We start from the raw sequence: 1153433 nt of genomic DNA, 5'->3' as shown, positions 1-1153433 counted from the left end.
AAATGTGTAGTTTTGTTAACGGCATAAATAAATTCGAGTCCAAAGTTTACAGTGCCCAGACGTCCTATGATCCAAAATTTCTGAAAGACTGTGTTCTTTCCCAGTGTCATCTTAACAAAAAGTTCCCCTATCACATTTTCCTCGAACAAGTGAATTGAAAGAGAAAAAGCACACGCCATCGGACTTTGTCCTTACATGAACCTTATTAGAAAAGGGTTAATTAAAATCTTCGTGCATCTCGGGAGGAGGGGGGGGGGAAGATTCAAGATGTGGAGAAGTGTAGACAACGTATCAATCACGACTCGGATGATGGCATGATTTTAAATGCAGGTCCTTAGGAACTTCACTTACACCTATCCTGCAGTTGGATACCCATAACCTGGCCACTTATTATTTGATTTCATTTTTGTTTAGCGTCGCTTTTCTGACACTTTTGGCTAATCACGACGATGAGGATGAGTGATGATATGATGAAGCAACATTAAAAAATAACACCCGTGCCCAGGTTGGGATTCGAACCCTTAGTTATTATAAAGAAAGAAAAAGAGAAGGAGTGAAAAGATATATACAAACTGAAAGGTATAATTTAAAGCATATTATATATTAGAGATATGTAAATCGCATATTCTTTTCGCAAACATGCATACATTCTGACTATTCGGAACATCAGTTACTTTCAAATCGATTACCGAATAATTAAAATGCGAATTTTGTCGATGATGATGATGTCAACATTTTACATCTTAATTGGTGGTCACGACTGACGTTGGAATGAAACTGTCAAAGCCAACCGATTAATTACGTTTGCTAATTAATCCTTGCTATCATAGCCGAACGCGTTTTATTAGAAATAAATAACTGGATTAAATGAAGATGTGTGTCCCAACTTGAATCCATTGCGAAAAGTAGTTTTGTGTGTAACATACACGCAATTCATCTCATTTCCTTTGAACATGCAACCGGAGTCATAAAAGTTATATCTCCCCTTGGTAAGTCTGATGCCGCTATACACAGTAGCGTAAATGGAACAATGAGTAGGAAATAAAATGTACCGTTAAGCAACAGCTGCTTTCTGATGCTGGTGAACCTCTAGGAGCTGCGGTAAATGGAAGCTGCACTCAGCACCCGTTGAACGTAAGAAAAGACAGAAGAAACGACGAAGAAAAATCTCGCTTTAACTTTACGTATTGATGCAAGCAGTAACTGTACTCAGGTAGCAGATGGCCAACAGTTCCATTTTGCTATCTTTCTGTAACTGTTTTTCTTCCTTTTTTGGGGGAGGGTGTCTATATCGTACATAAATATGGTCATCTTTATTGCACAACGCGAAACCAACTTCGCATTCTGACGTCAGACACAAAAGCCTACGTTGATAGGTCTGTTAGGTTTGGTTCCCTTAGCATAAATACACAAAAAATGCATTATTTATGCTAAGATAACTAAACTAAATAATACTTTTGCAGTATATCGTAATAGTTAATGTCTTCTTGTAATTGGGGATTACCGGGTTCGATTCCTATTTGCGGGGATCGTGATTCATTTCGGATTCCACTTTTAATGTGGGTCCAGTATTAGCCTACTTGAGCTCTGCAATGCTGGTAAAAATCTTGTCGCGTACACCATGAAGCCTACATTTCAAGGATACGCTCCTCTGACTGGTTGTTTCATGTGCCTGTTAGTGGGCCCCACACGAGAAACTAAGGTGGTACTCTGGCTTGGTTCGGGAAACGGGAATTTGAGGCGTCTTTTATATTTCTAGTAAATCACGTTTCTAACTGTCATAGTCGCAGTTTCCTGTTTAGTGCTACCAGGACACACTGAAAACAGGTATTCTTAGTTCGGACCTACGATAAGACGAGACTACTTCATGACAATCACTATCATTCATATTGATCATCCAGTTAGCCAGTGTTATACAAGCATGCCATTTCAACTTACACACCCAGACGACCGACCCTAACCCTATGGAACGCGTTTATAGGACGCTGGTGCTTTCAATTAAGCAACAAAATTTGTTATTTTCTGATTTCACGAGTTGTTTTGACATGCTTAAAAATATCCAAAATTACTGAAATCATATTCTAAACAAGGTTTTATATAAAAATGGTGTTAAAATATTTCAATTAAAAATGGTTATCTGCACTGTTCGTTTAATTATAGGATGCAATCGTGAAGTGAAAATATTTCATGTGAAACAACGTAAATTCACTACAGCGTGAAAATTCAATGAAAAATAAACAAAAGAGAATTATGATGGAGAACGTAATTGCTTATGATTAAGAATTCCACTTTCACACGTGAGATAATAGTTTGATATTAAACACGCCGTTTTGCAATTAAATATGAACATCGCGCCAGTGTCGCATCGGAAATAAAAAGAAACACTAATTTAGAAACTGTTATTAGCCTCCCATAAGTCTTGCTTTTAACCTTCAACATGTTCTGCTTATTGCTCTTATGTAATAATACTGAATATACAAGTGTTTATTAATTGTAATAATGTTTATATATTAATTATATAAGACCCCTGTGCTTTCAGTCTAAGGAACAAAAATCTGATTTCTTTTCCCAGACTTCTGAAAAATTTTGAGTACAGACTTCGTGTATATTGTAATTGTATGCTTAAGGCTCCATAGCCCCTGCTCACAAAACTAAGAAAACATTCGTTTTCTTGGTATAGGCCTCCCCGATGACGAAGTGGTCGCGTCGTCGCCTTGTAAACAAGGGGTTCGATACCCGGTGGAGGCACTTATTGGTTCAGATCCCACTTTAAACTGTAGATCCAGTCCCGATTAGCCTTACTATGCATAAAGTGGAATTAAAACAACAATTCAAGTCTTGAAGAATACTTTGCAACCCTTCCGTAAAACGTCTAGGAAGGCTATAGCTATATGTCCCGCTATTTCGTTCTTTGGAAGAACAATGCATCCGAATGATACACCCATCCCACCGGCAAAATGTCGAAATTCTAACGGCATCCTTCGCGTATCAGACGGAAATAAATGCAAACAGAAAGAGCAGAGACGAATAAACTATATTCGCAACATCCTCGACAGTTACCGAAGATCATCTCGGAAAACATCTCAGGAGTATCGATTTTGGTGACGATAAGAAAGGCTCGCAACCGAAATCCTGAGAGACGCCGTCAAACAGGGAGAAGATTGCTGGCGAAAAAGGCTTTGTGTGAAAAAGAGCAGAGGGGCGGCCACAGTCACGCTACACGTTCCTCGAGCAAGCCAAGATCCGTATCCTGACCTAGGTCGGGGAGGCCATCAGTTCACGGTTGCAAAGGGCGAGAAAATAATTTTTGCTGACCACGAATGTTAACAAGTTGTTCTAGGAACGGAGTCTCGGCCTTTCAAATCTTCTTTCTTACGGTTCACGAATCACGTTTTCATGTTGTTAACGCCACAGCGTGCATGTCGAGGCCGCCAAAAAAATATAAGAAAATTAGCGAAATCTGAGCAAATCAAACTCGAAAGTTATTCCTTGCCACGGCAATGGAAATCTTCTTGAGCAGGTCACATCCACTTCGCTCTTCTGCCAGGTCTATTTTATTATTGACATTCCACCCTTTTTTCTCCCCATATTCAAACGCAAATGATCTTGTTAACACCTTTTACCGAAGGATTATCGCACCTAGTACATAGCTATATACAGGGTGGTTGACAGTTGGCATATACCAAGCAGGCAAAGACTGTCAACCTACTTTTGTACCACCCTGTTTATATATTTTTAATCGCAAGTGATGATTGGACGAAAATGATGAACATTCATGCTCGGGCCGGGACTAGAACCCGGGAAATTCGGAAGCGAGATGGAAAGTCGACCATTTAACGTAACGTGTCCGGCCACCGAGTCTGCTAGGAGTAGTGAAAAGTTCAAAATAAGATTATAATTCGCCTTGTGCTCAGACTAGCTAATCGGGACTGTACTTGCCCGAACAAGTGTAACGTGCCTCCACTCGGAATCAAACCTAAATATTATTCTGGTATATGCAATTTGAAATGTTTGTTGATACATCGAAGTGAAATAATGAGTTAGATAATTATAATTAGCAACATCGTGTTAAATCTCAGGATATGATGTGTATGTGCTAAGGCAACTAGAGGTGAAAAGAATTCGTTAATTTTACGGCTATTATGTTCCATAAAAGTTAAGGGATCTGGTATTTGTGCCTACCTAATTGCTTTCGCATGAACAAATCAAAATTTCCCAAGCGATTTGGAAGGGAAGGGGGTTCGAAGAATTGTGTAATCCTTCTGCCTCCATCTGTTAAAATGCCATTTATGATTATATACAACCCAGTAATTCAATGTTATGTATCACTTCATTGCGTTTTCTGACAATAAAATGAAGCAATACACTGGAAGGAGGTTTTTGAAAGATGGAAACATACAACCACAGGGAGTGGCGTGCCCAGGAATTTTGTTTCATCTTTAGTTGTTAGCCCTGCGGCCTACAATTTGCTGAACCTACCAGCCTCCCTTGGTCACTGGTCTGAAGAGAGAGGGAGAAGTGCCATGTTACAAAAACACAGAGTACTGCAGATTCTTTACTTTTCACTTCACGGCAGTTCACTTTTTTCCCAAGGTAGTCCTTGGATCATTAGTATGCATTGTTCCGAGTCTTTTTGTCTTCCTATATGGCCAGAATGCTGCATGGGAAACAAGCTTGCACTTTCCGCCTCCTTGAGACAGAGGGTTCTTTCAACCGCGGCCACGTAAAAGAACGCCGTCGTGCGGCGTGTCACCAACATGCCTCGGAGGAAAGCGGGTTCCACCTCCACCTCGCCTTTGTTCCTGAATCTTGATGCAGGGTACGTGCGTGCTAACTGGGTCGATGGGCGCAGCTTGTGGGCGAAGCGTTTGTGAAACCATTGTGGTATCGTGTGCGGTTGTTGGGGCTTGGTAGAGGAATGGAACGAAGCATTGCTCGCGACCATAAACCGAACCGACAGTGCGCACACTGAACCGAGAGCGACTATACAAAGTTAGGAAGTTTCTGCAACTACTAGAAACAATTATCAATTGCGTTTCTGTGCAATTTACGCACAACAAATTAGCCATCGACTGTTGATCTCGCCCTTGTTAGAGTCCTGGTCTAGGTATGAACATTCCACTGTGAGTGTCCTTCATCAATGGCACTTAATAATTATTCATCCTCACCGCAACCATCAACCATTTTGGCTGCTTTAAGAAAATTACAAAGTACGTAAAAAAAGATGCCGAGGTCCGCATGTTGGACTAAATGTGTATCCGTGAGTAGAAACAAATTTTAAGGAAAAATATTTTGAAAAAACATTGGTGAACTGGAGTAAACAAGATTTTTCTTAAACACACTTCTTAAAAGTGCTTTAGTGTCAGCTTTTGGGTATTTTTCACGTAATAACTAAAATTGTGCATATTTTTAAAATCATAGTAGGATGGTTGCTTCTGCATTAAATTACACACCAAACTATCACTCTTCTTCATGGTTGGGATTATTGTAGAGATGTAGTAGACCTATATTATATACAAAAACTAAACCAAACTCCGTGGTGCAACAGACTATTGAGAGCAAATGCCTGCCAAACAGCATTACTTTGGGTAATGCGTGGTCAGCGCATCGAACCCCATCACCAATGTTTTCTGGCTGTCGAGACCAGAGTCTGCTACCAGATTTCAAGTAGCTCTCCAATTGACCTCACGATGCTGGGTCGAACCTGGGAGCACACATCGAAGGCTAACAATTCATTTTGAAGAAACAAACGTGCTTATAGAGCTACACAATTTCAAGAATTCATAAACGCAAGCACTATCCATTCCTGAAATTCAGTCATATTTTCACATATAGAAGAAAATACAGTTATGTTTCAGGGTCATCATAATTTACTAGTAATTTATTTACTTGCTTGTATCGTCAGTATCCTCACTCTAAAGAAGAAATTTTAACGTGGTTTATCTTGTATTAATTGCTAGTTTTAAAACTTGTTAAAAACCTTGAACACGTATTTCTTGCGAAGCTAGGACGTTTGTTAGTGCAACGAAAAACTTAATGGGGCAATATTTGGCTGGAGAAGACTCCAAGCTCCTCTCCCTTACACAAACGAATTTCCTATGAGTTATTGATACTGATACTCAGATATCAACTCTTCGCAACATGCATTTTGGAAAACATCGCAAGCTAACTTGGCGACTTAGGGCCGGTTTTTCAATGTTCAGTTAAGGTTCATGTTAGCACGTAACTGGAAGTTAGTGAAAATTTCGGTTTTTCAATGTACAGTTAGCTCGTAACTGGAACTCTGGTGGCGATTATCTTTACTGGTGCTTCTTCTTGCAGTTACCAGCCTAACTGGAAGTTGCGAAGCAACATGGATGCCTCGTGCAGCTATCGAAGTTCCACACTCGCAACTTCAATGTCAGATTAAACAAGATATAATTCATAAAACTGTCAAATTGGTACAGAAAAAGACTTGTTTTGTTTGGCAGAGCTTACCAACGTCCATGCAAATATGGAAATTAAGCAGCGTAGTTGCTAGAATTCGCTTGGCAAGGTTGTGTTAGAGAATTTGTGGCCAGGATATCCGGTCTACTAGGCGTGATAATCTCTAATCGGTAATTTGGTGTAGCGGTTAGCGGCACCACCTTTGGGAGCGTGTTGTGTTTTGTAATACGAGTTCGAGTCCTGGTCACAGGTATTTTTTTTCTTGTCAATTATTTATTACGTGTGTTGCATTCAATTCACGCTTTATTGTTGAATGATCTTCTCGGATAAATATTACAGTAAGTTTTAAAATTATTTTTACTCGTACCTTCATATTTTTAGAAGTTTAGAAAGCATGCTTGCTATTAACATGTTGTTTTCTCGCTCAACAACATGCATAGACAGGTACAAAGCATGCAGTCAAATGTACAATATTTACATATTAATAATAATAATAATGTTTATATCAACAAACCGTTATTATTAATGTCTCGACTTTCGAGTTCTTCACGTTTCTTCTACAAGAAAGTATGTGCGCTTGCGCCTCATAACATTGGAATTGGCCTTTATTAGAAGAAAACCAAATTTGTAGTGCTGTTTTTCGTTAATATATTTCGTAAGCATACAAAATGGATGCGCTGCCATTGTTCATATCGTTTCACAATGCAATAACGTGCTTTCGAGCACGGCGTGCTTGTAGTTCTACATTTAAACGCCAGGCTGTGCGCCAGTCGACGCGGTTTGAAACTATACTAACAGATGGCGCGCAGATCGATTTCCTGTAATTTCCGTGCTTCAGAATTGCCAACACACTGTTGCGGAGAACGAACCATGGTTTAGTTAATTGGCAGTTACTTTCACATTGAAAAACCCGGTGCTGGTTAAGACTGGCTGTTATCTCCAACTGGCAGTTAGTTAACAGAAAGATTAACAGGACATTGAAAAACTGGCCCTTAAACCGTAGTCTTTCCTAAGAAGTCTGTGAATTGATGTTATCGCACGCGAGTGTTGCAAACCATATTTAATATTGTTCTCGAGAAAGCACGAGTCAAGCTGAAGCCACTCACATCAAGTTTCCCGATAAGAAAGGAAAATATTAATCAACAAGAAATCATTGTTTGCATCCTAGGAAACGTTGACGCATACATGGCGCTCTTTGTTTTGGAGAACCATCCTTCATTTCTTCATATTCAACCTTTCGGTGAGCAGGAAAATTATTAAAAATGAACGACGACATAGAGGACGACTCTGAACTGAACAAAGCCGCAGAAGACATGCTGAAATTAAGAAATATCATCAAGCAAAAAATGCAGCACCAGAAGGAGGTGAAGCAAAAGAAGAAGAGGATGAGGGAAGCTGCAAGGCGACAAGAACCCACGAGCCAGCACCCTCCGAAGGACCACCTGGACTTCATACTTCGCTCCGTATACGACCACACGAGGGCCTTCTTCCCGGAGATGTACGAGTTCGTGCTCAGCATCGACACGGTGAACCACGAGATGTACTGCGACATGAAGAAGAGGATGAGGGCCAGTGATCCGCGCCCGCCGCCGGCCCTCGGCCACCCCATCCGATTCGCCCCCATGCCCGAACAAAGACGGGACCCGTACAATATTAAGCTGGCAATTAAAACGCAACACATCTCGCAGACAATGTGCGGGTACTCTCGCAAACCTGATGGCTCGTATTACAGAGCGTAAGATCTCGAACTTTATCTTTGTTTCACCTCCAGTGCCCTAAATGCAAATATCAAAGACGATGACCGTAACTGATTGGGAATTAGCACAAAAACTCAAAGCAGTCGATTTTTAGCAAATCGTATAACAATGCATGATTCGTTACTAATTCAGTAATCTTTACGAACGACAGTTTTCATCGACCACAAAGTAATGACGAAAGTGCTCAATAACTGTGACCATGCGTATTTCTGAGGTAATAAAGATTTGTGTTTTGCCTCTGTATATCCAACATCCTTGTGCAACGTTACATATTAACTCAGAATACATAAAATCGACGTGCACTTCCATGTAAAGTTTGCGAAGTCTTTCAAATCTCTTCATGCACATGGACTTCAATAAACACTAGATCTGCCGGTTTAGACGAAATATGGACTACACAAACTAACTCCCACCGGGAATCTAACCCGGAACCATACAATTGGTGTACATGTGGGGAAGATGACGATATTTCCACAACAACATTTAAGAAGTATACGTTGTTATCGTCAGAAAACTTGGTCCGAAACCGGGAGTGCTCTCCTAACGTAGTCGAATTTCGGTTATTTAACTACCTTTATTGGTATACAAACCCAAACATGCTCTACAACAGGAATTTTCTTTCCCATTGGAAACTAAGCCGTCATCTCCAACCCCTGGCCATCCGGAAAAAAAAGAAGCCGCTGCTTCTTGAAACAGTGCTTAAATATACTACGGATGATTGAAAAATAAATAATACAAAGCCTACAAATTCCAGTAGGTATTTATTAGACAAATACAGACAGACTCACGTGAAAGGACACTTCATACATTACTTCTCAACATACGTAGTTTCTCCCCGGGTCAGGCATTTATCCCAACGCTACACGAGGTTCATGATGCCTGTCTCATAGAACTCTGGGTCCTGTTATCGGAGCCAAACCCTTGCTTCGTGCTTGACATCATCATCATCTGAGTGAAACTGCAGTCCTCTGAGATGCTTCCTCAAAGAAGCAAAGAGATGGTAATCGCTCGGAGCAAGCTCCGGGAAGTATGCTGGATGATGGAGCACATGCCACTCAAAACCAGTTAGGCCAGGACGTAAGGGTTGGGCTCCGACAACAGGACCCCCGAGTTCTATGCGACAGGCATCATGAAACTCGAGTAGAGCTGGGATAACTGCCTAAACCGGGAAGGGACTATGTTGAGAAGTACTAGTGTATGAAGTGTCCTTTCAAGTGAGTCCGTTTGTATTCGTCTAATACATACCTACTGGAATTTGTAGGCTTTGTATTTTTTTTCGATCATCCCTCGTACAATTTTGAAGTTCCTACGATGTACCTGTACCAGTCTAACTTGTGATTATAAATTCCAATTTATGCAAAGTATTAGGCCTATAATTGAAATTAACTTATATGAAATGTCTAAAATTCCGACTGACATTCACGACGTAACTCCTCCCCCTTTCCGAACCCCCATGGCCATCATCGCCTAATGAACTGTGAAAGAACATGCGTTGAAATATACAGGGAGGTTATTTCAGTCGTTCACCGCCAGCGTGTCAGCCGTTCGGCGGGCTCTTCATGCAACAGGTCCCGGCAAATTGCGTTCAGGAAGTCCGTAACAGAAACCGCTTGTTTTGTAATGTTTCCACTTTTCACAATTACAGTTACAATTACAATTGAAATAAGCACGTACCTTGTCGCAAGGATGCTGTGTGTGTGTGGAAAAGGTGTCCTCCCAAATACAAATATTTCTGGCACCTTATTTCTGACAGAAAATCTTAGATTAGACATCGTTACTTTATCGTCAGTTGTCAGAAAGGGAAGACAGCATCCCGGCGCATAAAGCAAACCGAAAGCGTAAAATGATATTTAAAAGTAATAATAATGATGATCACTAACCTCCTGTGTTATAAGAGATGTTGAAAATGGCCTCCTTTAACAGCAATACAACACGTTTCTTAGGTTCAAGAGATCCTGTCTATCGTAATTCCCTGACCACTTTTCTGCAAGAATTCGTTTTCACGTAATTATCGTACATAAAAACTCTCTGTTCAAGACTATATTTGTTTAACGACATAACTAATGAATGAATAACAATTAACACACAATAAAGCACTGGCCATGAGTAGCACATTACAATAACACAGTATAAGCAACACGTGTACTGATAAACGCAAACAGAAGTGAACATGAACGTACACTGACGTCTGGTAGCCGACAGTGTTGCTAACCATTTTTCGGCAATGTCCCTACAGACGTAGTCAAAATGTCCCTACAACTGACCAAATGTCCCTACGCCAAGTAAAGCGACTAAAAAAATTATCACCTCATGAGCATGCAAAACAAAAGATAAAATATACACATTTACTTACCAAATCTTTCTGCTCGGTGCTTCCACAATTAATGAAGGAGCGAATTTACATTTGCCTATCCTAACTTAACCTAACCGTACCTGGAAGCGGCCCCGGCGCCTACCCAGCGTCGAATAACATGGGTACCTGGGGGAAACCCTGGGGGGTAAAGGCGGTCAGGGGCGTGATGCTGATCACATCACCCCCACTCACGACCGGATCAAGAAAGTGTGGGGCGTTACCCTCACACCCCCTATACGCCTTCATGGCGTGGTGCTATGCACAGGGGAACACTTTACCTTTTTTGTACCTGAATGGTTCGTGGGGCTATCCGTCAATGGTTTGTTGGGCTACCCGTTTTTCGAGCCCAAATTTTAACTATGTTTGCCTTGCCTAACCTAACTTAACCTAACCTTACCGAGAATGCTCAGTGGGGCTATTCCTGAATGGTTTTGCGGTAATTGTGATTACGAACCGATAAAAAATATTTTTTTCGTAGCACTTTAACATCATCGAAGACGCCAGTTTAGTATCCTGTAATTTTATGATTGATGTAATGTTGCCAAATTTACCTGTAATCAAATCAGTTCTTCTACATCGTGATTGTCGCTGTCACATGTAAGCACGTTCTTTGGGCAATATACTGAAATGAATAAGTTTATTAATTAGCCCTCCTGCACACTCCACCTAACAATCTGTATAACATTAACAACTTTTTTACTGTTCTCTTCCGCTATTCTTACACAATCCATGCTCTCCAAGTATGAAATCAACAGTGTGGCAACGCTGTAGACAGCGTAACTAATTGTAATTTGTTCATATCAACAAATATGGCTACCATACTTGTATACGGAGAATCATTGCGAGAATTGAAATGCTTATTTTACAACTTCTACACGTTAATTAACATTTTTTCCCCCTCACCCCAACATGTTAACTTGAGATAAATCATCACGAATAATTATTTCGTGAGTATAAGACGTAGCATAGAAATTACAGAAGGGTCCGGTATTGTAAATTCTTGCCTTAATGAATAATAGGGGTGTGCGGGACAGAATTTTTTGGGTCGGGACGGGATCGGGACGGTAATTTTTTTAAATCCCGACATTCGGGACTGAAAAATTTGCAATTTCCCGACCAAGTCGGAAAATTTTCGGGACGGGAAATGTTCGAAATTTCCCGAAGCACTGGAAATCTCGAATTTTACAAGTCATTTTCACTTTAAGTGATTGTTTTTGCATTTCTAGAATAAAAACTTACAATTTTCGATAAGTTCCAGAAACTTACAAGGCAGAAAACGTCGAGAATTAACGACTTTTTAAAGTAAAGGATCCCGCACACACCTAATGAATAACGTTGAGTCGTTTACTGTTGATTATGTTATTTGAAGTCATACATGCTGCTGCTGTGCAGAGATAGATGTTGGTTGGTGATGCTGTATTTCCTGCAGTCTTTAACAATTCTGGTCCCATTTTATTTCCCTTTTTTGTTTTTGTATCACTTAACATTGAAAATATTCTTTCCGTTTCCGCTTTAGAATGTGGCAATGTTAGCACTATTTTCGCGAGAGTGGAAATGTTTTCAAAAAGGAACTTGCCTTGAAAGTTTTTGGCAACCGATAACATGTTCCAAAATTCTGATGGAGATTTGTTAGTTAGTTCTTTTTTCTCCTCTTCGCTAAAGTATCCAGATAAACTAATTCATAAAATGTCATTTACCAAGATTGAAAAAAGTACCTACGTTTTCCCTCATTTGGCAAAATCTGTCCCTACGTTCCTACGCGGGCGAAATTTAGTGAAAAGTCCCTATGCTTAGGGACATGTCCCTACGGTTGGCATCACTGCCGACACGTGCAGTATGAATCGCCCTCTCGCGGCTGACAACTCACCCAACCCCCGATAAGCTGCCGGCGCTGTCGCGACAACTGAGGATAAAGTAGCGATGTCTAATCTAAGATTTTCTGTCAGAAATAAGGTGCCAGAAATATTTGTATTTGGGAGGACACCTTTTCCACACACACACAGCATCCTTGCGACAAGGTACGTGCTTATTTCAATTGTAATTGTAACTGTAATTGTGAAAAGTGGAAACATTACAAAACAAGCGGTTTCTGTTACGGACTTCCTGTAATGCAATTTGCCGGGACCTGTTGCATGAAGAGTCCGCTGAACGGCCGTCACTCTGGCGGTGAACGACTGAAATAACCTCCCTGTATATGCCTTGCCCAGAATTTTAAACGAAGGACCTTCCCGCTTCGCTTCGTGACGACAGCCATTCGAGCACGAGGTTCTCCTCAAGAAACGTTTTTATTTATTAGTGCGGTACTTGAGAATCGCCATTATCATGAAATTAATCTCCAGATCATAAAACGTCATTGTATGCATAGCCGTTCCGTCGGACGCAAAGAGGATCAATCGGTCAAGGATTCCTCAGACTTCTCATGTATGCAAGCGGCGTCAACTAAACAATGCACCGTTGCTCTGTATTATACTTTCTAAATATTCCTTTATTCTTTGTTACGATCAATTAATTTAGAACCAGGCAATTCACTGGTCCATTTCATCTTGATATTGTCCAGCTAATTGAAAACTTGATCACAAAGAGATTCCGTCGTAACAACCAAGTACTGTTTCCAGATGAATATCTCCAAAATTCCCTGGGATACGTCACAAATTGCACCAGTTCCGATCCAGATTGCCTGCTCTGGTTTCTAATTGATATTTTTTAGAAACGTCTTATGTTTCCAAACAAAAATAATAAATCAGGTGAAAATATATACTCAAATACTTCCACCGCCATCCTGATAAGAAACCAAAATTATAATTTAATACAAATCATAATTTAAGGCCTCCCGGCAGCGTAGTGGTGCCGCTGTCGCCTTGAAACCAAAGGGTTCCGGGTTCGATTCCCGGTGGGGAGACACAACAGTTCGAATCCCACCTTAAACCGTAGGTCCAGTCCCAATTAACCTAACAGTGCATAAAGTGAACTTAAAAACAAACTCTGACAATCATGATTTATAGTCCACATAAATTTAAAGAGGCGTTACACTAGTAAAGAACGTGGACAATAAGGAAGAAAACATTTGCAATTAAACACATCCACTGTTCTATTAAACACAATGGTTACAAGATCGTGAATTGGCAACATAACAATATAATACATTTAGTGTATTTGGCGAAAATTGTATCGTGCGACAAACAAATGAAGATTGTACTGAAATATCCGCATATGCCAACATGCATCCTTCTTGGACCTTTCTATTTTGACATTTTCCCTCCAAATGTTCTTTTAATTAACAAATGAAACATTGTATTACATCTTCCCAGACTATTTTATTCTGTATCCAGTGCAGTAAAAGTTACTTTAAACTAGATAGGAACAAAAGGCGACATCACATACATTTTTCTAAACACTTGCACCCACTAGAAGGATTCAAGGAGAAGGGAAACCTCATTTTACTACAAACCTCACCCTTGTTTCTAAACAAGTAACGATGTAATTGTTCTGTAATTTGTTTGTTTAATTGTTCACTATAATTAGCACAGTGGCATATAAAATAATTCAATGTTCATTGGGGAGTTGGCACGCAAAGAAGAGGATATCTTGCTTGCAAGGTTAACAGCCAGAACGCAGAACACATCTGCGTGGTAAAAATAGAAGGCACAATGCTTTGTGGTGCGGTGATAACGAAAAGCAACAACTAGAAGTTTTGCATATGAATACGATGATTTGCCCGAATACTTACGCGCCTCCCAAAGAATTACTCAGCCCATTGTTCGAAAATTATCACTTCTGTTGGTCTACGAAGCTCTCGAGTTACATACGTCATTCATTATCAGCTCACGTCCGACAGAGCAGAAAATGCCCTGTCAACAACCAGGGTTAAGAATGAACCTTGTCAGCATCTTAACCTGCTCTGTCGAGAAGTTGGTTGCGCAAGGATGCGCGACAGGAGATAAAAGCTCTCGACCGACAAAAACTTTCATCTGCTACCAGTAGGTAGGCTCAGTTGTCACCGCAATTTAAAGCCTAAATTGTGTGGTTGTGGTTTCTGATTAGGATGGTAACAATAGGAGCCAGTGCCAGAGACACTCGGTCCCGATCGAGACTTTGGTAAACTATAATGTATAATATCTAAAACCAAAATTGTCATGCTATGCTACTTATTCAAACATATCATACATTTACATTATTGTTCTTTGGAAAGGTAGTAGCAACTGCGAACTTAGATGCACCAAACAGAAAAACTGTTTACTAAGAAAAGCAGTTTTAATTCATGGCCTCTATAGGCTGTGAAACATGTGCGTGAGACACTAATATGGTAGCTTCATGGTCATGTTATTTGCCTTCAAAAAGGGTTTTGCAACTCAAAGTACTAGATTTCAAAGTCTGAGTCCAGTTATTTTGGACAATGCCCCTCCGCCCAAACCACGTCACGCTAAGGATATTTTACGTGAACCTTCTTAGTATTTACGAATCCTCGTGTCTTTGTGTTAAGACATTATATTTAGGGCAATAATAGCACCCGCTAGTTACTAGCCCGACATAGGTAAAAAGGTTGGACACCCCTCTTTTAGTATGTTACACCCTAATTCATGAAAATATGATAAAGAACTCTTCACATTTTGTGTGTGTGGGTACAACAAAGTGTACCCCGCAAACAGATTACAGCACTCTCCGCGCTTCACACATGAATTTACACCCACGATGGGTTCATCCCTTTGAACCCACTGAACCACACCCAGTTTTCAGCAAAGACTGTCACATCATTTTTATCATCATTTATTGCTCGTATGTTAGACTATATCCATGCACCGTAAAGATAAAGGACATTCATGCTAAAATATCGCAATCCTACTCCAAGAAAAAATAACTTGAAGGTTGCATTGCTGCTGTCACGCAATAAGCCTTCGCTATCTTATCTGTGTTGATAGAGATACGCCATCTGGTATGTGTCAACACTGTCAGTAGAAACTGCAATTGTAATCCACAGCATACAGATATGTGCTCCCAAATCTTCATGTATTGATTGGATAAAACCAACCTCGTATTCTTGCAATAGGGAAAGGATTTGAGCTCAATATACACGGTTAAGCTGGCACTCATCGATTTCTTCTATGATAAGAATTGCTGCCGGATAGGTTCTCATTCTTGATAAATATAACGAAATGCAGTCATGTTTTGAAATCACAGTTCAAAAGTCATTTCTACAAAAAAACTTGCCTTTGCAAAATTATTATCATGTGAATATTGATAAAGATCCAATAAATTTTCAACGTTAAAACATTTAGTTCATGAAATACAAATGATTTAAAGTGTTGCTGCATATAAATGTCTACTACGAGATGAGATATAATGATTAATTGACGAGGAATTGGAAATAATACCTCATTTCAACGATATTTTGATGGCAAATCGTCTAGGTCATATTCGGAAAATCTGTATGGTCATTTAAAAAAAAAAATACGTCACTTTTCTGTCACTTTTGTCTAATTGCGACGATGAGGATGAGTGATGATCAGATGGAACTGATGAAGGAACACTCACGAACATTACCAATACAAAGATCGGGGCTCGAAACCGGAAACTGCAGCGGCAGAGAGATCAGTCAAACTGAGCATATATCATGCAGAAGACATCAAATATCGAATACATGACATTGGGAAAGTCTTGGGGGGTCGTGAAGGGAGAAATCACATACCGTATTGGTCTGTACGATTTTGAAGAATTGAAACCGAAAGTTTAACAAAAGCTTACACGTTCCTTACCAACATAAATGCAAATAAATTTTATGCAAACCTGAAGGAAATAAAAGTGAAGGAAAATCATTACCAGGAAGTGCAAGACAAAGTAAAGACAGAAATATATATCAACCAGAAATTGTGTTTACTTTCTAAATAAATTTAACAATCTATGCAAATTGATGAAGGGGTACTCAAGGAAATGCGCATGCCAAGACCAGGACTCGAACACGGAAACTTCGGTGGTGAGATCGTTCGAAATCTCAATGAAATCTCATTATATTTAACATGAAAACAAACAGAAAAGCAACAGCAATGTGCGTCAAATGATCACAAAGTACAACAGACAAGGAAATTAATTCCAACTTATTGAATCTGCTTATATAATAGCATACTGTAAGTTATTTTACGTTACATTCGGTGGTGTGCTCATGACTTTCGTAAAAGGAGGGGGGCCATAATCATTTTCTTTTTAACAGTCAGGATCTTTCCGATGACGTAGTGGTAACATCGTCGCCTTGTGATCAAGGGGTGCCGGGATCGATTCTCGATGGAGGCACACAGCAATGTGGTTCGGATCCCACTTTAAACTATAGGTCTAGTCCTGATTAGCCTTTCTGTGAATAAAGTGAACTTAAAACAACCATCCAATCTTTTAACAGTCTGTCCTATATATTGCCATCCTTTCCTGCGTTTGACTTTTTTTTTTATATGTTGGGTCAAAAGCGATGGGAGGACGCAAAGAAAGTACACACATTGCCCACTGTACACTCCGCAAGGCCCGCTTTACTACTACAAATAATCTCTCTTAAACATGCACAAACAAATGCAGTCTAGATTTGCGGAAAATGTTCACGATTCATTCTTGGCAATGTTTTCCTTCTTAATCTAAATGGAATGTTTTTCCTTATAAATTTTAAATAATAATTACGATCACATTACGGCGCTCTACAGACAGCGTTTGCATGGAAATTTTATGTATATTATTCCATTGCATGTTGACTGCTCGTGCAGCAATCCTTCAGCTCTTTACATTGCTATCAGGATTTACGGTTCGGCACCCACCTGACGTCATATTTATCAGAATTCAGAATAAAAGGGCAGCGAAACGAGGTCAATGGCCTACGAATGCCCTGGTCATTATGAAATGTCCTAACAACTTATGCCTAGCAATAAAAAACAAAACAAACACTTTATGCACAGTAAGGCTAATAGGGACTGGACTTACAGTTTGAAGTGGGATCCGAACCATTACGAGCCTCAAACGGGTATCAAACCCGGGACCCCTTCATTACAATGTGAGGACGCTAACACTGCGCCATCGGGGAGGCCTGAATTATCGTTAAGAATGAGGTTTTGGCCTATGTACGTATTTCTTCCTTCGTGGCGAAAGACCTGTTTGTTTTAGGTCCACTTTATGCTCAGATACGTATGATTAATTAAAAATGGGTCTATTAATTTGCAATGGCATCACAGCCACATGCAGAAATTGATTTCAGGTTCTTATGACGTCATTAACCCACGCTTACCAATGTCAACTTTGATTTGATTCAATTACTTCGCTTTTCTGCCACATTTAGCTAATCGCGAAGATGTGGATGAATTGGATGAAAGGACACACACAAGGACCAGGGTGTACTACGTGGAAGGGAGGATGACATTTGGGTATCTTCGAAAAAGTTCTCTCTTACACCCTAATGCCTACATTGAGAGGGTCCGGATGGGGACAAATTTCAGAGTTTCGGATCGCACGTCACCCCGATGATCGAGCGCGTTGAATGACGAACTCACGATTTCGTCACCGAAAGTTCCAGGTTCGATTGTCTGCACCGACATTGGTGTTCATCAATTTAATCTAATCATCATTCAACCTCGCCGTTGCGTTTAGCCATAAGTAACAGAGTGGGCTCCGAAGAAGAAAACCACACACAATTCGTGTGTGTAAGGGGGGAGAGGGGGGGTGATAAGGGCCAATGCTAGGGATGTTACCGAGACTACTCTGTAAAAATAATCGAGACGAGACAGACTTAGACGCTGTCGGTCTCGTTCGAGACTTTAGTATATTTGGAAAGTGTCCCTAAACTAAATATTGGCGACTTCTTCAGGCACGTTACCAAGAGCGAGATTAGATGAACAGAATTGAATGGGTCTTTAAGCAAGTGTGTTTCGGCCTCATGGCCTGTCACGGATATAGTGAATCACTGAGAAACAAAGGGGGAAAACAATGATCATGATTATACAATAAAGGTAATACAAAGATTACACAATGATAGAATAATGCATTCAATTGAATAATATTTAAACTGTGCACTAAAGGCACGTAATAAGTATTTTTAGTAGTATATTGTGGGGGGTAATAGCTATGCGTTACATGATGTATAAGTGTACGTGCAATTGTAATGTTGGTCAGTCAATGGTGCAGGTAGTTTGTTCCATTCTCTAATCCATGTAACAATGTTGTAGGTGGTTTTATGCATGGGTATTTTTAGATTGAATTTCTTGCGGATATCATGTTCGACCGATATTCTACCAGAACAGATCATATGGTATAAGTATTCTGGGGAGCAGTTTTTAACAATGTTGTGCATCAAGGCGAGTGTTATGTTAATTGTGGACCTATGCTGCGCAGTTGCATTAATTCTGGATAACATGAAATTGAATTCTTCGAGGGCTGGTAGCGTCGAAACATGGCGACAAAAGGAAAAATGCTTCCAGCAGGTTTGTGCGATCACATGTTGTTTACGCAGGTACTCTATACCTACGTAGATTTTGCCGAGACGGGACAGGTTTTTACAACTTGAGACGAGATCGAGACTCTGACAAGTCGCGTCTCCACATCATTCCTAGCCAATGCCTTTGCTGAGATTGCAATCAACGTTTCCTTTTGCAAAGCGGATAAGTGGGAAAGATACGGTGAAAAAATCCTGTTTGCACCGAAAGAATCCTTGGATTCTACCGTTTTCTCAACGTTCCGCGGATGTACCCCGTTTCACAGGAAACCTCACGACACCTTACACAGCCGCATCTCACGGCTTTTGCTTCCTCCTCTTGTGCAATATAGGGCATTTCTGAAATGCTTCCTCCCAGAATGTTACACGAGAAAGCACGCGTACAGGTGCATACATGTTGGCAAAGGAACGTATCTTGCAGGGAGGAAGAAGAAAAAAAAGACTTTCTACCATTTGAAACTTGCGCTGCGGCGTTTTGAAACTCCGATATAATCTTACCTCATGTGAGGGATAGAAACTAGGGCAACGATGGTAATCTCCGCTGCACGTTTCAACGTCAGTTCACACGCACCTATGCAGGCATACATCGCAACGATTTCTATAGACTCCGGCGATAGCTCGAGGAACGATTGATTTGCGGTTAGCATGCAACTCTTGTCTTCGCATCTTTAGAAATATTATCAGCTCAGAAAATACTCCACCAATCGTATAAGTAAACCTAAATCATTAATCGCGGGATGCGATTTGGCTCAAGGAGAAACTTGTATTCGGGGCAAACAGTGAACGATGTTGACTGATCATAGACACTGGATTTGTGGATGATTTTATTCTTTCAAGGTTTGTTGATAGTGTCTAGCGGTAGCTTCCGACAAAATAGCATTTCTATCTTTCTGGGCGAGTAGTTGCGGCTTCAAGGCAGGGTTGTTGAAGGTCCAGGAACCCATAAATTCTAATGGGTTCTATTGGATTCCGCTGGAGAACCTGTACCTTTTTTCTCGCACAATTTAAATTCTGTCAAAGTTGCGTATTGTTAGATTGAAAAAAGGTTCCTGGATCGTAATTAAATTGGTGCGGGGTAAAAGGTTCCTGGACCGAATTGAATGTCTTCCGGGAAAAAGGTTCCTGGACCGTATTTAAATTGATCGGGGAAAAAGTTTCCTGGACCGAATTGAAATACTTTACAGATAAAAAGGTTCCTTACGGTCCAGAACTCATTTACGCTTGCTGATTTTCTCTCCTGGACCGGAATTGTTAAAATTCCTGGACCTTTAACAACCCTGCTTCAAGGTGGAAGAATATTTTGTGTTCGTTAATTTGCGCCGCTTTGATGGCTCTTAAGCTAGCCGCGAACGATGAGGATGAATGATAATTTTACGAAATGGATGAAAAGTCATTCACAAGGACATCCATGTCGAGATTCGAACCTGGAATATTCGATGAAAAGATCGCGAGCGGACGTGCTCGGTCATCAATGAGACCAAATTCGTTTTAAGTCAATTTTATATCCGGATAGGCTAATCTGGACTGGACTAAATCACTGTGCGATGAGGCCCCGCTAGGGAACGAACCTGGGATATTACAAGGCAACAGTGTAATCTACTACACTCTAGGGGAGATCCTGTGGAGTCTAGTGGAAGAAGTAATGAACGTGGATTCAGAGATGCTTCTCGAATCTTGTAAACATTTTCAAATCTGAAATGGACTGATCGATTTGATCATCGAGAATTATAATGGGAGCGTTAGACCTCTAATGCTGCCTTCTCCATTTTTTATTTGCGACTAAAATGGCAATGAATTAGAAGAACAAACCTTATGGAGACGAACCCGTTACCCAACACACAGAAGAACACAAGGGCAACAAACAAGCCACAGAGCATTATGCTGGTTGTGGGTCCCCTACCTGGAATGAAGTTTGCTTTTCCCAAATCATGCAGACGAAACCGTATGACAAAACTGAAATACTCCCTCTCTCCCATAATTATTGTCCGGTACACTTTTGTTTGTTGTCCCATAATAATTGTCTGATATTCAAACTGTGACATTGGTGTATACAGAAGAAGAAAATGAAACACGGGAATGTGTAATACAACGTTATTACTCAAGGATCAGTACAAATTGGCCAATCAAGTATCCAAAAGAACCTAAATAAAAAGTTACCATTTTGGCATACCGGACAATAATTATGGGACAGAGGGAGTACCATAAAGTGGAGGTTACTTTCTAAGTACATACTAGCATTTCAGGTACTGTAAAAATAATTTCCCCACATAGGAAGAAAATGTGCAAACGGTAAATTTCACTCACTGTGCGTGTTTGTGTGTGAAAGCATAGACAAAACTAACTGCCACAAAAACTATTTCGTAATTGGGCACTAGGCAAAAATAAGTAGGTAATTTTCTCATGATTTTTTCTCAAAGATTTGCTATTGTTAAAAATGTGAATGGATGTAATTATTTTCTCGTAACTACTGAATAACCCTAAACAGGGCTTCTTGTATTAAAATACAGGGCACATAATGGACAAACCTTTACAAACAATATTAAATTTAACCATGACATTTGGCGATTCATAATTTTCGTTGCTGCTACATTTTCCCCTACCACTTTCGTTTCGTGCTTACATACGCACAAGCAACCCGTGTCCGGGACTAACCTACTCAGAAGATACGCATTGCAGCAACCGGCAATTGATCGTCCATGACGCTACCATTATAAACCCAGACGACAAAACATCACTGAGCAACCCTGGTCGTGTGTAGTCGAAGAAGAATACAAACCGCTGGCATTCCTAAAAGGGAGAACAATCAAAAAGTGCTAACGTATTACTTATAGGATGAAACAAAGTTCTCCTGGAATGAGACTGCTAGGTTATCTTACAATGACGCATGTCCCGATTGCAATTCCTGCTGGCATGAGTGACAAGTTATCTTATAACGATGCATGTCCCGATTCCAATCACCTGATGCAGGATACCTTATGGCATACTTCTGCAACACTAAGAATTGAGGAAACTCCCTGGAATTTCTTCTACAAAGACTGGTATTATTACATACATGTTTAAACATACATACAGTGCAATTGTGTCTTATGATCCTCATCGATAATTAATTTACTCGTTCCATTGTCACGGATGGAATACGCGAACTACATTTTTATATTAAAGTAACTATTCTACTGATAGTTAAACAACATTTTTCTTACAGTTTCTGTGCAATGAAATACGTTTTTTTTAAATATAACTACCCTCAAAATACTTTCTCTGATTTGTAGCTGTAAGTGAACAATTTTGTGTCACGGGTGGGACAGACGAAACACTGCCTCTTTCACTTAATAAGAAATTTATTTTTAATTTCTGTGAATTGTCAAATGATGAAAAATAAATTATTTAAGATAAAGAGAAAATGTAATTGACCTTTGAATGTTCTAGTGGAGTTGAGGGTGAAATGTGACAGTTAAAGGCGAAATTAATTGTTTTTTGGTGTCACGGGTGGGACACAATACAAAACAGAAGTAAATCAGAAAGTTAAAATAAACGAACAATATGTAAAATACCTTCTATCTTCTAACTGAATTATGTGTAATACTTGCATTTTTATGCAAATGACAATTTTGGATTGTTCCCTCACAAGATAGTATAAAGTTGGAGCATTGCATTTAATTGTAGAAATTGAGGTTCAGGGGCACTCATGATGATGTTTAAAAGAACTTCGCGGCACTGCCGAAATTCTGCTTAGAATTTTCCATTTTCTGGTGACAAATAGAACTATGAATATCAATTTCACATTGTCCTATGCGATAAAGAAAAATAAAATCTTTATTTCGCTTAAATTTGGCAAGAATTTCAGTAGGCAACACCGCTCCGAGAACGTGATACAGCGATCAGCGCATGATCGAATATTCCACAAATGAGGGAAATTTCCCGTATTTGCAGCAACACTGCTCGGAAAGCTTGACAGAAAACAAATTGCAAGGAAACATTACGGGAAAAAATAGATTCGTATAAGTGGAGGGTCCAAAAGCAAAACCAGTTCTCGTGCCACAAAAATGAAAGCAAAGTCACGGCTGTTCCACTTCCGAGGTTAAGTTACTTGAGGTTACGAAATCCTACAATTGGAGAGCCAAGAACCGCCGCTACACGCACTTGAGCTTACGCTCTGTTCCTTCGTTCTTGGGGAACCATTACGAGTGGATTTTGCAGCCTTTCATTACGTTTCCTCACGTAAAAAAATACGATAAGTGCTACGCGACTACATGATACACCGGTTATCAAAGTGGAGGGCATTGTTCTTACGCCACGGTTGCGTAAAGTGCTTTAACTTCGGGCGTGCAAATATTTAGACAGTCGTGACTCTCCAGAGTCGCGAATAACTATTATGCAGGGTGTGCATTCTCTCCTTTAGAAGTGTGCAGGTTGTGAGTTGTTAGCGCAAACACACATGGAAAGGGAAAGTCACGATTTGATAAAATACTGGAGGTTCATATCTATTCGCTTTTTAAACAAGCAAGATCTTTGATATATATATATAGAAATGGAACCTCGGAAGACCGAGTTCTAGTTCTATAATACGACAATAGAAAAGACTATCTATCTGCAGTTTGGGCATTATATTTTATATTGTACGTTCAAGTTAATATTGATGTTGTTATATAAGTAAAATACGCTCTAAATTCGTATTTGTATAATTTATATTACCTTTTTGCAAACAAACCAGGTAATGGTAAAAATCAAAAGAGAATAGACGATGCATTATTTTTTAGGTAGTTTCAGGAATTTCAGTAGCCTTCTTCAGTAAGTACATGACAACTGGTTGTCCTGCGGCGCGATTCACGAACTGTTAGTAGTCCGATATGTAGTCTAATATGTAGCCGCGTCAGGCTTGTGGTCAAATTTGTAGTCATTTCCTGAATTTGCGATTCTTGAAACTGTCTACAGCGGTCTACAGGCTACAGTCGACTACATATCGGGCTACAGTTGTAGACAGTTCTTGTAGGACCCTTTTTAACCCTCCTAGAGCGGGCTACAGCGAACTACATTCGTCATATTCTGTGTTTGTGTATGACATCCAACTTCAAAGAAGAAAATAGAGCTTCCAAAATGGCCCATAATCTGTGTTTTCACGTTTTCGAAAAGCACAAGGAAATGACAGTGGGCATTTGCGTGTACTTAAAACACATCTGAGAGATATCGGAAATCCTTTTTCTGTTTCGAAAATATCTTCATAGTAATTTGTCACTGAACAGGAGGTGCCGGATTGATCAAAATTGTGGAACCTCATTTTCCCAACAAAAGGATTGTTTCTCTCTCAACCTCCTGTAATCCAAGTTAGTAATAATAATAATTATCCATATCTTGCACTAATTTATATGAAAATACACTTCCACGAGCAGATTAAGTTTGGTAGGCATAATTTGTTAGCACCTCTTTGCAGGCATTCCTGCTCGTGCACAATACATTTCAAAACATAATTTATCTTGTAATTAATACTTTGTGCAACTTTTAACTGTGCTAATTAGTTTCTCCAAGTTTCTAACTTACTCCCACAATCATTTCCAGTTTTGTAAACACTTCCTAATACTCCTATAAAATTTGTGAAAAATCATGAAACATTCGTAACTGTTACCTAGGATTTCATGCGATTTAAAAACAGCAATTTCATCTTCTACAGACCATAAATAATAACGACTCATTTTGAATCTTATGCATCCCATAAGCCATGACAAAATCGTAATTATACGGAAGTCAAGCCCTAACAGTATGCAGTTTGGTTTTGTACAAACGTGCTTCCAGGCAGACGGATGAAAAGAAGCAGCACAAACTTAAGTGAAAAAAAAAATGTGCATAGGTTATTGATGGCTGTAACAGTACAAAAGTAAATAGTGGAAACATTTCTGAAAAGAAATGAAAACTCTTGATAGGCTACTTAAGGTTACTAAATCATACAAACGCATGCATCGAAAATGTTCACAGTACACACACCACTTATCACAGCAGCCTATATTTTTGCCAGTTATGTACAATCGTTGTGATGATGTTTTTATTATTGTTATTTATCCATGCCATTCCATTCGCCTTCTCAATTGCCAACGATGTGGTTAGCACATCGTGCTATGATGCTAGGGGTCCCGGGTTCGAATCCTGACCTGGGCATGGCTGTTTCTGAGTGTCCATCCATCAATTTCATCATATCATCCCTCATTCCCATCTTCGCAAATTAGCCAAAAGTGAAGCAAAATAAAGCAAATCAAATCAACCTAACCGTCTCAATTGTTAACATGGGCTTCAATGAAGTCCCATGAGAGCTATTTTTCTTCTTTGTGCAGTGCTCAAGATTTGTGTGAAATATAGTTTTACATAAATTTATTAAGCATTTACTTAATTTATAACTAAATTTCACAGCACAATAATTATGCATTTATTATGAAATAATTTTTATAATGATCATGCATTAATACAAATTGTTGAAACATATGTCATTTAAAAATTAGATGTGGATAAAAATTGTACTTTACAGCAGGTTTTATTTACACATTGTATACTTAGGACATAGTGTAGATAGAGCACGTTGTATACTTAGGGCATAGTGTAGATAGAGCACATATTATCTGCTAGAACAAAAGAGTACACTGTACTGACACAAACACATGTAAACATTTAGAGTTTGTTGTGACGATTATGTGTTCATTACCATGTGCAAACTATATATATATTTTTTATTTTTCTCAGGTTCCAAGTTCATTCTGGCTTCCCTGGGATCCAGACTCAGGAGCATTAATGCAAGGCACGGTATGGGATTTGTGCTTGGGAAGTGTATTGTACATAAACTTCTCAGTTCAAATCCTGTATCAGCCAGCATAAAACATCTTTCGATGCATATAAAATATTAGGGATATCACTATTATAAACAAGAAGCACTATATTTCCTCTATTGGCAACCCCTCAGCACATTCATGTTTAATTATGTAACACTACTTATCTTTTAACGGTTAAAAAATTGTGGTAGCAATTATTGTAAAACAACATAACTTTCAAAATAGTTAATACATGAGAGGAAATATTTTCCTGTAGTTTACGGTTATTACAAGCATAAGAAAACAGTTTTTCTTTCTGACGTTTCAGGAGAACACACGCTCCTTTCATCAGACATTTATTTTTGTTTTGACTAAAGATACAGTTATAACAATGGTTAGTAATTTTTTAAACAATGAGAGGAAATTGCATTAGAACATGATTTTTTAAAAATTAATTTGGTGCACCAAAGCATTCTAGTGTAAATAGGTAAAGAGTTTAGGGTAACAGTTCGTTATATCGGAGACACATTAAAATTGGATATTTTGTGTTTCGCATGGTTCGTACTTACCAATTGTGTATTGTGAAACATAGTTCAAGGTGCCATTATGCTTTTTACACAAAAACAAACACAATTTTTCAAAGAGAGTAGTTTTTATTATTCCTTTTTTCGCTTCCGTAACACACAATATGGTGGGCAGAGGTTGACTACTGTTGTAGGTATGCAGTGTTTCCAACCTTCTTTACCGAAAAATACCTACTATCATGTTCGTCACATGTGCAAATTGTATATTATTCATGGGTAGCTGACGGATAGCCCCACAAACCATTTCTGATAAGGTTAGGTTAGGTTAGGCAAGCTTAGTTAAAAAAAGGGGGGTTGGAAACTGATGGGGTTACATCATCAAACGTATGTAGGATCCAGTTCACGTAGCGAAAGCAATGGCACTTGTGCGTTGCTGAGATGTTTCTCTTGAAAAATACATGATTTCCCTTTCAAATAGATTCCAGGATGAAAGAAAATACCTCGACGAAGGTTGTAAGTAGTTTCTTCTGTAAAAATTAAGAAATGTGTCTCCGATATAACGAACTGTTATCGAGGTTAGCAAAGTTTGCTATGATGCCAGGAGTTAAGGCTTCAAATCCTACCCAGGACATGGATGTTATTGTGAGTGTCCTTTCGTCAATTTAAATATGTCATTCCTCATCCCCATCTTCATGATTAGCCAAAAGTAGCAGAAGACCAATGCAATAAATAAATCAATAAATAGGTTAAAAAAATATGTGAACAGAGCATTTTTATTTTAAATCTATAATCCCATATAGTTGGTTCTTTCATTATTGTGTGATTTTAGGTATGACTTGAGATGACCGGACCCCTCTCCGATTTTCTTCATATTTGACATACTCACTAATTGAGGCCTCCTAAACACGAATCTGAAGTTAAAATTTGTCGGTCACGTCTAGATATTGCGAACCATTGACGCTAGCCTCACGAACCATTGGCACGTGATTAGGTTAGTTTCGGTTAGGTTAGGCAAACATAGTTAAAATTTGGTGTCGTGGTAGTATCAGGATCTAGAAATTGGAAATAATTGCGAACCATTGGCACGTGGTTAGGTTAGGCAAACATAGTTAAAATTTGGTGTCGTGGTAGTATCAGGCATATATATATTTGTTTGTGAAACAAAAAAATTCTCGAAAATCGACAGTTTCCATTCCGAAAACTAACGCCTTATTTTAGCTTATTTTGCAATTTCTAGACGTTTCCGACAAATTTTAACTTCAGATTCGTGATTTGGAGGCCTCAATTAGTGAGTATGCCAAATGTGAAGAAAATCGGAGAGGGGTCCGGTCATCTCAAGTCGTTCAGTGATTTCTAATCCAAATTGTTACAAATGTCAACATTTCTTTTTTGTTATCAACAGGAATGCAAGGTATATTCTGGAGTGTATCAAATTGTGATGTGTGTAACTTTTAAGAATTTCTTGAAATTCTCATTGAATGAAATTTCTGTAAATTTGAGGTGTAAGCAAATGTGATGTAAGTGGTTGTCTTATACATAGATATTACATGAGCAGCTAACAGCAGCTTGGTGTTACATGCTAAAAACACCAAACCTACTAGCATATGCATCTGATAGCAAAAACAAACATCTGAAAAGGTTAGGGTGGTTATGTTTGATTTATTTCTGATCTCAGATGCAGGTGTGAGTAGGTTAGGTATGTCACGGTTTGGTGCTTTTACCATACTCCAAGTTGCTGTCACTAGCTGCTTATAGATAATGCAAATGTATGTTGTTGTTTTTTTGCCAGGTGGTGGCAGTAGTAGTCCATCTTCTTGGCAACAAACAATGAATAACTGTCTGCTGAGAATTCCATACAGTATAACATGGGATATGAAAATCGTCCTTAAAGAAAAAAGAAGTAACATGTAGGCCATCTTTTATGTTTCCGTAGTATGTGCATTCAGTCAGAAACGAAATTCATATGTACAAATGTAGCATGTAACATGACAATATTTTATTCATCAATTAAAAGTTTGGCCAAGTTCAAGGCATGAACAATTTTTGAGCACAAAAACATTCAAATGTTTGTTCTAATAATTAGTGACATTTGTAATCCGTGAACCTTGAACTTAATTTTCGCTAGTGATTCCAATTGTTCAGATTCTACTTTACTAGGTTTGATACTCAGTGGAGGTACATAGTGGCCCGATTAGCTGGGAATTTCTATTTACAACTGTTATCAATTGTACTCTACTGTTTTCTTGGAAATCTACTGAAACTGAATGGTTTTCTACCAAACACCTACAGTAGATCTAATGTACAGTAAAGAGAAAAAAATAATAGGCAAATAGTTCATATCTTTTAATTTTTTTCATTCCACATCATATGTTGCTTTAAAGAATGGAATTCTGTTGAAGTGAAGCACATATTGTCCTCCACTTTTTTTACATTTTCATTTAAATTTCACATTGTGTAGAACAGACCAAATAAAAACTGTTATGGACAACTCGCCTACCATTTCTTTAACATATTGGTTGTAAATATAAATTGTCATTCCTCATGATAAACGATTTGTTTTCATATCTGCTTGAAAATCTACACACAGTAGATGTTTCAAAACACCTGTTGATGTACTGAAAACAGTACAGAAGAGACACTAAAAGTGTAAATAATTTCTTTAGTATTATTTTTAATGTGTATGTCATGTGCTTAGCATAAGATGATGGCTGCTCAGCAGGGCTATTTGTGCATAAAGTTGAGTAAAGAGAAACAGTTCGTACGAAACTGGCAACGTTAATCTTAATGGGTTTGAACAGGTTAAGAAAACGTAGACGTTTCTGCTATGAACGACTAACTTAAGAAAATGTAATGCCAAACAACTAAAAATTTGACATTTGTAAAAAGAAGAAAATTGAGTTTTCACGAGATATTCAATGGGTGGATAATTTAATGGTTTCTTACTCCCTGCATTATAGATAATAATGGCAAAGCATGAAAAATCAGCTGCCTGATCCTGTGGCCGAGTGGTTAGCACATCGCGCTGCGATGCCAAGGGTCCCGGGTTCAAATCCCGGTCGGGCTTGGTTGTTTGTGAATGTCCATTCATCTATTTCATCACTCATCCCATCTTTGCAAATTAGCCAAGAGGCACAACACGCGAAGTAAAATAAACTGGTACTACTTTACTATACCGGAGACACCTATCAATGTTTTATTTCGCAATTTTTTACATTGCTAACGTACTATTCTGCATTGCGGAACATTTGTTTAGGTGAAATAATGAATTTCTAACGAAAATAATGTCTATTTCTTACAATAATGAGTACTTACTGTTGTTCCTTATTTCCCACAAACTTTCACGGGCAGCCCCAAAAATTCACGATAGCCTCACGAACCATCACGGGGACGAGGTATGCCTATTAGGTTAGGTTCCATTAGCACTCCTTTCGTTCAATTTAGCATATACGGAAAATACGAGAGCGTATTGTGCTCTCGTGCAGAAAGGAAATGGCGGCAGCAGCAATAGCGCGTCGGAAATAGATTTTCGTAGAAAACCACATGCTTTCGCATTAAAATGGATCAAAACTACATTCCCGAACATCAACAACGCTACAGAAAATGATTTGCGTAAGTACTTTCTCCTGTAAATTTGAAGAACTCCGTCTCCGGTATAGTAAAGTGTTACCAATAAACTAAATCAATCAATCATGAATTGCAACACATAAGAAAAATAGTATTCCTTAGTTCTGCCGCATATTGTTTCAACAGTGACATACAGTAGAAGGTAAGGTAAAACCATAGGTAAAACATAGCATCTGTTATTAAATTTCGTGTATTTACACACAATTGCTTTAATTCAAAGAGTATTTTCACTTTATACAAATTACTTTACGGTTACGCGTACATTACGATTACTTCTCAGTTTTAACAAACTAAACTAGTTTTCTATTCATTCTGCGTAAACAAACAACTCTCGGAATCTCGAAGTACGACATGCATCGATAATGTCAAGGAAATAGCACAACAATCGATAAAAATATCGATTATTTCCATAGATATTGCTTAGTTTCGCCAAGTTCACCACTTTCCTTGTAGCCGTGCGCTGTAGACAATTAAAGATGTAGTCGATTCTTAGTAGACGGTTTCGTGAATCGCACTTTACTACATCTTTTACTACTAAAAACGACTACTTCGTTGTAGACTCGATTTTGTAGTCATTTTCGTGAATCGCCCTGCAGGTTATGTATTTCAAGAGTTACGTTATCTTTTATACATTCATGCATTATAACTATCATGCTTGGTCAAGTTTCAGGATATGTGTGTGTGTGAGGGGGGGGGGTGTTTGTATAGATTAACATGGAGACAATGCACTTGGTGGGATGATGCCTATGCAAACAATCAATAACTGTGGGGATACTTTATTAAATATTTTCTTAAAAGGACAAGTTCCCAGGATCGAATACTGGTGTGGGCATGGGTGTTCATTGTTGGTATCATCAATTATATGAAATCACGACTGATCATCACCGCGATTAGGCAAAAGTGGAAGAAGAGCGACGTAAAATAAAATAAAAATATACAAAATACTTTGGACTCCAAGCAAATAGTGTAATAGAATTAATACGATCAAAATTTACCCTTAAGTTCATTCAAAATATTTGTCAGTAGCTTAACACCTGCCTCCTTTGCCAGAAAGTTGAGTGATGACATGATGAAATTGATGGACACTCACAAACATCAACGCCCAAGCCGGGATTCGAACACGGGACTCCTAGTGTCGTAGCGCGATGTACTAACAACCACTCCGCCACGGGGGGCGGCTCTTATTTTGCAGACTACGGCTGCCAATTTACATAGAGTTCGGATGCAGAAAAATTACGAATGCTACATGCGTATTGCATTGCAGTATCCTCTCTTGGAAATTCTCTTTCTTTTTTTCTTCATTCATCCATTCCCCCCCAAATATCGAGTCTGGAAACTTGAGACATGCAAGTGTGTGAGAAACTAGCACTTTCTTCTCTGATACTGCGGATAGTCTGCAGTGGAATACACGGCTTGATATAAAAAAAAAAAAAAAAAAAGAATACGAGGAAGACTGTATGTATCACGTCATCATCTTCTCCTCCCCTCTGCAAAATTTCAGGGCACGCGCCTGCAGGGTGCAGCACATAAAGGTTCCTTTCAGTACGTTATGCATAATTCAAGCCTCTGTGCAAAACTTTTTCTTCTTACGTTCTACAGATTTGCAAACTTCTGCACAGTGTCTTGTCCGGAGTACACACTTTTATTTGTTAGGTTTGTCTACATCTAGCACGGCGAATAGTAATGTATATGGTACAACGGACTTCTTGTTGACACGGCATGCACAACAGCACTGCCAGAAGCGTGAACGTCACAAAGCGTTGCAGTAAATTAGTAACGGAAATAATTAAAAACAAAGGCATTATGAAGAACGAATATCCTGTTCTGCCCCTCTTCTATACAGTAAAACTTTGGATGGGCGTTGGAATCCTGGGTCCGATATACATTTTTTGTATTTTTTTCTATGTTGGTTATTTTACGACGCTTGTCACCACGTGGGTTAATCGTAACGATGAGGATGGACCGATGAAATGGGTGATGGACCAATGAACATGATACAACCATGCTTGGCCAGGGTTCGAACGCAGTACCTCTGGCTTAGTAGCGTGACGCTGACAACTCTCTGCCAGGGAGGCCATATTCGTGCATCCCTAAAACATTCTCGATATACTCTATAATTGTAACTTAAAATATTAACTTAAATTCGAAAAATATCAGCTGCCATGTTTATTTACAGTTTAATGATATTTATGGTTTTATATGATTAGTATTTTGTATATTTTTCTACACAAAATGTTTGCTATTTTTGTTCATATAATTATTGAATTTTAAATCCAGAGAAATCCTGCTTTTACATTTCCTTTCATATATGAGCTTCACACCATCAGTACATATATTTTATTTCCTTTATTTTCCTATCCTAGAACCTAATAATCACCCTTAAGTGATTACGACATTAATGTACTTTCACCAAAAGTGTATCTTATATCTACAAAATCCTTATATAAATTATTTATTTAGAGTGATTTAAATCAAGCCACCCTGATTGGGCGTCTTCCAAAAGAGTGACCATTGCACTCCCCTTGGTATATTTTTGATCTACACAGAGTTCTAGGCTCCCTTTTTTAATGTCTTTCAAATGCATAATTCTCATTCCAAATGCGCATTTTTATTTATTTTCTTTGGGCGTTCTTGTCAAGCGCCATAGTAATAAGACGACCTCTGATCTCGTCTTTTCTTTAGGAACAGAACGTCAACAATTCAACAAAAGGGGCTGGTGTTGCAGTAGGAGAATAAGCAAATGAACCACAAACATGCATCTGTAGCTAGCCTTAAAGCTAGAACAGAAATTCGCCAAGGGAGAAATACATCGAAGTTCATTCAAGACTGCACAGAGAAGATGTTCTTGGGATTTCCCGTTGTCATCATCGTATTTATCTTACAGTTTCAACCAAATGGTACTCTTAGAACGTGCAGATAAAGGCATGCTCCGGAAGTAACCGTTAGGTTAGGGAAATACGTACGTTTACGGAGATTACCCAATTGAGGCTGAGATTTTCACTCTGATATTTCGGGGAACCACTGCCACTTCGGTAAAGTTACCCAATGCATAATCAATATTACAGTATATATACACACATCTCTTGTGTTGCTTACACAGGGTGATATAATAACGAAACATATTATAAAAAATATATTTAAAAAATAAGGACCATACACAAATTAAACTTGGAAGCCGATCAATACCAGGCTGCAACTTAGGCGTATTTGTGTGTTCTAAGAACCGCCTAGCGTATTGTTTTCTATTAACAAACAAAGATTAAAAGGCTGCATATTTAATCAATAGAACAACAATGAAACCTAAGAAAAAGTAATGAATATTAAAACGTAGGTTCTTAACATTATAACGTTGCAGATGCAAAGTTTCTTCAAGTTCAGGCAGGAGTTTAATTAAAGCGTTTAGCCTGCTAAGTGGACATGTGCGTAAAGTGGTCGGCTTTCGATCTCGCCACGTGAGGGTCCCTTCATCTATGTCGTCTAATCATCACTCATCGCCGCGGTTAACCACAAGCGACAGAAAAGCGACGTAAAACAACAAACTACGAGTATTATATTGCGTCACTTTTCCACACTGGCGTGCCCAAGGGAAGGGTGAGGTGGGGCGGTCATAACCTCTCTGGCACAGAATTCCTAATAAAAAATAACTCAAATGCTGGAAATGATTACAAAATACAGGACTGACTACTTAAACAAGATAACCCACTCCCTCATTCCTATTTTTAGTCAAGACGATGGATTTGTAATGACTCCCAGTTTGTTTATTTAATGTCCAAAACTTGAGTGACGTGTAAAATGTATGTCATGGATACTACTTCAACACATATCATCCTATTTATCAAATCGCGAAAGAAGCACTGTGTCGTCGTATAATATTGTGCCTAAAGAGCCAGCCACCCTAAACTGATAATTCAACACATTTAATGCCTCTTATGACTTCGTGCAAACAAATGACGACGCTCTTGACATCGTACAATGGATAGCAAGCAGTCCAGAAGCTGCGACTGCTGACGGCGATTCAAAACTATGTAGAAGTTTCCTTTCTTGGCACGAAATAATTTACTTGTATAATCAAGTGCCTCGGCAAAGAGATGATTCTAATGCCGGATCTCCTCGATGGTGTAGTGGTAACGTCTTCGTGGTGTAACTAAAGGGTCACGGGTTAGATACCCGAGGCATATAGTGGCTCGGATTTCACTTTAAATTGTAGATCCAGTCCAGATTACCCTATCTGTGCATAAAGAGTGCCAATTGTCCTAATGGCAACTAAATAGCGTGAAAAGCTGATAACATTTGATTGATTTGACCTTCTTTACTTTTATCTGGACAAACTGTTATGTGAAGTTGAATGGTCTCTTCTGTCTTTCTATTTGGTGAATAATGTGGTGGATGATAAATACGTATACTTACACAAAAATTGAACCTGGGACCCTTTACTTTGTAGAGCGTTACACTGTACACAATGCAACGCAGGCTGCGAAGAACTAATGGCGCAGGTGGCCTTGCTTTATTTACGTTAATTTTTTTTCGTTGCTTTTCTGCCAGTATTGGTGTATCGCTTTCACGATAAAATTGAAGGAGGGTTATTCGCAGAGAAAACCCATGCCAGCACCGGGCCTCGAACCGAGGAACTTCGACCACCGAGCAGGCAAAGTCAATTTGTTTAAAGTCCACTTTATGTTAATAGGTTAACTGGGCAAGTCGAACCACCGAAATGTACGCACCGAGTACGTTATCAACTGCTTGCAGTCATACAGGTCACTGGATGAGACTCTAGGATTTACGCAGAAGGCTTTGTTTACTTTTCATTCGATTTAAGTTAAATCTCCTTTGACCACACATACGTTAATAGGAACAAATCCTACAAAGTAACTTTTAAATACAAAGCGATGTGGCGCAGACCTGATTGACTATCAAGATTAAATATCACAAACCTTGCTTGCCCATTCCAAGTCCGCTAATCCAGCGAAGAAACCGACGCACTTTACCAGGTCTCCCCCTCAGAAGTAACGTTGGGGCACCTGAAGATTTGTTTACCACTCGCGTGACCTCTACTTCTGTCCTCGCATCTTTGGAAGCCGGCATCCACCCTCGGGCACCCACTAGAGGGGGCTTGTTCGCCTTGTCCCCAGCCGTGTTGTACAGGATCCACCACCGACGACAGGTGATTCAGTCTCCCCAAAGCAGTGAGGAAGTCGCTCGAAACATATCACGTCACGCTCCACATTAAATGTGTTTACTAACTTGTATCACTGCACGGCACTCCGAGAAAAAGCAGCTCCTTTTCACAACACACGAGCACAAGAACAACAAAACGTTCCGCACAACACAATACACGTTGCAGCACTGCTCCGACCGCCGCAACCACCTGTCGACTTTCGGAAAAAGCCACTCTCGGCGTTTGCGCTTGCGCGCATCAACTTTCTCACAAGATCTAACTTCACGGTCTGTATGTGTACCGTGCCGTGATCTAGCCTACCCCTCTCACACATATTTCCAAGCAGAGTGCCAACTCACGATAATTTTTCAGTCTCTTGTCATAATTTATCTTGTAGGCACACTGCTATTGGGACACTGGCAAAATTATTACAGTGTGCATGAAATTAGAAAAACCTTTATCCTAGATGATAAATTTGAAAGATCGGCTATCCGCTCAACAGAAATGATTGATAAGGCATTTTCAATGGTTCAGTGGCATAACATGTAATTTTTAACAACGTAATCGCATTAATGAAAATTAATTCCACTAAAAATTCGAAAATATAATCAACAGTAACACGTAAATTATCCCCGGTTAACGACATCGCCTTGTAATCAATGGGTCTCGGATTCGATTGCAGGCACACTTGGAACTCACTAACTGTAAGCCCAGTCACGATTAACCTGTCTAAGTATAAAGTGGACTTGACAGTACCATCAGGTATTATCAAATGCCATGAAAAGAAGTGCAAATCCATACCGAAATAAAATAAAAAACTAAACTGTGACAAGGCCTCTCTTTAGTGACAAATGTGTGCAAGAACAATTTTTGTTGAATGCCGCGTGGCCAGTACATCGAGTCCCGGCGCCGGAGTCTGCTACGATTTATTTTGCAAGTAACTCACCAATTGTTCTCACAATACTGGATAAATACCCATTTTTGTATGACCAGTATCGTTGAAAGAACTAGGGACCATGTGTGTCAAGAGGGGAAAGAGTCGAACTGGCCCCCGCTGGTAATTGAGTGTGTTCATTTCAATATTTTTTTCTTTAAAGAAAGCATATTATAATTATAAATATAATCGATAACACAAATGAAATTCAGTTCATTAGAAATGTATGACTAAAATTTCACTCTAACTTTCAACAACTTTTTGAACGAGGTATGTAAAAGTAAATAAGAAAAATGAATAACTTTGTATTTCAGTACATTAGCTGCATGATTTTTTTAAAGGAAAAAAAACAGTTGTGCTGGATATTCAGTGATCTGAAGTGTGTTGTGTAGAAGAGCCTCTCAATGACATAATAATAAAACTCGCAATATAATGCCGGTAATTAATATTATTGGTGTATAATAATCATTGCTTCATTTTTGTTATTATTTCTACTACTTCAATTTTATGTTACAGGCCTAATCAACTCCTATGCTTGGGGCCACTCGCATCAAAGCCAAAGCACTGGCTAAACTAGCCCTTTTTTTGGTCAAAAATATTAACGTGTTGTTTAACAAAGGAAACTAATCTGCGACATTTAAATTCACAGGGCGTGTTTACAGGTACAGCCGGCGATAACTGTAATAACAAACAAATGCGAATTTCAACAATTGGAAACGAAAAACACCAAAGAGAACAACGTCTACTATGCCCGAGTACAATCTGGCTAACTGCAAAGATAAGGGGGATGAATGGTGAGAAAACGAAATGGATGAAAGGATGAACACAAATGGACAGCACACACAGCACGAGGCCCACAGAGGATTATACTGGCGCCATAGCCTTGTTGGCTTGGAAAAGTGTATTTACCGGGGTGTACTACGCGGAAGTGAGGTTGACTTTCGAGTGCCTTTTTAAAAGGCCACTTCTTGCACCCCATGAACATAAGATATTCAAGTGTCAAAAACATTAGGAGCATTTGCATAGTAATATTCACTATAATATTGAATCATAGTTGTATCATATTGATTCATATCAATTCATAACAAATTTGAGGATTACAGATTTCCCCTTTAAATCGGCTGAGTAGATGTTTCATTACCAAAATGGTAAACTTACAGAAGGTAGTTATTTTATCATCTCACAGTCTTCTGGAGTAACGCCAAAGATTGCGAGACCATCCATAAAAAATAAGAAGACAACGAAACCTGTAGAAAGAGCTGAGCACAAGTAATGCAGTCTCCATATTTCTACGGAAAATATGGCAACACTCAAACAATTCATCATAATCACAGCCGCATAACTGAGGAAAAAAACATAAAAAATATAACCATAAACACCATTTTAATATGGAAACAGGACTTTACTTCCCGAGCGGTTGGCAACGTTGTTTGTAAGATCTGACTGACGCAGAGTTGCCTAACTTCATGAAAACGCATAATTACAGCCTCGGCTAACTTAAAAATGGATAAGGTCTATCTATGTTATAAACTATAGCTCCAACGAGCAACATTATCTCCAAGCTACAAGCAGTCTGCACCATTCCCGTGAAGGAACGCAAGCAGAGGGAGCTATATTCGGTCAAACTTGGCAACTGAAGTCACCTGGCAGGCTGCGAAGAGATGTCCGTCCACCTTTCCTGATACGTACACGTGAAAAGGGGGGGGGGGAAGCAGTGTTGCAAGTAAGGGAATATGAAACCGCGCAGGGGAATTCAACATTTCTGGTGGTGGTGTGCAACGGCACGCTGTGCAGATACCTTTGTTTCATAGTTGAGAATAAAAACTAATAATACCTCTTTATGGTCTTCTCTTAACGAAAGGAATATAGTTAAATGAGAACGAAGTACATGAATCAATACAACAGTTCTACAAATAGAAACAAATAGTAAAGCACAACGAAAAACAAACCTAACATAAACAGTACTGCTGAAGAGCGCAATCACAACATAAGAAAATGAAACAAAAAAACAAAACAAAGATATATATATTTTCAGAAAAATAGTCGTACTTGTTTACTTTTTCATCTTTTCTTCTCTTACGCTCTGTCGGTTTCAACGAGTATAGAAAGGACAGAACGGCAAAAAGGCTGAATTCGATTGTCCTTTGTTGATGTAAATAAATGTAAAAATTCACCTTATTACTTCTGCCAGCGGCCGGCGTCGATGCAGCTGCGTAAGCAGATCACGTGGTTTCTTCACCACCAAATAGTGTGTTGCATCAGGCCGACAGTAAATCACAACTTTGCAATAAATTTGCTTCAGACGATACATCACACTGGAACTTCTACCTACGGGAGGGAAATATATGTTCCCACTTTCCCAGCGAGCATGACAACACTGCCAGCGAGGAGAAAAACTGCATTTTTTTTAAAGCGCAGTCTGCAAACGAAGCTGGCCTGGTTCAAGCCCACAACGTGGAGGTTAACAAGATTTATGTAACAGGAATATTGGCAAGAGCAGACACGGTGTCTGCTTCCCATTCTTTTACATCGCCGAAGGAGTTGCCAATATCGGTTCATTGACGAATTAGCATATTTGCTGCGCCGTCTGCGATTCTTGGGAATCTCCGAAAAGATTATATCGCCAGCTGCAGACAATAGCCGCATTCCGTGCTCCTTGGTACCCCATCATTAACAAGTACAGGGGAGGAAGAGTAAGGGTAGGTGCTGACATTATACCGAGACAAGACGGCCTTTCAGTAAATTTTAGATGTTAGATGTGGGGCATTCCATGTGAAAATGCCCCTGAACCTCAATTTTTAAAATTAAATGCCATGCTCTAACTTTATCCTATCTTGTGAGTGAGGAATCTAAAATTATCATTTGCATAATAATGCAAGTATTACACATAATTAAGTTAGAAGGTATTGTTTTAGTTTATTTTAACTTTGATTTACTTCTGTTTTGTTTTGTGTCCCACCCGTGACAAAAAAAAAAAAAATCGCCTTTAACTGTTACATTTTCCCCTCAACTCCACTAGAATAGTCAAAGGTCAATTACCTTCTCTCTTTGTCTTAAATAATTAATTTTTCATCACTTGACAATTCACGGAAATTAAAATAAATTTCTCATTAAGTGAAGAGGCAGTGTTGCGTCTGCCCCACCCGTGACACAAAATTGCTCACTTAATTTATGCCACTTTCGCCCCCGCACTAAGCTAAACCTTATTACCAAGGGAAAGTAAACTGTCCTTACACCCCCCCCCCCCACACACACACAAATACAGTTTTGGAACCCAATCGCCGCCACTGTTAACTATCAGAATAGTTACTTTAATATAAAAAATGTAGTCAGCGTGTCCCACCCGTGGCAATTAATTCATCTATTTCATGTTAGTCCCCTTCATAATTGGTCGTATTGATAAAAAATTAGTACTTAGTCATTTCTCAACAATTTGGAGGACGTACTCCACTCGGTATGAGTAAAAACGTTGAGAACGTGCTCACAAAGTAAGCACCTACTTCTTCATCCACTACTTCCTCCAGTGATTAGAATATGCTTACATTTTGATATCAGTGGGGAAAGTGCATGCTCAGAAAATGAGCAGGCACACAATTTTATGAGTACTTGAGTAAGACTGTATAATGTCACCAGGTCATAAAAATGTTTACATGACTATGAGAAATCGCTGCGGGGGAGGGTAGTTAATTTGTACGAAATGTGAGCACATGCTCATTTCTATTAATACAACCTCATGTCACTAGTGTTATTTCTGTATACGTAAGTACACACTGTACCTTCCATTAATTTATTTTTCGAATGTAATTTGATCGATTGATTGCTTTGGTTTATTTTATTACTTCGCTTTCTGTCACTTTTGGCTATTCGCGACGGTGAGGATGAGTGATGAAGTTGATGACACACGCAAAGAATAACCGGATTCGAATCCCGCACCTCTGGCGTCGTAGCGTGTTGTGCTAACCACTATGCTACGAGGTCGGCTGAAAGCACATAAGATGACATGTGAAATATTGCTTTCTGAGTACTTTAAGCCACCAATTACAACAAACAGACACTTTGTAAACTACATTGCAGCCTCAACTATATCGATGGTAGTTCCTAACTCGACTAAATCCAATGGCCGTAGTTATTACTTGCACACAATTTGCAGGTCAATATGATCCGGATAGCGTGATGCACGCGAATTTCTCATTCTCTAATCGACGGTCCGGATGCAGCGAGCTGAAGTGAGCTTTCAGGAAGAGGCACTTCTTCGAGTTTCAAAGTAGTATCCTTGGAGGTTGCATGCTGCGATGAAGACCTGAGATCTTCAGCACGCACGGCCTCCGCTTCTATCGGCGCTTAGCTGCAAATAGCCTTGTATAAAAGTTTTGGGATATCTGAAGTGTGAGATGATATTGCAATACCAAAATAATTCATCAACGAAATTGCTTCATTAAAGAAACAATAGCAAGCAATGGCCTGGACGATGGTAGATGAATTTTCTTGGTATCACAATACCCTCTCACTCCAAATATCCCAAAAATTGAATGAAAAAGATGCCTTCGCCCCGCTCCATGCAGCACACAGACAGAGACACAAAATTGAACACTACAATCTCGAAACTGAGAATGAGACAGCACGAGATGTTGGGAAAATATAAAGTAAATCAAAAATTATCTACTGTGGGATTTATTCGAGCAAAGCAGATGGACATCTACCTGATTTCAATTACGTGTGCGCACTTATGGAGAATGTATCTCCAACCCTCTTCTTGCGAGAAATGTTCAATACAGGAAATTTCTTCTACTTCCACCGCAGTGTCCTTCACTCATTTCAATCGCTAAAAATACTCGACCTGTGCTCCCATCCTCTTTGGAACATGGTCGAGCTTGTTCCCGAAATGCCACGGAGGAAAGGAAGCTGAAAAAACGTCAGGAAATCAAATGCCACCTCCATCAGCAGGATTCGTGCTAAAGAGTGGCGTGCAATCGATGTCAAAAAAAAGTTGCAGACGCGCTGATTGCGGTCATACCTTGAACCCGTAACGGTGACTGCGAAGCAAGCCATATGATTTCCCGTTATACCTGTCCCCCTCGTGCGCCGTGGCTGCGTTTGATACAATGAAGCTGGTAACCTCAAAAGACGAAGGGGAAAATATAAATAACGTAAATGGGGATTATTGATAATTTATCTGGGATTTTCATCTTACTTTTCCATTTTTTTTATTTCCAACACTCGCCTTATCTTCAAAACACACATTTTAAAGATATTTTGGCGCGTAAAATCTTTACATTAGGATTTATATGTTCCCGATTTCTCATACTTTTTAACAAACTAAAATACTAAAACATTCAGTACTTATACATTTCTCTAATTCATATACAGACAAGATTACATTTTATGCATATGCCAATCCCAATAGATAAACTGCCTGCCTCGGCATCAGTGCTGACATAAACAAAATTCGCGTCTTTAGAACATAAACATTTATTAATATACCGCCAAAACCAAAATTTTCAATTCCTTTTTTACCTGATGGGAACAAAGCGTTATGCTACCAAGTACCCACCACACCACAGGGTTCGGAAACCTCCACAACAAGATTATGAGACGAAACAGAAAACTGCAGTGTTCTATCAATAGATTGATTGATTGATTTTCTTTACTTTACTTTTTGTGCCACTTATTGGCTAATTTGCGAAGATGAGGATGAGTGATGATATGATGAAACTGATAAATGGACACTCACAAACATCCATGCCCAGGCCAGAATTCGAACCCGGGACACCCTGACGTCGTAGCGCGATGTGTTTCTATCAATAGAATCCCGCCGATGGCGTAGTTGTAACGTCGTGGCCTTGTAATCAAAGGGTTCCGGGTTCGATACCCGGTAGAGGTACATGCCACAGGGCTTCGGATCCTACTTTAAACTGTAGGTCCAGTTCCGATTAGCCTTTCTGTGCATAAAGTGAACTTAAACAACAACAAATCGAATTCCGCAACAAGATTTAGTGACTTGGATTATTTTACTTCGCCTTTCTGCCACTTTTGACTAATTGCGAAGATGGTGATGAGTGATATGATAAAATTGATGAATGGACACTAACAAACAGCCATACCCAGGTCGGGATTCGACTCCGGGACCTCTGGCGTCGTAGCGCGATGTGCTAACAACTCCGCCAAGGAGACCGGCTTCCGCAACGAGAGAATGGGACAAAGAACAACAAATGTACATAGCAGGCACAACACATGGAGGGTAACCAAACTAAAGGAGAGGTCTGATTAATAGTGAGAAGGAAACAACTCAACCTTCAAGACACTTCTTGCTATCCTCGCAGGAAAAAAAAAATACCAAGAACAATGGTGTGTACCGCAAGCTGTCTTCCGATTAGCCAAGGTGAACGAACAAACGAACTTGGCAGATGATAGCAGAGTTAATCACAATTCCTGCCTTGAGTAAGACATCTAAAATGGGAACAAAGCAACAGTATGAAAAAAAATGTAGTCTAGTCCTCATTATAAGTAGTTAGTTACCAACCGATGCCTTGTAAACAAGGGGTTTTGGCTTCGATAGCCGGTAGAGGCACATAGTGGTTCGGATTAGCCTTTCTGTGCAGTAGGTGGACTTGAAAACAAACAAAAGGGACGGTGGTCCATAAGTTCTACTAGTTCCTCAAGTTAGTATTTTTTGGAAACTTAAGTTAATTTTACAAATTGTAATATTTCAGAAGTACAGTGTTTTCATTTAATGGACACTTTCTTGTACCGCGCCGCATATGCATTAAAAGTTACCCCATGAGGCAGGGTGCGAAATCATTGAAGATTGGTGGGGGGGAGGAAGATCTTAGTCTACACACACACAAAAAATATACATATATATTGTATATGTTTGTATATGTATATGTAAATTATATGATACATATTTATAATGTTATTAAATATCAAAGCAAATTACTAAATATTTAAAAAATACATTAGTATTAAATACACATAAAGGAATGAATTTGATATTTTTTTACATATCAGATAATGTATTTATAATTTCTTTACTAACTGATTAAAGATGTCAATAAATTACAATAATAGTTGAAATAGTTTTATTATGTATAAGTTTTGGTTTATTTCTGCTTTCTATTAATATAAATCAATTTAATATCATAGTTATATTTGTATTGCATTCTCGTTTCACTTTTACTGTGCATATTGTTGTTGGTGTAGATTTGTTAATGATTTTTTGAGAGAGAGGGGGGAGGGGAGAATCATTCAACACTCACAACCGCACTACTTTGTGTGTGATTTCGATATTAACCTTAGTAAAGTATACTTGAAATCAAAACTAATTGCGTATGTTTTGTTGTTATAACAAAAACTCCCCCCCCCGAAAATTTTTGGTTGGAGGGGGATTTTTGAGGCCAAGATTGTTGGTGGGGGAAAATCCCCCTGCTCCCCAAAGGATTTCGAACCCTGCCGTGACGGTTGAACTTTGTCTTTGTAAAATGTACACATGATCTTTCAACTGTACGTTCATATTTTGTCACGTGTTAAGTATTTCATTTTTAATTAGGTGTAAATATATACAGGGTGATTTTTTAAAACTCATGGTTTTCTTTGTTGTGTAAAATTTGTAAATGAAGTATTATTTCCATGCGGTTTGTGGCAAATGAATAAGGAAGGATGGGAGATTTATTGGAGTATGTTTACCGGTTTATATGCATCCCGGGTAAAATCGCCCACGCCTCAACAAAACAGCAAATATTCACCAGTGTACCTTTCGCGTCTATATGGCCTGGGGGTTTTGATGCAGTGCGGAGGTTTAAGTTTCCTCCTGTAGATAGCACCGTTGTCATTGTCAACAATAATCAGGACATTGAGCTGTTATATTGTTGTGCTGGAAAGTTGTGTGCTTTTGCGTAATTGTTGTGCTGAAAAGTTGCGTTATTGTGATCAGGACACACAGTAAGAGTGGTGTACTCCTTGCAGAAACGTGTGTTTATCGTGAAAAGTTTTTGGAAAACTGATTCTGTTGTTGCTACGCAAAGGGCATTTAGAAACAAATTTGCCTCACGTTCTGCCTTAGACAGGAACACAATATTATCGCTAGTGAAGAAATTGGAAGAAACAGGATCGCTTCTGAGTGAGACAGGGAATCATCGGACCCCGCGGGCAGGTGTTGTGGAAGATGTCAGTGCTCGACTCTTGAGGTCGTCCAAGAAATCTCTCCGTTCGTTTGTCACAAGAAACCGGCTATAGCTATTCAACATGTCAAAAGGCAGCGAAAACTGCGAAACTAAGGGCGTACAAAATTACAGCTGTTCAAGAATTGAATGATCCAGATAAAGTTAAACGTGTAGATTACTGTAATTGGTTTTTAATGTTTATTGTGCGTAATCCTGATATTCTGAAAATAACGTGGTTTACTGATGAAGCCTGGTTTCATCTCTCTGGGTATGTTAATTCTCAGAATACACGGATATGGGCAGCTCAAAATCCTCATAGTGTAATCGAAATTCCGTTGCACTCACAGAAAGTTGGGGTATGGTGCGCTGTCTCAGCATCACGTGTAGTGGGTCCAATCTTCTTCAATGAAACAGTGAACACAGAGCGGTACAGGGCAATATTCATGGAATTTGTTGAAAGTTTGGACGACATTGAACTCACACAGGGTTATTTTCAACAGGATGGTGCTACATGCCATACATCGCATGACAGTATGGCACTGATTGAAATTTCTTTGCGAATAGGGTTATTTCAAAGGGATTGTGGCCTCCGAGGTCTCCAGACTTAACTTCACTTCTTTCTGTGGGGCTTCCTAAAGGGGCGTGTGTACACAAACAACCCTACATCCCTGGAAATGTTGAAGCAGAATATTATCACTGAAATTGCGAACATTAGCGCAGAAACACTATGTCAGACAGACCTTAACATGGAACAGCGTGTTCGACTTTGTTTACAGGAAGGAGGTCGACACTTTCAGCACCTTGTTTAAAGGTGAGATGTTATGTCATACGAAGGTCAGTATTTATATTTTGAGCCTAACAATGAAAAAACAGGAATTTGGCATTGAAAACTGCTTTATTGTTTTTCGAAGTATTCTCCTTTATGGTCAATACACTTTTGCATTCGTTCGAACCATTTGTCAAAGCAGTTTTTCCAATCTTCTTGAGACACCTTCATAATATGGTTTTTGAACGCATCAACGGCGTCTTCCGCCGACGAAAATCGTTGTCCACGCAATTTATTCTTGACATTCGGGAACAAGAAGAAGTCATTGGGTGCCAAATCAGGACTGTACGGCGAATGACCCATCAATTCGATTTTTTGACTGTTCATAAAGTCGGTTGTTAGACGACATGTGTGACAGCTGGCATTGTCTTGATGAAGAATGATCCGACGGCGTTTGTTTGTTTTCCGTATTTGACCGAAGACCTCTGGCAAACAAATTGTTGTGAACCATTCAGAGTTGACCGTTCTACGTTCCTCTAAAGGCACAGTTGCCACATGACCAGTTTTCCCGAAAAAACAGGCGACCATTTGTTTCGATGTGCTTCGAGCGTGAACAACTTTTGTTGGGTTGGGTTCATCTTGAAACACCCATACAGTCGACTGCTGTTTACGTTCCGGCTCATATGCATATATCCATGATTCGTCACCTGTTACAATCTTATATACGTCTTTTGAAGCACAACGATTGTATTTATTGAGCATTTGTTTGCACCAATTGACGCGAGCGTCTTTTTGAGTTTTCGTCAAATTGTGTGGGATCCAACGAGAACATATCTTGCTCACAGCTAAATGATCATGTAATATTTTATATATGCTGGTGGAACTAATCCCTATGGTTGCCTCAATCTCACAGTATGTCACATGACGATCTTGCAGTATTATGTTTTGCACAGCATCAATGTTTTCTTGAACAACAACTGATTTTGGACGACCTTCGCGAATCTCGTCGGTGAGCGAATGGCGGCCACGATTAAATTCGTTATAACAGAGTTTCACAGTGGCAAAGGATGGGGCTTCATCGGCAAATGTGGAAGTAAGTTGATCGATGCACTCTTGTCTTGATAATCCACGTCGAAAATCGTAAAAAATCATCGCACGAAAATGTTCACGAGTTAATTCCATTTTATTGTTGTCGCGCAATCTCCAAGGCAACATAAACAACACAAATGAAGCTATTGACAAAACATTTGAAGTACGTTATGGTCAATAATGCCAGACGATTCCGTGCAAACGTCAAATCGCACCTAACTTCAATCAGTGTTGCCAAGGCTCAAAATATAAATAGTGACCCTCGTATGTCTGTGCCATAATTTTTATGTTTTATTTATGTTTGAGTGAATACAAAAAAAGAACTCATTTTCATTTTCATTAATTCAGTTTAGCAAAAATTCAATACTTCAATGTTATTGTAGGGTACACTGGTGAATATTTGCTGTTTTTGTTGAGGCGTGGGCGATATTTCCAGGGATGCATATAAACCGGTAAACATACTCCAATAAATCTCCCATCCTTCCTTATTCATTTGCCACAAACCGTATGGAAATAATACTTCATTTACAAATTTTACACAACAAAGAAAACCACGAGTTTTAAAAAAATCACCCTGTATAATATAGTTTTACGCTAATTTCGTTTCCAAATTCAATTCTCACAACCCCCTATAATGTTTATGTTATTAGGCAAAATATGCTTTACATTTTTATTGTTCTTTTGTATTTCGTAAAGAGGTTGGTGTACCTTTTGTGAGCCATTGCATTTTGTGGCAAAAACACTTTTCTTATTTGAATTAATATTAAAACGTAAATAAATTGCTGAAAGTATGTTCATCTTCAAGGAAATCAGAAAAGCTAGAGTAGAACACAATCTCGGAAAGGTAGAATCGCGACTAAATCGATCAAACTGGTTAATCTGTATTTAATTTATTGAATCCTTCAGATCTTACAGATCATCAATCATTAATTCATATCACGATGACACACGACTAGCAGAAGGTTACCATTACCATCGTCACAACTCTACATGTCTTGCGCAGGAAAGTTCGATTCTTGAACAGTTTACGTGAGAACTGAAATGTATGAGCCGTGCTTTACCGTATCCTCTGACCTTGAGATTCAAAACAGTACTCAGATAAATATTCTCACGCAAAAGAGGTTCACCTTCAAATTATCTCGAAGACAAAAGAGTGTTTTTTTTTGTTTGTTTTTTCACAATAGTAGTCCGTCGACTTCGAGGAACTATGGTAGCTTTTGGTCCTGCTTTGCCTAATACTTTGCATTATTGGAATGGCTTAGGTGTAAAGCTAGATAAGCTACGGTTTCCGATAATGGGGCTCTTAACATGGAGATAATCGAAGCAGCGAAGGGGAGAGAGGAGGTACTTTTATATAAGTATCGAAGTCTGAATAAAAAATATGAAAATGAAGAATTTAAACCTGTGGCGTGACACAATCGATGCATCATTAAAAAGGTAGATGCAACTTGAGGGATCTTAACAATTTTGTAAAGGTCCTTTTTTTATCACCAATATGCTTACAGGTCAAAAATATATATTTGTGAAACTCCAATTGAGAAAACTGAAGAATTGAATAAATAAATGCAATTTTTTGCAACTACATGAATTACTTTTCAACCGTTATATGGATACAGCATCCATCCGATCGTGAGCTAAAAAGAAACGTAACAATATTTCTAGAACGAATTATTCATTTATGAAAAGAAAACGTGAAATTTTCTCTCTCTCCTTTTGAGTGCTAATCGGGAAAGATGAAAAATAAATACGAGGACTCTTATCTCTACGTGCCAATTTATCGGAACTTCAAAAAGGTCAAAACCTGATTAGTTTAGTGCTGTCCATCCCCGTAAATCAAAAACTACTGCTACATAAGAAATCGATCATAATTTCTCTCTATCTCATGCTGTTTTATGAGAACATAAAATTTTATTTCCTAACAAAATTAACTGCATCAGAGTTCACTACGCTGATGAAGAAAATGACAAGAGTTGTAGAATAATTACAGACGACCTGAAAAGTACTAGCTTTAAAAAATAAAAAGTGCAATAAATTTGAAGCATTCACTAGACTTTTCCATTTACGTAACCGGAGACGCAAAAAATATGCCAGGCTTTTGCAAAAAGTCAGTGAAGAATGCTTGACAATTATTGAGTAACAAACACTCTGCTCATGAAACTGTTACATCTAAAATGTCTCTATTATAGTGAACCAATTGACACTAAAATATTTACCTATTTCTTATAATAGAAATGCTAATTTTAGCTGAAATTTCCAAGTTTTGTGTGATGTAATAAAAATAAATGCACCATAGAAGAAAATATCTAAGGGACCTTAATTTTTATTGTAATGAAATAAAAAATAAAAAAAATGTATTTATAGTGGTCATTATGACCTCATCTAACTAAGAAAGTTACACACAACGTACCTAACCAGTTAATTGAATTGATTTGAGTTTCAAATCCACGTTATACACTGTTAGGCTAATAGGGACTTGACCTACAGTTTAGTGTGGAACCCGAGCCATTATGTGCATCCACCGGGTATCGAACCCGGGACCCCTTGATTACAAGGCAACGACCTTACTACTACGCCATTGGGCAGGCCTACCTAACCAGTTAATACAGTCCAAGCTGCTTACGGTGAACAGTCCCCATACTCTCTTCCTGTCGGTACATAGCCCGTTTATTCCCTTCCTGTTTTTCCCCAGAGATTTCAGTTCATAATAAACAAACATTCATGTGCTCGCGGGTTCAAGATGTAACGGTACAGTGCATTTCTGAATTTCCACAATCGTGATGAACACTTTCATCGCTGGCATTTGGAAGGAGGCAGGGCTTGGCTTCTCGGATTGCGTGCTTTTGTTCCCGGAAGTTCGACAAGAATTCGTGACTCACTCCGGCCGCGGGGTTAATAGGTTATGACAAGAAGAGTCTGTTTGAAATCCACGACAACAAAGCAATTAAAGTTTGTTTCGAAATCGCCGTCCAAAATTAGATTGCAAATAGTGGATGAAAGACTGCATGGATGCGGTAAAATGCCAGACTGAAGCAATATTTGCACATGATCAATAATCATAAAACTCTCTTTAAGCTTGTCAATTTACAGTCACTGGCAATAACAATGGGAAAGCTAGATCCTGATATACTCGCTTCCCGCAAGGCGATGTGTGTGTTGCATAACTCTACGGCGATAAATAGATTTTAATAGTAAAGTTTCAATGGCAACGTCTACCACCGCCGTAGAGGTAGGCAACACACATAACGCCTTGCTTCAGAATCTAGGTGTACCATTTCTATTGCCGGTGAGTGAACTTGTCCAATATACAGGGTGTTTCTAAAGGTCGTTTACAACGCTTGGGAGGTGATTCCTCACACGAAAACAAGCAAAAAGTCTAAGTTCCATTTTTACGACTGAGGCTTCGTTTCCGAGATAGGAGCCTCGCAAAAGGTGACAAAGTGAACGTCACACCTGACTGGGACGAATACTATAACAGATAGAGAGGCGGTTCCAAGGGAATCATAAAGGAATCGTATGTGCTCAGTCCGGAAGTCACTATGAAAAGTTCACTGCACGCATGCGCAATGGAGTCCTCAAAGGAATTGGGGATTTCCAGCAAGAACAATGCATGGAAAAGGTATGTAACGCAGCAAGAAGGACCGTGACAATGAGAAATGCGTTAAAGACAACACATCCCGACCTCAAACATCAAAACATGAGCACCGAACACAAAATCCGAAAAGTTGAGCACGGTTGCATACCCCAGTTCCACGCGAGAAATGAACGAATCATGTCATGTGGCATACGAGAGACACATTACTCCACCAGCAGTAGGGAAAGAAAAACACAATATCAGATGATTGCGACAACGTGTATTTTTACACGCGACAACTACGTAATATCCTCCCCCCCACACACACACAACAAACAACAAATGCTACAATGTCTTACGCGTGTCACTGTACACCAACTGAAGATGTCACTTTCACCACACAAAGGGGGTGGGGAGCAATACCAAAAGTGTTCGCACGCGATCATTGTGACGTAAAAGAGACCAGTTTTGGAAGCGCTGCACACGCAAATCTGGCTCTCGTAGTCTACGTTTGACCTTTATGACTGCTGTTCCCGCGAGAGGAGCTCGAAGGGTTGGTTCTCTCCGGCAGTCGTTCCAGTCGTGTTGCAGGTGCTGGGATATGATCAGCAGTTCGGTCTAGGTTGTCATACGCATTGAAGAGTACTAGTATGTTGTATTGAAAGAAGTTGACGTGGTGGAGTGGGCAAGTCAAGTATCGCAACAATTGGTCTGTGGTGTTCGTACGGTGATACGGCCAATTTGTGCAGTGTGCCAGTGTTAAACAAAAACAATACTTTGCAGTTCCAGCTCCCTATTACACAGATGGCTGCGTATACCACCCAGCAGCTAGCAGACATGCATCTCATGTATGGGGAGGCACGTGGTAATAGCCGTGAGGCAAGGCGTCTTTATGGAAAACGCTTTCCACATAGACGTTTACCGTCTCACACCTTCTTTCAGGTAGTGGACAGTCGACTGCGTGAAACAGGGCCAGTGTTACCACCGCGGCAAGAAGTTGGAAGACCCCGAAGTGTACGCACACATCAGTTTGCAGAAGATGTGTTAACAGCGGTCGCAGAACATCCTGGCACCAGTACGCGAGTGCTCGCTCGGGCACGAAACACGTCTCATGTGAATGTTTGGCGAGTGTTGTCAGAGGAAGGAATGCACCCTTTTAAATTGCAGAAAGTACAAGAACTGTTACCTCGTGACTTTCGCCCTCGTATGGAGTTTTGCCAATGGTTATTGCATCATATGGACACAAACCCTCACTTCGGGGTAAACGTATTGTGGACAGATGAAGCCATTTTTACCAGGATGGATGTCTTCAATAGTAGAAACAGTCATGTATGGGACTTTGACAACCCACATGCACTTTTTGTGCACCAGCACAGGTTTTCAGTGAATGTGTGGTGCGGGATAGTACATGATCATTTAATTGGACCATACATTCTCCCTGTTCGCCTGAATGGTCGCACGTATCATGCATTTCTTAGTGAGGTTCTGTCTGAACTGTTGGTGACCGTACCTTTGGCACTGCGGCAAGAAATGTGGTACCAACACGATGGTGCACGAGCTCATTTCGATTGTGATGTACGACATTTCCTGCATGACGTGTTTCGAAATAGGTTCATTGGTAGGGATGAGCCTGTGCCTTGGCCACCGAGGTCGCCAGACCTCAACCCTCTCGATTTTTTCTTCTGGGGAGAAATGAAAACCCTCGTATATGACACACTTGTCACATCAGCTGAGGACCTCGTTGCTCGCATCAACGTCGCCGCCGCGACGGTAGCAGATACACCTGGCTTGTTTGCTCGTACTCGACAATCCTTGATTCGTCGCTGTCATCTCTGCGTAGAAGTAAATGGCAGACATTTTGAAAACCGTCTGTGATTATTGCCCTCGGCAAATCTCAGTGAGAACACTCTTGGCATTGCTCCCCACCCCCTTTGTGTGGTGAAAGTGACATCTTCAGTTGGTGTACAGTGACACGGACTGTCTGTGCGTAAGATATTGTAGCATTTGTTGTTTGTTGTGTATGTGTGTGGGGGGGATATTACGTAGTTGTCGCGTGTAAAAATACACGTTGTCGCAATCATCTGATATTGAGTTTTTCTTTCCCTCCTCCTGGTGGAGTAATGTGTCTCTCGTATGCCACATGACATGATTCGTTCATTCCTCGCGTGTAACTGGGGTATGCAACCGTGCTCAACTTTTCGGATTTTGTGTTCGGTGCTCATGTTTTGATGTTTGAGGTCGGGATGTGATGTCTTGAACTCATTTCTCATTGTCACGGTCCTTCTTGCTTCGTTACATACCCCTTCCATGTATTGGTCTTGCTGGAAATCCCCAATTCCTTTGAGGACTCCATTGCTCATGCGTGCAGTGAACTTTTCATAGTGACTTCCGGACTGAGCACATACGATTCCTTTATGATTCCCTTGGAACCGCCTCTCTATCTGTTATAGTATTCGTCCCAGTCAGGTGTGACGTTCACTTTGTCACCTTTTGCGAGGCTCCTATCTCGGAAACGAAGCCTCAGTCGTAAAAATGGAACTTAGACTTTTTGCTTGTTTTCGTGTGAGGAATCACCTCCCAAGTGTTGTAAACGACCTTTAGAAACACCCTGTATATATAGCCCCAATCCCACCACTCACTCACTGACATAAATGTTCTCCATGAAGGAAGCCCCGGACGCGAAAAACGCCCGATTACGACCCCCCATGAAATCGTCCCAAAAGGCCGAGAAAATTAAAAAATCTCTCAATCGGCCCTTCCTTAAGGGTGAAAATGCCCTTTTCTCACGTCCTTAGCAACCGTTGACACGGGCATTTCTTTTGCACACATTGTGTCTTTCAATTCTTAATTGTCCAGCTACATTATATTTCTCACAGATAAGTAACACACAGATGAATCAACTCCTGGTTTTGAAAAGGTGCCTGAAACAAGGGTGACATCTACATAATAAGGAGTTTCAGCCCAGATACAATTACGTATATATTGTTTTACTCAATGCGTAAATATCTGCATCGTGCTTGTTTCAACTAAATGTTTAGGGGGTATAATGACATGCAATTCCTTAGAGCTTGCCGTGCTTGTTGTTCACCATGGAAACGGACGTTGTTAGGGAACTTAAAGAAAGTTTATTTTCACCCCGAATGCTACTGTAAGGGAATTATGCTAGAGTTTTCGATTGATTGATTGATTGATTGATTTGGTGTTTTAGGTCCACTTTGTGCACAGTATTAGAGTTTTCGAATTTTAAAATGTAAGCATCAGAATTCATTGCAGAGGAGAGATAGAAATTTGCGAAGAATGAAGGAAAACATTTCTTTATTTCAATTATGTTTAAAAATGTAAAACTGACTACAGAAGTAAAATGTTACTTTTCCAATTTAGTGTCGCTATTGAATTCGTTTACATAAAACATCTAACTAACTATCCTGAAACTGTTATTACTTATCCAGCTTATTATTAAGAAAGAAACCAATAATATTTTGATTATTTGTACATATTACAGCGCATACACACATAAATTTACGTTCAAACTTTCCAAATAAGCGAACCACGTCGGCGAGCGCACGAGACGTGGCCACAGGCCACGTCGAAAGTGCGCGAGTATGAGGATATAAACGCCAATGCATTTCAACTATGCTCATAATTCTCAGTGTCCGAGCGGACAGACTGACCGACTCTCACAATCTCGACACCAAAGGTTCCGGGTTGCACACCGGTCCCAGTGATTCTTGATCAACTTCACTTATTGATTCTTCATCTTCGTCGCTGTGATTAGCCAACCAAAAGTGGCAGAAACGCGTCGCTAAATAAGAAAAATAGATACATTCACAAAGGGATCCAGTGTAACCATAATATGGTTAAAACGCTCTCGTCCTTGCTGCTAGCAGTCACGTGTTCGATTATCATAGTGATGTCCTACGTTTATGGCAAATAAGAAGCTACTTCAAAGCAACAGTTGCAGACTCAGGTTCAAAATTCTACATATTCTCTTGCTATAGGGAGATTTAATGCACAAAGATTAATCGTGGCAAGCAGAGTAAATTGGGTTCAATGCTTCGAGGAATGTATAGTAGATTTTTCAGGGGATATGGAGTTCAGGTTATGAAAATTGGGGAAATATGAAAATCGATTCATATGCTGCTGCAAATACCTAGATCAGGCTTATGTTATCAACTTCAGCATAAGTGTTCTCAATTTATCTAAGAAAAATTAAAGAAAAGTAAGTGTTCTAACCTACTACGTAGGTTGTGTGTACCGAAATCCATTACAGGAATGACCTGAAACTCTTGCCTGAAGCCGTGGCAAACTGAAATCAAAAAAGCATCACGCTTTCAATTATGCAGCAATATCCAGGACAACTGCATAAACCTTCAGATAGTAAACTTGGAACTCTCTGGAAGTTTACTTTCATGTTTTTAACTTCGAAGTCAATTCTTTTTTCGACAATGGTCTAACTTTAATTCCAATTGCCAATCGCACAAATATCACGTAGAATGCCGAAAACTTAATTTACATTATATCTATGTACGATCGCTTTACTAACTGATATACGAGGGTGATTCAAATGAAAACCTTAATTATTTATTATGAGGCAGATGAGGAAATACAGAAAAAATATACATACGCCATTTTTCGACGTAGTCCTCATGACGTGCAATGCACGTATTCCAGCGTTTCGGAAGTGCATGGATACCTCGTGAGAAGAATTATTTTGGTTGCGTATGTAGCCACTCGTGCAGTGCGGTTTTCACCTCTTCATCGATTCGGAAATGCTTGCCTCCCATCGTCTCTTTGAGCCGTCCGAACACATGAAAGTCACTGGGGTCGAGGTCTGGTGAGTAAGGTGGGTGTGCGAGACATTCAAATTTAATATCCTGAAGTGTCGCAACCGTTAAACGGGCAGTATGCGGTCGGGTATTGTCATGCAGTAACAATACACCTGAAGTCATAAGTCCTCGACGTTTACTCCTGATTGCAGGGCGAAGGTGATTTTGGAGCAGATCTGCATAAGAAGTACTGGTCACTGTTACTCCCTTTTCCATGTTATGTTCATGTTACCCCGTTTGCATCCCAAAAAAGACTGAGCATTACTTTTCCTGCTGATGGTTGGGTACGGGATTTTTTGGGTTTTGGCGACTAGCTATGGTGCCATTCTTTGCTCGATCTTTTTGTGTCAGGTTGGTGATAGTGTACCCAGGTTTCACTTTCAGTAACAATTATTTCCAGAAAACCATCACATTGGACCTGGAAACAACGCAAAAGTTCCTCACAGGCATCGGTGCGACGGTCTCTCAAATCAGCAGTCGACTGACGTGGTACCCATTATTGAATCGCAGCATATCATGGACAATATTGGGTGCTGAACCAACACTAATATCCAAAATTTCCTTCACAGTAATACGCCTGTTCTTCATCACAAGCTCTTCCACTGCGGCGATGTTTTCGTTTGTCAGTACGCGGTGTGTCTGGCCTGGGCCGGTCGCGGACCGTCCTCCACAGAAGTTACGCCGCTTTTAAACTTTCTACACCACTCGTACACTTGCTGCAGGGTCACACACGAATCACCGTACTGCGCTTTCATCCTGCGATGAATTTCACCACTCAAAAAAACGCATCACGGATCGCTGCTCTAATGCATGCGGTGCACGTCGACAATGGGGCGGCCGGCCATCTTTGCACTGACGCTGCTTCCTTCTTCAGTTGCAGCATCATGTTGCCACCTGTTGTCATTCTTTCAACCACAAGGATAACTCCTGCCAACTTACAAATCAATCGTACAACTTTTCGGAATTTTATTCCACTTTTAAGGTTTTCAATTGAATCACCCTCGTAATTCTAAACCGATGAAAGTTAGTCAGATATAAAAAAGAATGCAACAAATTTTCAATTTCAAAAAGCTTTCAGTACGAGGGGTGCTTGAAAAGTTTTGAGCCTGATCATGAAGGAGGGGAGAGAGTAAAACCTGGTGCGTATCATCATTAATCCATCATATGAATATGCCATAAACCACATGTTCATCGCTAGACTTTTCCTTGTTTTGCACGTAATTGAATATAGGCAACTACGTACAACCTGTTTATCCAGATGTTTAAAATTGCCTACAGAGCTGTGAGCCATGAAGATTTGCAGGCTACACTGAAGACAGATACATTTTCATCTGCGCTTGGTGGATGAAATTACACGTGGCATAAAGTAGCTTGAAGATGACTCTATGCGGGGGAAACTTCGCACGAGTCTAGTTCGCTACATGCGTCGTCTACTTCGTTGATTTGATGTCATGTAGTATACTTGGCGTCTGCACAGTTTGCACTATGTTCTGGAGCGATGTACAGTGTGGCGTATGGTCACGTGGTATGTGTTAACCAATCAAATTAACATTAAAGCAACAGACAGATATTTGTTGAATCTTTTTGCGTACAGCTTCTACTTGGTTGAACATAATTTTCTCGCACCAAACTGACACGGGATGTACCTGCACCATATATGCATTGTTGAGGCTTTGAAGATATCCCAGGAACGTGTTCACCACATCTTCAGGTTGTTTTTAGTTTATCAAAAGCGACAAAGAGTTAAACTGTCCACGCAAATTTTACATGTGTTTGGGGCCGATCCAGACTGAAGCACAATTGGTAAATGTGGATGAAACATGGGACCACCGCTTGGATCCCAAATGCAAAGAACAAACCAAGCAATAGAAACATCAGTGTTCATCCAAACCAAAAAAGGCGAAGGCGGTGGCATCGGCTGGAAAGATGATGGTATCCATTTTCTGGAATTCGAAAGGCGTTTGGTTGATCGACTTTCTGTAAAAGGGTATAATTGTAACGGAGTGAACTATGCCTCCTTTGGGACGATATAGGGACAAAATGAAAAAAAAATAAAGGCGAGGAATGCTGAGGAAAGTGATGTTGCTCCATAAGCCTCCAAAACACACCCACCTTCTCTCGGACTACTGTGTCTATCCCCTTTCCTAAAAACATAGCTGCTGGGACCCAATTTGCCACAGAGAAGACGTCATGGAAGCTGTGAAGCTCTATTTACGCGTACAGGAGGAAACGTTCTATTCAGAACAAAGAAAAGTCTACTGATGCGCATGTGGTTTATGGTATATTCATATGAAGAATTAATTATAATCTATACCAAATTTCATCTGCATTCCCACCCCTAATTCATTGGTCAAGCTTGAAACTTCTCAGTCAATCCTCGTATTCTGCTGCCAAATGATCATGCACACAACACATCCACCTTATGCTAACTGCCCTGTATAATCGTACTTGAGTTCGTATTCAACAATATCATCCACACCCAAATATGCAATGGAGGGATTTCAGCATTTTTACTGAACATCTTGTAAAAATTTCAGAAGTTCCATTGCATTCTGTTCAAAAGTTTTAGGCACACATATTAGGTGGCAAAATTAAAATAATAATAATAATAAAATCTACATGTTCAAAAGCAAAGCTGCATAACTAGTAAACTAGTTTAACAAAATCTTTCATTTCGCTGCCCAACTTAATACAAGTTGAAACTCGAAGGAACAAATACTACAAGATAAGAGAGAGACAGACGTATACATCGTTTACTTCTGAATATTGTCGTTTTACAGAAAGTAAAAAATCCGGTATCGGAAATCCAATGATAAGAAAAGCATCTTGTGAACAATATGATAGCAGCTTAAAGTAGTATCATCCTTAATAATGCAATGCAATAATGTAACTCATTCTCAAATAACACATATGTAATAACAATAACACAATGCACAAGATTCAGAACAATTCATTAATTTGGTGTGTGTACTTATATACATACAGACTTTCGTGGAGAGACAACTACTTGTGACGATTCAAAAACATATTTTTATTCACTATCACCTCGTCATATAACACGTCATAATGAACTAGTCAAGTTATCTTCGTGTAAATGAAGATTGATGCGCTTCGATGACAAAACGCACATAGCTGTAAACAAAAATGATCTAGAAATTCAGTCAGCACTTGCAGTAAATAATAGGTCATCTTTAGACGCTAATTGCATGAGAACATGAATCTAATTAGCACACACGTATTCATATTTTTATTATTTTACGTTGCTTTTATGCCACTTTCGGGTTATCGTAACGATAAGAATGAGTAATATTAGGGAGTGATGATGAAGGGGAATCACAAAGAACACCCACGCCAGACCGGGACTCGAACCCGGGAACTTTCGTGGCGAGATCACAAGTCCATCACTCAACGTGCTTGGCCACCGAGAGGGAGGCACGCACATAAAAACCTATGACCAGGCTCGGAGTCCTTAAAATTGATGTAAGTTTCATTTGTTAAACTTCAACTACTTCGCTCGAACAATGGGAAAAACTAAAAATTCTACACATAACAGAAAACAAGACATATACTTACGACAGGAACTTGGATAAAATACACCACATACCTGAAAAAGAAATATTCACATTATTATGAAATTCTAGACACAACAGTTATCATACGCACAGAAAATGATATACAAAATACAATCTACGTGCTAATAAGTTGAGAAATAATAATTTGTCCTTTACGCAACTATTACTCGCAGTGCCGAATATACAAACCTTTTGCCCCGCCGCAAAATATTACCGAAGCTCCCCTCTACCTACCTACCTTTACACACACACTCGGTCGTTATTGCGTCTAACTAGCATGCGAGAGAACCGGGTTCGATCCCCGGCGGGGGAGAACCGGGATTATTTCCACCTGTTCAAGCTGCCCCGGGGGCGTAGTGCTGATCACATCCCCCCACCTTCAGCCTTGATCAAGAAAGTGTGGGTCCCGAACTCCACACCCACTATACGTCTTCATGGTGTGGTGCAAAGCACAGGGGAGCACTTTACTTTTACACATATATAATATATGTGTGTGTAATTCTTGATCTCATGAAAGTCACATATAAGAGCCTAGATGGTGATTCAGAAGTCCCTTAACACCCCTATAAAAAGTAAAGGAGTTAGGCTGGATACAATTGGTATGATAGAAACAGGTTAGGCTTAGGGGAATCACATTCGTTTGTTCCAAGCGGACGTCCGTCATATTGAATTCAACTCGAACATTTTTAAATGTGAAGGGGGAGACGTGACACTGTTTCCTCACACCTGGAAAACGATTCATTTGGTACAATCATGCATTCGTAACTCTTTCCTGATTAAAGATAGGTTGAAGAATCCTTCACCACTGCATTTCTCGTGAAATTCTATTAATGACCTGATTTGATTCTAGTCTGACTACCACGCGGGTATCAGCTCAGTCCTAGTATTAAGTAAATAAATACTCTGAATGTTGTTTTCAAGACCAATGAGCTTAAAATACCCGCTGTTCCGGTAACGCCCGGTTTCCATTATCCCCTTAAATAAATTAATTTCCGAGAAATCTCGGTGGAAGGATTCCAGTCTAAATCAGAAAATTGCACACGATAGCCTCAACCAACCCACTCTTCCTTTTAACACCATTTCAATTTTGAAGCTCGAATCCGGCCATCATGCCCGTTGACAGTTTTGGGAAAGTGAATTTCATGAATTTCCAATGCTACGCACCGCGCCACGACTAATGAGTAAGTTCCCTTCGCATGGTCCACTCAGCCTGGCTATCAAGTATTCACAACCTCGAGCTTTTAGTCATCGCTCCTCTGGAACAACTCGAGTCTCACTTATTGCACACCGTATTTAGCTCCACCCCGCCCTTCGTCTGTCGGACGTAAGCGCGGATTGCTTTCGTTGTTAGGTTAGGCATGCTATGTTTAGGGCTCTTAGCATAAATACACGATGAATACACTAATTTTCCGAGTTGGACCAAAAAGGTATTATTTATGTTAACAGCCCTAAACCTAACATGCTTAAGCTAACAACGAAAACATTTATCCTGACGTCAGACAGACGGAGCTCAATACGATGTGCGATAAGTGAGGAAACCCCCCCCCCCCCAGAACTCTCGGACTGGTTAAGTAATGGCGGCTTTGTGTTGCGTGAAGAATGCACGTATACAGTCAGGATAATGTAGTCGTTGTTGTGGAATCATCAATAAACACCGTAAAATTTATACAATTTACATTCCTTTCTTGGCAGAAATGACCGATAGTTGAACAAAATCAGGAGCCAATGCACGGTAAGGTTGTTTTTGAGGATAGGGTGCAGCAGTAAGTTTCTCGACTCGGCTCCGTGATATACACTGATCTTGTTTTCCATTATTGGATAGAAATTCAACTTTCATGAAATTTCTTAGATGAGACCTGCGAGTTGTAGTTGGTAACAATTTTGGTAGGATGTGCGAGTGGTGCATCTGTCAGAAAGTTGATTGACTGATTGATTTGCTTCATTTTACTTCGCTTTTTATGCCACTTTTGGCTAATTTTCGAAGATGGAGATGAGTGATATTATGAAATTGATGAATTGACACTCACAAACATCCATGCCCAGGCTAGGACTCGAATCCTGGACCCCTGGCGTTGTAGCGCGATGTGCTAACCACTCCGCCACGGTGCATCTGTCAGAAGGCTTGGGCACAACACTAACAGGTGCCTGGCGATATGGAATGACTCAAGTCAATGGCGAAAATCCCTAACTGAAGAAGATAATGCAGTCCAGTCTTGCAGGACCGGTACAGGACCTTAGCATCAGTTTTGACAGGCCGCCACCAAGGGATGATCGTTTGCGAAGACATCCAAATGTCAACCTCCCTTCCACCTGGACTGCATTTTGTAGACTAGCGAGGCTCTGGCGTCTAGATTCACGGCCAATATAATAATGCGTGGGGTTCGTGTTGTGTGCTGCCATTGTATGTTTGTGATTGTCCTCTAATCCGTTTCATCATATCACCATTCATTCTCATTTTCGCGAATAGCCAAAAGTGGCAGAAAGGCCAAGTAAAATAAATCAAATTAATATAATTATCAGTTTTCCGAGAATAATAATAGTGGTATCAATCGGAATTTTGGGTGTTCAAAATGCTACGTGCCAATGACAATCTACACTTACCAAATTAATTTAATGATGTTGCCCTGAGGAAACTACAAGATTATATTAGTTTAAGTGGTTGAGAACTACTTGTCATCAACCGCAGACATAACTGAACTATTACGCCTTTTGATTATGCGATTATTAATGTTTAATTTCAATGGTACATAATGAATGAAGTTGAAAAAACTTAGGAAGGTATTTACGAGTAAACTTGTTGGGATCGGGGATTCGACTTTCAAAAAAAAAAAAAGAGTTAACCGGGTCGCCGTCTCACGAAGGTTGAGAACTACTGCTGTAGCTGACCCACAGTCAACTCAAAACAATTTGAATGAAACGTGAATTATAATTTTGCGAAAAATAATCCTTCTCAAAAAAAGGAGTCAGGTAAGAGAAAAATAACGTTTATATCGCTGCAGAAAATTATCACACAAGGAGGACATATGCCGAAATGTTGACTTCCTGTCGGATATCGGCTTTTAAAAAAGAACAGTTATAAATAAAACAAACACTCATGTCCAGCGGAGGACTTCCAAGAACGCCGAGGAAGCTTTCGACAGTAGGATTGCTCCTTGGACCTTTCGGATACAGCCATTGACGGTAAGCAATAAGTCATATGATTCCCGATTCCCGGATAGGGCTCAAGACCGGGACTTTTAGCAGTGAGGAGTAACCAAGTTGACCATACAACGTAGTAGGCCACCAAAGCCAAGCATTTGCTTGTCAGAACTTTCCACAAAATTCTACTGCATATACTTCGCTGGCTTCTTGATGATGATTCTATTTTCATCATTAATAAAAAAAGTGAACGATTGCCCTCCAACATTCTCACATCCAAAGACAAAATATAAGACACGAATAGATATAAACAGACGAATTTATAGGTGAAAGACCTTACTTTTCACAAAGACACATTTATAACCTAGAGGTTCTCTTTTCCCCTTTCCAGCACCTTCCCTGTATTAGCATTCCTGGCAACGCCTACTGTGCAACCAGACATAACACGCCCACGTTTGCTTGTTATGCAGTAGTCCCAAAAGCCATCGCACGTGGCAAAAGAAACAGCATTGTGTTCGTGACAAGCACCAGCACCTGTGAACTGCCTTGGAGCAAAAATGCAAATCAGTTTACCCTTCTTAACCGGGATGATAAATTCATTTTACTAACTTTTCAGTTATGTCAGCAGACCTACTTTTAATGAGACATTCAGGTTTAGTTCATTTGTAACTTGTGTGTCTGTCCTGCCAGTCAAAATTAAGCCACAAAGTTATAATCAATGACAGACGAAATATATATATATATTTTTTTCAACTCTAATTTTTGTGCATTCAGTTGTGTTTATATTTTTACACTTCTTTAGATTACTAGCGACGAGGCAAATGAACGATGATCACTGATAGAGATGAAAGAACCAACGCAATAGAAAAACCCATGATCTGGTCTGGACTTAAATCCTGAACCTTCGAAAGCTATCTATATTTGTGATTTGATCACTCATGGCGCTCGTCACCGAGGCAGCGTAGACATAGTTCAAACTTGATGCAATTCAATATTTTCTTCAATTCGAACAGTTACTTTCCATCTAATCGTCTCCGACATCAAATTATTGATTGATTATTTTATTTTACTTCGCTTTTCTGCCACTTTTGGCTAATCGCGAAATGAGGATGAATGGTAAAAAGTGAAATGGATCAAGGAACAATAAAAAAAACCACATGAACGACAAAACACAACGCCCACACAGGATTATACTGACTGCGAGTTCAGAAGCCACAGCTTCGTTAGTCTGCAAGATGCAGTCTGGGGTATACTACGTGGAAAAGAAGTTGCCATTTGCGTGTCTTTTCAAAAACCCTCATACGAGGGTCACTATTTATATTTTGAGCCTTGGCAACACTGATTGAAGTTAGGCGCGATTTCACGTTTGCACGGAATCTTCTGGCATTATTGACCATAACGTACTTCAAATGTTTTGTCAATAGCTTCATTTGTGTTGTTTATGTTGCCTTGGAGATTGCGCGACAACAATAAAATGGAATTAATTCGTGAACATTTTCGTGCGATGATTTTTTACGATTTTCGACGTGGATTATCAAGACAAGAGTGCATCGATCAACTTACTTCCACATTTGCCGATGAAGCCCCATCCTTTGCCACTGTGAAACGCTGGTATAACGAATTTAATCGTGGCCGCCATTCGCTCACCGACGAGATTCGCGAAGGTCGTCCAAAATCAGTTGTTGTTCAAGAAGACATTGATGCTGTGCAAAACATAATACTGCAAGATCGTCATGTGACATACTGTGAGATTGAGGCAACCATAGGGATTAGTTCCACCAGCATATATAAAATATTACATGATCATTTAGCTGTGAGAAAGATATGTTCTCGTTGGATCCCACACAATTTGACGAAAACTCAAAAAGACGCTCGCGTCAATTGGTGCAAACAAATGCTCAATAAATACAATCGTTGTGCTTCAAAAGACGTATATAAGATTGTAAGAGGTGACGAATCATGGATATATGCATATGAGCCGGAACGTAAACAGCAGTCGACTGTATGGGTGTTTCAAGATGAACCCAATCCAACAAAAGTTGTTCACGCTCGAAGCAAATCGAAACAAATGGTCGCCTGTTTTTTCGGGAAAACTGGTCATGTGGCAACTGTGCCTTTAGAGGAACGTAGAACGGTCAACTCTGAATGGTACACAACAATTTGTTTGCCAGAGGTCTTCGGTCAAATACGGAAAACAAACAAACGCCGTCGGATCATTCTTCATCAAGACAATGCCAGCTGTCACACATCTCGTCTAACAACCGACTTTATGAACAGTCAAAAAATAGAATTGATGGGTCATCCGCCGTACAGTCCTGATTTGGCACCCAATGACTTCTTCTTGTTCCCGAATGTCAAGAATAAATTGCGTGGACAACGATTTTGGTCGGCGGAAGACGCCGTTGATGTGTTCAAAAACCATATTATGGAGGTGTCTCAAGAAGATTGGAAAAACTGCTTTGACAAATGGTTCGAACGAATGCAAAAGTGTATTGACCATAAAGGAGAATACTTCGAAAAACAATAAAGCAGTTTTCAATGCCAAATTCCTGTTTTTTCATTGTTAGGCTCAAAATATAAATAGTGACTCTCGTATCGAATTAAATTTCAACGATATTTGTATGTTTGAGAAGAAAGTGAAAATCAGGATTCACATTCCAACTATCATCCCTGAGGTGAATAACGATACACACGATCTGTACTTGAACGTGGTTACAGCATGTACGGTCAACGAAGTTAGTAATACGTTGTGTTTCATACAGCGTATATTGATACACTTGTATTTTGAATTGTATCTTTTGCAAATATGCTGTATAAAGAAACAAACTGCCGAAGTACTAATTGAGGCGAGTGTACGAAGGGTCAGCACCACAGCCATACGGTCTAAGGCGCATGCATTGGACTTCGGATACGAGACGCGCGCTGGTTCGAGTCTTCTTGGGGAAGGGTCGCAAACTTTCTCCTGAGATTTCGGTCTGTGTATTGGACCGGTGACCACCCACCATAGTGAGGAAATTAGGATGCTACGAATTAGTAGCGTAACTCGGTTATGGAAAACCTTCAACAACGACTTGGGGTTCGTTGTGCTGCCGACACGTCACCCCCTAACTGGTTGGATGATCGTCGGCCGGTAGTCTGTAGGTAGGCACTGGATCTTCAGGGGCTGTTACGCCCCGATTTATAGGGACAATGCTATAATTTGCATGCAATAACTTGCGAGAAACGAAGACAAAAATTCGTTAAACCCCACGATCAGTGGCGAGCCAAGGGTGTTTGGTGGGTGTCATAACTCCCCCTTTTGGCCCAGTATTCCAAAAAACGTCAAAGGTAGGAAAAGATGGCAAAATGAGGGCTGTCTACCAAAAAAAAAAAAATGTACATAAACCCTCACTTTCGGAAATTCCACTGCCAACGATGGCTACAGAAAAAGAATTGTGAGGCACAAGGTGAGATCCAATCTTATATTAATTGTTTTCCTCGAAGGTCAAGGAAATTCAACGAGTCAATTCTAAATAAAGTTGACCACTATGTGGAGTCGTACAACGCACGGACAAACTATGCTTTGTCAAATGGGTAGCTTCAAGTTCATTGCCCTATAGGGGGTAGCCATATCGAAGCTTGTTATCACTGCTTTAGTCGTGACAATAAAATTGACCATAACGAGTTCAACAAAGGTTTGCCACAAGAGAAAAAGGGTTGTTTCGTATTTCTCTCCTCCTGCCAGTCCACGGCATTGTAAACTTTGTTAAACCAGCATCTGAATGCCTCTGCCTAAGATCCATCCTTTGAATTTACAAGTCAACAATAAATTATCGTAGAGTGGGATTTATAAGTATTACCAAGCAAATTGTCCATCAACATGTTTATTCTCTTTCTTTTACCTAATGAGAGAATTGAGAATTGAAACAGAACGCCAAAGATGATGCTGACAACCTCTGCATCAGCATAGTAAAAAAATATTCCTTAAAAACACGTAGCATGCAAGAGAAAAATTTATGAAAATTGTCATGGACAATTGTATGTTTATGTAGACTTAACACGGAATGAGAAGAGCGTGCCAAATACCATCCCTCGCGTGAACAATGACGATGATTAGATGAAATATATGAGAGGATAAACGAAAAGAAATGCCCATGCTTTTGCAGCAACTCGAGTTTAAGCCGAAGTAGTGGAAAATATGCCAGGGACGTCGCAGTAATTGTTTCGGGGCATTTCACCCTAGGTAATGAGCATTCAAGGAGCGTATCACAAATCCAACTGACGTAGCCAAAGAAATGGTCTACTGCCCCTTTTTAGTGTAGCACTAGTTCGCGAAGATCTCTCTTTTAGTTGATTCTTTATATCTACAAATTAGTTAATTTGTGGAGTTGAAGTCCTTCTGCAGTCACCGGTAAAAAAAAGGGGACACCTAAATCCTAAATCCTGAAGCTATCAAAGTGGCAAAGTTGAGTAGTGTAAAATACAATATTACTGGCGCGATAAAGTGTTGGGTTGATTTAAATTTGCAAAGGTCCTCCTGTTTGGGGGGAATGATTGTAGCTCATAACTCTCAATATTTTCCATTTTTTTTGTATGTATTTTTATTTAAATATTAATCTCTATGATTGCAGTTGTTGTGGCTCCAGCAAAATCAACTATTTCTTCTTTTTCATTAGTGACCATCAACTCAATGTAATCTATTCTGTTATGGCACAAAGGGAAAATATAATGTTGGTGATGGAGTGTAGATGATGGGCTCCATAAATTCAGAGTTAGATTTGAATGTTGCAATGATGCCAGTTTGTTTGTGAGTGCCTATGCCATTTGATTTGGTGATCATACCCTCGGCCACATTACAGTGAATATTCAGAGTCTCTATGGCTAAGAATTTAGGTATATTAATAGCAGTGTGTTTCATGGCTGGTTCAAGTTTTGTGTTGTTCTCAAAGCCTAACAGCTCTCCTATAGTACCCAGATCCACTGTCTCTGTAGCAGATACAATCTCTACTCTGTGAGTGACAGAATTTTGAGTTAACACTATACCTCTGGGTAACTGAGCATTTAGAGTAGATAGATTATATTGCCCTGGAGTGATGACAATTTTTTGATCCCCAACTGCAATTTTGTTGTTGTGGTGTGTAATATTAGGGATCAAGTACATGCCATAAAATGCTCTGAGAGCTATTGTTTTGGGATACACTATATCATCATGTAATCTAAGTTTCAATATTGAATTTTGGCTGGTGAGATGGAATACCCCCATGATGTTTCAGATACCACAGGGCTTCTTGAAAATTTTCAATTGATGGTTTATTTATTTGAGATAGATATTTAAGAATAGATAAATATAGATGTCCACAATTAATATTTTTGAAATTTTGAACACGGGCATTATTGTAATAAAGATTAGCTGATTTTAGATATTTTATTAAATTTTCAGGTGGAACACTTCCAAATGAATCAAATACAAATGCCTCATCTTTTAAATATTTAAGATAATAGATCCAGTGAGTGCCTTGATTTTTGTATTTATCCAAATTAATTATGCCACACTCTTTGTTGAGTGGTTGTTTTGGTAAAGAATCGGATATGTACACACCTCTAAAATTTTTGATGCCCAGTGGCTTGATTAAAGCTTCAATATCTTGGTTTGTAAGCGGCTCTTGTTTTTTTTTACACTTATTCATAGCTCTCTTAACACCTTTGCCTTGTTTCTCCATGGCCAGGTTATGGCGCTTTATTTCATCTAATTCTGCGTTATTCTTCTTGGCATCTATTACTGTTTTTGCTATGGCAGCTGATCCCCCAGCCAAGCTCCCAACAGCCCCCAAAGCTGCTAAGATGGCCGGGATAGTAAATATGTAGCCACCCACATGTGATTTTTTCCTGGATTGCTGTAATTTTTTTAATTGGGGGGTACTAAGTAATAATTTCATACCATGGCCCTTGGCAAGACAAGAATTTTTTTTCTTGCGCTGCTTTTTGGTTAAAAGACTATCAATAGTTTTAAGAGATTTAAGACCTGCATAAGGTATCTGATACATAACACCCTTGGCCTTCATCCTAGGTTTATTATATACATATTCACAGCCCCCACCCCAGTTTTTGTTTGGTGTTCATAGCTATGGTGGTTCCCAATGCTGCTATTCTCTCACTTAAAGAAGCATCTTTGCTTACATATCTACCAAATGCAGCCTCTTCTAATTTCTTGTCTGCAACATGTCTCTTGTCAAGATCAGAATGTGTGTTGTATGCTATGTCATGGTCTCTACAAGCAGCATCTAGGGGATTAACACCAGGATCCCCTCTGTTTAATCTATGGTCCAATTTTGTGCCTGGACCACAATACTGATAGCCTGGAATGTGTAGTTCAAATGGCAGCTTGTTTATGATGTCATTAACCAACCCCGACCCTCAGAGATATTCCAAAATTTAGGTGGTAGAGTATTAATAATTTTTATAAGATATCCAATCCCCTTAGTGTCATTCACTATAAAATTAGACAATTTGGTGCTTATCATGTCCATAATTCCAACTTTTTCATTGTAAAAATTGTGGTTGCCTGCATTTTCTTCACCAGCTATCACCAGCAACCTATCTACAAGTTTCCTGACATCATCAACCCACACAAATTCTTTAGGCAGGGTGTTGTATTGTTTGATTCCACTACCAGTCTTGATCTGTGTCCATATGGGCTTGATTAAGTTGTTGTATTTTGCTCCACTGCTAGACTTGACTCTTTTTTGTGTGGGATCATTGTTCTGGTATAGAGCACCTGATTTTATTAATATTTCTTTGTAATGCTCATAATCTTGATCTGTATAGCTGCCAGGCCTTTCCCTAGTCATCAGTTCCCACAATCCAGGTGCCAGGATACTTAACAAAAGCACCTCTTTCTCCAAGATGAGATTCTGAATATACAATCAGATCATCTCCCATAAATGTTACTCTGAAATTGCCAATTCTATGTATGATGCTACCATCACGCTCTGTGTCAGCATATAAGCCAAAGACCTCATCTTTGTTGTCTTTAGGTGTGCTTAAATATTTTTGAGCAAGAAGACCCAATTCAATAGGATCCTGAGTAGCTTCAATTCTTCGAGGAGGAACAGGACTAGGTGTATGAATACTAGAAAGTGGGGTGATTGGATAATCTAATATGTTCCTAGCAGCTACAGGTACAAGCTCTGTGATCAAATTTTGATTTTGCTCTGTAACAGTTTTGATATTTTTACCTAATTCACTAATAGCATCAATAATAGGCTGTTCTGTTTGCTTGTGTTGTTCATAGATTCCTCGGTTCTCTGATTTCCATCCCTTAAATCTTTTTACAAGATAGTCTCTTAATTTAAGATCATCAATGATTGGCCTTTTCATGGTTATTTATATATGTTTCAATGTCTAGAAAATTGTTGATTTTATTTCTGTATTTACCACTATTGGGTTTCCTTGTCATATCAATTGTGACAAACCCATAACTGTCCTGGTTCCAGCACCTACTGCAAAACTTAGAAAAATTATTGTAGCTCAAGTCCCCACCTACATATTCATCATGTATGTGTTTGAGGTTGGTATGATCTTGATGAAACACACATATAAAATTGCTGTTGTCTCGGATCAGCTGTTTGGGTATTTTTGAAAAAGTCTGTGCCAGGTAGAAGCAATCAATGTTTTTGTGCCGCCCCTGTGTAAAAAAATTTCTAACCTTGTTTTGATTATCCAGTATAATGTCATCAAACACAACAACAGAATTATCAAGACATTCATGGAGTGGCTTAACATCTGATTCAAAAGTGGCTATATCCAGTCCATCATATAGCTTCATCAGCTGCTGATATTTTAATTGTTCCAAGCTCTTAGAGAAGACATACAAGTGCCTGTTTTTCCAGTCTAACCAGTTGGGTGCCAATAAAAAATTATCAATCATTAGTGTAGTTTTACCACAAGCCGATGGCCCAACAATAAGACATCTAATATTATCAGGCAGCAGCATTCCATTTCTCTTAATCTGCTGTTCAGGCTCTGGCAGCCTCTTTATAACATCCCAGGTGTTCATAGTATCACTTTGTCTGCCTCGATCCAGCTGTGTTCTGGGAGACCTAGCCATTTGACAAGTATCTTGTTGCCTTTTCTGCGGATGATTTCTTCTATGAGATATGTGTCAGGCTGTTTAGTTTTGCTGAGTTCTTCTTCATAAAACCTGCCTTTGAGAATTTCTCCTCGGTGATCTTTTATTATATATGTGTATCGGGTCCCAGGTTTAACTTGAACCACTGTAAATAATTCAGTGCTCCAGTTTCTGGTAAAGCCTCTTTTGAATAAGTGCTTATATTTGCTGATTCTTCCTTAATCACCCACCTTGTATTTGGCTTTTCTTGTTGTTGGCTGGTATCTAGGATAATAAACAGTCCTGATCAATTTTTGCTCATCAGATGAAGTTACTTCAGAGGGTTTCATGTTGATTGTGGAATGGACAGAGTTGTTATATTTATGTAGAAGTTCTGGAAGAATATTAAGCCATTTATAATTACCTTGAAGTGTAAATTGTTTATACATATGATTTTTTAGGGTTTTGTTGAATATCTCTACAATTGAGGCCTTGAGATCACTGTAACTCGAGTAATGTTGTATTGACTGGCTTTTAATAAATTGTTGGAACACCGAATTATAGAATTCTTTGCCATTATCTGTTTGCAGATAGCGCGGTGATCTTCCACTCTGATTGATGATTGTCTTGAAGGCTTCTGTAACACATGCTCCAGTCTTGGATTTGAGTGGCACAGCCCAGGCATATTTTGAAAATGTATCTATGACAGTGAGTAGATACTTGTAGCCCTTGTTGATCTTGTCTAAGTTTTTCAGCTGTCCACTTGCCATCTCAACCAAGTCACACTGCCATAAATCATCTATGCCTTTTGTGACTACTGGCAGTCTCTTATAATTATGTCTGGCCATACTATGTCTGGACATAGTATGTAAACAAGAATATTGCAACTATGGGATGTTCAGCAGCTGATACTACAGGATTTTCTAAATACAGTTTGTCTCCTATTTGTATATTAAATTCAAGAGAGCCATCATCTTCAGCATAAGATGTTTCTAATGTATTGGGGTCTGTAAAATCTTCTAACTCTACACTGGTGATTTTTGCTTTGTTATCAGCATTTGTTATTGATAAGGTAGGGTAGTGGTGTGCCTGTGGTTGTAGCCAATATTTGATCTTGATTGGTCTAAGTGTGCCCCCAACAAAAAACTGGTAATAAAATTGTGCAGGGGACAGCATATATATTTTGCCACCTGGTGTAAATGGTGAATCATATTCTTTGTTGGGGATACTGTACAATTCAAGAATTACTGTATGTTTAGGATTCTCGATTATGCCAGTTATTTCTTTTTCTGCTGTAAGCAATCTACTTGTTACAGATTCAAGATGCTCATTGATAGTCCTAACAACATCATCATGGCCTGGCTTGATCTTTATGTCCACAACAAGTTTCTTGTATTGTTGCACAATCTCTTGAAGCTGGGTGGCAAAAACAGACAAAGCATTTGCTTGATTGGATTCCATGGTCCCTAGCTGTTGCTTGATATTAGCTACAATTTGCTGTAAATTTTCAACAACTGCCAATTTTGAATTTTGAGCAGTAAGATCATGGACCTGTATTCAGATATCTTCAAACAAAGCATGCAGTTCATTAATATGTTGATTAGTTGGTAGAGTGGCCACTGTCTGAGTAAGGTGTTTGATCTCTGTTTGGATATTCTTGATATCTTCTGATTTCAATATGCGATTCACAGCTCTCTTAATATTTTTAAGTTCCTGTGATGTAGGCAGAGTTGATACAGTATTCTGCAAAGATTCAAGTGCCAATTTCACATCATTTAATTCAGAAGCATCAACCACACCACGCATAGCATCTTGCAGAAGGGCTATATCTGCCTGAGTGGGTGTTGATTGTTGTAAAATTTCAAGCTTTGTTTGGATATCATCGATCAAGTGATGAAAATGAGATAGCTCAGATTCAGTGTTGAGGTTTTCAAGTTTTGTGATCTGTTGCTGGACACTGACAAGGGTGTCTACAATACCAGGCAGGCGGGATTCTAGAGATTCTTGTACATTTGTCAAATCACTTTGCACTGCTGCTATTGTACCCTCAAGATGAGTTATGGTACTTTGAATTTTTCCAAAATCTTCATATGTTTCAAGTTGCAGCTTAATGTTGGCAACACTCCGAGTTATAGCACTAAAAGCATCAGAAGATGGCAAGTTGTTCATAAAATTTTCAAGTGTCTCAATTTTTTCTTTAACCTCGGCTATCGCATTGTTCAGAGGGCCCAGATTAGGTATCTGTAGTGACTGAATCTGTTCCTTTAGAGTGGAAATCACTAGATCAAAATCATCTTGTGATTTTATGCTTTTGACAATTGTTTGGAGCTGTGCCTGGACATTATTAATCTGCTCTTCCAATTGTTGTTTCAATTGCTCAGAGTTGGTGGCCTGGGTCTTAAATTTGGCTTGAAGAGCTGTTACAGCTTCCTCTAAACTTTGAAAATTATCCAATGTGGCCAGGTCAGTATATTTTTGAAGCAACAATTTGAGTTCTGAGTCAATTTTAAGAAGAGGGTCCATGCATTGTGATTGTAAATTTGTAATTTCTAGTTGAAGACTGGCATTGAGTGTGGTTTGTAAAGCTTGTAAATCACTTCTTAATTTCTTGACTCTGACATCAAGCATCAGAATCTCATCACTGTGATCTTCATGTCATGTATGGCCAAATATATCATTAGGCATTTTGTTTTAGTGGTTCATTAGGCATTTTGTTTTAGTGGTTATTTATTATTGAATATCTAATTCTTAATTCTATAAAAAAAGGTATAAGCTTGTCATAGGATCCCGGGACCTCAATATATAAGCAGTCACCAGCAGAAACAGTATATACAGTGCCAGAAACCATGTTTGAGTGCTTAATTCTATAAATATTTCTCCCTATTGAAATCTTGACATTACCCTCGGGAGTTGTAATAAATTGTAATTGACCACCTACAGGTAATTGGTAATGATTTAAATTATTGTTAAATATGTACAATGTTTTACCTGTTTCATCATCAACATCTGTAAGTATGCTGTTCAGATGAATAATTAACAAGGCACTTAGTTTAGATATTATATCAGAAGAGGGTTGTGGTGTTGGCAGGTCCATAATAGCCTGTTTTTTTAACCCAAATAAGTTCATAGGCATGTTTATTTATTTCAAATCATGCTTTGTAATTGGGCATTGTTTGCCACTTTTCAAATCACAATGACCCCATGGTAGAGTATGTATGCCACATGACAAAATACATCTCTTATCATCATGTGGGTCCAGAGCCACTTTTCTTACTACATTTGTAGTCAACAAGTGATCCACACTCTGAATTCTGCATTCTGATGTTCTGATTGTGCTACATGATTTGAGGCAATTTTCATAATCTTCAAATTGGAGCTCTTTGTCAACAGTTACTCTGCCAATGCCCTTGGCCTTTTTGGCAACAACACCACTACATGTTTCAAAACTGTACATCTTGGCCCTTAACCCAGCAAATCCTACAATAACATCACCAAGTGTCTCATCTTTTAACTTTCCAGGCACCTTTTTGTTGTATGGTTGAATCTTTGTATGTTCACTGGTATCAAAATATTCAAGCAATTCAGGCTGTGTCATATCTTGATAAACATCTTCTGTCTGAATATCAAGAATAAAACTATCTGTGTCCATGTACATCAGTTTTACACGATCTTTATAAAAAGGCTTCAACACATCATAATACAATTTTAACATGTGTAATTTGGCCAATTCCAATATCACAGCCCCTACATAAATAGGCTTATCAAACTTAATCTTTGTTTTTTCATGTTGAAGAGTGCCATATTTTCATCATAAATTCTTCTATAATTGAAATTAGGCTTTGCTATCAATTTTTTACTCAGGCTGGGGTCAGTAATTATTTTAACATCAGTATGTTTTCTGACATTTTCTATGGTTTTGCCATACACTGAATTGACCATCAATTTAAACAAAGTTTTATCAAATTGGCTCATTGCAGATGTTCGAAGCTCTGTGTTTGTATCAATATATGGCTTCAACCATCTTGAGTGCCTGAACCTCAAAACTTTGCCAACTTTGGTCACTTGAACACCAGGATTCATTAGGAACTGGAGGTTTTTGTAATATATGACATGGCTCTAGAGTCATCATCAGTTTCTTCTGTTTAGAGCCAGGTGAGCACTCAACCTCAGGAATTGGGGGCAGATCAGAAAATATGTTGTGTAAATCATCAGGAATTGTCAGATCAACCTCTAGGAACAGGCCATAGTTACTGTCATCAAAATCCTGAAGATCTTTAATATTGAAATCTTCAACCCACTCAAGCCCTGCATATGGCAGTTTATCCATCATAGCATAACCATACACACTGTTGGCATCTACATACAGTATATAATTTGATGGCAGTGCTGGATCATAATCAGGAATATATTTGTTGTTAGCTCTGGCATATCTCTGAGAACATTGCACCATGCCTCCTCGTATACATTGCTCCATAAACAGATACATGTCTTGATCTTGGATCAGATCCAATTGCATTTTAGTGTTTAAAAACATTGCAGACCATGCTAGGCCTGGTGCACTGTAAAAATACATTGGATCCAGCTTATAATTTTGCATGGAAGATTTTCTGAATGCCTGAAGTATATCAGCTAAGAGAGTGGCATCAAGTTTTAAATATGCCTTGTGATAATCACCAAATGTCTGGCATTTTAAATTGTTCCACATCAACTTGGCATGGTGATAATCATCATCAGTGATTCCAGATCCTCTGAGTTTGCTGTAGAACTGTTGTTTTGGTGGCAGAGAACACTCATCAAATTTAGAAAAACCTGTAACATAATCATATGGATATACACCCTTCCGCCTAATTAATTTCAGGTCCTGATTTGGAAACAAAGCACATGTGATTTTAAATTGATCATCAGATAATTGACTGGCCAGTGTAGCCAGGCTAGCAGACAGAATTCTGTAACAATCAAGAAATCTTAAGCGACTGGGAACACCATTAACTTTAATTATTTTGCTAATAGCTATATATTTCTCATTATTTTCTGCTAAAATATTTAAATTCTGCTTGTCAAACCCCTCGTACCTGATCAAATTATGAAAATCATAATTGGATGCACCATGGCAAAATATGGGGACAAATTTTGGTCTCTGGATCTTAATATTACAGTTATTACACAGTGCCATTAAAAATTTACCATTTGTATGGGAATGGTGTTTCACCTTGATATTTGTATCTGAAAATTCACAATCACATACCGGGCATTTTTCTGCATTGTTGAAATCTTCAATCTGTTTCTCTGTTAAAGGCAACATGGGTTTTGATTTTAATAAGACATTAGATGCTATGTCATGGCACTTATTTTCTATTCTATGTGCAAATTCTTTGATGGCATCTGCTCCCATGTATAAATATTCTTTACTAACCACACCATCCTGTACAACAACATAATAAAAACTAGAAGGTTCATGTAACTGGTATGATGTAATTGAAGATTCATCAGGATCTGGATTGCAGAATGCAAGAGGTTTGAGGTTTGATTCAAAATCACAGACTATATATGCTGGGTGTTCCAACAAGGCTTCAAATTTTTTGAATTTGGCATTTTCACTTGGATTAGGCATTACCATATGAACAGGTTTATGGTTGCCACAGTATTTCAGATGCTCAAGTAACTTGTTTTTAGCAATTTCTGCATTCACTTCCCGAACCCCATTTATTATTTTTTGACCATCAAATACAGTCAAACATCTTCTGCACAACTTGAATATTGTATTGGATTTGCCTTGTTCTTTTCTGACTAAAGCTTCAAGACTGTGTATCAGAGTGTAATGATATGTGCCATCTCCTTCAATTAAGAGCAGATCAATCGGAACAGCAGAATCATCATCAAGTGTACTGATTCTGAGAGGTGCTATCAAGCAATTGCCACGGCCAGTAGAACAAATAAAAACATTAATAGATAATTGTTTACCATTGATATCCCTGGCCTTTTTTTCAAATTTATCAATATTCTGAACTGACATTGGATATTTTAAGCCCTCCATTGCTTCATCAAAATCATTTTCATGTTGTTTATAATAACTTATTCTTTCTGGATCCCTTAAAACTGGATACAAAGCAGCTAAAATACACCACAGAAAGCATTTCTCATTATTATTTTCTATGTTAACCACGGCTCTTTTGTTTTTAATATTGGCAGGTAATGGCAGATATGTAGATCCTTGTAATGGGCTGAATTCAGAAATATTAACATATAACTTGTGTGGAGATCCGCATAGGCTCCATCCTGATTCTTTTGCTGCAAATTCAGTGTGTTTAATATTCAAATGATCTATCAAACTGCTTATTATTTTGTCTGAATTTACATTTGAATATACAGCTACAGTTTCTGTTATGTGGGGCTGTGTAAATTTTGTGCCATTTGGTTTCTTATATTGTGTAAACAATTTGAGGGACAGCTTATAAGAGCCATTTTGTGCATTTAGAATTGCCTGCACATCAGGATTTATACTGTTCAAAAAATTCTTAATATCACATCTTGGCTCTGATACAAACCGGTGATCCCTAAGTTGGCCATTAAAACTGCTATGGATGGGTTCATAGCGTTGCTGCTTTGCCGGTCTAGCATTAACAGGTGTTTCATGCTTCCTTTTCAGACCAGATGTAGATGGTTGTGGGGGCAATGTTGATGACTGTGCAGAACAAGTACCCATATGTTTATATGTGAAATATTCCAGACTATATTTTCTATAGCATTTTGGACATATTTTTGTGGGTGTTCTATATTTGTCTGGATTACAAATCTTTTGATGCTTGGCCCAATTGGGGCTGGATATATTCTTATTGCATTGATTACAATGTTTTTGATTTGGCATTTTTGTTGTTGGTTTATTATATAAAATTTCTTGGGATTCAAATCAAAATTCTATGCTTAATAAAAAATATCAGTTGGGTTCAGCAGTGTGCTTTGTATACCTACTGTATATACTTAGTGTGTAAATATGTTTGACTTTGGTATTTTTGTTGTTGGTTTATTATATAAAATTTCTTGGGATTCAAATCAAAATTCTATGCTTAATAAAAAATATCAGTTGGGTTCAGTGCAGACAAAAAAACTGCATAGCTCTATGTCAATTAGTTCTTGAGATATTAATTATTTTGTATTTAGGAACCACTTTGGCCCATCTTTTGCCCCCCTGCCAAAAATTGGCTTTTACTGCACCAGTGTATACTGTCCCTATGATCTTACTTGGGTTATTCTACCAGACTGTATGCTTCAAGTCTCCTACAATCTGGTAGAGCCCGTTCAGATTCTGCCCCCCACTTGTGGGTTCCACTGCCGATCCAGCAATGGTAACAAACAGCACTGTGCTCTGGCTTATATAGATTTATAGAGCCAATAGAAATCTTGCTTACTTAAACCAATCAGAAAACACCACATCATCACATTATGTCATAACCAACTAATCAGAAAACAACACATGCCTAATAATTTATTGCATAATATTGCACAACATGATGCAATAGAAGTGGACCGGAAGTAAATATGTATGGATGTGGGTGGGTGTGGGTGGGTGTGGGTGGGTGAGCATCTTGGCTTAGTTTTAAGTGCTGTGTTCAAAATAAAAATATAATGGCTGGTAGCTGTATACAAGCCAGCAGAATGCCCTTCTTGTTGTATCCAAGCCGTATTATAATTTTTGTTTCTACATTCTGTCACTAGTTTTGATCCTAGGACAGTTATATTTATGGGGGTGACTCTGCATGGCCCCCAGAGCAACATACTGAAATTTTAAAAAAATCGATAATTTTATTTCTGAATTTTTCACTAGTTTTGATCCTAGGCCAGTTATATTTCTGGGGGTGACTCTGCATGCCCCCCAGAGCAACATACTCAAATTTTGAAAAAATCGATAATTTTTTTGAATTTTGATTATCTCTGGAACCATGAATGCTAGAGACATGGGGCTTGTTGCTTTAACATGGGCATGCAACTTTTTGATCTCTATAATTTTTCAAAAATCTCTTGCCGTTCTCTAGATCTTGAATAACTTGCCTATTTTTCAAGATAGGAGCATGGGGGTTGCATATTTGAAATCTAGAGGCTGTTTAGAAGTTTTGTTAAAAAATCGATAATTTTTTGAATTTGTGATTTTTTCAAAAACTATCAGTGCTGGAGACTTAAAATTTTGTAGGCATATTCTAGGCATGATTCTCTACATTTTTGTCTCTATAATTTTCCTGATATATGCAATATTTAAGCTGTAAATCTCTGATTTATGTCTGTTCTATAAATAGAATTTTCTGAAAAGTGCAATATTAACAAAATTGTTAATATTTTGAAATCTATGCATGCTCAGACACACTAGCAGTCAGGTATAGGCTTGTTAGGTCCCACTGAGCAACATACTGAAATTTTGGAAAAAAACAATAATTTTGATTATCCCTGGAACCATGAATGCTAGAGACATGGGGCTTGTTGCTTTAACATGGGCATGCCGAGATGCAACTTTTTGATCTCTATAATTTTTCAAAAATCTCTTGCCGTTCTCTAGATCTTGAATAACTTGCCTATTTTTCAAGATAAGAGCATGGGGGTTGCATATTTGAAATCTAGAGGCTGTTTAGAAGTTTTGTTAAAAAATCGATAATTTTTTGAATTTGTGATTTTTTTCAAAAACTATCAGTGCTGGAGACTTAAAATTTTGTAGGCATATTCTAGGCATGATTCTCTACATTTTTTGTCTCTATAATTTTCCTGATATATGCAATATTTAAGCTGTAAATGCCTAATTTTTATAAATAGAATTTTTTGAGAAGTGCAATATTAACAGAATTGTTAATATTTTGAAATCTATACATGCTAGGGCACTATAGCAGTCACTATACTTAAGATATCATAAGATATCATACAATATCAAGAGGGGCATATTTTTGACAAGCTTATGGACAAAAATCTGGCAGATGCAGCTTTTGTAAGTGTAGCCAAATCAATCTGAGGGGGGAAATTCCCGAAGGCATTTTTACAAAAATCTTGGATTAGACAGGGTGGCACACTTGAGCAAAAAGCTCATATGGGCATGTTGAGCTAGTTTTAAGTGTAGCCAAATCTGCCTGAGGGGGGCTCATACTTTATCGCGCCAGTAATATTGTATTTTACACTACTACTACGTTGGATCAAAATCTGTGCACATAACAGGCCAGTGAGATTTGTGCGCAATCCTGGATCTAAAGTGTGCGCAATTCTGTTGCGGCGAGTGGCTCGGATCCCACTTTCACTGTAGGCCCACTCTCGATTAGCCTTGCTGTGCATAAAGTGGACTTAAAACACCAACCCAACAACATACACAACGCCTTGCAGGAAGAGGGTTCAGAATCTAGTTGTCCCATTTCTATTGCTGCTGACTGTACCTTCCTCCGTTATGGATTCTATTAGAACTTCAGTCGATACAGAAGATATAAAAATGGCCAGCTATGTCAGAATTATTTGTTGTAAAAAAAAATATTGATAAGGAGATAACAACCGCACCCATTATTTCATCTTCTGATTTTTCAAGTTTGGTTGAATTGCATAAGCACTTTCTATACTTACACTCGTGAGTAATGGCGGGTAAACACGGCTAAAACCCGAGAAAAAACTATGAAACCGTAACCATGGCTCTGATAAACGCTAAGATAGAGGTTTGAACATAAATACTGACAAAACAAACACCAGACATAACTGACTTTTCTGAATGTTGTTCCATTCAGTCACCCAGCCTTGTCCTTCAGCTAGAATATACACGCGCACTTATCATTCCAAACAAATATCTAAAATTCTTCTTTTCCTTTTAGTACAGCCATCTCGGTGGCCCAGAGCGTTGAGCAATCGACACACCATCTTGCCATCGAAGGTTACAGGGTCCCCTACACCAGTCTCATCTGATCATCATTCATCCTCATCGTCGCGATGAGCTAAACCGCATTTGGTAGAACCTGTCCCCTTTCCCGCGCTAGGGAGCGCTCGACAGTTTCGGTGCCAATGAGAAACGAGGAAAAATTCGTCTGCTGGGCAGCGAGGAGCGAATGGAATGCAGAAGAGAGGCGCTTACGCAAACGATGTTGCCACCTTGCGGTCTAACTCCCACGTGTCTTTTGTTTGTGTCTTGAAAGAAGCTTGTTTTGTAAGCGTGGTGCTGATTAGTGTGGTGTGCTGATTTGTGTATTCTTGCGTTTTAAAATATCCAGGATGGATTTTTTCTGGTGATATTTGCTTGTGTCGTTTTTGTGTTTGGTGTCATTTTAGCTGGAACAATCAGGAAGGGGAAACCGCTGCAGTCGGACGCTAGAGAGTTGGTTGCACGTGTTTATGCTTTCATGAAGGAGGAATTCGAGGCGTGCCGAAACAATAAGAGCTTTCTGTCGGTAAGTCTTGTTGTGGATAGGGCAGCCAAAGCAACGGGTCTTAACAAAAAAACTATCCGACGAATTCTGAGAGAGAAGGAAGCGGCTGATGGTAGAAATTCTCCACTCAAGACGCCTGGAAAGAAGAGAAAATATGCAAAGAAAAGGAAATGTGATGTGGATGATTTTGATTGTGATTACATACGACGCGCAATATACAATATGTACAAAACTGATTGTATTCCCAGTGTAAGTGATATTTACAAACAAGTGAGGAGGGAAATAAATTTTGAAGGTGCTTTGTGGTCATTTAGAAATGTTCTTCGAAATATGGGTTTTGTATATAAAAAAAATGAAGGCGGCAGAACTTTCTTAACGGAAAGAAACGACATTGTGGTTCGAAGAAATCATTTTCTACGGACAATGAGACGTTTGCGAGCAGCCGGTCGACACATTGTTTACAAGGACGAAACGTGGGTGAATTCCGGCCATACCAAATCAAAGATATGGCTCGAGGGCGACAAACCACTCCCTGTAAACATGCCTTTAGGGAAGGGTCAAAGGGTCATCGTCGTTCACGCAGGGTCTTCGTTAGGCTTCGTCACAAATGCCTTACTCGTGTTTAGGTCCAGATCCACCAAAGATTACCACGAGGAAATGGACAGCGACAGGTATAAAAAGTGGTTCAAGGATCAGCTACTTCCCAACATTCCTCCAAACTCCGTTATAGTAATTGATAATGCCCCATATCATTCAAGAGAAATTAATCAAGCACCCACATCAAAATCGAGAAAGGGCGAACTTCAGTTATGGCTACAGGAACACAACATTTTTTATGACTCTGATATGACGAAACCACAACTTTATAAACTCGTGTGTGAAAACAAACCCAATTTCAAGCAATACGAAATCGACACGTTGGCACAAGTGAATGGCCATACAATAGTGCGATTGCCGCCATACCATTGTGATTTTAATGCAATAGAACTTATATGGTCACAAGTCAAAGGATACATTGCCAAACATAACACCCAATTTAAACTTTCGGCCATCGAATCGTTGTTAGAAACATCAGTAAATAAAATATCAAAGGAGAATTGGAGCAAAGCTTGCACACATGTTCAGGAAACAGAAGAATTTTATTTCAATAGAGACCAACTAATGGATGATATTATTGATAGATTTGTTATCGATCTAAACACGGACGAAGACGATGACGATAGCAACGATGAAGATGATGAAGAACGAAGATCCCATAGTGAGAACGAAGATCTCGGAGTGCAACCTCTCTGCTAAATTAAGGTAAGAAAATTCATTAATTTTGTTTCTTTTTCCATTCTTCGTTCTAATTATTCTTATTTGCATGTTGTGTATATTTGTGCATTTCCTCGTATGTTATTCGCAGCCGTGCATTTCCGCGTATTTAATTCGCAGCCGTGTATATTTGTGTATTTTCGCGTATTTTATTCACAACCGTGTACATTTGTACATTTCCGTGTATATTACTCGCTGCCTGGCTTCGTTTTTCCCCAGCACGGAGTTCACGCGGTCTGCAGCGGCAACACCGCGTGGTTTCTGCTAGAAAAGGAAGCGACCAGGAAGCGCGGGAAGAGGGACAGGTTCTACCAAACGCGGTATAAGCTAAACCTTTTCTACCAAGGAAAAGTAAACTGTCTTTGCCCCCCATCCCAATTTTGGAACCCAATCACCGCCACTGCTAATCAAGGTCCACGTTTGTTCGTATCAAGCCCACTTTATGCTCGGATAAGCTAATCGAGACTGGGCTTACGGTATAAAGTGAGATCTAAATCGCTATCTAATAAGTCTCCAACGAGTATGGAACCGCAGACCCCTTGATTACAAGACGACAGCGTTAATGCAACCACACGGGGGAAAGCTATCCAAAGCTATGGATTATATATCCAATATCCTGATTAGTTTCCATACAGAACGGATTTCCAAACTTACTCCATCAACGAAATTCACACACTTATCCTATGAATTTACCGACAGAAAACATGAAATGCAATGAAGGACTGAAAGATTTGCACGCGGAGTTAAATCTAGAACGGGGAAACGTTACTTGCCCTTCTATCCGGGAAATAACTGCAACGGATTACATTTTCCACCAACAAATGGTATCCTGTTGGGAAACTCACGCTGGAATGTGAGAAAAGCCGCGAATCTCACGAGGAAGCGGACGAAAGAAGAAACCTTGAATCACCGTTAATTCTCCAGAATTGGGCTTTATGTAATGAACCTAATTAATTCCGGTTTTCACGTAACATCACATAAAATTTTAATATTTCCTACCGGTCCACAATTATGATTATTATAATAAATCATGGTGAATATTTGATATAAAATAAACATGCACGTGACATAATTGCAACTCTTATGCAGGGTTTAGACAGAGGGGCCAGGGCAACCCGAAAACCTTCATGTGCCCAAATGTACATCTACTTACGTCACTAATTCATTTGCTGATGAGTCTTTGACAAATGTGTTTGGTGCTCGACTCCTGACGCTGCCACCGAAAATCAAAATCATAGCTGGAGATTTCTACCACGAAAACAAAATTCGGAACACCCTCCTCCCTCTTTTCTTGGGGTAAATTCAATCATTCTCATTGTCCACCTTTTCTTGTGATATTCTCACATAACCAGCAAGTAGGGTCCCGGGTTCGATACCCGGTGGAGGCACATAGTGGTTCGGATCCCACTATAAACTGTAGGTCCAGTCCCGATTACCCTTACTGTGCACAAGGTGGACTTAAAACACCAAGTCAAACCAAAAAGTACCCGATCCCTTATGGGTTTATATAAAAATTATATCAAGTTCGTTTTGTTGAGTACAATTATAATTGTATCCACAGAACGGTTAATACAACAGTATTTGGATATATTTTCATGTTTCAACATGACGGACTTTACACATACTTTCCCTCAAGTAAAGCTTTTGAGTTAACATTTCTAGTGATAGAAAACAAAATACGACAAAATGCTTCGCCCCTCGTGGGTACGTACTTACATGTTATTTACCACGGCTACAGATATCTTAATCTCAGGGGATAGGTTCTTTGTTTGAGAATTCCAAATAAGAAAGCGTTTTATAGCCAAGAGGATATAGTTAAATGCGGATCTATATTCTGAGAACTATACAAAATACAGAGAAAATATATATGTATAATCGAAAAGGCTTCTTCTCCTTTGGTTATCAAAAAGGCTTCTTCTTCTTTGATTATCGAAAAGGCTTCTTCTTCTTCTCTGACTGTCAACAAGGCTTCTTCTTCTTTGATTATTGTAAGGCTTCTTCTTCTTTTCTTATCAAAAAGGCTTCTTCTTCTTTCATTATCTAAAGGCTTCTTCTTCTTTTCTTCTTTGATTATGGAAAAGGCATCTTCTACTTTGATTATGGAAAAAGCTTCTTCTTCTTTTCTTCTTTGATTATGGAAAAAGCTTCTTCTTCTTTTATCTTTTGATTATGGAAAAAGCTTCTTCTTCTTTTATCTTTTGATTATAGAATAGGCTTCTTCTTCTTTTATTATTTCTTCTATATACAAGAAAATCTAGTAGCGTCGTCTCGCTTCCTTTTCTTTATGCCTTATATATGTTTTCTTTCCTTTCCCCGTGGGTCTTTCTCATTACTTCCCTGGCAATTCCCCAGCAACCAAGCTATACTTATATAAAGGAGTAGGGTCGGCTAAACTGACACTAGCGCCACCTCCTATGTAACGACCAAAAGGGGATAACCAGGATCGCTAATAACAAGCGCTGCCAATGGCCCAGTGCGACTAAAAAAGAAGCGCAACCGTAAATTGCTTCGGGGCGTCTAATTGACCACAGCGCCACCGGGGAACGGACAAATGCAAAAGCTGACGATGTTCTCCTCGTCAGAGAATTAAAAAGAAATTGAGATACATTTCTGAATTCATTTGCTCGCTTAATAAATTTCCTAAACGTTTCATATGCGGCTATATTCTTAATTCTTTTAACCCTTAATTGGCCGTTGTATCTTGTGGGATACACTGCATTCGATGCGTTCTTAAACGATCTCTGCGCTTGAGTTGAGCAAACGGGCAGTGTGGATCGTGAGATACGTGCGTTTTGACGATTCTACTCATGTGCCATCTGTTGGATGTTTGTAGAACTGCATGCACAGTTACATGGAGAGGACCATGGCATCTTGCAGTAGGAGCTCTAACAATGGGGTGGTAAGTTTATTTCTTGTTGGCCAATTTTTATTTTGTTTTGTAAGACGTGAGCATGAAATAAATGTGTATCGAAGTTATTAGAAAACTTCTAATATTTATAATACTTGAAATTGTTACCAAGTACGTTGTGAGCCAGTTCTTTATTTGTGTGTATCTACAGGGATACATTGCCCAAAAAAGGACAATTTCACCTTATCACATTCTATGCAAATACAGAAGGAAATACATGTAGAATGCATGTTCTCTTGAACATTCTGTGTACTCTACCATTGCTTTTGCTCAGTATAAATGTCGTATTTTATGTTGTTGTAATTTGTAGGGTTATTTTCTAATATACAAATGTTTTTTTTTACATATGAAGATATGTAGAAAGATAGTATCATTGTAAAAGAAATTGCATCGTGTCTCGTTCTTTTTTCTCGCTTTAGTTTCTCAATATTTTCTCTTTCTTTTTTACTAGAATATTATGACAGCACTTACGTTGACTCCACTTTGAACAACATGAATAGTTACATCATTTCTAAAATAATAATTTCCAATAGATTATGTGCATTTCAATGAAATGGAAAATGTTTTGTCTGCATTTTACATTTGTTTTCATACAACTGCCTCTTCTTTCACAGGATATCACAATACCACCATGGAAGTTTTATGGTCACCATGGAATACTTGTTCCTCCTGGAAATCCTAATGTGTCAGATATTGGATCCTCATCTAGCGACGAGGGTGATATTTCTTGCGATGACAGTGACATTGATCCAGATCATGCTCCACCACCAGAACTGTCATCTCTTGGTGAGGAACAAAGTTCCAGTGAGGATGAACTAACATCACTCCCACAAAGCAACAAAACTGACCAAATCGGAAGAGGGAAGAAGAAAGTAAAAGCATGGATTTGTGATAATTTCAGATAATGCCACATTTTATTTTAAAATTTGAAAATTGAAAACCAGTAAATGTATCATGTGAAGAGATACTTCAATTTTGACACAGGATGACTTTAGTGCATCTTGTATTTCTTTCAAGGATTAGAAATTACAATTATCCAACATAAATGCAAACAATAACATAATTTCTTATTTCAATTTCATTTCTTAGAAAAGAAGAAAATCATTATCTACGATGACTCAAGAATTTGTTTCCAGATTCAAGCCGTGTTTTCAGAGGTGTTCTGTACAATGCTATGAGCATATCTGTCAGATCCACGCCACCCATGTGGACAGAATAAACTGTGACTCTGGCTAGCTCTTGTATATCTAAGGATCGTCGTAATGTTGAAGTAAAAGGAAGAAAAAAGTTTGAAAACATTGAAAACTTTCAGGATGGACATAGCTAATGGTCTCATTCACTCACATACACAAAACGGGGAAGACCATCTCAAACAGACTTACCACAGAAATAAGTAAAGCATCCAGTAGCACCACGTCCACTTCAAGATATAAGATATGACAGTGTTGGGCATTGGTCAAAAATTACAGAGAAAGGTCTTTGCGTATTATGTGTGAATGGTTGACAGGTTCAAAAACAAGGAACTGCTTTTCAGCATTTCACCAAAAGTAGGTAGAAGATAAATAACAAGCATATGTCTGTAAAACGTTATGTAATTGGTGATTGTAGCACATTATTATAACACAAAAATACTTAATTTTACGTTTTTCTTCATTTCCTTAGTAAATATATTTTTGAAAATTCATTATACTAACAAGGAAATGTGGAACGATTATATTTCATATGGTACGATTCTAATCATTGTAGGAGCACTGTTTACCTATGTATAATCACATGTATGTCTCTAATGGGCAATGTATCTCACAGGACACATTATGTATCTCATTATGTAATACATAAATATGTAAAAATAACATATTTTTGTTATAATTATACTGAAAACATAGCATGTATCCTATTAATTAATTTTTTTCAGCACGTCATAAATGTTTGCCCGTTTAAGGGTTAAATTACTATATACATCATTCTATTTACTTCTATTATAGTATTTGAACTCTTCTTTTATATATTTCTCAATTTACTATAATATATATAATCCATCTTCTCCGCTCTAAGTTTTTTATAATCTCCTTCGCTCCTATTTATATAGCGTGCTGCCATCTCTTGTCGATTCCGAGAAACCATTCCTCCTTGCAACATTCATTGTGTCGTGTGAAACTGGCACGTGACAAAAATAACTATTTCACAAATCGTATGGAGCTTAGATAATGGATTCTAAAAAACTCCCAAAACTTTGGTGTTTGAAAATACCATGCATTACCGTAACAATTTTACCACAAATCCATTGGCCTGTGAATCAGCATCCAGCGCTTCAAGTGGTTGAGGGAAGGTTGGTCGAGTCTTGGGACTAGCTGGGGGATACGATCCTCATACTCAATCCCGGGAATCTCTGGAGCAAGGCCGCGCATAAAGGGAGAACACTGGGCGGAACGCAGCAGTACATGCTGCTGCAAAGGCTGGTAACTGCAGTCGCCCCCTCCACGCAATCCCGTTCCCTCTCGCGTGTTCACTGGTCGAGCCCTTTCGCGTCACTACTTGCGCAGAGGCTTGCTCTCGTTCGCTCGCTCCAGAGATTCCCGGGACACAGTATAGTAGCACTTTACAAGCGCATGTATGCCTCCTTCGTGGTGGAAGCTCGTGTAACGCGTTACAAAGCCAACGGTTCCGGGTTTGAACACCGCTCAAGGAATGGATGTATCACGGATTCTCATCATTTATATCACCAGTTGGTCATTCATCCTCATCATCAGAAGCAAATGAGAGTGAGAAGTAGTAATCAAAACTTAATGAATTACCCAGACTTCTCAATCCCATCCTTTGAAATCAGAAACGTTCCTGCGACGCTGTGCATGTATATTCACACTATTGTCTGTCCAAATGGGAGTGCATGGAGGGGGGTTGTTTTTAGACATCCGAAACGGCCCAGAACTGCTGCAATTCTTAATTTAGGTCCTTGATTCAGACACTTCTTTAGATGGATATCCACGGCGACTGACAGGCATAAATAATTCAGCCAGCCCGTTTGGGTTCTATTTTCGCGAGGGTCAACGGTCGCCAGTGCTCAACTCTCAATGGTTTGGAAACGCTTTCACGTCTGCCTTTTGTTCTGCAGTACGCGCCAAATCAACATCCGCTCCACAAAATGTGAACCAGCGGAGCAGCAAAAGTCTGCAGGCGTTATATCAATTTTAGTTATCACGCCTCTTTTCAAAAACTAGAGGTTAATCGCGACGATTAGAATGAATGGTGATTTGATAAAAATGAAACGATCATAATTACACTTCTATGCCTTGCCAAATCTTCGAACCGAGGACGTCTACTTCGCAGTGTGGAAGCTGGTTACAAACATCTTAAGAGGTCCCGGGTTCGAATTCCGACCTGGGCATAGGCGTTCTTAGTGAATGTTCTTTCATCAATTTCATATCAATTAACCACTACTCGATGGGGATCCTGAGAATGATATCCCCCAGCTAACAACATTTTCGCAAAGCATCCCTCAGATATCCCCCCCAGCTAGCCCCAAAGATCGACCAAATATCAACACGACTAGCAATTTTCACCTCAAGCGCTGCATTCATCATGATCTTCGCGACTAGCCACAAGTGGCAAAGCGAAGTGAAATGAACCAGATTGATCAAACAATCAATGAGATGTCGCCAACAGATTGGGCGTAAATTAGAGTATTAATAAATTAATGAAGGTATTCTCGCCTTCACGACAGCTTCAATACGTAAAGTGGTTAGAATATCTTAGCAACAAAGCTCATTGATCATGGTGTGTTTACCGAGAACGAGACTTATCCCACCAACCATTCATCTTATCAATATGCATTGACCACTCCTCGTCCGACAGAGGTCCCGGGTTCGAATCCAAGCCTGGGCATGGATGTTCTTTGCGAGTGCCTTCTTCATCAATTTCATCATGTCAGAAAAGCGAAGTAACAAAACAAATCCTACGGCATTTCTTCTTTTCCTTCTAATCTTTCTCGTTCCATCGGTATCTTCGAGTGCAGATAGATTAACGCCAGATTTCTTTAAGCTGGCCATACAGCTCACAAAAAGAAAACGAAAAAACCAATGGTAAGTACCTTGATTTGGGAGTGTGTTGTTAATTCAAAAGCATTGTCTTGGGAGGAATACTAATAAATGGTTTATTATAGTTACACTTTTATTTACATATTAACAATTGTCCCACGCGTGCATTATTGAAAATCCAATCAATTCTTTAATTTATCAAATGCACACCTATGGCACTTCCTACAACGTAGAACTAGCGAAACCACCTCTGCGTGGCTATAATCCCTGTACTTATTGATGTTCCGATACAGGCGAACTTCAACCTCTTGGCCTCTATTGAGTTTTCTAAGTCTTAGTATCAGCCCGCTAGGCAATATAATGCTTTCTCGGAATATATTCCTTAGCAAAAACTCTTCTAGGAAATGGGGAACTCTAACTCATTATTTCCATTTATTTAGACCAGCAGCAGTCTAAACCGAAGACTCAGCGAGTTGCTACTGTCCCGTTGAGTGAGTGATACCTCCTCCGTTTTGCTTTTTCGTTCTCATAGAAATCGGGTCTGATTTGGTCCCTTGGTCACCTGTAGCCGACGCTTTCATAGGAGCTGGGTTAGCAACGTATCTTTTTTTCGAACGAGAGCTCTCCAACTGAGTAACTTAGCATAGCGAAATCAAACATTCAGCTAACATAATCGAATAAGAACATACATACATATATACACACATAAAATATACGAAATCAATCCTTACATCTAATTCCAATGAAATACAAAATAATAATAATAAATAAAGATCAACCCCGACCTTTGCAAATATCAACAATGAAACAGCACATAAACTTATGTTTCAAGAAATATCCTTCAAATAATACGTAGTCGTATTAGTGAAATTCTTGCAAAGTTACGGAAAAAGCATCTGAAAAGATATAGTGACACTTGAAAAGTCGACACGAATAAAATTGATACTTCTTCACATAACCCACTATCGTTTAGTCTCTCTCGTAAATTAGAGCGTTAGTGTTCCTGATCAGCCTCTTTACTAGCTAGTTTTGGCATTGCAGATCTGTTACTTATTTCCTTTACCCCATACTGAAAGAGACGCAACTTATGAATCCAATTCGGACGAAAAATATAACAATAAAGTTGACGTTTGGAAGTAGTCGGAACGTTCTCGAATTTACTTAAAAGATTATGGCACATGTATGCCGATGGGCAATAAAGGGAAAATGTAATTCTTTTCAGTTCGATTTTTTTCCAAAATATTGGAAAAGGAAATGGAATTAAAATATTAGTCACAACCTGAAAGACAGCTGAAAAGCAACTTCTCCTCTGCAAGACAGCTGAAAAGCAACTACCTCGTCTGTAAAGATTGGTGGAAAAACAGAACCGGATGTCTGGATGTTAAAAAAGCATAAAGAACGGTGAACCACGGATGGTAGTCGTGGTTCCTTTATGTGGAAAAGGTCTTCCAAAATAAACGAGACTCCCACCACTGTTACGGTTTCCCATGTAGCCTATATTAAAAACCCAAAATCTACAAACAGGCTTGTGTAGAAGCACGGGCAAGATAAAACAAAATATTTTCTGTAAGTTCTGATATCTAAACACGCCTGATCCTGTCACAGTTTCTTTCTCTACAACCTAATAAAAATAATGGGACCAAAATGGGTTCATTGACGACAAAATTGACGATATACATTAACTACTGTGCATTTAAATGTGATTTTTTTAAATTTCTTTATTTATTTAGCGTCGACTTTCTGTCATTTTGGCTAATCGATACGATGAGAATGAATGATATGATGAAATTAATGAAGGGATACTCACAAAGAACACCCATGCCCAGGCCGGGATTTGAACCCGGGACCCCTGGCGTCGTAGCGTGCTGTGCTAACCTCTCCGCCACGGAGGTCACCGTATTTAAATGTATTTGGGGATTGAAATTCAGTTTCCATGAATATTTCACATCGTATACAATGTCCTACTGTGATGAACATTGAAATATTTGCGAAGGAAGGTATCTCTCCTTCTGGCATATTTTAAGTATACTCTGTCTTTATCACTTTAGAATTATCCTGTTATTTTTGCTGGAAGTGATCGAAAGAGCTACATTTTCAAGAATTAACATTCAATCATCTCTCTTGTACGGCCCTTCCCACTCTAGAGAAGCATTATTTTCTTATGATGCCAATGACTGCAACATGATATACCTTTTATGATACTTTAAGATCCCGTGGATCGCCTATCTCTTCACCCTTGGAGCGTATCGCTATTGCGTACCGTAAAAGCAGTTACATTTAAAAAATCATCTTCCGAGAACAACCCCTTGAATGTCTCATATGACGAAAAAAATTGAATTTTGGAGAAAATAAGCATCCAGGTTATTTTGCAATGTAACGCGGGATACAGACCGGTGATGACCGTCACACAGGTGTTACTAATTCTGCCACTAATTAAAAGTGAAACACTTCCTAAGGGAATGACGTAGCAGTCACTCTTTCCAAGAACCGATCACCCATGAAAAGAAACCGCATTGCATAGCCATTCCAATTTATTCAAGCCTTGAAATTGTTCTGCTTAGTCACGACTTTCGCAGAGTGAAAACGATCATTTTAGTAAGATTTCATTTCCGAATTCCCATCTTGGTTCCTCTCTTCTTTCGCACCATTTCAGATTGCTGACGGCAGGACTTCCTTTCCTTTCACTAACTTCAAGACCGCATGACCATGTTCGAGCTGTAACACCACGACCGTGTGTGTGCATATGTATTAGAAATTCTGGGTGACAACCAGGGGCGTAAATAACAACCCCGCAAACCCCGCCACGCGGGGGGGGGGGGCATGTGGATTGCATACGCTGTTGTCTACTTTCAATAGTTTCCTGAATCTGTAATCCACAGTACACATTACAAATAAATTTCATTTTTTGAGAATTTAAACTGTTGGTATCGAAGGCCAAAACTTTTGGAGAAAGACTCTGAGGACAAAAAAAAGTCGTGAACCCTTATTGAGTTATTTATATCCGTAAAGAAAATGTAGGTGAAAGCAGACGAAATGCATAGAGGAAGAATAAACTGCCGATCACCGAAAAGTTTTAAGGGTAGGTTTCGGCTATTTGATTATTTTCACCTGGTAAAATTAAAATGTAATTTTATGTTGCAACGTCGTCAAATGCACACTATCTTGAAAAACTTTTTGTTTGACTATTTTGAAAATAAATGCACGCAAAAGGCCACGGATTTTAAAATGCAAAATTATAAGAAAAAAGGTTCCAAAAATGTTTTCAAAAAGGTGCAAAAAAATGCTGATAAAATGCCTTTATTCAGGTCTCAACCAGTTACATTAATATTTTTTATTCAACACTGTAGCAAATAACATTATTTACGGAAACATTGTAAAATTTATACCAATTTATAGGTCTCGTTCTGCTCTACAAAATGAGACTATAGGATTTTATGTAGCTGCTCAAGAAGAGTGAAAGTCATTTATTTTTCTGTCCAATTTTTTAACAAAACCTGAAAGAAGGAAGAAAAAGGGTGCTCAAGCATCAAAGATAGGGTAAAATGGGAATAAATGTGCTGATCTCACGAAAATGAGTAAAAAGGTGAAACAAAGTGTGTTCATTTTACTTGATTTCATGTCCTAAAATACATATCTCAAACAAACGGCACCTTAAAATCCGTTCCCAAATGATTAATAAGAACTGTTTCTCTAATGACTAAACGTTTTCATTTGCTGGATGATTCGCTGTATTACAAATGTGTGTTTCTCATGATATATGAATAAAATAGAAATAGCCCGATTTATCACCACTTCCTTGCAACATTTGACAAATACTAACGAAGGTTATATTTGAGATGAATGGGCTATTTAAAAACAATGCACCTACATAAATGGTGTTTTAAGTCCACTTTATGCACAGAAAGGCTAATCGGAACTGGACCTACAGTTTAAAGTGGAATCCGAACCACTATGCCATGTGCTTCCACCAGGTATCGAATCCGGGACCCTTTGGTCACAAGGCCACGACGTTACCACTACGCCATTGAGGAGGCCCGCACCTACATATGAGCCTTTATCTAACTTCATTGTAACGAGGCTCTGGCGACTGGCCCCATGGCCAGTATAATTTTGCTTGTGTTGTCCTGTGTTTTGTCCTTATTTGTGCTGAGTGCTCCTTTACAGCCTCAGCTTTTAACGAAAGTCAGAAGATTTTAATATTTTATGATTTTAGTTCTGCAACGTTAGAGTTGTTATGTGTAACGATAAGGGGCTGGACCCCGTATAATGTGACGGGTGCAAAATAGCCTTAGTGCTGACGCAGCCAAAATTTTAAATTCAAATTTAAAAAAAAAATCTAACTTCATTGATTGATTGAATTAAAAGTTTTGAGTGCGTCGGCTTTACCTAACTTCACACACACAAAACAAGTTTTTAATTATGACTTTGTGTTCAGCAATAGATAAGAGTTAAAACCGTACATACCGTTTGAATAGGTTGGTGCGATATTTGGTCGCATGAGCATTACATGGTTCAACATGGAGACGAAGCAGCAGGGGGATGTAAATTATCCTAGATGGAAAAATGGCAACTCCGTGTCTGGTAGCTGCATGTGATTTAAAATTCACCAAAAATAGTTTAGCTTAGACCTCCTTTCTCCTAATTTATTTTGATCAGTGAAGGAATTACACGGGGGAAAATACGAAGTCTGTGATAGTCTTGTATAACGTGAACTTGAAGGAAATTAAAACTTCGTAAACCATTCCTTCAACAATACACTCATATCTGTGCGAGTTAATTTTTCACAAGCAAGTTCTTCACACGTACGGTTGATCCTCACCATACCCATATTGTACGCATTGCGCCAATATCCATGCAAACGCGAGTAATTCATGCCTAGGGTCGCACACTTAAGTGAATTGTTGCAATGCGCACTGCACAGAGAAGCATTCTAGTAAACACAAACAGCGGAGAAAAGCAGGAGCGGAAGGCGGAAAACTGGGTTAGTGCGGGTTGTTATGAAGAAAGCAAGTGTTGCCCAACGTCAACTTGCCATTGTTCGACGTGGGACAGGCGTGGAAAGTTTTTGAACATTTCTACTCTCGCTTATTACATTCTCCCCCTGTTATTAAAAACTAACGCTGTAAATCCACCAGTGTCCGTTTCCTATTCCCGAGAGTTCGGAAATGAGTTCCCAGTGGTTACTGGGATCCATCCCTTTGAAACTACCTATCATGAGCGATTTGGTGTGCTTCATATTTCTATTTTTCTGATTTTAAGTCGTTTTTCTGCTACTTTTAGATAAGATAATATTGATGAATGAATCTCACAAAAGAACGCCCATGCCGTAGGCGAGTGTTATCGTAGGATGATCGCTGAAAACAAAGCCAGAGGCGCGGTATGATGTATTTTGTACTGACATTTGTAGAGGATAGTCCACGAACTAGTCCACGAACATCAGCCTGCTAGTACTGGTGTCAGCCAAACCGCGAGTCATGACATAAACAAATATTCCACTCAACATAACCTCTTACTACTATAATTAATATTATTGGTAACGTTTTTTCTCCCCGAGGGATCTTTTCAATGCTATTAGTTATATCCTATATATATGCAGCCACACCGTACATATTCAGATTCCACTAGCACATTTCTTTCCTGATAGATAAGATACTCAAGGCGATAAACTGTGGAAACAATATCATAATAACAGAGAACAGACTCAATCACAATAAGTCGCTACACTTATCCACCCCCAAGTTATGCATTTATCACCATACCATATCACATACTTTGCATTAAAGAAAGAATTCATAAGTTTTGTAGTAAGGTGTTCTCAGTCCGGAGAGGAGGGTTTCGGTTCATAATCGTACAAAATATGTAACTTCTCGATAGAAAAATAATAGTTATTGATCGGCAACCGGCAATTGTCGCCACGCGGTTGCATACATACAGGATAATAACGCAAGTTTTCCTATGGTCAGTAGCACCGGAACGAGGCCTCAACGGGCAAGCGGCTACAAGGAAAAAATGCTCACTTTCATGAGTCCTCGCACGCTGTGAAGCCTGTCGATGCTATGTAAGGCGATTCCAAATGTGAATGTCTGCGCATTATCCTCCAACGGGGTGGGGACACACACACAAACGAATGTATGTATGTATGTTTGTAGACGCCCGCAAATATCTGTAACACATGTAGGCAAGTGACGGTTAACAGTTCCCCATCCAGATATGATTTATAACTATTCAAATCTTCAAGAAACAAGTGCATCGATTTGGTGTTTTAAATCCACTTTATGCACAGTACGGCTAATTGGGACTAGACCTACAGTTTTAAGTGGGATCCGAACCACTATTTGCCTCCACAGGGTATCGAACCCGGGACCCCTTTATTACAAGGCGACGACGCTACCACTGCGCCATCGGGGAGGCCTAAGAAACCAGTGTAAGACGATATTACACCCTCGACATCACTAATACTAACAATAAAGTTTCAATGAACATAGTGGAAGACAGCTAACCAAAGAGTAATGGGCAAGAACCCTTTCCTAAAAAAAAAAATATTGAAAAGTGTTCGAAGTCTGATCACGCCAAAGAAGGTATCGGGCTCGATTCCTGACCTGAGCAAGCGTGTTCCTTGTGACTGTGCCTTCATCAACATAGTGTGGAGGTAATCAACAAAAACCATCTGCACCCTACCAAGTGGTTTGATTGGTTACATTTCGACTGGCCAAGTAATTATGATTTTTTGACTTGCACTTACAAAATGTCAGTGTGTCGATGTCACTATCAAGATAATGTGTGTGGCAATCAAGTAACAGACAATTTCAACTGGCAAAGAAATCTTATCTTTGAAGCTTGTAAACTTCTCAATTGAATGTTTGCTCAGGTGTATAGATACATGCCCTTCACGTGAGACGTGCACTACACCTGAGGAAAGATATTCTTAGAAGACAGCAATTTCTTTCCTACTCCCACCTTAAACCACACGTTACGTTCTGATTAGCTATATATGTGATTAAAATTGTCTTTAAAATCAAAGGCTGATATATACATATTATTTATAACTCAAGATTTACTTTTTTTAATATTTAAATGCTAAAATCTTAAGTAAGGTGACGTCGTAAAACAGTCAAATATTTACAGCATGTTAGAAAATATCAATGTTACAGTAACTTTTTGTTTGCCGAGGCCTCGCTTCGACGCTACAAGCTTACGAAATATGACTTTCTCTATGCAGCCATGCGGTGCAGCTTCACGGTTACCACTGATATATTTTCTGCCGAAAATGACAAAAGTGGTCGACTCTCGATCTCGCCACTGAAGTTTCCGGGTTCGAATCCTAGCCTCGGCATAGGTGTGTGTGTATATAAATGTTATCTAATCACCAGTCATCCTCATCGTCGTGATTCGTCAAAGTGGAAAATAAGTGACGTAAAATAAGAATACAAACCGAAAAGAAATTTGTATGCTAAGGGCAGACTGTGTAGTCAACCAAGGAAATGACCGACTACTCTCTGTAGTGTGAATAGCTCTGGACACAATGCACACTGAAAGTTTGTCGCTGTTGTGGGGCGATACCCTGTATATGCATACGGACATCTATCGGTTTTGGAGGTGGTTGGATCTACTCATATGACTTGAATGCTGAAATTGGATTGAGACCTACCTTGATGGGATAACAGGCGACAGCTTGGAGAGACGTGCCTCCTTACACCTGGCGAGCTCAGCCCCGGCTCATCCAGGGAACCAGCCCCACGCCTGCAACAAAGAAAAACATTCATGTAATAAATTAAAACATTTACAATTGCACGGCTTTGGAATTTAAAATGTATCATTAAGATGACAGACGTGCAAATAATTGTTGAACACTCAATTTTCTATAAATTATTCAATTATACTCATTAATTATTAATTTGTAAAAATATAATTTCAACGGATGCTTACCTTAAACTAAACTCAATTGCGCAAGTACCCTCGCCGGGACATGGCCTACCAAGTATTTTCTCATTGGGTAACGCGTGGAGTCCCATCACGGCTGTTTTCAGGCTTTCGAAACCGGGGCTCGCGACTACTACTTCTCAAGTAGCTCCCAAAATGCTGAGTTAACAACGAAATTGTGTTGACCCTCACAGGGAATCTAAACCCCGAATAGTACCGCAACCATTTGGCAAGCGGGAGTCCATGCTTAACCTAAACACACTTAAAATATTTATTTCACTTTTGTTTGAGTTGGTGTTTTAAGTCCACTTTATGCACAGTAAGGCTAATCGGGACTGGACCTACGGTTTAAAGTGGGATCCGAACCACTGTGCCATGTGCCTCCACCGGGTATCGAACCCGGGACCCCTTGACAACAAGGCGACGACGCTAGCACTGCGCCATCGGGGAGGCCCTATTTCACTTTTGTAATATAAATTCAGACTTCATAGATTTTTATCATGATTATTATAATTTGTAACCCTTTTGGATAGAAGAAATGCTTACGATTACAGCTTTATTTGTAAATATTTGATACACAACTTCATATTCCACGATTATTATAAAAAAAAAAAAAATACTCTAAAAGCCCATCATTATGCGCTTAGAACTAACTGCTCTGCAATTTCTGCCATTTCCTATTTTAGAAATCATATATATTTTAATTTTATTCACAATACTACCACAATCTGTTGGATGGTAATGACATTTTATTATTAACGTAACATGTGTAATTTTACAACCTGAGTTTTAATACAACTGATATTGTAATTTTTAATAGATTTAATTAATGAACTAAACACCCAGCCATGAAATTAGGCAGGTGGCAGAAGTTCACGCTATTGCCACGTCGGAGCACAACCCCGTGTGTTCGGAGGTTTAAGAGAAAGAAAGATCTCGTTGTACAGCTGGTCTTAATAATTTATGTGATGCAAACTGACAGTATTTGCTCGAAAAGTCAGTGATGACACAAAAGTGCCCCGGAGAGGGGTCGGTCTGACGCTCGAACTAGGTAACGCAGCCCGGTTGATGATGCCACACAATGCGCGGGAACCAGCGACTTTTGTCCTGGTCTCGCTCGTCTTTTTTTTTTTTTTTTTGTCATATGTGGCACCATCGGAATTCTGTCCAGCCGCCTATTTTCATGGCCGTGCGTTTAGCTTTATTATTCCAATGTAATTTGTAATTTGTGTTCTTAGTATACTTTAGCTATTATTGTATATTTTATTGTGTAATTTTGAATTGTATGTTATTTTTCAATTGTATTAAACAGCTGTATAAGGCATGCATGCTATTTTTCGGCATATTTAAATAAATATAAATCTGATAGTATAATGTCTAGGTAAAGCCACACAGGAAAAGAAAAAATACGTTCAAGAACTCAAGATCACCTACATGGCATTCACTTTGTTTCCGGGAGTTTTGCACATATAGAGGAAATGTCCTTGCCTATAATGTCCACCCGTCCATCCTGCCATTATGGCGTTTTGACCTCTTAGGACTGCCAACGGCCTGTGAGAAAGGCACGAGTAACTGCACGCTATCTTGAAACAAGAAAAGGCGCAGGACACATTCACTTTGATCTAATAGTAGCATTGGTAAATATTTGTACACAGCGGTTAAAATCAACATTAACACAAAAACAGTGCTAACGTACAGACCTTGATTCTTATTCTAGTCAGACTCTGGACTTGTTCGTTAACCTCCGTGCGGTACCAAAGGGGTAAAGGTCATTCTGTGATGTAGTTTCAACGTATATATACACAACAATGTTAACATGCATTTCCGAGCTCATGTTTATGGTGCATTGTGTACACGTATTATACAGGCGAATTTTCCACGCATGTACAGTCACAAAAAGATGGGTTGTAACGATCCCATTGACTTTCAATGGTCCGTGACTGTACCAACCTTGGTCGTGGAGGTAAAATAGTTCGACTTATAGAAATGCCTATATTTTGTTTATCGTAATTGCAAAGGCAATTCACTAGTAGAAACCAACCATGAACCTAATAAAATTACGTTTTTTACCCTAAAGAATCATATATATGGCGTGAAACTTTCTGCGGTGATACCTTGTGTGTGTACAATGTATTTGACAATTTGCTCTATTAATACATACTTTAAGGCTTCAGACGAATTTGAATTTAAAATTTTGGGTGCGTCAGCACTTTGGCTATTTTGCACCCAACACGTTATACGGAGTCCAGCCCCTTACCGTAACAAATAACGTAACTGTAATGTCGCAAAACTAAAATCTTAAAATATTCTGACTTAGGTTAAAAGCTGAGGCTGTAAAGGGCTACTCAGCACACATAAGGACAAAAAAGAGGACAACACCAGTGGTGCCAACCGTAGGTACTTTCTTCAATGTTGGAATTTTGGAACATGTTATCGGTGGAAGCATCGAGCAGAAAGATTTGGTAAGAAAATGTGTATATTTTATCTTCTGTACTGCATGCTCTTGAGGTGGTGTTCTTTTAGTCGTTTTACTTGGCGTAGGGACATTTGGTCAGTAGTAGGGACATTTTGACTAAGTCTGTAGGGACATTGCCGAAAAGTGGTTGGCAACACTGGACAACACACACAATTATACTGGCCAAAGGGACAGTCGCCAGAGCCTTGTTAGTCTTCCAAAAGCAGTCCACGGTGTACTACATGGAAGTGAGGTTGACAATTGGGTGTACTACTTGGAAGGTCACCCCCTTTACACCCCAAGGCTTCAGACGAGACCGAGACGGGTGATTTATAAATCGAGACGAGAACGAGGCAGTACTCTCCTTCTGCGAGTACACGCACGTGCTTGTCCAATTCAATGAGCATTATTTCAATAAAGTATATTGGCCAATTGAAACTATATCACCTCCACAATAATTTCCAGGTTCTGTTTTAAGCTCATGCAGACAATCAGGACCGAACACACAGCTTAAAATGGGATCCGAATTACCTTGCAATGTGTATAACACAATTTGTAAATAAAATATAATGTTGTTAGTTTGAGTATAGGTAAATTGTTTCAGGTATTGAAACGAGACAGATTTGCATTTAGAGATCGAGACAAGAAAAGCAATAAGACAAGTTTGTTGAAATGGGTGAAAAGACGAGTCCGTTGTCACTCAGATCGGGAAACAAAAAATATTGCAAAACTCAAATGATGCTATATCTTAACTCTATTTTGATTGATTTATTTGCTTTATTTTACTTCGCTTTTTTGTGCCACTATTGGCTAATTTGCGAAGATGGTGATGAGTGATGATATGATGAAATTGATGAATGGACACTCACAAATATCCATGCCCAGGCCGAGATTCGAACCCGGGACCCCTGGCGACGTAGCGCGATGTGCTAACCACTCCGCCACGGGGGGCGGCATATCTTAACTCGATTAACTCGAGTTACATAACAGGAAAAAGCAGAAAAGGCTATATCTTGCAATAAAACAAAAGAATCACTACCAGTAGCAAAATTGAAGCTTGCTCCTCAAATATTTCACATTCAGTAAAGAAAAAGAACACTATTGTTTCCTATACTACACAAGATTTAACCCCAGGGTTAGTTTCATACTGCGTCACATATACGGAGGTGTATGCCTCTCAGCAGTGGTCCGATTAACGCAGATCCTATGTGGGTAAGCTATTGTTCCTTCGTCAGTGTCATCAATTCACCAGTCACCATACCATGGCAATTAACCAACAGAGAGGAAAAACGACTTAACCAAAAATTTAAATATAGTATACGTATACAAGCCTCCACGATGGCCTAGTGGCAACGCTGTTGCCTTGTAATCGAGAGGTTCTGAGTTCGATTTACAGTGGAGGCGCATAAGGCAGTGGTTCGGATCCCACATCCCGTAGTCTCGATTGGGCTATCTGACCATAAAGTGGATTTAAACAAGGAAATGTATATAAGCGAGGGGGTTATGCTGTTTCAAATATTTCCCCGAAATGCTAATGCTGATGATAAAAGATAAATAGCTTAATTTAAGTACTTTACATCGCAATTTGTATGCAAGGCAGGGGTCATAAAACAGTGGTCATAAATTATGGCCTCCATCAAAAACCCTACAATTATTCTTTCTCGACACGCCCTTGCATATACGAAGGTCTAACCTAGTTCAATGAGAACAAAAGTAGTAAAGATAGCACTTACGTTATCTAATGTTCAGAATATCTTCTTGGAACTGTTAATCGGCTGACTCAAGTCTGCTCTACAGAACACGTGGCCAAACAGTCATACGGTTCTTTACATGCATTGTACACATAAAATGTCTATAAACACATAACCATAACGCGCGAAGGTGACACGATTTCAATGCGCGTAATAATCTGACTTTCTCAATATAATGAAATAGCAACAGACGTTCGGTTGACAAAAACTGTTTTTTTACGATTCTGCAACGTCGATCTCCACGTTGCTCGAAGGCAGGCCTATAGGGAGTGAGATTATCGAGAATGTGAAATCGTTGTGGAGACTTATTCGACTTATTGGAACCAGTATGGTTTAGAATCTATAGTTTCTACCTACGTAAACTGAAAATCCACTTCTGTCGCCGATTAACATCATATAGAGTGGATATTCAACAACCCAAATAAAATCCAAGTATAATTTCAGATTTTCTAGGTGAATTATCCAAAAATTCAAGACAACAGATAATAATTGTTGTAATAGATATTAATTTGTACCAACATTTTTCACTAAAATTTACGAACAGTTCCTTGTACGTGTTAATAAGTACGTGTGTGTTATAATTTATGACACCCCCCCCCCCTTCTCAAATACCAAGTTGTCAAGTATCACAAGAGTAAATAAGCCGGCTAGGTGGGCGAGCGCGTTAAGTGGCCAACGTTCGGACATGCTACCACAGTATTAGTTACAGGGTTCGAGTCCCGGGCTGGCCATGGGCGTTATTTCATCAATTTCATCTAATCATACCTCATGCTCATCGTCGCGATTACCCATAAGTGACACGCAAGCGACGCTAAATATCACACGAGTAAATGACGATCGGCGTATCCTTCCCCCTTGGACATTTAAAAAAGACGATCCCTTCATTACCCCCCTTGACATCCACAAGTAAGCAGCCGACTCATTCATCTCTATCCATAGAGGATGTTCTCGCGCGACAATGGCAAGCTTACAAAACAAGAAGAGGACATCGGGACGAATAATCGTCGCGATTAACCAAAGAGATAGAAAAAAAAGACGTAGAATAAAATAATCAGAAAGACTGAATAAGGGCGACCATGTTTTCTCAGTAACGTTTTTGGTCGTTAAGTCTTCGTAAAATGTGCAATTTCCATTCTGCAATCTCGCGCATGAAACTACGCCACTTTTCTACCTCTTGTGTTTATCGCCACGGGAAAGATGAACGATCAAATTGTGATGGGACAAACGCCCAACTATGCCTGTCCCAACTATCTCTGGAGCAGCCGAACGAAAACAAGTCTCTGCGCAAGTAGTGACGCGAGACGGCTTCACCAATGAATACGTGCGAGGGAACGGTATTGCGTGGAAAGGGGGGGGGGACAACGACGGCAGTTCCAGCCTTCCCAGCAACGCTCTGCCCACTCGCTTTCCTCCCCTTCCCTGATGCTATGCGTGGCCTTGCTCCAGAGTTCGCCGGGATAGGGTATAGGGTTGAAAACTAGGAAACGTTGGACTCGTAGCGCATCATGATCATCACTCCGCCACGGGGGCAGAATCATGGCACTCAAACATTATTATACACTATCGAGACATCATTAAGAGAATATCTTCGTTTTGGTAACTAGCAAACTGGTAACTGAAGCGACGTACACATTACTCAATGAAGACGTTAAATAAAGTTCAACGCTCACAGTATACTATAAGGTCGTTGACGATAGTGAAGAAACAATTTATCCCTCACAACTTCGTTTTTGGTTCAACCCAGGGATGGACTCTTCAATTTCAATCAGCACCGTGTTTATTCCTGTCTCACGACGCTGGACATTATCTTCATCCAGACACACTCCAGAATTACGTCATCTGTTATGCTTCATTAATCCCATCTGGTTGCCGTGCTAGCACGCGACTTTAAAGTTCCAAGAGATCAGCTGTTTCAATAGATTTCTGAATGCTTTGCACATGTGTAACAACATGATTGTGCTTTTTAGGTCTTCTCACTCAGATTTCGAATTTGATATAAAAACAGAATAATTGCCTATTGCTTTTATTTTATTATTTTTATATTTCTTTGCTTGTCGATAGCTCCTGAGGCAATTGTGTAGGTGTTGCCATCATGTTAGAAATCAGGAGCAATTGTGTTTAATTTTATGATTAATGTCACAATTTATAAATGACGAATTGTTGTTTTAAGTCCACTTTATGCACAGATAGGCAAATAAGGACTGGACCTACAGTGGGAAGAAAAGTGGGATCCGAACCAATGTGCTTGCTTCCACCTGGCATCGAACCCGCGACCCCTACATTACAAGACGAGGACGTTATCACTACGCCATTGGGGAAACCCGATATATGTGACGAAAAGACAGTGCAAGACTGTTACAAAACGCAAAAAGGTTCAATTTAATTGCGCCAACTGATGTGGAGCCTTCTTCTCTTGATGACATAATACCACGGCGAAGCGGGCGACCGCCCGGGGCCTCGCGTCCTTTGGGGTTCATACGAAAAATGTAATATATAAAAGTGAGAAAATATGTGGAAAATGCTATTTTTTATGAGCAATAAAATAAAAACATTGATTTTTAAAAAAAAAATCTAGTTAAACGTTATAATTTAAATATGTCAAACAAACAGGCAAGCGGGCCCTAGGCATAATGTGGATCGAAAAAGTTTAAAATTATCGTATTTCTCATGTGAAACGTTTACTCAAAAAATCACGAGAACTTGCTTTAATAAGTTAACAATAAAGCACCTCCAACTGCCACGAAGAAGTGTGAAGCATTTAAATGCTTGTGTTGTTTCCTTCCTTCCCACAGCTGACCCGTGTCCAGGATGTTTGGGGGGGGGCTTATCCGAAAATGTGGAACAAAGGGTAGATCAATGGTTATAAAATAAAAATTATTCAGTTTTGCAGACTGCAGACTTCTGGAGCCTGCCTGTCTCCCCAAACAACCCATTCATGTACGCAAGGACGAAATCGAAATTCTTGCACAATCTGATAAATTGCCAATGTTATTTTCGTACGTTTTATATCTTCACATTATAATATTTCATAGTTCGTAGGAGGGCATAGTCCCCATGGCCCCTCCCCTGGGTACGGGTCTATCCTACAGCTTCAGATTTCAGCTCCCGGAAAACAAAGAAAGTCATTTTTAGGGTGAGTGAAATTATTGAATATCATTTTCGTCAGTAATTTATTATTATTATTTAAATATGAGAAATTGATGACGTATCCCTGAAGATTTTGTGTCGATTCGCATCGAGATTTCAAATTTAAAGACCGGATGGGGGCCACGCACTCTAATCTCGCCCAGGGCCTCACAATATGTCATTTTGCAGACTAGCGAGTGTCTGGCGTCTGGACTCGTAGCCAGTGAGGCTCGAGTTGTGTCGTCCCTATATCTTTAGGATTGTCCTTACAACGTCGGGAGTCCGGTTTCGAATCCCTGCCTGAACATGAGTGTTCTTTATGAGTGTCCCTTCATCAATTTCATCACTCATCCTCATTGTTGCGATTAGCCAAAAGTGGCAGAAGCAAATTCAATCAAATTCTTCTCACAAGGGAGGATATCTAAGTGTTCCCCTCCGATTTCCAGGAAACTTGGCAGGTGTATAGAGGCCCAAAGGAAGAAATATGAGGTTTTTTTTTATTTCGGCTAAAAAACTGTTTTAGGGTGCAAAACCCCCTCAAATGTCAAGATGAGGAGAAATTGAAGTGGGGATCTGACCCCTGTGTCCCCCTCCGATTTCCATGAAACTTGGCAGGTGTATAGAGGGGCCCAAAGTAAGAAATATGATTTTGTATAGAGAGGTCCAAAGTAAGAAATAAGATTTTTTTGTTTCGGCTAAAAAATTGTTTTAGGGAGTAAAAACCCCTTAAATATCAAGATGAGGTCAAATTAAAGTGGGGATCTGACCCCTGTGTCCCCCTCAGATTTCCATGAAACTCGGCAGGTGTATAGAGGGGCCCAAAGGAAGAAATACATGTTCTTTTGTTTCGGCTAAAAAAAAAGGGTTTAGGGGCCACCCCCCATTGTGTCAAGATGAGTACAAATTGAAGTGGGGATCTGACTCCTGTGTCCCCCTCCGATTTCCATGAAACTTGGCAGGTGCATAGAGGGGCCCAAAGGAAGAAATACGTGTTTTTTTGTTTCAGCTAAAAAACTGTTTGAGTGGGCAACCCCCCATCCTCAAATGTCAAGATGAGGACAAATTGAAGTAGGGATCTGACTCCTGTGTCCCCCTCCGATTTCCATTAAACTTGGCAGGTGTGTGTATAAACGGGCCCAAATGAAGAAATACGTGTTTTTTTTTGTTTCGGCTAAAAAAAAGGTTTTAGGGTGCAAACCCCCCCCCTCAAATGTCAAGATGAGGACAAATTGAAGTGGGGATCTGACCCTTGTCTCCCCTCTAATTTCCATGAAACTTGGCAGGTGTATAGAGAGGCCCAAAGGAAGAAATACGTGTTTTTTTGTTTCGGCTAAAAAAATATTTTAGGGGCAAAAACCCCTCTCAAATGTCAAGATGAGGACAAATTGAAGTGGGGATCTGACCCCGAAACCACGTAAATATGGCATAGGAAGAACACGCAGATATATTTGGAACACAAACAGCACAGAACTGTAAGATTGTCGGTACCAAACGGAAGTGCATTCGTGAAGGACAATGGCGGTTAAAGCTCTGTGTTAATAGTACTGGCAGATACACAAGTGGGACACTTGAGAGAGATATGAAGTGCATATCACTGGCAAACACAGCTCTGTGCTGTGTGTGTTCCAATTATATGTGCGTGTTCTTCCTATGCCATATTTATGTGGTTTCGGGGTCAGATCTCCACTTCAATTTGTTAGTGTTGCCCACGAGACGAGACTTTGGCCTGTCTCGTCTCGTGGAAATGCTGTCTCGTCTCGAAAATATTCGTTTGTCTCATGACACATGGTCAATCTCGTCTCGAATTTTTAAAAGCCTGTCCCGTCTCGTCCCGTGGACAACACTGCAATTTGTCCTCATCTTGACATTTGAGGGGGATTTTGCACCCTAAAACAGTTTTTTAGCCGAAACAAAAAAAAAATCATATTTCTTCCTTTGGGACCCTCTATACACCTGCCAAGTTTCATGGAAAGCGGAGGGGGACACAGGGGCAATCCCCACTTCAATTTGTCCTCATCTTGACATTTGAGGGAAGGTTTTGCACCCTAAAACACTTTTTTAGCCGAAACAAAAAAATAACATTTCTTCCTTTGGGCCCCTCTATACACCTGCCAAGTTTCATGGAAATCGGAGGGACACCTGTCAAGTTTCATGGAAATCGTTTGGGGACACATGGGTCAACCCCCACTTCAATTTCTCCTCATCTTGACATTTGAGGGGGGGGGTTTGCACACTAAAACAGTTTTTTAGGGCGAAACAAAAAAACTCACATTTCTTCCTTTGGGCCCCTCTATACACTTGCCAAGTTTCATGGAAATCGGGGGGGGGCACTTAGATACCCTCCCTTGTCAGTGAAAGTGTAAACTTTTCTAATAAGGTTTACAAAACATCAAAAAGAGTGCTGTATAAATGGCACAGTACTACTAAATTCGTTGACCGTACAAACAGGCTACGAGTACAATCACGAGCATTTCTGGGTTGTAACAATCACATTGACATTCAAATGGAAATGCTTTTTTCCCGTCTATTTCGAGTTTGGCACACCCACAGTGCTAATGATGCACCAAATAACGCTATGTTGAATAAATAAGCTCGAACATTTCAAAAATAATGTAAATTGCTAAACTTGATGGAAACGAATTAAGTGGCTGAAGTATGAAATCAGTTCAGACAGTTACACGTCAAATGTCATGCACCCAATAAGCTGACTGATTTAATGGAGGAGGGAGGGGATTACACATTTTGAGGAGCTCGAAGAGTGTTTAGGACCTTTATCGTCCTGACATTTTATTGTAACGCAGAGAGCAAGTATGGACAGACGCAGCTTCAATAATAATGTTACTTCACGACACAGGAAGAAGGGATGAAAAAACGAACCCACCGCCGCTCTCGTTTACGTCAAAACAGGCACCGGATATCCGTCGCTTCAAAAAAACGCCCAATTTCACGCCGATGCAGGAAAATATTGCTAATCCCTTCTACGTTAAGGATACAGTTTCATTCACTCTAGCTCGTGGGATGTGTTTCGTCGATGGCCTGTGGAGCATGAAAAGACGCCCTTATTTCACAATCATGCTTACTATTATACTATTGGGACAGTCCAGCCTAGCCAGCATAGAGAAATATAGAAAAATACATTCTGGTTAGGGGTATTCTACATTAAGATTATACAATTTCCTGAGATTTCCACATTTCTAAGGAACAAATTGATACACGCTTCTGCTCAATAATTTACTTTAACTCCTATCACAGTACATCTACATTACTATTCCACAATCAAGAAGTAATAGCCTAATGACCAAACATGGTTGCGTCGGGTGATTGGCCACACTTTGCCCGTGAACCGAATCCTGGTCTGGGCATGTGTGTTCTTTGTATATAAGTGTCCCTGCATCAATTTCATCCCATCATCCTCGTCATCGCGATTGGCTAAAAGTAGAACAGAAGCAACAGAAAAAAACGAAAATACCCACATGGCTACCTTGAAATTTGTAAATAAGAAAGACATATCATTCAACAGGTCTGACTTACATAACTTTTTGTTATATTTGTTTTGTTACTGCGTTTCAATGCGAGTCTAGAAAAGTATCTTGTTTCAATCTGTCACAGAAGAAAATTTGAGCCCGAGATGAATACATGCATGTATGCATAAATAAAATCAAAACCATGTAGCAGAAAAAGCACGTTGAGAACTAAGGTCTGCCAAACTGTTTTTCTTTGGGTGGTTCCATCATTGTTGTTCCCTGCCTTTCAGGGCTGGAGTGTGCTTGCTACCACTGATTTCAAGTTGTTCTCACGACACTGGGCCAACACAAACTCTTGAGGTCTCCATTGGGAATCGAACACAGGAACCCTTCTACCAAAGATGAGATGTGGGCACTATCAGGTATGCAGGAACACACTAATAACCATGCATAAATAAATCGATTCAACTTCTTTGCTTTCTAAGTCTGCACATTATATGTCGATTATTTTTTTCAAAATATCTTGTCATTAGAACTCAAGAGAAACTACAAATTGCAATACGTGAACCCTTTGCAGCCTGATGCCCTATTTTCCATGAGAAATTTGACTCTTGACTTCGCAATATCACACTCCTAGGCAGACCAAGAAATTTTTAAGGGTGGTTCAAATGTTGAAAAATCATTTTGAATGCAGTTTTGAAAAGAGTAAAAATTTGATTTCAACTCAAAAGAGCAAAATAATAGTACTGAACTGTCTTGTTTAGAAAACTAAAGTCTAAAGGGGGGGGAGGGGAAACCTATGTACTTTTCAGGACCTAATACACTACATATCCATCTTCTTCTTGGTTCTTATCTCCTACCAGACACATACGTTCAAAAAAGATGACATAGAAAAAATGGCAACCCATTTGCAATTACTCATAATTAGGGCTGGGATTTTTATGACCTATAAAATCACCGAAATATGCAAAATAAAATATGCTCTTATGACCTAAAATTGTACAAAATATGCACTATAATTTGAAAAATATGCCCTTATAACTGGACTGTTTCAAACATCAATATCTAAATGCTGAGATATTGTCACATACGTACTATTTTTAATTCACTTTATGGCCCTGAGTAAATGAGTACTTTCTGTAAATTTTCAAATAAAAATGAAAAAGATTTTGCTGCAGTCCAAAAAGAAAAACAACCATCGAGTGAACATGGGAGTAAGAACGAATCCACTTCGAAAATGACTGTATATTTCTTGAAAAAGCGAAAATATGTTGTATATGACCGAAAATCCATCAAAATATGTTCTATCAAGGAGAAATGGCCAAATATGCTAAAATATACCCTTAAAAAGCACCTTAATTTAATTAGTTTCTTCACAATATGAATTTCTGTATAGGGAACACATCACCTTACCAAAAAAAATATGGTAAGTCATGAAAATCCTAGCCCTACTCATAATTTAATGAATATGAAAAAAATCTTACCAACACTTTGCTCACATATACTTTTTAGATGATCTCTTTCTAGAACTTCCTTTTTACCTTTAAGGAAAGAAATCAATCTTCTAATCTGTTATTTAACAAATGACAAAGAATATCTACAGTTTGAAGCACAGAATTTTACTCCTTTTCTAATTCTAGGATATTAGAATGAAATATCCCCACAAGTGAATGCAAATGTAACAAGTAAGATTTGCTTTAACTTATTTCCATAAATCCGAATTAAAACTTTAGGTAGTTTGGATTTGGTAGAGAAATATGATTTTAATGCAACAACATCTGTAGCACTCTTTCAACAGAAGGGGAAAGTGACAGCCACCTTACTTTCCTCTGTGGCTCAACAGCCCTTGAAGGGCCAGGGCCTACCAGAGCAGCTTTTCATTGGGTGACACGTGGTCAGTGCATTGGATCCCATCGCCACTGTTTTCTGGTTTTCGGACAGCCACCTTACACTTTACCTCATATTAGTTTCTTCAATCCTTTAAAAACTGGATATTGCCGGTTAGCACACTGCACAATGCCAGCAGTTCCGGATTCGAATCCCTGCCTGGGCATGGGTATTCTTTGTGAATGCCCCTTCATCAAAATCATCCTATCATCGCTCATGCCCATCTTCGCGATTGACCAAAAGTGGCAAAAAAGCAAAGTAAAATAAACCAAATCAATCAATCGAAAAGGAACTGCACAGACTACATGCATCCCAGCAGTCTCAAAGGGCAAAGCAATGAGTTAGAATAATATTAATGAGAGTAATGACTCAGTCAGGAAAGTGATCGTGTTCAGTTCCCAGATGCTAGGTGAGCATTGCTCGATTACTTAATGCACCCCAAGTGATATACCTTAAATGATGATTGCTGTATGTGGAAGCATTCTCATGCAGCACATTTGCTATGGTCGATGCTATACTCTTTCCAAAAAAGGAGGACATTTACAGATTTCTAAAAAATCCACCCGGACGCCGGACAGACACTTAAAAAGGAGGACATGTCGGGATAAAAGAGGACATCTGGTCACCCTACTCCTATTACATCAAACTACGGAATTTTTTTCTGGTAGACACTTGCTACAGTTGTGTCATTCCAAAACACATTTCGTCTCTTACTTATATGTCATGTATTTACATAATTTCCTTAATTTTTACCCACGCAAAATAAACTATTTTTTTTAACAATATGTAAAATGAAGTGAAATGAAAAACAACGTTTGGTGTGAAAGAATTATGTTGGCACCATAAGCCGGAAATTTACATATCAATCACTCTTTCCCAATAAAATTTCCATGAACATAAGAAAAAATGTCCAACTCCCTCTGACGTTTAGAAACAAATCAACTAGAGATTGACATCAGCTTGAGAAGCTGGCTATTCGACCACTAGCCTCAACACAGAAAAAAATTCCAAATGAAAAGGGGAGAAGTAGAACTTGCCAGTGCAATGATTCTATGTTATATATTAATAATTATTTCTCCACAGTGAATTAACAAATAAACTCCAGCAGTAACGACTTCAGTAGTGACCTTTCTGCCGGACTGTTTTTGATATATAATTTTGGAAAATGTGTTTCATTGAAAATGAATGCAAACACGTTTCCTGATGCCAAAATATATATGTTTGAATGCCAAAAACTTAAATTCCAAGAATCGAATGGCCAATGATCTTTTTGTGTGCGGGTCCGTAAAGTGAGGTTAGTCCACAAAGACTGAAGAAAATGGCCAAGATCTGTCAAAGTATCCTCAAACCCAAAAGTGCTTCTCGAATCGACACAGTGACTGTGACCTATGTGGAACAATGCTTAATATGGTCTCATGCATTGTCGTGGGCCAAAGTGATGAACTTGGGTCTTACAACTGGAGAATTCCTTCAGGTTGAAATGGTTGTGTTTAAGAACACGAGAGACAGTTTCCACATTGAGTCAGTTGTGAAAACCTAAAACTGCTCCTATCCCCAGGACAAGCAGTGGAAAGAGAGGTCTGTGTGCTAGATGATTGTAGGAGGGGGAGAAAACTTATGGGAGTATTGTTGAACTTGTTCTCTTGGGAATATCAAACTTCTGATGGCGTAGAAAAACACATCATCGGGGACGGGACAGACTGAAGATCATGTTTGTTTGGATGTCAAAACTTCCATTTGATTAGCTTTAACTTCAAGTTGAAGTTGTCTGTCCACAAGGAATACACAAGAGTCTATACATAATTATTCATCTTATTTTCTTTTTACATCGTATTTAGCTTAATAATTAACTTTACAAACTTCAATTTGCAACATGGAGAGAAATTCCTACTCTTTTGTCCTATCTTTTGCTTTTTTCAGTAGCAGTACCCATTCTGACAATATTGAAACAAATCCATACCTGGTGCGAAACTGTCACTCTTTGCCTTAAGATAGACAAAGCTTTGAGTAAGAATAATTTTCCAGATTTCGAATTATTTGAACTTTCAAGGTAGCAATGACCATTGCTCAGACCCCCCCCCCCCCCACTTGAATATATAGGGGGTCCAAACGACACCCAAAGGGGTCAGTGGCAGGTCAGGTGTGTCCAGATCCCCTGCTAGTTAGTCCTATGCCTCCCAGGATGATTAACTGTCATGACTAGACCCCGGATTTTTATGTAATATCAAAGTACAAAATATGAACACAAATATTTAACAATAATTGAAAAAATATGTACTTAAATATGTATTATCAAAAGGATATGTAGCATTTTTCTTAGTATCAAAGAATATGTAATAATAATCGAGTATCCAAGCAATTTCAAGAATTCTGCTACATATTTATTTCATTTGAACAAATTCAACATAATTTTAAGGAGATAAGTTGTTCAAATTAAAATTTATAAACTCAAAAAAGCACAGCAAAGGGTTGTTTGCTTTATATCCGACCATTTTTGACAGGTACTCACCTTAAGAGATACCGCGCCGCAACCACCAATCATGTTCTATTGGACCTCCAGCATTGTGGACTATCGCCCGGCATCGCAGTTTCCATTGCAGCAAGCTCCGGCGCAGGACAGGCATGGGAATTCTGTCCCACTCCTCCCTGCAAGCTTTCCATAGACTATCCAGGATACGCGGGCGGCGATGTTGAAGACATTGTTTCAACAGTCCAAATGCGCAAAAATCCATTGGACTGGCATCTGGGCTTTTCACAGGAATGTCTTCAAACGAAATGACACAAATTCCTCTGCCATTTCCTGATAAAAACATAGTGATGTTCTGGCGGCATGACTCGAAGCCTTGTCCATATGGATCATCACCTGGTTCGCATCCATTCCATACAATTGTGGGATGTCTCTCCGATAAATAGGTGTCAGAATGGAGTCTTGGAAGTATCTGGCATTCACCTTCACGTTTTTGTTCACCTTGCATATCATCAACTTACCCTCATATCCAAATCCCGTGACAACCATAAAGCCACTTTGCTTGCAGCCCCTCTCCTGGTGGTTTTTGTGGGTGAATGTTCCGCAAGGAGAGCATGTTGTGTGTAACGGGCCACAATAGCTTTCGCAGTAGTCACCCCGAGTGATAACCCATTCTCCCGACACTGTTTCCAAATGCGTACGTATGAAAAGTTAGCATGGAAAAGGGCCATTACGTAACCCTCCCAATACTGGTTGATTTTCGGCACCATTTGATAACATTCACTACCAACACTCACGCACCTACAAGGTCAGACACAACACTGCTCCCGCCAACAGACCCATAGTGATATGCCAGGTGGCTGCACCAAATCGAAAATGGTCGGATATAAAGTGAACAACCTTCTGTACATATTTAAGAAACCAATTTTGTCAACTATTAGTTACATTTCACATCGCAAATTATTGTAGAATATGTAAATATGTAAGAGCTCTTTGTAACTTTCGAAACAAATTGTAAATAAAAAGCATCTCCAGAAAGAACAATGTAATGAAAAAACATAGCTACAGTACTTTGTTACTTTTTGTACAAGGGAAAATATTGTGTAACTCGCTACATACAGGACAGTAGGTTTCTTGTCCACCGATGCAAAGTTTCTAGGTGCTTTGCCTGAACCTAAAAGCAAAATGAAAATATGTAACCAGAAGGAGAAGGGGATTACTCAAACATCTTTCGATAAATAACAGTTCCCATACTTTATTTGGTCTTCACCCTGTTTTTCGACTTGGCAGCCAATTTTAGGTAACCATAAGCACTATGCATCTCATTGATTAGAAATTATGACATCACACAAGCTACAAATTTTCATCATCATGTTTCAGAGATCGAAAATATAGGAAAAAAGGATAAAGATAGGAAAAAATTACCAAAATATTTTTTTTATGTAAAGCAAATTAGCAAATATGTAAAATAAAACTTATGCAAAATCATTTCAGTTATATAATTTGTTGATATTTTCCTGTTCAAGGTATGTATCAAGAAAGGAATAGAATATGTAATTACATACAAATCCGGGCTCTATTCATGACCATGATGGATATCCTGTGTGTGTGTAATTATCCAGATATCTGTCAACTGTATATATTCCATCCAAAGAGTTGGATATCCATCGTATGTGTATTTAATAATATGTCACACAATGTATCCAGAAAAATGCCAGACTATATTGACATATGTCTGTTGTTTATCTGGACATAAATATTATTCAGATACTAATGAATTGTCATCTGGATTATGTGTATTGCCATTATCTTGTAAGCTCCTGCACAAGTATGCACTATTTTTGACAATGATGCCTCATACAAAATTTACCTCAAAAATTCCGAGAAGAAATGTAGCTGTACAAAATTTTGTAGATACCAACACTAGTGTGGTACTTTCAACCACTGTATAATTGTCTATGTATCACAAATATCAAATTCTACATGCTATTTCTGCCTGCAATGATTGTACAAGGTCCGGCAATATATATCTACCACTTTCAAAGGTTGGTATTCCCTATGGCCCCACAGTAGGGATAAAAACCCAGCATGCTAGATAAGAGCACGAGGGATGCCATTTCTGTAGTGGAGCGCTGGATCCCTGAACACCTGCTTTTGTGGTAGAGGCGTATTTTAAAAGTAATGTACGGTACATTGTATGGTAGCTCCACAGTACACACTGACTGCCTGTGATATATTAGAGACCCTGAAGAGAAGAATTAGGGAAGAAGTCCAGCCAATTCCACCTGCAATGACTGTTTCATTGATTTATTTTACTTCACTTCCTGTGCCACTTTTGGCTAATTTGCGAAGATAGGAATGAGTGTTGATATCATAAATGGACATTCACAAGCATCCATGCCCAGGCCAGGATTGGAACCCGGGACTCCTGGCATCATAGCGCGATGTGCAATGCTGGTGTCTGTAATGGATACATTTGTTTGTTGACTCCATGAGTGCACAACATGGAATGGTGGCTATCTACCTGATGTGATTTTCAAAAAATAAAGTGAACAGTGTTGTGTTATTGTTTTACAAATGGCATTATGATATCTATCAATTACCACCATCTTGCTTTATTAGCTGTATTGTGTAACTATGGGAAGTATATTAAATTGGTAAATATATATTGTGGAATGAAACAAGTGTACCATCATTAAAATCTCAATTTTCTAAAACCATTCACAGACACTCGGTCAGGAAGTCGGCAGTCACATTCCATTGCTGCGTAAGCAATGACGTCAGGGTAAGCAACATTTCTTCAAGCGCTGCCGGGTTTTGTGGTGCAATAGACTCATCAAAACACACAAAACCCGGAAGGATTCATCAGCAAAACTGAAGCAGAGCAACGACGCTAAAAAGCCCAGTAAATTTGGAAAAGAGGTCAGTTGATCGCAAAAGCTATCTGCGAGATGAAGAGTTCCAGGAGAAGTGAGTCAGTTGAGAACGCTGTGACGAGAATCGAAGGAGACCCGAGGGCAACCACTACTCTGCCATTTGTTTCACGGCAGCTAGCCTTTATCTTTGGGCTGATGCTGTTAGCCATCTCCTGCTCCGCACTACAAGGTAGACTCATCATCATCTTCATCACCACAAGTCCCGAAGGGAAACTGGTCGCAGCTCCCGGACAGTCAAAGTCCGCACAGCCATCCCTCACCGCGGCCAAGTTTTATCGCCAGCGGATCCGAACGTGCCATTGCCTAAGCACGAAATGAGAGATCGCTACACCACGAGAAGTCCAGCCACCAGCACCCAGCATTGCCACAGTAAACGGAAGAACTGTGGGCTTCACAGTCAACGGAGTAAGCATGAGTCTAAACCCTGATGTCTGCGCCAGATTGAGAGGTGAGTTGGTCGACGGATAACATCCCTCTGTTCCTTCTATGTCACAGCCTAGGGGTTGATAAGGGAGATTGTAGGGGGACCATAAAACATACCTAGCTCTACCATTTGGTCCCTAAGCGTTCACTAACTCAATACCGCATTTCAAGCTCAAGAAACCTGTGAACGCATCAATATATTGCTGGATCCTATATTTGCATTGCTATAATCAAAAGGGTAATTTTCAACACTTATAGCGAGGAAGACATTTACCATTTGAAATTTAGTATCCCAAAAATCAGGCAACAATTTCCAAAATTGGCATAGGGACACATTCTTTTTTTTCTCTATCTCAATCTCAGTGCAAGAATTTCTTGATCCTACACACCTCTAATGATTTGCAAAACTTGTAAAGTGTGTGATGACATTGGAGTTTAGAAACAAATGGTATACTTTTGTCAGGTGACAATTAATGTCGTTATGTAATTTTGCTTATTTGTAGCACAAAATGGATTGATTTATATAAAATAATTGTAAATTTTACAAAGACGCACATGCATGTCACCAGCATATAGTATGAATTTTTGTTACTCTATGCTGCATGACATGGAAATGCATCATGTTAGACAAATTATTATATTACAATGTAATATTGTTGTTATTATGCACATGTACAAATGTATTCCATGCATACATACATATTTATTATAAAATGCAGTATAATATGTTAAAATGGCTATATTGATGCATAGTTAGTTCAATGCTTTGGTCAGATTTTGATTTTGTTTGTTTTACTTTGCATTTCTGCCACTTTTGGCTAATCGCGAAGATGAGAATGAATGACGATGTGATGAAATTGATGAAGGGACACTCACAAACACCCATGTTTAGGCCGGGATTCGAATCCGGGACTACCAGCACCGTAACGTGCTGTGATAACCACTCTGCCACTGACGCTGGCAATACTTTGTTATATTATATTTATAGGTTTGCTTGTGAAAGTCCAATGGTAAATTTCGAAAGTTCCCATAGATTTACTTCACTTGTGGTAAAGAGCAAAACAAAGTTCAATGCAAAGTACTGGCTCTCCTGTACTTTCTAAACAACAGAATGCAGTGTTTCTTCTCTCTATTTGTTCAGGAAATAAAAATTCTAATGTTTCAGACTACCAAAAATAAAAATTACAAAACAATATCTTTGCTGTCAAACGATGCCCTGGTGCATGACAAAGGAACTAAAATGTTATTCGATTCAACAATGCTAAGAGAGACACACAAAAGAGAAACCAAGCTATTGTCTATTTTATTGTCCTCAGCAATGAAAGATTTAAAAGCCTGCTGCGCAGTGCCACTGATGGGCAAGCATTCAACCCCACATGACACACATGCGTCACTCGCAGCAAATGTGTTAAATATGATTAAAGCTTACATTACAACAGAGCGCAGCCTATCTGTCTGCACAACGTAGAGAACACTTAGTGTTATATTTGTAATTTCACTTCGAAGTGTAGTTTTTGGGGAGATATATAAATTTGCATATGTTACAAGCCAGTAAAATAAACTGAGGAGGATAAAAACATCCCTGGTAGGGATAAAAATAAGTTTCTTTGGCTGGGGATAAAATTCCTTGTGGGGGGGGGGGTAAATCCACAGCATCCTCGCCATTAATTCGCACACTGCCAGGGTGGGTAATCTCACATGAAAATTTTAGCAAATAATATCCAGTCATAAGATAAGCAACTCTGGAGTTCCCTCAGTCTTTCATTAATAGGCATTTGCAGGAAATGCAGTGAATATATATTTTTCCCCAAAAATCCTCTCCGTCCTTAGTGATGACTTGCAATTGATGAAGAGGCATTCCTAAAGAATGCCCATATCGAGACTCAACATATGAACTTCAGTGGAAGATTGAAAGTTGACCACTTATGATGCTTGGTCACCGAACTGGCATAGGTAGTTGAAAATGTGACATTTGCAAGGCTCTGTTTGAGACTTATTTTTCCTTATTAATCAATTCCATCTCTTCTTCCTTCAATTATCTAATGTTTTTATGGAAAGCCTGGGAGAGGCATTTAATCACCTCTAGACAGAACTACAAACCTGAAGTTGCTTGTTATGAACTGAAGCTAAAATAACAGTTACCATACTTGCTACTAAGGCAAGAATTTACAATACCGGACCCTTCTGTAATTTCTATGCTACAGCTTATACTCATGAAATAATTAGTCGCGAGGTGAGGTGGGTGAGGTGTAGAAATTGTTCATTAACGTGAAGAAGTTGTAAAATAAGCTTTTCTATTCTCGCATTGATTCTCCGTATACAAATATCAGAACCATATTTGTTGATATGAACAATTGAAGTTTGCAATTAGTTACGCTGTCTACAACGTTGCCACACTTGATTTCATACTTGGAGAGCATGGATCGTGTAAGAATGGCGGAAGAAAACAGTAAAAAAAGTTGTTGATTACAGGTAAGTCTGGCAACAATGCATCGATCGTAAAATTGCAGGATATGAAAATGGCATCTTCGATGAAGAACATTTGCTGTTAAGGTGCTACGAAAATAAGATTTTTTATCGGTTCGTTATCACAATTAGTGCAAAACCATTCACGGATAGCCCCACTGACCATTCTCAGTACGGTTAGGTTGGGATAAGTTAGGTTAGGCAAACATAGTTAAAATTTGGGGTCGTAAAACTATGCACGGGTAGCCCACAAACCATTGACGGAAAGCCCCACGAACCATTCACGGTTAGGTTAGGCAAGCACAGTTAAAATTTGGGGTCGTAGTAATGTCTGGAATGTATATTTCGTTTCTTAAGTATTGGAAACACAACATCTTCCGGTAAATAATGAGCAATTGTGCATGTCTGTTCCGATCACGGACCACTCAATTTAGCTTATTCGCAATTTCTACACGTGACCCCCAAATTTTAACTTCAAATTTATTATTTGGAGGCCTCAATTAGTGAGTATGCGAAATATTACAAAAATCTGGGAGGGGGTCCGGTATTGTAAATTCGCTCCGCTACTAAAACTATTCTGATAAAACAAAAGGGCAACATCGTCAAAATGATTACACCTTAGCTCCAACGTTCCGTTAGCACTCTAGGGTTACCGAGCCAAAATGAAGATTTACATGTAATACCATACTAATTATTTGTTGGCTCTCGTGCTTAAGCATGTTGATCCATTTAAATGTTTGGAACCTGTTAAAAAATATGTTCAACCTGTCAAAACAACTTAAAAATGGATTAGCCTCATACACAGAACGAGAGTTCTCAAAATGATCAAAGTGCAGGTGTGAATGAGTAATCGCAGTGTGCTGCTTATATTCTTTGTTTTTCATGATCTCACCTGTAATTATTTCTGCCCTGGTATTTTACTGCCTTTCATGGGCTTATACGATAATAACCGCTTCATTTACTTATTTAAATTTCAATATTTCTACATTATAAATAATAATATGGCAAATGGTTGAGACTTCGTTTTTACCTATGCTACAAATGCATGGTTCAGACTAAAGTACATTAGATGGGGGGAGCGTCTATTTTCTATTACATACTCTTTTTGTTTCCCCTTGAATCTTAGCTCTTTACGTTATCTATTAGGAACTTGTTACAGCATGTAGGAAACCGTAGGATCAAAAGCCCTTGCTTGAAACTGTATTTGTACGAACACAAAATAAAATTTACTCATACACTTACGTTGAAATGCATGTTACCATTAAAGCATGTTTCACACAGAATATTTCTAGTTAATAATAGACAGGATAGATATTAATTTCGCAACCGAAATTGCATAATGTATGGAAAGAAATGCTCAAAATATAAAAATAAACATACTACGAGCAGACACGAATAAAGGTTCCTTGTTTTCACTATCACAACAAAATTAGAGCACGCAATGTAAAATATTTACCTTGTCCCTTTCGTGATATCTGGATAAAAATACGAGATTATCTCAAGTTAACGTTTAAAGTGTTCCCAGTAGAAGATAACAGCAGCACTCAAATAGAAAACAATTTTCTCATCTTTTGCCCACTCCACTTCCCGTGCTAGATATCACAATTCACAAATGTACAGAGGTACAGGAATGTATTAATTCGCTCTGCTCAGCTGAGCCGGAAGTATAGTTCTGAGCGTATACACTTCCGGGTAATCTCAAAATAGTAACATAACAAATAAAGTACAAAAGTGTAATTTACTGTAGAGAAAGCACTTTATAATATATTTTAATTCATTACATATAAAAAATATAGGCAAAATTACAGATTACTATATACTTCTGATAGTTATATTGATTAACCCGGAAAACAAATTACTAACGTGTGCGCAAAGTGATGGAGAAGAAGTAAACAAGTGGTAGAATGCAAGAAAAGAAATTATAACATTTAAGAGTGTTAACGAAAATCTTTGTTTGTAGTCTGATTTTATGTGTGGGAATAGGTAAGGCTGAAAATGGAAAATTTATTTCCACAAGTGTGTAGAGCAAATGAGAGCGGTAGCAAGGCACAAGCTGAAGGATTAGAAAAAGATGACACTGCAGCAAATAAATTTCCTCACACCCAAGAGGATATACAAATATCCCAGCAAATGCCATATTACAGGGGTGAAAGCGAAGGAGCCTCGCCAGGAAGATCAGATTCGGATGGCTATGATGATGCAAATTCTAATCCTGCACCAGCTACGTTTGGCGACGTAGGTATGGATGGTTCGTCGTATGCTATTCCAAATGAGATCTCTGAAGAGAATGGTGCGAGAGAGGCCAAAAAAGATTCCACAATGGAAACTGAACTAGGTCTTCATAAATTAACGAATGCAGAGAAAGAGAAAGAGAAGAAAAGGGAACAAAAGAGCAGAAGGGAGTTAGAAGAGGAAGAGAGAGAGAAAATGCAGTACGTAACAATTTCTTGGATGTCTGTAATATGTTTTCATTTCAAGATACTAACTTCCAAAGTCTTTGTTAGAACCCTATGCGGTAAGATTTTACAATACCGGACACAGCTGTAATTTCTATCCTACTCTTATACTCACAAAATACGTAGTCCCGATGAAGTATCTGAGGTTAACATGTGGGGGTGACGTGTTGATATTGTTATTTGACGTGCAGAAGTTGTATAATAAACTTTTCAATTACCGCAATCGTTCTCCGTATACAAGAATGGAGACCATGTATGTTGAAATATTCCGGTAAATAATGAGCAATCGTGCATTGTCGTTTGGAATCACAGGCCACGCACACCATTCACGCATAGCCCCAAAAACCATTCATGGTAAGGATAGGTTAGGTTAGGCAAACATAGTTAAACTTTGGGGTTGTAAATTCGTTTCTTAGGTATGGAAAACACAAATCTTCCGGTAAAAAATGAGCAATCGTGCATTGTCGGTTGCAATCACGGACCCTCTTTTTTTTTTTTTTGAATTTCTACACGTGACCCCAAAATATTAACTGCAGATTCGTGATTAGGAGCCCAAAATCATTAAGTATGCAAAATATGAACGAAATCAGGGAAAGGTCCAGTATTGTAAAATTGCTCCATTTTCTCAATCTTTAAAGTTCTCTGTCCACCTAGATATGTCTCTGTTTATATCTATTTTTGGCCCAAGTTCCTTTTGTTTTATTGCAATTTCATCATGCTATGAATGCAATTTTTACATGCACGGATAGCCCCAAAAAAACATTCAATAACCATGAACCATGCATGGATAGTCCCAAAAACCATTTAATAACCCCACGAACCATGCACGGCAAGGTTAGGTTAGGTAAGGTAAGATAAGGCAAACATAGTTAAAATTGTTATTCACAGTTACAAAACTGCGTGGTTGGAAACACTGACTGGGGGTTATGTCATGAAGTAGACGGAACATTTGATTCACGTAGCGGAAGGTAATGGAGGCAACAGCTTTTGTGCTTTAGAGATAAATTAACGTCGAAAAATATATGATTTACCGGCCTAATAAATTGAATGAGGGGAGAAAACACTTCGACGACCTTCCTAAAGTCTACAGAAACTCAGTTCCGTAAGTACTTTCTTCTGTAAATTTGAAGAAATACGTTTCTGGGAGATCAGAATTTTACCATACATTCATTCCCACTAGTCTAAGGTACTTACTGTCACTTGTCAACGGAGAATACCTTGCCCATGGGAAGCGTGCATGCTTGTGTAAGGTACTTTTTAAGTTGTTACTTTTTTTTTAAAATCCAAACAGTGCTCATTACTTCAAGGAAGGTTCAAATTTCGTGTGACAGTGATAATTAGTCTTTCTGCTAGGAGAATTTTAAAAAAATCATAGAACAATCTGAACCATTAACCTATTTTTTAACCTTTAGTTTAGAACAAATGCATTTTTTAAAATTTCTACATTCTCCTTTCTTTACAATCTTCACTCTAACCTCCCCTTAATATGTGCATAGCTAGGAGATTTGAGACAGAGGAGGAATTAAGGTGCTCAGTCATTTCCCTGAAGTGAGGGGACATGGGGAGATGGTATGCCCTCAGAAGTCTTCACTGTTACAGAAGGTTCATTTTGTTTGTGGTCTCACTCACTATAGCTCCCCCATAGTGAGACCCAATACATAATGAGCCTGCTTCACTCTAACCCTCCCTGCCATGTGTGAATATGATGCATAGGACATGCAGTTCTGCCCAGGTTCTATGTTCACTGTGTTCAGTAATGTACTGTAAGTATCTCTGTAATAAGAAAAAAATTCTGTTGTATTGAATAGCCCCATCTCGTTTTGGAGCGAATTTACAATACCGGAAGTATATCTTGTTTGAAATTCGGCATACTCACTAATTTTGGCCTCGTAATCATAAATCTGCAGTTAAAATTTGGCGGTCACGTCTAGAAATTGCAAAATAAGCCGAAATAAGCAGGTTCGTGAACGGAGTAAACACCCTTGATTTATGAAGGAAACAAATATTTTTTGCAATGATTAGGGTTTAAAAACTATGTTCATGATGATCCTGAATTTTAACTATGTTTGCCTAACCTAACCTAACCTTACCGTGAATGGTTCATGGGCCAAACATTTTTTTCCTTTTTTACGCAAGATGCCATTTTCTCACATGCAAATCAATGGGTCTCACTTATTGCACAACACTTGAGCAACCTTTGCATGCCATTTGTTCATATCATCAAACATGGTTAACATGTTAGTGTATGGACAATCAGAGCGGTAATTTCTGCCTGTTATTTTGCAATTTGTAGATGTGACCGCCAAATTTTAACTGCAGATTCGTGATTACAAAAAAACAAGGCAGAAATTAGTGAGTATGCCAAATTTCAAACATTTGTTGAATCTTGGGAACTTGAACATAGCATAGTGTCCACTTGGTTGAAGACAATTTCTTTGCACCTGCACTACACCTATTGGCAAGAAGTGTAGCAAACTACATGGATGCCATCATTACCACAATGTAGTTATCAAAAGTTATTACGAGGGATATTAGTAAAATATGAACAAAACTATTTTGGATATTAGTAAAATACAGTGTATGAACAAAACTATTTTGGATATTAGTAAAATATGAACAAAACTATTTTGAAGAACATCATCATGGTCTGAAGTACACTACTCTTCTCTTTGACACTAGAAAATTTTATCATTCTTTACAATAAACTGGAGAACCATGTAAATGTAGGGAGGTGGTGGAATACTTTAGCCTTGTTTTCTTTTTGTGATAGCAAATTCCATCTTTTTTTTAATCCAATCATAAAGGAAGTAGAAATGTCCAACACAAGATAGAACAAAAAAAATCTTGAAAGTTTTTCCATTTGAAGCACTGTGTTGTTTCTGTTGATTTTGTGTGGTTTCTAGAGTAAGTATATATTAACTCGTATACGAGGGCCATTTTTTTTCAACCTCCGATGGACCATAAAAATAAGACCAGTGTAAGTAACAAAATGAATTTATTACCAAAAGTTATGTACATGCCTGATTACTTTTTGACATAATCGTCTTTATGATACAGGCATTTGTCATATCGTGGGACGAGCTTTCCGATCCCCTCTGCAAAGAATGTTGCCGCCAGTGATGTGAGATGGGCCTGAACGTTGTTTTTAAGCTCCTCATTGGTGTGGAAGCTTTGGCCTCATAGCCAGTTCTTCAATGCAGGGAAGAGATGAAAATCACTCGGCGTTAAGTCCTTCCCATTTAAACTGCTCCAGAAGGTGTTGGGTTACAGCTCCGAGTGATTTTCATCTCTTCCCTGCATTGAAGAACTGACTAGGAGGCCAAAGCTTCCACACCAATAAGGAGCTTCAAAACAACGTTCAGGCCCATCTCACATCACTGGCAGCAATGTTCTTCGCAGAGGAGATCAGAAAGCTCGTCCCACGATATGACAGATGCCTGTATCTTAACGACGAAAGGTAACCAGGTATGCACATAACTTTTGGTAATAAATTCATTTTGTTACTTACACTTGTCTTATGTTTATGATCCATCGGAGGTTTAAAAAAAATGGCCCTCGTATATATATATATATATATATATGTTTCTAAGTCAATGCAAGGAAAGTTTGAGCTCAATGTGCTGCTGCAGCTGTCAACATATTTTGTAAGGATACTTACTTTATGGAGTGAAGGCTTCTGCTCTTTAATGTCTTACTTTTATACTTCTCATATTGTCAATTTTATGAAAACATGAAATCTGGTAGCATAGTGCCAACTTTTGCCTTGTAATCAAACAGTCCCTACACTTTAAGTTGTAGATGCAGCCCTGATTCAGCCACTTGAATTTCAAACAAAATTAACTTTCATAAATAGCAAGTTTGGACATGGGTCTGTACATTCATTATCATTTTGTATACTTTTCAGAGTTCTCGTATCAAACTTCACTGAAGGACAATTGGATAGGTATGAAATGTACAGAAGATCTGCATTTCCAAAGGCTGCTATCAAGAGGGTGAGTATTGGACCTTTCTTTCTGCCAGAAGTGGCAGAAAAAGGAAGTGAAATATGAGTAAAGCAAATCAAATCAATCAATCAATAGTTGCAGTCAGACTTTTACATGCTAGATGATTTATTTAAGGTGTGTAGGAGGATGAGGCAAGCATTTCATTGTTTGGAAATGAGTGTGAATAAATGTTTGAAGTTTTGTAGAACATGTTTAAGTTGTTCTTGTGCGATGGGAGCAGTAACTTGAACATGGCTATGATCTAACACATTATGGCAGATTGTAATGCATGTATGTAGATGCTACCTTACATGCAACACTCACACTAGAGCATGAAAACACTCATGATTGCTGAATAGAAGTACAAAAACCTGCTTTTGGAAATATACTGTAAATAGTCGGAAGAATGCTGTGGATCTCTATAGAGAGAATGATTTAAACTTCTTTCCAATATATTTAGAACATCTTAATGATTCAAAGTATGTGTACATGATTATTAAGGTAAGGTAAAGTTCCCCATGCATATAGCACTGTGCCAGTAAGGTACATTTAGGGGATGTGGTGGTAGGGCCCCACACATTCTCGATCTCGGCCATTTTGAAGGTGGTGTGATAAACACCACACTGCAGCCACCTTTACCCCCCCCCCCCAGGTACCAATTGATTCCAAGTTGGGTGAGCCACTTCATGCGGGGACAAGGCTGGAAAAATCTGATTATTACATTATTTATTTTACTCTAGATGCATTTCATGCTTTTTCACTGACTAGTACCTGGGAAACTATTTGTTTTTTCAAAATTACTGCAAGGCAAAACATCACATGAACAATATTTCTAAGTGTGAACAACATTAGTGTGTTTAATATACATGTTTGCACATTACTATCAAAAGTCACTTACATTTTATTCCTCTTTAAATTTCAGCTAATGCAGACAATAACTGGATGCTCAGTTTCACAGAACGTTGTAATTGCAATGTCAGGAATTGCTAAAGTATTTGTAGGTGAAGTCGTTGAGGAAGGTGAGTGTCTGATTGATGTAATTTACAAGTTTTATTATGACATTTTATTTCCCTTTGTGCCTGTAGTTGCATGTGAAAGATCACGAGTGTAGTCTGTAACTATTTAGCTGGAAAATGGAGACTCCTTGTGTTCAGAATTATATGATTTGCAAGAATTCATTCTTGTTCCACAAGGAATTTGAGATATTCAACTGAAAAGGTATGTAAAAATTATGCTTTGGCTAGCAATTCAATATTTTTTTTTCACAGAAATGCAAATTTTAGCAGAAGCCTGTTACAAAATAACTACTTTTACTCTAAATAGAAGTGTGAAATTATGTTAAAAGAAACCTAATTTCTACGCCACAGTAATTTCCTAAGGTACTGTCACATCAAATAAGACAATAAAATCTACTTTCCTTTTGATATGACATTAAGACATGGTCATCATGAACCAGATTGTGTTAGTGAAACATCTTACATCCAGGGGATTAAACACTGTGGGACACTACCTTAGTTTTTATTTCACAGATATTTGTGAAAGCTACTGCTATCTTCTTAAGAGGTGTAAATGAAAAGGTGAACCTTGAAGCAAGAAAGGAAGAAAGAAAAGAAAGTACATTTGGAAATTTATAAAATGGGAGAAACGGGTAGTAAAATCATGTCTGCACAAACCCCAAAATGGTGTTTTTTTTGGGAGGGGGGGCAGGTAGATTATTCTAAAATACAAGGGATGTTCAACCTCAGGGGTACTTTTAGGTTCCATGTGAAAATAAAATAATAAAGAAATATATAAAACATCGTGATCACAATGATTTGGTGGTAAGTGACAAGTATTGTCTATCACTGTTAAGTGACATGCATGCTTCGAGTCAATTGATAGTCGGTTGTTAAAAAAAAGGATGAACAATAGTTTTATTGCATGTTTTAGACAGCATATTAAGGTGAAATTTCATGAAAAAGAAGGTGTGAAACCTACAAAGATTTACAGGAAACCCCAAGCAGAGTACAGTGATAGCCAATCACCCACAATAAACCATCTGAACAGTGCAAACCTTTTATAGATAGGCAGGGGCGCCGACTTGTCAAATTTATTGGGGGGGGGGCTCTGATCACTGAAATAAATGAATGAATGACTCACTCCCTCCCTTTTTTAAAAATAAAAATTACATCTTCGTATAGCAGTTTTTAAGCAGCTATTATATTCCTCATGCAAATCAAATGTAACATGAAAAACGTGTCTCTGCTCATTTGTTTTTTAGATAACAATTAACATTTTTATTTAAAAGTAGGGTATGCATTTACATTAAGAGGCCAACATAACAAGGCCTCCCCGATGGCGCAGTGGTAGCGTCGTCGCCTTGTAATCAAGGGGTCCTAGGTTGTATATCCAGTGGAGGCACATAGTGGTTCAGATTCCACTTTAAACTGTAGGTTTAGTCCCGATTAGCCTTACTGTGCATAAAGTGGACTTAAAAAACACCAACTCAAACCAAAGCCAACATAACAGTTTTATGCCGGGCTCAGTAGCCGAGCGTGTTGTGTGGTCGGCTCAACTCGCTTTGATCTGGAGGTCTCGGGTTCGAGTCCCGGCAAGGGCATGGGTTTTAATGTCCGCAACAGACTTGTAAAGTAAGGACATGTGACGGGTGCAAAGAACCTTAGTGTTGACAGTTTTATTTAATTATTTACATAAATGCTAACACAAATCACAGGCAAATAGTTTTACTTTTTTGTTCGTGCTACAATATTTTACTTTTTAAATTTAATTTTGCAATAATAAATGAACACATAGCACGCCGTGCTTTAGCAATAATGCCTTTGATCATAGCTGTTCCCGCTTTCGCAATACAGACTTTTCATAAGCTTTTATTGCATACTTTACTGCAAGTCAGTGTTAAATAAACTCAAAGACTGTAGAATTATTTTCCCCTTATTCTTTGGAGTAGAGGAAGAGATTTCGAGGATAACTAAATATCGTACATATCAATATTGCCTGAAAGTCGTGTTTACGACCTCAAATTGTTCAGAATTCACTAAACAACATACTGGTATAATTGTCATATCACCTTGTTATTTTGAAACTCTTTTTAGTAAAAATGTTAACAATACTCATAATTATATACTAGTATATAGTAATAAGTCATGTGTTTTGCTGTCTCCGTTCATAGCCCCCCCCCCAAAAGTTGATGGTTTAGCGGACTCAGCCCCCCAAATTTGATGGTCTAGAACATTTCAAATGTGTATTTAAAGTTAAGTTCATGTTGCACAATTCAGACTAAACTTTACAAGAGAAGCAAAATAATACATTAGATCCTTTTAAGCAAAATTATTTGAGGGGCTCTGCCCCCACATCATTAACATTGGGGGGGGGGGGGGGCTCGAGCCCCCCAAGCCCCATGGAGTCGGCACCTATGTACATAGGCTTACCTCATCTTTCAGTGACAAAATGATTGTGATTGCCAGTCCACAACCATCGTTTACATGAAGATTCAGTAACGTGAAGTGGTGAAGTACCTGAACCATTATAATAGTCTGATACCATGTTGTGAATTTGCAGAAAATACAAATCATGATCTAGCAAAAAAAAATCAGCCTGGTTTGACTGCCAGCAGCATCCTTCTTCTGCAAGACAACGCACAAGCCCATGCTGTCCACCAACCTAGAATTTGCTTCATTCCTCTTGTTCCTTTACTGTGCAGTCCGAACTTTTCTCCCAAGTGATTTTCACTTTTCTAGGCTCTTAAACAACTTCTTAGAAGACTAAAATTTCAGCAGGCTGTCTGATTCTGGCTCCAGAGTACGGACAAAAGTTTCTACATAGATGGCATGCTACTGGTGCTAATCAAATACTAGGACAAGTTCAGAAATGTACGACAGGATTACATCGAGAAATACATATGGTTTCCGCTGCAATAAATATGTTCTCTGTGTGCACCTGAAAGTCCTGGTTTCACTTAAGCGCCGTTTGTCACTTATGTATGAGGACATTTGATAATGTTTTTTCTTCTTCCTCAGCTCTAGATGTGATGGAGAGGTGGCAAGAGAGCGGTCCTCTTCAGCCAAAGCACCTTCGAGAGGCTGTGAGGAAGCTCCGTTTGCAAGGCAAGATACCTAACGGTCGAGCAAAGAAGGGTATGTTTCGTCTTTGACCACGAAACTACTTTATGGAGTCATTCATAGCTAGTGTTATCTCGGCATTGGTTATGTAGCTACATTTTTGTAAAGTGAAGTGCTACGGTGAGAGCAAATTGTGGAGACTTCTTGAAGTGAAAACCTCTCATAGTGTAAATGTCATTAGCAGCATGATAATACAAGCATGTTATTTGGACTGCATTCAATATTTATGTACAGCAATAATCTACTTTTGAAAAAATGAAATATATATTTTGTTCTATATCAAATTATACAGCTACTTACTTATTAGACCTAGTGGGCCTCCCTGATGGTGCAATGATAGCGTCGTCACCTTGTAATCAAAGGGTCGTGGGTTTGATACCCAGTGAGGGCACATAGTGGTTTCGGATCCCACTTTAAACTGTACGTTCAGTCCTGATTAGGCAATCAATTGTCAGACCTAGTGTACTCTACCATAACCCAAAATATGGCGCAACAGCCTGTGAAGGCCAGGGCCTACCTACTGACAGCCAGCCTCGTTCCCACCAGAGGCAGAACATCCAACCAGTTATGGGGTGACGTGTGGTCAGCACAATGGACCTCCAGTCATTGTCATAGGTTTCCGTGATTGGATTACACTACACATTCATAGCTCCCCAATTTCCTCACGACGGTGGGTGGCCACTGGTCCCATCCATACACAGGCCGAAATCTCAGGAGAAAAGTCGTTATGCTTCTCCCGGGAGTCTGGAACCTGCATGCATTCCGTAGCCAGAATCTATAACATGATGCCTTGGAACACATGGCCAGGGTGCAGGACTGTACTGTACCATGCAATATCAAATTAACATCCTTCAATCAGGAAAATATTATTTTCCTGTAGTTTACGGTTATTACAAGCATAAGAAAACAGTTTTTCGTTGTGACGTTTCAGGAGAACACACGCTCCCTTCATCAGACATTTATTTTCATTTTGACTGAAGATACAGTTATAACTAGGGAACGGAACTTTATGTGCTAAAGAACTCAGAAATATTTATTTTTTATGTGTCATAAATGTTGAAAATATGTGATAAAAACAGGAAAATATGTGACAAAAATAAAAACATTTGGTAACAAAAACAAACTATAACATGCATTTTAAACACCTGAAATCAGTTTCTAAATGATTACCTCTTAGTGAGCTATTTTTTGGAAGAGTTGCAGTGGATCACCATAGTTTGTTTCCAAATTCTCCATTGTAAATCTGTCACGATTATCTCTAAATAGCATCTTATATTGTGAGAAAGATCGCTCCACGTCACAAGAAACAATTCTTGCATATTTGAAGCACGAAATGTCACTAACGCTGAAGTTTTCCAAAGCTTCCTCTTCCTCTTCCTCTACTTCACTTTCCAAAACACGTGCAATTTGGCACAAAGTTTGAAAACCTTGTTTTTTCCCAAAAAATTCTGTACATTTAGACATTTGCACTCGTGCGTTAGATCCAGTGAATTCTTTCAGTTTCGTTTCTACTATACGCGGACGATTCAAGCTTCCGTATGGAATTGGAGAGAAAGGACAGGTTTCTTGAGATGTATGCCAATTCGACTTTTAAGGAGGGCTCCATCAACAGTTCTTGCAGAATTCTTCTTTGTCGAGATCATTTACAACAGATACAATTTTTTCAAAGTTCTGGGCATAACATCTGCATCCAACCAAGTGCCCCATCGCGTAACTACAGGTGTAGGGGGAAGGGGAACTTCAGGACATTTTTGTTTAAAAATGTCTATTCTTCTAGGCGACTTGATAAAAACTTTCTTCTCATTTGAAACCAGTTCATCGACATTGGGATAAAGAGCTCTTATCTTTTCACATATTCTATGCAACGCATGAGCCACACATGTAACGTGCACCATTTTGGGGTAGCTAACAGCAAGGCCTACTGCATGTAAGCTGCAGCATCTGTCAAGAGAAGAACATTGTCAAATTTTATGCCTTCCGGCCACAATAGCTGCATTGCTTCATTAAAAAGCCTTGCTATCGTTACGTGTAGCCAGCCCCAGCTACTTACAGCTATTTTCTCCCAATAAGATCGTAGGCGAGGTGCCAGAAGTCTGCCAGCGAGGGTGCTTAAAGACAAAACAAACCTAACACTCTCGATATGAAAGAGGTGCGGAGAATAAACATTTTTCCTTCGAGGATTTCGAGGTAGATGAAGTCAATGAGCGATTTTATGCATTTAAAATGAAAATTCGCAAAATATGTATTTACATACAGAAAACTGGAAAATATGTGTTTTTATGTAAAATAAAATTTGCTGTGTTGACATATAAGGCTATGATCAGAATTTTGGCAAAAATGAGGGTCTCTATCTTATCGCAGAAAAAATATTTATTTACCTGAAGTTCCTTTCCCTAGTTATAACAATGGTTAGCAATTTTTTAAACATAAAGAATCAGTTCTATAATGGATGTTGTCAATGTTACATTGTTGTAATATAGCAACTTAACTGTGAAAAGAAGCAGTCTGTTTTATTTTTATTTCAGATAAAAAAAATTTGATCACATTATTTTTTTATTTAAAATTATGAATCCCAAATATCATCAGGTAATTCAAATTCATCATTGTTTTCACAAAGTCTCTTGATGTTTTCTGTTACATTAAATTTTAAAGATGATGGCTTACTCCATTTGTGAAAAAGAAAACTCCATACTGGATCTATGTTACCATTTTCATTATTTAATTTATTCCAGTGTTCTTCTGCAGGAAAAATATGTTTATTATTGATGGGCATTGTCAGAAATGAGACATTATACCCCAAGCAAATGACAAGACACTGGCAATATACTGCTTCTACAATTTCTCATGACTATAATATTGTCTTGTTTGAATCCCAGCCTGGGAATGGGTGTTTTTTGTGAGTGTGCCTCCATCGATTTCAACATATCATGACTTGTTCTCATCTTTGCATTTAGCCAAAAGAGGCAGAAAAGAAAAGTAAAATTAAACAAATCAACAACTTAAGTTAATCTGACTTGTCAGAGTAAATTATGTATGCACATGTAAACAGTGTTTGTGGGCAGAGAATGAGATTTTAAAAATTCAATTTGACTGTTTAACACAAATTTTTTCAGGGTAAGATAGAAAATCAAACTGGGCACACCAAATATTGAAGCTGTAGTTGGTCTGTTAAACAAAACTAGTTTCTTCATGTGAAGAATTCATTTTGTTGTTTCGTGAGGTATGTTCATAGCCAGAGCCATAAATTTCTGAGGTTGGGCGAGAATAAGATAAAGTGCCCCTTGCAAAGAATTTGCCCTTTCTACTTGGGGTAAATATTATTATTTTAATAATCCTTTGCAATAATTACATGAAATTTGCCCTAAGTGGAATTCTCACTTGCTAAATTGTTCTGTGACAAGAAGTTAGAAATGAGAGTTTGACATTAATATTTTTTTCTTTTATCATTTAGAGTGCAAAATGTTACTGTGCAGTATATGTAGTACAATCAGTGGCGTATGCTGCGTTCAAAACCTGGGCTATCTCTTCATATCATAATGTTCAAATGGGAGGCTCTTTTTTTGTTCAATTTCTTGGATTTTAAGGTGATGTGATATTGCGATTAAAAATACATACATTACAATTTACTAATAATTATAAAAATATCACTGTTTCATTAATTTGGAAACAGTAAGGAAAACATTTCAAATATTTCGTGGTTATTCATAAAATATAGAGGCCCATATTGTGAAATATTTATGTAGGCCTACGTGCAAGAATAAAATATATGCGTATAATAAACTTCTTACCTTGAATATTTAATTTGAACAGGAACTCAATTCTTCTTTTGGCAACCCTGTGGTAAAAGGGATATTAGCACGGTGCACTATGAAGCCAGGCATCCCGGGTTCAAATCCCAGCATGGACATGGGTATTCTTTGTGAATGTCCCTTCATGAATTTCATCGTATCATCACTCATCCTCATTGTTGCGAGTAGCTAAAGTGGCAGAAAAGCAAGGCAAAATAACAAATCAAATCCATTCTTCTCTTTGTGAGGCCAGAGGCCTGCATATCTTCACAATTTGAAGCTTATCCTCACGCAAAAGCCGAGTAAATTGTTTCGTCAATAGTTTGTTAATTATGTCACTCATTTTCGTTCACTGCACGACGCAGCACAGTTCATACAAAACATATATACGTAATTCACTCACTCAATACACTTAAGAAAATCCACACAGTAAGAAATCTAATTTTCTTAACTTCCTTCAACGCGATTTCCACTCGCAAAATGCCCCTTGTCATCTCCGGCCAGTCAGTCTACCCCCGCCAGTCATAAACAAAGCAGCAGAGGGATTTAAAACATGTTAGAGGGAACAGTGTTGTTTTGGCCTAGAGGACAAATTCCCTACCACATGCCAGCCACTCTTTTCCTGTTCTTGTAATAATAGTTTTGTTTCAAAATTTCCCTTACCTGGGAAAAATCCCATGCTGGTTAGCGAATTGGCATCGCTGTAAGGCTTTACCTCCGTTATAAAATGAAGACTTCCCTGTCCACGCTTGGGTTTGGAAGCTACTACAAATACGTCCCCGATCACCTCCAGGTGCTGTTCGGGGAAGAATTTAACCGATGAAGCCTGGTGGTAGCTTTAAAGGAAAGGAGTCCATCCCCATGTACTATCATTTTCTCCCATGGTCATTATTTGAGAGTGAAGCAACAGTAACATTTGCTAGTTGATTATTTTTTTTGTATTTCATCTGGGATTCGGAGATAGCTTAGCTAGCCTAGAATATGCCTGAGTACAATTACAAGGGTTGGATAAAAAGTAATGGCAACACTGCTGTCCTGTGAAAGGGGTGAGTCGCAGCGCCACAAGCGTTTCGTGGCTGATAAAGGAATGTCAGACGAGGAAGTATGGTGAGTGGGAGCGATTGTATGTTATTCTGTCAAAAACAGCAGTGCTCTGAAGCAGAGGACGAGAGTGCAAGTGCCCTAACAATATGTTTAGGCAAGAAGAACAACGTCTCTTAGGCAGACGGTCAACGCAGCCTACTTCTGCACCTTCTTGCAACACCACCTTCGTCTCGCATTAAGAAGGAAGCGACGGCACTGTGTCCCATCATCCTGCTTGACAATGCAAGGTGTCACACTGTGAACAATGTGATGGCGCTCTTGCATAACTGGTAGTGGGAGGTACTGGAACATCCGCCGTATTCACCGGTATGAGACCGTGTGATTACGACCGTTTTGTCAAAATGAAGGAACCACTGGGCGGGAAGCACTACGACACGCGCGAAGCCATCATACGTGCTATAGGGCGGTCACTGCGGGACATCGGCAGAGATGGACGTGCTGACGGTGTACGATGCCTTCCATACGTGTGACAGAAGGTCGTAGAGATGAGGGGCGATTACTTTGAAGGAATGTAACACGTGGTCCTCTGCCAATACAGTCAAGTACCAATTATACCAGTGTTGCCATTACTTTTTATCCAACCCTTGTATTACTGCATAATGAGAATCAGTAGTACAGTAGGATGCATAAGTATTGATAGATTGATTTGCATTATTTTACTTCGCTTTTTGTGCCACTTTTGGCTAATTTGGGAAGATGGGGATGAGTGGTGATATGATGAAATTGATGAATGGACACTTACAAACATCCATGCCCAGGCCAGGATTTGAACCTGGGACCCCTGGTGTCGTAGTGTGATGTGCTAACTACTACACCACATAGGGTGGCAATGCATAAGTATTACCAAGCAAATTGTCCACCACCATGTTTCTTCTCTTTATTTCACCCTGCGAGAGCTTCGAGAATTGAAAGAAAACACCAAAGAAGCAGCTTCTTTCCTTGTAACATTAACATCTCATCTACCATATTGAGTTTTTTTTTACATTCTTTATGCCAATAGTATATACCACATTGCATTTAGTTCTATTCTGTGTTACAGCATTCCATTCTGTTTTGTTACGTTCTTATGTAACGTTGACTACTTACTACCATACGGACTTTCAATACGTTACATGTGCCATATTCCATTTTGTTCCTATGTAACATTACATACTACCATATTGTATTTGTTACATTCTTGTAATGGTATGATATACCACATTGCATTTTGTTATTATGTTCCTTGTAATGGTAATATGTACCATACTGCATATTACATTATGTTCCAATATGCTCATTCCGTTGTGTTCCTTTATAATGTTAATATCTACCAAAATGCATTTTGTTACTTCCTTGTAACATCAGTCCATATCATGTTGCCTTTTTTGTTACGTTACATGGGTACCAGCTGTTAAACAATACTTGTCCTCCTACAAATGGAACGTAACGTAACTTCGTTACGTTATGACTCCGTGGTTGCCCCTTGTTTGCCTCCAGATGCCCAGGTCTTTATTTTTTGTACTTTTCTTGGGGGTATTTGCCTTTTGTTGCTGTAGCACGATCATTATACGTCTTTACAACTGTAAAATGAACCCTGTACACAGATGATAGTTAGTGTATGGTTGTAAAGCATGTAGAAGAATAATTGTAATTTGTCCTCCAGATATACTGACCATCCATAATATTTATCACTCCTATCAAATACAAATGCCAATTTTACATAATTTGCTAACATGTTCTAGGAATGTGTACCCTTAACTGCACACAATTAGTCTCCTACATTTTGGCACTGCATGTACTACTTTTCCCTTATAGTTATCTACTAACCTCATCCTGGGATCAGATGTCATGAGAAGACGTCTGCGTTATTGAATTCTGTGGGTACATGTTTAACAGTGAAATTACATTAAACATATAATAGATGAGCTATTTGACATAATTAAAACATGGCAAATTTTCCTTTGCATACTAAAAAAAAAAAAAATTGTCACATTATTGGTTGTGGATTCATCCTGCAAGAAATTCCATCTAAGACATCCTCTTCTTTTGGGAGCAATGCTGAGGAGGAGGAGGCCAGAATAAGTAACTATTTTCTTCAGGGCATTGGTCCCTTGTCCATGTGGCACAGTCACTGTCTATACCTCTTTACAATTGCAAAAGAAATCTAGAAAAAATCCTGGATAGATGTCTGTATGGTACTTAGTGTATGGTTGTAAAGCATATAGAAGAATAATTATAACTTCTCCCCAGATAAACTGAACATCCATAAAAACGAGGGTCATCCGGAAAGTAACTTCCGTTTGGGTATAAAAGAAACACCAGGACATTGTGAGAATTTTTATTATATACAACTGAAAGAGACAACTCTAAGCTTCTAAGCTATTTTTCTACATAAGCACAGTTTTTGTTGAGACACTTATCATATCAGCGAACAAGGTTTACAATACCCATGTCAAAGAAATCTGCCGCCTGTGCATTCAGCCATGCAGTAATACTGTCCTTGAGCTCCTGGTCATTGTTGACGTGCTGTGCCCCTAGCCACTTCTTCATTTGTGGAAAGACATATGACAGTTCGGTACTCCTTGCCTCGTCGTGGATGTTCGTTCGTGCATCCTTGAAAGCACGACACCATTGCCGAACAGCACTGTCACTCATGTTGTTCTCATATATGGCACAAATCTTGCGATGAATTTCAGCTGCTTTCACCTTTTTAGCCTACAGATGCACAGACGGCAGATTTCTTTGACATGGATTTTGTAAACCTTGTTCACCGATATGATAAGTGTCTCAACAGAAACTGTGCTTATGTAGAAAAATAGCTTAGAGTTGTCTCTTTCAGTTGTATATACTCGTAATAAACACTCTCACAATGTCCTGGTGTTTCATTTGTACCCAAATGGAAGTTACTTTCCAAATGACCCTCGTAGTTATCACTCTTTATCAGATACAATTATAAAACAACTTACTGACTATAATTAACCCACCTCTCCCTCCAGCTTAGAATAACCACCAAATACGTGATTATGCCCTCCACACTGAATCTCAAAGGAATGCCCAGCATGGGTGTCCAATGAACATCTGAGATGCTTATTGAAAACACACACCCTGGACAAGCCCCAAGCCTCTTCCCGCTGCCCCACCCTACACGATATCAATACAATAGGTACAAAGGTTCCCAAAATTTAATACACCTCCATAACCACCGTATGATATAAAAATATTATGTAACATATATCGCCTCCCAGCATGCCACTACCACCCCCATTCCCGCCCGAAGCATTAGGTTACCCAGTTGTCCAATTGCTGGGAGAGAGTTACCAGATACCCTATTTTTCCCAGACATGTACTACATTTTTGCCTTGTGTGTACTGTCTGGAAGGAATTTGGAAAAGAAAGAAGAAAAAAACACAAACGTCCTACATTTTGAGCATCACATAATATGAATTAAGAAAATACATGTTTCAGTTAAAGAGTGATCATGCAAGTTACAAATATATGGACTGTACTCCCAAACTCAATAGTGACATTTATTTTGAACCAGAGATTGCAAAAACAAGTCTAATCAACAAAGTTTTGGGACCACATTCTGTTGATGTCACTGTTCAATGTTTTGCTTTCAATGATAGAAATCATCATACAAGGTGTTTCCCAGTATTATTCAATATTTTGATTGTAAAGTGGGGGGGAGGGGGTGTCATTGTGCGATATACTAACTAGTCTGCCATGGGGACAAAACAAATACATGCAATTTGTCATTAGTGTGGACATCCCCGGTATGGCATGTTATAGTGCAATTTTATCCTAAATGTTACTTTATGAAGTAAAAAGTTTTTTTCTTCTGAAACCAAGGTTAGTATATTAATTTGTTGCCACTAGCATAGGGGTCATTCACATCAAATCAACGCAAAACACTAAGATTTTGACACCCACCAACTCCCGATTTCGATGCAATTTGGTATACACCCTTCCTTTATCGCTGAAAGAAACCCCCTAAATTGTTTTTACTCTATCTCAAACGGTTTTCATTTTACAGCACTTTGAAATGTCGGTAAATCAGTGTTGTCTGTCACTATTGAGACCCTCGACACAAGATACCCTTGCTTATATTTTATTTCTTTTCTCCTTAACAAATCATCAGATCTCGCTTAAATTTTACACAAAGTTTAATGAAATAATGAGGATTTCAGAAAAAAATACATCAGCACTCAAAAATTTTTACAAATGTCTATAAAAAGACTAATAATGGATTTGTAGCCTAATTTTTGTGGTGGGAAAACTAGGTTATGAAAATCTGAATTTTCATCATGTGGGTATTATGGAACCAAAAACTTTTGATGTTGAAAATCAAAAAGTGCTCTTTCTCTACAAAAAATATTTTTTTGTTTTTTTTTATTCCTTCTAACGAAAATTTTACGTTTTTCGGAAATCGCCTAAAATTTCAGGGTCAATCCATACCAAATGGTCCAGTACTGGTCGCTCGACAATTTTTAAAATTTTTAATTTGTTTGTCGTCGTAACCCCTGTACAAGGGTAGTTCAAAACAGGCATTATTTTTCTAAAACTAGACTTCTTTTGAAAATGGCGACCATTTTTGTTTCACGACTTGCAACATTTTTGGCCTATGCAGACAGTTGCGATAATTATGATAACTCAGCTAAGAAAAATTATAGAAATCTGGGGTAAAAAAAACATTGTTTTCAGTACATTTCAGGCTACATTTTATGTTTCGTATCTTTTTTCACCTGATCTAATGCAAATGGCTGAAATTTACGGTCAAAACTGACTGATATTCAATTTTGAAGGGAAATCAATGTATAGGAAATTTTTTTTTAGTAGGTAAGCAACGAAATATCGGAGCTATATTTTTTTAGAGGAAATAAAATGAAAATGTAAAATGAAAACTGTTTGAGATAGAGTGAAAAAAAAATAGTGGGTTTCTTTCAACCATAAAGGAAGGGTGTATACCAAATTTCATCAAAATCGGAGTTGGTGGATGTCATGACCTCCTTGAAATGGTGTGGAATGACCCATAGACTAACTATAATTCAGCATACTAATAATAAGTTTGTAATAAAATTAGAATTTACTTGTTGAATAATTTGAAATGAGAAGCCCAAAGTTAGGGCTGATTCAACCCAACATCCTAAAGAGAGAAAGAAAAAATGCCTGGCTTGTCATTAGCATGGAGCATGCAATTTTAAATAATTATATAAAACGTTATTAGTGAAAATTAATTTTTTTCTGCCTATATAGCATCGAAATATTATATACCTAGTATCAAGAAGAATAAAAAAATTCACAACTTTCTATCTTCAAAAAAATATTTACCACAGTCGAAAGTATCCGACAATTGCAGAATCACCATATGGTCATTCTAATGAAAACAGAAATTACTGTATAAAAAGTGAGAATAGGTGTTGAAGTATTCCAACTTACAATAGTTACTAACCATTCATCCTGCTATTCTAGCATTTTTTCCACAATGCATCAGCGACTAAGATTGTTGTGTCATTTTTCTATTGATGTTGAAGACTCTAAATGTTGGTAAAACAGTGATTACACCTGACAGCAAATACCACACTTGAAACTCTAACTATGAAGAAAAATAACAGCGAAGTCAGTGGCTTGTTTACTGTTTGGCACTAAGGTCCGTTCAATTGATCAATTTGCCACCTTTGAATGAAAGGTCCATTCGTATGCATGCAGCCAACGTGATATTCACGTATTGTGAGGGGAAAGAAGTGGAGAGGGGAGGGAAGAAGCAGGTGAGCAGTGCTTGCCCACGTTAAAAATCTTCCTTCCCTGATGCAGTCCATCAGACAGCTTGCTCTGCGCCGACATTAATGAGCATTTCTACATTCTAATTTCTTCTTATAGGAGAAGTATTTATTTTACATGAGAGCGCTCAACTAAGCTTATATTACATTTCTTGGATCTGAAGTGAAAGAAAGTAATAATTCTTTTCCCACAATTGACGCATGTGCCCAGAAGACACCTCTGAAGTGAACAGACATTACATTAACATTAAGTTTTCACATTTTCTGTGTTGCAAATACAGTGCCTTTTCCAGTGGTCAGAAGTAGCGAGCTACTTGTAGCGTCGCTACTGTAGCTAGTTACAAAATTTGTAGCTGTAGCTGTAGAGACGCTACATTTTGAAAATTGTAGTTGTAGTGGTAGCGAAGCTACAAAATTCCTGTAGTTGTAGCGAAAATTTCGCTACAGCTACATTTTTCCTCAGCATTTTGAGGTGAATTTTGAATGTGGCAACAGCGTCAGAAAAAATCGGCAATAACCCTTAATTTTGCAGAAGGTTCATAAACACAGTCTATTACATGGAGGTACAGATTATATAGATTGTAGGTTATAGATATCTGCGTAACTTATTTAATTAGTAGCTGAATAATTCAGATATCCAGATAACTAACTGACATATGTGAATATATTCCTGCTAACAGCTACGTCTTTTTAGCTGCATCGCTATTTTGGGGAGAAACATGCCATGTTTGCTGCACCACTGGAAAAAAGTGCCTCGTTTGTGTCACCCCCGGAACAAACCCTGTGGATATTCATGGTGTAAGAGACACCAAAATGTCATTAATTCCTGTGTAAGACACAACTTGCAGTGCAAAAACGAGTGATGGATTTTCCACTGCACTGACAAGGGAATAGTGCCAGCAATAAATAACTCAGTACGGTAACAGCATTGATCATCGTCAGTATATAGGATCTAACCAGCAGAAAATTATTGTTACAGGAATGATAGAGTTTCTGGAATTACAATTATTTTCGCGATAGTATTTGTTCACAAATTTTAAAATTACAAAACGTTTAGAACAGTTAGGTTTACACGACAGTTTCCTCAATAATTTTATCATATTGCAAAAGTATGTACGAGTTATTGACTTTCCTACAGAAACGACAATTTTCTTTACTTAATACATATACATAGTTTTCAAATTTATATATTTCTCCTACTTTTGCGTCACTTTTCTGTAACTTTTGCTAATCATGACTTCATCATCATCATCCCTTGCCGTTTCCTGCCTCTGGCTGGGTCAGCATACAAGTCAAGCCTCTCCATTTTTTCCTGGTCTTCCACCACTTCTTTCTTTCCACGGTGTTCCAATCTTTTCCTCTTCTCTTAACACTCACCGCTATTTGCTCTTTCGAAAGACATCTTGGTCTCCCCCTTGACCTTATTCCCACTCTTTGTGCATGGTAAGCTCTTACTGGTAGTCTTTCTGCATCCATACTCTTCATGTGTCCGAACCACCTCATCTGTGCCTGATCCATCCTGTCCCGAAGCTTCACCAAACACACTTGTCTGTCGGATCTCCTCATTCCTTATTCTATCCCTTCTAGTCTTCCCCAATATACTCCTTAAAAATTTTATCTCCACTGCCTGCATCTTTGTTTTGTCTCTCTCTGTCATTGTCCAAGTCTCTGCTCCTTACGTAATTATTGGCACATAGTGTTTCATAGATACATCCCTCTTCCATATTAATTAATCTTCGAACGCTTTGATATAGTCCACCACCCATTTGTCCTCTTCTGTTTACCTCCTCATCTATTCTTCCACTTCTCTCAATCATGACAATGAGGATGAATGGTTTATTTAAATATTCTATTATCTATAGTCGCTATCTACCACTCTCGGCTAATTGTGAGAACGAGGAAGAATGATGAATGATGAGCAGTGTGGGGAATGGAGGAGCAGGAGGATCTCATCCTCCCAACTTGGCATCTTTCCTAGTTTTTGTTTTGAGTCAATTTTATGCATAGATAAGCTGATCGAGACTTTATCCGAACCACTATGTGCCTCCGCTGGGAATCGAACCTGAGGCCCTTTGGTAGTCAAAGGGCGTCAGGTACTTTTCATTCAAAATGCTGTCTTCATATCAGTCTATACAAAATGAAATATTTATTCTCAAGAAAAGTATGTTGATGTGAACATAAATACGTAATCCTACCAAATTTGATTTGTGTATAGTTGTAATCATTAATTTGGTTAACACCCTAATTGCAATATTCATATATCAAATTTGAATTGATATGCCACTTGCATAGGTATGGTATTCTCAAAAACTATAGCAAAAATAAGTAACTGAAGTAACACTGCTATCAAAATTATTGAATGATTGGAATCATGATAATAAATAACAGAATCTATTTTCCAGTATTAGGAGATTTTTTAATACCCATATGGTTGTTTTATGTAGAAGTAGCGCAAAAATAGCGAAGTAGCGAGTAGCGAACAGGAGTAGCGTAGCGAGCTACTTTTTGGTAAATGTAGCTGTAGCTGTAGCGAAGCTACATTTTGGAAGAGTAGCTGTAGCTGTAGCGAAGCTACTTTTAAAATGTAGCGTTCTGATCACTGGCCTTTTCACTGTCGAGTCTTTCGTGAAGCGGCGGCTAACGTGCCGTGCAGTAGGAAGACGTCTGCCGGCACTTAGACCCACAGCTGTACGCTGACCTTAGCACTAGACACGTCAGTGCTTCGGTATCCAGTTTACACATGTTTGTGAAGAGTTAAGATGTTAACAAGTATTTTAGATTGTTTTGTTTTATTTTATGTATTACTGGTGGTTTTCTGCAGTCTAATGATGCCATGCTATCCGTACAATTTGAAACTAAGCATCTTTATGTACAAGTCTTATGACATTACAAATTCTTGTAAGGAAGTTAAATACATTTTGCAGCAGAATTTCCAGATGTTCCTGTTTCACACAGAGACAGTGTTCGGATACTTGTGAACAAATTTAGGTAATCAGGGTAAAACAACGTGTGCTTAATGAGGAGAAACTAGACGATGTTGATGTATGATCAAAAATCCCTCCGGTGCCTTGCACAAGAAACAGACATTTTCATGACGTTTGCGTGGCAAGCTACCAAGCTTTTAAAACTGAAGCCATATGTTAGAAGAATTGAAAGAAAGTATCAGGAGAGAAATTGGCACAATTTCGGAAGAGGAACTGATATGTGTTAGTGAAAATTCCCTATATATGTGCCGTAAATGTGTGGATGCAGGAGGACATCATTCCCAACACCTCTTGTAATAAGGTACGTGCTCATTTTAATTGTAACTGTCCATGTAATTGTACAAGCTTATTTTATTACATAACTAGCGGTTCCATTCACACAGATATTGCATCCAGTTTGCCAGCAGATGAGTCTTCCGCGGCTAGACCGTGAAAGGCACTGTTGTTTACAGACCATTGGGTAGTCGTTTTGTACTTTTCTTCTGCAACAATCATGATGTTTGCAGGCCACTGCGAGTGTGAGGGCAACAAAACAGCTTTTACAGTGAGAGAAATATGGCAGGGGCACTGTCCTCCCACGAGTATGGGCTTTACGTCCCTGCAAGAATTCACTCATGACGTGAAGCAGCTGGGGAGAATAACATGCATAGGATGATGGGTTTCATCGTCCCAAATCCCAACCCCTTGCCGAAACTGCCCTGTCTTTCCAGAGAACTGTAAACAATGAACAGGGTTCCAACACACCTGGAAAAACCTGGAATCTCGGGGAATTTGAAGAAAAATAAAATCTCTGGGAAAATCATTAATTACCATCGAGTCCCAATGAAGCACATCTGAAGGACTAAAATATGCTTGTTCTTCTAATAATCCAACTTCATTAACTTGCTTTATATGAACTGTTTTGAAGATGTAGACTTTAGATGTGTGTTTATTGTACATCACAGATTAATTGATATTATAAATATTATAACAGGGTGTCTGTCAATCAAGAAAGTCAAGAAATTATGCTTTAGGTCAAGAACTTTTGCTATTTTTTTACAGTATAGTGAATTTACATTGTTATATACTTGTACTGTGATTTGATCAAATTGAATATTTTGAAATCTAAAATTGTATTTAGTTGGGGTTAAGATTGGTTCACTTTATTTCTTAAGAAATAATTTCTACATGCGTTAATAATTAAAGTAAGTCGCTTCTCTTAAAGTAGAGCTTCAGTTTTCATCGTAACCGGCCTTCGATCAGGAGATTTTTATTGAATAAAAATATGTATTTTCTTAATTTCCAATTATACATAAGTAGCGGGCGATTAAATAAATGTTAAGAATAAAGAAAAAAAGGTAAAAAAAAAAAGTCATGAAAAGTCAAGAATTTTTGATTTATTTTGGTAGACACCCTGTATCAACTTCTGTTTGTCGAAAATATTCTACATATACACATGCAGTCTTACCATATAAATATTTCAAAGCTCTGAATGAAATAACAGAATATACTTTTAAGATATTATATCCTATGGATATATTGTGTACACAAAGCATAAATGACCACCTTTGACTTGCACATAGGACCCAAGTCCCTGTGACCACTCAATTGCATTATGCCTGTATCAAGGGAGAAATCTTAAACTGCCTCCACAAGACCACCTTTGACTTGCACATAGGACCCAAGTCCCTGTGACCACTCAATTGCATTATGCCTGTATCAAGGGAGAAATCTTAAACTGCCTCCACAAGATAGTGGTTCAAAGTGGCAATACTGCATTATATTTTCTTGCAAATCATGTTTTGAAGTACAGACCAAAATTTCTAGTCCATAGATCTGAGGCCTGCACTGCCAGATGATCCATTTGAAGGGGAAATAAAGTTGAGCACATTTGTCTCAAGCCACTGCTGGGTTGTTTGAGCCCTATGAACTGGTGCACAATCCTGCTGAAAACTCGACTCCTGGCAGTAGAATAATATTGCTAATTTCCTACCACACCATGATTGAAGCAGAACCCAGACAGCACCAATCTCCCAGGGATATCCATTTCTGGTTAACCTTGGACGTCTATTGGATATTCAGAACTCGATATCTGAAACTCGACCAATTCTTGATATCTAATACACAGCCTAAATGTGTGTAGAACTGACTGTCAGAAACGTCCAATTCCGAATATCCAATACGTCGCCAGATCTCTTCCAACACTGGATATCCAAAACATATCCTGATCTTGTCCAAAATGGGATATAAAAACACATCCAATTCAGGATATCCAAAACATATCTACATCTTGTCCAAAATACATCCAATTCTGGATATCTAATACACGTCTAGAACTGATCCAGAACTTGTTATCCAACAATGAACATAAATAGGATGTGTTTCGAACATTAGAAAATTGTCATAGTATTCCCGTTGTATATACTTTCTCATACTTTATCTTGGAAGTAATCCAGAAATGTCCAAAACACATACATTTCTGGATATCATGTATGTGCACAAATGGATATCCAGAACTTTAGACCCAAATATCCAATGGATGTCTTTTGGATATTTGTGTGCTGTGTGGGCTGCAGTCGCTAGATGGCACTGGCAAAATGTATAAAAGAAACTAAAGTTTTCGTAACACAAATAATAGTATATTTGATTATAAATATCATAAAAATATTGTGAATTAACACGCTTCGAAAGATGTGTGAACATTAAGCTACAAGGATGAGAAGAAAATTTAAAGCAGTGAATAAAAGTGAATCTTCCATGAGCAACCCTTCTGATTCATGACTATATAATCAGAAGCTATAGCCTGTTCATTACCAGTGCGTAGTTACAGATCGGTTAGTTCATTGAACTATCCAACTTGACTAGTGCCTATTTTAAGTGCAAACAAGAAACTTAACAACAAACATTGGTGGTTGACTGTTGCATGCATCTTTTCATATCGAAATAACATCCAGATGAAATCCAAATGTACTGTGTAGTCCAAAAAATTGTACTTTTCGTGTCCATACAATATCCAAAGTATGTACAATGTCTAAATCAAAGCATAATGTACACATTCCGTCCCACTGGATGTCCAAATTGATCCAACATGTCCAAAACATCCATTTCTGGATATCTCTGGGATATCACGTATGCAGACAAATGGATATCCAGCAGATATCCAGTGGATATTTTTTGGACATTTGTGTGCTATGTGGGAATGTGGCCCCTACTAACTTCTTGTGACATACAACCTGTCATTTCTGCAAGTTGAAAGCTGCCTCCATGATAATTCTTATGTACCAATTTATGCTTAATGATCCAGTAGGCACTTTGCCTTTATTGCTTTCTGAAGCTAGAAAGTGGTCTGTAGGTTGTTTGTAAGCTTTCAGTTCTAGGTCACTTTGCAACATACGAGACATTGACATTTTGGAACCAGTCAGTTCACAGACCATCAGTGATGCTTCCGTATGTGGTTGTCCTTGACTGGGCCCGTCTTTCACTTTTCCAATGTCACTGAAATGCTGGAGACTACAATGCTTGAATCACTTGGGAGATATGAAGCTCCTAGTGAATCTTGAAAATTTCAGCTGACTTCCCTACATTACAGGCTGATGAACAGCCACGTGGTTTTTGTAACCACCTCATTCCATTATGAAAGCTTGCGATCCGCGCGAGAGACAAACGACAGACGATAGATTCGGGAGTTGAATGGCTTCGTCTACGCGGCTGGTCCAGGGATACGTGCCTCCAGGTTACGTTGCCGAACAATAGGATAGGTTAACCTAACCTACTCACCCACTTTGGGCTTGATTGAACCTATGAAACTACTCTGCTGTGCAACCTGGACGCACCCATCCCCGTGCAGCTCTACGCTGTCCTCCAGTGACCATTAACATGGAGGATGTCCCCAGTAGACCAGCATCCATTCCGAGGAATGATTGCTGGTTTATCATAGGGACTTTCAGCCTAGTTATTCCGGAGCGAGAGGTACGCTTCCCGGACTTACCCACCCAAATATGAATTGATAAATCAAGATGTTGGAAAGACACATTTAATATTCTGGGAAATATCACATTTAACTATATACAAGCACTGCACAAACTTATAGGTTTGTTCTTACATATGAAACCAACAAAATGGGTAACAAAAGCATTGTACTTGCATCTTCTGCTTCCACCTCATCACACATGGGCCTTGAAACACTTGTCACTCCAACTATAAATGGGGGATTTTTGTGGGTCTGCACTAAAAATATAGCGGTATCTTGAGACATATGGGTATTGGCTTGCAAATGAACTGTTTCAGGGAGCTATATCACAAAGGATGGGCCGAATAATCGTGGATGTCTTTGGATACAAAGCATCATGGTTTCCTGGAGGCTCATTGTCCTCACCATGTGGTTTTGAAAATTTCAGAATTTTCATGGATATTGGTTCCATGCACTTTATGACACTTCAAGTGCTGTAATTAGTCCATATTATACACTACAGGACTATTTCCAACCACTTGATAGATACTTCACATGTTGGAACACAAATGGCTACTCCATTGTCCTCTCTCCACTGGCCTACTCTGGCTCAAAACTTGGAGCGATGTTAACTGTACCAACTATCCACACAGAGTGAAATCAAGATGGCTTCCTCTCATGTTAAAAGCTATCTCAGACTCATTGTCTGGTAGCCACGCCCATGAGGCCATCTGATTGGTTCACAGCACCTTGGGTTACTTGCCTTCATCAAGTACCTTGAGAAGCCCAACAGATGGCAGTCTAGTCAGGGCTAGTTCCACTGACTCTCACCAGATGGCTCTGGTGCTGTGAGACCGATTGTCTTTTGTCCAAAAACATCTATTTTTTGATGTTTTTGTGGTTTGTTTGCACATATAATTGTGACTTGGAGTTATTTTCAGGGAAAGCAAGTTAATTTGTGCTTGCACAAATATTATCCTGAAAATATCTGTATTAATAAAAAATTTGCATGAAAAATAACATGTGCTCTCTGAATTCTACCTATCAGCAAAAGGTTGTTTTTATGATAACCAATGAATTTTGGTCTGGGGCTCATTAATTACTTAATATTTCGATGTTATATCATACTTTTACTAATTAGGCCTAATTTCTGTTAATCTTAACATATCTGGGAATGTCTATTCCTATTAATTTTACCTGAATTGAATTGGCCTTGTACTTTGGTTGGAGTGGAGTGCTGCCTGTATGTATTGGGGATGTATACCCAACCTTTGGTTGGTTATACATATCCCGGGCCTTCGGGAAAAGAAAAAGGATACGTGAAGCGGATCATTTTTCTTTACCCTTTACTACACTATACCCAAATACATACACAAAATATTTATATACACACTGAATCGTTACGACCACGCTGGTCCGAAAAGAACATATACATGAAAGAAAATAAATTTGCAATTATTCTTGCCCGTCACTTGGATATATGTTTGAGATATTGTTCTGTCCGATATATCGAACGATTTCCTAGACGGTATATACATGGTTAATATAACACACACTTAAACGTTTTCAATAAATGTTCATGTTATAATGTCTGCTTTTTGTCGCACTGAATACAGTTTTTGTACTCGACCTGAGCTGCATAGTAATTTTTAGATGTGTATCTACTTGTCTGCCCCTCACTCACTTGAGGGTGCAGTACCTTGAAGAAATGTTCACCATACACCTTTGTATGTTGTCCACGTTTGGTCGCCTCACAATTGTTCTTCAATATCTCCTTAGGTGGAGCACGCTGTCGCCTGGCTTTGCGCAGCATCCGTTGCCAGCAAATGTTTTTGTTGCTAGCTTGGTGGAACAATGCTTCGACCTGGCTCCCCATTGAGATTGTGTACAATCGGTAGAATGTACTCCTTGTGTGAAGTCTGTCGGATTGTCATGGTGGTTCGTTTCTGGATGTCAATGTTCGATTACGAACCCCTGACACACTCCCTGCTTCCCCATATTACTGGAACGCTGAAAAAATTGTCTCTAGTTCCTGGTATAATATGCTTGGGGGTCTGCTGCTGCCTATGACACCATGCACTTTTGTGTGTTTGCTCCGGGGTTTTGTGGTGACACTGAGGGGGAGTTGGAGTGATGTACTCACTGGCCCCACTTCACACGCAGGCTTTGACCTTACCCTTGTTGGTTTTGGGTTGTTCCTCATAAACAACCCTATATGTTTGGGGGTGCTCGCATATTTCTATTACCGCTAACCCTGGTTTGGTCGAACCCAGCCCATCGGTAGTGCAAATATCCAATGATTGCTAAACAATATTTTGCTTGATTGGTAGTGAGTGATCTAGCATAGATTTGCACTCATAGGGAAATAAATCTCTATATGATGGTTGGACTCACTTTTGTGTCCAACAAAGAAATGGCCCTGGTAGACAATAATGAAATTACCCTTTATCCCACAATGAAATTGCCTTGGCATATAATACTGAAATAATACTCTTGTATACAACAATGAAATGATACTTTTATACACAACAATGAAATAATCTTTTGTATACACCAATGAAATTGACTTTTATACTCAACAATGAAGTAGGCTATTACACTCAACAATGAAATAGGCTTTTGTATGCAACAATGAAATTGACTTTTGCATACAATGATAAAATAATCCCTTACACGATCTTGACATAAATTTTTCTACCCTATGTACAAATGGGTGAATGTCACAGACCAGACAGAACCTCATCCACAAAACCTCTGACCTTTAACATATATTAATACTAGTGTTCAAAAAAAAAATGTGTAGCTTTTTCTCCTCATCTTGTACCTGTTGTACACTCCTATCCGTGCGTCTTACCCTGGATGCGCTAGAGGGATACCAATACCTCTTATGCGACTAATACTATAGCGCAGGAGCCGTACCGTCGCGTACTTCTCTCCTAGGTCCTACTGATATCGGGTTTAGGAAGAAACGTAGAGCTGACGAGCAGACATCTACAGTTTCCATGGGGAAGTATCACAAGGGTACGAGGGTGGAGCCATTTGTGCGCAGTTACTCGTCTTACCAACAGACAAAGCAAGTCGTAGGGAAACGGCTGCACCCCGTCGGGATTGAGGTTGAGTCCTCGTTGAATTCAGAGGCCCCTTGGCTTGAATTAACTTCTTTGAGGTACTCTCGATGCTAACACCGGATGTAGTAGTCTGAGCTTCTCAATGTAATGACTATACACCTTATAGCTATACCGCGTTTGTTACAACCTGTCCCGGTTCCCGCGCTAGCTGGTCGCTCCCTTTTCTCCGTGCTGGGGAAAGTCAAAGCCAGGCAGCCAATTAAAATACGCAACGTCGCAACAGCGTCTACGTAAGCGCCTCTCTTCTGGCTTTCATTCGCTCCTCGCTGCCCAGCAGACGCTTTTTTCCTCGTTTCTCATTGGCACCGAAACTCTCGAGCGCTCCCTAGCGCGGGAAAGGGGACAGGTTCTACCAAACGCGGTATACACCTCCACAACTTCATGTTATTCACATGTTGGTTGGGTAGGCTCTTACCGCTAACACAATGAACAAGATTAAATATGTTATCTGTCACCTGATCACTACAAACTAATGGACCGAAGAAGGTGTGGAACAATTTGTGGGTCTGTCCCTCTAGAGCTTTGCTTTGGAGATGGGATTTAAGAAAAACTAAATCATACACTTTGATCACAGTCCTGTTTTGCTGTGATTCATTTACCTTATTGTTGGCTTTGTTTCGCCTTTCGGCCGTCCGGGATACAGCCATGAACAATTGCTGATCCCATTCGGTTTGTTCACCTGTCGGAATATGAAGGTGTTCCATAACGGAGTTCCTGAGTGAATTGTTTGGCCCTAACTGGGGACCATTGTCTACTATGATTCTTTGGGGAAGTGAAAAATGTACAAAATATGTATCAATGAGTTTCCTCACTATTAAATTCCATGCTCACTAACCGAGTAGGAATTGTTACACCCTGGCCACCATCACCCCCAGCGAGAATAGCACAGGCTAGTTTCCCGAGGGTTGGTCGTAGGGCAGAATGGCATTCATCTCACTCTGTTGAGATCCCATTTGTTTACCCTTGGGTGTGTGACCTGGTTTGGTGAACCATTTTACCTCATCGAGTGCATTGAGTATGGCATCCATACCTCGTGGGCTGAAGTGAACCAGGTCGGGTCTCATGTTTTGACCGTAACCCATGGTTTCTTCGAACAGCGACATGTTCATTTCTTGGCCCTTGTGCACAAATTTCGATGAGGAATCCAGAACCCTTACATTGCTATTATCATCAAGGGATAATATTTTTGCAATTAGTGAGTCATACATGGCCCAGAACCTGTGTCGGTTCTCATTGGCTAACCTGGGAACTGGTGGAGGAGTCAGAACAATGACCTTCTGAGCACCTTTCCTCTTTAGGGTGTAAATGGTATCCTGGAGGTTCCGGAACACCTGGTTGGTGTCCTTCCCTCGGAGCATATCATTTGTGGATACCATTAATAACACATTTTTATGAACACACTTTTCCCTTCTCAAAGCACTGAGCAACTGCGCTGAGGATTGTCCAGATATGCAAAGTCCGATGTGGTAATTACCATCACTGTCTCTTTGGACAGGATACCCGAATTTTCTTTGCGCAAGACGTGACAACATTGAATCACCCACTGCCTGATATTGATTTATCAGTGGAGTGTGCTTGCATGAATCTGAACATTGTGGGACAGGTTTAGGTTTGGCATCGCCCTTCCCCACGTCAGGACGTTGCCTACCTAGTTTCCCTGGTTGTGCACATTTGGATGCACCTCAGCGAGATGCTCGGAAGACCCGTGTGAGCTGGCGGAACTCTTACGCTGGGACGTTCCACCCTTTCTCCGGTCTACCTTGGTTCTGTTTGGGTACTCCTTAGGCCGGGAGCCCCTCGCAGATTTGCACATGTGAGCGTCCTCCTTTTTGGATGAACCGCTCGCTTCACCCTGACCACGACTCACATAGGTCCGGTTAATGCGAGTCGTGGTTTTCCCATAATTGGGTCGTGCTGGCCTTGCAACTTCCCTCTCAGGATATTGTGGCACTTGCACACTCTCATACCGAAGTATGGAGTTGGCCACCTCCTGAAGAGAGACGAAGGGAGCCAGGATTAACTGGTCCTTCAAGCTGCGCGGCAGCTGTTGCACAACGTGGGTGAAAACCTGGTTGTCGGCGATTTCTGGCAACGCAAGCCTAATCATTTTGACTTGTCGCCAGAAATATTTGTGCACTGATCTGTGCTGGGATGGGTTGTACCTTTCGTTGAGAGCCTTCGCAAGGGAAGAAGCTCTCCACCCATCCCCATGGAAATATGAGAGGAACTGCCTTTTGAAATCTGAGTAGGACTTGAACTTTCGTTCGTTCCTCTCGTACCACTGCCCTGCCTCGTCCCGTAGACAGAACGAGATTATTTGGAGGGCATCCGCCAAATCTACCTCCAGGAGAGTGAGATCTCTCTCAAACTCCTGCACAAAATCGGAGGCCAGCCTGTTCCCCTGCCCGTTAAAGGTTGGGAGCTGTTTGAGATCAGCAAACCTAACCCTAGGTTTGCTCTTGTTCCTCCTCCGGTTCTTCCTCTTCCTCTGGCTGCGGACTTCGGCGTCCGAGCTTTCGGAATTGGATTCCGGGGAGTTACCAAGTGGGTGGTACTTGTTAGGGGGAGACACATAGCCACTACTCTGGTCAGAGCTTTCGTAACCCTTAGGTCTTCGCTTGGTTTTGTGCAAGGCATGGTAGACAGACACATTCCGTGCAGGTGAGACGGGCATGGTGGCTGACGTAAGTGGAAGGGCGGACTGAGTTATTCGTCTCTCCATCCCTTCCAGGCAAGCAAGAATCCTCATCAGGCTTGCATCGTCAGACCTTTGTTCTACTGGCAGCTGCTCCTCACCAACCCTTTGTTGTGAGGAGGTGCGCTGCTCAGTGACTTGGCCCTCGGAAATGCATACATGCGAGCTGCGGCCTTCCGCCTGACAGTTCGGCATTTCCTTCCTCACTTGCTCGAGAACCCTGTTCTTGATCGTGACCATGCGGTCACTGCAAGTGAGCTCTCTGCATATGTTTTCTAGGGCATCTAACCTCCCTAGAATCTGAGCTGTGGTGGTCTGATTGTCACCGCCTTGCACTTCGCCAACGAGTTCCCTCAGTTCCGAAATTTGGCCTGACACATGTGTAAAATCCCTACCTAATCTTAACTCTAGGTCATTACATTGGATCTCTATCTGATTAATTCTATTGGTGTTGGTCGCTACTTGCTTGGTTAACAATTCTGAGGTCTTCGTGGTGGCATTGTGGATGGAGTCCAGTCTGGCCTGGAATTCCGTCCTTACGGCTTCAAGTTTCCTATTTACTTCGGCCGATGCCTTGGCAAATTCCCTACCCTGAGCATCAATTTTCTGACCCTGTGCTTCAAGTTTCTGACCCTGCGCATCAAGTTTCGCATCAAGTTTCTGACCCTGCGCATCAAGTTTCGCATCAAGTTTCTGACCCTGTGCCTCAAGTTTCTGACTAACATTTTCAGAGACTTTCGCTTGCTCCTGGAGCATTGCCACAATGAGGTCAAGTTGGGGGTTACTACTGGTACTTGCACTACCATTGGGTGGGAACCCACGACCTGCTGGCCGTTCCAGCGACCTTGATCTGGTATTCATATTTGGGGAGTGCCGATGCTGAGTCTCATAATCTTGCGATCCGCGCGAGAGACAAACGACAGACGATAGATTCGGGAGTTGAATGGCTTCGTCTACGCGGCTGGTCCAGGGATACGTGCCTCCAGGTTACGTTGCCGAACAATAGGATAGGTTAACCTAACCTACTCACCCACTTTGGGCTTGATTGAACCTATGAAACTACTCTGCTGTGCAACCTGGACGCACCCATCCCCGTGCAGCTCTACGCTGTCCTCCAGTGACCATTAACATGGAGGATGTCCCCAGTAGACCAGCATCCATTCCGAGGAATGATTGCTGGTTTATCATAGGGACTTTCAGCCTAGTTATTCCGGAGCGAGAGGTACGCTTCCCGGACTTACCCACCCAAATATGAATTGATAAATCAAGATGTTGGAAAGACACATTTAATATTCTGGGAAATATCACATTTAACTATATACAAGCACTGCACAAACTTATAGGTTTGTTCTTACATATGAAACCAACAAAATGGGTAACAAAAGCATTGTACTTACATCTTCTGCTTCCACCTCATCACACATGGGCCTTGAAACACTTGTCACTCCAACTATAAATGGGGGATTTTTGTGGGTCTGCACTAAAAATATAGCGGTATCTTGAGACATATGGGTATTGGCTTGCAAATGAACTGTTTCAGGGAGCTATATCACAAAGGATGGGCCGAATAATCGTGGATGTCTTTGGATACAAAGCATCATGGTTTCCTGGAGGCTCATTGTCCTCACCATGTGGTTTTGAAAATTTCAGAATTTTCATGGATATTGGTTCCATGCACTTTATGACACTTCAAGTGCTGTAATTAGTCCATATTATACACTACAGGACTATTTCCAACCACTTGATAGATACTTCACATGTTGGAACACAAATGGCTACTCCATTGTCCTCTCTCCACTGGCCTACTCTGGCTCAAAACTTGGAGCGATGTTAACTGTACCAACTATCCACACAGAGTGAAATCAAGATGGCTTCCTCTCATGTTAAAAGCTATCAAATGCCCGGTTCGCTCAACCATCTTTAAAACGTTCTTAACGAGTTGATAGTTAACGCATCACTAAAATCTTAGCAGCCTGTTAAACTTTTAATGTTCGCTCAAGCGATTTTATAGGCCCGTTAACTAACGACATGTTAGAGACGTTTTGCTTTGATGCCTTGCTATTCTCATACTTTGATACGAGAAATGCAACGTTTTCATTGGTTGCACCGTGGACAGTAGACTGTGCGTAAGCGAATTTGGGCTTTTTTGTATGAAATCCCAGGAACAAAAATAAATAAAGTAATGTGTAACACATAAATATATGTTTAAGAAATGAATGTTAGTTAGGTATTTACGTCCGCACACCGAAAATGTTATGTATTAGCATTAACAGTTACATTGTAATTTCGTAAGTTAGATTTAAATGAGTGTCTACCGACTGCCAATAAAAGATCATAAATATATAAATAAAAACTACTGTTCTAGGTTAGGGTAATCTGTTTGAAGTTTGATAAATTTAATTATATTTAATGGCATTGCAAAAGAGGCCTAAAGTTGGAAATGAACGTGTGTTTGCTATAATAATTTTCCTCAACAAAAGAGAACATTTCACGAAATGTACACCATGCATAACTTAACTTACTGTGCCATGGCAATTAAATAATATGTAAATATTGCAAGTCACTTCTATTGGCATTGATGTGAATGTGACATTGCAAACAAGAAATCTACTGTTTCCATATAATCACTGACAAAAAAAGAAGGCACGTAAAATGTTTACCAGTATGATTACCGTTCATGCATATGTACAAGGGACGTTTCTGAATGGTTGTGTTTGTTTCGTACAAATATTTTTCAAAGAAAAAAAAAATATATATAATACAATACGATATTTTATATTTGATTTATCATAAATGGTAAAAAGGACAAGTACACTGTTAGACAGTATCCTCACCACTTGTACGAACGTACCGTGCAAAGAATAATTTCCGAATGCGTGGTAGTGTGTTTTACAAACAGATATGCATACTTTTAGAATGTCCATGCATGAAACTACATTACCAGAAACAGCTTAGGATTAAGCTTTTTTCTTAATGAAACATACATGTGTAGTACGGTACTCTGTACAAGGAAAAATTTCCGAATGGATGGTAGTGTGTTTTTCAAACAAATATGTATACTCTTACAATTTCCATGCACGAAACGACAACACCTTTAAACTGCTTAGGACCTGAAGATTTTTTCCTTAATGAAACATACATGTGTAGCACGGTTCTCTACAATATGTTTGGTTATTCATTATGTGATGAAATTGTAGTCATTCAGAAAATGTACCTTGTACATGGAACGGTTGATTAATATATTTTACATTTGATTTATCATAACTGGTAAAAAAAAAGTGCACTGTTAGACAGTACCATTACCACTTGTACCTATGTACAAGGAAAACTTTCCGAATGGATGGTAGTGTGTTTTTCAAACAAATATGTATACTCTTACAATTTCCATGCACGAAACGACAACACCTTTAAACTGCTTAGGACCTGAAGATTTTTTCCTTAATGAAACATACATGTGTAGTACGGTTCTTTACAATATGTTTGGTTATTCATTATGTGATGAAATTGTAGTCATTCAGAAAATGTACCTTATACATGGAACGGTTGATTAATATGATATTTTACATTTAATTTATCATAACTCGTAAAAAATATAACAAGTGCACTCAGACAATATCATTACCACTTGTACGTATGTACAAGGATAATTTCCGAATGGATGGTAGTGTGTTTTATGTCACTGCACAATGTCAAAATGTTACAATGTCCATGCACGAAACTATATACCTGAAACTGCTTAGGACCTCAAGCTTTTTTTCTTAATGAAACAACATATGTAAGCTATATTACGTGATGAGATGGTAGTCGTTCGTAAATGTACCTCGTACATGTAACGGGTGATTATTTTTTTCAATTTTTAAGTGCTCTTTTAGTTTGTTATGAATACGATTTAATTTCCATTTGCACCGTTATATGTCAGCCCATTTTCAATATACTGCATAATAATTGTTTTGATTTTGTGATAATATTAAGACTCACGTTATATTAAACAACATGTTTTATTCTACAGTACTTACGTACAGCTACGAGCTAAATAAGTAAATAGGTTAGGCAGGTTTTCTTTATTTCTGTACTTGGTTAGGTTAGACAGGTCAGGTTTGGTGGTTTTAGCATCTCCAGTTTGCTACAGCTGTCCCTAGCCGCTTGTGATTCAGAATATAGAATGATGAACATTTGTGTCGAGCATTCTCGTCACTGCAAAATCATTTTTTTCCATTATGTTAATTGGAGTAGGTGGATAATAATTTGAAAAGTTCGATAGAACAATTCCCTACTACTTTGAAAGATTGCAGGCTACATTGTGTAATGTCACAAATTTATTTTACATTAAATGAGAGTACAGGACATGTATTGCCTATTTCTAGGACAGTTGCTTCATTTTAATTTTATCTCTTACGTTTTCTGACATTTTTCAGTTTAAATAACAACATAAAATTGGAATGGTAGTTATAAGCAGACATAAGCATAAACACAAGAAACCACGATTTTCTCCATTTTCTATGTGAACCACTGGAAAACGGCGTTGACGACGACACCGAATATTTTGGTGAATAACTTCACCTTATACAAATTGAAATATGTAAAAGGAGGTTACATTATTTTTTAAAGTCATGCGATATTTTGTGTTTATGGTTACAGTGCATTGAAGGTGGAAGCCCAATATGCATTTTAAAAACATCAAGTTCGTATAATTAACTATAAGCATATATTTTTGGCTCGACAGGCAAAATTAATAAAATTTGAATAATGTGTGATGATCACGATGCCATTATTGACAAAACTTTAAAAAGTACATTGATACAATATTTCTCATTTAACTTACATGTGATTTCTGATTTGCAGTACGAATTTATAATATGAAATACGAAATGGGAAAATTATTTTTGCCGTAGAAAGAAATCGAACTAGTATATGTTTTGCGATGGTATGCAAATAATGTGTTCAAATCGGTTTGGGATAACCTTTCAACACAACAGCTGGCATACGCAATATCGCCATCTTATTTCCGACACAACACAACGCGCTGTTAAGCACTTTAATGAAGCAAAAGAGTGCCTTTAGATTTAACGACGACATTAGAGGTCTGTTAGCCTTAACGAAGGTTGGAGAAATGCCTCAATGTGCTAATGTGGCGTTAACTTGATTTAACGCTTCTTTAAAATTTAACGCGTGTTGAGCGAACCGGCCATCACACTCATTGTCTGGTAGCCACGCCCATGAGGCCATCTGATTGGTTCACAGCACCTTGGGTTACTTGCCTTCATCAAGTACCTTGAGAAGCCCAACAGATGGCAGTCTAGTCAGGGCTAGTTCCACTGACTCTCACCAGATGGCTCTGGTGCTGAGAGACCGATTGTCTTTTGTCCAAAAACATCTATTTTTTGATGTTTTTGTGGTTTGTTTGCACATATAATTGTGACTTGGAGTTATTTTCAGGGAAAGCAAGTTAATTTGTGCTTGCACAAATATTATCCTGAAAATATCTGTATTAATAAAAAATTTGCATGAAAAATAACATGTGCTCTCTGAATTCTACCTATCAACAAAAGGTTGTTTTTATGATAACCAATGAATTTTGGTCTGGGGCTCATTAATTACTTAATATTTCGATGTTATATCATACTTTTACTAATTAGGCCTAATTTCTGTTAATCTTAACATATCTGGGAATGTCTATTCCTATTAATTTTACCTGAATTGAATTGGCCTTGTACTTTGGTTGGAGTGGAGTGCTGCCTGTATGTATTGGGGATGTATACCCAACCTTTGGTTGGTTATAAGCTAGACAATGTTCTATCACTTCTGTAGGTCAATTAGCAATGACTTTGAACACCATGTGATGAGCCACCTCCCAAAGTTTGTGACTGTGTTTGAAATTTATTTTGTTATTTTGTGTGCTGTAAAAAAGTGTGAAAATTCCTAAAAAAAAAACCTTAACTCCTTAATAAAGTGCATAAAGTAATCATTTTATTCTTTAATTTGTTTTGTTATTGGCTGATCCTGATAAAGTACTACACAAAATTTACTAATAAGCCTACTGTTTTGATATAAAATTGCAAGTGCTCCTTGAATGTTTGATGAATGGTTCATTCACCTCCTTAATTAATGTATATAACTGGGTGATTGATAGTTTTTCTTGTATGTACGCATTGCTTGCATGATAGAATTATTTTCCTGTAGTTTACGGTTATTACAAGCATAAGAAAACAGTTTTTTCTTTGTGACGTTTCAGGAGAACACACGCTCCTTTCATCAGACATTTATTTTCATTTTGACGTCAAAATGAAAATAAATGTCTGATGAAAGGAGCGTGTGTTCTCCTGAAACGTCACAAAGAAAAAACTGTTTTCTTATGCTTGTAATAACCGTAAACTACAGGAAAATAACTGGGTGATTGTAGTGGGTTTTGCCTTTGAAAAAGAACTACCTATTTAGACATTTACTTTGCAAAACCATGACATTAATTACATGTTCTTATTCATAAAATAAATAAGATGGCAGAATATTGCACTAAATTACAGATTGTTTATAAATATATCATTGATTTTATTACTGATAAAACAGATGCACCATAGGCTATTGTAAAATATATTTAGAATAGTAATGTACAGGGTATAGAGTACTACTCTGGAAATCTCAGGGAAAATGCAGTTAGAGTTTACGTGGGAACCCTGAATGAAAAGTTGCCTCAAGCAAGGACATTAACAGAAGAAAAAAATACCAATATTTTGAAAAAAAAATGTATTCCATAATCTTATTCACTTATGATTATGACATGCGAGTACAGCAATAAATAACTTTAAAAGAGGAAAAAATAAATTATCAGTTAACTGAAAAAATTCACTTTGATTTTTGTTATTTAGCATTACTTTTCTGCCACTTTTGGCTAATGGTGATGATACAATGAAATGTTTTGATTCGCATGTTACTAAAATTTCCTGAAAATGTGGTAGAGTCTGGAAACTCCCCTTTTGTATTTATTTCTTTCTATCAAGTTAAAAAATTCTACGGTTAACTGCTAGCATTCTACATTTCCATCTTTCATGATGTTTGTAATACTGTTCAATATTATTTAATAAAAACAAATATCGCAATTTATCACACTGGCTGTTAATTAAATCAGAAATTTGTCATTCCTTGTAGATGGAATATTGCTCCCTTCAATTTGGTTCACCATAAGCCACCACTGGGTACAAAATATGGAAGGTAGAAGAAAGAATCTCTCCATACCCTCCTTTAATCATCGATATTTACCCTGCTTCTATGAGGGCAGTGCCATTGGTTACCTGTTGACACAATTTGGCAAATTTTACTGCTCCCTCTTATGCTAAGCAATCACAGTTCTATGTAGTGGCATGCACAAGAGGGGGTGGGGGTGGTCATAACCCCTCCTTTGACCCAATATTGCTAAAAAAAAAAAAAAAGGTCAAAAGCAGGAAAAGGTGGCAAAATGAAGGCTACTATTAAAAAAAAAAGTACCGTTATATATAACTTAACCTCTTTCGAAAATCTTGAGTATTATATTTAGCAAGTGAAATTTACTGTAAAAATAAATTGAAAGTGAGTGGGAATTTGCAACAAAAATATTACCCTTTGAGCTATTTTAGATAAAGTGTCATGCTTTGTTACATATTTATGTAATATTTCAGCATTTAAAATTATATAAAAAAATTATAAACCTAGTTGGGATTCCGAGCAAGACAAGAAAACTGTTTTGTAGTATTGTAGTAAAAGTAGGTGAACAGACAAATTAGGATGGGCAAGAAATTTTAAACTTCTTGTGGGCAAATTACTGGGAGTTGTTGTATAAAAAGAGTCATGTTTTGAACAAACACTATCATTTAAAAATCCAAATTTTGGGTGATGTTTGGTACATAGTTATCCATAATAATATATTAACTAAATTTTAATACAATTATGATTTCATTTAAAAATAATTCTTTGCTCATCATTAATAAATACATTTGAAGTATTACATAGAAACTCACCCTCAATACTCACTTGCTTCAATACTCCTCCTATTGAAAAACTTCCGAGTGGGATTCTAAATGTGTTCAGGTAAAATATAATGACCTTAGATTTAGATATGTTCGTGTACACTAATTGCCCTTATGATCTGGTCTGGAAAACTGGAAAATGAAATCATAGACACCTTGTAATAATAATCCTCTGCATACCAATAAGCTATGCTGAGCTACTTCAATCTCAAAGATAGACATTTTTGAAGTTTCCACAAGTCTTTGGATATAGTGAAGGTTATGTAGAAATATCAGCAAAGAAATGCAGGCTCGACCAGAAGTCAAATCCAGGTGGGCATACCATGTCATTGCTCTGCCACTAACCCTGGTTTCACTGCTCCTCCACTCACTCATATCGGTTGTATAATACAGAATTCCCCGCATCAGGATATTTAACAATAACTGTAAACTATTAGACAGAACCTGCCCCCCCCCCCCCAAAAAAAAAAAAAACACTGTATAAAAGGAAATGCCTGACAATATTATTCCGATCATACTTCTAATCCCTAGGATTTCAATAATTTGCTCTGTCACAATTCCAATGTCTGTTAACACATTTTTGAATATTACAATATTGTGCATTTCTGTGAGAGAAGTGCATTAACTTCATTATTTCCAGGATTTGTTTTCCTTAACCTCCACAGGTCATTTATAATGTAGGCTCCTCAAAAAATGGCAATAAATGTTGCCTAATCTGAGTTTTAGCAACCATTTATTTGAATATGGAAATGATAGATAACATTTTATACATGAATTTGTTGGTCTTTGTTGAAGTCTTTGAACTCCATAATTCCACTTAATTTTCCACATTGTTATTATAAAAAAAAAAAAGGAACACATCCCCATTATCAAACTCTGTTTACATTATCATGCTGAATCCTTTTTATTTTCCTGTACTTCAAATTAAATACAAGTAATACACAATGAAACAACCTGGTAGTACCCACAGCAACCACATGCAAATAAAAAATTATACACGTACACTCTCTCGCACAAATACACGCATACACTTACATACATTCCACATGCACACACTTAATTCTGTGTGTCTGTGTAGTTACTCTCTATATTGCCACGTGAAACAGTTACACAATGTAAATTTCTTTGATCAAGTATGCATATCATAATATCACACAGGTACAAGACATTAGTTCAAATATTTGTTGTCCTACTATTATTATATAATGTATACACTTCTTTCAGCATAATCATGTCCTTTTAGAAAGTAAAACTAAAAAGGAGGATGCTGTTTTTACAAGAGATGACTATGGCATATATGTGTGTGTGTGTGTGTGTGTATTCATATATATACACAAACATTTGATTCTCATGAAGAATTGCAATTCCATATCTTTACATCACAATACCTAATGTTTTATTTATTCTTATATACTACTGTTACATAACAAAATTGTCAAGGAAAACATGGCTGACGATTAAGTGAAACTGTCGTACCTACCACATATTTTCTAAACTTCTGCTTCTTAAAATCTCAATTCTATGGTTGCATAAAACCTTTCCAAATACCACAGCAAATTATTTCAATACTGCATGTTGTAACAATATTGTCTTCATTTATAGTTTTAACCAGTTCACACTACATCTAAATCCCAAAGTACTATCACAGACCAGTCAACCTGGTAAGTCCTTGTAAATTTATCAAAAGGAAAAAAATGTGAATATATATATCAATATATATATATATAGACATAACAAGTTTTTTTTTTCTCTTTTTCTTTTGCATTGAAGAAAGTTGCTCAAAAGCACCTATTTGAAAAGCATCACATCATGCGTTATTGACTCCTACTCACCCTCTCATTAAAGATACAAAATTCATGCGCACACACTATAGAGTAAGCAATTGCATATCATAATTACAGTATAATAAAAAAAAACTGAATGCCAAGCACATAAACAAAAACTTATTCCACTATTACAGCACTACATAATGTGGCACACACATGTATATTACTTGAAATGAGCACATCAAAAATCACAGAATCTCTGTTCATATGAAGAGATGGGCACAAATAGCAGATCTTGGACAAAATTAATAATATAATAGTAAGATTGTATATAACAAAGTAGACTCCAAATTGGTACATATATATATATTGCCCACTGCTCTAGTTCATTAAGGAATCAATAATTCTGACATTGTATTCATAGCATCAGAGAAATGTTAACAATAATAAAACACTTCTGGTTGTTGTGGGTACTAATCCTTGCACACCAAACATTACTTGCAATGCATACAACCACACACTCCAAAATAACAAAGCTGACAATGCAATACTTGAACTTTTTTTTGTCATTAAAAAGTTTTTTTTATATATTTGTATATATATATAATAGTCTTAACTTGCATTGCTGTAGTGAAAGCCTAAAATAATGTTCCTTACGAGATAGCTTTTAAGTGCTCAATGAATACAATTCATCGCAGGCATTTTTTAAAATCCATATCATTCTGAGTGCAAAGAACATGGGTAATGCCTACATAAAACTTTTTCTTTACTATGAATATTTGATTAAAAATGCCAACTCTCCTATCTCATTACATTGAAAAAAAAAATAGCACTTGGCCTGAATCATACGTAACAGCTAAACATCAACTTACCATAACCCATTCATTACCCTTCCTTTGTTAGCTTTGTCTTTAAACAAAAATTCTATGGATGCTAGTGGTTAAATTAATAACTGGGGATCAAAATGCAAGTTCCACTAACTACAACAGGTCCATTACTGTAAATATTCAATCAATGCTTTGGTGTATTTTTTTTTCTCTTTTTTAAAATTAATATTTTGTATTGCTGGCTCTCTGCCTTTTACCGCAAGCAGGCACAGAAGCTATTCTCGATATTCAAGACTGCCCACTCCTAATAGGAAAAGAACTTAAATTGGAAAAAAAAAAGTATCTACCTATTCTTAGTCATACAATGCACTTTTTTTTGCCTATTATGAGCATTCATTGCCCGTTTTGTAATCTACCATGAACTCAGTAGATATCCTACTTTGGAGCGTTCAACAAAATAAGATTGAATTCCAAATGATAATGAGAATATACGTTACTCCTATCAAAATTGCATTAACTCTCTGCCTTAATCAAGCATCTAACATTTCCTTTCCTGCATTTTTTACTCTGAAACTCTGCAGGCTCCAGCTCAACACTCTCCCTTCTTTTGACAGCTAAACGACAGTCCCTTCCAAACTATAATTTTTCACTGAGCAAGGACAGAGAGAGATATAGATAGATAGATATATGTATAGAGAGAGATAGAGAAAGGGGAAAATATTCAATTATTCCAACACTACCCCTGGTAACCGTTCTTGACGTGGTTCAGTAAAACCTCTGGTTCCATCTGGACCCCGAGGTTGCCGCACCACCGTAAGCTTTGGGCCACATTCGTCTGTTGAGATGCTTCTCAATTTGCAGATCAATCTTTCTGGCCGTTGTGCATCACTGTAAAGAGAAAATTGTGTGAAATGTGCCTCTTGGAAATAGAACAACAAATACTCAGTGGAATTCTTGATAATAGTATATATTAAGTGACTGACAGTGATTGTTGCTGATGAAATGACATTTTTGGTACATTTACGGATACAGTACTCTGATTACTTCTAATTGTCAGATAGTTCACTTACATCAACAAAAACAACACCAATGTAGACCTCTACAGAAAAACAGTGTCAGAGGTTGTGCCAGCATAAGTACATATTTAACACAAAACGGGAGTATCACACGTTACAATCTGTTCAATACAAAAACACTTGAGAATTTACCACTCCCCCACACATGCTCACATGCATGACATTGCTTTTCAACACAAGCAAACTTTCACAGCATGTGTAGGATGTTGCAGAGATATTGCCAGGAAGAATTCACAGGGTTTAACCTTTCCTTGAAGGGTGCATATTAGGGTTGGGCTGATATGAAATTTTGGCCGATACCGATCCGATATAAAATTCCAAATGATTAGTCGGTAACGCGTCTGACTACCATGCTCAAGGTCCCGGGTTCGATCCCTGGCTGGTTCAAATCCGGGAACTTTTCTAATGTTGGAAGCGGCCCCGGCACCCACCCAGCATCGAATGACATGGGCACCTGGGGGGAAACCCTGGGGGTTAAAGGCGGTCAGGGGCGTGATGCTGATCACATCACCCCCACTCACGACCGGATCAAGAAAGTGTGGGGCGTTACCCTCACACCCCCTATACGCCTTCATGGCATGGTGCTAAGCACAGGGGAGCACTTTCCTTTTTACCTTGAAGAATCTGAATAATTAATTTACCTCCTTAATAAATTATTGTTTCCAGGTAACTGCAGTGTAAAAGAAGTTGCATACTTTGACATTTACTTTTTTATAAAAAGTATGGCATGGAGATTATCCATAAAAATATAACAAAATGGCAGAATTATGCACTAAATTATGAGGTATTTATAGATATATCGAGTCAGTAATATAATCGGTAATTTTATCAATTAACTGATACACCAATATGCCTATAAATTGGCCGATACCAATAAGAGTACTGATAAATCTGACCCATCCCTAGTGCATATATTTGCCAACAATCATTTTTTTCATATGCTTTTGCATTAAAGAGGGGCTAAGTTAGTTCAACAATAAACTGTATAATACACAAGTATTTTTCTTCCTGTTACATTGGGTCTGATGACGCAAATGAGAAGTTTGTGAAAAGTTATTTGTTGCAAAATAATCAATGTGCTATTTGTAAAAATATATATGTGTAATGAATAATAACGTAAATAGCATGAGTGTTTTCCGGAGGTATGTACACTCAATATTGTGGTCCCTGAATTTATTATTTACATAGTCTGGCATGTATTCTGTCCATGCAATTTGTTGAATGCTTGTAGCATCAAAACAAGACCTAAACGAAGAAACCATTACCAAGAAATGTGTTGCCTTGGTGTCCTCCATGAGCTCTGAAAGTTTATTAGTATTGTACACGTGGTACACTACAGAAATGTGTTTGTCTTCATCCCTTGAATGGAGTGCTTAAAATAACTTGTGAGCACGTTGTGTGTGTGTGTGTGTGTGGGTGGGTGGGTGGGTGGGTGGGGGGTTTGCAGAAACTTTTTAAGAAAGTAAACTGTCTTGGACAGGAATGTTTTATCTACAATTTCCGTTGATATTTATGCAACTTACGTTCAGCATTTCAGCTAAATAAAAAGTGAAAGAGGAGAGAGGAAACACTCACCGGACAAAGAAAAAAGAAAGAATTTTCTTTGTCCGGTGAGTGTTTCCTCTCTCCTCTTTCACTTTTTATATATATATATATAATATTTATAATATTAAATTTAAGGTGCGGAGTTACATTTGCCATTTCACATATTTAAGACTCGAAATACATCTACAAACACAAGTCACAAATGTTACGGGATATACTAATCTACAAAAAACTGTTAATTGTATAAGAATATCTAACTCAAATTTTAATTAATCAACTTCAATATATGTTATCTTGTAATAATCTTCCGTCTGTCAGATAGACTGTTCTGCAAAGGACACTAACAAAATAAACGGATTGAGAGAATTCTGTTCTATTTTCCACGCAACTTTCCTTTCCTTCCTAGATAAAAACAGAAGCTAAACTGCAAAAAACTTACCTCAGGGCATTTATAAATATGTATTAATTCAATGGTATTTTGATTAATAAAAGTTGCAATTTTTCACGTCTAAAAATTTACGCAGAATTCACACACAAATCCCGGATCCAATAATTCAACCATAATTCCCAGTGAGTAACCACCCTGAAGATACACCGTACAATGCACAGAAACATGTGGAAGTGAATTCTGAGGTGGGTAGTTTCAAACATTGAATACAGCACAAAGTATATTTTAGGTCCACAGTGAAGAGCACAAACAACAAAGAATTTCCTGTTTACGACATATAAATTATTCTTAATGTGTGATCACATATGACAGCTGAATGGAACAAAGAGGTCTTGCCTAAAATCTTGCCAATCACTGAATATCATTGAACTTGTGACGAGTACTGCATTAGAGAAAAATCAAACAACCTGAGCAGAAGGAGCATTCCTTGAGGTATGAATCGCATAAATATTTCCAATGATTTAATATAATCTTATATTACAGAGAGTGGGATTTGAACCTACGATGTTTCGTTCTTGACGAAAAAGAATGGTCTGACCATCTAACTAACTGCTCCATGAGATAGATTACTAACGACAAGCTCTGTAAAACATGTTGATCTTGGTGAAAACAACCATGTGCTGGAATTCAAAACAATTCTTTGCCACAGATAATGGAAGATGCACTTTACAGGATCATCCGGTATTGTGCAAGGTATAGTTCCTAAAATTTCACCTGAAATTATGAGAAATTTGATTCTTTGCATTCAAATGTGGAGGCAATTCTCTCCAGGTCGAGGAGAACCTGTTCAGCGTTTCAAACTGCACATACATTTCCCTATTTTCAATTTCAGAATAAAGATTCGTAAATATTTTTCAACATTCTTAATTCTACTGGTGATTTTTGTTTAGTTGTTTATTGTATTACTGGTTTAGTGTTTCTAACTTCATGAAATGTGAAAGAATTAAAAACATTTCACAAGAGCATTTTCATTTAGAAAGAAGATGCAAAGTTGGCTACTATATGTTGGTTAAGTGCTATATTGACAAATTTACAAACTCAGAACTGAATTTTTTCTGGGCAGATGAATAAGGTGGTGTGAAGAGTACATGCAAAACAGGACTTCAGTCACTTAGTTTATTATTTTTATTGTTTTGTTTATTTTACTGTACCTTTTGTGCCACTTTTGGCTAATTTGCGAAGATGGGGATGAGTGATGATATGATGAAATTGATGAATGAACACTCGCAAACATCCATGCCCAGGCCAGGATTCGAACCTGGGACCCCTGGCATAGTAGCGCAATGTGCTAACCACTCCGCCACAGGGGCCAGCACTTCAGTTACTTAAGAAATACCTATTTGCATTTATGTCAACAGATGTCTACTATCTATAGAAATACTTTTATCAATCCACAAATTACATGAGAAAATGCAACTTCAAGTTATTACAGTAGATTTTACGTACCTTACTTTGGTAACATTACATGCCGAAGACTTTCCAGTTCTGTAGTTTGTTACCAGCACGAATTCAACCTGGTCTCCTTGCTGCAAACTTACGCCATCCTTCACCTCCGACATGTGAAAGAATAGTTTCTTTCCTTCTACTTCAAAGGCCAGAAAACCAAACTGATCTGAAGGTGAGAAAAATGCACAAATGTCAAACAAAAGCCTCTATATTATAATGTCAAACAAAAGCCTCTATATTATAAGTACCATTCAGAATTTCATGTAAAATTATGATCGGAAACTTCATAGTAAGAAGTGCATGCAATATTGTGTTAAACCAGTAATATCAGCATTTTCATTAACATTTAATTGGTTTAAAAAGATATCACTTTCTAAAATACCAGAAATCATAATTGTACTGTATTTATTGAAGTACTTGGCACCACTGAATAAGTCATACACCTGTATTTTGAAGGAAGAAAACTAGAAAAAAATTACTGTCAAAATGCAACAGCATTTTCTGACGAAGTTTTCCATTGCGAATTGTTATATATGGGCATATATCTATCACGACCACCAATTCACTCAATAACACTTCTTTCACTCTTTTTATTAACTAGCATCAGATGAATCTGTATTTCTATATTTGTTATTTTACGTCAGATTTCTGCCATTTTTGGCTAACAATGAGAATGAGTGATGATTAGATGAAATTGATGAAAGGATCTCACAAAGTTGGATTCGAACCCAGGAATTCGGTGGTAAGTTAGGAAGTCCACCACTTAGCATGTTCAGCCACCAAATTAGCTAGTGTCAGATTGCATTTCAAAATAAAGGGGAAGGTGATTGACTCCTAAGATTTGCAATAAAAGATAAGAATTTATATTTGAACACACCACAAAGTCACTAACAAATATTAGTTTCTTTCTCATCACAGATTAACCTTAAATAACTGGCACACATGCATGTGCACGCACGCGCATGCACACACACACTGTTCATTACCTTTTACAGCATCCACAGTGGCCCTTCTCTTCTTTCGAACGGCTAGAATGTTGGCAGCTCGCCCCTCTACATCTACCTGGAACTGAACAGGATCTCCTGGTTGTAAAAGCTCTCTCTTGTTCTGCAAGCCTATTATTCCAAATTCATATTCTGCTCCGTCCTCATCTGCAATGAAAATTAAAATGCAAATGACCCATTTTTTGCTGTAAGTTCAAACCATGAGAAAGAATCAAGCTTAGATAAAAATGGTCAAAATTCAATCTTATTATGTGCAAAAAAGTGTGCAATATTGATATAATGAAGTGTGTCATAAATTTTTTTAAAAAAAAACCATGAGAAGGTAGTAGTTACACTTTAGAGACAAGTGGCAGACTATCCATGTTCAATAATATATCCTGTGGCATAACAGACCATGAGAACCAGCGCCTACCTGCTGACTGCCAGCCTCACTCCCAGCAACCAGTTATGTGTGGTCAGCATGACAAACCTCCAGTTGTTGTTGTTGGAGGTTTTATATGACCAGCTTACCCTACTCATTTAGAGCTCCCCAATTTCCCCCTGATTGTGGGTGGCCACTGGTCTCATACATAGGCTGAAATCTCAGGAAAAGTTGTTACACATCCCCAGGGAGACTTGAACCTGCATGCATCCCGTTGTCAGAGCCCAAAGCTTGCACCTTAGATCACATGGCCACAGTGTGGGACTCTATCCATTTCAAGGCATACTATTTTGAATCTTTTGATAAGTCGTTCATCATTTATGTCCAATGACATTCATCGGTCTAGTCATGAATGCAGGAAGGCTAAATGGTTCCAACTACAGAATTTCCATGTTTCCCAACAAATATTTTTCCCAGTCAAAAATGAAGTACAGTAATATATTTAGTTTGAGAGGAAATATAGTGCTGAACTATCGAACTGTCACAAAAAATTATATAAAATAAAATTTAAAAAAATAATAGTTTCTTCGGGCATAAGAGGTGGCCGCGGTGGCTCAGTCGGTAACGCGTCTGACTACCATGCTCAAGGTCCCGGGTTCGATCCCCGGCCGGTTCAAATCCGGGAACTTTTCTAACGTTGGAAGCGACCCTGGCGCCCGCCCAGCATCGAATGACATGGGTACCTGGGAGAAACCCTGGGGGGTAAAGGCAGTCAGGGGCATGATGCTGATCACATCACCTCCACTCATGACCGGATCAAGAAAGTGTGGGGCGTTACCCCCACACGCCTTAATGGCGTGGTGCTAAGCACAGGGGAGCACTTTATAAGAACGATATAAAGTTATCAACTGGAAAGTTGACAGTACATAGCTTAACCAAAGTTCCTAAAAGGTGGATATCTGGAGAAAGCAGAAGTTCATTTGGTAACTTAACTGGTTAAAGAGGGTCCTGCATTAAAACCCTGAATAAGCCACAATTTTCACCCAGCTTTTCAATCAGTAATGTAGCAATTAGTCAAGATCAAGATCAGTGTTACTCAATAACCAGCTTTCGAGATAAGATTTATAAATTAATCAGCTATTTGCTGCACCTTGACAGAAATTGAATAAATAAAATGCGTGGTAGACAGATACAAAAATTTAAACAATATAATAGCCTTTAATCTAGTTGCTTTCAGTTTGCATAACAAATAGATCAACATGGATTATTTTTAAACTAGACTGAAAATTGCACCAATTCTTGGATGCGATGAATTGTACACTGGTTGAGGCTTATTCGTCTCCCTGTGCAATGAAATTCATGAACTCCTCGGTTACTCTAAACATGTTAATTTGAAACACTCAACTAATATCTGGATGCCTTTATAACAATGGTAATACTGTGCCACCTTGTTGAGTTATAAATGGAAATTTAAACAAATAAATCTTACGACTGAGGTTCCCAAAAGCAAGATAAGCTGCAGCACCACCTGCCGACAATTTTGTCAAAGCTTACAAATACGCACTGCACATCGGCAATGCACAGTGTGAGAAAATCATTTACAATTTTTGTGCACCTTGATGATGTAGACTTACTGGGGGATGATGTGAATACAATTAAGAATAATGCTAAAATATTTTTCAAAACTGCTAAAGAGATAGGTTTGGAAGTTAACAAAGAGAAAACTAAATATATGTTTACAGGCCGAAACCAAGTGTTAGGTAATAATCAAAATCTAATTATTGATAACAACTCGTTTGAACCAGTTTCCAAATTCAAATACTTAGGAGTAATATTAACAAATGAAAATTATATTAAAGAGGAAATAAAAAGTAGGCTTAATTCAGGAAATGCATGTTACTTCTCTCTTCATAAACTTTTGTCTTCTCGTTTAATATCTAAGAAACTAAAAGTTAAAATGTACAAAACAGTAATTTTGCCTGTAGTATTATATGGATGTGAAACTTGGTCCCTTACATTGAAAGAGGAACATAAATTGAGAGTATTTGAAAATAAGATCCTTAGGAAAATCTTTGGACCTAAAAGGGATGAGGAGACAGGTGAGTGGAGAAGGTTACATAATTTAGAACTACATAATTTGTATTCATGTCCAGATATTATTAGAATAATTAAATCAAGAAGGCCATGTGGCACGAATGGGAGAGGAAAGAGGAGTTTACAGGATTCTTGTTGGGAAACCTGATGGTAAGAGACCTGTAGGAAGGCCAAGACGAAGATGGAGGGACAACGTTGAGATGGACCTAAGGGAAATCGGTAGGGATGGAAAAGAGTATATAGAACTTGCTCAAGATAGAGAAAGATGGAAGGCCTGTGTTGCTGCAGCCATGAACCTTCGGGTTTAAGAAGGCTAGGGAGTTAGTTAGTTAGTGCACCTGGAAACAAGTGAAGTTCCCACTGACATCTATAACCATCCGTTATATTATCAGATAAGGAAAGTATTAAGAACAATTCATCTTCTGCAACAGTAGTGGCAAGCATATTTCGTTTTTGACGAAAACACGAAATGTGAAATAACACATTGTAATGTTAATTTTTCATGTTTCTGAAAGGTGTGAGGTGCATTTTCCTACCCTGTTTTGTCACGAAATGATGCGAAATGAACTGCAAAATGAGAAATAGACACTTAAACAAGAAATTTACCATTTATATACCAACACAACACTTTCTGAAGTATCCTGTGAGTTATGCAATTCACGGAAAATTGATTAATTCTGCTGTAAATATTTGAGAAGCAAAAATGGACCCCTTTATACAGGAATATTCTGGTAATGATTTAATATGCTATTAGAAGGGATATATTTATTTTGTGTAATAGTGCAGTTTTTAAATCAAATTTTGGATTATATTCATGTTTTCAAAACCAAAATGTCATTTTATATACTGCTTTTTCACCGCTATAACAGTGAAATTTCATTTTATTTACCGCTTTTGAACTTGAAATTGACTCTTTTTATACTGAAATTTTGCTTTTTTATTTACCAAAAATATGTGCCTCTATGTATCAGCATTCTCAAGCAACAAAGCACCTACCTTCAGCATTAACCCGAACAAGACCAGCATAGTCATCCTGTTCAGGATTGACACTTCTCAGAGGTCTAACCACAGTGCCTTCAAGAACTTCTTCCGTTAAAGTTGGCAAATCTATTGTTCCTCTTGGCAGTGAACGAACGTTTTCAGCAGACATGCAACTCCCAGATGTACTCCTCGATGCAAGAATATATTCCACTTCCTGTCCTAGCTCAAGTGTGGTGGCATCACCATCATAATTACTAATGGGAAAGAAGGGAGTTAAAATTCATACATATCAGTGTTCATAATTAAAGGTTGTCAGTGAAATGAAATTCTTATGCTCAATAACATGATGGAAATTTTTAGATTTTCATCATGGATCCTTTTAATGCGAAAACAGATATGTAATCACAATACTTTCATGTAATCAGGCTCATGCAGGCCTATAACCTGGGTCTCCTGCCACTGATTTACTGTGCCAGCAGTGGTTTCACCTGATTTTCTGTTTTTGCTATTTTACCTGTTTGGAATTATGCCACCTATAACACTGGTAGAAACTAGGCATTGATGACATCATCAGTGTTTCAAAGGCAACAGATCCTGTTGTGGTAGCACTGGCAGAGACAATTCCACACAGGTAAAACAGTGACAGAAGGAAGTCAGGCAAAGCCAGGGCTGGCTCGGTAGCTCAGTTGGTACCAGCAGTAGCACTGTATGCCAGAGACCCAGGTTCAAGTCCTGGTCGAGCCTGAATTTTTCACTGCAATTTCTACTTAGTAAATCTCCTGTGTGTGCTAAATCATAAGGTAATACTTTTCTATTAAAAATTAGTGTAAAAAATTAACTTTTCGTCTTTGTATAACAACAGAAACAATAAGTGATATCTTACAGATCCGACATAAATTTACTTTCCTTGAAAAACCTCCTTAATTTGCATCTTTAGTATGAATTGATTGATTGAGTTGAGTTGGTGTTTTAAGTCCACTTTATGCAGTGGCTAATCGGGACTGGACCTACAGTTTATAAAGTGGGATCCGAACCACTAAGTGCCTCCAGCAGGTATCAAACCCGGGATCCCTTGATTACAAGGCAACGATGCTACCACCGTGCCATCGGGGAGGCCCTTTTAGTATGAATTATAGGGTGGCGCAAGAAATGATCCCCATTTTGTTCTTCGCTAAAAACTATATTATAAAGAAGCTTTCAATTAAACTTACATCACAAAAAAGGTTACACTTTGGAAAAATGTACTACTGCAATACATGCTCAATATGAACCACTGTTGTTGTTGGTAACCTCAGTCAAGCAAATAAAATGAGTAATATCACTTACATTTCTCTAGAAAATTAATCTTGTTATTCTTGTACATTTTATGCCTATCTGCCTACTTTGCTTTTCTGCCACTTTGGATAATTGTGAAGATGAGGATGAATGATGTTATTCATGTTTAGGGAATAAAAGACACGGTTGGGGAGGTACTAACTTTTTCCATGAAACTTCACTGAAGCAATGAGTTCTCAAGTGGATGGTGGCACAGACCACCAAAATTAATAGAACCTTTACAAGTAAATTTTCCAGAAAAAGTTAGTAACTCGCTTATGTCTAATTAGTAGAGGCTATACATATTTCGTTTTTGTCGAAAACCTAAAATGTGAATAATACATTGTAATGTTAATTTTTCATGTTTCTGAAAGATGAGAGGTGCATTTTCCTACCCTGTTTTGTCACGAAATGATGCAAAATGAACTGCAAAATATGAAATAGACTCAAACACAATATTTAGCATTTATTTTTGAAGTTTGAATTATCCTGGAAAATAGATTATTTTTGCATTAAATATCTGAGAAGCAAAAATGGACCCCTTTATAGAGGAATAAACATAATTCTCTGATAACTACATAATTGTTTATTTTTTGTAATAAGTGCAGTTTTTAAATCAAATTTAGGATTATATTCTCAATTTTGAAACTAAAATGTCATTTTAAATGCCACTTTTGATCTGATTTTTCACCACTATAACACCAAAATTTTATTTTATTTATCGCTTTTGAACTCAAAATTGACTCCATATTTGTACCAAAATTTTGCATTTTTATTTACCAAAACGATGTGCCTCTACTAATTAGTGATGATGGGATGAAAATCATGAGGGGTCACTCACAAAGAACACCCATGCCCAGGCTGGGCTTCGAAAACGGGACCATTGTCATCGTAGCATGATGTGCTAACCACTCTAGCATGGAGGCTGGCTAATAAGTCAATATGTGATGGAATTTGCAAGAGAACCACACAAAAAAAAGCCATAAGCAAGATTCACACTGAGGCCAATAAATCATTTTATTCTACATTAAGGTTCCAATTGATTCTCTTGAATATGGTGCAAAAACAAAGGTTTTATATGTCTATTCCATGAAAAGTTATATGCATTTAAAGATCACATTACAAATTCTGATGGTGACATATTGATGTCATTTCCTGAAAACCTGCAATGTGATTATTTTGGACTTTGTGACAAAATCAACGCAAGCAGTACTACATGCCTTTGTTAAGATTTATTTGTTTGCACAGATATACTAATCAGGACTGGACCTACATCAAAAGTGGCATCCAAACCACTATGTGTCTCCACAAAGTATTGAACCCAGGACCCTTTGATTATAAGGTTACCTGTATGCCATCAGGGAGGCCTCAAGTAATATTACATATTTCAGCAAATTTAGTTTCATTTCTTGTAACATCCAAGTTTTCCTCTGATTTGACTGGTCTACCATCAGTATTGGCAGATATAATCCGATATTTCAATAAATAGCCTGCCATTTAGTGCAAAATTCTGCCATTATGTTACTTTTTCAATGAATATAAATATGAAATTTGGTTTACTGCTGTGTATTCATCAACATATGCAATTCCTATTTCTAAGCCAAAATGCATTGCAGTCACCTGGTGGTATACATTAATTATGGATGTAAATAATCCACTTACATTTTTAATGTGAAAAAAAAAAAATTCACATCAGTCCAACCCTATTAATGCTACAAAAAAGATAGAATAATAAACACTGAAAATGGAATTACATTTAATTGTATGGCTAATTATTTTAAAAAGTTAAACTCACCTAAAATGAAAGAAAACTTCTCTGTCGTGGGTAATTGTCTCTATAAATCCAAAGCCATCCTTCAGAGCAGCTATAAACCCTTGACAAATTGGCTGACTGTTGGACCTTCCAATGCCATTCTTTACATGATTTTTATGTACAACCTGAATATCCACGGCCAGCAACTCTTTGGTTCGCTTGACTTGGCAAATATTGAATTCAACCTGCAAGGATATTGATAAAATATAACATCTACATAAGGTGAAGAAGAATGCAATGTTCATTGGACATTATCCATTGTCTAGTGCATTAAACTATACTTGTTCAAACACTACGTTTCAAGAGAGCACCTCATCTCTAGCCTTCAGGTGAAATTTCAGGTGAAGACCCAGTCTGTTGTGGGTTCGATTCCCACCACTGGCAAAAGTAATTTTGCCTGAAGATGAGAGAAGACGTGGTCTCTCGAAACGTAGTGTTTGAACAAGTATAGTTTAAAGCACTAGACAATGAATAATGTCCAATTAACATTGCATGCTAATGCAGAACCATTGTCATTAACATTCAGAGAATTATAAGGTGAAGAAGACAAGTATTTCACCTAAACAAACAAATAATAACATTGCTGAGGCAATGGCGATTTATGACTTTCAGAAATAATAGTTTGGAATTTAACCATTCATACCAGTCGATCCTTTCCTTGTGTTTGAAGATCTTGCATGGCCCAAAAACTACCCTGTGACAATTTTGAAGACAATTTGGAAAATATGCCAAACGTGTAATTTTCGTTAATTTTTAACAAATATAAAGAAAGTGTTAAACTGGATTTTGTGATTAAATTATAGCTATTTTCATAATGTGGTTATCTAATATGTGAAATTATGAATATTAAAACATAAAAACTCAGGCAGATTGACGTAGTATAGTCTCAAAGGAACACTCATGCACTTACATTTGTAAATACTGTATTATGAACTACTTCAAACTGTTACACTGTTTTAAGTATCCAGATCGGTGGAAATTGATAAAGTGTGTCAGTATTGATTCACAGTGGTTTCAGCTCAGCCCTAAATAACATCCACAGCAGTCATCAATTTCACACTACTGCCCTCTGCATATTGTTTAATCCTTTTTTTTGTGTACTGAAACACACTGCTTCATGTGGTGCATGCTTATTCCACAATATGATATAGAATAGAATAATATGCAATGCAAAACAGAAAGATGGCCTTACCTTATCCCCAACTCGAGGAATATTTTTAGAATCACAGTCTTTAGGGAAGAATATAACTGTTTTCTTTGTGCCATTAAGTTGGTATGTTATAATACCAGATTCAACAGTAGGTTTATCCCCACTTCCAGATGCCTAAAATTACAAACAGCAGTATCATAAATATAGAACAGTACAGCGTGATGAACAATTGAAAAAGTACCACAAACTGTGCTGAAAAATTGATAAAAGAGACGAGATGGGACATTCAGCCAATTACAGCATACTAATATGCTGTTTTTCTTGTATGTACGCATTGCTTGCATTGTAGAATTATATTTCTGTACTTTACGGTTATTACAAGCATAAGAAAACAGTTTTTTGTTTGTGACATTTCAGGAGAACGTCAGAGACATGTGAAAACAATGACGACTTTGAATTACCCAATGATATTTGGGATTCATAATTTTAAATAAAAAATAATGTCATCAAATTTTTTTTATCTGAAATAAAAATAAAACAGATTGCTTCTTTTCACAGTTAGGTTGCTCTATTACAACAATGTAACATTGACAACATCCATTACATAACGAATTCTTTTTGTTTCAAAAATTGCTAACCATTGTTATAACTGTAGTGGCCGCGGTGGCTCAGTCGGTAACGTGTCCGACTACCATGCTAAAGGTCCCGGGTTCGATCCCCGGCCGGTTCAAATCCGGGAACTTTTCTAACGGTGGAAGCGGCCCCGGTGCCCACCCAGCGTCGAATAACATGGGTACCTGGGGGAAACCCTGGGGGGTAAAGGTTGTCAGGGGCGTGATGCTGATCACATCACCCCCAACTACGACCGGATCAAGAAAGTGTGGGGCGTTACTCCCACACCCCCTATACGCCTTCATGGCGTGGTGCTATGCACAGGGGAACACTTTACCTTTCTTTTTTACCTTTATTGTTATAACTGTATCTTTAGTCAAAATGAAAAACTGTTTTCTTATGCTCATAATAACCGTAAACTACAGGAATATAATTCTAATATGCTGTTATGCCAATAATTAAGTATCGTTTCCACTCATTTTTTTCACAAGATACTTTTCCATGCATTTTCATATATTTTTCAGAACCATTCTGTAATATTATAACTTACACTTTACTTATTATAACAATTAATTTTAATTAACTAATATTTTAGCTTATATATCCAGATTTGATTTTATTTCTTTTAATTTCAAGAAAAGGTTCTGGAACGAATGTGCAAGGCAAGTGGTTAGGCAGTCATTTCTTCCCTGTGTTGCTGATTACTACATTATAACTGAATTCTTAACTCACTTGTGTTGTTTTGCTGGGGCTTCGAGGGGTCCAGTTATTCGTTGCTTCCTTTGTTACAACTCCACTAACATTTTCTTGTGTGATTGATTCAAACTGCACCGTGCCAGGAGGAAGGCGTTTGATTCTTATGGCACTTTGACGACTAGGAGTAGCTGCATCCTACAAAGAAATGGAATCTTGAAAATTTGAGCTGTTACACATCATGATACAAAAAAATTGGTTTATGGAATAAGATTTATTACATGCAATTGCCAGGTTCTGTGGCAAAGTGGTTTCCATGGCAAGCTACAAAGCCTGCACTCCATGTTCGAATCATGTTTTATACACTATTATCATATCTATCATTCTTAATTTTATCACCCCTCTCTGCAAGTAATGGCCGGATTAGCCAGGGTCTACTCTATGTGGTACACATGGCCAAATGTCTCAGAATGTTACTACAAGAAGAGTGTATTTCTGCCCCAATTGTGCATGTATACAATGTAAAAATATTACCTTCGCTATACTCAGTACAGTCATCAAATTACATCAAACTGGTTTCTAATTTGTCAGTCAGAATTGCCCTTTGAAGTATAATTACCTTTCAGCAAAGGTGACACTACACTTTCTTCATTAAAAATAAAAACACCACCAAGTTTAGGTAGTGACTTGATACCAAAGTATCAAATGTTACCTGTCATATTGGTTTGAATTTAATCATCATTAGTAACTGATACTTTTTCACGAGTGTGGGCACATTCACAGAGTTCTAATATCCTGGATATTATGCTAAGTGCCACAATTTGCATTTATTTTGTGCCAATTCAGCTTTGTGGTTAAGGGTTCAGTCAATAGTCCGACTTACTCATGTGCATTTATATATATTTTCACACCAGTGAGTTTATATAACATTGTTCTAATGTAATGCTTGTATTCCAATATGTATAACTATTCAGAACAATTCTCAAGGATTGGTATCAGATCAACCATCAGGGATTTGATGAAGTCAGCTTTCAATATCAACTGATATTAGCATAACAAGACTAGTAAAAATACGTAATAACTTTTATTTCTTCAATGGCTGAAATTCTTTAATCTGCTCGTTTTTAATGTACTGGAAGAACTAATAATACAATGAGATGAAATGTCAGTTACAAAAGATAAAATTGATTCTGCTACTCTATTCTTATCTTTGAACGTTCAATGAAAAGAGGGCACCTATTTTGTTTCAATACAGTAATTTTAATTTGTACACAACTGTACAACTGTTCTGTTCTGTTCTGTAAATCTTAGAACTTGTATGTGGGCTGTTCAAAAAGACCGGACTTTGCAACACAAACATTATTATCGCAATTACAACATTACACGTGCTCGTCCCCTTCAAAGTACTCCCTCATGCTTCCAATGCAGTGCTCCCATCGTTTCTGCCACTGTTCGAACGCAGCCTGGAACAAGTTTTTGGAGATACCTCTCATCTGTGTTGTCGCGTTCTGCTGAATTTCGTCTACACTTGCAAAATGATGTTCTTTCAAGCTTTTTCAATTAGGGAAAGAGAAAAGGTCTGTGGGGCAAGTTTGGAGAGTAAGGTGTGCAGGGCACAACAGTTATCACACGAGCAGTCAAAAAGTGGCCGACAAGCAGTGATGTGGGTGGAGCAACAACCAACTCTTGTTTTTCCACAGCTAGGCTTCTTTTCTGCAGACAGCATCCCTCAAAATTGTGTGACATGACCCAATCCTGATGTCGACTTCCTCAGCAACCTCTCCGACAGTCAAACGACGATTTGCACGAATAATGGACCGAACAGCATCTGTGTGTTCATAGTTTGTTGACGTCGAAGGTCGTCCTGATCTTGAAATCTTCCTCGTTCAATATTCTGCCATCTTTGAAACATTGAAACCAATGACACTGCAATCGGCTCATACAGCCCCTCCCAAAGGCTTGCTGAAGCATTTGCCAAGTTTCACTTAAAGATTTCCCCAGTTTAAAGCAAAATTTCACACAACATGCTGTTCTGCCAGGTCCTTCATCTTCACTGCTATGAAGCGAACGCAAGGAGAGATTACTGCACGTATATACTTCGGTGGCTCTAACCGAGCTATTGATGACCGTAGCATGATGCGGCAAGTGACAGTGTGTATCTGGAGGTTGCCGCTAGAGAATGCCACCTGCGGGAACTGGCTACGAACAATGGTTCACACGCTATGACAAAAGTCCGGTGTCCTTTTTAATAGACCCTCACATTTTATTCCTTTTTCATACATAACATTGTACCAATGTCAAAAACCCATGAATATGCCAATTTTGACTTTTTCACTCAGTGTAGTTTCCAACTACATTTTGTTGATAGATTCATTCGTTAATTTATATGATCTAATAAACAGCCATACTCATATCTTGTGGGTGTGCAAATTACTCACAATTACAGAATAAAAAGCATTCTTAAAAAATATTTTTTTAAAAATAAAAAAAAATACTAAACTTATTTTACTTTACTGGCCGCGGTGGCTCAGTCGGTAACGCGTCTGACTACCATGCTCAAGGTCCCGGGTTCGATCCCCGGCCGGTTCAAATTCGGGAACTTTTCTAACGATGGAAGCGGCCCCGGCGCCCACCCAGCGTCGAATAACATGGGTACCTGGGGGAAACCCTGGGGGGTAAAGGTGGTCAGGGGCGTGATGCTGATCACATCACCCCCACTCACGACCAGAACAAGAAAGTGTGGGGCGTTACCCCCACACCCCCTATAAGCCTTCATGGCGTTGTGCTAAGCACAGGGGAGCACTTTACCTTTTTTTTTATTATTTTACTTACGATTAGTGAGTATGTGCTATTTCCAAACAACATTTCAGGAATCAACTGTTCCCTTCATCAGGTTCTTTCTTGACTAACGAGATCGATTCATAGCCACGTCAAATTGAATTAAAAACAAGGAAAAAGGGCATAGGAATGACTATGGAAAAAGGCAATCCGGATCCCTCACGGGCGAAAGTGAATTGGCGTGCGTCTTAACTTTTCAAATCGAAATATTCTTTTAAGATTGACTTTTTATTTTTAACTCATGTGGTTTTACGAAAGGATGGTAGTGGGGATGGAAGTTGTAACAGGATTGGGCAAGTTTTTAGAATTCCTTTTCTACCATAGTCATTCCTATATCCTTCTTCCTTGTTTTTAATTCAATTTGACGTGGCTATGAAGTGATCTTGCTATTCAAGAAAGAACCTGATGAAGGGAACAGTTGATTCCTGAAACGTTGTTTGGAAATAGTACATACTAATCATAAGTAAAATAAGTTTAGTATTTTTTAAAAAATATTTTTTAAGAATGCTTATTAAACAGCCATAACTAGGAATACATTTTACCGATGACATTTATCCAAATAAAAAATCATGTTTTTCTGAGACCTTGAACATCAAAATGCTTTTATCACAAAAGTAAGACTTAGCACATTTGTGGTTTTGGCATTGGTGGAATGATGCGAATATCTACTTCAGTACCAGTGCAAAATTTGAGGATATTTATAATACGCAAACATGAATTTTTATAATATTTATATTCTAAATAATGTTGGAATTTTAAAAAATAGAACATAAAATATTTACACTTTCCTTTCACAAATTAAGGCTAATGTGCTGCGGAAGTTGAATTTTTACAAACCAACCTACATTTTAAAAAAAGGTGTTTTGTTCTTACCTGCACTACGGTGAACTCTACTTCATCATTTACACATATTTCACGATCAATATCCAAAACTTCATTGAAATGGAAGAACATTCGTGCATCTCGATCAACACAACGGATAAACCCATAATATCCATCTTTCAAGGCAGCCACCACACCTTGCTCCCGGCGCTCACCAGAAACTAGAAATGACTCATCAAGTAGTGCAATGTTTGTTGCTCGTTGTAGTTGATCCCTTCTATCTGTTGCTATCTTAAATTGAGCCCAATCACCATGCCTGCAACAAATACAATATGGATTTGTTTTTTCAGAAACATAAAGAACATTCTTAACAACAAATTACAAACTGTGATAAAAATGTTCATTCTCTGGTCAACTTAATGGGTCAATAATAGGATTTTTAAGGTGAAAGATTAGGACATACATGAGAATATCCTTATCCATTAAAATGATTATAGATTTCCTTGCAAATCTGAGTTGACCCAGAATTGTGAGGACAATTGGGGAGCTACTTGAAAGTAATAGTGGCAGACTCCAGTCTTGAAAAGCAGAAAATAGTAGTGATGCATCACCCAATGAAAAGCTGCTTGGCAGATATTCCAAAAGTTGTTGCACCACAGACTTTAGTAGGAGTTTTACTTACAACATATCCTCACCACCCCTAATTTTTTAAAGTTTTGCATTCTTATTTTGCTAAAACATACAGGGGGACTCTCAAAAAGAGAGAGTATAAATAAAAATAACGAACTGATGTGAATATTTTGGAACCAAATAAGATAACCAATATTCTACCTATGCAATTTAAAATGAACAACCTGAATAGTTCATTCACTTTTTTTTACTATATACGAGGTGTGGCTAGAAAAAAACCGGACTGTTGTTACAAAATATTTTATTGGTTATTTTGTACAATACGAACATTATCCCTTCAAAGTACTCCCCTGCACTATCGATACACCGCTCCATACAAATCTTCCATTGTTGGAAGCAGTGCTGGAAATATTTTCTGAAACCATGTTCATGACCTCAGTCGCTTTTGTTTTCACAGATTCTACGGTTGTAAATCTGGTTCCTTTCACTGCTGATTTGACCTTTGGGAATAAAAAAAGTCATACGGAGCAAGATCCGACGAATAGGATGGATGTTCTAACACTGGGATTCCACACTTCACCAAAAAAGCCTTGACTGACAATGCCTTGTGGACAGGAGCATTGTCCTGATGAAGAATCCATGATTTGCTTTTCCACAAATCAGGTCGTCATCTTCTAACTCGCTCAAGAAGGCTCGTCAGCACAGTAATGAAATAATGTTGGTTGACAGTTTGACCTTCGGGTACCCATTTCGAATCAATTCACCGACATTTGCAATGTTGGATTCAGTTTTTGACGTGCAAGGCTCTCTAGGACGCAAGTCGGCCGCGATCACTTCTCGTCCACCTTTAAACTTTTGAAACCACTGAAACACTTGTGTGCATGATAAACACTCATTTCCGTACACTTCTTTCAACAAACCATAAGTCTCTGTGGCGGATTTTCCGAGTTTCATAAGAAACTTCACATTGATACACAGTTCCACTTTCACACTTAACTTTTTTTCCGACAAGCACAGATGCATGGTTTACTTCATCCACAAGCTACAGTGGACTTCATCCACAAGCTACAGTGGAACTGAGCGCCGTGCACCCTGGGCAATCACACAGTCAATAGGCAGGATATCACGTTATACACTCATGCACAGCTTGACCTTAACGTGCTTGCCGTTTGTCGACAGCAACATCAATCCAGTTTCTTTCTAGCCACACCTCGTATAACTTAGGTTTTATCTTAGAAAAATAAACTTGTCTATTTTCACATTTAATTTACAGGAGTATATGAATTAAATATTTGTATTTAAAACGAGAAAAAAAATAACAGAATTATGCACTAAGTTACAAGTTAATTATACAGATTGATTGATTGAATTGCTTTATTTTACTTCGCTTGTTGTGCCACTTTTGGTTAATTTGCAAAGATGAGGATGAGTGATGTTATGATGAAATTGATGAATGGACGACACTCATAAACATCAAAGCCCAGGCCAGGATTCGAACCTGGGACCCCTGGCGTTGTAGCGCGTTGTGCTAATCACTCTGCCACGAGGGCCGGCTTAATTATACAGGATCCAGCAAATAGATCTACCGTTAACATATTTCCCATATTACACAACACAGCTATTGTAAAGCAAGATAGTTGTAATAGATGAAAAATAATGACATTTGTAAGACAATAACACAACACTGTTTAGTTCGTCTTCTTTTTTTAAACTGACATCAGGTATACAGCCACCATTCCATGTTGTACACTCATGAGTCGATGAACAAAATTATCCATTAAAGACACCAGCATTTCGGATGGAATTGCCTGGATGTCTGCACTAATTCTTCCCTTCAGGATCTCTAAGTTGGGGATACGTGATCTTGTGGTACCCTCTGAGAAAGGAACCGCAAGCAGTCAGATCGGGTGATCTTGCCGGCCACACTATGTCCCCAAAATGGTGAGACGATTCTGCCTGAGGGTACATTACGTAATATTACCATTGCTTCTTAAGTGGTATGTGCAGTTGCCTGTCTTGTTGCAAATAAACTGCCCACCTCCGTATTGTGCGCATTTCTGCTACTCTTCCATGTCTCCCAATGATAAAACTGCTGTCGAAATTTATGCTGCGCAGCTGCCATACAATGATTACTATCACAAAAGCACAGTGTTCAGGGTGTAAAGCTCCATTGCTACAGAAATGGTGGCATTCCTCATGCTCACTTTCACCCCTACTGCAGGGGTGCAAGGAATACCAACCAACATTTGAAAGTGGTAGATGTATATTGCCGAACCCTGTACAAATATCAAATTGGTAAGCTTACAGCAATTTAACAATAAAGTAATGTGCCTATACAGGAAAATACTGATAAAAGCTCCACTTGATCTGTTTCATACTTAGTAAACAGTATTTACTCACCTGAGAGTAAAGTCTCCCTTCTGATCTTTATCTCCAAATGGAATCTCAACTTCTGAATGGTCCGGAGCGCGATATCGAAGGCGTCCTGGCAAGGGATCATTCTGATGCCGTGCTTGCCCTCTCTCCAGTGGCTTCAGAACCTGGCCTTTAACCAAGTCTGTACCTACATCCTCGAACACAACACTGCCTGGTGTAAGTTTTGTGATGTTGCATGCTACTTCCTTGCCCTTGAATGAAAAGAACATATGGGGTTATTGCTAAATTCATTAAGATTTCTACAATAAATATTCACAAACAGGTTTGTAGTATACTACTTCAATCATTACAATGGGTTTTAAAGGTATTCAGAAGAAAAATCAAATAGTGTAGAGTGACCAGCCATGTGAGGTTGTGTTCTTGTATGTGAATCTTGGTGTAGCTTGAAAAAGTTCTGGGAAACCAGGACGAAACGTCGCAGATAAAATAAAAGCACTAAAAATAACTGTGTTAGATTATTTTGCATCTACAAAAAGTGGTTATGCCAACCTTTAAGAAGAACATAACATTAATAAGAGTATGGCACGACAAAAGAAGTTGTGTTCATATTGTGTTAGGGAAATTTCACACCGAAGCGATAGGCAACAAGAAACATAAGTTTCACACCAAAGCGAGAAGCTGCAAGTGACACTTGTTTCTTTGCTCAGTTCGCATGATGATACTGATATCAGTGCACTAATCAGTTTATTAGTTACCTGAAAAAACATAAGAAGAGGCATTAGAGAGGCATGTTGTCCATGAGAAAAGGGAGAAAAGGTACAAATTATGTGCACTGACCTCAAACTGTATACGCTAGACTTTCCAGCCTGGATAAAGCGAAGACCTAAACATTAGAGCAGTGGTTCTCAACCTTCGTGAAACCATTTCTGATATATTTTTTTTTTAAGTCAATGTCCTTAGCCCAAGCATTTTCCTTGTGAATACCTTTCCAGTACTTAAGATTTTATGCATGAATTAGCATGTACCCATGAAATTAAATATTGATAAATTCTGGCATAATCATAAAGAGTAATAATAGTTGGAATAGGTGTAGTATTGTTGACAAATATAAAAATATGGATGACAAAGCAGTATTGTCATCTGCTTGTAATTAAGTGATCCCAGGTTCGATAGCTGGTAGAGGCACACAGTGGTGTGAATCCCACTTTAAACTGTAGGTCCAGTATTGTGGACCGGCAGTTGAGAAACACTGCATTAGAGTACCTTACCATGTTGACTGATCTAATTTGGACTAATGTGCCTCCATATGGTGGTTGTTTCAAACAAAATCAGTCATATCCTAAAAAAAACACAGGCTCTTTACATGATGTTGAAGGCAAATTACAGTCCATAACTGGACCAACAAAACTTGATAAAGCTAAAAGAACTGTGTGTTTAAATCTTAAAACATTGTACATATCAATATTTTATTATATAAACAAATTAGAGCTTCAAACATCTTGTAAGGACTACGGTTGGGCTCTCCTCTAGAGTTAAAATACAGATTGTTAGGGTGAAGCATTCACTGCACATCCACGAACAACAAACTAAGACGACGCTGACCCAATGCACGGTATTGAGAAAATGGCCCAGTCCAAGCGACACACAAGCAACATGTGCAGCTTGTCGTGTCACTTCGGTTCGAAAGGTTAAATTGATTACTGAGTGTTCGCTTCCAAGGCAGCTTGTCACGTGTCACTTGTCCCTTCAGTGTGAAATCTACCTTAGTATTATCCTCTCTCTTTCACATCATGCAACTTCATCAGGAGGAACTTTAAAAACATTAAAAGATAAAATCAGATAAGGTTAAATACTAGAACTGAGCCAATACCAGTGGTATCAATATTGGTAAATATCAAAATTTAATCACCAACATCAGTAGTCCATGAGTCTTGCAAGTCTGCAAAAATAATGTGTGGCACTTTCGTGGAGTCTACATATCCTGGAAATTATGCAACATGCACCACTTCTTTTCTTGTGACCATAATGTGGGCACAAATTGATGTAATGTTGAAATAATTATCTAATGTGAAAGAGAGTAAATATTTGAAACCAAAACTCCCGTAGATGGCTTTGACATTCGAATGGAAAAATTAAGTCTTAAAATGTATATCTTTTGAAGTACTTTGAATTGTTATGTGCAAATTTCAAGTGTCAAGTCAGTGGGATCAACAAGCGAACATCTGCAGTGGAATCAGATCAGCCGAAGTAAAAGCAATCACAAGTTGCCCTTTCTCTTCCATGTCTGGCTGGCAACTCCACAGACCAGTACTAAGAGGCATGTGCCAACAGTTAACATCTCTACTTACGTACTTTGGCTTTGGAGTCATTCATCTCAGGAAGCAAAAAATAGTTTGCATGCAGGTATAAGTAACAATATAGTCTGTGTATTAATATATGACACACTCACATTTCGAGTCTGTATTATGAACTCCACATCATCTCCCAGCCTCAGTTCATCCTTCAATCCTTTTGTTTCAGAAAAGTGGAAGAAAATCTCCTTAACAACATCTGCTCTTTCAATGAAGCCAAAATTTTCTTTCATGGAACAAACAACGCCTTGATACTTCACAGGATGTGCAGGATTTTCTAGACGCACATGGCATGCACCAAGATTGCCACTTCTGAAAGAGGTGGGAAATTCAAATTAGGAGACTACATCTTAAGGATAAAATTCAAGTGGATACCAGCATGAAAAAATGTTATCGACATTTGGCAGATTAAAACTATAGAACAAGATACATTATAGTCCAGGAGCATATGTCAATATTTCTATAGTCCGTGGGTTTTTGAATGAAGGGAATATATGACTTCCGGTAATACATTGCTAGTGTGGTACACAATCATGTACTACCAGGTGTTTGGCCTGTAATTGTGGCAGTAGACCTGTGTGATGTCATAAATCCAAGATGGCTACTGCTTCATTCACTACCTAAGAAAATCCATCAGAACTCCTTTAATAGTGGTTTTGGAAAAATATTTATAGATACATATTTTGTGAAAAAGGAACAAAATTGATTCTTATAGTTTTTTCCATATCTCGGACTGTTATGGAGATATATCTAGTAAAACTATTTCGTGCCCTTTTCTGAAAGGATTCTATGCATATTTTACACTTTACTTGACATTCTGGCATGTAAAGGGGGAAAATAACTGCCTGTGATATTTTGTTGATGCCTACTATCGTGGCGTATTGCCTCTGTGACATCATACATCCAAGATGGCAGCCTCCGCAGACATTAACAAACAAAAACGACCATATCTCCTTAACTACTTTAGAAGTAATTGAAGTAATTTTGACCATTTGTAAGTTTGTTTGGTTTTCACACGGAGGAAGACATGTGTATGGAGGATGCTTTCATTTGGAGGCATGCAATCATGTATTCCAATGTGTTAGAAACCATACATGACGTCCGATATCCATGAACCTTGGAGGTTCTGCACATGAAATACTGTCAATATCCTGATTTAGAGTTTGATTATCAGATTTTTCCACAGGCATTTTCTGTTAATAATTAAGAAGTGAAAAATGTTATTATAATTTTTATAACTACAGTAATGTCCAAAAGTTAAAGCATAAACCCACGGACTAAGATATGAGAAAATGTTTTATTAATAAAGTGACAGAACTGCATAAAACATAGTGAAAATTAGTCAAAATGTTATATGGTATACAATAGAGTAGAATGCATGAAATTGACAATTGTTTTTCAGTGCAAAGACACACATGCAAAAAATAATAAAATAGAAGATACGTCCTTGACGAAAAAAGAGGCTTGTATGGGGTGAAGTTAACCCTAACAGCTATACAACTTTGCAACAACGCAGCATGCTATTTACAAGGTGGTTCAAGAATTCTACTGGCAGCTGGTTTTATTTCCCATGAAGAGGAGTGCGGAGCTCTGGAAACATCTTTGGTGGAGGATCGCGAGCTAACTCGTTTCCTTAAGACACTACAGGATTTGCGTCGGGGACCTTGGTACACGAGGTGAATTTATTCACCAGTCAGCCACCAATTTGGTTCGATGCGCACATGTATTATCAGTGATAATTTATCACCTTTTCATCCTTGAAGTTGAAGTCTGAGCCAACTGCGCCTCTGAAAAGTTACACATATTGTTTGAGTTCATCGTTTCTGTGCCTCTGGGCAGTAAGAGTACCTCCAGCAGAGACGTTCAGCTCTGTACGTCCATTGAGCATGATGTCTTCCCATACCAGTATTTCTTCTAAACAAAACTGATCAATTTCCACAATATTTCTTGGATTAAATCGTGATCGACCTTCTCTCCATATGAATGTGCGACGGGAACAATTTTGCACCACTGTAAGTGGTCCCTTCTGTGCACTGGATCAAGCAGGACACACATAGAGACCAGCTGTCCTGAGTCTCCGGTACACAGTTTGGTGAGAGAAACTCTTAACCCCTGAGGTGGCTGCAAGCTTTGAGGACAGTTGTCTTGCAGGCATCGTCTGGTTTAGTCATGCAGTTAAAGCGAGATATCGGCCCTGTTGTAGTGTTGCTACTCGTTGACAACCTTGTTCTGGCCTACCATGAACATCTACTGTGTCTTTGAACCGTCGTCAAAGCTTGGAAATGACTGTGGCAGAGTCAACACTGCCGTGACTTCAGTCCCTGTTTGACCTGCTTGCTGGCATGCGATGATTCTTCACTGACGTCTTTGTGCCATGTTCTTATTTTACATTGAACACTTTACCAAGAGATTGTCCTGCGATCACAATGAGCGTTCGATACAGAATAAGGCACTCTTGTTCTGATATGTTGTGTTTTGTTTACCTTTCAATCACGGGCCTATTTGACACTAGCAGTACTGTTGCCTATGCGCATAAGATGAGTTACACTAATTGATGATTATTTATGGTGATCGTGCAGGTCTCCCCCTTCCATTTTTCTACTTTTTGTACACTACCATATTATGATAAAGGAGTAATGACGTCGCCTGTGACTTCCTCATTCAACATTCTCTGGAGATCTAGGCAGTATCAATATGACAAGAATGATCTTCTTGTCATCCTCATTTTCTTATTTCCATCAACAGCCTATTGAGATGGGTAGATTTGGATGATCCTTTTCTGCTTTTATTTGACTCCAATACTTGGAAATAACTCCTCCTGAAAGTGTGAGGGGAACTTTAGTTGGAGCAAGACGTGAGCCTTGAACATTCCTTTTAGCGAACAGATACCATCGTAATTTGCCGAAATATTTGATTTAGGTGTCAATAAAAATCCTGTCATCACACTTGGGGTGTAAGAGACATCCAAAATGTCAACCTCTCTTCCACGAAGTACACCCTGAACTGCATTTTGCAGACTAACATTGCTCTGATGTCAAGGGCCTCCCCGATGGCACAGTGGTATCGTCGTCGTAATCAAGGGGTTCCGAGTTTCGTTACCTGGTGGAGGCACACACAGCGGTTCAGATCCTACTTTAAATTGTAGGTCCAGTCCCACTTAGCCTTATTGTGCATACAGTGGACTTAAATAAACCACCAACTCAATCAATGCTCTGGCGTCTGAACCCATGGGACTTGAGTTGTGTGCTGCCCATATGTGTTTGTTATTGTCCTTTCATCTATTTCATCTTATAATTCATTTTCATCTTTCAAATTAGCCAAAAGTAGCAGAAAGAAGAAGTAAAATAAATAAATCCATTATTTCATTGTCATCTTGTTCATTGAATCCAGGAGAACCAAGATTTGCAAGAGATTCAAGCACATCATCTTCTGCCCCATCAAATGTGTTCAACAACCACTTTCTTGCCTTCTTTGCAAGTACAAACACATACTGGGATACCATTAATAGATAGTATGAACGCTGCCGCCAAAGTGACCCTCACACCTTTACCATATTTTTCTACCATGTCTTGTCACGAAATGCAAAATGTACTGCTAAATGCGAAATAAACTCAAACACAAAATTTTGAGTTTATTTACTGGCGCAACAATTTCTGAAGTCTGAATTATCCTGAGAGTTATGCAAATCACGGAAAATTGATTAATTCTGCTGTAAATATTTGAGAACCAAAATGGATTCCCTTACAGAGGAATAAACTTCATTCTCTGATCAATACATAATTGTGCCAGGAAAAGTTTATCTTGTGTAATAAATATAGTTTCTAAATAAAATTTAGGGTTACATACAGCATTTTATATATCACTTTTGATCCTAAAATGTGCCCTTTGTACTAAAATCTTCATCTTTTATTCACCATAAACATGTGGTTCTAATGATTGCAAAATTGTAAATGTGTATTGAGGGAGGGTTTCTGTCTCAGGCTTTCCCAGTACACGGAATGCTTGGAATAGCTTAATCATTGTATCTTGCAAACGAGTATACATTTTAAACTATTTTTGCAGTTGTCAAATAAACTGTACTCCCATGCATTTTTCAGCTTGAACCTATTGAGGACTGTTGGCCCATAATGCTTACCAGCAACATGTGGGTGGCATTTAACATTTCATATCTCCAAAACTAATGAATATATTTGATCTCCTTCGAGAAAAGGTCTTCAACATTATTTTGATCTAGCTCCTATATCGGATGTATGAATGCAAATTCGCTTGAAATTTGCAAGTAATCGTGACCATCCACTCTTCGATGACATGTAACTCACATCACCAAATTTTGTGAAAGAAGTCCATAAAAAAGAATTTTACAAAAAAGCAAAAAGCTTAGCAAATCTGGTAATCATCAGCAAATTGTCACTAATCAAAAATGACAATCCTGTGTCATAGTACGAACATGTTATTACAATTCACGAATTTCATCTCCAAATCTTCAATAATAAGCTGCTAGCACTGTAAAAAAGAATACCATTGCAATAACAATAAATTTCCTGAAATTTCCATTTTCTTTTCCAAAAAAAACTTTAAGATCTTTTTAACAAAATGTGGGGCATGAGTGGAATGTCCTCAAAGAGTTGTCTCTCGATGTAATTACCTGCAAATTATAACTTGTTTGTGTTAATAGGTTCTATTCCGCCTCTTTATTACTGAAGGGAGGTGGATGAAACTTTACTGGAGTGTCACACGTGGTGATTACCTGTAAATTTCAAGTGCTATGCATCCATAGGGACAATGCCACAACCAAATTCCCTCTCTCCCAAGACTGATAACTGATTCTTTTCAGGAGCATTATAAAATATAATAATGTAAACAAATTACTTTTAAAGGTCCTGCCACCATCTACTTTAAAAGTATGTTTTGCAGATAGAGTTAGTAATCCATTTATGTTATTATTAGAATACTTATAGAAGTAATACCTCTACAAGCATCCATGTAAAATTCAGTTAAAAGAAACTAATGAAGGACTAAAATTAAACGGGCTAACTCAGTTGTTAGCATATGCAGATGATGTACTTACTACGGGATTATATAAATACAACAAAGAATGCTAAATAATTTTTAAAAGCAGCTCAAGATATAGGTTTTGAAGTAACAAAGAGAAAACTAAGTATATGCTTACAGGCCAACACAAAGTGTAATATAATAATCAAAATTTAATTACTGATCACAACTAGTTTGTAGGTCGTAAAGCTGTTGCTTTTCCTATCAAGAGCGAATGACTTCATACCTATTCAATGAGTCACCTCTGGCTATGTGGACCTCTTGTGTAAACAATAAGTTACCAACCCATGCCACCTCCCCCCTCTCCCTCCACTGTGTTTAACATCCCAATGCTTTCACTCTTTAACCACCTTATTTATTCTGTAATAGTAGAAAGCAAGATCAACATTACGTTATGGATTTGCAGTGCTCAGAAACTTATTTTCTATTATTTCAGGCCCACCAAATACCGCAGATAGGCATCCCATGTGACGGGAGGTGCATGCTTGAATTCCACCAGAATGGCACTGCTTTTGTTGGTATCACAGAACATTACATTTCAAAGTGAAAAATCGTGGGAAATGGCCACGTGGTTTTTGCTCATTCCTTCTTTACTTTTTCTAAAAAAAAATTCAAAATATGTACTTTTTCTGTGACTAATGTAACAATTAAACGAGGCATATTCATGACCCTCAAAATAGCAGTTAGCAGCACAAGATTTCTTCTATTAAGGCATTTACACACTCCATGTACATAACTATTTGGCCAGCAATACATTCTAATTATTATTTTCTTCTTCCTTATCTTTTCTTTCATCCAAAGTACCATAAACATCAGAACATTCTTTCATTTTGTGATGAGTTTATTTCAACCTCATTTCACATAAGTGTCACTATCTTGAATGAAATACTATTGCCATATTCAGAAACTGCAGGATTTAAGCTTTACAATGATATATAACATGATAGGGTTCCGTAAATATGAAAAATAAATACAAGTGTCACAAAAACTTGGAATGACCCTGTACGGTTTCATGTTGGCTGTTCGAATTAGTCCGTGCAGAATGCACACCACAGTTTTTGGGGACAAAAATTTTGGAAAAAATTGCACATTATACATGAGTAAATACAGTACTTAGGAGTAATACTAACAAATGAAAATGATATTAAAGAAGAAATAAAAAGCAGACTTAAATAAGGAAATGCATGTTACTTTTCTCTTCTCGTGTAATATCTAAGAAACTAAAAGTTAAAATATAAAGTAAAAGTAAAGTGCTCCCCTGTACTTTGCACCATGCCATGAAGGCATATAGGGGGTGTTGAAACTTGGTCCCTTACATTAAAAGAGTAACATAAATTAAGAGCATTTAAAAATAAAATCCTCAGAAAAATATTTGGAACTAAAGGGATGAGGAAACTTGTTACATAATTTAGAATTGCATAATTTGAATTCATGTCCAGATATTATTAGAATAATTAAATGAAGATGACTTAGATGGGCAGGCCATGTGGAATGAATGGGAGAGAAAAGAAGAATTTACAGGATTCTTGTTGGGAAACCTGATGGTAAGAGACTTGTAGGAAGGCCAAGACGAAGATGGAAGGTTAACGTTGAGATGGACATGAAGGAAATCTGTAAGGATGGAAAAGATTGGATTGAACTTGTCCAGGATAGGGACAGATGGAAGGCTTGTGTTGCTCCAGCCATAAATCTTCCGTTTTAAGAAGGCTAGAGAGTGAGTTAGTAAAATTCTACCTTCCATTCAACTATCTGTGCAACAATAGTTTTTCCTGTATGTACACATTGCTTGCATTGTAGAATTATTTTCTTGTAGTTTACAGTTATTATTGTGACGTTTCAGGAGTACATACGCTACCTTCATCAGACATTTATTTTTAATTTACTTTTACTGATTACGGATTTACAATTATGGATTATTTTTGTTTAAGAAATTGCTAAAGATTGTTATAACTGTATCTTTAGTCAAAATAAAAATAAATGTCTGATGAACGGAGCGTGTGTTCTCCTGAAACGTCACAACGAAAAACTGTTTTCTTATGCTTGTAATAACTGTAAACTACAAGAAAATATATCTGTGCAACGCCTTGACATATGGTTGACTGATATGAAACTCTTATTTATAATGACAAGAAGTTCATCTCTCTTTAATTTACACAAAATAATTTGAAAACAATCTACAAGTAAAAAATCTTGACACTATACAGTTTTTCACCTAAGTCAGTTTGCTACTGTGGCACAAATGATAATTGTGCAATGTCAATCATAAGAGCAATGAAAAATAGTGCAGTGTATTCAGAATTACCAATTTTTTGGTCATATTTATCTATATTTCTTTACTCCAAAGAATAATTAGTTTCCGTAACAACTTGGGAAGAAGGTGCAGTTATGGCATATCAATGTCTTATCGTCAGAAGAAAAAAGCACTGCTTATTTGGTAGTGAAATATGACAAATCTTGTTGAGTTGGAATTGCTTTAGGTGTCAATGTGGTAAACTATAGCCTCATATCCATATTACTATAGGTTAAATTTTAGCAGTGGACATGAAAAGATACTCTCATATGTACCTCTGGTTAGTAGCAATCTGGAAGCTGACTTTATCCCCGGACTGCAGAGTTACATTTCCTTCAATATCTTCTTTGCTATATGGAAGGAAGAAACATTCTCCTCGGTTCTCATAACTGATGCGACCCTGTAATTCAGGCTGCATTCCTTCATTCCTTAGTTCAGTTGTTACATTTCCTGTCACACGTTCCTCGCTCATAACCTGCAGACACACAATTGAAAAACACATGACAAGCATCACATAACACAAAGGAAGAAAACTGAAAATTAATGTCTTATCAGTACAGTGAAACAGCTCTTAACAATTTGATGTTCATTTGTTTGTGTTACATGAGATATAAAAGTGTAAGTGATGATAAACCTCCTGAATAAATGGACTTTCTTGCATTTTTAACTTGAATGGCAACATACATTAATCTCAGGAAGTTACAATGTCTGTCATTTGAATTCGTTGTGATGAGTTTGAATTTTTGTTTTAAGTCCACTTTATGCACAGAAAGGTTAATTGAGACTGGACCTACAGTTTAAAGTGGGATCCAAACCACTATGTGCCTCTACCAGGTATTGAACCAGGGATCCCTTGATTACAAGGTGGCGACGCTACACTACGCCATCGGGGAGGCATGTGTGATGAGAAATACAAAAATGCCACCAGACATCCAGAAAATATCTCTTATTTCATTTCCTTGTACAAAATAATAATAATAATTCTGTGGTGCTTGCAAAGAAAAAAATAATCGTTATGGGTGATTCACCAAGCGAGTTCAACTGAATTTCTGCAAATGATATACAGGGTGGTGCAAAAGTTACTTTACATTCTGAAAATTTCAAAATAGTTATATTTTCTGAAACATTATTTCACTTTTTTGTGAGTTCAAAATGTTTACTTCTGTGTTCACATGTAGGTGGAGTCTGTTTGAAACACTGTGATATGCACAAAGACACAGCTCGGTATTATTGTCCAAAAACTGGGAGGCATTCTCAATGCAATCCTTCAGATTTTCTAGTGCTTGCAGTTTCCTCCCACACACCAGACCCCACAGAAAAATCATTTGAATTGACCATTACGAAATATCAGGTGACTCGGCAGCTAATTGTATTGCAGACCCTCATGGGCATTTTGTCACAGCCAAACAGAAACACAGTTTGCACTTCTTGGTTTGTGTTGTTCTAGGCCACCCAAACTGAGGTGCAACCCTAAGAGATTCAAATTTGTCTCGCAGATTGTAAATAGCCATACCTGATGGTGGTTTAGAAATTAAAAGCTTTCTCCACACACACACACGTGACAACTAAAATGAACTGCTACGACCATCGTAAGTCTTTTGTTTCCTTACCAATCAGTGTGGCAGAAAAAACCAGCAAACTTCCATCATCAGTGATACCAGCCAATGGTACTAGTAAAATACTGGTGCCAAATTTTAAACGTTGCTTTCATGACATTAGTACACTTACATTTTTCTTAGTACAAAGTGACTTTTGCGGCACCCTGCACATTCTGATATTTCATGCAGAAATGGAAAGTAACAAATTAAAGGAACTATGTACAGTGTCTGTAAAAGCACCAACAGAAACATTTACTGTAGTACTTTGTAATATCGAACAACAGTTACGTGAAATTTTATGAGGAACATTCATATGGTATGATTGCAATGCAATACTTAATTTAAGGTCCCAGCCAATCTGGAACAATAGATACAGATTCTTACTAGTATGCTTGAACATTGTGACAAATATTCATATGTTTCATTGAAATTATACAGGGTGTTCGAAAAGTCTATCCCTGATTACAAACTATTTTACAAACTATTTCTCTTGTAGTCTACGGTTATTACAACATAAAAACCAGTTTTTCGTTGTGACATTTCAGGAGAACACACGTTCCCTTCATCACATTTATTTTTAGTTTGATTAAAGATACAGTTATAACAATGGTTAAAAAAAGAAAAAATAACCCATTGTTATAACTGTATTTTTAATCAAACAAAAAAAAATGTCTGATGAAGGGAGCATGTGTTCTCCTGAAACGTCACAACGAAAAACTGTTTTTATGCTTGTAATAACTGTAGACTACAAGAGAAATAGTTCTACAATGCAAGCAATGCGTACATACAAGAAAAATTCTGATACAAACTTTATTCATATCCGCTATATGTAAGGTAGAGATGTGAAACTGGTGCCAAAATATTGGACAACTAACCAAGTTTTTGGTTGATTCAGTAACGTGGCTGTGGTGTAGCAGTGTCAGTGCCCAGGAAACCGGAAATGTTCACGAATCAGGAAAAAGCTCACTGTGTCCTCTGGTATCAGGAGACCCGGTCACCAATAACAGTGCAGAGAAACAACGTATGTAAAGATGCCACCCGATGTCAAGAGCATTAAGTCGTGATATGGCAAGTTCAAGACCACAGGATCTGTTGCTGACTTACCGAGAAGTGGCCGACTATCAACCTCCGCTGAAAGGGTGGAAGCAGGGAGACAGTCTTTTGTGCGAAGTCCCAAGAAATCAGTGCGTAGGGCATCATGTGAATTACAGTTTCCAAAAAGTTCTCTTCATGATATATTACTCAAACGTTTATTGTTTGATGTTCGAAACAGTCCAGTTATAAGGGCATATTTTTCAAATTACAGGGCATATTTTGTAAAATTTTAGGTCATAAGAGCATATTTTATTTTGCATATTTTGGTGATTTTTAGGTTACAAAAATCCAAGCCCTAGTTATCACGTATTGAGGACGATAACGGCCACCTCAAATGTGTTGCTTTTTCTGACTAGGCTACCTTTCATGTCAGTGGTGTAGTGAACCGACATAACGGGCCCCTCATGAGATGCTAGAGTGTACCAGAGACAGGCCAAAGGTGAACATTTTACAATTGTTTCCGTTCCTCAGTTGCTTTAGTATCACACAGATTTTATTTTTCAACAAGATGGTGCACCGCCTCATTGGGGTCGGGCAGTTCATGCCTATCTTGATACAACTTTTCCTGGACGATGGATTCGGTCGCGATGGGCTGACAGCTTGGCCTGCATGCTCTCCTGACATAACCCCATTAGATTTTTCCTATGGGGTTATGTCAAGGACAATGTCTACATAATTGCTGTATCAGATCTTGCAACTCTGCAACAACAGATAACCACAGTCATTACATCGATCCCTCGATGGCTAATGTATGGACAGAAACTGAATATCGTCTAGATGTGCTACGTGCTACCAAGGGTGCTCACGTGGAGATTTATTGATGTGCTTCATGTTGCCCATTAAACTTGGTTAGTTTTCCAACATCTTGGCATCACTTTAACATCTCTACCTTACATATAGCAGATATGAATCAAGTTTGTAATCAGGGAAAAACTTTTCGGATACACTGTACATTGATTTACAAGAGTTCTGGTTTAAAATAGTTCCAATAATCATATCGGACTTATTAACACAAATTTAGTCTCTTGATCATTTCATGTACATGGAAAAAGCCTATAAACATGATTGAAGATTATCCAATGGACATTTAACATATATGAGCCGCAGCCTCATGAAGCGCGTGCATTTCTAACTTGCTGCGAAGGTGCATGTGTGTGTATATATATATATATATCCACAATCAGCCTCCATTCCAATCTATCATCAATTCTTCTCCTCCATCCTTTAATTTTCATTGTCCGCAAGTTTGCAGCGACGTCATCTATCCATCGAAGTCGTGGTCTGCCCTTTCTTCTTGCGTGGTGAAGCTTTTCTTTCAACATTCTTCTTGGCATCCTATCATCCCTCATTCTCTCCACATGCCCCAACCACTTTATTCTCTGGGCTTTGACAAATCTCACTATATCTTGGCCTTTTATTAAATCATCTAGCTCTGCATTATATCTTATTCTCCAGTCGTCATCTTCCCTCACAGGTCCATATATCTTTCTTAATATTCTTCTCTCAAATATTCTGAGGGCATTTTCATCTGAGAGTTTCAAAGTCCAATTATCTGATCCATAAGTGACAACTGGTCGTACCAGTGTCTTATAAATTTTAAGCTTTGTATTTCTTGCGATCAGTCTATTTCTAAACAACTGCATATTTGCAAAATATGCACGATTGCCTGCCTGTATTCTTTCCTTTATTACTTTACTCATATCATTATCACTATATACCATTGTCCCCAGATATTTAAAACAAGGAACTCCCTCAAACTTATTATCTCCAATTGTCAGATCTTGAGGTGCTCTTCTGATCTCTGAGTTAGACATTCTCATATACTTTGTCTTTTTTTTCATTTACATTGAGCCCTATTTTTATTGCTTCTCTTTCCATTTGCTCATAGATTTGCTTAAGTGTTCTTATTGTTCTAGAAATGATTGTAACATCATCTGCATATGCACATATTTGACTGGATTTTCCAAATATGGTTCCCTTTTGATCAACTACATTCATTACTTTGTGCAATGCTAGATTAAATAATACTGCCGAAAGGCCATCCCCTTGTTTCACTCCTGTATTGAATTTAAACTCTTCACTCAGTTTACTACAAACTTTCACTCGTGCCTTAGTACCACTCATAGTCATTCTTATTAGTCTTATTATTTTGTTGAGAATATTATACTCTTCAAGTACCTTAAACAGTTCATTTCGATTAACACTGTCGAAAGCCTGACTGAAGTCAACAAATAAAAAATGCAAATCCACATCATGTTCATAAAACTTTTCCATCATCTGTCTAATTATAAAAATCTGATCAGTAGTGCTTCTGCCAGGGCGAAATCCACATTGGTACTCTCCCAGTATATCTTCTGTGTAACATTTTATTCTCTCACTGATCAATCCTGACACGATCTTATAGACCACGTTAAGAAGGGTGATGCCTCTGTAATTTCCGCATATCAATTTATCACCTTTCTTATAAATTGGGCATATTATTCCAGATTTCCATTTATGTGGCATTGTTTCATTTTCCCATATCATTACAATCAATCTATGTATTGCTGCCAACAATGCGTTACCACCAAGTTTGACATTAAAGTCGCCCAATATGGTTACCATATCATACTTTTGGATCTTTCCACATGCTTGTTCCAGATTGTCATAGAACTCTTCTTTCTCATTCTCATCTTTCTCTTCTGTAGGCGCATGTGCATTTATAATTGTTATGTTTCTAAATCTAATATATACATTGTGCCTTCCAATAATTAGTGTTAAAAGGACGAAGAAAAAGAACTGAAAATTTACATCCAACTATGTTCATTACGAAGTATCATAAATGCCATCATGTGTGTAAAAATATCACAATATATTTTTTAAGCCAACAGAATCTGGCAAAGCTCCATTAGCACACCCAGAGTAACAGGTGACACAAAGTAAATTCAATATGGTGTAATAACAAAAAGTCACACTATGGATTGTATAAATGATGCTATTGTACCTGAAGTAAAGAGGTATCATATTTCAAATTAAAATGATAGACAAAGTACAACTGCATGTAATAATCGTTTCAGTTCTTTTAGTCTTCACACAAAATCACATGTAACTGCAAGATATACAATAATTTTGAAACATATTATATTAAATCCATCATAATAACTTGCCCCTAGAAGGTGGAGTATAAAATCAGTAATAACATGCAGAAACACAACATACTATACTTACATAAATTTAACATGCATATGTATTTTTATCAACTGTTATAGATATGAATATGTTTGATGGACATTAAAACATTGTCAATTAGAAATTAACGGGCTTTATAACTTTGAATTATCCAAATTTCTGCTTGTAAGAGACCCTAGCAAAAGAAGCTGTAAAGGTAATGTAATGTTTTTGAAATTTAAATGAAATCTTACCCATAATTTAAAATAGCAGCATTTGTCAAATCAGCCAATACCAAAAGCCTATGTAAAACAAGGCACAGATAAAACAGCAAGGTGAGATGAGAGTTAGCATTACAGAATCCAAGATCAGTTGAACAGGGGGACAAGTTATTTGATTTGACATTCTTTGCAAATTAGCAATAGTAATGGCCAACTTTGTTATGCAAATTTGTTGTCACTTTCATTTCCAGACTTTCAGTGTAATTTCAAGAAAATTACTCCGAAACAATGTAACTGCAATGATCAGAGAAATCTAAAACCACACTGCAGATAATGTGGCATGTAATTATAAACATTTAGAAAGCATTGTAAATCATGGTTCTCCAACACGTGAATAAAGAGAAATCCCCCCTCCCCCAGATGTTACCATTAAAAAAATAATCTGTTTTAAAAAAGATGTAAAGGCGTTGCAATTTTGGGCCTCTATACGCAAGTATTCTAATAAAATCTGCCACAATCAAAATAAGTTTCTAATGGAGTTTGTCCTGCCCAACCCTTTCTCTCTCCCATTTGAAACCAAAACCACTGAAAAAACACAAATTTTGTCAAGGTATTTCATCCCTTAAAATTGTGTCAAAGTCCCTACAAGTTTTGTGTTAGAAATAACTGTCATAAATAACTTCTATAGAGGAACCACAAGCAAAACAACCTGTGCAGACCCACGACCCCTGTGCACCGTACTCCTGCGAGGAGGGGAGGGGGAGAGTGGACCATGCTTCCTTATGGCCCAAGCTGAACAGAAGAAGGGAAAGCTGCACGGAGACTTTTCGTCCAAGGTTTTTTTCCTTGTGGTCGATCTATAGTGTAGAAAGGATTTGGAATATCTAGTTGAAAGCATAGGTTGTAAAGTCATTTCATCCTAACCATGATAATAATAAACAGTTTGTTGAGAAATTCAAGCAATGGTTCTTAAAAATAATACAGAAAGATCTACAAACTACAAAAAGAATAGACTGAATATACAAATATATACGTTTTAAGATGTAACAAAAAGGTTTCACTTACAATATTACTCACCACTTCTGGTGCAATTTTGCTTACAACACTTGCGATAGGCTTGCCATTTCTTTTATCATACGTCATTTCAAACTCAACTGGATCCCCAATTTTCAAATGTTCTTTCTTACCATTGAATTGACTGAAGTGGAAAAAAAGTCGAGCCTGTCTTTCACAACATTGAATAAAGCCATAAGAGTGCTGGAAAGAGAAGAGATTCACAAATGTATCACAGTACAACCACCACAAAATTGTACTACATTCTACTTTCAAAAACAAAGTAAACACAAAATAAAGAACAGGTGATGTTACAGCTGTTACACAAGGTTTCAAGTTAGATGCGATCAGCCTGTTGCAGTTATTTTGTTTAATATTTGTCCATTTAACAGTTTGTTTGGTTAGGAACAGGGTTCCCACACACCTGGAAATCTCAGGGAATTTGAAAAAAATACAAATCTCAGGGAAAATCTTGTAATTGATTAATGATTTCCAATGAAGCAAAACTGAGGGATTATAATATGCTCCTGTCTGTGGATAATCCAAGCTGTTGTAGCATTTCTCTTTCAGCAAGGAACTCATATCTATTTGTTTGTCTGTTTCTTGTTTTTAAATGTGATTCCAGGGCTGGTGACCAAGTGTATACCCTCATAAAGTTTGCACTTTTTAATTTAATTAACCGATTTCGATCTTTTACATGATGTAAAATATATTTCAAGATGTGGAAAACTCATAGTAAAGATAACCTGATGTCTAAAGTTAACCAGTATTCATCTGATTTCCCTTATTAGGGAGTAGTTTTAAGTTTTTCTTCCTTCTTTTTTACAAAAAGACATCTTGAACAATGCAAAACAGTTTTAAATTAATGCAAATTGGTTAGGAATTCTGACAACTTGATTCCGTTAACAAAGATTGATATTGGAATTGGTACCAAAGCTGCTTTGGAAGCTAAAGAGGTAAATGAAAAGGAGAAGCTTATTTTTTTTCACTAGCTGCAGAAGTTTTTTGCAACCAACAACAGAGGAGATTGTGGAACGTAGTACCCTTAAGTTCAGGTTGGTGAGAGCCGCTAGTTGTTTAGTTCTGAAGCAAATGACTCAGTTTCCAAAGCGATGTGCTCAGTGCATGGAAGACCTGATACAGGAACTTCTCAGGAGAAAGAGAATGAAGGCTGTAACTGGTGATAAAGTAATTTGCCAGTTTAAGACATTGTTGCACAATGTCAGTAGTGAAACTGAATTGAAAGAGAAGTTTTGTAACTTTTCAATCAAAACTGAAGCACTAGATTCTTTTTTACAGGTGTCATGAAGGGCAAGGATGACTTCCCTGAGTTATGGACACTGTTAAGTTGGTTTTGATTTTATCACATGGCAATGCATATGTGGAAAGTGGGTTTTCTGTAAATAAGCAGGTTTTAATAGAAAACTTGAAATAAGAGTCTGTTGTGGCTATTCGGCAAGTTTATGAGGCAGTGAAAGTGGTAGGAGGAGTGTCAAATGTAGAAGTAAGCAAAGATATGATCCAGAGTGTTACAGGTGCACGTATTAGATACGAAGAAGCATTGCAGAAGATGAGAAAGAAATGTGATCGATCACAAAGAAAACAAAAGGAAAGAAATGAAACGTAAAGCAAGTGAGATCCATGCTTTACAAGCCAAACAACAAAAGATGCAAGAAGAAGCAAAGGCTATTGCAGAACAATTAAAAAAACTTGAAGCTTGTGAGAAGTAAAGTTTCTTAATTTGCTGTATCAGACATTAAGTACATTTCTTGTTTTATATTTCAGTCTCGGTAACTTATTATACCTGTCTTAACTATTATTGTACGCATTACAGATTAATTGATATTGTATCCATTTATGAACATCTATGAAAAGTGTGAAAATATTTCAATTTTCTATATCAGATATGATAGAAATTGTTTCAGAGTTGTTTAAAGTTCTAGAAAACTGGTCATCTTTGTTCTTAATTACATGCAAAGAAGTGTAATTTTATTTTATTATTGAACTAGTTTTGTTATTTGCATCAGAAAACAACAGTAATAAAGAAGGTGAGGATGGTATGGCTATGAGGGGAAATGGAGGAGGCCATTGTAAAATTATAGTAGTCTTTTACTGTGCATTCAATACTCTGGAAAAAAATTGAGGATTCTGGAAAACTCAGGGAAATCTCAGGGAAAATGGATTTGGAGTTTGCATGGGAACCCTGTAGGAAACACTGCTCAGCATAGTCAATTTTAGGCCCACATAGGCTGATCAAAACTGGTCATACAGGGGTAATTTGAATAGGAATCTGAATTACTGAAATGTGCTACAACTGGGAATTGAACCCAGAGTGCTTTGATTACAGGCAACAAGTTTACCATTACACTATCTACGAAGCATTGGGCTTATTATTGAATATGAGTTTTGTATCTTGTTATAAATAACATTCTCCTGAATGAAAATCTGTACAAAAATCTGACATATGGTCAGTAATCACCACCTTTTTTTTATCCAGAAAAACAGCATTATATGTTGCTGGATGCCTGTAGGTATTCTCTGTATGGGTATATAACTTGCAGTCATATCGTTATAAATGACAAACTATGAAATTAATTATGTGTTTGAGTCACTATATAGAAAACAAAGTAATGAAGTTGCAAAACAAAAAACATATTACACCGACAACATAAATTACATGATAAATGTACTGAATTAGTTATATATTTTTTTTGAAGATCTAGATTATATTACTATTCTAAAAATACTAGATACACATTCAAGTAATTATTTTCACCCATTTTAACAGATTTATTTAAAAGAAGTTATCAGGGTTCCCACTCCTTTTCGCAAAACCAAATTCCTCAACTTTTTCCCTACATTTTGAAATAAAAAATCCATATCGTTCTACAGGGAGGTTATTTCAGTCGTTTACCACCACAGTGTCGGCTGTTCGGCGGACCCTTCATGCAACAGGTCCCGGCAAATTATCTTACAGGAAGTCCATAACAGAAACTGCTTGTTTTGTAATTTTTCCACTTTTCACAATTAGTTACAATTACAATTGAAATAAGCTCGTACCTTGTCGGAAGGATGCTGGAAAAGGTGGTCTCCCAAATACAAATATTTCTGGCACCTTATTTCTGATATCTAATCTTAGATTAGACATCACTACTTTATCCTCAGTTGTCGCGGGAGTGCCGGCAGCTTATCGGGGGTCGGGGGAGTTGTCATCTGCGAGAGGGCGCTTCATACTGCACCTGTCGGCAGTGATGCCAACCGTAGGGGCATGTCCCTATGCATAGGGACTTTTCCCTATATTTCGCCTGTGTAGGGACATAGGGACAGATTTTGCCAAATGAGGGAAAACGTAGGGACTTTTTTCAATCTTGGAAAATAACATTTTATTGTGCAAAGCTTACTCGCCAGTCAGTTGCACTTTCTTCGTGCTCGGTTTGGAATGAATAGATTAGTTTATCTGGATACTTTAGCGAGGAGGAGAAAAAAGAACTAACTAACAAATCTCCATCAGAATTTTGGAACATGTTATCGGTTACGAAGAACTTTCAAGGCAAGTTCTTTTTTGAAAACATTTCCACTCTCGCGAAAATAGTGCTAACATTGTCACATTCTAACGTGGAAACGGAAATAATATTTTCAATGTTAAGTGATACAAAAACAAAAAAGATAAATAAAATGGGATCAGAATTGTTAAAGACTGCAGGAAATACAGCATATATCACCAACCAACATCTATCTCTTCACAGCAGCAGCATGTATAACTTCAAATAACATAATCAACAGTAAACGACTCAACATTATTCATTAGGGGTGTGCGGGATCCCAAAAAGTCAGGACCGGGATCGGGAAAAAAATTCCCATCCCGACCCCGACTTTGGGAAATGACTTCCTGACTTTTCGGGATCCCGAGCAGTCAGGAAATACCGAATGGTCACTTTAAAGTCGTTAATTCTCAACGTTGTCTGCATTGTAAGTTTCTGGAACTTATCGGAAATTTGTAAGTCTTTATTCTAGAAATGCAAAAACGATCACTTAAAGTGAAAATGACGTGTAGATTCGAGATTTCCCGAGCTTCGGGAAATTTCGAATATTTCCCGTTCCGAAAATTTTCCGACTTGGTCGGGAAAATGCAAATTTTTTCGTCGGGATTTAAAAAAACTCCCATCCCGATCCAAAAAATTCTGTCCCGCACACCCCTATTATTCATTAAGGCAAGAATTTACAATACAGGACCATTCTGTAATTTCTATGCTACGTCTTATACTCACGAAATAATTAATCGTGATGATTTATCTCAAGCTAACATGTTGGAGTGAGGTGAAAAAATTGTTCATTAACGTGTAGAAGTTGTAAAATAAGCTTTTCAATTCTCGCAATGATTCTCCATATACAAGTATGGTAACCATATTTGTTGATATGAACAATTGACGTTCGGAATTAGTTACGCTGTCTACAGCATTGCCACACTGTTGATTTCATACTTGGAGAGCATGGATCGTGTAAGAATGGCTGAAGAGAACAGTAAAAAAGTTGTTAATGTTGTACAGATTGTTAGGTGGAGTGTGTAGGAGGATGGCCGTGGGCTAATTAATAAACTTATGGATTTCATTATATTGCCCAAAGCTGTTTACATGTGACAGCGACAATCACAATGTAGAAGAACATGTGGAGTGTGGACTGATTAGATTACAGGTAAGTTTGACAACAGTGCATCGGCCGTAAAATTGCAGGATACGAAAATGGCATCTTCGATGATAAACGTTTGCCGTTAAAGTGCTACGAAAATAAGATTTCTTTATCGGTTCGTAATCACAATTACCGAAAAACCATTCAGGACTAGCCCCACTGACCATTCTCGATAAGGTTTAGGTTAAGTTAGGTTAGGCAAGGCAAACATAGTTAAAATTTGGGCTCGAAAAAAACATGCAAGGGTAGCCCCACAAAACATTGACGGATAGCCCCACGAACCATTCAGGTAAGGTTAGGTTACATTAGGATAGGCAAACATAGTTAAAAATTGGGGTCGTAGTAATATCAGGAATGTATATTTAGTTTTTTAAGTATTGGAAACACAAAATCTTCTGCTAAATAATGAGCAATCGTGCCAATCACGGACCAGTCAATTTCACTTATTTTGCAATTTCTACACGTGACCTCCAAATTCTAACTTCAAATTCGTGATTACGAGGCCTCAATTAGTGAGTATGCGAAATATTACAAAAATCGGGGAGAGGTCCTGTATTGTAAATTCGCTCCTTCATTAATTGTGGAAGCACCGAGCAGAAAGATTTAGTAAGTAAATGTGTATATTTTATCTTGTCTTGCATGCTCATGAGGTGTTGTTTTTTTTAGTCACTTTACTTGCCGGAAAATGGTTAGCAACACTGTCGCCTACCAGACGTAGTGAGTCTACGCTCATTCATGTTCACTTCTGTTTGCGTTTATCAGTACGCGTGTTGTTTATACTGTGTTATTGAGTTTGTGTGCTAGTGCTTTATTGGTGTTGTCATTCATTCATTAGTTATTCCGCTAAACAAATATAGTCTTGAACAAAGAGTTTTTATGTACGATAATTACGTGAAAACGAATTCTTGCAGAAATGTCTAAACCAAGAGTAGATGTCAGAAATAAGGTGCCAGAAATATCTGTATTTGGGAGGACACCTTTTCCAACATCCTTGCGACAAGGTACGTGCTTATTTCAATTGTGATTTTAACTGTAATTGTGAAAAGTGGAAACATTACCAAACAAGCTGTTTCTGTTACGGACTTCCTGAACGCAATTTGCCGGGACCTGTTGCATGAAGAGGCTGCCGAACGGCCGACACTCTGGTGGTAAACGACTGAAATAACCTCCCTGTATATAACTATACCATACCAATAAATTTTACACTGTTACATTAATAATGTTCATTCAACATTAGTGACATGTTGCCACGGTGACTCAGTTGGTAAATGCTAAATGTCCCGGGTTCGATCCCCGGCCGGTTCAAATCCAGGAACTTTTCTAACGTTTGAAGCGGGCCCCGGCACCCACCCAGCATCGAATGAAATGCGTACCTGGGGGAAACCCTGGGAGGTAAAGGTGGTCAGGGGCATGATGCTGATCACATTACCCCCACTCACGACAGGATCAAGAAAGTGTGGGGCGTTACCCCCACACACACACCTATATGCCTTCATGGCATGGTACTAAGCACAGGGGAGTACTTTACCTTTTTTTTACAACATTAGTGAAATTAATATTAAAATATAAGAACACTTTTACATGAAAAAATCTCCTAGTAAGAAGGCTAGAAAAAGTGCTTTAGAAAAACACGGAAATGAACAAAATTCCAGACTTTTAAACTAATAAACTGATATTTGAGATAAGAACTAATGCATACTCACCAATAATTTCTCAATAATTCCAGTCTCCCTGATTCCTTGGTTTCCAAGGGATGAATCACTATATCCAGAGCCACTGGAGCTGCTATAGGAATTGCCATTACTGTTACTATTGGATGATATGGTATCTACGTTGAACATATTACTACTAGTATTATTACTGGTGCTGCTGTTGGTGTTACCGCTGGTTTCTGTTCCGGTGAAAGTACCAATTGGGAATCTACTACTTCTGGAGGAACTGGATGGTGAATATGAACCGTAGGTGGAAGGATAGTGGTTTGACTTCCCAGCATTGAACACATTATTTGATGAATCCTTTTGTTGAAAGAGATTGAGACTTGTTCCGTTTGGTGGGTTCCGAAAGCTTCCGATGTTCACTGAGGAAGTGGTTGGGATCAGAGACTTAAAGTCAAGTATTGCAGTGTCCGTGCTCATGAGTGACGGCTGGAAATTTCTCCACTGAGGATTAGCGGACATGATGTCGATTTTAAACTTAGATTTCTACGTAACGCTTAAAACAAGATTATCACAGAATGGATCTTTGTAAATTTATGATTGGAACATGAACTTACAAGTTGTTCAACATTATTTTCGTGTGCATATGTTTCAATGTAAGTTCATCAATGCGATTCTTATTTTCTTAATGATTTCAAATTTAGATTATTTACAAAGCAAATAGGTTTTCCATAGAAAGACTTAAGAACTCACGACGAACACAGAGATCTTAGATGAAATAAAGATGACAAAAATCCTCAGATGTCTTCAATGCGTGCTGGGTGCTGATTGTGTCTGATTTTGTAATTGATTGTTGCTTCAAGTTTCCTACACTAATTGTTACACAAGCTGAAAAGAAAGGAGAAAAGTATATTTTAAATGCATACAATTCATTATGCATGCATGTCATACACAAACACAACTCCATTTCAATTATTCATAATTTTGTGAAATTGACCTGTTAATTCCCACTTAAAACAAAGGGCAATGCACATTTTTTTAAAGAGATGACATCAGGCTTTGACCTTTAGGCGTTATTTAATGACTAATGTATCTAGTCTCGCCATAAATACTGTTACAACATAAATAATGAAGAACTGAGCAGTGATTAAATATATATTAATGTAACTCTACATGGCACTTATATGAAGTATTGACCACACTTAGCACCAATCAGTTTTCAAAATGGCCATCTTTGACACGCACACAGGCTCGAAGTCGCCCAGGCCCCTCATCTATTGCAGCATGCATGATGTCCACTGGAAAATCAGTCACTGCTGCTACCAAGGAATGCTTCAAACTGGTAATTGTGGGGTGCCTCTTCTTGCAGACAATGCTCTCAAGCACTGACAACAATTTGTAGTCCAATGGGTTGAGGTTGGGGCTGCTAGAAGGCCAGTGTGCAGGTGAAATGAAATCAGGCATGTCATGCTCGAGCCACTGTTGTGTTGATTATGCCTTGTGGGTTGGAGCAGAATCTTGCTGGAAACTCCACTGTTGGTTTGCAAACAATTTGGTGCTTATATCTTTGACAATGGGCTCCAGGACTTTGTTTGCATATGTTACTGCATTGTTTTAACCCACTTTTCACAAAAAAATGCAGCTGGGTGGCATCAGAATAACTCACCCCCAGCAAATCACTGAGGAGGGATGATGGCCCCTCTGAATTCTGGGAACTTTTTGACGGGCCTCCTACGAGCTAGTGGCATACATCAGATCATTTTGGCGGTTGAAGCTCTCTTCAATCGTGAAGATTTTCTCATCGGTGAAAAGAATGCTCTGATGTCCATTCTAGTTGTAACGCTGCAGGAGGCATCTGCATTTCACCACCCTCTGCTGCTTCAGTTGTACGTCAAGGTAATGTCCGGTAGATCGGCGATATGTTTTAAATCCAAGGTCCTCACGAAGTAGCCTGGACATAGATCTCTTCGATACGTTCATCTCACGAGCCATCACTGCCTGCTTCCGAACTGGATTTCGGCAAACACGTGCCGCCAGTGCCTTCTGGGGTTAACACAGTGCGAGGATGGCCTTGTCACGGACGATCCTTAACAAACCCGGTCTGGAAAATTTCACTGGCTGATTTCCCAACTTTGTGTAATGCTATCACAGTGACACGGTTTTCGTAATCTTCCCATTCCATGTTGACAGCTGCAGGTACGTGCTTGCTCTTTCACAGACACACTCACAATGACTCAGGGTGGAAGCCAGCACATAGGTGGCGCTCTATTGTTTACACTTGTTGGATGGTGTCAGACGTTTGTAACAGTATTTATGGCAAGACAAGGTATAGTATTCTCATCTTATTATCTCAACTCCATGGTAACGCAGCCCTTTATCTTTCTGAATATAAAAGTTTGTTGGGTTTTATAGTGAGTAGTAAATTTTACAGGTATCCTTGATGCTCCATACCCCTGCTAGAAAGTGGATAACTTTGCATGGTTTATGAACATATTTCTGAACATTCGTGTTGTTTATTAACATATTCTGTTGTTTTTAGCTTATGGAGATGTGTTATAGTGAAGAAATGAGTGCTCTCATGTCGTACTCTTTATTACATTGTTGCCAACTCATATGGTAAAGCCGGACCCTGTGGCCGAGTGGTTAGCACATCGCGCTGCGATGCCAAGGGTCCCGGGTTAGAATCACGCTTGGACCTGGTTGTTTGTGAATCTCCATTCATCAATTTCATCATTTCATCACTCATCCCCTTCTTCACAAATTAGCCAAGATGCACAAAATGCAAAGTAAAATAAACTAAATCAATCAATCCATATGGTAAATTGTGCATTGTCTATAAACTGTTATTAGCTTTCTGCATCATGGCTTAGAGAAGAACAGGAAGTGTATTAAAGCAAGTTGAATGAGTTATGTTTCACTTTATGTTATAAAAGGGATTATTATATCTGTGCCTGCAGGTGACAGTACTGATCTAACATCAGTTACATTGCTGCAGTGCAAATTCTGCTTGGTGGGTGATTCCGTTATCATTTGTGCAAGGGGATCTTGTACGTGAGCATGATTGCAATGCAGCATTATTTGTAATTTTAAATTTTTTAAAGCTCATAAAATTTCAACATTTCATTACCCCTTATTTTGACTTGATATGCATGCACACAATGTTATTTAATTAAAAAGCTCAAAGGAAAGTGCTCTGAGATGTGTGTGTCTAGTGCATCGTTCAGGTGAAACCTGCAAACCACATATAAGAAAAATGCATACTTTAAGGGATGTTATGTGTTTCTTATTGATTATTATTTTCCTTTATATATAATTGGTTATGTGGTTGTGTAGGAGTGCTATGTTTGGTGGCCTAAAGGTTCAACTGGACCTTTGGCAGCAATCTGGCTGATTTTTTTCAAATTTTCCTATCCACTTAAGAAACCGCTTTGCTATTCCAAAATCTTAAATATTACATCTGCTTAGAATTCCTTCTATACAATACTATTCATTGTTAGCCATTGTACAATGCAATAGATGTCGTCAGTTACTGGCTACATATTACTTGCAATTGTATATATGTAAATATATAATTACATGTATAGAGGGGGATTATATGGAACAACAATATGATATAGATAATATGAGAGTATATGTGTATATAAAGTAAGAGTATGAGACATAGGACAATTATAATATTAGTGATGATGAAATAATATAAATCTGGCAATATACATAAAACAGGAAATAAACAATACAATACATTCTAGAATATTAAATCATTTTGGGATGGATTTCAAATAGTTCTAGTTTGTAGAAAACTTTTATCATTTAACCAAAGTTGAAGTACACTTTTATTTTTTTTTTTAAGACACACACTGTGAGCAGCTTCTGGTAACATGTTTTATAAGTTAATTCCTAAATACTTGTAACTATTATGTGTGTTCAATAAGCATTTCTAAAAAAAAAAAAAAAATTGTTTACTTACATAATGTGAGTATACTCAATTTATAAAAGCGACATTTCGGGGGCCATACTTCCCCCTTTTTCAGGCTTTTTCTTGGCATGGAGTACTGATACATGCCAAGAAAAAGCCTGAAGAAGGGGGCAGTACGGCCCCCAAAACGTCGCTTTTATAAATTAAGTATACTCACATTACATACTCACATAGCCAAATGTGAGTAATTCGCACAAGTGCAAATATGACTATTATGTGTTTTACTTAATCTGGTTGATGGTGTGTCGAGCTTGTAACAGAATCTTGTCTTGTGTCTGTGCACAGTGTGTCTTGACTTATAATTATGTACATTTTATTTTGTATACACTGATCATTGACATGAATTTTCGTGTAGTTTGCTTTCACGATTACATAAGTTTATTAAACTCACTTTTTGAGTGCAAAGTATTCTGGGATATGAGTTTGTTTGTTTGTTATTTGTATGACCATTATTTTGGAGTCAAATATGACCATTATTTTGGAGTCAAATGCAAAAAACACTCAACAAACCAAGGATAAACATAATTGTATTTTTCTTTTTAAATTTGATATATACTCATGAAGGTTGAAATTGCAGTTCCTCAGACTGTGACAGCAGTTCCTATTTGATTGATTGATTGATATGTTGTTTTAAGTCCACTTTATGCACAGTAAGGCTAATCAGGACTGGACCTACAGTTTAAAGTGGGATCCGAACCACTTGTGCCTCCACCGGAATGTGCCTTCACGGAACATTTCTTAAGGTGTATTGACGTTTTCCTGATGAAAGTATTTGAAATTTTTCACATTACGAGTGCTTCTTTCTTGTAGTCTTTTCACTTGCCCAAGACACTTGCGCGTACACCTTCCTACATAATCGCACGTCTTGTTTTTTGTCAATTTTCATTCATTATGCAGTGTTTAAACCTTCGGAACCCAAGAAATACCCGTGAACAAAGCTCATCTGATCGCATTGTTTTACGAAGAAAATTGTAATGTTTCTTGGCACCATCCATGAATGGTTTTTGGGGCTTTCCATTCCAGAATCGGTGGGAAATTTAAACTAAAAAATTATTTCTGTTTAAAATTTTTGAGTCCAAATTTCACACCGATTCCAGGCTCCGCCCCTGGAGTAATTGACCTAGGGCTGTCCCTGTTAAAGGTATGTTAGAAATTGGCCGGTGTCACCTGCCCCCAAATGAGCCCCAAACTTTTAAATTTGAAGAAATCAGTTTCCAGGATACGGAAAACTTACTTGAATTTCACCACGCATCCACGACACATCATATTAGGCATATGCCCACAGCCCATTCCTTCTAACGAGTAGCTTACATTCACTGCCACATTTACGACATTCCTTTCCTTTCTTCACGATCCCCGGTTCAATTAAATTAAAAAATCCACTGGATCTTCCACATCCGGTACAAATTTCACCATGCATCCACGACACGTCAAATTTCTAACTTTCGTTGCAAACACAGACAGTTCGAAACACTGGATACCCAATGAATATGAACAAAACACAATCACGACATGTGATGATGTACGAAGGTGTACGCGCCAAAGGCTATTATCCGTCAGAGAATTAATTTTCAACAAGAACATGAATTTCCAGTATGAAACATTCCCACATCCCACAAAACACCTTCCAGATGTTAGACAAGGTAACACTTTACTATACCGGAGACGGATTTCTTCAAATTTACAGGAAAAGTACTTATGCAAATCATTTTCTGTAGCGTTGTTGATGTTCGGGAATGTAGTTTTGATCCATTTTACGGCGAAAGCATGTGGTTTTCTACGAAAATCTATTTCTGATGTGCTATTGCTGCTGCCGCCATTTGCTTTCTGCACGAGAGCATAATACGCTCTCGTATTGTCCGTATATGCTAAATTGAACAAAAGGAATGCTAATGGAACCTAACCTAACAGGCCTAACCTAACCTAGTAGGCATACCTCGTCCCCGTGATTGTTCGTGGGGCTATCGTGAATTTTTGGGCTAACATTAATGGTTTTTGGGGCTGCCCGTGGAAGGTTTGTGGGAAATAAGGAACAACAGTAAGTACTCGTTATTGTAAGAAATAGACATTATTTTCGTTTGAAATACATTATTTCACCTAAAGAAATGTTCCGCAATGCAGAATAGTACGTTAGCAATGTAAAGAATTGCAAAATAAATCATTGATAGGTGTCTCCAGTATAGTAAAGTAGTACCAATGCTACAGGAAGTTATTATCGTAAGTAGTTTCTTTTGTAAAAATGAAGAAACCTGTCTGATGTAAATTAGTACCGCAGATACATATAAACCAGATTGACATTCAGCACTGTAATTCTACCCTAAAAATGACACACATTAGTTCTCAAAAGCTTGGAAACTTTTCCAGAAAAGACCTGGTCGATAGCCTTAGAGAATTTATTCATCAGTGTTCTTGTCGTTTGACACAGAATCCACCCATTTTCTTATGTAACTACAACATTTCTTTCTATGCAGCCTCTGGGTCTAGAGGGAAGTTCACATAAAAAAATCTTACCAAATGTCTCAAGACATTTAAAAGTGTTACAATGTTACATGAGAACAACTTGGGTATCGGTGGGAATGAGTGAGAGTATCAGCATTGGTATTGCTTCAAAGTGGTATTGGCTCAGCCCTACTATTTATTTCATTGTTAACTAAATTTTGGTGTTTTATTATTTACATTGCTGGGGGATCTCATTCTTGTAGACTTAAATATTAAGTCTTTGGTGGTGTCACCAAAGTACAAAGTAGAATTACAACTTATTGCTGAAAGTTAAACCAAATCTAAATCAATTTTCTCTTTGATTGACAGAATTATGCATAGCTTCCAGATACTATATAAATTAAATCGATGTGAGAATGCATTATGTATATATGAATGTAAATGTGTGTGTGTGTAAACAAACTGGAGAGTAGCATTGTTCACAATTGTTTTGTTTTGTTTTTCAACATCTTTATTATTTTAGGTATGATAGTATACCATTCGATAAACGAAAAAGTGACCACACAATTCATAGTCCATACAACTTCATTTTAATTTGTGCCTTCATGGGGCATTAACCGAATTTCCGTATATATCCATCCAATGGGACACCATTGAGAAAACTCACTTGCGAATTCAAACTCTTGAAGAAATTAATTTTCTAATAATTCACACCAAATATATACAACATTCAGCGTCGCTTCATAATTTTGTTCTCCAAAATTTCTCGAAGTTGCACAAAAACATTGCAGTCTCTGTTGTACCGTTATGGAGCAAGACTACTAAATAGGCTTACAATGCATAATATGCACCATAATGGCATGAAAAATATATTCACATGGGCTGCGTGAATTACAGTATTAGTTATGGTCCGCCTTCTAACAAGCATAGTCCATTTTCCTACCAAAAATAATACAAAAGGAAACTTACCACGACACAGCACAGCACTGACGACATGCCGCCATGTTGAATGTCAGCACCAATCCAGCATCCAGCGTCTCGAACCCAGAAACCATGTAGTGATCACTTCGTTCCGATTGGTAAAGAATAATCCCACACTGACTCACACACAGTCACACAAGCGCACATAACACAACTCACATAAAGTCACACATACACACACGTTGAACAAAACCAAGGCATGAACAGGTAGTATGATGACGGAAGTTTTGCCTTGCCGTACGATGAACTTTACATATAGCCGGAGGCTTTCTCCGGAACGTTAAGAACACAGATTAAACATACAAATATTTGCAATAAGTTTGATACCTTGCTTTCATATATTCTTGTAATGAAAAGAATAAAATGCCACAATATAAACAAGTTGGAGCTCAGTTTGCGGTACGTAATATCCAGCCTTGTTGGTTGCCCCTGCTGTCGGGAAGATCCTGACTCCTGACCGTCGTGACTGCCGACATGGAGATCGAATCGAAAACATTTCAGATGTTCCTTCCTACAAAACAGTCTTTCAATCAGCGCGTACCAAGGGATAGCCAGAACGTGGTAAGGACCACCTCAGTGAATATGACCGAGATCAACAATGTGTGCAGCCGTCCTTTCAGTTTCAGACCGAGCCTCCCCTATGGCGCAGTAGTAGCTATGGTAGTACATCGTAGCCTTGTAATCAAGGGGTCCCCGGGTTCGATACCCGGTGGTACATAGTGGTTCGGATCACACTTTGAACTGTAGGTCCAGTACCGATTAGCCTTTCTGTGCATAAAGTGGACTTAAAACAATAACTCAACAATCAACAACAGTTTCAGACTGAGGCGGCAAGCGACACAAACGAGCCCTTAGTGATGCTAATGAATGCAACCTTCCGAAACGAAACGACACGACAAGCCGCACGTGGGAGTCAGATGGGGCACTTGACGCCTGAGATAGTGAAAGAGTAGTGATATTTTATTACAAATAATATTGTTTTCTGTGATTTACAAGCAGTAATTTACAGCAATTAACTGCTATGTCCAGCAAAATAGCGAGAGAACTTTTCACCAGAGACTGATTGATTTGGTTTATTTTACCACACAGACATTTTACTTCGCTTTTCTGCCACTTTTGGCTAATCGCGAAGAGAAGGTTGAGTAGTGTTGCTAACGAAACGACGGGACAGTCTTTTTGAAATTCGAGATGGGACATCTGTCGTCTATAAATGTTATCGCCTACTTCACTTAATAAGTGAAATGTGATATATTATCGTTGTGTTCAAAATCATCTTTATTTAACTGTAGCACAAAAATAGAAAAGGATATTCATTAATAAAAAAAAAAAAAAAGCTGAATGGGGCCTGATGTTTCAGAGCATGAAGCACTCATTGCTTGCACCCAGGGGTGCCCACAGGGGGATTTCATGACGCGCATGCGTGATGGAATTTTTTTTGGGGGGGGGCAAAATTTTATACCAATTATACTATATATCTTCACACAAAAATGGAGGGGATCGTTTCGTTTGATTGACTTGTTATTGATTTTTAGTTATGGTTTATGTACAGTTTCTCTACCTAAATGACTTGATTTGACTACTAAGCCAGAGATCAAGGGTTCGAATCTCGGCTTGGCCATAGGTGTTCTTTGTGTTTGTCCCTTCATCAATTTTATCGTATCATCTTCGCGAATAGCCAAAAGTGGCGGAAAAGCGGATTGGAACAACCTTAATTGCGAAGATGATACGATAAAATTTAATGAAGGGACAAACGAAAATAACATCTATGCCCAGGTCGGGGTTCGAACCCGGAACTCCTGGTGTCGTAGCGCACTGTGATAACCACTTCACCACGGTTGGTTGATTTGTAAGTCGATTTGGTGTTTTAAGTCCACTTTATGCATAGAAAGACTAATCGGAACTGAACCTACAGTTTAAAGTGGGATCCGAACCAATATGTGCCTCCATCGGGTACCGATCCGGGACCACTTGCACTCACCCACGGAGGTCGGCCGACAACAAAGCTGAGTGGAAATTCATAGGTATCGGTAAAGCAAACTGCATTTTTCCCCAGTGGTAATTTTCAATTGGATTTTTGAAACATCATCTTTGTATACGATTAACGTTTTTTCCAAATATTGCTAGATTTCCCTAATTTCTCCATCCCACGATCTCGTTACTAAAGGATCAAGCCTGGCGTGTGCATGACTGTTCCTATGTATCCACCCTTCACCTGTTTAATTTAATCAACGTTCATCGTCATGGCAGAAGGTAGGTAAAGTGATGGAAGAGCAACGCTTTAAAAAAAATCCCTCCCATTGCATCTGCAGGGCACTGTGAAATCAAGAGTCTAGAGTTCTCTGTTTACGATTGTCCCTCATTAGCTACTTATTGCGATTAAATCTATACAGCTAGAAAAAGTGATGGGAAGAGGCAAAAATTCAACATATTAGAGGAGATAAACCGGTAACAAAACACACTTTTTTGTAGTTTCTTCAACTGGGACGTTGTTAGGGGGGGCACTTGCCCCGCAAACGCCCACGTGGCCCCGGCAAATGTTTCTGTATTTTACTGGAAATTTAAATTTGATGGCAAATATTGCAAAATTGTTCTTCAGTAAATTTTGCTTACAGTTTAAAACACTGCTCCCAAATTTCCCGCGGCATGAACGCCAAAGCAAGACTTGTACTCATTTTTCTACTTCTTGCCTGTCGAAAACAGATGCAACGCAGGAGCTGCCGCTAATGATTTTATAGCCCGTCCCGTTAAGGGGATTCGGAGGTATTTTGAATATGTACTTTTCCTCCCTCCCAGGTCAAAATTCGGCCGATTGACTGGTAAGCGGTAACAGATGTCCCTCGGGATCGACGTTACTCCTTCCGGAGCTCTTTGGAAACAATTTTCATTCCTGTCTCAGATTACGGAGACAGTAATAGTGCGGTGCGTGTAATAGAAGTTGCAAGATAAAACTTCAGGGGGAGGGGGATTGCCGCTAATACATGGCTATATTGAAGAATAAGCCAACCCTCATTTATGGAAGATAACGAGGTATGTACTAAATTATTAACAATGATCTACACGCTTTAGATATATTTTTTCAAATTCTAAAGCGGCTTCTGTTATCATTGTATAATTACCCAAGGAAGATGGCAGAGTGGTTAGCACATCGCGCTACGACGTCAGGGGTCCTGCGTTCGAATCTTGGCCTGAGCATGGATGTTTGTGAGTGTTCATTCATCAATTTCATCATATCATCACTCATCCTCATCTTCGCAAATTAGCCAAAAGTGGCACAAAAAGCGAAGTAAAATAAAGCAAGTCAATCAATCATTACTCACAGAAGCGGAAATCTTCTTCCCATGGGGTAGTGTACTCAACTCGTGCAATTTCGAGAGAACGTTTTCTAATTCCATTTCTAGGTTGGTTATTTTTCGTTGCTTTTCTATCTCATGAGTTAATCGCGGCGGTGAGGATGAATGATGAACTGAAGAAATGGTAATGGGACATGCATAGTACACCCATGCCTGACCAGAGTTAGAGCCTGGGGCATCTGGTTTCATAACGTATTGCGCTTACACGTCGGAAGTTGAGTTTTTTAAAAACTGTAAACATGGGCTGAAGGAAAGTAGCATCGCTGGGTGCATAAAAAGCCACGTTCGGCTCACGCATAAAAATAAAATTAGCCAGTAACTGTGCGAAATCTGTTATATCCAGTGCCATCAAATATTTAGTTCTGAACTCACAAACAAGATTATTTTTTAAGAAATCATACCATAAACGTATGTAAAATTTGTTATCCAGCGTCTTATTCTTGAAGTTCACAACCAGTTGGAAAACAGACAGGGACCTCCCCGAAAGTAATGGGTAACACGATCACCTCGAAATTAAAGGTGCTAGGTTCGATTCTGGTATAAACTATATATATGAGATGTCCAGTTGAGGATTTATTAGAGTTATATTCCCATATTACAGATCCATCACCGCATTTGAAACCCTAGCATACAAGTGCCAGGGTGAAAGAAAGAAAGAGGAAGGGAAGTCTGTAGTTCCAATGTTTCAGTTATCTTGGCGCAAGAATACACCGCTCAAGGATAATGTCGGCATTTATGTTACATTATGAAAACAGAAATAACAGACAAGATAACATCAATTTATAGTAAAATTCTAATCTCAAAACCAACATGGTTATTAATATTGCGTAATGATTATTTTTTGTTACACGCACACGTGCGCTTGCGGTATTCCAGTAAACCACCCAAGCCCGTACCCCAGGGGGGGGGGCATGCCCCCCCTCCTCGAGCCATGAAAATTTTTAATTTTAACGTATAAAAACCTACAAAAATTACGTTGACGGTGTTTCAAATTTTGCATGAATTTCGATTTTGTTCTTGCGTAAATGAATAGGTTGTTTCTGGAGAGAGGCAGGCTCTAGAAGTTTGCAGTCTGCAATATTGGGATATTTTAGTTCTATAACCATTGATGGAAGGGTATCAGACGTTCCGATTTAGTCGGGACAGTCCATTCCTTTTAATCCATGTCCCGAACTTTCCGCCTCGGCTCGGACACTACCTGCTATAAGGGAAGAAAGACTCTTGCGCCACTACAGACATTGTACTGGTTGGTTATATAGGACTTTCTGTAGAATACTGTGTACATTATTAAAATTGTCTGAACTTTGTATGAGTCAAAACAGTTGTTTAACACTCGACAAATAGGAACCCCTTGTTTGTTGAATGGTTTCTTCTATTACAGTGTCACTAATGTTTCACTCCTAATTAGAATAGAGGGGAATTTTCTATACTCTTTACATTATGGAAAAAAGGTAACTCAATGATTGCAATACAAAAGCAAACACATAAGGGGCATTTAGCTCTCCATCTGCACCGCAAGGTCTGTGATCCCTTTTCGCCACCACTGAGTAGGAGCAGTGGCGAAGCGTGCTGTCTCTGGAAGGGTAGGCACAGGACAGAGCAGGGTTTGGGGGGAGGGGAAGATGTGATTTTTTTTAACAGTAGTATGTTAAAATATAGCCCCTAGAAAATAAAAGATAACATATTGCCTGAATCTCGTCTACTTAAGTCGGGATAGTGATTGTAAAGGATAATGTAGTGATTAACGCTCTCGCCTTATAATCAAGAAGTAGAAGGTTCGATTCCTCCTGGAGGCATTGGTTCAGATTCTACGTACTTTAATCTAGTCTCGATTAGATATCTGAGAATAAAGGCGATTCTGTCTCGAAGGTCAGAAAAAAGTGACAACGAGACTCGATGTTCTGACCACGCATCACCCAATGAAAAAACCGTTCTGTCAGGCCCTAGCCATCTTACATTTGTTAGATTAAAGCTGCTCGTAAAAATTATTTGCTACTTCAATAACAGTATTGTAAATGTTTCTCGCATTACAGAAATGGTTGGTTCACTTGATCGTCACTTAGCGTTTATTTCTTTTTAATGCTGACCTCCGCGGCAGATTGGTTATAACAGCGTGCTACGACAAGGGCCTCAGTTTGGAATTCCCACCTGGGCATAGGTGTTCTTCGTGAGTGTCCCTTCGTCAATGTCATCATATTATCGCTCATTCTCATGTTCCCAATTAGCCAAAAATGGCAGAAAGCCAAGTAAAATAAACTAAATCTATCAATCAATTATTTCTTTTTAACTTTTTTATGCATATAATTCTTCTTCAACAGGCGACTTTTTTTAAAAAAAATTATAATATGATTTAGAAAATGATGAAATGCTAAATGAGAACACGGACAGAGAAACACACAGTCATAAAATTTCAGTAACATGGATTTTCTCTATACGTTTGCATTGTACGTACTTTGCCCCATTTTAAAAGTAGCGCGTTTTCACCCCCCTTGAAATTAAAATAAAAGCAAGATGTCAAACACAGATAGCTCAACTCATGAAAGAAATTTCGTCTCAATATCCCTTTCCTCAAAGAAATAAAATACTTTCCCTCTCTGAATCGAGATTGGTGTGGGTCACATCCAGTAGCTAACACTTCGCGAAAATCGGTTCCTCAAAAGAGCTGAAAGAACCAAACTTAACACTGGTAACCAACTTGCATGCATTATTTGCAGTAAGAATTCTAATAATGCCTACTTTGATAGGTTAGGAGGCCAGGCTTAGAGGTGTTAGCAACACATTCTCGCTACATGTTAGCAGCTGGGTGTGCTCCGCTCCCGCCACAGCTCTGAATCTTCCATGGAAACACTGCTTCAACAAGCTCTGTACACTTCGCAACATCTTATTTGACCGCCCCGAAAGAATTCTAAGTCCCGAAATCATAAACTTAGCAACATTGCACTTCAGCTCCAGGTGAGAGTAGCCATCTTTGAGTAAGTCCTTCCACTGGTGAGATTAGCCATCTTTGAGTAAGTCCTTCCACTAGACGAAAAACGCTGCGGTGATAGGTTTTCAATTTAACAATTTCCATGAACTTAGAAACTATAAACCGCTATTATAATACGCAATCAAACTGAAATAATAAATTGGAAAAATAACCTTGAAGGATATTTACGATTCTGCTTGCTCGACTTGAAATTTGGGGGGTTTGAAACACTGAATAGAGTTTTTCTCCACCTGGAGGAAATTGCCATCACGTTTGTGCAGAAAGAAGCAAATTTGTGAGAAGTTTATGCGACATTTTATTTACAATACCTTGCATAATATCGAACAGTTCTCAAAAACATATATTTTGCACGACTTGTCGAGAAAATGTGCTTGAAACACAGGAAGGTGGGAGTCTTCATAAACGTCAACATGATTTTAAGGGTATAACGTCATTAAGTTAAGGTAGAGCAGTTGGTTAGGCGCTGTTATTCTTATTTTTCATTAAGCGTGAAAGGTCGCGGGTTCAAATCCCACCCTCTCCTCTTTCTTTTTTTTCTTCTTTTTTTTGTTTGCTGAACAGATACCGTTATTATTAGAATATTTAAAAAAAATGAATCCGATTCACACTTGAGGGACGTCCATTCTGCGCATATTTCCCCTTAGATGTTGGAGATTTCCTGGATTTAAAGTTAAAACTTTTCTTTTTTAGTTATTGTTCATATGTTGTGTTAACACACACATCATGATTAATTCACAAATCACATATATGTATTCAGGATGCAAAATGTAATGTTATTTAAGTTATGTATTGTTTGTTCTTCACTGACACCTAAAATATTGATTATTTGATTTCGATATACTAAAATATGATATACAGTTATGTTAAGTAGTGATGTAGTGCAGTACTGTAACGAAAGAGAGCGATTAATGAGTTCAAATTGCTAAGATTGGTAATTTTATGTCCGTTCCTTCGTAATGACTGTTGTCAATGCTAATTAATATAAATAAATTGTTATTGCGACGAAGGCCGATTCGATAAGAAACTACTAATAAGTATTTATATAGTGAGTGACAAACAAAAAATTCCAAACCTCATAATGATCGTTAATTCCTCACTGCTTTGTATCTAAAATGTTTGTCTTCTTTGAACAGAAAGTACGAGTATCAGATATAACAAACTTTCTCCACTAACTTTGCAATATTCGAAACCACCATTACAGACTTAGCTCTATGTAACTTGATTCTGCGCATTCCACGTAGCATGTGACTTCAACCTATCATCGAAATAACTTTCTCTTACTATTTCCTTTCCTCTCGTGAAATACAGAGACCAATGTCAACAGTGGATAAACTTTACACCCAACGATATACTCCTGAAAAAAATCCTGCCTAGGTGGAGAATCGAACCTACGACCTCCCTCGTAAGTAATCAAGCACGTTACCTCTTCTCCAGGTAGTTCTTCTCATGGCAATTTTCATGAGGAAACGAATTCAGATAAAATGGAGAAAAGCTGAAAGGGAAAATTATGAACATATCTATTTTCGTTTTGTCAAATTTTGTAAATTGTGTAAAAATTCCGTGTTTTGAGAAGTATTTTGTTGTTTGTTTAAAGTAGGAACAGGAGAGCGAAAATGAGTCATTTGAACCAGACCCCGTTTGACAAGAAACTTCAGCTTTTTTTCCAAAGACTGTATGAAAAGAGAGAGGAACGTATGAAATATAAAATATGTGTGAAATTAAAACAATGGAAACCTTGAAAGCTAATACTAACGAACTTCAAACTATGAAAAACATATTTTCATGGTGGAAAACTCCAAGTCATTTTCGAAATATGAACTTGATGTTTTTCTATATTATGAAGTAGAGATATGGGACGATACGATCCCTCAGCAAGAAAATTTTAAGTAAGCTATCTCCAACATTTTCAATGGTCATAATTACAAATTAGGGTCCGGAAGTTGATGAAAAATCAACTTTTTTTCTGGCCCTTAAAAACAATGCTAAACCTGATATCATGTCAGTTTCCCTTCAGTTACAGCCGGAAAACACTTTCTATTTTACATTTTTCGGCCTTTTTTGGCTTTTAATTTATTTGTCAGTATTTTTAACAGTTGTAGTTGCATTTTTTACTTATTTTTTTAGGTTTATTTTTCTCCTCCCCTGTTGTTTTGTGCACATTTTAAATGCATTCACTAGTAAAATTTACATATTTAGATTTCTTGATATGGTCCTTTTAGCAAATTCACCATGAATCGAAAATACGGTAAATGGAAAAGCATAATATTATTCTTAACTGAAATGTTTGGCAATGGATTAAAATACTTTGTGTGAAGATCTACTTTGAGCTTCTTTTTCTGGACATTATTATCGCTTTAATCTGTAGTTTTAAAGTAAAATTAGTCACAATATTAACTGCAATTACACTCTGGTATACGAGAAGCAGAACTGTATTTTCGGATGTTGGCCGACTACAGTATCATAGAAGGCCCACTCTGAAAGGAGATGAATTGGTTGATTTGGTGTTTTAAGTCAACTTTATGCATAGTAGGGCTAATCGGGACTGGACCTACAGTTTAAAGTGGGATCCGAACCGAGTGCATAAAATAACGTAAACCGTGTGGTGTAGGGGGATCGTTTGCTTATGGAATGGAAGGTCATGGCTTCAAACCTACTTCTTTGCAAAATCTTTTTCGGGAAGTAAACGGCTTTGGACGAGAATGCTTATCTACGTTTCTTGGATATTTCCGTTGATATTTATGCGATTTATGTCCACCATTTCCGGATGGAGAAAGTTGACATGTAAGTTCATAATATATGTTAACTTATAAAAGCTGAATGAAAGGAAAAGTATTTCCTAAAATCCTGCCAATCACAGAAAGATTAAAAACATTAGTAGAAGCATTACTTGAGGCATGCCCAGTGGCGACGATTATGGAGTGTGGAGGCGCAGATGACCCAGCACTATGCTAAACATTATCTACAAATGGAAAGAAACTGTCCTTGCCTTCCCCCTCCCCCACCTTGCCCCATCAGTTTTGAAACCCAATCGCCGCCACTGAGCATGCATCGCATAAATATTTACAGTAATATCATATAATATTATTTTACGTTATTAGAACACTTCGTACTCGGTAAATAAAAAGGAAAAAATAATAAGGAAAGGGTGGGATTTGAACCTACGATGTTTCGATCTTGACGAAAACAGTAAAAAAACGAAAGTGCTATCATCTAACCAACTACTCCAGGAGATTACTAACAGAAAGTTCAGTAAAGCACGTTAATCTCAGATGAAGCAACATTGTGCCGGAGTTTCGAACCATTTTTCGCCAAGAACCAAGGAAAAGACACACTTTGCAGAATCGTTTGGTGTTGTGCAAGGTATCTTTACTAAACATTTCGTATAAAATCATCATAAATTTGCCTTCTTGCATTCAAATGTGACCGCAATTCTTTCCAGGTGGATGAGAACCTGTTCAGTGTTTCACAATGCACGTACATTTTCCTATTTTCAAATTCAGAACGAAGAATCTTGAAATATTTTCAACATTCGTATTTCTACTTAACATTTTTTTGTCTACTCATATATTTTATTACTGCTTTCGGGTATCTTTACTTTATGGAATGTGAAAGAATGAAAAAAATCACGAGCGTTTTCATTCAGGAAGAAGAAATGTTGCAAAGTTGGCTACTCTTAGTTGGTTCTGAAGCGCTATGCTGCCAAATTTACGAATTCCGGACTTTAAAATTTTTCAGGGCGGTCAAACAAGATGTTGCGAAGTGTACGTCCACTGCCTGCTTCATCACGCGCTCGTACGCGATCGGCACTCTTCGGAAGTCAGGGGGAGAGGGTGAGAGAGAGAAAAGAGGCCGGCCTCTCAGGTTACATTACAGGCGAACGCACCTCTGAAATTATGCTTTCCCGCACGAATGACATAGGTTGTTATGGGACCAGCTGAGGCACTCTCGGGCGGGCCTCGCTGAATGCTCAGATACGGTTCCAGGCAGGGTTGCAAACTTGCGGTAATTATCGGAAGACCAAGAATTTCAGTTTTCTTTTATTAAGCGTCGTTTAATGAAATTTATAAGTAATAAAATAATCCGTTATAGACAAATATATTAGGGTAGGTCCGGCCTCCGGGCCTCATACGACGCTTCGCCACTGAGTAGGAGGATAAAAACTTCGTTTTCTTTCTACAACATCAGGGGTTTTCTGCAACTGATGTCCATTCTGCCACTCAATGGCTTAGGGTTAATTAATATTATGTAAATAGGAAAATCCTCTTTACAGCAGAATCGTTGCTAGATTTTTGGGGCAAAAAATTGCCTGAAGTACTTTTAACATATATTGTTATTTGTCCAAAACACTCAAGAAATTAAGTACATTATTATTTACGAAATTCTGTCAATCGGAATTTGTTTTACTTTAATTTTTCTTATTTACTACTTGTAATTGTCTTGAACATAAATACAGAGTGGTGTGACCGTACAACAGACAACTTTCACAGTGTGCAGAGGACATCAAGGCCAAAAATTTCGATCCTATGAGCCGTTGAAAAGGGCATTTTCTATCTCACATGTATGCAACCACATTTAATAGCTTCTTGGTTGCCACTGGCATTTATTTTTACGGTCGAATAAGATTCTAAAAGCGAAAATATACCATAGAAACAATATTATACCAGCAGACACACTGTCAAGGTGAAGTCACTTAGCCGTTCCCTTCAGATAACTTATTTACAGGGTTTGCACTGACTCCAAAGTCCTGGACAAGTGGAGGAGTCAGGAAAACAAGGCTAGGACTGAGGTCATTGGAAACAAATTATTTTTTTTAAAAAATAAAGCTTCCAAAACCTGGGAAAGCTAGGGGAATTAAATGACTTTTGCTTGTCAGAATTTGTAACCGGAAACATGTTTCGTTTTATCTTCCCAACAATCTTCTTTTTTGGGTAATATTGCTTATAAAATGGTTCTTTCATTTATTTTCAAAAATGTTCAACAAACGTGATTCATTTGATTAACTTACAAAGTTGAAGTTTAACTCTATTTTTTTAGCATGTTAAATCATTACACAGTTCTGTAAATTGGAAAAGTCAGGGACTTTGCAAGATGGGTGTGAACCCTCATCTATCAACCCCACACACATATGTTGCTTTTCGTAGGCTATTTGAATTGTTTGTATTATGCATACATGTAGTCTACCTGTATCATACAATTTTTCTTTTCACTCTCTGACAAACAAATGTCAGGGTCAACTGCAAATATTTGTCACGTGGTTGCATACATATAGGTTAGAAAATGCTGTTCAACATTTCGTAGCAAATGAGCAAATTTCACAAATCACCCTCTCCCCCCCCCCCACACACACATATATATACTGCTGGACAAAAAAAACCGGACACTTGCATTTTTTGTGATAACGCATACATTCTGATTCGAAGGCTAACTAAATTATTGGAAATATATTCAACAGAAAACAAACTTTGAGGATGTTCTACATACATTAATAAGTTAAATTAGAACAAAAACGAAAGTTACAGAAAACTACCAAACTGAGAGCGTAAGTAAGTAATTGCAATTCAGATGTCAAATATTAAAGTGTCCGGTTTTCTTTGTCCAGCAGTATATATATTGTATAATATGAGAGAACATTTATGAAAATTCGCCTATGGCTTAACCCCCCCTCAAAAAAAATTCTGGGTACAGGCCTGAAACCACCAATATTATTTATAATAGGGAGTGTTGTTTACGGAGGGCGATCAAGTATCAACCTTTCTTCCACATAGTATACCGTGGACTACATTGCTGCAGATTAATGAGGCTCCGGTATGTGGACCCACAGCCAGTGTAATCCTATGACGGGTTCTGTTTTGTCTCGTCAATGTTCCTTCGTGATTGTTCTTTCATGTTATCATCATTCGTCCTCAACGCCGCGATTAAGCCAGTTTTTGAGAACTAGATATTATCGTAGGAATAAAAGGGGAGGATAACAATGAAGCAAAAGCAGTAAATGTATCCACAATTTCCAAGTTCTTCCCTCCAATATGCTCAAATTTCTTCTTCTTATTATTATTATTTCCTTTGAAAAAAGCATTTTGCCTATCATCAATTTAATCTAATTACTATTCATCATATTCGTTGCGATTAACCGAATGCTCGGAAGGCAGTTTCATCTTGACGTCTCCCGCGGTTGTAAACACAAGAGAGTGGAAAGGAGCCCAGTTGACCTGGCTTCTGGCCCTGTATGCCGACGACAAAGAGAATGAGATGTATCCCATTCTCTTTGGCCGACAGTCCGTCCGTTCCTTTTCATCTTTCCTCAATTTGGTCACACCTTAAATGCAAGTGTGCGGGGCGGTACACCCTCAAATTTGTCTCTTGTCAGCTTGAACACAATAGAATCACGAATGTACTCTTTCCAGAAATAGTTTATGACGAAATCGGTAGAAACTTTGTTTCACAAATAAAATAAATATGCCGCTGTTCGGTGTCTGCCTGTCAGAGAATTTGGACTGGTAACCTAAGAAAGAAAAGAAAGTGGCAAATGCAAACCCGCATTAGCTGCCACTGTGACGGAGTGGTAGCACATTGCGCTACGACGCCAGGGTCCCGGGTTCGAATTCCGGTCTGAGCATGGGCGTTTGTTGAGTGTCCATTCATCAATTTCATCATATCACCACTCATCCTGATCTTCGTAATTAGCGAAGAGTGGCAGAAAAGCGAAGTAAAATCAATCAAATCAATCAAGCAAGGAAACCTCCATTACTGGCCTCGCCGATGGCGCAGTGGTATCGTCGCCGCTTGTAATCAAGAGTTCCCGGTTTCGGATCCCAGCAGAGGCACACAGTGGTTCGGATCTCACTTTAAACTGTAGGTCCAGTCCCGATGAACCTTCCTGTGCATAAAGTGGTCTTAAAACTCCAATTCAATCAAGCAAACCCCCAGTAAAATTAGCCACGATTATTGTTTTTCTTAGTACAATTTTAACCCCTTAGAGTGTATTATCCACTTTTACAATTCTACCGCCCCCGCCAGAAAAAAAACATCCTGTGTACGATGGTGAGTGGCATGCGTGTGTATATGAGAGTTGATTTTAATTTAACAACGTCTGTCTGTTTCTCATTCTCTCTATCTCACTCTCTCATATATAGGATATATATATACGTATATATATAATATACATATATCCCACATACAGACATACTGTTGGTTGTTGTTAAATTTCTTAATGGTTTGTTCGAGAAATTTCTGACATTTGCCCCCCCCCCCGCCCCCCAAACTGATGAACCGAGATATAGATCGACCACAAGGAAAAAAAACCTTGGGACGAAAAGTCCCCGCGCAGCTTTCCCTTCTTCCCTCCACCTCGGGCCATAAGGAAGCATGATCCACTCTCACCCTCTCCTACTCGCTGGGGTACGGTGTACAGGAGTCGCGGGTCTGCGCAGGTTGTTTTGCTCGTGGTTCCACTATACGACCCTGTTCTTCAATAATATTCATTTGTCTTCTTGAGTTCTGGGATGCATTTTTCATTCCAAATTATTTCATTATTCAATGCAGAGTACAACACATAGGAACAAGAATGCGCGCTCATCGCGGGTTCGAATACCGGCCTGGATTGTTCTTTGTGAGGTTCCTTCATCAATTTCATCATATCATCATCACTCATCCTGATTTTCGCGATAACCAAATGGGGCAGAAAAGGGAAGTAAAATAAACCAAACCAACAAAACAATATGAACGCGCGATCTCTAGCCCAAATGAATTCGTCCGCTGTTTAGTTTACGATTTTTTTTATTGGGGGCCAAGATATTATTATATTTAAATAAAACACTACTAAAACGAGAGCGAGAGGGAGCCTGAGCAAATATTTTTTATTTAATCACTATATATTCCATATTTGAAAAAAAAAAGAAAGCTTAACATTATTGTCTGTACATAATACGTTTCCATTTCATAAATAATAAAACTACATCCCATATTATACATACATATTGTATAACGTGTAAAACGTTGTAGCCTCAATACAGAGAACATAAGTACTGCAGATAATTTTCCCCTGAGTTCTTTAGAGGATTTACAAAGAAATCGAAGGGAAACCAATCCCCTATCTGTCCTATAGGAGATAGACTAGGGGACCTGAAAGCACGGGCTTTCAACCATTGAGGCAAGGGAGGTAGAGGCAGAAATCTTCCCTTTCCCTTCGGCCGGTCGTTTCTACCTGGAACTGGTGAGGCGGAGGAAGAGCAAGCTAGGCCAGATTTTCCCGCGCGGATCGCACCGAGGGACGAGAAGTGCGTGATAAAAAGTGTTGTATATGAACTGTGGCTTTAACAAGACAATAGATATTGTGATTTGAAAATAATTAGCGTGTGAGATTGATTGATCTATCTCTGCTAGACTAGCTACTCCTCAGTGCACGTCACTGATTGTCCTTGCTCCCCCGTTCAGTTTTGACAGCCTGCCTTCCTAGTTTTGGAACCCAATCGCCACCACTACCAGCTCTTATGCCTTTAAAAGAGGGGGGCGTGCTGTTCACATTAATACAAGGTTAATCAAGCAGAAAAACTGTTAAGAATAAGGTGAGTCTGAGCAGTTTTGTACATTTTATTTTAGCAAACATGAAAGTGAGTCTAAAGTACATAAAGTAAACATATATTGCTTAAATATGTCTGTATTATACTGTTCCGCATTTTTTTTTCTGATCAAAATAATTTGAGTAAATAAGAGGGGGCGGGGAGAAGGTTGTACCTTTTTGGGGGGGAGTACGTCATAGGTCTTGGGGGGATGGGCACCCCTGCTTGCACCTCCGGTCTTTATTGCACTGTAATACTGTATAAAATACTACAACGTTCGCTGAGCACACCAATCATTCTAAGTTCTTTAACTTCAATAAAATTAAGACTATAATAAATTTCTCAAAAATCACAATAAACTGATTTTTTATTACAATATATGTGGCCCTCAGGAACAGTGGAGCAGCTTAACCTATGTCACCTCCCATGGTTGCTAATTTTAACTCTGTCATAAATAGGGTTACCAGATCACTATAAGGAAAAAGTAGGACGAGCTGTCCCAAAATGTAGGACACAAAACATTCACAATAAATACTACACATTTAGCGGAACATGTTAGAAAATAATACAAAATATACACTTTTCAGCTTTTAAGAAATATGATTACTTAATGAATTCTTAAATGCAAGATTTCAAAACGTGTAATAATACATTTCTTATTAATTGATAAGTCCTCAGACGAGTCAATTTTTATCAAAATTTCAGGTTTAATCAAAATATATTTATGAGAGATAGAACAGTCACAGTCTGAAATTATACTGAACCCCAGTGTCAAACTTTTTTTAAAAAAATATTTCTCTCATGATTTTGTTGTACTGATTGTAATGAAAGTAACAGTTGGGATGAAAAGTTCGTAGGCTAACATAGTAAAAAATATTTTTTTGACAAAATTCGATTTTATTATTCAATATAGTTGCCTTCGAGGGCGATACAACGATTATAGCGGTCATACAATTTTTCGATGCCATTTTTATAGTACGATTTCTCTTTAGCCTCAAAATAGGCCTCAGTTTCGGCGATTACCTCTTCATCAGTGCTAAATTTCTTTCCAGCGAGCATTCTTTTAAGGTCTGCAAACAGGAAAAAGTCACTGGGGGCCAGATCTGGAGAATATGGTGGATTGGATGGGGAAGCAATTCGTAGTCTAATTCATATAATTTTGCCATCGTTTTCATTGATTTGTGACACGGTGCATTGTCGATTGTGAGCACGCGCGGCACCCATTTTGCACACAGCTTTCGCATGTTCAAATATTCATGCACAATATGTCCAACACGTTCCTTTGATATTTTTAAAGTCTCAGCTATCTCGATCAACTTCACTTTACGATCATTTAAAATTATTTTGTGGACTTTTTTGATGTTTTCGTCGGTAACAGCCTCTTTGGGGCGTCCAATGCGTGCATCGTCTTCGATGCTCATTTCGCCTCGTTTAAATTTAGCAAACCACTTCTCAACGGTTGATTTTCCTGGTGCAGAGTCCGAATAATGTTTATCAAGCCAAGCCTTGGCTTCAACAGTATTTTTTTTCGCCAAAAAGCAATGCTTTATTAACACACGAAATTCTGTTTTTATCCATTTTTTCACAATAACAAAAGCTGCTTCACTCACAATGCTATATCTCACGAACTAATTATCCGGCAGCTGTGAAATTTATACACGTATCTTTTGAAGGTTAGTACTAAGTAAAAATCACATGGATTTAATTCTAGTAACGCCATCTATGAGTCAGCCTACGAACTTTTCAGCCCAACTGTTACTGCCTTAGTATGACCTGGAATGGCAAACAAATATTCAGCAATTACCGTAACTTAAAATGGTTCCGGAAGTTTCATCTAGGGTAGTTTCTAGTTCAATAACTTGGCATCATCAGAATGTGGCCCCAAAACTTTGTTCATCAATTGCTTTCGTTTTTGTTCCAGCAGAAACCTTTACTTTCATTATTGAGTTTGGGAGTTCAGTCCATACACGTGTAACTTTCATGATTTCTGTTTGTTCAAGTGAAACACGCATTTTCCTAATAAATATTATGTGACGCTCAAAATGTAGGACATTTATGATATTTTTCAAATTCCTCCCAGACGCCGCACATAAGGCTAAAATGTAGGACATGTCCGGGAAAAACCGGACGTCTCGTAACCCTAGTCGGGCCTCCCCGATGGCACAGTGGTAGGGTCGTCGCCTTGGTATCAAGGAGTCCCGGGTTCGATACCGGGTGGAGGCACATAGTGGTTCGGATCCCACTTTAAACTGTAGGTCCAGTCCCGATTAGCTTTACTGTTAATAAAGTGGACTAAAAACACCAAATCAATCAATCAATTGTAACCCTAGTCATAAAATGCCACAATGTTTGATGTATTTCATTCCAACTTATCAAATTCATCAATAATTTTAAAAGAAACAAAAAACTTGTGTCTGGTGCAGGAGAAGAATGATCGATCACCCCCTGAAGCCTTTAATCCGCCCTTGCGGCAAGCTACTAAGATTGATAGTTGTAGTTCGCCTATTTTTTTTCATCGCCCTAGTGGCGCTGGGGTACACAGCCTTTCCACAGTGACTTTGCATGAAAAAATGAGTGAGGAGGCAGAGGTGGCGGGAATATTGTCTAGATCCTCTGTGAAGGGGCGGTCACCTCACGATTCCATTGACCACCCCTAGTAATATTATACTAGTCCTTCACCTGAAGTTCATTTAGTGCTTATCTTTCATCGCCCCTCCCACTTCCTTAGTCATCCTTACCTTTCTTCACCCCCTGTCCCTCCTATCTTTCGTCCCCCTCTAATTTTTCGTTGGCTCCTATCTTCCACCGCACCCATCCTTATCTTTAATTCACCCTGTCTCTCGTCATTCTTATCTTTGTTCCACCCTGTCTCTTGTCGCCTTCTATCTTCCGTCGTTCTTATCTTTGTTCGCCCCCTGTCTCTCGTCACCCCTATATTTCGTCATTATCTTTGTTCTCCCTCTACCATTCCTCGCCTCCTATCTTTCGTTGCCCCTATTTTAGTCACTCGCTCCACTCACCGTTAACCTTTCTGCTCCTCCATAACAGTAGTTCTTCGTAAAATACCACAACAGGCAGTGGGGTGCCCTCCCCATCCCCATTTATTCCGCTCTTGTGTGTTTCTTAATGCACACTATGTGTGTTACATTTTACTCCAACTGTGTAAATTAGTTATATCAATATATGAAAAAATAAAATATATCCTCAGTGAAAGTCGCCCATGACGACCCCTCAAGGGCCTTCTGGATATGTGTGTGCTGTATGGGCAGGTGAGTGGAGAAGGTTAGGTTAGGTAATTTAGAACTACATAATTTGTATTCATCTCCAGATATTATTAGAATGATTAAATCAAGAAGATTTAGGTGGGCAGGTCATGTGGCATGAATGGGAGAGGAAAGAAGAGTTTACAAGATTCTTGTTTGGAAACCTGATGGTAAGAGACCAGTATGAAGGCCAAGATGAAGATGGAGAGATAACGTCGAGATGGACCTAAAGGAAATTGGTAGGGATAGAAAAAGAGTGGATAGATCTCGCTCAGAATAGGAAATACAATCAAATGGAAGGCTTGTATTGCTGCACCCGTAAACCTTTGGGCTTAAGAAGGCCAGAGAGTGTTTTTTTAAAGTTAGTTTTCCAGGGTACTTTGTTACTAAAATATTTAAGCAAAAAGACAGTATACCTAATATGAATCAGCAAAAAACAGGAATGTTTTGAATTTTTTGAGGATATATTGTACTGACAATAAAAATTTAAGGATTTCAACCTATTTATAACGATTTCCTTCAAAATTCTCAAAACTAGAGCTAATTTACCATTTTCTTTGTCAGATTTGTATTCAGGTACTTTGGTTTTAGAGATTTTGGCTGTGACTAGTGTAATTTCTGACAACGTATGGGAGACCAGGGCAAAGTGATTCCTCCAAGACATATTAAACCATATTTTGCAAAAATATTGCAATACAATGAAGACTTTTACACGTTTTGGGTAAAAAAAAAACAAAAAAAAAGTGCTCCCCTGTGCTTTGCACCATGCCAAGAAGGTGTATAGGGGGTGTGGAGTTAGGGCAGCTTGAACAGGTGGAAAAAATCCCGGTTCTCCCATGCTGGCGATCGAATCTGGGTCTCTCACATGGTAGTCAGTTGTATGTTTTGGTGCATATCTTAATTATTATTTAGAATTGGTATGGAAATTTTAAATCGGAAATGTAACACAGAGTAAAGGCAAACATCCGATGATGCAAATGATAATTTTGCCCAATGTGTAATGATCGGGCGATATGATTCCCTGTTTCTTAATATGTTACAAGAATGTAAATGACTTGTCAAAAAGTAGAAAACTAAAAATGTTACTTTAGAAAAGAAAAATAAACATTTATAGATAGCACATTACACATTTAACTTCTTTGGACTTCCCGTGAATTTTCATGTATTACAGAGATCACAAATGAAGTCAATGGTATCATCCACTCCAGCACATTGTTTGAGCCTATTGTTTACATATCTGACACCAAGGGTGCAGAAACTGGGGGGGGGGGGCAAAATTCGTTCGGGGGCCCCCCTTACATAATGGGCCAAATCAAATTTATAACTTTCAACATTTAATTTGAAACAAAATATTATTTGTGTGATGAAAATTTCAGAAATTAATTAAGGATTCTTTGTGAAAACATATTAGGTCCTCAGATTTCAAATGATAATAATTTATTTTCTTTTATTTAAGATTAAACAAATTTCGCAGAATTCTCTTCTAATATGGGCACATCAACAATGTGGAGTATATCACTGATTGTTTATAGTGCCAGCATATATGTGTGCTTACTCTCAATATTTCTTCTTTCAAACACACAGTGAATTAAGGAAAATGCATATGTATGTTATGATTTAAACTTTAAAAGACATAGCAGCCTCTTCTTGTTGTGGCATTCCATCGAATATTGCCTACCAGGGCCGTATCAAGGTTTGTGGAGGCCCCTGGGCAAAATGTTTTGTGGGGCCCCCCATTTTTTTTATCATTTTTTACTAGGAGCTTTATTAGCTCAATATATTAACCACCAATTTTCAGCAGTTGAAATGGTAGACCTGATTTTAGAACCAGTAGTCATTCACAATCGAACATATCGCAGATAGGTTTGCAGGGAGAATAGCGCAATAAAATAAAGTTCTGTCTGCGAGTGATGAGGTGATTTGATCAATCACTGGAAGAAAACTTTCCACTCTGAAATTTTCACTAGGCGAGAGGTGGATTTGAGGTTCATTTTCATAGTCAAGAGGATTCAGTCGGACGTTTCTCACCCGATGACGTGTGTTCCTTATTGTACTCTTCTGTGCCACTTCTTCTGGCTATCTCCTCATATTCAGAAAACTAGTTCCTTTTTGATTCTATGAACTTCTTTAAAGATCTCAAAATGTCAATGGCAGACTGAAGAACTAACCTTGGATCCTGGAGTGTTTTGCTCGTGCATCAAATCTCTCTAAAATGTCATTCCAGAAGACTGCTAACAATGCGATTTCCAGGGACATCTGTCGTGAGAGCCAATTCGCTTCACTTCTTACAATACCCTTCTCTTCTTTGTCATTGCTTATTTCGACAAGAGCTTCCTTAAATTTTTTGTAACCTTGGACTATGGCTTTTGTGGCATCTGCCCACTTAAACTCTTGGGAACATAGTATTTCCCTTCTGCTTGTCTTAACTTATCCACCAATGTTTGATAACTGTGAGGTGATGTGAAGAACACATAAAGCCATTGTACAAAATCAAAGAAATGAACAGCTGCAGGACATGCATTGGCAGCTGCTTTCCCTACCAGATTCAAAGAGAGGGCACCACATGCTACTAACTCTGCTAGTTTATTTTTTAACTTGACGAGAGCTTGCATGCCTTTATACTTTCCACACATATTCGCAGCATTATCGTACGATTGGCCACGTATATCAATCTTATGATGGTTTAGAAACTCCAATAACGCATTAGCAATAGCAGACCCAGTGTGACCACAATTTGGTAAAAAGGTCAGAAACCTTTCTTTTGGAGATAACCCTTCCATATAAAATACAACTTCTTATGTAATTTTTCACAAGCATAGCCAGCTGGTTAAAATAATTTTTTTTTGGTGGAGGCCCTTCACAGCTTCCATTTGGTGGGGGGCCCCGGGGCAATTGCCCCTGTTGCCCATAGGTTATTCCGGCCCTGTTGCCTACCAAGATGCCTGGCTTGTGTCTCACCAATTTTAAGGACAATACAGCAACATGGACTTATTCTCTCCGCTCTTAAAGTTGTGAAGAAAGAGGGTAACGGAACAGCTACTAGACTGTGGAAATGTTTCCCACAAGGAAACACTTTTCTTTGCCTGCAAATTGCTATTGATGCTTTGGAAAATCTTAACCGGAGTCTGCAAGATAAGCAGCAAGGCATTGCATTGCAGTGGATGCTACAGTTATTGTTTCAAGAAAAAGAAGACGAGAATTTTCAGCACATCTTTGAGGGATTTGTTGAAGAACGTGATCTTGAGCCAATGTAATCTCCCAGAAAAAAACGATCACCAAAGTGATATACAAGTAATGTCAAGTGTTTCTTTCAGGATGACCATAAAGGATATTTTAGAATTCAATATTCCAAAATGTTGGGCACAGCAACAGCGAGGTTGAAAGGAGGTTCACTTGAAAGCAAACAGGAATAAAGACAAATTTCGATGTCTGGATGAGGAAACAAATGACACAATAATGACTGGTGGAGAGGATAGTGCACTTGCTTTTGGTGTTAACTGCTTCTTCTTACGAGGCTGGAAGTAGTTTCAGTGCTTTGCATCACCTTAAGAAATATTTGCAAATGCAAAGTTCAATGACCCAAAAGCATCATAATTTTGAGGGAACTGTGTCAAGCACATAAGGATATGCTGGATAATATTGACAACTAAAGAAATCATGAAATATTTCATTTAATTTTGTGATAGAAGTAAACTAAATAATGCATTTTTTAAAAAACACTAAAAATGCTTACTTACGTTTAGCGAGTAGTTCTATGTTGGTTGAGCAACGTTTCAGGGTTCCTACTTTTCCCTTCTTCAGGCTTCACTTGGCAATAGTATCCTACAGGGTGGGAAATAACCTTTTGCTAGGGGTCTGCAGGAAAAAGTAACAACAATTAAGAAATTATGGTAATACCAAATGTTTACTACGGCAATTGTGGTTACAAAAACAAAATTAAAAGTTAGTTCACGACAAAGCACCTTGCTTCAAGGCAAATGCTAAAACCAAGACCTTCTTCGGCGAAGTGGCATTGACTTCTTCAGCAGTTCTGAATGGCCGGGTGCATCACCGGACCTGAATGCAGCAGAGCACTTTGGGGCTATTCTGAAGGACGCAGTTGAGTCCTTGATAATAGTGGAACACGGACCGGACCGCTATTCCCGGCCAACACTCCTTGCACATCTGGAACAAGTCCTCCGTGACATGGAATGGAATACTGACTGTTTGCGAATCTTCTGAGCTCCTACCCTGATCGTCTTCGTGCTGTGAGAGAAGCAAACTGCGGACATACTAACTTTTAATTTTGTTTTTGTAACCACAATTGTCGTAGTAAACATTTGGTATTACCATCATTTCTTAATTGTTGTTACTTTTTACTGTGGACCCCTAGCAAAAGGTTATTTCCCACCACCTACATGCCGCGTCACTTATTTTAAAACAAGGATTAAGTTAAAAGGTACGTTTGGACATAAAAAATGATTTGTAAATCTTGTCTAAGCCTTGATAAAAACTTCCAATGCCGGTATCCCTCCCATTAAGCAACCCCGAAGAGACAATAAAATGTCTACTCCTAAACTGTTAAAACGTCTCGCTCTAGTCGTCCATAATGCATCTTCAGGGTTGCTTAATGGGAGGGATACCGACATTGGAAGTTTTTATCAAGGCTTAGACAAGATTTACAAATCATTTTTTATGTCCAAATGTACCTTTTAACTTAATCCTTGTTTTAAAATAAGTGACGCGGCATGTAGGATACTATTGCCAAGTGAAGCCTGAAGAATGGAAAAGTAGGAACCCCGAAACGTTGCTCAACCAACATAGAACTACTCGCTAAACGCAAGTCAGCATTTTTAGTGTTTTTTAAAGAATACATTATTTAGTTTACCGCAAGTGAGTAATACGCACACGTGCTATTATGTATGTATAAACAGTTGGCCAGCGTTGGGACCCTGTTTCTAAGGTGGCCCATATGTAACGGTTTTGTAATTCATTTTCTTAAAAAAAAAAAAGTACAAAATATCGATTTGGTACAAGTTTTTAATTAGTTAAATGTTAAGAGTGCATTTTTTATTTTCTTTACTCCCATTAAGATTTAGTAGTTCTTAGGAGTAATTTTTTTTTCAATTTCAGAAATTTCTCTCATTAGAGGTTTAAAAATTGCCCTAGAAGCTTTGGTTCACCTACCTTATGCCACTGTTTTATTTCATCAGGATTAGTATTTTATATATACCTTAAACATGTACTGCATTGCTGTGGCTGCAAGTTACAGTGTCATATATATATCTGATGCGAAACCAACATCGAAAAAGTACGAGTGCACCGTGATTCATGCAATTCATGATGAATTTCGGCATCATTGCCACCTCTTTATAACTATTTGGCCCTTACATTTCAAATGCATCGTTTACGTAAGTGCCACAATCCAGTTTCCATGCCTATAGGATGGTACAACTATCAGCACCATGATGAAAATTAGCAGATGTCGAAATGGCGCAAATTTGGGGGCTATCCCCCAGTTAAGAAAATTTTCAAAAAGCATCTCCAGCTAGGATAATTTGCGTACGCATCCTGTCACCTACAGCATTGTTTTCATGTTGATCCATACAAGCATCTACCCCAAATATCTCCAAACTCGATCAAACTTCCCCCAGATAGGAATTTCCACTTCAAGCACTGCAAATTAGCATTCTATCAAGTAAGTACTATATGCATAGATTGTTTCTAACTTATAGGATATGTTGCTAGTAGGCATAAAGAGAAAATACAGTATGGGGGAAAAGCATCTTTATTTACATTTGTTTTACATAACAGCAAAATAACAAAAATACCAAAAAATATAAAAGATATGTACAAAATATGTTTTTGTTTTCTCCAAGTACTCATGCAATGTAGTTAATTAAGTACCTATTTTAATGCAAACTTTGTACAGTTCTTATATTCAAAACTATGCACTATGCATAAAAGTAAAAAAAAAAATATGCAAGGAAAAATCAGTTATCAAATGAATTTATAAACTGGTATGAAATGGAATTATTACTCACGATATATCAAGCAATGTTTTCTTTTAAATATAAATAATTGAAAGTTTTTCCTTAAGTGCAGATAAACAACCTTATAAAGATTTCAACCAGAGAAATTATAAAATGGCTACGGGAGCTCTAGGAGCTCTGAATGTAAAAGAAGATCCCACCAGACTTCCAACATAAGCAGCAAAATTAGTTGCGCTACTGGGTAACTACTGGTGGTGCAAATAAAATTTTAGTAGTAATAACCCATTTTTAAGACTTCAGTTTGGATGCATAATCCCAACTGCACAGCATGGCTAAGGAATAATTTTCAAATTATTTATTAAAAGCACAAAAACTGTTGCCATTCAATATTAAACATGTGAATCTAGGAAAGGGTATTATCATATCAAACCTACAAGTCACTCACAAATCTAATCTTACTGAATTCTTCTTATTTTGCTTCAAATTATGCCAACATATATAAAATCCATCGGTTTTACTATTCAAAAATTATTTTAAAAAAAATTACATGTATGGTTTTATTCTCTTCAATTATATTCTGAATCAATCAATAATTCTGAAATGATTGTGCCTGAAGAAGTACCCATTAAAATAAATATGTCCAATTTATAATATACAATGCACCAATTCATTCAGAAAAAAAGTCACTTGCTCAATGATAAATTTAAAAGATGCTCAAATTCAAATTCAAATTTTCTTTATTAAAGGGCGAGGTTCAGCCTGTAGCTGTTCTCTCACCTTGAACTATCAATTAAAGCAAAAGATATATGATGAATTCAATACAAAACAAAGTTGAATGTCCTGAATTACTAGTGGATCATCTTATATAAATGATTAAAAGAGAATAATAATAAAAGGGGAACTCAACACAATTGATATTCGAATTGGAACAACTCTTTTGTGCACCCAGTTTGAAGATCTTCACATGAGAACCATTGTGTGTGTGTATATATATATATCAAAAATTCTACTGTAAGCTATTGTCTGTTACAATATTACTTATTTTATTTAATCTAGAATGTTGGGAGTACCATAACGTTATTCAGAACAGTTATAAATGTCAATGCGCTAGAATTCTCCTTAAAATATTTACAGTTACAATCAGAATATTCAAACTGCTGTAAATTAATACAACAACCAGTCTTATCACATAATTTTGGTCGCAGAAATCTGAAGATTCCGATTTTGTATTATTTCCTGGAAATTCATACTCCATGGAAGTGATGCATCAATATTTTTGCATACCTTACAGGATTCCCAGATACCGGATATGTCACACCATCAGTGGTTAAAATCAAGCCCATATTTTGTAATACTGATATCAACGATATCAATCAATACCAAAACACAGGTATTAGAATCAGTTCACCCTAGAGCAGTTGATGCCCCTCACCATGGCAGCCCATTGGGCTCAGTAATAATTGAATCACATTACAACAAATTATTCTCCTCCCTTGTTCGTGTAACTAAGATCATTTAGTGTGCTATAACCTGTCACTGAGCCAGGACTACTATCCAATATGTTTATCAATACAAACTAATAACAATATGAACACTTGTACCTAGAACAGCTCAGTTATAATAAATGTTGCAACATAAATATATATTACATTACTAACATATTAGACCAATCTACTCTCATTTTACAAGATTTCTATATGCAATGCTTAATTCATAATTGGGAAAAGAGAGATGCGGTAGTATATAAATACGGAGAAACTAGTACTCAATTATCAGCAAAACTGTTTTTTCTTCTGTTTTTACTTGTACTACAGTGCAGCAAGTTCCAACGAGGATGGTGGCAGTGTGCACTGAAATTGATAGAATGAAGATAAAAAAGAGTTTCGCAGATAAGTGAGTACTAGTTTCTCCGCATTTGCAATGCTTAAGTTTTATTTACAAAGTTCTAATTTATTTCTCTGATGAAAGTTTAGTGGAATAAAGTTGAAATATTTCAGTTAAAAATATTATTTGTTCATTTGAGTTTCAATTAGACCTAGTTATGGTATCAATCTCTAGTTTTAAAGGCCAATTTTACCAAAAAATTACAATACTGGCACACTTTACGGGATATCTGACCTGAAGAGCAGTATCATCCTGTTTGAAAGTAGCTGCTAAGATTTTTCATACGATTAATAACAAGAAAACATAAATTGCCTTATTATTCTCAAAATTGTTTTCTCTCACTACTGTAGACATAACTGACCTCAACATTAGGAAATTCACAAATGATCTTTTTTGGAATACAGAAAAAAATAGGTACCCTGTCAATAAATGTGACTGCATTTATTTGCAAATGTTTGTGACCGACAGACACAACCCCAACAATTGGTGTATAATAAAGTATGAACTACAGATAAAGCAGGACTCCCAACTGGAGTACATATTTGTATTTATTTTAAAACTCTTGAATGGTCCACAAATATGAAGGCAATCATTGACAGATGCTTGAAAAATTATATAAAAAGACAATAATGGATCAGACTTCTATATTTGAGCTAAATTATATTCGTAAAATTTTGCTGAAAATAGTGTCATATACAGCATGATTATTGACATGTAATTGACACAACTTCTATGACATTTTTACTACTAAACAAGTTTACTTTGCAAACTTGTGCCATTCCATTGTAGACTTTTTGTTTGGACAACTAGCATTCTACAGTGACAACACTAATTTTGATTAGCTACTGCTAACACAGCAATCCTTTTACAACACATGTACCACACATCATGTATATCAGTGCTCACATGTCTAGGATGACAATGCATACCAGAAATGTGTATCCTTTCATTCTTTACAAGAAATACACAGAAAGAAAGCATTTGATGTTTACAGTATTCTGCAGGCAATGCTAAAACCTTTGTTTTGGAGTTTATTGCAAGTAATGCTCAACACTTGTCTTCGTTCTTATACTTTATCATTTCTCCAGTAGCAACTGCTGGGGAGATCAAAATGTTTTGGTTCTTAACTTCATTTTATTTTAATAACGGTAAAGAGACAGAAAAAAGGAAGCTTAGAAAAATATTTTTACAATAATGATGCCAGTTCTTAGCAGAAAATAAAGAAACCTTGAATTTCAAATTATTTTTCAATCAAGATAAACAAAGAAAGTATATTTATAATATAAAATTGCTTGCATATTGTGTATATAGGTCTGATCAAAATGCAACATTATCCCTTAATGAATCATACTGATGTACATATTAGTTTTTAAAATAGATGTTAACAATAGTAATAAAAAATATTTGCCTGCTTGCTAAGCAATTTCCAAACAAATTTTTCAGGATTATTTTCCTCTGATAACTTGATTTGTTAAACTGAGCTAAATCTTAATAGACTGAAACAAAAATCAATAAAGAACCATACGGTATAATTTTTAACCTTTGGTTTACAAATTTCCACAGGCTGATAGATCAAAGATTTCTAATTCTCTTCATACTGTCTAATGCTGAATTCTGGTAGCATGGTCACCCAACAACATGATGTCACATATTGTTACAAAAAATTAAAAACACAGCCTACCTTGCACGTAAGTATTCACTTTTTGGTTACCTAGACGTTCATAATAAAAGCAGTAAATTAAATCTTTAAACTACTGCCTCAAACATACCATCTAATAATAAATCTACAAATTTATAACTGAGTTTTTATTGCCACCTATCCTGCATCCTTCAAAGACTGTTCAATTAAATATTGTTTTTAAAAAAATAGTTTATTGATTCAAATGTGAAAACACACCCTGTGTGGAAAAGTACACTGACTTACCTATATTAATTTAAGACAACTAATAAAACATAGAACATTGAGTTGGGTTCCATCTGACAGTTGACATCAATTCAATTCCTGCCTTTTTCTGAGTGGTGTTATGTTTTTATATCTTCTATCCCTTTTTCTAATCCTGACAACACAAATAAAATATCTCCGAAATGTTGATAGCCGTTTGCAGCCTTTTATTTTCATGTTCTTTTGGTTCAATTCCCGGTGGAGGCACATAGTGGTTCGAATCCCACTTTAAACTCTAGGTCCAGTCTCGATTAGCCTTACTGTGCATAAAGTGGCCAAATCAATCAATCAATCATGCTGTTTTGTTCTGTTCCTGATTTTAATGCAGGTAAGACTATACCAGTTTTTGTCAGAAATCCAACTGCATATACAAGGATGGTTCAGGGTTGAGCAATAATTCTTTCCTTTGGAAAAAACATAAGCATATGTTGCTATTGGTGAGGAGGCACCAGCATTTTTCTGGCATAGATAGTGTCTGAGCCAATCTAGGTCAAGTTCTGTAATTCTCTTGCCTCGCCATATCTAGATGCTCTTTCATATTAATTTTGATGGTCCCTGCCACCATCCACATGGGGACTTGTTTCACTGCTAGGCTGGTTTCCGGTTTATGTTGCTTCCTGTATGCCGCTAGAGGCACATGCAGCAGACGAACAGACTGGGCCAGCACCCCTAACGAAACACAGGGAAACAATGCAAACAAGAAAGTGGCTACCAGTGAAACAAGTTCTCGTGTTGATGCTGACATGAGACATTAAATTTAATAAAATCTTTTTTTAGTAAGTTGTATGGAAAAAAAAATAGTATAATTTGCTTCTTGTATGTTGGAGATGTTCCTAATCCTTCAGCAATTCATTCTATTCATTTCATATTCGTTAAAAATGTTTTGTTTCCCAAATCCCAAATGTCCACAACTAAAATACATAATTTGTGCCTTTTTAGAAATTTGAACAAACATTTTGAAATTTTTGCATCCTGAAGTTCTAGGAATCTGACTGTTGCTGAGGTAGCCATATTTTTACAAGATATACTATCATATACTTTTACTGTGCACAGCAAGCAAGAATATATAGCAGTTAACACGTTCGCTGCCAGGGTGGTTTAACCAATTCCTTCCTCCTGTGCGAAAGTGATTATTGAACCTAATTTTGCAAATTTGCCAATTTCACTTTTTTCCTGTAAAAAATAGAACAGGCAAAATACTTTTATGTGCACTCGACTCACCATGCCTTATGCGCATCACTGTTAAACTCGTGACTGACAGCATGCTAGGAAAACAAAGTGCAAGCCACATGTATTGGACATAATGATTAGTGTGCACCAGTTTCGGTCAATATGACCAACGTGGCAGAGAATGTGTTAAGATACAGAATGACTGCATTCATCCGTCATATTAATCCAGCATTATAAGGATAACTGGAGTGCATTTAGAAAAGTAGCAGAAATCGGTATACAAAGGCAAGGAAAACAGTAATTAGGAGGGGGTGGGGATTGGTGTGCTGACCATGCATCACCCAATGAGAAACCATTTGGTAGACTTTATTTCTTAAAATTCTGCAGTGGAGTCTTATGAAGAATGTCCAAATATTGGCATGTTACAGTTAACTTGATTAAAATAAGTGAGAAAGACTACATCTTGCAAAACTGGGCTCTACAAGAATCCCAAACTCAATGCTAAAACACATTTTAGGACCTATGCCTGACAGACGATGATGCATTGTCCATAGATCTATGACTGCTTCTTTCTGGTTCCTTAGACCAGAGCCTGGTATTTATAAAATTAGCTCCCCAAGTATTTTCACACACTAAAAATTTGTATTCTATTCAGAAAATTAACCCAGGACAGCTCACCAGGCTATCCAGAAAATTCTATAAAATTAAAACTATTGGTTTACACATTAAAATTGGTAAAAAGCTAAAAGCGGTATCAATTGGTCCCAGATGGGTCTGTGGAAATAAAACATCTGAAATGAATGAGGCAGCTGCTTATTGTGGAAAACGAGGTAGTGATGCTATTTGCAGGATAGGTGGCATCCCTGCTTGGCAGTGACAATTAACATAAGCCACTACTCCAAATCTGTAGCTTACTAACCTATATATGTTATTTACATATAACATTCATTTGGTATTTTAAATTGCATGAGAAGAGATCAGTCCTCAAGAACGCACTCTTTGTACTCATAGTACTATGCTAAGTACACATTTTGTATGATATGGTTCTAACAGGTAGAAAATATATTAGGCATAGTAATATACATACTACTATAAATCTCTTATATTTGACTACCTTAATATTAATTTGTGAGCAATTACATTACTTCAGATCACTATGCATTCGTATGGGAAGCTCTCGCCAGTTTGCTGTGGAGACATTTGTGTAGGGCAAGCTGTAACAAACAAGTGGATCACATGTAAATGAATTATACAGGGTGTCATTTTAATGGCGCCCACGGACCACGGAAACGTATAGAGGACATCAAAACAAACAACTTTTCTCAGTAACATTTTTCTCGTTGGTGCATCGTTTTGGCGCTACAGTCGTTCAAAAAAGCCTGTTTTGCTGCCTGGATGATGGCAACCACACACATCATTTGATTGCATTTGTGACGTCATATCCCATCGTAAAGCGATGCGTTCCAGGGTTGCCAGGCACACACATATTCTGTGAAAGATGACATAGCTACAATCAGCCACATTATGTACCGTAAAACAAAACGACAAAACACGTTCTGTAACCTAACAGGAAGTAAACAAACGATACGAAAAATGGTAGAAAGAAAATGGAATTCAAGTGGAAGTAGTCATATCGAATTTTGTCTTAGCTTACATATCAAATATTTGGAAATCTAGTTACCAAGTTGGTATCTACAATTTTGTCTATCCACTTCGTCCTTCTGATACTAGTTGTCTGACACACTGAACACAAAATATAAATGAAAGAACTCAATTCCAAAGGTAAGCAACACATACCATAATGTATATTCAGTGCATTATGAGGCAAGTGGTAAAATATGGTTGAAAAATGTGAAAATGGTTGAAAATACAGGGATATAAATAGTAGTAAAACAAACTCTCCGACGACTGTGTTTATCTACGCACCGGATACACATGTAATAGTTTGCAACTCTGAACAGGGCAGTATATTCGCTACTGATTCATCATTAGATTGTTACTGTGGTTGTACGTGTTTTAGTCGTAATGTAACAACGTGAACCTCAGATACTCCGTTATCACCACAAAAGTACCACAAGGCATCTGGACACAAACCTGTAGATATCAACCTTGCAACGAGATAAGCAAATATAATTGACATGCAGCTGGGCGTAAACAGCCAAATGTAAGTTGTAAGTACAATAAAATTTATTGTTGTTGATATTTGACATGTAGGCTGAGTTAAAATCCGATAATGACACCATTTTGAATACGTTTTTTTACCATTTCTCATATCGTTGGTTCACTTCCCCCTTCCCCTGAGATGACTGCTGATCTTCTGGCTGATAGGCTATCATGTTCGGTTTACTGGACGGGTTTCTCGCTTCGTTTTACAGCTAATAATGTGGTTGGTAGTTTGGAATTTTTCACAAAATTTGTGTGTTCCTTGCAACCCTACCGTGCGCTGTTTCGCCGCAGGAAATGACGTCACAGATACGATCAAATGTTGTGTTGGGTTGCCAGCATCCAGGCGGCAAAATGGTCTTTTTTGAACGGCTGTAGTGTCGAATTGACACACCAACGAGAAAAATGTTACTGAGAAAAGTTGTTTGTTTTGATGTCCTCTACACGAATCTATGGTCCGTGGGCGCCATTAAAATGACACCCTGTATAATGAGTATATCACAAGAGAAATGACATAACTTTTGCCAACAAGGACAACCAATAATTCACCCTGCTAATATAAAAAAGAGTGCTATTGAAGTTGAGAAGCTGAAAAAAAGAAACTAGGCCTGTATAAATATATATATTTAGAAACATATACAAAATAAATGCTTTACATGAATGCTGATTTTATTCAAGGATAAGTCACATGAAAACCTTATTATTTTCAGTTGTGCATGTAAGGTTGTAAAAGTTGCTTTGATGATCTATGCATATTTCTACAGAGTGGTCACTCTAGGTCCATGATAAAATGCAAGTATAATTCCTGGTTTTCAAAGAGAACTTTCCAAAAATTCAAGCAGATGTTTTCTCTATTTTACAGCCTCTCGCCACCTACACACAAAAGTATTCACAATGTAAAGGGTCTGTGTGATTCCAACCTATCCAAAAATTCTAATTCAATTCAATTAATCGGTATATGTATTTAAAATATTCAAATATAACATGTGAAGTTTACATTTGCCATTTCACATACTCAGACTCGAAATACATCTGCAAACACAAATCTCACATGCTACAGGAAATACAAATCTACAAAAAATTGTTAACTGTATAAGAATTTCAAACTCAAATTTACTTACTCAACTTCAAGATATATTATCTTGCAATAATCTTCCATGTCAGATAGACTATTCTGCAAAGGACACTAACAAGTATAAACAGATTGAGAGAATTCTGTTTATTTTTCTACGTGGCTTTAATTTTCTTCCCCGATAAAAATAAAAGCTAATCTGTAAAAAAACTTGCCTCGGGGCATTTATAAATTATATAAAATTCAATGAGATTTGGGCTAATAAAAGTTGCAAATTTTCACGTCTATGGAGAAAATAACTATTAATTAAGCTTCCCGAAGATAAATAAGGTAAAAATCATATTCCACCTTCACGCAGAACTCCTGGAGCCAATAATTCACGAAATTTCCGGTGGGTAGCCATCCTGTTCTAGCAGTAAGTGGATACCTCTGTGAAAACAGAGTTGGGTTGGCAGACTCTCATTACAGGAGGATAAAATTACAGTACATTTTGTTTAATCCATACATTGTGCAATTACCTCAGGCAAGTATTGTACATTAGAGGATAATACAAATAATCTTTAATATTGAAATATTTGTGGCTATGATGAAACAAGAAACAGCTTTTTTTCCTGTTGTTCTTCTGAATTCATCTAACTTACACAGAATTTGGCCAGTGAAATAAACAAACAAACAAAAAAAATAAACCAGAAGGGCTACTATATGCCAAACATGAGTGGAAATAAAATAGGAAATTATGTTGCAGGAGAAGAATATTTTGCATCCGTCACTCAACCAAATCCAATGTGCTCATATGGCTATAGTGCATATCTGAATGCCCTTCTTTGATTATTATACAAGTGAAAAAGTGGAAAGTCTTACAAAATATTTTTCTTTTAAAAAATAGTCTCTCACCATGCTGGCAACGACCACCATAATAGCCTGTTCCAACACATCTACATCTGTAGCCTGGTCCCAGCTGAGTCTGGCTGCAAGTTCCACCATTCAAGCAGGGATTACGTCTGCAAATGTCGCTCCGTCTGCCTGGAATTGAATGCCACTACTGACATTGTGCCACCAGAAATTTTGCTCTTGTTCATATTGAGAATAAAATTAAATACACAACACAACAAAAACCCCAATCACCGATATCATTCTTCTTCTGCTATGAAGAGACGTAGATATTGGGATCACTAGGGCCCAAATATCTAGGAACTAACAACTTTTAATATTGTGAACAGTGAAAGGCTTTAAAATTAAAAATATTTCATCCAAAAATTAATATGAAAGTCATGATATTAGCAGCTAATCAATTGATAATACAGGCATAATGGTGAGACTTTATAAAATATATATTTATACACAATTTACTGGTTATCACAATAATATTAAAAATTATTTTTCTTATGAAATATAAGAATTACAGTGTACTAAACTGGGGCATGACAAATACCCTTTCAATTATTGAGAGGGTCATTGTGTTTCAAACTCCAATTTCATACATATACATAGGGTATTAACTGAGGCAGGGATGTCCTCCCTGTCTACCCACTTCCAATGCCTTAATATCAGGCATGTCAACTAGGTGTCAAAATCCAATACTAAAACAGGAAATAAGAAAAATAGAAGCCAACCTCTGTGGCGGAGTGTTTAGTACAATGTGCTATGATGAACAAGGGTCCTAGGTTCAAATGTTGGCCTGGGCATGTGTGTTTCTTCATTAATTTCATCATATGATCACTCATCCTCACATTAACGATTAGCCAAAAGCAGCAGAAAAATTAAGTAAAATAAACGAAATAAAAAAAATATAAAATATTCCTAAACTACTGGCATAGTGGTGAACTTTCTTGAACTCCAGAAGAAAGGAAGTTTGTTGTCTATTAGAGAATATATGTACTGCAGTGCAGTAGAATTTGCTCATTGTGCACGCTGTGTCATTGTTTACATACAACAAAGCATAAATCTGAAGTTACAATTTTGAACTTCCTTGATGTATATTTGAAGTGTTTTTGGGATACACTATGTTAAAAAACTTATGAAAGTGTAATATAAAATTTCAATGTACTCTATTTAGACATATGTTCAAAGAATCTCCAAACTGTAAGTACAATATTATACTTTTATGGTGTGTAAAAATATACTATTCCTTCACTTTCTAAAAACAGGTGTACAATAAAATTTAATAAGAGTAAGATTTAAAATTACCACATGGTTAGTGATCTGAAAACAGGAAATTCTACCAGCATGTTCCTCCATGTACAAAATGCATTTTTGCAAAAAAAAAAAGGTTTGAGTTCATTTCGATTTTGAAGCTGCCTAGAGTATGTTTCTAATGAATATTTCTGGTTGCAGTTAAACAACATTAATTCAAAATCTTGTTACAACAAATAAATTTAAATATATTTGTGTCAAATGTATCTCAACACGTATCAGTATAATGTGTACAATTTGCTACATACCTTTAAGAGCTTTTCTGCACTCCTCTTTACTCGTGTACCTATATTCTGTTTCACATCCAATTCCACAGAGGCACTGTCTGTTGTGAATTCGACATCCTTGTCTCATTTGCTCAATCTCGCATCCCCACACTATGCTCACTGGGAAGAAAAATATGTTAAAGTTGAATGATTTGAGATATTTAACTTTCCAGACATTGCAATATTTCAACTGGCTTTGATATACAGGGTGGCTCAATAAGTCACTTAACACCCCCAGTACAAGGCCACTGCAGCGTGCAACATGGAAATGGTGATGACCAATCGTTATCAGGCCAAGGAAGAACCACATTGACACCACCCACACAGTCGGCGGCCATCTTGATGTCCGCCATCTTGAATTCAACTTCAGAATTTTAAATGGGAAGGGGGTCGTGCGACATATCAAAATGGGCTAGAATTTCACGAGAAATACAATGGTGAAGGTTTTTTCGACGTATCTTTAACCAGTAAAAAGTTATGACTGAATTCTTGTACCAATTTGCTCCTTTTCGAGGTGTTAGAAAAATGCCTTAAAATTTGTTTAGCGCTTCGGTAATGCATCGAGATCAAAGTGACGTCTATGGAGAGACGTTCGCATGCCATTGCACATTATTTTAATCGGATACATCCATGAAGAGCTGTGCATTATGAATGGTTGTCGCGAACAATTTACAGTGTGACGCTTCCATTGAATTAAAAGTCCTTCACAGTGACAAGGCTAATGTTTATGTTCATAAGGAAGTTCATAAACAGAATATTTGATGATTTTTATCTGATAACCCATTTTTGACAGATCAAAGCTGAATGGTTAGTGTTGGTAAGTTAATGGTGTGGCATGCTGTGTGGAACACGATTGGTTAGTCAATTTTCCATCAACGGAACCTTAAATGCTTAGGGCTACTTGGATTTGTTAAATAAACAGTTTTTTTCATCCTTGCTTATGGAAGAAGGTACTTTTTACAGAGTTTTTTCAATAGGGAAGAACACCAGAACACTTATGGGAACGTTATGAACCAGTTTTTGTCCAAAGTTAGTTATCAGATGACAAAGGTCACATATTCTGTTTATAAACTTCCTTATGAACATAAACATTAGCCTTGTCACTGTGAAGGACTTTTAATTCAATGGAAGCGTCACACTGTAAATTGTTCGCGACAACCATTCATAATGCACAGCTCTTCATGGATGTATCCGATTAAAATAATGTGCAATGGCATGCGAACGTCTCTCCATAGACGTCACTTTGATCTCAATGCATTACCGAAGCGCTAAACAAATTTTAAGGCATTTTTCTAACACCTCGAAAAGGAGCAAATTGGTACAAGAATTCAGTCATAACTTTTTACTGGTTAAATATACGTCGAAAAAACCTTCACCATTGCATTTCTCGTGAAATTCTAGCCCATTTTGATATGTCGCACGACCCCCTTCCCATTTAAAATTCTGAAGTTGAATTCAAGATGGCCGCCGACCATGTGGGTGGCGTCAATGTGGTTCCCCCTTGGCCAGATAACGATTGGTCATCGCCAATTTCAAATTCCATGCCGCAGTGGCCTTGTACTGAGGGTGTTAAGTGACTTATTGAGCCACCCTGTAGTTTACTCTACATTTTGAGATGGAAAATTCTATGACTTACGTACAATGTCCTTTTGCAAACTAATGTAACAACTACTGTATGATAAACTCTTATTCACTGCATGCACTACAATAGTATTTAATATTTCCACCTATTTTCCATTCTTATTTTAATCATCTAGGACATTTTCCAGCTCTGGAGGAACTTTGAACTTGATTGGATTGACTTACATTTCCTCTTACTGAATATGACTTACTTGATTTACAATTTCAGAAATATAAATTTGAACATATTCTGTAAACTTATTAATGTTTTTCAGTTTTCTTGGCAATACTTCACAGAATTTGGCTAATTCATCAATATTAAGGATTGTAATATTGTACTTAACTTTCACAATAAACTTAAATTGTGTTCCAATGTAGACATACAAATTGCCCAAATATTTTTGTTGTGCCATTACAACTATTAGTAACTACAGTATCGTAAACTTCAACTTGCAATAATTATTTTGATGATACCAAGGTAAACTTTATACAAGTAACTTTATCTGAGATTAAGAAACATGGCTGTGTGTTGTCAAGTAGGGTATCTTTACTTTCTGTAGAATAATATCATTTTAATTTTAACATCTGTATGCAATTTATTTCACAGATATGTGTAAACTTATGGCGAATAATTGGCCAAAGTTTTGATTGAGTTTTGTTTTCAAGTCAACTTTATGTACAGAAAGGCTAATCAGGACTGGACCTACAGTTTAACGTGCGATCCGAATCACTATGTGCCTCCATCAGGTATCAAACGCCTTGATTACAAGGTGACATTACCACTGCATCATCAGGAGGCCAATTTCTTCCGAATTAATCATGTGACACACACACATTGTAAACATAATTTAATTTCTATTCATGTGTTAACAGAGGCTTAGCGATTACTTCCTGTGTGTTTACTGGGGAATGATATTTCCCTTCTGTATACTCCTCTGTGCCAGTTCATTTGCTAGCAGTCATTCGTTTACTGTTGTACTGGACAGTGGCATAGCAGCCGCCCCTGCAATGAGGGAGGACCCCGAGCTGCATGGGCCCTGCTATGTTCTCTCTCTGTGATCCTGAAATTTTATATAATCCCAGAAATCCAGTAGTTACTGTCGCTTATTTAAAAAATGAATTTATGAAACAGAAATTTGGTTCCCAGTAACATATCATAAGACAACATCTGCGATAATAAGCAGTGGTGTGTTGTCTCAGCCAGAGGGGCCCTAGGCAACTTGACATTATGGGTCTCCTCCGAAATTCAGAATTAAGTTACTTGCTCATAGATGGCAATCGATAGGAACTTCTCTCATTTCATACCTTTATAGCTACATAGCTTTTGTAAATGTAGTATAGTGTAGTGTAGTACGGTTCTGAATCGAGTAGACAGATTCAGTTGTTCAACTGGTCGATGCCTTATTGTTACACAATACCTAAACAAACAAACTTCATAATTTATGATCTTTTTTTATTACCATTAATATTACGTGATATTTAAAATGCAACTTCCCAACAAATATGTTAAGGGGGCCCCCCAAGCCTCAGTATGACATTGAAATAAGACCTGAGATAAATTTCCCACATTGTCCACACCTATTACATTTTACTTCAAAGGGGCCCAAAAACTCAGGATGTTGAGCCCAGGGGCAATTTTCCCTTTGCCCTTAGGTCCAGTAGCCCCAATTTCACCATGCAGGGTATACAGCGTATGCAGTGGTCAAAGTGCTCCAATCCCTCCCATCGGCATTTCATTGATTGACAAATTTTGAGTGAATAAAGTCCAGTCGCTGCTTAATTTTCTATCTCTCAAGACTTGTGTCTGCCTCTATTTCTTAGCAGCAGATTGCAATTTACCCTTTGATATTAGGTCACCACTGACAAAGTAGTGGTCCAGTTCAACCCCCGTAACTGAAATGATAAGTTTGCTTGAGTATATAACTCACTATTAGTATTAGAAGCGTAATGTGAGCGTCTCTTACGTTGAATCTTGGCCTGGCATAGCCAGAGGATCGCTTTGCGTGCTGAAGGTGCATCCAAAAAAGGAGTGTTTACTATCCTTTAAACAATTTACCCAAACAGTATTTTTTTTAGATATATGTGTATTATATGTAACCTACATAAGAAAAACGTTTAGAACAAAAAATACAAAGGATCATGAACAAAATAGTTGGCTATGTGAAACCTCCACCCTCTTTAAAAAAGAATCCTGGCTGTGCCACCACGTTGAAGTAAGAGAAAACATTTTTCATTTCTTCATCCAGTTATTTATCAGAGATTCAGACAACCCTGATTTAGTTTCGACAAACTACTAAACTGATATATAGCCTAAGTCGATGACAAAAAATGGGAAGGAAGGGTTAAAGTTAATTCATTTTACAACTATTGTGTGTCCGTTCCACTCTGGCATCATCTTGATGTTTCTTCTTTCCACTGAGGGGGGGGGGGGGGGGCAAAATTTTACTTGCAGCGGGGCCCCAGAGAACTGCGCTACGCCACTGGTACTGGATATGGATTGTTGCTGCCATCTACTTCACGTGCCCATAAATCCTGTACAGTCACGTTTGGGGTTCCTAGCATTAAAATAACTTCCCTAAATATTCCAACATCCGATCACATAATATGTGGTGTCAAGCAAGAAACCCCCTTCGAGCCTTGCGTCCATTGGATCTGAATGTTTGATGTGACCGTAAACAAAGAACAGTTGCTAGCTATGAATCACAGAAGCACATGTAAGCTACTTTTCAAATTGCAATTTCTCTGGTGAAGCTTTTTGACTGTGCTAATTAGTTCCTCCAAGCTTCAAACTAACTTATACAATCCTTTCCAGTATTCTAAAACACTGCAAATTTTGCGAAAATTATTAAACATCCAGACCCATAGCAGAATTATCCTTGCAAAACCTTGAGGTCCCTCGAACACGTTTAATTCTTTCCAGAGGTGAAATTTACGGTATGATTTTACAATACCAGAAAATGCCATAATTTCGTTAATAATTCAAATACTCACTAATTATGGAGTCCTAATGACGTATCTGCAGTTAAGATTTGGTGCTCACGTGTAGAAATTGTAAAATAACTTTGTCAATTACCACGATGATTCTCGATACACAAACATAGCCTTACACCCCTCGAACGATGCAAGGGTAGCCCCACAAACCATGCACGGGTAGCCCCACAAACCATGCACGGTTACGCATGGGGTCGTAGTAATATCAGGAATATATATTTTGGGTAACAGTTCGTTATATCAAAGACACATTTAAATCGGATATTTTGTGTTTCGCATGGTTCGTACTTACCAATTGTGTATTGCGGCAAATAGTTTAAGGTGCCATTTTGCTTTTTACACGAAAACAAACACAATTTTTCACATACAATGTGATTTTCTTTAGGTAACGATTAGATAAGCCGGAGACACATTTCTTGAAATTTACAGGAGAAAAGATGAGAAAGTACTTACGGAATTGAGTTCTTGTGGACTTTCTGAAGCCAGGGAAATTGTTTTTTCGAATCGTGCAACTTATTAGGCCTGTAAGGTATTTTTCGTCATTCATGCATCTCCGTTGCATGATAGCTCGTGCCACCATTGCCGTCGACTACGTGAATCAAATGTTCGGTGCGTTCGGTTATGTAACCCCCTGTCAGTCAACCACGCGGTAGTTTGACAAGATGAGGTGTCGAGGTTGCATTGTGAAAATGTTCCCGGATATTAAAGGCCCACGAGATTTTTTTAATTGAACATGGAATCGTGAAGGAAGAATGAATGAATGAATTGTTATTTTAAGTCCACTTTTATGCACAGTAAGGCTAATCGGGACTGGACCTACAGTTTAAAGTGGGATCCGAACCACTTGTGCCTCCACCGGGTATCGAATCTCGTGAAGAAAGAAATGGAATGTCCTAAATGTTCTAGTATTTGTAAGCTACACATTGCACGGGATGGGAAGTGGCTCTATACGTGTACGAAAGTTTTTTTTTTTTTTTGTTTAAATTTATTTTTCTAAATTATCCTAACCTAACTGAACCTAACCTTCCGTGAATGGTTTGTGGAACAATTGTCGATTAAAAATGTTTAGTGAATAGCTTGTGCGGCATTTATAGCTTCATAGCATGCAATACATTTAAGTGTAGTGAAAGTTTTTTTTGTTTGTTTAAATTTATTTTTCTAAATTTTCCTAACCTAACCTTCCTTGTGGAACAATTGTCGATTAAAAACGTTTTGTGAATAGCTTGTGCGGCATTTATAGGTTCATAGGTTTGGAAACACTGCACATCAGCTGATGATACTGCATATCAGCTGACGACAGACAACGTGATTCAAGATTTGGCCGGCGAATTAGCAACGACAAATAAATAATTATAATGTTAAAAATAACGCTTTTTTCATGGTAAAAAAAGTGATCCCAACTTGAAAAATGTTCTGCTATGCATATGAGGTAAGTAGAAATTATTTTTATTTAAAAAAAAAATGAGTTAAATGTGTCTCCAGCTTATCTAACTGGTACCTTTCTTTATTCCTTTCTTCGCATCCGGAACACACAATATGGCAGGCACATCTTGACTCACGTTGTGGGTATGCAGTGTTTCAACCTTCTTCACAGAAAAATACGTACTATCGTGTTCGTCACTGGTGGAAATTACACATTATGCACGGGTAGCTGACAATAGCCCACGTAGCTGACAGATAGCCCCACAAACCATTGATGGATAGCTCCACGAACCATTATGCACGGTAGCTGACGGATAGCCCCACGAACCATTTCCATAAGGTTAGGTTAGGTTGGGTTAGGCAAGCATAGTAAAAAAAAAAAAAAGGAGTTTGAAACACTGACAGTGGGTTACGTCATCGAATGTGCGGAGCATGCAGTTCACGTACGGGAAGCATGTCACTTGTGCGTCGGTGGGATATTTCTCTTGAAAAATATATGATTTGCCGGTCCAATAGATTCCACGATGAAAGAAAATACCTCCACGAACGGTGGAAAGCTTGGAGAAACTCATTTCCATACGTAGTTTCTTCTGTAAAAATGAAGAAATGTTTCTCCGATATAACGAACTGTTACCATATTTCGTTCTTTTAAGTATTCGAAACACAAAATCTTGCGATAAACATTGTTTTCTTGAGAATTCGAGGGTGTCTGTTGCGATCACGGACCCACTTGTTTGGCAAGTTCTACATGTGAGCGCCAAATTTTAACTGCAGATTAGTGATTACGAGGCCTAAATTATTGTGTATGCGAAATATGAAAGAAATTGGGGAAGTTTCCAGTATAGTAAAATCGCTCCAAATTTACATTAGAGAAAAATCACTTGGAATCATATCAGAGAAAAATACATAAAATCACTAAATTTTCCAACATTGAAAATGTATCCCGAGTACTGTTTCTCCCCAATCATTAGTTCCAGGATGAAATTTTAAACTGTTATCTCGCATATTATACACTATAGTGTTGCCGAAAAAGAGCGCATCTCTTGCAGCACTGGGCATATTTTTGTTATGAAATTAATCACAATAGTCCTTACAAACGAACAGAAATATAACAATAACAAGCTCCTAGTTCACCTGTTGTCAAATATACTTAAATTATATCCATATATCCAGAATAAGAAACGAAGGCCCGGCCAGCTCCAGGTTATATATAGCAGTGAAAAATTACAATTTAAGCAACTGCTTATACTTACGCTGTTTAACAACTTACCCATTACAATAAATGTTATGCCGATAAAAAACAACCATCTGGAAGTTACAATTTCCATCTTGAAAATCTGGTAGGCTTTATTCAGAAGTGCCGATAGCAACGTGATTTATAGACAAGTTGCAGTACGCGCTTCTTTAAGAGCTCTATCGTAAACACTGCACTTTAAACGACAAAAGCTTGATGATCGTTCACTTGGCGTACCAAAATACACACGGAAACTGTCATTAACTTGAAAAACAGCAATTGATAATTCATACAAAGAACCACATGCCAATTCTTCAACCAATTAAATGAGATTGTTGTAGAGAGGACTTTACTCCACCAAACCGAGGGCAATGGCCGCAATTTACTTGGCTCACATCCAACTCAAAGTCGCTGTAGAATTAAATGTATCAAATTTATGAACCACTATTATCTTTCTGCTAAATGTGAAACGAACACAATTATTGAAATATTTTCAGCAGTAGCTATTTTCATTCATAGACATCCCACAACAGCCCCACCCCTTATGTTTACATGTGTGTTTTTCGACTGCAGCTGATCCATCTTTCGTTTCCATGGAGAAAGAAGCCTATGAAAAATTAGGCGTCCAGAATTCGTGACAAGAGATTTCTTATTCTGTGGAATGCGTGTTGGGTGCTAATGGTGTACACGTCGCACGAGAAACAAATATAAAATGGTCTGTGTGTGTGTGAGAGAGAGTATTTGTAGCATGTTCGTTTTATTTTGACGTATCAGCCGTGCGACAGTCATTCGACACAAATGTCTACTTGGAAGTTGCAACATACATCCTATTTCGCTGCCACCGCATGCGGCATTTCATGCGTGCGTCGCAGTCGCATGCTAAATGTAGCGCCTAATTACACCTTTAAAAAGAAAGAGTGGCATAGATTACATTATCTATGCACAGTCGTCCATAAATATATGTGTACCTATATTTTCTCTCACCATGCCAATTCACTTTACCATATTTGTATTTCGCGGCGAAATTTTGTACTTGTGGTGATTTGAATTGTGAACTATGTTGTGCATCATTATTAATGTGTCAGTGAATTTTTGTTTCAAAGCTAATAGGGACTGGATCTACAGTTTTAAGAGGGATCCGAACCACTATGGGACTCCACTGGGTATCGAACTCGGGGCCCCTTAACCTACAAGCTGATGTTACCACTTTTTGCGCCATAATGTGATGATGAACCAAAACGCATAAGGAAGTGCTCCACGATAATAAGTTTTAAGAAAATTTCCCTAATTTGGGAAAATTGCATTTTACCCACTTTAAGCACTGGTAGCAACAGATTTCTTCATTACCCATTACATCACTGGACACTGGAGGTCCTTTAGAGAGGGTGCATGGTGTTCAGTGGCGTGCGGTGCTAAATCAGGCAGGGGAACAGGTGACCTGCACTTGCCCCCTCCCCTCCCATACCTGTCGAAATATAATACAGTAAACTAAGTAAAATTCAACCCTTGTTGAAATGAACCAAATAAACATACGAAACATACAGTAGAGCGTCGATTATCCGAACGTCGGTCAACCGAACGACCGCTTAACCGAACTGTGTACTCGCTCGCACCTGTTACTCTCCCACCCTACCGTCCATCATCCCCCTCGCACCCCAAACCAAGTTTCCCACAGTAGTCGCCGCACTGAGCCACCGCTGGCGGAACATTGCTTCTAATGGGGCCTTCATAAGGCGCTGCTGACCGGCCAAGCCGCCAGTCGCTGTGTTTCAACAATCAGCACACTTCTGTCGGTTTGGCACTGGCTGTAGAAGTAGCGGCAGTATCAAAGCTGTTCACAGCAACAGCTGCGCCAGCTTAGAGTTGAGGCGTGCCGCTCCGCGCAGTTTGAAGGAAGAAGAGCTTCTCACGGTGCAAACATGTACAGTTCGATTATCCGAACAAACCAGTTTTCCGAACACCCATGTCCCCCAATTACTTCGGATAATCGACGCTCTACTGTATATTAAAAATTTTCAGAAGTGACATACATGAAGCACGTTAAAATTATGAAAATACCAATGTTAAAGCAAATATGATATAATGTAAACAAAACATTAAAAACAAAATTGTTGATGCGCAACAAAGGAAATATTAATAAAAGCATTTAATTTATGATTGATCAGAAAATAAATGTTTTGTCGAAACCGGTTTCATCTCTCCATTTGTAGATTAAATTGACATTTTTTTTTCTAGAGTTGAGCATTGTAATTCAAACGTCCTTAATGCAATAATGGCAATCAGATGGCCGAGTTTTTTCATGACGTCAGCTAGATTTGTAGAAATTGTGACAAAATCCGAACTGTTCCAAACTCCCTCTCGGGAACAAACAAGGACAAGAAAAATTTGCCACTGGAAGAGTATCCAGTTAATCATTTTACAGAGTTGTAGTAACTTGTTTGAAAATGCCTTGTGTACGATTTCGTTTTAGTTTCTAATTAGGTTAGGATAGGTGTATGTCTGCTGTCTTTTCTGTAAAGTTCAATGTACTAAAAGCTTTCGCCTTCAGTCGGTCGATCATACAACGTTCGCAACATTCGCTTTCTTGTCCTGCGCTGCGCTTGTCTTGCTGGTGGAACAGGTGGATGCGAGCTGTTCCCTCGGAAGCTATTTCGCAGCGTTTAGCCAAGGCATTTAGCAGACGCTTAGACTCTAGAAGATTTTTCCAGTTCGTAATTTTGTAATGAGATTAGGAAACTATAGACTTACTACATTCCAAACTATCACTACGACGCAATTAAGCTTTAGCACATAGCTAAAACTCGAAGGAAAACGAATTCGCTATGTATCTCGTAGGGAACAGCTTGAGAGTTCAGCTTCCGCGGTGGGAAGTGGCTCCATGAGGAACGTTTACCTTCGCGCGTGGTCGGAAATACTCGGCGTCAGAGCAGAGGGTGGGACGACGAGGGTAGGCAAGTAAACAAACTTCCAGTCAGGGTGTAGGTTTTTCTTCGCCGTGTTGATTTAGGAAGAAAGAAGTGTTCTTATTATGTTATTATAGATAATTTAAATAGCTAAAAAGGGCGATAAGTAGAAGGGAACAGCCTGTTCCATGGAGGGACCGCCACTGATGGTGTTCTTAATTACAATTTTCTGGAGAATATTTGTCAATCGAGCTTGGGGTTTTCCCATTCCTCCTCTGAATCAACATCTACTTACTTGCCACTTTCCCCATCGCAGTAAGCCTTGTCTACCAAAGAGAAAGTAAACTCAAGAAAGTAAACTGTCCCCCCCCCCCTATTTTGGCACCCAATTGCCGCTACTGCTGAACACCGTTGTTAATGTAATTGTGATTTATCTCCATTAATCACTGGGGCATTCCTTGTGTAAACTTTTGTTTTCCTGTAAAATTTCAATACAAGTCTTTCAGAATTCACCTGCAACACTTCAACATCTTTTCCTTATGTGTTATGCACAATTTATTACTTTCAATCACAGGGGGGTAAATTTGCCCTACAGTCATCGCCCATCTCGACTTTCCCAATTGCTTTGCATTTTGATTGGACATGAAAGGGTCTGTGCATTTTTTCTACCTGGATGCATACAGCACATGGAACATTTTGTGAGTATGAATATATGAGGACTTGAAAGAAGTGATCGATCTGAGATCCAGAAGTTCAATGCCTTAGAATTTTTTTTTAATTTTATTTATTATTATTATTTTTCACATGTAAATCATATCACTTTATACTCAATGTTGCACCTGAGCCGGCATTAAAATGCTAAATCAGCAAACACCAGCCAACTCCCCAGTGACGAGAGGTCGCCGGGACAGTCAGAAGTTAGTGGCCGAGCAAGTTGGAAGTGAGTGGCCTTCGTTTGTGCACCATGGAGTGGGCCTGTGCCCAACATAGATGCCCTCCGCGGGCCAGCACCGTGGGAACAACAACAGGTACAGTGATGACAACTGGTCCTTCTACCTTTTGATCTGGCTCTGGCGTGAACTTCCCCTAGTTACGTGAATCCTAAATAAATATTGGTAAGGGGATAAAGCATTTATTATTCCACCTCCTCACATGTAAAACCCTCTCGCAGCCAAGCAGTTTAAGCCAGTGGACGGTGAACACTAATATACAGAAAGCTATTTGATTAGGTAGCCAAGGTACAGACAGAATACTATACAGTCCAGTTGCGAGTGTTCGAGGATGGACAGACACACACACACACAAAAAAAACCTCCTAGGCAAGATGAGCGATAAAAATAGTTTTCAAAGTCTTGCCACAACTATTCAACACATCCAAGGTGACATATAAGACTAGTTCATGTAAATACAATTGAAAATTCATTGATTGATTGATTGATTTAGTTTATTTTACTTCGCGTTTTGTGCCTCTTGGCTAATTTGCGAATATGGGGATGAGTGATGAAATTGATGAATGGACATGCACAAACAACCAAGCCCGACTGGGATTCGAACCCGGGACCCTTGGCGTCGCAGCGCGATGTGCTAACCACTCGGCCACAGGGTTGGGCTATTGAAAATTCATGTTCATCCTAATCCTACTGTACATTATATAGAACAACGGGGTCTGTTAAGAAGAATTCACAAACTGCTATGACTTAAGACCATACCCTCTCTCTTATTTACATTTATTTTCATCCCAAATGCTCACAGTGCGCATTCAAGTATTTACTGACCTCTCCTGTTCTGCTAGCCATGTTGTCCGCAAATCTTATACATTTTATTCTTCATATTATTAGCCTCCCCTCCCTCCTATTGTGGAAAAAGTTATTTACCAATTCTTCTAAGTAGGTGTTGAATATTGTAGGTGATAGGCAGCATCCTTGTCCCCAATTTCACTTGTCACTTCTTCCCCTACTCTCAGTTTAACTCATTGTTTCCGGTACAGATTGGCGAGACCCCACTTTCCAATCATTTCATCTGTCCTTTCTTTAGGCATCTTTCACTATGTAACTTTTTAATAAGTTTTCTCTTTCTTTATGCATGAAATTTCCCTTCAAAATATCGGCAAAAGGGGATTCGGTGAAACAGGAATTCCCCTTTCGCCGAAAATGTATCTTAGGGGAAAAATCTGATATAGCCCATCTCTGGGGCATTCATCAAAACGGGAAGACGTGGAACAGATTAAGTGAAAATGAAGGGGTTGGGGGTGGACAACAATTCCAAGAACAAAACCTGTTTTCTACAAGTTTCAGGAATTCCAAATATTTTAAAATTCTAACTCAATAGTCTCAGCATTGACTCACTGTTGTATTTTTGTAAATCTTTAAATATTTTTTTAAAAATGAGTTACTGATTTTAGTTTCTGAACTTCCATTAATCCAACATGCCAGAAGTTTCGGATGGAGGGAGGTTGAAACCTACTCCCCCCCCCCCCTTTTACTACAGCCATGCTCTTATCTTAACAGCGATTGTTTTCATGAAGGACTTGATAACTCTTGGTCATGTTCAACCCACAATCTAATGGGGCAAAGTCCCCAACAGTACTCAACTCGCATAGCCCTTCCTCTACTTTCTGGGGAGCTTTTTGCTGATCCCCTTTGCTGTATTTAGAGGGGAGGATTTTTTATTTATTATGTGAATTAAATTGATTACAAAGTTAATCTATACAGATTTAACTTATTTCAGACTTTATAGAAACATTCTGTCCAAACCAGAAAGATATATTGCTTCAAGATGAAAATGAATTTGAAAACAAGAACACCCAAAACATCTATCAGTACATACAATCCCCACTGACATTCACCACGATATTATTCGTCACTTAAGAATTATTATTTTATGGTTCAAATCCTGATATCTGCATTACAATTTTTGGCAGAACCCGTGCATTAGAATGGTTCAACCATAAGCGGGGGAGAGGGGAGCACTTGCAAGGTGGATTTTTGGTACTCCCCACCTTTCCATCTTCCTACCCTGGTCCTCTTATTTTCCACCTTCATCATTAAAATCGTAAATACTCTATGTGATCAAAAGTATCCGCACACACCACGAAACGTGTGTTTATCATAGAGGGGGACACAGTACTGCCATCTACCGTGTGGAACACATAGTCAGCCAAGTCTGTAGTCTGCAGACAGTGTGAGACAGCAGTATGGGATGGTCTGAGGAACTCACAGACTTTCAACGTGGTCAGTTGGTTGGGTGCCACTTGTGTAGGAAGTCTGTGTGTGAGATTTCCACCCTCCTAAACATACCTCTGTCCACTGTTTCCTATGTAATAGTGAAGGGATGTGTACAACCCAAAAGCGTGCAGGCCAACCTCCCAAGTTGACCTCCAGAGACCATCGAGTGTTGAAGAGGGTCATATAGCATTATCGTCAATCATCCATCGCCACCATCACACAGCAATTCCGAACTGAATCAGGATTTACTACAAGCTCCATTACTGTTTGGCGCAAGGTGCGGCAACTTGGTTTCCATGGTTGAGCAGCTGCCCATAAGTCAAACATCACACAGACAAATGCCAAATGCCGTGTCTTGTGGTGCAAGGAGCGTCGAAACTGGACCATAGAACAGTGAAAAACCGTTGTGTGGAGTGATGAATCATAGTACACAATGTGGCGATCCGATGGTAGCGTGTGGGTGTGTCGAATGCCTGGTGAACGACATCTACCAGCCTGTATATTGCCCACAGTGAAATTGGGAGGTGGCGGGTTACAGTGTGGTCATGCTTCTCCTTGAGGGGGCTTGGCCCCCTTGTTGCTTTACATGGCAATGTCACTGCACAAGCTTACGTTGACATTTTAACAGCTTTCATGCTGCCTACCGTCGAAGACCAGTTCGAGGATGACCATTATGTCTTTCAGCATGACCGAGCACCCGTCCATACTGCAGGGCTTGTGGGGGAGTGGTTTGATGGCAACAACGTCCCAGCAATGGACTGGCCTGTGCAGAGTCCTGATTTGAATCCCATAGAACATCTCTGCGATGTTTTGGAATGCCGACTTAGTGCTAGAACACACCGATCCACATCAATACCTCTTCTCATTTTGGCGTTCTGCGAGGAATGGGCTGCCATTCTTCAAGAAACCTTCCAGCATCCGATTGAAAGTATGCCTGTGAGAGTGAACGTTGTCATCAAGGCTAATGGTGGACCAACACTGTATTGACTGCCAGTGTTCCCGATGGAAGGTTGCCCAAACTTGTACTTTATTTTCAGGTGAGTGTCCGGATACTTCTGATCACATAGAGTATATAACATGGTCCTCCTACAATAGCAAAAACTTTTTGCTGCCACCTTGGAGTCTTTGGGTGTTGGGTTGTCTGCTCATGATCTCCAGATTTGAATCCTGGCTTGGGTATGGATGTTCCTGTGTGAATGTCCCTTCACCAATTTAATCTTTCCACAATAGATCCTCATTATCATGATTTGTCAAAAGTGGAAGAAAAATAATGCAAACAAGAAAAATACAAAACACTAAAAGATATTTTATAATTTGACCTTTTTTGATTCCTTTCTAAGTTTACGAAAGAAGCGAGAAAGAATACTTTTACTAAGCATTTCAAACAATAGGTTAAACATGTCATATCAACAAGATCCTCAACCTTACATTTACCAGACTTGTATGGCATTGCGATGACACAGTATTCCGAGCCAAGCATGTGGCATTTTTGGATACCAATTTGGATCGTGCCAGTGTACAGCCTTAATGGTGTATGCTACGTTGAAAATTCAATCACTTCAGAATGAAACCCACCTACTTCCACCAACTTTCCCCTCTTTTAATTTTTCGCTATGTGCAATAATAACGAGAGTTAGCTATGGAACCAGACTTTTGAGTCACCCTGTATTTCTAATAAACAGGAAATTTAAACATCATATTCATGTACGTTAATTCAAACAATATTGTATTTGATTTCTGTTAAGACTTTTACTTTTGAATATTAGAAATTTCTCTTTCAAAATCTATCATCCATTACCTAACCTAACATACCCTACCCTAACCTAAATCTAAAATAACTCCGGATCCCATTGGCGTCCAATTTTTAAATTTTGTATACTTATTGAGTAATAGTGTATGTATGAAGTGTAATTTTTTGAAAAAAATTTAGACCCAGTTTTGAGAAAATGGCTACCAAAGTTTTCTTTACACCACCTTCAATTTTTTTTTACCCCGACTTAAATTTTCAAAATATCCGTTTGCAACACTGTAATTTCGAAAATAGCAAAGATATGGATCTGCAAAGTTGCATATTTTCCTACCTCAACTGGCCCTTTTAGTATGCCAAATTTCAAATTAATCAAAATATGTGAGGTTGAAAAGTGCCTCTTCACTGGTTGATTTCACATGGAATGCCCCAATATTTCTTTATTAGGGTTCAATACTTTCACGGGGTGCCTTATTGTTTGTCATTTTCTAACTCTTTCGTTTTTCTCGTTTAGTGCCCTCCTTCTCTGTTGTCCCTTTTCTAATAGCTCTGGCACACACACACAAACAAACAATTGTTTTGAGGATTTTTTGTGCTTAAATGAAACTGTAATGAAAGGAAGTAAATATAATTCATGCACAAGTGTCTATAAAAAAAAATGTACCATAAAAAAATCATCATGAATGCTGCCTCCCCCGCTCTATCATTTTCACAGCAGAGTATTTTTTTAAAAATCTCAAGTGCACCAACAAAACTTGTCCAAAATTAAATAATGAATTAAACAAACTCACCACAATATTGTGGCAAAGGAAAAAAACATTTTATGTTGATAGAAGTACACTGTATATAAGAGCAGCAGCAAAGGAATTATGTATATCAGTGTTTCCATCTGGATTTCTATCAATTACACCAGGTTTAGTAACTTCTTCAACCTTAATAAAACATTATTACCAATAACTGCATTCACTTGTTTTATTTGTTGGGCTTGTCTACACAAATGCCAATTTTTTGCCCATTTTGAAGAACTCTCTTCAATTTAGAAAAGATGCAATATGACCAACCTGGGACAGCCACCCCTGGACGATACCCTAATGTGTGATGCTAAGTACCCCTGTAGGCCTGACATATGCCAAAATATTTTCTTTCATCGATTATTCCTTCAGGGTATTATGGATTGCTTGAACCATAAAAATATTTTTAAAAGGCTTTTCTTTCTCCTTTCAGGACTATGAACAATGATGGGGTGTGGAAAATTTTGTGAGAAAGAGATAATTTGTTTACATCTCAATGCAAGGCTAAGTCTGATAACATAAGCAGTTGATGACCAAAATGTCAAGGAAGGTCACATGGTACAAAAAGTTATGTGAGGCATTGATCAGTAGAAAGTCACAGACCTCGACCTTTAGTACAAATTGACCTCTTTATCTTCAAAGGCTTCCGCATATGTGTTTATTCTGATGCACAAGAAAGTTCCACTGTTTTCATGCATTTGTAAGATTAACTTCTTACAAAAACTTCGTGTTTGCTTCTTGTTATTGTCTTGAGCTAACACAAAATTTTGAGTATCCACAATGATTACTTGTCTAATTAAGTCATAAATTTCTACCAGCAAACTAAATAAATTGTTTAAAAATAGTACATTAGTAAAGTTAATATAAAATAGAAACAAAGACTTGAACAGTTCAAAATGAAAGAAGTGTCACTACAGCTGCAGCTTCTCTGTCAGAAAAATAGCTTTGCATGTGGGCATCACCACTTATTGGGCAATGATGGGTTTAAGCCAGAGGCAAGGAATCTGGTCATAGGGAGATACGGCGATGACAATGCAAAACAATAAAAATATTGCTTTTTAAATATTTTAGAGAGGAAATAAATAAATAAGTCAGAATATTCGCATATTTGAGCGAAATTAGTCAAGTAGCACCATGAAACAGCTCGAAATGCGCAAGAGATTCGCTAAGTTTAGTGCATCGAAAGGAGAGCCCCATTCTAAGCCCTGTGCCCAACCGTCACACTATGTTTCCTGTTGAGTGCAATGGTGTCAGGCGGGTATGGTCATTGCAGCAGGTCTGTGAATCCAAGGTCCTTCGACTCTTCCCCCCCCCCCACTCTTGAAGGTCTAGTCATAAGATATATTTTTCATCCCCCTTGTTTACAAACACGATACTGTTTCTGTGACGTCACAAAATGAAACTTCTTAGAATGTCCAGCACTGTAAAGCATGCAATGCTCTCGTTTTTAAGTGAAAAACAAATATTGAAGAGGCGGCCCCCATGGCGGAGTGGTTAGCATATCGTGCTACGACGCCATGGGTTCTGGGTTCGAATCCTGGCCTGGGCATGGATGTTTGTGAGTGTTCACTCATCAATTTCATCACATGATCACTCATCCCCATCTTCGCAAATTAGACAAAAGTGGCACAAAAATTGAAGTAAAATAAAGCAAATCAAGCAATCAATCACATATTGAAAAGCATCGCAACGCAACTTACAAAGAATACATGAAAGTAATAGTGCATAGAGAAAAAATATAAGCAAGCAAAAGCATAAATTTCCCCACGGTTAGTGCTAGAAAGAACTGAAAAAAAAAGCAGTTCTGGATCCATTGTATTTCCGTGGGGAAATTGGGGAGCTATGAGTGAGTAGCGTAATCCAGTCTGGGAAATCTCCTATAACAGCTGAGTGTTTGACATGGTGACCCCACGTCACCCCATCACTGGTTGAAGAACTTCACACCTCTAAGTAGGATTGTGGGAGGGACACTGGCAGTCGGAAGATAGGCCAAGGCCCTTCCAGGGCTGTTGAGCCATGGATTATTTTTATTATTATTATTTCTCCTTTTAATTATTTTGGATCCTGCAGTTCAAATATCGATTTCGGGAACAAAAATTTCTTGCTTTACAAAACACAAAGTACTTCCTGTTGTCTTGTGTTTACTATGCTTACAAATGAAAAGACTGATCAAGATTTTTGTTCTCGAGGTCACAGACATACTCAGACAAAACCTTATTTCCTAACATATATTACTTTCACACCAGGGATGGCCAAAAATATCAGGATTCCGGAAAATTTAAAATCTCAATTAGGAAATTTTACAGGGTTTGTCCAATAAGTATCGGGACTGCAGTCATAAAAAGAAATTTATTGAAGATATATGTACAATGTGTTAATATTCTTCAAAATATGACCCTCATGCATCAATACACCACTGCCAGCACTTTTTCCACTCTTCATACGCCCCCTGGAAGTCAGCAACCACAAGGCTGTTCAGGCATCCCATCGAAGCAGCTTCGACTGCCTCAATCATCCCGAAACGATGTCCTTTCAGGCTTCTTTTGATCCGAGGGAACAAAAAGAAGTCGGGGGAGCCATATCTGGACTGTAGGGTATTGTGCACAATGTTTGGCCAGTGCCTCCCTCACAATTAGTGACATGTGACTGGGTGCATTGTCGTGATGCAGCAGCCAGGAATCGGCAATCTCCCGTTGGACCCTAATCATCATCAGTCACAATTGAATGGTGAGTGGATTTCAGTAAATTTAACTCCTGTGCTATCAAACGAACACTTAACCGGCGATCACTGTTCAGAAGTTCTTGCACTTCGGTCACATTTTCAGCATTTCGGTTCGATGTCAGATGTCCAGTGCGTTGTTCATCTACGACGTCTTCCCGGGCATCTTTGAATTTTTTATGCCACTCAAAAACATGTGTTCTGGACATGGTTTCATCCTTGTAAGCCTCATAGATCATATCAAAAGTCTCCGTAGCAGATTTGTTCAGTTTAACGCAAAATTTGATGGCACAATGCTGCTCGATGGTTTGCTGCATCTTCACTCTCGACGCGAGCACTAAACACTTTCACTTCAGGCGCGACCTACACACTCCAAAGGCTTGGAGGCAACTGAGCTGGGTCTGCTAGCTCACGTGACAGCCCGCAACACCGATCCCACCACAGAGACCACCCTCCACCCCTTCCCATTGGCCGGGCAAAATCAATCCCGATACTTATTGGACAAACTCTGTACTACCTGGAGTTCGGAGGCAATCCGAATTTTGGGGAGAGAGGTTTAACAATTTTTCCATTTGTTTGAGTAGAATTTATTAAGAAAGTTTTGTCTTCCTTATTTTATGATCATAAACTCCATAGGAAAAGAAAAATGGATTTTCCCATTTCTACTTCATGTCATGTACGAACACTGTTATCATCATTATCAATGTAGGAATCCCCCCCCTCACCCTGCCCCAGTTGAAAGATTGACCCTGACGTTTGGAAAGTCTTGCGATGACTACGTAAAAATGTCATGCTTTGCCACTGGTTTAAGCCTATTGGAAATCACCTATGTGAAAAATTTTCAATAAATGCTAATAAGTATTTCTGATTCATTGATTGAATTAAAATTTTTGGGTGATCAGCACTTTAGGCCATTTTGCACCCCTCAATGTATACAGGGAAATATCTCCTTACCTAAAATTCTTACTTAAAAAGGTTAAAACAAGGGATGTAAAAAGCCCCTTGGGGAAATTTAAAGGTGCAAAGTTGTAAAGGGACCTGCACAAGACAAACACAATACATTAAAAAGTAAGAATTTTATAAAAACTTCCTCACAGACATTTGAAGACCAGTTCTTCTCAAAAAGGTAAAAACAATGTTGCCATCATCCAACACGGATGGCAAACAGTTGGGCTAATAGGCATTTTTAAAACAATGTTTTTCTATAGCAGGGCTGAAGTCAGGATTCTTGAGGTGGGTATGCACAACTATTTTTTTCAGAGTGGACAATTACATTAGGTGTATATGCAACAGTGTGCATTAATTTGTAAACTTCAGGGTAGGCAAACTGCTGAATCAGTCTAGTCTAGTTCATAGTAGACAACAGCATTGAGAGAAAGAGAAAGGAAAAATAGGGTGAGTGAAGAAAAAATGCAAGAAATAGAATGAAGAAGAGAAAAGAAATTAAATTGGCCGAGATGGAAAAAGAGAGAGAAGGCAAGACAGTCAAAGAGAGAGAGAGGAGGAAAGATAGAGCAAGATATACAGAGATGGAAAAAAGACACAGGTAGAAGGGTTACTAGTGGCCATGACCACCTAAATTACGCCCACTTGAAAATATATTGCTTATCTATGAGCTGATCTGAAAGACAGTTTCTCGGAAATGCCATGGGACTACTTTTAACAGGAAAGGTAATTATCTACTGACTAATGCTGCAAACATTACACTACTTGTATGGATGTAATATGTATTTTTTTATTTAGTAGTAAGTCAAAACGTATGGAAATTGCAGTGAGGACAGAGGACATCCATACTGAAGAAATGTCCAGCCCTCCTTTCATGTTCTTGTTTATTGTATCTCCAAGGATACATCAAACTTGCTTTACTCACTGTGTGTTGGTTAACAAAGGGATGGGCTGTAGCCTCATCTTTGTTTATAAATATCACCATGACCATTGCATTGAAAATTGTAGGTTACCTCTGAGTGATTACTATGGTGTGAGGGAATGTATTGATTGAATTAAAATTTTTGGGTATATCGGCACTTTAGGCCATTTTGCACCATTCAATGTATGCGGGGAAATATCCCCTTATGCAAAATTCTTACTTAAAAATTTAAAAGAAGGGGTGTAAAAAGCCCCTTGGGAAAAATTAAAAGTGCAAGGTTGTAAACAGACCTGCCACAGGACAAACACAACACATTAAAAAGTAAGAATATACCAAAAGCTTTCTCACAGACAGTGAAAGAGTCTGGCTCTTTGCAAAAAGCTAAAAACATTTGATATAACTCGGTTGTCATCTCCCAACAGGGATGACAAACAGTTGGGAAGATTACGGGGTCTGCTGGAAAAGTTTCGGCGATCAATATGAAAAAAGACATGTGAAATTCTGGGAATGGCTTTATTGTTTTTCAAAGTATTCACCCTTAAGATCGATACACTTTTGCATATGCTCAAACCAATTTTGAAAGCATTTTTTCCACTCTGAAGCTGATACCTCAGAAACTGCTGTTCGGAATGTGTCAACAACTGCTTCAGGCAACACAAATCGCTCACCACGCATCTCATTTTTCATGTGTGGGAACAAAAAGAAGTCATTAGGTGATAAATCAGGTAAGTACGGACAATGAGTCATTAATTCGACATTTTTACTGGACAAAAAATCAACAGTTTGGTGTGCTGAGTGGGAACTGGCATTGTCGTGGTGAAGAATGATGCAATGATTTGGGTTTGTTTTACGCAATTCATTCAGCATTTACAGTCCTTCAATCTTCTAAAGCTATTGTTGCCACATGTCTGGTTTAACTGAAGAAACAAGCAATCATTTGCTTGGAAGCACTCCTCGATCGAACAACTTTTGTTGGTTTCGGCTCACTTTGAAACACCCAAACAGTGGATTGCTGTTTAGTTTCGGGTTCATATGAATAGCCCCAAGTTTTGTCCCATGTAACGATGTAGTACACCAAATTTGACTTGCCTCGGTTGAATTTTTTGAGCATTTCTCTACACCAATTTACACGAGCCTGTTTTTGAGCTTCGGTCAAGTTATGTGGGATCCAACGGCTTGAAGTTTCCGTACGTTCAGATGACCATGCAAAATCGTATCTATTGCTTTCATTTCAATGTTCAGGGATGTCTGAATCTCACGGTATGTCACATGTCGATCTCTCTCAATCATTTCATGCACAGCATCAACATTACTGGCAACAACAGATGTGGATGGATGACTAACATAAAATTCATCACTGAGAAATGTGCGACCATGCTGAAATTCGGAAAACCAATTGTACACAGTCCTATTGGATGGTGCTTCATCCCCAAAAGCCAAATGAAGTCACTTGATGCATTGTTTCGAAAGTGTTCACGAGAAATTTCCATTTCTCACACGAAACTGCTTCTTCAAACTGCTGTGAAATATAAACGAATAGGCTTAAACAAACAATCAAAGATAATTTAAATATAAAAAAGATCTATTCTTCCGATTTTTATAATAGCAGAACACTAGCGCCACTGTTGGTTGTAGCTTGCAGAAACTTTTCCAGCAACCCTCGTATAATGAAGGAGCAACCAAATGACTTGGACCCATCCGTATAAAACATGTTAAATTGTGTGAGTGAATCAAAAGTTATTGGGTGTATCAGTACTTTCAGCTACTTGCACCCGTATTATATTGGGAAAGGTCCCTTGTCTAAAATCCCTACTCACAATTAAAGAGGGTGTAAAACTAAATAATGCTGGTTAAAAGCACTGTCCCATCATCTCCCAATATTGACATGAGTTAGTAAGATTAAAATAAACTCTCTGCAAATGGAAGTTGATACATTCAAGGCAGTGGCATGTGGTGACAATTTTCGTTGAAGGAGTAGTTCCAGAAAAATGAAGAAAACCATGATTTATTGTTTCTGCATGTTACGTTAAACTGAAATAAAGAGTATTTACCTGATACTGTTTCCTTTAGTACTTCAGTTAGAACACTAAGTTGGCAATACTGTCAGTAATCTACAAGGCTTCTCACTTAAGCTGTAAATAGAACATCTGACGTGTCATGTTTGGATTAGTCCTAGACATGCAGGACCATTCTAATCTACATGTAGAAGTACTGTTAAAGGGGATATGCTAATAAACAGCAACAGCCAATCTTACTGACTGAAGCAAAAGAACAACTACCTCAATTCAAATAATGTATTTCACAAGCAATAAGTTTACAACAAAGGCCATCCTCATTAAAAAAAAAATCAGTTTGTCACATCTAAAGGATACAGTAAATTAAGTCTTTTCTCTACAAAAATATCACCGTAGAAGACATATTGGAAATGCATTTTCTCACATCACAAGGTGATTTCGTAAAATGCAAGTAGTAACAAAAGACACACAAATACATGTACGTTCACTTAAATGCTCCTTGTTAATATTGTATTTTTACAACAGAACCTGTGTTTTAAAAAAGTCCCTCATTAACATCTATGATGGCACAATATTCAGTATGCCTGTACATAGAACTGACACCAGTCTTTTTCATGTAGAAATAATCATGATATTGATGATTCCATAAATGATGTCCATTAAAAACTCAAGAGTAAATGCAGTGTTTCAAAAGTTGAAACAAGCGCCATTGTAAAAAAAATCCTCACAGTTGACTACAAACTGTACAATAAATGGAAATTGAATCAAGTACAGCTATGGTGAGCAAGTAACTGCTGTACAAGCTGAAATGACTTACACTATAAGTATGTAACTGACGTCATTATGAATTTATGAATAAATATTGTTATATATCATTACATCTAGTTCAGTTAAGACTAGTTTCAGTACATTCCATTGAAGGAATTCTCCCTGGAACCTTGACAATATTTTCATAAATAAGTTGCATACACTCTCATATGATTAAAATGGGTTCTCTTGAAGTATTGAATGTTTTCTCCTCAAACCATGCAGTCAACACTTCATCGTTCATCAACACACAAACACCACATTTCTGCAGAATGAACAATTACACCCCCCACCATTTTCAATGTGCATGATTTTAGAATGTGTGAGCATTTCTACAAACTCCACAACCAAGAGCAAATTCCTCTCCTGTTGGAGGATGCTTTACATGAAGCGGGCATTCTTCACCTTCCAGCTGTTTTGCTTTTGGACCTGGAAATATAAACAAAAAAGATGGAACAATCCATATTAGAATTACATATACAGGGCTAGCATAAATTAGGTTCCTGATTTGAAACACTTGCTCATGTTCAATGAAATCCACATATAAAATAATAATAATCGAAAATCATAGCAATGTAGAAAGGTTCATAACGTTTTGCTTCAGTACATAACAGATGCTAACACTACCAAATAGTAACACTATTATGATATGGTGCCAAAAATTATGTAGTTGCATCTTTAAATTCGTACAAATTCATTTTTTGTCACTCATTCGAATAGAAAGGTCCATATAAAGAAATGTTTTCCCTTTAAAATTCTTGATACAATCCCAGGCACCACTCTATGGGACCACTATGAATCTCCAAAATGTCACCCTTCAACTCACCCTACGCAAGGTAAAGGTAAAGTTTCCCCATGCATATAGCAACATGCCATGAAGGCACATTTAGGGGATGTGTTTTTATTTTTCTTTCTTGTGCTGATGTGTAACATTTTTTATGATTTGTTCTGCTTTGAAAATATTAACCTGTCACGAGGTTTGAGACATAAAAAACAAACCACAAAACAGTTTTTGAAGTTAAGAGACCTATCAAACAAGGTGTCATTGACTTGCTTTACCATTTGAAATTTTGACTGTACCCTCTTAGGTGGGGTGAAAATACCACCATTGAACTCATTCCATGCATTTTCGTGAAATGATGTTGATAGTTTGTGCAATTTATTACTCATTTCAAAATTATTACTGAGTTTTGAAGCTACAGTGGTGTCATCCTGTATAACTTTTAGACTTTGATTGCTTTGCAAAGTAACTGAAAAGAACAGAACCATTGCTTCACATAACAATAATTCTTTATGAGAACTTACAGTGAAGATGTCACTAGTTTTAGATTCAAGCTTCTTTACATATGTTCATAGATCACATTCCTCTCTATCTCTTCATTGTTTTAATGACAACATTTCAGCATTACTCATGAAGTGTTCATTATGGATAATTTCAAACTTGCTTGCCTCATTTGTAATTTTTCTTAGTATAAATGAGGCAAAGAAGATGAATGAACGCAAACTAAAAATATTGGAAGCAGGTGCTCATTTAATTTTTCTTTGGAATACCTGAATGCATTTCTGTGCAACACAATAGCCTGCAATGCTTGTGCTTATTGCACACTTTGCTTCTCTAAACTCCGAAAACCAATGAAGTTCCGATATAAAATTTACCGATACCGATAACCAGTGCTCGAAACATTTTCTTCAAAGCTAGGTGCCAGCTCTGAAAATCAGGCGCCAGGAAACCACCTACTAGCAATTGTGCATGCTATGTTTCAAGAGTTGTGCAATCCAAACTTTGAAAATATATATCATGAAAATCGTAAGAGATATTTACACCGGGTTTTCTGCACTAAGCTAATCCTGTAGGTTATCACTGGGTTCATAAATTTATGTTAGCATTTATCTAAATAAAAGCAATTACATTATTTTAAAAATCATTGTTAATTTTCTGAAAACATCTGGGAACTGATTTTCAACAATAAATACCAACTCAAACAATTTGTGGGATCATTTGTTGGTGTTTGACTGGTTGTAAAACAGTTGCTTTGTGAGGTACAGCAGAAGCAGGGCATTTTTATTGGAAAACCTCTTGCACATGACTGTAAGAATGAGTAGTAAAATACTCTTCAGCAATGCACACGCACTGCTCCAATGAATCCAATGAATACGCCATGCTGAATCAATTTAAAAAAAACAGGCACAGTAGCAGCGAAAGTGAGCCAGGGGCAGCCTAGGATTCTCTCAAAGAGTTCAATTTCGGCACAAAATCTTGATTTACGATTTTTCACGTAAATGTATAGCCAATACTTAGACACATGTTGCATGCAACTGTTGGCGATATTTCCACCTGCTAGTGTTGACATATATGGATATATGTCCCAAAAATGGCACTTTTCACTCAACCCATAAAATCGCCAGTCAAAAATTCATCAAATGTTTCACATGACCAATATTGGTCGCAAATGACAGACTGGCATGGCATCAGCCATCAAATGTCTAATTATGACCTTTCGATAATTTCTTCCATATTTTTCTTACTCAGAAGTTCATTTCTGGAAAAAAATAGAATGCTGCTTTCCATCAGTTATTAATTTATATAATTTTCTGTACGGAGTAAACTGATAATTTTAAACATTGAAAAATATCTCAATGGATGAGGCTTTAAAATGCAGAAAACCCGGTCTAAATATCTCTTACGGTTTTCATGATATACATTTCCAAAGTTTGGGTTGTGCAACTTTTGATGCACACTGTATAAGATGCTGAGCATCACGGTATTCAAAACATCGCTAAATTATTTGAGAAAGCAGGAAATGGGGTGTTGGGGGACAAAGGGCAAGAAATTGTTATGGACTTTATGGAATGTTCACAACATTGATAAAAAAAATCATTTGCTAACTTACGCTGTACTGCAATTTGAACTTATAATCATCAAAATTTTGTACATATTACAGCAAAAAAGACAGTCGCCAGGCTGAAATTTTTAGTAGCCATGGCGACCTGGCGACCGGAATTTTTCGAGCCCTGCCGATAACCAATATTCAACCAATATAAAATACAAAATGGTCCTTCAAGAACATGAATGGATTATTGACCTCCTTAATAAATGCATGTTTCGAGGTGACTGCAGTGCAAAAGAATTAGAAATTTCCTTTTTAAAAAGTAGGGCATCCATAGAAATTATAACAAAATGGCAGAAATTTTCACTAAATTATAAGATATTTATAGATATATATTAGATTGGTAAAATAATCGGTAATTTTACCGATACACCGATATGTCAATATCTGCCCATTAATCTGCAATCATTTGCAAAATTACAACTACTTCTATCTTACCTGCAGGGCAACGAGGTAGCTCATGACGTGGAATATTGGTTACCCTTTGGAAATCATCGTGACAAGCATTGCAGAAATGTGTTGTCCCAAAGCAGAAGAAAACAGCCACTGAGCAACAGTATCGGCACTTGTATTCCAGGAAGTCAGTCCCATGCTTTGGGCACATTTGCGCTCTGGAAACGTCACTGCAGGCTCCGCACACAAGCTCTGTTGGGTCATAGTCATCACCACCTCCAGCTTCCGCATCACATCGGGCTTCCCCACCATAGTAGGCCTGTTGAGGTGATAAAATATTTAAGTCAAATAAAAACAACTGTTCCTTGACTAAGTTACATAATGCTCATACAGGGTTCCCGATTAGCCTTACTGTGCATAAAGTGGACTTAAAACAGCAGCTCATACAGGGTGTCCGAAAAGTCACGCAACAGAGACACACAACTTACATTGGAAATTAACTTTGTTTATGTGGATATATTTGAAACATTAAACAAGAAAATCATTCTCTACATGAGTGTTTAGCATGTGGAAAAAAAACTAAGCTCTAAAAAAGTTCTTGTATGAAGTAAAAACAAGCATGGATAAAAGACAATTGTGGAATCTGTTGCAAAAATTTTTGATGTGTATTATGGTGTGTGTGTGTATTTATTGAATTGATAACAGAATTATAAATTTTTATGCATTACAGATGATTGTAAGGGGTTAATTACGGCATATTCATAAAAAAGTATGTTGTTTCGAAATTATGAGGTGTACTGGCAACATTGGTCACGTCAGAGGGCAGTACCATGTGTGCCTGACATCTGGCTATGTTATTCAATCAATACCCAGATGAAACAAGAGATTTGAAATTTATCATACAAAAAGATAGGTGGGGTAGTTTTTTGTGATAAATTTCAAATCTTTTCTTTCATCTGGGTATTGATTGAATAATATAGCCAGATATCAGGCAAACATGGTACTGCCCTCTGACATGACCAATGTTGCCAGTGTAAGTTTCTTTAAGAACCTTTTTTGAGCAGGCCTCATCTCCAGGAAGGTATCAACTTGGTGCAAGCCCTGGCACCTACCAACCTGTTGGATGAGATGAGTCAAGGCAAGGCAGTGGCGGCACCATGAGGCACGAGGGGGTGCTTGCATGCCCCTTAATTTTCTTCCTTCAGCACACCCTACGTTCAACTGAAAACACTAACCTTTAGAGTGTCATATTATGTCATGTAGTCATAGTGAGCACCGAATGTTAAGTACTGAAGTAAGACCATTATTATATTGTAGGAATGGGCCGATATGAAATTTTGGCCAATACTGATAAAGTACCGATATAAAATTTACCAATACCGATAACCGATCCGATATAAAATTAGAAATAGTCCTTGATGAACATGAAATGTTAATTGATCTCCTTAATAAATGTGTGTTTCGAGGTGACCACAGCTCAAAAGAAGTTGAATATTTAGACATTTACTTTTTTAGAAAGAAGGGCATGGAGATTATCCATAAAAATTACAACAAAATGGCAGAATTTTGCACTAAATTATGAGATATTTATCGATATATCGGATTGGTAAAATAAGCGGCAATTTTACCGATAAACTGATACACCGATATGCCTATATTGGCCGATACTGATAGAGTACCGATTAATCGGTCCCATCCCTATTATATTGTATGCAACAGCCTACAGCTTAATGTTAGTTTTTCCTCTTCCTTTTTTGCATTGTTGATAAACGGTTTATTTTCCACCTATTTGTTCTTCCTCACACTGGAGCACAAATTTTTGCTGCTTTCAAGGTATCACCAAGTCGTGCTCGAGAAATTATTTATTGTGAGTTGTAACGTGAAGGGTAGTTTTCTTGTTAATACGTTCTGTGTATTTGGTCCCAAGTAACATGTCTAGTAAACGTAGCATTTCAGGCTTCTTCAAAACCCGTTATGAAGAGGCCCAATGTTCACGAAGAAATTTTACAGTTTGTTGTTGGGGATAGTGTGGTAGAAGGGATATTAACAAAGATGAAATTCCTGTGCACTTTGAGTTTTGTCCTGAAGTGTATATATATATTTTGTACCTCCATGGGTTACATTGAAAAGGTTCAAAAATTGTGTTTTTAAAGACAAGGATAATTTCATTTTGTATTTCACTACGTAGTTCAATAAGACTGCAACATGTATCTGAATGTTTACCCTGTACGGCCACTTTCTTGGAGTATAAGACTTAATACATATCATGATGGATGTCCAGGGGGAGGGCAAGTGGGGAAGAGCCTCCCTAAAAATGAATGTCAATCTAAAGTTATTATATTTCACACATATAATTTAATTTCAGTCAGTAATTTATGTTAATCAGTGGCGGCGATTAGGGTGCAGTTGACACCCGCTTTTTGCTATTTTTGGCCCCGCACTATGCTAAATCTTATCTACCAAGGGAAAGTAAACTGTCCTTGCCCCCTCCCCCCACCACCATATTGGCACCTTGCTCCCCCAGTTTTGAAAGTTTGAATGCCTGTTTCATGTTTTCCTTATTTTCAGAATCGCACCCCCTACATTTCTTTCCGTACCCCCTCAGCACCCCTAGATGATTAATCTTGGCACCGCCGCTGCTGAGGCAAGGACTTTAGGAACGTTTTCCTGCTCTCCCGAAAATAGGCAATAGTTAGGCTGAAGAGTTCAATGAACCAACCGATCTCCAACTAGGCATGGTTCCAGTGTACATTTCATGTCTCTCATCACTTTTTATACAAAAGTTAGGTGTGTTCAAAGTCTCGGTTGCATGACGTTTTGGACGTTTGGACGTTTTGGATGGACCCATGGTCCATCAGCTCATTGAGGGCCAAGGCCTATCTACCGACTGCCAGTCTCACTCCCACCTGATCCTAGTCACTCACTCCCCCGGAGGTGGGAGATCATCCAAACAGTTACGGGGTGATGTGTGGTCAGAACAACGAAACCCCAGTCCTTGTTGTAGGTTTCCACGACCAGGTTACGCTACTCATTTCTAGCCCTAATTTCCTCACGATGGTGGGTAGTCACCGGTCCCATACACAGCCCGAAATCTCAGGAGAAAAGTTGTTACGCTTCCCCCAGGAGACTCGAACCTGCACACGTCTCATAGCTGGAGTCCAAAGCATAATGCCTTAGACCGCACAGCGTAACCTGCATTATCTGCTAATATTTCTTTCAAGTACTATATCCTTCTTTTCAACATATACAATGTAATAACATCCTCCACATACTAAAATTGTGAACCAACCATTCAGCACACTTGTTTCACAAGTTAAATTAAAGATGCAGCACAGAAGATTTCCAACAGATGTACATAGGCTAAAATTGGCATACAAATAAAGTTCCTTCTATCTATCGTTATCAAGATATTTAACCAGGTTATCAGTAGTTATAATTACAGATGGCATAATAATTAAACTAAATATGAAGCCTTCAATATTTATTTTTTGTCATGATGATAATAGCACTGTCTATTAAATAATAATACATGGGAATTGATAACATATTGGAATCAGAGTTGGTTCAAAAACTTATTGCTCAGTACTTTGGTGAAATGGTCTAAATTTCCTTCTTTGTCACATCACTATGCTAAGTCACTGTTGCCAAATTCTGAGACCAATCATTTCTTTCAGAAAAAAAAGTATCATTAATGCACTCTCTTCTCCACCAGAGAGAGATGAAATTCATTAAATGATTATATGACTGAAAATGTATGAATTGTTATTTTTTTTAAAAAAAAATCACCCTTATTGACAGATAAACTGAAACAATTTAGATGTTCAACATGAAAAGAGAATTTCTGGTCAACCAATGCACGAGAAAAGCTAAATTACAGTCAAACAGGAAGTCTAACAAGTTTGAACCGTTATTCTCTTTTGGTACACCATCTGACTGTCACATGAGAGACCTGGGATCGATGAGTGATCTCAATTTTTTAAGACTTGAGAAATTTTGCTCCACACCTCAAAAATTAAAAATGTATGTAATTGGGTTGATGCATAAGTTTGTAGAATTTTTCCACTGTGGCAAAATTTTTATTTGATACTCATTTGAGATGGACAATTAATTTTGGGTGCGTCAGCACTTAGGCTATTTTGTTTGCACCCATCACATTATACGGGGTCCAGCCCCTTACCTTAACTAAAATAGCATAATTGCAGTGTCGTGTTACTAAAATATTAAAATATTCTGACTCGTTAAAAGCTGAGGCTGTAAAGGGCACTCAGCACACACAAGGACAAAAAGCAGGACAACACACACAAAATTATACTGGCCGTAGTGCCAGTTTCCAGAGCCCCGTTCGTCTGCAAAATTCAGTCCAGGGTGTACTAAGTGGTAGTGAGGTTGACAATTGGGTGCACTATGTTGAAGGTCACCCCTTGAGATGGACAAATGACAGGAATTAATCAGTAATATAATATTTTCTGTCATTTAGTCTATGGGCCAACCAATTTACCTCTATGCCACAGTTATACGTGTGTGTAAGGATACCAAAAGAACAATGAGTGCCATTTCAAAGTGGTAGCTAATAGAAATGGCAGCCAATCCAAGATGGCAAATGTTGACATTTGAAAAATCGACTATATCTTTGAAACCAACAGTTCGATCTCAACGATCTTTTTTTCAAATGAAACCTTAATGTGCGTTCTATATTTAATGTTATCTTACGTTTTTCGATAGGAGCAAATGTTAAGTAATTAATCAAGGATTAGTAAAAATAATCATGTTTTTTACTATTAATTTTATGTTTATCATTAATTTATTAATAATCCAGGCATCCGAGAAGAAAATGTTCCAAACAAAAATTGAAGCTTAAATGCTAACCTTTAATTTGACATATTACACTTGTTGGTTTTCATCTTAGAATTCATATAAAATGAATGAATTATGCAGTGTGTGCAGTAAATTCTTCTAGCAGGATGTGTCCTTAGTCCTATTTAATTGCACGTTGGTATTGACTATTGAATAGTATATTATTGTTATATACATGCATTAACATTTAATAACAACAATAATAATTGACATGGCACAAATGTTTCGAGCTGCCTCCGCTGCCTTTGCTACTCTGTTAAACTCAGACAGAAGAATATGCCGGAAGTGTTTTTTTTTTCTGCTTCACACTTATTCTTATTTAGCCCAGAAATAACATTGCTTTCCTTCAAATCTGCATAATTCAATGCATATTCACAAGCACAACAGTGGCACTCCAATTGCTGAAATCTAAATAATAAGCAAACTTCTAACATCGCAGTGTTGCCATACCAAACACTAATGCTACGAACTTATGCATCAACCTAATATATGAAAACAAAAGTGTGATGAAAAAAATACCAAGAAGTTTCCCGGTGTTAATTCCAAGACTCACCTTTTTGCATTTGTAGCAAACATAATATGCATAGCGATCCATTGCAAAACTTGCAGGGTCATTATGGAATCTTCCACCAGGTGTCACTATTGCCTCTGCTTTGTGTAAGCCTTCATACTCTAATCTCATAAGAGCCTTCCTCCTCACGTCATCATACAAAGCTTTTATTGGAGCCAAATATTCAGTTAAAACAGCATGCTTCATCTCTGCCTGTAGGTGAAAGTTAAATATTTGATAAATTGAATGTCTGTAGATTGAATTCATATTTTTAAATTATACTGTGTTAGAAACTCAAGGAAAAAACGTAATGTACTTTTTACCAGCATAGTCTCTGGAAAGTGTTTTCACCTTGTTTTACTCCCCTATTCCTTCTATCATTATTTTTCCATGCAAGCATAATTTAAGTTATTTTCTTAAATAGTACACCCCAATACACAAACTGAAAGAAAAATATCAGCCAGGTTGCTATTGAAAATCACACTTGCATTTTGCCTGTATGTGCATTATTTATTGATTTGGTATATTTTACTTTGCTTTTCTGCCATTACATTACAGTTAAATATTTACAAACAACATGCAGTACTAGACCTTGATTTAGGTACGAGTACTAATTGTTGCTGGAAATTCATTGTAAACAGAAAAAAAATCATTCTTACACGTAAATTCTCTGTTTGAAATTAAGATAACAGTATTTTCCAATATTTTGTAAATAATAAATACTCTTTTGATGGGTCAGGTATCAATCAACAGTACTGCTCACTTTAGAAGTGAGGAGTACTGTTGATTTCTGTTGATCATCTTACCTTACATATGGGACATTGTGAGAATCCAAATGTTATCCTTGGACCTGCCCACTTCTTTGTTAAAACATTACGGCAGCAATGCAAGTGAAACACATGCCCACAATCAAGCTAAAGGAAAAGAAAGAAAAATTTGGATTAATACCATCAAACATAGTAAGATCAATTCATGACAGCATTTATTACTTTTTTTTTTTGTTGATAATTAAAGGTTTCACATTTCTGATAGTAGTTGAACTGTGAAAGGGAAGTGTTTGCTCAAATGATGACAATATTTTAAAATAATACTTTCACAACTTACACAAAATAAACAAGGTGAAAGTTTATTGTATTTACTTCATGTGCAGATCAACTAGTACAGGCTGGAACTTAAGTTGAAAGTGGGATCTGAACTGCTGATATATGCCTCTACAAGATTCACACCAGGAATCCACTGATTACAAGCTATAGCTTTAACATCGAACTATCGGAAAGCACATTAAACTAATTAACTTTCAAAAGAACCATACAGAATTCATCCTCTCCTCTGATCTTATCTGACTTAATTCCTCCATAAGGACTGTAACGGTCGGATTGACCATTACTGGTTTTGGTATATTGTAATAATTAATTGCTGGCCAGCTACAAGGTGTAGGGTTAAGTAAAATGCTTCCATGAGTGTACTTTTATGTTATTATTGCATGTAAGTGTATATTATTGGATTGTGCTTTGCTGGATGTTAGATTCCCCTGTTTTTTACCTCCCCGGTTGGGGGAGCTAGCTGTCTTACAAAAGACCGTTGGCAGTGGAATTTTCCAACGCTACGGGGTCCACGTCCACGGACGTTTACCCCGGCTATAAAAAGAGCCAGTGGGCTTTAGCAAAAAAACAGTGTTTCCCCATTGATCGACGAAAGAGGAACGTCTCCTCAAGTTTAGTCCACTTATGGTGGCTAAACTGGATATCATAATGTAGCATCTGGTTATGCCAGCCCCTGTTGCTGTCCCAAGTCCCCTTTTAGAAAAAGCTTTGATTATATGGATATTTCCGAATTTGATTAATTGATGCCCAAAAGAAAGAGAGAAGGCGTAAGAAAACGCATTTGTAACGGAATATCATTTAAGCTGAGGATAGGCCCACCGAGATAGTTTTGCTAACTCGGTGGTAAGGGAAGTGCCGATGGTTATGCCATAGGTGCGCAACTATATTATTAGAGATTTGGTAATTTTGATCTATGCAAGACACTCATGGAAACGCTCTGTAAAATATGTATATATATAACTACGTATAATAAACCAATATATCCTACGAGAATGTTATAATTTCAAGAACTACGGTACTGTCCATTTAACCTGTTGTATATTCACTTGCTGTATATTGCGTAAACGAACCAGGGACATACAAATATAAATTGTTATGTGAAACCCCCCCTTTTTGTAATCCCGGCGCAAATAAAATCTGCTCGCTTGGCACCCAGGGTGAGGTGAAAGGAGAGATTGAGGGATGAAAGTAGGAAGTAATCCAGAGGGCCGGATAGAAACGAGGGATAGGGGGGGCGACGACTTTCACATATAGGGGCTCTATTGTCCAGGATATATCTTGTTGTATAAAATGTCGTCAGGTCTATAGGTTTGAAAGATAGACGGACTGACGGACGGATAGATTTTTTAATTTTTTACAACGAAGATCGTACAGAAGTGAATGTTATTACGTAGTGGAAAAAGTAAAGTAGAAAAAATGGCAGTACAAATTGATAGAGATTTGCTTGGACAGCTATTGGGTAATCAGGATATAAGCGATAAATCTCAGGAGGAAATTATTAGGGAATTAAATAATCTTGCTTTATCTCGCACTGAACAGCAGAGTGCTAAGGAAGAGGAGAAAAAAGTTCAGAAAATTCTCGATAAGTCAAATTTACCGATTCCAGTCTTCACAGGGAGCGATGAGAAGATTTCGCCGCATGATTATTTGCAGGAGTTGCGGAATTATAAAGATGTCATGAGCATTTTGGAGAAGTCATTGTTTGACAAGATTCTTCCGTTTTCGCTAAGGAGGGCTGCAGGGGATTGGTTTAGATTTTCACGCCCGTTTGAAGATTTCAAGAGCTTTGAAAATGCTTTTTTAGAAGAATATTATTCTGTAGATTATAAGAATGAGATCGACCGTTTGATTCTGAATCGCTTCCAAATGAGCGAAGAATCTCTGGTTTTGTTTATTCGTCGAATGAGAAAACTGTTTTCTATGAGGCAAAAAGAGACAGAGGAATGTGAAGTAATAGAACATATTCTATCTCATGCACACCCTAGTTTCCGAAGGCATTTGTATGGGATGCAATTTCATACTTTGAAGGAATTGGAATCTGAAGCAGCCATTGTTCAGAGGAGGTTGTATTCAGAAAGGCTTTATTATTCACCGCTCGCCGGTGAGACGGAATTATCTTTTTCTGAAGTTTGTAACACTGAAGAGGACACCTCGCGAAGAACAGGAGGAAAACATTTGGCTTTGTCCGCGAGGACAAGCAAGGGGGGAACCGAGAGTGACCAGCTACCGTTATGCTCTCTCAATCCAGGTTTAGGAAAAAGGATCAAGGGCTGTGAAACAACCGCGTTTCTAAGAAGGGGCATTGGCGGTGATGCGACCGTAGGGCAAAAGAGACCCTCTTTTGATGCAACTTTTGGGCAAGCGGGGGCCAATAAAAATTCTGCAAAGATAATTTGTTGGGGCTGCCGTAGTGAGGGCCATAAACTTCAGAAATGTCAACAGGCCAATAAAAGGAACCAACCCGCTGGAAAGGGAGGTCAGCAGCGTCCCCAAATAAACCTTCTGTCACCCGCCGGGAGAAAACGCAGAAACAAAGGCCGTTTTTTGAATGGAGAAGGCTGTTTTCAGCAAGACCTCGAACCTCTCATTCAATGTAAGATTAACAACAAACGCTTTGTATTATTTGCAGATACGGGAGCTTCAGCTTCTACGCTTAGTTTGGAAACAGCCAAGTTGTTAGAGAGGGATGGAAATAAATTCATGAAGACGAGAAAATGGAACATTTCATTAGCTGTGGGCAGTGTTACATCAGTTGGCGAGATGTATGCTACTGTTTGTATTAATAACATGAAATTTAGGCATAAATTTATCATCCTTGAGAATTGTTTCCGTGACATAATCGTTGGAAGGGACTTTTTAAGGCAGAGTGGGATAATTTTGCACATTGAGGACAACGGTTGGTCGTTCAAAGATAGCGACGTGATTTACACGTTCTCGAAGCGTGCATGTAAACGAGAATTCGCTGTTACAGTTATGCAGAGAAATAACGTGGTACAGGAAAGGAATAACTCGTCAGATCACTCGCGCCTGGATGGATGCAACACACATGCACAAGAGAATAGCGGGAAGTCTACGAATGAGGATACGGGCCAATTAGTGGATTCCCAAGGACTCGAAGTTCAGAAGACTGCAAACGCTGGTGCATTATGCTCTCTGAAAATCTCGAAAGAGGTAAAGAGAAAAATGAGGAAGGGAATAAAAAGGGAATGCAAATTTCCTCGAAAAAATTCCATTTCTACGGACAAGAAGAACCATGCATTATCATTTTTGCCTTTTGCTTTAGAGGACAATGAAAATGATGAATTACTGGTTTCTGAGAGGCTACAAAAAACTTCATCGCTTGTTTCAGAGCAAATGAGAGACAGTTTGTTATCTCAAATAATGAAACAACTGAAGGGAAAGCATTTCTCTGGGAGTAGGAAGTATAAGGAGAAAGTTGCTAAGTTGGCCAATCAGTCGTTTTTGGATGAGGAGGGAGTTTTGTGCAGGAGGATAGACTGCAAGCAAGATCCTAAGGGAACAGCCAAGATATGGGTCCCGTTGAGTTTGAAATCTCAAATATTGACGTCACATCACGATTCTGAATTTGCAGGACACAATGGGAAGCAGAAAACTTTGTCGAAAATAAAGGAGAAATATTCGTGGCTTGGAATGACACGAGATATCGCTCGCTACGTCAGAAGTTGCGTTCCCTGTACTGTTTCCAGCGAAATGAAGAAAGAAGTGAGACCGAAATATAAGAAAACGAGCCCAGCCATACTTCAGGTGTTCCCGGAAGAAGAGAACAAGATCAAACGTAGGCCATGTAAATTTCGCATCGGAGACAAGGTGTGGCTGAAAGAGCACACTATATGTGGCAGATTGCGTGGCGTTAATGGTGAACTTGAAACGGAACACTCAGGTCCATGTTTAATGTCTGGAAGGATTAAAGAAGATACTTTCAGGGCAAAGAATGGGAATGATTGTCCGATTGTGGAAGGTGAACCAGGCCAATTGTCCTGCCATAAACCACCAGCTTTTGCTGCGAGGTGGAGGGACAGAAAACAGTCAAGGGGAGCCACGCAACAACTCCTAATGAGGGTTAGGAAGACTACTGTCGGGCCGCCTAGCCAGCAATCCCAGCTGTCATAATAGCCGACCGCGGATCTTCTTTTATTTGTTATTTTTTTATTTAGTTTTCATTTGTATATAACTTACCCCCATTTTCTTCATTTTCACAACACTGTTTATTTATTTGCGTGTCTCCAAGTTGTGAACAGAAAGACACATTGTGTATTTAGGTTCGAGAGTCGAACCAGGACTCGGTTGAGAGTCGAACCAGGACTCTGTTGAGAGTCGAACCAGGACTCGGTCGAGAGTCGAACCAGGACTCGGTCGAGAGTCGAACCAGGACTCGGTCAGGAGTCGAAGCCAAGGACTCGGTTGAGAGTCGAAGCCAAGGACTCGGTCGGGAGTCGAAGCAAGGACTCGGTCGGGAGTCGAAGCAAGGACTCGGTCGGGAGTCGAACCAGGGACTCAGTCGGGAGTCGAACCAGGAACCAGAGAAACCAACTTCAAGGAAGTTGCTGTCAGGAAGACTTCATCCTAGAGAGGATACTTCAGTGGCGGACTTCACAAGGAAGAGGAAGCGTGGTGAATCTGTGAACATTGTAGACAATGTGATAAAGTGAATGAACTAGTGACTATTTCATTTTTCAGATACTCTGAGGACAGTTGAATGTCTTTAGTGTGTGTTGTGTAATCGTGTTGGATGATTATGTACTTGTTTCGATTGTATTGTTTTTTCTTGTTCCTCTTGAAGGGGGGAACTATGTAACGGTCGGATTGACCATTACTGGTTTTGGTATATTGTAATAATTAATTGCTGGCCAGCTACAAGGTGTAGGGTTAAGTAATATGCTTCCATGAGTGTACTTTTATGTTATTATTGCATGTAAGTGTATATTATTGGATTGTGCTTTGCTGGATGTTAGATTCCCCTGTTTTTTACCTCCCCGGTTGGGGGAGCTAGCTGTCTTACAAAAGACCGTTGGCAGTGGAATTTTCCAACGCTACGGGGTCCACGTCCACGGACGTTTACCCCGGCTATAAAAAGAGCCAGTGGGCTTTAGCAAAAAAACAGTGTTTCCCCATTGATCGACGAAAGAGGAACGTCTCCTCAAGTTTAGTCCACTTATGGTGGCTAAACTGGATATCATAATGTAGCATCTGGTTATGCCAGCCCCTGTTGCTGTCCCAAGTCCCCTTTTAGAAAAAGCTTTGATTATATGGATATTTCCGAATTTGATTAATTGATGCCCAAAAGAAAGAGAGAAGGCGTAAGAAAACGCATTTGTAACGGAATATCATTTAAGCTGAGGATAGGCCCACCGAGATAGTTTTGCTAACTCGGTGGTAAGGGAAGTGCCAATGGTTATGCCATAGGTGCGCAACTATATTATTAGAGATTTGGTAATTTTGATCTATGCAAGACACTCATGGAAACGCTCTGTAAAATATGTATATATATAACTACGTATAATAAACCAATATATCCTACGAGAATGTTATAATTTCAAGAACTACGGTACTGTCCATTTAACCTGTTGTATATTCACTTGCTGTATATTGCGTAAACGAACCAGGGACATACAAATATAAATTGTTATGTGAAACCCCCCCTTTTTGTAATCCCGGCGCAAATAAAATCTGCTCGCTTGGCACCCAGGGTGAGGTGAAAGGAGAGATTGAGGGATGAAAGTAGGAAGTAATCCAGAGGGCCGGATAGAAACGAGGGATAGGGGGGGCGACGACTTTCACATATAGGGGCTCTATTGTCCAGGATATATCTTGTTGTATAAAATGTCGTCAGGTCTATAGGTTTGAAAGATAGACGGACTGACGGACGGATAGATTTTTTAATTTTTTACAACGAAGATCGTACAGAAGTGAATGTTATTACGTAGTGGAAAAAGTAAAGTAGAAAAAATGGCAGTACAAATTGATAGAGATTTGCTTGGACAGCTATTGGGTAATCAGGATATAAGCGATAAATCTCAGGAGGAAATTATTAGGGAATTAAATAATCTTGCTTTATCTCGCACTGAACAGCAGAGTGCTAAGGAAGAGGAGAAAAAAGTTCAGAAAATTCTCGATAAGTCAAATTTACCGATTCCAGTCTTCACAGGGAGCGATGAGAAGATTTCGCCGCATGATTATTTGCAGGAGTTGCGGAATTATAAAGATGTCATGAGCATTTTGGAGAAGTCATTGTTTGACAAGATTCTTCCGTTTTCGCTAAGGAGGGCTGCAGGGGATTGGTTTAGATTTTCACGCCCGTTTGAAGATTTCAAGAGCTTTGAAAATGCTTTTTTAGAAGAATATTATTCTGTAGATTATAAGAATGAGATCGACCGTTTGATTCTGAATCGCTTCCAAATGAGCGAAGAATCTCTGGTTTTGTTTATTCGTCGAATGAGAAAACTGTTTTCTATGAGGCAAAAAGAGACAGAGGAATGTGAAGTAATAGAACATATTCTATCTCATGCACACCCTAGTTTCCGAAGGCATTTGTATGGGATGCAATTTCATACTTTGAAGGAATTGGAATCTGAAGCAGCCATTGTTCAGAGGAGGTTGTATTCAGAAAGGCTTTATTATTCACCGCTCGCCGGTGAGACGGAATTATCTTTTTCTGAAGTTTGTAACACTGAAGAGGACACCTCGCGAAGAACAGGAGGAAAACATTTGGCTTTGTCCGCGAGGACAAGCAAGGGGGGAACCGAGAGTGACCAGCTACCGTTATGCTCTCTCAATCCAGGTTTAGGAAAAAGGATCAAGGGCTGTGAAACAACCGCGTTTCTAAGAAGGGGCATTGGCGGTGATGCGACCGTAGGGCAAAAGAGACCCTCTTTTGATGCAACTTTTGGGCAAGCGGGGGCCAATAAAAATTCTGCAAAGATAATTTGTTGGGGCTGCCGTAGTGAGGGCCATAAACTTCAGAAATGTCAACAGGCCAATAAAAGGAACCAACCCGCTGGAAAGGGAGGTCAGCAGCGTCCCCAAATAAACCTTCTGTCACCCGCCGGGAGAAAACGCAGAAACAAAGGCCGTTTTTTGAATGGAGAAGGCTGTTTTCAGCAAGACCTCGAACCTCTCATTCAATGTAAGATTAACAACAAACGCTTTGTATTATTTGCAGATACGGGAGCTTCAGCTTCTACGCTTAGTTTGGAAACAGCCAAGTTGTTAGAGAGGGATGGAAATAAATTCATGAAGACGAGAAAATGGAACATTTCATTAGCTGTGGGCAGTGTTACATCAGTTGGCGAGATGTATGCTACTGTTTGTATTAATAACATGAAATTTAGGCATAAATTTATCATCCTTGAGAATTGTTTCCGTGACATAATCGTTGGAAGGGACTTTTTAAGGCAGAGTGGGATAATTTTGCACATTGAGGACAACGGTTGGTCGTTCAAAGATAGCGACGTGATTTACACGTTCTCGAAGCGTGCATGTAAACGAGAATTCGCTGTTACAGTTATGCAGAGAAATAACGTGGTACAGGAAAGGAATAACTCGTCAGATCACTCGCGCCTGGATGGATGCAACACACATGCACAAGAGAATAGCGGGAAGTCTACGAATGAGGATACGGGCCAATTAGTGGATTCCCAAGGACTCGAAGTTCAGAAGACTGCAAACGCTGGTGCATTATGCTCTCTGAAAATCTCGAAAGAGGTAAAGAGAAAAATGAGGAAGGGAATAAAAAGGGAATGCAAATTTCCTCGAAAAAATTCCATTTCTACGGACAAGAAGAACCATGCATTATCATTTTTGCCTTTTGCTTTAGAGGACAATGAAAATGATGAATTACTGGTTTCTGAGAGGCTACAAAAAACTTCATCGCTTGTTTCAGAGCAAATGAGAGACAGTTTGTTATCTCAAATAATGAAACAACTGAAGGGAAAGCATTTCTCTGGGAGTAGGAAGTATAAGGAGAAAGTTGCTAAGTTGGCCAATCAGTCGTTTTTGGATGAGGAGGGAGTTTTGTGCAGGAGGATAGACTGCAAGCAAGATCCTAAGGGAACAGCCAAGATATGGGTCCCGTTGAGTTTGAAATCTCAAATATTGACGTCACATCACGATTCTGAATTTGCAGGACACAATGGGAAGCAGAAAACTTTGTCGAAAATAAAGGAGAAATATTCGTGGCTTGGAATGACACGAGATATCGCTCGCTACGTCAGAAGTTGCATTCCCTGTACTGTTTCCAGCGAAATGAAGAAAGAAGTGAGACCGAAATATAAGAAAACAAGCCCAGCCATACTTCAGGTGTTCCCGGAAGAAGAGAACAAGATCAAACGTAGGCCATGTAAATTTCGCATCGGAGACAAGGTGTGGCTGAAAGAGCACACTATATGTGGCAGATTGCGTGGCGTTAATGGTGAACTTGAAACGGAACACTCAGGTCCATGTTTAATGTCTGGAAGGATTAAAGAAGATACTTTCAGGGCAAAGAATGGGAATGATTGTCCGATTGTGGAAGGTGAACCAGGCCAGTTGTCCAGCCATAAACCACCAGCTTTTGCTGCGAGGTGGAGGGACAGAAAACAGTCAAGGGGAGCCACGCAACAACTCCTAATGAGGGTTAGGAAGACTACTGTCGGGCCGCCTAGCCAGCAATCCCAGCTGTCATAATAGCCGACCGCGGATCTTCTTTTATTTGTTATTTTTTTATTTAGTTTTCATTTGTATATAACTTACCCCCATTTTCTTCATTTTCACAACACTGTTTATTTATTTGCGTGTCTCCAAGTTGTGAACAGAAAGACACATTGTGTATTTAGGTTCGAGAGTCGAACCAGGACTCGGTTGAGAGTCGAACCAGGACTCGGTTGAGAGTCGAACCAGGACTCTGTTGAGAGTCGAACCAGGACTCGGTCGAGAGTCGAACCAGGACTCGGTCGAGAGTCGAACCAGGACTCGGTCAGGAGTCGAAGCCAAGGACTCGGTTGAGAGTCGAAGCCAAGGACTCGGTCGGGAGTCGAAGCAAGGACTCGGTCGGGAGTCGAAGCAAGGACTCGGTCGGGAGTCGAACCAGGGACTCAGTCGGGAGTCGAACCAGGAACCAGAGAAACCAACTTCAAGGAAGTTGCTGTCAGGAAGACTTCATCCTAGAGAGGATACTTCAGTGGCGGACTTCACAAGGAAGAGGAAGCGTGGTGAATCTGTGAACATTGTAGACAATGTGATAAAGTGAATGAACTAGTGACTATTTCATTTTTCAGATACTCTGAGGACAGTTGAATGTCTTTAGTGTGTGTTGTGTAATCGTGTTGGATGATTATGTACTTGTTTCGATTGTATTGTTTTTTCTTGTTCCTCTTGAAGGGGGGAACTATGTAACGGTCGGATTGACCATTACTGGTTTTGGTATATTGTAATAATTAATTGCTGGCCAGCTACAAGGTGTAGGGTTAAGTAAAATGCTTCCATGAGTGTACTTTTATGTTATTATTGCATGTAAGTGTATATTATTGGATTGTGCTTTGCTGGATGTTAGATTCCCCTGTTTTTTACCTCCCCGGTTGGGGGAGCTAGCTGTCTTACAAAAGACCGTTGGCAGTGGAATTTTCCAACGCTACGGGGTCCACGTCCACGGACGTTTACCCCGGCTATAAAAAGAGCCAGTGGGCTTTAGCAAAAAAACAGTGTTTCCCCATTGATCGACGAAAGAGGAACGTCTCCTCAAGTTTAGTCCACTTATGGTGGCTAAACTGGATATCATAATGTAGCATCTGGTTATGCCAGCCCCTGTTGCTGTCCCAAGTCCCCTTTTAGAAAAAGCTTTGATTATATGGATATTTCCGAATTTGATTAATTGATGCCCAAAAGAAAGAGAGAAGGCGTAAGAAAACGCATTTGTAACGGAATATCATTTAAGCTGAGGATAGGCCCACCGAGATAGTTTTGCTAACTCGGTGGTAAGGGAAGTGCCAATGGTTATGCCATAGGTGCGCAACTATATTATTAGAGATTTGGTAATTTTGATCTATGCAAGACACTCATGGAAACGCTCTGTAAAATATGTATATATATAACTACGTATAATAAACCAATATATCCTACGAGAATGTTATAATTTCAAGAACTACGGTACTGTCCATTTAACCAGTTGTATATTCACTTGCTGTATATTGCGTAAACGAACCAGGGACATACAAATATAAATTGTTATGTGAAACCCCCCCTTTTTGTAATCCCGGCGCAAATAAAATCTGCTCGCTTGGCACCCAGGGTGAGGTGAAAGGAGAGATTGAGGGATGAAAGTAGGAAGTAATCCAGAGGGCCGGATAGAAACGAGGGATAGGGGGGGCGACGACTTCCACAGGACAGAGGATGCAATTTTTTTCAGTTCTTTTCACCTATAATGGAGTCAATGATTTATCAACATACTTCCCCCCTCACTTCAAACCAAAAAATTGCAAGAATGGATAATTTTATATAAAAATTAAAATGCAGCCTTGCATCACCCTAGTCCACTTTATGCACAGAAAGGCTAATCGGGAATGGACCTACTATGTTCCTCGACCGGGTGTCAAACCCAGGACCACTTGATCATAAGGCAACGAAGCTACCACTGTGCCATCGGAAAGGCCCTAAACCCCTTTTAGAAAATGTTGGATAAATTACTAAATGATGTGATTATGGAGTGCCAAAGATCAAAGCAAAAAGTCTAAATTATAGAGGTAAGAACTGATTTTTCATTTCATAGTAAGGAGATATTACCATCAACTCACCATATCACAACGAAAAGAACACTTATAGGATAGAAATCTGGAGCTACAGATGGGCAAGAATAGAATTTGGCACCCTTTCACAAAATTTGGTAAAAGTTTCAGTCACAACATTTCCTTACCTGCACGGCTGGAGCACATGAAAGGGCTTCTGTGAAGCATATCATGCACATGTCATCTGCATCCTGCTTCAGGGTGGGATTGGCTGAACAGCCATGAAGGCAAGGCAAGCATGGAGACTCCCCTTGGATGCCTCCACACATGTGGCCACACTGGTGCAACTTACTGCATGCATTTCTGGCATGTTCCTGGAACGATAAAAATGAAGTTTTCAGTTTGAAGTCAAAAACCAAGTGCACGAGTGGAAGCCAGTCAAATTTTCTGACAACTGACCAATTTCATTACAACTTACGGATAATTAATATTTTATAAGTGTAACAAGATATTATTCAACATCTGCATAGCCAGTCACGGCACATATGATTATTGAACACAAAACTAATCTCTTTATGGACTAGATTTTCATTTTATACTTATAAGATCAAGAAAAGGAACATGGTTGAACAGCATAACAGAAAGAAGAAGAAAACAATGCTCTCAAACTTTATCAGCAGAATAATAGTTATTAGTAGGATGGAAAAATAATAAAAATAATGTCTTATATTTAATATAACTGAAAAAATATTTTATCTTCCTGGAAAGTCATCATAAATTCCACAAACTGCAAAAATGAAAAAAAAAAATACAAATCATGGTCACAAACTTATACTTGCAAACTTGCAATATTTGTATTCAATACCAATTACAACTTTACAAAAAGTACTGTGTGAGTACTGAAACATTGCCAATTCAAAAATATAGTGCTTGTTTATGTAACATATGTGATTTTATTATTTTCAATTATGCATACAACAGTGTGCACCGTTAAGAAGAGTTGAGACATATCACAAACACACAGAGAGAAGGAACATTATACGAGGTGCATCTAGAAAGAAAGGTTACAGCCCGTATAGACTGAAAGGTGATGTTTCAGTGTGTATGTTGGCAACACTGGCTTTGACCTTCATCCTTCCGCTTTCGTCTCGCAGCCGTTCTTCATTGTTACCTGGAGTTTAGTTCGAGTAACACGTACTGACTATGGCTGCGCCGGTTCAGAATCTTGCCAAATGTGAAGTGCACTCGATCATACGTTTTCTCCACGCAAAAGGTGAGTGCCCAGTGGATATCCACAAAGAAATTGTTCCCATGTATGGAAACATTATGAGTCGGCAACATGTAATGAAGTGGTGCTGTGAATTCGCTGCAGGCAGGGTCATGACTCTTGTTCATGTGTTCATGACAAACACAAGAGTGATAGGCCGTTTGTGATCACCGATGAACTTCTGCATCACATTTAGGAATCAATTTGTGCAAATCGGCACAGTAAGACAATTGCACGAAATCATTCCAGAAGCATCTAACGCTTCATGAAGCTGTGGCACTAGCATTAGGGTACAGGAAAATGTGTGCATGCTAGGTACCCAAAATGCTAACGGACGAACACAAAACAAATTGGATGCGCTTCGCACTCTACTTCCTCACACGCTATGCACAAGCAGGAGATGAGTTCCTCGGCCACATTGTGATGGGTGATGAAATGTGGGTATATCACCATATGCCTGAATCCAAACAACAATCACTGCAATGCCACCATACGCAGTCCCCAAAAACCAAGAATTGATTGATTTTAGTTTATTTTACTTCGCGTTTTGTGCCTCTTGGCTAATTTGCGAAGATGGGGATGAGTGATGAAATGATGAAATTGATGAATGGACATTCACAAACAACCAAGCCCGACCGGGATTCGAACCCGGGACCCTTGGCGTCGCAGCGCGATGTGCTAACCACTCGGCCACAGAGTCGGGCAAGAAATTCAAAATTGCAATTTCAGCAAAGAAAATCATGGCTTCTGTGTTCTGGGACAGAAAAGGCATTCTTCTGATTGACTTCATGCCTCCCGGCGGGCCATTCAGAACAAACACAGAGGAATGTTGAGAAGAGGTGTCTGCCTGCTTGATGACAATGCTCAGGCTCACACAGAGAATGTCTCAAAGGATTCAAGTGGGAAGTTTTGGACCATCTGTCATACACCTTGCACCCAGTGACTTCCACTTGTTTCTTCACCTTAAGAAACATTTTGCAGGTCAACACTTCCAGGACGATGAAGAGATCAAGAACGAAGTTGAAATGTGGTTCCAGCAGCAGGCAGCAGAATTCTATGACTGTGGAATACAGAAGCTAGTACCTAGACTTCACATGTGTTGGACAATGCCGGAAATTATGTGGAAATATAACTCATGTAACACTAAATAATTTATAGTGGACGTGTTGTCAAATACATTTTTTTAATGAATACTAGCCATTGTAACCTTTCTTTCCAGACACGACTCGTATTTGTGTAAATTTGCAATTTGCAAAATTAATTCTGCAGAAATGTGGACAACTGAAAAAACAAACAAACAAAAAACACATAATGCATGTGATAATCACAATATTAAAATAGCTGTTCTTGATTTAAAATAATCATTAATGCCATACAATTTTTGTGCAGAATTCATGAACATTTTACATACCTACCAGGATACTATTATATAAGCAAAGTTTCTTTCAAGTCCACTTTCTGGACATATAGTCTAATTGGGACTAAACCCAGTGCTTGAAGTGTAAATTGCTAGCATGCGGATGTTTGGTCAAACCTTGGGTCTAGCTTGGGGGATAATTGTTTAACATGGTGAAACTGAGACAGCTGGGTGGAGGCTTTGTAAACATTTTGCTAACTAGGTAATATCATCCCCTTGCATCCCCCTTAACTTTGAGCACTGACTGGACCTACAGTTTAAAGTGGAACCTTTAACATTATGTGCCTCTACTGGCAATCGAACCTCGGACCCCTCGATTACATGATGTTAACCACTACAGCATTGAGGAGGCCAATAGAAAAGTGTTAGGCAGTTACAGTCATAAAATCCAAAATGGTACTCTCCGACAATAAATTCCAACAATACATGCTCTCCTAGCTTGAAATATCAATATCAAAAAGAAACTATACGTACCTGACACTCTTGATCTGCACAAATATTCCCAATGGCCAGGAGACCAGAGTTCCCAGTTGTTCCACAGAACCGACACACCCCAGATGCAACTCCAGCTGGTTTACTGCGCTGACCTTCACGGAACTCCACCATAGCTTTCAGGGTGCAGGAATCTGCCAGTGCCATCACCCAGAAGAGCTTCGTTCGGCCACAGCCTTCGTGTAGGTCCACTTTAATTGCTTCTTCTTCTTCCTTGCAAACCTGAGAATAACACAGCAATTGATGATAAGGAAGTATTCTTATATATTTTAAGAGTCCTTGCTAACAGTCTGTTTCCACACCAAACATATTTCAAAGTGCAAGATGTACCTTTGGTTTATTGATTTCTCTTACCACTCCAGCCTGTCTGTCAATGCAAATGAAAAATTTGGAAAAAATCACCAAATGTAAACTTTCATAATTTGTGATGATTTGCAACAAGTTTCTACACATTCAAATCTTTATTAATCTTATGTTTCTGTGTATTTTGCAGGAAAGTAAAATTTAAGCCATAGAAATTCCATTTAATCCATTATTCAGATAAATTTGCAGTAGAGATGGATTGGTAGCAGTTAATAAAGCCATAATGGTATATCGGTAAAATTGCCAATAATTTTATTGATCAGGTATTTCCACAAATGGCATGCAATTAAATTCCAGTGTTCGTAAATTAAATTTCAAATGGACAGCTGTTTTTTCCATGCAAAATACATTAATTAAGGAGGTGAATGAATTATCCATGTCTACATTTTTTTTTATTTATTTGAAAAGTCCTGAATACAGAAAAATCCATTTTACATCAGGATATCAACCGGAAAAGAAATAAACAAAATAATAAAATTGACACACACACACACATATACATATATAACAAGAATAATAACAACTAGGGCAAAAATAATATTGTTTACTCTTCAGCTGCTTTATGCATGCCGTTCTGTAAGTCTGCTTTGATAAATGGAAGCCCGGAGTGTCTCTTAGAGAGTTGTAAGTGGTTTGTAGCTTGTAGAGAAGTGATCTTTGTTCTAAAGATAACCTAGAAGATTTAATGTAACAGAAGTTGTTGCATTTACTGTTGGGACGTGGGATTCTAATATTAAGAAGTGGCAAGAGTTCGCTGGTGAAAAGTTATCCATTAATGATTCTGAAGAGTAGTGTTAAATCTGAGAGTTGATGGCGAATAGAAAGGTCATGAATTTGTAGAGTGGACAGAATTTCTTGTTTGGAGAAGTTTGCAAGGGTTGGGCATCTGTGTGACTATTCTGACGAAAAAAACTTACTACTTTGTTTGTTTTCTTTAAATTGCTTTCACATGCCATTGACCAAATACAGGAGCCATATTTAAGAATAGGAGCAACACACATTGTAAAGTAGTTTTGAGGGCAGAAACGTGTGTTATGTTTGTAAATCTGTAAATTAGTCCAAGTGTTTTCATCGCTTTCGTAGTTATGTAGTCTATGTGATGGTTGAAAGTCAGTTTGCTATAAAAAAATGACACCAACATCCTTGTGCTGTCCTACGAACGGAATAACCTGGTTGCATAACTTGTAGGATGGTGCTGTGTTATTGGATTTTAGGGTAAACCTCATGACAACAGATTTTTCCGTGTTTAATTTCAGATTCCAGTCTTGACACCACCGTTCAATGTGTTTGAGATTGTCTTAGATATAGCATGTGTCCTGAAGTGAGGTAATGTTTCGAAATAATTTGCAGTCATCAGCATACAATAATACTGAACATTCGGAAGAAATATATTCGTGAATGTCATCCATGAAGAGAGAGAAACACAAGGGCCCCAGGCAACTTCCTTGGAGCACACTGGAAACTACAGGAAGCCACAACAAAGAGCAACCAGATATGATAAACTTTTGCTTTTCTATTGTGCAAGTAAGATGAAAGTAGTTTAAGAGCAGCTCCGTGAATATTGAATCTATTTGATAATTTGTGGATGAGTTGCATGTGAGAGATAGAGTCAAAGGCTTTTGAAAAGTCTAAGTATACGACATCCATGTCTTGCTTGGCATTCAGGCAATTGACCACTTTGGTAAGCAAGCAAGCAAGGTTTGTGTCGCAGGAAGCATGAGGGAGAAATCCGTGTTGAGTGGGAGAGAGGAACGGAGAAACATGTGCAAGGATACGATTAGAAATGATTTTTTCGGCTAGCAGTGCAAGTGCAGGAAGTAAGGAAATCGGGCGATAGGAAGTAACATGAGTTTTGTTTCAGTGTTTGAGGATAGGGACTATATTTGCTTGCTTCCATGTACGAGGAAACACACCTTCAGAAAAGCATTTATTAAAGATTGTGCTTATTGGTTTGGATAGAATATGGGCTAAATGTTTCAGAAATATCGCAGGAATATCATTAGTAGTAGTAGCTTTGGAACTTGGAACAGATTTTAATAATTCTTGGACTTCATTGTAATTAGTTGAGATTAGTTGGACCTGACTTCCGGTAGTGTGGTAGCAGCGTTCTTTATAAAGTTACTATGAAAGTACAAGTTATAAAAAGCGATGAACGCTCATCCTTTGTAGCAGACTTACCATTCCAGGTGACTTCAAGGGGAATACGGTCATGTTGCCGGCGTGAGTTAATTAGCGTGCAGAATGTTTTAGGATTTTTAGCAGCACTTTCTGTTACACTTTGAATATAATTATTATAGTCCCTTTGAATTAAGTATTTGCTATGCTTCCTTAAGTAAGTAAAAGTGTTCAGTGTATGAACGTTCGGAATTTGTTTCCACAGGATCCACGCATTATTTTTGTTCTTCAGCGTAAGCTTAGTCTCTTCCGTATACCACACTGGGAATCAGGATGTTTTTGTTTCCTTAGGAGCAAGTGGTCTTTAATTACAGCCTGCACACAGTCCATGAGGAAATCCACTGCTGCTTCCCCAGGGGAGGGGGTCCATCATTGTCCAAGGAACGAGGATGGTGAAAAGAGAAAGTTGCTCCCAGTTGACTCTTTTTCCAGTTGTAGACTGGTCTGGAGGACGGAGAGGGCATGGGGGGCTTTTCCAGGGATTTGGAATTTGGCATGCACGGGGTGTGGTCCGAAGCGATGAATTGCTCACCGGGAGTGGCCTTGACCTTTGTGTGCGAGGACAGCAACAGGTCGAGAGTTTCTGTGAGTCTTGTGAAAAAATCTACAAATTGTTGAAGTCCGATTGCCTTAATGTAATGGTCGAAAAACCACCTGTCATCATTGTCTGGGCAGAGGCCAGAGTTCGATGATGACCATTTTGTATGAACGTTAAAATCACTCGTAAGAATAATGTCCGTTTCCTTCATAGCATTTAGCACAGAGTCCAAGGAAAAAAGCCAAATATACCTTATTGGAAAGCCAGAAGTGTCTGTTTTTAGACAAAAGTATGACCGAGCGATTTTAACTGTCTGTTCTTTATTCAGACAAATGTTTGTAAAAGTATATTCTTTCTCGTATTTTTTATGTAAGTCAAATTCAATTGTGTGTAATGCCATGTAAACTGGTTGTAAATATATTAATTTTTTGTCACTGATGCTTGTTTGTGTGGAAATATGTCATATGTCAGTCATATATAATGTTGCTATAATTTGTGGAATAGTCACACAATTAATGCTTAATTACAATGTTGCAATCTTGGTAAGGGTGAGCCCACTGGCAATGTAATGCATATTTAAATTGTGGATATAGAATAAAAATCAAATTTCTGTACCTTATCTTTGCACATTGTGCGAATTGAAAAAAGTTGACAGACTAGTTTATATTGGCAACCAGCTCCAGCATTTTCCACCTCATTGTTAAGAATCTATTAAAAATAGATACTTGAGCTTTCCAATGAGGTTTATTTGACTTTTCTACTCCCATGGAGTACAATTTTATAAGCATGTTAACCAAGGGCTTAATATTTATTGACACGGACAGTAGTATCAAACACATTGGTAGATTCCTAATTTTTACTTATAGTTTTTTACTGCATCAAATTATTGCTAAAAAAGCAAGTGAAAATTTGAAGCTAAATCAGGAAGCAAATAAAACTGGAAAGTGTGTCCGTATTGAAAAAAACATGCAGAAAATAGATGTAGTTGCCCTAAAAAAAAAACCTACCTGTCTCTGGTGCATTCTTGTTCGCCGATGCAAATGAAGAAATCTATCACAGTCTGCACATAAATTTCCACACACGTTGCACTGAATTATTGCTGGAGTCTCGCCATCATCATGATTGCTACATGTTGGCTGAAAAGAGATATTAGATGAGCTCAGAAAACAAATATTTATGTTATACATAGCTTGTACAATGTAAAAGGAACATAGAAGTATCTTTAAAGCATGTTGTACCCCTTTACCCCCCTTCTTTATACTATGCTGAAGAAGACCACATACATTGTGCTTAAACAGAAGTGAAGGTTTATTTTATGTTATGCAGAAACATAATTCATCTCAGTTGCCCTTATCCTCAATAAATGACATCTATTCACATTATGTATTCCTATTTGCATAAAGAAATCTTGTATGTTGCATTTCTGCACCAGAATTCGAATTCTTTGTACGTATGCTGCTCAGAAAGAAAAGAATGTTTGAGCATACAGCTAGCGCAGATGTTTCGTTGCAGCCTGGCACTCATTCGCTGTGTTCAGTGTCATGTAGATAGTTGCCTGGTGCAGTTAGTGCTGCCAACCTATTCCTGTGGTGCATGTAACGAGCTCTAACAACGAACATGCCAATTGCAAAGCCTGCTGACTGAGTTGTGTGGCATGATTCCTTTCTGGTGAAAATTGTTAGACCCAGGAACATGCATCGGAGACTTGTTGCAATCTATGCTGAATGTGACAAATGTCCGGAAATGATGCATAATGTACAAGAATGAGCAAACAGATGTTCATAATGTTGAGCAATCAGGGCAATCCTCTGTCATCAAGTATGAACTGAAACAAAAGGTGGACATCATACAAGAGAATCCCAGCTTCGGACTTTACCTCTTTTCAAAGATAAAGGAAAACCCTGCTGTTAAATGCATTGCAGGTGATGAGAACCTACAAGATGCTGTCATGAACTGGCTGAATTGCCAGGTGGCCACATGGTACAAGGAGGGAATAGTTAAACTGGTATCGAGGTACGACAAGTGCCTCAATGTTGAAGACAAGGTATGTGGGAAAGCATGCATGTTCTGTATCTGGAACATTATCAAAAAATATCTTCCTACGGTGAAATGTTCTTTACTTTCCGAATGATTCTTTTATCCAATCAATTATCTATCTATCTAATCATGACATCTACTTACTCTAGGTGGAGTTGGCTGTCCATCAGCACACCCACTCCACTGTCCTGATGACAACCTCTCAACATGATCACGATCTAAAACACACAGGGATGCTAATGCCAGCCATAGAGTTGGTGTTCGGAGACAGTCAGTGGGATTTCTGTAGGTGTCATCCAATTTTGTAAGATTAAGGATGTTCTCTGCCACAGCTCCTTTGGTAACATTCGCCCATGCTTCTGACAACCTTCCCTGGAAATAAATATATTATTTATAACACTCATATTTGTCAGGTCCATGACATTAGCATTTTATTATTATATTCCTGCACTTCATGTATTTAAAATGAATATGAATAATTCAATGAATATTAAAATATAAATATCTTACTGCAATTACTGCAATAGTTACATTTTATTTACATGATCTGTCATTCTTCTATCTATAGCATTCACCAAAAAAAGGTAAAGTGTTCCCCTGTGCATAGCACCACGCCATGAAGGCGTATAGGGGGTGTGGGGGTAACGCCCCACACTTTCTTGATCCGGTCGTGTGTGGGGGTGATGTGATCAGCATCACGCCCCTGACCGCCTTTACCCCCCAGGGTTTCCCCCAGGTACCCATGTTATTCGACGCTGGGTGGGCGCCGGGGCCGCTTTCACCGTTAGAAAAGTTCCCGGATTTGAACCGGCCGGGGGTCGAACCCGGGACCTTGAGCATGGTAGTCAGACGCGTTACCGACTGAGCCACCGCGGCCACTAGCATTCACCAACCTCGTACAAATATGTAATATTATTAATAAGAACTATACCTGTAGTGGTTAAACTACTTCACTTTCTAGGCACATTGATGCACCCAAAATTCTTCATTTAAAACTCTTAAAATATTATTTGCATTATGACTATGCACACAATCTGCACAGGCTAAAGTTCACTTACTACATTTAAAAATTACAATTGAAATCTGATCCATATTTTCGACAAACAAGTTGTGTGTTTGTGTACAGGTATTAAATAAATAAATTTTAAGCTTCTAAAAAGCATATTACTTATATTATTATTATTCATGGATGTCTGCATGATATTTTACAGTAATTTTCCCCATAACTGTTCTTCACTATCCAAAATATGTTTGATTTGAATTCTGGATTTCTTGCAATGAATGGAATATCGCTGGCTGAATACTGTTTTATCGTATTTCCACTTTTTGTCATTATTGCGTTCCATACAAGTTAATGCATCATGTTCCGAGGCAACAGTCAAATGGCGTGAATTATCAACATTAATAAATGTTTGTGGAAATCTTGTAGTGCATTCAAAACCCATATACATCAAACTTTAATCAGATCTCCTGCGAGGTCAGAACATGCGACGAAATAGTATTCAGCCAGTGATATGTAAATCTTACCTAACATGCATTTTCCACGACCATGGCCTGTTCCTGTGTTATTATTTCAATTATCCATATCACAAAGGTATAAATATGATCACATCTTACTACCATGGCATCTTAGTGATTTGTTACTTCTTGCTCAAATTGTGACCCCCTTCCCATGCTGGGCTCTTTGTATTTCTTGCATTAAGTTTACGAAAATACACATCACAGTATACTACACCTTAAGAGTAAGATAGATGTGCAAACACTTCAATAGGCAAACAGCTAACAGATTCATGCTCATGACAACATGATACCTCCTCAGGCAAACTACTTACAACAGCCATATCCTTCAGCAGCTGGATGATCACTTCTGCCAGCTTGCGAGTCATGCATCCTCTGAGCCACCACCTGCTGCCGACATAGTCACGAGGATGGATCGATGTAGCAAGGGAGACTGTGGTCACTCCTTTGCCCGAAGCATCTTTTCCTTTCATTTTAACCTGCACTGTCAGAGCTTTTGCTATGCAACTCAGGAACACATCCAGAATTCCCACTCTGTAAGAAATGATTGCAGTCAGAAACTAACATATTCAATGTCAAAACATATATGGGGTTTTGAGATGCATTTGTACATGATAGTATTAGCAATAACAATAATTATCCTTAACAAGAAATTCAGTAAAAATTCACAAGGGAAGTTGTTACTTTTTCATTCTATTATCTGATTAGACTAGAAGAAAATTAACATTATTTTGGTTTAGTGCAATATAGATAGTGCAATACAGTGCCATACAATAAAAAAAGTGTTGCAGACATACCAAAATATTATACTAATGACCGTGGATACCGGGAATAAGTTTGGCTCCTACTTGGATTATAGCTCAGATGTTACATTAAACAATGTAAATAGTATTTATTTCCTGACTGACCACATATATAAAAGCTACAAAAAATTCTCACATAAAAACACATGATCTAATTTAATTATTTGAAAAAAATGTTGGTCTAAAATAGAAAAACAATTATGTCATACGTTAACCTAGACCAGCAGTACTGTTTGCTAATGTAAATGAACTTTGACTCACAGAATCAGTCCCTAATTTTCACCCTTCCTTGATTAAAAAAACATGATCATACACACAAATTATGTAAAAAGAAATATTGCTTGGGCTGACAATTAGTCTAAACAAAATTCATTGGGCACAATTCTTGAACTTATTTACTTTGCCCAATACCAACTTAAACAAAATGACACCCTGACAGTGTCAAATCTACAACATTAGCAAATGCTTCCATGAAACAAATACTTGGCCCTCCACAAATAAGTAGTATCACTTTACGATCACTAATACATACCTGTGAATATCAAATGGTGGTTCTGGCTCCACAGGGGCCTTGTTTGCTGCAGACACGATACTGAAATCAGCTGGTGGAAGTCTCTCTATGTTCAAAACATTTCCTAAAGTAGCCGGTGAGATTTCAGGCAACATTCGTCGCAGCAGAGATGTCACCTAGGGTAAAAATTAAAACTTATGCTATAAGGATTGATTATAATAATGTAATAGAATTACTTTTAGTGACTGACAGCTTTCGTAATATCCCAGTTGCTTTATAATCAAGTTAATGATATTTGTCAAAAAGATTGTTTCAATCTGTTAAAAAAATAATATAAGAAGTTTAAAGACATTCTATTTGTTTGATAATTTACAAACTTCAGAGTTACAAAACTTCAGATCAATAGTTCAAGCAGAATTTTTTTATCTGTTCTTTCTTAATTTGTTTAAAAAGGTTCATACATGTTATGATATCACTGATAAAAACTTCAGCCTGCTAATTGCCAACTGCCAACCTGCATTTAGAATTCATGGTGGTTGCGGTAAACGCGGTTTAAAATTACTTACGTGAAATTTAGAAGATTTCGTACTTCCGCGTTGCACAATTTAATGGTTCAATCCTATTAATTTCGAAGATCCACTGTCTTCATTCACAAAAGGGTACGGCGTTTGAAGCGGAGATGGTACCGCGTCACTACATTGTTTGTTCCCGGGCGGCGGTGGTTGCGATTTTTCCCGTTCGGCAGCACTGGCGCGCGCATCTTGGTTTGTGTCGTCTGCTTCCTGTTGTCCAGTGGCGTTGTCAGTTGGGGGTTGGGGGGCTGGGCATGGTTGCTCGGTAATGTGCCGTTCCTGTTCCCCGCGTGGCTGGAGGGGGGTCGAGTATGTGCATAGCATCTTTTCTTTTTCAGGTCGGGGATCTTTCTGAGGACAGGGTGCCAAGTTGGGTGTGCTTGCCCATTGTCCAGGTTTAGTGCTGGTTTCTGCTGGATGATGGCATGGGTTTCTTTGATGGTGTTTTCTATGACAGAGCCGGTTGGGTGAAGTATGGATATGGAGGAGATGGTGTGGTTAGTGGAGTGGAGGTGTTGGGAGAGGCCTGATTTAGGTGTGTCGTTTTTGGCATCTTTTACATGTTCGTTAATCCGTTCTTAGACGGTGCGGATGGTTCTGCCATGGCATGTGGTCTTGTAGACACCGGGGGATGCAAGTTTGGGTAGGTAGTATCTCTTGAAGTTGGGTAGTGCCCTTCCGATTTGGGATATGGGTTTGTGTGCTACTCGGATGTTGAAGGGTTTGAGGGCCTTGGCAAATTTTCCAGATGTGGTGGGGTGGTAGGGAAAGGCGATCCATTTGGGTTTAGGATTTTGGTTCGGGTTATCTCTGTTTCTTGGGTGTCTGAACTGAGCTTCTGTTTTTGAGCACCACATGGATAGTTGGCGCTCGGTGTAACCGTTGTTTAGGCCTATTTCCGTTACGCACGCTATTTCATCTTGCAGGTCATCTTCTGTGCAGCTGTGTGTGAATGCTCTCCTGTAAAAGTTCATCCATACTCCAGCTTTCTGTTTTGGTGGGTGGTTGGATTTTGCATGGATATACTGGGTGCCCGAACCTGGTTTCCTGTATACGGATGTGACGAACTTGTCTTGGAGTCGTCGGATGCTGAGGTCGAGAAAGTTGAGGTGGCCATTTTGTTCCCTTTCAACGGTGAAGTTTATGTTGGGATGTATGTTATTGAGGGCAGTTAGGAGATGGGTTAGGTCCTCTTCCTGTTTGTAAATGACTATGGTGTCATCGGCATATCTTTTGTATCTTATATGAGCAAACTCTGGTTGGGTGAGAATTGACTTCTCGGCCACATGCAGCACTATGTTGGATAGGGGTGCGGAAAGGGGGTTGACCATTGCTAGGCCCCCTGTCTGGTGGAAGAAACTGTCCTCGAACTGGAAATAGTTGTGGGTGATGCAGGCTTGTAGAAGGTTGCATATTTCATCAGTTACAAATGGGGGCGTGCTATTGCTGAGTAGCCATGTTCTGGTGGAGTCAAGTGCAAGGCTGATCGTGGACATGTACTCCTCCATTCCGATCAGCCTTGCACTTGACTCCACCAGAACATGGCTACTCAGCAATAGCACGCCCCCATTTGTAACTGATGAAATATGCAACCTTCTACAAGCCTGCATCACCCACAACTATTTCCAGTTCGAGGACAGTTTCTTCCACCAGACAGGGGGCCTAGCAATGGTCAACCCCCTTTCCGCACCCCTATCCAACATAGTGCTGCATGTGGCCGAGAAGTCAATTCTCACCCAACCAGAGTTTGCTCATATAAGATACAAAAGATATGCCGATGGCACCATAGTCATTTACAAACAGGAAGAGGACCTAACCCATCTCCTAACTGCCCTCAATAACATACATCCCAACATAAACTTCACCGTTGAAAGGGAACAAAATGGCCACCTCAACTTTCTCGACCTCAGCATCCGACGACTCCAAGACAAGTTCGTCACATCCGTATACAGGAAACCAGGTTCGGGCACCCAGTATATCCATGCAAAATCCAACCACCCACCAAAACAGAAAGCTGGAGTATGGATGAACTTTTACAGAAGAGCATTCACACACAGCTGCACAGAAGATGACCTGCAAGATGAAATAGCGTGCGTAACGGAAATAGGCCTAAACAACGGTTACACCGAGCGCCAACTATCCATGTGGTGCGCAAAAACAGAATCCCAGTTCAGACACCCAAGAAACAGAGATAACCCGAACCAAAATCCTAAACCCAAATGGATCACCTTCCCCTACCACCCCACCACATCTGGAAAATTTGCCAAGGCCCTCAAACCCTTCAACATCCGAGTAGCACACAAACCCATATCCCAAATCGGAAGGGCACTACCCAACTTCAAGAGATACTACCTACCCAAACTTGCATCCCCCGGTGTCTACAAGACCACATGCCAATGCCACAACACCTACATTGGCAGAACCATCCGCACCGTCTAAGAACGGATTAACGAACATGTAAAAGATGCCAAAAACGACACACCTAAATCAGGCCTCTCCCAACACCTCCACTCCACTAACCACACCATCTCCTCCATATCCATACTTCACCCAACCGGCTCTGTCATAGAAAACACCATCAAAGAAACCCATGCCATCATCCAGCAGAAACCAGCACTAAACCTGGACAATGGGCAAGCACACCCAACTTGGCACCCTGTCCTCAGAAAGATCCCCGACCTGAAAAAGAAAAGATGCTATGCACATACTCGACCCCCTCCAGCCACGTGGGGAACAGGAACGGCACATTACCGAGCAACCATGCCCAGCCCCCCAACCCCCAACTGACAACGCCACTGGACAACAGGAAGCAGACGACACAAACCAAGATGCGCGCGCCAGTGCTGCCGAACGGGAAAAATCGCAACCACCGCTGCCCGGGAACAAACAATGTAGTGACGCGGTATCATCTCCGCTTCAAACGCCGTACCCTTTTGTGAATGAAGACAGTGGATCTTCGAAATTAATAGGATTGAACTATTAAATTGTGCAACGCGGAAGTACGAAATCTTCTAAATTTCACGTAAGTAACTGCATTTAGAAGTTCAGAAGAGATGTGAAATCTACTAAGAATGCAATTATGGACATCAGCCTGGTGAAATAGAAGCAACGAAATCTGCTAAAGCTCTGACCACGAAAACAGTTAAGTCAAGGTTGGAGCTTTTCCTTGCCTCCTCCACACCCCTGGCCCTCCAGGGTTGCCACACTTCTTCTAAACTACTCAGCCAACACTTCGCACGTTGTACATATGCGGTTGATTTCGTCGGTTGAAATTGTTCCTTATTGGCAACACTGTAGCTGGGTGGTGTGACCTTGACTGGACTGTTTTCATGGTGATAGCTCTAGCAATGGTACAGTGAATATAATTAAGACAGAAGTTTCTTCAGCAAGTGATGAACAATCCACAGACATGAAGAAGCATATAGAGGGTCAGAGCAGGACCAGGGCTGAGGCTAAGCTGACAACACTGAATGGAAACAATCTAAAATATTTGTAATCTAAAGTGTAAAAAGAAAGTCTTAATCATTGAAAAACTAAGAAATAAAAATCTTCCGAAGGTTCAAATAAGGCCTTCACTTTATATTCCTACCTGGGAAAGGTTCATATAGCCTAGTGTTGAGTATCTTTCTTTACTCTATGCAAAGGAGCTAGGGCAAAATATGGTAATGTAGTAAAAGAAACATTACACATTTTTCTGTTTACTGATAATTACACGTGCCTTTGTCAAAGAATATATACAACTGTTATATAATGTTACATTAACTCCATTAACAAAAAGAAAATTTGTTACATGAATTATGATTAAGAAACACTTTTCCTCTTCCATACAGGAATAGTAAATGTCTAAAATCTATTTAATTTCATAATATGTTCTATGCACACATGGCTTAATTATTAACAAAAAACAAAATAGTCAATGAAGTCCTTTCAGACTTCAAAAAAAAAGTTCCAACGAGGATGGTGGCAGTGACCACCGAAATTAATATAACAAACTAAAAGCAGCTTTGCAGAAAACGCGAGTACTATTTCTCTGTAATTATTTACTACGAGTCTCTATCATTCCCATAATATGAACACTAATGAAATGTTCATTATGAGTTCCATATTCTAGTGACAGGAAAGACAGTACTTCTGACTCACTTCATAATAAAGTAAAGTAAAGTGTTCCCCTGTGCATAGCACCACGCCATGAAGGCGTATAGGGGGTGTAGGGGTAACGCCCCACACTTTCTTGATCCGGTCGTGAGTGGGGGTGATGTGATCAGCATCACGCCCCTGACCGCCTTTACCCCCCAGGGTTTCCCCCAGGTACCCATGTTATTCGACGCTGGGTGGGCGCCGGGGCCGCTTTCACCGTTAGAAAAGTTCCCGGATTTGAACCGGCCGGGGATCGAACCCGGGACCTTGAGCATGGTAGTCAGACGCGTTACCGACTGAGCCACCGCGGCCTTCATAATTGTATTTGTATTTTCGTGATTTTATTATCTGTTTCTTTTTCTTCTCCAATCATGATGATGAAATGACTGATGAAGGAGCGAGAACAAACATAAAAATAACACATGCATTCCTTACCCTGGATAACCACTCTCACACATCCTACACAACAATGTAGAATTTACCTAGTGCATGTGATATTTGTATTGTATTCTTTCATATTTTGCATTTCTTTTCTGCTACTTTTAACTAACTGTGACAATAAAGACAAATGTTGATTAGATGAAATAGGCAAATGGCACTCACAATGGAGCACAAACGCCCAGACTGCGAGTTGAACCTGGAACCTATGGTACTGAGAATGGGACAACTTGATGTGCTCAGTCACCAAGGAAGCAAGGCACATGTCCGAAACTAACCTGTCTTTGAACCCTGGCTGATCCTGTATGAAGCAAGCTCAGTAAATCACGGAGAAGTCCATACTGGTGCGAGAGATATGCTCTGCCTACACTGCTTCCACTTAATGCCAAAACCATGGAAAGCATCTCGAAGCAGTAGGTGTCTGCAGACTTTGGGAGTTCCTCCATCGGCATTGGACCAGAGCACAGGAGAGACTCCCATTCCTCTCGTACACGGCTTGCTTCTTTCCTAATAGCCTGAACAATGTGCACACAGACCTGGAAGTGAACAAGTAAGAAGATGATCATTCAAACTAAATCAGCTAGATAAAGTATCTGGTTGCAATCAGTTCACTTTGACAGTTTTACATTAAGTACATGAAGACATGTTTATGCAGAATACCTCCCATAAAAAAAAGTGGAATATATTTTCAAATTCTTCTCCATCCCCATCTCTCAAAACCTGTCAGCATTAGATGTCCACCAGCTTCCTTCCCTGTTGTTATTTTTGAGTTTGATTGCTTTATTTTACTTCGCTTTTTGTGCTACTATTGGCTAATTTGCGAAGATGGGGATGAGTGATGATATGAAATTGATGAATGGACACTCACAAACATCCATGCCCAGGCCAGGATTCGAACCTGGGACCCCTGGCATCATAGCACGATGTGCTAGCCACTCTGCTACGAAGGCCAACTATTTTTAAGTTAAAGTTTGGTTTTAAGTTCACTTTATGCACAGAAAAGCTAATCGAGACTGGGCATACAGTTTAAAGTGGAATCCAAAACACTGTGCAATGTGCATAAACTGGGAAGCATTCTTTATTCTTGAATGCCAAGCACTTCCCAAATGATGACACACTGAATACTGAGGTTCAGTTCAGGCTGAAGGCCTGCCCTGGGGAGTTCGACAAGAAGAGTACCAACAACCGCATCAAATGATGGGAGAAGTGTGTCTGTCTGGGTGGCAGTTGAAGAAGGCTTAATAACTTCTTTGAACATCCCTTATATCAGCTCACTTCGACTGATTCAGCACAAACTTATTTGCTTCTCTGCTTCTGAGCGAGGAGAAGGAACGTAAACACCAGAAAGTTACAATTTACTGTCTAATATTGCTCACAAGTGCATGATGCTCCAAAGTAATTATGTCCAATGGGCTAACCTGTTTCTGAAGATGCGTTAATTTGCTCCTGCTGAATAGGATTCCCACCATATGCTCCTTCAGGTCATTGCTGCACTCTGCCTTCCCATCTTCCTTCCCCTCTTCTGCAGCCTCAACTGGCAGCTCTCCAAGAATCAGTTTTCCAAACACCTGCAATGATAAACCAACAAATACAACTTAATAAAATATTTACTGAAATCAACAACACTGTTTGCTATCAACCTGCAGTTGAAGACTGCATTACCTCAAAAATAAAAAATAAGTTTCTCTGATATTCGATCCATTCTCCCTGTCTCTCTCTCTCTCTGTTTGTACACACATGTAAAGTACTGTTATAAAAAGTGAATGGATTTATACATAGTAAAAATGTGCTAAATATGTAAATACATATTTACTTATTTTCACCAAAATATGGAGTTAAATATGGACTTAAAATTGTGAAAAATTATATTTTTCTTTTCGTGTGACACTACACGAGCTACATAAAATACAGTGCACTAACACTGACATTAATTGTAAAACAACACAAAATTGTAAGTGTTTGAACATGAATTTCCTTCTGTTGTCTCGAGATAGATTTACATTGATTAAAAATGCTTTTAATCTCGCAAAAAGTAATGGGGGTATATTTCAAATTTGCAATATTTGCTCAAGTTAACTTTGCCAATATGTTTGTAACAACCATTCGTGATGCTTGAGCCCTCATTCTCTATTGTTAACAACAATTGTAAATAAACAGGAATTTCAAGCGTTTTTCAATAGCAAAAGTAAAGTTGGGAGGTGAAGAAAAGAAAAGAAATACATTAATTATTGTTCGGATGATAGAAAACTTGCAATTAACACAATTGTAGTGTATAAAAAAGGGTCGTACACTTTAGTTTGTTTAACATTGCTTCGGACTTAGTTATTCACAAGAAATCACCTAACTCTTTCGGTCACATGGGCACATGTAGTTATTGTGCAAATATGGAGTATATGTTGAGAAATGTTCTGAAATACGGAAAAAATATGTAAAAATAACTACAATATGTAAAATACGAACCAAACTTAATATATGTACAAATATGGAAAGAAATGAACTTTTTTCTACATAACATGATGCGCAAAGATAATACAAAATATAACTGACTTCAGCTTCATACATAAATATGTATTTACATATAACTCTGTTCCCTGGTTATAAGAAAATAAGAAAATATGTTATGAATTACCCACCTAACTAAAAAAAAAATTAAAGGAATATGTACAAAACAGTTTCCGAGCTGTCACAAGGAAATTACTGATCAAATATAAAGAAACCTTGGAAGAAGTATTGAGAATAACATTTAAAGAAAGCAATCCTCATGTTTAGATTAAACACAGGACACGAACACATCATAGAACTTTGCAGAGAATTAAAATTTTATGAAAGAGAGTAATGTAAGCTGTGTGAAAGCAAAAGTATTCAAGAATGGTTTGACAACAATGCATCAAATTAAAATGTGACCTAACACAAACTACAAACCATAGGGGACCACACCAGGAGGCAAGGCTTCAAGTAATTTTTCATCCAGGCTACGGAGACATTGGAAACTAACCATAATTATAATCATGCATATCATATGTTGTCAACAAGATACAGAAAAATTCCAGCATATGTAGAAAATACCAAATCCAAAAATACCTAAGAATATTTGAAACAGTATTTTACAGTGCTAATTTTCCTGAGAGGAAAGACTTTGGTACTCTTTGTCAGCTTACAATGGTGACACAAACAATATTGATGCAACATTAATCATACTAGTTTTGAAAAAAAAAGTGTGATGAGTATGCAAGTATTCATTTATCTATTCATTGTTTGGTGCAGTAAATGACATGAAGTAATGTGTAGATAAAATTTCACAAGTTTCTGTAATGTGGAAATATGGAACTTTATCTACACAATATTTATGTATCTAATTTTTTTTAGTGATGGGCCGATACCGATCAAGCTTTTGCAATACAATACAAAAGAAGTTGCATAATTAAACCTTTACTTTAAAAAAAAGTATGGAATGGAGATTATATGTTTATATTCATAAGAATTAGAACAAAATGGAACAATATTGCACAAAATTGTATGATATTTATAGATATATCAGATCGGTCAATATATTGGTAATTTTACTGATTACCCGATGCACCAATATGCCTATATTGAATGATACAGATAGAGTACGAAATCAGGCCCATCACTACTTTCTTTCATTAATACACAACACACTCACACACAAATATTACTTTCCATTTGCATCTATGAACAAAGGTGCCAGCATAGTGTTCCATTGTACCAAGTAGAAAAACTTTAAAATGCAGGGAATACCACTAGGGGAAAAAGCACTGGTGTTTCACTTCACAAATCTACTTACCTGAGATGTTATTAATCTGAAAACTTTAAGAGTTTCTGATTCACAGTTCCTCTGCTGGATTGTAAGGGCACTGTGCTGTCGCCCAAGTTTTAGGCTTTCTCCTTCAACTTCACCAAGCACCCTTATTTGCCGCAGACGAAGAGAATTGTCAGGCCCCTTAAGTTCAAGACGAACCACCATATGCCGAGGATCTACAAAATAAAAGTAAAACTATTCACGTTTCTGAATAATACACCTAATCTTGTGGATACTAATTATCCTCTTTTAGGAATGAACTTAAGTGCACTCAATGTAGAATTGATGTACCATATACCAACAGATTTATATTCTACACCTGAAAGAACTAAACTCATGTGCATGATTACCTGGAGTGGAAACTTTCAATGGAAAAACCTATTACCTTAGTAACGTAATTTACAACTCTACACTGGGAGAAATTAGGCACTGTCGATGTCATCAGTGTTTCAAAGGCAACAGATTGCATTATGGTATCACTGACAGGGACAATTGTACACAGTTAAAGCAGCAAAACTAAAAAATTAGGTAAAACAAGAGCTGGTTCAGCAGCTAAGTAGAACAATGGTACAGTATGCTAATGACCCAGGTTAAAACCCTGGTTGAACCTACATTTTTCATTGAAAATTCTACAGAAAAACATTGTTTTACACAAACTAAAAGCAAGTAGAACTATTTCGAAGAGTCTTAAAATTCCTTTCTTTTCCTTAAAAGGATCCATTGGCAATAGCAAAAAAAAAATTATGGAGGAGCAAAGCCTTCTTTGTCCTGATGTGACAATCGTCTTCATACTTTTTGCACAATGCTGCAAGTACTTACGTTACCAGTCATGCAAGGTGTTTGCAACCACACAACAAGGTTCCTGAAGCTTTAATTCAAAACAATTGCAGAAGATTATACGATCATTTTTACAAATGCCTTGCTTACTGCTTTCTAGAATGGCAAAGGAGAACTCTGAAACATAACTCTTTTCATTGTCCAAACAACTGTATGGAAACATGTCCGAGTTGTTGTAAAACTCCATTTGACAATTAACAGCTTAAAATGACACTAAAGAGATGTAAAGGTGTACCCAAATCTCACAAAAAAATAATCAAATGATTATTCTGAATTAACAAAAATGAGCCTGGTACATGCTTACACTGCCAATGTCAGTAATTTGATTTTATAGCATGCAATCAGCATTAAATTCCAAAAACAGTAACGAAAAGAGTTGTACAAAATAAACAAGAATGAGGTATGGGTGCAAGCAGAATGACTTCTTTCAAAGCTTCCTGAACTTCAATTGTGGAATGTGTTCCATACTGCATGTAAAGAGTACTGGATGTAGACATTATCACTTACGTACATGCAGAGGACAACATTAAAAACAGAATCTATGGAATTCAATTTACTATGGAGCAGTCTATACCTAATACAGGGCAGCTAACCCATCCAGTTGATCTGTTCTCCACTTCTACCTGACGAAGTTTGTACAATTCATCAGCATTTGGTCCAGACTGGAATGTTACACTTGATACTTTGTTCTGAAAAAAAGTGAGAAAAGAAAAACACTATAAATGTCAGGTATAAAGTATTTACAATTACTTGAATGTAATATATGTGGTATCTTACTTTGAGCCACTTTCTACTTCTTTAAGATAATTACAATAAAATGATGGCAGAGGTGAGAGAACACACAAAAAAGATTCAAGTTTTACCCAGGATTCAAACTGAATACAGTGGAACCTTGATTTTATGTTTTTCAGGGGATCACAGTGTAAAACCTTAAATGCAGGGAAATTTTATACAAGTTGTAGTATATGACTTTTTTGGGCATGAAGACTGAGTGTACAATGTGGGAAAATGTAATATCATGGAACATACAATGAAGGTTGCACTCATACTGTATCTCTGTCAAGAAGGTGTTTGGTGGTTTACAATTCAAGCTGCATGCGCTCCCTTGTTTCCCCACGACACTTTCGGAAATTCCAATAGTCTGATCATTATGTCTTCAGAGTCATGAATTGGGCAGTAGTATATGCATGTACAGATATAAACAATAGAGCTGAGCAGTTTTGAACTAATACCGATGCCGATACTCTTACCAATTCCCACCCATACCGATACTTGAAAATTGCAATAATTATTTTTTTTCAAAATATTTATCAATATTGATGTGTAAATATTCTTCTCCAATTATATGCATCAATTTACCAAGAAATTTGCTTTAGAATATTCAAGAATTTCATCAGAATATTAAAATAGATTTCATGTAATAGCAAAATATACCTTTCTGGGCAAAATTGGTGCAAATAAAAAGAAAGTTTGAATTTTGCATAATTTCCAGTATAATTAAACTCCGCAAAAGTGAGACGTGGCATTTTTTTGTGGACCCCATGATAGACCAATAGGCAGGAAAAGTATCGACTGGTATCGGTAGATGAATTCCAACCAATAGTTTCAGATACCAATACCACTGGTATCGGCTCAGCCCTAATAAATAAGGATAACATTATTGACTACTTAGTTTGTAAACAGCACATTTCTCGTTTGGATCATCAGATCCAAATTCTTGTGTCAAAATAAATAATACTTCAAGTTCTGTGTAAGGACAGGATCAAAGTGGTGAGATATTACAATGTTGTTAAATTCTTACATTGTAGCTGCAGTACTTTTGAAGAAAAATCATAAACTGAGTGAATAGTAATCTGGTAAAAAAAAACAACATACAATTCAGATTTATCTTAATATTTAACATAGCCACCACACATCAGTGTCCACATTTATTTTAGAATCTGGATAATATAAATATACTGAAATTTTCTTCCACTTGCATCTGTGTTATACTCAATTCAACCTCTTCCTGATGCAAACAAGAGTTTCCAAAGTTTCCTTAAAAGTTTATATCATCATTCTACGTATTTCTTTCCTTCTTATCTTACACCCAGTCTGAGAACAGGACTTTTGTTTGTGGAATACAGTATTCATTCTGAGCATAGCTTGCCAAAGTGAATACATGTTCTTATACAAGACCTCCTCTGCCCTCAAATGAAAACAACTTTTCAAATTTAATGTCTGAAAACTGCATTCAAGAATCAGCTTCATGATGTTAAGTATATGTTTTCTTCAAAGATACCACACAAGCATGCCAACATGTTATGTAACTGAAACCATTAATTAAATTTAAAAGTTACTTACAGCAAGGTCCCTACAGTTGTCGATATGTATATAAACCATTCTTGGATAAGACTGAGGCCCACACTGTATGGTTATAGTTTTTGTTTTGTTTCTGTAAATGAAAAAAAAAATGGTAACATAGCATAAGTTATGCAATTACAAGGATTTATGCATACGGCTCAGTAAAATATTAATGTACATTATATGTTACTTTGGAAGACAAAATGGTCGAGGCAGTAGAGCACCTGATTGGCATGCAGATGACTTGGGTTCAATTCTAGTAGAGGTGGTTGATCTAAGGTAGGAATTTTTCTGACCTCTTTCTGGCATAAACTGACTCTGGGTCCCAGTCAGCCTCTGCCAAATGAGCACTTGTGAATAACCCTGGGGATTAAATACAGCTGGAGCATGGTGCTGGAGAAAGATTCTAGTTGACAAACGTGGCAGAACATTAATGGACTGACGGAAAATGACACACATCAATAAAATATACAATACAGAAAGACAGCCATTAAACATGGAAAACAAACTAGCATGGCATACTCTTATTTAGTACAGAGTGCAATTAAAGCTCTATTAACACTAGAACAGGGTATATTCCTATAAGGAAAAATGAATAGGAATCAGTGTTGTACAGTTACATACTAGAAAACAAACACAGAACAACAGAAATCAAAAGGTTAATTAATGTGAGAGCATGATCATTCTTTTCTTTCAACCTTAGATCGGCTTACATCAACTTCTTTCCAAATTGGCCATATAAATAGTAGTGTCTTTCTTCCTAAGTGCAAAATTAATTCCGAACTGAAAGTTTCTTAGATGTTTACCTGTCTTCATCCCCTGATTCCCAAAAAGTTTCTGTTGAGCTGTCTGTGAGACTTCCAACCATTGCTTGCCGACTAGATGCTTTTATTTCAACACCTGGAGTAAGATCCTTCAAGGTCTCCACACAACTTGTTACCTTCAATAATAATAATAAAAAATCATTATTAATAAAAAATATTGTTATGTATAGAGATGTACAAATATAAATATTTTGCTGGATTTCGTAAACTGCCATTATAATATTTCTAAGTAAGAAAAAGGAAAAAAAGGTTCTTACATGTGGTTCTTGTCCAAAAATTTTAATATTTCAGTTCTGGAAACAACCAGAAAGTTGACATTTTGAGACAAGAACCACATGTTAGTATCTTTTTAATTTTCTTATTGTAGAATGGTGGTTACGCAAACATTCAAGGAAGTGTTGAATGTACTTATGTGACAATGTTTCCTCCAATTGGCTCTGTCAAACAAAAATGAACTGTGAAGAAAAGTTACATGGAAAAGGTAACAATTAAAGTAAAATTATCAGAAAATTTGCCAATGTACTGATACATCAATATACCTTTGCTGGCTCAATTCCTAAACTCACTTCTGTGGTGCAACAGCCATTTGAGGGGCAAGACCTGCCAAGCAGTTTTCATTGGTTGACGTGTGATCAGTACATTGAGTCCCATTGCCACGGTTTATGGATTTTCAGACTGTTTTCAAGTATGCTCAGTCAACACCAAAATTTTGGAGATTGTGGCTTGGACCACCTCCACCAAAGGCAAGAGTGCTTAATAATTCAGCTTGGCTCCTTTTCTATTATCTATTGGTGACCATTTGCTATAAAAATCGACTGTGCATAAACTTTTTACATTACTGCTACAAATCACTACAGGAAGATCTCATTATCAATGGCTACAATTGAATCCTTCCAGATGCAGAGGTACTTTACCTGAGAATATGTTGAGTGATGACTCTCATGCATGCTCACACTGATGTCATCCTGCTCTTCTTCTGAACGGGAAAGTATCTTGCTTATATTGCTGAACACATGGCTCCTGTTGGAATGAAAATAGTTAATTTTGGGGCCATTATAATCCCTCTAACTTCACGTGCTAGGCACTTACACACTTAGCCTAAAATCACAGCTAGAAACCCACTATAAAGCATCAATGTAAATTCGGCTTCAAAACTTCCAACAGATAATATACCAGGTGTATAAGCTTAAATCTGCTGTTTTGTAGTCAGAAAAACACATGGTTTATTTATAGAAAGCAACAAGAAATTTATTCCAAGTACTTGCCTTTGCAAGCTACACATTTTGCCCACCTCTCGGGCAATTTGTGGATACCACTCCAAAAAAAGTCCTTCTCTTTCGAGGCAAACCACTCATCAAGCCATTTTCGGACGTCTGCACACGTATCGAAGTGCTGCTCAGCGAGGGCGTGGTCCATCGACGAGAACAGATGGTAGTCGGAAGAGGCCAGGTCTGGTGAATAGGCGGGATGGAGTAGCACCTCCCAGTTGCGTGTCTCCAAGTAGTTTTGGACCAGACTTGACGTGTGCGATGGGGCGTTGTCGTGGACGAAAATCAGCTTGTCATGTCTTTGTTGATAATCCGGCCTTTTGTCACATAGAGCATGGTGCAATTTGATCAGTTGTTGGTGGTAGCGCTGGGCAGTGACAGTTTCACCAGGTTTCAACAGCTCAAAGTAGACGATACCCTGTTGATCCCACCAAACACACAGCATCATCTTCCGGCCGAAGCAATTTGGTCTCGAGGAAGATGTTGATGGTTGGCCGGGATCAACCCACGATTTCTTGCGTTTAGGATTCTCGAAATATATCCACTTTTCATCGCCAGTCACAATCCGATGCAGGAAAGACTTTCTTTTTTGTCTGGCAAGCAAGATTTCGCATGTGTTTTGGCATCTCTCCAGCTGCCGATCGGTCAATTCATGCCTCACCCATTTTCCAATCTTTTAAACCTTTCCCATAGCACGTAGACGCATGGAAATGGCTGCTTGAGTAACACCCAATTGCTCGGCAAGCATCTTTTGCATTTGGGTATCGTCCTCGTCCAAAAGAGCCTGCAATTGATGGTCTTCAACCTTCCTGGGCCGATTTTCACGCTTCATGTCGCTCAGGTCAAAATTGCAGTCTTTGAACCGACGAAACCACTCCCTGCATGTTGTTTCCGATACAGCACTGTCACCATAAGCCTCCACAAGCATTCGATGCGATTCGGCAGCCGATTTCTTCAAATGGAAGCAGAAAAGCAGAGCTTCCCACATATGCTCTTTTTCTGGCACAAAACTAGACATGCTTACCACAGGAACACTGTCTGTTGTTGTCTGCACGTGCTGACGATGTGCACTGATTCGTGTTGGCACATGTCCATCTCATACAAACACCAGGTATGGCGTGCCCATGGTAGCTTCATATGCTCACTAACGCCATCTATGAGCAAACAGCAGATTTAAGCTTATACACCTGGTATATATATATTAACTCCTGCGACGTTTCGGGATGCAACTGCTCCCTTCCTCAGGCTGCTCATGTTTAGGTTATGTATAAATCATAACCACATCGAACTCTCCATAGGTACAGCATATAGGATTGGTAAAAGGTGTGTGGTTAAAAAACAATAAAATCTAAAACCCATTACAGGTGCACGTCAGACTACCATGCTGTTTCCCAGATTAGAAACTGCTCCTTGGAATGTTAAAACTTTAAAACTGTGAATAGCTACGGTCCGCGTGTGCTGCAATACTCCAATGTTTCCTCGTAGAGCACAAGGTCGGGTGCTTCTTCTCTCTTTCTCCCCTATTTCCCCTCCATTTCCCCCCCTCCTCCTCCTCCATTCCAGTTCACGTCAAGTCCAGCGTGAATTCCTCTTCCATTTGAGCTTGGTGTGCTACTTCCGGGGTTATGTTAAATTCTATTTTTACGTATTCCTTCCCATCCCATTTCTTGAACATCTTCCCCCACATCACATCGATATTCCCATCATCCCTGTTTAATTTCTCTTCCCTTACATATATACGACCCTTCATATACATTCCTTCCTTCTTATAGGTTTTTCCTCTTCCCTAAGCACTTTCCATTTGGCGATTACATGGCCTTCGTCAAGGATATGTTTAGAGCCCCCCATCTTGGGAACCCCCTCCCTTATATCTATATATGCTCTCCCCACCAAACATTCATGCTTCTTCCTGTTTGGCCAACATATTCCTTGTTGCATTGGCAAAGTATTCCATACACACCCTTCACCCCCCCTTGTTTATTTCTTCCTCTTTTTTATCTTTCTTATACCCCGTGAAATGCTTTTCTAAAGTTTTTGGAGCTCGCTCCCACACCTTACGCCATACCCTCTTACAAGTCTTTCGATTTTCTTTGATATTCCGGGAAAGTACGGAATGCCTATACAGGGTGTTTCGTAAGTTCGTTTACAACGCTTGGGAGGTGATTGTATGAGTGAAAATAAGGTGGAAAGTTCATGTAACGAAATTCCGGAAACGGCTTTGTTGCCGAGTTATTGACGTTTGAAAACATGGGAAAATGATTTTCCGAAGTGAATAATGGCAAAATGGGTGGAGAGAAGTCGTCCGTGTTGGGTGGTCCACTAAGAAATTGGGTACGCTCTTGTCAAAAAATCACGCGGCAATGTTGTGCAATGTCGGTGCAAGGGATTCCCCAAAGGACGCGAACGAGGATGTTGACGGGAGTGGGGTGGGTGTGTGTTCTGCATGAGCTGATATCAACGAAAATTGGCATGTGTTGAATGGCACCAAAAAACAAAGAAAATTTCCTGAGCGAAGGGCATCATGACGTAACATTTCGTTACATGAACTTTCCACCTTATTTTCACTCGTACAATCACCTCCCAAGCGTTGTAAACGAACTTACGAAACACCCTGTATATTTAAATTCCCTATCTTCATCTTAAACTTCTTTTTCTTTTCCTTTTCAGTCTTTCTTCGGTTTATTCCCTTCCAAATCTTTCCCATATGCGACCTTAGCTTTACTTACATTCCCCTTTAACTCCTCCTCTCTGTATCATTCCTCTTTCCAATCCTCATTATCCATTCAATTTCTTTACGCAAATCAGCTTGGTTGTTACATAATCTGTGAGCCCGCAGGAAGAAGTTTTGAAATACGTTATTCTTTGTCCTGTTAGCATGGGCCGATTCTTTGTTGATATATAGATCTCCCAATAATGCCTTATGATGAACCCCTGTATGAATTTTTCCCCTCTAGTTGAATTGCCAGGTCTAAGAAACTAATCTTATGTTCATCCATCTCTTCTTTAGTAAATTTTATCCTTTCTTTTTCCCCTAGGGTTTCTACTTCCTCCCCCTCCCCAATAACAAGGATATCGTCTACGTATCTGCCGTAGAACTTAATTCCTTTGTTTATGAGGCTAAGTGATGTCTTTTCAATAAAGTGCATAAATATACTCGAGACAATTCCTGAGATTGGGTTCCACATTGCTAGTCCTTCTTTTTGAATGTATATCCTCCCATTTCCCCAAAAAATAGTTAAACCCCATTTTAACATTCCAAGGAGCAGTTTCTAATCAGGGAAACAGCATGGTAGTCTGACATGCACCTGTAATGGGTTTTAGATTTTTATTGTTTCTTAACCACACACCTTTTACCAATCCTATATGCTGTACTTATGGAGAGTTCGACGTGGTTATGATTTATACATAACCTAAACATGAGCAGCCTGAGGAGGCATCCCGAAACGTAGCAGGAGTTACCTAGATACTCGCAAAACGTAAGTTATTAATATATATATATATTAAATTTGTGAGTAATTCGCACAACTTTCATCATGAATTCAACAGATATAGAAGCCTTGGCAGATACTGAAATAATGTTTACCATCTTGTGGTGAAAGTATAGCTGAACCAATATTTTGTATCTACGTATCAGCAGACACGTGTTAGATTCAATTGTAACATTTGAATATCTGAAAAGACCAAACATCAGATTTGTAATCTCAGAAATCTCCAAAAGAATCAGCATCACTATTTGACAAAAATATTTAAAATAAGCATTTTGATTTATAAGGCCTATATTACCAGGTGGTTCAGCTTCGGAGAATGTTGTGAAGAAGCCAGCAGTGTACGCACAGCACCAAGGTCGACAGCCCAATCCTGACAGATTGAGAGAAAAGCCACCCAGCGAATCCAGTCATGCATGCATGAAGCAGAAGTAGACCATGTGTTTTGACGCTTACCCCATTAAGCTGAGAAGACAGACTGAATGTGCGATGGAACTACTAACCAGATATGTAGAGGTATGTAACGGTTGTGAACTCCAATTAAGTGCTTCGTTGAAAGGAAAATTTGTTATTGCATGTACTAGTTTGGAAAAGTGCCATTCAAAGAATCAAAGTAAGAATGCAAACTGCATCTCCTCTTGCCTTATCAATATGGTACATGCATTTTAAGTGCAACGTAGGTTTGTATTTGTGGTCAAGATTAAATTTACAACACATAAAGTACTTGAAAGAAACTTGTTTGCACATGCTAAATGTTCTAACATATTTTCGTCACGGTGTTGAAGATAATGAGAGCTACTATATATATGTATTTATTTTTATCATATTAGAATGGTTACCAAACTACACCAGTTAAAACTATTCTGAAGTCAAATGCTCTCAAAAAAGTTTCATATGCGTAACCAATTAATAATTGTTGATCTCATTTTTGTTACCAAACCACATGCAAAAAAACAAATGAGAAATATTTAACTACGTACAATGGTTGTTTTGGAAATGAAGGATATTTTAAATGTAACTATACATACATTTTAATTCAATGTTTGATCTGCTTATACAAATAATTTCGACGAGCAATATTAATTGCAGTATAGGGTTAAGGACACAACTTAATTCTGTTGCATATGTGTATGTGGAGTCTTTCGATGGGTAATTAAGACTGAACCTCATGGCAAGATTCAATTTTGTAAGACACGTTTCTTGTAGTAGTCTTTTTTTCATGGGACCCAAACCCCCATGCTTTCCAATGACCGAGGAACATCGTTACATTCTTTAACCTATTGAAGATGGCAGGGATTACTCCTGTCTCAGATAATTTAACAAGCCATTTCTTGAAAACAAGATATGATATTCCAGTTGTTGTTTCTCTTGGGGGGAGGGGGTAATTTAGATACATATGAAGGTATAAGATAGTCGAATTTCAATGCAATTTGAGTATTGGAAATATGTCAAAAGTTTGTTTCATTTTTGATTCATTGAGAATTGTAAAGCATAGGCCTTTCAGATGTATGGAATTGAGGTTTGTTTCATTTTGGACAAAACAGATCGAGATTTAAGAGGTGGTAAAATGTTGACATTTCATCTTGATACAGGCACAAATAGAAAAATAGAAGAAGAAGAAAAGAAATCCTTCTCAAATCTCTCATTACAGAAGTGAAGAGAAAATTTTTAAAGTGAAGCACTACTAAGTATAGTCAAAAGTTGTTCTATATTTGATTGAAAAATATATAATTAATATGTCTATACAATAGCATAGAAGTAGTGCTGTCATCTATTCATAAGTATTCATAACATGGTTACTTGAATTTACATGTCACAAAAGACCACTCTTTGAGGAACAATCACTTTTTTGCATTAAGAAAAAAATATCTGAAAACAGGTGTAAAACACTTGAAGCTTTCCCTCAAAATGCAATTTTTAAAACTTTCGTCAACCCTGTATGGCCCTTATTTAGTGCAGAGTATGCAAAATGGTGTTTGACAGTATGACATACATGTATATCTTATCCATGGTACTTAAAATAAAACAATATTTAAAAAGCCTACTGCTAAATGAAGGTACTTATCGGCACCTATAATGTTTTTTTATTAATATTGTGAAATCCAATTAATTACTTTGGCATATCGGATATATCATTCCATAACTATTCACTTATATATAAATACTGTATATAAAAACTGTAAATAACATACCTGTGCAGAAACATATGATCAGACTGCCTGAACCTGAGGCCCCAGCATCTGATAGCCATTTGCTGCAAAGCAGAGCCCATCGGCAACAGAAGCATGAGATCTGATATTGTCTGAAGCAGAGCGTGGAAAGTGGAAGGGAGAGGGTGCACAGCCTCACCAGCAATACTGATATCGCTTAAAGGATGTTCACAGACTCCTCGCAAGTCCTGAAACGAAATGAAATAAATATATACATTACACACTTGACAAGATTATCTTTGGTTTTATGAAAGACCCTTTGCAAATCAAATTGTCATTATATTTGTTCTCTACGTGCATTACATCTCCAAACCACGGATGTGCTAAATCGTACTTTCAGATGAACACATATTCAATGTCCTGGGGAAAAACTGGTTTTACATTTGGATAAATGTTGTCTTATGACTGTTTATTAGGTCCTGTAAGTTAGCATACAAATCTGTCAACAAAAAGTAGTCAGAAACTGCACGAAGTGGAAAAGTCAAAATTTGCACATTCATGGTTTTTGCATTGGTGCAACGATGTAGAACTTTGATTAAGAAAGATCTGGTTTACCTGTGATAAGTTTGATGAATCATACGCATGCCCACTCGCGCTGTCAAAAAATAAAAAAACCTTTCCAGATGACACTATGCTCACATATCACTGATAAGTTTTCACCTTTGCATCCCATTCCAGGGAATCAATCCTATTTGACACTGTTGAAAATAAGAACATGTTACGTGAAATATCTCCAATCAGGAAGCCTGTTGGAAGTAAGTCAAATATATTTTCAATCTGAAAGTTGACAATCAAAATGAAAATAATTTCTCACTTCTTTGGTTTTTGAATGGTTTTACTAAATTCATACACTTTTCCATGATTTTTCTCCTCTAAATAGATTTATCTGACCGTTTAGAGAACCTGACTTAAGTCATCACAGAGAGGGCAGAAGTACTTAACTGTACTTGCAAGAAGGGTTTAGCTTAAGATTGATACCTTCTTATGCAGGGCAAGACATGCTAACTTCCTACTTATTAACCAAAGATGGAATAACTACAATTTTACTGAAGGTCACGAAAACTTTGCATCAGCCAGAGATTGAAGCTGGATCCTTGGAATTATATATCCACATACATGCAATGGAATCTCAATTTCGCATTTTTCAGATGCCTCATGTTCTTTCAAGAGGATTTCAGGGAAAATGTAAATATCTAGAAATATAAATTCAGGGTTGCCATGTGCATTCTGTGTGCCATAAGCTATTTCTTGTAGCCTGTTCAATTTGAATTATTAGTTCAATAGAAAGGAGATGGCACTGGCACCCAAGGAATCGGTATATACCTGAAATGAACAAAAAAAATTAAGCAGAGCAATATCTAATCTATGGAAGCTGGGAGTATTGGCATAGTCAACACATTATAGGATATATTCCCTGTGTGTTGTTAGCTAATTCAATGCATTAATTAGTCATTCCTTTTACTTCCAATACAGAAAACATTAGTTTTGAACTGTTACCATTGTAAGGAAGAATTACAAGATCAAGATAGTAAAGAGAAATGGTTTCTAATGAAAAATTGTATGATGTTAACTGACATCCACTACAACTCATCTAGCTGCCATAAAACACACCAAAGTATATTGCTGGTAACAAATATACTTTTGTAGGAATCAAACTTCATATTCACACAAAGCATTAAGTATCTCTCACAAAGTTCCATGGAATACATTCAACTCTGACATAATGAAAAAATATACACTTACGTGTTCATCCTTTCTTTCAGTCTTATTTTCATCTTCAGTTTCAGAGTCTGGATCTCCTGTGCTTGGAGTGAGAGCAGCTACAAACCACCACAGAAGATCATGGAGAGATGTAGGCTGCGTGACACTTCTCAGCAGCCAGTTCAGAGCCTATGAGAGGGAAAAACAGTATGGATAAAGATAATATATTTCTGTATTTATAGCAGAAATGCCCACAATAGAGACCAAACATTTGAGATTGGTATACAAAATTTCAGTTTACAGTCTGAATGGAAAAAATCAAAGTGGAAGGAAACAGTGAACACTTACCACACAAAATGAGCAGTGTAGCTAGATGATGGGATGGAATGGAAAATGTCATATGTGGCTGGGATTGGAGGGGTGGGTATAAGTTGGGATGGCTACTGACCAGCTAGGTTGACATCAGAGGATATGGTAAGCAGGCTGCAAAATAAAGAAATTTTCATTTTGTGTGGTAAGTGTTTACTGCTTCCTTCAATTTTTTTCTTACTTATCCATCTGGATCTTTTCTCTCTTCTCCCTTTATTTAATCTTCTATTTCTTCCTTCTCTAATTATACTATTTTAATTCCAAATTTTAAATAAAACTGATATCATATTTTTTTCACTCTCCTTTTCTTAATGGTCTTCATAATTAATTATTACGAAACTGAACATAACCTATATTGGAAAAATTTTCCTGCGATGCCAGTAAAATATATATTCTATTGATTTTGGTGCTGTATGATAACGTTTCTTTGTAAGTAATTGGCAATTACAGAGAATTCTGATCAGAAATCCAGGTATGTGTTGTGACTTACACTTTCTATCATGATAATGATGTGTGGTATGGAGTACATGCCTTCTTGCAGTTCTCATAGTGTGATTAGTATCCAATGATTTGTGCAAAAACTATGAACAGTTAAATTTTTGTATGTTACCTGTGTAGCACCAGGCACAAAAGAAAATAATTAATTAATAATAAAAAAATGCAAGTAATTTACACTCTATGTCAATAAAACAAAATACTTTTAATTTAACAATAATTTTGCTTTTACTATTTTTTTAAAAAATGATTTTACAATAGTTGTTTCTCAGAACAAAACACGCATGGTATAAAATTATCACATGATGTTAAGTTACCTGCATAGCATACACTCGGCACGTGGCTTTTCTGAGGGCCTGCTTCATGGCAAGCTGCAGACTCTCCAGGTTGTGTTGCTGAAAGAGAAACCCGAGCACCGGTCGAGTGAGAATCTCGAAGCTTCCTTTCTGCTCAGGCTGTGCAGAGACTATGGCTGAGCTGTCTATGTTTGGCACAAGCTTCTGCAAAGCTGCTGAAGGGTAGCACAGCAAAGAAGACCCAGCCTCTGAAAAAAAAAAAAAAAAAAAAAAAAAAAAAAAAAAAAGTGGAAGTTATCATATTACTTTTTCCTTAATTTTTAAGTTTTGTTGATAAAATGATGGGTTACCACTCATTGTACCTAAGTAAATTCCCTCGAGTTTTCAAGGTTTTCTCAAATAAACTTGCATGGTTTAAGGTAAGGAACCCTAAGTCAACCTCACTTTCCCGCAGTACGCCCCAGTAACTGCTTGCTGCAGGCTAACAAGGTTCTGGCACCTGGATCAACAGCTGATAATCCTCTGTAGGACTGTGCGTTGTCCTGTGTTTGTCCTTGTGTGTGCTGAGTGCCCCTTTACAGCCTCAACTTTTAATAGGTAACAATATTTTAATCCTCAGAGATGGCATAGTTCTCATTCCTTTTACATAATGAATGAATGAAAGATTTTAAAAATTGAGTGAAGAAGTTTTTAACAGACTTGTTTTTATTTTTTCCTTGTTTGGTGACTGTCCTCAATTTTATTTTTGTTAAGGGGCTTTTCCCCATATCATGTGATAGTCAAAAATAGCCTCTATGCTGAAGCTGAAATGTCCATAATATTAAAATCAATCAATCAAATAAACTTGCATGAACTTTTTGCTGAGCAGACAGTAAACTATAATACAGTTTTCCGTTAGGCTACTTGTTTTTTATGACAATATTTGTCATGGCTGTAACATTTGTAAAGTGAATTAAGGCCGATTGTGCCGAAACTGCCCATAGATGGCATTTGAGTGTTAAATTTACCTTGAACCGAACATTAGTACAAAGATTTGACAATAGATGGCCTCAAGGCACTTTATGTGAAAATTAACACGAATGTTTGTATAAGTGATATAAATAAGATTGTATTGTGCATACATCAAAAAATAATATTTAAATTAGATTATGAACATTTAAAATATATCGCAATTAGTAACTTGCATTTTGGTATTGCAACAAAAGAAAAACTTTCGTCACCGCCGGAAGACGGTGCAATAAAAGTGAAGTGGTTCGAGGAACGGGTCATCGTACCCGTTACCTGTGCATAAGCGGTGGATGGGAAAGAGCAGGAATCGGAATCGGAAAAACTGTTCAGGACTCGGTCCGGGAGAGAGAAAAGAATCTTGGTGGATGTAAAAGGAATTGGACGAAGCATCAATGGAAATCGAAGATAATGGGAAGTGTTAAGTGAATCCATATGTCTTAAATTGTTCAGGAAGGACTGTTAGCCAAAAATCTCGATGAGTATGGATTCTCCATTGTGTCTGAATATGGATATTTTAAATTAAACATAACGGAAATTTCCCTGATGTCGTCTGGTCCGTAAGTACTGTTTTGATGTCATTCCTTGCATCACAGTTACAAGAATGGGAAGAATTGTGATCTACACCCAAAATTCTTTCTCAAATATAATAATGCTAGCATCCGTGTGTCACAAATGGCCATGATTCGTGTGCTTTCTTTGTTTTAAGATTTGGCAGAAACTTGGCGTCCGTGACAGCCATATTGGATAAAAGTAAAAAAGAACGTTGAGGAATTTTATTTTTAGTCGTTAAAGAATGTTAAAGGTCTCAAACGAATGTCTTTACGACAAACTTTGATGAATGATTCAGTTTTGGTTTTGTTTGGATAATACAATGCCAGTATTTGAAACCGATATAATATTTCGGTAGGAAAAATAATAATTTGTACTTGGCAATTGACATGTATGAAAAATACTTATTGTCTAATACAAGTTTGTTTATGTGCTAATGCAAATAAATAGTTGTAGTCAAAGCAGTATTTCTGACTCCAAATTGGCATTTTGTATCCAGGCATATTTGATGTAATTTAAATGGTATTATGTTAATAAGAATATTTCTTTCAGGATGGAAAGATTCATCTCGCTCTGGTCTCATAAGTCGATAACCTGAACTTCCATTTCAGCAAGGGTTTTATGTTAAATTTTACTGTTCTGGGTTGGGTGTTCGAAAAGCTAGCATATTCCCCCCCCCCCCTTTTTATTCTTTTTGTGGTTAAGCGGAACTGCTGAATTTTTTTTTAGTTTACAAATTTCATACATCAGTGTAGATTAATTGTCTTCTTTTTCTTTCTAAAGGCCTGTGGGAATGTAAGTTAAAGGTAAAATGCTAGGGTGAGATAATTTCATTTGCAGATTTGTTCATTCCAACCGGTTGATTCACACATGTGATATTTTGGAAGTTGATTTTTTTTTTTATCTGGGAACTTAAAGGGGTTTAATCTCACGAGCAATTACGATTCTGCGTATCCGTGCGTTGCTGGACGGGTGAGTCCAAAATGCGGTGGTTCTATGAATTATTTTTTTAGGAGTATATAGGTTTGGGAAACTTTGTAGTGCCCTGCATGAGGACAAATAGGAGCGGGAAAGTCTTGTCTACCTAGTCTCGTCACATTTTCATGAAGGATATAAATGAAGATCTAAGACCATGAGTAACTGATATGGAGGATCACCCATTGCAGACCGCATGCAGTGTGAATAATTTGCACTCCATGGCCCAGTGATCCATAATGCCAGCACAAATCTAGAGCTTGCTGTTTGGCTCCTAAATCCATACAAATATGTAGGGCTAGCAATTTTAATGTAAAATTAACAGTTCGGGTCTGGAAAAGTGATGCAAAAGTATATAGGACGTATAGTCTATGACCTATTTCAATTAACACTTGGGAACACAGATACAGTAATATTAAGCGAGACACTTTGAACACTGGAATACATTCTTTGATAAAGATTAAATAATAATAAGAGTGAAAAATACTGTTAAAATGCATTTATGCACAATGAATGTCTTAAAACAGCAAAACAAAGTCTTCATATCAAATCAATTTCACAATAAATGAATGTGTTTTAAGACATTAAATATTTATTCACTAGTCCCGATGCCTCTTCCTCTGCTTTCTCCTTTAAATGCACTTCAATTGAAAATGTCAGTTCCTAGGACATATTTTCCCAGCAAAGTTCATCGTTTTTTTGCTCTTCATTTCTCTAGCTCCTTTCTTCAAAATTGACTCTACTGTCAGATTAAAAATTATGGATGCTCAAGTTTGGACTCCAATTAAAATTTAATCAGTAGACCTACATAAAAACAAGTTGCATTAAAGATTTAGCTTTTTCAATTCTGCTTTAATCTATGTAACTAAATGTTCTTTCAAGTACACCTTCCATTTTTATCATCACGAGATCAAAAACAAAAAGTGCAATTTTTTTGGTGTTTTCCAAATGACAGCTTTTTTGAAATTCTATAAATAAAAAACGTATGGTCTGATCATGATGAAATTTAAATAAGGTGAAGGTAGCAAGGTTTTAAAAACACAATTCTTAATTTCCAGAATTTTTAAATCAGCCAGAAAAAAAGTTCATATCAATTTTGTGAAACAACTTTTTCTTAGTACTGGGTAGTCCTACTAATATGACTTTGATCTTGTTTTGAAGCTCTTTGCAGCTGTTTTTAAAACCCACTACCACTTTAAACTCACACTGCAAAAACGATTCTATACAGATTAATATTCAACAGTGTAGTGATGTACATTGAACATGTTGATAGCCATATTCCATGGTTCGACACACATTGCTGTTGAGTTGGGTACTAACAGTACGTGCAGTGTTGCCATGTTCAATGCACATCACTACTCCATTGAATATTAATCTGTATAAAATCGGTTTCACAATGTGTGTTGCATTGGAGTACAACTCGAGTATCCATAATCTTTAATCCGACAGTAGAGTGATCTCTTTGCTTTTTAGAGTGCATAGGAGTGGGAGAAATTGTAATTAAAAATACCTCATTCATTTCCAGCAGATTGATTTATTTTGTACTATTTACAAAATTTATCTTCCATTTGGTGATACTTTTCAAGTTTCTTAAATATTTTCCTGCAGAACCATGACAAATCTACTTGAATCTTCAGAGATATTGTCAATATTATAGAATCTAATACAAATTGAAACAAATATTTAACTTGATCATTCCATTCTTCACTATATTTTTCATGAGTAAAGTTCCGTAACACCAGCATTAATTACTTATGCATGAAAAGAACAGTCTCATTACACTGCACTACTGATATATGTATTAAGCATCAGCTAATAGCAAAAAGGGAACTCTCATTTCATAGCATGGACAGGTGAACCTGCGTGGGCTACAAAATTATGCTTTAACAGCAAAGCACGAGTTCCCAAATAAGCTAGATAAGTCAAATGTAGCAAACTGTAGCAAAGCTTTCCTCCTGTACTGGGTTCAAAATAACAATAATAAAAAAAAGTATATACATTTTCTTTTCATTCAGATATGGGCTATTTTTCTGTGCATTAATAGGAAGTTGAGTCTACTTAACACAATTATAGTGTCTGGCAAAGACCATTTTGTGGTTTGACAACAAGAACTCATATTGATTTAGAGAGTCTTTTCTTTGGCAGCTCAGTTGTTTATAGAACTGTTAATATTTTCCCTCTTACCGAAATGATTTCTTTGGCATTCTGAATCACTGTGAATGGGTTGAATACCTTTGTCATTATTTACTCACTTTTACTGCAGCAGTGCTGTCAGTTGCCATGGTCACAACAAACATAGAGTTGGCTACAATGACCCCTAGATGACAGAACACTCAGTGACGAGAACTGTTTTAGGACAAGCCTTATGACTTATAATAGGCAGATAGTGACTGTTAGTTAATAACATCACAATGATAGTCACTTGCACAATCCTGAGTATGGTTCCAACTGGAGAACCTCCAAATTTTAGTGTTGATGCAGGATATGTGATCAATTGCCAGATAGAAAGGAAACGGTAACAGAATCTAGTCTAGAAAGCCAGATGTCAGCTGTACTGAGATTCGCTGCATTGACCTCTTCATACACAATGAAAAGTTGCTTTCTGAATCTTGGCAGCCTTCAAAGAGCTATTGTGCAAATAGTTAGAGTAAAAATGGCATATTGGTAAACTTAATGAATTTACCAATTTGATCTTGCTAAAATTTAAACATACAATAAGTAAATGCATACAAACGTTGGTCTGAAAATATAATTTTAAAAAAAGTAATAGTCCCATTACACTGAAAGTCAGGCATATTTTTTCAATCATGACAGAACGTTACTCACATTAAATATTACTCTGGTGGTGCTAGAATTTTTAACAACTGTGGGCAGTGAAATTGTTGAAAAATGTCTACATGGGCTGCAGCCTAAAACATTTCCAACTTTACCCTGTTAAGATGGTTTACTGTTACTTAGATTCAATCCTCCATTATCATTTCACACATTACACCTTGTGTTTACTTTTCAATATTTGAACCTATTATTGCATAGATTAATCAAATTTAGTTTACAAAAATAAATAACAATTTTTTTCAATACAATGATTTGTTTCCATGTCTAGGTGCAAGTAAAGTGTGTCGGTTAGGACATTACATTGATTAAGAATGCATCAATTTGATGATTAAATACCATCACTTCCCTGAAAGACCTCACTCTAAAATTATATGCCCACTCTGTGTTTCCCTTCTGACGCAAAAGTAGACATACTGTGTTATTATGCCCACCATATACCAGTGATTTAGAAAGTAAGGAAAGTACCAATTTAGAGTTCAAAAGCATTGTAAAAATATACAAATTTTATCACTGCCTGAGAATGAATTGATTGATTGATTGATTTAGTTTATTTTACTTCGCGTTTTGTGCCTCTTGGCTAATTTGCGAAGATGGGGATGAGTGATGAAATGGATGAATGGACATTCACAAACAACCAAGCCCGACCGGGATTCGAACCCGGGACCCTTGGCATCGCAGCGCGATGTGCTAACCACTCGGCCACAGGGTCGGGCTGAGAATGAATAACATTTAACTGAAATTAGTCTAAGTATACAGAAATATTTTCTGAATATTTCTTGCCTCATATAGAACCTACACTTGTAGTAATATATAGCAATTTAGACTTACCATTAGTCTCTCCACTGCTGTTATTCCGTTTCCTCGTCATAATAACTCTTCCTTCTCCCTCTCGCTTGCTCCAATCTCTGGCCGTGGTGCCCATAGAGATAGAACGATGGAATGTACGACTCTTGCTGCCATCGCTCTCGTTATCACTCATTGTCCCATCTGACATGGGCTGCAATGCATGAACAAACAGTGAAGAGTGGAAGAATATAATCATTCACTCCTTACTATCTTTTGTGGTAACAAAACACACAATTGATTGGTCAATATTTCATTTAATATTGAAATTCTACAAACTTCTATCTTAAAAAATGCACTACTTGTAATTATGATCTGATGTGAATTACACAACCTCCACTAACTGCTGAAATTGAGAAAATGTAGATTGTACTTCCACAATGCATTTAGATCTCTTCATTCTTTTTCCCCTTAAATCATGGCAGATAAAAGGAACTAAAGCTTACCTGAGTGAAAAGGAAAAGGAATGAACACCAAGTCAATGTACGGGGTGACCAAAAAGTTCTGTACCACATGCCAAATGGTAAAATTGACTGTTTTGTTTTATTGTTGCAGCACCTTAAGTTGCTGCAGGAGGAAAGGGTGGAAATCATACTGTTGTGTTTACTTTAATGTTACACACACACACACACACAATGAATGGGACCCCACACTAGCTGGATTTGAATCCATTAGACTTTGCGTTCTTGGGGTATCTGAAAAGCTGAATGTACAGTGTGAAGGTTCATAAACTGGTCACCTCTGCATGCCATGCCATAGCCACAGACTATGTTACCCACATGGACTTGTGAGAAACTCAATGGACGACATATTGAACAAATACAGTGATTTGGTCTATGATGCAGACTTTTTAAAACCCTGTACGTAAAATTAAAATGTCACGAAACAATAAATGATGGCATTTGTATTATATTCTCTTTGTTTAAAATATAGATTGTTTAATCTACATCAGGTTAAGAGGAGTATGATATTAATGCACTATTATTATAAACTCATAAACTTAACCATTCAGGACCATGTAACCACCAAATGACAACCACAAACAGTTTCATAAATAACCAAGTTTTTCACGCATCAGTATTAAATAGGATTCAGAAGTTAATATCATTAAGTCAAGAAAAAGAAAACATTTCTAAATATGATGAATAAATTCTCTTGGGCTATCGACCAGTCAATTCTGGAACAGTTTCCAAGCTTTCGGAGCTAATGTCACTCTCATCTTCAATTCTACCCTGAAGATGAGTGTGACATAGCTCCGAAAGCTTGGAAACTGTTCCAGAATTGACTGGTCGATAGCCCCAGAGAAATTATTCATCATTCAATGCCAGGAAAGCTTCAAGACTTATTTTTAAATATGGTTTAGGCTAGAATCTCCACTTCTAGCAAAATACAAGGATGGAAATTGCACATGAAATGCAGCACAGTCAACCACAAGCATTTTAAACCTGGACACTATACTTTGTGAAGTGATTGGAAACTAATGTTCCCTAAGTTGGATGTGATCTTACAAGTAATAGTTTCTTACCCTGCCAGCAGAAGATGAAAGTTGTGAAGATCCATTTTCTGGAACAAGGTTACAGGCAACCTCCAGCATTCTTTTAAGTCCATGCTCTCCATTTTGACGCAAAGTTTCCTCCAGAATTTGCTCCTCGTTTATCATCTGCAACTGGGACTGGTGAACGCCCAAGGCCTCGAGGCACTGAAAGGGAACAGACGGGAAGGGATCCGAATCTGCAGGACTGTGTTCCGACACGCTTGGCATGGAAGAGTAAGGACTCCGCTTTGAAGAAAGCCCTTGGCCAGGTAAATTAGGACTGGCTGCACTTGCGAGATCAAGAAGGAACATGGCATTGTTCTTCATTATGATGTGCGTCTCGAGTTGAGCCACCGGCGACAGAAGTTTCGATGAAGATGCTGACCCTGATTTCTTTTTACTCTTCTTGCTTTTCTCCTTCGGAGCAGTCTGTTTCTTCTGCCGCATATACTTTTCTCTGCACTGGTCGCAAATTAAGTACCACGAACTCCCTCCAATTCCTCCATCCCCACAATTTCCGGCCCAACCTACGCAAAAATTGCCTCCGCTGTTGTAGCCTTTGCCACCTGCTCGGCCACCACAACCTGGATGTGACTGTCTCATGTGATAAGTGACGGGGTGTGGGTAAAAACTACCGCACAACTCGCACAAGGTCTCGTGTTCCATTCCACCCAGTGCAGCAGCATTGACTTCACCAAATAAGTTTGCCCGGGCCATCGGTTTCCACTCCTTCTTCTTTCTGCTTTTCTTGTCCTTCTCCCGATCTTTCTCTTTGTTCTTCTCAAATTTCTTTACCTTGGGAGGGAGGGTTGGGCTAGGGAGGATCACCTGCTGCATGATAGCTCGGAGGCAATTGGTCGTCAACTCTTCCCACAGGAAAACCAGAGATTTTAGAGCTGGTGGGAGAACAGCAACTGTGTGATATGATGTTTCTGGAAGCGAGGAAAGCTTGTTCTTCGATCCTCCAGGGCTTCCTCCGTCAGCTCCTGTGGACTCCTCTTTGATGGCATCTGAATGTTTCTTCGATTTGTTTCTGTTTGCATTTGCATTCGCTGCAGATTTTGTCAAAGTTTCTAATGTTGATGGTTGAATGTGTAGATACGTGCTGGTGCTCACTTCAACGGAATGCCTCTGCCTAGCTTTTTGTTCTTTCGTCAACGCATCGTGCTTATCAGCTTTGTCCGAAGGGTGCCTTGTGACCACAATTGCCCCTTGCTTTGGCAGACTAGGATGAAATTTGAGGAAAGATGCACATGCCATGGCATCGTGCACTATACCTTCGTGCCACAAAAATGCAGCAAATATGGCCCTCAGGCATTCTGCAACTGATGGACTAATTGCCTCCTTGGTTGGTTCCTTTCCCGTTCGATCTCTTAGGTTGAGACTTCGATCTCTCATCACAGGTGCCGGAGACATTGCCCGTTCTCTCTTGCTTCTCAACTGTTTGCTGGAACGGTCCTTTCTTGTTAGTTTTGGCGATAGTCTAATGTTTTCATCCTTATTACCACTTGCTCCTATACTGAAGTGACCTTTAATTGCCTCAGGACTTGTCTGGGTGCCAGTTTGGGTTACCATTTTCGGACTGCAGCTTAGGGGATCCTGTGAAGAAAGAAAAGACACACAAAATAATTACTCAATAAAAGTATGTAAATAACTACAACACTAGATACATTACTATAAATTGTGTTATCAAAGTAGACACAACACATGATTCCCTGATGAACCTTCAATGTTCTCTTCACCAGTTTTTCAGTTCATTTCCTTCCAAACTGAAAACTGAAATGTAATAAAAAGCAGAGAGAGAAGAAATACGATTGTGAAAAGAATGGAAGTAACAAAAGTTGCAGGGCAGAATATTGAGGGTTTAAGTCTACTTTATGCACAGATGGGCTAAATGGGACTAGACCTACATTATAAAGTGGGATCCGAACCACTACAGGGTGTCTACCAAAATAACAAATCCAATATTCTTGACTTTTTCTTGACCTTTCTTTCCTTTTTTTTTTTTTTTTTACTTTTTTAACATTTATTTAATCACCCCCTACTTAGGTATAGTTGGAAATTAAGAAAAAATATTTTTTTTTCAATGAAATGGTTAAGATGAAAACTGAAGATGCACTTTAACAAGAGATTTAGACTTGTTTTAATTATTAATGCATGTAAAAATTAATGCTACAGACTTCATCCTGGATGGGGAATGGCCACATTAATTTACTTAAAATTTTTAGAAAAATTCACACATACAACAATGTAATCCTTAAGGAACAAAGTAATCTTAACCACGACTGAATACAATATTAGATTTCCAGATACCAATTTTATCAAATTCCAGTACAGGTCTATAATAATATAAATTCAATATATTGTAAAAAAAACAGCAAAAATTCTTGACCACAAGCATAATTTCTTGACTTTTTGTTGACTTTCTTGACCTACCTGTTGATTTCTTGATATTCTTGATTGGTAGACAGCCTGCACTATGTGACTCCAATAGGTATCGAACCCAGGACTCCTTGCTTACAAGGGGATGGCATTAATGACATTACCAAGACATACTATCACCTCTGGTGCTAACCACTCATTCTCTTCCAGCTGTGGCGCAGTGGTAGCGTCATCGCCTTGTAATCAAGGAGTCCCGGTTTCGATACCTGGTGGAGGCCCATAGTATTTGGATCCCACTTTAAACTGTATGTCCAGTCCTGATTAGCCTTACTGTGCACAAAGTGGACTTAAAACACCAATTCAATCAATCAATCTTCCAGCTATGGTCCTCTTATATTTCTTATTTTTAATTCAACTTTTGATTACTTTGGAAGATTGTAGTGGATTGAAATAAAGTAGAGAAAACTAGCAGTTATCTCACACAAATAAAAATTTTCCCACACAAATAACTAAACCATTTAATATTTTTTATTGTAAATTTTATTTCAGTAATTTGGTCTGCTAAAAATATCATCCCCAAACATTACACAGAGAGCAGAAATAATAAAAATACTGATGTACCTTTTTGGGGGTTCCAGGAGTACTATGTGGACTTTCAGATCTCATTTGTAAACTGCTGCAGCTGGGGCTCTGTGAAAGGTCTCTTGTTGTGGCTGTGGTTGTCCCACTGGGACTCTGCGACAGATCACGTGTCAAGCTGCTCACAACAGCACTTGTGTCGCTCTGAGTTGATCCTCGACGCTGTGACGTTCCACTCTGGCTGTCCTGCATTCCACCTGACACTGAAGACAACATGCCAGCCAAACATAAACACAAACTTATCCCAAGTAAATCCAGCATAGAAATTTGATTAACACTTATGTACAATGTGATAATATGTATGGTTATTCATATTTTTCATTATTATTGTTGTTCCTCAGTAAGTAAATAAATAAACTGAATGCATAAACTAAGATGGGATGATATCAGTTAACAACATTTAATAAATTTTGCAATAATAGATTCTACGTATACTGGTTATCACAGCTAGATTCAAATCTAGTAAAATTCTGTCAGCAATCAATTCCACTAACCTCAGTCTATCAGTGGCATATTAAGGGCACAATGAAAGGGGGAGGTTATTGTACTTAATACCTACAAAAAACTATGAAAAAGTTTATTACAATATCATCATTCCTTGATTTGCAAATTCTTATTTCTAATGGAATGTACTTCTTTTATTAATGTCCTAGAGTACAAGTGTTACTGTGGAGTATAAAGACTGGGGAGAGGTAGTAATCAGTAGTTGTGAAAAAATAGCTATTATGAATTTAAATTGTAAATACACCACTGCAGTTTATTGATTTAATTGGTCATGTAATAACTAGTTAATGTGAGAAAACATTCAATTAAGGTTAGGTGGTGGTTCTGTTAGCTTAGTGATGTTGGATAAGGCTAATTTAAATCTGGATACTTGTTCCCCATTCTATATCAGATCAGGCGAATATCAGTTCTTCATGTGGAGACATTTCATATAAGTTAAAAACTCATATCAGTCCACCAAAATATTGTACAGGGTGTCTATAAAGTCATTTAACATTTCAATGATCTAATGACAAATCTTTTCTTTTTTCCAGGTGATCTGATAAAATGTACTCTATAGAAGAGAGAATAGCCATTGTATGTGGTCGGTTGTGTGGAAGGACGTATGAACAGGTGCAAGGAGATTTCACCCGGAAGTTCAGAAAACCGCCACCAACAAGACAAGCAATCAAGAACACTGTCAACAAATTGAAGAGAACCGGCAGCATGCATGATGAAGAGCGATCTGGGAGGCCATCTGTTTCACAGGAAACCATCGATAGCATTCAAGAAGCTGTTACACGCAGCCCACGTGCATAAACCAGAAGACTCAGCAGGCAGCTTGGCATTCCCAGGAGCTCTGCGTGGAAAACCCTACGCTTCACATTGAAAAAACGAGCCTATCATGTGCAAATTTTGCATAAGCTGGAGGCAGAGGACTACGCCGATTGAGCATCAATGTGTTATGATTTGTTAGAGGCTGTTCGATTTGAAGATTTAATGGACAACATTCTGTTCAGTGATGAAGCTACATTTCACACGTGTGGGTTCGTCAACAGACATAATTGTAGGATTTGGGCACAGGAACAGCTGAATGCGGTGTTTGAATGGGAAAGGAACTCACCCAAGCTTAATGTGTGGATGGGTATTACCAAAATGAAAGTGTATGGACCTTTCGTGTTTGGCGAGCGAACAATAACGGGAGACATCTACCTAGACATGCTGCAAAACTACCTGATGCCTCAGTTGATCCAGGATGGCATCGTAGATACGGTTCTTTTCGAACAAGATGACGCACCACCCCATTTTGTTCACAGTGTCCGGGACTTCCTAAATAACACTTTTCCCGGAAAGTGGATCAGATGTGTTAAAACATTGTCATTGTCTTCCAACATGAATGACAAGAAATAGGAAAGGTGAGAAGATTGTCGGAGAACATTAAAATCTGCACATTTGACAAGAATATGCCAAATTCTTAAAATAACATTCCATACACTCCAGATTGGACAGTCAAGCCCTTGTAGCAAATAACAATGGGTGAGACAGCTGTGTCCAATACTAATCCAAATTAAAATAACCTCTTACTGATGGGAGGGATGTTACGAGAGACTCTGACAAGTTCGACCTTCTCCAGCTGATGCACATGATGAAAAATGCATTCCACATGTGTCAGTTACGTGTGCAAGCTCAGATGGTGATAATGAACAATATCAAAGTTAACTGTGCAACATATCCCACCTACTGAAATTTGAAGAAACATGTGAAATCTTCCCTCAGATTCAAACTTGCAAACTGCCCTTTCTGTTCAGTGAGTACACTGTAAATAATGAAATTAGTAATTTTATATACTTTTTAATACTTATTTTACATTCAAAATTTCTTTCTTCTTATTCTCGAATTTCCTCACATTACATATTTGGTGTTTTTACAAATACAATTTGATGAAATTTTCTGTCGCATTCCAACATTTGGTGGAGGGGGGAAGGTGCTCGAAGGTACCTGATTTCCCCCTATGAAAATTTCTGGTGATGCCCATGATTAAAAGGTGAGAGTCCAAGAATTTGCTGAATCATCCCATCTTCATAACTTAAGTAAAATTTAAATCAATGAAGTTATATTATTTGAGAACATGGTTATTCTCATGACAAAACTATCAAAACATTCAACATTATGTTGAAGCACACAAAATGTAACACAAAACAAAGCTATTCACATGCCACTTCATGCAGAAAGCACTCATTTTATTAAAACTAAACATAATAGTAATGCACAAAAGTAACAACACTAGTCATATTGATTCACTAGGCATGAGAAGAGGTATAATAAATTTACAGTAGTACTTGTATGAGGTACAATTCAGTTAACATAAAATGCCCTCCTGAAATATCTACTTACAAAAACTTTCTGTTGAAATGAACTACAAAACATGTGATATCGTTACCAGTTATCAATACTGGTAACTTTTGTATTGGTACTTTATAGGTACCAGTTAAAATAGAATACTTGTCCATTCATACTGTACTGTTTTTGTACTTCAATTACCTAGGTAAATACTCCATGACTCATTTCATTCTCTTAAGAAGTTTGTAGAAGATGATACAAGATGTACATAGACTATTTGAACTCACTCTAGATCCAGGTAATTACCTAAACACCATCTCACAACTGTTTTATTCAAGCAAAACTAAGGATGCTAGTCACAGAAAACTGTATGTTATCATTGGCATTGTGAGATGGGTCTAATTAATTAGATAATAATGTTATATCAGTTCATTAAACCTTCCTGAGATTTTTCCATGGTTTTCCCCATTTTCTCTTAGTGAATGCTGGGATGAGACGAGGTTCATTTTATAAATAATGCACTTTTTCTTTCCCCCAGGCAATGTGTTTCTTTACAATCCTTCTATACAGCCCCCCTGCTTCTCAATAACTGCACCCCAATGTTTCGGAAGATTTGCTATTCCATTTTTGTTCAGTCCCCAAATGGCTTGGGTAACCCCTTTAGAAAGCTCTTCCTGGGAATACCAACAGTGTCCATTCATGTGGTCTTTCAACTTAAGAATAATACAGAGTTTGGTTGACTCACGTATGAACTGTATGGTGCCCGAGGTAATATTTCCCACTCGTACTTACTCAGCAAATCAGTTGCAATCCTTCCCCAGTGTGGGCATGCAATGTCTTGTATATTCAGCGGGCGATCCCTGGCAAGTCAGGTCCGCTTTTCTGGGAAATTTTCGTATACACTCATGATAATATGATCTCTCTCGATGATCTTCATCAAGAAAGTTCCATCATCTGCTTTTTTTTTTCTTTTTTCTTTTCTGTGTTTTTTTTTTGGGGGGGGAGGATGGCACATAAAGTTTTAATCTTGATCAACTGTCACAGTAGTCATTTGCACCTGCAGACATAATTTCTAACACCCCTCAATTCAAAGGGCCTCCCCGATGACGCAGTAGTAGCGTCATCACCTTGTAATCAAGGGGTCCTGGGTTTGATACCCGGTGGAGGCACAAGTGGTTCGGATCCCACGTTAAACTGTAGGTCCAGTCATGACTAGCCTTACTGTGCATAAAGTGGACTTAAAACAACAAATCAATCAACTCCTCAATTCAAAAAGATATACAGTACGGAAGTAACAAACACACATGCTGCTTTCTCAAGTCTTCAGCTGCGACTGGTGTAACTCTGTAGTGTTGCTACCTTGTGCATTATTTATGAAATGACCCTTGCATATTCAATGAAGGACATGGAGAATTATATTTCCATGTGACTTTTCTTTGTCCTCCCATCTTGTGATTAACCTAATGGTCCATATAGGCAACATTAATGTGCTTATCAGTAACTTTGCTGATAATTTCAATATAGAGCCTAGTTTCACTTTACAATTATGTTATTCGGTTATTGTCCTTTTTGAATTAAAAATATAAATTAATTCAACTGTTTTGTAAATAAATGTTGAATTTCATATCCTATATATAAAAAAATCAGGAGGTATTCAGATTCTATTGAACAGTTCATATTGGATCATTGCAATATTAGTATCAACAAATTTTATATCTGAACATTTCTACATTAATTAGTACACTGTGGGAAAAATAATATTACTCGTAAATTTTACTTTCACCCAGCATCAACTTCAAAATTTTATTTAATTTTTAGAAAGAATAAACATCACAAATATCTAATGGAAAAAAGGAAGATAAACTTATCTAAGGTGTCAAAAAAACTTTATATTAATGTATTTCTTCTACACAACTACATGTTAAGGAAGCAAAAACTTTATAATATAACTGGTTTATAACTGAATAATTTAACCTGTTTTTACTACTAAAGACATCATGCATATTATAGGAGAAAAAAGGCTAGTATAGAAAGAGAGGAAATAATTCATAATGAAAAAGAAGCATAGTGTGTCCTATTACTTTTCAATTTATTAACTTTGTTAATCAAATTAATGAATTTATTCTGAATTATTAGTAAAGCTATCTATTTTTTCTATGTTAGCATGTGCAAATTATAAATTAAAGTTTACAACAGGGAGGGGAAAGAGATAACAAGATTAACCTTCATAATATAACATAATGCTCAGGAATACTTTGGTCTAACTCTTCCTTCACATGCAAAAACTCACAATAAATGATTATATAAAATTTGGGATAAAGGTTGATTATATAAAATTTGGGATAAAAGTGAAAAAAGCAGGAAATGAAAAGTTATACCTTATGCAGTGGCGCAACTTCGGGGGGGGGGGGGGGGAGGAAGCCAATTCTAGGGAGGCAAACATTGATGACCAAAAGGACCTGCAGGGGGGCACAGAGCAGGATTGCACCCTTCGATTTCAAATTTTATGCAAATAAAAATACATTTCGTAAAATTTTCTTCCTCGCTTCTATCGCAAGGTCTGTTTTTCTCAGTTTCGTCAAGTTCAGAGTCATACCTATGGAAGCAGCGGGAGTCGGCCATGGGTGCTGAATGATCTAAATGAAATAAACTTTTGAAAGAGAGAATACTTTGGCACCCCGTGACATTTTTTGCACCCTATTAGGTGCAAATACGGAGGCAAACATTGACGGCCAAGGGTACCTGCAGGCGGGGCACAGAGGAGCAATTGCCCCATTTGATTTCAAATTTTATGCAAATAAAAATATGTTTCGTAAAGTTTTCTTGCTCACTTTGCTCGCAAAGCCTGCTTTTCTCAGTTTTGTTAAGTTCAGAGTCATAGCTATGGGGGCGGTGGGAGTCGGCCATGGATGCCGACTGATCTAAATGAATCAAGTTGTAAAAAAGAGAATGCCATGGCGACCAGTGAAATTATTTGTGCACTAATTAATCAATATTGTTTTCAATTGCAAACATTGGATCTAAAAATTTTCTTGCTCGCTTCGCTCGCAATTTTATTGTTTTCTATAATGTGATGTATTTCAATAATATGTGTTGTATACAGAGGTTGTTCGCTTTATATCCGACCATTGTCTGTTCAGTGCTACCACCTGGCATATCATGCTGGAAGTATGGGTCTGCAGGCGGGAGCAGTGTCGTGTCTGACCTTGTAGGTGCGCGAGTGTTGGTAGTGAATGTTATCAAATGGTACCGAAAATCAACCAGTATTGTGAGGGTTACGTAATGGCCCTTTTTCATGCTAAGTTCTCATACGTACACATTGTGAACCTGTATGAAAGGTACCGGAAGGTTCCAAATGGAAGAAAGTTGTCACAATGGATGAATCATATGTCCATCTCACTGCTGGTGGTCACATTCGGGTGATCACATACTGTGACATTGACGGCAAGGGGCGCAGCAACTTTGTTCGTCAGTTAGGGAAAGTTTCACTCGTGGCTTTATGGTTGTGACGGGATTCGGATATGAGGGTAAGTTGATGATACCCAAGGTGGACAAAAACGTGATGGTGAATGCCAGATACTTCCAAGACTCCATTCTGACACCTACCTATCGGAGAGACATCCCAAAATTGTATGGAATGGACGCGAACCAGGTGATGATCCATATGGACAAGGCTTCGAGTCATACTGCCAGAACATCACTACGTTTTTATCAGGAAATGGCAGTGGAATTAGGACTTCCTGTCATTTCATTTGAAGACATTCCTGTGAAAAGCCCAGATGCCAGTCCAATGGATTTTTGCGCATTTGGACTGTTGAAACGACGTCTTCAACATCGCTGCCCGCGCACCCTGGATGGTCTATGCAAAGATTGCAGGGAGGAGTGGGACAGAATTCCCATGCCTGTCCTGCGCTGGAGCTTGCTGCAATGGAAACTACGATGCCAGGCGATAGTCCACAATGCTGGGGGTCCAATAGAACATGATCGGTGGTGGCGGTGCGGTATCTCTTAAGGTGGGTACCCGTCAAACATGGTCGGATATAAAGCAAACGACCTTCTGTATATGTATTGAATACATATACAATTTAGTGTTAGCATGTTGGATATGTGTAAAACATATGCTGTTCATGAAAGTTATACATGTTACGTATATGTACAAAAAAAAATAATATATCTTCAGATTTATCAGCCATTCAAAACTACAGTTTGTGTGCTTGTTCTCCATTATTAGCTAATGTGAAATTGACGGTGTTGAAAAAATATTTCTAATCGTTTGACCAAACATATGCTATAGCACCGACTTCTACCCCCTTTCTGCATAATTTATGAGGATAATAATGTCTTTGATACTATTACTGCCACTAGTAATAATAATAATAATCCCATTATTATTATTGTTGTGTTGTTACGTTTATCCTGGTATTTGCCCCCCCCCCTCCCCCGACAAAAATTCGTAGTTGCGCCTCTGAACTTGTTCCCATCTAAAATGCTTTGAAATTGCTTTTGATTCTATATTTCATGAACTGAAGTGTACACAGATATACTCTTCAGTGCACAAAATAATCCGGAACAACTTAAATACACCTCTCCCTGAATGTCACACACAAAAAAAACAATGTGTTTAATAGAGTTATATTATCTACCAAACATCTGATAACTAAAATATTAAGATATTGTGGAAATTGTATTTTTGATATTACAAAAACATTTCAGAATATAGTTACACTAACTAGGTGTAAAAACACCCTAAAAGAAACTGGTGCTTCAGAAATTCTTTGAATTTACAATGCCCCAGTTGATTATGATGTAATGTCTATAGTTTTGGTCATTTTGGATTGCCACTAAAAGGAAAAGTTACAAGCAGTGCTTGAAGTGCAGGGAGGAGGGTATCCCCCAGCTAGCAACATTTTCGCAAAGCAGCCCCCCCCCCCTTCCCTCCCCAGCTAATCTCAAGGGTTCCTTCCAACATCCCTCCAGCTAACATTTTCCACTTCAAGCTCTGATTGTAGTAAGCATTGTAGGAGCAAGCTTTGGGAATGTGTACAGGAGGTAGTTCCAATTTCTGTTTACAATGGTAATATTTCTCTTAAAACTATGTTAGTGCAAACTTCCAAGGGGAAATTATTCCATCCCACTTTATATGATTTTGAAGCAATGGATGTAGCAACTCAGTTAATATTCTCAAAAACATTTTTCTCCAATAAATGTTCTCCTCTGCCAGAGAATACATGTTTATACTATCAGTAAAATATAAACAACAGCAATAGTTGTGTGCACAGCAGTACTGACTCCCAGAAGAAATACAAAGAATTAAAAAGTAAAAAAAACTCTGTGTTACAACATTCTTTGGAGGGCCAAGGTTTGCCAAGCAATTTTTCACTGGATGACATGTGGTCAGTGTATCAAGTCCCATCACCACTGCTTTCTGGCTTTCGACACATTATTGCTTTCAATTAGCTCCCCAACTGTTCTCAAAATGCTGGGGCAACACAGAAATTCTGGAGCTTCCATCTGGGATCGAATCTGGAACCACTCACATCAAAGGTAAAAGCTCTAACCATTTGGTTTGGTTTTTGAGTTGGTGTTTTATGCACAGTAAGGCTAATCGGGACTGGACCTACAGTTTAAAGTGGGATCCGAACCACTTGTGCCTTCACCGGGTATCGAACCCGGGACCCCTTGATTACAAGGCAATGACGCTACCACTGCGCCATGGGGGAGGCCCCCTAACCATTTGGTTATGTGGTAGTTCTAGTATCAACAATTAGGCAATATAAATCAAGAATTTGTGGTTTAAAACACAACATTAAATAATCTATCCAACACATTTTCATATGGCAATTTGCATGGACAAGCATGTACCAAGAATATTCTATTGTGAGACTAAAATGAATTCTGTGAATTCTTTCAAAGACTGACAAAGTCATATTGTAGGGATTTAATACATTGAAGTTAGAATTCCGGAATAGTATAGAGTTTTCCAATAAGAACGATATGATTTTACAATGATTTAAAATAAAAACTATTTCAGATACAACCAAACTTTTTATATTATTTTGAAGCATAGTTTATTACACTATGTTTTGAATAACACATCATTTAAGTGTCTACCTTGACTTCGTGCACACGAGTGAATTCAATGAACCCAATTTTCAATGACTTTGTGCAATAACAACTCAGGGGTCTAATGTCACGAATGCAGCATTCGATGTTCAATCTTAATGCATCAAGGGTTCATGGTCTGTTTGCATAGACTATAGATTTCAAATAATCCCACAAAAAGCAATTTAAAGCAGTTAAATCACAACTTCTTGGAAGCCAACTAACAGTTGCATTTCTTGAAATTATCCTTTCACCAAACTGTTCTTGCAATACGTCGATAGTGGCATTAGCAGTGTGACATGTTCAAATCTTGTTGGAACCACATGACCTCCAAATTAATTTCATCTGAATTTGGCCTAAAAAAAATCTGTTAACATCAATCAGTACCGCTCACCAGTCACTGTACTGCATCTCCTACCTAGATTTGGAAAAAGAATGGTCCGATGATGCCACCATGCCATAAACCACACCATACAGTGACCTTTTGGAGATGCAAGGGCTTCTCGTGAATCTCTTGTGGATTGTTTTCACACCAAAAACGACAATTTTGTTTGTTAACATATCCACTTAACCAGAAATGAGCTTCATCTGAGAAGATAATTTTTTGCCCAAAATTATGATCTGTTTCAAGTTCAATAGAATGTCTATTTTCATAAATCTTTTGGATAATAACCAAACGTTCTTGAAGCGTGTATTTAGCCATAATGAACTGTCACAGTATAAAACACAAATGACAACTAGTGACAGTTATAACATTTGAAGCATAGTTGCCAGTTCATTTCAAAATCATATCATTCTTATTTGAAAACACTTTATAAAACAAAAATAAACTAATTCAAAAACTTTTGATATTTTACGATTATCAAGATCACCTTGTGATAAATGTGAAATGTTTTTGTATGAATCTGTCCTGGAAAATGTTACTATTTCTTTCCTCACTCTTCTCACTGTTATATACATTCAATACACACATTACCTCTCATTGCTGTAACATCTAACTACTGCAAACACTACCAAACACTACAGAGTTACAGAGAAATGCAAGAAATGCAGAGAAATGAAAATGCATTGATGTTTCTCTACAATTCAGCAAGCAAACAAACAAAAAAAAAGAAACTCTTCACTGATCTACCATGTACTGCCAGTGTAACTAAACTACACAAACTGTCACAGAATGAGACTTGTTCTCCTGCTTGGCTCACCTAATGGAGACAGCCCAATGCTGCGGGGAGAACCGTAAGCAGGACTGCTGCTAGCACTATCGTGAAAACCTAGCACAGGTCTGCCACCTAGTGGAGAGGCATATTTCTAATGACCTCTCTTTGTTTTCAATTACTGTACAGGATGGAACTTGTACAAAAAAGCCATCCAAGACCATTAATAACTACCGAGTTATCTTGCAAATCAAATATTTAACTTCAAAAGAACTTATTAGGTAACATTGGAAATAACACTCACTGTAAACATGTGGATGTACAGAAGCGTATTTGTTTAAGTGCAAAATACCAATTCAGCAACAAAAACACACAACAGTACAAGCTGTCTAGTCATGTGTGAATAATTAGAATTTGTGATCATAACCACAGCCAGAAAAACACAAGCAAAAAAGTTTCACTGTTACAGATAAAAACAGACGTAAACATAAAGGTGAAATACCTGCTGTACACTGAGTACTGCTTGGGACGTTTAGGCAAAGTGTGCCTGTAGAGGTTTGCCTTGCAATAACAGTCCCAGGTGCACTTCCTCGTACAGCTAGTTGGCAAACGGTAACAATCTTACAGGAAGTGTTTAGATTAAGTGGGGGTGATCTTTTATTAGTCATTCACTATATATGAACAATAATTATTTAACCCCTTTAGCAGTATGTTTCTAGCATATCTTTTTTAAAATTCACACGTAAACTCTCTCATAAAAGCTGCCTATGTGTAACAAAACTAATATACAAAAGAAAAGGCTTCTTTTAATATGACATATTACTCATGGAAATTAGATTTTCACAAATCTAGAGAAATTCATGGAAAATCAAACAACCCGAGCATGAATCTCATGTTCCACAAACACCTGTTTACTTGATCTAAAGTTCAAATCACTAACCCTGAGACCTTCTGTAAACAAAACCACGTACATGCAGAAAGCATTGCAAACTCATAGAAGTAAAATAATCCACACGAAAATACAGTGTTGTTACAGGATTCATTACGTAAGGTAAAACAACGGCCAATTTGGAGTATGGGATACGCTGCCGCAAATGACGTCTCACTTTAAACCCAATGCTCTTTCTTTTGTACTTATTGCATCACCTTTATGGTTAACTCTTTGCACCAGTTATCATTTCCCATAAATTTGGATTCTTTCTTGCATGCGAATGGAATATATTTTACCTGCATTTTTTTAGACAAAATGATATAACATGGTAATGTATATTTCTAAGGTTTGATATAGATAGGAGTGTATTTGAAATTTATTTGTAGATTATGTAAATTGTATCTTATGTAAATAAAATATATAATGGGCATAAACAGCCATATGCAATGCTGTAAGTCCAATAAATATATTGATGATGATGATCAAAACAAGACAAAGAAAGTTCGTAAATTTATTGAGGTTGGAAACTTTGACAAGCATCCTAATAATGATTTTTGTTCCGCCAAATAGAGTGCACTTCGTAAAATAACTTGGTGACATGGCAAGGCAAGATAGGTGTGAGCATTTTGTAGGAATATGGATTGTAACTTTCAATGAGCTTAGAGATTTGTGTACATAATGATATTTTATAACATTGGTTATTTTTTAAAAATAATCATGAGAACAGAAAGAAAGTAGTGCCACTTTCAACATGGCGAGTTCTATGCGTGCGGGAAGGTCTCCGTGTTCAGTGATACATCGAATTGGTGAGACGGTTTGTTTACAGAAGGCCTCAGGGGTGGTGATTTACACTATAGTTAATTTTATTTCCACTAGCAAATCAAATTCATGTATGTGTCTTATCTTTAAAATTTTAATTTTTAAATAAATGTTCAAAGATTATGGAAAAGATAATTTGAAATTAAGTATGAGTTAATACCTATTGGTGTTGGCAATAACAGAAAGTGTCAGTTTGAATTATCATAGATATCAATCAACAACTTTCCAGAATCTGTATAACCTGCAACTTAAGCAGAATGGAAAATATTTCATTAATTCTGTGCCAAAATTTTGTGATGAAAATTGACTTCTTTCACAAATTATACTAATTTTAACATTGAAATTGTCACTTACATGAATCCAGATATATTTCAAGCAATACTATCATAAATGTACATGCTAAAGTTGTCATGTAATTTACTTAAATATTTTCTTTTTGCTAAAATGTTCGAGTGATATTAGTATCATGTAGTACTGGCATTTGTATCAGTTGAAAATGTATTGGCCCAGGCCTATATGGAAAACTCTATGGGAACTTTCAAACTGAAGTGAGAGAGAGGAGACAAGCAGCATGAGCCCCTTCAGCCTGAAAGAGTGTACTGTGCAACCAACAGACTGAGGCAACACAATGCACAAAGAGTTCAGTCCAAGTGACACAAAGCGACAACCGACATGGCTAACTTGTTGTGTCACTCTGGTACAAACGGATTGGTTACATTTATTTCCGAATGTTCGCTTCCAAGTAGCAAGTGACTTGTAATTTTTCACTTCAGTTTTGAAAGATCTTTGCTTCCAGTTGCAATATTACCTGAAATAGTCTAATGGTGGTCCACAATTTACATCTTGGGGTGGAATGGGTGCTGTGAGTGCATCTTATGATATGTTCAGAAAAGGGCCACCATTCGGAAATGTGAGACCTTATGTGAAATATGCCTAGAAGGCTCTTATATTTTGAAAAAGTGAAAATATAAACACTTTCCATATTTCATAAAATTCTACATTAAAACCAACATGATTATTAGTATTGAATAATTACTAACCCCCACTCCTCCCCCTTATCAACACACATAGGATTTCTCATGAACCATTGATGAAATTTGGTTTCATATACAGGACATTGAGATAAAACTTTTCTTAATAACTTTACCACGTCACACCTTGTTTTGGTGCTACTAGCCCTCGTAAAATATAACATTTATCCTCTGCACTACAAATTAATCGTTGTTACTGATTCTTTCTCCTATCAGATAACACACTAAAGATATTAGTAGTCTATGGAAATCCCTAGTTTATAGCCCTTTATATGGAATATGCAGATGTCAACCATCAACATGAATATTGATAGTGTAGCCATGGCATAAAAACTTGAATTATAGGATTGCCAAATTTTCCTTGAGGAGAAGGAAGAAGATTTAACAACTTCTTTTACATTAAAATTAAATTTATTGCAAAATAAAATTATAAGAAGCAGGATATCGAGCTATGTGACAAAAATGACATTATCACCACTACCAGACATGATTACTTGCTCCATCAGGCAAAGGGCAGCCATGTTATTGGTCAACAACGTGTATTGTTTTATGATGCTGAACGATATAATACTCAGAGTACATACCATCAGGAAATAAATACAGTGAAACCTCAATTTTATATTGTCCTGTTATATATTCAATCTTCACAGTCCTAATAGAGCACTTTGTTACATTTTCCCATATTTTACATTATCCTGGATTTTATTTTTTTCATCTCAGTGCCATGGAAAATGTCAAATCAAGGCTTCACTGTATTTCTCTCTTAAATTATGCCTCTTTCCTACAGTAAAATTAAATTCCTACTTAGTATCGTATCATGCCGAAGGCATGACTCAAATCCGGGACCCCGGGCGCCATAGTCCAATAGTCTAATCATTTCATAAAAAGGGCCCGAGTATGAAAGAAGCTGGAAAGAGCTTCTTTCAAGCAAACGCCACCTGCGATCTTCAGCGGATGTAAAAATCCGCTGATACGGATTCTTCCGGAATCGCAGGAAAGATAATGCAAACACAGCTTTACGCTGAAAGCACCGTTATTGAGAGACGCGTTCTCTCAACGGCCGAAGTTCGAATTTCGTTTAAATAGCTTGAGAGAATATTTCTCCCCGCAGTCGGTATCTGAAATCTATCGCGTGCACAGTTAGTGCCTCGGAATTATACAAGTTGTTGAACTAAGAAAGTTATGGCGTGAATAGTTGTAACCGAACGTTACAAAAGGAGTTACAGCGAGGAGTAGTACGCTTTCGGAAAGGAGTTTTATTTCAGGAGAGTTTCATCAACGAACCAGCGAGTCGATCGTCACTTCGAGATCTACAGGTAACGAACGTTCCTCTATCCTTGTCTTTCATTCTCTCACACCCCTGCCAGACCAGTCAATTGTAGTGTTTAAAGTTAATCGTGAGTGTAGTTCTTATTTCACGGGGCTAGCCCCCTTGCTTGGTTAAGTGTAGACGTAGCTTTTCAGTTATACCCCCTTCTTACGATACACCTCTCGCAGCCAAATAACTTCGAATATCAGGCTTCACATAGCCTATCTACGATCCCTTAATTTAAAACAATCGGGTGATTGTACGTGGTGGAGGTTTTGCGCGGCTTTTTTTTCATACATTTCCCCTCGCGAAATGCATGTCCAATTTTTTGTGGTTATTTTTGTCCCCTGAGCTTTAACACGTTCACTCCATTTATGAACTAACTTAACCGTCTATTATTTTTTCCGCTACCCTTTAACTTTCCATTTTTATTTACATTTTTGCATCTTTTTACCCCCCCCCCATGATTTTTTTATTGGCTTTCAACACGCGTTAATTTTGACGACAGGGTCCCCTAGCGAAGTGTCGCCACCTGTTCGAAGCCTGCTTTAAACGCGTAATAGCGACCGAACGCTCCCCGCTGTATCTCCTAGTCCTTTGGTTTGCGCCCCCAGCCCGTCCGTAATGGCTTTTTCCTGTTTTATGAACCCCCTTATGCTCGAAGGCCTCCAGTTCAATGGAACGGCCGGGGAGGTTGTCACGCGCTTTCTTGACCGCGTAGACAGCTTTGCAACGCTTAATGAATGGGATTCCGGAAAAAAGTTGCGAATGGTTTCTGCTTTTCTGGCAGGTTCAGCACTTCGTTGGTTCGAAGGCTGGAAAGCTGTACAGGCAGACGAAGCAGTGACCTACGATTATTTTAAGACCCAGTTGCTCGACGAGTTTACAGACTCGGCCGATAAATTGCAGCTGAAAGAGAAAATCAAATGTCGCCTCCACACGGACGTCGAATCTGTCACGGAGTATATTCGCGACAAGCTACAAATGTTGCACCGTCTCGATCCCAACATGCCCACGGCCAAAGTTATCAAACACTTCACCAGGGGCCTGCAACCGGAATTTATGCGCGAGACGTACAGGCGAGAATACACTTCCGTACCGGACTTTTTACGGGATTTAAAAGAAGTCGAGAAGCTTCAGTTCCTTATACGAAAACGTAAGGCTCAGGAGCTTTTGTCCGATGCGAATAAAGATTCCTTGCTGCGCCAGATGGGCGACCTTACCGCGCAGAGTCCCAGGAATCTCACATTTCAAGACACCGTGCCGCCGGCTCAGGATCTCCCACAGACCGGTGAAACTCCGGACCTTGGACAGAAAGTCGCAGCCCTTGAAGCTGCGCTTGACTCGCTCAATCATAAATATGAAGGGAACTCGAACCCGAGACCTCCGTCTAATGAGACCGGTCTCGCAAAACAGTTAAAGAACTTGTCTCGGAGGATCGATGCACTTTCCAGTGTTTCTCCCCGTCAGCAGCCGCCTGATGTAAGGAGGCGCGATGATTTTTATCGCGCCCCCAATAACTCCTGCGCCCAGTCCTCTAAAGTTTCTTTTTATAACCAAGACCAGTTTCGCCCACAGTTCAACGATTGTAACAGGTCTTCCCGACATGAACAAAGCCAGCAGTGGCCGGGCGAAAATTCACGTTTCCAGCCCCCACGTTTTCAATCCCCATCGCCGCGAGTGGAGCAAGGGGAACGCCGAGACGGAATTCCATGTTCTCGAGGTTCTTACCTCCATCGCACAGCCGATGCTTGCCAGGCCAGGGAAAATAATTTAAAACGGCCACTAGCGACCGGGGGAAGAGACGTGCCAACGCCCCCAGTTGTTAACTGTCTATCCGTTCAGATGTTCCCAAATGCAGAGTTGGTATCTATTAGCGTATTGCAGGCAGGTAAACCGTATAATTTCATTCTTGATACGGGTTCTATGATTTCGGTAATTGGTGCCAAGGACGTTCCAGCAAGTGCACCATGTTTTCAGATTCCCACTCTCATACAGGGTGTGACAAGCACACCCCTTGCGGTAAAGGAGATCGCGCTTTTAACGTTTTCCATAGATGGCTTTACATTCCGCCACCCCTTTCGCGTTCTTCCGACGTTTGAACAGGGTGCAATTCTGGGGGAACGACTTTTTAAGTAATCAGCGGGCTACTTTGGACTTCCGCACAAATCGTCTCACCCTATATCGTTTTGGATCTCCAGTAAAATCGACTCTTAGGGCCACTACCCACAGGGCATTCGACGTGTCTATCAAGCTCGCGCACATGATAAAGGCTAATCTCACTCCCGAATTTGTCGCGGCGAGGAAGATAATAGTGAAACCTCGCTCTCATCTTTGTATTCCCGTGCGCTTGGTGAATGGTATTGCCGATTCCGACACGTTATTGGAACCTGACGTGCCGTTTCAACAGAAATCTGGTTTATTAATACCCCGGGCTATTTTAAATGCCCAGACCAACCTTCTCTGGATTAGCAATCCATTGACGCACAAGATTACCATTCCCAAAGGCCAGCGTCTTGGTTCGGCTGACGCTTGGGAAATCCCGGTCGCCCCGGCCGACCCGAACGGGGACAGGGCGTGTGACACCGCCGGAATATTTCCCACCCCGGCTCAGGTGCATGTCACGACAGAAACTGAAGATGCAAGTTACGCATCTCCGGTTGACAAGCAGTTCGACATAAATCCTGACCTTACGCCCGTACAAAAACAACAATTGTTGCAGCTCTTGAATAACTATTCCCACGTTTTTTCTTGGTCCGAAACTGACGTGGGTCGAGCTACAAATTACGTACACCACATTCGCCTGAAAGACCATGTTGTTTTCCAGTCAAGGCCATACCCGGTGCCCATTCATTTGAGAAAAGAAATGAATGAGCCAATCGACTCCCTGTTACGGCAAGGGGTCATCCGGGAATCTACGTCCCCTTATAACTCGCCTGTGTTTCTCGTGCGCAAAAATAATGGGAAATACCGCATGGTGCAGGATCTTCGTGCACTGAACTCTAACACCATCTTTGATGCGATTGGTATGAACGATCTCAACGAGACTCTATATCAAATGGGCGGCAAACGTTTCTATTGTAATCTTGATTTGCACCAGTCGTATTTTCAGTTACCCCTGTCGGAAGACAGCAAGCCGTATACGGCATTCACAGTGCCAGGAAAAGGTCATTTTGAACTTAATGTTGCGGCAATGGGTGCAAGCACCAGTCCTGCAGGATTAACAAGATCGATTCACTTGGCTTGTGCACAAATGGATCCTTCCACGTTCGCCTCCTACATGGATGATCTGTACTGTTTTGCCGACGAGTTCTCGGTCTTATTGACCACCCTCGAACAACTGTTCAAGTGTTTAGAGGCGGCCGGTTTGAAACTTACCCCTTCTAAATGTTCCTTCGGTTATAGCCAGATCATCGCCCTCGGGAACCGAGTTGGCCGTTTCGGTTACTCTATCTCGGATAAGATTATCGACTCTATTACGCACTACATCCAGACCAAAACCGTGCGTCAGGTGCGTCGCTTTTTGGGTCTTACTTCCTACATCCGGCGGTATATTAAAAACTACTCGGACATTGCTGCACCGCTTCAGGCTTTGGTAGGAAAGAATAAGCGTTTTCAATGGGAAAAGGAACAACAAGACGCCTTTGAAGCATTAAAAAAGGCTCTTATTACGGCCCCCGTTCTCTTGCCGTATAAGCCTGACAAAGAAGTTCGGGTTTATACTGATGCATCGACTACCGCGATTTCCGGGATATTGATGCAACAAAACTCTGAAGGGGCGTGGCTCCCTTGTGCGTATTGCTCACGAAAATTGAAAGATCACGAGACTAGGCTCGGGATCATTGAACTTGAACTGCTGGCCATTCTTTATACATTAAAGAGCTTCAGGTTCTATCTTTTAGGACGCCATTTCTTTTTGTTTACCGATAACAAAAGTATAACGTATCTGCACACCGCTAAATCTCTCTCCCCTAAACTCTTACGTTGGTCGTTATCGATAGATGAATATTTTTTTACGGTTTCCCATTGCCGCGGTACTCAAAATCCGGTGGACCCCTTGTCCCGGGATACTGGTATCGAACCGACCGACGACGCGCCAGAACTGGAAGAGACCAAGGTTTTATTCATGCAGGATAAAACCATTGATATTGCCTGTCATCAGCGCGCGGATGAAACCCTCGGCAGTATCATTCGCATTTTGGAGGATCCACAGGGGGAGGGCAGCCGAGCCCCCGCCCCCCTCCAACGGCAGGCGTGTTACCATTCCATCGAAAATGGGTTGCTCTATCGGCTCCATCGAATGGCCTCGGGTGCACAGAAGCTTCTGTGCATACCGACCGCCATCCGTGACACGGTGATTGAATCTCTCCATTCATTGCCGACCGGAGGCGGCCACATGGGTTTTTCCAAAACTTACAATCGAGCCCTCAAAGAAATTTATTTTCCCTTTATGAAGAATTTCATACAGCAGAAAATCAGGGAATGCGCAGTGTGCCAAGCGAATAAGAAGCCGCCCGGTCATCCGGCCGGCGAGTTATTAACTTATCCGCCGCAAAAACCATTCCAATCCATCGCGATTGACTTCAGTGGCCCTTATCCCGCTTCAGGACCGCTCAGACATAAATACATACTCGCGGCGACTGACTTTTCAACCCGGTATATGGTCGCACGTTCGACTCCCGACGTGTCGGCTCAAACAGCGGCCGACTTTCTGTATGACGAGATTATACTCCGGTTTGGGACCCCAGAGACCATCCATACCGATAAAGGAAGTGCATTTACCTCTAAGCTTTTTCAGGAGTTGAATGAAAAGCTAGGAGTAAACCTCAAGTTCGCACCTACGGCGTGTCATAATTCCTTGGGTATTCAGGAGAAAGAACATTGCAGTTTGCAACAGATTCTCAAGAACTATGTAAATTCGTCCCACACTAATTGGGAAATGTATCTTGGCCCCACCCTCTTTTCTTATAATACGGCCCGCCAGCAGACTTTGCGTTATTCGGCGTTCTATCTTTTGCATGGTTTCAAACCCCGTACTCCCTGGACAAGGCACGTGCAGCGGCCGCAGAACATCTCCAAGCTCGCCACCACGCCGTTAAGCCAGCTTATGATCAACGACATTCTCAAATCTCGTTTAATAAGGGCGATGAAGTCCTTATTTTCGATGCCACCCAGCGCATCGGAACTTCTAGAAAATTTTCGGGACGTTTCACCGGGCCTGGTACTGTAATCGAATGCGTTCACCCTAATTCGTATCGGGTCCAATTCACGAATAAGCACGGTCAGGTGGTTATTGACGAGATCGGGATACAGCGTCTTAAACTGTATCATCCGCCCCATGAAGATTAGCGAACACCGGGGATAAGGGAAGGTTGCAACCCCCCTTTTGGCTACTTACCGGCGGTCACCTATAACTTTGCTATATATCAGTGGTCAATGACCAGCAACGATCAGACAGGTAATTTTTTTTTTCAATAATTTTAACTTCATACATAAATCGCTAATAAATAAATATCTCTCTTCTCTTATGCGAAAATGTTGTGAAAGGTGTTGTTTTTCGTCAATCACCGCAGCTGCACGTAGTGCAGACTGTACGTCACCCACACCAGAATAATGAAAGTCACGAATAAGTAAGATGTTAAATAACACTATGAGTGTTTCTATGTAGCGCACAGTGTAGTAGTCTCAACGATAAGTTAACAATTCAGTTAAAATGCGCTTATTAAATTATATACAAGTCCCCCCAGGGGCACCTTCTGTTTAACAGAGGGGAAAGGACGACGTATGCCGAAGGCTTTTGCATTATTTATCAGACTTACACGAAGTACATTCTTCACGAGTTTGGTGTGCGGATGGACGAAACTGGCGTTAAAAATACGTTCACATTTTACGCATATTATTTTTTTTACATTAGAGTGGAAGGATTTAATAGATTTTATACAAATAGTACTTTTGTCGCTTGCACGGGGAAATATACCTCACCGCACCTTCGTAATAATTGTGCTCAGAGTTCATTCCAGTTACATTAAAAATAGAGAGATAAATAACGACGAAAGAGATTTAAAGGTGCTGCGCCAATGAAGAGACAATGAATAAATAAATCAGTGCATGAAGCGAAGTCGGCTTCATTAAGTATTTAAGCGACGGATAGATTATTATTATTCCGATTAGTCAGAAGAATTGTGGCTTGCTCCCACACTTGAATAAGTATACAGTTACTGACAGCATAGACCTACAATATGGCGTTACTTGTATCATAAGAGTTTTAACTTTGTTTTTCTCAACGGTGTTTTAAAGAAATAATTCGTGAAGCACTTACTTATTACTATAGTTTTGGTACTTTTATCTTTATAACGATAATAGCGATTTGTTTGTTTTTATTTATAAGCTGCCTGCTTCATCGCTTCTCGCTCACGACCCGCTTTCACGCAGTCTCCTGCTGCAGCTCATGTTACTAGGGACCATATAATAAGCGAAAATAGCATCGATACTTATCACACTTAGGAAAACATAGGCTTTACCATAGTAAATGTGGCCATACATATTAGCGTACTATCCGAAGTCAGTACGCTCTCGGAGCTGGAAGTGCATCCTCAACACCATGCTCCGCGCTCCTATGTCAATGTGATCCACCCTCCCGCGAACGCTTGCGTGCAGGACGAGGTCCTGGATTTACCAGCGCCGTTTCACATTCCCCAAGCGGGGGAAAGACCTATTTCATTTATCGCCCATCTCTCGTATGATGACCTGTCCCTATTTTAAACCATCCTTTTTGATGGGCAGAGAGGCGGCCCACTTTTCAGCACCTGTTTATGTCTTAACTCAGGAAAAAGGGATGGCGTTTGTTTATCACAACAGGCATGGTGACCTGGAACTGCATTGAACGGCGTCTGAAATTCTGCTGAATTTTCTCGACCCCGTGTTGGTAATCAGGAGGCATCTCCATTCGAATCCACGCTGGGAGCGCCCGCCGTCCCAGCTCGCTCTCAAGAACGAAACATTTTTTGAAGTACATTCGTTTGTTCCCCGGCACATTTTCTCCGCGCACCTCCCGTGGCAGCAACCCCCCCCCCCCCCCACCTTCCGTCGTGCACCCCGCAGATATCACGCACTGGAAATCACACCGCTCGCCTTTTCGCGACGGCCGACCCTTTGCAGCCACGGAAAATATGAACTTTGGCCGGAGCAACAGACTACCGAACCAAGGTTGCCAGTGCAATGTATTTCCATTTTTTAAAGACAGTCTCGCTTGACTCAACGGTGATACATCCACACGTAACCCCCTTCGCCTCCCGCCCCCCCTCCCTTCGCACATCAGCAGGATAGGCGATTGCCGTTCTTTTGCTGAGCTGCTTCTCTCAGTAACTGACCTTTACTCCTCTTCCAATCAGCTCCTTGCATTACAATTCCGTGTTACCAGCCCCAACGCTCTGGTTTCCAATCCTCCGTCTTTCATCGCCTAAGAACAAGATTTCTCGAGACAAGTTGCGAATGAAACGTCGCCAGTAGCTTTCGGACTTCGAACCTCGCATACGCCTGGGAAAATCACGTTCCGCTGCGGAATTCAGAAAAGACAGGACTCAAATTACTTTGCCAGAGCCGTGAATTCTGCACGACGACCTGTATTCTGTACCCTCCTATGCCAAGTTCCATAATAATTGCTAGCCGCAAACAAGGACACAATTTTCTATCCGTTCACTTTCTTAGAACTTAGTTTTTTTTTTTAACGTAAATAAAAATTCATGGAAGCGAATATTCCACATTGGGTTTTTGAAATTTCGTCTCGTTGAATGGTGTTTTACTTCGAACATTACATTCTAACGTTTACGTCAGCCTATCGATGTAACCCCTTGACATTTTGAAAGCCGTTTATTCACTTGATAAGTGACACCTTTTTAAAAAGTCATTAATAAAAAAAGGGACTGGGTCCTACAGTGATCAGCCATCTTCCTTCCGAATTTTATTACGTTAATCCCAGGGAATTTGCGTTTGGGTTAATCTTTTCAGCGGCATTCAGAAAACGGTTACCTTCGCTAACCACGACGATAATATCTGCCTTTCGGCGGTACAGTTTCAATTATGTTTCAGTTATTTATAACTTCCACACTACACTCCCTTCTCGTGGCAAGCAGCCAATTATATTACTTATTTTAATTCTCGGCACATTTAATTTATTACCTGTAATTCATATATTCCACTTATGCTTTCAATTCAGCCACAATGAATTCTCGCGTTTTAGAACAACGTTAGAGAAATGTATTCCCTCATAGTTTTTTTTTTTAAGGGGCATCATCTTATGAACATTAATTACATTTTCCTTCGTTTATTGCGTACGCTCGCCTGTACTGGGACCTACAATCGGTTACATTCTCGAAATAAATCGTCGCTTGAACCGATACCTTTGCCTAATCGCAACGCATTTTATTACCATAGTATTCACGCTGTCGTGAAGGAACATATAGATACCTTATTGCCCTTCTGTTTTTGATACATTTTCGAACTCCCATTTTATTCGTATTTACGCCATTTTTGTTTTTTTAGTCAACTTATTACCCATTGTACACTAAAGTAATTACTTCACCCACTCCAATGCCGTCAACGTTGACTACAGAGGACGGGACATTTCATTTGTTGCAAGATCGTCACCACCCGCGGGAAGATAACGTCCTTTATCAATTTATTATTATTATTATTATTGTTCTAGCCCGGTCACATGTCCCCATCTTAATAAATAACCTTTGGGCTAGTGCTTGCTTTTACAATTGCTTATTTTTAAGAATAACTTTTAAACTTAACCCCCCTCCCCTTCATATACCTTGCGTTTTATTGCAATTTTTTTTTACATTTTCTAGATTTTCGCTTCACTCGCAATATTTTGGATTCCTTCAAGAAGTAACATTTCAGTTTGCACCCCTACCTTTTTTTTAAAGGATCTGGTCTGGTTTTCCTGTTCTTTTTCAGCTGCCCCTTACCCTACCTTTTCACACCATTCGTCTCAGCCCAGCAAGGACTGTTGCTGCAGTTTGAAGGAGAGATCACAACAGATGCATCCAGCATCCCCAGGAATCATCATGTTCCGGATCAGCATCTTCCAGAGGTTCATCCCCTCCAGGACAAAAGTGCACCCCCTCCCTACTGGAACTACCATTCTTGCGACGCGTGATCGCCAGACGTTTTTCGAGTCCAGCAGTGCACTCCACCCCCCAGACTTTTCATCTTTGTGATCAGCACCTTTCAGAAGTGCATCATCCCCCCTGGACTTTTCATCTTCGTGATCATCACGTTTCTGAGACGCAAGCACCAGTTATTCTTGCAACCCGCGATCACCAGAAGGGGTTCGTCTACAGCAGTGCGCCCCAACACCCAACGACTCATAATAATTAGTGATCAGCGCCTTGTAGAAGTCATCAGTGTTGATGGACAACTATCACCAGCACCCCCATCAGAATTTATCAGTTTGGAGAGCGGAGTTCCTCCGACCCCCCCCCCCCTCCGTCAGCTTTTATCATGGGGATGACCATTACTTACCAGATGACCAGCAACGCCCCAGTGCCCTCGTCACACTTCAGTGATTCACGTTGCAGCCGCTGTCCTTCCGCCATTCTAGGATCTTCAAGACGACGCCGAGTATTCACTAGTTGGCGCCAGTGCCCCATCTCCGCACCTCATCTCACCTCCAAGTGAGTCGTCCAGTGCTCACCCTTAACCCCCAGGAAAGCACCCAGTCTGCAGTCTACAGCGTCACCCCCTTCCTCCAGATGGCAAGGATTCTTCACACATGTTCGTGGGTTCGACACCGGTTCCAGGCTTGCCCAACATACATCGCGCGCATCGTGTTTTCGGGTCCAATCACCGAAAAATGTGAAAATGGACGCTCTACCAGTGCTGTTTTCGCGTGTCTGTTCCTCCTGGACTCACCCTGTACGCGAGCCAGAACTTTCTTCCAGGAATAGCCTTTCGGTGACGTTTTTCGGACTCATAGGATAAACTTGTTTCCAGTTTCCGGTATATCTCCTCTGTGCGTGTCTCGCGTCGCATATACAAATGCGTGTGTCCGCGTCGTTTCGTGTGCTCCGTGTGTTCCTGGTTCGACTCTCGTCGCCGAATCTTCAAGAACATTTCGCCGATCTCCGTTAGCAATGAACGCTCGCCATCAAGAATGCTACCTAAGTGTCTTTTTTTCTGTTTCCCTCTGGCCAACCAACATTTCGGCCAGGACTCGAAGTGTCACATTGGGAATCAGTTTTATTCAGACCGGCAGAAAGACTTAAATTATTTTCGACCTAAATTTCTGCCACTACTGTTGTTATTTTTTTTTTTCCTTTTCAAATTATGTGTATTAACTAAACACACAATAGTTTGGGGACGGAACGCCCCATGTATATATATATATATATATATATCATATCGCAATTTAGATGATTGTACTTGTGAACCCTTCAGGTTGATCCTGTTGTATATATTGCATGCCAATTTTTTTCTTGGGGCTTCTTCCCAAGTTTTTTTTACTAATTTCCAGGAAATGTTTAAACAGTTGCAAGTGTATAAACATATTCCGCGTTTCCTGAACTATGCGCAATGGAACTGACCTTGCCCAGGAAGCGAAGATACTTTATTCTTCCCTGTGCTACAGTGTTTGCGTGTGCTCCGTGTGTATAGTGATAAACACCGCTACGGTGACACCATGAGAAATGGCGACTCAGCATCAGCTGACCCCGCGTACTACGCGTGCCATCAATGTTGTTTATAATCCAGCATGTTTAGATATTTAAGTGCATGATTTTTGGCTGTGTGTAAAATTTATTTTTCCTTACACCCACCCTTGTATAATAGTAATTTCTTTTGGGTTGGTGTAAATAAATTGTCTTCTAGAATTGACTGGTATGGTCGGGCTCGCGTTACAAAAAATTAACTTCCCTGCGTGAACCTAATTTTTTGCCCCAGGCCGGTGTGTCGCATCATGCCGAAGGCATGACTCAAATCCGGGACCCCGGGCACCATAGTCCAATAGTCTAATCATTTCATAAAAAGGGCCCGAGTATGAAAGAAGCTGGAAAGAGCTTCTTTCAAGCAAACGCCACCTGCGATCTTCAGCGGATGTAAAAATCCGCTGATACGGATTCTTCCGGAATCGCAGGAAAGATAATGCAAACACAGCTTTACGCTGAAAGCACCGTTATTGAGAGACGCGTTCTCTCAACGGCCGAAGTTCGAATTTCGTTTAAATAGCTTGAGAGAATATTTCTCCCCGCAGTCGGTATCTGAAATCTATCGCGTGCACAGTTAGTGCCTCGGAATTATACAAGTTGTTGAACTAAGAAAGTTATGGCGTGAATAGTTGTTACCGAACGTTACAAAAGGAGTTACAGCGAGGAGTAGTACGCTTTCGGAAAGGAGTTTTATTTCAGGAGAGTTTCATCAACGAACCAGCGAGTCGATCGTCACTTCGAGATCTACAGGTAACGAACATTCCTCTATCCTTGTCTTTCATTCTCTCACACCCCTGCCAGACCAGTCAATTGTAGTGTTTAAAGTTAATCGTGAGTGTAGTTCTTATTTCACGGGGCTAGCCCCCTTGCTTGGTTAAGTGTAGACGTAGCTTTTCAGTTATACCCCCTTCTTACGATACACCTCTCGCAGCCAAATAACTTCGAATATCAGGCTTCACATAGCCTATCTACGATTCCTTAATTTAAAACAATCGGGTGTTTGTACGGTATAGCATGCACTTCCATACCACTAAAGGGGTTAAAGCCAATGTCAAGTAGAACGTATAATTTTCCGATTGTATTACATATTCTGTAACACTTTGAACTGAAGGGGTGAATAAAAATACACATGGGAACAAGCATAATTGAATATTCAAACAGCAAATTTCTTCAAACTCTGTATATGATAATAAATAAAACTTACACATACATGCATGTATAAATTAATGAAACTTTTCATGTCCTCTTAATTATCATCATGGGAAGACTTTTACAAATTAACAAAATACAAATGCCATTAACATGCATTTTCCAAGCATCTCACGATAATTTCTTAAAAAAAAAAAAAATTAATATATATCATTCATGATTTCATATTTATATTGGCATCTAAAAAGAAGGTTCATTGTCTTTATCAATATATCCTATTCTAATGGATAAATATGTTCATATATATTATTTATTGTTGTTAGATAAATTTAAGGAATACCTCACCAACAGTACTATGCTCCAGTAACTACATTAAGTTGTACAACAATCAAACTCTTCAATATCCATTTTAATATGGCGGCATGCAGATACTATTTTTAAACCTAAACCAAATTTTGTGAGTACAAAAATATGAAAAAGACAAAAAAAAAGCAGCAGATATAAATTCTGTATGAAAGCCTTGCTGGGACTTCCACTATGAATAGTCCCATTGGTGAGACATTAATGTTGATGCTTATTTAGCTTTAGTCTTCATAACACAATTAAGCCATCAACTTAATGTTGTTGCATCTTTGAAAAAACACAGTTCATATTCATACTTTGTGTTATCAGCTGTTGAAGTTCCTTAGATACCAATATCGGAGTGTTTCCACAATAGTTTCAGCATCCACTGTACTCATGGCAACAATTTTGTAGTTGTTTCATATCAAGTTTCAGCATTTCTTGATTAATTCTAATGACAAGAATGGACAACGAACTAATAGAAAAAGAAAGCGAATGGATATAAAGAAGTACTAATACCTTACCTAGATTAAAATCAGTTGTTAGAGCATGAAGGCTAGCTCTAATAGCTTGTAGGCTTTCTACATGTATTACACGTGTATTAACACTGTGACAGACAGTAAAAATTTAAGCAAGATACCTCAAGTTTAGATTTCTAAGAATTTCTGCTTTTATCTCACCTAATTTGTATTTGTTACTCCAGTATGCAATTACAATGTACACAAAGAAAAATGACTTCCAATTCTCGTATGTTGTTATTGGATAGGAGCTGATATGTACTAATGAGAAAACTATATACAAATAAGTAGTGAGAAAAGTCTAGGTGCAAGCAGTGCTAAAATACATATTTTTAACACTGCTTATCAATCATTTTAAGTTTCAAAACTGATCCAGAAAATTAGTATATATAAAAAGCTCAGCTCCCAGTGTTTCAGGTTTACACATAGAACTTGTATCAGAATAAAGTTTCTAAAAATCCAACAGCAAAGTAAAAGTTCAAGAATATGCTGGCATAACGTATGTGCACATAGCTTTAGACATATAATCTTCAAAGAACATTATGCACAGAGAATATATGTCTGGAACAGACTTGAAAAAGAAAGGGAAAAAATATGTTTTCTGGAGGAAAGAATGGGATGTCTTATAAATATCTGTTGTAAAACAACTATCTGTGGACCAAATTTCTACTTTCTTCTAGAACTAGTTCTTGTTTGCTCCCAGTTATACATGCCAGTATAATTTGTAGTCCTTTTTCATCCATTTTTCGTTTGTTGAAAAAGATATTTTCCTACAACAGTAAGCATTTTCATAAGGATGAACCTCCTATTTGAGATGGACAGCAATTTTTTTTTAATTGTTGACACAAGTACAATGATCCTGAAAGTATTTCAATAATACTAGTTACAACATAGTGGAACTTCTACTATATTATAGTAACATAGACTTTAAATTACTAACACACATAAAATTCTCCACTGCTTGAGAAAATTATAATTGAATTGTTGATCAATTTCAGTGATGTTCTTATCACCATTAAGATCAATACAATGTTATTTTATTTGAATCTTAAAGGTATATTGTAAATCACTGATTATATATATATATATATATATATATATATATGGAGGATTACTTCCCTTGTGGGAGCACTGAAACTTTGGATGCAAGATAGATGCTGTAAATAATACTAACCTGACTGATAGGTTTTTACACATTAGAAATTTGTAACTGTGTTTCTGCCTTCACATGTGTGAATAGAGTTTTAACTCCATCCTCCCCCCCCCCACATGGTATAGATATCATGCTCACACAAGAAGACTGAGATTTACCTGGTATAGGAACTGGACTTGAGCTCCTGCTATTCAGATGTGATGAACCTGGAGCTGCTTTTGGGCTAGAATCTCTGGATGTCCGACGAGGTGTACCTGGTGGGGTTACTCCATTCCCATTGGCCCTGCTTTCTCCAATCGCCTTCACCAGCTCTTTAACAGAAACTCCAACCAACTCTGGTGGGAGGTCCTTACTGAAAATATTTGCAATCAAATGTGTTATTTTCAAGTCATGTTGCTTCATTACTAGAATTAATATTCTAATTGCCATGCTTAATGGTGAATTTTTAAACTTTACGATGATATTAGGATTCTCTCCTTCCCATGTTGTAGTGCATCCTGGGAAAGAAAATAACATATTTATTTCTATTTGGTCTCCATCCATAATTTTCAGTGAAGAGTGCATGTCACTCCTAAATTCACAATACAAAAGTTAAAACAAAGATTTTACAAAGGAGAACAAGTGTCACTTATGAAAAAGATCGAGTCGAACATCATGGATTGCATTGCCATGGAACTAGACATTTATTGGTAACTCATGAAAAACAGAGGATAGAATACAACACTGTTGTATATATAGTGCTGAAGATTATTGAGTAAAATAGTTTGTTGACTAGCATGTTTGAGTCCAATCTAAGAATAAAATAGATTTAAAAAACATCCCAGCAACATTCTTGTTAAAAACCACACAAAACACATAAACAGCATGATATGAAACACTTAAAAAGTTTGTCCAAACTTACGACTATCTCGGAGTCATCATCAGGGCTGGTCGAGAGACGGCAAAGTCATCGGAACCTCAACCAGCCCTGAAAAACTCTGAGATGGAGTCGAAAGCTTGGACAAACTTTTACAGTGTTTCGTATCATGCTGTTTGTGTGTTTTGTGTGGTTCTTAACAAGCAATTGATGATGGAAATAAATTTATTCCCACTGAAGCACTTATATCACATTTGCTATATGCTTTCCACTTCTTCCAATTTAACTGGTGTACATTTGTTATGATTCTAAATACTGTAGAAACAAAGGCTAAGAGACAAAACTGCAGCAAGGAGGGATTATTTTACTTCACTGCACAAGGATATTCAAAATCAATGGTGGGAAAAAAAAGAAGCTGAATTGTGCATTCTATACCTCAGATTCGACATTAGGAGGGAAATGCTTGATGTGAGGGCCTTATGTGACCCTACAGATGTCACTAACTAATAAATAACAATGAAACTCTGAAACTAAACCCTTTACCCACATCCAAGGTGGTCTTATCTGTTTTCATTTTTAGGAGCCAATTCTCATAGATTAGTAGCCACGAAATGCAACTCCTATTGTAAGCATTATGATGATAACTACAACACTTCACGTGTGTGTATATGTAAGTGTTGACATTATAAAAATTGAAGGGAAGGGGTTGAAGTCCTATCAGGTTATGGAGGACAAAATTTGCTTGAACAAAAGGCAGCAAATTTTTAAGAGATCTGTACGAAAATTCTGTCACGTAAAATGCTTTCTTATTCTTACACGTAGTGATCTTCCTCCACCAGCAAGCAGGACCTAGAAATGGGTCAGAAACATCAACCGGGGAAGCTAATCACTTCAATTTTCTCCTAAGTAATAACAATTTGCTTCTTTAATCCCATTAAGGATTTTATATTTATCATTCAACATGTACACTTCTGTTCACATAAAGTGGCTTATTTCATAAGGTTGAAAAGTTGAAGTATGTGTCACTTTATCTAAACAGGAATCTACAAGTGGACTGGTGATATAGCTAGAGGAGGTGTCAAATACTGCCATAAGTAAACAATGACACTTCTGTAATTTCCAACCGAAATTACTATGGTACTTTCTACATTGAAAAATAAGTCAAATTGTTACCCAGGCATGTCCCATGTCAGAGCTTCCTATTTTCTATTCTCACATTTTTACTTTTGGAAGCTAACAGCATAGGAAGAATATTTCACAAGATGGAGGGGTGTCAAGAATCCTTTGTCTCAAATATACATACAGATTTACTTCCATTTCTCAAGGATCAAAGTACACATTACAAAAAGAATAATTTTCAAATAATGTACATTATTTTTATTATTGTTATTACATACAAATGTAAAAATCACATTATTTTTAGTTTCAAATCAAACAATGAATCATCTTTATACATACACAGGTGAAACTGCTAGAGATTTCTATGTTTGGGGTGAGAACGGAATTCAATGCCTCCCATGTTCATTTCAGACATATTTCCTTAGACAAGGACGAATATACAGAAAAATATTCTCTATTTATATATATGTCAACAATAATACTGATTTAATAAGCTGCTTTTAAGTATAGGTGTAACTCTTACAGAAATGTTAAATTTGCGAGCAAAGGGAGCAAGATGATTTTACAAAATGTATTTCTAAATCATTGATTTAATTGGAAATTTAGTACAATAACCCTACATATGAGATGGACAATTAGAAGTCTAAAAGTCTATCCACCTTCCCCTCCTCTTTTTGGCACTGCTGTTTCTCCTGAGTACATGCTGGCATTAATTATGCAGATAATACCCATTTCTACACCTCCTTCATTGTCTTTAAAATTTGAATTCAAAAACTCAAAGTGAATGGATGTCAGAGAAAACGTAAGGCACTTTAACAGTTCCTCTTATGAACTATAAGAGGCTGTATGGATGTAGTGTAAGGTCCCCCTTCCCCAATTGCAAAAATTAATGCGAAATTTCAAAATTTCCTAATCTACCTCTTCCAGCTAATCAATGTAAAAATATTTTAAACACAACGAGAAAAAGCTACAGGGCAAGATTCTATATAAAAAAATAACTTCATTAATCATGCATAACAGGTAAGGAAATACACTAAGAACATCAAAAAATACATAAATATACACACTTAAATATATTAATTTTCTAGACTAAAATAATATTCTAATCAAAAGAGAAAAGTACTATACTTACATCTACAAAATAATGAAAAAATAAAACTACAGTCTTCAAATTACCTTCTACACCAATTTTTAAAAATCTACCCTGGCTACATAAAATTACCAATGCATGCATTAACACTAAATTCAATCTAAAATTAAAAGGTCATGCACATGCAAATTGCTACACACATATATTTACAAGGAAAAGAAATACAAATAAAGAAGATATTATCTTATATCCAACAAAAACATGAATGAAAACTTGAGGTGGCAAAGTATATGGTACACAGGAAGCAGAAACTATATTCACTAGAATGCAATTTTTTTTTACTAGAGTAAGGATATAAATTTTCTGTTTTACCCCTTCATAATACAACAGAAATATGTACAGGAGGTAAAATTAAGTACACAGTACATAAAAGTAGATGGAGAAAAATATTCAATCATATAGACTATGGACTGAACTAGTTCTTAGTAAATATGTCAAAGAGAAAGGAAGTATGCATATGAGCTGCAATTGTTCCAAAATTTTTAATTTTCAACACACTTCACATATTCAAAGAGAATACAAGAATATATACAGGGTGTCATTTTAATGGCACCCACGGTCCACAGAAACGTATAGAGGACATCAAAACAAACAACTTTTCTCAGTCACAGTTTCCTTGTTAGTGTGTCGTTTCGGATCTATAGTTGTTCAATAAAGCCCATTTTGCTGCCTGAATGCTGGCAACCCAACACAACATTTTATTGCATTTGAGACGTCATTTCCTGTCATGAAGCGATGCGTGCCAGGGTTGCCAGGAACACACATTCTGTGACATAGCTACAACCAGCCACATTATGTACCGTAAACAAAGCGAGAAAATGCATTCTGTAACCCAACAGGAAGTAAACCAACGATACGAAAAATGATAGAAAAACAACGTATTCATAAGGAAGTGGTAATATACAATTTTGTCTCAGCCTACATATCAAATATTTGCAAATCTCGTTGACAAGTTGACATCTACAGTTTAATCTATCCACTTCATCCTTCTGAGACTGGTTGTCTGTGACACATTGAATAGTTGACAAAATAGAAATGAAAGAACTCAAAATTCCAAAGGTAAGTAACACATAGCATTATGCGGCAAGGGACAAAAATGGTTGAAAATAAAGTAATACAAGTAGTACTAAAACCAGCTCTCAGACGACTGTGTTTATCTACGCACCAGATACACATGTAATAGTTTGTAACTGTGAATATGGCAGTATATTTGCTGCTGATTCATGATTAGGTTGTTACTGTGGTTGTAAGTGTTTTATCCATAATGTAACACTGTGAACCTCGGATACCTCCAATATCTGCACCACAATAGCACAATGCATGTATCAGGACAAATGGATATACAAACCTGTAGATATCAACCTTGTAACGACATTTGCAAATATTTGATTGTAGCTGAGTGTAAACAGTCAGATGCAAACTGTAAGTCCAATAAAATTTGATCTTGATGATGATTATAATTGACATGTGGGCTAAGGGACAAAATACGATATTGCCACTTCATTTTGAATACAGTGTTTTTCTACCATTTTTCCCATTGTTGGTTCACTTCCCCTTTCCCCTGAAATGTGTGCTGGGCTTCTGGCTGGTAGGCCCTGTTACTCTGGATGTTCGGCCTACTGGACATGTTCCTATCTTCGTCTTACAGCTCATAATGTGGTTTGTAGTTTGTTATTTTACACAAAATTTGTGTTCCTTGCAACACTGACCTGCACTGTTTCGCTGCAGGAAATGACATCACAGATGCAATCAAATGTTGTGTTGGGTTGCCAGCATTCAGGCAGCAAAATGGGCTTCTTTTTCAATGACTGTAGCACTGAAACTACGCGCTAACAAGAAATATGTTACTGAGAAACGCTGTTTGTTTTGATGTCCTCTATACATTTCTGTGGTCTGTGGGTGCCAATGAAATGACGTCCCGATATACATTACAATTTCCTTTTACATCTACATTTCCTTTGAAATGACAGATGTCCTTCAAAATTTTTTAGGGGAGTAGGGAGGATTCATATCATGTTTGCTCTATACGAGAAATATTTTGAATCTCTTGTCTATAAAATAAATGTGACAGGATATCATAACTTCTAAACTTCTATATATTTTCATAACCTAACATTTCCCATTAATTTTACAATTAAAAATCAAAATTCAATTCCCAGTTTACTTCTTAAAAATGTTATTGATTGTAGTAAACTGTTGTGGAGGGATGTGTTTTTTCCCCTTTGGCATATTAATTCAGGTCAAAAATGAAAATGTAATACCATGCCCTATAACCCTCATTATTATTATTATTATTTTGTCTTCCTATTCAGACCTTGATTTTCATTTAGATCTTTGCATGGCCCCATATCACTAATGAAAAAATGTACATTGGGTGGTTGTACTCTTTTTTTTATTCACTTGATATTTAGACAAATAACACACATGTATAATTGTCTTACTCTGTATTTTACGTTGATTTTCAACTACGTTTGGCAAATTGCAACAGTGAAGGTAAATGATCATTAGATTAACTTAATGACCAGTTCTCCCCCTATATTAGAGGGGGGGATTTTATTATATTTTGTTTCTTATTTCTCTTGAGAGAGAGGAGGAAAGAGTGGAAGAGAGAGATGAGGGAGGGAGGGAGAGGATAAGATGAATTTACAAAGATACATCCATATTCCTGCCAAGATTCAAACCTGGAACCTTTGGTGGCAGTATTGTAAGTCAAAGGCTCAATCTGATTGGATACCCAGGCAACAAATAAATATACATGTGTGTCTCTTTGCCAAAACATAACTAATTAATTAATATGAAAATGGCTCCAATTGGATTACCAACGAACCAACATGCCATCATCACCATATACTAATCTACAGGGTGGTCCAAAAGTATGGAGACACCCGAATAAAAGTTGAATGACATACTCCTCCGCAAAACTAACACTGTAGGTTTGTAATAGAGGTGGGGGAAAATGTTATAGGGCATATGACTATGATGGCCACCATCTTGAATTCAGCTTCAATTTTTTAAATGGAAACCATAGCTTCAACAACTGACAAAGTTATTAACTTTTATTTGTTTACTTTATTGTTTCAGGTGACGTAACACAACATGGCTCTGATGTAGTAGAATGCAAGAACGCATTGAGATAGTGCTGACCTCAGGTGAGCGAAGCACGAAGGTGATTGCCGATGATTTCATATGGCGACACCCAGATATGGCCCCTATTCATCATGATACCATCAGTAAGGTGCTTGTCAAATTTTGGGAAACCGGGTCTGTTAATGATAAATCCAAATCAGGCAGGCCACGTATGTTTATGGATGAAGCAACATCCACAGCAGTGTTGACTGCATTCTACAGGAGCACTAGCCGTGTAGCCCAGGAAAGTAGGTGTTAGACACACATCCATTATGCAGATTTTGAGCGTGCATAAGTGGCACCCTTATGGTCGGCAAGGTGCTGTGGAGTGGCCACCCAATTCCACAGATATCACTCCACTAGATTTCTACCTGTAGGCACATGTCAATGTCATTGTGTGTTCAGTGAAAATTCGGGATGTGGAACATCTTAAGCAACGAATCATTGACGCATGTGCCAGAATTACCGCAGACACTTTAAGCAGGATTTTGTACAAATGGGGATCACGACTGGCTTTAACAGTTCATCGAAGTGGTCAGCACATTGAACACGTCATTTAAATGTGAGTGGTCTTGGGTTCATGACTAGTCATGTTTGAGGGTGACAACAACAAAGAAACGATAATAACTTTGTCATGGTTGGTGCTAGAGCAACAATAAGCATACCATTTAAAATTTTGAAGTTGAATTCAAGATGGCAGCAGTCATAGTCACATACTCTATAACATTCCCCCCACCCTTATTACAAACCTACAGTGTTACTTTTGCGGAACAGTATGTCATCCAACTTTCATTCAGGTGTCTCCATACTTTTTGACCAGCCTGTAGTATCAATTCATCAGTTACTTCAAAAGTAAAAAAATAAAGTTGTCATAAGAAAGGTCCATGTGTAACTTTAATCGAGATGGTTTAATTTTTTAAAAAACTTAGAAGCTTCTCCAACTATAGTAATTAGAAAAGTACATATAGGTAGGATAATACAACTGAGCCGATAGCAACACCGGTATCTAAAAGTATCAGTTGGAATTTAGTCGCTGATATATTTCTGGAGTCGGGGTGAATTGTGGGTCTACAAGTAACTTTTTAGTGGAATGCTAATTATCCTTGAAATTGAATTCTAGCAATCTGATTTCATATAATTGAATTTCTGATTGTCACAATATTCAAGTATCAGTACTGGTAGGAACTGGTAAGGGCAGTGGCGGTGATTGGGCCCCAAAACGGAAGAGGGGGGGGGGGGCAAAACAGTATATTTTCGTTTGTAGATAAGATTTAGCATAGTGCGGGGACAAAAGTGGAGAAATCGCCGCCACTGCGTAAGGGTATCAACATTGGTATGGGTATCGGCTCAGTCCTAGTAGAATCATGTTGCTTGATATATGCTCAGCTGCAACTTTCCCCCTCCCTCCATCTAACAAGTGACCTAATAAACAATGCAAAAATACTGCTAAGAAGCTCTTGTATTTAATTTACTCAGGTGCTGCTACCTGAATGAGCAAAGGAAGAAACTGATTTATCAAATGCCACAAATTCAACAATTCACACACTATTTAAGTTAACCCATCTGCTTACCATTTAAATATCTGCAACAAATCTCTAAATTTTGTATGCAGTTTACAATTTGCTTTGAATGCAAACTTTGTATAAAATGGATATGCAAAATGTATCATATATGATGGCTAATAAATAAGGACTAATTCTCAAATGTTGCCATGAAAAAGTTCCTATACACAAATAATTACAGATGCAGGATAATGTTGCCAGCAAGACATGTTTAAGCAGAGAGAAAGAATCATGTATCAAGGAGTCAAAGTTGTTTGAAGCCTCTGCAAGCATTCTATACTTCAGCTTTACCCCTATCTAAAATAAACCTTCATTTGAATTTTATTAATCAAAATAGGCCATTCGATGCTATATACTTATCCCAACAAGATACTAGTGCCACTAATGACACTTTCATAGAAGTCATTCTGGATTGAAGAAACTCCTCAAAGGTGTTTATGACAGATGCTTCATTGATGAACCTTTTCTCCACCAAATATTGCTCCAAATGCTTAAAAAAGTGGTAATGTTTTCTGCATTTGATGTTTTACTTTAGGATAACCAGATTAAAGTGGGTGGGGTATGACTCCACAACCTCTCCTTGAGCATGGCACTGCATAAACCTTACTGTGAGTGCCACTACATTTACAGTTAGTTAGGCAACCATTTCAATAGCTGGGCAAGCAAATGGGTTACGATATAACTGAAGACAAGATATCACTCTGACTTGGTGCTCAGTCGATCTTATCTGTCAAAAAGAAAGACTAATCCATTAATGATACGTGGACACCAATACTCTGTAGCTGCATATGCTGTGATTTAAGCTGTAGCATTGCAAAGCAAGAGTCATAGTAGCAGCTGCCCTCCACCAGTGTTAGTCCAATTAGTAGAAAAGTGTACAAAAGCACAGTGTGAGAGTGCACTCAGATCTGTGAAAGCAAAAGTAACTGGGTGTTAATTGACAGCGCTATGTTCTAGCATGTTATGCAGTCAATTGAAGATCATGTTACTATGAAAGAAAGTGGGCGATATTGATTTGCACAGTGGTCAAGAGTCCCAGTGTATTTTGGTTTCTTATACAGAGTATTAAACCTCCTTTTGTAAACTTTCATATTTTCACATTCTTAATGCAGAAGCAGCTAAAGAAGTTATAATATACCTCCTATTCACACAGGGTGCTCAAAAAGTCCGGCAACCCACTGAAGAATGTAATAAAAAAATTTACTCTCTCTTTCATTGTGCTGGAAGGTAAAAGAAACCGATTGCAAAAGAATGTTGCATAAGGATTTAAGATTATAAAACCATTCTAAAGAGGAACAGACAAACAAATTAAAACATCCAAACAAGCTAAACTGCATAATAGCATCAAGAAAATTGGAACCATATAGATGCACCACGAAATATAACAGAAGCCTCCCATCAAGAAATAAAAGGGTTCCAGATATTTATTGATGAACAATACAAATAATTTTTGTGTGCCTTTCATGTGTGAAAAAGAAAAGTTTCGTAAAACTTATTTTGTCCAGCTGAATATATACAGTGAAACCTTGATTTCATGTTTTTCAGGGGACCAAGCTGAAAAAACTTAAAGTATGGAAAAATGTAAAATCGAGGAAAATTTTATAACATTTTGCTATGCTGGGGCGATCAAGATTGAATGTACAGGGTGTTCCCTTCAAACCTCCCACATTTCAATTCATCATTGTTAGAAGGTTATGAAACATAATGGAATGCGAGTGGTACTAGATGAAAGAGAAACTCAAAGAATTTTGTTGCATGAAGCACTAAACATGAATACACCAATACACCTCTACACTGAACTCTAATACACCTCTATGTGTGCACCGTTTGTAGCACGAATAATATCCAATCTGAGAACTCCGGATTGTTTATTAACATATCCAGTTGCCAAAAACTTCGCACACCATGCCTTAATGGTTTTCCCATCAGGTGCTTCACCTCCATATTCTCTCCGGTAATTTATTTGCACTGTAAGGATTGATTTGATCTCTGCACACCAGAATACAGATTGTACGCGCTGCTGTGGAGTCGCCATTCTGCTTTATGTGATTGTGGCACTTCATAGTGAGAGAATGGTGAACTTCGAGGTCATGCAATAAAATTCTTTGAGTTTCTCTTTCGTCTAGTACCACTCACATTCCATTATGTTTCATAACCTTTTAGCAATGATGAATTGAAATGTGGGAGGTTTGCACGGAACATGCTGTATAATGTGGAAAAATGTAATATCCGGGAACGTAAAATCAGGGTTCCACTGTACATTTATTTTTAAAGGGGAATCTAAACATTGCAAAGGACAATGTTGTACTACACCATGGATTGAATTCAGAAATCACCTGCTGTTAGAGAAGATTGTTCTCAACATATCCATACAAAATTTTGAGTTGTTATTCAAAATTTATTACCGATACATAAATGTCTTTTCAAGTATAAACTTGTACACTCTGGGGTATGTTACATTAAATCTAAGGCAACATAGTTCAATGTTATCAATGGCTCAGGACATCACTGTGAGTAGCATTCAAATTCTGTATTACAACTGGTATTCAGTAGCATCTTTCATTGTTTACATCTCTGTGAAGATTGTATTGGTGGACATGCTCAACTGTTACTAAAATAAATTAGTCGTGTCCATGGGTTGCATTACTTTTTTTAACATCAGTTACAGCATTGAGGGGCTCCCACTCTCACTTTTGGTCTGAGTGGTGGTTCAAATACTAGTGGAAGTCTCAAAATTTTGGAAAGAATGTGTGGGGTCTACAGCCACACCTCTATGTGCCTTTGTGGCACAGTGCACTTTGTTTTATACTCAGTTGGTAACGCGTCTGACTACCATGCTAAAGGTCCCGGGTTCGATCCCCGGCCGGTTCAAATCCGGGAACTATTCTAATGATGGAAGCGGCCCCAGCGCCCACCCAGCGTCGAATAACATGGGTACCTGGGGGAAACCCTGGAGGGTAAAGGTGGTCAGGGGCGTGATGCTGATCACATCACCCCCCCCTCATGACCGGATCAAGGAAGTGTGGGGCGTTACCCCCACACCCCCTATACACCTTCATGGCGTGGTGCTAAGCACAGGGGAACACTTTTTTTCACTTTTCTAAAATTCTTATTGACTGAACCATTTGATTTGAAAAATTGTTGGTCCTAATTTGAATTCTTCTTGGGATATCTTCTGCCACGCTAAGCCAAAAAACATTAACTGCACTAACACGACTTTGAAAAAAATTAGAAAATTCATTTTTCCATTGTCTGCATCATTAAATAAAATTTAGGGATACATTTAACTGTTCATGATCCTAAATTTTATTTAACCCACGAGAATGTGCAAACTTGGGGATTTGACCGCAAATTTCTTTCTCTGCTTGCCTTTTTGCGCATCTGTGTTTGTTTGGCTCCTTCACCCCTCCCTCTCCTTCCTCAATGCTGAGCATGTGGGAGACGAGCTGGCCAGCCAACAATTTTAACAGTGGCCTTCTACCATTTAAAAAGCACAGTTCATTTCTTCTGCAATGATTTTGACCGCACGCACATTCTTGCACAAGCCAGTATGTGAAATATAGTTAAGGCAATTTGGCTTAGGAGGGCAGTGTATACATTATACTCTGAAAACTAGTAGTGGCCTAAATGTACACCCATGACTTCATAATTTGGTAATCTCAGAAGATATCAACTACTTTGAACACAAAGTAGACACATGGCCTCATAATTTTGTAAATCTCGGAAGATATCAACTTCTTTGAACTCAAGGTAGACTCATGGCTTCATAATTTGGTAAATCTTGAAAGATATCAACTACTTTGAACTAAAGTAAGGCACATGGCTTCATTATTTGGTAAATCTTGAAAGATATCAACTACTTTGAACTCAAGGTAGACACATGGCTTCATTATTTGGTAAATCTCGGAAGATATCAACTACTTTGAACACATAGTGACACATGGCTCGATATTTTGGTAAATCTTCGAAGATATCAACTACTTTGAACACAAGGTAGACACATGGCTTCATAATTTGGTAAATCTCGGAAGATATCAACTACTCTGAACTCAAGGTCGACACATGGCTTCATACAAGGGTCGTTCAAGGTTGACCGGGATTTTCGTACGTAAAAAATCGATGAATAGCCGGATCATGATGAAACGTGCGGGTGACGTAATGTATTCCTTCGCGAGTAACTAGCACCCGGCATGACGTATTTCGTGCATGCGCAGCAGTTGCAGCGAACATGGTGGCAAGCAGTGTGTCTGTGGCTGTGGAGCAGCGGTATGTAATCAAATTTCTCGTGAAGGAGAAAGTGAAACCAGCTGAGATTTTCAGACGATTGAAAGCACAGTATGGTGAACAAACGATGTCGCGGTCAAGAGTGTACGAATGGTGTGAGCAGTTTCGCGAAGGACGGGAGCTAGTGACAAATGAAGCGCATCGACACTATCGCCCGACTGCAGTCACACCAGTGAATATCGCACGTGTTGAGCAAATGATTCTTGAGAACCGGCGAGTAACAGTGTGGGATATTGCTGCCGAGGTGAATATCAGTGTCGGGAGTGTTAAGACAATCATTCACGACCACTTACGCTTCCGCAAAATCTGTGCAAGGTGGGTTCCCCGCCAGCTGACATTCGATCAGAAGTGGACATGCAGGACGGTCTGTGAACAGCTTCTGAATCGGTTTCGAGCAGAAGGTGATGAATTGTTGCAATCCATCATCACGTGTGATGAAACATGGTTGCACAATTCAACCGCAGAGACCAAAAGACGCAGCATGGAGTGGCGGCATAAAGGTTCCCCGCCCCCCAAGAAAAGCAAAACGCAGCCGTCCGCTGGAAAGATCATGGCAAGTGTCTTCTGGGACATGAAGGGCGTTATCCATGTGGATTTTCTGGACAAAGGGAGCACTTTTAATGTCCAGTATTACTCCACATTGTTGAGTGGTGCTGTACGAAAGTCCATTCGCAAGAAAAGACCTGGGATGTTGTCTGGAAATGTCATTCTTCTCCATGACAATGCCCGCCCTCACACGGCCAATGTGACAATAACAACTCTGGCCGACATGCGCTGGGAAGTTCTGCCCCTTCCCCCCCTAAGTCCGGATTTAGCCCCCAGTAATTATAATTTGTTTGCACCCCTTAAAGACCATCTGGGAGGGAAGAAATTCACGACAGACGAAGCACTGCGGAGCGATGTCCTCCAGTGACTACGACAACAACCAAGTTCTTTCTACGCCAAAGGAATTCGGGAGCTGCCAGAACGATGGCAAAGGTGCCTCACCGCGCACGGAGAATACTTTGAAAAACTGACATTGTTTGATGTTTCTTCTGCTACCTATTTCCTCTGCAGAAATAAAAGTTCCGGTCAACCTTGAACGATGCTTGTAATTTGGTAAATCTCGGAAGATATCAACTACATACTTTGAACTCAAGGTAGACACATGGCTTCATAATTTGGTAAATCTCGGAAGATATCAACTACTTTGAACACAAGATAGGCACATGGCTTCATTATTTGGTAAATCTCCGAAGATATCAACTACTTTGAACACAAGAAAGATAAGTGTTAAATATCTATATTAAGTTAAAACCTCATGCTATGGAAAAAGGTATTTTTTCTTGTGTTGTGTGTTTTTAGCACATTCCATCTGTGTGTGACAAACAGCCTACTTGTTTTTCAAGTTAAGTCTAATTTTGTCCTCAAAAAGCTGAGCACATACATACAAAAACTCCAAGGTTCCCTTCAGAAACTGATGCTGAACCAAGACTTACAGTGAGTATTAACCACTAGGTTATCAAGTGATTAGTTTTACAAATATCCACTAAGATGAATTATAAAATTATGTAACATCTTATTACAAGATAAATTTACAAAAAAAAAAAAAAAAAAAAAAAGGAACCATTCATATGGAATATCATTGCACAAATAAACATTTCTGGGGAATTTTGGAAAGCTAATCAAGATTGAAGTCCTCCACCATAGTCGTGTGGTCTAAGGTGTCATGCATTGGCTCCAGCTATAGGAAGTGTGCAGGTTCAAGTCTCCTGGGGGAGACGTAACAACTTTTCTCCTGAGATTTCGGCCTATGTATGGGACCAGTGGCCACCCACAATTGTGAGGAAATTGGGGAGCTACAAATGAGTAGTGTAACCCAGTCAACGGAAACCTTCAACAAAGACTGGAGGCTCGTCGTGCTGACCACACATCACACTATAACTGGTTGATGATCTCCTACCTTAGCAGGTGGAAGTGAGGCCGGCAGTCGGTAGGTAGGTAGGCCCTGGTCCTCAAGGGCTGTTGTGCCACGAGTTACTATATTATTATTATCAAGATTGAAAAGTATCACATCAAAAAAGGAAGATTGGAGTAAGGAAAGTAGGCAGGGTGTATTTCCAGAAGTTGAACCCTTCGAAACTGGAGACTCAATGCTCTCTAATAAAAATTAAATTCTGTAAAATAATGCTGCAGCAATTAATCTACAATCCACAACAAATTCCAAGCAAATTTTCTGGCAACTTTGTTTTAGAATTGCTTTCCCAATTTTTCCTCTGTTGTTCTTATTTAAAATATGCCACCACATGTTTTCATAGCTGCTGTAACATTCAATAATCACACAACAAGTCAAGAAAATATAGGAGGCTCTTTTTGCAAAGAATACGCTGAGAAATGAAAGCACTCAAAATGCACTGGGACAAATGAACACTATGCACAACAATAAGCATTCCAGAAGATGTGCCTAACATTTACATAATCAAATATTCAAAGTACCCAATGCTTTTGGCAAAGCTCAAGATGCTATCCATCAAACCTGACGACTCTCCTTTTTCACCAACTTCGTTGTGAGCAGTGTTTGTCGAATCCCTGTTAGAAGATAAAGGATGAAATACTGATAGTCATATGTTAAATCAGTGAATACAAAGAAATTTTCCACTTATCACAAACATCTTTGTACGACAATATTACACACATATCAATATATATATATATATATCAATAACATTTCAACCATTCACATAATTATATAATCACCCACAAAGAAAAACAGTACAAGTAAAACAAAGTTAGTTCAGTGCATCTATTAATAGTAAACTTCCTTGCAATGACCTATGTATCGATGCTTTCATATTAAAAATGTAAAATTATCTTTGAGACATATCCAAATTGTCAAAATCAGAAATTGTGATCTTATGTTTTTTTCTCTTTTTTTCAACTCTTGCTCCTCGTGAATTTCTAGTAGAAGAATTCAATGCAGGAAAGTAAGAAAGTAAGAAGTAAGTATCTTCAAAAATATATTTTCCTGTTAATAATGTACATTTTCTTCGCTAAAATTCACTCATAGCTTCAAGATGCAAATAGGACTGCACATCTGAAGTTACAAGAGTAATTTTTAAATATTTTAATCATTTTGTGTACTGGCTTGTAGCATATGTACATATCAGTGTTTCCACATCTGATAATGTTGATTATGAAATATTGCATTTATCAGGGATCTGGTGAGCTATATTACAATACACTAAACTTATCTGACCCTACATACCATCTTATCTTGTAAAGCTTCATTAAAAAAAATTGACGAAGACTATGAAACAATAGCATACAAAAATAGTAAACTGGGTGGATACTGTCAAGACAGAGCATGGGATGATAACAGAGGAGTAAGAAAACTGTTGTGAAAAAAAAAGGTCAAGAAGAATGGGAAGAAGACATACAATGTGCTATAATGTTCTGAACCCATATGCACATAACAAGAATTTGCTGTAGTTCTTATAAACCATCTGATAGTGTTTATCCAGGAAGAATAACAATGCAAATATCCTTGGCAAATTATAGCCACTATTTAGGAGTCAATAAAATTTAAGGTAACTGGGGAGGGTTAGGAATACAATCACCTGGTACAAATTTTCAGGTAAAACTTTCAGACAAAATTTTCATCTTCTTTGTGCTGTGGTGAGCGGGAAGAGAATAAACCAGGTAAATAATTTGTCAACATTTACTTCAAGTCCACAATTGGGACTATACAACATAAAGTGATGCCCAAGACCTGTATATATATTAAAATATGTGTATACAATGATTTCATCAATTGCAAAATCATGGAGAAAAAAAAAACCCACCAAGTATTACGTTGACATTTTTTTCTGCCATCATAAGGATATCAAAGTAATTCTGGAGAATTCCCACAGTCCATTTGGACTTAAACAAACACAGGGGCATAGGCAAAAGTTCTCTGCCTACCACATGAAGGCATGTGAAGTTTGTGAAGTAGTGGTGTGGTCACAACTATGCTCAACTGGTCTATTCTTTCATGAATAACGATCCTACTTCAGGAAGGTTATTTTTAGGGCTAAGCTGATAACACTTTGAACCAATACCAATGACGATATTTTTACAAATTCTCACTAATATACACACTGATGCTTGAATATTGTAACAATTAGAAATTGTTCAAAATATTAATTTACATTAGTATGTAAGTATTCCACTGCAATTATATGCATCAACTTATCAGAGCTGTGCTTTGAAATATTCAAGATTTACATCAATATTCTAAAATAGTAGTCATAAAATGATAAAATCCAGTATTTTCACACAAAAATAAATGGTGCAAAATATATGAAAACTTTGAATTTAGCATAATTTCAGATCACATAAAAATGTTGCGCAGCACTTTTGTGGACTCTGCTAAATAGACAAACTCTGGAAAAGTATCGGCTGGTATCCCACGCTGATACCATTGATATTGGCTGATACCGATACATCTGCACTGGTATCAGCTCACCCCTAGTTATTTTCCTCTTTTGCTACCTAGACACATTATTGTTATTGAAGTCTTGAAGCTCTCCTGGCAACGAATGATGAAAATATTCTCTTTGCCTATCAACCAGGTGAGTTGTGGAAAAGATTCCAATCTTTTTCATAACACACCTGGTTGATAGCTCAAGAGAATCTTTTCATTATTGTTATTGCATATGAACATGAACTTACACTCAATAGATTTTCATTATTGTTATTGCATATGAACGTGAACTTACACTCAATAGATGGTTCGCCGACCCCCCGTGGCTGAGTGGTTAGCACATCGTGCTACGATGCCAGGGGTCCCGAGTTCGAATCCCAGCCTGGCCATGGGTGTTTGTGAGTGTCCATTCATCAATTTCATCATATCATCACTCATCCCCCTATTTGCAATTTAGCCAAAAGTGGCACAAAAGTGAAGTAAAATAAAGCAAATCAATCAATCAATAGATGGTTCACTATTATTGTATGTCATGCAACATCATTTAATCATATTCCACCTGAAGTTCATGAAGGCAAGTCTTTCAATCCCGCGTTTGTTTGTTTAAAGTACTACAACATGCAAAAGCATAATACAATATAAATTTATCTTGCCTGGAAGGGGACCCTCTCCTATCTGACGTGTGCCTTGTTTCTTCTCCTTTCAGCCACTTCTGCAGTGCAGCAAACTTGCTTCCATCTTTATCCTTCTCCTTCTTATCATCCTTCGTCCTCTCCTTTGGCACTATTGTAGGCTTTGGAGCAATTTCAGGCTTCTCTGATGGAGGCTTCAGTCCTTCATGCGACTTTGGAGGTGGGGTGCCTGTAAATGCAAAACATTATTAACATCTTGTTATTTACAGACTAGATAAGTGCATCAACACTTCTTATAGGACCTGCACTCACCATAAGAACAAGAAGTGGTACATTTTCCAGCAGACGGAATTAAAACCCAGTCTCATCACAATGTGGGATTCAAATCCAACTGAAATTTTACCTTACCACTAGGAATTCAGCCCAGAACCCTTTCATTACAAGATGTACTGTATATATTTCTTATTATTTACCATAGTTTTCTACCACTTTTGGCTAATCACAACAATGAGGATGTATGGCGATTAGATGAAAATGATAAAGGGGCACTTCCAAAGTAACACCCAGGGCTGAAACCTAGAATCTTCAATAGTGAGATCATCAGTCAATTGCTCAACATGATAGGCCACTAAGGCAATTTGATAGATGACGACAATGACAATAATTTGCCAAGGCTACAAGGCTTACAAAGAAAACCAGAATACTTATATGTTAAAGAAAAATACACAAATAGTATCCTCTTGGCTATGACTGAAGAACACCTAGACTGGAAGTCCATAGTCATTTACATCTGCTGCGCACAGTGCTTGAAGTAGGGGATATCCAGCTAGGAAAATTTATTCAAAGTGGAATAAAACCTCTTGTTACAGTTTAATCAGATCAGTTATCACCACATCTTACAAGGATTCAGTGTAGGCGAATTGAGTCTCTTGCTTATTCCACAAGAAGAGAGGGTTATTCCTGAGAAAGGTATAGTATGTCTGGAAATAAAGTATACTGACAGTTAGCTACACTGAACATCGTTGGTATTGTGCGGGAAGCGAGGAAGTGCAGCTACAGTGTGATACATGTTCTTACAAAGCAGAGTTATAGCAAAAGGCGATTTGCAACTACCTTGGGTATTTGAGAGGAGGTGTTTGTGTCTATTGGTGAGCCAACTTAAGAGTTCAGTATGGGGCTTATGACGACAGCGTTGCCGCATGGGGCGCAGCAGAAGACTGTTCCTTTGCGTGTTGAGCGTCTGCTGTAGTACATGACAAAACAAAAGTTAATGGTGCACGCAGGCCCATTAGTGTTGCCCACGAGACGAGACTTTGGCCTGTCTCGTCTCCTGGAAATGCTGTGAAATGCTGTCTCGTCTCGAAAATATTCGTTTGTCAAAGGGACACATGATCAATCTCGTCTCGTCTCGTCTCGAATTTCTAAAAGCCTGTCCCGTCTCGTCCTGTGGGCAACACTAAGACCCATACTCAAGGGGGTGCATGGGAGCCATGCCCCCCCCCCCCCCGAAGATTACAAGAATCTTTGCTAATACGTATAATTTAATTTATAAATATATTATTTTCTAAACATAGAATTATACTGGTAAATGAGTATTAAAGGAAATTTTAAAATATCTCTAATTTGTGGAATACAGTTTACTTTATCCATAGCGCAGGAACAATGCCCCCCCCCCCCAGACCCCTTAATCGCCACCACTGTAAGCAATAAAAGTAAAACAAGAATGCAAGATAAATATACGAATGGAATATAAATTGATTATGTTAATAGAATGCAGAACTTAAACGTAATAAAAGCATTTCAACTACATTTTGCAATCTGGCATTTTAACCAGTTAGTTTGCTACTTTTCAACTTTTTAAATATTTGAAATATATAAAAGTAACAAATTAATTCCTTTATGCATAATGTTTAGTAATTTACTTATGTATGTAACATAATAAATACTGTATGTATATTATAATTAAGGCTCGGAAGTTGAGGAAAAATCCTTTTTTCCCCCTAGTGTCCGAAGACGAGGCCCAACATAATATATGTTCATTTTGGGTCATTGTAGGCCACAAAAAGGCGGGTTTTAATTGTCCTTTCTTGCCTTTTTCGGCGTTTTATGGCTTACTGATCCTTTTTTAGCCTTTTTTTTTTTTTTTTTTAGATATTAACGGCTTTTTTTTGCAACTTCAAGTTCTTTCGACTACGTTTTTACTGCCCATTCTCAATTCGAATAATCATCAGTTCATCACCTCTTAAACATCCTTTCTGTAGTAAAGAAATTAAAAAAGAGAGAAATAAATATATTTGAACCATCCCTGAAACGAGAGAAAAACATTTTTGGACGACTGAAGCAGGTACGGTACAAGATCCTTTAACCATATCGTGAGTGGAAGGTCTCGCTGTAAGTGGCAACTTTCTCTTGTTTTGAAGCTTTCAGCACGGTGTATACGACCAGACAGCACGTGCCTGCAAAGATCTCAATGTGCCGCGCAGAGGATGGGGATGGGGAGGTTAAAGCTGGAGTTATTAATTAATTTGGATCACATTTTTACGTCCTTTTTTCCGTTTTTAGGTCCTTCTTTTGATATTTTTAGGTCTTTTCTTTGACAATTTATAGGTCCTAACTTCCGAGCCCTAATTATAATAAACCAAATTTAAAAAATGTCTTCCACATTTTTTCAATTACCCCTCCCCCCCACTAAAAATCCTGTGTACGGGTTGGGTCCACGGTTACTGTATAATACAAGACACGGCCGTAGGCAGGAAAAATTTTCGGGGGGGTTCATTTATAATTGTTCCTATGGGCGTCGCCAGAAATTTGAATAATAGAAATAATAACAATAATTGTACAATAATTATTAAAATTTCATAATAATAAAACAATTTTATTCCGTACTAATACTAATAATAATAATAATTATATTATTGTTATATCCTTGAGGGGGCTTACTCAATCCAGCAAATGAGTGAATATCCAGCACAAGTTTCTTTTTTTTTTTTTAAGTTTCATACAGTGTGTACTGAAATGCACAATTATTATACTTCGTCATTAAACTTTAGATACCTTCAAGAGAAAAGCTTTAAAAGTTAGATGGAAATTTTAGTCATAAAGTTTTTGTTGTTTGACTTTAAAATTAAATTTTTGGAATTTTGAAAAGTGTGGAACCAGTTATTCTTTTTAAGAACTTAGCCTGGTGCATGGATTGTAACCTCAATCGCGAACGTAATGCGCTACAAAATTGGAGATCCTTGGTTTGAACTCCTGTCAAGGGGGATTTATTTTCGACTTTATCGGACGGGGAATTTAAAAGCTGGAAAGGGAATTTTGGGACAATCATAAGGGAATCTTCAGTCTATATTCCTTCCTGTTTCACTCAACTTTCAGAATTCCAAATGTATGAATATTCTAGCTCGATCGTTTCAACATTGTCTCCTTGTATTTTTGTGATGCTTCGAAAAAAAAAAAATGAAAATTTGTTACAGATTTTGGTTTCTGAACTTCCATTAATCCAACATGTAAGACGTTTCGGGGGGGGGGGGGTGAACCCTAGAAACCCCCCTCTAAATACGGCCATGATACAAGAGCGCAAATTCGACGACACATCAGTAAAACAAACAAACCTCCCTTTAATAAAAAGGAGAAAATAATAGGGAATAGCAAAATAATAATAATGATGTATGTACTTACAATGCTACTAAATTCTTATTCCAAAGGTGCAACGCCGTCCATTGGGTCACCACTGCCTGAGGAATCGTCACTGGCGGTCATCTCTTCATCCGAAGAATCCTCGTTTAGTTGTATAATTATGGGTTCGATGTCATCCTGAAGTTCATCTGCATCCCACATTTCACTTTCAATTCTTCTTACATGCTCCACACACTTTTTCCACAGTTCGCTTGTCACTTCATCGAAACCTTCACAAATCAGTCGCTCCATGTCTTTTATTTTAAATGTGCTGTTTCTTGAGCTCACGTAGTGTTTGACCTGGGCCCAAATAAGTTCTATGGGGTTCAACTCGCAGTGATAGGGGGGTAACAGAATAATTGTGTGGCCAAGATCTTTTGCCATTTCGTCTATTTTGTACATATCGTACTTGCACCGGTGAATATTTATGATGTCCATCAGATCTCTTTTAAGCATCTCATCTTCATAAGTGATGTTGTGCGCCTGCAGCCATTTTCGCATGTCATCCTTCCTCCATGATTTGGTGGGCAGCTGTTCTTTCTTACGGCTGTGGTACGATGCATTGTCCAGAACGATGACGGACCGTGGAGGGAGATTTGGAAATATCTGGTCCCGAATATACTTTTCGTATGTCTCGCCGTCCATTTCATCATGTTCGTCGGCGGTGTTTTTCCGGCACACAAAAACGAGTTTCGCATTTGGAACAAAACCGTGTTCATTACCAGCATGCACCAAAGCAAATCTCGCCCCCCGACCTGTAGGTGCTCTCAAACCACTGGAAAGGCCGCAAAGAAAGGCTTGTTGTGCAGTCTTTATTGTCTTGTCCCTTCACTCTTTTTGCCCAGTTGCACCAACATTAACCCACAACTCGTCCGTGTATACAATGTGCCTGTTTTCGGCCCTAAATTTTCTAATTTGACGCAGATATTTGTGACGCATAGACACAACATCTTCCCTTTCAATGAGCATTGCTTTGCTTCCCCTTTTTTCATACACAAAATCAAGTTCTTTCAACAAACGATGAAATGTTGTTCTCTTAAAATTTGGCAATGAAGGGTCAGCATTTACTGATCGCAGCACAGATTGAAGGGTTGGAGGACGATTTTTGAAAAAGAACTCGTGGACTTTCCGCCGCACAGCGCTTCGAACAAAGTCGTTGTATTTTACATACCTGCTGTTATTTGGCGTGTTTCTCCTCTGTCTCCTTTTGTTTGGTGTTGTAAGAATTCCTTGAACCGCTTCGCTGCGAATTTTGTAAACAGTTTTACATGAAATGCCAGTTGCTTCAGCGGTTTCACTCACAATCCAACTAACACTTTTGCCAGGATTTTTCTGCTTTAAATAATCAAAAATATTTACTACAATTTGTCTCTCTTTACTTTTAAGACACTGGCCACTTTTTCGCTTAATAACACTTCCACTTTCCATTTTGCTGTTGTAAGTACAATAATAATAGAGCTAATAATGAACTCCTTGAAGGACTACCCAAAACGAGAAAGCACGCACACAATAAACCTCTTGACCCCACGGACGGAAGTCTATTGAGGAACTTTTGCCTGGACATTCCCCCCTCCCCCTTCCCTCTTCCCAACAGGCCAACACGTGTTTGCAGCAAGTGGCAACATTCGGAGGGCTGTTATTTTTAGCTCCCCAAATCACGTAAACACAAGTAAAGAATACGTCTCTATTCGATGGTCTGACTTGTAAAAGAAGGTGTAGAATTTCAAAACCTTACAATCCCTCTGCTTACTGCATATTTATTTTTTACTCTTCGAACGTTAAGCATTTTCCTTTCTGACAGAAACACTGTTATTTGGGGGTGGTGGCAACAAAAGTAAAAGCCCATAAGGGCCCATACTGAACTCTTAACTTGGGCTCCACTATAGCATCATTTCTGCTCATACGGAAGTGGGCCACTAGTTACAACAAGGTGCACTTTGCTGGAGGCGACTTTGGAACTCATACTCTAAAGTTCACTACAAATGCAAATCCTGTCCAATGCATTAATAAAATTGTGATAATGTTTGCAAACATGCAGAGTTGAAAAATATGTGGTGTTGGACGGACATTTGGAACATGTATGCTGACTGTTCTGTTTACGTTCAAGGTTGTGTGTATAGTACCTGTTGTGTTGAAACATACAAGTGTTGATTTAGATGTTGTATTGATACAGGTAACATTTACATTATACCTACATTAAACTTACAAAAGTAAATAAATCAGTACAAGTTCTGAATTTTGGTATACTTTATTTCTGGCCATACTCTTCAGCAACCTTTCATTTTTTCTGGAAAGTTGGCTCCTTGATGGGGGGCCAGTGGCTGTCGGCCAGGTACAAGTAGGGCTTTCATTAAAAAAATCATTAGATGGAAGTGGCCAACGTAGTAATGTACATACTAAAAATAACATATTGTGGCTGGGTGCGTATTACTCACTATATAATATAAACAATACTAAAAATTGTATAAAATTATTTTAAAAAACTACTTACGTAAGTGAGTATGCAATTGTTGAAGAAAGACGTTTCAGGGTACAACTGCCCCCTTCATCAGGTTCATAATTCTTTCTAAGCACTAAAACATAATGCTGCGTTGTAAAGTGTAATATGAGGATTAGGTAGAGGGTTAAGTTAAAAACACTTAAAAACTGTCCCTGACATATTTCAATTAAAAAAAAATCACTATTAAAAAAAAACATTAAAGCCAAAAACATCTGTATCCATTAAGATCCCTTAGAAACGGGAACTCGTAAAGAAGGATAAAAACATGCACGATTGCACAACTGTGCCAGCTGTACAAGTAGTAGTGATACATGTATCACATGCAGCATTATGTTTTAATGCTTAGAAAGAATTGTGAACCTGATGAAGGGGGCAGTTGTACCCTGAAACGTCGTTCTTCAACAATTTCATACTCACTTACGTAAGTAGTTTTCTAAAATAATTTTATACTATTGTATACATACTAAAAATCTGAATTGACTGACACGGGTGGTAAGAATGAACCTCAATTAAATATTAGGTCTCCTCATGCACCCTCTTGATTTTTTTCCCTTTGCAATTGTGACAATGAAATGATATACTTACTCTTATGTTCTCGATGCTGTTCTGATCCTTGAGGAAGTGAACCAAACACAAATGGGTTGGTGCTCCCAAATGCTGCAGCTGACTGGGTTTCTTTGGTTGGTGCAGACATGCCAAATGTGAAGCCTGATCCATCGGATGCAAAAGGTTGTGAACTAGGAACCTGAGATGCTGAGAAATCAAAACCTTTCTTTGGTGATGTAAAGCTGTTTTCGATTATCTGCGGCCTCACATCATTTACACAGTCTAACAAGAGAGCAAGAATAAAAAAAAGAAAAACATGTCAGACATCCAATAACCAATAATAACAACTAACTAACTAACTAACTCCCTAGCCTTCTTAAACCCGAAGGTTCATGGCTGCAGCAACACAGGCCTTCCATCTTTCCCTATCTTGCAAGATCTATATACTCTTTTCCATCCCTACCGATTTCCCTTAGGTCCATCTCAACGTTGTCCCTCCATCTTCGTCTTGGCCTTCCTACAGGTCTCTTACCATCAGGTTTCCCAACAAGAATCCTGTAAACTCCTCTTTCCTCTCCCATTCGTGCCACATGGCCTGCCCACCTAAGTCTTCTTGATTTAATTATTCTAATAATATCTGGACATGAATACAAATTATGTAGTTCTAAATTATGTAACCTTCTCCACTCACCTGTCTCCTCATCCCTTTTAGGTCCAAAGATTTTCCTAAGGATCCTATTTTCAAATACTCTCAATTTATGTTCCTCTTTCAATGTAAGGGACCAAGTTTCACATCCATATAATACTACAGGCAAAATTACTGTTTTGTATATTTTAACTTTTAGTTTCTTAGATATTAAACGAGAAGACAAAAGTTTATGAAGAGAGAAGTAACATGCATTTCCTGAATTAAGCCTACTTTTTATTTCCTCTTTAATACAATTTTCATTTGTTAATATTACTCCTAAGTATTTGAATTTGGAAACAGGTTCAAACGAGTTGTTATCAATAATTAGATTTTGATTATTACCTAACACTTGGTATATGCCTCTAAGCATATATTTAGTTTTCTCTTTGTTAACTTCCAAACCTATCTCTTTAGCAGTTTTGAAAAATATTTTAGCATTATTCTTAATTGTATTCACATCATCCCCCAGTACGTCTACCAGTAATAACAAGGAGCTGCAAATTAACATGCACATTTCAAAAAGATATGAGAATTAGAAATTTACCCTGAAAACTTCAAAAATGCTAGTCAATGCATATTTGTTATTGTCACGGTCATGCTACACTTTCTACAAGCATTGATCTGAATTTCTGTTTGTTAACATTTTGTCAATCACTAAAGTTCTTCACAATTTTCCCTGTTACAATATTCATAACTACAAAATGAGATTTAACAAATGTAACAAACAACAAATATAGTATGTAGAAAGGCTCGACCAGGACTCGAACTCGGGCCTCTGGTATACTGTGCCATTGCTCTAACCACTGAACTACTGAGCCGGCCTGGCCTCACCTGATTTTTTTCGCTGTAGCTGTTTTACCTGCGTGGAATCGTCTCTGTTAGTGCTCGAGACCAGGGTTCGAGTCCTGGTCAAGCCTGCATTTTTCGCTGAAAATGTCTACGTAGTACATCTCCTGTGTGTGCATAATCTTCAATAACAAAAAAACACAGTGTCTTGAAGCTGCTGTATGCATCAATCAATGCCCTTCACGTAAAATCACATGGCATTAAATGTTCTAGTTAAAAAAGTAGAAGGTGACGATAAAAAGTGAACGCAATATGTCTGCATCATTTGGTATGTACAGAATGTGTGACATTTCATTCTTCATGTTTCAGCATCAAGAATAAAATGTTTGATTTTCTTCTTCACAGCTGAGAGTCCGCAAGTTCTGCTCATATGCCCCTTTATGTACTGCAGTTCCACTTTGACACATAATGAATCACTGAAAATTTTACATTAAAAAAAAAAGTTCCCTTGCACTAAAGGTATTGCTTACCTCTGTCTAAGTCACCTTCATGTTGCAAATATATTATATCAGTCCTGCTCACAGCTAGAGACCAGGCTTCTCCTTCCGTGTTGAAACAAAATTTCCTCATAGACTCTTTGTCCAGTTGAACCCACGTACCTTCTGAATTCACATTCTGTAATAATCAAATACAATGTTAAACTGCTGAAAATTGATAGACGGACAAACCGACATGCAAGTTTTTTTGGATTTGAACCCAGAAACCCTGGCATTGCAGTGCATAGCTAGCACTAGAGTAAATGTATATTACTTATTAGTACTGGATGTAGGTTTTCAGGTTAATGTTATCTATGAGTGCAGTGCAGTAGTGGACACAGCAGGTGTGAAATGTTCCATGGTGGGGTCCTTATTGCAGGATGTCTGTTTATTCGTACTGGCCAAGAATTCCAAGAAATATCTTCAAGAATGAAAGTTCGAACCTTAGTCTTTCTTCTTGATAATGTTCAAAATTATGGAGATTTTCATTTATGTATATAATCACATGAAAAACTATGCCTACCAAGTGACTTGTTTTTTAACAACACGGAGGAAATGTGGTAACATGAAGAGAAGTTCAGGCAAAATTTTACGTAAAAATATAAATTTTAAGGAAAATTTCAACACTACAGGGAAATTTTGAAGACATCAGTTTCATATATTACATTCAAGCTATTTCAAATGTAAAAAGCATTTTTCTTCCTTTCACTATGGAAGTTATTCTCAAAGAAAGCAGCCAGCTTCTGTTGTGGAGTAGCACAGGTGCTACAATACCAGGGGTCCTGGGTTCAAATTACAGCCTCGGCATGGGTGTTCCTTGTGAATGTCCCTTCATCAATTCCATCAAATCAACACTCATTCTCATCTTTGCGATTAGCCAAAAGTGACAGAATGGTAACGTAAAATAAACCAAAGCAAATCACAACTACAATTTAAATATGCAATAGATACAATCTACTATACCTCTGATTATCAAACTTTTAAAATGATCGTATAACCGAGCTAGTACTTATACCAAGAAATTTTCTTCCTGTCTGCTGGGTTCTGTCAGTGTTCACATGTTTCTATTATGACTTTTGTTACTACAGTGGAACCTTCATAACTTGAACGTCAACATCTGGAATTTCTTGATAAGTTGAATTTTTTGTAATCCCTTGAATTATCCATAACACTCAATACTAATTTTACCTCAATAACTGGAATAAAACCTTGAGAAGATGAATTTTTGTACAGTTTATGGGATGCCATTTGAGCTCAATAACTCGAAGGTAGACTATGGAAAACCTCTATGAGTCTAAATATTCTAAACACCTCTATAACTCGAAGTTTTAGTCGCATGGACCTGAATAAGTTGAAGTGTAGGGTGCATACGTACAATGTCAGGTCATCAAGAATTGTATCGGGTATGTTATAGGCACCTGTAGTGCCGACGTTCAGAAGGGTCAATAACTCGAACCTTGATACCTCGATTTTTTTTCTTTTTCCTCTCAAGTTTGAGTTTCAAGGTTCCACTGTATTACATTTATGTTTACAAAATAATGAAGAGACAGTGTGCATTAGTGTGTGGAAGCAAATAAGTTGATGTGTGTCACAATATGGAAGCAAGGGACCATTGGCCTATAAAGAAAAATTTGAGAATCACAGTTTTACATGAAGAAAACAAGAAAATAGTTTCACTTACGTCCTCTACAATGGTGACCTGGTTGCCTAGGACCAACATTCCCACCGGAGGAGCCTTGAGGCAAGATCTGCTGCGAATGTTGTGTCCTGATGCTCCACATTTTATAACCTGATACACTCCTGGACCTCCTGCAGGGGCATTCTTTTGTTTGCTGAAAAGTACAAATGCAGGTTTTTTAAAAATCATACTACATGAATGTTGTCAGCATTGTTTGACAAGTGCCACTGACATGCACCTGGAATCTGTTCCTGAAATTTTCCAATTGACATCTCCTTTTCTTCAGAAGCTGTACAAGACAATCCAAAGAAGGAAAATTAAATACTGTAGATAGCTGGAGTTGGGTTTGTTTTTCATTCAAGGAATCACAATCTTGTGGGAAAGGGAATTTTGGTATCTCATTCTCAATTTTAATTTTACACAAAAGTTCCTATTTGGAGACATCCTGTGGAGCCCATAATAAACTGAACTATAAATATGAAAATTTTTGTTTCTTGCAATTTTTTCAAAAATTTTCAAATGAGTAATATTTCTCTAAAGTAGTATTGTGCGATGTAAATGCAAGTAACTTGCAACTGCATAATACATTTTTATTAACCCTTTATATTATAAACTATGGGACAATTTCACTTAGACTTAATGTGATTAGATACACATTAGTGCTACATTTTAAAATGTTCACTACAGTTTAATATTGGGGTCCTTGAAAAGGTATTTCTTGAATAAATTACCTTGTTCTTTTTCTAATTGTATCTGTATTGAGATGGAGAATGAAGACTGCAGTTCCTGTGAAAGCCCTAGCAATTCCATCTAAAATAAAACAAACCTTAACTCTATACTACAAGTAGTTCTCATTCTACGATTTTCTAAAGAATATTTTGATGCATTTTCAAAGTCCATGCTCTAAAATTCATATTGACTAAAAACTAAAACCAGCTTTTGACAAACATGCATATTGCATTGTAATTCGAGTACGGAAAACATTCACATGTACATGAATGAACAAAAAGGACAAAACTGAAATATCATCTGTAGTTTCAGAGAAATTACATGTTAATTGCTGTTATTTAGTGCTGGTTATATTCGTAGTTTTACAACTTATAAGTTACGAATATTTTGAGGCAAAACTATGGTAGATAATACAGTATAATTGCAACAGAATTCTTACAATCTAACATTTATAATTACTACTTTGATCAACTTTAAATTGATAAGAAGTTAAAAACAAAATGTTTGGCAAATTTTCTTGAAGTCCATTTTTAGCTCAGACATACTAATTGAGAGTGGGACATGAATCGCTATGTGCCTTCACTGGGATTCAAATTTGGGACCTCTTGATTAAAATGTGATAGAGTAACCCTCTACACTATTGGGGGTACCTTTAAAGTTCGGGAATCAGTATCTGTATGAATGAACAAGGGTACTGTCATGAGTTACAGATCAAAATGGTATTGAGTCAACCCTAGTACTATTAATAATTCACTACCTGTTAAAAATTGCCAACTCTTCAATGAGATAATGAAAGGAGAACAGGAAAGAGTGAATTCAATTTACCTTTCTTTCTGCATGATCTCTGGCAATTTTCTCATGATAGTTTCCTTTATTATTTCGTCAAGAATGGATTTTGGTTCCTCAACTGGCAGCAAGAGTGTTTTACCCAAATGCTGATTGTATTGCAAGCACCATGCTTCACTGAAACCATTCGTGCAATACTGCCGAATTGTATCTTGACTTAGACGGAGCCACACACCATCATCATTATGGATCTGTGAATAAACATAGAAAAGATGTTCAACATTTTTTATATGCATGGTGTCTAAAAGAAAATTAGTCCAAAAAAGTTAGAACACACAACACACACACAAATGGAAATATGATTTCAGTTTCTTAACCCAATAATGCTTTGACATCACCATTCATTGGCACACAGAAACAGTGCTCAAAGTGGAACTTCCTAGCTGAGGGGACGTGTTAAACAAACTTTCTTGCTTGTATGATTCAACCAGTGACATGCACTGAGGAGTAGCTAGTCTAACAGAGATAGATCAATCAATCTCACATCTCGAATTATATTCAAATCACAATATTTATTGTCTTGTTAAAGCCACGGTTCATATGCAACACTTTCTTTTCCACGCGCTTCTCGTCCATCGGTGTGATCCGCGGGCAAAGCTGGCTGGATACCCTAGCTCGCTCTTCTTCCGCCTGACCAGTTTCCAGGTAGAAATGGCCCCCGAAGGAAAAAGGAAGATTTTTACCTCTACCTCCCTTGTCCCCTCGCCCCCGCTCCAATGGTTGAAAGCCCAGGCTTTCAGGTCCCCCAGTCTATCTCCTGTAGGACAGATAGGGGATTGGTTTCTCATAGATTTTTTGTAAATCTTCTAAAGAACTCAGGGTAAAATTTTCTGCAGTACTTATGTTCTCTGTATTTACACAACCTTTTACACGTTGTACAATATGTATGTATAATATGGAATGTAGTTTTATTATATATGAAATGGGAACGTGTTATGTGCAGACAATAATGTTATGCTTTCTTCCTTTTTTTTTTTAAATATGAAATATAGCTATAATGATTAAATTACAAATATGTGCTCAGGCTCTCTCTCACTCTCGTTTTAGTAGTGTTTTATTTAAATATACTACTCTTGGCCTCTAACAGTCATAAATACGGATGTATTTATTTGGGCATATTGTTGTTGGTTTGGTTTACTTTACTTTGCTTTTCTGCCACATTTGGTTATCGCGAAAATGAGGATGAGTGATGATATGATGAAATTGATGAAGGGACCTCATATGAACAATCTAGGCCAGGATTCGAACCCGTGATGAGTGCGCATTCTTGTCCTATGTGTTGTACTCTGCAGTGAATAATGAAATAATTTGGTTTGAAAAATGTATCTCAGAACTCAAAAAGCCAAATGAATATTATTAAAGAAACTACAAGAAAGTGTGTTTTGTTACCTGTTTTATTTCTGTGCATAAAGTGTACTTAAAATACCAAATCAACCAACCGTGGGGGAGTGGTTATCACAGTGCGCTATTACACCAGGAGTTCCGGGTTCGAACCCTGACCTGGGCATGGGTATTCTTTGTGTTTGTCACTTCATTAATTTTATCGTATCATCTTCGCAATTAACCAAATGTGACAAAAAAGAGCGACGCTAAGTAACAAAAATGAAATCAAATCTTCGATTGATTGCTTGATTTGGTTTGTTTTACTTCGCTTTTCCGCCACTTTTGGCTAATCGCGAAGATGATACGATAAAATTGATGAAGGGACACACACAAAGAATACCCATGGCCAAGCCGAGATTCGAACCCAGGTTCTCTGGCTTAGTAGTCAAATCAAATAGTTTTGTTTTTTTCCGAATGTGGGTGGGGGTTAAGTGTACTTTTTTTTAGTAATCATTCATCATTTTGCAATCTTTTCCTGTTATTCTATTTTTTAGGAATACTGGGCTCTAAAGGGGGGGAGGGGTGTGACCCACACCAACCTCCTCCCCTTGAGCATGCCACTGACTGCTACCCCAAGTGTCGACGTCACCGCACGTCACTGGATTCAACATGAAGACAATCAAGCAGGTGGGGGGATGCTTCAACAAATTATCCTAGCTGGAGGGATGTGTTGCATAAATTTTCTTAACTGGGGGATAGCATTCCCCCCCCCCCTTCTTCAAGCAGCACTACATAGAAAGAAAATTAAAGGTATTTCAATATTCAAATATACAGGCATGCCTTCTTAAACTGAACCTAAAGAATAGGACCAAGCCAGTGGCGAAGCGTGACATTTTTACGTAGTCATTGCAAGACTTGCCAAACGTCAGGGTCAATCTTTCAACTGTGGAGGGGGAGGGGGGATTTCTACATTGATAATGATGATAACAGTGTTCGTACAGACGTGTGAAGTAGAGATGGCCAAATTCATTTTCTTTTACATTGGATATGATCGTAAAATAAGGAAGACTAAACTTTCTTAAATTCTACCCGAAAAATGGAAAAATTGTTAAACGTCTCTCTCCGAAATCCGGGTAGTAAAATTTCCGAATCAAGATTTTAAATTTTCCGGAATCCTGATGTTGCTGACCATCCCTGGTGTGAAAGTAAGATATGTTAGGGAAAAGGTTCTGTCCAAGTAAGTATGTCTGTCACCTCGAGAACAAAAATCTTGATCAGTCTTGTCATTCATAAGCATAATATACACAAAACAACATTGAAGTACTTCGTGTTTTGTAAAGTAAGAACATTATTTTCAAAAAAAAAATATTTGAACCGCAGGATCAAAAGAAAGAAAAAAATTGAAAAGGAGAAATACTGTGAAGGAAATACAATGGATCCAGAACTGCTATTCCCCCCCACCCCCTGCTTTTTCTAGCACTAACCATGGGGAAATTTATGCTTTTGCTTACTTATGACGTCACTGAAAGCCTGCCGTGTTTGTAAACAAGGGGGCTGAAAAAAAGGCCTCAAGAGCAGGGGAAAAGTGGTCGAAGGACCTTGGATTCGCAGACCTGCTGCGATCAGTTGGCCAGCCTGACACCGTTGCACTCAACAGGAAACGTAGCGGGGCGGCTGGGCACGGGGGGTAGAACTGGGCTCTCCTTTCGATTCGCTAAACTTAGCGAATCTCTTGCGTATTTCTAGCTGTTTCATGGCGTCTAGTGACTAATTTCGCTCAAATATGCGAGTATTCTGACTTATTTTTTACTTCTTCTCTAAAATATTTAAAAAGCAATTTTTATTATTATTTTGCTTTGTCATCGCTGCATCTCCCGATGACCGGATGCTTCGCCTCTGGACCAGGGGCGCCGACTTGTCAAAATTATTGGGGGGTGGGGGGGGCTCTGATCACTGAAATAAATGAATGAATGACTCACTCCCTCCATTTTTTAAAAATAAAAATTACGTCTTCATATAGCAGTTTTTAAGCAGCTATTATATTCCTCATGCAAATGAAATGTAACATGAAAAACGTTTAGAAAATGTTTCAAAGTCTATGTCTTTTGTGTCTGCTCATTTGCTTTTTAGATAACAATTAACATTTTTATTGAAAAGTATGTATTTACATTAAGAGACCAACCTAACAGTTTTATGCCAACCTCGGTAGCCGAGCATGTTGGGTGGTCGACTCAACTTGCTTTGATCCAGAGGTCTAAGGTTCGAGTCCCGGCGAGGGCATGGGTGTGTTTTAATGTCTGCAACAGACATGTGATGGGTTGCAAATAACCCATAAAATAACGAATATTTAACAGTTTTATTTAATTATTTACATAAATGCTAACACAAATCGCAGGAAAATAGTTTTACTTTTTTGTTCTTGCTACAATATTTTACTTTTTAAATTTAATTTTGCAATAATAAAAAAATAGCATGTACACTGAGATATAAAGTGACATACACAACAAAAATATATGAACAGGATTTAAAAATAAAGCAAAAGTTGCTCGACGCAGTGGGTTATTTTACTATGAACTCATTAACGAGCGGTCTCAGGTCCAAATTATCAAGCATAGGTTGATGTATGTGGAGTACTGCTAAGCTGCTCAGTCTCTTCTGCCTCATTGTAGATCTCAAATATGTCTTTATTCGGCTAATAGCACTGAATGACCTTTAGGCTGTGGCTGTCGTCACTGGCACAGTGCGGAGGACCATCATGAATTTGGCTCCTGGAGGGTGCTGTCTTCCAAAAGGAACTTCCTTATGTCACGCATGGTAGTTAGAACCACTTTCTTCTGTTTGGCGATATCACCAAGCATGGACATGTGTAAAGAGAGCCTATCAGCATCCAAACCTTGGTGAAAGAATTCTCGCGTTTGCTGAAAGTTTGTTGTGCAACTGTTCACAGATGAGAAGCATTCTTTCTCTACGGCTGTTACTTTTTGTAGTCCTGTAGATTCATGTCCTTGTTTAACACATGATTTTGCTGTGTCACACACGTCAGTGTATATTGATTTATAATACTATTTTGGAGTGTAGAACTTGTGATGTTTGGCAGCATCAGGATTTTCAAGTTTCTTAGGGACGTGACGTTGCCGGGGCAATTCTGGCTCATCAACGAGGCTGGGTTTGCCCTCTGTGCATTTCTGCCAGAACTGCTCAAAACCCATTCGCTTTTCTTGAAAGATGTCAGTCAAGTATTTTAGTTTTGATTCCACTTCTGTAGCACTAATGCATGGAGACTGAATCTTACAGTTTACCTCTTCTATTGGACCCATCACATGGCAGTAGAAGGAGAGAAAGAAAAATGTCTTGAAGTGAGGCATTGTCTCCAGGTATCCAGCACATTTTAATGCTGCGTCAGTAGAATCTTCTTCAGAAAATTTCTCAAGAATATTGAGAAGGTTTTCATAGTTCCTTAAGATCTGTTGCATACTGGAGGCTCTCAATGTCCACCGACGAGGGCAAAGTGGTCGCAGTCTCATTCACATCAATAATATTCCTAAATATTTGCATTCTTTTAGGGGATTCCCAAACAGTCTTTAACAAGTCGTTGGCTAAATTCATTATGTCTCTGATTAATATATGTATAATAGTAAATAATAATTATATACTTAGTACATAGTAATAAGTCGTGTGTTTTGCTGTCTCCGGTCATAGCCCCCCCAAAGTTGATGGTTTAGCGGTCTCAGCCCCCCAAAATTGATGGTCTAGAACATTTGAAATGTGTATTTAAAGTTACGTTCATGTGGCACAATTCAGAGTAAACTTTACAAGAGAAGAAAAATAATACATTAAATCCTCTTAAGCAAAATTATTTGGGGGCTCTGCACCCACATCATTAACATTGGGGGGGGGGGGCTCGAGCCCCCGTACGCCCCATGGAGTCAGCGCCTATGCTCTGGACCAAGCATGGATGAAATGTTAACTTTTAAAAGTAAATAGCAGTGTTCAAGGCTGTATGAATGCATTATTCAAAACAGATCATACTAAGATGGAAGAATCTTCATCTTCAATATATTGCGTATGCAGGTTATCATGGATTTCTGTTGTAATATACAGTAATATATCCTTTCATGATCTCCCTATAACACTCGTGTTTTCTTTCTCTGTGTTTTAAATGCAGCCTTGGCCTAAACACTATCCCTGTACCCGAGAGGTGTCTGTGCACTTCAGTAAGTCTCATATTTCACAGCATTCTGCTGTTGTTGATAATATCACAATTACTTATTTCCCCTGCCTTTTTTTACATGTTGTGTATAAACCACAAACACAAAAAATAAAACAGAAGAGCAAATTTAGTATTTAACATTAGGCAATGCAATTTCTCATGTCATATTTTCATGTTATATTTCAAATTTCATAATAGTACGTAAACCGTTACCTCATCTACAAAAGCAATTGTTCCATTTACATGCACAATCCCAATCTGTTCACTCTGCAATGAAGGGTGTGCTCTGATTCGTAACCCTGCACTGTTTTTAGCGACAAATTTCCGCAATCTGCTTGGCTGGTGAGGAGCTTTCTTCACAACACTCTGAATGGGTGGTGTAACACCTTGAGGTGGTTCTCTGACTTCTACCTTGTACACCTGTAATAGAAGGGTTTCATTTCCACAAAAATACATGTAACAAGCATTAGATGATGTTACTAAAGAATGAACTTTTATATTTAAATGCATAATTTTGTTAATTTGCTTCTATTTGTTAATGTTCATATTAATTACACAATTGCTTCTATTTTTAAGTGTTTATTACTAGAGGATGCATTTGCTTTGGAAGAAAATAAAATGAGAATGTGAAAAGCTACATTTTTGAAATGTAAGTTAGAGGACAATACAGTGGAACCTTAATTTTGCATTTTCAGGCGACCAAGTTGAAAGAACTTAAAATGAGGGAAAATGTAAAATCGAGGAAAATTTTGTAGCATTTTCCTCTATTGGGACTGTGAAGATTGAATGTGTATTGCAGGAAAATGTAAACCAGGAACAAAAAATCAGGGTTGAACTGTAATTTGCTCTGAATCAGTAAGTACACAAATTTAATTGACAAAAAGCCAATACAATGTTACACAAAATAATTTACTTGTTTTAAAATGCATTAATGGCAATAAATACAAATTAGAGTAAGAATAAAGAATTCTATTTCTACTTGTCTCTTTCACATTATTCTAGTACCTTTTGAGTTAATTGTAAGGATGAGAATGAATGACACATGAACAAACACAATGACATTCATGTTCAAAATGAATGAACAAGTGTGTGAGGAAGGGAGTGTGAGAGAGGAAGAAAGAAGTTAAAACAAATTAAATCTAATAAAGTAACTGTTTCAATGACTTTTCAATTTTCCTTTTGTAGATCTTTTAAAAAAATATCCAGCTGTGGGATTGAAATTAAAAAAAACAAACAAAAAAAACATGCCACACAATATATGTTATTGTATTTATACATCATTGTTGACACAATATCATACATACCTCATCCATTTCGTAACCATCAATAGTAACGAGAACTGAATACCAGCCAACACTCCCAGGCGTCCAAGTAGCACTGTAAGTTCCATCACCATTGGGGCGCACCAGCATGTTTTCACTGGATCTCTTGATCGCAGGAGAAGTGTACCGCAGCTCTTCAAATGAGTAGTTCTCATAAGCCTATCAGAAAGTCAAGCCAGTTAAAACAATCATTCAAAAAAGCTCTTTCTGTACTAAACATTCTACAACAGAAACCCAAACAGAAATGAAACAATTTATGCATAAAGCTATGTCTTCAATGCTACTTCAAAACTCCTACATGAATAAACACAAAGTTGGGAACTGAATTCATTAACAGTTTTCCCTACTTTCAATGTACTTATTATGGATACTAATGGTGAACAAGCTGTAAATAATAATCTCCATTACATCTGATACACATTAAAAATGCTTTTGACACTGCAAATGTTTTCTATATCTTTTGCACTAACACATACATGTACAAGGCGAGGTGACAGAGTTCCTGCTGTGCAAGGGAAAATGAATGTATGGTCTTGTTATCGCCTAACCTTTGGTAGTAATCAGACCTTCATTGACAATGCCTTGTTCTCAGCCTGTTCTGCAAGTGAGAGGTTGTAATGCCACTTGGTTTAGTTTGAGTTGGTGTTTTAAATCCACTTTGTGTACAGTAAGGGTAATCAGGACTGGACCTACAGTTTAAAGTGGAATTCGAACCACTATGTGCCTCCACCAGGTAACGAACCCGGCATAGGCACAACTTGGCAGGGGGCAAGTTAGGGAACCTGAGGAGTAAAGTAATAAAGAGTAATATTTGTAATTTTGCAAACATCATCACAGTTATTTAGTAAATAATCCTGGAATGGAAAACTTTTCGAGTTTCTTCCCCCAAAGTTAAACCCCAGGTTTGATTCTACCCCTTCAAAGTTAGGCCCAAGTTTGATTCTACCCCCCTTAAAATTGGGCCCAAGTTTAATTCTGCCCCCTCAAAATTAGGCCCAGTTTGATTCTGCTCCTTCAAAATTAGGCCCAGTTTGATTCTTCCCCCTCAAAATGAGGTCCAGTTTAATTCTGCCCCCTCAAAATGAGTCCCACTTTCATACTGCCCACTCAAAATTAGGCCCAGTTTGATTCTGCTCACTCAAAATTAGGCCCACTTTGATTCTGCCCCCTCAAAATGAGGTCCAGTTTAATTATGCCCCCTCAAAATGAGTCCCACTTTCATTCTGCCCACTCAAAATTAGGCCCAGTTTGATTCTGCTCACTCAAAATGAGTCCCAGTTTGATTCTGCCCCTCAAAATGAGATCCAGTTCATTTGCCCCCTCAAAATGAGTCCCACTTTCATTCTGCCCCTCAAAATTAGTCCTACTTTGATTCTGCCCCCTCAAAGTTAGGTTCCAAGTTACGCCCATGGTCAACCCGGGACCCCTTGATTACAAGGCAAGGATGACAGCACTGCGCCTTTGGGGAGACCCTATAATAATGACACTTGGAAAATGTACAAAACTTTAGTTCAGGCCATAAAATATTTAATGAAGTGAAATATGATCCTCAATAACGTGCATCAGAATATGGTGGAGATACTTGGGAATGATGCACTCACATTCAACCTGATGGCAGTCATAGGAAACCAACACGGTGGTAGCCAAGTGTGCAGTGATCACTCCCAAAACTATTCAAATCAGTGACATGGTTCTGTACATTTGTTATTTACCAAAGATATGTAACGCCTCATACAGTGCTGTGACCAAGAACTTGGCCACAAAACGTATCTGCCTGATGGGTTCAATAAATGTTGATACTTGAAAGTGTGTATGGGCAGTGATGAGTGGGAGACTATTTACTCAGTTGGGCTCTAAACTGAAAAGGAGGTGCCAGACACATTATAATGGATGAGAACTGGTCCATCACTTTGAAACCAGAGTGCCAAGCCTAGAGTATCCTGTAAAAACACTAGGGATCTGCACATGCTAAGAAATTCAAGACTAGCATCCCAGAGGAAAGCTATGACATTGTCTTTCTGAAATGCTGAATGGTCACTATGACTGGAAATTACAATGCTGGTCTAATACAGTGCCTGTGCACAGTGGACCTAGCATGCACACCTGTGTCCATTTATGCTGGTAGTTAGTGGATGTTTAATTGTTCTTTTGTGATAATTCTTGAAGCTTTCCTGGCAGCGAATATTGAAGAGGTTTTCTCGGGCAATCAGCCAGGTGATTTCCGGAAAGGCTTCCGAGCTTTCGAGAGCTAACGTCACTCTCATCTTCAGGGAATGAAGTGCAGAGATAAGTCAGGGTGACGTTATATGTATTTGGTGTGGGAGGGGTCTGGTGTAGGTGGCGGGCCAATCAGGTGGCATTTCTCCGACGTCTGCGCTCCCAGTCGACTATCGCTAACCAGACTGGGTCCAGTTCGAGTCCCGTGTCCCTGTTGAGGTTGTCCTTTTCCCCGTGTATGGCTATTGCTTCTTTGATGAGACGGTCCCAGTAATTTGATGATTTATTGATGATCTCTGTGGTTGTGAAATCAATTCTATGGCCCTCCTGGATTGAATGTTCTGCTAACCCTGATTTTTCAGGATGAAAATTCCTTATGTAGCTGGCATGTAACATCAGGGTTAGCAGAACATTCAATCCAGGAGGGCCATAGAATTGATTTCACAACCACAGAGATCATCAATAAATCATCAAATTACTGGGACCGTCTCATCAAAGAAGCAATAGCCATACACGGGGAAAAGGACAACCTCAACAGGGACACGGGACTCGAACTGGACCCAGCCTGGTTAGCGATAGTCTACTGGGAGCGCGGACGTCGGAGAAATGCCACCTGATTGGCCCGCCACCTACACCAGACCCCTCCCACACCAAATACATATAACGTCACCCTGACTTATCTCTGCACTTCATTCCCTGAAGATGAAAGTGACGTTAGCTCTCGAAAGCTCGGAAGTCTTCCCGGAAATCACCTGGCTGATTGCCCGAGAAAACCTCTTCATTATTTTGTGTATGTTCAAAGTTATGCTTACTATTGTTACAAAGTGATAAAGTCGAATCTCTCTTAATACAAGTTAAAACAAGAACATCCATTAAACATAAGCTATTATTACATGTATTTAAAAATCAGCAAGTCAAAAACCAGTTGTGAAAGAATACGTCCTCGTGGAAAGCTGATTTGAATTGTACTTCTTCTATTTTTCATGTTTTACGTTGCTTTCTGAATCTTGAGTCTAATTGCAATGATGATTAGCTGGAATTAACTAAGGCACACACAAAGCAACACCCATACCACATCAAGACTTGAACTTGGGAACAATGGTGGAGAGATCATGAGTCCAGCGCGCAATGCACTTGTCTACAGATATAAAAACAAGGCTGATTTGTGAAAGATATTTGACACACTTTATAAGTCCTCTTTATGGAAGGGGTTTGCCTTATAGTTTTACTTGCAATTTGATTATTGAATCTGTACTTGCACCAGGGAACTAATTACAAACTAATTATATTATATTCATTACTTGTAAGTAAGGGGTCTTGGCTTTGATACGTAATGGAAACACATAGTAGTTTGGATCCCATTTGGCTGTAGGTCCAGTCCCAATTAGCCTATCTATGCATAAAGTTAACTGAAGACAAATACTTTAAAAAAACATAACCACTGGACCACTAGAGGTGTCCATATTTTTTTAAGGAAAGTACAAATACTTGGGCATATGTTATATATTTATTTGACCAGGTGCACTTGGTCAAACAAATACAGCATACAACATTGTATGCCTGTATGGATACATAGCTCTGCAACTACCTTTGAAATAATCACAGGTGACAGCAAAATTAATAAGCAAAAGGTAACATCTGCTTCAACACAAATTGATACCTTAAAACAACATATGATGTAGAATTAAAAAGAAAAAAAAGAACTAAACCATCGATGGACAGTTTCCCTGCAGTAACCTTCGCAGTCAATTGTACATAGTATAACGAGAAATGAAGTGCAATGTTGATCACACTATTTTTTTTATCTCTAGCAGCTGAAACTGATACATATGAAGCGTTATGTGTGCATTCATGATAATGTGCCAAGTCAAGTATAAAGTCTGAGTAGAATACACATTGACAAATTTAAAAATAAATAGTGGAGACTGACAGGAGTAAATCAATATTTTTCCCTTTTAAAAAGTTAATGCATGCTATTGGTGTCACTGACCCACCTTCATGATCGTGATAGCATAGTAACACATTTTGTCCTTGATGGTGACCTCGTAAGGTATCTCGATGGAAGGATGGGGATGACCACCAAAGGTCATTGCATCTGGCTGGCTCACCCGCCTCATCTTCCGACCTTGATCTTCTCCCACTTCTTTCTTATCAATTGGCACTGCTTTGACTTCAATCTGGGGGGAAAAACAATAATTGCAACATTTCTCTATGAACACAAACTTGATTACAGGATGACATAAAAATATGTGTGAGTTACATGCATATGACATGTGTTCAATCTCTGTAAAGTATAATTTTAAAAGAAGAGGGGTTACATAATGAGTTTCATTGATTCAGATATCATAATAGCCAACAGTAATCACTTGCACAATGAACAACCAAGGAGTAGTTCAGTGTCCAGACGAGAAATTCCGAAAAGTTAGTAATTATTTACAAGAGAAATAAAATAACAAATTTTAAACTTTGAATAAAATTGTGTTGTGTTGGTGATCTTTCTATTTCCACACATGGGGGAGAAGGAAGACACCTGTTTCCCCCTAAAAAATTGCAAGTTAATGGTACTTTTGTTAACCTCTCCAGAAGCAAAGTAATGAGCAAATTTTATGATTTCTCAAATTTAATAGTTCTGAATGATATTTTTATGGGATAGAGAAAACTTTTTATTAAGCTCCAAATTCGATTCTGCCCCCACCCCCTTCCAAAGTGAAATTAGAAGTTACGCTCATGTTTCCATCTTAAGAGAATCACACTTATTGATCACATCATTAGATGAAATAGTTTCGTTTCTTTCTCTACAGTCAAAGGTGACTGAGCTGAAACTCCATGCAGCATAGACTATTACATATATTCATATTTCTTGAATGTTATAATATCCTAGTTACATTACACCTACATAACTGTAATTTAAAAATACTTATTTCTTATTTTTGATGGCGAAGTATGAGGTAACATAGGCAAAGATTAAGAATGAGACATCTATGCAGAAACATTAACCAATATAAGTCGAGAGCATTTTGTGCTGAATGAGTGATAGCTGTGGTCCACTCTGTACTACTTTTGGAAAATGCCTCCGACTATACCGCGTTTGTTAGAACTTGTCCCGTTTCCCGCGCTATAACAATCGCTCGACAGTTTCGGAGCCAATGAGAAACGAAAAAAATGTCGTCTGCTGGGCAGCGATGAGCGAATGGAAGGCAGAAGAAAGGCGCTTACGTAGACGCTGTTTCCACATTGCGGCCTAACTCACGTGTTTTGTTTGTCTCTTGTTGAAGAAGCTTGTTTTATATGCGTGGTGCTGATTAGTGTGCGTTTTAAAATATCCACAATGGAATTTATTCTGGTGATATTTGCTTGTGTCCTTTTTGTGTTTAGTGTCATCTTAGTTGGAACATTCAGGAAGGGCAATTGTGTATATTTATGCATTTTCGCGTATTTTATTCACAGCCTGGCTTCGGCTTTCCCCAGCGGCAATGCTGCTTGGTTTCTGCTAGAAAAGCCAGCAATCAGCAAGCGCGGGAAGCTGTACAGGTTGTAACAAACGCTGTATAGATAATTTGTTTCATAATACTCTGTGCTACATACCAGACTGCAGAGGCTTGCAAAGAGATTCAATCAAGAGCAGAAGTGGTTTGAAAGACTGATATAAAATCAGATATGTGGGCATTACTTTACTTTCCTTCCTAAAGGAATACATTAATTTGTCATACAAAACAGACAAATGAGAAATTTCAACAAAATTCTACATACATAACAGGTGCCTAGTGGCATACACAGAAATATCGCAAGAGGAGATATATATATAGAAGAAAGAGAAAGATGTAAATTAAAACATAGAATGACAGACTGTTTTACAGGCTCGTAGCAATATGGGGGGGGGCATCCTTTATCAGCAGCCACCATATAAAGCCAAAAAAATTAGGTGACTACAATATGTCTACAATATTGATGTAGACAATGTGTCCCATAATTTTCCGGACTGATGTAGTGCATTTACAAGTACATATTGCTTAATTTGTAAAAAGGGCCCTTCTCCAATTACACTGATGTTCTCTCTCTTTCGCTGGTAAATTTGAACGTTGGGGAAGGATGGTAGAAAGTTACAGTAACACAAGTGACACCACTCTAGGTCACCATGTCGCAAACTACCACAAAAATCAAAGGGTTCAATGTTGCCGAGACCTGATTAGGGCCGCGGACAGGGATACCAATTTCCTGACAACCATCGTGACTGGTGACGAAACGTAGTGTTTCCAATATGGCCCGTTAACAAAGCGCCAGAGTTCGGTGTGGAAGAGCCAAGGGTACTCAAAACCCAAAGTTCGCCTGCAGAAGTCCCGTAGGTATCGAGACGATGCTCATCACGTTCTTCAACTTGACTGGCATCATAGAGAAATTGTTGCGCATGGACAAACGGTTCAAGGAAAGTTCTATAACTTGAGGTTTTGAAGCATCTGTGGGCACGAATTCGGCGGTTACACCCACAATACCGACAACAGGGCACGTGGTATCTTTTGACTGACAATGCACCAAGTCACCGCTCTGTGGTTGTCCATCAGTTTTGGGTCTCCAAGGGGATTGTTCTGCTTGATCATACCTCCCCTATTCTTCTGATCTGTCTCCTCCTGACTACTACTTTTTATCGAAACTGAAATTGATGCTGAAAGGGACCCAGTTTGATGCTGTTGCAGACATTCAAAGAGCTTTTACCGAGTATCTCAACACTATTCCCGTCATAGATTTCCATAAGTGTTTTGACAAGCTGTTTGAGCGTTGCATTCAGTGTATTGAAGTTCAAGGAATGTTTTTTGAATAATATACACTAAACTAAAAAAAGGACGAAGTGCCACGCTACACACAAAATAGCAAGAAATAGTAGGTTTTTTTTGGTATTGTTTCTTATTTACCTTAAGGTTCGGAACATGAACTAGGTCTCCGTATTGGTCCTTGGTAAGAACTGTAACAATTGCAGGCCACCCACATCGCATTTCATCTTTGCTATACAACACCTCGCATCTCTGTGGGTCGACGTAGGAATCTGGCTGCAGCCAGCGTGCAAGGCGACCGCCGCTTGTTCCAGGGGCACAGTGCACGAAGTCCTTAAGGAAGAGTCGCTCGTTGGAATGGCAGCTGCAAAGACACAAAGCACAATTTTTAGCAGTCACTCTCGCACTGATCAGAAAATTTGCACAACAAATTAATTATTCGTTCATCTGTTATTGCTTAGTCAGAAATAATTGTGTGGTTAAGGAAGAAGGCAGTCTCTTTTAATATGCCCGCCTGAATCAGGGTACGAAATCATTGGAAGGACAGGCAGTAGCGTAACTAACACGCTCTGCGTCCCCCCCCCCCGCAACTTACAGTTGTGCGCCCCTCTTCATAAGAAAACAACTTTCTTTTTTAAAATATTTATTCACGCCTACATTTATATTACGTATATACAAATATGAAAATACATGTATGTAGTTTGAATCAATGTAAAAACATTACGAAAGGTTAAGACAATAGACAAACTGTATAAAATTATACATATAAAAAAATACGCTGTTACTACAAAAATCTCGATATTGTTAAATTCCCATTACCAGGCCTCTGCGTTTCTTGATGGAAGCAAATTCTTGTGAGGAATTCTGCACTTTCACTGATGTTTGACATGTTTCTTTTGACTTCATTTCACACTACATTCCGAAAAGAAACCATTTCTGTAGCTATAGTAGAAGATACGTCTTCATATTTCTCCCAGAAATTAGCGGATTCCACCAAAAGAAACTTAACAACATACGGGAGCATCACAGTTTCACCGAACTACAGCGCCTTGCTGAAACGCGGGCAGTAAGTAGGGGCGGGGAGGGGTCAAAGTTGCGCATTTTCTATCCTTTGGCGACGTAATCAATGACTTGAACTACTCAGCTAATGAAGGTTTCCTTCTAATCTGGAAATTCAGTGATTAATATTTTCTGTTTGCTGTTGTACGGGCATAAAAATATAATATGTTTGGTTGAAAATAGATTTTAACGCCGGAAGGAAAAGTTTTGTGAATTATCGGCCATTCTTAGTTTATCATTCTTACTGAGCCTCCGAAGCTCGTGTGCACCCCCGCACCGTGGGGTTAAGGTACGCCACTGGGGACAGGAAGGACATCCCCCACCAACAATCTTGTCCTCAAAAATCCCCCCAATAAAAATTTCCAGGAGGGAGAGTTTTTGTTACGACAACAAAAGATAAGCAATTAGTTTTGACTATAATAATATAATTTACTATTATGGATAATATCGAAAATATACACAAAGTAGTGTTTTTTGAGTGTTGCATGCTCCCCCCTCTCTCTCTCGATTTTTCACAGCTCTACACTAATAACAATATACGCACAATAAGAAAGGTAAATCAAGAATGCGATACAAATATAACTATGAAATGTAATTTATTTATAATAATAGAAAGCAAAAACTAAACAAAACTTATACATACTAAAACTATTTTGTAATTTATGACATCTTAAACCAGTTAGTAAAGGAATTAGTTTGCTACTTTATACAAAAGTAACAAATTAATTCATTTATATGTATTTAAATGTCCCCCGCCCATGCGGACTCACCAGTTAGGAAATTTGGGAGCTACGAATGAGTAGTGTAACTTGGTCATGGGAAATTACAACTACGATTGGGGGTTCGTCGTGCTGACCACACGTCACCCGGTAACTGGTTGGATGATCTCCAACCTCGGTAGGTGGTAGTAATGAGGCCGGAAGTCGGTAAGTAGGGCCTGACCTTCACAAGCTGTTGCGTCACGGGCGTTATATGTATTTAATAATAATAATAATAATAATAATAATGTATTTTTAAATATTTAGCAATTTCTTTTATAGTTAATAACATGTAAATATGGGGTGTAAGTGGTGCTCCTTCCACGTAGTGCACCCAATAGTCAACCTCACTTCCACGTAGTACACCCTGGACTGCAGACTAACGAGGCTCTGGCGACTGGCCCCATGGCCAGTATAATTTTGTTTGTATTGTCCTGTTCTTTTGTCTTTATGTGTGCCGAGTGCCCCTTTACAGCCTCAGCTTTTAACAGAAGTCAGAACATTTTACATTTTTTAGTTATGCAACGTTAGAGTGTAACGATAAGGGGCTGGACCCCGTATAATGTGACGGGTGCAAAATAGCCTTAGTGCTGACGCACCCAAAATTTTAGATTCAAATTCAAATATGTAAATATATGTGAGGGTGGAGTAAGATCTTACACTCCCCACCAATCTTCAATGATTTCGCACCCTACCTTGAATGCCACTAAATATGCATGTCTCAGCTAAATGATAACTAATTTAGTATGTCTTGCTTGATGTTGGGGAGTGCATGGACCAGTGTGGGCGTCACCCCCGATCCCATCTGGCGCCATCATTGCTCTTTTTTGTGAAATGACCGATGCAGTGGAGAAAATCAAACTTTTATTAACAGTACACGCAAAATGTGACATTATTGTTTCGGTGGGGGGTTAGAGGAAGCGGGATTGTGGGGAAAGGGTTCATTACGCCCTGGAATATCGCATGAATAATAAATATTTGGGAGTAAAAGTAGGACTAATTACCAAACTGCTTCTGAGAGACCAAGTCCCTCTAACCGCATTAATGGGTTTAGGGCGGGAAAGGGGTCCTGACTCCGCAGACATAACAATTTAGAGGTTTTGAAATTTCTCAATTGACACGTACGGTACGTTACTAACTTGTGCATAAGAATACATCTTTAATCTGATTACAATAAAAGCATTAAAAAAATTCCTTTCCTTAAATGTGACATTTAATGGAGGTGGGTGGAAACAATTGTGTGAAGAATTTTGAATATCATCTGACGGAAAATGACCCGTCAGTAATGGTACAAGAATTCGAATATGGTAAAAGTTTTGCAGGAATCCATGCAATGTGTTTTTTTCTGGAGCTACACCTGGCACCCGGAAACAGTCCCCTTAAAAAAAAGTAAGAAACGTGTGATGTATTTGTCTTAGAATTGGAATGCTTGCACGAAAACGAACAACTCTTTTATTGTATACACCTAAGAAGTTAACTTTATCATTGCATTGTTGATCACACACACACACTACAGCGATCGCCAGCTGGTCCCAGTATTGCCAACCATGTACGAGCAATATACCTATAGACTCATGAAAAATGTTCCTGTAATTTCTATGCCTTTATGTGCCAAATAATACTTTGCATAGTCTTCAATCGCTCTGAAAAAACATATATTCACATAAAATGAGGCATATTTTCTGTGCCTATTGTGAGTGCTTGCACAATCTCACAAAAGTCACACATTCCTTGTATGGCCGGTGGAGGATTAACGATCTTCTCTCATAAGGAGAGGCAGGATGGACCTCCAACTAGATAGGTTGCTGAAGCCAGATGTACATTTTTGTATCCCCATCCATTTCATATTTTTTCTGGCGCTGATACTTGTTGGACGAGAGGTACTTTTTTGCTGCCAAGCACTCACCAACTATGCTCATTATAGATTTGGACGTTTCGGTATACTTACGGATTAAACACGGAAGGTTATTTCTGTGTCAATTGAAGATTTATTGCCAATTTCAGTTTCCTTCTCTGCCACCCGTAAATTCGACCCAGCACGAGAGTGAAATCTCGGAGGAATTATGAAAACAGAATGTATTAGTTTTAGGTACCATGTTGCTTCTTTTAGTTGGTTTACTCTGCATCAGTGATTCCCAACCGGGGTGCCGCGAGATATTTTAAGGATGAGAAAAAAAAGGAAAAACTAAAAAAAATATTATTAGGAAGTAGGCAAAATAAATATTAAGTCGAATTAATTACTCTCATGTTCAACATATGGTGACATCGATCGACGCTCTCGTTCTGAACTGAACTGTTGCTGTGTAATACCTTTCCTCTGATGTTTGTTCCTTACATTATATTTCAATAAATGAATAACATTATTACTGGAGTAGGTATTTATTTGACAATAAATTTAGCTTGCTCCTCATAACATATTCCAGTTCCATTTACGATAAAAATTGAAAAAAAATCTACCAAGGGTACCCAAAGTTTCTAATCTCATTCCTAACGGTTCCGCTAACGTAAAAAGGTTTGGAATCCCTGCTCTGCATGCTTGTCACACAGCACGAGTGACAAAAGTTGAATAGGGTTATGCGTTAAAAAGTAGTAATTATTATTATGCCATTTTCGAAGACCTTGGCTTAGTGTTTTTTGCCATTGGAGAAAAATTTGGTCCCACGGCAGTCAAAAATCCCTAAGCTTTGAAACATATTCTAATGATTGGCAACACTGGACGGTTCAGCGGCTGCAAGAGACAGATGTTTACATCAAGCACGCTACTCAGCTGCCATCTTTAGGCAATCGCAGCAAACTCCGTGGAGTAGAGCAAAGCGCCCTCCGTGTTCAACGGTTCAGTTACGTCGCGCATGTGGATTTGCAAAGTGCACGCTTCTGTCGATCGTGCGGCGACAGACGTCCGTGTCCGTTCTGGAGGATTCTGTGTGCATAAAACAAAAAGTGAACCGAGGATGAGTTGGAGGAAGAATGTCCGAAGTTCAGCGTCAACGCACGGCCGCGTGTGGCCAGTGTAGTGAGGTGACCATGGCGGGTGCCAGCGGTGTCTGGTAGCCATGGTGAAGCCGCAAGGATGGGTCCAGTGCTCGGGCTTGTTCTCATGATGGTGTCTGTCACGCTCGGCGCCCACGAACTAGCCCCCATCTGTACAGCTGACGGCTGCAACTGTTCGAAGATGTCTCGCTACTGGATGAAGGTTACTTGCTCGTGTGGATCTGGACAGGCAAGTTTCAGTGTGCGAATACATTGCCAAAAGCGAATAAAATATTTGTCTGCCTCTAACCATAAATACAGTTGGGTTCTTGTAGGTAGGATCGAAACAAATGGAGCTTGCAGCTATGACAATACCACAAAGATATATAAACTTAACTATCCGCTGTTTTCATTCGCCTATTTTTTACACATGTTTTACGGCTATTATTGGCATCAACTAAGCAGTAATTTGCCCACACACAGTGGTGTGCCCAGGATTTTCTAAAGGGAGGGGTTATGTATACTTTTTCTTGGTAGTCAGCCCTGATTTTGTCATATTTTCCTACTTTTGACGTTTTTTTATTAGGAATACTGGGCTAAAGTGGGGGTTATAACTCCCATCAAACCCCTTTGGCACGCCACTGCCCACACACCTCAACTTTTCACAAGTTTAATTTATTGTCACGTAGCCCCTAAAACGATCTTACACCCCCCACCGCCCCAGGAGTCCCGGGTTCGAATCCTGGACTGAGTACGCGTGTACTTTCTTAGTGTCCCTTCGTTATATCGCTCATCCATCAGCCAAACTGGTAGAAAAGCGACGCTAAATAGCAAAAGTAAAAAAATTCGCTCGCAAAATGGAAACTCGGGATAACCCCGTACCTATAATATGCCTATATTATTTCGTGACTGTTGGTATGTCTGTCTGTCTTCAAGATCATGCGTGTACCATCTCATTGGTCTGCGCAATCATAGGCGTCGTTACTTTTTTGTTATTGGAGAATGCTGTATACGTAATACATTTTTAGAGTATTGGGGGTAAGTCTCCTGGGTTCTCCCCCTGACGACGCCCGTGTACGTAACCAAGCAGTTGCCCCGACAAGTCCTTGGTTCGAATAGCAGTGTGTGGCTTGCTTTACGCTTATCCACTTGTATCAGCCGCACCGTTACAATTTCGAGGATAACTGGCGGTATAACTATACGTCAAATAATGCATCAAGTTATACTAGCCCGTGCTTGCAACAATTTTTCTCACATTGCCAAAATTTGGGATTTTTTAGGAAAAAATAACATGTTAAGCTTCATTTTCATTCTGCCCTCACTCAAGATTGCATTTGGTGGTCGCGTTTTTCAGCTGCGGACACTCGATCTGATCTGAGATGTTACCAGTGTGCGAAACACATTCAGTACTTTCTCCAATAATATTAGACATTTTATATGTTATATAGGCGTGCCACAAATATTATTGTGGACAGTTAGGAGGGGCCTGTGAAACCACGTCTGGTTGTAATCAGGTCACGTTGCAGAAATATCAAGTGCGTTTGTATGTAGCGTGTTCTGCTGCACTAACAATAACATGGCAGTTATTGGATGATACACCTGAAGGTACAAATCGAGTGTACCTTCATTCTTATACTTGCTACCACAAGAATACTCAAGAACTGCCAAAAGTATACTTAAATGCGTGCTTCTATCGCAATTGTATTAAATCCAAGGTACAACAATGTTTCAAGGACGTATAAGACAAGCGATTATTGTTGTCTGTGGCACTTGTCCGGCTAAGCTTGAGATGAAGCCTTGGAACACGAAGCTGTGAAGGCCAGGGAAAGTAGCAAACGTTATTGATGTCTTCGGTGGTTGGTTTACTCCGCGAGAATAAGCTGTTTACTGCCGTAGTACGGCGTTCCAACAGTGAGACGCCTTTATAATTTATATCACCTTTTGTTGCCCGCTAATCGGCATAACAGATGAGCCTCCGTTTACGTAAGAGAGAGTGAACGCCTTCCTTATTCTTCCCCTGCGTAAATACTCGTCCGTGAAAAGACAAACTGGAAACAAGTCTCAAAGCGCTGCATTGTGTGTGAATGTGGGTTGTTTACACAGCTTCTATACAAAAGCTTACATTAGACACTAGACTTCACGTTCTAGTACCATGCCATTCAAACGTAACACGCTTATCTTTAACGAAACAAAAAGAATGGAGAAACTGCATACGCAATGACAAACACTTGTGTACAGGACCTGTCTATATGCACATATGCTGTAGTGCATATCAGTGCTCGAAGTGAAAATGTTTAGAATCGAACAGCTGAGGGGTACCATCCCTCTCCACTTAAGAGCGCTGTTGCATATCCAATTTTGCCAGTTGTATTTGTATAGACGTGACTGAAGCTTGGCCCCTTACATTAAAGAGAATTATAAGAATATTCTGGCGTAGTGAAAGACAATGGTGTGTCCTGGAATTTCGTTGGGGGATAGAATTATCACAATTGGAATATGAAATCTGAAATAAGCTAGTTGCTTCATTCCTATGCAAATGTGTTTCTTCCAATGTACATACAAGTGTCACGTATAACTTACGTGATGTGCCGTAAATGTGTCTACAAGCAACAAATACGTTTCCATGTAGGCTTCGGCTTCAACTCGTCTATTATTCGTAGGTCCGTTCGTTCCCCCGGGGAAGAAAAATCATTCGTTTTTATCCAATTTTAAATTGTAGATTGAGTCCTTATTGTCCAATATTTACTTAAATTCTCATTCTTGTATCGCTATTGATGCGTTAACCACGACGTAAAAACAATATGAGTTGGGCTTATTTTTTTTCTGTCGTTTGACCTGCAACCCTTGAGGCATTGAGAAATGCTGCTCAATGTAAACATGTGAACTAGTTTATTCAGCAAGGGAGAAACGCGTTAACCTTCGTAATGGGGACTCTATACCGGCGTTGATGGAGGGGAGAGAGGAAGTGACAGTTTCAAAACAATGTCGCTTCAGGCCAAACGGTGTTCCAGTCACTTTCGTTCCAGCGAGGCAACGGTAACTGGAATCTTCCACGTAACTCGAATTGGGGTTTCTGATTTCGAGAAGAAGCAAACCACCTGGTCTTTCTGGACTCCCTTTGTAGCATGTTGAATAGGGGAGGGAGTGTCTGGCCTGGTGTAATCCGAATCACGAAACGACCGAGATAAAAATCAATTTCGTGTCAAGTCGACAGGAAGTTGCCAGAGAATACAGACGGGTACAAAAGTTTTGTCCTGACCCATTACACAGGTATGTATCTGAAGGGGCCATGAAGAGGAATTCCCCCTGTGGTCTCTAATTTTTAGTGCTGGGGGAGAAAACTGCATATCTAATTTGTACAATTTCCCGATGCTTCACGTGACTGGGAATTTTTCAAATTCCGAACTGGGGTTCAGTCATCCCCTTAGATAGGGTTATTAAACCTGACACTACTTCATCGAGAAGAGTCGTGAACGTTGAGTTCGCTCTCCCAGCTATGACAGGAATATTATTGGCAAACATATATTGTTTATGGGGTTTGTTTGTTGTTCGTACATTGTCATAAATACTTTGACGCTCAAGATAGCATTCAAGAACAAAACAAAGTTACTGAGGGCTAATATTTTATTATAAGTATAATTGTATATTCTTTCTCACGATTTAATTTATGTTTCTGTAACGATACTGCATACATTATATACAGTCATCTGCAATAAAAATGGGACACCTATATCCTGAAATATCCGCTGCCCTGCATGGAGTTGTGTGTGTTGCCTAATTCCGACGCGATTGCAGAACTTCCTATTGAAAGTTGCTACTGAAGTTGGCTTATCGCCGTAGAGTCAGGCAACACACAACGCATACTTTAGGATCTAGGTGTCCCATTTTTATTGCCGGCGACTGTACATCAATATCACATACTTAATCATTTTCACAAAAAAAAAAATGGCAGTAATACTGTTGAACTCCTCTTATAAAGGGTAAACGTATCCAAACGGAATGAAACACATGTCTCATGAAGTCTCGTTCTGTATAAGTTAATTATATTTATTTCTTTTACGAGAGAGAAAGATATGAACGTTTTGGTTCTTTTTAAATCACATACTCCAAGAGAACATGCTTAGTTTATATTCTAACGATATGCGGATCATATTTTAAATTTAAAATAAAGAGGTTTCACCTTGTTTTAAAGCTTTACTTGCTGCTAACGCTTCTCGCATCCTCATCACTGTCCCAGTTATTGTGGGAAAAAAGCAATGAGACGGCGAGTTTCCAAGGTCGCTTCCTTCGTTATTTAATTCAAATGGGATCTTTGTAGAAATAACACGAGTCTTTCCTTTCTTTGTCTTACTATTCTCGCTTTCATTTACTCCTATCTTCGCATTTTCATTATTATGCGTCTTTCTTTGTTCTTCTCGATTTATCACTAGAACTACTTTATGGACAAAGGCATAGCTGGTTGTGTCGGCGAGGGGAGGAGGGGGCAATGGTTCAGTTGAATACATCGTACCTTATTTGATGGCTGGAAAATTAGTTCACTCATGTTTTCAAGTTTCCTGCTTGTAACGTATATTCAGTCAGTCAGTAAGGCGTCTGATTGCCGTGCTGTAGACCCGGGTGCGATTCCCGTTGTGATTGATCTGTTTTCCCGTCTATGTCCATGCACAAGAGGGTCTTTCAAATCACCCAGTGGTCAAGATTGAGAACGAGTGGAGTCTACCTCCACATCCCTGCGTGCCTTCATGTAACAGTGCAATGGACAATATTGATTTTGTTTAAGGACCTGGCATATCTATATGCATTATTTTTCAACACTCTTCGTGAAAGAAATTGGTAATTCCCTTACGACAACATAATGAATGTTGGTATTAATACATCATACGAATAGCCTCATGCGCAAACACGCTAGTTCATCCATATATCTTTGGCTAGCCTCTTTCGTGCCCATAGGGGTAGGTGATGGATGTTTTCCGAAGCGGGACGTCGTCCAAGAACTCTTGCCAGGCACCCATCTATCACGAGATAAAGACAGTCACCCTTTAAATCTACGTAACAATCATTTTAGTTTCAGACATTACACACGTGTCTGTGCGGACAGCTCTTTTACCACCATTAAACGCAGCAGTTTGTAAAAATCTGATTTATTTCAAGTCCATTTTATGCACAAGCTGGTAAAGTGTACGTGCGCAAGTGAAATAGAGGAAGAAGGTTGCGTTGGAGAGGAACAGTATGAAATGAATGCGAACCTCACTTCACAGGGGGAAAAAAGAAAATATGTGTGTTCTGGGAAGAAATTAATGGAACTTCTTTAAAATATGAAGTATACATGAGGGTTTGAAAGTCCAGACGATCTCATTTTTGAAGTAAAGATACGTATAGCCTACCATTCAATATAACATTTTACATGCTAGATGTAATGTTTTCTTGTAAAAAAAAAAAAGTGACATGGATTTCAAGATATCGCCATTCATTAAGTAAGACCACAATTGAATATTTCTGCCTACTCCAGTGTGGGGAATCTCAAAGTAGACATTTTGGAGGCAAAAAATGCGTTGTCAGCAATTTTTCTCCGCAATGTGTGTTCATGTAGAAACAACCAAATTCTGGCTGATGAATTTTATCAATAGGGTTTGGGCTTCACATTTGTGCAATTGCTAATTCTCTGCCAGTCACATATAAAACAACAACAAAAAGAGCTTAATTTTTTGGATTCACATTTTCATTTCACTTGAAGACATCTCGATGCGATCCGACAATGATCACTTCCATATCTTTCCCTGTTTTTCGGGTCTCTGATTTTTCTCCTTTCCGTCAGTATTTTTGATACAAACTTCATATGTACTGGCAACACTGTACCAGATAGCACATGATGCGAGATGCATGAAAACTGAAACGATCTTTGCCTATTTTCCGCGGATGCTGTCAGATAAAACTAGTTTCAATCCTGGCCTCCCTCTTGAAATGTGAACGTTGGTTTTCATCCACGATGCAGAACCCACACGAACAGTATCCATTTTCTCCAGTTATACAAGAGTAAAAAAAAAAAAAAAAAAGTAAGGCAGAAGTGCCCTGCCCACTTGAGATGTTTTCCACATGCAGCTCAGCGTCTGTATCTTTATCTTGTTCGCCCGCTTCACGCCAGAGAGCCTCTTTCCTTTTCAATGGAAAGAAAGAGTTGATGCCGCCAACCTGGTGTGGTAGAGTTCCTCACTTGTTTTTCTCTGTGGCCATAAAGTAGCGAATAGCATGAGGGCTGCGATTCTTCCTTGGGGAAAAAAAACAACAAAAAACAATAGCCCCTCCCACTGGTATTTCTTATATTTGAAAATTTTCCAACGGAGGGAGGCAGCAATCAGAGGGGGGATTCCCCTCACCCCCTTCAAATGACACCCCGTATGTGACCACTAACAATACATAGATCTAGAAAGAGGAACTGTGTATTCAAGAGTCACACCCACGATTAGAAATATTGCCAACAAAAATTTAAAAGGGCATATCATATAACAGCAAACGAGTATTTGTGTTTTTCTTCTTTTTTTACGTCGCTTTTCTGCCACGATATAGTAACGATGGCAATAATTGTGAATGATGATTTGATGAAATGACATACACCTAAACTCAGACCTGGGATCGTCGATAGTGACAACGTGATGTAAGAAAACGGGGTAGAAAAGTTTTGTCAAGTACGTTTTAAATCCACTTTTATGTTCTGACAGGCTAATCGAATATAGACCAACAGTTTAAAGTGGGATCCGAGCCACTGTGTAATTTGCCTCCACCGGGAATCGAACCCGGAATACTTTGATTGCAAGACCGCCAAGTATTGGTAAAGAAAGGTAAAGGAAGTTGGAATTTATTTCACTCTGTCTTTTTTGGGCACAGAAACGAAACACCCAATATTCTAGGTCGAAAACCAAGAGAAAAGACGTCATTTCATAATAAAAATTAAGATATCTATAGATTGGGAAGAATTAGGTTTGTAGTTCCGACACCATCTAGCGAAAATAACTCGAGACTCGCTTTCTGCTTGTATCAGAACAGAACCAATATAAAAAAACTGCTTCGGCGCAATTAATTAAGAAACTTAAAATAACACAATCACTTTCGACATTACCGCGGCTGGAATTACAGCACAGGATACTTACTCTGAATCATTGGAAGGAAAAACAAGAAATCGAATCTCGGTAGCCAAATTGGCGCAATTGTATGGGCGCTGGCAAAGGAAGCGAAGATGAGGGAGGAGGGGTGTAAACGGGGCCAAGTAGTGCCTGGCTGGACTTGTCTGGGGGAGTTGCTGTCAGACAGGTTCCAGCAAGGTTGCCAGATCACCCACTTGCATGCTAACGGCGAGAAGATAATTCCGTCTGGCACATCTCATATCGAAAATGCACTGAAATGGGGTTATGGGGAACGACCGTTTCTTTTTGGACATCGTTTCCGCGAAAAATAGAACAATATAACTGATTCGCCACGTTTATCTATTCATAATTTCCTCGGTAATATATGGTTTTGTCCAGAATATATTATTTAAGGCTATCCGCTACTGAAACAAGTTTATCAGAATAATATCCTGTTGTTAGGGGTGTGCGGGATTTCGAAAAGTCGGGACCGGGATTGGGAAAAAAATTCCCGTCCCGATCCCGACTTCGGGAAATGAATTCCCGACTTTTTCGGGATACCGAGCAGTCGGGAAATACCGAATGGTCATTTTAAAAAGTCGTTAATTCTCGATGTTTTCTGCATTGTAAATGTTTGAAACTTATTGGAAATAGTTAGTTTTTGTACCAGAAATGCAAAAACAATCACTTCAAGTGAAAATGACGTGTAGAATTCGAGATTTCCAGAGCATCGGGAAATTTCGAACATTTCCCGTCCCAGTCGGGAAATTGCGAATTTTTCCCGTCCCGAATGTCGGGATTTAAAAAATGTCTCGTCCCGATCGCGTCCCGACCCAAAAAATTCTGTTCCGCACACCCCTACCTGTTGCCGTATAGACCTGATATACCGTTGTGATAACTACATACATTTTGACAATTCTATTTACGAGAGCGTATAAGGACGTTGATAAAATGCATTTTTAAAAGATTTCTTGTGTTAATGTATTAACATCCGGCTTATTTGCACAGCATACAGAATATACAAATACTAGTAAATCAACGATATCACATTACGTAACCCATGCAACGTAATTTTCGAGTGACATTAACTTTGTTTGAGAGGGGAGGGGGTCTCCCCTTCCTGGCGCCCATGACAACAAATGATGTACAGAGTAGTATATTGTGTTGATTTAACTTTTAAGCATAAGTTTGCCAAATAGAAAAATCAACATGGACGCCATTAGAAGTAAAGCAATATTCCAGAGGGGTTAAGTTTCAGAAGAGATATGGGGAAAATTGTATTTGTAATAACAGAAGGGTATGGTATATCTTGAGTGTGGATTCGTGCCAATATATGCAAACGCTGCAGCTACATTATTTAGTTAAGCTCAAACATGGCACCAGCATCTCATCGTGAACTGCTATATCATTCGATGGTGCATGTCCAGAGAGGCGGCCTCGCTCGATCTCCACACACACACACACACACACACAACTCTCTCAGAATCGTGAAAGGGAAATGAGCGGATGTCAGTGTTGCCATGCGAAGATAGAAAAGTGGGTCACACTGTCCTTCAGCAACAAAACAAGCTTTTTAGCATATCAATGCGTATAGACAGGCACGGAGCTTGATTCTTAGAAGTTCGTAAGAGAGTGGGGCAGTGTACATTGATCCTCATGAGTCTTATAATGTGGGAAGACAGCAAATTCGAAAAAAATAAAAACGAACAAAAATGGCACACACGTGCAGCTAAAGTGGTAGCAAGTGAACACAAAATAGCGGGGGGGGGGAGGGTATATGAATGAACACAAAGTCTACATAGCAAATTAATACAACATAGTACCTGGGAAAATAATCCAAAGCATTGCACATATACTGCAGCTTCCTAGGAGTCAAGACGGATCGTAGAATTTTTTTTCCAAGGGGCGGCAAGCAAAGCATTTCCTCAAAACGGTGCTGCCCCTCTCTCAAAACACGGTTTGAATTTGAAATTCTGCAGCTTCAAGGTCCAATCTTACTTGTTATTATCGGCTTCTTATAATAATTAATTAATGCAATGAACAGCATTAAAGTGAAATATTTAGGGGATGTGTCCGTCTTCTTTCCGAACAACTGTGGAACCTGTCCCTCCTCTTTCCGAACACTTGTGGAACCTATGTATAACAACGCTTCGAAATGGAAGAAAGGCGTTCAATAGCTATATCATTTCCCACATTAAAACATCTTACACATGGAAAAAATTAAACAATGAAAGAAAGGAAGGAACCGCTAACAGCAGAGAGAAACACGTAAAACTTTGTAGGGTGATATCTCGGAACACTTTGTGTCAACGCCAACGACCCAGTAACTCGTGCGATAATTCCTGTATAGAGGCTAACTCGGTGGCAGTGATAAGGCGACCCTTGACAGCGACAAACAAGGAGAAAGCAGCTCGTCGAGCGAAATGACAAAATCACTCTTCATTCGGAAGAATCCGTAACAAATTTATCAGCGCCAATTGAAAGTGATGACAGCGGGCATCGTTGCTCGCATCTCTCCGGAATACCAATAGACTTTCGTTCTTTCACAATGCTGTTACGCTCATTCATGGCCTAGGAGTGCATTCCAATTAAAAATGCAAAGTTTATTAACGGGTTTGAACAAGGCCTACATATGAAATACGGGGATACCCGGTGGAGGCACAAGTGGTTCGGATCCCACTTTAAACTGTAGGTCCAGTCCCGATTAGCCTTACTGTGCATAAAGTGGACTTAAAACACCAAATCAACCAACCAACCAACTATGGACCCTTTATTTCAACCACCACACGATCCAGCAGCCGGTCCCTGTGCCTTTTTCAAGTGGTATATATTGGCCTACACCCTTTCTGGTATCTGTCACAATATTATGTCGCTATGATGTATCTAATAACCGTTTTCAGGCCATTGGTGGCGCCAATGTCCATCCGTGGCCGCTATCGGAATTTCGAACTATCAGAGATAGATGAACAATCTGTAGGCAGTGGAGCTCTATCAAACACAGTATCAATATGCAATGTTCGTATGTCTGTCCATAGCAGTCAATAATGTGATCTGTAGATATCTCAGGAACAATGATCGATATATTGAATTAAAAGTGTTGGGTGCATCATTTTGCATCCTTCGATGTACACGGGGAATACCCCCTTATCTAAAATTCTTACTGAAAATGTTAAACCAAGGTGTGTAAAAAGCCCCTTGGAAAAGTTAAAAGTGCAAGGTTGAAATGGGATCTGCACAAGACAAACACAACACATTAAAAAGCAAGAATTTACTAAAAACTTCCTCACAGACAGTGGAAGAGACTAGGTCTTCGCAAAAAGCCTCAGGAACAATGACAATGTCCTATTAGGATCATGGATATCAGGACACGTGAAAAGTCTGTAAAAGTACAACGTACAAATAGTTAACAGTATCACCGATGGTGCTTTTGCGACCCACAGAAATGTTATTATATTGTATTGCTCATATGAAATACACTATTTTTATAATGACCATCACCTAACTGACACCCTAAATATATTAATTATAACGTGATATTCCGCTACCAAGATGTATTATATATTTATAAATATAAATGCTGTACTTTCACGCAACTATTGCATTCAAACAACGTAGAGAAATGTAAATAAGCATCCCACACTTCTTTGAGAAGGCTCTTCGCTCTCCACTAAATAAATATAAACCGAAAACATCAGAGTTTGTTCCGGGACCATTTTCGTGCATCACTCAGGCTTCTCTCCATTCAGTTGCGGGTCGAGCATTCATTCATCCGCTGTTGTGAAAGGGTAAGAGCAAACAAACAACTTTTTACTCATATCTACCTCCGCACCCTTCTGGTGTGTTGCCAATTAATGGATCGCATAAATAGAAACTGAGAACTTGTTTATGACCTGTTTTGTTTACAACTATGCCAGGAAAGCATTAAAGGAAACATGCCTAGAGGTGCATCCATCGAGCGTGGATGTTTACGGCGAAACATTGAGTATGTCTAATTTCTGCCAGCAACTCGTATAGCTGCGTGGCAAAGTTTAAACAGTCTTTCTTTTATTTATTTATTGGTCGAATGAATTTGATTTTACTTGCTCGGGATAGAAACAGAATGAGATGTTGCTGTGGCAAAGTCAGTTATACTTTAGATAGCCATAGACAGCGTGGTATTTCCAGTGAGGGGAAGTTCTACTGACTGTCTAGGGACAGCATGAGATAATGACTTTATGCCATATAACATTTCCCTCCCCATGGATACAATTTATCAAGCAGAGGGGGGACACAAGTATCCCCCTACAAATACCACCCTGGCTATACATACAATAATGACAACAAGACAGTGTTTCTAAGTTCAATCCCAAACGTTGTCAAATTTTTCCCTTCATAAACGACATGATGAACACAATTTTCCAAACCTTTTTTCTTCCTGAAGGCAATTTTATACGGAGTTCAATTTGTAAGATCTGAATATGAATTCAGAATCAAACCACTGAAACTAGGTTGGCGCTTTGAACATAGGCAGAATTTAGGGGGAGGGAAGAAGGTGCTTCCCATCACACACAAAATTATTTAAAAAATACTTATTTCTTCAGTAAATGGTAACCCAAGTAAAAAAAATATATATTTGCGGAGAAAAAATAGTACCCTTGCCCCTTTATATGATATTTAAAAAAGTTTACAATTCAAAAATGTCTCCACCAATAAAATTGGGAACGTATTAACTGAAAGCAAAGGGTTGAATGATGTCCATACTCCAGAACAGGAAAAGGACTAAAGAAAAATGGCAAGTGACGGCTACAGTAAACACAACCAGCGATTCTGCTTGATTTAGCATTCCACAACGCACGTAGATCCAGGTAATAACTTTGTGCAATTGGAAACTTCGAACTAGTTCTACCGGAAAAGCAGCGGGCGCTAAACCCCAAGCGAAGCGATTTGCAAGCACTTTGCGGAACATTGGCTCGTAATAAGTCGAGAACAGATGGACGAAAATGTCGGCTCAGCAGAACAATTTAACGCCCGCATCGTGCAGACTCCTATTACGCAAGCCGTTTCGCCTGAAGAGCTCCCGATCAGCCAAGTAGCTGCTGCTGACACGACCGACATCAATCGGCCCCATTTGCCTCTCTCCGAAATGCGTGCCACTAGAAGGTCAAATCTTATCTTCGTCGCCTGATAACCTCTCAGCAGTAGAAAACAAAGGAAAGGTTGGTCCGAGATAACCACGATGGTGTGTTACAAACTCACATTTAATTTGCTTTCCAGGCCTAGTTGCGTATACGCTTTATTTGCTCGATAATGAAAGTAGATCCTCAGTTGTACTCGCTGGATAGACACTGGTTCCTTCCGGGAATTGAAACCCGGACATCACTGATATAACCATGAGACAAACGTACATGTATCTTAAACTTATGAAACGTAGAGAGGGGACTTAGTAGATGAAGTTTCACTTCAATATTTCTCAAACATTTTCGCATCAAAGATTCACGCAGAATTTCCATGACCAGCTACGAATAAAAGAACGACAAGATATAAAATATTACAAAGCGGAATACCAAAAGCTTTTTCTTAGGATGTTCATTAGATTCTTACTGCATCTTCTTCATCCTATTCCCAACCTATTTTGTTAGCATTTTCTAAAATTTTCTAATATCAATACGTCTTTACTGTTTGGCATATAAGCAGCTCCAATTAGTTTACGTATGGGGTTATGGAATTTAATGTGTGTGTGTTCTTGTATTTAATATATATATATGTACTTACTCATTATTTTAGTTGAATGTGAAACATGGTCTCTGGGGGAGAATCGAAATATCGAATAGAAATATTTTTATTGAACACCGCAAATACTTACTCGTCAAATTCGCTTCTTTACATTACAATTGTCTTTAAAAGTGATGAGAAACTGAAACCTTAATTAGTCCGGGGGTTTACTGATATTACATACATTTGAATATAAACAGTTTCAGGGTGGTTTGTTTTTTAAATTTAAAAAAAATGCGTTACCATCATCTTTCAGGAGCGTCCTTGCTACTGAAGGATGATGGTAACGCAGTACACCTTCTAAATAAACCATGGATTCTTGATTAGCATACCCAATCCATCACCTTATTTTGTCATTCTCTAACTCAGCACGTCAAGTGCATTGTGAAATGACTATTTTCTGAAGCAAACAGAAGTTACAATTGTAGACAATGCTATTTATAGAATTATTGGGTCGTTAAAATTAACAATTTTACCGATATGTCGATAAAATACCCTTTTATTATCTCCTCCCTATTCCAAAATACCTTTGTGATATACTTTTTCGATGACATTTAGAATGTTAACGATCGAACTCTACGTTTTTTTTTTTTAAATTGAAAAACAATAAGATTAAATAATTGCGCTAGAAATCGAATAAAGGAGGGAAGTAATTTGGAGAGGACGGGAAGAAAACTACCACTTCAACGTGCGGAACATTCCAAAAGCACAAGTGAAAAAGACGATTCCTTCCACCTCCAACCGAATTCCTTTTACGGCACCTGTTCGGGTTGACTGTCCAGCTTCTCGACGTCCGGCTTTTGTGTCGGCAGCAGTGACCCTCAATCCTGCTTCACTCGCATGCAACGTCGAAAGAAGCAAGGTGCTTTCTTGTAGAATGATTCATAATGTATGAGGTTGCCTGCGATCCCCGGAGCCTGTTCCTCGAAAGAGATCCGTTTATCACTTCACAGCCCTCACCAACGTTGCCACGTCGTGCATCAACCCGAACTCCCACGATCAACGTTGTCATGTTTTCATTAATTCTTCACCAGAGGAAGCAATTGCTAATACATATAAATAATTTGTAATCTAGTGAATAGTCCAACGAGTTGTTTAGAAATCTGCTAAATGGTATAATGATCTGAAATCTTCAATGAACAGAGAAAGGCTTCATACCCTAAAGGAAGAACAGGGGTTCTCGCGTCATATCGTCACAATGGGCACCGACGAAATCCTCCTTTGGGGACTGTGTGACCAATTAGAACACAAAATACCGCCTCCTTTGCAGTTTTTTCATAACTACTTCGAGCTTGAGTTTCGTTTTTAAGTCCACTTTTATGCACAGATGAGCTAATTGGGACTGAACCTACAGATTAAAGTGGGATCCGAACCAGGTATCCACCGGGTATCGAATACAGGACCCCTTGATTACAAGGCGATGGCGTTGCCACTACGCCACCGGGGAGGCCCTATAACTACTTCGAGTCGCCTTACCATGGGTTTTTTGTACAGTCACGGATACTTCTGGGTTGTAATGGGATGATTACAACCCAGAAGTATGGACCAAGTGGACAGTATTTTCAGAAAATGGGGGGGGGGGGCGTGGTGGAGTGGTTAGCACATCGCGCGCGTTACGTCGCCACGCCAGGGATCCCGGGTTCGAATCTCGGCCTGGGCATGGATGTTTGTGAGTGCCAATTCATGAATTTCATCACTCATCCCATCTTCGCAAATTAGCCAAAAGTGGCACAAAAAGCGAAGTAAAATAAAGCAAATCAATCAATCAGAAGCGGGTTGACTGCTTCAGTGGTATTTGATTTTTACCCATCAAATATGTATTTAATATTGTTACGCTCGTTTATATTGTATTTTTTACTGCGTCGGAAACTGATCTATATCTGAAATAAGGTTTCATTGATCAAGCACATAACGCGTTTGTATCATCGGTGTTTTAATGTAGTGGTAAAGTACGTGTACTGTTATGGAAAAATATTATGCAGGTCGTTAATGTAAAATAAGCTCGCTCTTGAAAATTCGATTTTCCAGCTTGCTAGATCACATAGATTTAGAAACAATTTCATTTAGGGCAGGTGTCTAATGTACAGATTCATTTATTTATCACGGTTTGCTGACCATAGTACAAAAGGAGAGGTGTTGCATGAAATCGGTTTAAAGGCATGTTCTCATCCATGCTTCACTTCTTAGGTCATCAAGTTCCTAACGAAATCAATGCGTAAACAATGTTTTGTCAGTTCATGAAGGAAATTGAATGGGCGTTTTACAGTAACAGATTGCAGCAAGTAATTGAATGACGTCGCGAACCAGGAACGAACATGCAACAAACACGTGTACCCTCATGTCACATACCCGCACAAGTATAACCTTCAACTAAATCGCAACAGTGCATTTAATCACCCCCTTTCCCGCACGGCACACTCGGCAACCCACATGAAAAAAACGTATGCATGCAACAAGTATACGTATGGATATGTAGCAAGGACGGTGCCCAATCAGCGTAAATGTATCGGCTATTTCACAGAAAGATATGTGAAAAGATGTATGTGTACCAGTGGCGGCGATTGCGCTAAAACTGAGGGGGCGCGGACAGTTTACTTTCCCTTGTTAGATAAGGTTTAGGATAGTGCTAATCGCCGCCATTGATGTGTGCACTATATTAAAAATCATTCCTATGGCCCATGAAAATTCGTTTACTCAATTTCACCATTCTTCCACATCGTCGTGAGTAGGCTAATCTAAAATGTAGAAATTCTACCCAAGGTAGTTAACACACAATATAATAGAAAATAAGAAACGCACGACATGGACTTATTTTGTCGATGTCATGTGTTGCCATTGCCTGAGCGAACATCAAGTATAATTTCACAATCGATGCAATATCAGAAATCAAGAGTTGCGGTTGTCCTGAGGGGGTTTCGTATTCCGATCATTAGTTACGCACTTCGATAGACTTGGGAGGGGGGGGAGTTCATTCAATCTTCCTTTCTCCGGTACTTTTGGGACCTCTACAGTGTACGAATGGAATCAAGTTGAGGGAAAGGGTGTTGGCATAGAAACTCATTGTTTCACAGCACGATATATATTTGTAAGTTGAAAGAACTGCTTAACAAAAGTAAATTCAATTTGTTTCATTAAAAATAAGCAACAAATGTGTAATTTTTTGGGTGCATTTATAAAACAGCAGTAAGCTTACTAGTATTTATAGTTGTAGCACTACTATCGTTTTCGCAAATATTTGACAAGCATGTAGGACAATTAATGCGCCCCCGCTTCAAAATTAAGTTGTAATCCTGCAGATCAGTGGATAAAAATAGTAAGAAAGTAATGGTTCCAGAACACCTCTAAGGAATGGTTTCTGAAACGTGGAACTTGGGACTAAAACAGCATAAAAGGGGGAAATACCCTGGATTACGTCCTCCTGTTTCAAACAGCCCCTATACAATATTTTCCTCTTCCTGTCATTACTAAATATCCTAAAGGGATAAAATTCCGAGAACTGACAAACTGATGGTGGTGAAGAGAGGGGACTAATATAGGGGTCCATTGCCGCATCTTCTACCCCACTGGTGAAGTATTTTTCTTTTAAAAAAAGGGGGGAGAACGACAGCTGAATTCAATTTAGAAACTGAAGTATACAGCCAGCATCAGCTGAAGACGGGGGAAGTACCGTAGGAACCAATTTTGACAGCACGGGGCGGCGAAAATGTTACTTGAGGGAATTTTTGTCCTCTTTGGCCCGTGCCGGGGTTCAGCATGAACGAAGGCACTTTCTTCTTGCGCCAGATGAAGGAGGGGGGTGAGAGGCATAAATATTGTTGCGTTGTTTAAATATAGCTCCTCCCGTCTTTTTCGGTGTCTCCCGACAACTTAATTGTCCACAAAAACTTTGGAGTTGGCTGCCGTCCTATTAGAAGGCGTGCCATTGAGGTTCTCGAGCGATCCGCCACATACGCAGACGGCACCTTCCACCAAACTGGGTGGCTTCAACAATGACGAAATTATTGAAATAATGGACCAACTCTTCTCGAGATACAAAGAAGGTCTAGAAATTATTTTGAAGTTTATTATTTTAACTCGTTAACAATACCGAATATCAAGACGACAAAGGAAACAGTGCCTTTTATTGACACAGTGTCTCTCAAAAGTCCTAGGACAACGACATATTAAACTAGGCAACCAAATTTACACAAGGCGTTGGTGGGTTGCGTGTAGAGTTAGGCTCAATTTCAGGGTTGCCACAGGCACAATATATATTTATGAAATACGCGAAAGAAATAAAAACAAGAATTATTGTATAAAATTATAAAAAATATCACTATTATATCGCAAATGACAAAATTCTTTGTGAAAAAAAAAAAGGTTTTCTATTATTTCATCACTGAAGAATCTACAGAAAGTAAAAGAGGTGAGAGGAAACGGAAGGTGACAAAGGAGAGAAGAAAGAGAAAGCGAGAGGAGAAGGGGAAAAGTAGAGGAGAGAAGGAAGATAGGATAGACGAGGAGTGGAGGAGTAGTGAGAAGAAAGGGAAAAGATTCGAGGAGAGATAAGGAAAGAGAAGAGAGGAGGAAAACGAGGAGAGGAAAAATGGGGAGAAGACGAGAAGAGGGGAGAGAAGGGTAGAGTAAGAGAGAGAAGAAGAGTACAGTGGAGTCGGAAATCTAAGACAGGAGAGGAGATACGAGGAGTGGAGAAGAGTGGGATGGAGACAAGAGGCGAGAAAAGTAAGGAAGGCGATACGAGATAAAAGCAGAGGAGAAGGAAGGGAAAGAAGAAGGAGACGAGAAGAACAGAAAAGAACAGAAGGGACTGGAGACGAGAGGAGAGAATAGGTACTTGCAGAATATATCGTCTCGGCGTCAAGAATTGATGCATTGATCAAATTATCTACATGAAACATTCAATAACATTTTGAAATGTATTGGAGAAAGTATTAATTAGATCGGTGCGAAATGCCTTTTGGCTGAGTTCCGAGCAAGATAAAGTCTTCCACGTAAGATCTTTGATTTTACCTGAGATTATACCACTAAAAACATGAATATAATTTTAATATTTATAAGAATTATACAATTTTTCTCCACTTCGTTGAAATGGTGATTTTGTAATTTAATATTTGCCCTCCCCCCATCGTTAATTCCAAACTGAATAATTCCGTTTCACACGGCGTGGACAATGAAGACAATGGGATATGTCTAAAACTTACGAAAATTTTCTACCACCGGAGGGTTTTGAACCTACGACCATCATGTTGACAATCCTTAACGGTATCCACTACTCTACAAGCTTTCGCTCCTGAAAGCTGATAGAAGGAACTGACCAATGTGAAATGTAGATTCAACTCTCCTCCTGGATGTAATATGCAAAGAATACTTGTTTGTAACAAAGAAAACGAAGGTAGAACGAATCGGCGAAAACATTTAATGAAGAATTCTACATGATGAAAATTTTTCATTCGATATTTGCATTGAACTCGAGTGAGAAAGGCGTAAAATTAGTAGCCTAATTCCGTAGTGAAACGGAATGATTCAGTTTGGGATTAACGATGGGGGGAGGGCAAATATTAAATTACAAAATCACCATTTCAACGAAGTGGAGAAAAATTGTATAATTCTTATAAATATTAAAATTACATTCATGTTTTTAGTGGTATAATCTCAGGTAAAATCAAAGATCTTACGTGGAAGACTTTATCTTGCTCTGAACTCAGCCAAAATGCATTTCGCACCGATCTAATTAATACTTTCTCCAATACATTTCAAAATGTTATTGAATGTTTCATGTCGATAATTTGATCAATGCATAATTTCTTGACGCCGAGACGATATTGTCTGCAACTACCTCTTCTCTCCTCTCGTCTCCAGTCCCTTCTGTTCTTCTCTTCTCCTTCTTCTCTCCCTTCCTTCTCATCTGCCTTTATCTCACATCGCATTCCTTACTTTCTCGCCTCTTCCCCATTTCTCTGTTCTCTATTTTGTCCCCTTCCGTTTCCTCTCTCCTCTTTTCTTTGTGTAGACTCATCAGCAATGAAGTACTAGAAAATCGATTTTCTTTCTTTCAGAAAGTATTTCTCATTTGCAAAAAATGTAATACTGATTTTTTTTTTCTAGTTTTATACAATAACTGTTGGATTTCTTTTTTCGCGTATTTCATAAATATCTATTGTGCATGTGGCAACCCTGAAATTGAGCCTAACTCTCCTCCAACGCCTTGTGTAAATTGGGTTGCCTAGTTTAAAATGTCGTCCTAAGGCTTTTGAGCGACAATGTACAACAACCAGAACAAATGAAAGAACACACACGCTACTGCCCTTCGGTAGCAATATCGTGAGCTGGTCATTCACCGAGGCGACAGAATAGAATTTAAAATGAGATTGTGATGGCAAAGTCACAGTATGTTGGCTTGTCTGCTTTTCTCCATCTTAAATCTTAATCAAAGCAACATAATGTGTAAGATGAAGAGAAGAAACAAACTATACTTATTTAAGTGTAAAGCTGAAGTCCCTGGGGCAACAGCCGCAGTTTTCTAGCTTTCGAGAGAACTACTTTCAAGTAGTTATTCAAATGTCCTCACGGTGCTGAATCCACACCGAAATTTTGAAGCGTCCATCTAAGATCGAACTGGTTACCGCTCGCACGAAAGAAGAGAGCCCTGACCATTCGCTGAATTTTACTTATACGTATAAGCTTGTTATATTGGGTAATATATTTTGTATGTTGCGTGATCATTTTCATTAAGTTACATTAGCTTTGAATGCTAATGCTATGCGTGTCGATATCTGCGTTTCAACGTCGAATCGAAATTGAGTTTGTGTTGGTGACTGTAGTTTCCAGCATGTTGAAGAGAGTTGATTTCAGTTGTGAGTTTTTGTTTTGTTGCATCTTCTTCGTAGCTAAGGGGGGGGGGGGTGGGTGGGTGGGTGGGTGGGTGGGGGTGTGTGTGTGTGTGTGTGTGTGTGTGTGTGTGTGTGTGTGTGTGTGTGTGTGTGTGTGTGTGTGTGTGTGTGTGTGTGTGTGTGTGTGTGTGTGTGTGTGTGTGTGTGTGTGTGTGTGTGTGTGTGTGTGTGTGTGTGTGTGTGTGTGTGTGTGTGTGTGTGTGTGTGTGTGTGTGTGTGTGTGTGTGTGTGTGTGTGTGTGTGTGTGTGTGTGTGTGTGTGTGTGTGTGTGTGTGTGTGTGTGTGTGTGTGTGTGTGTGTGTGTGTGTGTGTGTGTGTGTGTGTGTGTGTGTGTGTGTGTGTGTGTGTGTGTGTGTGTGTGTGTGTGTGTGTGTGTGTGTGTGTGTGTGTGTGTGTGTGTGTGTGTGTGTGTGTGTGTGTGTGTGTGTGTGTGTGTGTGTGTGTGTGTGGTGCTTCTTATATTATTCTCATCTGCTAGATTGGATGTTTCTTTTTGGAATATAACTTCCAAAAATCTTACTTTTCTTTATGCATGTGGGCATTTTGAAAGTTTGCGGCTACTTTCGAGGTTTGCTGGATTTTATTTCCACGTTTTGAGGGGTTTATTCAATGGAGACCGATAATGATTTGTGTTGGGTGGTTTTTTTTTTCCCCTTGCGCACTATTTGATCGGTCAAGGGTGATGATGCAAGTACGGGTCTAGCATGCTGCCGTAAATTCCCTGCATTGTACCAGTGTGTAGGTTGTACAAAGAGACCACGTGGCGGAAATGTTCCCGGAGCCACTTCGCTATTTCTGTCCTGTGACAAGTAGACGCAGACATATAAACCAGCAAGGCGAAAGAAAGTAGGCAGTGACGTGTTTCGGACACTTCGCCAACCTTGCCAAAAAGAACAGTGCCCGGACAACGAAGGGCAGTACCCGAACTACTGTTCGCCGCGGGGAAAATCTATCTCCCGGCTCCATATGCTTCAGTCAGCCCGTGAGTCGAGGAATTCTCAAACAACTCACTACTCTCATCCTTAAAATCCTGGCTTAGTACGGTTAATTTATATGTGCACCGCGTCTCCCGGCATTTAGAACGCGTGAAACCCAAGAGAAGCACAGGTGGGCGTACTACGGCAGATTCCTTTGATCTTACTATGAGCGAGGTGTTATTACCCTGTACACCACTATTATTAGTGGGACATGCTTTGTATGGGTTCTTGATGCGCACTGGGATCAGTGTTTCCACTGTTGGCTAATCGCGACGATGAGGATGATAATAATAATAATAATAATAATACATTTTCTTTATTAAGCGGGCGAGGTTTAGCCAAGGGCTGCTCTGCCACCTAATCCTTGTCAATATGATAATACATATGAGATGATTATAAACTTATGGAGCAGTAAGCTAAACGTAAATAATAATAATAATAAAAAAAGAAAAAAATACATAGGAATTAGTTGCATACAAAAAAAGTGTAACTAGAAATACAAAAGACAATAGTAATAATAATACAATAATACAATTCCTTATAGTGAGTGACTTGATACCTTCAGTATGTGCCCCGACTCTGCCATTGTTCCATTAACAGCAGATCTTTTATTTTACCTTTGAAATATAATGGGTTGTTTACACTAGCGATATTTGCAGGCAAAGTCGTTGAAGGAACAGCGACGAAGGCATAATCGACATGCGCAGGCCAGGACTAGAAACAGAAACATTCGGTTGCGATATCGCTAGCCCTGTAAAAGTGAATCCATATTCACATAAAGGTCTGCTTCCTGAATTCCAATGTTTCTGCACATAAGTGCAACTTCCCTGGGACTTGAATCAGTTATTTCGGGCATTATTTCTGTTGTTAACGGTAATATTTCCTCCACTTATGGAATACGTAAATAATGACAGCACAAGAAATATCACGGGGACATGGATCTTATACAATGCTCTACAATGAAATAGTTTAGAAATTCTCCGATAATGTTGCAGGTGTCTACGGAACTGATTTTGCAGATGACTATGTGCTCTATAGTTCATAGCCACAAACTGAGAAATGTATTCTTTCTTTTCTTAGCCAGGTCAACTTATGCTAGAATCCATAGCATAGTGGTTACCATAACGTCGTGAAACCACGACTTTGGTCCTGAATCGTGATTTCATCGACTTGCCACCATCCTTAGTGCAATGTGTCTTTTTTGTGTGGGGGCTTCTTTTTTCTTCTGTGAATTGCCTCATATTTGGTTTGACCTCAGTATGGAGTTTTTGTTTTTCTATAATACATTTTTTCAAAATTATTGCCTGTTACTGTGTATTGCGGACTTTTGCAACTTCACTTTAGTGTTGAAACGTTACACTTATACAAACGAAGAGCAACGTAAAATAATAATACCGACATTACAGTATAATGTATGTAACATTTGGCTTGAGTCAATCAACGAAAGCTCGAAAACTATGTATGCGACTAACAAACAGACCGCAGCTATCATAAAGGTTCATTAAAAACACGCGGTTCCGCATTCGGCCACATACCTATTGCCGTTGTCATCGAAAAAATAATTCATGGAGGCTGCGGCATCTTCAGCCAAAAATAGAGGAAGGAAGGTAGCAAAAGACCCACCTCACGTGGTGATGAGTTGTTTAATGAAGCGAAGAAGAAAATACCCTTGGAAGAAGCCACGTGGAAATTGTGCCAACTACCCCTGTGCTCCCCTAAGTAAATGCAGTCACCCACGTTTATTACACAATGTTTTATGAGTAATACAGAGTGCTTTACATATATGTTTCACCCACTAATTTTCTGGAATATTTATCTAATTATAGAACAAAACTGAGCACGTTAAGACTTACTCAGCCTTGGGCGACCTTATTTTATCCTCATACAAATTGTTGAACAGTTTACTTGCTACGCCACACTACAGATATATGTAAGAAGTTTTCCTAGTGTTATAATTTTCCGAAGTTGATGGAACTAGCCAAGTTAACTTGTAGTTTGTTGCAAAACCGTATGATATTAAACAAGACTTTCATGGAAATAGTTTATAGGTATTAACTAGGGTTGAGCCGACTCCACTTTGAACCAAAACCGATGCCGATACTCGAAAATTGTAATAATTTAAAGATGTTCAAAATATTAATCAATATTAGTGTGTAAATATTTTACTCCAAATTGTATGCATCAATTTATCACGAATTTTGCTTTAAAATATTCAAGAATTACATCAGAATATTAAAATACATGTTATGTAATGACAGAATCCAGTTTTTTACAGCAAAATTGGTGCAAAATAAAAAGCAAAGTTCAAATTTTCCATAACTTCCAGGGTAATTAAACTCCGCTAAAGTGTCGTGCAACATTTTTGCGGACCCCACGAGAGACCAAAATGTCGGAGAAGTGTCGGTAAAAAAAATCCAACCGATACTTTCGGACCACTAGTATCGGCCGACAAGGACACATCGGCATTGTTATCGGCTCAGCCCTAGTATTAACAAATTAAGTTAGCGAATGTTGTTTTGTTTAATTTGTTATTTTTACAATTATTTGCGTCTCTGATGTACGTAATTTGTCTTTCCAGGTGTTGGAAGTGAAAAACAACAGCCTGCCAGGCCTGCTGATGGAGCTGGAAGTGGAAAACTGCAAGGAAGTGAGTCTCCAGGCAGCTGCCTTCACCAAGCTTCGCACCGTGCAGGCCGTCCGGATCCACGGCGTGGGCAGAGTCCTCATCCGGCGATACGCTTTCCGGAACCTCTCCGCATCTCACCTCTTCCTGGAAGTGAGCGAGGTCGGCAGCGTCGTGCTGGAGTCGCACTCCTTCGAAGGCTCCCTCACGCCGCTCACAGCCCTCCTGTCCCGCTGCTCCCACGTCATCGTCCAGGGGTCGGCGTTCTCGTGGCTCATCAAGTTCACCGCCCAGGACGTGGCCCACCTGGAGCTGCTAGAGCATTCCTTCTCTCTCAAGGCCGCGGCCGTCGGCCACCACGGTCCCGCGACCGTGATCCGCTTCCAGAACGTGCTCGTCCCCGTCATTCCCAGCTTCGCGTTCCCTTCGTCGGCGGCGGAGATAGACTTCGTCGACTCGGAGGTGCGGGACATCCACCACGACGCCTTCGCGGCCATCACGCTCTTTACCGTCGTCTTTCAGAACACGTCCGTGCAGACCGTGGACACTATGGCGTTCAGCGCCAGGACCCTCATCTACAACCTGGAGGTGAGGGACGGTCGCATACGGGTCCTCTCCTCGAACGCCATCCAGTCCGCGGTCTCCAACCTGACGCTCGAACATTCCACTTTCTCGGATGTCCGACCGGGAGCGGTCAACGTGACGGTCGCCGCCGTGATCATCCGAGGCAACGTCTTCGACAGGGTGCAACGCCGCGGGTTCGTCCTGCAGAAGTGGAACAAGATGTGCATCGAGAACAACACGTTTCTGCGACTGGACGCCAGTGCATTCACGAACATATTCAACCGGATGGTGGGCGTGGACCACGAATTTACCTTTACCCACAATGTGATAGTGGATTCCAGCTCCGGAGGACTCTCCTTCGGAGGCTTCGATTCCATAATGCCTCTAGTCGCCGAAAACCGCTTCGGCAGCAGCTGCCACTGTGGTCTCGAGGCTTGGCTGCGCGATCTCTGCTCCACGGTGGGCGAGGAAGAGCTGGTGACGGACGGGGTCCTCACTTCGCCGGCACCGGACGACTGGTGGACATATTTCTACAACAACAGCCTGTGCGTTGTGGACCAGGTGTTCGCGAGGTGCTTCAATGTGCAAGAAGGCTACATGAGCATGCGAAACTTTACCGAACAAGTGTGCGAAGCCGAGCAGGTAGTGTGCGAATCGAGTGAGGTGGTGCACGATACGGCCATAAGCAGTGGTGACTTCATCGGTGGTGAAAGTGGATTGGAAAGGGACAAGAAGATTCTCACCATGATATTCCTCGTCGTTGTGTGCAGCATGACAGTTATCTTTATGGTGTCCATAGTGATGTGGCTCAGGAGGAAAAAGGCTTGTTTCGTGGTGCGTGCGAGAGCCGAGAAAATCCTGAGTTGCTTCCCGCTGTTTTCCACAGGCGTCACGACCGCCGGATCGATTTCCAGACTCTCCCTGCACGAGTACGCGGAGATTCAGCAGCAGATGCAGCAGCAGCAGCAGCAGCAAACGGTAGTTCCCGGGCTGACAGAAATTTCCCAGAACGAAGAGGTCATGGACGACGAGGATATACCCTTGGAGGACAAGGCGACGCAGACGCTGCCGGACGAGCTCACTCAGGAGCTTCTTCAGTCGCTCCGGGAGAAACTGGAAGATCCAGACAACTACAGCGAGGCTAAAGACATGATAGAGCATCTGTACGACCTCATCAAGGTGGAGGAGAGGAACAGCTTAGAGAGACCATCGACGTCCGGATCCAACGCGGTTCAAGACACCGGGTACCAGCAACCGATCGACGTACGGACGCCGGCCGCGGACCAATCGGATGACAACCTTTACGACATCATCCAACCAGCATCTCCAAAACCCTCCAAGCGAGCGAACGGCGTCAAGAAGCAATCGGTGGCGTCTCCGGGAACCAGTCGTTCGACGAAAACGTTCAGCAGCACTGGCACTCGAGCTCCTTCCCCGGACAAACTGCTTCCGAGATCACCCACCACCAACTCTGCTCAGTACGCCGAAGTGAAGAAGGCGAAGACTGCAGCGCTCTGCGAGTACATGGAACCCAAAGACAGGCAAGTACACGTTTACACTGAACTGCCAGGCACCAACATTACGACCGCACCCACCCTTCGCTCTCAGACCCCGCTCACCTTTCTCAAGACGCTGGGTGAGAACCTTCTTTCCAAGAAGAACAAAAGAAGCGGATTGGCTGTGTGTGAATATACAGAACCTACAGATGCCCGTGTGCATGTATATACGGAACTGCCGACACGGTCTGCTCAGGGCTTCGCCAACAGACCCCTCCCAAGCAAACCTGACCAAGAAGCTGATCCTGGTGAGGGACCGTCTCACTAGCTATGCTAGTATATTGTGATAAGAGACTTGACTTCTTAATCGTGATACAAAAGAGACTGCCATAATAATAAGCGATATAGACTGATGGGACAAAATAATTTTTCTAAATATCTTTAACATGACGTTTATACATATATCTATATATACTTTGGGATGTAAATGTATTTAGGACATTCAATATAGCCTTTATAAATTTTAACAACTGCCCTATATTCATTTGTACACAGTATTTATAATGTACTTAATATTTTTAATACCCAATCATTCTCTACTTAAATATGAGATGGAAGAAACACGAAGTAAGTTGTTTACAGAAGATAGAAGAAACGTGGCCATAGATCTGGTTCAAACTGCCAACAAAATTATTACACATTTAAAAAGAGAGGGGAGGGGAAGGGTTTAACCTGACCATTACCACATATTTTTTGCTTGATATTACAAAATTATTAATCTTAGCTCCACAAAATTAAGACGTACAATCCCTGTAAGTCGGCTACTATATTCGCTAGACAAGTTTGTTATCGGAACTCTTCTCGGTCGCAAGTTTCGTTTTTGTATGGATAGACCTGATTAAACAGAGAAGAAACATTTGTGCATGATTGTATATTCCACTGTCAGTATTGGGAAGAGGCGCAATTCACCAATATAATATATTAGCTTAAAATATTCTTTCTACTCCTCCTGCCTCACATAATACACTGGCCAAGGTTATCGCCAAAACAATCTTCTTGGTAATGTCACGAAACATTTCCCCTACAGCTTAAGAAAAAAATGTGTACACTCAATAGTGCGGCATGTGGTTAAAAATACAGACCACAGCCGATTAGTACAGGTATCTCCTTAGCTTTTTCCCTTACGAAAACAATTTATAAATGTGAACGAATAAGCTGATCTCTTAAGAACGCCACACAAAGGATTTTATCTCTAGACTGGCTGCACAATTAATGCCTTTCATACGTGCCTGGCGAGCTGGGACAAAGATGCCTGATTTGTTGCCAAGAACATATCCTTGCGAAGCGCCGCAGAATGTGGGGGACATATTGATGTCACAAACAAGCTTGGTTATTTTGGGACACCCCTAGACAATATGAACTGTTCGCAAGAAGATTGTTCATGATAAAATTCGGATGCAAAGGTTTGTAGTTACAATTCTCGAGACATACACACAGGTTCGTTGCTTGTTTGATTTACCTAAGTACTGATTATATTCATTCTCGAACGTCAAGGTAAGAAAATATTGCAGCTGTACAAGCGAGCTTGTTGAGGACTTCATACGTGAAATTTTGTTTTTAGGCATAGTGTAACACATGCAGCAATCATTCTGAAGGATTCATTTGGTCCCAAAGGATTTTCAGTGATGTAAATCTATGGATATATATGCAGAAAAAATTCTAAAGCTGGATACATGAAACAACACTATGAGCCCGAAAGCGTTATCTGTCGCCTTGTAAACAAGGCGTCTCGGACTCAAATCCCAGTGGAGGCACAATGCATAGACGTTCCGATCCCACTTTTAACCGTAGAGTCCGATAAACCTATCAGCATAAAGTGGACTTCAAAGAAACTGTGCCACACTTTTGTCCAAAGTACGGTACTCGTACTCACATCGAGATTAACCACGAATGAGAATTGAGTTTTTCACGATTTATGTTCATATCATGTGTATTCACAATACACTTGTTTCAGCACCAATATCTTGATTTACATACACGTGTATGCACTTACACACACAGATCACACATAGGTTTTCTTAACACGGGATGAGAAAGGGTTGATGACCCTTTACTGTTTCATGTAAGTTTGCTATTACAGGTCTTCATAACCTTTAAGCATATGCCTATCAGTAAGGCAATCTCTAATGACTTTATTTTATAACAATGATGAGTGACAAAAGTACTTTGAATTTCAGCGTACCGTTTTGGTTAGAAAGTTATATTCTGTCATTCTTGTACATGCAAGGACCTTCTGTATTCCGAACGTATAGTCGGAATGTGTTTTATCTTCTAGGTGCAATTTTAGCACAAAACACACGCTTTCTCTCTCTCTCTCTCTCTCTCTCTCTCTCTCTCTCTCTCACACACACACACACACACACACACAGACATACATAAGAGAGCGTGGGCAGTCAAAATAAATAAATAATAATAAAAAAAAAACTTTGCTACTCGCATTATGTTTTCTAAACTGCCACACAGATATACAGGTCGGAAATAATAAGTACATGAGATGCTATATTAATATACAGTATATTAATTTATTCATAAGAACTACTGAAAATTGATAATTAGTGGTAATACACACACACCGAAGACTTGGGGAAGGGTTAGGCATATGTAGTCTAGTCCGGACTTTATCATAATCACTACAATACAAAAGGATGTAACAAACTCATCATATTCCTTTCGTATATTATTGTTTTTTTCCAAATATTAAATTATCATTTGCTAATTTTCTGAGGACTACAGAAATACAAAGGGTTCAGATTTTTTAAACAGAACTGGGGGAATTATATTTAACAGATACAATAAACTGTGCGACGAACTTTCTACAATCATCCCACAATTCTTCCAGCATTTCGTATCTCAAAAAATGATGCATGTTCGGCCAAACTTTCTTTTGCGCCTTATCAGTCAGGCAACCAAACTATCAACCAAGTATGGTAGGTTGCATATCTGTATGAATGTCTTCGAAAATAATGTGTGGGAGAAAAAAAGACAGAAAATATTCATGATTGGTTCTCTCCATATAAAAGCGTGAGCTATCTTATACTTTAGCATTAGAATTTTATTCACGAGTACCATTCAGTTAAAACCATTCAAACTTGAGCGATAAGAACACACAATTTATCCGCACCTACGCGACAGATCATTGGCAATATATTAATCAGATTCTTCCAAGCTTCCAGATTAAGTGAATCCACTTAGCCTTTCAGTGTTCTAGACTTTTGTAAGAGCTGTCCCGGATTCAGAGGGAATCAGATGTACGTGTTAACTCAGTATACCATACTGAAAACAATCAGGGATCTAGTAGCATACAAAGAGGTAGGAAGAATGAATGAGTTAAAATTTTTGGGTGCGTCGGCACTTAAGGCCATTCGGCACCCTTGAATATATTCGGGGAAATACCCCCTTACCTAAAATTCTGACTTAAGTGGTTAAAACAAGGGGTGTGAAAAGCCCCTTGGGAAAATTAAAAGTGCAAGCTTGTAAAAAGACCTGCACAAGACAAACATAACACATTAAAAAGTCAGAAAAAACTAAAAGCCTCCTTACAGACGGTGGAAGAGTCCAGCTCTTCGCAAGAAACTAAAAACATTTGATAAAATACTGTTGTCATCACCCAACAGGTATGACAAACACCCGGATAGGTTAAAAGAAGAGGTAGGAAGATCCAGATTATAAATCCAAACTGTGATGCCACATGGACTCAATTACCATAAAGCTTCCACCAGCTACAGCTAAACACTATAGACTTGCACAAAGAATCATGGTAATTATTATCTTTACAAAACCATTACTTTTAGAAATTGCATAAAGAATGCCCAGTCAAACTCACGGTTCTTATCACTGCAAGCATGTGCTTCAACGAGTTCGAGGGCAAGTACACAGCCACGTTACGAAACGCACTGGTTTAAAAATGGCCTCACTTGGACCTCAACCCTTCAACTTTCTCCATAAAAGGGAACTACTATTTTTTCCCCGGGCTACCAATGGGCACAGGTACTCGAGATTCGGTAATTTGATAAAGAAGGCTGGAAGGAACACGTGCGGAATGTACTGTCGATGATCCGTGTCCATCTCCAGGTCATTTCCCCCCTCTCCAGGATCTTCCAACGGCTGTTTCCAAGCACGTACACGCATCAAAAGTGTATTTATAACCACGCGGTTGACAATTCCGACTGGAAACGCTGCATGTGACCAAATGTGTCGCGCGATAGTGAAAAGCGGCTACGGGCAATTCGCTACAAACCAGTGCGTTCCGGATTTGAAGTCGTAACAGTGGTAAATATAGCATTCATATGGATACAGCAACGTACTGAACTTGCAATCAGGGTTGTATTTGAAGGGTGAACGGGAATTTCCACTCTGGTTGCTTTTTTCTTGGCAAGTCATGTAAAATACTGATGCTTCAAGAGTAGTTACTGGAAATCCCCACCCTCTGGAGAGTTTACAAATGCTACAATGCTTAAAATATAGCGTATTTCTCAAGTAGGTTCTAAATTAGCCGGCAAGAAGGTGTAGGGCATGGAAAATATTAAAGACAATGGAAAATGATACCTTTAGAAGCACGATAAGAGATAAAACAGCAAAGTGAAAGCCACAAAAAAGAGGGAAAATTCATTTTTCAAAAAAAGGTCTCAGAAAAGACAAAGGTTCCCTCTTAACACATTTTAGAGAGAGGTAAATACAGAAGACGAATAAAGGCAGGAAATTAGTTAGTTAAAAAGTGCTAAAAGAGGGGAAATTTGTAATTTGAAAAATGTGCCCATAGTGAAGCAGGCATTTTCTGTTACCTATCGTTTTCATTAATGTTTCTCAGTAAAATTACCCTGACCCAGATTTAGATTACAGATTTTTTATTTCGAACGATATCTCGTTTTAGGATATTCCAAGTTCTTCACCATGAGAGACAAGGCGACAAAACGCAATATTTCTGGAGAAAATATCGGTGCATTCTGCATTGTGATAGTAAAAGGGATACAAAAATTGATAAGTCGTAACACCTCTACTGGCTCTGGATATAACATTTATTACAATTTTCTTATGTACATTTACTCCACATTGGTTCCACAAATCGATTTTAAGTCGACATTACGCACACAAGCAATTAGGTCTTTATTTACAAATTTAAGTGCAATACATGGAGCGAATAATACATAATATACCCCTTCGATTAGAAATAATAATAACACTTTATGAATGGGAAAAATGATACACGTTTAAATTAACATATATAACTTTTTACAAGGTTATTCCTTATGCAATACAAATCTCTCCCCACAGTCGCCTCGGCGATCGAGGGGTCGACTCAGGAACTCGCCACCGTTGGTTCTGGGTTCGAGTCCTTGCATTGCAACGGACTTTCTTTAGAGCATGTCCCTTCGTGGATTTCATTAAATTATCATTTGAGATCATCGCTTGCGATAGTCTAAATAGATATAAAGCGACGTAAAATAAGAATATAAAGAAAATACAATACACATAACAAAAATCTTAAAATGACACAATTGTAATGTGACCATTTGGATCGAATACCGAAAGATTGGCGCGCTGCTCGCAGCCATCGTGTTCTTTCGTGCTCCATTCTTTCCTGTGTACTTCTCTCGTTGCATATTCTAAGCGCTTGCGACATTCAGTTCCCCGCTTTGTTTTGCTAAAAAGTTGAATCCATTAGTGGCCGTTATTGTCAAATGCCGGTTTCCATTCCCACAGTGGAACAGCCTCCGCAATAACCTTCTCAATGACGTCAGGTGACTCTTGGCTTATGCAGATGTTACTGGTCTCGTGAGACGAGATTACGTCCTGCAATGTGAAGTGTACACGTTGAAATGAAATAGAAACTTCTGTGCTGCAATTCACTCCCAAAACGGCACCTGAAAAGCTCCAAGGTTGAATTTTGATCAGAGCAAACAGAGACAATTGTCACCACGAAAAGTAAAAGTGACTCCCGCATTGCTAGTCGAAAGGGTGAAACCGCGTGAGCATTAAGGTTACGTGTTAATTTGGTTTATTTGTATACTTCGAACATTGCGTAACTGAATACTCAAAATATAACATTTTGTCTCGAATACTTTCGCCAGGGTGCCCGGAATTTGCAAGGAAAGGGAAATGTAACTCCTTCCTTACTCGTTGGGGTTCTTATTTGTCATCTTTCTGCACATCTAACAATGCCAAGGAATCCATATAGAAACGCATTTGTACTCTGTAGTTATTTAGCGTAGCTTTCAGGCCATTTTTGGTAAATCGGGATGATAAGGATGAGTGATGATTGCATGAAGGGAGACGCACACAACACCCATGCCCAGGCTGCAACTCGAACCCGGGAACTTCGGTGGCGAGATTGAAAGACGACCACTTAACATGCTCGGCTACCGAGCCGATTAACAATAGAAATGCAGATGATAGCAACAAGAGTTGACGAGCCAAATCAAATGTGATGTTTACATTTATATTTGAGATGATTTCTCTCTCAAAATTTTTTCTGTATCGAGGTAGATCAAAATAGTGACACCATAGAACAATGAATGTGTATTTCAATGTATCCACAGCCTGAAATCTGAAACTTGAAGACAACCGTAATGCAACTTATTAAAGTCATCTGGTGTATCGGATTGGAACTTGTCATGAAAATTATATCACTACTACTACTAACAATAATAACAATGCTGTATAGTTTGTATAAATTACCCGAGTCGTACGAAATTGCCTGACTATACGACCATACATCTATTTGGGGACGGGGCATAATCCAAATCAGTTACTCCCTGAGCATGCCAATGTCTTCAGTGTGTTTACTTTCTAAATCTTAGGAATTGAAACAACAGGTAGCATCTGTTTTCAAACATTAGCACAGTACAATATGAATTATCTCTGCTGTGCGCGGTCAACGATCAGTATAAAGTGGCGTGTTCACGTGTTTGGAAACATAGCAGCCAGGTGAACACAGACCAAGCCGACATGGCCCTTAGACCTTCCCACAGTATCTTACTTTTGTATGTATTGATCCAATATCCCTGCTCGCATCTCACGCGCAACACTTATGCGAGTTCCATATCTGATATCACAGCGGATGCTCCACCCAAACATCATTTTCGTTGTGCGCATGCTCACAGGAAACTAGTGCGCATCTTCTCCGTAGCAGAGTCTGTCTCCACGCATAGGATACGTTCATCAGCACCGTCACTGATGCATAACATGACTATAAAAATGCTAAGAGCGTCAAACCTAGCCTACTTACAATTACAGCGAGTTCTTAACTAGTAAATGTAATGCCTGTGTGGTTAGATCAGGTTTTGGGCCAGACGCATCGTCTGCAGGAGCACGTTAAATTTATTGTCAAATAAATACCTACTCCAGTACTAATGTTATTCATTTATTGAAAGATGATATATAAGGAACAAACATCAGAAAGGAATTACAGTTTACTTTCTCAGGAACGAGTGCGTCGATTAGTGTCACCATCTGTTGAGCATGAGAGTAATTAATTCGACTTAATATTTCTTTTGCCTACTTCTGAATATTATTTATTAGTTTTTCGTTTATTCATAAAATGTCTTTCGGTACCCCTAGGCCGATCTCGTGGTACCGGAATCACTAATATAGAGGGATCCCTCCGCAGCAAGCCCGATGGACTTGCTGACTAGCTTCGACGAGGAAACCACAGATGTTATGAACGTGAGCGTACTCTACCTGTATAACCTGTGTGTTACGTTACAACCAACACAAAAGGCACACGAAGAATAAGAAAGAAAAGAAACGTAAGAAAAGGAAACAGAGACACACGTGTGAATGGAAGTAAAAAGTTTTTCTCCGTCTCGATCTTAGCGGCTTACAAAAACCAAGCAGGTTCATTCACCGGTTTTGCAAAGCGACCTGCGATAAAACTGTGATGATGTTACATATGGCTCATCAGATCAGCTTCCCCTACCTCGGGACTAAAATAGACTATTCAGAGATCCACCTGTCCCGACAATTCTCCTTTCTTACAGTAGGAAACCTTTTCTCCGGTAAGTATGCTCCAGATACACCTAGTCCCATTACAAAGACAGCACAGAATGCATAACTGCTCTCAAAAAACAGAGCTCTCTTATTTATGCACTGGAGAAGTAGTCTGGCAACATAACTATTATTAGGACCTCTCTAATTAATCAATAGAGATTTTTATGGAGAGTTTCCAAGGGTCATAAAAAATGGAAACAGGTAAGCGAGGGAGGGGGGCTCAGTCTTGTTCTTCACAAAGAGGTAAGAGCCTCGCTGCTCACAGGATGTGTATTTTTATTCTCGGCGTTTTGCATCAAGACGCCTGACGTTCTCTTCACAGATTCAAGCAGGGGAGGAAGAAATTAGGCGGGAAATGAACCCACGCTTTCCACACTTTGCTACAAAACGCTCGTACGAAACCTTGATCTATTTCTACGGGAGGTATGTGCGTGTCAGAAATGGGAGGATTCGTATTCAGACGCACATGTTGCTCGCAGCATGTATGCTATTCAGGGAGGCGAACACAGGAGGCAGGTGAATGTGGATGTTAGCCATTTCAAGTGAATTTACAGGAGTTTGAATTTGAGAAGAACTAATAGTCGTCTGAATATAAATACTATGAATTTTAATTTTAGGCAAACTACACATTTCACATGTACAGGCTATGTATTATAAATGTGATTCCCTGCATAAAAAATTCTAGTGTCTCCACCTAATCCGCACTTTTCTTTTGCTGATGTCACCATTCTGTAACTTTAGCCTAACACTTTGTATTAGGTTCATTACGATATTTTCGGACACACGATATTCTTAAAATAAAAATTAAGGTTTTTTTTAGATATATATTTTTTTTAATATTTGAATCTGGAAAAGGTGTGTACCATATATACTCATTTTATACTTTTAACACTTACTTGCTTGCTTTCTTTTTTCATGAAGCCGAAAAACTATTTCATTTTCACATATGAAACAAACACTCGTAAATAATTCAAAAAAGCACACAATGCCTATGCTTGGTTTGTCAAAATATTGCTTTGAGTCCATTTTATGCTCAGATAGGGTAATTGAGACTGGACCTACAGTCTACAGTGTGATTTAAACTAGGGATGGCCAGATCCGAATCCTTGCGGATCCGAAATCCGGATCCGGTTGGTTCCGGATCCTAAAATTTTTCGGATCCGGATACAAAACTTTCGAATCCGGATCCGTTTTGCCATCCCACATGTGCTTCTTTGGGAAGTAAAAATGTGCTTATAACATATTGTTACCTGCTAATATACATATATATACATAGCGTGTGTGCGCCCGTGCGCGATTTGTAATTAATTAATACACTTACAAGGGAGGTCTAAGTCTCCCCCTCCAATTTCCATGAAACTTGGCAGGTTTCCCCCGAAACCACGTAAATATGGCATAGGAAGAAACAGGGGGCATAGGGCCTCTCTATACACCTGTCAAATTTCATGGGAATCTGAGGGGGACACAGGGGTCAGATAATCCCCACGTCAATTTGTCCTCATATTGACATCTGAGGCGGGTTTTGCCCCTAAAACAGTTTTTTAGCCGAAACAAAAAAACACGTATTTCTTCCTTTGGGCCCCTCTATACACCTGCGAAGTTTCATGAAAATCGGAGGGGCACACAAGGGTCAGATCCCCACTTCAATTTGTCCTCATCTTGACATTTGAGGGGAGGTTGCCCCCTAGAACAGATTTTTAGCCGAAATAAAAAAACACGTATTTCTTCATTTGGGCCCGTTTATACACACACCTGCCAAGTTTCGTGGAAATCGGAGGGGGACACAGGGGTCAGATCCCCACTTCAATTTGTCCTCATATTGACATTTGAGTGGGGGTTGCCCCTTAAAACAGTTTTTTAGCCGAAACAAAAAAACACGTATTTCTTCATTTGGGCCCGTTTATACACACACCTGCCAAGTATCATGGAAATCGGAAGGGGACACAGGGGTCAGATCCTCACTTCAATTTGTCCTCATCTTGACATTTGACGGTGTTTTGCCCCCTAAAACAGTTTTTTAGCTGAAACAAAAAAACACGTATTTCTTCAATTGGGCCCCACTATACACCTGCCAGTTTCATGGAAATCGGAGGGACACAGGGGTCAGATCCTCATTTCAATTTGTCCTCATCTTGACATTTGAGGGTGTTTTGCCCCCTAAAACCGTTTTTTAGCTGAAACAAAAAAACACGTATTTCTTCCTTTGGGCCCCACTATACGCCTGCCAAGTTTCATGGAAATCGGAGGGGACACATACGTCAAATGCCCACTTAAATTTGTCCTCATATTGACATTTGAGGGGAGGTTGCCCCCTAGAACAGATTTTTAGCTGAAACAAAAAACACGTATTTCTTCCTTTGGGCCCGTTTATACACACAACTGCCAAGTTTCATGGAAATCGGAGGGGGACACTTAGATAACCTCCCTTGTTAGTCTTACACTTTGTAATTATATAACACTGCATATATTATGTTGTTTCATTTTAATTTGTAAAACTGTAACTGTAGAACAATTGTATAATTTTTGTATAACATTTCTATCTTGTTATATGTGTTAAAGGTTTCATCCAGGAATGGAATGTCTCACATTTATGTGTGTTTTCATTTCCAATACATTCGAATGAATACATATTCGTTTCAATGACATTTACAAAATCACCTCTGACATTTTATGTTAAACAAGTAAGATTATTTTTGTGCACGAGTGTGTTAGCCGATGCGTAGCAAAGTATTTTAGGAACAACACTTGAAAAAATTCTTCTAGGACTAACTAATGAAAAATTTCTTTGTAATCGAAGATCATAATACCTTTTAAGGTGTGGTAATATTATAATGAGATTGAGATACCAAACTCTCGGATCCGGATTTTCGGACCCGGATCCGGATCTGGAATTTTCGGACCCGAATCCGGATCCGGATCCAGATCCGGTTCCGTTTGGCCATCCCTAATTTAAACCCCTCTCAGGTTAATGACGAGGATGAACAATGACTACATATGACACGACAAATCCATACCGAGGTCGGGAATCGAACTCAAACTACGGTTGCGAGACAGTTTCGTTCGTACGTGCAGCGGCAGCAAGCGGAAGCTCTCTTTCCGAAATTCATCAAATAGTGCTGCGCTGGCTAGAGAAAAACGAGCATTCCTTTTCCCAGGGTGGAAACAAAAAAACAAACTTCCAAGTCATTGCACACTTACAAAAAACACGATCATTTACAAATGTCTTATTGTTAATATTATATTGTGCTGGGGTCTGCCACTGTTCTTCACGGTCTGCACATTCTCACAATCAAAATCTCTTTCTGTAAAAAGTGTGGAACGAAGAAACAGCAACAAAAAGAGACTTGCGATAATTATATGCCAAAGGAGAGCGTGATTCCAGTCTCTCACACAAGCTTTCGAACCGTGACTAAAAAAACTATATGTTTGCACCGCTGTCCATTTGTATTCCGACTGCGCCCTTGTCTCTCACTGGACTTCTGAGGTGTATTTTACCACGGCACTTACACAACACCACGCAGGTAATTTTATTTCCAGAACGAACAATAGGAACTTCATGTGGGTTCCGAGGTGTTACCTGCTCCAACAGCACAACAATGTCCACTTGGAAGGTGACAGTCGTCATTACTGAGAGTTATCATTATTAACAATTTGAGCTAATGCAGGTGACGCTGTCCTGACTAGTTCTTGCAACCGGCGTAGGTACTTCCCACAGCATGTCAGCGGAAGGAAGGCTGCACACGATATTCCAAGATAATGAAGACCCTACCACCTTAGTACTGGACGGTGCTTTATTCTACTCCCAAGGAACTTGTCCCATAATCAGCATTCCACGTTTTATTTTACCTATTTGTTATAATAAGCAGTTTGTATACCGCCGTTGTGATTGACAATCTCTGTGCTGTGTTTATTATGGATGCAGAGTTTCTACTCTTCAATAACAAGAAGGATCCCTCCATACTGACGACTTTGTAATTAAGAAGAAAATCTCTCGAAGGAACACATATACTGTGACCAAACGTTATAGACAACCCACCGGAAACAACTGTTTATTGATTGATTGAATTGGTGTTTAAGTCCACTTTACGCACAGTAAGACTAATTGGGACTGGATCTACAGTTTAAAGTGGGATCCGAACCACTATGTGCCTCCAGCGGGTATCGAACCCGGGACCCCTTGGTCGGAAACAACTGTACCTGACCAAAGAGTTAAAATCATAAAATCATTCTCAGTCTTAATAGGCAGGCTCTCCATCGGAAATTCCATGCTTTTCGATCTCGCACCTTACACTTATTGTCAGCGTATGATCCATTTAATATAAATATGTTATAATATAAATAGATTACCTCTCATCTGATATCTTCTTCACGGATCATTTCCCCGTTAACCATTCCTTCCGGTGTGTCTTTTAGCAGGCAATTACTTCATAGCCAGTGTCCCAGCCAGTTCTTTTTTCTTTTATTTATAATTTCCAGCAAGCCTCTTCTTTCACTATCTCTTTCCAACACACTCTTATTTCTTACTTTGAATGTCCATTTCACATGTTCCATTCCACGCCATAGCCACCTTTAAAAACCTTGTAGTTGCTTTTCCTCCCTTCCTCGTCGCGTCCATTTTTCTGCGCCATACAGTACTAAACTCCATGCACACTGAACACTTCACTAGTCTTTTCCTTACTTATTTGTTCGAAGGTCCACAAAACACGCTTGTTCTTCTATTACAGGCTTTCTTTTCAAGTGTTATTCTCACTTTGACATCCTGGCTGCAGCTCATGTCACTGTGTATGATAAATACATCACATGTATCTGAAGCAGCCAACTTGTTCAATACTTTGGTTTCGAATATTTGCTAATTTTATTAACACAAAAATGTAAGTAGATTTTTAATAATTTTAAACTATTGCCATGTATTTTTTCACCATTTTTTTATTTCATCTACTGTAAAAGTTTCCACTATACAGTAATACTTAGGAAGACAAACACTTGGCTATTAAAAGCGATGCTTAAGTTGTCAAAAATAGGGAGAACTGTTGAAATTTAATGGACTTCAGGCGTGCCGGCGTGGGTTTGCCTGAACTACGAGTATCAAAAACGGGAAATACAAGTTCAATATATCTGATAAAGTCGCACTAAAGAAATATGCAGCCAATTTGAACGATTTAACTGTATGTAAGAGCGCATAAAGAATGCAAAAGCACTGGTTAACCCACAGGTAGGTATCTACGGAAATACACTGGTCAAATCACAATTACTTTCAGTATAAATGCTCAGGAAAGGAGCATACAATTTTCATGGCGTGATGCTTTTGAGAAACATGCTATCCATATACTGTTACTGAACTCAACAGAAAGAAAGAGCAACGAAAGGAAAACGGGCTGCGGCTTTCAGCGGTTGTATTCTTCTTTCATCAGTAGGCTATATTTAACTCAGTCTTAAACAAATCCAAGAAACTTTTCTCATTTCTCAACGTTTACAACACACGTCATTGCAAAATGCTTCCTTGCTACCTCAACTGCCACACGTAAATCTCTAAACGTATAAACACAACCCTAATGAAATAGTAACTGAGGATAACTTAAATCTTCCTGATTCTCACCTGATTCTGCTCCGTCCTCGTGCAAAGAAGAAAAATAGACGTTACACTAAGATATTAAAAGAATCCTTCGTAACAAATGAGTTTCCTCCGACGTCCCCAATATACTGCGTGTACTTCCAATGCAGGAAGATCACAATTGTTTTAATTCTAATTTTCAGGATTGAAAAATAAATAAATAAATAAATTCTGCCCTTCATTGAAAATGAAAAGTGAAACGTTTCACTTATCAATTCCGCACAGCGAAATATCATGAAATGGAAATTTGGTCTTGGATTCCATGTTAGATATTATGATGGCGGAAGATATTTGGCAATTATTTGTTATAGTCATGGCTTAAGCAGATATCTATTTTAATTCTTTTCCGCTTCTAACTTCCAGCTTCATACTTACAGATTCACACACACACAATTATAGGAAAGGTTTCGTTCTAATGTACTGACTTTTCTTCATAAGTATAATACGAGAGTAAATTCATGTACTGACTTCAATGCTTGAAAATGTTAATAAAATATCAAATATTTAGAGTTACTTTGAATATATTCAATTCTTCAAAGCGATGGATATTACAATTCAAAACTAAAACCAAATGCTGCCAAAGAAATTACTTTGACTCTTAAAATATGCACAGCTGTAGCTTCATTCCCTGTTCTGTTCCACAGGAGACTTGGTTCTTTACATTAAAATTAATATAATTAATGCTCGGGAGTTAAAATTATCAAGACAACCGTGGAAGGATAAATCTCTACACCAAATTTCATTAAATATACTACATCATTTCCTAATTTTATTATAATAGTCATCAACTCGAGAAACCAGCTTGCACTTGTGGAGGCCAGAGTGTGTTCCGTGCAGTGCGAGTTTCCGCTTGCATGCTGCACCTCAAGGCCAGTAAGCAGAAGAGTAACAGTGAGGGAGCGCACTGCACTATTACTCACAAATCAGATGATGTGAGGTTTCCCACTGCACGAACCTCCCTCCTTTCGGCCCACCTTACAACGCTACAGTCACGCTGCTCGCTCTGCACTCAACATATCAGAATGCTCTTTCACATATACGGCGGAATTACTGGGCCTGGTATAAGACATGACCTTAGAATGTCATTGTAAAGAAACGAGTCAGTGAAGGCTGTGGAGAAGGCACGGCGACGAGGAGAGGATACGGGTTAAAATATACATGAATTACAGGGTGAACCTAAAATAAATAGACAGTTTCAAAGTTTTACAGAAACAACAGTCTCAAAAAAATGGCTGAAATACTTACAGGGTTGGAAGAGTATGTCTTGAAGTTTACATAGCTAAGTTACAAATGTTCTAAGTGTAACCCTTTTCTAACGCGACAGATATCAATATGATAAGCCATTTCTCCCCAAACACGTCTCAGCATGTACATGTCAACACTGATAGCAGCTGTTGTGATGCGTTGTGGGTGGTTGTTTGCCATTCAACAATGCTGTACGACAGTAACAGAATTTTTGCAAATTCAAGCATACGTTGCTCGACTGACGCCAAGGGCGCTCACGTGATGCTGATGCCACGAAAACAAATTAAAAGTGAAGATCGTAAACTTGAAGACCTTCTCTACAAAACCGTACTAAATGCTTCCTGATAAATTTTTCGATTTATAAAGCGTTTAATCTATTTCTTTTAAGTTCAGCCTGTACATTGGTGACAACTTTAATTTCACTTCCCAAGGAAAGAATTAAATGGGAATTTCGTGCCTGCGGCGACAGAGCTGGTTGTGCGAATGTCAGGAAGTTTCCAAATTAGGCAAAGTCAGTTCCATTTAGTGTTCGGATACATACACAAAGTCGGCTATCTGGGTGGGGTTCTCCTTCATCTCCAATTTGCGCATGGAGGCTAACGAGCGTGGAAAGTGTTTCTAGTGGAAGCTTGGTCATAAACACGAACCCGTCCTGAGGGAAACACCTTGAATACTCATTACTACATCTCCTACCTTAAAAGATTTGTGTTCACAAAAATCGCATCACACCCTTCAATTACGAAACAAGATGGAGCAATCCTCTCTTCCTCGCGGTGCACTCTGAAAATTGCAGTCTAACGAGACTCTGGCGCCTGTAACCACAGTCGGGATAATTATAACATAGTGTTTCCTCTGTTGTATCATTTGCGTTCAGTTATTTTTCCAGAGTTCTCTTCCATCATGGACATAGAAATAAAAATGTCGTCAGATCCTTTTTTTATTCGTGATAAGCGCTTCCTCTCTGTAAGATTATATTTTATAAAGGCAAATGTTATTTTAATTCGCCAGAGCAATGAAACAGTTCGTTCAAAGTTCTTGTACAGTAAACGAATTTAGTGTTACGATGTAATTTATGCAGCACAATTTTGATGTACTAGTTTTAATGTTTTGTAAGGTAAATTAGAAAAGTTTGCACTTTCACTGACAATTAGTGAAGACTAATTACACGACGTAATAGAAAATTTTACTTGCAACCAATTGTGCAATGCCAGTCGAGCTGCACCTTGAACAAATATGCTGTACAAAGACGTTAATTGAGGAACTACTAAATAAGACGAGTGTACACTCACAATCACCATAGTTTCAATAACAACCTATCAATGAAGACAAATTCCACGACCGTACCGAATCTGTATCCCTATGCTTAGGATCTGGTTGTCATCATGAATGCATTCCTATCACAATTTATACATCTCACATACCTACATAGAAAACTACACGAGATATTTCACATCATACAAAATTTCCGTCGTCTACCATCCACACACCTCACATCTAGAATTTCAATTTCGTGTTAGTTTCACTGTAAAGTTGAATTCTTCTCTATTCTATTGCCTACAATGACAGTAGATTTTCAGTTTCTCCCAGATAAAAATTGTAAAATTTCCGACATATTTTTCTTCGGCCCTTTTATGTAATTCCAAACTTAATTAAAATGTGTATATTGTGCAATTCTTCACACAAACAGTAAATCGCCTCAAAAGTAAAACTTGGGTCTCGCAAGCAACACCGTTATCTGATCTTAAATAATAATAAAAAAGTGAGGAGATGTTTATCGTAAATTATTAACTTTTAAGAAAATGGAGAAAAATCCAGTCTTATTGAATCTTTATACCTTAATTGAAGCTTTCCAAAGTGCGTGGGTAACTTGACAGTAATGGAAAAATAATAACGCGTTAGGTCAAAGCGAAGCTTAAACGGCATATAACATATCTGTGAGAACAGAAAATACATAACACTGAGAAGAAATTTGGGAGTGATTAGTAAATACTCTGTTCGCGAGGGGAAAACGAACAAACGGATTGACAGTGTACTTTTACCATACACCCATGTCTTCCATAACCCTAAGAATGACTAATAAAGCTGAAGGATTTAGTCACTCTTATTAGTTATTTGTATGGTTATGGGAAAACATGGATGTATGGTAGACGAACAAAAATCCTCGACTTAGAGAGCGCACCGTTGCTCTGACGGGGAATGTACTAAAGACTACAACTTGTTCTCTAAACAAGGCTCGAAATACCGTAGGATGGTGCAATCCCTTGTTTAAAGAAACTGATTTATATCGCTGTGGGTGGCACCGAGCAATCTGTTGAAGTATCCGTACCCCCAGCGGAGAAACAGGAACTGTCTTGAGATAGGGGTGACCGAGATGATCAGCAGAGAATTTTTATGGAGCTCAACAGCGATGTTAATGAAAATATCAATTTACGATACAGTCAGTTTGAAATTACCTGTTTTCTACAATGCTCTTTGTTGTTTGATTTTGTCTTTGTTGCCTGTCGAGACCTCAGTAAGATTCAAGATGCATGCGATATGAAGAAAGGCACTGAAATCTTCATTATTACGTTTTGTCTTACAGATTATCTTTTCAGTAACAAAGGAACATTAAAATTTACTTTCGGAAAATAAGCCTTTTTTAAAAATACAAAATATTATCTGTATGAAAGTAATAGCCAAACAATATACTGCGTGCTATGAGTTATCGGCACTCGTTATATGTATTTATAATGTATGATATAACGCTGCTTTACTATCTCTTCAGGTAAATTGCGAGGATGAGAATGAATCGTAATCAGCCGGACTCGGAAGTTGATAACCTAAAAAATACTCAAAACTGACGTAAGTAGACCTAGTGCCACGGTTCTGAGCCCTCATTTGAGGCTCGAATCATCATTTGAGGCTTGTCGTAGCCTTTTATGATGTATATTTTGAGGACAGAGTTGGCAACACTGTGGGCCCACTGTAGCTTTTTATGAGGGGGTCTATTGCCCTCTGTTTACATCTGGCAACACTACCGTAGATTGACAGTGTTGTTAACCTACTGGGTTTTTCACTGTAAATTTTCATCAAAGGGCCTGAGGGGTCCATGTATTTTTTATGTCTGGCAACACTGTTGGGGGCACAGAGTTGGCAACACTGTGGGCTTTTACTGTAGCTTTTTATGAGGGGGACTTATTGTCCTCTTTTTATATTTGGCAACTCTATTGGATGTTTTTTTTTTGAGGCTTGGGTTTTGCCAACCCATCCAAAGAAAATTCCACTATATGATTTTTCACTGGCTAAGCTAACCTACAAATAGGAATTGGCAACACTGACGAGTCTCGAATTATCATTTGAGGCTCGAATCATTAGTTGAGCCTCGTTGGTGTTGCCTACCCACTCTACAAAAATTCTACTATATGATCTTTCACTGGCTAAGCTAACCTACAAATAGGAGTTGGCAGCACTGACTTATAAACCCATTGGGTCCTCTTGGCATGTTTTTTCATGATGTGTTGCTAGACTATTGAGCATCTTGGCGTATACAATGTATATATTTTGAGAGGGGGGTTATAGCTTTTTATGCTGTACGAATACTGGAAGCTTGACAGTGACAACCAACAGAGTAGGTAAACCTACATCCAGGAACTGGCAACACTAGTTTCTGACAGTGAATTTGAAATAAAATATTAAACAAAATACATGAGTAAGCACTGTGAGTACAAATAGTACCAGTGTTATGCCCCCAACTCCAACTGGACAACTGGGGAAAATAATTGTACAACAATTTGTACCTAATTGTACAATACTTGTACCTAATTGTACAACATATACACAGACATAAAAGAAAGAGCCTTCCCGTAACTTACTTCATGTACAATTTATATGATTTTACAACTGTGAAAAGAAAGCATATGTGTTCTGTATGCACATATTTATTCTTATTTTTCGAAGTTGAATGAAAGCACATGTTTTTACGTTCTCGTAATACTAACCTTGCTCCACTGATTTTAAATTGCTTCCATCCGCTTTTTTTTTCTGTGTTATTTCCGTATGCACGCAACATTCGCTTTCAATAGTATAATGAAACACAGAAGGAATGTTAGTATAGCAGGCTCCGAGTTTACAATTTATTAAATTAAACAATAATTTATGTAAGAATATACTTGTACTTACCGAACACAAAATAATAAAAGCACATGTGAATATTTGCGTGTGTTCATGTTATATGACGACTGAGTAAAAAAATAATATTGACTCCCCGAAAGAATAAAGTCCCTAGTTCGACATCAGATGCATGCAAATTTTATGTTTTGCTCTCCAAAATCTTGATTTTATGTTTGTGCTATTTGTCATACAGCAGAGGAGGAGGAGGGAGAGGGAGGGGAGGGGGTACTATCAGCGCCATCTATTAGCAAACAATAGAAATAAAAAGTAGGTCCAACTTTTTCAACACCCAAACATTTTGAATGTTTTCGCTTAGTAATACGATCTAGCTGAAGACGTTTAAAAGAGTACTCTTAGTCGACGAAGCTAATTGCTAGGGCCCTTATATTACTAAAATATTCTTTAATTTGCATATTTCTCATACCGCCATATGTTGTTCTAGTTGACTTCTTCCAAAAAAAATGCTAATTAGCGAGAGTTAATTAAGCAAGGAAAGTAAAAGAAGCAAAATAAAACAACATATGTGCCGGTGTGAAAATATGTAAAACATCGATTCAGAGGTGGATCGAATTAAAATTGGGGGAATATTTTGCATTTTTTCCCTATAATGTACAAAACATTTACCGTACATAATCTTTTCCATTTACAACAGTATAAAATAAGAGGAATGTGTGACAATATCCATATTAATTAGGAAGGTATGTTGTATGCTAGGTTAGCTAATTGTGTCTTTTACAGCTTCACTGTATAGAGGGAAGATGGAAAAAGAAAGCTCTACGGAAACTGACGCTCTTAACAATATTGTACGTCCGTGAAAATTATATATAAATAAGACTTAAGCGTATTATCTGCTTTCATGTCAGATTTTGCCAACCTGTGAGCTGTAGTGTTTAGGTGACAAGCGACCTGCTCAAATATGATACTGTTGACAATATTGTACGCCCGTGAAAATTATATATAAATAAGACTTAAGCGTATTATCTGCTTTCATGTCAGATTTTACCAACCTGTGAGCTGTAGTGTTTAGGTGACAAGCGACCTGCTCAAATATGATACTGTTGACAATATTGTACGCCCGTGAAAATTACATATAAATAAGACTTAAGCGTATTATCTGCTTTCATGTCAGATTTTGCCAACCTGTGAGCTGTAGTGTTTAGGTGACAAGCGACCTGCTCAAATATGATACTGTTGACAATATTGTACGCCCGTGAAAATTATATATAAATAAGACTTAAGCGTATTATCTGCTTTCATGTCAGATTTTGCCAACCTGTGAGCTGTAGTGTTTAGGTGACAAGCGACCTGCTCAAATATGATACTGTTGACAATATTGTACGCCCGTGAAAATTATATATAAATAAGACTTAAGCGTATTATCTGCTTTCATGTCAGATTTTACCAACCTGTGAGCTGTAGTGTTTAGGTGACAAGCGACCTGCTCAAATATGATACTGTTGACAATATTGTACGCCCGTGAAAATTACATATAAATAAGACTTAAGCGTATTATCTGCTTTCATGTCAGATTTTACCAACCTGTGAGCTGTAGTGTTTAGGTGACAAGCGACCTGCTCAAATATGCTACTGTTGACAATATTGTACGCCCGTGAAAATTATATATAAATAAGACTTAAGCGTATTATCTGCTTTCATGTCAGATTTTGCCAACCTGTGAGCTGTAGTGTTTAGGTGACAAGCGACCTGCTCAAATATGATACTGTTGACAATATTGTACGCCCGTGAAAATTACATATAAATAAGACTTAAGCGTATTATCTGCTTTCATGTCAGATTTTACCAACCTGTGAGCTGTAGTGTTTAGGTGACAAGCGACCTGCTCAAATATGATACTGTTGACAATATTGCACGTATATTGTATTGTATAGGAGACTAGAAGCATATAATTTGGCGAAAAAAAACAACCCAAATAAGGTCATAGAAAATAGTTTAAAAAAAAGTGAACAATTATATTTTGCATTGTACAGCATTGGATATTAAATAACATACCCCCAAAAAATCTCTGCATTATGCGTTCTGTAAAAAATTGCCCTACGTGCCAAACTGCTGTGTCAAGTAAAAATTTTCAAAGGCACTGTCGTACTTGTGTGCCGGGAAAGCGAATATGTGCGACCAAACTGTGCTCTAAGTGTGGAAAAAATATTACTATTGCCAACTTCAAGCGACACCAGCTTACTTGCAAGAGCACTGGAACATCTCTACCGCAACCTTCCAAGCGAAAGGTAGAAGTAACCTCCCTCGATGCATCGCCACCTGCAAACGCGTCAAGCTGGCGAAGAAAGCAGACCGATTTGCATTTGAGCATTTATTAGAAGACTTTAACGTAACATCAGACAGCTTCTGCGATGTGCGTAGTTTTCTGGAGAGCGAGCGAGCTAAGATAATATCCATCCTCAACGATGCATTGGCTACATACTCCACTAAATTCTATGCTGTGCTATGCTGCAAGTATAAGAAACCGTCTGATGAAATATATAAATTCTTCCATGCCACAAAAGCAAAAACACTGGATCAGGCAGATGTCACTGACCTCGACAGCATCTACGACAAGTTTGTCGAGGAGTTTGTGGCAAAGCACGAGGAGCATCAGGCTGAAGGCTCGGGCGGTTCGCTGTGTGGCGACCCCCACGAACTTCGTCTGAAACTTAACAAATTCCTGCCACTGGCAGGGTCTAGCTATATTGCCCTGCCACCCGAGGTTGAAGCAAGGAAAGCTGTTCTCAATATTCAGAACAAAGACACCAAATGCTTCCTCTGGTCGGTGCTGGCAGCATTACACCCTATACCTAGGGAAAACCACTCGTACCGTGTTAACCACTACACGCAGTATGAGTCGGAACTGGAGGATGCAATGGCCGGGATTGCCTACCCTGTAGAAGTCTCGCATATTCGCAAGTTTGAGGTTCGTGCTCGTGACTTGTTGGGCCTACAATTAGCCATCAATGTTTACGGTCTCACCGAGAACAAAAATGAGGTCCACCCCATCCGGGTGAGAAACGTGAGCAACAACAACGAGGTACGAGAAATCAACCTCCTGCTCATCAAGGACGAAACCCATCACCATTACACCCTTATCCGTTCCCTCTCTCGGCTTGTTTCGACCCAACGGAGCAGTGATAGTCACCACGTCGAGGTGTGTCGCAGGTGCTTGTCTACATTTCATAATCGAGAACAGCAGGATTACCGGCGCATCAGAGGACCCAACATTGCTGCTGAGAAGCTAGCTCGCCACATGCTCTACTGTGGTACCAACAAGCCTGCACGAACTATCCTGCCCGAACCTGGTGCAGTAGAGTGCTTTCGCATGCACAGTGCTATGGTGAAGCATCCTGCCTATATTGTAGCAGACTTCGAGGCCTTTCTTCAACCTCTGTCTAACTGCGAGCCCAACCCCGAAACATCCTCTACCATTTCTTTCCAAATCCACGAGGCCTCGAGTTACTCCTATGTTGTGGTGTGGCGAGACCAACATATTGCCTCCGAGCCCTATGTGTATCGCGGTCCCGACCCGGTCAAACACTTCCTGGTGAGAATGCAACAGGAAGGCATCAAGATAGGGAAGGTGCTGTTGGCCCCCAAGCCCATGCTGCCTCTGTCTCCGGAAGACAAGCATCAGCACGAAATGGCTCTAAATTGTCCTGTTTGCAACTCAGTCTTCAATGATGATAACAAAAAGGTCCACCACCATGACCATTATGGGACCGGAAGCTACATTGGCCCGTGGTGCAACAGGTGTAACTTGAGAGCCAGGGACCCGCGCTTCATACCGGTCTTTTTTCACAATGGCTCGGGATATGATTTCCATCACTTGGTCACACATCTAGGGTACGACAATGCGAGAATCAATGTCCTGGCACAGAACGAGGAGCGTTATATTAGCATCAGCAAGTGGGTGCCGATCCCCGACTCAAGCAGCAGCATCGAGCTTCGGTTCCTCGACTCTCTGAGGTTCCTCCAGGCAAGCCTCGATGCTCTTGCTGGGAAGCTCAGAGACGACCAACTAGCCATTACCACATCAAGTTTCCCGAACTTAGATGTCACACTCATCAGACGTAAAGGGGTCTACCGCTACGAATACGTCACAGACCCTTCCAAGTTCGAAGAAGAGTTGCTGCCTCCCCAGGATAAGTTCTACAGCCAGCTGAGAGGTTCAGGTATTACCGACGAGGAGTACAAGCATGCTCAGTCTATGTGGGTCGAGTTGGGTTGCCGAACTTTCGGTGATTACCACGATGCATACCTGAAGCTTGATGTGACGCTTCTTGCCGATGTGTTCCAGGCGTTTCGGGCGACTGCGATAAACATTTACAACCTGGACTCTGTATATTTTTACAGCCTTCCTGGACTGGTATGGTCGGCCATGCTCCTGCTGACTAAAGTTAAACTTTCACTTATTTCCGATATTGATATCATGCTTTTCATCGAGAGAGCTATCCGGGGCGGCATGGTCCAAGTGTCGCAACGCTTCGCACACGCCAACAATCACCACATGGCCACTGGTTACGACCCCTCCCAACCATCAAGCTACATCATGTACACTGATGTGAATAATCTTTACGGGCACTCCATGATGCAGCCACTCCCAACAGGACAGTTTGAGTGGGTTGATCCTTTATACCACGACATCGAAAAAGAATGCGACGAGTTTGGGTTTTTTGCCGAGGTGGACCTTGACTTCCCCGAGAAGCTGCAGGATACATTCTGTGACCTTTCGCCTGCTCCGGAATTCAAGTGTCCACCTGGCTCGGATCAACCGAAGCTCGTCATGGACTTGGAGCCCAAAAAGCGTTATGTGCTACACTACCGGAACCTCCAGTGGTTAATGCAGCAAGGGGTCTCGGTCAAAGCAGTTTACCACGTGCTCTTGTTCAGGCAGTCTCCATGGTTGAAGCCGTACATCGAACTGAACACCAACCATCGCACTGATGCCACTTCGGAACTTGATCGCGATTTTTTCAAATTAATGAACAATGCGGTATTTGGGAAGACCATGGAGAATGTGCGAAATCGCGTTGATGTGAGGTTGGTGACGAAGAAAACACAGTGTCGTCGACTTGTTGCAAGCCCGCTGTTCAGGTCTCGAACAATTTACAACGAACAGATGTCTCTGGTTCACATGAACCGGGGCGAGGTGCTACTCAACAAGTCCATCTATGTGGGAGCTGCAGTTTTGGATCTGAGCAAGTTGTGCATGTTCGAGACATATTACGGCATACTACGTGCACACTACAACCACAATATCTCGCTCCTCTACACAGACACAGACAGCTTGGTGTACCATGTTCGCACGGCCGATGCGTATGGTGATATAGCCAAAGTTCCAGCTCTTGTCAAGCTCTTCGACACATCGGGCTATCCCCAGCTAAACCGGTATGGAATTCTGCCCCGGAACAAAAAAATACCCGGCAAACTCAAGGACGAGAAAGACGGGGATGTGATTGTGGAGTTTGCTGGACTTCGTGCCAAAGCCTATGCGATCCGGGCTGAGGGTTCTGTAACAAAAAAGGCAAAGGGTGTAAGCAGGCAAGTGGTTCGGGAGCACCTCAAGTTTGAGGATTACCTCGAGTGCCTCAGAACAAAATCGCCCATTCTACAAAAAGAGCATCGTATCCAAAGCGTCGATCATGTGCTTACAACTAATATTGTCAGGAAAGTTGCTCTGGATGCACACGACGACAAGAGGTGTATTCTTGAATGTGGGGTCCATACACTTCCGTGGGGCCACTATCGCCTCCAAACTAGTAAGGCCTGCCCAGAGTGTAACAAAAAGTAATAGGCAATGCGAAAAAAAACAATTTTAATTTACTTCCACTTCCTCGATTACATGCATGCATGGCACAGCAAAATTAAACTTCTGGAAACTGCTAATTGCAATTTGTACTTATATATATAAAATTCCACATTTCTTATTGTGTGCTATTTTTTTTTTATTTATTTAAAACTGTTCAGTCACTCTTTCATTCTTGACGTCATACACAAATGTTTTCTCTGCAATAAGAATGACACTGCACAAAGTATCTGCAGGCAAGGCGTCGTGGAACTCGCATACAATCTTGATGTTGGTACGATCGTTAACAACCACTTGCTTTCTTTTCGTGGTGTTGATGACAAACATGGGTCTGCGAGCTTTGAATTCGCTGGGCGCGTAGTACACGTCCACGCTTCCCTCGGTCACGCGTTTGTAAGCCGTGTAAGCTTCGTAAAGTTTGAGGTAATCGTCTTTGGTCATGTCGAGGTTGTAATTCTCGCGCGGGAACACTTCGTTCCTACCGTTCTTCAGATAAACGTTCTTGATCTTGCAGTCGTCGAACTTGCTGGAATCTTTTTCCTGATTCTTGTCCCTCCCGGTCTGAAAAAGCACTACGACGAAATCTGGCATGTCGAACTGTATGTTGTTGAACTGTGTCGTCACGTCGAATTCCATGTGACTTCCCGACGCCATCTTCTGCACGCACTGGTAACCGTGAAAGTGAATCGGCACCTGCGGACTTTTCAAGATCTCCGCTTTGTACTTGAGGGCGTAGTTCGTTTCGTATTCCACCACCGGCATTCTCAATTCCATGCTCCGGATGACGCATTTCGCCGCTTCGGGTAAAGTGTTGGCTATCGGCGTGGTGCCGTCCGGACCCAAAGTAGCGTATCGCATCAGTGCGTCGTTGTCGTTGGCCGCTCTTCGAAACGTGATCCTCAGTCCTCCCTTCCACATGATCTCCTTGTAGTCCGAGAAGAAACCAGGCAGCAGACGCATGGGAAAGAGCACCGTGTGACTTCTCGTCGATATTTTGGTCCCGGCTTCGAATCCCCCGGCCTGGTAGTACGCTGCGTCCGTTTTGGATAATTTCAACGTTCCCACTGCCGTCGACGTGATGCCTGGATAATCTATTCTGTCGATGACGGTGTTGTGTTTCCTCACATCCACCTGCGAGAACAGGTGAGGCACGAAGTTGTCCACGAGTATCAAGTTTGCTGCTGCGGGAAACGCGTCTCCGCTTTCTTTCTTCACCACGTCGAATTGAAGGTAGAGGTCCGCTTTGTGAGGATGAATGAACCCGTCGCCTACGTCCACGTCGTATTCGATCTCCCTGTTCGCTTCGTTCAGATTGGCGAACGTGCGACGGTTGGGAGGGAAAGATTGCAATTCGTAACTTTCGATTTGCTCCATTTTACATGTATGGTTATTTATTATACGTTGATCTCCACGATGGCCGTCGTAGTGGCACCTGCGAAATCCACCACGTCTCCTTTCTCGTTCGTCACCACCAACTCTATGTCGTCTATGCGGTTGCGACATACTGGAAAATAGATCGGCGAAGAGGGCGTGTAGATGATCGGTTCCATGAACTCGGAACTTGGTTTGAAAGTGGCTATGATTCCCGTCTGCTTGTGACTTCCTAATAATCCGTCCGAAGATTTCGTGATCATACCTTCCGCCACGTTGCAGTGTACGTTCAGAGTCTCTATGGCCAAGAATTTAGGAATGTTGGTTGCTACGTGCTTGATGCCAGCTTCGAGTTTTGGGTGGTTGTTCTCGAAACCTAAAAGCTCTCCCATGGTGCCCAGGTCCACGGTCTCCGTCGCGGATAGGATTTCCACTCTGTGCGTGACCGAATTTTGAGAAAGGTATGTGCCTTTGGGTAATTGAGCTTGCAAAGTGGAAAGATTGTATTGTCCTGGCGTGACGACGATGTGTTCGCTTCCGACGCTAATTTTGTTGTTGTGCTGCGTGACGTTAGGTATGAGGTACATGCTGTAGAATGCACGCAGAGCCACGGATTTAGGATAGACGATGTCGTCGTGCAGCGTGAGTTTCAAGATTGAAGATTCGCTCGTGAGATGGAACACGCCCATCCTAGTGATGCTGTTTGAGGTTCCACAATGCTTTCTGGAAATCCTCGATCGTAGGGTTATTTATTTTAGAGAGAAACGCGAGCACGGAGAGGCAGAGATGACCGCAGTTCACGTCTCCGAAATTTTGAATGCGTTCGTCGTTGTAGTATATAGAGGTTTTGTTCGTTTTCAGATAATGAATTAAATTTGTAGGTGGAACACCTCCGAAAGAATCGAAAACGAATGCTTTATCATCATTTTTGTGGTAACATATCCAATGCGTGCCTGGATTTTCTTGACCGTCCAAGTTGACTACTCCGCATTCTCTTTTTTTTTACGCTTGAAGGTAACGAGTCGGACATGAAAACTCCTCTGAAGTGTTTGATTTGTAACGGTTCGATCAGAGATTCAATGTCTCGGTTGGTGAGTGCTGTTGTTTCTTTTTTTTAAACTTCTTCATCACGCCCTTTCCCCCTTTCTTCTCCATGGCCAGGTTGTGACGTTTCTGTTCTTCCAATTCTGCCTTGTTCTTCTTCGAGTCGATGACGGTTTTCGCGATGGCGGCACTTCCGCCAGCCAAACTTCCAACGGCCCCCAATGCTGCTAGGATGGTCGGGATGCTGAATATGAAACCTCCGATCTTTTGCTGTTTCCGCGAAAGCTGCAATCTTTTCAATTGAGGTGTGCTGAGAAGTAATTTCATTCCGTGTCCTTTGCTCAAGCAAGAACGTTTCTTCTCGCGTTGTTTCTTGGTGAGTAACCCATCGAGGGCACCTAGATTTTTAAGATTGGAGTATGATATCTGGTACACGACACCCTTGGGCTTCATGTTGATGCTCTATGTGTTATTTTCACGGTATGTTATTTATATATAAATGTTCTGAGATTTTTTCTTGTGTAGTTTTTTTACGGTATGTTATTTATATATTTTCAAGGCCTCGCAGTCGTTACACAAATTCTATTACGTGCTTCGTTTTCTTGCCAAGAAGTTCCTTTGTCCCCTTGTACACGATTCGAGTTTTGTTCTCGATTAAAATAGATAGCTTCTCGTCGGATAACATGTTAGCGTATCGATCTGGTAAAAATAGACTGTATTGTGCGTTGAGCAACAGGCGTACCTTGGGACCATGCTGGGTAGAAACGATTGAACCGGAAGTTATCGTGTAAGGTTTGTCGACTTCCAATTCCTGAATTTTTACATACTCGACTGACAAATTTAGCATTTGTTTTAATGCTTGGAGATCACTCATTTTTTCAGTCGTCATATCAAAAAAAAATTTCAGTGTTAGAGAGAAATTTAATTGTTTTTTTTTCACGATGTGTGTTATTTATATATACCGAAGATTATTTTTTTTCACGATGTGTGTTATTTATATATCAAGTTGTTTTTTTTTTGACACGTATATATATTATTATTTTTTTAACAGAGAAAGAAAGTCCGTGCTTCGGAAAACGCGATGATGTGCGTAATGATATCTTCCGTCTCCTGCTTAGACTTGCGCCAATCTACTGTGTACCGTCTTCTTCCCTGCCTCGCCTCGTGCAGTTCGTCCAACCTCTCGTTCAATTTTTCCCCTGCAGCCGAAAGCAGAATGTTGAGATCACCGCACCTCAGGCCGCCGATCTCCCGAAGATGGTCCTTGAGAACCATTTCACAAGGGATGCGAAATTCCGGCGTCGTTCTTGCTATGATTACAAGTTTCCCTACATCCTCACAATCTCCGTTTACTGCGTGTTTAAATATTTTACATAGTAGCTCGGGCGGCAAATCAGTTATACAAGACATGTTGTTATTATTATTATTTTTCACTCTATGTTATTTATATACCCCACCCCAATTTTTGTTTCGTGTTCATGGCGATGGTGGTACCCAGTGCGGCGACCCGTTCACCCAGCGATGCGTCTCTGCTCACGAACCTTTCGAAAGCTGCGTGCTCTAACTTTCTGTCTGCTTCGCGACGTGCATCCAGATCCGTCTGCGTGGTGTTGTAAGCGATGTCGTGATCTTTGCATGCGGCGTCCAACGGATTCACACCCTTGTCCCCTCTCTCCAATCTTTTCTCGAGTTTGGTACCCGGTCCGCAGTACTGGTAGCTAGGTAAATGCATCTCAAAAGGTAACTTGTTAATGATGTCGTTCACGAGTCCTTTTCCTTCGGCCACGTTCCACAATCTCGGAGGCAGCGTGTTGATGATTTTGATCAGGTAACCTATGCCCTTGTCGTCGTTCACGATGAAGTTGGAAAGTTTCGTGCTGATCATGTCTACGATGCCAACCTTCTCGTTGTAGAAATTACGGTTGCCTGCATTCTCTTCGCCGGCTATCACCAACAATCGGTCCAAGAGTTTCCTCACGTCGTCCACCCAAACGAATTCTTTGGGTAACGCGTTGTAGCGTTTGACGCCGCTGCCTGTTTTGACCTGGTTCCAAATCGGTTTGATGAGATTCCTGTACTTCTCGCCGCTGCTCGATTTCACCCTATTCTGCGAGGCGTCGTTGTTCTGGTACAAGGCATCCGTCATGATCAGAATTTCCTTGTAACTTTGGTAATCTTCGTCGGTGTAATCTTTCGGCTGCTTTTTGGCAACGAGTTCCCACAGTCCCACTGTACCCGGATACCTGGTCCAACTATCCTTCTCGCCTAAATTAACTTTAATGTCGTTGCCTTCGAAGGTCACCTTCGATTTCCCAATCTTCCACACCACACCACCGCCTTCGTTGGTTTCCATGCTGGGATACAATCCGAACACTTCATCCTTGTCGAATTTCCCCGTGCTCCGGTAGTCTCGTGCCAAAGGTCCCAACTCGATTTTATCCGAAGACGACGTGCTACCAATGGCTCGACGTCGTGCCGGTGCATCCTTCAGTTCGAACGGTGTCGAAGAAATGCTCGAAATGGGCGTGGGTACAGCGTAACTCTTAGCTGCGAGCGGTACGAGTTCGTTGATCAAATTTTTATTTTGTTCCGTGACACTTTTAATTTCTTTACCTAGACCGCTGATGGCATCGATCACAGGTTGATCCTGACGTTTCTTCTCTTCGTAGAATCCGCGATTCTCGGATTTCCAACCTTTGAAGCGTTTCGCGAGGTAATCGCGAAGCTTGAGATTTTCGTCTTCGATTTTTCGTTTCGTCATGACGTTATTTATAAACGTCGTTTCTCACAACGTTGCAACGTTTAGAAAGTCGTTGATTTTGTTTCTGTATTTTCCGTCGTTGGGTTTCCTCGTCATGTCGATCGTCGCGAATCCGAAATCGTCACCGTTCCAGCAAGTAGAGCAGCAGCCTTCCGAAAATTGATTGTAGTTCATGTCTCCGTCTACGTAGTCATCGTACGCATGCTTGAGGTTGGTGTGATCTTGACGAAACAAACATATGAAATTAGCGTTGTCGCGCACTAACTGTTTTGGAATTTTGGAAAACGTTTGAGCTAGGTAAAAACAATCCATTTCTTTGTGACGACCTTGCGTGAAAAAGTTGCGAATTTCATTTTGATTTTCCAGGATGGCGTCGTCGAACACAACGACTGAATTTTCACGACAATCGTCGAGTGGTTTTATTTCCGAGGCGAACGTTGCAATGTCCAGACCATCGTACAGTTTCATCAGTTGCTGGTATTTGGATTGCTCCAAACTTTTCGAGAACACGTACAGGTGCCTGTTCTTCCAATCTAACCAATTCGGTGCGAGGAGAAAATTGTCCACGAGCAGTGTCGTTTTCCCACACCCCGAAGGACCTACGATCAGACAGCGGATGCTGTCGGGAAGCAACTTGCCGTTCTTTTTTTTTCTCGTTTGACTTTCCGGATCCGGTAGACGCTTCACCACGTTCCACGTACTCACAAGATCACTTCGTTCGCGTCGATCCAACTTTTTTCCGGAAGTCCCAGCCATTTGACAAACAGTTTGTCACCTTTCCTACGCAATACTTTCTCGATGAGGTACGTGTCGGGGTGTTTTGTTTTAGAGAGTTCCTCTTCGTAAAATCTTCCTTTCAAAATCTCGCCGCTACTATCTTTTATTATATACGTGTGTCGGTTTCCAGGTAAAACTCGAACCACCGTAAAGAGTTCCGTGCTCCAATTTTTTGTGAATCCCTTCTCGAAGATGCGTTTGAATTTGCTGATCCTCACCTGGTCTCCAATTTTGTATTTAGCTTTTTTTTTGTCGTGGGAGTAGACCTAGTGGCCGGGTACTAAATCTTCTTTTGGGGCTCGTGGGGCTCGATCGCCTTAATGGATTTCTCTCGTAAGGCGCAGTGTTGCCAACTCCTTACCCGAAAAAATCACCAAGGATGTGGCGCTCGTCGTAGCCTTTTATGATGTATATTTTGAGGGCAGAGTTGGCAACACTGTGGGGGGCACTGTAGCCTTTTATGAGGGGGGGGTTTATTGCCCTCTGTTTACATCTGGCAACACTACCGTAGATTGACAGTGTTGTTAACCTACTGGGTTTTTTCACTGTAAATTTTTATCAAAGGACCTGAGGGGCCTATGTATTTTTTATGTCTGGCAACACTGTTGGGGGGCCTAGTGTTGGCAACACTGTGGGTTTTTACTGTAGTCTTTTATGAGGGGGGTCTATTGCCCCCTTTTTATATTTGGCAACTCTATTGGATGTTTTGTTTGAGGCTTGGGTTTTGCCAACCCATCCGAAGAAAATTCCACTATGTGATCTTTTACTGGCTAAGCTAACCTACAAATAGAAATTGGCAACACCGACGAGCCTCAAATGACAATTCAAGACTCGTCGGTGTTGCGTACCCACTCTACAAAAATTCTACTATATGATATTTTGAAGCCTTTCACGGTGTATGTTAACCTCACAATCAGTGTTGCCAACTCGGGGCGAGGCGTAGCCTTTTATGGTGTATGTTAACCCTACCAGCAGTTTCCAACTCGTCGTAGCTTTTCACGGTGTATAATTTTTACACACACGCGTGTATTGTGACGAATGCACTCTCTCATCCTTGAAGGATGAATGCACCTTATCGTAATTTTCCAACTGTGGGACCAAATGTTTATATATCGTGACTTTTGTAAACCTCTTTCGGGAACAATGTGTCGCACACACACACGTGCGCGCGCGTGCCTGTATTGTGACGCAAGCAAACAAAAAAAAATTTGCCTGTTATTACAAAAAAAACTTTGACCGTATTCTTAAATAACTAACAAGGACAATGAATCTTTTTGGCTTCCGCAAACAGATCAACATGGAGACTGCACCGCCAAATTTCAATAACCTCTTACCTTCCGTATTATCTAAACTCAATGGTTTACTGATTGTTCATCTCAACAGCATTTGGACGAAACTGAATGACGATGTGGGCAAGATGTTTTATGTTTTTAATAACAATTTACATTTCTACGAAATTCCGATCGACGGGAAACTTCAAATCACCGTGAATCCGGAAAACGCAGGCGAAATCAAAATTTCTACCGGCAAGAATATTTTTCGAATCAAGCACGACAAGATGCTTTCTAACATTATGTATGGTGTTTCTGCAGGAGATTATCTTTACATGGAACTTCTCGGAGATTACGACAAACTCATTCCTCTCTTTGTAGAATTACGAATCGTTTATCCTATTATAAATAACCGTTAACCAAAAATGCCTAACGACATTTTCGGCAACACCAAGCGTGTAGACCACGCAGAAGAGATTCTCATGTTGGACATTCGAGTTAAGAAGTTGAGGACCGATTTGATTGCTTTGCAGGAGACCTTAAACAAAAGTTTAGAGTCGGAAATCGCTACGCTCCAAACGCAATGTCTCGACCCCATTCTGAAAATCGATTCCGAACTGAAGACGCTGATAAAAAATTATGTCGACGTACCTTCTTACGACAACGTTCAAAATATACAGTTGAGCGTGGATTCGCTTCAAAATGATTTGGCCAAATTACAGCAATTTCAATCGAAAAATGAAGATTTGGAAAAATTGAAACTCGAAATCGAAGAACGAACTTCCGCAATAGAAAAGAATTTCTCTGAACTTGAAACCGTCGTGAACGATATAGACGCAGAACGCTTGCATGTCGTTGTTTCCAAATTACAAGAAGAATTCACCAGCACGTTGGAAGAAATTAAATCCAAGTTGCAGACTTTGGAAGATACAATGACGAACCTACCATCGTCGGACGAACTGCAGGTCATCGGTAAAAGCGTCGCGAACATAAAAATTCAATTGGAGGCGTATCAAGATTTCGAACACATTCAAACCACCATCGCCACGCTTCAGGCGTCCTTGGAATTGATCAACGAAGAAATTAAAAATATTCACGCTGAAGCGAGAGCGTTGACGAGCATTCAAGACACGTTAAGCACGGTTCAGCAGAAGATCGAATATTTAGAAAATTTGAACGTCGAAACGAATCTCGCTCATTTTCATCACGTACTCGACAACATACAGGGTGACTTGGAATCGTTACGGACGAGCGTGCCTTCGAGCGAAGATTTGGAAAAATTGAAAACGGCGGTGACGGCACTATCCGATTCGAACGACATCAAAAGTTCATTGAGCGATCTCGAGAGTAGGGTGGCCAATCTCCCCACCTCCAAAGAATTGCACGCTTTGAAAAGAAACATATCTCGAATGCTGAAACGACTAGAAACGGAAACGGCGAACGTGGAACAGATTCGAGACGAAATTAGTTCGCTGGTGTCGACGCTGCCCACTTCGCAGAGCGTCGCCGACCTTCACACGCAGTTTACAGAGATGCGAAGGATCGTGAACGATCTTACCGAGAAGAGCTCGAAATTGAATCAAGTCGAGAACCTTCAGAACATTGTCGTCAACATCAGAGATCAAGTTGGAGTGCTGGAATCCACGCAGGAATCGACGCTGGCCTCTTTCGGTGCCAAGTTGCAAGAACTCAACGAAAACTACAAGCAGTTGAACGTGGAAGTGAAAATCAAACCGTCGTTTTCTGCCGTAACGGATACCATAATCGAGCATTTGCTGCCCATCGAAAATAAACTCGGACAAGTTCACAGTAATCTGCTCGGCGTCGACACTAAATTCGCTAAACTGCATTCTCTGCAAGCCATCGAAATCAACAGCGTACCCAATCAACAGAGAATCTCCACGTTCGTCGAAGGTAACAAACTGTACATGTTGCATCCTTATCATCCGTACTACAAGTTTCTCCTCGATGGCACGATTCAGATAAACGAATTTTCGTACTGGTCTCACGGTAGAAAAGCTAGCGTTCCCACCATGACTTTGATATCGAATCGTGGTGTCCAGAAAGCAGGAAACATTCCTCTGGCGCGTTGGAACGAAACGCGCAACATATATGAAATACACGAAGACGAAGATCTTACCGTTTTCGACGTGAGTGCCGGCGATAAGCTGATCATTCAAAACACGAGCGAAGTGCCACCCTCTTTGAATCCCATCACGCTTGTGCTTCTCTTGAAACCTAATCTCTAAAAAAAATGTCTAGGCAAGCCATCGTCGAAGAATTGCATAAACCTGCACGCCGTAACTACGAACGTTTGGCTGTGGTAACCAAGGGCATCGACGACCTCTGGCAAAGCGACCTCGTGGAGATGAGTAGCGGCAATTTGAAAAACATACATAAATTGAACAAGGGCAACAAGTACCTCCTCACCGTCATAGACACATTTTCGAAATTCGCATGGGCTCTACCTTTGAAGGCGAAAACGGGAACATGCGTCACGGAAGCATTCAAATTAATTTTTCGCGAAAGCGGTGGCAGACGACCACGGTTTCTGAAAACGGACAACGGTAAAGAATTTTACAACGCCGTATTCCAAAAGTTTATTCAAAAACATGACATTCAACATTATTCGACCTTCAGTCACATCAAAGCCAGCATCGTGGAAAGATTCAATCGAACCTTGAAAACACACATGTGGAAACGATTCACGCTTCGGGGAAATTACAAATGGGTCGACATCCTGCCGGAACTCGTCGACACCTATAATGAAACGGTACACAGAACGATAGGCATGAAGCCAGTTGACGTTACCAAGTCCGACGAGCAGCGTTTAATTTCTACCGTTTACTGTCCAAAGTACACACCCAAGACAAAAAAAGCTAAATACAAAATTGGAGACCGGGTGAGGATCAGCAAATTCAAACGCACCTTCGAGAAGGGATTCACAAAAAATTGGAGCACGGAACTCTTTACGGTGGTTCGAGTTTTACCTGGAAACCGACACACGTATATAATAAAAGATAGTAGCGGCGAGATTTTGAAAGGAAGATTTTACGAAGAGGAACTCTCTAAAACAAAACACCCCGACACGTACCTCATCGAGAAAGTATTGCGTAGGAAAGGTGACAAACTGTTTGTCAAATGGCTGGGACTTCCGGAAAAAAGTTGGATCGACGCGAACGAAGTGATCTTGTGAGTACGTGGAACGTGGTGAAGCGTCTACCGGATCCGGAAAGTCAAACGAGAAAAAAAAAGAACGGCAAGTTGCTTCCCGACAGCATCCGCTGTCTGATCGTAGGTCCTTCGGGGTGTGGGAAAACGACACTGCTCGTGGACAATTTTCTCCTCGCACCGAATTGGTTAGATTGGAAGAACAGGCACCTGTACGTGTTCTCGAAAAGTTTGGAGCAATCCAAATACCAGCAACTGATGAAACTGTACGATGGTCTGGACATTGCAACGTTCGCCTCGGAAATAAAACCACTCGACGATTGTCGTGAAAATTCAGTCGTTGTGTTCGACGACGCCATCCTGGAAAATCAAAATGAAATTCGCAACTTTTTCACGCAAGGTCGTCACAAAGAAATGGATTGTTTTTACCTAGCTCAAACGTTTTCCAAAATTCCAAAACAGTTAGTGCGCGACAACGCTAATTTCATATGTTTGTTTCGTCAAGATCACACCAACCTCAAGCATGCGTACGATGACTACGTAGGCGGAGACATGAACTACAATCAATTTTCGGAAGGCTGCTGCTCTACTTGCTGGAACGGTGACGATTTCGGATTCGCGACGATCGACATGACGAGGAAACCCAACGACGGAAAATACAGAAACAAAATCAACGACTTTCTAAACGTTGCAACGTTGTGAGAAACGACGTTTATAAATAACGTCATGACGAAACGAAAAATCGAAGACGAAAATCTCAAGCTTCGCGATTACCTCGCGAAACGCTTCAAAGGTTGGAAATCCGAGAATCGCGGATTCTACGAAGAGAAGAAACGTCAGGATCAACCTGTGATCGATGCCATCAGCGGTCTAGGTAAAGAAATTAAAAGTGTCACGGAACAAAATAAAAATTTGATTAATGAACTCGTACCGCTCGCAGCTAAAAGTTACGCCGTACCCACGCCCATTTCGAGCATTCCTTCGACGCCGTTCGAACTGAAGGATGCACCGGCACGACGTCGAGCCATTGGTAGCACGTCGTCTTCGGATAAAATCGAGTTGGGACCTTTGGCACGAGACTACCTGAGCACGGGGAAATTCGACAAGGATGAAGTGTTCGGATTGTATCCCAGCATGGAAACCAGCGAAGGCGGCGGTGTGGTGTGGAAGATTGGGAAATCGAAGGTGACCTTCGAAGGCAACGACATTAAAGTCAATTTAGGCGACAAGGATAGTTGGAACAGGTATCCGGGTACGGTGGGACTGTGGGAACTCGTTGCCAAAAAGCAGCCGAAAGATTACACCGACGAAGATTACCAAAGTTACAAGGAAATTCTGATCATGACGGATGCCTTGTACCAGAACAACGACGCCTCGCAGAATAGGGTGAAATCGAGCAGCGGCGAGAAGTACAGGAATCTCATCAAACCGATTTGGAACCAGGTCAAAACAGGCAGCGGCGTCAAACGCTACAACACGTTACCCAAAGAATTCGTTTGGGTGGACGACGTGAGGAAACTCGTGGACCGATTGTTGGTGATAGCCGGCGAAGAGAATGCAGGCAATCGTAATTTCTACAACGAGAAGGTTGGCATCGTAGACATGATCAGCACGAAACTTTCCAACTTCATCGTGAACGACGACAAGGGCATAGGTTACCTGATCAAAATCATCAACACGCTGCCTCCAAAATTTTGGAACGTGGCCGAAGGAAAGGGACTCGTGAACGACATCATCAACAAGTTACCTTTCGAGATGCATTTACCTGGCTACCAGTACTGCAGACCGGGTACCAAACTCGAGAAAAGATTGGAGAGAGGAGACAAGGGTGTGAATCCGTTGGACGCAGCATGCAAAGATCACGACATCGCCTACAACACCATGCAGACGGATCTGGACGCACGTCACGATGCAGACAAAAAATTGGAACATGCAGCTTTCGAAAGGTTCGTGAGCAGAGACGCATCGCTGGGTGAACGGGTCGCCGCACTGGGTACCACCATCGCCATGAACACGAAACAAAAATTGGGGTGGGGTATATAAATAACATACCGTAAAAAACTACACAAGAAAAAATCTCAGAATATATATATAAATAACATACCGTGAAAATAACACATAGAGCATCAACATGAAGCCCAAGGGTGTCGTGTACCAGATACCATACTCCAATCTTAAAAATCTAGGTGCCCTCGATGGGTTACTCACCAAGAAACAACGCGAGAAGAAACGTTCTTGCTTGTCGAAAGGACACGGAATGAAATTGCTGCTCAGCACACCTCAATTGAAAAGATTGCAGCGTTCGCGGAAACAGCAAAAGATCGGAGGTTTCATATTCAGCATCCCGGCCATCCTAGCAGCATTGGGGGCCGTTGGAAGTTTGGCCGGTGGAAGTGCCGCCATCGCGAAAACCGTCATCGACTCGAAGAAGAACAAGGCCGAGTTGGAAGAACAGAAACGTCACAACCTGGCCATGGAGAAAAAAGGAGGAAAGGGCATGATGAAGAAGTTTAAAAAAAAGAAACAGAAGCACTCACCAACCGAGACATTGAATCTCTGATCGGACCGTTACAAATCAAACACTTCAGAGGAGTTTTCATGTCCGACTCGTTACCTTCAAGCGTTAAAAGAAGAGAATGCGGAGTAGTCAACTTGGACGGTCAAGAAAATCCAGGCACGCATTGGATATGTTACCACAAAAATGATGATAAAGCATTCGTTTTCGATTCTTTCGGAGGTGTTCCACCTACAAATTTAATTCATTATCTGAAAACGAACAAAACCTCTATATACTACAACGACGAACGCATTCAAAATTTCGGAGACGTGAACTGCGGTCATCTCTGCCTCTCCGTGCTCGCGTTTCTCTCTAAAATAAATAACCCTACGATCGAGGATTTCCAGAAAGCATTGTGGAACCTCAAACAGCATCACTAGGATGGGCGTGTTCCATCTCACGAGCGAATCTTCAATCTTGAAACTCACGCTGCACGACGACATCGTCTATCCTAAATCCGTGGCTCTGCGTGCATTCTACAGCATGTACCTCATACCTAACGTCACGCAGCACAACAACAAAATTAGCGTCGGAAGCGAACACATCGTCGTCACGCCAGGACAATACAATCTTTCCACTTTGCAAGCTCAATTACCCAAAGGCACATACCTTTCTCAAAATTCGGTCACGCACAGAGTGGAAATCTATCCGCGACGGAGACCGTGGACCTGGGCACCATGGGAGAACTTTTAGGTTTCGAGAACAACCACCCAAAACTCGAAGCTGGCATCAAGCACGTAGCAACCAACATTCCTAAATTCTTGGCCATAGAGACTCTGAACGTACACTGCAACGTGGCGGAAGGTATGATCACGAAATCTTCGGACGGATTATTAGGAAGTCACAAGCAGACGGGAATCATAGCCACTTTCAAACCAAGTTCCGAGTTCATGGAACCGATCATCTACACGCCCTCTTCGCCGATCTATTTTCCAGTATGTCGCAACCGCATAGACGACATAGAGTTGGTGGTGACGAACGAGAAACCGTCGCACGTTCGCCAATCTGAACGAAGCGAACAGAGAGATCGAATACGACGTGGACGTAGGCGACGGGTTCATTCATCCTCACAGAGCGGACCTCTACCTTCAATTCCACGTGGTGAAGAAGGAAAGCGGAGACGCGTTTCCCGCAGCAGCAAACTTGATACTCGTGGACAACTTCGTGCCTCACCTGTTCTCGCAGGTGGAGGTGAGGAAACACAACACCGTCATCGACAGAATAGATTATCCAGGCATCACGTCGACGGCAGTGGGAACCTTGAAATTATCCAAAACGGACGCAGCGTACTACCAGGCCGGGGGATTCGAAGCCGGAACCAAAATATCGACGAAAAGTCACACGGTGCTCTTTCCCATGCGTCTGCTGCCTGGTTTCTTCTCGGATTACAAGGAGATCATGTGGAAGGGAGGACTGAGGATCACGTTTCGAAGAGCGGCCAACGACAACGACGCACTGATGCGATACGCTACTTTGGGTCCGGATGGCACCACGCCGATAGCCAACACTTTACCTGAAGCGGCGAAATGTGTCATCCGGAGCATGGAATTGAGAATGCCGGTGGTGGAATACGAAACGAACTACGCCCTCAAGTACAAAGCGGAGATCTTGAAAAGTCCGCAGGTGCCGATTCACTTTCACGGTTACCAGTGCGTGCAGAAGATGGCGTCGGGAAGTCACATGGAATTCGACGTGACGACGCAGTTCAACAACATACAGTTCGACATGCCAGATTTTGTCGTAGTGCTCTTTCAGACCGGGAGGGACAAGAATCAGGAAAAAGATTCCAGCAAGTTCGACGACTGCAAGATCAAGAACGTTTATCTGAAGAACGGACGCAACGAAGTGTTCCCGCGCGAGAATTACAACCTCGACGTGACCAAAAACGATTACCTCAAACTTTACGAAGCGTTCTCGGCTTACAAACGCGTGACCGAGGGAAGCGTGGACATGTACTACACGCCCAGCGAGTTCAAAGCACGGAGACCCATGACCGTCATCAACACATCTAAGAGAAAGAAGGTTGTGGTCAACGATCGAACCAACATCAAGGTCGTCTGTGAGTTTCACGATGTCTTGCCCGAGGATACCCTATGCAGTGTCATCCTGATTGCAGAGAAGTCCTTCGCCTACGACGTGAAGAACGAGAGGGTCACAGAGCAGTTTTAACAAGTTTTTAACATCTTTTCTTGCACAATAAGAAATTTTCTGCACTAGCACAATCAGTTACAATAGCACAATACGAATTTCACTAGTTCAGATCAGTTACAAATGTCAATTTCATTAGTTATCAGTTACAATATTTTTTTTTGCACTATAGCACGAGACAATCAGAAAATTTGCACAAAAAAATTTGTTGTTGTTTTTACACGTGAAAATTAACAATAAAATTTCTTTTTTATCGTTTCAGATGCTGCCGAAACATCAAAAACACATACACACACACTAGAAAAAAAAAGCATGCAACTTTATTTGTAACACGCACATATTCTCCATCTTCATCAAGAAAATATTATAATAAACATAATTATTTTTATCTATATCTCACAATAAAACTCTATATCCAAAAATATCACAACATCAAATAACACTAGAGTCGTTAGTACACGTTGCATGCATTACGGAGGTCCTCTGTAGAGTTTCATGGAAGTTTGAGAAAAAAAATAAAACACGTGAAACTCTACAGAGGTGTGGTAATCTAGAACCGCAGCCGTTAGAAAACCTTTACTTCTTGGCTGGGCACCACGCAGCCTGGCGAGGTTATAGGGGCCAGGTATCCTAAAAAACAACAATTATTATTTTTTGCTTGTTTGCGTCACAATACATGCGCGCGCGTGTGTGTGTGGCACATCGTTCCCCCGAGAGAGAGGTTTACAAAGGTCACAATATACAAACATTGGCCCCCCCCCCCCGGGGACTTGGAAAATTACGATATGGTGCATTCGCTCACCACTGTTGCCAGCCATAAATCTCTCTCTCTCTCTCTTCATCTTACAGCAAACGTTGGCATCTCTATTTTTTAGTTGTAAGTAAATTGCCAACACACTCTAGTTAATAATGCTACATATTATACGCACACACGCACACACATACTATATTACCATCCACCCATCTCTCTCTCTTTTACGACAGTACATATTTGTTGCCGGCTCTCCTTGTTTAGTATATGTAGGTTGGCAAAAATTGCTTTATGCACTGTAAAGCAAACCTCAAGCAAAGTTGCCAGCTCCTTGCTTTAGGCTAGGTTAGACCAAGAAAAAAAAAAGCTGTAGGTGGGTGTTGGCAGCTGTCGGTTGTTTAACTCTTCCCTCTCTCTCTCCTCTCTCTTTTTTTGTAAAAAGCTATAACAAAAATACCAGTAGGTTGGCAACCTTGCTTTATGCACTGTAAGGCAAGCCTCAAGTAAGGTTGCCAGCTCCTTGCTTTAGGCTAGGTTAGACCAAGAAAAAAAAAGCTGTAGGTAGGTGTTGGCAGCTGTTGGTTGTTTAACTTTTCCCTCTCTCTCTCTCTCTCTCCTCTCTCTTTTTTGTAAAAGGCTATGGCAAAAGTACCAGTAGGTTGGCAACTTTGTTTTATGTACTGTAAAGCAAGCCTCAAGCAAGGTTGCCAGCTTCTTGCTTTATGCACTGTAAGGCAAGCCTCAAGCAAGGTTGCCAGCTCCTTGCTTTAGGCTAGGTTAGACCCCAAAAAAAAAACCTTGGTGATTTTTTCGAGTAAAATATTGGCAACACTGCAAGAAAATAGAGCTTATGCCTTACAAGAGCAAACCATTAAGGCGAGCCTCAAGCAAGATTGCCAGCTCCTTGCTTTAGGCTAGGTTAGACCCAAAAAAAAACCTTGGTGATTTTTTCGAGTAAGCAGCTGGCAACACTGCCAGAAAATGAGGCTCATGCCTTACGAGAGAAATCCATTAAGGCGAGCCTCACCGAGCCTCATTTTCGGTTTGTGAAACCGCCCACTACCACTACTCGTGGGTGTGTACTTTGGACAGTAAACTGTAGAAATTAAACGCTGCTCGTCAGATTTCGTAACGTCAGCTGGCTTCATGCCTATCGTTCTGTGTACCGTATCATTATAGGTGTCGACGAGTTCCGACAGGATGTCGACCCATTTGTAATTTCCCCGAAGCGTGAATCGTTTCCACATGTGTGTTTTCAAGGTTCGATTGAATCTTTGCACGATGCTGGCTTTGATGTGACTGAAGGTCGAATAATGTTGAATCTTGTGTTTTTGAATAAACTTTTGGAATACGGTGTTGTAAAATTCTTTACCGTTGTCTGTTTGCAGAAACCGTGGTTGTCTGCCGCCGCTTTCGCAAAAAATTAATTTGAATGCTTCCGTGACGCATGTTCCCGTTTTCGCCTTCAAAGGTAGAGCCCATGCGAATTTCGAAAACGTGTCTATGACGGTGAGGAGGTACTTGTTGCCCTTGTTCAATTTATGTACATTTTTCAAATTGCCACTGCTCATCTCCACGAGGTCACTTTGCCAGAGGTCGTCGATGCCCTTGGTTACCACAGCCAAACGTTCGTAGTTACGGCGTGCAGGTTTATGCAATTCTTCGACGATGGCTTGCCTAGACATTTTTTTAGAGATTACGTTTCAAAAAAAGCACAAGCGTGATGGGATTCAAAGAGGGTGGCACTTCGCTCGTGTTTTGAATGATCAGCTTATCGCCGGCACTCACGTCGAAAACGGTAAGATCTTCGTCTTCGTGTATTTCATATATGTTGCGCGTTTCGTTCCAACGTGCCAGAGGAATGTTTCCTGCTTTCTGGACACCACGATTCGATATTAAGGTCATGGTGGGAACGCTAGCTTTTCTGCCGTGAGACCAGTACGAAAATTCGTTTATCTGAATTGTGCCATCGAGGAGAAACTTGTAGTACGGATGATAAGGATGTAACATGTACAGTTTGTTACCTTCGACGAACGTGGAGATTCTCTGTTGATTGGGAACGCTGTTGATTTCGATGGCTTGCAAGGTGAACAATTTGGCGAATTTAGTGTCGACGCCGAGCAGATTACTGTGAACTTGTCCAAGTTTATTTTCGATGGGAAGCAAATGCTCGACTATGGTATCCGTTACGGCAGAAAACGACGGTTTGATTTTTATTTCCACGTTCAACTGCTTGTAGTTTTCGTTGAGTTCTTGCAACTTGGCACCGAAAAAGGCCAGCGTCGATTCCTGCGTGGATTCCAGCACTCCAACTTGATCTCTGATGTTGACGACAATGTTCTGAAGGTTCTCGACTTGATTCAATTTCGAGCTCTTCTCGGTAAGATCGTTCACGATCCTTCGCATCTCTGTAAACTGCGTGTGAAGGTCGGCGACGCTCTGCGAAGTGGGCAGCGTCGACACCAGCGAACTAATTTCGTCTCGAATCTGTTCCACGTTCGCCGTTTCCGTTTCCAGTCGTTTCAGCATTCGAGATATGTTTCTTTTCAAAGCGTGCAATTCTTTGGAGGTGGGGAGATTGGCCACCCTACTCTCGAGATCGCTCAATAAACTTTTGATGTCGTTCGAATCGGATAGTGCCGTCACCGCCGTTTTCAATTTTTCCAAATCTTCGCTCGAAGGCACGCTCGTCCGTAACGATTCCAAGTCACCCTGTATGTTGTCGAGTACGTGATGAAAATGAGCGAGATTCGTTTCGACGTTCAAATTTTCTAAATATTCGATCTTCTGCTGAACCGTGCTTAACGTGTCTTGAATGCTCGTCAACGCTCTCGCTTCAGCGTGAATATTTTTAATTTCTTCGTTGATCAATTCCAAGGACGCCTGAAGTGTAGCGATGGTGGTTTGAATGTGTTCGAAATCTCGATACGCCTCCAATTGAATTTTTATGTTCGCGACGCTTTTACCGATGACCTGCAGTTCGTCCGACGATGGTAGGTTCGTCATTGTATCTTCCAAAGTCTGCAACTTGGATTTAATTTCTTCCAACGTGCTGGTGAATTCTTCTTGTAATTTGGAAACAACGACATGTAAGCGTTCTGCATCTATATCGTTCACGACGGTTTGAAGTTCAGAGAAATTCTTTTCTATTGCGGAAGTTCGTTCTTCGATTTCGAGTTTCAATTTTTCCAAATCTTCATTTTTCGATTGAAATTGCTGTAATTTGGCCAAATCATTTTGAAGCGAATCCACGCTCAACTGTATATTTTGAACGTTGTCGTAAGAAGATACGTCGACATAATTTTTTATCAGCGTCTTCAGTTCGGAATCGATTTTCAGAATGGGGTCGAGACATTGCGTTTGGAGCGTAGCGATTTCCGACTCTAAACTTTTGTTTAAGGTCTCCTGCAAAGCAATCAAATCGGTCCTCAACTTCTTAACTCGAATGTCCAACATGAGAATCTCTTCTGCGTGGTCTACACGCTTGGTGTTGCCGAAAATGTCGTTAGGCATTTTTGGTTAACGGTTATTTATAATAGGATAAACGATTCGTAATTCTACAAAGAGAGGAATGAGTTTGTCGTAATCTCCGAGAAGTTCCATGTAAAGATAATCTCCTGCAGAAACATCGTACGTAATGTTAGAAAGCATCTTGTCGTGCTTGATTCGAAAAATATTCTTGCCGGTAGAAATTTTGATTTCGCCTGCGTTTTCCGGATTCACGGTGATTTGAAGTTTCCCGTCGATCGGAATTTCGTAGAAATGTAAATTGTTATTAAAAACATAAAACATCTTGCCCACATCGTCATTCAGTTTCGTCCAAATGCTGTTGAGATGAACAATCAGTAAACCATTGAGTTTAGATAACACGGAAGGTAAGAGGTTATTGAAATTTGGCGGTGCAGTCTCCATGTTGATCTGTTTGCGGAAGCCAAAAAGATTCATTGTCCTTGTTAGTTATTTAAGAATACGGTCAAAGTTTTTTTTTTGTAATGACAGGCAAAGTTTTTTTTTTTGTTTGCTTGCGTCACAATACAGGCGCGCGCGCGCGCGTGTGTGTGCGACATATTGTTCCCGAAAGAAGTTGACAAAAATCACGATATATAAACATTTGGTCCCACAGTTGGAAAATTACGATAAGGTGCATTCATCCTTCAAGGATGAGAGAGTGCATTCGTCACATTACACGCGCGCGTGCGCGTGTGTGTGTGTGGCACATCGTTCCCGAAAGAGGTTTACAAAAATCACGATATATAAACATTTGACCAGGACTTGGAAAATTACAATAAGATGCATTCATCCTTCAAAGGATGAGAGAGTGCATTATTTACTCATCACGCTGTGTCAGCGCAACGAATAAATGCGCGGAACGTGGTCCCCCTCATAAAAAGCTACAGTAAAAGCCCACAGTGTTGCCAACTCTGTGCCCCCAACAGTGTTGCCAGACATAAAAAATACATGGACCCCTCAGGCCCTTTGATGAAAATTTACAGTGAAAAACCCAGTAGGTTAACAACACTGTCAATCTACGGTAGTGTTGCCAGATGTAAACAGAGGGCAATAGACCCCCCTCATAAAAAGCTACAGTGGGCCCACAGTGTTGCCAACTCTGTCCTCAAAATATACATCATAAAAGGCTACGACAAGCCTCAAATGATGATTCGAGCCTCAAATGAGGGCTCAGAACCGGGGCACTAGGTCTACTGACGTATAAAATTACTTGTTAAAATGTACGCTTGAACATTGTAAATATTACGGTAACGTGTAACAGGGGAGTTCAGAAAATTGTATAATGTCTTATATTTTTCGGGATCTTCAAGACAATACTAAGCATAATATTAGTCCGTTTCCCTACCGCGAGGTAACATTATATTTTGGGGCTGTTTTTGACGTATTGGTAAATTTTCCATAAATTACACACGCATTTGTGACTGTATTTGAATAAATCCACAGAATCGGGTCTTTGATGGTTTAAACTACCACTAAGAGGATTGCATGTTATTGTATTTTTACTTACAGCTGCGAAACCTGTTTGAGGAAGCAAATGAGACTAATATGAACAAAATGGAGTTAAGTAACCTCAAAAATTAAATTTTAAAAATGAAAAAAATTACAAATACATAAAAAAAAGCCCCAAAATGGGATATTCCCTTGCGGTAAGGAAACGGACTAATATTATGCTTAGTATTTTCTTCAAGGTCCCGAAAAATATAATACTTTTCATCAACTTCTGAACTCCGCTGTTCCACGTTACCGTAATATTTACAATGTTCCACCATTAAGATTTAACACTGCCTGTTAATTTGAAAGAACAAAAAAATGGGACGCAATCTTTTTTTCTCCTGAGCCCAAGCGCATCCACGTTGTCACGTATTTGTGCTGTGACTGTGACACATGCACACACACATATTGATTCATTGATTGATTGATTTTGCTTCGTATTTCTGCCACTTTTGGCTAATCGCAAAAACGAGGATGAGTGATAATATGATGAAATTGATGAAAGGACACACAAATAACACCCATGCGTGTGATGACCACTCCGCGCAGACCCACAGATATATGCATAAAAGTAGATGATTATACATTGCATATTTGTGCACCACAAAAAATATATTTTAAAAAACTAAACAATTTTTAGGTTAACTATGTTAAGAGACTTAGACCCTTATTTCACCAGTCAACTTTTTAGTGTAGCAATCGCATATAATACACAAAAGAACAAAAACAACACATACATGCTCAAAACGGGACATGAAAACACAACATGAGCTAGATATTCAAGGAAAGAAACGCCACATCCAAGACATTCAAGCTTGCGTCTTCATCTCAAATTAGCCGCTACCAATAAACGTGCACTTCAACAGATTCCTTGGAAACAGTGTTAAATGCAATACGTGCCTCCTTAAAAAAACATATCTATTGAACATTTTCAAAACTTGAAACAGCACATGATCAAGCACGCAGGCAGCTGTAGCTACTATACATTCCTCCACCTAGCACATTGCAAACTAATAGAAAAAAAGAGACAGAAAAAAGAACTGCATCCTTTGCTTGGAGCATATTCCGCGTTCAGTACCATTTACATGGCTCCTGTGTTTAATATTCCTGTCGTGCAGCGTCTGCCGTCAGTACACACATGACCAATGCAACAGGTTTCTCCATCTATGTGACATCCTTAATGAGCCAGATTTTTTTTACTTCACTGATACAATGTCGTATGAAAGTACTTCCAGTCAACAACATCCTTCCAGCACAGAATATAAACATGTTGGTAGTTATTTCCAAAAGAGAGATTCGGGATAGACAAAAATTGGAGGAGTGGAAATTGTTATATATATATATATATATATATATATATATATATATATATATATATAAATACAAACACACATACCAAGCCGACATCCGTGGCGGAACGGTTAGCACAGCAGCGCGCTACGACGCGAGGGGTTGCGGGCTCGAATCCCGGCATGGGCATGGGTGTTATTTGCAAGTGTCCCTTCATCAATTTAATCACTCATCCTCATATTCGCGATTAGTCAAAAGTGGCAGAAAGGAAAAGTACAATAAAGCATATCAATCAATGAAACACACACACCAAGGCGAGCAACTTCGATTAATAACATTTGATTTGAAGCCCTGTTTCGATGCAAGTCACCCAAAAACCATGGTTGCCCCTAATACTGTCGGAAAATAAGACATTCGGATAGCTAAGGCGTTAAAAACGAGTTATCCTTTTTCCTATGGAAGATAAAATGATCTTTCATGATACTCCCACCATATCGCATAATTTCGTTTCCTCTTTCATGTGACAACAACATCCTAATACATGCAACAGACTGAAACAAAACGCGAGTTTGTCTCTGAATCATCCACATCGAAGCTTCATGTATGATTGACATTACAAACATCTCTGAAAAACAAACACCTTTCTTATAAATATCATTTTGCGCCATTATGCAGAAGTCGACTTTAATTACTGTAATTCTCTACTGTTTATGTTTGGAAAGAATAAATAATTTTGACTTGAACATTTACCTTCCTCTAGCTGTGTTTAAAACGAAACCATGTTTTTAAGAACACAATGACCCTGTTTATTTACTGATAAAAAAACGTTTGGCAAAGTTTGTATTGTGTTAACTTTATACTCAAATAAGCTCATAAGGTTCGAAACTACAGTTTGAAGTGGATAGGAAACCAGGGGCCTTTCCAGAATTTTTCAACTGGGGTTGAGGGTGGGGAGGTACAAGTTTGTTTCAGTTCTAAAAAAAAATACGGGGCGCTAAGGAAATTTGTGGGAGCGTTGAAATATCACTGATCCGAAACAATGTGATGTTTATCATCCCTTATTTGTGTCATTAGGCTAGTGCGAAAGAGTGGAAAGGAATGAAAAATGAAGGATTCATTCGTGACCTTTGTCAAGTGTCATTCCACTGCATTGACAGAATATATGTGAAATAACTTCAATCCAGATAGCCGGTCATGGGATATAAACACACGACCGCCCGTGCAGATTAGGCAAACTACAACCTATGACAACTTTGCACATGTGCATATATTTAAAATTCTGACAAGAGGGATTGAGAAAATTCCAATTCTACAATTTTCCATTTGTCTTCTTGAGAAGATAAACAACAGATCAACAAATCTTAAGGGTCTCGTCACCTACTGTTAACACACGAGGCGTGTCATTCGGAAATCCTCTCCCGTAACAGATACCACTATTCCGGCACATCTACACGGCGAAGTGAAATCCGTCAACATTTTCTCCCCCGTGGGAGTGGAGTGAAACCCGAGCATCTCTTGCTACCCTTGGCTTGTTTTCCAGAGGGGTTGACGGGAACTGGTGTCTGCGTCAAGTGGTTCGTCGGGGTTTCCGTCGGCAAGTGTTGATATCCTTTGCTCTGCATTCCACATCCTTCCTCCAGACACAGAAAAAAAAAGTGTACAGAAGCGAAGGTCGGAAAAATGTGCCGACATAAAGAAAGGATTTTTTGTAGTTGATGCAGACAGTCCGGAAATCTCCTTAAACACTTCGACTATGTTTCTTCTGTATCCTAAACCACACATTTTTGTTTGGAGGTAACTTCTTCTTGAACAAAACTGATATCTCAACAACAACAGTTTGGATAATTTCGCAATAATGCGCACTTTCTCAGTAGAAGAACTGGACATACAATTTTACTATTGGCTTATCCACACATCCTCCTAACGTTCCCTCCAAATTTTCTCAACACCACCCTAAATTTTTCACAAATGTCCAAATGTTGGTCATTTTGATTAAAAATGTACAGTTCCTAGCTGGGCCTTTGCCTCCGTGTTTTCCTGTCCCCAATTTTTTTTCTATCCAGTTCTCTATTTCTGTTTGTTTCACACCTTCCAGTTTATTGTCATACTATATGCCTCGGGCGTCTATCTGTTCTTACTGCTTCTATATTCCCTTTCAAGATGATTTTCTTCACCACTCGGCTCTAGGCGTGCGCACGGGGGGGGGGACAAATGTTCCCCCTAATCATGGACGTCCGCAGATTTTTTCTGCGGAGGGACAAGCAAGGTATTTTTCCAGGAGGCATATTGCCCCGATTATAGTGTTGCCCCCTCAGTAAACGCCTCTTGATTTTGAAATTACCGCTTCCTGCATCCCCATTATAATAATTAACGTGTGAAAATATACTTTTAGGTTGACATTTGATTTCAAAGAGGGAGATGTGGCCATTTACCCCCTTCCAGACGTCCATGCACCTATATTATTATATTTTCACCCAGAAATTTAGGATAGAGGAATCTTATTGCCGTTAGTAAACGATATTATACTCTTAAAGAAAAGGAAGTATTTTCAAGCCGATGAAAGTTCAAAGCAACTAGGGGAATGGGGGTGGAGTGGCGCAACCACAGGGGGGGGGATGTGAATTGCTCCCCCAACCTTGGACGGAAATTAATTTTAGGGGGCAAACATGGAAGTAAAGGAAAGCAAGACTAGCAGAATCTAAGAATAGCAGGACAAAAATATACTCAAGATGGAATTAGTTTTCACGTCTATCTTGCATTATTTATTCCAGACGGCCAAGAGCAATTGCTCCCTGGATTTCAAATTTTATACAAATAAAAATACATTTCGTAAAATGTTCTTGCTCGCTTCGCTTGCAATGCTTGCTTTTCTTGCAGTCTTGTCAAGTTCAGAGTCGCAGCTAGGGGTCGGCCGAAGTTGGCCCTGGACGCCGAACGGTCTAAATGAAAAAAAAATATGTAAAAGAGAATGCCATGGCTCTTCATGAAAATTTTTGCGCCATATTAAATAAATACTGTTTTCATTTTGCAAAATTTTGGATCTGATTTTTTTTTTTTTTTTTGATCGCTTCGCTCGCAATTTCTTTTCTGTACTGCATTGTAAATTACCACGGAGAGAAGTAAGAACTAAGTACTACTGCTAAACGCTCGGGTGAAGGTGTACATATACACACCCATCAATGCAATAAAACTAAAACAGCGAGATAAAATTTATTTCTTCTTTCCCAACTGAAGTTCCATCAATGCATTTGCCCCCTCCCCTCTTAATCACAGGGTCTGCGCACGCCTCTCCCCCATTCTATGCATATACCCTAGCCATCATAATCGGTTGATCGAAGAGCTTTTTATCTGGCAGTACGCAAAGGTACGCCGTAACGGCAACTTTTTTTCTAGGTGCGAATAAAAGTAACGATATTTCATTATGACGAAATAAATGTGTGTGTAACTACATAGATGCAAGATATTATACGAACATATAACGCTATATTTTGAGTAATTCTTACAATGAACAGGGTAACAATAATAAACCAATTTGAAGAGCAGTAGAACCTTTCTTCCCAGAAGGAAAAACCCTATATGTTACAAGATCTTCCTCCTTGTACAGCGTCTCCAAGAATGAATGGTGTGGTTTTATGAGGTCCCTGTGAAGTATGTATTATGTGAAATGGATTGAAAGTGCTTTTATTCAGTCACTCAAAAATATTACGAACAACATTAGCAAGGTTCAATATGCACAACATTAGCAGCACGACACACATCATAGCGATATTCCATTTCTGTCCACACTCTGGCAAAAACGTCTGGAGTAATGCTTGCAATTGTTTGCTTGATTCTCAAGATCATCAATTCTTTTATTGTAAACCTCATTTTTGACATAGCCAAAGGGAAGAAGTCTAATGGAGTAAGATCAGGACTTCTTGCGGACCAAGGGGTGGGTCCACCTCTCCCAATCCACCGTTGTGTAAATCGACGATTCAACTTTCTCGCATATGATTAGCAAAGTGGGGCGGTGTTCCATCTTATTGAAAGAGGATATGCAATTCGGCGTCTTCCATTTCCATTTGCTCGATTTGAGGAAACACGAAGTTCTGTTGCATGTCCATGTAATCAGTGCAGTTGATGTTAGTTTCAACAGAAAAACATGGGCCAAGAATGATAAATTTAACAACAATGACTATTATTACGACGACAACGACAGAAAATAAAAACAGACGAACGCAATCTGTTTGACTGACTGAATAAAATGAAAGCACTTTCAATCCATTACACATAATACATACTTCACAGAGACCTCATGAAACCCCACCATTCAGTCTCGGAGACCCTGCATAATTCAAAGAATTCTTTGTCGTACCATATTCTGTACTTGTTCCCACCCATCTTTATGGCCCCCAGGATCTAAATAGAGGTGGACGAAATAAGCTTTGCTACCAAAAAATCTTGGATAAACATGAAGTATCTCAGATTCTCGTTTGTTTGGTGCCATACCACCTTCGAATACGAAAATAAACGATGACAGCTGAACACAACTGAACCGATCGCTGATTCGTTGTTCTCCAGCCTCCAGTACAGAAGGCGTCCGGTATAAGTTTACGTTAAAACAATACACTGAATATAGTTTAAACATTCCACTCTTGCAGCCTCTCAGTAGACTACACTATAATCATTTGAATCGGTTAGTAATTTGGTCAGTTAAAAAAGGTGAAAGACCGCTGTGAGCATGATTAAATTACAAACTTCTCTTCTACATACTGAGTTGCACGCACCAACTATATAAACATCGGACATACGATTAGACAGTTCTCATCAGACCCTTCATACAAGGAAACACGGTGTTTTTGAATACGTTAACATATTCCCATGACGGAGTTCGCACGCAACCATTGGACAGGTGAACAGGTGGAAGTCTAGAGCCTGAATTGGTTAATTTCCATTCTTGGAGTAAAAGGGGCTCAATCTAAAGACATTGTTCCTCTTTATTCTTCAATGTGCCTTCAATTAATAACTAACGTCGAACATGTGTTACCCTGAAGAACACTATGAAAATATATAATTTAATGATATGACTATGACTGATTACTTTGAGATTTTCCTTGGAATGGAATCAAATTAATCTAACGTTAACGCTGAAAGAAAAGAGAAAGTTACACAATCTATGCGTTCGGGTGCCATATTGTAAAAATATTAGTTTCAACAAAATACGTATACATACACACATACAGGGTGATTCTAAAGGTATAGTACAAACGAAAACCACAGATACCTCCCATGAAATAGAGACGAAAGTTCCCCTTCCACTTTGCAGAGAGATGCCTACGTGAGGAGCTAGACAACGCCGAAAACGTGTGAAAATGAACTTCACACCTCTGTACAGCCAGTACCAGTGAAGATAGAAAGGCGGAACAAACGAAGTCAAAAGGAACACCAACGTCGCCCATCCGAAAAACACTAGGCGGCAGCTGCGCAACGCATGCGCATGGGGTTCCACAAAGGAAATAGGAGTGTCCCGCAAGACAAGTGAAGGGAAAGGGTCTTCTTCTTCTTCTTCTTGGTTATGTCCCTTATCACCTGAACTGGGGCGATCTTGGACAACGGTACTGAAGGGGAGGACAGACCATGTCTGGCAACCCGCACTAAGAGATCTGTTCGAGATCACTCTTCTGCTTATTCCAAGATCCGTTTCCATCCGCTCCCGGCGGACACACTCTGGAGATCTGCTTGCTTTTCAATGATCGCTCGACAGTAGACACAATAAGAGAGTTCTAAGCCCTCATTTGGGGCTCGAATCATCATGTGGGGCTTGTCGTAGCCTTATTTTGAGGGCAGAGTTGGCAACACTGTGGGCCCACTGTAGCCTTTTATGAGGGGGGTCTATTGCCCTCTGTTTACATCTGGCAACACTACCGTAGATTTTTTGACAGTGTTGTTAACCTACTGGGTTTTTCACTGTAAACTTTTATTAAAGGACCTGAGGGGCCCATGTATCTTTTATGTTTGGCAATACTGTTGGGGGCACAGAGTTGGCAACACTGTGGGTTTTTACTGTAGCCTTTTATGAGGGGGGGGGTCTATTGCCCTCTGTTTACATCTGGCAACACTACCGTAGATTTTTTGACAGTGTTGTTAACCTACTGGGTTTTTCACTGTAAATTTTTATCAAAGGACCTAAGAGGCCCATGTATCTTTTATGTCTGGCAATACTGTTGGGGGCCTAGTATTGGCGACCTGTGGGCTCTTACTGTAGCTTTTTATGAGGGGGACCTATTGTCCTCTTTTTATATTTGGCAACTCTATTGGATGTTTTTTGTTTGAGGCTTGGGTTTTGCCAACCCATCCGAAAAAAATTCCACTATATGATCTTTCACTGGCTAAGCTAACCTACAAATAGGAATTGGCAACACTGACGAGGCAATTATTATTATTTGAGGCTCAAATCATCATTTGAGGCTCGTCGGTGTTGCCTACCCACTCTACAAAAATTCTACTATATGATCTTTCACAGGCTAAGCTAACCTACAAATAGGAGTTGGCAGCACTGACTTATAAACCCATTGGGTCCTCTTGGCATGTTTTTTCATGATGTGTTGCTAGGCTATTGAGCATCTTGGCGTATACAATGTATATATTTTGAGAGGGGGGTTATGGCTTTTTATGCTGTACGAATACTGGAAGCTTGACAGTGACAACCAACAGAGTAGGTAAACCTACATCCAGGAACTGGCAACACTAGTTTCTGACAGTGAATTTGAAATAAAATATTAAACAAAATACATGAGTAAGCACTGTGATTACAAATAGTACCAGTGTTATGCCCCCAACTCCAACTGGACAACTGGGGAAAATAATTGTACAACAATTTGTACCTAATTGTACAATACTTGTACCTAATTGTACAACATATACACAGACATAAAAGAAAGAGCCTTCCCGTAACTTACTTCATGTACAATTTATATGATTTTACAACTGTGAAAAGAAAGCATATGTGTTCTGTATGCACATATTCATTCTTATTTTTCGAAGTTGAATGAAAGCTCATGTTTTTACGTTCTCGTAATACTAACCTTGCTCCACTGATTTTAAATTGCTTCCATCCGCTTTTTTTTTCTGTGTTATTTCCGTATGCACGCAATATTTGCTTTCAATAGTATAATGAAACACAGAAGGAATGTTAGTATAGCAGGCTCCGAGTTTACAATTTATTAAATTAAACAATAATTTATGTAAGAATATACTTGTACTTACCGAACACAAAATAATAAAAGCACATGTGAATGTTTGCGTGTGTTCATGTTATATGACGACTGAGTAAAAAAATAATGTTGACTCCCCCGAAAGATAAAGTTCCTAGTTCGACATCAGATGCATGCAAATTTTATGTTTTGCTCTCCAAAATCTTGATTTTATGTTTGTGCTATTTGTCATACAGCAGAGGAGAAGAGGGGAGAGAGAGAGAGGAGGTACTATCAGCGTCATCTATTAGCAATAGAAATAAAAATAAAAAGTAGGTCAAACTTTTTCAACACCCAAACATTTTAAACGTCTTAGTAATACGATCTAGCTGAAGACGTTTAAAAGAGTACTCTTAGTCGACGAAGCTAATTGCTAGGGCCCTTATATTACTAAAATATTCTTTAGTTTGCATATTTCTCATACCGCCATATGTTGTTCTAGTTGACTTCTTCCAAAAAAATGCTAATTAGCGAGAGTTAATTAAGCAAGGCAAGTAAAAGAAGCAAAATAGAACAACATATGTGCCGGCGTGAAAATATGTAAAAAATCGATTCAGAGGTGGATCGAATTAAAATTGGGGAATATTTTGCATTTTTCCCTATAATGTACAAAACATTTACCGTACATAATCTTTTCCATTTACAACAGTATAAAATAAGAGGAATGTGTGACAATATCCATATTAATTAGGAAAGTATGTTGTATGCTAGGTTAGCTAATTGTGTCTTATACAGCTTCACTGTATAGAGGGAAGATGGAAAAAGAGAGCTCTACGGAAAATGACGCTCTTAACAATATTGCACGTCCGTGAAAATTATATATAAATAAGACTTAAGCGTATTATCTGCTTTCATGTCAGATTTTGCCAACCTGTGAGCTGTAGTGTTTAGGTGACAAGCGACCTGCTCAAATATGATACTGTTGACAATATTGTACGTTCGTGAAAATTATATATTAATAAGACTTAAGCGTATTATCTGCTTTCATGTCAGATTCTGCCAACCTGTGAGCTGTAGTGTTTAGGTGACAAGCGACCTGCTCAAATATGATACTGTTGACAATATTGTACGTCCGTGAAAATTACATATAAATAAGACTTAAGCGTATTATCTGCTTTCATGTCAGATTTTGCCAACCTGTGAGCTGTAGTGTTTAGGTGACAAACGACCTGCTCAAATATGGTACTGTTGACAATATTGTACGCCCGTGAAAATTATATATAAATAAGACTTAAGCGTATTATCTGCTTTCATGTCAGATTTTGCCAACCTGTGAGCTGTAGTGTTTAGGTGACAAGCGACCTGCTCAAATATGATACTGTTGACAATATTGTACGCCCGTGAAAATTATATATAAATAAGACTTAAGCGTATTATCTGCTTTCATATCAGATTTTACCAACCTGTGAGCTGTAGTGTTTAGGTGGCAAGCGACCTGCTCAAATATGATACTGTTGACAATATTGTACGCCCGTGAAAATTATATATAAATAAGACTTAAGCGTATTATCTGCTTTCATGTCAGATTTTGCCAACCTGTGAGCTGTAGTGTTTAGGTGACAAACGACCTGCTCAAATATGATACTGTTGACAATATTGTACGTCCGTGAAAATTATATATAAATAAGACTTAAGCGTATTATCTGCTTTCATGTGAAATTTTACCAACCTGTGAGCTGTAGTGTTTAGGTGACAAGCGACCTGCTCAAATATGATACTGTTGACAATATTGTACGCCCGTGAAAATTATATATAAATAAGACTTAAGCGTATTATCTGCTTTCATGTCAGATTTTGCCAACCTGTGAGCTGTAGTGTTTAGGTAACAAGCGACCTGCTCAAATATGATACTGTTGACAATATTGTACGCCCGTGAAAATTATATATAAATAAGGCTTAAGCGTATTATCTGCTTTCATGTCAGATTTTGCCAACCTGTGAACTGTAGTGTTTAGGTGACAAGCGACCTGCTCAAATATGATACTGTTGACAATATTGTACGCCCGTGAAAATTATATATAAATAAAACTTAAGCGTATTATCTGCTTTCATGTCAGATTTTGCCAACCTGTGAGCTGTAGTGTTTAGGTGACAAGCGACCTGCTCAAATATGATACTGTTGACAATATTGTTCGTATATTGTATTGTATAGGAGACTAGAAACATATGATTTGGCGAAAAAAAAACCCAAGTAAGGTCATAAAGAATAGTTAAAAAAAAAAGTGAACAATTATATTTTGCATTGCACAGCATTGAATATTAAATAACATACCCCCAAAAAATCTCTGCATTATGCGTTCTGTAAAAAATTGCCCTACGTGCCAAACTGCTGTGTCAAGTAAACATTTTCAAAGGCACTGTCGTACTTGTGTGCCGGGAAAACAAATATGTGCGACCAAACTGTGCTCTAAGTGTGGAAAAAATATTTCTATTGCCAACTTCAAGTTTTTTTTTTTTGACACGTATATATATTATTATTTTTTTAACAGAGGAAGAAAGTCTGTGCTTCGGAAAACGCGATGATGTGCGTAATGATATCTTCCGTCTCCTGCTTAGACTTGCGCCAATCTACTGTGTACCGTCTTCTTCCCTGCCTCGCCTCGTGCAGTTCGTCCAACCTCTCGTTCAATTTTTCCCCTGCAGCCGAAAGCAGAATGTTGAGATCACCGCACCTCAGGCCGCCGATCTCCCGAAGAGGGTTCTTGAGAACCATTTCACAAGGGATGCGAAATTCCGGCGTCGTTCTTGCTATGATTACAAGTTTCCCTACATCCTCACAATCTCCGTTTACTGCGTGTTTAAATATTTTACATAGTAGCTCGGGCGGCAAATCAGTTATACGAGACATGTTGTTATTATTATTATTTTTCACTCTATGTTATTTATATACCCCACCCCAATTTTTGTTTCGTGTTCATGGCGATGGTGGTACCCAGTGCGGCGACCCGTTCACCCAGCGATGCGTCTCTGCTCACGAACCTTTCGAAAGTGAAAAATGAAATTCGCAACTTTTTCACGCAAGGTCGTCACAAAGGAATGGATTGCTTCTACCTAGCTCAAACGTTTTCCAAAATTCCAAAACAGTTAGTACGCGACAACGCTAATTTCATGTTTGTTTCGTCAAGATCACACCAACCTCAAGCACGCGTACGATGACTACGTAGGCGGAGACATGAACTACAATCAATTTTCGGAACGCTGCTGCTCTACTTGCTGGAACGGTGACGATTTCGGATTCGCGACGATCGACATGACGAGGAAAACCAACGACGGAAAATACAGAAACAAAATCAACGACTTTCTAAACGTTGCAACGTTGTGAGAAACGACGTATATAAATAAACGTTATGACGAAACGAAAAATCGAAGACGAAAATCTCAAGCTTCGCGATTACCTCGCGTGACCGAAGGAAGCGTGGACATGTACTACGCGCCCAGCGAATTCAAAGCACGGAGACCCAGGACCGTCATCAACACCACGAAAAGAAAGCAAGTGGTGGTCAACGATCGTACCAACATCAAGATTGTATGCGAGTTCCACGATGCCTTGCCTGCAGATACTCTGTGCAGTGTCATTCTTATTGCAGAGAAAACATTTGTGTATGACGTCAAGAATGAAAGAGTGACTGAACAGTTTTAAATAAATAAAAAAAAATAGCACACAATAAGAAATGTGGAATTTTATATATATAAGTACAAATTGCAATTAGCAGTTTCCAGAAGTTTAATTTTGCTGTGCCATGCATGCATGTAATCGAGGAAGTGGAAGTAAATTAAAATTGTTTTTTTTTCGCATTGCCTATTACTTTTTGTTGCACTCTGGGCAGGCCTTACTAGTTTGGAGGCGATAGTGGCCCCACGGAAGTGTATGGACCCCACATTCAAGAATACACCTCTTGTCGTCGTGTGCATCCAGAGCAACTTTCCTGACAATATTAGTTGTAAGCACATGATCGACGCTTTGGATACGATGCTCTTTTTGTAGAATGGGCGATTTTGTTCTGAGGCACTCGAGGTAATCCTCAAACTTGAGGTGCTCCCGAACCACTTGCCTGCTTACACCCTTTGCCTTTTTTGTTACAGAACCCTCAGCCCGGATCGCATAGGCTTTGGCACGAAGTCCAGCAAACTCCACAATCACATCCCCGTCTTTCTCGTCCTTGAGTTTGCCGGGTATTTTTTTGTTCCGGGGCAGAATTCCATACCGGTTTAGCTGGGGATAGCCCGATGTGTCGAAGAGCTTGACAAGAGCTGGAACTTTGGCTATATCACTATACGCATCGGCCGTGCGAACATGGTACACCAAGCTGTCTGTGTCTGTGTAGAGGAGCGAGATATTGTGGTTGTAGTGTGCACGTAGTATGCCGTAATATGTCTCGAACATGCACAACTTGCTCAGATCCAAAACTGCAGCTCCCACATAGATGGGCTTGTTGAGTAGCACCTCGCCCCGGTTCATGTGAACCAGAGACATCTGTTCGTTGTAAATTGTTCGAGACCTGAACAGCGGGCTTGCAACAAGTCGACGACACTGTGTTTTCTTCGTCACCAACCTCACATCAACGCGATTTCGCACATTCTCCATGGTCTTCCCAAATACCGCATTGTTCATTAATTTGAAAAAATCGCGATCAAGTTCCGAAGTGGCATCAGTGCGATGTTTCGTGTTCAGTTCGATGTACGGCTTCAACCATGGAGACTGCCTGAACAAGAGCACGCGGTAAACTGCTTTGACCGAGACCCCTTGCTGCATTAACCACTGGAGGTTCCGGTAGTGTAGCACATAACGCTTTTTGGGCTCCAAGTCCATGACGAGCTTCGGTTGATCCGAGCCAGGTGGACACTTGAATTCCGGAGCAGGCGAAAGGTCACAGAATGTATCCTGCAGCTTCTCGGGGAAGTCAAGGTCCACCTCGGCAAAAAACCCAAACTCGTCGCACTCTTTTTCGATGTCGTGGTATAAAGGATCAACCCACTCAAACTGTCCTGTTGGGAGTGGCTGCATCATGGAGTGCCCGTAAAGATTATTCACATCAGTGTACATGATGTAGCTTGATGGTTGGGAGGGGTCGTAACCAGTGGCCATGTGGTGATTGTTGGCGTGTGCGAAGCGTTGCGACACTTGGACCATGCCGCCTCGGATAGCTCTCTCGATGAAAAGCATGATATCAACATCGGAGATAAGTGAAAGTTTAACTTTAGTCAGCAGGAGCATGGCCGACCATGCCAGTCCAGGAAGGCTGTAAAAATATACAGGGTCCAGGTTGTAAATTTTTATCGCAGTCGCCCGAAACGCCTGGAACACATCGGCAAGAAGTGTCACATCAAGCTTCAGGTATGCATCGTGGTAATCACCGAAAGTTCGGCAACCCAACTCGACCCACATAGACTGAGCATGCTTGTACTCCTCGTCGGTAATACCTGAACCTCTCAGCTGGCTGTAGAACTTATCCTGGGGAGGCAGCAACTCTTCTTCGAACTTGGAAGGGTCTGTGACGTATTCGTAGGGGTAGACCCCTTTACGTCTGATGAGTGCGACATCTAAGTTCGGGAAACTTGATGTGGTAATGGCTAGTTGGTCGTCTCTGAGCTTCCCAGCAAGAGCATCGAGGCTTGCCTGGAGGAACCTCAGAGAGTCGAGGAACCGAAGCTCGATGCTGCTGCTTGAGTCGGGGATCGGCACCCACTTGCTGATGCTAATATAACGCTCCTCGTTCTGTGCCAGGACATTGATTCTCGCATTGTCGTACCCTAGATGTGTGACCAAGTGATGGAAATCATATCCCGAGCCATTGTGAAAAAAGACCGGTATGAAGCGCGGGTCCCTGGCTCTCAAGTTACACCTGTTGCACCACGGGCCAATGTAGCTTCCGGTCCCATAATGGTCATGGTGGTGGACCTTTTTGTTATCGTCATTGAAGACTGAGTTGCAAACAGGACAATTTAGAGCCATTTCGTGCTGATGCTTGTCTTCCGGAGACAGAGGCAGCATGGGCTTGGGGGCCAACAGCACCTTCCCTATCTTGATGCCTTCCTGTTGCATTCTCTCCAGGAAGTGTTTGACCGGGTCGGGACCGCGATACACATAGGGCTCGGAGGCAATATGTTGGTCTCGCCACACCACAACATAGGAGTAACTCGAGGCCTCGTGGATTTGGAAAGGAATAGTAGAGGATGTTTCGGGGTTGGGATGGCAGTTAGACAGAGGTTGAAGAAAGGCCTCGAAGTCTGCTACAATATAGGCAGGATGCTTCACCATAGCACTGTGCATGCGAAAACACTCTACTGCACCAGGTTCGGGCAGGATAGTTCGTGCAGGCTTGTTGGTACCACAGTAGAGCATGTGGCGAGCTAGCTTCTCAGCAGCAATGTTGGGTCCTCGAGAGTGTTTGAATTTATAATGGTTTTGGTTGTCGAAAGTGGACAGGCACCTGCGACACACCACGATGTGACCATTATGTCTATTTTTCTGATTTGAAACAAGTCTGGAAAGAGAGCGAATAAGCGTATAATGGTGGCAGGTGTTATTCTTGATAAGAAGAAGGTCAATTTGCTGTCCACTATCATCATCTACATCACTTACCCGAATAGGGTAGACGATGTTTGCCTCGGTGAGACCGTAAACATTGATGGCTAATTGCAGGCCCAACAAGTCACGAGCACGAACCTCAAACTTGCGAATATGCGAGACTTCTACAGGGTAGGCAATCCCGGCCATTGCATCCTCCAGTTCCGACTCATACTGCTTGTAGTGTGCAACACGGTACGAGTGGTTTTTCCAGTGAACAGGGTGCAATGCTGCCAGCACCGACCAGAGGAAGCATTTGGTGTCTTTGTTCTGAATATTGAGAACAGCTTTCCTTGCTTCAACCTCGGGTGGCAGGGCAATATAGCTAGACCCTGCCAGTGGCAGGAATTTGTTAAGTTTCAGACGAAGTTCGTGGGGGTCGCCACACAGCGAACCGCCCGAGCCTTCAGCCTGATGCTCCTCGTGCTTTGCCACAAGCTCCTCGACAAACTTGTCGTAGATGCTGTCGAGGTCAGTGACATCTGCCTGATGCAGTGTTTTTGCTTTTGTGGCATGGAAGAATTTATATATTTCATCAGACGGTTTCTTATACTTGCAGCATAGCACAGCATAGAATTTAGTGGAGTGTGTGGCCAATGCATCGTTGAGGATGGATATTATCTTAGCTCGCTCGCTCTCCAGAAAACTACGCACATCGCAGAAGCTGTCTGATGTTATGTCAAAGTCTTCTAATAAATGCTCAAACGCAAACCGGTCTGCTTTCTTTGCCAGCTTGACGCGTTTGGCAGGTGGCGATGCATCGAGGGAGGTTACTTCTACCTTTCGCTTGGAAGGTTGCGGTAGAGATGTTCCAGTGCTCTTGCAAGTAAGCTGGTGTCGCTTGAAGTTGGCAATAGAAATATTTTTTCCACACTTAGAGCACAGTTTGGTCGCACATATTTGTTTTCCCGGCACACAAGTACGACAGTGCCTTTGAAAATGTTTACTTGACACAGCAGTTTGGCACGTAGGGCAATTTTTTACAGAACGCATAATGCAGAGATTTTTTGGGGGTATGTTATTTAATATCCAATGCTGTGCAATGCAAAATATAATTGTTCACTTTTTTTTAACTATTCTTTATGACCTTACTTGGTTTTTTTTTTCGCCAAATTATATGTTTCTAGTCTCCTATACAATACAATATACGAACAATATTGTCAACAGTAATATTATCATATTTGAGCAGGTCGTTTGTCACCTAAACACTACAGCTCACAGGTTGGCAAAATCTGACATGAAAGCAGATAATACGCTTAAGTCTTATTTATATATAATTTTCACGGGCGTACAATATTGTCAACAGTATCATATTTGAGCAGGTCGCTTGTCACCTAAACACTACAGCTCACAGGTTGGTAAAATTTCACATGAAAGCAGATAATACGCTTAAGTCTTATTTATATATAATTTTCACGGGCGTACAATATTGTCAACAGTATCATATTTGAGCAGGTCGCTTGTCACCTAAACACTACAGCTCACAGGTTGGTAAAATCTGACATGAAAGCAGATAATACGCTTAAGTCTTATTTATATATAATTTTCACGGACGTACAATATTGTCAACAGTATCATATTTGAGCAGGTCGCTTGTCACCTAAACACTACAGCTCACAGGTTGGTAAAATCTGACATGAAAGCAGATAATACGCTTAAGTTTTATTTATATATAATTTTCACGGGCGTACAATATTGTCAACAGTATCATATTTGAGCAGGTCGCTTGTCACCTAAACACTACAGCTCACAGGTTGGCAAAATCTGATATGAAAGCAGATAATACGCTTAAGTCTTATTTATATATAATTTTCACGGGCGTACAATATTGTCAACAGTATCATATTTGAGCAGGTCGCTTGTCACCTAAACACTACAGCTTACAGGTTGGCAAAATCTGATATGAAAGCAGATAATACGCTTAAGTCTTATTTATATATAATTTTCACGGGCGTACAATATTGTCAACAGTATCATATTTGAGCAGGTCGCTTGTCACCTAAACACTACAGCTCACAGGTTGGTAAAATCTGACATGAAAGCAGATAATACGCTTAAGTCTTATTTATATGTAATTTTCACGGGCGTACAATATTGTCAACAGTATCATATTTGAGCAGGTCGCTTGTCACCTAAACACTACAGCTCACAGGTTGGTAAAATCTGACATGAAAGCAGATAATACGCTTAAGTCTTATTTATATATAATTTTCACGGGCGTACAATATTGTCAACAGTATCATATTTGAGCAGGTCGCTTGTCACCTAAACACTACAGCTCACAGGTTGGTAAAATTTCACATGAAAGCAGATAATACGCTTGTCTTATTTATATATAATTTTCACGGACGTACAATATTGTTAAGAGCACCAGTTTTTGTAGAGCTCTCTTTTTCCATCTTTCCTCTATACAGTGAAGCTGTAGAAGACACAATTAGCTAACCTAGCATACAACATACTTTCCTAATTAATATGGATATTGTCACACATTCCTCTTATTTTATACTGTTGTAAATGGAAAGGATTATGTACGGTAAATGTTTTGTACATTATAGGGAAAAAATGCAAAATATCCCCCAATTTTAATTCGATCCACCTCTGAATCGAATTTTTACATATTTTCACGCCGGCACATATGTTGTTCTATTTTGCTTCTTTTACTTTCCTTGCTTAATTAACTCTCGCTAATTAGCATTTTTTTGGAAGAAGTCAACTAGAACAACATATGGCGGTATGAGAAATATGCAAATTAAAGAATATTTTAGTAATATAAGGGCCCTAGCAATTAGCTTCGTCGACTAAGAGTACTCTTTTAAACGTCTTCAGCTAGATCGTATTACTAAGCGAGGACGTTTAAAATGTTTGGATGTTGAAAAAGTTTGACCTACTTTTTTATTTCTATTGTTTGCTAATAGATGACGCTGATAGTACCTCCTCTCTCTCTCTCCCCTCTTCTCCTCTGCTGTATGACAAATAGCACAAACATAAAATCAAGATTTTGGAGAGCAAAACATAAAATTTGCATGCATCTGATGTCGAACTAGGAACTTTATCTTTCGGGGAGTCAACATTATTTTTTTACTCAGTCGTCATATAACATGAACACACGCAAACATTCACATGTGCTTTTATTATTTTGTGTTCGGTAAGTACAAGTATATTCTTACATAAATTATTGTTTAATTTAATAAATTGTAAACTCGAAGCCTGCTATACTAACACTCCTTCTGTGTTTCATTATACTATTGAAAGCGAATGTTGCGTGCATACGGAAATAACACAGAAAAAAAAAGCGGATGGAAGCAATTTAAAATCAGTGGAGCAAGGTTAGTATTACGAGAACGTAAAAACATGTGCTTTCATTCATCTTCGAAAAATAAGAATGGATATGTGCATACAGAACACATATGCTTTCTTTTCACAGTTGTAAAATCATATAAATTGTACATGAAGTAAGTTACGGGAAGGCTCTTTCTTTTATGTCTGTGTATATGTTGTACAATTAGGTACAAGTATTGTACAATTAGGTACAAATTGTTGTACAATTATTTTCCCCAGTTGTCCAGTTGGAGTTGGGGGCATAACACTGGTACTATTTGTAATCACAGTGCTTACTCATGTATTTTGTTTAATATTTTATTTCAAATTCACTGTCAGAAACTAGTGTTGCCAGTTCCTGGATGTAGGTTTACCTACTCTGTTGGTTGTCACTGTCAAGCTTCCAGTATTCGTACAGCATAAAAAGCTATAACCCCCCCCTCAAAATATATACATTGTATACACCAAAATGCCCAATAGCCTAGCAACACATCATGAAAAACATGCCAAGAGGACCCAATGGGTTTATAAGTCAGTGCTGCCAACTCCTATTTGTAGGTTAGCTTAGCCTGTGAAAGATCATATAGTAGAATTTTTGTAGAGTGGGTAGGCAACACCGACGAGGCTCGAATCATCATTTGAGCCTCAAATAATAATAATTGCCTCGTCAGTGTTGCCAATTCCTATTTGTAGGTTAGCTTAGCCAGTGAAAGATCATATAGTGGAATTTTCTTCGGATGGGTTGGCAAAACCCAAGCCTCAAACAAAAAACATCCAATAGAGTTGCCAAATATAAAAAGAGGACAATAGGTCCCCCTCATAAAAAGCTACAGTAAGAGCCCACAGGTCGCCAACACTAGGCCCCCAACAGTATTGCCAGACATAAAAAATACATGGGCCTCTTAGGTCCTTTGATAAAAATTTACAGTGAAAAACCCAGTAGGTTTAACAACACTGTCAAAAAATCTACGGTAGTGTTGCCAGATGTAAACAGAGGGCAATAGACCCCCCTCATAAAAGGCTACAGTAAAAACCCACAGTGTTGCCAACTCTGTGCCCCCAACAGTATTGCCAAACATAAAAAATACATGAACCTCTCAGGTCCTTTAATAAAAATTTACAGTGAAAAACCCAGTAGGTTAACAACACTGTCAAAAAATCTACGGTAGTGTTGCCAGATGTAAACAGAGGGCAATAGACCCCCTCATAAAAGGCTACAGTAAGAGCCCCACAGTGTTGCCAACTCTGCCCTCAAAATAAGGCTACGACGAGCCCCACATGATGATTCGAGCCCCAAATGAGGGCTTAGAACTCTCTTATTGTGTCTACTCTCGACCTTGAGGGTGGGCAATGTTGATCAATAAATGCGTGTTTACAACCTGTTGTTGTGTTTACGGATGAATCCGTTTATAAACCACAGGACTGCAGGATTGGGGTTATATAGTAAGGTCGAAATGGAAAAAGGGAATGGTGTTCCTATTCTAGCCAGGCACTGATAAAGTGTGGTTCGTGCTTGCTCTCGTAACGGGCACTGGAAAAAGATATGATTGATAGTTTGGATATCGGTGCCGCAGCCGCACGTTGGATTGGGTGTGAGCTGCAATCTCGCCAGGTGTTGTCGAGTTTGTACATGGCCTGTGCGTAGGCGGATTGCAAGCGTTATTACTTCTCTGGGTAAGGTCAGTGAGCGGAACCAGGGGTTTCTGGTACCGATTTGTGCTACCCCTTTGTAGGTGGTGGTTTGGGCAAGTGCTTGAACAGACCAAGCATCCCAATTTGATTGGATTTTTTTCCGTACGCGTGGGAGTAGATCGGTGTATGGCAGTCGTAGTTGTGTAATTTGCTCTGCCTCTCGAGCCCTTTTCGCGTAGGCGTCTACTCGATCTTGGAGGACGTTAAGGTCGCTATGTCCTTTGATAAACGTAAACGTCACCCTGCGGCCCTGGGAACAGATTTTTGAGATTTGTTGTAATATTAAGAAAATGAAAACAGTCATTCGGAAAGACGCTGCTCCGTCAGAATAAGAGTGTGTGGGTATCCCTTGGTGTGGGCGTAGATCAGGGCGCGGAATATGGCATAACTTTCCGCCGAAAATATGGACGTGTCGGGTGGTAATCTATATTGATGTACGTCATCTGTCTCCACTGCATAGTAAGCGCAGCCCACTTCATTGCCGCTCTTAGATCCATCGGTGTAAATAAAATTTGCCGTGGGCCATCGTTCCCGATATGAATGATGGGGTCCTCTGTCGATATAATGTATTTCCGGGGGTGTGACTGGTGGGCCTGGCAGCTGATATAGCAAGGGTTGTGTGAATGTAAACGATTTGTGATAAGCCTCCCGGTCTATGTCATAGCAATGCAGGAAGTAAAATGAAGGATTGTCTACTGTGAGAACCTGAGCGGTTTCCCATTGTCGCTGTATTGCAAATGCCTTGTTAAAGGGGTGCTCGTGATTTTCCCATGGGTGGTAAGCGATTGACGGCGGTGCATGAGTGATACTTCGTGGCTTTCCAGATAGACGCTAATATTGGGGCTTGATTTCATTGTGCCGAGGCAAATTCGTAACGATTGACGTTGCAAGGTATCTAAGCGTTGTAGCTGCTTGATGTGAGCCCCGCCCTATGCGGCCGAAGGGAAAGGGTAGCGATCGACAACGGTAGGGACAAAAGAACCAATGAAACATGAAGTAACAATTGCACAGCGGGAAACAAACAAATGCAGCGCGTGGGGAGTCCCCAAACACAGTGGGGAGACACCGCAGCAAGAACAAAGCACGGTTCAACAAAAGAGAAAGAGGACCGGACGGGGAATGGTACCTGTCAAGGAGACAACAAATGCGGGACGAGGGATTCCCCGTAGCAGCACCGAGGGGATGTCACACAGAGGTCGTGCGCCAGCAGGACAAACACAGCAACTACGGGCACAGGAGGTTTATTGCCACGCAAAGGTGCAATTACAGATAGGAATAGTACGTAGTACGTAGTCGTACCCCGGACTGACGTTGTTACAAAAGTTGCTCAAATTGACGACCACCACATTCAATGCAGGGATTGCAGCGTCGCAGGAAATTCTGGCGAGCCCTATCAAAAATCCCTGGCATGGTACACACCTCGGCCGATGCTGCAAGTATCCGCGCTACCAATGTTTCCTTGTCAGGCACCGGGGTCTCGTAGACGAGTGTTTTCACATGGCCCCACAAGAAGAAATCCATTGGTGTGAGGTCAGGCGAACGGGCGGGCCAGGGGACGGGGCCCTCTCTGCCGATCCAGCGCTGTGGGTAGGTATGGTGCAAAAGGGTTCGCACTGTGCCATCAAAATGTGCAGGCGCTCCATCCAATTGAAACCACATACGATGTCGCACGTTGAGGGGTACATCTTCAACAGCTCTGGAAGGACTGATGCAAGAAAGGTGCGATAGAGGCGGCCATTTAAACGTGGTGGCAGCAGGTATGGACCGATAATCTGTTCATCGATGATACCTGCCCAGATATTCACTGCAAACTGGGTCTGATGGTGCACCTCGACTGCTGCATGTGGATTTTCATAATCCCACACATGGCTGTTTCGGCAATTGAAGATGCCCTCACGGGTGAATGTTGCCTCGTCCGTAAAAAGCACATGGCGCAAAAAACGGGGATCGTCGGTACAAAACTGCAACAGTCGTTGACAGAATTCCACACGTCGTGGGTAATCCCCAGCCTGCAACGCGTGGACTCGCTGTGGATGATAGAGATACAGCAGATCATCATGAAGGACACGCCACATTGTCGACTGTGATACTCCCACTGCACGTGCAATGCTACGGGTGCTAGTGGACGGTGTGTCGTCCACGCGAGCAAGTACGTCCTCCTCGACCGCCGCGGTGCGCACATGTCTTGGGTGACCGACATGATGGCCTGCACGTAACACACCCGATTCACCAAGGGTACGGTGCACGTTCGAAAACAACCTGCTGTCGGGTTGTCGCCTCTCCGGATACCGTCCGCGATAAAGGCGTGCAGCTGCTCGGCCATTGCCATATACAAGGCCGTAGACAAAATGCATGTCCCTCAGTTCTACAAATATGTAGCGTTCCATGGTACGGTGAGGATAGTGCCAATTATGGAATACTGTACTGCAGTGCACAGGTGGCACACACACACACACTGGTCACAACGGCTTCGAAACAACGTACTCAATTGTCGTACCTCAAGCACACCACCACCGCACCGGCTCTTTCACTGACACGCTCCCTGACGCTGCACTTCCAATCAGCCCACACGTCCGCACGGCGCTGTGGTACAATCAGCTGACGTTCCTGAGCCACCCGTGCCTTTGCTCTTCACTACCTGACCACTGCCGTCAGGTGGGGCCATGTACTCTGGGGCCTTGTCATCGTGGAACACATGTAGCGTCCTTCATTCTTGCCCCATTCACCCACAACACGTACTTCGTCCGTCTTGCTCGAGCCGACGGGGAGCACTACGTACGATCGTGTGGTGTTTGTGTACACCAATGTGGGGTAACCCAGCAGTTGAACAGACGTGCATACCCCCACGTAGCTTCATTACACGATTGTCCCACGCAGTTTATCTGTCCAGCCTTGCTCGGCCCGGTCTCACACCTACGCGGCAGTGTGCGGCTGCGGTGGTGTGAGGCCACGCTTGGTTTCGGAGCGGAAGGCTGCGGCCGAGGAGGGACTCGAGTTGTTCGGCTGGGGTTGCGCTCGGAAGCAAGCAGCCGCGTCAGGTCTGGGAACGGTGGACCTGGTGATCGGGATAGAAACATTCCGACCTCGTCCATTAGTGTCGTCCACCGTACGGAGTGGTGGGGTCCGTACGACACTCCAGCAGCCTTTCGCCCGCTCCCACCCAGCGATGTGCCTCCGGCTTCATTTCTAAGAGGCTGATTGGGCCCCATCACGACATTTGTTACAACGTCAGTACGGGGTACGTGGTCCTATCTGTACGTGCACCTTTCATTAGCAATAACCTCCTGTGCCCGTAGTTGCTGTGTTTGTCCTGCTAGCGCACGACCTCTGTGTGACATCCCCTCGGTGCTGCTACGGGGAATCCCTCGTCCCGCATTTGTTGTCTCCTTCGCAGGTACCATTCCCCGTCCAGTCCTCTTTCTCTTTTGTTGCACCGTGCTTTGTTCTTGCTGCGGTGTCTCCCCACTGTGTTTTGGGGACTCCCCTTGCGCTGCACCGCCAGCGCCGCCATTTCTGCCCCGAACCATGTACGCGTCTGTTGCCTGTCGAGTGTCACGGACCACTTTGCTTGCATTCTCGGTGTGTTTCTTCGTCCTACGTCGTCCTCCCGTGGTTCTGCAACCCCGCACTACTTTTCTCGACTGCACTACTTCACTCATGGTGTTTGTTTCCCGCTGTGCAATTGTTACTTCATGCTTCATTGCTTCTTTTGTCCCTACTGTTGTCGATCGCTACCCTTTCCCTTCACTTGTCTTGCGGGACACTCCTATTTCCTTTGTGGAACCCCATGCGCATGCGTTGCGCAGCTGCCGCCTAGTGTTTTTCGGATGGGCGACGTTGGCGTTCCTTTTGACTTCGTTTGTTCCGCCTTTCTATCTTCACTGGTACTGGCTGTACAGAGGTGTGAAGTTCATTTTCACACGTTTTCGGCGTTGTCTAGCTCCTCACGGAGGCATCTCTCGGCAAAGTGGAAGGGGAACTTTCGTCTCTATTTCATGGGAGGTATCTGTGGTTTTCGTTTGTACTATACCTTTAGAATCACCCTGTATATCCAGTCACCTCAAGCAAGAAATTCGCTGAGTTGCTCACGTTATACATTCACAAATTTACAAGTCAATACTACGATATACTATCAGTTTGTGTTCCCTTTTTGACTTTCTTTTTCAACAGAGAGATCTTACTGTTATGTCAGAAAGAACAACAGAGTGGTACGAGAACAAATGACACCATTATAGATATACAGTCAGAAGGGAGGGAATGGGTTACAGTTGTAAAAGCTTCTTGGGCCTGTTTTTACTGCAGTTTTCGAGTTTCAAATCGAGGACATGAAAAAAGAAGTCCTGCACCTCGGATGTTGTTTATAATTCTATTTCAAATGGTGATCATATTTATTTTAAAGACTAAATTTGATTTGTGGGGAAAAATGACATTGGATTACATTTTTGCAAGTCGCCGATTTTTTTTTTTCGTGTTGCAAATGTGTTTCGGTGAAGAATGAAACAAAACAAAAAAAAAACTGATTGCAAATACGCCTAATGAAAGACTTATAAAAAAAATACGACAGTAAGCACAGTCATGTTCGAAGTTTTACTGTTTCTCTGTCTTTGATACGAGGGTGAAGGTCTTTTACACATACTCTTTATGATTCATATACTGTGGTAGAAGCTATATCGACCAAAAATCATACAACACGGCGATCACTTGTTACCCATCACTGATTTGTTGGTAGTTACATCCTTGGAAGGTATGCAACGAGTCATATTTTCACTGCAATTTGGGTTGCCTCTTTATAAGGGTGCAGATCGAAGTTGTACCACAGATATATAACAGACAAAGGTAAAAGGCTGTGGATATATCTTTATCTGTGGTTGTACGGATAACGCTCAAAAGGTCGTTTCAAAGGTTTTATAAGCTACAGTTGAACGGTTAAGGTAAAGAAACTGTGAACGAAGGATTAGGGAAATACGATACTCTCTAGCATTCTTAAACCCGAACGTTTATGGCTGCAGCAGCACAAGCCTTCAATCTGTCCCTATCCTGGGCAAGATTAACCCAATCTTTTCCATCCTTACCATTTCCTTTAGGCTCATCTCAACGTTATCCCTCCATCTTCGTCTTGGCCTTCCTACAGGTTTCTTACCATCAGGATTAGAAAAACATAGCCAATTTAAGGGAACCGTTACTCATAAATTGTCAGTTTTGATCACTTTACCCTTCATCTCCCTGAGCTTGTTTATTATGTGCATGCAGTTACTTTTATTTCTTAAATCCCAGAGCCTGCTTCTAGAGCAATGAGAAAGCACAGAGAGAAGACAGATAAAAATTTATACTATGCAAATTTAGGGGCAGAGAACGCCTTTGGTTCCCTTAAGGTGCCAACATTTGTCAGTCCCGTCCTGATTCCGGTTGTGTAGATAACATGCTAACCGAACTACAAACAGCCTAATATCTAGCCATATCGGAAGCCACATTCTACTCAAGGACTGAAGGCCAGCATATCAGAATATTCCAAGATGCGTCGCTGTTATCGCTCTTATTCGTGGGAAATGAACCGCTACAAGTTCCCTGCAGCCTCATCTATTGGACCAGCCTTCCGCTCCGGAGGGGGAAAAAATAAAATAAAACAGGAAGTAATTTATCAGTGAATCACTTCCAACAGAATAACGCGCTCTCCAGACTTCGGTTCTATTATGCACTCAGAAAGGACCCTGCTCCTTCCTATAAGGAGACAGTCGAATGAGTCACACTGAGCGAACTGCGCAATTCGACTTCCACAAGATTAGCTGAAGAGTAGTTTTTGTTCCAATTTGCCTCACAAACAGTAACATTTCGTGTTTTACTGTGTGCAAATAAAATGTATATGAAACTGCTAAACTGTTCTATAGGCCAGTTCGCAAAATACATTAATTTTATTTATTTTTATTAAAATACGTTCTTTTTTTACTGAAGGAATGGATGCTCTGTGAAGAAAGACAATATCACAGGTAGAATTGATTTTGCAGTCAATAATGATAATCAGAAGAATCTAAAGTGACGTAACTTTCTCTTCACACCATGCATTCTATCCCTTCGCTATGTGGAATGAACTCGCCTGCTTCCGCGAAGGCTTCACTCTTCGTGTTCAGAAACAAACTGCAGAGAGGCGCTATAGAGATCTGTTTTACTACGCAGGAAGTACGAAGAGATTTCCAGTGTTCCAACTCGGATTGTACTGTGACTGATTGTTAAAGTTTGTTCAAATATCGAAATGAGCAATATCTCCTAAAAACGTAAGATTGAAAATTAAAATAGCTTCTCTCCAACTTGAATTGCGTGATTTGGAAGGCGATGTGTTCCTTCAAACTAGGCAAGAAAAGGGGCCAGAGTTTTTCAAATACTTTTCAAAGGAACGCTTTCCAAACCTTCGTAGTTTTGGGCAAAGAATGACATCGATGTTCGGCAGCACATACACGTGTGAAAGTGTTTTTTCTTCATCAAGAACCGCTACAGAAGCAGACTGGCAGATTCTTCACTGCTTCACCTTCTGAGACTTTCAAATACAGAAATTCAAATACAACTTTAATAAAAGAAGCAGATCGGGCTCAATTTTCACATTGAACACCTTATTTGTATGGTGTGTCTTTAATTTCTTTCAATTCATCAATAAGTATTGGGTTTTTGTGAAATAAATTGTAATTATACAATTTTGATTTGTAATTCTATTGTTTTATTGCCTCATTTTAGAAATTTAGGTCATGAGAAAGTACTACATTTTCAGTTCAGTACTTACAATTTTTATAATTTTTAATCCACCCCCCAAAATGCAGCCCACCTATCAACTGCTGGATATAATTTTGGCCCTCGGACCTTTTGAAGTTGGAAACCACTGGGCTAGACAATGGGAGTTCGATAATGTAAGAAAGACTTTAAAGTACTGTTTAAGAGGGAAAAGCTAGTTATATTTCACATGAGGTTAGCACAACGCGCTCTGAAATGAAGATACGTCTCTTGGTAGCCTCATATGTCATTAGTTTATTGTTCAACGTTAAAAGTGGTAGCAAGCAAAATGACAAAACGGTTCAACTTAATACTTAAGAAAAAGTACATACTGCAGACATTTTAGATTGTGTAATTCTAAGTGGCATCAGAGTATTCTAGAGTCATTGGAGGTGCATATCAATGTTTGACCAAGATAGTATTGTGAAAAACTATTTCGATATTGCTAACATTTACACACCGTTCTACCTCTTTTATGGTGCTCTTATTCGTAGCTTTGAGGATGAAAAGGATAACCCTTGGACCTCAAGAAGCTCCACTAAAACGTCTGGATATCATGAGAGTTCACAACACAAGATACCTGCTTCTGTATTGCAATTATTCATGTAAAATATTACAAGAAAGAACAAATCGTGACTAAAAATTGTCTAGGAATTTTTATCCCGATTAACGTTGTTTGCTTACGTGTCTGTTTTTACGATTACGCCTATGTGTAAAGGACACAAAGATGATGATCCGAATTGATAAATGAAGCCAAAAGAGAGTGCTTCACCTCAGAGGGCAAAAAGTTCGTTTGAAGTCTACCTGATGCTTCTGGACCTAAAGAGTGGGACCCGAACCAATGTGCCTATACAAGAAATCGAACGCGGGACCACTTGATAAAAATCCTACTGAGCGATGGGGGATCAAATAAGTTATGTGATACCTCCAGAAATATAAATTGAAGGATTTCCACAAAGTTCCGTCGGATAACAGGCGACAGACTATTAATGAAAAAATAAAAATACGCCGGTTGCGATCATAATGTGGATCCGAATACCACATATTAAAAATCGAGTTGTAATGAGGATGGTATCAAGACGAGAGACTTGGCAGAGTCTCGGTCTCGCCTTGAGCTTATCTCGTTCGAGGCCTCGTCTCTCGTTTTCGAAGGACAAGCCTAGGTCCCGTCTCGAGTCTCGGAATATGTACTATATGCAGCATATATTTCGTGTTACTGCCAACTTTCACAGCGTATAGAAGTCACTAAGGCAAACTACATTTCCTAATGGAGTTTTTCTGTTTGACGTTAGTGTTACCCACGAGACGAGACTTTGGACTCGTCTCGTGGAAATACTGTGAAATGCTGTCTCGTCTCGAAAATATTCGTTTGTTCTCGGGACACATGATCAATCTCGTCTCGTCTCGAATTTTTAAAAGCCTGTCCCGTCTCGTCCCGTGGGCAACACTATTTGACGCCTCTCTCGACGCTACGAAACCTCGAAAAATTGAATTTTATCCTGAATACATGCAACGATACAGCACTGGCAATTACTATAACAATCTTATGACTTATCTATACATAACCAGGTAAATATCCACTTGGTATATTTATGAAGATATCGCATAATAAAATGAATAATGCTTTCAAATATTATACCAAAGTCTGGACCAAGAGCGAGATTCTAGGCCACTAAGTCTCGGTTTCGTGCCGATTTAACAAGGTTGTCTCGGTTTCATCCCTAGGAAAATGACAAAAAAAAGTTAGAAAGTGCCGCAAAAATATCTAAACAAAAAAAACTAGGTTGCGGAATGGGCAAAGTAGTTATTCACAGCGGTCGACAGGATATCCGCATAGTGGGAGTCATGAGATTTTGGTGAATGCCTATTCATGTGACACGTTTGGTTTCGTATCCGTAAAGCATGTTTTCGGGATCTAGGTATCCCAGGAAGTTTATCAACAGAATTGAATTTTCAGTCAGGGAGGAAATGTAATTTTAACTCAAAATGACCATAAATTCAATCTTTAAACACAATTTCACGGGGTGCGAAAGGTCATTTTGGAGAATGTGGAAACTGTCACTGAGAAACCCACTGGCACTATGGAAATATATATTTATGTTGATGGAGTTCCAGTTTTCAGGTTCACTAATTAAGGTACCTTGACTTTTCTAAAACTGTATCTATTTCCACCAAGAAGACACGCGACCCCGCCGCCCACCACATCCACGTGCCAAGCTCTCTAAGGCAAGAACCAAGGTTTCGTCTACATCGCATTAGGTGCATACTGAGGAAGCCTTTCTCCTTGGGAGTATGTAAACGCGAACTACTGAGAGAAGGCAACAATGCCCACATTCTAAGGATAGGCCTCCTTTTCCTATACCGCACGCATATATTTATAACATGTACTGGCAACTTAAGTCCCTTTCGTGATTAAGGACTGGATAACTATCATAGCCAATGGGTCGATCTGGGGATTCCCCTTTCTCCTTGTTCCAGGTGACGAGGGCTGGAATCTGAAGGATCAAAGGCAGTCGCTTGCCACCCTGGCTCTTTGACTCTCCGTACTCCATGAAGCATGTTCAACAGAAACATGGATCAAGAGCAGGCGAACGAGCAGGAAACATTAGTCCCAACACAGAAATAAACAGACTGTTTTGTGTGTTTTAAACTTTCCGGACAAAGCTATGTGGCTATCTTCCAAAATACGTAATAGTTTCAACATAGTCGGCAGGATGGGGTGGCGAGAACAAAAACACGGTCGCTCTGCCAATTCTAAGTTGCTTATGAGAGATCTCTTAATGAAAGCGCCATTCTTCGGAATTCGCATCACAGTCGGCGTGTAGAATGATCAAGGCGGTTTCCAGACTCCAAACACCTATAAAATGGGTGAAGTACTACAGAGAGTGCCGGTGGACTTGAAATGGTGTAATACAACATCTAATTAGTGTGTGGTAGTCTCAATTTATGATTAGTTCAACAGGAGTGTTAACAAAACTCTCAAGTTGATCTTCAGCTACTTTAAATATACGGATTTGTGGGACGTATCTATGAAACATAAACCTCCAACAGACAAACCCGGAGATAAAAACATTATATTATTTTCAATCCTTAATATATACCAGAACCAGCTCAAGAATGTAAAGTACAAGGGGCGTTAAAAATAAACGAGATACAGTGACCTGCTTCTCATAGTCAGAATCTTCTGTATTCCTACTGTGCACAGCTTGGTAGGAGACAAGCGTATCACGACTGTACAAAAGTGCTACTTGGTCGTCCCTATAAGTTTTTCAGCTCCTCAATGGTCTGTGGCCGACTGGTCACTGAACACCTCGGTTTTTCTGGTGTCTTAAATACGAAGTAATCAGAAACAATTAAAACAGGTGACTTAACAGCGATCAATCATTTGACTTAACAGCGATCAATCATTTGACTTAACAGCGATCAATCATTAATTTTATAAAATCCCGTAACAGCAATTGCATGTGGCAATCCATTTAATCAAAGTTTTGACAAATGGTGTAATTTTGTTAAACAAAGGGCAGCGACTTACTGACTGTGCTGACAACACCAGGAGGGAAATTTGGCATGGTATGGATTTCTATAGATTCTAGCGATCAGGAAGTATTGGAAAATGTTTATTGCACTCGAATGCCCTCATGTCACGACACTCGCTTTACATTACTACTTTCCTACACTACGCCTGGGTAAAGAGAGCAAAGAAGCTCAGTGGGGATAGCGAACATGTGTGAAAGGGGGGAGCGTTACTAAATAGATAAATTAATAAATACATTTGAGAAAATTTAGGAATCACTCAGGTAACAGTGCAAGTATAGGGAAAGAGTTGAAATGAAATAGTGTTTGTGAACTCCCAAGCAGTGTGAAGGTGGAAGCAGACTAAAAGGAGGAAGGGTGTAGGGAAAGTACACGAATTTTTTTTCACTTGTATGGTATGTATAGCTGTAAAGGCTCACGTACTGGAAATAAATTCTATTCTATTCTACAAGAAATGAAACCCAGTTGAAACCAAGTTTGGCCATTTTCAACAGTCCCTGAGCCAATTCGGATTTCTTTTGATAACAGGCAGAACGCCAGAAATGAAGGTGGACACATTTACTGTCGCCCGATCAAAGAGAATAAAATAGATATCCTTCAGACTGCACAGAAATAAAATCAGCAGCCTTCCTCCATTGTTAAAACAGCTGTGCGATAGAACAGCAACTGTGTCCACAGTTAGTATCTGCCGGCTGTCGTAAATATGCCTCTTCAGTAAACAGGCTTGTTATGTTAACGGGCCTCCTCTTCGGAAGTTGGCGGATCACGCGAGAAGGCAGGCGACTCACCGCTACTGTCACCTGCTTTTGGGACTGTCTCCACAAATCCCCTTGTGATGCAAGTGTCCTGTCGACAGACAATGGAGACCGCACGATAACGATGACAGCTTTGTTTCCTGATAAAAGCACAACTCCATTGAAACATTCTAAGCAAGAGGGGAGGGAAAAGAAAGTGCAAGCAGCACGCGAGGATAAAGCGTATCTTCATGTACTCGAAATGAATGCCCGCACACGAACACGATATTACTTTATTTCGTGTTATCCTTTTATACAGACAGACAACTCTGTGTTGGAGCGCGTAAAGCGGTCGACTTTAGATCTCAGGTTCGAGTCCTGCTTTGTGTGTGTGCTCCCTCATCAATTTTATCCATGCATCACTCATCGTCTCAATTAGCCAAAACAGGCAGAAAAGCAACGTGAAATAGCAACAATACAAATACAAATTTAATAAGGCAGGGTCTCTCTTCCCTTCACGCTAAAAAATAAATAAATAAAAATAAAATTAAGGCTTTACATTCGTTTTGCCAACATTAGGTTTTCCGCATAGCTAATCGCCTTTGCTGCGACCCTTGGTAAGAAATAACGAATATCGATCTAGGAAGCCAGATACTAGATAACAGCGACAATGGGACTCGATGCGCTGACCACGTGTCCACTAACAAGAAGCAGCTTGGGATACAGTACGGAGTGGTAGTATATTCAATTGTATATATGCATATACATTATTCAGCGTTGATTTTTCTACCACTTTGGGTCAAATATGCACACACACACAATCTTCAGAACTATTGATGTTAATTGGAATGTCAAGATTACTTAAGAGAAAAATATTTTGGTTTCCTTTTTACATTACGTCGGATTTCAACCACTTTTAGCTAATCTGATGATTAGATGAATTTATGAATCAATACTCCCAAAGAGACAGTAATGTCCATGCCGCCACTTGATCATGACGTTTAAGGTTACTTTATGCCTAGATATGCAAACCGGAACTGGACCTACAGTTTAAAGTGGGATCCAAACCACAGTGCAATGTGTCTCAACCGGGGATCGAAACCAGGACCCCTTCATTACAATGCGACAGTGATATCACTAGGCCGTCGGGAAGATCCACGGCGAGATAGTGAGTCAATCACTAAATGCGCTTGAAAATCACAATCGCAAGAGGAAAATAAGATGTATTACCTAAATTAATTCTACTATAATTAAATTTCATCTTTACAAATATTATTATGACTAATTCAAGAGTTCCAAACAGATTACTACTTAGTCATAGGCATAAATGTTTCCCATACGTACTTGAAAGACGTAATCGTGCCTCTTATTACAAAAACGGCATATTAAAGAGACGGAACGGGCTTGCTAAAAAGATAACCGAAATTATAGGAGCATAAAAGGGTAATCACTATACCTCCGTTATCTTTATCAGCAACTGGAACTGTACCAGAGAATCCTCAGACTATTCTTCAGAATCTAGACTGAGCGTCTCCGCCTACAGAATTCAGTAACCCTGGACATCTGCCACACAGACAAAGAGGATTTCCAAACTTCACACCCTAGCATCATATCATCCCCTTTTTTCCTGGCTGCAAAATATCCATTCCTCACGATCCACTGGAATGTAATTACGAATCGTCAGAGATGAAAAAACAGATAAAAATCTTAGATCGGTAAGACGACCGCCAGGGAATTCGTGATGAGTAACGTGGAGATGAAAGCGTGCCACTCGGGTTCTCCTGCGAGATTTCTCTCTTGGAAACTTTCTTTACCGGGCTGGGAGCCAGCTTCCAATCTAATGAAAGTCCAGGAGTAATTGCAACAGTAAAATCTCTGACAGTAACGCCCTGTTCTTTTAAGGACCCTCACCCCGAGAGTCCTCCGCCAGACGTTTACTGACGCCACCTTTGTTTTCAGCTTTCAGACCCAGAGTATAATCACCGCCAACCTTGCACACTCATTGCTTTAACACCTTAATGAATAACCAACTTCGGCTAATCTAGAGTCTATCGAGATAAGCAAAAGGAAACTCACAATCAGGGTTCGGAAGTTGATATCCTAAAAAAAAAATATTTCAAAATGCTGCATAAAGTGACTAAAATTGTAAGAAATTACCTATAAATGTGTTAAAATGAAAGCTTGGATTGTTCTTTAAATGATGAAAATCTCACTTGAGATTTGAGGATCTCAACTATACTGAAGCTAAGGGTAAAAAAAAAGGTAAAGTGCTCCCCTGTGCATAGCACCACGCCATGAAGGCGTATAGGGGGTGTGGGCGCCCCTGACCGCCTTTACCCCCCAGTGTTTCCCCCCAGGCACCCATGTTATTCGACACTGGGTGGGCGCCGGGGCCGCTAAGGGGTAACAACAATTACGTGCTATGGTTCCTTTCTCTTTACAAATGCCTGCAATTCATATTCCTATCTCCATTGTTCAATGACAAACGCCAACAAGACACCTGCATTATATCTCCATTATTGTATTCAACCAAATTAAAAAAAGATGGCCAATTTGAAGAATTTTGGCAGAACACAATGATGTCGAGAAAAAAAATTCAGATTGAAAAACCTAAAAAAATGATGAAAGTGCAATGGAGATCTGCAAAAATACTGAAAAATGACCAATAAGAACAATATTTTCTGATTCCAAGCGAAGGGAAGCGAACAACTATTAGGCTGAGCATCGTTTTCAAGAACCCCCCAAAATACTTTTCCTCAACCTTCAATCCCTACTAATACGAACGACCCTGTTCCTATTTTCTACGTCAACGTAAAAACTATGTGAAGGACGTGGACGTTCGTAAGGGAGGAAGGGTGGGGGGGGGGGGGCACGGCACGACCTAAAAAAATGATTGTCAACGTAAAATTATATATTTCACACATATCACTTCATTTTAGTCACAGTAATTTATGCCAATTAAGAACATAGTAGCTTCAAAATTAAGAATAATTTTCTGAAGGGGGCAACAGTATTATCAGGGGAAATATGTCTCGTTTCCACCTTGCTTCCCCTCCCTGAAAACAATCCTGCGGACGTGAAGCATATTACAAATGAAGTCCTCCGACCTCTTTCTGTGCCTTGCAAGCGATAGAATACGGCAAATTTTCTGACTTTTCCAGGTTTCCCAGAAACATAGAAATGTGAGTTTCTCCTTGTTACTACATGGTTCCGCACGAAGGAGAATTTATAAACTAGTTTTCGTGCTTCAACCACTTCCAAAGTTAATTACTAATAGTACTTCGTATCGTGGCAAATCGAGTAATCATGAGATAATTTGTGTAGTAATTCGCGTGATCAATAGGCAACTGGAGTAGCCTAATTATAAAACACTCGAACGTGGCGGTGTACGTTCATTTTCAGTTATTATTTCCTGTGAAATAATTAATCATTGGAATGTGATTTCAAATGCTCATTCCTTAAAATATCGTGTATTCAGCTTGCTAAATGGGTGAATTTTCCATAACTACGAACCAAGGGTTTCGGGTTCGAATCCCGCTCGGGCTTGGTTGTATGTGAATGTCCATTCATCAATTTCATCACTCATCCCCATCTTCGCAAATTAGCCAAGAGGAACAAAACGCGAAGTAAAATAAACTAAATCAATCAATCGATAACTACCACCAGCTGAAAGCTCGTGAAGAGTCAAGTATACCTTGTTTGATTGATTGATTTGGTTTGTTTTGTTTAACCGGGAAGGTGGGGATGAGTGATGATATGATGTAATTGATGAGAGGACACTGACAAAGAAAATCTACGAGGTGTGGCAATAAAGTTTCCGGATTGATTTTCTTATTCATTTCAGGTCACGTCGATAACAATGATCTGGGTAGGATACTGACCAGTGGACTATCCTCTGCCTGCACACAAACTTTTACGCACGTGCGTGGAGCAGTCTGGATGTAGCCTTTGTTAGAAGCGAACCGTGCATCTGAGCTCCGTCGGAATCATGTTAAGTTCGAAAGTGGAACAACGTGTTAATGTCACAAAACTTGGGAAATCTGCCACGGAAACTTGCAATTAGTTCAATGAAATTTGTGGGGATCAGTGTTTATTTTGCACACGAGTTTTCGAGTAGTTTAAGAAGTTTAAAGAGGGTAGAGAAAGCGTCAGGGACGATCTACGATCAGGCCGCCCTTGCTCTTCGAAAACTCAAGTCAGTATCGAGGAAGTCGCTAAAATTGGTCGTTGATTGGGTGCCTGAAGGCCAGACTGTCAGTCAGTTGTATTATAAAAATATTTTGGGAACCTTTAGCGAACGGATGCGAAGAAGGAGACCAGACACGTGGGAGAATGGCTTATGGAATCCTCATCAGTACAACGTGCCAATTCACAACGCGCCATCTGTGAAGAAGATTTTGATAAAACACAATATTCCAGTGTTGGAATATCAACCGTACTCGCCAGACCTAGCCCCTTGCACTTTTATCTCTTCCCAAAAGTCAAATCTACACTAAAAGAAATCCCGGTTCGAGTCTGTGGACGTGGTGAAAGCCAAAGCGACGCAACTCTTGAACAGCATATCAGAAAATGACCTGCTTCTAACAGTGGAAGATCCGCGTGAAGCGAAGTAGGGATCGAGGAGGGGACTACATTGAAGGGTACAACATTTCGATTGCCTTATTTTTTTTCAATAAAAGAGTTACAGCATGAGCCCGAAAGCTTTTTTTGCCACACCTTGTATGCCCAGGCCGGGATTCGAACCCGGGACTCCTGGTGTCGTGTCCTCTTATCTAGAACGGTAGTGCGATGTGATAACCACTCCGCCACCTGGACCGCTTAAGTATATTGCTTTGTAAAGTTTCTCCCAACTTAATATATATCTTATTCAAGGGGCTTCGATTTCGATAACCGGCAGAGGCACATTGCACAGTGGTTGGGATTCCATTTTAAACTTTAGGTTCAGTCCCGATTAGAGCATAAAATGGACTCAAACTTGGACAATTTCAACACTGCATATTTCTTAACTCTTTCAAAATTGTATCATTTCCCCTGCACAAAGTGGATGTTTCCCCCGACAATTCCCACGATTCATTCCAGCTAAATTTTCTTCGGAATGAAGGGAAAATAGAAGTTTATTTTGAAACTTGAAAAGCTTAAAAATACCCGTGCGTGTAGCAGAGACCCCCCTAATCTTCATGTGGTTGACAACACACTGACACACGCCACGTGGTCCAATGACAACGTGAAGGCAGGAATGTCTTTGTAGAAAGCGGGATAAGAAGGAAACACAAACATCCGGAACAATGCATAACACGACGAGAGATTGCGCTCTATCGCTCCTGCTTCACGGGAGATAGGAGGAAAACGAGGGAGCTATCGCCTATCTAGAACGGTCATTAGGAGGCGATGTTGCAATGTTTTCCGTCTGAAGAAACTTTTCTGAGCACGTTTGGTGTACAATTCTCTCATGTTCCTTAATGTCTCTGGATATAATCACGGTGCTAGTCGGCGAACCTGGTTTAGAATTTGCTTCGGAGAAGAATGCGCGGTATCCTCCTGCGCATGCGTTCTTACGACGATTGATTGATTAATTTGGTGTTTTAAGTTCACTTTATGCACAGTGAGGCTAATTGGGACTGGACTTACAGTTTAAAATGGGATCTGGACCACTATGTGCCTCCACTGGGTATCGAGTCCGGGACCCCTTGGTTACAAGGCGACGACGCTACCACTGTGCCATCGGGGAGGCCCCGTTCTTACGACGAAAAGCATTGAGTAGGAGAAGTCTGCTACGCAACGTCAGATTGTAGATTCACTTCGGAGTTGCACATAAGATACGGGCAGATCGCATACTGCTTTTAAGACGCTCAGTTACTGTTGCGTGGTGTGATTGATTGATTTTACTTCGCTTTTCTGTCACTTCTTGCTAATCGCGAAGATGAGGATGAATATTATTATATAATTGATGAAAGGACAATCACAAACACACTTGGAGAGGATACAACACAAACCCCACAGAACAGAGGATTAGTCTGCAAAATACAGTCCGGAGTGTATTACGTGGAAGAGAAATTGGCATTTGGATCTCTTAAGAAAGAATCACCCTGTTCGTTTATGGTGAATAATGCAGTAAAATGCACATTCGCTACCTTTTAATGTATGTTTCGGAAGTGCGTGTGGGCCTCTAGTGAATATAGAGTGTTCAAGCATGAAACGTGACACGCACCTCCACTGGTCCTCTATAGAGCTTGTGACTGGTCACAGATGGGTAACACCAAATCGGATTTCTTGATTAGGCAGCTTACAGGGTAACAGATGACCAGGCCGACTGGCCTCGGATTTATACCTTTCTTTGCTTGAAAAGAAAGGTTGTGGAAATTTCCTCCAATAAGATCGCATCTATCATCTTCTTGTACAAACCTGAAATGGGCAACCATTCCAAGATTAACCAACGTTTTCTTAGTAGCTATTGCAAGAACCTTCGTCCGAAGGTATAGGTTTATGAGGAATAGGCAATGGCTAGTACCAAAATCCAGCCGACGGTACAGGTAGTTCCCCTACAGGCTTGACCTGTGAATCACAGGCTGTGATACAAGCCTTGCGACAACCGGAATCAAGGCCACCCGCAGGATTCTTTCTCAAAGGAGGGGGGGGGAGCAGGGGGGTGATGCTTTTCCCCCCAATTAAGAAAATTCTCATAAATCATCCCCAGTACTAGGATAATTTGCATAGGCACTTAATCTGCTGTCTTTCACGGCACTCCTCGTCAAGTGCCCAACATTTATATCATGTAATTTTGGCTTTTACAACTTCTACACAGAATAAATAAACTTGGAATTGACATAACTTTCCAATTATTTTTCAAATGCCGAGAGTAGTTACAAAATAATTAATTTTGGTATCTAAAACGATAGCAAATTTCTTCTCGATTGTTTGGTTTTTGTGCATGGCACAGATTAATGTATGCGTAGATGTTACAATGTTAGTTTACAATTTGAGCACGACCAGATTCGACTGGGCCGACACAAACGTCGATTCATATGAGACTGACGACCATGACTATTGGGGGAAAGGTCTGAATCGCAAGAAAACAAAGAGAGCGGCTTCATAACGAGATTTCGACACACGTCCCCGACAAGGAATTCAATACAAGCCAGCGGACTTCTCCACACCGAGCGACAAAAAAGAAGCCCGAAAGAACGTCATCATTACTGCTTTATTAACCGTGCATTTTCAATGAGACTTTCGACAACCGCGAGGAAAAACTGGAACGGACTCGAGGCGAAAAGCAAGTAAGAACATCTGATCTTTGCGATAGTTCCATTAACAGGCAGTCACAACTTTTTCCCCCCTCTCGCATACTTCATTCGTGCGTATGTACCGCCCAGCCAGCAAAAACATGCAAGGTGCGTGTACTTCATTTCTCGCCGAGGAGGGCAGGTGCGTATGCTTGAGCGGAATAAAATTCCCAAAAGAACTGGTGGCTTCTTCCTATGTGCCTCTTCCGAGGCTACAAAAGGCCGTCCTGCGATAGGAAAGAGCGAATCGAGTCTCTTTCCAGGATGTGCGTGCACGGAGTTTCATATGCGATTCTGAAGACAATGAAAGGTTGCCAACTATGATAGTGATACTATCACTATCGAAATCTTACAATATGTCCCAAAATTAACCGCATGTAATTTATATGCACACATTAATCGAGTTTTTATTATTAATAATATACAGGGTGTGCAGGTGTTATAATACACACAAACTACAGCTACGTATAGAGGACACCAAAACTAACACATTTTCTTAATATGATTTTTCTCGGTTCAGGCGCCAAGAGCACTTGGGAAAACCGCATTTCCTATCCTGTATGTATGCAGCCATACAACACATATTCACAGTTGCCACTAACATCTATTTCTTCTGCCAAAACACGACAAAAGGCACTGCTGTCGTATTGTGTGAAGAAGTGGAAATCCATCTTGTAAATAACATTCCGTTTCGCCTAATAGCTTATCAGCACAACTAATCTGACACCTAGGGCCTCCTCGATGGCGCAGTTGTAGCGTCGTCGCCTTGTAATCAAGGGGTCCCGGGTTCGATACCCGGAGGTGGTACATAGTGGTTCAGATACCACTTTAAACTGTAGGTCCAGTCCCGATTAGCCTTACTGTGCATAAAGTGGACTTCAAACACCAAATCAATCAATAATCTGACACCTGTCCGCCAGTTTATGTGAAACGGGAATCCCAAGGTTATTGATTAACCAGGGTTTTTAAAACTTTTAGCTGCCGTGGCTCCCCTCCGCGGCGGAAATCTGCTCGCGCCTCCCCTCAATGCGATGGGAGCATACAGGATACACACACAATCTTTTCATGTGTTTATTTACTGTTGGTATATATATATACAAGTAATGAAAATATAATATGTGTGATTAATACAAGTGGTGTACAATTTTTTAATGTTTATAAGCTGGTGTCATTTCATTCAGCAATGCGATCGATATTCATGATACAGAAATGATAAGTACAGATAGTAAAAAAAACTGGATAATAGATGTTAAAGTTCACTGTACGAAAGCAATCACCAATGTTTTCATCTTAAATCTTTCTCTTACAACGCAAAAACTTCCTTTTGAAGAGTGACACCTTGTATGAACATTCAGTACATTCTGTTTGTGAAAAATACCTGAAAGGTATGCCAATTTCTTTACAAAGGCAGTATTAATAGATTTTCAGCATTGGCATGGTTGTGACGGGAAATGACATTACCGATGGACAACCAACGTGAGTACAGTGATACAGAAGAATAAATTGGATTTTTTTATTAACACATTTTAAACTTTCGGAAGAAAGAATATTTTTTCAGAATTTTGGCGCCTCCCCAGGTAGGTGCGCCTCACAGTTTGAATACCAGTGGATTTAACTATTGAGTAATATGACTGAACGTAACCTAACCTATATACACATCATCTTTCATTTTCTGTTCATATTAAGCAAATTTGTTGTTCTTATTACAAAATGCTAAACTGATTTGATATTTATTATTTAGCGTCGCTTTTTCAGCCACTTTTTGGCTAATCGCGACCATGAAGATGAGTGATGATATGATGACATTGATGAAGGGACGGACACTCACAAAGAACACCCACGCCCAGGCCGAGATTCAAACCTGGAACCCCTGGTGTCGTAGCGCGCTGTGATAACCATTCCTCCACAGAAATCGGTTCCAAATTTGTTTATGTTTACATTGATCATCATGTAAAACAGAGACCGTCTCATACAAGTTTCCCTAATTTGAAGTGTTTTCCTTTCAGCTAAAATTAGGCGAAATGGGGAATAGAAGAAACAGAAATTCCCGTCTCGCCTAAAATCGCAATTGGGTCATCATAAATTAATATTATCGTGTACTAATAAGCCATTAGGCGGAGACGGAAATAGATTGGAAACTGTCTGCTGAAAAGAGGACAACTCGACCTCAGCTGCCGGTCTATTCTTGCAACATTGACATTGTCGATTTGGCCGGAAAGGGGGTTGTGTGTCTGGCCACAAGATCAGGAAATTGATAACTTCCGATATGCAACAGTAAATTTCATCACTAACAAACAGTTGGCAACACTCATTTTTTCACTACCTGGAGAGGACAATCGCTCTGAGAGTTTAGTGGCAAAAAAGGAGCCTTTTCTGGCAGCAGGTGCAACAAGATAATTGAAGGCCCTCTCGGGTTAACATTCTAAACGACGAATCTCTCTCCAAGGCAGGTAAATTGAGGAAAAACAGAAAACAAACATTTCAATAGAAATACCAAGTTTGGCGCATAATGGGTAAAACAATATGGAATGTGTCTATCACCGCAATTACCCCCTTCGCATTACAACAAAGAACTAATAGGAGAATGAGCTACGTGCGTGAAAATGACAAAGCAGGTGTGAACAACTGGTTCCTCTTGTTTTAAGCGGGAAAAAAAGATTGAATTTTATTCTGAAACGCTCCACACGCAATACATGATGTTATCGCCTCTTCACGGCTGCTGTTCTTTATAAAAACTGTACACGGCTTCTTCAATTATGCAAATGAAAGCAAAAACAATGGAATTTCATATCGAACAAGCTTACCGAATGGATAACGAACGCAGTGCTGGGCTACATAAGTATAGGGTAGGGTTTCGGTAACCCCAGGATATTAAACTACGTTATTATTATTATTGTTTTGCCTGGGTACAGTTAAACTATAAAACATTTCTTTCTAATGTGCGCACTAATTTTATCATCCATGGGTATATTATTTGCACATTCAATTTTATGTGACAATTATACTTTTATTTTTACAAGATACGACCTAACAACAATTTTTTTTTTTTGGAAATAGTATATCATGCATCGCATTGTTGAAGACTAACGAGGCTTTGGCGTATGGACTCACAGGGTCTTGTGTTGTGTTTCTGTCCATGTGTGTTTGTGACTGTCCTTTTATCAAGTTCATGTTACCACCATTCATTATGATCTTCCAAAAGTGGCAGAAATGCATCGTTAAATAAATTAAATCAATCAATAAATTTTGTAAATATCATAGTATACGTATTGCAGGACTACATGGAATATATCGCAAGCAACAGATGTATAATTACTTTACCTGACTCTTAAGGTACGAAATAAAAACTATTCTGTAGAGGAAATCATGAGAATTTGGTCCAGTGACTTTTGGATGTAAATTACTTAGTTTCTTACATATTTTTCTGTTATTTGAGTCGGAAACCAACTTCTACGCTAATTCTAAAAATTAAAGAAAATTTTTGAAGCTTCGTAATTCAATTAAGATTTATGGTAGCTCTATCAAACGAAATCCATAATTTACGAAATTTTATGCTCTTTCATTTTGGTTATCTTCACTTTTTGCGTACAATGCACCGTTTTCGAGATATTATTTTTTTTTTACTTTTCAAGGTGAATTTTTGGCGCAATTTTTTTTTTTTTTTCAAGATGGTGTCGAACCCACAGGTCATAGAGTGGTAGATACTTGAAATTCGGATTCCTCACATTTTTTGTTATTATAGGGGCAGTTGGTTTCATTTCTGTTGCAAACGTTAGTTTGACACACTTCGTCAGTTTATAGATCCCACCAAGAGTAATGTCCGGGTACACTTGACTCCAGTTGTTGCGATAACCACTTTGTCTCGGTGGGACGATATCATTGTTAAATTCTAATATAGTAATAATAAATATGACTGATTCTTGAAATTGTTGTCATAGGCCATTAACACACTTTCAGCAACATTACAATACCAGAATACAATGGAGATTAGCTGAGGTAGGTTATGATGTGACAGGGTGTGGTGCATCTTTGTTTTGCAGCGAAGCTATTCTGCCACTTTTGGCTAATCGCGATGATAAGGATAAGTGAAGATTGGATGAAATTGATGAAAAGACACCCATACTCACGCCGGGTTACGAGCCCGGAAACTTCGGTGCCAGTATGGTGCCTCTAAATCGAACTGTTTACGTAAAAAAGATGGAGCATTGTAGATCAGAAGGGCTGGAGCACAACGTAACGTAAGGCATTCATTGTCACAGCCCGTCTTTGGAATTTTGAAGACGTCTAACAATTCTTTTGTCTGAGGACCATCTTGGCACAACCCTGCCGTTACGAAAGAACTACACATCTCCAGCTGACACATTGCCTCTCTTTTATTTATTTCCTTTCTCTTCAATTTCTTTCACTTCTCGACGTGAACGGATTGTTTTCTTGGAGCAACGCTGAGGAAAAGTATCGTGTTGGTGACCTGCCTCATATCTTTCCGTCTCTAACAATACATGCAAAGGGTTCTATTGTCTTTTTGCCTTGTTTGTCAGTCAATCTTTCTCTAACTAACTCCTTGATGTAATCAAGTCCGAATCTTTAATGCCACAGCACCAGCGTTGTATCCGTCACTCTAGTCTCTTAGCAAACAAAATGTAGTTCTTCTGATCCTGGTCAGTTTCTCTTCAGTTTTATCCCCCCAGCTTTGCCTAGGCATTTTACGAGTACTTTTACTTTTAGGCTCCCCCTTCTTCCCCATGAGAATACGGGTCTAAAATAAATGAGAAAATCAGTTATGCAATACCTATATATTATTGAGTTCTTTTGTCTCAATTCACCCACTACTCATCCAGTTTTTCTTATAGGATCACCATATTTTTTGTTACTTCATTATAACTTCCAGTGGAATTTACTCTGTGGCACAGAGTAAGGGATAGTGCAGGGAGAGGTTACTTTCTTTTCAGCATCCTCTAATTTCTTCTTGATTGATTCATTTTGTTGTTTTAAGTCCACTTTATGCACAGAATGGCTAATCGGGACTGGGCCTACATTTTAAAGTGAGATCCGAACCACTGTGCCATGTGCCTCCACCGGGTATCGAACCCGGGACCCCTTGATTACAAGGCAATGACGTTACCGCTACGCCATCGTGAAGGCACGCTAGTTTCTTCTTATTGGTGGAAGTAATCTAAAAGAATACTCAATACTGAGCACGTTTCAGTGAGAAATTCATATAACTATGAAGTATCATTTGTGTAAATGGAAATATATTTCTGCTTCTTGTAGGCATTCTATGTATCTTTTGTGCGCAGTAGCAGTAACTAAGCTACTTTTACAACTAACTTATTCTAGATTATGCACACCACGTAGAACGTTTGCGTGAATGAACTACACGTGCACTATTCCTCACTGTTGCAATCTTCTATTGATTTATTTATTTATTTTACTTCGCCTTTCTGATGATATGATGAAATTGATGAAGACGCGACCTTCTAAAATTAACAGTTCTTTTATTATTGTTGACAATTCACGCCACCTGACTACCACATACGTCGCTTCGGAATACGATAAGCTCATCAACTCATCTCCGACGAAAAGTGGAGATACGACAAAACTGCATTCAACCGGTGATTTGTCCCCATCTGTGCTACCACTAACACTAATTTTCATTAAATTATAGGCTTAATATGTTTAAATCTGAAAATATATAGGGGAACAGTACAAGTAAACCGTTATACTTGAAAACAAATACTTGAAGCAAAACATTTACTCGCAATGAAGGCATGTATGAAGATTAACATATTATTTCCACTTTTTAGCGAAGCATAATTTTGTTCATTATTTTGAAAACTCACAAAAAATAACTTAATTTCTTTACTCATTAACTGAAAAAGTAACTCGGTTACTAAACTTACTTTAAAGTTTCAATTACTCGAAAAAGTAACTGTGCGGTAAAAGTTACTCGTTATTTCCCAACACTGTCCAATTGTTTCAGTTTCGTTTTCACTACGTCCAAGAAGTCCACCACCATGAGAACTGACCGGACAAGGTAGAACTGTAGAATTGCACCTGCCCTGCCCTCGGGCGCCCCGTTCCACCTGTTCTGCATTCTCCTATGCTCTTTTCAGTAGGTAACCTGTTCGCAGGTTCAAAAGACGACGGAGAACAGGCGATTTGCAGCTTCACCGCGTAATTCCAGCTTTGCAGTTAGTTTCTTGCAGTCACAACGTCTGGCAAAAGACTTAATTCTAAGGTGTTCATTTACAATTAACGATCTTGCAGTTGCTTTACGTAGACATAAATGGAACGGTATCTCAGCGAGTCGATTCGAGTCCTCGTTTAGCCTATATTTTTCTCTGGGTTTCTACGATAGTGCTTTTACTTCGTGGGTTAAAGAGATCAAGCCATGAAAGAAGAAATGTTGCCTTGTAATAAAGTTGTCCCGGGTTCGAGTCTTGGTAGAGGCACGCAGCGGTTCGGATCCCACTTTTCCGACTAGCTAATCTGAGAAGAAGTGGGCTTAGGCAGTGTGGTATTTAAGAAATTTCCAGTGGAGGGAAATTCTACTCACTGTCTAGGGACAGCATGAGGTAATGACTTTATGCCATCTAACATTTCCCCGATAGATAACATTTATCAAGCAGAGATGGGGACACAAGTACCCAGAGGGGGGAAATCCCCCTTACAAATACCACCCTGGGCTTAGGTGTTGTAACGAATTATCACAAGATAAAAATCAGCATAGGGGAACGTTTGCGATGAGCAGGCATAGACACTGAGGATGAAGACGTTGTTCACATCTGCACTTTAAAAACTCATTCTTAGGGCGGGTAAATCTACGTGCCTCGTTTTGCACTGCCTATGGGGAAAGATGGGGCAAAAATATATTTGTTCAATATTGGTATATTCATATTATTAGTTTCAATAATTTTGGTATGTATGTACTGGTTGAATACATGGATATGGGCGGAAAATGTGGGTGTCTGTGTATATTTAGTAGTCTTCTCATATGGTTAAACATTAAGTACTCCGTCTTGCGCATGTTGTCCTACGTGAAGGTGAGGAGAACAAATGAAGAGTATGGGAGGAAGGATTCTACCGTTCACAGACCAGAGAAATTAAATTTGTGTAAAATCTTGACAATCTTGCAATGTGTTGACTTGATTGGTTTGTTTTATTTTAATTCTATTTTCTGCCACTTGTGGCTAATCGCGAAGATGAGGATGAATGGAGATAAGATGATATGGAAGAAGGGACAAACAGACATGGACAACACAACATATACTGGCTGCAGGTCCAGGCGCCAGAGCCTCGGTGGTCTGCAACACTGCAGTTACCGGGGTGTACAACGTGGAGGCGAGGCTGACAATTGGGTGCCTTCAGCGAACGTCACTTCTTACACCCCAATCTTTTATGGAAAAAAAAGTGTCCCAAGATAAATGCTTCCTGTACCTCAACTACAAGGCAAATTCAAAGCTGAAAATATGGCTAATTTATCTTTAGAACTACACCATTTTTTTTATTGTTTTAAAGATAATCATTAACACAATGAGAAAGAATTGGAACATCGCCGTGGGTCATAAATAAGCACGTTTTTCTGTACCCCAAGACATACAAAAGTCGAATAGCATACCCTTCGGCACAAGCAAAGCTAGAATTATATCGTGAAACAACACCAGGTATTTCATTTGGGCGTCTTGTTCTTTTAATTCCCTGCCTTGAATCACGCGATAGAAGCAGCTACTGAAGCAGTCTTCTCCACTTGGTACACATTACTTCAGTGGACAAGAACAACATTTCCTTTCAGGGAGTTCAAGGCCAGAATGGGTGCTGGAAGGACAAGGAGTACCTTCTAATGGTTCTTCATTGGCCAGAGAGGCAGGAGGAAGGGAAGTTATAAAACACACAGTGGGATTACGCTGTGCGCCTAATAGGAGCATTGCTGAGTGGAGGTTTATATATGTGTACTGGCGCCAAGAGGTTACCTGGAAATGTCCCCTCGTACGTGTGTGGAACATTGATCAGGACACAGCCATAGCCAATTGCCAGACATAAATTTTCAAGTGGATTTCCAGCACAGTTAGATTTCAAGAATTGTTTCCACCACACCTTATATAGTTAGTTGTATATTATGCATTGAATTATGAAGTTCAATCCAGTATTTCTCATAAAAATTTACTCGTTATATGCCGGTACATGCAGTGAATTTTCTTAGTATTCTTCAAGATAACCTTACACCTTAACACGCATGAGATGTACTACGTAAGTTCGACCAAGAGTCAAACCCGGACCTCTGCATAAAGTGCCATTGCCCTATCAACTAAGCTACTGAGTCAACCCCGGTTTCGTCTGTTATACTTGTGTGACATTCTCTGTCAGTGACACCGAAACGGGATCTGTTATCATTGAAACAATGATGTCGACGGTGACTCCCAGAATGGAGCTGGTGTTATCTTATATTTCATCAGGCGAAACCAGGGCTGCTCGGTGGCTCAGCTGCTATAGCAATGACACGGTATGCCCGAGACCCGATGGAGTCCTGATCAGGCCTACATTCTTCGAGATGTTGTTTTGATCCTTTGTAATCTGTATGAAAGTAGAAAATCTCGAACGTGTACAGTCGTTGCTTTTTAAAGTTGTTCTAGATTTGTTATAAAATATTTAGAGAAATATTTGAACCTAAAAGGGATGAGATACAGCTGAGTGGAGAAGGTTACATAATTTATAACTTGTATTCATTTCCAGATATTATTAGAATAATTAAATATATAAGACTTAGATGGGCACGCCATGTTGCACGAATGGGAGAGGAAAGAAGAGTTTACAGGATTCTTGTTGGGAAACGTGATGGTAAGAGACCTGTAGGAAGGCCAAGACGGAGATGGAGGGGTAAAGTTGAGACGGACCTAATGGAAATCGGTAAGGATGGAAAGATTAGATTGATCTTGTCCAGGATAGGGACAAATGGAAGGCTTGTGTTGCTGCAGCCATAAACCTTGGTGTTTAAGAAGGCTAGAGAGTTAGTTAGTTAGTTAGTTCTAGATTTGTTCAAGTGCAATATAGGCCTACACGTATTATTCTTTATTGATCGATTTTACTTTTCTGGTTTATTCTTAGCGGTCTTGCTGATCCAACAGGTCGCCAGGTGGCAGGGTTCCCAAAGAATGAATTCTGCTTGGAGGTTTCGGGGTTGTTGATCACAGATTATGATGAGCTGTCATGTTGATTTTCTTGTTTCATACAAAAGTCATCTATCATTGTACAGTCACGGACACTTCTGGGTTGTACAGATTCCATTGAAAGTTTATGGTTCCATTACAATCCAGAAGTGTCCGTGACTGTACGAACCAGTTTTGTTCTTGCCAATCAACAAATGGGCGAATGTTAGGTTGGTATATTGACGGAACTCTATACATGTCTCGTAATAATAATACATACTTAATACCCGTACATAATAACTCGTGGCGCAACAGTCCTTGAGAGCCAGGGCATACCTACCAACTCCCGGCCTCACTCCCATACGCCTCAGCAGAGGTGGGCGATCGTCCAACCCGTTACGGGGTGACGTTTGGTCAGCACGGCGAACACTTAGTGGTTGATGAATGAAGTGGTTTCTATGACCGGGTTATGCTACTCCAATTTCCTCACGACAGTGGGTGGCCCCCGGTCTCATACATTGGCCGAAATCTCAGAAGAAAAGTTGTTACGCATCGCTCCAGGAGACTCGAGCCAGTGTGCGTCCCATAGCCCAAGCCCAGAACCTGACTCTGCAGACCGCATAACTAACCCCTTTCCAATGTTGGTCAACAGAAAATGAAATTTACCATGAAGGGCAAAAGACAGAGCAATAAAAATTATAGCTATTGTACCACACTAACGGTTGAGTTTATACGCGTGTCGAGTTTCGAAGTTCTCACTAACGTTTTCGCGTTTGTCCTCGTTCGACGCTACGAACGCCCGCATAAAACGGAATTTTATTTTCTATGTATGCAGCGATGCAGGTTTGCAGTTACCACTTATGAACCAATTTTGTAATTAGTATAAGCAAAATATATATATATATATATATATATATATATATATATATATATATATATATATATATATATATATCATCTATAAATAATAAGTAGGGCTCGGATAGTTATGCACTAAAAAAACGCAAAATATGCATGCAAATATGCACTAAAAAAGTGTAAAATATTCACTTTAAAAACCAGTTTAATTTATAAATGCTATTACAAACTATGAAAGATTACATGCCAGGCAATGAATGTGCATTATTCTGAATGCTCATTCGTTACACAGATTTTTTTTCAATTGATATGGTTCTGCGTTAAATGAAACACAATACATTACAGATCAAGATCATGATTGAATTTGATAACAACTTGATCTCAAATTTTCGAACTTGAAACTCCTTCTGTTTTCAGCTAGAATAGTCTTATATTCAGAAAACACACGTTCCACTTCGCAAGATACAAGTGGACTGTATTCTAGGGCAACAAAGTCAGACACGTCAAGTTCCAGATCATCCACACGTTGTCCATTTGTATGCAGAATTTTGCAAACTTTCACCATCGTTGCAAACCCACTGTTCGTTTTCAATACTGCATCCAATTTCTGTACATACACAGAATCTTCAATCTGGGCGAGAGCCTTTAACGTATTCTATAATTTTGATGCTTGTTTGAAGTTGTTGAAAGAAGAAAGACAGAGAAAAGATAAAGAAAGAAAAGAGAAGAGAAGCGAGGAGAAGAAAAATAAATAAAGTACAGGCCTATGCTCGGTGTTGGTTGTGGATACAAAAATATGTACATCATCAACTTATTTTCATACAAATATGCATTTGCATATACAATATGCAAAATGCATAATTATTCGAGACCTAATAATCAGGTACACATATTCGCTTGGTATGTCTGGTTAAGTTGAATCGTAAACTAATGTTCGTTTTAAGGAAATTACTAATTTTACTGATATCTCCAGACGTGAAAAGGTAAAATTATATTATTTTTACTCTTCGCGGTAGGGTGTCTGCCACGCAGGCGACCCGGGTTCGATTCCCGGGATGGGTGATCTAAGGTAGGATTTTTTCCGGGCTTGTCCCTTCATAAAATGGTTCCGGTGCTTACCCAGCCTCAAATCAATGGGTACCTGGGAGCAATCCGGGGGGAGGGGGGTAAAGGCGGCCGGAACGTGGTGCTGATCACATCACCTCCAAAATGGCCTAGATCGAGAATGTGTGGGGCCCATTCGTAACTGCATAAATTTTCAATAATAACAAATCAGGAAACCCCCATACAACGGCTTCTTCATATTTTCGGATGCACAACAGTCGTCTGATCTGCAATGGAAGGGCGTTTTGTTGTGAAGGACACCGACCTGGTAAAGTATTAAAAATGGCCACTGCGTAATTTATTTTTGAGTCATGTAGCCGAAACGCGAGGAAGTGATTCAGCGACCGCAACCTCAACTGACATTCCTTCTTCGTTTTCCTCTCTGCAACACACGGCCGAGCCAAAAAGCAGGTTCAGCATCTGCAACGTCAAAGAAAAAAAGAGAGACTAATCCCAACGTCGCACAGCCCAAATAAAAAAATATAAAGAAAGAAAAGTGACCTTGCAGAAACAGACTCGTATATGCACGCCTACTCGCCACTCAACTGTTCATCAACCCTGATTACTTTTGATGCGGGAAAAGTTCCACTAAACGTGTGAAGATATTTTCTTCTCCTATATAATCTATACCAATGTTTCTCAACCGCCGTGCCGCAGTATCAATTATACTGGGAGGCGAGAGGTTCTGCTGAAAGTGGTTTACATAAGCTTAATCTCATATTTGAGTTGTAAGTTTTTGCTTTTTAAGTCCACTTTGTGCACAAATAGACTAATCAAGACTGGGCATACAGTTTAAATTGGGATCCGCGCCACTATGTGATTTCACCGGTTATCGGAATCCAGGATCACTTGATTGGGAGGAGAGACGTTACCGCTTCGCCATTCACATTTCTATATTTACCAACAAGCCTAGACATAATCGAACTTTATAATTATTCTACAATTTATTGATCAGTATTTAATTTTACGGGTACAAGTTAATTCAAGTTCAAGTATAAAATTTTTAAAACGGGAAAGGTATTTACGAGGAAAATTCTTGAGATCGGGGCATCGACTTCTAAAATAAAATTTAAAAAAAAAAGGATTTACCGGTCCGCGGTCTTAGGAAGGTTGAGGACCACTGATCTATGCACTTTGGATTACTTCATTTTCAATTTCATGTTCAAACCGTCCATGTTACGTTCACGGACAGATCAGGAATGTCCCCATGCTTGTATCCTTCCGGTGGCGTCAAGGCCCACTCAGACGCCAAAATGAACTGTTACAGTCCTTGGAAAGCTTTATTTCCACCATTCCTATTTACCGAAATCGGTTCTTAATGAGTTCTACGCTTAATTGTTGTAAAAAAAAAATCCTCAATTGCAGCAAAACACAGATTAACAGAGTTCCTACGTATTTTGTCAAAACATGTTCCCTGACATTTCCAAACTCCAGACAATTTTTCAAAAAAATTTGCAGACCACTATGCATCTTTTTAACTTATTTTAACTCTGTTTACAAAATATTTACATCGTATGATCCCTTATTCATTTGGTTTACAAATATGTGAAAAATCAATATTTAATATACTTAGATATATCCATCCCACCTTCTGAATATTTTTATGAAACTTCACTTTTTCAGAACTCGCACGTCAGTGAAAAAGCTGTTGACCTCTCAAAATAAGCAACAGTCATATATACACGTATCTCCAATGAAATAAGAAATCTGAAAATAATCCCATTCCATATGAACTACAGGGATGTTAAAAAAAATACGTTGGAGAAGTGCTGCTTTAGAAAGTTTACCAAACCGGGGTTGGAGGGCATACAGCCTACTTCAATGCGAGTATGGGATAGCATACCAGAATGGGATTGCATAAATGACGTACTCCTTCGAGACGATCTTCACAAAAGGAATGCTTCAATGATGTTTGCAACTACATGTCAAAAGCTTACTCGAAGTTCTAGAAAAGGGAAATGAAGCATCCACACAGTTTGAAGGCCTCAAGGAGAACTTCCACTTTTTCTTGAGTTGCGTGACTAGCACTCGCATCGTCATAATTTAATCGCCTTCGCATTAACACTTCAAACCACGCCCACTCTTCAATGTGCGAAGCTTTACTAACTTGGGATTTAGTCTAGGTGCTAGAAGAGTTCTGTTGGAATTTTGAGAGCCAGAAATTTTGTTTGTTTATATGATTTCTACTACATGTAGGCATTCAAAAAAAAAAAATGGTCACATGATCTGACTTGTCATTTTCTAGAAATTTCCATTTTGAATATTGGATTTTTTTCTTTTAATTTTTTGTTGAATAATATGGGGAAGTAGTATGTCATTTTATAGGTCTTCAAGCACGCTGAACTTAAAAAAAATACATACTATGCTCTAGAAGTAAGAATATATGGAATGTGGCCTTTAGATTTTGAAGGAGGGAGGGACATTAAGACTGAAGAAATGCAATGTTTCCCCGTGCTTTATTTTTCTTTTCGATCCAACATTTAAACATAAATTGTTTCTTTTGAATTTGAAAACTGTACAGCGGTTGATGTTTCAAAATCTGCAAGGACATACCATACCATAGCTCGTAGGCACTTCTGGCATGTACAGGGTGGACCAAAATCAGTATGTTTTAAATGTTGTTTTATGAGGATTGTAGGTACGGTCTTATCTACATAATCATAATTAAGGGACCCAGTGTTGGGCTGTTTTCCAGTACATTCATCTATATATGGCACTGGAAGTAGGCACGCTTTGTGTGTAAGAGCATGTTTGAAAACGGGGGACAACATTTCGAAAGAGTTAACATTTTATTGCTTGGTTGTATTGTTGGAACTGCACTTCGTCACTAGTTTATCTAGATGAGGCAAGTATCTTTGCAATTCATTGTTCTGCACATTGAACCATCGTCCAATTCAATTATGCATCCTTGTCCCTTAACTGGCTTATTGTAATGTTGCTCTAATGTTTGACATAAGGCAATACTGCATAATAAATTGTTGGAATATACGGTGAAATGACGAGTCTTTAAGTCTTCATGTGTCATAGGGTGCTCCTCTTTGAGTTTCAAACAATAATTGTAATATGAAGTACACCAATGTGCATAATTCTATCATAACACCATTAAGCCTTGTTTCCATGATAACCAAAAACTCAATATGCTCACCAAGGCAGAATTTATTTTATTTTAAAACATAAATTAAACGTTACGTTTCAATCTTCTAGCAAGGTCTCCTTCAGACTCTTTATTTTAAAACATAAATTAAACGTTACGTTTCAATCTTCTAGCAAGGTCTCCTTCAGACTCTGTACCAAATACAAATGCTTTAGTACAGAGTCTGAAGGAGACCTTGCTAGAAGGTTGAAACGTAGCGTTTAATTTATGTTTTAAAATAAAATAAATTCTGCCTTGGTTAGCATATTGAGTTTTTGATAATTCTATCAATTGTAAGGAAAAGTGGTAAGCACTTTTTATACTGCATACACGGAAGTCCCGATTATTGTCTGTTTGCTCAAGGGAGGTCTCAAAGAAGCGGTGCTAATACAGACAGAAAAGGTCCTAAGGACAAAATGCTCGACATTATGACGGAATTCCCTAAAATCTATTGTGCTACTGACAAGAATATGGACAATATTTTGTTTCACACAATAAATTATTTTCTTCGTGCATTGAGAAAGAACTACACACGTGAATAATTGAAAATATCCCTGAAGACTTTGATCCTGAAAATTATCTAAAAAATTTCTGCTGAAGTATTTCTATGAGTCCATAATTTCCGAATTGTTCTAACTGCCTGAGCATAATGATGTCCATTTACAGCTCCTTAAGCTGAACGTGGGCCCATGGTTCAATTTTCTACAAGAATTCCATATCTTCCGCTGGTTTCGAGATACACTCCGATTCATGAGGTTACTACTTTTCGCAAATGAAATATCCTAGGCCAAGAGAGATATTCTAAGACTTTTCCGGGTGAAGAAGCTGAAATTCCTTAACTATACGATATACTCCTTCATCACGCCATAATAAACCCTCTTGATTCAACTGACACAGAACATCTTGCAAGTTGACCATGGTTGAATATACTCTATGTGATCAAAAGTATCCGGACACACCGCGAAACGTGTGTTTTTAATAGAGGGCGACACAGTACTTCCATCTACCGTGTGAAACACATAGTCAGCTAACCCAGTAGTCTGCAGACAGTGTGAGACAGCAGTATGGGATGGTCTGAGGAACTCACAGACTTTCGACGTGGTCAACTGGTTGGGTGCCACTTGTGTAGGAAGTCTGTGTGTGAGATTTCCACCCTCCTAAACATCCCTCTGTCCACTGTTTCCGATGTTATAGTGAAGGGATGTGTACAACCCAAAAGCGTGCAGGCCAACCTCCTATGTTGACCTCCAGAGACCATCGAGTGTTGAAGAGGGTCGTACAGCATTATCGTCAATCATCCATTGCTACCATTACACAGGAATTCCGAACTGCATCAGGATCTACTCCAAGCACCATTACTGTTTGGTGCAAGGTGCGGCAACTTGGTTTTCATGGCCGAGCAGCTGCCCATAAGTCAAACATCACACAGACAAATGCCAAATGCCGCCTCGTGTGGTGCAAGGAGCGTCCAAACTGGACCATAGAACAGTGGAAAACCGTTGTGTGGAGTGATGAATCACAGTACACAGTGTGCCGATCCGATGGTAGGGTGTGTGTGGGGCGAATGCCTGGTGAACGACATCTACCAGCCTGTATAGTGCCGACAGTGAAATTCGGAGGTGGCGGGGTTACAGTGTGGTCATGTTTCTACTGGAGGGGGCTTTGCCCCCTTGTTGCTTTACATGGCAATGTCACGGCACAAGCTTACGTTGACATTTTAACAGCTTTCATGCTGCCTACCGTCGAAGACTAATTCGGGGATGACCATTGTGTTTTCCAACACGACCGAGCACCCGTCCATACTGCAGGGCTTGTGGGGGAGTGGTTTGATGACAACAACGTCCCACTAATGGACTGGCCTGCGCAGAGTCCTCATTTGTATCCCATAGAACATCTCTCGGATGTTTTGGAATGCCGACTTTGTGCTAGACCACACCAATCCACATTAATACCTCTTCTGATTTTGGCGCTCTACGAGGAACGGGCTGCCATTCCTCAGGAAACCTTCCGGCACCTGACTGAAAGTATGCCTGTGAGAGTGAACGCTGTCATCAAGGCTAAGGGCGGGCCAACACTGTATTGACTGCCAGTGTTCCTGATGAAGGTTTGCCCAAACTTGTACGTTATTTTCAGGTGGGTATCCGGATACTTCTGATCACATAGAGTATATAATCATATTGTGTTGCTGTGTATGGAAGGATTGGAGTAAATCCAGTGATTGTCGATACGGATGATTAAACAATGCACTGATAAGGGAATGTCTTGATGGTATGTCTACTGCTTCAGGGAAGTCAAGTTGAGACACATTAAAAGAATTAGGAAATCGCGAGAAAAACCACACGTGTTCAAAATCCCTTTCTGGCTTTCTAAATGTCAGACGTTGTATCTAAATCACTATTTGACATAAAATTACTAGAAATCATGCATCTCCTCTTTACTTTAGACCAGTGAAGCAATTGCTAAGCTTCCATTTCTTTGTTTGACTAGGTGATGTAACATCAATACCAAATGTATCAACATAGTTTTCTGGACTATCAATTTCTTCCATTATAGAATGTGGCTCGTAATTTTGAACCTCACGATCTTGGAAAAGAACGAGTACTGTGCCGTGTGTTTTAAATGATTACATACCACACATACGTTGACATGGATTTTGATTCACTTGGCGTTGGAGTGAAGACCTGTCTGTTTTCTTTGAAGTAATTTGTAGAGGATACTGATCTAAAGATTTAGTTACTCGTTTGGATACAAGGTCACGGGATAGAAAAGTCTTGTATGTCTATAATTACACCATCATTTAGCACACCACTTCATTCTTTGAGTTTCTATCATCCAGAGTCTGTCCTATACAACTGTTCTCGTCCTTTCGATTTACGTTATCAAACAAACATAAGCTTCATGAAAGTCTTTTCTCTTTTACTTCGATAGAAATTGCACTAGTTCAACCATTTTCATTATTAATTCTTCGCAAGGCAGAAATTATTCCGCAAAATGGAAAATAAAAATGAATTAATACAGTGTTCTTAAACGTATGTACAAACGATAAAAACAAATAACAGCATTTTAAATTTTTGCCCTTAATTTCTACAAAACTCATACTTATCTCTCCAAATACGATTTGCATGTCATTATTGCATTCTGGGTGTCAAAAACATATAAAATGACATATTACATTGCCATATTATGCGATAATATTTTTTTTTTTAAAAAAAATAGAAAGATTCAAGATGACCGCAATTTCTGCAAAATGACCATGGGTTAGATCATGTGACCAATTTTTTCTAACCAACTAACCATAGTAGAGAAAGTCTGAACAATCAAAACTTCTGGCTCTCAATCTTCCAACAGAACCTTCCCAACTGCTACATTATTTGAGAAAGTGATAAAATATGCAATATTTAGCTCAAACTTCAAGGAGGGGGATTATTCAAATGGGAACATATACATCAGAAATATTTATTAACATGAAACAAGGATGCTTTAAAACTAGTGGAAATTATTTTAATACTCTTTGTAAAGTAAACCGCTCGCCTGCACACTATACCGTGCAATGATCGTACATTGGGGATGAATGAATGTGATTATCCCTGGTACTCACTGAAGATGCTGGGTGAGCCCTATAGCTCATTATGCTAACAATCATACCACTACTGGGAAAAGATTTCCTATCTTAATCATCCGACCCGGTTACATCATTTGCTATCGGAACAATTCGTATCTGCAAAGGGTATAAGAAGGAAAAGCAAAAATACGGCAGCGGCAGCTGCTGTATCATATAACACCAGACTGGGGTTAAAGGTGAAGCGATAAGGTGGGTCACAAGATAGACTAACCAGAAGAGAAACTTGGCAATATTTCTTTCCCCTCTGTCCCATTGTACTCGTCCTATAGCCCAGTAAATGTAGGAATAAATGTCGGGAATAATTCCGAAAACCTGAATTTTGGTCAGTTGTCAGACCATTATTAGGAGTGCAGAATCCCAAAAATCCTCGCCCCTCCCCGCGGTGCTTCCCAACCAGCGCCCATCAGCAGACCTTCAGTTCCTGACCTATATATCAGCCATGCGCAGATAATCTTCTATTAGTTTTGATCCCATTACAAAATACACTCTGTTCGATTTTTCGATAATGTCAGTGGTTTTGAAGCAATTTTTAAAAAATAATCTTAAAAATGTAGCTTTTTAAAGTTTTTACCTTGTAACTTTTGAATGAGATGTTAGTGAGTGATAGGAAAATGTCTGGAATAAATGAACTAGTTAAATTCATAAGCTTTACAAAGTTGCACGTTTTAATGTATTTTAATGGAAGGTGCCATCATAAAATGTAACTCCAAATGGAGGATCTCCGGAGGCCCCGGGTTCGAATCCCGGTCTGGGCGTTTGTGAGTGTCCCTTCATCAATTTCATCGTATCATCCATCACTCATTCTCAACTTCGCGATTAGAAAAAAATGGCAGAAATGTGAACAAAAATAAACCAAAGCAATCAATCGATCGTTGATTTTATCTTACAACACCTTATTTACGCAACCCTTCCATTTTCTGTTATTATAATTTAAATGAATTATTAAGTCACGTTATATTAACTGTTAAGTCGTATGGATGAACAAGCACGGTTGTCCTATGTGTGTTTTCATGTTACAATACTATTATTACAAGAGTCAAATGAAAACCTTAAAAGTCCAACACAAATTGTACAGCAGACTACAATATGTACAACTCAAATTGACATGAGGTATCAACTGTTATTTACAAAACGACCTCAAGGCTGCAACACTAACTAAGTGAGCTTCAAAACGCCATCTTTGTAATTTTAAAGATGGCGCATTCTATACACACTTGCATCAGTCAAGAGGAGTGGTTTCTGGCCTTCTGTCAGCCTAAAACTTACAGAAATTTATCGGTAAATGAAAATTTAATATATCTGTGCATGCTTACCACACCAGCAAGTTTTGGAGGAGAAAATTCAACAATGAACTCAGTTCTCAGGCACATGATAGGCCTTCGCAGTGGCTCAAAGATTTGTTCTTCTTAAGGTATATAGGCACTAACTCGAAGGTTGAAAATATATGTAGATCAGCAAAAGGTCTGCGCTACAATGCAGCAAACTTGTGCAACCCTACATACAGAAATCTACTAGATAAGAAACAAAAACAAATTAAGGTTTGCATTTGACTCCCCCTTGTAAATAAGCGTTCGGTTTATATATATATATATATATATATATATATATATATATATATATATATATTATAGTGACAGGTCGAGTGGCATTAATTGTTGTCCAGGGTCCATTTTATATTCTCCATGCTTGATATCTGGAGCTCCTGTTTTTTCCGAATGGTTAGCGCTCTCGTCTTTGGTGGACGCGGTCCCGGGTTCGATCCTAAAGCTAAAAATATTCTGTGTTGAGCAAGCATCGAAATATGGTGAAAGTACGGATGTATCATTGTGTGTGTACCATCATCAACTTAATTTATTTAGGATTCATACTCATCGTCCCGACTAACCCAAGAGGAAGCAAAGCGAGGTAAGTAACAGAAATATAATGAAAGAAGTGGAAGAGAGAGAGAGAGAGAGAGAGAGAGAGAGAGAGAGAGAGAGAGAATAAAAAGAGAGAGTCCGTCACCACCGAAGAAAAACAAACCTGAAAATATTTTATTCTAAATCCCCAAACCAACACATCTTGATTTTTGTTGTTCCAATTGTCTTATGCTTTAACATGGGTTTCTCTCAACCGAAGCACCTTGGGCATGTTTATTGTCTACTACGAGGGAAGCGTGAGTTACGCGTGTAAGTACTACCAAAAACACGCTTTATCAGCTGCAAAAGTGACGTTAACTGCCTGTTCCCATGTAAAGTGGGGGAAAGACGATAGTAAGTGCATGCGACTTGCTTCCTTGCAGGTGCACTGCGCCCAGAGACACAGCTCTGTTGAATTACACCTCAAAATTAATTATATCCTTTTCTATCCAGTTGCAGCTGCCTGCGGCAAATCACATTTTAACACCGCATTTGCAACCTTCCCCCGCTTGCATTGGGAGGAAAGCAACACGCAAGGAGCCGATTTCGAATCAGCAGTTTTGTTGCCACCCAAGTCAGGGTGGCAACGGAACGTAACCCAAGCATGGATGTGTCATTGTGTTTGTCTCATCATCATTTTCATCAGTTCATTCATCCTTATCCTCGCGATTAACCTAGAGGAGCAGAAAAGGGCTTAAAATTTTATAAAAAATAGAAAACAGTTCTGCTTGCAAAATGGGTTTCTGTGGAAGTTCATTTTAGTTGTTAGTGATCCCAAGTTTGACTTCAGCACCGTGATAACAGCAGACATTTTACCTGCATACCCCTCTCCCCGTTAAAAAAAGAGGCGACGTGAGAGTGGTGTGACACTACGAAAACCTGTGAGGCTATAAGACATGTAGGGTCTCTGGAGGTAACGTCTAAATTCAATATTCCATCCACTTTTACATTATCTCCCATGTCATTGAATTTTACATATGTAATTTTTATATACATTCTCACACTATAATAAATGTGGAATCCCACTCCCACTTAGCATTTCTCATTCAGTGGTATCATCCTGCAGTATCATGTACATAATTTGCTGTTCATGTTTCATCAAGTTAAAAATACTCACCTCCACAGTTTAGCGCAAAAATTGGAATACATTTCTTACCTGAAAAGAAAAAAATGAAGCGAATATTACTTATAGTCACTTTAAAACTTCTACATCTTTACGTCAACCCTCTTAAATCATTATTCCTCCCAAAACTATTATATATTAATTGCATAATTAAAGCGCGAGCACATGAATCCTGCGTGATCACGACGAAAAAACACTATGATACAGAGTTGCTCTCAAACTTTATATTACTTAAAGTCAATTATTATTCTACACGACACTATACTTATGGACTTCGGGCACGAGCAATTATACGTGGTTTATTTTTTAATTAGGGGCCGATTTGCGCTCACTCTGGCAACACTGCGTGCTTGGCGTTTTGCGCATGTGCGTTAGTTACCGACATGCCTTGCACGTAAACAGACGCCATTTACACGTTGTGAAACGCTTGGTGTGGTTGTGGTGGACAATGGAAGTGGTGCAAGTGATTGAAAATCCCGCCGAGTGTGAGATACGATTAGTGATTAGGTTGTTGACCGCGAAAAATGTACGGTACCAAAGTGAAGGTGACGAACTGTTGAGCCATATCGTCACTCGTGACGAGTTATTTGTGTCCCTCTACACCCCCGAAACAAATCAACAATCCAAGGAATGGCGCCACACACCATCCCCACAAAGGTGAAGTTCAAGCAAGCGACCTCCACCAAGAAATTCATGTTCATCGTCTTCTGGGACAAGTTCGGGATGCTCCTGATAGAGTTTTTGCCGAATGGACAAACAGTTAATGCAGCCGTGTACCTCAACACTCAAGAAACTTTGCCGAGCAATACAATAATAAAGGGGGAACCCCCGAATGTTACCAAACCTCCACCCGTATGCATTCGAGGGCATACGCTTTGTCCCAGTGCCTCTGTGAATAAACTGGGACGTCTTTTGCTCGAATTACGGTTCCCCCGTTATTGTTTTGCTCTACCACTTTATTAAATTTCCCATTACAATATTTGAAAGTATACAAGAAAATAACATTACTACATACATGAAATTATTACATAAAATAGTGTATGGACACAGTATTACAGTACACAATTATTTCTTCGTGAGATGGAGATTCTGTATGAAAGTGTTTGCAGTTTATTGTAGTTTGGTATGGCTGTAAGTACCGGATTCTGTGGTACCAGAATCTAAGAAATTGAGGATTTGTATGGCTCGAGTGCTCTATTTAATATAATTGGTTTTTAAAGGTATGATTAGGCTCCTGGACCAGCCACCGAGAGAGGGTGAGTTGATGGTTGAAGACCATTTTAGTTTGTATTGTTTCGTCGTTTGCTCCACCCCAGAGGCTAGGTGTTCCGCCCTCGGTGTCCCGTCCCGTTTCCTTTAGGGGGAAGTGGACAAGGTATAGAGCACTCGAGTTCCATCACTATAGTGGAGTATTGCAATTTGTAGTGAGAAAGAAAAAAAAAAGCCGAGCAATACAGAATAAACGACGAGGAATGCTGTCTTCCGGTATCATGTTGCTGCATTCTGCCACACAGTAGCTCATTGACTCATTTGGCTGGGAGCGGATGGACAACACTCCGTACAATCCGGATCTCGCCCCTAGCGATTATCTCCTTTTCCTTCACTTGAAGACTTTCCTCGCTGGGAAGCGATTCAACAGCGCCAATGAAGCCAAACAGACCGTGACGGTTTGGCTGTCTGACCTGGCGGCTGATTTCTTTGATGAGGGTGTACAAAAGCTCATCTGCCGCTATGACAAGTGTCTCAACAACTATGGGAACTACGTTGAGAAGTAGCTGAATGTACAAATGAACAGCCACAGAGAACATTAAATTTCATCCTTTGCATGTTTTCGTTTTATTTCAAAACGCCCCCTAATTAAAAAATAAACCTCGTATTTCATTAGAGAGTCGTGAATATGGCATGTATAAAGATAGAAGTTTGTTAGATACAGGATTATCTAAAGATGACTGTGTAAGGATTACAACTGATTTGAGAATAATTTGGGTTCTATCAAGAAACTGAATTGGCATTTATGTGTAGTTTGTCACTAAATATGTTGCACCTGGCAAAATTGCCAACTTGAAAAGAAAACGGGAACATACCTAAAGCAGTATGAAGGGAAACATAAAACATCTCTTAAAACACGCACACTTGTGTGAATGCATGTATAAAGCATTTTACAAAAGTAGTATAACATTTTAGTTATTTCATGAGGATTTGTGACAGCTATAGATCAATTTCGACAACAAGAAAAAAACAATACTGAGTATAAATAACTGTAAAATATATGAAACGCAATACTCAACCCTCGATTGTATTTCAATCAAGCACACCTAGTTTCACACCACATTAATCGATAAACTCTGATATAGGTTGAACTTCCTTTAGACCATAATAATGCTTGAAGTTTATTCATTCATTTCTAGGACAAAAAACAAATTATTTCGCTTTGACTGCATGACCATCGTTTACAATAGGAATTGTAGCTTTCCAAGTTATGTTTCAGCCACAGAAGATACGCAGACCGAACTGGAATATCGTCTAGATACTTTAAAAAGTTAGGTTTGAAATCATTTATAAACTAAGTAATTCTTTTGGTATAACGTTTCATTTTTGAACGCCTAATTCTTTTGATATATAACGTTTTAGTTCTACTAGATACCTATCATCTGGACACCTTGTAATTCATTTCTAGGGGAGTAAGAACTAACAATATTTAAATAAATTCGATGTTTACTCGCATTAGCACATACATCTTCAACAAAATACACCAGTTGTGACATTGCAAGACACGCACGTACTAATAGAATATCTGGACGTCTTCCTAAAGATGTCTCGCGCAATCTCCAAATCGAACATGAAATCTTGCAGACAAGCTACAGATGATGCACATGTGTTTATAACTCACACGCATATGCCGTGTCACATCTTTGCCACTAGTCGATTAAGATACATTACATATCCCAGTTAGACTTTTGCTTTGTAAACAGTTTTTCGGTTTAACCGTGGTAACTCTTAGGTGGAGCTGACGCGTGTCAAAATACTGAAATTTGCTTTAGAGGACTGGATCATCTACCGAACTCCATAGATAAAAGAAAAACATAAATAGTTTTGTCTCATATATAGTGGCATATCCAAAGGTGGGGGCATTTTTTTGGACCAGCTTATGTCTGAGAGTGTTTGGTGGATACATTAAAAGACTTTAGAATACAGCACTGTTTGAAAAAAAAATTGGGGTGGGGGGCATCAACTCCCTTAATAATCACATCAACCCCACTGTCGACAATACAAAATATCGTCGTCGTTTGAGAACCAGAGGAACGTAATTCCAATTTATCAAAGTTATAGGAGAGAAGAAATAATATCTTCTTAGGAATATGTCTGATACTTAAAAAGAGTCAGTAACCTGGAAATATGTGACTCAACCTTACTGCTAAGGATTAGAAGTGGATATATGCCGATCCCACACCAAATAGAGCTCTTCAGAGGAGAATCGCTGAACAAAATCGAACACAGCATTTTTGGGGTTACGTTCCTCTGGTTCTCACACGACGATATGTTGGTATCCTTTAGTTGGTATCTAATGACACCCTCATTAGAACAATGGATTGTTAACTATGTGGCAATAACTCAAAGGTGTGAGCAGACTGAACAAATACGTTTATTTTCTGGCACAATATAAAATAGTCCCTCCCTCATGGGGTAGTGGTGACGTCGTCGCCCTTTAATCAAGGTATCCCGGGTTCGATGCCCGGTGGAGGCAAATTGCACAGGGTACGGATTCCACTTTAAACTGTAGATCCAGTAGTGATTAGTCTATCTGTGCATAAAGTGGACTTAAAACCCAACTCAAACAAACAAGCACAACACAAATTGGACAAAATGCTTCATATACGAAAAATTGTAAAGACATGTTCATACAGGTTTCCTCCAAGGGTTGGGGAAGGTAGGAATGAAACGCTCAATAGTGTTTTTACAATATCAATTTTGTGCACTAAATCAGTAAGATACATTAATAAAAACCTTGAACAAGAAATATATTTCTGAAATACTGAGCTGCATTCATTTTAATCCTCGTTATGCATTAGTATTTGCAGAAAACTGTTAAAAAAAACAACAGAAAACAACAGATTTGAAAATGCGTTGCGACCGGGCGTCTTCTTACACACAGGTGTTCAATTATAGTAGAAATCTTGAACTGCTACCTTGTGTTCTGACGTCATACGAGGAATGCCTACGACGTTAGGTTAGGCCTGTTAGGTTAGGTTCCATTGGCATAAATACAATGAAAAATTATTATTTAGGCTAAGAGAACTAAACATAGCTAGCCTAACCTAACAACGTAGGCATTTATCCTAAAATTAAAAAAGTCTTCTTCCGTGGCGGCAGACCACAAGGTTGCTCAAGTGTTGTGGGATAAGTGAGACCCTCATGGATGTGCTCTGTTCACCCTTTACATCACTCATGGCGCCCTCCAAAATTAATCCCCCTCCGTAAATCCTCTATTCACCCCCTTCATACGCCCTCTCGGAAACACGTATCTGTATGCAAATTACCTTGAATCATCTCTCGCCATCAAGTTGCAGACTTTTAACGCGTTCGCTCAGCTGATGAAATGCAATGATGAATACAGACGCAAAACTCATCTATCTCTAAATCATTACACTTCTAGTAGGATTGAAATTATAATATCCGACAGACCTGAATCGTTACGTTGCGCACTGAATACCCGTACCAGAGTCCTATTAATCTGCTGCCAGCATGCAGCAATGAACAAGTTTTGCAAGTCACAGCCACTACATGGTCAACAAAAATCCAACTACCAATGAAGTCAGTAATCATTGTTATGCTTACACCGTACGCTTCGATGTTAAATATTTTTTCCTCTAGCCTGCAAATGACCGTTCCAGTCCTATTATGGCAGTCCAAGGATGCCTGGGTATCTGAAGGTTCAATCTAATTGATCCCACTGCCAGAGCGTATCGCGTTCTTCAATTGCAGGCACATTCCTCTTGCCAATGACCAGGTTCGGGTACATCCCTCCCTCCCTCAACATCTGACCAGTAATAAGGCAAATTCCTTCGTGCTGTAACTCTATGCTTCATTGAAGGCAAATGGTTATAATAAGAAACCTGCACGTATATTAAGGACGCATAAAAACACTTCCAGTAAAGATGGAAACGTCCCTCATCAAGAAGTTCTCTGCTCCTTCGGAGACTCGTACAGGAGAAGGAAAAAATCCTGTCGGTTTTCATCTCACGGAAGAAATCAGAAAGCTGAAATTTCGATTACATAGAAAATGGACATTCCTGCTTAATGTGTTAATAGTTTAACAAGAACTGCATACTTTCAAAATGGAACTAAGTATGTAAAGGTTTTTTTTTTTCATGATCTCATTTACTTCGCTAAGTTGAGAAAATATTTGCAAAAGTCCAATAAAAATGTTCGCTGCGGATACTGAACCCTGTTGTTTCCGAAATTAACTTTTTTCCGCTTTAAATTCCTCTCGTCTAATTATATTTCTTCTGCCTTTAGTAACAGGTTCGGGTCCTGGTTATGTCTGTCAGTTTGATAAATTTTAGGGAATAACATATGACTAGCACAGCAGATAAAAAGGGTACAGCTACATCGCCGAAAAAAGGTCTCTGATCTTTGAGGAACAAATCATTAGTTCGGATTGCTTATGTAAGGCTATGTTACATAAGCATAACGGATACACGAGATTTTGAGATTGATTCACTACACTAGTGATGTACCTCCTAAGAATTACAAACGTGACCCGTCATTAATTAAAGTCGTATATTGCCTACGAACGTAATATGATAAAATATATTTTATATAAAGAGTTATTATATATATGGTATTCCTCCCTCCGGATACTGAACTCCTATCTCATTTCCAATTCTTATCCCTGGAGGAATGCTTTGTAAACAAAAACAACAGCCTGCTTTGCATCACAGAACTTTGCACCAGCACAGGGAACAGAACCCGGTATCCCTTAATTACAAAGCCATAGCCTCAGCCACTGTAGTCACGATAAAGCGAAATCTCAATTGTGTAAAAGTTCATAAAAATTTCAAGAAGTCACAAGAATGGAAATTATGTGATTGTATTCTGAAAGTTCCCATTGTTATGTGATTTCGGTCCATTTCTCTCTATTTCGGTCTCTATCCGGTTTCTTTTGCGACAAGCGAAAACAGCACGTGCTGATTGCTGATTCGTGTCTTTTTATCGGGGTCTCGTCCGCGGGCACTCACTTAGTGACTCATGTTCATTCATTCTCCCCTCCCCCTTTCCCCAACAACTCCCCAATTACAGACCCTGCAGGGTTGAGGGAGGTCGGGACAATGCTTTTATTATTGAATTCCCCTTGGAGTGTTTTACTTCCCCCCATTCGGCTTCGTCCCAAGTACTACCTTCAACAAAACTACAGTTGTATGTTGTATTCCTCTGCTCCAACACATGACAAAAAAATAACCTCCAACAAAACATTACAGATCGCCCACTTTCAATTGCCATGTATTCGTTATCGATTACTTCTTTTTGTATCTTGTTGTTATACGTCACGTTTATATGTCAATTGCGACGATGAGAACTGATGGTGATCTGGCGAAAGATATGACAAACTCAGGAACACTCAAACCTACCCCAACCATCACTTTTGTAGGGGCAGTGAACCCACCAGATCCATATATATTGTGATGTAGTTGCTGATGAGGATGAGTCAATAACCATTCCTACACATGATTAAGATGAAAATACTGTTCCTGTACATTAGAAATGAACCGAATAACTGGTTGAGTGGCAAAGACATAGCAGCAGTATTGCTAAATTTATAGATTGACTATTATTACTTATCAGTACCGATACATGTTGCAAATTATGTTCCTTGGAAAGCCAACATTTAGGAGCGTGCTTGAGAGGTTTCAGCCATGAGTCTGCATTTATTGCTTTGGAAAAGGTCACAAAATGGGGAAAATTCCGATATTTGAAATGTGGTTTCAAATATTAGAAATTATTAACCATCTGACGTAACTTGACCGAACGGCTATATTATACATGTTTGTTGCTAGTACGGAAGGAGAAGGGGGAGCTCATGATGTTACCGGGCCTCCACACATGTAAATGCTGGTCTGATGTTTGGTGATCATTCCCGTGATATATGATGATTCATTCATGGATGAAACTTAAATTTCTGCTCGTTATTAAACTTGAAGCCAGTATTCCAATGCATCACTTTATTCATTTGTGAACTAATTTACAACCTATTTAAGTTTTCTTTATGAGATATGTTGTAACATATTCAACTAAATAATATTTATAGCTATAAATAATAATAATAATAATCCGAGGTATAAACGAAACTTTTTTGTATTTTATTTAATTATGATTAAACAGCATACAAACTTAAAACAAGAGCTAATTTGTGCTAATATTTGATTGAAAAGATACACTCTTTCCAAAATGAAAGACAAAAAATACGGGGAGAAATGAGGAAGCGTTTATACAGTGTGTCCAGAAATAAAATCGACAAGAATTTCTTGAGAGAAGTTGTTTTTTACTTATGTAAGTGACATGCATCATTAGACAGCAATTTTTTCACCATTGGCTATGGACCGAATAATTTCCACTGCGCGCTTTCTAAAGGTTTGTATGCATTAAACAAGCCAGTTTAACGTGCATATGGCGTAATTAAGAGGGAGGCTATCAAACCAAAAATAATATAATTACTTACCGACTTAAAAATTCTTATTTGAGCACGTACTAACAAGGTAAAACTGGAACGCAATCGTGAACCGCAGCGTGTCTGGAATCAAGATACACACTAACTGGCACCAACAATAGTAAAGCTTAGCCGCTGTTACGTGAAATCGAAAATACTCCACTGAGTACTACTACAATGCATTTTAGTTCTTGAACTTCAATACAAACTCGCTGGAAATGTGTAATGGGTAATTTTGATAAGACATACATTCCTCCATTTGTGATTGGTTAATTTTTTAAAAATATAAATCACCGTCAGATACATCGGATAAGGACGCCATTACAACAAGTGTTAAACTAAACTATATGAAGAACACCTTGGAAGCTACAAGGAGGGGGGGATTACCTTCAGAGGACATACACAAATTTTACCAAGAAAAGTTTGTACACATGATACTGCAAAAAAGGGGCACACAAAGTACACGATGGAAAAAAAAGAAGCACCACAGATGGACACAATTTCCAACGAAAAATACAACATACAGTTTTGCATTCCACCCCTACAGTACATATAATAATACACAAGATGATATAGGTACTCTTAAGGATTACATTCTAAGCACACTTTATGCTGTCATTGCATTCATCTCTATGTAGAGATCTTAATAAGACGGGAAGAGTCTGTCATTATTTCTCCCCTTCTGGCTGATTGAAACTCCCCTCTTGTTCTTTGAAGTCGGTGCCTCCTCCATTCTTTATATTCCATCCCTAACATCTCGGTTTCAACTAGTATCTACATCCTCTGCCCACTATCATTGTTGTTCTAATTCTTATATTTCTTTCTTACTTCCGCTACTAAATTTAGCAACAAGCTTCATGATAAGTTTTAGAGTAGTGATGTCAAATCTCTTTATTTTGAAATGGACATGGTAGAGGGAGAAACTTATGAATTCCAATTATTCGCAACTTTGAAACCTCGAATCTGTACATGTAAAGTTTTAATTAACGCGCTCGCCTACTTGAGGTAGCTCCACAAAACGTGCCTTATTTAATCAGTGATCCTTCTGTAATTCGTGTCATGAGTACAGTTTCTACAATTCTGTTTTCATTGAAGAGCCCTAAGAAGTATAATTTACGTTATAAAAAATTGAAGCGACAAGTGTAAAAACGCTCCTTTACTTAATTGAGAAACAGAAGTTTGCAAATGGACACAATAGTAATTAATCGGTAATGCAAAATAATCATATATATATCTAAAGCATATGTCTTCAAAGCCGCTTGTGCAAAACAAATGACCGAAGTTGTATCTCTTGTTGTTTATTGTAACTGTTATTACTCGTATCAATAGGCAGAAGCATATTCTAGCCCTTTAGATGTACTTCATTGGGACTCATTGAACAATTAGATGATTTTCCCTGAGAATTTTACTTTTCTCAAATTCTCTGAGATTTCCAGGTTTCCCAGGTGTTCATTTTATTTTTTTTATTTTTTTTTTGCGCCCGCCTTCCTCCCGCACAAAATGGTGCCGCGTATGGCTTCTGTGCTTCTTTTAACTATACCTAGATATGCCAGACCGTCATTTCCTCAATTTGTTTATTATTGTCCTAATGGATATTTTAGTTTTATTTTATTATACATGGATGAATCCTGACAAGGGAATTGCTGGTAACATTCACAACAGCTATTAACCTTGTCAGTTAACTTTAGATAATATAGATATACATACATACACACACACACACACACACATTCATACACATACATGAATATAATGCACGTGGAAACCCTGATACTGCACCTCTGTGAATACGACGAGCTTCTCATAACGATGGATGAACGTTGTGTCTGCCTCTAAGAGGTATTTTACACCCAAGTGACACGTGGAAAAAATCCAATTAACAAGCAGCAGAAACGTCCGTCATGGCCTCCACATAAAAAAAGGTAAAGGTGCGAAAGTCTGTGGGAAAGGTGGTGAGGAGAAGGTAATGCTGACTGTTTTTCAGAACTGCCGTGGGATCACCCTAAGAGTTTATCTTCGGTAGAGTCAGACGGCCGTCAACTTGGAAAATTATTTGAGTCTTTGTAAAAATTTGACAGATTTTGCTTTGTTTTATACAAACTTATAAAGAAAGTAACACGTTTAATAATTCAGTGAATGTTAATTGTTGCAGATACAGCAATACAAGTCCGGGGAGCCGGCATGTAAGACATGTGCCGTCGCTCACTCCAATTCGACCCCGTTCTTCAGACCTTGCAATCTCTGATCCCCCCACCTTTGGTCACTGTGAAGGACCAAGTGCATAAGTATGTCGCACCATTTTCACAGGACGTACATCAACTGAGACGGCGAATTACTAATGTTATTTATCTGGTTACACTTGACATGCTCAACCATGTGTGGCAGGAACTGAAATATCGCGTGGACATATACTGCGCGTCACGAACGGCGCCCACATGGATAACTTTGTGAAGAAATTACAAATAACAAATGGCAAAAAACTTTCAGATTCTGTACAAACTGTCACTAAGCACATACTGAATTTTTGAAAACGTCACTTTCTTTATAATTACCCTGTAGTTTTATTATTTTTATCGCGTTGATTATGTTGAATGTGATTGATTGATTTGTTGTTTTAAGTCCACTTTATGCACAGAAAGGCTAATTGGGGCTGGACCTACAGTTAAAATCGTGATCCGAAACCACTTATGCCTCCACCGGGTATCAAACCCGGGACCCCTTGATTACAAGGCGACAACGTAACCAGACGCCATCGGAGAGGCCAGGCTGAATGTGGAATCATGTAAGAGATGAAGGAACAAATGCAATGAACAACCCACGGCTTATACAGGACTCGAAAACAGAATCTGGAGGAAAAAAAAAAAAAAAAAAAATCTGGAAATTACAGTGCTTCTTTTCTTTGTTATTCCCTGTCTCCTACCCTCGTACTAAACCTTACTAAGAAAAGCGAAAAACCATGTCGCTCAACGATGGCACGAAGGGTAAAGTTTTTCCCCCCAGAGAAAAAAAGACCAAGGAAATACTGAACCCCTCTGAATCGATACTAGGGGATAGTTAGGGGAGAAAAGGCTGGAGCAAGGAAGCAAACAGCACGAATCTACCCCACCAGCTGGTTGATTGCACACGCATACTATCAAGCCAGCAATGTCATCCCCTGAGACGCCTTCTTTGGGCGACTAACATAAAACCGCATAAGTTAATTCTAAACTAATATTCGGGGTCTGTGCTACCTTGAGCCTGCATACGATGGGGATTTCTATGGTGGGGTCGACACAGGGGAAAAAAATAAGAAAAAGGAGATTTCTGCTTGTAAATATTTCAAACGCGAATGACCATCAGATATGTCAGAATAGTCCACTTTTCCAGTCTTTCTGAAGTTCCATAATTTCTTAAATGCTCCAATCAACAACACTACACTACAATAAACATTGTTGATATTTGTTGTGTGCATTTCTTTCAGTGAAGTGACTACGGAGGGGGTTTGTTAAAAGTCATAGCCCTCTGTTTGATCTATCTTTCGTGAAAGATAATAACGTGGAATGTAACAAAAGGTTGCAAAATATGGGACTGGCAGCTAATAAAAAGAGACCCCTCTTAACGGTCCTATACTGCCTTACGATCCTGGCTACTTTACATTCGTACGCCATATAATAGTTATGCCATAAAATACCTAAGATGATATTTACAAAAACACAATCTTCCTTTCTTACGTGCTAACCTCACCATTAACTATAAATTTTATGCAGGAGCCATTCCATCATACACAACAGGTGGCGTACGATTTTCTGCTAGAATTAATCTTGTCCATTAAGTGGATTCCTAAGGAATGATACGATGCAATTTTCTGACTATATTCATCTCCTTTTAGACACGGTTTTCCATGAAAACCTTACATGCTTTTTTTATATAATTTAAAATTCACAAGGCTCGCATTGGTGTCGAAATTCAGGTTATTATCTTGTTAGATACATTGTAGCAATATTATATCTTATTATAACCACCATAATATTAGTACTGAACTATGGAGATCGTCCAATTTACGCCATTATTTCCCTGCATTCGTTTTCGTAGACAATTAACACACAAAAAAAAAAAACGCTGGAAATATTTCACTACAGGAACAAGTATCAGGCTATATATCACTACCTTACTGCGATGTATCGCTTGCATAATGCGAATTAATAAAGCAATATTTCGATAGATGTTCGCGATTCCAAAAAAAAACAAAAAAACATTGTATTCAAGCACCAGCTCCATATATTAATCTTTAATCATGTTAGAATGAGAAATATAGGGAAGAAAGAGGGGAAATTCAGATAAGGCACAGCACAGGATATTATTTCTTTGACAGGTTTCGGTCGGGAGGTCGTCACAGCCCTACAAACCCACTAGGTTTCACAGGAAAGAGTTTCTCACGTAAATTCCTAAAGGCAGCACACATCTCACACAGTACTTATTCTACATGTATGCTATAAACTTCCTACCCACAGGTTTTCTGATCATTTCAATATATTTTTTTGTTACATTTGGTGGGGTTCTGGTTTATACGTATATCAATCAATCAAGTAGCGGTACATCAGTTAAAGCTCGAGCATGACGCAAGACCGTTTTTCACAGTTTCTCATTGCCTTGATACCACGCCTTCCCGTCGAGAATTTCTTACAAACAGATTCTTGGTGACTTTCCTCATCAGTGTGGCAAAACACCCAAGGAGAGGATCTCTACCACCATTAGATAAACATTTTTACATGTTATGCCGCTATTTTTACCCTCTTGAACAAGTACCGTTGGATATTTGGCTTGCTTCCGAAGATTTGATACAAAGATGAAGACTCACTCCATAGATCCGGATTCCAGGCTGGCAAACCACCGCACTACATCTCACCAAGACCCCTCCGCGTGGGGAAGAGAGCCAATTATTACAGACACAAAGGTAGGGGGACGCAGACAGAGAAGGGAGGGTTCTCAGCATGCACGGGGGAAACCTCGAGAGTTTTGTAGGACGTTAAGTGGTTGGATCCTGCTTCCAGATACACTGCCAAGTAGCTGCGACTCCGCCCGCGCGAAGGAAATACATAGCGCGGTACATTATGTGGTTTCATGACCTGAGGAGTAACATGAGTTAGTGTCCGAAATTTGGCAAAAGGATTGCAAGTGGCTACTTTTATCTTGATCTTTCTCCATTGCTTTAATGCCGAGACAACCTACACGTCTTGTATGCTGTTGTGCCAAATGCATAAATACCTTCTGATGTAAAGAGGGGGTTGGCGTGGACATCAATATCGTCGAGAATTATTTTCATCTCGCGTATTTACGAAGCAAACATCCTTGTAATCACGGTAATGAACGGATGCTGGCGAATGAATAAATGAATGAAGAATGATTCACAGCGTTGCGTTGGTTTGAATTTCATATTCCCTTGAGGGGATAACCAAAACAAATGAAACAGGAATTGTCAAAAGAGGGTCTCCGTTTTGACCTCCCTCGTCTAGTGACGTTAGCGTGGAATGCCTTCGTTGTTAGGTTAGGTTAGGTCTCTTAGGATAAATGGACTGCTATTTCGGGGCTTAGCCAAAAGGTGTTATTTATGCTAAGAGAACAAAACCTAAAACGAGAACATTTATCGTGACATCACTACACGAGGGAGCTCAAAACGGGGTGCGACTAGTGAGACCCATCAAATGAGGTTTGGGCTTCGAATTCCGTTCTCACCCATAGCACCCAACTCAAAAGCCTTCTTGGTCTAGCGTCGTATTTAAGTCTTCTGACGCCAGGCTAAATGCTTTCGTTGTTAGGCTAAATTTAGTGTATTTATGCTAAGAAATTTAAGCCTAACCTAACCACGAAAGCATTCAGAGCTTATGTCAGAAGACGAAATACGACGCTTCACGGTTGACCAAGAAGGCTTTTGAGTTGGGTGCGACGAGTCATATCCTTATATTTCGACTTCAACAGTTTCCTTCGCATTCTCTTCCCACTGGTTTTTGATACGTAGTCAAACTTATTTCATGGGTGTCATCTGTGCACATGTGGTGCATACGACGTATGTATCCGCTTCAAGAGTCAAGAAATATAACGCAAGCTTAGCCTGTCTCTCCTCCACACTGTTGAGAGTGGACAGCATCAGAGAAGGAAAATTTTAACGTGATACTTCTGCCTTCCTTTCCCTTCCACAAACAAGAATTTAGCCTGGCGTGTATGCGAAATCGGAGCACTTAAGGTTTCGATCTGCTTCTACATGGATCGTTCAAAACGTTCTGTTGTTGTTGAGACTTGAGACTATTGTACTACTATTTCACTTAAGCATGTGAATAGCAGTACTGGAGGCTAATTCAAATTAAGATTCTAAAATGCAGATATTATGGTTCCAATCTTAGAAGATACAAAATTGGATGCTTCCTTCCCGATCGCAGATTACTTTCAACATTACAGCAAAAAGTTAGAAGGATAATTGGCTCTCTTATATCAAAAGTCCATTAATATGGAGCTACATTTCGATGTCGACATACTATTCAGGAGCACCAAGAAATAATCCAGATCGCTCTGCTGAAGCATTGTGAGAGCACGTTTTCAGAATTGTAAAAGGCTCTTTTTTATTATCCATATTTCGTTAGTTTGTATGTTCTATATAATATGTAGCAATATCAATGAGCAAATGTAGTCAGCTATTAAATACGTGTAATGTTATCTATCAACCATTCATTTAAATAGGCTTTTATAAATTTTGTTTGCAACGGAAAATCGTCACACATTATGCCCTTTACGAAAATCCAGGATACGCCCATATTATTTAGAATACAAGAAAAACTATACATGGAAGTTGATATGCATTAAACGTTTCAGTAAATTTCCTCTGAGAGGAACTGCCTTGTCGTTTCAATTTTCTATTGTGTGTGCGGTGAGATATTTGAAAAAATGTCCAGATGGAGGAAGGAGGTGTTCCAGTGGTTTCTTGTCGTACGAGCGCCTTTTCTCCATAGATCAGAATAAAAATTATTAATAATTCGTGCCAATGAATATATAATTATAAACACACACCACACTATATTTCAGTGGGACTGATGATGAACTTTGTACAATTTACTTGAGTCCAAATAACAAGTTTATTCATGAAGACTAACGAACGTGTCTGGGCTCTGCCAAAAATTCTAAGACTTTAACAAGTGTAATATTATTACTAGAGCCCGGATTTATAAGCGAAATGCATATTCTTTTCCAGACTTCTAATGGTAAGGAGAAAGGTTATACTTCGTATTACATACCTTGATGAGCTATTTAACTAAGGTTAAAGTGCTTATAAATGCTTATTTCTGCAGGAAACTGTTATGCTTGCTTATTTTATGATTTTGGTTTAAAATAGCAAACATAAAAACCATTCACAACCACCTCCGAAGATCAGAAGCCTACTACGCAACCCCAAGGAAGAGTTAGGACTCAAAACACCGGGAGTCTACCGTATTACCTGCAAATTCGGGAAAGCATACATTGGGCAAACGGGTAGGACAATAGAACAGCGCTGTAAAGAACATCAAAGCTCCATCAAGTATTTCCACCCTGAAAAGTCTGGACCAGCAGAACATTCGATCAACGAGGGACATAGACCAGATTTCAGCAACACAAAAATCAAACTACTGGGACCGTATTATCAAGGAAGCAATAGCCATTCATGAAGAAAAAGACAATCTTAATTGCGACACGGGGCTGGAACTGGACCCAGCCTGGTTAGCGTTAGTTAACCAGAAACGCGCACGTAGCAGACACGCCACTCGATTGGTCCGCCAACTTCACCGGGATCCCCACTCCGCACCGGGTTGACGCTCAGAACTGCACTTCTACCCTGAAGATGAGAGTGATGTTAAAAGCTTGGAATCATTTCCACAACTCACCTGGTCGATAGCCCGAGAGAATCTGTTCAAGTAGGATGTCTACCAACACGAAAGATCTGGTAGTGGAATCTGAAGGATACCGGCAAAGATGGTAAAGGGGGACTGATTTTGGGCAAGGTAGGGACAGAATGCAAGTCTTAGGTTACTGCGGCAATAAATCTCCTGGTTACTATTTCAGTTCAGAAAATGTGCTCACCCTGGGATATAGACTGTTTACCTATGGTTGCATTAATTGATTTGCTTTAATTCACTTCGCTTTTTGTGTCATTTTTGGCTAATTTGCGAAGATGGGGATGAGTGATAATATGATGAATGGACACTCACAAACATTCAGGCCAGGATTCGAACCCGAGACCTCTGGCATCGTAGAGCGATGTGGTAATCACTCCGCCACGGGGGCTGCTTACCGATGGTGGATATGGATATTGCATGATATGCAGGGAAACCAAAACCAGTCCTCGCAATCATAAAAGGTAAAGCGGCGAGAGAGAGAGAACACTAAAGCAAATGAGACTCGGAGGCACCGAAAAAAAAAAGGCAGCTATGTCCGAACAAAGGCTTCTTCACGCCAACATCTTAGAGAGGGCGGAGTGCTAACATGCAACACCTGCTCATTCGCACAGCGTTAAACGACTCTAATCCCTCTAGAACCTCCCATGGCCGCATTTAGCCGAAGGGCTTCAAACCTTCCGAAATACTTCATGTACATAATAATGAACGTTGAACGTTATTTTGGAAGACAAAGAAGCGTGGAGTTTACACATGAATTAACATGTAATACATACGGACTACATTTTTAAAAAAAATGTATGATCGATTCCTAGATGTAACATTTATAACTTTCAGCTGGGAGCAAAGGAAGTTTAATAGGCAAATAATGGATGATTGTTTCGATTGATTGACTGAGTCCGTTTATAAGTTCACTTTATGCACAGCAAGGCTAATCAGGACTGGACCTACAGTTTAAATTGGGATCCGAACCACTATGTGCCTCCACCGGGTATCGAACCCGGGACCCCTTGATTACAAGGTTACGACGCAACCACTCATTTTTTATTTTTTTTTTATCGAAATCTGGATATTCAACCCCTCTAAATTGTTAGCTATGATTGCATTACGTGATCATGGGTGTCTGATGATTGTACTTTTGATAAAATGATTGAGTTTCCGAGAATTTTGTATTCTGAGATGAACGAAACTATAAGAAGGATGGTCGTGAAAATAAACCTGAAGGTTCAGGCGTGCCAGAAGGTAAGTTAGGACTTTGTATCAACTTGATTGCACGGAAACAATATTTTATGTTCACGTTAATTCACACGAATTTATTTTATTGTCGTCGACGTCTTCTTCTTCTTCCTCTTGCAGGTCTGGGTAACCAAAGCCCGTTCTGCGAGTACAAAAATTGACCATTCCATCGGTGATATGGTCTTCCAAAATATTATTTTTCGTTTTGGCCTTCCATAATTGTTTCGACCTTACATGTATTTGGGATTTCTTCACTTTTAATTTTGTATCGTAAGGTTATTTCACTTGAAGATCGCAAAAATCTCATTTGTGAACAATTTATTTTAGTTTTATGTTGAAGAGTCCAACATTCGCTACCATACAGAAGAGCCGGTTTTGAAATTATGTTTTCCAAACATTATTTTCAAACTTCCATTTAATCTATTATACTTTATTTCTATCAACATCTTTCTGAGAGTATTGCCATAAATTGAATGAAGCACGTGTGTACATATGAAAGTATTGTTGCTATGGTGAAAGAAAATGTACAGCACGATATATTTGTACACGGCTGCAGAGTCCTATGCAGAGAGGCAAATACGGATGAACGAACTCCGCCGTCTCGTCCATTTTCTCAGGCAAAGAACACCGAAGTCGGCAGAGTGTAACAAACGGACTGTACACGCACATGAAATGTTTTTTTCCGTGTATGGGACGGACGTGGAAACCGCATGGGAGCCCAGGAATACAAAGCTGTAGAAAAGGACCATTTACTTGGGAAGGAAGTAAACCGATTACAGTTTCCGTACGAAAATGAAAAAAAAAAATTGCTGGGGTCATAAATATTCTCGGGATTTTTTGTGAACTGTACAAAATTCAATGGAAAAAAATTGTACAGCTCTCTTAAGCAGAGGAAAAACAATAACATTTTCCACCACTCGCCCATATACTTACAGTAATGATCCCCGAACCCGGGCCGTGAGAGCATTTACACGGTAACGTGGTAATTTAAAAATAAATGCAATTGTTATTGCTTTGGACAGTTGATGGACGCATGTTTAAAAATGGTAATTTGCATAAAATATTGTCCCATGTATAGCACGGTGTTACGAAAACGCAGAAAAGACTTGTAACAAAAAAATCATTTTCTATCGCGATTGAAGAGGGGAAAATCAGCGTATCTTTCTAATCGTCTTTATTCGTCTTCTGAAGGCATGTCTTCATCTAGAAAATGCCAAGCTCAATTGTTATTTAGTTCATTAAGATTTTCGTAATGGCAGTTCCACCATGCAAAGTATATACAGCCATTAGATACTAATGTACTACCAACTTAAATGTCAACAGTGAAATGAGATTTGTAAGAAATGTACAGTACATATTATTCAATATTTTTGGTCACTAAATTTTATGATTATGGGAGAAGTGCATGAATATTCGCCATGTTTATGAACTGATGTTGTTAGAAAAAACGGCAAATCTTCTTAGGTCTTCATTTAAAAGTGACCTGGTAACAGTTTACATGCCGGCATGTTAGAGTACAGAAGTCCTTACATTTTCTCACACACTGAGGAAAACAACGACTATCAGGGTAAACTTTGAACTCTTGTTTATCGCATGGTGAGTCAACAGTAGTGGTACTTATGCTACGGACAGTGCGAGAAAGTACGAGCTCCCCTCCAGCAGATTTGCTACACTTAAAACTTGCTCAACATGCCCATATGAGCTTTTTGCTCAAGTGTGAAGCTCTTATAATTCAAGATTTTTGTAAAAAATGCCCTCGGGAATTTTTCAGAAAGTACGAGCTCTTCAGATTGATTTGTACATACTTACAAAAGTTGCATCAGCCAGATTTTTGTTCATAAATTTGTCAATTTTTGACCACACCAGAAATTAAGCTTATAGTATGTTTTTTCTGTCAAAATCCCAGGAATCTTGAATTGATATCTATTGGGTTCTGAGACCGAGTGGAGTGTGGTGCATTGCCTTGTAATCAAAAGGTTCGGGTTTGAGTCCTCATAAAATCTGATGGCAAAATGTTAATATTGTTGTTTTGTAAACAAGGGGCTTTGGGTTCGAGTCCTGATAGATGTGGCATTCCATACGTGAGATTTTGCTCTGTTGATAGCTCCCAGATCTTAAATTTGGTAAAAAATTCTCTATTCTCTATTAAGAATCACCAGAGTTTTGTTATCTGGGTAACAACAATACGGCCGAAACATGCCTGATCAATACAATAGAATGGAGGTCAAGTAAACATTGCATGTTTTTTCCAATCTTTTGATCAGGCATGTTTCGGCCAACAATAAATTATTGCATGCCCGGGAGTTGTATGCCAACAGATATAATCTATACTGCGTCTTTTCAGAGAGTTATTTATTATTAAAGAGTAATTGCCTTCTTTCTGTATGCCTGAGTGATTATATCTGTTGATATTACCTGTATTGTGCCTTTTCCGAGGGAAATTACATGTCATTTGTCATGGAACTCAAAGAGAAATTCTTATCTATACTATATACTCTTTCAGGGACCATCCATCATATTGAGGAATTGCCTTCTCGGATATTGTCATGCAAAGGGTTGATCTTGTCGCAACAGAATAATTGCAATGGCAAATGTGCTGTGTTAGTAGGTAAAAGCTTTTCTGCTTGTAAGCTATAAAATGGGTAGGTAATATATTTTCTGACGGTAAAGTATTGTTTTATATCCAAAGGGTTTCTGTGTTTAAATCATGTTTCTAGTTCGAGTTGCTGTTTTAAGTCCATTTTATGCACAGTAAGGCTAATCGGGACTGGCCCTACAGTTTTAAAGTGGGATCCAAACTACTTGTGCCTCCACCGGGTATCGAACCCGGGACCTCTTGATTACAAGGCAATGACGCTACCACTGCGCCATGGGGGAAGCCCTGAATCGTGCTTCTAGAACTGCTCTGTGACTCTCTCATTTCTCACATCATAAATATATGATTTTTCACCTATGAGAATGACACTGCATATGGTGTCTTCAGGTAATGCCTCGTGGAATTCACAGATAATTTTAATGTTTGTTCTGTCATTAACCACAACTTGTTTCCTTTTTGAAGTGTTAATTACAAACATGGGTCTCTGTGTCTTGAATTCATATGGTGAGTAATACAGGTCAGTACTGCCTGTAGTGACGCGCTTGAAGGAAGAAAAAGCCTCATATAATTTGAGAAAATCATCCTTGGACATGTCTAAATTATAATTTTCCCTAGGAAATACCTCATTTCTGCCATTTTTAAGATATATATTTTTGATGTTGCAGTTATCAAATCTACTTGAATTTTTTTCCTGATTATTGTGTCTTCCAGTCTGAAACAATACCACTACAAAATCGGGCATGTCAAATTGAATGCTGGAGAATGAATTTGTAGCATCAAATTCATAATATGTGCCAGATGCGGGCTTCTGTACGCATTGATATGTGTAAAATTGAAGAGGAACCTGTGGATTTTTTATTATATCAGCTTTGTATTTAAGAGCGTAACTGGCCTCATATTCAACAACAGGGATTCTTAACTCCATAGTCTGAATAATGCATTTGCCCTCATCAGGTAAGGTATTAGGCAGAGCTTCCCCTGTAGGGTTTAATGTACTGTACCTCATCAAAGCATTATTATCATTGGCAGCTCTTCTAAATGTAATTCTTAAACCACCCTTCCACATAATATCTTTGTAATCCGAGAAGAATCCTGGCAACAGGCGCATGGGGAACAGCACTGTGTGGCTCTTGGTTAATATTTTATCACCAGCCTCAAATCCACCGATTCTGTAGTAAGAAGCCTCGGTTTTGGATAATTTTAGAGTGGCCAAAGCCGTGGAGGTAATGCCGGGATAATCTATTCTGTTTATAACAACGCCATGCTTTCTGATCTCAATTTCAGAGAACAGATGCGGCACAAAATTATCTACCAATCTTATATTTGAATTTGCCGGATAATCTGTTCCATCGAGCTTCACAACATCAAATTTGATGTATAGATCTGCTCTGTGAGGGTGTATAAATCCGTCCCCTACATCAAGATCAACCTCAATCTCTGTGTTGGGTTGATTTAAATTTGCAAATGTCCTCCTGTTTGGAGGGAATGATTGTAGCTCATAACTCTCAATATTTTCCATTGTATGTATTTTTATTTAAATGTTAATCTCTATGATTGCAGTTGTTGTGGCTCCAGCAAAATCAACTAATTCTTCTTTTTCATTAGTGACCATCAATTCAATGTAATCTATTCTATTATGGCACACAGGAAAATATAATGTTGGGGATGGATTGTAGATGATGGGCTCCATGAATTCGGAATTAGGTTTGAATGTTGCAATGATGCCGGTTTGTTTGTGAGTGCCTATGCCATTTGATTTGGTGATCATACCCTCCGCCACATTACAGTGAATATTCAGAGTCTCTATGGCTAAGAATTTGGGTATATTCATAGCAGTGTGTTTGATGGCCGCTTCAAGTTTTGTGTTGTTCTCAAAGCCTAACAGCTCTCCTATAGTACCCAGATCCACTGTTTCTGTAGCAGATACAATCTCTACTCTGTGAGTGACAGAATTTTGACTTAACACTACACCTCTGGGTAATTGAGCATTTAGAGTGGACAGATTATATTGCCCTGGAGTGATGACAATTTTTTGATCCCCAACTGCAATTGTGTTGTTGTGGTGTGTAATATTAGGTATCAGGTACATGCCGTAAAATGCTCTGAGAGCTATTGTTTTGGGATACACTATGTCATCATGCAATTTGAGTTTCAATATTGAATTTTGGCTGGTGAGATGGAATACCCCCATGATGTTTCAGATACCACAAGGCTTTTTGAAAATTTTCAATTGATGGTTTATTTATTTGAGACATATATCTGAGAACAGATAAACACAAATGTCCGCAATTAACATCTTTGAAATTTTGAACACGGGCATTATTGTAATAAAGATTAGCCGATTTTAGATATTTTATTAAATTTTCAGGTGGAACACCTCCAAATGAATCAAACACAAATGCCTCATCGTTTAAATATTTAAGATAACAGATCCAGTGAGTGCCCTGATTTTTGTACTCATCCAAATTAACAATGCCACACTCTTTGTTGAGTGGTTGCTCTGGTAAAGAATCAGACATGTACACACCTCTAAAATTTTTGATGCCCAGTGGCTTGATCAAAGCTTCAATATCTTGGTTTGTAAGCGGCTCTTGTTTTTTTTAAACTTACTCATGGCTCTCTTAACACCTTTGCCCTTTTTCTCCATTGCCAGGTTATGGCGCCTCTGCTCATCTAATTCTGCCCTATTTTTCTTGGCATCTATTACTGTTTTTGCTATGGCAGCTGATCCCCCAGCCAAGCTCCCAACAGCCCCGAGAGCAGCTAAGATGGCAGGGATAGTAAATATGAAACCCCCCACATGTGATTTTTTTCTTGATTGCTGTAATTTTTTTAATTGGGGGGTACTAAGCAACAATTTCATACCATGGCCCTTTGCAAGACAAGAGCTTTTTTTCTTGCGCTGCTTTTTGGTCAAAAGACTGTCAATAGTTTTAAGAGATTTGAGACCTGCATAAGGTATTTGATACATAACACCCTTGGCCTTCATTGTAGGTTTATTATATACATATTCACAACCCCCACCCCAGTTTTTGTTTGGTGCTCATAGCTATGGTGGTCCCCAATGCTGCTATTTTTTCACTCAAAGAAGCATCTTTGCTTACAAATCTACCAAATGCAGCCTCTTCTAATTTCTTGTCTGCAACATGTCTCTTGTCAAGATCAGAATGTGTGTTGTATGCTATGTCATGGTCTCTACAAGCAGCATCTAGGGGATTTACACCAGGATCCCCTCTGTTTAATCTATGATCCAATTTTGTACCGGGACCACAATACTGATAGCCTGGAATGTGTAGTTCAAATGGCAGCTTGTTTATAATGTCATTCACCAGCCCCCGACCCTCAGAAATATTCCAAAATTTAGGTGGTAGAGTATTAATAATTTTTATGAGATATCCAATCCCTTTAGGGTCATTCACTATAAAATTAGACAATTTTGTGCTTATCATGTCCATAATTCCAACTTTTTCATTGTAAAAATTGTGGTTCCCAGCATTTTCCTCCCCAGCTATCACCAATAACCTATCCACAAGTTTCCTGACATCATCAACCCACACAAATTCTTTGGGCAGGGTGTTGTATTGTTTGATTCCACTACCTGTCTTGATTTGTGACCATATGGGCTTGATTAAATTATTGTATTTTGCTCCACTGCTCGACTTGACTCTTTTTTGTGTGGGATCATTGTTCTGGTATAGAGCATCTGATTTTATTAATATTTCTTTGTAATCCTCATAATCTTGCTCTGTATAGCTGCCAGGCCTTTTCCTAGTTATCAGTTCCCACAACCCAGGTGTGCCGGTGTACTTAACAAAAGCACCTTTTTCTCCGAGACGAGATTCTGAATAAACAATAATATCATCCCCCATAAATGTTACCCTGAAATTGCCAATTCTATGAATGATGCTCCCATCAAGCTCTGTGTCAGCATATAAACCAAACACCTCATCTTTGTTGTCTTTAGGTGTGGTTAAATATTTTTGAGCAAGAAGACCCAATTCAATAGGATCCTGAGTAGCTTCAATTCTTCTAGGAGCAACAGGACTAGGTGTATGAATACTGGAAAGTGGGGTGAATGGATAATCTAATATGTTCCTTGCAGCTACAGGTACGAGCTCTGTGATCAAATCTTGATTTTGCTCTGTAACAGTTTTGATATTCTTACCTAAATTATTAATAGCATCAATGACAGGCTGTTCTGTTTGTTTGTGTTTTTCATAAATTCCACGGTTCTCTGATTTCCATCCCTTAAATCTTTTTACAAGATAATCTCTTAATTTAAGATCGTCAATGATTGGCCTTTTCATGGTTATTTATATACGTCTCAACGTCTAGAAAATCGTTGATTTTACTTCTGTATTTGCCGCTACTGGGTTTTCTTGTCATATCAATTGTGACAAACCCATAACTGTCCTGGTTCCAGCACTTGCTGCAAAATTTAGAAAAATCATTGTAGCTCAAGTCCCCACCTACATATTCATCATGTATGTGTTTGAGGTTGGTATGATCTTGATGAAACACACATATAAAATTGCTGTTGTCTCGGATCAGCTGCTTCGGTATTTTTGAAAAAGTCTGTGCCAGGTAGAAGCAATCAATGTTTTTGTGCCGCCCCTGTGTAAAGAAATTTCTAACCTTGTTTTGATTATCCAGTATAATGTCATCAAACACAACAACAGAATTATCGAGACATTCATGAAGTGGCTTAACATCTGATTCAAAAGTGGCTATATCCAATCCATCATATAGCTTCATCAGCTGCTGATATTTTAATTGTTCCAAGCTCTTAGAAAAGACATACAAGTGCCTGTTTTTCCAGTCTAACCAGTTGGGGGCCAATAAAAAATTATCAACCATTAGTGTAGTTTTACCACAAGCAGATGGCCCAACAATAAGACACCTAATATTATCAGGCAGCAAGTTGCCATTTCTCTTATTCTGTTGTTCAGGTTCTGGCAGCCTCTTTATAACATCCCAGGTGCTCATATTATCACTTTGTCTGCATCGATCCAGCTGTTTTCCGGATGACCCAGCCATTTGACAAATAACTTGTTGCCTTTTCTGCGGATGATTTTTTCTATGAGATATGTGTCAGGCTGTTTAGTTTTGCTGAGCTCTTGTTCATAGAACCTGCCTTTGAGAATTTCTCCTCGATGATCTTTTATTATATATGTGTTAAGGGTCCCGGGTTTAACTTGAACTACTGTAAATAATTCGGTGCTCCAGTTTCTTGTAAAGCCTCTTTTGAATAAGTGCTTATATTTGCTGATTCTTACTTGATCACCCACCCTGTATTTGGCCTTTCTTGTTGTTGTCTGGTATCTAGGATAATAAACAGTCCTGATCAATTTTTGCTCATCAGATGAAGTTACTTCAGAGGGTTTCATGTTGATTGTGGAATGGACCGAGTTGTTATATTTATGTAGAAGTTCTGGAAGAATATTAAGCCATTTATAATTACCTTGCAGTGTAAATTGTTTATACATAAGATTTTTTAAGGTTCTGTTGAATCTCTCTACAATTGAGGCTTTGAGATCACTGTAACTCGAGTAATGTTTTATTGCCTGGCTTTTAATAAATTGTTGAAACACTGAATTATAAAATTCTTTGCCATTATCTGTTTGCAAATAGCGCGGGGATCTTCCTGAATGATTGATGATTGTCCTGAGGGCTTCTGTAACACATTTTCCAGTCTTGGATTTGAGTGGCAGAGCCCAGGCAAATTTTGAAAATGTATCTATTACAGTGAGTAGATACTTGTAACCCTTGTTGATTTTGTCTAAGTTTTTCAACTGTCCACTTGACAACTCAATCAAGTCGCTCTGCCATAAATCATCTATGCCTTTTGTGACTACTGGGAGTCTCTTAAAATTATGTCTGGCCTGTCTGTGTAATTCATCAACTACTAGACATAATATGTAAACAAGAATATTGCAACTATGGGGTGTTCAGCAGCTGAGACTGCAGGATTTTCTAAATATAATTTGTCCCCTATTTGTATTTTAAATTCCAGAGAGCCATCATCTTCAGCATAGGCTGTTTCTAATGTATTGGGATCTGTAAAATCCTCTAACTCTACACTGGTGATTTTCACTTTGTTCTCAGCATTTGTTATTGATAAGGTGGGGTAGTGGTGTGCCTGTGGCTGATGCCAATATTTGATCTTGATTGGTCTCAATGTGCCCCCAACAAAAAACTGATAATAAAATTGTGCAGGGGACAGCATATATATTTTGCCACCTGGTGTAAATGGTGAATCATATTCTTTGTTGGGGATGCTGTACAATTCAAGAATTACTGAATGTTTTGGATTCTCGATTATGCCTGTTATTTCCTTTTCTGCTGTAAGCAATCTGCTTGTTACAGATTCAAGATGCTCATTGATGGTCCTAACAACATCATCATGACCTGGCTTGATTTTTATGTCTACAATAAGTTTCTTGTATTGTTGCACAATATCTTGTAGCTGGGTGGCAAAAACAGACAGAGCATTTGCTTGATTGGATTCCATGGTCCCTAGCTGTTGCTTGATATTAGCTACAATTTGTTGCAAATTTTCAACAACTGCCAATTTTGAATTTTGAGCAGTAAGATCATGGACCTGTCTTCTGATATCCTCAAACAGGGCATGCAGTTCATTAATATGTTGATTGGTTGGTAGAGTGGCCACTGTCTGAGTGAGTTGTTTGATCTCTGCTTGGATATTCTTGATATCTTCTGATTTCAGTATCCTATTCACTGCCCTCTTAATATTTTTAAGTTCCTGTGATGTAGGAAGATTTGATACTGTATTTTGCAAAGATTCAAGTGCCAATTTTACATTGTTTAATTCAGATGCATCAGCCACATTTTGCATAGCATTTTGGAGCAGGGCTATATCTGCCTGGGAGGGTGTTGATTGTTGTAAAATTTCAAGCTTTGTTTGGATATCATCGATCAAGTGATGAAAATGTGATAGTTCAGATTCAGTGTTGAGGTTTTCAAGCTTTGTGATTTGTTGCTGGACACTGACAAGAGTATCTACAATCCCAGGCAGGCGAGTTTCTTGTAGATTTGCCAAATCACTTTGCACTGCTGCTATTGTACCTTCAAGATGGGTTATGGTACTTTGAATTTTTCCAAAATCTTCATATGTTTCAAGTTGCAGCTTGATGTTGGCTACACTCCGAGTTATTGCATTCAAAGCATCAGAAGATGGCAAATTGTTCATAAAATTTTCAAGTGTCTCAATTTTTTCTTTAACCTCGGCTATGGCATTGTGTAGAGGATCCAGGTTAGGTATCTGGAGTGACTGAATCTGTTCTTTCAGAGTGGAAATCACTAGATCAAAATCTTCTTCTGATTTTATGCTCTTGACAATTGTTTGGAGCTGTGCCTGGACATTATTTATTTGCTCTTCCAATTGCTGTTTCAATTGCTCAGAGTTGTTAGCCTGGGTCTTAAATTTGGCTTGAAGAGCTGCTACAGCTTCTTCTAAGCTTTGAAAATTATCCAATGTTGCCAAATCAGTATATTTCTGAAGCAATAATTTGAGTTCGGAATCAATTTTAAGAAGAGGGTCCATGCATTGTGATTGCAAATTTGTAATTTCTAATTGAAGACTGGCATTGAGTGTGGTTTGTAAAGCTTGTAAATCACTTCTTAATTTCTTGACTCTGACATCAAGCATAAGAATCTCATCACTGTGATCTTCATGTCTTGTATGGCCAAATATATCATTAGGCATTTTCTTTTAGTGGTTATTTATTATTGAGTATCTGATTCTTAATTCTATAAAAAAGGGTATAAGCTTGTCATAGGATCCAGGGACCTCAATATATAAGCAGTCACCAGCAGAAACAGTATATACAGTGCCAGAAACCATGTTTGAGTGCTTAATTCTATAAATATTTCTCCCTACTGAAATCTTGACTTCACCCTCAGGGGTTGTAATAAATTGCAATTGCCCACCTACAGGTAATTGGTAATGATTTAAATTATTGTTAAATATGTACAATGTTTTACCTGTTTCATCATCAACATCTGTAAGTATGCTGTTCAGATGAATAATTAACAAGCCACTCAGTTTAGACAGCATATCAGGAGAGGGTTGTGGTGTGGGCAGGTCCATAATAGCCTGTTTTTTGAACCCAAATAAGTTCATAGGCATGTTTATTTATTTCAAATCATGCTCTGTAATTGGGCATTTTTTTCCATTTTTCAAATCACAATGCCCCCAAGGTAAAGTATGCATGCCGCATGATAAAATGCATCTCTTGTCATCATGTGGGTCCAGAGCCACTTTTGTTACAATATTTGAAGTCAATAAGTGATTCTCACTCTGAATTCTATTTTCTGATGTTCTAATTGAATTCTGTGATTTGATGCAATTTTTATAATCTTCAAATACAAGCTCTTTTTCCACAGTAACTCTGCCAATGCCCTTGGCCTTTTTGACAACAGCACTACATGTTTTAAAACTGTACATCTTGGCACTTAACCCAGCAAATTCCACAATAACATCGCCAAGTGTCTCATCTTTTAACTTGCCAGGCACCTTTTTGTTGTGGGGTTGAATCTTTGTATGTTCACTGGTATCAAAGTATTGAAACAATTCAGGCTGTGACATATCTTGATAAACATCTTCTGTTTGAATATCAAGAATAAAACTATCCGTGTCCATGTACAATAATTTTACACGATCACCATAAAAAGGTTTCAACACATCATAATACAATATTAACATATGTAATTTGGACGATTCCAATATCGCAGCCCCTTCATAAATAGGTTTATCAAATTTGATCTTTGTTTTCATCATGTTGAAGAGTGCCATGTGCTCATCATAAATTCTTCTGTAATTGAAGTTGGGCTTTGCAACCAATTTTTTGCTCCGGCTGGGGTCAGTAATTATTTTAACATCGGTATGTTTTCTGACATTTTCAATTGTTTTGCCATACACTGAATTCACCATCAATTTAAACAAGCCCTTATCAAATTGGCTTTTTGCAGATGTTCGAAGCTCTGTATTTGTGTCAATATATGGTTTCAGCCATTCTGAGTGCCTGAACCTCAAAACTTTGCCAACTTTGGTCACTTGAACACCATGTTTCATCAGGAACTGGAGGTTTTTGTAATATATGACATAACCCTGTTTCGGCTCCAGGGTCATCATGAGCTTCTTCTGTTTAGAACCAGGTGAACACTGAACCTCGGGAATTGGGGGCAGATCAGAAAATTTATTGTGCAAATCATCAGGAATTATCAGATCAGTTTCTAAGAAGAGGCCATGTTCACTGTCATCAAAATTCTGAAGATCCTCAATATTGAAATCTTCAACCCACTCAAGCTCTGCATATGGCAGTTTTTGCATCATGGCGTGACCATAGAGGCTGTTGGCATCTACATACACTATATAATTTGATGGCCGTGCTGGATCATAATCAGGCATATGCTTGTTATTTGCTCTGGCATATCTCTGGGAACATTGCACCATCCCCCCTCTTATACATTCCTCCATAAACAGATACTTTTCTTGATCGTGGATCAGATCCAATGGCTTTTTGGTGTTGAAAAACGTTGCAGCCCATGCTAGACCAGGGGCACTGTAAAAATACACTGGGTCCAGTCCATAATTTTGCATAGAAGATTTTCTGAATGCTTGCAATATATCAACTGAGAGAGTAACATCAAGTTTCAAATAAGCCATGTGATAATCACCAAATGTCCTGCATTTAAAACTGTTCCACATCAATTTGGCATGGTGATAATCTTCATCAGTAATTCCAGATCCTCTGATTTTGCTATAAAATGCTTCTTGTGGTGGCAGGGAACACTCATCAAATTTAGAAAAACCTGTAACATAGTCATATGGATATACACCCTTCCGCCTAATTAATTTCAGGTCCAGATTTGGAAACTTGGCACGTGTGATTTTGAATTGATCATCAGATAATTGAGTGGCCAGTGTATCCAGGCTAGCAGATAAAAATCTGTAAGAATCAAGAAATCTTATGTGAATAGGAACACCATCAACTTTAATTATCTTGCTAATAGATATATATTTCTCATCATTTTCAGCTAAAATATTTAAATTCTGCTTCTCAAACCCCTCGTACCTGATCAGATGATGGAAATCATAATTGGATGCTCCGTGGCAAAATATGGGGATAAATCTTGGTCTCTTGATCTTAATATTACAGCTATTACACAGGGCCTGTTTATATCGACCATCTGTATGAGAATGGTGATGAACCTTGATATTTGTATCTGAAAATTCACAATCACATACCGGGCATTTTTCTGCATTGTTGAAATCCTCAATCTGTTCCTCTGTTAAAGGCAACATAGGCTTTGATATTAATAAGATGTTAGATGCTATGTCACGGCACTCATTTTCTATTCTATGTGCAAATTCTTTGATGGCATTTGGTCCCTTGTATGAATATTCTTTAATAACAACACCATCCCGTATAACCACATAACAAAAGCTGGAAGGTTCATGTAGCTGGTATGGTGTACTTGAAGATTCTTCTGGATCTGGGCTACAGAATGCAAGAGATTTGAGATTTGATTCAGAATCCCAGACAATATATGCTGGGTGTTCCAACAAGGCTTCATACTTTTTGAATTCTGCTTTTTCACTTGGATTGGGCATCACCATATGAACAGGTTTATGGTTGCCACAGTATTTTAGATGCTCAATTAACTTATTTTTTGCAATTTCTGCATTTTTTTCAGGAACCCCATTTACCATTTTTTGACCATCAAATACAGTTAAACATCTTCTGCACAACTTGAATATTCTATGAGTTTTGTCTAGTTGTGTTCTCACTAAAGCTTCAAGATTATGTATCAGAGTGTAATGATATGTGCCATCCCCTTCAATTAAGAGCAAATCAATCGGAATTGCAGCTTCATCATCAAGTGTACTGATTCTGAGAGGTGCTATCGGGCAATTGCCAGTGGAACAAATAAATACATTAATAGATAATTGTTTGCCATTGATGTGCTTGGCCTTTTTTTCAAATTTATCAATATTCTGAACTGACATTGGATATTCCAAACCCTCCATTACATCGTCAAAAAGATGTTCATGTTGTTTGTAATAAGTTATTCTCTCTGGATTCCTTGAAACTGGATACAAAGCAGCTAATATACACCACAAAAAGCATTTCTGGTCGGCGTTTTTTATATTGACCACGGCTCTTTTGTTTTTGATATTGGCAGGCAATGGCACATAAGTGGATCCTTGTAATGGAGTGAATTCAGAAATATTAACATAGAGCTTGTGTGATGAACCGCATAGGCTCCATCCTGACTCTTTTGCCGCAAATTCAGAGTGTTTGATATTTAATTGATCCATCAAATTGCCTATTATTGTATCTGAATTTGAATTTGAATATACAGGTACAGTTTCTGTTAAGTGGGGATGTGTAAATTTTGTGCCATTTGGTTTCTTATATTGTACAAACAATTTGAGGGAGAGCTTATAAGAGCCATTTTGTGCATTTAGAATTGCCTGCAGATTAGAATTTATACTGTTCAAGAAATTCTCAATGCCACATCTTGGCTCTGATACAAACTTGTGATCCCTTAATTGGCCGTTAAAACTGCTATGGATAGGTTCATGGCGTGGCTGTTTTGCTACTCTGGCATTAAGAGGTGCTTCGTGCCTTCTTTTCAGACCAGAAGTAGATGGTTGAGCAGAGCAAGTATCTTTATGTTTATATGTGAAATATTCCATGTTATATTTTCTATTGCATTTGTGGCAAGTTATTGTGGGAGTTCTGTATTTATCTGGGTTACAAATTTTTTGATGCTTGGCCCAATTAGAGCTGGATATATTCTTATTGCATTGATTACAATATTTTTGATTCGGCATTTTTGTTGTTGTTTATTATATACAATTTCCTGGGCTTCAATTTAAAACTTTATGCTGGATAAAAATATCAGTTGGGTTCAGCTGTGTGATTTGTATGTGTATATGTGTGTATGTGTGTATACACTTAATATTTTTGGTTTTGGTATTTATATAAAATTTCCTGGGATTCAAATCTAATCTCTATGGATTAATATTATTAATATTAATCTTATGACAGGTTGTAAAGCCAATAGCCCACAAGTGGAAAATCATTCACACTGACCCAGCGCAAATGCCTGCACAAACATGCATATCTTGAATAGCAATAACCTTGTTATGTATAACAGGCTGGGACAAATATAAGCTTGACTCTAAATATGAGTGGATTACAACAAATATCAGATTTTATAATGTTCAATTAAACCAAACAGGCCTGTAAGTATGAGAAGCACTGTATCAACACATCTGTTCCCCTCAGTCACTCTCACATAACTGACTGATGCAATAATCGGGAATTTCTGTAAATACTGGCGCTGAGGAAAAAAATCAATACTACCGTCTCGGGAATTCCACACACTGACACAGAGGAGAAACACGCAAACACGAAGCAATTCTAGAGGTAGGCTCTGCATATTGCATTGTTTTAATATTAGATAAGCAAATTGAATAGTATCCAATTAAACTTAAACCTGAAGTAAATATGTATGTGTATAAGCTTAATTTCTGGTGTGGCCAAAAATTGACAAGTTTATGAACAAAAATCTGGCTGATGCAACTTTTGTAAGTATGCACAAATTAATCTGAAGAGCTCGTACTTTCTGAAAAATTCCCGAGGGCATTTTTTACAAAAATCTTGAATTATAAGAGCTTCACACTTGAGCAAAAAGCTCATATGGGCATGTTGAGCAAGTTTTAAGTGTAGCAAATCTGCTGGAGGGGAGCTCGTACTTTCTCGCACTGTCCGTAGCATAAGTACCACTACTGTCAACGTTATGATATGAGACAAAGCGAGAGCTAGACGAGATTCACATGGAACTATTTAAAGCGAACATCATTTGTACAAGCAGTAATCAAAATGCATCCGACACAAATATGATAATTGGTTTTACTGCAACAACATATTCAAGTGCATAAACTGCTAATGATGCACTAAAAGTGCATGTATTGAGGAAAGTGGTTCTAAAATCCATTTAAATCTTCACAAGTTCTTAACTCTATCCGCGCAAATGATAGAACCAACGAATAAACGAAATACAGAAGTCAAATTCTAGCGTTCGGTGTTAATAGCCCCATCTAGTTCGCTGCACTTTTCGACTCCCTCTCTGCACTCACGCGTCTAGTTGATTATACGGTGCAACACCGAACGCATCTACTTCGTTGATTTGGTGTCAAGTAGTGCATTTGGTGTCTGTGCACCGTTTACACTACGTTCTGGAGAGGCGTAGTGTGTGGTCACGTGGTGCGTGCTAACTAATCAAATTAACATTTGAAACAGCAGCCAGGCATTTGTTGAATCTTCTGAACTTGAACACCGCTTGGTTGAACGTCACGTCCATGTACCAGACTGACACCCGGATACACCTGCACTGCACCTAGTGTCAAAAAGTGCAGCGAAATACACGGGGCCAATGATATTATGTCCATAGGTTGACCACCTTATCATAGCTGATAAAAACGTATCTTCAAGTTCCCAAAATCTCTCAAACTATAGATATACTGTTAATAGAGTACTTGGTACACATGAGAAAGTTAGCTTATGGGCTGAGTATTATCCTTCCTCCCTGTGAGACTTGTGACTCATCGGTCGGAAGTCACATACACAGTAATGTAGAATGTCTATATGGATCCGACTGTCTACCATAGTGAACACTGAATTAGGGATATTTAATAGATATTATAATTATGGAACAATATTTGGATCCATAAAGACATAAGAAACCTTATCTGTCGATAAACGTCTTTCATGCAGACTGCAGGTGCATGCTATTTTAATGTAGATCCGCGTCCTGAGCTATAAGGCATGTGTCTGACGTCACTCGACATGTGCAAGTCCTCATTTTACCTCAGGCCATAAAACAAATGGTCATTCCGAAATATATTGCCCGTTCATCAGAATTAACAGCAGGAACCGATATTACAGGACAGATGCACAATACCACAATTTGGGGCCATTACTACCCATGCCTTTGTGGAAACTGACGAGGGAAAAGAAATGACAATTTACGGGAATACAGGTTAACTGTAAGAGCTGGGGACTGTAATTGAATCTTTCCCACTGCAGACTGCGAGGATTTACGATTTCTAATGTCAGTGAAACAAAATAACATAAAACAAGGAATTGTCAAGCTCGAGCTACACAACGGCACCATGTGCATCGTCGCGTTATATTCCATTGGTAGAAAATAGCATATTTCGAATCTCTTCCTTCCCTCCCTTTCCCCCTTTCTCTCACACACACAGAGATTTACATAAGAGAAGCGATAGAGACACAACACTCTGTCAGCAATATTTACTTACGAAAAATGGATTAAGTGTGAACGCGATAACCTATTCGCGTGTGTGCCCTAGCTCACCACAGAACAGGCTGCCGACCATGGGGATTGGGGGGGGGCAAGGCACTATCTGCACCCCAAAATTATATATAATTTTTATTATATATGAAATATATTTACATACATAAAACATTGTTTGTGTCAACCTTGACCCCCCAAAATTTATTTGAACATGTCGCCTTTGCTGTCCCCACAGCCTACACGAGATATTTTCCGATAAATCAAATGAGTATTAAATAGATTTTACAGCCTCTAACAGCAGTGTTCGAACTGAAGGGAGAAGCAACGGAATCCAAATTTTGGAAACAAGGCCCCCCTCATACACATAGGTATGCAAGTTCTATAATGGTTATTTTCTAACTATTCATCACTAATTTTTATTATTTACACCACGTAAAATTCAAGACAGCGACAACTCGACGGCTGAATTCTGTTTGGTCGTATGTCCATCTGCACTAACTCTCAAGAAGAGCCTACTGAAGTTAGATTTATATGGATTTTGAATACACTACATGATTTACGCAAACATTTTATCAGGGGCGGCGCCAGAATTTTTCGACCGGGTGGGCAGAAGCTGTATATTGATAAATTAGGGTGGGCAGTACAAACGTAAGACATTGTGAGTTTGACTAACATGTATTCCGCCCCTCTCTCTGTCCTTCACTCTCTTTCACTTGAGATCTCCCTCTTACCTTGTGTAGAAAGCGATTTGAAAGCAAAGGAATTCATCAAACATATCGTATCCAGTAATTCGTATCTTTTTCACCGATTATTAGTGCTGTAAGTGTGACCTTTTCGAACACACTAAAATGTCAACCTCCCTCCTGAATAGTACACCCTGGAAACTGTATTCTTGTAGGCAAATGAGCCTCTGGTGCCTGTAACCGCAGTCAAGATATTCCTTTTGGTGTTTTGTACCTCCGTACTTGTTTGTGTTCGTCCCTTCATGACATTCATCTAATTACCATTCAACTTCACCGTCACCAATTGTCAAAACTAGCAGAAAATCGACTTGAAATATAACAAAGAGTCAAATCTTGTCTTGATTACTTTCCACGAATTATTAATATTAAGGTAGCCCTGGATGCAAATGATGGTCAGGGGTTCTCCCTTCAATCACTGCGTGAAATGGAGGCAACGCGTGGGTTCCATTCCCCCAGTTGAGAAAATTTTCATACCAGTCAAGAATGTCAAGAAAAAGTCAAGAAATTATGCTTGTGGTCAACAGTTCATAGCACTTCGAAAGTTGAGGTAGTGATTTGAACTCCACAATGCTTCATTTTTTATCAAAACCGACAACTCCGCGAACAACGACGTGGTTTCATCTAAGTCTAAAATGTTTTTGTCCGTACGTGAAAGAAACAGTTTAAATCTCAGGCCAATCCATGGGCGTCCGGAAAGGGGAGAAGATGACAGGGGGGACGCCCCCTATGGAAAATGGATGTTACCATAAACTTATACATTACACACATATAGCCGTCCCCGTGGCGGAGTGGTTAGCACATTGCACTACAACCCCAGGGGTCCCGGGTTCGAATCCCGGCCTGGGCATGGATGTTTGTGAGTGTCCATTCATCAATTTCATGATATCATCACTCACCCCATCTTCGCAAATTAGCCAAAAGTGGCGCAAAAAGCGAAGTAAAATAAAACAATTAAATCAAAAGCACACATATATTGCATTTCATTCACAGTAATTTATGTTAATTATTGGAAGGGTGGGTGTTGTAGGAACATGAGAGCTTCAGTTTTAATAAGTGTTTCTTTGAGGGGGCAGTACTTACTATTAAGGGGGAAAATATGTCTCGTTTGCTCCCCCCTGGAACAAATTACCATGCTTGCCCCTCCTTGGGAGTAAATCTGCGGACGTCCATGGGCCAATCATAATAATAGTGTAATCCACCTCTCAAATGGACGCATCTTATGTTATGATAAAATGATATGGTTGACAGAGTTATTTCTGTATATCGTCTCTCCGATCGCATAACTCTCCCGCCTTATAATTAAGTGGTCCTGGGTTTGATTTACAGTGGAAGGCCAATGCACACTCGTTAGGACTACAGTTCAAAATGGAGATCTAGTGACAATTAGCCTATTTGAGCATGTGGAGTTAAAAAAAAATCACTACTGGATTATTTGCAATGTTTTCTTTAAATTTGTTGCCTCATTCATTATAGGTCTCTGAGACCCTCGAATCAAGCTTTCTTTCCACCATTTCTTCCTCTTCTTTGAAATTCATGCAAGTTAATCATAAGAACTGCATAACTGATAGTGAAAATGTATATGTCAGAAGAGAACTTGTAAATAGTGCTAGCCACTAATTAGATCAGTTCAGTAATTGAGGACTAAAAGTGGTAAACGTTGTAAGTGCCAAAAGCGAAAGTGTTGGGAAATTGCATTGTTCTGCACATCAGGCCGTAAGAACGTGCACACTAGTGACCTCTTTACATGCACTTTGAACTACTTAGAGGGCTACCAGCCACATTTCAGGTTTACCACATTATAAAGCATGGCACATTTCACAGTTTAACGTGTAAAACGGTGTTTGAATTATTGTAGCACTTCCAGCGTTTACCAGTTTTAGTTTTCAATTCTATAGATTTTTCCAAACCTACAAAACTGATACATTAAAATTGGCCACCTCGGTGTGGTAGTGATTGTGATTACTCGTTATTAATTAGAACAAATTAAAAATTGTTATTTTAGATACATTGCATTATTTTAAGATGACAGCTAGTCTATGTAAAAAAAAAAGTGATATAATAAAGAAATTGGCACATCAAATTACCAGCGGAGTGGTTATCCAAGTGCGCTATGATGCAGGGGTACTGGGTTCGAATCCCGGTATGAGAATGGGTGTTTTTGTGAGTGTACATTCATCACTTTCATCATGTCATCATTGCGATTAGCCAAAAGTGAAGAAAAGCGAAGTTTTTTTTTAAAAAAATTAATCAATCAAACATAAAATTCCGCATGCCTTCTTTCCTGGTATTGCAGTGTGGACCCAATTAAAAAGGTCGATATAATTTTGTGAGTATCTGGAGGAAGCAAGGCGAAGAAGATGTTTTATTGTTTATTACATTGATCATACCCAGGCCGAGATTTATGTGGAGGTCCGGTCCTGACAACATCAAGAACTCACTCCCATCTATGCACAGTTTCAGTTAGTCTATAACCTTTAGCCCAAGTCATGTCAGATGGTTAATTATATATTTTAATATTTTTCCACATTCCAAATATCTTTTTTTCTTCAATATATCTGCTTTCGAAGCAATTTTTCCCCATTGAAGGCTGGAAGCTGCAACTCTCCAAATCCTCCTAAATTCTGATTAACTCTTGATCATAAACCTTATAATTGTGAGTATCCCATAAAACTTAGTAAGCCTGTTGATTGCTTCTAATCATATCAGTGTTCATTAGATCACATTTTTAAAATGAGTTCTGAGAGTACCTTTAGCTTTCCAATGACAAAATTAAGGAAGTAGAAAGAAAAGCTTAAATTCATTTCATTCAACAGGATATTTGCTCAAATTTTCATAAAGTTACTTACTAGACAAAAGTTTCGCCAAATGACATCAAAGCTTGTTATGGGATGAAGCTTGTGAACTTTCTAGTATCGACAATATTCACAAGTAAAATATGCATGGAGTGAGGACCAGTCTATACTTACAGAACCATTTACATTTCCTAATTTTATATATTTATTGAATTTGATTGGGTGGGCACAGGGATTTTTGGGTGGGCGCTTGCCCACCCGTGCCCACCCCTGTCGCCGTCCCTGCATTTTATTAATGTTCATAATCCACATCATTTGGCAGCCGAATACGTCGCTTCGGAACGTGATGCACTATAACACGTACGGAGCACGATAATGTATTTAACTGACTTCCGACGAAAAGTGGAGATACGACAAAACGATATTCAGCCGTCGAACTGTATTACCGTCATGTAAAATCTTTGCTTAAAATGGAAATCCTGAAACTGTGATTATTCTTATACAAGATGGTACTTTGTGTCTTTTTCCTGCGATGAAGCAATCTGAATGTTGTTCTTTTTGGAACAAGTGATAAGGAAGGAGAGCTACACTGCAAGGATGCTGTCAGCTTTGCTAATAAGGAATTTTCTTCATGTTTCAGGCTTTTGTTCGACATATGACCACCGTATTAGAAGATTGTACACTGAACATTTCCGGAAAAGGGTTGATTCACAATTCCGTCGCTGAATACGTCACGGTAGAATTTCGTAACAAAAAAGAGAGAAGGGAGAGAGTCACATCCCAGCAAAAAAGCGAGCCTCGCGATGAAATTTCATTCAAAGTTCCTTTCCGCGACCACAAAAACAGAACCACATTAAAAAAGTAAATAATTACAGAGAAGTCGCGACTCGGCGATATAAAAATATACACAACGTGCCCATTGTGTTAGGGTGAATGGGGCGATGACACAGAAAATTACAAGGGAGCCACACTGTGAAGGAACGAGAGCGGCAGCTTGTTAGTTTGAGGAAACGCGGAAGGATTCAAATGAATATGGCCGCGACAACAAGGGGCAGGCATTTGTTTAGGCTGAGAACAAACCAGACCATCTCTTAAAAACAAAGAAACGACGGCGAAAGAGGAAAATCGTCCGACCACATACCCACGCGAAAGCTATATTTGGAAACTGGAGCAGATTAGCAAGCTTTCGGATAAGGTCCGACCAGTTGTTGCAGAAGTCACCTGTATGCAGCTTCTTTTCCAATGACGTCTGCAGTCGTTCCAAATGAGCATATTAATGTTCGCTGAGTTATTTTCAATGGTGCAGTTACTGTTTCCCCCTCACGGTTCTAGCATTAGTGGCGGTAGTTTTCCTTTGTAGCAGATGATACAGAATCTGACTTCACTATCGAACGTGGTCATTTCAACAGTGATTTTGTGATTAGGGCAGTCTACCCGACCGAATAAACAAACGCACGTTACTCCATACATCAAACTCTAATACAACTACACAATCTTCTTTCCCTGACGTTTACAGAAACCTATACTTCCTGAATTTCCAGGAAATCCTCAACAAACTCTTACCATTCTGCAAATTTTATAGGTCTATCAAAATTAGTAAACATATTGTTTACTAATGAAGAGCTTGTATTATGCATTTTTTTAATATTATATATTATTTATGTGTATCTCGTAAGTACATTTATATTGTAAAACCAAATATCTGAATGTGTCCCGGAACACAAGAAAAACTGGGGAACCGAGGATACAGACGCCCTGGTTTTAATTTAAAGGCACCAGGGCGATAAGCGCATACCGCAAAATGTAAGGAGGTTTGTGTATGCGGGTGGAGGTTGGGCATCTTTTGCCCCTTTTTCTGTATAATCTACCCGACAATGAACTAAATCACAACCTCCTTACAAAAATTCGAGGCTACCACCGCATAGCAATAAATGATATTTGTAGGACCGACCAAATTCGTACGTATTACATATTCGAATTTCTTTAGTATGGATATCTTTAGCCTTGGGATGCGAGATGCTTAACCCTACCAACTGGAAATTCTTCAAACCTACATAAAGAACGATCAACTAAATCACCACCATTTTACAAGAATAAGAGGCTGTCATTGCACAACAATAAATTATATTTGTAGGGGCAATCAATAGTAGATATTCGAGTTTCCCACAGATACTCACGGTGATATTTGGTAGAATGAATGGGGAGGGATAGATAGATAGATACTGCTTCAACTCTGTAGTTGCAAATCACTATCCTATACTTCGAAAGAAGTTACTGGAATATTTCCCCGCAACTGGAAATTCTTCAAACACTGCACTGCAGGTACAGTCACGGACATTGCCGGCTTGTAATGAATACATTGACTTTCAATGGAATCGTTACAAGCCGGCAGTGTCCGTGACTGTACACAAAGGTCAACCAACAAGAGGTTTTTCCATATCAACAAAATAACGTAACAACAGCAGTAATTGGATGATTCAAATAAAATCTGTGACGAGTACCTAATCTTTCCTGGTAGAAGTGTTACCTGGATAACGAAATCCTGAATAATCCTGAAAATCAGTTATCCGCACATCCGAGCTACCCGCAGAAAAGTAATCTCATACCGAATAACCGGTATGTCACCGGACATTCAGGTGATATTTATCTAGATAGTAGACACCTCATCTGAAATTCTTATGCGGTGACAATATTGACAACATAGTTTTCCGAAATATCCCTCATTTAAATCCCAGTCATCTCATATTGTTGACTCTTTGGAAAACGTGCTGTCTTCGATCACAACAGAATCTTGCCTCGCCGGCCTCCGTGGCGAAGTGGTTGGTTAGCACATCGTGCTACGACGCCAGGGGCCCCGGGTTTGAAACCCGACCGGGGCATGGGCGTTTGTGAGTATCCATTCATCAATTTCATCATATCATTACTCATCTCTATCTTCGCAATTAGCCAAAAAGTGGCAGAAAAAGCGCAGTAAAATACACCAAATCAATCAATCAATCAATTTAGAATCTTGCCTCAGTGAGTGAGAGAGAGAGAAAGAGGTGGGCAACAAATTTCTAATTTTAATTCTGAAATACAAATCAATGTACAATATTGAACATAGGCTTATACATGCCACTTCCAGGGCAGAAATGGATAATGTGTATAGGCAGCAAGCACAGAATCTTTCTCCCCCGTACTTATAGCATATTATCACACACAGAAAATATATATTTTATCAGCGACTAATATCCACACATACGACGAAAGGCATGGTACACAAGTAACGGCTTGTTGCTTCGTGCATCACCGAAATCATTCCCTTGTAATGGGCCTTGTCCTTGCAAAGGGTGCCTACATGGTCGAATTTAAACATTTACAGCACTTGGACCTCTTCCAACATCGCCTATTATTTCTGCGAACTCTCTCTCTCAACCAAATGAGATCAATGAGCTGTAATTTCGTTAATTTGCGACACAGTGGGCGATTAAACTCTCGAATGCACTCTGTCTTTACATAATTGCTCCTTAATTTGCCATTTCGATAGAATGGGATTCTGGGCCAGGAATGTCAAATATCAACTATTCGCAATTGGATTTGGATAGATGTGCGGTGAGAGCAGTGGATGGCCAAGGTTTGTGAAACAGGTGCTAAAAGACGTGGAGACGACATTCTGATGAATTGCGAAATGCAAGGATCTCAGGACTTCACGCAAGAGCAAGTGAGATTAGATGGAATTGGGAAGGTCCAGAAAGTAAAGACACAATTGAGCTGCGAACATGGCAACGATTTCATACGCTCTCGATGGAGTTCCCACGTAAATACGGAAACGTTCCGTTTTTCGTTAAGGCGTCCCGTTGTTCCGACAAAAGTCCTCGGGCAAGATTTTCATCTCGTGTTTCAACAACTGTCCTCACCATTTTCTATTTTCACTCGTACTGGAAAAGTTTAACCACTGTGGTAAGCTACGGGTGTACCAGGAGCGTATATTCTAGACTACCTAGCTTGAAGTCTAGAGAATAAAATACAGGAGAAAAATCGATCAGAAATTGTAAATAATATTATTCTTATCAGTGAGATGATGATGCTTATTCTGGAGTTGGCAACGTGATTTCTTATGAGTTGGCAACCTGATTTCTTCTGGATTGGCAACCTGATTTCTTCTGGATTGGCAACCTGATTTCATAGGAGTTGGCAACCTGATTTCTTATGAGTTGGCAACCTGATTTCTTATGAGTTGGCAACCTGATTTCTTATGGATTGGCAACCTGATGTCTTATGGATTGGCAACCTGATTTCATAGGAGTTGGCAACCTGATTTCTTATGAGTTGGCAACCTGATTTCTTAGGAGTTCGTAAATTTATTTCTATTCATAGGCTAGGACCACGTGACATAGTGAGATAGCCCAGATCTTGGACTCAATATACGCCACTGGGGTGTACATATTCCATAATAAGAAACTCTTAGAAGCGTTGCAGAGAATCTAATTATGAGAACGACTGAACTCCGCTGACTTGGTGCTCTGCGCACACAACGAAACTCCTCGGGCAATTAGATAATTTTTTTCAGCTATCCATGGTCCAGACGCGAGTAAGACTGGTTATTGCAGTTCTCTGTGATTTGTGTTCCTGAAAATGCCGAAAAGTAAGTGTGAACTTATGAATGAGTGACAATGAATGATAATACTAAAAAACTGCACTGAAAAATTAAAAATTAACGACACTTAGTGTGAAAAGCTCCATAAATACAAGTTTTCTTACCCTAATTTTTTTTATAGAAAATATAATCAGAAGTCAAGCTTTAAAACAATGTATAATACGTTCCGTTAGAAGGACGTACTCTGCATCGTAGCCGTATTTTCTCTGAAATACCTGGGAACCATATCTCTCGGCTCAAATCAAAGGTCGTATCTAGAACGAACAACTATTAACATATTGTCTCGTGTGTCAGCTTTCAAAACTGGGTTGGAATTTAACCATAATCATTCACTGTACGAAATGATACTGGTTCCTCAAAGAAAAGTAGAATGGCTGTTGACTGGTCAATTTATCAAAAACATGTGCAAAGGAAGTGAGCAGGCTGTAAAGGACGCCGGTTACTTATTTCCTCTCAACGATTGAGTATAAAGTGTATTCAATTATCCAATAAAGTAGCTATTAACAACCGTTAGGTGCCTTGGACGAACCCGCGGTAACAATAACAGTTGAGCATGCAATTGATACCCGCTTTGGACAGTTGAGCACTAAGCGTTGTCTTGCATTACAGGGGGAAAAAACACAAAAAACCTAATATTTATCGCTTCAAATACGAACTGAAATGCCTATTTCCTTCTCAACCTGTCACCTGAGTAGCGCAACGTACATTACCAAGGTTGTAGGACCATTTCAAATCAGGCACGCAAGCCATGGCTAAATAACACCCACCACAGCTTCTATGTTTGCAGTTGCAATCAGCAGTTTAAATCGATTATCAAGCTTAATAAGCTTTTTTTAAAATACATCCAACAAACGTGTTTGGATATCAGTGTAATATTCTTATGGAGAAGGAAGACACACACTCTCTAAGTTTTCACTCATCAGAACATTATAGTGGTGTTTTTTTTCACACGTTTTCCTTACAATCTTTTCCACCCACTTATTTTGTGCACGTATATTAAGTCACATGTTCCTAGTGTACGTATAGTATACCGTCTTACCCCTTTAGTAGTACGATGTAACTGCAATTTATAGCTATGGTTACAAATGGTCTCCAACCAGAGATGAGTGGCCGGTACCTCCGAAAAATGTTTTGCTGAAGATGGATCTTCTTTTCCCATAATGTCAATCGGTAAATTTCTGATGGAAGGTCAGATCGAAAAAATAGCTCTTCTCAGAATTGTAAGACAAAAGTAAAGCACTCAATGTTTATAGGTTTGAAGCGTTTGTGGGTGGATGCGTTGTCCTTGTTAACGGCTACTATCAGAATGGTCAATGCTTATGCATCCAAACATCCAAAACAACAAACAACAAAAAATATTGTCCACCTTATTCCATAGTTCTTATGATCAATAATGGAAAATTATTTCGTACAATTTTGAAAAACAAATCGAAGATGGGCATCTTGAGATATTGCCATTTCCAAAAGTACACAAAATGCATTTTTCAATTTTTGGCAATTAATATTTCAAGCAATTGTAATCGAAAGAAAATTCTAGAGTATCTTCAATGCAACAGATACTTTTGTTATTGTAGAAAAATATTTTGAAAAGAAAAAAAATGAAATTTCTAGAGTATCTTCAATGCAACAGATGCTTTTGTTATTGTAGGAAAAGATTTTGAAAATAAAAAAAAAAAGAAATTTCACAATTTAAAAAATTCGGTGCCTCTAATCATTCCAACATATGATTTCTTGTTTTTAACAACAAATAAGACTGAAGTGTCTATCACTTTTAATATCTGCGTGGTATAACTTTGAAGACAAGCATGCTCTCATACGACACTGAAAATGCACACTTTCTCATACCCTTGCAGGCCTGTAACTTAGTTATCATCAGTTTACAGAAAAGAAAATAAGAAAATTTCAGATTTTACTCTATGTATGAACAAACTAACACATTTATTTTTTAAAAGAGAAATCTGTCCGTGATTTTGATTGAGTGATTGATTTTGTTTATACCTCGCTTTCTACCACTTTTGGCTAATCGCGAAGATGAGAATGACTGATGAAATGACATTGATGATGGAAAACTCACAAAACACCCATGTCCAGGGCGGGATTCGAACCCGGGACCTGCCTGATTATGAGATGGATTGGCCATATATTGATATATTCTCCACTCGATAAAGCGTACAGTTTTTTATTATACTAATCTCTCAAGTGAAGAAATTAATAGCCTATTGGTCCTAGTCAAAGCAAAGCCAGTCGATTATTTATGGATTCTACGATGTAAAATAGTGCGCTTTCCAAGGATAAGTTTTAGAAAAGTTTATATGAAGTACAGTTTAAGATCAGACAGTCTAAAAGAGATTGGGCGTCCGAGACACTGCACAATATCCTTCACGGGAATCGAACTCTGGACATGTTGATTACAAGGCGACAGCGTAGTCACTACACTGTTGATGATGCTCTGCGAAGACAACACTGCAAGAATAAGTAGTCGAGATACTCCCCCTACGGGATTCCCATTAGCAGGAAGCAAGCCCGACTGCTGCGATATAGAAGGCCCGATTGTGAAATGCTCCAAGATAATTTACAAGCCGTGGCGGAGTAACCGGAGATAAATCCAGCAATTTCCTGGCCACATGCAAAGAAGGGAGCGAGCGAACAAGGAAAACAGTTCCGAAGAAACAAGGCAACCCTTTGAGAAGTCGCGCAAGGTGGGGAAAGTTACAGCAAGAAAGGAGCTCTCCGAAAATAAACCTGGACGCGGAATGCTATTGACCTCGGTGCGTTACACATCTCGGGAGCTTTTTGACTAACGTGTGCATCCGGCAGTAAACACTTAGTGCAACCTTCGGTCGAGGAGAAATGCTCCAGCGAAAGGAGACTGGATGGATTTAGCCGAAGGTGTTTTGTTTACGGCTTCTACCGCCACCTTTCGTTCTCTCTGCATCTCAACCCCGCCCAGTTTTTTCCAACGGGTTAGTATGCACAGCCGAGCGCGAACCCATTTGGAACCCGACTGGAAGTATGCAGAAGCCGTTCATCCTCACTTGAACTCACAGGGGTGTCCCAAACGGAGATTCTTGCAAGCAGGTTGGCCTTACTTTTGAGAAAGGGACTTTTTTTTTTCCGATTTCTTCTTTTAAATGTGGAGTTTATACGAAAAAAATGTAACTAGTAATCAATTAATCGGACACACATAACCGTTCCTTGTTTGAGAGAAAAGGGGAAAATAGAACTATAAAAAGATGCTAATCACTGATTGAATTGAGAAATCAAAATTATCATTGCTTATTTACGCATTAAAAGTGTGGGGCCTATCTTACTGGCATCGTTCATTTATTTTACGGCCACTCCACATGTGATGGTTCTTCTTAAGAAAAAATGTGGGGGTTTCGCTGATGGCGTAGTGGTAACGTCGTAGCCTTCTAATCAAGGGGTCTATGATTCGATACAAGTTGGCGGCACATAGTTGTTCCGACTCCACTTTAAACTGTAACAGATCAGCCTATCCATGCATTAAAGAGACTTAGCCAAAAAATTAGGAAAAAAAAGTTCTAAATTGTACTTATGTACAAAAGGTAATCGGGAAGGGAATGGTCCTGCAGTTTAAGTGGAGGAGGGCTTCAAAAATGTGAAACCACTGTGGTTTTCTATCTGTTTAGGTTGACAGCAACGATGGGGGGATTGATAGAACGATTGCAGGATCAATCGTAAAAAATATTAATGCTATATCCGTGATTCGAACCTAGTACCTATGACTTCTCAGAATGTTAAGCTAAAAACTACAGTTTCCATACACTTCATGGCTCCTACGCGTTCTATCGTAATTCTCGTCGCGTGGTTAATCAGTATGTTGTCATCTATGACACTCACCATTTAAGCTGCAAGGATAATTACATCACACTTTATGTTATGTATAAAGAAAAAAATAATAAATTAAAGGTGGAAATAAATTATAAATGATGATAAATATGAAGCCAAAACCATATTTAACCAGTGATTTGCTTATTTATTTGGAAGACCACAAAAAGAAAAGTAAGTTTATGAAATCTACCTTTCCTGCATTGTACACAATTTACACTAAAAATATGATATCTCTTGTAGAAATATAAGTTGCAATAGTCGTTGAGTTGAACTGAAACCTGAATGACATTCGTATCGAATTTTTTTAATATATTTTTTCACTACCTTCCTTCACGCCACTCCCTCAAGTTCAACGTTCCAGTACAATTATTTCCTTAGCCACCACAGGGTCTGATTTGGAGTTCCGTAATAGAAATTCAAGATATTCATCGTCGTAATTTACCAAAAGTGGAAGAAGAAAATCGGCGTCAAATTACAAATATAATTATTTGGTTGTGTATTTTGTGTAATAAATTTTAAAGCACACTTCTTACAATAAGCGCCAAGGAATTAAATGACCTATAAACTTTATCCACAAAGAATTAGAAATTGAAGTATTAGTTGATATGATTTATCCGTTGATGATGTAGATTGGAATATATCGACGTGAGCACTACTCACTTAAAATAATGCGATTCGATCAACGAGATAATTAATCTATACATTCCCGTTTCGCAAATGCAACTTTACCGATATCATTCTCAAACTATGACCGCCTCATATTTCAGAGAAGTGAAATTCACGCCTGGGGGTGCATGCCCGTTTCTGCTTGGCTCTTCCCATCTGGCCACCTGCCTTCCATATGCATACACAATGGCTCATTATCTTACGAAAAGCCAATAATTAAGTTACAAAAAGTGCGCACGCCGGACGAAAGATGCCACGTCTTGCAAGGTCATTATCGCAGGCCGTGACTTTTTCAAGGTAACAACACCAACACAATGCCTCATATTCGTAGTCTGCATAATTTGCAACACATACCTGCATGATGTTGGCGCCAGGAGCGAGTTAGTTTTCCACATGCTTGCCTCAAGAAAACTCTCCCCCAACATTTAATAAATTTTGTAATTCAGCGTTACGACAGGACGCTGTCGTGAGTCTAAAACCCACACGCATTCTAGCTGATATATGTTTCCACTATAAACATAAATTGGGAGCCCATTTTTATAACGGGAGTCAAATATAAAAACTATGTCTTTCCGTGGGCCACACTTTGACATAAATTTTACATACAGTAAAACTTCGTTAATCCGGACTAATGGGGGGGGATAAGTTGACCGGTTTAATGAAAGTCCGGATTAACTGAAATAACCTAAAAGATCAGTAGAAAGTGTATTAAAACTCCGTTTATAGCAACAAAACACGTTTATTATGGTGTATTTAAAGGACATAGGCCTAAATACACTATACAGTACAGTAAAATGTAAAGCAATACTATACAATGATCCTGTATCAATGCGGTTTCTTCCGAAAGCATTCCGCTTTTTTTCTTATTTTGCCTGTCCGGATTAAGCGAAGTCAGACTTATCGGGGTTCGGATTAACGAGGTTTTACTGTATTATGAAAAGAGAGAAACTCTCTCTCTCTGTTTATGAGTGTCTATATAACTGTGAGGGTTCAGTTCAGGGAAGAGTATTTGGCAAGGGGCTTTAATACTAATATTGGTCTCTTCGTTAATTACTATACTATTCACAAATTACACTTATTCTAGACAGTTGAAACACCATGATTGCGAATTCGGTGACCGAAATCTTGAGCAGAAAAATTAATTGTCATGAAGTTTAGTTTTGTTGTGTTTCTTGGCTGGTTATATGGCACACTCAAACCATTATCAAAACAAAAATGGACGCTAAGTGAAGACGAAATGCAGCAATACGAAACCAGAGTTTTCACTTCGTTTTGATAAAACAGATTTCTAGTCCATTATGTAATATTTTAAAATGCAAAATAAGTACATGCAATTTCAAAAATTCAAAGCTTATTCAACATTCTTTATATTAAATGAACAAAAATATAAAAATGATTTAAATTAAATTTCGCTAACCAAGAAAAATTAAAATGGGCTTGATTCTCTAATCTTGCAAGTAACAAAAAAAATCCAGGTGGTGGAAGGTTCTTTATAAAGTTCCCTGGCTTTTCCATGACTTTTAAAATTAATAAGTGAATTGCCCTACTATGTCCAAGTCAGTGGGAATCTTGAATACTGCATGAACTTATTTTAGTTAAATTTATGTATCTAGGCATACTCGTAATAATATATGCGAATTAAATTGTGACAAGCATATACGTAAAATATAATATTTTTCTTTGTCAAGACAGAATGCTATGTTTAGAAACTGGAACAGCTTTGACGCATTCTTAATAATATGGTGGATTCATACCTACTGTAGGTCTTGTCAATGCGCCGACTGTCTGAATCTCAGTTGTATTTAAAAAAAATGTAAAGTTATAATGAAGTGAAAAGTGCTATTGGTATACTTTATGTGTGTATATATATATATATATATCAAAATTATCAATGCAATTCTTATTTAGAGCACGTTGAAGGTAATGTGTCCTCCACTGCATCGTCCACTTCTCTATGCAACCATATAAATCTTTGATCTATACAGGCTAAAGGCCGAATCACACTGAACTAGATAACAGTAGGAATCCCTAGTTGGTGCTGGACTGGGTACCCATCTGCTAGTTTTCGCCTCACACGATACTAGAGTGCGCGTCAAATCTCCTGTATATAGCCTTGAACGGTTGAACAGCACTAGTGAATCACAGACGTGCGGCGTTGCCTATTCCGCTCAACCACGCTGTCTCTTTTCCGTGTGAGATTTCGACATGGCACCGCTGCAGTGCGCTGCTATTGGCTATCGCCATATGCAGGAGATTTGACGCGCACTCTAGTTGCCGTACTTGTCGGTATTCTTTTTTTTCCCATAAGACATTCTAAGAGCAGACAATATAAAAAGATGGACGAGCACTTTGAAGAACGTTGTAGGAGAAATACTGTTGTTATTTAAAATGAAAAAAAGAAAAGTATGGACTAGAAAATATGATAATCTATGCGTACTGAACAATGAACTCGGATATGCATATTCATACATGAGATTCGCAGGATTCATTCATTAATATATATTGTTTAAACTAAATATATAAAACATTTAATACACTTGTAATAATAAGGATTTTCATTATCGGCTAATCATATTTGTCACGCACAAATCTCATCCCTTTGCATAACTTGGAATTAGTACCACAACAATCGATAAGCGAACAAGAACAACCAACACTCGGAACCCAGAGACAAAAAAACGTATATGGCCTAATCCTCAAAACCAGTCAAGCTCCCAGCCCGCGGGCCATGTTTTCCACCCAGGTAGCCAGTTCAGCGCCAACTAGGGAATTCCTGCCAGTTCCGTGTGATTCGGCCTTAATAAGGTTCGGGGGGAAATGCATAGTAAAAATCTCCATGGACCTAAGCGTTCGAGACAAAACCAAGCAGTTCGTGAGTCACCTGGCTTCAGTCCAGCTGACAACCCCAACTAGCAAATGGCCCAACGCACGATGGCTCTCCGAGCAGACAACGGGGACATAAAGTTCGGTGGGTCGCTCTAACGCAAGGCATTGATCTTGGGCTTGTTGCAAGTCCCCGTCCCCCAATTAACCGTCACTTGCTACATTTGAGTCGCCGCCAGCTATCATGGCCGATAAGCACTGCAAGCAAGAGTTGCTTCATTGTTCACCTAACCTAAGGTAGGGTGACCAGACGTACTCTTTTTAAGAGTATTATACTCTTTTAGAGGTTCATACACTCTATACTCTTTTCAATTTGCAAAAATCCCCAAATATACTCTTTTCCTTGCTATTTAATTTCATTCATTATTTTACGCGTAAATGTGCTTTAAAATCCACAGAACGGAAAACGTCAAGATGCCAACAAACTGAGGTATTTACTCCTTCACTCAAGAATTTCCTATGAACAATTTCAAGAGTCATTTTCATATTCCATCAACAATCAAAACATATTTCAAATTCATGGGAATTTAATGATAATGATATTTTTGACACTTACTGTGCAATTTCAAAAGCCGTTGAAAAACATCTCGAAGATTGGGGGGGGGGGGAGAAAAGAAACAATGATGGGTAAGTGGAGGTCAGTGTATAAGATTTACTACAGGCTGGGTCAAATTTAAAAATGATTGTGCCTCTTATAAAATTCTTGTTTACTGCCTGGTACAAATGTTGATTGTGAAAGACTCTTCAGTGTTATTGAAACTTATTGGCAAGAGGAAAAAAGTACACTCCTGGTGTCAACACTCGAACAAGTAATGAAAGTGAAATTCAATGTGGACATGACCTGCGAAGAGTTTGGACCGGCAATAAAGGACGACTTAAACATACTCAAGAAAGCAAAATCATCCCATAAGTATGAAGGATGGTGCCCATTGGTGAGTAAGTATTTGTAATTAGCTAATTTCATTAGACCCACAAGTAATTTGAATCTGTAGAGTGTAGGTCTATTTTATAGGGGCTATAATAGAAGCAATAACAAATAGCCACCATTATTTTCGTCTTGCTTTTATGTTTTGTGTATGCGCACCTTCAACCTATAGACTATACTAATTTTGGTCAACAAATATCTGGTCACCCTACCTAAGGACACATCAAATTAACCGAGGGCGTATCCGCTGTTACTCTTTGTTTGTTTGTTTGAGTTAGTGTTTTAAGTCCACTTTATGCACAGCAAGGCTAATTGGAACTGGACCTACAGTTTAATGTGGGATCCGAACCACTATGTACCTCCACTGGGTATCGAACCCGGGACCCCTTGATGTTACTCTTTGTATTGTCACATATAAATACTTCTGGAATACCACAAAACGTGAATTATTTTTATAGTCATAAGAATACATAGAACTTACTTAAGTTTTACAGTAGTAAATTTTGTACGTGAAAAACCATTTTTGATGGTCGTTGATGGTCCTCAACGAAAAGCGAGCGCCATGAAAAGATAAAAAATAAAATGAACATTTGCAGTGAATTACGTACGATAGATATCGGCAAGCTTCAACAGGTATCACCAACAAGTGGTGAGCAAATAAGAGAGAAGGAGTTTAGAGTTTGTATAATCATGGGCAATGTTGCGATGGGCTGCATATCGAGAGAAAACTAACGTGGTTCGGACATATTTTATAGAAACGATACTGGGTGAAAACAATAATATACCAGAGCCGTGTAGTTTCCGGTGTGAATCCTTCCCTTCTACCTGGGCTGTTGAGTAATTGGTCACTTGCAGATTTGCCATTTCTATACAAAACATAATCCCACACTAAAAATAATAGCAGGACCAAGAATTCATGCTTGCATATGTACAGTATGTATATCACGTTATTTTCTCCAACATGTGCGTAAAAAAAGAGCTCAAATTCACTCTACTATAATCGCGAGCAAAAATAAAAGTTCTCGTTATTTCGCAAATTATTATCCATTTGCAACCTCTTTCTTGAATTGGTAACAAATAAATGTTCATCGATGCCATAGTGAGAAGTGAAATGTTGCAAGAACGGCGAATTAGTTCGTCAAATATAAAATCAAGCCCCCCCCCGCACATATTTTCTATCCTCAGATTAAGAAGACGAATTCTTACTTGCCAGATTCTCCTTTAATTTAGTTAATAAAAACACAAAATTATTACTAGTAAAAAGAGAAGGCATAATATCTTGTTTTCCGGTTCGTGTCATGTGTACACCCAGAACGCGAAGTTTGCCACTTGACCCAAAAAAATGCACTTCACTCTTTTTTTCCCCTCCACTGTCAGATTAAAGTGCGTAAAATACTGATTATGAGTTTCAAAACAAACGCGTCAAATAACAATGCATCATACTGAAAGATGCACCTAAATGCATCAAAAATAACACTGTAAAGTGCACGCTCCAAGTCCAGAGTACATCTTCGGCGTTGCAGTCCGACCTCTTTGAACAGGGACAAACAATCCGCACTTTCGTAAACATGTTGTTGCCAATGACAAACACAACAGGCGCTACTGTTAGAGAGGAGAGTCGAATTACAGCTTGAATTTGCAGTTACTCTTTGAACAGAGCCTATTGTGCGATTGGGCCATGGCTTACTTACGGACCCCACCCCGTTTAAGTAAGCGACTTAGCGATCTTGACTTATTTGCATACTGGCATACTGGTTGCTTCGGTCACGGTTGAGGAAAACAAAACGCCTGCCTTTATAAGTTAACTTTAATAAAAACTTTAGTATTCTGCATTTAGCCATCACTTGTTTTGAAATTTTCCAACAAGAGGACGTACTTCAACATTTCGCATTTTAAAACGTCGCCGCCACTTCTCATATTTTTCTTCGTTTGTCAGTGCTACTTAATACTGACACAGCGAAGAGTATTCTATACAAGATGAGCTCAAAGTTGTCTTATTCATTGCTTTGAGATATATAGTCCGAAATTATAAAAGAAAAACTACAAAATGCAGTTGGCTGATGGAAAATATGAATTCTGCGGTTGAAGTTGTAAGAAATGGAAGAGCTCTTGCAACTGCAGTTCGAACGTTCGAACTGCCCGGAGACACTTGAGTTTTAAGTTCTCCGATGAAAATGAAAAGCAACTGGAAAAACGAATTCTATGATTAGATGCTGTTGGAATTGGTCTTACCATGTGCCTCTCTCCTTCGCACAAGGTGCAAACATTGAATATTATGCTTTTTGAACTACTCAAGCAATTTTACAATGTTGAAATTCATGAAAAATTATAATCGCTCGGAAGCCTACCCGGATATAACCAAGAATTTCAGCTGTGGTTGCGGTCTAACTCGACCAGCACTACAACAAAATACACTTTGGAAACTGTTTTAAAAACACCTTTGATCAGAACTTCAACTGCTACCAATGCATCATAATGCATTCTCTGAAATACAATTATAAACAGAACCAGGATTTGTATGTAATTAGATATTCTATTCCTTTCTGTAGATACATACCTTGAAGAGGAAAATATCAACGAATTATACAACTGATATGATTTTGCACAAGTTTTACGTTACACATTTTTAGACATTTGCCAGGATATTACATATATTACATTTTGCTAATTTACTTTACACAAAACAACATATTTCGGTAATTTTTCCTATCTTCATTCCTTATCCTATATTTTCGATATCTGAAAAAGGATGAGAACAATTTGTAGTTCATATGATGTCATATTTTCTAATTCATGAGATGCATAGTTTTTACGGTGGCCTAAAATTAACTGCCAAGTCGAAAGACAGACTGATGAAAAACAAAAAAACAAAAACGGAACTGTTATTTATGGAAAGATGATGGAGTTCCCCCCCATCCCCGCCTTTCTGTTTACATATTTTCGTTTCGCTTTAAGGTTTAGGCAAAGTACCTAGAAACTTGACATCGGTGGACAATAAATCTACTTATGTTGAAAATGTTCAAATAAAATAGATATCTAGCAGAATTCTTGAAATTTTTTGGATACTCGATTATTATTATTATTATTACATATATTTTGATAATACAATATTTAGGTACATATTTTATCAATTATTGTTACATATTTATGTACATATTTTATACTTTGATATTACATAAATATCCGAGGTCTAGTTATAAAGCACCATGTAATCTGTCTTATTAAGAATCTCCATGCATCCATTGCATGTAATTGCATTTATTACTTGTGATACTTGCATTCAGTGTTGTAAAAATAGATTTATTTTTTGTTAACTGTTAAATATACAGATTGTCGAAGTTCCCCGTACAGTGTCGGGATAACCCAACAAATTAGGACAATGTTGATACTACGCAGACCTTAGTTTTGAGCCTTCTCTTAGAGACATGGCACGTGCACCGAAATGAGGAGAAATGTCCAATGTCCCCTACTGTTTAGATTGATTTTATTGGCTTTACATACAAGCATTCAATATGCTGCTTTATGCGTAGCATGTCGGAACTACCCTAAATCCGTATGAAGAAAAACTTTCAATTTCAAATTTCAATATTTTATCTTGCAATGTACGCAATCAGTGGCGTAACCACAGGGGGGCATTGACCCCCCCCACCTTGGACGGAAATCAATTCTAGGGGAGGGGGCAAACATTGAAGTAAAAGTAGCAGAATATAAGAGTAGCAGGACAAAATGATACGCAAGATAGCTATACTCCTTTTCCGGAATGTCTGGAGTAAGAGAACGCGAACGCGTCCTGAGCGCACGTTGCGGGTGTGTGCCTCGTCCAATGAACGCGCGGACGGAAGTGGTCACGCGGGAGGGGGCGACTCGACTGGTCATTCGCGGTCCAGTAGTTCTGTAAAACATGACAGTTCGCAAGCCCCACCTAGTCTAGTCCCGCCCACAAGCTTTCGCCTCTGCGCGTCGCTACTCAGACATTCCGGAAAAGGAATATAGTTTCTATGTATTTCTTGCATTTTACTTCCAGACGGCCAAGGGTACCCGCAGGGGAGGCACAGAGGGGCAATTGACATCCTCGATTTTAAATGTTATGCAAGTAAAAATACATTTCGTAAAATTTTCTTAATCGCTTCGCTCGCAGTCTCATCAAGTTCATAGCATGAAGCTAGGGGGTAGCGGGAGTCAGCCCTAGGCGCCGGACGATCTAAATGAAAAAAAAAGTTGTAAAAGAGAGAATGCCTAAGCGACAAGTGATATTATTTGCTCCCTATTGATTGATTGATTCATTGATTTGTTAACTCCACTTTATGCACAGTAAGGCTAATCGGAACTGGACTTACAGTTTAAAGTGGGATCCGAACTACTATGTGCCTCCACCGGGTATCGAACCCGGGACCCCTTGATTACAAGGCGACGACACTACCATTGCGCCAACGGGGAGGCGCATATTTGCGCCCTATTACATCGATATTGCTTTCAATTTGCAAAATATTGGTTCTATTTTTTTTCCTGTAATGCATTGTAAATTACAACTATGTACTATATGTACTATGTAAACAGTTCTGTCTTAAGTGCACGAACAATTGTTTTGAGGGAAAGGAGCGCGCACATGTGAAGAGACAATTTATATCTCCTTGCTGTTGGTTTGTTATAAGATTGATGAATTGACTACGTAATGTATTTAAATACTATATGCTACATATGTATTAAAGGAACTTTGAATACGTACACAATTTAGTGTTAACATGTTGCATATGTGTAAAACATATATTGTACATGAAAGTTATGCATTTCCTGTCTTTCAAAAATACAGTTTGTGCGCTTGATTTCCATTATTAGCTAATGTGATTTGAACGTGTTGAAAAAATGTTTCAAATCGTTTGTTCCAACACAAATGCTTTAGCACCGACTTCTAATATCTTTTGCATGCTTTACGAGGATAATAACGTCTTTGATAGTACTACTACTATTGCCACCGCCACTACTACTAATAATATTATTATCCTGATACTTGACCCCACCCCAGAGAAAAAATCGTGGTTGATCCTCTGTAAGCAACATCCTATACGTTGCACACTCCGACGGTAGCCCTGTACTGCGCAGTGAATATGTAGTCATTTATTGCAAACAGGCTAATCAGGACCTCCTATTGTATTTCCAGACAATAACTTTCAGAACACTGAATATGTCGTCGTAAGAACTTACAGCAATCCCCCCGTTTCATGAGTACTTGCAAGATGTTGTTACCGTACTTTGACTGCTAATCGTCATGGACAATAAAATGTGAAGAAAGAAAAAAAATCATCTTTTTGAAGGTGTTCAGAGAAGTGGGGAAAGCTCACTTTTCATAGTATATATATATATAATATAATGTATGGTTTAACCTAACGTTAACTCAACTACCGAAACATTAGGCGAATTGCATGTACTGTTGTGCCATCTGTTGGCAGGAAATTTAACTTCTTCCAGACCCGATAGCACGACGATATGCGAATTAACAAAAACAAAACATATCAATAATAAATTACTAGTAATTCTTGTTCATTGCAAAATATACATATATGCATATAAATATAAAACATATGCCCATACGAATAATATAATCGGAACGTATATGAGTATTCAATGAAGGAAAAACTTTCTTCTGTATGCAAGTTCTGCATGCTACTGGCATCTAGCGGGAAAATAAATAACTGCCAGTACTTTGGAAGTGCTCTTGCAGATTCTCAATTTTGGATGCATCGGAAGTCCCGACGATACCTCCGATACGAGCTTGTACAGTGGGATCCATGAGTATTACCGCGAAAATTGTCCATGACTATTTTCATTAATGTTTCTCTTACATCCTATGGGTTTTTCAGCAATGGATTTTTATGTATGCTGGTGCAGAAGTTGCCAACAGTTTGTCTTGACTTTTCTTTTCATTATTGAAGCTCTTATTGGGTCAAATAAAAAGCACGAACATGGTGATGGACAATTTGCACGGTAGTTCTCATGGATTCCACTGTACCATTAGCATCACTTGGCGGGGGCAAGAAAAATTATCAATTGTATGAGAATTTCGAACTCAAGTTTACTTAATCAACTTCAAGGTATCATGCAATAATCTTCTGCCTGTAAGATAGATTGTTCTCAGAAGGACACTAACCAAGAAAACGGATTGAGAGAATTCTGTTTATTTTCAAAGCAGCTTCCTTCTTCCTTTCTCAATAAAAATAAAAGCTAAACGGTGAAAAACTTGCCTCGGAGTCGGAGCACTTGTAAATGTATGAATTCATTTCGATTAATAAAAGTTGCACTTTTTCACGTCTACCGAGAAATATTCACGTAGAATTCACGCTTAATTCCCGGAGACAAATTCACGTATAATTCTCGAAATTCGAGTAGCCACCCTGTGTATTGTATCTGTTTAACAAGAGAAAACTGGCTGTGTGCTGACAAATCCTGAAAATTCCCTCCTTGGGTCGACTCTGACTACCCTTGGAAACCGAAATATGAAAAAAATTCCGAAATGAAAAAAAAAAAGCAAAACTTTCACCCACTTACCACTTCACCACTCTGAACAACTTAAAATAATAATAATAATAATTACATCGAATATTACGAACGAAATCAAATCAAATCCTAAAAGTTTCTGGTCAGTCAGTAACTCAAGGAAACAAAATCCTCGAATATCTTACAAAGTTAAACAGTACACACAGAGGGCTCTAACAGACCTAATCTTTTAAACCCTTTTTTTCTCCAAAAATACAGTCTCAAATACACCGGATTCTTCTCTTCCCAATGTCACTCCAGTTTGCTGTCACTCTCTTAACATCTAGAGAGTGACACATCTCCAGAAGAAGTGCAATATATCCTACCTTCATTGTCTGAAAATTGTGCAAATGGTCCCGATGAAGTCACTTCTATTTTCCTCAAAAACACTCCTTCTTCTCTCGCTTGTTATTTTTTATTGTTATTTCCTTGTATGGAATGTCAAAGATACACGTAGAAAGTTCAATAGTGTCAAAATTTAAGTGACAATGTATTTATAAGAGGCCACTGGACTACAAATTTCAACCTTTTGTTTCTGAAAGGCTATAAGAGCTACCTAAGATAGGAAAATATAAAAAAGTTATAGATCCATGTCTTTCGAACGGGGATTAAAATATGTGCGAATTTGACCAATGTTCAACATCTATTTAGCTTTAAATTGCAATATTTCGCCAATCATGGCACCTACACATGTGATTCAGACGACGTTGGAAAGGTTTTGAAGGGCTCTTTCACACATGATACTACATGCTTATGCCAGTGTAAGGAAACAATTGAAGGTGGTCAGGGGCGGCGATTAGGGGGGCAGTTGCCCTCTAACTTTCGCCACTTTTGCCCTTGTACTATACTAAGCCTTATCTACAAATGGAAATATACTGTCTTTGCCCCGCCCATTTTTGGCATCTTGCCCCCCCCCCCCCCCCCCCGTTAGGAACCCAAGGTGGTGTAAAGAAAATTTTGGTACCCATTTTCTGAAAAACAGATCTTTTAGTATCTTACAAAATATTATGCGTCATGCACACATTATGACTCAATAAGTGTACAAAATTTTAAAATGAAAATTTTTTAATTTTTGTTCTAGCAACGATGTTTCCAGAACCGATCCTGGACGTCAGAGTTCGTTATGACAACGATGTTTCCAGGAGCAATCCGGGATGCTAGATGTCGTTTAATTTTTATAGCAAGTAATCTATGACGCTCTATCAAGAATGTCGTGTCTCACATTATGTTAGTTTCAATATATCTAATGCAATAAAATGACATTAAGCAGATTTTAGTTCGTTGCAGAATTTTTATTTCCCTCGTTAATAGCGTTGGATATATTCAAGAACAAAGAATGTTCATTACCGGAAATACCCAGTGTGACTTCTCTGGGCTCGTTAGTAGGCCTATCGTTCAATACTACAAGTTTAATATGCAAGTGAAATTTTCGTGAGTTGTTATAGGTTTATCATTGTGACTTTTTAGGAATAGGGTGAGTTGAAAGTCAAACATAACAATTCAGGGCAAGTCTATAGGAAGATACTACACGATGCTGTACGAGAATGGAACCCAATGATCACAAAACCGAAATATGGAAAACAGCATAGGTTACCTCCTGTGTATACACACTGTGGCAATTTGAAATCGGTCCTGTGTGTGTGTCTACTCAAATATTGAGTATGATGTTGATTGTGCGAAAATGCTACATTTATATATACACTACCTACCAAAAAGTAATTGAGCACCTATGGTGGTGGTTAATTTAGTATCTAATTTGAATCATTTAGTATCATTTAGTGGGGCCACTGGTGGTTGTTCGTGGCACAATGAACTCACAGGCATACTGTACAATACTAGACAATGAAATGCTCCCAACCTTGTGGCGTTTTTACGGAATGGACCCCTGTTACTTCCAGGATGACAATGTTAGGTGGCATGTTTCGGAGGCTACTATGCAGTGGTATGCCGACAACAATGTTCACCGATTGGTCTGGCTTGCACAGAGTCCTCATCTCAATCCCATAGAACACCTTTGGGAGGCATTGGACTGGCGGGTGAGGTCTCGGGAGATGCGGCCAAATTCTATTGTCCAACTGAGTGAGATCTTGCAAGAGGAATGGCGACACAGTCCAATGGACGTCCTCCACAAACTAGTCGAGAGCATGCCTGACAGAGTGGCTGCTGTTATAGCAACAAGAGTTGTCTCCACGAGGTTCTAACAGGGTTCGCACCACCAGACAACCATTTTGTACACGTGCCCAATTACTTTTTGGTAGATAGTGTATATATTGATCTCCAGTAATCCACGTGTGTATATATACACGTGGATTACTGGAGATCAATAGTGGCAACTAATTATTTACAAATGATACAAGTGCGATACATCTGTAAAACTTCGATGTAGTCACCAGCATTGTGTACAACCTGTTGCCAGAGATGTGGAAGATAAAGGAACTTGCTCCCCAAACGCGGTTTATATATAGACCATTCATCTCCTTTCGAGCCGACCTCTGTGTCGGCGGAGTGGTTAGCACAGCTGCTACGACGCCAGGGCATGAGTGTTCTTTGTGAGTCTTCCTTCATCATATCATCACTCATCATCATCGTCGCGAATAGTAAAAAAATAGTAGAAAAGTCACGCTAAACAACAAAAAGAAAATCTAATTTACTTTTGAAAACTTCACCGTCTTCTGTGAAACATCGACGCGAATTCTGTGAAGGGTTAATTACACTGCAAAACTTAAAAACAAACAAAGAGAAAGAGAAATAACTTTGTATTATCTTCTTCCAAAAATACCAATGACTCAACAATAATTGTGCTTTTTGCAACCATTATCTTCAAATAATCTACCGAGAAAATTCTGTGAACACCTCTGATAAAGAAAATAAAGTTCATGAACATTTAATCGCGCTCTTCAAGATGACGTCTCGGCTTGATAATTTCGACATATTAGTATCTCATCAACACGTCTATGTCCTAATAAAGTGCTGGATTACAATTCCTGCGATAAATTACGACCGAATAAAGTTCATATCCGTTTCACATAACCGAAAGCGCCATCTTACTGTTTTTTCAATAAATAGGCTACAGTACGGGTTCTTAGGTGCTAACAAGATGCATTTAAGACTTTACACCATCAACGCTGACAGCTATTGTGGCACACTCTCACGTCTGCGAGCTGCCATCAGGAAAAAGCCCACAATGTGGTTATCCTCCACGATAACGCCAGGCCTCATGTGGCAAACAAGAGGACCATCGACAGATTTCATTCATTCGAATGGGAGATTCTGGAGCATGCACCGTATAGACCAGACCTCGCTCCTAGTGATTTCTACGTGTTCGGTCCACTGAAGAAGTTCCTCGCAGAACAGAGGTTCATTTGCGACGATGAAGAGAAGACCGCTGTTCGGCGGCGGTTCCAGGATCAACCGGCCGAATTCTACAACACCGGCATCTACTAGTGGTGCGAAGTGACAAATGCCTGAATTGCTGTGGTGACTATGTGGGCAAATAGTGCAAGGTACATAGAACAATTCCTATATTTTGATTTCCCTGCATGTTTATTATTTCGGCTGAATGAGGCAAAGACTTTTCGAAACCCTCGTAAATTACGAATAGTTGCAACAGAGCGTGTTAATGGAAAATGAGATATCTACGATACGGAAACAATGGTAATGAAGAATTGTAATGTAAAGTTTACTTCTTATCAAAGACAGATGATATATTTAGATTCTGTGCACCCTATCGGGAATAACCCGTTCTACTTTCGCAGGGGAAAAAGTAAGATTTACAGACCGCAGCAATCTTCCATTGGATATTTGAGTATGGATATAAATATATATCATGGACCATGCCATTTTAGAAGAGCTCTTAATTTTTAAAATAAAATTTGTACAATATTGTAACGCCAATGAAAAATATTTAGAAAATAAATTAATGTATTACAAATTTTATGGCTACATTTAATATAGTTTTCTTAACAGGTTTACAAAAACGTGTACAGTTTAGGAACAGATAAGCTCTAGGCTTCAATTCCATCGTTTTGCACCTATTTTAAACCGGTTTTACTTTTATCAAGTTTTCGGGGAGTTGATTGATTTGTTTTATTTTACTTCGCTTTTCTGTCACTTTTGGCTAAGCGCAAAGATGAGGATGTAAGGCGAAAATATGAAAAGGATGATAGGACATTAACAACGGATGAAAGGACACCAGAGCCTCGTTACTAGTCTGCAAAATGTAGTCCAGGATGTACTACGTGGAAAAGTTTTCCAAGAGCACGTATCAAGTGAAGTAACTATTACCACAATGTGGTTTGAATTTTTTTGGATAAGGAGATAATGTAGACGAAATAAGTTTTTGTGTTTAGCTACGAAAAACTAGATTCGGCAGTATTTTTGCTTTGATTGATTGGGTTTATTTTACTTCCGCTTTTCTGCCATTTTTGGCTAATCATGAAGATGAGCTTGAGTAATGGTATGACGAAATTGATTGATTGATTTGGTGTTTTAACTTCACTTTATGCACAGTAAGGCTAATTAGGACTGGACCTACAGTGTAAAGTGGGATCCGAACCACTATGTGCCTCCACCGGGTTTGGAACCCGGGCCCCCTTCATTATAAGGCAATGACGCTACCACAGCGCCATCGGCATATAATGAAATTGATGAAGGGACACTCACAAAGAACATCAATGCCCCGGGCCAGGATTCGAACCCGGGACACTTGGCATCGAAGTGCACTATGCTTACCATTCCGCCACGGAGGCCGGCGGCAGCGTACTGGAGTCTTGTCAGATTATTTGAAGGGGGTATAATGAGTACAATTCGAAACAAAGGATTTGGAGTACTGTACCCCTCCCAAAAAAATTGGTGGGTCCTGTAACCCGCCCATTCCTGCGCCACTGTGACCAAGTATCTTACCTCTCCATTGCAATATTTAGTATTCTAGTCTTGCCTTTTACATTCTGAACTTCAGCTAAGAAGAAAACGTTAAACCTGTCGTCCGAAAAGCTCCAAGAGTCTTTCGATGTATCACGAGAGTGGGAGGGGAAGTTAATCTTTATAATGAAACATGAAAGTGTTTACCAATCTAGGAGTTTGTGGATTACAGTGAACCGTAAACGCAAATCTTGTTGGAGACGGGGTCTTTCATAAAAACAATTCGCTCCACAAGCCATACGGTTGTGGAGACGGTGAATGAGAGCAGCATGAAAAATAAAATAGACGTGAATGAACCGAAAGCGAAAAATCAATGAGGATTCAAAAGGAGAAGCCACAAGTGCTCCTCCTACGGCTTTTATAGTCCGCACGTGCGGCGAAACAGACGAGAAGGCCACACAGATGCAAAAACACTCCAGAACTTCCTTTCTTATAAGGCTCTCTGGGCATGAATCTTCCGAAATGATTCCAGCCTCATTCTCGGCGGCTAAGAATAGCAGCTATTTTATTCATTCGGCGAAGAAAAGTATCAAACGTGGAAGGGGCGGAATGTGTCCCGATCCACCTCCGCGACCGAAGAATCCATTCTCCGACGCCTGGCTGAGCGCCATGCATGTTGCCAGGTCGCCTTATTTTCCAACAAATGCAAAACAGATGGAGTCGCCTCCAGGATGTGCATATATCCTGTTTTCCCGCTATTATAGTCCAATCAGGTTGCTATTTTCGTTGTGTTCCCTTTCCCGCCTTCGCGAGAGCGAAACTGGGAAATATGATCCATCTAAACTAACCTTTCTCATTTAAGAATTATCATCTGTGAATATTCTGCTGATCTAAAACCTGAAGGGTCCCTGTCAATAGGCGTGTTTCACCTACGTCGCAAACTGTTGCATTGTGGGTCCGAGTAGCCATGACTGAGGCCACTTCTTGTAAGCAATTCAAGCGGGCGGGAAGGAGATACTAAGACAGACATTCGTGATTTTAAAACAAACGTGCAGTTCGTGCAGATGTAACGAACGTTACGTGGAAATTTCCTTGCAAACGACAAATAAAATTGGCCGCAAACATAGCGGCTGTGAGCATCCTGATGTCACATGAAACCCACCTATACGCCGATATTCAACCTTCGTCTTTCTAATCATGTATACACCCAAGTATTGCTTCGAGAATTTCACCAATTACCGGCCTTCGTAGAGGAGTGGTGAGTTTAATGATATGCGTAAGAATCACGAACCTTCCGACCTTCTGTAAACAACCGTCTCACTTCGAGTAACGTATCACTCCGCGCCAGCTGTTCGTGAATGGTGCGGCCATCAATCATATGCTGCTCACTCGCAACCTTAAATTTTACGTAACATGGAAAAACGTATTCTTATTTTAACTGATAATCTACACATTGAAGTATAATAAATTTTCTACAAGTGATTAAATACGTGTTCTTTTTCAAGAATGGGCCCGACCCTGTGGCCGAGTGGTTAGCACATCGCGCTGCGACGCCAAGGGTCCCGGGTTCGAATCCCGGTCGGGTATGGTTGTTTGTGAATGTCCATTTTCATCCATTTCATCATTTCATCACTCATCCCCATCTACGCAAATTAGCCAAGGGGCACAAAACGCGAAGTAAAATAAACTAAATCAATCAATCAATCAATCAATTTTTCAAGAATGAAGATATTTTTCTACGCCAAAAGTTCAATTTATCTGACACTGGGTTAACAGATCCCCCTTCCCCCCTCCTCTCTCAGTATGACAGCGCCAAAGTTATACGAGAGAGAGAGAGATTCGTTTCAGTAATTCAAGCCTTTTGGTTTTATTTCCACCAAATTATTGCCCAACATTGTTGACATGTGGAGTATTGTTTTCTCCTTTGTGCAACAAATATACCGCCAGTTTTAGCAGAAGCTAAACAAAGATAAGCCGGGGAATAAAAAGAGATTGTTTATCTTTCTCTCGGTTTCTCGTGCACTAGAAAACAAGAAGACGATAATAAACACATTATTTACGCACGTCTCATGCAAGTAATGTATTTTCTTACCTTGATTCAGTACTTCCTTTTTGAACTTGAGGCATTTTCGGCGCTAGACATCATCCTGTCAAAGTACGTCTGTCAAATTTGCTTGCCAAAAAGGAACTCAACGTGGCACAAGAGGCGATTTAACGTCGACTGCTAAAATTGCGGAGATCGTCATCAATTATCACTATCAACATCTTCTCCACAGTGGACAGGACGGCTCTTTGATTGAAAGAATACGAAAGCACCTCGCGTTGTATTGCATTTATCTCAAAATCGGTGTACTTGTTTATACGAGCAACAACGTGTTTTTTTTTCGCGGGACTCACAACTTGACCGGTCGTTTTCCTTTCTTTCACCACACCGAAAACACAAAGACGCAGACACACAATTACACTTGGACACCAACTTCACTGCTTGCTCAGGATAGCACAGACACAACGTCACATAAACGTTAAGAACAACCTGCTTCTTGCCACTTTTCAAACGGCTGTATTTCCGAAAGACTACTCTGAAAACACGGGAGACCTTCCTGCACGCATGGAAGTCGCCATGTTCGAAACTGGCGCTATTTTCTTGCTGTTCACGTGATCGATTGTAATTTATACAATAATCACGTATTATTATTATAAACAGAAACCTTTAATGAAAATATATTTTAAAATGTATAATCCAATGTAATTTTCACGTTTTTCTTCCATTAGCGTACTTTCATAGAACGGACTACATGATGCGGAAGAAATCCGTTATTAGGCTGTTGCCAACCACAATCCTTCTCACTAAGTCAAGTACAGAAACGGAAGTGGTATGTCGATTGTCGGCATATGATAGTATATTTCACATTGTCAGTGACGATCCTCCGGGGATGGGGATGGGGATGGGGAAGCGGGTGGGACGCAGGAGTCGATCTATAATACAGAGGTGTTCACCATCCGGATGGTGAGATCCTCACACTCCGGAAACTTTTGCAGGTGAAGGAGGGCAGGCCGTAGGGTGAGGGAAGTTGATTTAAAATGAACACCTCACAACAAGAGAGAAGAAAAATGTGACAATATTTAAAAATTCATACCCAAATATGCATTTTATTTTATATGTAGCGTACAATAAAATGTGACTGCCTCAAAATATTTCTGTATTCTACAGTCTTCTTTCCCCACTTTTATGCTTCTCGAAGTTGCCGTTTTAGTTTCCCTTGGTGTCTTTGCTGCATAATTATTAATTTAGTCAATCAAATCATATGTATTAGCTTACTTTCATTATCTATAATAATAAATCATAACACTTTCCAACATCAAATAAATTTAATGACGAAACCCCGGTTTCAAAACGTAATTTATCTCATGTGCCACATTCTTCTAGCAAGGTTTTTTTTAGTAAAATATGAGAGAAAATTAATCCTTTGGTACGGAACTGTCTTACTTCTGGGGGATAAGATGTACATTTTGTATTTGATTTTTTTAATTTAGCGTTGCTTTTCTTCCACCTTTGGCTAATCCCGACGATGAGAATGAGTGATCGTCAGATGAAATGGATGAAGGGACACTCACAAATAACACCCATGCCGGGATTCGAGCCAGGGAACTTCGGTGATGAGTCAAAGTCGGGCACCAGGCAAGATGTACATTTTTAAATTTATTTTTTTAACATACATTCAATAACTTTCAACAGGTCATCACTCAGTGATACACTGCTTATTCCGCATCTGTTGACAAATGGAATGTTTTTACACATTGTAGGCTATGTGGATTATTTTTTCTTTCATAAGTTTGCAACACTGTTAGGGTACACGTGCTTTTGTTTACAGAAGGTCTTAAGTTCTATGATTCTCACTTTAGGTTTGAACCCTGATCAAAGCATGGATGTTATCATTGTGCAAGTCTCATCATCCATTTCTGGGCTTCAAGTGATGGTTACGCTGTCGCCTTACAACCAAGGGGTCCCGGGTCTTATGTAGAGCACATAACCTAGTGCGTCAGATCTCATTTCAAACTGTAGACCCAGTACCCATGTTCCTATCTGAGCATAAGGTGGGCTTAAAACAAATTTCAGCATCAATTTCAATCTCATCGTCGCGATAACCCATCAGGTTGGAAAATATTAAAATTTATAAAATAGAAGTAGAAGTAAGAGAGGTTTCAAAATATAACAACATATTGGTCTTCGTTGTTTGAGTTTTGTGCACTTTTATGCACAGAAAGGCCAATCGCGACTGGACCTACAGTTTAAAGTTGTATCTCTTGTGTTTTGTACGAGTGCTAAATGTCGATCAGCACCAGTATACAAGATTTGTATTTTAAATAGGTCTTCCAATTTAAATGCGAGAGTAAGATTTTTTTAAAATAGTGTGTGTCCTCTTTAAAAAAAAGGGGGGCTTGAATTTGAAATTATTATGTTTCTGCAAGGAAGCTACGCTAACTTTACTTTTTATAATAATTACTTCAATGTACTAACACTGAGATGAAATTACATGTATGGAAATTTGAGTTTCACCTGATATTCACTTTCCGGGGAGATCGGGGCCCTCCCTTCTTCCGGACGCCCTTGGACACTATGCAGTATATTCACGTACATGGACGAAATTATCAGATTTAAAAAAGGTGGAAGTAACTTATAACCTGAGTTCCTTCATAAACATGCCCTTCTATGACTTCAACTCACGCTGAACACTTTCAAAACTCCACCGTACTCCGCTGATTCACCTTTAACAGCCACGTACAGTAATTCACGGTTCGAGTCCCGGAGTGGGCATTCATTCCTTCCTATCCCTCTGCTGATTTCCTTTTACAAATAAATGCTACGATGTAAGATAAAAATTATTCTTTTGGCATCGGTATGATTTGATTTAATTAAATTTGCTTAATTAGCGTTGCTTTCCTGCCACTTTTGGCTAATCGCGACGACGAGGATGAGTGACGATTTGATTAAATTAACGAAGGGACACTCACAAAGAACACACATGCCCAGGCTGGGATTTGAACCCAGGACCCGCAGCGTCGTAGCGCGCTGTGCTAATCACTCCGCCACGGAATTTGTCATCGGCATCTGGGTATGGGTTGTTGGTTCAAAATGTAGAAGTCCACTCTTCTATGTTCTCTTACTGCTGAACTCTCCTTGTCCAATTTTGCCTGTGAACGTAAAATCCACGAAGAAAATATTCCATTAAAAAAAGTGACAAGTGCGTCACTGTTGCATCTCGCGTGCATGTATCCTGTAAGTTCTGCAACCCATTTGAACTCTTGTGCATGCCTAGGTTGCGCATCAGTAAAGGGTTAGAGGTGTACTACTCGTAGAGTCACGGACACTTCTGGGTTGTAACGATTCCATTGAAAGTTAATGGAATTGATACAAGCCAGAAGTGTCCGTGACTGTACAATAGATGGCTATATTTAGGCTTACTATATTTTTTGGGGTCCAACCCAGAACATATTTGCGATCAACTCGTTACTGCTGAATTCCAGTTTTCTTCACAAAAATAAATTGAAATTACTTAAAAGCCTTAATATTTTATTGGAACATTAAACTATAAATTGCACAAGAAAAAATATTAACATTATTTTCTAAAATCAATCATTAATTTTCAAATGTTTAATTGAATAATACATTGTCTGATGTTTAGGAAACCTCTCTGTTCTGTTAGTTGACTCAGTTGAACTTTTCACTAGACATGACTTTTTCAGAAATGGCTTGTTTGTTTTAATAACATCATAAAATTCACAACATGAAAGTTCTGAATTAATTTTAACATTCAGCAGATGTTTAACAGTGGATACTAGAAGTCTACCTCTTTCTGCAGACCAAATATTCCCCATAATTGAAAATACTCTCTCAACTGGAGCAGATGTTCCAGGCAAAGACACAGCAAACTCAACCACTTTAGAAATATTGGTACATAAAATAGCAGTCTTTTGAAACACCTTAAAAATTGGTCGTGAATATTCAAAACCGGTAGCTATTTTCATGTTCAGATTCTCAAAACCCCGGACATTTTGCAATCTCGGACATCAGCCCGGACAGCACTAAAAAACCAGGACTCTCCGGGCTAATCCCGGACGTATGGTAAGCCTAGCTATATTATATGTATATTATTATAGCAGGCAAGTTTTTCACATTTTTTTCTGCATAGGTTGCTTTTTAAAGGAAAACATTATGAATTGCCTTGTCGTTAAGATGCGTTTGTAACAAACTTCAAATTGTGGAATAAAAATATGAATTCTTATATTTCCTCTCCTGCTTGGAGACATTTTACACGGTTCCAACTAAAAATACCTTCAGCACACACTGCAATGAATCATTTGTTCGTTCGGTTCATGAGCTGACACCTCTATGAAACCTAGCCAAGTTTTCCTAAAGAGAAATTGCTTGATGGCAGGTTAAAAAAAAATTAAACGAGCCGTCTCTCTCCTATTCCAACTATCCGTAATAATTCTTCGCTCGACTTCTGGAACGTTAATTACACGAGCATGAATTGATGTGTTGAAACTGGTGGCCATGGCTGGCGCTGCGACCTATCCTAAATCCTCTCACGTCTGGGTATTGGATTTTAGGGTTACTTATTTTCCACTTCTTTTATTTAAAAAAAAATGGAAGTCTGTAATGGGTAACAATGTTTTTCACCCTCATTTTGAGCATGACTTCCGACTTACGCCTGATGTGATCACAGGTAACGTGCTGTATGACATCTTGCGTTATCGTGGAGAATGATGGGCCCTGATTGCAGGAAACGTGATATTTTGCGCTGATTCACGACCACTTTCAAATGCCTTGGCCCATCTGGTAATGGTACGATACGGTAATGCGTGGTCCCCACAGCGGCCCAAAAACTAATGTGCAAATACGGACGTAAATCCGCTGCGAAATTTACGCAAGTACGTTACGTCAGATACCCGAGACATACACTGCGACGTACATTTTCATCCGTACACCCTTTCCTCGGAGCCCAGTTCTTCCAAGCTCAAGCTCAAGCAGTCCCGTACTACCTGCTTTCTACAAAGGGGGGTTCCCAGGGGGCAATTATCTCCGCTGGTTCCTTCCAGTCCCAACCTACCTTTTCATGCCCCGCCGCCTTTACGCACGCGTATACGCAGTAAAGTTTAGGCCTCCTAAACTTTTGGGGCGTAGGAAAATTACGTGGGTGCGTACGAAAATTACGGTGCGTACCATTCGCAGGTCCCCAAATACTGTCGGATTTCTACGTTGCGTGCAAAATTTAATGACTTCGTCGTGTTTTTACAGCTGTGTATGCCCGCCTGCCGTGCACTCCTTCCACGTGCAACCTGAAATTTGATGAATATTCGCTGTTCTTCACGCGTGAACATTGTTTAGGGCGGTATTATACACACTTCGCTTTAACGTCTTCTAACTACCACACAACAGTACTATTCAGCACCAAACACCTACACACGATCCGTAGTACAAGACTACTACTTCTTCTTTTGTCCCAGCGACAACTTACAAACGTATACCAACAGTGTTGCCAGTACAAGAAAAATCGCCCTCGTATATACCCAGACATCCTTCTAGGAATGAAAATCGCCTCTTCCGATATAGTTTATAACGTCTCTGGATTTGATACCACATGGAGCCAGCGATCTTTCGTCCTGTCTCCATGGGGTTTATCAAGAATTTTTAGTGCCAGGAGCAAATACGTAATATATTGTGAGAAAACGTACACGGAGGTGGAAATGTCAGAAGCTAGACTCGCCTTGACCATTCATATAAGACATGGCGATATTACGAAAATAAACCAGCTCTATCATCGAAAAATTCTCTGAATAACACATTGAGAGTTTAAGAAAAATAAATGTACACATGAAATCACGAAATGGTACATAAACACCGAATCACTCCATCCTTACTTGATTGTTCTTTTTTTAAATTATGGGCACGTCAGCACATAGGCTATTTGTGTCCGTCACGCAATATGGAGATAAGCCCCTTGACTAAAACAAAATGGAAGAAAGGACACGAACAAGACTAAAATATGTCCGTTAAACTTATTTTTTCAATCAGCTGACAAAACTAATACTATCAACAACTAAAGACTTTCTTCAGGTATCTACGTATTTTCAAATTTCGTTCCAAACAATTCTGGAATCTTTTTTTATTTACTTTAAATTCTGTCGACAGTATTTCTTTTTACCCAGGAAATATGAAAGCACTGGCCCCAGTTTCAACAAATACGATTTTAAAACATATTTGCACACAAACATGATGTAGAAAATTAGTGTCTATAAATATAAGAATATGAGAGACGCAGTAGCTCAGTCGTTAAGGCGAGAAACCCGGGTTCGATCCTGGCGGGGGAGAACCGGGATTTTTTTCCACCTGTTCAAGCTGCTCAAGCTGCTGATGACATCACTCCCACCTTCGGCCGTGATGAAGAAAGTGTGGGGCCGTAACTCCACACCCCCTAGATGCCTTCCTGGCGTGGTGCAAAGCACAGGGCAGCACTTTACTTTTTTTTTTAAAAAAAAAAGAAGAATCCATATTCACAGATGCACATCAATATTATTTAATATTCTCCCACTTTTCCTGATTTTTCGGTGAGACCCCCCCCCCCAAAAAAAAAATTTCGGCGTTGATTCAGCGTCGTAAGAACAATTGGGGGAGCTACCTGAAAATTAGCAGTAATGGGTGGCGACACCAAATGGAAAAAGTCCCTGGCACTTAGGGGGTTGTTGCGCCATGTAGTTTTTGTTTAGTTTCCAGGTTTTAGTGATTTTATGAAGTTCTACGTCTTTTCCAGGTCTTTTTAGGAAGCCCTGCCAGATACAAACAACAACTATTGTAACAATTGAAGGGCCAGGGGGAAAAACGATGAATGTTCATTCGAGACAATTTGCCAGGAAATGAAAAACAAAGTATTTCTTTCCATAAGAACGTTAATATATGCCAAAATAATAATGCGTTTTTCAGGCACTTCTCATCGTTTCCCTACCAAGGCCGTTCTCATTCTTATAGTACAGCTTCTGAACTATCAGATGGCGTTGCGATCTCAAAATGGGCGAAAAATCGACATTCATCGTTTTTCCCCCTGGCCCTTCAATTGTTAAAAAGGACAGGGAAACCGGACAACTGGGATAATGTGTACGTCGTAAAGTATAAAATTAAAGTATAGATTGCACCTTTCTTTTGGTCAAAGTTCACTTTATGCTAAGATAGGCTAATCGGGACTGGACCTACAGTTTAAAATGGGATCTGAACAGCTGTGCAACGTCTCCACCGGGGACAAGCGTTACCACTACGCCATCTGATAGGCTTGTTTGAGCACTATTAGTAGTTTCACCTGAACCACCACTTTTATTGATATTCCCTAATATGCTTGTTAATACTAGAAATGAATAACCAAGATCTTTCCTCGTGATTTACACCGTACACCTTTAATGAGAGACCACTGATCTCCCAACTCCACCTGCAAAATGCCAGAGGAGCGATAAAATGTTAACGCTTGAAAGCTCTGGCTGCGATTAAATGTTCAGTTTCATGCGTCGATAACATTAAAACCTTAAAAGCTGATCTGGTAAATGTCAAATGCCCGCGACAAGCGTTCCCACACAGGAAGCTCTCCGGAGGAATGGTAGACGACGAAGCCCCGCAAGATGGATGCAGTAACAAAAGGAAGAAAGAAGACTCGATCGTAAGCTTCATTTGATTAACATATAAAAAGGCCACCATGGGCAGGATTAATGTCAGTTAGAACTGAATCGCTTTCAAGTGAACTTTTCTTACGAAATATTCATCTCTCTGAAAGACTGAAGTTTTGATGTTTCCGTCACATGGAATCACTGGAATTTCCAAATAAATGATGCGTCAGTACCCAAATAACCTATTCGTAAGCCTCACAAACGAACACTATCCATTTACCAAGAGCTATACTATTTATTACAACTGAAGAATCACCCTCTTCCATCAGCGTTATCCTTCTATTTTTTGTTTGAAACTAAAGAAATCTATATATAAAAAAAATGATGCATGTGTGTGGGTGTGGGTGTATGTTTGTTCCGGCATAACTCTCGAACGCCTGGAGCAATTTCAACCAAACTTGGTACACGTATCACTTGCAATCTGGAAAGAATACTTTGGGGGTAAGACACCCCTGGCATCCCTAGGGGTGGGGTGGGAAGGGGTGACACGTAAAAATAATAGAAAACGGCCGATATTAAATTCCCCACAGACAGACATCCGTGACTCTATGCAATCCCGCACAACGATAGTGTTTCTCGGGTTGTGTAACATTCAGGCTGATATGACTTTGTGTTGCGATCACGCCCAATATTAGTGTGAAATCCATAGTTTTCAGAGTCGCTCTTAATGCTGTTCAACTCCAAGTTCATCACCTATTGGCATGGGGGGTGAGAGCGGGTGAAAAATAAAATGACACAAGACCTAGATTAGTGTCGAATCCATAGTTTTCGGAGTCGCTAAGCTAATTGGTGACATTCACGATCATATTTAAAATTAGTTACATTTTACACTATAGTTAGAAATGAAAACTGAAATTGGTAAACGCTGTAAGTGCCACAAGAATTCAAACACCGTTTTCCACATTAAACTGTGAAATGTGCCATGTTTGATAATGTGGTAAACGTGAAAAGTGGTTGGTAGCCCTCTAAGTAGTTCAAGGGGCGTGTAAAAAGGCACTAGTGTGAACGTTCGTACGGGCTGATGTGCTGAACGATGCGATTTCCCAACACTTTCGCTTTTGGCACTTACAACGTTTACCACTTTTAGTCCTCAATTCATTATTTTCCTGTTAATACAAGATTGGGATAAATAAATACCCGGGCAACGCCGGGTAAACAGCTAGTTTATAATAAAATGGAATTCACTGCTTCCTCGTTTTTTGGAGGTATTTTTTTTTATCTAGAATTGACATGAAGATGCCTTTTCTTCGGATAGAACTATGTGAACTTCAATCACGTATTTCCGGGGGGGGGGGGACCTCGCACGCTAGCTAGCCAAGTGAGTCTCACACATATAATGATAATAAATTATATTACTGACCATAACGAGCATATTTATCAGCATTATTATTATTACTGATAAAAGAGATATGTAACAACTTACATTCGTATTTAGCTCATTTCTGGTTAAAACCACGCAAATGTACAGTCACGGACACTTCTGGGTTGTAACGATTCCATTGGAAGTAAATGGAGTCATTACAACCCAAAAGTGTCCATGACTGTACATAAAAAATATTCTACGAAGGAAAAATAACGTAAAAATGAATAGAAAAATGCATTATTTATAAGACAACAAAAGATTGTTATTTTTAGCCGTTGAAAGAGCTTCCCTGATTATTATTATTATTGGTATTCATTAATTTTCGTATGTTATTCACCTTCAAGTTAGACATCCATCATTCTACGCCAGAACTATGCATATAAAGCTGGTCAGAACATTCTAGTGTAGGAAATGATAGATTTTGAATTGCTCGGATGTGATAGTGTTTGGAAGAAATCAAAGGGAACTATTATTCATAGTTCGTTGTAAGATTTTGCACAAAAAAAAAGTGTCCCCTGAAACGCGTCATAATTTCGTAAAAATCTTTACCCAATATCTAATTGAGGTATGATGTTATTGATATTTATACTTAATCATAATTTACTCAGTGGCACTGTCTTTTTCCTTCTATTTCGGCAAGCTCAGCATCTTTTTCCTACTTTTGAGTTAATCGTCATAATAAGGATGGCATGATTGACACTTGTTAGACTGTAAGTTGTAGGCTGAATGCATCTATCTCATAGGCGCGGCACTGGAGTTGAATCACTCAATCAAAAATACGTATATTTATTGTATTTTGGTAGTTATTTTCTACCTGTCGACGAAGAGAGTGGTTGGTGAATTGATATGGGAAGTACAATGCCTTCTCTAGTTTTATACAATCACGAAAGTATTGGCAATATATTTTAGAATCTTTCTATTGAAAATCTTCGGAGTGAAGCTACGGAACCATGTAAAATTGAAATTTGAAACATAATTTACGCTACAAATATCATCAGTAGCGTTCGAATTCAGCACCAGTGGCGCGGGAAGGTTTTTAATTCGGGGAAGGGGGCAAAATGCAACCTACTGTATGCGCGTGTGTAAGTAGTGTGGCGTGAGTGAAAACTTCCATTTTAGTACAGCACACATGAATTGCCTGTCTTTTAATGGAAAGTCTGCATAATTTTTATTTCTTAATTTTTAGAATTGATGACTATTTTAGAAACAGGTTTTAAAAATATATATAACAATTCCGAAACATATAAAGCTCTAGACCTCGTTCTGGGCTCAATTGGAATTTAACGGAACGAAAAATCTGAAGATTGGCATATGAACGTTGCGAACTTTCATTTGAATGGAGGGTGCGACTTACAGGGGGGCTCCCCTCCATATCTGTCTTGAATTTGATTTTTTATTTGATCTGATTTAGATTATTTTACTTCCCTTTTCTGCGACTTTTGGTTAATTGAAAAGATGAGCATGAATGATGAGAAATGAGATGAATGAAGGGACAATGCAAAAATGTAGGGACGACAGACACACCAGGAGCCCCACAGAGGTTTATACTGGCTCCGAGTTCAGGCGCCAAAGCCTGCATAGTCTGGAAAAATGCAGTCCAGGGTGTAATCCGTGGAAGGGAGGTTGATACTTGGGTGTTTTCGGAAAAAGTCACCCATTTGTGTCTTGAGCATCGATAGTCTTGAACCATCCACCATCTGGTTATGAATGGCACATTAGAAAATAGGTTCGTTTAACAACAGCACGTTGCGTCTGTCAGGGGGGAGACAACTTGGATCTACGAATTTAGGGGGTACAGTACCCCCTTCCAAAATTTAGAGATACAATGTCCCCCTACCCCATCCGTTTCTGCGCCACTGTTCAACACAATGATAGAAAGAAATGAACCGCGATGAAAGTGAATTTGGTAGCATGCAACATGCTAACCCTTCCACCCACACAAGTGGAAAGGAACAACTGTAACACGATATTTCAACAAGCCGTTGCCAACTTCTTCTGCGCACTTGAACGGATTTATTCACGTGACGCAAATACCGGTTCACAAGCTCATGCGCTAGCCGGTTTCCTAAACCCCGCAGGAAGTGCTATCGCATCGAATTGCTAGTTAAACAAGGCTCTTTCTGCGAAGAGAAGCGTTGCCCGTCACACAAAAATTTTCCCACACCTCTTCCTCCTGCGTCCACGTGATCCATTATGTCACCATCTACATCAACTGTTATCGCGCGATATGAGGTCACATATTTACACTGGAGCACCACTCTCCTCGCTCCCCCACCTCCTCGCCCCTCCAAACCCCGTTCCATTACGCGACACTCGGCCAGAAGGAAGGAAGTAAACTTGTGCTCTCAAAGCAGGCGGAAAATTCCTGCAAAAGCAAGCCTCGCGAGACGGGACGAAGCGCAACAGGCGGGAATAACGAAAGCAACTTCTGTGCGTACCGGTCGTGATTCTGCAACAGGCCTCGTCCTCGAAAGGGTGCCTGCATCGCTTTGGAAGACTATTTCTGTCGGTCGCGGTTAAGTTTAGTGACGTATGTAAACAAAAGCGAGCAAGACATGTGCAACGTTGCATGATTTAGTGAGGTGTGATGCCAGTGTGATGCCAAGACGTGTTGTCAACGTCACGCCCACCTGGGATAGTGCAAGAATGGTGGTGGCTGCGACTCAACAATGGCCATGTTGATATGGACGTACGTGTCATTGTTGTGTTGTGTCATCGTGCCAGCGAGAGGTATTTTGTCCGCGTCCTGTTCGAACACCTTGTGTGATCTGGATTACTGCGTATGCAACGCGTCCTGCAGCAGAGTGACATGTGACTGTGGGGGATGGAACAAGGTAACTTCTAATTTCTAACGGATGCATGCACTCCATGTTACTGTATCCTGGTTTCCCTGGCTTGGCTTCCTCCTACCTGCCTTCCAATCTACCTGTCAACCTGGCCACCCCCTAAAGAAACCTGCAGACAGGTAAGAGCGGGAACAAAGAAAGACAGACCCGACAAGGAGAGGGGGGGTTCTTCGTTCACGCACTTGTTGCTTACCAAGCGCCTGCGTGGTCACGAAAAGGAGCTTACGGGCATGTTGCTTGAGACGACTTTTTCTGTTAGCAGAAAGCTTCATGGTTCTGTGTGAACATTCGCACATGTATCTTCTTTCAACTTTTCCTTCAATGCTGTCCGTCTCAATTTTCACCCAACTTCATTCATTCTACGCAGCTTTTTCTGTAAGATATTATTATGATGCCGTGTGTTTTAGTTGTATGCTGAATACTGAAACTATAGAGCACTAGACGAAAAAAATATCGGTAAGGCACATATAAGGATTAGTACCAATATATACACTGTAATAGTTTTCTGGAGACAGCCTCCTCAATTTGTGTACAATCCTAACGGATTGACAGCCTTCTTATGGATATCTTATGAAAAATACTAATGCTTTCTACAATTTGATTTGATATTTAGGGTCCCTTTTCTGCCACTTCTTGCTAATCGCAACGAAGAGCATGAACAATGATATGATAAAGTTGATGAAGGGACACTCACAGGGAACGTCCATGGCTAGATTCGAACCCGAGACGAATGTTTTCTACAAATATGTAGAAACAGGGTTCGATTCCATCTAAAGCCACAACGTTTAACCTCAATGTAGCTATTTGGCAGTTACAATTACTGTTCACTTATTGAGATGTTTTTTCAAGTTCACCTTATGCACAGATAACATAATGTGTACTGGGCCTACAGTTTAAAGTGGGATCCGAACCACTATGTACCTCCACCGGTTATCGAACCCGGGATTCCTTGATTACAAGGCGATGACGTTACCACTACACCATCGCCGAAAAAAAATATAGCATCGGTTCAAGGGCCATCCCGATGGCGTAGTGGTAATGCTGTCGCCATGTAATCCAAGAGTCCGGGGTTCATTTCCCCGGAAACATTCCAAAGTGGTTCAGGTCCCACTTTAAACAGAAGGTCCAATACAGATGAGCTTTATCTGGGCATAAAGTAGGCTTAAAACAAACATCAGTTCAAAAATCTTTAGATTATTAACTTTTGGCCTCTCTGGCAGAGTGGTTAGCACGCCGTGCTACGAAATCAAAGCCCAACGTTATACGTAATTCTGGTTAAGGCATGAACATTTCACTGTCAGAACCCATTTATTCTCATAAGTCGCGATTAACCTAGCAAGGTAGAAAAGCAACGTAAACTAACTAAAAATAGTCAGTTTTATTTATGGCAATGGATGAGAATTTCCAAGCTAAAACACATTGCACAGACACCCAACATCCATAATTTCTTTCACGAAGGCCTACTTTTTGTGGTCATTTTGGCTGCACAAATTTACCGTCACCCCCTCCAATGAAAAATTCGGGATAAACCCTGTTAATACTCAAACTTCCTGTCATGAAGAGACGAAACTCTCGGTTTCGACTAGAAGATTGCGTGGTTGGCAACTGGCTCCGCTCTCTTTTCTTACTCCAGATAAATTATCAGCCTGTCAACATGTCCTACTACCATGTACAAGGAAACCCCATAGGCCACACCCTGCAATTTAGCCACCCATAAGTTTATGGATTTCGTAGTTTCAAAAGCAGCGTGATTTATTTGCGCAAATGAGTACTTGAACAATAGTCATTCAAGTTACCAGCTAGCCTGTGATCTCGACCCCACACGAACTGCATGACGTCATTAAGCAGGTGATGTAAGCAGTCGAAGTAAGAATAGCTTCGCGAGTGGTGGGTGACGGCATGGAAAATGATCCTGACGTATTCGCTAGTCGCAACACGGTCTGCTTTGTATGGTATTTAATACGACTACAAGGCCACGATAGCGAAATCAGATTAGCGCATTGTGGTGAAGGGGTCTGAGAGCACACAGAACGGAACTGAACAGTTCAACTGGTTTCTTTTGTAGAACCTTGTCAAACCATGTTCCAATTCATGTGGTTGAAGATTACGTACTGCCTTACGTGGTGTCATGTTTCATTACTTAGGGCCGAACAAAGGAGAAGGCGCTATTTATTTTAATTTGTTAAATGTCTGTTTTATTATTACAGTACGTGGCACATAAATGCTGAAATTATTGGCGTCACTAGTTTCCGATTATTGGGAGGGGGCGGGAGCCAGTGGCGTACCCCGGATTTTCTAAAGGGGGCTTCACGTATACTTTTTATAGTAGTCGGTCCTCATTTTGCCATCTTTTCCTGCCTTTGGCGTTTTTTTTTTTAGGAATACTTGGCCGAAAGGGAGGGGGGGATTATAACCGCAACCAACCTTCCCCCTTTAGGCATGCCACTGATGGGAGCAATCATAGATGGGAAACCTATTATCTCCTTCGGTTAGGAGAATATTGATATCATTGAGTTAAACTAAATTGTTACTATTTTTATCACTATAACTTTCGCTGTTATTTTGAAAAACAACAATAATAACTTCCAATATATTTTTTCACAATTTTGGTTATATTTAACGTCGTTTTTCTAACTTGTAGGTTAATCGAGAGTAATATATATATATATATATATATATATATATATATATATATAAATTTCTGCCGGTTACACTAGTTTGCTATAAAATTTATTTTCTTATTCATTGTTGTCAGTTAATAGTTTCATTCCCCCTTCGCTGAAATCAACAATCTGCCATACGGTACTTTCAGCTTTCATATTTTCGTAACTATTTGAAAACATTAAACACTTATACTATGCTGCTGGCTACGTTTTATAGCGAAAACAGTCGTTAATATAATTTATAGTGATTTACATGTAAGAATTGTTACCCAACTGCAAGTGGGCTTAGCTGGCCAGTTTTCATTTGTGTTAATGCGGACAGAAACATATCCCCCTTTCTTTGAATTATTGAATCCCCCACCCCCACCTCCTTGATTGAAAATGTAATTAATTGCACTTGATGGAATTAAAGAGAAGAGGGGGTCAATCACTGCAGAGCTCTTTCCTGCCAAAAAATGACCAATACTTAAACGTCTTTTTAACTCATTTGCGACAACTTTAATGCAAATCCAAGCACTTCCATAGTTACTTTGATGTAAAGGTCTTACCGTGCCATAAAAATATAGAAGTATATTGAACATTGAAAAAAAAAATTGATGATTATTTTTTTTGCCAGGGGAACCAGTTTCTACATTCCCGCGCCTCACTAGCTCTGGGACTCGTCTAGCCTCTTGTCAATGTGTACCTGGGTGAGGGTACCGGAGCGTGATGTTGATCACATCGTTCGACACTTTGAAGGAGATCAAGAATATGTGGAGTCCTACATCTACCTATCAGCTTTTATCAAAAACATGCCTTCATGATTTTATATGAAGTGTGACCTGCCCAATGACGTTTGTTTAATAGTCGCGGTATTTTGACCGTTGGTGGTACTGTGCAATGTTTAATGAACATTTTCTGTAAGACATTATGTTTCTTCTTTTTTAAATGACTTTTTAAAAAATATTCAAAACATGGTTTGAATCTGACTGTTTTGCATTCTACAAAAAAATACATACTTAACACATAGGCGTGAGCAGACCCTCTGATTAGGGGGACAAAGCCTTGATGAAAGTTTAATCGGAGAAAGGGAAATCTTATTTCATATCACTGTTTTATAGTGCTGAAGTCAACGAAATGGGAGGGTATACAGTGTGTGTCCGGGCCCGGCCTAAATGACTGTATTAGAAGAATCGAAACTTGTGGTTGTAACTAACGTTCTTTGTCCCCCTCCTTGTAGTTCATAGACTAATTTACATACACTATGTAAAGAAAAAATAGCGACACTTGCTCGGATATGGTTTTCCCAAGATTATGAAGTGAATTAAAACAATAAGAAAAGCAGGATTTGTCCATCAGCCGTATTTGTGAAGGAGCGTTACAAGGGAGCGGATAGGAGAGAGAGAGAGAGGCAGGAGGCATCGTCGATCGTGTTCGTTCGATGGAAAACCTCTCATGTGATGCCTCTCTCACTCCCTCCTATCATCGCAGAAGAAGCGGGAGATGGTTTTGCGAAAACGATGACATTTATCCAACACCCCCAGTTCTTTTCTATTTCCATTTATTATGTTTCAATGCAAGAGGCTCCTTCTGGTGCTACTCTATTGCTTTTGAGGTGCATTTTGCAGGCGGGAAGTTCGCATCGCACGCAGCACTCATCGGCCTCCATGCAATAGAGTAGCACCAGAGGGAGCCTCTTGCATTGAAACATAAAAAAATAAATGAAAATAGAAAAGAACTGGGGGTGTTGGTTAATGAATCTTGTGAAAAACCATATCCCAGCAAGTGTCGCTATTTTTTCTTTACAGAGTATATAAACATAGTTTCGTACAGCAGATTCAAAACAACACTGACTGCCATTTAAGGGGGGCGGTGGAGAGGGCATGGCTGCTCCTCATTTTTCACCATTTTTTGCTCCTGCACTACGGCCTCTTAATGCCAAGCCTTAGCCTTGTCTACCAAGAAAAATTGAACTGTCCTTTTATGGAATAGATCGACCGAGATTTCAGCATATTGTTGAGAATACCGTATCTATATTTTTCGACTAACTCAATCGACGCCGTTGTTCTGTATGTTGAAACCAACAGGAAAATATTCTCATGAAATGTGACCTTCAGACGAGACTTAATTGATAAAGGATTGGGTTTTGCTCTTATCAAAAGTCGGGTCAACTAATTGGCTTTTACTAAAGCTTCAATGATGCATTTAGCGTGTAATTTACGACTTTTCTTGAGGATAATAAATGCATCTGCAAAATGTTATCCAATTGCTGAAATACCAGTGTTACCATCTAGATTATGTGTCATAATAGTATTTCATTTTTCCCACGTCATCATAGTTTCCCCACATCCTAAATGTTATGTAACATTCGTGTCGGTCATCTGGGGATGGACCTGCGGTGCGGCTGAGCACCACTGAATTGTAGTACACCTCTTTAGTCTAGCCGGGAACCTCTTGATGCTAAGGCGAACCGTTCCACATGTCGCCAGTTACAGAACGTCGAATTATGTGGTATCTCTCTACAACTCTATGACGCAACAACCCTCTAGGAGCCAGTACCTGCCAAGGTTGGTTGACGCGTGGTCAGCGCATCGAGTCCCATCGACGTTGCTTTCGAGACCGGACCCCGGTACTTCTTTCCAAGTAACTCCCAATTTTCCTCACGACAGTGGCTCAACGCCGAAATTTTGGGGGCTTCCACCGGGAATTGAACCCGGGACCTCTCGCATTTAGGCGAAAACGCTAATCATTTTTGTACTGATAATTTCTCTGTAATTAGTGTTCAGGAAATAGTTTCTACCACAAACAGAGCTTCTGCTATTGTAGGCGTTAATTAATTACTCCCACAGCTTTCTACACGACTAAATAAGCACATGTAAATTTCTAACTGTAACGAAACAAAGATATCCGTGTTGTTATCAAGGTGTATTTTGTACTTGTAATTTTGTTATTTAACGTCTTTTTTGTAGCAGTTTAAATTAATAATAACGGTGAGAATGAATTATTATTAGACTGATTGATTCGGTTTATTTTACTTCGCTATACCGCCACTTTTTGATTAATCGCGAAAATAAGGATGAGTGAGGACATAAAATTAATGAAGGGACACTCACAAGAAACACCCACTCTCAGTGCTCAGACCGGGATTCGAATCAGGTACCCCTGGCGTCACAGCGCGTGATGATAACCACTCCGCGAATTATTCGATTAAGTAAAGAACACTAACTAATGCCCTGGCCGCGACTGGAACAAAAAATCTTCGAAGTCGAGATATAAAGTAAATCGCTATTTTATCTTTTCTTTTTGCAGATGCGGTTCCTTAACCACAGCTAGAGCTTTCTGAGAATTAACTGATCAAAAGGAAAAGAGGGAAGGGGAAGAAAATCCGCACCACAAACTAATAGGTCGATCTATTCCATGCAAATCGAATTAATACGGAAACTTGTTCCTGATTCAGGTTATTCGACTGCTTCTAAAACAAGTCACATTATCGCAAGAAAAATCGAGAGCTGTGCGATGACCACTTTTCGCACTTGACAGTGCAGCGACTCTAATACATCTTGGTCCAAGCAGCTCTCATGGTCGACTCAGATTGAAACATCATCCTTCCACTCTTTCTCTGTAAGTTAACGTCCCCCTCCCACCATTTTTTAGCTAACATGTCAATATATTATAGTTCGGACAGGGCATGCAGCTGGTAAAGTCATGAGAGAATCGGTCACTATATATTATAAATCGTTAATTGGCAAGCAGGATAATGAAGAGGGTAATAAGGAAGAGATAACAAGGTTTTCTCAATCAAGAGGTACATTCTGGCACGTTTAGAAAGCGTCGATTTCCTTGCTTTCTTCGAGTATTAATATTAGCAACAGCATCCGGCTACTAATTGTATGACATGTTTTAACTCGTTGACATATTTTCATTTGCAAGTATTGTATTTTACAGCATGATCGTCGCGCCCTGTTTTTTCTGACGAAAAATAGGTTTATGACCTTCCATCACATAATCATCGCATCACACGTCAGATAACGCAACCAGTGATAGCCGTTGGACACAGATGATTACATTTTGTAATATTCTTAAGTGTAATATTTCGACCATAATGCAGAAGGTGCAAACTTTTCTTTCACACCGGAAAAATGTTCGCTCAACTGTCACGAAGAAATTATGTGCGTCTATTTGGAGTAATAAATTTTAACGTGTATTCCGTGCATTCTATTCTTGCGCCAAAGACAGTTTAGTAATAAATTATTTTTAAGTACCGGTAATACCGGCACATTAAAAAAGCTTCTCATAATGGTGGCACCCAACTTTTTTTTTAAAAAAAAATCTGCTACGATTATACGGTGAAAATACGGTGGAATTTCACCAGACGAACGGGAATGGCCGAGCGCGTTGAGTGTTCGACTCACTATCAGCCGGACAATGTGGCCGAGTGGTTAGCACATCGCGCTCCGACGCCAATGGTCCCGGGTTCGAATCCCGCTCGGGCTTGGTTGTTTGTGAATGTCCATTCATCAATTTCATCATTTAATCACTCATCCCCCTCTTCGCAAATTAGCCAAGAGGCACAAAACGCGAAGTAAAATAAACTAAATCAATCAATCACTATCTGGCCAGCTTAGGTGCCAGCCCCTACCCGAGTATGGAGGTCTCTTCATGAATTTAACTTAATCATCATTCATTGTGATTGATACAACTAGTTACAAGTGCCGAAAACCGATGCACCTTAGATGCATGTAAGCTACTTCTCTGAGTGTCTTGACGACATAACTCCCCATCCCCCATCTCCTCCTGGCTTGAAATCAAGAGGTCCCGGGTTCGATACCCGGTGGAGGCACATAGTGGCTCGGATCCCACTTTAAAACTGTAGACCCAGTCCCGATTAGCCTTACTGTGCATAAAGTGGACTTAAAACACCAACTCAAACCCTGTCCTCTGTGAATATTTTCCTTTTTTGGAGGAGTAAAGCATATTAATTGAATGAACTGGTTCACAAGAACTGATCTATTGATGAACTGATTCACAATGAGCGAATCAATCAAATTAACCAAGCTTCTTACTGCGTCTTCAAAGCAACCTCCATAACAAAACTGACCTTGCCGTTGGCCATTTCTGTTATTATTGCCTTGCATTGCGTGTCTTACATTTGGAACTCGCAATCTCTCAGAACCGGTGCCTTCCGCCACCCAACACTCCATGCAATAATTACGCATGCCCGAAGCTATTCCCCGAACAAGGAAAAAATGCCAACTTCTGTGCCCTCTAGAACTTACGACCTATAAACCTACACCACTTGCAGTCGTCGTTAAAAAATATACGGTGTCTAATTTACCGCTTCCAAACTTGGAAAACCCACAAAATAGGCTATTTTAGCTGAACTAACAGGATGCAAATTTTTGCCTTTTTATATATTTGTTCATGGTGTTTAGTGTCTCATAATGAATGCATTTTAAAGAGTGCATGTAAATGCCCTTTTGGATATTCTAGCTCATTCCCTCTCTCTTTCGCCTCTGTGTGTATTTCTTGGTGCTCTGTAAACAATTCTGGAAATTTCTCATGTAGGCTATTTATGGATGCGAGGGTGCGCTGGAGCTCATAATTCTAGGTCATAATCGGTCACGTGACAACGTAACGGGCTTTCTATAATGTGATTTAAAACAAATCAAACCCATAATTAATTGTGACTTTTCTAAAAATCTGAAAGTTATTTCCATGTACATACTTTTAAAAACAAAATACACAGTTTATTTAAAATGAAGAATATAATAAACTTTAAACTTGATTAATAAGTTTAAAGTTCAATCCATTTTTCATTTTAAATGAATTTGTCCTTTTGTTTTTAAAGTGTCGGTATAATTACCGTATTTGCCGACGTATAAGACGCACTTTTTTCCTTTAAAAGGAGGTCAGAAAAATAGGGCGCGTCTTAAACGCCGACACTCAGTTTTTGATTACCTGTATCTTCAATTCTGATTTAGGTGAGGTTTCAAGTGGACTTTTCATTTAGCTCTGGAGATGAATGTGTGGGTTTTGACGAAGAAGATTAAAATGTATTCTTTCCTAGTTAGATTACGTAAGTTATTTGTTGAAAGTACACCTATATATTACTTTATATTTGAAATACTGTAAATTAATTAAAATATCCAGTGATAAAGTCATTCCCTCCAATAATGTGTACAAAAAAGGGGGTCTTACACGCCGGTGCGTCTTATACACCGGCAAATACGGTAATTACGTTATCAGTCCATTACGCATTTTTTTATTAAACTCAGTAGGAAATAAAATAGAGAAATAAAGAAACACTTGTAGTGTAAAAATAATTTATCCACCGAGAATATAACAATAAAAAAACATATTTCCAAACTTCCAGGATCTAGTCATAACCAATATTTACTTTTTGACCCTGTACTTCTCCGGGAGTCAGGGCGAGTTTTAATTCTGCTTATTCTCATTTTTCTTTTAAAATAAAATACACACATTATTTTGCCTTTGCTCAGTCTGAAAGTGTTTATTACATGGCTGAAAATTGAGTTACTTAATACACATACCATCTTTGGGAACTTTTCTGCTAACATGTACAGGGAGGTTATTTCAGTCGTTCACCGCCAGAGTGACGGCCGTTCAGCGGGCTCTCCATGCAACAGGTCCCGGCAAATTGCGTTCAGGAAGTCCGTAACAGAAACCGCTTGTTTTGTAATGTTTCCACTTTTCACAATTACAGTTACAATTACAATTGAAATAAGCACGTACCTTGTCGCAAGGATGCTGTGTGTGTGTGGAAAAGGTGTCCTCCCAAATACAAATATTTCTGGCACCTTATTTCTGACAGAAAATCTTAGATTAGACATCGTTACTTTATCGTCAGTTGTCAGAAAGGGAAGACAGCATCCCGGCGCATAAAGCAAACCGAAAGCGTAAAATGATATTTAAAAGTAATAATAATGATGATCACTAACCTCCTGTGTTATAAGAGATGTTGAAAATGACCTCCTTTAACAGCAATACAACACGTTTCTTAGGTTCAAGAGATCCTGTCTATCGTAATTCCCTGACCACTTTTCTGCAAGAATTCGTTTTCACGTAATTATCGTACATAAAAACTCTCTGTTCAAGACTATATTTGTTTAACGACATAACTAATGAATGAATAACAATTAACACACAATAAAGCACTGGCCATGAGTAGCACATTACAATAACACAGTATAAGCAACACGTGTACTGATAAACGCAAACAGAAGTGAACATGAACGTACACTGACGTCTGGTAGCCGACAGTGTTGCTAACCATTTTTCGGCAATGTCCCTACAGACGTAGTCAAAATGTCCCTACAACTGACCAAATGTCCCTACGCCAAGTAAAGCGACTAAAAAAATTATCACCTCATGAGCATGCAAAACAGAAGATAAAATATACACATTTACTTACCAAATCTTTCTACTCGGTGCTTCCACAATTAATGAAGGAGCGAATTTACATTTGCCTATCCTAACTTAACCTAACCGTACCTGGAAGCGGCCCTGGCGCCTACCCAGCGTCGAATAACATGGGTACCTGGGGGAAACCCTGGGGGGTAAAGGCGGTCAGGGGCGTGGTGCTGATCACATCACCCCCACTCACGACCGGATCAAGAAAGTGTGGGGCGTTACCCTCACACCCCCTATACGCCTTCATGGCGTGGTGCTATGCACAGGGGAACACTTTACCTTTTTTGTACCTGAATGGTTCGTGGGGCTATCCGTCAATGGTTTGTTGGGCTACCCGTTTCTCGAGCCCAAATTTTAACTATGTTTGCCTTGCCTAACCTAACTTAACCTAACCTTACCGAGAATGCTCAGTGGGGCTATTCCTGAATGGTTTTGCGGTAATTGTGATTACGAACCGATAAAAAATATTTTTTTCGTAGCACTTTAACATCATCGAAGACGCCATTTTAGTATCCTGCAATTTTATGATTGATGTAATGTTGCCAAATTTACCTGTAATCAAATCAGTTCTTCTACATCGTGATTGTCGCTGTCACATGTAAGCACGTTCTTTGGGCAATATACTGAAATGAATAAGTTTATTAATTAGCCCTCCTGCACACTCCACCTAACAATCTGTATAACATTAACAACTTTTTTACTGTTCTCTTCCGCTATTCTTACACAATCCATGCTCTCCAAGTATGAAATCAACAGTGTGGCAACGCTGTAGACAGCGTAACTAATTGTAATTTGTTCATATCAACAAATATGGCTACCATACTTGTATACGGAGAATCATTGCGAGAATTGAAATGCTTATTTTACAACTTCTACACGTTAATTAACATTTTTTCCCCCTCACCCCAACATGTTAACTTGAGATAAATCATCACGAATAATTATTTCGTGAGTATAAGACGTAGCATAGAAATTACAGAAGGGTCCGGTATTGTAAATTCTTGCCTTAATGAATAATAGGGGTGTGCGGGACAGAATTTTTTGGGTCGGGACGGGATCGGGACGGTAATTTTTTTAAATCCCGACATTCGGGACTGAAAAATTTGCAATTTCCCGACCAAGTCGGAAAATTTTCGGGACGGGAAATGTTCGAAATTTCCCGAAGCACTGGAAATCTCGAATTTTACAAGTCATTTTCACTTTAAGTGATTGTTTTTGCATTTCTAGAATAAAAACTTACAATTTTCGATAAGTTCCAGAAACTTACAAGGCAGAAAACGTCGAGAATTAACGACTTTTTAAAGTAAAGGATCCCGCACACACCTAATGAATAACGTTGAGTCGTTTACTGTTGATTATGTTATTTGAAGTCATACATGCTGCTGCTGTGAAGAGATAGATGTTGGTTGGTGATATATGCTGTATTTCCTGCAGTCTTTAACGATTCTGGTCCCATTTTATTTCCCTTTTTTGTTTTTGTATCACTTAACATTGAAAATATTCTTTCCGTTTCCGCTTTAGAATGTGGCAATGTTAGCACTATTTTCGCGAGAGTGGAAATGTTTTCAAAAAGGAACTTGCCTTGAAAGTTTTTGGCAACCGATAACATGTTCCAAAATTCTGATGGAGATTTGTTAGTTAGTTCTTTTTTCTCCTCTTCGCTAAAGTATCCAGATAAACTAATTCATAAAATGTCATTTACCAAGATTGAAAAAAGTACCTACGTTTTCCCTCATTTGGCAAAATCTGTCCCTACGTTCCTACGCGGGCGAAATTTAGTGAAAAGTCCCTATGCTTAGGGACATGTTCCTACGGTTGGCATCACTGCCGACACGTGCAGTATGAATCGCCCTCTCGCGGCTGACAACTCACCCAACCCCCGATAAGCTGCCGGCGCTGTCGCGACAACTGAGGATAAAGTAGCGATGTCTAATCTAAGATTTTCTGTCAGAAATAAGGTGCCAGAAATATTTGTATTTGGGAGGACACCTTTTCCACACACACACACAGCATCCTTGCGACAAGGTACGTGCTTATTTCAATTGTAATTGTAACTGTAATTGTGAAAAGTGGAAACATTACAAAACAAGCGGTTTCTGTTACGGACTTCCTGTAATGCACTACCAAGCTGGGAAATCTTCAGCAAACTGGAGTCCAATGAAAACAGGCATGTCCACGTCTTCCTCTCATTTTCCGGAACGAAAAATCGCAAACATCATTTCCCTCGATAATTACTTTGCAGCATTTTGAACGGTTCTTTCACATCGTGGAATATGACACGGATCGCGTGAATCACCAGAATGGTGCCAGTGTAAAGTGAGAATGCTTCCTAGAGCGGTCCCACCAATAGGAAATGGCAAGTGGACGACTGAACTAAAGCACTAAGTGGGTCGGACACTGGCATGTGCTCACCGGAACGGGCCCCTCCAGAAATTTTGCCATGTTGCACAGTTTTACAATTGCATATCTAAAGAAAAGAAGTGGATTTTGGGAGTGCTGAATTCAAAAATGGCATTAACATTTTATGGATTGGCTCTTGTTTTCTTGTAATACTAGAAAATGTAACAAACACCCGGCACGTGTTGATTTGTATCTTATTTTTCACAATCGCGATAAATAGAAGGAAATTAGTAGTTGCCCGAAATTGCTTGTCCTGACATGCTAAATGCATTTTTCATGCACAATTGTCGCAACATGCCGCGAAATAATGCAAATATTGTGGTTCATGTGATTTTTTTTAGCGTTCCTCGCAAATTACACCACAGTTGGTACAACATTTTTAAAGACTACCACAAAAATCGAAAGTTTTCTGCTACATGGATTTAATATTTTCGATAACATTCTGGAAAAAGTACTATTTTACTAAACACCATGGCCACAATTTGCTATACAAAGTGACTGGTATATGAAAAATTCTTATTTTATTATTGTTCTCTAACAATTTTCGAACATACCTAACTACTACCCTTGGGCTGGGATGTTCCTAGTTGTGGACACTAGGCTCTCCAAACATGTATGATTCTGAGTGAGCGGTTCAGGAGTGATGTTACCGAAAATGTCATGGCCAGGACACCCTTGACGCACCTCCAATTTCCGTTCAATAGTAATAAGTGCATTGTATCACATATTGTGATAAAGTGAGGTGCTTCGATCTTTGGTAGGGACATACCTGTCCAAACTATAGGTCCAATCCCAGTCTTTTTGAGAAAGAAATTAATTCTAGAAAATACTCTTCCACAAACATATGCCTGTATATTTTCTAGAGAAAGAAATCCTTTTTGAAATAAAAATTACATTCAGTAAACTCTGCGAATGTTTTTAGGGGATAATTAGTAAATTCGATTTTTTCGAACAGTCTATTCAAAATTTTGAACGTTTTCAAAGTTTGAATTTTTGGCCCTGACATAATATGCATGGCTCTAAGAGTTATAAAATGAGTGATTTCCTAGGTTTGTATCTCATTTAGAAGCAGATATATCTACGAAAAGCGTTAATTCGTTACCAAAAGAATCTGAAATTTTCAAACTGTTTAACTCGGGAAATGTTTTTCCTTTTTTTCGGAAAAACATCACATACATACTCAGGAGACCTGGGCGAACAAATGTTGAAAAATCAGAAAAGGGGGGGGGGGGAGAATTTGCAGTTTCAAATAATACAAAGAATATAAATATAAAATACAATACAATATCTAACAAACACACACTCGAACGAACTCCTTGCACTTCTCCAGCAAGAGAGCATTACAAAGTAAAAACCTTTAGCATGAAAAAAAATCAGTGTGTTAGTTTTCCTCAAACTTTACTCAAAACCCCCATTTCAAACACAAGTACATATTTTTTTCTTCGAAGATAACTCAGTGCGGTACTAATATGGAACTGTTCACATAAGATAGGAAAGTTTTCATTATGATTAACAGCCAGCGTTATCACTAGCTAACGTGTATCTTGTTGCGTCGATACACTTTTAAGAATGAAATAAAATTCCTGATATAGGTCGGTGACTCAGGCAGGAAGGCTACACAATGAATCGTAACCTCTGCTTATCACGCAGCTGCTTGCAGAAAGGATCGGCCCACAACTATCTCAAATTTAAGTGCATACTTTACCAGATGCTTGGGATTTGTTCTTGGAGATATAGGGTCATCATTGTGTTGACTCGGAACCCCACTGCTTCAGATGCTGAAATGTTCCATCGTCGACGGGAATCCAGCAGTCTTTTCGTACTTGACTTATTCCAATGTGTGAGGGAACTCTCATCATGATCATACGTACACATATACACGCAAACGCTATCCTACCACTTTACTATTTTTAGAGGCTGGAAATTGGCGGTTCGGTGGCCAAACGCATGGTCGAATTTCGATCTCGATACCAAACTTCACGTGTTCGAGTCCCAGTCTGTTATTGTGAGAGTCCCTTCTTCAGTTCATTTAATTATTACTCATCCTCAACGTCGTGATGTCAAAAAGGGGAAGAAAAGCGACTCTAAATAAGAAAAACAAAAATATGATGTTAGGAATGACTTGGGACACTCCTTCACACTAGTGATTTCTCTACACACCCCTCATACATTTCTTCAGGAGAGTCAGTTTATAGTCATTTTGGCGGGAGAGTCAGTTTATAGTCATTTTGGCGGTAAATTTACCTTTAGTCCTTACACTCTCACCATGAAAATGTCTGATTAAACTGCTTCACACTGCCTGAAGCCAGAGGTAATAATCCTCACTGGGGTTTGCATTTCACCTCGTCGCCATTCTTACTCGTCATCGTGATCACTTAAAACAGCTAGAAAAGCGACGTAAAATATACTAAATCGACGACAACAACAACGACGACGAAACTTCGCCTGTTTAAACTTTCATCAAGATTCTTGACTATGTATTTGCTTACTCTTTGGAGTCATGCTGTATTAACTGACTAAATATCTAGTCTGTAGCTGTTTTCAAAATCATAGAGGCATCCTTACCGCTGGCATATAAACACTTCTCATTCAGTACCGTGGTGGTCTCTTCCTGCACACAACATATTTTGAAATGATACAATTCAACTGATATTGTATTATTTCAACCATGTTTTGTTTCGTGTTATCCGGTTTTCATTTTTTGTGCAGGTTAACGTTTTGTTTGCTACTCAAGTTTGCTAAGCGTGAAACGCAAAGGAATAACTATTTCCTGTATAAATTCGTAGATATTACATATCCAACGTTTCACAGGTGGAACTTGGGATCGACATGTGGCACATGTCTTGTTATCATAAGCTTGCTCTGACTTCGAGAGAATGGGACGATTCTTGCAGTGACTGGAAAGAAGGATGAAAGTTGAGCTTGAGTGTTATCGATGCAACGACCACAGATTATTGCCAGGAGGCTGTTTGCTTTGCTGGGTGGCCTATCAGGTGCAAATTGGTTTCAACCTTGCAATGAAGTTATAGAAGATCGTTTTATGCCTGTCATTCAATGCAACAAATACGTGGAGTTATCATCACTGCCGCGTTTAACCTAGTGGCGCGAATAAAATACATTATAAAAAAGCAATCATCTGACAAAGAGTCACCGTCGCGATGAACATAAAGAGGTAGAAAACCTACGTAAAAATAACCGAAAGAGAAAGACTGGGCTGGTTGAGACAGCATTTCGTTCCTTTTCTTGTTATGGAGTATGATATGATGCTTCTTCTTCTTCTTCTTCTTTTTTTTAAAGAATGAAAGAAAAAATATGGAACGTTTTGTAAATCATGTTCCATTAGACAGCAACGTACACACAGAGGGTCACCAAACGTACTCTTTTTTTTTTTTCCTGAAAAAGGTTCTACGTACATTTAGAGTATCACATAATTTGCATTAAGAAAACGCGCTTTTCAGTTGAAAATCATACGTAACGGAATTTATTACTGTACTAAAAGAACTGTCATTGGTTCAGTACAATTTCGATAATTATATTTTGAGTAAAACTGAAAATTTGGCTCATCGGGGAAGTTTGAAAACACATGGAATAGTTATTGATTGCAAACTTGGGAATTTTGTTCTCGAGAAATCATTTAAAAATTCATTAGTTTTGAACGGAAATGTCATATTTATATTACTTGTTAGCATTATCTATACAGGGTGATTCAAAAGTCCAGCACCATAGAGCAACCCGGTTATTAATGCAGATAGCGAAAATTGAATGAGGCGAAAAGTTGTTGGAAATACGTAGTTTTCAATCTAATGTATTTGAATTTTCACCGTAGAATGCACCGTTGAGGCTGTACACTGGTACGGATAACGAAGTTAGTAATATGGTGTGTTTTATACAGCGTATATTGATACACTGTTAATTGTATCTTCTGCAAATATGCTCTATAAATAAACAAACTGCCGGAGTACTAAGTTAGGTGAGTGTACAAGCCTCAGTGAGAACGGGAAATGCCTTCTTAACACATGATTCGTCCTGAACAAGAGGCATTACCGTTATCGCAAAACCGTGCTGTACCCGGTAAATTAAGAATTGATGACTATAATTAGTTATTTTTCTGAGTTTATACGTTTTCAGTTCTCATTGAGGCTTGTACCAGTGTACAGTGTAAGCAGTGCATTCTACGGAGAAAATTCAAGCGCATTAGATTGAAAACCACTTATTTCCAACAACTTTACATTTTTCGCTTATCTACTCTAATACCCTAGTTGCCCTATGGTGCCAGACTTCTGAATCACCCTGTATATAATATATATACTGTAAATGCTTGTGCGCTACATTTTTACTTTTAGTCTTACATTTGGGGACAATGTCTCCTACTTTTTGCTTATAGTGATATATACGAAGTTATACAGAATGCTAGCAATATTGGAATTGTGTTAATCCAATTACTTATTTAACTACAAATTAATGTATCAATTTCAGGGTCACGTGACACTAAGGCCAGACGGAGACTTCAGTTTGCCCCTCTCGACAAGTTCTCTTCTAGTGCAGCATTGCCAGAGCCTGGTTGTGAACGCCATGACGCTCTCAGGGCTTCCTGGACTCCGAAAAGTCGAGATAGCAAACGTGAGTAACGTCACCGTCCAAGAAAAGGGATTTCTGTGGAACAAAAGGAACAAAACCGAGCCGGGTGTCGAGCTGTCCATAAGGAACGTTACCATAAGTGACCTGTCGAGCTACGCGATTGCAGGACGATACGACGCGATCGTGCTCGAAAGTGTTCGAATGATCGTCGTCAAGCCCTTTGCCGTCTCCAGCCTGGTACAGCTCGAGCGCTTGATACTTCGGAAGTGCGACATCGACCTGCTGGAATCGCAGGCGTTCAAGAAGTTCGAGGTTCAGAACATGCATCTTGTGGACAGCAGGCTGGACAACATCCAGAGTCGGGCAATTTTCGAGCTGCAAGTGCGGAACGAAGCTCGGTTCCTGGACTTGAAGATAGGTGCCATCAGGAATCAGGCGCTCGTTCTTCACGGACCACGCAGCTTCCGCTTCGACAACAACGTGGTGGGACTCTTTGCCGGAGGGGCCATTCAGCTGAACGCAAGCGGGCCCGTGTTTTTCCAGAACAACATCGTAGGAAAGCTGGAGACGGGCGCTTTGGTCAACATCCAACCCGACATCGGGACGTACCGGAAGTTGACGTTCGACAACAACACTTTCGAGCGCGTCGAAAACGGCTCACTAGCCTTCAACAAGCGCTATGCTCCGGAGAAGGACCTTCAGATCAGCAACATCTTCCTGGACCAGCCGTGCTTCTGCCACTGCTTCAGCCAAGTGGCGGGAGAGGTGTCCCACGCGGTAAAGAACAAGAGCATGTCCCCGCTGGTAACGCTTCTAGCGCGAGCCACCTCTTGCAGGCAAGACACACAGAGGTACATCCGCCTGGAGGACTTTCAGAAAAAGTGCGACGCCAAACCCGACAACACGCCTCTTATAATAGGACTTGCGGTAGGTACCGTGTTACTGGTCTCGCTTCTGATCCTCGTGGTGATTCTTTGCAGGAAGAGAGCCCGGAAGAGGAGATTAGGAGTAAGGAGAGTTGAGCTGCAAGATAAGATAGCGATGGCCAAAGATCGCTCTCCTTCCAGGTACATGATGGTAGTTCCTGATACGAAGACGTACCGAGAAACTGAAGTCCATGTAATAGTGGAGAAGGCAGAACCGTTGCAACACGAAGAATCGTTTTCATTACAGGAGTACGAAGATGACGAGGACGAAACGGCTATCAAATACTGATTCATCATAATGGAGTTTCAGAGGCTGTGAAGGAACTGTGTTCACAAATCAAGAGCGCAGTCGTCTGTTCTTGTGACATTTAGTTGTTAATGTAACAACGTCTGTTCTTCTCATTTCGTCTGCCGAGCAGACAGTGAAGTGAAAAAAAAGACCATCATAAAAGTGATGCGTCAAATGTGTTCTATGTTAATTTCTGTTTGTGCGTTTAGCACAAAAGAAAGTTTAGCTGGTGTGAAGATAGTGCACAGGTACCTCGAACTGAAAGCCCCCCCCCCCACCAATAATATACACACGCACAGTCATGAGAAATTAAGCAACATTTTGAAATTACTGTGACACGTTGCATTTTTTTCCTTTTATGGCAGACAGTTTTGCATGACAACCTTATTACTCTTCTCAATGCCACCTTTTCTTATTAATCTTTTAAGGCTGCCTGCCAGACAGAGGTATTTTATGGTGTTTCAATGATTTCAATGTGCTAAATTTCCCCTGACTGTAAAAACATATACTACGTACAAAACACAATCAAGTATCAACGGACATGAAAACGATCTCTTGCAAGACAGTCCACAAAACAAAATCACTCAACTATGTAAACGTTTATGGCTAGTTTTGTATGGCAACCTCCTTGCCTCAAATACATATTTCCTAATGTCACGATGTCGGAAAATCGACATCGTACTATTTTTTTAATTTTCTTTCTTAAACAAGCTTCTGTCGATACACCATGGCAGAGCAAAAATAGCTTGTTCAGGGGATCTGGCTGTCAATATAAATTATTTTATTCTAGTCCCAAATGAACTGACAGCTGCAACTGTACGCTTATCTACATTCCTATATTGTATCTCGCTCAAAACAAACTGTAGATTTTATTTAAGCAGCTAGTCAGTAAAGTGAACGCTTGCTTCAATCCCTTTAAGCATCTGTAGTAGCCATCTGCATATCCAACTGCCGAATAAAAAGTTGTGACGTGACGAAAACAAACATCACATTCTACATAATATTGAACGTAAATTACTAGAGGAGTAAATCAATTTCTTTAGGATACCCCTTGTAGGGTAATACAAATTGTGCGTGTATGTGTGTGTGTGTCATGGGTAATGTCTCGTCGTGCAAAACCATAATACTGCAATCATTCAGTAGAGAATGCAAAAATCACAATACATGCCTCAGAATAGAAATGCTGTTCTTTATAGTTTACTGCACAGGTTTGTCAGTGTAAGAAATGGTTGTACCTTTATCTCCAACAATAAAACAATTTGCTTACATCTTTGCCAAAGTAAATTAGATTCGCTCCAAAAGCACTGTATAAAATAACATTATTATGCACACACGCACAGATATGCCAACTGAATTGGCCACATAGTTTTAAGTGGGTTACAAACACTTATATATGAATCCTCACCCTCCCAGGAATCAAATTCAGGACCATCTGACATGCATAAGTAAATAAAGCATATTTTAGCGTAAGTGTTTTACATTTTTGCCAGTAGCAAGCAAATAACTGTATAGTAGTTGTATTCTTTTGTATCGGAAGGATTCAGTTGTACTGGTAATTTTGACCGAGAAAAAATCTCGAGGTCATGTGTTTTGTTGCAGATTATCCTATCAGTGCCAAAAATCGCAGTGGTAAACACTATAGTCTTACTCTCTTACTTCCAATGTATGCGAGTGTGTATGTATGTACAATTTATACTGTGATATTCCGTCATGTATTATATACTTAAACAGTTGTCTACAAGCTTTGTGTGAAATGCAAAAATATTATGAAACATTATTTACTTTGTATGGTATTTGCGAAGTTTCAATACAGTTGCTGTACCAACTTTACATGTAAGTTCACAAAAAGTTAGTTAATTCCCATTGATGGCATACTGTCCAGAACAATCTAAAATATCAACATTAAAACGAATGCAATTAATTTATATTTTTCAGTGTACAGTTTCTGAAGAAATGTTAAATTAAGAATGAATAAAAATTTGCTAAAATTGCTGCAAGTAATCTTTCGTGTTGTGTTATGTGGTTGATTTCTTACATTAAGAGAAGTGTCTGGGTTCAATCGAAGGTATGAGGTTAATGTTCTATGGCAAACTGTACTTTACAGTAGGTAGTGGACCTTGTGAAGAGAGGCTTGTGTTGTGTGTTTGTGATAATTCCTTCATCCATTTCACCACTCATCCTTATCTTCGTGATTAGCCAAAAGTGGCAGAAAAGAGAAGTAAAATAAAACAAATATACAAAGTTCACCAGGGCAGGTGGAGAAAATTGTTTGTTATGGAATTCTTTAAATACGTCCCAATTTTTTATAATTTATATTTCTTTCTTGGCAGACAAGCCACGTAACGGTAAAAAATAAGTTTTTTTTCCAGGCCAAGGCGCTTCCCGACTGCACACTGTACCAGAGGCGCAACTACGATTTTTTGTCTGGGGGGGGGGGCAGGTACCAGGATAAACATACCAATAATAATAATAATGATAATAATTTTAATAATAATAATTTTAATGTTAATAATAATATTATAACATTATTATTACTATTATTATTATTGATTTGCTTTATTTTACTTCACTTCTTGTGCCACTTTTGGCTAATTTTCGAAGATGGGGATGAGTGATGATATGATGAAATATTGATGAATGGACACTCACAAACATCCATGTCCAAGCCGGGATTTGAACGCGGGACCAACATCATCATCATCATTATTATTATTAGTAGTAGTAGTAGTAGTAGTAGCAGCAGTAGCAGTAGTATCAAAGACGTTATTACCCTCGTAAATTATGCAAAAGGGGGTAGAAGTTGATGCTAAAGCATTTGTGTCGGAACCAACATTTTGAATTATTTTTTCAAAACGTTCAATTTCACATTAATAATGGAAAACAAACACGCAAACTATTTTTGAAAGACAGAAAATGTTTGATAAATGCATTCCCAATATAATTATTCTTTACATTAACATGTATAACTTTCATGCACGATATGTTTTTCACACATATGCAGCATGGAACGACGTTGACACTAAATCGTGTACGTATTCAAAGTTTCTTTAATACATATTATTTAAATACATTACACAACCAATTCATCCATCTCACAATAAACCAACAGCAAAAATTACATAAATTGTCTCTGAAATGTGCACGCTCCCTTTCCGCCAAAACAATTGTTCATGCATTTTAGACAAAAATCAATTAAGACAAGTTTTATTTCTCTGCCTGGTAATTTACAATGCATTACAGAGAAGAATGACAAGAAATTTTTTGGGTCCAATGTTTTTGCAGGCTGTAATCATTATTGATATAATAGGGCACAAATATATTCACGGGACGCCAATGCATTCTCTCTTTTACAACTTTTGTGCCTCCCGATGGTGTAGTACCCAGTGGAGGCAAATGGCACAGTGGTTCGGATCCCACTTTAAACTGTAGGTCTAGTCCCAATTAGCCTTTCTGTGCGTAAAGTGGACTTAAAACCAAAAATCAATCAATCAATCTTGGAACTTATTTTCATTTAGATCGTGCAGCGCTCAGGGCAGACAGCTACAGTTCTGAACTTGATAAGACCAAGAAAAGCAGGCATTGCGAGCGAAGCGAGCAAGAAAATTTTGCGAAAAGTATTATTATTTGCATAAAATTTGAAGTTATGGGCGGTAATTGCTCCCTGCAGGTACACTTGGACGTCAATGCCCCCTGCCCCCCTGTGGTTGCGCCACTGCACTGTACCTCAAGCCCAATAAGGTGTGGGCGAGCTGCGTGCGTTGAGAGGTAAAACAATACTGAGAAAAAGGCGCCCTCATTTTCAGGGCACCTTCTGACATGGTCACAATGCCACACTGCACTGTGCTGTTACTCACAAATCAAATGACGGAAGGTTTGCCCCACCACACGAACGAGACCGACGAAGCCTCGTGCCTAGTTTCCTCCCCTCTTACAACGCTGCAGCTGCGCTTTCACAAATACGGCGGGTTGACTAGACCTGGGATAGGGTATACGTTGTATACAAAACAGTGTGTTTTTCAAGAATTGCCTAAGAACGGTTGTAGTTTCCTGCTTGTACAGTCACGGCCAGTAACGATATTTAAAATCAATGGTGTAGTTACAAGCCAGGATTAGCTAGTTACCCATCGGTGACTGTACAAATGGAGCGGTGTGATATGTATTAAGCCTAAGGTTGGGGTCTGATTTTGTCACAGCGTTAGAATTACACAAACAGGGAAATTTATTCTAAATCGTTAAGGAGTTGCCTTCATATTTGAAGAACAAAGTTTGCAGATTCTCTGCGCCAATACAACGCAGGACAAAAGGCCACTCGACACAATGCTTACTTAGAAGCTAAAACGTTATATAACGTTTCTTCCAGTCAAAAACTCTCAAGGACTAAGCGAATGTTTAGATGCCTCTCTAATTTATACGGCTTGTTGAACTAACGCATTAACAGCCACAGTGCAACACATCCAGGACGCTAAATAGATTTCATTCCCTTGCCTTGTCACGTTTGTAAATAAGAATTTGTTTGCCTAAAAATCTTGCGGTCGGCTACGTCATTATCAACGGAAGCTTGCTCACCTTGTAAACAGGACATTCGAGGGGGGAGGGTACACTTAATACAGAGTACACACACTTCTTAAAGGCTGTTGATCTTACATCTTCTTCTAGTCATAAGGAGATGCAATAAAATTTGTTTACGACCACATTAGAAATTATGACGTAACGGAATCTGCAAAATACAGGGATAGCATAAATGATTTTCCCGATTTGAAACTTATATTACTCACGTTTAATGGAATTCAGGTGCACAAAATTGTTACGGATGGGAAAAATAAGCTAAAAATAATGTTAGTCAACCTTGCAGCGATATAGTATGCACTGTTCTCCGCGAGATAGAAATGCGATCATTGACTTCTTTTCTGTTCATTAATATCTAAAACACGCAGTAATTTATACACACATTCCTAACACTCCCCCAAATTTTTCACACAAAAAAAATTATGGCAATTTTGGCGCTAAATATGCCCAACTAAAAACGACCTTACACCCCAGATGAAAAATTTAGATTAATCCATGTCAACGCGTAAGGCTACATACTATCCTTAAAAACCTAAACCAATGCTGCTTAAAGAATATAAACTGTTTTTAAGGTAATAACACCACGGACCATAAGAACTTACGCAGGACACAAACACACAAGCGGACGATAAAACGGCGTGGTTGCAATCAACCGCCAACACAAGGTAGCCGCAATTACTCTGAGGGGAAAATGCAAGTGCATTGTCTAGCATGGAGAAATCCTCACCCATCATAAATAAATTGATGATAAATGATCCGAAGTGACTAGTGCACAGCTGCGGCGTACTTAGGAATTAAGTAAAGGAAAATTTGACTACAAAGGGGAGAGTTTGGGACCTTTTCTTATTATTTTTTTTGGTGTTCGGTCTATACTCCCATTTTTCTTGTATTTTTTAAAGGGTAGTTTCGGGTACCAACTCTCTTGGGCACACCACTAAAAACGAAGCAGAATAAACACAATGCAATATTGTCAATGCTGTATGTTTTCTAGTCTTGCACTGATGTTATACATCGCGTCTCAATCCATCCACGATGTCAACTTGTTGGTTCCTTTCCTTCCTGCGATACATTTTCTAGCTAATAATGGAAACTCTGTTTTTACAAATTGATAAACTCAGTGTTATCTAACATGAATGCCACTCACTCGTTATAATCTTATTCGATAAAAATACTCCTTATTCCAAGCAACGAAAAGTTAGGATTTCATTATCTTTTCAAGGCCTGCCGTTTTAGAAGCTCTGCAATGCAAAGATATATTCACTATCTCCATTTTGGCCTTGGCCGTTTTTCATTACGACACATGAACGCACAATACGAGGTAAGAAACCGACGGCACATACAGTATGTCCACATAATCACTTTTTGTAAAATAAGATATGAATTCTAAACCTTGGAATTTACTGCATAATGAAGACGAACATCATTTTTTTTTTTCGTTTTTACATGTGCATTCCTTGCAGGAAGCACATAGAAACTATAATGATTCGAAACCATCTTCGGAGATGTGAAAATGACGTCAGAAATCCTTTGGTTCAGGTCGTTATGTCACATTTGTTCAAGAACTTTATCATACATCCATACATCACCGTTGTCTAGATATTCGCATAAGACTATTTTTCACCACACATATCTAAAAAAGTGTAAATCACCAACCCTGAGACCTTCTGTAAACAAACCGTCTCACCGATTCGATGTATCACTGAAGACGGAGACCTTCCCGCACGCATAGAACTCGCCATGTTGAAAGTGGCACTACTTCCTTGCTGTTCACATGATTATTTTTAGAAAATAACCAATGTTATAAAATATTATTCTGTACACAAATCTCTAACCTCATTGAAAGTTACAATGCATATTCCTACAAAATGTTCACACTTATCTTGCCTTGCCATGTCACCAAGTTATTTTACGAATTGCACTATACTTGGCGGAACAAAAATCGTTATTAGGATGCTTGTCAAAGTTTCCAACCGCAATAAATTTACGAACTTTCTTTGTCTTGTTTTGATCATCATCAATATATTTATTGGACTTAAAGCATTGCATATGGCTGTTTATGCCCATTATATATTTTATTTACATAAGATACAATTTACATAAAATCTACAGGCAAATTTCAAATACACTCCTATCTATATCAAACCTTAGAAATATACATTACCATGTTATATTATTTTGTCTAAAAAAATTGCAAGTAAAATATATTCAATTCGCATGCAAGAAAGAAGCCAAATTTATGGGAAATGATTACTGGTGCAAAGAGTTAACCATAAAGGTGAAGCAATAAGTACAAAAGAAAGAGCACTGGGTTTAAAGTGAGACGTCATTTGCGGCAGCGTATCCCATACTACAAATTGGCCGTTGTTTACCTTACGTAATGAATCCTGTAACAACGCTGGATTTTCGCGTGGATTATTTTACTTCTATGAGTTTGCAATGCTTCAAGCATGTACGTGGTTTTGTTTACAGAAGGTCTCAGGGTTGGTGATTTGAACTTTTTTTTTAGGCACCGGTTTCCGTGGCGGATTGGTTAGCACATAGCAATACGACGCCAGAGGTCACGGGTTCGAATCCCGACCTGGGCATGATTGTTTTTTGTGATGTTCCTTCATCAATTTCAGAAAATCTCTCATCCTCATCTTCACGATTAGCAAAAAGAGGCAGAAAAGCGAAGTTTAAATAAACCAAATCAATCAATATATCTAGACAACAGAGAAAGCAAACCACACAAAGATTCACGTGAATGCTCTAGATCTACATCATCATTTCTCAACCTGTGGGGCGCGACCCACTGCTGGGTCCCGAGGGGGCGTTTGGTGGGTCGCGAAGTCAACCTCACAAATGTATTTACTGTGTCTTAAAAACCTATAATTTAAATTACTAAGATATATTGTTTTAACCATTTAAATTGATCCAGTGTTGTACGTAGTCTAAATTCTACATTTATGTTATTCGCGCTCTAACACTGCACATTAGTCACATTAGTTCGGTGTAAAAAAAATGTTTTGAAATTCAACATGCGTGTTTAGTTAGAGGTTACACTAAGAGTAAATTAATCTATTAAATTACGCATTTACTTTTCTAGAATGAAGTATGTGTAATTTGTTTAAGCAAGCGTGAAAGGGGGGCTTCTGAAAGTACTCGATGTTAGCAAAATTATGATTATAAACTGGGTGCACACCCCTACAAGTATTTCTGCCGGCGCCCATGGATATGGGTCCCGTGAAGTGTAATATCCTTCAAGGTGGGTCCCTGATTAAAAAAGGTTGAGAACCACTGCTCTACAAAGTATTCTGAAAAGACGTGATTTATCAAAATTTGAATATCATAGAGGTTTTTAGAAATAAAATAAATTTTCGAAAACGGCTTAGCTACGCAGGCTAAAGGTCCAGTGGAGCCTTAATCCGTTAGTAGCAGCAACTGTGAAGCTGTATAGCACGACTGCATACATACAGGATACAATTAAAGTTCTTCGAGGGTTTGTGACGCCGAAAAGAAAAACATTATTTTAAAAAGACGTTTACCTCAATGATCCCTGTACGCTTTGAAAGTTTGTGCAATGAAATCACGTATATGTATTGCTTATTATATTATACGCGGGACAGTCAAATGAAAACCTTAATTTGTTTTATCTAGTAGATTTCTTCATGTACAGTTGCACAAGTTTGCTGCATTTTAATATACAGGGTGAGCATAACGTCTTTCCCTGATTACAAACTTTTATTGCTAAAGAACTATGCTAGATACGTATATGCGGTTTGTTGGAAATGGTAGCTTAACTCATAATGTAATGTTTTGTTATCAGTACACTTCGACATGTGCTCCCTTTGTTGCCCTTAGAACGTCTAAGCGATACTCAATTTCTCTCCCAGTCTTTGCCAACATCTCTTCCGTCACCGTCTCTATAGCATCCCGTATTCGTGTTTGAAGAGTTTGCATATCAGGAACTGGTGAACTGTGTCCTTAACGTAACCCCATAAAAAAAAGTCAAGAGGGGTTATGTGCGGCGAACGCGGTGGCCATGATATGGGACCGTCTCTACTGATCCATCTGTCTGGAAAGGTGTCATGCAAGACCTGCCGAACAGTTAACTCCCAGTGTGGCGGTGCACCATCTTGTTGAAACACTACCCATGGTTGAAATTCCTGTAACTGGAAGCTGAGATATAAATATTCATAATCAGGGAAAGACTTTATGCTCACCCTGTATATCCATTGTTGATCCACACATATTTTGAAGTCTTGAGTAACTGCCTGTATATCTCAGGAAGAAGAATCTCTGGCATGCAACCGCAGTCACTTCTGGCCCATTACGAAGGTCTTCCCACCCATCTACCTGCAAACTGAGGCCATTGTTGTACTTCACCCTCCATTCGTAAACTTGCTGGCGTGGTAATCATGCATAGAGGTATTGAATTTTCATTTGTCAGATAATTACTACAAGTTTTAGGCTTCCACAGGGCAAGAAACCACTGCTCTTCACTGGTGCAAGTGTATGAAGGATGCGCCATCTTTAAAAATGACGAAAATGGAGCTCACTTGATCAGTGTTGCACCCTTGAGGTCGTTTTATAAATAACATTTAATACCTGATGTAAATTTGACTTGTATACAGTCTGTCATATAATTTTTATCGGACTCTCAATGTCTTCATTTGACTCTCCCTCTTATATTTCGAGACTCGAGAGCGAGGCAAGACCGAGACTTGTATTTTGAGACAGAGACGAGAACGAGACACTTCCTAAGTCTTTTGTGGTTCTATCTTGATACCGTCCCTGCAAGACACCGTATTAAAAGCTCCCGAATCCTATATTCGCGTTGATAGACGAGCACTCCACACTAGAGCAGAAGAAGCTGTTAATCGGACAAGACGAAGCACCCGTCATCATTCTCCCGAAAGAAGCCGCCATTATCCACTTAAGCCGCACACCGAATGGAGTTGCTCTGATTCCAGCCGTCCCCTCAGCAAAGGCAAGACACTAAACCGGCAGCTGAACCAAGAAAGACCACGGGAGCTGCCAATAAATTATTAAGATGGATTTCACCAAACTTTACCAGGCAGTTTACTTCTTTGGAGAAGCGACTCAAAACAACCACGGGATGAAAATGTGTTTGGCGAGTCGACATGATGTCCCACCGACAGAGGCAAGGCAATATTTCGGAACCTACATCAAAGAAGGCGCACGCGATTTGCTTACTGGATAAATCTTTCCAAGTGTCTCGCAGCGAGCGAGGAGTTTCAACCTTGATTTTAACCTGTTTAGTTAATTTACCCACAGTTCTCGAAACCAGAAATTGCAAATATCCGTCACTATTCTTCTCAGTGGAAAACTATTTCGGCAGCAGGAAACTGAATTTAATGAGACTATCGTAACAGATCGCAATAATCCAAGTCAATCAACATTTACAGTTTCATTCATTGAGCCCTCGCCAACTGTAAAACTGCGTACTCCTTAATTAACCTTAAAGGTTAATTACCGAACCACTGCCTCCACCGGGTATCGAACCCGTGACCCCTTGAATGCAAGACGATGACGTTACCACTACGCCGTCGGGGAGGCCATAGACTATCTTATCGGGATTGCATTTCAGTTGGGCAGATTTTAGGTAAATGGAAGAAAAGGAAAATCACTCACACCCTTCATTAAAATTATCACCCACGACTGAGGGAGATACCAAAATAATAAAATGCACATAGTTCCGACTATTGGATAACAATGATTTATTAAATAATCCCGGCTACGTATGTTCCTTTATGACTGTCAATTCCATCCAATCATCATGCATCCACATTTTTCGCGATCAGCCTATAGACAGAAAAGTGACGTAAAATAACAAAAATACAATTACTGCTTGTGTCTCATGGATGCATGTACAGCTGAATTTTTTCTGTGCGTACAATATCTTTAGTCAAGTATGTTTTGAATTTCTGACTGTAAAATCACATTTCTTTTCTATTGTTCTGCGCTCTCTGTACTTTGTGAACCTAAAAAAAAGCTTGTTATGGTAATTGTTAATGTTTGTATTTCCAGATATTCAAGTTCTGCATAATTTTTTAGCAATATATCCCGTTTGCAGTTCTTACCTGAAGATGCTCTGCAGGTTTTTAATGAAAATCTGACTTTACATAAATGACGGAAGCGGCCCCGGCGCCCACCCAGCGTCGAATAACATGGGTACCTGGGGGAAACCCTGGGTGGTAAAGGCGGTCAGGGGTGTGATGCTGATCACATCACCCCCACTCACGACCGGATCAAGAAAGTGTGGGGCGTTACCCCCACACCCCTTATACGCCTTCATGGCGTGGTGCTATGCACAGGGGAGTACTTTACCTTTTTTACATAAATGACACTCAAGTTTATTTATTTATTAACTTACTTTTAGTTCTTGTTTTAAGTTCATTTCATGAACAGTCAAGCTAAATGAAACTAAACCTAGAGTTTTAAAGTGGGATGATATGATTGATTCATTGGTTTGGTGTTTTAAGTCCACTTTATGCACAGTAAGGCTAATCGGGACTGGACCTACAGTTTTAAGTGGAATCCGAGCCACTATGTGCCTCCACCGGGTATCGAATCCGGGACCCTTTGATTACAAGGCGAAGACGTTATCACTACGCGAGGAACTCCGTTTTTTAAGCACAGTGTCTGATTCAGCGCGATGAAAAGTTTTTTCGATGACTACATTTTGTATTTTAATTTTACATCGCTTTTCAACACAGGATGAAATTGATGGACAAGGCCGGAGTTCGAATCCAGAACCTTCGGTGAAGGTATGTAAAAATCCATCAAACTGTTGGGAGCACTTGGTAGTCATAACGTGCACAAAATTACATCCATTTTATTGCTTTAATAATAACGAACATTAAGAAGTGAAATGCATATACAATGACCCTGCGTTCCGGAAGCACGTCAGAAGAACGGAGATTTTCCTAGCCACCCTACGAAGTCAAGAATTCGTTCAAGTGCATGAAGTTAACGCCTTTGTCGACAGAATGAAAGACGATTACGAGAAGAATTACAACTTGGAGCATACTGCTACTCTCACAGAGCAGAGTTTCCCTACATAATTGGGCCAACGTGACCCGAATGAATTCCCCTCGATACCACTCATTATTTTTCTCTTTTCTCTTACTTTCTCGTCGGTTGGCAACTAGACGTTTCCTGCATAGCTTACTTACAGGCTGTACAAAAGTCATGAAGGACTGTTCGGAAAATAAGGTGCAACTGACAACCTTATCATTAACCTTGTTTAAGATTAAAGAAACATTATACACATTGTTTTGAATGCGCGAAAATGTATCTAACAATAGTAATTTTAGGGCAAGAGACATTCGGCAATTATTCGTTTTCACACACACAGGGTGGTCAAGGAAATACATTCATTTCACTTATTGTTCCAACTGTTCTACTGTTTACGCACAGGACAATACGGAGTGAAGTCTTAAAATGATTCTCCATTCCCTAAAAATGCCCCTTCGAAATCCCTCGGCACTGAGGAAGTGAAAACTAAAACGTTCAACAGGTGGCAAATCAATGTTTAAATGCATAATTAGACCCAGAGCCATCAGATGGACTGGCTCATGCAGGATGGTGCACATCCACATTGAATTGATTATGTATTTTCCTGACTACAGGACCAGTTCAATGAAGAGGACATTCAATGGTGTAGCCTCGACTTTTACTTGAGATTTTTGTTCCTAGGACTGCAGAAGGTAAATTTCTTGGAAATTTACTCTTGCTGAAATAACTCTCATAATTTAGGTAAATTTGTTCCAATTATAGCAAACTTGTGTCGCTATACTTTTTAACGTCTTTTCTTGCACACGATGTATTTTAAAATTTAATAGAGCGTGGATTACATCACAAGTCCCCCCCAACCGGCCAAGTTTCACGACCAGTATAGAATATGTAACATTGCGAAAAATTGTACTGACTACCGTATAAAGCGACAAGGGCCAGAAGTAGGGCCATTCCTACAAAATTATAATTAATTCGTCCGTGGTCCCGGAATCAAATCCCAGCCTGGGCATGATTGTCCCTTCATCAATTTCATCCTATCATCACACATCCTCGTAGTTGCGATTAGCCAAAAGTGGCAAAAATGCGACGAACAAAATAACAAAACATTTTTACTCCCTCGCCCATACGAAAAAAGACTGCATTGTGTGCATGTATCCTGGCAGAAATGTCACTATAAACAATTACCGAACGAGAGGTATATCGATCAGTGTTGCTAAAGGTCCAGGAATTTTAAGTAAATCCAATTCCGGTCCGGGAGAGAAAATCAGCAAGCGTAAATGGGTTCTGGACCGTAAAGAACCCTTTTTATCTGTAATGTATTTAAATTCGGTCCAGGAACCTTTTTTTTTTTCGAATCAGTTTAAAAACAATACGCAACTTGGATCGAATACGGATCTGACGATAAATAATTATCCACTTCTGAGCATGGAAGACTAATCCAGGCGCTGGCTGTCTCGAGAATCTAAGGTGCAAGGTAGAAATGAGCGAAACGCAAACGCCGCAGTCACGTTACCACTCTCCATATAGCCCCACTCTCTCGCGCGCGTTCCTTCACTTGATTGTACAGAGCATTCCCCGACATTCGCTACGAGACTCGCTGGCAAGCGGCCCGGCATCAGCGCTTGTCTTTCGCGGTGAACGGGTCCGCGACAGTCGCTTATATTAAACCTCGTAAAAAAGTTTAGAATAACAGGGTCAGTTCTGAATAACAGTGGAAAGAAAAATGGGTAAATAAAGTATACAAAGATAATCCGCACACCATCCGTGAGTTAAAAGAGAGTATTGTACGAAAAATCGGGAGAATTACAGTCGACGAACTTGCACGTGTAAATGCCCATTTCCTTCGGAGATGCCAGGAATGTGTTGCAGCAGAGGGACATCATTTTCAACACCTTCTGTAGTCAAGGTTAGTGCACAATGTAATTTTAATAGCCTACTCTAGCGACTGTCGCTGACCCGTTCACCGGGAAAGACAAGCGCTGATGCTGGGCAGCTTGCCGCCGAGTCTCGTAGCGAATGGTCTGTAGCATCACTGCCGTTCCCTGTTGTAATATCTGCTGGGAACACAGCAGCCTCACGTTACCTCATTGACGGCTCCTATTTGGCTGCGGTTCCTGAATCGGATACCGGAGCAACACGTGACGGGTTTATTTGAACTCAATGTGACGCCATTCCATTGCGTTATGTACAGTAATTCTTCGACAAGGGAGTTTTTGAATCTGGCCCACGAGAGAACAGCGTTTTGATTTATTCCCTGCGCTACATTTTCTACAACCGCAGTGTGACATTCCAATGTAAAACGTACTCGCGGACATTTTTAGAAGGCAACTTTTCATAGGTCGAACCTGGTCTGTAATTGTAAATAAATTCAATCTCGGACTGGGAGAGAAAATGAAGCAAACGTAAATGAGTTCTAGACAGTGTATAACCTTTTCATAATTAAAGCATTTCAATTCGGTCCAGGAACCTTTTTCCGGATCAATTTAAATACGGTCCAGGAAACTTTTATCCAGAATGAATTTTAATTCGGTCCAGGAACCTTTTTTACGGAAGAATTTCAATTCGGTCCAGGAACCTTTTCAGGAACAATTAAAATTCGGTCCAGGAACATTTTTCTCAATGTAACAATACTCAACTTGGACCGAATTAAAATGTGCGAGAAAACAGGTTCCGGTCCTACAGCGGAACCCAATAGAACCCATTAGAATTTATGGGTTTCTGGACCTTTAACAACCCTGATACCGACATTAATAAAGTTAATGTAGAAAAGTTGATCAACCATAGATGTGAACGAATAATGGAATAAAAAAATAGAACAAAGGAAGGAAACTGAATAATGATACCAAAGGAAACAGTGATAGGGAAATCCAAATTCCACATAATTCGGCTTTATCTTTGTGGAAACACGGGAAATTCTAGAAACTTAACGCAATCAATTTATCAAATAGAGCAATGAATCATTAACAAAAGAAGCTTTTTGCTGTTTGGAAATGTAAGAGTCCGAGTTACACTCACGCCACCAGTTAGTTGCATAATATTGACATGTTCCATGGGTGCAAATCATCTGCTGCAGGGTGACACTATTCATTTTTCGCTCAGAAAGGGATGGAATCGGGACGAGAATTAGCAGCCTATCGTCTCGCCTTGTGTGTAAGAAGGCCCTTCTCGTTTGTGGTCTCGTCTTCCTGCAAAACATTCATCTGTCTCACCTCGATTTTTATTTTTTTCATATTTTTTGTTATTTAATGTCGCTTTCCTGCCACTTTTGGCTAATCGCGACGATGAGGATGAGTGATACGAGGCGACACTCACAAAGAACGCCCATGCCCCGGCCGGGATTCGAAACATGGACGCCTTGCGTCATAGCACGCTGTGCTAACCACTCCACCACGGAGGTCGGCGATCTCACCTCGAGTCTAAAAATATACAGTATAAGCAACATATACAGCGTGTAGCACTGAGGCAAGTAACTTTTCATAATTACGTTCTCTTTCTACGATACAAGCCTTAAAAAAAGATATTTTATCCTCGACCAGTCAACAAGTTCACAATTGCCACTAACTAACTTTGCACTTACGATAAACGGAATAAAAAAGTTACGCGGGTGGTTCGAAAAGTTCTCATCCTAACGATGAAAGAACGAGTTTATAATTTCAAAATTGTATTTATTTTTCAACGTAATCTCCCCTAAGATCAATGCATTTATTCCAACGATGCTCCAACGCCATTATCCCAGCCCTGAAGTGGTTTTCCCTACTGGCTGCAAAATACCCCTCTACAGATGCAATCGCGTCTTGATTGATGAAAACCCTGACCAGCGAGGAAGAGTTTTAGTTTTGGGAAGAGACAGACGTCGGAGGAAGGCAAATCTGGTAAAAGGGCGGATGTTCCAACCATTTAGTTAAAATTCCTTAATTTTCCCATTGTCAACACTTTTTTTTTTCTTTCTTCTGAAAATAGTCATTTCTCACGATTTTTAAAATCTAGTCGGTTTGAAAGATTGGAACAGTATTCTCCGGTTATTGTATCCCAGTTTACCCGATGCCATAACCTTTCCTGCTGACGGAACCGACAATGTTTTTTGGAGCTGAACAACCGGCTTCTGTCTACTGTTTTGCGGCTGTTTCGATTCTGGTGTGCAACGATGAATCCAATTCTCATCCTAGTTACAAATTGACACACAAAATCAGTTTTCTTGCTAAAACGTTCCAAACACTGTTCCAAGATTTTCATACGGATGCGCTTTCATTCAATCTTGTGCAATGATAAAATTCAGTTACAAAAGAAGGTTAAAGCGAAAAGAAATTCATTCCAAGTTCATGAGACTCTTCTTCTTCATCATTTGAAAAATGAGCTGCTGAATTTAAACGTGGCCGTACCAGCCTTGAAGATGATCCACGTCAAGGACGTCTAAAAAGTGCAACTGCAGCAGAAATCATTGAACAAATACGTGATATATTAGATGACCGGCAAATTAAAGTGCGCGAACTTGCTGAAGCTATATGTATTTCGAAAGAACGTGTAGGATATAGTATTTTGCATGAAGAAGTTTTGCGCAACATGACTGCCACGCTTGTCTTGTCTTTGGTTAGGCAGATCACTATTGTGATCCATCAAATATTTTCCTTTTTACCCATTATTTTCAAAATTTATCTGGTTTTATACCGAGAATGTCTTTTTTTAGAGTATTCTGGTTCACTTAACAAAAAAAATATATAAGTTATTTAACTCAACACATTACAGGAGGAAGGAAATATTAAATACATTTGAATGTGAGGATACCAAACAAAAATACATATGGAGAATCTTACAATCTTCAACATAAGATTCACAAACAGGTTTCTTGCAGTCCGACACACCCACTTCATATATGAAAATACTACATTTACGGAAATGCTCCTGTCAATAGTCACTTGGATCATTATTGTGCTTCACTGATTGATTGATTTGGTGTTTTAAGTCCACTCTATGCACAGTAAGGCTAATCGGGACTGGACATTCAGTTTAAAGTGGAATCCGAACCACTATGTGCCTCCACCGGGTATCGAACCCGGGACAGCTTGATTACAAGGCGACGACCCTACCACTGCGCTTCGCTGAAATATGAGCTCTCTAGCAAAGCAACAATGGATGTTTTTCATATAAATGCTGCCTCCCCGATGGCGTCGCCCCCTTGTAATCAAGGGGTCCCGGGTTCAATACCTGGTGGAGGCACATAGTGGTTCGGATTCAACTTTAAACTGTAAGTCCAGTCCCAATTAGCCTTTCTGTGCATAAAGTGGACTTAAAACATCAACTCAATCAATCAATCAAGTAAATGCTGAACGAACAGAGTTCCTGAACTGTTCTAGGAAGGTACACTGGAAGCCAGGGGTGCCTACAGAAAAGGGGGGGGGTATTCCCTTCAAATAATATAAAATTCAACATTTATATATTTTTCCAAAATATATGCAAAAATTTTACACTTTAAATGCACCATATTTAATCCATTAGATGAAGAAAGTAAAGTGTTTAAGGGTATTATCGAATGGAGGGGGATGGGAGAAATATCCACCTCCAAAATATTAGGCCTTATTTTACACGTGGGTTCTGAATTAAACGTTTGGTGGACAGTATCAAACTCTAGGTCTTGGATTAAGGCGGGTATTTTAGAGAGTGATTGAGCATTAAATTGAGGGGTGTATCCAATTCTTCTGTATTACTAATGTCTTAGACTGTTGCGGAAATTCTGGTGTGGGGCTGAGAATTAATTTTTTTGGAGGAGGCAATATCCACTCTTCAATACCAACAGTAAAACTTGCATGGAAGTCTTGGTGGTAGGATTGAGTATTAAATTTAAAGGGGGAGATAGGAAGCTTTTGACAAAGTGTTAAATTGTAGGTTGTCAAGGGAGAGAGAGTTTGAACATTAAATTTTCGAGACTATATTTAGTGACATTTCGACCCCGAACCTGCCAAAAGAGAAGCTGGAAAAGACTAATTATCTCGGGATCCTAAGAAAGTACTGACACCCCATTACAGTAATATTCTTGAAAGCTTGCAAAGAGATGGATGTAAAAATTTTCTTGCTCGCTTCGCTCACAATGATGTGATGCAGTTTCGCTGATTAATGTCCAAAAATTCGTGATTTTTTGTATAGAAATTGCATGCAAAAAGACACCTTTCCCACTTGAAAAAACCTAAACTTCGTGACACATTCTCGCTAACTGCCTAACAAAGCGAAATCGGTGTATGACTGTACATAGCTGCTCACTTCTTTTCATAAATTTTTTGTAGGAAGAAAAGGTTTTTGGAAGCCCTCTGCATAAAAAGATAGGCTCAGGGTCTGGCAACAGGCTATGTAGCCTAGTTACTTGAATTTACCTATCACAAAAGACCACTCTTAAGGAAAATATTATTTGGTCTAGGAATTAATTCGTGCACCTGGACAAGAGATGGCGTAACGAGCGTATCGTCCCACAGTTCCATGTAGCCACACATGCGTTGAGAACTCCTGTCAGCGCGCATTGTTCGTAGTATAGGGCAGTTGATTGACGCGTCAACAACAGCATTTTGTAGTCAACTGAACATGGCGCAGTTCGTGCCAAATAAAGTGTTTTTGCGGGGTGTTCTGCTTCATTACTTTAACATGCAGAAAAGTGCTACCGAAAGCCATCGTATTTTGGTGGAAGTGTATGGTGACCATGCGCTAGCTGAGCGAACGTGTCAGAAGTGGTTTGCACGGTTTAGAAGTGGTGATTTCGGCCTGGAAGACCAAGAGCGACCTGGACAGCCAAAAAAATTTGAAGACGAAGAATTGAGAGCATTGCTCGATCAGGATTTGTGTCAAATGCAGGAAGAACTTGCAGAAGCATTAGGTGTTGATCAATCAATAGTTTCCAAACGCCTCAAAGCCATGGGAATGATTCAAAAGATGTCACATTGGGTTCTACATGAATTGAAAGACAGAGACGTTGAAAGACGAAAAACCATTTGCGAATTGCTGCTTCAAAGACAGAAAAGAAAGGGTTTTTTGCATCGCATTGTTACTGGCGATGAGAAGTGGATCCATTACGAGTACCCAAAACGAAAAAAGGCCTGGGTGAAGCAAGGTGAACCAGGTCCATCACAACCGAAACGAGATATTCATTGCGCAAAGGTTATGTTGTGCATATGGTGGGATATGAAAGGTGTGGTGTACTATGAGCTGCTACAACCGGGTGAAACTATTAATGGAGAACGTTATCGACGACAATTAATGCATTTGAAGCAAGCTCTGGCCAGGAAACGACCAGATTGGGAGAACAGACATGATAAACTTATTTTTCAACATGATAACGCTCGCCCACATGTCGCAAAACCGGTCAAAACCTATTTAGAAAATGTCGGATGGGAAGTTTTACCCCACCCGCCGTATTCACCAGACGTTGCTCCTTCGGACTACTACTTGTTCGATTGCATGAATAACGATTTGATTGGACAGCGGTTCACTTCTTCAGGGAAAGGATTGGCAAAGACAGTATACGAGGTTTGGCTAGAAAAAAAACGGATTGATGTTGCTATTGGCAAACAACGAATGCGCGAAGGTTGAGCAATGCATGATTCTATACTACCATACCCTGCCTACAGAATGACTAATTGCCCTGGGTGCAGGCCTCTCAGTTTCGCTGTGGCACTTGAACAAAGCGGAACGTGCATCTGTGCTCCGTCGGAAAAATGCTGAGTATTAAAATGGAACAGCGTGTCAATATGAAGTTCCTTTACAAACTGGGGAAATCCGCAACAGAAGCGTACGACATGTTAAAATCTGTGTACGGGGATGAGTGTTTATGACGCACACAAGTGTTTGAGTGGTTTAAACGGTTTAAAGAAGGACAGGAAATGATCCAAGACAACCCACGTTCAGGACGACCATGCACGTCGAAAACGGAAACAAACATTCAAAAAGTGAGTGATGTGATTTGAAAAGATCGTCGATTGACCATTAGAGCAGTTGCTGAAATCACAGAATAGACAAAGAAAGTGTTCGACAAATTTTACACGAGAATTTGAACATGAGTAAAGTGTGTTCAAAACTCGTGTCAAGGAACCTGACATTGGAACAGAAGGAAGCTCGAGTGAACATTTGTACGGACACTTTGAAGAACATTGAAACAGACCCTACATTCTTAGAGAGAGTGATAACCTGTGATGAATCGTGGTTTTTCACGTACGACCCTGCCACAAAGCGCCAATCAATGCATTGGAAGACCCCGAGTTCGCCACGTCACAAGAAAGCTCGCATGAGCAAGTCCAAATTCAAAGCCATGATGATTGTCTTTTTCGACATTCGAGGCATTGTGTACGTTCATTGGGTACCCGAGGGTCAAACTGTAAACCAACATCATTACATTAATGTGCTGAAAACCCTTCGTGAGCGAGTAAGAAGACGACGACCTGATTTGTGGCAACGGAAGTCATGGATTCTGCACCAAGACAATGCTCCTGTCCATACGGCCCTGTCAGTGAAGACATTTTTGGCTAAATATGGCATCCCAGTGTTAGAACATCTGCCGTATTCACCGGACCTTGCTCCCTGTGACTTCTTTTTATTCCCCAGAGTGAAGTCCACCCTAAAAGGAACCAGATTTGAGACAGTAGAAGCTGTGCAAATAAAAGCGACGGATGTAATGAACATGATCTCCGAAAATGACTGGCAACACTGCTTCCAGCAATGGAAAATTCATATGGAGCGGTGTACAGATCGTGCAGGGGAGTGCTTTGAAGGAGATAAAGTTCCTGTTGTACAAAATGCCGAATAAAAGATTTCATAGCATCAGTCCGGTTTTTTTTCTAGCCAAACCTCGTATTTCCCTTTGTAGATAAGGTTTAGCATAGTGTGGGAACAAAAATAAAACAATGTTTACCTAGCAGACTGTTAGACCAGGCTACTTATCCAACCCTACCATGTTATTTTAAGACTGCATAATACAATTATTTTTCCTTCTAAACGAACGTCATACGGTGACAAAAGCGTGGCAATGTGACAAAAATGTTGCAGAGCCTCTACCCCCAAGTGGAAAAGGTAGGAGGCTTATATAATGGCAACCAGTGGTGGCTATTGAGTTCCAAAAAAGGGGGGCAAGGTGCAAAAACGAGGGAGGGGTGGCAAAGACTGTTTACTTTTCCTTGGTACATAAGGTTTAGCATAGTGCAGGGGCAAAAGTGGAGGGCAACAACCCCCCCCCCCTCACCGCCACTTATGGCATATATTGACGTAACACAGTTTCCTGTGGTCTTCTGCAAGTAAAATATTTGGAGCCCTTACTGGAAAAATATATATCAAGAATGCCATAGCCCTTAGTGTAAAAAAAAATATAACGAGAATACCATAACATATAGATGCATTGATGATGTCAGAAGGGTGGATGGACGTTTTAACCTAATGACTTTCCTTACGAAAGGGAGAGATGGAAATGGGAGGGGGGGGGGAGAAGCTCTCAGCACTGCATACAAAGCAAACATCGCTGTAGTAGGTTAGGTTTTGTCAACTGAAACATCATTCTGTGTATATGTATACAGGTTTGTTAAGAAATGCTCTTGGTTATCAGCCATTTTAGTAACATTTATTGAGAATAGAAAGAAATTAGTGAGGTTGCAACCACAACTCACTATGAGGGTTGTCATTGCCTCCGCAGTCAACTCTAATACTTTGTCCCCAGACCTCAAGTTGTTGCATGGGACCTACAGAGGCTGATATGCTGCTTCCATATAGACAAGATTGCAAGGGCACGGTACGGAGCAGGCACAGCACAGACACGTGAAAGTTTAACCACTGAGGCAGTATTATGTGTTGTGTCGGTTAGCAAAGTAGTAGTGTTGGTCGAAGTGTAATGGCGCAAGAAGTGAATCATTTCCTTGAAGGCTACATTGTAGCACTTTCCGATGCACACTTCAGTTGTTCCAGCATAGTTAAACAGTGCCACAAAGATGGATTTGCTGTGGGACGCTCCACTGTGAATGCCATAGTGTGACGATATGCAGCGCGATAACCCCCGGACTGTGTTTCACCGATGAAGACACATCCAAAACGGACCCCAGTGAAGCTGACACCACCAGCGTTGCACAGCATTAAGACATTGACAGCGTCGGAGAATCCAGTGACACAGCATGCTATAGCCAGCCGGTTCCGTGTGTCCCAACCAACCATCCACCGTGCCATTCACCGAAAGTTACGTCTCAAGGTGGCCGATAAGGCAAAAGTTCATGCACTGAAAGCCAGCCATGTCATGGAATGGAAAACCAACTGCAGAAAGCTGTACGAGCCCCACCTGACTGGAGATCTGAAGAAGTTTGTAGTCACCGTAGACGAGGAGTGGATATATCTGGCTGATTGTGGAAAGGTTTGAGCAGATGTGTCGATGGATGGAAAAGGACGAAACAATTTCGTTCGTCAGTGCACCGAAAGTTATCCATGCGGTTTCTTGGTTGTGGCTGACTTATGTTACAGGGGAAAGTTGAAGCTACATCGCGTTGCCAACAATGTGAAAATCAATGTTGCGTATTGAGAAATATGTTTTGACTGATATTTACAACAATGAAATACCCACAATGTATGGCGCGGATGCCAATCGTGTGGAACTGCATCAGGACAAGGCATCGAGTCACACAGCCAAATAATCGCTGGCATTCTGTACTAGCTGGAAGCTAGTACCGAGATTCTTGCTATTCCCTTCTCCGACATCCCCATGAAGAGTCCCGATGCCAGCCCCATGGACTACTGTGCATTTGGAATTCTGAAACACCACCTTTCTTGTCATAAGGTGTGCACGATTTCCAGCCTCTGGAAAGCGGCTCAACAAGAGTGGAATAATATACCTCTTGTACACCTGCAACGAGGTCTTCTCCAGTGGAAACTGCGCTGTCGGGCAAGTCAATAGTGCTGGTCGTCACATCAAACACAACTCGTGGTGGAAAGGCAGTCTGTTATAGGTGCGTGAACACTTCAAAGTTGTCTATATAGAAGCGTATCAGCCTCTGCATAACACCACTCAATATCCTCCTCAAAATGTTAATATTCCTTTGCAGCCTTTTATTTTATGATCTTTTGTGTTTTCTCTCTGTTTCCTGATTATAATGCTTGTAATACTATGCAGGAGGGTGATGCTAAGATGGATCTGAAGGAAACTAACCATGATGATGAATGTATTAATTTTACTCAGGATAGGAATACAATGGAACCTCGGTTTTCAGGAAAACAGAAAATGTAAAATTGAGGAAAAATTTATGACATTTTACTATGTTGGTACCAACAAGATTGAATCTACTATAATGTGGGAAAATGTAAAATCTGAGAACATAAAATCGGGGTTCCACTGTATATGGAAAACTTGAGTCGCTACAGTAAAGAACTTGTCGATGCAGTAACGAACTTCCAGGTTTAGGAATGTCAAAATTAGCTCTACGGAACAAAGGGAACATAATTACTTTTGTTAATTATAAAATATTCTGCACTGCAGCTGCCATGTTAGTTATACATACTCAGCAAAGTATACAATGTGAATGCATTATGGTTTCAATTACAGTCAGAGAGATTTGGATGGAGCACACATCACAGTGTGTCAACCTACCTGCAACAACACCAAACCCATTTCACATGTGAGTATAAATTAAAACAGTCTCTTTAATTCCACTTTAAACTGTTTTACCCATATTATTTCATGATAAAAGTTCATTTTTATTAAGGCGACACGAGGAGATAAAAAAGACATTTCAAGTTTTGATACATATCTACAATGATTTGCTGGTTTTCAACTTCCTACATTCCAGTAACTCTTTTTAACAACTTTGTTGAAGAACACACGCGAGTTGAGAAGTTAAACATACGCAGCATAACCTTAATTATACATATGCAGCAGAACCTTAATTATACATATGCAGCATAACGTTAATTATACATTCTCCAGAAAATGCAGGAAAATGTAAAATCCAAGAAAAATCTTCATATTTTATTATATTGAGCCCAGACAAGTTAAATGAGGGTTGGCGGAAAGGAGGGGGGGGGGCAAACTGTGCCACCGCCCAGAGCAGCAAATTTTCAGGGCAGCAAAATTGGAAGAAAACAAAAAATAAGCCTAATGAAAAATTGGAAGTTGTAATATTACTACATAAAACTTGTTCAAAATGGGCTAAATAATAAGTAGATTTGAAACTATTGGTTACAGAAAAATGTAGAATTTCCTATCTTATCGCTGATGGAATCATGAGTGCTCCTCTAAAGGTAATAAATGTAGCAAGCAAGAGTGCAGCATCCACCCCACATATCTGATAGTTTCTTTCTGTCCCAGCTTCCCTTCCTCCGTTTTGGAATTGTCCATTTCACCATCCAAACGTAGGCAATACTGTACAGATGTGAAATCGAAAGAAGCAGCAGTTTCAGTTTGAAGCAGAGGATGAAACTATTGAAGATCCACAAACACGGTACAAAGTTGATTTTTATTGCCAGGTCCTAGATGTGATTATTTTAACTCTAAGAGAAAGATTTGAGCAGTTTAAACAACATAGTGAATTTTTCGATTTCTTGTATGATATTAGAGTCGACGAGCGATATGAAAGCGGCTGACCTTGACAAGTCCGCGCAGAGAGAGAGGGAGATACATTTCCGCTGTTGCCACCTACTCACCGTTCGAGGTTCTCGCCATTCTTTCAAAATAAAAAAACAATGGCTTACATTCGAACAATTGTAAATTGCCGCTGCACGGCTATTATTGCAACAATCGATACCAATCCTGCACGAGTATTACCAGAAAGATTTAGACAATCGTATTGTGCTGTAAATTAAATGTGTAGAATCTTGAAAGTAAGTGAAAGAAATTAAATATTTTATTGACCATTATTATATAGAGAAAAAGTTCTCTTGCGAGCCGATTTTTATTAAATTAGATTTGAAATAACTTCCAGTGAGAAAGTTACAAAGAAAACTCCAAATTTTAAGTTCGTATAATATTTACAGCGATATGTTATTTGGTTACTGAGAAAACGAGAGAAGAACTTGATTCATTCTTTCGCGGCGCGGCAAAGACAACTTCGTTTGCCGCAGATATCATGCGCCAGTCTTGTGCCACTCGCAATAACAAAACAACTGTCTGGCATGCATAACATGAACTGAAAATAAAAAATAAAATGCCATTTACTTACATAACGCTCATTCCGTACTGCTGTCAACCTCGTCACTTGATTCAAGTTCTTCGGAATCCGTGTCTTGCAAATTTATAATGACCTTCTCGATGACATCATCTCTGACTATTTCATGCTGGAAGTCATCTTCTTGTATTTTTTCTGCGTGAGCCACACAATCTGCCCACTCGGAAACACCTATTCTGTCTATTGCTTCGTGAGTCAGTTTCTATACGTCGGCAATTTTGAAAGTCTTGTTCTTGTCAGCTACGTACCCCTTCACCTGGGCCCAAATCATTTCAATCGGGTTGTACTGACAATGATAAGGTGGGAGACGAACAACTCTGTGACCATATTCTCTTGCTATTATATCGATTTCGTAACTTTTGTGAGTTGGTGTATGATGTTTCACCAGCTTTAACAATTCTGCTCGGGTTTGCGTGCTTGTGTGGGGAATGTTCTTGTTACAGAGCCATGCCATAATATCCGCCTTCCTTGTATTCGAACAAGGCGTTTTATCCACTTGCAAGGAATGTATGCTCGCGTTGTCCATTACAATCACGGATTCGGGAGCTAGAAACGGCAAGAACTGCTCGCAAAACCACTTTCGAAACACGGCAGACGTCATTTCTGAATGATAGTCAGTACTGTTTGTTTTGGAGCGGAAAACCAATTTACTTTGGGGCACAAAGCCTGTAGCAGCTGAACCAGCATGACACACTATAAGACGAGCACCTTTTCCTAATGGCACCTTTAACCCACCAGAACCATCACTCATTCTCCAGCAGCTCGTCTTCGTGTGATTCTGGTTGACCCAGGTTTCATCTAAATAGTATATATTTGCAGTACCAGCTTTCCTGATTTCGTGCATGGTTCTGAGGAAGATCACTCTCGCAGCTACAACATCACCCCTCTCCATTAAAAATTTCCTCCCGTCGTTGCCTTTCCTATATCTGAACCCCATGTTTTTCAAAACTTTTAACACTGACCACGTACTGCCTGCAAACCCGATAGCTTCCTTCAATTTAGCCCTAAGTTTCACTGCAGTAGGAAATTCGCCATTTGCGTACATATCAAATATAATATTACGCAATAACCCTTTATCAAAATCGTCCAAGTGCGTAACATTCTTTCGCCGATTACGACGTTTGCCAGGCGAGCGAAAAGAAACCGACCCTGTATCGCCGATCGACGACCTGGCTTCCTTCGCAATCGTCTGAACTGTACGCAGACCTATCCCACATGCAGCCACTGTATGCTCCTGACATTTGGCAGCACTGCTCCCTGACGAACACGAGGCACTGTCTGCGAGATTCACTTTGGAAGAACTGATACACTTTGTACACCATATCTCGCGCTTGTTTGTGTAGAATACGACGCTTAGGTGTTTCTGTAGCCATCTTGCACACGTATATTGACAAATTTTTGTGATCACACTGAAGAAACACGAACAGTCACAACGAAAACCAAACCGATTCTTGCCGCTCGTAAAACAAAAGAACGACATCGCGCGTTTTGCACGGCAGTCTCCACCACCTCCTTTTGCTACTGCGCATCGAGGCTTGTTCAAGGTCAGCCGCTTTCATATGGCTCGTCGACTCTAGTAAGCTTAAAGACATGCTATCTGATCTTTTGTCTGAAAAGTGTACAAAACTTGCCTGTATATTAACACATGTAGGCTCTAAAGATATTAACCCTACTGATTAAAAAGATGAACTGAAAGTGCTTTCGGCTATAAAAAAAAAATACACTAAAAGAGACCTTAAAACTGATACAAGGTCATGATTTTGCACGTAATGTGAGTGTTCCACTTCGAATTTTATTAACTTTGCCGGTAACTGTGGCAAGTAGTGTTTTTCGAAACTAAATCTAATCAAAAACTACCTTCGGTCAACCACGTCTGAAACACGTTTGAGTGGTCTAGGGAATATATCCAGAGAGCTGACCGACACATTAGATTACGTGGAATTCGCTAGTGCCAAAGCAAGGAAAGTTTCCTTCAATTAATTAAGTTACGTTTAACTATAGTTATTAATTGTATAAATTAGAAGAGGATATGTTGTTACACTTTAGTTACAGTTAAAACCTATGTTTTTGTAGTTTTATTATTTTAAGGACTGTATTAACAATCAAAATTATTTCTAGAACATGACATGTAAATTTAAAAAAAAAATCATAATCATAGACCTACAATGGTAAAAATATGAGGTCAAATCTTTGAAGTATTTCTTTCCTAATACTTGTTACATTTAAGATACGGCAGTGGCGACAATGGGGGGGGGGGGGGCATTTGCCCTCCCACTTGTTTGCCCCCCATAGTAACGGCAATCTAGGGGACAAAGACACTTCACTGTTGGTAGGCAAGGCTTAGCATTAAGATGCTGGTCTAGCATTAAGATGCTAAGTGCAGGGGCAAAAACTGGCAAAAAGGCAGGGTACACTGTCCTCCCCAATCTCCGCCATTGCCCGCCCCTTTAATGCTAAGCCTTGTCTACAAAAGAAAGTGAACTGTCCTTCACCCCCGAGTTTTGGCACCCAATTTGCCGCTACTGGTTTAATGATATAAAATGTAATTTAGTGTTGCATTTGTTAAAGCTTACTGTGGTCAAGACATACCTTTTTTCTTAATAGCGTTAAAAGGTCCCATCATTTATTTTATAGTTTGATGTTTTACTTAGGAATATATTGATTTTCAATTTCCCATTAATTCATAATGACGAGGGGAGATGCATTCAAAAGGGAGCGGCATCTGCCATGACCGCCGAGAGTGGCAAAATGACTAGCACTGCCCCTGAGTTAAATGTGCAATGTAGGAAAAATGTAAATTCCAAAAATATAAAATTGGGATAGTTGGAACTGCACTACTGTTCAGGGTTTGTTGCTTCCAATGTTTGGGGTTTCAAAATAAAGGAGTTTGGAAACCAGCAAGCAAGTCAATAATAGCCACACACTTTATGAATCAGAAAAATTCACAAATTTATCTTGGCATGTATTCACACACATTACCAACAACATGAATGAAGAAATGGCAATGAAACCTAGAAAAAAAATAGGAACTTACTCACAACCCCCTTTCGATGATGCATTCCATGGTTTATATTCCACATAAGTTTAGTCCAGATTAGAAACCCCCTCTGTGAATAAAGAGAATTTGTAACTACTTCTGCCAACAAAGGGCAGCACCTACCTGAATGGAAGGATGCCCTCTAGAGCCTGCGTGATGGATGGAGCATTAGCCAAAGCAAAACCTTTGCTTAGTAGAGCCGAGTTATTTCTGTACACTTGCTGTGCCAGTTCTTCTACTATTTCCATGTCTTCTTCCATTTCTTCCACTGTAAAAATAGATGACAAAATAATATGTAATTCATTTATTAATATGTAGGAAAACAAAGATTTAAAAGCATAATATTATACATACAAAACTTCTGGTTTTGATCAATACAGGAAAAAAATATTATCCATACCCTGATATCGAGTTACTAAAAAAATATATGTTCCAATAGTATTGGATTATATATGTTAGCCTTGTTTACTTAGCCTAATGCGAAACCTAGTGTTCTCTATTTCCTAAACACTCGGTGTTCTTCCTTCTCATTTTCTGTGATTTCTTTGCTCAAAAGTAATCCATTTAGTTCATGAAGAAAAAATAGGAGTATTTTTTTTTCCTTTACAAAACTGTATCCATGTGTTACTGTATATCAACAGCTTTGTATACAAATCAGTTCTAAGTCAGTTCTAAGTGATTCAAATTTTGAAATTTATAAAAATTTGTAGCAGGCTTCCTCACATAGTTTAATCCAACAATAAGGGTGAAGATATAAAAAAAATGCTACACGGAATGTAATTCTGATCTACTGGATTCACAAACACTAGAGAAACACAAACTTAAAATATTAAATACACAACCTGAACACTCGCTTCACTCGTCCATTCCACACAAATTTGGAACCCTTTCATCTTTCTTTCCTGGATACTCTACCAAAAGCTGCCTTTAGGTCTGTATATGTGTCACTATTTTTTCTGTTGCTCTTTTCAAAGATACAGAAAAATCTGAGAACAAATTGTGAGAGAGCTGCAATCGTCATTAGTCCATCAATAGGACTGCTATGAGCATGTTAAAGCTTCACTATGATTATAAGTTCCTTACCTGTGGCAGGCGGGAGCATAAGGTCCTTCTTCATCAACGAGGCAGCACACATTCCTCCAAGATAAGCCAACTCGGTCTCCAGGTGTTTCAAGCCCTCAGTGGAATTCAGATTCCACTCATAGCCAACAACTAGGCACTTGAAACCATAGAAACAGGCCTTCTCGTCCTTCACGTAATCTGAGGCTGTTTCTAATGAGAAAATTACTTCGTTGCCTGTGAAGAAGATGCAAGTACATTCAAGTTTCAATAACAAAACTATTTATTAATATTGTAATGCTATTCAGTACAATATTCATACATAAATTATTAGAATTAGCACCAAAAATTAAAAATAATAATAAAAGTAGAGTATTAACATAGTTTTGAGGGGCGTAGTGGTAATGTTGTAATCAAGGAGTCCCCCCTCCTCCACCTTTACATGGCACAGTGCTTCGGATCCCACTTTAAACTGTAGATCCATTCCTGATTAGACTTTCTGTGCATGAAGTGGACTTACACCAACAATTTAATCAATCAATCAATTAACATACTACTCTTGTTGTAACATAATGTGCCAAAAAGTTGCTCTTCAAAATCCACGAATTACAGCATCTGCTATTAGTGCACGGTTGCACTATGTTGAAAATTGTCTATAGAGAAATAAGGACAAATTTTGAATCAAACTTTATTATAAAGGCTACATTTACCAAAATATATAAGTTATGTGTGATCATTCAAATGATAGGATGAAAATCCAGAACTTTCAGTTTCAATAAATAAGAATAGCAACCAATGAAAATATAAAACTGAGTACTTAGGACTGAACTGTATATGAAGATTGTATTTATAAAAATGTAAAAGACTAATGTCTAGACACATGCCTATGAATTTTCCAAATTTCAAACCCATCTAGGATATTCATCATGTAAGGGAAGAGGATTAAATGCATATGGGTTAAATCAAATTAAAAGTTTAGGACAAAAGTACATGACACCTGGAGTCTAGACAATAGTATTTTACATTTTTCTGATGTTAGTGACACGTGGTGTGAGATTTTAGCTTCTTTATGATCACATTTATGTTTTACTATACATGACATACTGCCTACATCCCTATGCCAAAGAGGAACAAAAATTGAGAGTATTTGAAAACAAGATCCTTAGGAAAATCTTTGGACCTAAAAGGGATGAGGAGACAGGTGAGTGGAGAATGTTACATAATTTAGAACTACATAATTTGTATTCATGTCCAGATATTATTAGAATAATTAAATCAAGAAGACTTAGGTGGGCAGGCCATGTGGTACGAATGGGAGAGGAAAGCGGAGTTTACAGGATTTTTGTTGGGAAACCTGATGGTAAGAGACCTGTAGGAAGGCCAAGACGAAGATGGAGGGACAACGTTGAGATGGACCTAAAGGAAATCTGTAGGGATGGAAAAGAGTACATAGAACTTGCTCAAGATAGGGACAGATGGAAGGCCTGTATTGCTGCAGCCATGAACCTTCGGGTTTACGAAGGCTCGAGAGGTAGTTAGTTAATGACATACTGCCGAAAAAACTATGCTGTATGTATTTGAATAAATATAGTTAATTACTAAATGCACAACTGCTGCATAATAAGAAAACTCGTTTAACCACAGTTTCATTTTGTTCTTAAAAGCCATGCATACACAAACTTATAACATGCTAAATGATCAAAGAAAGCAAGGGGAGTGTTCAGAAAGATCATAACACTCACCTGGTAAAACTACAGCCATCTGGGGCCAGTTATTGCTCCCACTGAATTTCCGTAAAACTGGCCAATAGGGCACAGGAATGCTGTCTTCCTCTTCGACGGTCACCTTCTTGGTGCTTGCATGTGGAGCAGATGGGAGGCTTGGAATGTATAACTGGAGAGTATCTTCGGCCTGTGCAGTGCCGCATAATGGATCAAACTCTATGCACAGCCATTTTACACTCTCAGGAAATGAGACCCTGTAATGTAAAAAGTTTTGTTTAAAAAAATCTTTCAAATCAAATGTTCATTCTTCCACTTGCAGAAACAGTATTAATTTATTGCTAGAGCCACATATTTATGAATAAAATATCCATATTTTGGAAAAAAAAAGTGGTATATAAAATGGCATTTCGATGTTAAAATGGTGAATAAGATTGTAAATTTGATTAAAACTATACTTATTACACAAAATTAACATTTCACTTCTAATAGCACGTTTATATAGTTTTCAGAGTATCAAGTTTATTCCTGTGTAAAGGAGTCCATTTGTGCTTCTCAAATAGTTACAGAAGAATTAATTAATTTTTCGTGATTTGCATAACCTAAGAAGGTTTCGCGTCGGTAAGTAAACCCAAAATTTTGTGTTTAAGAGTTCATTTCACATCGTTTCTTGACAAAACATGGTAGCAAATTGCACATCACACCTTTCAAAAATGTGAAAGATTAACACTACAATGTGTTATTTACATTTTGTGTTATAGTGAAAAATAAAATATGCATGCCCCTATTTAATGCTTATTAATAATTACAACATCTTGGCAACAAAAGAAGAAGAATCTGAGCTGATAACAGCAGTATCAGTCAGGAAATAAACAGAAATATCAGCTGATATTTTTCCAAAACCCACAAAATACCATGCGACACTTACTAGAAATCATGTGCAATACAAAATTTACATTTACATTGCATCAGTGATGTGTGGGAAAATGGATTTTGTGAACAAATTACAGCTATTTTAATGTTCTGATTACCTCATACGTGAACTTATATTTTTAAAGTACAACTCTGGTAGATTGATATGGTATTTACCTGTAATTTGACACTGTAGCTGGCTTGTATGGATGATCACTTTCAACCCATGCATAATGGTTGGATGTTGTGTTCGTTGTGTAGCAATCCTGGCTGTCAATAGAACCTGTGCTCTGTTGCATGGTGGCGCTCAATAGGTTGAGGGAAGCCACGTGTGGCAGAAGGTCTTGGATCAAATTAAGCACATGGACAGCACTCTAAAAATATGAGAAAGATATACACTTCTATTAGGGATGGCCGGATACAAAAACAATCAATGTGAAGTTTCAGTATAAATTTAACAATAAATAACATCCATTTTATGTAAGTATTCATAAGTAAAAAGCGGTGAAGTAATGGAAAAACTAATAATAAATGCAATAAAAAACAAATCCATTTACTCTTATAAATGAAAAGCTTTTTTTTAATTTTCACACTACTTTCTTTGTAGTGTGAATGGAAAGGCTAATCAGTACTCCAGCGGTATTGGTTGATATAGGTACATCAGTTTAGCTGCTTATCAGCAAAGTTATGGATAATTTTACCAATCGCAGAATGTCAATATTCTGGACACTACACAATACCATATATTCTTGTTAATTAATATACCTGCCAATAATTTTCTGGAACTGATTCCAAGGTCAATATTTAAGTGATTGTTATATCAAATATCAACAAATACTACTTAACACAAATACAATGACATTTTCAGTATAGCAAAAGTGAAAAATTCTGTTCTCTATGATAAACATCATTAGATATTAAACACTGGTAGAGAAACAGTTTTCACATATTTACGAGAAAGAATAAAGTTATGAGATTTGAAATTGTTACAAGGAAATAAAGCTTCAAAATACCCCCCCCCCCCCCCCCCGGTGCCTTTTTAGTGAGAAATTGAATATCTGATTCTTTTTAAATACCGGTATTTTGTTGTAGATATCGATATGCCACTTTTGACCAACAGATTTATATTGAAAATACGCTTCATCATATCCTTAATTTTTTGTGCCAAATAATATTTAAGAATTGAAAAGCTCGGGTGTAAAACATGGTAAGTGACATTTTGGCCATTTCTGAGTTCATTAAGAAAAAAGTTATTAGAAGCTATACTGTAGATAAATTGTTTTCGTGTTGTGTATACCGAATTCAGAAGGCTTCATTGACTCCAATGCAAATTGTATGAAATGGCAATTTCACTCAAAAATTGAAGGATGGCACAATTTACTTTGTAACTCAAGAATAACCAAAATGTCACTTACGTTTTACACCCAAACCCTTCAATCAAACTTCTATGGCAATTTTGATGTAGCAGACATACAAAAACCCAACTTCATTCCATCAACTTACCCTCGGGTCTGATGTTGCAACTGGGCTTATATGTGCAAGGACTAATGGTAACAGGGTGGTCACCATGCATGCCGACCCCAGCACGTCAGCTGCAATGTCTTCAGATCTTTCCCTTGCAAGCAACATGAGGTCATTGCATCTCTGGAATACAGCAGCTGTCATTGATAGAGTGCACTTCCTTGCTTGGAGTTCAGCTAATGCTCTAGTGGTTTGCTGGCTTTCAGAATCTTGAGGATTACTACAAAAGAAAAGGAAGAAAAGTATTTGTTACATATCCTCCACCATTACTACCACTACTTATAAATAAAATTTAACATAATTACAACTAATGTTATATACAAATATGTAATGCCCTGTACAGATATTTTGGTGCAGATCTATTGTTTTATACTAGGCTGTGTGAAAATATATGATTATTCTCTTAACCTTTTGGATCCCAAGCGTCTCGAACGAGATACCTAAAAGTAACCCTCACGATCCCAAGCATCTCGATCGAGATGCTGTGTCAAGGTCGTAGTTTTTACGTTATAACTTTTTTATTTTTGGCTAGAATTTCGATTTTTTTTATATTGTTCCTAACACATGTATTTAACAGAAATGTTTCTTGCACCTTTTTTTTTCTTCATGAAAATGGAGGTGAAAAGGCGGGAAAAGGGACTTCTCTTTTGCGTCTCTTTTCAAGGGAAAATATAAATTTCAAACATTTCAACAATTTTTTAAAATAATTTTTGGGGTTTTTCTCCCTTCCCCCTCCATATATATGCCAAATTTGCATAAATTTTGCATTTTGACATTTTTTTCGGGGGGGCGGGGGAAACACCATTTTTTTAAGAAAAGTATTTTTGAGGGGATTTCCCCCTTTCACCCTCCATATGTACGCCGAATGTGCATAAATTATATATCGTCTGAATCTCTGATTCATTCTGCGTACAACGGTATATCTTTCATATCCCTAGGGTATTTAGTTTCTGAGCTATAGTCATTTCAAGGTACCGCTGCATTTTGAAGCTTGAATCAGTGGCGTGCCCACCATTCCTTTTGGGGGTACAACTCAAGTTACATTGGTCATATGACAATGATGCAAATATTTTTTCTGTTTCTTACATGCCAGCGCTAATTTCTATGTGCATTTTGAACTTTTCATATCCTTTTTTTCGGGGGGACGAAACCCCATTTTTTTAAAAAAAAAGTATTTTCAGGGGATTTCCCCCCTTTCCCCCTCCATATATACACCGAATGTGCATAAATTATATATCGTCTGAATCTGTGATTCATTCTGCGTACAATGGTATATAGTTCATATCTCCAGGGCAAATAGTCTCTGAGCTAAAGTCATTTTAAGGTACCGCTGCATTTTGAAGCCGACCATTCCTTTTGGGATGTACAACTCAAGTTACATTGGTCATATGATAATAATGCAAATATTTTTGTGTTCCTTACATGTCAGCGATCATTTCCATGTGCATGTCGACACTGTCATGTACTTTTTTCGAGGGGGCGGGAGGGGTGCGAAACCCCATTTTTTTAAAAAAAAGTATTTTCAGGGGATTTCCCCCCATTCCCCCTCCATATATACACCGAATTTGCATAAATTTCATATAGTCTGAATCTCTGGTTCATTCCGCGTACAAAGGTATATTACTCATCTCTCTAGGGCAATTAGTCTCCGATCTACACTCATTTAATTGAAACTCTGCATTTTGCTCAAAATCGGCTCGGGACAGAGGGGCTTACTTGTGAAAATGGCCTTGGGACTCAAAAGATTAGGAGTGCAATTTTGCAAATTTGATGCAAAATTTATTTTATCTGCGTTTACCAAATTTACAATTTTCAGGTAAATTTTAATCATGTTTTCATGAGTTTTTCATTATGAAATCCTCAAATTCCAAAGTGACAACAGGCAAATTATTTGACAGTAGAAAACTTCTTATGTCACGTGCCGGCAACATATTTAAAACACTAAAATAACACACAAACAGTACGATGAAAAACACTTAGGACTTCTTCCGAGCTTTCGACTTCTTCATGGAGTCATCTTCAGGGCTGGTCGAGGGAAGACGGAGTGTGGATGTGGTTGTAGTTCCACTGGAGTTACTTGATGTGTTTGCCAGCAGATGTCATTGCAGTCTTGCAGTGTTGGTTAAGTCTTTGTATGTTTGGATTGTTGGTAGGGGGAGATGGATTTTTTAAGTTTTACTGTGTTGTACCAAGATGAATAAAGATTCTCACGTAAAATGTCATTGAAGTTATTTGTGTTTTTGATCATGTGTACCCCTTCCTTAACAAACCCTTACATATTTTTCCTTTCGCCTGTGCAAGGAAGAAAACGCAATCCTGTGGAAGTTGGTGGTTGGTTTCTATAATATGTTTGGATAAACCAAAGAACTTTCTTTCCTGCGTATGTACCGTATGTGGTCGGTGAATCGATCTTTGAACTAAAATTTAGTAAAATTATATTTCTTTTAATATCTACTACTTACATTTGTTTGGGCACTTTAGGTATTTAGAATCTTTGTAAAGGGTGTCCCAAGAAGAAAGCAAGATCTGAGTTGTGCCATTGTCTTATTCTTGTTGGCTTGGCACCACTGTTTTTATAAATTTTTTTTTTATTTGTTGTCTTCTTGTTGTTGGATTGGCACCACTGTTCTTATAAATTTAAGTTCTGTCCTTTATTTGTTGTCTTGTTGTTGGTTTGGCACTACCTGCCATACCTCCCATGAGACAATAGCCTTGCTGCATGACAAATTTCCGGGCCAAGTCCTTTTATGCAACAGTGACCAGAACTGGCCAGCGAGATCATGTGACCTGACACCCTGCAAATTCTTCCTTTGGGGGTACGTGAAATCGCACCCTACCAGACCTCAAGGTGGAAATTTGACGTGTCATGGGCCAAATCGAGGATCAAGTCTGCATAAGAGTCATCAGTAATTTCTTCAATTGACTACTTGCAGAACATATATGACAGATATTGTTTTTCATAAACTGGCAACATGTACCTTTTGTAATGAATAAATAAATGCCATTTCATGAAAATAAAATAATTTTTTTAACGTTATTAAATCCACCATTCTTGTTGGGACATCCTTTATTTTCATTTTAGTTTCATTTACCCTGTTGGTTGTTTCATGTCGAACTTAAAATTGCACCAAATTAAAAAGGCAGGAGTAATTAATAAAGATGAAAGTACCTGTAATATAATATTTGAGGTATCTGTCCTCTTTTCTGAGTGGTTCCATTGAAACTAAGGGAACAGGTGCTAAAAGTGAAAGTGCACCCATCTGGCCCTTTGACAGCAGTTAACCCTCCATCTCCATTGCTTGTCCGACCTCCATGATTTCTCAAGCGAACAGCATATTTAACATTTTCCTGCAATTAGAATGTAGACAGACATTATAGCATAAGCACACATGTTACAATAAATAACAGCAGCAAAAACGGACACAAGAAGAGGTGCTGGTAAGGTTTCCAATTTGTTTTCAATATAGAAACAATGGTATGAAGATTCTCCTGATAAAAAGTATTTGACAGTACAGTGTTATCGAAAAGAAGTGCAACCTGATCTTCAAGTGGTTGTTTTTACATTTAGGGTGGAATGGAAATCAGATTTTACATTTTTGCACATTTTAAGTTTTTACATCTAGGGCCAAAGAAAATGTAAAATTGAGGTTTCACTATATTTTTCTCAACAGCCAGCAGCACTGTAGGGATGTGGGCAAATGTTCTGAGTGATGTTTGTTAAAGCTGCAAGCAGTATGTCATTACCCCTGACCAAATGGGCATTCACATCACTGTATCGATATTGGAAAGTTTAATCACAGATACCAGCTGATACTTTCACAGAGTTCAGGAATCTTGCAGGCTTCACGAAAGTGCTGTGCAACATTTTCACAGAGCACTAAAGATCATAGAAATTATGCACAATGCATTATTTTCATTATTTTTGCAAAAGCACTGTGGGGGAGAAATAGATTTTGTGGTTAAATAATTACCTTATGTGAAATTAATATTTTGAAAGAAAAATTTGATAAGATTAATTTGCTTTAGTTCCATTTTTTTTTTTTAAAAAAAAAACTATTTTAAAATTTATGAATATATTGGAATACTTTCAATTGTTTGTTTCCAAATATTGGTATTGGTTCAGCCCTAGTATTAGTTGTTGAACAGTACTTTGTTCTTACATCAGAAGAATTGGAGTATACGTGAAGGCATATCCAAAAGTGAAACTTTACAATAAATCAACAATAGCATGACTGATTGCATGTTCTTGCGAAAGTGTGAGACTCTTATGGACAAAAAGCATAGTAGGAATCCATTGGTAGTTAATTTCTTGTTTAGGAAAAAGGAATCAATTTTGAAAGCAGGCCTTAACCATAATTCTCAACATTTTCCATTGTCCCAACACCACCATGATTTTAATCAGAATTTAACATTATGACAATGACATTGTAAATGGCCGCGGTGGATCAGTCCGTAACGCATCTGAATACCATGCTAAAGGTTCCGGGTTCGATCCCCGGCCGGTTCAAATCCGGGAACTTTTCTAACGTTGGAAGCTGCCCTGGCACCTACCCAGCATCGAATGACATGGGTACCTGTGGGGAAACCCTGGGGGGTAAAGGCAGTCAGGGACGTGATGCTGATCACATCACCCCCACTCACAACCAGATCAACAAAGTGTGGGGTGTTACCCCCACACCCTCCATATGCCTTAATGGCGTGGTACTAAGCACATGGGACAATGACACTGTATGTAAACATTAATACCAGGTTACATAACTTTCTGATCATAGTGTGTATAAGACAATAAAGAAAAAATGTAATTCATAACTCTACATATGTAACAAATGAAACACTCAACAGTTTTATTCCTATAAAGGAATGGGATTATTATTTAAAAATTGGTATAGCTGTCTATCAATTCTTGCTGAAAGTGCTCTTAAAATTCACAAACTGAAAAAAATGCATCAAATTAATTCTAGTCATCTGTGTACATCAAGTGTTTCTTAATTGCTAATTCTGATTGAATAATCAATTCAGTTTGTTCTGTAGACTCCTGTAACACAGTAAAGTGGTACACAATTGCTAGACTTAAGGAATTAAAGAGTATGTCATTTTATCTGGAGAGAATTGTACAAAAGAATACTGAATGCCAATTACACAATTGGCAAGGGCTGTTCCTAGAAACCAACCACACACCACCATGGACCATCTATGCATGTATGCTTGAACAATTGTAGCCAGCCACTAGTGGTCCATGAATTGTCACTCGAGAACCACTGACAACTGACACACAAATTTTTAAAAACTGCATTACCTTTATTGGCACTGGCTTATCAAATTTCACTTCTGCAACATCAGCAACACAGTCATCAGGCCCAAATGTTCCACGAGCCATTTCTAGACTATTCCAACGCTGAGTGTGGGATGGATCGTTGCTGCTATTACTTTGCTGAAATACACAATATTTTAGGTTGTTGGAGACAAAGTTTATTAATTTTTCAATTTCCAGTTTGTGGCAGATGAATATTACATGTTTCTCTCAATTTTGATCATAAACAATTTAAGATTGTATGATTGCATTTTTAAGAAAGTAGTTTAGTCATTATAAAAGATTAAACAAAATAGTATTGATTTCTGCATATACATATTTCATAACTAAAATTTACAGAAAACATTCATGCAGCTTCATATTTTTTCACCTAATAGAAATCTTTACTCTACTTACATAATGTCAATAAAAAGTCACGATCCTTACTCTTGTAAGAATACTACTTCTTTTAACTTTTGTGCACAGAATGAGGATGTCAAAAATTCAAATTTGAACCAAAACTTTAGAAAAATACATCCATGTTCCTTTATCTACAAGATAATTTCACTTGTTATCTTCTAATCAAAATGAAATAGGGTTTTCTTGTATTATTTTCATTTAATTAATTAATATGAATATATTATACTATGGCTCCTTAAATTTTATTAATTATTTTTTGAACACCCTGTGGTGAACATCCATGTTTCTTCACCATTTGATGTATACACAACTGCAAACAGGAAATACTTGCAAGATTTTTATTCTGCTTAAATTCCTTTCCGTTTATTAATGAACTATTATGTTGTGGCACAAAATTATTCCAAAGATACGTACACTTACATCATCCAGGAGTTCCAACTCATACTCATAGGTACCCATGCCCCCATACACACACACACCAGCTATCACAATTCCTGGTCGATCAACAGAGAAGCAGATGGCATCAGGAGAGCCGTTCCCTGTGTTCCAAGTCCGACTTTGATTTGTTCTTGTGAATCTTGATGTTGTCATATGCAGCACACGGCCACATGCTCCTTGAAGATCATCCTGTTTTTGGTTAACGTACAGAAAGGACACACATTACTAACAATTCATAAACAATGGAATATTTTAAAAATAACGTTGAGCTAATATTACTACAATCTGATTTCAATACCAATTTTGTTACTCTTACCAATTCCCACTGATACCAGTGCTGACATTTGCAAATTGAAACAGTTAAAAGTAGTTTACATTACTTATAAATTGTAAAATGTAGTTTCTAATTGGATATATGCAATATCAATCTACTAGTTTTACTTTCAAATAGGGATGGGTCGATACAAAATTTTGGCCGATGCCAATAAAGCAGCAATATGAAATTTACTTATATTGAAACTGTCCTCCTCCGTAGCCGTGCAGTCTAAGGAACCTTGCTTTGGATGGCATGGGTTCGATCCTGGGTGTAGTCTCCGGGAAATTCCAGCCTGTGTATAGGGCTGGTGGCAACCCACCTTCGTGAGGAAATTGGGGAGCTACGAGTGAGTAGTGTAATTGGGGAGCTACGAGTGAGTAGTGTAATTGGGGAGCTACGAGTGAGTAGTGTAATTGGGGAGCTACGAGTGAGTAGTGTAATTCGGTCTCGAAAATCTCCTATAACAGCTGAGGGTTCGACGTGCTGACCCCACGTCACCCCATTACCGGTTGAAGAACTCTACACCTCTAGGTAGGATTGTGGGGGACTGGCAGTCGGAGATATGCCAAGGCCCTTCAAGGGCTGTCACGCCACGGATTATTATTATTATTATTATTATTAATATTGAAACTGACATTCTACAGATCAGATATAAAATTCCAAATGGCCCGTGAAGAATGTGAATGGTTGTTGATTGAACTCCTTAATATGTTACCAGATGACTGCAATGCAAAACAATCTGTATATTTACACACTTACTTTTAAAAAGTAAAGAATGGAGATTATATATTTATAATATCTACAAAAATAATAACAAAATTTAATTTAGTGCACTTATATTTCACTAAATATAAGATATTTATAGATATATTAGAATGGTAAAATTTTATCAGTAATTTTACTGATAAACTGATACACCAATATGCCCTATATCATCCGATACCGATATAGTATCTGATCTGTCATATTCCTATTTTAAAATATTCATAATTTCACATAAGCTAATTATTTAATCACAAAATCCATTTCTCTCCACAATAATATTACCAGCAGAATGAAAATTATGCATTTTGTATAATTTTCAGGATATTTAAACCCTACAAATGTCACGTGGCATTTTGTAGACTCCATGAGATCCCCAGGTGTCAATGACCACATTTGAAGCAATACTTTCCAAAACCACTGGTATCAGAAAATAGCAATGCATTGGTATCGACTCAGCTCTATTTAAAAACCATAAGGTTTAATAAAAGTCCTCCTCCGTGGCCGTGCAGTCTAAGGCAACCTTCTTTGGACAGCATGGGTTCGATCCCGGGTTCAGTGTCTGGGAATTTTCGGCCTGTGTATAGGGTCAATGGCAACCCACCATTGTGAAGAAATTGGGGAGCTACAAGTGAGTAGGGTAATCTGGTCTCGAAAATCTCCTATAATGGCTGGGGGTTCGACGTGCTGACCCCACCTCACCCCATTACCAGTTGAAGAACACACCACTAGGTAGGATTGTGAAGGGAGACTGGCAGTCGAGAGATAGGCCAAAGCCCTTCAAGGGCTGTCACACCATGTATTATTATTATGTATTATTAAGGTTTAATAAATATGTCATTGTAAATATGCCACAAATTAAGATTTCAGTTTTAAAAAATCATTTGTCTCTGGTTACACAAAAAGGTAAAAGTGAAAAACTGCCACACATTTCACCAACATTGAATTTGAAAAAAACAAAAGGTCACACACCATAAACATAATAATTCTCAACAACAGACTGGTTTTAAAAATGCCTCATTCTATGCGTACCCTTGTGTGATGTCATGAAGGTTCCACCAGCTCAGTTCGTGAGAATTTGGGGAACCAAAATTACTAGGCATCTAATATGTACACTCTTCATGTAATCTAAATATGCTAAAGAAAATCCTAATTTACAAACCCTGTACTGCGCTTTCTGTGTGTGTGTGTGTGTGTGTGTGTAAATAAAATGTGTGTAATGTGTGCAGTGCATACTTTCAAAATTAACAGTAAATTTAGCAAGAAAATACAAAATTCAGACTGAGAAATATGTGACCTCTATTACAATTTCATATTTACTTATTGCTGTTTGAATTACAATTTAATTCTCTTTAATTTATATAATGTAGGGAGGAGGAGGGGGGGGCTAGGAATAAATGCAGCCATCTATGTAGTTTGACTTATAAGTAGAGCCACATATTTATGATGAATCAAAGATCAAGATTTTGGTACAAAAACTAGGCACATTTCGGGATCAAAAGCGTTATAAAATGGCATTTCAGTGTTAAAATTGTGAATAAAACCCTAAACTGGATTTAAAAACTACACTTATTGCACGCATTTCCCTTCTAATAGCACATTTATGTAGTTATCTCCTGTGTAAAGGAGACTTTTTTTTTCTCAAACATTTACGGCAGAATTAATCAATTTTCCATGATTGGCCTAACTCATAGGATAATTCAGACTTCAGAAAGTGTCGCATCGGTAAATAAACTCTAAATTTCATGTTTAAGAGTTTATTTTGTATTTTGCAATTCATTTCACATCATTCATGACAAAACATGTTACGAAAATGAACCTCAGACCTTTCAAAAACATGAAAAATGAAAATTACAGTGTGTTGTTTCATATTACGAGCTTTCTTCAAAAACGAAATATGCATGTCTCTACTTAATAAGCACAGTTTCAAGCACTCTTTGTACCATTTGCCCCTGTATACATTTGCAATGGGGATAAAATAAATCTGCTTTGCAGACCTTGGCCTTTAAATAATTGATATAACATGGGATGCACCTTTATGATCCTCCAGAACTGTTCGTTCAACTACTTCAATATTAACAATGTACAGAAATAACAGACATTCGAATGTTCAACTTTCAAACCACCTTCCAAGCTACCTTGGAAAAATTAAACTTTGTACCATCTGTATGTGATATTTTGGAAGAGTTCGAAGGAAAACAATTTCGTACTTACATCTGTTCCACTTGATTGGGTTGCCAACTCTGCAACAATGCGAGCCAACAAATGACAACAGTTCCTGACAAGTTGAGGGGTGTACAGCACACGCTCTTGGCACAGGGCTTGTCTCACAGGAACAGCTGCTATATTTAGGAGACGTTCTAGGACCTCACGGAAAAGCCAGTTGTCAGCACTGCTTCCTTCAAGCTAGGTGAACGGGAAATTCAGAGTGCATGATGTACACGTGTATAAACACATACACATATACATACATGATTTACTTTTAAATCTAATTTAACTATTAACAATGGAGAAAATGCAAGTTGCTATGTTCATAAAAAAAATCCAATTAAACATATTACTTGACTTTTATGTTCCTATGTAACAATTATAAAGCAGATTGTGTACCTACAGGATCAGTAGAATTAGTAACAAGAATTCAACTAATAATTAGTAACAATAGCATACTTTTAGTACATAAACATTTTTCTTTGCATTTTAACTCTAGCAGCATGTGAATTTTTCAGAGAGGTGACAAACACACGTGTATACGTGGGTTAAGTCATAAGTCATGGCAACTATTTTTTTTCTCGCGAGCAGGGGACAACACGAGAAATCTAAGATATACGTTTGAAAGTGTATGGAATGTACTTCCGAAAGAAGCCACCAGATGGTGTATGTGAACAAGGGTGGGGTAGTAAGCACACACCCAAGTTCAGTCGGTGAGTGACAGCATTCAAAAATGGAAGTCATGAAGCAGGAGCAATTTCCGTACATTAAAATAGCAGTTCTCCACGGCAGAAAGCACGGGAATGCCATACAGAGTATAACCAGTCCATTCAGATTACTTGATTGATTGAGTTTATTTTACTTCGCGTTTTGTGCCTCTTGGCTAATTTGCGAAGATGGCGATGAGTGATGAAATTTATGAATGGACATTCACAAACAACCAAGCCCAAGCAGGATTCGAACCCAGGACCCTTGGCATCGCAGCATGATGTGCTAACCACTCAGCCACAGGGTCCGGCAGTCCATTCAGATACACTGTTATATGGACATTAAAATTTGCCAGGATTGGTAATTTAAATCTTCAATTTTCAGTGGGGGTTCCTATTTAATTGCTTTCCCCTTAATTAATCAGCACTGATTCTTAAATTTCATCATTATCAGAGCTATATTTTAAAAGTTATTCATAATTAAAATATTGAAACTTATTTTATTTATTTTCATGCTCCATTGCAAGCATTGCAAAGAACGGAAAATTTTGTATCTGTAATTCTAGTATTTTGCAATCTCTCTTTGCTAATTATTACTCACAGTTGTTTCATGAGGTTTTTCATACATTTGCAATGAAACAAGCACAATTTGAAGTTAATTTAACATTTCGATGAAATTCGTCAAAGAAAAATGCTCAGCTATGGTTCATCTTAGTTCATGGATATTTTGCAGTGTTGCAAAATCACTTTGGAGAAAAATCGGAAAAATCCTAATAACATAAGGACAAAAAGCATACAAAATATTCTCTTTTAGCTTAGTAAATAACAGAAAAAATATCTTTAAATTATATAAAACATAATTTTATTACATATTTCTCAATGTAGAATGAGTATACACAATTTGCGTAAAAAATGCACATTTATGGCATATAAAAAGTATTCATTCATTGGTCTGTGTGTCCATATCTTAACTTGAAGATGATGGATACCTGGATCGAGGCTGGACTAGAAAGATGGCTGCCGAAAAGAACGTGCATAGGAGCGTCGGAGTCATAAATTCATAATTTGGCTGCTATAAGTTAAAATTCATATCAAATGAAAAACCAAGACCAATGTAGTGGTTCATGAACATCATTGTTCCGAAATTGGAAGAACAAAAGTGAAAATACACCGTTAAATCAATTTGGCACTACGGAAAAAACAGAGGAGTGGTGTAAGAGTGATTCTTTCAAGAAACCCGGACAGATACGTATTTGTTTAATGCAGCTCCAGGTAAGGGAGGCTGGAATCTTTTCGTGAAGCATAAGAAAACTTTCAACATTAATATTACTCAATGTAGAAACTCAAATCTAAGAAGATTAATTTGGGAAATAAAAAATATGGCCATCTAAGGATAACAGTATTTTCAAATTTAAAACACTCATACTTTTGTGACAAACTCAGAAGATAAAATAAAAGTACGTTTATTCGCTATTATGTGAAGTAAAAATATAACAGTACCTACTGAAATATTTGATGTAAATTTACATCTAAATACGGTTTGCCAACAAAGAAGAGATCTTAACAGTATTTCGGTGAGAGGTGGCACATGTTAGCACTGCACATTCAGCGGATGGTATTCAGTGCCTGCCCCATCGTTGGCAACAAACAGTGGATAACCTGGGTGAATACTTTGAAGGTTGTTAAACAGTGTAGTCTTGTGTACTTTTTGTTCATGCCATAATAAAACACAGTTATCCAATGTCCTGTGTTCTGCCTCTTCCCTAAGAGAGTCTCCTGCATCCAGACTTCATCTGGTGGCTTCATTCGAAGGTACATTCCATACACTTTCAAAAGTGTATCTTAGCTTTTTCGTGTTGTCCCCTGTTCACGGGAAAAAAAATAGTTGCCATGACTTATGACTTAACCCTCATATTAGGTTAAAAGAAGAAAATAAATTAAAAATTATTGAATAACTAAAATCACTATGCTGCAGATAAAAGTTACATCCTTATCAAATCCCTATGCTGCAGATAAAAGTTACATCCTTATCAAGAGCAAAATAAAACATCCAACAACTGAAATCACCATGCCATTGGTAATAGCTGACGTTGTAAAGTGGCTCTCACATATCAGCACCAAGATGGACAAGACACAACCCCAGAGAGGATTATACTAGCTGTCGTTTCAGGTGCCAGAGCCTCGTTAGCCTGCATGAATGCAGTTTCAAGGGTATACTAATCCTTGTGCCGTAAATAAGTGTCCTTATCCCATCCCTCTACCTGCCGAAACCACAGCACATGCCATTGTTGATAGTCGAAAGCATTGCCACATCTTTTTCCCTCTTCTAGTCTATCAGCAGCAAGTGAAGAAGATACCACCCTTTCCCTGCCTTGTTTTGGTGGAAGGGGGTGACAAGATGCTTAGCAACTCTGAACTAGCATCTCTTTGTCGATATGTACTACACACCTAGATTTATGGCTGTGGTTTTCTCTCCGATTTAGGGAACAGAGGACATTTAAGGTCAAATACAGTATGTGGAAGGGAAATGTCTTCCTAAGTCAACACTCACACCTCATTTGTAAAAACAAAGAACTGGGTGAATTGCATGGTCTTCTCATTCCATCGATATTAAGACCCCCTTTACATAAAGGCACATTTAGAGAAATGCAGATTCAAATGGTTGAGCAGGGTTCCTACACAAAATCACGCAATTTTTTCCAGGACATTTCCAGGACTTTTCAAGAATTTTCTACAATTGCTCCAGGACAAGTGTAGAAAGTAAGCATGGCAAAATACACATCATTACATATTTTCTTTTATTAAAAAAAATAGTTCTAATTTTTTTTAATGCAGGCTCCCAACTCCCCTACACCTGCTCCTTTCCACACCTTTCATTTCTTACTATAATGAAGGTTATTTAATTTTTACAATAATACAACAGAAAAAATAAACGCAAGTATATATAAGTTTATAAAAAATTACCATCTTGTATTGCAAATAAACAAGAATAATATCCTTGGAAAACTTGGAATTATTATCATCATATTTTCTACCTCTATGCGATACAAAATAATACAAAAGCACAGGGCATTATACTTCAATCACAAAAATAAAACTTATCACAAAACTATGACTACAGTACACAGCAACGTGACATAAGGAAATAAACCACTGTCATGACACTGGCCTGTTTTAAATGAAAACTTATTGTAATTCATACAAATAAAATGGGGCAAAGGAATTTCCAGGACAATCTCCAAAATTCCAGGTAAAGCTTGGAAAAATGTGAAATTTCATAACATTTCCATGCCTGGAAGGAATATTTTAAAATTCCAGGTTTTCCAGGATGCGTAGGAACCCTGTTGAGTACATCACTAACTAGGTGGAACCTCATATGACTTCACAAGTGACTTGTTCAATTCGTAAGGTAGATAATGTTGGTAAATTCTTTATTAACCTTCTACACAATAGCAACATATTCCATTACAAAATCTGGCTAATCTCTCTCGTTCTACCATCAGGACCGACGCTGGAACCAGAGCAAGTCCTGTATCCCTGCTCAAATTCTGATTTTCTCTGTGGATAGCCATTGCCTCCTTCATGGTAGTAATTTCTTTAGTATTAAAGTCCTCCTTCATGGTAGTAATTTCTTTAGTATTAAAGTCAATTCTGTGCTCCTCATTACTGGAAATGTTCAGCCAAACCATATTTTTCTGGATGAAAATTCTTTAGGTAGCCATGCAATTTCTGTAGCTCTAATAACCTTTGGTGGACAGAGCCTCACACGCATGTCTGGCCTCTGAATAGGGACTTTTCAAGTGCATGCTTCTCAAACTTGATGCAACGTACATAAAAAATCATACATCAAGAACTAATTGTCGTAGAGAGATGGAATTGGTCTTGATTTCCTTCAGTATGATAGGGTTTTTACCGGAGGTGAAATTTATACATTGTGAAAGTTAGAGAAAGAAGAAGAAAATCAGTTTTTTTAATGGTACTAAAATAGACCACAATAGACCAAAGTGAAAAAAAATTACTATGTAGCAGAGTACATTGCTACAACCAAGAAAGGTTTTGTTGAAAAAAGGCTGATACTTCTTGGCTACAAAAATAATTACAACATATAAGAGCAGCAGTGTTGCTACTTTGTGGAAACAATTTCTGGAATTTCGCATCTTGTGTTGGCCCTGTAAATGCTGAATGGACCAAATTTCGAGGGAAGCCCAACGAAATTCCACTCTTTGAGGATATGTAATGTCTGCCCAGAATTTTTTTTAAAAAAAAAAAAAAAAAAAAAAAAAACAATTAAATTAATGCAACATTTTCGAGTCATAATTTTGGGGAAATTTTGAAAATTGGGCCTTTGCCCCTGGACCCCTAATTTTTGCATCTTGTTAAAGTGTTCTCTTGTTACGATTAATACATGCAAAAGTGAAATATATCAGAAATAAAAGTGGTGGTTAAGTAGTTATAGCTATAGCATATTGGTTACGTGCGTGTTACTATCAATAAACAAAAATACGTTAGAGTATTCAAATTGGTCTACTTACGCAAGTGAGTATGTATTCTTATGTGAACGACGTTTCGGAAGCTTTACTGCTTCCTTCCTCAGGTTGTCGTTTTCGGCTCGGAATATCAAGCCACGTCAGAGAAGTGTCATGTAAGGATACTGGGTGAAAGGTTTGGGTTAAAAACACTTCATAGTGCTTGACCTATACAGAATTAAAACCACCTTGCTAAAAACCCCTTAAAACTCACAATAAAACATGTTAAAACCACCGCTACGGTAACTGGAGTGGCCGTTGAGAGCCTAAACTCCCTGTCAAGGTGAAGCGTGCGGGCAGATGGCGCTGCGCAGCGGAGTGGTACTTCCCCTCCCACGAGAGATCCCTCCCCTCTCTTTTTCTTCCCCTCGTCACCAATCCAAGGAGAATTCCCGTTCCACCTCGGCTGCTTTCCTTACCTCCGATGTGACATGGAAGCCCATCGGGGCCCTTTTATTATTCACATTGTCCCACTTTTTAAAAAAGCTAATCCATACGTCATCCAAATTCCCCTCGTCCCGGTTCAGTTTATTTCTGTGTCCCGCGCATATGAATGCCGTTTCGTATACGTTCCTATCCAATTTACTATTACTTCTTTTGATAACCTCTCTTTTTATTATTCTATGCCCACTGTTTATTATATGTTCTGCAAGCCCCGTTTTCGGATCCCTTTCTTTGATGTTCTTATCATGTTCGCCCCATCTAATACGCATGTTCCGGGCAGTTTGTCCAATATATTCCATCCCGCAATTGCATTCTATCCTATACACCCCTTTTTGTTCATCAGGGTTATCTCGAATTTTTACCCCCCTCTTATAATCCGTGAAATGTTTTTCAATATTTCTAGGTGCTCTCGTCCCGCATTTCACACCATACTTTTTCACTGTTTTTTCAATTTTCTTCGTGAGCCCTTTACAGTACGGTATCCCAACATAATTAACTTTACTATCCAACCCTCCCTCCTCATTTTCCTCCTTTTCTTGACAGGGAGTTTAGGCTCTCAACGGCCACTCCAGTTACCGTAGCGGTGGTTTTAACATGTTTTATTGTGAGTTTTAAGGGGTTTTTAGCAAGGTGGTTTTAATTCTGTATAGGTCAAGCACTATGAAGTGTTTTTAACCCAAACCTTTCACCCAGTATCCTTACATGACACTTCTCTGACGTGGCTTGATATTCCGAGCCGAAAACGACAACCTGAGGAAGGAAGCAGTAAAGCTTCCGAAACGTCGTTCACATAAGAATACATACTCACTTGCGTAAGTAGACCAATTTGAATACTCTAACGTATTTTTGTGTGTAGTTATAGCTGATTTTATAACATCTAACCCATAATACTCAAGAGGGAAATGTAGGACTTGTTAAAACTTCTCTTGTTAATACTAGTAAGAATGGGTCTACAGCCAGTGGGAAGACCTTTCCCATCTGACCACTAAAGGTTAAATTGTTCTTCCTGTTGGTACGTTTTAGCAAAAGAGTGTGGACACAGAAGATACCGCACCCAACTGATCCACCACATACACTACGTAAAATCCTCCCACACATAATCTATTTTACCTTGAAGCATGTACTTCAATCCCTGTAGATAAACAGTGTTAGCTCTTAAGAATTGGGTTGAGCTGATAAAAGTAAAAGCAAGAACAATAATAAAACAGCAGCATTTACTAATACTAACCTGGCTTCTGTAACTCATTTGTTCAACTAAGATAGGATAATGATGCCCATCTATGCACGGCATCATGGGAAGACCAGTATTGTCTGAAGGGCTGAGTTGTCTTTTTAGAGAAGAATCTGAATCAAGGACACTGAGTATAGGAAATGTAGAGCGAAGTCTTACAGTCGGACTGCATAATGATGCCAGGACAGCACTCAATAAACGATCAAAGTGCGACGAGTTGTCTCCTCCCTGAAAATAAGTACATAGAGATTAACAAATGCTCAATGGACATAATTAATATTAGAAAAAATGAGATGTATAACTGAACAAACTTGTGCTACAAATTACGGTATTTACATTCATTACAATAAGTAAAATAAACATTATAAATCCTTGACTACAGAGATGACATCAGCAAACTTTTCTGCAGTGAACTAGCAGGGTGTCTACTTCTGAGACCAAGGGAAATTCAAGTATAATTCCAGGTTTTTAACGTGAAATTTCTACAACGTCAAGTCTGAAAATAGAATGATGAACAAAGACATTTTGCCTATTTTGATACTATTTACATACATATACATAAATATCAACACTATACATTTTTAGTTTCAAGTGTATCCAAAAACTTTAATGTAGCATTGTTATACAGGGTGTTCAGACCTAAAAGTATACAGTCAACTGAATTGACATAATTTATACTTATCAATTCCCAGTGGTGGGATTTGTGCTACGTTGCTAATGGATACATTAATGAGATTTGAATACTGGATGCCAGGATTTCCACATTTATAAAGAAAATTCATAAATATTTCCCAGTACCAATAATTTCTGCATGCCAGGAATTCCCAGTGAGCGGACACCCTGCGTATGTAATGTGAGTTTGGATATGCAATGGATGGATAGATGGGGCAAAAGGTATTGTTCATCCTACTTTACCAAGGTTTCCAAAAACAGATCTTAATGGAAACCTTTTCTTACCTTTTCCATTGCTGACAGGAGATCACACAGGCATGTCCACTTAAGGAACGCAGTTGGATAAAAGGCATGGAAGCACAGAACAAATGTATGGTGACATTCCTCCAGAATGCTATTTGTCATCTTTGAATAAAGACCAGGATCTGCAGAAGCAAAACAAAAATTATTTTCACCATGGAAAAAGAAGTGTCATAAGTTCTCACATCCTTGTGCATCTTTTTATAATGTTCTCAAGGTTAATGTTGTCACCACAGATTACATCTTCATAACATTTACACATGATAAAACAGATTAGAATGTGCAGGATTATTACTTCACCCACAACATTACCACTACTCACATTTTGTGTGTGCATTCTTTGAATCTTCCATTCACCTACACTTGATGTGAAAAAAAAGTATCTCAAATCAGTTGCTCATTTGTCATTTATTTGCCTTGTATGGCATGCAGTAGTATCAGTATAAGTAATGATGAAGCAGAAGATATGCTGCTACCTAATGATTCCCAATCTGATAATGTTATATGGGTATTGTATGCAGAGTTTTACAAAAATATGTTAGTGATGCAACGTGAAGATGTGACTGTAATGGCTGTCGAAATCAAAGTTTGGAAATTAAAAATGGATGAATTCACATTTAATATATTATGAGGTGGGTCCAATATAAAATTTACATGGATTCAACATAATAATGATACTATTTTTTAAAAAAACCTGAATGATTCCTCCCCCCGTCCATCTCCTTAATGTATGTAGCACCTCCCTGATGGCACAGTAGTAATGTCACCTTGTAATCAAGGGGTCCTGGGTTCGATACCTGGAGGAGCCACATAGCGGTTCAGATCCCACTTTAAACTGTAGGTCCAGTCCCAATTAGCCTTACTGTGCATAAAGTGGACTTAAAACGCCAACCCAATCATTCAATCCTTAATGTATGCAGACATGATTGACTTCTTCTACCTTTATATTTTTATATGCATAAAAACAGTAATAAAAATAGTGCAATTGTCAACTGAATTATAACTACACATTCACCTTGGTAGAGTTATCAATGAATTGACACCTACACTGATATAGTTTTATTCACTAATCCAGTTGAGGTACTGATTACTATGTCTGATCCATAATACTTAGGGTTACCAGATCGCTATAAGGAAAATGTAGGACATGCTGTACCAAAATGTAGGACATTAAGTCAACATGTAGGACACAAAACATTCTCAATAAATAATACGTATTTCTATAGAACACGTTAGAAAGTAATTTAAAAATGACACTTTTCAGTTTAAAAAAATGAATTGTTAATGAATTTTTAAATGCAAAATTTCAAAACTTGCAATCATACTAAACAATGCACCTCTTACTACATGATTTAAGTGGTACTTCTCAGAGAAGCCTTTTTTTAAAAAATTCAGGTTTAGTCAAAATATATTTATGTTAGAGTGGGCAGTGAAACTCTCTGAAATTATAGGGACCAGTACCAAACATTTTACAGACTTTATGAACAAAATCATTTCTCTCATGAGTCTGTAGTGCTGATGGTAACAAAAGTACTCTCTCAACATTTGCATTTTGACCTGTAATGGCAAACGAATATTCAGCAATTGCAATAATTTGAAGTGGTTCCAGAGTTTCATCTTGAGTAGTTTTTAGTTCAATTACAAGGTTTCTACCAAAATAACAAATACAGAATTCTTGACTTTTTCTGGACTTTTATTGACCTTTTTTTCGTTTTTCTTAAGACTTATTTAATCGAACCCGACTTAGGTAAAGTTGGATACTTGCAATTAAGAAAATAAATATTTATTTAATGAAAAATCCCTACCAAAGGGCCTGTTAAGATGAAAACTGAAGCTGTATTTATCAAGAGAATTAAACCTGCTTTATCTATTAATGCATCCTGGACTGCATTTGGCAGACTAGCGAGGCTCTGGCGTCTGAATTCACAGCCAGTATAATCTTATGTGGGGCTTTGTGTCGGTTGTGCCTATATGTTTGTGACTGTCCCTTCATCCATCTTATCTTACCACCATCCATCCTCATCTTCATGATTAGTGAAAGGGGCAGAAAAGTGAAGTAAAATAAACTAAATCAACCAAACAGTCATTGTGATAGCAAAAATTCTTGACCACAAGAATAATTTTTTGCCTTTTTATTGACTTCTTGATTTCTTTACTTTTTCTTGACTTCCGTGACTTGCAAGCACCCTGAATAACTTTGTTCTCTATATATCCCTGCTTTACAATCAAAATATTGAAACAGTATAAACAATAAAGCAAAAAATTCCACTGAGGCATTGAACAGTGACATCAGCAGTAAGTGGTCCCAAAACTTTGTTCATTAATTGCTTCCGTTTTCCCATTTTTTTTTCTAGCGGGACAAACATTTATTTTCTTTTTGGGCAATGACTGAATATCTATGTTCTTCTTAAAGGTTTACATAACCACCCTTTGCAGATCCAAAATAATCTAACACAGTTATTTTTAGTGGATTTTATTTTATCTGCGATGTTTCGTCCTGGTTTCCAAGAACTTTTTCAAGCTACACCAAGATATACATACAACTACTGCTGAATGACAATCAAAATAAATTTCACTATTGAGTTTGGAAGCGCAGTAATTGACTTGTAACTTGCATGATTTTTGCCTTGTTACATATTTTCCTAATTAATATTATGTGATGCTCAAAATGTAGGACACTTATGATATTTTTCAAATTCCTCCCGGATGCTGGACATAAGGTTAAAATGTAGAACATGTCCGGGAAAAACCGGACGTCTGGTAACCCTAATAATACTGCTTTTCCAGAGTTCTAAGCACATTTTTAGGGATATTTCACCTTCAAGGAGCACCTCTCAGGAAATTAAAAAAAATTGAATACTATTGTTTTATAAATGCAAGACAAATAAAACATTGTAGGAATATAAAGCGCATGTGGAATAAAACAACTATACACTTCGTGTCCATTGCAATCGGAGTAATATACAATATTTGGAAAATGAAAAGACCATGCAGATCCTTTCATCCCTGACACAAATCACATATATGATAGACACATGCCCCTGTGTACCCTTCACCCAATATACACACTCACTTGCATATTAAACCATGTTAAAAGTTGTATATAAAATAAGAAAATTGGACGGGAAAGTTCTAACTAGGATTTGTAAACAAGAAAGACTGATGAAGGGAGTATGTAGTCTCCCAAAATGCAACCCCAAAGAGTGCTTGAAATTAAGTAGTTTAATAAATATAATTTACGCAACATAAACAATATGTATACACAAGAATTAATAAAGGGGGATAGAATAAAATAACACTACAATTTTCTTAAAAACTTCAATTGTCAGTATAGTAGAAATCAACAAATAACTAACTCAACACTTTATATTTCAGAATTGTAGTTACCTTTATGTGATCTCCCTTTCATGGCTTTACGGGAAGCATGCAAATTAGGAAGTGGATCAGAAAGAATCTGTCGAAGCAATGCACGAACATCACCTATGCACTCGGCCAATCTCACTGACTCAGGAGGAACTTTCTTTGACAAAACTGGAAAATAAAATGCACAAGAGTTAATGCAAGGCATTTTGCAGTCAAATAGACTACGCATATGTTCTAGCAACATCCTTTGCTCACAATGAGTAGTGAACAATCACAAATGCAATTACTTTATGACACTGATCGCAGAGATTGCCACAATTGGAACCTTGATTATACGTTCTTTAGAAGACTGTGATTGACAACTTATAAAGCAGCAAAATGTATAATCTTAGAAAATTTTATGTCAATTTGCATTATGGACCTCGGGAAAATTAAATATATAAACCTGGGAATATAAAAACTTCACAAAAGAAAGAGAGATGGTGGGAGGGAAAGAATGAGGGAAAGAGGGAGGGAGAAAGATTAATTTCTGAAAATAAAACCACATGTTCACTGAAGCAGCGAGTGCTTACTCTGTGCACAGGTTCTAAGTTTTATTTTATTTTATAATAATTGATTCATATGACCCAATTTGTCCTCAAAATTTGAAAAAAATACACTGAATATCGGAATTAGTTTGAATATCAGATTCCAATACTGGCTCCAATATGACATTTTTGGCTGATACTCATATATCCAGAAATTGAACTTCTCAAGGATTAATCCATACCAAATGGTCCAGCACCAAATTTTTATTAGATTCCCCACCAGATATTGGGACCCAATTTTTTTTTGTTTGGGGGGGGGGGGGGGAATGCAAACAAGCATTTTCAAAAAGCTATAACTAAAAGAGAAAACCTTTAACAGATCTCAAATATTTTTTTCCTAAAATTTTTGATGTAAATCATATATGCCTTATGATTTGCTACATAAAGGAGATGTACTGAGATCAAGTTCTGGTCGAGCCTGTATTTATTACTTAAATGTATACATATACATATGTCCTATTTTGTTTTTAAAAAACTTGCCTTCATTTGGATAGATTTCATTGGTGTAGGTCTGTAGTAGCCTTAAACTAGCTCTGCTAATGTATACTAGGCGTTCTAGATCTAGAAGTGCTGCTAAATGCATTGAGGTAGAGCTTCCCAAGTGAGCAATGTCAACCAAACCGGCTTTGAACGTATTCCAGCTCCACTGAAGCAGTGCCAACAGCGACTGGAAGCATTCCTAGAAAAAAACAAAATTTTACAACATTTTCCTAGGCAAAACAGATCAAAGGCATAAGGGAAGGCACAGAGATGGATGTATCGTTCATGCTCTGATCAGTATATTATTGGTTGTCAGTTAACTTCATACTGACAATTTATTGAGGTCTATAAAATTTCATAGTCCTGCACAGTGACCATGCAGGCTTGGGTTCAGGCTACGGAATGCAAGCTGTTTCGAGTCTCCTGGGGTGAAGTCCTGATGTTTTGGCCTGTGTGTGGGACCGGTGGTTACCCACCATCGTGAGGAAATTGGGGAGCTACGATGAATAGTGTAACCTGGTCATGGAGACCTACACAAACAATGGGGGTTTGTCGTGCTGACCACATATCACCCCGTAACTAGTTGGATATCTCCCTCCCACATGTGGGAGTGAGGCCGGCAGTCAGTAGGTACCCCTTGGCTCTCACGGGCTGTTGTGCCACAGGTTATTTTAGTATTATTTTTATCAACATGATCATCTTCAAAATTTCATATTAAAATTATAAAATTCAATTTCTCCTGAATGTCAGGCACATTTGGGGCACCGAGAGTTCTCTGTAGATCTTATCAGAAGTGACCAAGCCTACCAAGGTGTTACAGGATAGTACTGCACAGTTCTTGGGACACTAACAACGTTCATATTTCTATCTTATTGCCAACAGTGTCGGTATATTTTTTTATGTATTTAATATCATGTTGTTTCAATATTTTTTGTTATTTTTTGCCACTTTTGACATAATAAGGACGAGTGATGATTGGATGAAATTGATGAAGGGTCTCCTAAGCAAGGCCCAGGTCAGGAATTGAAACCAGGAACTTTGGTGGCAAGATCGAAATTGACCACTTAATATATTCAACCACCGAGCTGGCATTATAATCATGTTATAAAGCTACAAGTTCGTACATTAATTTACCACAATTTTTGTGTTTTTCTTCTATTTTGAATTTTACAAAATTTTGTAATTTGAGAATATTTCAACAACACTGGAAATAATTCTTCAATTCAAGGGCAGAAGGTCAGAACATTTTGTAGGCTACGGAAGGCCCTGAAGTATTCAGCAAATCCACTGCAGCAAAATGGTTCTGGTTATTCAGGAACTGCAACTCCAGCCTGGATAAAAAAACAAAAAAACACGTTCTGGAAGGCCTTTGGGCCTTTGATAATTAATTGACAACCAAGCACTACTACAAGTTGTTTCTCAGTTTAACAGAAGCTGCTCACAAGCACTCACAGAGTTTGTCCACTTAGCTTGGGACAGCCAACCATTGTTTGCTACTCACACTGACTTGACTTATGGAGCAAACAACCTCCAGAAGAGCACGGTTGGATCAAATACAAGATCCAGCTATGCATCTGATCAAATGTTGAGAGTGCAGTGGACTGTGTGCTGGTTACAGACAGCTGGGATTTGGATAAAACCTCTACATTCAACAATGGAATTGGATGTTTGAAGGTCTGTACACTTGTTATCTAGCACTGATCAATTGAAAGCAGGTACTGCGACACCATGACAATGCTACGGTGCACACTTTCAAGGTGGTCTTGGCTAAGTTAGCAGAGAAGTGGAGAATCCAAGTCTACAGCCTTACAGCCTACAGCACAATCCGATTTTCACCTTTTCTGGTCACTGACCCACTTTCTACGAAGATGGTGTTTCAATTCAGGGCATGTGAGTTTTTGGCAACCGAACTGGCAGAGAGCTGTTGTTGCGGAAATTGGCAGAAAGATGGGTTAAAGACCACAGTTAAAAATGGTCTTTATTTCCAAGAGTGAATATTTGTTTGCATATTTTCCTTTAATAAAGGGTTAATTTATAAAAGTTCAAGAACTTTGGAATCACCATAATATTTAGTATTAAATTCAGAGAAATCAATCAAAAATTGTTCCTGCCTTATAAATTCAAGTCTTTTGCAATTGAAAAAGAATAACAAATGCTAATTAGAAACAATAACAAACTTCACTGGTTAAGGGCTGCTGTAAATTATTATGCCCAGGGTCCAGCAACATATATCTACCATTTAAATATATTTCCTATACAGAATACAGCTAATGTAAAGCAAGATAGTGGTAATTGATAGATAACATAATGCCGTTTGTAAAACAAACCACAGCACTGTTCACTTAGTCTTAATTTTTGAGAATCACATCAGATATATAGCCCCTATTCCGTGTTGTACACTCACAGAGTCGACGAACAAAATTATCTATTACAGACACCAGCATAGAAGGTGCAATTTGCTGGACTTCTTCACTAATTCTTCTCTTCAGGATACATGTTCAAAAACTCTGCTCTTGAGGTACCCCCAGAGAAAGAAATTGCAGGCAGTCAGTGTGTGCTGTGCAGCTACCATACAATACACCATACATTACTTTTAAAATACGCCTCCCTCTACCACAAAAGCAGGTGATCAGGATCCAATGCTCCATTGCTACAGAAATGGCATCCTCGTGCTCTTACCTAGCATGCTGTATTTCATCCCTACTGCAGGGCCATAGGGAATACCATCCTCTGAAAATAGTAGATATATATTGCCAGACCTTGTATATGCTACTAATACAAAATTTGTACCATGGAAATCTCTGGAACTAAAGGAGGTAAAACAATCACATTGAATAGCTGAAACTTTATGAGAGTGAAGTTTAAAAAATAACTTACCGGAGTAACTGTTCTTGAGAAATCTCTTGATAAGATGTATACAGGCTCTGACTGATCTGTTTGCCTACTGGGAGCCTGACTTTCTGGTGTGATAACACGGTACAAAATCTGAGGTATCTGGCCTGCATTAACATCTGTTCCATTGTTTGATTTTTTGGATGATTTGAAATAAAATACAACTCTGAAAATGGAAAAAAATTCAAACATTAGTGTTACCTGAATACTGAACTAACCAAACTCAATGGTTAACCCTTAAGTACTATGGACACTGATAATCACACAATTACTATGGAGTGGTCTGTCAGACTGCTGTTTTGATTTTGAACTGTGTACTATAGCCTGACAAGTTAAGTCCCGATATGCGCAGATCGCTGCGGAGCACTTCGTATTACATCATCCTCCCCACCACTCTTCTACTCACTGGTCTGGCGTTGAGAGTACCAGTGGTGCCAACTCAGCAAAATTAAGCTAAAACAAATATGACAAACAATTTTCACTGTTTAGCGTGACGGTGCATGCAGGCTCCTATTATATCAGTGGTTCATTTTTTTTAATCCGGCCTTTGCAAATGCGTGCGCTGCGCCGATCGTAAACTATAGTATTACGCATGTGCGTTAAGGTTTATAGCGAAGAGAAACTACAGGGCGAATGACTTCATTTTCTGAATGCGACATCGAGCAGTGTCCAGTTTTTTTTTTGTTGTTATATATTTTTTTTAAAACCGAGTGGGGTGGTGGTTCGTTTGTTTATCGTACAACAATTACCACGAGAAGGCAATCTGATAACACGCTTGCGTGTGTTCTTTTCTAAAGCATTGAAATGTTCATGCTCTTTACTCTTGGCTGCAAGATTCTTACTTTGAAAGAGATGGACTTAAGGACGAGCCTGTAGATGAACTGATAATTAGACTTGGTGAATCCGATTCAGACACGGACACAGATTCATCGGTAGACACAGACTCGGATGAGTGAGAGAGTGAAACTGATGAAGGAGAACTGGAAAACATTTAGAAGGTGAGCTCAGTTCTATCGTTTATATATTTTTCATTTATCTATCGTTTTATTTCATACATTTCTTATGCTGGTAAGAAATATCCCTAATATAACTTAATTCATTTAAGGTTTAAAGGGAAAACATCAAAATGTATTTAGAATTTAGAACAATCAATAGGTAGTGTAGGTGACGGGATACTAATTCATGCCTTTCACATTCAAATTTCGTTGAAAATTCTCAGAGCATTCAGCTCCCTCCAGTTTGCAACACTGCGAATGAACGTCGCCGCAAACAATGGAGTGGGGAAATGTGATGTGAGGTGCGCAAACAATGGATTGCAGTGTCTTGTTTTTAAACTTGTCAAGTTATAGCTGTTTAGCTATTTTCAATCTCTGACACGTTTCACGTGACTTGACATGGTTATAGAAGAATATTTTAAAGCAGTTTTCAATTATTATTGTTTTGTTACAGAAATGTAACGCAATTTATGCAAGGTGGAAGAAAATAAGTCAAAAATTGCAATGGCCCCTTTTTATTTTTGAAATTTCAAATTCTTAAAATGTCTACATTTTTATGTTGTCAGAAGAGAGGTAATTCAAAGTAATATATAATATTTTGAAGAAATAAGTAAGTATATCTTTGTTTCTTAATGACCCATATATCATTGTTAATGAAACAAAGATATACTTACACCTATGTTAAAAATCAGGACAGATAAAAATACATGAACCCACAAAGTATGAAAATGAAAAATACAGGAAGGAGAGAAGTATAACACAAGCATATTACCTCTCCTTCCATACATTCTTTATCCTGTTGACAGGGATGCAACATGTGAATAACCCTCTTATTTGGCTTGTAGAGGTTTTATCCTGATTTTAATACATGAAAGAATATGTATTTTTCTGTGTGTGGTCTTCTCACATTTCATGCAAAACAAAGTGTGGGATATTCAATTGTTTTACAAAAAAATTTTCATTCTAAAACAAAAAAAAAAACTTACTGATCCTCTGTTGTTACCATCCCTTGGCCACTGGAACCACAGTCACTGGAAGGTCCACTAACTCGAGCCCAGGCTACATACCATCTGTTTGCCTGCAAAGAAAGCACAATGCAATTCTTAAGGTGCAGGCATTTGAATGCAAACCATCTCTTATACCTTAATGCAAACTGAAGAAGAACTGGCTCACATATTATTACTCTAATTGTGCACTTAGGACTTAGAACACCATACATAAAACAAATGCAAGAATTCACCTTTTAAGAGATTTTTGTCTTGCGTCTGCACATTTCACTCACGTCAGGCCTCCATTGACCTACTTACAACCACTCTCGTTCAATTGTTTTTCTCTTCCCAGCTGGCACTCTCGTCAGCCATCTATCAGTGTTATGTGAATCTTTCAGTCCTTACAGGTTGCAGTCTATATGCTCAAGACATCTACCTGCGATCACGCAAACTGCTTGGACATAAAAGCTCGTCAAAGTCTGTACAATGGGATAAATATAACACATACAATTTACGTGAACATCGTTATATGATTTCACAAAGACATAATGACGAACTCTCGTCATAGTACTGACCAATGTCAGTAGTATTGTACATGAAAATATCAATTCAAATTAATCACAGACAGCAGTCAATATTTTTCTAGAGTTCAGGTATCATGTAGGGTACACAACACTTTAGCAAAGTTCAAATATCTGGTAACTGTACAAAATTTCCATTAATTCCATGTCAATATTGTGTTTTCATGATTAAATTTAAGCAAAACTTTTTTTGAGTTATAGCTACAGTGGAGTATTTATATTTGAAGTTACAACCATTCTATCATATTTAAATTGTTCCACATTCAAATATCGATATTGGAATTGGTGATGGTATCAGCATTGCTTCAACATGGTATTGTAGGGTTCCCATTCATTTTGGCAAAACTAATGTCCACATTTTCTAGGCAATTTTGAAATAAATTTCTAGATAATGCTGTGGTGCTTTGGCATGCTAATAAATAAGTTTTGAGTGATAAATTAAAACTTAATATTCAAGAGAATAAAGTTTAATCAACATTGTTCAAACCAAGTGATCTAAAATACACTATCAAATCCATCTTTCTATGCAGAATATCTCCCATTAAAAACATGGTTCAAAAAATATGGCATTATTTTCATTTCTAATTCCTAGCAAGTATAAAAAGAATGCTCGATTGTCCCAGACTTTTCCAGGTTTTGGAATGTATTTTACGAATTCACTGAATTTTTCACTCATATGTTAATTTATCTAACTTTTCCAGGTGTTCCACATCAGTGGGGATCCTATATTGGCTTAGCTGAAGGGAAAAACAGAAAAAATATATACAACTCAGATTTGCCTATATCAAAAATGATTTCTGATCTATCTCTGACTACTGAAATTAACCAAGTTGTTTTTTTTTGTTTTTTTTTTTGTCGTCGTCTTCCAACATTTCGTGAACAAGAAGAAAACTGTCAGTTTACCTGCAGAGGTAATGGTTCATCAAACAATACTGGATACTTCTGCCTTGGACCACAGTCATATGGAATTTCATCTGTTTCAGCCAGAAGCTCTCCGTCAGTTTCTTGTTCTCCTCCTTCTGTGCTGATATCAAACACCTTAGAGAAAAAAAGATACATTAGAATTTGGAAATATGGTAAGACATATGATGCAAAGAAATACCAACAGACTTATATCTACACTATACACCCTATTTGTAAACTATGTACAAAGAATTTTGTCAGATTGGTTCAAGTTTTGCTGATAAGCTTATTGATCCAATAGTTATAATATATATGAAGAGACTTACGAAATTCTCCTTGAAAATATACAATAAAAATTTTCACTCATTTTTTAAAAACATGCACAGATCTGAATACGAGTATGTAGAGGAATGGAACAGATTAAAACACTTTATCAGTGTAAACCTGTAAAGGCAACTTCGTACATCAGTTTATTTATAAAATTTATATAATTTAAATTTCTGATCAAATATTATCAGACACTTTCAAGACAGAAAACGTGATGACAATGAAAGAGCACTACGATAGTAACAGCCAATTACAGTTTCACCCTCTGGAACAAATGTGTGATGAATAATGCCTTTGGTGTCATAAAAAACACAACACTGTCTTCACCTTTGATTCTTGGAGCTGCATGTTCTTTCCTTTTGGAAAATTTAGTTACTTTCATTCTGCGATTTGTCGTTTCGTAGGAAGACCGTAGCAAAAATGCTGTTTCATCCTCCATAACAACTAAATTCAAAAAATGTTTATTCCTGCAAGCAGTTTTCAGAATGTCTTTCACAAAATTTCATGTTCACTTCCTGCTCCATTGTGATTACGTGATGCTACCCAGGGGTGCCCACAGAGGGGAATTTTTTGGGGGGGACAAGATTTTATACCAATTATATATATCTTTATATATTTTTTTCTACCTACCTGTGGGTGATCGTGGAGATGGGGCTGAAATGAAACACCACATCTTATGCCTTTAGAATCGGTTTGGAAGGGGACATGCTGTTCGCATTAATACAAGGTTAGTCAAGCAGAAAAACTGTTAAGAATAAGGTTCAGTACACTAACAATGGCAGTGTCCTGAGCAGTTTTGTATGTTTTATGTTATCAAACATGAAAGTCTAAAGTACGTAAAGTAAACATATATTGCTTAAATATGTCTGTATTATATTGTTCTGCAAATTTTGTGACCAAAATAATTTGAGTAAATAATTCTGCATAAAGGGGGGGGCAAGGGGAATGTTCTACTTTTTGGGGGGGGAGTGAATCATAGGCCTTGGGGGGGATGGGCACCCCTGATGCTACCTTACACCTCCCTCACGGCATGGGGGCAGAATTCCCAGCATGCACATCACAAGTTCATGAGGTGTTGCCAGGTTGTAGATTATGGACCACACTACACCATGAGCATCTTACTTCACAAATAGAATGCGTACGTGGGACAACATAAAATCAGTCTCATTACTTAATTGTTGGAATGTGTATTAAGTAAAAAAGTAAAGTGCTCCTCTGTGCATTGCACCATGCCATGAAGGCATATAGGGGATGTGAAGTTAGGGCCCCACACTTTCTTGATCACAGCTGAAGGTGGGGGTGATGTGATCAGCAACATGGCCTTGGTTGCCTGTATCCCCAGTTTCCTCCAGGTACCCACTTTATTCAACGCTGGGTGGGTGCTAGAGCTGCTTGAACATGTGGAAAAAAATCCCGGTTCTCCCCCACCAGCAATCAAACCCAGGTCTCTTGCATGATAGTCAGATGCCATAATGACTGAGCTACCGCACATTATCTGGAGGGTGAGCATTGAACTCTTACTACATTTCCTCATTAATTTACCATATTTATTACCATTTTCCGTATTAGAATTTAACAATAAAACAATCTTGATTGGGTGAAATACAATGTGTACAAAAAATATACAAAATAATGTTATTGAAATAACAATGGCACTAAATCTCTCAATAGTTTAGACTAAAATTAAATTTTGCAGTAAGGGGGAGGAAATTATTTGCACCCATAAAATAATGAAAAAAATACCCTGAAAATCCTGCAATTATACTTGAATCTTGAAACAAATATCGCAGCGGATGCAAAATTGGCACTTGATGAATTTCCTTTGATCTTTGGCATTCCCATTCTTCTCTGAATGTGAATAAGTAGTTACATGGGAAAAGGTACAGGATATGCAGTGTTAGGTATACAATCACTCTGTCGTGAAATATTGACGGCGAAAATTCAATTTGCCTGACGAGTGCCAGATGTTTCATACTGATACTAAAGCTTAAAGATTTTGTGCTATAATCTAAGTTGTTTTACAAAAGGAAGGAACACATTTTCTTACCTTTATTTTCCCAGTATATTCACCACGGCCTCCAAAAATACCAAATCCACCTAACAAAATATCAGTATCTGCCATAAAACGAATTGCCTCAATGGAGTGTCCTGAATAACCCCAACCACCTCCATGACCTGAAAAAAATAATAATAAAGTAAAGTGTTCCCCTGTGCATAGCACCGCGCCATGAAGGCGTATAGGGGGTGTGGGGGTAACGCCCCACACTTTCTTGATCCGGTCGTGAGTGGGGGTGATGTGATCAGCATCACGCCCCTGACCGCCTTTACCCCCCAGGGTTTCCCCCAGGTACCCATGTTATTCGACGCTGGGTGGGCGCCGGGGACGCTTCCCCCGTTAGAAAAGTTCCCGGATTTGAACCGGCCGGGGATCGAACCCGGGACCTTTAGCATGGTAGTCAGACGCGTTACCGACTGAGCCACATTACTTCTTGTGTGAACATCATCATCATTTATCATTACTGCAGGTAGTGACAAAACTTTTTATAAATACAAGAATACTACCAAAAGTTCTCTTTGTCCTGTAAAACTTTTAACTGACCTTTCAACAGATTCAATTTAGATTACACACCAACGGGTTCAGGGTGTCAGATCTGGTAGACGTACATTTCACAGTGGTCTGGATCCCATTTTAAACTACAGGTCCAGTTTTGATTAGCCTATTTGTGCATAAAGTGAACTTGCACATTCTTCAGAAGAACTAAGGTTAAAGAACTTGAAATACAAGAAAATGTAAAATCCGAGAAATAATTTGAATATTTTAGCATATTAGGTCCAGTAAAATTTACTTTATGTCACAGGAAAATGTAAAATCAGAAACACTGCATTTTCTAATACAGAAATCTACATTACTTATTCTTACATGCAGCTATATTACTCACTTTCAAACCTATTCACAACCGAAAAATCCTCCCGGCTGTAAACTTTATTGTAACTCTGTCTGTCTTCTTCATCTTCTTTGACTGTAAGGCACTGTTCCTGCGCTTGCGTTAAGGTATCCAAGCAACTTAACAAGTGAAGAGCTGCCTGTGAACGTGTCACAAAGCATGATGAGGTGACTGGAAGAGCCAACTCTGGGCTCAAGATGTTTGGCAAAGATGAGAGAGATCTTGCTTCAGTGGCTATTCCATTGTAGCACACTATTTCATGGTTTCCTGGATGGTAGCTGTAAAAAATACAGCAAACATGTGTCAATATTTCTCCATATTAATCACAAAACACGACTAAACATTATCATTGCTTAGGCTCTTCTGACAGGAGTACCTTGCATAAAAAAACTATATTTGAGTATCTGAATGAGAGTGTACATCGGTCCTTGCACTCCTTCTTAATCGTGCACATTCTTTGTTTTAATGGTATTCTTGTCAACATAAATTCAAGAAATATATGCTTGTTTACATAAATTATACTGTACACTAGGGACAGATGAGATGGTTTGGAGACATGAGGAGGATGGATGCGGAAAGACTACCGGCAAGAGCTTACAATGCACAAGGAGTGGGAATAAGGCCAGGGGGAGATCAAGATGTCGGTGGAAAGAGCAGATAGTGGAGAGTGTTAGGAGAACAGGAGAAGAATGGAACACTGTGGAAAGAGAGGAGTGGTGGAAGACCAGGTAAAAATGGAGAGGCTTAACTTCTATGCTGACCCAGCCAGAAGCAAGAAATGGTGAAGGATGACGACGACCTGGGACGGGACAGATTAATCAGTATTCTATCGGTATCAGCCGATATAGGTACATCAGTTTATCAGTAAAATTACCGATTATTTTAGATCCAATATATATATATATATATATATATATATATATATATATATATATATATATATATATATATATATAATTTAGTGTAAAATTCTGCAATTTTATTATAATTTGTATGGATAATCTCCATGCCCTACTTTTTAAAAAAGGAAATGTCTAAATATGCAACTTCTTTTGCAATGCAGTCACCTGGGAACAAACATTTATCAAGGAGGTCAATGAACTCTTCAGGTTCTTCAAGGACTATTTGGAATTTTATATCGGATCGGTAAAATATGGTTATCAATATCAGTAAATTTTATATCGGTATTTTATCACTATCGGCCAAAATTTCATATCAGTCCTTTCCTACTGTCCACTATTATTGTTTTCAAGTATACATTTTATAAATTTTACTTTCCCAATTGATGTAGTATTTCTTTTTTTTTTGGTCATGTTGTCTTGATAAATTCCTAACATAATTAGAATTTTACACAAACAGCAAAGTGAATTTAAAAGAGTTGGGACAGGACAGATTAATCAGTAGTTTATCAGTTTTGGCCTATATAGCCCTATTTGTGCCATGATAAATTGCTTATAATTTTAAAAGCCCATATTTCTATGAAAATCACGTACTTTAGTGTAAAATTCTGCCACCTCTGGTGAAAAATAAATGCAAATGTTGAATTCTGCATAATTTTCAGGATAGTTAGACTTTACTAAAGTGTCATGTGACACTCTTGTGGACCCTGCAAGATAACAGACTTTGAAATAGTATCAGCCAGTGTTGGTAAATAAATTCCAGATTATACTTTCCAATACTGAATTAATTTGATATTGGCCGATACCAATACATCTGTAAATTGCAGTTTCTTTTCCTAAGCCAAATCCCCTGTACTTATGCATTCATAGGGTAAAGGAATCATTCAGGTATTCATTGAATGGTCCCATTTAATATCTGATTGATAGAATACCATTACAGTATTCATATCAATATATGAGGGTTAGTCAAAAAAGAGTAAGAATGATTTTTTTATATATCACACAGTGAACATGCAGCGGTGAAACAAATATCTACGAGAAGAACGTGTCTCGTGTAATCGGCAGATAAAATTGCAAGCGCATATGTGCATGCATCTGGCAACACTGCGCAAACAAAACATGAATGATCAGAAGTCGCATATGGAAAATGGAGTCTGTTTGTGAGGAGCATAACGCGTCTTTGAAATTTTGTATCCGTCTGTAGAAATTTGCCATGGAAGAATACAAAATGTTGCAGCAGGCATACGGCGAAGATATCCTTCCACAATCAACTGCATTTCAGTGGTTCAAACAGTTTAAGGAGGGCCGTGTTTCGACCACAAAGGATGGTGATTCGGGCACTCCGGCCACTGCAGTGAACGAAATTATGGTTAACACAGCTGTCGTCAATGTTTGGGTAGATCGCCAAATAACAATAGATGAACTAGCAGACGTGTTACACATTGCCCATTGGTAGTGCGTTCACCATTCTGCATGATCGCTTGCACATGAGACGCGTATGTGCAAGATGGGTGCCGAGATTGCTAACGCCTGAACAGAAGCAGGTGAGAGTGGAGGTGTGTCGGGAGCTTCAGTGTCTGGTAGCGGAGCATGGCGAGGCCTACCTGAATTCCATCATAACTGGTGACGAGAGTTGGCTTCACCACTATGATCCCGAAAGCAAACAGGCGAGCACAGTCTGGAAATCACCCAGTTCTCCGATGAAAAAGAAAGCCAAAGTTGTTTCATCGGAAAATAAGGTAATGGTGATTTCCTTCTTCGACTACCGTGGAATGGTCTACCAACATGAAGTGTCCCCATATCACGATTACTGGGCAGTATTACGTGACAGATTTTGAAGACCCTGGCTGAACACATCCGTCGAAAATACCCTGAGCTGCAACCATCTGGTTTGGCGCCTACACCAGGATAATGCACGCACTCATGTTTCCAACATTGTTGCCCAATATTTGGCTCGACAAAACATTGAATGTGTCCTGCACCCTCCATACAGCCCAGATCTTGCTGTGTGACTTTCTTTTGTTTCCTCGTCTGAAATTGGAGCTGCAGGGCAAGTGTTTCGACTCATCAAAGGCCGTTCTGAAGAAGGCAGAGGCAGTTCTGAAGACGATGCAAAAGATGGGTTCCAGCACGTCTTCCAGGACTGACGGACACGTTGGGCCAAGTGTATACAGCTCGATGGGGACTACTTCGAAAAATACCGTATCAACCTGGACCCTGCCTAATGTATTTCCTAAGTAAAAAATTCATTCTCATTCTTTTTTTGACTAGCCCTCGTATTTTCAATACATCCTCCTCTGTGGCCATGCAGTCTACGGCATTGTGCATTGGGCTCCCAACTGCAGGATGGCATGGATTCAAGTCTGCCTGGGTTCAGTCTCTGGGTTGTCGGCTTGTGTATAGGACAGAGGTAACCCACTATCGTGAGGAAATTGGGGAGCTACAAGTGAGTAGCATAACGCGGTCTCGGAAATCTCCTACAATGGCTGAGGATTTGACATGCTGACCCAACGTCACCCCATTACTGGTTGAAGATCTCCACACCTCGAGGTAGGATTGTGGGAGGGAGACTGGCAGTCGGGAGATAAGCCAAGGTCCTTCGAGGGCTGTTGAGCCATGGGTTATTATTATTATTATATTGTCAATAGAGTATTGGTTAAGATTTCATATCAGTCCACTCTTAATGTTAATAAAGGCTAAACTTAAACTAAAACTCATGTTACAACATCACTTTAAAGAGTGACAAGCAGCTTTTCCTTGGGTGATGCATAGTTAGGGCATCAGATCCCATAACTGCTGCTTTTTGGTTCCTAGATTGAAATCCACATCATCCTTTTTGAGTAAGTCCCCCCATTATCATCATAATGCTATGTCAACACTAACATTTTGGAGCAACCACCAGGTATCAAACCCAGGACTCTTCAGAACAAGTTAACAGCTTTCTCTGGCATCCAAAGTTTTATGCTGAGCAAGATCAAGCTACTCTTCACCATCTTTAGCGTCCCCTCAGGTCAGTGTTAACAGTGTCATTCCATCTTCATCTTGGATGTCCTGCAGGTCTTCTACCATTAGTAGAGGCATGCAAATTTCGTTTTTGACGAAAACACGAAATATGAAATAACATGCTGTAATGTTCATTTTTCATGTTTCTGAAAGGTGTGAGGGGCATTTTTCTACCCAGTTTTGTCACGAAATAATGCGAAATGAACTGCAAAATGCGAAATATACTCTTAAACACGAAATTTACCGTTTATATACCGACGCGACACTTTCTGAAGTCTGAAGTATCCTGTGAGTTATGCAATTCACGGAAAATTGATTAATTCTGCTGTAAATAATTGAGAAGCAAAAATGGACCGTTTTACCCAGGAATAAACTTAATACTCTGGTAACTACATAAATGTGCTATTAGAAGGGATAAGTTTATTTTGTGTAATAAGTGCAGTTTTTAAATCAAATTTAGAATTATATTCACAATTTTAAAACCAAAATGTCATTTTATATAGCACTTTTGATGTGATTATTCACCGCTATAACACCGAAATTTTATTTTATTTACCGCTTTTGAACCCGAAATCGATGGTTTTTGTACCGAAATTTTGTTTTTTATTTACCAAAAATATGTGCCTCTAACCATTAGGTTTCCTGAGAACTCTGCAACTCTCCCATGGTTGCAACATGGCCTGCCCATGAAAGTCTTCTAATAATATCACAGGATGAATATACATTGTGCAGTTCGGTATTAGGTAACCTTCTCCTCTCTCCTGGTGTTTCGTCTCTTTTAGGTCTGAATATCTTGCAGAAGATTTGTTACCCTACCACAGGCATAATTACTTTAGATGTTTTGTTATCAGATAAGACAATAAAAGTTTATTAATAAAAAATAAACACTCATTACCTGAATTAAGTGTGCTTTTAAATTCTGTTTTAATATCATTTAATATCTGCTACATAGAAGGTTAAAAGTTAATAACTATAAAATGAATTTTTCTCAATTTTTTGGAAATATAAAATAAATTCAGCACACATCACATCTCTCTACATAACTATTAGGGGAATCCCAAAAATGTACAATCTACAAAAATATTTGCAAGAAACCTGGATAATATGCATAAACATGCATGTATGTGCACGTAAAGTAGATCACACAGGAAACATTCTTACCTCCATAACACATTGTACAAAGGGTCAAGGCAAGTAGCAGTGTGTGAGAAGTCCACTTGATCTGGCCCACTGAAGCTATTGCAATTTCCATCCTTTTTGTTTATTACTAGGCACTTGAAGGAAATGGGATGTTCGCTGTTGGTTGGCAACAGAACTGAGTGGAAAGAATACACATAATTAATACCGTATTTACTCATGTATAATGCGCACTTTTTTCCAAAATTCTTGCCCCCAAAAACTGTGATGCGTATTATGCACGGAATAATTCAGACAGCCAACATGAAACCGTACAGGGTCATTTCATGATTTTGGGACACTTGCATTGATTTCTCATGTTTACGGAACCCTATCATGTTATATATCGTTGTAAAGCTTGAATCCTGCAGTTTCTGAATATGGAAACAGTATTCCATACAAGATAATGACACTAATGTGAAATGCGGTTAAAATAAGTTCATCAAAAAATGAAGAAATGTTCTGATTTTTATGGTACTTTGGATGAAAGAAAACATAAGGAAAAAGATAATAAAAATTAAAATGTATTACTGGCCAAATAATATGACATACATGGAGTGTGTAAATTCCTTAATGGAAGAAATCTTGTGCTGCTAACTGCTATTCCGAAGGTCCTGAATGTGTGTCGTATATAAAAAAAAAAGTATATATTTTGAAAAAGAAGGAATGAGCAATTGAATAGGTATGATGTCATTCACTCTTGATCAGCATAGCAACAGATTTACAACCTACAACTAAGAAAGCCATTTCTTGAAACTGGATTGTACTGTGCATTATATAGGAGATATAATTTTTTGTCACTTTTACCCATCCAAAACCAGAGTGCGCATTATACATGCACGCGCACTATACACGCATAAATACTGTATATGTTCATTATAAGTTTGCAAAGAAAAAGAAGATCACGGAACAAATGACACAATAAAATAGGTGATTCAAACTCCCTCTGCCTCCTAGGTAATTTATGGAGTACAGCAATAAACTAATTTATGGGGAAGATACTAATTGGAAATATGAAGTGATGCACTTAAACTAGTCCTTAGAATAGTCCTTAGAAAACAGGCAGTAAACGTACAAAACATGGGCACAAAATGTGCAGTAAATACACAGTTAAATGTGGGAAATAAGTATTTAATAGTAGTACAATGGAAATTGCAGAACAACAAAATCAGTTGATGATTATGTTGAGTATTTTACTTATGATCTCACTATCAAAGATTCTGCATTCAAGTTCCAGTCAAACCATAGGTGTTCCATTATCTTGTTACTCCCTTATTTAATCATTTTTATAATTAAACCAAAAAGTAAGAAAAGTAATATTTTATAAGGACGTGGAAATAAACTACAAAGGTGAAGTAGACAGTACGAATAGAAAGAAAAAGAAAAGGGGGGATAGGCATTAGAACATAACAATATGCACTAAAAGATGTGAAGACAATAAAAAATGTGCAAGAGGTACTGATAAGACGATATGATAAATTTTATGGAAAATCATAAATAAAATAGTAAGGTGAGCATAAAAAATAGAACCAGGCATGAAGGAAGGCATCAAAAAGTGAAATTAGCATTACTAAATGGACTAAAAAAAGAAAATATGTACCTAAAAGCAAAAGAAAGAGGTATCAAAATAAACTATTCAGAAGTACAGAAGAGCTGGAGAAAAACATAAAGTTCAAGTAATAATTCTGTAACTTAATTTGGAACAATCTGATATGAAATGGAACCCAAAGCCTACACTTTGCTGTGCACAAGAGAAGAGTCTAAGAGAAATAAGAGACTTACCTATGCTGCCCTTATTTCCCATAACTGTTGATCTTGTGAGACTGTGTGAATTTATTAAACTCTCATCGATCTTCAGATAGGTTTGATCACCAGAAGCTCCTACCCATGTTGCTCTGCGGCCATGTTTTGGGCCGATGTGAGGAACTATGCCAGGTACAGAATACCATGGGCCTTCCTTGGAGGATCTTTCTTTCCTGTTACTTGCATCTTCCGAACCTTGGGCTGGTGAGGGTCTGCCAAGTTGTCCTTTCTGAAAAAGTAATTTTCAAAATATCAATGCCATTCTAACTACAAACAGGAGACAGATTAAGAGGAAGAGGGACAATTTCTCCTAGGTCCTTCTCTCTGCGGCAGCTGCCGAGCACTGTTACCAACTTCGCTCTTTTCGTGCACTCATTTGTCTGTGAACTGTGGCACTCACCCCCTACCCCACTATGATGCCATCACTGGCTCACGCCAACGAACACCAACTTTTGCCATGAGTATATATATTTTGCATGTGATGTGATATTGTTATATTGGCTGCGTCATCCCAACGCCTCTTACCTCCTCAGTAGCTTTTTCATAGTGCCGTAGCTGACGTGAAGATGACATAATATTGTTATCTAGAATTCCATTATTTCCAATTTCATTGGTGGATTATTGAGATTGGTGATGCCACCAGATCTAGACGATGAAAACTAAGAATTAGTTAAAGGTAAAATCAGTGCCCAAACCCCTTTTGACACCTAAAATTACCCTAGGAGGCACTCTATGCAATCTTCGTTAATCTAGCTCCTTGAAGATCTACTTTAGCTCTATTTAAGGTTAAATTTAGCTCTTTTATGCACGTCAGGTTTGGCAACACTGCCAGGATGGCCGTAGGAGGCAAGGAGAAATGCATTACGCTTATGGGACCATTATTTTATTCGTTCCCTTGGGAATATCAAACATGATGTAGAATAGTACAAGGATGGAAAAATGACACGTTGAACTATGTCTTAGTCATAGGAGAAGTCGAAACTCCCATTTTATTAACCGTAACTTGAAGTTGATTTCCCATAAGGAACATATAGGATTCTGTAAATACTTAGTGATCATATTTTTCAACCACCGTGTCTAGCTTAATAATCACCTTAAAAAACTGCTTCCACGTGCAACATGGAGAAAAATCCATACTCTTTTGTTTAATCAAGTTTTTTTTAGTAGTTGTGCCCATTCTGACAATACTGAAATAAATGCCCAACTGGTGCGTAATTGTCACCCTTCCCCTTAAGATTATTCACTTTCATTTTCTTTCCCTGAGAAGGTATATTCTTTCTGGTACCAGTTCCCACCACTAGATAGTAGAAGCAAAAAAGTATCAGTAAACATGGGGTCGCAAAAATGAACCGTTGGCGAGATAATTGTGAATGTATGGTTACGATCTACCACCGACTTGATTGATTCAAGGTTTCTTTGCTTAAAAATGAACACTGCCGAAAGGGGGCATTGTAAACAAACCATACATCCTGTACAGGATGGAAGGTATAACAGGCACGTCACTTGACTGAGAATTGTCAGTAGTGCTACTGTAGTCAAAATGGAACTACCTTATACCAACGAAGAATGCGTGGATATTCATTTCATGTATGGTAGGGCTAACGGCAATGCATGGGAAGCTGCTCAAATGAATGAACCTTATGCTAATCAACGGCACCCCGAAAGTCGCACATTCACAAGGATGGCCTCCGGGAACATGGTATGCGACCAGGTAGGCCTGCAAGCATTAAGCCTACAATCAATTCAGTGGTGGATCGTAACCATACATTCACAATTACCTTATAAACGGTTTGTTTGTGACCCCATGTTTACTGGGACTTTTGCCTCTGCTATTGTGTACTTTTCACCATTTCAGTTTGGCTTATCACTTCTGGTACACCCTGTACACTGGCAGGTCTCACACTTGCATTGGCTCACACAAGCCTGCCATCTACCGGGTGACAACTGAACTCCCCTTCCAGTGGCAGGAGTTTCGTGGAGCCATGGCATCTACACGTCGAGATATACGAGGTGGCCTGTTTTCCACTGACTGACACTTATATAATTATATAATTAGGGCTGAGCTGATACAAATGTATTGGTTTCAGCCGATACCAGTGACATTGGTATCAGAAAGTATAAGTTTAAATTTATTCACAGCTGACACTTTTCCATAGTTTTGGTATTTCACAGGGTCTGCAAAAATCCTACACCCCACTTTCGTGAAGTTGAATAATTATGTAAAATTCAACTTTTCATTTATGTTGCATTAGTATTACATGACAAAATGGAACTTTTTGTTTATTTGATTAAATGATTGTTAGGGGAAGTGGAACAACTTTTCTCCTGAGATTTTGGCCTGTGTATGTACCATTGTGAGGAAATTGAGAAGCTACAAATGAGTCGCGTAACCTGGTCATAGAAAACCAACAACAACAGGGGGTCACATCACCCTGTAATTGAGTAGGTTATGGTACATATCCACTGGCCCTTACGGGCTGTTACACTACAGAGGGAGAGCGGTATTATTATCCTAACAGTCCAGTATTTTAAAGCAAAATTCTGGTAAACTGATACACATGATTACAGTGGAATACTTGCATATTAACATTAATTAATATTTTGAACATTTTTTAATATTGCAATTTTCAAGTATCAGTTAGAATTGGGAAAAGTACTGGCAAGAGTATCAGTGTTGGTTCAAAATGGCCCTAATTATAATCACTTATCAGCCCACATTTCTGGCTGATGTGGAGATTGCTAAGTTATTTATGCCATAATATAAGAATCTACCACATGAGGCTATAATACTTCTATTTTTTGACTTCTGTGAAATAGCTTCCTCACCAGGGAGTGAGTTTCTTGGGTACACAAAGCCTGTTGATGGTGGTAGAAATATGGAAAATGAATGTAACACTCACCTGGAAATTTCCGAATGTATGAACTTCTCCTTTTGATGACAGAAGTGCAGTGTGATTACTGCCAGCAGCGACACAGGTGACAGTGCATGGAAGTTTCACCTGCGTAGGTCCTCCTCTTGGCATGAGGTCGCAAACTCCCAGTTGGCCATATGTGTTGCTGCCAAAGGTATATACTTCTCCATTTTGAAGCAGCAGCACTGAAAGTATACGTATAGTTTACACAAAAATATGCAATATATGAACACTCAAATATGAAGGCTATCCAGAAAGTTACTTCTGTCTATGATGCATGAAATAGTGTGAGTTATGGTATAGACAAGTTCTTGTTGCTCTTAACCGTAAAAAGTGTACTGCAACATACTGTAGATACTGCCATATCAGAAACACAGGTATTAAAAGTTTTAACTTGGGAATTGTTTAGTGACAGAGATGATTTGGAACTCTGGATTTAGTTAAAAGAAGGAGTGAAGAATCTAACAACATGTCAAAAATACTGAAACTAACAAAATATCAGTAATATTGAAGTTGCCAAACTATTGAAGGCACCAAAAATAACAAAATGGCAAAATACTGAAATACCAATAATACTAGCTTCCTATATCTGTTGAGCAGATTTTCAATGCTTTCTGAATCACACAGCCTTGACACTAGATAATGTGGGAGAACTCAACTACTCATCCCCCTTCATAACTCAAATTTTTATTCAAAATCTTAACCGTTTACACTTCTCGTCTTTGGAACTCACTGCCCCTCGAAATCCAGAACTCATCTTCAGGATATGTCTTTAAGACACAATTAAAATATTTTTTATTGGGCACAAATAGTTAGCACGTTAGTACAAGCTTATACATTAGTGACGAATTGAATACAGTTAAGTGCAGAAAAACACTGAAACTCCTTATTCACCTTAATATTTCAAATCCCTAACGACTGTCATGAATATGTGAGCGTACACACATACGTACGATTGCGTGTGTGTGTTTTTTTTCTTGTACGCCCGTGAGTATAGGTTAGACTTATATTCCCACATGGATTTGCCCACCCCTTTTTTTTTTCTCTTTCTGTTTTCAATATTTCCCTTTTTATGTAATAGTTTAAATGTTGTTTTCTAATTTTCATGCACTAAAATTTCGATGTAAACATGGTGAACTGGTAGAAAAGGCTACAAAGCCTTAACTTCGCCGTGATAAAGAAGACATAATAAATAAATAAATATATCACTGTTAACAGTAGTAACAGGCTCCTGGTATCTTCCCATACTGGTTATCAGTTGTTTTTGCAGTATCACTATTTTCAGAATACCTAACTTCTTAAGACACAGAATGATCTCCGTTGCTTAAATGCATCTATTCACAACTTTGGCATACAGTTGTATCAATTAACAAACAAAACATGCATAAACGCATTGATTTACGAGCTTCCACTTGTACATAATTACTCATACTGGTTGATATATATGTATACAGAAAGGTATTCATGATCCTCACCTGTGTGATGAAGTCCACAGGCTATCTGCGTCACTGGGCACTCGACTGGAAGATGGACACGAGCTGGTGGAAGAGATGTTATCCTGCTTGCATCTCGTTCTGCATCACTTCCCGTAGGTTCTTCTGTTGAGTACAGAAGTGCAATATGTAAGTGGGGATGAGAAATCAAATGTTTTAAAATTAATTATAAAAATGTACTGATATACAGGATTATTTAAAAACAATTTCAGTTTTACAAAAAAAATATGACACGATATACTTTTCATCATATCTCTAGCAACATTACTAATATGAGATAAAATATTTAAAAAATGGCTTCAGACTAATTTTAATCATTAACTTTTTAACAAGTCGTTAAGAATCTATACTTTATTATAAAGTTATAACCAGTATATTAACCAGAAGCACATCCCCCCAAGCATGGACGTCTGCAGGATTTTTTCCAGGGAGGGGCAAGGAAGGTATTTTTTCCAAGGGGGGGGGGGGGGCAAAGAAGTCACATTTTCTCCAAAAATAGTGCCGTTCCCTAAAAAAAAACATTGCTTAAATTTTAATTTATGGTGATCATGCAATAATTAACAATTATTATTTAGGCTAAAATGAAATTGTGTGTGTGAAATACATAATTTTTGGTTGACTTTCATTTTTCAGGGAGGGGCCATGCCCCCCCCTTCTCCCCCTTCCGGACGCCCATGCTCCCAAGCCATAACTAGTGCTACATTTGGGATAATATAATTTTATTATTATTGAGAAAACTCCAAAACTTCTATTAAAATGTATATTTTATGTTAATCACCACTGAAATATTTCGAAAAGAAAGTAAGCATATATGTAACCACCCAAAAGTTGCACAAATAAAGTATGTCATGCGACAAACAGTGTTGCCCTTGGAACAAGTGTCCCTCCCTCCAAAATGCATACTTTCTAACACATTTCAACTCTATATTAAATACTAAGAAAATTGGTACCAGCAATTTGCAGCAGTGTTGTAGGCATACTTTAGAAGTTACAGAGAACAACATGTTTTATTCTACAAGCTTAAGGTTGTTTCAAGCATTTAAACACATTTTTTGATATAACATTTCAGAGAACACACACTCCCTTCATCAGACATTTATCGGAGTTTCATCAATGTTACAGTTATAACAATAGGACAAATTTAACAAAAACGAAAAGAAAGAGTTGTACAATGAATCCTGTTAATTTTAATTTAATGCATTTTAAATACTTGTAGCTACCACAGTCTAGCAGAATAATTCTAAAATGTAAACAACACATACATACATACAAGAACAAAATGTTGTCTCTAAATACAAAATATTATACAGTAAGAGAAAGGTAGAGATTGAAGATTTGTGTAGGAGCACATAATGATGCATATAATAGGTTTTCAGCAGGTTGGAATTACGTCTGAACTGATACCACTTTGAACTGTTACCAATCCAATACTCTTCCTGATACCAATATATGACAATTGTAACAACTGAAAGTAGTTTGGAACACTTATAATTTTAATATATAAGTATTCTACTTGAGCTATGCCATAGCAATCAACCAGAGTGTTAATTTAAAATAATCATAATTTCACATGAGATAATGATTGAATCGTAAAATCCATTTATTCCTAGAAAATTGTTCCAAAAATTGGTGAAAGTTCAGCATTTTGCATAGTTTACAGGATATTTACACTTCATGAAAGTGTTTTATCGCATTTACGTAGACCCTCACCCTGGAAAGTTTCAGCTGGAATCAGTGATAAAATTGTAACTGATATTTTCTTACACCACTGGTACCGGCCATTACCAATACATCAGTATTGGTATCAATTGAGCTCTAGTTATAATGCATGTTTGCAGTAAATTCTTTCATACAGCTATTTCATTATGAAAAATATGTAACTTATACCCCAAAAAAGCCAGCATAGTGATAGATAGGTAGGTATGTAAGGATCGGTGCAGAAGGTGTAAAGTTATAAATCACAAAAAAGTGAGCTATTCAAATTGTAAGAGAGATTTGTAAAAAAAAAAAAGTTCTGTTTACTTGAGATGGCAAGTCATTTTTCTAGCGGAACTTAGAAACATGTGCATTCAAAACAAACGAACAAGTTGTCCAATCTTTCCTTTGTACACCAACCGAATAAATATTATAAACACACACATATTTTTGAAAGAAAAATACACTACAATCCACAACAATGTTAATAAGCTTATTACAATAATAACATTTTGAGTCAAGGAACATGCACGAAGACATTAAGTTAATGATTCACCACAATAAAGATGATCTTACTGTTAAAAGTTATTAAGTAAAGAAGGCCACAACAAACCTAAGAGGTTAGCAACAGCTGCGGGTGGTAATGGTCTATAAGCAGGTGGTTTTGAACGATTCACACCTTTCATTTTCAGACCTTTGGCACTGCCCATTTTAACACGTTGCCTCTGCTTCCTTTCCTCAAGCCTTCTCTGCAAGTGGTCCTGTAGGCGAGCACCATGACGACCTGCAAAAACAAAATTCAGTTTCTATCACTAAAACATACTCAAATAATTCTAAGAGACTAATTTGAAATTAGCATATATTTAGTTCGTCCAGAAAGTAAGTTCTGTTTACAATTTGTGCCACAGCAGCACTGCGATTGCAAAGGTGCGCTGAATTGTTTGAGACATTGGCAAGGCTCAGACATCAGTTGAAGGAAAGATAGTAGTGTAGATGCTTTGCAGTGGGTTGTGATAATGTTCAAGAAAATCGAGATGCCCATCGCATGTAAAGTGTGGTCTGTGATTTGATATTTTAATCCGTGGAATGTATCAGCAGCTGAAATCCACCATCAGACTGGTGAGGTGTATGGGGAACATGAGTGCCTCAGTGGTATGAAGATGGGTGCGACAGTTTAACAATGAAAATCACAGTGGGCAACCATCTGTGGTGGCTGATGACTTGGTCCGTGCAGTGGAAGAGAAGGCAACAATTTCCTCATCTCCCCTCTATCCCAGACATCACCCCCATCTGATTTTTATATCTTTTTGCACTTGAAATCTTTCCTTGGTGGCCAGAGTTTTGACAACGACAATGCAGTCCAACATGCTGTTACCACTTGGTTATCATCACAGGTGGGATCGTTTTATGAGACGGAGATATAAAACATGGTGTCTATATGTACTTTTATCCAAAACAGAATACTTTCCATTTCTTTATGGAGAAAAGAATACACCGAACTGCAAACTACATGTTTTATTCAGTGTGAAATAAAGTTTTGTGTTCCACTACATTTTGTGTTTTTTTAATTGGGAAACTGAACTTCTTTTCTGGATGACCCCTGTAGTACTATATAGACTAGGGTTGAGCCAATATCAGTTTCAACTTATAGCAATGCTAATACTCTTAAACACCAGATGTAACAATTAAACTTGTGTAGAATATTTATAATGTTAATATACATACCAACTATGCCACTGGAACTATATCATATAAATTCACCAGAATTTTATCTTTGCATATGCATAATATCACATATAAAATACTGAGAATACCCAAATAGCTATCATTTAATTAAAATTCATTTTCTAAACAAAATATAAAGGTACATAGTAATGCACCATTTTAATCAGATGAAATTTAAAAAAATACAATTTACAATGACATAATTTATTCATTAAAAATATAGTGCTTCAAAGAAGCGAAACTCAAAATTTTAATTTTCCTTTTGGCAATTTTTTAACAGATTATAATTTTTATGAAAATTGCAGCACTGCTTTGCAGTTTAAGAAGTTACAAAAATAAACCGAACATTAATTTGTGCTTATAACCAACCAAAGGTTGGGTATACATCCCCAATACATACAGGCAGCACTCCACTCCAACCAAAGTACAAGGCCAATTCAATTCAGGTAAAATTAATAGGAATAGACATTCCCAGATATGTTAAGATTAACAGAAATTAGGCCTAATTAGTAAAAGTATGATAAAACATCAAAATATTAAGTAATTAATAAGCCCCAGACCAAAATTCATTGGTTATCAAAGAAACAACCTTTTGTTGATAGGAGAATTCAGAGAGCACATGTTACTTTTCATGCAAATTTTTTATTAATACAGATATTTTCAGGATAATATTTGTGCAAGCACAAATTAACTTGCTTTCCCTGAAAATAACTCCAAGTCACACTTATATGTGCAAACAAACCACAAAAACATCAAAAAATCGATGTTTTTGGACAAAAGACAATCGGTCTCACAGCACCAGAGCCATCTGGTGAGAGTCAGTGGAACTAGCCCTGACTAGACTGCCATCTATTGGGCTTCTCAAGGTACTTGATGAAGGCAAGTAACCCAAGGTGCTGTGGACCAATCAGATGGCCTCATGGGCGTGGCTACCAGACAATGAGTCTGTGATAGCTTTTAACATGTGAGGAAGCCATCTTGATCTCACTTCTTGCTAACAGTTGGTACAGTTAACATCGCTCCAAGTTTTGGGCCAGAGTAGGCCAGTGGAGAGAGGACAATGGAGTCACCAGTGTGTGAAATATCCAATAAGGGCTTAGGAATAGTCCTGTAGGGTATAATATGAACGAATTACAGCACTGGAAGTGTCTTAAAGTGCATGGAACCAATATCCATGAAAATTCTGAAATTCTCAAAAGCACATGGTGAGGACAATGAGCCTCCAGGAAACCATGATGCTTTGTATCCAAAGACATCCATAATTAATCGGCACATCCTTTGTGATATAGCTCCCTGAAACCGTTCATTTGCAAGACAATACCCATATGTCTTAAGATACCGCTATATTTTTAGTGCAGACCCACAAAAAATCTCCCCATTTATAGTTGGAGTGACAAGTGTGCAACAAGGCCCAGGTGTGGTAAGGTGAATGCAGAATATGTAAGTACAGTGTTTTTATTACCCATTTTGTTGGTTCCAATTGTAAAAACAATCTTATAAGTTTGTGCAGTGCTTGTATATAGTTAAATGTATTAGTACCCCGAATATTAAATGTGTCTTTCCAACATCTTGATTTATCAATTCATATTTGGGTGGGTAAGTCCGGGAAGCGTACCTCTCGCTCCGGAATAACTAGGCTGAAAGTCCCTATGATACACCAGCAATCATTCCTCGGAATGGATGCTGGTCTACTGGGGACATCCTCCATGTTAATGGTCACTGGAGGACAGCATAGAGCTGCATGGGGATGGGTGCGTCCAGGTTGCACAGCAGAGTAGTTTCATAGGTTCAATCAAGCCCAAAGTGGGTGAGTAGGTTAGGTTAGCCTATCCTATTGTTCGGCAACATAACCTGGAGGCACGTATCCCTGGACCAGCCGCGTAGACAAAGCCATTCAACTCCCGAATCCATCGTCTGTCTTTATGTCTTTGTCTTTTGTCTCTTGCGCGGATCGCAAGATTATGAGACTCAATACCGGCACCCCCCAAATATGAATACCAGATCAAGGTCGTTGGAACGGCCAGCAGGTCGTGGGTTCCCACCCAACGGTAGTGCAAGTACCAGTAGTAACCCCCAACTTGACCTCATTGTGGCAATGCTCCAGGAGCAAGCGAAAGTCTCTGAAAATGTTAGTCAGAAACTTGAGGCGAAAATTGATGTTCAGGGGAGGGAATTTGCCAAGGCATCGGCTGAAGTAAATAAGAAACTTGAAGCCGTAAGGACGGAATTCCAGGCCAGACTGGACTCCATCCACAATGCCACCACGAAGACCTCAGAATTGTTAACTAAACAAGTAGCGACCAACACCAATAGAATTAACCAAATAGAGGTCCAATGTAATGACCTAGAGTTAAGATTAGGTAGGGATTTTACACAAGTGTCAGGCCAGATTTCGCAACTGAGGGAACTCGTTGGCGAAGTGCAAGGCGGTGACAATCAGACCACCACAGCTCAGATTCTAGGGAGGTTGGATGCCCTAGAAAACATATGCAGAGAGCTCACTTGCAGTGACCACATGGTCACGATCGAGAACAGGGTTCTCGAGCAAGTGAGGAAGGAAATGCCGAACTGTCAGGCGGAAGGCCGCAGCTCGCATGTATGCATTTCCGAGGGCCAAGTCACTGAGCAGCGCACCTCCTCACAACAAAGGGTTGGTGAGGAGCAGCTGCCAGCAGAACAAAGGTCTGACGATGCAAGCCTGATGAGGATTCTTGCTTGCCTGGAAGGGATGGAGAGACGAATAACTCAGTCCGCCCTTCCACTTACGTCAGCCACCATGCCCGTCTCACCTGCACGGAATGAGTCTGTCTACCATGCCTTGCACAAAACCAAACGAAGACCTAAGGGTTACGAAAGCTCTGACCAGAGTAGTGGCTATGTGTCTCCCCCTAACAAGTACCACCCACTTGGTAACTCCCCGGAATCCAATTCCGAAAGCTCGGATGCCGAAGTCCGCAGCCAGAGGAAGAGGAAGAATCGGAGGAGGAACAAGAGCAAACCTAGGGTTAGGTTTGCTGATCTCAAACAGCTCCCAACCTTTAACGGGCAGGGGAACAGGCTGGCCTCAGATTTCGTGCAGGAGTTTGAGAGAGATCTCACTCTCCTGGAGGTAGATTTGGCGGATGCCCTCCAAATAATCTCGTTCTGTCTACGGGACGAGGCAGGGCAGTGGTACGAGAGGAACGAACGAAAGTTCAAGTCCTACTCGGATTTCAAAAGGCAGTTCCTCTCATATTTCCAAGGGGATGGGTGGAGAGCTTCTTCCCTTGCGAAGGCTCTCAACGAAAGGTATAACCCATCCCAGCACAGATCAGTGCACAAATATTTCTGGCGCCAAGTCAAAATGATTAGGCTTGCGTTGCCAGAAATCGCCGACAACCAGGTTTTCACCCACGTTGTGCAACAGCTGCCGCGCAGCTTGAAGGACCAGTTAATCCTGGCTCCCTTCGTCTCTCTTCAGGAGGTGGCCAACTCCATACTTCGGTATGAGAGTGTGCAAGTGCCACAATATCCTGAGAGGGAAGTTGCAAGGCCAGCACGACCCAATTACGGGAAAACTACGACTCGCATTAACCGGACCTATGTGAGTCGTGGTCAGGGTGAAGCGAGCGGTTCATCCAAAAAGGAGGACGCTCACATGTGCAAATCTGCGAGGGGCTCCCGGCCTAAGGAGTACCCAAACAGAACCAAGGTAGACCGGAGAAAGGGTGGAACGTCCCAGCGTAAGAGTTCCGCCAGCTCACACGGGTCTTCCGAGCATCTCGCTGAGGTGCATCCAAATGTGCACAACCAGGGAAACTAGGTAGGCAACGTCCTGACGTGGGGAAGGGCGATGCCAAACCTAAACCTGTCCCACAATGTTCAGATTCATGCAAGCACACTCCACTGATAAATCAATATCAGGCAGTGGGTGATTCAATGTTGTCACGTCTTGCGCAAAGAAAATTCGGGTATCCTGTCCAAAGAGACAGTGATGGTAATTACCACATCGGACTTTGCATATCTGGACAAACCTCAGCGCAGTTGCTCAGTGCTTTGAGAAGGGAAAAGTGTGTACATAAAAATGTGTTATTAATGGTATCCACAAATGATATGCTCCGAGGGAAGGACACCAACCAGGTGTTCCGAAACCTCCAGGATATCATTTACACCCTAAAGAGGAAAGGTGCTCAGAAGGTCATTGTTCTGACTCCTCCACCAGTTCCCAGGTTAGCCAATGAGAACCGACACAGGTTCTGGGCCATGTATGACTCACTAATTGAAAAAATATTATCCCTTGATGATAATAGCAATGTAAGGGTTCTGGATTCCTCATCGAAATTTGTGCACAAGGGCCAAGAAATGAACATGTCGCTGTTCGAAGAAACCATGGGTTACGGTCAAAACATGAGACCCGACCTGGTTCACTTCAGCCCATGAGGTATGGATGCCATACTCAATGCACTCGATGAGGTAAAATGGTTCATCAAACCAGGTCACACACCCAAGGGTAAACAAATGGAATCTCAACAGAGCGAGATGAATGCCATTCTGCCCTATGAGCAACCCGCGGGAAACTAGCCTGTGCTATTCTCGCTGGGGGTGATGGTGGCCAGGGTGTAACAATTCCTACTCGGTTAGTAAGCATGGAATTTAATAATGAGGAAACTCATTGATATATGTTTTGTACATTTTTCACTTCCCCAAAGAATCATAGTAGACAATGGTCCCCAGTTAGGGCCAAACAATTCACTCAGGAACCCCGTTATGGAACACTTTCATATTCCTACAGGTGAACAAACCGAATGGGATCAGCAATTGTTCATGGCTGTATCCCGGACGGCCGAAAGGCGAAACAAAGCCAACAATAAGGTAAATGAGTCACAGCAAAACAGAACTGTGATCAAAGTGTATGATTTAGTTTTTCTTAAATCCCATCTCCAAAGCAAAGCTCTAGAGGGACAGACCCACAAATTGTTCCACACCTTCTTCGGTCCATTAGTTTGTAGTGATCAGGTGACAGATAACATATTTAATCTTGTTCATTGTGTTAGCGGTAAGAGCCTACCCAACCAACATGTCAATAACATGAAGTTGTGGAGGTGTAGCTATAAGGTGTATAGTCATTACATTGAGAAGCTCAGACTACTACATCCGGTGTTAGCATCGAGAGTACCTCAAAGAAGTTAATTCAAGCCAAGGGGCCTCTGAATTCAACGAGGACTCAACCTCAATCCCGACGGGGTGCAGCCGTTTCCCTACGACTTGCTTTGTCTGTTGGTAAGACGAGTAACTGCGCACAAATGGCTCCACCCTCGTACCCTTGTGATACTTCCCCATGGAAACTGTAGATGTCTGCTCGTCAGCTCTACGTTTCTTCCTAAACCCGATATCAGTAGGACCTAGGAGAGAAGTACGCAACGGTACGGCTCCTGCGCTATAGTATTAGTCGCATAAGAGGTATTGGTATCCCTCTAGCGCATCCAGGGTAAGACGCACGGATAGGAGTGTACAACAGGTACAAGATGAGGAGAAAAAGCTACACATTTTTCGAACACTAGTATTAATATATGTTAAAGGTCAGAGGTTTTGTGAATGAGGTTCTGTCTGGTCTGTGACATTCACCCATTTGTACATAGGGTAGAAAAATTTATGTCAAGATCGTGTAAGGGATTATTTTATCATTGTATGCAAAAGTCAATTTCAGTGTTGTATACCAGAGTATTTCATTGTTATATACAAAAGATTATTTCATTGTTGAGTATAAAGGTCAATTTCATTGTTGTATACAAAAGTATTACTTCAGTATTATATGCCAAGGCAATTTCATTGTGGTATAAAGGGTAATTTCGTTGTTGTCTACCCAGACCATTTCTTTGTTGGACACAAAAGTGAGTCCAACCATCATATAGAGGTTTATTTCCCTATGAGTACAAATCTATGCTAGATCGCTCACTACCAATCAAGCAAAATATTGCTTAGCAATCATTGGGTATTTGCACTACCGATGGGTTGGGTTCGACCAAACCAGGGTTAGCAGTAATAAAAATATGCGAGCACCCCCAAACATATAGGGTTGTTTATAAGGAACAACCCAAAAACCAACAAGGGTAAGGTCAAAGCCTGCATGTGAAGTGGGGCCAGTGAGTACATCACTCCAACTCCCCCTCAGTGTCACCACAAAACCCCGGAGCAAACATACAAAAGTGCATGGTGTCATAGGCAGCAGCAGACCCCCAAGCATATTATACCAGGAACTAGAGACAATCTTTTCAGCGTTCCAACAATATGGGGAAGCAGGGAGTGTGTCAGGGGTTCGTAATCGAACAATGACATCCAGAAACGAACCACCATGACAATCCTACAGACTTCACAAAATGAGTGCATTCCACAGATTGTACACAATCCCAATGGACAGCCAGGTCGAAGCATTGTTCCGCCAAGCGAGCAACAAAAACATTTGATGGCCACGCAAAGTGCACAAAGCCAGGCGACAGCTATCTCCACCTAAGGAGATATTGAAGAACAATTGTGAGGTGACCAAATGTGGACAACATACCAAGGTGTATGCTGAACATTTTTTGAAGGTACTGCACCCTCAAGTGAATGAGGGGCAGAGACATTAGATACGTACCTAAAAACTACTAAGCAGTTCGAATACAAAAACTGTATTCAGTGCGGCAATAAGCAGATATAACATGGATGACTAAAATCATTTATTGAAAACTTTTAAGTGTGTTATATTAACCATGTATATACCGTCTAGGAAATCGTTCGATATATCGGACAGAACAATATCTCAAACATAGATCCAAGTGACGGGCAAGAATAATTGCAAATTTATTTTCTTTCATGTATATGTTCTTTTCGGACCAGCATGGTCTTAACAATTCAGTGTGTATATAAATATTTTGTGTATGTATTTGGGTATAGTGTAGTAAAGGGTAAAGAAAAATGATCCGCTTCACGTATCCTTTTTCTTTTCCCGAGGGCCCGGGATATGTATAACCAACCAAAGGTTGGGTATACATCCCCAATACATACAGGCAGCACTCCACTCCAACCAAAGTACAAGGCCAATTCAATTCAGGTAAAATTAATAGGAATAGACATTCCCAGATATGTTAAGATTAACAGAAATTAGGCCTAATTAGTAAAAGTATGATAAAACATCAAAATATTAAGTAATTAATAAGCCCCAGACCAAAATTCATTGGTTATCAAAGAAACAACCTTTTGTTGATAGGAGAATTCAGAGAGCACATGTTACTTTTCATGCAAATTTTTTATTAATACAGATATTTTCAGGATAATATTTGTGCAAGCACAAATTAACTTGCTTTCCCTGAAAATAACTCCAAGTCACACTTATATGTGCAAACAAACCACAAAAACATCAAAAAATCGATGTTTTTGGACAAAAGACAATCGGTCTCACAGCACCAGAGCCATCTGGTGAGAGTCAGTGGAACTAGCCCTGACTAGACTGCCATCTATTGGGCTTCTCAAGGTACTTGATGAAGGCAAGTAACCCAAGGTGCTGTGGACCAATCAGATGGCCTCATGGGCGTGGCTACCAGACAATGAGTCTGTGATAGCTTTTAACATGTGAGGAAGCCATCTTGATCTCACTTCTTGCTAACAGTTGGTACAGTTAACATCGCTCCAAGTTTTGGGCCAGAGTAGGCCAGTGGAGAGAGGACAATGGAGTCACCAGTGTGTGAAATATCCAATAAGGGCTTAGGAATAGTCCTGTAGGGTATAATATGAACGAATTACAGCACTGGAAGTGTCTTAAAGTGCATGGAACCAATATCCATGAAAATTCTGAAATTCTCAAAAGCACATGGTGAGGACAATGAGCCTCCAGGAAACCATGATGCTTTGTATCCAAAGACATCCATAATTAATCGGCACATCCTTTGTGATATAGCTCCCTGAAACCGTTCATTTGCAAGACAATACCCATATGTCTTAAGATACCGCTATATTTTTAGTGCAGACCCACAAAAAATCTCCCCATTTATAGTTGGAGTGACAAGTGTGCAACAAGGCCCAGGTGTGGTAAGGTGAATGCAGAATATGTAAGTACAGTGTTTTTATTACCCATTTTGTTGGTTCCAATTGTAAAAACAATCTTATAAGTTTGTGCAGTGCTTGTATATAGTTAAATGTATTAGTACCCCGAATATTAAATGTGTCTTTCCAACATCTTGATTTATCAATTCATATTTGGGCGGGTAAGTCCGGGAAGCGTACCTCTCGCTCCGGAATAACTAGGCTGAAAGTCCCTATGATACACCAGCAATCATTCCTCGGAATGGATGCTGGTCTACTGGGGACATCCTCCATGTTAATGGTCACTGGAGGACAGCATAGAGCTGCATGGGGATGGGTGCGTCCAGGTTGCACAGCAGAGTAGTTTCATAGGTTCAATCAAGCCCAAAGTGGGTGAGTAGGTTAGGTTAGCCTATCCTATTGTTCGGCAACATAACCTGGAGGCACGTATCCCTGGACCAGCCGCGTAGACAAAGCCATTCAACTCCCGAATCCATCGTCTGTCTTTATGTCTTTGTCTTTTGTCTCTTGCGCGGATCGCATGCTTACAGTGGCAATCGAAAATGGTTACAATCACAAGACAACATACATAAAAACATCGAAAAAGCAGGATTTATCAAGTTTTGCAGGATAATTATTCTATGATGTGATATTCTTGATGATTTGCATTCAGATTTGACTGAAAAGGGCATGTTTTGATCGTAATTCAACAAAATGCAAGTTAAAACTAATCCTTAATCCTACTCTTAAATTACGTAATTCCTTGTAGCCATCTCTCTTTATGGGTAAAATCTAATAGGCATGGGAAAAACGTTCTTCTCTCCTCAGCTGAAAATCTTACTAACATTTTAAAGATGAAAAATAAATAAAAACTTTTTATTTTTGTATCAAAGTGATTTTGTATCAAAGTATCTCTATATTGTACAAATTATGTTTTATAGTAAAAAAATGTATTTTTACACTGTATATACCATATTTACATGTGTATAATGCACGTGAGATTATAATGCACACCGTGGTTTTTGATAGGGAAAAGTGACAAACAATTATATCTCGTATATAATGCACAGTATAATTCAGATGTAAGAAATGGTTTTCTTAGTTGTGCGAGGTGCATGCATGAATTATACCAGAACGGACTGCTTTTGTTAGTGTAACAGACCATTGCATTACAAATTGAAAAATTGTGGGATTTGGCCTTTAGACTTTTATATGCAGTCTTGCTCATTTCCTCTTTACTTTTTCTAAAAAGAACTTCAAAATATAAACTTTTTCCATGACTAACGAAACAGTTATAAAATGCACTATCAGGACCTTCAAATTAGCAATTAGCAGCAAAAGATTTCTTCCATTAAGGCATTTACACACTCCAAATACAGTATGTCATATTATTTGGCCAGTAATAGATTTTAATTATTATTTTCTTTTTCCTTATCTTTTCTTTCATCCAAAGTACCATAAAAATCAGAATGTTCCTTCATTTTGTGATGAGTTCATTTCAACCGCATTGCACATTAGTGTCGCCATCTTGAATGGGATACTGTTGCCATATTCAGAAACCAAAGAATTTTAGCTTTACAACGGTATATAACATGATAGGGTTCCGTAAGCACAAAAAAATCAATGCAAGTGTCACAATTCATGGAATGACCATGTACGGTTTAATGTTAGCTGTCGGAATTATTCCGTGCATAATATAAAAAGTGCACATTATGCACGAGTAAATACAGTAAATATGTTTCACATATGTATATGTTTTCAAAGTTGTTAGCCTGTGACAACATCTATAGGTTTGGCAACACTGAGGAATAGCTGTAGGAGAAAATGGAAAGAGTGTAAGACGTAACATTTTTGGGTAGCCTAAAACAGTCTTAATTTTGTCACAAAGGCTTGTATTAGTCAGACCTGTATCTGAAAGTGTTATACAGATACACAAAATGTAATTGGGCTGTAAATTTAGCTGTAAGTAAGACCAAATATTGCTTGAACATGAATTCATTTGATCAAGCCAATTGCGGGAGAATAAGGTGATTTTCTCAATGTGAAAAATAGTGCGAATTAAGCAGATAAGTACTTTCTACTACTGCTTCTGAGTAAAAGTTGATTAAATTTGACTGTTTAGAAACAAATAAGTGATAATACAAATACAAGTTGAACTATCACGACAAAAGTGAGATGATTCATGCATAGATCTTTGTTTCCCATGGCCAAGCTTGTCTTCCATTGAACAGAAGTGCTTAAACTTGCTGTAAAGTCTCATAAAACATCATTCGGATACGGCAAGCAAACATGGATTATTATTTTTTTAAAAAAAAAACATCGCATTATACACGGCAACTGGACTGTGAAGGCTTTCATCAAAACATGTATATATTATGTGTTGAAAGCTGATATACATTTGTTTTGTCAAACTAAACTATAATTCTACATATAGATTTGGAAAGGTTCAACACAAGAGTTATTTATTAAAAATATTTGATTTTTTTTAATGAAATTCAAAAAATACCATAATAAATTTATTGTAAGGTAATGAATTGCAACTTGATGTATTACGTAAACTAATGTTGACTTAATGTTTATCATCCAAAATTCCCATTCCTAATGAGGGCATAGCGCTTTTGCTTGTGCAATTTTGAATTTTTGGCAACTATGCAAGGCTAATAGTGAACATCTTGTGTAACTTGCAGAATTACTGAGGCAAACTGAATTTGTATTTCAAGTAGAGGTTATAGAAACTCATGCAAAATTTATGAAAATTTAGCATTTTAACACTAGAAACACGGAAGCGGTCATTTTGACCGCTGATGAATTTCAAATTGCTGTTAAGACGTTAATATCTCTTTGAATCATCTGAAATTCCTTGGTTTTTCTTCTTTTTACGTTGAGAATATATTTTTGATTTAAAAATTTTTAAAAATAAATGTATTATGTAGTTATTCATCGACATACCTCCAACCGCGGGAGCGATCAAAATGACCACTGTGCATTGCCCTCCATTTTTTATGCAAAGGTAAACAGAAAAATGCAAACCTCCTTTCCAGAGATGTATTACAAAATTCACCTTCAAGCTACTGCCACCTGGTGTGTCATTTATTAGATTTATCACTAGGTGGCAGCAGCTTACAGGTGAATGTTCAATCTATTTGTTTGAGACGAATAGGGAGTTGTGAAACTTTGCAAGCACTGTCTTTATTTGTTTCTCGCACACGTGAGTGATTATTGTGCTCTAAAAATGGCTGAACGTGGACTATCAGCTGAAGATATATCAAAGTATTTAGACTCAATTCAGGACATAGATGCTGACAATCCGATGGTGGTAAAAGTGAAGAGGATCCCAATTTTGTTCCACTAGAACAAGACATTGAATCAAACCATTCGTCAGAAGATGAAGAAAACAAAGCAGCACCTGTTACTACAGTTCAACGGAGAGCAAAAAGAAAAACCACAGTGTCCATTTCTATCTGGAATGAAATACAGTGTGTGACGTTTTTCTGTGCGGACCGTAATAAATGATATTACGTTAAAGTACCGCGTAGAAAAGCCTCACATTTCCTTTTCAATCGTCGGTACGCCTTGCGTCTGTGTTGTTGTATGTTGGTTGAGCAACTGACCGCTAGAGGTCTCCACTGGCCTTTTTCAGTGCTGCGATTACGAGCGAGGAAGCTCTGCTGTCCTGATTCAGCTGGCGGTCCCGAACCAGCGACCGTGCCTTGAGGTAGATGGGAGAGACGACGTGTGTTAGAGAGAGGAACAGTGGGCTCGCAGGACGAGACTTATCTATATACCGTCAGTTACACGTCGTAGTATTTGGACTCTCCTTTTTTTTTCTACTCAGACTACTATGAAAACTGGTTCATTTTAGTGTACCGCTTGGCAGTAAAGAGGTAGAAGAACTGCATTTTTTTTGTGAAGGAATTATTGCGATGAGCGGACTTCACTTTGACCTTTGGAAGGCTTAGTCGACGTTTTCTTCAGTGCACGATTCGTTGCTAGGACCATGGAGTTACAAATGGGACTTGACGATGAAGCAAGATTGGGTGGCAGCACGCAGGATTGTGTACGAGTATGAAGACTACCAAGGGAAGGCACCTTATCCATATTTGATTCCATACTGAAGAAATTCAATTGGTCAGAGAGGACGAGTTTTTTCATGATCGTTGAGGTATGTACTTTTCAACTCACCCTTTTTTGCATTGGTGACGGTGAAGTGTGCGAGATACATGTACGTCATTCTGAACCGAGTTATGAGTTTAAATATTGGAAAAGAAAGAGTGACAAATGTCCTACAACTCAAATGGTGGACAAAATAACGATGCATTACTGGTCAAATGTGTCTTCGTCGCGATTGATCTTGTGGAAAGTAAAATGCGGCGTTCAATCTTTAAATTTTTGTAAGCAAGGCAGTTCCTAGCGGAATTTAATAAGGTAATCACAGGGAATGGGGAAATACAATTAAAATAATTGTTGGTTGGCACAAGGACAGATAAAAATGTTCTCTCGTATATGTTGATAAAATAAAAAGTGAATAAAAAGGAATGCGAGCACCAAAGGTAAAAAAGGAGGGGGAATTTGTCACAAAGGAAATGTATAGGATTCACATATTGTTAAAGATTGACCTTGTAAATTTAAATGTTATGAATGCATGCGCGTTCTGATGAATGTCTTTTTTTTTTTTTTTTTTTTTTGGTCCCTTGCTGTTTAATGTACAGACCTTCGTAGTAAAAAAAATAATTGTTGAATCTTTTGAAACTTCTATGTGAGAATTAAATGGGAGAAATTGTTAATATTGTTTAATGTACATGTTTGTTGATTGAAATGCTAATCGATCTACGTTGCGGGGTTAGCATAATAAATTTCAACTAAGTGTCTCAAACTAAATATTGCAGTATATGTTGACCTTTTTTCCAAAAAAAAAATAAAAAAAATAAAAAAATTGCGTTTTTGTATTACGAGCTGGTCGAACTGTATTGTAACAAATTGTTCGGAGACGGACTCGTGGTTATATCTACTCGTTGATTTAGAGTTAACATTCCCAGAAAGTCTTGAATGTATTTTGCATTGAACGTATGTTTCAACCTATCCCGGTGATCCGGATTGAATACTACGTTAAATTAGGTTCTCTTTAGAGAATGAGGTGACAGTGCTAAACACTTGTCATTAACCACATAATAAAACGTGACTTTTGTAACTGATTGGTTTTTTCCCTTTTTTTTAGCGTACGTATAATAAATCGGTCCACGGACTATTCCCGTGCCTTCCTAAATTTTGATTGTTGTTATTAACGTACGCAACCATCACGTTACAAGTGCTAAAGATGGAAGTGAGTGGACTGTAATTGATGCCGATGTAAATGTTCCTGGTAGGCACCCAGCACATAATGTTTTACAAGAAAAGCCTGGCCCGTCAGGATTTGCTAAACGAAATATCCTTGAAGAAAAGTGCATGGCGTCTTTTTGTGAATGAGAGGATGCTTCGTCACATAAAATCCTGCACTTAAGAAGAAGCTCATCGTCAAACTGGAGGAAATGACTGGTCTTGTTACATTACAGGAACTTGATTCATTTATCGCAATTTTGTATGCTCGCGGAACACATTGTGCGAAAAGTCTTGAATTAGACAGTTTGTGGAACTACCTGGGCACCACCATTTTTTCATGAAACCATGGCTAGGGACAGATTTCGTGAAATAATGCGATATCTGCGCTTTGATCATAAAACAACAAGGTCCGAATGCATAAAAAGTGACAAGTTTGTGCAGGTGTCTGAAATATGGAATTGTTTCATTGAAAATTGTGGCAGAAATTACATATCAGGAGCATACATCACTGTCGGTGAACAGCTATTTCCTACAAAAGTGAGGTGTAGATTTGTGCAATACATGGCAAATAAACCAGAAAAGTTCGGCATTAAATTCTGGCTTGCAGTTGATGTCGACAGTAAGTACCTGATAAATGGTTTCCCTTATTTGGGTAAAGATGAAGATTGCCCAGCAGATCAGCCTGTTGCAGAATATGTTGTACTTCGCTTGATGGAACCCTTTGTTTGAGTTGATGTTTTTTAAGTCCACTTTGTGCACAGTAAGGCTAATCGGGACTGGACCTATAGTTTAAAGTGGAATCTGAACCAGTACGTGCCTCCGCCAGGTATCGAAACCGGGACCCCTTGATTATGTTGGAAAAGGAAGAAATGTCACAACAGATAAGGAAACTCGCTGAAACCCTGAAAGCTAAGAACACTACCTTGGTAGGAATAATAAGACGTTCAAGAAAAGAAGTGCCTCAGCAGGTAAAATCATCTCGTCCAGAGCAATATTCCACAGTTCTTCTGAGTAGTGCTGACAGCACACTCACTGTGTACCAAGGAAAAAGAAACAAAAACGTTCTAATTCTCAGTTCCATGCATTCAAACATGTGTATTGGTGGTGATGTTAAGAAACTCCCTGAAACTGTCAGCTTTTACAACAGCACAAAGTTTGGTGTAGATGTAGTCGATCAGATGGCTCGTAAATTTTCCGTAAAAGCAGTACTGTGAAGATGGCCAGTTCATGTATTCTACAACATTTTGGACCTAGCTGCTCTCAATGCATATATTTTGTACAAGAGTACAACTGGCGAAAATTTTGGTCGTCACTTGTTCCTGATGAAACTTTCTGAAGAACTCCGAGAAGGAAGCAACAGAATCCCACAGCCCAATCTACAGATTGTCTCCAATGAGCCTCCGGGAAAACGAAAGCGACGACAGTGCCAAACATCCAAATGCAGAAACAAGACAGGAGACTTATGTGAACAATGTGGAAAATGTGTAAAAATTGTTAAAAAATATTGCACCAATTGCATTTCAGATGATGCCAAATAAGTAAATTTATTGTTATTGCATGAAATAATTTTAATTTTTATTTGTATTCATGTTTGTGAAAACAAGAACGGGGTCATGTATTTATTTCTGTGAAACAATTGAAAAAAATATTAACAAACAAAACTATAAATATAGCCCACTTTTTCCATGGCGGTCAATTTGACCGCTGTTGCAGTTCTAGTGTTAAATAATGTCCATGATAATCTGACTGTAACAAGTGTCATGTGGCATTTCGTGGACTCCAGAAAAGACTCCCTTATCATTGCAGATAAATTTTGAATGCCTATCAGGGATGCAAAATAGAAGTGCAAGACAGAAACTTAATTCACTTACCTCCAAAAATGAGATCCAATCTCATCATGCCAGCTAAATCTCCAGCTCCACTAGGACCAAGTATAGCAAGTTCAGAGTTGTCCACATTCTCCCTGGCACATATTCTGCAACACCCACACTCTGCACATCCTGAATCACCTTCGCCACAGCCACACTCCCTGCAATTAACATGTGAAAACTGAGAGAGGAAGAAGTGGAGGAAACTTAAAAGAGATTTACAGCCATTTGTAGAAATGCCTACTGGCCAAAGAACAAACTTCAGGTAACCCAGACATTTCGCCTCCAGTTGTGAGAGTTTCAAGGGGAGGGAGACGTGGGGCAGTGTTGCTACATGTCTGATTTTTGCCCAGTTGTGCAGTGGGATCCACGAGTATTACCATGCAAATTGTCCATGACTTTTTCATTAATTTTTCTCTTACATCCTATGTGTTTTTAAGTGATGGATTTTTGTGCAGAAGTTGTCAATAGGTTGTTTTGAGTTTTCTTTTAATTCTTCAAGCTCTTATGGGTCAAATAAAGTGCACGAACATGGTGATGGACAATTTGCACATAATACTCATGGATCCCACTGTACATGACACCTTTTGCTGTCAAGATGCACCTTTTGCTAGCATTTCAGAAGGAGGGAATCCTCTCACCACAGCAACTGGACCAAGCCGATTGGTTCAGTGGTTCATGTGGCCCTCCTTGGCTTTTGACAGAAAAGACAAAAAATACAATTTTGAAGTTTGTTCTTTTGCTGAACAGGCTTTAGGTCATTTTATTCTTGGGAACATTTTGTTCCAAATGCATATACAGTAGAACCCCGATTTTACATTCGTGGATTTTACATTTTCCCACATTATACATTCAATTTAGATGGTCCCAACACAGCAAAATGTTGTAAAATTTTCCTCCATGTTACAATTTCCGGCATTTTAAGTTTTTTTCAGGTTGGTCCCCTGAAAATGTAAAATCGAGTTTGCAATTATATATATGTAGCCCATTCGATCAGTAAAGAAAGTTTGCTCATACAGCCCATGCAGATGTTTCATTGGAGCCTGTCATTTGTTCATTGTTGTCGGTAAGATGTAGATAGTTGGCTGGTGCATTTAGAGCCATCAACATATTCAGGTGGTGTGTGTAACGAGATGTAACAATGATTGCAAATCTGCTGATTGCAAATCCTGCTGACTGTGGGGTGCATGGCATGATTCCTCTTGCAGGTGAAGAACATTATAACAGTTGGGCTGAAAAGTTCGTATGCTGACTCATAGATGGCGTTACTAGAATTAAATCCATGTGATTTTTACTTAGTACTAAGCTTCAAAAGATACGTGTATAAATTTCACAGCTGCCGGATAATTAGTTCGTGAGATATAGCATTGTGAGTGAAGCAGCTTTTGTTATTGTGAAAAAATGGATAAAAAAAGAATTTCATGTGTTAATAAAGCATTGCTTTTTGGCGAAAAAAAATACTGTTGAAGCCAAGACTTGGCTTGATAAACATTATTCGGACTCTGCACCAGGAAAATCAACCGTTGAGAAGTGGTTTGCTAAATTTAAACGAGGCGAAATGAGCATCGAAGACGATGCACACAGTGGACGCCCCAAAGAGGCTGTTACCGACGAAAACATCAAAAAAGTCCACAAAATAATTTTAAATGATCGTAAAGTGAAGTTGATCGAGATAGCTGAGACTTTAAAAATATCAAAGGAACGTGTTGGACATATTGTGCATGAATATTTGAACATGCGAAAGCTGTGTGCAAAATAGGTGCCGCGCATGCTCACAATCGACAATGCACCGTGTCACAAATCAATGAAAACGATGGCAAAATTATATGAATTAGACTACGAATTGCTTCCCCATCCACCATATTCTCCAGATCTGGCCCCCAGTGACTTTTTCCTGTTTGCAGACCTTAAAAGAATGCTCACTGGAAAGAAATTTAGCACTGATGAAGAGGTAATCGCTGAAACTGAGGCCTATTTTGAGGCTAAAGAGAAATCGTACTATAAAAATGGCATCGAAAAATTGTATGACCGCTATAATCATTGTATCGCCCTCGAAGGCAACTATATTGAATAATAAAATCGAATTTTGTCAAAAAAATATTTTTTACTATGTTAGCCTACGAACTTTTCAGCCCAACTGTTACCTAATGACATGCATCGGAGACTTGTTGCAATCTATGGTGAAACAAAAAGGTGGACGGCATGATTCAAGAGAATGATGAGCTTTGCACTTTTCCTTCTTTCTTTCGAAGATGAAGGAGCACCTTGCTGGTAAATGCTTTGCAGGTGGTGATGATCTACAGCATGCTGCCATGGACTGGTTGAACAGTCAGGCGGCCACATGGTACGAGGAGGGAATAGTTAAACTGATGTGTCAAGGTGTGCCTCAATGTCAAAAGCAATTATGTGGAGGAGTAGGTGGTGGTATGTGACAAAAAATTGTTTTATGTTTGTTTTAAGTCCACTTTATGCACAGTAAGGCTAATTGGGACTGGGTCTACAGTTTAGTGGGATCAAAACCACTATGAGCCTCTACTGGGTATCAAACACATGACCCCTTGATTACAAGGTGATGACGTCATCACTACACAGTCCTGTGTAGCAAATCATGTACGTCATGTTTCTGTAATACTGTCAATAATATCTTTGTATGGAAAAACGTTCTTTACTTTCTGAATGACGATTGTATAGATCCACCAACATATTTGAAACCTTGGCATGGAAGCAGTGGTGCTAGGCTAATGTCACGCAGAAGTCTCAAGGTTTCAGAAATCCTGGTGCTAGTATGTATTTGTATCTTTGTTATTCTTTTATCCTCTTGTGTCACTTTTGGCTAATCGCAGTGATGAGGATGAGTGATGAGGAAATAAAACATAGAACACCCATGCCCAGGACTTGCAACTTGGGAAAGTTTGGTTGCAGGATCAAATGTTGACCACTTAATGTGCTCAGCCACCGAGTAGCTCCAAATGCAGATACATAAAATGTTCATACACATTGCTTCATGCAGAAAAGTACATGGTCTTGCCTGCATTAAACCAGGGTACAGGAGCAAAACAGCACAAAAATAAAATGACTCTAGGAGGCTACCGACATTCATCCCCATCATTAGGATAAAATGGAAGAATGAAAGGTAAAAACTCACAATGCAAGTTCTCATTCAGTAAAGTTCTGCCAGTGAATGTTTTTGGGTGGCATCTCCAGAGAATTTAAACTTCTTACCTTTACTCAGACTTCCCTCTTTTAAGAAATACAATATGATTTGAATACAGGGCACTGTTGCTTAATGAAGATGTTATATTGATAGACTGATGTAATTTGTTACATGTCCTTTCTGCCTCTTTTGCCTAACAACAACAGGGATGAATGGCGATAAGACGAAATGGATGAAGGAACAATCACAAACACATGGACTAACAGTGGATCCAGATGCCAGAACCCTATTCACCCACAACACATATAATATTGAAACATCAAGGAGTCCACTGATAAGATATGAACGGAAGTATTGCACTAATTAACAGTTAAACAGTAACAGTACTGTAGGCCATTACTTTTTATCTTTAGACTAATCATATGTAATAATAATTAATTATGATTAGGTGAAATTGATGCAACCCTCACACCTTGTCAAGGCAAGGACCCAAACCTGAAACATTCAAGTGCAAAGTGCAAGATTGTGAACTGTCACCCAACAAATTCAGCAACCAAACCAGTTTGAAGGCAGGATGCAAACAGCTGATAGAATCAGTAGGAAGAACAAGATAAACTAAAATAAATGATAACATAAGAAATAACACGTGCTGAAGAGTTACAGATTATAATAGAAAGGTACAAATTAAAATACTGCAGAGATAAACAGAGAAAGAACACATAAAGCCTATCCAGAAAAATGACGGGATTGGCACTAAATACAAAAAAGACCAACAGAAAAACCAAGAAAGAAGTGAAAAACTGCAATGAAGAAAGATGTGGAAATAAGATAGTCAGTCAATACATTATTATTATTATTATTATTATGGTGGTGGAGGTGGTTATTTTTATATTGTACTTTGTTACTTAAATGTCCATTTCCTACTGCTTTTCATTATGATGAAAACAAATAATGATTAGATAAAATAGATAAAAAAAAAACAGTCATGATGCAACAAACCCAGAACTTTAGGCAGTAAAATTGTGAATCAGGAACTTAATTCACTAAATCTGCCAACGAATGTGCACATTTTGGAAATAATTTTGACAACAAATGTACAAACAACATACTAACCACTGATTTAATAATCAATGGATAAATTTCCACTTACTCTCCAGGGTTCCTATCTGGTCTCATGCTGCTGAGGCAGCTGATGCTGTAACCAGTGCATTCTCTGCAAACCGTGCACACCATACACTGGTCATGCTTCCAGTTGTGTTTCCCTGGGGGGCACATCACTTCCTGCGCATCCTCCCATTCCAGCTCATCTTCCTCAGGTTCCTCCTCTCCAGTTGTTTCCATGGCAACAACCATTGGGGCTGGGAAAGAAACTCGCAATTAAAAATGGGGAAATAAAATAGAAAATAGAATGATACTGTTGCAGAAATAATGAAAATTATGCATAATTTTGAGGATATTTAGACTATGCAAAAGTGTCACATGCCATTTTTGCAGACCTCTTGAGATTTGTGGACTCCAGAAAAATATGGTCCAGCATTGGTGATTGTATCCCTTGCCGGGCCCCCGTTACGGAATGGTTAGCACATCACACTATGACACCAGGGGTCCTGGGTTCGAATCCTGGCCTGGGCATGGATGTTTGTGACTGTCCATTCATCATTTCATCATATCATCACATCATCACTCATCCCCATCTTTGCAAATTATTCAAAAGTGGCACAAGAAGCAAAGTAAAATAAAACAAATCAATCAATCAATCAATTGTAGTATCGCTCAACCTTATCGACCATTTTTGTATCATCATCAACATAAATTTTAACAAAAACAAAACTGATCACATCTTGCTTTTACAATTTTCAATGCCATCTTTTCTTTCCAGAGCACATTACACAGAAGGTTGTTAAGGATATATCTGCTTTGATAAATTATATAATATATTAGTTGAGTTTGGAATACCTAAGAAGTTTGTTAGTATGATAAAAGTATGCACCAGTGAAACAGAAAGTAAAATTCGTGTGGGTATTAATATGTCTGACAAATTTACAATTCATGATGGGTTAAAACAAGGAGATGCATTATTTCCATTGATCTTTAATTTTGCCTTAGAATATGCTGTTAGGAAGGTAAAAGAAACTAAAGGAGGACTAAAATTAAATGGTATGACTCAGTTGTTAGCATATGCAGATGATGTAGATTTATTAGGGGATGATATAAATACAATTAAGAATAATGCTAAAATATTTTTTTAAAACTGCTAAAGAGATAGGTTTGGAAGAGAAAACTAAATATATGCTTACAGGCTGAAACCAAGTGTTAGGTAATAATCAAAATCTAATTATTGATAACAACTCATATGAACCAGTTTCCAAATTCAAATACTTCGGAGTAATATTAACATGTGGAAATTATATTAAAGAGGAAATAAAAAATAGGCTTAATTCAGGAAATGCATGTTACTTCTCTCTTCATAAACTTTTGTCTTCTCGTTTAATATCTAAGAAACTAAAAGTTAAAATATACAAAACAGTAATTTTGCCTGTAGTATTATATGGGTGTGAAACTTTGTCCCTAACATTGAAGAGGAACATAAATTGAGAGTATTTGTAAATAAGATCCTTAGGAAAATATTTGGACCTAAAAGGGATGAGGAGACAGAACTACATAATTTGTATTCATGTCCAGATATTATTAGAATAATTAAATCATGAAGGCTTAGGTGGGCAGGCCATGTGGCACGAATGGGAGAGGAAAGAGGAGTTTACAGGATTCTTGTTGGGAAACCTGATGGTAAGAGACCTGTAGGAAGACCAAGATGAAGATGGAGGTACAACGTTGAGATGGACCTAAAGGCAATCGGTAGGGATGGAAAAGAGTATATAGATCTTGCTCAAGATAGGGACAGATGGAAGGCCTGTGTTGCTGCAGCCATGAACCTTCGGGTTTAAGAAGGCTAGAGAGTTAGTTAGTTATATCTAGTTTGCAATGCCATGATGAAGTGACATTGAAGCTGTTATCAGTTGTGGATTGCAGCTTGCAGGTGCCAGAATATCATGCATATAGCTGTGAAATGGCACCAAAAATGAAACGTCATTGGAAAGGACATGTCATGGCGGTGGCTCAGTCGGTAACGTGTCTGACTACCATGCTAAAGGTCCCGGGTTCGATCCCTGGCCGGTTCAAATCCGGGAACTTTTCTAACGGTGGAAGCGGCCCCGGCGCCCACCCAGCATCGAATAACTTGGGTACCTGGGGGAAACCCTGGGGGGTAAAGGCGGTCAGGGGCATGATAATGATCACATCACCCCCACTCATGACCGGATCAAGAAAATGTGGGGCATTACCCCCACACCCCCTATACGCCTCCATGGCGTAGTGCTATGCACAGGGGAACACTTTACTTTACTTGACTTTTCCATGAACACTTCTCGCACGACCGAATCGTAAAACAGTGTCGGCAGAATGGTTTGACCGTCGGAAAACCCACTGTCAAAGAGATATTGTACCGGTGCACACAACAGGGGGCCCGATTGGTAAACATTCACCCAGAAAAGGCACCCCGTTGTGCTCAGAGAGATTAGTGAATGGCATGCCAGGAAAATACACGAAGCCAACTCGTGCTGGCTACAACTTTATTCACTCCAGTTCCCTTTTCCAAGAGGCTTCATGGTTTTTACTGGATTCGGTTATGTGGGAAAGTTGCCGATACGTAAGGTGGATGGAAATGTGAAGGTTTGATTGATTTAGGTTATTTTACTTCGCGTTTTGTGCCTCTTGGCTAATTTGCGAAGATGGGGATGAGTGATGAAATGATGAAATTGATGAATGGACATTCACAAACAACCAAGCCCGACCAGGATTCGAACCCGGGACCCTTGGCATTGCAGCGCGATGTGCTGACCACTCGGCCACAGGGTCGGGCAGAAATGTGAAGGTGAATGCTGCCTACTTTCAGTCATCCATTATGATTCCCAACTTCCGTACAGACATCCCTAGTTTGTACAGCGAGGACACACTACTGGTACCCATTCATCTGGACAAGACCTCAAGCCATACTGCCCAAATATCCCTCAGCATTTATCAGGAAATGGAGCAGGAAACAGAGATCTGTGTTATCCCATTTCAAGATATTCCTGGCAAAAGCTCTGATGGCAGTCCTATGGATTTCTGTACATTCGGACTCTTGAAACGACATCTGAAACATCGCCGTTCACACACCCTCCTTGGTCTTTCGAAAGCCTGCAGAGGGGAATGGGATAAAATTCCCCTGCTGGTTTTCCAACGTAGTTTGCTACAAGGTAAATGCCGATGTAGGATGTCCACAATGCTGGTGGTCCAATAGAACAAAACTGGTGGTGGCGGCATAGCATTTCATGAGGTAAGTACACCTTGAAAGTCACTCAGATATATCCCGAACAACCTTCTGTATACTATTATCACTAAGTAAAAATATCAAAATTGCATATCTGGGTATTTTCTACACTATTCCATACACTAAAAGAACTATTACAATTTAGCTTTGTTTTTCTTTTCTGTGCAGATGAATCGAAATACCTAACATACAAAAAAATTATGAACACTATGACTCATCCTGGCATTCTGTCGGTGCTCTATGAATTGATTTCCTACAACATGTGTAGCGTCTGTTGGACAGTTGGTAGAGCACTCAAAAATCAAGAAACAAGTTTAGCAAACTCTTTCATTAGCTACTCCAAACCAGTTTTCACAAAAAAACTAATTCTGAGATGCTTTACGATTACAATTAAACCTCGATTTTACATACCCACATTTTCCATTTTCCTGCATTATACATTAAATCTTCAAGATAAAGCAAGATGTAAATTTTTCCTGGATTTTACATATTCCCGCAGTTTACACTTTTACAGTCAGTGTCCCTCAAAAAATATTAAATTGAGGTTTTCCACTGTATATTTTAGAAAGGAACTCGTGCAATTTTTACCAATATTGAAATGAAGTACAGATATATTATATATACTTTAACAATGTCAATAAGCGATATTACACAAATTTCATATAACAAAACATTTTGTGTAGAACAGTGGTTATCAGAGTGTGTGCCACGGCGCACCATGGCTTACAGGGGCACCGCGAAATGTTCTAGTGTTTTCACAGAAATGATATGATTGTTCCAAATATGTGCTTATTTGGTACTTTTTACATATAAATATGTTTCTGAATTTAAAATACGTGTTAATTTTTTAACTTTAGGCAAGCAACCTAACCACACTAACCGAGCGTTGCAAGTGTTAGATACGCTAACATTCTAACTTGGGTGCCGTGGAAAAATCTAGAAACACCAAGGGTGCTGTGAAACGAAAAAGTCTGGGAACCCCTGGTGTAGAACATGAATCAGATATTCACCTCTTATATTAATGTATACGTCCATGACTCTAATGAGTTTCCGTGAAAAATTATATAAGCTGCACGTTGGACATTTATTTTACAAACTCATCATAAAAACAGCAGTATTGTTTATTAACTTAGATACTATTTATATATGTGTGTGTTCAATAATGTCATCAGAAATTTTACTAATATATCATAACTTTGTTTACCAATACCTATAAAGTATAGGTAAATACATGTATGTCACAACCCTAAAATATTTTATGAAATTTTAATTACGGAAAATAAATAATAATGCATTTAACCTGGTTTTTTAGTGCTGCAAGGTTAATTAGAGAGCTACTTGAAGGTCAAGAACTAGCAAATTGCAAACTAGAAAGATAGGATATAATGAATATAAATATAAGCATACTGCCACAAGTCACCATTGCAATACTGCCATATTTGAATGATTAGAGAAGCAAATTAGACTAACTATTTTGTGTACAGTCTTGGATAAAGTCAACCAGAGTCTATTGCTTTTTCTTAAATGCATTTACTTAAATGCTATTTATGTTTCTCTTGTAGAGATTCTGCTTAGCAAAATTGTTAGCACTCTTGCCTTTGGTGCAGGTGGTTCTGGGTTTAATCCTTGGTGGGGGCTGCAAAATTTCAGTGTTGACCCAGCATCATGAGGACAATTTGAAGCTACGTGAAAACCCAAGTGGTGAACTCCTGTCTTGAAAGTCAGAAAAGCCACTTGGCAGATTTTGGCATCCAAAGGGCTCTTATGGCATGGAGTTTGTTTTTCTAGTTGTTCTTTCACTTTTCTTCATTAATTTCAATGATGAAGAATGATCAGATACTGATGAAGTTCAAGGCCGAGTCAAATGAAAACCTTAAAAGTCCGACAAAAATTGTATGATAAATACAGGAACGCAAATTTCGTTTTTGACAAAAATACGAAATATGAAATAACATGCTATAATGTTCATTTTTCATGTTTCTGAAAGGTGCGAGGTGCATTTTCCTACCCTGTTTTGTCATGAAATAACGCTAAATGAACTGCAAAATGCGAAATATACTTTTAAACATGAAAGTTACCATTTATATACCGACGCATTACTTTCTGAAGTCTGAGGTATCCTGGGAGTTATGCAATTCATGGAAAATTGATTAATTCTGCTGTAAATATTTGAGAAGCCAAAATGGACCCCTTTACACAGGAATGAACTTAATACTCTGGGAACTACATAAATATGATATTTCAAGGGATAAGTTTACTTTGTGTAATAAGGGCAGTTTATAAATCAAATTTAGGATTATATTCACAATATTAAAACCAAAATGTCATTTTATATAGCAATTTTTGATGTGATTATTCACCGCTACAACACCGAAATGTTATATTATTTACTGCTTTAGAACCCAAAATCGACTCTGTTTTTGTACCGAAATTTTGCTTTTTTATTTACCAAAAATATGTGCCTCTAATGATAGACTGTATATACTTCAAAGTTAAGGTATCAACTATAATTTACAGAACAACTTCATGGCTGCAACACTGATCAAGTGAACTTCAAAATGCCATTTTTTTTTTCTTTTTGATTTTTGTTTACCAGTGAAGAGCAGTGGTTTTTTGCCCTCTGGAAGCCTACAACGAACAGAAATTCTATGGCAAATTAAATTCAATATTTTTATGCATGCTTATCACACCATCAAGTTTAAGGATGGTGGGAAGAAATTCGACAATAACCTCGGTTCGCAAGGCAAATGTGTGGAAAGACCTTCACAGTTGCTCACGTGAGTGTGTACGTCCATCTCAAAGCTTCTTCTTGATGAGGTATATGGATACTAACTCAGACTTGAACTTATATGTAGAACAGCAATTGATCTATGTTAAAATGCAGCAAATGTGTGCAAGCATACGCGAAGAAATATACTAGATAAAAAAAAATAGAAACAATTTAAGGTTTTCAATCGATTCTCCCTCGTAGATTAGGTAAAGCAAACACAGACATGTTCATGCCTTACCTAGGACTCCTGTCATCACAGAGCAGAAGGATCCATACTATCTCTACTTGAAACAAATTATTCTTGGTGCCTAGTACTAAATCTACACTAAAATCGGCAAAAGTGAATAGAAATTAAAAGTTTTCCAAAAATTTTCAACATAACAACAGTAATAATAATATAGTAATAATCACACCTCTTAAATTTAGCCAATTCTCGGTACCAACATCCGAGGGTGTTTCCTTCTCTTTGCCCTCATCATGCAGTAAACTATCTTGAATTGATTCTTCTGCAAACAAATTAAAGCATACAATCAACCATGCCTCCTCACAAAACAAGAAGCAACACAAAAGTAGCTAAACACCCACAACAGATATGTGCTAAGACTATAACCAATACAAATTTTTATGTTCAGGGTTATTCAAATTTAGTTACCTAAAACAAAAGCTCATTAACTCGGCAAATATTATTCAATATTGATTTAAATGTGGTTCTAAATACGTGCCATACCATGAAGTTTCATTTCTAGGCCACCAGGGGTCAGTCACTCTGTTACAGGTGACTACGTGACCAATAAACCAGTCAACATGGAGTCGTACAGCAGTGCAGAGCTCGAACAGTGTTGTCTGTGGTTCCATGAAAACTTTCCACCACAAGCAAAGACTGTCAAATCCTGGTACGATTGTTTTCTCAAGACAGGCTGTGACACGGAGAACAAGGTCAGGGGCATACTAGGGTAGCAGATCATGTTGTGGAAGCCATGAGGGAGAAAGTCCGAGAAAGTCTATATCGACATAAGCCATATTGAACCTTTATAATAAACTTCAAGTTATGTAGAATTCAATGCAGTAAATAAATTATGTAAGCATATTATACAAATGGAGTTATTTAATTTTAGTTTTGGGTAACTAATTATGAATAACCCTGTATATATATATATATATATAGAGAGAGAGAGAGAGAGACAGAGGCTTAGCATGTTCAATGAAGAAATAATAGAGGAAAGTCTTGAACATGCTACTGCGAAGACAGGTTGAACTGAACTTTGGAAAAATAGTCATGTACTACAGCATAGAGGTTCCCTCTTAATTTACAAGTTTTAATATACTTTTACAAACATACTCAATAGCTATATAACCAGACGACAACTCACAAAGTGATTAAAGATTCAAATCTATCACAGTACAACATGCTAAGAGGAGGCCTATAGAAATACAGTTAAATCAATTAGCAATGGGACTGATAAATCCTTAGCCTATTGGTATCAGCTGATATAGGCATATTGATGTATCATTTGATGCTTCTATAATTAGCTTGTAGCTTTGTATAAATAGTTCGGTTCCCATGTAGCCAAACGGTTAGTGCCCTCGCGTTTGGTGAGAACAGTACTGGATTAGATTCCCTGTGGAAGCCCCCCAATTGACCCAGTGACGTAAACAAAATTGGGAAGCTACTTGAAAACAAGAAGTAGCAGGATCCAGTCTTGAAAGCTAGAAAATAGTGGATGGACTCGATGCTGACCATGTCTCACCCAATACAAAAGCCACTTAGCAGGCCCTGGTCCAAAGAGGGCTGTTGCACCATGGAGTCTAGCTTATCTAGCTTGCAATTTAGTGCAAAATTCTGCCATTTTTTTATTATTTGCATGTCTATAAAAAGAAATTCACATGGCCTAGTTCTTTGAAGAATGTTCAAATACACAGATATTTTTCAAAGCAAAAAAATCCATTGCAGTCACCTGGTTTCAAATGATAATGATAAAGAAATTACTTCTCATCTGTAAACTTCCACATAAAGCAATGTTGTCTTATGATTGAAATAAGCAAAGCATTACTTTAATTCTTTCAATGTAAAGATAAAAAGGAAATATGAGTTACTTTATGGAACAGAAGTAAAAAAAAAATGTAATACATAACAATACTCTGTAATTTATGAATACAAAATAAGAACATAATATCCTACTTAAATAGAAGAAGTTTCCTTAGGTATAAGAACAACTACACAAGAAAGCTATTTAGTAATACCCTAAAAAAAAAAAAATACTACACAGTCAATTTGAAAAGTTCCAGTATTTTTCCTTGGCTTTCACCTTCTAGTTCCATACATGTAGAAGTAAAGCATCAACAGAGACAGGGTAAATGTCATCTACCTTAAAATTTGATAATTAGTGACATAATAATAAAATTATATTTTATGTAAATTATATATTATTATTATTTTTATTACAGCTGGAGCAATACCAATTGAATCAATATGAGTGCCAAAATTTTAACCAATTTGCAATGATATTGACACTTATCACTTGACACTAAGTCTCTGGAACCCAAGTCGATGCAAGATACTCTATGTGATCATACAGGGGATGGACAAAAATATGGAAACGCCTGGTATAAAACAGGTAGGCATTTCAAACACGATTTGCATCTGAATGGTATCGTGAATCATGTCTGAGCTGACAGAGTTTCAAAGAGGGTAAATTGTGGGTGCACGTACGGTGGGAGCTTCCGTGACAAAAGTAGCGGAAATGTTTGGTGTATCAAGAGGCACAGTCTCGAAGATCATGACTGCCTACGAGACTTCTGGGAAAACCGCATCAGCGAAGCACCAGCGTGGATGTAAGTGTGTATTGCGTGACAGAGACAAGAGGCACATTGGGTAGGATTGTGACCAAGCAGATCACCACGGCTCCAAAAGTCACTGCTGAGCTGAATACAGTGCTTACAAACCCTGTTAGCGTCAAAACAGTCAGAAGAGAACTCCACAAGCAGGGTATTCATGGCAATCTGCAATTCCAAAACCAATCGTGACTGTTGACCATGCTGCTAGACGGAGACAGTGGTGCAACGCCCATAAAAACTGAACAATGGAGCAGTGGAAGACTGTAATCTGGTCGGATGAGTCATCCTTTACATTTCATGATGGTTGCGGTAAACGCGGTTTAAAATTACTTACGTGAAATTTAGAAGATTTCGCACTTCCGCATTGCGAAGTGTGAAATCTTCTAAATTTCACGTAAGTAATCCTTTACATTGTTTCCAACTGCTGGCCAAGTGTACATGTGGAGAATGCTAGCACAAGCGTACGATACAGACTGTCTGTTACTGAGAGTGAAGCATGGTGTCGGTTCAGTGATGATTTGGGCAGCCATCTCCTGGTATTCTGCTGGACCCATCATCACCCTGCATGGACATGTCACTGCCAGGGACTACGTACCCATTTTCAGGGACTACGTACCCATTTTGAGTGACCAGCTGCATCCCATGGTGCAAACTTTGTACCCAGATGGTGATGCCGTGTTTCAAGATGACAGAGCCCCTGTTCATACAGCTCACATCGTCCAGGACTAGTTTGATGAGCACGAAGATGAAGTGTCACATCTGCCATGGCCTCCACAATCGCCAGACCTCAATATCATTGAGCCTCTGTGGTCGGTTTTGGAGACCAAGGTGCGAGACCGCTACCCACCACCATCGTCTCTACAACAACGTGCAGCTGCTTTGGAGGAAGAATGGTACAACATCCCTTTGACAACCATACGCGACCTGTATTTGTCCATTCCACGTTGACTGCAGGCCGTTCTTCGTGCCAAAGGTGGTCCTGCTCGATATTAATAAAGGTAATGTGAAATTCTGCAGGTGTTTCCATATTTTTGTTCATCCCCTGTAAGTATCCGGACACACCGCGAAACATGTTTATCATAGAGGGCGACACAATACTGCCATCTACCGCGTGAAACACATAGTCAACGAACTCAGTAGTCTGCAGACAGTGTGAGACAGCAGTATGTGATGGTCTGAGGAACTCACAGACTTTTAATGTGGTCAGTTGGTTGGGTGCCACTTGCGTAGGAAGTCTGTGTGTGAGATTTCCACCCTCCTAAACATCCCTCTGTCCAGTGTTTCCAAGTTATAGTGAAGGGATGTGTACAACCCAAAAGCATGCAGGCCAACCTCCCATGTTGACCTCCAGAGATCATCGAGTGTTGAAGAGGGTCGTACAGCATTATCGTCAATCATCCATCGCCACCATCACACAGGAATTCTGAACTGCATCAGGATCTACTCCAAGCACCATTACTGTTTGGCGCAAGGTGCGGCAACTTGGTTTCCATGGCCGAGCAGCTGCCCATAAGTCAAACATCACACAGACAAATGCCAAACACCGCCTCGTGTAGTGTAAGGAGCGTCGAAACTGGACCATAGAACAGTGGAACACTATTGTGTGGAGTGATGAATCACAGTACACAATGTGGCAATCCGATGGTAGGGTGTGGGTGTGGCGAATGCCTGGTGAATGACATCTACCAGCCTGTATAGTGCCGACAGTGAAATTCGGAGGTGGCGGGGTTATAGTGTGGTCATGTTTCTCCTGGAGGGGGCTTTGCCCCTTTGTTGCTTTACATGGCAATGTCACAGCACAAGCTTACATTGACATTTTAACAGCTTTTATGCTGCCTACCGTCGAAGACCAGTTCGGGGATAACCAATGTGTCTTTCAACACGACCATACTGCAGGGCTTGTGGGGGAGTGGTTTGACGACAACAACGTTTCACTAATGGACTGGCCTGCGCAGAGTCCTGATTTGAAACCCATAGAACATCTCAGGGATGTTTTGGAATGCCGACTTTGTGCTAGACCACACCGATCCACATCAATACCTCTTCTCATTTTGGCGCTCTGCGAGGAATGGGCTGGCATTCCTCAGGAAACCTTCCGGCACCTGATTGAAAGTATGTCTGTGAGAGTGAACGTTGTCATCAAGGCTAAGGGTGGGTCGGCTAAGGGTGGGCCAACACTGTATTGACTGCCAGTGTTTCCGATGCAGGATTGCCCAAACTTGTACTTTATTTTCAGGTGGGTGTCCGGATACTTCTGATCACATAGAGTACGTCGCATAGTTATTATGGAAATATTATGTACCTGCACACAGTTGTACTGGTGGATCAAATGTTTCACTGTGGAGCATCATTGCTGCAATATCAGTCAGGACATACAATGCTCGCCTCACTGATCAACCACTTGTGGCTGGCCACAGTCTGATCTGCTCAATGTCTGTTCACGATTCATCCATTCTTGGTACACCCTCGATACTGTCGTACGGGAACAGCCAAGAGCAGCTACTGCCGAGATACTAGCACCACACCTCCGGGCCTTAATTATCTGCCCACAGTCAAAGTCGCTTAAGTCACCACATTTACCCATAACTGCCGAATGTTACCGTCTGCAGTGCAGAGGAGAGGTCAACATGTTTTCTGTGAGCCCCTCGTGACATGGTCACCATATGGACTGCGTCATTGGTCACTGAATATTATGCACCAGGTGTTCCTAATAATATGATCGTTCAGTGTATATTGGCATCAGTTTCTGCTCAGACCTAAATATAAGTTTTGCCTTAGTGAAAATTGTGATTCTTTGGTTCTTTTAAGCAAAAGAAGAGACAATTTCCATCATCTCAAAGGCACGTGAATGGGATAACTCAAAACCGCAGCAGCCTTCCTGACCTGCAGGGACAGGATACACTATTCACACTTAGCATGCAATGGTAATTGGACATTATCCATTGTCTTACTCTCACACTAGACAATGGATAATGTTCAATTAACACTGCATGCTAATGTAGAACCATTGTCACTAACATTCAGAGAATTACCATTCACAAGTCCAAAACAAGATGTTCCAGTTTCGACTTTCCAGAACTAAACAAGCTGATTGGAGTGATTAATTGCCTCCTTCGTCACATATTTCCTACATCTTTGTGTAGCAAAATAGCGAATTTAGCAGCATTTATTTGTGGAATTTCAAGTGTAGTGAGCATGTGGGTTGTGTATTTATATGTATCGGTATCCTATTTCATGTTATTTATTTACATATTCACTCTTGTTACTAGGGTAAAAACTATCACAGAAATTCAGTTACCAGTATGTGGCAAATGAGCTTCAAAAACTTGAACTCCTTGGAACTGATTTGCCAAGGTTTTGATATACAGTACACCATGGACATTATTATTTTATATACTGCAAGTTTTTTACACGAACTCAACTGAATACCTTTGAACAATTAGATTGTAGACAATAAGAAGGAGGAATATTATGTTCAGCATAATAGTGAAAAGGGATGATTATAAAGGAGGGCCACAGGACCTAAATAACAAGTATAAAGTGAAAGAGAAATCACTCACCAGGTACAGAAAAAATCAAACTTTCAAGGCTGCAAGCTGCATCTTCAGGGGTAGAAGCAAAGTAAGGAAGATGACAGATACTTGCAGTGTGACCTGCAGGGTTGCCAGGTCAAGAAATGAAGTTGTAGACAGTATTAAAAAGCATACACGAAACCTTGGTCAACTATGGATATTCTTCCATCCTGGTCACCAAACAAATATCCAAAACTGCATCATAAACCTCCACCAAGAAACCTGCCACTTGTCACCCAATATCACCCCCACCTTAACAAAATCACACATACCATATGCTCCTTCCTTCCCAATCCACAGTGATCCCAACACCAGAAACGTCTTCCCCAACAAGGGAAGTGTTTTTTTTAAATGTCGGCCCAACCTCTAAAACATCCTGGTCCACCACACCCCTCCAGCGTGCAACCACTCCCCCTCTCACAAACACAACTGAACCAAGTAAAAACCTGCCCCATCCTCGTTTCTTCCCATACACATAGAAGCCACCCTTACCCCAATTCACCAACACCTCAGTACGTAAAAGATGGGAGAGAGTCTACTACATAACAGCCATGAGTGCATCCAACCCCTCCCCCATACTCTGATTGATTGATTGATTTAGTTTATTTTACTTCGCGTTTTGTGCTTCTTGGCTAATTTGCGAAGATGGGGATGAGTGATGAAATGATGAAATTGATGAATAGACATTCACAAACAACCAAGCCCGAGCGGGATTCAAACCAAGGACACTTGGTGTCACAGCATGATGTGCTAACCACTGGGCCCCCATCCTCTGGTTTGAACAAGACAACCCACTAATGTTCCCCATCCCCACCCCTCAACTCCATCCCCCCCCCCCCAACATTCCAACCACATCAATCACAGCCTTCAACAAGCCTGGCTAAAGAACCACATTTTTCTTGCACAGTCTACAACTTCGTTTCTGGACTTGGCAACCCTGCAGGTCACACTGAAGCTTCGTTCTCCTCGCTTACTTCATTTCTACACCTGAAGTTGAGGCTCTTCATCTCTTCACATTCATTTTTCCCTTTTGTGTATCTTTACTCTCCAGAGAAGAAATACCATTAAACTCAAAATTTGAAGTAGCTCTAATACACCATTCAGATAGTTTTTTTTTATTCAGGTAACTAGTAAAAACATTTTGGAAAGTTCCTATTTTACAGTACTGCCTACCCTAGAGTTGCTGGCACACTTTGCCACTGCAAGCATGGATAGATATAGTAACAAATAAATCAATAAAAGGAGAGCATAAGAAAAGTAATGTTCCTTTTTATTATAAAATGTGGGCAGGTTGTTCAATCATGCAAAATGCCAATTTCTTTTCAGAAGTGCTAGTGCTCTGTTTAAAACAGCTTTGACCTGGCACAAATCCTTCTCATGAACTAAACAAAAACTCCGTGGTGCAACACCCTGTAAAGACAGAGTCTTGCCAGACAACTTTTTGTTGGACACACAGTACATCTTCTATGTGTGCCAAATCACAAGATAACTTTTGTTGGGTAATACACAGTTAATACGTCACATCCGAATCACCACTGTCACTTTTCTTTTTCAAGTGACTCCTTAGTTGTCCTCACAAAAGATCAAAACTGAAAATCTGAATCCCAACCAAGTAACAAACTTAGTAACATCTACACGAACGGCAAAAGCCAAAGCTATGTGCATATCTTCATTCTTTTTAAGACTCCTTACAAGTCAAACAAAATCATCAATATAGGCTATTATTTGTACACAAAACATGTTTCATACTCTGAACAAACCATTTCAACAATTCCCATTGCAACATTGTTCAACTAACATTTCCAGGTTTTCCTTGCATATTTTCAAATATTTTCCACATCATTCTGCAATGTTTTAGCTTACTGTAAAAGTTATTTCTTGTATATATTTAGGGTTCAAATATGAAAGCAATGGTTCCACTTAAAAAAACACAAATGAGAACCTGTTTGCTGTTTGTTTAAATTTACTCCTCTGCGAGCTCTATATTGAGTCAGATCGACATATCTCCACTCCTAATCGTTAGCAGTAAGGTGAAATCATGTGTCTAGAAAAAGAGTTAGACATATTCCTAAGAATACATTATTTCCTCTCTCCATGAATTTAACAAATTGGAGTTACGTTACTCTGGTTCTCACACAATTAAATGCTTAATGTATTGATGGGACAGATTAATTGGTACTCTATTGGTAGAGGCATGCATATTTGGTTTTTGACGAAAACACAAAATGTGAAGTAACACATTGTAATGTTAATTTCTCATGTTTCTGAACGGTGTGAGGTGCATTTTCCTACCCTGTTTTGTCACAAAATAATGTGAAATGAACTGCAAAATGTGAAATGGACTATTAAACACAAAATTTAGAGTTTATTTACCGACGTAACACTTTTTGAAGTCAGAATTATCCTGTGTGTTATGCAATTCACAGAAAATTGATTAATTCTGCTGTAAATATTTCAGAAGTAAAAATGGACCCCTTTATACAGGAATAAAATTAATATTCTGGTAATGACATAAATGTGTTATTAGAAGGGATATGTTTATTTTGTGTAGTAAGTGCAGTTTATAAATCAAATCTAGGATTATATTTACAATTTTAAAACCAAAATATCATTTTATATACCGCTTTTTCACCGCTATAACAGCGACATTTTATTTTATTTACAGTTTTTGAACCCGAAATTGATTCAATTTTGTACTGTAATTTTGCTTCTTTATTTACCAAAAATATGTGCCTCTATCTATTGGTATTGGCCAATATAGGCATACTGGTGTATCGATTTATCAGTAAAATTACAGATTATTTTACCAACCCGATACATCCAAAAATATATTATAATTTAGTGCAAAACTCTGCCATTTTGTTATAATTTTTATAGATAATCTCCATGCCCTACTTTTTAAAAAGTAAATGTCTAAATATGCAACTTCTTTTGCACTGCAGTCACCTGGATACACACATTTATTAAGGACGTCAATGAACCATTCAGGTTTTTCAAGAACCATTTGGAATTTTATATCGATTCTGTAGAATATTGGTTATCAGTATTGGTAAATTTTATATCTGTACTTTATCAGTAGGGACACAAATTTATGGTAAATAAAAACTGAGGAGAGCGGTAAATAAAATGTTAGATCAGCGGTATATACCAGCGGTGAAAAAAAAAAATGGCACACACTTTTTTCCTTATGAGAGGAAACAACATAGAAAAGAGCTATAAATTGATAATCTACTTCATTTTTATATACTGTACACATACACAAGTACTTAGCTCTCCAACCAAAAAGAAAATACCAACACAAAATTACTTCATTTCTAAATTGCATATCTCAAGTGATTTATTCATTGTATGTATTTAAAGCATATCCTTATCTTATCGCTGCTACAGCTAGCAAGTTCAGCAAAACTGGAAGTTGAGTAGACATTCGGGGGAGGAAAGGAATGCAGCTTGACAGGGAGCTAAGTTTTCGAACTGAGATTGTGATTCTTCAGCTGCAAGTGGTAGGAAACTTTAGGCAAACGTTTCGTTACAAATCGACAGTTAGCGTGCACAACCTCGACTGCCGGTTTTTGCTTGTTTTCTACTTAATTTGATGATATTTCACGGTTATTTCGCAAAAAAGCGTTCATTTCGTGGAAAAGCACACATTTCGCATTACTTCGAGAATAAAACTCATGCACATTTCATCATTGGGGGTGTAGTTACGTGCAGAATGTTCAAAATTGCATTTTTTTTTCACATTTCGCAATTTTGCGCATCGCGAAAATTCAATGTCCTTATTTATCAGCATCAGCCAAATTTTCATATTGGTCCACCCCTGTTTAATGGTATGTCTCTTCATAATTCAAATTCACTGTAATACTGTGTGCTGTAAATAACATTATAAACATAATAATACATATAAATCTTGGTCTACACAGCACAAATGCTGTGCGTGCCAGAGTTGGACTAAAGAAATTTTTGCCAATAAATTACAGATACTCAGTATTTTATAGATTCAATACAAAATTGAAAATCTTCTATGAAGAACACGAATGGTTCATTTTTCCTCCTTTATAATTAGTGTATAAAGCAGGTGACTGCAATAGGTTGTCTCTTAGAAAATGAAATTCAAAATAAGCACATACACTTTACAAAAAGAAAATGAAACTCAAAATTGACACATATACAGTGCATTCATTTCCTTGCGAGGCCGAGAGATCAGGAGAAGTGTTTCGGGCGGCGCTAATGGAGATGCCGATATTTTCGACCAGTAACGTCCCGTTTAAGTTTACCCTCGAAAGCATTTTGCTTTGCTCGGAATCGTTTGGAGGTTTCGAATGTGCAACACTGTATCAAGATTACGTTGCACACTAAACCGTTAAAAGTCAATGGTTTTCGTGAGCATTGTTTGCAATCTGAATGCTCCAAGCTTGAGTTGATCTTTCATTCGCGACTACCCTGGACAGAGCTGCGACTGGAGTGAGGAACAGACCTTGAACCAAGAGCGTGTTAATTTCGTACTGTGTGAAAGAGTGTGTTTTTTGGTTACTTGCCGTGCTACTTCTTTGTGTAATTGCAGTGTGTGTGTTGTGTGTAAGTGAGGCAATTGAAATGCCAGCCGCAAAGTTCACGTTAGAACAAAGAATTTTTATGTATGATACTTATGTGAAAACAGATTCGTGTCGAGACGTGTGTAGGCCAGATCTTACCGTGTGTGATTATTATTTGTGGGGAACCTCAAAAAGAGAGTCTACCGAAATAACCCTCATAGAATCGATGAACTAAAAAACAATATAAGAGCAGAACTTGGAAGAATTAAGGAAGAAGAACTTTTGCGTGAATCAAAATTTCATCAAACGATGCAAGGAATGTGTGAATGTAGGTGGACATCACTTTGAACAACTCTTATAACACAGGTTAGTGCTCGTTTTGCAATATAAATATCTGCATGCTAAAGATATGTCCATAAAAATAAGCGGGACGTTACTGGTCAAAAATGTTTACATCTCCCCTAGCGCTGCCCGCCACACTTCTCCCGATCTCTCGGCCTAGCAAGGAAATGGATGCACGGTAGATTACTTTACAAAAACAGGGTATATGAATTATTTTCCTGAAGTTTACGGTTATTACAAACATAAGAAAAGTTTTTCTTTGTGACATTTCTTATGTTTTCTTATACTTGTAATAACCGTAAACTACAGGAAAATAATTCTATAATGCAAGCCATGCGTACATACAAGAAAAACTATTAGGGTATATGAAATACAGTGTAAACTCAATTTTACATTTTTCAAGCAACCAAGATAAGAAAACTTAAAATGCACAAAAATATCAAATCCAGGAAAATTGTATAACACATTGCTGTATTGAAACCATGAAAATAGGGGAACATAAAATAGGGCTTCCACTGTTTATCTCAGTAGTGATAAAAAATTGGGATGTGAAAGATTAAGTGGTTCTCTTATCAATATCAGTCAATACAAGCATACCGGTGTATCAGTAACATTATTGATCACTTTACTGATTTGATATATCTATAAATACCCTGTATTTGGTGAAAATTATTCTATAATAGGGTCATTCCATGTGAAATCAACCAATGAAGAGGCACTTTTCAACTTCACATATTTCGATTCATTTAAAATTTGGCACACTGAAAAGGCCACCTAAGGTAGGAACCTATGTATATAGTTCCAGATCCATATCTTTTGTAATTCTGAAATTACAGGGGTGCAAAATGTGCGATTTTGTTAATTTTAAAATGCAATATTTCCTCAATCAGGACACCTATAGGAGTGATTGAGATACTGTTGGAAATGTCTTGAAAACCTATAGCAAGAGTACAAAAAATTGAAGGTGGTGTAATCAAAATTTGGGTAGCCATGGATCTTAATGTCTGAGAGGCACGTGATTCATTACCAAGTGGCGAAGAGTAGTTGGTGCTTCAGTGGTGTGTAATTGTACGAATGTCTGTACTTGGTACCTCTGTGTGGTAGTCTCTGTCTAAATTCTGTGATTAGCAGACATCGATGGATGTCAGTGACCGGGATAATGTACTCAGCTTAATTTGTGTTCATTTATCTGTTTCTAATGCTCCAAGGAGAAGGGTGCACGTCCACATGTTTTACTTTGCCCATCATCTATTTACCTAGTAATGTACTGTATTGCAATGGCGTATGTATTCTGGACGAATCATGTGGTAACATGGCATTTTAGGCTACTATAGAGGCTCGTAACAGGGTACAGGCTGAACGGTCTTCAAGACCTTTCCAAAAGCATCTCAATCACTCCTATAGGTGTTCTGATTGAGGAAATATTGCTATTTAAAATTAACAAGATGGTGAAAAAATTGGTCAAAATTGCATTTTGCATCCCTGTAATTTCGGAATTACAAAAGATATGGATCCTCGATAAGGTTGAGGATCTTGTCAATTTTAACATGGAATGGCCCTACATATAATTCATATGGCCTGGATTATGTAAAGTAAATAATTAACAGGCATTTTCTTTTTCAAAGGCAAAACTTGTTGCAGTCACTTAGATAAAAACATTAATGAAGCAAGTTAATAAATCACTCAAGTTCTTAAATTAACATTTGCAATTTTATATTCCATTGGCAGAACATCAGTTATTAGCATTGGTAAATTTTATATTGATACATAATTGGTATTGACAAAAATGAGTGGCGTCGCGTGCGGTTTGCATACGGGTGTTCAGAATAATGTTTTTGTACTTAAAGCAGATTTACTATTCTCCCTTATAACTTCATCTTCAATTGAAAAAGTGAGAATAACAGTTCAATTTATTTTCAATAATTTTCCCCCAAATTCATGCTATATTTGAAGTACTACAAGAAGGACATAGGGGAAATTGTCCCTCTCCTCCTTAAAATCTGCCAGGTTTAGCAAATTCTTGCTAAAGTTTGCCACTATGAAGCACAGACATTTTTGAGTCCCCCTAGGCATGCCTCGTATATGCTGCATTCTGGTGCCGAATGTAAGAATTCCGCTTGCATCAGTGTTCGCACAGCGAAGTGAACATCTTCGGGGTATAGTGGCCAACAGCCCCTTAGCTGTCAGCTCTATGCAACATGCACAGCAATTGTGTGCAACGCCCTCCGTGGAACACCGTAGGATTCCGTGTTACCAACTATCTAAATTTTAGAGAAGTTACCAGACGTGAAAGAAGTCGTGTCAGAGTAAATTGTGTGTATATACTCGTACATCAAACATAGTATTTTTTCGAATAAATATACGTATGTGTGTGTGCATTTAATATTTACGAAATTTAAGACATGTACATGAGTGTTCATGTGCTCATGTGAACATTATCATGCAAAAATGTCCACATAGGCAAAGTGGTCCGACCAGATGTCCCATATTAACTGGGACAGTCCTTTTTGGATCTTTGTCCCAATTTTTAAAAAATAAATAAATGGGATGCCAAAATGTACCTTTTTGTGACAATGACTTATCGGCATAGAATTACTGGATGAATACACCTTCTCTACTATTACTATGAACTATAGTATTGTTGGGTAGAAGCCATTTCTATTTCGTTTTTGACAAACACGAAATGTGAAATAACACACTGTAATGTTAATTTTTCATATTATTGAAGGGTGTGAGGTGCATTTTCCTACCATGTTTTGTCATGAAATGATCTGAAATGCACTGCATAAAGGAAAACAAACTGTTGCACACGAATTTAGAGTTTATTTACCGCTGTGACACTTTCTGAAGTCTAACTTATCCTGTGTTAAGCAAATCACGGAAAATTGATTAATTCTACTGTAAATATTTGAGATGCAAGAATGGACTCCCTTTACGCAGGAATAAACTCAATACCGTACTCTGATAACTACATAAATGTGCTATTGGAAAGAAAATATTTATTTTGTGTAATATTAGTTTTTTAAAATCCAATTTGGGATTTCATTCACCATTCTAACACGGTAATGGTATTTTATATGCTTCTTTTAAAACATAAATGTGCCTTCTCTCTGTACTGAAATATTGATATTTTATTCACCATAAATACGTTGCTCTAGCTATTTCATGTTTTAATGTCAACAATGTGCAATATTTCAATTTCATTAAAATATTGGAGTTCTTCCCTGTTTGCCTGGAACAAATGCCATCACTGAACAAGTGTTGTCTACATGAATGGTTTGTGGACGAGTGAGAAGAAGGCTCTTTCAGTACAAACTTTGAAATCTATGTTGATTAATAAGGTAAACTGTAATCACACGTGTGTAAACATTTATAAAATGTTATTTGAAAAGAAGGATGTATGCATTAATCGGCAAAATATCAATGAATTACTTTTAACTCTAAAGGTCTGCTTGGTTGGAGTGCAGTGCATATCACCACATTATGTAAATTATTCCAACAGTATTTTTTTTATTTAATTAGTTTTCAAATACAAGTATTTATCACAAAACAGTTTTTATATTAAAATGTGACTGGCATCCAGTTTTGTCCCATTTTTTCTTCAGGAAAATATGAAAAATGTACCATTTTGTTTTAAAAACTTGGTTACCTTAATATAGGCCATCCATAAAAATGTAACGAAATGCCAAAAATCTTGTACTATTTATGAAAATAGAGCAATTTTACAGGCAGCAATATGCTTATATCGACTGGTACCGATAGAATAGAGATTAATCAGCAACTCAAAACAAGCTTTATCAAACTTCAACATTTTAGACATCAAAATGGGGAGGGGGGATGTAATTTACTCTTTCATAATTTGACAATTTAATGTTGGATTTAGGAGTCTTGTGGAGACAAACACCCCTTCCGTTAACAGCATCGCACTAAATAGTGCATTTTTTCATCGGTCTCGCATTCATTGAAAATTGTGTGATTTAATTTTAACCTGTAAATGGTTCTAAAGAAAAGCAGTCATTATATTATATCAAATGTTGTGCACACTTGCTTCCTACACTGATCTCACAATTCAAGATCTTTATTCTTCTGTTAGCTGCACAATAAGATTTACAGTTTTGCTTTGAAAAGACAGCAGAGCAAATAGTGTGCTTTTGCATCTGGTGCTCGTATTTCGTAAAGTAAAACAGCCTTGCAAGACTGCTCATTAAAAACAAGGATATGTTGGATGAGCCATTGATGTTAGCAGGTATCCGCAAGAGACAGCTTTGTAGCTGCTAAAGAAAACACTGACCCAAGCAGCAGATCTCAGATAATCCTGGTGGGGAGGGAGGGAGGGAGGGAAAGTTGTATACCTCATGGAGGAAGAGAAGGTTCTTGGCATGATCTGCATAGAAAAATCATTCCCCCTGCCCCATGCTTAAGAATAAATGTGTTCCATCTTCAAGACATTCTCTTCCCCCTCACCCCCCCCCCCCCACCTCAATAATCTTAGTGAGAGGAATAAGATATGTTGCATTCTTATGTCAGTGAGCAAAACATTGGCCATATGCCTAAAAAAAATATGCCTCTGCATGTTCAGATATACATATTTTTACTTTCTTTTTAAGCATGGCCAACAGAGTAGTAGTATTCTTGGAAATTTAATGACATCAGCACAGTTTGGGAGATGTATAAAGCAGGAGACAGGAGTTATGGCAAAGGAAAGATCAAGGTAAACATCCTATCATTTAACATGGCTTTTTGCTGGGACCTGAATGACTGAACGTATTAAGCAGGAAAACATAAAGTGCGGAAACATAAAAATGAGGTTTCACTGTATTCCTTTTTACTTAGTAATATGTGCAGCAGCAAAATAGTGTTTAGAAATATATTTAAAAATCCATATTCACAGCATGTACAACAATTATATTTAATATTCATGATTTTTCCAGTTTTATGAATATTTTTACAAAATTCCCCGACTTTTTCTAGCCTAGGTCATTTTCCTTGACTTTTCCAGGTTTCCAAAACTTCCAGGGTTAGTATTATTCTTTTTCTTGACATTAAATGTAACATAACTTTAGAACTACTCCACTATTGTAGCCAGAGCTGTACGGGAAGGAGGTTCAGTATCAGATTTGGCAGTAGTTGCTAATAGCTGTCAATTATGGCAATCCTAAAATATTACATCTGAATGATATCCAAACACAAAAATATTGTCACAGGTTATTTTGTGTGAAATACTATACCTTCTTTAACTGCTGCAACAAACTCACGCCCACACTGCCCTTTGTTGTTTATTCCAAATGTGTAGACATGGCCTTTATTAGTCAGAACAACTGCATGAGCTTTCCCCAAGGCTACCTGAGTCACATGAACATCTTTCAGATCCGTTACATGGCCTGAAATATTTTAATTATTACTAGAACAATATTTATATTTAAGACTAATAACTTACTTTGTATAATATCTATTCTTGCATTAATAATACATCACATACAATGAAAACTCACAACAAGTTACACTAAACATACAATTTCTAGCCAGATCATTTTACATTAACTGGATGGTGGATATATTTCATTTTAATTTATCACAAAAACAGAATAATTTCAGAGAAGGTAATGCCTTATGCCTTCTACAGGAAATCACATTTTTATCATTAGGCACAACTAGCATACAAAACAATATAACTGGTAACATTTCATGAGCATTCAATTCACATTTTACTAGGTCTAATTATACTATCAAGTTTCTTCTGAAACCATCAGTTTGTATTTTTTTAACACCAAGAATGGAAGTAAACATGATGAAATAGTCTTAGAATCAATATATAGTTACAAATAAAAACAACCACACACTAAAGCACTTTCCACAATATTTATTACACAGGGTGAGCCAGGCGAGGGAATTGTTAATAACTACTTTCAACAGGAGTCCTCTACATCCTATACAGCTCATGTCGCCATGGCATTGTTGACTTATCAAGTTTTGAAACAGGATCATCTCAAAGTTAGACATATTTGTCAAATCTCACACCTCCAGATCATTATCTGTGGGTTTTACCGAAAAACTATATTTACAAGAACAATCCCCATTCTCTGACAAAACTGCAGGAACATATCACATTTATCAGCATTTCTCAACTGTCACATGTAGAGTGCTGCAATGAGCGTTTTTCGCTCAAGCAGCAAATAGTTCGCACGGGGAATGCTAGATGGCATGCAGAATTGATAGGTCTTATGCTCGAGCGAAAAATGCTCCAACGAGCGGAATACACTCGAACACTCGAACCCTATTAGTACACGTATTTCCATCATTTGTCTATGGTAATGGGTCCTCAAATATGGATCTTGAAGTAAAAGACAAAGAGAAATTGAAAGTTTTGTGTATCTTACGAGATATGTGAAAATGAAATAGATGATTATGGGTTGAAACTACCAAGGCTGGCAGTAGATGTTTCTACGATTATTGTTACATTAAAATGATGTTCGATTGAATGTTATAGCTGCATTTTATTATTTCGTATAATATGATTATCCTTTTTTAGTTAGTGAGCAATGATGTACATGTGTTTGTTGCACTGTGATACGATATTTGTAATTGCTTAGGCAGGTCTGTCAGCATGTGTATATATATTTTACGTTTTGGTCTGTAGATATTGCATAATTTCATATATATTGTATTTGAGCCTTACATAATAATATACGGAATTATTATTTACAATTGTAATTGTATAGAGTGGTTGGTTTCATTCCATGTATGGGGTTTAGGTTGACAGTGCTGCTTATTAGGCTCTGAAATACAGGACATTGTCAATCATTCCACTACGAGTGCAGTACAATCGAGTGTATCACACTCGAGCATGGGAAATTCGATCGAGTATTTTCGAGCGAAAGTGGTTCAATGTAGTACTCTAGTCACGTGTCTTTGAGAACATGTTCAGATGAGTGGATGCATGTATAAACACAGGAGGGTCCACTTCCGGCATTTACTGTAGCAAGTATGTTTGTAGTTGTTGTACATGTATTGTCTTACCAGGTGAAGTATTGTCTTACCAGGTGAAGTGACTTTTGGTTCACCCTGTATATTTTTTTACTTGGTTTCATTATTACTTACAACTACAATGTCCAATTAAAGTAACCGAACATGAGGCTAACTCAAAAGACACAGTACCTGATGCATGATCGCAATGAGCTGTGTCTTTTCCAAACATGAAAAGTTCCCCTTCCTTTGTCACAAGTGCAGTGGTCCCATTGTTGCATGCTGCGTGTACAATATGTTGACCATCCACTTTGATCATTTTCTTTGGTTTGACTGGTTTTGGCTGACGACGAGCTTTATCTGTAATAAAATGAAAACACAGTTACAGTATTTTTAGACAGATATAAAATCAGGGGCACATAAAAATAACTAAGCTTGCGGCATAAACTTGCAAACAATAATGATTACTGAAATGTAGAGAAAGTAATATATGGAAGAGAACCAGATTAGGAGATTTGATAGAATGAGTTTCATGTAGATAATGATGTGATCATTTCCCCAGAGTAAAAGTCACTTTCAGCTGCAGGAAGGTGTGGCAAGAGGAGACACTGGGACAATTTGTGTGTTAGGACAATTCATAACACATGGTAGAATAAAAAATCGAAATCGGCGAATACATTTCTTGATTTTAGGTTATTTGGGGGGGGGGGTGAGAGACAAAAGCTTGAAAGTCCACCACTTAATGCAGACATTGGATGGAAGGATACAGAAAAAGGTAAATTTGTCAGTGGTAGTGTGAATCTGGAGGTTGTGGAAAGTGAAGAAAATGGGAAAGGTTTTGCACCTTGGATGGTTGCATTTCTGAGCAGGGGGGATTGGTTGTGGGCTGAAGGGGTATTTTGGACCAGGAGGTTTTGGAGATTGGGGTCCAGAAATCTTAACACGCACAGCACTAAAAATTTGAAAACACTAATAAAAGGTTTCAACATTGCCCAAATTTCCATTTGCATCTACAGGATCTGAGGGATTGACATCATAACATAATGCAGTGCATTCTTCATTATTTGAGGGTATCCCAATACAAAAGGAGCTTTTCTTATATGAAAGAATGTGCCATTTAAATTTGGTAACTATGAACACTTCACATCTCATGTTGACTTGAGCTGCCACTTCTCCCTGAAGTGCATAAAGGCATATTTATGGGATGTGAGGGTAGGGCCACACATATTTTCAATATCAGCCATTTTGGAGGTAGTGTGATCAACACCATACTCTGGCCACCTTTAGCCCCCAGGTACCCATTGATTCGAGGCTGGGTGAGCCCCAGAGCTGCTTTATGCAGGGACAAGGCTGAAAAATTCCAACCTTAGTTCACCCACGCTGGGAATCGAACCCAGGTCTACCGTATGGCAGTCACTAGACATCACGGATCTTCTCCCCAAAGAATGGAGTCAACTCTTCAGACCCTGAAGATGCAAACAGGAAGTCTGTGAAACATCTTAAACGTATTGTTAGTCTTTTGAATTTTTTGTGCTGTGTATTTCATGCCTGCATGCAACAAACAATAAAACATTATTATATTTTCTTTACTAGAAGTGGGAGACTTACTCTGATCTCCATCTTCTCCTCTCCTAGCTGTTCCAACAAAGAAAACACTCCCATCCTCTGCAACAATCACAGCATGTAAACCCTCGTGACCAACAGCGAAATGAACTACTTTTGGAGATTTAGTCACTGGAAGCTCCGACCACTTGCCACCTCTTAATCCTCCTTGTTTTATTCCAAGACTTGAAGATTTGCCACAATAAAGGATCTAAACCAAAATAAAATTGCATGCACATAAATATTAATTTTAGGGAAAAATATTAGGCACGTGTGGAAAATCTAATTAAAAACTATGGATACAACCTGTTCACCATGACAGAAATCCATGATGATGTATGAACAATTCAATTTCTACTGACGTGGATAACAACTCTAACCTAATAGTTTTTTCTCTACCACATTACCTAGTATGAAAAAAAACAACTTTGTGATCAATTTAATTTCCTTTTTGTAACCAACAACTTGCTGGAGAAATAACCAAAACAAAGTGATATAACTAGAGATATGCATATTTTGTTTTTGACCAAAACAGGAAATGTGAAATAACATGTTGCAATATTCATTTTTCATATTTTTGAAAGGTGTGAGGTATCTTTTGTTACTATGAAATGGTATGAAATGAGCTGCAGAATTTGAAATAAACTCTTAAATATGAAATTTAGAGTTTATTTACGAACACAACACCTTCTGATGTCTGAATTATCCCGCGAGTTATGCAAAAATCATGCAAAATTGATTCAATTTCCTGTAAATATTTGAGAAGCAAATTCCTATACACAGGAATATACTTAATTCTCCAATAACAACATAAATGTGTTATATGTATAGTTTTTATATACTGAGTTAGATCCTAAAATTTGTCCAATTTCTATATCGAATCTTGATCTTTTATTCACAATAAAAATGTGTCCCTAGGTATAACTAATCATACATTTCATTTCAGGATATGGAGATATGAGATACACCATGAGATTAGATTGCCTACTAAAACCATTTTAAATATATTTTATTTTATAACTGAAAAGTTACGTGCAAAATTATTTCTTCACCAGATATTCTGTGCCAATGCTCTGCCACTGAGCTATCAAGGTAGCCTCTAGCCTGCACACAAAATATGTCTCTGTGTACAGCTCTGGATAATCCTAAAATCAGACCTTATCTTCCTCACAATCTTGATGTTGCCATTTCTTGTAAGGACAGGCACATGAAAAGGACAACAGTGGTCCATGGAGAATTCACTTTCATATGGAAAGTTCAGAAGGGAACCTGGAGGGAGGGCAAGAGGGTGCTGAGAGACACAAAAATCTGAAGCAATGTTGTAAACCTAGTCCCACCAAGCTGTTTCTTTTCCATCTGTTGGGAAATGTAGGGAGGTACTGTTATCAATTTCCAATCTTTTCCAGAAAAAAATTATTTATATTTTACATAGACTAAGTTTGTTTGCAAATTCCAGAATATTCGCCTGCCCGCTGCTATTGCCCACCTTTAAGTAAGTGACCACTAATGCCATCTTCGTGCAACAGAAGGAGGTAAGTAGTGTTTCAGCTGGTCTACAGGGCAGCCAACAAAACAGCATGTTTCTTTGCATGGGTATCAATTCCCAGGACACTGGAGTATGCCGAATGACTAATGGGGGGGGGCCTGAGTTAGCTGTGCTATCTTTGGGACATATGACTCATTACTATATTGTTATTAGTTTCCACAATATAATTTTCTTTTTTAAAAAAAAGACTGTTTCAGGGAAGTATTGATATATACTAGGCATGTTATTTTTATTTTTTTTTAAACATTTTTCTCTGAAAGTATCAACACTAAGTGCACAATTTTTGCAACTAGAATGCAACACATATTAGACAATTGCAGGTACCATTTCTAACAGGCACGTCTCGGCATATAGGCTTACAATAGGCTTATAGCCGATTCTGTGCTAACAAAACAAAGTATGATTTGTAACTCTACCATTCCTAGTTTCAGAGATATTAAATTGTATTTAAAACGTAGCAGAAATTTAAAATCCCACTAAAACGCACTTAGTCTGGGTGCAAATGCCAGAAAAACAGCCTCAATGTCAAAGGGTTAAAGAGATGAAAACTTGGAACATCATTCCGGAAGACCACAAGAGGTAACAACCAGTTCTGAACATGTGTTCTGTAGTCAGTTGCAACAAGCTTACAATTCATGGTGCAAATAGCAACTTGCACTAGCAAATCACCACAAGCCAGTACGTGCTTGAAGCTGCCGGACAGCTGGTGAACTCAAATGCAATCAAAAACCTGTGCACAAAATGAATAGTGAATTGATTCGAAGGATATCTTTAGATACAATGTGCTAGAGATTATATTGTTGAGGTTAGTGCTCTGTCATTACTCTCTTAAAAAACAAAAACTACTTTATAAACAATATATTTTTCATATAAAAGCCATAAAGATTAACCATGAACCAGTAACATACCTTCCCAGATAGAGTTCTTATCAATCCAAAATCTTTTCCTGCTGCAATCATTGCTGTCTCCTCTTCAAATCCTGTGCGTATTGTATGAATCGAGCTGTCTTCATCAAACGAAGCAGTCCCAAATACATCCAAACATTTTCGGGCAAGTTTCAATGGCAGTTCACCCGTAGAAACAATTGGTTTATTTGCAGGGTTGAGAATCCTCACTACAAATCCATCCTAATTGGAAAATGAAATCAGTGCATGCTTTATATAAAGGGATATATCATAATACTTCTGCTAAATTAAGAGAACATAAAAAAATTACCCTCTTGATATAAGAAAAAATATTAGCATGTATTAATTTGCCGCTTCCCTAAGAAGATTGAACAATAAAGTAGGTCTTGAAGAAAACATCCTACAAACTTCTTTGGGGAGATTATAAGATTGCTACATGTCCTTTATTAGATATTGTCCTCCTTGCAAGAGTTTCTTTGCAGAAAGAAGTATAACAGAAATAAATTTTCAATAATACTACTAATAATAATAACCACCAAGATTAATGATTGTTATTGTAGAGAATTTAATGAATTATATTTTAATATAATCTTAGAAATGTGAAAAATAGATTAAAAAAAAAGTTATCACAACACATTCTTATTATGTAGAACAAGAGATGGCTCCGGGTTGCTTAAATGTTATCGAGTCAGTTATGTTCACAAATTTCTTAGCCTCCGATTGACGTAGATCTTACAGGACATGTGTCTTTTACAAAATCTAAACTGTTTTTAATTAAACCAGGAAAACAAGAGTTGTTCAGGCCTGGAGGTGTGGTTGCATTCATGGTGCAACCACACCTCCAGGCCTGAACAAGGCCACCCAGTAACGCCCCTCATCCCCTATCCTCACCCTCAACCACCACCTTTTCCCAACCACCCCCCCCCCCCACCACTCACAGTTTTCGACAAGTCAGGCGAAAGAACCATTTTTTTTGTGGTACTGTCAACACTTTATTTTTCCTTCGGGACTTGGCAACACTACAGGTCATGCTTACTCTTCCCTCTAGTCACTTAGTTATACAACGTCTCTACTCCTGAAGATGTGACATACCATCACGAAAATTTGAATTTTTTCTTTGTCCGGTGAGTGTTTCCTCTCTCCTCTTTCACTTTTTATTTAGCCCTTGTGGCCCTCCTTCCTTTTATATATATATATATAGGCTGCAAATTTCGTTCTCTTTCGTTCTCGTTCGGCTGTGTAAAATACATCATAAAAAAGTCACATCTTCTTTACTTCAACCAACTTCTAATTCACCCCCTCCCCCCTTCCAGGGAGCAGTCCAAACTCTTCCTCAACTTGCATTGTAATCCAGGCTGAAAAGGAATTTGCACCCAACGCATATTCGGTCACATTGAACAGCGTCACTCTATAATCATTTGGGTTTGCAATTGGATTTCACTAAAGTGAAACTGTATATTTAGTCCTGATTAACCCAAAAGCATAAAATGAACTCCAAACAAGCTTTATGAAACCTGCGCATTTTCAGATATCAAAATCTGAGCTCGTTATTTACTCTCATGTTAATCAACGATTTAATGTTGGATTTAGTAGTATTCTCGATGTCAAACACCCGCTCCTCCGAAATTTTCCCCTTGAATTATTTTTTTTATTATTTTTTTTAATCGGTCTCAGCTTATACATTGAGCACTTTTCTTTTTTTAAATTGGTCTCAGCTTACACATTGAGCATTTTCCCGGGAAAAGGGTCGTTACTTCGAGAGGGTCGTAGAATCGTGAGCAGACTGTATTAAAATTCATAAATATTACAAACTAGTTTCAACTGTTTCAATTTCCAAGTATCAGTATGTGATGAAATTGGTAAGAATACTGGCTCAGCCCCAAAGTAAACTTGATGAATATCACACTAGAAATATCTGAAGCTCACCTCTTTGGCTGAAGTTATCAGTCCAAGGATTTCCCCATCAGAGAACATGACACAGGAACCCCAGTCTCTTCCTTCCAAAGTCACAACATCAGAAACACGCAGAGTCTCTCTATCAATGACTAGCAATTCACAGCTTCGTTTACTAAGTGATTTGAAATACAATGTATTCTGAAACAAAGCAATAAAGGCTAAATTAGCACAGTGACAAAAATATGAAAAATCACCACAAAAAACATTTCAAGCTGGATTTCTTCCTAAGATATGGAAAAAATGCTACATATTTAACAAAAATGCTTCTTACCATTATTGCACTAACCAAAGTACAGAATCAGAATTGTAGACACTAAAAGTAGTGAATTCATATATTCAGCTAGGTACTAAAATTACAATTCCAGTTGCATTTTGCAGCTTGTGACAGTTAACCTTTTGGGTCCAAGCATCTCGATCGAGATACCCAAATGTAACCCTCGCGGTCCCAAGCATCTCGAGGTCGTAGTTTTTACGTTATAACTTTTCTATTTTTGGCTAGAATTTTGATTCTTTTTTATATATATTGTTCCTAAAACATGTCTTTAACAGAAATGTTTCTTGCACCTTTTTTTTCTTCATGAAAATGGAGGGGAAAAGGCGGAAAAAGGGACTTCTCTTTTGCGTCTCTTTTCAAGGGAAAATTTTTGCCGACAAAGGAAGATGGGCTTTGTTGTTCTAAAGCAATGCTTTTCACCCCCGCCTGGTAACTAACTACATTCGAAGGAAGCTTGTTTATCAGTATCCGATGTCAAAATGAAAGTTTTCCATGAGGGCGCAAGCAGGGGGTGGGGGAAGACTGATTGTTGAATCTGCGTTGTGAGAATGGAATTTTGAAGCGTGCTGAAGGAAACCTTTGTTTTTTAGCACAAGTGTCCACAAGTTGCAACACATGTTACCCTGCATTGTCTAAAAATAGAATTTCAAGCAGTTGCAAGAATCGGCACTCATTTTTCACTGCGTTCTAGCTTTTCGTCCGTGAAAGTTGTGCGTAGGTGTGTCGTTTTGTGCCCAAGTGCGAGGACATTTTTTTGAGTGGTGACATAATTTTTTAAAATTATTTCTGGGGGGTTTCCTCCCTTCCCCCTCCATATATACGCCGAATTTGCATAAATTTTGCATTTTGTGCATTTTGACATTTTGATATTCTTTTTTTTCAGGGGGGAACACCATTCTTTTTTTAAAAAAGTACTTTTGAGGGGATTTCCCCCTTTCCCCCTCCATATGTAAGCGGAATGTGCATAAATTATATATCGTCTGAATCTGATTCATTCTGCGTACAACGGTATATCTTTCATATCTCTAGGGCATTTAGTTTCTGAGATATAGTCATTTCAATGTAACTCTGCATTTCGCTCAATTACGAAGCTTGAGACAGTGGCGAACACACCTTTCGTTTCAGGGGTACAACTCGCGTAATATTGGTCACATGACAATGATGAAAATTTTTTTCTGTTTCTTCCATGCCAGCGACAATTTCTATGTGCATTTTGAACTTTTCATATCTTTTTTTCAGGGGGGGGGGGAGAAACCCCTTATTTTCTTTAAAAATATATATTTTTCAGGGGATTTTCCCCTCCATATGCACACCAAATGTGCATATATTATATATCGTCTGAATCTGTGATTCATTCTGCGTACAACGGTATATCGTTCATATCTCCAGGGCAAATAGTCTCTGAGCTAAAGTCATTTCAAGGTACCGCTGCATTTTGAAGCTTGAATCAGTGGCTTGCCGACCATTCCTTTTGGGGGTACAACTCACGTTACATTGGTCATATGATAATAATGCAAATATTTATGTGTTCCTTACATGTCAGCGATCATTTCCATGTGCATGTCGACACTGTCATGTATTTTTTTCTGGGGGGGGGGGGGGGCGGACCCCATCTCCCCCGAAATGTTGGAATTTTTAAATTTAGCCCCCTCCCCACTGCCACATATACGCCGAATTTGCATAAATTTCATATAGCCTGCATCTCTGGTTCATTCCGCGTACAACGGTATATCACTCATCTCTCTAGGGCAATTAGCCTCCAATCTACACTCATTTAATTGAAACTCTTCTTGGGACTCAAAAGGTTAATTTCAAACATTATATGACACATACATCTAAAACTTACATTAGCATATCCTAACCACCCTCTGTCTTCAGTATGGAAATCAGATTTGTGCATGTAAATATGTCCTTTAATGGTTCCTCCATATCCTGATCCGATTTTGAATAAACCTTTGGAGGTATGTAAATATAAAAATTGACCATCACTTGCCAAGGCTTTTGCTGTCCAAGGGGTCCCATGATTATCTGCAATAGCAAAAAGAACACTACAATGTAAGAAATAAATGAAGCCAATTAAACATACATTATTGGATTCTGTGGAAATAGTAGTTTTCAAATGAAAATTAATGAAAGTTGTATCCACCCATATCAATAACACCCCACATTGTGATCACTTATTTCAGTCATATCTGAAGCAGAGATAAGAACACATGAGACACAAATCTCAGATACTTTCAAAACAAGTTACACATTTTTTCACCACAGCATAATAATAGAACTTATGAATATATCAATAAACTTCTTTTCACTAGGGCTAAGTTGATACCATTGGTATTGAATAATATCATTTGCAATTTTATCCCCAATAAAGGGTAACACTTTTCCATTGTCTCATAGGGTCTGCAAAATGGCATGCAATTTCAATTTATTGATTTATTTTATTTCACATAGTGAAGATGAGGATGAGTTGATGAAATTGATGAAGAGATGCACAAACAACACCCATGCCCAGGACAGGATTCGAACCCATGACCTCTGACATCAAAGCATGGTGTGCTAACCACACCGCCACCAAGGCCAGCCATGCGATTTTGAAATTTTGGCAATTTGTGAAATCCTCATAGATTGATATGGTACTGTTCTGATGGAATTTTAATTTTTTTTAAATTTATGCATATTCTGAACTACTGAAAAATTGTTATAATTTTTAAATGTTAGTGTTGGAGTCTGTGAAAATCGGCAACAGTATTGGATCAGTCGTCCTTGTTACCAATATCAAATGAGAACTAATAAATGGATAACAGTGTGTACCGATCACATATAAAATAACAAATAAGATCATTCATTCCCACCCTTTCATGAGTAAAAGTAAAAGTCTTAGTAAAATCAACTGAATGGTATATAAATTTACTTCAAGAAACAGGGAACAGACTTATTCCTTTATATTCGCTGAACCAAAAATGAAAAGGCAAAATAGCGCACTCAATTACAACCTTAATTACCAACAGAATTAAAATAGAACCTCAACTTTTCATTTCTCCACACCATGGATTTTATCTTGCTGATTCCAATAAAGCAACATGTTATAAAATCTTTCCATATTTTTAAATTTTCTTGCATTGTAAGTTCATTAGTGTTAATCTCATGTAAAATGTATAATTTATGTTCCACTGTACAGGTTCAGTAACATTATCACTAGGGTGCAGATAGTTATGCATTTTGCATATGCAAATATATATATACAAACTTCTTACATATATTAGAGCAATAACCACTACTAAAATTTTACACCTGCGTCTTGAGCATATTGTCTTCTTAATGAAAGAACTTCCTATTTCCTTCTGTCACTTCTGGTTATTCTCCACTTTCTTCTACAAAGCAGCTTCTCCGATGGCGCAGTTGTAGCGTCGTCGCCTTGTAATCAAGGGGTCCCAGGTTCAATACCCAGTGGAGGCACATAGTGGTTCGGATCCCACTTTAAACTGTAGGTCCAGTCCCAATTAGCCTTACTGTGCATAAAGTGGACTTAAAAACACGAAGTCAATCAATCAATCTTTTACAAAACACGGAGGTAAGACTTCTCTTGTTGTCCTCGTGGGAACACTCAAAAATACTCTTTTTGAGAGATAGAGAAAAAGACAACAATGGGATGGACAGTATATAGATGATCTTCAACTTAACGTGTCGGATACTGTTGCCTTAAAATATTGTCCTACTGTATCTTGTAAAGTAGTAAAAGTAAAGTAAAGTGCTCCCCTATGCTTTGCACCATGCCATGAAGTTTTATAGGGGTGTGCAGTTAGGGCTCCACATTTTCTTGATCACTGCCGAAGGTGTGGGTGATGTGATCAGCACCACACCCCTGGCTGCCTTTACCCCCCCAGTTTCGTCCAGGTACCAACTTCATACGACGCTGGGTGAGAGCCAGAGCCACTTGAACAGGTGGAAAAAATCCCAGTTCTCCCCCTCCAGGAATTGAACCCAGGTCTCTCTCATGGTAGTCAAATGCCCTAACGACTGAGCTACTGCGGAGTAGAGAGAGAGTTTTTTTTTCTGAGCATAATAATATTCATGCTGAAAACAGGAGTTTCGAGGTTGAATATTTGAGATATCATATTGCAGTCAAATGCAATCATGATCTTCAAGGAGTGTAATTTTTCTTTCATTTATAAAACAGCAATGTAAAATAAACAAGTGTGTGTGTGGAAGAAATCAGAACTGCAACTTTCACATTTATTACATGTTAAATTGTAGGGGCTGAAAAAAATCCCTCTTTACATGTAGGAATTTTGAAAAAAAAAACATTCAAATACTAACTTTGCATCTGTTACAGATACAGGGTAGCTACGATTTTTTGATTATGAAATTCCCTGACTTTTCCAGGTTTTCCAGACCAGAAATGAAATTTTTCCAGACATGTTTGTTGTCATGATTTTTGCTTTTGAATGTCATGTCTTTCAATAAAATATGCAGGCACGTTAATTATTATGAATATGAATATACACAGTTATTAGTTGAAAAGTTATTAGCGTCTGACTACCATGCTAAAGGTCCCAGGTTCGATCCCCGGCCGGTTCAAATCCGGGAACTTTTCTAACATTGGAAGTGTCGAATGACATGGGTACCTGGGGGAAACCCTGGGGGGTAAAGGTGGTCAGGGGCATGATGCTGATCACATCACCCCTACTCACGACAGGATCAAGAAGTATGGGGCGTTACCCCCACACCCCCTATACGCCTTCATGGCATGGTGCTAAGCACAGGGGAGCACTTTACTTTCTTTTTACCTTTTTTTATTAGCTGAAAATTTACCAAGAGATTAATATGATGCTATTCAATGAAAAAATAAAAACTATTGTACTTCCGCATTTTCACTAAGTCATTACATTTAAAGTGGTAAAAAAATTAATAAAAAAATGTGGCATATATCAAAGCTGTACAATGTAACCTGTATACAACACAACCTCAATTATATCAATACAAATGAGAAACAGAAAATTAGGTCATGTACCTTTAGAAAATATGCAATAAGTTTAATGATTATATTTTTTAATTCATTGAAAATAGTACATATTTCGGAAATTCAGAACGTGAATGGAGCTGGTGAACCACCATACACCTAAAAAAAATATATACGCGGGCCATACATTGGAATCAAATATCTCCATTATTTGAGTTTTCCACATGCTGGAATCAATTTTATATTACGGAAAACATCGAAATCTGTCTATTAAAAGGTAACAGTTCCGAATGTCTTATGATTTTTTCAAATTTTCCTAGCAGGAAGACTAATTATCATACCATTGTGACACAAAATTTGAACCTTCCTTAAAATAATGAGCACTGTTTGGATTCGAAGAAAGTTATTTATGTTGAAAAGAAAACTTCAAAATGACCTTACACACTTCCCACGGACAAGGTATTCTCCGGTTGACAAGCGACAGTAAGTATCGTAAACTAGTGGGAATGAATGTAGAAATAAATCGGAAGCTTAGTAGAGTGCCTTCAGGGTCTTTATTTTAATTCTAAGACAACCAAACCTGACATTCCTAACCTAACCACAAAAGGATATATTGACAAAATCTTAGGTAATCGCTAAAACTCTGCAGTATGCGTTAATAGACATACTAAATCGAAATCGAACCATGTAAAAGTTGCATTTGTAATATGATGAAATCTTAATAAAACAAAAGGAACTTGGGCCCCTTTTCACCACTTTTCAGCATAATTTCATTCTACACGCAAAAAATACTAAAATTACTATCGGCATCAAACCAACATTTCTAATCTAACAACGATGTGTGACCAGCATACGTTTAATTCCTCTATTTCGCACCAGTTTTTAAAAAATAAATTCGTTCTACATGCACAAAACACATGCATTCTTCTTCTTCTTTTTTTGTCCCTGTCAGCATTATCTTGTCGACTTTGGACATCGTTATTGTTTTGTATTTGTTTTAATGTTTTCTTCTCAAGTTTATAGTTAGTTTCATAAATTAATCATAATCACAAATATAAAACAATTATAAATAATTCACTTTGTTGTCCTTTTTCTGTTTCTTCTTCTTATTTTTTAAACTATATATATGTATATATAAAAATCACTTTATATTTAGAGTTTACATTTCCGAGAATATGCATATAGCAACCATATTAATGAAGTGGATAAATCTGTTAAAATGGATTAGAGTGATATTGGAAATGGAATTTTTAATCGTTGTAAACCTTTGTAGAGTATGATTTGTTGATCTGAAAAAATTGGACATTCTAGAATTAAATGTTGAGCATCGGGATTATTATTGCCACATTTACAATTTCCTTGAGTTTTAATTTTTATTTTTGCTAAATGTGCTGGTGAACGTACATGTCCTGTTCTTAATCTATTAATAAAAACTATGACTTGCCGTGGGAGTGTGTATGAATTGAACCAAGGGACCTTAGATTTAAATTCTGCAATCCATCTATATGTGTTGCCCACAACCTTAAATTGATCTTTGCACCATTCATTCCATTGTTCCATAATTTTTATTTTCACTCGTGGTAATAAATCAGTATACATTAACCAATTGAAACTTATGAGTTGTAAATATCTGGCCTGTTTAGCATATCTGTCTACTCGATCATTTCCTACGTTAATATTATGTGCTTTAACATAACTGAATTGTATGTCAATGTTTCTTTTGCAAGCAAATTGAATTTGTTGAATAATTAAAATAATTAAATATGATTGATGACATAATTTGGGATAGGATGTAGATAATGCTTGAAGAACATTCAGAGAATCTGTAAGGAGAAGAATTTTTTTTAAATCTTCCGCTATTCCACATTGTAAGGCTTTGTATAGCGCGTAACTTTCCGCAGTAAAAATAGATAAATCTATAGGTAATCTAAATTGTTGATAAATGTTTTTCTCTGGGATGTAATAGGCACATCCTACACCATTGTTATTCTTAGGACGTAAATCATTACGTGCATTGGCCATTTTTCTCTGTACATTGTATGTAAACCTAGATCTCTGAAGTGGATTGAACATTGAGTGTATAATGGAATATCTAGCTGATAAATCAAAGGATGTAAGAGAGTGAAAGTATTAGCACCTGTGACTCAAAGAAGTTTCTTTACTCTCCATATAAACAATTACATTGGGGCTTGATTGCATAAGACCTAGACAAAATCTCAATGCTTTTCTTTGTAATATATCTATTTTGTTGAGTAGACTGGATTTTGCTCCCACATAGCTGAAAGCTGCATAGTCGAAAAATAAGCGAAAGCAATTTTTATAAAAGAGAAGTAAAATTTTTGGGCGACCTCCCCATTTTGTTGTTGTCATGCTACGAATTATGTGAAAAACTTTTGACCTTTGTGTAATAAATATAAAATGTGTGTATTCCACGTAGAACATCTATCAAAATGTACACCTAAATATTTGTGAGAATCTGTCAGTGGGATGTCAGAAATTTGTAAAATATTATTGGGATAACTGTCTGTGCGTTTGTTATTAAAACAAATGATTTTGGATTTATTTTCACTAAGGGTTAATCCTGCATTATGAAACCATTCTCTAATGGTGCTAATTAATCTCTGCGTTTTGATTACGCCTTGGGTTGCATCATCTGTAGTACAGTAAAAACAGAAATCATCTGCGTATTGTACTATCTGGAACGGTTAAAGAGGTATAAACACATGCATATTTGAATAATGACGTCACTGATACTGCATAAAATCACTAATTTCTCAGGTGTAAAACATCTCTGCAATGTAAAAACTACGACAACGAGCAAATGAACTAGTTGATCAAGTTGCATCTGAACGGGTCGCAAACAAAGGACTCAAATTCACAGGGGGGACGAAGTAGTGAGTCCCTTTGTTTTTACTAGACATCCGCACCCGTCCAGTGTGACGTCAACCACAGCCAGTTTACGTGAAATTCTGCTCTTCAAGGCAGAAAGTATTACACTGTCTTTTGTTCGAGGAGTATACAGTTATTGCAGATCTAAAAACAATGAACTGTCCGAACACCAACCTGCTCCGCTTCACGTATCAAAAGAGAACGGGTATATTCTTGCAGAAAGGAAATTTAATCACCACACACAAAGCTAAAGAAACATTTTCTCCGCAAGAAATTCTGAGGATGGCTGGTGCGTAGGTTTCGTCTTGAGTAGCTTGTTCTCTAGGGAAAAGTCTCAGGCCTCTCCAAATTCCGGTCTTGAACAGGTTCACAAGAACGAGTCGCAAAATGAACGGATCCAAGAACCTAGATCCTAGAGTGAATAAATATAGAATCGAAATGTAAAGGAACCATAATTTTGTACGTAACAGACTAGAAGTCAAATGATGAGAGGAACAAGTTTCTGAACTGAATCTTTTGGGGAAACTGGAATCGCAAGAACCGAATTCGGAAGTGGAAATGAACAGTTCATTCATTTTTTAACTGGTTCTCCTGCAACTCCAAAATGCACGTAAATTCCAGAAAATATGCAAAATTCCCTGACTATTCCCTGACTTTTCCCTGACCAACCAAATTCCCTGACTTTTCCCTGTTTTCCAGGTTTTCCAGTCGCGTAGCAACCCTGAGATAACAATTTCCTAACAGCAACATCAATGCTTAGTTCAAAGTTTTACAAGTAATGCAACCAGCTTAACAATTGCAAATAAATGTATCTTACATACCTGATGTCATTTTTACATGAGCAGAGTCAATGCGGGAATTCTTTGGTACACCATGAGTTATCCAATCAGGTCTTACTATTTTCCCAAGCAATACACCATGTACACTCCTCTGTAATGCTGTCAGGACAGCTGGCATCTGCAATAGAAATGGAGATTTTCAATACATGAAGCTGAAATCACAGCTATATGAGTAGGGGCTGAACAGTTCTTGATTACGAACCATTATTGGCCAATCCACGATCAACATAAAGGCCTGAGCCACTACAATTTTGGAATGGTCTAATAATAAGGATGCTACTGCTGTTCAATTGGGCTGTTTCCTGTTCTTAGTCTATGATGGTCACTTTTGTCCTTATTTCTACTCCAGTACAGCATAGGTATTTTATAATTCACCTCTAGTTCTCAGATTTCAACATGAATGGATATGTTGCCTGCACATTTCATAATACAGACAGTTATTCTAAACTGCTAGATACCTGTCACTCAGTTTCATAGTTAAGCGGACTATGCTCACTCTTCAGCACCAATATAAAATTCCCACACAATTTCAGTTTTTCTTGTATGTACGCATTGCTTGCATTGTAGATTTATTTTCCTATAGTTTACGGTTATTACAAACACAAGAAAACAGATCTTCATTGTGACATTTCAGGAGAACACACACTTTATATAACATTATATAACCATTATATAACGGATTCTTTTTCTTTAAAAAATTGCTAACCATTGTTATAACTGTATCTTTAGTCAAAATGAAAATAAATGTCTGATGAAGGGAGCGTGTGTTCTCCTGAAACGTCACAATGAAAATCTGTTTTCTTATGCTTGTAATAACCGTAAACTACAGGAAAATAATTCCAGTTTGTTTATTTGTTCGTTTTTGCAACAAAATTCTGAAATTTGCAAGGTGGGAAATCATCCAACTAGTTACAGGGTGGTGTGGTCAGCACAATGAACCCGCAGTCGCTGTTGTAGATTACCATGTCCGGGTTACGCTACTCATTCACAGCTCCCCAATTTCAGTATGATGGTGGGTGGCCACTGGTCCCATACACAGGCTGAAATCTCAGGAGAAAAGTTGTTGTGCTCCCCCCCCCCCCCCCACCTTTCCCCCATGAGACTCGAAACTGCAAACATCCTATATCTGGAGCCCAAATCATGATACCTTAGACGCTATGGCATACGAACTATTTTAACTAACGAGTTGGAGAACTTTGGCAAGGTGCACTAAATGGAATGTGGTTTGTATGTTTGAGAGCAACTTGACAGCGACACATTTCTCAAATGCATATTACAACAAAGCAACAATAATTAACAAATAACTCGCAAAATATAATAATTTATATTTGAAAATGTGGAGCTGTGATGGTCCAGTCTGTAGGACGTCTGACTAACATGCAGGAGAACCTGGTTCAATTCCCATGGTAGATGTTCTAAGGTTGGAACTTTTCAGGCTTTGTCCCTGTCCAAAGTGGTTCTGGGGTTCATCCAAGCTCAAATAAATGGGTACCTGAGTAAACGTGGCCGAAGCATAGTGCTCATCACATCACATCCAAATATGGTTGAGGTTGAGAATGTATGAACCTTCATGGCATGGAGCAATGTGCACAAGGAACTTTGTCTTTTGATGCAAATGTATTACATATTTTTTCACTCTAGGACCATGATAAAATTCCCGGTTTTGAAGGTGAACTTTTAAAAAATTCAAGGGTATACACGCAGGTGTTTTCTCTACATCAAAGTATTACGAATCTCACCATTAACACATATGCACACACAAACATATTAACAATATAAAGGGTATGTGTGATTCCAATGTATCCAAAAATTCTACATCAATTCAATTAAACAGTATATATATTTAAAATATTTAATTTAAGGTACGGAGTTTACATTTACAATTCCAAATATTCAGACTCGAAATACATCTTCAAACACAAGTGACAGATGTTACGGGATATACTAATCTACGAACATTTGTTAATTGTACAAGAACTTCAAACTCAAATTTGTCTATTCATATTTAGGATATCTTATCTTTAGGGGCATGCATATTTCGTTTTTGACGAAAAAATGAAATGTGAAAAAACACATTGTAGTGTTAATTTTTCATGTTTTTGAAAGGTGTGAGATGCATTTTGTGACCATGTTTTGTCACAAAATAATGCGAATTGAACTGCAAAAAGCGAAATTAACTCTCAAACATGAAATTTAGAGTTTATTCACCGACGCGACACCTTCTGAGGTTTGAATTATCCTGAGAGTTATGCAATTCCCGGAAAATTGATTAATTCTGCTGTTAATATTGGAGAAGCAAAAATGGACTCCTTTACACAGAAATAAACTTAATACTCTGATAACTACATAAATGTGCTATTAGAAGTGAAATGTTCATTCAGTGGAATAAGTATAGTTTTTAAATCAAATTTAGGATTATATTCACAATTTTAAAACCAAAACGTCTTTTTATATCCCACTTTTCATCCCATTTTTCACCGCTATAACACCGATATTTTATTTTATTTACTGCTTTTGAACCTGAAATTGACTCAGTTTTTGTACCAAAATTTTGCTTTTTTATTTACCAAAAATATGTGCCTCTACTTACCTTGCAATAATCTTTCATCTGTCACATAGACTGTTCTGCAAAAGACACTAAAAAAGTAAACGGATTGAGAGAATTCTGATTTATTTTACCCGCAATTCTCTTTTCTTTCCTCGACAAAAACAAAACCTATACTGTAAAAAACTTGCCTCAGAGCATTTATAAATATGTATAAATTCAATGGAACTTGGATTAATAAAATTTGCATTTTTTCACATCTACGGAGAAAAATTCACATAGAATTCCCTGACCCAATAATTTCACGCAGAATTCCCGGTGAGTAGTCACCCTGTAATAAACTGATTAGAGAAAAAAAAAAAACTATTGGTGTAATAATCAGCATGCATTGTTGGGACTCGAAATTTGGAGTTATAATCACTATGCACTCCAGAAAAATTGTTTTGTTTCTGGTGGGTCAAAATGTCTCTGGAAGTGCGAGGGATCCATGTGCAAAAATTTATGAACACAAAAAAATTATAATTGTCCTATCCCTGTTATAAAAATATCCTCCAACCCCTCCCTTCTGAAACCACTGCTTGGAAATTATAGCTTTTTTTTTTTTTTTTTTTCCTAAACAAATTTCTGCGGAAGTCATATTTAATTTGGAGAGCCTACAATTCTCAGAATTGAAGGACTTCTTAAGCCAGTGCTTTTGATTGATCTGGTTTATTTTACTTCGCTTTTCTGGCACTTTTGGCTAATCGCAAAGATGGAGATGAGTGCACATGCCCAGACTGGGATTTGAACCTTGGATCCATGGCATCATAGCATGATGTGCTAACCACTCTGCCATGGAGGCAGGCCTACATATTTTACATGGAACCACCACTGCAAAGTTTCCAACAGAGGCTGAATTCAGGAACAGTTCATTGCAGGTCATTACCATGAAGATATCAACAAAGTCAGTTTCAGATATGCTTCGACCTTTCAAGAGCTAACATCATTCTTATCTTCAGCGAGACATGTGTTGCAAGCATATCTGGAACTGACCTGCCGGGAAGCTGCGAGGAAGCTTACAGAATTATAGGTCATCACAGGTGATAGCCCTGGCTGATATCGGTAAAATCGTATCTAATACATTGATTGATTTGCTTTACTTTGTATCTATTGCAATAACCAATTTTTACATACATGTATGTTTTGTGATGCAAGTGCTCTAGGGCACATTAACAGTGCAGCCATTGCACTTAACAGCTTGCCCGTGTCCCCACGCACCACAACCAGGCTCAACAAGCAAGCACACGCAACGGCCGTCAAGTGGCTTCCATCATTTGCAGCTGCAGACTCTGGTCCATGGGAAGTTGCCAGATCTAGCAGCAAGTCAAACAAGGGATCTGAAAAGAACAAGAAAAAACATCAGACATGGCCATATGCAAGGGTAGAAAAATACAGGGTTACCGGTCTCCATGACACCTAAAAATTTTCGACTGGCGCCTGAATATTTAAATTCAGTTCTAATTTTTTTTTTTTTTTTTTAATAGAAATTTTCATTATGGTAAACGTCCCTAATTTCAACAATGTGCCTAAGTTCGACAGGGTATTTGAAAAATCGTAAAAGATAAGGAAACTATGAAATGCAGAAAATCGTGCATGTATCATGCGACAGTGTACAGGTTTACCCCATGTCGTGAAAAGGGCGGTTGCACCAGATGAGACATAGCAGCAGCGCGGGAGAAATTATGACTGCACTATTTGCTAACTGCGAAAAATCAATTGATTTTTAGTGTATTTCGTAAGGTAAATTTTCTACGTACGGTTTTTACCAGTTTTGTGTTGTTTCAAAACAAATTTCAATACTTTATTATTGTTTTAGAGCTGTTTTCTGAGCTTCCTAGTCTGTTGCGGCAGACAAAGGTTGTTCATGTAACAAAATAAGGGGGGGTGTCGAACATATGAGCACAAAAATGGATGGTGCACCAAATTTCGACAAGTGTCGAAATTTATTCGAAAATACACAATGGTTGGTTTTGATGTGCATTGAAAGGCATTTTGTTTACCATTCATGAAAATACCAGTTTCATTGCCCTACGGCAATTGCAACATTAATCCGACAGGGGGGGTGTTGAAGTTTGGTGCCGTGCATGTCGAATTTTGGGACATTCCCTGAAACATCATTTCTGGGCTTTTTGCATACTTTTTCTCTCTTGTGTCATTGCTATTTCCATGAAATCACTCGTTCTTCCTGCGTCACTAAATGTGAGGGACCTGAACTATACAAAATTGCAATAATATTACCAAAAAATGTCACTTTATAATTAAGTGTTTATATTGGCTTAATGTGATAAACTGAACTAAAACTCCATGCAAATTAAATAGCCAAATGATGAAAATTTTGTCTTGTGTACGATTTTTTAATGTTCTTAACAATTCTGCGAAAATGTTGCAAAATTTGCTGATTAATGATAAATATTACACAGAACTAAAATTTGGCCTCATACAGTACATGATTATCCTTGTTCTATGATTTTGTGAAAAATGTAGGTGTGTGTGGGACAGAATATTTTGGGTCGGGGTGGGAAATATTCCAAATTTCCCAAAGCTCTGGAAATCTCAAATTCTACACGTCATTTTCACTTTAAGTGATTGTTTTTGCATTTGTGGTACAAAAACGAACAATTTTCGATAAGTTCTATCGATAAGTTCTAGCCACTTACAATGCAGAAACATCGAGCAACAAAGGTTGTACACCGGAGCCGCTTGATAATTAATTTACATTAAACTCAGCTTAATTTGTTCCTTACTTTAGTTTCATTTGGCCAAGTCCAAAAAGACTGCCTGCTGTGATTACATCTCCTTAAATGATCAAATAATTTACAAAGGAGGAGGATTGATTTCGTGTTTTAAGTTCACTTTATGCACAGTAAGGCTAATCAGGACTGGACCTACATCTTAAAGTGGGATCCAAACCATTATGTGCCTGCATTGGGGATTGAACCCGGGACCCCTTGATTACAAGGCGATGACGCTACCACTGCTAACAAAGGAGGAGAAAAAGCATCAAGTAGATGAGGCACAAGAGCTAGAGAGCTGAAGAAACTTGCTGCACAGAACTAGAAGACAAAGAGTTTAGGCAAAAAGGGAAAGAAATGGGTTGATGTGAGTGACTCAGAATCTTCAGATGAAAGTGCACTCTCACTGAAAAAAGTGAATCTCACTGGCAAGAGGAGGAGTCAGATGAAATGACATTAGAGATTGTCAATGAAAGTGATGTAAAAGAAGGGGATTTCATTTTTGTGGAATTTTTAGGGGGGAAAAGAAATGCATCAAAATTTACTTACCTCTGTGTTGTTCAGGAGATCCTGGAAGATGTAATAAAAGTGATTGGACTTAAAAGTGTTGATGTGGCCAAGAAGGAATTTGTCACCAATGAAAGTAATGTTTCATTCATGTCAGACCCTCAAATTATTGGTCCTGTCGAGTTGCCAGATTTGGTAATGAAGGGGGAAAGGGTCAGATATGTTTTTAAGAAAAAAGTAAATGTCTAAGAGTTAGGTCTTTGATTTTGAGGACTCACACCTAACTTCAGACAGAAAGTTGTTTTGATTTGTTTAAAGTTTATGTTAATTAATTATTAGTGTTATATATAATGTTACCAATATCCCAGATACCAACAGCAATTGTTCCTTAGCATCTAGGCTTGTCTAAGTAAATGTTATAGTTAGTCCTCAAATTTTTTTCCTTGTTTTTGATACACCATTGGGAATCACCCTGTAAAACTATGTTTCAAAGTTGTAATATAAATGCAATCAGCATTTTTAGTGTTTTATTTGCTTAAATGTACCTAGCCTTTGGCATGGTAAGTAATTCATGTTAATATTTTAAATTTTGTTGAGCATAAAAGAGGGGGGGAGGGTTAACAACACATCTTTTTTTGTTCAGTTCATGCCCTGATAAATCTGTAAATTTAGTTGAATATAATGAAATGCCAATAGAAGGACATGAGCAGTTATTGGTATTATTAACATCTGCATATTTAGTGTCTGATGTTGAGATATAAGGGGGTGTCGAATTTTGGTACACAAACTGTCGAAATTAAGGACAGGGTGTCGAACTTAGGGACATATTGTAGGATTCACTTTTTGATTTTTTAATAATTATGTAACATAACTGTTGGAATGCAAAATACTTTTTGGGTGAAAGTAGAATCTTTAAACTTTAAGGCAAAAAAAAATTACTCGCATTTATGAAATACAAAAGCCACTACAAGCAATTAACTGCAAAAATTTTCCTTAACCTGTCGAACTTAGGGACGTTTACCTTACCTTTTTTAAAAAGAATGAGTGCAGTACGTGTTTTCTCTATCATATCATTAAATCAGAATAACAAACATAACATTTTAAATTTTTGCACTGTTGCTAGCCGAATTTTAAAATCTGTAGTGTCGGCCATATATTAGAATATATTACATAGTTATTCATGCTGTTACTGGTGCAGCCTTCATTAGGATAATAAATTAATGTTTTAAGGTCACATTACAAAATGTGTAGCTTTGGCTTTCTAAGCGTATACTTGAGGGGGAAAACCTAGCTTCTGAGGAAAAGGAGCTGGATTATTTTTATTTTTGTCTCTCCCTGGCTATAGGAATGTTGCTTTTCTGTTGTTGTTGTTTTTGTTGCAAGCAAGATCATTCAACTATTGGCTATCCTGGCCCAATTTTCTTTAGGTGCATCCTCCATATTGTTTTTCAATCTTCCTGCAGGCCTCTAACCATCAGGTTTGCCTACAACTATTCTATAAACTTTACTTCTCTCTTCCCCGTGTATTATATCATCGTCCCAATGCCAAAACAATGAATGTGGACATTTTTACTTTTTCACCTAGTGCAGTTTATGATTACTCCTTACTGACACATTCACATGCTAACTTATATGGTTTAATAAACAAACAGTCACAAGTAGGTACATATATTACCGATGACAACATTTATCCAAATATAAAACTTGTTCTTTCCAGTGTATTGAATATTAAAATGCTTTTATTTCACAAGTAAGATTCAGCACATTCATGGTTTTAGTATTGGAACGATGATATGGACTACCCTACTGAGATTGCTTTGATTTTATTATTCAAGGAGATTATGCAAATCAATATCTTGCCACTTTATTCGTTCACCTATATTTTAGGTTCAGTTGGGATTTTAAAAGACCATGCATCAACAATTACAGACAGAATGTATGCTGTATGAGAATACATCATCTTATTAACTTAGATTAGATTGCCAATTATTCTCACAATGATCAATACTGGGGCTGTTCCAACACCATTTTGAACCAATAATAACTCGTGGTGCAACAGCCCATGAGGGCCAGGGACTAACTACTGACTGCCGGCCACACACCCACCTGCAGAGGTGGAAGATCATCAAACCAGTTACAGGGTGACATGTGGTCAGCACGACGAACCCCCAGTCATTGTAGGTTTCCATGACGGGGTTACGCTACTCATTCGTAGCTCCCCAATTTCCTCATGATGCACACACCGACTGAAATCTCAGAAGAAAATATGTTATGCTTCCCCCGGATGCCGGAGACTCAAACCAGCACGCGTCTTGTAGGTGGAGCCCAAAGCATGATGTCTTAGACTGTATGGCTATGGTGCAGGATATTTTGACCCAATGCCCATTGATTGATTGATTCGGTTTATTTTACGTTGTGTCACTTTCGGCTAATTTGCGAAGATGGGGATGACATGGAATTGATGAATGGACACTCACAAACATCCATGCCAGGCTGGGATTCAAACCCAGGACACCTGGTATCGTAGTGCAATGTGCTAACCACTGGTGCCGGAGAACCAATACTCATGCTGATTCTAATCCTTGAAAATTGTAACAATTAAAAGTTATTCAACATTTTAATTTATTCAAAGTATTAATTATTAGTAGTAGGTGAGTCTTCCACTACAAGTTTAAGCATCAATTTACAAATGTTTTGTTTTAAAATATTAAACAATTACATCAGAATGTAAAAATACCTGTTATGTAATCAGTGGTTTTCTTTTAAGGGAAACTTAGAATTTTGCTCAAATTCCATGATAATTAAGACTCTGCAAAAGTGCAGTACAGCATTTGTGCAGGCCTCACAAATTATCAAAATGAGGGAAAAGTATCTGCCAGTATCGGTAAATAAAATCCAACCAATACTTTCCAATACCAATATCACTGGTATTGGCCACTACTGATACATTTGCATTGGTATCAGCTCAGCCCTAATCAATAGCAATCTGAATTTCAACCTGGCTAACACTGAATACTTGCATGATATTTGCCACGTATGCAACAGCCTTGATCTTAAATTTGAAAACAATCACACTTTTCCTGAAAAAGACCCATAAAGATGCATCAAATTCAGAAACTTACCTATGACCTCTGGAGGCTCAGATTTTAATCCTTCCGGCTGTTGGCCCTGAATGACATCGAGAAGTGCTCCAAGAGCCTTTGTGCAAAGCAGAGGGTGCAGCGATCTACTCTCCCTAATAAGTTCAAATACACTTCTCAAGCCAATGCCCACAATCTGAAAAGAAAATTGGGTTTAAATAATAGGTTCTCTTGCTCGCATCTACATGAACATATAATAGTATGTGATACAAATCAGGTTCAAAACTCATTGGTGAAATTCTAGGTGTCTACTTCAAATATAAAGGAACGGAAAATGCAGCGACATAATATATTCATATATATAGTAGTACTTGTTTTGGGAATATTAAAGGAAGTCTACTACCAGAAATAGCATGCAAGAAATAATAAAACATGAACTAAAATAACATTTCACGTTGAGGGGAATAAACAACGTTGTTGATAATATAAGACGTAAGCGAGTTACTAAAGATATATCCGCGAAACTTACTTGTAAATGTTCTATTAATTTCGGTGGCCTTTGCCACCATCCACTTGGGAACTCGTTGCTTTACTGTTAGGATGACTTCCGGTTCCTGTTGTTGTTTTCTCGACTACCGCTAGGGGTGCTGGAGTAGCCATTTTGTCTGCTGCACGTGATGGGTTTGAGCTGTTGTAATAGTGGGAGCCAAACATGATGAGCCTGACCACTGTTGATATTCAGCTGTGTGGAAAGTGCATAATTGCATGCATCTCTTTGATTTTTGGTGTCGATTAGGGTGTGTGATGTGAGCCTAACTGAAACTTTTTGGATCCTGTGTTTATTGAACTTGAGGTGCCTTGCTAGTCCGGTAGTGGGTTGGGATTTTTTTGTGTTAACTAAGTGCTGTTGCAGTGGCGTGCGGTGCTAAATCAGACAGGGGAACAGATGACCTGCACTTGCCCCCTCCCCTCCCATACCCATCGTAATATAATACAGTAGACCAAGTAAAATTCAACCCTTATTGAAATGAACTAAATAGAGGGGTGCCCCCCCCCCCCAAGGCCAATGGCGCATCCCCTCCAAATCATATAATTTGTGCCCTTAAACCATATAGTAATCCCCACAACGTATTTAATTACTACAGCGTGTCTACTGAAAGTAACTTCTTTCTTAGCTTTACTGCACACTATACTTGATCTGCACCTCCTTCCTAAACAGGGGTGCCCATCACTCAAGACCACCCCTAAAATAGTTCATCATAATCGAGAATATATCTTGTCTTGTAATGCAGCTATAGTATATAAACTTCACATTCACCTCATTCAAGCGCCAAACACGCAACCTAGTAACATATCATTGCGATCGAAGCGAGCAATAAAATCTTTAAATCCATTCCTTTGCAGGCTTTCAAGAATATTAATTTAATGGAATATTAATACTTTCTTAAGATCCAGAGATATTTAGTACTTTCCAGCTTCCCCTTTGGCACGTTCGGGATCGAAAATTTGTGGATATCATATTGCTAAATGCAGTCTAACTAACTAACTCTCTAGCCTTCTTAAACCCGAAGGTTCATGGCTGCAGCAACACAGGCCTTCCATCTTTCCCTATCTTGAGCAAGATCTATATACTCTTTTCCATCCCTACCGATTTCCCTTAGGTCTATCTCAACGTTGTCCCTCCATCTTCGTCTTGGCCTTCCTACAGGTCTCTTACCATCAGGTTTCCCAACAAGAATCCTGTAAACTCCTCTTTCCTCTCCCATTCGTGCCACATGGCCTGCCCACCTAAGTCTTCTTGATTTAATTATTCTAATAATATCTGGACATGAATACAAATTATGTAGTTCTAAATTATGTAACCTTCTCCACTCACCTGTCTCCTCATCCCTTTTAGGTCCAAAGATTTTCCTAAGGATCTTATTTTCAAATACTCTCAATTTATGTTCCTCTTTCAATGTAAGGGACCAAGTTTCACATCCATATAATACTACAGGCAAAATTACTGTTTTGTATATTTTAACTTTTAGTTTCTTAGATATTAAACGAGAAGACAAAAGTTTATGAAGAGAAAAGTAACATGCATTTCCTGAATTAAGCCTATTTTTTATTTCCTCTTTCATATAATTTTCATTTGTTAATATTACTCCTAAGTATTTGAATTTGGAAACTGGTTCAAACGAGTTGTTATCAATAATTAGATTTTGATTATTACCTAACACTTGGTTTCGGCCTGTAAGCATATATTTAGTTTTCTCTTTGTTAACTTCCAAACCTATCTCTTTAGCAGTTTTGAAAAATATTTTAGCATTATTCTTAATTGTATTCACATCATCCCCCAGTAAGTCTACATCATCTGCATATGCTAACAACTGAGTCACACCATTTAATTTTAGTCCTTCTTTAGTTTCTTTTACCTTCCTAACAGCATATTCTAAGGCAAAATTAAAGAGCAATGGAGATAATGCATCTCCTTGTTTTAACCCATCATGAATTGTAAATTTGTCAGACATATTAATACCCACACGAATTTTACTTTCTGTTTCACTGGTGCATATTTTTATCATACTAACAAGCTTCTTAGGTATTCCAAACTCTACTAATATATTATATAATTTATATAATAATAATATATTATATAATTTATCTCTTTTGACCGAATCATATGCTTTTTTGAAATCAATGAATAGCTGATGGACATTTTGATTATATTCCCACTTTTTTTCAAGTGTCTGTCTGATGTGAAAAATTTGATCTGTAGTTGATCTGTTACATTTAAATCCACATTGATAATCACCTATAATTTCGTTACCATATGGGGTTAGTCTTGTTAAAATAATGTTAGATAATATTTTATATGTTGTTGAGAGTAGAGAAATTCCACGGTAATTATTGCAGTTCATTTTATCACCTTTTTTAAACACAGGAACAATTATGATTTCTTTCCACTGTTGAGGGATTTCTTCTTTATTCCATATTAAACAAATTAATTTATGAATTTGACATATTAATGAATTTCCACCATACAGGGTGGCTCAATAAGTCACGTACAGTACAAGGCCACTGCGGCATGGAATGTGAAAATGGCGATGACCAATCATTGCCTGGCCAAGGGGGAACCACATTGACGCCACCCACATGGTCGGCGGCCATCTTGATGTCCACCATCTTGAATTCAACTTCAGAATTTTAAATGGGAAGGGGTCGTGCGACATATCAAAAAGGGGTAGAATTTCACGAGAAATGCTATGGTGAAGGTTTTTTTCGACGTATCTTTAACCAGTAAAAAGTTATGACTGAATTCTTGTACCAATTTGCTCCTTTTCGAGGTGTTAGAAAAATGCCTTAAAATTTGTTTAACGCATCGGTAATGCATCGAGATCAAAGTGACGTCTAGGGAGAGAAGTTCGCATGCCATTGCACACGATTTTAATCGGATACATCCATGAAGAGCTGCACATTATGAATGGTTGTCGCGAACAATTTACACTGTGACGATTCCATTGAATTAAAAGTCCTTCACAGTCACAAGGCTAATGTTTATGTTCAGAAGGAAGTTCATAAACAGAATATGCGACCCTTATCATCTGATAACTAACTTTGGACAAAAACAGGTTCATAACGTTCCCATAAGTGTTCTGGTGTTCTTCCCTATTGAAAAAACTCTGTAAAAAGTACCTTCTTCCATAAGCAAGGATGAAAAAACCTGTTTATTTAACAAATCCAAGTAGCCCTAAGCATTTAAGGTTCCGTTGATGGAAAATTGACTAACCAATCGTGTTCCACACAGCACGCCACACCATTAACTTACCAACACTAACCATTCAGCTTTGATCTGTCGAAAATGGGTTATCAGATAAAAAGCATCGAATATTCTGTTTATGAACTTCCTTTTCAGTACCACCATAGAAAAAAGTATAATTTTTAGTTTTACAATTCCCTTCTCCTGGCCACCTAACTTCCTGGACAGCTACTACATCTAATTTATACTTAACTATCTCATTAACTGTACACTGAAATGCCCCAGGCCGGTAAGGGCTCAGAACATTCCAGGTGCCTAATTTAATATCCTTATTCCTAATGTAGATCTTATCCTTAGTCCAGGGACCTCCCAAAGTAGTCCCCACCCGGAGATCCGAACGGGGGACTATTTTACCTCCGGAATATTTTACCTTGGGAACATCCATGGCCTTATATTGCTGATTCTTGACATGGCTTTTTACAGTGCAGAGTTGTCAGCTCTACGCCTAACCCCCAATATGAATGGAGGAACTACTACAGAAGACAAACACAAACACATTAGACAGCACAATTACTACACAAGACGAAAACCAACACATTACACAGCACAACTACTACACAAGACACACACAAACACATCACAACTATAACACAATATAAATACAAACACACCACAACTACTACACAATATAAACACAAACAAACTACACACCACAACAACTACACAAGACAAACACAAACAAATTAGACAACACAACTACTACGCAAGACAAAACAAACATACTAGACAGCACCACTACTACACAAACATACTAGACAGCACAACTACAACACAAGACACATCCATACATACCACCGATACTACACAAGACAAACAGAAACACATTAGACAGCATAACTACTACACAAGATAAACACAAACACACTAGACAGCACAACTACTCCACAAGACAATCCCAACCACACTAGAGAGAAGTGGAAAATTAAACCCTGTAGGAAACGAGAAGATAATCAAACTACGAAGGGAATTAGAAGTAGAAATAGGGACCTCAAGCAAAACGAGATACAGAAAAATTGAACGGAAAGGGAAATAAGACGTAGAAAAAGAGGACACAAAACGAAAAGAGAAGTAGAACATGATGAGCATCAGAGGAGCTAATTTCGAAGTAAAATTTCTGGTGATAAAGGGTTTGAGGTGTGATATAATCCTAGGAGTACCTTTCTTAGAAAATTACAATGGGCACATACACATAAAAGAAAAACGGCTAAATCTAGAATCAATGGAGAACATGAAAGTAGATATCCCTATGGAGGATGAAATAAAAGGTTCCAGGAGCGAAATAGGCATTAGGAAGCAAAGTCTTGTATATCAGAAACATGATGCAGTGTATAAGAAGAAAGACTACGATGATATAATTGAAAATGAAAATGTAAAATGTGAATATGAAAAAGAGGTCGAAATAGAGGACCATAAATACAAGACATCGAAAGAAGAAATACAAGCCAAAGTGGATGAGTGTCATTGGATCTCGGGAAATGAAAAAATTTGAACTTGCACGTTGTATTAATTTATTTCAGTTTCGTTCAAGTTTGACCTCGCTAAATGCAGTCTTCAAAATTTAATTTTCGAACTCTCTCTCCACTACAGAAATCTCTTGACAATCTTAGATTTCACCAAAGTTTCCATGCCAATTTTAGACTTACTGTTGATATTGAAGAGTGGATTATATCTCATCCAAAAAATTAATTCTCAGTCTCCACACCAGAATTTCCGCAATAGTCTGTCTAAGACAATAGTAATACACAATAATTGTATAAATGCCCTCAATTTAATTCTCAATCCCCTTCTAACTAAAATACCCGCAATAATCTAAGACCTAGAGTTGGATATTTCTCCGCCCCCCACCTCGATAATACCCTTAGACACATTCTTTTCTTCATCTAATGGATTAAATATGGTGCATTTAAGATGTAAAATTTTTACATATATTTTGGAAAAAGATATAAATGTTGAATTTTATATTATTTGAAGTGAACCCCCCCCAAAAAATTTTGATCGTGCAACCTGCGCCATAATCCCCCTGTTGACACCCCTCCTGACCAAACAAACATACGATACATATGTTACAAATTGTCAGAAGTAACATACATGAAGCACGTTAAAATTTGGACAATAACAATGTTAAAGCAAATATGATACTATAATGTAAAAATAACATTAAAAACAAAATTGTTGATGTGCAACAAAGAAAATAATAATAAAAGCAATTTATGCTTCATCTCTCTATTTGTAGATTAAGTTGACTTTTTTGTAGAGTTGAGCATTCTTGTAATTCAAACGTCCTCAATGCAATGATGGCATTCAGATGGCCGAGTTTTTTCATGACGTCCGCTAGATTTGTAGAAATTGTGACAAAACCTGAACTGTTCCGAACTCCCTTCTCGGGAACAAACAAGGACAACAAAAATTTGCCACTGGAAGAGTATCCAGTTAATCAGTTTACAGAGTTTCCAGTTAATCATTTTACAGAGTTGTAGTAACTTTTTATAAAATGCCTTGTGCACGATTTCGTTTTTGTTTTTAATTCGGTTAGAGTAGGTCTTGGTTTGCTGTCTTTTCTGTACAGTTCAATGAACTAAAGGCTTTCGTCTTCAGCCTGTCGATCATACAACATTCTCAACCCTATGCTCGCAACATTCGCTTTCTTGTCCTGTCTCTGCGTGCGCCTGGTCTTGGGGCTGTTGGAACAGGTGGATTCGAGCTGTTCCCTCGGAAGCTATTTCGCAGCATTTAGCCAAGGCATTTAGCAGACGATTAACTGTAGAAGATTTTTCCAATTCGTTATGAATGTCAGATGCAATTTTGCAATGAGATTAAGAAACTATAGACTTACTACACTCAAAACTATCACTACGACGCAATTAAACTTTAGCACATAGCAAAAACTCGAAGGAAAACGAATTCGCTGTCTCTTGTAGGGAACAGCTAGAGAGTTCAGCTTCCCTGGTGGGAAGTGGGACCATGAGGATCGTTTACCTTCACGCGTGGTCGGAAATACTCGGCGTCCGGCACTAGTGGATGGAACGACGAGGGTAGGTGAAGTAAACAAACATCCAGTCAAGGTGAAAGTTTTCTTCGGCGTGTTGATTTTGGGAGAAAGAAGTGTTCTTATTATGTAAATATAGATAATTAAAATAGCTTCAATGGGCGATAAGTAGGAGGGAAGAGCCTGTTCCCTCTGTTCCATTGAGGGACCGCCACTGTGCTGTTGTATACGCTCGTTGACAGATCTGATGGATCTGCCAATGTAGTGTGAGTCGCACTCACACTGGGCATCATATACACCTGGGTTGTCTAGTGGGGAAAGGAATGATCTCTTGCGTTTGCTTAGGGCACAGGCTATTTTGTTCATTGAATTGTGTGCGAGTTTTATGTCATATTGTTTCAAGGTCTTGGCTAGGTGGTTGGATGTAGTCTGGTGGTAAGGGAAGGCAATCCATTTATCACTGCTGGCTGGGTGGAGTAGGTTAGGTTGTTGTACTTGCATTTCTGCTGCACCATGTACAGAGTTGATGTACTGTGTATCCATTTTGAAGTCCTGTGTCCGTCACTATGGTAACTTCTTCCTTCAAATCTTCTTCACTTGAACAGTGCGAGAAAGCTCTTCTGTAGAAGTTAAACCATACATTGGCTTTATGTTGGGGTGTGTGGTTAGACAAAGCAGACGAAATAGCTACACCAGCACCCCTAGCGGTAGTCGATGAAACAACAACAGGAACTGGAAGTTAACCTAACAGTAAAGCATAGAATTCCTAAGTGGATGGTGGCAGATGCCACCGAAATTAATAGAACATTTACAAGTAAGTTTCGCGGATATATCTTTAGTAACTCGCTTACGTCTTATAAAATAACATGTTCATGGAAAAAATTGTTCCTGGACTAGTTTTCTTCCAATTACCTGGTCCCGGGTTCGATACCCAGTGGAGGCACATAGTGGTTTGGATCCCACTTTAAGCTGGAGGTCCAGTCCCGATTTGCCTTACAGTGCTGAAAGTGGACTTAAAACACCAAATCAATCACTCAATCAATCTCGCAATTACCATCTCTATTTTATGAGGAGTGAATTATAGGGAGATTTCAGACCGAAATGAAGGATCAAACATGACACATTTCAGTTGGGAATGAGCCAATCAGCAGCAACATTTCACACCGTAGCTGCATAACAGCTTGTACAAGCCTGTGTTCAATTGAAGAAATCCACAGAGGCCCATGTCGCTTGTAGCTTCGGTGTGAATTCTCCCATACATAGGAAATCAATACTACTGCATGCCTTGAAATGTGAAACATATTTCTGTATTACATAACACCAACTCTAGACAGTGCAAGGGCACTTTCATGCATGTTTCCATTGTTTTGTAATCAAGCCATCCCAGATTCAGATCCCACTTTAAACTGTAGGTCCAGTCCCAATTAGCATTTCTGTGCATAAGTGGATTTAAAAACAAACCCAAACAAACAATACTGTCTTAGACAATGAATTCTAATCAAAGTAACCCATTGGCTAATCATCTAAAAACAAGAAATATTCTAGGGATGGGCCAATATGAAATTTTGGCCGATAGCAATAAAGTGCCAATATGAAATTGACTGATACCGATATTCTACCGATATGATATAAAATTCCCAATGAACCTTGAAGAAACTGTATGGTTCACTGACCTCGTTAATAAATGTATGCGAAAGAAGTTGCATATTTAGACATTTACTTTATTAAAAAGTAGGGCATGAAGATTATCCATAAAAATTATAACAAAATGGCAGAATTTTCCACTAAATTATAAACTATTTATATGAGGGCCACTATTTATATTTTGAGCCTTGGCAACACTGATTGAAGTTAGGCACGATTTGACGTTCGCACGGAATCGTCTGGCATTATTGACCATAACGTACTTCAAATGTTTTGTCAATAGCTTGATTTGTGTTGTTTATGTTGCCTTGGAGATTGCGCGACAACAATAAAATGGAATTAACTCGTGCGATAATTTTTTACGATTTTCGTCGTGGATTATCAAGACAAGAGTGCATCGATCAACTTACTTCCACATTTGGCGATGAAGCCCCAACCTTTGCCACTGTGAAATGCTGGTATAACGAATTTAATCATGGCCGCCATTCGCTCACCGACGAGATTCGCGAAGGTCGTCCAAAATCAGTTGTTGTTCAAGAAAACATTGATGCTGTGCAAAACCTAATACTGCAAGATCCTCATGTGACATACTGTGAGATTGAGGCAACCATAGGCATTAGTTCCACCAGCATATATAAAATATTACATGATCATTTAGCTGTGAGAAAGGTATGTTCTCGTTGGATCCCACACAATTTGACAAAAACTCAAAAAGACGCTCGCGTCAATTGGTGCAAACAAATGCTCAATAAATACAATCGTGGTGCTTCAAAAGACGTATATAAGATTGTAACAGGTGGCGAATCATGGATAGGATATATGCATATGAGCCGGAACGTAAACAGCAGTCGACTGTATGGGTGTTTCAAGATTAACCCAAGCCAACAAAAGTTGTTCGCGCTCGAAGCACATCGAAACAAATGGTCGCCTGTTTTTTTCGGGAAAACTGGTCATGTGGTAACTGTGCCTTTAGAGGAACGTAGAACGGTCAACTCTGAATGGTACACAACAATTTGTTTGCCAGAGGTCTTCGGTCAAATACGGAAAACAAACAAACGCCGTCGGATCATTCTTCATCAAGACAATGCCAGCTGTCACACATCTTGTCTAACAACCGACTTTATGAACAGTTAAAAAATCGAATTGATGGGTCATCCACCGTGCAGTCATGATTTGGCACCCAATGACTTCTTCTTGTTCCAGAATGACAAGAATAAATTGCGTGGACAACGATTTTCGTCGGCGGAAGACGCCGTTGATGCGTTCAAAAACCATATTATGGAGGTGTCTCAAGAAGATTGGAAAAACTGCATTGACAAATGGTTCGAACGAATGCAAAAGTGTATTGACCATAAAGGAGAATACTTTGAAAAACAATAAAGCAGTTTTCAATGCCAGATTCCTGTTTTCTCATTGTTAGGCTCAAAATATAAATAGTGACCCTCGTAGATATATATCAGATCGGTAAAATAATGGGTAATTTTACCAATAAACTGATACTCCGATAGGTATATATTGGCTGATACCGATAGAGTACCAATTAATCGGTCTCATCCCTAAAATATTCCATTGAACTGATAGCCCTCACAAGTAGTGATTTAACAGATAACAAGATATTCAAAGTAATATATAGATACATCCATACTCATTTGTATTTTTTGTTTTGTTCAATCATGCCACTTTGAAAGTATGACTAAATTTGTATGATGCAAAATCTTCATCTCTCACCTTTGGAACTTTAAGATTGGCTTCCTTCGTTTTCTCTGTATCTTCATCACTTTCGCCTTCACTGTCATGAGGAACATTTGAGGAAGAAGCCAAAAATATCTGACAAGCTTGCTTCATCCATCTCTCCAAAACAGCCAGTCGTACATACGCAAACACTGAAAAAGCAGAGGCATTGCCCGGCAATTCAACTTCTGGTGCTGTGGCCAGCAAAGATTCTGTCGATGATTCCACCTATAATTGAGATGACCCATTTGTGAATTTGATCACCAAACCTTATAGTGTGTTACAACTTGAACATAAAAACCACATTCATTTAAAATTGGTTGTTTCTTATTTCATACGGCTACAATTATAAATGCTAATTTCTACTTTAACACTGAACACAGGGATTTCAGAAAATTACTCGAGAATAAGAATTTAGCAGGCCCATAGCCAGGATTTAATTTCGGGGGGAAGGGCCCTTATCAGCACAGGTGTCCCCAGAAATATTTGTAGAGGGTTGCAGGCCACTGATAAAACTTGATTAGTAGAAATAATAATGACAATAATAATTATTACTATGGTTATAATTGTCATTTTACAATAATAACTATTATAAGTCATTAATAATAAACCATTTTAATTCAAATTTATTCTTATTATTATTTTACGAATACACACACTTTGCTACTCGATCCACCGTATGAGTGAATATCCAACACATCTGTTGTCCATTATTTTCGTACATTTTGTACAATTAGTGTACTGAAATTTATAGTTATTGTATTTTGTTTTAACTTTTACACATTCCGTTAAAAAAAGGCTTTAAAAGTTAGGGGTAAATTTTACTCATAAAGTTCATATTGTGTGACCTCTCACAAAGAAAATTATACATTTTGAGAGCTGTGGATCCATTTATTCTTTGGATTAAATGGTAGAATAAAAAATATAACTTCGTTTCTCTATTATATGTTAAACGTTTTTCGATCTAATGCTTAGTCCTGCTAAGAAAGTAAAATTAATTACTACTATACACTATTTAAATTACATATTTGTAGGGTTTCAGGGGGGCCTTCAGCCCCCTTAGCCCTCCACTGGCTACATGCCTGGAATTTAGTAGAAGAAATTTAACCTAAAACTAACACTAATTCTTTGATTGTTGAACTGACCACACCCCAAAATAAAGAGAGCTAGGACATGGGAAAACAGATCATCAGAGGGGTTAAAAGTTAAGGCAATCTTCTTGTAACTTTACATAGTAATTACTGCAAACAAACTTTTATTTAGTGAATAGTCTTCTATATGTAATCATTATATTTTAATGGTATTCTAAATATTAGAACAAAACAATAAAATTTTAAACAAATAATTTTTATACTTAAAAATCATAAAAGTTCACAACTTCCTGCATTTTGTTTTCTTTAGATTACCGTTGAAAAGTCAACGAACAGTTCTGTTCAGTTAAAGAAGCAAAGTCAATGAACAGTTCTGTTCAGTTAAAGAAGCAAACTCAATAAAATAAAAGAGGACTACTACACTATGTGAACAGGAGGAAACAAAGTTGTAATATGGAAACCAGCACATCGATTAATCTACAAAGTCAACCTGCAACTTTGCCACAATTAGTTTTTCAATCATAAATTTATTTGGTACATTTTCCACACACATTAATAAAATACTTGGCATAAATCAATTACCTTTATTCGTCTCTTTTCCTTTGCTTTTGAGCCCTTTCCTTTCTTGCCCTTCTTCCATTCCGCCCTCCTCCTGGGAAAGAGAAATATACAAATATTACATACATTAACACATGCAACTTCTGTGCTATATAATGGAGAGAATTTTTTCAAATTCCAGGGTGGCTACTCTAAGATGGAGATAAGAAGATAAAATTCATGTATAATTCCAGGTTTTCAACATCAATTTTCCAAACACTAAATAAAATAACAATTTTATAAGAAAAATTTACTGGCACTAACGTTATTTGCTACATAATTACAAATAGTTCCTTGTACCTCAAAAAATGCACAACATAATGCCACAATATTGATTTCTTCATCACAAGGGGGAAAATATTCCACTGTATGAGAAGTCTTTGAGTGAGTGCAAGAGATGATACCATGAACATCTTAAACATAAATGTTTGAGTGACTTAAACCTTTCTACACAGGAAATGTGATTTGATATGGGAAAGAACATTTGAATAATAGCTCAAAACACCATTTCAATTTGCTGAATTTGTTCTTCAGATAATAGCTTGTTGTGATGAAGCAGAATCAATGTAATAATGTTGAGGTAATAGTAATTAATATAAAAATTAACTCAACTTTCCTTCATATTAATAATCCTACTAAATCATTGTGAAGCATATGGAAATTGCTGTTTAAGTGCAAGGATGAACATGCACTGTACAAATAAAAAGTTCTAATTGTCCTTATATGGCTGCTACACATTATACACAATGTCGTAACTACTATACTAAGAACTTCGTCTGAACTCTAATTTGTATAAAGTTTGAATTATATGAACTATTCAATCTCATACAGTTCAATTAGCACGAAACTAAGCATCAAAGTACAAGGGCCAATATGGAATGTTTAGTTTTCCAATCTATAAAATATCTTGACCCTTAAATCTGCATCCTATGATAAAATTCCCTGACCTTTCCAGGACAAAATGTGGACTTTTTACCCTGACCCACATAAAGTGCATAAGGAAATGGACTTTTTATGGGGGAGACAGAAATGTTGACCGTGTAAAGCTCTGGTCCCCACTAGACAGAGCTTGTGTGGATCTTATTTCTATAAAACTTTCAGCAAGGGTTGTATCAAACTTGCCAAATTTCTAAAGCTTCAAGGAGGAAAATGAATTCATGTTGGGATTTATTTGAGATAATGTAGAATGTGTAAAAACACAATTCATCCATGGCTCACCATTAGTACTCCCACATCAAATGCAATCATATAAATGCCAAGTAATGCTAATTTTGGTGTTTACATTACAATCCTTACATTGTCAAATATTAAATGTGACATAGCAGGTTTTCAAAGCAGTATGATGAGCAAAAGTTTTCACTTGAAAGACACATTTCAATGTAAAGAAAATAAATATTTTGAATACATTTGTACTAATATATCTATTCTTCAATGTGTATACTTTCAAATCTTATAAATATCTTTTGCAATTTCTTTTATACATTGGTTGCTGAACTGTCTAAAATATAAAGAAACTAAACAGCAAGCATCTTCATTGGAGAATGCATGGTCAATGCACAAAGTCATCACCCTGGTTTTTAGCTTTAGATTGGTGTACTTAAATATGGAAGTCTAGTTTCAAAGCCTGGTGTACAATGAATGAATGGGTATGCCAATATAACAAAATCACTTTACCAACATGCTGGTAGGAACCAACCCTTTCACTATCACATAACAAACATAAATGAAAACAAAAATCAAGCTGAAATTGATTCTATAAATAAAATTAATAATTTATTGGGACATACTGTTGCTTTTAGTGTTCACTTCGTGAATAATGGAAGATGTTTTATTTTTCTATTTACATAGATAAATTCAAATAATGGTGAAGAATGTGGTTTCTTAATAATTTTTAAAATCACAGCTAGAAATAACAGAAATGTTGATCTATATTAGCAATAGCCTTGCACCTACACACAACAAGGAAAATACCTTATTGAAAAAGCATTCACACTAGGAATGGGAAGGGCATTCTCTATTCCAACACTGACTGGTATAGTTTACAGACTGTGCTGTTTTTATATAGACTACTTCCTTTGTAATTCTCAAAACTTCAGGTATTAACAAAGTTGTAGGATAATTGGTAAATATGTGATAATGCCCGGACACCTTTCACTCATTTATTTTCTTAATTTTACCACTGGTACTTACCTATCTTGCCTTGCGGAACATTCTTTAAGGTGAAGTTATGCCTTTTTCCATAAAATACTGTCAACTTTTCATATTACGATTGATTATTTGTCTTACTTGTTCCGCTTCTGTAATAGACAATATGGCGTGCACTCGTAATGTGTTTTGTCGATTTTCAGAGCGCAAGCAGTGTTCCAAACCTTCGTGACGGAAAATTACGTACTATTTCGATTTTTTTTTTCATGTTTACCTCCACAAACCATGCACGTTAGCCCCAAAAACCATCCACGGGTAGCCCCACAAACCATTGACATTAGCCCCAAAATCCATCCATTGACGTTAGCCCCAAAAACCATCCACAGATAGCCCCCACAAACCATTCACACAAGGTTAGGTTAGGCCTGTTAGGTTAGGTTCCATTAGCTCTCATTTCACCCCTAAATTCATCGAAAAAAGAAAGTGCGGCGAACATAGTTAAAAATAGAAATTTTCGTAAAAAGAAGGCACGTTTGGAAACACTGCAGAGATCGCGTGACTTTCAACGCTCTCGCCATCTGCACGCACACAATGGAAACAATGGCATAATGTGGCAGGCAATGCCAATTTCTTACGTAAAAAGTGATTAATTCTTGTTCGGCAGCATTAAACTACGAAGTTTTTACTTTCCGTGAAAGAAAATACCTCCAAAAACGTCCAGAATGCTAAAGAAACTCATTTCAGTAAGTACTTTCTCCTGTAAATTTGAAGAAATCCGTCTGGGCGATATCGCATATATACCGGATAATTGTTTATCAGTATTATGTGCTAATAACCGATTCTTCTAATTTCAAGGTAACAGTTTAGTATATCGGAAACACATTCCTTCAATTTTACAGAATAAACTACTTACGGAAATGAGTTTCTCCAAGGTTTACAACGTTCGTCGAGGTATTTTCTTCCATCGTGGAATATATTTGACCAGGAAATATGTATTTTTCAAGAGAAATATCTCACCGACCCACAATTGCCATTGCTTTAATTTGGTTGCCTTACGACAACCGGATGCTGCGTACGTTTCATTACGTAAGCCCCTGCCAGTGTTTCAAACCCCCCCTTTTTTTTTAACTATGCTTGCCTAACCTAACTAAACCTAATCTTATCTGAAATGGTTCGTGGGGTAATCAGTCAGCTACCCGTGCAAAATGTACAATTTGCACACGTGACGAACACGATAGTAGGTATTTTTCAGTGAAGAAGGTTGGAAACACTACATACCCACAACATGAGTTAAGATGTGCCCACCATATTGTTACAAAAGCAAATAAACGAATTAAAAAAAGCACTCTGTATATGGAAAATTGTGTGTAAAAAGCATAATTGCACCTCGAACTATGTTCCGCCATACACAATTGATAAGTACGAACCATTCGAAACACAAAATATTCAATTTTAATGTGTTTCCGATATAGTAAACTCATACCATTTTCAACGGTACAGTTAGGTACATCATTATTTAATACCAGCATTCAACAGTTTTCAAATATGTTATCAGAGAACATTTTCATCAATTTCAGTATATTTTAGACCGCATGGAGAAAATGCAAAATTGCATACATTATGCATGGGTTAAAATGATGTGATGGAATTATCGAGGAACATAAAACTACAAGGAAAACATATGATTGGGCAATCATGGTTAATGCAGAGAAACAAACAACAGTAGAAATTATGAATACACTATAAACAGTAGAAATTATGAATATACTATAAATCTCCAAATCAGAAAAAAGGAGTTTGTAGTAAAACACACAATATGCCTTGTACGTATGAAAACATCCCTAATGAATGGCAGTGTGAAAAAGATGATTGTTAATACTGGCGATTAATAGGTTAGGGATTACTGTAGAATCACTACATTTATAAACATTACACAAACAACCTACATCACTAAAGAAATGTTTGAACAGTGATGTGAACTGAAGCAATTCTGGAACAATCTTGGGTACTGAAATTCAAAAGATGCTACAACAAAGTTAGTTATAATACATACCACCAAAAAAAATGAGTTTCGTATTTTTTAAATTTCCTGAAACTTTACAGTACACACAATGTAATGCAAAAATCTGTCTTGCATAGATGAATACACTTTAGGGAACACAATGATTTACAGTTATTCATTTAAAAATAACTACCTCTGCTGATCCGGCAATACTTTAAAAAGTTCATGGAAATATTTTCCCAATAGTTCAGGCTCAGGAAGCATCTTATCCCAATCGCTTGTTCCCATCACTTTTCCAGAAGCAAGGCCCACTTGGAAACAGTTCTGTCCAGATCCGTCAAAAACTGCAGGACTTGGAACAGGCGTTGGAGTCATTCCGGTATCTCACTCACACATTTTTTGTTTTTTCACATTGCACACGAACTCTATTCTTATTCACTGATATTAACAACGTCAAGTAAAAATCGCATCAATTCACACTAGTTACCAGCAGAAACATTTCACTCACGTTGACGTCTCTAACCGGTGGTTCACAATTTCCGTTGTTGTTCATCCAGTGCTCATATCCACGATGTCACGAAATTTGCTTGGTAAGTTAGCACGGGGAACAGAAGCAGCTGAAAGAAGGGAAATTCCATTCATTGCGCAACTCATACGCATTTATCATAAGAAAGAAGTTGTAGTAGTAATAAAATTGATCCCAAAATTGTTCCTCGCTTTGTTTTTGTTTTTTCAATCATAAGACCTCACCGAAGAGAACTGTCACCTCAGGCGTACAACAATTGGGAGCTTGGGAGCACTATAGGTAAGGGATATTTTTTTTTAATGTTTCACAGTCTCTTTACAGACAGTAGAAATATATTTCTAAAAAGATGAATCAATAATAAACTTTTATTTCCAAGTACACATGAAAACATAGAACATAATCAAAATACTAAAATTATTTAATTTTGTTATATTTGTTTCGAAATGGAGCTGACCACGAACTTTTCCGGGCGATCCTCAGAGAATCTCGTTCGTCATTTGGTTGCCCTAAGCTTTGCAATGGAGCGCGATGGAGTGGCTATTCAAATGTTAAAGATGACTAAAATCGACTAACAGTTGATAGGGTCAAAAAAATGAAAACGAATATTCAAATTTTATTTTTACCGAAGTGAAGACTTCCGCAAACCTTTAAGATAATGTAGCAAGCAGTGACGGATTTAGCGACGGATGAAGGAAACATGGGCACGTGTCCCCCCCCCCAAAAAAGCCATGCGCCAGGGACGGCGCGACAGGTGGGCAACTACCCAGCCAACAATTCCTCTGCCCACTTGAACAAAATTCAAATCGTGAGTGGCTCACAAAATATTCTAAACGAAGTTTCGCTGTTTTTGGATTTACATTACATTTACATTGATGAATAACATCTCTCAATTTTATCTCTTATTTAAAACCAGTGATGTGCCGTAGACTATAAGTTTACGTCTACATGCGTTGTCTACACGTAATCTACGCGTAGATTACATTGGGTTGTAGTTTACATAGACTAGGTAGACAATCTAAAGTGCATTAAAATTAATTTTCAAGTGTTTCATGAAAAGAAAGTGGCATTTTCAACTATGTTGGTTCCTAACGAAATCAAAAGAATCCTATTTGCAACAAAATTTCTCTTCTCTTCTATCATCAACTATGGAAGAAGATAAATAGTATGCAAGAAAAGCAACAGATGGCAGTCGTGAGGCAAGAGTGGTCTTTTCCCCATAAAACACTAGAATATTTCCTATATTAGGTTTCTTCCTAGTTGAGAAATTGTTCAAATTTAGAAGAAAGAGTATAAAAAGTTATCGTTACACATCAGCAACTAATACGTAGTATACTTTTCTTTTAATTTCACGGCGCCCTGTGCTAAGTTATCACTTTTCGCCATGTTGTTTACATAGATTACGTAATCTACGTGTATAAAATTGTCTACGTGTAGAATGTAGACTATCGTTGTTTACGCGTAGACGCACATCACTGTTTAAAACTATAGGATTTATGATTCAGTTAACACTTCTCTAGCTTCAACTTTTCCGAGGTGAGGAGTGCAATACCATACAGGATAAAATAAATATCTTGTTAAAACAACTAAGCACGTAAATAAAAACACCTTCACTTTTTATCCATGTGGTTTGAAAAGAACTTCGATCCATGACACGGCTTCTTTATCAGTGGCGAAGCGTGACACTTTTACGTAGTCATCGCAAAGAGAATGGGATTCTCTTTGTAGCCATCGCAAGGCTTGCCAAACGTCAGGGTCAATCTTTCAACCCGGGAAGGGGAATGGGGAGGGGCATTCCTACATTAATAATGATGATAACAGTGTTCGTACATGACGTGTAAAGTAGAGATGGCAAAAAAAAAAATAAAGACATTTCCACTCAATTTTTTTACAACAATTTTAAAAACTACACCCTGGAAAAATTACCCCTGCAAGTTCTCGCGTTTCTTAGCGTCCAGTTTAAGACAAACACGAGACTTCCAAAGTTGGGAGGCTAGCGTTGCGCTGAAAACACGCCGCCGCCATGTTACTACGTCACTCCTTAGGGAGAGCTCGTTTGTCGTCTGCTTCGAGCGTCCAGTTCCGGATGGGTAGCCCACGGTGAGCGAACACGTGCAGCAGTTTTACAAATCTGTACCGATTTAAATAATGGAAGAAGGAGCGATAGGAGAAAGGAAAGCTATGCTTTGTAATGATCATTCTTCTATGAAATATCCGTGCTGCTCACGTGCAAGATGAATGAAAGGATTCAGGTGCGTGTGTGTTCTCAGGCCATGCGAAAAATATTGCTTATAAAATTGGTTGCTGACCAGACACTCAAAAATATTTTTTAAATTTATATTTATCGATATGTAGGAATTTTCACATTCTTCACTTTATTTATAAAGCATATTTAACTTTCTTTTCCATAAAGTAATTTCAGTTTGTGTTCCATTTCTGTTGCGCAAATTATGATCAAACATTTTTGTGCAGATAAGAGAAAATACACTGAGAAGATTACATTAGTTGCACAGTACATATCTATACTTAGTTTTTGTATAATTATTACAAGGAAATAATGTGTATAACCATGGGCGTATTTAAGGGGGATTCAACGGGTCCAACCCCTCCCTTTTTTTGGTTCACTAAAATTACCAGTTTCCTTGTTCTATCCCCTTGTTCATAAAAAATTCCTTCGGACTTATTTGATTCTCTTAAATTAGAGACGTATAGGACGGGATACGGATGGGAAGGAAATTTCGTAATTCCACACACCAGATGGGACTGCAGACCAATATCTGCAATTTCCTGATAGTTTCGGAATTTCTGCGATAAGAAACTGCATTCAGACTATCAAATCAATTATTTTTCCCCCCTCGAATCATATTAAAGAAATTTGGTTCTTAAAAACGTAGTGACACAAGATGAAGAGAAAAGTATCAATACTTCGTGACTACAAACACACAACTTTGTCGGGTCCAACATCCCCTCCCCCCAATGCTCCCCAACAAGCTTCCGGCCAGCAGTGTCCTGGATTTTCACTTACGAAATAAAGCAACCCTAATCATACCAAAATTTGATCCATCCCTTCCCCCCGTGAACTATATATACGCCCATGTGTATAACAATATCCCATACTGAAATGGTACGATATAATTATTTTGAATTTTGTGCTGCGAAAAAAGCCGCCTCATCTCGTTATCCCGAACGCATTAATTGGTTGGTTCACAACTTCACCACTAAGGATCCTAACGAGACGAGACATGGCAGCCTTGGTCTCTTTCTCGTTGAGACTTGTAACTGTCTGTCTCGTGTTTATTTGTAAATGTCTCATTGACAGTCTCGTCTCAATTTATAAACATCCGTCTCGGTTTGGGAGGGCAATTCTCGTTCTCGTCTCAAGTCTAGAAAAATATAGAATTAACAACGTATGCAGAGGCTTATCATTATAAATACAGAAAAAACCTTTCTTTATATTTTTTTATTATTATTATTATTTTTTTATTTTTTTTATTTATTTTTTTTTTTTTTTATTTTTTTTACTCCTCGTTTCGACGGTACAGCCCTCGAAAACTAAATATTATCCTGCTTATATATGCAAACCAAACTGCAGATTCAGAATTACCAGGAATGAACTGGCGTTGTAATTATTATACACAAAATTCATGATTTATCTGAGGAAGTCGCATGTTCCAGGTTTGACTCTCGACCTGGGCATGACTGTTTCCTTGTGAGTGACATTTCATTGAACTGTAAATTGTTACATGGGAGCAGTGGCGGCTGCTTAATACGTGCTACCTTGCTATAGCACGTTGCTAAATTTGTTAAAATGAAAAGAAGAAAAAATCAAATCTCACAGATGCAAGAAGTTTAATGAAGCCCTAAAGTGAAATGAAACTTCTCATGTTAAGAGCCTCAACATTTACCAGCGGCGCCACGCATTTCCCTCACGCTGTTGGGTCTATAAGGAATACCGTACCGTGCTAGAATCTCAACAGCACGTTTTCGCCCCTTTTTCGTCACTCCGCGTATGAATACTGTACACCCCACTCCTCGATTCGTACGGGGGATAGGGTCTCGGCTCGAGTAAAATCGTCTGCTATATAGCGTGCTACAGGAAGACACAGCACGGTAAGTGTGCCATCTCAGGATAAGAAGAAAGTCTACGACAACCTATTGCCTCTGTCAGAACAACGTTTATTAATGTCACTTTCAAACGTTCTGTACGTTATCAGTGTAGACTTATGCAATGTTTGTAACATGTCGTATACATTAGCAGCACCTGCAAAAAGTTGGAACGCGAATTGACAATACCCCTTAGCCTTTTATCTATTTCGGTGGTAAGTTGTAAAGATTGCAACTCTGAAACTATAGTCCGTGCCTTTTTTGCTTCCGAAAGTGGATTCTCCTATGTAATTTATGTTTAGGAAATTTTAATGTTATATTTTATCTAAATTACCTGTTTTTAAATTCTAGAAATATATTTCCTTGTGTTTATGTAGCACTTCAATAGTCAAGAAACAAACTTACAGAGTACCGTCATTTTTCCCCGGCTTCCAGACCCGAAAAATTTCCGCGCGGTTCATTGTGTTAAAATCGCGTGGTGCGTGAAGTGGTGGTCATTGTTGTGAAGGATTAGCTTTTTGTTGTTGTTAGAAGTGAAAGTGAGTGTGTGTTAGTGTACCATGAATTCGGTGGATTCCTTTTTGCAGCGACCTAACACTTGAAGAAAAGTTGGAAATAAAAGCGCTAGGACGGCCGTTGCCAGATTTGGATCTATCGAAAAATGCAGAGGTAAGAACGCTACGTATAAGAGGCGATTTAATAGAAAACTGTACGATAGTGAACCATGGCTTTGTGGGTGTCAAATTCGAATTCTGTTTTCCTTGCATACTTTTTGGAAGTAATGATTCGTGGTCTAAAGGAGGGGTAAAAGATCTAGGACATTTAAGTGAATATATGAGAAAGCACATGAATAATGAGTTAAATTTTCTCTCTCTCGGAACTGTCGACACAGCAACGCAGTTAAGCAGCGCTTATTTAGAATCGCTTCAAAAGCATAATGAACAAGTTGAAAAAAATCGCTACGTCTTGTCAAAAATCATAGACTGCATCAAGTTCTGTGGAGCATTTGAGTTGGCCCTGCATGGCCACGATGAAACAGATTTCTCCGCAAACCCTGGCGTATTAATACGGCTCGTTAATTTTGTCAGCAGTTTAGACAACGCTGTTAAAGAACATCTTGACAACAACACTATATTTAAAGGCACTCGATCTCGCCATCGAAGTTCCGGGTTGGAGTCTCGCCCCGGGTATGGGTATTCTTTGTAATACTTTGTAATAATGAAATTAATGAAGGGGCATTCACAAAGAATACCCATACCCGGGCCGAGACTCCAACCCAGAACTTCGATGGCGAGATCGAAAGTCGACCACTTAACGTTCGTGGCCATAGAACCGGCACGTGGGGGTGGGGGTAGGGGCCATTATAAGTACGATTATCCGAACGTCGGTCAACCGAACGACCGCTTAACCGAACTGTGTACTCGCTCGCACCTGTTACTCTCCCACCCTACCGTCCATCATCCCCCTCACTCCCAAACCAAGTTTCCCACAGTAGTCGCCGCACTGAGCCACCGCTGGCGGAACATTGCTTCTAATGGGGCCTTCATAAGGCGCTGCTGACCGGCCAAGCCGCCAGTCGCTGTGTTTCAACAATCAGCACACTTCTGTCGGTGTATGTATTGTTCATGCAAAATGCGTATGTAATATGTACATATTTTTGTTTAATAAACTGTACCACATACTATATATTCCTACTAAACTTGCCTTTGTACGTTACTTTGTAATACTTAAAGAGATGCCTGTTTTATGAATAAATTTACTGTACAGTACTTCTTTTTGGCAAATAAACATGTACAGTTCGATTATCCGAACAAACCAGTTTTCTGAACACCCATGTCCCCCAATTACTTCGGATAATCGACGCTCTACTGTACATGAAAAACAGCATCAGTTGTAGCACGCATCTTTGAAAAGTCACGAGCCGCCGCTGCATGGGAGGATGTTTGCTCGAGACTTTGGGGACAGCTAGGGGGATGCTTCTATTGTTAATGTTAGTGTTGCTCACGAAACGAGGCATGTTCCGTCTCGTCTCATAAAAGGAGACGGGACAAGTGAATGTTTTCAAAATGAGATGGGACAGAAGAAAAAGTTCGTCTCTTATCATGGCAGGTTGGGTGATACTTAGATTGTGCAGTTGATGGTAGTGTGTGTGTGTGTGGGGGGGGTGTATTCCTGCACCCCGACTTCGAATACAGCTTGTAGTTATTCATCTTCATTGTAGCGATTAGCCAAAAGTAGGAAGAAATGTGATGTTAGAGATGATACATAATAAATTAACCATGCGTTCTCATCGTTGCGGTTAAACAAAGTGACGGAAAAGCGACGTAAAAGTAGGCTAAATACAAAAATTTGCAATATATATATTAACTGAAGAAAACTGTCATTTACTGCAGGAAATTGAAAAACTCACCGTACCTTTTTATACCCTATCACCTCTTATATTGCAGAAATTGGCGTGTAAACCAGTGTGTTCTAAAAGTATTATCTTAAAATTTGTGAAGAAAATATTATGACGAAAATAACTGTAATTCCAGAAAAGGCATTCCTATAATATTAAGTTCTTGCCAGTCAGAACTAACCTATGTATTCGCAATGAACAAAGCTGTTCACGTGTTCAGCCATTGACTGTTACAAGGTTTGCTTTGTCACCCTAATGGGAAACCCCTCTACCGAGCAGTGACGTGCGGTGACGTCTACACTTGGGGTAGCAGTCAGTGGCGTGCTCAAGGGGGTGGGGGGTGTTGGTGTGGGTCACAGCCCTTCTCCCTTTAGGGCCCAGTATTCCTAAAAAAAAGTGCACGTAACCCCCACCCACATTCGAAAATAAAAAACGATTTGATTTTACTCTAAGCCAGAGATCCTGGGTTCGAATCTCGGCTTGGCCATGGATATTCTTTGTGTGTGTCCCTTTATCAATTTTATCGTACCAAAAGTGGCGAAAAAGCAAAGTAAAATAAACCAAATCATGCAATCAATGATTTGATTTCATTTTTGTTCCTTAGCGTCGCTTTTTTTGTCACATTTGCTTAATTGCGCAGATGATACGATAAAATTAATGCCCAGGTCTGGGTTCGAACCCGGAACTCCTGGTGCCGTAGCGCGCTGTGATAACAACTCCCCCACGGTTGGTTGATTTGGCGTTTTAAGTGCACTTTGTGCACAGAAACAAAATAGGTAAGAAAACACAACACACTTTTTTGTAGTTTCTTCAATGATATTCATTTGACTTTTTGAGTTCTGAGATACATTTTTCATTCCAAATTATTTCATTATTCACTGCAACACATAGGACAAGAATGCGCACTCATCACGGGTTCGAATCCTGGCCTGGATTGTTCATATGAGGTCCCTTCATCATATCATCACTCATCCTCATTTTCGCGATAACCAAATGTGGCAGAAAAGCGAAGTAAAATAAACCAAACCAACAACAATATGAAAGCGCGTTCTCTTGCTCAAATAAATACATCCGTATTTATGACTGTTAGAGGCCAAGATTAGTATATTTAAATAAAAAAAAACTACTAAAACGAGAGTGACAGAGAGCCTGAGCACACATTTGTAATTTAATCATTATATGTTCCATATTTGAAAAAAAAAGAAAGACAGCATGACATTATTGTCTGCACATAACACGTGCTCATTTCATAAATAATAATACTACATCCCATATTATACATACATATTGTACAACGTGTAAAAGGTTGTGTAAATATAGAGAACATAAGTACTGCAGAAAATTTTACCCTGAGTTCTTTAGAGGATTTACAAAAAATCTATGAGAAACCAATCCCCTATCTGTCCTATAGGAGATAGACTGGGCGACCTGAAAGCACGGGCTTTCAACCATTGCAGCGGGGGGCGAGGGGACGAGAGGTAGAGGTAGAAATCTTCCCTTTCCTTGGACCGGCCGTTTCTATACACCTGGAAACTGGTCTGGCGGAAGAAGAGCGAGCTAGGGTATCCAGCCAGCTTTGCCCGCGGAGAACACCGATGGACGAGAAGAGCGTGGAAAAAAAGGTGTTGCATATGAGCTGTGGTGGCTTTAACAAGACAATATTGTGATTTGAATATAATTCGAGATGTGAGATTGATTGATCTATCTCTGCTAGACTAGCTACTCCTCAGTGCACGTCACTGCTACCGAGTGGCTGAATTATAGTAAATACTACTATAGTGCTAGGGCATAATTCATCTCCAAGAAATGGAGCACAAATTTTTGCACTGGAAGTTGTAAGATGCTTGTTTTACACAGTAGCAAGTGAATTTTCTGTCGCTTCCGCGGCTCATGCTAAGTTGTCGGGACGAGCAGAAGCCCCGCCTGCGCGCATTTCTAAGTGATGACGTCAGAGGACCTCCTGTCTGTGGAGAGGACGTTTTCAAATCCGTGACGTAGTAGGTGAATTTCAGCGGTGTTTGAAGGCGTGTTTCTCGAGAACCGAAACAAATATCGCCGAGATAATTTGCACATCTCATGTTTGTGTCATTATCTGTAAAATGAATGGATCTAAAACGTTTTTCATGTCAAAGTGGAAATGTCCATTGTTAAACTTCTTTCTCCGAAATTCGGATTGCTTCCGAAATCCGGATGGTAGAATTTTTGAATCGAGATTTTTAGATTTTCCGGAATCCTGATATTTTAGGCCATCCCTGGTGTGAAAGTAAGATATGTTAGGGAAAAGGTTCTGTTTGAGTGAGTATGTCTATCACCTCGAGAACAAAAATCTTGATCAATCTTGTCATTTGTAAGCATAGTAAACACAAAACAGCAGAAAGTACTTCGTGTTTTGTAAACCAAGAACATTTTTATCCCCCAAAAATCGATATTTGAGCCGAAGGATCCCAAAAAAAAAAAAAAATAAAAGAAGAAATACTATGAAGAAAATGAATGGATCCAGAACTGCTTTTTTTTTCAGTTCTTTCTAGCTCTAACCGTGGGGAAATTTGTGCTTTTGCTTACTTATATTTTTTTCTATGCACCATTATATAACCAACCAAAGGTTGGGTATACATCCCCAATACATACAGGCAGCACTCCACTCCAACCAAAGTACAAGGCCAATTCAATCCAGATAAAATTAATAGGAATAGACATTCCCAGATATGTTAAGATTAACAGAAATTAGGCCTAATTAGTAAAAGTATGATAAAACATCAAAATATTAAGTAATTAATAAGCCCCAGACCAAAAATTCATTGGTTATCAAAAAGACAACCTTTTGTGGATAGGTAGAATTCAGAGAACACATGTTGCTTTTCATGCAATTTTTTTATTAATACAGATATTTTCAGGATAACATTTGTGCAAGCACAAATTAACTTGCTTTCCCTGAAAATAACTCCAAGTCACAATTATATGTGCAAATAAACTACAAAAACATCAAAAAATCGATGTTTTTGACAAAAGACAATCGGTCTCACAGCACCAGAGCCATCTGGTGAGTGCCAGTGGAACTAGCCCCGACTAGACTGCCATCTAGTGGATTTCTTTAGGTACTAGATGAAGGCAAGTAACCCAAGGTGCTGTGGACCAATCAGATGGCCTCATGGGCGTGGCTACCAGACAATACAACTGAGATAGCTTTTAACATGAGAGGAAGCCATCTTGATTTCACTTTGTGTTCGGATTTAGTACAGTTCACATCGCTCCAAGTTTTGGGCCTGAGTAGGCCAGTGGAGAGAGGACAATGGAGTAGCCATTGTACTCCCAACATGTGAAATATCTACTAAGTGCTTGGAAATAGTCCAGTAGTGTATAATATGAACGAATTACAGCACTTAAAGTGCCTTAAAGTGCATGGAACTAATATCCATGAAAATTCAGAAATTTTCAAAACCACATGGTGAGGACAATGAGCCTTCAGGAAACCATGGTGCCTTGTATCCAAAGGCATCCATGATTATTCGGCCCATCCTTTGTCATACAGCTCCCTGAAACAGTTCATGTGCAAGCCAATACCCATATGTATTAAGATACCGCTATATTTTTAGTGCAAAATCACAGAAATCCCCCCATTTATAGTTGGAGTGATAAGTGTTTATCGCCAGGCCCATGTGTGATGTGATGTAGGCAGAATATGTAAGTACCATGTTTTTGTTACCCATTTGTTGGTTCCATATGTAAAATCAAACCTATAAGTTTGTGCAGTGCTTGTATATAGTTAAAAGTGATAATACCCGGAATATTAAATGTGTCTTTCCAACATCTTGATTTATCAATTCATATTTGGGCGGGTAAGTCCGGGAAGCGTACTTCTCGCTCCGGAATAACTAGGCTGAAAGTCCCTATGATAAACCAGCAATCATTCCTCGGAATGGATGCTGGTCTACTGGGGACATCCTCCATGTTAATGGTCACTGGAGGACAGCGTAGAGCTGCACGGGGATGGGTGCGTCCAGGTTGCATAGCAGGGTAGTTTCGTAGGTTCAATCAAGCCCAAAGTGGGTGAGTAGGTTAGGTTCACCTATCCTATCGTTCGGCAACGTAACCTGGAGGCACGTATCCCTGGACCAGCCGCGTAGACGAAGCCATTCAACTCCTGAATCTATCGTCTGTCTTTTGTCTCTCGCGCGGATTGCTAGCTCTAACCGTGGGGAAATTTGTGCTTTTGCTTACTTATATTTTTTTCTATGCACCATTACTTTCATCATGTATTCTGTGTAAGTTGCATTGCGATGCTCTTCAATATGTTTTTTTTCCTCTTAAAAAAACAAGAGCGTTGCATGCTTTACAGTGCTGGATATTCTGAGAAGTTTCATCTTGATGTCACAGAAACCCTGCCGTGTTTGTAAACAAGGAGGCTGAAAAAAAGGTCTCTCATGACCAGACCTTCAAAAACGGGGGGGAAGCGGTCGAAGGACCTTGGATTCGCAGACCTGCTGCATTGAGCTGGCCCGCCTGACACCACTACACTCAACGGAAACGCAGCAGGATGGTTGGGCAAGGGAAGGGGGTGTAGAACTGGGCTCTCCTTTCGATGCACTAAACTTAGCGAATCTCTTGCGTATTTGTAGCTGTTTAATGGTGTTACTTGACTAATTTTACTCAAATGTGCGAATATTCTGATTTATTTTTTCTTCTTCCCTAAAATATTTAAAAAGCAATATTTTTATTATTTTGCTTTGTCATCGCCGCATCTCCCGATGAACAGACGCCTCGCCTCTGTTCTTTATCCTAGCGTTTTGGGTAATGAATGTCTGATTTCGATAGTGTGATAATCAGAGGATGCCATCTTCATCAATTATGGCAACAATATTTTTTTATGTAATATATATACTTCTTGAGGAATTTGGGGGCAGAAAGAGTCTTGCCCAGCTAAAGTCTGCGCCTATGGTGATAATTGTCAGTAAATTAAACTTTTACCAAGAGTTTCAAAGCACCTTAAACAAGAGAAGAATTGCTACCTATGATTTTTTTTATCTAAATTACTTTCCACAACATATTTTTTGTTATCCCAGGCACTATGCATATATTTCTAGTGATAGCAACATGTGCAGCTTGTCGTATCGCTTCGGTTCAAAAGGTTGCATTGATTACTGAGGTCTGAGGATTCGATTACAAATGACAAGAGAGACGGAGATTTCACACTGAAGCAACAAGTTACGTGAGCTACTTTATTCTAAAGCAAAACATTAACCGCACATGCACAATCCAGACCGAGACGACACGGTGCATGATATTGAGAAAACGGACCAGTCCAAGCGAAACATTTAGTTTGTCATGTCGATTCGGTTGGAAAGGGAACTTTCAGACCTAAGCGACAAGCGACACCCGTCTCTTGGAAACCAACCATCAGAAATAAACAAAACCAATATCATGCATCGTGTCACCTCGATCTGCTTTTCGCACATGCATGGTGAATGATTTGCTTTAGATTGAATGGGTCCACTGTGTCGTTTGCTTCTTCGGTGTGAAATCCCCATGTCCAGGAGTACCAATGTTAATATTTACATTTCTAATACTGTCTATAGTGTCCATCCAAGAGACTGCACGGTTGTTTCTTGTCTGCAACGAAATGGTTGAGTCATTTTGTGGAAATTGTTGGCTTGAATCAACCCTGATGGATGTGTGAAACCAACAGATGCTTGCTTAACCTGTTTGGACATGTTCTTCCATGGAAATACGATTGAATTCCACTAGTACTCATGCATACAATGACTGTCAGTGTCACTTCCCTTTCTACTGATGTCAGTGAGGTGATTTGTCTCATTTTACTCCTTCCAATGACGTAAAGTACTTTACTTTGTACTTCGTGAGACCTGTCTCACCGATATTAAAAATTCTGCTGGGAGAGATTTGGAACCTTTCACAAGCCTCATCAAGAAGTTGAAAATTTTTTGGAACGTTTCTTGGTTAATGGACATTTCCACTTTGACATGAAAAACGTTTTAAATGCATTCATTTTACAGAGAATGACACAAACATGAGATGTTCAAAATATCTCGGCGATATTTGTTTCAGTTCTCGAGAAACACGCCTTCAAACACCGCTGAAATTCACCTACTACGTCACGGATTTGAAAACGTCCTCTCCACAGACAGGAGGTCCTATGACGTCATCACTTAGAAATGCGTGCAGGCGGGGCTTCTGCTCGTCCCGTCAACTTAGCATGAGCCGCGGAAGCGACAGAAAATTCACTTGCTACTGTGTAAAACAAGCATCTTACAACTTCCAGTGCAAAAATTTGTGCTCCATTTCTTGGAGATGAATTATACCCTAGCAGTATAGTAGTATTTACTATAATTCAGCCACTCGGTAGAGGGTTTTCCCATTAGGGTGACAAAGCAAACCTTGTAGTAGAATGACAGCACTTCGTTCCTACGCGTCAGCAAAAATTTGATGCGGCTGGTGTTATGTTACATCCGTTCGTAGCGGGCCACGAGCGGTTTTATTGTTGAGTCAGCAGAACGTGTCTGATCACGTTGAAGACATCGGAAGCGGTGGGGGGAGGGGGTCAATGGATTTGTCACGTTGTTTCTTGATGTATGCTAACCTAACACGTGCATATGTTTGTGTGTGTGTGTGTGTGTGTGTGTGTGTGTGTGTGTGTGTGTGTGTGTGTGTGTGTGTGTGTGTGTGTGGAGGAAATGCGCGCGCAACCATTGCGTATGATGAAAAGACATGAAGAAATGATTTAAAGATGGCGCCGAAGGTGCTGTACCCCCCGAAAACTTAGCGGCTAAGGTTATTGCTCTGTAAAACAAGAGGCGTCGAGGGTTCGATTCCTGGTAGAGTCAATATTGATCGATTGATAGATTGAGTTCGTTTTTTTAAGTCCGTTTTATGCACGGTAAAACTAATCAGGATTGGACCTACAGTTGAAAAGTGGTGATTCGGACCACTATGTGCCTCCACCGAGTATCGAACCTGGGACCCTTTGATTACAAGGCGACGATGTCAATATTGAATGGTCTCGATTAGTCTGTGTGTAAATAAAGGCAACAAAATGCTTGAGTTCGAAAATCGAGTTGGGTTAGTGGTTAATGTTGTCACCTGGCAATGAAGAGGTCGCGGGTTCGATTCTCTAGGTAGTTAAATTAGGCCAATTGTTTAGTCCCGCCATTATAGGTCCCCGATTAGTCCATCTGTGCATAAATAGTGTTTGAATAAAATCAATATGGTGGCCTTGGGTTAGTGGTTATTGTTGTCGCCTGGTAATGAAGAGGTCGCGGGTTCGATTTTCTAGGTAGTTAAATGAGGCCAATTGTTTTGTCCCGCCATTATAGGTTCCCGATTAGTCCATCTGTGCATAAATAGTATTTCAATAAAATTAAAATGGCGGCCGCGTTTTGTGTTTAGCGGCGGCGCGGCGCGGGGCGGCGCGGCGCGGGGGGGGGCGGGGCGGGGCGGAGCGGAGCGGGGCGGCGCGGCGCGGGGGTGTTTTTTATTCCGCGAGATGTTTTAACCAAGTGGTTGAGGGTTCGATTCCCAATGTTGGTGAAAATTGGATATTCAATTGTATTTGTTTAAAAGTTCCGATTAGCTTTTTGTGCACAAAGAGAAAATGAACTAATTGGAAATAGGATGTTTATGCTGTAATGAAAAGATCCCCGGGTTCGATTCACAATGTCAAATTGGCTGATAATGATGTTTTTAAAATAAAAAAAAGAAGTGTGAATAAATTAGAATCTGTTGTTTTGCCGTGTGGGGTCCCAGTAACGATTATCTTAAATGCATAAAGAGTAGGTAAAATAAGCAAGATGGCCGTCACTATTGTTTTGTGATCAAAGAAGAGTCACAGGTTCGATTCAATCAAAGGAGGCAACATTCTATGTTTCAATTCCATGTAAAAGTCTAAAGTTATGTTTCGATTAACCTCAATGCATAAAGAGGAATTAAACAAAAACAAGCAAAATGGCGACAGATGTGATAAAAGAAAAATTGAATTAGTTTTTTATAGTGACAAGAAAAAATAGCGAATCATTGTTAGAAATAGAATGAAAATAAAGATACTTGCCTTTGCGTGTCCAGCGCTGTGCAGAAAAGCTCTCATGCTTTATCTCCGACAAGTTCACAATACACAATTTTTTTTTATTGTATAGTTAATTATTAATGTTGTTATTAACACAGATTCTTACCAGTGTGAAGAAAAGCTCTCATGCTTTATCTCCGACAAGTCCACAATATACACTTTGTCATTATATAGTTAATTATTAATGTTGTTATTAACACCGATTTTTACCAGTGTGAAGAAAAGCTCTCATGCTTTATCTTCGACAAGTCCACAATACACATTTTTTCATTATATAGTTAATTATTAATGTTGTTATTAACGATTGTTACCAGTAAAAATATAAACCATGAGGATTTTTAAAGGGGAGATAAATGAAAAAAAAGCCAAGACATATATTTTATCCCTGTTTATTACCAATATTTACAAAATTCAAAAGAGCCGCACACACACACACACACACATACATATGTAAAATGTTTATATTGTGTCACCAGTTTATCAGCATGTTATTTAACAAGTTTTTATTCTTCAAGTTTGTTCACTCACCCACATAAGGAATTGTGTCACTATCATATCCATTTTCTGCTGCAACCACTGAATTAAAATGTTTCACTATTTTTTCCACAAGCATGTTCTCGCAAAAAAGAAACACTTCTTTGGAAAGTCTTTTTCCGTCGATGTTTTGTATAGACAAAGGCTCAGGTTTTGTACATCCATGTAGATGGGAAAGCACAAACTTCTCCTTATTACATGCATGGACAGGGGAAATATCTGTGCAACCGAAACATTGTTCGCGAAGGTCGAGAATGCAAGATTCCACACAGTTTCCAAAATATGATTTCAGATACGGCGACACTGTTTCACACATAACTTTCGCATGCTCAATGCACACAAATATCTTCATAAAGTTCCGCCACGAACTTTCTGCGATGAACACTATCTCCAGGGAACCGCAAGCTGGTTTTTTCCTTATAATGATCTGACGACGATTGTACAGTGTGGTTATCAGCAATTCATGTTGCTCACTTAGTGGGTAGGAAACACGAGGCTGCTCACCTGGAATAGCGATGTAATTGTCGATTACTGGAAACAATGGACATTTCCACTCAATTTTTTTTACAACAATTTTAAAAACTACACCCTGGAAAAATGACCCCTGCAAGTTCTCGCGTTTCTCTGCGTCCAGTTTAAGGCAGAAACGAGACTTCCAAAGTTGCGAGGCTAGCGTTGCGCTGAAAACACGCCGCCGCCATGTTACTACGTCACTCCTTAGGGAGAGCTCGTTTGTCGTCTGCTTCGAGCGTTCAGTTCCGGATGGGTAGCCCATGGTGAGCGAACACGTGCAGCAGTTTCACAGATCTGTGCCGATTTAAATACTGGAAGGAGGAGCGATAGGAGAAAGGAAAGCTATGCTTTGTAATGATCATTCTTCTATGAAATATCCGTACTGCTCACGTGCAAGGTAAATGGAAGGGTTCAGTTGCGTGTGTGTTCTCAGGCCATACGAAAAATATTGCTTATAAAATTGGTTGCTGACCAGACACTCAAAAATAATTTTTAAACTTATATTTATCGATATTTACCGTAATCTATGTAGTGCAAGATAGGAATTTTCATATTCTTCACTTTATTTATAAAGCCTATTTAACTTTCTTTTCCATAAAGCAATTTCAGTTTGTGTTCCATTTCTGTTGCGCAAATTATGATCAAATGTGTTTGTGCAGATAAGATAAAATACACTGAGAAGATTACATTAGTTGCACAGTACATATCTATACTTAGTTTATGTACGTATAATTATTACAAGGAAATAATGTGTATAACCATGGGCGTATTTAAGGGGGATTCAACGGGCCCAAACCCCCTCTTTTTTGGTTCACTAAAATTACCAGTTTCCTTGTTCTTTCCTTCGGACTTATTTGATTCTCTTAAATTAGAGACGTATAGGACGGGATACGGATGGGAAGGAAATTTTGTAATTCCACACACCAGATGGGACTGCAGACCAATATCTGCAATTTCCTGTAGTGTTGCCCACGGGACGAGACGGGACAGGCTTTTAGAAATTCGAGACGAGACGAGATTGATCATGTGTCCCTTTGACAAACGAATATTTTCGAGACGAGACAGCATTTCCACGAGACGAGACAGGCCAAAGTCTCGTCTCGTGGGCAACCCTAATTTCCTGATAGTTTCGGAATTTCTGCAAGAAGAAACTGCATTGAGACTGTCAAATCAGTTATTCCCCCCCCTCCCTCGAATCATATTAAAGAAATTTGGTTCTTAAAAACGTATTAACACAAGATGAACAGAAAAGTATCAATACTAAGTAGCATGACTTCGTGACTACAAACACACAACTTTGTCGGGTCCAACATCCCCTCCCCCCATGCTCCCCAACAAGCTTTCGGCCAGCAGTGTCCTAGACTTACGAAATAAAGCAACCCTAATCATACCAAAAGTTGATCCATTCCTCCCCCCCGTGAACTTTGATTTGATTTTGATTTGATTTAGTTTATTTTACTTCGCGTTTTGTGCCTCTTGGCTAATTTGCGAAGATGGGGATGAGTGATGAAATGATGAAATTGATGAATGGACATTCACAAACAACCAAGCCCGACCGGGATTCGAACCCGGGACCCTTGGCGTCGCAGCGCGATGTGCTAACCACTCGGCCAAAGGGTCGGGCCCCCCGTGAACTATATATACGCCCATGTGTATAACAATATCCCATACTGAAATAGTACGATATAATTATTTTGAATTTTGTACTGCGAAAAAAGCCGCCTCATCTCGTTACCCCGAACGCATTAATTGGTTCGTTCACAACTTCACCACTAAGGTTCCTATCGAGACGAGACATGGCAGCCTTGGTCTCGTTCTCGTTGAGAGTTGTAAATGTCTGTCTCGTGTTTATTTGTAAATGTCTCATTGACAGTCTCGTTTCAATTTATAAACATCCGTCTCGGTTTGGGAGGGCAATTCTCGTTCTCGTCTCAAGTCTAAAAAAATATAGAATTAACAACGTATGCAAAGGCTTATCATTATAAATACAAAAAAATATCTCTTATTATTTTTTTTGACTCCTCGTTTCGACGGTACAGCCCTCGAAAACTAAATATTATCCTGCTTATATATGCAAACCAAACTGCAGATTCAGAATTACCAGGAATGAACTGGCGTTGTAATGATTATACACAAAATTCATGAGGGCCTCCCACATGGCGCAGTGGTAGCGTCATTGCCTTGTAATCGAGGGGTCCCGGGTTCGATACCCGGTGGAGGCACAAGTGGTTCGGATCCCACTTTAAACTGTAGGTCCAGTCCCGATTAGCCTTACTGTGCATAAAGTGGACTTAAAACGCCAAATCACAATCACACAATCACAAAATTCATGATTTATCTGAGGAAGTCGCATGTTTAGGTTTGACTCTCGACCTGGGCATGACTGTTTCCTTGTGAGTGACATTTCATTGAACTGGAAATTGTTACATGGGAGGATGTTTGCTCGAGACTTTGAGGACAGCTAGGGGGATGCTTCTATTGTTAATGTTAGTGTTGCTCACGAGACGAGGCATGTTCTGTTTCGTCTCATAAAAGGAGTTGGGACAAGTGAATGTTTTCGAAATGAGATGGGACAGAAGAAAAAGGTTCGTCTCTTATCATGGCAGGTTGGGTGATACTCAGTTGGTGGTAGTGTGTGTGTGTGTGGGGGGGGGGTGGGGGTGTACTCCTGCACCCCGACTTCGAATACGGCTTGTAGTTCTTCATCTTCATTGTAGCGATTAGCCAAAAGAGAAGAAATGTGATGTTAGAGATGATAATTAATAAATAATTTATAATAAATTAACCATGCGTTCTCATCGTTGCGGTTAAAAAAAGTGAACGGAAAAGCGACGTAAAAGTAGGCTAAATACAAAAATTTGCAATATATATATTAACTGAAGAAAACTGTCATTTACTGCAGGAAATTGAAAAACTCACCGTACCTTTTTATACCGTATCACCTCTTATATTGCAGAAATTGGCGTGTAAACCAGTGTGTTCTAAAAGTATTATCTTAAAATTTGTGAAGAAAATATTATGACGAAAATAATTGTAATTCCAGAAAAGGCATTCCTATAATATTAAGTTCTTGCTTCAGAACTAACCTATGTATTCGCAATGAGCAAGGCTGTCCACGTATTCAGCCATTGACTGTTACAAGGTTTGCTTTGTCACCCTAATGGGAAAACCCTCTACCGAGTGGCTGAATTGTAGTAAATACTACTATACTGCTAGGGCATAATTCATCTCCAAGAAATGGAGCACAGATTTTTGCACTGGAAGTTGTCTTGTTTTACAGAGTAGCAAGTGAATTTTCTGTCTCTTCCGCGGTTCATGCTAAGTTGTCGGGACGAGCAGAAGCCCCGCCTCCACGCATTTCTAAGTGATGACGTCAGAAGACCTCCTGTCTGTGGAGAGGACGTTTTCAAATCCGTGACGTAGGAGGTAAATTTCAGCGGTGTTTGAAGGCGTGTTTCTCGAGAACCGAAACAAATATCGCCGAGATATTTTGCACATCTCATGTTTGTGTCATTATCTGTAAAATGAATGGATTTAAAACGTTTTTCATGTCAAAGTGGAAATGTCCATTCCTGAAGAGCGTGCCACTCCTGCAACTGTAGTTCAACACCGGCCGCCCCGCTTCTGTGTAGCCTGACCACAGGTTGGAAATCCAGATGAGAGGAAAGTCCGATTGAGATAACCTTTGTTTTCGAAGCATTCAAATAGTAGACGTGATCAAATAATATCGACTGGCGTATAAGACTAGTTACTTGTTTTTGTTCTTCAGGTAAATGCTGATCGCTCTCTTTCTGAAGAACCCCCTTGAAATTAGTGTACGGTTGTAATCTTTTTTTCAGAAAAAAAAACTGGTAATAAAATTGAGCAGGGGACAGCATATATATTTTGCCACCTGGTGTAAATGGTGAATCATATTCTTTGTTGGGGATGCTGTACAATTCAAGAATTACTGTATGTTTAGGATTTTCAATTATGCCGGTTATTTCTTTTTCTGCTGTAAGCAATCTGCTTGTTACAGATTCAAGGTGCTCATTGATGGTCTTAACAACATCATCATGGCCTGGCTTGATTTTTATGTCCACAACAAGTTTTTTGTATTGTTGCACAATTTCTTGTAGCTGAGTGGCAAAAACAGACAGGGCATTTGCTTGATTGGATTCCATGGTCCCTAGCTGTTGCTTGATATTAGCTACAATTTGTTGCAAATTTTCAATAACTGCCAATTTTGAATTTTGAGCAGTAAGATCATGGACCTGTCTTCTGATATCCTCAAACAGGGCATGCAGTTCATTAATATGTTGATTAGTTGGTAGAGTGGCCACTGTCTGAGTAAGTTGTTTGATCTCTGTCTGGATATTCTTGATATCTTCTGATTTCAATATGCGATTCACAGCTCTCTTAATATTTTTAAGTTCCTGTGATGTAGGCAGATTTGTTACAGTATTTTGCAAAGATTCAAGTGCCGATTTCACATTATTTAATTCAGAAGCATCAGCCACATTTTGCATAGCATTTTGGAGCAGGGCTATATCTGCCTGAGTGGGTGTTGATTATTGTAAAATTTCAAGTTTTGTTTGGATATCATCGATCAAGTGATGAAAATGAGATAGCTCAGATTCAGTGTTGAGGTTTTCAAGCTTTGTGATCTGTTGCTGGACACTGACAAGTGTGTCTACAATACCAGGCAGGCGAGATTCTAGAGATTCTTGTACATTTGTCAAATCACTTTGCACTGCTGCTATTGTACCCTCAAGATGGGTTATGGTACTTTGAATTTTTCCAAAATCTTCATATGTTTCAAGTTGCAGCTTAATATTGGCAACACTCCGAGTTATTGCACTCAAAGCATCAGAAGATGGCAAGTTGTTCATAAAATTTTCAAGTGTCTCAATTTTTTCTTTAATGATTTAAATTATTGTTAGATATGTACAATGTTTTACCTGTTTCATCATCAACATCTGTAAGTATGCTGTTCAGATGAATAATTAACAAAGCACTTAGTTTAGATATTATATCAGAAGAGGGTTGTGCTGTTGGCAGGTCCATAATAGCCTGTTTTTTGAACCCAAATAAGTTCATAGGCATGTTTATTTATTTCAAATCATGCTCTGTAATTGGGCATTGTTTGCCACTTTTCAAATCACAATGACCCCATGGTAGAGTATGTATGCCACATGATAAAATGCATCTCTTATCATCATGTGGATCCAGAGCCACTTTTCTTACAATATTGCTAGTCAGCAAGTGATCCACACTCTGAATTCTGGATTCTGATGTTCTGATTGTGCTACATGATTTGAGGCAATTTTTGTAATATTCAAATTCAAGCTCTTTGTCTACAGTCACTCTGCCAATGCCCTTGGCCTTTTTGGCAACAGCGCCACTACATGTTTCAAAGCTGTACATCTTGGCTCTTAACCCAGCAAATGCCACAATAACATCACCAAGTGTCTCATCTTTTAACTTGCCAGGCACCTTTTTGTTGTGGTGTTGAATCTCTGTATGTTCACTGGTATCAAAATATTTAAACAATTCAGGCTGTGACATATCTTGATAAACATCTTCTGTCTGAATATCAAGAACAAAACTATCTGTGTCCATGTACATCAGTTTTACACGATCCTTATAAAAAGGCTTCAACACATCATAATACAATTTTAACATGTGTAATTTGGCCAATTCTAATATCACAGCCCCTACATAAATAGGCTTATCAAACTTAATCTTTGTTTTTTTCATGTTGAAAAGTGCCATATTCTCATCATAAATTCTTCTGTAATTGAAGTTGGGCTCTGCAATCAATTTTTTGCTCCGGCTGGGGTCAGTAATTAATTTAACATCAATATGTTTTCTGACATTTTCTATTGTTTTGCCATACACAGAATTGACCATCAATTTAAACAAGGTCTTATCAAATTGGCTCATTGCAGATGTTCGAAGCTCTGTGTTTGTATCAATATATGGCTTCAACCATCTTGAGTGCCTGAACCTCAAAACTTTTCCAACTTTGGTCACTTGAACACCATGATTCATCAGGAACTGGAGGTTTTTGTAATATATGACATAATCCTGTTTCGGCTCCAGAGTCATCATCAATTTCTTCTGTTTAGAGCCAGGTGAGCACTCAACCTCAGGAATTGGGGGCAGATCAGAAAATGTGTTGTGTAAATCATCTGGAATTGTCAGATCAACCTCTAAGAACAGGCCATAGTGACTGTCATCAAAATCCTTAAGATCTTCAATATTGAAATCTTCGACCCACTCAAGCCCTGCATATGGCAGTTTTTTCATCATAGCATAACCATACAGGCTGTTGGCATCTACATACAGTATATAATTTGATGGCAGTGCTGGATCATAATCGGGAATATATTTGTTATTTGCTCTGGCATATCTCTGAGAACATTGCACCATGCCTCCTCTTATACATTGTTCCATAAACAGATACATATCTTGATCCTGGATCAGATCCAACTGCATTTTAGTGTTCAAAAACATTGCAGACCATGCTAGGCCCGGAGCACTGTAAAATACATTGGATCCAGTTTATAATTTTGCATGGAAGATTTTCTGAATGCCTGCAGTATATCAGCTAAGAGGGTCACATCAAGTTTTAAATAAGCCTTGTGATAATCACCAAATGTCTGGCATTTTAAATTGTTCCACATCAACTGGGCATGGTGATAATCTTCATCAGTGATTCCAGATCCTCTGATTTTGCTGTAAAACTCTTGTTGTGGTGGCAGAGAACACTCATCAAATTTAGAAAAATCTGTAACATAATCATATGGATATACACCCTTCCGCCTAATTAATTTCAGGTCCTGATTTGGAAACAAAGCACATGTGATTTTGAATTGATCATCAGATAATTGAGTGGCCAGTGTAGCCAGGCTAGCAGACAGAATTCTGTATGAATCAAGAAATCTTAAGTGAATAGGAACACCATTAACTTGAATTATTTTGCTAATGGCAATATATTTTTCATTATTTTCAGCTAAAATATTTAAATTCTGCTTGTCAAACCCCTCGTATCTGATCAGATGATGAAAATCATAATTGGATGCACCATGGCAAAATATAGGGACAAATTTTGGTCTCTGGATCTTAATATTACAGCTATTACACAGGGCCATTAAGAATTTACCATTTGTATGGGAATGGTGTTTCACCTTGTTATTTGTATCTGAAAATTCAGAATCACATACCGGGCATTTTTCTGCATTGTTGAAATCTTCAATCTGATCCTTTGTTAAAGGCAACATGGGTTTTGATTTTAATAAGACATTAGATGCTATGCAACGGCACTCATTTTCTATTCTATCTGCAAATTCTTTGATGGCATCTGCTCCCATGTATAAATCTTCTTTACTAACAACCCCATCCTGTACAACCACATAATAAAAACTAGAAGGTTCATGTAGCTGGTATGATGTAATTGAAGGTTCATCAGGATCTGGGCTACAGAATGCAAGAGGTTTGAGGTTTGATTCAAAATCACAGACTATATATGCTGGGTGTTCCAACAAGGCTTCAAATTTTTTGAATTTGGCATTTTCATTTGGGTTAGGCATAAGCATATGAACAGGTTTATGGTTGCCACAGTATTTCAGATGCTCAATTAACTTGTTTTTAGCAATTTCTGCATTCTTTTCACAAACACCATTCACCATTTTTTGACCATAAAATACAGACAAACATCTTCTGCACAACTTGAATATTCTATGAGTTTTGTCTAGTTGTGTTCTGACTAAAGCTTCAAGATTATGTATCAGAGTACGAGGGTGGTTCAGCATGCTCCACCCCTGACATAGAAGGAACCCTCGTAGGAAAACCAAATCACTGTCACTTTTCAACATAGTCCCCTGCAACATTAACACACTTTTCCAATCGGCCTTCCAGTGCTTCAATCCCAGCAGAAAAAAAATCTTTTGGTTGGTCCTGCAACCAAGCATTCACAACATCCATAACCTCGGAATCACTGGCAAAATGTTTTCCACAAAGGTGTTTCTTCATGTTCGGGAACAGGTGGAAGTCACTGGGGGCCAGATCTGGAGAATAAGGGGCATGAGGGACAATTTCAAACCCTGCTGCATGAATTGCAGCCACCGCAACTTGGGAGGTGTGGGCGGGAGCATTGTCACAATGGAACAACACACCACGGGCGAACATTCCGCGGCGTGTCTCCTTGATGGCAGTACGTAATTCTTCAATTAGGGTTGCAAAATAAACACCTGTGATTGTCTTTCCCTGTTGGAGATAATCTATCAAAAGGATTCCTTATGCATCCCAGAACACTCTGCCCTTTGATGGTTGAACCTTGAATTTCTTTGGGGGTGTTTCCATTGCATGCTTTGGCGTTTACTTTCGGGATCGAAGTGGTGAACCCACGTTTCATGCATTGTAACAAATCTCTTCAGAAACTTTGGCTTGTCAGCCTTTATTGTCCGCAACAGGTTCTGACTTGTCACACGACGTGTCCTCTTTTGGTTGACCGTCAGCATTCTCGGGACCCAATGTGCAGAGATTTTTTCCATTAGCAATAGATGATTAAAAATTGAATGCACACTACCAGTTGAGATGCCACATGTGTCTGCTATATGGCGGACAGTCACTCGCCGGTCTGCCAAAATCATGTCATGCACTTTTGTAATCATTTCTGCTGTGGTCACCGTTGCAGATGAGCCACCACCATGCTCATCTTCACAGGTCTGCCGACCACATTTAAATTAACGGCACCATCTCTTCACTGGATCATATGAGTTGCTAGAGTCTCCAAGAGTTCCCACCATATCTGCATGGATGTCTTTCGGTGTTAGATTTTTCTTGAGTAAATATTTTATCACTGCTCGGACCTCAGATTTTTCCATTGTATCACATGTGGCTACACTTCTTACTGATCATCAACGTGTAACAAAGAGAGAAATTGTTGTAAATTCTTGAAACTTTGTTGATATTAGTCTAAAGAATGAACAATGTTACATATAAAATTACAGGTCTCTACTATCAATGGAAATGGGTCAGGGGCGGAGCATGCTGAACCACCCTCGTATAATGGCGTGTATCATCCCCTTCAATTAAGAGCAGATCAATCGGAACAGCAGAATCATCATCAAATGTACTGATTCTGAGAGGATCTATCAAGCAATTGCCACGGCCAGTAGAACAAATAAATACATTAATAGATAATTGTTTACCATTGACATTCCTGGCCTTTTTTTCAAATTTATCAATATTCTGAACAGACATTGGATATTCTAAACCCTCCATTGCTTCATCAAAATCATTTTCATGTTGTTTATAATAACTTATTCGCTCAGGATGCCTTGAAACTGGATACAAAGCAGCTAAAATACACCACAAAAAGCATTTCTCATCATTATTTTTTATATTAACCACGGCTTGTTTGTTTTTAATATTGGCAGGTAATAACAAATATGTAGATCCTTGTAATGGGCTGAATTCAGAAATATTAATATATACCTTGTGTGGAGATCCGCATAGGCTCCATCCAGACTCTTTTGCAGCAAATTCAGAGTGTTTAATAATCAATTGATCTATCAAACTGCTTATTATTTTGTCTGAATTTGTATTTGAATTTACAGGTACAGTTTCTGTTATGTGGGGCTGTGTAAATTTTGTGCCATTTGATTTCTTATATTGTGTAAACAATTTGAGGGACAGCTTATAAGAGCCATTTTGTGCATTTAGAATTGCCTGCACATCAGGATTTAAACTGTTCAAAAAATTCTTAATACCACATCTTGGCTCTGATACAAACCGGTAATCCCTTAATTGGCCAGCAAAACTGCTATGGATGGGTTCATAGCGTGGCTGCTTTGCCGGTCCAGCATTAACAGGTGTTTCATGCTTCCTTTTCAGACCAGATGTAGATGGTTGTGGGGGCAATGTTGATGACTGTGCAGAACAAGTACCTTTATGTTTATATGTGAAGTATTCCATGCTATATTTTCTATGGCATTTAGGGCATATTTTTGTGGGAGTTCTATATTTATCTGGATTACAGTTCTTTTGATGCTTAGCCCAATTGGGGCTGGATATATTCTTTTTGCATTGATTACAATGTTTTTGATTTGACATTTTTTGTTGTTGTTTATTATATAAAATTTCCTGGGGTTCAAATCAAAATTCTATGCTTAATAAAAAATATCAGTTGGGTTCAGCAGTGTGTTTTGTATATTTAGTGTGTGTGTGTGTGTGTGTGTGTGAATATTTTTGGCTTTGGTATTTATATAAAATTTCTTGGGGTTCAAATCAAAACTCTATACTTAATAAAAATATCAGTTGGGTTCAACAATATGCTTTGTGTGTGTGTGTGTGTGTGTGTGTGTGTGTGTGTGGGTGTGTAGGTGTGTGGGTGGGTGAGAGTGACTTTTTGCCTTAGTTTTTAAGTGTAGCCTAAACAATATCAAGAGGGGGCATATAGACAACAAACTGAGAGATGTAGCTTTTACACACATGGGCAAATCTGTCTGAGGGGAGTTCTACACTAGAATTCAAAATTCTTTAGATTTAAATATGTACACACATGGCCGATTGGGCTATATGCCCCCTCTTGTCATAATTTTAAGTGTGGGCAAATCGGGGCATATGAACTCTTCTTTTCTACACTAGGATTCAAAATTCTTGGGGATTAAGAGCATATCACACTTGAAGAAATGGAGAATAAGAGGATCTTGGCATAATTTTAAGTGTGGGCAAATCGGGCTGTTTAATCAAATGACCTCTTCTTTTCTACACCTATAAGTGGTGCTGGTTGTACCACAAATCACAGTACTTGTGTGTGTGTGTGTGTGTGTGTGTGTGTGTGGGTGTGGGTGTGTTAATACGTTTGGTCTAGTTTTAAGTGTAGCCAAAAACAATATCAAAAAGGGCTTATTTTTAACAAGCTTATGGACAACAATCTCACAGATGCAGCTTTTGTAAGTGTAGCCAAATCAATCTAAGGGGGGTCATACTTTCCCGGGAAATTCCCGAGGGCATTTTTACAAAAATCTTGGATTAGACGGAGTACCACACTTGAGCAAAAAGCTCATATGGGCATGTTGAGCTTGTTTTAAGTGTAGCCAAATCTGCCTGAGGGGGGTTCATACTTTCTCGTCCTGGTTGTAGCATAAATCATACTACTCCTAGATGCTGGCAACCCAACACAACATTTAATCGAATCTGTGACTTCTTATCCTGCGGCGAAACAGCGCACGGCAGGGTTGCAAGGAACACACAAATTTTGTGAAAAAAGATAAACTACCAACCACTTTATTAGCTGTAAAACGAAGCGAGAAACGCGTCCAGTAGACCGAACATCAGCAGTCATCTCAGGAGAAGGGGGAAGTGACCCAACGATATGAGAAATGGTAAAAAAACGTATTCAAAATTAAATATCAATGTCGGATTTTGTCTCAGCCTACATGTCAAATATCAACAACAATAAATTTTATTGGACTTACAGCTTACACGTGGCTGTTTACGCCCAACTACATGTCAAATATTTGCAAATCTCGTTGCATGGTTGATATCTATTTTAGAGGTTTGTGTCCAGATGCCTTGTGGTACTTTTGTGTTAATAACGGAACTATCCGAGTTTCACGTTGTAACATTATGACTAAAACAAGTACAACCACACTAACAATCTAATTATGGATCAGTAGCGAATATACTGCCCTGTTCACAGTTAAAAACTATTACATGTACATTTATATCCGGTGCATAGATAAACACATAGTCGTCGGAGAGCGTGTATTACTACTACTACTTATATCCCTATATTTGCAACCACTTTTGCCACTTGCCTCATAATGCTCTGAATATACATTATATTATGAATTTTGAGTTTTATCATTTCTATTTTGTCATCCGTTAAGTGTGTCACAGACAACTAGTATCATAAGGACGAAGTGGATAGACTAAACTGTAGATGCCAACTTGGTAACTAGATTTGCAAATATTTGGCTTATAAGCTGAGACAAAATTCGATATGACCACTTCCACTTGAATTCTGTTTTCTTTCTACAATTTTTAGTATCATTTTTTTACTTCCTGTTAGGTTAAAGAATGTGTTTTCTCGCTTTTGTTTTACGGTACATAATGTGGCAGATTGTAGCTATGTGATTTTTCACAGAATATGTGTGTTCCTGGCAACCCTGGAACGCATCGCTTCACGACGGGATATGACGTCACAAATGCAATCAAATGTTGTGTGTGGTTGCCAGCATTCCGGCGGCAAAACGGGCTTTTTTGAACGATTGTAGCGCCGAAACGACGCACCAATGAGAAATATGTTACTGAGAAAAGTTTTTTGTTTTGATGTCCTCTATACGTTTCCGTGGTCCGTGGGCGCCATTAAAATGACACCCTGTGTGTGTATACAATACAGGGTGACTGGTAATTAGATGTATTCCCTGAAAGAGGTTAAAGTAGAGACAATTTGCAATAAATTTGACCCTATGATACCCCGTCCGAAAATTAGTATTTTTCGAGATAATCGAATTTCAATTGTTTTTTTTAAAAAATTACAATTTTCCACATAAAAAGATGAATTGAGAAAAAACTGCTCATTGTATGGAACTTATTTCAGCGTTTTCTGATAGCTAACAAATAAGTGGTTCGTTGAAAAAAAGTTTTTCCCAGATAACAATCACATCTAAGTAACGGGTGGGTCTAAACTTACAAGTGATGATAAAAAATTGCACTCTTAGTTTACCTGGCAACGTATTAATAACAAAAATGGCATGACACGAAGCGTACAAATTACTTAAATTACTTCCTTGTGACATCTGCTATCCAACAAGGTACAAATGTTGCTGACATTCACATTTGTGTACAAGAAATAATACTTCATTCATCTTCATGTGAATGGAATCAATGAACAATACAATTAAAGAACATTATATGTCTTGCTCAAAGTGGGCACCTCCGTTACGAATGCAGGCACGCAGGTTTTTACGGACATTTGCTCTGGTAACTCGTGATGTGATGGTGTCCTTGATGTGTTGACCAACTGATAAGATCCTCTCCCTGAGCTCTTCTTACGAGTTTACCGGTGTTTTGTCATGTAGCTCTAAATGTAAAAGTCGCAAGGCTTCAAATCGATCGGGGGATCGAGCTGGGCAGTCATCATGCTGATAAATCATGTCACATCTTGTAGCTAGAGGCACATCCTCGAACAACATTGCCATCCCGTTCCTCAAGAAATGTTCATAAGTGATGCCTTTTAAGATTTGGGGCAGGAAAAATGGCTCGATCAAATGATTGTTGATTACACCCATCCATACTTCTGCCTGGGCCTGCGACTGTGGCTGGATGAAAATTACCCAAAGAAATGGATTGGCCGAGGCGGCCCGATTCCCTGGCCGGCTCGATCCCCCGATTTAAAGCCTTGCGACTTTTACATTTGGAGCCACATTAAAGACTTAGTTTACAAGACACCGGTAAACTCGCAAGAAGAACTCAGGAAGAGGATCTCAACACATCAAGGACACCATCACATCACGAGTTAAGAGAACAAATGTCCGTAAAAACCTGCGTGCCCGCATTCGTAACGGAGGTGCCCACTTTGAGCAAGACATATAATGTTCTTTAATTGTATTGTTCATTGATTCCATTCACATGAAGATGAATGAAGTATTATTTCTTGTACACAAATGTAAATGTCAGCAACATTTGTACCTTGTTGGATAGCAGATGTCACAAGGAAGTAATTTAAGTAATTTGTACGCTTCCTGTCACCATTTTTGTTATTAACACGTTGCCAAGTAAACTAAGAGTGCAATTTTTTATCATCACTTGTAAGTTTAGACCCACCCGTTACTTAGATGTGATTGTTATTTGGCGAAAACTTTTTTTTTTCAACGAACCACTTATTTGTTAGCTATCAGAAAACGCTGAAATAAGTTCCATAAAATGATCAGTTTTTTCTCAATTCATCTTTTTATGTGAAAAATTGTCATTTTTTAAAAAAACAATTGAAATTCGATTATCTCGAAAAATACTAATTTTCGGACGGGGTATCATATGGTCAAATTTATTGCAAATTGTCTCTACTTTAACCCCTTTCAGGGAATACATCTAATTACCAGTCACCCTGTATATAATATATGTGAGGCTGAATTTTGTACCCCCCCCCAAATGAAAAACGTTCCTGCGCCACTGCGTACATGGAATAATTCCGACAGCCACATTAAATCATGTAAAAGTGGCAGGTTCTAACAGGAGATCGAGTGTGTATCTACCGTCACACGGGAGCCACATCTTCGTATTTGTCGCACGAGATATGTTTTGAATTACCAAACTAAGTGCGCACCATCGGCATTTGTCAAGCGAGTAATAATGGAGCTCAGTCGTTGGGGCGTCTGACTACTATCCGAGAGACCCGGGGTCGATCCTCTGCGGGGGAGAACTGGGATGTTTTCCACCTATTCAAACGGCTCCGGCGCCCACCCAACATCATATGAAGCTGGTACCTGGAGGTAACTTTGAGGGATAAAAGTAGCCAGGAGCGTGGTGCTGATCACATCACTCGCACCTTCAGCCGTGATCAAGAAAGTGTGGGGCCCTAACTCCACACCCCTATACACCTTCATGGAAAAGTGCAGGGGAGCACTTTACTTTTACTTCCTCAAAAATCTGTTCCAACATATCAAACTGTCTCGAAAATACATAGACCATGTGACCTACAATTTAAAATAATAGTTTAAAAGCACAATGCAGTATTAAGTTTCGGTATATTTGGCAGATAAATGTTCTAAAACAAAAACGCGAATTTTGGGAAACGTAACACTAACAAGTCAAAAAAATACAATGCCAATTTTTGGTGCCATAATATATCGGTATCGGTCACATGAGATTGATTGATTTTAATTTTTTGGGTGCGTCGCCACTTATGGTCATTATGCACCCTTCAGTATATACGGGGAAATTTCCATTATCTAAAATCCTTACCTTAAAATTAAAAAAGGGGCATGGAAAATAACTTTCAAGATATCCAACTCTCACGAAGAGGCGTAAGCCATGTGACTTAAAATTTGAAACAGTAGTTTAAAAACACCATGAAGGTATAATTTCAGATATTTGCCAGAAAATGCGCTAAAATAAAAATGTGAATTTTGGGAAAAATAACACCGTATAGTAAAAATAAAAAATAAGAAAATACGCAAATTTGAAAAAAAGTAACAAAATATCAAGGTCCCTACTGATTAGGTATAAATAAAACAAGAATATCAGTTGTAATTTATTGCATTAGTAACAGTGATTCCTAACCTAATTTTCGGCATAATCACCACCGTTGTTCTAGCATTTGTCGTAGCTTGGCACTAAATTTTGTATGCCCATGGTATATGTGTCTGACAGCAAAGACTGGAACTATCTCTACCGCAGTGTAGCTGTCAAGTCCTTGCCCTGCCAGAAACCACTTCAGTTAAACAAAGAGATGAAAGTCTGTACATTCAAGGCCAGGGCTGTACAGTGAGTGGTCCAAGATCTCTCACCTGAAGTGATGCAAAGAGCCCGTGTGTACTCAGCTGTATGGGGTTGTGCACATTCGACTGGCCTTCCGTGAATTGTCTGCACCATCCTCTGACCATACTATCACTCACAACGACTGGTTTGCACACCCCACACGATTGCTGGTGGCTCTGTGCCAAATTCTGAGCGTGCAATGTAGGCTACATCGCAGTCGGTGGGAGACTATATGAGAGCTGCAATCTTTAACCTAGAACTGTCCTAAAACGGCTGCATTGCAACTGTACCAGATTACAGCTACATGCCACTTCTTCCTGCCTGCATGTGTGTGTGTGTCGCTCTCCGACCACTAGTGCTGCATGTAGGCACCATTGGAGCTTTTTTCAGGATGCCCCTCGTATATGAACTTTCAGAAGCTTTTATTATTAGAGTGTTCCTGTTTTAATGTGTGGTTAGCTAAATCAGGTACCTATACAATGCAATTCTATAAATGCCTTGCATTAAATTTCTAATACCTACGTATCCTTTTCGTCAGCAATAATGGTATAACTGCATGTTGTCAGTTTCACAGTACTTCACTTGGATATACTGTACTGAAGCAGAAATCACATTGATAATGTAAGGAAATATGACACTTTATTTTGTTCGATTAAATTGTTTCACTTATATGCAAGAGTTAAGTTGTTTGCTTTACAGAGAAGAGAGAAGTAGCTTTATGCATTGAAAAATGAGTCCGCACTCATGGTTCTTGCAAGCAGAGGGTTCCAAACCTCAATGGAAATATCAACATATAATACCGAGAATGTATAAAGAGACTGATAAATTACAAATTGTATTTCTTAATCATTCACTCTTCACTCTTATCTCATTTAGTCGTAACTTTAAAAATAATCAAGTATTTTATTTTAAACTTACTGCGTATGGCAAAATTCCGTAATCCTTTCCTAGCTTGTGAATTATAATAATTTTCCAAATTCACTATTTTGCAGTTTGAATTCAAATCATAGAGAATAGAGAAATTAAGTCAATTTCATAGAAGATAATATTGGTACTTAACAAATCCATACCTGGATCTCTATGAGTTCTTTATTTCCATTTGCAAAAACATCGATTTAGTTTAGTTTGTAATTGTCAGGGAAAAATGTAAATTTTGTCTTGGAAAACCTGGAAAAGTCAGGGAATTTTATTTCTGCTTGTTTGTAGCCACCCTGATAAAGTTTAACATAAATAGGCTAATACGGACTGTATCTACTTGATATTTACAGGTCGATAATGTTAATAGACGATTAATATGTACCAACAGCTTTGGACCTCTTTGCAGAACTGATTAAGGGAGTCCTTTATAAATCATGCTTCATAATGATTCCCTCTAGTTTCCACTAAGCAAGATTTTTACGCACAAAGGAATCTAACGAGAATCAACAACACCATTGTGTTGTGATATGCAAGAAAAATCGAATTAATTAAATAATAATGGTTACATATTATCTACACTTTGATCAATTGTGTAAAAATTTGTAATACATTTTTTTGTAAAATAATAAAACATGGGTCCCTTAGTCCACCACGGACTCTATTACCTTCAAAGGGGAGACCCTTGAATCACTACAATGTTTGCCTGGTTATGTTAACCATTTTGCAAAATATTGTGTGAATTATAGTTGAAATACATGTGTTTGACACTTGACAGACAAATAGGAATCCCTTGATTGATCAATGACTTCTTGGATTACAGTGTCATCATTAATATTTCATATTAAGTTTCATAGAAAGAAATTGTTTTAATAGGACGCAAGTAATTTTACGGTGCGCCATGGCATTCTCTTTAACATTTTTCTTTCTTATAGATCATTTAGCTCCCATGACCGACTCCCGGCGCCCCATAGCTATGGCTCTGAACTGGGACAATAAGAATAGCAGACATTGTGAGCGGAGCAAGCAAGAAAATTATACGAAATGTACCTTTACTTGTATAAAATTTGTAATCGAGGAGGGATGGCAATTGCCCCTTTGTGCCCCTTGCAAGTGCAACTTGGCCGTCTGGAAGAAAAATGCAAGGAACACGTGAAAACTAATTCCATCATGAGTATCCAATTGTCCTGCTATTTTTAAATTCTCCTAGTCTTGTTTTTTTACTTCAATGTTTGCATCTCTTAGAATGGACTTCCGTCCAAGGCCGGGGGGAGGGGGGGAGGACAATGCCCCCTGTGGTTTCAGTACTGTTTATGAGTGTCTCTTCATCAATTTCACGTCATCACTCATTGTTGCGATTAGCTAGAAGTAGCAGAAAAGTAACGCTAAGTAACAAAAATCAAATATCCATTCCCTCTCTCTACCACATGAATCACTACTACCAAAAGCTAGACTTGGGAAACAAAATTTTAAGCAGTTCCAAGTTCATAGCAACACATCCAAGAAAAACATCCGAACGCATTAGGCACCAGTAGAGAGGCAGCACTTCATTCCTACGCGTCAGCAAAAATTCGATGCCACTGGTGTTATGTTACATCCGGTCGTAGCGGTGTACGAGCGATTTTATTGTTGAGTCAGCAGAACGTGTCTGATCACGTTGAAGACATCGGAAGCGGTGGGGTGGGGGGTCAATGGATTTGTCACGTTGTTTCTTGATGTATGCTAACCTAACACGTGCGTATGTTTGTGTGTGTGTGTGTGTGTCTTTGGAGGAAATGCGCGCGCAACCATTGCGTATGATGCAAACACATGAAGAAATGATTTAAAGATGGCGCCGAAGGTGTTGTACCCCGAAAGCTTAGCGGCTAAGGTTATTGCTCTGTAAAACAAGAGGCGTCGAGGGTTCGATTCCTGGTAGAGTCAATATTGATTGATTGATAGATTGAGTTAGTTTTTTTAAGTCCACTTTATGCACGGCAAGACTAATCAGGAGTGGACCTACAGTTGAAAAGTGGTGATTCGGACCACTATGTGCCTCCACCGAGTATCGAACCTGGGACCCCTTGATTACAAGTCGACGATGTCAATATTGAATGATTTCGATTAGCCTGTGTGTAAATAAAGCCAACAAAATGGTTGAGTTCGAAAATCGAGTTGGGTTAGTGGTTAATGTTGTCACCTGGCAATGAAGAGGTCGCGGGTTCGATTCTCTAGGTAGTTAAATTAGGCCAATTGTTTAATCCCGCCATTATAGGTTCCGATTAGTCCATCTGTGCATAAATAGTGATTGAATAAAATCAATATGGCGGCCTTGGGGTAGTGGTTAATGTTGTCGCCTGGTAATGAAGAGGTCGCGGGTTCGATTCTCTAGGTAGTTAAATGAGGCCAATTGTTTTGTCCCGCCATTATAGGTCCCGATTAGTCCATCTGTGCATAAATAGTATTTGAATAAAATCAATATGGCGGCCGCGTTTTGTGTTTAGCGGCGGCGGCGGCGGCGGCGACCGGTGCGCGGGGCGGAGCGGGGCGGAGCGGGGCGGCGCGGAGCGGGCGCGGGGGGTGTTTTTTTATTCCGCGAGATGTTTCAACCAAGTGGTTGAGGGTTCGACTCCCAATGTTGGTGAAAATTGGAAATTCAATTGTATTTGTTTAAAAGTTCCGATTAGCTTTTTGTGCACAAAGAGAAAATGAACTAATTGGAAATAGGATGTTTATGCTGTAATGAAAAGGTCCCGGGTTCGATTCACAATGTCAAATTGGCTGATAATGATGTTTTTTTTAAAAAAAAGAAGTGTGTTGAGTCCCCATTAGTATTTAGGCAGGAACAGATATTAAAAATCAAAACAAAATGCCTTTTGATTACAACGCAAAGACTTTACCGCTAATGTATAAAGATAAATTAGAATCTGTTGTTTTGCTGTGTGGGGCCCCAGTACCGATTAGCTTAAATGCATAAAGAGTAGGTAAAATAAGCAAGATGGCCGTCACTATTGTTTTGTGATCAAAAAGGAGTCACAGGTTCGATTCAATCAAAGGAGGCAAGATTCTATGTTTCAATTCCATGTAAAAGTCTAAAGTTATGTTTCGATTAACCTCAATGCATAAAGAGGAATTAAACAAAAACAAGCAAAATGGCGACAGATGTGATAAAAGAAAAATTGAATTAGTTTTTTATAGTGACAAGAAAAAATAGCGAATCATTGTTAGAAATAGAATGAAAATAAAGATACTTGCCTTTGCGTGTCCAGCGCTGTGCAGAAAAGCTCTAATGCTTTATCTCCGACAAGGTCACAATACACATTTTTTTTATTGTATAGTTAATTATTAATGTTGTTATTAACACAGATTCTTACCAGTGTGAAGAAAAGCTCTCATGCTTTATCTCCGACAAATCCACAATACACACTTTTTCATTATATAGTTAATTATTAATGTTGTTATTAACACCGAGTTTTACCAGTGTGAAGAAAAGCTCTCATGCTTTATCTTCGACAAGTCCACAATACACACTTTTTCATTATATAGTTAATTATTAATGTTGTTATTAACGATTGTTACCAGTAAAAATATAAACCATGAGGATTTTTAAAGGGGTGATAAGTGAAAAAAAGCCAAGACATATATTTTATCCCTGTTTATTACCAATATTTACAAAATTCAAAAGAGCCGCACACACACACACACACATACATATGTAAAATGTTTATATTGTGTCACCAGTTTATCAGCATGTTATTTAACAAGTTTTTATTCTTCAAGTTTGTTCACTCACCCACATAAGGAATTGTGTCACTATCATATCCATTTTCTGCTGCAACCACTGAATTAAAATGTTTCACTATTTTTTCCACAAGCATGTTCTCGCAAAAAAGAAACACTTCTTTGGAAAGTCTTTTTCCGTCGATGTTTTGTATAGACAAAGGCTCAGGTTTTGTACATCCATGTAGATGGGAAAGCACAAACTTCTCCTTATTACATGCATGGACAGGGGAAATATCTGTGCAACCGAAACATTGTTCGCGAAGGTCGAGAATGCAAGATTCCACACAGTTTCCAAAATATGATTTCAGATACGGCGACACTGTTTCACACATAACTTTCGCATGCTCGATGCACACAAATATCTTCATAAAGTTCCGCCACGAACTTTCTGCGACGAACACTATCTCCAGGGAACCGTAAGCTGGTTTCTTCCTTATAATGATCTGACGGCGATTGTACAGTGTGGTTATCAGCAATTAATGTTGCTCACTTAGTGGGTAGGAAACATGAGGCTGCTCACCTGGAATAGCGATGTAATTGTCGATTACTGGAAACAATTCCTGAAGAGCGTGCCACTCCTGCAACTGTAGTTCAACACCGGCCGCCCCGCTTCTGTGTAGCCTGACCACAGGTTGGAAATCCAGATGAGAGGAAAGTCCGATTGAGATAACCTTTGTTTTCGAAGCATTCAAATAGTAGACGTGATCAAATAATATCGACTGGCGTATAAGACTAGTTACTTGTTTTTGTTCTTCAGGTAAATGCTGATCGCTCTCTTTCTGAAGAACCCCCTTGAAATTAGTGTACGGTTGAAATCTTTTTTCAGCGGCATCGAAATAGAGGATTCCATGACTAAGAACTGCGAGATACTGCATGTCGCAGCGTGCAGGTATACATTTGAAGAAATGCGTGGGTGTGTTTTTGAGACGCATGCGCGCGTAGCAAACCAAGCATGTGCTGGACAAAAAAGGTGGAGGGGGCGGTGCATTACAAAGATCAATGGTGAGAGAAAAATCAGCAGAATATCATAAACGTCATATTGAGGAAATATTGGATAACAAATATTAATTAATTTAATTAAAGCATCAACCGCATTGTCGATCTGAAATTAGGTTTATAGACAGGGGGCAAAATGGAAAATATCGACGATGTTCTAGTATTGGATTGTTTCTGTATTTCCATCGGTATAATCCTCCACCACATTTGAAGCATACTGTTTTATCCTCTTTTTGAATGTAAAATAATCCTGCTTCGGACAGAGCTTCTACAAACGGGAATTCTTTTGATTGCCAGTTTCTGAAAGAGGACAATCTAGCATTGAAAGATCCCATCTCTGGATATTGCGTCATTGTTCTGTAAAGACACAAAACAAGATATATATATATTATAAGTAAGCTGTTGTAAACTGTAACGCTACAAAATTATTAATATACTATTAGGACTATATGTAATTTGTATAAAATTTCAAACAGTATTTACTGTCAATATTTTCTAGTATACGTACCGAGTATTATAAATTTAATTTACGAGTCAGCAAATAAGTTGTTATAATATTGTCGTTTTTTATCGGTACTGGGAATAAAATTTGAAATTTATGCATGGGTTTACCAGAGGCTCTATGGAATAAATACAGAAAACAGTAATGCCCACAGTACACAGACCCGTAACTTTGTATCTGATGAGTGTTGTACGTATAGAATTTAGAGTTATTTTCCAAAAATCGCAAATGGTTATGCACATGTGGAGGTTTTCCGTAACTATCAAAAAATTCCCCCCGGGAGTTACTGTCTATGTAAATTGCTACCCAGTGCTTCCCGGGGCTATCTTTGGGATCTGTATTTACAATCAACGCTGCTGGTAGTTCCACATGTACAGGTAATTCATTAGCTGCGAAAACCCCAACATGATGATTGTCAAAGGCTCTATTTGATATTAACCCGTGAAGCAAATTTAAAGTCGACAGCATTGCTGGACACTAAATAGTAATATTGTGCAACTCACCTTTTTATACTTCAAAGTAGACGGTACACGTCACAGTAGATTCCAGAACCAATTTGATCTGGGCAAACAAGCTGTTTATCGTTGTTGAAACAATGGAGAGCTATCTAACACAACGCTGATGCTCGGAATATGTAGGCGGGGTTTACAAACGCGCATGCGTACAATGCTATCTGGCATTTGTTGTGCTGTTGTAAAATGAATTTTGTACTATAAGAAAATTGTCTGTATGTGTGTGTGTATATATATATATATATATATATATATATATATATACAGACACACACGCATATTTATTTATTGATGAAGTGTGTGTGTGTATATATATATATATATATATAATACAATATAATATAATATATATATATGTAATTTGAAGATACAACATATCAGTAAAATCTAACAACTAGAAAAATATTCATAGCATTCGACTTTTATATTATATGTAATTTAAAACATTCTTCACAGTTTGAGAAATGGAGTGCTTGTGGAAACACCCGTTCTCTGCAATATTGGCTGGTCCATCAGGATGTGGAAAGACATATTTTGTGAAGCATTTTCTCCAGTGTTTACCCCAAATGGTAAATGTAAAATTCAACAATATTTTGGTGTGCTACGGGGAATGGCAATCTGCATACAATGATTTCCCTGGTTTTGTACAATTTCGGGAAGGAATGCCTAATATTGACCAATTTGTGCCAAATTCTGGACCTCATCTTATTATTATCGATTATCAGATGAGGGAATGCGATCAAATAGTCACAGATTTATTTACAAAAGGGTGTCATCATCGTGATATTAGTCTTTTCTTTATCACTCAAAATCTATTCCATCAAGGAAAAGGGAATAGGGATATATCTTTAAATAGTCATTATATTGTATGCTTCAAAAATCCAAGAGACAGAGCCCAAATTAATTACTTATCTAGGCAAGTATACCCGGAGAATCCAAATTTTATAAAAGATGCATATTACAATGCCACCGCTGAACCCCATGGATATTTGCTGTTTGATCTGAAGCAGAACACTCCGGAAGAAGTACGTTTTCGGTCGCGGATATTTCCCGACGATGATATCAATTATGTATATATTCCTACAAAAAAGCAAGCATAATCACTAGTCGTTTATTCTGTCATCATGGCTCCAAGAGTGAAACACGCTAAAGTGCTCCAAGTTTTGTCGGATGCTAAACCAGCTCTTCGCACAGCGATATTACAAGCTGCTGATTCTTCCTTAGTTAATTCAATCTGTGAGTGTTGTTACAATGTTCTAAAATGGAATGTTCCTCTTTCAACACCTCAGAAAACAAGATTGAGCCGGTACAAGATGGTGATACGTAATCTCTCTGCCAAAGGACACTCTACAAAGCAGAAGAAACAGATACTAGTGCAACACGGAGGATTTCTACCTGCGTTATTAGCCCCTTTAATAGGAGGTGTGTTATCAAGTTTATTTAAGTAAAAAAAAAATCTGAACATGGAGCATGCCAAAAAAAATGGTTATAATACCTCAAGAATTTATGGATAACATGAGACATCCTGTTATGTCTGCACCGTCTACATCCTTATCGCAATTGGATCAGGATATGCAAGTAATTTTGAATCTCAAAGGTCTTTCGGATGATGAAAAATGGAATCGTTACAGTATTGTGCTCCAAAAATTTCTGTCTATTACTCGAAAACAAAGAGAACCTGTGTCGCTACCGATTACAGAATCTACTGAGAAGTTGACTGATATGAAAGAAGAAATTCTAGCTGCTACACCTAGCATGTATCGTAGAAAAGCCGAACTGTTGTATGAACGTCTTTTACATAATAGTAATATTGATTGGGATAAATATGGGGCAGTTTTTATTAACAATAATAAAATTGAAGGCTCAAATATTGTCGATCTAGTATCGGATATAATTCGACCACGAAAAACAAGCAATCCTGTTGGGTGGCAACTATTCAATAGAGCTCTGGCGTTATCTAATATTCCTCAAGAATATATTGGAAACCCCCGGAGACAGGAGTTTATTCAAGAGATTGTTTTTGGCAACCCCGGACGCCATGTTCCGCTGTCCGGAGCTAACCAAGAAGAGGCACAAGAATTAACAGAAGCAGAAGAAGAAGAAGAAGAAGAAGAAAAGGAACCAATTTCTTTTGTATCATCATTTCCAGGGTACAAACATAAACGTACTGTTCCAGTTTGGTCAAGATACAAACCATGAGCGAAAAAATATTAGAGAATATCTGGTACAATCCATCTCATCCAGCATCCTATTCTACAGCTTCAACACTATGGAAAGCTGTAAAAAAATCCATACCATTGTCAACAATCAAACATTGGTTGACAAAGCAAACTGCATACACTTTGCATAGACCTGTAAAGCGTCGATTTCCGAGAAACTTTTATTTTGTGCATAATATCGATGACCAATGGCAGGCTGACATGCAGAGTTTGCGGAATCACAACAAAGGGTACAGATATATACTCACAGTTATCGATATTTTTAGCAGGCATGCTTGGGCTGTCCCTGTAAAAAATAAAACTGGTGTATGTATAAAAAAGGCTTTCCAGCAAATTTTCAAACAAAGCAAAAGAAAACCTTTGAAATTACAAACTGACAAAGGCCGTGAGTTTACCAACAGTATTGTGCAGGAATATCTCAAAAAACAAAATGTAATTTATTTTACAACAAAGAATCCTGATATTAAAGCTAGTATTGTTGAAAGATTCAACAGAACTTTAAAGGAACGCATGTGGAAGTATTTTACTAAACAAAGAACCAGCTGTTATGTTAATGTACTCCCAAAGCTTTTGAAAGCTTATAATCATAAAATTCACTCGAGTATTAAAATGGCACCAGCAGATGTTACTCCTGAGAAGGTTTTGAAAGTATGGCACAATATGTATGACAAAAAACTCAAATCTGATTCATCTCCACTATTGTCATTGAAGATGCCATTCAAAATAGGAGATACAGTGAGAATAACAAAAACCAAAAAACGCTTTGACAAAGGTTACATGGAAAATTGGACAAGAGAAATATTTGTGGTGGAACGTATTTTGAAAAGAAATCCTCAAGTGTATGAATTAAAAGATCTACAAGGACATAAAATCGATGGAACATTTTATACGGAAGAGTTGCAATTGGTCCGCTTACCGGATATGCATGAAATTGATAAAATCCTTGCGACCAAAGGTAAAGGAGCCAGTAAAAAGTTGTTAGTTCATTGGAAAGGTTACTCCAGATTATTTGACAGTTGGATTAGCGCATCGTTTTTGGAGTCAAAAAAAGAGAGAGAGAGGCATAAATTTTTGTAGGTATTCTCATCAGTGGTACAAATAACCTTCATAACACATCATGAGAAAAGCAAACGCTTTCTACCTTTCTTTGCCTAGTAACAGTTCCATGAAATATTTCCCAAGTAATACTCTAACTAATTACACCACAAAGCTTCAGAACCGTGTGGAGTTGGACACCAACAAATGGGAGATGGCATTGGTAGAAGTGCATTATCCTTATTCAATACTAAACATTACAAGATTTAACAACAATATTCAATATAAATCTATGGATGATGTCAAATGGAACGAACTTCAAATATCCGAAGGCTATTACGCATCTATAAACAGCATTGTTGCAGAAATCAATAAATATTCTGAAACATTAAATTTTAGTCTCCGAAATCATCCTGCGTACAAACATGTGACTGTTGATATATCTACCAAGCAGAGAAACATAAATGTACGATTGTCACCTCAACTGGCACGGATATTAGGTTTTAAACCGACCGATGATCTATCAGAAGTAAAAATTGGACGCTCGCCTCCAAATGTTGTGAGAGAAATTCCTTCCCAGATGTATATTTACACAGATATTGCGGAATCACATATGGTGGGAGATGCTGTCGCCCCTCTATTACGTATTATAAACATTAATCCTATGGAACATACTTTTGGAAGTGATGGTGTGCAAATTTTCGATTCACCACATTACATCCCAGTGCAGAAACATAATTTCGAACAAATAGAAATTGACTTAAGGGATAGCACTGGTGCACACATCCCATTCTCCTTCGGACTAGTGTGTTTGAAACTTCATTTTAGACGTTGTGGTGAAAAGCTCTGATTATGAATGACCCATATTTTCAATACTACCATCAACAAGCTGGATCTGGTGTGGGTAACATATATTACGGTGCTGCCTATCAAAAAGGACATGGCATTGGAAGTTTTCTTGGAGGACTTTTTCGGTCAGATTTGCCTCTTATCAAAAAAGGAGCGAAAGCTGTAGGGAAAGAAATGTTAAAAACAGGGGTTAATGTGTTAGGTGATGTTGTAGACAAAACACCCCTAAAACAGTCACTACAATCCAGAATTTCGGATGCCAGATCAAATATTAAAAGAAAAGCTGAAACAAAGCTAAAGGAAATTATTGGTTCAGGTTATCAGGGGCATAAACATTTCAAAAGAAATCACTCTGCTTCGGGACAGCGAACTGGAAGGATCGCTCAGAGAAAGAAGAGATCCAGTGCCAATACAAACACCAAGAAAACAACCAAACGCAACCGTAAGAAAATTCAAATAACATCAGATATTTTTAATTAGATATGGCGCTAATTAGGGAGAAATCATGTGAGTGTTTTAAAAGTGAATTGGATATTTTCTCGGTAAAACCTACTCAGACAAGCATCTTAGAACACCACACCATCGGATACAAACCTGTTAGTTCTCTGGCAGATAATGCCCCCACCGAGTTTGTAATACCTGGACATGGTGATGATTATATGGATTTAGCACACACAATGTTGAATATAGATGCCAGAATTGTAAAAGCGAATGGTCAGTTATTGCTACCCACAGATAAAACAATTGGACCTGTCAATGATTTTCTCAATGCAATGTTCAGCGAAGTACAAATCTACTTAAATAACAAACTCATCTCGTTTCCATCTCACATGCACCCATACAGGTCTTATTTTGAAAAAGCACTGAACTATGACATATCTGCAAAATCATCTCATCTCCAAAGTGCATTGTGGTACAAAGATACAGCAGGCGCTTTTGATAACGTTTCGGAAGACAACAAAGGCTTTACAAAACGTAACCAACTAACAAAACAGAGTAAAACATTTGATATGTTTGGTTACTTGCATTCTGATATTTTCAATCAAGAGAAATTTTTGATCAATGGAGTGGAAATGCGAATAAAACTGATTCCTTCGAAAAACACTTTCTGCTTGATGGGATTAGATGACAGTGAAGGCAAAGTGGAAATTCTGGATGCTACACTATATGTGAGAAAAGTATCGGTCAGTTCATCCATCAAACTTAGTCACAATCGCATATTGCAAAAACATACAGCAAAATACCCTCTAACAAGAGTACAACTTAAAGCTGTAACTATTCCAAAATATATTGTTTCAAAAACAATTGACAATGTGATACTTGGACGTCTTCCGAAACGATTAGTTGTGGGGTTTGTTACCAACGATGCATTCAACGGCACTCTGTCTACAAACCCATTCAATTTTCAACATTTCAATTACAACTTCTTTACTTTATATGTTGATGGAGTCCAAATTCCCGGCAAACCAATTCAACCTGACTTTGAAAACAACAAGTACATAACAGCATATCACACATTATTCTCTGGAACAGGGATACACTATATGGATGAAGGAAACAATATATCGCGTGAGGAATACCCCCAGGGATACGCATTACTTGTTTTCGATATAACACCAGACGCAGCTGCAAGAGCCATATCCCACTGCAGTCTTCAACGGCAAGGGGCTGTTAGCTTGGAAGTCCACTTCAAATCGGCTTTGGAATCTACTTTGACTTGTGTTATCTACTCTGAATTTGACGCTCTCATGGAAATTAATACTCAAAGAGATATTCATCTGGATTAATTGTATAACAAGGTGAGTTGCACAATATTACTATTTAGTGTCCAGCAATGCTGTCGACTTTAAATTTGCTTCACGGGTTAATATCAAATAGAGCCTTTGACAATCATCATGTCGGGGTTTTCGCAGCTAATGAATTACCTGTACATGTGGAACTACCAGCAGCGTTGATTGTAAATACAGATCCCAAAGATAGCCCCGGGAAGCACTGGGTAGCAATTTACATAGACAGTAACTCCCGGGGGGAATTTTTTGATAGTTACGGAAAACCTCCACATGTGCATAACCATTTGCGATTTTTGGAAAATAACTCTAAATTCTATACGTACAACACTCATCAGATACAAAGTTACGGGTCTGTGTACTGTGGGCATTACTGTTTTCTGTATTTATTCCATAGAGCCTCTGGTAAACCCATGCATAAATTTCAAATTTTATTCCCAGTACCGATAAAAAACGACAATATTATAACAACTTATTTGCTGACTCGTAAATTAAATTTATAATACTCGGTACGTATACTAGAAAATATTGACAGTAAATACTGTTTGAAATTTTATACAAATTAAATATAGTCCTAATAGTATATTAATAATTTTGTAGCGTTACAGTTTACAACAGCTTACTTATAATATATATATCTTGTTTTGTGTTTTTACAGAACAATGACGCAATATCCAGAGATGGGATCTTTCAATGCTAGATTGTCCTCTTTCAGAAACTGGCAATCAAAAGAATTCCCGTTTGTAGAAGCTCTGTCCGAAGCAGGATTATTTTACATTCAAAAAGAGGATAAAACAGTATGCTTCAAATGTGGTGGAGGATTATACCGATGGAAATACAGAAACAATCCAATACTAGAACATCGTCGATATTTTCCATTTTGCCCCCTGTCTATAAACCTAATTTCAGATCGACAATGCGGTTGATGCTTTAATTAAATTAATTAATATTTGTTATCCAATATTTCCTCAATATGACGTTTATGATATTCTGCTGATTTTTCTCTCACCATTGATCTTTGTAATGCACCGCCCCCTCCACCTTTTTTGTCCAGCACATGCTTGGTTTGCTACGCGCGCATGCGTCTCAAAAACACACCCACGCATTTCTTCAAATGTATACCTGCACGCTGCGACATGCAGTATCTCGCAGTTCTTAGTCATGGAATCCTCTATTTCGATGCCGCTGAAAAAAAGATTTCAACCGTACACTAATTTCAAGGGGGTTCTTCAGAAAGAGAGCGATCAGCATTTACCTGAAGAACAAAAACAAGTAACTAGTCTTATACGCCAGTCGATATTATTTGATCACGTCTACTATTTGAATGCTTCGAAAACAAAAGTTATCTCAATCGGACTTTCCTCTCATCTGGATTTCCAACCTGTGGTCAGGCTACACAGAAGCGGGGCGGCCGGTGTTGAACTACAGTTGCAGGAGTGGCACGCTCTTCAGGAATTGTTTCCAGTAATCGACAATTACATCGCTATTCCAGGTGAGCAGCCTCGTGTTTCCTACCCACTAAGTGAGCAACATGAATTGCTGATAACCACACTGTACAATCGCCGTCAGATCATTATAAGGAAGAAACCAGCTTACGGTTCCCTGGAGATAGTGTTCATCGCAGAAAGTTCGTGGCGGAACTTTATGAAGATATTTGTGTGCATCGAGCATGCGAAAGTTATGTGTGAAACAGTGTCGCCGTATCTGAAATCATATTTTGGAAACTGTGTGGAATCTTGCATTCTCGACCTTCGCGAACAATGTTTCGGTTGCACAGATATTTCCCCTGTCCATGCATGTAATAAGGAGAAGTTTGTGCTTTCCCATCTACATGGATGTACAGTCTTAGAAAAAAATACCTGGGCCACGGGACGTAGAATTTCGTAACGTCTTAAGCCTGTTGTTTATGCAACCCAAATAACAAAATATTCGCTTATGTTTGCCTGGTGATTCTGAGTTCTCGGGAAGGATTGAGCTTTGATAGCATGAGTCACATGACTCGTGCCCCAGCCACAACAAACAGCTGGGTGCTACGATGCCTCCAGAAGAAAATTTCAGGAACTGGTTTCTTGACGAAGCTACTCGTAAGGAAATACTATTCTTTCAAGTGATATTAGAGTCATTGTCAAGAAGGTTCGCTGAAATGATGGTTCTCATCACAGACCACATGCCACACGTTAATTGTTTAAGTCCAGTTCATGCACTGGACCTACAGATTAAAATGGGATCCGAACCAAATGCCTCTCTATTTGGTATTGAATTCGGAAGCCTTTCATTACATGGCGAAGACGTTACCACTACGACATCAGAGAGGCAATGGAACCCCTTGAGAAAGAGATAAGCGAAAATTGCTACGTGACAAACCATATTTGCCCGTAAATTTTAAAAATAAGACAATATTTTGTACTGACAGTTTCGAACCGTGGGAGAGGCATATATTTTTTTGTATCATCGTCCATTTCACGAGTTTATAATTCTTCCTCACCGACACGAGTAACGCGAGTGGTAGAAGAAAAGCGAAGTAAAATAACTGAAATAGAAATAAAAGGAAAAAGCTAAATAAATTTTATTCATAATATTCTGCAGTCACTTGAGTTGTATTCACGGGATGCTATCTTTAAAGAAAGCCGTGGTCTCTTCCTTGTCTTTTTCGCTTCCTTTGTGCTCTTGCTTCCCCCGTCACGATTGGTCTAAAACTAATTAATGCGACGTTAATTAAACAATCCAAACAACGAAACAATGCACAATCAACTGCACAAAACAACATTCCAAATGTTTTCGAATCGGAAAACAATTGAGATGATGTAAAATGACTTAAGATGCAGTAATAAAGTGGGAATTCGGTACCGTATAGAATTGAATCGGTAGAGATGTTCGATTTGATTGGATGTTTGTTATTTAGATTTGCTATTCTTTCACGTTTGGCAAATAGCGACGATGAAGATGAGTGATGCTGTGATGAAATTGATGAAGGGACACTTACCAAGGACACCCACGCCCAAGTCGAGATTCTAACCAGGGACCTATGGCATCGTAGCGCGCTGTGCTAACCACTCCTCCATGGAGTGGACATTATAACATATTTTGTGTGCTCAATTGGGATCAATCAATGGAATGAATAGGCATATTATATGATTAATAAATTCATATCATAATACCACGTCATATTATTCGGCACGAAGTAACATCAGAGACATTCAATCTTGCATTTTTGCCTTTCAACTAATTCTTTGAATTCAGGTTAAACATAAGATAAATTATGAAGCAAATGATAGTTATTACGAATTACCTGACAGAAACAACATTAAGCAGGCTCGGTGGTCAAGCTCATTAAGTGATTGACATTCGATATCGTCGCCAAAGTTCCCGGGTTTGAGTACCGCCCTTGTCGGGGGTGTTTGACTATTTCGTCATCAATTTCATGTAATGGTCACTCGTCCTTATCGTCGCGATCATCGAACAGGAAATAAAAATTATAAAAATAAATACGATGGAAGAGTACTTACTTCATCTCTCACGAAATCTCCTACAAAACCGGAATATATAAAATACATGTATATTCATTCACATACATTTTCGATTTCTATATTTAACTAATCGGTGGCCGCGGTGGCTCAGTCGGTAACGCGTCTGACTACCATGCTCAAGGTCCCGGGTTCGATCCCCGGCCGGTTCAAATCCGGGAACTTTTCTAACGTTGGAAGCGGCCCCGGCGCCCACCCAGCGTCGAATGACATGGGTACCTGGGGGAAACCCTGGGGGGTAAAGGCGGTCAGGGGCGTGATGCTGATCACATCACCCCCACTCATGACCGGATCAAGAAAGTGTGGGGCGTTACCCCCACACCCCCTATACGCCTTCATGGCGTGGTGCTAAGCACAGGGGAGCACTTTACCTTTACCTTTATATTTAACTAATCGAGACCGAGAACGGGAGAGCAATTTTCAATTCGACAAACCGAGAGACGGAGAAACTGTCAAGTCTCGTTTCTTCTTGGCACCTCCGTAATCGAGTTGTTCTGTTTGTCATTGGCTTTGTATCGGCAATTATTGTCATTATTCTTCCCCTGCAGGTAAACCATAACGATGAATTATGATGAAATGAAGCAGATAAAAGGGCAAGAACAAGAAAGTCATGCCTGTTCGGGACTCCAACCCAGAACCTTACGTAACGAGATTTGAAATTGTGGAGAAGGCGTCCGTGTTTCGCTTGGTTTTCTCTTTCCTCTACTTCCCTTATATTATCATACATGTATAATAAAAATGGATCTGATACGATATGTTGCGATTCATAATTGTGCTGGTTAGATGCTACAGATGTGAACTCCAACCTGCAATATATTATTCCCTTTTGTTTCGTATCTGGTTGAACATGAAATTTTCTTACACTGTGATAATTTCTTTCTTAGTTTTGGTTTGGTGCACAGATATGCTAATCTGGACTCGACCTTCAGTTTAAAGTGGGATACTAACCACTATGTGTATCCACCGTGTATCAAACCCGGGATCCACTGATTACAAGGCGACGACGTTATCACTACGCCATCGAGGAGGCCCCATGACAAAATGTTATTCACTCGATCTCTACCATAATTTATTTCAGCATTTACATTTTCGTTTTCTTCTTCTTTTTCCTTTTGTTAACTACTCTTATACAACTCTTTTTGCGTCTTCGAATTTCTTCTTGTTTCAGGAAAGAATAATACATGCAGGCTGTATAAAAATCCCCCGTTCAAATAGATAAAACGTTCACTCTCGAGAACTAATTTACATGTTTATCACTAACGTAACCATTAGGAAACTATTGAAATGTTAACTGATATAACTGCAGATGAAACAATACTTACAGCCACTAACGAAATATCTATTCTTGTGTAGCCTCACAGACAACAAGTATATGGTGAGTCATTCACTCTTGCTGACTACGGGCGAAGGTCACTGAACTAAAGGGTGGTGGCAAGCAAGCAGGCTTTTGCTCTACCAAAGACGAGGTCACGTGTTCCAGTTATCAATGGCGTACGAAATAAGGAGGAACACAGCTATCTGACGTATGATTTGGTCCCGTCATTGCACGTAGAACACTTTATCGTCGTGGCCTTGAAGTTCCCTCAGGGCACTCCTACGTAAAGGCTTCTCAGCTAGAAGGATATCTTCCCCATTGAGTGGAGGAAAAGTGGGTGCGTATAGAGGTCCTTCAACTTTCGTATTCTTTTTCATTTCAGAACCCGTGCTGTATCGTCGACTTAATCCAATCTATCCGATGTAGGTTTTAGGTTCTGTTTCTGTTCGGTTATTTCACGTTGTCTTCCTGCTTATGTTATTCGCGACGAAGGTTCTGGATTCGATAATCTGGACAATAACGGGATTGTGTTGGTTGCTTGATTTGGTGTCTTAAGTCCACTTTATGTCCTGTTAGGCTAATCGTGAATGGACCTACAGTTTAAAGGGGGATCCGAACCACTATGTTCCTCCACCGAGTATCGAACCCGGGATCCCTTAATTACAAGGCGCCCACGATCCCACTCCGCCATCGGGGATTGTGTTCGCAACGAATGAATCAAATTTGAGTGATATGATATGCAACCATTGGAAGACTATTGAAAGAAAAGCAATGGGAACCTGCCAGTTTTTCTACTGCAGACAGGAAACCATAAACATGGAAGAGAAGCTTATATTCTATGAAACCTGACGCTATGTGCTCGAATACTGGCTAAATATAATCCATAGAGGCATAGCAACGTTAAACAACCTCTTATATGATACATATAGGTTTAAAAAGGTCGAAATACAAAGATTGTGTGCGCCTCACTGATGGCGTAGTGGTAAGGCCTTGTAATCAAGGGGTCTCGGGTACGATACCAGGTGATCGCACATAGTGGTTCGAATCCCACTTTAAACTGTATGCATTTCAGATTAGTCTATCTGTGCCGGTGACTCAGTCGGTAACGCGTCTGACTACCATGCTATAGGCCCCGGGTTCGATCCCCGGCCGGTTCAAATCCGGGAACTTTTCTAACGTTGGAAGCGACCCCGGCGCCCACCCAGCGTCGAATGACATGGGTACCTGGGGGAAACCCTGGGGGTAAAGGCGGTCAGGGGCGTGATGCTGATCACATCACCCACACTCACGAACGAATCAAGAAAGTGTGGGGCGGCGTGATGCTGATCACATCACCCCCACTCACGAACGAATCAAGAAAGTGTGGGGCGTTACCCCCACACCCCCTATATGATTTCATGGCGTAGCGCTAAGCACAGGTGAGAACTTTACCTTTTTTTTTTGCATAAAGTGGACTTACATCAAAATTTAAACTTGCCATAAAGATTATGATAAGGTATTAAAGAATTGGGTCTAACACATTTTTTTATTGTTTACCAATGACATTGTTAACTAATATTCTTAATTTCAGTTTCAAGATGAAATCGGCTACGAAATAAAAGGAGTGGGTTCATATTTCTGTTACGAAATTCCACTTTTGTAGTAGACCTGTGCCACACTAAGATGTGACATAATAAACAAATCTGAGACCTTTCAAAGTATTAAATTGCTATCTACGTATTTGGGAACAATCTTTCAATATAATACTTTTTTTGGACGCGTCAAATCATAGTATTTAATTCCTGTTTTATCAGCTTTAAGAAACCTGATTTTTGGGGGGGGGTTACAAATGCCCTTTCTGCTCCCGTCAAGTTACGCCTATGACAAACAGGAATTCAAAGTAAAAGACTGTCCCGACTAAATCGGGAGACACGTCTGATAGATTTACAATTGGGAAAATCATAATTAAGCGTGTAGTTGAAAACAACCTATTTTCATATATTGCATGCAGCTCTACTTTTTCTGCAATGTGGATCAAGAACTGGGGACGTGGAGAAGCACAACACTCCACGTAACCAGTAGTCACGTGACCCTCTTTGCTTTCCTGCCATGTTGACCTTCGCGTGGAACACATTTCTCGGTGTTAAGACAGGCAAAATCACCCGATCATCGAAGGGTGCAATATGTGTTGCCTACCCTCCTGCATTACTTGCTCCTATTAAAGCCTTATGGGGAAGAACTTTTTTCCATGACTGTACAAAACCTGAGCCTTTGTCTATACAAAACATCGACGGAAAAAGACTTTCCAAAGAAGTGTTTGTTTTTTGCGAGAACATGCTTGTGGAAAAAATAGTGAAACATTTTAATTCAGTGGTTGCAGCAGAAAATGGATATGATAGTGACACAATTCCTTATGTGGGTGAGTGAACAAACTTGAAGAATAAAAACTTGTTAAATAACATGCTGATAAACTGGTGACACAATATAAACATTTTACATATGTATGTGTGTGTGTGTGTGTGCGGCTCTTTTGAATTTTGTAAATATTGGTAATAAACAGGGATAAAATATATGTCTTGGCTTTTTTTCACTTATCACCCCTTTAAAAATCCTCATGGTTTATATTTTTACTGGTAACAATCGTTAATAACAACATTAATAATTAACTATATAATGAAAAAGTGTGTATTGTGGACTTGTCGAAGATAAAGCATGAGAGCTTTTCTTCACACTGGTAAAACTCGGTGTTAATAACAACATTAATAATTAACTATATAATGAAAAAGTGTGTATTGTGGATTTGTCGGAGATAAAGCATGAGAGCTTTTCTTCACACTGGTAAGAATCTGTGTTAATAACAACATTAATAATTAACTATACAATAAAAAAAATGTGTATTGTGACCTTGTCGGAGATAAAGCATTAGAGCTTTTCTGCACAGCGCTGGACACGCAAAGGCAAGTATCTTTATTTTCATTCTATTTCTAACAATGATTCGCTATTTTTTCTTGTCACTATAAAAAACTAATTCAATTTTTCTTTTATCACATCTGTCGCCATTTTGCTTGTTTTTGTTTAATTCCTCTTTATGCATTGAGGTTAATCGAAACATAACTTTAGACTTTTACATGGAATTGAAACATAGAATCTTGCCTCCTTTGATTGAATCGAACCTGTGACTCCTTTTTGATCACAAAACAATAGTGACGGCCATCTTGCTTATTTTACCTACTCTTTATGCATTTAAGCTAATCGGTACTGGGGCCCCACACAGCAAAACAACAGATTCTAATTTATCTTTATACATTAGCGGTAAAGTCTTTGCGTTGTAATCAAAAGGCATTTTGTTTTGATTTTTAATATCTGTTCCTGCCTAAATACTAATGGGGACTCAACACACTTCTTTTTTTAAAAAAAAAACATCATTATCAGCCAATTTGACATTGTGAATCGAACCCGGGACCTTTTCATTACAGCATAAACATCCCATTTCCAATTAGTTCATTTTCTCTTTGTGCACAAAAAGCTAATCGGAACTTTTAAACAAATACAATTGAATTTCCAATTTTCACCAACATTGGGAGTCGAACCCTCAACCACTTGGTTGAAACATCTCGCGGAATAAAAAAACACCCCCCGCGCCCGCGCCGCGCCGCGCATCGGTCGCCGCCGCCGCCGCCGCCGCTAAACACAAAACGCGGCCGCCATATTGATTTTATTCAAATACTATTTATGCACAGATGGACTAATCGGGACCTATAATGGCGGGACAAAACAATTGGCCTCATTTAACTACCTAGAGAATCGAACCCGCGACCTCTTCATTACCAGGCGACAACATTAACCACTACCCCAAGGCCGCCATATTGATTTTATTCAATCACTATTTATGCACAGATGGACTAATCGGAACCTATAATGGCGGGATTAAACAATTGGCCTAATTTAACTACCTAGAGAATCGAACCCGCGACCTCTTCATTGCCAGGTGACAACATTAACCACTAACCCAACTCGATTTTCGAACTCAACCATTTTGTTGGCTTTATTTACACACAGGCTAATCGAAATCATTCAATATTGACATCGTCGACTTGTAATCAAGGGGTCCCAGGTTCGATACTCGGTGGAGGCACATAGTGGTCCGAATCACCACTTTTCAACTGTAGGTCCACTCCTGATTAGTCTTGCCGTGCATAAAGTGGACTTAAAAAAACTAACTCAATCTATCAATCAATCAATATTGACTCTACCAGGAATCGAACCCTCGACGCCTCTTGTTTTACAGAGCAATAACCTTAGCCGCTAAGCTTTCGGGGTACAACACCTTCGGCGCCATCTTTAAATCATTTCTTCATGTGTTTGCATCATACGCAATGGTTGCGCGCGCATTTCCTCCAAAGACACACACACACACACACAAACATACGCACGTGTTAGGTTAGCATACATCAAGAAACAACGTGACAAATCCATTGACCCCCTCCCCCACCGCTTCCGATGTCTTCAACGTGATCAGACACGTTCTGCTGACTCAACAATAAAATCGCTCGTACACCGCTACGACCGGATGTAACATAACACCAGTGGCATCGAATTTTTGCTGACGCGTAGGAATGAAGTGCTGCCTCTCTACTGCACCTTTAATACAAGACTACTCAAAATGTCACTAATGTTCTAGATACTGAAAATTGCTAAATCATTTCCCGAAGTCTGAATCTGGAAGGGAATTCCCCCCCAAATCCTGATACGACATTATACGGAATCCCATGCATCCTAATAAATCACAAAATCAATAAGTGTCTTTGTTATGATGCTAGAGTAACACATGATATAATTGTAAAGATTAGTGAGAATTCCAGGTAGGAATGTGTTCCGTATTTTTCACAGGGGGCGCAAAGCAGGCTCTCAGGGGAGGCATGCCCTCTCTGCCCCCCATAGGCGTAGCTAGAACTTTATATTTGGGTGTGCACAAAAAAGATGAGGTCTTGTACGTACCTTTTTAATAGCATATTTTGCAACACAATCACTTGGCTCTTGAAAAGGAATATAAATTCACTAAATGACACTGTTGAAAATTTCTGAATATATGTAGTAGAAAAAATCAAATTGCATAGAAATTACACACACACAAAATGTTCATAAATGTTACAAACAAATACATCAAAATACACGTAAACTATAATAAGAGAAGTTTGTCAAAAGGTACAATGTTCTAAAACTCATCAATAACTTCATTTACGTCAATAGAATAGACTAAGCTTTTTCCTGTTCCACAAATAGCAAGAGCAGGGCTTCCAATCTATCCTCCTTCTGAGTTGCTCTTAATTTAGTTTTAACTTGGGTAAGCTTGGAGAAAGCTCTCTGTCACACGTGAAGCTTGTGACAGGTATAGAAGAAAGGCGCTGTAGTACAGAGTAGAATGCAGTAAACATCTTCTTTCTCCAATGACATAAAAAAATAGAAAATCTATAGACCCTCTTTCATCAGCGATAATGCACACGTTTGCACCAAGTAATGATATTTTCAACTCCTTATAAACTGCCGCTTATTTTCTCTCTAATTGAAATATCTGTCTTTAATTCTCTTTGATAAAGCAGCCCATTAGGGTGTGCCTAGGCACACCCGGCACACCCCGTAGCTACGCCTATGCTGCCCCCTCTAGCTACCTAACATTAGTGCCATCTACAACTTTTGTTTTTGGCTTGAAACTAAATGCTCCTTGCTTTTGAACGAGTGAGTGTAGCATCTTCCACTTGTGAATTGTCTGTGCTTGATGAAATAGTGCAAGTATTATCTTCTGGTGGATGAGAATCACTAACTTCAACATGCAATAAAGACAAACCATGAAATTCGTTATGTATGTTTTGTTCACTAACAATAGCATCTAAAGGTTTAATATTAGACTTAAAAGTTTGATCCGAGGTAATTGTCTTACTCGTAAGTTCATGGTTATTTTTCCTAAACTTGCATTTTACATGCCAATGACCTTTCTTTTTGCAAAATGAACATATCAAATATCTTGCTGGACACTGTCCAGGATCATGTCTTCTGGAACATTTATCACATTATTTGGTGCTTTTATAACTACTATCCAGAGGATTAACGAAGTTCTTTTCGTGTGCTTGCGAGCAGCGGCGGCTCGTGACTTTTCAAAGATGCGTGCTACAACTGATGCCGTTTTTCATGTACTTATAATGACCCCTACCCCCCTCCCTCCCACACACACACATACCTGCCGGCTCTGTGGTCGACTTTCGATCTCGCCATCGAAGTTCCGGGTTGGAGTCTCGGCCCGGATATGGGTATTCTTTGTGAATGCCCCTTCATTAATTTCATTATTACAAAGTATTACAAAGAATACCCATACCAGGGCCGAGACTCCAACCCGGAACTTGGATGGCGAGATCGAGTGCCTTTAAATACAGTGCTGTTGTCAAGATGTTCTTTAACAACATTGTCTAAACTGCTGACAAAATCAAGGAGCCCTAAAAATACCTCAGAGTTTGCGGAGGAATCTGTTTCATTGTGGCCGGCCACGCTGGGCCAACGCAAAAGCTCCACAGAACTTGATGCAGTCTATGATATTTGACAAGACGTGGCGATTTTTTTCAACTTGCTCATTATGCGATTCTAGATAAGCGTGGCTTAACTGCGTTGCTACGTTGACAGTTCCGAGAGAGACAAAATTTAACTCATTATTCATGTGCTTTTTGCTTTCACTATCAGTGACGTGCGGTGACATCGACACTTGGGGTAGCAATCAGTGGCATGCTCAAGGGGGTGGGGTTGGTGTGGGTCATACCCCTCCCCCCTTTAGGACACAGTATTCCTAAAAATAGAATGTCAATAACAGGAAAAGATTGCAAAATGATGAATGAGTACTAAAAAAAAAGTACACGTAACCTCCACCCCCATTCGAAATAAAAAAAAGATTTGATTTGACTACTAAGCCAGAGATCCTGGGTTCGAATCTCGGCTTGACCATGGGTATTCTTTGAGTGTGTCCCTTCATCAATTATATTGTATCATCTTCGCGATTAGCCAAGAGTGGCGGAGATGCGAAGTAAAATAAACCAAATCAAGCAATCAATCAATGATTTGACTTGATTTTTGTTACTTAGCGCCGCTTTTTTCTCAAATTTGGTTAATTACGAAGATGATACGATAAATTAATGAAGGGACAAACACAAAGAACACCCATGCCCAGGTCGGGGTTCGAACCCGGAACTCCTGGTGTTGTAGCGCGCTGTGATAACCACTCCCCCACGGTTGGTTGATTTAGTGTTTTAAGTCCACTTTATGCACAGAAACAAAACAGGTAACAAAACACACTTTTTTGTAGTTTCTACAATAATATTCATTTGGCTTCTTGAGTTCTGAGATACATTTTTCATTTCAAATTATTTCATTATTCACTGCAGAGTACAACACAGGAACAAGAATGCGCGCTCATCATAGGTTCGAATCCCGGGCTGGATTGTTCGAGGTCCCTTCATCAATTTCATCATATCATCACTCATCCTCATTTTCGCGATAACCAAATGTGGCAGAAAAGCGAAGTAAAATAAACCAAACCAACAACAATATGAACGTGCGTTCTCTTGCCCAAATAAATACATCCGTTGGAGGCCAAAACATTAGTATATTTAAATAAAACACTACTAAAACGAGAGCGAGAGAGAGCCTGAGCAAATATTTGTAATTTAATCATTATATATTCCATATTTGAAAAAAATAAAATAAAATAAAGAAAGCATAACATTATTGTCTGCACATAACACGTTCCCATTTCATAAATAATAAAACTACATCCCATAAGGTTCTGTAAATACAGAGAACATATGTAAGTACTGCAGAAATTCCCTTGAGTTCTTTAGAGGATTTACAAAGAATCAAGGGAAACCAATCCCCTATCTGTTCTATATGAGATAGACTGGGGGACCTGAAAACACGGGCTTTCAACCATTGCAGCGGGGGCGAGGGGACAAGGGAGGTAGAGGCAGAAATCTTTCCTTTTCCTTCGGAGGACCGTTTCTACCTGGAACTGGTATGGCGGAAGAAGAGCGAGCTAGGCCAGTTTTGCCCCCGGATCACACAGAGGGACGAGATGCGCGTGAAAAAGAAAGTGTTGCATATGAACTGTGGCTTTAACAAGACAATAAATATTGTGATTTGAAAATAATTATAGATGTGAGATTGATTAATCTATCTCTGCTAGACTAGCTACTCCTCAGTGCACGTCACTGTTCACTATGCTTTCTCATATATTCACATAAATGTCCTAGATCTTTTACCCCTCCTTTAGACCACGAATCATTACTTCCAAAAAGTATGCAAGGAAAACAGAATAATGCATTTCGAATTTGACACCCACAAAGCCATGGTTCAGTATCATACAGTTTTATATTAAATCGCCTTTTATACATAGCGTTCTTACCTCCCTTTGCATTTTGCGATAAATCCAAATCTGGCAACGGCCGTCCTAGCGCTTTTATTTCCAACTTTTCTCTTCAAGTGTTCTTGAAGAGAAAGGTTGCTGTAACAAAGAATCCACGAATTCATCGTACACTAACATACAATCACTTTCACTTCTACCCAACAACAAAAAGCTAATCCTTCACAACAATGACCACCACTTCACGCGCCACGTGATTTTAACACAATGAACCGCGCGGAAATTTTTCGGGTCTGGAAGCCGGGGAAAAATGACGGTACTCTGTAAGTTTGTTTCTTGACTATTGAAGTGCTACATAAACACAAGGAAATGTATTTCTAGCATTTAAAAACAGGTAATTTAGATAAAATATAAAATTAAATTTTCCTAAACATAAATTGCAAAGCAGAATCCACTTTCGGAAGCAAAAAATGCACGGACTATAGTTTCAGAATTGTAATCTTTACAACTTACCACCGAAATAGATAAAAGGCTAAGGGGTATTGTCAATTCGCGTTCCAACTTTTTGCAGCTGCTGATGATGTTGTATACAACATGTTACAAACATTACGTAAGTCTACACTGATAACGTACAGAACGTTTGAAAATGACATTAAAAAACGTTGTTCTGGCAGAGACAATAGGTTGTCGTAGACTATCTTCTTATACTTAATCACAAGCAACTTTTCATACATAAAAATACGCCCTGTAACATTTGGCAACTGTGTGCATATAAATCTTATAATTTCATTATTTTATTTCACTTCATTATTATTATTATATTTTTCATTGTTTCAGATTACTGAATATATATGAATATGTACTAAAACAAAAGCAACAAACATTAGATACCTATGTTCAACAATTTATAGGTAAATCTGTTTTTCTTTTTCATTATTTATACATATACGCGTATATACCTATATATTTAATTGTTCTTATTTGTATTGATTTGTAATCCTTTTCATATTTTTATTTTTTTTCTCAATGTATACTCTTTAGTCCATTGTATTAATCTCCCAGACAAGGGTCTGTTGTAAGAACGGCCCTAGAGGCCGAAACACGCCCGCTCCAATAAAGGCGATTTTATTATTATTATCCTGAGATGGCACACTTACCGTGCTGAGCCTTCCTGTAGCACGCTAGCAGCCGATTTTTCTCGAGCCGAGACCCTATCCCCCGTACAAATCGAGGAGTGGGGGTGTACAGTATTCATGCGCGGAGTGATGAAAAAGGGGCGAAACCCCTTGGGCGAAAACGTGCTGTTGAGATTTTAGCACGGTACGCTATTCCTTATAGCCCCAACAGCGTGAGAGAAATACGTGGCGCCGCTGGTAAATGTTGAGGCTCTTAACATGAGAAGTTTCATTTCACTTTGCGGCCTCATTAAACGTCTTGCATCTGTGAGATTTGCTTTTTTCTTCTTTACATTTTAACAAATTTAGCAACGTGCTATAGCACGCCACTGCTTGCGAGGACTGGAAACATTGTTTAAATTTCTGTGTCCCAGCAAATGCGACTAGATTAGGACTACATTCCTTTTCACGATGTACGAACATTTGTATTTCCCGTTCAATTAATTCCATTTGAAGCACATCTTGACATTTTGCTGGAGTCAATGTAGGTTCAGTCAGTAATTTCTTTCTAATGGCGTCAGACCGAATACTACAATTATTTGCTCTACAATGGCTTCCTGTAAGTACTGTCCAAAACTACATTTAAGTGCTTGTTGCTTAACACGTACCATAAATTGTGTTGCATTCTCGCCATTTTCCTGCACGCATTGCCTGAACTTGAAACGTTCCACATATTTGTTTATTATCTGGCCATAATGTTTAAGCAGGTTGTCCTTGAGGATTGAATACGTTTGCCGTTCGACTGGTACAGATGCTAGGATAGTCTTCAGCACTTTGAATGTTTCAGGTCCTATAACTGCAATCAGTATGGGTACCTTCCTGACTTCATTAACATCATGAGCCAAACAAGACTGTTCAAACCTCGTTAAATAATCTTCTATTTCTTCTGAATCTGGCCGGAACTCAGAGAATAAATTCAAACCGAACATATTCATAATTGTGGACAACTAAATATCACAATATCGTAGACTCAATCCGTATCACACTGATTTAAACTTTGTTCTTGTACAATTATTGTAAACAATACACAAACCGTGTAATCTTGGTTCTTACCGTAGAAATTGATCAAGCCGACACAATTTCTCCTTGCATAAACCTATGCTGGAATGATGATCGTCGTGTACTCTTCGTGACATCTTCATCCATACTTCTTCTTACGAAGAATCACCAAGAACAGTGGCGCAGGAACGTTTTTCATTTGGGGGGGTACAAAATTCAGCCTCCCATATATATAAACACACATACTACTGCCCCTAGAAATACATTTCGGGGGGTCCAACCAAGTATTGCAATAATAATAATAATAATAAATAATTATTATTATTGTTATATTTAATTAAATTAAAATATTAATTAAATATGTAAGTTAATTAATATTGTATTGTTGTTATTACGTGAACAGGTAAAAGATAGCAAAAGAATAGCATCTAGCTTGCATGTAGTTAAGATCGCCAAGATTTGCATAAAAACAACTGCCTTTGCTTTGGCAAGGAATTTAATGTCAAATAGAAAAATAATTGAATATTTATTGAATAACAAACAAAAGTTAGATCCAATTAACGAAAAGTAAAGTTTCTGATCAATATTTTATGGATATTATCATTAGTTGTGTGCATAAATCTTTATATATATATATATAACCATCGATTATATAACAAGTGCTAAACAATTATATTTTGATTATTTACTTTTACTTCTTGGTAAGTCTTTCGGGAAAGTGTCCGGACCCCCTCCTAAATACGTCTTTGATACTTAGGGATAATGTGAAGGCATGGGAAATATTCTATTTTAGAACAGCACATACGAATGTCCTGTTATTTAATGCAAAATTTGCGTAACTATTTTTTTCTTTGTTTTTCTTAGAATTCATGTTTTTTTAACAGATTTTAAAACCAGGTAAAAATTCTGAAACATATATAGCTCTGGACTTCGTTCTGGGCTTATTTCAATTTAACGGAACGAAAAATCAGGAGTTCGAAATGTGAAAATTGCGAACAAAGATACATCTATTCATTTTAATACAGGTTGAGATTAAAGGGTGTGAGGAGGATCTTGAGCCACCCCAACCAGGAATCTCCCACCCACTGGATATAAAAACCACATTATTGAATATATCATACTTAATAGAGTTCCACTTCAGTTCAGTTCATTCTAATTTTAAATTCGCATAAAAATATCTTTAAACAATTTATGGCAGATGTGTACCACATCCAATGTCTTTTAGAAGCCATGTATTTGGTATTTACTCAGACATCTGCAGAACGTTGTATTAAAAAAAGAAAAAACCTGAGTTGAGATGGTTCCCGATCAACTCGTAAAAAGTCTAACTGAAATATTTGTGAAACATTTGACAAAGCATTAATTGTTATATAATTAGCCGTACCTAATGACAGTCTTCAAGCACTGAAAGTACTATCATTACATATACAAAACCGAAATCCTTCAGATGTCAGAGGAAGCAAGGAAAGGCATACTCTCAAAAGGTTTTTTTTTTTTTTTTTTTTTTTTTCAGTTTCAATCCTTGGTGGACAATATGAAGAACAGCGCAAGGTTTCTTTTCGTATAGAGTAGTATTAAATGCAGATACATGCGTGTGTTTTAGGGTGACATGTCAATTTCTCGTTTATGTGAAAAGGTAAACTTTAATGTAAGCAAAAGCATGTGCGCGTCACAGTTAAAGAAAGATTGTCGCATCTACAAAAAAATCCAAAACACATTCCCACCTCGCCGGCCTCCGTAGCGGAGGGGTTAGCATAGCACACTTTGACGCCAGAGGTCCCAGGTTGGGCATGTGAGTGTTCATGAATTTCATCATATCATCACCCATCCTCATCTTTGCGATTAGCCAAAAGTGGCAGAAATGCGAAGTAAAATAAACCAAATAAATCAATCAAACATTCGCATCTCACTCAAAGACCTTCCGAATCCAATCCAAAATCTACCAATAGAACCTGCAGTGAGTTTCATACATCTCGTGCATTCATCTGACTAATGTAATTTTCTTACAGATTGACTTTAGGGTTTAACTTAAAATGGCATTGTGTTTGTGTTGCATTCGATACCAAAATTAGATTTTAAGTAATTAATGTCCAATTATAAGTATACCTAATACATAGTGTAACGGTATATTTTGTGCTTTTAAGCTGATTCTCAGCAACATACACAATATACACAACCATACATTTTTGAATCCTTGTCCCGAGGTTCAAAACTTGCAGTACCTGAAGTTCTGTGGATGCTAGTTTAGGCAATAGACACGTACCTCTTCAAATTACAACTTAACGCCCATTTCCTTTTAGATATATATAGGTTTATTCATAATATATTTACAGAAGTTAATTCTTGGCCGTCATTCGCAAAATTACGTTTCGGTGTACCCTGTCCCCCCTTCCCGAAGAGAGTGTGTAGACTCGCGTAGCCACTGGCTCCACGAGTAAAAAAAAAATATATAACCCTCAGTACCAAAAAAGGTGGCTGAAGGTATGTGTGTTGTGTACCCGGTTTCCCCCATGAAATAAACTATTGGAATAATGTGAAAGAGCAAGTGTGTGTATTAAGAGAAAGAAAGTTAACATCCCCGCCGTCGGTTCACATAATAAGGAAAGAAAGCTCGCCCAGCCGCTCCCCTCAGAGAAAAAGATACCTCTTACATTGCTGTACTCCGCCAAACATCTCAGGCCGACTGCTCCTCTGCCCTTCCTATTTATAGGCCCCGCTAATGACCTAAACCGTTACTGGAAACTTACCGCTCCCCCAACGGCCAAGAACCCAAAAGTACAGGAATACATAGCCATACACAATTTATAACATAAAAAGGATCCAGTAATGATCGCATCATTACATAGTCCCCCCTTCCTGAAGAGAGGAAAATCAAAGTTCTGTAACCTAGAAAAAATAATAATAATATACACAAAACACTTGTCCGCAGTTTCTGTTCACTACAAACACACTTTCATTAGATAACACGACACTGACAGTCAATGTTCACTCTAATTTTGTCCACAAGTGTACTTCGAGATCCGTGATCTTCCCTCAGCACTGGAGCTGGTTAACACACGTCGATTCTTACCCGCTCAGCATCTCTTCCATCCTTCCTCCTGGACCAATGAGAGACAGTCTCCTGGAAATCCATCCAAGTCATCAAGGCTGCTGGTTCGAGTCCCGGCAACGCCACTGGTCTGCGCTCCTGCCTAGATCGGAAGACACCGCTTCTACCGGTTTCCACATGAATGGATCGAAGTGGCTCTACATCCGAAGATGTCACTGCTATGCTCGGCGCTAGAACTGCGTTCACTCGCCACCGAACTGCGACTTCTCGACGAAATTACGCGGTAAAAGAATGCGCACTAACTTTGCGTTACTTTCGCGATGAAATTGACTGCGGAACGACACTTTTGTATGAGTACTGTATGAGGTATGAGGTAGAGAAAATAAGTGAAAGATAGAATAAAGAAAAGATAGATAAGTCCCTATGTACAATATTTACAAAAAATCCCCCTTTGAAATTAGACTAGAATCTGTTTCTCAGCTTGTAACGCATCCGGGATATATCTTCGTCTTGCTCCTCCTGCCGAAGTTACGTGCGCTCTCTTTGCTGAATTGGGTTCGGCTACTTTCCTTGCAAAGTCAGGTGGCGAAGAATAAGGCTTCAACTGGTCACTGTTGGCTCTCAATATTCTTCCGTCCCCGCTGTGTTTCATTTTGAAAGTATTTGCCGAAGTTTGCTCCACAATTGCGTGTGATCCAGAGGACTTCCCCGAGAATTTACTGGTTACTCTGCGGGCCTTACCAGAGATAGGATGTTCCTTAAGCCAAGCTTTATCCCCCACCTGAAACGTGCATTTGCGGCGTTTCCTATCACAAGCTTTCTTCTTGGCGTCTTCCATCCTGAATTTCGTTTCCTCCTTACTTGACATGAAATCTTGCTTCTTATTCCTGTCATCTTTTAATACGCAGCATGGCTGGCACGACTTACAATACTGGACAACGTCTTTAGTTACGCCTATCCAAGTGTATTCCTCCTTAACCTTCGCTAACGTTTTTAATCTCCCAGGATGACAAACGAATGCATTATCATGCAACGACATGAGAATTTGTGAACGTAGAGATGCAGGTGCCCATATTTTCCCTTTTCCCTTCTCTTTGTAATTTTCCGTAGGCAAATTTCTCCTAAGAATTCCCTCGTTGTCGAAGTACGAAGATTTGGCCTGGGTCTTCACCTTTTCCTTGTACTTCTTCGTTCCTTCCACCTCCTCATTCCTTGTAGCCCTCACTACGTCAGCAAGAAACTTGTCTTCCATTTGCTCGGAAATGAGGGAGGCTGTGTCCAGAAGACTACGTGGCCCCTCGGAATTGTATTCTTCATTTCCCTCAGTGGCAGAGAATGGCAACAATGAAGAATTTTCCATATCTTTAGTTCCAGAGAGACGAACCATGGGCAGTTTTGTGCTCCGAAGCAAATTTTCCCTCTGTTGCTTCCTCATTTGCTTCGCACTTTCCTCAGTACACAAAGCGCTGAAATCTGCAACTGATTTCTGCACAGTGTCAGTCGAACATTCCACACGGTCAATCATGTCCTCAGTTTCGGGGTGTGGTTTGCAATTTCCCATCGTCGCGGTTGCTTCAGCTACAGTTTCATTTCTTTCCATCGTCGCAGTCATCGTCGCGGTTAGCCCAGCTCCAGCTTCCACAGTCGACGTCCTCCCCTGCTGCGAGAACGGAAGCCTCTTTCCCACTTCCCTCTTCTCCGCAGAAAATAAATGAATGACGTTACTGTCCTCAAAACTGTAGCCTCCCTGCTTCAAATGTAGTGATATGCCGGCCTTCCTTATGAACCCACGACCTGCGATAAATCCCGTGAAACAATTGCGCAGAACGACGAATTTATGCTTAAATTTCATCCCATTCAAATGTACAGTAAGATACATTTCCCCACATGATTGTACAGAGCCTACTGCCAAAGAAATATTAATACGTTTATTGTTAATCTTATTTCCTTGTTTTTCCAGTTCTCTTGCGATCTCAACAGACACGGTGCTCACAGACGCACCAGAATCCAAATATAGCGTGAAGTCTTTTCCCTGAACCTTACAGGTGACTAACGGTTTTTTGTCGCCAGAAGTAAAATTTCTGCAGTTACGTATTTCCCTATTCCTCCCCCTGTTTTGCTTTCCTTTTACGTGTGCAAGAACCGGAGTTATCTGTTCTGGTCTAACGGTATCTTTAGAGACGGCACAGGTGGCGCCCTTCTGCGGACCATCATACCCCCTTCTCCTCGCCGGTTCTTCTGCTCTCGACGGGGTTCCAATATTCCCGGAAAGGCTCAAGCGGTTGAAAAAACCCGGATTTATGGCACTCATTGATACTTCTGTTCCCACGCGGCCGAAAGTGTTCATTGTCCCCGCGGCTGCTAATTGCCTTGTGCCACTCGCTGAAGTCGGCATGGCAGACAGATGCGGCGAAGTGTTGTCCCTCAGTTCTGGACAATAGTACAGGGCTTCTGAATACAATCTCTTTTGAATGTCCATAGCGCGAATCTCCAGATCTTTCAAGGTTGCAAAGGTTCTATCGTACAGGTGCGTTCTGAATTTAGGGTGGGAAAACTTCAAAACGTGCTGGATGACCTCGTCTTCTGTTCCCCGTTTCTCCCTCATTGCAAAAAGCTTCCTGGTGTGTCGAATAAATGCAAGAAGAGACTGGTCTGGTGACTGGTAATTGTTCTGAATGATCCTTGCTATTTCCGAGTCGTAATCGACACTAAAGAATTCTTCCAAGAACGCCTTCTAAAATTCACTAAAAGTGCCGAATGGTCTCGAAAATCTGAACCAATCTGCAGCGATTTCCTTCAACGAAAGCGGCAAGATTCTATCTAAGAGAAAAGTATCCCCAATTTCCATGATTTCCTGATAACTGCGTAATTCATACAAATAATCGTGTGGACTTACATCGCCGACGTTTCCCTTAAAGATCGGAATGTTAATGTTGCTTTTTTCCAAGATTTTGCTCATTTTTTCCTCGCAGGTCCTTATCGAAGTTCCTTGTGTAACGTTTAGAGAAAGTCTCTGAAGTTCCCCCACAATATCTTCCTCACGCCTTCCTTCCAAGTTCGTATTACCTAGCAACTTGCTAATGAGCTCCCTGTCTATTTGAATTGCCATTTTGTCTTCTATTATTTTCTTTCCACTTCACAATAACTAATGCCTTCAGTACTTTTCACAAAAAAATATCCCGACTCTGAGCCCCCCGTATGTAACGGTATATTTTGAGCTTTTAAGCTGATTCTCAGCAACATACACAATATACACAACCATACATTTTTGAATCCTTGTCCCGAGGTTCAAAACTTGCAGTACCTGAAGTTCTGTGGATGCTAGTTTAGGCAATAGACACGTACCTCTTCAAATTACAACTTAACGCCCATTTCCTTTTAGATATATATAGGTTTATTCATAATATATTTACAGAAGTTAATTCTTGGCCGTCATTCGCAAAATTACGTTTCGGTGTACCCTGTCCCCCCTTCCCGAAGAGAGTGTGTAGACTCGCGTAGCCACTGGCTCCACGAGTAAAAAAAAAATATATAACCCTCAGTACCAAAAAAGGTGGCTGAAGGTATGTGTGTTGTGTACCCGGTTTCCCCCATGAAATAAACTATTGGAATAATGTGAAAGAGCAAGTGTGTGTATTAAGAGAAAGAAAGTTAACATCCCCGCCGTCGGTTCACATAATAAGGAAAGAAAGCTCGCCCAGCCGCTCCCCTCAGAGAAAAAGATACCTCTTACATTGCTGTACTCCGCCAAACATCTCAGGCCGACTGCTCCTCTGCCCTTCCTATTTATAGGCCCCGCTAATGACCTAAACCGTTACTGGAAACTTACCGCTCCCCCAACGGCCAAGAACCCAAAAGTACAGGAATACATAGCCATACACAATTTATAACATAAAAAGGATCCAGTAATGATCGCATCATTACAATAGGTAAAAATAATTCCCTCCCCCTCCTCTGATAATATCGCAAATTGAACTCTGTTTAAATGTCTAGGAAAAATTTCATTGCACCTAGGAATGATATCGCGATGCGATGAGTCGAGAATTGTCACAGCCTCATCACGTCTCTTGTGTGGCGAGGTTCTTCTCGTTCATGTTTGTGTTTATTTTTGTTTCGGTTTCCACTCAGAAGTTATTAAAACTTATTCTAGATTCACTTCATGCTCAGATAGGCTAATCGAGAAATATTTTAAACAATATTCATCTCCTTAAAGAGGTTTCCAAGAACACAGGTCAATGAACTAACTACTAGTAGCAACCACAATGTAGTAGAATAAGTTTAGAATGGTTTGAATTTCTGTGGTAAGGAATATAATGTTTAGGTCTATAAGTTATAAACAATATACAGTAGACTCGTGATTATCCGAGCTAATTGGGACCGAGATTACCTCGGATACGGAAAAACTCGGATAATACGGAGATAATGTGCTAATAGGTCGTAAATAACGAAACAACACTTAAAACTGTATAGTAATTATTTATTATTAGTACATCATAAATGAGAAGATTACTTTTTCCGCTTAGAATAGGCCTACACAGACTTAAACACCACCGTAACAATCGGATACACCGACAATGTAACGAACACGTGCTGCGCGGACAGTGACTTGACTCCATAAACAAACAGGGGGTTGCGTTATGAAGCGCGATGTTTTCCAACCACTCTCTCGGTTAACCCGGCGCCACGGTTAATCGGGTCTCTGTTAATCGCGAGTCTACTGTACACTTTTTTTATTGGGTGAAATTAAAATAGGTTCTTTCACCTTGCGTCTGCTGTTAAATTAGCAAAGGGGGTACAACTCGATTTACGGATTTAGGGGGTACAGTACCCCCCTTCAAAAAATTAGGGGGGTACAATGTACCCCTGTACCCCCCCGTTCCTGCGCCACTGACCAAGAATATCCTGTACGACTGCACCATAGATGTAAGCCTTTTGTTGTTGTGTGTGATTTCTTATCTATAAATGAACAAGACATACAAACACGTAGCTTCAAATTAAACAACATAACTTTAATGCATGGAAACCATTCACATACATCTTACATACTGTTACTATGACAACCAATCAATAACATGCTATAAAATACAAATTCTTCTTCTTCCTCTTATCATGTGTCTATCAAGTGCCTTTTTACAGCCTCAGCTTTTAACCAAGGTAAGACTATTTTAATCCTCAGAAGCGTTTTTTTTTTTTTTATGATAAGGGGCTGGGCCCCGTATAGTGTAACGGGTGCAAAATAGCCTAAGTGCTGACACATCGAAAATGTTTAATTCAAATTGAAGTTCAAGACTTCCCCATTCTTCTCCTTGTAACCTTCTATTCTTGGCTCAAATCCTTTTCTCATTCTGTCTATTGCTCTATAGAATTTTCTTATTTCACTTTGTTGATTTAGTACTTCTATTTCTTGCTTCTTCTTTTTTCACATTATTCTCTTCTTTTGTGTGTTTTCCTTAATTCCTCACACCTCTCGGTACTCCTTCGATTTTCCATCTGTAACATTCTTTCTCTGGCTTTGTTCTCATCTATAATCTGTCTCAGGGTTTGAAATCACTGCAGATTGGTGGGGGGAAGGACCGGACAGACACACACACACAGGAATAGGATCAGAAAAGGTGCCAGAAGGGCGGATAAATACAAATGATGAAGGAGACAGTAAACACTTACCACACGAAGAGAAATAGTTGTATATTTTGCGATATATGCATGGACGTCCGCAGGATTTTTTCCAGGGAGGGGCAAGGAAGGTATTTTTTTCCAAGGGGGGCCAAACGAAGGCAAATTTTCCCCCAAAATAGTGTTTTCCCTAAAAAACGTTGCTGAAATTTGAATTTATGGTGTTCATGCAATAATCAACACATATTATTGTGGCTAAAATGAAATTATATATGTGAAGTACATATTTTTTGGTAGAACTTTAATTTTCCAGGGGGGGGCATGGCTCATGGATATATGTTGCATTTTCAACGTAGAAGATAGATAGATCAGTGTCACATAGAGTAGAGGCACTGAATATCGTGAAATATACAACTATTTCTCTTCGTGTGGTAAGTGTTTACTGTCTCCTTCATCATTTGTGTGTGTGTGTGTGTGTGTGTATATATATGTGTGTATATATATATATATATATATATATATATATATATATATATATATATATATATATTATATATATATATATATATATATATATATATATATATATATATATATGTCACATTAAATAGGTGTCATTATTAAATAATCAAATTGCATATATTATATAATATGCAATACATTATATCAACTGTCCTTCATTCAAAATGTAATTGCAAATTGAAGATTTTAATATATTACTAATACCTGACTAAGGGGGAGGGGCAAAAAATTAAGATACATTAAGAAGATAATAGAGCAGATAAGAGTATATATCCTTATCTGTGATAATAGTTTCCTATATAAAATTCACATCTAAATACTATTACATGTTTTATTAATATATTTATATACTTTGCGGTAGCTAACGAAAGGCGATGAGAAATGGAGATAAATAACAAGTCGGACTAATTTCTGTGTTCATTGTCCTTAGAGATGAGGCTCTTTGTTGCCCGTTCTTTGCGTATGTTTTGGATATTATTCCAGTAAAGTATATTCGACTCCCAAACTAATTGTTTATGTTTGTTGTTGAAACAAAAACTCTTCCCCCAGGAAAGATTGGTGGAGGGGAAATTTCAGGAAAAGATCTTTGGTGGGGGAATTCTCCCCCCCCCCTGGGATTTTGCACCCTGATCTGTCTACACTCTTCTAGTTTTATCTTCTTCAAAAGTTGCTTGTGGGGCCTCCTTCTATCATTCTCCATTCTTCTTCAAACCTCACGGTCCATCATTCTCCTTCAGTTTACTGCATTATTTTATTCATGTTCCACTTCTTTCTCTTGGCCATCTTGTTTCTTTGCACACCTATCAATTTCTCTCTCATTACTGTTTTTACCAGGTAGTGGTCACTATCACTTTTGGCCCTCTGAGGGTTCTTACATCAATAACTGATGATGCATAACATGCATTAACCAAAATATGATCAATCTCATTCATTGTTCCATTAGATGTTTTCCATGTTCCTAAATGAATTCTTTTATGTTCAAAACAGGTGCTTTTTATGATCATATTGTTCCCGACAACAAACTGGCAAAGAGGTTTCCATTCTCGTTGCTCTCCTCCTGGAGAGTATGCTGACCTGCAACACCTTGCTGATATTCATCCTTACCCACGTGAGCACTAAAGTCACCCAATATGGTTAGCTTATCACACTTCTGGATCTTCCCACGTGTACCCTGGTTTATCGATTCTACCCTGCCCTTGCCATCTAATTTCGTGAAGTGCAACCAGATCATACCTGTATTTTAAAATCTCATTTAACACTTCTTTAATTTTTCCAGGTCTTAACAATATCCGGATTCTATGTTGCAAGTGATAAATCATTAGTCTGCGAAGATCGCCAGGTTCAAATTCCATTATAGCCATCCATCATCTGAGACTTGTTTTGGTTTCATAATGGTTCTATTTTTATGGGGTGGGAATGTTAACCCCATGCCCAACCCCCAACCTGAAGGACTAGGAACTCTTCTGTCAGGGTTAACACACCTTAGCTGAGAAAGCCTCATTTTAAGGTGCCAGGCACTCGCCCTCACCCTCCCCATTAATGGGTAGGATTTGCTGGTAACACTAGCAGATGGTCTGTCTACTCAACATCAGTGCACCCCCTAAGACTACATTTCCAGCCATTTACCCTCCTGTTTTATCCAGGCTCTAGGATTTACTTTGTATCTCCTAGAGGCGAAGTTATTCCATATGGTACACAGCAGGAAAATCAATGATGATGTCGGAAAAACAGGAGTATATCTTAATCACTGCTCCCCTTCCAGCAAAGTATAGTTACGACTGTTTATTAGGGCATATGAGTTAGCATAGGAATATTTTTTTTAAAAAAATAGTCCGAAACTGCACTAGGTGGAAATGTCAAAATTTGCACATTCGTGCTTTTGACATTGGTGCAATTATATGTTATTTACAATTGTATGTGTTCACGAGAACAGTCGGTGATGAAATGGAAACATGAGGGAGTTACATCACACCAACCCGGACCCAGTGAGCTGAAAAACTGAGTGCTTGAGGATGCCATGTCACATACTCAATAGTTAATAAAAGGATTCCATGACAATGTCTTTGATTTTTATTGATCAGTTTACAAAAATAAACAGTTGCAATGTAAAAGCAATATATTTTCATATGTACAAAAAGTTCGAAGAAAACTAGCTAGAAAAATACAGAATATAAAATTACATAGAAAGTATAACAGAATATTCTGTTCATACACATACAAGGAAGAAAAGAAAAACATCCTCCCATCCACCAATACTTTCTAAAACTAATAAAAGAAGAATACATTTTGGAACACAATTTCCTGTACATTCTTTAGTCATTATCTCAAAGAGATTTAAAGTACACTCTCAACTGCTTCTAATACACAAAATAATCTGAATTGGTGTGTTTTGTACAGCTTTCAGTAATCGTGTACTACCATGTGTATTTGCACAAATATTGTTAATATGCTCTTGGACTTTGGCCTATCTTAGCAACTAGTTTTCAGAAATGTTGCCTTCTTTTGAAGAAACGCTACGATAATCCAAATTTCTTCTAGAACTAAACCAAATAGCGTGAGGGCCAGGGCCTGCCAAGTCGCTTTTACATTGGGTGGGTGTGGTCAGTATCACTGCATTTTTCTGGCTTTCAAGACTGGTCTTCTAGTTCAGTTGAATCTTTGTGTGATTTATTATTACCCTGTCATGTAGATGTTCATGATAATTTCATGGTACCATAAATCTATTTTCTATCACAGCAAAACAAACAAAAAACATGAAGATTCAAATGCTCTAAAAGAAATTCTAAACAAATGTAATTTTTCAGAATTCGAATATCACAGCGGTTCTTGAAAATGAAAAATGATTATGAATAACTCTTTGCTAAGACAGGGCAAAGAAGCAGCAGCACTTTGAATACAAGTTATGATGTTATTTGTTGATAGGCCAACTATATTTGAAATTCCACCCTAGGTGGAACTTCTAAATTTATCATTATAGTATTTTTTTAATAGTACTATATTCATGCTTTCTTTGCATATCACATTTCATTTATCAATATTCTGACATTTTTTAAACTGACCAGAGCATCCCATTGTTAGACTGTAACAAATCAGTAAACACAAATCTTGTCTTATTCAATTCATTTCTGTAAAGTAATTCTATTGCATCAACATATCACACTGATTGTGAAAAGACTACGCAGATAACTCCAGCATTATGATCCAAGGCAAGTTGGTGTCCAAAGGCAATGGCAACATGAAGTATACCTGTCCTGGGGCAAAATTACTTATGCATATAAGAGTATTATGAAACAATGATTGCACACACCTGTGTGTCCGAGATACAGATCCTCAGTTTGAGCCCCAGGTATGGCAGACCTTTCACAGGACTTCAGTATCCATGTTTAGATTTGGAAAAAAACAGTTTTTTTTGAATGGCTGCTTTTTTCTGTTGAAAAATCAGCTTTTGGACAAAAAAAACTTGCCAATCCCAAGTAACCAGAACCATTAGCCCAACTACAGTTTTACATGGGAAAGGTTTGGTTTACATTGGTTGGCAAATTGAAGTTCGTATTACGTTGGACCAACAGTTGTTGCCAACGCTTGCGCAACCATGGAAAAGTGAGTCAAAATCAGTTTTAAAAAATACTTTCTCCTGTTAAGAGCATACTGAAGAGTATGCTGTAAATTCTAGAGTGTAAAATAAATTACGTGTAACTGTTTCTTTCTGAATATTTCAGTTACAGCACATACTGAAAATATAATAGTTTGTTAATGAAAGTAGAAGTTATTCGCAACTTGTAGTTTCACCAGTTTTCTGTTAGTCACCATGGGTGAGAGATATGTCTGTCTGTGTTGGGAATTGCTTACGATTTGTCTATTTAGCTGTAGCAGTACAAGAACTTTCTTACAGATATTCTTGTGATATAAATAAACAAAGCTATATGCAGACTAAATTCCCTGAAATGTGTCAAATTAAGTAAACTAGAAAGTGTTTAGTGCTACTACTTGAAGGCACCTTGAAACTTGAAAACCATGATACCATAGAAAGTGTTGTGTAAATTTTAATTTTACACAAATAATTTGCACTAAAGTTTATATTTGACCTCTAAATAATGTATATATTCCAACACAAACCGATATATACTTTAGTTTTCGGTACATTCGCCCAACGTTGGAACCATGGCCAAAATGGTTGACCCAACCATTTTGGTTACTTGGGATTGTAGTTAACCTATTTCACTTGAAGTTTCAGTTGAGAGTTTGGAGGTTTGTAATGCCATATTGTGAATTTTGGAAGCTAAAACAGTGTGTAATTAGTCGTGTACTTAATATGCCAAAGTTGTGTTGGTTTGATACTGGCTAGCACTTTTTTGGAGTCTGGAATTTTACGTGGTGTAGGAGCCGTGGTGGCTCAGTCGGTAACGCGTCTGACTACCATGCTCAAGGTCCCGGGTTCGATCCCCAGCCGGTTCAAATCCGGGAACTTTTCTAAGGTTGGAAGCGGCCCCGGCGCCCACCCAGCATCGAATAACATGGGTACCTGGGGGAAACCCTGGGGGGTAAAGGTGGTCAGGGGCGTGATGCTGATCACATCACCCCCACTCATGACCGGATCAAGAAAGTGTGGGGCGTTACCCCCACACCCCCTATACGCCTTCATGGTGTGGTGCTATGCACAGGGGAGCACTTTACCTTTTTTTAGGAGCCAAGATTCTAGCTACCAATTTATTTTTGACTTATGCCTGTGTGTACTTACCCCATGGCATAATTGCAATTATATGTTGAGGACAATTAAAACTCTTACTATTCACAATACTTCCACACCATGACTGTGCAGTTTAAGGGGATGAAGGACAAATTCGCACCAGTTGTGCATTTATTTCAATATTGTCCGAATGGAAAATGCTACTGAGGAAAAAATCTGGTGTTCAATAGAGCATGAATTTCTCCACATGTTGCAAGTGAAAGTGTTTCTTAAAGTTGATTATTAAGCTAGATACGATGTTTGAAAAATATGATGAATAAGAATTTTCAGAAACCCATGTATTATGGGGAATTAACTTCAACTTAAAGTTACGGCTAATCAAATGGAAATTTCGACATTTCCGTCTGTTAATTACTACTTCAGTCTGTCCTTTTTCCATTGATATATTTTTCTATGCCATCGGAAGTTTCACATTCCCAAGAGAACAAAAAAAATAATACAACCATAAGAGTAATGTATTTCTCCTTGCCTCCTACGGCCATCCTGGCAGTGTTGCCAAACCTGATGCACATAAAAGAGCTAAATTTCACCGTCAACTGAGCAAAAACTTTCAAGGAGCTAGATTTATGAAACTGGATAAAGTGCCTCCTGGGGTAATTTTAGGTGTCAAATGAGTGGGGGTGTGGGTGAGGGGGTGCTGTTATTACCGTTAGCTTTAAAGTGATGGCAATTTATTCTTAGTTTTCACCATCTAGATCCGGCGGCATCGCCCATCTCAATAATCCACCGATCGTCATATGAAATTGAAAATAAAGTATTCCCGGATAACAATATTACCCCCTCTTCACGTCATCCAATGCGCTATAAAGAAAAGTAGCTGGGGATGTAAGAGGGGGTGGGACGACTTAGCCAATATAACGTCAAAATGTATACTTATGACAGAAGTTGTCTATGTAAGCCGGAGCCAGTGATGGCATCATAGTGGGGCAGGGGGCAGGTGCCATAGTTCACAGCCAAACGAGTGCACGAAAGAGCCAGATCTGGCTCCAAAAGAGCAAAGCTGGCAACAGTGATCAGCACTTGCCGAACAGAGAAGGACCTAGAGGAAATTGTCCCCCTCCCCTTAAGGTATCAGGCTTTTGGCTCAGGCTACGAGACACACACTGGTTCGAGTCTCCTGGAGAGAAGCAAAACAACTTTTCTCCTGAGATTTCGGCCAGTGCATGGGACCCACCACCATGAAGCGTAACCTGCTCATGGAAACCTACAATGATGAATGGGGGTTCATCATGCTGATCATATATCAACCCATTACTGGTTGTATGACCACCCACCTCTGCTGAGGCATATGGGATTGAGACCAGCAGTCAGTAGGTAGGTTCTGTGGACATCCATGACATCATCTGTGCAAATGCTGGTATTAATTCCTGCTCATTGCAAACATTTAAAATTGTTTCGAAATAATAAGCATTAGAATATAGACATTGGAACCGCACCGTATCAGTCAATCTCAAATTCCATTTTTTTCACAATTTTAATGAATAATCAGTAATTCTAGACTCCAAAAAAGTTGCTACCCAGTATCAATCCAACATAACTTCGGCATATTAAGTACACAACTAATTACATACTGTTTTAGCTTCTAAACTGAAAAATTTATAGTTTGAAGATAGAATTATTAAAGGATTTATCACTTCCCAGGCACCTACAGTGAGATCTTTATTTATATGGAGGAATTATACGAAACAAGCAGAATAATGCTCATCCTATAGAGAAGATGGAAGGAACCTTTATATTTAAAAGAAAAATGTACTAAATGAATTAGTACTTAATGTAATCAAAGTAGAAGAATCAAAGGATGGTACCAAAATGTACATACCATTTAATACTGAACGACACAAATAATTTGCTCTTAACAACTAAAATTCTAAGTGTTATAGAGAAAATTCATCAGGGATAACACACTAGTATTAACTATGACTCACATTAATACTAAAACTAATACAGTTATAGCACCATTAGTACCATATTACAAAGTATTTTCAGTGGGGTTAAGGATATCAATGTTTCATAAGCAAATTGCCAGACAAACAGGTTTCATTTTTCCTGCATATACATATCACATTTCAGTATGGATTTTGAATAAAATTAAAAGTATCTAACTTTACATTCAACTAATACTAAATTGGGGCAAATACATGTACAACTTGCAGTCTTGATTTCCAATAAACAGCCTGAGAAAAATTGTGCATGATTATGACCGGAGTAAAATGCAGCATAAATGTATAACCCCATCCCCACCCCACCCCATCACCACTAAGGCAAAATCATCAATTTCCTAACAGTGCAGAAGGAAATTCATACATAATTTATTATCAAATAATACTTATTAACAAGAAACAATGCTAATCATAGGCAAGTAATAAATACAAAATGCCTTGAATTAAGTAAATACTAGTCCATGACTGAACATGGACAATGGACAATTTATGCTAATTGCTTAAAATAAGAACAAAACTAATCACTGGTGATTACTGGAATACATGTTGCCATGAAAACATGCAAATTAGTAAACTGAGGTAGATTTGTTTCTTTTTCATAGCAAACCTGGAGATGCACAAACAAATTAGGACCATTAAAATCTCTAAGTTCCATTCATGTCTTGTATGAGCTGACTGCGGTTTGTCTGACATCTAGACATGAACCTTAGTTCCAACCAGTGATTTTGTAAAAAAAAATTGCTATGTATACTAATACAATTTATCTGATTTGTATTTAACTGACTGGCCTTCTAGAAATTTATTTCATTCCTGTGTATAGCATGACACTATATTTTTAAAGCTGTACAACTGGTTTAACATAAACTACAATTTAAATTCAACATACTCTACCAGAAATTTTCTTTGATTAAAAACATGAGCTTGTACATATCAAAATGATCCTTCTTTCAACAGTCTGTCTGTATTACAGGGTCCTTATTAAAAAATCATATCATTACAAACAGAAATTAAATTATTAAATTTCATGTCCTTTCTTAAAAACTTGATAAAAAACATTGCTAATATAATAGCAATAATAAAGTGTAACACTTGTGCGACTGTGTTTCCTTAAAAACATTAAATGTACAAAAGAAATAATGAAAATATGCTCTTATTATCTTTACTGTGTTATGAGCTTGATAATTTGATGTTCTGCTTAAATTTTCTATAAATAGAGCAATTTGTCCAGAAATATTTAGCATGATTTTTTTTTTAAAAAAATGTATATCATGCAAGAAAAATTTGCATTAAGTACTTTTTCTTTAGGCCATTTGGGTAAATTTTTGATGCTAAAGTGCTGGATGACAAGAAGTAAACATAGTATCACAAAGCAAAGAAATTGACAATGCTCACCCTCACACAGCTTTCAAGTAGCTCAAGTATTTATTCAGAAGAAAATGTCAACATATGGCAAAATTTTCTTGTGCTCACATTCACACAAGGCAGACATTGTGAATAGATGCATGAAGCAGGTAGAATTTACATAATTCTGTTAGCACAGCTTAATTTCATGTGGTATCATCAGTATCTTTTGGAAGCAATTGCTATATGTACATTGATGGGAATTATATACAAGTGCCACTTGCATATATAAGATGCATGAACGTGGAAATTTATTGCAGTTATTTAATAACATTTACTTATAAATATTCAATATTTATTACTGAACTTTTCTTTTAATCTTGCATTATGTTAATTAGTAACTACATCAAATTAAAAAGAAGTTTGTACTTCTGTATCAAAAATCCTAAAAGTAGGGGGGAATGAATGACTAAAATTAAAAGCAAAACACTCAAAATTTGTTTCTTCTAGGTTCTTATGGACATAATATTTTTTTTCTTCTGAACAAATACTGAGTTCACAATTTAATAACTTTTTGCTCACCTTACTACACTGAGCTTGCAATGGTCTCAGATTTTTTTTGTACACTTTGAAATTTTTGATTTCAAAACAAAATAAATTTAACAACACCATTCACTGAAACAGCACAACTTTCACTACACTGTCGTCTCTGGATTTATATCAGTCTCATCTGCATCTTTCAAGTTATCAGGAGGCTTCCAACCTTCTATTACTTCCCCTGTGGCACCGGCAGATGGGCTCTCCGCTCCCAATTCAGCATGCTCAGAAATTGGTTCTAGCTGAAACTGGGTATGGTGGGCACTTCTACGTCTATGATCCTGCATATCTTGTCCTTCATCTATGTCTGATGGTGTATGAGCAGGGGACACACTTGGCACTGGTATGGCTGCACTGGGAACGTACTGAGGCAAGCACTCCTCTTTCGGCACGGTTTCTTCCGGTTCCTCTTGAATCGTTACTAACTGCGTTCTCTCCGTGGGACCCGGAGATCCTACTGGCGAAAGTAAGGGAGAAGTTTCCTGTGAACCGCTATCTACTGCTGAATCCGAACTGATTCCTGTGCTCACAAAAGAACTAACAATAGCTGGAGATGTGATTGTTATCGGCCTGCTTACTGAGGTAGTCATTGTTGTTGTTGGAACTATAGCACTGGGAATAGCAATGGATGGTGAGATGGCAGAAAGTGAGCCTGAAATCTCACTGCTAGCTGTTGACATTGGGATTGGCAAATTCTGCGGAACAAGAGGAACTGTTTCATCTAGAGTCTGTTGCTTGAACGGCATGTCTAGTACATTATCAGTTAGTACATAATCCGAGCTTTGGGGCTCAGGCACCCTGATCTGGGATGGAGGATTGCTCCAAGAACTCTCCGAGATTGGTACCAACTGTGGGTTTGATTCACCTTGTGCTTTACTTTCAACACTAGTGGATAATGTTGCAATGAAGCCTATGCTTGCAGCTTCAGATGGAACTGTTGTGACAGGGGCTGAAGTACTCATTGGGATATCTGGAGGTTTTTCAGGACCAGTTCCGTTTATTGCATGTCCTAGAGAACCACGACGATGAGCTCTAACTATTGGCACATCACAGGATACGTTACTTGGCTGCAGCTGGGATTGAAAGAAATGCTTCTTTGGAGGGCTATCCTTAGGAGTAATTATCCTTGTAACTTCGTTGACTTCTGGTTGTGTTGGAGCAGCAACTGGCGAACTTGGAGTATGAGCTAAGGAACCATGTGTTGATGGAACAGGATCATCAGACCATTCACCAGGTGGTTTCCTGAAAAACGCACGTAAAATATGAACAATAACAAACATACATGAACAGACACTATAAAAATTGCATGTGCAAATTATGAAAATTTAAATGATAGTGAAAATGATAAGGAATGAAGGCAGCTACAATTAGAATTTCTTTTAAATTAACACACATAAAAAATAATGCATGCAGTGCACAGGTTTAAATGCCACACTAAAAAATAATTTAAATAAATTTATACATTAAACAAGCAAACCTCACGGTGGAAACAGCCAAGGCCTGTCAGGAAGACAACTATTGCTTCCAAATAGCACCAAAATTATCCTCACAATGCTCAGTCAAGATCAATATTTTCGAGCTTCCACCAGGAATCGAGCCTGGAACCAGTTGCTGACTACTAGGCTAAGCAGGAGCTCGAATGATATATCATTTGACAATATTTTGGGATATGACATCCTACAATGAAATTTAATTGAAGGGCTCGGGTGTAAAACATGGTAAGTGACATTTTGGTCATTTTGGAGTTACAATGTGCATCGTGTAGTCCATCGTAAATGGAGTCGAATAGTACTCGAAGTGTTTCGTTTCGTCAACAGATGACAGAGCTAGACGTGTTGAAAGTTATGGTATCTACCAGTTGTTTTATGTAAAGTATGGTAAGTAGCAAAGTTGACGGTGAAACGGCTGTTACTGAATTGCAACATGTCTCAGAAAATTTGCGAGTATTGAGGCAACAGCAAAGATGAGAACGAGTTAGAAAGTGTATATGATTCCCATAATGACCCGGAATATGACTAAGAATGAGGAGAATGAAGTGGTTGCCAATCAAAAATGCGACTAAAATTGTGCATGGCCATGTACATTCTATTTCATGTAAAATGTGGTATCTACTGTACATACCATTGTTTACATGCAGCAGTGCTCATAATGGCAGTTTCGAATTAAATTTTACTCTCGTACCTGGATGTGAACTGTGATCTAGTAGAGAAGCACATACTTTTCTTCTACTAGATATAAATAACTGTAGTCACATAGAAATTAATTTGATTTTTAATTGGCTATGTGCATTTAAGGCTGCTTTAAGATACCATGCCTTACAAGCAACGTCAAAAATTTAATAGACTTAAGGAATATGTAATTTGATCTGAATCATATCACTTATTTGGAACAGTTTAGTCTTTTTATAAAATATTTCTTTCATAAATCTGTAATGTGAATTTTAAAAGTTATAATATTTTTATGGTGGACCTAATAACGTATTTGTAATTTAAATAACTTTCGTATTTATGATGTGTGAATTGATGAAAGCAAATTATTTTATTGTTGATATTGCAAATGTGTCTTCTTCGTTCGAAATTATAACTATATTAATCCATAACACCTAATATCAGTGAAAACTATTAAAAACTTAAGCCCTGTGTACATTTGAAATCATTCTTTACAAACATGTCAAGTTAAAGAAAAATACAACAGAAAGTTACAAGGTCATAATTATGTCTTCATTGATTTGCTTTATTTTACTTCGCATCTTCTGTCACTTTTGGCTTATTTGCGAAGATGGAAATGAGTGATGAAACTGATGAATAAGCACTCAAAAACATCCATACCCAGGCTGGGATTCGAACATGGGACCCCTGGCGTCGTGGCGCAATTTCCTAACCACTCCGCCATGGGGGCCGGTAATTGTTATCTTGAAGATAGAGATTTAAACTAGCGATGGCCTTTTCGAAAAGAAAAAAATGTTTTACGATTTTCGAAAATGAAATTTTTCGATTTTTCATTTATCAGTTTTTTTAAAAAAGAAAGTTTTTTTAAAAAAATAGTTTTTCGTTTTTCGAAAGAAAAAAAATAGTTTTTAGTTCTTCAAAAAAAAATTGTTTTTCGAAAAAAAATACTTTTTCTTTATCGAAAAAATTTTCATCCACCTTTCATTTTCGAAAAAAAATATTTTTAGATTTTCATTTTTTTGAAAAAAGAGGCCATTCCTATTTTATGTATAAATTGCTTATTGAATCACAAAAATATAATATTGCCATTGTATGCAATTTGGATAATCTACGTAACACAGCTTTGTATCAAGAGGGGCTTGTGAATCGCATTCTGCTTGGCATGCTGAGGTAATAAATAGAGCCTCTGTGTGTGTGAAGTAGATATGTGAAGCTGAAATACTGCTCATATGTAAACATTTTTTTAGGAAGTTATTTTTAATCGCAAGCATTCAGAACTTACTTTATAAAATACTAACGTAATAAAACGATGAAATTTAATTTTCTAATGGTGTTCATTTCAGTCATAGACATAGGAAAGCAAAAACTTGTTACAACAAGTAGCTTAGGTTATTGTTTATTGAATACAATTATTATTATTAAAGGCTTTCATTTTTGTTTTACAAATTGTTATGGTGCTATGAAAAGTCTAATGTCAAAATATTATTATTGAACTTACATCACAAGTTAGCTTGAAAAAAGCGGTATCAGATCACTCATTTTGAAAATATCGTTGCTTGTAAAGCATGGTAAGTACAACAATTCCTTGAACAACCCTCAAACAAATCGCATATAGCACCACCGAAAAAAATAATTCGGATGAAATATCATGTTTGTATGATAGTAAACATACAAGTGAATCATATTTGCGGTAAATAATTTAGAAATTTATTTTAATTTGTAACTCAGAATTTTTGGAAACATCAACTTTCAACATCTCGAAACCTGCATTTTGTCACTTACCATGTTTTACACCCGAGCCCTTCAATTGATTTTATAATGAGTTTTAGCAGCCACTCAATAGGCATATCTTAGGAAAGGAATCTTATCGACATTATACTTAATTTCATTGCTTAGAGAATATAATATATAACATAAATAAAAATAAGGAATTCAGACACTGTGATTTGAAACATTTAAGCTACTACTTAACTGTAGTAATATTTATTCAGTTAGTACGAATTTAAAAAAAATATTTTTGAATACTAATTAGCAACGTACCATTCTGCCTGAGGTCCTAGAATTTTTCTTGGTACATTCTTCCTGTTTTTCTGCGGACTTCCTGTTTGATCCAAATCTGCAAGAAAAACTATATGATAAGTCATATTTTACCATTTTGTAGGGAGAAAAAACAAAATAATAGTCAGAAGAGCTTCATTTTCGAGATTCCTTAACTCTAAAACAACAACTATTTTCAGTGGGAACAGGGGCGGCACCAGGGGGGTGCAAGGGGGTGCTTGCATGCCCCCTTAATTTTCTTCTGCACCCCCTACGTTCAACTGAAAACACTAATATTAATATGTTATATTATGTTATGTCATCATATTGAGCACCAAATGATATGTACTGAAGTAAGACCATTATTGTATTCAACAGGCAGTCACTAAAGAGGTGCCGGTACTTTTCTGTATTGACAGCAGCCTCTGTAAAGATCAGCGGCCGTTTTTTCTTTCGTCAGCATTGTTGTTACAATTTTTTCTTCTTTTGTTTCTTCAAGTGGTCTGTTCGTAGTTTTTGATAATTGCCTATAGTTTAATGTTAGTTTTTTTTTTGCATTGTTGAGAAGCTGTTTATTTTTTGCCTACTTGTTCTTTCTTACACTGGAGCAAAAATTTCAACTGCTTTTAAGGTATCACCAGGTAGTGCTCGGGAAATACAACTTAATGCAAGTTGTAACATAAAGGGTAGTTTACTTCTTAATACATTCTATGTATTTGTTGTGGGCCTCCCCGATGGCGCAGTGGTAGCGTCATCGCCTTGTAATCAAGGGGTCTCGGGTTCGATACCCGGTGGAGGTACATAGTGGTTCGGGTCCCACTTTAAACTGTAGGTCCAGTCCCAATTAGCCTTACTGTGCATAAAGTGGACTTAAAACACAGACTCAAAAAAAATTATGAATTTGTGCCGCATAACATGTCTAGTAAACGTACCATTTCAAGCTTTTTCAAAAATTGTTAGGGTGAGGCCCAATGTTCACAAAGGAATTGTACAGTTCATTGTTGGGGATAGTACGGCAGAAGAGATTTTAAAGATGACACAGTTACTGTGCTCTTCGCATTTTGTCTTGTGGCAGACAGAAGGTATAATGTACTATGTATTTTGTACCGCCATTGGTTACATTGAAAAGGTTCAAAAATTGTGTTTTTAAGGGCAGGATGATTTTATTTTTTATTTCACTACATATTTCAATAAGACTGCAACGTGTATCTGAATGTTTACACTGTATGACCACTTTCTTGGAGTAGAAGACTTAATACATATCATCATGGATGTCCAGGGGGAGGGCAAGGGGGGGCAGCATCCCTGGAAAATGAATGTTATATATTATATCAAGTTATATATTTCACACACATATTTTAATTTCAGTCAGTAATTTATGTTAATCAGTGGCAGCGATTAGGGATGCAGTTGCCCCCCGCTTTTTGCTACTTTGCCCCCGCACTATGCTAAACCTTATCTACCAAGGGAAAGTAAATTGTGCTCCCCCCTCTCTGTTTTGGCACCTTTCTCCCCCAGTTTTGAAAGGTTGCATGCCTGTTTCATGTTTTCCTTATTTTCAGAATCGCACCCCCTAAATTTCTTTCCGCACCCCCTCAGCACCCCTAGCTGAATAATCCTGACACTACTGCTGAGTGGGAAGTTTAAAATTGCGCAAGGTTTTAAATAAAAATTTGGTTGGTAATTACAAATGCTAGTTTTAAGTTATAGCTCTTTCTTTTTCCAGTACAGTCTAAGCTACAAGTCTATGGTTGAAGAAACCCAATTTTCTTTACCAAATAGAAGAAGAAGACAAAAGGAAAAAAAATTGATTTCTTTATGAAACCTGAACTTCATTGGGTCCCTATATAGGCAACACCAGGATGTGAGTATTCAACAGAAGTACCTGGATATTACTTTATATGTATTCCATTCTCATGGCAAGAATTGTGCACTTGCCACTGATACTTTCAGAGAAAAAATATTTTCTAATGTAAAAGCTGTGCTTTTTTGGCAGGAAATTTAAAATTCTGCAACTCAGAAACTACAAATGCTAGTGTTACAAGTTTTAGTTTGTTATGCTCAGTACAGACTAGGTTATAAGCCTGTGATCGAGAAACCCAATTTTCATTTATCAAGTAGAAGAAGAAGAAAGTAAAAAATCTGATTTATTTTATGAAATTTGAACTTCTTCAGGCTCGTTAGGAAACACTGGGACATGTGGGGTCAAATAAAAAAAGAATACTTTCTAATTTTCAGGGGGGAGGAGGAATTGCTCCCCTCAAACATGTATCTCCGAACATTACCTGATTCACAGTGTGCTCCAAAATCAAAAAGACCAAATGTAACAGTTCCTGGTGTTTAAGGGTTAATGAATATTATTAGCTTTTAATGTATGTTTTAATCTGTACATAAATGTGTCAAGCTGAAAAGAGTAATATATTATTGTAATATATTCCAAGGAGGTATTGAAAACAGCTAGTAATAACGAAAATATATAGTTTTTAGACCAGTAGCGTATGCAGGATTTCATCAAAGGGGGAGGGGGGTATTTCTAAAACTTTCTCCAAATTCACATTACCAGTGTTTTATTACACTTTAATTAATTAAAATACTTATAATTAATTTAGTTTAATTACTACTAATAATACTACTAATGCATCTGCTGTTACTACTAATACCACTGCTACTATTAAGTAGTAGAGATCTACATAAATATATATATGAAAGCAATAGAACGAAATTACTTTCTTTTCTAGTCATTCAATTTTTAACAAATTCTAGGAGCATGTCAACTTCATTACGAAATAACTGTCAACGGGTATTTGTATATGATAGGTGAGACATTTTAAGAATCAAGTATTAAGTACTGAAAGTATGGAACTCGTCTAAGGAGCCGCGGTGCGGTAGGGCATCTGACAATCATGCAGGAGATCCTGGTTCGATTCCTAGGGTGGCTGATCTAAGGTCGTAATTGTTCCGACCTTGTCCCCACATTAAGTGGCTTTTGGGCTCACCCAGCCTCAAATTAATGGGTATCTGAGAGCAACACTGGGGTGTAATTGTGGCTGGAGCATGGTGCTGATCACATCATCTCCAAAATGGCCAAGATCGAGAATGTGGGGACCCACCCCTACATGTGCCTTCATACTATATGCACGGGGAAATTTACATTACCTTTACCTATGGAACTCAACAAGGATGATGCTGAGGCGCGATGTGGAATACTTGTTGCTAAATTCCACTGAGTCTACTTTGCGTTCAAAAGCAAGCTTAAAAACATTTAGCGCTTTTAGGTGGTTCACAAAGCACTTCTTCAACATAGTGATGTGGAGTGAATGTAGATTCAGCATCACTTGAGAGTTCACAAGGGGATGCAAAATCAGTACCAGGAAGAACATTCGCAATAACATCGACACAATGCGACAAAGCAAGGAATTTTCACAATTTTCGTGACAGTCACTGCATTACTTTTTGCAATAAAAATAAATAAATAAAAAAATAATTCAAAATTGAACTTTGCGGTCGCTTAGATTGTTTAGACATTTCGACGAATCCCAAATGACACTGTAAATATTTATGAGTAACGCGCCAATACCGCTCTCAAAATATATCATGCACATGTAGGATAATTCATATCTGGATTTCATAATAGGGTTATTGTCGTTCGAATTCAGAAATTCAAACGTGCCGCGGTAAACTATGGGAAGTAGGACTTGTGACTGTGTATTCTTGTCGGTCTAGCCTTTGTCTACATTAGCCACTTACAACGAACCAAGAACTTTCTTTAGTTAATGCTCATTGTTCACAGAAAAAAAATTCATGTTCGTTGAACATTGTTGCAGTTGAGATACAAAACAACTTGCAAATCATAGTTGCCCTCACATTTTATTTTCAAGAATTGTTGTTTATTTTCAAGGCATTCACTCCTAAAGATGCGGGTGTTTGGAATGCTGTGCTTTTCTCTGCGATGCATGGGAATAATAATTAAATTATTATTATTATTATTATTATTGCTACTACTACTACTGCTGTAGCAGATCTTTCATTGTGATAAATTGTCCATTTTTATTCTTTTCCACAACATTTTCCATAATATTCCAAAAGTTCAAGGGGGGGGGGTTAAACCTGGTAACCCACCCCCTTGCATACACCACTGTTTTAGGCAAAGAATACTAGAAATAAAAAAAAAATCTCTAAAATTATACAATTGTAAAATGTGAATAGTTGTCCTAATATATCATTATTAGCCCACATAAAATTTAGAACAAAACCTAAGAAATTATATTTTCTCTGTGGAGATTTAAGTATGTATGAACTGGTATGGCCACCACAGTAAAGAACATTAACAACCATCTCCTAAAAATGGTACCTTATAGTATTGATGAATTTCACATAAGTAAAAGTAAATGTGTTTAGAACATGTCACTTTACATGCTAAACACTTTTTTGTAATAATTAACATTTACTGGTGTTATTGCTTTTGCAAAAAATCAAGGTCCCTAGTAATCACTAATATGTAATATGACTAATTGTTTTTATTTATTTATTATTGTTGTTTTTCTATGTGTAAGATTGTGCTGTACAGTCAACTCTGCTTATATGCTTATAATGAAACCCTTGAGATGCACTACATTTGAAGTTCACTAAAACCAAAATTGCCTTACCTTAACCACGTATCTAGAAATATATTTTTTGGGGGGAGAAGGTGGTGCAACGTGTTCACCGAAGGCAGAGTATGGATTTTTGATGAAGTTTGATCCAGTCGACCCTCAACTGGCTCCATTGATGAGAACATCGCGAAAGTAGATGAACTGATCTGGGGGAACAGAAGAATCAAGGTTTGTGAGGTGGCCAACATGTTGAACATTTCCCTTGGGACCGCTCACAGCATCATCCACGAGGACTTGCAATACTACAAAGTTTGAGCACATTGGGTTCCTCGACAACTCAATTCTGAACATCTTCAGACAAGAATGGGCTGTAGCCTTGATGCTCTAATGTGATACCAGGAAGAAGGAAATGACTTCATCATGCACACTGTGACAGGTGATGAGAGCTTCGTTCATCACTTCACTTCCGAATTCAAGAGAACATCCGAGTTGTTCCATGCAAAAGAAATTCAAGATGACTCCATCGGTAGGAAATGTGCTTGTGACAGTCTTCTGGGATGCAAGGGGTATTCTGTTCATTGACTTTCTGGAACGAGGAGGCACGATTACTGCTACCCGATATTGTCAGACCTTGGAGCAGCTGAAATCGGCAATTCGACACAAGCACCCTGGCCTACTCTCAGCTGGTGTCATCCTGCTCGATGACAATGCCCGCCCCCAATTGGCCTCACAAACACAGGCCAAGATTGGCCAATTGGGGTGGGAACGGCTACAGCATCCACCTTACAGCGATGATTTAGCACCTAGCGATTTCCATCTTTTTGCACACACAAAGAATGAGTTGCAAGGTCGGCATTTTCAAACTGATGCGGAAGTCCAGGCTGCAGTAAGACGAGTGTTGCAAGGCCTGAGCCCAGACGTTTTTGCACAGGGCTTTGATAAGCTGGTGCAGCATTGGGACAAATGCCTCAATGGGCAAGGCGATTATGTTGAAAAGTAGTACAGGTATGTACTTCTCTAGACATGTAGAGTTTACATTATATATTACCAAATAAAAATTTTACAACATACAGAAACTTATTTTTTGAACGACCCTCGTATCTAATTTAAATAGTATATAGTGGTGATTAATTGTACTTCCTTAGCAAGAATTCTAGCTACGGGCCTCTGTGTGTGTTTCTGTAATGTAGTATGCATATCATGTAGTCATATATAATCTAATTTGATGATGTGTTCAATTCATAGCATCGGTAGAAAAATCCAATATAATGTAGTCAGCAGAATGAAAAGAAAATACAATACAATAAAATGAAATATAACTATAAGTAAATAGAATACCTGAACTTTCAGGGACAGTGTCACCCTCCCAGCTTCCGTGATAGATGGATGTCTTCACTGAACTATCACTAGCTAAACTTGAGCTATCAGCTTGTTCAGGCTTTATCAACCTTTGTGAACCCTCTGGAATATTCTGAAATTAACCACATGCAGGTATTAAAAGCAGCAAGAAAAAAAATATTGATAATTGAAGATACAACACATACTATGTGCCAATAATTATGTATGGAACAGAGACTTGGACAATGACAGAGAGAGACAAAAGAAAGATGCGGGCAGTGGAGATGAAATTTTTAAGGACTATATTGGGGAAGACTAGAAAGGATAGAATAAGGAATTAGGAGATCCGACAGACAGTGGGTGTGGTGAAGCTTCAGGACATGATAGATCAGGCACAAATGAAGTGGTTCGGACACATGAAGAGGATGGATGCAGAAAGATTACAAGTAAGAGCTTACCATGCACAAGGAGTGGGAATAAGGCCAAGGGAGAGACCAAGATGTGGGTGGAAAGAGCAGATAGTGGAGAGTGTTAGAAGAGGACAAGATTGGAACACCATGGAAAGGAATGGTGGAACACCAGGAAAAAATGGAGAGGCTTGACTTCTATGCAGACCCAGCCAGAGGCAGGAAACGGCGAAGGATGATGATGATGAAGTTGAGAGGAGAGGTGCTCTCTTGAAACACAGTAATATACAAGATAAAAAGACAGACAATGGATAATGTCCAATTGAGACTGAATTCTAATAATTAAATCATCAGGCATATTAAGATGAATTGACAAAATGACCACAAATTTGGTCTCGCTATTTCTGAATATGTAACAGAAAACAAAAATTTGGCTTCTGTCACTGATCTACATGACAATAACAACTCACCTTAGCCATCGTTCTCTTTGGTATTATTTTGGCCTTCTGTTTCGGAACCAGCTGTGTTCGTTCACTGGAGAGATCTTCAGGTTCTTCAATGTCTACGACTGTATGCTCCACAGGAGTTGACTGCTGGGTAGAGTCCTGATCTCTGGCACTGCCATGGAATCTCATATCTTGTCTCTGTGACATTGCTGTGTCTGCTGAACCTGCCAGAGACAGATCCGACATCTTGAATATCTCATCCTAGAAGAAAAAGTAACAGAATGTATAAATCGCAAATGAATATCCATCTGCACATAGGTTAATTAATATAAGCTTATAAATACCATCAATTATATCTAAGTACGAAGGATCTCAAATTGTTCTGCAAACAGAAACAAGTTTCATCATGTTGGTTTCTTTGTTTTTCTGAACACTTTTTCTTTCAAAAAAAAATTATTTCATAAGTCTTTTGTGCTGGCATGTAGCAAAATAGCATTCTTGCACCTAGTGAGAAGTCTCAATATCATAGGAGCCTGAAATTTCATGGTCAACCCAGCATTATGAGAACAAATAGGGATCTGAAATAAATAGTAGCATCTGCAATGGAACATGTTGAACTATTGAGTTCAGTTCAATTTTGGTCAGTTTATTATACATCATCTTTGAAATAAGTGTGTATATGTGTATATGTGTATATGTGTGTGTGTGTGTGTGTGTGTGTGTGTGTGTGTGTGTGTGTGGATGCATATGTAAGTGTAATTACAATTGATGTTACCTAAATTTATGCTACATTTGTACCATGTGTTTTGGGAAAATTAATAAAGACATTCTTCTGTATTTCAGGCTCAGTAGCAGCAACAGACTTGCTGGTGTGGTGGGCCACTGGATGACTACAAAAACTTCAGGTCGCCCACATCTTCTTTCATTTTATTTACATCACAAAATTTGCCTGTTACATTTTGACAGGGTGAGCCAGCAAGTGGACCACCTTAATTGGGGAAGGGGAGGAGGAGGGGGGCTCTGGCCCACACTTTGCACTGCCCATGTTACGGTCTTTTCCTTGCTTAGAGTCTCATATCATATATATATATATCCTGTGCTTAGAGCCTCATTCCATGTCTATATCTCCTGTGGTCAGAAATTTTGAGATACATTTTTCCATAGTTTTTCCTTAGTCACCCCAGGCAAGCAATGAAGGTCTCACGAGATTCTTCATTTCTTTCTCACCTCTTCACACTTCCTCGTCTAATTTAACTTAATGTAAATTACTTTAAATCAATAAACCAAAAATCATGATTCAAATTATTTCAACATCTTGGATGTTCTGGTCACAATGTTTTGCTTGCCCTTAGGAACATACTGCAAAATTGTCATACTTGATTGCCATGTATGGCTATATAATTTATTAATATTAATGTGACAGCAACAAAAATTACATGCAAGTGAGTTTGTTAAATAAAAAAAATACCTTTCAAAGAAAGTCGTACAGATAATGAAGAAATCAAGCAAGCAAGTTTGCTGCAGTGAATAATTTCCTAGTTTAAACGACTGTGCATATTCAAATTTCTGTGTAAACTTGTACTTGGATATTTTATTGTTTCTCTTTCCACTACTTCAACTGAATAGTTGCATCAGATAATCTAAAGATAATCTTCCAGATAAAAAAGAGAAAAGGTTGTCCTCTGGCATGACGGCAGATAGGGGGTGAAGATACATATTCTCAATATCAGTATATGAGGGATGCGGTCACCTACTGATGTCATCTGAATAATCATAAGATAAGCGAATAAGTATGTTTGGTAGTTAAGACTTAATTATGCTTGACAGTAGCAATTACTATTTTTATCTAGAATTTGAAATCCATGATTACTCATTAAAAACACTAGATTGTGACAGTTACTTGAAGTACTGGGAAGGAAAATGATAAAATATGTATACAAGCAAACATTAAATCTGAGTCAAGTTGATGCATGCTGTAAGATATCTAATGGTGCTTTTGTTTTAAACAGATGTTGAAGAATGCTTGCAGCTATCAAAGTGCATGAAAGTGCTAAATAAACAAGTGCACTGGCAAGGAAAATCAACTCATGATGCTGGTGTATGGTATGCTTACTTGGTTGCTCCATCCATCTGGTCTGAGAGATTCAGCTAAAGACATGATATCTCCTACATCCTGAAGTTAGCAAAAAAAACACAATGGGAACAAAAAATGCATGCCATTAAATCATGCTGAATGCAGTGAGAATACATATTTTAATTTTACATATATATATATAATTTATATCCTGAAGCAGTAATTCGAAAAAAAAAAGAAATAAATCCAGAATGGTAAAAATTATTGTTTTTAACATTTTGTTATATTTAAAGACCTGTCAAAGAAGTTACAAACAAAAAAAAAATGGTTTTAACAACTTTATTACAGTATGCCTCAGTTTTCTGGTTTTACGTTTATTCAAAGGGCCTTGAGTCAATGTGTGTTAACATTCATTTCATTGTATCAATCACATATTTACATAAATTTTTTTAACACCTACCCATACAGCAGGAAACTCCAAAGGATATCCATTTTAGGATATCCATGGGATCTCCATTTCAGGATATTCATGGGATATCCATTTCAGGATATCCAATGGAATCTCCATTTCAGGATATCCAATGGAATCTCCATTTCAGGATATCCATGGGATCTCTATTTCAGGATATCCATGGGATCTCCATAGGATTCCTTGATATGCATGGGATCTCTAATCCTGGATATCCAGTATATGTTTATATGTTATCCAAAAATGACATTAATGATTTTATATCCTTGGAAAGATTTGTTCTAATGTCTAGTTATTCGCCTATACATTAGACCTCAAACTCAATATCATAAATTGTAAACATTACCCAAGGCATATAGCACAGACCCATTGTCTGAGCCAGCAAATCAGGCATGTGTGCAAGACCAGGGAAAAGTTACTTTGCTACAAGTCTTGGTTTGTCTGACTTGGTAGCCAAGCCAATTTAAATTGAGGAAGTTGCAGTGTTTACATGTCGCAGCAAAGCGAAAGCTCACAATTGGTGCATACTCTGCTTATCATGGATATGCATGTGAATGAAAAACATTTTCAGCTGTGTAGTCATGTGTGTGTGATGGGGTGTTGTCTGGGGGGTTGCATTGTGTGTGTTTGTGTGTGTGTGAGAGAGAGAGAGAGAGAGAGAGAGGAATACATGTTATATGTGTGCACAAGGTTGCTGATATGTTTAAATCTAGTCCAGGAATGTTTTTTTCATATCCCAAACTATGTGTGAAACATATCAGGATAATTTCCAAACAATATCTAAAAAATGTTCAAATTATGTCCAATTGTAGTCCAGAATTTTTCCTTTTCTTATTCACAATCAAATATAAATCTCTAAATAACATTCCATTCATGTGAACTAAGTAGCACTGATGTCCAAAAGATATCCACAAATGATCCACAGAATATCCATGAAATATACTTCCTGAATATCTGTTGGGTATCAATAACATGGGTATAAATATCCCAAAGACATCCATTAGATGTCCCCTGGACATTTGTGTACTGTATGGAAGATATAGATATTCTCCTGTGAAAAAAAAAAAACCTGTAGAATGTGCATAAATATGTAAAAACAAATGATTTCGAACAATGAAAATAGTCTGAAGTAAAGGAAAATGAGTAAATATAAGTAGTAGAAAAAACAACTATATAATACACAAAGTATAAGCATAGACATACTACATTCACTATGGCGATCAATAGCCTCAAACACAAAAGCAGATAACAGGAAATAGTAAGTAATAACAGTCCTTTTCTTCTTTCTCTAAAAAAACATGATTAGAGCTTAGAACATAAACAATGTCAAAAGCGAGGATTTCTAGGAGCATCAACAACAACTTTGGCTTTCTTTGACGTCAGAGAACTGGGTGATTTCCAAACTGTGCTCGCCTGTTTGCTTTCGGGATCGTAGTGATGAAGCCAACTCTCGACACCAGTTATGATGGAATTCAGGCAGGCCTCGCCATGTTCCGTTACCAGACACTGAAGCTCCGGATACACCCCCACTCTCACCTGCTTCTGTTCAGGCGTTAGCAATCTTGGCACCCATGTTGCATACGCATCTCATGTGCAAGCAATCATGCAGAATGGTGGATGCACTACCATGGGAAATGTGTAACATGTCCGCCAGTTCATCTATTGTTATTTGGCGATTTTCCTGAACAATGACGGCAGCTGTGTTAACCATAATCTCGTTCACTGCGGTGGCCGGAGCATTCTGCTTTGTGGTTGAAACACGGCCTTCCTTAAACTGTTTGAATCACCGAAATGCGGTTGATTGTGGAAGGATATCTTCGCCGTATGCCTGCTGCAATATTTCGTATGCTTCCGTGGCAGATTTCTGCAGATGGACACAAAATTTCAAAGCCGCGTATTGCTCCTCACGAACTGACTCCATTTTCCGTATGCGACTTCTGACCATTCGTGTTTTGCTTGGGCAGTGTTACCAGATGCATGCACATACGCACTTGCAATTTTATCTGCCGATTCCACGAGACATGTTCTTCTCATGCAAATTCGTTTCACCGCTGCATGTTCACTGTGTGATATAAAAAAAATCATTCTCACTTTTTTTTCATTAGCCCTCGTATATAGGGACAAAGAAAAGTTCGAAGAATACGTCAATAGCTGGAACCAGGTATGCAACTCCATTCAAGTTACCATTGAGAAAGAGAACAAATTTCCTAGACATCACTATATTCAGAGAAAATAATAGATTCGCCACCAAAATTTACTGCAAACCCACTACATAAAAATTCCAACCACCCACCAGGACAAACAGATAACATCTGGAACAACTTCATAGGAAGAGAGTTGCACTTATGTTCCAACAACAAAGTGCTACAAGAAGAACTGGATATTGTAAGACAACAGGCCTCCCTCAATGGCTACAGTCCCCAGCATCATAGACCAGAATCTGCAAAAAGTTCAACGCAAGGGAAAAAACAGAAGCAACCATTCCACAATGAAGAAGATGACTCCCGACTATGGCTAGGCATCCTATTTGTACCAGGTCTATCCAACCAAACTCTGATGCATCCTAGAAAAATGGAACTACAAAATAGCATACAAACCCGGTAAATCCATAGGCCAAAGCTTAGCAGGCTTGAAAACTTACTACAAAGATCCTTTAAAGAATTCCGGCATCTACAGCATTAAATGCGAATGGAGCAGGAAAAATATAGGACAATGAAGAAGACCTATCAAAGACAGATTTGCAGACCACACAGAGTACATACGAAGGAAAGAAAGTTATTCTGGGTTGGCCAAACACTTCATTGAAACCAACCTTCAATTACCACAGGATTGCATTTCCTTTGTGGCACAGGCTACAGGAAAAATGGAACGGGACGTTAAGGAAGAGGTGCACATGATCAAGAACGCAAATAATCTCAATGAAAATGTAAGTGAAAATCTTCATTTATCATGGTACAACACAGTCGTCCCAACAAACAAGAACTTACCAAAACTGCAAGACTGCAACGACATCTTCAGGCAGACAAAGCGAGTAGTGCCAGTGGAACTTAACAGCGTTCACTTTGTCGTCACTCAACCAGCCCTGATGATGATTCTGATATGGAATCGAAAGCTTGTAAAAACTTTAAAGTGTTTTTCATCGTGCTGTTTGTGTTTTATGTTGATTTCAACAAGTAATTTAAAGTTGTTCAAAATAGTTAAAAGTGACTAGAATATAAGTGTTCCACTACAACTATGCTACATCAATTTAGCAAAATTTTGCTAAAAAATATTCTTAGATTCACATGTCATTTAATTAAATGTACACATGAAACTTTTGCCACAGAATAATGGTAAACAATTACACTGAAATTGAATATGTTGCATAATTCGCAGAATATTTGGGGCCCATGTTAGTATCTGTCAGCATTTTACATACTGATACTCCTAAAATCCTATTTCCTTAAAAATATATGGTACATATCCAGTTATATGGTGGAACAAGGATTATATGTTTTTGAACAGTCTGTTACATTGCTACACTGTAGGAAATTTATCTGGAAAAATTTTAAAACAATTGGTTAGGCAAGACCTTGAAGATAAAATGTACAGTACCATGAAATGTAAAATTCAGGAACATAAAAAAATGTATTTGGTATTTATTCTGCAAGAACAATATCAAAATGGCAGAACTGTGGAAGTAAGTCAATAGCTATTTGTAGCATTTATTCAAAATTATCAGAAAAACTCTCCAGTTTACCAATAAATATATAATTAGTTGATAATCATCATCACCTGATTAATTGTGATTAGCTGTAATTGTATTGAATAATTAATTATATTTCTACTTGTTTCCTCTCGAATTTAAAGCAATGTAACATTTTGCATGTATGTGCTTTATCTTATTTAAAAGACTGCGACAAAAATACATCACATATCAAACTAAAATATTTTATTCTAACTAGTTTTGTTTGAAGCAGTGTGCTCTGGTACTGGAATGGAGAGAAAAATGTACTTTTAATCTCATATAATCAGGTTTCTTCCCCAGAAGCTAATTGTGAACACTGTTGTATTCAAAATCCATGCTGACAATAGTTCAAACATTGATGAACAGAACATGCTGCAAAAACTTCAATAATAACAACTTGCAATTGGTGGTAGTGGTGCCACCCTGGGTGGGGACATTTATTATAGGGAGAATATTTTGAATAAATGTACAGTTCAGGTTTCACATGAAGTAGCTGGAAGGGTTTACCTTCCCTCACCTCTAAGCACCATTCCATTAGAAAAAATGTTAGATGAAACAAACATTATTAGTAAATAATAAATATGGGGTGTTATCATAACAATTAAGGGATAACTATACAAAAAAATCAAATGTTTAAACATGCTGTAAAATCATACAAATAAAACTAATCACTAGGATAAAAAACAAAAAAGATATACAACACGATTTTTTTACTAGAGTGGAACTTTGTGACAAAAGAAAACTTCCAGAAACGTAGCATTACATCAATGCATATTAAAATGTTAAAAAAGAAATCACACAAATTAAACATTAAAAAAAATCATGAAGTTAATAGTTAGTCCTCATACAATACAAATAATGATTCCACACTGATACAAACTCTTTACTGACCCAACCACGTTTTGGAAAAACTTCATTTTCTAGCTCTTCCAGGTGTTTCTAAATAAGAAAAGAATTAAGTTATTCTCTAACCTTAAAGGAATATTTTAATTGTGCTCTTAAGAAACTGGCACAAGTCGGAAGAAAGGAAAAGGGTTTGAAGACACTATGATACATAACTACAGCAACTATGTTTGCTTATGTTTGCTTTAAGATATCTTCAAGAAACATCAATCTACAGATTTGAAAAAAGGTATAAAATTTCATTGCATTTAAATAGCAAGTTTTCTAATATACTTTTACATGCAGGGTTGAAAATTGATGTAGACGAAGTACAGTATATTATTCTCTCAGAATTGAATAATTCCGGGAAGCTAAGCAAATTTCGTCTATATTGAAGTATTAGATTATTAATATTTAACAACAAAAGTACCTGAAAGTCTGCTGTAGGATCTCTATGGATTGAGGTGCGGCTTTGTGCTTGAGAGCCACTGCTTATTCTTGAGACACTTCGTCCATAGTGACCTCTCCGGCTTCTCAACGAGACGTTGCTACCCAAGTTGCTACCTATTAACACAAATAATATTTGTTAACTAGTGCATTGAGAGTTACAAGAAAACTTATTTTATAAGTATGAAAAAGAAAATGGTGAAGCTTCATGCAAAATTTACATTAAGATTTCCATTAAACTAATCTCAATATTTGAAAAATATTTGTTGTTTCCATAGATTTTTATTTGTGTGAAAATGTAAGAAAGGATCAGTTTAAATTTAAATCATGAAATACACGTAATATCCTGTATAAATGTCACTCTGTGCCATTTTTGTGTCAAAAGTGTATCTTGATTAAGTGATAGCTTGCTTTTTTATTATATTGAGACACACTATTCATACAAATGCTGTACATTATAAAAAACACAGATTAACATGTCACCAGTAAAAAAGCTTTGAATTACAACCCTTCAACAATTTCTCATTCCTTTTTGGAAAATTGGCATTTTGGAAAAATAAACAATATGTAAATAAGTTATGTTAATATAAAATTCAATTTTTTACACAAAACTGGTGAAAAATAGAAAGCAACTTCGAAATTTGTATAACTTTCAGGATAATTAGACTCCACGAAAATACCACATGACATTTTTGTGGACCCCGCAAAAAGTACCAGAAAGTATCAAAACACTAGAAAAGTATCAGCTATTCATTCATTCATTGTTTTCTGCCCAGGGGCAGGTCTTGCCTTTCAACCTCGATCTTGAGCCTTTTGCTTTGTAGCATTGTAGGACCCATTTAGTACGAGGGTTGTTTGAAAAGTTCTAAGAATCAATCAGAGATGGTGTTGCAATCGGAACCAAAGCATGTGCATTAGAAGGCCACATCTGTTCTGAATGTGCAAGGAAAATTTCATCACCACTCTTCCAATAGTCTGGTTTCCATACGCACGTGAAGGAACAACAGTGCAAGTAACATGACAACATGGAACAACAGGAAGTTCGTGTGGTGATAAAGTTTCTGGTGAAGAAGGGATTAAATGCGAAAGCCTTCAAAGCCAAATTGGACACAGTGTTGGGAGACTCTGCCCCATCATTTGCCACTGTTAGCAAGTGGACGACACTGTTCAAGCTTGGACGGGACAACGTTGAAGATGGTGGATGTCTGCCAAACGCCATCACACCAGAAACAATCGATAAAGTCCATGACATGGTGCTGGCTGACCAAAGATTGAAAGTGCGAGAGATAGCTCATGAAGTGGGCATCTCAGTGGACCGAGTACACCACATTCTCAGTAAAGAGTTGGGCATGAGGAAGCTTTCAGCGAGATGGGTGCCGTGCCTGCTCACACCAGAGCAAAAACACGTTCGCTGAATGTTTGGCAATTTTCCAGAGGAATCCTCAAGAGATTCTGCAGCATTACATCACTATGGACGAAACTTGGGTTCATCACTACACACCTGTGACAAAAGAGCAGTCCAAGCAGTGGAAGCATGCAGATTCCCCGTCACCAAAGAAGGCAAAGGCAGTTGCGTCGGCAGGCACGGTGATGGCGTCAGTTTTTTCGGATGTGAAAGGAGTCACGGCGATGACATTTTCCCTGCATGTTCAGAACATATGTGGCCTTCTAATGCACATGCTTTTGTTCCGATTGCAATGCCATCTCTGACCGATTCTTAGAACTTTCTGAACAACCCTCGTAGTATCAGTAAATAAAATCCAAACCAAAACTTTCCAATACCAATATCACTAGTATCTGCCGATACCGATTCATTGGCACTGGTATTGGCTCAGCCCTATTCACTATGCATGTGTGACCAACAGATTGGGGTGATATGATGCATACTACTGAGAAAACTGCCCGGTCTGAGTGGCACACAAGCAAAAATACATTTATTTCTGAAGGTTCATTTTCAAATTACATGTGTCACTTGTCAATTAATAGATTCTCTCGTGCTATCGACCAGGTGAGTTCTGAAAAACTTTTCCAAGCTTCAAGAACTCCAAGAACTTTGAAACTTTTCCAGAACTCACCTGGTCCACAGCCCGAGAGAATGTATTCGTCATTCGTCCTTAGGAAAGCTTCAAGACATGTGTTGCTTGTCGTTTCGGTCTGATAGCTGCCAACAGAGAAGAAATGAAAAGGACTGGGCATAATTTCATGAAGAGGAATGAGTGCACAACATGTTCCAACACAAAATGTAACAGAGTAACAAAGAAATAAGAGTGCTTGCAGAAGAAGGATCGAGAAAAATTCACTTACGTAAGTCCTTGCTGCTCTCATTCCGATTGAAAAGCTTTGTGAGCATTGACATCACAGAGTTCTTTGTGCTTCTATGAGCAGAAAAGCTCAGGCTGGACTTCACTGATTGCCGAGAACCTGAGATTGTTCTACTCAAGATCCTCATAGGATGAGTCTCCCCTCTTGGTGGTGTTCCATCATCGTCACCCTAAGAGAGAAATGTATTATTGTAGAACTATAGAAGGTAAACTTACTGATTCCTGAACATGAAATTTTATTGCAATTTTACAATGTAAAATATTCATACATTGATTTTCATAAAAGCTGCTATTGTAAGACAGTGAAAAATGCACTGGTATGTTGAAAATTCAAAGAAGATTGTGTTGATATCACATCTTGTTGGCCCATAAAAAATGCAAATGAAAAAAGGTAAAGTACTCCCCTGTGCTATGCACCATGCCATGAAGGCATATAGGGAGTGTGGGGGGGTTAGGGCCCCACACTTTCTTGATCACGGCCGAAGGTGAGGGTGATGTGACCAGCACCATGCCCCTGGCCACCTTTACCCCCCAGAGTTTCCTCCAGGTACCCACTTTATACGACGCTGAGTGGGCACCAGAGCCCTAGTCAGACACCCTAAGGACTGAGCTACTGCGGCTCACTATAAAAAATGCAAATATAAAGTATTATTATTATAAAATAAATATGTTATATTCTGGCTTTGTGTTGAAGATACTGTTTGTTTTTACCGCTGAAAATATTACTTACTCTTGTCGTTGCTTATGATTGTAGTTGCACATGTCATCCCACCACCTAGCAAAATTTACATGAAGCATCCACCTACCCAATTAATTAATTAATTAATACTCAACCATATTGAGCAAACATCTCCCTACCTAACAATTTCCTCCTTCAGCCATTTTTCACCAATATCTGTGCAACCATGGCCATGATGAAATTGTTTAAATTATGGTGTACTTATTGTGTTTGTAGGGTCAGAAGGATATTGCCACAGTTATGTAATCATTCAAGCACATTAAATTCCTATAACTTATTTTTCGTTTTGGCAAACAAGCCAGTTAAGGATAAAAATTAGGAGCCAATACATGATGTAAGATTGCTTTCCAGGATAAGGTGTAAGTTGTAGGAATTCCAGCATGTTTGTCAATAAGCCCCTAACAATGACAATTTTCTCTTCACAGTGCTTCAACTGAAATCAGGGCCGCTGTTAGGGGTGTGCGACATGTGCCACCCCACAGGGCCTTGCACTTTGAGGGGCCTCGAGCTTCTAAATCAGTAATTCATTAATTTATTGTGCGTGCAAGAGAGATTGTATTCGAATAGAGTGGGAAGAAAAATAATATAAAAATAATTCCTGTGAAACGAAAAATTCCATCAAAACAAAGTTGAATTTCTTAAAACTGACAACTGTGTGTCCATTCTTGTCAAGCCATCAGTCAAAATTCACCAACAAGGAACAACAACGTATATGTGTATCCAACTTTCCTCGATTTACTGTTATATATTAATGCTCGACAGAGGACAGACATCATAAAATAATGGCAGTTTTTATTCCTACGATTCAAATATTGAGTTCTCAAAAAATACTCTCACTTCTTTTTTCTTAGAACAATCTGTCATCTTCATAATATTTATTGTTCAGAATTCAAGCAAACGACAAATTACGTTTGCTCTATTATTTTTCCGTGAAACTTTGTGAATATAGTTTAACTAACAACTTGTCGTAATTTGTAATAACCGAGTAGAGGAAGAGACAAGGTCATCATACACATGATAAATTAATTGATTAATATATTGGTTCATGACTTTGTCTACCTGTTTACATTACTCGCAGCGTGAGGTGATTTGTGTGCTTACCTTCATTGCAGTTTTTCTCTGTTTTTTAATGAAAATTTTATATCCCACGAAGTTTGCAAGAAAAGTTTATCCAGAGCATTCTCATTGAGCTCTCTGGTAAGGAAGTCAGTCATGGTGATTTTTAAGACATGAACCCACCTTATTGGTCAAGGTGGTTGAGCGGCCAAGCCCACTGAAAATTCTGGGTTCAAATCTTCACCTGGGCTCCAATGTTTCATTTCATTGTGAGTATCCATAAATTTCATATAATGGTTGGCATGGGTGTTTCTCTGTAAGTGATCTTCTTCAATTTCATCTAACCAACATTCGTGCCCGTCATTACAATTTGCCAAAAGAGGCAGAAAAGTACGCAAAATAAGAAAAGTAGGAATAAACATATGTTTGAGAACAGTCCTATTGATGGCACATCAATCATTTGCCTCATACTTTGTGCCTGCAGCACTCAGCACTCATAAACCAAGTCCATTTTCAAAAGTTTAAAGTATTATATGAAGGTAAATTATGTGTGTGTGTGTGTGTGTGTGTGTGAGAGAGAGAGAGAGAGAGAGAATGGGGTTCATTAAGTTAATATAGAACATAGAAAATATAGAAATATCATTCAAATGAATGCAGTATTTTTCCCCAACTCGTAGCTGAAGCCGAGAGAATATTCTAATTACTTCCTACTAATTTGACTTCGGCTCGTAAATCAGGTGAATGAATGTGATTTTTGTTCTTTTTATTCTGTGAATTTAACCTTCATCAAGTTTTGAGCAAAATAGTATGTGCTGTCTACATTTCCAGTCATAAGTGCAAACAAATTTTATAAAGTGGTTTTACCAAATTTTAGAGGGGGCTAACTGATGGCAATACTCAGGGGGGGTAGCCCCTACCTTTCTACGACCCTGTTTCACTTCTAAGCAGGCATGTCCTAGATTTTCTGCGGCAATCTTTCATCCCTCTGGCATTACTAAATTTTTACTACCTCTAAATACCGTTTGCTTTAAATTACACCAAACTCTTCTGTGAGCCAGGTGGCAATGTAGGAACAAATTACGAGGAAGGGTGTATTTTCTCCTGCACCAGATGATAGATCAGTTCTGCTTCTGCTTCTAGACTCAGGTGAGTGGCAGTCAGTTTTAAACAATAAATTTGCAGTACATGGCTCCAAACACAAAGGACATTTTTTCTATGGCTTATAGCGCAGAAACCAGGTTTCAATCAGCAAAAGTCATTAAGAAAAGTTGTTTGCCTTGATGTCATCTTCCTCTACAGGGTGTCAAATTTTAGACTTCGTTGGTGATGAAAGGGAATCTCTATGAACACATGCGTGGGTATAACAATTGATAATAATTACCTAATACTAATAACCATGTTTGCTTTAGCGTAGAATTTTACGAAAAACTGATGATGTCGATATTTTTACTTTTTATAATAGGCGTGGATATAGTTCGCACAGAGCCTCACATTCCCTAACAGTAGCCCTGGCTGAAATGTTTTGATACCATCAGAAGACAATTGTAAATGGTGTTGCAACACTGGATAAGTAGTAGTCCTCATTCACAGTAAGTACATCATAATTTGAACAATTCCACTTTGAGCATGGAGTTCCATATTTTTGTAGACATTTCTGTTGTGTGCAGATCATCTACCCACAGATACATTGGCACAAGGTCAGAAGGTTGGTGACAACTACTATGGGTTATTTAATTGGTGTTCAATTATTGTTATACAGGGTGTCCCACTCATTTTGGCATTTTGGTGATAAATTTGACAAGATAGAAGACATCACAACGAAACAAGAACTACATTATAACAGTACATTTTCTACCTGCTCTGTTCATAATTCACAAAGAAAATGGGAACACCAACCATTCCCTGTCGACACACTCAGACAAATGCACAAACAAGCTGTCATGGAAGGCACGGCAGCTGCAGGGCAACCAATCATCATTCAGCGTGTCGTTCGGCCAACAGCCTGACTTCATTCACACCTTCCTCCCACATTTTAAAGGAATAAGCTTTGTGCAGGTCATTTCTTGTTGTGGTGTATTCTGTTGAGTCAAACTTATGACCAAAATGCTTGATAAAGTAGCGAGTGTGACACCCTGTATGTTTTTGGGAGATTTCACATCGAAGCAACAAGCAACACACAGCAGGCGACAAGCTGTAAACAACATGTGTCACTTGGAAGCGAATCCTTAGTAATCAATGCAACCTTTTCAACCGAAGAGACATGGCAAGCTGCATGTGTCACTTGTCGCTCACGTGTTGCTTGGACTAGGCAATTTTCTCACTACCGTGCATTGTGTCCCCTTGTGCTGTTGTTTGCCCATGCGTGGTGAATGTTAGCTTTACACTGAATGGGCTTGTGTTGCTTCTCGCTTGCTGCTTCAATGTGAATTCTCCATGTCGCTGATCATGTATCGCTTGTCGCTTCAGTGTGAAATCTCCCCTTGTTGTCATAATAAAAATATGCACAGTATTAACCATCATGGTGAAAACCAGAAGAGATATTGCATGAACTGGCACACAGCATAATTGAAAGAAACGTGTGAATTCACAGCCATTCATTTATCAACAAAAGCCAACTGCCAGCTATTGTGAGAATGTGAACTCACCTGCATGTCCGCAAGTACTTCATTCTCAGCATCCTCAGCCACCCCTTCCATTGGCATGAACTCCTGTTGCTCAAGTGGCACTTCAACATTGGCTGTTGATCCCTGAGGGGCATTTCCCTGATACTGCTTTGCAGCTGCTGTGTACGGTAATTCCGCTGGGAATACTTCGTCCCAATACTGGTCTTTCACCAGCTCTGGATGCTCCTGATGCATCTCGTCCACAATCAAATACGAAACCTGAAAATTTTAATAATTAATGACAATGTGGCAAAAGCAGGAAATTTGCCGATTCCAATTTACTTGGCAATAATTTTTGCTCAGTTCCAATAATGATATATTTAACCAATTCAGATATTAATTATTATTTCAGGGAAAAATGTTTGTGTAGTACAAATATCCTTAAATATTACACATTGGTACAGAAAAAGTTTTCACATATTAATGGGAATAAATAAATAAATTTTAAAAAAATACAAGAAAACAAGAGTTGTAAAACCGCATTCATTAGATTTTCTTGTAGGAAAGCAGTACCACTCCATATTGCATTGAACTTAACCACAACCATACCAATATTTCCTGTATAATCAAAATTTTTGAAAGTAAAGTAAAAAACAAGTATTGTGCTCCCTTATGCTTTGCATCATGGCATGAAGGTGTATAGGGGGTGTGGAGTAGAGTCCCCACACTTTCTTTATCACAGCTGAAAGTGGGGGTGTTGTGATGAGCCACCTTTATCCCCCAGAGTTTTCTCCACGTACAAACTTTATACGATGCGGGGTGGGCACCGGAGCCACTTGAACAGGTGGAAAAAATTCAAGATCTCCCCTGCCAGGGATTGAACCCAAACCAATATTTCCTGTATGATCAAAATTTTGAAAGTAAGAAATTAAATATCAGAAGCGTTTCAACAGAGGAATTTTATTGATTCCAATACTATTTCCAATATGCCATTTTCTTCATATATCAGGATTCCTCATATCCCTAAAAATTAAATACAAAAAAAAATGAGCCTTACACTACAAGTGAAACAGAAATTAGGATTTTTTTAAAAATAAAATTATAAAATTCTTAGAAAAATATTTAGACGAAGTGGAGTGGAAAAAGTTTTCATAACACTGAACCACCAAGGACGTATTTAGGGCAGGGGGAGGGGTCCAGGGGGTCCAGACCTACCAAAAGATTTATCAAGTATTAAAATTAAATAATGAAAAATTTATTCGTTTATCCGTTTTTATATAATTTCCTCTGAACTTTGTTATGAACCTTTCAGTCTAACGTGGAATCTTTCCCTTTGCTCCTCATGTCATGACAAAAGACTCCTGCGATCACAAGGCGTGAAAATGAAAACTTACTATTCAACTTAATGTAAGGTATATTTTTGAAAACACACTTACAGCAATCGAACTTTAAACCACATATTACAATTATTTCAACATTTTTTTTCAATATTCAACCGTTGCTATCATCCTTTTATCTTGTTGATCAATCTCTCAGTTTGTCAAATGTTGCCAGGTCCTGGTACATCAAGAGTAGTTTATCTGGCCATCTGACACGTCAATGACATCATTAATATTTGCCAAATTAAAAAGTGAACAAATAACATTTCAACTAAACAACAAAGAACCACAGTGTAATGTCCAGGGCATTACATGGCCTCCTCCCACACAACAGAGAAAATTGACAAAAACTTGTGTGGAGGAAATTTTCTTTAACGCTTGAAACAATTTCCAGTTTCCACCTTTTCAACTTTAATGGAAGTTAGTTTGAAATTCCAGCGAGGGCCATCCTCCTAGGTGTCTGGTATTTAAACCTGAACTTTGGGATTTTGAATTTCTCCAGGAGGAAGTATTTGGATCCAGATTACTTCTCACATCTGTCGGTGGAGCATCGGTTTGCACTGCACACTCCTTTACGCTATTTGTTCGGCGATTTCCTCTCCAGTTGTCTTTATAAGGCATAGTTTGGGTTTTGTACAAGTTATTCCTTGCTGGTCTGCGATCTCTCCAGTTGTTCGAATTTTCACTCTCGAAGACACGGTTAGGATTTTGGAAGTTCCGAACTTCAATCTTGTCTGGAGAAGGTCTGACAAAACTAGTGTATCTAACCTTTGGAGAACCCTGACGCTTATCTTCCCATCTAGGTGGCTCGTTCCTCCAGCTATCCTGGATTTCAGATGCTTCATACCTGCCTAAGAAGTTTGCTAACTGATCCATATTAGCTGGATCTCTGGTCAAAACCAGTTGCCTTATCCGGTGTGGTAGCTGACTTATTATCATGTGCAAAACTTCTGACTGGTTTACCTCTTCAGTCAGATTACAGTAGCTGGCATAAATCTCCCAACAATATTCTTCCAGATTTAAGCCAGAACCCTTAGTGTACCGTCGGTTCCTCAGAGTCTGCATTTCTCTCTGCTTGGCTTCTGGAGATGTGTACTATTTTTTAAATGCCACACAGAACTGTTCAAAAGTCCTCCACTTCCTTTCATTGGTTATCAGCCAAGCTTTAGCTTTTCCTTGCATCAAGGACGGTGACACCTTTAGGCGATACTCCATAGGCATCCGCATCAAGTCCATATATGTTATAAGGCCTTCTAAATACCTTTCTGCTGAAACTGAATTCGCCACTGAACTTTGCGAGTGAATTGACATCAGCCATTCTAAAATAGCAATTGTAACCAGCATTATTAACAGGTTCGTACATCTCGTCTAAAAATTTTCCATCCCTTCGGTTGTAGTATTCTTTGTTCCTCTTTCGAGTATCGGACCCTTTGGCATGTGAGTATTCTTCAGAGGATGTAGAGCTATTTTCAGTTAAATTCATATTACCATGTAATACCACCTTTTCTTACTTCCTAATCCCGATATCTCCAGTTTCTTTGGCTTTCTTTCTTTCATTTTCTTTCTCCTTAGCTCTTTCCTGTTGCCTTTCTTCTTAATCTTTCTTTCTTTCTAATTGTCGCTCCTCTTTATCTTTTTTCCTTTCTTCTTTATCCAATTCCAAAGCTTTAATGGCTCCAATAATCTGCTCGTCCCTTTCTTCTTCCTTCCTTTCATGTTCTCGGAGTTTTCCTAAGACCATTTCTTTATCTTCTTTCTTTTCATCTATTTCCTGACCTAGCTTATCTATCTGATCATTTAATTGTTGGTTCATTTCTTCCCACCTTTTATCAGTTCTTCTTTATCTGCTTTTCTTCCCTCATCTATTACTCTGCTTAAGTCATCCTTATTTCGTTTACAATTTGAAATTAATTCTTCTTTATCGAGTTCCCTACTCTCTTCTAGAAGACTTATCTTTTGATATTTTTCTGATAATTTACGGTCTTGATCTTCCTTATCTGCCTTTCTCTCTTCCCTATCTTTCATCCTTCCATCCTCAATTATTCTTACTAAATCTTCCTTATCTTATTTTCCTTTCTTCTTCTAATTTCCTATCTCTCTCTTCCAATTCTCTCTTCCTTTCTTCTTCTAATTTCCTATATCTCTCTTCTAATTTCCTATCTCTTTCTTCTATCTCTCTCTTCCTTTCCTCTCTTTGTGCTTCCAATAGCCTTAACACATCCATCAATGTAATCTCCTTTCCTGCAGTGCTCGGTATTGCCTTTTGATTGCATTTCTTACACTTCCAACTCTTCTGCTGAATACGACTCTTTGGGCTGAAGAAACTCGACACACTTCAAATGAAACTCCATTGAATACTAGTAACACTGCACCACTTCTTCCTCCATTCTGCTAACATCTTCGCAGCACATCAAATCAGCCATCTTATACTTCTTGCTCTCACTCCTCAACAACCTCTTCTGCATTCCCAGCAACTTTCCTAATATTCCTTAGTAGTCTCCGTCGAGGAAACTGTCTTAAGCTTGGGCTACCTTAAGAACGGCTAACATGGCCAATATCATCACTAATGCCAAGCTCCACTGCACATTACAACGTAAGTCAAAACCGTATGTGAAAGTCTCTAATGTACATAAAATTGAAGCTACCCATGAAAGTCTCCGAAGCTTCAGCAGTCAGGAACTAAATCTTACAATCTGAAATTGCACACGAATCACAAAGTTCAAGCCACACTCGAATATTATTTCACTAATCGGCGGGTCGAAATTATTTATCACTTTGTGCTCCCACGTTGGTCGCCAAATAATTCATGTTGGTCGCCAAATACTACTTTTGGTGCATTCACTTGCATTAGCATGATAAAAGAAATGTATAGGAAATATAAATCAAGTCACTTTAAAGTACACACATGTCTCAGCTTTATTACAAATTTTAACCCTAAGTATGTTCTATATACCATGGCTTTTATTTATTATTCTGAAGATCTAATATGATCAATATGATACATTGAGGAATTTCTTAGATTAGAACAATTTTAAAAATAATGTTACTAGTGAAATATGTAAGGCTACAGACACTTCCTCCAGCCTCACAGACCCTTTCCTTCCACTATTCTTTCAATCACAATTAACCTATCAAATAAATCAACAAATAAGATATGTTAAATAAATCAACATAACCTGTGTTATATTTTCTACTACTTATTATTCAATACATAAAAAATTCTAAAATGTTCAAAAACAATCTCAGATAACTTCTAATAAAAATAAGGAAAACACTGGTAATATAAATAATAATTCCATTTTACTGGTGAAAAATACATATTTTTATTCACCTATTATAATCAGAATAAGCTAAAAATAAACAGCACTTGACGAAGGATGTTAGTGTCAATAAAATTGATTTGTAAATAGCACAGATTAATTATTTATTTTTTAACAAGCAGATTCTAACTGTGCCTGAATTATGCTATGATTATTAAACTAACTTACTTGTAAGTTACGATCTACCAGCCAATTGACCTCAAAGTCATCGTCATTTTCTCCAAATGGATTCACAAGTGATTCAGCTACCTTCAGCCACCCCATGTAAAAGAAAAACTTTAAAAAAATAATTAAGATGTCAAAATTTGAATCACAAATACATACTTAAATATTTCTATGCATATGTGCAGTGTGTCCCAAAATATACTGGACAAATTTAAACAGAGATCACACCACAAGTGTACAGAACATAAAAAAAGTAACACTGAATTCAGTGATTGGATTCATATTTGGATTCACCCTTAACAGAAGCAAATTAAGCTGCAAGACTGAAATTTGTTGTGATAATGATCAAGAAATTTGTTGAGATAATGATCAAGAAATTAAGAGACACATCAACCCATGTCTCATTTGTTTTTAGGATCAGTTGCATTCCCAACTCTTTAGGTTTTGTTAACAAGCAGAATTAACCTTTCTGTGACTGAAAATCCACATCCGTTTGTTGTAACTCTCATCTACAGCATGTGACTGTGCGGTGTGCCACTGCAGTAGAGGGCAGAAACATTGAACATGATATCATGGAAATTCCTGGCCAAGAATAAACAAAATTCCAACATGCTGTCAACCTTATTTTTATTATTCATTACTCAAACTATACAACATTATTATTGGTAGGAATACTTTGGACACACACTGTGCATTCATGCAAGCAAAGATAAATGTCATTCTATTGATTTCTATTTCTAGCTGTCAGCTGATTAAAAGTACATAAAATCAAAACCTGTAAATTTTGATTTTCATAATTCACATTAAGTTCAATTATACGAATATGATGGTGATGATAAGTTGTGAGTGATATTTTTCTCAATACATTAACAGACTGGTGATTTCTTCCTTTCTCAAAGGAATGCCATTGATGTCTTTTGACAAAGACATAAGTATTTCAAAATGTTTGAAACGAGTAAATTAGGAACCAAACTGGTCCAGTCGTTAGGCATGTGTCTATCACACTAGAGACCCAGGCTCAATTCCCAGGTAATGCATGGATATGTTTCCCTTTCCTAATTTTCTGGTGCACACCACACCCACATTATCTCAAACAACAATCAACAAAGACCATGAACACAATTTCGTACCGAACTTGTCTTACATATGAATTATAACAATAAAATATCATATAGTTACATCAACTTCGACTTGTCATACTAACTCCAAAATCCTAAAACATTTCAAGTTCTTTACACAGATTATTTCCTGCATTACGTTATATTCTTTATCATTTTATCAAAAATCACCAAGACTCCCTTTCATCTGATTTGCTCTTACACTATTTTAAGCATATTTTCATTTTTGAATAAATAATGCACATACCTGTAAAAAGGTAAAAATTGGAAAAATGAGATCAATTTGCTCTTGGTTATGTATATATTGATGTCCCATCAATGTTGCTAAAAAATAAATATAAACAGCCAGCGTCACGACCTGCAAATGCACAATCAAATATACATATTAAGAACGAATAAAATAAATATGGAATAGTAAATTTTTACAAGCATTTTGAGTAAATATTCTTCCCTCGCAAGCTGGAGAGAAATAAAAAATCTAATGATTTACAATAAACACTTCAGAGATATCAAATCAACTTTTTGCATGGGAAGGACAAGCATGTAACCAAAGAATAAATCTCGTCGTCGCCTTGTAGGAGTCCCGGGTTCAATATCCGGTCTCATAGTGGTTCGAATCCCAGTCTCGATTAGCCTTACTGCGCATAAAGTGGACTTGAAACACTGCCTCAATCAATCAAAGAATAAATCTATGTAATCTGTGCAAATGATGTTTTGATTACAGCCCCTCACTGAATCGTCCCCAATCACACTGAATGTAGGGTTACCAGACGTACTCTTTCCTGGACTTGTGCTATATTTTAGTCTTATGTCCGGCATCTGGGAGGAATTTGAAAAGTCATTAATGTCATTGTATGAGGTCGAACAACGGCACAGGAGATATTTGAAGCTCTTGGCAGTTTTGTAATTCAGCATAGTGTAGATTGGAATAAGTGCGTTGGATTTTGCTCTGATGGTGCAAGATCTATGACAGGAAAGCATACTGGAGTTTTCTCCCACATCAAGAAGGTTGCTCCACAGGTGCAGTTTGTCCACTGTAGTTGCCAGAAAATGTCCAAGTGGTATGAAAAGTATATTAACGGAAGCAGTGAAGACAGTTAATTTCATAAAATAAAAAGCAGGCAATTCCAGATTATTTGCAATCTTATGTGAAGAAATGGGTATGACCATAAACATATTCTCTTGTACACTGAGGTAAGGTGGCTTAGCAAAGGAAATTATCTTGATAATTTGTACGAATTGAAACAAGAAGTTGTGTGACAGCAAGTGTGATTTTAGAGATAGATTTTCAGATGAACAATGGCTATGCAGCCTAGCTTTCTTGGCTGATGCATTTCAGCGCTTAAATGAGCTGAATAAAGATCTGCACGGTAAACACACAATGTCCTTCATGGTTCATGACAAAATAAAAGCTTTATTTAAAGAAGAAACTTCAATTTGTAAGAAAAGAAATTTTGAATGGACAACTGTCATGCTTTTCACTTTTGGAAAGTACATGAAAATGAATTCCAACATCATGAGTCTGTAGTCAACGATATAAAGGAACATTGCCTATGCTTGACATTGACAAATACTTTTCTGAAACTTTAGACAGTGATTTATGGATACAAGACCATTTTTCTGCAGTGGAGGATTCCAGACTACTAGACTTCTTTTCATCGAAGGAAAAGTAAGAAGTTATTTAACTGTTCTGTGATGAAACTCGGAAATCCAGTTTGAAGAGAACATCTTTGACAGACTTTTGGTTGCAGAGATTTTCCTCATATCACTGACCGTGCAATAAAGTACTTGATCCCTTTCTCCACTACATACTTACATGAGAGTGGTTTTTCATACCTGGTGTACTTAAAAATAGGGTGACCAGACACATACATTCAAAAAAGAGGACAGAGCTTGGTGAAAAAGGAGGACAAAGTCATAAAAAAAGAGGATACCACAAACAATGGCAACACATTTGCCACTCATAATTTAATCAATATAAAAAATCTTACCAACACTTTGTTCTCTTTCAATAATTACCTCTTACCTTTAAGCAAAGAAAACAATATCCTAACCTATCCTATAACACTTGAAAATCATAACTAAGAATATATATAATTTGAAGCATAGAATTTTACCCCTTTTCCAATTTTTGGATATTAGAATAATATATCCCCATAAGCGAATGCAAATGTAACAACTAAGCTTCACTTTAACTTATCTAAAAAAAAAAACGAATTAAAAGATTAGGTATTTCAGATTGGGACAAGAAATATGATATTAATGCCACAAACATTTCTAGCACTCTTTCAACAGCAGGGGAAAGTGACAGCCACCGTACACTTTACCTCATATTCTTTTCTTCCATCCTTTAAAAGCTGGATATTTTCTTGCGAGATCATTGTTGAATTTACACTTTTGCCTCATTATTTCACAAAAGTAAATATTACTTAATAATCAAAATTCTCACTACGCATTTCTGTATCGCATAGGTATGACTCGAAAAGGAACTGGATGGCCTCTGTGGTGGACTTGTTAGCACACTGCGCCACAATGTCAGGAGTCCCAGGTTCGAATCCTAGTCTGGACATGGGTGATCTTTGTGAGTGTCCCTTCATCAAAATCATCATATCATCACTCACCCTCATCTCTGCGATTAGCCAAAAGTGGCAGAAAAGCGAAGTAAAATAAACCAAATCAATCGAAAAGGATCTGCACAGACTACATGTGTTCCAGCCGTCTCAGCGGGAAAAGCAACAAGTTAGATGAGCAGAGCATTGCTTGAATACTTAACATGGCCCAAATGATGATGTTAGGTGTGGAAGCTCATTTGTTATGGTCGATGCTAAACTCTTTCCAAAATAGACTACATTTGGAGCCGAATCTCAGCTTCAAAGTTTGAAGTGCACAACAATATATATGAATGTTATATTATATCATGTCCATTGAATATACTGTAGTATTGTATACACATAGTGCTTTTCACAATCAAGTAGTGAAGTGTTAAAGTGTTAACATTTTAACAAGCATTTTAGATTGTTTTGTTTTAATTTACGTAACACTGGTGCTTTTCTGCAGTCTAATTATAACCACACTATACATACAATTTAAAACAACAAATTGTTATGTACGACTCCCATGTCATTACGAATTCTTGTCAGGAAGTTAGAAGGCATTTTGCAGCAGAATTCCCAGATGTTCCTGTTTCACACAGAGACAGTGTTTGAAAACTTGTGAACAAATTTAGGGAAACAGTTTTTAATAAGAAGTGAGGGGTATGCTTACTGAGGAGAAACTAGACGGCGGAGCACAATTGGAACATACTCCTCAAAAATTCATCCAGCACATTGCACAAGAAACAGACATTTCCATGACATCTGTGGGGTGAGCTACTAAACTTTCCAAACATCAGGAGAGAAATTGAAGCAACTTCAGTTAGTGAAAATTTCTTTAAAAAATGCCATAAATGTGTGGGTGCAGGAGGAGAATATTTCCAGCACCTCTTGTAACAAGGTACATGCTCATTTTAATTATAACTGTCAATGTAATTGTACGAGCTTTAATCATTACATAGATAGTAGTTCCAGTTACGCGGATGTTCCATCCAGTTTGCCGGCAGATGAGCTCTCATTGCCCAGCATGCTAGCTGACACTCCATGGGCGACTTGACTGTGAAAAGCACTGTAGTATACTGTATTTACACATAAAAGCCAGAAATTCAAGTGGACTAAACATGGGGTTGTAAGAGTCATGATAACATATGGTTTATGATATGCATTATGAAAGAGATATATCTAAGGCAACTGAATATGATATATTCAAGAAGAAAATATTAACAGAGAAAAAGAGATAGTTTTAAATCAACATTACCTCATACCTGTGTGTACACAAGGGGAATGCTGATCCAATCGTAATTGAGCATGCCACCACATTTCCCTCTGAAGGTGCACAACTCATCAATAAGGGTTTTCATTGCAAAGTCATCTCGAATACGACCTTCTTTTCGTGCTCTAGTGACAATGCCTCCAGCCCATACCAAGGGCATCCAATACTTTGGATGTGAAGTCTTTTGGTCCAAATCCTCAAATATCTTCTTTTCATTTGGTTGCATGAAGCCTACGACCAATGGAGCATCTTATAATAAAATAATAATAAAAAAAAAAACAGCAATATGCTCACAGTAATATTAACCTACTTCAACAAAAATTATATTATTTGTATTTTATTGATGATGGGAGTCATTTTCAACAATACAACACTACAACCTTTATTTTACATTTTCATCATATACGTTTTATATTTCAGGTTCTAATGAAGCAACAATTTTTGCACATTATAAGATCTTTAGCCAAAGTCTCCACTTAAAATATATAATGATGTTTAATAATAATAATAACTCCATTGTGACTGTGGTTGTCACTCACTAGTAGTAGTGGTCCAATCGGAACTTCAGACCACTGCTTGATGAGCATGTCACTGCATTACGCAAAACCCAGGGATAAAGCCAAGTACATTACGTACTGAGATTTTAAGAAATTTGAATATGAAAATTTTTGTCTAGATGCTGTAAACATCAATTGGAATGAAACGTTTAAACTTGGAAACATCGATTCTAAAATATAATTTCTTGAGAAAAATCTCGTCGACCTGTTTAACGTTCACGCCCCATTATGAATGGTTAGGGTGACGAAAGAGCCAGCGCCGTAGCTAATGGATAATCTTAAGCTGCTCATGAAACTGAGGGATGGTGCGCTGCGTAAATACAAGCGAAGCAAATTAATTTTACATTGGGACGAATATAAAAGATTAACAAATTTTACCACCTATGTTATGAGGCAAGAGAAAAAAGCTTATTTTTCTTTTATTGTAAATAACAATAAGAGAAATTCAAAGAATATGTGGAATAGCCTGAAAACAATTGGTATCGGTAGCAAACGGAACGCGGGAGAACTTCCGCCTCACCTGAGCAGTCCCTTTGAAATTAATAAACATTTTGCAAATGTCTACGACAGTGTTCTTCGAGACAACGCCATTATTGCAAAGGAGTGCAAGTATTTCTTAGAGAACTGCTTTCAAAACAATGCAAAAGAATTTGCCAGTTTCAAGATTCTGAGGTTGAAAAGGCAGTGTACAGTATTTGATCAAATGCTGCAGGAGTGGACAACATTACGTGCAAAATGCTTAAACTGGCCCTTCCCTTCATACTTATGGCACTCATGCATACCATAAATTCTTCTCTGAAAACCAGCCAATTTCCAAATGCATGGAAAGAAGCTGGAGTTATTCCGCTCCCCAAAAAGCAGACGTTAACCTCTCTAAGCGATTTAATACCAATCAGCATTCTATCAATATTTTCAAAAGTCACAGAAAAGATAGTATCTATACAATTAAAAGATTACATTGCAAAATATAAAATCTTACCTGATTCTCAATCAGGTTTCCGTACTTCTCATAGTACAACCATGGCATTATTATCTGTCACGGACAATATTTTACGTTCGATTAACGATAAAAAACTAACTATACTAGTAGTATTATTAGACCTTTCTAAAGCTTTCGATCTTGTCAATCATAACCTTCTCCTAGCAAAAATGAAATACTACAGTTTTTCGAAGCCTGTAATAAACTGGTTCCAATCATATCTACACGAAAGAAGACAAAGGGTTTTTTACCCTGCCGACACCGGATCACCGATAACATTAAATGGAGGAGTCCCGCAAGGTTCCATTCTGGCCCCCCTTTTATACACCTTATCTGTCGCTGATATATCAAAGACCATCAGCCATTGTAATATACATTGTTACGCGGATGATACACAGTTGATGATATTGTCATCACCATCGGATTTGTTAAACAAGATAGATAATCTAAACAATGATCTACATACCCTTAATAAGTGGCTCACTGCAAATGGGCTCGCAATTAACCAGAATAAATGCGTATACACAATTTTAGGCTCTAACTATTATCTTGAAAAAGTAAATTATGATACAATTAACATCAAAATTAAAAACCGAAACATAATTTATGCACCAACCGTTAAAAATCTAGGCCTTACTTTTGATCCCAAATTTTCCTGGGCAGGGCATATCATCAGCGCAATGCACAAAAGCACTAACAATAATGAGATCACTCTACAGGAGGAGAGACTTTTTCACTAGAGAAACAAAATTATATCTCATCGTAACTCTAATATATCCTATTTTCGATTACTGTGATGTGGTGTACGGCACGAATTTACAACGTAAAATATCGAACAGAATACAAAAAATACAGAATTCTTGCATTTGTTACGTTCTCTCGATCAGGAGAAATCAGCACATCCTACCCTTGCTCAATACATACAAAATCCTTAACATGTCTAGGCGACGCCTTCTGCATCAGTGTTATACAATATATAAGGTATTAAAATTGCAAACACCTAGCTATCTCCACGAGAAACTGGCATTTAGAAATTCCATACAGCCATACAATACTAGAGGTCGGTGAAAAATCGACATTCCCCGCCACTCTGCTGTCAGTTTCGAAGGCTCCTTCTCCCTCTGGTCTGCAAAGGTTTGGAATGCTCTTCCCGATTATGTTTCTTTTGCTACAACACCCAAAAACTTCAAAGAACAAGTCATATTATTTCTATTGCAAAGACAACAATTGAGCATTAGCTCGTACGGCTAAGCAACAGGAATCAAGTAAAGTAAAACCATGTATTTTGCAAACACTTATTTGCCACAACAAATATTTCAACCTGTGTGCATGCTATTTTAGTATCGATCTGGAAATTGCGTATGTACACGTGTGTATGTGTGTGTGTGTGTGTGTGTTAATGTATCTGTCATTGTATTCTCTCATAATTTTATTATTTTTCATTTATGTCATATTCATTCATGTTATGTTATTTGATTTCAGTATTATAAATGTATGTATTGTAACTTTTATTCACCAGAGTTAGGTGGTAGAGCAGCCCAAGGCTGAATCTCGCTCTGTAGTAAATAAAAAGACTTTTCAATTCAATTCAATTCAATAATGACCACACAACAATGCACAATGGCATATTCTCCATGTTACCGCATTTAGTGATGGTAAACCCACTTTTTTCGTCTATTTTTTGAACATTTGGCTTTAATATATGTAAAATTGCTCATTATATATTACAGAAACTTTTAAATCAGAATTTAAGTAAATTATTTAAAGAACTTTAGACAGGTTTACATTTGCTATTGATCATTGTATGATGCACCTTTCTGACTTCCGGGTTCCCTCCTCGATTGTACGCAGGGAGGCCAAGGAAACCAAAATGAGTGGTTATTTACAAACACGAGGGCAGAATGAGGTACGTTTAATGCTGGAAATAGCATTGCTGGGAGAAAACAGCTTGATCCCTTCTGTTTCTGTGCAGATCAGGTGAGAGGCACGTCCAGCTGATAACACATTGTGATAATTGGTTGATAAGAACACTAAACCTGGCCTCCTAACATAACAACGTAGGCATTATTAGAATTATAATTGTGAAAATAATGCATGTAAGTTGGTTAGGAGAGTTAAGTTTCATTCTATCAGCATGTTTGAGAAACCTATTTTCACTAAGTTTTGGCAGCTGGATGTGCTCCGCACCAAATCCGTTGCCTTGCTTGGCAGAGGTGATGTTGCTACATGAAGGGAACTCCAGGTCCAATTTTCGGTAAAAAGGGAAATTTTATGAAAAATATCAAACTTGCCAGATAATATGGAGTTGAAGTTTGTTTTTCTTGCATGCCTCCATTTGTGCATTATTTATATTATATTTAATTTATATAGATAAGGAGTGCATCATAAATATGTACAATAAATAAGAATTGTTGAGATAAGTCAGGTCACAAACAACAACAACAACAGCAACAATGATGATTTGAAGTGTATTATTATGATATGTTGTTGTTGTGATCTCCATTATTTCATGGTGAATTATATTTTATTTTTACCATTGTATGTGTAAGTGTAATTTTTATCTGTCAGTGTTAACTTTTGCAATTGTTTCAAATGTAGTCAATGGAACAAGAATAAAATACAAAATTGGCTTATGAATTATTGTATTACTGTGTATATATGTGTCAATATTTAAATTAATATAAGAAAATAATTACCTGCTTCAACCAGGTGATCTAAAGTAGGAAATCGTTTCTTAACTCTAGGGCTCATCATACAAAGGGTAACAACAAAACACAGGTTTGCATATCGAAGTATGGTGCGACGCATCAAACGACCCCTATCATCCTGTCAAATATAAGACACAGATAAAAATTTAAGGACCCTGTATTTGAAGTTAAATATTTTTCTTATGTACTGCATTATTATCCTCTCATTAGGAAAGGGTGAAAACATAACATGCACATACACATGGAATCAGTTATGAACATCACATACACAAATTTATTAAACATCTTTAAAAAAACTTAGAAGTAACTCTTATTTATTTATTTTGTTTGACTTATATGTTATAAAATGTAAAACAATTTATTGAAATTTCCAATTAAAATCAATTTCATACCATACAATTACTTTAAAAATAATAAAATGCCATATGTTAATTACATAAACAAGCACCATATTTATTAAATACGTGCTTATATATGTTATATACTTGGATGTTTCCAAAGCATTTGATAAAATGAATCATCAAGTGTTGTTGTGCAGACTTGCTAGATATGGTGTCAATCACCAATTCTGTAAATGGTTTGAGGATTACTTAATTGATCGAACTTCTACAGTTGAGATTGATGAGAGACTTTCTAAGGAAGGTATGATCAAATCTGGTGTTCCACAGGGATCTTCTTTAGGTCGTTTATTATTCCTTATTTTCCTGTAGTTTACGGTTATTACAAGCATAAGAAAACAGTTTTTCGTTGTGACGTTTCAGGAGAACACACGCTCCCTTCATCAGACATTTATTTATTTACTTTCATTTTGACTAAATTTATTTATTTACTCAGAGTTTCAGATACAGTCTTATTTGGTCATTTTACACTGAAACAACATAAAGTAGAAACAAAAAATAACAAAAGATAAAAACAATAAGAAGATGGGATAGATTTACATATTTTTGGTCAGTAACATACAAAAATTACTTTCTGGAAGGAAAATATCTACATTCAGGGGAAGTTTGTTGTAGATTTCTGGGAGCCTGTAAAACAAGGATCTTTGTAGAAGGGATAGCCTAGTGGTTGGGTTGTGGAAGAGTTGCAGCTTGCGGGTTTGCTTTTGGGGTACCCTAAGTGTGAATTCACTGATTAGGAGATCTGTTCTGATTTTGCCATTTATTATCTTGTATAAAAATTTTATGTCAGCTAGATCACGACCAAAGGATGGAGTGTGAATATTCAGAGCAGCCATGATGTCTAATTTGGATACATGTCGAAAGGAAGGTATTCTATGGCGAACAATTGCAAGAAAGAAACTGAGAACAGAATCAATTCTGGTGAGATTGGTTTTTGAGGCCATTGTCCAAATTGGGGAACAGTATTCAAGGATGGGCAAGATGAAAGATTTAAAGAATAAAGCAAGAGATGATGGGTTTTGAATTTCGCTAAATCTGTATAGAAGACCGAGTAGGTGCATGGCTTTTTTAGTGGTAGCTAAAATATGATAATTAAAAGTAAGTTTTTCATCCATGATAATACCTAGGTCCTTTTGGGTGGAGACGTTTTGGATTGGATTGTTTTCAATAGAATAAGTAGACAACACTTTGTTCTTTTTTAGGGAATAAGTAAGGAAAGAGCATTTCTGAGAGTTTAGTTCTAAATTCCACTGACGACACCATTTAACAAGTTCTGTGAGAGCATTTTGAAGAATCATCATGTCATGATGCGATGAGATCTCCTTAAAGAGTTTGCAGTCATCCGCAAACAAAAGTATATTGATAGGGAGGGAGGACAGTTTTTCAGGGAGGTCATCCATGTACAGAAGGAATAGGAGTGGCCCTAAGACACTCCCCTGGGGAACTCCAGACAAAACGGGAAGAGAGTTAGAAGAGGTATCTGAAAGAACAACACGTTGTTCACGCTCATGGAGGTAGTCCTGGATTAAAGACAGAAATTTGCCGTGGATGATAATTTATAAAGAAGAAATTTATGATTAATTTTGTCAAAGGCTTTCGAAATGTCCAAATATATAGTGTCAAGTTGGGAGTTATTATCAATAGCTCTGGCAGCATGCGAAAGTAAGACGGAAATATTTGTTAGGCAAGAGCTGCCTGGAAGAAAACCATGTTGTGCTGTGTTGATATATGGTGACGTAAACTGAAGTAACCTTTTTTTGATGATTTTTTCACAAATGATTGATAGTGGGGATAGATGTGAGATTGGTCTATAGGATTTTACACATTTTTTATCTCCAGTTTTGTGAATGGGCACAATGTTGGCCCGTTTGAAGTTTTTCGGAAACACACCCTTACAAAAACATTTGTTGAGTAAGGCAGACAGAGGAAGAGCCAAGGAGTCTGCAGTTTTACGTAGGAATATTGTGAGGATTTCATCTGGACCTAGGGACCGGTGGAGGGGCAATGAAGCGAGAAGGTATTTTACTTCCTCGGGGGATGTTTTGATTGAAGATAGTGTGTGAGGACAGACAGCATTTAAGTGGGGGAGAGGGTCGGAAACTGAGGGAGGTGAGAAGTTCTGATGAAAAAAAACATTGAAAAGTTCGGCTCTTTCTTCTCCACTAGCAATATCAGTATTGTGAACAATTTCTTTAGGTATACATGGGCTTTGTTTTCTTGAATTTAGTAAAGTGAAGAATCTCTTAGGGTTTGTAGTACATTCGGTTGTTATGTTATTTATGTGTTCACTATATTTTTTTCTGAGTACAGTTATAACAATGGTTAGCAATTTTTTAAACAAAATAATCCGTTATATAATGGATGTTGTCAATGTTACATTGTTGTAATATAGCAATGTAACTCTGAAAAGAAGCAGTCTGTTTTATTTTTATTTCAGATAAAAAAAAAATTTGATCATATTTTTTTTTTAATTTAAAATTATGAATCCCAAATATCATCAGGTAATTCAAAGTCATAATTGTTTAAAAATGGTGGCTTACTTCATTTGTGAAAAAGAAAACTCCATACTGGATCTATGTTACCATTTTCATTATTTAATTTATTCCAGTGTTCTTCTGCAATGAATGAAGTTTCCCAGACATTCAACTCTATGTAAAAAGATTGATGGGAAACATAGAGTTGAATGTCTGGGAAACTTCATTCATTGCAGAAGAACACTGGAATAAATTAAATAATGAAAATGGTAACATAGATCCAGTATGGAGTTTTCTTTTTCACAAATGGAGTAAGCCACCATCTTTAAAATTTAATGTAACAGAAAACATCAAGAGAATTTGTAAAAACAATGATGACTTTGAATTACCTGATGATATTTGAGATTCATAATTTTAAATAAAAAAATAATAATGAGATCAATTTTTTTTTATCTGAAATAAAAGTAAAACAGACTGCTTCTTTTCACAGTTAAGTTGCTATATTACAACAATGTAACTGTCTCGTGGTCTTCTATCTCTTAAAAAGACTTCCCTTAGTCAACAACATACTTTATTATCCCAAGACCTCTACAAGCAATCGAGCTGCTCTCTGTCCGATCCACACCTTCACCCTCAGCCATCTTCCTCTCGCAGTGCTGCCAGTTCCCCCCCGACTCAAGGCACTGTAGATTACACATATGTTACATCTTCCCCTTTACAATAATTCCTTATACACAAATTACTAAACATAATCATGAAGTCTGACTGGCTGTTTTACAGTTCGACCAGACCTGGTTACATACATATTTTTACTGCTGTTTGTTTCAGTCTCAGTTCCACTTTTTACAGAGTTTGGAGATTCTACTGACGTTCTGACATTACAAGGTTCATATGTTGGACACACTACAGATGTCTTGACATTACAAGGTTCATCATCTAAGACATTTTTAAAAATTGGAGCATTGTTAGATTTTCTTAAATGTACCTTATTTCTTCTAAGCAATTGATTGTTTTCATCTCTAACCATGTATGACCTTGGAGAATCATGACTTGCAACTACCTGACCTGGTACCCACACCTTATCCCTCTGAATTAAACAGTTTTCACCAGGCTTAAACTTAGGTCTTTCATGAGCTGACTTATTATAGTAACTCCTAGATTTATCCTGTTTTTCCTTTAGTACTTTTTTTACATTCAACTGTACTTCCGGATTTAATAATTCTTTATGAATAGGCAACCTAGTTCTTACTCTTCGACTCATCAACATCTGAGCTGGTGTTATATCTAAACCAGCTACAGGAGAATTCCTGTACTCTAGAAGAGCTAACAACACATCACTGTTTTCTTCATTACATTTTTTTAACAATGACTTAGCAATTCCTACAGCTTTCTCAGCAAGTCCATTTGATTGCGGATACCTGGGACTGCTGGTTATAAAATTAAAATCCCATTGTTTTGCAAATTTTTTACACTCTAATGATCCAAAAGGCATATTATCACCAACTACAACTTGTGGAATCCCATGAGTTACAAATATAGACTTCAGTTTATCTATTATTTCTGTCGATGTTTTAGACTTTAGTGGCCTAATTTCCAACCACTTAGAGTAATAATCCATAACTACTAGATAAGATCTACCTCCATACTCACAAATATCTACCCCTAACCTTTCAAATGGCAATTCTGGAATAGTATGTGAGATTAATGGTTCTTTACAATTTGACCTCTGATGTTTTTCACATACTCTACAATTTTGGACTAAATTTTGAATATCTGTTGCTAGCCCTGGCCAATATACCACTTTTCTTGCTTTCAGTTTAGTTTTAGCAATGCCAAAATGACCTTCATGCAGTAACATTAGAACCTTTTCTCTTAAGTTTAATGGTACAACTACTTTATGTCCCAAAAACACTAATCCACCTTCTACATGAATATCACTACGTAACTTGTAGTACACTTTTACTTCATCTGGCACATATTTCTTTTCCACTGGCCAACCATTTGTATGGTACTCCATTATTTTACAAAGAACTGGATCTTTTTTGGTGTGTTCACAAAATTCTTGTTTTCGTGATTCACTGATTTGCAAATGGTTGGTTACACTATGGACTACTTCTGCTAAGAATGGATCACTCTGTACTTTGTCCTTTATGAACGACCTAGACAACAAGTCTGCAATGTGCATATTTACACCTGGAATATACACCACATTCAGATTATACTTCAACAATCTCACCTTCATCCTTTGTAACCTATTTGACATAACATTTGCTACATATTTCTGCATTATAGAGACTAATGGCTTATGATCTGTATGAATTTCAGTTTGCCTACCATAAATGTAATAATGAAACTTTTCTACTGCAAACACAATTGCTAACATTTCTTTTTCTATTTGAGCATATGACTTTTCAGTCTCTGTTAGACTACGAGAAGCATACGCTACTGGTCTACCTTCTTGCAATAAGCAACACCCTAGCCCTTCACTAGAGGCATCGCACTGAATGACAACTTTCCTTTTGTCATTAAACACGGCTAGCACTGGAGTTGTAGACACCTTGTCTTTTAACTTCCGTAATGCTTGACTATGATGAGGTAACCATTGCCAATGAACTTTATCTTTAAGAAGTTCTCGTAGTGGAGCTGTTACAGTAGACATACCTGATATAAACTTACTTAAGTAATTCACCATACCTAGAATTCTTTGTAATTCTTTCCTACCTCGGGGTTCCTCAATGCTGATAATGGCTTTGACTTGTTCTTGATCTGCCTTTACACCTTCTTTGCAAAACACATGACCCACATACTTCACTTCACTGACCTTGTACTGTACTTTTGCTGGATTGAATTTTATATTCAACTTTCTAGCTCTTTCTAACACTTGTTGCAATATTATATCATGCTCAGTCTCACTTTTTGCAGCGATTAACAAATCATCAAAGTATATACTTACACCTGAAATATCACCAAAATTCTTTTCATTGATTTTCTGAAAAACCTCCGGTGCTATTGACAAACCAAATGCCAATCTAGTAAACCTGTAGCACCCAAAAGGAGTATTGAAGGTACACAATTTACTTGAATCTTCATCTAACTCTACATGGTAAAATCCATCTTTCAAGTCAAGTACTGAATAAAGTGACTTGTTACTTAGCCTTGCACTTAACTCTTCCACTGTTGGTATTAACACAAAGTTTCTTTTAATGGCCTTATTCAAATCCTGAGGATCTAAACACAACCTTAGTGAGCCATTTGGTTTTTCAATAATTACTAAATTACTGACCCATGCTTGAGGATTCTCCTCTTTAACTATTATACCTTGTTTTTCCAACACTTCTAAGCTTTGTTTTAATTTAGGCCTCAATGAATGAGGCACTCTTCGTGGAGGCTTAGCAACTGGTTTTACATTTTCATCTATTTCTATTCTTAATTTACCTGAGCATTTACCTACTCCTTCAAAAACATCTTTATTACTTTCAATGAACTCAATTTTGTCACTTGCGGATACTGGATTAACCTGCACCCTTTTCACTAGATTTAGGCTGACACATGCATTTACACCTAATATTGGCTTACATTGCCTGAACTCATCTTTAATTATTACAAACTCTAACTCCATTTCAGACAATTGTGACGCACAGCTTAACTTTGCCACACCTAATGGACGAATTTTTGCACCTCCAAAGCTTTCTATGACCACCCTTGTTGGCCTTAGCTTGTCCTTACTTTTAATTTCACTCAATACCCTTAGTGGCATCACATTAACTTCAGCACCAGTATCTAGTTTGAACTGAATCTCCTCATTCTCTACCATTATTTTTTCTAACCACTCCTTCCGACCATCTTCTTTATTGTGGGTACTTGCACTTCCACTTGCTGCAAATACAGCAGTAACACTTAACACCTCACCACCACTGTCTGACGTGTCATCTTGCAATTCCACATTTTTTACTTGTTTCACTTTACACCCAACTGCAAAATGATTATACCCATTACACTTTTTACAACGCTTACCAAATGCTGGGCATGCTGCTTTTTTATGCTTATAACCACACCTCTTGCACTGATATACTTCCTCTTCATTTTTCTTATTCCTGTTCGTCTTATTCTGGTACGACTTATGAGGATTTACCATACCTCCTACTGGACGAGTTTCTTCTTCCTTATGGGCTTTCACGACCATCACAGCATTCATACCTGGATTCCTATTCTGAATCGTGGTTGCTTGTTGCTTGCTTCTTTCTGCTGAACGTCCCATTTCCACAGCTTTTTCGAGTGACAAGTCTCCCTCTCGTAACATTCTTTCTTGTAGGCTTCTGTCATGAACACCCAAAACTATACGATCTCGGACCACGCTATCTGCTTGGTCACCAAAATTACACGACTTTACCAGTTTTTTGAGATCAGTTACAAAATTATCGAAGAACTCTCCTTCACTTTGTACACGAGAGTTGAAAACATACCTCTCCACCACAGTATTTTTTCTCGGATTTGCGTAATTTTCATATGCTAGCAAAACGTGTTCATAATTACTCTTGGACTCTTCCGACAAACTAAAAGTACTCAACAAGTCAACAGCCTCCTCACCTATTACATTAAGTAATATGGCAACTTTTACGTCACTAGACTTCGTGTTATGCCCTGCTGCTTTCATATATATTTCGAAGTTCTGTCGAAAGCGACGCCAGTTTTCACTTAGATTACCCGAAAGCTGCAATTCCTTGGGAATCTTGGCCGATTCCATGACGGCGAACAAAATTCACACGTAGGCACTCAACTCACCCGTTCTTCCGCCTGTCTGAAGCCCGAGTTTTATTTTCGGTTCGCAACATTTCCACACGACTGCGCCATGTCTCGTGGTCTTCTATCTCTTAAAAAGACTTCCCTTAGTCAACAACATACTTTATTATCCCAAGACCTCTACAAGCAATCGAGCTGCTCTCTGTCCGATCCACACCTTCACCCTCAGCCATCTTCCTCTCGCAGTGCTGCCAGTTCCCCCCCGACTCAAGGCACTGTAGATTACACATATGTTACAGTAACATTGACAACATTCATTATATAACGGATTATTTTGTTTAAAAAATTGCTAACCATTGTTATAACTGTATATTTAGTCAAAATGAAAATAAATGTCTGATGAAGGGAGCATGTGTTCTCCTGAAATGTCACAAAGAAAAACTGTTTTCTTATGATTGTAATAACCGTAAACTACAGGAAAATAATTCTACAATGCAAGCAATGCGTACATACAAGAAAAACTATGATTCCTTATTTATATAAATGACATAGGTAACACAATTAAGTATAGTTACTACATAATGTTTGCAGAGGACTTAAAATTATACAAACAAATTATAACTAATGAAGACCTTAGGAATCTTCAATCAGATATTAGTCAATAACTGGTAATCACTTAATGGATTAAATTTGAACAAAGATAAATCCAAACATTTTATGTTCGTTAGAAAATCTCACCAGATTTTTTCCAAATATTTTGTAAATAATTTCGAAATCGAAAAGGTTGGCTATGGAGTAATATTTGACTCTAATCTGCATTTCAACTTCCATGTTTAACAAGCTGTTAAAAAAGCTAGAGCTATTCTGAGCAAGATATTATGTTCATAGTCACATGTAGAACTGTAATGTTATTCAAACTAAAAGTTATACCAATATTAGAATTTGCAACTGATATTTGGAACTGGAATTGCACTAAGGGTAATAATACTCAACTCTTAGAGGGTATACATAAAATGCTAGTTAGATTTATTTATTTTCAATTTAAACTATTTTGCCCCTATTATGACTACGAAAATATATTACATAGATTGAACCTCAGGTAACATGCACAATTAAAAGTACCTATAATCTTGATAATTCGTACTTCAAAATAACCAACAGAAACTTACGTGTCCATGTACAAGCGTACTAACAAACATTGCAAGGCTATCAGGCCATGGAATGCCCATGTATTGGTCCCACCAACGCTTGATTACAATGGAGACATAAAAACCAAGAACAAAGGATAATGGAATCAAGTCACTGTACTGCTTGCAGTATTTGGCAAGTTTCTCAAACAATCTGGAAACAAGGAAAAAACAATATGTAACTGCAGCCATTAATACAATAATGTAAGCTTCTGTAACAGCTTTACACAGGGTGGCACATATTATATCTACCAGTATCTGTTGACAATCCTGTTGGAACGCAGGTGCGCATGCGTGGAAGTTTCCCATGCTTAGATAGCTGCAAGTCTGCCAATCAGGTTGCCATGGAACGTTGGCTGGTTCAGACTTGAATAGTGACAGTGGAGGTGTCCATCCGAATGGGTTCCATTCAGGAGACGCAGCTCACACAGCACTCAGATGCAGCAGGATGCCAGACAATAAGCCTCCTCCGATCTGGACTTCTGTTTCAGCATGCTGCCATTTATTTGCTTTCTACTGTCTGACCAAGGACGTATTTAGGGGGTAGGTCCAGGGGGTCCCTGGACCCTCAAAGACTTATCCAGTTATAAAATTAAATACTGAAAAATATATTCGTTTAGCCTTTGTTGTATAATTTCCTCTGAACTTATTGGAAGACAAGGCTTATATTGGGATCATACGGCTTTGAAGAACAGGAAGGATGTATTTCGGGGTCTGGACCCCCCCCCCCCCCACCTGAAAGACTTATACACTACGAAAATTCAATAATGAAAATATACTGGTATAGCATTTGTCGTATAATTTCCTCTGAACTTATTGGAATACAAGGAATATATTGGGATCATATGGCTTTGAAGGACAGGAAGGATGTATTTAGGGGGTCCAGGGGTCCGGATGCCCCGAAAGACTTACCAAGTACTAAAATTAAGTAATGGAAATATTAGCATTTGTTGCATAATCGATGGTTATTAATTCCCTCGGAACTTTTTAGAAGGCAAGGATTATATTGGGATCACACAGCTTTGAAATGACATTACAAAGAAGATTTGTGTACACTACCACTCAAAATAATATGCATTAAATATTAATCAGAAACTTACTTTTCTCCAACTACATGTAACATATCGTATTTGTTATTTGATAAATATTCAATTATTCATCTATTTGACATTAATTTCATTACCAGAGCGCTTGTTTTTACATAAATTATTCCGATCTTAACTACAGGTAAGCTACGTAATGTATATGTGCTGTTATATATTTATTCTCATACAGTCTTTTACCTATTCGTGTAATAATAATATAATATTAATTTATGTATTGTAATTAGTATTAATTTGATTTAATATAATTATTATAATTAAGTCATTATTATTATTATTATTCCTGAGACACTTGTGTGTCCCCCCGAAGCATATTTCTAGATACGTGCCTGTGCCTGACCCATTGTATCATGTTGTGACACTCTTGCATGGGTTAATGGTGACCCTCATTAGAACATCCGTCGTAAAGTCTGATGCATCTCCTGAATGGAACCCATTCGGATGAACACGTCCACTGCAACGATTCGTGCCTGAACAGGTGAACATTACATGAACGACTGATTGCTAGACTTGCAGCTACCTAAGCATGGGTGACTTCTGGGTTTTTGTCTGATATTGGTAGATACCATATGCGCCACCCTGTAGAACTGATTTGATTTGATTTATTTGCATTCCTTTGACCAAGTTACATAAGCATACAAATGGTATGGAACATGCAATTTTGGTCACAATAAAGTATAATCAAATTGGTTATTAACATAACAGAAATGACACAATGTACGGTCATATATTCTTCACATTACTGAACCAGGAGAAGTTAGTACTTGTTACTTTATATTATATACTGACTTAGGCTTATACATTAAAATTAGCATGTAAAATGTTTTTCAAAAATATAAACACCATTGTTATTATAGCATAACAGAAGGGACATAATGAATAATCATATGCTCTCTTACATCCCTGTATCAAGAAAAAACTTTTTCAAATAGATGACATAGTCTGAAACTTAACAACATGCATAAATCACAAGGGAATAACTAGCCACCTTGAACTTCATTGAAACAATGAACTTGCTATCGAGTATCATAATACGAGGGGCATACTGAAAGTAATGAGCAACATTTTAAAAAAAATTCAGAATCCATCAATACATGCAAACAAAGTAAATCATCCCAAATTATATACTTTACTGAACATGTCGAGGTAGTGTCATTAGCTTCGATAGCGTGAGCGCAGGCAGTTGTTTCAAAATGGGTGACAGTGATGTTTCGTTTCAACAACGTGCTGTCATTGAATTCCTTGTTCAAGAGGGAAATTCACAATAGACTTCAGTGTGTGTATGGAGATGTATGCATGGGAGTAGCAATGTTAGAAGATGGGTAAAACATTTTAAAGATGGAAACCCAAGCATCAAAGATCGGCCATCTGCTGGCAAAGTTATGGGGGGATGCAGAGGGGTGCATTCTGGTTGAATTTCTTGAACCTGGGGAAACCATAAATGCTCGCTGTTATATCGAAACACTTCACAAGCTCCGTCATGCATTGTGAGATAAACATAAACGTCATGGAAAGAAAATTATCCTTCAACATGATAATGCACATCACACCCTGCTCAGTTTACCAGGTAGGAAATTGGGAAAATAGTGGGAACTTCTGCCTCACCCTCCCTACAGTCTGGACATTGCATCCTCCGATTATCATCTTTTCTTTATTGTAAAGGAACAGTTATGAGGCCAACACTGCAGATGACGGAGGACATACAGAAAGCAGCGAGTCAGTGTCTGTGAACAGCTGGAACAGAGTTCTTCCGTAAGGGTATTTTCAAGCTTCCAGAAAGGTGGGGAAAATGTGTTCGCAAGAAATGGAGACTTTGTTGAAAAGTAAAGTCTGTAGATTATGATGAAGTATGTTTTCCTTAATAAAAACCAAACTCGCTTCATGAAAAATTGTGGCTCATTACTTTCAGTATGATTTGTCCACTTTATGCACAGAAAGGCTAATCGCGACTGGACCTACAGTTTAAAGTGGGATCCGACCCACTGTGTACCTCCACCAGGTATCGAACAAGGCGACAACACAACCACTGAGCCATCGTGGAGGCCACTTTCAGTATGACCCTCATATAATTCATATATATGACAGTGGCGTGCCCAAGGGGATTGGTGGGGGTTAAACCCCCCTTTGGTTCAGTATTCCTAAAAAACATCAAATACATGAAAAGATGGCAAAATGAGGCTGACTACTAAAAAATGTATACCTAACCCCCTCCTTTCGAAAATCCTAGGCATGCCACTCATATATGAAATAGCTTATGATACCCAGGTGATATGATATATTAAAAGACTGAACCATGGAGGATTTTCTCGAAGAAAGATTTTTTTCCCAAGGGCGAAAATGAGACATATTTCACCCATAATAGTGTTGTTCCCTCAAATTGAAATATTGGTAAATTTTTCATGCTTCATTATTAGTATTATTATGTTGGGGCTATTTGGAAGCATAGTGTAAATTTCACAGCGACACAGATGCCAGAAGGGGAACTGCTCTTTGGTAAGTAAAATACATCACAATGTTTTTGCTCATTATAATCAGCGGTTGAAGTGGGGGGATGTTTGGTCAAGTCTTGGAATTAGCTTGGATAATGCTTTGCAAAAATTTTGCAAGCTGGGAGTGATACAATCCCCCTGCATCCCACTCACTTTGAGCACTGATTATAATCACATAATTTAAGCACTTTGTAAAGTTTTCTTAAGTCTATTTCATGTTCAAAGGTGCCAATTGGCATTGGATTTACAGTTAAAGTGTAGCCTGAACCAGTGTGAAATGTGTCGCCAGCAGGAATGCAGACGGCAGCAATAGAAGTAATTGCTCTTTCAAAATCTTGCTTTATATAATGTTTGACCAAATTACGTTGAACTTCTTTATTAAAGGTAAAAGTAGCCATTTTAAGCACAAGCTCATCACTAGAAGAGGATTTTTCATTTAAAAACCTTTTTCTCACTCCATATCATTCTGTGACAATGAACTATGTGAAATCAAATTTTTAAAAATTACATAACAAAATTCAAAAGTGGATTTTTTGTTTTGCTACTTATAATTGCATTATACTTTCTGAACATGCCCAATATCTAACGTATGCATTCATGAAGTCGTTAAAAGTAGAAAATGTCAACAATTTTTGTGCCGGTCTTATTTACTGTTTCTAAAGAGAACAATGTTTTTCTTCAATGTCTTGTGAAACAAAAATAAGAGCATTATAAATGAAAATTAATCACTGTGAAACAAAAATAAGAGCATTATAATGAAAATTAATCATTGTTATAACCATACAGAAAACATTGTATTATCTATCTATCATCAAACATACAGGTGACAGGTGTAATTTCTTTGAAAATTTCGTTTTTAAGGAAATTGTAAAATAAAATTTTGAAACAACTTTCAAAATTTGTTTTTCGCAAAAAACCAAGCGTGTTGTATGTCAAATGAAAGCCCTCTTCATAAGCTTTAAAATGAGACTATGCCCAGCCCTGTAGTTGAAACAGGTCTCTAGCACTTTCTTTGTTTACTTTTTACATTTTTGGATTTTTGCAATTTATTAAAGTTTCAGGCGGTGAGCAGTTTTTGGGCAATTTTGTCAATTTTCAAAATTCAATAACTCAAAAACCGGCAACATGAAAATTAAAAATAAAATATTTTCTACATTTCAGATGATAAGATACGTATATACCAAAAATTAGTCAAATCCATGACATTAAATTCTAAAATTTATTTTTTCTTCGTTGATTTGACATGGAATCACCCACACAAATATGATTCTTCACCACTTGCCACGCAAATGATCCCTGCAGCTACATTCATTTTATAATTAACGTTAATAATAAATTTGTTTCTTAAAAAAAAAACACAATGTCTTGTACTTTAAACATTGTAAGTGAAATTTCATCTGAATGTATTATTAGCTCTTGAAATATATGTCTAGCATATTAAACAATTTCAGCTGTTCAAGAAATTAAGATCATTGTAATATTAGTTGCAATCTCGATCACTTAGCACCATGTTATTATCACTCTTTACATATTGGGCATTTATTTTACAAAAGAAACACATGTTACCATACAAAAATGTTAAAAAATGTAAATGTTACTTACATTATTCCATCATCTTTGAGAACAAATCTGTATAAAATACTTAGTCCGAAATATAATATAGAATACAAAGCAAGATTTGGCCACAGCAGTTTGTAGATGCTACCTTTCCATCTGAAAACAAGAAGGCAATTTTAAAAAGAAGTATAATAGATATAATTCTACACAATTAGATGTCACCCATGAAAAAATTATAACACCATTAAGCGTTGTTTCCATGATATGAAAAACTCAATATGCTGACCAAGGCAGAAATTTATTTAATTATAAAAGATAAACTAAACGTAACGTTTCAACCTTCTAGCAAGGTCTTCTTCAGACTCTGGACCAAGTACAAATGTAACAAGGTACAAAACAGGACGATATATATATATATATATATATATATATATATATATATACACACACACAAACATTACTCCCCTCCAGACTATTAGAAAGTTGTTCTGGAACATTCTAGCAGGTGGCTTTCCCTTGTCATCCCTTGAAAGACAGGTTGAAACAACATAGGGATGATGTACGACTTAAGAGAGAGAGAAATGTGATATTTAAACACACGAGAGAAACAAGACATGACATAGAGTGGGATGAGACTAAGCAGATAGGAAGAGAGAAGAGAATACTAGTGAGAAAATGGAAGGAGGCCGAGGAAATAGAGAAGAAAGGTGAAGAAGACACAATGAACTGGAATGGGGGACTGAAGATAAACAAAGAATGGAAGAAGGTGTTAGAAAGAGTGGAAAGGAAACGAGAGAAAGAGGAGAGAAGAAGGAAGAAGAATGAAGGAAAAAGAGCGTGAGATAAAGAGTCCAACCACATTCTAGATGGAAGAAAATATGTTTAGCCTTTTAGGTGAAAGTACAGTTGACAAGGGAAAGCCACCTGCTAGAATGTTCCAGAACAACTTTCTAATAGTCTGGAGGGGAGTAATGTTTGTGTATATATATCATCCTGTTTTGTACCTTGTTACATTTGTACTTGGTGCAGAGTCTGAAGAAGACCTTGCTAGAAGGTTGAAACGTTATATTTAATTTATCTTTTATAATAAAATTAATTTCTGCCTTGGTCAGCATATTGAGTTTTTCATGAAAAAATTGTGTTCAAGTCGATCCTTGGCCTTGTAATTGGCAATGACTTTTCAAAAATGCCTCTCATATGTAAGAGAAATACCAACAGTCAATAAATTCCAGGAGAAGATATGATCATAAATGGTGAGTTATGAGTAGACCTTGGATTTTAGGTTTTTAACCTATTTTTCTTCCTTTACAGGTATGTAAGAAATAATAAGTTATGTACGCGTTTCGTTAAAAAATGCAACAACTGATGAAGTTTTATAGTACCTAAAAAAACCTATTTTCCTTGTTAGAACCTATTTTAGGTTTATGCGCCTAAATCAAGCCTTTTTTTAGGTTTTTATATATTTTTGAAGGCTTTACAGGATTTTTATGTCACACAGAGGCATTTGCTTTTTCAATGACGAACGTGTTTCAAACATAGACTCTCTGTCAGGGACGTCGTTAGGAGGGGCATGCAGGGGCACTGGCCCCAGCAAACGTCTACGTGGCCCCGGAAAACTGTTCTGTATTTGCTGGAAATTTACTTTGATGACAAATATTGCAAAATAATTATTCAGTAAATTTTGCTTGCAGCTTGAAACACTTCTTCAATTTTCAGTAGCACGAACCCAAGCAAGGCATTTCTTTCTTATTTCCCTGTTTCTTGCTTGTTGAACACAAACAGATGTATTGGGTGGGGTGCAGTTAATGGTTTCGTGGTCCGCCCCGGTCAGGGAAGTCTGAGACCTATTGAAAATGCACTTTTCCTCCCTGCTGCACACCAGATCCAGGATCCCCCCAAAACCTGCACTTTTTCTTCATCTGGCCCTGCACTGGCACCATGGGCGCCGAAAGGACGACACAAACAGGAAGATCTATCTACGGGTGGCTAGAACTTTCTGGCTTAATTATTTTATGTATCAGAAAAGATATCCCCATGCGTTTCAAATTCCAAGAACAGAATTCTATTGCTTGTCCCTTTTTCGGCGCGGGAATGAATGACATAGCGGTTCTTCTCACATGCACTCAACTACATCTCGAGTAAAATGTTGAATGAGAAGCTGCCAGATTGTCTTCCTCTGGAAACAATGGATCAGGATCGACTGATCGACCAAATATCCAACATATTGGCATTCTAAAAGAGAGTCCGACTACCACATAAGATCCTGGGTTCGACTCCCAGTGTGATTGATCTCATGTATAATGAAGAATAAACCACATTTCAATTAAGGAAGGAAACTAGGTATGTATCAATTGTTTTTACAGCCGTCTGCATGCTCTATAAGTATTATGTTACAAAATTTGTATATCTTTCTGACTTTCTGTGATTTTTCTTCATTTAGCCTCCACCTGCAAATGCGGAAGCTTCTGCTGCTTAGGTGGCTAGGTTGGCTAGATATACAAATATAATTAATCCCTAGTCATGCAGCGAATAATACTTATAATATAATCATGAGTTATTGAGAAGCAAATAACTTATCAAGCATTTTCTGTTTCTATTTGTTGTGTTGTGGTTAACAATGTGCACTACGATGCCAAGGGTCCTGGGTTCGAATCCCGGACTGTTCGTGTGTGTTCTTTATGATGGTCCTCGCATCAATTTCACATCACTCATTGTCATCTTCATCTTCACGATTAGCCAAAAAGTGTTAGAAAAGCGAAGTAAAATAAACAAAATCAATCATTTATATATTTCTATATTACGCCGCTTTTCTACCTCTTGGGTTAAATGCGACGATGAGGATGAATGATGACCCGAAGGAATGGCGATGGGACAGACATGATACAACCATATCTGTCCAATGTCCGAACCTTGGACCTCTGGTTTCGTAGCATGTTATAATCAGTGGAATTCTTAGGAAGAAAAACTGTAAAAGTAGGGTGAAAAGAAGCAAAGTTGTACGATGCATAAAAAGCCATGTTTAGTTCTTCTAAAACCTTCCAATTATCGAGTTCGTGTTTTAAGTCCACTGTATGCACAATAAGGCTAATCGGGGATCCGAACCACTATGTGCCGCCACCGGGCATTGAACCCGGGACCCCTTGATTACAAGGCGGCGACGCTACCACTGCGTCATCGAGGAGGCCGAGAAAAACTTACAATTAGTCAGTAAAATTAATATTGGGGGACAAGGCCTGCGAAGAGTTCTTTCATTCGGTTGCGCGTGGTCATCACATCGAGTCCCATAGTTTCGAGCAGAATTTGCTTCCATATAGCTTTCAAATACTTCCTAAATTGTCCTCACGATGTTGGAACAGCACAGAAATTTTGGAACTAATACAAGCAGGCACACACCCAGGGAAGGGGCTCGGGGGCTGCAGTCCTTTCCCAAAATCCTACAAATATCTGATTTTAATAATGTGTAGTAGTAATTAAATTTACTTCATTAACAGGATTAAACATCTTGTATATGGTAAGTTGCAATATACTAAGAAATTAATCTTTAGAGCATTTACTCCTCCCCCCAAACTTTTCGTCTATAGATGGCGGCTGCCGATAAGGGATAAGCCCCTTCCGAAATCAAATTCTGGCTACGGGCCTGACCACCAGCGATCGAACCTTAAATCTTTCGATTGATTGATTAATTGAACTGGTGATTGCACAGTAAGGCTAATCGGGATTGGACCTACAGTTTAAAGTGAGATCCGAACAACTGTGTGCCTCCATCGGGAATCGAACCCGGGCAGGTTGTTGAACCTGCCGAACCAAAGACGAGAGCGTAATCATTTGAGCGTGTGGGAACTTCGTTTTATCCAGTGTCATCATATATTCAGTTTTCCACACACAAATAAGATTAATTTTAAGAAATTTGACGTGTGCATATAATTTGTTATCGTCATCATTTCCCAACTGAACAATTAGATGCCATAGAAGACTCGGGCCCGCCCTATAGAATAGTGATTAACGTGGTCGCCTTGAACTAAGAGATACCGGATTTGATTCCGGTATGAACTGTATACATGAGATGCCTAGCTTGAACTCATTGCGCACACATTTCATATTTGCACTTTTGCCAATACTTGTAAACCTGGTTCCAGGGTTTTATCTACTTCTCAAATTTCTTCGAGCAAATTTTAAAATCTAAAGACTAATAACATTGTTCTTGGTGTATCAGCCATTAAGCTAATGAGTTCATTCTGCATTTAGTTTACCGAATAATGGCTGTGGATTTCGTGAGAGTATATCCGTAGACTGTTGGGGGCTACAGAAGAAAATGATGTTCCTTCCCAATTTATTGATTGATTGAGTTGGTGTTTTAAGTCCACTTTATACACAGTAAGGCTAATCGGGACTGGTTCTACAGTGTAAAGTGGGATCGAAACCACTATGATCATCCACCGGGTATCGAACCCGGAACCCCTTGATTTCAAGGCGACGATGCTACCATACGCCACTAAGGAGGTCCTAGTTCCTTTCCTTTCCAAGAACTATATATATACACATACATATATAATGTATGTATACAGTATATGCCTATATGGTGTATAAATAGTTTGTTAATTTATAATAGTTTGATAGAAAAAATCTTACGTTTGGGCCCCCCAAACTGATCAACCTAGCTACGTCCCTGCTCTCTGTTGATTTCCCTTCCTCCAAGCCCATGGTGATTTTTCAAAGCTCTAACAAAGCAAAATGTCTGGTGCCACTGTTACCTGTATAGTCCAAAATGGAAACTTCTGATCTGTGTGGTCTTGCTCACTTTCTCGTCACTTCGGTACTTCGTGGCATTCACGCCTTGCAAACTAATATTTCAGCATTGAAGTTTGCACCACTGACTATGTTTTTGTTGAAATATTGTTTTCGTCATTTAAGATGATCCTCACAGACAAAATTTCTGACGGAGTTTGACTGTGGATAACATGAAAAACGATTGTTGCCTAACTATGCGGCGAAGAGAGGATTTTAATAGCAAACTTCCAATGGTAAGTTCTTACAGCGCCGTAGGGTTAGGCAACACACACAACGTTATGCACGATAGTGCGCATTTCAGGATATAGGTGTCCCATTTTCATTTCCGGTGACTATACCTAATCAGCATTTTTCAGGAACTTTGAACTATTTTAAGTTTTTTTTAACCTACTTCAGGATTTCTCGAGCCTAACCTAAGATTCTTAGGACCTATTTTAGGATTTTTGGAACCTATTTTAGGTTTTTTCGAACCTATTTTAGGATTTTTAGAGCCTATTTTAGGAACCTAAAAGCACACTTTTTAGAACCTAAAAATCCGAGGGCTAGTTATGTTATGATTTCATTTTTAGCATCATCTTGTGGCATTTAACCCTTCAAGCCGGGAGTTAAATACCCATCAGCCGTTGCGAGAGGCGGTAATTTTAAATCACCAAAACAGCAATTTTCGCATAATATCACAAAATTGAACATATCTTAAAAACCATTTGCTCAATTACAATGAAATTTTCAATACTTTTAAACGAAACTTCACACTACACAAATATATGTAAATAGTGACATTTATACTATAATAACAAAAATAATAATAAAAGTAAGAACTTATATGTTGCGCTTACAAAGTACTCCTTCTGTCTTGTGTTCTTGTTAGTTTAGATGTCCAACGTTGTGTGTTGTCCGCTTCGATGCCCTTTACCTGCCCATGCGACGCCATTTCTCAGCTTGTTTTTTTACGTAATAAAGTGATGCAATCGCACATAATTTCATGGAATTGGAAGGAAAACCAACAGATGGCAGCACATTGCAGTCTACTCTTGAGTTACATGTATTTTCGTTCATGTGGGAAAACAACAGATGGCAGAATATGCTCCATTTCGTCACTACTACACGGGACGTATACGTGTACGTCGAACCGCTTCTAGAAGAACTATGAGGGTCCGTACACGCGCACGTCGAACCGGCTTGAAGGGTTAAATGCTGATTTTTTAAAAGCACAATTTGAAAAACGGGGAAGAGGTAATTCCCACCAGCCCTGTCCTGAATACTTCACTAAACATCGATAATATAGATTGTAAAATAATATGTATTTAGAATTTTTCTTAGTATATTCCTGACATAGGAGGGAACTTGAATGGCAAAGGGGCACTCCCGTGTGTAATAAATCAAAATTAAAAAAAAAAACAAGATAAAAGCAATAGGACTGTCAAGGTACAGGCTCCTTTTAAGTGCCTTGTTTTTCAAATAAGCAGCCAGTCTGGGAAAAAATAGTCATAAATATTTGTCCTTGCAATTCCAGTGGTGGAGGGGGCTGTAAACCTGTCCCGTTGGAACAGCTTTTCTTTTCAGAAAATCACTACAGTATGGGAAAATATGAACTGTGTAATTTTTCAAAAATCAAGAAGTCATAACTACCCTCCAGTGCAGTGGTCTATTCTCCCATGTTACCTGGTTTACGGGTGGTAAACCAACTTTTCATATAGCCTACATACATTAAAAATTTGAAGGAAAATTTGAAGTTGTAGAACTTCTGTTTTTATTTTACTTTCATGCCTACATTGGGTTTGATTTATATTACATATAATTCATATATACAATAAATAAAAATTGTTGCGATGAACCAGGTCAAATTTTCAGAATACACCCCTGCTCCCCCCAGAAAAAATAATTTAAGTAACCGAAATCTCATTTATACCATGATTCAGCAGAATTATCGTGTTTATTGCACAAATTGGTTGATCTAAATATATGTAATAGATTACTAATGACACCATACTATTGCAAAAATATATACAATTCTGAATGCAACGCACATCAAGTCTCCACAATGCCTTTGCCCGGTTGAAATTCTAAATAACATTGAGTGATGGTGTATGATAAATAAAATCCTTCATTGTATCTAAAGAACACAGGCTGGGTGGACAGAAGAAAATATATATATATATATGGTTATTTTAGTAGAAAAAGTGTTTGTTTTCGTGTAAAAAGCATAATGGAACCTTGAACTAAGTTCCGCAATACACAATTGATAAGTACGAACCATGCGAAACACGAAATATCCGATTTTAATGTGTCTCCGATATACGAAACTGTAACCTACGTATATACACAGGGTGTATTATAAGTGATGGTCATAAATGAAACCAGAGAGATACACCGCGTCAAACCCAGACGAAAGTTCCTGTTCCACTTTTCCGAGAGATGCTCAGTGTGGGAGCTAGACACCACCGAAAGTATGGGAAAGTACAGTTCACACCTCTGTAGGACAAGTACTATGGGAGTTGGGAAGACGGTTCAAAAGAAATCGTAAAGGAATCCTATGCGCTCTACCAGAAACGCACCATGGGAGATCTGTGGGACCTATGTGGAAGGGACTCCCCATAGGAAATTGATTTCCCCGTAGAAAGAATACGTGAAAGGGGTATCTGAGGAAGTAGGTGGACGTCACTTACATGATATCCAGATACCATTCACAATTACGAAAACACGGTAGGCGAAACCGGGATAATTTTAGCATGGTTGCGTTGCCGGAGGGGCAATGGGCATAGCAACACCGACAGTAAATGCAACCAAAATGCTCGTTGGCTGACGAATGTCATGGGAAAACATTGTGGTTGAATGTGACCTCACATGGGAAACAGTTGCAAGGAAGGTATTAAAAAATACCCTGAACACGTATGATACACTTTACTTCACAGGTAGAACACTGTACAAGAAGTTACAGCAAGTGCTCAAAAGGACTTCCGTTCATTTCCACACAACAGCGCAACCGTCGGTGTAGTGAATTCCGCACTCTTTCTAATATTCCCGGTGTATTTCGTATTTGTGCACACGCATGAATCACACGTTCCTCTAACTCGGCAACATTATCGACAGGAGAGCTGTACGTACACCATGCTCTTCATGTGACCCCAAATACAAACATCCAATGGATTTAAATCAGGCGAATGTGGTGGTCACAATACAGGCCCCGCACGACCTATCCAGTGCCGACCATAACGTCGCGTAAGGTGCCGCCGCACAGGTAAAGCAAAATGTGCTGGTGCCCTATTGTGCATGAACCACATACACAACCGCTGGTGAAGGGCAACATGTTCCAGGAGGCGTGACTCAAACATTTCATGGGGATTTTCGTCACACCACACGTGAGTATTATGAAAGTTCACAATTCCGTCACGAGTGAATCCAGCTTCGTCTGTGAACAAAATGTCACCTAAAAAGCGTGTGTGTAATGCAAGTTTTTGCAGCATCCACTCACAAAACCTAACCCTGGCGTCGCAATCCGTTGCTTGGAGACCTTGTACGCGTTGGAGATGGTATGGGTAGAGCAACTGTAAAATGCGCCACACACTGCTCTGAGAAGCACCTCGGTCCTGTGCTGCGATCCTCCTAGTTGACGTCCCTGGTGCTTCTTCAACGCGTTGTAAAATGCTTTCCTCTTCTTCCACTGTGATACGTGTTGGCTTACCGCTTCTTTCTCCATATTCAAAACTCCCGTGTTCTCGGAGGCGTTAGTGTAATCTTATGAACACGCGACGATCAGGGTACTGTCGGCGAGGAAAAGCTTCCTGGTACAGGCGTGCAGCCTCCACTGTATTGCCGTCTGCTTTCCCGTAGAAGAAATGCATGTCCGCATATTCCTCGTTAGTGTACACACGTTCCATTTGAACCGCGAAGTACATGCACTTCACTGACAGACACTGTTGTACGTACGTATTCCGTCTCAAACAGACACACTTACTGAAAGACGTCTCAGCGTGCCTTCTAGCCTTGACGCAAGTCACGCTGCCCCCTGACGGTAAGGATAGGAACTACGCAAATTACGTAATACTACGCAGATAACACGTCGTTCCTTTTACGTGATTCAAAGGCACCTACAGTATGAAGTACAGTGATTTCCAAATAACGTCATGTATGTTTCGATTAGGGATGGTATCGAGACGAGACGAGTCTTTCCTTGGTCTCGGTCTCGTCTCGAGTTCAAAAGGGTGATCTCGTTTTCGGTCTCGTCTCGTGTACTAGGTTGCCGTCTCGGTCTCTACCTTGTCTCGAACACGTCTCGAGGGTGGTGGTCTCGATCTCTTTTCGTCTGCAGAGAGGTGGTCTCGTTCTCGTCTCGGTCTCGAATTCGAGACGAGACCGTGACAATACCGATTCTGGTCTCGGACTCGGTACTATCCCTAGTTTTGATTAACAATACGTACGTATGTACGTAGGTATCGTGCCTACATCCTGCATTCACACCACAACACTACTGTGCCACAGTGTCCAAGTGGTAAAGTGTTCGGCTTACATTCAGTAGGTTGAGGTTTCAACTCCCGTGACCATCGGAAATCACAATTCATTTTACCACTGTAGGTATTGGTATTGTTTCTTTCATCTTAAGTATTCTCTTTTTTGTACGGGTGTTTCTTCCGTCATAAAGGTGGGATGAAGGTTTCTCATAGGCCCTCGTCGACTCCCTTCACACATCATACTCTTTCCATCTTCTACAAACTACCAACCACAGCTAAATACTGTTTTCCCATGACATTCGTCAGCCAACGAGCATTTTGCTTGCATTTACTGTCAGTGCTGCTATGCCCATTGCACCTCCGGCAACGCAACCATGCTAAAATAATCCCGGTTTCGTCTATCGTGTTTTCGTAATTGTGAATGGTATCTGGATATCATGTAAGTGACGTCCACCTGCTTCCTCAGATACCCCTTTCACGTATTCTTTCTACGGGGAAATCAATTTCCTATGGGGAGTCCCTTCCACATAGGTCCCACAGATCTCCCATGGTGCGTTTCTGGTAGAGCGCATAAGATTCCTTTATGATTTCTTTGGAACCGCCTTTCTAACTGCCATAGTACTCGTCGTACAGAGGTGTGAACTGTACTTTCCCACACTTTCGGTGGTGTCTAGCTCCGACACTGAGCATCTCTCGGAAAAGTGGAACAGGAACTTTCGTCTGGGTTTGACGCGATGTATCTCTGGTTTCATTTATGACCATCACTTATGATACACCCTGTATACAGGGTGGCGCATATTGTATATACCAATATCAGTTGGCAACCCTGTCAGAACGCAATTGCGCGTGCACAGAAGTTCCCATGCTTAGGCAGATGCAAGTCTGGCAATTAGTCTGCCATGGAACGTTGGCCGGTTCAGACACGAAACGTGGCAGTGGAGGCGTTCATCCGAACAGTTTCCATTCAGGAGATGCAGCGCGGACTGCACTGAGAAGCATCAGCACGCCAGAGAATATGTCTCCTCCGACCTGTAGACTTCTGTCTCTGCACATTGCCATTGGCTTTCTATTGTCTGATCCTTCGTATCATGTCGTGACGCTCTGGCACGGGTTGATGGCGACCCTCATTGGACAGTCGTCGCAGTGCCTGCTTGTAGAGCTCCAGTTTATATACACAAGAGTGATCACTCCCACACCCTTTGACGACTAAAATTAAGCCATCGCGTCGTATGGGAGACATCTAAAACTAACTATCACTCGTAAAATAACGCAAGAGTAAACATTAAAGTATAATTTATAGAGGTGAGCCGATATCACTTTGAACCAATACCGATGCCGATACTCGCACCGATTTCGACCGATACAGATACTTGAAAATTGAAATAATTGAAAATTGTTCAAAATATTGGTTAATATTTGTTTGTAAGTATTCCATCAATTTACCAACACTTTTGTTATAAAATGTTCAAGAATTACATCAGATTATTAAATTACATATTATGTTATTACACAGTTTTTTCACAAAAATTTTACAAAATAAAAATAAACTTCGAATTTTGCATAATATCCAGGACTCGGCGAAAGTGTCCCGCGGCATTTTTGCGGGCCCCGTGAAAGACCAAAATGCCGAAAAAATATCGGCTAGTATCGGTAAACAAATTCCAACCGATACTTTCCGATTCCGATACCACTGGTATCGGCCAATACCGATACATCGGCATCGGCTCAGCCCTAACAATTTATCATGTGATGGGCGTCTGAAGGGAGCAATGGGGTGATTAGTTGCCCTTGAAAAATTAATGTCAGTCTAAAATTATATATTTCATTTCACGCATGAAGTTTAGGTTTCATCACAGAAATTTGCGTTGATATAAAGAATTGATAATTACAAGTAAGGTTATAGATAGATCGTTGCAGGAACACAATAACATCAAACCGAAGCAGTACGTTGGACGGGAAAATCTCTTTCTCGCCTCTTCTGTGGACGCTCCTGCACGATGTTTGCAAACATAACTATAAGGGCCGGTTTTTCAATGTTCAGTTAAGGTTCATGCTAGCACGTAACTGGAAGTTAGTAAAAATTTTTGTTTTTCAATGTACAGTTAGCTCGTAACTGTAACTCTGGTGGAGATTATCTTTACTGGTACTTCTTCCTGCAGTTACTAGCCTAACTGGAAGTTACGAAGCAACATGGATGCCTCGTGCAGCTATCAAAGTTCCACACTCGCAACTTCACTGTCAGATTAAACAAGATATGATTCATAAGACTTTTAAATTCGTACAGAAAAAGACTTATTTTGTTTGGCAGAGCTTACCAACGTCCATGCAAATATGGAAATTAAGCAGCGTAGTTGCTAGAATTCGCTTGGCAAGGTTGTGTTAGAGAATTTGTGTCCATGATATCCGGTCTACCAGGCGGTACAAACTCCAAACAGTAATTTGGTGCAGTGGTTAGCGGCACCACCTCTTGGACCGTGTTGTCTTTTGTAATACGAGTTCAAGTCCTGGTCACGGATATTTTTTCTTCTTGTCAATTATTTATTACGTATGTTGCCTTCAATTCACGCTTTATTGTTGAATGATCTTCTCGGAGAAATATTACAGTAAATTTTAAAATTATTTTTACTCGTACCTTCATATTTTTAGAAGTTTAGAAAGCATGCTTACTATTAACATGATGTTTTTTCCTCAACAACATGCATAGAGAGGTACAAAGCATGCAGTCAAATGTACAATATTTACATATTATTAATAATAATAGTGTTTATATCAACAAGCAGATATTATTAATGTCTCGACTTTCGAGATCTTCACGCTTCTTCTACAAGAAAGTGTCTGCAGTTGCGCCTCATAACATAATTTTCCCCACGTGGGATTGACCTTTATTAGAAGAAAACCAAATTTGTAGTGCTGTCTTTCGTTAATTTATTTCGTAAGCATACAATATGGATACGCAGCCATTGTTCCTATCGTTTCCCAATGCAATAACGTGTTTTAGAGCGCGGCGCGCTTGTAGTTCTATATTTAAACGCCAGGCTGTGTGCCAGTCGACGCGGTTTGGAACTATACTAACAGATGGCGCGCAAATCGATTTCCTGTAATTTCCGTGCTTCAGAATTGCCAACACACTGTTTCGGAGAACGAACCATGGTTTAGTTTACTGGCAGTTACTTTCACATTGAAAAACCCGGTGCTGGTTAAGACTGGCTGTTATCTCCAACTGGCAGTTTGTTAACAGAAAGATTAACAGGACATTGAAAAAGTGGCCCTAAATAGTGAATTAGCCTACAGAGCAGATGACGCCAACCTTAGAAACATTTAAAACTAATATTAAACTTTCAATTAATCGAAGGGTGAAAGTTAGAAAAATTATATGCACCCTGAGACAAAAGGTCGTTAATCCGGCAATGAAGAACGGTTGGGAGACGCTGCTCCACAGATTGCGATAAAAACCAATAAGATATGACCTAGTTTCCTATCAAGAGCTCGTGAATTTTTACATTTGATAAGAAGTTACCGAGTTGTCTGGACGAAATGCAATGCGTGTGATAAATGACTACAAGTCTCACTTCCTGTATCTTGTGCGAGGACTAACCAACTCTTGAGCTATCACAATATAGCCTATTTGACAATGGCATTGACGAAAGTACTGAACTTGAGATACTGATTGGCGGGAGAGGGGCCGATCGGTAGACGTGACGAGAACGCCATTCAGAAAGAAACTTGAGTACAAGTGATGTTTCTACACTCGAGGAATCTCGAAACTTCTGGAGGCGAAAAGTTTTCTTGCACCGATTCGCCTCCGCTCCGATTTTTGTGGGGTTGTGAAAGGAAGCGGTGGAATTTTTAACCTTGTAATTTTCCGTGTGTCTTTGGTAGCACTATTGCTGTGTTTACATGCGAATACACATTTATGTATGAAGCTGAAATCAGTTATATTTTGTATTATCTTTGCGCATGTAGACTCCAAAAGTTCCGTTTATTTACAATTGTTGTCAACAATAGAGAATGAGGGCTCAAGCATCGGCTCCTGGTTGTTACAACAGTGACGACGCCAGAGGGGGGCAGGGGGCGGGCGTCCCCCCAGTCAGACACTTCACCACTACGTCCGCCCCCAACTGAAGTTAATTAAATATCGAATAATAAGAGAGTTCATTTATAAGAGTATGACGATTCTGTATGATATCACTTTTCCTGCTTATAATACCAACTTGACTAAAAATATTAATTTTAGCATATACGTATACGTATGTGTGTGTGACTTTTGTTCAAGATTCGAGCGCTGACCTGGGCATAGGCTATTTATCATTCATTTATGTCCTGTAATCGTCGCGACTAAAATAAGTTTTAACCAGTTTTAAGAACTGGAAAAAAAAGCTTTGAATGTGGATGGTTTTAAAACATCACGAACATTCTGAGGACCACAAAACATCATCTGTAGTACGGGCAAATTATTCTAATCGTTGGTCGTTAGTGACAACGCTAGTAAAAAACATTAAAAGGTGATTCAAGATTTGGTTGATTGGTTGGTTGGTTGATTTGGTGTTTTAAGTCCACTTTATGCACAGTAAGGCTAGTCGGGACTGGACCCACAGTTTAAAGTGCCTCCACCGGGTAACGAACCCGGGACCAAAGGTGATCCAAGAAATCCAGCACTATATGTCAGTTGTTGTGCATGCATCGTGGTTTCTTACTATTCAGGGACTTGAATTTCGAGATGATGAGTCTGATGCAAACCTTAACAAAGGGAATGTCTTCAATACTCTTGAAATTAATTTCAAAATAAGGGGATATTATTCGGAAATGCATTGAACTTGAAGCTTAAAATACAACTTATACTCAAAATTCGATTCAAAACAAATTAACCTGCGTAATGTCCACACTTATTCTAAGCAAAATAAGCCAGGGAGTTGAAGAGGCGAAAGTATTCACACTGATGGCAGATGAAAACAAAAAACATTGCGAGAAAGGAACAGGGCAGATATTTGTATTGCGGGCAGGTAAAAGAACTCTTTTTAGGATTTGCCACTCTTCAATCACTAGATGCAGGTTCGCTCTTTCTCGTACATATCAAAATCAAAGAACTTCTTCCCAAGACCTCCATAGGAGCCTGTAATTATGTACCACTAACATACGTTGAAGTCATGGAATTTATTCTTGTTGAAGTGGTAGAGACCCCTGCAGGGTCAGAATATTTATTGAATTATGAGATAACTGTAACCTTTTTAAGATGTTATTCCTGTGATAACATTTCCCTGAAAGGTAAAACGCAGATTTTGCCCAAAATTATTCAGCGTTACGAAGATGGAACGAAAGTACTCCACTTAATGGATTTCTTCGAAATCCTAGGAAAGTATAAATTGGCATTTAACGAGGTTGTATTCTCTGTAACAATTCCAGTTTACAATGCAGAGTGTGAAAGAACCGTTTCGTCTTTGAAACCTCTGAAAAGCCTTGCTTGAAACGGGATGCTTGATGCTAGCTGCCTCATTTGGCTGTCCTTGCTATTGAGAAGAGATGTCAAGTTCTGGCAGTAGCGTCGTCAAGATTAATCATATGGGGGTGCGGAATAAAATTTAGGGGGTGCGATGTTAAAAATAAAGAAGGCATGAAATATGCATACATGTTTTAGCAGAGGCACAATTTTTTTCGGCGGGGGGAAGTACCAGGATAAACGTGCCAATAATAATAATACGAATAATAACATTATTATTATTATTATTAGAAGTAGTAGTAGTAGTAGTATCAAAGACGTTATTATTCTCGTAAATTTCGCAAAAAGAGGAGATGTCTGTGCTAAAGCATTGGTGACCTCCCCGATGGCGTAGTGGTAGCGTCGTCGCCTTGCAATCAAGGAGTTCCGGGTTCGATACCCGGTGGAGGCACAGTGGTTCGGATCCCATTTTAACTGTAGGTCCAGTACCAATTAGCCTTGCTGTGCATAAAGTGGACAAACGATTTGAAATATTTTTCAACGTTCAATTTTACATTAGCTAATAACTGAAGACAAGTACACAAACTGTATTTTTGAAGAACAAAAAACACAACAGAAAATGCATGACGAATATAATTATTTTTGTACATATGGCATGTATAACTTTCATGTACGTACAACATATGTTTTACACATATTCAACATGAGGCGACGTAATACATGTGCAATATGTTAACACTTAATTGTGTACGTATTCAAAGTTTCTTTAATACATACATACATAACATATTATTTAAATGTATTACATAATCAATTCATTCGCTCATAACAGTAAAAATGTTATAAATCTCTCAAATGTGCGCGCTCCTTTAATCGAAACAATTGTCCATGCAGTAACAATCTGAAATACATAGTTGTTCTTACTTCTCTCTCTGGCAATTTACAATGCATTACAGAAAAGAATGATATTTCTCGTTTCGCTCGTAAGAAAATTTTTAGGTCCAAATTATTGCAAACTGAAAACAATATTAATTTGATACGGCGCCACGTTCTCTATTTTATAACTTTTATATTTATAATGTTCGCATCCCCCCTCCCCCTACCTACGGCTCCGAACTTTTACGAATTTACGAAAGGTACCTTTATCTGCATAAAATTTTAAATCGAGGATGGTAATTGCCTCTCTGTGCCCCCACCCCCTGCAGGTGCCCTTGGCCGTCTGGAAGAAAAAATAAATGAATACATGAAAATTAATTCCATCTTGAGTATCTTTTGTCCTGCTACTCTTAGATTCTGCTAGCCTTGCTTTTATTTTACTTCAATGTTTGCCCTCTTGCCCCCCATAAAATTGATTTCTGACCAAGGTTTGGGGATAATGCCCCCTGCCCCCTGTGTTTGCGCTACAGATGCTGCTGTGTCATGACAAAACGCGAAGTGCACGGCAACTTCATCTTTGTTAAAATCCCCTTCTGCAGCACTATCCCCATCAACGAACTAGCTACTCGTCAATGCATGAAATGGTTCTTTACTAAACATGTTACGTGGAACATACAGAACGTACTAACAGGCAAACTACCCGTCACGATACAACTCGCGTTAAATAATTTCCCGAGCATAAGCTGATGATATCTTGAAAGCACCTGAAATTTCTGTTCCAGTGCAACTTTGAGAAAAGAGGAACAAGTAGATGTACAATAAAACCGTTTAACAACAAGGCCAAAAAAGAAGAAGAAGAACACTGAGCTGTAGGCAAATATCGAAAAAACATAAACACGCCACTTAAAAACAAAATAAGAAACAATTCTTAACAACAATACTGACGAAAGAAAAAATAGCGTCCTCAGCTCTTTCTAGAGACTGCCGACAGTACAGGAAAAGATATGCGGCTTGTCTTTCAATGCTTGGCTGTTGAATGCAATAACAGCGGTCTCACTACAATACCTAACATTCGGGCGTTCAATGTGATTACGACATATGACACTGTAAGAGTTCATGTTTTCAGCATGTATTTTAAATAGGGGGTGCGGAAGGAAATTAGGGGGTTCGTAAGCACCCCTTCGCGCCCCCTGGCGCCGCCCCTGAGTTCTGGACGTACCGAAGGTGGGCAATGTGTTCTCCAAAGAACATACAGCAGAATTCTCCTACTGGAGAATTGCACTTCACTAAGTGACTTCCGTTGTTTCTAATACTTAAGGAGATTAATTTATTCCACGTCATGTTTATTTTGCAAGAAAAATAAACTCTTCGAAACATTTGTTTTCGTCATTTATATTATTATCTTATAACTTGAATATTTATATTAGTAGTTTCATCTCAAGAAAGACGATGAATTATAAAATTATAAATGTCTTCTAATATTGAAATAGGTCACTAGAAACAACGCAACTTGCGGCAGTTCCCACGAATAATATAAAAAAGAATTAATGCCTTTATTAAAGCGATAAACTGGTAATCAAGAAGTACATTTAGGCAGTAAACGTTCACTCTAAATAAAGGACAAACCCAAAACACCGTACATGAATATAATAATGATTATATATATCGAGCAGCCCATTGCTAACCCCACCCTCGCAACTAGTTGCGCGCCCGAAGCAACGACTTTGTGGCACACGTAGGCTACGGTTCTGGCTTCTGTATTTTCTGTATTTTATGTAGCTCGCGTAGTGTCTTATATTATTAAAAAGGTAAATGTTTAGAATTTTAAGTCCATATTTAACTCCATATTTTGCTGAAACTAACTAAATATGTATTTACATATTTAGCACATTTTTACTACATATAAATCCGTTCCCTGTTCATCCTCATCGTCGCGATAACGACAATATGTAGAAAATCTACGCAAACTAGCCAGAATAGAAGTAGAAAATTGTCAGTCGCTAGTTTCATTCAGATTTCTTTGCATTCTGTGTGTTTACACGTAATAGAGAAGTTGGGTACACATAACTGTATCTCTGCAGTTTACTGGACCTAATTTAACTTGAGTTTGGTTGGAATCCGATAGGTTAGGTTCGGATGAAATTGATGAAGGGACACTCACAAAGAACACACAAGGGCAAGCCGGGCTAGTTGAATATTGAAACATGAGCTATTGCAAGTAGTTTTGATATAATTTTGTCAGTTAAAGTTTACGCCTTCACATATTGTGTCATGTTTTGTTTAACAGTTTTGACTTCTTCGTAATTTGTGATATAGCTGTAGAATTGTTTCCGTACTGATCATGTTCATTTCTATTTTGCAATTTTAAAATTTACGGCATATTTGCACGCATAGTTTGCAATTTTTAGCGCATGTAAAACCTCGGTCTAATAATTATAACTAGGGAATGGATTTCCAGGTCCATACGTATTTTTATTGCTACGTCCTAGACGTATGATATTTAGAGATCTTTGCGTTTCATGTACACAGCACCCCTCAAATGAAGTTCTATAGGACCTAAAAATGCCAAATAATAATAATAATAATCCGTGGCTCGACAGCCCGTAAGAGCCTTCGCGTATCTCCAGACTGCCAGTCTTCCTTCCACAATCCTACCTAGAGGTGTGGAGTTCTTCAACCGGTAATGGGATGACGTGGGGTCAGCACGTCGAACCCTCAGCCGTTATAGGAGATTTCATCGTCGATTTTGCACCTGAAACAGGGGCCTCTTCTGATCGCCCCGAGCAACCGATTATTGAAGACACTCTGTAATGACCCCGAGTTTGCCATTACTTCGTGGTTTTATATTATTATATTTTATATTATTATTATTAGTAGTATTATACAGTTAATAATTCATATATATATATATTCATAAATATGGCCGCCTTTATAATCAAAATTATACACATATCTACAAGTATGAAAAGCGGCAAATTTAGGCAATTTACATAGTTTCAACATTAATCGTTTCATTTGCTTTTAAATGTTCTAAGGAGTGTTATAAGTTTCATTTTGATCAGTGAATTGAAGCCGAAGTTAATAATTTCTGAGTTAAATTCCGTATATCTATTTGTTGTTTCATGTTTCTGGCAAACGCCGTTCGTTTCTCTTATATTTTGAAAGCCATTGTTGATGTATTTAAATTCTTGTGGGGTGAGAAGATCACGTGCTTTTCATTGCATTGTTGCCACCACATACCTAAATTCACTGTGCCAGATTACTGTACTTTTCTAATATATTACTGTTGGCTTTTATAGAACTTCCTAGTATTAAAAGGGTTATTGTGTCTGGTAACACTGTGTAACTGAGGAGGTGTTTTAGCCTTCCAGGAAAACGGTTAGTAGTCGCGCGGAGAGATTTGAAGTAGCCAGAGGTGCTTCGCGTTACGGAAAAGATAGGCTTACGCATCTCGTGCTGTACCGTTCAAAAGTATTTGAATTGTAATTTTCGTATTACATTATATACGTGCGTATCTATAATAAACGTAAAATTGAACATATTGCGGTTTTTCTTTATTTCGAAAGTGTATTTCGTACTTGTGGATACCTGCATCACTCGTGGGTTGTCATTGGACTTCACCTGTGGATCCAAGGGGAAGGAACGCAGTAATTCAGCCCGATCCCTGGGATTATCCAGCATGCTCTGCTGAGCTTATAAGGTAAGTGTACTGGTGAAGTGCACCGCTACGTGGGACGTAGCAACTCCAAGTTTTCCACATCCTTCAACGCACCAATCAGACACAGGTGAGCAACACAAAGAAGTTGCAGTGGAAGATGAAAAAGGTCTTAAGCCCCTATCACACGGAACTGGATTTCTAGTTGGAATGCCCTAGTTGACGCTGAACTAACTTTCTAGGTAGCAATCATGGCCGCCTGGCTGACTGCTTGACTGGTTTGGAGGAATAGGACATGTTCTAATTGCTACTTGCTTTCCTCGACTGGATTCTGTGGAACAACCAATCAGAGCAAAGTTTCGCCATGTGAAGATAATCTGTGAGTGTGCAAAGGAGCGTTTTTGTCTGTGGTTTCCGAGTGTTACTCCAGCAATGTATAACGTATACAGCATGAAAGGCGCGTTGAGTTATACCATCTATGCCAAGTGCACGGTGTTTACATTTGAAACAACTAAAATATGCTTCCATACGTGTACAGTAAACGTTGTAAAGTATGTATTTAAGCAGCGCCAATCTTTTGTACATAATAAGGTTTTATACGTTGTTCCTCTCGGTTGAATAGTTATCGGCTTTTAAAAATGCGAAGTGATACATTGTTTACTTCTCACGCGGCCGCCATTACAACTTCCCTCGTATGGGAACAAAAGTCTATTGACAAGCACGCTGATAAGTATCGTGTGAGGCGAAAACTAGCAAATTGATAGCAAGTCCAGCGCCAACTAAGACATACCTACTGGAAAACCAGTTCCGTGTGATGCGGGATTTACACTTGTTCTGGCAACTACAGCTGACAAGGAAGGCCCAGTAGTTAGTGCTTCTGAAGCCAGCAGCTATACGAAACTGTACATGCTATTGTCCAGCAGGGGCTGTTGACCACCTCCCAGGTGAAATAACCGAACGCACCCGTCGAGCTGGAAGAGCGAACCGGCAGACCGAAATGCGCACAAAACAGTGAGTGATAACGCTATAGAATCTTCTCTAGAAAGGCACCCTCAGAATGATGGCTCTATTCCTGAAGCCTTAGATGCCATAGCAGAAGCTCAACAAGTGCTGGACAGCTCCGCAACATCAGAGGATGAAGTGAAACTGAACTCAGAGGAAGCTTCCTCTGAAGCTCCGTCTAGCCAAAAGAAGAAGAAGAGAAAGAGAAAAATAGCAATCTGACTTTCCTCTTCACTATGTTGTTGCCAGTCTGGTTCATCTGTGTCATTGTAGTGCCCCACGTTTCCCTCCTGGGATCTGGAAATCACGACCATTCCTGTTGTGATATTAGCCACAGACACATTCTTAACATAATTACCCTCTCGTTCCAGGACGAACGTGTAACCCATCGTATGAGAATAATATGTCCAAAGAACTCCAAGAAGAAGTACTGCCTGAATAAAGCCTTGAAGGTCATACTGTTTCAGATGTACGCATCAAATGTGATGAACCGCAGCTAAATTCGGTTGTGGTGCAAGATAGCGTGAAAGGTGCATTAAATCTTTCATATGCGGCACCCAGAGTACTCGGACTCCATACTCCAGTAGGGGATGTTGTGCCTAGAAAGAGAATACAGAAGACTGAACACTGCGAACTTGTGTTGGATTGATTGATTGATTTAGTTTATTTTACTTCGCGTTTTGTGCCTCTTGGCTAATTTGCGAAGATGGGGATGAGTGATGAAATTGATGAATGGACATTCACAAACAACCAAGTCCGAGCGGGATTCGAGAACCCGGGACCCTTGGCGTCGCAGCGCGATGTGCTAACCGCTCGGCTACAGGATCCGGCGAACTAGTGTTGGAAATCAGCCTTCGAGACGTTCCTCGGAAACAGCAGACGTTCGGGGCACCTCCCGCATTTGAAGTTACGCTCGACGATGTCTGCTCAGCAGTTAGTCCATTTCTCTATTCGCTCGTGTTACTCCCAATTAATGAGGTTTCTCTTCAGAAAGGCCAGTGTCAAGTTGCTGCTCCATGCATCGACGGCGGACAGTTCTGCCCTCTTTCACAGATAAAAAGAGGTGCACATTACGATAACAAAACCGTCGCAAGTGAAAATAACAATACGGTATTTCTCTGAAGTTCAAGGCAGTGAATTTTGTGAAAGTGGTGTGTTCTTGAAGACGCCTGATAAGGACACACAAGAAAAGCACAGAAAAAACAACGTAGTGTTGCGACGAACTAAAGGACATTCGTTCAAATTATTAATTTAGATCAGACATCTACGACTCAATAACTGAGTCTCAACTTTACCTGGTAACGCCGGTGACGAGTGCAGATCGCTGGAGATTAAAATTTTATACTTTCAGATTTTCAAATAGGATTTCAGATAATTTACAACTAACAATAACCCCTTTCCATAGCAACAGCAATAACCCAATTTACACATGCGAAATTCCCCCCTTCTGAAAGAGAAGAATTAATCATTTAAACATTTTCATAAACACCAAATACAAATGGAAGAAAATATTTTAGCACGTAAATATGAACATCAGAAACAGTAAACTTATTTATTGTATTCAATTTGACACATATTTCCTGCGTATTAAAGCATCAACAATCTGTCCTTATTAAGTTAAGAGACGTAAAATAAAAACTGTCGATACGTGAATGAAAATTACCCATCAAAGTCATTTAGCATGCACCTTTAATGCCATATAAGGAATTACAAAAGTCCTAATTAGTTCCTATTTTGACATAGATCCAATCTGGGAACATGCTCCTCGTTTATTTTGATTAGTGCTATGCGTTTCTTGCACGAAAATAAATCGTTTTACGTGTGCACAGAGCCCTTTTCAGACATGGCGTCGATGGCCATTTTGTAAATAACGCATGGTCTGTGACGTGTACTAGTACCGTTTCCCGTAAAATTCAACACACGCGAGATAGCTATCTCATAAACAACTTTGCTTAAACGTTGTAAACACGATCTTCGAGAATTTTCTTCCTATCAAAGTCACTTAAGATAATTAATTTCCTCACCTGGTGTGTCGGGAACGACGAATCCAGCACGCACGAGTCCACTCTTACCTCTCTCTCCCCGAGAGCTCCATTCCTTTCCAACACCTATTTTTGCGATGTGCTTTCACTTCTTGCTATTATCTGCCGTTTGGTCCTAACTGCAGATGTAAAATTCCTCCCTAAAGCACGGAAACAATTCTGATTTCCTCCACTGTAGTGACATTACTCTGTTCACTCCATGTTTTTTTCTTCCGGAAGTCCTTCTCCACCCCTGCACACCCCTCACGATCACTATTCGTCATTTTTTTAGAGCACATTTGTCTTTACCAAACAACAATTTTTCATGAATTAAATACCACACGTTAACAGATATGTATATGCGTTAAAGAACCTAGTGTAATGCTTTATGAGATAAACTTTTGCTGTTAAATAACCAAAGGCATCTAGACCAAAACGCTGTATATTTTATTATTTTGCGCCATAAGTGCGAATTGCCCATGCGTGCAGTGACCGACACATCAAAATGTCCTTGTGCATAAGGAAACCGCGAGAAAATCGGATCTCAAACAAAGGAATTTACAATTCAAATGCGCCCGACGGTCAGAGCCATCTAGCGATTCTTCGCGTAACTGTTAAAGCAACAAAGTTTTCATATTGCATATGCATTCCACCTATCGTGAATTCTCTGCACTAGATGAGTTCATCGTCTTTGAACCTGAGTTGGGCTACTTTACCCCAGCAAAACACACACGAAACTCAAGTTTCCAGAATACCTTATGACAGTTCGTCATAAATGGCGCCCAACATAGGGATGAACCCTCACACAATACTTTTGTTACAATACTAAAGTTAGACTTTCATCAAATAAACATTCATATTCTACATATTCACTAATATACATATTTGATATATACAGACATATTACTATATTGTTTACAATATGAAACATCCCGGATCACCAACTCTGGTGACTCCATCATTCTCCAGAAAGAAGGAACCCCGCATGTGTTTTGGCGTCTTGCAGAACATAGTGGCTTGTATATTTTTGGTTGGAGCAGGAAACAAATGAATGCCTAGGCCCACCGCAACATTATACTTACTTGACTATTAGCCCGCCGCAAGCATAACCTAACTTGACCTCTACCGCATCATACCTGCCCCCACCCGCAAACTCAACAACACCCCCATGGAGCTACCTAAACAACTCTTAATTCGCTTCTGGATTCATTCAATCTGAGCTAATCACTATTTAAAGGCGTAGTATGAGCCTTGTGTGCTACTACCCTAATGCGCTGCAGTTGGTATTTTCTTTGACCTGACCACAACAACGATGCAAATAGTGGTGTTCCAAATATTTATGAGATGAATACCCTTGAGCAATCTATCATAGAAAATGCCTTATCTTATTTTGGAGCAATCAGGAAGATTTCAGGCTCATCTCGCATGCTAGTACGCCGCAGAAATTTCACCTACTTGGTCAACTCGCCCGCCGCAGGCTCAATCTCACTTTACCCATACGAGAAATTTTAACCTTGCTCTTCCCCTACCCCCTCTTTATTTACACTGTCCTTAACTAAAACGTCTGATTTACAGCTAAACCCCATCGTCTGTAACATTTCATCCACACCTTCCAAATTCAAATCTAGTAATCTTTTCACCCAAATGTTTACCTTGTCATCTGAACAATTCCAAACTTTACAATTTTCTATCGACTGGTGATCCATTTTTTCTCCTGTCACACAGTCTATTAATGACAGCGTAGAATCTTTACTGTTCTTTACACAAAGGTAAGGGCCGACAAAGAGGTCACAATATTTTCTTATCACCTTATCTCCGGTACCACTTAAGGTCTGATTCTTAACGAAGACTAGCTTACCCTCTCCCACTACAGGTTTAGCATCCATCTTAGCATTATGTTGCTTCAATTTATTTTGCCTTTTACTAAGACTAGACAGATTCGCCATGACTAGCTTGTCATTCCACGTGACATTGTTAGCATCGACCCCCAGCGTCGGTATATCGGTCAAACTCTTTGTCATGTTTAATCTCAACTCCATTGGAGAATATCCTGTTTGTAACGAAATGGAACCATTCAGAAGGCGCAGAGCTTCAGGTACTTTTTCCGGCCATTTGTTGTGATTGGAATTACAGAGTATTCTCATCAAACGGTTCAATTCCGAATGATAGCGCTCTACCCAATTTGAGCTCGGATGGTACACCGGAGTGTAAACAAGTTGTACCCCCCATGTTTTCATTGCATTCTGAAAAATTTTCGACTTAAATTGTGGCCCATTATCCGAAACTAACCTCTGAGGAATCCCCAAATGAACAAAGTACACTTTTGACAATTTATTCACAATGGTATTGGCATTGCTATTAACCACCGGGTATGCCACCAAATACCTTGTTGCTGCATCTAGAACCGTAAACAAAAACCTTTCTCGTTTAGGCCCCAGCGCAAACGGACCCTGCAGATCAATAAACAAAATCTCCCCCGGCATGTCTGTGAAATGAGACCTAGCAACAATTTTAGCCGGATGTTTATTCGGTTTTGTACGCTGACACAACTCACAGTTTTTTACATACGACTTAATATCAGATTTCATCCCTTGCCAGTAGAAAACCCGATATAAGTGAGATAAAGTTTTGGCAACTCCGAAGTGTCCCATGTCATCATGTCCAGCCACCAAAACTTTATTTATCAATTTGACAGGAATGCATATCCTGTGACGCGAAACATCATGGAAGTCTTTAATATAAAGAACATCATCATTTAAGCAGTATGTTCGATTCCAAGATCTTGAGCGAGAATTGATCCTTTGACTTACCCCCTTAAGATGATCAATAATTTCTCTCAAACCCACGTCATCACTCTGTAAATCAATCAACTCCTCCTTGGTGAAAATCTACTGATTTAAATGCGTAACTACAGAAATATTTACCAAAAATTGAGAATCAGGTGTATCTGGAAAGTTTCTACTAAGGGTATCTGCCAAGAGGTTGTCCGAACCCTTGCAATATTGCACCACGAAGGAATACTGTTGGATCTGTATAAACCATCTTGTCAGCCTGGCATTCCATGAATGTGCAGATTCTAACCACGTGAGTGATTTGTGGTCAGTGACAACAACAAATTGTCTACCCTTAAGAAATGTGGAAAATTTTTCGATCGTATATAGTATAGCCAAAACTTCGATCTCAGTTGACGTATATGACTTTTCGTACGTTCTAAGCAACCTGCTGACGAATCCTAAGGGTTTCATTTCCCCATCCGTAATCTGGTAACAAAAGCCCCCTATCCCCACAAGAGATGCATCCGTTTGAATATAGAACGTTTTCTCAAAATCTGGAAAGTTAAGGGTCACTTCATGGACTACCAACGCCTTCAGGTGCATAAAAGCTTGTTCAGCTTGTGTGGTCCAATGCCACTTCGTCTTAAGTTTTAATAGTTCATATAGCGGTTGTGCCACCATGGCATAATTAGGAATATACTTCGCTAACCAATTAAAACATCCCAGAACCCTTTGCAACTGTTTCAAGTTTTCAGGTTTGCGTAGGTTAACAATGCTTTCGACGTAGGAAGGATCTTTCTGGAAACCCTGTGTCGTGATTATATGTCCTAAAAACTTAAACTCTTGCACTGCAAACCTACATTTTTCTAGCTTCAATGTAAAACCCGCGCATTTTAATCTTTCCAAGACCAGACTGACATGCCTTAGATGTGAATCAAAATCTTTAGATTTGATGATGATATCGTCTACGTACACCACAACAAAATCTAAAAATGATCCCAGTACCCTATTCATGACATCCACGAACACAGCCGTGCCGTTCACCGAACCAAACACAACTCTTTTAAATTGGTACAGAATACCCTCAAATGCAAATGCCGTGAATTTACGACTGTCAGTATGTAAAGATACTTGCCAATAAGCGTTTCCTAAGTCCAGCGAGGTGAAGAATTTACAGCCTAAAAATGAAGTCAACAGATCGTTAATCTTCATTGGCGTAAGTTGCATGAGTTTAACGTGTTGATTAACCTTTTTCAAATCTACACATAATCGTATCCCCCCATTTGGTTTGGGAACCACCAGTAGAGGCGAACGATATTCGGACTGTGAAAGCTCAATCACATCCCAAGCCAACATTTGGTTCAAATGATTCCTAACTTGATCCCTGTAAGCATAAGGAATGGGGTAATTCCTCGCCACGATTGGTTCAACAGTGTTCAATACCATCCGATGTTCGTACTCTCTACATAATCCCGGTGTGTCAGTAAACATCTGTTCAAAGGCGCTTAACATGTCTATGAATCGAGAATTTAAATTTTCTTCTAAGTTCAGCGAACCCTTCACTTTGTGCATGAAAGACGACTGTTCATTTGCTGAAAGATCTATATTCATTGAAACGTTCATCAAAGACAAGTCCGGTCCCAAAGAATCTACTTCTCTAAGAGGTGTGAACTTCAAAAGTGCTTTACCATTGGGAGTATGATAGAAGAAAGCATCTACGTCGAAGTTTAGTTCACCGTGAACCCCATATATCACATCTAAACCTAGCAATACGGGTACATTTAATTTTTTCACCACTAGAAACTGTACATAATAATCATGCCCCCCCAAATTGATCATCAATTTCGTGATTCCTTCAACAGATTTAGACCTCGAACCAGTATAATCTACTAATTTAATATTGGATGCTGGTTCCAATCTTGGTCTCGAGATCAAAGACGAAATCGATTTCCAAGTGTTAAATTCGAGGAGAGACACCTCGGCACCACTATCACATAGAGCATTAAAAACTTTACCTAATATGGCAATTTTAATCATAGCAGACGTATGCTGTTGGTAACCCACATTAACAGGTATAGTTGAATTCATTTCATCAAGAAAATCACTCTCCTCTCCCCACGTATCATTTATATTTACAAACTGTATAGCAGGAAATTTTACCTCACCCTCACCCCCTGCCCGTTGGTAAGAGCTCCTCTCCCGTTTTCCGACCTGATTGGTTCATTGGAAGTATCTTCGACAGCATGTATCTCTGCCTCGACTACAAACTGAGAACTAGGTTCAGGACTACCACGACCCGCCATGGTAAAAATACCTTTTTTTCTCAGGAAATTCAACACCTGAACCATTCCTTCCCTATTCCAATGAATGAGATCAGTTCTTCCCCGCGAAGGATTACCCAGATACTCTTCATATAAATCAATGCGTAATCCACCTTGACTGTTAAAAAATATGGGCGAAATATCATGCACCTTGACGTTTCTACCGTTATGGAACGATACAATGTATTCGTTAATTCCACGCCATTTCAACCATACGTTGGAACTCACACTTCGCATTATTCTTGCTAATGGAGGTAAGGTTAACCAATGAATTTCCTTTGTTTTTTCCGACAAAAGTTCCAACGTTTCCAGCAGGTTGCGTTTAATAGTTTCCTCCGACTGAAAGTTCAGTATATCATTTGTCCCTATCATTATGACAACAGAATCAGCTAATTTAGAGCTCAATCTAAGCCTATTATTCAACTGTTCTGTGGTTTGTCCACTTACAGATAACCCTATTCTCCGATTACCTCGCTCGTCAATGCAAAGTTGGTAATTACCAAACCTTTGCGCAAGTCTGACAAACATGCTGTCACCTACTAATTGTTTCCCTTCCAATAAAGGATCAAGAGTATTAAACCAGCCTTTACCCCTTGGATGGTTATAAGATAATGCGGAAGTGTCTTTATTTACGGGAGGATTATTCAAGGTCGAACCCACATCACCTCCTACGATGTGGGCAGAATCTCGTTTCCCAACGAGGACTCTTCTGAAGAATTTTTCCTGTTTCGTATGCGCCGCTTCGAATTTGGACTAACATACACCCCCTTCCTTACGCTCGTCGGTGAAGTGATCATTTCCCGCGACCCTGGTCTAAGTTTCTCTTCAGAGGCCTCAGAAGTGACTGAGACTTTGTTCACCCCACCCTTGAACCCTTTGCCTTTAGGAAGTGGAGCCACATCTCGTTTTACATTTACATCCTGTAAAGACTCATAGTTTTCTATTATGTGTATCGCCTCCGCGAAGGACGAAACATCCTGCATCACGATGTGTTCCCTCAACTTATAAGGCAAGAGCGTGCCAATTTGAGCCACGATATGAGAGTCCTCCGCCTTAGGTTGAATGGAACGTAACAACTTAAAGTTCCTCGAGAAGAATTGTAATACACTCTCCTCCGAGGTCCTTTGATAGGGCGAGTTCAATACCTTTGCAAGACAGGAGCTACGCCACCTGGAACTCTCGTAATGGTTAATGAATTCAGTTTTGAATAATTCGTAAGTGACTAAGTGAGCTTTCCGCTCCGAAAACCAAAGTTTCGCGCTATCCGTTAATAATTTCGGAACATACTTTATGTATTGCATCGAGTCTATACCATATAATTCTAACAGTTCCTCAACCTTTTCCAAAAATTCAGATGGAGTTATCGTGGTGATCAACCCATTGAATTTCGGAAATTTCAACAAGTCTTGAGGCTTTATGCTGTACACTTTGGTACGAACCGCGTCCTGATTCTGGTTACGATCAGACCGTTCTTTGACACCTTCTAACACCTTCCCCTCACTCTCGGCTTTTACTAGAGACCCCAAAACTTTAGCTCTTTTGTGCCTAGTCTTAATGTAGCTTTTCTTGCTGAAAGTGGAATTGACCTTCCACGGTTTTTCAGCATCAGATGTAGATTCGGTGCTCACCACATCATGACAAGGAAATGATTTAGTCCTGCTATTTTGCTTAACAGTAACAACGTCTGAGTCGTCCGTTGAGGTAGCTTTATCTACACAATCCACCCTTTCGAACCCAGACCCCAAACCCTTGAGACCCTTTTCATTCAATTGCTTGCCGCCACTGATTCGAAGATGTTGAGTAATACTAGAACCATCTTGTTCCCAGTTGGTCAGAACTTTACTGAACCTATCCATGGAGCTTTCAAGAGATTTCAATGTCACCATGACCTCCGTAGGCAACGTGTTAAGAACAGTAGTTCCCGAATCTACGTTCTGAGAGAATGTCTGTCCTACTGTCTGAGATGAAGAAGAACATTCCTTTTTCATCGCAGCTAACTCACTTTCATTGACAACTTTTCCAATTTGTGAGCTTGATGATATTTGATCTAAATTCCTATCCCTACTCCCTATCTTGTCTAACACTTTCTCTACAATTTGCCCTTCCAGTGACTTAATATCATTTGCCTTCTCAATTTTCATCTGATCCAAGGACTCATGCATCCCCAGTACTTCTGAATCCAACCTCTTTGCTAGTGCTTCATACTTTGCTTCCAACCCCTCAGCCCTATTCATACATTCTACCCTATATTGAGAGACCGACAACGTGAGATCATTTAAACCTTCACTTGTCTTTATTACATCTTGCTGCAGCTCTAATATGCATTTACTGGTGTCCTCTAGATCAGACTGCAGTTTACCCACTAACTTACTAGTATGAGCTGCAAGTTCTGTTTTGAGCAACTGATTGCTTTGATTGAGTTCTGATTTGAGTAACTGATTGCTTTCATTAAGTTCTGATTTGAGTGACTGATTGCTTTCATTAAGTTCTGATTTGAGTGACTCAGTGCATTCCTTGTTCCTTTCCTCACTCTGTTTAATAAAGGCGAACAAGGAATCTAATGTAACCGGTTCCTGCTCAGTTGCCATTATTAATATTAGCTTTAACAACAGCAATTAACCAACTAAAGATTAACCTACTTGAAACCCAACAAAAAATTCAATAACGCAGCCCCTCTGCACTTGAGTCCTCGTAATCTTGCGACGAACTAAAGGACATTCGTTCAAATTATTAATTTAGATCAGACATCTACGACTCAATAACTGAGTCTCAACTTTACCTGGTAACGCCGGTGACGAGTGCAGATCGCTGGAGATTAAAATTTTATACTTTCAGATTTTCAAATAGGATTTCAGATAATTTACAACTAACAATAACCCCTTTCCATAGCAACAGCAATAACCCAATTTACACATGCGAAATTCCCCCTTCTGAAAGAGAAGAATTAATCATTTAAACATTTTCATAAACACCAAATACAAATGGAAGAAAATATTTTAGCACGTAAATATGAACATCAGAAACAGTAAACTTATTTATTGTATTCAATTTAACACATATTTCCTGCGTATTAAAGCACCAACAATCTGTCCTTATTAAGTTAAGAGACGTAAAATAAAAACTGTCGATACGTGAATGAAAATTACCCATCAAAGTCATTTAGCATGCACCTTTAATGCCATATAAGGAATTACAAAAGTCCTAATTAGTTCCTATTTTGACATAGATCCAATCTGGGAACATGCTCCTCGTTTATTTTGATTAGTGCTATGCGTTTCTTGCACGAAAATAAATCGTTTTACGTGTGCACAGAGCCCTTTTCAGACATGGCGTCGATGGCCATTTTGTAAATAACGCATGGTCTGTGACGTGTACTAGTACCGTTTCCCGTAAAATTCAACACACGCGAGATAGCTATCTCATAAACAACTTTGCTTAAACGTTGTAAACACGATCTTCGAGAATTTTCTTCCTATCAAAGTCACTTAAGATAATTAATTTCCTCACCTGGTGTGTCGGGAACGACGAATCCAGCACGCACGAGTCCACTCTTACCTCTCTCTCCCCGAGAGCTCCATTCCTTTCCAACACCTATTTTTGCGATGTGCTTTCACTTCTTGCTATTATCTGCCGTTTGGTCCTAACTGCAGATGTAAAATTCCTCCCTAAAGCACGGAAACAATTCTGATTTCCTCCACTGTAGTGACATTACTCTGTTCACTCCATGTTTTTTTCTTCCGGAAGTCCTTCTCCACCCCTGCACACCCCTCACGATCACTATTCGTCATTTTTTTAGAGCACATTTGTCTTTACCAAACAACAATTTTTCATGAATTAAATACCACACGTTAACAGATATGTATATGCGTTAAAGAACCTAGTGTAATGCTTTATGAGATAAACTTTTGCTGTTAAATAACCAAAGGCATCTAGACCAAAACGCTGTATATTTTATTATTTTGCGCCATAAGTGCGAATTGCCCATGCGTGCAGTGACCGACACATCAAAATGTCCTTGTGCATAAGGAAACCGCGAGAAAATCGGATCTCAAACAAAGGAATTTACAATTCAAATGCGCCCGACGGTCAGAGCCATCTAGCGATTCTTCGCGTAACTGTTAAAGCAACAAAGTTTTCATATTGCATATGCATTCCACCTATCGTGAATTCTCTGCACTAGATGAGTTCATCGTCTTTGAACCTGAGTTGGGCTACTTTACCCCAGCAAAACACACACGAAACTCAAGTTTCCAGAATACCTTATGACAGTTCGTCATAGTGTCTTCAATAAATACGACTTACCTCGCATTTACCCAAGATTAGTTTCTCCTTCTCGGGCCACGGCAGGAATAGAGCACGGACCGGAAACGCCGCCAAGACGTTTCTGTGACCAGAAGCAAGATAGCCCCAAGGAAAGGGCCGAGGAATGTCTGCAGGGTATGTTGTGGGCGGTGTATCTGTTGTCGTGTCGGTAGATGAAACATGATGATCTCCCTCCCAACTCTTGGAGATAAGTGTTCTCCAGAGGAAGAGTACGAGTTGATCCTGACTATTTCGAAGATCAGGAGGGAAGAAGAAAAGCGCTCTCCAGAGGAAGAGTACGAGCCGATCCAGAGTATTTTGGAAAGCAGGTGGGAAGCCTACTGGGCAGAACAATGGGTTTTGAAGCAAAGAAATGGGCCCATGCTGTCGGGAGCTGGTAGAGAGAGCATCGAGGGAAGTTAATTTCAAAGTCATCGCTTGGTTGAAGCGTGACAGGGTATTGCCGCGTCCAGCCAAACGCCGCAAGATGGTCCAGTTTGGTTCATCCAGCAAGAAGAAGGACAGGCTTTTGCAACAGGGCGAGACAGAAGTTGCAGAAGTTGCGGATACTCGCGAGATGCCGGAACCTTTCAAATCTTGTCTGAAAGGCCCGGCGTCGAAACCCCGAAACCTGCGCGTGAAGTTCACGTCACTGGCTGAAAAGAATTCACGTGATGAGCCGCTTACTCCGCGCAGTCTCCAGGATCATCCGATGACCCTCTGGAAGGTCGTGGCGTCCAGGACATGAGAGTTCCTGGAGACAAGGAAGAAGCGGCAGTTGTAGATCGCGGCAACCGAAGGAAGGGATACCGTCGCGTCCATCGGGAGACCAAGAGGAAGAAAGACCAATGAAAACTTCCTCCCAGCTGATGAATCGATGGGAATTAATTTAATATTTTCAATTGTGATAATTATGGAATGAAGTCAGAAACAAGATTCAAAGGAACTATTTATTTCAAAGTAAAATTGATTAGGCTGTAGTAATTTTCTGTTTAATAAATTTAAAGTGTGAAATCATGTGAGCAGTCTTGATTCAAAAATCTAATCCTGAAACATTATTACAATGCTGAAGTGAAAATGAATCATTAAAGATCGTATTTATAGACACTAAAGCCTTGTGAAACAGGCAGACAAGTAGACATCATAAAGGGTGAAAATAGACACGAAAAATAAACTATAAAATAAGAAAGGCACCAACATATGCTGTAAACTTGACTTTGTCAGTTACGTATGCACTTATCAATTTGTATAAACATTAGTATAGTAAATGATCAGAGTTTGTGTTAAAATGTACTTACATCGGGAGTACAGTGGCGACGATTAGATTCCAAAACTGGGGAAGGTGGAGCAAGAACAGTTTACTCTCCCTTTGTAGATAAGGTTTAACATAGGGGGAGCAAAAATGGCAAAAAGTAGGGGGCAACTGTCCCACGCCCCCTAATCCGCCACCGTCCGGAGGAAGTTATTTCTAGATAACGCCTAAAGGTCACTGGCACATAGTGTTTACTTCCTTTGGCCTTTAATCCTTACCTCTTGGTACCCTGGCGACAGTGGCGTGCCCAGGATTTTCGAAAGGAAGGGGTTATGTATACTTTTTCTGGTAGTCAGCCCACATTTCGCCATCTTTTCCTACCTTTGACGTTCTTACTTTAGGAATACTGGGCCAAAGATGGGGTCATAACCCCCACCAACCCACCCTTGGGGACGCCACTGCCTGGCGAGCTCCAATAGTATTCCGTCCCCGTTTTGTTATACGTAATGTATATGTATGTGTACTATATAATCTTAGAAATTTTCAATGAATTAGTTATAATTATTTGCCTGTTTAATATATTAGCAGCTTGAACACAAACATTCCATTTATTAGGATTTATTTTTTATTTTTTACTGCACTGTCGAATTCTTTCTTTGTGGGGGGATGCCCACTCAGTGGCGTATTTGTGATTTCATTTCGGGAGGTAGGTGTTTTTGGGGAGGAGGGGGGAATTTGTATTTCTTCCCAGTCAGTTATTGCCTGGCGGCTGGCTGTTCTAAGTATCTTAGAACATTAGTTCTAACCTAGATCATTAAATAAAATTTAAACGTAATTTAGAAACACTTGATACATATATTTACATTCTAGAAAAACCCAAACACATACACAAAACGGCTATCGAAGTAGTAACAATCAAATGTCTATTGCCAAACTACAAGTTTCTTGTGAACTTTCATACATCATCACTATGCCATGAAAACTGTAGTGGCAAACAACCTGTTGTTGGCTCGGTGAGTTGTTCAGTTGCAAAAATATGATGTTCTTTTAATTCACAACGCTGTATGTATACTCTTCAACAAGAAAATCGTTCTTAACTGGACCATTAAGGGACACGAATGCTTTTTCAATTGTTTCTTACATACTTGAAAAATGGTATATTATATGCTTACAATTCCATTTTCTTGAAGGAGAAAAAACATTCCTGGCAGGGATAAAAAATAATTGTCTTATGTAGGGGATTTTTTCTTTGTGAGGGGGGATCCCTGACATCCCCCCTCCTGTTAATTCGCACACTGGGTTCGGTAACTTTAATTACGTTATTACTTCTCATTGCCTCCTACCCTTGAGTTCATCTATTCAAAAATAACGTCACCACAACAGATCATTATTTCTGACTCTATTTTCTCTTGCCTCGTTTCTTTCTGTTTACATGTCAGAAATGAAATCATAATATTGTAGCTGATATTACCGCCGCAACCGAATTGCGCACACTTTAGATCCAGGATTGCGCACAAATCTCACTGACCTGTTTTGCGCACAGATTTTGATCGAACGTTGCCACTTTGATAGCTTTAAAGTCTGTGCGCAAAACTGTTTTTCTTACTTTAGACAAGAAGAGAGAGAGAAATTAGAAATAAAATAGTAAATCATACCAATTTATTCAAACTTAAAAGTTAGGTTAGGTTAGGTTAGGTTAATGACTGCAAAAACACGTGTAAGTCCACACACACACAAACAAATACAACAGAAGTGAGAACGGCTTGAGAACATTTTACATCTGACAACATATCGCCTCATTTTTTTGTGCGTAATCCTGTACATTGTGACAGCTTGTCAACGGCTTATCAGATACCACTGATAAAACCGGAAAAGTGTGCGCAATCCGGCTGTAGCAGAAATTACTGACAGAAAACCACTTTAAATTGAAAATTTTAGGTATCTAAATTCTTTTTACACTCACTGTATTTACCTGAAGAGCAGTTTCCAGAAGCATCCTAGGCCGGTGCATGTGGCTACCTCCGCTGTGTAGGTGATTGTCATGATGGAAGATCACCGTTGCCACAGCCAGGCTTCACTTCTGAAAGGACAAAGCAAATAAGTAATAAATAAAATAATATGTTATGGATGCACTGTTCAGTAAAAAAAAATCAAAAAAAAAATCACGTATCCATGTACTCAACAGTGACGTTTGTTAATTTTAGATCAAAAAGAAGTACTTCATGTGGCTGTTGTATTCATCGAAGTTTATTAATAAACAGGGAACAGATTTATATCTAGTAAAAATGTGCTAAATATGTAAATACATATTTAGTTATTTTCACCAAAATATGGAGTTAAATATAAATATGGACTTAAAATTGTAAAAAATACATTTTAATAATATAAGACACTACACGAGCTACATAAAATACAGTACGCTTACATCGACATTAATTGAAAAAAAAATGTGTTTTCATTTTCTGTTTCAAAAGAATGAATCACAACATTTTGTTGTAAGTGTTCGAATGTGTTACGGTTCAATATAGCAAGAAGTAATGGGAGTGTATTTCAAATTTGTCAGTTATTCGCAAGAAATTCACTCAACTCTTTCGGTCACACTGGGACATGTGGTTAATGCGCCAATATGAAGTATATGTTGAGAAATGTTCTGAAATATGGAAATAATATGTAGAAATGTATAAAATATGAGCAAAAAACTAATATATGCACAAATATGGGAAATAAAAACGGAATTTTTCGAGTCTACATGCCATGATGCGCGAAGTTAATATAAAATATAACTGATTTCAGCTGCATACATAAATATCTATTTACACGTAACTCCGTTCCGTGTTAATAAACGATCAGGCATAAATTATCGCAATGAGCAAGTACAACCAACCCAACTTTAAAAGGGCCAAATATAGACAAACAATTGAAGGAAAGGCAAGTATTTTGTTTTAATCTTACTTTTCTTTAATCGTGACGATGAGGATGGATGATGATGAGATGAAACTGAAGGGAAACCCATGCAAAGAGTCGAACCGGGAACTTCGGTAGTGAGATGGCAAGTCGACCGATCAACCCACTCGATCTCCGAAGCGGCTAGAAATATGCTGTGTCTTGTAGATGTTAATAATTACATGCGATTTCTTTTATTGCTCTGGATTAATCACGATTAATCAATTAAACGGGAGTACAATTGTGAGAGACAGCAAAGAATTCGACCCTTCCGAAATGTGTAAGGCTAGCAAACAATATGGAAAAAACAACTGTGCATTTATATTAGACGCTTTAGAAGTTTCCTAATGAATGAATATCCTCCTTTAATGGATGGTTATATTTTCTTTCAATATTCCTTACAAATACAATATTAAGCAACACATTAAATTAGAGAAACAGTGTGCGGCCAGTGCAAATGCATAATTTTCATATTAACACATTCAGTAAGTGTGTGTGCCATAACAAGCAATGAGGCAGAATAAATACTTCAGGAACTTTGTCTAATCTCTAGGCTGACATGAATGCTGAGTGGGCGTAATACTAGAAGTTAGATAAGTAATTCATGTGAAGCAATGTCGTGTTTATTTTTTGAGCTCACTGCTGTTGGGATATACAGCCTGCCCCATTGTTGATTTTCATTTCCGTTACTCTTTATCACGCATATTTTCACAGTATGGACAAGAATTATCTATACCCATTATTTGCAGATTATTCTTGGTATGGCTAGGTGAATTTTTATCTTATATAACTTACCAATACATGGGGATTTAAAGAATGCAGCAGATAATTCTAATAACATTGAGTATGATGCACATACTTAAAATACCTTGCATACTAGTGGCAGGAAAATCAACATCAACACATTTTATTGGACTTACAGTTTTACATTTGGCTGTTTACGCCCAGCGTACATTTTGAGTACATAAAGAAATATTTTTATTTAATTTCTATAGAGTTCAAATACATTATTAAATAACATGTTTTATATAACTACATTCAGTCATTCATTATAAAAATACAAATTTACAATTTCAAATTAGCTTGTCTCAAAAAAGCAAGTACAGGGTGATTCGAAAGTCTCTTGACATTTTAATCAAAAATAATTTTATTGACAAAATTTACATTCCTGCTGAAAAGTACTCTAGAGAGTAGAAGACTAAGTACATTTCAATGTGGTGGTCCTGTAAGTCTAGGCATAGCACACACCTCTCTTGCGTAGACTGGAACACATGCTCCAGCTTAGCTGTCGTGATCTCCCCTGTTGCTGCAGCTACTCGCTGTGTCAGTTGCTTGGTACAATGTTAACTTGATGCAATCATACAGAAAGGATAAAGAGGGGGGGGACTCCAGAAAGTAGCCCAGCTTCCACCCGCATACATTCAGAGGAATGCGCTTGTTGTTCTGGTACCTGAAATTTACCCCAGGACGTCATACTATCCATTGAATTTCGGTTCTACTTTTCCTCTATTTCTTTATTTTTTTCCAAATGAACATTACATGTATGGGCATCGTTGTTCGGAGATCCAGAACAACGATGTTGGTTATACAGACAATACAATTGATATACGACTTTCAGCATTTTCCATTGATGATGAAATATACTGGAAGAGGTATTTATATTTTTCTGTTTTTTTCTTTTTCTTTAATCATGTTAATTAGTGGTTTAGTGTGGAAACTAGTAAGAGAGTTTGTATTAATGTCTAGTAGTAATTAGGGTAAAGTAATATAAATTATATTATACAGGGTGGTGCAAAATTCCGTTTACAACGCTTGGGAGGTGAATCGCCAAGTAGAAACAAGGAAAAAATGCCATGTGGAAAAATGTCGAAATCGGCACCGTTTGCGAGTGACAGGCGTGCGAAAATCGCCTCACACCATGTGTAAAGTACAATAACTCAAGAAGGAAGAAAGGTATCAATGTCGGATTAAAATAATACAAAGAAAGTCGTGTCTGACGAATACAATGGTGCAGCAATTGAGGCCCAGTGTAAATTGCGCAAGGGGATTCTCAAAGAAAGTGGGGAATCCCCTGATGGAAAATATAGGAAATTTACTACTATTTTCAACATAATGTTGAGATCGGAATGTAGGCAGTAAAAAATGACGACGTATGTCCACATGTCCCACTACTGCTGGGACACCGTCGCAAATGGAAAAAAATACCGGAAAATCATAAAAAAAATGTTTTCAATCCCTTAATGTTGACACACTACTTTGCAGTACGAAAAACAAAAGTTAAACAATGGCTACATGACGTCAGGCTGTACATACTACAAGAGAGCTCCCCAAAGAAAGTGGGTAATTCTCAAAGGAATGAAGACGGAGAATGGCGAGAAAACGCACACAATGGCATGTAACATTTCCAGGCACAGCTCATCTTGAAGGGATTCCATTGAGAAGCGAACAACCTCCGCACATGCAGATCGATGGTATGAAGTACAGCGATCTCCAGCACTATGAGGTGCTGATAGGGACTCACAATCACCGGTATACTCAGAGACGTTGTTGAAAATGTCCGCTATTGACTTCAAGACAAAGATGGCATCGGCGAAGCACTGATTGTCTGGTACGGTCAAATACCTCTGGCATATCACCAATTGTCCCAGCAGCGGCACTAACACGAGCAACGAGGTCCTGAGCACTTTCCACAGGGGTTTCATACACGAGCCTTTTCATTTCTCCCCATACAAAGAAATCCAGTGGTGTGAGGTCGGAGGAACGAGGTGGCCACGGTAAAGGTCCACCCCTGCCAAGTCAACGATCGCCGAGTAAGGCCCTGGCTCCCCGGTCGAAATGTGCGGGGGCGCCGTCGTGTTGAAACCAGATACGTTGTCTACCTGCCAGTGGCACGTTTTCCAAAAGTTCGGGTAATACGTCATGTAGAAATACCCGATCATTCCCACCACACAAAGTAGAGTGCAAAATGTACGGGCCTATCAAGTGGTCACCTACTACGGCACGCCACACATTCACTGCGAACCTATGTTGATGATGGCGCACAATGATTGCATGCGGATTGTCCATATCCCAGACGTGGCTGTTGTGGCTATTGAACATGCCGTCCCTGGTGAACATTGCCTCATCGGTCCACAAAACTATTGTTGGGAAATCTGGAATGGCAAGAGTTTCTTGCACGTACCATTGGCAGAAATCCATGCGTAGGGGAAAGTCCGTGGGCAGTATGTGGTGCACCTTATGCAATTTGTATGTGTGCAATCCCTCCTCCTGAAGAACGCGGAACACATTGCTATGGTGAGTTTGTGGCGTACGAGCAATGACACGTGTGCTGGTGCCAGGACGGTCTCGTATCGCGCCCGCAACACGTCCTCTTCAAATTGCACAGTGCGCACAGTGCGGGGTCTTCCACAATCCCACCTACGGGGTAGTAGAGATCCAGTTTCACGCAGTCGAGCATCAAGTCTTTGAAAGAGTGCATGTGCTGGTAACTGGCTATTGGGAAAACGTTCGTGATACGAACGCCGTGCTTCACGGCTGTTTCGGTTTGCCTCTCCACAAACGAGATGCATATCAGCAAGCTCGTGGGTAGAGTACTCCGCCATTGTCTTGTTCGAGAACTGCCCAGCAACAGGGGCACTTTCCCTCCGAGTGACGGATCACAACTACCGTTATTAGCACCCACGTAATGTCACACAGGTCCACGCAGTTGTTGCAAACCGAGAAAGAACACGGGAATACGTACTCTACGTACAATATTCCTTGGCGCAATTCAACCAGACTAAACTCCACGCTGCGACACGCAGAACAGACATGAAGAACAACGGTCGACTACACTCTGTACGTAGTATCCACCAACGCTAATACGTAACAGGTGACCTACAGTTCCAGCGTCTCTAGTGGGGCTTTCTGTATCAATTAGCTGAAATCAATCTCAGCGTAATCTGACGGCATAGCGTCATTATCGGGTCAATTTCCTATTTCCCGAGTGTGGGACGGTGTCCCAGCAGTAGTGGAACATGTGAACATACGTCGTCATTTTTACTGCCTACATTCCGATCTCAACATTAACGTTATGTAGAAAATAGTAGTAAATTTTCTATATTTTCCATCAGGGGATTCCCCACTTTCTTTGAGAGTCCCCTCGCGCAATTTACACTGGGCCTCAATTGCTGCACCATTGTATTCGTCAGGCATGACTTTCTTTGTATTATTTTAATCCGACATTGATACCTTTCTTCCTTCTTGAGTTATTGTACTTTACACATGGTGTGAGGCGATTTTCGCACGCCTGTCACTCGCAAACGGTGCCGATTTCGACATTTTTTCACATGGCATTTTTTCCTTGTTTTTACTTGGCGATTCACCTCCCAAGCGTTGTAAACGGAATTTTGCACCACCCTGTATATACATGGTTATGGGTGATAATAGGTCAATAACTGTGAAATACCGTAACAGCATTTCATATTACTTCGTTGAACATATAATATTAATTAATAACAACATTAATTAATTTAAATGTATATGTATTCAACATGCTTATAATACATTAAGATCATGTTTCTATGTTAGTGAGTGAAAATATATAGACCATCATGTGGGAAACCAGCACGGGGTAGTCGGGTACTGATAATTCTTGAGTATTGACTAGGAAGGAAGGCTTTCCTGAAGGGCTTCAGGAGGTATGGCCTCTGGGAACGTCAGGAAATTAGGATGTATCGATTGGAATATTAGTGTAATTTAGTTAGTTGGAAATCGAAAATTAATTTTAGATATATTTAAGCCCTGGGCCGAATCCTCCAGATGTATTTCTTGCATTTCTCGTCGGGGCGATGTTTCTGCTTGTTCCCCTTCGTTGTGCTGCTTTCCATCGTCCGGATGACAGGGGTTGTCTCTCATCCTGGAGGGTTCCTCACGAACTTCCAAATTTAACAGTCTTCTTCCATTTATTATGGTTGACGTTGTGGTTGCTGCAGTTTTCTTTGGTGTATACTCTTTGATCTTCTGAGTGGTTGGTTTTGCAGGGTTTGTGTTGGCTGAGGTGAGGAGGGGGGTTGTTGGCTTTGAATTTGGATAATTGTTCCCTAGAGATTAAATCAGCTAGGGAGTTTACTTTTTTATAATGTTCTGATCTTTTACTTGGTACACCCTAGACTTATTGAAACCCAAGACAAAAAAATCTAGGGGAGTCAGGTCAGGAGAGCGAGTCGCCCAAAGTCTTGGTGAGCCACGGCCGATGAACCTATCGGGGAAGGTGTCAGCGAGGTAGTGCCTAACGATTTTGGCGAAATGGGGTGGTGCACCATCTTACTTGAAAACAACAGTGTATTTTCCCATCCTGAAAACCATTCATTAGCAATGTAATGAAAATGTCAAGAGACTTTTGAATCGCCCTGTAATGTGTACGTGGCAGGAAAAATTACTTGATTCGGCATCGGGTTGAGTATTTACAGATGAATCGATTAACCCACTTTGTGTGGTTGGAAGACTCGCCTGTGGCCTAATTGGAGGCAGGAAATCAGCTGCTTGTGAAAGGAGTACATGCTACGTCTTTTCAGGTAAATATGGATAATGATGCATATCTCTAATGTACGCTTTTGTGAAATTAATTATTCTTGAACTGACGAATTCAAGTTGCTAAAAAGGAACTGGTCAAAGGATTGCTTAGTTTTCGATTCATTGATTGATTTGGTTTACTTCGCTTTTCTGCAACTTTAGGGTAATCGCGAAGATGAGGATGAGTGATGATACAGGGCGTCTACAATTTTGAAAAACAAAATTCTCTGACTTTTCCAGGTTTTGCAGACCAAGAATCAAAAATTTCCAGACCAAATAATTACGGCAATTCATGCACTTAAACATGTATGTACGAAAGTCACTGTATTTTAGCTAACACCACACTTAGAATCCCACATTCCAAGTTTGTAGAATATTCACTTCAGATGTTAAAATAATAGCAAGAAGCAAAATTGAACACAAATTGACTTTTGGATAGGGGCATTAGGCATTAGTTTCTACATATTACTTGCCACGTATTGACTAATGGTAAACAAAGAATCCTTTCTTTAGATATAAAGAACCAATTATAATAAACCTTCGTAATATATGTATTAATCCGAATATCAACCAGACAACCCAAAAACTTCAACAAAAAAAATGGTAAATGTCAATAGGCACTTACTGTAGTAGATTTCCAATCGAAAATACACAGTACCTTTTCCTAGAATATTTAATATGTAATTTCTAATGTAACTCTGGATAATACTCAATACACCAAACTGAAGAATAATTTGTCCACAGCAAATTTAAAATTTCTTGCTTTTCCTATTTTTCTTTATTCAAATGCCTACAGTACTTTAGTGCACTACTACAAATATCTTGATTTTTCCAGAAACACGGTAAATTTCGCTGACATTTCCATGACTTTTCTAGAAAAAGTTAATTCCCTGACATTTTCAGGTTTTCCAGACTGGTAGACGGCCTGTGATATGATGAAATTGATGAAGGAACACTCACAAAGAACACCCATGGCCGGGATTTGAACCCGTGTGCTTAGTTATGCGAACGTCACGCCATGCCACCGTGCAACTGGAGGTAGACAAGAGAGTTCTGGAGTTGGATTTTTCTTGATACACACAACACACACAAGAACATAAACACTCACTCTTTACTACACATATTTATCTGCACTTTCAATGCATATTTCAGACATTTTGGGGCATAAGTGTATACACATTTCTGGATAATTTGTTGCATAAAATAATATTCTTATTCTTTAAAATTCTATTTCGTGAAACAGAGAAAAATGCACTATATACTACGCTACTGCTGTATTATAAATGCCAAAGTTTGTTGTGAGTTCCTTTTGTGCTCAATTAGATTAATCAGGACTGGGCCTACAGTTTAAAGTGAAATCCATAATGTGCATCCACAGGAACTCGAACCTAAGGGGCTGGTTTACAATGAGACAACGTCACCACTACGCCATCAGGGAAGCCGTAATATAATATGTCTCGCCAAAATTCAACGTCAACAACGCGTTTGATATTTGGAGTTTGAGTTTTTGATCTATACTGTCAGTTCGATCGTCCGTGGAGGCTCCAAAATTTCGGTGTTGATCAATCGCCGTAAAGACAACTGAAGATCTACTGGATAGTGGACTCCGATCTCGAAACCCAAGACTCAGCCGAGATGAGAATGGGATTCCTTTCACTGACCCGTATCACATGTTTAAAAAACTGTTTGGCTGGTCATGGCCTCCAAAAACCTGTTCCACCATGGAGAGTATATTATTTATATACCTATTTAGTTATTAATATTCAATTAAATACATCATCAAGAGATCCCGGGTTCGATACCCGGTGGAGACACATAGTGGTTCGGATCGCACTTTGAACTGTAGATCCAGTCTCGATTAGCCTTACTGTGCATAAAATGGCCTTAAAACACCAACAACTCAATTAAATATAATTTGACACTGAACTGCATTCATACAATCATATATCAATATCCACACTATTGATGACATTTTGTTAGTACTTTGCGGATATCAACTGATTACTCTTCTTTATCTCGCAGACGGCGCTCGTTTTACCACCCTAACCACCTTATAGAAGAAATTAAATCAATTATTGCTCTTTTATTGTTGCCGATACGAGCATTTGTTTTATGTTGCATTTCTGCCAGTCTTGGCTAATAATGACGATGAGAGTAAATGATAATTAGATTTAACTGATGAAAAGAACAAAGAAACGCGCATTCCAGGCCAGGTCATTCGTCTCATTGTCTGTAATGCATGAAGAGGAAGAAGAGCGACGTAAAATGCTCCAAAATATGTAGATATGATGATTTTACATAAAAAATAACTAAAACACGTGTACATGCAAGTTTTAAGGCGGGAGGTGAAACGATAAATATAAAAGCTTTAAATCCCTTTGGAACTTGTGTTTTCGACCTGTCTTGCTGGCATCTACCGAAGGCTTGATCGAGGCACGTGAATGTGTCTTCCAGAAGAAAACAGTAGTTATTTCCTGAAATCCTTGTCAGCTGCTTTGAAATGAACTTCAACAAAACGTTTTACGAGGATGGGTGGGTTTCATGTGACGTCAGGATGCGCACAGCCGCCATGTTTGAGGCCAATTTTATTTGTCGCTTGCAAGGCAATATCCACCAAGCAGAATTTGTTTCATATGTACCAACTGCACGTTTGTTTTAAGGTGAGGTGTGACAATTTCGCATCAGGCATGCATTTATTTAAATATCGTCGGAATGGGCACTGCTACTATAGAAAATCCACGCATAATTTGATGAGAGTATAATTTCTCCCCATGTTGCAAGTGGCGGTTTTTAAAGTATATTATTAAGCTAGATACTGTGTTTGAAAAATATGATGAACAAGTATTTTTCAGAATTCCATGTATTCCTTATGGAGAAACAACTTCAAATTCAAGTTACGGCTAAACAAATGGGAGTTTCGACACTTTCTAGCGCAAATATCATCTTGAATGGATCCTCTAACCGATCATATGTTTTTTTTTATGTTTGATATCCCCAAGAAAACGAATAAAATAATTCTCCCTTAAGCGTAATGAATTTCTACTTTACTCCTACGGCCATCCTGGCAGTGTTGCCAAACCTGATCCACCTAAAAGAGCTAAATTTCACCTTAAATTGAGCTAAGTTGACTTTCAAGGAGCTAGATTTACCACGGCTGGATAAAGTGCCTCGGTAATTTTAGTTGTCAATGGGGTGGGGCCGCTACTATTACCGGTAAGTTGAAAGTGATGACAATGTATTCCTAGTTTCCACGTCTAGATCTGACGGCGTCACCCATTTTAATAATCCACCGATGGTTGTATGAATCGAAAATAAGGGATTACCGGATAACGATATTGTCATCTTCACTTTAGCCAAGGCGCTATAAAAGTATCTGGAGAGGTAAGAGGGCGGTTGGGACGACACAGCCAATATAATATCACGTTACGTGCAAAATGTATACGCATGGCAAAAGTTTGTCTATGTGGGCCAGGGCTAGTGATGACATTATATTGGGGCAGGGGGGCGGGTGCCACAATAAACAGCCAAACGAGTGCACTAAAGAGCCAGATCTGGCTCCAAAAGAGCTAAGTTGGCAACAGTGCGCTCTCCCCCACGAATGTCTGTGTTACTATCTCCCGCCCGCCAGTTTGAATTTCGTATGCTTACAAGAACTGGCCTCAATCATGGCTGCTCGAAGTCACAATGCAAGAATCTGTAGGTGAAACAGATACTCATTTTATATCCCTCTTCTAAATTTTTATGCACATTCATGCCTTTCATATTACTTTTTCTTAGATTGATTTATTTATATAGTGGCAGCATACATAGAATTTTGCATGCTGGAAGGTATCCATAAAGAAATTGAGTCCCGATGTACTCAAACATTTAGAGTATTACCCGTTTTACAATATTCAGATGAAAGTAATGAAAGAACTTAGCAAACACACATGGGCGTCTCGAAGGAGGGTCGAAACCTATGGATATTGGCATTGTTCATTGTAAATTACGTAAGAAAAATATATATAGTCAACAAAAGAAACAAAGTTTGGTTTTATAGTTTCAGTAAAATAAAGCTCTACTCCTATTACTTCGATTGAAGGAGCAGAATTACCAAATAAAAATAACGACTTTGCTCAATTTAATATATTTGTAGGAATTTGAAACAAATTACTGTAGTTGTCTCGTTAATTCGAGAATCCGGCTTATATATCCCCGTTATCATTAGTTGAAACACAACTTCAAGAAGTTTGGAAAACAAAAAATTAATTTCAGTCCGACAACCTCCAAAATACACCTAAACTTCCTCAGTCAAAATGTTCATAGAATCATAAGAAACTCGTACACAATACCCAAGTTCTTAAGACACTGTCAAATTTTCTTAGTTGATTGATACTAACGATGTTGAGATAGACGCAGGAAAAGAACGTGTTACTAATACGATCGATACTAATTTGGAGAACCTTCAAAGCAGCTGCCTTTTCCAAGTTGACACATTAATCTTATCTCTTGAACACCTAGATACAGATTATACAGCAATAATACCAATTTGATTTCGAGTACATGAGGAAATGTTCGTTTGAAGTGCAAGAGTAATAACACTGGTTTGACATTGACCAAGCATAGCTTTGTTTAGTATTGTTATATAATCCAAATCTGGATAGGCAGTTAACACTTGATAGATTACAGTAACATTAGAGTAATTGTTCAACTACATACAGCAATAATTCGTACACGGACATAGGGATACATTTATGTTATTTATTAACTTAGAGTTTTAAGAAGAATGTTGCACAATTTACGATCTTCAACGAAACGGCTTACTACAAGCTCTCCAAAACCGCAAGCAGATGTTAGCCTTGCGGAAACCTACATCGCGTGTTTGTCGAGTCAGGCCTCATTTGATAACATGGTGCAGAGGTTTTACACTCGCTCTTCCCTTCCTTTTCACTGGTGCCATCATTTGACCTTCAGTTCTTTTCCAAGTAGGCGGCAGTGGATAATGTTCGTTTCAGTTAACTCATCGCTTGATCAGTGCATCAAATCTGCATCAAATCGAGAGCAGCTTTAGCAAGTGACAACTCAAAAATTAAAGATAAGGAGATCGTTAACATAAATATAATTTATGGTATACTCAAATTACTAGTTACTTTCTCAAATTCACTGTCATCCACTCCTGCAGACACGTTTATGTTACCACCATCCTTCGGAAAGTTACTTTTCAAAAATTAAGTTAGTTGCTTGCAGTAACTTTACTAAGGAAAAGTTGCTCATTTTGAAAAGTAATCCAGTTACCGTTTAAAACTAGTTGTGAGTTACTTTATAGACAAGAAATAACTTGTTTGATTTTACTCCTTTTTCTACCACTTTTGGATAATCGTGAAGATGAGGACGAAGGATGATAAGATAAAATGAGTGAAAGGACAAACAGTCATGGACAAAACACTACACGAGTACCACAGAAGATATAGCTGTGAGTCCAAAGTTAGGCTGCAAAATGAATTCCAGGGTGTAATACGTGCAAGAGGGTTGACATTTAGATGCATTCCAAAAAAGGTCATCCTCTATACCCAAAGGAATAAACTTGTATAACGTCTTATGTGCATTAACTGCAAGCAAGCTGTCTTTTCCTTCACTGATGTGATTTTTCTAATATTAAAATTAATTCTCATAAAATTATTAACACATACGGTATTTCGGTATGAAATATAAAAGTGTAGTAATCCATAATTTCCTTTCAGATGAAAACATTAAGAAAAGAACTGTTAATTTCGCTACTCGTTGCTTGACAAGACTAACTGCTGAACAACAGTTACCACCACTGTGCGAATTAAGCTTTTGCTTGGGAGGGATGCCCACCCAGTAGCATATTTGTGGTTTCATTTTTGGAGGGACGTTTTCTTGGGGGGGGGCTGTACAAATTTGTATATGTTACCAATCTGTAAACAAATATTGCATTGTGGTTCTAAGTCCCTTAGAATGTTGATTCTAACCTAGGACATTAAATATCATGATAATATTTCCACGTAATTTAGAAACTCTATATTTACATTCCAAGAAACCCAAACTCGTACCCATAAACAGCTATCGAAGTAATAATACCGACTTGACCAAAGTTCGTCAAACAGGGTGTCTACCAAAATTAAAAATCCAAAATTCTTGACTTTTTTTACCTTTCTTTCATATTTCTTGGCCTTTTTCCCCTTTTTTAACATTATTTAATCGCCCCCTACTTAGTTATAGTTGGAAATTAAGAAAATATATATTTTTATTCAATGAAAAACCCGTATCACAATGCCAGTTAAGATGAAAGCTGAAGCTCTACTTTAACAAGTTTTAACTTGCTTTAATTATTAATGCGTGTAAAAATTAATGCTTCAGACTTCATCCTGGATAGGGAATGGCCACATTACTTTGTTTAATACTTTTACAAAACTTCACGCATACAAGAATGTAATTCTTAAGACACTAAGTAAACAAATCTTAACCACGACTCAATCCATTTTTAGATTTCCAAATATTCCATTTTATATATTATCATAATATTCCCTACAGGTATAATAAAATATAAATTCATTATACAGGGTGTATCAGAAGTCCCTTACCACCCCTTGTAAAATCCGCAGTGATGTATACTCAAGGAATTTGATATGGGCGATACAAAATAGGCCTAGGGGGACACCTTTTGGAGTATGTCACGGGGACGGCCGTCATCTTGAATTCAACTTTTTTTCATTTAAAATGATAGGTGGATCATGTGATACATGACCATAGGCTAGAATTTCGTCAGCATGTCAAACCTGAAATCAGATTTCATGTAATCATCAAATTCCATGAAAATACATCACTGCGTATTTTACAAGGAGTACTGTAAAAAAAATAGCAAAACTTCTTGACTACAAGCATAATTTCTTGACCTATATGTTGATTTCTTGACTCTTTCTTGACCTATCTGTTGATTTATTGACTCTTTCTTGACCTATCTGTTGATTTCTTGACTTTTTCCTGACTTTCTTTACCTATCTGTTGATTCCTTGACCCTTTCTTGACCTATCTGTTGATTTTTTAAAATTTTGCCTGACTTTCTTGACCTATCTGTTCAATTCTTGACTCTTTCTTGATTTTCTTGACCTATCTGTTGAATTCTTGACTCTTTCTTGATTTTCTTGACCTATCTGTTGATTTCTTGACTTTCTTGACCTATCTGTTTAATTCTTGACTCTTTCTTGATTTTCTTGACCTATCTGTTGAATTCTTGACTCTTTCTTGATTTTCTTGACTTATCTGTTGATTTCTTTACTTTGTTGACCTATCTGTTGATTTCTTGATATTCTTAACCTATCTGTTGATTTCTTGACTCTTTCTTGACCTATCTGTTGATTTCTTGATTTTCTTGACTTTTTCTTGACTCTTTCTGGACCTATCTGTTGATTTCTTGACTCTTTCTTAACCTATCTGTTGATTTCTTGACTTTTTCTTGACCTATCTGTTGATTTCTTGACTCTTTCTTGACCTATCTGTTGATTTCTTGACTCTTTCTTGACCTATCTGTTGATTTCTTGACTCTTTCTTGACCTATCTGTTGATTTCTTGACTCTTTCTTGACCTATCTGTTGATTTCTTGACTCTTTCTTGACCTATCTGCTGATTTCTTTACTTTGTTGACGTATCTGTTGATCTCTTGACTTTTTCTTAACTTTCTTGACATTCTTGACTGGTAGACACCCTGTCAAACTAACCTACTTACAAGTTTCTTTTGGACTCTTTAATGAATGTATAAAGTAAAATATCAAAACTTTAAGTGGAAAACAGCTTGCTTTTGTCTCGGTTCGGTGAGGGTGGTCAGTTGCAGAATGTTGTCTTGCTTTAATCCAATAGGCTGCAATTTTTATGACTGGACCATTAACACATGATTTTTCAATTGTTTGTTATATAGTGTCGAAATTGTTATTGCATGCTTTCATTCCATTTTCTTTGAGGGGGATAAAAACATCCCTGGTAGGGATAAAAATAATTTTCCTTTGCTGGGGATACATTTTTTTGTGAGGGGCAAATCTCCGGCACCCCACCTCCCGTTTATTCTCACATTGGTTACTGATATTCAAGAAAGTAACTTACTACAGTTACTTCTGAAGACTTGTCGGCACGTAATGTTAGTTGGATATAATCCATTTCCTATTATTCTCCCATTTTAATAACAGCAGGGCCTCCCCGATGACGTGGTAACGTCGTCCCCTTGTTATCAAGAGGCCCAGGGTTCGATAACCGGTGAAGGCGCATGGTGGTTCAGATTCGATGTGGAAGGGAGATCACCCCTCCCCATAACCGAAACTTCCAATGCGTCTATGACTTCAGATATCCTAAGCAAAGTTTTAAATATATATATAACTTTAGGGGGTGTCATAATGTATTGTCGACAATAGAGAATGCAAGCTCAAAGTTTCGCGGTGAAATCCATTACGTATTTGAAATATACTTCCAATACTACTTGCGATATTGAACGCAGTTTCAGTTAATATAAATCTGTATTTAGGACCAACAGAAGATTCACCTTTAGATCTATTGTTTTGCTAACAAAATATAAAGCACATTTTATATTTGAATTTTGCATTACAACTAGTCATGCAAAGCTAATGCACACAATGTTTATCTTGGTGAGCCGCTTGTTTCATAAAAATTACATTTTTTTCAGAATAGTAAATCCATATTTAATTTCATATTTTCATTAAAATAACTCTTGGGCATAGCCCTCTCCTTAAGCGGTCATAAACCTCCCTGGCTGAAGTTGGTTAGATCTAGCAACGAAGTGAGTAAGTTGGCAACCGTGGCTACTACACAAATTCAAAATGCTCCGTAGTACATTGTCCCCTCTGTGACCTGCGCACATGCAAAATAACGCAAGCTGATTATTATAACCGACGGGCTCTTCGTGAGATGCGTCACTCCGTCTGGCACATGCATGGGACTTCCGTGCCAACACGAACTCTTGCGCTTCGTAACGAAAGCACGTGTGTGACCGCCAGAGGTCAGCAGGGAGGCGGGAATCCAGTTGGCGCCACGCTCTCTCGCTGGATACTTGATATATCAGTTCGCGTCGCAAAACAGATCCTCGAATTCTAGAACATTCTCCATCCACTGTAATAACGAAGTTATCGAAAACAAGACTATGTGACTTCCGAGTAATAGTTATTTTCCCGTGTGTTAGTTTTGGTTTCATTTTGTCCATGAATATATTAGTTGTATAGAACTATAGATCGACCACAAGAAAAAAAAGTCTCCGCGCACCTTCCCCTCCGTCGGTTCAACTCGAGCCATAACGAAGCATGCTCCACTCTGCCCCTCCCCTTCACTCGCGAGTTGCGGGTCTGCGCAAGCTCTTTTGCCTGTGGTTCCACTGTAGTTGTACAGTTCATAATACAGGGTGATCAAAAAGAGACGCAACTTTATGGGGAAACGATTTATTGTACCATATTTACAATAATTGCTGGAAGTGATCGCCATTGTGAGATTCTCACAAGTAAATACGGTGAATCATGTTTTTAAAGACTTCTTAACGTTTGCTTTGAAACTGCATCAACGCAGTCTTGAATATTTGCTTGCAATTCCTGAAAAAGTGTCTAAAAAGTTTTCCTAGTCAGCTGTTTATGATGTTTACAGCCTCAATTAAAGCAGCTTTGACTGTTACTCACCACCTAAGTAAAAATATAGTAAAAATAATAAACTACATTTCCCCATAAGGTTGCGGCTCTTTTTGATAACCCTGTATAAGGGACGACAACTTCACTATAGCAGCTACGTTGGGTGGTATAGCTTTGTAGATGTATTCCGCTTGCGCAGCTGTCATTGGATCAACCAAACGCAGGCTCGAACAACAGTGCTCGAACCCGGGTCTCTGGTATACCGTGCCATTGCTCTCCCACTGAGCTACCGAGCCTGCCTAATCCATAATAGCTTTAAGAAATATTTTCTTGTTTCAAAGGGATTTTATTTTATTTTATCACTTTAAGTATTTTACTTCGCATTGTCTTAGCCTGGTTTTTCGCTGTCGGTGTTTTACCGCTGTTTGAGTGTCACGAGTTAGCGAGATTGTGGGCTTCAAACTGTCCAAGAAAGGTAGTTTTAAGTCTGAATATGTTATAATTCTGGTCCAAATTCAAGAGTTTCTAAAAGGTAAATTGGTTAAGAAGGATTACCATAAATTTCTTTTAAATAAGAAATTAGACTTGTGTTTCTTTTTTTAAAAGTCACTCACGTGCCTCTTTAGGTTATTCTAGGCAGGAAACTTTTACCACGCCGTTTTGTCCCTTAGCATAGATTTTTTTAGTACGTTAATGAAAGACTGTGTGACTAATTATGCGATAGACGACCTACGAAGTGCGAAGAATTCTACTACAAAACGAAAACCCTTTTCTTATGCAAAAGCATAAAATAGGAATGGTGACTTACCCTGACTTACAGAGACTTTACCCTGCCGCTAGTGTTGCCCACGGGACGAGACGGGACAGGCTTTTAAAAATTCGAGACGAGACGAGATTGATCATGTGTCCCGAGGCAAACGAATATTTTCGAGACGAGACAGCATTTCACAGCATTTCCACGAGACGAGACAGGCCAAACTCTCGTCTCGTGGGCAACACTACCTGCCGCTGTGTCTGCTGGATGATGCATATTATCGGTTTTAGTATGTTATCCGACAGAAAAATAAATTATAGTGGCAGCCATGAATTTGTGCCGCGTGGTTGCATATATACAGGATATAAAAATGCAGTTCTTCGAGGGCTCCTAACTTAGAAACGAGACCGTAACGAGCTAAACGTAATCACGAAAAGTTGTTCGCCTTGATATCCTCTACACGCTTTGAAAGTTTGTCAGAGTTGATTCCGGTACTCTTCATTAGTCGGTTGTGATGGTGACAAGTTAATCATTAAAAAAACACTGTGGCATATTAAGCCCCTATCACACGGAACTGGATTTCTAGTAGCAATGCCCTAGTTGGCGCTGAACTGACTTTCTAGGTAGAAATCATGGCCGCCTGACTGGTTTGGAGGAAGAGGACATGTTCTAATTGCTACTTGCTTTCCTCGACTGGATTCTGTGGAACAGCCAATCAGAGCAACGTTTCGCCGTGTGAAGATAATCTGGAGTGTGCAAAGAAGCGTTTTTGTCTGTGGTTTCCGAGTGTTACTCCAGCAGTGTATAACGTATACAGCATGAAAGGCACGTCGAGTTACACCATCTATGCCGAGTGCACGGTGTTTACATTTGAAACAACTAAAATATTCTTCCATACGTGTACAGTAAACGTTGTAAAGTATGTATTTAAGCGGCGCCATTGTTTTGTACCTAATACCATTTTATACGAAACGTTATTCCTCTCGGTTGAATAGTTATCGGCTTTTAAAAATGTGAAGTGATACATTGTTTACATTTCACGCGGCCGCCATTACAACTTCACTCGTGACCTCTAGATGGAAACAAAAGTCTATCGACAAGTACGTTGATAAGTATCGTGTGAGGCGAAAACTAGCAAATGGGTAGCCAGTCCAGCGCCAACTAGAAAATACCTACTGGATATCCAGTTCCGTGTGATGCGGGCTTTAATTTCGGATCTATACGTTCGTACATATTGATCTATATTCCTTTCATTCACATTATCTATTATTGATTTATTCTCAGCTACTGGGAAGGAAAGGGGGAGGGTTGAAAGTAAGGAACATCGTTGCATACTCCCAGAAAGAAATGCACCAAATGTGTATACTATGTGTGGCTAAAAGTCGAGCCTTATGAAGAACAGGTGGATGCATGTACAGTGAGATGCCCAAGTATTACTCGGCAAATGTCCATGAGTATTTTCATTAAATTTTCTCTTGAATCCAATCTATTTAAGGAGTGGATTTTTAAATGTATATTACTGGTGCAGAGGATCTCAGTAACTTGTTTCAATTCCTGAAAATCTCATTAATTGAAACAAAGAAAATAAGCGTGGTGATGGAGAATTTGTTTGGTAATATTTATGCATCCCACTGTACCTTTTTTTGTTGTTGTTGTTGTACACAAAACTAACTTGAGAGAAGAAAAGGTAAATAAACCTTTGTTGCAAGTGAGAATTAAGGAACAGAAGCATACATCCGGGTACGTTTCTGGGAACATTTAATAATCCATAATTAAGAAATGTTGCGTGTGTTTACGTTACCCACACTTAAAGACCGTTTAGAACGAGCACGAAGTTGCATTTCATTCTAATCATCTCAGCCACAAATTGCTGCTGTCTGCTGATGACAGCAACGTCATCATCGTGTAGTCAGAACTGTGTTTACTCAAACAACAAATACCGAGCTTTCAGCAATAGAGTTTTCCTACTCAGAGCTCTCCAGCCTGTTCGAAGCAACTGATTGCAGTGAAACGTGATATAGAGGCTATGCATATATATGTAGTAGTGAGTAGATTTTGGGGATTTTCTGGGAACATTGTAAATTGTACTAACGCGAAAGTTGCGTTAGTTTTTCTAAAATATTGATGTAAAGAAAAGTAATTATTGTAACAATATTGTAAATTATTGTCGATTCCAGTTAATGTTAAATAAACAATATGCTGGGATACACAAATCCTGACGTGAAATCCAAAATCCGGCCAGGAAGTTCTGTGTTGACTCTTCGGCGACTCATGGTCGAGCTCTGCTCCCGCAAATAGCCCAGCATTGCAAGCACACGGGTGCTTAGGGATACAAGAGGGCTTCTTACAGTGTGGCCTACTCTGGTAGATTATACGAGAGGTAGCAATATTTCTCGGCCTACCGGGTAGAATATACGCATTGTTTCAAGCTCAAACCTCCTACAGTGTGGCCTGCCTGTAGAACGGAAACGTACTCCTTGTACGGCCTACAGGTAGATTATACGCATTGTATTGGGTTACAGTTTAGCTCGTGGACATAATTACTGTTGGGAGACGGCCTACTAGTAGATTATACGAAGGGTATCCGTATTCTTTGGCCTACTAGTAGATTATACATTTCACAACAGTCGATGCAGAAATGACGTCATCTTTTGGCCTACGTGGTAGATTATACGAGCGATAGCAATATTTCCTGGCCTACCAGGTAGATTATACGAAGGGTGATGTTCATCGTTAGTTAATTTTTTATTAAGGGAAAAATGAGCAGTGTTTTATTACTGTCTTCAGCTTAGCATTATTCAACTAATTAATTAAAGTAAATAAAGTTTAACTAAGCATTATCCTTTGTAAGCTTATAGTAAATTTCCGTTGCTTTGTTGATATTACTCTTTACTAGGAAAGCAGATTTAAATGTTCCTTGAGTCGTTTAATTAATGCCCTATTGTCCCCAAGTTAGCACAGAGGCGACCCAATGCCCTAAAAGAAAAATAAGGTCCTTTATTCCCCACTGGAGAAAAATTGAATGGTCCCTGTCCTCCCTCTACAAGACGTCTGCAGAGGAGATTCGAACCTGGAACTTCAAGAACGACAAAAGTGCAGTGAAATCTTATCAGGAGATATTGTGACTTTGTTTTGTGCGGATATCTAATTTCACCCCCAGTGTAATAAACTGGTTACGTCGACGCTAACTTTTATTATATATATATATATATACCCGAACCCTGAGTGTATAAGAACATCATATCTCCGGCTAGAAAAGAGTTAACATCATGGGTAAAACTGAATAATGTTCCCCGTCACCACGTCGAACCCGGTACGTTGCAGTCAAGTACTATTCTGAGAAACCGCAACCGCCACGTTGTGCCGTGAGGGTGTATTGTGTGTGTGTGATCGAACCCCGAGGGGCGTTTCACAGTTCTTAATTATTCTGTCGCGTCAATATTGTAAACGTTATCCTGTAAAAAGAAGTTCAATACTCTGATATAGCTCTGTACTTCTAGAATTACTCTATACACATGCATTTGAAATTTAACTCTGAATTTATTTCTTCGTTGTTAGTACATCTAAGCTTGTGAATATATTTTATTTGTATTTTTATAACGGTTAAATGAACATCTACGAAATAGTTCCTTATAATAACCCCCGGTTGACCAAGTTGCCAATATAAACAAATGAAATACAGATTGTCTTCGAGCTTACATTGTTAAAAAGGAGCGGATACACCTATTACTATTCTAATACTTATTCAATAAGGTTTCTTGTTTACTATTATTATTATTAATATGTAAATATTGTACATTTGACTGCATGCTTTGTACCTCTCTATGCATAAATAACCCATAGCGCGACAGCCCGAGCGAAAAAAAAATGGTGTTAATAGTAAGCATGCTTTCTAAACTTCTAAAAATATGAAGGTACGAGTAGAAATAATTTTAAAATTTACTCTAATATTTATCCGAGAAAATCATTCAACAATAAAGCGTGAATTAAATGCAACACACGTAATAAATAATTGACAAGAAAAAAAAAGTACCCTTGACCAGGACTCGAACTCGTATTACAAAACACAACAAGCTCCGAAAGGTGGTGCCGCTAACCACTACACCAAATTACCGATTACCGATTGGGGATTGTCGCGGCTAGTAGACCGGATATCCTAGCCACAAATTCTCTAACACAACCTTACCAAGCGAATTCTAGCAACTACGCTGCATAATTTCCATATTTAAATGGACGTTGGTAAGCTCTGCCAAACAAAACAAGTCTTTTTCTGTACCAATTTAAAAGTTTTATGAATCATATCTTGTTTAATCTGACAGTGAAGTTGCGAGTGTGGAATTTCGATAGCTGCACGAGGCATCCATGTTGCCTCGTAACTTCCAGTTAGGCTGGTAACTGCAAGAAGAAGCACCAGTAAAGATAATCGCCACCAGAGTTCAAGTTACGAGCTAACTGTACATTGAAAAACAGAAATTTTCACTAACTTCCAGTTACGTGCTAACATGAACCTTAACTGAACATTGAAAAAACGGCCCTTAAACTATTGCATGTTAATCTAGTGCCCACCTAGTGTAATTGTTTGCACATTACTTGTAGGAGTAGAGTTGCATCTCGTACATTTCACATTGGTCAGCTCCTTCTACTTGCTTTCAGGAACGAAAGCTTGTAGGGTAGTGTTTACAGTTCAGGACTGTCAATCTGATGGTCGTAGGTTCAAACCCTTTCGCTGGCAGAAAATTTTCGTAAGTTTTAGACCTTTCCAATTGTGTTCAATGTCCACGCCGTTTGAAACGGAATGATTCAGTTTGGAATTAACGATGGGGGAGGGGAAGTATTAAATTACAAAAACTCCATTTCAGCGAACCGAGAAGTAGACAAAAATTGGATAATTCTTATAAATATTAAAATTATTCATATTTTTAGTGATATAATCGCAGGTAAAATCGAAGATCTTACATGGAAGATTTTAGTTTGCTCTGAACTAAGCCAAAATTTATTTTGAACCGATCAAATACATTCTCCAATACATTTCAAAATGTTATTGAATGTTTCATGTCGATAATTTGACCAATGCATCAATTCTTGACGCTGAGACGATATTTTCTGCAACTACCTCTTCTCTTCAGTCCCTTCTGTTCTTCTATTCTCCTTCTTCTCTCCCCTCCTTCTGCTCTGCTTTATCTCATATCGCCTTCCGTACTTTTCTCGCATCTTATTTCCATCCCACTCATCTCCACTCCTCGTATCTCTTTTCCTGTCTTAGATTTCCTACTCCACTGAACTCTTCTTCTCTCCTTTACTCTACTCTCCACTCCCCTCTTCTCGTCTCCTCTTCTCCTCTTCTCTCATCTCGTTTTCCTCCTCTTTTCTCTTCTTTGCTCCATTTTCCTCATCTCTCCTATAATCTTCTTCCATTCTCCTCACTACATCTCCTCTCCTCGTCCATCCTCTGTTTCTTCTCTCCACTACTTTTCCTCTTCTCCTTTCGCTTTCTCTTTCTCCTGTTCTTTGTCACCTCTCGTTTTATCTCACCTCTTTTCATTTCTGTAGACTCATCAGCGATGAAATACTAGAGAACCTATTTTTTTTTTCTTTGAGAAAGAATTTGGTCACTTGCAATATAATAGTGATATTTTTAATAATTTTATGCAATAATACTTGTTTTTATTTCTTTCGCGTATTTTATAAATATCTATTGTGCATGTGGCAACCCTGAAATTGAGCCTAACTCTACATGCAACCCACCAACGCCTTGTGTAAATTGGGTTGCCTAGTTTAAAATGTCGTTGTCCTAAAACTTTTGAGAGACACTGTACAAAATCCTTATGTACATTATTAGATAAATTATTCGTTTAAAGTTATTTAAATCGCTGTTTAAATCAATCTGATTTAAATCAATCCATCTTTGTTATTAGGGGAATTAACAAATATATTTTAAACATCTTTCTGTTCTTGTTTTGCAAAATTTTGCTGAATCAGATTGAAGGAGGATATAACTACGTATAATAATTGCTACATGAAGAGTAAGGCAATATGAATTACACAAGTACTGTGCTTTGAGAATAATTAAGTTCATATCTCAGCTTACTTTAATGCTGCATAAGCGTGTATGAAATGGCTCTTTCTCGGTTGCTACGTAGCCGTAAAGCAATAAAAGGAAGCCACTCGTTGCTTCCTCTGATAAAGAAGCTCACTGGAGCGAAAACAGGAAGCGAGAGAGAGAGAGAGGCTCGGAGTATTCTGCTAAACAAATTTGATGACTACATTACTCAGATTGTATTATTAGCACTGGCAAAGTAGCGCACAACACTAGGGTTAACAGAAGTAGCCTGAATAACAGTAACATTTGCGGGGTTTATTCGTGCTGAGTCTCCTTTTCGCGGTTTTGATTATAGGATATTCCTTTGCACAGGATGTCCATAAAGTCTCGTTATCAATACAAATTCTTACGCACAAGTCAGAGATGATAAGATGATAGAAAGTTGAGTTCGTTTTTCACAAGGGTCACAGTTTGCGTTACTAATGTGATTTTTTTTGTATTTCAGGTTTACTACATCACAGGAGAAGGTGCAAAATGTTTTGTGGTGTGGGGTCATGCACGACAAAGTGGTTGAATTTTGTAGTGTGGACACATCAGTAGGCTACAAAGGCTATTTTTGCCGCCCCGTACAAGAAAATAAAATATGTCTGTTAAAATCTTTCTTACTCAACTTTTAAAATCAATTCATCGAAAATCTCCTCACCTAGGTTAAAAGCTGAGGCTGTAATGGGGCACTCAGCACACAGGACAATACATGCACCACAAACTGATTGCACCGTTTAAAGGGTTTCTTTCCTGCAGAGCAAACCATTACGGGCAAGGACTTATTTAGGAAGGGGGTCCAGGAAAGTGGTGCTAAGAATGTCGAGTTCCGATAAGCTAACTTTACATGGGTGGAAGTTGACCTTCGTCTTGAGCGTTAAAAAAAAATGCAAGTTAAAGTTCATTTTACATTTAGGTGATCCCACGTGTATGCTGCACGGACCCGATTCTGTGACTTCAAGTATCTTTTTGCAGTTTCATTTTCTTTTTTTCAAATTGGCGTTAAAGGAAGTCTTGATTCAATGAAACGGATGAGAACAAACGCAATCCATACTCCGGACGGGACTCGAAGCCAGAACCCTCATAATTCACATCGTGAGTCAAACAATCAAACGAACGACCAATTAGACGCCAAAAGTTCACTTTGATGCTTTCGAGAGTATACCGATGTATTCAAATTTATAACTCGAAACACAGAATGTTATCCATTTTGATAACATTCTATAATCTTAGAAGTTATCATAAAATAAACAAAATACCGTTAAAATTTAAGTATGCCTGCTAATTTCCAAAACCTGGACATAAGTTTTTAAATTTAAATTTGAATACATTTCATGCACACAGATAGATAATGATTATAAATTGCAGATGGGTTCTTCATAAATATACCTTTAAAAAACTAATCCTTTGAAATTACATTAATTATATAATTAATGGTCGTTAAAACTAAAAAAAATGACGGTCTTAAACCGTCATTCCTCCAGTCAACTTTTTGCAGTGTGTCTAGTTTACCAAAACTGCCCAGCCAGTTAGAATATACCCAGAGAAGAACAGACCACAGATGAAATGTTACGCACGGCTCACGAAAGGAAGTGAAGGCGAAATGCTATTTATAAGATACTCAGGGAGAACAATGAACGCTCTGCACGATGAAACGATTCTCGCAGGGTTCTGAAGCATGGACATCGATCGTCGTTTTCTGGAAATGATGGAGGTGCAAGAAAAGAACGATGACGTAGAAACGCTATACAATACATTTTTCTTACGAAAAGCTGGGCAAAAAGTGGGACGCGGAGCGGGGGCGTACTCCTCCGAGCCATAAAGGTACGAGAAATAATATGAACAGCGACACAAACTCATAACATGGGTATATATGACGCGTCACTTCTTCAGTGTCTCATGAACACATAATTGGCCGTTACATTCTTAAAAATTTCTACTTTATATTTCCACATAACGAAATTCTCGGAAAGGATTTGAAAATACAGTTTCCGATTTACATTACGACTCTGAACAATCATGATCATGGGCGTCCGAAGGGAGCCCGTTGCCCGTTGCCCGTTGCCCATATAGCATATTTTGCGAATATAATTTCACTTCAGACACAATACAGGTCGTTGCAGAACGTGGAAACTCTAAAATAAAACAATGCGTGGAGGGGATGCTCGCTCCCCCCCTACCCCCGAAGAACCATGCAGACGCTCATGATTAGTCCGTTTATGTTGTATAAAGCAGTCTTGACCTATTTCTTAATAAAAATTCAAAAATAAACATGTAAACTCCAGAAACATCCATGAATCAGTTACTCGGAACACCAAATATGTAAGGATTTATGACTTTGTCTAGTTAGGTTTGCTAACGAATTGCAGGGACTCGAAGTCATACACTTTTTATGGTATCTTGCTATATTTACCAGTGGCGATTGTTTTTGCCCGTTCTTTTTATTTTTATTGGTGGATGTAGCGAACAATTCTATATTTGTGGAATCAGTACAGTAAACTCATATTGTCCGGAACGAGCGCGACAACAACCCGTTGGCCACGTCAACATCGGCATGAGACATTTTGAAGAACAAAGGTCGCATCAATTTATTCATACGACGGTTCTGGAACATTACGTCACTGCTCGTCATCCCCTATTCGTTTACGCAGATGCAAGCTTCGGTGACATTTCGATACCACATAACGAGCACGTGATCCAGAGAGGAATTGCATTCGCTAGACGGAAGGGTCACCAAACATGATGGTCTCGCAAGTTGATTAACGCTAAAATGAGAGAACTTCTAATTTTAAACGATGGCCCATTTACAATTTTATATCGGCATTTCATCAATACCGTACCGCTTGAAGTGGAAATTGTTAGGATATTTGCTCGACCAGGGTGCGAAATCCTGGGGGGGATTTCCCCCCACCAACAATCTTTGCCTCTAATATCCCCTCATCAAAAATTTCCCGGGGGGAGAGTTTTTGTTAAAACAACATAAGATAATCAATTAGTTTGGACTCTAAATACAATCCGATAAATATCCGATACAGAGCAGAAAACTTTGTACCCCTTGTTTTTAACAATAATCCGTTTGGCGACAATATATTTACTGAAAGAGGGGAAATCACATTGTTTGAGCTGAATTGTTATACACCTTGTGTCAACAATCCTGCACAGAATTTCTTTGTTTCTTCAAACACAGTCATTCAGAACTGCGCTGAAGACAATGAGACGAGAGTCGGGAACCTCTCTCCTTCAAAGGGTTACATTTGCATGTAAAATGTCCCTTCTTTCACCAAAATGTAGAAAATTCATAAAATGACTTTAAAAAGGCCGAAAAATGACTTAAACGGTTTAAAAAGTCTCAAAAATGACATTTACTCCAAAAAGGTTCAAAGAATTGCAAAAAAAAAAAATGCCCAAACAAAGACGTCCCAATTTATTCACTTACGTGTAAAATACGTTCCTATCTACTTATGCAATGTTTCTGCCTTACCAAAACAAATATGCATTTGCATCAAAATCCTAGCCCTAGTTATCACATTACAACTAATTACTAAGGATAATATCGAAAACACGCACAAAATAGTGTGGTTGCGAGTATTGAATGCTTTCTTTTTCTACCTCTCTCTCTGTTTCAAGAGATCATTAACAGGTCTACACCAATAACAATATACGCTCAATAAAAGTAAAACAAGAATTCAAGACAAATGCAATCTAATTGATTTATATTAATAGAAACCAAAACTAAACAAAAAGTTACACATAATACAACTATTTCGTAATTTATTGGCATCTTTTAACCAGTTAGTAAAGCAATCAGTTTGTTACTTTATAAATAGGTATCTGATAGTGATATATGTATATAGAAAGGTAACAAATTAATTCCTTTATATGTATTTAATACTAATGTATTTTGAAATCTTTAGGAATTTACTTTTATATTTAATAACACTATAAATATGTATAGCTATGTATACCAGTGGCGTATACTGAGTCCAAGATCTGGGCTATCCATCAATGTCACGTGGTCCTAGGCTATGAATAGAAATAAATTTACCAACTCCTTAAAAATCAGGTTGCGAACTCATAAGAAATCATGTTGCCAACTCATAAGAAATCATGTTGCCAACTCATAAGAAATCATGTTGCCAACTCATAGGAAATCATGTTGACAACTCATAGGAAATCAGGTTGCCAACTCCAGAATCAGCATCATCATCTCACTGATATAAATAATATTATTTACAATTTCTGATCGATCTTTCCCCTGTATTTTATTCTCTAGACTTCAGGCTTCGCAAATAGCCTAGCTAGCCTAGAATATACGCTCCTGATGTGCATATGTGTGTGTGTGTGTGTGTGTATATATATATATATATATATATATATATATATATATATATATATATATATATATGAGTGTGTGTGTGTGTGTAGATTAACAGAAAGAAACAGGTGCAAGTGGAATTGATGCCAACACGTGCTAAGTACCATGGTCGACATACCAAGGATTTTTCTAATTAAAATCTGCCAATTCGGCCATGAAATTAAGGAAGATTTCTAACTTTCGGCATTGAATTTACGGGATATTTAGTCGCGACAAATTTTGCTCATCTTTAACGGCGCCAGCAAATGATTATGGAATGGATTATATAAAACCAAATAATTAATTTACATTTTATGTAATTTACTGATCAAAATAGACAACAAAAACTTACAAATTTGCATGTTTCTTAGTTCTGACCCATACGTACGTATTTGTGGACTGCTGCTGCAGAACTGAGCATCAATCAACTACTGCAAAATATTACGTCACTTCCGCCCGCCAAAGGTTAAACGTGCAAGATCTTGCAGTCGACTTGAAGTTTTGTATGGCTCGCCGAACTTGGAATGAGTTGAAATCTCGCGATCTTGGTTAATGAAATTTACGGAAGAAATAGAATGTCAATACGGGAGGCGGGAGGATTAAAAAAAACAAAAACTCCAATACGGGAGATCCCGGAAAATACTGTAGAGTTGGTCACCCTAATCAAAGCTGACTCTTGTTCCATCGTAACCAATCCTGATTCGCCAATATTAGAAGTAAACAATCAAGGTCACCCGAAAATACTTTCAATTTAGTTGCTTCGTAACTATTTTTTGTTATTTAGCGTCGCTTTTCTGAAATTTTTAACTAATGGCGACGATGAGTGATGATGTGACAAAATAGATGAAGGAACACTCACAAAGAACACCCCTGACCGGTCCTGGATTCGTACCCGGAACCCCTAGCGTCGTAGCGCTCTGTGCTAACCACAACGCCACGGAGGTCAGCGCTTGGTAACAAAACCAGATAAGCTGAAAGAACAATAAAATTAAATTAACTCCTAGTCTGGCGTCAGAATCATTACGAATGTTTGTTTGCAATTTGAATTATGAAGGTAGACATTTATTGTTGTTCTTCTTAGCGGGTGTTTTCAAATTGTCCTGACTCATTCGCAAAGCCCTGGCAATAATCCAGTCGAGTTTTCAACAGTCGTCCTTGAAATTCATTTCGTAGAGAGTCGCTTCGACGGAATTTCTTGGAAATGGTGCTTCGTGGAAATTTGCACACAAGCTATAATAACGAACGAAAATGATTGAGGAGGAGAGACGAGTTTTTGTAGGTAGTAGATTCGTTGTTGACTTCGAAAGTGGGTTAAGGTTAATCGGTTTTTGTTACTTTGATATTTTTTCCCAAAGCTTACCGATATGTAAAATCTGTTCTAGAAGGTTCTGACTAAATAACGGATACTTTCCTTACTGCAAACCTCTAGAGTTTAGTGCATACTTTGAAAGTAAATGCATCCTTCCTGGCCACTTGTCTTCCTAAGTATAATTTTAGATATCAAAGTTCTCACTGCTTGATTTTACTTTGCATTTTACCATACTTCCATTCTTTTAGCTGCCATGTATTCCCTTTTTTCCATCCAATATTTTTCTTCTCACTGTTGTTTTCTCTTCTTCCTTTGGCATATTGATCTGCATGGTATTAATATTTTCCGAAAACTTGAATGCAGAGTTGCCAGATTTAGGTTACACTAATATTCCATGGAAAGGAGGCGGTCAATTCTAAATTTTTAACATCTATCGACGAATTATTCTTACTCATAACCAGTGGAGCATGGGCGTTGGGAGGGGGAGTCGAACGAGTCCGACGATATCCCCTCCCCCGAAATTGGCATCGTTCATTTCAAGTTACAAAAAGCAAAATGTTTCTTACATTTATTGTTAACATGTTAATAACAGAAATAAAGTTAATTTAGTTAGTATTCGAACAGAATAATCAAAGTAAAAAGTGCATGAGATCGAAAAAGTTCAGAGAAAAACACAAGAACGAAGTCCTATTTTCATTTTCTACCATTTAAATGGTTCCACAGTTTTCAAACTTCCAAAAAAATAGAGTTTTAGGTGAGAGGTCACACAACATAAACTTAATGAGTAAAATTTGCCCCTATATTTTGGTCTTTTCTTGAACGAGACGTACAAAAGTTAATAACAAAATACAATAACTGTGCTTTTCAGTGGACTAAATGTATGAAATTTACAAGAAATCATGGAAAATAGTTATGCTGGACATTCATTTGTCTGGTGGATCGAGTCTCGCCATTTATATGTTAATAATAATAATAATAATAAATTTGGAATAAAATATTTAGTTTTATTAGTTTATAATATTTATTACTGTACTGTATAATAACATTTGTAACCGTAGTAATAATAGTTAGTTATAATTTCTACTATTCAACATTTATCAATGGCCTGACCCCCCAGCAAACATTTCTGGTGACGCACATGCAGTGGAGCCGATTCCTTTAGTGGCCCAAAAGCTCGAGTGACCTCAAATATTTTACTTTGCATGGATGATAATTTTCGGGTAGAACGATCAGGTTATCTGCCCTCTTCATTTCACTACACTATCTATTTTCCTTACGCAGCTTCAACTGTTCCGACTGCTCGTACTGACCGTGGATTAGAGAACCATCTGGAAAAAGAAATCCAGCAAGATTTTCCGCATCAGAATTGGTACCAGGGAGCTGCCGACAAGTTTTGAACAATGAAGTACAAGTCAACAATATCATCATTAGGGTACTGAACGCACTCGGCCACCAAACAAAATAACTGACAGAAACAGTGCAGCAAAGATAGAGCCTCAGCAACGGTGAAGAGTGAGCTAAATACCATTTGGTAAAACCCAGGAGGAAAACTGTTAAAATAAAAGCAATATCATTCATTCTCCATTTCAGAAATGCCCTAAAAAATCCAGTTCCGAATCAGTTGAAATTCATCAAATGGCCTGGGTGGTAAGTGAACTCGAAGAATTAGTATGAATGAATATTAAATATGTTAAAGCGAAGCAAAATATGAAAAATACAAACATAAATCAGACTTCTACAATAGCTTAATAATAATAATAATAATAATAATAAAACAATACAATTTGATAACCTAAAAACATTCCTGCATAAAAATCTCATTCAATTAATTTGGAATTCCTGTTTCCTGATAACAGTTCAAAAGCATTTCAAGTATGAAATGTGCTGTTATTATCAAACAAAAACTTATTCACATATCTACCGATTCTTTTTATCAGTTATTTCTTTCACCTCTGCAATAATAGTGTTCATATTTTAACAAATCTTAATGGAGAACTTTACTGCGATTGTTAGGTCCGGAACCACTTGCGTATTGAAAATCAAAATAACTACATGGCGATTCAATATAAATTTGATTCTATGATAAGGAAGATACTATATTACTGAGAGTTTTGGGAATAACCTTCTTACATTTTTTTTTTTTGTAAGTTGGGGAAAATATTATTCTGATTTGATATTTTTGGTCAGAAGTACGGCAACCCAGGCACGTATCCAGAGGGGGGGCTCAGGGGGCTCGAGCCCTCTCCGAAATTTTTCGACTTACACTAGATAAAATGAGGTTTTTGGCTTGTGTGTGTGAATTAAAATATTGTGATTATAATTTAAGGAGAAATATAATTATCGAGGAAAGGCGGAGAATGTTCTAGAACCGTGAAGGATAACCCTGTTATTGATAATATTGTATGTAAACTTTTCTTGCTCTTTTGGTGTTGTCGTCCAACGAACTTGAGCATTATTTGGCCGGGTTAAAGTTACAGTGGTGTAAGTCACTTTTTTAAAAAAAGCAAAAAAAAAAAAAAAAAAGCAAAGAGTCTGACTCACAGCACTTTACTGATCAACCCAACAGCTGTTTCCTTTATCACAAGAACTTAAACTGTCATCTGTTGCCAGTTGAATGAATCTCTGACTTACTACACCACTGTAACTTTAACCCGTCCATTTAAAGATTTGTCAGCATTTGGAAGTTGCACAACAAAGCACTGTTGAAGGTACCGCCATGAGTCGGGCGATTCGTTGCATTAGACCTACTACAAAAAAAAAAGTGCGGAACATTCTAGAATATAATATGGATATAAATACGCGGATTCAATTTCACAGTTGGTCTGTACAAAAGAATACTTCAATAAGACTTAACGAGTAAGTGCCACAGTCGATTAGTGATCAGTCAGTGTCCAAGGACAGTTTTATAACATGTAGAGATTCGGGGGAGGAAGGGGGGGAAGAGGACTAGTGACACATTTTCCTGGAAAGTGCTGAAGTCTACCACTATTAGTACAAGTTCGGCTCAAAAGCTGAAGACATTGCCAACAGTGTAGTGCTAGTTTCGGGTCATGAGCCGAAGAGATTGAAGGTCTCTAAAGTAAATATTTCAGCAGTAATGGGCATTGGAGCATCATTTTTTTTAAAAAAAAAAAAAAAAAAAAAGGAAATAAGCTGCACAGATCGACTTAAAATCTAAGTTTTGAGTGACGATTTATTAGTGACCGGACCAAGTTTTGTGTATGCAGTCCAAGAGTTTCGTGGGTTAAAAAAGAACTTTTAAGTCAACTGTTTTGGAAAAACACTCCTACCACAAAGGGGCAGCCATGAATGTCGAGAAGAGAAAGCAAGAAGATGTTGTCTATGTGGAAATTTTAGCGGAAAAAGCAAGCTCGACCATGAACCAGGTTCTCGGACATATGCCGTGGCATTCTTTGTTCTACCAAGTGAGCTACCGAGTCACCCTTGTCTTCGCTTGATCTCTTGCAGTCGCTGTTGAGCAATGGCACGGTATGCCTGGTGGAGTCGGCATTTTCCGCTAAAATTTCTGCATAGCACATCTCTTGTGTATGACCAACCGTAAGATGTTGCCTGTTTAATTAACAAGCACAGAAAAAGGAGATAGAATAAAACTAAGGGACATTCCCACCGGTTGAGAAGATATTTTTCTTCTGTGGTCAACACGGGCTGCCGTTTCAAGGTGACAATGAGATTGACCCACCAGGTTTCACACCGAAGCTACAAGCTATACGTGTCGCTTGAGGATTTCACAAATCGAACACAGGCTTGTGCAGCCTGTCGTGCCGCTACGGTGTGAAAAGTTTCTGTTGATTGGGTCACTCATTGCAAACGACGTGTGTGTGCCTTCGTCCTAAATCTTGAAGATTCAAGTCACAAGGATAACATATTAGTATTTTCGTTAAGGTTACGTTTCGAAGGCAGGCGACAACACCATAAAGAATCATATCCAAACGTGGGAGAACACATTCGAATGGATTGTCCATTGCATAACAGCTTCGTGAAACGTACACACATACACATACTGAGATCGTTTCGGCACAAACACAACGTGTACATTGCAACAGAGGAGTCGAGTGATAAAAAATAAGAAAAGAAAAGAAGAAAAAAACAGCAGCTTAAACAGTGGCAGATTTAGGAGACAGTTGCTCTCCATTTTTGGCCCCGCACTATGGCTTTTTAATGCTAACCTTTGTCTACCAAGATAAAGTAAACTTTTCTTGCCCCCTCCCCCCCCCACCGTTTTGGAAGTGAGTCGCCACCATCGACCTTAAACCTTGCGAGGTTCTATTTATACCCCTGTAAAAAATATGTTTAGCCCCCCCCGAAAAGAATTTCTGGATACGTGCCTGCGGCAACCTCACAATATAACGGAAATATTTTTAAAAATGAATCAAATCCGGTACAATCTGCGATGCTAAAAAAATTTTTAAAACGCAATATTTTTCTCCTAGACTTGTGAACAAAATTCGCGACCAACAAAACGTCGAAGAAGCACTTGTAGAAGACTGACCGGTTTTGATAAACAGTAGTTCTTCTACTGCAAAGTGAGAAGAAGAAAAGGAAGTGCTTACGTCATGCTTTGCAAGTTGACTTTCTTTCTCCCCTTTTGTCTTGCAGTACAAGGTAAGCCTTGACCTTCTACAGTAGTACCAACCCCAGGTAGAAGACCATTTTTTTAAAAAAATGTAGACAAGCCAAATTAAGCTGTTTTTCTTATTGGAAGACATGTTTACGTAAAGCACTTTATATTTTGCAAATATTTGTTTCCACAAATAGTTTGTTGCCTTGTTGTTGCTTTGAACTTTTCCCCAAGTGCATTGTTGCCAAATCTCTAATTTCCCCAAGAATTATTCAATTTAACTGTAATGTACTCTGGGAAAAATACAAATATTTATGCACATGAATTGTAATTTTCCAGTAAATTAATAGTATAATATTGGCGACTTTCTGATCAAAACGTGCAACAAAGCCTAGTGGTCGCATATTTGAACCCTGGGTAAAACATGAATGTATCATTGTGATTGCCCCATGGTCCATCTCATCAGTTCATTCAGCCTCGTGATATAACCAAAGAGAGATAAAAGCGACGACTGAGACAGAGATAAAAATAAATATTAGCTTGCTATTTTATCACTTCAGTAGTTCATCAGCAACTTTGCAAAGCTTATTTTTACAAAAAAAAATATAGGTATTTGTAATTAGTACAATACGTAGAAATATAAATATCCAATTGAATGGAATTGACAATGTCACGAAAATTTTATTTTATTTTTTTTATTTTAAAGAAGACGCCTTGGGGAGCATTGGTTCTTCGTTGAAATACCGCTTACGATTTCATATCCTAGTAATTCATTGTTCCGTATTAAGGCATAAAAAATGTAACGCCCACTTTATCTTCTGACAAAAAGACTTTGAAAGCTGGAAACAAAAATTCAATTCCCTGGAGGGTTAAGCTCGGGTCAAGTGGGTGGGGATGGGTGTATACGTAGCTATGGATATAGCAAATACAAAGTTGCTGCAACGTAATTATCTTGATTCGTCCCGAATTTACGAAAAATGTGATAGTTGTTTAATATTTAAGTCAGGACAATTATTGACTGCCAAAGTGAAAGATATGAAATTACTTCCACATTTGAAAAATATATTTTAACTTTGTTACCATTTGTTCTTTTTTTCCACTCTGAATGATACAACAAAAGAAAAAATAATGACATAACGTGCGTGTAGAAATAACACAGGTTATTTTCTGTGTAAGCGAGTGCTATTGTGTCACTGTACAAACTTTCATAGCGATAGAATAATTCTTCTTCTGTTTGACGTCTTGTTTCAGTGCTGCGAACACTCGAAAAACGAAATCTTGTCCTGAATATTAAAAAAAAAGTTTAAAAGGCGAGAACCCCCCAAAAAAGGCCCTCCTCCACCCGCATACTTTCGGAGGTATGCGCTTATGCCTTGATACTTGAAAATTAACCCAGGGGATCAGTTCCCGAATTTATTTTTTACGCATTTCCCCGCTCTCTTTGATTTATGCTTTATTTTTAATTTATTTGTTTACAGTAATTCACTGTCGCATTAACATGAATGCCCCAGTGTGAAGAACTAAATTTGTTCGGGTTTCCTGAACAAAGTTAGTTATACAGCATTCTACAAGGAGGTAAGTAAGATTAAAGTTAAAGTTAGTAAGAGTAGGATGTAAATTCATGTTAGTGGTTAACATTAATAATATTAATGAAGACAGATACAAAATTCTGTTGTGTTTTGTTGTCCTGAATATATGCAACCTCGCCGTACACGTTGTGACTTACGTACAGAAGTTTTGTTCTGGGGGCTGTTGCCACTGTTCCACGAATCCTTCGAGTGGGCTGGCAAAAATATCAATAAGATATCGTGAAATTGGGGAGCTACGGAGAGTAGCGTAACCCGGTCGTGGAAAGCTACGACGACTGGGAGTTCGTCGTGCTGACCATGGGCATTGCCAGAATTTTTTTGTAGGAGGGAGTCAGGCCATTGATAAAATTTGATTAGTAGAAATAATAACAATAATTATTATTATCACGGTTATAATTATTCTGCAATAATAACTATTATAAATATCAACAAACCAATTATATTCCAAATTTATAATTTTTAATGTTATTATATAATTATATAAATGAGGGTCTTTTGTACGCGATCCACCAGATAAGTGAACATCCAGTCAACTGATTTCCATTATTATTTTACATTTCATGCAGTTAGTGTACTGAATTTCATACTTATTGTATTTTTATTAACTTTTACCCACCTCTGCATGGGTAACGAACGATTGATAATTTTGTGGGCTTCGTAGTGATTAATATGTGTGTCCTCAGACCAATGATTTTATTAGGTATCTAGTTACTTTTATTCTTGTGGATTTATATTTATATTGATTATTTATTATTATTATTAGAATAAACCTTTTTTTATTTATTTCTTATTTTTGTTCCCTGTAAGGTAGCAATTCATCTAAATGCTCTTAATTCCTGTTAGTACTGCAATAATTATTGTGACTGCAGTAAAAAGTGCTCGTAGATGTGCTCAAACAATAAATCCTAGGAATCCAATTGCTATTATAGCATAAATAACTCCAAGTATTCCTTTTTGTAAAAAGATTTAAAAGTTGCCGAGAAATGTTTCACCATAACGTTTATGTTGTGCAACCTCTCACGCAAAACTACAATTTTTCGAATTTTGATGAAATTTGAACCGAAATAATCTCTCCAATAATAATATAAAACGATAATCATCTTCATGCATCAAGTGATTGAATAAATTTCCTTAAATACATGGTGCATTAGCTGTTTCGTGCTGACGTCTTCTCATGTGCATCATTTACCCATCTGGAGGGAAAAGTCGTTGGGTATGGCAATTGTCTTCAGGCACTTTGCACACTGTTTGCAAATTCGAGATAAAAATCCTGTCGACGTATGAGTTGCGTGACAAAAATTAAATGTTTGCTCCCCCATCCCATTCTCTCTTAAAAAGTCCTTGAGTTGAACAAGCCAACACTGTGCTGAAAGAGTCGAGCAAGGAAACCGAATCTGTTTTAAAACCGGAAATGACGCTTGCAACCGATCTTTCAAGTTTGGCAAAGCTTTTCTGTCTCTTTGCATCAAGCCCTGGCTAGGCAGATTAAACAACAATAATGTGTGTCACCACTTTACATATTTACTTACAAAACAAAAACCAAACTATTGAGTTTCTTTCGACCACTTCTAACTGCAACCATAGTGAGGAAATATTGCAATATATACAGGGCGTCGCCGTACAACACCGACAAGCTTTCGCAGCGCGTAGGATACATCAAAACGAACAACTTTCCTTGTATTGGTAATGTTTTGATCCTTGAGGCCTCATTTCGGCATTATGACAGCCATTCGACACAAATTCACAGTTGCATTTGGCAGTTCTATTTTATGTCGAAAAACGACATTTTTAGTACGCTACGTGGCAGACTGTGTTAACAATCAATGCGAGTGCAGTTCTATTCTATTCTTTGGAGTGTCACTACTTTCGGAGAAAACCAACGACGTCTTTATTTTCGTGATAATATAATAATCCGTGGCTCGACAACCCTGGAAGGGCATTGGCCTATCTCCCGACCGCCAGTCTCCCTCCCACAATCATACCTGAAGGTGTGGAGTTCTTCAACCGTTAATGGGGTGACGTGGAGTCAGCACGTCGAGTCGCCAGTCGTTATAGGAGATTTCCGTGACCGGATTACGCTAGCGCCCTAATTTTCTCACGATAGTGGGTTGCCACCGGTCCTATACACAGGTCGAAAACCCAGAGACTGAATCCAGGCGGACTCGAACCCATCCCTCAGTTGGGAGTCCAATGCACAGCGCCACGGAGGATACATGCACGATTTAAGACTGGAGTTCAACTCTACTACTTTATTCTCCTCTTACCTGCTGAAAGTATGCTTATCCGTACCAGACAGACATACCGTAAATATATGTCAGTGGCAAGCATGAATCCGTGCCGTTTGGCTGTATATCCTATACAGGCTGAAAATTGTAGCTTTTTTCCCGAAGTATTGTTGAAACGAGGTGTTGAAGAGCATGAGAAAGTTATGTGAAAGTTCGTAGGTGTTTTCCGATCCTATGGAACTTTTCGCCTTCAAAATATTAATGAATTGGTCTTAGACAATAATACCGAATACATAAAATATTACATATTTATCGATGGGTGAATTTATTTCTAGAAACATACCGTGTTACAGTCTCTCTATATGCAGGAGTATTTTCTAGAATTAAATTCACTCTTTATAGGAAAATTACATCCACAAAACTCTGAAATGTATTGAGGAGGAAGCTAGTTGGTATACAATATATCAATATATATATCTATATATATATATATATATATATATATATATATATATATATATATTGAGGAGGAAGCTAGTTGGTACAATATATATATATATATACCCATATTGATATATTGTACCAACTAGCTTCCTTCTCAATACATTTCAGAGTATATATATATATACATATATGTGTGTGTGTGGGGGGGGGGTGATGATGTGTGTGCGTGTATGTATTGAAATCAATGATTGTGAAGTTTTGGAATAATATGTCCAAAATTTTGAAAATAAGGTTTAAAATGTTGACCCTGCCATAATATGCATGATTGTAAGGGTTACAAAATGAGTATTTTCCAAGTTCTGTATCACATTCAAAAAAATGCGACGATATGCGTACCACGATTTTTTCAAAAACCTAAAATTTTCACAATGCCCTAATTCGGGAACGGGTGCTCTTTACATGCATGTGGGGGGACGTGGGGAAACAAATTCTGCAAATCTGGTCAAAATTGGAGATCGCTGTCCACTTTACCGGTGTTTTGACATGGAATGTCTCATATCAGATGCTCTTTTAAGGTAGATTTCGCCTATATTAGTTCTAATTCGACTACTTTAGAGGATTTTCCATGTCTTGTCTACTAGCCCATCACCTCAGTAATGAATAGACAAACCAAACCTAACTAACGTTAGTGCATAAGTAAACCAGGGAAGCCCCTCTTGGTTTTCAAAGCGAAAATTCAAAAAAGTCAAGGGTACAAGCAGATTCAACCTTACGTATTATGTATTAAATATATTAAAAATATAAAAGGGTCTGTGTGATTCGAATGGATCCAAAAAATTATAATTCAATTCAATTAAATGGCATATATATATATATATATATATATATATATATATACTATTTAAAATATTTAATTGAAGGTGAGTAGTTTACATTTGCCATTTCAAATACTTGGACTCAAAATACGTGTGTTTGTAACACAAGTCACAAAAATACTAATGTACAAAAAATGGTTAATTGTATAAGAATTTCAAACTCAAATTTACCTAATCAACTGCTATCTTGCAATAATCTTCCATCTCAGACAGATTGTTCTGCAAAGCACACTAACAAAATAAACGGATGGAGAGAATTTTATTTTATTTCTACCCAGATTTAAGTATCTTCCATCCTTGAAAAAAAATGAAGCTAAACGGTGAAACACTTGCCTCAGGGCATTTATAAATATGTATAAATATATAATATTTATAAATTCAATGAGGCTTGGATTAATGAAAGTTGCTATTTTTTACGCCTACGCATAAAAATGCATGCAGAATTAACGCATAATTCCCGGAGCCAATAATTCACGCACAATTCTAGGAAGCATTTCCTTTAACATTTTTGCTAGCAAAAATGGTTGCAAGAAAATGCTTTCGTCTAAAGCGGTCCTATTTCTTAGATTTTAAAAAAAATAGTTTGCATTTTGCCTAATTCGTTATGAACTTATCGAAATGGTTGAAAAACGAAATCGGGGATGTGCTTTTGTGAGCAACGGTTTTCCTTGTTTAGTTCACACACTAGATCCTCACGCATCTGGCACCACGTGCTTTCGTGCTAGATCCTTTGTTGTAAAGATCACATGGCACAGGCACTTGGAAAACGTGCACATTTCTTTATTTCTTTTTAGTGTTCCTCCCCAACTGACGAAACAAAAGCCAAACAAAGCCTACTCGACACCAGAGCAATTTTGCTCCACAAATTCCCTTCAACAGGTGATAGATACATTTCCCTTTCATGTGTAATTTTCCCTTTATGTTTAGACATTGGGAACAATAAGGTAAAAAACGTAAAGGAAAAATGAGTAGCAAGAAATTATTACCAAACTAGCCTATGGCTATGTGTGGTTGATTTAATTAACTTGGAGGAAACATGTATTAGCTCAAAAACTCTGTCAGGGGAAGAACATACAATGATCACACAAAGGAAATTTAAAACAAAATTTCGTATTATTGATTTATTTTGTCACTTTAATTTACATAACAATCAGTAGACCATAATGTACGTAATGTGTTTTGCGAATTTCCTAATTACATTCTCAACGCCTATATTCTACGAGTATATAATCAAAATCAATAGACTTGGTTTCAACCCCTGTTGGGGTCAAATTGACTCTTCTTCTCACAAAACGTGTGTTCCCAGATTCTACTAGTTTTTGTTCATAAAGTGAACTTTGTCAAACTAATACCTATCTATCACATTCTGCATAGAAAATACAGTAGGCCTATACGTTTCTCTAAAAAGAAAATAACAAATCAAGACGAAACTAATGCGGTCATTTAGGCCTCGCCGATGGCGCGGTGCTAGCGTCGTCGCCTTGTTTAATCAAGGGGTCCTGGGTTCGATACCCGGTGGAGGCACATAGTGGTTCGGATCCCACTTTAAACTGTAGGTCCAGTTCCGATTAGCCTTACTGTGCATAAATTGGACTTTAAAACACTCAATCAATTATGCGGCCATTTAAGCTTGTTTTTTGATTGATTGATTTGTTGTTTTAAAGTCCACTTTATGCACATAAAGGCTAATCGGGACTGGACCTACAGTTTAAAGTGGGATCCGAACCACTATGTGCCTTCACCGGGTATCGAAGCCGGGACCCCTTGATTACAAGACGACGACGCTACCACTGCGTCATCGACGAGGCCCCCATTTAAGCTTGTGCTCTGTGATGAAGAGTTACTGGAACTTTCCCAAAGAACTGCGTCTAATAAAATCAAAAATACATAAATCAACGTTAAATCAAAAGTACATAAATCAAAGTCTTTACATAACTTTCTGCGAAGCGAAAGAGAAAAATAACTGCATAAGCAACAAAAATAAGTATGTAGAAGAAGCAACAACGCAGAGAATAAGTTGTTGATAAAAGATAAACAGGAAAAAGGGCACGCCTCCCCGATGGCGTAGTGGACTGGGAACGTGGTCGCCTTATAATCAATGGTTCTCGGGTTCGATACCCGGTCGAGCAACACTGGTTGGGATCCCAATTTAAACTCTTGGTCATGTGCATACACTGGACTTAAAACAAAAACTCGAGGAAGAAGGGAAGAATGTAAATAATGGGGAAGTGGAAAAATTAGGAACACGAGTGTGTGAAATTTTGTTTTGAAGTTCACGCTATGGTCAGAGGTTAATCATGACTGGACTTAGAGTTTAAAGTGAGATCTGAACCTCTGAAATCGAACTCGGGGCCCCTTGATTACAAAGCGATAATGTTATGTTATCTTGGAGGCCCAACATACGCAAGCGAAAAATACAAAGTAGAAAGAAGAAAAGGAATGAAGGGGAGAGAGATTAATCCAAAAACGAGATGATAGAAACACTGATTTCAAAAACTATAAAATGGAAGTGAAACAAAACAATAAACTCGACAAGAGTAAAAAAATAACATAAAAGTACAATGTAAGAAGCAAACAATGAAAGGTACATATAAATTAAGAAAAAATATAGGGGGGGGAAATATCAGTTCTATCACGGGCTAATTTAATTTCTAAGAAAATCAAACTTGCTGACTTGATCAATTATTTTTACTTGCTGACTTTGTATGTCTTTACACTGAAGTGTCCTTGGTAGACCGACCGTTCATGTAGCAAGAATCGTGCTCGCACATGCTCATAAAAAATATATTCTTAGCGTCCAATGCATAACTTACATAATGAGCTTGTTACCTAAGATAAGAGTCAACCATGAGGGAAGACTAGCAAGACTATTACGTAATGTCACAGACCAAGGTGCATGCTTGTTGTAAAGTCTCTGTAATGCGTCAAAAGCATCATACAGGTAGTGTTTGAAACGAACTGCTTTTTGAACTTCTGTTCATCTGAGTGTACGGCTTTATACAGTTCTTTGAAGTTTGTAATAAAATAGATATTGTCAGAGAAACAAGAAGAAAAACGATACATTCAATTAGATTCAGATTGAAGATACTTATTAAATCGATTTGTTTCAACTGCGTGATTTGTTATGTCGTAAAAAGAAATTAGCCCTTGTGCAACTTGTTTTCATTCTTTCAAAAACGGAGCTCTAATGTTTAATGTTGAAAAATTTATTTATCTTTCAAACTTATTTCAGTTAATCCTAAACTTCAGTCGAAGAGGGAAATAATCTCGTCGACCTACAGCTTCAAGTACGTACATTTTCTCTGAATATATAATTAAACTGTATTTTCCTGTACATACAATAACAAATCTGTTCATTTGTATAAAGTCCTTTATAAAATTTCCGAACAACGTTTCCTTTAGGCCTAAAGTTTCCACGGGCGTCGGGAGAAATATTTGGGAGAGGGAGTCAGGCCATTGTTATTATACAATAGTATTATTATACAATATTATTATTATTATACAATATTATTATTATTATTATATCCTTGGGAAGACTCTTCTACTCGATCAACCACATACGTCTTTCATATTTTTTTTACATTTCATACAGTGTTGCAGAAATACATAGTCATTCCCTCTTGTTATTAACTTTTGCCCAACTTGTGCAAGAAAAGCTTTAAAAGTTATGTGGAAATTTTAGTCCTAAAGTTTACGTTGTTTTACCTCTCACACAAAACTCTTAATTTTTGGAATTTTGACAATTTGTTGAACCATTTATTCTTTGGATTAAATGGTAGAATATAAAACTATAATCTAGTTCACTGTATTTTACACTCAACCTTTTCGATCTAACGCGGTTTTAACTTCGGTTATCTGTTGAAATACTGTTTCAGTTATTAACAATAAAAATTGCAAGCTTTCTGCTTGTTTGTAACTTGAATTGAATGTATGCTTACTTAATTTAATTAAGATCGCTTATTTATACACTTCTGCTCAGATGGTACCATTATGATCACCGCGAGAGGAAAAGCAGAGGCAACTAAAGGCAAGCGACACGAAAATGAGAAGAATCGTCCGGGGTCTTTGTTAAAGGAAAAATCCCAGTATTCAACTGAAATGAAATAAAACGCGGGAAAAACTCTTAGCATGTTGTTCCTCCATCTCTCAGGTATACGTAGATCACAGTAGAAGTGCTCTCCCGATTTTGTGTGCAATGTTAAGATACAGAATAAATCACTTATGCTACTTCCATTGAATTTAAATTCTGATCATTTTATCTCGCAGATAATCCAGACATGAGGATGGTTACACAATCTACACCCTCCCTCCAAAAAGTCCCTCATGGCCTTCATGAATATTCATCACTCTTTTGGGTGACAATTGACTACGTGACACTCAACAAAAAATCGTTGTGTGTTCCACGGTGTACAGTTTATCATAAAAATCTTGACATCTCAACATCGTACATTCCCTACGTTGAATGAACGTACGTAAACAATAAACCCGCTTGAAACGAAGTTAAATGACAGAAGATTTTCCTCATATGTAAGTCAGAGTTTTAATAACTTCCCCCCTACAAAATGCAGCAATAAAACGTCTACTCAGTTTTTTGCTGCATCTTGAAGCTAAAGATAAATCTCTGCTCTGGCAGAAGCCCAAAAATCCTTCGGTGGTTCAAAGAAACGATAGAGAGGAAGTTGGCTGGAGCCTACGCTCAGGTAGCAAATGAACTTCTGCAGCGAAAGATGCGCTGACAACCAAAATACAAATTGCTTGTGAATGTCGCAATGTCTTAAGATGGGGGAAGAGACACAGAAAAGGTGGAAAAGAGAGAGGAGTTGTAGAGACACAGAGGGGTAAGAAGAGAAACGAGGAAGAGGGAGAGAGAACGTTTGTTTTTAAGTCTACTTTATGTTTAGATAGGTCAATCAGAACTGGAACCCAAACCACTATGAAATGAGTCTCCACCGAGGATCAAACCCGGAACCCTTTGATTAAAAGGCGACAGCGTTACCGCCACGATGAGAGGAAGTAGGGCTTGGCCTTCCTACAGGTCTCTTACCATCAGGTTTCCCAACAAGAATCCTGTAAACTCCTCTTTCCTTTCCCATTCATGCCACATGGCCTACCCACCTAAGTCTTCTTGATTTAATCATTCTAATAATATCTGGACATGAATACAAATTATGTAGTTCTAAATTATGTAACCTTCTCCACTCACCTGTTTTCTCATCCCTTTTAGGTCCAAATATTTTCCTAAGGATCTTATTTTCAAATGCTCTCAATTTATGTTCCTCTTTCAATGTAAGGGACAAAGTTTCGCATCCATATAATAATACAAGAAAAACCCGCTTGCTTATTATCAAGCATCTTGTAATTTAATACCTATTTTGTAGTTATAATGCTTAATTAATTGCCTTCTTTGAACATTTTAAGTACTTTCTTTACCTGTCTACAGTGTTTATACGCGATATTGACAAGCGTTGTGCTCGCTGCCTACCTACCAGGCGCTTTCTCACCACAATATGAAAAAAAAATATTACAAGTCTTCCAAGTTTGACTAATGACTATTCACAGTGTTTTAAGAATTTTTATGTTCATATACATTAATCGGTATTTCCTATAAAAGGGCTCGTGCATAGCCAAATGGTGAGAGCTCTCGCCTTTGGTGCTGAGCGGTCCCGGGTTCGATAACGTCGTGAGAACAATTGGGGAGCTACTTGAAGTCGCGTTGAGATGGACCTAAAGGAAATCGGTAAGGTTGGAAAAGATTGGATTGATCTTGCCGAGGATAGGGGCAGATGGCAGGCTTGTGTTGCTGCAGCCATAAACCTTCGGGTTTAAGAAGGCTACAGAGTTAGTTATTATGGTATGGATGGCTATTAGGGTCCTCACTACGGCTGGCAATAAAATGCACCTTGATTATTATGAGATTATTGAGATAAGGCACGCTTGCTATTGTTTATGGCTGGCGGAAATGTTGGTTCATTGAAACTAATATTTAGAGTATTTTGTATATGCTCAGGTAGCATACAACAACCAACATATATACATGTATATAATCTGGTAAATGTCGTAAATGGCGTTCATTAATGTCATAAAATGGCAAAGACTTGTTGCCGAGAACGTAGTACTAATAAATGGACGCAGATACACACATGTACAGACTTTGTTCGGATCGCAAAACAATGGATGCAAATTTTGTTCCCAAATTATATGCTTGGCATACATTCCCATTAATTGAGAAGAATTTGAAACCCAGTGAGTGTAACTGGCGTGCGCAAAAGTAGTGTTGCCCGCGGGACGAGACGGGACAGGTTTTTAAAAATTCGAGACGAGATTGACCATGTGTCATAAGACAAACGAATATTTTCGAGACGAGACAGCATTTCCACGAGACTCCACGAGACGAGACAGGCCAAAGTCTCGTCTCGTGGGCAACACTACGCAAAAGGAAGAAATGAGATGGTGAGGGTTATACAGCCCTAGATTATTTTTCTTTGGGGGGGGGGGGGTGGCAGTTATGTTTACATTGAAGGAATTCATAGACGCGGCAGGTACTGACGTAGTGTGAGCAGAGTAACTTTGGGCCTAGCTTTTGGGGAAGAGGGCAGAACAGATTCCAGAAGGTTAAAAAATACACCTAACATGTACATTTTAATAAACCTGGAAATTTTGTGGGATTTGGGGGTTGGGAGAGTGCCCACTTGGGCCCAGACAGTTACGCCTATGCGTGGTGTAATTTTGTTGATTACACAGATCCGTGAACGTCGCCGTGTAATAAGAGTCAGTCGGGAAAAGGATCATATTCCATACGCGGAAAGATGTTAACAAAATAAAATAAGTTTGCACAAGCAAATATTAAAAATTAATAATAAAAACCACCATATTTCTGCCCAAAAATATAATTCCTGTAAACGCTACTATCGAAAATTACTGTTTAGATGGAGTGTAGATTCCATAGCGAGCAGCTTCAGCCCCCCCCCCCCCCACACACACACATTAGGATTTCCAGATATCCTGATTTTGCATAATTGTCCTGCATTTCACAGTCTGTTTTGATATCCTTTCACAGTGTACATTATACAGTATATTTTTTAATGTAATATTTAGTATTATTGATGTGTGTTAAGCTGTTCGTTTTCGTTCAGTGTGTGTCTTAAATTGGCAAATGAGAAATATGGCAACCTTATGTATGATGCAGATATGAAATTGCTATACAAGATCATAAATGGAAACTTAAGATGCAGCATCCAACTCCACGAACTCTCCCTCAGAGTGCCTTGACATAAAACACGGAGCAAGGAAACTTTCCACACTGCAACCCCCAGACTCTCACTCATACAACGTTCATTATTCCATAGGCTACGGAACCAATTCAACATCATTCCAAACCAAGTAGATATATTCAGTTCATATTCGTTTATTATCACCACCTTAGAAAAAATTGTACATAAGTAATGCATTGTGAAAATAATCTGTTTAACTTGGTACTGTTTTGGCTTGTTTATTTTATATATACACGTATATATATATTACTTTATAAAAAAACACTAGCCTACTGTGTTACTGTTGTTTCTCTCCGGTTTAAAATGGATTCTGCTGTACTGGAAAATTCAATAAATAGATAAATAAAGGTCTTGCAAGTACGAAAGGAGCGAGCTTCGTTCACTGAATATGTTAAAATGTCAACACGACAGAAGCAAAATAAAAGTGGATCATTATTCTACTGAGGTTAAAATCCCAAGCTGCACAGAGAGGTTGACATAAAAGAGCCTTTCGTAAGGACAACCGGGACCATTGTTTTAAACGTTAAAAAATAGCTACCATTCTTTAATTTTCCAATCACATCTTGGCACTCGGATAGAATATACTAGTTACATAAGAGAGGATGTGAAATATGAGAATGTGACACAAAAGCACAAAGGAAAGACGTCAATTAGTGCTCAGAAATCCTCGTACTCTTCTTACGTCTCCCCAAATAGCTACATTCCGACACGCCACACTTTTGCGACAGGTTTATCTTTCATTCCATGGTTATTTTTTTAATCCACTTTATGCACAGATAGGTTAATCTGGACTCATCCAACAGTTTAAACTGGAATCCGGAAATCGAATCATGGATCCCTTGGTTACAAGATAATATACTACTACTCCATCGAGAGGCTCTCTTACCGTGGTGTCATTCGAGCATGCTCATTGTCCTGATTTAGCCTCTTCGGTAGTTCAGTGTGACTTTGTTCCTCACTTGTAACCGATTCGAACTGCTCCAACCACACCATATTCTCTTTTCATGGTTATTGTGTAAAAAAATTGACTTTGGAGCTGATTTTTGAAACAGAAATCGTCATTTTGTTTTTTGAATTTTATGAATCATAGGCTACAGGGTGCCTACCAAAATAACAAATCCCAAATTCTTAACTTTTTCTTGACCTTTTTTCGTTTCTCTTAACCTTTGTTTATACGACCTCTACTAGGTAAAGTTTGAAATTAGCAATTAAGAAAATAAATATTTAATGAAAAATCCCTACCAAAAGGTCAGTTAAGATGAAAAATGAAGCAGTATTTAACATCAATGCATCCTGGACTGTATTTGGCAGACTAGCGAGGCTCTGGCGTCTATACTCACAGCCAGTATAATTTTATGTGCGCCTCTTGTTGTCGTCCCTATATATTTGTGATTGTCCCTTCATCGTATTCACCTTCATCTTCGCCATTAGCCAAAGCTGCAGAAAAGTGAAGTAAAATAAAATAAATCAATCAGTTAATGTGATAGTTGGTTGGTTGGGTGTTTAAAGACCACTTTATGCACAGTAAGGCTAATCGTGACTGGACCTACAGTTTAAATCTGGATCCCAACCACTTGTGCCTCCACCGGGTATCGAACCCGGGACCCCTTGATTACAAGGCGAGGACGCTACCACTGCGCCATCGGGGAGGCCAGTTAATGTGATAGCAAAAGTTCTTGGCCACAAGTATGTATAATTTCTTGACTTTTTATTGACTTCTTGATCTACTTGTTGATTTCTTGACTTTCATGACTGTAGACAACAAGACTGTCGTGACTTTGAATTACATTTTATACCAAGTGGCTGTGCAAGAACCCTAACGGCAAAGATTCACATTCAATAATTGTTAAGTCGAGTTTGTGCACCCACCCACCAGATGTGACATTGCACCCCGTCCACATTTTGCAACATAGTAAGAAATATTTATATTTTACATTTCCACGTGTATTACAATATAACTTAAATGCTAAAGTGACATATAGAATTAACGATGGGTGTTTTCCAAATATTTCAAGTATCTCAATCAGAAATCGAATCCGTGATACACTTGTCTGTCAGTTGTATCAACAGTCAACTTTCAACTTCGAAAAAGAGGTCACTAAAATATTATTGTAGTTCCTTGAATATTTGCCAATTATATATTTATGAGTTTAATTTGTTTGGTGCCTAGGTGTAATCAGAGGTGGTCACCCTCATGAGGGCACCCTCCGAAGACCTTTGAGGGTGAGGGCATATGAAGGTAACTGGCGGGGACTCAGTGTTATCCAGACCCCGCTTTCTTACCAGCTGATCTTCTTCGTAAGGGTTCCATTTTCATCTTACAGGTTTTGGAATTTCTCTATTGGCACAGGCATATAAGTGAATAATTAGTTCATAATCGATCAACTTGGATCCTCTTACCGAAAATCAACTCCTAGTTACATATATGGTTTCATGTTTGTTTATTATATTGACAAATTTAAGGTGGGCAGGGTGTTACTATTTTGTGAAACAAAATTCCCTGACTTTTACAGGCTAATCACCGGATTGGAAAAAACTTTTTTGGGAAAACTTTTGATCCTGTAATTCTTGTGAAATCTGCTCTCAGAGCTGGAACATTGTACACTGCTCCTAAGAATATCACTATGTTCCAACCAGAATTCTGAAAAAATGTTTTGAAAGCACCATGAAGAATATGAAGTCTGCAGCTTCCTATTTCCAGCAATGTTGTACTTTCTGGCTCATTAATAGTCATGATTTCCTTGAAAAAGGTGAGAAATTTCCAGTTAACTGCTGGTCCATCCATGGATATTTGCACTATGTTATTCAAATTGATACCTTTTACACCTTCTTGAAATGCAAGGTAGCAAGTCACTTGATTTGGTATGGCCCAGAAACACTAAACACATACAAGGACTACAAAATACAAATTTTTCCAGAAAAATAGTAAATTTCCCTGACTTTTCCAGAAAAATAAAATTCCCTGACTTTTCCAGGTTTTCCAGACTGGTAGACACCCTGGGTGGGATCATGGGGCTTGATGGCCCGATATGTGCTCAACCCACCCCCTACAAAATTCTGATTTTGTCAAGCACTACTCACATCGTCCTAAGATTAAGTTACAATCGCAATGCAATCATGAAGTTTGCGATCTGCCGATACATGCAAATTTGTACCGCTAAATGGAAAACAAACGAACAAACTTAAGCTCTCTTTCCGAAATAAAAACGTAATAGGACACCGACTCATTACATCTCAAACACGAACTTCAGTTTTGAGATCTTCCTGGACCATTGATGACTGATGAGAATTATAATAACTACTGGAACGTCATACCTCCCTGGTCAGAACTAATGATCAACTAAATCCGTGAAACAACAATAATTTTATGACATTTGCAACAATCAGGCTATTCCGATCTTTAAGAAATAAGACTGTCTTGAACACAACAATTGAAGACACCGAGTTTCATATTTTGTATATTTGGCCCCGAACTAAGCCCCCCACCTCTTCATTGTTATTGTTTTCTTCTTTCTTTGCCTATGATCCTAAACGATTGAATTTTCGTTAAAAAGAAACATGGCTCAGTTCAGACAATAACAAAAGACTTTTAAGAAGGAGAATCGGTGTAATACGTAATACATATTTCATTAATTAATGTATTTTTGTACAATATTATCAAAGTTATAATGCGAATGAAAAATTGGTAAAATACTGAGTAAAATTACTTCCTTAATCATCTCTTAAAAAATAACCAGAACTCCAAATGTTTAAAATAATTTTTATTCAATATTCAGTTGTATAAAACATTAAAATATCGACGAAATATACTAGTGGAGTTCTCAATAATTATTTTCCGTTTTACACCACGATAACAACGAACGATGAGTCGATGGAATAGATGAGCGAAATGAACAGAATGAAATAATCATACCGCATGAGGGCCTCCCCGATGGCATAGTGGTAGCGTCGTCACCTTGTAATCAAGGGGTGCCGGGTTCGATACCTGGTGGAGGCACATTGCACAGTGGTTCGGATCCCACTTTAAACTGTAGGTACAGTCCCGATTAGCCTATCTGTGCATAAAATGGACTTAAAACATCAATTCAAATTCAATTCAATTCATACCGCATGAACAATTCGGGTTCAAAATTCCTAGCAGTTAGGCAACCAACTCGTCACAAACACTGTTCTAAAACCTTAATGTTCCTGTTCTCTCTTACAACATGTAAAAATATGCTGGGCAATGCTACTTCGCTGTTAAAAATGCGTTCATGTTTCTAAATATAAAATTTTTCATTCTCTAATTTTAAGTGTTCATTCAGTGTTTGTCAACTGTGCTTAGTTTTAACTTCATAATGCGAATGGGAGTTTTCGAAGTTCTATATACTTGACACTTAACCATATATTTCGGATTACTTTGCTACATGTGCATAATGAAATAAATTTATGATTGCCTTCTAGACAAATAAATATGGAAATGAAGAGGGCAGTTCAGAATGAGATAATGTCGAAAATCTAGTACGTTTATAGCTACTATGTAGGTTAATTAAGACTACAATTAGTGAAACCTTTCAAGATCTGAATCTTGCTGAAAACATCGTTTTTTAGGTTAAATGCACAGTTAAAACTCTTGCACATTCTGTGTTTGAATTTGGATTTTAGTATCTAGAGTCATTTTCTTGCCTGTGTCAGTCATTTGCAACGGTTCTTCCAGACCTAGCGGAGGTTTGAATTCAGAGATTACCGCGAGCCGAGCGGCAGTCTCTGTGAGTGCGAGAGAAAGAGAAGAGGAACGGAGAGGGTGTTCGCAAAAGGCCACAATGGATTTTCGGGCCAGTGCTCTCCAGTTGCATTTGGAATCCTATCAGACGCTGAAGTGGAGCCAAGGTGAGCTACTACCCTCCCAGAAAAACAACTGGAATTGTCCGTGTCCCAAATTTCTAGGGGGGGGGGGGGAATGAATGTCAATATATCATAGCATCATCAATACTACATACAATTTTCTACCTACCGAGTTTCGAACTTCTCAGATTTTTTGTTATCCCCTATCTAACACTCTGCCCCTCCCCCCAAAGCCCCCTTCCAATTTTATCTAACGTTACCCTGCGTCAAGTTCTCATCTGATATAAAGTTCAATAAACTGTAGACTTCAAACCCGTTCGGGCCACCGATGACAAACTTTACGATATCTTCACAAAAATCGAACTTAGGTCGTCAAGTTCATCGTCGTTAGCATACACGACTGTACAAGTAAGAAATAACTGCATTACGATACAATAAATAATAAATGTGCCCCACGCACCGAAACGTGTGGTTAGTATTCATGGTGAAGAAAAAGCCGGCGAAAACAAGCATGGTCGTTATTACATCATCCTCTTCTTTGTTAGCATCCTTCAAGAAAACCGTGGGAAGAAACAGTTTAACGATTTCAGGGCAGTTCGTTTAACTTTCGATTTCGCGACATAATTCGTAACATAAAAACTTTAGCTTATATTATGTAACGATTTGAAATCGTTATTTTTTGTGAAAAAATCGCAGCATTCGTCTTCACAAACCTAACCGTAAGTATTTGCAGTTTCGTCTTCGACAAACGGTCATTCCCACACTTCTGAATGAAAAGCTTCTTTGTTTCATCGGGAGGAAGAGGAGGGAGGGAGTTTATAAAACCTTGAAATGGTGACACTCTCAGAATGTTGTCTGCGAATATCACCAGTACCAACATATGAGAAATTCTTTAAAAATCGCAAGAAATACTCACCCTCCACCTTCGTCACTGTGAACACTTGCTGATCGCTGTTTGCTGTGTAACTCCCTGAGAGAATCTGTTTGTGGGCACTTCAAATATCTTGATAGCCGACTCCCGGAACACACAAAAGCTAAAAACACGTAAACTTCACAGGTACACACACCTCGGTCGCGAGCAGCTGATAAACGTCAAGTACGGAACGGGAGAACTACAGAGCTCGCGACCAGTAGGCTTTACGAGGTTCACTGAGTCTCTTCCACTGTCATTTTTCTGCTTGCATCCACCAATCAGCGAGCAGGAAGTTGTGTCGTCACCAAGCACCCATTTTGCCGATGATCAATAAGCCTGCTAGGACTTGCATCACCTGCCACCGTAAACTTCGTTCGCCACTTGCATTAACCGATTAACGTTTTCCGCATCTCAAAATATGTTTATTAACATGGTAGCAAGGGCAAAAAATAAAACAAACGGATGTAAAGAAACTGATGCCGGCTTCCAGTTTCTTTGCATCGCTTTCGCCGTTACCCCCTTTCTTCAGCTGTGCGCTGTTCTTCATCGTTGCCAACTCTAACAAGTAGTCGCTAAATTTGCCTATAAACAAATTTTATGAAAAAGATACGAGACTTCTGGCTATTTTTAGGTGCTCTTTAGCGATTAATCTCTTCCCAGATTTATTTTGTTATCTACGTAAATGCGTCTAAAGGACCATTTAGACATGTGCAACATTTTTGGATGCGGATTTCTTTCATGCGAAGAAAATATCTCACCAGGTTAATTTACAATTAAAAATGTCAATTATTATTACATCAATTTATGCTAATTTGAAATAGTCAACAAAACTGGGAATGCATAATTGCAACATTTAACATTTTCTTTATAAGATGCAGAGTAGAAACTAACTATGCAAAGAACATACTCTAATTCAAATATATGAGTTGCGACCAGGAACCAGAGTGAAACGGACCCTGCAACCTTCCCGTTCAGCCTCGTCAGAAATGGTAACGGATGTTCTAGCTGATATATATATATATATATATATATATATATATATATATATATATATATATATGCCCTAACTCCACAATCCCTATACTTCTTCATGGTGTGGTGCAAAGCACAAGGGAGCACTATATTTTATTTTTTTTAATATTCTCTATATTTTCCTTTTCAGTGTGAACTCCGTTTTTAATACTACATATTATAGAACATTGCCGTAGACACGAAAAAAAAATCGCTGGGGTTGTTGACTCATAATCATAATTGTTCCCATGTGCATTTCCAGAATTTTTAGAGGGATTAAGTAGTCATAAAGTTTATGTTTTTTGACTCCCATAAAATATAATTTTTTGAATTTTGAAAATGTGGAACCATTTCTCTTGATTAAATGATATAGTGGAACCACGAGCAAAACAACCTGCGCAGACCCGCGAGTCATGTGCACCGTACCCCCGCGAGTAGGGGAGGGGGAGAGTTGACCATGCTTCCTTATGGCCCGAGGTGGAGGGAAGAAGGGAAAGTTGCGCGGGGACTTCTCGTCCCAAGGTTTTTTTCCTTGTGGTCGATCTATAGGATATGAAAACGACATAACCTAGGTTATGGAAGATGGTGAACGTAATGCGCCTCTGTCAAGGAGCATGAAAACCTTACCGAACAGGGAATATAAAGGTCCGTTTTAATTTGATTCTTTTTTATTTTGATTTGGTGTTTTAAGCTCACTTTATGCACAGTAAGGCTAATCGGGACTAGACCTACAGTTTAAAGTGGGATCCGAACCACTATGTGCCTCCACCGGGTATTGACCCCTTGATTGCAAGGCGACGACGTTACCACTGTGCCATCGGGAGGCCCAATTTAAGGGTCGGAAAAGATGTTTTGGGACAATTATACGGGAATTTTCAATCTGAACCAGAAATACTGGAAAGAAGATACCAGAAGGGGTCGCGGTGTGGGCTGCAATTCCGAGAATGAAACCTGTTTCGCACAAAATTTAGGAATTCCAAATATTCCAAAATTTTAGCTCGATCATCTCAGCATTGCCCTGTTGCATTTTTGTAAAGTTTGAATTATTTTTTTTGAAAGTGAGTTACTGATTATGGTTTCTCAACTTCCATTAATCCAACATGCCAGAAATTTCTGGAGAGGTTTGAACCCTACCCTTCGCCCCTTTAAAAAAACGTCCGTGTTACAGAATTCATACTATAAGGTTCCCTTCTATACATGGAGATGCGTTATTACCGCGAGGGAGCTTAGCAGAGTACGTGACCTTCATCTTTTTGTGACTTGTGGTTATCACTTTTTTATTTGTTATTTGTCACTAAGAGAGTATTGAGGATATATACACTAATTCAAAAAGATTCCCCAGTTGGGTGGGCAGACTACTATCTTCGATTTTAAAATTTTAATAGGGAAGTATTTGATACTATTTTTTTTGTTTATGTAAATATTTAAATAGTAACTATTATTAATTTTAATACAGCACACATTTCACCAATTGTTATCTCGTCGCTCCAGTAAGCAGACAGAAATAAAGACAACACCAAGTTAACGAAAAAGTTAAAGTGCAAATTTCCATTTCGAGCCCTGGTTGCGATTTAAAAAAAATACTTATTTAAACACAAAAGAAATGAAATTTGCTTTATTGGTTAGAACCAATTTTTTAGATAAATTGAAGGGAACGCACACAACTACATGTTTTCGAAGTATAAAATATTTTTAAAAACTCGATATATAAAACCTTTAAAAAGGAAATAAACCTAAAAATATAAGATTATATTTGAATTTTACCTTGGTGTTCGATTAATATTTTTAAACTGCGTTTTTGATATATTATATGCAGATTTGTTTTGGTTACTAGTTAGATGATTTCATGTGGAGATTTTGCTACTTCTGCGTTTCAGTGGTTGGCAACACTAGTTTCACTTTCGAGCCAGATGAGCTTCGCTGCTGTGTAGGTGGCGTTGGAGCACTGGGCAGAAGGAGCGATTCGTGTAGCAGTGTGTCAAAACAAGAATCTCTTTCGGTGGAAAGGGAGGGAGGGTTGTTCATGATGAAATTCCGTTTCTCGTTGCCATGTGTGTAACTCTTTGCATGAGTATGAACTTCTTTCTAATTTTTGCACGCAAGGCCCCCGCAGGATTTTTTCTCAGTAGTGGCAGCCAGGGTGCGAAATCTTTGAAGACTGGTGTGTGTGTGGGGGGGGGGGGAGAAATATATTAATCTACAAACCTCGCTGCACACAAACATATATACGATATACATATTTATAATGTTATTAAAAGTAAAAAATACTAAATTAAAATATTGTTATTATTAATTACAAATAAAGAAATTAATTTGTTACTTTTATATCAGATATTATAAACTGGTAAACTAATTCCTTTACTAACTGATTAAAGATGTTAATAAATTATGAAATAGTTGAATGGTTTTATTATGTGTAAGTGTTTATTCAGTTTTTGCTTTATGTTAATGTCAATCAATTAGATTTCATGTTATTACTGTCTTGAATTCTTGTTTCACTTTTATTATGCATATTGATATAGATATTGATTAGATCTCTAAACACTCACAACCACACTAATTTGTATGTGTTTTTGATATTATTCTTCGTAATGTATATTTCAAATTACAAGTAATTCCTGATTTTTTTTGTTGTAACAAAACTCTCCCCCCCCCCGGGAAATTTGGGTGGGGTGGATTTTTGAGGCCAAGATTGTTGGTGGGGGGAAATCCCCCTATCCCCCCAGGAATTTGCACCCTGGGGGCAGCAGTTCTCAAAGTGGCGAGACGTGGGGGGGGGGGAGATTTCCCCCAATTAAAAAAATATCATAAAGCATCATTATTAGAGACCACTTAATCTGCTGTCTTTCATGGCGCCCGTCGTCCATGTTTCCACGCTACAATTTCACCATTCGAATTAATAAATTGCTATAAATATCGACATAATAATTATTGTATATTGAGAATACTATTTTGAGGAACTGCATAGTTTATTGCTGGTTTCATGGGCCGATGAGAGTAACCAAGAATGTTTACAATGGGAGTAGGATCGTTTGCATATATATATATATATATATATATATATATACATACTGATGATGATGATAATTTATTTTGCCCATTTTAAGTCGGCTTAGTTGTGAGCTCCTAGCCGCTATTTTTTTCTAAAATATTAATTAAAGTCTACATTAATATCAGGTATATACAAATATGGAAAATATACATATGTACGTAATGAGAATCAATATAACAAAAGGTTAATAAGACAAGATACAGACTGCAGAAAATATATATTGAAATTATATAAGAAAGTACACTGTAACTACAAAAATTACAATAATGTAAAATACGTTTTTTGATTAAAGGAGAATCTGATACTAGTAGTTTATTCAAGTCAAGTTTTTGAGACCGATTGCTTTCAGTGCTTAATAGCGTCAGTCCATTCAATCTCGATTTTTCATTGTACTTCTGAAATAATTTTTAATCAATTTTAGTTTGAAAGACGACCTCCCTGTTTATAAAGACGTCACAGGTAGGGTCAAATACAACATGAAGCAGTTTACAAAAGAGTGCAAGACTTGGAGAAAAGAGGAAGAACAATAAAACTGTTTATCAACAATAAAAGAAAGAACTCACACAGAGCGAGGTCTAGGAACACAAACAGACCGCTTGAAACAAAACAATAAACAATTCTTAACAACAATACTGACGAAAGAAAGACAACTGCCGCTGATCTTTATAGAGACTGCCGCCAGTTAAGGAAAGTATGCGCGGCTTCTCTTTCATACTATAGTCGTTTTCACGTTCAGAAGACACAATGGGCTCTTATGGGCAATGCTTTTCTTATGGGAAATACGAGCGCGCTGTTGTGAAATTTCTGGATTTACAAATTTAGCTTAAGTAATTAAAATCGGTACCTGCAGTTTTGCAGGAAATTTTGTAGAGTATACGATGGTGAACACAAAAAACTGGTAACTTGCTTACATAATTTTAGATAAATTAAAAACGAAAATTTTCTGTGAAAACACAATTTTTACATTGTTTTCATTTCTAACGTTGAAACATTCCGTAAAATTGAAGCATTCATTATTAAAAAAATTGACACTGTTTTTTAATTGTCATAGGTGATGGTGGTACTCAGAATTTATCAATACTTTAAAGCATATTTGCATTAAAAAATATTCAAATAAAGTATGTGGAGATTTTTTATATTCGTGCAGTAGAAAATGTCGTCGCTGGCCATTTTTTGTTCTGTAATTCCAAGTAAAAACTTCCAGCGACAAAGTTGTGGAGAAAATAATGAAATTATTTTTTATAACCACTCAAAGGTTCCCAGAAATATTACTTCCATGCATTTGGAGTTTCTTTTTAACCCGAACCGCGCGCGAAGTAAGGAGACGTTGTCTGGCCATCTTGAGCTGACTCACCGCAGCATTCCGGCTAATCACCACCAAGTTTTCGAGTTGTTATTTTATTTCCATTCAGTAAAAATATGAACTTCATGCAGTTTGTTATATTAGAATTGAAATTACTTAAATGTAATAATTGACAATTATTTCCAATGCTGCTGTTGTGAGCAACATTAGTGCTGTCGCAAATACATGTTGTTTTTGTTTACATTACTGTCGGCATTAATACTGAAATGAAGATCACCTTTCAGTTTCCAACGTACACATAAATTCATAGACACCATATTAACCTTTGAAAGGCTTTCCAACACGTGACAAAATATGGGGCTTCAAGATAGAAATATGACATGCCTTGCTTGAGTCATTCACGTCTTTATCAGTTGAAGTGGGCCATAACTCATTTGTTTGTTTGGGTTGCAACTTGAATCTAACCCATGTGCCAGGTTCCCCTTACTTGGGAGAGATATCTGCTTTGGTCTGTTTAGACTTTTTCCCTCTCTCGAAAAAGTGTTTTCAGTTGTGTGAGCGCTCAGTGATTTTAACTTTTTTAAGTGATTTCTGAAGTGTCATATTCGTGCATTACACTCACGCGTGTAGTGATCGCAATGGATCATAGTAAAAAGGGTAACTGTAACGTTCACAGTATAATATTAATATTAATAATTACATATAATTATCATTATATATACAAAATATGTAACACCTTCATTGTGAAGGAAGGTCATCATTTCCCGGCGACATGAGCTAGCGTTGTATTGGCAACACTGTGCGGTTTCTCCATAAGCGCCGTTGTGTCTTCTGAACGTGAAAACGACTTTAGGATCGGATCAATGCCGCTATTTTCCAAGATGGCGTATTTTCCACAAACATTTGAATGGCGGAGTTTTAATATATTATTCATTACACCATTCCGCACAATCTGGAACCAAAAAAAAAAAAAAAAAAAAACATTTGTGTTGCAATTATTTCCGGCTGAAACCGTACGTATATTTCCTCTACTAGATGGCATTTTGGGTGAGTTGAAGGCCCCCGAAAGAACGAGTGTTTATTAACTTTTAAACAGTTCCCCCAATTAGTAGTTTTTGAATATATAGTGTGTGTGTGTGTATAAACTATTCTCTTTGCCGGCCTCCGTGGCGGAGTGGTTAGCACATCGCGCTACGACGCTAGGGGTCCCGGGTTCGATCCTGGCCTCGGCGTGGATGTTTGTGAGTGTCCATTCATCAATTTCATCATATCGTCACTTATCCCCATCTTCGCAAATGAGCCAAAAGTGGCACAAGAAGCGAAGTAAAATCAATCAATCAACTATTTTTTTTTTAATGTATCAAGCAAAGAATACAATGATATATGCCCGCATGAAACCCCCTGCACCTCTTCAAGAAGGGGTACCCTTGGCTGCGACACTGCGTTGAAGCAAAATATAATATTTCCAATTTCCTCTTCCAGTTACTTATCAGGGAGATTCAAATTATCCTGATTTAGATTCCAGAAGCTACTTCTCCGTCCGATATAAGTTTAAAATAAATGGTGTGGCAGGATGGAGCATATTTGTGGCAGTAGGCAGTTTCTTGTCCGTTATGGCTGCAGGCATGGGGAGCATAGGCGTATGCACGAGGGAGGGGGCAGTTGCCCCCCTAATACTTTCACTTACATCACTTAGCGCATCGGAATCTTATCGCCCTTATTAAACAATATTATATTCTTGAAGAAATATGAAGTAAACCCACACCCATGAAAGTTCCAAGCAACTGCGGGAGGAGGAGTGCAAGTGGGGGCGATTAGGGTGGGCGAGGGTGGGGTAGTTGCCCCCACTTTTTTGCACGTTTGTCCACCAAGGGAAAGTAAACTGTCCTTGCCCCCCACTTTTTGCACCTTGCCCCCCCCCCCGAGTTTTAGAACCCAATCTCCGCACGCTACTTATTATATCATACGTAATTTGACTATCGTACTTCGTTCTTTAGCAAATTTCTTGTTATTAACATTCCCCCGTAGACTTCATTCGTTAGTTATGTTACCTCTAGATGGCTGCAGAATAAATTGGTCATACGTAGAAAATTAGTGAATTATGTGTTGTTTTTAAATCTGCTGTAAGATAATATCCTGCTTGCCTCTCCTTGGAAAAAATCCTGTGGGTGTCCAAGTACGTGTATGTATATTAGACTCGGACCACAGAGGGAGAAATAAAAGGGGCGAGCAGAGAAAATTGGTGTCATGGAAGTAGGAATTTTTCTAATAAAAGTCCGTCATAGTGTCGGCTGGTGGTCTGGCTCTGCAATCAAAAAGGGATTTCATGGGGAATTGCTTAGGTCAGGCCCGTACCCAGCATTTTTGTTTTGAGAAGGGGGCAGACCCGCAAATGTGCTTTTATATATACAGAGCATTCCCTGACATTCGGTACGAGACTCGGCTGCAAGCGGCCCGGCATCAGCGCTTGTCTTTCCCGGTGAACGGGTCCGCGACAGTCGCTTATATTAAAACTCGTATAAAAATTTAGAGTAACAGGGTCAGTTCTGAATAAAAGTGGAAAGAAAAATGGGGAAATAAAGTATACAAAGACAATCCGCACACCATCCGTAAGTTAAAAGAGAGTGTGTTGCAGCAGAGGGACATCATCTTCAACACCTTCTGTAGTCAAGGTTACTACACAATATGAAAACTGTAATTTTAATAGCCGACTCTAGCGACTGTCGCTGACCCGTTCACCGGGAAAGACAAGCGCTGATGCCGGGCAGCTTGCCGCCGAGTCTCGCAGCGGGTGTCAGGGAATGCTCTATATATCTGTGTGTCTATGAAATTCAATTTCCTTTAATTTTCTTGTACAAGCACCATTGAACAGCCACGATAATTCTATGTTTAGTAAATGATTTTTTTACACTTAGTCGCGTCCTCTTCTACCTGCCGGTGTCGAGGGGTTACAGAGAGTTCTCCAGACGTTTCTGTCCATCGCCTTTTCCTGTGCCTCTTTCCATCTTATGCTTCGTTTCTCCAAAATCTCTTTGACACTCATATTCCATGTCTTTCTTGGTCTTCCTTTTGGTCTTGTTCCTTGTGGACGTGCTTCCCATATCTGCTTTGGCAGTCTCGTCTCACTCATTCTGCTCAAATGGCCGAACCATCTAAGTTGATTACGTTCAACTGTTTCTTGTAGTGGCTGAGCATTTAAAGATTGCCGAATGGTTTGATTCCTTATCCGATCTTTCCTGGTTTTCCCACTTATTCTTCGAAGGTACCTCATTTCCATTGTTTGTACACTTTGCAGGTGTTTTCCAGTCAATGTCCAATTTTCACTGCTATATGTAAGTGTTGGTATATAAATTGTTTTGTATACAGTGAATTTTGTTTGGGTAGATATTTCTTTTTTGCCTATAAATCCTCGGTTTATCATTTGATATAGCTTTCCTGTCTTCATGATTCTATCTCTTATTTCTTCCTCTTCTTTTCCTTGACTGTTTATAATTACTCCAAGATACTTGAAATTTGTCACTTGTTCTAAAGGTTCGTTATTCAGTTTTATCTTATGGTTTGTCTTTTCTCTGCTGATTATCATTGTTTTAGTTTTCTCCGTATTTATTTCCATATTCTTCTTCTTTAATTCTTCATTAAGAATATTTAGATTATATTGTAAACTAGCCTAGTAAATGATAGCTAGTTAGTAAATGATACATATTAGAAATTATTGTTACAATAAAGAACTCGAAATGTGAGTTAACATTTTTTTTTAAAAAAAACGAGACATTTTCATCTGGTAGCCAATAGCGGTGATTGGGTGCCAAAACGGGGGTGGGGGTGGGGGGCAAGGACACTTTACTTTCTAGAAAACTCAAGAGTTTTTGTGTTTTAGGTCCATATTTTTTTTCACAGATAGGCTAATAGGGACTGGACCTAAAGTTTAAAGTGGGATCCGAACCACTATGTGCCTTCACCGGCAGTAATAAAGATTTTCATTATCACCTAATCACATCGCACAACCAACACTAAAAAATCACAGATAAAAACCGATTTCTTGATTTTCGTTGCCAAATTCTTCATTCGCTCTGATTGGTTGTTACTACAGCATCGAGCAGAGAAGCACGTTGCAATTAGCACACGGCCTAGTCGCCAAAACTAGCCTTGCAGTCAACTTGGCAACTTTCATTTCTATCCTGGTAGCCAGCCAGCGGCAACAAGGACATTCCAGTAGGAAATCCAGTTCCATATGATTGGGATTCTTTCAGTTAGTGCAAGAGTTTGTCACTGACACCTACCTGCGCGTCGAGATTATTTCAACACAAGGCTACATCAGATAAAAGGGTTATCTATCAGATGTAGATCGCTATAAAAAGAACACTCTTTTACACGAGTAACTTGTTACGGGAAAAACAAAAAAACATTTGCATCAGCACTTTACAAAGAATTGTATATGTTTATGTTACAGTTGAGGTAGTATCAGAATCACTTAACCACCTAAGCCAGGCCCGTACCCAGGGGAGGGGTCATGGAATATTTAAATGTGAACCTATAAAATGCCACGAAAATAACATCTACGATTTTTCAAATTTGTAAAGATTTGTATTTTGCCCTAGCGTAAATGAATGTGTTTGTTGTGTAGAGTGGCAGACTCCAGAAGTCTGCATTCTGCATTATTGGGTAGTTTTAGCTTTATAACTATAACCAGCAGTGGGGGCGTGGGGGTCAGTTTCCCCTGAGGTATGGCCTCTTAATGTTTCAGGCTTGTTTACCAAGACGAGCTGTATTAAATGTTTGACTTATTTACTTGATCAACAATATTTTGTTTTTATCAATGAATTCTGCGAATTTCATGTATGAACACATACCTGAGTTAAAACAAATTCACATTGAGTACACCTTGATTACCATTTCTTCCATAGAGTCAATTTCTAGCTATTATCCTACGATGTTCTTCCTCAAGTCACTTTAGCTTGTCTGCTCTGCGCAATATCTTGTGGGAACAAATGTCTACCAACAAATACCGTAACGGACAGGGCCGGCTCTACCGTACGTGCAACACGTGCATTTGCAGGGGGCTGCAAGCTCAAGGGGGCGGCAAAATGTATAAAAAATAGAAGCTGCATTATTTGAGGCAGGATGGTCTTCTTGGGGCGGAGAAAATTCAAATTAAATCCATCCATATGCAGTATAAAGCAGAAACTAATAAGAAAAGCAAAGAGTAACTGCGAAAGAAAGCGGTGCCGAAAGTTTATATTAGTAGTCCTCTTACAAAAGCAGCTATTATTGTCTTGTCTTTGAAAGTGCTAAGCCATGTTACAACGCTATCTATTGTTTGGTCCCGCGCCAGTACGCCAGTCCTCCGCCCCCTGTTATCGATGTTTGAGTTGAACTAACGTGTCGCATTCGGTAGTCGGATATAGAGCTGCATTGTTCTTTGACGTGTTGATCGCGAAAGGTGGTGTTGATAGGTATTGCCGAATCGCGCAAGACCCAATAGTAAGTACGATTATCAGCTGTATTTGTCGTTGCTGGTTGCACCTCATTTACGATCTTGACGGTGTAACGATAGTGCAGTTAGTGTATGTCTGTGTGAGAACGCGTTTCAGCGTGACAATGTATTGAGAGACTTGTGTATTTGTGCTGTCATTAAAAAAAACTGGTTTGTCAAGTCGTCGTAAGAGATTTAAAAATTATTTGTTGCATTTGTAATTGTAAACTTAGGTATGTCTGATTAAAGGAAAAAAATATCGTAAACGCAAACGAGATAAAGAGCACAATTATGTTAAAAATTGGTTATACCATGTGAAATTGCCACGGATAACAAGCTTAGTTGTTAATAATTACGTTTTCATTGTAAGTATTTTGGGGTGGGCGCGGCAAGAAGTAAAATTGCGCGGGGCGGCAAAATTCCTAGGGCCAGGGCTGGTAACGGGTATCGTGTGAGTAGAGACCTAGCAGGTGACAAAGTACCACAACACTAGTACAAGCCCAAGAAGCAAATCTAGCAGGATTTTAAGCCTCGTGTGACTCACCCATTACATTGTAACATAGGATATTTTCTTAAGACTGTACGAGTCCATTCTAGTGGGATTTTTGGTGGGTCCGGACCGGACGCACACTATATAGCCTACCCCCTACCTCCTGCTTCGTACCCACCAATATATAAAGAACAATGTGGTTTTTCTTTCACAGATTGAACACTCATCACGGTTTTGCCCCCACTAATCTGAGGGTCTGCGCACGCCTATGATGGGGAGACTAACTAACTATTCTACTCCCACCCCTCAGCGTCATCAATGGGTATTTACGTTACAATATTCCCGTTTAAGGGTGCCGAATATTTTTACGTGCAAGGAGCGGCACAGAAAACTGGGCTTCATCACTGGCGAGAAACCAACAATATCGCACCACCGTTGCCAAAGCTTGACCCACCCCGAAGTTTAGGGACAAATTCGTGAACTTTTACGCCAATGGCAGTGTTACCACACGAGGGCAATTTTTCGCCGGTGCAAGGGAATTTGAAGATAACAGGCTTGCATTTTAGGTTCAAAGTTTTTGTAATGTCACAAATATTTTAATATCTTGCCTTCAAAGAATATACGAATAAATACAACCATAATTTTAAAATGCCAATTTGAATTTCAGAAAATCAAACTAATAAAATAACACAGCCACTTAAAATCTAACGCTAAATATTCTCGTGAAAATTTTCGTATTGAGAAATGTTTTTGCAAAGTATACAATTGCATATTAATAATCATATTTCATCATATTGTCTCCTTATTTACTCATTATCTCAAACATGTACTTATAACGATAAAATCTTGCTAATTATCAGGTAAATCAATTAATCATCGTAATAAGCAATAATATGCATTGGATTGTTGCTGTTCACCGGGACTTGGACGGCAGAGAGCGAAGGACTAGCCTGTTTCCCGAGAGAAGAGGTCGAGCCTCGGGTAAAGAAATATAAAAATACAACTTTGTTACCAATGGTCAGATTCAACTGAAATTAAAGACAGCCCAGCAGCAGATTATCATCGACGAAATCCCCAACGCAGAATTTGATAGGAGATAAATTAAGCCCGATATTAAAGGTTAAACAGCTAGACTGGATAACAATAGCTACAGACTCCCTGGCACTGTCTTCGGAACGAACGTGCAGGTTACAATAGGCCCGATCTTTGGCTAACCTCTACTCGAGGTGCTGCTCGAGAAGGGTCAAAGAACTCCAAATATACGGGCGAAGATAGCAGGACAAGAGCTACGACTTGATGACAATTTAGCAACGCTTGGACAGAGAGGGTACCGTAACAGACCTTTTGAATAGCAAATAAATAGACGCGCAGAGAAGGGAAACCACCAGTTTTACTCAGATTTTTCTTCGGCGTGTTATCCTACACAATCTTTCACGAACCACCCGCGTAAAGTATCCGCTTTGTGTGTCGCACCGTTCCGTGTTGTGTTATTTCGCACGTGTCTGTGTACTATCAATATGGAGTAGAGACAGAGAAAGGCCCTGCTGGGGGGCGTCCGACCCAGTTGCCAATCCTTGAAGATGCGGAGATCCTATCTTATCGCCCGGAAGCCATCTATTGACCACGCCGCAAACATCCACGACTTCACCACGAGGACTTCAGTCAGAGCCGACAAAGGTAAGCCGGAATGGACGTGAAAATGGATAAGCTTCGTTCGCCCCGTCGTGACATCCAATGAACTCGCTAATTACGTAAACATTACCAAGACATTGCTTATTACGGTGATTAAATTGCATCAACTATCATTTTAACATGTAAAACCGTACAGCGTTCAATTATCCATTCATCCAAAGTATTTAACATTCAGATTGTACGACGCTATAAATTGTCAATATAATTATATATCAGTGATCCTTGTTAACCTCAAAATTAACAATATATAGATTAACATTCATTCAACAACAACAACTTATAAGGAGTAGTGTTTTGTCGTACAGGTAAAGCTCCGACCGGAACATGTTTTTCCGTAAATGCAAAAGTAAAATGTCAAATTAAGAACAGTTTAAATTAATGTAGCTAACTTTAAACATGCCGCCGAACTATTATTGTATTAATTACTCATGTCTATTGGATTGCCGAGAAATGAATGCGAGTGTGACTGTGAGAATGAAAGGGGCAATGATGTAATGTTTATGCATGTGCTCTTTTATAGAAATTACAGTGTATATAAATAGAACTAACCATGTGGTGTGATTTGTTCTACCCTATGTAATCTCTTGGGCTCCAACTGATGGCACTTACCCTGGGACAAAAGGTAAATAGGTTCTTAATGATTGCCTTTTGTTTATTTGTTTAATTGTTTTGGTGGGTTTGACATTACCACTGTAATGTAGAACCAGAATGACGTCAGGCACGTTAAATAAGTAGCCGTAGCCGAGGCGTCAGTTAAAAGATGGCGCCCGAACATGGTGACATGTAGGTTCGATGAGTAATCCCGAACATGGTGACATGTAGGTTCGATGAGTAATTCCGAACATGTGAAATGTAGGTTCGATGAGTAATTCCGAACATTCGACGTGTAGGTCCGAGTAGGCCCGAATATGCGATAATTAGGCCCGAGTAGGCCCGAAGTTTAAATAAGTGTCGATAGTTGGAAGGAAGTTATTAATAGTCGCAAAAATGAGTTTATTGTGCCATAATTATTCAGTTATAGAGCTATGTGCCTACATGCCTTCGACAGGAACCAAGAGATTGATAGAGGTAGAAAATCAAATATTAATCACTTATTGCAGTTAAAAAAAAATACCACGCAGGACGCCTAGAGTATGAAGCGTTTAGTTCTTTGTGTTGCTATAATCAGTAATTTTCTAGTTTAGAGTATTTAAGTGTATTTACGCATAGTTAGCATGTGAATTGAGTATTTAATTGTTTGTGCAATATATATAGTGGGCGTGAAGTAACAATGGTTAAAGTAATTTACATAGCGAGAGATTTTGGATTTTTTATGCGGCGATAAGGATAAAGCATCGATCAAGGATGGTAAGGGGGGAGACGCAAAACCCCGTAGGGTCTATTTATGAAAAAGAAAAGAGAAATTTATATCTCGCTGCGAGAACGCATCGAATCCAAGGAAGAAGAGAGAGAGAATAACGACCGAGGAGAAGGGTGATGGAGAGAATAACTCGACAAAGGAAGAAGATTGAAGAAATGGACAATCCAAAGGAAGGAGAGGAAGTGACGTTACTGGAAGGCGACCAGGGAGGAGAAAGCAACCGTGCTCCGGAGAATACCGTTATCCCTGAAAGTGAGCAACCAACGGCAGTGTTACCAACCCAAGGCACCATGGATGTTCAAGCGATAATGGCGCTCTTCACTACGATGATGAAGCAACATGAAGAAGGGAAAGAACGTCGAAAAGAGGAGAAAGAAAAGAAGAGAAAATTGGAAGAAGAAGAGAAGGAGAAGAAGAGAAAATTGGAAGAAGAAGAGAAGGAGAAGAAGAGAAAATTGGAAGAAGAAGAGAAGGAGAAGAAGAGAAAATTGGAAGAAGAAGAGAAGGAGAAGAAGAGAAAATTGGAAGAAGAAGAGAAGGAGAGGAAGAAAAAAATGGAAGAAGAAGAGAAGGAGAAGAAGAGAAAATTGGAAGAAGAGAAGGAGAAGAAGAGAAAATTGGAAGAAGAAGAGAAGGAAAGGCAAAAAGAATTGCGAAGAAGAGAGAAAGAACAACAACACCGAGAGATGATGGATCAGTTTCTACAAGCATTAAAAAAGAATGATGAGAAAATAGAAAAAGCCCAAGAAGAGTGTGTTGAAAGACATCGTGATAACTCGAAAGACATTGAGAACCTGGAAAAAACAGTGGAAACTGAAGTCAGGCAGATCCATGAACACCTAGCACACGTGGGAGAGAAGATAGAAGAAAAGAAGAATGACGTGGAAAAGAGAATGGAAGAGGAATTCCGAATGGTTGATCGTCGACTTGCAGCGGATTCCAGAATGGTGGAAGAAAGATTTGGACAAATCGAAAGAAAGATGACCTCAGAAGAACAGCAATGGAGGAAGATAAAAAACATGACGCAAGACTTACGCCAAGACGTCACGCGAATCAAAGAAACGATGCAGAGAGAGACTTCTTCAATCGTTATTACGTCACCACGAACAAGGAACGAGGAAGACCAGCGAGAAACAACGCCCCTGGCGACATTAGCGCAGCAACCATCTCGATCGGGGAGTCAAGCCACAGGCGATGACGTCATGGAGCAGGATAGCAGTTGCTCGCGAGTCCACTCCGTGGTACAGACCAGTGTAGCCACCTCGGAAATAGGCAGGCGTGCCATCTTCTCGAAGTTTTCACTGGACAACTTTATGATTTTCGACCAAGAGAAGACAGAAACTTTGCCATCCACGTTTCTTCAAGAATTCAAAAGAGATTGCATTTTATATGGGATTCACGAAGAGGATCACCTGAAGCTCATCCAGAAACTTCTTCGCGGTTCCGCACGCATTTGGTTAGACCACCAGGTACCAGCGTTCAAGACCTTTAGCACCTTCGAAAAAGCTTTCATTGAACAATTTCAGTGCAGATCATTGGTAGAGAGGAAGGTTACCCAGTTAAGAAACAAGCGGTACGACGTCAACGGAAAGCTCACATACAAACAGTTTTTCTGGCAGAGGGTGAATGAATTACGTTCGCTTAAGCCCGGAACCGAAGTGATAGAAATCCTCACGGCTATCAGAGCTATGTACCCGAGCTACGTACAGAGACAGCTTACAGGAGATGTGTTAGAAAATTTTGACCGAATGTCGCTTATCCTTGAAGACATGGATTTGCTGAAGGAGAACGAAAAACATCGATGAGAAGATCAAGCAAGCAGAAGAGGGAATAATAATTTTGATAGGAAGAGAGTAGAAAATTTTCCACGAGTGCGAATGGCGACTACACGTAATACATACAATGGACGTCGACAACAATTCAATCGACAAGAACAATCGCAGTACAGTCCTCCAAGACAGCGAGACAGGGATACCAAACGCTCGAATCGAGGAAACTACCGTGGAGGCGGACAGAACACAAACGCAGGTTACCGAGGGCGTGGCGACATGCGATTTTCACACGAGGAGGAAGACAATCGTATGAAAGAAGGCAGAACACAAGCTATTCATTTAGTAAGAACCACCTACAACAATGAGAAGCAAGAGACTGAAGAACAATGGCCTCAACCATCAACGAGTAGGGGACTCAATCCCAACGCGCCAGATTACCAGTCGAGCCTTTAAGCTTGTAAATTATTCCGCATACTAGTGTAAATAATTTAACACAATTATGATATTATTATTATTAATATTCAAAAAACTGAGAACTTATATATATATATATATATCTATATACATATCAATATCTGAGCATATATCATGTTATGTTAATGCCAACATTAATAACATATTATTTATATTCTTATTACCCAGAATAGATATTATTTAGTAAAGAAACATGTATTTTAAAAGGTTTGAATTGATGATAAGAAATATTTTATGTATTAACTCAATAATTCTGAACTATATCTCAAAGAGTGAATTTTCATCATAACTTAGAGTGTGAATGTAGTAAGTTTACATATGTATATGCATACATAATAGGATAATTCTCGTAAGTGTTAGCAAGGTGTTTGTTAAATGATCAATGTTACAGAGTCAAGAACTGAAAATGAATGTTGAGTAATCCTGCAATTTTATGTTTGGTTAATATTAAAGGTAATGATGTAAAATTAATTGAAAAGTGCAATTTAGTCTATAGAGAAAGACAACTATATATTCCAGGGTTCGAGTCCCTATTCGAGCGCCTATGTGTAACAATTAGGCAAGATTTAACGTTAATTATTAATTGTGTTTTGATGAATTTCTCCTTCGCATATAATCTTAAGCTCAGAAAAAATTCATGTGTAAGGAGAGGGGAATGTTATAACGATAAAATCTTGCTAATTATCAGGTAAATCAATTAATCATCGTAATAAGCAATAATATGCATTGGATTGTTGCTGTTCACCGGGACTTGGACGGCAGAGAGCGAAGGACTAGCCTGTTTCCCGAGAGAAGAGGTCGAGCCTCGGGTAAAGAAATATAAAAATACAACTTTGTTACCAATGGTCAGATTCAACTGAAATTAAAGACAGCCCAGCAGCAGATTATCATCGACGAAATCCCCAACGCAGAATTTGATAGGAGATAAATTAAGCCCGATATTAAAGGTTAAACAGCTAGACTGGATAACAATAGCTACAGACTCCCTGGCACTGTCTTCGGAACGAACGTGCAGGTTACAATAGGCCCGATCTTTGGCTAACCTCTACTCGAGGTGCTGCTCGAGAAGGGTCAAAGAACTCCAAATATACGGGCGAAGATAGCAGGACAAGAGCTACGACTTGATGACAATTTAGCAACGCTTGGACAGAGAGGGTACCGTAACAGACCTTTTGAATAGCAAATAAATAGACGCGCAGAGAAGGGAAACCACCAGTTTTACTCAGATTTTTCTTCGGCGTGTTATCCTACACAATCTTTCACGAACCACCCGCGTAAAGTATCCGCTTTGTGTGTCGCACCGTTCCGTGTTGTGTTATTTCGCACGTGTCTGTGTACTATCAATATGGAGTAGAGACAGAGAAAGGCCCTGCTGGGGGGCGTCCGACCCAGTTGCCAATCCTTGAAGATGCGGAGATCCTATCTTATCGCCCGGAAGCCATCTATTGACCACGCCGCAAACATCCACGACTTCACCACGAGGACTTCAGTCAGAGCCGACAAAGGTAAGCCGGAATGGACGTGAAAATGGATAAGCTTCGTTCGCCCCGTCGTGACATCCAATGAACTCGCTAATTACGTAAACATTACCAAGACATTGCTTATTACGGTGATTAAATTGCATCAACTATCATTTTAACATGTAAAACCGTACAGCGTTCAATTATCCATTCATCCAAAGTATTTAACATTCAGATTGTACGACGCTATAAATTGTCAATATAATTATATATCAGTGATCCTTGTTAACCTCAAAATTAACAATATATAGATTAACATTCATTCAACAACAACAACTTATAAGGAGTAGTGTTTTGTCGTACAGGTAAAGCTCCGACCGGAACATGTTTTTCCGTAAATGCAAAAGTAAAATGTCAAATTAAGAACAGTTTAAATTAATGTAGCTAACTTTAAACATGCCGCCGAACTATTATTGTATTAATTACTCATGTCTATTGGATTGCCGAGAAATGAATGCGAGTGTGACTGTGAGAATGAAAGGGGCAATGATGTAATGTTTATGCATGTGCTCTTTTATAGAAATTACAGTGTATATAAATAGAACTAACCATGTGGTGTGATTTGTTCTACCCTATGTAATCTCTTGGGCTCCAACTGATGGCACTTACCCTGGGACAAAAGGTAAATAGGTTCTTAATGATTGCCTTTTGTTTATTTGTTTAATTGTTTTGGTGGGTTTGACATTACCACTGTAATGTAGAACCAGAATGACGTCAGGCACGTTAAATAAGTAGCCGTAGCCGAGGCGTCAGTTAAAAGATGGCGCCCGAACATGGTGACATGTAGGTTCGATGAGTAATCCCGAACATGGTGACATGTAGGTTCGATGAGTAATTCCGAACATGTGAAATGTAGGTTCGATGAGTAATTCCGAACATTCGACGTGTAGGTCCGAGTAGGCCCGAATATGCGATAATTAGGCCCGAGTAGGCCCGAAGTTTAAATAAGTGTCGATAGTTGGAAGGAAGTTATTAATAGTCGCAAAAATGAGTTTATTGTGCCATAATTATTCAGTTATAGAGCTATGTGCCTACATGCCTTCGACAGGAACCAAGAGATTGATAGAGGTAGAAAATCAAATATTAATCACTTATTGCAGTTAAAAAAAAAATACCACGCAGGACGCCTAGAGTATGAAGCGTTTAGTTCTTTGTGTTGCTATAATCAGTAATTTTCTAGTTTAGAGTATTTAAGTGTATTTACGCATAGTTAGCATGTGAATTGAGTATTTAATTGTTTGTGCAATATATATAGTGGGCGTGAAGTAACAATGGTTAAAGTAATTTACATAGCGAGAGATTTTGGATTTTTTATGCGGCGATAAGGATAAAGCATCGATCAAGGATGGTAAGGGGGGAGACGCAAAACCCCGTAGGGTCTATTTATGAAAAAGAAAAGATAAATTTATATCTCGCTGCGAGAACGCATCGAATCCAAGGAAGAAGAGAGAGAGAATAACGACCGAGGAGAAGGGTGATGGAGAGAATAACTCGACAAAGGAAGAAGATTGAAGAAATGGACAATCCAAAGGAAGGAGAGGAAGTGATGTTACTGGAAGGCGACCAGGGAGGAGAAAGCAACCGTGCTCCGGAGAATACCGTTATCCCTGAAAGTGAGCAACCAACGGCAGTGTTACCAACCCAAGGCACCATGGATGTTCAAGCGATAATGGCGCTCTTCACTACGATGATGAAGCAACATGAAGAAGGGAAAGAACGTCGAAAAGAGGAGAAAGAAAAGAAGAGAAAATTGGAAGAAGAAGAGAAAATTGGAAGAAGAAGAGAAGGAGAAGAAGAGAAAATTGGAAGAAGAAGAGAAGGAGAAGAAGAGAAAATTGGAAGAAGAAGAGAAGGAGAAGAAGAGAAAATTGGAAGAAGAAGAGAAGGAGAAGAAGAGAAAATTGGAAGAAGAAGAGAAGGAGAGGAAGAAAAAAATGGAAGAAGAAGAGAAGGAGAAGAAGAGAAAATTGGAAGAAGAAGAGAAGGAGAAGAAGAGAAAATTGGAAGAAGAAGAGAAGGAAAGGCAAAAAGAATTGCGAAGAAGAGAGAAAGAACAACAACACCGAGAGATGATGGATCAGTTTCTACAAGCATTAAAAAAGAATGATGAGAAAATAGAAAAAGCCCAAGAAGAGTGTGTTGAAAGACATCGTGATAACTCGAAAGACATTGAGAACCTGGAAAAAACAGTGGAAACTGAAGTCAGGCAGATCCATGAACACCTAGCACACGTGGGAGAGAAGATAGAAGAAAAGAAGAATGACGTGGAAAAGAGAATGGAAGAGGAATTCCGAATGGTTGATCGTCGACTTGCAGCGGATTCCAGAATGGTGGAAGAAAGATTTGGACAAATCGAAAGAAAGATGACCTCAGAAGAACAGCAATGGAGGAAGATAAAAAACATGACGCAAGACTTACGCCAAGACGTCACGCGAATCAAAGAAACGATGCAGAGAGAGACTTCTTCAATCGTTATTACGTCACCACGAACAAGGAACGAGGAAGACCAGCGAGAAACAACGCCCCTGGCGACATTAGCGCAGCAACCATCTCGATCGGGGAGTCAAGCCACAGGCGATGACGTCATGGAGCAGGATAGCAGTTGCTCGCGAGTCCACTCCGTGGTACAGACCAGTGTAGCCACCTCGGAAATAGGCAGGCGTGCCATCTTCTCGAAGTTTTCACTGGACAACTTTATGATTTTCGACCAAGAGAAGACAGAAACTTTGCCATCCACGTTTCTTCAAGAATTCAAAAGAGATTGCATTTTATATGGGATTCACGAAGAGGATCACCTGAAGCTCATCCAGAAACTTCTTCGCGGTTCCGCACGCATTTGGTTAGACCACCAGGTACCAGCGTTCAAGACCTTTAGCACCTTCGAAAAAGCTTTCATTGAACAATTTCAGTGCAGATCATTGGTAGAGAGGAAGGTTACCCAGTTAAGAAACAAGCGGTACGACGTCAACGGAAAGCTCACATACAAACAGTTTTTCTGGCAGAGGGTGAATGAATTACGTTCGCTTAAGCCCGGAACCGAAGTGATAGAAATCCTCACGGCTATCAGAGCTATGTACCCGAGCTACGTACAGAGACAGCTTACAGGAGATGTGTTAGAAAATTTTGACCGAATGTCGCTTATCCTTGAAGACATGGATTTGCTGAAGGAGAACGAAAAACATCGATGAGAAGATCAAGCAAGCAGAAGAGGGAATAATAATTTTGATAGGAAGAGAGTAGAAAATTTTCCACGAGTGCGAATGGCGACTACACGTAATACATACAATGGACGTCGACAACAATTCAATCGACAAGAACAATCGCAGTACAGTCCTCCAAGACAGCGAGACAGGGATACCAAACGCTCGAATCGAGGAAACTACCGTGGAGGCGGACAGAACACAAACGCAGGTTACCGAGGGCGTGGCGACATGCGATTTTCACACGAGGAGGAAGACAATCGTATGAAAGAAGGCAGAACACAAGCTATTCATTTAGTAAGAACCACCTACAACAATGAGAAGCAAGAGACTGAAGAACAATGGCCTCAACCATCAACGAGTAGGGGACTCAATCCCAACGCGCCAGATTACCAGTCGAGCCTTTAAGCTTGTAAATTATTCCGCATACTAGTGTAAATAATTTAACACAATTATGATATTATTATTATTAATATTCAAAAAACTGAGAACTTATATATATATATATCTATATACATATCAATATCTGAGCATATATCATGTTATGTTAATGCCAACATTAATAACATATTATTTATATTCTTATTACCCAGAATAGATATTATTTAGTAAAGAAACATGTATTTTAAAAGGTTTGAATTGATGATAAGAAATATTTTATGTATTAACTCAATAATTCTGAACTATATCTCAAAGAGTGAATTTTCATCATAACTTAGAGTGTGAATGTAGTAAGTTTACATATGTATATGCATACATAATAGGATAATTCTCGTAAGTGTTAGCAAGGTGTTTGTTAAATGATCAATGTTACAGAGTCAAGAACTGAAAATGAATGTTGAGTAATCCTGCAATTTTATGTTTGGTTAATATTAAAGGTAATGATGTAAAATTAATTGAAAAGTGCAATTTAGTCTATAGAGAAAGACAACTATATATTCCAGGGTTCGAGTCCCTATTCGAGCGCCTATGTGTAACAATTAGGCAAGATTTAACGTTAATTATTAATTGTGTTTTGATGAATTTCTCCTTCGCATATAATCTTAAGCTCAGAAAAAATTCATGTGTAAGGAGAGGGGAATGTTATAACGATAAAATCTTGCTAATTATCAGGTAAATCAATTAATCATCGTAATAAGCAATAATATGCATTGGATTGTTGCTGTTCACCGGGACTTGGACGGCAGAGAGCGAAGGACTAGCCTGTTTCCCGAGAGAAGAGGTCGAGCCTCGGGTAAAGAAATATAAAAATACAACTTTGTTACCAATGGTCAGATTCAACTGAAATTAAAGACAGCCCAGCAGCAGATTATCATCGACGAAATCCCCAACGCAGAATTTGATAGGAGATAAATTAAGCCCGATATTAAAGGTTAAACAGCTAGACTGGATAACAATAGCTACAGACTCCCTGGCACTGTCTTCGGAACGAACGTGCAGGTTACAATAGGCCCGATCTTTGGCTAACCTCTACTCGAGGTGCTGCTCGAGAAGGGTCAAAGAACTCCAAATATACGGGCGAAGATAGCAGGACAAGAGCTACGACTTGATGACAATTTAGCAACGCTTGGACAGAGAGGGTACCGTAACAGACCTTTTGAATAGCAAATAAATAGACGCGCAGAGAAGGGAAACCACCAGTTTTACTCAGATTTTTCTTCGGCGTGTTATCCTACACAATCTTTCACGAACCACCCGCGTAAAGTATCCGCTTTGTGTGTCGCACCGTTCCGTGTTGTGTTATTTCGCACGTGTCTGTGTACTATCAATATGGAGTAGAGACAGAGAAAGGCCCTGCTGGGGGGCGTCCGACCCAGTTGCCAATCCTTGAAGATGCGGAGATCCTATCTTATCGCCCGGAAGCCATCTATTGACCACGCCGCAAACATCCACGACTTCACCACGAGGACTTCAGTCAGAGCCGACAAAGGTAAGCCGGAATGGACGTGAAAATGGATAAGCTTCGTTCGCCCCGTCGTGACATCCAATGAACTCGCTAATTACGTAAACATTACCAAGACATTGCTTATTACGGTGATTAAATTGCATCAACTATCATTTTAACATGTAAAACCGTACAGCGTTCAATTATCCATTCATCCAAAGTATTTAACATTCAGATTGTACGACGCTATAAATTGTCAATATAATTATATATCAGTGATCCTTGTTAACCTCAAAATTAACAATATATAGATTAACATTCATTCAACAACAACAACTTATAAGGAGTAGTGTTTTGTCGTACAGGTAAAGCTCCGACCGGAACATGTTTTTCCGTAAATGCAAAAGTAAAATGTCAAATTAAGAACAGTTTAAATTAATGTAGCTAACTTTAAACATGCCGCCGAACTATTATTGTATTAATTACTCATGTCTATTGGATTGCCGAGAAATGAATGCGAGTGTGACTGTGAGAATGAAAGGGGCAATGATGTAATGTTTATGCATGTGCTCTTTTATAGAAATTACAGTGTATATAAATAGAACTAACCATGTGGTGTGATTTGTTCTACCCTATGTAATCTCTTGGGCTCCAACTGATGGCACTTACCCTGGGACAAAAGGTAAATAGGTTCTTAATGATTGCCTTTTGTTTATTTGTTTAATTGTTTTGGTGGGTTTGACATTACCACTGTAATGTAGAACCAGAATGACGTCAGGCACGTTAAATAAGTAGCCGTAGCCGAGGCGTCAGTTAAATACTAGGTTCGTTCAATATATAGCCAGAAATATGTTGTAAGAAATATTTATTACAAGCACCAAAATAACTACAGTACTATGTTTCAACATAGTCATGCACCGCTGACTGGACTTCGTCGTCATTCTGGAACCTGGATCCACATAGTGCATCTTTCAGTGGGCCAAAGGTGTGGAAATCGGAAGGTGCGAGATCTGGCGAATATGTAGGGTGGGGTGAGCACTCAAACTTTGGTCCTCGGTGATAGACAATGTGACAGTGGCAGTGTGTGGTCTTGCATTGTCATGGAGCAAAAGCACACCAGTGGACACGAGACCTCGTCTCTGCAGAATGACTGGTTTCAGTTTCTCGCGCAAAAGGTTGGAGTAGATGGTACTGTTTACATTATGACCTCTGGGGATGTAACGTTCAAGAATTGGCCCCTTGTGGTCCCACAACAAAGTTAACAAGATCTTTCCGGCACTCCGTTGAGCACTCACTTTCCTCGGTCTGGGAGACAAAGGATGTTGCCATTCCATTGTTGTCGTATTACGTTCTGGTTCATAGAAATGAACCAAACTTTCATCTCTAGTGGCAATACGTTGAAGAAATGCCTCACCGTCAGCTTCATAACGGCGCAAAAACACCCTGCACACATCAACACGTCTCTCCTTCATTTCCGGTGTCAAATGTGTTGGAATCCACCTCGCACACATTTTCCTGAACCTCAGTATGTCATCACTGATAAGATGGGCCGATCCTACACTTATTTCTATCTGGGTAGCAATTTCACTGACAGTAGTACGCCGGTTCTCCTGTATCAAGTCCTCCACTTGAGCAATGTTGCTTTCCGTGAATGAAGTGACAGAGCGACCTGGACGCGGAGAATCTTCAACACTCGTAATGCCCTGTTTGAACTTCTCAGCCCACTCGTACACTTGTGATCGACTCATACAGTTGTCACCGTACTGAACTGTCATGCTGCGAGGAATTTTATCGGTTTCACGTCTTCACTCAACAAAAATCTCACGACACTTCGCTGCTCCAGCTTGGAGCACTCCTGTAAGGGTGCCGCCATCTTGTGTAACGGTTTTCCAGCGTCTCGTGAGCGAGGCAGGCATGCCAGCTTCAGCTATGAATAGCTTACAGATGCCTTCACAAAATAACAAACATATAACAATCACGGTCGTATTTTAGGTTTTTTACATTACTTTTTCGGTTTACTAGTTCATTCGTTCATCAAACGTAGAAATTTCCTACGTTTGATTGGCGCTTCCATTTTCATAAAATAGGTAAACTGAAATAATGTTTATTACAACGGATTTCAATTTTCAAGATGAGAAGAAAACTGAACACAATGTCAGGCCACGTCAGAAATGCCAAAACGTGGACGAGGAGAAGCCCTCAACTCCGCCCCCTTAAATGCAGTTAATATATATATATATATATATATATATATATATATTTCGAACACTACAGTATGATAAGATAGCCCAGTTCTTGACTCAGCAAACGCCACTGGTACGAGCTGAATACAAAGGCCCATATCAAAGTAACTTATCATGACCTGATAAGGATTCAAGTGTAAACATGGCTAAAGACGAGCATAACCTTGAAATGTTCCAGCCCTAAAAATTTTAACAAGGGGCCAATTTATGATTATTTTGGCTCTAACTCTCTCCCTACCCGTCCCGATGGAAATTGCTGGATGAACCCCTGCCTGCCTTAATGCCAATTGCCCATTGCCCATCCCAATCCTCTCGAAATTCATCTTGCAGCGCCACCAGCATTCCCCCCATTCAACACAGATACGAAAAGACAACCGTTTTATGTAAGAGCAAGGGCGCGTGCAGAGAGTGTCAAGAGGGAGCACTTGCAACTCCTGAGATGTCAGGGAAATATTCATATATTTCGAATGGTGAAAACATGGATGGTAGGTGCCATGAAAGACAGCAGAATAAATGGTCTCTGTGCTTCGCGAAAATGCACGTATTCAAGGGTGGCTCAAACGGCTCGAGGCCCCGCCCCCCGAAATTTTGCAGTTTAATAGAATAAGGTTTTTGGCTTCTTGTGTGTGTGAAATAAAATATTGTGATGATAATTTAACGAGAGAAATAATTTTCGAGGCAAGGTGTATAAGTATGAGGATTGAATTTCCAGGTTGATCTTGACAACATAATCAGTTAATGAGACTTCAGTTCAGAGGTAAGTGTGACAGTTCATACAGTCGATAAGTGATCAGTCATGTCCATTGCAAGCTTTACAAGATCTGGTGATTCGAAAAATGAAGAGGACTAGTGAACATTTTCCCGTAAAGTACGAAGTCTACTGCTAGTTCCATTTCGGGTTCAAAGCTGAAGACATTGACGACAGTGAAATTCCAGGAGCCTCAGTGTAGTGCTAGTTCAGGTCAAGAGCTGAAGAGATAAAATGCCTCTAAAGTTAATATTTCAGTACCGAAAATTGGAGCGGTTTATTAAAAAAAGAAATAAGCTGCACAGATCAACTGAAAATCAAAGTTTTGAGTCTATGCAGTCCGAGACTTTCATGGGATAAAAAGGACTTTTAAGTCAACTGGTTTCGACACAATCAAACACTACCACAAAGATGCAACCATTAAAGTCGAAAATTTTATGAATGTCGAGAAGATAAAGCAAGAAGATGTTGCATATGTATAAATTTTAGCGAGAAATGCAAGCTCGTCCAGGACCTGAACCAGGGTGTCTGGCATGTAGTGCCATTGTTCTGTCAACTGAGCTACCAAGCAAGCTCTGTCTTCGCCTGATTTTTCACTGTCGCTGTTGGTAGAGCAATGACACGGTATACCAGAATCTATTTCGGGTTATGGCAAGACAGGAATATGGTCCCTTTGACATGCGTCTCGACATTCTGAGTAGGCGTTGTAGTTCCGAGGTTGGCTTGCCTATACACTGGGACAGGGGAAGAGACAGGTAGCGCCCGAAATGCGTGTAAAAGGATAGAGAGGCCTCAAATGTCCTCTTGAAATGGCAGAAGCCGAGTATCTTACCGTGCGGAAAGACAATTTCCATCCCGTGCACAACAGAAAATGCCCAGGAAGTAATTTCTCTTATGATTACATTATGTAACTATCATTATCTACAAAATAAATTTGATAATTATCTATGTAAGTCCAGAAATATGTGGTGGTTGCACAATTTTGTCACCTAAGGAGCAGCCGCCACTGCTAAATTTGTATTTATACTATGACAAGGTAATTGATTTTTTAAATATTGTTAAATCGAAGGGCCAGTACTGTATACCCTCTTCTGTATGAGTTTAATGTAACCATTATTTTGGAGGATTTTGTGAAGCTCATTTTTTCTTTCGTGCTGATTGTTTTTTCTTCTGTGTTATGATTTTTATGATATACAGTGCTCGAAGTTGAAATTCCTATCTGGGAGTATGCTTGGTCGAGTTGGGATGATCCTTGTATTGTTCAATATGGATTGATTGATTGAGTTGGTATTTTTCAAGTCCACTTAATTTATGCACAGCAAGGCTAATGGGGAATGGGCCTACAGTTTAAAGTGGGATCCGAACCACTATGTGCCTCCACCGGGTACCGAACGCGGGACCTCTTGATTCAATATGGAGACAATACAGTAGGGATGCTTTGCAAATTATCCTAGCTGGGGGGATGTATTATGTAAATTTTCTTAACTGGAAGGATAGCATCCTCCAGGCAACCCTCCCACTTCCAGCATGGATGATGATATTTAAAAAAAAATGTTCGTTTCATGAAAAAAGTCTAAGAAATGTATGTTCAGTCTTCATCAGTGATATATCGGAAAGGAATGGCATCGCTAAAATTATGATTATATCCAGGTCCACTAACATTAAAACTATTGTTCGTGTGGCAATAACCTTTTAGGGATCCCATCATTCCTATTGGTTTTTCATTTTGAGTGAATTGAGTCCCATTGCAGTTTTATTACTTTTCTCTACAGACTGGAATGCTGGACTACCATTTTGTAAAAGATTCGATTTGACCTTGTTACATTCGGTCTAGAGGCTCAGCTTAATCACCAAAAGGGAACGGTAAGTTTGCTTGAATATATTAGTCAGTATGGTGTTAGTAGGCGAATATGAGCGACTTTTCCGTTGAATCTTGGGCTGGCACAGCCAAGAGGAAGGCTCTTTGGGCTGAAACCCCACCCATCCTTAAAGTCCAAAAAAGCAGTGTTTATTATCCTTTAAACATTTTTTTCACGAAACAGTATTTTTTTTACTTATATGTGTATGTATAAATGTAACCTAATTATTTTTTTCCCCTAAATATACCATGCAAAAAAAAAAAAAATACAAAAGATGACGCACTGCATATTTTGCGGCATGCAGCGTTCTCCTCTTTCCAAAGGAAGAATCCTAGGCTACATTGCCAGCCCCTGTGGCGGAGTGGTTAGTGCATCGCGCTACAACGCCAGGGGTCCCGGGTTTGAATCCCGGCCTGGGCATGGATGTTTGTGAGTGTCCCTTCATCAATTTCATCATATCATCACTCATCCCCATCTTCGAAATTAGCCAAAAATGGCAGAAAAGCGAAATAAAATGAACCAAATCTATAAACCTAGGTTGCTTTGAAGTAAAATACAATTATTCCAATTTCTTCTACAAGTTATTTATCAGATATTCAGACCATCCTGATTGTTTCCAGTGGTTACTACATTGATTTGAAAGCCTATAAAAATTGGAAGGCAGGGTATTGGAGGTTGACTAGCTAGAGTCCAGCCAAGTTAACAACTGGTGAGGGGGACTGCCTTTATGGCAGTGACCTGCTGTTGCCACGTTTACCTATGAAGACACTTGCGGTCAAACAGTGCCTCTTCTGTTTGAGCAACAACCAGCAACCTTAGAATCCCCCCTCTGAAGTAGCCAGCCGGAAGAGAGGACTTTGTCAAAATAACCATTCTGCAGTGTGAATGGGGTATAACTATTTCAATTTCGTCCACCCCTGTGGGTTGTACGTACGTTGTACCATTTGACCATTCTTTCACTAAGGGCCCCACAATATTTCACTTGCAGGGGGTGCTATGCCACTGTCCAGTGGTGTGTGCGAACCTACACACTATGCCAGGTATTTCGGGAGCAGGAGAACAAAAACAAGTCACTGCGCAAGTAGTGACTTGAAAGGGCTCGACCAATGTGAGAGGGGAAGTAGGTGCGAAGACCAGCCATTTGCAAAAGCGTGCACTGTTTTGCTCCACCAACTCTCAGTCTCCCCTTCTCTACTCTTATGAGCGGAATTGCTCCACAGATTCCCGGAGAGAGTATAGTGGCACTGTCATCTTTCTCAAGAAAAGTGATACAATTGTTGCAGTGGTTCTGTCGCGAAGACTGCCTCTTGCCAGTGACGTGCGGTGACGTCGACACTTGGGGTAGCAATCAGTGGCGTGCCCAAGGAGGTTTCGTGTAGGTCATACCCCTCCCCCCTTTAGGGTCCGATATTCCTAAAAAAAAAAAGAACGTCAAAAACAGGAAAAGATTTCAAAATGATGAATAGTTACTTAAAGAAAGTACACAAACTCCCACCCCCTTTCGTAATGAAAAATGATTGGATTTGACTACTAAGCCAGAGTTCCCGGGTTCGAATCTCGGCTTAGCCATAGGTGTTCTTGGTATGTGTGTCCCTTCATCAATTTTATCGTATTATCTTCGCGAATAGCCAAAAGTAGCGGAAAAGACTAGTAAAATAAACCTAATCAAGCAATCAATCAATCAATGATTCGATTTGATTTTTATTACTTAGCGTCGCTTTTTTGTCACATTTCGTTAACTGCGAAGATGATACGATAAAATTAATGAAGGGACAAACACAAATTACATCTATGCCGAGGTTGGTGTTCGAACCCGGAACTTTTGGTGTCGTAGCGCGCTGTGATAACCACTTCACCACGGTTGGTTGATTTGTTTGTCGATTTGGTGTTATAAGTCCACTTTATGCACAGGAAAGCTAATCAGAACTAAACCTACAGCAGTTTCTAGTGGGATCCGAACCAATATGTGCCTCCACCGGGTTCCGATCCGAGACCACCCACGGAGTTCGGCCGACAAGAAAGATGAGTAGAAATTACAGGTATCGGTAAAACAAACTGCATTTTTCCTCAGTGGTAATTTTCAATTGGATTTTTGAAACATCATCTTTGTATATGATTGTTTTTTTTTTCAAATATTTTGCATTGCTCGATTTCCCTAATTTCTCCATCCGATGATCTCCTAACTGAAGGAACCGGGCTCGAGTCCTGCCGTGTGCATGACTGTTCCTTTGTATCAATCCTTCACCTGTTTAATTTAGTCAAGGTTCATCGTCATGGCAGTAGGTAGATAAAGTGATGGAAGAGCAACGCTTTTAAAAAAATATCCCTCCCAGTGCAATCACGCGTCTAGCGTTCTCTGTTTACGATTGTCCCTCATGACGTCCTAAAGCTCATTAGCTACTTATTGCGATTAAATCCTTACAGCTAGAAAAAGTGATGGGAAGTGGCAAAAATTCAACATATTAGAGGAGATAAACCGGTAACATAGTACACTTTTTTGTAATTTGTCAATAATAATAGTCATTTGGCTTTTTGAGCTCTGGGATACATTTTTCATTCCAAATTATTTCATTATTCAATGCAGAGTACAACCATAGACTAAGTCTATGGTACAACACATAGGAACAAAAATGCGCGCTCATTACGGGTTCGAATACCGGCCTGGATTGTTCTTTGTGAGGTCCCTTCAACAATTTCATTATATCATCCTCATCACTCATTCTGATTTTCGCGATAACCAAATGGGGCAGAAAAGCGAAGTAAAATAAACCAAACCAACAACAACAATATGAACGCGCGATCTCTCGCCCAAATAAATACGTCCGTATTTACGGCTGTTTAGTTTACCCATTTTTTTTATTGAAGGCCAAGAGATTAGTATATTTAAATAAAACACTACTAAAACGAGAGCGAGAGGGAGCCTGAGAAAACATTTGTTATTTAATCATTATATATTCCATATTTGGAAAAATGAAAGCATAACATTATTGTCTGCACATAATACGCTTCAATTTCATAAATAATAAAACATCGCATATTGTACAACGTGAAAAACGTTGTGGTGTAAATACAAAAAACATAAGTACTGCAGACAATTTTCCCCCGACATCATCAGAGGATTTACAAAGAAATCGAAGGGAAACCAATTCCCTATCTATCCTATAGGAGATAGACTAGGGGACCTGAAAGCACGTGTTTTCAACCAATGAGGCGGGAGTTAGGGGGCAAGGGAGGTAGAGGCAGAAATCTTCCCTTACCCTTCAGGCGGTTGTTTCTACCTGGAATTGGTGAGGCGGAGGAAGAGCGAGCTAGGCCAGATTTACCCGCGCGGATCGCACCGAGGGACGAGAAGCGTGTGAAAAAAAAGTGTAGCATATGAACTGTGGTCTTAACAAGACAATTAGCATGTGAGATTGATTGATCTATCTCTGCTAGACTAGCTACTCCTCAGCGGATGTCACTGCCTCTTGCCATTTGTAAACCACTGGATATCCTTGGCGAATCATAAAACAATTAACCCAATGCAACAACTAACCTTTTCTGAATTGAATGCAATATCTTGCTTGGGGTTCAAGTCACAAAAAATTCAAGAGCAGCGTTTCAAACTGTAAGAAAAATTTAATTAAGACCTTTGCAATATTTGTCATCAAACTAAAAATTGCAGTAAAATACAGAAAAAACTGCCAAGCACGTGGATGTCTTCCCTGATAAAAGCAGATCTAATACTTGAATATAAATAAATTCAAACTTTTTGTCGAGAACATATTTCTGTAATTTCATACAATAAAAATATTAGATGCTTGCTGAATTTCTCATAATGACAGCTGCAAGACTCGCAGGAGAAATTATTAGGTAGTGTAGATGTTAAGTTTTTAAGTCAACTTTGTGTGCAGATAAGCTAATTGGGACGTGACCTAAAGTCTAAACAGGGATCCGAACCACTATGGACTTCCATTGAATATTTAACCCAGGACCCCTTACAAGGCAATCCTGATACCATTACGTTATACTGTGCTAACCACTCCATCATGGAGGTCGGCTGTTGCAAGAGTGAATTTTCAAAATTCCAAAGGTAAGAATTTTATGAGGCCAAACAATATAAATATGCAATAAGTCTTGAAGCTTTCATGGTGATGAATAGTTTCTCTCAGGCTACTGACCAGGAGAGTTCTGGAATTTCTGAGTTCCAAGTTTTTCATCAAGGAATACAAATTTAGACTAAATATTTTCCTTCAGTGATTGGTACAAATTACAACATATGAGAATGTTCACTCATATGACATTTTGAGCATACAAAAAGTTTCCCCCAAACATAAGTACATCATTGAAACTATCTAGGGTTGCTATATTTCATAAGTTAAAATCCAGGATGTCTGTACCCAACAAAGAAGTATGGATGGTCATTATAATTATTATGGACAGTCTCATCCTCATTTTCCTTGTACTTCTTACTTCATAGTAAACTAGGGCTACCATATTTTGAAATGCTAAAAAGAGGACATTTTCTTCGAAAGCCACACACACCATCAATTTATTCACAAACACGAAAACATTACATAAATCACACAATTTATCACAATTAAATAAAATTACTATATTTTATCTTCATGTTCACTGCCAGGTTTCGTGAAAAACTGAGTCAGTTTTGTAGATGAAGCTTCACCTCTGACGGCTCTTTTGTGCTTTTCGCACTCCACGTGTGCTTGCAAGTCAAGCCCTCCTTTGTTTGCCACAGACAAAATCGTCTCTACCACATCCAAAACATGAATACTTTTCTTGTAACTCATTAGTCAACTTGCACTTTCTTTTAGGCATATTAGTAACTTACACCGTGTTCGCAAACTCAAACTTCCACTTCGAAACACGAACAAACGAATGACGCGGAAATCACGTCGACCGGAACTTGAAACTGTAACAACAAACGACTAACGCTTAGCGCATTATCCAGTACTGCCAACATCAGACGTTTAATGATTCGAAAAGTTGTAACTTCGTGATCTCTGTCCTATGATGATTGGATAAAAGTAAAACCTGGACATTTTAACAGAAAGTAAAAACCCGCCCAGACGCAAATTTCAGGGTCTGAAAAGAGGACATGTCCGGGAAAACCAGGACGTATGGTAGCCCTAAACGGAAATATATTTTTGAAGTCTATCATTAAACTTACACTTCCTTATCGGTGCCATGATGAACTAAACTGTTCTGCCACAATTTCAAAACTGTAGACTGAGCAGATAGGCACCTGAGCACTGCAAAGAAGGGAATAAAAGTATAATTATTACTAATTGTTATTGGAAAGTGTGGGGTGACCCTTTCTCAAAATACCTAATTGTCGACCTCACTTCCCCATAGCACACCATAGACTGCATTTTGCAGACTAACAAGGCTCTGGCATCTGGATGCATAGTTAGTATAATCATCTTCATGCATTGTCTGCAAGTTCATGGAGTGGCACCATCGTGAAGTCCAAGATCTCTGCAGCACAATTCTTCTAACTCCATTACTGTTGTATTATTGAGAGGAAGCGGTTAAATGTACAGTTAGATTCATAGGCATGCTCAGACCCTCTTATTAGGAGGGGGGGGGGGGGCAAAAGCCTTGATGAAAGGGTGACCTGTAATTAGATGTATTCCCTGAAAGGGGTTAAAGTAGAGGCAATTGCAATAAATTAGACCATATAATACCCCGTCCGAAAATTAGTAGTTTTCGAGATAATCTAATTTCTATTATTTTTATATGACAATTTTCCACATAAAAATACGAATTGAGAAAAAACAGCTCATTGTATGGCACATATTTCAGCGTTTTCTGATAGCTAATAAATAAGTGGTTCGTTGAAAAAAAGTTTGTCCCAAATATCAATCACATGTAAGTAACGGGTGGATCTAAACTTACAAGTGGTGATAAAAAATCCAATCTTAGTTTACTTGGCAACGTATTAATAACAAAAATGATATGACCCGAAGCGTACAATTTACTTAAATTACTTCCTTGTGTCATCTGCTATCCAACAAGGTACAAATGTTGCTAACATTCACATTTGTGTACAAGAAATAATACTTCATTCATCTCCATGTGAATGGAATCAATGAACAATACAATTAAAGAACATTGCACATCTTGCACCTCCGTTACGAATGCAGGCATGCAGGTTTTACGGACATTTGGTCTCATAACTCGTGACGTGATGGTGTCCTTGATGTGTTGAATGGGCGTCATAAACAATAATTTGATTGAGCAATTTTTCCTGCCCCAAATCTTAAATGGCATCACTTATGAACATTTTTTGAGGAACAGGATGGCAATGTTGTTGGAGGATGTGCCTCTAGCTACAAGACATGACATGATTTACCAGCATGATGGCTGCCCAGTTCGATCCCCCGATCGACTTGACGCCTTGCAACTTTTACATTTGGAGCCACATGAAAGAATTAGTTTACAAGACACCGATAAACTCGCAAGAGGAGCTCAGGGAGAGGATCTTAACAGCTGGTCAACACATCAAGGACACCATCACACCACGAGTTAAGAGACCAAATGTCCGTAAAAACCTGCGTGCCTGCATTTGTAACGGAGGTGCCCACTTTGAGCAAGACGTGTAATGTTCTTTAATTGTATTGTTCATTTATTTCATTCACATGAAGATGAATGAAGTATTATTTCTTGTACACAAATGTGAATGTTAGAAACATTTGTACCTTGTTGGATAGCAGATGACACAAGGAAGTAATTTGTACACTTCGTGTCATACCATTTTTGTTATTAATACGTTGCCAAGTAAACTAAGAGTGCATTTTCTTTATCATCACTTGTAAATTTAGACCCGCCCATTACTTATATGTGATTGTTATTTGGGACAAACTTTTTTCCAACCAACCACTTATTTGTTAGTTATCAGAAAATGCTGAAATATGTGCCATACAATGAGCTGTTTTTTCTCAATTCGTATTTTTATGTGGAAAATTGTCATTAAAAAGAAAAATAGAAATTCAATTATATCGAAAACTACTAATTTTCAGATGGGGTATCATATGGTCAAATTGATTGCAAATTGCCTCTACTTTAATCCCTTTCAGGGAATACATCTAATTACAGGTCACCCTGTGTGTGTGTGCACTCACTCACTCACTCTCTCTCTCTCTCTCTCTCTCTCTCTCCCTCCCTCTCCCCCTATACAGCAACATAGAGGCACTATAACAAACAAATAAATTTTGCTATGCTTACTTTCCTCCAAACAATTGTGTTCACGCATTCAAGACAAAACAATAAAATTGCAAGCGAAGCAAGCAAGAAAATTTTGTTAGATCCAAACTTTTGAAAACTGAAAACAGTATTGATTTAATATGGCACAAAAAATGTCATGGGGTGCCATGGCATTCTCTTTAACAATTTTCTTCATTTAGATTGTTTGGCACCCAGGGCCTACTCCTGCCGCCCTATAGCTACAGCTCTGAACTTAACAAGACCAAGAAAATTTTACAAAATATATTTTTATTTGTATAAAATTTGACATCGAGGGGGCAATTTCACTTTGTGCCACCCTTGGATATCTGGAAGAATTAATGCAAGAAAGACGTGAATACTAAATTCCATCTTGAGTATCCTTTTGCCCTGCTACTCTTAGATTCCACTAGTCTTGCTTTCTTTTACCTCAATGTTTGCCCCCTTGAATTGATTTCCGTCCAAGGTTGCACTGCACCCCCTTCCCCCTTAGTTGCTTTGAACTTGAATCGGCTTGAAAATACTTTATTTTCTTTAAGAGCATATTGTTTAATAACAGCGATAAGATTCCTCTACACTAAATGTCTAGGTGAAAGTATAACAACGTAGGGACATGGACCTTGGTGAAGTGGGAGCAAGGATGGCCACACCTCCCTCTTAGAAATCAAATGCCAAGCTAAAAGTATATATTTCACACGTATAATTTGATTTCAGTCACAGTAATTTACATAAATGCGATAGTTTGAAAATCAAGTGTTGTTTTTTGAGGGGGCAACATTATTTTCGGTGTAATATACCCCATGGAAAAATACCTTGCTTGTCCCTCCGTTGAAAAAGTGGGGGAGGGGCCACTGCCCCTTGTGCACACCTATGGTTAGATTGCTTCTTAAGCAGAATTTTAAAATTACATCCACACATCTGAGTAGAAATAATGTTGATCATTTCTGCTTTACAAACTGATTCTGGGACATTAGTGTCTACTGAAGAAACTTTTTGCAACGTTTTGATAAATGATACCATTTCAGGTAATCTGGGATGTATAGCAACCTTAATATTATCATCTCGTCAATTTTCTTGGCAACGTCCATATTCCAGTCAGTATTTGGTTGTCAACTGTGGCCTGAAAGTTTTGCCCACTTGTGCTTGTTAACCCACAAGAGCAGTGATTGACAGATCGATGAAAAGTACATTGACTGTATGTAATCTACTTGCACAATTGACATTTTATTTTTATAAATGTACAATTCATGCACATTATTCCTGTATCAATATCTGAACAGTGTGTGTATTTTTCTATGAGTAGGGGAACAGGAAAATCATTTGGTAGTTTTCTGAACTTTTTCTCAAAATATATCGCAGTTGACCACTACCATTTTTCCTTCTCAAACTATATTGTATTTGACCACTACTATTTTCTTATCAGCAAATTTTATTTAACATAATAAGTAGTGCATTCAGGCTGAATAAACGTGACAGGACCTTACCCTTGACAGAGTTATTGTTCAATATTTTTGCCAGTCTTCTCTCCTGGTGCACATTCTCCACAAATTCACGTACAGTTTGTGTATACTGACAACTTTTGACAGCAATATCCAGGAGAAGGAGTACTATTATTTGATATCCACTCTGAAGAGGTATTGCTCAGTTTTCAATATTCAATCATAGACTAACTCCACGAAAAGAATATTCGTAATGCTGATTTTCAACAAGATGATGCTGCAGCTCATATTTCTTACATCTCCATTGCAAATGATTCCACAGAATTTTACTCACGTTTGTATCCCACTTAGCATAGGTGTAACTTGGGGCCTAATTGAACTTAAGGATTAACTTTTGGGGAAAGGACAGACTCGAAAAGTTTCCCATCCAGGATTATTTGATAAATAACCGTTGCATTTGCAAAACCACAATTATAACTCTTTATTAATTTATTCCTCAGGTCCCAGGAACCAGGAAGTTGGGGGGGGGGGGAGAGAGAGAGAGAGAGAGAGAGAGAGAGAGAGAGAGAGAGAGAGAGAGAGACAAAAGTTCCCTAAATTGTAAAATGTTAATAAACCTGAAAATTTTGGGGAGGGGTGGGGGCAAGTTACTTGCCCCGAAGTTATGCCTATGCCGCTTAGTAACTGCTTTTCAGTAACCAGTTTATACACTTGCCTCATTCATTTGTTTGACTTCAAAGTCACCATAAAACTACAATACACACTGTGGAGGAACATTTTCCAACACCTTATGTAGGAACAGTAACTGAAAGAAGACATGGCTGAATACGATAATAATCTATATTATTATTATATTATAATTTATGAGATGTACAATTTTACTCATGATGTTTACTATATGAAATATCTTAAGGACAAAACACACTAGATCTACAATCACAACACATTCATACCTGTAGACACTGTAACAATAATGGGGAGCTAGAAATAATCTATCTAAAAAGAAAAAAAAACTCATACATTAGCACAGGAGAATTGCACAACTAGGTAGTGTGTCTAATATCTCTCTTTACAATTAGAGTCACCTCATTCTGTTCACATTGTGAAGTCACCATGTAAGAAACTTGCAAATTCATCATAGTTTCATATTAACTTACAACGCCTTGAGGTCACTACAAAGCAGGTTAAATACAGCAGTTTGTAACAAAACACTTCACGATATATGAAGGTGTCTGAAGTAAAATGTAGAAAAATGCCACTGTGGACGGTGAAAATCTTAACACGAGAAGTTCACCTCAACTTAACACTGTAGTCATGTTAATACATGAATTTAACACTGAATTTGGAGTGTAATTTAATATATTTCTGCTGCCACTTCACTGTATATTTGGTGACAAGATTTCTTGGAAATCTTCACAACACTCAAGAGACGATGACTTTTTTCCCAGAGGAAATATAATTATTTCCTATTCTTGTATTTGATGAAAAACATTACATATAGTACAAATAGAAAACATCACTGGCAATTTCTTAACAGTGAAAAATAAAACTGATCAAATTATTTATAACCTGTTACGTAGAAACTGCCAGTGACATCTCTGAAAAATCCTACTGATCAAAATTGATTTATACAAGTTTACGTCATGCTTAGATAAAATACAAGTATGAAATTTTAGTTACTCTTCTTAACATATAAAGTTTTATGTACATATGAATACTCAATACAGTATATGTTACATTTAATGGCAGTACTAGCATCATTCCAAAACAATCTATTGCTTGAGTGGAATGTAGTTGTTTTAAAACGTTTTCTTATTCATGGATGGTATATACGGTCACTGCAACATGCTACAGTACTAAGGAAAAGACAACAGGCAGACCTTTCCTACAAACACATCAGATTTATTTATTTTGGGTCTTGAGTTTCGTAAATATGTAACCTGATGCCAACCGCGGTCTTTGATAAAAGATAATCTGTATGCTGAGTCTTATGAGGGACAAATACTGAAGTATCACATTTTGTGCAACTGACCAAATTTAGAACATTTAGAATACACAGTACACAAATCACTATAATCATGTTCTAAACTTGATATCAGGCAAAAAATTGTCTACATGGTAAAAATGCATTATTTTTGATTTTGTTCTTGTAATGCACTTTACTTTTAGTCAGTAATGCATAAGTCAAGACTAATATTTGTTTCATCTTCCTTAATACATAACCTCATCTTCCCTTGACAAGCAACCATCATGCTCTGGCTAGGAACAATTTTCTTAATTTCTCTTCACTGAAACTTTCTTCAAAAACAAAACTTCATACAAATGATATTAAAATGCAAGCAAATAAGTGATACTGTAGTCATGGTCATGTTACAACAGCCATTTAATTCCAATCTACATAAACATAATCAACTGAAAAATCAATTTTCCCCATTTCATTGATAGAACATATATAAAGAGTGAAAAATGCCACACTTTGACATGGTATGAATTATCAGGGAATGTCAGTGATTTCTCTCATTCCTTCAGCAACAATACGTACATAATTTTCAAATGAACAAACTTTCAGACTGAAAAGAGTGTATTTAGTTGTTTTGCAATCAAATATGTCCAGATTTTATTCCCAGTGTACAAGTTATCAACAAGCCTAATACTGATGTAAACGCGATGAATCGTTCAGTCAAACTGTATATGTAATTAATAACTGTGATAAGTAATCAGTCAAGCAACAAGGTATTTATTGATCAGAAACAATATACTTCAAACGTTGAAAAAGTTATTTTCCAACTAATTATCAATACCAAGTTTTCATTCCTTCAATTGTGCTCTCTTATCATAGGATATGATTTAGATCATAATGCAAAATAACAATATTAATAAAAATGAGAATACAAAAAAATTTATCTTTAGACATAATCCTTATTGTCAGCAACCTTAGTCACAAAAAATGTTGTCATCTAGACACTGAACATAACCATAGGGGCAGTAAATTTGTGTAACTACATGGATGCACATATGAAGATACCACAATATTGTGAGTAGTTCTTATGATGAAAACAATAACAAACAAACGCTAAGAGGACCGGAACCTTTTTTCACAGAAAAAAAGCATTCCATAATAGTGAGAAAGTTTACACTAACACTGCTTAATGAATTTAACAATTACTTTGCATCAGGAAGAGTAGATTTATGTAATCACTGAACATTCCAAGACAATAGGCAGATGAATTCCCCCATCGCCAGACAAATTAATTCACACACAGTCTACGAAAGGCAAGCTTGCTTAAAAAGAGTAGCACGAATATTGTTTTACTACCACAAGCAAAATATGTTTAAAAGATGCAGGATCCTGCATTGAATAAAAATACACGAGTACAGTGAGACCACGGGCAAAAGGACCTGTGCATCAACCTGCACATGCAGGGGAAGGGTAGAGTGGAGCAGGGTTCCTTATTACCAGAGTTGAACGGATGGAGAGGTGGAGAGGAAGATGCACGAAGGCTTCTGGCCAAAGGTTCTTTGTGTGTGGTCGTTCTATAATGGCTACTTCACAACAGCCAACACAAAACACTATTGATCTTCTTCCAAGTGAGGAAAATTTATTTGTACCAAAAGATCAAGAATGACAATAATACAGAAGAATGTATGTGAACTTTTTCTATTTTGACAAACATTCAGTCAGAATCTCGACCACTTTTTCCACCTCAGAATTATTTGAGCAAAGAATAATGGCATCACTTTGCAATACCATTACGCAAGGCACCAATAGCCAGTCTAAAATATTCTTAATCTTCTGCTACAATTCCCACACACTATTGCATAGATATTTCTATTAATGACAGTACAAACATGAATTTCTTTGTTAGGAAATTTTGGATTCAATATAATCCTGCATCTTTCAATAGTGATTAATTGCAGCAGTGTGCAAGAAAGTTAACAATACATACAGAAATTTATTATAGAATTATTCCATACTACAAATAAATATCAATACAGTAACACAGCCAAACATGAATACTAAAGTTGAAGTGGCATATGCACAACTTTGTTTTTAATGTACATTAAAGTGCAACTTGTACGAAAGGAATTTTAAAATACTGAAGAAAAAAAAAAACATCCCACACACACTCAGTACAAACGTTACTATAAGTTATGTAGACTTCAGTAACAAAAACATTTTCTGTACCTGGATCAACCTTTGTAAAACTGCTGCATTGCCATACTCGCTTCCTGTGTGTTTCATATGCCAAACAAGTAAAAAGCATTCCATTGTCACATAATATTGATATTAAATATAGATGTTAATTTCACATCTAAGTACAATGACTTAAAAACAAATTAGGTTCAGAACTATCTGCATAATGTTCCTCGTCCATCACCCTCATGTATTGACAGGAAATGAATACAAAAAAAAACATAGCAGGTACTCAAAGAGCCAATGAAAATTGTCAAGACTGAAATCCTTGCATTTGAAGCAAGTGAACTTTACAAATAAAATTGTCTCTAATAGAATATAAAGCAACTGTATAGTGTGCTGGATGGTTCGAGAAACAATTTATTTCTTGCAATGAAATCAAGAGTTCTAGTTTTGAAAACAATGTTAAAATTTGGCATTTGGTTGAACTTTAATGCAACTAGCATATTTTCAAGAGTATGAGCGAACTACTAATTACGCTTTGAAGCAGACCAGAGTAAAAATGCTTTTCTACTGATACTTGTTCAAATAGTAATCAAATAAGCCATATCTGAATTGCAAAAATAATCAATATGATAAGGAATATAGCATCAAGGGCATTCATACTTTCTTGGAAGTAACAAATATTACCAAAACATTGCTGAAACATGCATCCAAAGATTTACTTTCACTGTTGTAATGTATTAAAACATTTTACTGAACTAAATGATTCCTGATAGAATTTTTTGGTACGTTTGTCCATCTGCCATGTTTTTCCAAGCATTTCAGTAAAAATCACAACATACAAAACATCATGGATAAGAACAGACACAAAATAATTACATACATGAAAAAATACAGGATGATGATCTAAGTTTCATTCATGGCATATGGAAGAAAAATGCTTCAACATTCATATCACATACTGACAAATTCCATCATACAAAAGCAGCATTTCATTAAGCCCAAGGTAAAAATAAAAATAACAGTATAGTAATAAGTTATTTTGTACATCCAAGTAGAGCAGAATTGCTTTGTAGTGACACTCTTAGATCTCCATGTCTGTCAACATGACACCGCACAAAGATGAATCTTTTAACTCTTCAGAGTAAGTTTTGTTAATTATGCTAACAGTGAAACTAGCTTGCTTTGCCAGGAATCGTATAATAAATAAACTATAATGAATATAAATCTTCTCCCTTTCAATTTTACTTATACATGTCGAAGTTATTGGAACTCTGGTACCACATCACACACTTAGTTCCTTATCTCCAGAAATATTTCAGTGAAGGCAAAGACCAACTTCACATGACCATGGTCCTGCCTCTTGTAGCCTGACCTAGCAGCTCCACATTTTCCTGCACTTTTACACAATAAAGATCAAGTATATTTTGGCCCATTGTACTGAGGCAAAGGGGGAATCTTCGTGAAAGGAAACCCAAAGGTGGGAGGCTGGGAACTAGGTTTGTGCAGTATGTGCCACCAGTGTGACAGAAAGGAAACTTGCATAATAACCCCAGCAATCTAATTGGGAACGATACTCTGCACATATTTCTTAAGATGACAAGGAACACAAGAGAGACAAACCAGAGTTTCAGTCCTGAAGGATTATTTGAACAAGCAACCTAAATTACCCGGAATTTTTGCAATCTACCAATTTTATAGCAGAATACACAACATATATCTTAAGTTTCACTAGGATGATTTGTTAGTGTTTACAATGTGAATACCATAAGATATTCAGTTAATTATCTAAGAGTTGTATTACGTAAATTCATTACTGATCTCCAATAAAAACTTGCACAAATAGCTATAATTAGTTTTACTCACAGTTTCTTAATCTAACATCTTGGTTTAGGAAGCAGATAAACAAGAAATAACATGCAATTATGTTTTCTGAAAAGCACTAAGAATGAAGAGTTACATCACTAACCTTCGAGAACATAAAAATGTCACTATTGTAACAGTCTCTGATATCATCTTTGTGCAATGTTCACAAATGAAAACAAATTCAACCCTTAAGAAGTTCATGTTTGAACCTGAGATCAAACATTGTGCACTTGTACATAGCAGGACCAACATTATCACAATATCCACTACAATATCTTTCTGTGGCTGCAGACATTTTCATTATAATGCAAAATAAAAAAATTACATTGCAAAAGCTAAATAACATACTGGTTAGTTTCTTCGAATAACTTATCCTTCTACATGGTTTCCCACAAATCAAATTATATGCTTTCAGCTAACTTTCAAGGAAGCTTTCACCCTTTCTGAATGGGGAAAACGTTTGCCAGCCACACTGCCTGTTTTCCTTCAACACAAATACTGAGCAGAACTTTATAAGTAGACGTAAAAGCATACACATTGAGGCAAAGACGATAAAAGATCCGAAAAATCCATAATTCAGAATAAAGTTGTACCAACTGAAATTGTTATATGTCAGTAAGTAATTACGATACTAGAGTAATAAGTTAATCTATAAATGATACACACACATATACACCTGAACATAAATAGTACAAAAAAGATGCAATGAATTAATTCACAATTAAGAGTCCATTTCAATTATTTTCTTTAAAAAAAAATGGCTACAACAGCTTTCAAAATATTCATCATTTACAACTTACACAGCTACAAATGGTAACATGTAGAGTCAACATTATTTATACATATCCATTAAAGAAAAATCATTCTGCACTTACATCCACAATTGTGAATTCAAATATTTGAATGCATGGATTAACCATGAGTGCACATCATACAATCTTTGTCCATCATTATGACTACACAACCATCAATAACCTGAATGTAGATAGAAAAGAGTTCATTTCTCATATAATGCACCTGATTATTTACTAGAATAATTAATGTCCGTCAATTGTGCTAAGGTCAAGGAACTAAAATTCCTTAATTCCAATACTTAAAAAATAATAGATGTGCAAGGAACTGAAACATACAAAAAAATGCTGCAAATAAAATATTTTCTCACAATAACAAGTTATTAAGTTGATGCCTCTTAACTGGAATCATTTCACATACACAGGAGTTATTTACATGAAAAATCTGTTTGTTACATTTAGCTTTCCATGTATATAATTTGTACAAATCACATATATAAAAGTTCTAAATGAATTTTCGTACAATTGTACACCCTTATAATCTAGGTACACACTTACAACGAGATAAATGACAATGATTGTGTTCTAGTACCATGTCAGGCTCAAGTTATTAATAAACTTTTCACAAGTCAACATTAACCCTTTACAATTTCATCAACACATCGCTGCCTGCAATGACATTTTTCTTTTCTTTTTTGCATACCACAGTATGAGATCACACATGTAGGGAGAGTTAAAAATTCTCTCTACACAAATATGGCAGTAGTAGTCAACCACTTTTCTTTAAAAATGATCTAAATACATGCAGTCCTCTTGAGATTTCTATATTCTTTCCCACATCACCATAGTAAGAAGTTCTGAAAATTATCTTCCACAAACCTGCAACTTCCTAGTGATGTGGAATAAATTATTGTAAAAATTGTACTCTATAGCAACTTCACAGAAAAAAAAGGTTAAGACATTCGACAGTGAGTTCTTAGGAAAATGAGATTCCGATGAGTTTCACTGGCTTAGAATGTTATTAAAAAGGTCAAGTCACCTAAAAATCCTGCTTTGGCAACAATTTCACTTAGCAAGACATAAGTGTATGTATACATATATATAATATACATATTATATATACTCTATATATTCATGTACTGTATATCTCGTTCTGTATAACATTTTAGCTTGGACTAGATTCTCCTTAAATTGCTTTGTATTTGAGTATTAGTACTCCAAAAAGGAGTTTTTTTTGTTTTTTTTTTATGTATTTTTTTCTCAGAATCTGAAGAACCTGTTTGTCAACATTCTTTTACACTTGAATTGACATAGTGTATATAAAATCTTTCAATACTCAACCATTTCAAGGGGAGGAAAAAGAATATTTTTACATGATAAATTTAATGTCCAAATCGAATTAGGAACTTAATTAATTCTTATTCTTGTCACAGACATTTTCAGCTCACAACATTCATATAAATTTCAAATCATAACACTATGTTTGCAAATATAAATCACATCACTGTAGGATTAGAAAAAATGGTTAATCCTGTTTCAGTCCTTTTACAGATTGATATGGTCAAAAACTGGTTACCTTATTGCTTTTTTTATGTAAATGTGGAATACAAGTGTAAAAATAAAGGAAAATAAGAAAAGGTAAAAAAAAAAGTGTGTAGTACACATTTTGAGGTTAACTTTGGACCCAATAATAAGTGGCCTGTGGAAAATACTATTACACAAAACAAACTTATATAAATTAAAATCTACGCACAACTCTTCGTTAATTGATTTCTTCCTGACATCTTTTTGCAGCATGCATAGCAAATTCTGCAAGCGGATTGGACATGGCTTCTTCTCTCATGTTTGACTCTGTACAAGTGCTGCTACGTCTACTTGTACCAGGTCGATTGAAACCATCAGTTCCAGAATTCGATGATTCATCATATCCAGAATCTGACGAGGAGTCACTATAAGTCTTTGTGAGCTTTTCTGAAGAACCTGAACTTGTTGCACTACTTGCTACCCGCGATCGAGGAGTCACTGGCATTTTACATCCATGGCATGGTTTTAAAAACCGTGGATCAACAATAACTTGCCCATTCGGTCCCTTGAAAACTGTCCCACAGCAAATCTTTTCTCTAGAAGGGGATAAAAATACAATTTAGAACAAGTAACAGTTTTTGAATATTCATATTATTAAAACCTTTTTGGCTGAGGTAGCACGACTACAGAAAAACAACTGTACATACGTAGACCAAATATAGCTGGTTAAGGCAACCTTCTGCCCTGGCAAAGGTCTGAGCATTTGTCATGTAAGCTTATGGTTTCTTTTGGTCATGATTATCTCGAGAACCAGTCGACAAAAATTTTTCCAATTTTAACTCAACACCGAGAAAGGATGTTTCTAGAGAACAACTGATTAATATTTTCATTTTCTGATATTTCACTATATACTGGTTTGATTGGCATGCCATTCTTTCTCAACATTATTATTCTTGCATTTCATATGCTGTAACCTGAAAATAACCTATTCAAAAATTCAGGGCACTTTTAGTAAAACATCAGCTGATATCACATGAAGACTTAGTTAAAAAAAAATACAAACAGTAGAAACTATTAATTCACCATGAAATATACAGTATGTTTATTGGCAAGCCAGGATGAGAGTATTATAAGTTTTTAACATCTCTCAATGTTGATTCATTGCCTACATTGGAACACAAGTTACCCCAACCCCAACATTTGCAGTCATGGTGCAAGGAGAACAAAAGTGGAGCCACAATCTAATTTCTTATTTTTATCATATCTTTTAAAACATGAAACAAATGAGTTTTTCCTGTAATAGTATGAACAGCACACAATACAGGCTGATTCATAATTCCCTCCAAGGTTTCGAACACACAAAGTGTTGTGTCGGTACAATGGAGATTTCCTATGAAATATCGAACAGAAGCACTTACACACAAGACAATTTGTGATAACTTCAAGGAGACACCATGTGATCATACACCACTGTACACTGCTCCAGAACGTACTAAAAATGCCACATGGCACCAAATCAATGAAGTAGACTCAGTGTTGCACTTTGTAACAAACTAGACACATGAGTGAAACGAGAGCCAAAAAGTGTAGCTAACTAGACAGAGCTACTAATGTAAGAGAAAAGCAGTGTTGCCACTTTAAGAGGAAAAAAATCAGAAAATTGCTTCTAGAAGCAGTTCTATGGATGTTGGATGGACCAAATTTGCAGGGAAGCACAACAGAAGACCTCTCTCTCTTTAAGGACACTGAAATTGAGCTTTTCTCAATGGACCACTAATTGTGGCATGTTGTGAACATGTTCTTTTGTTTTCATTATTACATGTAAAAGTAAAATATATCAGCAAAAAGTCATGGTTAAAGTAAATAGCCCATTCAGAAAATTTATTTTACATCTTCGCTTGTTAAAAATAGTAGCAATGTATAACCTCGATTTTACGTTTTTCAGGGGCCCAAGGTGATGGAACTTAAAATGAGAGAAATGTAAAATCGGGGAAAATTTTGTAGCTTTTTATCATGTTGGGACCATAAAGATTGAATGTATAATGCGGGAAAATGTAACATTGGGGTTCCACTGTATTGTTTTGTGGTACGAATATGCAGTGTGCAAATTAACAATCAAATTCCAGGCACTCTGGAAAATACATCCAAGGAGAGTTTTCGATCATGGTAGAAATGCTGGGATGGAGTGGCACAAGCAGACGACAAGGTTGAATAAATTGCAATCAAGTAATAAAGTTTTTATTGCAAAAGATCAGGTTTTCTGAAAAACTTCTGTATTTTCATTTTCTTAGGCCAACATGTGCATACTTAGAAAGTTCTCAAAAATTTAAATTGAAACTAAACGGTTACATATGGCATGCAACTATACAATATATTAACTTGAATTGTTGTTTTAAGTCCACTTTATGCACAGATATGCTAATAGGGACTGGACCTAGAGTTTAAAGTGGAAGCCGAACCACTATGCAATGTACCTCCACCGGGTATTGCTATATCAATACAGAAGAGTTTTGTTCATTTTGCCTAACTCACATGATAGTTCAGACCCCATAAATCATTAGTATTTAATTCTATATTTAGGGTTTTAACATTCAACTTGAACATTGTACTTTATTTTGTGTAATTTAGTGACAAAATACAGTAGAAAATGTATCTCACTTCTTTCAAAAATTCCCCTAATCAACATTACAGCGTGTATTATCACACTTTGTATTTCAGTCAACAACAAAATACATACAGTGGAACCGAAATTTTAAGTTTTTCAGGGAACCAAGCTGGACACATTAAAATGCAGGAAAGTTTTGTACTCCCTCTGTCCCATAATTATTGTCCGGTACACTTTTGTTTGTTGTCCCAAAATACTTGTCCGATATTCAAACTGTGACATTTGTGTATACAGAAGAAGAAAATGAAACACAGGAGAGTCATACAACATTATTACTCAAGGATCAGTACAAATTGGCCGATTAAGTATCCAAAAGAACGTAAATATAAAGTTACCATTTTGGCATACCGGACTATAATTATGGGACAGAGGGAGTAACATTTTCTTTTGGTATGTTGCGACCATCAGGATTGAATGTATAATGCAGGAAAATAAAATCAGGGGATCCACGCTCGAAAAACTTAAAAAACAATGTGGTGAAAAGGCTCTTTCTTACCTTTTCCAAAATGTCATATCCAAGAAGCTGCTCAAAGTGGGCGACATGGAGATCCTTCTCTTCCCAATACGCTCCTTTTCACGGTGGGGTGACTTAGATTTAGTCTTCTTCTCCACTGGCATCTCCATAGGGCCAGTCTCGTCAACAGTCTCACTGGGCGTTGGGCTAGGTGCAAGACTAGATGGAATACTGATCCCGCTCTGATCTGACATGAAGTCCTCTCCTGCAACATTAAGAACAAATTCTTGAGAACATGCAAATCTGCATGAAAACACATTTTTGCTCACAACTAGGGTCTGGATTTTAATGTAATTACATTTCATTCCAGCATATTTAGTAACAGCGAATGCTAGATACATATTAACAAAATATAACGTTATCTCGATTTTGCATGTTTGTATTGATTTTATGTAAGAATATATTTTGGGGGTTTTCTAATTAAATTTCTGTATTTCTTCCACAACTTGTGTCACAGGAGCTAAGATGCACGAGTGCCATATGATGTAGAAACACACAGGTGTGGTGACAGAAAAGTTTAGAATGTCCAAATGCATTTATATGTGTTAATCACTAGGAGCTAGACGAACACTTCATCATGCGTAACATTCTACTGTTCTGGTTTCCATAAAAATGGAGAATGAAATGTATTTTTTTAAAAAAACAATAGAAAACAATGTCTGAAATTACAGTGAAATTTGAATTTGAAATTTTATGTTTTTCAGGGGACCATCACCAAGATTGAATGTATAATGCGGGAAAATGTAAAATCAGAGAATGTAAAATTGTGGTTCCACTGTACTTAAAAAATTGAATTTCACGTAAGTTATTTTAAACCGTGTTTACTGCATCCATCATGAATAATGTTTTCTTTTACAAATCTGGGGCAGCTGATAGAACGATGCACATCTCGTTTGTACTGAACTTGCATGGATTTCACTAAGTAACTTGCAATTACCTTGAACAGATACCAACTGACGAATTAAACAAATATTTACCTGTAATGTCATCACTCAAAGCTCCAGGACTTTGTTCTCTAGCAGATCTATCAACTTTCACATAAGTATGTTTCTTTTTTATCTTCTCCACTTTCTGCCCATCTTTCAGTTTCATTTTCTTCTTATTTTTTGATTTGAACTTGGTGAGGGACTTTGTCCCTGGGCCTGCACGTGCATCAACAACCTGAAATTACAAGTATGTATAATTTACAAATACAAACGTAAATTTTTTAATATTAAAGAGTACACACACCTACACAAACAAACACTGTTATGGAACAAGTAGGCCCAACAGTGACGGTAATATGCTTCCTGGAATTTCATTTAAAACATCACACTCATTTTTTTGAATGATTTACTTACAAATGTGACACTCGGGCAAATTAAGAAGCGCACACACACACACACACACACACACACACACACAAAAACAATGTACTGAATCTAATAACATTTATGTTTTCTTATTTGAATCACATAACATTTACAACTACTTTATAACAACCATATTTTGCCCATTACATTTATTGCAAAAATTCACATATACATGGCATTTTTTAAAGATCTTGAAGTAACAAGCTTCACAGTATTAATGTCTTATTTCTTTGAATTTCGATCAACGCATCCTACGCTTTCTTACAAAACTTGGCTGTACCTAGACGCAGTATTAGTTTTTAGGAACATCTAAATTTGAACTTAATTCAGTTTGTATGAGGTTTCTCTATCAACCTGCTCCGTTTCATCCTCATTTTATGAATTTGTTTTAGAGGTAAAATGTATTTGAGCAGCATTTTTACATGTATCAGTTTCCCTCCCCTCCTCTGGAAAGAGTAGGAAAATGATGTTATCAAATGTCAGGATTCACTGGTGGACCTCATGCTTTTTCTTTAAATTTTGGCCCTTTCTATTTCTCTCACTCACACTCACACACACACACACATATATATATATATATATATATATATATATATATATACAGCAGGTGTGGGTGAGGCTCATAGCACTAAAGCATATAGTCATCTGCAGCAACTCAAAAGGTCATCATTCAACACCTGCTAGCCACCGGAAACAAAGTTTTGATTGAGAAGGTAATGATGCTGAGCTCCAGGCTGACTTAAAAAGATGATAAAGGAGAAGGCGCCCAGATTTCCTAGGAAAAGCAACAGAACCTCACAAAATTAACCAGGCAGAAATACTGGTTTCAGACTGAAATCTTCTTGAAAAAGAAAAATATACAGTGGAAAGTAGAGTTTACATTTTTCAGGGGAAAATGTAAAAGGAGGGAAAATTTTATAACAATTTGCTTTGTTGAAACCATAAAGTTTGAATGTAAATGCAGGAAAATGTAAAATCCAGGAACATGAAAGGTACCGCTCTATAAGTACGACTTTCCTGTCATAGGTAAAACAAGGATTCTCCTATAGGAACGTTACTTTATTGTTTTCTAAGAATCCGGACGCTCCTATATAACAGCCTCTTTCCCAAACGAACATTTTATGGATTTCGTTGGAAACGCAGACAAATTATATTTTGTTAATTTAATAAAACTACAAATGTTAAAGAAAATGATAATTTCAGAAGATTACTAGAAATTCAAGAATGATAATTATCTATTACTTATAAATTGTAAAAAGCCAGAAAGGCAGAAGACTAAATTATCAGCTTAGCAACCCTCAGACAGTTTAAGATTACTTAGTTACCATATAGACAAACTCTGGTATAAAAGGGAGAAATTTTCGATAGCTAGTCAGACACATATAGGGTCTTCACCCCGTGTGCTCTCTGGCCAAGAGTCCCGTCAACAGGGTTTTTACCCTCGAGACGTACTTAGCTGTCTGAGGTTCACTTCGGAAACCTGGAAGGGGGACGAGGGCTTCACCTAAACCCAACCAAGACCTTTCGTTTGATAATCACCAGCAAGAGTCAGCAATAAGGCTACCCAGGGGTAACTAATTCTCACCGCTAATGAAATTTTTAGTATCTCCACAGGATCAAGCAATGTCAAGAATATCTACACAAACCTCATTCTTGGAATAGCGATATTACATGAGCTGATTATATCCAGAATATTCGTGAGCCCACAGAAATGTGTAGGATTAAACATCTGGTTAAACAGTCAACAACGGGACACTTCCAATTGTTCTCATTCCGACTCTGTTCATATTTGAAGGAACAACGTTAATAGGTGGAGCGGAGAGCTTTTGGCTAAGTGTAGTGTTTTTTTTTTTTAATATTCAGTCCGATTTCTGTATTGAATACTTTTGTGCGTGAGCGGGCGTTCGTGTGTGTGTTTGTAAGAGTTGTTTGGAGAAATAGTACTGCAATGTTGGAAAGAAGAAAGTAATTGGTACACAGGGAAGAGAAATGATTTTGATACTACTTCTGTTCTTTCATTCATTTTTTATGTTTTTGCATACAGTTAGCTCGAAGCATTAATAACACATGCACCAAATGTATCATTAATGTTAAGGAAATCGAACAGTTGCCAAGCGTTTCGTTGTAATTTATTGAACTCTGTATTGTCAGAGCCTGTATTCTCATGTAGCTTCCCAAAAGATCTCACTTCACACACCCACATGTGGCTCCCCGATGGTACAGTGGTAAGGTAAGCGTCGTTGCCTTGTAATCAAGTAGTCATGGGTTCGATGCCTTGTCGAGGTACATAGTGGTTTGGATCCCACTTCCAACTGTAGGTCCATTCCAGATTAGCCGTAGTGTGCATCAAGTGGCCTTTAAAACACCAACTCAATCAATCATTCACACACAATTGATTTGTTCTTGATAAATTCTTCTCCGTAATACAGTAACTCAGTTCTGTGAAATTCTGTTTTAGAGGTAAATTTTTGTAGGTTCCACAAAATATAATTTAAAAAAGTGTTAACAAAACCAAGTTTACGTAATTTGTTTATACGTAATTCGCCCTAATTTTCAAGAAATGCATTTCATTTGTACGTTCTGAAGCTTCAAGAATGTCACAGAAGTATAAATTCCATGTCACTACAAAACAAAGGGTGAGTTTTGTATACAAAAACAATAGGCGGGCATAAATGCGATCGGTATCGAGTTGCGAAAAAGATGAACGACGCGGTGTGACAAAGAAGGCAAAGAGAGGCGGCATGAAATCAAAGGAGAATGATTTGCCACAGTTGTTCATAACACAAGATGCATTTTCTTTTGTAGGTAATTGTGATACAACACAAGTAAAAAGATGCCGGTAGCTGATGCTTGCAATGTACCATAATAAAAACACAACAGAGGTTCTTTCAGTGAAGGTTTTCTGTTGCTGTGTAGAGCAGCAATTGTTTCATGCTTGACAGAAAGTAAAATTCACACGGGAAGTTAACGTTAACCTACAAGGAACTTCAGATTCAAACTTCTAGATTCGTTAATTTATCACTTTACGATGGAAATAACATATATTAGCATACTGATACGTACGTGCTTAATTTCGCGTGATGTTTTATTTTTTCCCCGAGCTTGCCAACAGCTGATTAGCCCGTCCACCTGTTTGTGCGAACCTGGCAACGCAGAAACCCCCAGCCACATGTCAGCCAACGAGAAGACAGAATTTGGTCATGTTCTGTGTTCTGATTGCACACCGCTTCTTATCGCAGCCCGACTGTAGGTGTTATCTCAGCCTTACTAAAGAGTCCGACATAGAAGGTAACGATACCTGTGGTGTCCAAGGAGCTGAACGCGGGTACGTGACGAACATAAAACTGAAGATTCCACTACATTTCCATCAAAGGTAGTAAGATTTAGAATACATGGTAGAGCAGACACATGCTGAACTTTACCCATGAATAAAGAAATGTCCAGTCCAGGGCAAGGAGTAGGAAAGGAGGAAGAAGAGTATCTCTTCCTCTTGGACTGCTGGCTGGTCTCTTTGACACTCGTCTCTGCTTCCTGGCAAACGCCTGCTGGATTGGTGCCTGACTTCTAGCACTCGTCTGGTCCAACCACAGGATTCACCAAGGTGGAGGATGGTAGGTTCGGGCAATCTCTGGGCATATTGAATATATATATCAAGATATGTGTATAATGGCTGCTAGTCTCAATGAGCTGAACGCTAAAGATTTGCGGAATATACTTGCCTTGAACAATACATTTTTAATGACAGCCAGAGGGTAGTCCGAACAGGGTGACACTGGCAACACAATTTACATATAAAACAAGCAAACACTTTATTTAACGGAAAATTTTATTGTCGAACACATTCATTCGCATACACTTTATATATGGTTGATTTAGGTCACTCAGAACCTCCAGCAGAACATCTCAAGCTCAACATTGCTCGTCCTTATCATGGCTGTACACTTCTACATTGACAAGTTCTCCAGACAGTCTATATACGGAACATCGATGATTGGTCAATCTTGCTTTTATATTTTCTTTCTGCAGTCTATTTATTACTTGCCACCTCTCAATGGACATTTCTACGACAAATTAATCTACACCTTTTGCATTTCACACATCATCTTCTCATTTGTATTTTGCACTAAAATAGTGTTTAGTCACTGCACCCGTGCCATGTGGCTACCTAACATAAAAAAAAAAAAGTCCCTCAGCACGTTCTTATTCCTTGTGGCATGTGTCGCTTTAACAAGGCACTTAAGGCTTTAGTGGGTAATTGTGTGTGTGTGTATACATAAAGGAATAAACCTTGATGCGGAAACGGCTTGCCCCTATTTAGAGATAATCTGGTGTCTATCTGTTACCCACTTTGTAACAACTTGTAAGTGATGAGTATCGTTAAATGTTTACAAGAGACTAGAATAATGAAATTTCTACATAGACTAGAACAACTAAAGAAACTTGCTACTAAAGATAGCCGCACTCACAAATACAAGACACTGGCCAAGGATATTCCTAAAGCTAAATACAAAAGATCTGCTCAAAGTGAATTTTACACGAGATTAAGTTTTAACGATGAATGCTGCAGTATCAAGTTCAGTCTTTATAGTGAAATAGACAAATTGAGGGAAATAATAATGACTGTTACAGTACTTACATGTTGCCAGTTGCGTTCACTGCCAGCTGGGAGCTTTTTCCATCTTTTAACAAGCAACACACAGGCATTGCATATTTCCCCAGTACGCCGCTCGTGAAGCTGGAAGCAGTCTATGAAATCATCTTCATACTTCTTACTGTCCGTAAATCTTGAGCTGGAGTTAGACAAAGCAAATTATTAGTACACTGTGATATAACGGTACTATAATGCGTACCATTATAAAAATAAAAATAATGCAATTCGTATAAAATTTATGATTTGAGTTTATATCTAATGTTTAGATGATTCAAAACTAAATTTACATTTTCTGGCTGTGTTTGGATGGGTGTACACATCTAAACTTCAAGTATTCAAATAATAGTAAAAAGCCTGTCAAAGTAATTTTAGACAGGGTAAATCAGGAATGTACTTACGGTAAGATTGCAATCAATGCAAAAAACATAGATAAGTTTTGCTTTACTAGGTTATTTGAAATTTTATGTGTACGCAGACATATTTCATACAATTTACCAAGATACAAGCAAAATCGACATGTTTTAAGACTAGAAATTTGATTGAAAATTACGATTCAATGTAAGAAACGCCGTAACTAGTAATCCTAATTAGATAAAGTTAACCATGATTGCAAACTCTCGTAGAGGGTAAAATCTAGATCTACGAGAAACACCTTTTTTTCCCACTGAGGTTATAAAACTTTTATCTACCTTTTAATAATTTAAAATAAACAGAAACCTGTAATGGTGTAACGTACTATGCGATTTATTATGCTAACTTTAATTTACAATGATATTCATGAATATGCGATGTACAATTTCATATTTGTCACATGCAAAATATTGGGAAGTTTGTATGCTGTGAATATGGTGACAAGATAGTGAAGGTGGATACACTGTCATCTTTGGAAGATTGTCTGACTCAAGGAATGGAGTCGTAAATTTGGTATATATATATATACTCTGTCTTTTATGTTTGAAAACGGGATGAATCCGTAAGAACTTTGAAATATTGTGCATAAGGATTCATACATTTGATACGTATCTTAACAATTGGCATGTATACGTCTTAATGTGCAGAAGCACGAAAATAGTGACTCGTCAAGAGGATAGTGTTCGTCGGCCATTTTGGGTCGTAGGACTTTCAGATATGTATTGATAACTTGACAAGAGTATAAAATACTTGCTAATAGCATATTGAACAATTGTGTTATAAATATTTGACACTTTCGGAAAAAGTATATGATAATTATTGAAAGATGGAAAAATGCAATTTTGTCCTAATGATGGATTTCCGTATCTTTGATTTCTGTAAAAACGTGACAACTTCTAATTTATAAAATTGGATGTACACACTGATTATTTATGCATAAGCCTGTGATGCGTAAACAAAAAATGTAATTTTCAGTTATGTTCGGTTCATGTATTTAATACATTGTTGAATAGAAGACTTTTGATGTGAAGCATTTTTGTTTTATGAACTTTTAATCTGATCATTCGTAATGAGTCGTATATTTTCTTGGTAAGACTAAAAAATTCTGTGACATGATAATTTGATTGATATTGAACAATACATACATATTGACTTGTAATTCTTTAATATACACATAATATGCTTCACATTCCAGATATGAGTGCTGCACTTTTATCTTTTGCAAGTGATATACTGATAGCTGATTAATTCAATTTTATTTTTCTTGTGAGGGTAAAAATGTATCTATTGCTTTACTGAGAGGCTTCATATAACGATAAAACTTCTGATTAGTCACATAGTTATACAGGCACGTTACAGTGAATGCTGTAGTTTTGTTTCCTGCCAATGTGAAATGCTTAAACAACGTAACATGGATAATGCTACAAATAACTTGCTACAGTGAAAAACAATTCAATACATTTATCATGTTGTAAGCATAGTTCCGATCCGCAGCAATGGTATATTTCCATTCTTCTGGAACACCAAGTATCCCACTGTGGTAGATTTGATTGATTTGCTTTATACTACTTCCCTTCTTGCGCCACACTTTTGGCTAATTTCTGAAGATGGGGATGAGTGATGATATGAGGAAACTGATGAATAGACACTCGCAAACATCCATGCCCATACCAGGATTCGAAGCCGGGACCCCTGGTGTCGTAGCACGATGTGCTAACCACTTAGACTATGGGGGCCAGCCCCACTGTGGTAGAACTCTTGGAAGATGAACCAAAGAAGTCATCAGGTGCAATTTGCTCCTCATCTAGATTTCTGAACTTTCACCCTTGAAGATGGTTGTGTAGTGAATGGAACAGATGGTACTTGGATGGGGCAATGTCTGGGAAATAAGGTGGATGCTCATTGCACATTATGTGTGTGACATTTCAGACTTAACATGTAAGAATCTAGACATATGATTGGATTACAATATTCACAATGAACTGATTACGTAGAATTATGAAGTACTTTAGTCTTCCAACAGTGAAACACTTTCAAGTGATTAGCCACCTTCCTTGAATCTGTTAAACCACCATTGCACTATCTGCTCATTACGCACATTACCACTGAAACACTGGCATATTATCTTTACTGTTGCTGCCACATTTGTTCTAAGTATAAACTCGTACATCATACAGGCCTTCAGAGTACCATCCTCCACCTAACCTCAATGAAATGAGGTTCATATTGAACTGCACAGACCATAACCTGCTGGTTGTACATGTATAGGCCCACCAACTGACTATCATCTTATCTGTTTAACCTTGTGCGCAGCATGTGATGTTTGACATCATCAGAAACAGATTGAACTTTCTTGGTTACCTTTGTATATCTGTAAGTATATTTCATAACAGTCTTGATTTTATGTTTCTCAATGCATTAAGGTGAAAAAACTCTCGACGTGGAAAAATGTAAAATCATGAAAATTTTATAACATGTTGTTTTGTTGGGACCATGACAACTGAATGTATGTGGGGAAATGTAAAATTGGTGTTATCTCAAGTTGCAGGAAAAAAAACAAAATAAAACAATGCTGTTTTCACACTGCCACTGCAGTTTCACGAGATGCTATGCCAAAGGTTGGACTGAGTGTACTTCCTCACTTATCAATCAAAATATACGTTTTGTGCGTGAAATGTAAGCATCTTTTCAGTTTGTGGGGAAGATATTTTTGGCCTTCCCCACGCAATTGTGAAGTTACTTCCACTAACTCCAGTTAGACCAACATACCCTGAATCAAGCCATAAGGCTATGCTCATAAGAGGTCCTTACGTTTCAGTTATTAAAAGAAATATGGTCACTTTTTTTCTTCTTTCAAAAATGAAATCTTAAAAAAATGGAATTATAGTTGGGAGAAAAGTGACACTTCTGAAATCATTTAAGAACACCCTAAAGCTCCTGTATTTCACATTTCGTTTTGGAAGATAATGGTAGAAATCAAAGGGCTATTATACAGGATGCATTGTTGTTTTTTCACGATAGGGTGCAAGTTGAAGGAATTCCAGCATGGCAACTCTGTGCTGACTGTACAATCCACATTTACTTAGTCACTTCCAGTCATACACAAAATATGACGAACCATGTCAAATTTAACAAATCCATTTAAAAATGGCACAACAAGACCTTCATTGATGGAACAAGAACTAATTCTGAAGCTTTAAGTTACCTGCTCGACTTTGCTCTGCAAATGCAGCACCCTGTGGAAGACCTGTAGACCTTAGGCTTGTGGAAGCTGAACATGATCAATCAGCCCCTTCAATCTGAAAGAAAGAAATTTCAATTAGACACAAATACAAAATGTAAACTACAAGACATATAAAATTCTGAACAATAGCCAATACAATCTAAGCTGTGCAGCAGCACTTTTGAGAGGTTGGGACGGTTTCCATTAATTGGAATGGGTGTGTGGTCATTGTATGCTACGAGATTAGTTACTCAATTGTACTTGTGGGTAAAGATCAAAATTATGAATCTTCAAGAAAGGTTCACATTCTGTACTGCTTGGATGAATGGAGGAAGCAGTAACCACTAAGTGGAGGGAGTATAAGTACTGATATCAAATTCCAGTAACTAGTTGCTCACCAAATGAAGTTCATCATTTTCAGGACATGGGTAAAAATTAGTGCTGCAGTGAGAGAATTTCACTCGAGCATCAAATAGTCGGGACGTAGTAATCTAAGTGAAAGTGAAGTGAAAGACACAGTGAAATTGAAACTTAAGTGAACATAGTGATCATATCCATATTAAAATGTAGTTTAGTCTATGTTACTAATACAGATATATATGAAAATGAAATAGATGATTGTGGGCTGAAACTGCCAGGATGGGTATTTTACATAAGATTATTGTCACATTAAAATTGTAGCTATTCCATTGTAAACGCTCCAGCATGGGAGACTCAAACAAGTTCAAGTGAGCAGAAGTGGTTCCATGCAATACTTAGTAAAAATGTTTAAAACACAGAGGAATATTATTTTTATTTCTAACTGTAATAATATTGTTTGTGTCCATGACTGCAGAACGGGCTTACATTGTTTTAAAATTCTGGAAGTCATTCTCATTCATTTGGCTGCTAGAATTGTGATTTCAGACTTTAAAGCTTGACTCTTAAAGCAAACGTACCAAAGTATTGTTATTAAAATAATTTAAAATTTGCATATAAGGAAGGAACTAAGAAAATGATTTAAAAGGAATTTTTAACGTACTTTTCAAAATGAATTGAAATCGTACAAAATATATGGGCTTAAAAATATAAAAAGGAACCATTTGTTCGAAAATTCTCAGTCAAAGTACAAATCGACCATATCACTCAGAATTGTGTACCGTTAAAATTTAATACAGCAGCAGCTTATCTCCCCACATGAAGAGAGGCGAGTTCCTTCATTTTTGAAAGAGAAGTGGTGTATGATCATTGACAGTTAAAAAAATAATATTAAAAAAAACAAAACACAGAGCTGCACTACATTCACTTGGACATTCTAAGGCAACATTTATGGGAACGACCGAAGATGACAGGACCCCTCTCCGATTTTCTTCATATTTGGCATACTCAATAATTGAGGCCTCCTAATCACGAATCTGAAGCTAAAAGTTGTCGGAAATGACTAAAATTGCAAAATAAGCTAAAATAAGGCGTTAGTTTTCATAATGGAAACAGTCGATTTTCGCGAAATTTTTTTGTTTCACAAGGAAATATATATATTCCTGATACTACCACGACACCAAATTTTAACTATGTTTGCCTAACCAAACCGAAACTAACCTAACCACACATCAATGGTTCACAATTATTTTGCAATTTCTAGATCCTGATGCTACCACAACACCAAATTTTAACTATGTTTGCCTAACCTAACCACACGTCAATGGTTCATGGGGCTAGCATCAATGGTTCGCAATTATTTTGCAATTTCTAGACATTTCCGACAAATTTTAACTTCAGATTCATCATTAGCAGGCCTCAATTAGTAAGTATGTCAAATATGAAGAAAATCGGAGAGGGGTCCGGTCATCTTAAGTCATACCCATTTATGATACATTCATTCAAATTCCTTGACTGAAAAAACTACCACAACCAACTGATGTTTGATGATTACCCATATTCTTTAGCTGTCTTTACAACTTCAATCACAAAGTACCTTTGAAATAGTAAAAACAATGGTCAGAACGAGTGAGAATTTGCAGTGCAAGGGTTTAATTTATTAAATATGTTTGCGGAAGAGTTTGCATTAATCATATAAAGAGTGCATGGTTAATGACACCGTAAGGTAAATTTCTCGTATCCGACAGACGGCTGAAATTTGCTACCATAACTTCCACAAGTATAAAGAAAGTGCATTCTGTAAGTAATTTTTACTGTCAATTTTAAGAAATCCGTCTGTCCGATACGAGAAATTTACCCACTGTAATATCACCCACTTTCAATATGGTCAAACTGTTATGACGACGAAATATGGAAGCTAAAAGTCAATTTCTTTAGTTTTTCTTATTATTATACACAGAAATACACTGTTTTTTTTTTGTCTAAACACAATTCGGTTTTACCCTCAGATTCATAAGCAAGTTATGTTGCCTCTCGAGACTTATGACAATCGTGAAAAAAACAAACAAAAAAAAAAAACCCTCAGTTCTGTTAAGTAACGATATATTTAAGGTACACTGTGCACTTACCATACAAAACACTATAATAAATTTCTGTAATTGCTAAACTCGATATGATGTCCCAGGCAAATTATATTTCCATGCTGGATCCATTGTTCGAAATGATGTGCTATGTGCACAAATCCACACGCTGAAGTAAATTACTGTATCTCCCCACGCGGTAACACCGTTAAATATAAATATGTAACACAGCACGTCGCTAATGAACTTCACTGGACAACACAATCTGTACGCACAGTATTCTACTTTGACAAGCTCGTGAAAATCCACCCCTTATTGGTACGGTTGCCCGTCTGCACAATCACGACTCCCGTTTGCACCTCTCGCCGACACAATACACAGACTTTATACGACGGCAATCACTTCGGATACTTGGATTTGAATGTTGGCAAATTGACTACGAGAACTGTTACTTATTCTGTACTTGTTACTTTCAACTACATCAAATAATATTCACTTTTGCAATCGGCTTCAATCCGTTATCGAGTCCTTACTCTTTTGTTACGCATTCAAGACAGTCGCAATGTTGCCAAGTTTAGTCACGTAGGTTTCATTGACCTCCGCAGCAACAAGATTCACGGACGGCCTTGAAGGCTCGCACTTGTGCCTCACTTTTTTAATGTAAATGTTTTGAACTTCTCGGCTTTAGTATTTAGGTAAATAACTCGTTGGTCAATGACATAGCAGAGGTACGAAAACTGTCCGGTAAGCACCATGTGTATTATCCGAAACTATTATTTTGGGTTTAATATCGATACAACATAAACGTTACAAAATCAAACGCTGGTTTATTATTATTCACATTGGCGCGAATATGCAACAACCAAATTCAAACACGAAAGTTATTAGCAAATTATTATGATATTTAAATGGTTAGCCTGTAGCGTACATTTATGTTGCGTTTTCATTTCAAGTGGCACCTGAAACAGTCACAGTGTATTTTTGTATTTTGTTTAAATAATAGTGCGCCAACAATTAACCTTGACGCTATAGCATCACTTCTTCGATTATGTTTGGCAACGTCGCCACACCCAGTCAACGCTGAATAACCCTCGTCTCGGATAGGGTCAGAGCAATGAAAAGCGCATGCGCACGTGAGTTTAGCAGCGTGCATCTTCCTTCCACCTCTGGGTTACCTGCGTAGAATGCGTAACTGTGATGCTACGTGCGTGCGAGCTGCAGCTACTTCAGATGGGTTAGAAAAAGGGCAGCTTGCCGTGAAATTTCTACATCAAGACGCTAAGCTTTTGTAGCACGGACATCTTTAGCCGGTACGGATAATCATAAAAAATGTAGTTCGCATATGCAATTGGTCTGCTATATGGCATGCCCTCCCCCCCCCCCCCCAATAACTCAAAGGTAATGATGGAGCTTATGCTTTATGGGTTAACTTTCTGTTAACAAAGTAAGCACCATCAAAAATACAACACGAACGCATTTCCATCCTATAACTAAAAGTTACTTCAAATCAGAAACTATGTTCATAGCGTTGGGATTCTACTGTAACCTTTGTTTAATTTTAAAAAATGTAGTTGTTTTCCTATTTTTTTTATTCGTGTCTCTCTTTTGGGGCTGGGTCACCGGGAGTTTTTTTTTTTTCGGGTGGGGTCCAGCCTTCAATAAACAATAAGTGTTGGAAAAACTGATTGATTTGGATTATTTTACTTAGCTTTTCTCACACTTTTAGCTCATCGCGAAGTTGAGGATTTGTGACATGATGAAACTGACGATGGAACGCTCGCAAAGAAAACCATGCTCAGACTGGAATGAGAACCCGGGATCCCTGGCGTCGTAGCGCGCTGTGCTAGCCACGGAGGTCGACTGTTGGACATTTGTACCGAAATAACAACTTTAAATGCACATGTTACTATGTATATAAACTGTGTATGCAAAAAAATAATAATTTTGAAGCAACCATTAACACAAGTGGATAGATATATTTTGATTTATAGTTTTTCTTGGCCGTTAGCAATTCGCCTGGGCGTCCACCGATGACGTCATGGTAACGTCGACGCCTTGTAAGAGCTGGTCCGGATCCCACTTGAAACTTGGTTTGGTTTGAGTGTTTTAAGTCCTTTGTGCACAGTAAGGCTAATCGGGACTGGACCTACAGTTTAAAGTGGGATCCGAACCACTATGTGCCTCCACCGGGTATCGAACCCGGGACCCCTTGATTACAAGTCAACGACAATACCAGTACGCCATCGGGGAGGCCCCACTTGAAACTGTAGGTCGAGTTCCGATTAGCCTTTCTGTAAAAAAAGTGGAAAAATACTTCCTCTTGTGTGATTAGTCGTCATCGTTAGCCCATTAAGGCATTCTACACACAAGTTGAAATCGCCAAAGGGAGAACATTTCCTGGCCTAATTCACAACGTAACTCTGTATGTCGTTTCACCATGCAAGTATAGATAGACGCAATGTCAATGCTCTTAATTCTCATCCACGAAATAATCATTTTGATATCAAGCTAAATTAATAGCAGTACAATGCTATTGTACAAATCCGTGCGATAAGAAAAAAATACCATTCTTTGTTTACAGCGTTGGCAATTCATTTGATTTTTACCAGATATCGAAATCTAAGGTCAATGAAACTGAACGAATTTTACACACACAATCTAATTTTCTTATGGAAATTGGAAATTTGCGTTGCAGCCTCAAGCTTTGATTGTAATGCGGTGGGTACTTTCTAGCATTAGTGTGTGCGTGTTTTACATAAATTTCGGCATCTGTCTTTCTTCAAATGTTCTGTATTTTTGGAATTTTGAGTTACCCGAACGCTCATCCGCCAAGGTACGATTGCGTCTATTTTATTTTGATTCAATATTCGTGAAATACCGAATTATCACTTTTCAATAACGTGTGATATAAACATAAGCACGCCAATCATTCAATCCTAGAATTCCCGCTTAAACCTGTTTTGAAGATCGATTACGAAGCAAGAATCAACACCTGGATTATATACTGCAAACTTGAATGTGAATTGGCCACGCATCTGGTATTGAACAACCATGCTTGATGCTACCGAAACTGAAAATGACGATGGCATGCTTCTTCCGGGGCCTCCCAACAGATGTAAAATATCCAACCCTGATCTCGTACTGGCACGAGCCAAGCGGGCAGTCAGATCAAGGCAACTGTACAAAGGATAATCCTGCAATTTCAAAAGCATGCGCTTCAACATGCACTTGCAGTGCAGTCCACACTATATACGACGCGTGGCTTGAAGACTCCGAAACTCGTCGAAGCAAGATATTTCAGTGGCAGATGGTGAAGAAATGTAAGCGACACTCGCTTGTATAGTTGCTAACAACTGAAACTTGTCATGTAAAAACATTTGCAGATCTGTAGGTTTATTACTGAATACTTGGTGGACTGACAAAATGCAAAAAGATAACAAAACCGGGTTGAGTTGTATAAACAGAACAAAATAATATGCAAACACGATTGGTTATTTCAGATTGATTAAATTTTAAATTTTCGGTGCGTCAGCACTTGTGCAAATTTGCACGTGTCACATTTTACGGAGACCAGCTCCTTATCATAACTAATATAACACAAATGCAATGTCACAGAACTAAAATATTCTTACTTGGGTTAAAAGCTGAGGCTATAAAAAGCACACAGGGCAAAACACAGGACAACACACACACACACGGCCCTACGAGGATTATACTGGCCATAGGTCTAGACGCCAGGACTTCGTTAGTCTGCATAATGCAGTCCAGGGTGTACTACATGTACCCCGAAGTTATTTCAGATTAAACACTTTGTCATTTGATTTAGTTGACATCGCTTATTCGTACCACTAGGTTATGAAAAATCAGAAGACGAAAAGCAGAAAATTACCAAGGAAAGGCAAATCGTTCATTAGAAGTAACTTAAAAGTTGTGGTCGATGATGAAGTTCCTGAAGCTACAAAGAATACTAATAGACTGTGGAAGATGGAGCCAGTGTTGAAATGTGTTCAGGAAGCATGCCGAAAATTGTGAAAAAACTGCATATCTTTCAATTGGTGAACAAATCATCACATTTGCTAGAAGAGTATGTTTTAGACAATACATTCCGGGTAAACCTAATCTTGTGGGTATAAAACTATTTGTTCTGGCTTGTCCTTCAGGTAAAGTTGTGGATTTTCTGTGCTATCAAGGTAAAAATACATTTTCAAATGATATGAAACAAAACTTTGGTTTGGGTGGGTCAGCTGTGCTTACATTGGTAGAAACACTGAACCCTGGACACAGATTATATTTCGACAGATATTTTACCAGTGTTCACCTGCTGGAATAACTTTTGACAAAGGGTTTGCAAGCTACTGGTACAATTATGGTTTCACGAATTCCTCAACATGCAAAAGCTATACTAGTTTCTGACAAACAGCTAAAAAAGAATGGTAGAGGCACTTTCTGCACTGCTATTAATCCTGAGAAAACCATGTGTCACTAAGTGGTGTGATAACAGACCTGTTCTTCTTGCATCCACAATATATGGTCCCCATCCACTGATCATCCTATGCCACATGCCGTGCACAAGTACAACACAAATATAGGTGGTGTTGACCTTTGTGATAGAATGATAAGTTTCTATCCATCCAAGGCCCGTACAAGAAAGTGGACTGTTAGAACAATACTCCATATGATTGATCTCATATGCTCGAACATATGGATGCAGATCATGGAAATGCGAAATACACAAACTTCACCCAAACATGAACATGAATTGTTAGACCTTAAATTTCACCTAGACAGGTCAGAATGTTAGACATGCAAACACAGATGATCAGGAGATAGGTCTACCTAGTAAGAGAAGGCGTTCTACACCTTCCCCTTGTTTTGAGATCAGAACAAGGAATGTGGCTCATTTACCAGAAGCTGTACATTTTAAGAGGTAACGGAGTCCCCCGCTGTAGAAATTCTGGATGTCCTTATTATACACGATTTTGGTGTAAGACTTGTAATGTCTTTCTCTGTCATGTTCCAGGGAGAAACTGCTTTGAAAAATTTCACTTGATGTAAATAATAGTGCTAAAATGTGCTATAATAGAATGAAAAGTTATGTTCTTCGGTAGAATACAAAAATGTTACTATTTAACTTTCTTTGATGTTATATTTAATACGAAATAACTTCAATTACATTGTCATTTTTGAACCAAGATATGTAAAGTACGTACTTAAGGCAATAAAAAAATTCATATGACGTAAAACCTGTAGTCTTTAAGACCCAATGTATTGCATACAGTACGTCAAAGTTCTCGCATTGTTGAGCAGATATTGTTGCAGAACTTGGATTTTTGCATCTAGTAACAGAAAATGATAAGGAAAAACCCAAGGAGCAATATAAATATGCATGGACTTTTTCTCTTGGGTCTCAGGAGGATAACGGAAGAGAAGGGGAGAAAGCGAGTTGGCAGAGCAAAGCATTGCTCGCTGCTGCAAACGGCTGGTAACTGCGCTCCCAACCCTCTGTGTGTGTGTGTGTGTGTGTAGATTAGCATTCAAAAAAGTAATACACATGCCGACTTCAACATTCCGTCCATTCAACCAATGTATTTTTTTTCATCCTAACGTCACGCATTGCTAATTTGAAAGTTGTCGAATTTATTTTTGGATTTGGAACTCGACTGCTAACTACCAGAATTTATAACATATTTGGTACCCAGCACAGCAACATATACACACACATTTACATAATTCAAGTTTGATTTATTGTAATCGGAGAACAACTCACTGAATTTGAATAGATAGTGCACAAAAAAGGATTTTTGAAATTATTTCAAAATCATAATTACAACTGTCAAGTGTATTCGTTAATTATTTTCTGAGAGTACATGGATTGGCTTCACTGTGTAAGACAATTGGGTACGCACTGCTGTAAAACTGCGTAGTGACACCAACACAAAAAAAAATCAAATTGCGAAGTTGGGGTCACCGAATTTGAGAGAATATTCAAAGAGCATATTAAAAATTAGTTGCAATTCAATAAGGCGAAGTCATCATACAGTATTATTTTGAAACATTGGTTTATTTTTCTCTCCATCTTGCCAGATAAGAATTAGGCGACTCAAGAGAAACTGGATGCTTGCAGTTAGTGAACCCCCCTTTTCCCAAATAAACTTTCCCTGTCATTCTTATTTTTGCTCCTCAGGAATGGAATTATCTGAGCATAGAAAGAATACTGAAAGATCGAATTGTATAACTTTCGAAAATTTTGTCTCTATTGTGATTGTATTTTTTTTTTTTTAAAAAAAACATTTTCTCCTCCCGTCTTGTAACGTTGGAGAACTAAAACATAGTTTGTTTTAGTTTATTGGACGGCAAGCTTATCAAAGAAAGGACAATCTAGTTGTGGGTCTCAATGTTACCTACTGTGAATGTGGTACATTACCATCGATAAACTCGGTCGTAAACCACCAAGGCAGTACCACAAACCATCAAAGTACCTGAATCTCCCACCCCCATCCACTTCCAGCGACGCCGAATTTCTGCCTGGAAAATACCAAGGGTTGGCGGTCCAGACAATGCGAGGGTGCCCGAGGCTAAAAGAGACCTTGAGTGGGTCACCCTTGAAAACGCAGGTGCTCTACCTTCGGAAGACGTGAACTCGAGCTTGGACATCACGTAAACACATAGACGCTGCAAAACCAGTCCTGTGCGAGCAACACTTTCTCCCAAACATTGCAATATCAACCAACCTCCAGGCACGTTTCGACTTGTGATACAATTTCAACACGTTCCACTAACGTGTGACAAACATGATATGTATGATCTTTACTTTTTCAACAAGTGAGAGGTACATTCGTAAACTTAGCTTACTAAAACGTTAATGCAAAAAGCCTTACTGAAAATAAGACAACAAAAAATAGCAGGCAATCAGAAGCGAAAATGCGTTAGAAAATAATAGACACCTCAGAAGATTATGGTCCAGCCTTTTCCAACATACTTGTAAATTTGCCTATACTTGCTGCTTCTTCGTTATTATAACAGAATCTGCTGTTTCTAATCAATAGCAGCATTTTATGCCGACTTTTGTCGCGAAGTGCTTCAGCAACTATAGCATAAAAACTATCAGGAGGTCGACGGCATTTTGCCAAAACTTCGTACTGTATGTCCGTATTTCTGAGGTACATAAAAGAGTAACTGAGTTACTTTATATCAGACAAAAATGTTTTTCGAAAACCAAACCATAACTTCCAATAGTTTCAAGGTTACTTACAAAGGCAGTTGCTGAAAATGAAACTATCAAGAGATAAAATTTGGTTTAGGCCCACTTTATGCACAGGGAGATAAAATTTGGTTTAGGCCCACTTTATGCACAGATAGGTTAATAGTGACTGGACCTACAGTATAAGTGGGATCGGACCACTGTTGGCTCCATAGGACTGGTGATCTCATTGATCTGAAGATCAAGTTGCCACTACGCCAACGGGGAGACCCAATAAGATAATATTACCTAAATAAATTAACTCCAAATTGAATGAGTAGAATTTCCATGGGAACTTAATATATTTTATGCAAAAGTCGGCTGTAGTTCGCGTTTGTCAGTCACGGACACTGGCGGCTTGTAATGATTCCATTGAAAGTCAATGTATTTATTACAAGCTGGCATTGTCCGTGACTGTACAGCCAACGACAAATCTTTCATCAGCATGTTTTCGCAACGTGGGGTTCAAGAATTGAAACAAAAAGCACGATAAACGGAAGGCTTCATCACAATTCCAATAAAAAAAACAAACGAAAATAGCACTGGACACACTGCCTACTGTTATCTTTGCGACTGATTGTATCGGTAGACTGTAGGGGGTGGGTGTGATATTTTGAGGATGTCTTCCCCTCTCCTTTCGTTGAGATGACTGTGGTCTGTTTGATATCAGCAAGTCGCAAAACGCGACTGTAATATTTCTATTTGCGATCTTGATCTCTAGGCCGCCATTTCTTGCGACTAAAAAGTTCTTGCCTTTATAAACATGTTTTCTTGCTACACACACACGCACCCAGACATATGAAGGGGTAGAAAAATACAGGACGCCTGAAAATTTTCACTTGGTGACTGAAATTTTAAATCCAGTCCTATTTTAAAATATGCAGCATGGTAGAGTCGGCCATACATTAGAATATATTGCATAGTTATTCATGCTACCAGTTGAGCCTTCTTTAGTAAGGTGCAAGAATTAATTAGTTTCTATCCAATCTTATATTAATTAATAAATTAAATGGTTCTTTTGATTCATGGGTTTCTTAGCCCGAATTTGCCCCCCCCCCCCCAAAAGTTGGCTCATGATAAAAGGAGTGCTGCCACCTGGATTATTTTTAGTTTTTTCTACGTTTGTATGTATGTATGTATCAGCATATCTTCGAAATGTATATTGACTAATTTTCATGGACTCCACAAGTGAACGAGTGTATGAGAAACGGAAAACGAACGAGTTCGGGACGCGTTGGTCTTGGATTAATTCGCTCATTGCCAAAGAAAGATGTCCTACACATGGCTTCCTTCCTGTAACACCTCCACGAGTTCGCATTCCAGACGGAAACTTTCACTTTCACCTTCTTTAATTGTTTGCGATGTGCCACATCTTGCCAATAAGTAGGGTGAAACACTTTCCAAGCGAAACCTGCTCATTTTATTGCCATTCAGAGTAAGAAAAAGTCATGTTATAATGTTTTATTTCACTTCTCGTCAACAGTCATTTTGAAAGCGGCAAGAAATTATGTGAGCAGTGAGGATTCAGCGACACTGTCGTCGCTGAATTCCTTCCAAACAGGAAGACTTTATTTTTATTTCATATGACAAAAGTTATTGTTATAATCTATCAAGAGTTTTGTTTTGTTTGAGTTAGTGTTTTAAGTCCACTTTATGCACAGTAAGGCTAATCGGGACTGGACCTACAGTTTTAGAGTGGGATCCGAACCACTGTGCCATGGCCTCCACCGGAGAGGCCCTAATCTATCAAGAGAATTAATATACAAGGATGAAGTGAAAGAAGAGATAGGACGAAATAAATAAAGAAAAGTAAAAGTAAAGTGTTCCCCTGTGCTTTGCATCACGTCCATGAAGGGATATAGGGGTGTGTGGAGTTAGGGCCCCACACTTTCTTGATCACGGTCGAATGTGGGGTGATGTGATCAGCACCAAGTCCCTGGAAAGGCGGCCAGGGACTTGGCCTCCCCCCCCGTTTCCTCCAGGTACCCAATTTATACGACGCTGGTGGGAGCCGGAGCGGCTTGAACAGGTGGAAAAATCCCGGTTCTCCCCCGCCGGGGATCGAACCCCGGGTCTCTCACAGAAAACAACGCGAGAACATAAATACGGACAAAAAGATTACGCTCATCGGGATCAGTTCTACGATTTAGTGAAATCCGAAGAAAAGAAATGTCACACAACGGAAATCGAAATCTGGCCCTTTGGTTATAGTGGCGAAACACAGACGGGGAGTGTGGGGAGGTAAGGGAAACCAAGGCAGTTTTAGAGATGTACTGGCCAACTGTGTTTAATTTCTAGTTATGGCGTACCTCAATTTCTGATTCTCGCTCAGCCTCCTAGCGATTGATGGTGAGTACAGTGGGATCCACTAGTATTGGTCGGCAAATTTTTCATGATACCACCCTGTGTGTCTTTAAGCGAAGGTTTTTTATGTGTGCTGGTGCAGGAGTTGTCAACAGCTTGTTTTGAGTTTTCTTTTAATTCTTGAAGCTCTTATTGGGTCAAATAAAGTGCACGAATATGGTGCTGGACAGTTTGCACGGTAATACTCATGGATCCCACTGTACAACTAGAGTCAGTTCCGGTCTGGAAGACCTGGCCTACAAATCTGACTCTCGTATCTGAGAACTTTGTTGCCTCATGAAAATAGGTAGCTCTCTAATCAAACAGTAACAATACATATGGTCGTGATGGACTGATTACTTCACAGGAGGGAGAAAAACGAAGAAGAAACATTCTAGCTCAAAGCAACGAGGAACTTGAGGAAAGACAATGATATGAAATCTTGTTATTAACATTGTAGCATGAGAAATGTTATGTACGTGCTAATGTGCAAGCTCCACCGTTATGACTAAGTACTTCCTCTATGTTGGCGGGGTACTCATGCATATACAGAAAACATAGGAAGTTCTAGTAAATAACCTGACATTGGTAAGCATAATTGACTGGAACAACGGTTTCCCATTCTGTTATGGGAGCTTCAACCAGATATATGTTACGGACATGAGTGAACGAAAGGGTGGCATATACAAAGTTACCTATGAATTAGGTCACTAAAAGTTTCACAAAACAGTAAATATTCGGAGATGAAATAGGTGCAATAAGTGGATTAGTTATCAGTAGGTATTAATTGTACACTGAACGTATCGTACCATCTTGGACTGGACCTACAGTTTACTGGGATCCGCCACTATGCCATCGGGGAGGCCCCTAAACAGATGATATCGAGAAGCGACTTTGAACAATCACGAAAGACATCGGTTATCAATTTTACTGTAATTTTGATCCAGGTGTAATATACATATTTGCCTTACATTCCAGTTCACGAAATTCTCGAACACAAGGCTCTCGGAATAAGTCTCGACAAGTCTTGAAGGCTCTGGTCTAGCCTAGTTCTCATCTCGATTTTTTTTAAGGGCGGCCTGTCTTGTATTGCTATCGTCCATAAATCAGGATAGTATTTTACGCAGTTTTCCTTTTGGCTGGCCTTCATTATAGGCATAAAAATAAAGTTGAGATTAATGTGCAACCATAGTTTCAATCCACGTTTCTAGCCACTGAAAACTGCAAATAGGCGATAAAAATATGGTGAAAAGGCACGATAACAGGTTCTGAAAGTACGTAAAGACAGAACAAATCCTAATATTGCGAAAAACGAAAGGTCTAAAATTCAAAATGCTATACGTGTATAACAATGACAAACAGTTTTGTAAAAGTGTAGCATTGACACTTCCTATCGTCGTCTACCATGATCATTAAGGATAATGTGAAGGAGGCGATCATCCTTTACGCTCATGTCAATCGCATTTTCTCCAAAGTTCTTGCAGTCAAAGACTGGAAAAAAGAGGGGGTTGCCACACTGTACCCTTACAATCTCTGCCTCTGTAAAATAACCAACTGCGGGCCACCAAAACGCACTTTTGCAGCAAACGCTGCCTTACAAAAGGAGGTCACTCAAATTGCTCACCCACGATTTGAATTTGAGACAGCCAATGTGTATTGCCGGTAATTAGCGAGTGAATTGGAAATTTTGGCTTGAACCCCCCTCCCCCGCCCCTAAAAAATCCATTCCCCATTCCTGCTTAAATTGCAGAAAATTTGATATTTCTCGCAATTTTGGGGTGTTGCCAGTTGCATGTACCCAGGGTTGGCAAATGGTTGATTTATCCGCACACCCCACAAAATTTTTCAGAGAGATTCAATTTACATCCTCCAAGTACGAACTCGTCGTACCTCCCAGAAGGAAAATTATGGATAGATATCTGGCGGGGGTAGAATCACCAAATTGGGACCACCCTTCCTTAAAAAGAAATAATTCCCTCGTAGACAATTCCTGGAAAGCCAAGGGTGTTGCACATTCCATAACTATTGACTGCCTCTTCCGGGTTATGAATGGGAGAGCAACATGGAAATATCCCTAAGCAGAAAAAAAGAGACGCCGACGCATGGAACATTGACCCCCCACCCCTTCTCCAGCGTGAAGGTCGGTCGGCGTCGGGTTGTGGCCACGTGACTTACAAGCGATCGATCCCAAACGAAGCGCGCTGTTGCCAAACTTTTGTCAATCTCCATTCCACCCCCACCACCCGCCGACAAGCAAGTGTATTATGTAATAGAGATCCTAGACATACAGAGGCGCAGGTAAGGAAAATACTGTTACCTAACGCAGAAGGAGTGCGTAGAAGTTTCACTTGTTGCTTAGGAAACAACTTATGCGGGGCGCACTACTAAAACAGTCCAGTAATCGAATCTGTTTCGACAAGTAAAAATAAAGTAAAGAATTCTCTTGTCTGAAACCATATCGTTGCGGTTCCTAGGGTAGTGAAAGCAAAGCTTCACAAATCCTCTTATCTCGACGTGGTTGAGTGGAGGGCTACGAGGTCTGAGGTCACAGGTTCGAACTTTGGGTAATGGATGTGTCATTAGGTCGTATGAGTTTTGCTGAGCACCTGATCACATAAGGAGCACCTACTTCAGTCATGAGCGTGCTAGCTAGCATCTCTGTATGTTACAAAGTTAAAACATCAAGTCGCGACGGAGAGATGGATAAATCCTCACTTTTGTGAACACGCTCCGCTACAGTTGGAGCACGTGCTCACGAGAACCTGCTTCATTTTATTGACTGATTGATTTGGTTTACTTTACTTCGCTTTCCTGCCACTTTTGACTAATTGCGTAGATGAAGATGAGTAATGATAAGATGAAAGTGATCAAGGGACACTCACATTTTCATTTTATCAATACGGCGTTAGTTCCACCATCCAATTCATAACTTCTTCATTCATCCCCATTGTCGAGGTTAATCCAAAAAGTAGACGTAAAATAACTAAAATAGAAAGTGACATAATACAATTATTTTTTATTTTATTAACCTTCCCCTAGTTACATCACATGTGAGCAAAAGTAAAATTTATGCCATACCATAGTGTCTCAATGTAATAATAAAAAAGTTGGAGCTGCGTTCACCGAAACAGTGATATGGTATATGTGTATTTATTATACCCCGGGTTCAATGTCGGCGTTGACCCAGCATGGTGAGGACGATTGGGGACTAGTGCAAGCAATATTAGAGGGCTTCTGCATCGAAAGACACAAAACAGCGACGATGGGACACCATGAACTAACCACGCATCACCCAAGGAACGAACGTACCAATCGAAATAATTTGACGCGTTAGTGGTATTCGTAGATTTGGAGAGTTTCTTAGTTTTTGAGATATTGACAGGTAATAAATAAATTTAAAATATCTCTCTCAAGGCCGGACAGATCGAGCTATCAGCCCACCAAATTTCGACTTTGTAGCTCTAACAATTTGAGGTATTGACACATCTAGTAAACACTTTCCTCACTTATGTTAAAACTGAGGCTTTGTGGTCCAATGTGGGTCCGAAACGCAGCAAAAGCAACGGGAAATTTCTCCATAACGTTCAGTTATTTTACGCTGCTTTTCTACCTGTTCCGGCTAATCAGTTCGAAGTAGATGAAGAAGAATTTGAGAGAGCACACACACTGAACAAATTAGAACATACGACCAGACCGTCTGGAATAGAACCCAGTACCCTCGGAAAGGGGGGGGGGGTCTTGAGATGGGTCTCCAGAGCTCCTCTCATGCATTACAATAATTCATTTATTTTTATCATGGTGTTTAACTTAGGAAGGTAGACTGTGCAGAGAATTCAATTTGCAGATTCTGGAAAGACTTAAAACGAAGAGAAACAGACATGATCTCGCAAAAGAATATACATCGAAAAACCCCCATCAAATTAATAAATATAAAGGAAAGACCCAAACCAAATATATTTCTGGTCAGGCTGAAGGTTGAGCGATACATTCATCAAATATTTTTGAAACCTAATTTTTCGCAAACGAGTTCCGAAAAACACATCTCGCAAGAACAACATAAAGCACGAGACCTGTGTCGGAATCAAATGCAACCTTCAAATAACTGTTGCAAGGCTGGTAGCTTTTCTTCCTGCTTGACAGCAAGTGGATTATGCAACAATGCTACAAAGCGTTGACACAGAGTAAAGCTACGTCACGTAGAGTAGAATACTTCCGTGAGACTGCGTCGTTAGAAATGGAGTGGCGTGGTCCGCGACTATGGTGTTAAACAAAATGGGTCGAATCCCTTTTTTAATGTGTATTATTTTATGTCCCCGAGACACGTGAAATATATAATTTTAGGATGGCATTTCTTTTCTATGAAGGTCATGTCACACCTTGCCACCTTCCAGACACCCATAAGCATGTGAAATATGTCTGGGGAATAATCACGATTAATTTAAAGTTTTACTGTTATCTTTTATAGCCTTTTCGTCAATAAATGTGCCATATTAAATTAATAGAGCTACAAATAAATATAAACGGGATAATGTAAGTATGTGCGTATTTATTTGTAGTATTGGTCAGCATAAATATTTCCAATTTGAAAAGGAAAAATGAAGAACTTCACGGGCGAAATTCTTCTGAAACTTGGTATTTGTAAAGAAAACACCATTTTAGTATCAACTTGAAAGCACTCCTCCCAACCGTCCGTAGAAGACTGACATTTAAGCGTGGAAACGCAGAAGATCCGATTATTCGATGAGGAAAGCAGCCATCACCACCTTTCCTCGTCTCGTTATGTGACAGTTTCCTCGAGCATATTTTCAGTGTTTTTCCATACAATCTCATGACCATGTGATTCAGAAATAGTATGGATGGACACTTTCTAAATTTCACAGGTCTAGTGACCGGAACCAATGTTTAGCAACAATCTTTTTACCACATTTCTAAAAAAAGACGTGAATAGGAAACCAGTTTCTAATTACATAGCATTTACAAAATTTGTCAGATAAACCACAAAAACAAAAGCTTTAGACAAACAAAAAAATCCTGACATTATCCTGTAGGTATGCAGTTTATTTCATCTTTCATATGCATACAGCACGGTGTTAGGAAGGTACATTTAGGGAATGTGGGGATAGAACACCACATATTCTCGATCTCGTCCATTCTAGAGGTGATGTGATCAGCACGACGCTCCGACCACCTTTACCCGCCCAGTTACCCATTGGTTTGAGGCTGGGCGACTCTCAGAGTCGCTTTACGGGGACAAGGCTGGAAAAATTCCAACCTTTGATTACCCGGCGAAGTGTATGTATATATTTATAAGGACTTACTCCTATCTGAGAACGTTCTTTTTTATTTGCAGGAAAATGTTAACTCCATGCTCGCCACTGGCGCTGGTACTCAACTGTTGTATTAATAGTGCATTAATGTACAGTGACGTGCACTGAGGAGTAGCTAGTCTAGCAGAGATAGATCAATCAATCTCACATCTCGAATTATATTCAAATCACAATATTTATTGTCTTGTTAAAGCCACCACAGCTCATACGCAACACTTTCTTTTCCACGCACTTCTCGTCCATCGGTGTTCTCCGCGGGCAAAGCAGGCTGGATACCCTAGCTCGCTCTTCTTCAGCCAGGCCAGTTTTCAGGTAGAAACGGCCGGCCTAAGGAAAAGGAAGATTTCTACCTCTAGTTCCCTTGCCCCCACGCCCCCCGCTGCAATGGTTGAAAGCCCAGGCTTTCAGGTCCCCCAGTCTATCTCCTATAGGACAGATAGGGGATTGGTTTCTCATAATTTTTTTGTAAATCCTCTAAAGAACACAGGGTGAAATTTTCTGCAGTACTTATGTTCTCTGTATTTACACAACCTTTTACACGTTGTACAATATGTGTGTATGTATAATATGGGATGTAGTTTTATTATTTATAAAATAGGAACGTGTTATGTGCAGACAATCATGTTATGCTTTCTTTCTTTTTTTCTTTTTCAAATATGGAATATATAATGATTAAATTACAAATATGTGCTCAGGCTCTCTCTGACTCTCGTTTTAGTAGTGTTTTATTTAAATATACTAATATATTGGCCTGTAACAGTCATAAATACGGCTGTATTTATTTGGGCAAGAGAACGCGTGTTCATATTGTTGTTGGTTTGGTTTATTTTGCTTCGCTTTTCTGCCACATTTGGTTATCGCGAAAATGAGGATTGAGTGATGATATGATGAAATTGGTGAAGGGACCTCATATGAACAATCCAGGCCAGGATTCGAACCCGTGATGAGTGCGCATTCTTGTCCTATGTGTTGCAGTGAATAATGAAATAATTTGGAATGAAAAATGTATCTCAGAACTCAAAAAGTCAAATGAATATCATTGAAGAAACTACAAAAAAGTGTGTTGTGTTTTGTTTCCTGTCACCAAATCAACCAAGCGCGGGGGAGTGGTTATCACAGCGCGCTACGACACCAGGCGTTCCGGGTTCGAACCCCGACCCTGGCATGGGTGTTCCCTGTGCTCGTCCCTTAATCAGTTTCATCGTATCATCTTCACAATTAACCAAATGTGACAAAAAGGCGACGCTAAGTAACAAAAATGAAATCAAATCATTGATTGATTGCTCAAATTGGTTTATTTTACTTCGCTTTTCCGCCACCTTTGGCACAACAAAATAGATGAAGGAACACACACAAAGAACACAAATGGCCAATCCGAGATTCGAACCCAGGATCTCTGGCATAGAGTCAAATCAAATAGTTTTTTATTTTCGAATGTGGGTGGGGGTTACGTGTACTTTTGCAATCTTTTCCTGTTATTGACATTCTTCTTTTTTGAAGGAATACTGGCCCTAAAGGGAGGAGGGGTGTGACTCACACCAACCCCCCCCTTGAGCACGCCACTGACTGCTACCCCAAGTGTCGACGTCACCGCACGTCACTGGGTCCACTGTCGCACTTACATGCACTTTACTGAATGTAATGCTGTTACATTCACGGCCTGATTACGCAGATTGGCGCGACATGTCTATTATCACTTTTAACGAAATTCATAAATCGCTATAGATGAAAAAGTTGAAAGCAACGACGTAATTGCCATTTTCCCCTCAAGAGAGGCAGACTGATGTTGAAAGTCAATAGTCTCGCCTCGGTATCATATCCGGTTTCAATCGGCATGAAACCAATTTTCAACCCATACAATAGGCAAATGAATGCGTGTTTGAAACTGCTATAACAAGAATAACACTCTTGTCGGTAAAGAACATTCAGAAACTTGGCACAGAAGGATAAAAACCTGAATAAACGTGATCACAGGACGACTGTGAGACATTGTATTGTGACAAGCCGCTAACAGCGTTGCCAGAACCCAGGATCGATGACGCACGGTGTTTGGTTAATGATCAATGACAGCGCCATCAAGTGCTGAAACCAATAACTAACCGATCGCACAGACGCGAGCGTGAGAATTTAGGTAAAAATGGCAAATACAATAAATTACGATTTTACATGAAAATTTATAAATTATATCTTGCATTTCACAGTTTGAAATTTAAAGTTAATATAATTTTGGTGTCATTATCAATAATTTGTCTTTAAATTGATACACTTTTTTTGAGGTTTCCAAAAATAATTATAATGCAGTTTATTTCTTTATTTCTTCTGTCAGAAGTTGCTGACGCTATAGAATCACATGTTAATAAATGGTAACCTTTGTAAATAATTTGAAGCAAGTGTGTTTCATGAAACTTCAGTGTGGGGGGGGGGGGGGGTTGCAGCATAGCATGGGTTTTCATCTCGACTGAAAACACGTTTACGCTTTGCGCACACCTGCTGACCAATCACACGTGTTTGTTACTAGCAGGACTTGAAGCCAGCCCTTATCTACCCCCTCGCACTAATTTATTGTGTCACTGATTACTTTTTCAAAATGAAAATTGTTAAATCTCGGAAAGCTCCAGAGAAGTTTGTATGAATCTACGCGTGTACAAATCTGTTTGATCTGAAGAATGTAAGGAGTTGGAGGAACTAATTCAAGTGTCGAGGAATTCTAAAAATAAATTTATTGAAAGAAAATCATGTGTGTTCTTACGACCATAATCCTCCACCTGATTAGGATGCTGTAATGAATGATATATTCGAAATCAATACTAGATTTAATTTTGGACGGTATAAGAGAACATTTCAAACTATATAGTACTTGACAACTGCTTAGAGAAGAAAACTAGGGTAATTTATACCGACAGTGCTATATAACAAAAGAACAATGCAGAATTTCTTACGAGTAGCAGCACATAACCTAAAGTTGCAATTAATGTAAAGCGACGATATCGAAGGTGAATAAATATTGTTAACTAAATACAGTAAAAGGTGACGAAACCCAAGGTGAATAAATATTGTCGTGGTTAAATATAGTATTGTAAAGTGACGAAATGTGCTTTCTACTTTCGCCATTTTCCCATTTGCCAATTTTTCCTTTGCCATTTTTACCGGACACCGAGCGTGAGGGTATCTACACTGGACATTTATGGAAGAGGGTTTTTTCGGTCATAAACTGTGCCCCATATTGGCTTTGTGATGTATAAACTATAAATCGTCAAGGCAAACAAGCAATAATTAAATATTACTGTGGAGAAGGCTAGCAGAAATATGCGACATGCTAATAAGTACAGCTTGATTGAGGATAATGGCAGCACACAGGAATGAAAACAAAATACTGTCAAATGGAGAGAATTGTGGGGGGGGGGATGTAGTTCACACACAATGCAGAAGGGGGCTGCATTGAATTGTGACCAAAAATCACGAAACTGCAGCTCTTAGGATCAGTGGTGAATTAATTCCAACCTTCTAAAGTAAACATCAGTGAAAATTATACATTGAAATTTACACAGCAGCAACATGCATGGAAATTGTTGTCATCACTAGATTGAGGACCGATAGGTATTAAAAAACTTGTACAACAGGCGGGCAAAAAGACCTGCCACCTATTAAAAATAAGCACTAAAACTGGTGATCAACAATTTTATCATCATTTTCCCATATTAGGCACTCAAAAAGCTTTGAAATAGGCACTTATGAATCAGATAGGCAACATATAGCAAAACTTTGTGTATTCTTTTCAGAAATGGATTTTCAAATGAACAGTCTACATATTCTGGATGGAGAATCAAAAAAGGTGTTTTAGGGTGTGTTGCAATCTGATTCTGATTAGTTGTTGCAGATGCATTTTCCTTCAACTACAGTGCACTCCGACTTGCTATTACCTACAGATGCACAATTTAGCACCATGTGAAAGCACAAAGTGAAAAAAATTATGGATATGGTCAAAACAAAGAAAAGAAACTCAAAATCCAACCAAAATATATAGATATTCCACTGACTCAAAAAGGCAGTTTTCATCAAAATAGGCACATATGACTAAAATATATAAAAACAGACACTTTAAAACTCACGTATTCCTCTCAGAATCGGCCCAGAACGGTTTTTAAACTTAAGAGGTGTCCATTATCTGACCAATGAACAAACCAAGCCTTTTGCAGCAAATCCTTCGAATAGTCATACCATAAACTTTTGTTTCAATCAAGAATGCTTCTAGATGCCCTGAGTGATGTAAACAGGGGCACAGATTTGTCAAAATTATTGGGGTGGTGGGGAGGTTCTGATCACTGAAATAAATTAATGAATGACTCACTCCCTCCCTTTTTTAAGTTTTGGCCTCAGTGTTCGGAATCTCGTAAAAGACCTCAAAAATATTAAAATTTTCATTTACAGTTCGAATGCAGAATGTCAATTGTTCAGGGATGGATATGTCACAAGTTTCGTCAACCATAATAGCAAAATATTCCCGACTTTTAATACCTGTTACCACGGAGCGCAAAACAGATCTCCATAATATCAATTATCTCGTTCTGAATGTCATGTGAGAGCCATTTGTAACCCAAACGTCTCATCCACTCTCATAGTTCATGCACATCTTCTTTTGAAACTCATTTTAGTAAAAGTGTTAACAATACTCATAATTATATACTTAGCATATAGTAATAAGTCATGTGTTTTGCTGTCTCTGGTCATAGCCCCCCCCCCCCCCAAGGTTGATGGTCTAGAACATTTCAAATGTGTATTTAAAGTTAAGTTCATGTGGGGGAGGGGCTCCCCATGGAGTCGGCACCTATGGATGTAAAGATCACTGGATCTGATACATTTCAAGTGTTAATAATATACTCTTGATGAAATAATTGTTATTCATTCTGCTTCCACCAACAATGTGAGTTTGCATATGGGCAACACCAGTAACGACACACGATTTTTTAATGTCTGCTGCACACTGTGAAATACGGCAGTAAATACACATCATGGTATGGGCTTCCATTCCTTGATATCTCCTTGAGCCACTTGTTAATTGTATTGCTCGATTTTGTGTCCTTTTGTCATAGTTCAGTTAATTACTGGGTTTTAAAAATGTGCATGTACTTTATACAATCACTAACTGATTGTCCGGGGCATTGGGAGTGTTAATATTCATCTTAGCGACCCCGAAAACTATGTATTCCACACTAATATCGGTCATTTTACATATCACCCCCTTCCCACCCCCAACCCTAGGGTACCAGGGGTGTCTTGGAGTTGAACAGCATTGGGAGTGTAACTATTCATCTTAGCGACCCCGAAAACTATGGATCCCACACTATTATCGGTCATTTTCGATTATTTTTACGTCACCCCTAGGGATGTCTTACCCCCTAAGTATTTCTTTCCACATTGTAAGTCATATGTGTACCAAGTTTGGTCATCGTGAATGTTACCAATTAGCTTAGCGACTCCGAAAACTATGGATTTGACAGTAATCTAGGTCATTTTTCACCTCCTCTCACCCCCCATGCTGATAGGTGATGAACTTGGAGTTGAATGCCATTGGGAGTGTCACCTTCATGAATTTATGACTTTGTGCTGTGTGCAGGGGGAACTTTACCTTTTTTTTATACCTAATGTTCCTGTGCTTAGCACCACGCCATGAAGGCGTATAGGGGGTGTGGGGGTAACGCCCCACACTTTCTTGATCTGGTCGTGAGTGGGGGTGATAATGTGCAACTGATAAATACTTGATAGAAAATTAACCTACATAAAAAAATATTCTATAAAAAAAGAGTGCCAAACTGTCCACATAATGGAGCTACAAGGCCTTGCTGTGGTGTCTTTCAACATCACCACCTTGTAATGAAGGAGCCCTGGGTTTGATAGCCGGTGAAGGCTGGTTCAATCCAACTACAAACTGTACAAAGGGTAGGTTGAATTAATTTTTGCAATTTCTTAGCTCATAAAAACTATAAGACGTATTCTTAATAGACACATGGACAAGACACCTGAAATAATTGATGTTTTGTTAGTTAAACTAGTATTTACAAATTCTCTAACTTTATATCTTCACGTTTACTAGTTTCTGAGTCAACAGCAGCTCATTTTAGACTGACTGTAGTCTCTCACAGCCAGAGAAACAGATCAAGCAACTACTATTTGACACATGAAACTATTCTCTTGGGCTATCAACCAGGCGAGTTGTGGAAAGGATTCCAAATTTTCGAGAGCTAACATCACTCTCATCTTCAGGCTAGAAGTGTCCTGAGCATCAACTCAGTGCGTGTGTGTTCATAAAGGGAATCTATAACACTATATATATCGAGTTGATGCTCAGGACTGTACTTCTACCCTAAAGATGAGAGTGACGTTAGCTCTTGAAAGTTTGGAATCCTTTCCACAACTCAACTGGTCGATAGCCTGAGAGAATCTTTTCATCATTCGTCCCCACGAAAGCTTCAAGATTTCCTACTATTTGATAAGCCCATCAGTCCACCAAAATTATCCATGTAGCTCTTGTAGCTTCTGAGATGCTGATAGGTCATGCATATGGATGGATATGACAAGTGGATCAAGGTACTCTTTTCAGCTTTCTTGATTAGTACTGTAAAATCTATTGTGTTTGTTGATTCATGTCAGTTAATGTTAAGGTTTAGTTGCATATGAAACTGATAATGATTCTAGGGTATTGAAAGGTTAGTTATTATTATTGAATCTCAGGATGATGAGCGGGATACCGCTGGACTGCTCTACTGATTATAGTGTATGCCATGAAGCTGCCAGTACCTGGAGGGTTATGTAGCCAACCATTCGCAAGCCACCGAAAGCATCGCTTAGAGCTAACTGTAGTTCAACAATGACAATTCGGAAATCCATGTCCTATAACTACATTTTAAAAATATTAAACAATTTTAAAATATGCTTTAACTCATTTCATTTGCAAGCTTTTTGGTATTAATAAGTTCTACATAAATAAGATTCTATAACACCTTTAAAAAGTTTATTTAACTGTAAATAACTAAAAACACATTTAAATATGTGCTACACGATAATTTTTAAATGACAAAAAAATAAAAAAATGTAGAATTTCACACCAGAAACTCTCACAAATTTCTGAATTAAAATTGAATATCACAAATTGGGTATACAACATACTTTTTATTCTGGCTACAATCAAATTTTGTATGAACTGAGTATTAGACTGTCTTTTTCTTTGTTCTTCTACAAGCCTACAATACCTATTATTTAAATGTGCTCAAATCATATTATGTTAACGTGAGTGCCAGATTACTACTAACTTCATCAACATGGGGAATTTATCTGGTGCAATATATCATCTAACTGCTGTTGATTTATGCTCCTTTTGAGATTATAGTTGAATGTTCTGATCCTTTCATCCAACATCTCTTTTGTAAAATCACCTCTTAAATATGGGTCTCTCTTCCAATGGTATGAAGAGCTAACATTTACAATAAATTGCTTTATCTTCCTATAACCATCTTTCATATTGTCTAAATTAACAACACATGAAAACAAACCAGGATTTTCTTGGTGAACTTTGAAATAATTTTCCCTTGATTTTAGAATAGCGGCACTATAAGTATTTAGCAACTTTTTGTATCTAGGTGGAATATGGTCTAAAGTAGAACTATACCTAGACTCTCTCGTGTAACTTGGTTTAATTCTTGATATATGCTTCTTGAGAGAATCTGATTCAGAAGAGGTTCGTTTCCAAAATTCAGTAGTTTTATGGAATGATATCTTAGTTATCTTAAGTTCTTCACTATCAAGTTCAATGTTAACGTTTCCAATATTTTCCTCCTTTGGTTTTTCTTTACTATTTGAATCATTGTTTGATTCATCAAACTTTACTGGTTCCGGCATGGAATGCTTGCATGTGTCAGACTCCATAGAGTTATCCTTATTTACTACGATCGCTTGCGAAGAACTACTTTCAGCAACAGCTGCTGACTCCTCGGCGACTGTTGCATGAACTTTGCTTGACTCTTCTAAATGTCCTCTGTTGTCACTTAAATTGCTGGACTCTTCTTGATCTCTTGGAATTACACATTGATTTTTGCTCTCTCTTTTTAACTGTGCACAACACTCCTTGCAGCGGTTTCTTACCAGGCCTTGAAAATCCAGATCAGATAGATTTCCGCTTTGAAAAGATTCCTTGCGGTACAGAATGAGGTTATCAATATTTACCTCAGAACTCATATGTGAGAGCTCAGGATTTTGAACATTTTCTTCATTTGAAGGAGCCTCAACCAAGTGTTTGGTAGTTTCCTGCATAGTGCTGGTATTTCTTTGAAAATCATCAAAATATTCATTGTCAACTATGTGCAACAAATGCTCACTAGCAATTTTATTATGAACACATGTTAACGACTCACTCTTCTTGGAATTACCAGATGAATCTTTCCTGTCAGCATCCACAGACACTTCTTCTTCAGCATCCACAGACACTTCTTCTTCAGCATCCACAGACACTTCATCTTCAACATCCACAGATACTACTTCTTCAGCATCTTCATCCATTCCCTCTGTCTTAAGAAAACAGCAAGCTCCCTCTCGTAATACATTTTCTTCTTCCTCCCCTTTAATACTGTAGCAGAAAGATGAAGATTTCTTGAAGAGAGGTACTGGTAAATTATACAGCATGAATTTACTACCTTCAGGATTACTAAAACATTCAACTCCAAATGTGTGTACAGAATTTTGTTTATGCAGCTGTTCATGCCTGAGTTTCTCTTCTAATTCCATTATATCAACTACATTTAAGATGGAAAATAACTTCATAAGCCGCTCCTTGTAAATATCCTCGCAGAAAGGCATTGCAAGAATAAATATGGGCTTGTATGGTGATTTTCGAATGCTGAGTGCACCAGCCAAATTCATAGATGTAATGCAACCTTTGTGTTCAGCAAATGCCAATGCTAATTCATTGTATGAAAATCCGTATGATGCTCCAAGGACATCTGTCGTGCTGACAAAATATCCAGCATCAAACAAGTCCAAGAATATCTCATTGCTTACAAAATAATGATGTACACCATCCATTTCACCATCTAACATTGGACGTGTTGTGTGATTGACACCCATGCGAATGTGGCTTCGTAATTTTCTTGCAATTCGCGAAGCCAAGTAAGTCTTTTGAGAACAAATTGGTGCAACAATCACAAAAAGGGGAGGGCACTTCTCATCGACTGGAACCACATCACTGTTAATGTATGGCTTGTTTAAGTAGTGAAGTAGAACATGTTGCGCATGGTTCTTTGCAACAGATATATCCAAATTACTTGTGTACATTAACTTTGCTGCTGTACGCTCCCGAACACCAACTTCTTGTCCATCAAGTGAATTCAATGCTGGTAAAGTGCAAATTGCAATTTCCCGATAACATGGCCACTGAGTTACCTCGTTATTCAGCAACACAATCTCCTCTAAGAGCTTCAGGGTACGCAACTTGCTTATTTCCATAAGATCTCTAATCTCATTATTAAATAGATCAAGAGATTTAAGTTTATACACTTTTTGAAAGAGAGAAAGAGAATTTATATGATTATGATTCAGTTTGAGGCGATGAAGCGACAGTAAGGTCCATAATCCAGCAGTTTCCGATACATCATAATCTTCAATTCTGTTATGTGACAAATTCAAATCTACAATATTCATATGATTCAAATTCTCCAAGGTATAAATTCTGTTGTATGAAAGGTCGAGATACGTTAGATACCTTAATGACTCAAGGCCCTGAATGGTCCTAATGCAATTGTGAGACAAATTTAACTTCACGAGAGACCAGAATTCTTTCAAGTCAGAAATTTGCCCAATGCTATTGTATGAAAAATCTGCTTCAGTCAGATACATTGGAGCCTTAAAATGTAGAACTTCCGTTAGCTTGTTATGGGAGGCATTCAAGGTTTTGAGGTAAGGCAAAGTGCTCAATGGTGACAAATCCTCAATGGAATTGAATGAAATATTAAGATGCTGTATATGATTATGAAATCCAAGCACGGATATTGTTCTCAGTTTCCTGTTCGCAAGATTGACACGCACAAATGTAAAATCATTGTCATATGGTGTGCGCTGCAAATGCGACAGTCCACTTAACACAATTCTGTCTGTAAGAAAGCCTGTTTTTTCAAGCCAATTGAGAGCTATATCATCATAGTTAAGAACTGGGTCATCTGCTGGTTCTACATCCTCCAAACCTGTTTCCAAAACAAAATCTTCAAATGGATCAAAGTCGTCAGGTATGGTGACATCTTGAATGGGCATTTTATTCACTTCAATAAGGCTAGCTTTCTGTTTTGGGGCTGCACCTTCTGGCACTTCATTTTTGTCTTCCTTGCTTTCTTCATGCTTTTCTTCTGGGGAAAGACCTCCCTTCTTACCTTTTTTAGGTGGCATCACAGTAAAGACTTTTGCAAATAATGTTAATCACAAAATGCAGATAAAGCTGCAATGTAAAAATAAATTTTACTACTTTAATATATAAGAACATGGGAGTGAAATTATACTGTTGAGCTAATCTTTACAAAGACATACTGAAAGAATTTCAGGCTTGCCCCCCCCCCCCCCATATTTCTAAAGAAAATCTAGTCAGTATTTTGTAAATGCAGTTATAAAACAATATCTAGTCAATATTTTGTAAATGGGTGCAGGATGAAAATGTTATATTCTAACACTAACATTACGAAGAGGGTGTTCATGCCCAAACTAAGATCTTAACTTTATGGTTTAAAAAAAAAGATGTGTGATCACATGAGTTACTCATAGCAGTAAGTTCCAGGTGTCTTCTATTGGTGCTAGTTGGTGTGCATGACTCAGGTTAACTGACAGTTTGTTATTGAAAATGTTGTTTCACAGATGCATATATGGAAGACTACTTTGTCAAGTCTGTGAAATAAGGGTGCGATACTAGTGGACATTTAAGAGAATATATTACACTCAGTACATTGATGAGATAACCAAGTATACTAAAAATACTTAAGAGGGAGGTGGAGTTTGGCGAAGGTCGCCGTGGAAAGTGCTTAAATTTAACATGGGCTTTTTTGCATTTTATTGAATATAACGTTTTAGGACAAAAATTTGCCGGAAAACACGCAGTAGATGTGAACTTACTTTATGAAACTTTGAGTACATGACACATTTATGCAATTTCAGTCCGATAAATATGCACAAATTCCATTATTTTTTTTCAATTTCCCATAAGGAAATACGTAAATAAGCACAGAATGGTTATAGGATTTGTGGGTAGCACCAACGAAAATGGCCATTATGATGCATACTAACGTAATGCTCAATCCTTTTATGACTAAGCTAGGGAGGGCTTTTCTTTTAAAAATCACTTGCACAGCCCAAAATGATTGTTTAAAAATGTCATGTATTATCGACGGCGAAAGATACGGCCGCTTCAGCCGAATTTCATTCATCATAGTTCGACACTTGGCCACTAGATGCCTCTGTTGCAAAATTGCCCCAGGCTGACGGTGAGGGCTAGTACGCGCGGGTGTTTGAATCCTCTGCACAGCTGGGTTCCGTCCCCTCGTCAGAAGGTCCCGTAGCTGTCACAGCTTGATTTATTGCCTCTTCCCAGGCAAGAAACCAAGAAAGCAGGAAGGCCATGAGTTTGTGTATGTTTGATTGTAGAGAAGCAGAGCATATTTACCATGAATTGGAACCAGTGACACAGTAACTTTATCTCGATCTTACCGCGAAGGACGTATTTAGGGGGGTCCAGGTGTCCCAACGTCCCCCCGAAAGTATTACCAAGTACAAAAAAATTAAATAATGAGATCATAAAACTTCAATTAAGTAATGACAATAAGGTGGTTGTTTAATCGCAAATTGTTTATTTCCGCAAAAATATTGGAAAGTAATACGACTTTGAATGACAGTACCAAAGAAGATTTATGCAAGAATTATTACTACTTATAATAACATGCAAAATATTACCAGGAATTTTACTTTCGTCAACTGTATCTAACATCATTTTTTCATACTCAATAAATATTATATTCTTTATCTATTTGACATTAATTTCCTTGCCAGGGCAGTTTCTATTTTTTTAAAATTTTGCCGACCTTAACTACACGTAAGCTAGATAATGAATACGTGATGTTATACTGTATCACTGTTGTTATACCGCCTTCTTACCTATTCATCTTATAAAAATATATTAATTAATTTAATATAATTATACTTATTTTAATTTAACATTATTAATATTATTATTTTGAGACATTACGTTAGGACGCCGCTCCGAAATATATATCTAGATACGTGCCTCGTGTTCGATTTGAATAAAATGTAGAAAAGGCGGGGAGGGTGGTGACGCTTCTTCTTTTTACATTTCGATAGTTTTACCTCACATGTAGTACTTTGTGAGTCAACGGTGGGACGCGCGCAGGTTCGAGTCTCGTGGATGAGCGTGACAACTTTTCTCCTGATATTTCGGCCAGTCAAACTCGCGGGCCGCATGTGAGCCCCAGCATTCGTTAATGCGGCCCGCCTTGGCCCCACTTAACACTTCATGCTTGAAATTATCTATACATTTGTAGTTATCCCGTTTTCTCTTTTCTTGTGATACAAGACCAGACTCATCCAAACTTCAACACATTGACCAATTTTCCCTACACAGGTATACATTCCCTTATAGAGTAGGTGTTGTGTCAACTAAGCAAGCTGATTGACAGGTTACTTCTGAAGTACGAAAATATCTTGCCAGCTGGGGGAGGGCAGCGTGCATACTTTCTGTCGCCTATGAGTCTGTTTCTTGATTTTTAAGGATTTACCTGGAAGAAAAGCCAGTTTCTGTAAAAGTTTCAGAGAACCATATCGCTGTCCAAACTTCGTGGGAGTAAGAAAAGGACTATAGAAGAGGAATGCAGATTTTTCAAGTGAAATGCTTACTTTTGTTGTGAAGTGAATACTGAAAAGCGTAGAAATTTTGTACCCTGATAAAGTAAATTCATTCAGAAATATTTCTTTATCACGAAATAAATTTGCCATAATCTGTGGCGGAGTGGTTAGCACAACCCGTCGCGACACCAGAGGTTGCGGGTTCGAATCCTGGCCTGAGCATGGGTTTTCTTTGTATGTGTCCCTTCATCAATTTCATCATATCATTACTCATCCTCATCGTCGCCATTAGCCAAACGTTGCAGAAAAGCAACGCTAATAAAAAAATCAGAGGAGAGGATTTATTACTTAGTCAACGAACAATTGAAAGCGAAAATTGTTCGTGTTGTTGCCTTTTCGCTCACAATATGCGAAATTACGGACGTCTGTGAGCTAGCTCGGTTTGCTCCCTTCACTCGTGGATGCGATTCTTACCTCGATATGACAGTAAAACTACTTGAATGATTCCTCCCCGTGACACAAGAGCTGATATTTTGAAGGAAGTGGAGGCCATTTTGCAAAGTTACAGTCTTCCGTTATATTAAAACTTTTTAATAAAGTTATAATTTGTCCAAAGTAAAAATACTACGTGATGAAGTTGGAAACAGGTTTCAAGACTTCAGAGGGTGCGAAGGGCAATAATCTTGTTCTGCTCTGCTCCCTTTTCTTTAAGATGGTGCGTGTGAAAGTCCTGACTTCGAATGGAACTTATTTAATTGCAGTGCAACTCGTATTGAAAAATAAATATCGCGAGGTGGGCTATCCTTGATTTTTCTTATATCTCCAATAGCAGTACCCTCGAATAAGCTATTTTGCTGTAGAAATTTTATTAATTTTGGTTGCACTTGCCTTGGTGAAAAGTTGTTTTCCATAATGAAGATTAATGAAACAGCCGAATGATCAAGAATGACTGACAAAACATTTGTTGTCTGCATTAAGAGTTTCATGCTAACAAAAAACTTATTGCAGACTTATGAGAAGCTTGTTAAAAAAAAAAAACAGTGAAATCTGTGCGAAACGAAACTATAATTGCACACAAACAGTTACAATTGTAACCAATTTATACTCGAAACTAACATGTAAAATACTATAACCATGAAAAAATATGGGTGGAGGTCTATATAATTTACATATCGATGCTGCAATAATAATCACTGGAATCCCCCCCTCCCCGACCCCATTGGGTTGAACCACTTAGTTCTGGATTTTAAGGTGTTGGGGTTCTAGATATGTGGCCCGGATAGTTTTGACATTATCGTTATGCGGCCCTACTCACGAATTGAGTTTGACATTGCTGGTCTATAGTACCTGTTGAGGAGATATATGCGTGTGTGTGTGTGTGTCATAGAACATCACTACTTCCAAACAAACTTGATGTGGCTCTTACAGAAACATCTGTTTTGGAGTGGAACGATGACGAAAAGTTTACACTGGCCTCCCCGATGGTGCAGTGGTAGCGTCGTAGCCTTGTTATCAAGGGGTTCCAGGTTCGATACCCGGTGGAGGCACATAGTGGTTCGGATTCAACTTTAAACTGTAGGTCCAGTCCCGCTTAGCCTTACTGTGCATAAAGTGGGCTTAAAACACTAAATCAATCAACCAACAAAACGGTTTACCGTTTCTTTGCAAATCTTCAATTAATGTAAAATTTAGTATAAAAACATAATTTTTGCTGACTTTCTAACTTGAGATTTAAAGACAAATTATTACTTCGAATTCTTCATTAAAAATAACAAAAGTGATATAAAATATTGGATAAAATTCTTGCCTTCGCTGAGAATCAAATTAGAGTGTACAGGTTAGGAAAGTAGAGGGAGGATTTCCTGGCGTCTTCCCCTTCAATGTGAACGGTGCCTCCTTCGTTCTACATTGCATTCAAAATAGTTTCAGATATATTTTGCATCCCCTATAGCATAATGGTAAAGGTGACCCTTGTAATTTAAAATATCCTGAGTTTGGTATCCGGTGGACGCCTAATAGTTAGTTCAATCCCACTATAAATATAGATCCAGTCCCGATTAGTCTATCTGTATATAAAGTAGACTTAAAACAGAAACTCAAGATACTCAAACGATTATCATAGGGTTGGCGGCGATTGGTGCAGTTATAGAGCCCCCTCTGCTCAATCAAAATTATGAAACATAAACTTTTCAGTCAGTAAAACCATCGTGGTACGAACATTAAAATTTTTGTTTCAATTACATATTCGATGTTGATCTTGTCCAGCAGATTACCAATTGTGATAACTTTTCTCTTCTTTAAAAACTACACAAGGAAACAAGTTGAAAACGTAAATTGGACAAGGTTTCTTCTCTAGAACTGATTTTTAAAAGACCATGTCTTAGAGAAGCTCTGAAGGATATTCTATTCTTAAAACGCCAATCAGAATAAGGGATCAGCACTTATGTATATTTTCTCCCGCAGGCACGTGACCGGGGGGGGGGGGGGGGAGGGTGAGGCTGAAGACCGTTCCGAAATCCTACAAATATGTAATTAAAATAGGATATAGCGGTGATTAATTTTACTTACATTAAACATCCTGTACAATAACTTGTAATATACTGAGAAATTCATTTTCAGGGGTTCTATTCCCCACTTCTTCGCCCTTAGATGGCAGCTGCTGATAAGGGATGAGCCTTCCCCCCGAAATAAAATTCTGGCTACGGCCCTGCTGTTCTGCATCGTGACTGTATGGTCCGATGCATCATGGTTTGAGCTCCGTCTACGGGATGCGCGCAGGTTCGAGTCTCTTAGGGGAAACGTATCAACTTTTCTCCTGAGATTTCGGCCTGTGTATAGGGCCGGTTGCCACCCACCATCGTGAGGAGATTGGGAAGCTATGAATGAGTCACGGAAACCTACAACAAAGATTAGGGGTTCGTCGTGCTGACCGCACATAACTGGTTGGACTGGAAGTGAGGCCTACAGTCGGTAGGTGGGCTCTGGCCCTCAGGGGCTGTAGCACCACGAGTTTACTTACGTATATTGGCGTAACCAAGTGTGGGTCCACAGAGGCTCGGCCTCTCCTCGAAATTCTGTCACTTTATTTTGACCAATTCACTGGGATTTTTTTAAGAGTACTTTGTAACACGTATAGTGCTGATCTTGAAGATCATACTATAATTAGTTGGACTGAAATTTCACTTGGCAAGCAATCAATTAACATTGGGAAAAATCACAATAGGAGAGAGCAACTAATGTGATGCAGGAACTGGTCATATGTTTCCACAGGGGATTCCCATCATCACTGAGAGTTTGTCCCCACCCTTGGCCGATTAGCCGGCCCCGTGGCGGAGTATTTATCTCATTTCGCTACGACGCCAGTGGTCCCGGGTTCGAATCCGGTCTGGGCATACGTGTCCTTCGTGAGTGTCTCTTCATCGATTACATCATATCATCATTAGCCAAGAGTGGCAGAAAGGTGAAGTAAAATAAACAAAATCAATCAATCTTGGCCGATTAAAGCTGCTGTGAACTCCAACGATGAGAACTGTGCAAAGGGACTTAATTCAGATCATAACAAAGAAAACTACTTCATCAAAGTGTATGTTCAATATTATACTATTGTTTCCTGACATCTTTGTTACTACTGTACATTTTGTTACATTGTTTTGTCCGTCTTTCTCCTTTTCAGTTTTTCCATATGTTATTACGCATGTCCACGTTTCCCCTTTTTAAATTCCAGGTAGTTTCGCTCCTGCCCATCTCTAATAGGGACTCGATTCGTTAATAGTTGAAATAATAATTGTTACTAATTCTTGCCTTATTATTATTATATTGATTTTGTATAAAAAAACACCCCCTTCAAAGAAAAATACTTTCTTTCAACTGATATTCTCTACCGCCTTCTTTACTCTCAATTGATAAAATTCCAACCTCAACAAGAAAATTCAACATAATTATAGTAGCCACTGTAATCAACCAAATTTATTCAATCAAAACTTTAGTCATGAATGTTCTGTCTCTGGAGCCTGCCACTCGTCTCGCTCCATGCAAGAGTCTGCCAGCAAGCAGAGAAATGCAAATTGCTTTGCCAGTGGAGAAATTTTAGCCTCCGAAACCAGAATTAAAAGAAACAGGTGGGTGTCCTTTTCCTGGAAACCTCACTGCGGGAGTCACGCGGAGGGGAGGGGGTGGTGAAGGAAGGAAGGTTCTCTGGCCTCAGGCTTAGGACAGCCGAAAAGAATTCCTAGTCCTCTGATATGTCGCTAGGTGTCTCTGTATCGCATCGGGCCAGGAAACTACTTTCATGCCAACCTCCAGCCCACTCTTAAATGTTTCAAACATATTATAGACCTCCTGGAGTGACAATCCAGCCTGTGGTGCTGTAAGCTCAAAACAGTAATTGTTTTAAATAAAAATGGAATCCAAACTACTGAGCCTTTACTGGGGATTGAACCAAGAACACCTTGATTATTACAAGGTAACAGTATCTGTGCCACTCTGGAGGCCCAAACATATTTATAAAATAAACATTCAATCAAAAAGCCAACCTTTTTCCAACAGTACTTGCAATTTGTGCTTTAGCTCTACAGGCTAAATTAAATCTTAATCTCCCATGAGGTAGCAAACATTTATTTTAGAGTATTAGGAAGATTTCAGACTGACGTGACGCATGACAGGGGGATTCTCACTGAAGAGACAAGTGACATGGCACTTTCAGTCTATAAGCAAGTTTTCACCATGCATGCACGAACAAGACCGAGGTGACACAAATGGTCCAGTACCAAAAACAAACAACATGTGCTGGTTGTCACTTCAGTCTGAGAGCTCCCTAAAACAGGGCATATAAGAATTCACATAATAGAAATATTTCAGCATACATGTTGTGAGTAGTAAAGTCTTATAATTGTCCTGAAACATCTAATAGTTTGATATTAAGACTAGTGTCATATTTTATGACACCAACATTGAACTCTGACATGGGAGCCATATCATGTAAAGTATGTTTTAAGTCCATTTTATGGTTAAATATGCTAATCAGGACAGGATGTACAGTTTTAGAATGTAATTTGAACCAGAGTTGTTAAATATCCAGGAACCTATAGATTCTAATGGGTTCTATTGGGTTCCACAACAACACCAGAACATTTTTTCTTGCACAATTTAAATTTGGTCCAAGTTGCATATTGTTTCAATTCAATATGGAACTTATGATTCGAACCAGGGTTTTCCAAAATGCAGTAGCCAGATGCCCTACCAACTGAGCTCCTATGCACACATAAGGAAAAAACAAATTATTACCAAGCAGCAATGGCAAATGTGTATTGCAAAATTGGGCATTAGAAACTCACAACAGAAACTGCAAGTGAAATAGGTTGGCTGCAATCAAAAAGAAATATCCCCCCCCCCCCCAAGCTAGCTCTCAAAAAAGTCTGCATTTTCGCAGCTCTAGGAAGATGCAATAGAAAGTGATGACTATGTTACGCTCTGCGCAAATAACGTCTCTTATAGGATCTGGCATTAAGGAAGATTTCACACCAAAGTGACAAGTGACACACAACACATGTCATTTGGGAACAAACCAACCAATACCTAGGTAGATACAATTCAAACTGTACAGGCATCACAAGCTGCATTTGACTTGTGAAGTCTGCTTTGGATGATGTGCAGAACAAGACAAAGACACATGTAATAAAAATTTGCCGAACATTGTGCTGAGCAATTCATTTCTGATATGTTAAGGACAGTGGGGAACCATTTAAGGATTATAATGTCCAATGTAAATAACAAGAACTGCCCTGTAAATATGATGAATATTGGTAGAACAATGATAACACAGGCCTACATGGGTTTGGATGACTTGCAGATGACTGGTGTCTGAATAATTTCAGCATGCCAATTTCAAAAATGAAATCCATCTTTGCCCATCATACAATTATTACAACCCACTACGATAGTACTAAATATTGATTGTAAACAAGAACTTTTCTTACTGTTTGTGAAGATAATTTCTGAATATCTTCCGTAATAGCACACAAAACAAAATTAAATTGATTTATTCTTAAAGGAAAAATGTGTGAACTTCGTTTCATTGTGAGATATTTTGTAATTAAGTTATAATGGTATCCTTCATTTATCCTTTTGTACTCTTCACAATTGACTGCCCTGAAAAAATTCAAAGTCCTGAATTCGTAAATTTGGCAACATAGTGCTTCAAATTCCACAAATAGTATCCAACTTAGCAACAGTTTTTCCTTCTAAATGAAAACACTCTTGTGAATTTATTTCATTCTTTCACATTCCATGAAGTTAGAAACCCTAAATCAGTAATATAATACGCAATTAAACAAAAATCGTAAATTGGAAATACCAATATTGATTTTTTAAAAAAGAGTGTTCTGAAATAGAAAATAGGGGAATTTATGTGCAGTGGGAAACACTGAACTGGTTCTCTACCACCTGGAGAGAATTGACATCACATTTGAATGTAATGAAGCAAATTTCTCTAGATTTTAGGCAAAATTACAGTAAAGATAAATTGCACAATACCAGACGATACTACAAAGTGTGTCTTTTCCCTGATCTGTGGCGAAAAATTGTTCGGAACTCTGGGAAAATATTCTTTGAACTGAGATCGACTTGTTTTACAGAGTTTCACGTTAGTAATCTCATGGAGCAGTTGGTTAGATGGTAGTGTTATTATGGTTTTTCGTCAAGAAGGAAGCATCGTAGGTTCAAATCTCACCCACCCCTGGTTATTTTTTCTTATTGTTATTTACCGAGTACGAAGTGTTGTAATAATGTAATATAAGATTATATTAAATCACTGTAAATATTTATGCGATGCATACCTCGGGAATATTTCTACTCAACATCTTGATTTCTGGCACAACCTTTCTATTCATTCAGCTGCCAAAAGTTATGTTAACAGACATTAAATATTTATATGTCATAAATATATGTTCTTAAACTGGATGTTGTAATCAATGTGTCCTCGGTTTTATATCAGGTAGAGGATCCTTGCACAATGGTTCGGATTCCTGTTTAAACTGTAGATCCAGTCCCGATTAGCCTATCTGTGCATAAAGTACACTTAAATGAACAACAACAAGAATACACATACACACAAATACGGTGTTCTTTGTTTGTGCTCTTCACTGCGGACCTAAAATATACGTCGGATTTTCAAATGATACAACCACAAATATTATGCTATATTCAACGTTTGAAACTACCCACTTCAGACATTACATCGCATGTTTCTGCATCCGCAAATGCTGGACATAAATTGTAAAAATATCAACGGAAATATCAAAGAAACGCAGATAAGCATTCTCGTCCAAAGCCGTTCACTTTCCGAAAAAGATTTTGCAAACAAGTAGGTTTGAACCCATGACCTTGAATTCCGCAAGCAAACATGATCCCTCCTACACCACACGGTTCAGATATTTTATTCGTTCGGTTCGAGGGATGAAGACATACTCGTACACATTTCTATTGTGGTGTAGTGCAGTGTGAAGTGGAAAGTTTTAGGTATTTGCTAACGTCTTTAGGATAGCTGAGGAATGCTTGTAGGATTAAGCATCATGACTAGGGCTCGGAAGTTGATGACCTAAAAAAAAAATATCAAAAGATGACCTATAGAATGACCTAAAATTGGTAAAAAAATATTATAAAATAATTTTCGCTGTAAAAATCAAACCTTGATTCTTTCTTAAATTACAAGAGAGTAAGTAGTCTAATAAGTCGATGAAGCCAGTTGTTTGGTGGTTGAAACTACTGAACCAAAGGGGAAAAAGCAACTAAGTAATAATGTAGTTTTCTTTGTTTACTTCAAGGTTACATAAAATATACCTCAAGGTTTTTCTTTATTAATCATTCATCTCCTTTCCAGCGGAGGCACATATTGATTCAGATCCCACTTTAAACTTTAGGTCCAGTGCCAATTAGTCTTACTGTGCATAAAGTGGACTTAAAACACCAAATCAACCTATTCACCTCCTTTCAGAGTGGGCCTTCTACAATACTGTAGTCAGTCAGCATCCGAAAATACAGTTCTGCCAGAGTATAATTTCATTTAATATTGTGACTAATTTTATTTTAAAACCACAGATTAAAGCGATAATAGTGTCCAGAAAAAGAACTTCAAGGCAGTCTTCACACAAAGTATTTTTATTCATTGCCAAAAATTTCAGTTAAGAATAATATTGTGCTTTTCCATTGACCGTATTTTCGATTCATGGTGAATTTGCTAAAAGCACCATGTCAGGGAATTTAAATATAAGTTTTACTAGTAAATGCACTTAAAATGAACGAAACAACAGGGGAGAAGAAAAATAAACCTCCAAAATAAATAAAAAGCAATAAAAACTGTTAAAATTATTGACAAAAGCAACAAAGGCTGAAAAATGCAAAGAAAAATGTAAAACAAAGTGTTTTCAGCCTCTAACTGAAGGGAAACTGACATGGATTCAGGTTTATCATTGTTTTTACGGGTCAGAAAAAAAGTTGATCTTTCATCAACTTCCGGACCCTAATTACTAATTATGACCATTGAAGAAGTTGGAGGGAAGGAGGCGGCTTACTTAAATTTTGCTTGCTGAGGGATCGTATCGTCTCATATCTCCACTTTATAATGCAGAAAAAAATTAGGTTCATATTTCGAAAATGACTTCCAGTTTTCCACCACGAAAATATGTTTTTCATAGTTTGAAGTTCGTTAGGATGCATTTGTACGGATTTCTATTGTTTTAATTTCACATATATTTAAAATTTCATACGTTGAATATTCCTTTCCTCTCTTTTTTCCTAGTCTTAGGGAAGAAAGCTGAAGTTTTTTTGCAACCGTGGTCTGGTTCAAATGACTCTCTTTCGCTCTCCTGTTCCTACTTTAAACAAATTAAAGAAAAAAAAAAAAAAGACTTCGTACCTAAACGATTGCTTGTTCAAAACACGGAATTTACACACAATTTACAAAATATGAGAAAACACCAATAGACATGTTCATCACTTTTCCCTTTCAGCGTGTCTCGATTTTTTCTGATCAATTTCTCATCAAAATTGCCGTGAGGAAATTATAGGCATTACATTATATGTGAATTGGCTTCATCAAACTGGTAGCAAGTTTTCATATGAGCTACCTGGAGAAGAGGTAGTGTGCTTGATTCTCACGAATGAGGTTGTAGGTTCGATTCTCACGAATGAGGTTGTAGGTTCGATTCTCCACCTAGGTAGGATTTTTTTTCAGGAGTATATCTTTAGGTGTAAATTTATCCATCATGCTAAGTTAACATTGCTCTCTGTATTTCACGAGGTGAAAGGAAATAGTACGAGGAAGTTATTTCGATGATAGGAGAAATGCGCAGAATCAAGTTAGGTAGAGCTAAGTCTGTGATGGTGGTTCCGAATATTGCAAAGTTAGTAGGGAAAGTTTGTTACATCTGATACTCGTACTTTCTGTTAAAATAAGACAAACCTTTTAGATACAAAGCAGTGACAAATTAACGATCATTCCGAGGTTTTGAATTTTTTGTTTGTCACTCACTATATAAATACTTCTTAGTAGTTTCTTATCGCATCGGCCTCCGTCGCAATAACCATTTACTTATGTTAATTGGCGATTTACCATTAGTTTTAGATGCATGGTAAGATAGTGGTTAGGGGATTGACAACAGTCATTACGAAGGAACGGACATAAAATTACCAATCTCAGCAATTTGAACTCATTAAACTCTCTCCTACGTTAAAGTAATGCACTACATCACTACTTAACATAATTGTATATGTTTCTTTTTAGTATATCGAAAGTCAATATTTTAGATGTCAGTGAAGAACATAAACAATAACGCAGCTAGAAAACTTGACAGACTGCAATACCATTGAGTGAAATTGAACAATGTGTTACAAAATGGTGAATGAAAAACTGATTTTCCTCACGTTGCACGCACACTCTATACCATGCTCTCTTCTTCCCCAAAACTGTCTACAATGCATTTCGGAGTATAAGGAACTAAACTCAGTCATTGTAGATAATTTGTGGGTCCGCAATGTTGCAGTAAAACATTTAAAATTATACTTCATAGTTTAGGAGAGGAGTGGTGGCAAACTCGCAAACATACACTTTGCCATAAATGTAAAACTTTTGAGTTGCAATTTTTAGTGTTACAAAGATAACTTAAAGGATTGGTGTCATATTGTATCTGAGAAAAAATTGTCACCATGTTTAAAGATGGTGGACGACAGACTGATTTAACATGCCTTGCAAGAGCTTTAAGTTATGCTCAAATTTGAGGTTAGATTTTTGTAGATTAAGAAAACCAAGTCTCAGCTACGTTAGGACATTACTTGAGCTTGAAGTTTTTCATAAAAACTCTGTAATATAGTGTGTGGTTTAGGGAGGGTGGGGGAAGGTCACCAATTTTGAGACCACGATATCTAACAAATTTAAGTTTTTTAGCTGAAATTTATCTTGCAACTACAGTCGGGATGCGATAAGAAGCGGCGTGCAATCAGAATGCAGAACGTGACCAAATTCTGTCTCCTCGTTGGCTGCCATGTGGCTGGGGGTTTTCTTCGTTGCCATGTTCGCACAAACAGACGGACAGGCTAATCAGCTGTTGGCAAGCTCGGGAAAAAATAAAACGTCATGCGAAATTAAGCACGTACATATCAGTATGCTAATATATGTTATTTCCGTCGTAAAGTGATAATTTAACGAATCTAGAAGTTTGAATCTGAAGTTTCTTGTAGGTTTACGTTAACTTCCCGTGTGAATTTTACATTCTGGCAAGCATGAAACATTTTATCTTCCTGCTCTACACTGTAACGTGCATTTAATGTAGCGTTATAATGCATATTACAATTGTGTGAGTTGGTTCTGAAAGAAGTAACAGACAGTTAAAGGAAGTTGATCTTGCCAGTTACTCAGCACTGGGCAGTTAAGGTTAGATGCCTTCCTCCACGTGTGAAGGTTGAAACTCGGAGACGGCGGTGGCTTAGCATACACCACTCAAAAGGCAAGGTCTTGGCCATGATATGACAATAATATCAATCACCAGCTGTCAGTCGTGTAGTGTCAATCATATGATATCATCATATGATTAGGTGTCAGTCATCAAGTGCCAATCATCTGATGTCAATCAAGTGATATCATCATATGTCAATAAATGTGACAAATATCCAGTGCAGATGTACCTAGAAGGTTACGCATCTAGTACGGATGTGCCTGGCAAGGCCTTTCTTATAGAAATAGGACAGTTTGCGAAGATAGCCACAAAAACAGGAAAGAACACACTTCTGATTGACAGGCTGAGTAATTAGGCAAGGTCAACAACAAATTACATATACTGAAGATTGGAGAATTGAGTATGTTGTGTGTGTCGAAACGCTACCCGAGCTGTTTCAGGGTGCAAGTTCAAGGTAAGCTTACAACTGGGTTCAGTGTTGCTGGAGACTTAGATGCACCTTGTGTAATACCAAACTTAACTGATATGATTGGGTTAGAACATAGCTTAGGATTAGGATACTAACAACATAATATTGATTTGCTACATGTTAAATAAATTATATTATTCCGAATTGTGAGTGTCTCTAATGTTCCCTGAACTACTGCCCTTAAGAAATGTCTCTCTCTAAAAGAGCGGCATTTCAACACAGTAACCGAAAACCCTCATTGAAAGAACCTCTGTTGTGTTTTTACGCGTATTATGGTACATTGCAAGCATCAGTTACAGGCACCTTTTTACTTGTGTTGTATTGTATCATAATTACCTACAAAAGAAAATGCGTCTTGTGTTATGAACAACTGTGGCAAATCGTTCTCCTTTGATTTCATGCCGCCTCTCTTTGCCTTCTTTGTCACACCGTGGCGTTCGCAACTCAATACAGACTGCAGCTATGCCCGCCTATTGTTTTTGTATACGAAACTCGCACTTTGTTTTGTAACAACATGGAATTTATACTTATGTGACATTGTTGAAGCTTCAGAACGTACAAATGAAATGTATTTCTTGAAAATTAGGGCGAATTACGTATAACTTGGTTTCGTTAACACGTTTTTTAAATTATATTTTGCGGAACCTACAAAAATTTACCTTTTATATAGAATTTCACAGAACTGAGTTACTGTATTACAGAGAAGAATTTATCAAGAACAAATCAATTGTGTGTGAATTGATTGATTGAGTTTGTGTTTTAAAGTCCACTTTATGCACACTATGGCTAATCTGGGAATGGGCCTACAGTTGGAAGTGGGATCCGAACCACTATGTGCCTCGATAGGGTATCGAACCCTCAACTACTTGATTACAAGGCGACGACGCTTACCCTACCACTGTACCATCGGGGAGGCACATGTGGGGGTGTGAAGTGAGATAATTTGGGAAGCTACAGGATAATAAAACTGGCAATACAGAGTTCAATGAATTACAACGAAACGCTTGGGAATTGCTTGATTTCCTAAACATTAATGATACATTTGGTACATGTGTAATTAATGCTTCGATCTACCTGTATGTAAAAACATAAAAAATGAATGAAAGAACAGAAGTAGTAGTCAAAGAATCAGTTGTTTTTACTGAGAATGAGAACAATGGATGTGTTCTGTTGTTGACTGTTTAACGAGATGTTTAATCCTACATGTGTTTCTGTGGACTTGCGAAAATCCTGAAGTAGGTCAATCCGGCAACAGCACGTGGTTCCACGCCGCTTGCTAGCACGTCCCGACTTTAGATACACCTAGGGAATGATTTTATTTTGCATTTGCATTTGTTGAAAGCATTTCAAGGTGGTGGATTAAAAATTGATTTTTAATATTCTGATGCCACTTTCAAATATCTGCCTAAACTACATTTTTGGACATTAAGAAAATACACTTAAATATTTTAGGTAATTTCTTAAGCTATGGCGTGACAAATAATTTTTTTAACAATATAGTGCATATGCATGTTTGGATCCAAATGGGGGCCACTAATATTTTGTCCATGGGAACTGATAGTTTCATAGCAACCAGATATTTTGGAGGATGGATACGGTATTCCATTTGGATGAAATCAGCCAAGACAATTAAATATGTCAGCCTTATAATTTTGGCATGGTTAATACACGTAGAAGATATTTAAACTTGAAACATCCATGAGAATAATGGGAAAACACAACTGTGAACAAACTGTATTGAAGCAGATTTAAAAGTGTGTGTGCAGCTACCGTATGTTGTATAATAGGTAAAGTTAAAGTGCCCCGTTCATATAGCACCATACCATGAAGGGAGGGGTACAGGGGATATAGGGGTACAACTCGATATATTCTTGATCTCCGCCATTTTGGATGTGATGTATTCACAACCAAACTCCGGCTGCCTTTACCCCCCCCCCCCCACCCATTGATTTGAGGCTGGGTGAGTTCCAGAGCTGCTTTATGCACGGACAAGACCGGAAAATAACGACCTTAGATCACCCACCCCAAGATTCAAACCCGGGTCTTGTGCATGACATAATACCCCTAAGCAGTAGTATCTGATATGATGAAATATATCCATGCCCAGGCCAGGATTCGAACCTGGGACCCCTGCCGTCGTAGCATGATGTGCTAACTACTTAACCACGGAGGTTGACCTATCCACCTTAGCTATCAAATCTTAGTATAATATTGCAATGCGCAACCCTGGGAATGGTCATAGATATATTAACTATTACACCATCCAGCAAGAGTAGAATCATACTGTTGGTCAAATTTTTCAGAACATGGTATTTTAGATAATTTAAGCTTTTGTCCCACACTGTGGCTGTGAGGTCATGGCTTGGGCTCTGGCTATGGGATGTGTGCAGGTTTGAGTCTCCTTGGGGAAATGTAACAGCTTTTCTCCTGAGATTTTGGCCTGTGTATGAGACTGGTGAACACTCACCATCATGATTAAATTGGGGAGCTACGAATGAGTAGCATAACCTGGTTATGAAAACCTGCGACGAGGGGTGTTCGTCGTACTGAGCACACGTCACTCCGTAAGAGTAGGATCAGGTGGGAGTGCAGCGGGCAGTCGGTAGGTAGGCGTGGGCCCTCAATGGTCTGTTGCGGCACGGGTTATGTATGTTTTTAGTTTAATCATTTCAAGGTGGGAGACCTTGATTGTCAATTCTTAACTATGTTAACAGAAAATATTAAATAGTTTTTGATTCAGTGAACTAAAACAATACAAATTGAATGTTCCAATATATTATTATCAGGGAAAAATGTATTTCATTTTTAAAATATATGTATTCATAAACATAACCTGAAAAAACTCAATAAAACCCAGTTTTGTCCGGGTTTTATCTGGAAAAAAAAATCAACAAAAAACCCAAGAAACCCACCCAGGCAAAATGCCAACCCTGTTAAGGAGGCTACAGCACAATGAAATCAAACCTTAAAAATTAATGCCCTGATGACAACAATTTTACCCATAAATACATTTCTGACCTTTTGAACTTTACACATTAATTAATATACATTGTTAATTATTATGAAATATTAAAAAAATAAATTATGGAATAATCATAAAAGCATAATAGTTCAAATATGACAAATATAAAATTAGATTTAAATTAGTTATCAACCACGTGCAGTAATTGGCCTGTGTTTAAAATTATATCCAAACCATGGTGCCTCCACTGGGAATTGAACCTGGAACCCTTTGAATGTTACAAGACAAGAGCATTACTATATGCCACTCCGAAGGCCCAATTGTATTTATGAAAGAAACATCCAATCAAAAAGCCAGCCTTTTCAAACAACAGTACTCACAATTTGTTCTCTGGGCTCTACAGGCTAAATTAAATCTCAGGGAACTTTTAGATCAAAGCAACATGTGACATGATGCTTAGGAGGCAATCAGCAGCAACGAATCACACAGTAATGGAATAACAGGTTTAATGTGATTCTCTTCGATAATGTGAACTGACAAACCTGTTCTTGGATCTAAATCTGTAATGTCTAAATCATGTTCAATCCATCTTTTTCCCATTTGCCTATCTTAGGCCAAACAGCAAGAGAAATGGGAACAAAAATTGCACGAACATGGTTTAGACATTACAAATTAGATCCAGAAATGGGTTTGTCAGCTCACATCATTGAAGAGAAGCATACAACTAAAAAGAGCAAGCCAAGATGGCGTCGAGTGCAGGTTGTGCGAAATTTGTAGCTCTGCTCTTTATCTGTTTTGCACTTATACTAGTGTGAACTTGCATAGTGAAAAAGTGTTGTCTGCGTTGTGAAATTGCAGTTAACGATGAGAATATGTTTACGGATCAGTTCTATGACAGATACTTGAAAACTCTGAGTGCTTTTCCAACGCTTTGTGCTGTTTGAGGGGCAAGCGCGTGTAAGGATGCTTCGAGGAAAGCCTCGCTCGGTGCCTCAGCCAGAAGAGCATGCTACAGCACAGCTCCCTCCTGCTATTGCTGCATGGAGATGTCAAACTTCAGCCTGGACCAGGGTCGTCTACAACAGGAATAACAAGTGATAGTGCCTTTCACTTTTACTATTAAAACGTGCAATGTCTAAAGAATAAGATTTTGGGCTGTGAATTAATGACGACTCAGTTCTCAGAATACGACTGTGTGTGCTTTAGTGATTCATGGCTCAATTCTTTGGTATCGTGTGTTGAAATTCTCCTCTATGAGCAGTTCAATGTTTATCGTAAAGATCGTGAAATGCATGGCGGTGTTATGGTGTGTGAACAAGTGGCATAGCAAGATACGATTTACAACGAGACTACAAATTACACAGAGATCTAAGTATCCTCATACATTCAAAACTCACTTTCAAAAACCACATCTCAACCATCACAAAAAAGGCAATGTATATGCTAGCCCTACTTTACAGATTCACCGAAATCCATAACCCTAAAGCACTTTCCATTTACTTCAAAACATTTGTGTCACCCATTATAGAATACTGTTCACCCATCTGGAACATGCTGTCCCTTCTCATACCTTCAAGATGGACAGTGTTCTCAGCTTTTTCCTCTCCGTCGTTCAATATAGACTGCCCACCTTGAGACACCTACTTAAGAGAGATCTGCTTGTAAATTTAAACATAAATACTCCACGTAAAAATGTCGCAGAAATGAAATTACTACATAAGATCATAAATGGATGGTATGGTATGATTTGGTGCTTTAAGTCCACTTTATGCACAGTAAGGCTAATCGGAACTGGACCCACAATTTAAAGTGGGATCCAAACCACTATGAGCCTCCACCAGGTATCGAACCCGGGACCCCTTGATTACAAGGCAACCACGGATCATAAATGGAAACCTAAAATGTAGTATTCTACTCCACTAAGTCTCCCTCAGAGTGCCTAGACATAAAACACGGAGCAAGGAAACTTTCCACACTGCAACTCCAAGACTCTCACTCATACAATGTTCATTATTCCATAGGCTACCAAACCCAATCAACACCATCTCAAACTAAGTAGATATATTCAGTTCATATTCATCTTTAATCAGGACACCTAAAAAGGAGAACATGTCCGGATAAAGGAGGACTTCTGGTCACCCTACATATGTCTAGCTATGAATTCCATGTATTTTCAAACTCTAGTAGTATGTATGCAATAGGTAAGGCATAGCAGAGTGCGTTTTAGGAAAAAAATCATGACAGTGGGATACCTGACATGTGGCGTCGTGGCAAAGATGTGCAAGTGCGCACAGTGCATCTTGGAACCATCTAGTGCAGATGTTCTCAAACATTGGTACGCATACCCAGGGTATGCGATCAGCTCGGAAAAGAAATGTCAAGAATACTCACACGACACCCGGTCTCTCTAGGAGGGAGCGAACCTCAGCAAATGAGCAGGTCGCAGGTGGCAGATAGCGAAAGACCATCAGACATGATGGTTAGCTACGAATAAGGCAATAAGTAGTCCCGGACTGAGGCAGCAGTGGCAAGAGGGTCTGGAGAGGGTGGCTTTGGTCGAGCCTCACTCACTAGAACTCCAGAAAAGCCCCACGTCGACACTGTGACATGGCAAGACAATGCCACCATAAAAAAAGCACTACCGCTGCCTTGCAGGATGGGGAGGGATCCCCAAAGGCTAAAGGAACGAAACCTGACAGAAAACCAAGGGATGGGAAGGGGTCTGAAGGTACGATAATGCCAGAATACTTAAGGGAGTCAAACCAATACAGATCCTGGCCTTCCAGGTTGGGGGTTGGACCAACACCATTTTACGAAACCCACAAAGAAGCCTCCATATGGAAGATACACTAATGACAGACTTGGAAAATGCACAGAGACTCAAAAACAAACTGCAACACTGACTCTGGCCACGTGGAATATAAGAACTAGGGAGCGGTGATGTCCATTAAATATACACAATATTACACTTCGTCTAGAACCCAAAAAAGGAAATTTTAAAGTATAAAAAGTAATTTTGCCAGTTTTCAGGTTATTTTCTCCGATTTTCCCGTCATTATTCACAATATTCGGTGTATTTTTTCGTCATATTTCGTTAGTTCTTTCACTTTGGTAATATTCTTTTGAGTCTTTTCACCAAGGTGAACATAGGCCTATATATATCTCGCAGGATTGCAATTTACGAGCAAAAGAAATGCTGAACTGGTGAGTCTTTGTTATGTTGGGGGAAACCACCAGGCCTGGGGCAAACTTACATTTAAGATAAGATAAGGAGAGGCTGGAAATGTCCTGGCCAGATGGTGACAACTGCGGGGAAATTTTTGTGGAGAGTTGCGATGTTAGAGCGTGGGGGTGGGCTGCCCAGACGACAGGTCATACCGCTTCCAGGCTGTGAAACCCACTGGGAAATTTTTCTGTAGAATTCCACGATTTGAGCGTGGGGCTGCTCAGACGACAGGTATTTCAGTTATAAGTCGTGTGTTGCGTACAGGACATGCCTAAAGTAAAACCTAGTCGATCGTGTTTCTTGCGCCAACTCGTAAGTGAATATGGGGATGCCGTGTTCAGCACAGAACACAGCTTATTTTGTAAGCTTTGTGAGGTGAAGGTGAATGCCGAGAAATGTTTCACAGTACAGCAACACATTGGGAGGGAAAAAATTTGAAAGCTGCGGCTCAGGCGGAAGGAAAAAAGAAACCTTCCCAACTCCTTCTGGGACAAAGTGGGAGTGTCACCTCCAAATCTTCAGTTTTACCAGGATCTTTGCAAAGCTGTCATTTCTGCAAACATCCCGCTGAAAAAGATGGACAGTCCTGCATTACGCGAGTTCCTCGAACAATACTCGGGGTGGAACATTCCTGATGAGTCAACTTTGCGCAAAGGATATTTGGATGCATGTGACAACCAGACCATGGAAAGGATTCGCAATGAAGTTTGAAACAAGATGATGTTATTCTCCATTGATTAAACTACAGATGAATAGGGCTGTTTTTTTCCGAATGTGCTGGTTGGTACACTGGAAGAAGACTGTCCTGGACAAATATTTCTACTGACGACAGAAGTGCTGGAAAAAGTCAACCATCGGGCTATTTGTAAGTTGTTCGATTAAAGTTTGTTTCTTCTATGCCCTCAGGGAATTGTGAACGATAGTGTTCTCGTTTTTGTGTCAGATGCTGCACCTTACATAGTAAAGGCAGGAAAGCCTATAAAGGCATTCTACACGAAAATGGTCCACATTACTTGCCTCGCACATGCCTTGCACAGGGTGTGTGAGAAAGTCCGCAGACATTTTCCGGTGTGCCCTGCCTCCACAACCAGTTCTCACTCGGTGTGGCACCTGGTTAAACGCTTGTTTTTATTATTGCGAACATTTTGATATTGTGAAAACTGTTATTGACAGTTTCTGCAAAGAAGATGCTGCCTGCATCGCAATTGCCCAAGACCTGATGTCAGATTCTGACTTGAAGGGGCAGCTGGTATACATCAAGGCTAACTTGCCTTGAAAAACAAGGAGTGACAATGCAGTCCGTTGTGAATGAGATTCAGAAAATCAAAGAGCACCTTAAAGGAAGTGCTGGGAAAGAACTTGGGATACCAAACAATCTGCCAGGTGGTACAGATTCTTGAAGGTGAAAATTTCAACATTTTGGAAGAAGAATTGTCACCAGGAGACCTTGCTTGCCTGAAATACGTCCCCTAACATTCGTAGACTTCAAGAGAAGTTTCTCTATGCACAGGAATGTTCTGGCTAACAACAGACCTCCGAAAGACAATGATGGTGTACTGCAACTCTCTGTAAGGTAAGTGGAATAAAGCATTAAATATTTAGAAAGTGCTTGTATGTGAGATATTTCAAAACAATTTCTGATGTTAAAAATTACTTTTCTGACGTACTTTTTCCTGGGGGGGGGGGGGCATGTCTATGAACTCTTTCCCGGATGCATCCCTTATTTTGGTTTCCCATTTTTTTATACCTGTTAGCACGATTGAAAATCGTCAACAATAATGCAGCAACAGTAGCCTAAGCAGGATTTCATCAAGGAAGGGGGGGGGGTTATTTCTAAAACTTTCTCCAAAATTAAATTACCATTGTTTTATTATACTTTAATTAAATAGTAATACTCATAATAGGCCTACTTATAGCTAATTAATTAATTAGTTGATTTACTACTAATACCACTACTACAATTAAGTAGTACAGATCTACATAAATATAGCATTTATGAAAGCAATAGACCGAAATTAGTTTCTAGTCATTCGATTTTTAACAAATTTTAGGAGCATATTTATGTTTGTTTGTTACAAAATAATTGTGTAGTCAACGAAATGAGACATTTTTGACGTTAAGTGTGAAGAAAATCCATAAAAACAAGAAAATATGTTAAAATAAATTAAAATAATCAAAGTATGGAACTCATCCAAGGAGCTGCGGTAGTCTGGTCGGTAGGGCATCTGACAACCATGAAGGAGATCCGGGTCAGATTCCCGGATTTGGTTGGAATTTTTTCCGACTTTATCCAAGCATAAAATCGATAATTCACATCTAGATTGTCTTGTTGTTCTTACCAACAAAACATTTTACAATAGTTAAGATTGTTGTAATTTGAATTCAGAAATTCAACGTGCCGTGGTAAACAATGGGAAGGCAGACTGGTTACAGTGTATTCTTGTCCCTAGCCACTTACAACGATCCACGAACTTTCTTTACTTAATGCTCACACACAAAAAAAAAATACATGTTCATTGAACATTGTTGCAGTTGATACAAAGCAACTTTTTCTCTTTTAAATCATAGTTGCCGTCATAGTTTATTTTCAAGGTATTCACTTTGAAAGACGTGTGTGTTTGGAATGCTGTGCTTGTCTCTGTGCTGCATGGGAATAATAATTCAAATTATTGTTATTAGTAGTAGTAGTATTATCGCAGATCTTTGACTGTGATAAATTAGCCATTTTTAATTTTTTCCACAGCATTTTTCATATTATTTCAAAAGCTCAAAGGGGGGTTAGCTGTAACTCCCCCTTGCATACGCCACTGCAGCAAATGCAATATTCGCCCGCCACTTAAGAATTTTAACGATAAATATGTAGATGTACGAAAGCGTAATTCTTCACAGTAACGAACAGGTTTGCTTTTACTCGCAAATTTTAATTTACCGTACGCCATCGTTGTCTATAATATGCATATGTCCATTGACAGTCATATTATTATGAATTCTAACAATTCTAGGTAATGGAAATTTACTGAAATCGGAAGCGTTCTACTTCATGCATTACTGAATCTGTTCACTGTGGTAAAGCTTGCTTTCTACACATTTCCACCTGAAATAACCCTTTGCCGAGACAAAATTAATTACGAAAAGCATTCTACAATTTCAGTTTTTACATTTACTAAAAAGACAAGTGAATATATTACTATTTTTCGTGAAATATTGGCTAGGAAACAGGTAGCTGCATTCTTACTACTTCTGATGAAAAGTGAAGCACTTTCCCCTACCGCAAATTAACTATGCTTAATCGGACTCAGCTAGAGAATGACGAGCCGAAATAACCCAAAATCATGTTTTAAGAAATGTTCAGCATCTACAGAAAAAGAACATAACACACATTTATGCAATGCTTTTACTTTTAATTTTCTGTGACCTCCTTCCGAATGATCCATTCGAGTCTGCGCAACGGTAATGGATCCTAAAAGACGCCGACACAATTTATGCAAAGTTTAGTACGAAAAATAAAATTAATCTTTCATGACACTTGCATCTTACATATCCTTCACATTACTATGTATAATTTCTGCGATTATGTAACAAAATTAATACATAAAAAGTAAATATTTTTAAAAAAGCAGTTCACATCACAACTAACCTTTTTCCAAACACAGATTACGTCCCGACTCGGCCTTCATTTGATTCTGCGCAGTCGCAGACGCCATGCGCAAAAGAGTGTCAAATCAACTTCGCAAGAATATTAAAACAAAACGCATAAGTAAGAGAAGAAGATATGTATATATAAATATAATAAATTAATGTAAATAATTTTATGATGTTCATGTCTTCAATGACATTATGTATTTTGAAATTTAATCCAATAACAACCAGTATAGTAGATCATGAGCCTCTTCCTGGTATGGCAGGATGAGCAGCTGAAATGATCGGATTATAATCCTAAAGATGTAAAAGTTTGTGTGTATGTGTGTGCTATAATACGTTCTCCGAACAGTTTTATATGGAATCGTAGAGTAGCTCCGAACTTCTCATCCTTTATACGTCTTAATAATGGCAACGACAACTATAGCTGCGTCTACAACTGCTCCTAGTTCACGAAGTTTCAACTTCAAAGTTGTATTGCTTGGAGAAGGTTGCGTTGGCAAAACTTCTGTTGTTTTGAGATATGTTGAAGATAAATTTAATGACAAACACATCACGACACTCCAGGTGCGTGTGTTCGTAGAATATATTATCTACCTTCATTTTTAAATGTATCCAAAAACTGACGTACGTGACATGGTGAATATTTTGTTCTTCAAATGTTCAACCAGCAGTTCCAGTGTAATTTTGGGCCGTCGACCCACTGTACCCCCTCGAGAATTACGTCGATTTTTTTTTTTAATCGACAGATTTCAACGTTTTACGTAATATAAAAGTGGTTCCAGCGTAAGGAAATCACAAATAACTGAGATATTTGATCGCAAAGTATGACCCGCGTAAGCACAGGAAACGGCCTAAGTTCCTTTTGTTTTATTGCGATTTAATCATGCTACGAACGCAATTTTTGGTACTAGTTAGATATAGCAGAAACACATTTAACTCGTTTATTTTGAAATAAAATTCATTTCTACTTACCTCATGCATAGCGGAACATTTTTCAACTAGGGATTACTTTTTTTTCAGTGAAAAAGAGCGTTATTTTTAACGTGGTCGACGGTAATGGTGGCACGAGCTATAGTGCAACGGAGATACATGAATGTCGAAAAATACCTTATTTACAGGCCAAATAACTTGCATAATTCGAAAAAACACTTTTCCCAGCTTCAGAAAGTCCACAAGAACTAAATTCTGTAAGTACTTTCTCGTCTTTTCTCCTGTAAATTTCAAGAAAATTTTTTGCCGCTATATCTAATCGTTACCCAATTTTTACATTGTTCGATTTCGATGTATATCTGTTAACACATACTGTGGAGTTTTAGCGATTACTTAAGGTTTTGTTCAATATATGCTTACGTGGTTAGGTTAGGATTGGTTCCCTTAGCATTAAAATAAAGTCCCTAAATGCATTCTACTAAGGTTCCGATTTACTTCTACATTCATTCCCACGCTTCTACGATATTTACTGTCACTTCTCGATGGAGAATATCTTGTCCATGAGAAGTGTGTAAAGTACTAATTATAAAGTTGTTTTTTTCAACATAAATAACTTTTTCGAGTCCAAACAGTGGTAATTACTTTAAGGAAGGTTCAAATTTTGTGTGACAATGATTTCCAAAATTCTACGATAATTAGTCTGTGTGCTAGGAGAAATCATAAAACAATCGGAACCGTTACCGTGGAACTACCCATGCATGACATCAGGGCCAAATTTTAACGGCACTGTCGACACTGTATCCCCTCGAGAATTACGTCGATTTTATTTTATGCTCGCTGACGTATTTTTAACTTCATCCACACATTCCTGCGATAACGTCCACTTCATTTAACACATTTATTTTTTCCGGTCACACACCTCTGGCTCCCGGCAAAGAATGCCACAATACTGAAAACATCTATACACTCCCCAATATGAATTTTCAATGAATAGCACTTAACAACCACACTAAAAATGCATGCCCTCCTTGCAAACAAAATCCCAGTACCATGTGACATGAACCGAAACATCGTCTGCAGTAAATCTCGCGCTGCCTGACATAACACCAAGATTGCCAATCTTCAATCTCAGATATTTTCAACATGGCTCCAAGTTACAAAACACAAATAACATAACAACATGTTCCTTCATATCACATGCAGATGGCAACGATGAAAATTACATCATAAATAGTCCCATAAAAAAACAACTCATTACTCCACTATAATACAGGGTCATCCGTTTGGGATGTCAGAAAAGTAAAACGCTATTAACTAGAAACTATGAACATTTATTGGTTGTAAACGGTACAGACATGTGTAGGAGAGTCGGGAGTTTATGTCACAGCACATTAGCACTCAACATGTCCACCATCGCGCATGCGGCACAAATCATACCGGGAATCCATAGCGTGCCAAGTGGCACGCAGCATTTCTGGAGTGATTTGCTGAAAGGCAGCTGTAATCATCCTCCGTAGGTCAGCAAGATTCTGTGGTCTTTGTGCATACACGATTGACTTGACGTAGCCCCATACAAAAAAATCTGGAGGGGTTAGGTCAGGGCTATTGGGAGGCCATGGGACAGGTCCACCACGGCCGCACCAGCGATCATTGAATATCAGGTTCGATCGTTCCCTCACTGTGAGAGCCCAATGCGGTGGAGCACCGTCCTGTTGATAGATAATGGTGTCCAGTATCCCGTCTTGCTGTAATTGAGGGAGCACATACTGCTCGAACATGTCAAGATAATTCACGGCGCGAACAGTCTCCTCCGCAAAAAAGAATGGTGCATAGACTTTCTCATAAGTCCCTCCACACCACACATTCACTTTCGGGCTGGCTCTTTCCAGTTCGTATGAGACATGTGGATTTTCTGTTCCCCAGATAATGCAGTTATGCGTGGTTACTCGCCCACTCACATGGAATGTGGCTTCGTCCGTGAACATCCAACGTTTTAACCATTGATCATCACCTTCCTGCCGCTCACACATCATCGTAACAAACTTGAGTCGATCGTCGTAATTCCGCTGTGTCAATGCTTGCATACGGTAGGGGTGCATCTTCAGATAACGCCTCACAATCCTGTGACATGTTGTGTATGGTGTATTCTGCTCTGCTGATAAGCGACTGAGTGACTTACGTGGACTCCGCATCATAGTTTGTCGAATGGCCTCCTCCTTGTTGTGATCACGCCGCCTTCCACCTGTGTGCGGCAACTGCAATCCATTTTCTAAAAACATGTGGTACCATTTCACAATGTCTCGATGTGATGGGGCATGCCTAACGTTATACTGTCGTTTGAAAGCTCGCTGGGTCTCTAGTACACTCGAAAATTTGGCATACCACACGACACACTGAGCGTGTTGTTGTGGTGTAACGACCATCTTCACTCCACTCTGTATCAACACTGAACACTGAGCGCGCGCGTACCGCCTCTATACATGCCATCTGCTGATCGCACTATGAACTATTGCTGCGTTGTCTCATGGAAGTCATTCTTGCAAACTCCCATCTTTGCCATGTACATTACCGCAAATTGCATCGATACATATACATTAACATAAAAGCTACAGCGTTATACTTTTCTGACATCCCAAACGGATGACCCTGTATATCTCCTCTAAAAACAACACAAATCGTTCGTATAGAACATAATCTTCATAAATGACACAAAAATCATCACCTTATCGTGGGGTTACGGACTGTCGACGGTACCTGTAATATTTACAAAATTAATTCAAGTAGAATAATAAACAAATTTAAACAAAATATCAAAGCAAGTGCTGCAACAAAAAAATAGATGTAGGGTGTAAATCTTTTTTGAAAATGTTTGTTGGAATGTGCATGCCATTATTTGATTAATTACAAACGTTTTTGACAACCAAGTATTTTAATACTTAAAAAGTTGTTCGAACACTTGTTCTTCACAGTTAATAGGAAACAACATTGTTCATCATGTTATTTGTTTACTTTTGTGCAATCCAAGATGTGAGAATTGAATTGACACTTGTTCATCACAGTCAATGGTAAAATTCAAAATTGTCATTGCCTTATTTGCTTATTTGTGTGTAATCCAAGGTGTATGAATCAAAAGCTGAATAAAACTGCAATTATTCTCTCTACCAGCATCAGTCTCTAAACGTAAAGTGGATGATAATCGCGACTAACAATTTATGCATGCCTACCTCCGTAAACAATATGTATTCTACTACCGCCAAGTTTTATCTAGTCCATTAGTTTCAAATTTTTGTAGGATGTAATTTTGGGGTTTGATTGTCACAGTTTTAACACATTGTTTTGCTAGTCACTCCAGGTCAATAATGGAATAGTGCCTTAACTGAAGACCATGGATATACCCTGTGTTTTCTTTGTATACCTATTTTCCCATTCTATCCTTCACCCTTTATTTTAACAATGAGGTTAAATTCTTATAATGGTACAATTAAGCATTTTCAATAAACGAAAAAAGTTGAGTAATTACATTATAAACGTTAATTCTACTATAATTTGTGTTTGTGTCCATAGGCAACTTTCCTGAATAAGAAGCTAAACATAGCTGGAAAAAGAGTAAACCTCTGTATATGGGATACTGCAGGGCAGGAACGCTTTCATGCACTTGGTCCAATTTATTATCGTGATTCAAATGGAGCTGTCCTTGTGTATGATATTACTGATGAAGATTCATTCCAAAAGGTATGTTCATAAAAGAAGAAAATGCATTTCATTAGTTTGCATTTTGCAATACAAAATTGCATTGTTATGGTCTCAAATTATGTATGGTATCTTTTCCACAAAGATTCCGCTGTTTGCATGTATAATGTGCACGTAATGTGAATAGTATTTTGATTTTTGATGTTTTTTGGAACTTGCTTTTGGTTATCTGCAGTTGAGTGAATGTGAAACCATCTGGTAACCCAGGCAAAAGAAACATACTTAATTTTATGCCTGATTTCAAAGTTTTCCACTTTCATATCTTTACAACCTGATGGTCATGTGATTTTAGGAACACCATACATATAATGTACACAAATCATTTGCAATGTAATTGGTTTTGTTCTTATTAATGGTTAAGATATATTTTTGAATAGGCTATCCTCCTGTATTTACAATCCCTTTATTTTTTGATAACTGGCAAGGAGCATTTCTCTCATATGATTTACCAGCAGAAAGAGAAATGATCTAACACTAGATATTCCCTTAAAACTGTCATGCTATTCCACCTATACAGCCCTTATATCAGGGCATGAAATTTCAAGTTTGAAGTCAGTCGCCGGACTAAAGTCTTTGGTCGCCACAGTTTTATATTTATAAATATGAGCAATTATTAAAAAGAACATAACTTAGGAATTAATGTTTGTGTAGCGCTGTGGTTCTTCACTGAAGTACCACTTATCAATCGCAGCTGCTGGGTCAAACTGACAGGGAGGGGGGTCCATTTACGGAAACTCGGAGCAAATCATCCAGTGTCTCATCTCCAGAGAGTTCCTGTAAGTAGTCGTGAGTCTGTTGTGACAGCTGAAACCTCTCTCACATGAAGCTGTGCTCACTGGTAGAACGTCACAAAATGTCAAAATCTGGATCAAATTGGGGAATCTTGCTGAACACTCCTCACTGTGCATCTTCTCCAGGGTCTGATTCAAGTCAGAGAAGGAAACAAAAGTTTGTATTCTGTCCACTCTGCTAACAGAACATCCATTTTCTCATTATAAAGGCTCGGGTTCAAGTACATGTAGAGTTTCTTTATTTCTTGTATCCCAACCTGAAGAATGCATTCTTTGGGAGGCCAACCCAAGGAGTCGAAAACATGCAGAGATGCAATCATCTGTTGATATAGATTGCAATCTTTCTGTGATGTACACCTTCGCATTGTTAATTAAGTTTCCTCTAACAGTCTGAAACTCTTGCTCTCCATTTTGAATGTTTGTGAGTTGCACATCCCGATCTTCCCTGAAATGGATACATGGTCCAAGAAATCTTGTTTGCTTGGTCCAACATTAGATTCTAGGTCATCCAGTGTTCAATTCTTATTTTCAGAGATGCAATCAGAAGATTCTTATTTTGTAGTGCCTCGCTTAAAAGGTTCAATTTCCTGTAGAAATCCAAAAGGGAGTACAGAAGCTTAACAAATTTAAATTGCTTCAAATGTTTCAGCAAACTCTTAGCTTTAGCGCCATCATCGTCTTTTCCATGGGCCACCTGTTCAAGATGGGTCACAACAGGTTTCCATGATTGCAGATCTCTTACAGCACTTTTTGCTGGCTAACCACCTAATAGTGTGGATATCATCACTCAGTTTTAGAATTTCTTCTATAACTTCTGCCGTTTCTCTCAAGAGGTGAAGTCTTTTAGCAGAGCCATGATAACACTGAAAAATATTCCTAATCACGGAATAAATGCTCTAAGATATTCAACTTCACCACACGCATCCAGCACAGCTAACTGCAAACGGTGTGCAAGGCAGTGAATATTTTATAATTTTATTACAAATAGCTTTCATTTGCACAGCCAATCCTGATTTGTGCCTGACCATATTTGCTGCAGTACCCAAAAGCCTACAATGTAACACTTGTTTCTGTATTTATTTGAACCTATTGCTTTATCTAAATAATCAGTTATGGCTGTGAAGTAACCAGCAGAAGTAGAGTTTGGAAGCTCTATTACTCCTAAAATGTCCTCCTTGATGTGACCAATCATTTGCATCCACATATCGAACATACACATCCATCAATCAGAAGGCTGCTGTATGTATTTCTCTGGAACCACTTCACTCACAGGCAACCACCACCGAACCAAAAAAATTAGGTAAACAGAACGAACGTTACTACCACGTCAACCAACGTTCACAAGTGCATTTATTGCATTCTTTTGTCAACGAAAACTGGACACTGGTGCGTGTGAGAGCAGTTCACAACTGTGAAAACAGGGTTTTTCCGTGCACAAGCAATGAGCCTCGGTTGGGCCATGGTCTGCTCCACTCTACCCCTCCCCTCCCCACCTCAAGTCCGCATGGTGCATGATGCACACATACTTTCTGCAGTGTCGTCATTTGGAAACAACAGAGTGGAGGAAAAGCAAAGCAGGGAAAATGGGTTGGGTTGGGTTGCATGTGCATCCAAAGTGGTAGCATCCCAACAGTTGCAGAACTGTTGTGCCGATTAGATGGTGTCAGCCTTGAGTGGACACGGGGTTTTCAATTGGCTCGCTTTCCAAAACCATGTATGAACGTTGGATTGAGATGTTCGGGCATGTTTGACACACATTTGAAACAACAAATTTTAGTTGCCAGCCGCAAACCTTTGGTCGCCAATGGCAACCTGGCGACCGGAAATTTCGCACCCTGCCTTATATGGTGTTTGTACATGTCATTACTAATGTGACCATTCCTAGATATTTGTGAAGGTCCCTTGAATTTTACTGACAAGTACTCACACCCTATGTGTGCATTGAAATTCCACAAACTGAAAGATAATTTCACAATTAGTACACACACATGTATATTTTATGCTACACTATGAGAGAGTTATATGAATTGGATTTAAATTTGAATGAGAGTGTACATTAAAGACTATGCTTATTGTAAACAATCCTCGTCGAACAATTTACGACAGCAATGACCACTTGCATTGTTTTCAAGTTCAAACAAGCAAAATAAACAATTGATCATACAAATAGTATGAATATTATTGTTACCAAGTGTACATTAACCTGAAAATCACATGCGATTGTCTGAAATTGATTCTCCGTGAAGTCACATTATGCAAGAAACCAGGTACATTAATGTATAGGCTAGCTTCTTTACTAAAAACTGGTTTCCAAATTTATTTTGCATTCAAGTGTACCAATACGTAAATGCTTTCTTCGATTTGAGATCAAGGCTTCACTAGATTTTACTTAGCTTATAATCAAACTGTACGCAAATACATGTAGCTAAAAAGTATGATTTGTTTACATAAAAATTCTCATATTTGGAATGATTTGTATTTCAGTACACAAACACCCAATACTTTCTTTGGTTTCCTAACACAGAAACCTGCTAAATATAAGCCAAAACAGAGCAACATTTTGCATTAACGTTAATTACATAAACGTATAGTTTATCAAAACTAGTTCTTGTCCTCGAGATATTATTGTTTTCTTGTGTACATGTTGATAAGTACTCATGATTTTCATTCAAGGATACTTGCTGAATTTCAGACTAAATAGTACATGAATATACAAAAGCTTACCAATATACAACTGTACTTTCTGACATAAAATATTGTACATATGCTTTTATCACAGTCTTCGTATTACATTAAGTACATGAAATGAACAAATGATTTTCTCTTTAGACTATTGATAATATGAACAGATGATTTTACAACAATCGGTAAATATCTATCAGTGTGTAGTTCAATTATATCTGACACTCCCAATGTGTTGCAGTAAATGAGTCGTAATTCACCATCATGTTATGCAACATTACATGCAAAAATAAATGTACTAAAATATAATATTTACACTCCCAACTTTAACATGGAAAGTAAATATGTAACTTCACTTATGGTCCATGTATTATGCACGATGCTTGAGGCCAGTAAGATGCTTGAAGTACCACGATACCAAGTATACAGCAATGGCTTCTTTTCATTTTTTTCTTTAACCACATGCAGGACGATTAGTATTAAACTTGAATATTGTTCTGAAATCTTCAATCGCACAAACTAATGTATTGTTATTTCTGTTAAGTGTGCATAATATCAGAGTCAACATTCAATTGTTTGTAGAGTTGTTTATTATGAGCAACTGTTTAGCTTGTTCATTGAGTTTTATTTGAAGATTATTCTGAGATCCAAGGTAACAAACCCATCGACATCACATCTACATGCAAGTGTAAAGGTTGGTCATACCTCTACCAAGCATGGAACAGACAGCAGGAAGAAACAAGCAGTTATCTCCTGCCAAATTATTTTTTGCAGCAATGAAACTGATCCCAGAGGCCTAGTGTTCTTAAATAGCCACTTATTTCAACTCCCTCGCCCTCCTGCATACAATCTGCGAGGAAACCCGGTTGTCAAAAGGGTACAATGGAGAATGATTAGTGCCGTACATAAATCAGTATTCAAGTTCTTTAAGTAATTTTCTAAATTCTGGTTTAGAAGCGTATTTTAATAGTTTGCATAAAATATCATCAACAATTACCCATATATTGAAGCTAGATGTATAAAAATATATGAAAAAAGTTAGTTTACCAGCAGTAAATGTGGTAACATGGAGCATACATCACTGATATGATTATATGATCCTTTTGTGTATGCTGTAGTGAAGAAATATCACTCCACTGAGAAAGATTAGCACTGACAGTATCATTCTGATGTAACAAAAGAAGTGTGGTCTGTTGCAAAGGTTTCAGGATATCACTTTTTATTTATTACTATGTGCTAAAAATGTAGTAAAATATACTGAAATTACTTATAGAATATGCACTAAAATATGCATAGTAAAAATGAATTTGAAAGCATTCATGAATACAATGCGGTTGTTACCCTGCAGCATTTAATGTATCACAACTCGGTGATGCAATTAGCATTAAAGTTATGTATTAGGGATTTCATTTGCTGTAACTCTGAAAGTATAAGACTCTTGAGAGCCACAATTAAGCAATGTGGTATTCCAAAAATTTACAGTGTTTTGGGGGGATATTTCCAGAAACTACTGTTGAAGCACTGGGATATTATATAAATTATACATAAGTTTTCCTCCTAGGAGTAAAAAAAAAATAGTAACCAGAGGGGAGATTTCCCCTCATCCTCCTTCAAATACCACCCTGGAAATATATATTTCTCCTATGCACTTGCTAAGTTTCATTGAATCAAAGGACATCAGGTTGAAAATTGCACTTTCCTGTGTTGATTTGGCATGGCATGACAAGTAAGCTGCAGAAAACACTGAGTGAAATAAACCAGTAATGAAAAATTGTTATCATTTAGGTAAAGAACTGGGTGAAAGAGTTGAAGAAGATGCTTGGAAGTGATATATGCCTAACAATTGCAGGGAACAAAGTAGATAAGGAAAAAGAAAGGAACGTGTCAATAGAAGATGCTGAAGCGTAAGTAGCTTAAATATATTTAAAATTCATATTGGGGTATTATTGCGATAAGTAAAAATGTATGGTAGTAAACTGGTGGTGGTGATTAAATGCAAGTTACGTCAACAATTTTTTTTCATGACTGAACCCTTTTGTGCTTTACATTCAGAAGCCAGAGTGATTCAGACATTGAAATTCTGTTGTGCTATTTCAATTTTCAGTTGATTTTATCCGTAGTATTGGTTATTTTTTTTTTAACCGTTTTGCTCAAACGAGTCATATCTAAAGAATAACATGTTTATTTTGATGCTTAACGCATTGAGGTAGATTCCATGGCTTTATTTAGATCAGTGGTTTCCAACTTCAAAAGGTCCGAGGGCCAAAATTATATCCAGCAGTTGATAGGCGGGCCGCATTTTTTTTTGGGGGGGGGGGGGATTAAAAATTTCAAAAATTGTAAGTACTGAACTGAAAATGTAGTACTTTCGCATGACCTAAATTTCTAAAATGAGGCAATAAAACAATGGAATTACAAATCAAAATTGTACAATTACAATTTATTTCACAAAAACCCAATACTTATTGATGAATTGAATGAAATTAAAGACACACCATACAAATAAGAATCCTTCATAGTAAGTGTTCAATGTGAAAATTGAGGCCGATCTGCTTCTTTTATTAAAGTTGGAATGTCCACTTGAATTTCTGTATTTGAAAGTCTCATAAGGTGAAGCAGTGAAGAATCTGCTAGTCTGCTTCTGTAGCAGTTCTTGATGAACTTCATTGAAGAAAAAACCCTTTCACATGTGTATGTGCTGCCGAACATCGATGTCATTCTTTGCCCAAAACTACGAAGGTTTGGAAAGCGTTCTTTTGAAAGGTATTTGTAAAACTCGGGCCCCTTTTCTTGCCTAGTTTGAAGGAAAACATAGTCTTGCAAATCACGCAATTCAAGTTGGAGCGCAGGGATGGAATACATGGTGTGAAGAGAAAGTTATGTCACTTTAGATTCTTCTGATTATCATTATTGAAAACCCTGGGGGGTAAAGGCGGTCAGGGGCGAGATGCTGATCACATGACCCCCACTCACGACCGGATCAAGAAAGTGTGGGGCGTTACCCCCACATACCCTATACGCCTTCATGGCATGGTGCTATGCATAGGGGAGCACTTTACCTTTTTATTGACTGCAAAATCAATTCTACCTGTGATATTGTCTTTCTTCACAGAGCACCCGTTCCTTCAGTAAAAAAAGAACGTATTTTAATAAAAATAAATAAAATTATTGTATTTTGCAAACTGGCTTCGCGGGCTGCAGAAAAAGGCAACGGGGGCCGCATGCGGCCCGCGGGCCGCCAGTTGGAAACCCCTGATTTAGATGATCAAGGGATGGGTGTATTTGAGTATCACCGAAATTGAAAGGCTTTATTAAAGGTTGACTTAGTGTGGTATCAGTTATTATGAAGTAGGGATGAAACAGGTTAATTGGTACTCTATCGGTTTCTGCCTATATAGTCATATTTGTGTATCGGTAAAATTAACGATTATTTTACTGATCGATATACGAGGCATATTTAGAAAGTAAGTTCCGTTTTGATATTACATAAACACAAGGACACATGATGCAATAATTTTATTTTTACATGAAAGCCTGGACCTAGATCTACTTTTCAACATAATTGCCACCTACATTAAGGCACTTATCGTATCGTATGACCAGCTTTTGAATGTCATCTTCATAGAAATCGGCTGCCTGATGTGATAACCACTGCTGCACGGCCATTTTCATGTCGTCATCTGCGTTAAAGCGATGACCGGCAAGGTGCTTCTTTAAGTGCAAGAACAAGTGATAGTCACTGGGCACTAGGTCAGGGCTATAGGGAGGATGATCAATTTGTTCCCAACCAAATGACGTGATGTGATCTTGGGTTCGATGCACCGCATGTGGACAAGCATTGTTGTGAAGCAATACAATCTCTTTACTGAGCAGCGCTTTTTGTTTTGGAGTGCATGACTCAGTTTATTCAAGGTCTCACAATATGTTGCAGCATTTACTGTGTCACCCCGAGGCAAAACATCCCCACCTATCCCAAAACACCGTGCACATGATTTGTCAGGCTGAACTTCACTTTCTTGGGTGATGTTGAATGCCTCCATTCCATGGACTACTGTTTTGATTCTGGTGTAACTTGAGACACACATGTCTCGTCACCATTGACAATTTGCCTCAACAACTGATCGCCTTCAGCACTGTACCTCTCGAGGAAAGTCAAAGCACTGGCTAACCATTTTGTGTAACTCAGACATCATTTTTGGTACCCACAGTGAGCACAACTTCCGGTAATTTAAGCATACTGTCACAATTTCATACAGAACACTGTGTGACACTTCCGGAAACTGTAGGTCAAGATGAAATTGTAAAGCGTCTGTTTTTGCACACTTTTTCATCAACTTGATGCACCAGGTCTTCGTTAATGACAGACGGTTGCCCACTTCGTCCCTCGCTGTGCATGTTTGTACGGCCATTTTTAAATGCCCTCACCCATCTTCTTACCATGCTATCGCTCATAGTGTTGTCTCCATACACTTCTGCAATAATGACATCGCGTAGTTCACACTCTGCAGGATTTTCAATCATCTGAGGCATTGTAACCACACCTGAATAACTGTCTACTCGGGCGAACGGTTCCGTACTGCCGTCTGTGGCAAGTCCATAGATGCAGATCCTCAGTGTGCATGTGCAAAACAACGAATGCAGCACTACTGCGGCCTAATTGCAAAATGGAACTTACTTTAAAAATATGCCTTGTATCTATAAATAGCTTATAATTTAGTGCAATATTTTTTTACAATTTTTATGGATATAAACTAGGGAGGAATGGGACCGATTAATCGGTACTCTATCGGTATCGGCCAATATAGGCATATCGGTAAAATTACCGATTATTTTACCGATCCGATATATCGATAAATATCTTATAATTTAGTGCAAAATTCTGCCATTTTGTTGTAATTTTTATGGATAATCTCCATGCCCTACTTTCTGAAAAAAGTAAATGTCTAAATAATCAACTTCTTTTGCATTGCAATCAGCTCGAAACACGTATTTATTACGAAGATCAATGAAAATTTCAGGGTCTTCAAGGACCATTTCTAATTTTATATCGGATCGGTAGAATATCGGTTATCAGTATTGGTAAATTTTATATCGGTACTGTATCGGTATCGGCCAAAGTTTCATATCGGCCCATCCCTAATATAAACATACAAATGTCCTACTTTTTTAAAAAGTAAATCTCTAAATATGCAGCTTCTTTTTTGTATTGCAGTCAACTGGTAACACACATTTATTAACTAATAAATGAACCATTTAGATTCTTCAAGGAGCAATTTCAATTTTATGTCGGATCAGTAGAATATTGGTTATGAGTATTGGTAAATTTTATATTGATACTTTATTGGCATTGGCCCAAATTGTGCAATTTTGGTAAATATGTAAATTTATGTGGCAAATTAAATTTTATCATGTGACCATTTTACCATACATTGCAAAAGTGTGTGTTCATATCTGCTCATTTGAACAGGTCATTGCGCAGGGCATAATTATGGCTATACACCCCCAATTGATCTTACATGGCAATCACGTTTGATCCCGGTGAAGCAAAAGATTATTATTACAAGTAATTGCCTATGCATACCCTTCCCTCCTGCATACATTACACACACATACAGGCAATTATTAAAATGCACCCTAAACAACTTGTCTTGGGACAAATATCGTATCCAAAATGAAGTGGTGGAAACTAACGCAGAAGGGAATGCAATGAAATGTTGCCTCAAGGATGTCCAGGGAGGAGGTGGGCCTCCAAGGGCCAGTAGCTTTCTTTTTTTTGGCTAGCCTTCTTTCTTGCACACCTACAGTTATTTTGGATTTTGCCAGTTAACCTACATTTAATTTATTTGCAAATGAAACTAATTTATTGTGAAATATGTACATTTTATAGTGTAAACGTAATTTTCTTGGGGGGGGGGGGGCTGCCTCACTTGTATCCATGTTTGTGTGTGTCAAAACAGGTACACACAGGGAAGTGAGGGGTTGTATTATCCGTACCAGCTAACTGTAGACCAGGCGAACGAGAACAAGTCTCTGCGCAAGTAGTGATGCGAGACGGCTCCACCAATGAACAGTGACAGAAACGGGCGATGGGAGTTTTACCGATATCCTTCTTCGCTATGCAGCATTGCAAACTTTTGAAAAGGATAATACCGAATGCACATGGCAAACGGACCGTATTTTTGTCTCTATGTCCGTACGATTGGTTTGAGAATTTCTTAGGGAAATGTTAGGGATAAAACTGCAAAAGCAAATATTGACAAGTCGTGCATTTAACGTACGGACTAAGGTCTGGACTGCACATGTACGGTCAGGACCGTACGATTGTCAACGCTGCACTTTCACCACTCGATTTTCCTCCTCCTCCTCTGCCAATATGCACGGCCATGCTCTACAGTTAGCTGGGACAGGGTATATGTCATGGAAAATATGAATGATGAATTGGATTTCTCCTTTACAAGTGCATTTGTGGAGTGGGGAAAATTGTGACACAGTGTACATTATGAAATAGCAAATTACATATCTTGGGCCTCTCCATAGCTGAATGGTTGTGACCATTAACTTATCAGCAGAAATCTCTTCTGGTATTCTAAGAAGAGGTGTATCCAAAGGAGATGTATGCTGATTAGTATCTTAAATAAATGGGACTTCAGACACACCCATCCCCACGAGAAAAGTAACTTTACACTGTATAAAATGTAAGTATTTGACAATAAAAGAAAAAAACTGAATAAAAGTGAAAGTTTAATGTGCAATAAGTGAAATGTAGGTTGAGAGACGAAATCCAACATAATAAATTTTAGGTGTCAAGAAACAATGTTAACCAAAAGAAAGAAAAAAATTTTCTCGGAGGGGATCCAACCTCCCCCCCCCCCCACTCTCCCCCATCTATTTCTGGTTAGCCCTTGAACATGCTTGAGGCAAAGTTTCACTTTGTTTCCTTCTGTCTCAGTTTCAAAACTTCCTGTTGTGTTACTTGACATGTTCCTCCCTATGTATGTTTATCAACAGGTTATGTTGTTGCTAGTTTGTCATTTTTTGCAGAATAGGTGTTCCTTGCATATGCTGTTTCATGACAGGAAAAAATGTTACTTTGCTAAACATTTGTAGTACTGAAACGGTGCACCAGTGACAAAAATATTAGAGACAGTGTAGTATGTGGGTGCCATTTTAATGATACCCTGTGTGTGTATATATATATGTAGATAATGGGAAGGATTCAACTTTCTGTAACCCAATACTACTGCCTTATTCAGACGAGTTCAGTACAAACATATATTGTGTCATTCTTCTTTCACTGTACTAGGGTGTTGCCACGTTTGAAGCTACATGTGTGTATTCTTCACTGTGCATTCCAATCTCATTTCAGCTGATGACGAGATGTATTTATTTTCAGTAGTGACATAAGAAAGGGAAGTGAAGTGCAAGTTAAATCACATGCAATAATTAGGTTCATTTTTCATAATTAGAATATGTAAATCTAGTCTCATATCATGCATTAAAGTAGCTGAAAGTCAAAGGTCGCAAAGCTTTCTTGACAATTTAAACAAACGTGAACAGGCTTTGAAACCAACTCAGGGTCTGTCAGCGAAGTGGTTATTGCTATTGCCTTGTAATGAAGGAGTCTATTGTTCTATTTGTGATGTAGGGGAATCCAGAACTGCATGATGGTGTGCCTTTCCTTGATTTTGGTGACTTATGGAGTGTGTGCGCTATGTGCTTGACATGTACCGCTTGGATTTTATGGCTATTGTATTTGATGTGCTTAGCAAGACCAGTGGTGGGTTGGGCTTTTTTTGCATCAGTTAGGTATTGTTGGATTCTTTCATTGATAGATCTGATGGACCTGCCGATGTAATGTGACTTGCATTCGCACTCTTTGTCATATACACCTGGGTTAAAAAAGGGGGGGAGGAAGTACCGTTTGTGTTTGTTCAGTTTGTCAGCTATTTTGGCATTAAGTTTGTGATCTACTATGATGTCTTAGGGGAGAAGGGCTTTGGATATGCGGTTGGATTTGGTGGGATGGTAGGGGAAAGCAAACCACTTATACTTGCCGTTGGAAGTTGTTTGTGGCTGGGTAGTGTGCCTAACCTGTATTTCTGCTTTGCTGCACCAAGTTGAAAGCTGGGATTCTGTGTAACCTTGTTTTAGAGCTATTTCAGTAATGGCGACTATCTCTTCCTGTAAACCTTCTTCTCTGTATCAGTAGGAGAAGGCTCTTTGAAAAAAGTTCAGCCACAAATTGGCTTCTTGTTTGAGTGGATGGTTGGAAAGAGCATGTATATACTGGTTGCCCACAGACAACGGTTATGAATTTGTTGAGTGTGCGGCTAATTGTGATGTCCTGGAAGTTGATCTTGCCATGTTTCTCTTGTTCTACGGTGAAGTTAAACGTGGGATGGATGCTGTTTAGTTTTTCAGTAGAAAGTTGAGCTCTTCTGCATTTTTGTAAATGACTACTCTCGTCAGCGTATCTTCCATACCTCATGTATTGCACTTCTGGAGTCTCTCTTTTTCAGCCAGGTGCATGGCTAAGTTGGCTAAAGGAGCTGATAGAGGATTGCCCATGCAAGGCCCTCGTACTGTTCATAGAAGTTATTCAGGGTGGCTACTCACCAGGAATTCCTTGATTACCAGGAATTATGCGTGAATTATTGGCTCCGGGAATTCTGCATGTATTTTTCTCCGTGGACATGAAATATTGCAACTTTTTATTCCATTGAATTTATACAAATTTATAAATGCCCTGAGGCAAGTTCTTCACAGTTAGCTTTTATCGGGGAAGGAATAGAATGAAATGTTGGGTGGAAAATAAAACAGAATTCTCTCAATCTGTTTACCTTGTTTGTGTCCTTTGCAGAACAATCTATCTAACCGACTGAAAATTACTGCAAGATAATGATATCTTGAAGTTGATTAGGTAAATTTAAGTTTGAAATTCTCATACAATTAACATTTTTTTTTTTGTAAATTAGTATATCCCATAACATTTGTGACTTGTGTTTGTTGATGTACAACCTTTGTCAGAAAAGTTGCAGGACTTAGCTCATAAAAAATAATTTATTCAACTTACCAACCAATGGTCCTAGGCTTAGTCAAAATAGTCCTCTCGGCTATCTATGCACAGCTACTACTGTTTCTGGAGGTCATGGAAGCAAGCAGAGATCTGGGATGCTTCTCAGCACATCTGTCACAGCCATTTGCAATCTTCATGACGCTTCCCTTTCAGTGGCATTTTCACACGGAGAAACAAAAACATAAATCACACGGTGACAAGTCTGGTGAATATGGGGGATGTGGTAGGGATATGATGATTGGCCAGATATTCCTGGACTGATAAAGCAGTATGGGGCCTTGCATTGTCGTGCAATAAGAACCACTGCCCAGATGTCCACAAATCAGGACGGCTTGATGCTTGACACAAACATTTCAGGACATTAATATAAAAGTTTCAGTTTATCCTTCAGGCATATTTTCATGGTGCACCAAACCTTGCAGCGGTACGTGATGTTGACATTCAGCCGACTAAGGAATTGTCTTGCACTGAATCTCTGCCCTCCTGAAACCTTTTGTGCCATTTGAAGACACGGCTTCTCCATAATGCTTCATCACCATATGCTTGCTGTATCATATTTCATGTTTCACTAGGGGTTTTCTCTATCTTAACACAGAACGTAATGTTAACTCTCTGCTCGGAATCCACGTGCATCACGCCACTCTTGTAACTTCCAACTAATTCCCCCAACAAGCCGAACAGTGGGTTGCTAAGCACAGCCCTGCCACCTAGTGAGTATACTTGAATTTTATCATGATCCTAGAGTGGCCGGCCACCCTGTTATTCTCAAATTGAAAATAATTGTGTTTTGAGCAAACTTCCAGCAGCTGGGTTGTCTCATTTACCTCCAGTGCAGGGAATTACCTCTCAATTCCCAAATATGAATGAATAGAACTCTATTACAGTAAGTGCCTATTGGAAATTACCACTTTCTTATGGCAATTTTTGGGTTCTGTTTGGTTGATACTTGTATTAATACAAACATTTCTAAATTTTGATACAATTACATATTATTTGTACCAGAATTGTTATGATTTTTTATAATAAAAAATAATATTCTTTGTTTATCATTAGTCTACGTGGCAAGTATTATGCAAAAGTTCTCCCCTGTTGCCCCTACCAAGCAGTCAATTTCTGCTCAGTTTTCCTTCTTGCTATTACTTTTTTAATTTAGTTTAGTGGGTTTCTAAGTGTGGTGTTTAGTTAAAATGTAGTACTCTTATTGTACAAATGTGTACATACATGAATTGCCATAAACATTGTAGACACCCTAACTAACTAATCCTCTAGGTTTTTAACCCAAACGTTTATGGCTGCAGCAACACAAGCCTTCAATCTGTCCCTATCCTGGGCAAGATCAATCCAATCTTTTTCATCCATAACTGATTTCCTTTGGGTCCATCTCAACGTTATTCCTCCATCTTCGTCTAATTAAGAATTTAAAGATGTTTAAACAATTTATTGTAAATATAAACATATATTCATTAACTACCCACAACAATCTGAGGTAGAATTGATTGATTTGTTTTATTTTACTGCACGTTTGTGCCACTTTTGGCTAATTTGAGAAGATGGGGATGAGTGATGATGTGATGAATGGACACTCACAAACATCCATGCCCAGGCTGGGATTTGAACCTGGGACCTCTGGCATCGTAGCACGATTTGCTAACCACTCTGCCATGGGGCCTGGCTGTGAGGTAGAATGAGAAAGTTATCTGTAGAACTTTGAGATACTGCTATTTCTCTTAGCCATTCCATCAGCAGCACCAAATTCTTGCTGATCAATTGAACTGGCTCATCACTGCACCTCAAAGTGTGTCCTCTTATGTATGTGTGATATGGAAATAAGATTGGTAATATACTGTAGCTCTTGTCTAAGTGTTACGGCGGGCAGCCGCAGACCAACCAGACAACAGCTGTGGCACCGACAGTTACGACATCACAGAAGGTGGTGCTGCGTGCACCTCATTCTGCAAGCTGCACTGTTTCTCATCGTGCTGGATTGGTAGCTTTCCCGCTCCCCACTTCCCTTGCCAGCATGTAGGCTGCCTGCTGTAAGACCAGACAAGGGCTATCATTTTAAGTGAATGTTAGAAAAAAAAGACCTTTGTTTTATTTTTGTTACAAACTTGCTTAAAATCTTTTTTGCAGTTACGCATCATCGGTTGGTGCAAAGCATTTCCATACATCAGCTAAGCTTAACAAGGGGATTGAGGAAATGTTTGTTGACCTCAGCCAGAGGATGATGGAAAGGGCGCAAGAGAATGATCAGCAGAAAGCCAATGCTCTAGGACGGTCTGCCAGTCAGCGGCGTAATGTGGTCGTTGTTGATGACGAGCCAACTCAAACAAAATCGAGTTGTTGTGGATCGTAATGCAATGTGATAAGAGCCGTTACTGGCATCGTGAGACTCATTCCTGTGTGTGCATGTAAAAATGTTGGTATCGGCTGGACAGACAAACTTAAGTGTATTTAAGTAAATGAAAGAAAAAAAAACAGCAGTCCATGATTGCGGCTTTATGTAACAAATGTATTTGCATTTTTATTATGATTCTTGTTGTTGCTCTGCAAATTCAAATGAAAACATTTATATAAATATCCAGAAAGAGTTTATATTAATGTACATTAAAGTATTTAAATAGTATTAATCTGGCTAGTGTTGTCACATAAACATGCATTTTTCTGAAAGAGAAGTGTGGAAAAAAATTTAAATTTAATGTTTTTCTAAACACTTTCTAAAATTTACAATTACATATATATTTTTTAATGAAGGTTCAGTGATTAAAAGGCGATAACATTTGGTTACCTCTTTTCATCTTTGCAATTCATGATGTGTAAATTTTGCAGTTCTCAGTATATAAGAAATACAGTTATGGATAACTTAAGACAATGTATAAAGAGTACTAAATTTATGTTTGATTAAATCTTGTGTCAAGAGTGAAGAATATTAGTTCTCTGCAAGGCCCTTGCACTGTTGATATACATAATTTCTACAAATATAAGAGAAGCACCAAAGTCAACTTGCTATAAACACTTAAGTCCGACTTTTGCCTGAATATATCAACGAAGGAATGATTACAAGCAACATTTTTGATAGCTTCAATAAGAAACTGTTTATTCACACAGGAGTAGATGAATGACAGGGGATAATGTGCATGTGACTTTATAATCCTAGGCCAACCATTTTGTTGCAAGACTGTTAACCTCTTGACAATGTACATATGAAATATCTTTAGTTGCTATGAAGTCTAGTCGTATTTGGAAGTTGGTAATACAAAGGAAAGTACTGTTTTATATGTGTACAGAGAATAAATGCATTGTTATATTTCATAATTTCCCAAGTGTGTAATAAAATGCTTAAAAAGCTCTAAAAGTATGAATGAGAATGTTAATAAAAAGTGAACACTGTGTATGTCAACATATTAGAAAACACCAAAACAGTAGCTGATTAATGACCTTTTCTTGTTTGCGAGGGCTGGATTGTTTTGTTTGAAGCTGTTATCCTTACATTAATACTTCTTCATTATTTGATTTTACACAAATCTGAGATTTGCTGCACAATGTTCATCAATGATGTGATGTTTGCTATAAGGGGTGTCATTTTAATGGCACCCACGGACCACAGAAACATATAGAGGACATGAAAACAAAGAACTTTTCTCAGTAACATTTTTCTCGTTGGTACGTAGTTTCGGTGCTATAGTCATTCAAAAAAGTTTATTTGGCACCTGAATGCTTGCAACCTAACACAATTGATCACATCTGTGACATAATTCCTCGTGAAGCAGTGCTTGCCAGGAAAACACAAATTTTGTGAAAAATGACAAGGCTAGAACCAGCCACATTATGTATCATAAAACAAAGCAAGAAAACACGTTCAGTAACCCCATGGAAAGTGAACCAATGACATGAAAAATGGTAGAAATACAACGTATTCAAAAAGAAGTGGTAATATCGTATTTTGTCTTGCCTACATGTTAAATACAGGGAAACCTCATTAATACGAAGTTCAAGGGTTTTTGTTCGTTTTAAAGAAGGTATTCAGAACTGTTTGCTTCTTTTAGAGGCCAAAGGCGCGCACACGAGCAAGAAAATTGTGGCCGAAACACCCACAACACCTCTCTCCACATTTGATCTTCTCCTGTCGACTTACGCATACGCAGGTGTCTACTTCGAATTAAGCGCGGAAGGGTCTTGTAAACAACTTCGTATTAAAAATTATCCGTATTTCGATTTATCCGTACTGAAATACATTATAAATCCTATCTTATCGGCTGGGGAATGGGAAGAACTTCGGATTAAAGGGTACTTCGTATTAACCAATATCGTATTAACGAGGTTTTCCTGTATATTTTCAAATCTCGTTGCCAAGTTGACATCTAAAGGTTGATCTATCCACTGTGTGGTGTCGCCCTGATACTGGTTTTCTGTGACACACTGAACAATTGACAAAAAAATAAAAAATAAAAAAATAAATTAAAACTAAAAATTCCAAAGGTAACACATAACTCTAATGTATATTCAGGGCATTATGCGGCAAGGGACAAAAATGGTTGAAAATACAGGAATAAAGGCAGTAGTAAAGCATGTACTCTGACGACCGGATTACTGTGGTTGTGTTTTAGCCATAATGTAACAACGTGAACTTCTGATACTTCCATTTATAAGCACCACAATACCAAAATGCATGTATTTATCAGGACAAATGGATATACAAACCTGTAGATATCAACCTTGCAAATATTTGACATGCAGGCTGAGACAAAATCCAATATCACCATTTCCATTTGAATATGTTGTTTTTCTTACCATTTGTCTTATTGTGGGTTCACTTCTTCCTTCTCCTGGAATGACTACTGGGCTTCTGATTGTAGACCATGTTACCCTGGATGTTCGGTCTACTGGATGCGTTCTTTGGTTCGTTTTACAACTCATAATGTGGTTGGTAGTCTGTCATTTTTCACAACATTTGTTTGTTCCTTGCAACACTGTCATGTGCTGTTTCACCGCAGGAAATGATGTTGCACATGTTGTGTTGGGTTGCCAGCATTCAGGTGGCAAAATGCGCTATTTTGAACGACTAGCACCAAAACGATGCAACAATGATAAAAATGTTAATGAGAAAAGTTGTTTGTTTTGATGTCCTCTATGCATTTCTGTGGTCTGTGGGTGCCATTAAAATGACACCCTGTATTTTAAAATACAAGGCTGGGGGGGGGGGGGGTATAAACCCCCTTCCCTGTGGTGACCTTGAAGGGAAGTAGGATCAAAATAAAATCATCTATATATAGATGCAACCATAAATTCGTGTCATTGTAAATAATGCAAAAACTAACTATAAAAAGACTTGCCGCAAAATGAACCTAAGGAAAATGATCTAAGTATATAATATAGACTGCCGCAAATAAATATTCCATATTAGATAAGATCAAAGGTAAGGTTTCTCCTGCATACAATACCATGCCTTGAAGGCACATGTAGGGGATGGGGGGGAGGTAGGGCCCTACTACATATTCTCAATCTCTTCCATTTTGGAGGTGATGTGATCAGCATCATGCTTCAGCCACCTTTTCCAACCAGGGTTGCTCCCAGGTACACACTGATTTGAGGCTGGGTGAGCCCCAGAGCCACTTTATGCAGGGACTAGGCCAGAACACCCACCCGAGGAACCGAACCCAAGTCTCCTGCATGACAGTCGGACACCCTACCAACTAGACCATCCCAGCTCTAATTCCAGGCTCATACCCTCCCCCCCACCCTCGAGCCATGAAAATTTTTAATTTGAACGTATAAAAAACCTACAAAAATTATGTTGACTGTTTTTCAAATTTTGCATGAATTTACATTTTGTCCTTGCGGTGCAAATGAATAGACTGTTTCTGGACAGAGACAAGCTTTAGGAGGCTACAGTCTGCAATATTGAGCTATTTTAGTTCTATAACCATTGATGCAAAGCTATCAGATGTTCCGATTTAGTCGGGACAGTCCATTTCTTTTAATCCATGTCCTGACTTCTTCGTCTCGGACACTAGTTGCACCATTACAGACATTGTACTGGTTACTGGTTACGTAGGACTTCCTGTACAATACTGTACATTATTAAAATTGAACTTTTTAGTAGTCAAAAACAGTTGTTTGACACGACAAATAGGAACCCCTCGATTGCTGAATGGTTTCTTCTATTACAGTGTCACATAATTATATATATACCCTTTACATTATGGAAGAAAGGTTCCTCATTGACTCCAATACAAAACCAACCATATAAGGGGCATTTACCTCACCATCCATTGTTGATACTTTGTCGGTTCCTTTTTTTGCAATATGATGGAATTAGACAGGCCCGTACCCAGGATTTTTCGATGGCCAATTGCAATTGTACTGTACCGTAATTGCAATAGTATTTACACCACAAATTTTATATATTATATTCATGTATGATAGCAAGAAAGTGACATACACTTCTTCATACGAATCTTCTTATTTATGAAATGAGAAAGTAAGTATTTTGTGTGAGTACATCTTTGGAGCAAGGCTGCATGCATAGTGGCAGAAAAGGGGGATCAAGTGGGCAGAGCGAGGAAGTACATGCTGCTTGAAGGCTTGTAACTGCAGTCACTTCCTCCCTTCACACAATACGTTTTCATTGGTGGAGCCGTCTCATGTCACTACTTGTGCAGACTTATCATTTTCTTGTTTCAGAGATAGGTATAGAATTTTTTTTTTTTAAAGGAATATGATTGTAATAAAGGAAAAGCAGACAGCAACCTCTCTTTCGTTTTAGTAATATTTTCTTTGAATAGACTAATCTCTTGACCACAAGTACAAGAGTTAATCAATACATTATCGTAGGCACGACAATCTGTAATATGTGTATGCATAGGGGGTATATTGTACTTTGTCTGTAGTAAAATAATGGAATGTTCCAGTGAAAAACTCTACAAGGGGCAATTTACACAAAACCTGTTATCACTTTTCTTGCTGTGCTAATTTGCATTTTTGCCATTTCACATCCTTTTTTTTGGTTTTTGAATTTTCATGAAGACGATAAAAATGGCTTATTAACTCATGGAAGGAATGAAGGACAGGCATAACGTTCATGTTGTACTTGGAATTTGAACCCAAGACCTTTCACAATAAAAGTAGAAAACATACAAGTCTGTAATTCAATGGGGTACAGAAAAGAACAACTGGAAACTGCTTGCCACACACTGGAACAGATACCCTCTTCTGCCTTTTGGTCACATGGATGTCAGAACTGTGAGGCGTGGCTGAGACACACATGCACGATTGCTGCACTTTGGAGTCTTTCAACCATGCTTACAGGTGGGTCAGGAAATTAGGTCTGCTAAGGACCCTGCAGGCTGTGGGAATGAGGGATGTTGATGTAGAGGAATGATGTAGCAAGGGTGGTGTTTGGTGTCACAAAAATAGAATGGCAGAGATTCCACAGAAGACTAAAGTTGTAACTGGACTCCTCAACTAAAAGGTGATGTCCAAAATTTTCTGTGCTCGTGCTACCATTTGGTCAAAAACTTATCATGTGCCTATTAAGTTGCTATCACTCTCAAAGATGTCCCCTTCCATGTTTACACACTGGTTTCTGTGATTCTGCCATTTTTTAAAATGCATCTTGGAAGTCATGTTCTGGGATTATTGTTAGGATTGTTGCTTTATCTCTGGATCGTAACTGTAAACTTAGCTATCATCCCCAGTGGTAATCCTGGGCAAGATGGTAGCATTGTTCAAGGCAACTTGATGAAGCACATTGCAGATGTTAACAGAGCAGCTACTTCAGCTGTCAGGATCCTTGCCACAAATTTGGTGCCGACACAATGCACACTCAATTTGGCAGTCAGAATCTGTTAACATGTCCCATAACCAGTTCCCACCTCAAGAATTGTTTATTATTTCTATACAAAGGTTAGCAAACTAGAACACAATTTTTTTTATTAGTTTTGCTCAACAACATACTTCTACAAGAAAATATCTATGGAAAATTAGTTTCATTGAATACATGATGTAAAAAAAAAAAAGGTAAAGTGTTCCCCTGTGCTTAGCACCACGCCATGAAGGCATATAGGCGGTGTGGGGATGATTTGATCAGCATCACGCCCCTGACCACCTTTACCCCCCAGGTACCCATGTTATTCGACGCTGGGTTGGCACCGTAAAAAGTAATAATATGTACACTTAAAAATTCTCTGATCAGACTATCAAAAGTTGTATCAACAATATTTTGTATCTCAACATCAATAATTGACACATTTTTTCTTTTACCTGTACTTCTACAACTTCTTCCAGGCATATTGAAACTAAAAATAAATTAACAGTTACTTACCTTGAATGTTCACTCATAGTCCGTCCCTCTACAATGATGAAAATCACCCACACAGGAACAGAAAAAATCATACAGTCACCTGCACAAAGGTGGGAGATTGTACACCAGAGTGAATTGAGTCTCAAAAATTCCCTGTGCATCATCATGGAAGTGGTGAAACATAGTATAAAAAGAAAGTGGTACTTCAATGTATTGTTTGTCCTCACAGGGTTAAGCTAGTAGCCCTCCCCCAATTGTGTAGTAACATTGTTGCATTGTAATCAAGGGTTCCTGCCTTTGATACCAGGTGGAGGCACATAGTAATTCGGATCTCACTTTCAACTTTAGGTCCAGTCCTGATTAGCAAAAAAAAATAATAAAGGAATTATACAGGACATGATTTACATGATCATGATGATAAAAGTATGAGCTTATGCACAAAATTTTTGAAGTTTGCTGAAACAGTGGCGGCTCATGGTCTGACTTTATGGATGTGCACTTCAGACTAGCATCCAGAAGTGTTGTCAACCCTCTCAAATATTCATTGCGTACATGATGATGCTAAATGTATTGGAAATCCAAGTTATGACCACCTTTTACTGAAAATGAGACTATTTTCATGAAAAATATTAATATACCTAGGTATATAAATTGGAAATACTTCGGTGAATTTTCTGTCGATCACGAGAAGAGTGATGTTATTGGGTATAGATTATTCAACATTCGATAACCTGACAAAATCACTATAAACATAGAAATACCGTTCTACAATATTCAATATTATTGTGGATTTTCAAAATATTTAGTAAAAAATTCGCTCCACTGATAATAGTGAACAAGAATAATAACATTTGCATACATCAAACAAGCAGTGCCAGGCAATTATCCAGGGTGCCGACCTCGTAGGGCCGCCAAACAGGATCCTCCTTGATTCGAGGCAAATCCTAACCGTGGCTATTCGTTTCTTTGTTTGAATTTATTTTTTAGCTCCACTTTAAGCACAGAAAAGCAAATAGAGACAACCTACAGTCTAAACTGGGATCCGAACCACTATGTGCCTCCACCGTGTCGGTGGGTATTTGTTTTAAAAAGAGTTGGACTTATTGTTGACAAGAATCAATTGAAGTTACTGCTGAATAACTTAATAAGTATATTGCAAAATCATGAAGCAAGTTAGGCTGAGAATTTTGTTGTTTTGATGTCATTATGTAGGTATTAAATAAACACATACCTACACAATAAACTTGTTCTTTAACAGCATTATAGTATTTTTAAAATAAGGCTATTATTTTTCATCATTAAATATATAACAGGGTTATGATTTATGTATATTGGAGGAATGTGGAAAGTAGGAGAAGGCAAAATTCCACCTTGCCAGGGTGAAAATTTTATCTTGAGCCACTCCTGCAAACAAGGTAGCCGATCCAACGACCACATGTAGAAAATCAGTTGTAATCGATCTAGCAGTTGTTTACTTTTAATGACCGACAGAAGCAAGCGAAATCAAGAGGAATAATAAATATTAAAGAAAATAACAGAACTTACTCAGTCCACTCCACACTGCCCTCTTCGTACTTCAAACTTTTCCTTTCCCTTCCGCCGTATCCGTATTATTACTGCAGTCGCTGCACGCTTTGTGGCTAACTTCCTTCCAAAATTCAACATCATTAAATATTACGTCTCTGCTTTCGCTATGTACAGTTTTTCCTTTCATTATGAAAGCAAACACTTTCCACTGAAACAGGAATGATTTTTGACAGTGCAACAATTTTGCAACGCACGAGCAGGCACAGCTGACTGACCCACGGTTCCCCTGCTTGGGTTTATAATTCGACTACAGCGCCACAAGGGGAGTTTATTTTGACCAAGCTGCAATGCAATACATTGTTTAAAGCACGTGTTTCGCTTTCAGTTGCCCCCACCCCTTCCGTCCTTCCTTCCTTCTTGGCCTGTCATGCTCGGAACAGTGTGTGCGAAGATAGCATCAAATTTCCCTTTTCCAAAAAAATCCCTTGATTTACGACGATGTGTGGGTTGCCTCTACTCTGCTACACGACCTCGAATGGAATGGGATTGCAACACTGTTGTATCGTGAACACAACGCTAGCAGTGCGCGTGGAGCCCATAATACCAAGATCTTGAAGAGCGGGTCCCTTCTCTTTTCTTGCATGCTGCAAACGAGCACAGGGCGACTTGTGTTCTGAGAGAACATATCTCAGCGGCAGGCACTGGTAATGCGAAGCCGACGGGGCGATTGGGCTTCGGAACATTTGATGTTTTGAAGGAGACAGTGTCCAGTGAATAAGTATAATAAAAATTAATTGCATTGCAGATTTATTTGGGTGTGCATGTGCGAATAGGCAGAAGCCGCTACTGTGCTGACATGCCTTTTAAAGTGATATTTCCAAGAAAGGGAGACATGGAACAAAAACAAAAT

At 38.5% G+C, this 1153433-nt stretch overlaps 13 protein-coding genes and 1 pseudogene across 29 annotated transcripts in view; 6 read left to right on the top strand and 8 right to left on the bottom strand.

The window, feature by feature from the left end:
• trc (Serine/threonine-protein kinase tricornered) overlaps positions 1–118397 on the bottom strand; it is a 171003-nt gene extending 52606 nt beyond the window's left edge. For 2 of the 4 annotated variants that reach the window (XR_014441995.1, XM_083126448.1), the window contains exon 1: positions 34856–35339. Coding sequence is in view for 2 of the 4 variants with exons in the window: in XM_083126448.1 (XP_082982574.1) it covers positions 34856–35006 (151 nt within the window). In the remaining 2 variants the exon portion in view is untranslated. Of the gene's footprint in view, positions 1–34855; positions 35341–95497; positions 95590–118200 lie in introns of those variants that run through there. The other 2 variants (XM_083126450.1, XM_083126449.1) reach the window with 2 other exon arrangements.
• On the top strand, positions 7623–8426 carry LOC145991404 (protein CFAP276-like). Its single transcript, XM_083127394.1, has one exon. It carries the CDS (start codon positions 7689–7691, stop codon positions 8163–8165), a length of 477 nt encoding a protein of 158 aa, XP_082983520.1. The 5' UTR covers positions 7623–7688; the 3' UTR covers positions 8166–8426.
• On the top strand, positions 80017–80889 carry LOC145991724 (uncharacterized). Its single transcript, XM_083127779.1, has one exon. It carries the CDS (start codon positions 80017–80019, stop codon positions 80887–80889), a length of 873 nt encoding a protein of 290 aa, XP_082983905.1.
• An 81-nt stretch (positions 118398–118478) lies between the features above and the next one.
• On the top strand, positions 118479–128188 carry Taf11 (TATA-box binding protein associated factor 11). Its single transcript, XM_083127393.1, has 4 exons — positions 118479–119176; positions 123105–123192; positions 124106–124202; positions 127200–128188. The coding sequence occupies exons 1-4, from the start codon at positions 118740–118742 to the stop codon at positions 127331–127333; spliced, it is 756 nt and encodes a 251-aa protein (XP_082983519.1). The 5' UTR covers positions 118479–118739; the 3' UTR covers positions 127334–128188.
• A 31209-nt stretch (positions 128189–159397) lies between these two features.
• Positions 159398–213071, bottom strand: LOC145990920 (RNA-binding protein Unr-like). Of its 2 annotated transcripts, none has more exons than XM_083126446.1 (14): positions 213010–213071; positions 205674–206513; positions 199297–199488; positions 192446–192645; positions 184927–185140; positions 182502–182728; positions 179523–179787; positions 175851–176009; positions 174549–174680; positions 173339–173541; positions 170245–170483; positions 166776–166940; positions 165790–165955; positions 159398–162162 (listed from the first exon to the last, which is right to left on the bottom strand). In XM_083126446.1, the coding sequence occupies exons 2-14, from the start codon at positions 206145–206147 to the stop codon at positions 162000–162002; spliced, it is 2799 nt and encodes a 932-aa protein (XP_082982572.1). In that variant the 5' UTR covers positions 206148–206513; positions 213010–213071; the 3' UTR covers positions 159398–161999. The 2 variants fall into 2 exon arrangements, with proteins under 2 accessions (XP_082982572.1, XP_082982573.1); XM_083126447.1 differs by having other exon boundaries at positions 199309–199488.
• Positions 213072–240834: 27763 nt separating this feature from the next.
• LOC145990919 (uncharacterized) lies at positions 240835–255686 on the bottom strand. The gene is made up of 4 exons (XM_083126445.1): positions 255141–255686; positions 247820–247957; positions 246273–246401; positions 240835–243357 (listed from the first exon to the last, which is right to left on the bottom strand). Exons 1-4 carry the CDS (start codon positions 255196–255198, stop codon positions 243290–243292), a joined length of 393 nt encoding a protein of 130 aa, XP_082982571.1. The 5' UTR covers positions 255199–255686; the 3' UTR covers positions 240835–243289.
• Positions 255687–266469: 10783 nt separating this feature from the next.
• LOC145991723 (protein GVQW3 pseudogene) lies at positions 266470–266805 on the bottom strand (annotated as a pseudogene).
• Positions 266806–270635: 3830 nt separating this feature from the next.
• Positions 270636–799882, bottom strand: hiw (MYC binding protein highwire). The gene is made up of 72 exons (XM_083126444.1): positions 799365–799882; positions 795010–795079; positions 793334–793564; positions 783216–783369; positions 777989–778191; positions 774253–774388; positions 767426–767607; positions 765276–765443; positions 763353–763571; positions 760905–761109; positions 759489–759656; positions 757562–757714; positions 735064–735271; positions 730763–730920; positions 714427–714597; positions 712101–712223; positions 710614–710810; positions 707693–707942; positions 705896–706049; positions 700827–701110; positions 699935–700062; positions 697561–697695; positions 696074–696165; positions 694078–694258; positions 691201–691399; positions 690158–690301; positions 686756–686895; positions 685796–686026; positions 678897–679088; positions 675581–675793; positions 674753–674887; positions 672626–672804; positions 669439–669676; positions 668113–668309; positions 667045–667280; positions 665327–665539; positions 664367–664511; positions 407538–407760; positions 404625–404807; positions 400396–400572; positions 399305–399511; positions 393538–393749; positions 391987–392137; positions 390300–390444; positions 388335–388577; positions 381596–381803; positions 378974–379066; positions 364560–364753; positions 346489–346575; positions 336344–336564; positions 333332–334939; positions 331792–331960; positions 325618–325844; positions 324479–324625; positions 322718–322923; positions 316687–316792; positions 315755–315888; positions 314949–315039; positions 313180–313294; positions 311754–311944; positions 309367–309516; positions 308227–308484; positions 302823–302977; positions 301802–302021; positions 300114–300341; positions 298940–299068; positions 294839–295078; positions 291869–292054; positions 280669–280776; positions 279866–280075; positions 274504–274777; positions 270636–271606 (listed from the first exon to the last, which is right to left on the bottom strand). The coding sequence occupies exons 1-72, from the start codon at positions 799544–799546 to the stop codon at positions 271491–271493; spliced, it is 14226 nt and encodes a 4741-aa protein (XP_082982570.1). The 5' UTR covers positions 799547–799882; the 3' UTR covers positions 270636–271490.
• Positions 412024–438117, top strand: LOC145990916 (uncharacterized). Its single transcript, XM_083126441.1, has 2 exons — positions 412024–412433; positions 435498–438117. The coding sequence occupies exons 1-2, from the start codon at positions 412284–412286 to the stop codon at positions 437928–437930; spliced, it is 2583 nt and encodes an 860-aa protein (XP_082982567.1). The 5' UTR covers positions 412024–412283; the 3' UTR covers positions 437931–438117.
• Positions 617484–638449, top strand: LOC145990917 (uncharacterized). The gene is made up of 2 exons (XM_083126442.1): positions 617484–618182; positions 635144–638449. The coding sequence occupies exons 1-2, from the start codon at positions 618018–618020 to the stop codon at positions 636458–636460; spliced, it is 1482 nt and encodes a 493-aa protein (XP_082982568.1). The 5' UTR covers positions 617484–618017; the 3' UTR covers positions 636461–638449.
• Positions 799883–869994: 70112 nt separating the features above from the next.
• Positions 869995–1016348, bottom strand: LOC145990914 (uncharacterized). Of its 11 annotated transcripts, none has more exons than XM_083126430.1 (16): positions 1016120–1016348; positions 964757–964864; positions 929957–930067; positions 924745–924916; positions 915952–916081; positions 911712–911950; positions 908103–908213; positions 906741–906848; positions 901916–902152; positions 897459–897645; positions 895138–895271; positions 889669–889728; positions 887580–887816; positions 886703–886835; positions 880776–880851; positions 869995–877809 (listed from the first exon to the last, which is right to left on the bottom strand). In XM_083126430.1, the coding sequence occupies exons 2-16, from the start codon at positions 964825–964827 to the stop codon at positions 876666–876668; spliced, it is 3150 nt and encodes a 1049-aa protein (XP_082982556.1). In that variant the 5' UTR covers positions 964828–964864; positions 1016120–1016348; the 3' UTR covers positions 869995–876665. The 11 variants fall into 11 exon arrangements, with proteins under 11 accessions (XP_082982556.1, XP_082982561.1, XP_082982557.1 ...); XM_083126435.1 differs by having other exon boundaries at positions 906741–906821; XM_083126431.1 differs by lacking the exon at positions 1016120–1016348 and adding an exon at positions 966523–966629.
• Positions 1016349–1053684: 37336 nt separating this feature from the next.
• LOC145990912 (SIN3-HDAC complex-associated factor) lies at positions 1053685–1125506 on the bottom strand. Of its 2 annotated transcripts, none has more exons than XM_083126429.1 (6): positions 1125461–1125506; positions 1073976–1074069; positions 1070345–1070498; positions 1065334–1065517; positions 1064339–1064561; positions 1053685–1061773 (listed from the first exon to the last, which is right to left on the bottom strand). In XM_083126429.1, exons 2-6 carry the CDS (start codon positions 1074047–1074049, stop codon positions 1061416–1061418), a joined length of 993 nt encoding a protein of 330 aa, XP_082982555.1. In that variant the 5' UTR covers positions 1074050–1074069; positions 1125461–1125506; the 3' UTR covers positions 1053685–1061415. The 2 variants fall into 2 exon arrangements, with proteins under 2 accessions (XP_082982555.1, XP_082982554.1); XM_083126428.1 differs by lacking the exon at positions 1125461–1125506 and adding an exon at positions 1076480–1076965.
• LOC145990911 (uncharacterized) lies at positions 1098404–1125301 on the bottom strand. 2 transcript variants are annotated; one of them, XM_083126426.1, is made up of 2 exons: positions 1125222–1125301; positions 1098404–1101815 (listed from the first exon to the last, which is right to left on the bottom strand). In XM_083126426.1, exon 2 carries the CDS (start codon positions 1101764–1101766, stop codon positions 1098653–1098655), a length of 3114 nt encoding a protein of 1037 aa, XP_082982552.1. In that variant the 5' UTR covers positions 1101767–1101815; positions 1125222–1125301; the 3' UTR covers positions 1098404–1098652. The 2 variants fall into 2 exon arrangements, with proteins under 2 accessions (XP_082982552.1, XP_082982553.1); XM_083126427.1 differs by having other exon boundaries at positions 1125203–1125249.
• A 217-nt stretch (positions 1125507–1125723) lies between the features above and the next one.
• Positions 1125724–1146009, top strand: Rab21 (RAS oncogene family member Rab21). Its single transcript, XM_083126425.1, has 4 exons — positions 1125724–1126029; positions 1129960–1130127; positions 1135404–1135522; positions 1144828–1146009. Exons 1-4 carry the CDS (start codon positions 1125871–1125873, stop codon positions 1145048–1145050), a joined length of 669 nt encoding a protein of 222 aa, XP_082982551.1. The 5' UTR covers positions 1125724–1125870; the 3' UTR covers positions 1145051–1146009.
• Positions 1146010–1153433: the final 7424 nt, after the last annotated feature.

This window comes from Lepisma saccharinum, chromosome 8, assembly GCF_977018435.1.
Source record: "Lepisma saccharinum chromosome 8, izLepSacc3.1, whole genome shotgun sequence".
NCBI lineage: Eukaryota > Metazoa > Arthropoda > Insecta > Zygentoma > Lepismatidae > Lepisma > Lepisma saccharinum.
Note: the sequence above shows the minus strand (reverse complement) of the source record. Positions and strands in the feature narration are given on the sequence as shown.

Bases quoted from the DNA above. Each gene is read 5' to 3' on its own strand.
- Taf11 (XM_083127393.1), top strand. From the start codon at position 118,740: ATGGAAAATTTATTTCCACAAGTGTGTAGAGCAAATGAGAGCGGTAGC. The intron at 123,193-124,105 runs GTGAGTATTGGA...TTTAAATTTCAG, and splicing joins CAAAGGCTGCTATCAAGAGG to CTAATGCAGACAATAACTGG. The intron at 124,203-127,199 runs GTGAGTGTCTGA...CTTCTTCCTCAG, and splicing joins AGGTGAAGTCGTTGAGGAAG to CTCTAGATGTGATGGAGAGG.
- LOC145990911 (XM_083126426.1), bottom strand. From the start codon at position 1,101,766: ATGCCACCTAAAAAAGGTAAGAAGGGAGGTCTTTCCCCAGAAGAAAAG.
- LOC145990919 (XM_083126445.1), bottom strand. From the start codon at position 255,198: ATGGAAATTGTAACTTCCAGATGGTTGTTTTTTATCGGCATAACATTT. The intron at 247,958-255,140 runs GTAAGTTGTTAA...TTTTCTTCCCAG, and splicing joins CATAACATTTATTGTAATGG to TGAGCATAGTGTGGGGATGC. The intron at 246,402-247,819 runs GTATGTAGCAAA...ATTCAATTCCAG, and splicing joins GTGCAGAAAAGCTCTTAAAG to GCAGACGGAGCGACATTTGC.
- LOC145990914 (XM_083126430.1), bottom strand. From the start codon at position 964,827: ATGACAATCACCTACACAGCGGAGGTAGCCACATGCACCGGCCTAGGA. The intron at 911,951-915,951 runs GTAATTATTTTC...CATTGGTCGTAG, and splicing joins AGATCACCTGGTTGAAGCAG to GCTTCATGCAACCAAATGAA. The intron at 887,817-889,668 runs GTAAGCATACCA...TTTTTCTTCTAG, and splicing joins CAGATGGATGGAGCAACCAA to GATGAGATATTCAAGATGTC.
- LOC145990912 (XM_083126429.1), bottom strand. From the start codon at position 1,074,049: ATGTTCAGCTTCCACAAGCCTAAGGTCTACAGGTCTTCCACAGGGTGC. The intron at 1,070,499-1,073,975 runs GTAACTTAAAGC...GTCTAACTCCAG, and splicing joins TGCAGAGCAAAGTCGAGCAG to CTCAAGATTTACGGACAGTA. The intron at 1,061,774-1,064,338 runs GTAAGAAAGAGC...ATCCCCTTCTAG, and splicing joins GATATGACATTTTGGAAAAG to AGAAAAGATTTGCTGTGGGA.
- Rab21 (XM_083126425.1), top strand. From the start codon at position 1,125,871: ATGGCAACGACAACTATAGCTGCGTCTACAACTGCTCCTAGTTCACGA. The intron at 1,130,128-1,135,403 runs GTATGTTCATAA...GTTATCATTTAG, and splicing joins ATGAAGATTCATTCCAAAAG to GTAAAGAACTGGGTGAAAGA. The intron at 1,135,523-1,144,827 runs GTAAGTAGCTTA...TCTTTTTTGCAG, and splicing joins TCAATAGAAGATGCTGAAGC to TTACGCATCATCGGTTGGTG.
- LOC145991724 (XM_083127779.1), top strand. From the start codon at position 80,017: ATGAGACGTTTGCGAGCAGCCGGTCGACACATTGTTTACAAGGACGAA.
- hiw (XM_083126444.1), bottom strand. From the start codon at position 799,546: ATGACTCCAACGCCTGTTCCAAGTCCTGCAGTTTTTGACGGATCTGGA. The intron at 763,572-765,275 runs GTGAGCTTCAGA...TTTTCCAATTAG, and splicing joins TGATAACTTCAGCCAAAGAG to GATGGATTTGTAGTGAGGAT. The intron at 334,940-336,343 runs GTACATCAGTAT...CTTTCTTCACAG, and splicing joins CTCCTGGAACCCCCAAAAAG to GATCCCCTAAGCTGCAGTCC.
- LOC145990917 (XM_083126442.1), top strand. From the start codon at position 618,018: ATGGCCATGTTGATATGGACGTACGTGTCATTGTTGTGTTGTGTCATC. The intron at 618,183-635,143 runs GTAACTTCTAAT...TATCAATTTCAG, and splicing joins ACTGTGGGGGATGGAACAAG to GGTCACGTGACACTAAGGCC.
- LOC145990920 (XM_083126446.1), bottom strand. From the start codon at position 206,147: ATGTCCGCTAATCCTCAGTGGAGAAATTTCCAGCCGTCACTCATGAGC. The intron at 182,729-184,926 runs GTGAGTGTGTCA...TTTTCATTCAAG, and splicing joins TCATAATACAGACTCGAAAT to GGCAAGGAAGTAGCATGCAA. The intron at 174,681-175,850 runs GTGAGTTAAGAA...TTGTAATTTTAG, and splicing joins GCCCCAGCAAAACAACACAA to GCATCTGGAAGTGGGGATAA.
- LOC145991404 (XM_083127394.1), top strand. From the start codon at position 7,689: ATGAACGACGACATAGAGGACGACTCTGAACTGAACAAAGCCGCAGAA.
- LOC145990916 (XM_083126441.1), top strand. From the start codon at position 412,284: ATGGGTCCAGTGCTCGGGCTTGTTCTCATGATGGTGTCTGTCACGCTC. The intron at 412,434-435,497 runs GCAAGTTTCAGT...TTGTCTTTCCAG, and splicing joins GCTCGTGTGGATCTGGACAG to GTGTTGGAAGTGAAAAACAA.